Source organism: Apis cerana, linkage group LG3, assembly GCF_029169275.1.
Source record: "Apis cerana isolate GH-2021 linkage group LG3, AcerK_1.0, whole genome shotgun sequence".
Classification (NCBI taxonomy): domain Eukaryota; kingdom Metazoa; phylum Arthropoda; class Insecta; order Hymenoptera; family Apidae; genus Apis; species Apis cerana.
The window spans coordinates 8,812,393-9,965,825 of record NC_083854.1 but is presented as its reverse complement, the minus strand read 5'-3'; the positions used below and the strand labels follow the sequence as shown (position 1 = coordinate 9,965,825).

The 1,153,433-nt window shown below is 37.7% G+C and overlaps 30 protein-coding genes, 7 long non-coding RNA genes, 2 other non-coding genes and 1 pseudogene across 118 annotated transcripts in view; 14 read left to right on the top strand and 26 right to left on the bottom strand.

Annotated features, from left to right (window-relative positions):
* Window positions 1–9,380, top strand: part of LOC107998202 (amphoterin-induced protein 2) — a 36,770-nt gene extending 27,390 nt beyond the window's left edge. For all 3 annotated transcript variants that reach the window (XM_017057354.3, XM_028666839.2, XM_028666840.2), the window contains one exon: window positions 891–9,380. In XM_017057354.3, the coding sequence (XP_016912843.1) occupies window positions 923–2,800 (1,878 nt within the window). In that variant the 5' untranslated portion in view covers window positions 891–922 and the 3' untranslated portion in view covers window positions 2,801–9,380. The remainder of the gene's footprint in view (window positions 1–890) is intronic.
* Window positions 9,381–10,785: 1,405 nt separating this feature from the next.
* On the bottom strand, window positions 10,786–13,197 carry LOC107998073 (CD2 antigen cytoplasmic tail-binding protein 2 homolog). The gene is made up of 6 exons (XM_017057091.3): window positions 12,697–13,197; window positions 12,471–12,634; window positions 11,974–12,157; window positions 11,728–11,909; window positions 11,515–11,623; window positions 10,786–11,388 (listed from the first exon to the last, which is right to left on the bottom strand). Exons 1-6 carry the CDS (start codon window positions 12,833–12,835, stop codon window positions 11,156–11,158), a joined length of 1,011 nt encoding a protein of 336 aa, XP_016912580.1. The 5' UTR covers window positions 12,836–13,197; the 3' UTR covers window positions 10,786–11,155.
* An 885-nt stretch (window positions 13,198–14,082) lies between these two features.
* On the top strand, window positions 14,083–16,715 carry LOC107998236 (protein lap1). 7 transcript variants are annotated; one of them, XM_017057417.3, is made up of 8 exons: window positions 14,093–14,344; window positions 14,454–14,574; window positions 14,905–15,383; window positions 15,462–15,648; window positions 15,752–15,910; window positions 16,005–16,190; window positions 16,270–16,515; window positions 16,570–16,715. In XM_017057417.3, exons 3-8 carry the CDS (start codon window positions 15,014–15,016, stop codon window positions 16,634–16,636), a joined length of 1,215 nt encoding a protein of 404 aa, XP_016912906.1. In that variant the 5' UTR covers window positions 14,093–14,344; window positions 14,454–14,574; window positions 14,905–15,013; the 3' UTR covers window positions 16,637–16,715. The 7 variants fall into 7 exon arrangements, with proteins under 7 accessions (XP_061928769.1, XP_061928770.1, XP_061928771.1 ...); XM_028666881.2 differs by having other exon boundaries at window positions 14,902–15,383; XM_017057419.3 differs by having other exon boundaries at window positions 14,879–15,383.
* A 169-nt stretch (window positions 16,716–16,884) lies between these two features.
* On the bottom strand, window positions 16,885–18,689 carry LOC107998238 (uncharacterized). Its single transcript, XM_017057420.3, has 4 exons — window positions 18,275–18,689; window positions 17,790–18,104; window positions 17,493–17,717; window positions 16,885–17,407 (listed from the first exon to the last, which is right to left on the bottom strand). Exons 1-4 carry the CDS (start codon window positions 18,461–18,463, stop codon window positions 16,958–16,960), a joined length of 1,179 nt encoding a protein of 392 aa, XP_016912909.1. The 5' UTR covers window positions 18,464–18,689; the 3' UTR covers window positions 16,885–16,957.
* Window positions 18,690–18,809: 120 nt separating this feature from the next.
* Window positions 18,810–21,706, bottom strand: LOC107998065 (mpv17-like protein). The gene is made up of 4 exons (XM_028666908.2): window positions 20,612–21,706; window positions 19,762–20,033; window positions 19,557–19,688; window positions 18,810–19,470 (listed from the first exon to the last, which is right to left on the bottom strand). The coding sequence occupies exons 2-4, from the start codon at window positions 20,017–20,019 to the stop codon at window positions 19,219–19,221; spliced, it is 642 nt and encodes a 213-aa protein (XP_028522709.1). The 5' UTR covers window positions 20,020–20,033; window positions 20,612–21,706; the 3' UTR covers window positions 18,810–19,218.
* Window positions 21,090–23,915, bottom strand: LOC107998086 (transcription factor E2F4-like). Its single transcript, XM_017057107.3, has 7 exons — window positions 23,722–23,915; window positions 23,297–23,406; window positions 22,898–23,183; window positions 22,579–22,799; window positions 22,224–22,333; window positions 22,094–22,141; window positions 21,090–22,013 (listed from the first exon to the last, which is right to left on the bottom strand). Exons 1-7 carry the CDS (start codon window positions 23,827–23,829, stop codon window positions 21,904–21,906), a joined length of 993 nt encoding a protein of 330 aa, XP_016912596.2. The 5' UTR covers window positions 23,830–23,915; the 3' UTR covers window positions 21,090–21,903.
* A 153-nt stretch (window positions 23,916–24,068) lies between these two features.
* LOC107998232 (transcription initiation factor TFIID subunit 2) lies at window positions 24,069–30,038 on the bottom strand. The gene is made up of 19 exons (XM_017057409.3): window positions 29,856–30,038; window positions 29,472–29,526; window positions 29,236–29,399; window positions 28,909–29,125; window positions 28,596–28,834; window positions 28,294–28,515; window positions 27,999–28,212; window positions 27,661–27,912; window positions 27,378–27,586; window positions 26,979–27,218; window positions 26,597–26,846; window positions 26,380–26,520; window positions 26,098–26,288; window positions 25,819–26,030; window positions 25,515–25,734; window positions 25,294–25,444; window positions 25,037–25,192; window positions 24,736–24,906; window positions 24,069–24,662 (listed from the first exon to the last, which is right to left on the bottom strand). The coding sequence occupies exons 1-19, from the start codon at window positions 29,897–29,899 to the stop codon at window positions 24,411–24,413; spliced, it is 3,600 nt and encodes a 1,199-aa protein (XP_016912898.2). The 5' UTR covers window positions 29,900–30,038; the 3' UTR covers window positions 24,069–24,410.
* Window positions 30,039–30,081: 43 nt separating this feature from the next.
* On the top strand, window positions 30,082–31,552 carry LOC107998231 (uncharacterized). Its single transcript, XM_017057408.3, has 3 exons — window positions 30,082–30,562; window positions 30,796–30,951; window positions 31,034–31,552. Exons 1-3 carry the CDS (start codon window positions 30,537–30,539, stop codon window positions 31,431–31,433), a joined length of 582 nt encoding a protein of 193 aa, XP_016912897.1. The 5' UTR covers window positions 30,082–30,536; the 3' UTR covers window positions 31,434–31,552.
* Window positions 31,553–32,074: 522 nt separating this feature from the next.
* Window positions 32,075–34,411, bottom strand: LOC107998090 (neuferricin). The gene is made up of 5 exons (XM_062072784.1): window positions 33,652–34,411; window positions 33,113–33,484; window positions 32,889–33,029; window positions 32,635–32,821; window positions 32,075–32,577 (listed from the first exon to the last, which is right to left on the bottom strand). The coding sequence occupies exons 2-5, from the start codon at window positions 33,426–33,428 to the stop codon at window positions 32,391–32,393; spliced, it is 831 nt and encodes a 276-aa protein (XP_061928768.1). The 5' UTR covers window positions 33,429–33,484; window positions 33,652–34,411; the 3' UTR covers window positions 32,075–32,390.
* A 169-nt stretch (window positions 34,412–34,580) lies between these two features.
* On the top strand, window positions 34,581–38,770 carry LOC107998221 (gametogenetin-binding protein 2-like). The gene is made up of 11 exons (XM_017057388.3): window positions 34,581–34,722; window positions 35,360–35,550; window positions 35,624–35,767; window positions 35,842–36,054; window positions 36,115–36,318; window positions 36,485–36,653; window positions 36,729–36,893; window positions 36,969–37,058; window positions 37,131–37,394; window positions 37,475–37,873; window positions 37,933–38,770. The coding sequence occupies exons 1-11, from the start codon at window positions 34,633–34,635 to the stop codon at window positions 38,107–38,109; spliced, it is 2,106 nt and encodes a 701-aa protein (XP_016912877.1). The 5' UTR covers window positions 34,581–34,632; the 3' UTR covers window positions 38,110–38,770.
* Window positions 38,771–38,774: 4 nt separating this feature from the next.
* Window positions 38,775–40,824, bottom strand: LOC107998222 (3-oxoacyl-[acyl-carrier-protein] synthase, mitochondrial). The gene is made up of 3 exons (XM_017057390.3): window positions 40,384–40,824; window positions 39,927–40,307; window positions 38,775–39,848 (listed from the first exon to the last, which is right to left on the bottom strand). Exons 1-3 carry the CDS (start codon window positions 40,580–40,582, stop codon window positions 39,106–39,108), a joined length of 1,323 nt encoding a protein of 440 aa, XP_016912879.1. The 5' UTR covers window positions 40,583–40,824; the 3' UTR covers window positions 38,775–39,105.
* A 663-nt stretch (window positions 40,825–41,487) lies between these two features.
* On the top strand, window positions 41,488–165,769 carry LOC107998182 (telomerase-binding protein EST1A). Of its 2 annotated transcripts, none has more exons than XM_028666931.2 (27): window positions 41,488–41,613; window positions 42,609–43,038; window positions 43,121–43,412; window positions 43,491–43,766; window positions 43,855–44,102; window positions 44,223–44,414; window positions 44,489–44,621; window positions 44,698–44,870; window positions 44,968–45,189; window positions 45,269–45,595; window positions 45,679–45,855; window positions 45,968–46,492; window positions 46,582–46,660; window positions 46,783–46,893; window positions 47,660–47,884; window positions 48,057–48,118; window positions 66,264–66,409; window positions 120,642–120,823; window positions 122,733–122,806; window positions 127,200–127,312; window positions 134,139–134,242; window positions 134,673–134,846; window positions 135,747–135,950; window positions 153,999–154,161; window positions 155,929–156,149; window positions 156,571–156,655; window positions 157,112–165,769. In XM_028666931.2, exons 1-27 carry the CDS (start codon window positions 41,565–41,567, stop codon window positions 157,246–157,248), a joined length of 5,124 nt encoding a protein of 1,707 aa, XP_028522732.1. In that variant the 5' UTR covers window positions 41,488–41,564; the 3' UTR covers window positions 157,249–165,769. The 2 variants fall into 2 exon arrangements, with proteins under 2 accessions (XP_028522732.1, XP_061928767.1); XM_062072783.1 differs by lacking the exon at window positions 41,488–41,613 and adding an exon at window positions 41,673–41,818.
* LOC133665814 (uncharacterized) lies at window positions 136,747–142,795 on the bottom strand. 3 transcript variants are annotated; one of them, XR_009829186.1, is made up of 2 exons: window positions 141,922–142,795; window positions 136,747–141,367 (listed from the first exon to the last, which is right to left on the bottom strand). It is a non-coding gene; the product is annotated as an uncharacterized LOC133665814 (long non-coding RNA). The 3 variants fall into 3 exon arrangements; XR_009829188.1 differs by having other exon boundaries at window positions 136,747–139,483; XR_009829187.1 differs by having other exon boundaries at window positions 136,747–137,027.
* Window positions 165,770–270,307: 104,538 nt separating the features above from the next.
* On the bottom strand, window positions 270,308–274,063 carry LOC107998076 (uncharacterized). The gene is made up of 3 exons (XR_001766114.3): window positions 273,664–274,063; window positions 271,903–272,358; window positions 270,308–271,546 (listed from the first exon to the last, which is right to left on the bottom strand). It is a non-coding gene; the product is annotated as an uncharacterized LOC107998076 (long non-coding RNA).
* Window positions 274,064–274,122: 59 nt separating this feature from the next.
* LOC107998154 (titin-like) lies at window positions 274,123–374,137 on the top strand. Of its 3 annotated transcripts, XM_062072781.1 has the most exons (11): window positions 274,123–274,387; window positions 274,448–274,615; window positions 276,292–276,411; window positions 298,643–298,864; window positions 308,487–309,323; window positions 348,684–348,790; window positions 359,154–359,201; window positions 359,583–360,056; window positions 360,175–360,459; window positions 360,546–369,744; window positions 369,834–374,137. In XM_062072781.1, exons 6-11 carry the CDS (start codon window positions 348,706–348,708, stop codon window positions 369,934–369,936), a joined length of 10,194 nt encoding a protein of 3,397 aa, XP_061928765.1. In that variant the 5' UTR covers window positions 274,123–274,387; window positions 274,448–274,615; window positions 276,292–276,411; window positions 298,643–298,864; window positions 308,487–309,323; window positions 348,684–348,705; the 3' UTR covers window positions 369,937–374,137. The 3 variants fall into 3 exon arrangements, with proteins under 3 accessions (XP_061928765.1, XP_061928766.1, XP_061928764.1); XM_062072782.1 differs by lacking the exons at window positions 274,123–274,387; window positions 274,448–274,615; window positions 276,292–276,411; window positions 298,643–298,864; window positions 308,487–309,323 and adding an exon at window positions 322,690–323,288 and having other exon boundaries at window positions 360,549–369,744; XM_062072780.1 differs by lacking the exons at window positions 274,123–274,387; window positions 274,448–274,615; window positions 276,292–276,411; window positions 298,643–298,864; window positions 308,487–309,323 and adding an exon at window positions 322,691–323,288.
* LOC114577589 (uncharacterized) lies at window positions 274,908–286,762 on the bottom strand (annotated as a pseudogene).
* A 1,409-nt stretch (window positions 374,138–375,546) lies between the features above and the next one.
* LOC107998239 (venom carboxylesterase-6) lies at window positions 375,547–379,060 on the bottom strand. 3 transcript variants are annotated; one of them, XM_017057421.3, is made up of 10 exons: window positions 378,946–379,060; window positions 378,018–378,234; window positions 377,723–377,939; window positions 377,337–377,634; window positions 377,073–377,270; window positions 376,825–377,003; window positions 376,593–376,758; window positions 376,174–376,512; window positions 375,963–376,086; window positions 375,547–375,882 (listed from the first exon to the last, which is right to left on the bottom strand). In XM_017057421.3, exons 3-10 carry the CDS (start codon window positions 377,918–377,920, stop codon window positions 375,714–375,716), a joined length of 1,671 nt encoding a protein of 556 aa, XP_016912910.2. In that variant the 5' UTR covers window positions 377,921–377,939; window positions 378,018–378,234; window positions 378,946–379,060; the 3' UTR covers window positions 375,547–375,713. The 3 variants fall into 3 exon arrangements, 2 of the variants coding, with proteins under 2 accessions (XP_016912910.2, XP_061928738.1); XM_062072754.1 differs by lacking the exon at window positions 378,946–379,060 and having other exon boundaries at window positions 378,018–378,465; XR_003697778.2 differs by lacking the exon at window positions 378,946–379,060 and having other exon boundaries at window positions 375,742–375,882; window positions 375,963–376,090; window positions 378,018–378,468.
* Window positions 379,061–379,512: 452 nt separating this feature from the next.
* LOC107998064 (uncharacterized protein PF3D7_1120600) lies at window positions 379,513–390,986 on the top strand. 6 transcript variants are annotated; one of them, XM_062072705.1, is made up of 8 exons: window positions 379,523–379,904; window positions 380,091–380,189; window positions 384,317–384,415; window positions 384,777–384,959; window positions 385,030–387,262; window positions 387,377–389,254; window positions 389,335–389,643; window positions 389,723–390,986. In XM_062072705.1, the coding sequence occupies exons 1-8, from the start codon at window positions 379,818–379,820 to the stop codon at window positions 389,935–389,937; spliced, it is 5,103 nt and encodes a 1,700-aa protein (XP_061928689.1). In that variant the 5' UTR covers window positions 379,523–379,817; the 3' UTR covers window positions 389,938–390,986. The 6 variants fall into 6 exon arrangements, with proteins under 6 accessions (XP_061928687.1, XP_061928689.1, XP_061928688.1 ...); XM_062072704.1 differs by having other exon boundaries at window positions 385,030–387,738; window positions 387,847–389,254; XM_062072703.1 differs by having other exon boundaries at window positions 379,513–379,904; window positions 385,030–389,254.
* LOC107994233 (carboxylic ester hydrolase) lies at window positions 380,363–383,096 on the bottom strand. The gene is made up of 8 exons (XM_017051024.3): window positions 382,663–383,096; window positions 382,204–382,498; window positions 381,925–382,122; window positions 381,629–381,807; window positions 381,373–381,550; window positions 380,963–381,298; window positions 380,757–380,883; window positions 380,363–380,661 (listed from the first exon to the last, which is right to left on the bottom strand). The coding sequence occupies exons 1-8, from the start codon at window positions 382,849–382,851 to the stop codon at window positions 380,463–380,465; spliced, it is 1,701 nt and encodes a 566-aa protein (XP_016906513.1). The 5' UTR covers window positions 382,852–383,096; the 3' UTR covers window positions 380,363–380,462.
* LOC107998255 (nuclear protein 1) lies at window positions 390,361–391,791 on the bottom strand. Its single transcript, XM_017057450.2, has 2 exons — window positions 391,478–391,791; window positions 390,361–390,986 (listed from the first exon to the last, which is right to left on the bottom strand). The coding sequence occupies exon 1, from the start codon at window positions 391,688–391,690 to the stop codon at window positions 391,481–391,483; it is 210 nt and encodes a 69-aa protein (XP_016912939.1). The 5' UTR covers window positions 391,691–391,791; the 3' UTR covers window positions 390,361–390,986; window positions 391,478–391,480.
* A 643-nt stretch (window positions 391,792–392,434) lies between these two features.
* Window positions 392,435–394,897, top strand: LOC107998091 (uncharacterized). The gene is made up of 2 exons (XR_001766120.3): window positions 392,435–392,770; window positions 393,116–394,897. It is a non-coding gene; the product is annotated as an uncharacterized LOC107998091 (long non-coding RNA).
* Window positions 394,898–395,123: 226 nt separating this feature from the next.
* On the bottom strand, window positions 395,124–395,923 carry LOC133665765 (glutathione hydrolase light chain 1-like). Its single transcript, XM_062072173.1, has 3 exons — window positions 395,775–395,923; window positions 395,407–395,647; window positions 395,124–395,141 (listed from the first exon to the last, which is right to left on the bottom strand). Exons 1-3 carry the CDS (start codon window positions 395,921–395,923, stop codon window positions 395,124–395,126), a joined length of 408 nt encoding a protein of 135 aa, XP_061928157.1.
* Window positions 395,924–395,998: 75 nt separating this feature from the next.
* On the bottom strand, window positions 395,999–400,325 carry LOC107998234 (scoloptoxin SSD14). Of its 2 annotated transcripts, XM_017057412.2 has the most exons (9): window positions 400,060–400,325; window positions 399,466–399,603; window positions 398,357–398,619; window positions 397,964–398,163; window positions 397,344–397,562; window positions 397,049–397,272; window positions 396,775–396,967; window positions 396,501–396,701; window positions 395,999–396,422 (listed from the first exon to the last, which is right to left on the bottom strand). In XM_017057412.2, the coding sequence occupies exons 3-9, from the start codon at window positions 398,384–398,386 to the stop codon at window positions 396,074–396,076; spliced, it is 1,416 nt and encodes a 471-aa protein (XP_016912901.2). In that variant the 5' UTR covers window positions 398,387–398,619; window positions 399,466–399,603; window positions 400,060–400,325; the 3' UTR covers window positions 395,999–396,073. The 2 variants fall into 2 exon arrangements, with proteins under 2 accessions (XP_016912901.2, XP_061928742.1); XM_062072758.1 differs by lacking the exon at window positions 395,999–396,422 and having other exon boundaries at window positions 396,637–396,967.
* A 687-nt stretch (window positions 400,326–401,012) lies between these two features.
* On the bottom strand, window positions 401,013–469,699 carry LOC107998253 (galanin receptor type 3-like). Of its 4 annotated transcripts, XM_062072751.1 has the most exons (11): window positions 469,521–469,699; window positions 469,371–469,437; window positions 412,186–412,427; window positions 409,541–409,737; window positions 407,036–407,173; window positions 406,168–406,474; window positions 405,200–405,448; window positions 404,855–405,086; window positions 404,545–404,778; window positions 404,104–404,384; window positions 401,013–403,232 (listed from the first exon to the last, which is right to left on the bottom strand). In XM_062072751.1, the coding sequence occupies exons 3-11, from the start codon at window positions 412,285–412,287 to the stop codon at window positions 402,945–402,947; spliced, it is 2,028 nt and encodes a 675-aa protein (XP_061928735.1). In that variant the 5' UTR covers window positions 412,288–412,427; window positions 469,371–469,437; window positions 469,521–469,699; the 3' UTR covers window positions 401,013–402,944. The 4 variants fall into 4 exon arrangements, with proteins under 4 accessions (XP_061928735.1, XP_061928737.1, XP_016912935.2 ...); XM_062072753.1 differs by lacking the exon at window positions 469,521–469,699 and having other exon boundaries at window positions 404,100–404,384; window positions 469,371–469,435; XM_017057446.3 differs by lacking the exons at window positions 469,371–469,437; window positions 469,521–469,699 and adding an exon at window positions 454,093–454,938.
* Window positions 455,188–460,816, bottom strand: LOC107998079 (SREBP regulating gene protein). 3 transcript variants are annotated; one of them, XM_017057101.3, is made up of 5 exons: window positions 460,643–460,816; window positions 460,197–460,401; window positions 459,833–460,075; window positions 459,537–459,752; window positions 455,188–459,458 (listed from the first exon to the last, which is right to left on the bottom strand). In XM_017057101.3, exons 2-5 carry the CDS (start codon window positions 460,302–460,304, stop codon window positions 459,042–459,044), a joined length of 984 nt encoding a protein of 327 aa, XP_016912590.1. In that variant the 5' UTR covers window positions 460,305–460,401; window positions 460,643–460,816; the 3' UTR covers window positions 455,188–459,041. The 3 variants fall into 3 exon arrangements, with proteins under 3 accessions (XP_016912590.1, XP_028522705.1, XP_061928759.1); XM_028666904.2 differs by lacking the exon at window positions 460,643–460,816 and having other exon boundaries at window positions 459,833–460,099; window positions 460,197–460,337; XM_062072775.1 differs by lacking the exon at window positions 460,643–460,816 and having other exon boundaries at window positions 459,833–460,094; window positions 460,197–460,331.
* Window positions 468,698–477,086, top strand: LOC107998257 (protein PF3D7_1417600-like). The gene is made up of 4 exons (XM_028666857.2): window positions 468,698–469,212; window positions 469,696–469,830; window positions 470,111–470,229; window positions 471,717–477,086. The coding sequence occupies exons 1-4, from the start codon at window positions 469,105–469,107 to the stop codon at window positions 476,941–476,943; spliced, it is 5,589 nt and encodes a 1,862-aa protein (XP_028522658.2). The 5' UTR covers window positions 468,698–469,104; the 3' UTR covers window positions 476,944–477,086.
* Window positions 477,087–477,259: 173 nt separating this feature from the next.
* On the bottom strand, window positions 477,260–478,605 carry LOC107998085 (cytochrome c oxidase subunit 6A1, mitochondrial). The gene is made up of 3 exons (XM_017057106.3): window positions 477,944–478,605; window positions 477,512–477,663; window positions 477,260–477,416 (listed from the first exon to the last, which is right to left on the bottom strand). The coding sequence occupies exons 1-3, from the start codon at window positions 478,044–478,046 to the stop codon at window positions 477,327–477,329; spliced, it is 345 nt and encodes a 114-aa protein (XP_016912595.1). The 5' UTR covers window positions 478,047–478,605; the 3' UTR covers window positions 477,260–477,326.
* A 97-nt stretch (window positions 478,606–478,702) lies between these two features.
* Window positions 478,703–545,825, top strand: LOC107998117 (serine/threonine-protein kinase S6KL). Of its 5 annotated transcripts, none has more exons than XM_062072771.1 (10): window positions 478,703–479,100; window positions 479,603–479,664; window positions 479,839–479,933; window positions 479,999–480,266; window positions 480,341–480,425; window positions 480,565–480,672; window positions 480,750–480,908; window positions 481,013–481,101; window positions 544,677–544,904; window positions 545,137–545,825. In XM_062072771.1, exons 2-10 carry the CDS (start codon window positions 479,608–479,610, stop codon window positions 545,254–545,256), a joined length of 1,209 nt encoding a protein of 402 aa, XP_061928755.1. In that variant the 5' UTR covers window positions 478,703–479,100; window positions 479,603–479,607; the 3' UTR covers window positions 545,257–545,825. The 5 variants fall into 5 exon arrangements, with proteins under 5 accessions (XP_061928755.1, XP_061928758.1, XP_061928756.1 ...); XM_062072774.1 differs by having other exon boundaries at window positions 478,985–479,100; window positions 479,844–479,933; XM_062072772.1 differs by lacking the exon at window positions 478,703–479,100 and adding an exon at window positions 479,312–479,415.
* Trnaw-cca (transfer RNA tryptophan (anticodon CCA)) lies at window positions 481,390–481,461 on the top strand. Its single transcript has one exon. It is a non-coding gene; the product is annotated as a tRNA-Trp (tRNA).
* On the bottom strand, window positions 481,991–482,064 carry Trnan-guu (transfer RNA asparagine (anticodon GUU)). The gene has a single exon. It is a non-coding gene; the product is annotated as a tRNA-Asn (tRNA).
* On the bottom strand, window positions 483,613–492,047 carry LOC107998116 (cilia- and flagella-associated protein 251). Its single transcript, XM_062072757.1, has 3 exons — window positions 490,604–492,047; window positions 485,578–486,182; window positions 483,613–485,483 (listed from the first exon to the last, which is right to left on the bottom strand). The coding sequence occupies exons 2-3, from the start codon at window positions 486,172–486,174 to the stop codon at window positions 484,626–484,628; spliced, it is 1,455 nt and encodes a 484-aa protein (XP_061928741.1). The 5' UTR covers window positions 486,175–486,182; window positions 490,604–492,047; the 3' UTR covers window positions 483,613–484,625.
* Window positions 514,552–518,216, bottom strand: LOC133665808 (uncharacterized). The gene is made up of 2 exons (XR_009829180.1): window positions 514,976–518,216; window positions 514,552–514,899 (listed from the first exon to the last, which is right to left on the bottom strand). It is a non-coding gene; the product is annotated as an uncharacterized LOC133665808 (long non-coding RNA).
* LOC133665813 (uncharacterized) lies at window positions 522,441–523,568 on the bottom strand. The gene is made up of 2 exons (XR_009829185.1): window positions 522,854–523,568; window positions 522,441–522,682 (listed from the first exon to the last, which is right to left on the bottom strand). It is a non-coding gene; the product is annotated as an uncharacterized LOC133665813 (long non-coding RNA).
* A 118-nt stretch (window positions 545,826–545,943) lies between the features above and the next one.
* Window positions 545,944–860,537, bottom strand: LOC107998112 (phosphatase and actin regulator 4). 36 transcript variants are annotated; one of them, XM_062072724.1, is made up of 17 exons: window positions 808,776–813,145; window positions 806,983–807,982; window positions 742,516–742,680; window positions 742,268–742,366; window positions 739,905–740,255; window positions 609,849–610,202; window positions 606,423–606,884; window positions 572,388–572,588; window positions 564,704–564,937; window positions 564,110–564,359; window positions 562,707–562,739; window positions 560,134–560,279; window positions 556,413–556,569; window positions 554,223–554,278; window positions 553,931–554,034; window positions 553,653–553,825; window positions 545,944–553,329 (listed from the first exon to the last, which is right to left on the bottom strand). In XM_062072724.1, exons 2-17 carry the CDS (start codon window positions 807,290–807,292, stop codon window positions 553,314–553,316), a joined length of 3,111 nt encoding a protein of 1,036 aa, XP_061928708.1. In that variant the 5' UTR covers window positions 807,293–807,982; window positions 808,776–813,145; the 3' UTR covers window positions 545,944–553,313. The 36 variants fall into 36 exon arrangements, with proteins under 36 accessions (XP_061928708.1, XP_061928709.1, XP_061928703.1 ...); XM_062072725.1 differs by lacking the exons at window positions 806,983–807,982; window positions 808,776–813,145 and adding exons at window positions 856,756–856,836; window positions 860,292–860,536 and having other exon boundaries at window positions 545,944–553,825; XM_062072719.1 differs by having other exon boundaries at window positions 545,944–553,825.
* On the bottom strand, window positions 573,088–594,033 carry LOC133665809 (uncharacterized). Its single transcript, XR_009829181.1, has 2 exons — window positions 575,556–594,033; window positions 573,088–575,485 (listed from the first exon to the last, which is right to left on the bottom strand). It is a non-coding gene; the product is annotated as an uncharacterized LOC133665809 (long non-coding RNA).
* LOC133665812 (uncharacterized) lies at window positions 611,711–614,806 on the top strand. Its single transcript, XR_009829184.1, has 2 exons — window positions 611,711–612,328; window positions 613,024–614,806. It is a non-coding gene; the product is annotated as an uncharacterized LOC133665812 (long non-coding RNA).
* On the top strand, window positions 818,811–837,716 carry LOC107998115 (uncharacterized). Of its 3 annotated transcripts, XM_062072777.1 has the most exons (4): window positions 818,811–818,919; window positions 835,198–835,410; window positions 835,618–835,765; window positions 836,018–836,780. In XM_062072777.1, the coding sequence occupies exons 2-4, from the start codon at window positions 835,218–835,220 to the stop codon at window positions 836,034–836,036; spliced, it is 360 nt and encodes a 119-aa protein (XP_061928761.1). In that variant the 5' UTR covers window positions 818,811–818,919; window positions 835,198–835,217; the 3' UTR covers window positions 836,037–836,780. The 3 variants fall into 3 exon arrangements, with proteins under 3 accessions (XP_061928761.1, XP_016912653.1, XP_061928760.1); XM_017057164.3 differs by lacking the exon at window positions 818,811–818,919 and having other exon boundaries at window positions 834,921–835,410; XM_062072776.1 differs by lacking the exons at window positions 818,811–818,919; window positions 836,018–836,780 and adding an exon at window positions 836,806–837,716 and having other exon boundaries at window positions 835,249–835,410.
* Window positions 857,673–859,244, bottom strand: LOC107998114 (F-box only protein 7-like). Of its 2 annotated transcripts, XM_017057162.3 has the most exons (4): window positions 859,119–859,244; window positions 858,612–858,949; window positions 858,250–858,525; window positions 857,673–858,178 (listed from the first exon to the last, which is right to left on the bottom strand). In XM_017057162.3, exons 2-4 carry the CDS (start codon window positions 858,791–858,793, stop codon window positions 857,815–857,817), a joined length of 822 nt encoding a protein of 273 aa, XP_016912651.2. In that variant the 5' UTR covers window positions 858,794–858,949; window positions 859,119–859,244; the 3' UTR covers window positions 857,673–857,814. The 2 variants fall into 2 exon arrangements, with proteins under 2 accessions (XP_016912651.2, XP_016912652.1); XM_017057163.3 differs by lacking the exon at window positions 859,119–859,244 and having other exon boundaries at window positions 858,250–858,551; window positions 858,612–858,746.
* A 247-nt stretch (window positions 860,538–860,784) lies between the features above and the next one.
* LOC107998100 (uncharacterized) lies at window positions 860,785–1,094,332 on the bottom strand. 11 transcript variants are annotated; one of them, XM_062072716.1, is made up of 28 exons: window positions 1,091,329–1,094,332; window positions 1,055,707–1,055,788; window positions 1,006,773–1,007,083; window positions 874,561–874,634; window positions 874,327–874,478; window positions 874,172–874,248; window positions 873,368–873,589; window positions 872,710–872,911; window positions 871,917–872,327; window positions 871,190–871,394; window positions 870,916–871,101; window positions 870,468–870,622; window positions 870,073–870,174; window positions 869,855–869,972; window positions 867,578–867,710; window positions 866,747–866,978; window positions 866,423–866,632; window positions 866,229–866,340; window positions 865,974–866,139; window positions 865,722–865,888; window positions 864,258–864,362; window positions 863,946–864,182; window positions 863,470–863,721; window positions 863,056–863,399; window positions 862,623–862,885; window positions 862,146–862,332; window positions 861,357–861,895; window positions 860,785–861,100 (listed from the first exon to the last, which is right to left on the bottom strand). In XM_062072716.1, exons 7-28 carry the CDS (start codon window positions 873,441–873,443, stop codon window positions 860,922–860,924), a joined length of 4,581 nt encoding a protein of 1,526 aa, XP_061928700.1. In that variant the 5' UTR covers window positions 873,444–873,589; window positions 874,172–874,248; window positions 874,327–874,478; window positions 874,561–874,634; window positions 1,006,773–1,007,083; window positions 1,055,707–1,055,788; window positions 1,091,329–1,094,332; the 3' UTR covers window positions 860,785–860,921. The 11 variants fall into 11 exon arrangements, with proteins under 11 accessions (XP_061928700.1, XP_061928694.1, XP_061928695.1 ...); XM_062072710.1 differs by lacking the exon at window positions 1,006,773–1,007,083 and having other exon boundaries at window positions 873,368–873,423; window positions 873,519–873,589; window positions 874,336–874,478; XM_062072711.1 differs by lacking the exons at window positions 1,006,773–1,007,083; window positions 1,091,329–1,094,332 and adding an exon at window positions 1,055,908–1,062,221 and having other exon boundaries at window positions 873,368–873,423; window positions 873,519–873,589; window positions 874,336–874,478.
* Window positions 1,044,914–1,150,483, top strand: LOC107998101 (protein Tob1). Of its 2 annotated transcripts, none has more exons than XM_062072755.1 (5): window positions 1,044,914–1,045,637; window positions 1,054,262–1,054,441; window positions 1,067,593–1,067,648; window positions 1,134,020–1,134,961; window positions 1,135,816–1,150,483. In XM_062072755.1, the coding sequence occupies exons 2-5, from the start codon at window positions 1,054,436–1,054,438 to the stop codon at window positions 1,136,447–1,136,449; spliced, it is 1,638 nt and encodes a 545-aa protein (XP_061928739.1). In that variant the 5' UTR covers window positions 1,044,914–1,045,637; window positions 1,054,262–1,054,435; the 3' UTR covers window positions 1,136,450–1,150,483. The 2 variants fall into 2 exon arrangements, with proteins under 2 accessions (XP_061928739.1, XP_061928740.1); XM_062072756.1 differs by lacking the exon at window positions 1,054,262–1,054,441 and adding an exon at window positions 1,098,694–1,098,858 and having other exon boundaries at window positions 1,044,921–1,045,637.
* Window positions 1,150,484–1,153,433: the final 2,950 nt, after the last annotated feature.

Sequence of the window (1,153,433 nt, the reverse complement as noted above, 5' to 3'; positions counted from 1 at the left end):
GCTGCAAATGACCAAGCATGTATTTTAACAAATCTTAGATATTCTTTCAACGTATCCAGCTGTTGCTACAATTTCCATTGGAAATCTTCTTTAATTCGTTGCACTTGAATCTCTCCTTCTTGTTAATTAAATCTGCTGTGTGTATATAACTTGGCGGTTAAAAATAGACCAGCTATTAAAAGCCTAATGGATCGTTCGCTGCAAAATAGTTGAACCAAAAAATTCAATTGTTTTTCTATAAATATCTGTCTCGCTCCTCCACGATCGTCGTCGATCACCGTTCGTTTATTTATCTTTCTCTTGAAGAAAAAAAAAAAAAAAGAAAAAAGATTTTCACATTACACCGAATTTTATTTCATCTCGTTAATTAGTCGAAAATATAGCCTCGCTCTTAGCGAGACTACTTAGGGAAATTACGTGGAAATTATTGAATGGGAAAGTCTAACGAGTCGGGCTGCTTCCCCGGAAAGCCCTGAAAGAAAAATAATGACTCGTTTCGAATTTACGATGTCTACCGTGATTACAAGTTCAGCCGAGTCTCCGCGCTTCGCCAGAGGACAATGGCAGCCTGGGCAAACACTCGTTTCAATTACATACAAACATGTTAGGGCTTGATTGAGCCCAGAGATATTCCACTGGGCGAACTTTTTTCCACTCCTCCCCCTCCTCCTTTCCTTTTATTTAGCGTTGCCAGGACCGTGCACCGGCGGCAACTTAATCATCAATTTAAATGAACTTGGCGAACTCGCTGTTACCCGATCCAATTTCACCAATAATGTAAAAAATGAGGCGCTAGGTCGAAAGTAATAAAAGTTGAGGAAGAAGAAGGAGAAAAAAAATCGTTCGATTCGTATTTGTATTAAACGTCCCGTTTTGATATCCCGTTGCAGGGCAGTTCCAGCGAAGGAGGAGTTCATATGGAATGGCATCGCGTGGACCCTCGGCGACGACGACGGTGGCAATCGCGATAGCGATGGCCGTGGCGATGTCGGTGATGAGTCAGGCGAGCGGCCTTTGCCCGACTCAGTGCCGCTGCGACGACGAGAGCTTGCGCGCCTCCTGCGCTTACGCTGGCCTCGAGGTCGTCCCGATCCAATTGAACCCGGAGATCACTCACTTGGATCTGTCCAACAATCGCGTGGCCAATATCCACCTGTCGTTCAGCTTCTACGGCAACCTGGAGGCCCTCGATCTGACGTCGAACGCGATCCACACACTGGGCTCGGACAATTTCGTCTTCCAAAAGAATTTGGCCACGTTGAACGTGAGCGGGAACGCGATAAGAAACTTGACCAAGAACTCGTTGCAGGGGTTGGCCTCGTTGAGGGAGTTGAACCTTGCGGGCAACAATATATCGGACATGGACGAGCAAGCGTTTAAAACGACGAGCGAGTTGGAGACGTTGAATCTTAGCGACAACTCGATCACCAGTTTGCCCGAGGGGTTGTTGAAGAATCTGCACAAAATCCGCGCCCTGATCCTCAAGGGCAACTCGCTGCTCGAGATCCCCACCGAAAATTTGGCCCTCGCCCCAAGCCTGGAGAACGTGGATCTGTCCGACAATCTGATCCAGGAGCTGGACAGGGACTCGCTGCCCTCGTTGCCCTCCTTAGTTTCCCTGGACCTGGCGAACAACGTTATCAGGAACATCGGTGACGACGCGTTCGACCGGCTGCCGGACCTCCTTCGCCTGGATCTGTCCGGGAACAATCTCACGTCCGTGCCCACGCCAGCTCTTGCCAGGCTCAACGTCCTGTCCAACCTGATCCTGAGTCGCAACCCGTTGGCAATGTTGGACGCAGCCGGCTTTCGCAATCTCTACGAGTTGAGGAGCCTCGAGTTGAATGATTGCACCATCATTAGCGTGCACGCGCGCGCTTTCGCCGACAACGTGAACCTGGAACGGATCTCGTTGGACGGTAACCGGGGTCTGAAGGAGTTGCCCGCGAGGGTGTTGTACAGCGCGAGATACCTGAAATGGGTCTCGCTCCGCCGTTGCAGCCTCTCCACCTTACAGCCGACCCAATTCCCCGTCGACGGCCTCTCCTCCCTCCGCGTGGGCGGCAACCCCCTCGTCTGCAATTGCTCCGTGCACTGGCTGTGGAACGTGATCAGGGCTGAGGAGCGGCGCAACGAGTCCAGGCTCGAGCTCGACACCCACGACATAATCTGCACGGACGAGGAGTTCGCCGGCAAAGCCCTGGTCGCCCTGCCCGAGGCTTCGCTCAGGTGCCGGCTCAGCCCCCTCTATCTCTCCCTTTCGGCGGCCGGCTGCCTGGCCGCGACGGCGACCATCCTCGCGCTCATAGCTCACCTCACGCGCTCCAAGAGGAAGAAGAGGCTGGCGTACGCGGCCCCCAACCGCCCGGAATTCCTCGTCTACGTGGGGAGGAGCAACGACGAGCTGGACAAGAGCGCGGAATCGTACAGCAGACGGTTGCTGGCGCGGGGGAACGAGGACGGCAGCAGCCCGTACGACAGCCCTGGGGGGCGGAAGGTCGGGGCCCAGGACGCGAACGTGTACGAGACGCCTAGATACGCGAGGCCGAGTCGTCGAGACAAGTCGAGCGAGACGTTTACGAGACCAGGGCAGACGGAGGAGGGTGTGTACGCCGTTGCCGACGTGACCGATCTCCACGGCGACGAGCCAGTGGAGGAAGTGCTGTCCCTGTACCGGATGCAGAACGTCCCTCCGACCCCACCGACCTCCAACCTCCATCGAAACCTCGACTATGCTTACGACTACGATTACGATTACGAGCCGCCAGTTCCGCACAAACCTCACGTGGTGTTCGTTTGAGGGAAACGACGATCGAAGCTCGCTGGAGACGTCTCTCCCTACGTAACGAGAGACTTGGCTTCGTTCGAGGGGATACACTTTGCCTCCCTCGCTGGATTCGGAAGATTCAGATAGGGAATGGATTGACCTGTGTCTGACTGCGTTGTCTGGCGAGGTACGAGAGAGCGGAGAGGAGATTTATTCTAACCGATTGACTTGATTCTTAACTCTATCTCTCTCTCTCTGTCATTTCGTTGGTCGCGGACGAGTAAAGTCGGTTCAAATTATTCGACAATGCGTATTGTAATCGTAGCGGGTAGGAGGAGGCACTCGTGGCCCGCTGTGAGGGTAAAGGGTGGGGGGAGAGGGGAACAAATGGTGGACTGGAACTCGTGGTGGACGAGGTTCAAAACGAAATGTCTTCCGAGAGATAGTCGCGCCGCCGGTGAACAGAACAGAATGCATTTTCGCTGGGGGAACGCAATCTGACTCGGAATGTAAATTGTACGGCGCATAAACGTGGCCACCGTTGTATTACACGGGGGAGGGGGAGTGGAATGGTGGAAGGGCTACGGGGAACGTATTTATTTTCACGGATTGCGTCGGATTCCGTTGGTTCAGTGCAAATGCTGGGCGCCGTGTTCCGAGGCGGGCGTTCATTTCGCATTTAAACGTAGTGACAAATCAAATCAAAGCAGCGTCTCGTTAGTCCGTTTAAACCCTCCTAGGCTAGCGTCCCAAGATTACTCTTCCCACTACTCCACTCTCGCTGTCCGACCCTTTCTTTGTTTCACCTCCCTCTTTCACTCTCCCCGTTTATTCTTTGCTTTGATATAAACAACCGGTTACGTCTCTTTTCGTCCGACGTAAATTTTCCATGAGATAAAATACTTTTCCATTTATTTTGCCTTTCTTCGCGTATATACCTCTTTCTTTCTAATTCTTTGCATCGTGGAAGAAACCGATCGCGTTCTTACGTATCGTCATTTCTTCTCGTCGAAGTCGTCAATCCGTAACCGGTTGAAAAATATTTAATTATATCGCCCGTCTATTTTCGTTCGCGTTTCTCTTCACGCGCGCACGCACGCACACACACACACGACTCATATTCGAACGTTTTAGGCCGATTTTAGGCCGAGATTTTCGCGAAACGGTCGGCTACCTCAAGCACAAGGATTTACATAAGCGAGAAACGAGACTGGAAAATAAAGGTGGCGCGGTATCGTCAAATCCGCGCCCCCATTGTCCTTCTGTCTGTGTTTCTTTACTTTTCTCTCTCTCTTTCTCTGTCTTTATACCTTTATATAAACCGTACACACACTTACATATATATATATATATACATACATACGTACACACATAAATATATATATATATACATGCGCGCGCGAGTAAAAGCGCATAAGTATAAAAATACACACCACCGAAGGGAGCAAAAGACACAAAGTTTAGAATTCGTAAAAAAAAAGTGGACGGTTCCTTTTTCTTTTCCTGCTTAAGCCCGCTGAAGTCGAGTGAAGAGAACCGTTTTCAGAAGGAGATAAAGAGAAGGGAAAAAAGGAAGAGGAGGAGAAGAAGAAGAAGAAGAAGAAGAAGAAGAAGAAGATTGTAAATTGAAGCAATAATAGACGCGACCTTTACCGTTAGGAAACACATTACGAACACACACACACACACACCGAGGTATATTTAGAGACGAGATTTCACGTTTATACGAACTTAAGCGTATTATACATATATACATATATATATATATACATAAATAATATATATATTTATTTATTAATTTATGATGTTAAGTTTGGAAAGATGTTACGTTTTGAATACGAGATAAAAAGAGAAAAGAAAAAAAGAAAAATATACCTGATGCATCAGCAAGAACGTGCGTACGTATCCATTACGAAGCATCATGGAGGAAAGGGATGGATCGGACTCTCGAGTTCTCGAGTATCGATGTTCGCGCTTTCGATCATAAGTAACTGGGCATTTTGTACGTATAATTTTTCAGAAGATCAAGTATTAAGAAATTATTCTCTTCTTAACGAGTCAAAACACGCGGAAGGCCATTCTTCACTCACGAGATACGTGAAATAATTTATTTATCAATCATAATCGTGTCCAGCGATTTATGAACGAACTATGTGCTCCGGCACGACGAGTTCTCGAGAAAAATTGTCACCGATCATCTCGCGAAACGATCGCGCGAACTCGATGGGCTTCTATAGTCCCACATCCATAACACGGCCATGCGCGTTTTGTGCCGTCGTGGTGCCGCGTCCTCGAAACGCAACGCGTCTACAAATTTAATGGAATATCGAATTCCGACTGATTAAAGCCTCCCGACGCGATGCCTCCTCGAGAGGAAGTTCGCCAAGTTAAATATTCAATTCGCCACGGTAAACCTTCCCCTCGAATTCTCGCTCGCTCGAAAAATCTGGGAATCGATGTAGGATTTCGGGAATAGTAATTCCAATCGAGGCAATAATAGCCTCTGATTCGTGAAACGGGGTCAAGTTATTATTCCTTAAAAAATATTAGATCTGATTGGAGGGGGGGGGATAGGGGAGAGTGGCCAGAACAATCTTTCCACCCAATCTTCGAACCATCTTTTGAAAATTAGCTTGAATTATTAAGTCAAGGAAGACGAGGTTAAATTGGATCGATTGTTATCTGTATTTAATTATCGGATCGTTACGGATGAAATGATCGAAATATTAAGAGAATAGAACAAGAGTTTCGATTATTTTGAGAGTATTATTGTTCGAATAATAATTTTAATAAGAATGATGCGTTTTTCACGGAATTTTGCATATTAATGCAGAATAACGTTTCAAATATTCCTCGAAAAAAACTGATTTCAAGTTTTCGACAAGTAGTATAAATGATTTTTTATCAGACCGGTGTAGGACGCATCGATCGGCGAGTTAAATTCTCGGGCGATATAACTTCCACATAAAATAAACTCGCATAAAACTTGAAAATCCCCTAACACACAAGTTCCACCGCACTACGAAACGAAATTCAAAAGCAAGAGAGCTGCCAACGGTAAATAATAACCGTATTCCATTGAAGTTTCGCTCAAAGCTTTAGCTTTATACAGGGTGCACCAGGTTTTTCCCTGCAAAATGATGCCAGCATATTCCATGTGTAAAAACAAGAAGAAATATCGTATAAACATGGACTCATGAATGTTTTATTAAAAAGTTGTAAGAAATGGATCATTTCCGTAAAAAAATTTTTATTTCATTATGCAAGAATAAACAACTATTTAGAGATTGATTGATTAATCGATATTTTCTATCATTTTCCACAAATGTTTACCATCTTTTTTTCGAAATAAAAAAGCGAGAGTTGAAAAAGCGCTGAACTTCTTTTTCATAACAATTTTGATAATAGAAACGAAAAAGTTTTACAAAAATATTTAATAAATCCTGATTTATCTGATTACCAAAAAGAAGTTTGACAAATTATAAAAAGATTTATAATTTATAATTTAGAAGCAATATTATTAATTAGTGAATTATCGTGCAAATTGCACTTTAACGCAATTTTACAACAAAAAAAAAACTTGATACACCCTGCATACCATTTGCCCAACAATTCCAAGGATGTACAAATGGGCGAAACGCGATCCGGAAAAGGTTCAAATAGAATTTACGCCTGGGGCTAGCTCGTGGCGGTCGAATTTGAACAACTCCCTTGATACCAGCCCGCTTAATTTACGCCAGGCAATCAAATCGTCCCGATAGCCGGCAGCCAACACAAAGGATCGAAACGGCCCGAGAACAACTCGATGAAATATTCGTGCCACCTGTAAGAACGCGCGTTCCCAAAGCGATGAAATCGGCGAGAGCACGATCGATGCCCCATCTCGTGTACTTTTTCGACACTTTTCGGTGATCGGCCGGCGGACAACTGTGAAAAATTAATTTTCCCCCAAGCAACCGATCCCTGACCAGTGAACCGAGGGTAAAAACATTCACCTTCGAACCATGATACGGCCCCAGTGACCTAGAAACCCCGAATCTCTCGTTCAACTTTCGTCCGACCGTCCATCACTGGGAACTTTCCAAGTTTCGATAGGGAAGTTGGCGATCCAACGGTTGTCACGGTCAAACCGGAAACTTATTTGCAACGATAGGATCCTTCTCGCAGAGATTTGATTACGAGACGATTTTTCAATTTCCATTTCATTTTTCACGCTCGTGGAACGGGGAACTGGGAAGTTTTATAATCTGAACGAGGAGATTATACATGTTTGATAATATTCCAAAGTTTTGACGTGTACGAGAGAATAAAAAGTGCTTGAGGTTAAGTTGGAAAATTCGAATTGAAGAGCGGATTGGTCGGATCAAACTTTTGCATACGATTTTTACGGAGAGTTGTTGGGCAGTTGTCGTTTATCAAATATCTGACAATCTCGATACGAATAGAATTCCCAACTGTTGTTAATAGTTTCAAAACCAATTTGAAAAACCGTGTGACACGTAGCTTTTATCGTTAGCCCCATTTAGCCATCCTGCAACGCCCTCCAGATTAATTCGATTCGAATCGAGCGAGCGTTCGAGGACAGGAGGGAACCAAAATAAGGAAAACGAGTTCGAGAATCCAACAGAAGGGAAGTTTCGAGCGAAGGAAATCTAGATTAAAGAGCAATTAGGAGAAAAGGAAAAAAAAACTCCGAACGAAAAGAAAGGGAAATCAAAAATAAAAAGAACGAATGAAAGAAAAACCGAGCCACTGGACCATCTTCTGACAGGCCAAAATATTAGAGTTGGAAGCGTTTTCATTGGACCCACTTTCCCGCTCGATTAGCCAAGATTCCACGGTGGCACTTCGCCCGACTCGTTAGTCATGGTAGTTAGTCATGCTACATGGATCTCATTCCAAGGAACGAAGAAGAAGAAAGATGAAAAAGAGGGGGAGACTGCTCGAGCAGCCGTACAGTCGATGGATAGAAATGAAAATGGTTTCCCTCTGTTCCCATTTCCTTCTACGTTCCTGTCAGTATCCCTTTTTATCTTTTTTTTTTTTCCTATATTTTTCCCTTTTTTATCCTTTCCGGTTTCATGTCACAGGGATTTCGATGCGTTCGAGGCGCGCTCCATCAGCGGCTATTTTTGTATGTACATATAGACACAAAAGCTGCGCAACGTCGAATGCACATCACCGTTCCTCAGGCGCATAAACGTCCGTCTTCAGTGTTGATTGTTTTTTGCTGTTTATATTATTCCCAATTTCTCTTCATCTTTTTACACTTTGTCTGTCTGTCTGTCTGTCTGTCTGTCTGTCTGTCTGTCTGTCTGTCTGTCTGTCTGTCTGTCTGTCTGTCTGTCTGTCTGTCTGTCTGTCTGTCTGTCTGTTTGTCTGTCTATCTATGGTAATATCTCCGCCGGTTTCATAACAACGATGCGAGAAAATACATTTATTAAACGATTTCGTGATCCTTTCGAAAGCAGTGAAAAAAGCTGCTTCGAATGCTCGATGAGACAGCGTATCGCGATGAAAATGAAGATGATGATGATGATGAGCGTCGTCGCTGCTTGATAACTCGAGTATTAGTCTCGTTCGTTCAAGCCTTCGTCGATATTAATGCGGCTAATGAACGATTAACTCGACAGAGAACGGGATTTCTTGCTATGTTTGGGAAAAATTTCTTGAATATACTAAAAAATTTATTATAATTAAATTTATTATATTTGTTATTCATTTAATTTAAATTTTGATAAAATTTATCAAATTTTGCTTTTTTTAAAGAAAAATTTTTAAAAATTATTATCTTTGAAAAATTAATAATATAAATATTGGAAATCATATTTTTAAAAAATTAAAATTAGATTTGATCTAAAAAAATATATAAAATTTTGCATGAAATCTTTCTTATAATATATTATAAGAATTTCTTATAAAAAAAAGGAATATGCGAATTACAATATCATATTTACTTAAATTTCCATTTAATTTACAGAAAATAAGTATAAATTTGAAATAAGTGTATCATAATCTGCTACCAATTTATGAAGCATGAAATACCTAGTGAAACAAAACAAATTAATACTGATTTATATACTAATATACTAATCCTCGGATAATAACATGAAAGTATTTTATCGTGATTACAATAATATTTATTTATACAATCATGATAATCTTACAGTATTCAAGCAATTTCTTCTCAAACATCAGGATATTTGTCAATCCATTTGCAAACTCATGTATCTGACGTTTAATGGAGCTGTAATAACTTATAGAATAATTAAGGTTAGAATTAAGACAATATTAAAAAAAAAAATTTTTTATTGAGCGTATAATAGAGAAACGATATTGTTCGTACAATTCGTTACATATTGTTTGCGTATTTTGCGTGCGTTTATGAAACCGGCTTACGAATGCATCCACTGTTTGTGCCATTCTTAACCTTTTCTTCATCTTTCGTCTGCTCTGTTGTATCCCAATAGTTTATATCCTGATAGAAAAAGAACTGCGAAAATCAAAAAGAAATCCAATGTAACTTGTTTTATTGTAAATCTATCCCGCTTGTATCTACATATGTGAATTTTTCCTGTAAATATTAGTATAATAGTTTCGTGTATTCATAATTATTCTGTATATACAGTTCATTTTTTTTTTCTTGCTTTGGTTATTTTTTCCTATTTTTTTATTTTAATTTTCATCTATTTTTTCTTTTTATCAATTATAGAGATTAAAATTGAAAAAATCGCAAATTTTTGTATTTTGCAGATTTTATGAAAATTTTTATGAAAAAAAAATTTTTTCATAAAATTACCGAGTATAGAATTGGCTATTTCTGTGAAAATGTTGCAATGAATTATTAAGACAGATCTGAATTTAATGATGTTTTTTTAAAACTTTTTTCTCCTCTTAGATTGAATGTGTATAGCAAAAAATGGTAAATCAAATATAATGAACAAACGTGATTTTTTGCAATGTTTAATATCTATAACATTAAAGTATGTCATCGCATATATACATATATTAATATTTTTTACAAGCGATGTACGTAGGATTTTTTCAATTCTGAACTAATGACCATAAAGAAGTTTGGTCAATTTTTTTTATAAAGCTAATATAGACGAATCCTCGTTTTGAGTATTGTTTCATATTTCTTCGAAATTTATATCAAATTTCGTGGAAGAACTTCAAATATACTTATCCAATTATATATATATAATTATATAATTATATAAATATATATATATATATATATATAAATTAAAAAATGTATACATACTACTACTATTATAGTAGTACTATATAGTATACATACTACTACTATTATAGTAGTACGTATATACATGCATACTCACGGGTAAATATGTATGTACGATTTACTTACATACACGGAATATTTTAAGTAATCATATAGAAATTTCATACATTGCTAATAAAAATGTTTAAGATATCTAATAAAGTTATATTGTATATTCAGTAACACGTGTACTATTTATGCTGATATGTAGATGCCTGTTAAGTCCTTTTTATGTTACTCTATTTCTTATTATATTTATGTGCATAGAATATTATATAAACTATCAAATTCCGTGTTTTATGTATTCAAATATCTTTATATTTTTTTCTTGTAATTAAACAAATATTTGCTTATTTTGATTTGGTGTTAAATAAAAAGTAAGGAAAAAAAGCATTTTTCAAACTTTATTTTCTTGAAGATTTAAATATTTAAACGCCATTGAATTGCATTCTATTAAATTGAATCTATTAATCATATAATTTTTACGGTATAAATATTTACTATAAAATCTTTTAAAAAAATATAACATATTATGTAGATTATGAATTTTTATTCTCTTATTGGATATAATGTACATAAAGTTCCTAAAGTGTAAATTTTTGTCGATTTAAGAATACGAGAGAAAGAATATATTTAATAAGATTAGTTCGCAAATATTTAAAATAAAAATATTTAATATAAAATATTTAATAAAAATCTTTAAATTTTAGAATAAAACAACAAATACATGAAAAAATAAATTTTTTAATTAATTTTATTTGTACGTTATGTATCAAGAATGAACAATAGTTATTTATTATACATTTTAGTTACACAGAACGAGTTATTAATCAATATTATTACTGATAATACTCTTTTTTTAAATATAGACAAAGACAATTTTTAGCTTTGATATATTTATTATATTTGTAGTTTTAAAATGCCAGAGTATGTGTGTATTGAAGTTGTAACAATACTGTACATATTGACACATAATTAGTCTATATTTTGTTATATTAAACATTTTTTTTTAATTGCATTGAAATTAAAGCACTAGTTTGATAATTCATCATCAAAAAATTGCAATTAATGGATTTCTTATAAAATGGCTATATCAAAATAAAACATCACAGATAAAGTTCAAAATCCACTCTTGCAGCATTATAAAACTGATTATTTTGACCTCTTCTTCGTACCCAAGCCCCGCTTTTGAAATAACCTTCTTTTGCCCATGCATGCATTTGTTCACTTGTATGTGGACCATGAATTTCTGCATTTTCATCTTGTGACCATTTTAATTCCCACATTATTTCTTCTTCTTTATGTTCATTTTCAGAATTATCAATTTCATTAACATTACCTAAAAATAAAATAAATATAATATATATATATATATTATAAATTTAACAAGATATATATTATATATATATATATAAGCAATAATTTAATTTACAATATAATATAGTATAGCAAAAAATATAATTACCTTCATTTCCATCCAATTTTGCTTTTTCTTTTACATCAAAATCATCAGCATACATATCTAATTCTGCTTCTTGTTTAGAAGGATGAGCATGTTTTTCTCCTATCTCAACCTATAAAAATTACAACAATAAATATATTAAAAATTTATTATTTCAATTATTATTTTTTTCGTTTTTTATTATTTTTTATTATTTATTATTCATAAAGCAAATACCTTCTTTTTAATATGTTCATAACTTTCTTGATATATATCCATATTTCCAGTACGAGTTAACAGTTCATTTGCTAATTCTGTTAATTTTGTTATACTAATAGAATTTTGATCATCTTCAATTGATTTCTTTTCCTGTTTTCTTTTCCATCTTTCTGCAGTAGTTAATTTCTTTTTTCCTTTCCCTATAAATATATTAATGAAAAATATATTCTTTCACATAAAATTGAATTAACTGAAAATAATTACCAAGCCTGCATAAAGCCTTAGAAACAGTTTCTCCAGGTTGTAAGTATTCCAATATTTGTTTATAAATCTGAGTTGGATTGAACATAATATCTGGAGCTTCATCCTCACTATCGCTATCTGCCAGTCCATGAGTTTTACCGCTTTCACTTTTCTTCTTTACACTTGCTGTAGAACTCGGTTTGATCTATCAAGATTATGCCTTAGTAATGTTTTGCATCACTGAGTAAACAAGGCAGGTTTACAGATAATTCTATTTGTCTGCTGTATGAAAACATATTCTGATATTTCAATATGCAAAAGTCCAAAAGCAAAGAAAAATTATAAATATTAAAGCAAAATTACATTTAAAATTATTTTAAATACATAAAATTATTTTAAATTATAGGACATCAGAGATTAATTATTAATAAATTCATATTATAATTAAATAAAAATTAATTTTAGTTATATTTCAATTTATTAAGATTAAAATTATTTAATTAATAGATATTACAAACCTGCATCCAATCAATGTTGTCTAACCAATTATCTCTAATTTCTTTTTCTTTATTCCAAAGATAATGACCCTGTTTATCAAAATGTCCTTCTTCTAATTCTTCTTTCATATTGAATGCTGTAAATCCTATATTTGTTTCTGAAGCACTTGGTCCATCTTCAGCACCTAATAATTAAATAAAATAGATTTAATATCACATTGAGTAGTTTTTTTATATTTTTACATACCTTCAATTTCATCGTCACTCATTATATTATAATTATCTTCGTTAGCATCATCATCTTCTTCATCTGAATCTAATGAGTTTTTTACTGGTGATTTACCAATATTATTGTCTTCTAATTCATCAAATTTACGTTTATACATTGTTATATTTAAGAAATAACCAATTAATGATAAAAGTTATCCGTTTATTTTAAGTTATTGTAATAATTTATTATTAACTCTTTTTTTATATTCTCATACGATCAGTAAAATTTCTTTAATGTTATTTTATTTCTTCTTATTTATTTTTTAACTATTATTATATTGTGCTTTTAGATTATTTATAATAAACAAATTTTTAGAAAAACATATTTTAAATAATAAAATTATTTATAAAACTTTCACGTATGTTTAAATTAGGTTAGATTTCGAATAGAGAAAACTGCTATCACAAAGCGTCGCCTAGTTGAACTAAACAGAATTAAAATGTGTATGGATATATGTAATTTGAATATATTATGTTTCTTGTGTAATAGAATTCATATATTTTTTTTTATTAATTCAATTAAATTAATTTCATAAAAAAAATGCAATGTATCATTAAAAATAAATATAAATTAAAAACTATTTCTAATAGAATATTAAAAAAATTTAAATATGTATTCAATAATAATAAATAAATATATAAATGTAAAATAATTTATATTTCAGAAAATAAAAATTTTAATGTATTATGTTTTAATTGAATCATTTATTTAGAAAATTAAAATTATAATCACAAATTAAATATAGAGTATCACAAATAGAATACATTTCGTATTTTGTAGTTATATATATAGATAAGGAGTATAGATAAGAAGACTAGTAATCTAAAAAAAAACAGATAAATTAAAAATTATAAAATCAGTGTCATCTCTAAAATGCTATAAAAACGAATATAAATAAAGAGAGCAAATAATAGGAAAAGGATAAAAAAATGATAAGAATTGATTGGTAGTACCATCTTTTGAATTAAAAATATTTTTCCGAAAGGATAAGATAAATTAGTAATTAAGAATCAGCGTCATCTCTTGAATATTTTTAGAAAAAATGTCTTTAGTATTCAAAAAAATGGCATTAATCGTTAATTTTTACCAGTTTTATCAATGTTTTTAAAAAAATTTATGACATTAAGAAAATGGCACTGATTTTTAGTTTATACTTCATTTTATTCTCTATTTTTAAAAAGACTTAATTTAAAAAATGTTAATTCTTATTCTATATTTAAAGAATTTATCTTTTTCGTATTATTTTTTTCGTATTATTTTTTATTATTTCGTATTTTTTTTCATATTATTTATTTCCATAGATTATATTAGTTTCATTTAAACATTCTGAAGATGGCTCTGATTCACACTTTCTTTTTACCCTATTCCTGTTCTTTTTTATTTATTTTTCTTGTCTATACTTTTCTTATCTATACTTAATGCAAAATTTATGTACTGAATTCCGGTATCTAATTAAGTTGTTTTCTTTACCTAAACTGTCGAAAAATTTTAATATCTTGATTTAATTTAACAATCTTGATTACAGTGTATATAGTACATATATACTTATTTGCTTACTTAGATATATTAATTGGTAGCAAATAGTGTTCAGCATATATTGATTATTATGAAGTGCAAGTTATTGGTAAGATTTATAAATAAATGTAATATTTTTTTATACGCGAAATAGCTATAAAAATGTTTTGCATTTATTCGTCTTGATCATATGATTAGAAATATTTATAAAATTTTAGGCGATTAATAAATTTTTATTAATGATATATATTATATAAAATAATTAAGTAAAATGTGTAATAAAAATATGTATTATTATGTACTTAATGTCTATTTTCTTTCACCATTATTAAGAAAACAGTAAGTACAAACTTTTAATATAAACTAAATTAAACTCTTTGTTTTTATCAATATATTCATTAATGATTATTATTGATATTAATATTAACATATATTAATAAATGAGAAATTGTTATATTTTAAAATTTATTTAAAAAATCAAATCTAATATTTATCTCAAAATGTTTATAATTTAAATTTTCCAAAAAAAGAGATTTATGTTCATTTTTATATCTATTTATAAAAATTTATGTGATGTAATTATGTGCAATTATAAATTTGAAATAGTTATGAAATACAATAAAATAATATTGCTATATAATAGGTTATTAATATAAATCTTCCAAGCAGGCCAAAGTTATTTTGGGTATACATTGAAGGTTGGCTGCCAACCTCAGATATTCAGATCTACTTCTTCAATTTAATATATAAAAACGATTTTAATTAAATTTATTTAAAAATGGACTCGGATTCTACAGAAATGGTGAAAGAAATCAAAGACAAGGTAATATTACATTGGAATTGTCGAGGTCTTGTGGAATTTCCTGAAGCGATAAGAATCTATGGAAGCCACATTCAAGAAATATATTTAAAATGGAATAAAATTACTACTTTACCTTCATGGATTATAGAACTTTTTAATGTTACTAATTTGTATGTTTATGGAAATCTGATAAAGGAAGTACCTCCAGAGCTTTGTCAAATGAATCAATTAACAGTTCTTGATTTAAGTGCTAATAAATTAGAGCAAATATCCCCTTATATAGGAAATTTAATAAGTTTAAAATCTTTATTATTAAATGAAAATTTTATAGATAAATTACCAAATGGTAAGTTTTTAAAGAAAAATAAAAAAAGTTTCAAAAGTTTATATAATTTCATAATTTACTTTTACATAATTTTTATAGAAATGAATCAAATGCATAACTTAGAAATTTTATCTATTTCTGGAAATAAATTTGTTGCACTACCAGAATGGATTGGTTCTTTACCTAAATTAAAAGAATTAAATGCAGATAATAATTGTCTTAAAGAACTTCCAAATAGATTAACTTTATCTCCACAGCTGTCAATTATTTCTGTATGTTCTAACAGGTTGTTATATAAATAATCATTATATTTATTTAAATTAATTTATTATTAGATTTTTGTTAACATTTTAAATGCTTTCATTTTATGCAGAATGATTTTTATATAGGCTAAGATATTTACCATTAAATGGATTTGTATCTTCTCCTTGCATTAAATTTGATGCAAATATATATTTAAATTATTTGTCTTATCCACTTCTTTATCAATTAACATCTCAAATTCAATATTCATTTATTGAAGATCAAAGAAATATTTTGGCTTATGGGTATGTACATACATATTTTATAGTGTATGATATATATAATTTAAAACAAATTTTTTTATTGCCATTGAATTTATATATATATGCATAATCACAGATGCTTTGCAACATGTTATGAAAATACTACATTACATACAAATATTAAATTAAAAATAAAAATAAATGAAAAGGATACTGACTTTATAATAGAATTACCACGTCAACTTTTAAAAGTTCATAATATATTTGAAAATACAGTTATTTCTTTATGGGAATTATCTTTAAGAAAAGTTTATACCGAAAGGTATTTACTTACTTTTTTAGGATTCATATTATTTCTAATATTATAAATATATATTATCTGATATTGAATTTTATTTAAGGTATAAACATACACTTAATATTTCTGTATCACCTATAAGCATAAATGTTCAATATGAACCAATTCAAATAAAAAGTTGTCAAAAATTTGATTTTAATGTTTCATGTAACTTATTAATGAATGGTCCAGTAAGTATTTGTGTAAATTTTCAATGTCAACAACCAATTTTTACAGAAGCTTGGATTATTATTGGTATGAATTATTATGGAGAAGCTATAACAACAGTTGCATTATGTTGCTGTAAAAGGTAAGATAAATACTACATATAGATCTATGTATAATATCAGACTTAATTTTTCAGATGTGCAGCTGAATTCTCAAAATGTTCTAATATGACAATTAAACATACTTGGTATTGTATAAATTAATAAATTATTTAGAAAATAATTCTGTAAATATATTACATTAAAAAAATAAGAATTTAATGTTTTCAAATCAGACTAAAAATCTTTGTATCATTTACAATATTTCTGAGTAATATTTAATATGTATAAGTTTTAAATCATTTACATATTATTTTATCTTACATTGGCTGGTATTTTAAATTTTTATCACAATATTCATATCACGATGCTATCTTTAAAATGATACGTCTCTCTTTGTAATTAATTTTAAATTTTTTTACATGTTAAGTAAATTTATTCTTTTTGTAAAAAATTTTAACAATTATTTTTTATATAATTCTAAATTTAAGTTATAAGAAAATCTAAAGCTCTATCGCGATCAATATTACATTTTAAAAGTGCAACGGATGCCTTTTCTTCTGGAAACCCTAAATCTCTTAAAATACATAAATTTTCATAATACACTTTGGCTTTCTCTTGATTATATTCTGTAAGGGCAAGAGCTTTCTCAGCATCTTCTCCAGAAATTCCCATTTCTTCTAAAGCTTGAACAGCTAATAAGTATTCTACAATTTTTTTATTATCTTGACCACCTAAATCGCGTATAGCACGAGCAGCTCTCGATAAAGGAAATCCCATATCGTTCAAATGCCGAGCCAATTTTTTATCTTCCTCTGTCAAATCTAATAATAGATTCATAAGAGCAACTTGATTTGTTACCATTACTTTTTCTTGCTTTAATGTATCATGACTACTAGTGTCAGGATTTTCTAAATTTGGCCAAGGCTTCCAATCCTAATATAGAAATAATTAATAAATAATTTAAAACTTAAAATCATATATTTATTAATATATCATTTGCATAAAAAAATATTATTACTTCCATATGAGGTCTTTTTAAATCTCTTTGAAGTTCTTGTACAATTGCAGATACACTACGATGCTTCATATTTTCTTGTTCATTAATTTCATCTTGATCAGTTATTTCATTCTTGACATCATTTTTTTCTTGTATGTGAGACTTTGATTCATTATTAATTGTTAAATCATTTAACAAATTTTCTAATTTTGCTGATGGCATCCATTGAGATGTAGGTTGTAATACCTAAATTATAAAAATATTATAATATTAAATCTATTATTATTGCTTAGTTATGATATAAGATATTTTATTAACCTGAGCAAGTTCTTCCATTTCATTAATTGTTTTTAATTCCAAATTATCAAATGGACTGCTTGTATCATTATCAAAATCAGCAAAATCAAGACCATTTACTTTTATATGATCTTGAAGATCATTTGCAGGTGGAGATAAAGGCTGTGGAGTAAGAATTGTTGTTTCAGGCACAGGTGCATTTATAGGCTTTGTAATATCAGGCAAAGGAGGTGGTGGTGGAGGTGAAAATTCATTTTTTTGTTTCTTTCTTTTCTCATCTAATCGTGCATGCCGTGCTTTGCTATTTGCTTGTCTAACATTACGCCATTCTGTCATCTATAAATCAAATTATAGTTAATTTATTTTAATGATTATGGAAGATTATATTTGAATTAAATATATTCTAATGTTTTTTTATGTTAAGATGAATTAATTTACATGCATTATAAAATATAATTTATTTTTAATTTAATTTATATCTCTTACAAATTAAAATATTACACAACCTTTTCAAGTACTGATTTTTCCAAATTGAAGTCATAACTTAATTTCGATATGTCTGGTAACTTATTATTATATGCAGCTGGTAAACATATTTTTCTTGGAGGTTTATAGGCTTCTGCAATTTTAACATGAACTCCATCCATATATGATGCAATTAAATCACATTGTGCTGATACCGAAGAACGAGCCATATTTCAATATTTATTATTTAAAAAAATAATAAATTATCAAAATATATTTCAAGTCACTATGAATTAAACTTGTATCATAACCTCATGTCATTGTATTTCGTTTATATTTATATAATATAACTATTTCTCATGATTAATACTGTATACTTTCAAAATATATATAGAAAATGACATATTTTTTATTATCAATAACTATTAAGTATATTGCTTTGTATTTGACAGCTTTTGATGATTTAAACTTCTAACCTTTAAAGTAGCCATATTGAATTTTCTAAATAAATATAATCGATTGAAAAAAGAATCGATAATATAAGAAAATTTAATTTTCCAAAAATAAAGTACATAATTTTAAAATTAAAGTAAAATCTTTATTTTAATGAAATAATGATTATTTAAAAATTATTATTTATTTTTATTTATTAATAACAAATATTTATTAATAACATCACAATAAATATCATTTGTTAAATTTAACAATAAAATCAATTCTTATATACTTTCTTAATTTTGAACTGTTATAAATTTTTAATTTTATTTATTACAATATAAATGTATAATCTACAACTATATATATCATATAGATTTTTTAATTTATTTTATACTGTAGATGAACAAAAAAATAAATGATCTTATTATTCAGTATAATTTTTTATACTTATATATATATATATATATATATATACATATTTATATAAAATATATATATATATATATGTAAATTGATTAATTGAGCTAAATAATTTTCCTACATATTTTTATCTTATAATAGATACTCTTTTATTTTTGTCTTCTACTTGATTAGTAGATTGAATTTTAATGTGACCTTTGTGTTTGAAATTATTGTCATCTTTTATATCATTTTGACTTGTTTTTGCATTTAATGCTTTCATATATGCAAGAAAAGATGTCCAAATTAAACTACAACAACTTACATAAACTACACGATTATGTTCTGGGATAAAAAAAAAGTTGACTGTTTGTAAAATAGGCCATACACAAACACCAATCTGAAAAATAATAATTATTTGTAATTTTTTTATTATTTATAATGATTACATATTTTATATTAATGATATTAATCATAAATACTTACTTTATAAGTAGGCCAAAATTTATGTTTAACTTCTTCAATGCATTCAGTTATTGGTTTCATTTCAAGTAAGTTTATACCAAAAAAGAAGCAGCACATTGCAGTTGGTGTATATGTCACTTGTTCTACTAAAGCCTATAAAATAAATATAATTAACCATTAATATTATGATCGGCATATAGTAATTATTTAGTTAATTTTAATATACTTTGGTAATTGCAGACTTCAGATCTGATTTTGGCCAAAAGTATGAAGAGCACCTTAACCAACAATATAGTGTTGGAGCTACAAAAAACCCACCATATAAACTAAATCTTAAGGCTTGTAAATAATTTAATTCATCATATCCTGCTAGTTTTTGTTGTATTAAACTTCCTGTCGGCCATATAACAGTATAAGAAGCCATTCCTCTTACAATTGGATACTTTTGCGATACTTCGCGAACTTTTATAAAAATAATACGCATTTTCACAACGGTCACTGAAATATAAACAATTTTAATTATTAATAAACATTATTATTAAACAAATTTAATTATAAACATATATTATAAAATCGAAACGATAATGGGTAAATTAAATGAAACTTTAAACCTGAATAATTAAATAAAAAATTAAAACTACTATTATTTAGAATGTATTTGTGTTAGCATATATACTACATCATTATGCAATTTATGTTCATATTAGTTTGTTCCGAAGAATTTTATAAATTTCATGTTTTCTTTGTCACGGCACGTGACAAATCAATTCATAATGAATGATGCTACGCGCCAAACAAAAGAGTGCGTATAATCAATGTTTCAGAAATAGAGAAGTTGTTTTTTCTATATATATAAATTTAAAAAAATATAGTAAAAATAATTGTCAATTAAACTGTCATCAACAATTATATTATTTAATTTATTTTAAATATATTAATAAATTATCAAAAATAATATCATTGAAATTTAGAATATAATAATAGTTTTAAAATATATATATATATATATATATATATATATATGTATATATATATACACAAATTATTTTTTTATTTATTTTTCTCATGAATCGTACCTTTCTTTGATAAGATGTCAAAAAGTTGATAATATTACCGCGGTTTATTTGAATGTGACGCGAGGAAACTCGCTGTACCGCGAATTTATGAAAAACAACAGTTCTGTAAGATTGACACATCTGGAAATGATTCACTACTACGGAAACATGCACATACTGGCAATCGTTGAGACCAAACTTATATTTGTCACGCGCAAAAGTACTAACGATGACGAAACTGGTCGATCCATTCTTATCTGTCCTTGGTAATTTCGTATCTTTCTAGTTCACTTTTCCGATACTTTGATATATCATGTAAATGATTACGCATTATCTTATGAATAAATGTCATCGGTAATCAATGTGTAATCGAAGTGTAATCAATGTAATCAAAATTGTTGACCTCAATAGAATTAAAATGAAAAGTGAATATCAAGAATAATTTATAATTATTTTTAATTTAAAAAGGGATGTGAAAAAATTAGAAATAAAACATTGGTAAATTAAATTTTCTATAATTATATGGGACATATATAATAACATTTAAACATGACTTTATTATAAAGTAAATTATAGATTTTCTCTTGGTCTTTTTAGTTGTACCTTCTTTTCATTTAAATTTATTTTGCTTAAATAATTATAATATTCACAAACTTAATTAGTGTCATTGAATGCAGTAACAAACATGAAATAACATGAAAAGAGCATTATAAAAAGAGTACAAATATATGTACTCATTTACAATAAATCTTATAAAAGATTTTTTAAAAAATCAAATTTACATAATTATATATAATATACATTTTATATTGTCTCAAATAATTTTTATCTAAACAAATATGTAAAAAAGATTACGCATTTTAATAAAACATATACAAAGATTATAAAAACAATGTTAATTTGAATCTAACATATTATTGATAAAATATTTACTTCTTTAATAGATTTTTTTTTTCATATGCAATCACTATAAATAAAAACACAATTCGTGAGCATATAAAGATAAAGTTTGTAAATAAATTTAGAAATCATATTGAAATTATATAGAATTTGTCAAAATGTTATCATTTAATTAAATAAAAATCCAACAAAAGTGATTGTTATAAACATTTTTTTCTATAATTTGTTTTCTTTTTTTTATTTTCTACTAATAAAAAAATACTGCATATATTCAATGATCATTATCCATATCCATTCTTTAAAATTATATACATACAACAGCCTTCAGAAATTGTCAACAAATTTTTTTGCAATTTTGCACATTATTGGCACAGTGTGAACCATCCAATCATTTAAACTATATAACTTGTTACTCATTTTGCTGTAATATCAAATAAGTCACAAATTCCTTCATTTTCACTAAGATTAAAGTGATAATCCTTCTCACTAGGTGGAGGACTTAATCTTACTAATGGTCCATAAACTGAAAGTGAAATTTATGAAATTGTATGAATACTTATTATTATTTATTCATTTTAATATTATCATTAACTTTTTACTTACTGTCAGAATAAATTTGATCAAATAATTCTAAATCTTTTTGAGCAATATCTGAAATCATAATATTTAATTCAATAAAATATTCTCCATTATATTTATCTTATGATAGATATATTTATCTTATGATATTTACCTGATGTACTAACATCTCGTAGTACTATTTTTGCCTCTATCAATTCTGCATCATCTTCTTCATCCTCATCAGATATAACAGGATCAGGTTTACTGATTCCTTTTGGAGGCCTAAAAATGAATGAACTTTGTACTTAAATTGTAATTATTAATTAATTTATTTTGATAAACAGTATACATAACAGATATATATCATAAATGTAAGATCTACACCAAAAGAATAGATTTTTGCTTGGTATCTATTCACCCCAATGAAGATCATTTTAGTTTATGCTCTTTGCAAGTCAAAAATATTGTTTTACTATTTTTGATGCGAATAGAGCAAACTTTTTTTATAAATGTAAATTTATTTTTACCTTCCAACTCTTCTTTTTGGTTTAACATTAGCTTCTTCCTTTTTTTCTTCTTCTTCTTTTCCTCTTTTTGTACCTTTCATTTCTTCTTGTAATCTCATTTCTAATATTTTACTATCATATGTTTTAGCTAATTCTGGTTGAATCATATATACCTTAATTTCTCCTGAAGTACTTTTTAGGAACATTTCATAATTTATTTCTTTATCATCTTCTTCAGATGTCTAATATACAATAAAATTTATATAAAATTATATAAAATTTATTTATTTTACATTATTTAATAAAATTATTCAAATATAAATTTCTTTGAGATCAATACCTGTGTTGTTATATATTTGTTATATGTTGGCACACTTAATTCTGTATCAGGAGGAGCTTGAATTCCTAACACAAAATCATCTGTAAAATTTTCTTTAACATCTTCATAAGTAATATATGCATGTTTTCTATTAATCAAATCATTTTCTATATTTTTTATACTTTGTTGAATCCATTGAGTATGTTTATCTAATAATTGTTCATGATCTTCTAATTTCCTTATTTCATCTTTTAAGTCAGTTAATTTTTCACCAACTTCTTGAGTGTTACAACCTGGACCTGCTCCTCTGATGATATATTTAAAAAATTACATGAAACATATAAAAGTAAGCTTATGAGATATTAGGAATTTTAAAATATATAAAATATTTTATAAATAATAAACACAATATAAACATACTTCCATTGAATACTGTTTTTACTTTTCTTTTCAATGAGTCCAATACCTTCAAGTACGTTAGTAATATCATAAATTCGTCTTTTTTGTCGAACTTCTAAAATATCAGCCGCCTACAACATTATAAATTTATTATTATATGTTATCAAATATAATCGTCTTATAGATTCTATTTTTTAGGTTATGTAGGATAGCACGTTGAGATATAAAAATTTATAAAGTATAGATTATATAATGTTAAATAAAAATAATTTACAATGAAGAAGTAATCTTTATTAAAAAAATATTGTAAAAGAATTTGAAATATTGATTTTACTGATTACTTATTTTAAAATTCCCGCAAGCTAGAAATGGCGTGTACGCCCGCGACAACTTAACCTAGCAAGTAGGTTAAGTTTTTATACACGAATTCTTATGAAAATACTTACTACTTTTAAATCAAGAACGCCGTCTTTTGCTTTCTGTAATAAAGTGACAAAACGAGTCGTTAAAAGACCAAGAGACTTTTCAAATCTACTTTGTTGATTATCTGCCATTCTCGAGGTCGTTGTCAAAATTTTCAAAACTCACTATTCCCTTCGAAATTGCCGCAACACCACAGACGCCATCCTAGTATGGCGCAAGAAGTATTTAAATATGAGCGCGTCTCTAGTGTCGATATAATATTAAAAAATATTATTTCATTTAAATAATTTTATCATACTAAAATATTATTATTATCAAATTGTATTTTTATTTAAACTATTCTTTAATTTTAAATGAAATAAAATAACAATTTTTATTTAAATATATTTTTTATTACATTTATAAATTCATTTAAATCATTTTTTATTTTAATGTCTACATATAATAACCAATTTAATATTATTCTTTAATATAAAAAAAAAAGATTGTTAAATCATTCATAGTAAATACAATATGTAAGAAAAAAAGTTTTATCTTAAATATTTTATTTAACAAAATAAATGAAAATATTTTTTGTATAATATATTTATAAATGTATTTACAATTTCTGATGATTAATCTTAATGATTGATGATGTAATGTATCTTAAATTATATAAAAATTATATTATAAATAATGCTAGTTTTGAAAACTGATGATGAAATGATTTATATTATGGAAAAATAAATTCGTTAGTAACAGTTGTTGCATCTGGACTAAGACTGGAACTTGCTGAGCTTAAAGTTTCTTCTTTGATTTTTAAATTTGAAGAATCTTTAGTTTTATCTTTTTCTTTATCTTTCTCCTTCTCTTTAACTTTTTCTTTGTCTTTCTCCTTTTTCTCTTTATCTTTACCATGTTTATGGTCATGTTTATGTTTATGTTTATGCTTATGTTTCTTTTTATCTTTTTTCTTTTTCTTATTCTACAAAATAAATTATATAAATAAATGTAAATATATATGTGATATATATATATTTATATTTATAATAATTTACCTTATTAACAGAATCACTTTTTTGTTTATGTTCTTCTTCTTTTTTGAACATTCCTGGTTCAAAACCTACTGGTCCTGGCGTTCCCATAATACCCGGTAATGATGCAGAATTATCACTATAATATTCTGATTTGACTTTTCCATCACTGTTTACAGAAGGAGTTCGATCATCCTTTTCAACAAATATAATTATAATTTTAAAATTGTAAAATAGCATTAAATTTTATATATTTTTTAATTTTATTTTTTTCTAAAATTTTTATCTATATTTCTAATATTTTTATATTTTTATATTATATTACCAGTTTTTGACGCTTCATTTCTGGAGTATAATCTACTGAATTGGAAGGGCCTGGAATATCTGTATTTGGAGAAAGTTTTTTTTTACCTACTCCACTTGAATTTTCAGTTTCCATTACTGATGATTCATGTTTTATATGCGATATGTTTGGTTTAATCTAAAATCAGAAAAATTAAAATTAAATAAATAAAATAATAAAATAATTTATATTATAATTGTATAAAGTTAAATATAAAGTTTTAGATATATATAATTTACATCTTGTTCTGGACTTGAAGGTCCTTTTCTTGGTTTAGTAATAGCAGCAAGTTCAGGAATAGGAAGACAAAATGGTCGTTTTGATCCATACAAAGTATAATATAAATCAACTAAGTCACATCGAATTTTAGGATCATGAGAGAGCATACCACTGTAAAAGTTTATACTAAGTTTATATTATAAAGAAAATTAAAATAAATAACAATTCAAATTGAACATACTTAATTAAATTCCATATACGATCGACCAATTCAGGACGATCTAAACGATGCTTATGTGCTCTTTCAAATGGTGGATTTTCAACCATAAGCCTAACTAATCTATGTCGTACTCCAGGATGAGGATCCATTTCTATCATATCTAATAAAAATTCTAAATCTTCCCATTTGCCATCTACTCTAGTAAAATCAACTAATGCTTCTAAAGCTGCAATTCTAACATCTATACCAATAATTATAAGAATATATAAATATTTGTTTGTATTATAATTGTATAAATATTTTAAATATAAAACATTTTATTTACCGATAAATTGTCCATATGCAGCATATGCTCTGAAAAGATGAGGATTGCTAGGAAGATGGCCAAACTTTTGTAAAATACGTATAACTTTAAGACAAGAAACACTGACTGTGTATTTATAACATGGTAATAATTTTTCCAAATTTAAATTTCGTGTAACTTCCTCTAATATAGCTCTAGTATCAACTGATAAAGATTCGGCAGTAATAGCTGTTCTAAAGAAAAATATTAATATATAATCATAAAATTATAATTGATTTTTTATTTCAATATTCATTATACCCTTGTTGCACACTAATTACAGGTGTAACAGTAGCCCCAAGAGCCTCAATTAGTGCAGCTCTATAATAATTATCTGAATATCTGTTTTTACTATTATCATTATATTTAAATAAATCCATTAAAAAAGCTAAAACTTCTGGTGGACATATACCATGAGCATTACGTAAACCAGCCATTGCTACTGGTATAGTCTAAAATCATAAAAAGAAATGTATAAAAATATATAATATAATATGTTAATATATATATTAATAATTAATTTGTATTGAAAAAATATTAAACTTTTTGTAAAAAATAATGTTGAAAATTTGTAAAATTATTTTGTTTAATTATTCGTCTACACGAAGCCGATCCAAATAATTTTCGAAATATAGCTAACATTGCTGGTGGGCCTGCCCATGTTGCAACCATTGCATTAGCTACCTACATAATTATTATTGATATAAATAAATATATATAAATTAATAGTTTTAAAATATTAAAAATGTATATATATAACCTTTGTTAAACAATGTGCAGCTCGTAATCTAACTTTATAATAACAATGTTCATTTTCTATAGTATCAGTTAATGCCAATCGTGTAGCAGGTGTTGCGTGATTCTGTAAAGCTTCAATAGCTTCTAATTGTGCTGTAACATCTCTTTCATGTCTTAATTGATATTGCCATTGATAATCAGGTTGTTCAACTTGAACAGCACGCAAAAGTGTCATTTCAGGATCTAATCTTATCCATAATACAGGAGAATCACTATAAAAAAAGTATATAATTTATTATTTTTCATACAATTATATATCTTTTCAATTTAAAACAATTTAAAAAATAAAAAATAGTTTATTTTTAAACATAGAAATTACAATTTCACATTAAAATAGTACCTACTCCATAGCAGAAAGATCCATATCTACTTCTTCTCCTGTACACAGTGGAATTTTTTTCTTTTTATTTCTACGACTTTTACTGTGACATGTTATATCTGCTTTCGCCACAGTACCTTCAATTTGTAAAGTATGTTTAAAAGTACCATCTAATTCTTGAATATTAACTAAAAGTGGACCGACATATTTTCTAATTCCTCTTTGATTTGTAGTTTCTTGTCGAATTTCTAATTCTACAGTATTTCTGTGTAATATGATTTAAATTAATAAAGAATTAATTTAATTTAAATTAATTTTCAATTATAATTTAAAATATTATATTATTAAATATTATTTAAAACATTATAAATTTAAAATAAATTTAAAACGTGTTTATTAAAAATTTTCTAATTTGTATAAATACCTTTTTCTATTAAATATAAAACTTAAACTAAATTTTGCATGTCCACCTGTTCTAACCCACTGGTCTATAAAAACAGCCATATCTTTACCAGTTACAGTAAAAATTGCTTTTGTAAATACATTGGTACTAATTAACATATGAGACCAAAGTCCTGAATCAATTTTTTGTTGTGCAGCATTGGCAGCAAGAGATAATTGTTTGTTAAAAACCTGAAAAATAATAAAATAAATTTTAATTTATTTAAAATAAAGATAAAGATAACATAATATTTGTGGAAATATACTTGTAAAAGTAATTCTTGCCCAATTCGATGTTCTAACATTCTAATAACTAAATGTGCTTTTTTACGAAGCACTTCAATATACTTTGGAGACATTGTATGTAAATTTCTTATTGGAAAATAAAATCCAGGATCTGGAGCTCTAGGTGTAGGTGCTGGTGTATTCGCTGCAATTGGTAAAGGAGCTGGTGGTTGAGAAGGATCTAATATTATACCTCCAAATTGTTCTTCATATTTTACAACTTCTTGCAATTCCTAGAATTATTGTTAACAATAAATTTTTATTAAAACTGTATCTGTAACTACATTTAATATATATCAATAAGAAGAATTTTATGTACCGATTGTATCCATTCTCTATATTCATTATTTCCAAAACATTTTTTTGCATATAAACCAGTAAGGTATGTTGAAATACCTTTAGGTAACCATGTGTCAGACCAATTTTGCATGGATATAAAACAACCAAAAAATTGTTCTGCAACAGCTTGTGCCATAGCTTTTTTTGTAATATAGACTTGATCAATAATTGCAGTTGAATGTAACAAATTTGTACTATAAATAAATGAATAAATATTAAATTTATAATATCATTGTATTTGTTTTTTGTTAAAATTATTTAATAAAATTTCTTACTTTAAAATACTCATAGTAGCATAAGCATTTATATCTTCATCTAATTCATCTACAAAAACTTGTTTATAACAAGAATAAGGATATCTATTTGACAATGTTTCTTCATAAAATTCAAATGCTTCATGCATATATTTTGCAGAAACTTTTAAAGATGGTAGTAATTGTGGCAAACAAAAATGTGTCACTTCATGCATATATGGATCAACAAATATTTCAAATGGTCTAAAAAAAAGTAATAATATTAATATATTTATATAAACATAAAATTCTATTTTTTTTAAAATAAAATTCAAATAACTTACCCAACTGCAAGTGCAATATTTGGTGCACATGCTGGTGTATTAAGAACATAATGAAAAGTTTTTCTACGCATATCTGGAGTATATACAACTTCTACAAGATCACCACAAGATACAGCAGTCATAGAATCATCTACAGTAAATTCTAATTTCCAAGTACAAGGTTCTGCGAAACTATCAACACATGGAAACCATAATCTTGAAGAATTCTCATAACTATATGTATACATATGAGCACCTCTCTATAAAAAAATATTTAATTGCAAATTTAATTGACATAAAAATAATTTTTTATATTATTATAAATTTACAACACCTCTGCTAATGTTCCTTCACAATTTGGTACAACAAAATGGACTCCACCTTGAGGTTGTTCTAAAGAGAATTCAATGCTAATTCTTAAACTTCTACCTTCAGCAACTAAATGTGCAGCATCTGGGGGAATTTGTACAACTAATTCTCCTGCATTATTATCGGGATCAACCCTTTGTGCAGCAGCTAAATGCATATTTGAAAAAAATTCTAATGATCGTCTGAAAAAAATGTTATATAAATAAACAATACTGTTTTAGTTAAATATTTATTATATTTATATAATTGAACTTATATAAATTGAACTTATATTGATTTACATAATACTTACTGTTTGCCATCTCCTTGGCAAATATCTAAAAATGGATCAAAATATTGAAATGGTGCTTCATAAGTATCATTTAAACACACTCTATAAATTCTACATTGTTTTGCATTTAATTTCACAAGTCTTAATGTATCTTTAAGTGGAACAATTGTTAATTCTACAAATCCCTGCACATAAAAAATATATTTTATAAAATAAAAATTAGTAATTTTTCAAAAATTAGAAATTATTTTACTTACAATAATACTCTTTCTTTGGAAACTTATACCTGTGAGACTCAATATTTGATGAGCCGTATGATAAAAAGAAATATTAAATAATAATTAATAAAATTAATGAACAAGATAAAAAATTAAATAAATTTTTTATTATTATAAAGAAATTACAACTTAATATCATAAAATTGTAAAAATTGCAGCTACAGAGTTTTATAAACATAACCTTAATATCATAGTATAAAAGTTAAATAATACGTTAATAAATTTCTTCGGATATATTTTATAATAAATTATTGAAATAAATTAAATAGAAAAAGTATAAAATTACGTGAAACTTTGTTTATTAAAATCTTAAATATATTTGATAAATTTTGTTTACATTATAAAAATCTAAAAGATACTTATAATTTATATGGTCGACTATTATCGGCCGTTTTTTCTTTCTTCATGTTTTCATTTATATATTTCCACTATTTTATTTAACAATATATATTTATTTATATATTTTATCAAATTTAATTTTATACGTAAATATTTTTGACATTTTAATGCCTTTAGACCACTATTTTCATGTATATAGTATAGAAATGCGTATAGAAACAAAATGGTTAATTTTTCTATCTAGTTATTGGTTGGTAACAATTATAAGTTTAAGTTAAGAGAGCGCTGTTGTTCTTGGAGCTAAAGTTTGGTAAAATAAGATTATTGTAGTGAAAACTGTTATATTAACCAATGATTGTAAAGTATTAAAAATTTGTGGCTTGTAATTGTTTTTATCGAAAAGTTGTTATTTTTAATTTTTCTTCTGTCATAATAAATAACTATATATGATGCATAAATTCCGTTACAATTTATAGTATTAATTTTAAATTTTGGAAACAGCGTGAATGTTTCGTCTTCATTTAGATCTTAACAACTTTATTAAAGTCATCAAATATTAAAGATTTAGAGCATATATGGATATGCTAAATATGTTATACTTTTAAAAATTTTTTACCTAATGATCTCAATTAATTATCAATTATGATTATAAGTAATTAATATCATTAAGTAATTCATAAATATATATGTATTTAAATTTTACAAATGGACAAAACACAATCTGCAACAATGTAAGTTTTTCGAATTAATAATTATTTCTAGAGATATTATTTTTATAAAAATATATTATATATATTAAAATAACTTATACGTAAAATATTTGTTTATTTTCTTAACTTTCAATAATTTAATATTTTATGAACATATATTTTAGTATTAGTTACTTGTTAATGATATAAATTTTTTTTATAAAAATAATATAAGATATTTTATTAAAAAATTAAATTACTATCATATTTTACAGAATAGAAACACATGATACAATCGATACTAATCTACCTGCAGTAATGGCAGGCTTAGAGATGCTCACAGTAACTACAAATTTACCATCTTCAGAGAACAAAAGGATATGCAAAAAAAGAATACTTAAAGATGAATCTAATGAGATTCTTAATAGAAGGTATAAAATATTTATAATATTACGTAATCTTTTTTCATAACTAAATCTTAATTTTATTAAATAATTTATATATACATATTAGATGCAGTTTAAGACCAAGAAAAAGAACATATACAGAAGTGGAAGATAATAATACAAAAAATAAAGTACAAACAGAAGAAATTGATTGTAAAGAATATTATTTAAACAAAAATTTGAAAAGAAAGTTAAATAATTTGGAAACAATTTATGAAGAAAAAGATGGTACAAATGAATGTATTACATATATGAGTGTGAAGAGATATAAACGAATGATACAATTTCAAGAAAAACCTACTGATCAGAAATTGAAAAAGAGAAGAGCAAAAATTAAAAGAGTATTTGGATCAAAAATTAATTTTAAACGAAAATGTGCTTCAATGCAGATGTTGCTTGATAAATTGAGTGGTATTATAGGAGAATCACCTACAAAAATTGATAATGACCAAAGTGAGAAAGTGTAAAAATACTAAAATGTATTATAAATTTTTTATAATTAAAATAGAATATTGTGTTAAAAGAAATTATCTTTCTTTCTTAATGTAAATTTATGATTTATTAATAAAAATATTTTTTAAATTTTTATGTTTATATAATTATTAGAAAATAATTAGAAAATAATACAAAAAAGAAATACTTAATAAGTAATAACAATTTATAAATTGAAATAATGAAATAATGAATAATGAAAGAACTTAAAGAAAACAAAAAATATATTTTATATTCAATGAATTAATATAAACTTATACTTTTATGATAAAATAAAAACAACCAAATGACATTTATAAAAAAAACATATATACTAGAATAACTATACTAAAATAATTAAAACATTTTATTTGGATCAATATACATGATGAATTAATATTAATTTTGAAAATTTTTTATATTATAATAAATTTATACTTTTTTATTATATACATATTTAATTATAACTATTAATTTACTCATAACAATTTTATATATTATAAAATGTTATTTTTTTTATCATTTATCAATATAAAATATTAGTTAAAAATAGAATAAATCTAGATAATATAAAATTTTATAAATTTCTGAATCGTATATAATAAAAAAGACTGAAGATATAAAAAAAATAATATTATTTATTTAAAACAAATGTTTATTTAAAATTATATATATTTTAAAAAATAAATGCAATAATTATATTTTTCCTATAAATATAAATATTTATACATATATATTTGCTATATTTTATATTATAAATTATTTACAATATATTTCAGTATTATATAAAAATATATAAAAATTATTACTTACAATTACTTATAATTTTATTTAGAAAGAATAGAAAAAACAATAAAATTAAATAAATATTTACAGAATTAAGAAAATAGAATTATAAAAGTATAAATATTAAAATTATGTTGTCATTAATTATGATATGCTTTTGTTTTTTATTAGTTTTTTGTTTTCACAGCACATTTTATTGAAGATTTTGGACATTGAGGATATTCTTTAAGCATACCCTTGAATTCTTTATATTCTTTGCTATCAAGTTTTACACAAGCACATCTATATTCTTTAGAATTTGGAGATTCAAATAGCATTCTTGGAACACCAATCCAATTTCTTTCTATTCCGCCACTAAAAAAAAATCAATTTTAATTAATAATATTTTTTATATATTTTTATTATATTTACCTTTTTTTAGTACACCATACAACTGTTCCAGAATCTGGTTTCCATTCTATATTACATGGAGGAAACATTTGTTTTTTATGTACTTCTTCAAATTGCTTCTCTTTTGCCTCTATTAATATTTTTTGCACATTATAAAATTCTTTAGTTGGGGAACCATCTTCATTATAATATTTACCATTTAATTTTCCTATAAAAAAAGAAGTTTTTTAATTTTACTCTTTAATTTGCTACAGATATTTAATTTATTTAAATACCCTTATAAATATAATTTTTATTATAAAATTGAACCCAATCATTTAATGCTTTGACTTGCTGAATAGATAACGAAGAAATATCATCTATTAAGTTATTATCATTAAATTCTCCAGTAATAAATGCTAAAGATGCATCACGTCCTAAATATATAAATAATATATGTAATAATAGATATACATATTTATAAATATAATGATAAATACAGTTTCAATATAGATTATACCAGTAAATGCATGATATGTTGCACCAGGACCATAATGTTTTGCACCTTTTGTGACATCAAAAACATGACCTAATATAGAAATATATAAACCATCTTCCAGATTTGTATATTTCTTAAGTTCACTTGATGTAAATACTTTTTGATTTATATCTAAATTTGGTTTTATATTTAATTTTCTATCAAGATTAGAATAAATAGTTTTAGTAATATTTAACCATTTATTTATAAAATTAAATGTAATATCATTCAAATAATCATTTGAATATAATAAAATAGATACAAATAATGGCAATAACCAAATATATTTAGAAAACATAATTTTAAATAAATTTTTAATAACCTAATTTTCTTGAAAAATAGATGTTATTTATGCTGTAAATAAAAAAATATAATAATGAAAAATGAGAAATGCAAAAATTAATATAAATATTATTTTATACAATAGATATAATGCAATTGAAGTGATCAAGTCATCATAAGAACTTAAAAAGTTTTAATGATTGTATTATTGTATAAATAATTATTATATTTACTCATACCTTTTTATTCTTATGAAGAAAAGATGAATTATTATATATAATATATACAAAAAAATTGAAAAATTTTTTTCACTTTATGATTTAATAATAGTAGAGATAATTTGATAGATTATATTGATAAATTATAACTAATGCATTATCATAATTATCTTTTAATATTAAAAAATTCAATATTTTATAGAAATAGAATTTTATGAAAATATGTACATATATATATTTAAACATTTATATACTTGTTGATTGTATCTTAAATGATTTTTTATATAATAGATATAAAAAAAAATTCACTTTAAAATATTATTTAATTAAAATATTGCTTGTTATATTGAAAATTTTTTTTAATGTTAAATATGAAATATGTATTTACATTAAATCAAAAAAATATTAAAGAAAAAATCATAAAGAATTATATAAATATATTAAAGTAAAAATTATATTTATTGTTTACTCAATATCATTGAAAACTAAAAAAATAAATTCTATTCTAGAATATATTTATACATATATATATATATATATATATATATATAGGTAAAGGAGTTCTACTTTACAGAAAAAAATTATTATAGAAAAAAATATAATTTAATGAAAAATTACATTAATGAATATATTTATAATTTAGAAATAATGTTATGATAAATGTTTATGATTTAAAAAATCATATATACTAAAAAAAAAAAATTGATTATTTAAAAGTAATAATGGAAAGTATTTTTGAGTAACCAATATACATGATCACTACTATACGATTTCTTTAAAATAAGGATAAGATGACGCGTAAAGAAGGAAGCGGGACAATGCACGCCGAGCGGAAGTGAGAAACCACTCGTTGCAAATGGCAGACGTATAATATTCTCTACTTATTTTTCTGATATAATTGCAACAGTGAATTATAATTATTTGTGCCCGTGTATTGTAATATCTTTTGAAATTGAATATTGTTGCATACATAATTCTTATTAATAGTAGAATTCAATAGCGATGGCGAAACTAGTGGACGTTTGGCGGGATGATTACCCGGTCGATATGACGCGAAGACAAATGCCATTGATAGTCGATGAAAATCTTACGGTGAGTAATTTTTTTTTGTCATTTTTCTTAGAGCACAGTTTTTAATTATTAAAAGCTAAAAACTTAAAAAGACTTACGTAATAATTTTCCATGATATTTCTGACTTAACCTAACAACATGACAATGAATGCATGCTTATACCATAACTAATTAGGAGTATCATGGTATCTATATTTTACTTACTAGTTGCTGATTATTGACATTGTATGAATTCAAAATTTTCGATCTTCAATTGCATATATGTGATTATCATAATTTTAAAATCACTTGTTTTCTTTTTGAAAAAAAGAATGTCAAAGTTTGTTAAAGTTGATTTGTTTTTTTTTGCACTTTAATTAAATAAACAAATGATATAAGAATTTGAATGATAAAAAAGATATATGTATTTTTATTTTACAAGAAAGTATAAAATAAGTATGCAATTTTACTAAAATATGTTACATATATCTTTTAATAATATATATTTAATTTATTCAATAATTTCATATATATATATATATTATATGGAATATATTATAAATTATATATTTGAGTTATTACAAGTATTTTCTTAATATTAAAAAAATAATAAACATAAATTTAATTAATGAATTTAATTTAATTAATAAAATATAATGTAGTCTTTACTTTCATGTAGATGATTATGGACATAAATGGTTTAGGAGCAATCTGTGATAGTCCATTAGTTTGTGGTAAAGAACTTGATGAATTTACCAGAAAATTTAATATGCTTACAAAAGAAGAAATAAAAGCTTCATTTGAAGTAACATGCAAGGATATGCTTGCAATTTTAGGTCAAGCTGTACCTTGTGTTGGTTGCAGAAGAAGGTATAATAATATATAAATAAATATATTCATATAATATTATAATCTTATATTAATTGGTTTTTTATATATTTAGTGTTGAAAGATTATTTTATGCTCTTATGAAATCAGGACACCCAGCATTAGATCCATTGGTGATTACACCTGAAGGTTTATTATCAATAAAGGATGATGTTTTGGAATCACCACAATTGCTTTGTACAATGTTGCAAGGACATAGGTAATAAAATATGCATGAATATATATTTTTTTTCTATATATTTTTAATATTTTTTATATTTATTATATGCACAGTGCTAGATTAAATAGTTTAGTTGAAGGCCAACCCAGAAATAAAAAATCAAGAAGATGTGTACTACATTCATTAGAAATTCAACGTATGAGACCTCCTCCAAGTGCATGGAAAGAAGTATGGGACTGTATGGATCATTCATGTCGTTTGGAACTTGCTTTGATAGAAAGTAATACCCTTGAGGCTACTTTGGATACATATTTACGTAAACATCGGTAGGTTCATAAATTTTTATGATTTTTTATAAAAATCTTGTATTATATCTACTATTACAGATTTTGTGGTGAATGTCGTACAAAGGTATTGCTAGCATTTTCTTTATTAACAACAGAGCCTGAACCAGAAAAAGAAAAAGGTTATGTTGCTTCTTTATATGCTGGAATCAGACGTTGTATACGTGATAGACATGTACATATACCTACAAATCCACTTTATATGGGTAATCTTATTGGCCGTACACAACCAGAACTTATGGGAAGGTATATAATTATAATATTATTATAAAATGGAAATTATTATAGAAATATAATTATATTTTTATCTTAATAAAATAATTTTATTTTAATAAAATTTAATTTTTTTATTTTTTCAATAAAATATAAATTATTTTTTCAATAAAATAAAAATATAATTTTTAAATTATAGAGAACGACATGCGAAAACATTGGAAATTGCTCAAGAAGAAGTACTTACATGTTTAGGAATGTGTGTTGCTGAACGTTTACATAGAGTTCATAGACGATTAAGAGAAGAGGAAACTGTATGCAAAGTGTTAGCTGCTGTTGCAGTAGATGCATTATCTAGAAATTTTCAAGTATATTATTTATTTTGATAATAACTATATTAATAGAATTCTTTATAAATTATTTGATTACTTGATTTTTTACAGATGGCTGTAGAAGTTAAACAAGGTATTTCTCAATTAGAACTTCTTTATGAAGAATTAACAAGAGAAGAGATAGCAAAACAACAAAGACGAGAAAAGTTACGTTTGAAACGTAAAAAGAAGAAAGAACGACGATATGAGACAGAAGAAAAAGAAAATACATGTGATGTATGTTATTATTTGAAAATTAAAATTTTCAAAATTTATATATTTAATATTCTTATATAAGTTAATTATTATTAGTGTTCGAGCAAAAAGCAAAATGGTAATAGTGATACATCTTGTGTTTGTGCGGATTCGAAACCGACAACACAAAATATAGATCAACATAAGGTAATACTATATTTCATTATATGTGTGTATATATATATATATAAATTATACAATTAATTATGTTTTTTTTAGTTACAAGTATTAGATCCAAAAAATAAGGGACCACCTACATGTAAATGTCCGGATTGTGTAAAAAAATCAAAATCTAGTATATCACGATCACAGAGTCAAACACAATTAGCATTCCCAAAAAAATCATCGAGCGTGCAAAAAACTACAATTAAAAAGAGTTCTTCTGAATCAAAGACCAAAATTTCTACAAATCAAATTAAAAAAAGTACACCTGTTAAGAATCTTTCTGAAGAAGAATTATTTGATGCATGTGAATCGTGTAAGGTAATAATTTAATGTGTCAATACATGCTCTACATAATTTTTAACGTACGTTATAAGATTTAACTATCATTCAATGTATAGTGTGATCTTTCGGAAAAAATTGAAAATGACCATTGGCATAATTTAGAAGACTGTAAACATCCAATGACTAAAGAAATAGTAGATGCTTGGATTGGAAAGCCAAGCAAGAGATGCAATATGTGGATAGAAATGAAAAAACGTTTTGAATTATCAATCTCAGAAAGAAAAAGTCGTTCTTCAAGCGAGCAATCATCACAAGATTGCGGTTATTCATCGGAACATAATATTAGTAGCTCTTCTCTTCCTAGTACTCCAGAAGGATCTGAAGTAGCTTGTAGTGATGGATGTTGTAATCATGAGAGAGATATACGGCCATCTGATAAACTTGTTCATTCCAGTTCTAGTATCTCATTGTTAAAAGAAAGAGGTGGAGGTTTAACACTTACCCAAATGTTAGAGGTAAAGTCATAATTCATTATTTAATATAATTACATTTAATAATTTAATTTTATTTTTAGGATTCTTATTTATCTGGTGATGAAGAAAAAGAAAGTTATATTCCAGCTGAGGAAGTATTGGAATTTAAATCTCGAATGTGCCAAGTTCTTGAAAAACGACAAGAATTACGTCAAACATTGAGAAAACGTTTTGCTATTTTATGCAGTCATCATAAACCCTTTACCATTCCTAATTAAGAATTCCTAATAGATATGGTTACTTAATAGGATACAATCTTTCTTTTTTACATTGATTTACTGCCAGTAGAGAAACAGGAGTGCAATAGATGTATTTCGGATAACTATTATCATTGGATGTCAATCTTCCTCAGAATAAAATATCGTTGGAGATGTACTACATCATAAGAACATCATATGGTATGGTTTATCTGTAAGCAAAGAATTACATCTAATAAATTAGAGGTATCAAGAAACAATTATGCCTTGAATTTTGTTGTTTCTTATGCAGTTGAATTTATAAAAATAAAAGACATTTGTAGATGAAAATATAATTGTAAATGAACGAAATCAGAATTTATAGTCAAGTATTAATTCTGAAAACTGGATTTAAGAAAAAGTAAGTTATTAAATTAATGCACAAATATGGTCAGTGATCAGAATTAAATGAGACTGATTTCCATGTGTTTATATAATTAAATAATAATTTTTGGAAGCATGTATTGATCGTAAAAAAATTACGATCATCTGCACGTAGCAAATAATTATTGTATAAATTACTATATACCTCTAAGAGGATTTTATTTTTTTGAAAGCAGAGATTTAGATTTGTTTTTCTGCAAAATGAATGTAAATGTTGTAATAATGATATGAGCGGAAAATATTAAAAATTAATACAAAATATATATTGTATTCCATTATGTACTATATTATTTCAAGTTACAGCTTTTTTGTACAATAATATTATATAAAAGATTTTGCTTTTTTTTTTACACGATATATTACACGAAAAAATTTACATAAAAGTATTAAAAATATTTGAACTATTATATTTAAGCTTTATATGAAAATCATTTAATAGAAGCACTGGCACTTTGTTATAAAAGAGTAAAATTATGCATATATATTTTCTTTAGATATTATATATATATATTGATTAATGTATATAAGGAATGACTAGTTTGGATTATATTGTATACTATTATGCTTCTTTTCAAACTAGTTCTAGTAATTGATTTATTCATTATATTGGGCAAAGCATAAGCATGCATTTGTTCCTCCAAAGCCAAAAGCATTTTTTAAAGCTACACGTCTAGAAACTGTATTCCAATTTTTCTTTACATTAGCAGCAAAACTTAAATTTGTTTTTATATCTAATTTATGTAAATTTAATGTTGGAGGAATGATACCCTCTTTTATTGCTAAAATAGTAAAAACAGCTTCTAAGTTTCCTGCTGCTCCTAACAAATGACCATGAGCACCTTTTGTACTAGAAACTGTTATATTTTTACTATGGTGACCCATAAATGATTCTATAGCTTTTAATTCAATGCTATCACCCAAGGGAGTTGAAGTTGCATGTGCATTAATAAAAGTAATGTCTACGGTTTTTATGCCAGCATCTTTTATTGCTCTATCCATAGCTAATATAGCACCAGTGCCATCTTCACTAGGTGCAGTTAAATGTGCTGCATCACCAGATAAACCATATCCTAATACTTCTGCATAAATATTAGCTTTTCTTTCAAGTGCATGATTTAATTCTTCTAATACTAATATAGCAGCACCTTCTCCCATAACAAATCCATCTCTATCTTTATCAAATGGTCGTGATGCTTCATATGGAAAATCATTTTTATTAGTACTTAATGCACGAAGTCTACAAAATGCAGCTATAGCAAGAGGACTAATACATGCTTCTGCTCCACCACATATCATTACACTAGTTTCTCCACCACGAATAAAACGAAATGCATCACCTGTAAATTAAATATATTATATTTTAATCATAATAAATATATAAACAATTTTTTCAAATTTGTTAAAAATTATAATACCAATTGCATGTGCTCCAGTTGCACATGCTGTTGAAACAGAATGATTTGGACCACGAAAACCATATTTAATACTAATTTGTCCTGCAGCCATATTTGGTAATATTCTTGGTACAAAATAAGGACTAACTTTGTTATATCCTTTTTTTAAAGCTTCATATGTTGCACATACATCAATTAAATCTATCATTCCAATTCCTACTGCTACTCCTGTATCTCTTTTATCAGTTTCATCTTTTGGTTTCCAGTTTGCATTATTTAATGCTTCTTCAGTAGCTATTAAAGCATAGGCAGTAGCAGGGCACATTGTACGTAACTCACTTTTTGTAAAATATGAATCAATGTTTAATTCATTAGGATTATTTCCTTTGGGTATTAATGCACCTAGAATTATTAATTATTAATTATACATAATAAAATCATTAATTTATTTAAAAAGTCAGATTTATAAAATTCTTACCGACTTTGCAAGGTAATTTATCATACTCTGGATTAATCAGCTTAGTGATACCTGATTTGGAAGTAATGAGAGCTTGCCAAGCATTCTGTGTACCAATTCCAAGAGGAGATACTACTCCTAATCCAGTAACTACAACTCGCCGTTTGCATCTTGCAGCGGTTGTTAATGTACGATTAATAATAACAAATGAGATAAACATTTGACCGGTAACAAATATTTTAAAATATATTAAGGTTATATCTTATTATATCATCACTTTTTCTATGAAAAAAACTCAATAGATATATATTAAGTTTTATATAAATATCTTTTTACTTTCATTTTAAAAATAATATTTGAAAAAAAATACAAATATACAATTTTCTTTTAAAAATATGCAATAGAAACATTATTATATTGAAATATAGATTAGTTACTAAAACTTAAATAGTATGGCGCTAAGATCCATAGTCCCTAGTAGTATTTATTTAATTGTAACTTCGTAAAATAATTAGTTTTGTACATATTTTATACAAAATGTACAGTTAATTTTTTATAAAGATAAAACAAGTCATTTTATATGTATAATATTGAAATGAATATATATATATATATATATATAAATATATATATACATACATATTATATATATAATATGTATATATATATATATATTATATACGTATATATGTATATTTATATTTTAAGGATATCATTAAGATATACTTTTTCTTTTTAATAATTATTGGAAACGATATTATTCGAATATCATCGAATATTGATCAATGTCTTAATTTATATTTAATTTTTATATTTTTATAAATATTAAATGTTATAAAAAATATTTTATTTTATTATACTCAATTTTTAGAAGTTTTTTTTATATTAATCGACTAATCAAATTTTTTATAAAAGTTGTTTTAACATATAGTACGTATTATAATATTGAATTTTGTAACTGGAATTATATATAATTTAGTAATGTATTTGTTTAATATTTTTAACATAACTAATAATAAAATATTTAAATAGATGAGTTTTAATGATTTATTTTCAAGTAATATAAAAAAAATAATTTTGAAATATTTTTTATTATTTAATAAAATTAATTAACTAGTACTTGTTGTATCAACTGAATATATAATTAAAAATAAATTTAAATTTTCTGATTTAAAAAAGTTTGGATATGATTGTACTTCAATATGGCGAACCGCGACAAAGGACGCAGAAAGTGGGGAGGATTTTTACAAGGTACCCTGAAAAAATTATATCACTGAATAATATAAGTATCTTAATTTGCAATCTCATGATTATATTTTATGTGTACGTAGTTAATAAACACGTATGCCCCTTTCAATTTTGTTGGGTGCATTTACAGAGTTAACCTCACCAAACAAGCTAACCTAAAAATACAGCGGGAATTATTATGCTGTGATATGTTGTGAAATTTACCAGAGTAAGAAGTAAATTTAGCATACACTATAATTTCTGTTAGATTTTTCTAGAAATTATAAATTTATTTCAAATAATTAAAAATTATATAATTTTTATTTCTAATTTTCATAGATTGATAGTAACTGTAGTTACTGTCAAGAGTGTCAACAATCACTATTAAGTTATTATACTTAATATAGTGTTGTATTTAATTAATAATAATACTTAATTACTCTATACAAAGAAATGTTATATTATTTAATATATCAAATATTGACTATATAAAGAGAGTCTATTAAAAATATAAATGTTGTAACTAATATAACTAATTTTTGATGAATTTTATAATAAAAATTAATTTTTGACTCATGTCATAAACACATTTAATTTATTTATTATATAAAATAAAACTTAATAACAAAAGAATGTATTTATTTATTTATTTTGTATTTATTTCTTAATTGATTTGTGATGTAAATTATTTATCTTTTTTCTTAAAGTTTATTATAGATAATAATTATAAAATTTAACAGTTTTATTATACTAAAAATTTTCTAAAAAATTTTTTTTATTTTAAACAATGATATTATCATAATAATAATATATTAATAAGTACTTATCAGTTTATAATACAGTTTTAGAATTTATAACATGTTTTAAATTAAATTAAATAAAATTTTTATGTAAGTAAATATAATATATTTTATTTATTATAGTAAATATAAAATTGTATTTTTTAATGAATTTATAATATAAATTGTATCATTATTCATAATGAATAAATTTAAAAATTAGAAATTTTATACTTTCAGATAATTCAAAATTAGAAAAGGACAGATCAATGGGAATGAGAGGTGGAGGAAATAGAGCATCTCAAGCTTTATATAGGCCAGGAAGTGGACCTCTTCGAAAATCGGGCAGATCTACAGACGATTTAGATAATGAAAATATCTCACAAGAAAAACCTAAATCAAGCTCCGTCCAACATCGCTTAAAACAATCACAACTCAATAGATCTAATCAATCTCAAAATAGTCCCCCATCATCTCAAGTTGAAAATGTAACAGAAAAATTGAATGATTTAAATATTAACTACAGAAGCATTACAAATATAGAACAAGCACAAAGTTCTTCTCAAAATAATCCTGGAGATTCAAGAAGAAAAATTAAAAAACCAGAACAACAATTATATGTACCAAAAAAAGTAAAAGAAGCATTGGCTGAACAGGATGTAACAAATAGGTGAATTCTATAAAAAAATATTTTTGTTTTGTTATTAATGAAGAATTACAGATTGAATAAAAATATTATTCACATCTCTTAGATCTCCCAATCAAGGAGGTTGGGAACGGGATCAAGAGAGAGAACACAGTGAAGATCGTGATTCTCATTCCAATCGTAGTCATAAAAGCGATAATCAACGTAATCGGTCGAGTGGTCATACTAGAAGAGATAGTGAAAGTGGAACTAAAAACCGAGATGAACATGGTAAAAGATATTCGGGTAATCGTAGAAATCGTCATGGTAATGAAAATGAAGAGCGTTGGCGATCTGATTCTCCTTTATCTAGTAGAGGTTATGGAAATAGAAAAGATAATTCTCGTGAAGTTAGACAGGTTTGAAATGATATATTAATATTTTTTATTATATAAATAATTTTTAATGTGATTAATTTCTAATATTTATTTATTTAGGGCTCAGAACCTCTTTTTGTAACAACGAATCATTTAAATGATTTTAATCGCACTAGAGATACACGTAGTGTAGAGCCTGCTGGACATGCAGAAAAATTTCAAGGCAAACCACCATCAGGCAAATGGGGTAGTGCAAAAGATAGTTTGCCAAAAAATATAAAAATAGAACATTTACCACCCAGATTACAGAAAAAATATCTTTTGGATAATGGTTTACCTTTACCACCAAGTTCATCACCTTCAGACGATTCATGGAGTATTAATGTCTCATTTCAGGTAAAATTGATATTATTTTAAAAAATGTTTGTCCATCTCTCAAATAAAATTTTTTTATATCTTAAAAGTATTAATTATATTTTTAAAGGCATCATCAAACTATAATTTCCCACCTGCAATACAACATTCTCAAACAATGCAAAATTTACCTCCATCTGGTCCATTACCTCCACAATCTAATTGGTCTAATACAGCACCATCGCGAACTAGAGGTAGAGGTAGACTTAGACCAGAAGATTTAGAAAGTTCAACAAACATTTTTAGGTGTGTTACACCTGATCAGTATTCAGCTCCAAGTTCCAGATCTCATACACCAAGTCAAGAATATATGCAAAGGTATGTATATAAATATATATTATATTTTATTAAATTTTTAATATTTAATTTATCATTATATATATATGATACTAATTTAATAATTAATTTATTAAAATTTATTAAATTTTATTAAAATAGATCTTATGATCGTCGTGGCAGTAATAGTACTATGTACACTAGTATGGAAAGTTTAAGTCGTGTAGACAGTTCAGTGCTGCCATCATCAGCATCGCCAGTTATCTCAGTGTCAAATGTGAATAAACGTCAAACATCACCCGAAAATCATCGTCGGGGAATATCTCCATCTGCAACTTTACATCGTACTCAAACGTAATGATTTGTTTAAAATAATTATTTGATATTTAAAATATATTTTAATCATTTATTTTCGTTTTTTTTTTAAGGCAACGAGTAAATAATACATCTGACCGTAATGTAATACAAGAAAAGAAAAACGATCAACAAAATTCAAGTATCAGTTCATTAAAAAATGAAATTGTTAATATTACATCAAATATATCGGCTGAACATCCATTCGTAAGCGTTTTATTTAAATGCATTTATTATTTATGTTTAAATATATTATATATTTAAGCATATTTGTAATATATAGGATTGGAGCGAAGAAGTAGAATTAAGTGAAAAACTAGAAGCTGAGCGTGCAAGTCGTAGTTCATCTGTATTGAGTTTACGTGAAAATGTTAATATATCAGGAAATGAAACAACAAGTAATCATAGTCGACGTAAAAAAAAAAAGCGTGAAAAGAAACATGCAGATCGTGGGAGGTAAGAAAATTTCATCAAAATTTATATTTTTTCTCTCCATAAGAATTACATCTATAATAAATTTATTTATTTATTTATTTTTTTTATATTTTTTAAGAAGTAACAGCAGAGATAAAACTCGTGTTAATAGTCGTGATCGACAAAACAATCAACAAAATAGAGAAAATGATAACTATAATAATAATCAAAAGAATAGTAGCAGTAGTAGAAGATACGATCATAGAAGACATCGCAATATTATACAGCGTAGCCGAGAATCTAGTAAAGATAGAAATTATCGTGGTGGTAATCGAAACTTTGATGACCTTCATAGACATAGGTATAAATGAATTTAAAATGCTTATATTAATATTATCTTAAACTTTAAACTTATTATTTTATTAATATATAATTTTCAGATTATCTGATCGATATTTAGATGAAAATTGGAGAACAGGTAGAAAAATGTCAATTTGTGACTCTGACGATGGACGACAAACACCTAATATTTCTTCTCATTCTATCTCGTTGTCAAATACATTATCCACACACCAAACTTCACCTAGTGGATATACCAGTTCTCAACCACCAGGTGTTTTAGTGTTACCCGATACTAGCCAATCTCCGCCTAGTCACCCAGTTTCGAGGCAACAAGGAACACAACAGCAAAGAACGTTGTTTGATCCCAACAATCCTAATAAACCTATTGTTATTACTTCACCCAGTAGTAGAGCAGTAGTACAAAGGTATAAATATATTAAAAAATATTTATTTTTTTTATAATATTTGAATTGAACAAAATTAATTGATCTGTTTGCTTTAATTTTAGAGAAACTGAAACAATATCTCAAGGTTCGACTATACCAGTGTTTCAATCCCATGGAGGTATTACTTCTACTCATCATAGTTTTCAGGGAGCACATTTAGATGGTGTACCACCACCATATATGACAAATGACCAATTTGGAAATATAAGACCTTCGTGGTATGATCCTTATTCTGATAGGTATGTGAATATTTTATAAATTATATAAAAATAATAATAATAAAATAAATATAATGAAAATAAGAATAAAAATAATTATATTAATAATAATTTGTAATTCTTCATTCAACAGTTTTCGATTAGCCAAAAACCCTTATTTACTCTTGGATATAGAACGTGCTGATTTAGAATTGCAATGGATATTAAGTTCCGGTGGTTTTACATCAAATTGGGAGAGGGTTTTATATATAAGACACTTTCTACAAGAAAGTTTAAAAACTTTGCTCGAGACTGATATTAAATTTTGCCAAGCTGAGAATGTTGAACAACATTTTTGGAAAATACTTTTTTATAATATGATTGAAATGCTACGAAAAGGCATGCCTAAGGAAAGTTCTGAAGGGCGAGAACATTATAAAAAAATTATGTTACAAATTATTGACGATGGTACTGTATATTTAGAGAGTTTATTGACTGTCCTTGAAACCAAATATGAATTTAAATTGGATACATTTCTTGCATCGTCAACTTTGCCTAAGGGCCTTGGGATCTTAGGTTTAGCCTTAGTAAGTGCGCAAAAAATATATCTATTTTTGGGTGACTTGGCGCGATATAGAGAACAAGCAAATGAAACAAATAATTATGGAAAATCTAGACAGTAAGTGCAAATAAATGTACTGTTAATAGTATTACATTTTGTAAAAATAGCATGTTTTTTTCCAAAGTTTCTCTCTACTTTTTTTTTAGATGGTATTTAAAAGCACAACAACTTAATCCAAAGAATGGAAGGCCTTACAATCAGCTTGCATTGTTAGCACATTACGCTGTATGTATTTTTATATTACAAACGAATAAATAAGAAAATATATATGTATATATATATATATATTTTTTTTTCTTTTTTTTTTTTTTTTTTTTTTTTGATTTTAATTATACTTTAAATTTTAGAGACGGAAATTAGATGCGGTATATTATTATATGCGATCCCTTATGGCATCTAATCCTTTCCATTCTGCGCGAGAGAGTTTAATAGCACTTTTTGATGAAAATAGAAAAAAGGTAGGATAAATGTTCAAATATCTTACTTATATGTTTGTATTAATACTAACGTTAATAATATTTTGATTTTGTTTTGCTGCCAGTATCTACATTATGTAAGTAAATTTCGATACTTGGTGTGATATCTCTAAGTACCGGTTATTATCTTAATTAAAGCTTGAAGTAGTTCTCTTTATCTTCGAGCAATCTAATATAATTTTTGTTTTACGTGCATTGATATAATATACTTTTGTTTTACGTGCATTTTCTTTATGCATCATATGCCTTCTCGCACGCTTTCAATTATTAATAATTCAATGTATAGAAGTCAGTATTTCTCGCACAATTATAATTAAAAGCAAATCATTCTATGCTTATAAATAAAACAGATAGCGTAATTAGTAATTTGAAGTGGTAGTGTTTATGAATAATAGAAATATATATAGTTTGAATATTATTCGATCCATTGCATTTGGCTAAATTATTTTCTATAAATCAACGCACCATTTCTATTAGTTATTAGCACTGTTTCGCATAATGATACTAGCATGTATATTTTTTAAATAGTTGTAGTAAAAGAAAGGTACAAACATTCAATGGATCCCATTATGCTTTATTTGTATGATGCTTGTATCTTTCATTAGTATTTGAGAGAATTTAGATATAATAGGATATAAATACTTGATGGGATTCCCGAGTATACAATGAACTCTCATTTACGCTATGCACTATGCTGTTCTTAATTATATAACTACATTTAGAATTGAATTTTAACGTATTTTAACAGTATGAATCAACGGAACGGAAAAGGAAAGAGGAGAGAGAATGGAAAGAACGAGCCAGAATGAAAGAGAAAGAAGGAGCGAATAATATTGGTGGAGGATTAAGGAGAGAAATTTGGGTTCATCCTGGTGGAAGACGAGTTCGTCGTACAACTACTGCAGCCACTGCCAATGAAGCGAGATTATCTCATAGTGATTTAGAAGAATTGGCACAATTAAGCAGTGTCGAGGTAAAAGAATAAACATAATTATTTTTCTTTCTTATTTCTATTTTCTATTGTTGTTTAATTAGATAAAGAACAAAATTATAGTTGGAATATTATATTTCTAAATATATTTTTTCCCAATAATTATTTATATTCTCATTATTTTAATATAAATTGTGGATTTTGTTTGTCTCAGGTGAATAAACGATTTGTCACATCTTATCTTCACGTTCATGGGAAACTGATCAACAAGATAGGGTGAGTGATTTTATTATTCATAATTAAAAATAAAACCAATTTGAGAATAATTAGAAAAATTAAATATTAAAATAAACATATATGATTCTTTTTGATAAAATATTCACGTATCGGATAATTATATTTCTCGCGATAAATTTTTGAATAAAAGAACATTTATTTCTATAAGGTAAATATGTTTAAAACAGAAAATAGAAATTATTACATTTTCGTCAAATGTTCAAACGTATAACTGACAAGCTAATAATAAACTCTAAGAAACTACTAAGAAACGACATGTAACTTGTCGTTCACAGTTTTTACCGAACAACGTTTCTGCATACTTCAGCTTAGTAACTGTTATGTTTTCCTGTATAAATACTCGCTCGAGAATTAACCGTGGACTTTCTGTGTTTATTCAGCATGTTTCTGCGAAATGTTAGCTTTTTAACCGCGTTGTTTTCCGTATTATTGAATCTCTCAAAAGTGAGAATCTTCGAATTACATTAGAATTTATTTTATTTTACTTTGTTTTTTCTTTTCTTTTCGATTTTTCCCCCCATTATTTTCGTTTCACCAAATTTTCCGAATTTTACGCGTTCGAACTCGTTCAAGGAAACGTATGTACATTATCATATGTTCTCGTTAGGCGATATTACCTCTCGTACCGCCGTTTGTTATGTGAGCAAAGTTTTAATGGCTCCCAGAAGAGCTATAACGGGGAATTTCTGCCTCAAAGGGTTCGACTGTGTATAACTTTGGTCACCATATAGGCGGTCTCGGCCCGTATTATTAATTACACCGTAGAGGTTTCGATGCTGTCGATGGATTGCTATTAATTTAGGAAAGTTATGAATTACGCCCCGCATATTACACTCATAATAATTTATTTATGAATTGTTAATTAATAGATTTACCGATATTTGAAGTAACGTTCCATTTCTTCAGGAAAATTAAATTCTTTTTTATTTTTTTTCCAAAATACAAACCATAGAAAATTTAATTTAAAGATAAGAAAATCGAATGTACCGGAATTAAAAAAAAAAGAAATTGTCAATATATCTTTTTAACAGTTCCCTGATAAAATTATTTAATTAGATGATCCCTCTAATCGTCTAACGGTTTATTTAACAACATTAACAGACATATTTGATCGTCTTCTCTTTATTCATTTAGGGATTTCCATCGTTTTCCCTTTATCTTGATAGTCGTAAAGGATGAGAAGAGAAGAAGCATTCTGAATGCTTAAATTAACATTAACTATTACGTAGCTACGTATAAAACCGTGGAGGAAGAAAAATAGGCTGTTTTACGGTGGTTAAGGTTAAATGAACACCGTATGAAGTCGTGTTCTGAATTCATGGAATCGGATATTAGACGGTAGTTCCATCGGTATGTGTAACTGTCGGTCTGCAAGCATCGAAAACTGATAATGGTACGTCTTAAGGTGCGTGTTAGCGGTCAAACGTATGAGAAATTTCTCATAACGTATATAACGTGGTGAACGTGTTTTTAAAACGAGATATAAAACGGATGGAAATAAAACGCGAAAAAAGTTGTTTCATTAAAATAGGCGGTCGAGATGTTGTTCGGAGTAAAATCGGCCTCAAATAACAAGGTGTTAAAAGGTGTAGTTACAAAGTTGCAGACTTGTACGTATCGCAAAAAGAAACGACGCAAGAAATTGCCAACATTTTCCCTTTAATTACATCAGACTTGCTTGGATTTAATAGGGTATCGTCAATCTTCAACGTAACTTTTACTTTTTAGTCCTTCCTTCTCCGCACTTTGTACAGTCGAGTCGTACAAATCGTATATACACGTATTCTTCATTAAATAATAGTAATTTCCATTTCTATCTAGATTGTTGAAAATTTCGAAGTTACGATTTAAAATTTAGATAATGTAGAGAATAAAAATTCGATAATCTTCCTTCGATTCTCTCATTAATCGAAAATTTCGTAATTATGATTTAAAATTTAGATGGCATAGAAAAATCTGGTTCGATAGTCAAGTTCTTCCTTCGATTCTTTCATTAATCGAAAATTTCGTAGTTATAATTTAAAATTTAGATAATGTAGAGAATAAAAATTCGATAATCTTCCTTCGATTCTCTCATTAATCAAAAATTTCGTAGTTGCGATTTAAAATTTAGATGGCATAGAAAATAAAAATCTGGTTCGATAGTCAAGTTCTTCCTTCGATTCTTTCATTAATCAAAAATTTCGTAGTTATAATTTAAAATTTAGATAATATAAAAAATAAAAATTCGATAATCAAGTTCTTCCTTCGATTCTCTCATTAATCAAAAATTTCGTAGTTGCGATTTAAAATTTAGATGGCATAGAAAATAAAAATCTGGTTCGATAGTCAAGTTCTTCCTTCGACTCTCTCATTAATCAAAAATTTCGAAGTTATGATTTAAAATTTAGATAATGTAGAAAATAAAAATTCGATAATCAAGTTCTTTCGATTCTCTCATTAATCGAAAATTTCGTAATTATGATTTAAAATTTAGATGGCATAGAAAAATCTGGTTCGATAGTCAAGTTCTTCCTTCGATTCTTTCATTAATCGAAAATTTCGTAGTTATAATTTAAAATTTAGATAATATAGAAAATAAAAATTCGATAATCAAGTTCTTTCGATTCTCTCATTAATCGAAAATTTCGTAATTACGATTTAAAATTTAGATGGCATAGAAAATAAAAATCTGGTTCGATAACCGAGTTCTTGCTCGTCTCGAGCGTTCCTTCGATTCCCGCATTAATTATTTACGTGCTCGCAATTCGAAGTACCGGTTCTTCGATCGAAAAAAAGAAAAAAAGAAAAAGAAAACCCCTTCTCAAAACCCTTCTCACCCTGCTCTCTGTCCGTTTACGTTTCCGTTCCGCGAGCGTCCACCGTAGAAAGATCGATCTCGCCTGTGCAGGTAGGCCGGCGTTCAGATCACCGATCTCCTCGCGCTCCATTGTGAGGAGCGTGGACAATGGTCGTCGACTAGTTTCGCGGCGAGTGGAGGATCGACAGCTCGGCGAGATTACGACAGAGATCCGTAATTTTGGAACTCTGCGGTTTGCTGGCGTGTTCGCGTCACGAGTTCGCGTTGGTCCGAGGCGAAGATGAAAAGAGACAGGGTGGGTCGGTGTGGGTCGGTCGGTCGGTGGCCAAGTTGATGGTGCGGTTGACTGGGCTGTTCGAGTGGCCGACATTTGCATCTCGTAAAACTTGGCGGAGGGTATCGTTTGACGACTCGTGCAACCGATGGTCGAGCCCTTTTGCTTCGCTTTTCCTTTTCGGGATGTTGCTCGTAGATTACGCTCGAGGGATGCCGGGCGATCGATCTTGCGTGTGTTTTACGACGAGGATATTGGCCTCTCGGGTGTTCGGCTCGTTCTAAGTTTTTCGCTCGTTGCTTTGCGAATCCGTGCTCTGGTCGAATCTCTCCTAGTTTTACGAGAGAAGGGATCATCGCAGTTTGTCGTAGTTTGACGAGATTTGAATTCGAATTTTCGAGGGAAAAGGTTTCGTTTCGACATTCGAAATGAAGTTTCTTTTTTTTCTTCTCGCCGGTTCGGTCACCGTTAGAAAGGAGAGAGAGAGAGAGAGAGAAAAGAACAGGATCGATAAATTTCATCGTGTAATCGAGACCCGAAGCCTGATACCAGCTTATTAAATGTAATATTCGAAGCTATCGCGGTTTCTCGCAACGTGATATTACGAGTATAAGAGCGTCGTTGGGTGTAATAAAGAACGAGTAATCTGGAAATATAGGCCTATTTCCACCGGTATCTGAATAGCTAGATCCCTTTCATGGAAACGTTACTATAGGAAAGTTTTGATGTACTTGGCATTTTTTTCCACGAAATTTCCAAAAATATCATTGAAAATATGATGAACGGGCAAAATTCTCGTACAGTTCCCACAACGTTTCCCCGTTCCCACGAAAAACGATACTCTTCTCATATTGTAGCGCAAATTCATAGGTAGTCAGGAGGCGCTTGCTACGATTAGCGATCCCATAATCGTAACGAAACGTATCCTTCTCTCTTTCTCTCTCTCTCTGCATCGAACGCCGAGTGGTGCCGAGTCTCGTTCCTCTTCGAGCTCCGCGGCCGGGATCCCTGGAACCCTGTCGAGCCAGCTCATCGTGTGGCTCGTGTGCGGTGGCCACGTATACTGGCACGTAACTTCGTGTTTTCTTACACGGCGGTAAAAATGTTAATTGACAATTGCGTGGCGCCACTGGCCCCTCCTCTCCTCCAAAGGCTGTTGCACCTCTCGTGCCATCCTCCACCACCCCGTTCCACACACGCACACACGCATACCTGTGCCGTGCACCTGTGTGTATATCCGGTGTTTCGTGGCGACCTTGCGGATACCTTGCCGGCCGGTTTAATTGTAGCGACGCAGGACGCCACGTCAGCCACGTCATACGTGATAGTCGTGAAATCGGTGTCGATACTAACCGGAGGATCCGCGTGCCGCGATTTATGTCGTGACGGGGGAAAAAAGGGAAATAAAAAAGAGAGAAAGAAAAAGGAAAAAGAAAAAAAGACGTTCCCTCGTAGTAGTCCGTTCGATTTATCGGTGGCGGTCGGTTTCTTCGGGGAATTCATCGACGATCCCTATCCTTTTTTTGCTCACGCTCGACACGCGTACGCTCCAACCTTTCTGGAAAATCGTACGCTTCTTCAGCCGGCCTCCAAGTCGATCGGGTATTTCCTCGGTTTTCGATCGTCATTTTTATCGCGATGGATGCGTTCTTCGAAAGGTGATGCATCGGGAATTCGTTGCACAGAATCGTCTTTTTTTAATCGTGTTGATGAATTTTTATCAAATCTTCCTGGAAAACCGTACGATTCTTAGTCGTCGAAATCGATCTAGGGATATTCCCTGGGTTTTTGATTATTATTTTTATCACGATAGATGCGTTCGATCTTCTTCGAAAGGTGATGCATCAGGAATTCGTTGCACAGAATTGTCTTTTTTAATTGTGTTAATTTTTATTAAATCTTAATAAATTTTTATTAAATCTTCCTGGAAAACCGTACGATTCTTAGTCATCCAAATCGATCTAGGGATATTCCCTGGGTTTTTGATCATTATTTTTATCACGATAGATGCGTTCGATCTTCTTCGAAAGGTGATGCATCAGGAATTCGTTGCACAGAATTGTCTTTTTTTAATTGTGTTAATAATAAATTTTTATTAAATCTTCCTGGAAAACCGTACGATTCTTAGTCATCCAAATCGATCTAGGGATATTCCCTGGGTTTTTGATTATTATTTTTATCACGATAGATGCGTTCGATCTTCTTCGAAAGGTGATGCATCAGGAATTCGTTGCAGAATTGTCTTTTTTTAATTGTGTTAATTTTTATTAAATCTTAATAAATTTTTATTAAATCTTCCTGGAAAACCGTACGATTCTTAGTCATCCAAATCGATCTAGGGATATTCCCTGGGTTTTTGATCATTATTTTTATCACGATAGATGCGTTCGATCTTCTTCGAAAGGTGATGCATCAGGAATTCGTTGCACAGAATTGTCTTTTTTTAATTGTGTTAATAATAAATTTTTATTAAATCTTCCTGGAAAACCGTACGATTCTTAGTCATCCAAATCGATCTAGGGATATTATTAGGGATATTCCCTGGGTTTTTGATCATTATTTTTATCACGATAGATGCGTTCGATCTTCTTCGAAAGGTGATGCATCAGGAATTCGTTCTTTTCTAACATATTTATGGATATTAAAAAATTTTTACTTTCTCTCAAAATCATACGCTTCTATCCTCCAAATTAGCGTCGATCTACAGTTACTCCATCACTTTTATAGACGCGTTGGATGCATTTTTCGAAAGAATGAACGCGTCAGGAATACGTAAATCCATCCTTCCTTTTTCAACTTTTTTCTCCGCCCAAATACAAATTCCAAAAAGATACCCGTTTTCCCCGTAAACATAATCCCCCCAATCCGCAAATTTTCAACTCGACCTCGATTCCTCCCCCCTCCGTGCATGTAATTGATCAGGAAGCGACGTAGGTGAAGAGATATATCGACGGGGCGGGGTTGAGACGACGACAATTGACCACTCGTCGTGGAATATACTTACGATCTATAATTGGAATTGTGCTAGGGGAACCGGTGCTATTGCTGCTAGAGGTGGTTGTTATCGAAGGGGGGAGGATACGTGCGCGGCATGGTTATCCTCTCTCTTCGAAGGGAGAAGGGAGGCGAGAAGAAGTTTTTCTTTTAAAGATGCGTTGCCGGATGGGCGATGGTTCGTAATGGATTTGGCTCGTTACAGGCCCACCGCATCGTTCTCCAAGCGTTTCACCTGCGGGTTGCGTGCCCCTCGACCGACGGGACTCCCTTGCAACGCGCGCGCCCCTTTCTCCAACTGTCCCCCCCTCGCAGCGAAGGAGGAAGAGGGACGAAGGTACGCGTCATAATCTCGCGGCCCGCATTTATCAAGAGCCGCGATGCGTCTCTATCTATCCGCGTTAGGTGCGTTGAACTTTTGCCTCTCCTCCAACTTAGCTTTGCCAACAGCTAAATTGTGGAAATTAAAGGAGTTCGTACGGTGGAAAGGAGTTTTTTCTTTCGAGAGTAAGCGTGGTCACGGTTGGAAGAAAACTCGTGTATAGATAGGTATACATCGAGATCAGTGATTTAGTAGGTAGGAAAATTTAATTAGTTACGAATAAAGTTATCTGGATAATTTATCGTTGAAAATATAAATTGAAAATAATCCGGATCGAGATTATTATGAAAATGGATGAAAATAGTTGCATCGAATCGCTGTTATTTTGACGAGTAAAACGCTCGAAGCGACGAATTTGACCAACTTACTCTTTCAACTCTGGATCGAGATATGAGATAATTGTCTTGGAGTTTATCGAAACGGTAGTACCTCCCTTATATCCCATTTCGAGGATCGTAATTCCTTCCGATAATACATTACAGCTCTCGTTCCACGCTCTTGTAACTGGTCGAATCGATCGGAACGAAAATCCTCGTTAGTCGTACTCGCATAATAAGGACGCGATAATTAAACCTATAAATTGGGTATCTCGAAGGAGGAGCAGGGTGGATCGCCATTTCATAACACTTGTAAAGCAAGGAGCGGAGGCAGTAGCCTCTTTCGTTCCACGGTTCGAGTGCAGCTGCGTGGAAGAAGAGAGACGGACGGAGCCTGTTGGGGCGAGGAGGAGGAGGAGGAGAAACGTCACTGTATACGGATACGTGTAAAGTTGAGTAGTAGCGGTGTAGGATACAGGCAGGCCCCTTGGCCAACACACGCGCGGATCCCCGTGGATGGTCGTTTACCCGCGGCCCTCGAGTGACGACCCCGCCCGCTTCAAGGACACCCCTGAACACCGCAGCCTCGGACCAGAACCCGACCATCTTCAGCGACGCGAGCGAGCGCGTATGCATCGCGCCATGACTATCTGGATTCCTGGTTGCATCCGTCGATAGGATACCCTTTACGCTTCGCTGATAAACTTGTGACGAATCTCTCCGCCTCTTGTGAGATCCCGTTTCTTCGCGGCTTTTCGAAAGAATTGGAAACGGACGAGACGAGGATGGATGCTAGCCATTTTTCCTTTTTCTTCTTTTTTTTCTTTTCTTTTCTGATTTCTCGAATTCGTGGAGCTGTTGTTTGGGGGCTATATGAGTGGTTTCGATCGATTGGAAAGATGGCCAGGGATAATAGATTTAGTTTCTCTCCGATTTTTCCGAGGACGGTGAAATGGAAGTTAGAGAAATAGGCGAACTCTGTTTTATTATAGAGCGTTATATGAATGATTTATTGTGATATAAATTTACTTTTTTTGAATTTGAACACGCAAAAGTTTCGAAAACTGTTTCAAGCGTTCACGGGTTAAGCCGCGTATAATTTATTATTCAACCGAATTCGCCGCACAGGCGAATAATTCTGATAAATTTCCAAATCTTGATCCGTCTCTCGAGGATTAACGCGGCAAATAAAAATTTCTTTCAACGCTGGCGACTTCTTATTCAAAACGCCGAGATCTCTTAACACAATCCCGACGGCGGAACGTTTCTTTCACGGGATGCGCATTTTGATACGTCATCCCTCGTTCTTTTGGCTCCTCGACTCCGTAATGGATGCTGATTCCCCCTTGGAGACGAATATTTCTCACGTTTTAATCGAAAAATTCTCTCTCTTCTTCCTTCAGAAATCTTCTTAACGCGATTCCCCCATTTGCTATTTTTGGCCCTCGTCAACGATATCTCGCGCTATCCTCTTATGGATCCTCCCTTTCACGTCTCCTCTTATCATCCTTGCGCTGCAAATTTAACTCTCTTGTCGTCCAATGCTCCACGTCATCGAGGATCACGCAGGATTCGCGATTTATTTCATTGCGCGTAATCACAGCGACGGGGAAAATTTAAGTGATCCAAGTAAAAATTACCTCGATAATTTGTCGTTCGAAGCGTAATAATAATTGCAAATAATCGATCGAAATTATGTACGATCTTTAAAATATATTTTTTAATGTCAGTTATACCAATTTATCTTAATAACGGCCACTGAAATAAACGAATATAATATATTAAAGGTTAAAAGAAAGTATTATTTATCTTCTCTGGTACTAAAAATTCTTCGAAACTACTTCCTCTTCTCGAAAGGTCTTCGGGTGCAATTGTTACGACGCTTCCATAAAAATCTATAATCGTAATCACACGTTACAAATATATATATATATATATCGGTGTTGAAATGTAATTGTTACGATACTTTAATAGAATACGGTAAAAGGTCTGGGCGCGGTCCATATCGCGGCTAAATACCTTCCTTTACGATCATTCCTGTATCATTTCCACCCATTATTACATCTGTTCCCTGTCGAGAAAGGTGTCTTTGAACGTTTGACCCCCCTCTCCCACTTTATCACTCTCTTTCTCGACGCACAACCTGGTCGATACGGCGGCGGTGGTGGTGGTGGTGGGTAATGCCCGCTCTTAACTCTGATTTATGGCGGTCAATAAAGAGATCATCCATAATACGAAGCGAGCCGCTTATTAAGCCTCGGTTGCCGATGTGTTTACGAACTTTGTTTCCTCGCTTCTATCCTTTCCACCCATCCTTTCCTCCCCGTGGCTCAGCTCTCCCGCACGATTCCTCTTTTTCCTTTACCGGGCGAGTATCGGTTTTCTGGCGCACGCATGCCGCGGAATCGATTCACAGTCGTTGATTAGGGTAACGATTCCCTCTCTGTCAGAACAACACCTTTGCGGTGCATCCGTTTTAACCCCATAATCTCGATTCCTAAGCTGAAATTGCACGGTCACGGACCGTGCCTCCTCCTCGTTGCGTGCCAACGATTGTAGAAACGATCACGATGCCCGAGCGTGGATCGTTTTTCAACCTCCACGCTTCTCTTTTTCTCCTTATACCATCGCATCGAATTGATATTCCACTTTTACGTACCGTTGAAAATTCACTCGCTCCTTGGAAAAATTTCCATTTCGAAATTTATTCAAGTTAAATTGTCCGACGAAAGATCAAACTAAGAAACTTTCAGATGTAGATTTCTACGTTTTTTCCTTGGAATTTTTGATAAAAGGTAGTCAGGAAATATTATCGTTCGTCCAGAATGAATTAATATCAAATTTCTGTGTATCTTTCAAATGTATTTTACAAAATCAAGTTGGCCAGCCTCTCGTCTTATCGCAAACGTTATTATCGTTCCAGAATGAATTAATATCAAATTTCTGTATATCTTTCAGATGTATTTTACAAAATTAAGCCAAGTTGGCCAGCCTCTCGTCTTAATAACATCGCAAACTTCGAAACTACTTCCTCACGCGGGCTCAAACTCTCCGAGTATTTGATATTACGATACTTTCATAAAATTCGTACTGGATTCGATAAAATTAATAAAATAAATTTGATTTTATTTATATTCTATTTATATTCTTGGAGTGTTTATCGTTACGATACTTTCACAAAATTCGATAAAATTAATAAAATAGATTCCATTTTGACCGCTGAAGTGAACGTGTCCATATATCACGTAGGTTAAAATAAAAGGGAGAAATTAAAATAATATTCCGTTTATATCGTGTTTGATTGACTTTCACAAAATCCCTTGTAGATTCTAGTATAGCATATTTATAAATAATAATTAATCAAACGAATAAAATAGATCTGATCCTATTTTCAGTTGGAAGATGAAGCGAAGTCAAACTTCATATCGCTTCTGTATAATGAAGTTCGATCGAATTGAAACGCATCTCCCGAGTTTGCCCTTAAGGCGCAACTGCTCGCACGATGTATCAATCATATAAGAAGCATCGATATCGATGCCACGGGCGATGGTAATGAGGGTTTAAACTTGACACCTTATTACAGACCGCCTCGATCTTCTCGTGTTCGTGAAATTGATTTAATGCGTGTCGTTCAATACACGCTTCCCATTATTTCGATCGCCTCGAATTCTTAACGATAATCGAACGACCATTTCTTCCCAGCGTACTTTTTAAACGCGCTTTTTTTTTTCCTTTTCGATAATTTTAATTGTTTAAATTTGAATTATTCGAACAGAAATATCGAAATATCGGATTGTTGTGGTATTTTAAAGACGTCGGTGAGGATGCTCGTTTTTTAAAATTTTAATCGAATAGAGTATCGAAATGTCGGATAATGAATCGTGGAAAAAAAATACAAAGTATAAAGTCTGGAGCATCGTCAATCAATCGATATCTATATAGTTATAGCAAGGTGTTAATTAAGATTCTGAAAAGATATCGAGCTAGATTCGACGATCGATCGAGGCGGCGATAACGTTGATAACGTTGGTCCATTTAGATCTCGAGATAACCGAGATAATATCGGCAGTCGATTAATCTTGGGCCCATAATCATCGCCTCGCCCATCCCACCGCCATTTATAAGGCCTCGATTCTAGAATTGGAGAAAGTGGAGTAGATAATTTGTTTGCCTTCCACGGTGATTGCCTCCTTCTCCGATTACGAGCCAGATTACGCTCTTTCTTTCTTCCTTTCTTCCAAGGAACGAGTTATCATTCAAACTGAAGATTTCTGGTCGTTTAAACGATAATTGCTTCGAGGGCTTCGAGAAATGGGGGTATATGTCGCATACTCAATGTTAAATGATTCTCAAATTTTTGATTTTATATTTCGTATTTTTTTATAATCTCGTTATATAAATTTTATTGGCTTTGATATAACATACTCGTAATCGTGGGATCGATATTTCACGGGTTTCAATTTAAAAGGAAACAAAAGTGATTAGTTAACTAGATTATTCGCAAATGCGAGGTTATTTGACCGTCACCCAAGCTTCCTAATGGACAAGTTAAATTTATAATCGAGAGGATAGATGGCACCACTTCTGCTCATTAATCCGCCACTAATTCGCACGCTTTGGTAAAATTCTGATCAAGCCTATATATATATTTTACTCTTCGCCTGGATATTCGACGAAACAATTAAAATAAACGAGGATACAATCGTTGATCAATGTTGATCCGGATTCATCTTCTCGAGAAACGGGTGGATTTGTGAATTGACGCAAGATGGAAAGTTCGTTACACGGTGTATATGGCGTATTGTGAGATCTGAGACGTGCGAGGCCGTGGCTCGGTAGCGTTGGCATCCTGACCTCAGCCTCTTACTTACACAACGACCTTACGTGGCGAGGTGATTTCCTGATGTACGCCTTCCTGTGTGACGTTACCGGTTACTTATTGAGAGAACTGGGCAATCGCGACGGGGATCGACGATTTATGGCATTCTTCGGCCGGGAATAAATTTCGAGGGAAACGCAACCGCGTTGCTGTGACACGCGCGACGATAACCTCGACCCTTAGAAAACTATTTTAAGATGTTTCTTTATTTCGTCGAACGATCAATCGAGATAATATTCTTGTATCGATGAATGGTCTCTGGTGAAAGGAGATGAAAGGTTAAGATCATTTTTGCGGAAAATGTATTTTGTTTTTTTTTTTTTTAAAGTATTTTAGGATTTTTCTTGTATTAATCTTAAATATTAATTTAAGGTATTCGTGTAATGGAGGGTGTCTCGATAGAGCGAAGGATTTTTCTGGATTTTCTTTCTAGATTTGACGGTTTAAAAAATATTCTTGCGTTAATGGGTAAATATCTCGATAGTGGAGTGAGGTATATTTGAAGAATCTTCGAAAACATATTTAATATTTCTTATTTATTTCGTGATTGATGACAGTTTTGTTGAAATTACTCGAAAAATTGTGTTAATATAAATCCTCTTCTCTCGATGATAAATTAACAATTTCTCCTTCTTTTATTTTGTTGAATATGGGCGTCTATATGCTGAAATTGCTTGGTTAATATCTCAGGATATTTGTGAACGAAGGATATATAAAGGATACATATATATATATATATCTCGTGTCATAAGTCTCAATCAAGTCACTATACAACCGTCCATCATTCCGCAAACTTAACCCTCGAGCCCTATTTCCCACGGATAACTTCAAGAAAGAAGATGTGGGACAGAAGCTTCGAGCACTGTCCTAAATCCGAGGAAACGAAGAGAAAGGAAGAAAGAGAGATGGATATTCCACGGGAACACACGATCAGCGATCAGGTTTAAGAAAAATCGCAATCCCCCCGTGTTCGATAATCCGTTAGCGTGATTATCCTATGATCAAAAGCACCGAAGTAAATCCGATATACACTATCGCTCAAAACTATCTGGTAACTCGAGTTGTTTGCAATAATCTTTGCAATAATATCGAAAAAATATCCCATAAAATTACCTCATATCGATTACTGCAATTTTAAATATTTTCCAAACAGACCTGGAATATTACGTTTCTTAAAAATCCCTAGACACTCCACTTGGGGACGATCCAGTGATCCCTAGAAACTTCTAAACAAGTTAATAAAACGAAATTGTAATATTTGTGCGTATCTTCACCTTCATCGCCGAATTACAATTCCCTAAAAAAAAGTAAGAAGAAAAAGGATCCATTTTTGCCGCCGATAAGTCGAATAAAATATCCGGATACGAGAGGAGCAGCGATGAGGAATAGAAAAAGAGCGAGAAGAAAGAAGGAGGAAGAGGGAAGACGGTGGAAACTTAATGCTCGTGGTACCGGTGCGCGCGGCCACGCCGTCGTGGAATGGTTATGGAGCCCGGCCCACGCAATCCGTGGGTCATGGACCATGATCTATGAAACACGCCGGGATGCCCCGTTATGCGCTAAAGTGCAAACTTGTTAGTCATAGAGTTGGTGTCGATGGGACATCGGGTCCCTCTCTTCTTCTCAGCTGCCCTCTCGATGCATCGACGCAACGAGTCCGTGCTCGAGGGAACACTTGTCCGAGGTGTGTACGCTCTCCTCTCCCTCTCTTCTCCTCCTCCTCACCTCGTCGCCCTTTCTCGTCGCGTGGTCTGTACCGTATACACCGCGATTCTTCTCTGCACCACGACACAGAAACCGCATCTCCGTGACACGGCGACCGTGGGTCGTGGGGATGCCGTTATGCCCTAAAGTGCCGTTCTCCCCCTCCCTCTCCTCTTTCCATCGGGCTTTCCTCCTCGTTTCAAATCCCCACGGTGAGGATCCGTCCGATTCTCGGCTCGAGTCGTTGGATTCTTAAACGCAGGCTTTCGGTGATTCTCGATCCGGTGAATTTCGACGTGGAAAGTTCATTCTATGTATGGCAATTTGCGTCTCCGGAGGAAGCTCCCAGAGTTCCATCTACACTTTTGCAACAGTTAAGAGAAACGTAAACGGTCTCTTTCGGAAACGTATATGTAAATTCGAATGCATACACGGAAGGAGTTTATCGCGTAACAACTCGAGCATACCTCTGTTCCCGTCTCGAGGCGTGCGCAATGGTGAATCTCGGGGATTCACGGCCGTGAGAGCGACACGTTTCCCCGTGGTGAGAATGGGCCGATGTTTTCGAAGGAGGTTGTTCGCGGTTCTCCTTCACCTCGAACGAACGCTTTCATCCACGGAATATCCCTTGCGCGACTTGTGCTAATTAATGCCTCTGTCGAAAAATGTGCTGCAAAGCTATTCGCGCGATCGTTTCGTTTACAATCTTGCGGAGGAATTCTCCGTCGTAAAATTCGAAATTGTCTTCCCGCTCGCCAGTTAACACTCGTCGAAGTTAAATAAATATAGAGACTCTGTTTTCTCTCTTCTCTCCTTCCTCTCCTATCCAAACCTCGATCCATTGTTCCTTATTTCTCATAATAACCTGATCGAATGAAAGCGATAGTCAATGGTTAATGAAACAGGTCGGAATCAGGATCGATCCGGAACAAATCGGTGGATTATAGATCGGATTAAAATATATCTACGACATCGATAGTCTCGATAAATTAATTTGCAACACCATTATCTCAACCACCGTCGTCAAAGTTCCAAAGTTCTTTGTATACACACACACGTACCTCGAATGGAGAGTGGATTCCTCTGGCACAGATTGCCAGAGATGATCGGTCGAGACAGGTGCGAGCCAAGGAAGGAATAATAAAGCTTAGCTAATGAACAGCCACCGTTGCGAACCGTGAAGAATACCCGTCCGGTGTTAATAATTACAGCGTGTTTATGGTGGTAACACGTGCGCGTTCAGGAGAGGAGACGTCTGCCACGACGTTTGCGTGCCACAAGCCTCCGCCCAGCCTGCCACCACGCGCAACATTATGTACCCCCGTGTAATTACAAAGCGTACCATGTGCACGGGTGCGTGCCCGCTTCCCTGTATCCTACCGCGGGGTTTAGTTGAAAATCGAGCCGGCGATTACCGTGCAGAACGATCGAAGTTAACGAGCGGGGACGGCAGGCGGTATCGTTCCGCGGATAACTTCAAGTGAGAACTGTTTGGAAAAAAGGGGAGGGAGAGGGGAGGGAGATTCTCTCCTCGAGAGAGATTTAAGATTTTTTAGGAATTTTTTATTTTCCTCGGTCTTGGCGAATGTAATTTTGGGTCGTTCTTTTTTTAGAAAATTTTTAGTCTACGGGACGAAGTTAATGGGATAATTTTGAAACGAGTTTTCTCAGGGGAATTTTTCGGATGTTTTTTTCAATATTCGAAATTGTTTCGATGATGTAAATTAAGTTGGTTGTTAAGTTTTGGTAAATTTTCTCGGATTATCAGTCTGGAAAATTTGCAGGAAATAAGGAAAGGACGTTCGAGTATAAAATTATTGCTTGTACAATCTTCTTAACCGTGTATTGGATCTGTTAAGTGGATAGAGATGGAAATAATTCAGATAGAATTCGAGTTCTTCTGCCTCGTTGAGTTGTTGATAGAGATTCTTGATAAAAAAAAAGTAACCAATTTCTTTCTGGGTTTTTGATCGAATTATTATAATTACGTATTAAATTTCTAGACTATTGAAATTTCCCCTAATAAAAATTATTTCTCTTCTCTTTTCGAAATAATTATTCACTTATACCGTTCAGATACAATTTTAAAATGTACTAGTTAGTGACAAATCTAGTTACTTACACCGCATCGATTTCACCAAGGTTTCCTCTATATAAAAAGAAGGGCCACGAATTCTCTCTAGCTCGCCACGTGAGATCTCAGCGTTTATGGGATGGTTCTCGAAGTGATCTCGATTCTAGTGAAATTTTTAATGAATCGATCAATTGGAAAAACTTGAACGATTTGAGAATTTGAAACATTTTCATATAGCGGGATACAAAATTTTCGTAATTAATTTTAAAAATAAATCATTAAAGATTCCACGATTTAAATTTTTTCAGTAATCACATTATTTCTGTCCAATTCTGGAGATCCTTACGGAATTAATCGCTCGAGAAAGTCAGTCATCACTATCACTATTTCGCCAACAATCGTCGGCACTTTGAACTAAAATTTTTAAGGTCTTCAAAACGATATCTTGAATCAAGGTGTACTTTGTACATATAAGATGTTACATCAGGATTCCTCTCGTGTATAACCTTTCTTAAAGCTTTCTTATCTCACAGTTGCACATCCCCCGTCGATGTTCCATCTGTTGATCGGTCTGTGAACATCTTTCCAATACATTATGGAAGATTTGTCGTTCCAGTAATTAGCCATAACTCGTCGACTACCATTTTCCTCCACCGATAAATTCCTCTTCTCTTCAACCCTCCCTCCTTAATGAAGTGGAATCGATTTTAATTAGAGTAACCGATTGTTTATTCCGCGATAAGTTCGCGTGAAACGTTGCGTTTCAATTAATCGATTTCTCGAAAAATTTATTTCGTAACTATTCCTTGGTCGTTCCTATTATTTTTATCCTAATTATTTTTTTTTTTCTTTACGAATTTTAAGGGCGGATGGAGAGGATCTGATCGAGCGATTTGATTAATTTGTGGGGTGAGATGTATTTGAGAGTTAATAAAATAATAGTGAAAGTTTGGAATCCTAAAATAGAATTTTAATTGTAATAATTACGTTCAAAGTTGTTATAAATATAGAAATATGATAGATATAGTATAAGTTTTGCGATATTTTTCAAAATTTATTTCTTTGATACGATGGATAAAGTGTATATTTTATTTAAAGAAATTATTATTATCGCGTTTTAATACCCAAGTTTAAGTTTAAGTTTATTATATATATATATATATACGAATTGGGAAAAATTTATTGTTATTTCATGCATTTAGATATAATATAGATCATCTGTGTTTTAAAATTTATCGAAACAGTTTCTGATTTTATCTTTCATATAGTGGATATATTTATGGATTCCACAACGAATTTCAATTAGTATTTCGCGATATAGTTTGTCTATAATTCATCTCAAATCATATATATATATCTTTATAATATTTTTCTTAAATTTTCACGAGCATAATTTATTATCGAGTTGGCAATTTGAGGGTTAAGAAATTGCATAATGCATCCATGCTAGAACCTTTATAGATATAAAATAAAATTAATGTACAGCCGAGATATCCCATAATTTTCCACACTAATTTGATTCCATTTATCTACCTTAATCGCTTAATAATCTCGGCAAATGGGATTAAGATAATGAATGACGGTAGACAAGGTGTTTTAACTGCATTTACAGTGGTAAATAAGAAAGAGATATCCTGAATTACCTTGTTATTTTGATTATCAGTTTCAGTTTTGAGAAACTGTAGATACAGATTAGTTATCTATAAGTTGACGTACGAGATGAAAAGAGGGTTAATTAAATACATGAAGATTTGATTTAACGATATTTCATTTGTATCGATTTTTAGGATAGAAATAATTTGTATGATATTTCTGTGAATAATAAAACGACCATAAGAACGTGTAATTTTCGATCATTAAAAATTGCAAGCATTCGAATTGCAAATTAAGCCAATTAACAAATATCTATAATATATATCATTTTAATACGTTACTTTTCAATCACCTAAAATTATTAATAATTATTGATAATTATTTCTCGAATCTTTCATTAAATGTGAACAACGATTCGACATAAAATCGCAAGATATTTTACAAATTTTATTATCGTTATTATTTTTTGAAAGATATATATATATAGACGAAGGAAACCGGAAATATTAAGGTTGACAGCCCCCTATTGTTTTAAAGTTCGGTGTGGTGGGTCGACGTCCTTATCCAGACCGTGGTGCCTGAAATATGCACGATCTTGCCAGATGACTGATACGTGACACAGCTGCCTTTTCATTTATTCATCCACTCTTCCTATCGCGGATTTTACGTCGGCCACGACGATTCACTTCGCGATGCAATTTTAGAGATAGAGCCGTCCGTTTAATTACCCATCGCACTCCATTTTGTCGTGAAGGAGGCATTTGTCGCGAAGGACAAATTTCTCGGTATTTAATCTCCAACATTTAATCCTGGCTCGTGCTCGATAGCAACTACTTTCGAAACTTCGTTCACCAAATTAATCGTAATTAATTATCGTCTAAATATAATACCAACGTTCAAAATAGTTTTTATCGTAAAATATTATTCCATATTTTTTTTAAAAAATTACGACGATAAATTTTGTAATGTACATATTTCTGCTTTTCAATCCAATGTTTAAAAAAAAAAAGAAGCAATCTTACGAAAGAAACAAATTAAAATTGGCGCAACATCGATCGTAATTTATTTAATCTAATCAAACTTTCTTCTTTTTTTTCTCTGTCACAGAATGGAGACGTTCCAAGAAGCCGGTGTTCAGATGTTGAAAGAGTTCAGGGCGCTTCTTCAACACTCGCCACTGCCTCTACCCGGTACACGACTTCTTCAGTTGCTGGCTTTGAACATGTTCGCCATCGAGTCGACCCAGCTGAAAGGTGAGTCGTCGATATTTCTCTTTTTCCTCCCCCTCTCTTGTTCCTCCTCCCGTTCACTTGATCATCCCCCTTTCTCTCGTCGATTTTCCGTCACCAAGCGCGCGACGACGAGTATTTTCTTCTTTTCCCGGCGAAACGTCGAGAATGGAGATGGAGAGTTTTGAAATTCGCGGCTATTATCGAGGAATTATTCATGCAGGGGGAAGGTTACAGGTGTGAATTATGTGTTATGTTGCGGATGGAATCGATACGTTTGCCGATTCGCGATTTGAATTTAGATGGATTTTCGCGCGCCGAAGTGCGTGAAGTTTCGCGTGTGTATAGTTGAGAGTTGAAGGAGATGTCGAGGAATCTTCAATTTTTTTTCGCTTTATTTCCAGAATTCGTTTTGTTCTTTATTTGTAATGTAACCTTTGATCTTTTTGTTGAAGATCAGTCTGTCGTGCCTTCAGCTTTCAGCAAGCTGAATTTTTCAGTTACATATCCTTTCGATATCCTCGAATTTTGTACGATTGGGATATTGATCTTTCGACGCGTGAGAAAATAACCTAGGTTTTATGATTTTCGAATTAGATATAGGAAATCAATCTATCCTTATTTTAAACGAAAGATCAAAAGCAGTGGAGGATAATTGATTTGAATTGAATCAAAATAACGATAGTCCTCTATTTTGTATAAATAATTCCAGTCTATCGAGTTGAATTATCTTATTTTCAGGAAATTGAATTTTACGTACTTTCGAATCTTACACGATTGGGATATTGATCTTTTGATAAAATAATGTTCCACGATTCGAATCAGATATACGAGAAAATCAATTTATCCCTTATTTTAAAGATCAAAAGTAGAGGATAATTAATCCATCTTCAAAAGTCTCCCGTAAAAATTTCATTTCTAATCGATATAAAAGTTATCTTATCGTCGCTTGAATTCCACGAAAGCTTTAATTTCTAAAAAAATCCATTTCTAAAAAAGGAAGGAAAAAACGTCGATGATACGGTCGCGTGTTTGATCGATAAAAGGGGATGGAGAGAGAGAGAGGGCAGAGAAGAAAGTTGTTACGACAACGTTGTAACAGGCACTTTAGATCGAATCTCTTTCACGGCCACGGCCGTTCTCTCGTTGTTTAATGTTGGCTTTATTGTTTCACGTCGTTCTGTCGCCGCTTGGCGGAAAGGCGAACAGCCGCGATAAATCAGAATAACGACTACGCCTTCTGCCAAAACCCATTCGAATTCAATCCTCTCGCTATCGCGGCGCGGGGATCTCTTCGTTTTCAGAGAGGCGCAACCGATACAAATTGCTCTTCGCCTACATCTCTTATCGAATTGTGTGATATGAGGTGGTATACCAGATTTTTACGTCAAATGATCGGTTTTCAAAAAATTCGATTCAAAATTCTTCCCTTATTGTCACTGCCATTGTGGTGACGATAATTGCGTACAATTGATTTTCCATTCTTTATCTTTCGATTTTGAAAAATTTGATTCAAAATTGGTGTTATGATATATAATTCGTGTACTATTAATTTTCCAATTTTTATTTTTTTATTTCCGTTACGTTTTTCGGCGAGAAACATATATATTATTTATCCAAGAGTGTTAGATTCTTTGAGAATGACTTGTTTACGGTTGATAGTAATCTCTTTAATTTTATACAAAGTTGACAAATCAAATAAGTAATTATTCGAGCAATTTGTAATCCGAGAAGAATTGAAGAAGGAAGGAAAAAAAAAATAAATAAAAAGATTCTTCAAGTATATGATTGACTTCTGAACTCTCGATATGAAGTCTTGGTATGTTTAGTGTTAATAAAAGAACAGTTAAAGCAATAATCATGATTGTGTACTTTGTTAAATTTAGTTACAGAATTAATTTACGAGAATAAATATCCAGTAAAACATTGAAAATTGATTTCACCCTTGAAATTTTTCGCTCGTAATAACTTCTTTGAGTTTCTTCCTCGAATTTAATCCCCGCAGTTTCGATACTTTTTTTCTTCTTTTTAAATCAATTGCCAAGTTTGCCAAAGGGACAGGTAATAATAATCACAATCGTTGCATAATTGACGTGCAACACATAGCACGAAGAAAATTCCATTCAGCCCGCTCGGCCAAAGGCGTGTATCCTCTTATCCTTGGCTGCTATTACGCTTTATCTCGAATATTATTTACGACCAAGGGGCTCTCGAGTATCCAATCACTTAGAAATTCGGAGGAGTGTCGTGGGCGGTGAAAGGAAGGAGCTGCTATTTCTTTCGGATTTATTTATACTCGTCCGAAATGCGGCGTGCGTAAATTTCTATGGCAACGCAGCGTGGTTTACGACTCAATACCTAGAAGAAATCTCTCGACGACGTAAAATCGAAGGCGGGATGATCACGTTTCCGCCATTTTCTTTTTATTTCTACGCGCCATCCACTCCTTGGATTACTACCCGTCTCCTCCTCTTCCCGGATTACATTTTTTTTTTCCTCACCTTGGAAATAAACGATCCAACTTTAATGAAATTTGTTCCTCCTCGAATCTCCCTGAAGGAATTATTTTGAATCCGAATCGAATCGGATCTAGTTAACGAAATCGTTCACGATGGAATTTCATAATATTTCCGTCACATTATTTTTAAACGATATCGTATTCTAAATTCATTCATAAAAATCCCTCATTTCTCCACGAAGAAAAGAAAAATTGTTAATCGAAACAGATAGAGACAATTAATTAAAGGTTTCATCCGTCCGTTCTTAATATTTTTTTCAAACGTAACGAACGTTTCCTGTAATTTCCGCTAGATTTTCGCGCGTTTTATCGTCCAATGTCCCCCTCGGTCATCCCCGAGGGGACGTGATTCAACGACGAGCGCAAAACCGAGCGGGGCATTCCAGGTTTTTGCGTGGCGCGCGCAGGTGCTAGCCCCATATAATTATCGCCAATTCCTACAACAGAGCGAAACCAAGGACTCTCGCTCATCAGCGGCCCCTCCTCGCTCTCGCCGCTCCATTTTCGCACAGATGTAAAATCATGCGCCGATCTTTCGCACCTGCGCACCTCTCTTCTTCCCCTCCCTCTTTCTCTCAATTGGTCGTTTAACGCTTTTCACTCGAGACGTTCCTTCTCTCTTTCGTTAAAATTGAACCTCTCGTCGAGCCATCGTTCCGCTTTCTTTCTCCCTCGCTTTTTCTTCCCCTTCCTCGCGCGGGAATCGTTTATGTATTCGTGATTTTGGTGAATTTAGTTTGTGCTCGGTTGAATGGTAAGAAAGAAAGTTGTGAGAGTTTGATTAGTCGAGTGGAGTGTAGATTTCTTTCTTTCTTTTTTTTTTAAGGTTTCTTTTTCAAGGTTTCAAAATTGCATTCAGGGTTGTAATATTTTTTTAAATAATTGTTTGAGAACTGTCGTTATTTTTATCTTTGAGGATTGCGATTTTTTAAAGAGATTAATCACGTTTCGTATCGTTATGATTATATAAATATTAAATTTAATTAAATGCGGAAATGAAATTGCGAAGTTTGAAAATCGAGATTTAGGTTTTTCTTTTTTTTCTGTTAAGATTTTCTGTTAAGATTCAGGTTGCAATTCTTTTTTTTAAAGTTTTTGAACATAGTTGTTTGAGAACTATTGTTATTTTTATTTTTGAGGACAGCAGGATTGCCATTTTTATTTAAATTAATTATATTTTGTTATGATATATTTAAATATATTTGCATGAAGTTTGAAAATGATACGTGTGAATCGAGATTTGCGTAGGTTTTCCTCTTTTTTCCATTAAGATTTCTGGGTTTCAGAATTGCAATCTTTTTTTTAAAGCTTTTGAACATGGTTGTTTGAGACAACTATCGTTATTTTTGATCTTCGAAAACAATAGGATCTGGATTAATTATATTTTCTATTAATATGATTATTCGAATGCAAATAATCTAGGTACGAGAGTCATAAGTAGAATTATGAAGTTTGAATAATACAAGCGAATCAAGATTTTTTCTTCTAAAGTTTTTGAACATCGGATAGATTTTTTGAGAATTTTCTTTCGAGAATTCTGAGAATTGGGATAATTTTTCAAGAACTAGGAGGATTCTGGAAATTGTGATATCATAGTTGTTTGAAAATCGTTAATTTCTCAACAGCGTTGAGAATTGGAATTTTTGAACAGCCACTATCCGATATTAATTGTATTGATTATTTAAATGATGTAGGAAACGGGGATCGAGTATACATTATAAAACGTGGCATTCGAATAAAAGTGAATAACCTCATCCTTGACGGTGATGGCCAATCGGTCTGCCAGTAATTGAAATCGTAAACACCGTTAGTAATGGACCATCGGTCTCGTGTCGACACCGTCTGCGGTCGGATGTCGCGGACCGTCCTGGCTTCATCATCCTTAAACCGCCATGACACATCCCTGCGGTTTGCTCTATCGATTTTCAGCCGTGCCATCTTCTCGACAACAGAGCTGTGCCACGTTGTTGCTAATACCTCTCTCCCCCTCCCCACCGCCAATTATCCGCTCCCCACACGATTTTACGTTTCCTCTTACATTCTGTATAACGATAACGTTACCCCAATTCCGAACACAAATTTCTCAACAACAATTCGATCCCTTCGAATCCGTCCCAAACTGCTACAATTTTTTCTTTTAAAAAACAGATATCCTATTTACTTATTAAGAGCGATTCTACGCTCACGAAGAAGTTTCATCGAGTTCAGAATCCTCTTAGAAGAGAAATTCTTCGTCTTCTTATCACTTTCGAGCTCTAATTCTAACTATTGTGTATCCCACATTGTCGAAATTACTCTCCCTCTCCCCTCTCCGCGAAGTGAAACGAAGTCACTTCCCAGATGTGCAAAGGGATGATTCGAAAAGAGGGGAAAAAAGCGGATCGAATCGAGGCATCCTTCGTCCTCGGTGATTCGAATTTTTCGCCGAGTTTTTTTTTAACTCGCCGCGAATTTTTCTTCCCTCTCTCCCTCCGTAAAAACGCGAGACACCCGTTTTCTCGAGTGGAAGAACTTCTCGAAGAAGTCGAGTCATCCTCGAGACATCCATCAGATCCACTTTGTCGAGCGGTTGGAGAAAGCGGATCCAACAAGGCCTAAGATATTGCACGCGGGGATAGATAATCCACGTCTTCCCCGGCTGCTTCACCGATCGAGAGATTCCTCCGCGAGGGAAAGGGGTAAACGACCTTCCGCCAATGCGTGCCTTCGAATCCGCACCACCTCGGTTGTCGTCGAGATCCGATGAACGAAGGATGGATTCTCCTCGATTTCGAATCCCTCCATTGGGAGAAATTTAATAAAGTTTAACAGTTTAAGAATAAAGTCATCTTAAAACGATCTATTCCTCGAAATATCGTAATGAAAATCGGTCGAGATTATGTAAAAGGATCGATTATATAATAGGTGTAAATGTTATTTGAGTCATTTTAGTCAGTTTTAATTACTCAAGGTAATTCTGTTCGAAATTTTTAACTTTTTAATAATAATATATCGACGTATATTTGAAGGGGGTGGAGTAAATTTAGAGATTGGGTATGTAGAAATTTCTTTGCATTTGGATGTCGATAGTGCACATGTCTTAACACTCGATACTTTTATATTAATTTTTATATATCGATTACATTTTAAATACGTCGTAGCTCTTGTTTAAGAATTTATTAATCTCTCGTTTCAATCGATCGTTGTCGAGATTATAAACTTTTGAAAATAATTAAGTTTCCATGCCGTTTCACCCGTTTAAATAATCAAATAAGGATCGATCTTCGAAAGGTATAATGATAATCTCGTTTCTTAAATATCTCGAAGCGAAAACGAAACAGATATTCTCCATTTCCTGAAACGATATCCTCTTAAATTGGTTTCGCGCGAAGAAACGAGTGGTCGGATGCAAATTGGCGCGCAATTCGAAATGGAAAGGAAGGGTGTAAAAGTTACGTAATACGTTGTACCAGTTTTATTCGTATAAACGTCACGTCGTCCCATTCGTGTCCTTATTTTTCACGCTCGCCTCCAGCGAATCCAGTTTTCCCTCGTAAACAGAGTATCGCCACCAAGATATCTATTATCCAAATGTTTTTAATAAACACGGCAAATGTTGTTGATAAAAACTTTAATAGATAAAAATTTATTCGATTAGATGTTATGGGTGAACAATCGAATCGTATATCGAGGTTTTCTCGTTCATTTATGCGATTAGAATTGATTTTGCCGAAAATATCTAAATATATTTTTTAGTTAATCGGAAAGCAAAGAATTCGAAACGGATTATTCAGATCTTACGAATAATCGAATCGAATGAATATCGAGATTTTGTATTGATTCTATAGAACGATTAAATTTAAATTACATATATTTTTTAATTAATTGTAAGGCAAAGAATTCGAAATGGGTAATGATTTATATGTTGATTAAATCACGAGGAAAGAGTATCACATTGGGCTGGATCATTCCCGTGCAAGTAGCCTCTTTGTACCAGCCTCATCCGTTCGTTTTCATCTTTCCTCTCCCATCGGTAATCGGATCCGCAAAGAAGTTAACAAAAGAATTTTAAAAAGATGCCAACCCGGATACCAAAAATAATAAACGAGCGAGTGAAATTCGATCGGGATCGAACGAAGCCTTCTCGTTCGTGAAAAAATTTTAAAATTCATTCAAAAGAGAAATACATTACCTAGATATCGATTCCTCAATTCGCAAAGAAATCTGTCGAGCCGCGATTATTTGAAGTATGATCCAAAACAGATATATTAAAACAAAAGAATCAAAGAAGATTGGTCGAAAAAAAGAGAAGCTTACGTACTTACGCCTAACTGTACTGGATATCATACGAGTATTATTTGCGATAATACGATAGACATTGGCCGGCTAATTCCCTCGTCATTTTGTACGTAATTCCCTTACTCCCCCCTTCCCCTTGTTATCTCCATTATAACGTTGTACGCACGCATCTCTTTCTCTTTCGTAAAGAAACTACGTAACAGCTTCCTACGACGTAACTTTATTCTCGTGTATCAAAGAGAATCGAAGGTGTATATATATATATCTTGTTCACCAGATAGAGGTAAGATGAGATGATGATAAGAGATGGAGAGGAGGGGTACGAATTCAGTTATTCAATTATTGTTTCGAGATATAGTTGGTGGATGGACGAGAGTTGGAGAGGATATTCCAGAAGACGGAAGTTGGAGGATTGTTTTAAGGGGGGTAATCGAGAGAAACGATCGGGTTTGATCGCAACCTATTCTCGAGGTTGGAATTCTCTTTTCCTCGGGAGAATTGTGAGAGCAAATTTCACTTTTCTTAGGCAAAGTTTATATAATTCTCGAAGGATTATCGTATCACTATTTTCTCTCCTCGTCTTCGATTCATCGACTGTTAAACGAAACTATTTCTACGATATTCCTATAAATGAAAATTTTATATATTTTTCTCACAAAGTAATCCTGTATGAAAGAAACGAAAACTTTATCGAACGAAAAATTTTCGAAGTTGGAATTCTCTTTTCTTTAGGAGAAGATAAGGGATTGTAAAGCAAATTTCACTTTTCATCTATTTTCTCGTCTTCGATTCCTCGACTGTTAAACGAAACTATTTTTACGATATTCATATAAATGATCGACTTTTGTATATTTTTCTCACAAAGTAATCCTGTATGAAAGAAACGAAAACTTTATCGAACGAGAAATCATCTCGAAGTTGGAATTTTCATTTCTTTAGGAGAACGAAGATAAGGGATTGTAAAAGAAATTCACTTTTCATAGTCTTCGATTCCTCGACTGTTAAACGAAACTATTTTTACGATATTCATATAAATGATCGACTTTTGTATATTTTTCTCACAAAGTAATCCTGTATGAAAGAAACGAAAACTTCTTTATCGAACGAGAAATCATCTCGAAGTTGGAATTTTCATTTCTTTAGGAGAACGAAGATAAGGGATTGCAAAGCAAATTTCACTTTTCATCTATTTTCTTCGATTCATCGACTGTTAAACGAAACTATTTCTACGATATTCCTATAAATATTTCCTTTTTATATATTTTTCTCACAAAGTAATGCTGCATAAAAGAAACGAAAACTTTTGTTCTTGATCGACGAGCGAAAAATCGAGACAGCCGTTACGAGAAAGAAGGAAGGAGCGTGGATAAGCGCGAAACGCGACCACCTCGTGACTTAAACCCCCGGTTGAAATTCGCAAATTGCTCGGCTCGAATCACTTACTCGCTTACTCGGTGCATATTAAGCGGCGACGATGGACCCGTTGCCGGGAAGCGGAGCAAAATGGTGGACGCGGCGCAACCGCGGGGCACGTAACGAACAATCATACCAACGTCCAGGCTAATGTACCTAATGTCTATAATCTCGGATCATCTGCATTCAACCGCGATGTATTACCACTTTTCCACGTACCGGGTGGAGAACCCGATCCTCCTCTTTTCTTTTCCTTTTTCTTTTCTCGTTTTTTCTTTTTCAAACGCATTTCGTCCGCCGTACAGGGAAACAGCGTGATTGAACAGCGAAATTCGAGGGAAGCAGTTTTCGTTTTTTCGATGATTAGACAGTTTATTTTTTGAAATTTGGCGAGTTTATAGAGTAATTTTTTTTCGAATTTCGCTCGCGAATGAAGAGGATGAGATCACGATGGTATAGGATTCCCTTGGCTTTTTCGATTCCTCGATTGTTGGTTAATCGATTTTGCGAAATTAGGAAAGTTTAACCGATAATGCAAACTTTTGTCGATTGTTCCGATATTTTCTTTTTTTTCATAACATTTTTTTTCTCTAACTAGATTCACTTTTCGAAGGGAACAGAAGCTGCGTTACAATTATGAAATATTATAAAATATGTAAGAAAAACGGATCGTTTTCTATCGATTCTTTTCTTCGTACGACGTAAACAATTGTTAGGTCGTTTTTGGAAGAAGAACAATATATTTTCGAAACTATAATCTTCGTTCGATCGAGATGCATTGGCTTTAATGATCCTTTCCCAAAAAGGAGATTTCAACCAACACGTTCCATTTTTATAAAACTTCATGGTTTTAACGAGAAGAAATTCTTCGAATTCTTCTGCGATTACAGCTTCTTCAGCGTCGAATATTTTATTTTGTTGAAAAAACAACCTTAAATGGAGAAACGAGTGACAATCGATTTGGTGAAATATCTGGAGGATTTCGTATTTCGATTCAAGTAATTTTTGCAGTCGAGCGTTGTCGAACAGAAGAATAGGTCTAAGTCTAATGCGAGTTGTTTTTCAATCAATTTTTTGGTATCTCCTCGTTTCAGAAAAGAACAATCAATTATTCTTTTTACAAATTATCATAAATTTTTTCGGCTTTCGCAAGTTTTAATTCTATTCAAAAATGGACTTGTACCGTTTTGAGCTTTCGATCCTCTGTCAGTTGGCGTGTTACCCACTTTTCCAATGTTTTCAGTTTAACCAAATTGCGCCCAAATGTCTGAAAATCCGATTGGAGATATGTTTAACTTGCTTCTATTTCGACTTTCAATTTATCTTTCGATCTGTCTTAGGACTCATTTTCTAGATTCTCATTTCCTGAATTTTTGAAAATAGAATCTTCTACCTAAAGCTAACTCGTACATCGAATAATATTCTATGATAAATTCGTTCGCTTTTCAAGAAAAAGTAAAAACAGTTAAACTAATACTAAAAAAGAATTTATTGCACGCAGGAGAGCGATCAAAAATATAGCAAAATATAGATTAAATAGAGTTACGATAGTGATTTATTTTAAAATTGGCAAACTCGTGGTGTTCATCTCGTTTCCAAGTGATACAAGTTTAAATTTGAACGATTCTTCCATCGCAAACGTTCCTATTTGCAATTTCTTGGAAATTTGAACGAGTGGCATAGGTGAAATGAACGTTTCCAACTCGATACTTAGGATCTTTGAAAAGAATGAGAAGAGTCTGGGGAATGAAAGACGGTATTTCCGCGGTTAACCGCAAGTATCATTGTTATTAAATTGCCTCATTGTTTTTTTCGTTCACAGTTGCTCCCGTTTTTACCAGACCACATACTTCGCTCGAGGATTCGCTTCGAAAATACGGGACATCCTCCTTCTCGGTGGTTCCGTTGATTAAGTCGTTCGGATCTGGGTGAAGTTTTAGGGTTTCCCGTTCGAGAAATGCTCGATAAATCGATAAAAAAGAGTATTGACGACGATGGTCTGTTCGAGGTTGGAACACGATCGATTTCTCGATGGACGTTGCCCGGTTTAAGGAGAAGATTTAGGAAAGGGCAGCGCGTTGCTTTCGAATTTCATTCACGTGTGCCGTTTCTTCCAAAATACATTCTCTGAAACACACTTTGTATGCCACGCGAAAACCGTAACGCGTTTTAAAAAACGATCGAAGTCACTCGTACTCGAACCCTCTCCAAATTTATTTCCGAATTCGCCCGTCTCCCGAAAAATACCCTCGAGAGAATATCTCTGAAAGAATTTTAGCCTTAAACGTATTCGCGATGGTGGCCGTATCTCGAATTTCGCGGCCATTTTAACGACGTTAAAGTCTCTTACTCAAATTTATTCTCTCGAAAAAGATCGTGGCCCGCTACCAATCGCAATGTTACGGTCTTTTTATTCATCCTCTCTCTCTTCGTTTCTCCTATTTCGAATTTCGCTCTCATCTTAACGATATTATTGAACTCTGAAAAATAAAATATCTCTCCTCCAAGAATCCTCGAGAATTAATTCTAAAAATTATATTCGCAAATCGATTGCTGTCGAGAATTTTACAATTTTAAAAGTTATTCCCTAACAAAGCGGAAAAATATAAAAATATCCCCCTCCAAAAACGACACTCGAGAATTAATTCTAAAAATTATATTCGCAAATCGATTGCTGTCGAGAATTTTACAATTTTAAAAGTTATTAAACTCTGAAAAATATGAAAAATATTCCTCCTCCAAGAATCCTCGAGAATTAATTCTAAAAATAATTTGCAATTGTTCTCGATTCTCGAGAATTTTCCAACTTTAGCGATTATATTTTGAACTTCGCGGTCACTTTATTATTGAATTCTGAAACATAGAGAAAAATATCCCCTCTCCAAAAACGATACTCGAGAATTAATTCTAAAAAGTATATTTGTAAATCGATTGCTGTCGATTCTCGAGAATTTTACAATTTTAAAAGTTATTAAACTCTGAAAAATATGAAAAATATTCCTCCTCCAAGATGCTCGAGAATTAATTGTAAAAATTATATTCGATTGCTGTCGATTCTCGAGAATTTTAAAAGTTATTCCCTTTCGAAGCGGTCATCTTAACGATATTATTAAACTCTGAAAAATATAAAAAATATCCTTCCTTCAGGAACGATGCTCGAGAATTAATTCTAAAAATTATATTCGATTCTCGAGAATTTTCCAACTTCAGCGAAGCGATTATATTTCGAACGTCGCGGAAACATAGAAAAAAATATCCCCTCTCCAAGAACGATACTCGAGAATCAATTCTAAAAATTATATTCTCAGATGGATCGCTCTCGAGAACTTTACAATTTTAAAAGTTATTCCCTAACGAATCATATTTTGAACTTGGCGTAACATCCGAGGGAAAATTGCGCGACTTTTGGTCGATAAAAATTTCACGAAAAAAGAAAGAGAAAAAAAAGGCGTATGCGTCTCACGCTCGCTGTGATCCAAAGTTATAATACCGATCGGTGGGGGGGGTCGCGCGGGAATCGGTTCCGAGAAACTCGGTGCGCGGATGCCTCCTCGTTGGCATAAATTATCGAAAAGTACACCCCTCGAAAATCCCAGTGTTGGCGCACGAAGCGTACTCCATTCGAAATTGCCTCTCTAAAACACGAGAATTATTGCCCCACGGTGTGCTGGCATCTCCCTCTCCTCCGCTCGGGTTTCGGCTTTTTGGGCTTTCTTCGTTCGCGCGTGCTTCGTCCCTCTCCCACACGCGCCTCGCTTTGTGAGAAATGTCCCGCCCCGTCGTAATTTCATCTCACGACACGCTGAACAAACGAAAAGGGAAAGAAAGGAGGAAGAAGGAGGCTTTCTCGTTCGAGAAAGCGTATACGGTTTGCTCGACGGGAAGACGAGAAGAACGGGATGGTTGTAAAAGTGGTTGGCCACGCTGGAGGTGTAACCGCTGCTGAGCTGGACGACAGAGAGGAGAAAATTACGACGAAGCGTGTTTACTTTTGGTATACTGCGAATATTGGGGGAGGATTGTAAATCTGGAATTAGAGGAAATTAAGAGATTTAAAATCCTGTGATATACCTTTGGAAATTTAAAGAATAATTAAATATACTTTTGATCTTTTGAATAACTCCAAGTGTTCGAGAAATATGAGATAAATTTTTGAAAAGAAAAGTAATTGATTAGAGTTAGAGACGATGAATATTATTTTTATTTGTACTTCTCTCGCGTTTCAAAGACGTACAAAACTCGTCATTCAGGGCTTGTCCACCGTTGACTCGAGTGCATTTTCCAGTTTCTCTCTTCTCTCTCTCCGTCCGTACGCTGTCCATCTATAAACGCGTGACCCGTTCGCATGATTGCGGTACAGTGACCTTTGAACTTTGCATCCGCCCAGACGCGGCTACATCCGAATATTATCGCGTCATTAGGACGGATGCGAATCCTGGTGGATCACCGCAGATTAAATTAATCCAGTCTGCCTCTCTGGACCGGTAGCCATTACTTTGAACGTGATGCTCGTGTTCGATCAACCTATGCTGCCACCTCCATTATTAACATCTTTTCGCTAATTTGGAATTCGTTATTAACGAGATTAAATTACGTACGAATCATCTATTTTGCCGAATAAAAATTTAATCGATTCTTCTAATTATCCATTTGTTCGACAAAGAAACAGATTCGAATCGATTGTAATGACGAGAGATTGTAAAAGGAATTTTAATACACGAAACGAGACAAAAATATTCGCGCGTATCTCTTATAATGCAAATCTGACTTCTTCGATATTTTATTGAAATACAATCTCAACCGATATCTATTAATCGTCAACAAGAAGAATGGATGAAATCGACGAAAGAAAAAAAAAAGAAACAATTCGTATATTTGTACAGATTCAGAATAACTCGATCTTCTATTCTCGGTTTTGTGGGGAAAAAGTGTGATGGAGAAAGAAGGAGCGGGCCACGAATCGAATGCTGGCACGTAACATCGAGAGGGAATTTCGCAGGAGACGAGTAAGCATCACGCTTGGGCGCGGGTCATTAACACCTCGGTCAGGGCTTTAAACGAATCTGATTGGAGGGTCGCGCGCTCGTAAAAACCAGGACAACGGTGTTTCGAACGGCGGAAGAAGAATAGACTTCCTCGAGAGATCGGATAAAAGCTTGGGGAATTGCAGACGAAATTACGTAAGGGAGAGCGAGAAGCAGCGAGATAGAAATATAGAATTTGGCGGAGATTCTACACCCTCCAATTTCATTACCATTTGATTCGAGAGGAAGATTTCGATGCAGCAATCGTCGGGCGGTGCTCACTTTCATCGTTCTAATCGTCAATCGTTTCCTTTGCAGGATTTTCTTTTTTAATAGTGCTTTCGCTTTATTTTCGACACCGAAAAAGGGGAACGCTTTGATTACGTTGATTTTTACACGATATGAAAAAATGCGGTTCTTTCAAAAAATCAATTCTTTCATCTTCGTCGAGTGCGATAGAATTTCATGAAAATTGACAGCCAATATTTCTCATGAAGAACGAAAAGGATTTTTGCGTAAAATTAATTTAAACTTTATCGACTTTCTTAACATCAAGAACTTTACCTTTATTTAAAAAAAGAGAAACACTGATTATATTGATTTTTACACGATATGAAAAAACGCGATTAATCCAATTCTTTCTAATATGCACGGTCATTGCATCGTCGAATGCAATAGAATTTCGTGAAAATTAGCAGCCAAGAAAAACGAGAAGAATTTTTCCTATTCTAGACGAAGCTTTCTTTCAAACGCATTTCTCAAGATTCGAAAAAGTAAAAAGTGAAAAGATCGAGGAAAAAATCCGATCGTGATCTTCCGCGGGATTTTTTGCCAAGAAGAATCGAAGAAGACTACGTGAACCTTGACAAGGCAGCTTCCAACTTCAGTTTCTTTGAGCGTGGAATTCTTTCCACATCGTGGATCGATGCCAGAATCTCTTCGCGTCTCGAAGGATACTCGAGAAGAGAAGATTCTGGGGCCTAGTAATTTTTTCCTTTTTTCTTTGCGATTCCGTTTCCCGCGAATAATTCGCGGTTATGAAGGGACAATTAGAAAAGTGTTTAATAGCCGGCCTGTCGAAAGGATAGAAAGAAACACGAAGATTTCTTAGATTTCTCGTACGCGAAAATATTCGCATTTCTAATTTACGAGGCAGGAGAGGTAGGATGGTTGTTAAATTAATCGTACTATCATTTTCAGCCTAATCGTTCAATTATTTTTACCTCGTATCCTGGAAGTTTCGTAATCTTGTTTCGTTATGCTACCTGTTGAATGTTTTTTGCTCTTTTCCGTTATTTTGTTTGCTACTTCGTTAGTCGTTCTCTCGTATATAGGTATATGATGAACAGCTTCCTGTTTGCGTAGATGAATATGGCGTCTTTCACTTCTGGTATTTTATATATATATATGTATAGCATTTGAACGTAGATGATTTGTGTTAGAATTTAATTAATATCGCGATATTAAATTTTTTTTTTGATAATACAAGGTGAAGAATTATTCGAAGTGAGATCGTATATTTGATTTGAACCGTTTGAAGAAAATAATAAAGGAAAGAAGAAAGTTTAAAAGTATGTATATTCTATGATAAAGGAGTCGAATATGTATCTATTTTAATTTGTAAATTTTCAATCAAGTGAAAAAAATTTGTAGCCACCATTCAAATCTCTCATCCAAAATCATCTAAACATCCATCCAGAAATTCTTTCTTATCTCCATTCAAATCTCTCATCCAAAATCATCTAAACATCAACAATCTCTCATTTAGAATTCTAAATATCAGTTTTTCAATTATTCAGAAATCCTTCCATATCTCCATCCAAATCTCTCATTTAAAATTCTAAACATCCATCTAGAAATTCTTTCTTATCTCCATCCAAATCTCTCATCCAAAATCATCTAAACATCAACAATATCTCATTTAGAATTCAAGTATCACTTTTTTAACTATCCAAAAAAATTCTTCAAATCCTTCCATATCTCCATTCAAATGTCTCATCTAGAATTCTAAACATCCATCCAGAAATTCTTTCTCATCTCCATCCAAATCTCTCATCCAAAATCATTCGTCCAGAAATCCCTCCGTATCCAAATCTCTGATCTAGAATTCTGAACATCAATTTTCCAAATCATCCATCTTCCTCAGATCAATCATCAATTCCTCAGATCTCTGCATATCCCCACTCAAATATATCCCATTCACCCACGATTCTAAACACCGATTTTTCATTTCATTTACCTCGAAATCTCTCGAATTCCTCCATATCTCCCTCCAAATCTCTCACAATTAACAGTAAACAGTACTTTTTCAACGATCCTCGATGTTCGACCGGGCCACGATCGTAGGAGGCCAAAAGCATAGGCTGCCGGATCGCATAATCGTTGCGGTGTACGCGGCGCCGTGCCTAATGTACCGACATTCGTCATTTTCCCACCTGGCGGCCCTTTTCCCACAAATGGGGCCCTCGCTCGCCCCTCCCCCACCCGCACACACTTCGCATCGAGAGGACACGCGCGTCCCCTCTCTCTCTCTCTCTCTCTCTCTCTCCCCCGTGTTCTCGTAGCTGCGTGTCGCAGGAGATAGATGAGGGACTTTATCTCAGCCGCGGAACCAGTTACCACGGCTTGACGAGCCGTGTGTTTCGCGTAATGCCTCGCGATCTTATCGTCCTATTAATAATAAACCGCGAACGATGCTACACGTCGCGCCCTCGCGACGCATGGAAATGGCTCCCAACGGGCGCCCTTCCTTCTTCCCAACAGCAATGCGCCTAAAAGTATGCCTTGGACAGATGTCCTTTTATCTCCGTGTGCTCCTCTCTTCTTCTTTTTGCATCCTTTTTTCGGTGAGGTTGATTTATCGCACGATTCGATGTTGCTTTTCGAAATCCGTCTCGATTTCTCTTCGGAGAGAGAATTTTTTTCGAGCGAGCTGGTGATGGGTAATTGTGGGTAATAATATGGATTTTATGGGATTAAAGAATCGCGAGATTGTATTGTAATTCATGAAACAAAATGTAAAATTCATAGTTACTTGAAATACGCAGGGAAGAGTCATGTTGGAAATTTCTTCGCAATCATGATAAATAAAAATTGTATTAAAGAATTCGAGTATCATTCACTGTAACGCTGAAATTCTTTTCGAATGAATTCGCGCAACGTGTCAACCGCGCCATTTTTACGCGAATCTCAAGAAGATCGATTTGCATTCGCATTAGCATTCGACGAGGAGGTTGCGTGAAAATTGGACCACATTGAATAACGCTCGAACGAACCGTGACCGATTCGCTAGCGTAAATCAAACTTAATTAAGCAAAACTCGGCGAGCTGCTCCCTCCACAACCTTTGACAATACGCCACGAATATAATTTTTTCTTTTTCTAAATAGAATCTTCCCGTGAACTCGAGATCCCCTTGTCCACAATTTTATCCTCGAAATGTAATTTTCTGCGACTCAACAAACAGGAAAATTTAGCTCTCGCGAAGAGTGAGAACTCGAAATAATTTCTTAAATTCGTAAAAACAAGATCTTGAAACTTGTCGAAAATGATTTTCATGTAAAAAGTCGGACAATTGTCCGGAAAAGATTCACTCACAGTTTTTACATCTCTGGTAAACGTTCTGAACGATTTCCGCGGTGCGGTTCGACTTTTTCCCCAGATTTGATCGCGAATTAACGCATGCCTTCGTGAACGATGATCGCCTGACTCGAGCCGTTGCCCCAGCTCGAGAATGATACGTAGAGTCGAAAAATTGGGTAAAAGATGCCATTCACGGTTATTCAAATTACGTATCCTGGATCATATTTCTCAAGATGTCCAGTTTTTCCTCGTCGATGAATTCTTTACGAGAATCGCATATTAATTTTTATTATAAGAATCGAGATTACAATGATTCTATGAAAATTCTCCCAAAAAAATCTTCTTCCTCTTCGATATCATCATCGTGAATGAATTAATTACACAGAATGATTTTTACGTATCTTATCGAGATTACAACAAAGATTCTATGAAAATTTTCCCCAAAAATTTCTTCTTCACCGTGAACTCAATTACGCAGAACTTAATTTTCAGATCGAAGAGAATCGCATATTAATTTTTACTATAACAATCGAGATTACAACAATGATTCTACGAAAATTCTCCCAAATCCTACCCTCTTCGATATGATCACCATTTGGAAATCCGTACAGAGGAATATAACGCGTTCGTCATCGATAAATCTCTCATACTCCCTCGTACCGCCCTCCTCTCTCGCGATTATTTGCTCGTCGGAAATACGGCCGAGAGTCAATAATCTCGATGCAGCTCGCCTCTTCGAATTATTCTTCAAACACGCGAGGGGATTCCCCTGCGGCGGCGGTGGTTGTGCCCTCCGCGCGCAATACGACGGAGTGGCCAATATTTGCAGCCCCGAAACTTTGCCCGCTCGATCGTTCGTGTTCCAGCCTCCGCTCGAACGAGCGTAACGAGGAGGAGCTTTTTTCTTCGTCCGTGAAACAATTAAATCTCGACCGACTCCTCTTCCTCCCCCTCCCCCCTCCTCCTTTCGATCCTCCAACTTTTCACCACGGCTCGAATAACAACGTGTAATTGTCGGTCGTTTCTGATCTGTCGGTTGCGGGAGATGCTTCTCCTGTGCAGGGAGGGAGAGAGAAAAAAATTGACGAGGGTAGAATTAGAGGGGAGGAGGAGAAGCAAGAGCGGTATCGGTTGCCGATCGTGTAACGACTTGCGCCGAAGAAGTACACGTTAAATGCATATTGGGTTCCCAGTTGGATCGTTTCGTCTTTCCACGGTTTTTGATTTTGCTCTTGTTGCTGAGCATGCGAGAAGCTGCGAGATTCTCGCGATGCATTTATCTCGAACTGGTGTTGGCGCTATTGTAATTAGATCGATTGCGGGTTTTTATGATTTTCCTGCAAATTTTGCGAAGAGATGCGAAATATATATAATGCGAAAGGATATAAAATATTCGATCGTATCAGTGATGGGGAAAATTTGAGTAATTAGAATGGCGAGTTAGAATGTATTTATTTGCACATCGAAGCGGTATTGTAATTAGACCGTGCATTTTTATTTTAAAAATACAATAATGCAAAGGGATATAAAATATTCAATGCAACGGTATCTCCATAGTAATAAAGTTACTTCCATAAGTTGCTTCGATAATTTATCGTTCAAAACGATAATAATAATTGCAAATAATATTGTAACTTTATTTTTAATTACTTTTTCAACTTCGTTTAGATGAAAGTAACTAGAGTTTCTATTTTTTTCTTACTCCAATTTATCATTAATGTTGACGATTATCTGTTGACAATATGGTATTTCATCTTTACACGTATTATAAAATATATCGTTAAAAGCGAGTCGAAACATCTTAAGTAAACTTATTACAATATAATATTATTATATACATAAGAAAATTCTGTTTGTCAATCACAACTTTTCGACTCACTTCTCAGGAAAAAGAGAGATTAAAAAAAAAAAACAAAAGAAAATCCCGAACTCGATTCGTTAAAGCAACGCAAAGACCAATTACTCCCATTTTTCCACAATTTCGATGCTTCTCGATCGATGGACGAGCATCGACAAGCATCCTCCCCGAGCGGAGTCATTAAATGATAAACGCGTGGGCACCCGCTGCGCCTCTGGGCTTCGAAACGAGATCCAGGGAGGAGATCGATGATCGATGCGCATCACCGCCACCATCGTGCAAAAGTCGATACCAGGCCACTGGGATTCTTTCTTTCCCTTCTCACGTGCAAACCGTTCTCAGTCCACGTTGTAACCACTGATGTAACGTTACTCACGTACCGCCTATCTGTCTTTCTCTCTCTTTAAGCATACGTGAGCGAGGAGTCAATAGTGGCCAATCGACGATTCGATCTCTTCGCATCCGCGTCAGCGATACTAAATAGGATATTTGCCCGGTATTTTCCTATTCCCCTATCCCTCGTCTTAGAATCGAAGCGAGATCTTTCCTATCTTGTACACCTCGCGCGAATTAATAATCCGATCCCCTAGAATTTAAAAATAATTTCGTTCGAAAGAAAAAAGGAGAGGAAAATTCACCAGGATCGAGTAGAATTTAACCAAATCTTTTTAATTGGAAATGTTTTCGTGAATCATAGATTTAATATTATATAAAAGTTGTTTCACGAGTGATTTTTTCAACGAGAAAGAGAGAGAGAGGGAGCAGCACCTCACCAGTCGGAATAATTATTGATGCGCATCACTGCTGCTGTGCTGCGAAATCAGAAGTCAACAGCAGGGATCCCCTCCCCTCTTTTCCTTTCTCACGTCCAAACTATCTTCTTCTCTTCTAACGTTGCTCACGTACCACCCGTCCCTCTCCTCCCCCTCTCTCTTTCTCTCTCCGCCTTAGGTATACGTGAGGGAAGGGGTTAATAGTCGGGGGAATCGATGATTCGATCTCGTATCCGCGCCAGTGCTACTAAATAGTCGGGGAATAATTATCCGCCGCCGTTCCCTTTCGTGGTAAGTTTAAATTAAACCACCGGCCTCATACCACCGGTGCTAATTTAACGTTGTCACACGAATGAAGGCTTATACGCAAGTATCGCGCGCGTCTTCCGGGCTTACGAACGCCACGAGAAAGAGAGAGAGAGAGAGAGGACCATTAGCGCATATAAATTGATTCCACGCTCTATGATCCCTCGTGGACGTGCTTCCTCCTTTGCACCCTGATCATTGCCCGCTTATCGCGGCTATTAATTATTCGATGGGACCGCCCCGTTGACCCCCTTCCTGTCGCACGTGTTTCCTTTTTTTTTCTTTTTTCTCTCACGTAGTGCTGTTGTTGTCGAAACTTTTGGTAAATAGTTTTCTCTCGGACGAAGATTAGGTTGCTCGAAGGCGGCAGAGTTGACGACATGATTCTTTCTATGATATAAGGGAAATGTAATGGGTTAAAGAATAGGTAAATTGATTTCCTTTTTTGTTTTGGTTGAGTATGAGAGGAACAGAATTGTGAGAATAAGTTGATGACACGATTCCTTTGATATAGGGGGAATATAATAGAAAAACAGTTCGAAAATGATGGATATTGATTTTTTTTTGATAAGTATAAGAGAAACAAAATTGTGAGAATTGTTGAAATATGGATAGATTACTCGAAAACGAGTTGACACGATTCCCTCGATATAAGGGAAATGTAATAGGTTAAAGAATAGGTAAATTGATTTCCTTTTTTTTTGTTTTGGTTGAGTATGAGAGAAAGAAAATTATGAAAATTCTTCGAGAATAGATAGGATTAGGTTGGTAATAGGGTTCTCAGTGTTGGATATTGATCTTTTCTTTTTTTCTTATAAATATGAGACAAATAAAAATCGCGACAATTCTTGAAGTATATATAGAAAATGCGTAATTTTTATTTGTAACGAACACGAGTAATAATTTTGTAAAAAAAAAAAAGAAAAAAGATGTACAATAGAAGCAGCGTTAGAAATGTTACTTTAGATTGTCCCTTGTTAGAAGCCTTTCGCACAATTCGCACGTACTACTAAACTACGTGAAATAAGCTCGACGAGTCCTCGCCTCAGCGACGAAATCCCAGCTCGACGTTGCAAATTGACTCACCCCGCTCGACAAATTGCTCGCATTCTGTTCGCGTCACCTTGCCTATACGTGCCTATACCTCACCCTTGCTCTCTCTCTCTCTACGCGTTTCTCCCTCCAACATCGTCCCAAGAACCTTCAGCCAGAAGAAGCCTCCTCCTTCTTCTCCTCCTCCTCCTTCTCACGACACGTTCCACCACGCTTGATACACGCTTGTTCGGTGGAAAAGGGCGAGAGCCTCGTACTGGGGGAGAGAGGTGTGCGTGAAACGTTTACGAATTCCCTCGCGTGCAATAAGGGATGCGCAGCAGGGATTCCAGAGGTTGTGGATTAATATGACGATAAAGCGAGAGGAGAGGCAGGTAGAAATTGCGTGTTACGGGTAATTGGCAATTTTTGTAACGATGATCCGATGGTTATGTAGCACGAGGAGGAGGAAGAGGAGGAGGAGGAGGATGTGGTTCGGTTCCAAAAAGGAATCATTTATCTTGAAAAGTTGCGAGAGTTGGAGATTACTTTCTTAAATGAAGATCGAAATTAACTTGCGGTCACGTTAATGGCGGGTATAAATAGGGTTGGTGGAACATAGTTGAAAGCGGGGGACGAGTTAAGTAGAATGTGCGCGCAGATTGCGCGTATTAATATTTCGACCATTAATGCAACCATGTTTATTTTGAAACATGTTTTAAATTTATTATACCTGATTATTATTACGCGCGAAAGAATATTTTTATCAAAATGTTAAATCCCTCCCCGGAGCTAATTTCAAAATTATTCTAAATCTATTATTATTCAAATGATTGGAAGCAAATATTATATCTTTGCGCGAATAGTATTCAGAATTTTAGAGAGCAATCTTTTTTAATTACCAGTCTATAATTTACCAGTAGTTAATGTCATTCGTTAATTTCCATCTCAATACAATACTAATTTTACAAAAATCTCATAATCCTAAAAAAAAGAAAAAATTGGCCGATCTTTGAAACAATTTTCCAAACAATTGCCCATCTCCGAAAGAATTAGTATTCACATATATTGGCGCAAGAATTTATTCCGCGAATAAAAAACTCGGTCGGTAAATAATCGGCGCGAACGAATGGAACAGTCCGTTTCTATCCGGCCATCTAAGGCAGCCGTCTAGGGATTTTTCAGCACGGTAGTCGATTTATGTACGGCTGTTGGTACTCGCGTAATCGTCGTGCAATTGGCGTACCACGAATAGGACACGGCGGCGCACATCGCGATGTGCAGCAAGAGCTTAATGCACCGATATAAATGCGCGTCCGGTATCTGCTTCTCAGCTCCCCTCCCTCTCCCTCTCTTTTTGTTTCTCTCTCACTCCCTCCTCTCCATTCGCGAGGCATCGCGTAATTTAGCGTTCCTGCTCGTCGCCGTCGATATCTCCGGTCCCAGGAAACCGCGGACCCTAATGAACGGCTTTTGCTCCATTTCCGGTTAAGGCGCTCGCCTCGGTGTCCGGGGAAAAAATGGCCGCGCTAGGGGGCTGACATCTCGCGGATCCCGGAGAAAATAAATCGAGGACTGGATTTTCCTCCCGCCTGCGAAACGGATAATTTTGCCGCTGAAAATTTGTTTTCTTACGTTTTTTTTTGTTCTGGATTGGGGGAGGAAGGAGTTTGTATCGAGGTTGAGTTTAATTGTTGGGAGAGGAGGAAATTTGGGAATCAACTTGAGGTAATCTTTTTGTGAATATAATTTACGCGGGCGCGTTAATAGATGGGATAGGTTAGAATATCGATCGTTAGGAGATTAAATATAAAAGTTTTGTGCAATAAAGGAAGAATATTTAGCGGAGTTAATTTAAATCGCCTATGACTCTTAGTATCGAATTCGAAGGTATTTCGTTGATCGAATCCATAATTGTATATACGAATTTACTAATTACCATTCCAATTTACATCGTGTCGTTCATTTACGTTAATCGCTGTTATATCATTTTAATGAATATTTCCAGTAGAATAATTGCACTTATATCACGAAACTTCACAAGTTAACGTTAATCTTCCTCTTAAACGATAACCGTCCATCGCATCCTCCTCATTCAAATCAAGTTAATATCAAGTTAATACCAACCTTCCCGTAACATACTATCAAACAGACGTCCAAGCGGCTTCAACCCGCCCCTGACACATTACTTTCACTCCAACATTCCCGCCATCTTCGTTTGCATACGCCATGCAATAAACCATCGGACGTTAATCCACAAGATGCTAATCCCGCATTACCACGATCAATCCGATCAAGCTTGATAGTGGGACGACGCGGGATAGTGGCAAGAATCGTGATCGATTAAACGCGGCAAAAACGCGTTATATATAACGTGTTACGAATGTTATTACCCGTACGTACCATCGTGATGTAATGCATCGAACGACCGATTAATAGTCGTAATTAATAGTCGAAAAAACGTGGGAAACGTTGTTCTCGTTCGAAAAATAATATCCTTTCTTTCTTTTCTTTTTTTTTCTTCTATCTCGTGTTTCTCTTTTGCGAATCCTTTAATCCATTTAAAGATCGGGTTGAGAACCATCAGGTTTAAACGCGATAAGTAATTTTGAGAAATCGGTACGCGCAGCATATAATTACACGTATATTACGCGCGTTGAAAAGTATTCAAACACTTGCGAAATGTAATATAATTATTTAAACGTCTAATATCGCTGGTAAAATTAATCTTTATTACTTTTTCAAGGGTTATGTCATCGGTTTTATGTTCGAATTTACTTATTTCAGAATTACTTATTTAAATTACCCATTAGATATTTACTTATACCGTAATTAAATACGTTTCTTTTTTCATCGGGTTCGCTATAATTAGACATTTATTGCTTCCTAAAAACTGTATAATATTTTTCCGATCAATGGTAATTCCTTTCCCCCTCCCCTAAATATTCTCACAAAAGCCTCTCTCCCACAACGATACCTCACGCGTTTCCATTTATAATGAAAACGATGATCCGTTTAACGATTGGAAAGGAGAAAAGTGACAATTATTCTCTACAAAATTACGTTTTCGATAAAAGACTACTTTCGACACGCATATACTTCAAACTGCTCAACTAATACACTGCTCCAAATACATTAAAAATTTCTTTCGAAACATTTAAAAAGGAAAAAAAAAAAAAAAAAAGACAACCCACTTAACACGCGTACTTCAACTCGAAAATACTCGGAATTCAGATAATTCATAAAGCGGCTTCTTTTTCACCTTTACCTTCCCCCCTCCCCTCCACCATCGCTCGTTCTTCTCTTCTCTTCTCTTCTCTTCTCTTCTCGGAGCCACCGTCAATTACGCCGAGGCGAAATTAAATCCGAAGGGAAACAGGCATCCCCCCTGGCCTCGACCGATTCGGAATGAAAGTTCCGCTCGCGACGGGAAGCGTGTTAAAGAGGGGAGGGGTCGCGAAGGTCATTCCGTATCAGAATGTGCACAAAATTGTTGCACTTTCAGTTCACCCACCGTTCAATCTGCGCGTCGTGCATATTACAAGCCCGCGCCGATCGACCCCCGCGCCCACTCCCCGGAACCGTGACCGGTCGCGGCATTAAAATAATTTAATTTAATACCCGGCAATTCCGCTTATTACCATTGCAACATCAATTTTAATAATAGCCCTCTCCCCGAGATTCTATATCCCGACTTCACCCCCCTCGACTTCATCTTCTCCTCTTCTTCCTCCTTTCCGACTTCCTTCCACGAGTGTTTGCAGAGTGTTGTACAGTTCGGTTCAAAAGTGGCTTTTTTTCTTCTTTTCTTTTTTTGGTAAAGATGGAAAGTTTCTTTTTATCCAAAAAGCGAACTTTTGAAATAAACTGTGCAATTATTGTATAACTATTGTGTGTAGCAATTGTATGGAAAGATGGAAGAGAGAAGGGAAGAAGGTTGTAGTTTTTGAACTAAACTGTGACTTACAATACTATTGGAGGAAAAGAAGAGGAGAAAGATTCGAAAGAAAGAAGGGAAAGAAAGTTGTACAGTATTAAAAGTATTTTTTTTCTTTTTTCTTTGTATAAAGAAGTATTCGTGGTAATCGCAAAGTTTTGATTCATTTTCGTCCATGTTTCTCTTCCTTTCTTTCTCTTGCATTTCTACGATAATTGTAGATTGTTAAATAAAAGTTTCGAGACATTTTTCGATGAAATAGTATCAAAATTTATCATAAAGTTTTGATAAGTTAATCTTCCTATTCGAAGGAGACTTGAAGATTTCTTTCGATAAACAAGTATTCAAAATAGTGTGAAATATTCGTGGAATATGAAAAGTTTTATCGTCTTATGGTTTGGAGGATATTTTTTGTAATCGAAATTTTTATATAATCACGTACAGGATTTATTTGAAAATAAATCGATCGAGGAAAGATAAATGCATATTATTGTGTGCACGTGTTAAAAGGAGAGGGAAGAGTTCATTGCTCTCGAAAGAAGTAATATAATATTTATGAACCTGTAAATTATCATTTAACGTGGTTATTACGCACCATCTACGTAAATCATCTATATTGTTCCTGAAAATTATTTCTCCTATATTTTTTTCTCTCGCCATTGTATGCATGTATTATAAACTTCAAAACAATTTATTTCCATTTTCATTCCTCTTTAATATTCAACATTCTTTCTTACGAAAAAAATTCCACGCCATCCAGGTATATAAATTTCTATTAAAAATTTCAATTAAAAAAAGAAAAAATCTAACTTTATTAATCTTCCTCGAAGAGAAAATTATTTTCGTCATTTGTACAAAATTAAGTGAAAAAAAATTCCACTTAAATTACAATTTGACACATATAACCTTTTACACTATGAAAAAAATTTATTCTCACTTTGCAGTTATAAAATAACTCGAATACCAACTTCAATTTCCAATATTCCAATGCATGTTAACAATTTACGATAATATTTAGCAACTTTTCCTCGCCGAACAAATAAAAAAAAAAATAAACTTTCGTAGCCAACTTCGGAGCGGTTCGATATATCGTTTTCCCCTGTGTTGTTTACCATGTTATTCAATATACCTCCACCGTGGAACTCGTATAATAACTCACCTCCCTTTCGCATCCCTTTCCCTCGATCATCCAAAGTAACGAGGAGAGAGGGAAATCAATCGTGGATTCCTTATTCCGCGAAATATCGCTCCCCCATTTTTCCAGCTTCCATTTTATTCAAACTCTCGTATTTGCCGTCTCGTTATTATCTCGATACTCGGTCGCGAGCGTGTAACCCTTTACGCGGCAACGAGGGATTGAAGGGGGTGAAGAAGGAGAAAAGGAGAAAAGGGGTTCGCTCTCTCTCCAATTCCTCGCTGCCTCGGACAATCTAAGGACCAACCACGTATGCCACGCGTAGTAATTACTTCTAATTAGTAACGTATACAACGATTTAACAAGACGCTGGTACACGCTTGTACCGGCTTGTAACGCGCGATAACCGCGCTTCTATCCCTCCCCCCTCAGGCTAGATAACAGTTTTTTAATTGCCGCGGCATAATTAGCGGCCTGTGCGTAACCCTTGATCGTTCGTTAGTGGTCTTCCTTCGTGGAGAGAAATGTAATAGCAGGAGGGTTCCTTTCTTTCTCCCTCTTCTTCGTGCGTGGAATCGTATTTCTCTCTCTCTCTTTTCCCCAATATTTTATACTTTCGTTGTTCGTTCGATTTTTATTCCTGCTATTATATTTCATGTTCCGGTATTTTTTAATACGAAGTAATAATATCAGAGAGTGTAGAGAAAATAGTGGCGGATGCAAAGTGACTGGTTCGACAAAAAGATTCGTACTCTGATTTTTATTCCTGCCTATTATGTTTCATCTTCCAGTTTATCTCTTCAGTGTAAAGGCAAAAGTCTGTAATACCAAAGGCTGTGCGAAAGACAATGGCGGATGAAAAAGGAAAATGATTGGTTCGACGAAAAGATTTTTCCCCCAATATTTTACAGTTTTGCTCGATTTTTATTCCCGCTATTATATTTCATCTTCCGATATTTCTTTAGTACGAAGGCAAAGTCGAAATACCAGAGAGATGGTACAAAAGACAATGGAGGATGAAAAACGATTGGTTGGATAAAAAAATTTCTACTCTGACTTTTCGCTCCATTTTTATTCCCGCTATTATATTTCACCTTCCAATATATTTTTTAACAAAAACAAAAATCGTAATACCAAAAATTGTGTACAATGGCGGGCGAAAATGACCGATTCGACAAAAAATTTTGTACTTTTCGCTCCATTTTTATTCCCGCTATTATGTTTCACCTTCCAATATATTTTTTAACAAAAACAAAAATCGTAATACCAAAAATCGTGTACAATGGCGGGCGAAAATGACCGATTCGACAAAAAGTTTTGCACTTTTCGCTCCATTTTTATTCCCGCTTATTATATTTCACCTTCCAATATATTTTTTGAAGGCGAAGCAAAAGTCGTAATATGAAAGGCTGGGAGAAAAGACAGGCGAACGAAAAAGCGCGATATCGAAACAAAAAGGTGGAGGAGCGAAGGGAAAATGACTGGTTGAGCAAAACGAGGCAGTCGTATCCACACGTATCCGTCCGTCCGTCCGTCCGTCCGTCCGTCCGTCCGTTTCTCGGCTCCTCCTCTGTCAGCTGGAAAATATTTGCACCGGCTGTTCGCACTTTGTTGCGGGCGAAACGAAATCGCCCTTGAATCCCTGTCTCTGTTCACAGCCGACCTCCACCGACGGCCACCGCCCTCTGTTTGTCCGCGAGGCGCGAATTACGACTCCCCTCTGTCAATATGTCAGCACGGATATTTGGTCGCGCGGCGAGGCGGCCCGCTACTTTTATCGAAGCCGTCGCGCAAACTCTTATTTGCCCACTCCTCCTCGCCACGCGGACCTTTACGTCTCGCGCTTCGCCTCGCGTTTCCACACGCTTCGTCGATCCAAGCGCGATCCTCTCTCGCCCAACAGGGATTCGCTTTTCCTTCCAACCGATGCCTTCTTTCTTTCCTTTTTCTTTCCACGCCCGAATCTTCCGACCGAAAGAACTTTCTCTTTTTTTCGATTTTTCCAATTTTTCATTCTCCAGATTGCAAATAAGTTTTTCTCTTTCTCTTTTCTTTTCAAATTCAAGATTTTATTAGGTAAATCAGTCGAGAAGATATCTCGATTGTGCTTTTCATCCCGATCTTTCTGCCGATTCTTCTTCTCGCGTCCGAGTCGGATTTTTGGATTACTCTAATCGAATTGAACGATCGTCTTCTTGGAATTAAAATTTCCGAATTTAAGTCTTTGGACTTATATTTTTGGGGAAGGTATAGCGTTCTCTTCAACAGCTTCGAGAGCCAATTTTTCAAGCGAAAAGTAAGCGAAGTTGTGATCGTAGAAGAAGAAAAGAATTTATTTTCATACCTAATTGTTTCAATATATAATCATTTGGAATTTGAAGGGATAATAGTTTCTTTCTAACGAACTTCCATAAAAAATTGATGTTCAAAAATTAACTTGAAACGATTTCACGCGCGAATTATCCTTCGTCTCTCGGATGCAAAGTCGAATTAAAATTATTCCTTATAAAAGACTTAGCAAACCGAACTTTGTGGCCGTTTTACATCTCGTTTTAATGTTTTTTCCATCGACGACTCGAGGAATTGAAAAGCAATAATAGAAAAAGAGAGAAAGAAAAAAAGTCCGTTCAAAATTATTCGAGTTGGAAGAGTAAATAATAATTAATCGACTTAATATAATTTACACGATAAATAATTACGATGTAAAAAAGCAATAAATAAATGCACAAGAAATCCATAACAATACTTAAGAATATAAATGTTAAAAAGTGCGTATATGATATACTTTTTTCTTCAGAGCGTTCAAAAACTGCGCGCGCCGAAGTATTGCCGTACGCAACGCGTTAATAACAGAACTGTTTTGATTCGTTTCCGTTCGAAATTTACACACGCGTAAAGGTTACGCCGGCGACGGCGCACGATAATAAACAAATATTCGGTCGGATCGAACTCAAAACTCGGTTAACCGTGGATCGAGGAGGACGCTTCTCTCTCGGCTCCCGATATTTATTGCGTTCGGCGTGGTGGACGTGTACCGAGAGCGACGATACGATTATTTATCGCTGCGCACTCGCGTTAAAAGCGATCGGCGATCTTTCGGTTATTTATCGCGTCATTACCGTGTCGGCTTCTCCCTTTCCACCGTCGGGCTACATCTTCGTTCCAACCATTTCCGAATATATATATATATATATACACGGAACGATCGACAAATCATCGAACGAGCCAGGCTTCATTAACGCACGATCTTTCTATCCCCGAAATCGATCGTGAAATTTTGGACGGAAGAATCGATAAAATTAATGGTAATAGATGGTAATGGATTGCGTGCAGATATACGTAAGATGGATTCGTATCGTAAGAAATGGTATCGCTCGGGAATTTTTCTCGCAATTTTAATCGCATAAAAGTTGAATTGAGTAAAAATTTCGAATAATATTTATTCGTGGTTATTATAGTCGATTCGCTTTTTATATATAATTTCGTTTTCACGGTTACAATTATTCCCGATTATAAATTATCGAAGTAAGTTTATTCGTAAGTTAATAAAAATGCGCGATCATACGAATGTTCGTATCGCGTTTTTTAAAAATATTTCTTCTAAATTAATAAATAAACGAATCGATTCTTGTAAAAATTTCTATCACTAAAAACTCGAATTATTATACGCATCTACTACACAAATATCGATAAAAACGATTATTATATTATGATCGATTCGTTTTTTATATATAATTTCGTTTTCACGGTTACAATTATTCCCGATTATAAATTATCGAAGTAAGTTTATTCATAACTTAATAAAAATGCGCGATCATACGAATGTTCGTATCGCGTTTTTTAAAAATGTCTCTTCTAAATTATAAATTAATAAATAAACGAATCGATAAACGAATAAATAATAATCGTTTTTATCGATATTTGTGTAGTAGATATGTATAATAATTCGAGTTTTTAGTAATAGAAATTTTTACAAGAATCGATTCGTTTATTTATTAATTTATAATTTAGAAGAGATATTTCTTGTAAAAATTACTAAAAACTCGCGTTATTATACGCATCTACTACACAAATATCGATAAAAACGATTATTATATTATGATCGATTCGTTTTTTATATATAATTTCGTTTTCACGGTTACAATTATTCCCGATTATTGTTACCGTGCGATAAATTATCGAAGTGAATTTATAACGTAACTTAATAAAAATGCGCGATCATACGAATGTTCGCGTTTTTAAAAATATTTCTTCTAAATTATAAATTAATAAATAAACGAATCGATTCTTGTAAAAATTTCTATCACTAAAAACTCGAATTATTATACGCATCTACTACACAAATATCGATAAAAACGATTATTATATTATCGGTCGATTCGCTTTTTATATATAATTTCGTTTTCACGGTTACAATTATTCTCGATTATTGTTACCGTGCGATAAATTATCGAAGTGAATTTATAACGTAACTTAATAAAAATGCGCGATCATACGAATGTTCGCGTTTTTAAAAATGTTTCTTCTAAATTATAAATTAATAAATAAACGAATCGATTCTTGTAAAAATTTCTATCACTAAAAACTCGAATTATTATACGCATCTACTACACAAATATCGATAAAAACGATTATTATATTATGATCGATTCGTTTTTTATATATAATTTCGTTTTCACGGTTACAATTATTCCCGATTATTGTTACCGTGCGATAAATTATCGAAGTGAATTTATAACGTAAGTTAATAAAAATGCGCGATCATACGAATGTTCGTATCGCGTTTTTTAAAAATATTTCTTCTAAATTATAAATTAATAAATAAACGAATCGATTCTTGTAAAAATTTCTATCACTAAAAACTCGAATTATTATACGCATCTACTACACAAATATCGATAAAAACGATTATTATATTATGATCGATTCGTTTTTTATATATAATTTCGTTTTCACGGTTACAATTATTCCCGATTATTGTTACCGTGCGATAAATTATCGAAGTAAGTTTATTCATAACTTAATAAAAATGCGCGATCATACGAATGTTCGTATCGCGTTTTTTAAAAATGTCTCTTCTAAATTATAAATTAATAAATAAACGAATCGATAAACGAATAAATAATAATCGTTTTTATCGATATTTGTGTAGTAGATATGTATAATAATTCGAGTTTTTAGTAATAGAAATTTTTACAAGAATCGATTCGTTTATTTATTAATTTATAATTTAGAAGAGATATTTCTTGTAAAAATTACTAAAAACTCGCGTTATTATACGCATCTACTACACAAATATCGATAAAAACGATATTTCCATTCGAGATCGTATAATAAATTCGTTATTAATAATATTTATTTCTCGAGTTGTCGAAAGAAAATGGCGGGAAAGAGCGATCGCATCGCATTCTCCACGCGCGCTTTTCATCCCTCGAAAGAAAAATGGAAACGGCCGCCGCGTTTATCGTCTTACGTGGATCGATTTTCGATCGACAGACCCCCCTCCTCCTCGCCCCCACCTCCCCCGCTCCCGCGACGCGAGATAAACTGTTCTCGCGCGCGAGATCGCGACGGCGTCATGAATTATTCCAACTGGAGCCGGCCAACTCTCAGGGACGATCTCGTTGCCTCGCAATGGAAGAGGAGGGGAGGGGTAAAAGAGGCCGACGCGTAGACAAAAGAAGGAAGAAGGAGTGGAAGATAGTGATCCACGGAAGATATCGATTGTGTCCCCCTCTTCCTCCCCTCCCGCGTTTCCCGGATAACTTGCTAATCGTCTTGCTTATCCAAGAGCAAGAAATCTCCAGTTTCGACGCGTCCAACTTATTTTAGACGCATCCGAGATGCGTTTAGATTGGATAATTTTTCTTTTCTTTTTACCTTTCGAATTCAATCCTCGCGAATCGTCGTCGTCGAGGCTCGTTCTTTCAGGGAAAAAATTTATATTTCGCGTGGAAAACAAACGCGAGAAAGAAATATCGAAAGTTGAGAAATGTGTAATCGAGTTCCGTTTCTGTCCATAAAAATTTTACCTCGAACAGTCTAATAGGATAAGATAAGAATGGCAAAATATCGCGCATCAGTTATACAATGTAATTAAGAACGAGCAATGTTGAGAGCCGCGTTAAAAGACTCGTCTCTCGAATGAAACGAAATTGAAAAAATTTTTAAAATTCGTTAGAAAAAGAACTCGTCGAGGAAATTTATATAATTCGTAAGATCCGTTAAATATTAAGCAGAGCATAATACGAAAACAGGATCGAGGTTGCTCGAAGGAGAAAATCGTAGAAGGAATGGGGCGCAAGACGGTCCGTATCGAGAGATCACAGCCGTGTTACGGATCCTTGGATAGGCTGTCGTTCGTTCCGCGATTGTAACAGGGGCGTTATGTACGGGAACTTATGGATGGGCGCGGTTGCCACGGCGGGCAGGGGAGAGGGCGGTTGGTCGTCGCCGCGGATGACGGTGGCGGGGAGGTGGCTGGTCCAAGGTGGAAGGGAAGAAAAAGAATCTCTCCCTAGGGCGGTCGTCCTTGCCCTCTCTGGTCGGCCCACGTCAAGGCCACCTCGCTCCAGGCGCATTGCACCCGTTTCCCCACCTCCCGCGTTCGTTGGCCCTTTGGTCCCTCCCTTCTCGAACGCTCGCATCGAGCCACCCCCTTCTTCGTCCACTCTCCTCCACTTTTTCTCGCCTTCCCCCTTTCGCTCTGTTTTCATTTTCCTCGCCTTTCTTCTTTGATTTCGTCGCCGAATTCGTCGATTTCTCGAGTTTCTCGATCGAATCGATCGCAGGAGAATTCGGAGAAACTTTACTTAACTTTCCCCCCCTTCGAATGCTATTTCGATTTTGCGTTTAGGTTTCCTTCGTTTCTCCTTGTTGATCTCGATCGTGTCTCTTAACTTTTTACCTAGGTTCTTTCTCGATCTCGATCCAAGGAGAATTGGCGCAGGTTGCGAATTTTATTTAACTTTTTCTCTCCTCCTCTTTCTTCTTTCGAATCTATTTTCATTTTCATTTTCTTCGTTTTTCCCCTCTCGATCCCGATCGAATCGATCGCGGGAGAATCAGAAACTTTACTTAACTTTTTCTCCACCTTTTTCCCCCTTCGAATCTATTTTCATTTTCATTTTTTCCTCGATTTTTTCTCGATCGAATCGATCGCAAGAAAATTCGTGCGATCTAACAAACCGTCTTGTCTTAACTTCTCAATTTATTTTTTCGAACCTATTTTGATTTTTACATTTGGGGATCGAATCGATTCTATCGGATAAATGTTCTCACTTTTTCGATAGCGAGCAACAAATTTTTTTCACATTTTTCTATAAATTTTATATACGAAATTCAATGTAACTCGATTTCCAAAGTATTCTATATAATAAATATAATAAATATTTAAGTTTCCCCTTAAAAAAAAAAAAATATCCTAATCTAATATTCTAAAAATTAATCGATTGTCCGGCGACTGGATTGTTTATCCTATCTCATCTCTCCACTCTTATTACACGCAAGACTGCTCTCCTCTCTTCTCTATACTCCACTCTTGGACGTGTTTCTTCTTTTTCGAAACATTTCCCCCTTCCCTCTCCCATCCCTCCGCCCCTCCCTCGCTATAAATATCCGACGAGGTGTTATTTTTAACTCGGTATCGCGCGACACGCAACACCACGGTTGAAGAAGAAGAAGAAGAAGAAGGAGAAGGAGAGGGAGGAGAAGGAGAAGGAGGAGAAGGGAGGTGGAGGAGAGAAGGAGGTCGAAGGGTTCTCGATACGATGAGGATCGACGAAAACGGGTTCCACCGGATACCAAGCCGTCTTCAGACGACCGCGCGAATCCAATTCGCGCGACAGTAATGTAACGAGATTCACCGCGTTCTCTTCTTTTTATGTGGGATTCGTCTGGTTGGAAGGACGTCTCATTATCTTTCGAAAGAAAAAAGAAGAAAAATGGCGAAGAAAAAAAGGAGGAAATTAAAAACGTCAAACGAAAAGAGCATTTCAGACGATCATTCATATCGCGTCAGTGTATTTATTAGCATTTCCTGTGCACCTGAAATCGGTCTAAACATCTTCTTTTAATCCGACACTCTCTTTTACAAGAGTGATGATCAACCGTGATATTTAATAACAAGCTAGTAGAATTAATCGACAGAGAAAGGTATAATGTTAATAACAGTGGTACGAATGCATCATTGAGTCATCCTTCGTTTCAAAAGATCGAGTTTTTTACGATTTTAAAGCTCGATTATCTGAAGTATCACGAATTATACGAGATTGCACGTGTAACGATGAAAGTTAATCGTGAAATTTAATAACAAAGGTAGAAGAATTTTAGGATCGATAGAAAAAAAATAATATGGAAAGTCGAAAAAAATTGCGTGGATTGAGTCGATTCACAGTGGTACGAATCCATCATTGAGTCATCCTTTTCAAAAGAATCAAGTTTTCCACGATTTTACATCTTAAATTTTCAAATATTATAAATCACAATTACACAGGATTGATACGTGTAACGATGAACTGTTTAAAATTTAAACAACAAAGGTAGAATTATTGATGGAAAGAGTGGATAACACTGGAAAGTCGAAAAAATCCCATCCAAACCGTTTCATCATAGTGACGAGATGAAGAAAAGAGATCAAGTTTTCCACTCGTTTTAAATCTCGAATTTTCAATTACCCGAAATAAAACGAATCACGAGATCGGTATTCCATCCTAGCTCGTTATCCAAAAGCGATTCCACTTCCCAGTCCGATCCGTTCCCTTCTTCGGCTCGCGCCCCTTCTCTCTCCCTTTTTTATTTTTTCCCTCCTCCTTCTTCTCTTCCTCTCCCTTCCTCCTTCCTTCCTCCAGTGTTCTCTGGAGCATGACTCCGGGCGTTGATTAGACCCCACCTCTCCTCCTCTTCTCCTCCACTCTATTCCCCCTAGTCTCTCCCCTTCTCCTCTTTTTTTTTCATCCTAGCTCGGTGACCTTGCGAAGGTCGGGTGAACGAACAGTATTACACGAGGGAAAGGGAGGAGAGGGAGGCACAGGAGATTCTCCGGTCATCCTCTTCTTCTGGACGCAACTTGGCGTCCACCTGATCGCGGGGGAACGTATGTTTCTTTATGCGTCACGGCGTAATAATAATAGCCAAATGCGTGGTTATTATTGGGGGAGAGGAGGGCTATCGTTATTTGTGAAAGCTTTTAACTGTTGCGCGGATCATTTCGAAATTATTTCCACACCGAATCTTTTGAGTTACGAATATTTTATCAATTATTAACGCATCATCGTGATTCTCGAAGTATTCTGTTCGGTGATTCAGAATTGCTTGCATTTGTCTCGACTGATCTCTGGCAATTCGTATCGGAGCATAAAAAATATCGATTCGTGATTATTTTTAGAAATATTTCAATCGCACATATAATTAATTAATTTGTTCAATTCTGATTTCAATTTTCGCTGCTGAGGAAACAAGTATTAGGATATAATCACCTAAGAGCCGAAATATTTTCCAAGTTATTAATTATTTTGATTGTTTAATCTGGATTATATTATCTTAGCTACTAGCTACAGTATAAAATTACACTTACAAAATCGTAATGCAATCGTTTCCTCCCCACGTTGACCAACCATACCCCCGTATTCTTTCCACCAGTGAACACTTAATAATATCGATTAACATTTATAGATTCATTGCTCTTCATCCCCTCTTACTAACCTTCGCAACCCTCCTGTCTTATTAACAGATTCGAAATCCTTCTTTTTCGCCTCGATTGCCCCTTCGAACGAAGCCACCTTGTTTACCATCTCCCTTCCCCGATCAAAGATCCCCTTCGCGCTCGCTAAACGACTCATTAGTGTTCCGAAAATGCGGAACAGCCGTTATTAGAGGAAATATCGCGCGAATAGGGATGCTGGAGGGAGACGACGGGGGTAAGTGATTGGTTTCGACGCGTTTAGGAAGCGAATAAAACGTGGGATCATGGATCAACGCGACGAGAGATTTTTCTTGACGATAAAAGTCTCTCCTTTTTTTTTCGACGAACTCGGTTGATACTGGACTCATTGAGTGCATTTCGATAATTTTATGCAATTCTTGCGACCCTCGGATTTGTAATCGAGGAGCGATAATTTTAGTTAATCCTTTCTAATTTGCGTGGCCTATGGGAGGGGGAGGGAGAGGCGGAACGTATCGGGGTGAACGAAGAACGTTGAAAGAAGGAATAGGCGTAATTGCTAAAAATTATTGGCCGTAAGAATTTATAGGGGGAATGGGAATATATTTTATGCGAGAAAAAATAATGGGACATGGAAAAATGATCGAGGCAGTTGCGAAAAATTATCGGTTGTGCAATAATAAACCTCGCGTCGGGAAATTTGAAAAATGTTAACGGCAGGTACAAAAGTAGAGAAGGACCCCGAGGCGATTTATTATGAAGAAATTATTAGCCGTTTAATAAATTGGAAATACGTGTGTGGAACGTATACATATACTCGCCTCGTTGTGCCGTCACACCTGCTCCTTCCTTTCAACATTCAAGAAATATTAATTCCAAATTCTCTTCCATTATAAATAAATATGTTAGGTCAACACAGTAATGACTACCATTACCATTGTACTGTATTTTCTATTATTATCTCTCCATTCGCAATTTCCGCGGAGAAAAATATTGGACAACCTGTTCGGTGACATTGATTATAGTCGGTCAACCATCTCGCGGAATTGAACGGCAATGTTATTAAACGGTCTTCGTCGTAAATCACGCGTGTCGTTGGATAATTACGCATCTGCCCTCTTAACACTGGGATAAAATCGGCGATTTTCATCGCGAGAAAAACTCCTTTCGTCGCCGTGTGCCAGCTTGTGCGTGCGAATTTTCCGCGAGATTGTCCCCGCCTCGTTTGCCTTTCATCCTTGAAGCTGGATCTCCAGGTTTCCGGATCCAGAATCATAAATCACGCGTTTTACGACGCGTGTAACGTTTCATAATGCGTTGCCGGTATTTGTGATACGTGATCGTCGTAGAATTTTTCTCGACAATATTGCGGGAATCCTCGGTGAATAGCAGTCGATCTTGTCGTCGAGCAGAGGTCTCTACTTTACTTTATTCCGATGTAACGCCGCGAATGTATTGAAATTTTTTGGAAAATAGGACAGCTATCGAGAAGTCTGATTTTAATTTTAATGTGTAACCACGAGCGTGTCGATACCTTTCATCGTCGTTTCAATCTTTTATTTGATTGGATTTGGTATTGCTTATCCATGGTTAATAGTCTAGTATATACAAATATATTATATATACTATATAATGAATTTGGAATAATGAATTGAATACTATATTACTTATTCATCGTTGACGATCTAATATATTGTTAGTTGATAATATAGTATATATAGTGGATTTGATAAATATAGTATATAATATATAATATATATATATAGTATATATAGTATAATGGATTTGGTATTGCTTATCCATGGTTAATAATATATTATAGTATATTATAGTATATATAATACACTTATATACCTTAAAATATTTCCAATTTGACGCGATCGTAAATTTCCGCGGAGCTTTCGCGCTTTCCCCGATTTAAAAACATTATTCCTTTTTAAAAGTTTCGATTAATCCGAACTTGGCCGCTTTCAAATATTTCCATATGCATCGGGCTTTCATCGAACGAGTTCCACGCGAAAACGAATGGCGGACGGTAATTGACATGCAAAATATGAACAGGGAAAAAGAGAGACGGGGAGAGAGAGAGAGAGTTGATACCAGGTTTCATTTACCATGGCGAATTAACTCCACGCCAATTTAACCGCCGTTTAATCCATTAAATTGCGGCCGCACACGTTATTGCGTTTCGATCGAGTACACGTTTGTGCATGATCGTTGGAGAAATGAAATGGGCATTAATCGTACACCGATCATCGATAAAACACGACCAATGTTCCACCTGTCGTATTTCCGTCCACTGTCAATCTTCTCCTCTCCATCTGTTTGGCTCAAATGCAGCAAATCGCGTCGAAGAACACATTCGTCTCTCCTTTAAGATGGTTAATCGAATTAAAATTCTTTCCTGGAACAATTATCGGTTTGACAACGAAGTGGATCGACAGGATGTAGAAGAGAAACCCTTCGGATTGAACGGAGATTAGACTATCCTTGCGTACAGGAATTATGTATATTTCCAATCAGAACTTTATTCGTTTGATACAGAATACGCGGAACACGCGTTTCGAGGGAAGGATAGATAACGCATAATAGTGGGAAGATTGGATTTCTCATGGCGATTTTTATAATTGCTCGATATTATTTCAAGCGAGAAGAACCGAGTTATGCTTTATTCATTCGTAATGAAATTACGGGATAATTGGGATTAATTAGAGGATCCACCGATTGAAATCATCTTAATTAAGGAGCAAGGGGTACGAGATGTTTAAGAAAAACATTGTCTCGTTAATTATATACTTTTATTCGGAATTAAATGCCTCTTCTCATATATCTCCACGCTTTTCTCATCGTTATATTCCAATTTTATCTTCCCGATCCACTTTATACATCATAATTAATAAAAAAGGAACCAAATTTTTAATGCCAAAATATTTAAACATGATATTCTCGAACATCATTAAAATTATTCGCCTCGCACGTTGCGATACGAGATACAACATGAAATATTATATATATATATTCTTTCACCGAGTTGAGAAACACTGCGGCACTTCCCCTTCTCAATCGCCTTCCCAACCCTGTATCTTCTTTCAACCACAATCTTTTTAAACGCGCCATCAGACGGCCATTATAACCGCTATTCGAAACCCCATCGATCCTAGGATTCTAGGATTTCTAGGAATCGAAAATCGGAATAAACCGGTATACGTTGAATGGCAATGAACCTCGTCCTTTGTAACGAAACGTCACATATATTCGCGTCGAAACGAGCCAGCGAACGGTCGAGGTGGATGGATGGAAAGAAAGAGAGAGAGAGAGATAGAGATAGAGAGTAAAAGAGAGAAACAAAAAAAAGAATATTAAGAGAAATGGTCATCATCGATGAGGAGGGAAGAACGGAAGTCTGGCCGTGACGGGTAATATCTACTTTCGTCCCGTTTCACCTCTTCTCTCGCTTTTCATTTCGTGGCGAAGGATGGACGGACCGCGCCATCCCAGAGATAAGTCGTAATTCATCCGACTGGAAAAAAAGGAAAAGAAAAAATAATCATCGTAAGACGTAGAACTCAAAACGTAAATCCACCTCCCCTCTGCTCTCTTCAGCTGGACTCAACGCGTAGGGAGTCCCTCGTCCAATGGGATTAAACGATTCTGGCTTCGTTTCGTTCACTTTTATCGCGGTAAATCTGGGCGAACGTCTCAATAACGACCTGTCTGATCGTTGCTCCCCGAGGAATTTTTGTTATTCCTTCGCCCCCTCAATACGCGGAGACTCGAGAGTGGTTTATCGGGAAAATTATCGGAGGAATTCGATCTTAAAAATTTGCCACGTTCGTTCTCTGTTTGTTTCGTTGGAAATTCGGAACGCGGAAGCAATTTTAATTTGGCGAGGATGGGGCAAGGATAGAGTCACGGTTGGCCGTGAGAGGGAAACGGTCGCGAACCACGAACAGCTGGCTGAAGACACAAAGGAATTCGACGAACGTCGCGGCCGAGTAATAAGCTCGTTCTTAAGGGCCGCGCGCCAACAATAATCGGTGGCGGTGAATGGATGGAGCTATTAAGTTTATCTATCCGCGACGAGACGTTTTGCCCGGGTGGTCGATTACTTACGCACACGCGCTCTGTAAAACGCTCTCCCTCCCATTGCACGCGACCATGTTGTTTCGAAAATACTATTGTTTCCTCCAATTATTATTATTGTTATTGTATCGAGCAATTTTTATGTTTTTATCGTTATAGAATTTAAACTTCACTTCATAATTGGTATCTATTTTTCTTCGATACTTCGAACTCTGTTTTGTGAACAGACACGTATAATCAAGTTCATATTCATTCAGCTAAACCCGTACATTTTTATTTTTATTATTTATTACAAATTTTTTTTCCCGTTATTATTATTATTATTATTATTATTATATCAAGTAATTTAATGTTGTTTTGTAAACAGATACGCGCAATCACGTATAATCAAATTCATTTATTGTTTTCACTGCCCAGTCAACGTTTATATTTTTATCTATTTATTACCTACGAAATTATTTATTTATTACACAATTTTTTTTCCCGTTATTATTATTATTACATCAAGCAGTTTTTATTGTTACAAAATTTAAAGTTCACTGAAATTTTATTTGTAATTTTATTATTCAATGTTGCTAGCAATACCACTGCTTCATAATTGGTATCTATTTTTCTTCGATACCTCGAATTCTGTTTTGTGAACAGATACGTATAATCAAGTTCATATTCATTCAGCTAAACCCGTACATTTTTATTTATTTTATTTATTTTCACTGCCCGGTAGACATTTATATTTTTATCTATTTATTACCTACGAAATTATCTATTATTTTTACTATTTTATTATTATTACATCAAGCAGTTTTTATTGTTACAAAATTTAAAGTTCACTGAAATTTTATTTGTAATTTTATTATTCAATGTTGCTAGCAATACCACTGTTTCATAATTGGTATTTATTTTTCTTCGATATCTCGAATTCTGTTTTGTGAACAGACACGTATAATCAAGTTCATATTCATTCGGCTAAACCCGTACATTTTTATTTATTGTTTTCACTGGCCGGTCGACGTTTACATTTTTATCTATTTATTAGCTACGAACGAAGAAAACGCGGTGGAGATGGATCGCGCGACTCGTGGGAATTCGATTACGTTCGAAAGGATGTAATGGGACGAAATAACGCGGAGGACTCCCACGAAGGGACGAGAAAAAGGGCGAGACGCCCCTCTTCCACTCTCTCTCTCCCACCCCCTCTCACACCAGTCCTCCTCCTTTTTTTTACCCGCAATGCGGCTCTCCGCCGAGACATTCCACCCCGTCCTGGAATTTTCTGCACGAGCGAGGACCGTGATGACTGACTCTACGTGACCGGGGTGGGGAGGGAGAAGTATCTCGCGGAACACGATCCGTGATTCGTTCGATCGTTGCACGAGGAGCGAGGATAAATCGAATATATATATATATATATATACGTGGAAGAAGGATGTATGTATGTGAAAGGAGGAGGACGAGGCGACATTGTTGACGAGAGAGATGATCGTCGACCGCATCTACGCCGCCGTTGGATCGCGATAACCGCGATAGGGCAAGACATTGTTTCAATTGTTGGACTTTTTCCTTTCCTCTTTTTGCGGGTCGACCGCATCGCGACGCGCTCGTCGGTATTTCGTTTTTCCGGATCCCTTTGCTTCACGACGTTTCGTTTCGTTCCGTTCCGATTGATATTGTTTTCGCGCGTGACATCGCCACCAACCGTTTCTTCCCTCGGCCAAAGAGAGAAGAAACGTTTGTTCCTCGACTCGACGAAGAGGAACGTCTTTCCCAGTTTTCGAATATCCATCTCCTTTTTCCAACGCGATGATATCTGGATCCAGGATTTCGATCGAACTTTCGAAGAATGAACATCTGATTGCGTTGCGTGTGTTAAGTTTGAAATTTTTAAAGGAATAGTATTCCGATATTATTCAAAGTGTCCTTTTCAATTAACTTAATGGATGAATGTACACAGGGATATTTTTAAATCGGACGATAGAAAGATGACTCTCGTCAGATATCATTTAACGCGTTGTAATCTCGATCAGCCGAGATTTGACCGTAATCCGTAAAGACAAAACGGCTTATTTCTATCTTACGATTTGCTCCAATTACCTTATCTATATTAACAGCGTTGGCAAGATGGCTCCTCGTTAGGATTAATGAAACTTGTATCCAGAATTTTGCACAACTCGACGGAAAATCAACGCGATACATCAATGTCAGATGGAAATTACAATTAATCTTTTTCATTAAAACGCACGTCCCGATTCCACTCTTCCTTTCCTTCCTTCCTTTTTCCCCCATCGTCGTTCCATTCACCCTATAATCGAATTACGAGATGTGTTATTAGCATATCGGTGTAATATATCGTAGTTGATCGTCGGCCGAATTTTTTAAAACCTTCAGACGACATCATTGTCAGGATCACCATACCTCATCCCCGTTGTAAAATGTAAGTTTATTCCCTAATAAGAATCAATTCGCATATGAATAACGCGCTCTCGTCAACCGGAGATCCAACTAGAAATCTAGATCCAACACAAATGGGGGTCTAAGAATTCAACACTTGATTCTATCGAAAGATAAGCTCGTGCAAAGTACAGCCGAATCTCTCTACGACGCACAAAGGGAGGAGAAACACGAAAAGATCGAATCGAATGAACGATCTCGGGTTCCGAATCGCGCTGGCCAAGGGCAACGGGATGGAGTGGAGGCTTGCATGAATATGCATGAGTCGGTTCATAACATTACCCCGCCATACGTCAATGGCGGAGAGAAAGAGAGAGAGAGACCGCCAATTTATCCACTTCTCCCTTTCTCGCCTCTCTCTCAACCTGACGAGCCTGCGTTTACATTTATTTACATAAGCGTTCATTTAAGCCACGTGGATGCATCTTGGACCCGGCATCCCTCACTTTCGAATATATATTTTATTTTTTTTTATCATCCTCGAAAAAGAAAATCCTCGATCGTTCTTTGATCGCCCTGTGTGGATCCCATAAGACTTGCGATCGTTGCTTTTGTTTATTCACGAAGGATTACAGATTTGGAGGGAGGATGATTTGGAATTGGTTTAATACATTATTATTCCGGTTATTGTTATTACGAGAATTGGATTCGAACCATATTTATTTACGATGATCGATTTTTGTTTAGAATATCGCTTCCTAAGTTCATTATAATCTTATTGGAATAATACAGTGTCGAATAGCTAGATTTTCTTATCTCAAATTGGATGACTGCATCTTCGGGGTTAGTTCGAGTTTGAGTTCGTGGAAATAATAGGAATATTATTTTCAAAGTTTTTGAGTTTCGTAAGGATAGAACGTGATAATGATTCGAGCGAAGATGAGTTTGATTTTTTATTATTGAAAATGACGAAATTAAAATTCCGTTCGTAAAGAAATTGAGGGAATTATTCAAGAAATATATAAAATTCAATGAATTCTCTTTTTTTATACGTGAAGATACACAAAATATTAAAATATAAAAGTTTAAAAAAATACATGTTAATTTGTTAGCCATAAGAGTTCAAAAGACGTCAATTATTCCTGTCACAAATTATTTCGAATAATCCAATCTTTTTAAAAAATTTCGAGAACAAATTCTCTACGTGATACATTTGTGACTCGAAACTCGGAAACGAACCGTTGTCAACAAGAAAGAATTCTCAACAACAGTGATGTTTCGCGTGGATTCTCGTGATGATTATTCGTTTCATCCACGCCGCCTCTGGAACAGAGCACGCGTGAATATCGCGCGCCGAATCAAACGTCAGGGAATATCATGGCTACATAATGGATGGAATAATGAATCGGAGGAGGAGTGGAACTCCTGGCTGCACAAACATATTTATGCGAGTTGAAAGCGGTACGAAATTACAATGGGATATAACGAAATTCCTCGGGGAAGGAAAAATCGAAACGGTGAAAACGCGTGGCCAAGTGGGCAGGCTAGAATTTATCTTGGAAAAAGCAAACACAGCTTCCAGTGGAATATACTATTCATGCCCAGACACCCGTCACCACTTCTCGATCCTCTCTCCTTTGTCCGTCCTCCGTAATGCAAACGGAGCATCGGCCATCCGTCGGCCATCGAGGCGCGTGGTCCCCCCTCGCGAGGTATTCTCCAAATACCCATAGGCATTCCAAAGATGCAAGGCATCTCGAATAACTAAGTTTCCATCCCGATCCTCGCTTCCTTTATTCGCCCGGAATTCTGCTTTTATCTTCCGAGAAAGCGATCACGGAGCGGCGGAGGAGGGGGAGGATCGGAGGAGCGAAAGATATTCGAGTGGATTTTACGGCCGCTTCGGGGCAAAGGCGATATTTCACGCCTCTGAAACGCGGAAACTCCGGTAAAGGGAATCATCCACGGACGGGAGCATCCCTCGAGGGGCGAGAGATTAGTATCGGTCCAAGGTTTTGAGCTCTGAAATTCGTTTTCTGCCCGAGTGTTGTACGATCAATTTTGTACGAGCTAAAGCGAGAAACTGTCGAAATTGTAAAATTAATCTGAAAAGATATTAAAAAATTTTTGAAATTCTTTTTCTAGCCGAGTTTTTGATAAATTTTAAACAAGCGAGAAATTGTCGAAATTGTAAAATTAAGGCAATCTGAAAAGACATTAGAAAATTTCGTTGAAATTCTTAGATCAATTTTGTACGAGCTAAAGCGAGAAACTGTCGAAATTGTGAAATTAACGCGATGTGAAAAGATATTAGAAAATTTCGTTGAAATTCTTAGATCAATTTTGTACGAGCTAAAGCGAGAAACTGTCGAAATTGTGAAATTAACGCGATGTGAAAAGATATTAGAAAATTTCGTTGAAATTCTTAGATCAATTTTGTACGAGCTAAAGCGAGAAACTGTCGAAATTGTAAAATTAATCTGAAAAGATATTAAAAAATTTTTGAAATTCTTTTTAGCCGAATATTTAATAAATTTTGAACAAGCAAGAAATTGTGAAATTAACGCGATCTGAAAAGATATTAGAAAATTTCGTTGAAATTCTTTTCTGGCCGAGTTTTCGATAGACTTGGAACAAGCAAGAAATTGTCGAAATTGTGAAATTGTGAAAAAGGCGATTTGAAAAGACATTAGAAAATTTCGTTGAAATTCTTTTTCTGGCTGAGTATTCGATCGATTTTGCATGAGCAAGAAACTGTCGAAATTGTGAAATTAAGGCAATCTGAAAATTTCGTTGAAATTCGTTTTCTGATCGAGTATTCGATCGATTTTGCATGAGCAAGAAACTGTGGAAAATTTCTTTATTCGACCGAATTTTCTTCGATCTTGTGTATCGCAACGCTTGATGACGATCCATCGAGAATAACAATCTCGTTATTTTCTTTTTAATCGCATTGTTCCTCTTCTAACGAACGATCTGCGTAGAAATGTCAAACCTTCTCTTTCCTTATCCGTAAGACACGCGTCTGCGTGAAAGATTCCGAGTCAACAGCCTACGAATCAAACCCTATTTTGTTACCGGCAGGGAATAACTCGATTTCCCTCGTGTTTTTATCTCAATTTCCACGCGCCGCGACGAAAGAGGGAGAAAGAGAGAAAAGGAAAAAAGAAACCACGAAAGAGCGAAGAAGAACTCCGTCGAAGGTGCAGAAGCAGTCGAGGAGGAATCCCATTAAAAACGCATCGCCACTTTCAACTAGGTTTTGCTTCGTTGTCTTTAATTTTGTTTTTGGAGAAAAATGTCTCCCAACGCGAAAGAGAATCGAGCAGTTTGAAATAATCGAAATTTCGAATTGGCGATCGATAATTTCGACGAAGATAAATCTCGTCAAATTTCGAGAAAACGTTTAAAGACGCGAGAAAGAGGGACGAGTTTAGTTTGTCCGTCGTCGGAAGCGCGCCGAGGCGAGTCGACGGGCCGACTTGTTGTTTAGTTCCACGTAATATTCACGGTCATTACTACGTATCGAAGTATCATTTCCAGCCGTATGATTATAGGAAGCTCGAGCCTTCCTGCCTCCGCGCCGTATTAAAAGAGGAAAATTACGAGAGAGAGAGAGAGAGAGAGAGATGGGGCCGAGGAAAAGGGATGACACGGTGATGGTCGGGAAGCGGAGGATGAGCTCGCGTGGTTTGATGCCGTTGCAAAATCGTTTCCTTTTCCCTCCTCCCTCTCTTTTTTTTACTCTCCCTTTCCCCCCTCCCCATCTGACGTTAAACGCGCCTCGGGTGTATAATTAAAGTCAAAATAAGATTGTTGGCCGAGACGAGAGCATCCTGATTTTTCTCCCTCCCGTGTGATAGATGTTTCTTCCGTAATACGCGCGACTCCCATGTTAATTTCTTGTCTGATAAACTGTAAAACTTTTTCGACTGTATCTTCCCGAAAAACAAAACCAGAAGAAAATAGAAACAAAATAGAAGGAAGACCTTTCTGGAAGAAATAATGTCCTCGATTCGTTTCATCCGTACTTCAATATCCAACAAACTCCCTCTTCGTCTAATCTTATCTTCTTTTTTTGCTCTATCTAACGAAATAAAAGTATAGTGTTCTCGAGAAGAAGAAAAAGAAGAAGCGTCCTTGACCGGCTAATTTATTTCGTCCGTATCGTCATCGATAAATTCGATAAAAAGGAAAGGAAAGGAAAGAAAACCTAAACAGATCCAGCTCCGCGATTCCTCCTCAACCTAGGAAGATCATCAACGTAAACAAGATTTCAAGGAACTCGTTAGAGAGAAGAGAGCGGCCACGTACGCGGCTCGGTTACCCGGCGACCTTAGATCCACGTAAATTACGTATCCGCGACACGAAGATAGTCCCGGCCAGGTTATCCCGCGTCACGAGGGATAAAAAACCTGGCCTCGTACAAAGATGACGCGGAGGATATGATAAGATGTGGCTTCTTCAACCGCCTCCCTTTCTCTCCCCCTCCCCATTTTTCTCCCTGCCCCTCTTCTAATCCCAACCGATCTTTCGAGGCTCGTGGACAGGACGGAATCATGTCAGCGACCTCGCAAGGCCTCCCCAAGGTCGTACGTTGAGCTCTCTCGATGCCTGCCAGTGGGAGCTATTCAACTACCACTATCGCAGCTACCACAGTTCGCGCCATCGCTATCCTCGCTCTGCCACTCCGATCTGCCGACTTCGTGACTAATTTGCAGACGAATAAATCCCCCTCCCCTACTCTCTTATCCTCCCTTCTTCCTTTCCTCTTCTTCGCCACTGTTCTTGTTCCTGCATCTTCCTTCTCTTCTTCTTCTTGTTCTTCTTCTTCTTGTTCTTCTTCTTCTTCTTGTTCTTGCGAAGTTGTGCACGAACAGGGTAGATGTACGCCGTTGATCGAAAGTTAGGGATGTTAGTTCGGTTTAAACAGCAGATTATAGCGGTATGATAACGTCGCTTGTTTCTCCCGTGTTTACCTTGATAAAGGTTTATTATGTTGCTTCGATCTTAGATACCATCAATGCTACATTGTGCGAGAAATATATCGGGATGCAGCGAGAGCTTGGAACGGATATATTTAATTCGATTTCAAGTTTGTTGTTAATTTTTAGATCGAATTGATTGAGATTAAGATTAAGAAAGGGCCGTTTAAAATCGAAACGGACAACTTTCCAGATTCTATATTTCTCTTCCCGGATCGAGATCGGGAAGCGGGGAGGGAACGAGTTTCCAAGAAAAATCTGTGTAAACTCGTTGAAAGATCGTTAAAATTATACGTAAGTACTTACGTGTGTCGATAAATTGCTTATACTGGAAAAAAAAAAAAAAAGAAAAGAAAAAGAAAAAGAAGAAACGCTATCGAAATAGCATAAAGAACCGACATCTTTACCGATCGGTCACGAACGCTCAGTCACGTGACCCGATCTCGCACGACTGTTCACGAACCGTTGGACAGCGGTTTCGTTCGATTAGCGGTAGCGTCGAGGACACGTAACTTCTCGTGTGTCCCCGAGGGTTATCGACACACGTTCCCAATCGTTTCTCGCGGAATTTATCAGTGCTCCTGAGCCTGGTCGCTGCCGGCGCTGTGGATATCGTAATCGGATATCCAGCTAGTTGGCTGGCGCCATTTTATTAAATCGTCCGCGCGCCATTCCCCGGCCAAACCAGTTTACGATAACTTAACTCGCGTACACGGCGGGCACAACGACCGCCTCTCTCGCCTCTTCCTCGTCCGTCTCTCTCACTCCGCGTTTCCCTCTTTCTTCCTTCCTTTCTTTCTATCTATCTTCTTTCCATCTATCTATCTATCTATCTATCAGAGGGGACTACGTTCGAGTAGTCGCCGCTATCCACTGGGGTGAAGAAAGGGGGGAAAAAAGCGAAAAAAGAAAAGATTACGCCAAGGACGCTTCGCGTTGTACGCATCGCGGAGCCTTATGGTACGTTCACACGGGGCGTCTCGAAACATCTCGAGGCGAGGTGACTTGGCGCCAGGCGCCTACGGCCGACGACCAGCTTCTTTGCGTGCCACCATAGCTCCTCCTGTTTCATCCTCCGATTGATGCCCTCTCGTTACGTCGCTCGCCAGCTCAGGCAGACGGTGAAATCATCAATTTTCATAAATCAGGGGAAGTTGATTCGTTCATCGTTTTTGGTGGTTTGGTTCTTTTTCCTTGGATATACTCTATTGAAATTAGTTTTTCGTTGCTAATGCTAATTTTCTCTTAAAATTTGTCCCTACCTCGGAATCCTCCCTTGGAAACAATCACGAGTTATTGCCAAGAGGGATAAGCGCGCGAGATTTATGCGCATCACGTGTCACGTATAAAATTCACCGACGTCCAATTATTCTCAGCATCGAGATGGACGCGTATCCATCTCGAGAGGATCGTAGACGATCGCATGAGTGAAATCGCGTCGTTCCTTCTCGACGTTCCGCTCGATCAATCCGCGCTCGCAACATTGTACATCTTCTGTCACGGTTCCAAGATGGACACGATAAATATCCACCGCAGTGATTCCGTACTCCCATTCTCCCCTCCTTTTATTCCCATTCTCCTCGATGATCGATATTTCCTGGAATATATCGCGACGAAAAAATATACGAGTAAAAAAAAATACGATCACGCGATCGCCGTGCACCCCGCAACAGGAAGGCAAAATATCTTTCTCGAAACCACAAATCCAATCGAGCTCGGAGCGAGATTTGCAAATTTTTAAATTTACGCTTCAACAGATCTTGTATAAAACTTATTTCCAAATTTTCTATCAAAATCGTCATTTTCCATTTTCTGCCGTTTTGGGCCGCAATTTACATTCAATCGCGTTTCGTTGGGATCGTAGAGTGGTCCTTTCTTTTTAATAATTATCATTATCTCTCTCTCTCTCTCTCTCTGTTGCATTCGAGGGACGAGCGTTAAATCATAAATCCAGCAAACTAGCTGGTCCGCGAATGTAAAGCCCTGTTCACACCTATGTGTAACACAGGGCATACGATGAATCTCGTCACGGCCTTCGTCGGATTTTCACGCACGAACGACCCTTACCGATCGCTGTCACGGCTCTGTCCCTCCGCTCTCTTATGTCCTCGAATCAACAGGCATGATTTATTCGATGAATCCCTCTCGTTCTCGTTCTCGTTGTCAGAGTGTAAGAGCGGTGTTAACCTTGTGTGATTTTATTAGCTGTGGATCTTGTTCTTTTTTTTTTCTTTTTTTTTTCTTTTTTGAAAGAGATTAGCTTCGATAAAATTGCGGGGTAGTAGACGATTAATTTTATATTTTTCCAGAAGAATGATTGTTTTAATTTTTTTCAATTTTTCGATATCCTTGTGTGCCTTGTTTCGTAAAAAGATGCTTTGTTAATTAGATAAGGGATTTCTAGAATGTTGCAGTGATCCTAAGCTCATAAATGTTATGTGAATATATTTTTGTGTGAAATTTTTTTATAAATTTTTTTAATAATTTTTTTATGATTGTTACGAAGGATTAATGAATATATTTTATATAAAAAGAAAAGTCTATTGATAGAGAACGTATATTTTATTATGATAAAATTACTTTGTGATAAATCGCTTTGTCGTAACAAAGAGATATATATATATATATATATATACAATACGATAAAGTTTGTATACAATACCAAAGGCGAAATTATATTCTGTGACACGGTATTATTCGCCAATTTGTTTATAAACTCGATATTAATCCTATCGTTCTATTCTTAACTCGATGAATAACACTCAGTCTTGCGAGATACCTCGTGCGTGCTGGTTCTCGCGAAATAACTTGTCTATTTTGTGATATAATATCGCATAAATGATATTATAACGAAATATCTTTTCTTCGGTGTTGTAATAAACGATATTGTATCGTTCGTGGCATTGCATAACGATATTGTGTCGCGGAATATTTCGTTCATTGTGTAAATAATATTGTGTCGCGGAATATCTCGTTTGTGGCGTTGTACAAAGAATATTGTGACGCGAAACATTTCATCCGCAGCATTGCACAAAGGATATTGTTTCGCGAAATGTCTCATTTGTGGCATAACGATATTATGTCGCGGAATATCTCGTCTGTGGCGTTGTACAAAGGATATTGTGTCGCGAAATATCTCATCTGTGCACGGACGATATTATATCGTAGATTATTTCATCCATTGGCGTTGCACGAACAATATTATAACACGAAATATCTCATTTGTGGCATAACGATATTATGTCGAATATTTCGACATTGCGTTGCATAAAAAATATTGTATCTCAAAATATTTTGTCTGTGGCGTTGCACAAAGGATATTGTTTCACGAAATATCTCATTTGTGGCATAACGATATTATGTCCAATATTTTATCCATTGCGTTGCATATATCGAATATTTCATCCATCGCGTTGCATAAAAAATATTGTATCTCAAAATATTTTGTCTGTGGCGTGTACAAACGATATTGCATCGTGAAATATTTCGTCCATTGCATTGCATAAAGAATATCGTATCTCAAAATATTTCGTTGTACAAAGGATATTGTGTCGTGAAATATTTCGTCCATTGCATTGCATAAAGAATATTGTATCTCATTTGTGGCATAACGATATTATGTCGAATATTTCGTCCATTGTGTTGCATAAAGAATATTGTTTCGCGAAATATCTCATTTGTGGTTTTGCACGAATGATATGTCGAATATTTCATCCATTGCGTTGCATAAAAAATATTGTATCTCAAAATATTTTGTCTGTGGAGTGTATAAAGGATATTGCGTCGTGAAATATTTCGTCCATTGCATTGCATAAAGAATATTGTATCTCGAAATATTTCGTTGTATATTGTGTCGTGAAATATTTCGTCCATTGCATTGCATAAAAAATATTGTATCTCAAAATATATCGTCTGTGGCGTTGCACAAAGGATATTGTGTCGCGAAATATCTCATTTGTGGCATAATGATATTATGTCCAATATTTTATCCATTGCGTTGCATATATCGAATATTTCATCCATCGCGTTGCATAAAAAATATTGTATCTCAAAATATTTTGTCCGTGGCGTGTACAAACGATATTGCATCGTGAAATATTTCGTCCATTGCATTGCATAAAGAATATTGTATCTCGAAATATTTCGTTGTATAAAGGATATTGTGTCGTGAAATATTTCGTCCATTGCATTGCATAAAGAATATTGTATCTCATTTGTGGCATAACGATATTATGTCGAATATTTCGTCCATTGTGTTGCATAAAGAATATTGTTTCGCGAAATATCTCATTTGTGGTTTTGCACGAATGATATGTCGAATATTTCATCCATTGCGTTGCATAAAAAATATTGTATCTCAAAATATTTTGTCTGTGGAGTATACAAAGGATATTGCGTCGTGAAATATTTCGTCCATTGCATTGCATAAAGAATATTGTATCTCGAAATATTTCGTTGTACAAAGGATATTATGTCGTGAAATATTCGTCCATTGCATTGCATAAAGAATATTATATCTCAAAATATATCGTCTGTGGCGTTGCACAAAGGATATTGTGTCGCGAAATATCTCATTTGTGGCATAATGATATTATGTCCAATATTTTATCCATTGCGTTGCATATATCGAATATTTCATCCATCGCGTTGCATAAAAAATATTGTATCTCAAAATATTTTGTCCGTGGCGTGTACAAACGATATTGTGTCGTGAAATATTTCGTCCATTGCATTGCATAAAGAATATTGTATCTCAAAATATTTCGTTGTACAAAGGATATTGTGTCGTGAAATATTTCGTCCATTGCATTGCATAAAGAATATTATATCTCAAAATATATCGTCTGTGGCGTTGCACAAACGATATTGTGTCGCGAAATATCTCATTCGTGGCTTTGCACAAATGATATGTCGAATATTTCGTCCATCGCGTTGCATAAATAATATAAATAATATTATATCTCAAAATATTTCGGATATTGTTTCGCGAAAAATCTCATTTGTGGCATTGCACGAATGACATTATGTCGAATATTTCGCGTTCCATAAAGAATAACTCGTCTGTGAAACAAGCGACATTGTGGCATTGCGCAAAGAATACTGCATCACGAATAATTTCGTCCATCTCATCTCATGAACATACACATCGTTTCACGGAGTATCTCGAGTTGACAAACAATCCTTCCAATCCCATCCACCGAAGGTCCAATCTTGCGCGTTCTCCGATACGTTCTCCATCTTCCATCTGTCAATTTGACAACGGAGAAGCGGCGACGGCCGAGAAATTAAACGTCTCGCGAAAATTCATTATTGGCAGGACGACGACGGGGGCAAAATACGGCGAATCAAGCCTTCGCCGCCGCCGCCTGAATCGATGCTAATGGAATTATCCCCGCAGCTGCTGGGCTAACTCGATTCACCTCTCCCCCTCCTCCTTTTCCATTTTCACGCGGTAATCGCGTTAATATCGGGCCCCGGAGACAGAAAGGCTGACCTCGCCTCGACTTCGTTACACGGTGTTCCACGCTCCGCTTTCTCGCGTTCGTTACGAAGGAAAAAGGAGGGGGACACCCTTTTCGAGCCTCGTTGCCCTCTTGTTCCAAGCATCAATCGAATTAGCCGGCGGACCTCTGCAAACTGTTGCGACTTCCGCCACTGATACTCGCCGAGTTTTCCAGTTTTCCATTCGGGAATGGAAGGATCCCGGGGATAATGAAAGCTCTGTCTCGCGACTTAATTGCGTTGTTGTTGATCCTCGTCTCTACTCGACGAATCTCCTGATTTTTTCCCCTCAGGGATTAAGTTTCGGCAAGAGAGGTAAGGGAAAGAGGGGAGGAAATTTGGCACAATCTCTCTGGTTTTATAATCGGAAGATATATTTTCCTCGTTTCGACAGATTTTTAATTTCCAAGAAAATTGCCGATTTATTTACTTAGCTTGAGTTTGTTTCACAGTTCGCGAAATTTGTATTCATTTTACGAGCATCAAAATATCAGAAGGCAGGGATGAATCTAAAATTATGCTATTATCCTTAACACGTTCACTGCCGCGTGTTTCCAACGAAATCTTCTTCAGACCACGCTGTACTCTGCCCCCATATTTTAGTCGCTGGTGGTATAATAAGCAAGAATAATCACCCTCATTATTTGTTTCCATCATTGTTACATTCCTCTACACGAACTGTTCAAATCTTTGCCGAATAGTTACATATAACTTCTGTTAAAGTTTCTACCCTAACTCGTTCCAATGTCGAAAAGAAAAATGGAAGAGTTATTCTCTTAGTGAGTCGTATATAGCAGACAACAAATTTTTCTTCAAAGTATCCCGATCTCAGCTTTCTATGTATATAATGCTTCAAAATTTTATATTCTAAATAATATTTTTAATAAAACCATTCTTGTATTACTTTTACATTTCGGTGGGATATGTCTTTCCAAATATGCGAATATCTTTCGCAAGTACTTTTGCCGTTTTCACCCGAATGTATGAGTATTAACTCGGTTAATTCGTAATTAAATTGCGAGGCGATTAATCGTACGAACCGACGTCACCCGATAACGACGATAAATCGCCGACTGTTATCTCCTCGAGTGACAAGTGTGTACACAACAGGGGCAACAGGTACCGCGTTGTTGCGTGTCGAGAAAGGGGTGCAAAAGAAGGAAAAAAGGTTGTGGTGCAGAGAGGAATTGGAGGCAAGACGAAATATAACGAAACGTAATTCTCGCTAATGATCGTATTGGCAATTAGTAAAAGGCCTTTCTATAAATCTTCCTCACCGAGTAATTACCTTTTCCACTCCCAACCCCCAATACGCGTGGAACAAGAAGAGGAGGAGGAAGACCACACGCGGTCGGGGGACGCGGTTAAAACGCTAATTATTATCCTCGTACGCGATAAATTAAACTGCCAGACGCCATAGGAGGAATACGTTTGTACGGCGGATTCCCATTTACAAGAGGAGGGACGCGCACTCACCCTTCCCCTCTGCATTCCCCTCGGCCAATTCGATTTTCAATTCGATGCTTATTCCTTCCTTCCCCCCTTTTCGTTCTTTCTTCCTATCGTTCCAACGAACGATATATTTTAGATGATTTTCGTAATCCTCGTTTTCACCCATTTCATAGGATGGAATAAAAATAGAGATACATTTTCTAGGGGGATTTTTCCTATTATAAATATTGGTTCGAATTGCTGGTCCAATTATTCCCATTCAAGCCAATAACCTTTGGAAAAGGTGCTCGTGTCGCTAACGGTCCTATCCTTTACGTTTGCTTGTTTCAGATTCCCAAATGGAGCAAGGGTACCGGTCCGAGGTCCAAGAAAGGGCACTGGTCGTATCCTTACAGATGTTCAATCTGATTTTAGAACGTGGCGTGTCCTTGCTCAAGTCTCAGTTGGACAGCGGCGAGGAGCCGAGGATGGTTGTTAGCGAGGACATGCAAGTCCTTTTACCAGCTATCAAGGTATTTCCGTTATCTCTGGCATATCTAATGGCCGCCCCTATCAAGATCTCTTTTTCCAAGAAACTTTCACCGTGCGCCGGGTAAAACCACGCGTCATTCTAATTGCGCGCAGATTTTAATCTCTTGGGCTCGGATGATTTAGAAAGAGAGGGAAGAAGGAGGAATGGAGAAGGAGGGGTATTGTGATTTTATGAAAGTTTATGAAAGTTTAATGCCTATTTGCCTCGACCAGTGTAAATGTAGCCCGTAATTTATGACCACGCGTTATTCTCCGTCGAGAAAAATCGTCGTGAATCAGATTCTAAAAATAATATTGCTTAATTTAATTTTCAATCGCCACGAAATTAACCCTTTGCGCTCGATTCGATTGTCACTTTATAATCTCACAAAGTGTATTTGAGTTTCGCTAAGCATGGAATGCGGTAATGAAATTAGTTGGAGCGAAGATGAGTTTGGTTTTATTAAATAACGAAATTATTCTATTCGTTAAGGAAAATAGGTGAAAGTAGATGAAAATAGAGGCGTAGTATAAGAAGAATATAGAACGAATGAAAAATAAGAATAATAGACGGTGAATGCGAGACAAATTTTCTTTCTTCGCTAAAGATATATAAAATATTAGAATATAAAAATTTTATACGTCAATTCGCGTGTGAAATCATTCTAAATTAGCTAAAAATTTCACCGAATGAGTGCAAAGGGTTAAAAAGTTTTCATCGTTCTTTAACATTTTGCATAAAGATTGATTAAAAATTTCACCAGGCTACGAATTACATAGCAACAAGCAAATATATATATATATATGCACACTATGCACCGTATAAATCATCGTCTGAACACCATCCATCATAACTCATTACAACTTTTTAATCGACACGCTCGAGACTCGACAGAACACGATCCTCGGAGCTTCCGTCGAGCGTGTGCACGAATTTTTCGATGAATCGTGGTACCTCGATCGGATCGTAGCTCTCGACCGTCGTCGACGCTCTTGTCATCCCCGTAATCCGTACCTCGAATGGAACGGAGTCGCGCCTTGAAGCAGCCGAGAATTTATGAAGGCGGTTGGTTGGTTCGCACCCACGCGAGTACCGCCGGTGGCCGTTGTCAAGCTCGGGACCCATGCTTGGTTCGTGTCTCGACTTATTATGCAACCCGGCGTTCGCGATTAATGCACCTATCGCACGTAAACCGTGCACGCACGCTCCATCGATAAAGGTCAGCCCGTGCGACAACCCATTCGAACCATCGGTGACCACCGCTTTCTTCCTGGTTCTTCCTGAGAGCTGGTGCAACCTTCAAGGATGCGTACGTCGACTCTCGCATCTCCGTGCCGAGTGTACAGGCTGTTTTGAGATAGGTTTGGAAATTATTGGAATTATTCTTTTCGTTTTTGACGTCGCGTGGGTGGGATCGATAATGAACGAAGGGTAATTTTAAAGAAGCGGTTTTAAGAAAGAAAGGATGATGAAAGAAAATAAAAAATATCTATTGTTGTGGATGTGTTGGTTTGATCGTTCGATACTTTTTGATTTGAAAAGTATTATTAGCTTGGAGGAATTTCGAAGAGGAGAAATTAATTAAGAAAAGTGTTTTATGTTTTCTATGGTGATTTAATTGTGACGGGCGATAAATAAATATTCATCGTATAATCGTATAATTGAGAACGAATCCTCTCCTTCGGAAGAATTCTGATTGCTATCGTAACACGGGAGTAATGACAACGATTCCGCTCTTGTCTCGCGTAGAGACCATTAATATTACCGATAAAGTGGACGCAAAGTACACGACTGTTGGCGTACGATTCACTTTCTAAAGGATGGATAAGGTTAAATAGACATTCTATAAATAGAAACAGTTTCTCATATTTATGTAGGTATGTAGCTAATGTTGAATTATTTTATTCTAGATCTGGTGCGATTGGATGCTCTGTCATAGTACCGTCTGGAATCCGCCACCATCTTGCACGGACTACAGAGTCGGGTAAGTCGTCTAATAAATTTTATATTTTTTGTTAGTATTTTTTTCTTTTTTTTGCCTAAATATATGTATATTAACATTGCTTGTCCATTTTCTCGATAATGTTTGGGTCGAACAAAATTCTTTCTTGTATAAAAGAGAAAAATTGGAATTGTATCTATTTGAGGTTATGATCGATGCTTATGTATTTAAATTTAATATTTTCTTCAAATTTAAACGAATCATCTCTGGGAAACTACAACTTCGAAAATTTACGAAAAGTATGCGTAATATCAGAAATTCTCCCATCGTTTTACCCAGTTTTTGTCGTTTAACCGAAATATTCTGGTTATCAAGGATGCTACCATTAAATATCAGTGAGGAAAATAAATTTTCCTAAACGCGGTTGGATGTATTAGGATCAGCTGGTTGCAGAAAGCGTATGGGTATATATGTTTCAAACTTGGTGATTCTGCGGTTTTGTGGTTAGTGCGAATCTTTTCTTTTCGAGAGAGAGAAAGAGAAAGAGAAAAAGAGGGTCCAGTCGGTAAGCGAGCGATGCATACGCTCGCCAGCAGATTACGCCACGGCCACAAATTATTCATTGCTGGTAATAGGTATCCTTTATTTATTCATCATTTTTAAACGCTTCTCATTTCCAATTGATTTTGAAATAATTTGAAAAAAGAAGATATTAAAATAAGTGAAGATGAAATCTATCGAATTTGGTAATGTATTTTAAATATCAATTAATAACTCTAAATATTACAATTTTCAATACTCTAGATATTATTATAATTTATAAATAAGAAATATATGACATTTTATTGAATATTTTGCAAAATTTCTTGTATAAATGAAATCTAGTGATTCCAATAACACATTGATTTTCGATTTTTCGAATCGAACAAATCTTCTCAAATTAAGCGAATAATATAATCTAACCTAACCTAACTTTATTATACAATCATAATCGGACGCCATCTAATTCGAAGAATATCCATTCCTGTATCGATTTATATGTACATTGCTTTTGTCAAATCGATTTATCTTTGAAGCAGTGGTGTCGGTTATAAGGAAGAATAGAAAGACGGAGAAATTATTCGTGGCTGTAGCGGGCGCGACTATTAATCTATGTTGACACCTCAGGTGTTTTGAATTATGACTGTTGTGTTGGACGATTAATTTTCTTCATGGTGCATCAATTTCCCGGAGTAAGGGATGCTAGAGACATCACACGCGACGATCAACATCTTCGTGGCATGTGCTCGTGATTTATCGCGATGCGACAGCACGGGAAATTTCGCTGAAAACCGCTTAATTGTTCGAACGAACTTATCATCGCGGGCCCTTGTCTTCTGGAATGCTCGATCTTCCGCGTACGACGGTGGTTGGGCGTAATTAATGATGATTCTGTCTCCGAAAATGTCAACTGCAACAAAGGAGAATTACATTTCGAAATTTTTGTTGCGGATGCAACGAAACGTTGAACGTTATCCTCTCAACAATATTTCTCCAAAATTCCAAAATTTTGAAATTTCAAACTTCCAAATTGAAAATTTCAAGATTCCAAATGTTTAAAATTTTTCATCCGTAATGAAGAAATATTCAAATTCATCGATTCTCATAAGTAAAATTCGACTTATACTCGACTGGATAACATCCATCGAGCTCTCTTCGCTGGGCGAACCTGTTCTACACTCGAAACACTGTTGCGTGGGAGCGACTCATCGATATAAAACCACGCCACCCACCGATGGTAATGCAAAACACGATTCGAGGAAAGGGCGATCAACGTGTAATTATCTTCTTACGTTTCTTTCTTATCCGATGATTGACAAAAGAGTCGTGAAATCGCTAACGAGAATCGATTCTCGTCGTTCAAGCGATCACGACGATTGAAAACGAAGAAACGAGAATGATGCACGTGATTCGTTTCGATATTGTTACGTAGTAGTAGTTGGATACATATTTCGTGATTTCAATTTTTTAACGAATTTGAAGTTTAGAGAATACTAATTTTTTTCAAAAATGACAATTTATTAAACGTACTTCTTTTCTTCGCCGCTAGATGTCTCATCAATTCTTACTTTCTCGCTTTCGTTTTGATCCTTGTACACATATATAATTTTTGAAATCGTTTGTATCTTTCTATGTCAGAAAAATTCTAAACAAAATTTCGATGCAACGATATTTTAACCCGTGAACGGGAAACGTTAGTTTCAAGATTAAAAAAGTCTTATTTATTTCACTGTTCGATCTTTATCCAAGTCAAAATTTATCCACGTTCTGATTAATCACGTTTACAGCTCGGTCGCGGGATAAGATAAGAAAAAGTTAAAAGAGGGTCTTTCAACGGTGCGCGGAACGACGTCTTTTCGTGGATGATTCGAGCGCGATCGGAGACAAGGGTTTTTATTCAGGATCGAGTTGGGGAACGTATCGGGGGAATGTATCGATCCTCAGGATCTTTCTAACGAGACGAGAGAGAGAAAGAGAGAGAAAGAGAGGTGGTCGAAAAGAGAGAAAACAGTCGTGGTTGGCCGACTGATGCGATCTATCGTCCATTAAACGAGTTTCAAGGCCCCTTTGGTCCCGTAACTGCGCGAACGCTCGCGATCCAAGCCTCTTTGCGCAACCAGCCAACCATACTTAAATCAACCACTCTATGCTATAGTCGAGGATAAGTTAATTATTGTTGCTCGTTAGCGATTTAACAATTATGCGAGCGAAGCGTTTCCTTGGCAAGGACGCTTCTCTCGATCCTTTTCTTCTCTCGTTGAATACCGTGGATTCGTTATTCTATATTTATAGAACATGGATCGTAATTAATCTACTTGATCCTGGAGTATCGTCTCTTGCCGCTCTTTTTTCCCATTCCCCCCTTCTTCTTCCTGTTTTTCTTCTTTCTCACCTTTCCCCTCCCCTTTTTTCTTTCTTCCTCTTTTCACCTCCATTCACCACAAGGAGGAGGATAGAGCAACTTTGATCTTCCCACAGCGCGTGCCTGAGACCGTGTAATTGCGAGATCAATCACTGTCACCCCCTTTTTTCTCTCTCTCTTTCTCTCTCTGTCCCACGTTCACTCTATTCCCTTCTTTGGAACGAGAACACTCCATCCTCGCTCTATCGGCGTCTGTCGTGGCAGATGGTCCAGTTCGAAACTCCAATTGTCCGCGGATTTTTCCGTTTCCGATGGATGGACATCGAGCCGTTTGGAAAGAAACGCCGAGGAAAGGATTAATTAACGCTCATCTTCGTGCCCGCAATAATAAAAAATTTTCTCTCATCAGTTGGCGCGAACAACGCCCTTCAACGTTTTATTCAACGTTCCATTCGCAACATCCGTCCAAGTGCCGCCACCTATCCGGATGACCACTCGTTACTCCCCTCCCGATACTACTTCATCCATACTCATCCTCCGGCGAACCTCCATTCACCCGTCCAGCAACATCTTTCGTAATTCACGGGCATTTTTCACGAGGAAGGGCCGCGTTAATTTTCAATAAAGCCTCCGCAGAAGCGGTCGATAATAATTTAACGATAAAGAGGTTGGTCGATTGGTGGACGCACGAATGGAAACGTGTACGCAACGAGCGGGGAGAGCGCAATTAACGAATGACCTTTCATGACGGCAATCGATTAATCCCAACTCGACTCGTGCGCGTTTCTTTTTCCATCCGCTTCTCCTCCTCCTTCACCTCCTTCTTCTTCTTGTTCTGCTTCTTCCTTCTCATCCTCCTCCTCCTCCTCCTCTTCTGCCGGTTTCTTTATCGCCGCCTCCGGGTCTCGAGCACGATAGCATCGAATGATCGATAGCTTGGAAAATGATCCCCCGCGCGGTGCCATTCATCGCGGTGGAAATAATTAAACGGACGACTTTGGATTTACAGTAACACGGAAGTGGGTTCCCCCGATGGTTACGCGCTCGCCAGGCCGATACCTCGTATATTTAACCGATGTCGCCCGACGATACCCGACGTCTTCGATCAAAGCGAGAAACCCGTGAAACCCTGATCTCGCTATTAATTTTGGAGGACAAGGGATCAGAATCCCTTGTTTCATCTCCCCGCTTTTGGAATCGATACGTTCCCCGAGGCGAGGAATTTTTGGGCCGTCGAGCGATCAATCGAACTCTTGAAATTCCGAAAGAGAAGATTTTGGCAAATGAGGAAAATGCGCACGGTTGGAAATTCGGTAGAGCGCTTTGTTGCACGCGCGCTCGTAATTCGTAGTTGCGACAGGTCACTGAATCACCTTTGAGGGGATATTTATCGCGAGATGAAAGTACCATCCTTCCGGTTTCTGGTTACGCGATTTCAACTGATATATCTGGCCAGTATCCGACTCTGGTGGGAATTTGACCCGTTTCTTATTTACGTTGAACGAAAAACACACGGTGTTGGTGTTGTTGCAGCCCACCCGGGGACGCGTGGAGCAGGCTGGCCACGATGGTGAACTTGCTGGAAAAATTGAATTACTCCAGAATGATCCTTATCCAGGCCAAGGACGCGGAGGGTCGAGAAGACGGTGAGTGAATTCATAAAATTATATCCCCGAGGGATCCCATAAAATTTCGTTTTTCATTCGTTTTATGTATCCATGCTTGTATAATTTCTTTTCTTTTTAGAAATTTCTCTTCGCACGCGTGCGTGCGTAATTTTAGATTGATCTTTATGAATTTTTATAGAATATATATATATATATATATATAAACTAAGAATTAATGGACGATAAATTTCATTAAGTTAATAGATTTATAAATACTAAAAAAAAATCTATATTTTTGCGAAATTGAATATAACTATCCTGGCTTCCATCTCTCTGCTTAATTAAATATCTACTAACTCGTTCTATAATTATAAAGCTACCCGTATGACACATCTTCTGTAAAATAATTACATTCCTGTATTATCCATTTTCGATCGTGTTTCCCATTTCATAGTGTAATCTTATTCCCTTCCCAACCTACCACGCTCCGGCTAATCGCTATTAAATCAAACTAATGACCCGGTTAAAAACTAAATTGCCTTTAATTATTTCGAGCTCCCCGAGCTTATTTCTTGAACCCCGGAATAAGTCTTCCATACATCGTGCTATCACAATAATCGATCGATCAAGTTTCATTAAAGAGAGATTATCTTTAAATAAATTATCTTCTTGTATTTCTCGCTTGAACGCATCCCCCCACTCGTCTCCCACCGCACACTCGTTTCTCGACCGAATCGAAACGAAATCAAGACGTATCTCTCGATGTACCCTCAAACATATTCGCTCGAAATCTCGCCGCTTGCACGCCCAATTCCGCGCGTACAATAATTGCCCTCCTCATTTCAAAATTCCACCGGATTTTAATGGAACTCTACTTACCCTTCCGCGGCCTTTCCTACCGTAACCACGTAATGATACACCCAAGCATTACAAATGCGGGCACGAGGAACTCGAGTATATAACCGTATTATAATTGGCACGGCTAATGGCCGTTGGAATGCAATCAGAGATTCAGAGAGTGTATACTCGAGTTCTTTTTTCTTTTTTTTTTTATAAGCTGGATACATTTCGAATGTCGCGGCAATGATTCGCCGGCTAATAGTATCGCGCTGATGAAGGGAGGAGGATGCAACCCGCTTCTTCTTCTTCTTCTTTGCGAAATTAATATTCCACGGATGGATTTCCGCGGCCACGAGTAACAATAGTAATCTCGCAACGCTGATAAGAGGTTGCGTGGCGCAAAACTTTTCATTCGTTTTGAACGTGACTCGTGTGATTTAGGGAGGATTAAGGGAGAAGGGTTGCTTTTTACTTCTTTAATTTTTTCTTCTTCCTTTTTTTTTTTTTTGAAGGGAAGAAGCGAGGCGAGGAACGTCGAAGATTAATGCGTGCAGTTTCGTTTTGAGCGCTCCTCTTTCTTTTCCTTTCTTATCATTCTTTTTTTTGAGTACCAATTTTTTCGCGCCATCAATCTTGGCTGGCGTGTCATCCCTCGTTGAATCAATTTTTGTAATTGTAAAACGTGCAGGAGGTGTGTATGATTGATAATTTCTTCGCGTTAGGAGAATATTATTTCTAAAATATAAATTTTACCACGTTCTCGATCGAATTACATTCTTACCAATTTTCTCTTCCAATGATTCCAATACTCCAACTCCCCTCCAAACGTTATCCACGTTTATTCTGACGTTTCGTCATCACGCGTCCCGTAATTCCGCGAGCGTACAAGGCCCCCGCGACGATCCCTCGCGATAAACCGAGTCTGCTGTGGACCACTCGTTTTAAATCGAAAAACCTAAGTTCCTCGAACGGTGAAGCCTCTGGCCGTGTGTTGACCCGCGGATAGCCGCCGGTTACGTAACGGTGAATCCGTTCGATGTGACCACTGCAGAGTGCCATATACACTCAAACTCTCTCCCTACCGGGCCGATTACAAGTTGCCAGCCAATGCGATTGGTGTTCGACCGTTTGTTCCGTACGGCCACGCCGTATCCCTCTCTTCCTCCGATCTTTCTAGTTTTTCTTTTATTTTTTTATTTTCGTCGAGATTGCGCTTGGAAAAAGTGACGATCCACGCGTGGTATTTTTTCCTACCAAATTTAAGTGGAAAATTGGTCATTTTCTTCCCACGATTAATGATGTTTAATGTGTATTTACATGTTCCTGAAAATTGTCGAAGCAACAGGGGAATCTTTATTTATTTTTATTTTTCTTCTTTCGATATTTTATCTGTTCGAAAATTTTCTCAATCGAATATATATCTACGTTTGAAGGAATACGGGTAATATTAAATTGTAAATAGTATTATTTATTTGCACGAGACTTGTAAGAGGCTGCATCGAAAGTAATCGAAGCCTTAATTAACATTATAACCGGCGATGAACACTCGTCGAAATAATACAATAAACGAAAAGGGGTTAGCACGTATATTTATATATCTACGCGTGGATTGTGTCACGAGTAAATGAAACGTGATTGTCGACGCGTTGATTACGTGCATATGATTTATGAATACTCGGTAATACTTTTTGAAATGAAGCTAGACGATAGGATCGTCCTCGTATCTCTTTCTCTCTCTTTGAGGAGAATTTTGGGTTAATCGATTCCCCGGCTTAAATTCCATCTTTGGTTTTTCTTTTCAGATTAGGTCAGGTTGCGAAGATTGATGAAGCGTAATAAAAAGGAGGGGGGTGTAAAACGAATTTTGGAAGTAAATGGAAAAGGAAAAGGAAAAAAAAAACCAACGGTGATTAACGGCGATTCCATTAACCTTTCGCGATGTTTCATTTGTCTTTCGTTTATCGCAAATGCAAAGTTATGCAAAGAATCCATCGAGAAGAGAGGAGAAGGATTGCTCAACTTTAGCGAGTCGCTCAATCGCATAATCTCGAACTTGTCTTCTTTCCTCTTCTTTGATTGCAGTTTCGTCGTGATGAAGATGATTGTTTTCGCGTAGAATCCGAGTATCCCAGATCCCATAGAATTGGGTTTATTCTAACGGGTCCGGACGGGTGGGAAAGAGCGTTCCAGTTTCGAGCCGCGTCCTTGGTCGTGTTATACTTAACTTTTGAGATAGGTTTACACGCGTAGTTACAAGTGCATAATTCATAGATCGTATTGTAGGTATCGACGATTCAGGATTCCGTTGTTAATTCATTAAATCGGATCGGATTATTCTGTCGTTTGAAGTTAAGGGCTGCTAAAAAAAAAAAAGGAAAAAACAATGTTTACGTGGTTTGAATAGAATTATAATAGAACGTTTGATCGAATTTCTAATCAGTTACCATTTTATTAATACCAAACAACCAAAGTTTCCTTCTTTCTCTTCATCTTTGGTCTTCTGGTAATAAGATTCTAAAGGAACTTGGAAAATGAACAAATAAAATCAATTGGTCGAGTCAAAGGATACTCAGATATATGTTAAATAACTAAAATCGCACTTATACATTTCCCAACTGATCACACTCTCGAGAACAATCCGTGTATACACGCACACGTGGACACGAGCAGGAAAACGACAAATCCATTCTTGCCTGTTCGTGAAAAGGGAACAAAACCGAATCCCCAGGGGGAAAAATCACGGAACATCGAAAGGCTAAGCAGCAGGAACGTCCGGTTCTGCTGGATCGTGAGCACGCGAGAACGCAGAGAGGCGGCGATACGATTCGAAAAAGGAACTGAGACAGTAACGGTACATCCAGTAACGTGTGCCGTAATGCCAATTTGTTGCCACGGACGGTTCTTGCGTTTCCCTTCCTCTCTTCCTCCTCCGTTTCTCCTCCATTCTCCTCCCATTCTCTCGATTTACCCGCGCGCGCGTTACACCCGAGGCACAATGGATAAATTGGACAAAAGGTACGAGGAGAGAGAAGAGGAGAAGGAGGAGGAGGAGAGAGAGAGGAGGATGGCGACTGCGTATGGGGTGGGCGCGTTGCGAACAACGTGGCCAACAGACCTGAGAAAGAATGTTATTGTGAGGATCGTCCAAGATGTTTCTCTCTCTTTCTCTTCCACTTCTCTTCTTTTTTCACCCTGTTCCGCGACTTCTTTTTTTTCCACGACTCTCTTTTTTATCTTCCTTCCCCGCTTTTATATTCTCGTGTCGGACGATCCTCGAATCCGCTCCGAGAAATGCGATAAACACGAAGAAGATAAGAACGAATTATCATCAATTCTTCACGGTTCCACGGTTAAATATATCTTTGTGTAATCATATATGGAATCACGTTTGCGAATTCGGCATAAGATTTTATCTTAAATACAAATCCATCCATTTACTTGGTATTTAATTTTTTCAAATTCAAATTCCAACGATATCCTTTTCAAACGTCAATTTCGTTCATTCGAGTCGTATCGAATTGAGAGGAGGGGAGAGAGAAAAAAGGGTTTTAAATTTGTCGTGGTTAAATTCTCACAGTTATGCGCGACACCCTGTATACGTTCGGTTCGTTAGCACCGAGGAGTGATACGGGTTTCGCGTGATCGCGAGTGCCACGACATCTATTCGGAATTCGCATTAACAAGGCGAGCACGCTCTCTATTTCGCGTGCGCGATTAGGTTTCTATATTTCCTTGCGCACACCATCCCGCGTGTACGAGGCACACCGTGGCTTTAATCTATTCTCGCGCGAGAGATCCTCCTCCGGATGATCGATTGCGAATGCCGCCACGCTGATCCCTCCTAACTCGATCCTCCTCACGTTCCGCGCGAGTTCCCCGGCCACACTGACCATGAACTTCGTGTAATATTCGCGATAAACGCGGCCCGACCGTGTAAAGCGATTCAAACCGGCGCTCGGGCGAATATTAATGGCGGCGATCGAAGCCGGGGCCAAGTTCCATTCGAAATTGTTACCGTTTACGGTGTCGAACGGGTCAATATACGGATATCTGATGACGGAAGCGAATTGAATCAGATTTTGGGCAATGTTGTAATGGTTTTCGGGGATATTGGGATATACGAGGGGATTTGTGTATCGAAACGGATAATGAAATTGTTAGGGAGCGAGGTTTCGGATTACGAGAACGCTGGGAAAATTGGAATTTCGTCCAAGTTGAATTTAAGGGAGTTAGGGGTTCGCCCTTGTTACGAAAATATTTTGATTAGGTATTTCATGAGCATCTAAATAGAGATTTATCGTACGTATATCGATGTGGAAAGAAACGTTTGAAAATTTGCGAGACACCCTGTATACGAGCACAGGGGTTGCCTGTCCTACACTCGAGCCTCGTCGATTCTTTTTAACCGTGTTATGTACAAGGACTATCATAATTTCTGTGGCATGCCACGCAACGAAAAAGCTATACCTTCAAACTAACCATCTTGTTCCTACATACACAACCGATTACATGTACCCGTGTTCCGGACAATCCCGAGGCACGTTCTTCTCCCGTCGTTAAATCGTTCCATTATCGGCGATCAATGACGCGAGGTATGCGCGCTACAATGTAACCTGGAAGAAGCGCATCGATCTGTACGCGAGACCGTGTCATCCGACAGGTTGAATATTCTTAAGACCCGTTCGTCCGAGGAGCAACCGTAAACGCCCCGCCACTCCCCGGTACTTGTTGCTCAATGTTTATCGACGATGCACCCGCTCGATATTTGCATGATGACAGCCTGCCGTTCGTCATTATCTGTCTCTTCGATCCAGCGGGATAATTTTCGGAAACCGTGCGTTGGGATATAACTGCGCGTGCAACTATTTATTTCGATATTTATTTCGATATTTATATAGTGAGTTTTCGTGCAACGGTGCGTGCGCAGGTTATTTTAGTGGTGGGGTTACGTATGTAATCGTGATGCTCATAGATGGGGTACGCGTAGCGTTCTAACTGTATCGAGTTTTCTATTTTCGAGTTTTACGTTTTCGAAGCGAAATATTTTTGATCGGAAATGGAAGGAATGTGACCATCGTGCGTTGCTTGTGCGTGATTTTTTTTTAATCGTACGTAAAACGGCGATTATTGAACATCGCAGAAGGATTAATGCGAAATATACGTGTTATTTGTGATGTCTCGAAGAGATTGAAGATAAGGATGAATTTTGTGAGATAGGAAAAGTAAGAAAGGTTTTATATTTATCGTAAATTAATTTTATTTATCGTTGTGCTTGTCGATGTAAATTTCGATTTTTTTTCAAACAATGTATGTTTAAAATCTTAACCTCTTCAATTAAGTACATGTATACACGATTTTAAGAGTACTTCAACATTTATTCCATGAATGTTTTTGATTTTATTTATTATAATGATTTATTATAATGAATTATTTGTCGTAATGATTCTAAATTCGTCTGTTTAATATTCGGTATAGATTATCTAATGTCTTAAAAAAATTGAATGTAACATCTGTATGGAATATTTAAGGTTAGGTATGCATATATTTGATATATGTATAAGAGTTGAATTCAATATCACAATTCACTGGACATCCAATAATGCTCGTTTTATAAAATAAAATTTCGAAAACGTATTTGTAAAGTAAAAATAATCTATAAATAGATTTTATAAAATAGCAGAAGTATTAAGAAATAACACATAAATGATGTTATTTGAAATTCTTTCAAGATCAGAACAAATAGTCAACGTCTTTTCATGTATTTCATTTTCTTAGAAGTCATTCTCTTCTTATTTTAAAAGTGAATATCTAATTAAGATACCATTCACGTTTTAATATACGTTGTGAAAAACGGTATCTCTAGCGGCGAACATATGCTTATGCATAATTTTGTAATTTTAAGTTTCTGCAATAGGATAGATTGAATTATTCTTAATACAGGAAATTCATTTACAAGATTTTATTTTTAGCTACCGTCGATTGCAAATTTACAATTTTTATCTAAAAGTTCAATTATTTGTTTTAGAACTTGAATTGGTAAAACTGCCGGAAGATATGACTTTGGCAGGATTCACTCCGTTGATGTCAAATCCTCAAGATCCTTGTTATGCCGAGAAGAACGAAGATATGGTAAATATACCGTTATATATATATATATATAAATATTAAAAAAAGACGAGATTCTTTTTTCGTTTAATTTTTCTTAGAATAAAAAATTTAGAATAGCTCGATACGAGATGAGTAAAGATTAGATTATCTTCAATCGTTTTAGTGATTTTATTTAAAAAATCAGAAAAATATATTATTTATCAATTCATTGTTCTGTTCACTTGGAACAAAGTGAAGTTTTACCAGACAACAAAGTTAGTAGAGTAAATCTAGAAATTCGCTTCAAACTGTATCTGTACTGTATCCAAGAAACGCGTATCGCCTCCGAAAACTTATTTATCGCAAACTTTGAACAAAGCTCATTCGCCTCGTGATTGAAATTTCAAAACAGACTCGCGTTCTGCATTCTCTACTCCATCCCAGCTAAGCTCTGGCTCATGTCGTATTCCAGGAAGTCGCTCAAGTGTGTCTCAGGATAAACAAGATTCTGTTCTTCGGCCAAGTGTTCCTGTGCGGCCTCGAGACACCGGTATTGAAGTTGCAAAAGAGCGAAACTGGCGTAAGCGAGTACGTTTCTGTGGTAGAGGCTTCGAGCACAAGTACGCCGAGTTCACCACCGGAACAGGTAAATAACTCTTTCGTGAAGTATAAATTAATAAATGTCATTGTAAATTATAAAATTATAAGCCTAGACAATTGATATAATTGAGTATATGATCTTAAAAAGTAAAAATATATCCATTAGCGTAGAAATATGGCAGAGATTAAGAATTTTTTTTATTATATTTATAAAAATATTCAACTCTCTACACGCGTTAAATTATTTCGTTTCTTGAAACGTGTAATTTAACACAAGTATTTTCCATTTTCTCATTAAATAAAACGAGTTAACTTTTTTTTTTTGTTAGGAACTCTTGCTCATCGTCGCTCGTCATTGGGCGAATAAAAAATTTTGTTTAAGAACGATCCTTGGCAACGATCCTTATTCCCCCCTTTGTGAATTATTCATTGGTTCATTCGCGTTTGCATTTGGGGGCAGATGGAATTTTGATGGAAGGGGATTAACGTGTCGTTTAGGGAAATTGAAAGGAGGGGGTGAAAGTTGAAGCAAAGGGAGTGGTTGTTTGGCAATATCGTTATAGTAGATTTTCAGAAAATTGACTCTTGTTATCGATTGCCGATATCGATTATGGATGAATACCTTTTAAAAATACCTTTTAAAAAGAATACTTTATTTCATTTATCATTTTTCATCGTTAGAAATACAAAATTCGCGTTCATGATACAAAATGTATACATTGATAAACATGAATTTAATCTCTGTCATCTTTAATGAGATAATTCAATAAAAAAAAAAAGGCACTCTCAAAAATACAATTGCACGAAAAGTCAATGGCAATAAAAATGAAGGGAGAATTGGTTGGAAAAAGTAATATCCAGAGGAAAATTAGTTCCAGCTCCCCTCTTTTTTTCCATACTCATTCCTCGGTAATGAATTCAAAGAGAATTCTTGATTCGTTTTCAGAGCGACTCCGAGCTTCTGGTAGAAAGTTACAGCGAGGGTGAGGACGAGCCTGTATCCACCATGAGGAGATTACCCTTGTGCACAGACGTACCTGACGATAGCACCGCCCCCGTGGCTGCGGTCGAGATAAGGTCGCTGATCGAGAGAAAAGAGGAACTTGAGAGGCGGCAACGGAAACAGGATCGTCACAGGCAGCGAGTCCAGGTGAGTAACTAATCAACCAAAATGTTTAATAACCAAAACGTCGATTCCTTTTTGGTCAAAGTTCGATGTTGAAGGCAGAATTTGTTTAAGAATACAAGAATATAAGTTCTTTCTGTTCTCTCGAATTTCCTCGGCCGCAAAAATTTACAACAACCAACCGACCAAACAGAACGGACGCTTCGAAATGCACGCCATCCAGTTGGTTGGATGCTTCCAAAAATAGAGACGTCGGCGAAGATATCGCGAGGTTCGATGATTTCACGCTCGAGATATCAACTCTGCCGGTCGTTTCCCGTATCTTCATCGCCAGGGTTCGCGAAGGTAGCCGACAAAGTGGCCAGGGGAACACGTACCGTGTCCCTAAGTCGAACTAAATCAAGAGATTACCGGGACAAGTCGGTTGCGTACCGTTTCCCCGCTCGTTTCTTTCGTTCGTTCCCTCGTTTCTTTTCTGCTTCGTACGCCCTTCTCTTTTATTCTTTCGCCTCTTTTTTTCTTCTTCTTCTTCTTCTTCTTTTTCTTCTGTTGGAGATCGCAGCACGCAAACCCGCCGTTTTTATTTACGGCATCGATGCTCCTCCTTTTTGCATATTTATTATCGACCCCCTCCCTGGCCGAGGCTGGATTTCGCGTGTATTATGTGGGCCTCTGAACCGCCATCTTGGTTCTTGGATAGGGAATACTTTTTAACGTATCCACGATCCACATTTTTGGAAAAATTTTAAACAGGAAATTATGGGATTAGTAATAAAAAAAAAGGGAGGGGAAATCAGATAAAAATAAACACGATTGAAAATTAATTTTAAATTTCTTAGTTTTTTAAAATTTAATGTAGTATGATACACGAGTTGATCTTATCTGTTCAATGAGTATCCTGTATCTCGAATAATGCGTATACTTAATATACCTTTCCATTTGTTTCGCGATTCGTGCGAAAATTTAACACGATGAATAATTAATTAGTAGATACATGTCGGATTGTTTGTAGAACTTTTGCTGATTATTTCCTGTTCCTGTTAAAACTTATCCTTGTTTGTTCCGTTTGAAAGATATCGATCTTCGTCTAATTAAATATCGCTAGAAAAAACAAATATTTTTCATGTAAAAAAAAAAGAATCTATTCAACACACATTCTTATAAATTTTCATTGGAAAGATTTTACACTCTTCTTCGTAAGAGCAAAGTCCAATCACATCGCGCCAATAACACGTTACGACACCCCTCCCCCTTTAAAGCTCGCATTAAATTTATTTACGGCCTTGTGATCCGAACCCAAAGCTCCAAATTGCAGCGAAAAAAAGAAATATCATTTAATACGCATCCGTCTTCCATCCAACGGAGGCTCGTCGTAATTATCCGCGCTGCTTCCACCGTAATATCCTTCCCCCTCCTCTCGAGAACAGCCCTTCAACCTTAATATACGTCCCCCTCCCCCCTCGTTCCGTCTGTTCTCTGTACACACGCTTTTAATTCTTCGCACCGCATCAAAGTTCCCTTTCCATTTTCGAGCCGAACGTACGACGAATCCATTCTCGAAGAACGCGTATGCATGTATACATATACATATATATATTCATCGAAATTGGTTTTGCCGTCGTCATTATCTCGATCCGAAACTCTTCTCGGGTATTTTTCGCGCAACAACCGAGGCGAAATAAATTTCTCCGATATCTCGCCGAATATTTTCCCCTTCCTAACCGAGGAAAAAGAGGGACGTGTTATCGTGGCACGGTTTCGAAGAATACCGGGATGTAAAGTTAGCCGAGACGTGAATACGATAAAGGAAAAGGTGGCAACCGCGGCGGCGAAATAAAGAAAGGGACAGAACCGTTTTGATATCCGAATGCGTGGATGCACGGTATCGGTAGTTCGATTGGATTCTTCTTGGCCCGTTGTTGTATCGCTGTTCGTTCCTCTTTTCTGGAAACGTTGTGCGCAAGTACGAACGTGTATACCTTTTTCGAACTCTTCTTTTTTTTTTTTTAAGGAGGATTCCTCGACAAGTGGATGATAATTTTATATCGTGACAATTCGGAATATCGGTTGGGGATTTTTTATCCAGGAGAAAATAATTCGATTAAGAATCTTAGGATTTTTGGATAATTGATATATCGTTCGGTGATATAAGTTGGAATTCTGAGTGAATTGAAGGTGAGAATACATAGGAATTTATTAAGATGAAGAAAAATTTGAGAGCAAGGGTCTTAAGAGAATTTTTTTATTACGTAAAGAGAGACTCTAGTAATTCTTTTCCAAAGTCTCACGCCTAACGTTCCTCTAAAATATAGTTTCTTTTGAGAAGACCCAGATCCTTAGTAAACGTCAATCAAACGGGCTTTGAATAGGCCATGGGAATCCTCGTGGCTCGACTCCGTGTCCCATTATACCAAAAATACCTCGGACACGTGGCTTAGACATTCCACGCTCTTCAAATACGATGATTTCCGTAACACATATCGATGTTATTCGCCTGCACGATGCCACAAATTTGTATAAACTTTGTTCGTATGTCATATTATATATATATGTGTGCGTTGCAATAATTTTTCGCGAGTAAACTTCACCAGTAGGCATTTGTTTCATTTGCATACCCGCACATAATTGGAACGCCTTTTTAATCGAGCCTTTCGGTCTTTTATTCGTGCCACGATAACTGTTGACTCGTCGAATTCTCAGGGAATAATCACGTGGTGGGAACGAAAAGCGTATCTTTTTTAAACGCTCTGTACATTCGCGTTCTTGTAAAACGCGCGTATAATGCCGAAGTCGCGTGCGCCAATTATCTCGTAACGAAAGCAACAACCTGTTCACCTGTGTATAAATATATATATCGTACAATTTCTTCGTAAAGTGGAACCTGTTCCACCTGTGCCCAATTATGTCATTCCTCAACGGGGATGCTCTAAATTCGTGACGTGGCGAATAAAAACACGGTGAATTTAATTAGCCTTTAAATATTCGCCGGTGCTTGTTTGCATTCGCAAAGAGAGATTAAATTTCGGGTTTTCTAACTGTTCCTCCGTTCCTCGAGATCGAAGTTTTTAGCCTTTCTATTTTTTTCTTTTTTTGCAACAGGAATAATTTAATAATAGGAATAATTCGAAACGAAAAATATATCTCTGGGAGAGGAAATGACTTCGCGGAAATTGATCAAAATTCTCGATGGTGCACCACGGTGATTTAAAAATTTTGTTTTTTCCCCCCCTCAAACAACAAGATTGAAAAATACAACAAAATACCTCTTGCTGCGCCATCCTTCAAAATTCCGGTACACGAATGCCGAGACACGTTGCAATTACCTTCCAGGAACGTGAAAATAACCAGCGAAAGCAAAGCGGTTGGTTGGCCCGTCCGAAATTAATCCGCTGAACCTGTTCCGCCATTAATGACCGATCGCCTCGGCACATCAGTATGGAAGAGGAGAAGTTTGCTCTAAATCTTCGTCTTCTGATAAATTGCACTTGTTACTCTTGCTTCTCTCTCTCTTTCTCCCCCTCCCTCCCCCGTTAAATTCGCCACGATATAAATCTTGGCTGGAATATAATAAAAAAGGCGTGTCTTCTTGGTCGATCGAGTCGAAATTTCATACCAAGAACCGAGAAACCTGCTGGCAAATAATGTTCCGTTTAATTCGCTTTTAATTCGTAACCCGAGCTGGCCGTAACGGTTCCACGGTCGCGCGAGTTACGCGCGAGGCGGCACACCATTCCGCTCGCGGATTTAAGGAAACGGGAACATTAGTTATTCGTTGCAAGACAGCCTAAGTTAATTCTTTTTCTTTTTTTTATTGTACAGTTATAACGCGTTTTGTTTTCGCCGGAGAGGAACTGGAAGAAACTGGATGATTTATCGATCATGAGAAGAAAGTGGAGGAAAAGGATCATGGGAAGGAATTTGAGAAAGGAATGTAGAAGTATAATTTCTTTTTCTCTCTCTCTCGAGGCAAAGTAACAGTTAACAGAATTTTATTATATTTGGTTTCTCTCTGGAATTTAATCTAGGAATAGCAGCGTTCTGTTGCAATTTTTGTTCGCAATCATCTTCTGTTCCTTTCGTTCGATTTCAAAATTGGCAAAATTTTGCAAAGCTCGCTACCAATCATCTCTGGTACACAAAGCACAATTAACCCAACGAAGAAACATCCTAATTACTCCATTACGTGGCGCGTAATCTCATCAATCCTCGGACACGTCCCCCCGCTGCAAAACCGGTGACTTGCAACGCCGCTACCCCTCTCGCCGATTTCGTTTCGAAATAAATGGCCCTTTCGTTAACGGTACCACAGGTAATTAGAGGCGCCCATCGAGTTTCCTCACGAAACGCAACTTCTCCTCAGATATTCCCGGAATAGTCGAAGGTCCTCCCGACAGACAGACCTCCCGGCTACGTTTTTAGATCGTCGATCCAGGGTTCATCGACCAAGCATGGCGCTTTTGGGGGAAAGGAAAAAAAAAAACAAAAAGAAATGGAAACGAGGAACCGTTCGTGATCGACATTAGTGGATATATCTTAGGGGATTCTCCTTTTTTCGAATTCCTGTATTAATTTCTTTCTTCTGATCTTAGCTGGTAGAAAGACCTCAACGGGATTTTTATCGTTCCTCTAAATCCTTGCCTGCTCATTTCTGATGTCAACAAGTTTCGTATAAACAATCGTAAGGGGAGGGAAGATATGAAAGTGGTCCCTTTTCTTTGCACGGAAACGGCTCGATTCGTTTTGCGTCTTGGTGCTAACTTATTTCACGTAAGCAAGGCCTCGAGACCTTGCGAAGGAACGGGCTTGAGAAGAATTCGCTTGGTCACCTTAGCCTCCTAGCTAATTAGGAATAATTGATAGAATAAAGAGTGTCGCTCGGCCTGGCCACGATCATCTGCTTGCCTATCGATTAGACCCGCTTATGGAATTTCTTCTGGGTAGGCTATATTTATATCGTCCGTGCTGTATGTGACGTTCAATTTCAGGTTATTTGCGAGAATGAAGAAATTTAATTTTTTATCAACAAATATCTTGCTTGTCCTTCGATTCGTCAGGAATGAACGGAAGCGAGTGATGACATTATGAGTACCAAGTTTCTATGTTTTTAGACATGATCAGGTAACATTGCCAAGTTGTAAATTATTGTGAAAAGGATTTGTTTTTAGATAGGCGTGGATTTGTTAAAGGATACGTTCTAAATTCACGAATAAAGATCGGGCAATTTTCGGGAAATAATGGAGGAGGCCGGTTTTAATTAACGCCTCTCGCTCCCCGCATGTTTAATTAAATACAATGTCTTGAGTTAATTTACAGCTCCGTCCGTTCAAGTCTTCTTTTAAAGGGAGAAAGGATCCGCGTTGTTTTATGTAAATAGATCTCTCCCCCGGTTGTTTCGCGAGGCGGAGAATTTATCTCTTTCGCGAATATACTACGAACTCGACCTACGAATAATAAGATTTCTTCAAGTTTTAATGAAAATTCGAAGTGGAAAAATTAACGACTTTTTTTTAGAATTTTACAATTTAAGATTACAATTTTTTTTTTTTTTTTTTTTTTAGGTGAAACAGGTTTGAAAGTTTAGAAGAAAGAAATTCAAAATTCAGAGATACAATTTTGTCGGTTTCGCTATTATAAAAAGATCGTGAAATTTTGATCGATTTTTTGTTCCATTTGAAACAAGAGACGAAACCCAAAAACTTTCGCGATTAACATTTATAACGCTCGAACAAATTTCTTGTTAAAGGCCAACGTACGAAGGCCACGAAGTCGTGGGGATCCTCGAGTCCTCCTGTTTCGTGTCAACAGTTACTGTACCGTGTTATTAAAGGGTAAAAAGACGCAGGACAATTACTTCTTGCTATCGTGGCTGCGTTCACTTTCGATGAGGGGGGGAAAAAAAAAAGAAGGAGGGAAAAAGGTAGATGGAACGCGAGGGCAACGAAGGGAGGATAAAAGCGAAGAGAAGCGAAACAGCTAATTACTCTAAACTAATTACCTTTTGTTAGTACCGGTCTGCATCGATCGAGCATCTCACGAACCTTGAACGACAACATCGGCCACAATCGTTCGATTCTTTGTCTTTATTCCTCTGTATGTGTGCGATAAACGATCAAGTCGACTCGGAATCGTTATTTTATTCCTCTTTTTTTTTAGCAATTACTTCGATGAGACTTTTAAGGGATGGTCATGACGAGAAGAGACGATGAAAAAGTGTTTTGATTCGTTCGATTCACAAAGTAGTTTCACTTCGATTTGATCCTCTGTAAATGGATTGTTTCCTTGAATCTATATTTGAGTTCCAATTATTATGGACATTTAATCTAAAACTATCAAATCAATTCCAATCTTAAAACTTCAGCTCGTTCAATGTCCATGTCTAACCTATAAAAATTTCCTTCTTCTGTTAGAAATGAAAAAGAATTTTCCACACATTTCTTTTTGTTCAGTATACAAATTTCGTCGTCAATCATTCTGTATAATCATCTTCGACTTCGTTTTCGTTCCATTTTTATTTCACAATCATGTTTTTCTTACAATACTAAATTCGCAACACCTAGAAAATCTTCCAACTAACCTAACAATTTTCTCTTTCTTTCTCTCTCTCCCTCTCTCTTTCTCCAATTCTCAGACTTACTCGCCGACTCCCACGCTTACTTCGCTCCCCAAGATCCGCTCTAACCGATCGAAAAATGAGAACCCAATCCACGTCCACGGAACACACCACAGAACGAATCGTCGATCGTGATTCGATCGTGGATCGAGGTGGTTGTCACGCGCGACAATTACGCCGCCGCCGCCGCCGCCGTCGCCACCTTTAGGCTCGCAGGTGGTGCCATCTCGGCCACAGCTGCGCGTTCCTCGTTTATTAAGCGCGGATCACCGGTAGCCAATCGGCTGTCCGCGCTTAAGTCGCGATACACAACCGGCGACGATGGATAATTTATCGCGCGTTCGGTGTTTCCGCGCGATCGTTTAGGCAGGACCAGGCTGAATATAAATGGCGGCTCGCGGCCGATTCCCATGCAGAGTGCATGCTCGCTCTGTGCAACAACCCCGGTGCACGGCTCCTCGCCGCATAAATGAGATCGTTAATAAACGATACGGTTTATTGTGATTTACAAGCTTCGCTGTGCCTGCACGAGCGCCTGCTCGAAGGGGCAGGTTGCGGGCCGAGAGACAGCCCGTTTTTCAAAGCGGTCGGAAGTATAGGTTAGGTTTGCTCGTTGAGGTGAATTTTTACTTTCTTCTTTTCTTTTCTTTTATTTTTCACGGTGTAATTTTACTTTGCTTTGTCGGATGTTGGATCGTTAATATTTGAATAGTTTCTTGAAATTTTGAGCGATGTGTGTGCAATATAAAGATTCCAATCTAAAGCGTTAAGATTAATGGTCGATGCCTCTTGATATATTATAAATGTGAGCATTCGTAGAGATCCTGTAGGTAACGACGATTAAGGGGGAAATCCAGCGATACAAATTATGAAAAAAGAATCAGAATTTATCCCAATGAGCTAACAATTTACGACTGGAAGAGTTAAATATATAATTCGAGCTTTGATTTATAAAAATAATGGATAGGAATAAATAAAAACTCGGATAACAAATATGAAGAACAATTTTACATATATATAAAGATGAAATATTAGAGTTATGAATCGAGATTAAAGATTAATCATTCAAAATAATCTTGCAGAAATCCATATTTAAATGGAATAATTATAAATACAAATATATGCATTTAGAATTGACATAAGGCCATAATAATCCTCACTATTATCATTCTCCTTTCATGAGGGGTTTGCCCATGGGGGTTGACAATACGTGTAAAAGGGAGTTTGCAAAGGGATTTGACCTCGAATAGGGGATCATAAGTCGGAGATATTGGAACTGTACGAATTTCGCGCGATAGTTGGCCAGATGACGAGGGGGGCTGTATAATAATGAGAGGTTCTGCGGTTCCTTGGGGACTTTGCAGTTACATTGTGTTTAATAAATCTTGACTATGTTTGTGGTTCCATTCGTAGAATATTTCACAAATGAAAATATGGAGCGAGATATATATAATCTGCGACTGAAACTGAGATTATTTATTTACATTATTACATTATAAAATCTTTTTCACCAACATTCTCCCAATTTACTGAAATTGTAAACTTTTTTATTTTAGATTTTTCATTCTATCATCTAAATGTTCTAAATTCGTTTTATTCGTTACACTTCTCATCCGAAAAAACTTGCTTCGAAATCAGAAAAATACTAAACCATATTTGTTACTTAATCGCGGGTTAAAAAGTCCTCGAATGCCGGACTTAATTATCTATCTACCTTGTACCTTGCGATTTCACCTCAAACTGCATCGAGCATTAAGATGCAAACTAGCTCGCGACACGATTGCCCAGCAATCTCAGACCTTCCTTCTTTGAACTTCATTAAGTGAGTTAATTCCAGTTTGGAACGATATTCTCGAATAACGTTTTAATGAACTTTTCTATGCTAATGAAAATGTTATCTATCACGCGGTGCGAGCTCGAGCGCTCGTTTCGATAAGAAGCGCGACACCCGCTATCCCCGTAAGAGAACAACAAGTCGAGGAAGCGCACGGTGGCACGATTATCTCGCTACCGGTTGCTCGTTGTGCGCATCGATAAAATTAGCTCGTGCAACCGTGTCGAAGACAACGGGTAGCGACAGAGCGGCGTTATCGGCCAATTGCATTAGCATGAGAACATCTGCGACGATTAGTCCAAGTTGCAATAATTGATAACGTATTTGTACGAGTCACAACTTTTTTTTTTTTTATTTTATTTTGTGCGATCATTTGGATGCTATTAATTGGATGATAATCCTAACGTCAATATCAAAGTAATTTTGTTGTGGAAGAATAATATTTTTCGTTTGACTCTTCGATTTTTTATAAATTTTTCCAAGCAGTTTTTTCTTCTTCGCTTTCATTTCAGCTATTCGAAAAATATATTGAAACAGTTACTATAATATCCTTTCAGATTAAAAGAGATATAGCTATACTTTTAACGTGGAAATATCTAATAAAAAAAACGTTTACTCTTCTCCTTGACAAAGGGCAACATAAAACACCACTAAAACCGCACACAGATTTTCCATTTCCCCGAAAAAGGTTCCCCTCCCAATCTTTCCAATACTCGAGAACACTCGTCAAAAATGTTTTCCGCTGGTCTCGTTCACAAAAGAGTTTTACCACTCTTTCTCGAACACCTCCATCCATTATCGCGCTCCGTCGAATCCTTTAAAAAGAAAAACACGAATCCACAATCCTTCCAAATTAATTCCATCCAGGTATATACCACCCATACATGCCATTCTATGCGTGTCATTTTTATTCAAAAAGAATATTCGATAATCCCCCTTTTTAGATACGTATTCTATATTACACAAGTGAAATCCACAAAGCTCTTTAAAGAAAAAAATAATTAGATATTCCGTCACCATCACTTTCCAACGATGGTTGGGAAGTTGACAAGCTTAAAAAAAAAAACCATTCTATCCACTTTTTCGCAACATGGAAACCCATAATCCCCTTAAAAAAAAAAAAAAAAAAGTTAGAGATTTGATATTCCACGCGCGTTATTCTATCCATTTTGCAACGACGATGAAGTCCACAAGTCCCCTTAAAAAAAGAGAAAAGGGAAAAATTACACGAGCGATCCACCATGAAATCGCCGACCTCTCCCTCGATTCGCTCGTTCACCCTCGACTCGGTCGCCACCCTCGCGCGAAACACGAGGAAAAGCAAGGTTGAACAGAGGCAGCCGGTGATATTCAAACATTTATAGTCGAAATATTACTGGCGGGGGAGGGGGGATCCCGTTGGGAGGTGATCCCGGCGCGGTGCTCCACACACCCTCGCTGTCATCTGCGCCGGCGAGATAACGTTTCCGCCCGTGTCAACCCCCTTCGACTCGGCTAAGGGTAAGAGCAGAAGGACATTGTGCTCCCGTTGTACCCCAGTGAATGTTGGCACGGCTAATGGCACCGCACAACCCCCGTAGAATCTTTAATTTCCACGACGTTAAGAGACACTCGTTCTCCCCGGGGCCTCGTACGCCTTGATACGCGCGCGTCCCCTCTTCCTCCCCCTCCGCAAGTGTAATCTGGCCAAGCGGTTGATTCACAGGGTTAGAAACGAACCGCGTGTTTCCTTTTTCTTGTTTTCTATCTAACTTTGTTCTTGTTGGACGAGTTGAATTGGTTCGGACGTGCTCCTCTTTTTTTCGTGCTTTTCGAAGATGAGGAACGGGGGTGGGTGAGTTTGATTAGTTGGGGGACGACGGATCGATGTTGGTTTTTTTTTTTTTTTTTTCTTTTATTTTTGGATACGTCATTTACATCTTCTCTGCGAATGGATTGAATTTGAATGGAGTCGAGTTTTAAATATTCGGTAGGTTGAAGGTTGAAAATAAAATTTAATTAAGATGGAGCGAATAGCGAATAATATTATATTATTATATATATTTAGAGTAATAGATGAACGGGTGGTAAAATTTAATTTAGGAAGCTGAAATTTGTATTTGGGATTGAAATAATTTTAATCTTTTATTTGCGAGTAATTTTTTATTTGAAGAAATTCGATTCGATTCAAAAATTTAATTCGTGAAATTTTTATCGAACGTAAAATATATAAAAGTTTCTGGGAAATATTTTATCGATATTATTCGCGCAAACGAATATAGAGCGATTCGTTAAAAAAAAAAAATGGATGAAAAATTACATGCTGCAGTGAAAATTTTTTTTTATATAAAAAAAGGAAAATATCGAACTTAACGATGTCATTCAGTTCTCCATTAGCGTTAAATTTTAATTCTCATCTCCACTTAAACCGCTCTCGACGGATACTTCCGTTAACGATCATAAAATTTCTCTCGAACGAGATTCCCATCAGATTTTCTCTCTCCTTCTCCCTCTCTCGATGCAAAGAAATCATTCTCCTTCTCTCACCCTTGGAATCCTTGGTGGAAGAGTTGGCGGCTGCCACTGACGCGTTCGACCTCGGTTCTCTTTCTTCTTACCAAAATTTTTCCTCGACTCTTGAAGCACCCTTCACAACTCTCGCCATCTGTGACTGGCCTGTGTACATAGATGACGATTTACTTCTTCCCCGAGCGTCGAGGAGCGTGATTTTTTCCTTCCCCAATTCGGCAAAACCTCCTTGGGTCAATATTCCTCTATCTCGGGGGATGGACGCGTCGCCATCTTGCATCTGACTACTCGTCTTCCTCTCCTTTGCGGATCCCTTCGAGAATTGTCGAACGCTTTTCTCCTCGATTCGAACACGTGGATTAAAAACACGCAAAATTCTGACAAATTATCGATGATAATACACAGCGGAGGAAAATGAATCTACTAAGATAGACAGCCAGATGATACTTCGCCTTTTTAACTTACGAGAGGGAAAGTCGAATAGAAAATAACTTTCGCGAATTTTTCCTAAACTCCGAAGAATCTATATAAACAGATATTCATCCAGAAGTTAACCACGAGGGGATATCTCGTTCCCAAAAATTAACAATATTGGGACGAAATATATATATATATAAATATAAAATCAATATCAAGCACGAAATTGAATTACCTCCCATTCCATACTCCGCCACCAAAAATAATCCTCTCGAACGATCCCCGGATGACGCTGGACGCGAAAATTCACGATTTTGCGGGGAGAATCCATCCCACTCGTCGACACCTGGCGAACATTCCGTCCGCGGCGAGAAGAGGGATATATACGCGAAAGGGATCGTACCGCGCCGTTTCTATTAGTTCAGTCATCGACAGTGCAAACACTCCTTTGTGGTGCGCGTAGTACGTTGTTCGAGTCGGGATGCACTTGAGACTGCGGATGCTTCCCGCCTCGTGCGCGCGCGATTTCGCGAGGGGAGGAACAGGAGGAGGATAGAGTCGGCTGCGACGACGAGAGGAGGGAAATTGCGAGAGAGAGAGAGAGAGAGTGTGGTACGGCTCGTGACAATGTCAATGTTTGCGTCGTTGCACCGAAGCACTCTCAGAGAACGGACGGAGACTGAGTGTCTTCAGGTTGTACAGGAAGAATGGATTCGTGTCGAGGGTACGTAGAACTAGTCGCTCTTTGCGGGGACTACCTCAATGAACCTCCATTAATTTCCAAGCTTTCCCCGTCGCTCTCCGTCTTCTCTCTTTCCTCTCTTTAAGCCCCCTCCCTCTTTGCTCCCTTCTTTCCGCCGCGGAAGCGTCAACTCCTCCCTCTCTCTGCTCGCTGGGACGATCGATCGATCTATCTATCTATCTATCCAATGGATAGATGCGATTCGTTTCTTCTTCCTTTCGAAACAGGCGTTGAATAATAATTTGTTTCGATTTCAACTTAAAGAAAAGGAATTTTCACATGGAATCGTCACTTACTATGAAGTAGGTCCTTCTCATCTGTAAAGAATTGGAGGAAATAAAGAAGGTGATAGGGGAATTAATAAATTCCATTGTTTGTGAGAGAGGAAAAGAAACATTTCAGCGCATAAATTAAGGGTACACGACTCGAGCTTTTTCCGGTTGATTCCACCTTGACACGGCGAGATACTTGTTCGACCGTCAGGTATTTGTCGTCCAGAGCCGATCTTCGCGTGGGCGTATATGCTTTATAACCGAGAAGCGAAGAGACGATCGAATCGACGATGCCTTTCGAAATTTGATTTGCATCCGGTCCCGAATCGTTCAACTCGAACAGTTGCGCGTTTATGAGTGCGAGTATCCTTGATATTTATTACACTCTACACGCCAATTCCGAGTGGAAATGGCAGTAAAGTCGATTCGAATTTGCTAGGGATGTTTTTCTTTTTGCTTTTGCATTTAATAAATTTCATCTTTGTTCCGTGGGATTCTTTTTTTTTTTTGGAAAAGTGATTTAGAATATATATAAATTAATTATAATTAATTAATTGTGGATAAAAAAAGGAATTTCATTTATTTTTAGATAATGAATTCTACATATTTTTCGACACTTCTCGAACATCTTTATTGGATTCATTGTTGATTCCACGAATATATCAACATATGTATGTAATTATTCGAAAGGATTAATCCTTTGCGCTCGATTTATGCTATTAATAAATTGTAAACTTATTTAAAATGGAGATAAGATGTCCAGATTCGACGATCGTGGCAAAGTTTCGTAAAGTTTCCCTAAAAGAAATAGATTTCGAAAATGAATTAGCTGAAGCGAAGATGAATTTGATATCGAACTGTCGAGATTGATTGTAATTAATTATTGATAGAGAAAATTAGAACGAGGGAAAATTCAGAATGAACTTAGAAAAACTCGCAAAGGAATTAATAAAGAAAGGAAAGAAAGGTAAAACGTAGATTAATCAGCTTGCATTTCGCCCCACGATCGCATCATCAGCTCCTCTCGGTTTCCGCTTCCCCATCGAATCCAATCATCTTTTATTTACACTCTTTTTCGAGATCGCACAAACGTATCCGGTCTACGAGAGGTCGAGATAAGAGGGAAGCAGATCTTACTACGCGAGGCGAATTCCACGATAATGAAACGGATGATCCGAGGCGCTAATCCAAGCTTTAGATTATTTATGCCGCTTCGTAACGAATCGTGGAGTTACTTATTACTCGTTCGACGAAATTGGATTACGTATAACGATAAGAAAGTCGAAGAGTCTCCGTTGGATCGACGATTTATTTCCGAATTGACGATTATTTGATATCGTTTCCCCACAAATTTTCGGAGTACAGTAGCGAGTTTACATTTGAAAATGAAAAACTTTGCTTGAAAATAAAGCTTCGCTCAAAAGATGGATCTTCAGAATTTGTAAATCGATCGAGGATGACTTCCATTTAAATATTTACTTACTTTGCCTGATCCCTCGATGCATCTCGATCCTTCGATTTGATACATTCTACGTAATTTCGACGTGAAACTTTTCACTTTTTACCTTTTCGATTCGAATAAACAGGGCCGATCCCGGCCCGATTACAAACGATCTTTCCTCCATTCCATAGACGAGTTAAGCCGACTTCCGGTCGGCGATTTATCATCACGAGACAGCTGGATAGTCGCGACTCCGCGAGTCGATATGTTCGATAATCGCGGCACGCCGTTTTATTTATTCAAGGTCCGACCGGAAATCCCTCGAGATCCGCGCTTTGACCCACTTACACATTATGCGAAGAATGATATCTATTGATGAGGAGGGCATTAAACGTAATCGAAGGAAGAGATATGATGGATAAATTATAGAATATCAAAATTGCTCGTCTTATTTGTAAATTATGCGCCTGACATATTTTTTTTTTCTTGTGAGAATGATAAAGGAGAGTTCCTTTCTCTCTATTCTCCTATTTATTTCAACACTCTCGCTCTCGACGAACTTAAAAGACGGCGATTTGTAAAATGTCTACTCGGTTTGATCTTGCGAGACAATCGACGAGACGATTAATTATCCGTGTATCGTTACGCCGGTTCTTGAAAAACGAAAATCGATTAAGTAAATTTTCAATTATTGCGATGTCCTTTATCGTTGAGCGAGGCGGGTGTCGCTGCTGTGCCGGAATGCGATACCGTTAATTGATTCTCATCCCGTGGCAGTTGAATGAAATTTCTTGCGGGCGCGGGAATACGCCATGGACGCGTTCCCATCGCGCTTATGCTAATTCGTGGCGGGCAGGTGTCGTGTGTGCAATTGGTGAAAAAGAAAGAAAGAAAGAAAGAAAGAAAGAAAAAAGAGAGAAGGAGCAACGTTATCGGGATTGCGTAACCGGCAATTTCAAGAATCCGAAGGAAGCGAATAAATTTCTATACGTGGTCTTTGATTTCCTGAGTTATTTGTACTTTTTTGTAGAAAATTTTATAATCCTTCTCTATAATTTTTCTTAACGATTTTCAATTAATTAAATTGCAATCTCTCGTGTTTGCAATTTAGATTAAACTTTGGACTTTTTGGAGATTTCACTTACAGATGAATAAGGATATATAAGATAAGTAATAAGATAAAATTTTACTGAGAAAAATTCTTAAAATTCTTAAAATTGAGGATGCAGGAGGTTAACACATTGCGCACTGCACTCTGCTCGCTCAACGTGCTTCCACACTTATACATATTTATTACGTAGGCTTTTTTTACATTTTAACTATATATTTATCATGTAAATAAAATTAAATCGATTAATTATTATTTACTTTACATCTTTTTATCGGGAACTTCTTCCTTTTCCTATTATTGCTTCGAGCGTTTCTAATTCTTCCACTCGTCGATCGAGTCGAAAAAAACATTAAAACGAGATATCTCGTACGCAATGATAGATCGTTCAAAAAACGATCGCTCAATTCGTAATTTTCATTCGAATTTACTTCGAGTAATCCGATTTTTAACTCCTCGAGTCGTCGATCGAGTCGAAGAAAAATTAAAACGACATATCTCGTAATACAAATTCCGTAAGCAACGCGTCAATAGCGTTAAAAAAACGATCGCTCAATCCTCAAATTTACTTCGAGTAATGCGATTTTTAACTCCTCGAGTCGTCGATCGAGTCGAAGAAAAATTAAAACGACATATCTCGTAACACAAATTCCGTAAGCAACGCGTCAATAGCGTTAAAAAAACGATCGCTCAATCCGTAATCTTCAAATTTACTTCGAATATTTTTTAAAACGACATGTCTCGTAACAATTCAGTTTCCTATATAACGAGATATCCATATGCAACGCGTCAATAACGTTCGAAAAAACGATCGCTCGATTCGTAATCTTCGGATTTACTTTATCGATCCCACTTACGGCCCACCGCGTCTAACCGACACGAACTCGCCCAACTTCTCGGAACGCCTCTTACACAGGTTGTCCGCTAGAATTCGCGCGATCGGCCGGCCAGTTGTCTGGTGTTCCACGCGATTCTCTCTCTCTCTTTCTCTCTCTCTCTGGCTTTAGCTCTCTTTCTCTCGAGCCGTGAACCTGTCCTTAACGTGACGCGAGTAGGTTTCCGCGTCAGCATGGAACATTTACAATGTGGCTAGGAGGCACGCTTAATATGCGTGGGCGGCGGAGCCGCGGTGCGTGATTCAAGGCGGGTTCTCACGCGCCACTCGTGCTCGAGGGAGGGAGAGGGGGCGCGGGGCCGGGCGGAACGAAGGAAAAGTGACGAAGACGACGGAGGCGACAGAACGGTACGCGGCCGATCGTTTAGGAATTCGCGAATAACTCTAAACGGGGGTAAAACGCGGCTGTGTCGATTCGCGTAGCTTTGTATACGCAGGTATTTGCCGCGTGCTTTCACGAACGCGGGACGGGGAGAATACGGTTAATTTTTAGAACGAGAGAGACGAGGGTTTGGATGAATTTCTTTTTCGAATGAATCTTTCTCGAAAAGTATTAATTTAATTTAAAATCACGCGATGTTAAGTAATAGTGTGCTGATTTATTTTTCGATTAAAAAAATATAGTAGGAGAGAATTATTCGCTATAACGCGACTACTTTTTTTTCATAGCACGATATTTCGTATTACAGACAAGTTCTCGTATATGGATTTTCGTAATTCGTATTAATATTTTTATTTTGATTATTTTAAAAATAAAATTATATAAGTTTCGGTATAAAAAAGGTTATTTGCATTATTTGTTGAAATCATTCTTTTTTTTTTACAAAATCGATCGATTCGTTTGATTTTGTATTACTTCGCTATTGTATCATTGTGTCATACAATTACGAAACGAAAGAGTAACCCTCTTATGTTTCGATGAGGCATTCAGTTCCGCGCCTAATTATCATGTATTGCGTGTACCCGTTGCGGGCCCGAGGAAAGCCAACATTCCGGAATTCACTGCCGTTCGAAATACCTACGAATCCGTAATATCACCGTCGCGAGACGATTTTCAACGATGTTCGTTCATTATGCATCGTCATGCAGACGCCATTCCTCGCTGCGGTGAATAATTTCGATTTTTACGATCTACAAAACGATGGATTAACAATTCGTAGGAATTTACTAAATTTAAAATGTGAAACTGTTAAAATGGAGTATCCTATGGTCAACCTTAGAATCGTTAATTTATTTTCAATATTCGTCCCGTGTTTCCTACAGTTTGTAAACGATCATAGAGGAGATAAATTATTCCTATAAGGAATTGAATATATCTGATATATCTTTCGCGTCAAAAGATGTACCTCAATTCGGATGATTATACGTTTGATGTTTCAGTGAAACGTATAATTTTCATTCCGTATTCCGTGTATTTTAGCAAACAATTCAACTCAATAATTAAACGTAGTTGAATTCTTTTTTCATTTGATTCTGTCTCGATTAATCAAAAAAAAGAAAAAAAAATAAAAATGGCAAACGTAACACGAGGATTGTGCAGATTATTCGAGCAATTATTATCGAGATATGCGAATATATAAAGTGAATCAATAATTTACGAAGACTAAGTTTCGAATTTGTGATAGATAATAATTATATTTGAATTAGTTTCAACTATTAATCGATTGATTAATTTCCCTCTTGCTCTGCCTTTCTGTTTTCTCATTCTTAATATTGGATGTATGATCGATCGTTGAACGTTACTTTGTGAAATAAAAAAATTTCAACATAGATGAAAAAAAAGAAACATATTTAAAACGTTGTGTGTTTTATGAAGATCTATCGGGGCAAACAATGTATTTATTATCGAGTATCGATCATCGTCCTACAAAGTAAAAGCAACATTAAAGAGCTCATTACGTTTATAATCTTCGCTGTAACAATGGTTACTTGGCATTGGCTTATGCCGCCAACTCGACATTGTTTCCGTGCACAATGCATATGTGAGATTCAATTGGATGACAATACGTTCCAGGTCTGCGTCCTTCTCGATCTTTGAACAAATGGGATCAATCGGTAAAAAAGAGAGCCTCGTAAGAACGAAAGGAACAAGAAATGAAGAAGAGATAAGAAATAATCGAATTTCAACTTTTTTTTTTATTTCTTCTTCAACGAATTATGAGCGTTTTCAAGTGAATTTTAAATTAAGATAAATATAATGTAACAGAGTACAAAAGATTTATTACGATATTTGTATATGTTTCAGCAAATATTACAAAAGTCTTCAGTATCAGTGGAGATCGAAGTGAGACCTAGACAATTGGTGCCGGATACTAATTGCTTTATCGACTACTTACCACAATTGCAAAATATCACGAAGGCGGTTTCCGGTGCACAGCCAATTTACACGCTCATGGTACCACTTGTAGGTAAGTAAATTTACAATTTTTCGATATAAAAATATCGTATTTTTGACGCGTTATTAACATATTTATTCGGACATCAATAGAAAGATTTATCAATCGTAACTCGTCGTAAAACTCAAAGTATATTGTTAAAAAAAATTTCAAAATATTCAAAACTAATTAAGTCTCGAAAATCGTTTGCTTATTTCCTTTTTTGTTTGTTCCTAAATCTTTTATTCGGATGTTAACTACAATTTATTTTCGATCACTGGTTTATCGTAAAGAATAGGAATAGAATAAGAATAGAACAAAGAAAAATGTAAATATGAGAACGTGAAGGATGAAAGGAAAGCATTCTGGATAATTTATTTATGCAAATCTGTTGCTATGAATACGAAGACACGATTATTTTTTAAAAGATTGATAAATAAACAAATTTTTTTTCTCGTAAATTTTGCTTTTTAAAATGATTAATTTTAATATTAATGGTAATATTTCGTAAAGAGTTACGATGAGAAAAATCTTAAAAAATTCTTTTTCTGCCATGATTTTTTAAAATATATTGTCTATATTTTATACACATATTGCAATGTAAATGAAAATAAATGAAAACGAATATCGAACGATAAAGAATCTGCAAGCAATGTGATCTTTTTTTCTCTTCAACTCTCGACTCAATTTAAAATACAAATTGGAAGAATCGAGTAAATCTTGGCGAAATCTACCCTTATGTTTAGGCAAGAGGGTGAGCCAATGCATACCAAATATCGCTGAATCTCCAACTTGAAAGTGTTTCGAATGGGTGGCGGCGTTGCGTTTGCTATTGGAGACGTTTTTCTTTATCGTCCTCGATTCGATTATCGGATTTCGAGAAGTTTGGTTCGAGTCAACAGAGATAGGGGTTGTTGTGCAAGCAATGGTTCGAGAAAAACATGTCTACTCCGTCTACCGTGGATTCTTTGGCGGTCGAATGTCATCGGTTACAATTTATTAGAGCTACTACTAGAGGAAGGGTGCTTTTCCCCTTCGCGTTTCTTTTCGAAATAGTTGAAGGCCAACTTCTATTTTTCCCCGTTTCGACAGCGAGATTAATTTATTTGTGCTTTTCTTGGATCGTCCGATAAGTTGGAATTTTTTTTTCTTCTTTTGACTTTAATCTTCTTTTTTATTTGCAGCTCAAATAATTGTAAATGTGGAATGTTTTCACGAGGGAAGTTAAAGTTGTCAGAAAAATGTTTCGATAAAAATTATTTGGTTCAAAGCGGAGCGTTTATGTCGTGTAAATTATATTTTTATAGGTCTAATTATATTTCTTTTTTTTTTTTCATTTTTGCGATCTTTCGTACAACGGGGTAAAAATATATTTGGTCGTAAATTGAACGTGATAACAGAGAAAAGAAGTGTCTCGTGTTCATTATATATAAAATAAGTAGAAATTGTTTTATTTAGAATAGGATGGACAGAGAAATGCGTGGAATTCTGCCACGTATTTTCGTCGACAGTCCAATTACAACATGTCAGAGACACTCGAAAATTATTTCTATATTTCCAGCGCTGCGAAACTGCATTCTGAATATTATCAAACGTCGACCGATGTCGCGACATTATAAAATTATGTTTTTTCAAATTGGAGAAGCGGAAGAGAAAAAACGAACGTGCAAAATTTAATAATTTCTCTGGTTAAAATGAATATTTCTTTCTTTGAAACGTAATTATTAATCAAATTGTTTTCAATTATAATATATTTCGTCCTTGTTTATACTTAATCGAACGTACGTATTTTTGTTTCAGTTCTGAACGAGCTCGAGGGCCTAGCAAGGGGTGCAGACGCCAGAGATTGTCCTCCAGCTTCGAGGGCAACTTTGGATCCAGAACATGTGGCAAGAGTGGCTGAGAGCGCGAAAGCGGCTTTGGCATTTGCAAGAAGCAGAAATCCAGCGATTCGATGTTTAACCACGAGAGGGACTGTCCTTACGTCCAGTACATTCACGGTAGAAGAGGATGTTGATAAGGTAAGTGAATTTTTTCACGATGGATTGGACGCGAGGGCCTTGATTTTCTTCCAATCCTTCGATATCTTTTAAAAAAATAATCAATACCATACGAAAAAAGAAAAAGAAGAAATTATAATTAAAAATATTATCCAAAAATTGAAAATTCTCTCGAAGAAAAGGAGAGAAAACATTAAGACATACTTTGACTACCTATGAAAATATTTCACAATATATTTGTCGCATTTACATTGTTTTAACTTAACTCAATTTTCCTAAAATAAGACGCAACAACAATCTTATGCAAATTCTGCAAGTTTATCAAGGCCCATCCAAGAACGTAAGATGGCACAGAGGCGCCGCCAATTGAAATTCCCGCGATGGTTGGTCGCGTGTCATTTCATGAAAATAATAAACAGAAACATCTGTAATTCTGTCGCAGGACGGGCTGACAAGAAACGATGACAGAATACTTGCTACGTGCTTGAGCCTCTGCAAGGCGGGTAACAAAGATCAAGCGAATGCAGGTACGTACGACGCGCCATCGTGCATATTCCTCTTGGAAGGTATCCTGAACACGTTTCAACCGTTTTCCGACGCTTTGATCGTGATTAATATCCGCCTCTGACCGATCTGACCGGGGATTTAACCGTTATCCTCGTCGACACACTCCTTACTTTTTCCTCGTCCTCGTCCAACCGAAATTATTTATCGATTACTAATTATTCGATTAATCCGCGAGAGCAATTTCGATTTCGTTAATTGAATCATATTCGCATATCGAATATATCGCACACGTATCATGCTTTATTCCCAATTTTCCATCTTATTATACGCGTTTCATACGTACTTGACAAATAATCGTCTTTAAAATACCAATACGAGTAAAACATGCTCGAACAAAAGAGAAAGAGATTCTTCTCCCGATCAATCGATGTCCCCGGAGAATTAATAAAACGATCGACGAATTTTTCTTCGAACAGAAGAGGGTCAGCCACGACGACTGAGAAGGGAGGTCGTCCTGCTAACGGAGGACAGGAACCTGAGGGTGAAGGCTCTTGCCAGGGATGTTCCTGTGAGAGAGGTACCCGATTTCATGCAATGGGCCGGCCTCGGCTGAGACACTTTTCCGACCAAACACACCCGCTAACGAAAAATCTCCCGTTACCATCCCCGCCGAGTAAAAACTTGACCAGCAGCCAGCAGCAGCAGCAGCAGCAACAGCAGCAGCAGCAGCAGTAGCAGCAGCAAGATAAAAAGGAAAGGAAAGAAAGCGTGGAGGAAAAAGCAGGAAAGGGAAATGAAAAAAAACGGAAGAAGGAAAGAGGATATATATCTCTCGCCATCGTGCTCCCCATCCCCGACCCCGAAAAATCATGGCCGATCACCCGTCAATTTGCGCGCGACGACGGATCTATTTGTTTCTACACGTAAGTTCGTCCTGATTGTCGAGGTGTAATCCCCCACCCCCTCCCCCTCCCCGTGCCTGTTCATCAGCTGATGATGCGTTCTCTTGTTGACGAGACGAAGGAATTTTTTTTTTTTCTTTTTTTCTCTAAACAGAGAGGTATCGGGTGAACGTGAAAATAATTTTCCACGGCGATCGACGTATTAGGGATATTATTGGTATTTCGAATAGAAAGCGATCCGAGTCGTTCAATAAAAAAAAATTATATGGGTGTTAAACGAGGTAGCTCGTTTTTAGTAGGAGGAGACATTGAGAAGGATGAGTGTGAGAGAGAGAGAGAGAGAGAGAGAAAGAGACGAGCAAATCTAGCGTGATCACAAACTTTATCACCTTGGAAATTTTCTTTCTAATATGTAATACTTTTCTTATTATTTTGTCTATTTTTTTTTTTCCCCTCCCCTTCATTATCTATTATCGCTTCTCATCCTATTTATGTTTGTGATTTTTCTCGCTCTATATTATTTTCTTTTTTTCTTGTTCTTCTTCTTTTCTTTTCTTTTTTTTTTCTTTTTCTTTTTCTTTTTTTTTTCTGTGGTTAATTAATAAAAGAATCGGATAGAATTATCGAAGGGAATATTTCTTACGTGTGATCAACGTAATTCGATTGCGAATTAAATTTCTTTGACCGAATAGAGAGAAAACGAACGGGTGTCGAAAGTAACCGCGAGAGAATGCTAATTAGCTGAATCATATCGGAGCAAGATAATTTAAGAGTGAGAGAAGGAGAGAGCGAGAGAATATAATGGTGATTCTCGGATATATAAGAGAAAGCGAGAAAATCGATAGGAGAGAAGATTATCGGTATTTTTACACACGAGAATATTTTTTTGGTTGACTTTTATCGATGATGACCGCCCCGCGGCCGGCTTCATTTTTCTGTGTACCTTCCTTTTATCATGTTTGTAACGATCTATACGATCTATATAAAATACATAATATATGTATATATTTATATATACATATGTTATATATTTGTAAGCACTTTTGAATATTGTATACGCCGTATGCGGTCGTTGGAGGATGCGTTCGGAATCCGCGTACATCCACGTGTGTGTCGCTTGTGTCTCCTTTTCCTCTCTTTTCCTTTTCTTCTCTCTCTCTCTCTCTCTCTCTTCCCCTCCTCTCTCTCTCTCTCTCTCTCTTTCTGGTTTTGCAATTATTTTTTTCTCTTTCTTCTCTTTCCAGATTTTCGTTTTCACTTCCCTTTTCCCGACCTCCGTCTATTTCTTTCCTTTCATCTTTTATTTTCCTTTTTCCCCCCTTCCTTTTCTTTTCTTTCCGTTGCACACGTAACAAAAGTTACCCTCGCACGCGGTGTGTTCCTAATTTTTCTTTTTCCTTTTTTTTCCTCTCTCTCTTTTTTTTTTTTTTAGAAGTAATTTTCGCTATTTGTAACGTATTTTTTTGTCATTTCTATTTTTTTCTCCTTTTTTTTTTTTTAACGATTCGATGATTTTTTTATTCTTTCGATGTCTTTATTTTTACTCGCTCTTAGGCTTCGTTTTGTTCTTTTTTTTTTTTTTATAGAGATCTCGTTGCGTCTTGTGGATTATCGCAGAGAACGATTTTCGAGAGATGATTCGAATTTTAAATTTAAAAGGGTGAAAAGCGTTCGAAATTCGCAGATTCTTTCTTTAGATTAAAGCGGGTATGTTCGATTAGAAAGGTGTATTATGGATTTTTGGTGGTGATCGTTTATAGATATTGCATTACAACTCAAGTTGTAAAAAAAAGAAAAAAAAAAAAAAAAAAAAAAAACAAGAAGAAAAAAAGAAGAAAAATAAAATAAAATTTTATAGAACTTCTTTCGATTTCCATGGCGAAATAAAAGGACCAAACTAAGTATACAATACTTAAATGCAATACTTAAAACTAATTTTCAATTTTCAATTTTAAAAATCCCTTGTTTTCCCTCCCAAATTTCAAAAGTCGTACTTTCAGAAGTCGTTAAAAACTGATAGATTTTAATCCCCATCATAAAAATCCGCATACACCTAAAAAAAAAAAAAAAAAAAAAAAAAAGAAGAAAAGAAAAAAAAAAGAAAAAAAAAACAAAGAAGAAAAAATGAAAAGATATTGTACACGGCCATAGTCCACAGGACTTTACGAGAAGGATTTTAATTTCTTTTTATATAATAATTTTCGCGCCCGGTGTTGGCGCAACGAAAATACGAAAAATATTTTTACAGCAGAAAAATGACGGCTGTTTTAAACCGGATACGGATCAAGGGGATACGATCCCATTTGCATTTCCTACTAACGCGAACTTTTTTTTTTTTTCAAAGCCCACGCCGTCCCGAATCCTCGTCGTTTTCCAGCGACTGCGCGCGTGCCACTGTCGAGAGCGTGTCGCGAGTATCGCGTGAATTTTTTAATCGAGACACATACACACACATATAAAGAAACACACACTTGCACCCGTCGAAAATGGCAGAGACGCGAAATTAGAACGAAACGCCTGTTCATTTCACTCGTAACTGCCTCTCAATGTACAACGGTTCCTTTCGTTTGGCGGACACGACGCCATTTTGTCGAGCAATCCGTGCGCCATTTCGCGTGCCAACGCGGCCAGTTTGAAATTCCGTCGATGAGAACGATGAATTTGTGAATTAAATTTAAATTTCCTTCGTTTAGATTAAATAGTATATCGTTTCCCTTTGTGCTTGTAATATTTCGTTGGTTAAGTAGTAGACATTTTGTTAGATCGAAGATATTATATACGGGAAATATTAATTCGATTAACCTTTCACTGGTGGTTTGAAGGATGATCGTGGGTATTCAACGTCCAATTTTTCATCCGAACATTTATTTGTACATACCGAACATTAATTGTGCAGGAACAAATTTTTGTGACTGCATCATTTACGAGAACTGTTACGAGAACCGAATCATTTTTTATTTTAGAAATGTTCAATTTTTAAGGGTTTATTGAAAATCCTGATATTTCAAACTATTAAATAATATAATAAACAAAATAATATAATAATAATAATAATGATAATAATTATAATTATAATTATAATAATAATTATAATAATAATAATAATAGACTTTTCTATTTCGAAATATTCCATTAGCGATTTGTCACCAGTTGAAGGTTAATTTAGTTAGGTTATGTTCTTTGTTGGACCATAAATATTAGATATTGTTTTTCATTGCAATGATAATATTTTGTCAGTTAAATGATTGATCACGCAATTTTATAGAGAAATTTACAATTTATCTTATTATTAAATTTACAATTAATCTTACAATTTTGATAATAGGTATAGGAATACTTAGAATCGCATATCGAACAAAAAAAAAATGGTACAATATATAGTGGAAAGAAAATTATCGTTATTTTATCAATGAAGTAAATGTCATTTAATGAATCAATTTTATACAATATTTTATTAATCATTATATTAAACAAATAATATTATTCATGAATGAAAAATCATTTTATTATTGAAGTTGGCACCATCCACACAAAAATGGCGTCGTTTCATCATCATAGATGAAGATCACGTGCACGTATATACAAGTGAAACGCTTAATAAATTTAAATCTCACCAAATGAAATATCGTAATTGTTAAAACACGAAATAATCGTTCACGGGGCGAGATATCTCACAGTATTCACAGATTATTATCGGAGAATAAAAAAATATAGAGATTTTCAAATGTTAGATTTGCTCGATATTTCATAAGGCAATTTTCTCTGTTCTTTCGCCACCCTCTGTGACACCCCCTACCCAACTTTACACGATTTTTACGATCTTCGAACGATTAAAATTAATCTTAGACACTCTTTAATCGAATCAAATAAACATAATTGTTAAACTATCGATCCATTATATTAATAACGTACGATCCTCTTTGAACTTTACATGTATATACGTATATATTATAAGAAAAGAGAAAGGAAATAATGAACATAAGTGAAACGGTTAAAATCATATCGCGTTGCAGAGGGTAGTCGGTAAATCGTGCATCAGGATAACAAATTAAAGGATAACGAATTAATATCGATATTCGTCAGTTGTGCAAGATATCAAATTGTTATTGTACGTCGTAAACGATCAAAAAATGATGAAGGAACGTATTCGATCGTTTCGTTGCATCGTGATAATCATCGTACCAGACCTAATTATCGATGGAAGGAAGAAATATTTGTACGTGTACGTGAACGATGGAGAAAGGACGAAGAGAGTTATGCGGAAGAAAATATTAGAAGAGAATTGCGCTTTTTATTGTTGTCTGCGAACTTTTGTCCCACAGATTTTCAATTGTACAAACAATAAAATATTATCAAAGAGATCTATTATCAAGAATCGTAAGCAATAAATATAGATACATAGAAATAATCAAATAATAAATTGGATAATTGATTCGTATCATACGCGTGTTCAAATTGAAGAAAAGGGGGGAGAAAAAATTGGGGAAGAGTCGCTCAGAACTTCGAATCTTCAAATCTTTTTTTTTTTTTTTGCGATTTGAAACTCTCGAAAAATTCAGATAAAGGATAAATATCCTTATTTAATTAATAATGATTCGATAAAATTTTTTCATCCGAAATATTTACCCTTATTTGTAATATAATTATGTAATTTGAGAATCAAAGAATTTTAATTCTTGACAAAATAGATTCTTCTTAGAAAGATAGAAAGAGAGAAGAGAGAGGGAGAGAGAAAGATAGAAAGAAATAAACGTCTCGATAGTTTTAACGTTTCCAGAGTTTCGAGACTTCGCAAATATTATTAGGATTCGAAGTTAAAAACAGAGTCTCTTCGACTGATCTTTAAAAAAAAAAAAAAAAACGATATCTTGTGTTCAATTTGATATCATTATCGCGAACATTCCGAATTTGGCGACGATCGCCGACTGATTGATTTGAAGATTGATTTTGGAGATATCGTTTCTAAGATTTCGATGATCGCACGCGACGTGACGGATCCGTGGATCGCGAAATTATCGTTTAACTTTGTTCCGGTTTGTTAAATAAGCGAGGCGGCCGACTCGCTCGTTGATTTTTATTTGCCGTGATCGTGGCGAGAGCGTTCTCGCCGAGTTTTAAACCTCTACCCATTTCGAATATCTTCGTCGAACCTTCAATCGATCATTGTTGCGTGGTCAGACATTTTTTCTTTTTTTTTTTTTTCTTAATTGATATCGTACGTGGATATTTATGCGATTTGTAATAGGGTGTAATAGGATAATTTTTTTTCATTCGTCGAAAGAGTTTTTTGATCTTAAAGTTGATCAAAAATAGGTAAATTATTAGGATTCTTTTTTTTTTTTTTTTAATCTATGTTTTAGGATTAAGAAGAAGTAAAATGTGGTTGAAACGAAGGATTGAAACGTTGTTGAGAAAGCTGATTTTTTTTTTATTTCTTTTTATTTTATTTTATTTTTTTTTTGTTTTTATTAAAAACTTTTATTCCTTGACATTTTTACGAATTTTTCTTTTTTCTTCTTAGAATCAAGCAATTTAATTTATGAATCGGAGCGAATGATTTTTCATTTCATTCAGACGTTTCACACTTCGTCTCGATAGTATACTTTATATAAGTCGTCTATATTTTAATAGATTTAGAAATATGATGCCGAGGATCATTTTATAATATATCTACGATTACAAAAATTAAAATTTAGTTAAAATTTACATTATATAACAATTATAAGAATTATATATCTGAATTTTACATTTAATGATTACTTATAATAACAGTAAGTAAGAAAAGTTCCAACATTAATTACTTACAATAAAAAAAAAATAAGTAAATAATAAAAGTTACCACATTTTTACTTATTTTTAGATACTTTAAGATCTGTGTATCTCCTTAGAGAACGGAGAGATGGAAAATTTAAAAAAAAAGAGAGAGAGAAAGAGAGACAGAAAGAATGAAAAGTTGAATAAATAAGGGACCGAGATAGACGAGAAACGCGACGTGTCCTATTTTTCGACAAAAACTCTAGTTACTTAACGATCTATAGCGATTAATTATGCGAGAAGAGTGAGAGGGAACGAGTGAAAGAGAAAGCGATCGAGAGACACGACATGGGGGGAGAACAAAAGCGTATGTAATTAAATTAAAACTCCTCTTGATCGTGCCTTTTCGATTGTTTCTTATTTTTCTTCTTCTTCTTCTTCTTTTTATTCTTTTCTTTTCTTAAATTAGTCTTACATTAGTCATTGCTATTAATGTTAAACACTTTTCCTCTTTTTATCATGTAGAACGTATGTATTAAACGATAGGAAAGATAATCATAATTCCACTATTATCCAATCTGTTTCACGACGAAATTCACGACGAGAATCAATTTTGATATTTCATCGTTCACGATATAAGATATAATACATTGAGATATATATATATGTTTCACAAGAGAACTACGTTAAATTATTTTCTCGTAGGAAATTAGCAATAGTTAGAATTTTTGACATTTTAATCTTCGTATACACGTCTCTTTGTACACATATTCCATTGAAATTGATTTCTTCCTGTGAGCAAAGATTCTTTTTTCTTGAAATTCGTAGTTTTATTTTTCTTTTTTTTTTTTTTCTTTTTTTTAAATTACTTTTATGCGTCGTTACTTAGAAGAAAGAAAATTTCGGATTTATCCTTTTACGAGATGGTATATTCCTTTAAAGAAGAAAATGAAACTAAGTAATAGGGATGTAATAGAAAAGAATAATAAATGAAATGTTGAATGTTTTATAATTTTAAAATATCCAGAACAATACGTTCAAACATTATATTTACTGTGCAACAAATTGATATTAAAAAATATTATAAATTTACAGCAATGTAGCATCTTTGATTTACAACGAGCGAGTTAACTAATTGATACTTGTTGAAGCTCGTATATCGCATAAATTGGGGAGAAAGAATAAATAAATGAATAAATCGTTGCAATTTTTTTTAATAAATGTCGAAGAACGCAGTATATCGATCCTCCGCAATATAACGTAAGTTCCTTTGTTTCTGCGAAATGTGCTGACGCCAAGCTCAAGCTAGCTGCGAAAACGTCTTTCAAAACGTCTATTTTTCTACTATGTCTCTTCTGCAATTAAAAATCAGCAAAGTCGCCTCATGGCGATTAATTTCGTATTTTTAATCCTCGAAAGGTGTGATTAGATTATAAACGGTGATGACAGTTTCGAGTTAATTTATTTAATTCTAGAGTATTTTATTTTACTTCGTATTTTATACGATATTTTACACGAGAAAGTCTATATAATTATAAATGTAAGATAAAAAAAATTAATATAAAAAAAATAACATATGGTTATGAAAATATAAAGATATATAAGATACACTAAAAAAAAAATCTATGCTGTACAGATCTAGGGAATTAAATAACCTAACTTCTGTCATGATCGTTATACTTCATGATGATTATACTATATATACTAATTGAGGATTAATTACGAACGTTTCTCGGATAACATTTGCAAAAACTCATCTCTATTTTATCCAAATTTACATTCCATTCCACCGCGTCAGGCTTTTTCGTGCGAATGAAATTTTGATATCAATCTACGTGGAGGATCGAGATATTCTGTTTTCGTTCTATTCGATAAATTGACCGTACAAATTTGAGAAAAAGAGATGGAATAAGAATTAACAGTTTGAAATAATAACGTCGATGAATGTTACCGAACGTAAAATTGGTCGACATGATTTAGGCCGCCATTTTATATATATTTTCCGGAAGCGGAAAATCTCGCCTGCTTCCGGGATCGATTTATACTGTAATTGTACCTATGTGTACGAAGCTATACGTAATATAAAATATGAACACGCGACGCGCAGAAGAAACACACACTGTCACACCGATTTTAATTTTTAAGATTAATGCAATATCGATTATATACGTATAATAATTAGTATGTAAAAGAACGATGTGAAATGGTTATATTAAGATTTAGCAAGAATTTTTCCTTTTTTTAGTATTTTTTTTCTTTCTTTTCTCCATTTCGAAACGAGATGTGACAACGTTATCGATATGCCGATAGTGATGATGAGAATGATGATAATAATGATGATGGTGATCACTATGACGATGCAGCGGTAGAATTTTTAGGCTAATCATTTATTACACTTATGAAAAATGTCACTACTATAGTGTTACCACTTTGATTATTCAATAAAACGCGACGTTGACGGAATCGCTGTTGAACTCACGTGGTGTATTATTCATTACCTTTTTTCACTTTCTTTTTGTATTCAACAATACATTTTACTAATATATATTGTCAAGTAGAAAATTTCATTATCATTTCAGAATAAAAATAAAATTCTAATTTAATTATACTATTCCCATCTCTACACTTCAATATTCTTCAAATCTTTACAAATTATCATTTCAATTATTTTATTCTTTTTTATAACATTTAAATAATAACGCTTCAAATATTTTACTTTAAACACATTCACAGTCAATAAATATCGAAATCATTTTTTCTTTCTCACATAACCTCTTACGTACTTAGCCACAACAGGCAAAGTCTTCGTTGTAATTTTCGAGATATCCGGTATCCGTACAGATACTCGAAGAATCTCCTGCCAAGAACTATCGCTTCCGAGTAATTGCTCGATCTCTTCCCAGCTCGATTCAACCCCGGTGACCCCGCATCGGGATCGCTTGCTCGCGTGCTCTTTACCCAGTTCGCGATATTTAGGTCCATAAAGCACGCGAAGTCGAGCATCGAGAGCCGGTCGAACACGCTCGACCTCGTAACACGGGTTTGCGACGAAACACGGTGGAGGCGCCGTTGCGGCAGTGTCGAGAAGCTCAGCTATGCGCGTGCACGGTCAGCTCGTGCCATTTATTCTTGGTAACATCGTGACACGAGGTGTCGATGGCGTTTTCCACGTTGTAAAACCGTTACCGCGTCTATATATTTCGACAGGTTATTGATTATTCGTGGAACGACAAATTGCGGGGATTCTTGTTGACGGTGGTGTTTTTTTTTTTAGATTAGGGCGGGGAAAGTAGAAACTGTCAAGGGGTCGGATTAATTTAGTAATGTTAAAATAGGTTAGGTTGAAATGGTGGGTGAAAGTGTTTGATAATGTTTCAAATTGTTTCAAATAAGGCTTTGATATGAGGTTGGATATCGGGGTTAATTATATTTAGCAATAATAATATAGTTGGTCAATAAATATTTTCAGTATCGGGGTTAAGTATCGGAGTTGAACGAAACGAGGTAGATTGTTTGTTAGGACGTAATATGTAATATTGTTAAAACAAGGGTAGATTGGATACGAGTGGAGAAAATTGATTTGATAAGCTGGCTGTTGATGGGTTGCGTAACGGTATGTCGATACATCTGAGGGGAATAGCTTTCCTTAGCCGGAAGAAAAAGTGTTCATGAAGTTTTTAGTAGCCTGGAACGCAGTTACTTCGTCGCATTATGGGATAACTGTTTATCTAATTACTGATATTGTAACCTGGTCGATATACATATATATCAACATAAAATTTAGAATAATATAAGGATATAATTTTATGGAGAAGATTGTACAATATAATTTCTCAGAACGACGTGGATAAAGGATGTATAATTTTTTCTCGTGATATGGTATGCCAATCGTTCAATATGATAAATATCCATTCGACTTAACTGTTAATATTATTTTATAGTAAATATATATATGTTATCACTTTACATACGTTGTACTCTATCACTTTATATCAAGTTGTAACTTTAAGATTTGTTTTTTCTTTAAGAAAATATAATCTTGAAATACGTTATTACACATTTTGTATTTTCTATTTTATTACTAGACATATACGTGTTTATATATAAGAGATATTTCGATTGCCTCCATTTAGTTTCAAACTGTCTAATTATTGATTGTGGTTAAGACACGTGTGACCTACATTGATTTAACATCTATAACGGATCTTTTACTTTTCTCAGACTAACGTAATTACGGTTTCATAGTTAGCTTAATTGTCGTTATATTTAAACCACTATCATAGATCAGTTATATTTTTCGCATCAAATCTATTCTCCTGATACCAAAACTGTCAACACGCAACAATGAGGAGCGGTCGTCAACCGTTGTTGGAAAGAATAATCACCGTCTCTGTCTGGCGGGGACTGGCGTTCAGGGGAGCTGGAAACTCGGTTCAACGTCGGACAGTAGATTTCCGGTCGAGTTTAGCAAGCGGAGGGAACGGCAGCAGCAGTTCTCTGCCGAGCGAGAGTCCGCCAAGCTGGTTATTTTTAACCAGCCAACCTTGAACTTGCTGCCGCTCTGCTGCTCCTGCTGCTGCTGCTGTGATCCGATCACCAATAAAGGGACTTATCTAATTCTGAGAAAGGCGATCGGCTCTCTCGGCTAAAGGTAAGTACCCACGCTGTATTCCCAGCAGCCAGAGCCGTGGATGTACGTTATAGTACATCCTGGCCTCGGTACCAAGGCTCGGGGACACGCTCGAAAGGGACCTCTTAACATTCGCCGGTGTATGTCCCACGACGTAGGTTGTCTTTGGCGTAAGGTTATGTTTAAAGATGTGTGTCCTCGCCAGTGAACAATCGAACCAGGGATGCTTGGAGGAGGAGATTTGATAGGAAGTGTGAATTTTTGGATTTTCCACGATTTTTTTTTTTTTAATATTCCTTCAAATTTGATTAGTTATTAGCTACATGATGACGAGATTTGGTAATAAAGGTTGAATTGGAAATCGAAGAGAGGTAAAGTATTTTAGAAGTTGGAAAAAAATGTGAAGGTAGAAGAATTGGACGTTGAAAATTTGGAAATTAAAGATATATGTTTTCGATATATGTTTTCGTACATTTAATTATTATCGATGTTCATGTGACTTTGTTAAAAAATATATTAAAAAATATATAATTGTATTTTAAAAAAACAATATTGATTTTTATAGATTTTTAATGCAGTTATCTACGAAATATTCCAAATAAAAAAATATGATATCAGAATTAAAAAATTAAAAAAAAAATTGAATAACATTCAATATTGCAAAAAGATGGTAAATCTTGGTAAGTATAGAATTAAGAAAAAAGTATACAAAACAAAATAACAATTACAATAAGTACATATACAGGTAAGTAATAGTAAGTATTATACAAGTAAGTATATAAAATTTCATAAAAATTATTACTTCTAGAAATTTTAACAAAATTTTTCTTGTTCGAAAATTTGACTTCATATTAAGAGAACATAAGTTAATAAGAGGTCGATCGAAGAATTTTTCCAAAAATTTTAGGGGTTCCTGGAAATGACATCAAATTCCAAGAATTTTCGAAATTCTTGAATGGAAGAAACTTTTGTCCATTTTTTCGATTTTGTATCAGGAGAATATAATTCAAAAAGAGGTGGCACGCGAATTTGTTTTCAAGAATTGGGTGGCAAACATTTTTGTCTCAATATTTAACAATATATATCAGGAGAATATAACCGTTGAAGAGGTGCTACATAAAATTTTTCTGAAATTTGGCTTGCTTTTCTATATTTTTACTTACCTTTTATACTTACCTACGTATACTTACCTCTTCGCCAAATTGTTTCAGGAACCAATAATTTTTTCACCATTTTACTTATATCTAATTATATAATTTAAATCCATTTACTTACCACTTCTTCAAACACCACTTCTGTATTTTCAACTGGAACCAAAAGAGGATAAACAAGTGAATAAGTAAAACTTTGAATTTAAATACAACTGTCCACTCAGATACACTTAAATACCTCTTCTTTCTTCAGCTTCTTTCGCGCTGTTCCATTCCGAATCGATGCGATCGAATCACACGTGACACGTGAACGTTGTCTACATAGCCACTCGAGAAAAATGCAGCGGACGTCTGGATCTATCCCGTCCCAGTCTTACCAGGATCCCCCGTAATAGTAAAAGTGTCACGTGCGTTCCCAACTACCATTACGGTACGTGTAACACTTCCCAATCGCGTTCAAAAGTTGGACCTAATAAAACTTGGAAACGAGCACGAAAGCCGTGAACGCGACGACAATCGGGGCGCGCGATAGATGGAGGAATCGCGCCATTTTTTCACGAAGATGGGACGATTTTCCCCGGCCGAAAGGCGACGAAGGCACAGATCTCGACGGGAAGGCCGGTTATCGGTCCACGTAGCTGCACGTGTCCCGTGCACGTCGTTTCTCACGGAGGGATCGCAATAAAAGTTGGTGTCGCGACTCCAACACGCGCGTAAACACACGCTCATGCCCGCGCACGCTCAAGCTCACGTCAGCAACGGCATGTCTCCGTCCATCCTCTTCCCTTCCCCTTCCCTCCTCTCTGGGTGGATGCTCGTGATAACTCGAGCGAGAGTTATGCGGTAGCCACCGCGAGATAACATAAACTCGCGCGTTATCTGATCAGACAATGCATCCGGTGTGATTTGTGGACTCACGAATGGGGTGACCTGCATACCGAGATACAGGGCCTCGGCTGGGTCTTGGCCACGTGGAAACGGATCGAGGAACGCTTCGTTTCGATCGCCGAGTTTTACTCCAACGTTTTCGAGAGGTTTCACGAGGGTGGGTAAAAAGAGAAGACGGTGGGCGCGGGTCGAAGGAGCGGAGAGCTCGGAGGAGAAGAGGAGAATCTCTCCGATTGGTTACTTCCGGTTACAAGCAGCCGCGATACCATCGTATCGGTTGGAAAGTTTGCGCGTGTAGGAGTAAGAAAAAATATTATTCGAAGCTGGATCCAAGCAAAGGAGTGGACTCTACGCCCACGCGTTCGAGGCGGGCGCTCTCTCGCGTATTCCCCCTCCTCGTATTACTTGCCGCATGAATAAGAATGTGGATATTGAACGATGATCCCTAGAACATATTCCCCGTTTCAAATGCAATCACGTTTCGAGCAATTCTTTCTTTTCCATTTTCTCCACCGCTCGGACGAAATTCTCGGACGACGTGGAAAACGATCAAACGATTAGAAACAGGAGGAAGGTTCTTTGTGCGAACGCAGGGTGGAGGAGGGAGGCGATTTTAATTGCGGGCCAGGAAACCGGCCTAGGACTCGTGCGTGTCAAGATCTGGCGCGCAACCGGTGGTGGTGTCTGTTCCTGGTGCTCGAAAACTGGCCGGGCAGCCTAGAAAGAGATTTTTAGATTCACGGGAGGACGCAGGAGGATCCTTTATATGCCGGCGCGCGCCGACCGTTCTCTTTATGCCCCTGTCGGACAAGTGCAGGCCTCTCTCTCGCGATTACACGTGCCCCTATAAACGCGACGATGCACGAACAACCGTTCCTCAACTGCCAGAACATCGTAAATAATAATTTTCGCGCGCCAATTCTCTCCCGCGTTTTCGAAAAATTCGGGGAGGAGGAACATGTTGGAACGTTTGCTATTTACGCGTTGAAATTGATTCATATTGAAATCGGGGAGAAAAGGAATACGATTTATTTGGATCGTTTATATTTGGATGATTTAAGTTAATATGATTTAATTATCTCTAATGCTACTAACGTTCAATGGATTTTATTCCTAATTTTCGACCGTTCATTTAAACGCTCGGGTAGAATAATTGGCGATATCTTGGCGATGACGTAGGCGTTAATTAATTATTACGCGAAATCTGTTTACAGTCACGTCCTTCGCCTTTTTTTTTCTTCCACTCGCGATTCACCCTTCTCGCCTCTTCGAAAAGGAAAAGGGATTATTCCACGGGAGGCGAAGGAGTTCTTTCGCACGATTATTTCGTTGAACCGGCGTCGAGCGAAGAATTACGACAAGTTCAAGATCACGGGGTCGTTGCACGTGCTCAAGAGAGAGGAGGTGTAGTAGTGGTTTATCGCGGAGTCAGCTGGCCACGAGCCAGATGCGAGCCAGCAGCTCGAGCCGGACGACTTTCGTGCCTTGCGGGTGGCCTCCCTAAAGGTAATTGTGTTCCTTTCTTTGGAGAGTCGGGGAGATTTCGAGGGAAGGCTGGTTGGGAGGGTGGATTTTTGTTGTTGGAGGTTTCTTTTCTTTTTTTTTTTCCTTTTTCCTTTTTTTCGCTCGACGCGGATGAAAGATGTGAGGGAATATATATCACGAGGGTGAAGTTGGCAAGTTTGTTCGATGCATTTGTAAAGTTTGTGCATTTCTTTATGGAGTTTGACGCGAGAATTTTATTTTTATTCGATAAGATATTGTGAAAGTATGTACAAAATTTGTTGGCAGATTCTGTCATAAAAGATGAAAGTGATCGTAATTAGAGTTTAAAATCTTATGTTACGTTATTATTACAAGAAAATTGGTCGAAAAATAAAATATCTAAAAATTTTTTAATCAAAATTTTCAAAAGTACAAATTTTTATATTTATTTTGAAATAATTATAAGAAATAAAGATTGTAAAAGTATAGTAGCAAAATTTATTACAAAATATTCCTTCAAAACAATATATGTTTCGATATTTGAATTTTGAATACTATTATTTATTCAAATATATTCGATTAAGTAAATGAATAGCCAAAATATTCATGAAAATACAATTCAAAAGATCGTAATATTAATAATAGCATTTCGAAATTAATAATATTTCGTTTTGTTAATATTCGAATAACTAGATGGATATTAAAAAATCACCAAATAATTCGCGTACCGTAATCCATCCTAAATTCGATATTTCGAAATAATATCTCACTCCCTTGATCCTTCGAATGGATCACCAAACGAAAAAAAATCGTCAAAATACCTTATTCGTGACAACGCAATTCGTCATAAACATTTAATTCCCTTAATACCTACATCAATGACCAAATGGATTGTGACAAAATCGCCAAAATACTCCTCTCGTGACAACGCAATTCGAAATTCGCCATAATCCATCCTAAATTCGATATTTCGAAATCGAAATAATATCTCATTCCTTTCCAATCAATAACCAAAAAAAAAAAAAATCGCCAAAATACCGTAGTTGTAGCAATTTATAAACATTTCATTCCCTTAATACCTACATCAATGATCAAATGAATTATGAAAAAATCGCCAAAATACTCCACTCGTGACAACGAAATATTCCTCATAAACATTTAATTCTCTTAATACCTTATCTTATAGAGATCAATGATCAAATGGATGGCAAAAAGAAAAATCGCTTTGCTCGCGAAGGACGCGGTTGGAAATTCGCGTACGCGTCCCTTGGAAATGAGACGCGCGTCTCCCTCGAGTCCCACGCGTTCCGTTTCCGAAGTGTTGCGTAAGAGTCGGGGGACTCTTGGATCTGTTGGCGACGACGCACGCCGATTCCCGGACGAGGCTCCCCCAACCCTCCCCGGTCACTCGGATGCGTTTTCTGTATTCGTCGGAGGCGCTCCGGCCTCGTCTGGGTTACGAAATGCACGAGACGTGGCGGGCGAATGCGGTAATCGCATTCCCCTCGTCGATTCGTGCTGAAAGCTCACCTCTTTCACGGAACAGGCCAGCTCCCCATGAGATGAGAGGGATCGATCGAAATCTTGCACAAATTTCCTCCTTCTTTTCCTTTCCTTGTCTTTTTATTCTCGATAAATATATAATAACGGAGCTTAATAAGCGGTGGCGTGGTAATAGCAGTTGCTAGGCGGAAGAAGAAACTTATCGCGCATAAGAATTTCGTTTCAATCGTCGTATAAGGATTTTCAGGACCGCCCTTTGCGAATAGCGTTAGATTTTTATTACTGGTAATAAAAGGAAGGAAAAAAGAAGTCTAGGCAAGTTTAAAAATCTTAAAAAAGGCAGAGGGAACGAACGTCCTCGTAGAGAGTGGTGTTCCCGTCCCGTCAAACGGGAGAGTTGCAAATTCTGGACTATTCTCGGGGAGAAGGAAACGGATGATGTATTCAAACTTGTCACGGAACAGATGACTGATGCTAAATTGTAAATTTTAATTGCATTCCTGGACGAAGAAAAAAAAAAAAATTATTCACGCCGCAGTTGCGCGTATCCATTATTGCGCGAAAAAATATTGGCCGGGAAACATTGTCGACTCACAGGAATCATTACGCACAGTCGGTTTTTCCCTTCGTGAGCGCCAACGTGAGGCAACGCGCTTCAGACGTGGAAGTTAACTAGCAGTGCAGCGAGCAGAGATCAAACCGAGACCACACAGTCGCGGTCATAACTCAGACCTATTATATTTCGCAGTTCATACCTATCCCTTCTTTTTTTTTTTTCTCCCTTCCCACTCCTTCCCCCACCCGCTGTTTTATTCCCTCTTTCCATTCTCCTCATTCGCATTCCCGAAACCCTCCACGGTTGTTTTCCATACATCTACCACTTTTACTCGCTCGTTATTTTCCTCCACGAGATCAACTTTGTAAATATTATCGTATCGCCGGATTTTTCCCTCCCGATAGCCGATGTAATAGATTAAAAAAAAAAAAAAAATACGCGAAACACGATACGATATTCGTGATGACTCTACGCTCGACTTCGTGTTGGATATTGGAGGAGGGGGGATGACGAAAGTTTCGATCGGTTTATATCGGAATCGAGGGGGATCTGATATCGTCGTGGAATATTTTCGCGATAGAAAAGTTTCGGATTTTTAGATAATACGATTATTCCGTTGGATGTATGGAGTTTTTTGGTAATAATCGTTTTATCGAATCTATATCTGTAGAAAATTGTTAGAGTTCGTTGTCCAATGAATTTAACAAAACGTGTTAACGTAATTTTTTCATTTTCGAAGATATAATGATATAAAAAAAGAACGATGGAATTTAATCGAGTATTTTATTGGAAAAAATATCACTTTCTCGATTCGATAATCAAATTACGGAAGATCGAATTTCAGAAAATTATTCCAATTTTCCTTTTGTGGAATTTAACGTTAAAATTAATTAGAAATGAATTTATTATTAAAATGGAAATTTTAAATTAAATTAAAGATGACTAATATGGTAATAGAATAAATAGAAAATCATTTAATTGATATTATTTGTGGAATAAAATTTATTAGAAGTAATTTAATTGTTTTAACTATAATTGATTTTCAGACATGTAATAAATTTAAAAAAAAATAACTTGATAAAATTAATTTTACTACGACAAACTAACTAAGTTATTTATTTATCTTATTTTGTCAATTCGACTTAAAAAATAATCAAAAAACAAATTTCTGAACATTGGTCCCAAAAAATTCCAGATCGTTTTCTGATTTATCAGACTTGTATTATTACATTAATCTTAATTCCCTAAACGAGGAATTGTTCAAGAATGAATTTACATAAGTTGATGCAATAATTAGACGCAAAGGAATTTTTATAGGAATAATAATAATCATTAAAAGTGTCGCATTATTCGCCATTATCCTCCATTCTCGATTCTTTTTCGTGAAAATATCATTAAATTATCCATAACCGAGGATCGATCGTATCGATGGTACTTCCATTTCCGGAATATATTAAACGATATCGAACTCGGGGCATCGACTCGCGCTTAATTCCGCGTGTATTCATGGAATGGCGTAATGGCGGACATATCCGGAGAAAATAGGAGACAGGAGAAGGATAGAATCGGCGACCTCGTCGTTTTAAAGAGGATACTCGTCCACGATTCTTATCTATGTAGGAAGTCATCCACAACAGCGTCCTTTTTGCCCGTGTGCCCGCGTAAAGGAGAGAGATCCAATCTCGCCGCGTGCGTTAGGTAATACAGGACGACGACCAGGCTTAAATGCACAATTGTCGTGCCGTCGACTCGTTCGCGAATGTGTGTGCTTTACCTAAGTCTCGAGCGACGGAAGCTGGCTTAGGGATCGTCAACGGGAAACTGGCCTTCCGCTTGGGATGCGTTCCACGCATGCGTGTGCGCACGTTCCTCGCTTCCTTCTAACGCGTTTCAATTATCCATTCGTGTTTCTTTCTTGGTTAGGTTATGTCCGAGCCCACTTGAGATTCGAACGTGTATCGATCGTCGATAAGGTCGTGTTTCTCCTACGTAAGAAATATTTTTCATCGACTTTGATTCCGAAGATATCTCTCAAATGTCTTTGTATTATTTTTCATTTCGATTGGATGTACGTTTCAAACGATAGATAAAAGTGTATCTAGAGCCACTTGTATATAGACTTTTGATGGAAAAATCGTCAGTAAAAAAGGAGCCACGTTCTTCGAAAATTTCGAACAATCGTGAATCGATACTAAACTAATAAATTAATCGTTTAATCGACTTCTCAATCCCGAGAAACGAAGAATATAATATATTCTTATATAATGTAATTTAAAATTGGAAAAAACATTTTTACCTGTACTTCTAACTTCTCCTTTCACACGAGTCTCCTTTCAAACGGTCCTCAATTTTAATTCGCACGATCAAAAAATCTGAGAAATTCCCCTCGATATAGATTCGAGGCCGCTTTTAACAAAGTTCCGGTTGGCTCGCTCGCACACGACCGGAAGACCGACGTCTGCTGGCTGACGTTTGTTGGCTAGATCCCTTTGCTCGGCGCGGCACGATGGACAGCGAGGGACCAAGAAGTTATCGGCGGAGGGGAAGGGGGAAAGGAAGGAAAAGAAGAGAAAAAGAAAAGGGAAAAAGGAAAAAGGAAAGGAGGAGGAAGAAAATAAAAAAAGGCGCGCGCCGCGGCACATTGTTCATTCAGGAGGCGAGCGCCGCGGCCATAAGTCATAGATTAGATTCAGATCGCTTTGAGCCATTGTATGCGTATCGTCTTTGGAGACAATGCCCCAGTGAATCAAGCCTACGATCGCCTTCGAGGGGCTCTTGGGGAATCCCTGCAGCGGTCGCCTGCAGTGGCCGGCCGTGGCCGGCCCCCGGGTTCACAAGTAATTGTCCGGGAGGAGAGGGCCGAAAGCTTTTCAGAAGAGAAGAAGAAATTCCATCATCCTCTCTATCTCGAGAGAGAGAGACGTGGCAAAACTCGATTCTATTAATCTCTCGCCCTCCTCGCGAATATAGCAACGATGAAGCGAGGGTGGATTTTTTCTTTTTTCCTTCTTTTTCTTTCGTTCTTTTTCACGGTGGCGTGGATGGGAAGAGTGGTGAATAAAGATGCGAGGGGAGATGAGAAAGTGGGGAAGGACGCCGAGAAAGACGAGAAAGAATCGAAGATGGCGATGAAAGTAAAGATGTAAAGGGGAATGGAAAGTAAGATGCGAGGAGAGTAAGAGATAAGTGTAGAACGATAGAAATAAAGTTGTGGTATAAAATAAAAAGAAGGTAAAGATGTGCGATTTCTAATTATCTGTCAGTATTGATGATTGTTGATTCGTTTATATTAAGACTCGATAAGTTTGATCGTGATGAATGATTCGTTTAATAGATAGAAAGATTGATTGCCTGTGGAATTAAATTTTAAATTATGATCGAATGTTAGGAATTACATTGATGTTGCTCAGAGATGATTTGGTTTGACACCTTAATTCAATAAGGGAGATGTTTGGAAAGATTATTTAATTCGAGATAAGATTCCAGTAAAATTATGACAAGGAAATGTAATCGAAATTAAATCGGTTGAAATACAGTTTGATCGAAAATTACGTCATATAAAAATACAAAGTTACGGTAAAACGACGTAATACCGTGTTTCGAATTCGTGTATTTTTTTCTTCTTTTATTTTAAGAATTTACATCGCCTCGAGGTGCGCGTAATTTCTTTTCCAAACATTTGCATTTCTGTGAACAGCATAAAAACGTACTTTCGATTCTTCGTCAAAAGATTTATCGTATCACTGTACGTGATACAAATATTTTTTCCCTTTGGTTAAAAAAAAAGCGACGATTCTACCTTTGAGAAACAACAATGCAACTTTCTCGAGTGTAATTCGACAAAGAAAGTTCCGCTGAAACGTCACAAAAGAAACGTTTCTTCTTCTTCTTTTTTACATCTTTTTCAACGCGATGATGTTAAATTCGATTTGATCCCATCGAAACATCGTCCCGAAAAACTTTAAAAAGATGAATTTTACACGATTACTTTTAAAGAAATATTATAAAAAAAAGAAAGAAAAGAAACAATATTTTTTTCTAAAATATAAATTTATCTAATAATCTATACACATAAATAAAACTTTAAAATTCTTCATCGATTACGATACGTACGAGCATAGTCTAAATTATTTCAAAAAAATTTTAAAAAGAATTTATTTTTCGCTCGAAGAAGAAAGTAAATATATACCAGCAACGATTAAACTCGACTATAATATAACCAATTTCTAACGAAATTAAGAAGGAATAATCGAATCCAGTCGAAAAACGGACATTGACGGTATCCATCGGAATGCGGTAATTTAGAGAACGCGTGTCACGTTTACTTAATAATTGATTCGAAGATATCGTAGATCATAGCTTGTTTTAAATCCATGAACGCGTTTCAACGCTTTTCTAGGAACGTGACGCGCGTCTGACCGGAACGGAAGTGAAGAATCTGCGCTCCCTTTGGCGTCTGATGAGGAAGGATGACCATGCGCGACGAGCGGATGCGGAATTTTCGAGGACCGGTTGCGCCAATTTGCGCGTCACTGCATATGGATAATAAACGACGATTAAAAAAAAGACAGAGAAGAAAGGTGTTATAACTTTTTCCCCTCGCTACGAAAGTAATGCAAATACGAGGAATAATAAATCGTATTTAGATATTCACCAAGAGACAAAATAAAGAGGAGTAAAAATCATCCGAAGATATTTATTTTTTCAAACCTCTTCGAAGTAAACCGCCTCCAATATATATTTCCCTTGTATTTTTCTTAGTCACCTAAAAAAAAAAAAAAAAAGAGAGAAAAGAAAAAAGAAAGAGATAGGGGGAAAAAAATATACAATTCCATCAACGGTGCATAGCACCAGCGACACCGTAACGTTCTTCTTGGTCACCGACAGACCGACAGAGAGAAGGGATAAAAAGAAAAGGAAAGAAAAGAAAAGAAAAGAAAAGAAAAAGTACACGAGGAGAAACAATTCAAGCAGGTGCTCGCGATTCCCATGGCCCTGGCAGACGATTACGACCGATTACCGCCTACACGTAGAGGAACGACGGCCGCGTTCGACGATCGATCACGTAAGCGGCGGGCTCGCGTCCCGCATACCAACCGCCATTATTTATTTATATTGACCAGCTGGCCAATTCGTTCACACGTGATGGAATTGCTCGCGCGACCGTATACGCCTCGCCGTCGACCGTGGCCATCCCATGCCGGCTCTAACCTCGGGCCCTTGTCGCCACGGATAGAGGTGTCTCCCGTGTACCCGTGCCTCGTACTATTTAACGCCGCCCGTCCATTCAACTAGCCGCCGCTCTATGTACAGAGAGACGGATGCAGCTACTTTACATCCATCGAAACGCGCGCCGCGAATGGATTCCGGTGTACGAGCCTATGTGTAGTACATCACTTAGCGGCCGCATTACGGACAGAGGCCGCGCTTAATGGCTGTGTTGCCGTCCACGCGACAGCGATAGGGACGGTGTGTGTTCATTTTGGCTTGTCGCCGCTTGTCTCTCGGATAGTCGAAATGGTGACATCCACTGCGTTCGAGATATATATATATATATATATACTATATATGTATGTGTGTATATATGGTAGTTGATTGTGGGGAGATAATTGGATTGTTTATTTAGTGAGTGCTTTTCTCGGATCGTTGATGGTTTTTAGGTTAGGTTAGTCGTCTATTTTATTTCCATTTTGGTGCGCCGTGTTTGTTTGAATTATACGTGGGAATTGAATTGGATAATTGGAACGTTTATTCGGTGAGAATGGATGGTTATTAATTTATATTTAAATTTGGTTACTTTTATTGTCGATTTTGATCCACTTTGGTACGTTATTATCGTGATATCAGGTTTGAGAATATCCAGAGGCCAAACTGGTTTTCTTTATTCCAATAAACCAAGTCCGCTTCGATTACTATTATATTAATCGAAGTACTGCTATTTGACGCTTCAATTTTCATATTCAACACTTTCTTGTACGCCACTCGACCGTATCCAAAGAAAGACACCGCGATCTACAATAATGCAAAATGGAGTGGTTTAACTCAATTTACCGAATTATCCCTAAGAACACCTTTTCCAAGGATGCACGTGTAAATCGATCGACACATGTAACGAGCGTTTCAACGGGCAATATGAGCATAAATGGCGTCTCGAATCGACCTAATCGGCCAAACGCTTGGATTTATGCATCCGACAAAGGACGAGTGTCGATGGATTTTCGCCGGATTAAAAGCGATTCGAGGTCGTGATAAAAGCTTTCTTCGGAATTATAATCGAGTTTTTTCATCGTGCCGATCTATTTTTCTCTATTTTTCGCGTTCAACGAGTACTTCTCCTTGTCGAGATTAATTCATCGGGAAAATTCATTGTCTATAATGCGATAACGAATTCACAAACAAAGTTAATAAGATTCGATTTCACTTCGGAGAAATGTTTCGAACGAATGTTGTTTCAAATTACTTGAATTCGAGTAATTAATCTGGACGAGATTTTAATCGGGATCATCGATAAGTTGAACGTCGACTGATATATTGTGATTCCATAGCGAATTTATGCCCTTGAAACCGTATAGCTTCGCGTGGCCAATGGAAAGATCTTAAAACGGACGAGTTCTTCCGTCGAAAAATCCAGGATCATATGTTCCCATGGATTTTTAAGATTTGTCGGTGAAATTGGAGGCGCGATGAAAGTACGAAAAGTAGATTGGATTTAACTCGAATATTGATGAAGATCTCTTAAGGATTTAATACAATTATTTGAATTGGGTGATGGAATGTAATTTTTATCGAAATATCCACGAAATTCTATCTATCTAGGAAATTTTAAGAAATTGGAAAATTGTGATACGTAAAATTTTAATAGAGAAGTTTGCCATCTTATACGGAACGAATGTGAAATATCTCGATAGAGAAATGGGAGAGAATAATTTCGTTACTTCATGGAACTTCGACTGGAATATTTTTATTCAAAGAACGTAGTGAACTATACTTACAATGAATACGAAATTTTTCATTCAACATAATCTGGTGGAGATTATCAGACACTTCACGAAGTACCTCAGCTGAATAAAATTTACCAAGACGGGTAACCAACCTATCCTAAAAACGAGCTGATTAAAATATATATATATCCGTGCGAATTGTTGCTTGGTTTAATTCGATCGATTCGTTTTAAAAATATAATTTAACCATCTCGACGCTTCCTAATATTACGAATTTAGCATTTAAATTTATAAAATCAATCCTCCTAATCCCATTATCGTATAATTCCATTTGTCGTAACGAGATTTTTGTCAGTACTCGAATTGCATCAATTCAATTATTATTAAAAAAAAAATGAACTAATGGAATAAGTCACAAAATGATTAAATTATTTCTTTTATTAATGGCAATTCTATTCTTGTTGAAGGTATCTTTAGTACGTTTAATTTGAGAGAAAATATCGAAATTGGAATAAAATACGGATTCGTTGATAAATTTTACATTGCGAAATATAAAAGATTGATGATTTACCCATAAGATTCTTTTAGAGTTCAATAAAATATTCAATATATTCTGGAAATTGATTTACTGGACGCTTCTTCTGGAACCGGTTTAGAGTAGCTATTAACGTCGAGTCTGACCTAATTGAAATCTGCCAAGGTATAAATTTTATTCCTACGTACAATAATTGTACAAATAACTCAATTATAACCGAGAATTTTTTTTTTTATCATTATTGATATGGTACTTGAATTTGAAGAGGCATCCTAAAAAGGAGGAAATATCTTTTTTGGAGAGGAGAGGATATCTTTTTTTTTAACCTCCGAAAATATCCGTTCTAAAGATCGAACGATAACTTGAAATATTTAAGAATCTTTCAAAATGCTTTTATACTAAAATAGAAATACGCTAAGAGTATTTCCATGCTGCCGTCATTCCCATCGATCAATAAAATCTGTAAATGAATAATCCCTCTCTTTCTCTCTGAAAGAAACCACATTTAAAATTTTAATCCTTGTTTATCTTGATTCCTCCATTTACGCAAAATTATTTTACAATCAAGATATCTCAAAATACTTGCTTCACGATAATTCAAATTTGTCTGAAGCTCGAAAACGAGTTTAACAATTTGCAAGATATTTCCTCCCCCTTTTCTCCTTTTTCGATTTCTATCCACTGCAAGATATTCTCGTTATCGTTCGATCAAAGAAAAGGGACGAATTTTAATGGAAAGAGTGCGTGGGGCCATTATTGATATAACGGCCACGTAGATGGCCACGGGATTTACAGTTTCAGTCGATCGGTCAGAACCGATCGGGGAAGCACATTTTCCCTTATTCCCATGCACTCAGAGCTCGGCTGGTATCCTTGGACAATGGTACGCGACGGGCAGCACGGAAATTTGTCGCGTTCCTTCCCCTCTCCGCGCCTCCCTTCACCGTTCGTTCGTCTTCTCGCACGCTCACCAAGTTTGCGGCGTGGCGCCAATAAAATCGAGAGAACGCACGAGCGTCGTTCTCACGAGGCGTGCGTGCGTGCGTGCGTGCCTCGAGTAAGCGTGCGTGAGCGTGTCTCGTGAGCTCCTCTCGTGGGTGGATGGGGATTGAGACGTATAGGTAGCGATGGTAGCTCGATTCCAAGTTTTCGAACAAGTATTCGAGGAACGAATCATCGTTTTCTTCCGATAATCTTCCGAGAAATAGATAACTATGTTTCGTTTGATTGGAGGCAAGGTTTCGAGACAATTGTCAATGATTTAAGAGTCGTTTTATGCAATATTAACGAGAGCTCTGTATAATATTTATGATATTCAATTATATATAATTGTACACGTCGGATTTGGAGACGTAAGTAAAATTTTCGAGATATGAGACGTATTGGAAGCGTATTGAGGCTGTTGCTAGTCGCGGGGCAGTCACGCGTAAAACCATGGACCTACGGGGTTCGCATGTCAATGCGCAAGGAACCTGCACTCGTTTAGATCGGTCGATTATGCCGATTCCGTAGACGTCTTCCGTGCAAAGTTTACGCAAATGGAATTAGGAAGAGAGAAATGTGACGGAGGAAATTTTCTGCAACGAATTAAAAGTGCTATATTTAACGTAATTTAAGCAACAGCGATATTTTTCGTGTATTTCATTTATATACGTAAGCGGCAAATTGTCTCAAATTTTTAACGAAACGAAACATCTCTTAACCCTCTCCTCGTCTTCTATCTCTCTCATATATCTTTCTGATTTGCATATTTTGTCATTGTCGTTTCGAGGCACAATAACAATGATAAACAATATATTTCCACGAGTGGAAGCGGTAAAGTATGTTAATCCTACGAGATCTTATAACCTACGAGTACTTTATTCTTGGATACAGTTACTTTATTCAAGCTGGAGATGCACAGTAGCCACTCTTTGATTTTCTGAAGAGGAAGAAGAGTTCCTTCCTTTTCGCTGACCATGAAGTCCATAAATATAAGACCTCGTTACCGTCATAATTCTTGAAACAATTACTATTCCCCGTGCGTACACGGCCTACAATATGTCATTTCTCCTCGAAGAAGAAGATCGAAAATTTTACAACCGTAAAATTATAATCCTGCAATACGATTCCTGTAATATCCTTTCATTACGTATACATTTCATCCTTATATTACGTATCGTCCTCTAACGTATCCACTGTTCGAACGGCAACTGTTCGAGAAACGAGCAAGGATCGAACTTCGCGTTCCTCGCGCAAACAGCAACATTTTATATCCGACCTTCTTCACCGTAACCCCGAATCCTTTTCATCGTGCTCTCCTCGAAGAAGAACAGAAATTCCAATTTACAACGATTGCGAAGTCACGACGAAGCCGTGTTGCTGAGCCTCGGCGTTTCTTTATCTTTCATTGGTATTCAATGAAGTACGTCGCACGCACGGAGGAAGTGGGTCTTCGACAGCCATTTTTCCCCTTGCAACCTTTCTTCTTTCTCTTCTCCGTTTTTTCCTTTTCCTCTTTTTTCACTCATCCTTCTCTCTCCTCGATATATCGTTCGCATCTCTCTTCCGTTCAACACGTTTAACGACACCGTTAACCGATGCCTCTCTCGTGTTTGAAAAGGGGAATTCCTAAGAAACTGCATCGTAACGTGATCAAGTTCGTTCGATTCGAACGCCGATGGAAAACGTCCTCTCGTGGTGGACGAGAGTGGACCACCTACGGACCACCTCCTCCTATTAATGTTAATAGATGTTTCGTCGTCGGCCGTGCAAAACTCGCCGGTGTAACGGTAACCAAGTGTGCCGCTGTGTGAGAGAATGGCGGCCTTGTCGAGATGGCCCGGAAGATGTTGCCTCGTGAACAGAAACTGCATGCTCAAGGATACTTATGACTATGTTCCCGTGTGGACGAATCCTCGGTGCACAGCCGGCCGATATTTTCTAGGGTACGTGTTACACGGGAGCGACGTGTTCTTCGAACGAACGAGGACGATCTTGGCGAGATAATCGAGAACGGGACGAATGAAATTGTTGGAGATTGGAAATTTTACAGATATATACGCGCGCTGATATTCTATTAAGTAAGAATCAGCATTTGGAATTGACAGATTGATCGGAATATTTGATATATTTGATAATTTTTCCCCAATATTCTGCTATAGATTTATAAAAATCGATCTATATAAAAATATTTCAATATAATCGTAGGAAAGGACGTTACTTAAAGTCGTATAAATACACGGATGGAATGGAGAGGTAAGGCAAAAAAAAAAAAAAAAGACTCATTCATCAATCGCGTTCAATAGTTCTTCAAACCTAGACCGACCGAAACCCGAGAATACAAACGTCCTCATTCGCGCATCGCTATGCCATTCATTCCGCGTATTACCCTTAAATATTCAATTCACATCTCTAAATCCATCTACTCGAATCAAATTTACCAATTAACTCCCTATTCCGTACGTATCTTCCAACGTATATCTGCCGCGCAGTCAGTTTCTCACGCAACTCAGTCGGACTGAAGCGGACTGTGCAAGCTTGCTTGCTTAAATAAAACGACGCTTAACAATTCTAAAATTGTACAACTATTTTTACGATTTTTCTTTATTCTTCCCTGATAACTTTCAATCATTTACCCGTTCTTGAATCCTTCATAGAAAAATATATCGGATCCTCCTTTCAATATCTGTCACATTACACCTCCAACGTAACCATTTCGTGCCATATCGATCCTCTTCCAGAGCCAAGAAGAAGAGACAATAATCTCATCTCCGTTGATCTCTTCCCATCGCTTCCCCCAATATCGTTGAACCGCTGTTAACGCGATAAAGATAAACCCACAGCCGGTTATCCGGTTAAGGGTGACATTCCCTATTTCCTCCGCCGATAATATCCTCGAAGGATGACGAATCACTGTGGGGCTGCGTTAAGATTCAATTCGACGGATCCGAAGCTGTATCGCAAAAGCCAAACCTCCCCGAAATGGATATTCATTTCGCCCTGTTGGCGGGATTCTTCGCGCCGTATCGATTCGAGGAGGGTCGGGAAACGCCTTGTCCTGGAAGGGAAATCTCTCTTTCCTTCTTTAGTTAAGAAAATCTCCTTTCCTCGCGTCTTGGGGGTTGCTTCTCGTTGGGGATATCGCGTAGGCACGATTTAACGGCGCGTAAACAGCCTGGTTACGCGGAGCAAACAGTTGTCAGATTTGTCTGTGAGAGGGATCGAGTTTGTTTCGCGACTGTTTTGGCTCGATTCTGAGATTTCGCGATGGTGGATAATTTATTTCGATTCTTATGTAGGATAATAAAATTCTTGTTCGAAAAAATCTTCGCGTGCAATGGAATATTTATGATTATCCGTTTTCTATATTTTTGAAGAAAATACTTGGATAAAAATTCAAAAGTCATTATTATTTTGATAAAAATAACTTTTTCCAATAACAGATAATGAATCGCACCTTATTATCTTCTTTTGAACGATTGAACTGGATAGTTATTATTATTACTTCATATTATTGCTTCGAACAGCGTATCATACCTCTCACATCCTCTCAAACCCATTAATTCGCTCGGTTGAAGTCATTTCTCAACCCTCTCGTTCCATCCACCACCAAGAGAAAGAAAGAGAGAGAGAGAGAGATCATCGACAACACTCAGTTCGACGCCCCCAAAGAAAATCCACCACATTAAACATCCAGTTTAACGATTGGAGGACGATCGGATGCGTCCGATCGTGCAACCGGGTTCCGTCAATCATGCAAATGAGGCTCTCGCCGCGAAGACGGAGAGGAACAAGAGGGAAAAAAGCTTTAACAAGCTGATCTCTCTCTCTCTCTTTCTCTCTCCAGTCTGGAAAACCTCTGACCGCGGCTTCCCATGTACCACATAAGATAATGACGTATGATTCGTGGCATCGTAAACCAATAACCGTGGCTAGGTATCTCGCCTGGTGCACCTTGTTGCACCCAGGGTTCAGGCCACGAAACCTCTCCTTCGATTCTACGTGCCACGAGGAGGAGGTGTTCCTCGCTCGATTCCTCCTTTCCAATCTTTTCCTTTTTTCCCCCTCTCTCTCTCTCTCTCTCTGGAAGAAGAAGAAAAGAGAAGAGTTTTTTCCTCTCTTCCTCCAAGAAAAGAAGGATTTTCCCTCTTTCTCTCTTTCTGTGCACAGAAGAAAAGAGGAGAGAGAGACGCAGGATGGAAGGAACTGGATAGTGGACACTGCGAGAGAGAGAGAGAGGGGGAAAAAATCAATGGGAATAACGGTGACACGCATGGGTCAGTGCGTTTGTAACCTTTTGCCTGTTCGTTGGTCGGACGAGGATTGGCGCGAGAGAGAGAAAGGATAGAGAGAGGATAGAGTCGAAACGGTAAACGCCACGGACAGAGTAGGATGTTTCCCTTGACGTAATTCCATTCGACATTCTCGCGCGGTGATACCAAGCACCTTCTGTATAAAGGGTCAAAGACCTGCCGAGCAAATGGGAAAAATCCGGCTGTCGGGCTATTTTCGTGCCATTATTCGATTAATTACCGCCGTTGGTTAAAGGCGAGTTGAACATACGAGCTCGCGTTCGACATCTCTGTTGCCGAGGAAATCGAGATATGGAGAAAGCGGGAGAGAAAGAGAGAGAGAGAAAGTTATTTTTTTCCTTTTTGAACAAGAAAGACGGTAGAAAACTTTCTTGGATAGATCGACAACAGTCAGTTTCCTTAAAAAGATAAAGAGTTCGTTGGTTTTGAACATTACTTTGAAGATGAAATTTTTAAAGGATCTATCAAAGAAAGAATTAGTAATTAAGTATTTCTTTTTCCTAATGTCCATCTTGCAAATAATATAATTTTACTTTGCGTTATCGAGATTTCGTTTCACTTCACTTCACGTCAGTTTAATAATTAACGGTACAACTTCGCGTCGTTTAAATTTCCAATCGAATCGCGAGAAACTCGTTAGATTGATTTCTCGATTGAAAATACGACGTAAAAAATTCAAGGAAAATTCAAGAAATAATGGAAAGGGCATATGCTCGAGGTTAAGCTTGGAATTCTTCGAACCTACGACATTGGATAATTTGCCCGCAGAACGTTCGATCTTCCCCATAAGTGACAAGATCGCGAACACCGCACGAAACAGCGGAGAAAATCGAGGGATCGTGACCAAACTTCGATAATTCGACAATGAATTTTTCGACTCGTATCCGACACGATCTCACTCGATCTCGGATTCCCGTTCATTCTCATCGATCCTTTTTTTCATTAAGTATGTGCCAACGTTCGATTCGTTATGCGATCGAAAGGGATACAGGAGGGAGGGAGAGACGCAGAGAGAGGGAGGGAGGAAGAGAGAGAGAGAGAGAGAGGTTAGGTGACACGAATGTTTCGTGGGACATCGGTTCGACACGGTGTTCACCTCGTTTCGCGAATTCGCTCGCCGATCACGATCGACGACACGTCTCCGTCGAATTATCGAAATACCTCGCGCGGATCCCGCTCGGAATATTAATCCGCGTTATCGTCCGCCAGTCGTCAATCCCGCTATTTCTGGCCACTCCGTGAAATTTGAATGTTTCTAACCAAAAAAAGTGACCGTGCAACCAACGACGTGCCGGGATTATCCAACAAGGGATGAAAGCAGGAAGAGATCGGAGGAACAGAAATAAAACGCGAGTTGGACTCGGGCCAACGCCTGGCGCTTCTAGCGCCGAGCATCTTCCTTCTTTTCTTTCTTTCTCTCCTCATCGATTTCTCGTAAACAACTTCCAGAAGGAAAACAGAAAATCCACTCTTACCTTCGAGTAACCACGAATAATAACGTGCACATAATTTAAAAATTTAAAGAAGGCGTCACGATTGATCGATCAAAAAATTTTGTCAATTTCTCGTTACAAGTATTTCGTAAAAGAGAAAAGGGGAAAAAAGAAATAGATCGACAGAAGATTCTCTTCTTCCCGCGAATCCGCCCGGATCGAACCCCAATTATTTAGCAACCCTCCTCCTTCATCCGCATAAATACACACTTCCATACGTCTTCGTTACGTTAAAGGCGAAGCGAAAGGCGCGAGGATGAATAATCTCGATCCGAGCTAGGCTCGACGAGTCGGTCGGTTCTCTCGCACGCGGGGGGCACGCGACGAAATAATCCTCGCGAAGGAGCGCGGCTTGATTGCGCTTCTTGTATCCCCCTCCCCCCTCTCCCTTCCTCCGAGGTTCGGGATCGACGACAAAGTAACGAAACCCAGGGGGGAGAAAAAAAAGAAAAAGGAGGGAAAAGGAAAAAATAGAAAGGGAGAGGCGGTTCATTTTTCACGCCACGATCCAATTTAACACGGGGGGAGGGAGGAAGGGGTGGAAGAAGACCGGTCGAAGAGGTCTTCTCGGTGGAGGATGCAACCACGGACGATGCTCGAACCCCCCATTATTACCCGTCCAATCCTGCTGGATGCTCCAAGGTGCATCGATTATTCGGTGAATCGAGGAGGAGGGATCCTCCTCTCTTCTCTCGTCTCTCCCTCTTCTCGTTTCCTCTCCTTTTATTTTTCCTTCCTCCCTCTCTCCCCCTCTTTTTTTTGCATCCGGTCACATCGGACCTTCTCTCTCTCCAAGATGGCTCTCGCTATGTCGAGCGAGCGCAATTGCGGCCATACATCAGCCTCGCGCGATATTCGCCATTATAATGGAGGGGTGAGCCGAGTCGGCCGCTTTTTCACGTTCTTATTGTTCCTTCCCTCCCTCTTCCTCTTTCCCGAAGGTGGAGCAAACCCGAGTTCCCTTTCGGTGCCACTCACGGCGAGCCTTCCATCTTCTCGTTAAAGGGACGTTTTTTATTGTCGAAGAAGGAACGTTTTTTAATTGCGGGAACGATTGAAGAAAGCGAAGAGCGACGGCTCGGCACGATTTTTTTCGGGAAGTTGGAGTTGCAGGAAATTTCGAGATCGTTGAAATCGGTTCGAAGGATATCAGAAATTGAGTTGAAGATGTTCGGTTTAATTCATAATTTCGTTTCGTGGGTGGAAAATGTGATCTGAGAGTAGAGAGAGAAAGAGGGAGAGAGAGTTCTAAGGAGATCTTTGTCGTGTATATTTTTGATTGAAATATTTTTGAAGGAAAGGAATGGGGATTTCTAACGCGAGAAAAAGCTTGGCGAGAAAATGACCAAGCAGCTGTCATGCACGCATCTTTTAACACCGACGCGAGGAATTTCCTTTCTTTCTTTTCTCCTTTTCCTTTTTCCCTTCGCGAAGAATCCGGCATCAGGAGTGCGGACTCGAACCTGGGTTTGAAATATTCGAAAAATCTCAAGGATTCAGGGGAGATCTCGTTTCCTAGACGCGATGACAACAACGCCCGGCGTGAAATTCAATGAAGCTGGCTCTGGCTGGTTGCTCGAGGGTGCTTAAGTTACTCTCGCGAAAGGAATGCGTGTTTCGTTAATGCGAAAGCAAACGAGAAGGGTCGGTGTGCATCGCGTGCCGCGTTACACGCTTACAAGCAACTCCGTCTCTTCCCCTTCCCTGCCGATCTATCCGATTTTTCCGATAATTCCATTCAAAAAAAAAATCTCGATCTTAAATACCTTTGGACTTTAAGCTTTTACTCCAACTCGATTCGGTTTACTAAATAAAGTGATTAAATTATTCAAAACTTGTTCATTGACTGAATTGTTTTCAATTTTATCATTAAAGTGTCACAGAGAAAGATGATTTAATGAAAGAAGAATTGATGGATTAATCAAGAAGAACAACTCACAAAACAATCAAAGACAGCATATACGTTCTATAGAAACAAATCCCAATATTATAAAATATTCGCCATATTTTTCCATTTCTCCATTCCGAAAGATCCAGAAACTGCGGAACAGTTACGGAGACTTCGATGCACGCATGGAGAAGGACGCATGGCGCATGGTCGTCCTCGTTTCTGTAATACAATAATAAAATAGTAACGTTTCGATGTACCCGTTACGCGAACGCCGTGTGGATGGAATAAATTTTCAAGGTCGTCGAAAGGATAACGGATGTGGGTGAAAATAAAGCGCCCCGTTATGCAAACGAGATGCGACCGTCTAGGAAGCGAGTTACGAAATAAATTGCAAATGATCCGGAAGGAATATTGCGAAGATATATATAAGAGAGGGAGAAGGGGTTGTTCCCTTGAATTGGAAAATTAAGCGAAATCTTCTTATTTAATTAATCCATTGTTAAAAGAATTTCTTTTTTTACGTTTTGAACGTTTCTTAAAAGATGTTTGTTTGTATTTATTTCAGATAACTGGAAATGGAATTAGATTCCGATCATTAAGAGATAGATGGGAAAAGTGATATATCTGAAGATCTTAATCAACATTACTTTATATAATACGATCTATTTATCGATATGTCCACGGGAATTAATCGTTGATATTAATCTTAAAAAGCCGTCTCTTTATTTCTCCTTTCCATAAACCTAAACTCAGTATCACTTTTTTTTAAATGTTTCTAACCGAATCGTTTCTATTTATTTCAGATAAATCGGAGTGGAATTGAATTCCGATCATTAAAAGATAATTGGAAAAGGTATAATTTAAAGATCTCGATATAAGATCTCTCACTGTCTGAAAGTTAAATAAAATACACATCTTAATGCAAACTAATCAGTGATAATAAATCTTAAAAGAGTCAACTCTTCATTTCTTCTTTCCATAAATCTATTTACCACTCATTATTATTATTTACCTAACCATACATATATATATATATATATATAGATAAAAAAAAAATTTTCTAAAAGTCATAGTTAATCACCTGTCTCTTTTGTTTACCTGAAAGGTAATTAACGTATATATTAATAATTCATGGATCGATGGAAAGGAAGGAGAAAGAAGTGATTGGCGTCGGTAAATAAAAAGAGAGAAAAAGGAAAGAGAGAAAGGGGGAAGAAGAGGGGACCTCCTCGATCGAGGCGGCAAAGTCTCTACGTAAGTGTTGGACAACGATTATGCGTTTCAAGGCCGCCGTGTTGTATAACAACGCGCGTTTCACCTTAGTCGATCGCGATATCGACCTCGCTTGGAATGCCGCATAGTTACGATTCAACTAAAATGGAAAATTCGGTCTATCTCTGGTATTTATTTATTTATTTATTTTTTTAGTAAATAAGATAAGAAGATTCGAGTATAATTAATAATTATATTTACGATTCGAATAAAAATTGATAATTAACGAGACAATTTGCAAAAGGAAAAAATGTCGTTTTATTGGTTTATAATTCTTCTTCTTTCTTTTTCTCTTTTTTCCCCGTATATATGTATACGATTATCGACGAACGCGTAACGATCGAAGATCGAAGAAGCAAACTTTTCACCTCTTTCGATGAATATTTATGCCCGTTCGAGGAAACACGATGGAACATGGATCTTTTTTCAAAATTATATACGGATTATATTTTCGGTTTCAATTTATATGCACGATTGGAAGGAAGGTGCGCCGTCCAGGGAAGATGAGTTAAAGGGCAATAAAACGATAAATATTCATGGAACACGGGTTGATTTATCCGATAAATAAGGCTACCTGAACGCTTCCATAAAACTTCGGTATAAACAGTTTAATGGCAATAATAACACTATAACCGTGTAACACAACCAGACGAAACACGGGGGAGAAAAAATGACGAGGAAAGAAAACTATAATGCTACTTGCAGCTACTTTGCCGTAATGATATAAGGAAAGAAGAGGAGGAAGAAAAGAAAAGAAAAGAATATCAGAGATTACTTCTGTTCTGCCGTTACTGTAAAATGTAATATAATTTATTCCTTCTTTTTTTTCTTCTTTTCGATAACTGTCTTTCAGCAGAACCTATCGACTATTCGCCAGACTCTTACCACTTAATACCACCGATTCCTCACCGCTATATTTATAAGCGTCAAGCGAGATTCGAGACGCTTTTATGAAAAAAAAAAAAAAACGCGATCTAATAGACGATCCGTGGCATTACGTGGTCGAAAATTTCGAGGGCATCCTCGTTCGTCGTGGTTCTGATCGGGCGAAATCATCGACCTCGAAACAGATTAACCATAATTGGGCGAAAGAGTTTCACGTCCAAGGATCGACGACCCCTATACGCGAGCCTCCATTATAAGTTCGATTTTATACACTCGTACAATGGACGCAAAAAATATTTGTATACCGTTATTATATTGTAGCGTTTATCGCTAATTAATTAGGTCTATTCGTGTTATATAAGATATCGCTTTTTTTCGCGCGATCGTGAACGAGGAAATTTAATAATACCGTAAGAAATTATCGTAGGTTTCTTTCTTTTCTTTTCTTTTCCTTTTTTTTTTTTTCGAGACAAGGCGAACGATGAAAAGGATATTAAATTACGCGTGTTTGAATGTTTATAACAGCGAGTTTTTGTAAAAAAAAAAAAAATGACAATTCAGAAATTAATTTTACAATTACAAGGGAACAAGATTTGTAATTATATATATATATATTTGAAAAAAATAAATAATTACTTTACTAAAAAGTAACAAATAATGGTTAATAGGTTAATAACCCCGTTCAATCTGATCGCTTTTATTCTCTCATCTTTGCCCTTCTCTCATCTCAGCCATATTTTGATCGCCTCTGGTCAATCTGATTCCATTCCTTCGATCGAATTGTGCCATCCACGTCCAACGAGAGCTCGATTAACGTCAATCAAAGAAACGAAGGAGAGAAATTCGAGAACGATTGACGCATGCGTTGTTTTATGGAAATCGTAAGAGTAGATCGATTATACATCGATTTGCTTTATTTACCTTATTTTCATCGAGTGTAATACGGATCGACACTTTGTCGTGATGTAATAATAATCTCGAGAGATAAGGTTGTTAGAGATCGTCCATTAAAGCTTCATTCTTTGATGTTCTTTAAACCATTCATTCATATCCTACGTTTGATAAGATATTTTATCTTTTATTGCAGATTTCATTGTTGAAAATGACTCGAAGAACATGTCACGTTTTAAATTTAAATAAAAGATTTTTCCAAACGTCCATCTTTATTAGCTATTGAAAACCGAGTAAAACCAGACTCAACTCTCATTTACCTACCTTTAATTATTGAATCAACGAAACATACGCGTGATATTTTCACGGAAACGAGGAAAGAATGCCAAACACGATTGAGATTCGTAACTTTCGAGTCGTTCACCTTTTGTATTTAAATTTTAACGCGCGTGTGTGTTTATATTCGTATATTTCACAAGAGAAAAACGGTGCTCGACTTCGAAACAAGGTTCCAACGATCTTTGTTTTCGCCTTGTTTCTCGCCTTCGCTCTAACCTCTCTAACGGAATTCGAACGCGCATCGTTAACCACGAACAGGATGTTTGACCTATCGTAACATTTCCAAATCTTGTCCCGCCGCTAATAGGATATATGTTAATTAACCTTGGTTCACACAGCTGCTTTGCTTCCTTTTTCAATTTTCAATCGGCGGTTTAATTAATTCCGGTCGTATTATCGGAGTTGCAGGCGTAATTGGCGTTATTCAACGTTACGAGGAAGCAATTGCATGAAATTCAGCGAGTTCATTGTTTCTGGGTCAAACTTCTTTTTTTATTCGGCTACTGAAGCAACGAAAATTTAATAGTCGAGGTTACGAGTCTAAATTGCTTCGATAATTTATCCTTCGTATATAATATAATAATAATAATAATTGCAAAATAATTATAATAGCTACGAACGTTATTCGAAATTTTTAACTAGCTACCTTCTCAACTTTTTCTATAATTGTCCCACTCCTAGAGGAGTAGTAGAAGCACGCAAGGGAGTCGATAAAAAAAAAAGGAAAAGAAATAATCGATAGAAAAAATAAAATAAACCGGGATGAAGCTTCCAACTCGGCTTGGAAACCACTTCCGACGTAATTGTTTCGAATAAAAAATCCCTTCGAAAAGTACAAACCACATCCCTTCGAACACATGTCCCCTTTTCAAAGACCTAATACTGCCAACACGCGATTCTGTTCGAACGAAATGGAAAAAAGAAAGAAACGAGAAGAGAAAGAGAGAAAAAAACACAAAAGGATCACGAAGAAGAAACGAGCGAACATCTCGAATAAGCGCAAGGTAACGACGAGGGCGACTCGAAATTCAGAAGGAATGATAACATGTACCCGAAATGTACGCGCCACCGTGCACGAAAGTGGTTAATGACTATCGTTAAGTATCGTATAATGATCTCTGGCGTCCCGCTGGGGCCCCAGAGTAAATAGTTGTTCAACCAGGGCAAAGGGACGAGGGAGGGAGGGGGTTGAAGAGCACCACGATAATCACGAGAGCAGATCCCCACCAGAAATTTATTCGAGACAATATTTTAACAACGACCGTCGCAAATTATACAAATTGGATCCTCGCCTAAATAATGTATTTCGATCGTTTCGACCCTTTACTTACTTACTTGCTTGCTTACTCACTTTCTGGTTGCCTTATCGTGACGCATTGGGAGGGGAGGGAGGGGTTGGAAGGAGCGGGATGGGATACGAAATCATTGCGTTATTCGAGGGAACAGAATGAGAAATCGGCGCGTTAAATCTTGGACAAATAGCTCGTTTAAAACTCGGGAATTCCCCGAGCGCCATCTACGTACTCTCGTTTCATTAATGGCGCACAGGTTAAATTTAAACCGAGGCGCCTTCTTCCCTTATTATTATTATTATTATTATTATTCCTTCGTTTTTTTTCTTATCGTGCGAGATCGATCGAAGATTTTCCGCAAATTTGTGCACGATTATTGTTGGGTAATTTTACAGAGGTTGGGATTATATGTGGAATATCTAGGTTTACGATCGAGCGTGGAGGAATAACTGGGGGAGGGGAAAATATGGCGAAGATTCGTACAGGTTAGAACAACAGGAGATGGATCGAGATATTGGTAACGTGAACGAAAGATTGAAAGATATGAAAGGCAAGTTGTAACCAGGTAGACGCGTTACTCTAAGTAATGAATCACGAGTAATAATAATTAATAATTCATTTGATCAATGGATGCCCCCATTACTTGATTGATTGATTGAACCAACAACGTAATAACAACATTTATACGCGGTAATTTGTAATCTCTGATTGCACGATGATAATGATGAAATATTAATCTTCATTTCTCAGTTATTCCGTACCGTATTATCACTTCGAGATACATCCTTATATTCGAAAATATATCAACAGGAAATTACCAAAAATTCGTTCGATCGTTCTTCATCCTGATTCCCCTAGCAATTTTCTCTTCGAATAAAAAATTCACGCATCAAAGATGTAGGAAGCACGATTCTCGACGGGCTATAAATGACGAAGTATAATCGAGGAACCACATAAGTAAATAACGCGAAAGCGTTTACTTTCGCGATCGTGAAAGAGGATCGCAGGCGAGGGCTCGAACCGAAAGTTCGAAACGTTTGTCCGACGAAACGGGCTCCTCGTTAATAGATTTCGCTAACGGCAGGGCCATTAAACGATAATGGGCGGGGGAAATCCTGCTGGGAAGGAATAATATCCCCGGGTCCCCGTCGTTGACCCTTGGAACAAAAGAGGAGAGGGTGGTCCACCGGTTGGGGGTGCAGAAATTCGGGACGAAAAATTGGACACCGACTCGTTTCAACTCGTCGCCAACCAAATTTATCCATGTTCCATTCGAAGAGAATAGACTTCCTCTCCCTCTACTTCCTCGTAAATCATTCCGTACTCTTCCTCTTTATTACTTGTCCCTGTTATTAAAAAGTTTTCTCCACGATAAACAGTTCAAATCCGAAATAAAAACCTCGAGCAATATTTTGTAGATAAACCCTCACAATTTTGGAAAAAGGGAATAACGAGGCTTCCTGAGAGATGGATATGGTGTATTCATTTCGTATCAGAGAAAAGAAAGAAACTTATGGGACAACCCAATATTTATAAATCCTTTGATTTCGTCAAGTTAAATTTTCCATCCGTATTCCATGTATTCCGAATAATAATTTGAAAAGTCCCGAACTTTTTTATTTAACGAATACGAATAAGGATCTTTTATAAATTTTTTAGAAAAAGGAAGAAGAAGAGGAAGAAAAATAAGCATAACGATTCACATTCACAAAAAATTACCCCGTACTTTCGCTAATAATAAACCCGAACACTCTCTACAATTACCCCTTGCTTCTCGATCGCGACTTCGATACATCATCTTTCCACCGAAAATCCTCGATCGAAAAACCCTGTTAAAACCCTCCCTTTCTCTCTCTCTCTCTCTCGCCATAAATTCCGCGACGTATTACTTCATGCACGATCTCCCGTCGAATTTCTCGATGATCCCGCACAAGGAAGGAACGGGTGGGTTCCTTCCCTGTGCAGGCATGGCCTGTATCGAGAAAGAGCGATCTGCCGACTCGTTTCGTTCAATTCGCCCCCCTCCCCCTCGATGCGATCCTGAAGGAGGGGGAAGGGTCGCCTAAACGCGCAGGGCCCTTCGAAAGGTTCGATAACCCAAGATTTGGCGCGAGGGAATTACCGAAATTGCGCCTCGACCCCTCGTGTACTTGACCCCACCCAGCGCGGCCCACCTCGCGGGGTGAACTACCTTTGGGAAAGGAACAAGTTGCACGATTTTTGCCCGACCCACCGTGGGATACCTCCTGTAAGCTGGTATTACACGGAGGGAGGGATAAAAGGAAATTCGAGCGTTGCAGAGACTAATTTCTCTTCCCGCGCTTTCTTTTGAGAAAATTTTTCTTGAGATCGTCGCGAGTTTTTGAATTTGGAGGAGGTTTTTGGAGGAAGGGGATGGAAGAGGATTCGAGATTTTTGTAAACTTAAAATAAAGGAGGGAAGAGTTTTCAAAAATATCTGCAATTGGCAATAACAACGTTGGTGGCAAACATTATTTATTAATCTTCAAATATTTTCCTCTTTAATTTCGTTACGTACGTACGCATGAGAAGCGTGGAACGATAGTTTGAGGTTATGCAAGCCATGGATACGATTAATTCGTCTTCCTCCAATTCCTTTTTCCACCCGGATAATTATAATCCCCGCCATATATTTGAGAGGGTCTAGGGAGGCGCTGCAATCGCATAAATCAATCGGACTTTTACACAACGTTTTGCAAAGGATCGTGTAAAGTTTCGACCGACTCGGGATCGGCGTGAAATCCATTGTCTTATCGTGTCTCGAATTCTGTCGCTCCCCGAGTTCCTTCGAGTTCAATGATCCTCTGTAACGTTCAGAATCCTCTGGTTAGGGATAATTACATGCATCTATCGTTCGCGTTTTATCGACGGTGGAACGAATCGTCTAACGGGTTAGGGTCATTGTGTCGAATATTTCTAACAGCCTCCCATGGGGCCTGTTTATTCTACGCGTTTCCGTGATTCTTTACACGCTTCGGGAAATCGTAAATTATTGTGCGAATGTATTTCTTCAAATTCCTTTTGAACACGGCCTGTGAAATTTTTCGTTTCGCCGTCGAGCGGAATGAAAATCACCGTGTTAAAATGCAACGCGTCCCACTGTTCATTGTAATTTAGATCCTTTGATAGGAAATCTAGCGTTCGTTGTATAAATATTTATTAGAAATATTTTTGCCGATGTCGTTCGATCTTCTTTTTCTTCTTCTTTCTTTCTTTCTTTCTTTCTTTCTTTCTTTCTTTCTTTCTTTTTTCGTAAAATATTTGATAGTATTCGTCATAAATAAAAAGATATCCTTTTTCTCTCTTTTCTCTTCTCCCTTCCCCCCTTATAACCAATTATTTCACGTTCCATTTCTCTACGAATATAGATAGAATATAGCGAATTTAAAAGAAGTACCGTAATACGCGTAAACAAGTAAAAATATTACAGGAAACAGAAGAATATTGTATGAAAGGACGGAGTTATTCGCATAATCTTTGAATCTGATGCGTGATTCCGCCAGAAGAAGAAAAAAATGCAAATGTCCGTGGGATCGAAATACGCGTCATCTTCTGGTGCCAGTCGAAACACGTCTTCCGGAACATGTATGTACCGTTAAATCGTTAATTAAGCCTCCCAATTAAAACAAATTTATATAAGATGCCTGTAGAGAATAAACCGAGAGAAAAAGCAATGATTAAAATGTCATCCGCCTGGAAAAAAAATTTTTCAAAAATTTCAATTATATTTGCATCCAAGCTGAATAAATTTAGAGAAAGTAATTTATTCTACTGCTCGTTCGAATCATTTTCGCGCAAAATTCATTTCCAAAGAAAATCAAACCGAAACGAACAGGATCGACGAATGATCTCGAGGATCTTTTAATCCTGCTACGATATCTTCGATGACTAAATATAAATGCAAATGAGATGGAGAGATGGATCTGTTGCAAGGATCGAGTTTTGATGACGACGGTGACGATATTCGAGGATGACAACGGCGCAAGTAGCCGTTCGCCGTTTGGGGACTCCAGACCGTTTGAATATTCCACCCATTTGAATAATCAATAATATCGCGAACGTTGCGCGCGCGCGCAAATGTAGCCGCTGGACCGGTGGACAGATTAATCTAAATGTAAATGCCTGTAATGGCCGGCATAAAATATAAAATTATGGTCCTGCCTCTGATTCCACCTCTTTCCAGGAAGAAAAATCCAGAGCGTTTCTTAACAGAAGCATGTTCCTTCCTCAATCCGTGCACATGAACTTTGAATTCTTGTGATATCCGAGCACGTGCTCGAAATTGGATCACGTCATCGCACGAACACTCCTCTCTCCACATTGTACGCATTGCGAAACTACGATGTTGGCGATATTAAGGAGAAATGAAACCTTTGGCTTGATATCTTTTGAAATAATCGATTAAGCTTATTGTTTATATTTATTTATATTTTATATCTCGCGTATATTAATTCGCGACGTTTGAACGTTACATATATATATATATATATATTGAGAAATTGGAAAATTATTGGAAAAACTTGGTTGGTGAACAAAGTTAAAATTCCAAGAATAGGAGTTAGAGTTTTACATCGGCGTACCAATCTTTTTAGTCTCGCGAAAATGAAGGGAGACGACTAGGAATCGACGTGGAAATTCAAGGAATAACCGAAACACTATGTGCTTCCTTTTTAGGAAACCGTTCCATCAACCAACGCTCTCAATTCGCAAAATTTTACACGATCCTCTATCGTATCGTATCGTATCGAGATCGAAGCGTTGATTGAATAATTTTCGATTTGACCAATTCACTCGCGGTCAATTCCGACTGAATTTAAAAAGACCAATTCTATCTTTATATCGAAGAGATTAAAAGAAAAGCATATACGTTTGTCCGCGCAGAGAAAAGAATCGAATATCTACACGCATTCATCAGAGGAATTGAGAAAAATAAAGAAGAGGAGAAATTGATAAAAATAAGAAAGAGGAGGAATTGATGAAAATAAGGACGAGATGGAATTGATAGAAATAAAGAGAAGAAGGAATTGATAAATTTACGGATGAAGAGGAATAGAAAGATGAAGACAAATATGAGGATGAAAAACGAGGGTAAGAATGATGAGGAAAATGAGAAGAAAATATTAATAAGAGAAAAGAAAGGCAATTGATAAAATAAGCGAAGAGAAGGAATTGATAAAAATAAGGAGAAGGAACACGATTCGTAGTTCTAATGAGAAAAGTAAGTGGTAAGTTGCGTATATATACATATACTATTTGTACCAGAGAGGGGAGGGGAGAGGAAGGAAATGGGAGGAAGGAAGGAAAAGGGAGGAAGGGAGGAAAAGGGAGGAAGGGAGAGAAAGGGAGGAAGGGAGGAAAAGGGAGGAAGGGAGAGAAAGGGAGGAAAGAAGAAAACAGGAAGGGAAAGAGAAAGAGGAGGAAGAGTGAGAGAAAGAGAGAGAAACGGAGAGAAAGAGGAGGAAGAGTGAGAGGGAGAGGGAGAGAGAGAGAGAGAAAGAGAGGAGAGAGGGAGAGAGAGAGAGAGAGAGAGAGAGAGAGAGAGAGTGAGAGGGAGAGGGAGAGAGAGAGAGAGAAAGAGAGGAGAGAGAAAGAAAGAGAGAAAGGGAGAGAGAGAGAAAGAGAAGAAGGGAAAGAGGAGGAAGAGAGAGAGGGAGAGAGAGAAAGGGAGGAAGGGAGAAAGGAGGAGAGAGAAAGAGAGAGAGGGAGAAAGAGAGAGAAAGGGAGTGAGATAGAGGGGGGAAGAAAGAGAGGGAGTGGGAGAGTGGAGGAAGGGAGAGAGAAAGAAAGAGAAAGGGAAAGCGAGAGAGGGAGGAAGAGAGAGAAAGGGAGAAAGAGAGAGAAAGGGAGGAAAGGAGAGAGGAGGAGAGAGAAAAAGAGAGGAAGAAAGAGAGAGAAAGAGAGAGAGAAAGAGAGAGAAAGGGAAAGCGAGAGAGGGAGGAAGAGAGAGAAAGGGAGAAAGAGAGAGAAAGGGAGGAAAGGAGAGAGGAGGAGAGAGAAAAAGAGAGGAAGAAAGAGAGAGAAAGAGAGTGAGATAGAGGGGGGAAGAAAGAGAGGGAGTGGGAGAGTGGAGGAAGGGAGAGAGAAAGAGAGAGAAAGGGAAAGCGAGAGAGGGAGGAAGAGAGAAAGAGAGAGAGAAAGGGAGAGAAAGAGAGAGAGAGAGTGATAAAGGGAGGAAGGGAGAGAGGAGGAAAGGAGAGAAAGACAGAGAGAGGGGGGGCGAAACAGAGAGAGGGTGGAAGGGAGAGACAGACTGGGAGAGAGGAAGAGGAGAGAGAATGAGAGAGAGAAAGGGAAAGAGATAGAGAGGGGGGAAGAGTGAGAGAGAGAGGAAAGAGAGGAAGAAAGAGAGAGGGAGAGAGAGAGAGAAAGGGAGGGAGAGAGAGAGAGAGAAAGGGAACAAGGTAGAGAGGAGGAAGGAAGAGAGAGAGGAGAGAGGAAGAGGAGAGAGAAAAAGAGAGAAAAAGGGAGAGAGGAAGAAGAGAAAGAGAAAGGAAGGAAGAAAGGCGAAAGGGAGAGAGAAAGAGAGAGAGGAAGAGGAGAGAGAAAAAGAGAGAAAAAGGGAGAGAGGAAGAAGAGAAAGAGAAAGGAAGGAAGAAAGGGAGGTAGGGAGAGAGAAAGAGAGAGAGAAAGGAGGAAGGGAGAGAGGAAGAGAGAGAGAAAGAGGAGAGAGAAAAAGAGAGAAAAAGGGAGAGAGGAAGAAGAGAAAGAGAAAGGAAGGAAGAAAGGCGAAAGGGAGAGAGGAAGAGGAGAGAGAAAGAGAGAGATAGGGAGAGAGAGAGAGAAAGGGAGAGAGGGAGAGAGGGAGAGAGTGAGGGAGAGAACAAAAGAGAGAAAGGGAGGAAAAGAGAGAGGAGGAGAGAGAAAGAGAGAGAGAAAGAGAGAGAGAGGGACACGGAGGAAGGGAGGGAGGAAGAGGAGAGAGAAAGAGAGAGAGAAAGGGAGAGAAAGAGAGAGGAGGAAAAGAGAAAGGGAGAGAAAGAGAGAGAGAGAGTGATAAAGGGAGTGATAAATGGAGGAGGAAAAGAGAGAAAGACAGAGAGGGGGAGAAAAGAAATAGAAAGGGAGGGAGAGAGAAAGAAACAGAGAGAGAGGGAGAAAGAGAGAGAGAGGAGGAAGGGAGAGGGAGAGAAAGGGAGGTAGGGAGAGAGAAAGAGAGAGAGAAAGGAGGAAGAGAGAGAGGAAGAGAAAGAGAAAGAGAGAAAAAGCGAGAAAAAGGGAGAGAGGAAGAGAAAGAGAAACGGAGGAAGAGAGAGAGGAAATGGAGAGAGAAAGGGAGAGATAAAGGGGGAGAGACAGAGGGAGAGAGAGAGAGAGTGAAAGGAAGAGATAGAGGGAGAGAGAGAGAGAGAGAGAGAGAGAGGGAGAGAGAGAGAGAGAGAGAGGGAGAGAGAGAGAGAGAGAGAGAGAGAGAGAGAGAGAGAGAGAGAGAGAGAGAGAGAGAGAGAGAGAGAGAGAGAGAGAGAGAGAGAGAGAGAGAGAGAGAGAGAGAGAGAGAGAGAGAGAGAGAGAGAGAGAGAGAGAGAGAGAGAGAGAGAGAGAGAGAGAGAGAGAGAGAGAGAGAGAGGGAGAGAGAGAGAGAGTGAAAGGAAGAGATAGAGGGAGAGAGAGAGAGAGAGAGAGGAGAATTTTTCGTGAGATATGGAAAATAAATTGGTGAATGGACGAGTAGTTAATCATATAATTGTACATCGATACAAGCAGTTCTTTTTTGCTTTTTAAGCAAAAGAAATCAATTTAATTTTATTTAAAAAAAAAGGAAAAAAATGAAAGTTGTGTCGGATAATAGGAAGACGCAAAAGTACGAAAGTGAAAATATATTGCTATCGGATTAATGATGAATAATGGCGAAATTGTAATGGTATTAGCATAAATTGGTAAAAATAAGGAGGAGGAGGAATTGATAAAAATAAGGAGGAGGAGGAATTGATAAAAATAAGGAGGAGGAGGAATTGATAAAAATAAGGAGGAGGAGGAATTGATAAAAATAAGGAGGAGGAGGAATTGATAAAAATAAGGAAGAGGAGGAATTGATAAAAATAAGGAGGAGGAGGAATTGATAAAAATAAGGAGGAGGAGGAATTGATAAAAATAAGGAAGAGGAGGAATTGATAAAAATAAGGAGGAGGAGGAATTGATAAAAATAAGGAGGAGGAGGAATTGATAAAAATAAGGAGGAGGAGGAATTGATAAAAATAAGGAGGAGGAGGAATTGATAAAAATAAGGAGGAGGAGGAATTGATAAAAATAAGGAGGAGGAGGAATTGATAAAAATAAGGAGGAGGAGGAATTGATAAAAATAAGGAGGAGGAGGAATTGATAAAAATAAGGAGGAGGAGGAATTGATAAAAATAAGGAGGAGGAGGAATTAATAAAAATAAGGAAATGTTGGAATTAATAAATATATTAATGTTTTACTTCGGCGCATCAATCTTTTTAGTCTCATGGAAACGAGAAAGTGAGGCGAAGAGAAATCGGCGTGGAAATTCAAGGAACAGCTGCGCGAAACGATATGCGCCTCTTTTTCAGGAAACCGTTCCATTAATCAACGTTCGCACCCCGCGTCAAAATTTTTCACGATCTTCTATCGTATCGTATCGAGGTCGAAGCGTTGGATAATTTTCGTTTTGGCCAATTCACTCGTGGTTCATTCGGTAAATTCAAAAAGACCGGTTTTATCTTTATGTCGATTTCTCGAAAAGATTAACGGAGAAGCGTATGCGTTTATCCGCGCAGAAAAAAGAATCAAATATCTATGCGCATTCATCAGAGGAATTGATAAAAATAAGGAGGAGGAGGAATTAATAAAAATAAAGTGGAAGTGTAATTGATAAAATGAAGAAAGAGAAAAATAAGAAATGATAAAAATGAGGAAGAGGAGGAATTGATAAATTTGGGGGAGAGGAGAAATTGATAAAAATAAGGAAATGGTGGAATTGATAAATTTGGGAAAGAGGAGGAATTGATAAAAATAAGGAAGAGGAGGAATTGATATATAAAATGGAGATATATAAAATATTTCGAGGCGTCCAATTGTTTCTAAGGAGATGGTAAATCGTCAGGGTCAAGTTATGTTCGCGAATATCTTTGGAATATAAAAAGAATGGAACGGATTATTCGTGGCGTGGAATACGGAAATTCGTCTCTTACTAGTCTGGGTAATTCTGAAAATAAAACGGGAAGCTTAAAATAGAAATTGAAGATTTTAGAGAGTGGTCCGAGCAATAACGCACGTTACACGTAGACGCGTGTAAAAATGTATTCTTTCGGTCGAGAAATTTTGATAAAGGATGACGAATAGCGAATGAAATTATCGAAATTTTTAATTCGAACATTCTAAATTGAAAACGATTTTTAAAAAAGAATAATTTTTGAAAATAATCGTCGAAAGATAAAATATATTTTCCACCATTCGAATAATATCGAATTAACATGTAATCTATTACGTATAACCGTGAAAAAAATTTTGCAATGATTCTTTTATTGCTAATTATCGTTCAAAGTGACCGTTATTACATTGTAAATTCTCAATGTTACGTTGAATATTCTTTCAAGTAGAAGATCTGCATTGTAGATCTGTAGTTAAAGATTCTCGATTCCCGATGTAAAATGTTCAAAATGGACGAGGGAACGAAGAAGAAACAATTGCAATTATATATCGAGAAGATACGAAACAACGATAAAGTGCGCGAAGTGGTAACAATTCATCGTTCGACGGTTGTAATGATTCTTAATTAGAACTTTAATTTTCCGTGTCGATTAACTGTCAGCCGGATGAAGAAGAAACAATTTGATTTCGACGATGAATTACGAGGAAAATGATCATCGAGTGTGTAATTTCGATTTCGTCGAATCCGATTTAACTGTGCAATTAATTTATTTTGCAATTTATCATTGCGAGTGTATCTTTTGATTTCGAGTAAATGATAATAGCTTCTGGAATATGTTGAAATTTCAAAAGATTTTTTACGAGATTAAAAAAAATGAAAATTAATAAAATTAAGGAGTGATGTTTTCTTTCTTTTTTTTTTTTAAATTAATTAAGAAAATTATACGAGAATTATAATGAAACTTATAAGAAATGTCATTTGTTAGGAAGATTGATGAACGCGTTTTACAATTTAAAAAATTTTTTAATACACGATAAACGAGTAAATGTATATCCTAATTTTTATAATATCAGCAATTCACGATTATTATATACGAGCGAATATATATGAATATCCGCGAATACGAATACAATTATATTATTTATTCGAAATTCATCTTTCCTCAACTTTATTACAGTTCATTGTTTTATTTCACAGTGTAATAAAAACAGAGGCCAGCATGTACGATCTTTTTTTTTTCTCGCTTCCTTTGCGTCGAAGAAAAAAAAAGAGAGAGAGAGAGAGAGAGAGAAAGAAATCATCAATCTTCCTAAGATGACCTTCCTACGCGAAGCTTAATTAAGAAAGAAACGTGCAAGTGTCGTTTCGCGTAAATTTAACGCTTTCTTAAAAAATCTGGAATCTACTCAATTTTTATCTTATCGCGCGTGTTATTCCCTTATTCGAGCACAGTTTTAATTACCACAAACAAACCCGACAACGTTCAAATCCGAATCATCCTCTTCGTCATCGTCGTTCCCCCCCTTTATTAGCTCGATCAAAAAATTAATCAAGATCGATATCTCTCTGCCGTTTGTCCGCCCCGAGACGATATCACCGCCGATTTGCAAAACAACCGAATCGGAATCACTGGTCGGTTTTAAACCAGCTGAATCATCCAACTCTCGATCGATTAATCGAAACACACCCATCTCTTGCCCACGAATTCTCGTGCACATTCGAAAATAAAAATTTCTACGCCGTGAAAAAAAAAAGGCACTTAGTAGGAAATAAGCGGGGAAATAAGAAGAGAGGAACGACGTTGTTACGTAAAACGGAGGGATCGGGCGGGGAAAAACGTTGGTCGGATCCGATGATCGAGTACCGATAAGCGTAAGATTGTGCGCACTTGCGCGACGATGATAGGACGAGGAACATAAATAATCGGGTATAAATCATGGCCTCCCTTTCCATTCTTCCGACCCCGCGGGCCTGCCTCGACTCCTCTTCTTTCGCATAATTTAATGCCGTGAGTAACTTAATGAGATGGGTGATTTTTTTGAACTTGGAATTTTCAACTCCGAATATTCGAAAAATGTTTTCGAGATTCTTCCGGTTTAATCTCGATTGTTGAAACATTTCTGCCTCCTTCCATCCTTTGAGTCGATCGAAGAAATAATTCGAATATCAATTTTTAATTCGAGATTGGGGAAAATTGATCAATTAGAATTTTGAATAAAGTTGTTTTAATTGATTTAAACTGTAAGTTAATGAGATAGGTGATTTTTGGAACTTTCAACTTCCTTTGAATCGAAGAAATAATTGGAAAATTAATTTCTTAATTAGAGATTGGAAAAAATTGATGAATTAGAATTGTTTCGAATAAAGTTTTGTTTTGATTAATTTTAGCTTGGTCAACGAATTCGATCAAGGTTAAAATTTTTGCCCATCTCTGTGTTTATTGTGTTATTCGTTTATTGAACAATTCTATATCATTAATATCAAATATTTAAGTAAGACTCGTCCAACAACTTTCACTCGAATAGCAAATATTACATCACAAATATCCGATAAATATTTGCATAAAACATTTACACGATTATACATCAATGTTTTCCCAATGTCTTCAATCAACATTCAAATTTATTATTTATTTCAATTTCAATCCCCCAGCAAAATTAGCACTTTGCAATTCTCGAATTATACGAGTAATCAGTTAACAGGTTTATTAGATATTAGATGGAAATTACGCGTTTCTTTTTTTTCTTCTTTTTTCTTCGACTCGAAACTCGCCGGCATCGATCAATCAACCCTTCGCTGTAAGAAGGACGACGTCAGAAATCGCGGACAATCGTCGAACAACGAGTAATGAATGACAACACGAAACCCGTGTAGACGATTTACGAGCTCGTTTAAAAGCCATCGCCGCTTAAAAAAAAATCTCCTTTTCTATCGCGAAACGAGGAATCGTAATTCAATATTTGAATTGCAATTAAAACCGATGACTTGGACCGTCGTTTCATCCTTCGATCGACACCTCCTCCTCCTCCTCCTCCTCTTCCCTTCCCTCGAACGAATAAAGCACGTTTCCTCCCTTCGTTTTCGATGGATCGTTCGTGCGGATTTTAAGCCTCTTAGTTCGGAATTTACTTTCTTGAAATAGAAAAATTAATCAAGATGTATTAAATATTTCGTACCGGTCGAATACATTTTCATTATCTATTTTCAAGTATTCGTACATTCCTGAAGATTTTTCATCAAGAAGGTTACAAATGTTCGAAATTAAAAGCGAAATACGCGCCTTCGATTCTCGATTCACCCGATAAAACGATCTCTCGTGAAATGGAGCGAAAAGGTCCCGCGAGCGACAAACAAAATTTTCGAGCACGCCCTTCTCTCGTGACGGAACTTCGATTCTCCCTCTTTGATCGCGGGCCGCGTAATAACGCGCCAGAGAGAGAGAGAAAGAGAAAGAGAGAGGGAGCGACGCGTTCATTAAGCGGCGTTCGAAAGCGAACGATGTTTGCCGAAAGCGGGCCGAATTTACACGAGAGTCGATGCTCTTACGCGATGCGTGACGAAGGCCGCGATTGGCCCTTCTATTTGAATTTCAAATACTTCTCTATCCAATTCTAGCTGAAAGGAAAACACTCGAATGGTTTGAAGGAGTTTTCGAGGAAATTTCGAGTTGGTTACTTTTCCTCGAGGATGCAATTTTTTTCTCTTCCCCCCCTTTTTCCTTTTTTGCAAATATTGGACGAACCTTGTTTGCAAATTTTTGGATCGTACTTGAATTTCTTTTTCTATTGCTGCGCGAATGAATGAATAATGTATTAACGTGTAATCGGTAAATATTGGATTTTTTTTTTTTAATGTTTGTACAAAATTCGTAATTGCAACTTGAAATAAAAATTACGAGAATTTTCTTAGAGAAATACACAAAAAAAAAAAAAAATCCAAGGATAATTTCTCAACGTAATTAACGCGCTATTAAAATGGAGGGAACGTTTCTAAATGGTGTGCATTAAATTAAAAGACACGATCGTCAAAACGAAATAAATTTTTAGTTGCATTCTCCATAATCTTTAACACCTGGCACGTTCGATTACCATCAACGCGAAGGCTCGTTCAGGCGATTTTCGATAATCCAGCTACCATCCCACCGCCCCCTGAGGCGGTCAAAAGGAAGAGAATTCAAGAGGGAAATTACGAAGGAGCCTCAGGTGTCTCCGCGATTTCTATATATAGAGATTACGATGCGAGATTATCGGACAGATACACGTGCACGATAAATCGATGCTCACCGCGATTCGCCATTACGGAACAGTATAGAATGATTCAGGCAGATTTTAAATTGCCGATAATTAAATATCGATAAACACACGAATAATACATAATGACAGATGCGTAAATGTAAAATGTCCCAAATAATTAAACTTGAATATTAAATATTATATGCACAAAATGTTAAAAAATTCCATTCCGTCCAATGATACCATGAATATATTAATAAAACCCTCGAAATTGACACTCGCGAATTAAAATACCTGTACAATTTCTAAAAAAAAAATTACCTCTCGATATATCGCCTATACATAACTGAACACAAGGTTCCCATCGATCCACGCAAAAATGTATACCGCAGGAACAGAAGAAGAAGAAGAAGAAAAAAAAAGAAACGTCCAGTCTATTAATAAATCCACGGGTTGAAATAACATTTCAAGCTAATCAAGCCAGATCCCAAACGGGTTGAATAAGAAGATATTCCGTGGCGGAATTCCATTTAACGAGGTATCTAAGGCTAAATTGCAAACGCGCGAAAGCCACGAGAGGCTCGGACATAACCTCCAATTAGAATTTCGTCGCGACACGCGTTCACGAGGCGAGGTTGGAGTATGTTCACTGTATGCGCGCACGCAACTCGATGCATATATTCATGCGGTTGCCGAGGCTGGACCCGAGGAGGATTCCTGAGGATGATCTAAGTGCCTGAGATTAATTATTTCGTCGCGTCTAATTAATGTCCGCCGCCGAGGAACGTAATTGCCGCGAGCCGCGCGAGCAAACTCCTCTCGCTCGCCCCGATCGGATCTCGATCGATTATCGAGCCGTGGAAACTCGAGGTGGATTAAAATCTCACCTGTCGAGCTGGACAGAGCGAATCTGGCAGACGCGACGATAGGCGAATGGACAGATAGATAAATATCGCTCGGTAAAAAAAGGAAAAACAATTATAATTAAATTAAATTGCGATATAATCGATCCTCGACAAGTGGCCAGGATGTGTGTTCTAATCTGTAAGATTGTAAATCGAAGAATTAAATATTAGGAGAGTGTGATTGTTTAATTTCATTCAATTTTCTAATTTTTGCATTATAGCAGCGGTATCCGTTTCCGGGAGATCAAGATATATAATAAAGATGAGTTTTTCTTACTTTAATTTTATTTTTACCGTATCTTCATAATGATATCAAAATATTATTTTAAAAAATTACCAGAAATTTCGTAACACCGCTTCAAAATTTAAAATTCTTTCTGCAAGTAAATAAACTGCAGAATTATAATTAAATTCAAGATTATCCTTCGTTCATCTTTCCCCTTTTTTAAAATAAAATCCTTATCCCAAAAACTCATTTTCTTTCTAACCTAAAACCCTCCATTAAACATTTCCCAATGTCCAATTTTATCCTTTTGCCGTTTTATTTACCTTCCTTTAACTATTTCTAATTAAAAAAAAAATTGCTATTGCCTTATCTACACCTTATCTCTATCCTCCCTCCTCCTCCTTCCAACCTAACCTAACCTAAATCAAGAAAGAAGAGGCGCCGTTAAATTTCCCGAAAAACCTCTGAGACACTGTCTTTACCAGACCGTGGCCGGGCCGAATGTTTTCCCCGACAAAACTCGAGGAAATGCGCCCCGTGTCGGCAATTAACCCAAGGGGAGGGAGAGGGTTTAATGCTCCGCGGCGCACGAAGGAAGTTGGTTCGATAACGAACTCACGGCCGTCAGAGGCGGCGCGCGAAATTGAGTTCCGTTGCCCCTGATATTCCTGTAAATGGAAATTGGTACAAGGCGGCAGGGTCGGTAATGATCGTCACGGATGCACCAGAACCGATCGATCCTCGCAGCTGCGCTACGAAACCTCGCCGACGAGCGCAATTAATCGAGCAATCGAGCAATTCACTGAAATCAATCTATCGAGATCCCCTTCGCGAACGGCTGCCCGATAAAGATTTATTTATTTGCGAGAGGATCTTCTCTCCGTTCGTTTCGGAAACGAGGGTATTCGGGTTCGTTCATTTTGAAATTACTGTGTTTGTTGCAGTTTCGAATATTTGTAGCAGACGTACGTAGTTTGTACGTACTTGCAAATATTTGTTGTACATAAAAATTATTGTTGGTTTCGATAATACAACTTTTGCTCGAACTGATTTTTGCATCGATAAAAAAGATAATGATCGAAAGTATAGAATTTATAAGGTTTGGTTCGTGCGCAAGATCGATAGTGACTGGGAAACTAAGCAGACACGAAACATTAGACGTTCCTCTTGGGCGCAAATGAATGGAATGAAACACATAAATCGTCGTGTGTTTATTACTTAAGGATTGTTTATTACTCGAGCAAATTAGAATTCTGTTAACGCAGAGATATAATATAGTTAAATCGTAAGTCACGTTCATTCGACGGACGTTCTTCGATATACCTTCGAAACGAATAACATAAATCCAATCCTGCAAATTATCCCTTCGATAATACGTTATATGTGTCATCTTACACGTTCAGAGGAAACCGATTCTATCAATGAGAACGAGAATATATTACCCTCGTATCATCGAGACGATATTAATTAACTCACTTGTGAAAAAGTTCTATTCAACCGAGTTGAATAAAAATTTCCACAATCCCAACGGATCTACTCTACTCTTCTCGATCGAACAAGCGGTCGAAATCGGCAATTATCATCCGTTTATAAATTTAAACGCACGCGTTCAAAAAAAAAAAAAAAAGAAAATCCTCTCCAGTTAATCCCCGACGATTAAACATAATCGTTCTTGCATAAAAGCACGATAAACATCTCGACGTTTCGAAAACAAAACCGATAAAAAAGACGAGCTAAACATTGTGCTGCTTAAACACGGCACAATACCGCGTAACAGCGAGCTGTCGAGCGAAAAAAGTACATTCGTATTGGTATCGAGCAGGTGTCGTTGAAAGGACAACACAATGTAACGGAGGAGGAGGAGGAGGAGGAGGAGGAAGAGGAGGAGGAACGTTATAAAGGAACGATTCCCTGTCGATCGAGTTCGTTGTTCTTTTTTCCAGTACCGTTTTAATTGAACCGATCCCGATCGGAAGCACGTTGATTGAACGTGTCAAACTGAGACAAGGCTCGCGTCCTGTTGCTTGTCGCAAGAAGATCGAATCGAGATTGTGATCGATGGAACATCCTTGTTTCATATTAAAATCTCTCGTTTCGTTCTTTTCTCTCTCTCTCTCTCTCTCTCTCTCCGCCCGATACATTTTAACAGACGTTTCCTACGTTTGCTATTTTATTTTATTCGTATTGAGTATAGTGTATAACAATTGTAATTGTAATTGTTTCGTGACAATAATTAAAAAGGGATTCGATTTATTTTTATTCCGGTTATTGAAATATCCGATGGAATCTTTGTATATTCGTTGTTCCAAGGAAAATGGACGAATATAGAATCAAATTTTTTTTAGGCTCGAAGAAATAAAATTTTATTGAACACGATGACGGAGAAAGTTTTCCAATACTTTTTAACGTTTCCTATTTTATTTCGGCGTGTCGAGATCCGCGCAGCAATTGTTTTGTAATGATAATTAAAAAGGGATTAAATATATCTTTATTCTGGTTATTGAAATATCCGAGGGAATCTATATATATTCGTTTCCAAAGAAAATGGACGAATATAGAATCAACTTTTTTAGGCTCGAAGAAATAAAATTTTATTGAACAGCCGTGATGGCAAAAATTGTTTTTTCTTCTCTTTTTTTAATACTTTTACATCTCGTGATTTATTTCCTTTTTAATTTAATAATATTGGATATACCGATTCCTCATCGTTCTCTTGTATCACTCGATTATGCTAATGTATCCAACCATAATCTCGTAATACGGAGAGTAATAAATGTTTTCTCATTTCCTTCGTTTAACATATTCCCGCTTTACCGGTTAATTATCCTCCTCGTTTCACATTCCCACATTGCTCCACGGTTTATTATCCCACACAGTGTATTATACTTACTTCCTTAATAAATCAACCCTTGATACTCGTACAACGATTTTATATCATAGATTAGTACGCGTCAGTTAACAAGTGAAAAATTCTCTTAAACGATACTTTTATCGAATATTTATATCTATTGGTACAATAATTTTTTAATTGGACTTCCCTCATCCTGATCGCCATCCATTAACATTTATTAATTTGTCCGCGATTATCCTCTGCTTACTTTATGGATCGACGATCGGGAATATCGTATCTCAATTTTAAAAATTTCAATTCACCATCCAACGTCTACTATCGATGCGATTAATCGTTTCCTTTTACCGAACTGAAAATTACCAATTCTCCGAATTCGAATATTTTGAAAATCTCAATCTCACAGCTAACGCAACGTCCATCTTTTATCAAATTGAATCAGGAAAATTCTTCGAATTCGGGTCAAGCGAAGAATATCGAACGATGGTGAAAAAGTTACACGTTCGATTACGCTTGGATCCTTCTTTATCGTAAATTTATCTCCACCTGTTTATCGTCCTCTTACCAGGAATTATCGCGATCGTATCTTCGATTACGGCGAATCGTTGGTCGGCGAACAACTTCACCAACGACCGGACACCAACAACGCAGGATCCAGTATCGCGACTTCTTTCCGCGGCAACGAAACAGGGCGATCGTTAAAGGCCTTTCATCTGTCGCCACTGTGTACATGACGAGCGATGGAAAAGGCAATTTCTTCGATACGTGGAACGAAGTTCATTAAGTATCGTGAAGAAACGGGCGAACTTCGCCTGGTTGTATTGCGGAAGCGGCGTGTAAATGCGTGTAAAAAAAGTCTCTGGTAAACACCACGGTTTACACCACGGTTTCTTCTTCCTCGCTTCCTCGATCTCGCGTCGAGATCCCGTCCCACCTTCGAAGGAGAGGGGAGGGAGAAAAAAGTTGGCGTTGAACCGATCGATTTAGATAACCTCCTCCTCGATTCCGCGATTTTCCCTCTTCCTTCCTTCCTTCCGAGAAATTTTGATCAAGAGTTTGCGTTTTCTTCGACGGGTCGAAGAGGGATCGTGATGTAAATCGTGATATCGAAGATGAAAGTTTGAAACGAGAGACAACGAAAAAACGAGGTGATAAAATGAAATTATTCACAGTAGAATAATTATTTAACCAGTGTTTTGCATGTATCCTCTTTTCTCCCGTATTCTGTTCGTATTTACATTTAAATTTGTTTCTGGGAACATTTTTTTCTTCGTTTGAAATTTAAAAAAAAAAAGAATTGTCCATCCACGTTAACTAGCGTTAATTTACATTTCATATTTATACGTGCGTCGTTCAGAAGGAATGCAATATTGTATTTATAAAATATTTCGCTTAATTTTCCTTTTTTTTTTTTTTTACCTCTGTGACACCGTTCGAGATTTATTTATCCCCCTTGTTTTCGTTACAACCTCGCCTCGATAATTAACTTTCGCCGAGTTTCATTAACTTCGTTTGGGTTAACGCCATTGGAGAATTGATGCTCGTGACCCGTGGTGAGAATTAACAAGCTCATCGAGGTCGCGCGGAAATTGTCACGGAAACTCGAATCTGAAACGAATCCACCGTGCGAATGTTAATTACACCGGCGCATAGTAAACAAGTGGATAAAACGAAACTTTTGATCTCCAATTTACGTTTCGCGGCTACGTGCACCAAATGCGAGATAGCTTTTTTATATAATAATAACGCGAGAAAATTCAAGATACACGCGTTTCGCGTTACGCCAAGTGGTGATTGTGTTGCACGCTCGCTTAATTATGAAATAAACAAGTACGCGAGTGTATTATATTTCTTTGTAATTATTTAACAAAGCCATTTCGTGTTTGCCCATTTATTCTCTCTTTGGACACGCGCGTATCTCAAAAAATTTGATTTGTCTTAATTTAACAGGTAATAAACGTGATATCGTGTATTCGTTTATATTTACGATATCTGTTTTTCCTGCGAACGAAAATTCCATCCAAGAATTCAAAGGATTGATATACAACGATATTTACGATATTATTTTGCAACGATATAAATCTCTATCTCTATTACTTCCAAAAAATTTCGACCTCTAATCCAATACAAGAATTTCTCAAAAAAAAAAAAAGAAAAAAAGAAAAACTCTATAACTATCATTTCCAAAATAATTTTTCTCGAAACAAAACTTCTAAAAAGAATCTAAAAAAGTTCTAATCCAATATTTACAACAAAAATTTCTTAAAACGGAAAATCTATATTTGTTATTTCCAAAATAAAAATTCGATCATAATCGAAAGATTAATTCGAGAATCGAAGAAAGGTTTAAAGAATCGCAAATTCTCTCCAATCCAATCATTCGAATCACCACCCGATTCCCACACGATGTCATTCATTCACAACATTCCCACACACGGGGGGTACAGAAAAATCGCAACAACTCCGTCCATTCACTCGTCCAACAATAGTTCACCAGCTGAATGCCAAATCGTTGAAACGAGTTCCACAAGATCGTGACCGAAACCATCGCCAGATTCGATATCAATAGGCGCACACGGCCGCGTAACCCGTGCAACGACATCCCATTTTCTCCATCGAGTTCACGTTTCGCGTCTCAGGCTACGGGGGTCGCATCGATCGATGATTAATCGACCGTGGTTCGTGTCCCGTGTTTCCCTTTTTCCAACCACAGAGGAACAAGGAGGGGAGGAGAGGGGAGAGGGAAGATGGAGATGGAAATAGAGATAGAGAGAGAGAGAGAGACAGAGAGAGAACGATGACAAATCGCGCGACGCGTTCCGCAAGACGATACCCTCGTGGCTCGCGACTCTGCCCACGCTGTGGAACAATAACCTGTCGCCGATCATCGGTACCCGATCGATAACTCATCGTTGGACACTCGATTTAACTCGACCTCCCGCCTCTCTCGTGGCCAACCAACGATCGATCCTTCCTCTTTACGTTCGCCGAGCGTGCACGTCGAGATTTCTTTCCGATCTTTATCGGGCCACGGATCGCCACGTTTCTACACGGTATACGGGACAGGGACCGGGGATTGGATTAAGCCGCGTTTGCATTGCGAAACTTTTGCGTATTAAACTTAAATTGAAGGAGATCGATGCGAGTATCACAGGCTGTTGCGTGAAATGGAATGGTTATTAGTTTTATAGAATTGTTCGAAAGTAAGTGTGTACTTACTTGAAGTTTGTTCGGAAAGTAATTTCGTTTTCTGCCACGAGCGTCGCTAGTTGTACGTTTATCCAGCCAACTTCATTCTAAACCGTGTTGTTATTATTATATTTTGGGAGTTGACGTTTCGTGGTTTATTTATAAAAAAAATTCGTTCGATTGTGTGCCGTTTTGTGTTTCTCATGCGCAAGATCAAAAGCATTTTCGTATATTTTACTTGTTTATTATCGAAAAGATAAGAATGTTGTTCAGGCAAGAAAAAAATTACGCCAAGTCTATGGAGAAGAAGGTTAACTTCGACGTTAAAGATGCGCCACGTTTTGGAAAACCAATTAAAGTTGATGAAGATAGAATAAAGACACCGAGCTAATCGATGAATAATAACTCGAGAAATTGCTACGAGAATGAATTTATCGAATTCGACTGTTCATGATCACGTGAAACGACTCGTTTCATTTTCATGAAAAAGAAACGAAATTACTTTTCAAACAATCCAATAGAATAAATGAATACAACAAATTGTGCATTTGATATGAAATTCGAGAGGAATTACAAAATTATAATGGATAAATATAATTATAAAAAAATGAATGTATTGTATTATTGTAACCTAAGCAACTTAAATCGATTCTGTTATCGTTCTACCAATTTCTACTAATTTCGGTCAATGTAAACGCGGCTTTAAAATAGCATCAGCCAACAGACGGAACATAACCTTTTAATGTGAGTCAAACCCCGCAATGACAATTTTTTCTTTTAAACAAAAAATGACAAAAATCAATCTCTCAAACCAACCCTTTACAAAATCGAAAGTCCATCATTACTTCATTTACCTCTTAATTTAATTCCCTTTTTCTCTCTTTCTCTATTATTATCGAATCCACTTCTAGTTATTCGAACGAGTGAATACGTCGCCTTACCTTTCGCGTGCGCAAAAAAAAAAAAAAAGAAAAAAGAAAAGAAAACCGCGACCCCCTTATTGTATCCATCGATCCATGAAACAAGCGTGAACGAACTACGGAGCGAGGTGGAAAAAGGCGAATTTAGCAAGGAAGAGAGAGGAAAAAGAAGGGTGAAATCTAACTCGAGAGCCGTGAGCTGATTAATCACTGAAGGGGTTAATAAAGAGCTGGGGGCTAACGGCATCGTAAGCGAACGTTTAATTAGTCTTCTTAGCGCCGCTGCCTAATCAGCGTTGTGCGCTGCACGTTTCGCGGCTGTTCGCGCGAAAAACTCGTTAATTATGCCTGGCTAACTGTTCCTTTGACAGCTCGTTAACCCTTGTTTACCGAACGCGACCGAAACCTTGAGGCGTTTATATTGTAAAAAAAAAAAAAGGGAATTTTTCTCTTGGGAGGGAAAAATCGGCGGAAATTAGCATTGGCTGGTCGTGATAAAACAGCGCGAATAATTGCCCATTTATACGACGATTTATTAGAGGATATATATATATATATATATATGAGGGGAAGTAAAAGTGTAGATTATGTCTTCAAATTAGCTGCCGTCTACGATTAATGGTCTGTTTCGAATGAAAATTGTCGATTGAAATTTTATTCGGAATTTTAAGTTATTAGAAGTTTGAGGTCGAGGGCAAGGATGTTTATAGGTAAATTAATCGAGTGATTAATCGAAGGAAATTGAATTCGTATTCTATTTCGAGGATTGTTAATAAGAAGTAACACGTATATCACGAGAAATTGGGCACAGAAACAAAACGTTAAAAACGTTTAAAGAGAAAGAAAAAGATTCGTGTTCATGGCGAAAGAAAATTTTAACCGTAACAATGTTACGATATTCATTTTACCTTTCATGATCGAATCTGATCGCGAAGAAGCTTGAGAGGAATTATCGATCGAAAAATCAGGGGGAGGAAATCTCGTTTTCCTGAACGTAAGCGTAAATAGAATTACGCTTGACGATAATCGATAATTCTTGGTGGAAGCTGCCCCCAATGAGGACGTTTACTCTGGCAGAGAGGCAATAACGGAACGTGGTGTACTATGTGTCCCCTGTGTAGACGCTACACGTGTTGGTTTAATGCCTCTGTACCGTAATTAAAGATCGCCTATCGATATTACCCTGGCCCCGATATTTTTCAACCATTTATCCTAACGTTTCACATCTCGTCTGAGAAGTAAAAGGGGTAAAATTGATGAAGTACGAGAGGGATAACTGAATTATCTAATCTTTCTCCCTTTTTCTTTCTTTTCCCTAATAATCCCTCTCGATATCAGCAAACTATACTGCGCATACAATACGAACAATGGAGCCACGAAATTGAAAAAATTAGAAATAGAAGAAGTGGAAATTTTTTACAGAACTTTTCAGAGAGGAATTTCTAAAAACGAAGTTGAATGAATGTCAACATCGAGAGAAGGAAGACGGGTGATCGAACCTTCTCGCCGATCGATCGAGCATTTAAAGCTTGCGCGATCGTAAAGATTATTCGAAATTCCCACATCTTTCGTAGACAACTTCCGACACGTAGCCAGCGTTATCAAGATCCAAGATGATATCGATACCGTAAGCCAAGAAAGGAGCCATACGTCTTGGTGCGCCAGTTGAGAAAAAGAAAAAAAAATTCTACTTGCTAAAAACCATGCTTTCCTGATCAAACACCTGAAATCCGTAAAAGAAAGAACCTAACGAATTCCTGACTGGTTTGCTCATACATCGATCGGCTAATACTACAATTAAGGATATTAGAAGAGACGTTGACCAATCGATGCGTCGATAGAATTAACAATTAAACAAGATTAATTTTAAATTCTAAAAAATTTCAATTCTTCCGATTCTGTCGAAGACTATCGAGATTCAAATTTAAATTTTAGCTTTTGACAAAATGATATGGAAAAAGAGAACGAGATTCATTTTTTTGGACAAATTTTTGGAAAATTTCACGATCTCAGTTCCAAATAATTTCGATCCGTATCATATTCCGCTTCTTAATTATAATATCGATCCCTCCTCCTTTTTCAACGAGACGCCAGTTGCATTAGACATTTTTCATCGGTTGAGTCATATTTACTTAGCATAGAAATTAACGCATTATATAAATGGGTGAACATAATCGATGATATGACGAGCAAGAAAGAAGAGGATGGAAACGTTGTTACGTGGCGCGGGAAGAGAAAGAAAGAAGAACTTACTTATTTACCGGATAATCTTGTTGCGAAAGACAAACGTTTTTAACGCGACAAGAATGAAGCTGTCAACGAGGCTTGTCAAACAAACATCCTCGCAAATAGTAACCACGAGTGGCCGTGGATAGGCATGCCTGATTTACGTCCTTGTTTTCAGTTGTTTTAAGAATATGGTTTCGAGCAAGTGTACGGAGAGTGTTTCGTGCAAGTATCTAAATCAAGACGTAACGTTAAAATGGTAAAACATGGATAAAAATTTTATTATCCATTTTATTACACATTCTTTTTTTTTTTTAACAAACGTATCCTTTTCTTCTTTTTTTCTTTTATATCCTTGTAATATAATTTAACGTAAGATCTTATCGAAGATTGAGCTCAAATGTTAAAAACGATGATGTGCAAATTTTTTAAAAATCCTTTCTCTCTCGAGAGATATTAAAGAACATTATATAGTCATTTTTCGAACAGAGTCGTATAATTTTCTATCTTTTTGAAAAGATAAAAAGGATTACGAAACAAAATATCTTGTTACCTTTTATCAAAAAATAAAAAACTTCCAAATGAATTACCATTTTAAGAGCAATCGTATAATTTCTCTTTCTCTCTCTTTCTCTCTCTCTCTCTCTCTCTACGAAGAATCAAGAAAGGTGCAATATAACTTACTGAAACCGCGAACAATTTAATTTACACAGGTTTCAAAGTAGCGAGGACGGAAATTATTAATGTCAGAGGTCAGGAAACAAGATGATCTAAACAACGCTCGATTATTACAATCAGAGAGGATTCTCATCTTTCTATTTTCTACAAGGACGTAGACTCGTCTTGCGATCCATTACCATTACAGAACAACTTCTTCTTCGAGATCTCGAAAGGACAAAGGCAATGGGAAAAACATTCGTTTTTTTTTTCCCCTCTTCATCTCTTCGAAGAAGATTTGACAATTACTTCTTTTTCTTTTTGCACGTTCATTTTTTTTTCCCCCCTCCTCAATGTAACGATTCGTTTAATAATGGAATATGGTGTAATAATTTATAATTCTCGCAAATTATTATTTTACATTATTCCTTGTGAATGTTTCTCTTAATTTTATTACTATGAATATTACCGCGAGTATTGACACTGGTAACACCATCGTTTCCATTATCATGCCACCGTCATAGCCACTTCAATTACTGTTATTAATATTACTGTCATCAACCCAATCCCAATGTACAACATCAGGAGAGGGGGGGCTTCTACCTCATCCTTTATTATTTTTCTTTCTTCCCATTATCACCGTCCTTGCCAACCGTCTTGCTATCATTACGATTTTCATTAAGCCTACCGCTATAATTCCTCCTATTGCTTTGATCGTCGTTAGCGTTAATCTCTATCATTGCTAATATTATTAACATTTCTTCTCATCCTCTCACGGTGATTGCAATCTGTTTATTATTATAATGCTTGTAATAACATTTAAGATAATTGATAGAAAAAAAAAAATGTGTAAATCTTCTTACCTGAAAGAAGAAATCTCAACAATTTTCACTAACTTCGAACACTTCTGACATTTAATCTCTAACTTCGTTACGTTTGATCATCGACTTAATAAGAAAACTAGTTGAAAATTTATCGTCGAATAAATTTTCTTTTCTCAGTCTAATCCTTAACTTTAATTTAAATAAAGAAATCCCAATTCCAAAACAAGCGTCCAATATATATTCATAAGGAACTTAATCGAGCTTGTCCTGATCAAATTTTTCTAAATCTGGTCTTAAAATTTTTGAATCAAATTTCTAATTCGAAATCATTCAAGAATCGTAAGTAATCGGCAATAAGCTTCGTTTCGGTCGAATTTTTCCTCGCGACCTTGAAATCCAAGATTCAACCACCGCGTTTCACATGGTCGGGGACGAAACGTGGACGAAACGCGGATCGATAGATCGTTAGACGTTGGCCAGGCACGAGGACGAGCAGACACCTCAAGGCTTCGTTATTCCACGATGATTATCATCCTCGCAGATGACGTCACTTTCGCCGGCCTCGTCGGCCATTCCGACGTCTCGTAATACCGATTTCAATAAAATGCCACGACGTTTTATCGTTTACCACCACGTTGGAGGAGATCCGCGTTTCCAAACACGATGCCCACCGTGGCGAAATGGTAGAAATTTGGTAAAAATTTCCCTCCGCGGTATTTTAATAGCGTCTCACGATTGTAAAATATCAATATTTTGTTTTCTGCTTGTTAATCGTCTTTTCTTTAATAGTCGCCTCGCGCGAATTCCTCAAAAAGGGAAAAGAGAAAATTGTAATTTTATTTCTACTTGACGGGTAGAGCCTGATTCGTGTTCTTCAATATCTTGTATTTGTAATTTATTTTTGAGCGACAAGAAAAGCAAGATTAATTTATTCGATTAAATTCCATTTAATCCATCCATCGTACAAAGCGAATAAATTAGGCTGAGAAACTTGGATTCGAACCAAAGAGAAATCTCCAATCGAGAAGTGGTACGAAACGATTAATCGGATCGTGACAAGGCAGTGACCGATCCTTGTACAATTTGTAAAAATCGCCCCATCGATAAAACATAGGCAACGCTGTCAACCGATCTCGGCCGTGATTTAACGATTCCAAAAATGTAGAGAACAATAAAGAATCGAGAAGGTGGCGATAATTAAGATATATCGACTAGCCCCGGATCCAGTCCTTCGGCGCACGATAATTTCTCGATCGATCAACTTATATAGGAATCTCAATGATCTCTCCTTGGGAAAGATCCGAGATCCAGAATCGGTGGAAATCGAACAGGCGAGACCCAATTAAGCCGTCTCTCCAAATAAGATGAAAACTAAATGGAGACATCAGCGGATGAAATTCAATTGAGAGCACAGCTGCGCGTCTCGATTGGATCGCGAACAATTCGATCTCTCCTCCTTTCCGGAATCGCCGGCAATATTTCGCCTTTTCGAGGCGACAGCTCGTTACAGCCGTTACGATCGACGCGGGGCCGGTTGATTAACGAGCGCATGTGCCAGCGATTCGCTGGCGATTCGTCATTGAATTTAATGAAACGAAACGTTTCGGATCGACGTTTGCATTCCCCGCTGCTGCATCACAGCGTGTCCCTCTCCTCCTCCTCCTCCTCCTCCTCTTGAATTTCGATCATCCTCGTTTCGAAGATCGTTTCGAAGAAAGCCTTTCCTCTCGAAAGGAGAAACGGCTTCGTCAAAAATTCATCGATTACGATGTTTTGCCCGACGCGAAATAAAGTCGATGGCCCTTCATCGTGTTATATCCTTGAATATTCTCCTTCTTTCTCTCTCATTTTATCGACCACTTTTCTTCCCTTCTCTTCGTTCCTTTCCTCCCCGAGTAACCGTAATCAGAAATAAAGGTCCGCATCCTCTATCCCAATTCCTCCCCTGCGACGGAGGCGCCATCGATATCCCGCGTCGGGCATAAATCCTGCAACCCGTATCCCTTTAAAAACCAGCGGAGTCCAGCGGACAAAGAGTACACCGTGTCGGTGCATTCCGCGCGCGCGCGCGAGGAAAAGAAAATTCTTATCAGATCGCATTCAACGTCTCCGATGACAAACGTCTCCGCCAAGGCGAGAGAAAGGGAAACAGGGAGAGAGAGAGAGAGAGAGGGAGAGCGGACTATCAACGGGAAAGACGTTCCTCCTGTTGCGACGAGGAGCAGTTTCCTCGGCAAGAGGACGAGCCTCCTTTTCCAGGCCGCTTCATCCTTGCAAGGACGTTCCCTCTCCTGGCTCTCGGCCGTAATTGCCGCCGTTTAATAGCGCATAATCGTTACTAATCGAGCGCGAGCGCGAACGCGGCATCCGCCGCTTTATTATTACGACGGCCAGGTAAGGACGAGGCCCACAGTGTCCCATTTGTTACGGGCTGATTGTGGGCCGAGGGCCTGGCCGCATACCAGAGAGGATGCGTTCCTCCCTCCGTTTCTCGCGACCCCCTTCTTCTTCTTCTTCTTCTTCTTGTTTCAGCTGGAAGAGAAGAGGCCAAGGGTTCGCAAAAATCTATATCAATTAATTTTCTCGCGGCACGGGGCGTGACTCTGTTGTTCGTGACTCGTTACGAGCCAAGGACCCGGCCTTCGAGAGATATCGTCTCGTAAGGATTCTGCCGCCTTAATTCTCGCCGCCCATCCCGTTCGGTTGGACACCATAGCGATGGAAACCTTTTCTATCTTTGTGCTTTGTCTTTGCGCTTATTTCTTTTACGCGCCTGTTTCCTGGGGAGAAAGAAGGGGAAGAAGATGTTTAAGAGAGAGAAAGAGAGAGAGAGTAGTCTTTCAGGGACGTTCTTTTTCTTCTTCTCTTTCTTCTGGCTTTCTATAAGACGATGGTGCTGAGACTGACGCGCCCATCACTCGATAACATGTCTCTTTACCGCGCAATGTACAGAGATACAACGAGTGAATCCTTGAGAGCTGCATCGAATTGGAATATAGAAGAGACTTAATTCTTTCCAAGTTTCCAAATATCCAAATCGAAGTTGCATCCTCGAAAAATGGAACCTTCGAAATTCTACTTCTTTCTATGATACTAAGACTGTCTTTCTCAATGGGGTATCTTTTTACCGCGCAGTGTACAGAGATACAACGAGTGAATTCTTGAGAGTTGCATCGAATTGGAATATAGAAGAGACTTAATCCTTTCCAAGTTTCCAAATATCCAAATCGAAGGAACCATTGTTCGAAATTCTTCTTCTTTTTCTTTTATGTTTCTTTCTATGATACTAAGATTGTCTTTCTCGATAGGGTGTCTTTTTACCGCGCAATGTACAGAGATACGAAATGGTCCTTGAAAGTTGCATCGATTTGGAACATGTAAGAGACTTAATTCTTTCCAAGTTTCCAAATATCCAAATCGAAGTCACATCCTCGAAAAATGGAACCTTCGAAATTCTACTTCTTTCTATGATACTAAGACTGTCTTTCTCTGGTATCTTTTTACCGCGCAATGTACAGAGATACAACGAGAGGATTGCACTGACTCGGAACAGGCAAGAGACTTAATTCTTTCCAAATATCCAACGAACACGAGGAACCAACAAATTCGGACAAATTGGGCGAGCAAACCCCCCGAGCGACCACGAACAAACAGGTTACCTTTTATAAAAATAAGAAACGTGTCGCGAATTCTCACGTTGCGTCCGGTGTCCGTGTATCTGGCTACCCGTGGGTCGTGGTGCACTCGTGCACGAGCAGCGGATCGAGCGAAAGGCAGGATTTTTCACTCGGCTGGACCAGGCCACGGTGGTTCGTGGTAACGGAAGGCGGGCCCCTACCGCCTCGCGGTGACGACTCAATCGCGCGCGGCTCCCAGCCAGCGAAGAAGATGATGAAGGCCCCCGATAAAATTCATGAGCCGGCGCGCGGCCCAGCCGTGGCAGGCCTAGCGCACGCGAGCGATTAGCATAAAGGTGTCTCATTAGCAGCGGCACTCGCCGAAATGTCAATGCCTAGGGCCCGCCACGTCCACCCGGAACCGTGTGTCCACGTAGCCCGACCTTCCAAAGGGCCCCTTCGTGGCCGTTCCAGCAATCGACCGGGACCATCGCCCCCCCCTTCCGCGCTTCCGACATTCGTGCTTCTGCATTCACGAGGAAACCGACTTTGCGCCGACCATTACCTTCCTCTATCGCTTTTGTGTCTCGCACGAGACCAGAGGATTGCAATTGATGGCAGGATATTCGAGATTCGAATACGGCTTCATCGTTTTATCGGCTGCAATTTTATATGGAGATTGATGGACAGTTGGATTATATTGCTCCGGTTTGTTAGCGAGAGAATAAAGAATTTTGAAATTTCGAGAGAGGATTTGGTAGTAGTATTATGAAACGGGTAGAAATATTTAAGATTTAGAGAAAGTGTCCGATGGAAATTAATTGCTCAATTATAAACGGAGAGCGATCGGTGAGATACGTTTTTACTCCGTTTCAACATCTTTTAACCTGTGTGATATTATTTTTGTATAGAAAGATACTTAAAAAAATTGTGACTTTTGTTTCATCTTGTGATATCATTGCTGCATACAGAAGAAGACCCTCGATATTTAAACAATTCTGCCACTTGAAAAGCTCAGCTGACAAAAGCTCCGACTGGAATAAACCGTTTCCTTGTGCCGGAATAGCTCTCTCTCTCTTCGGCGGCGCATGCATGCACACGATCCTTCACGGCTACGTTCGAGGGTGAAAAAGTCAGGCGAGTACCGTAACAATGAGTCGTCATGGGAAAAGGTGGCCTTAAGACGGCGTCGAATGGACACTAATCGCGAATATACCCCGGCGGCGTAATCTTGATGAGCTTGTTGTTTGATTCATCGCCACGTTGCTCGCCTCGCCGCCCGATCGAACAACGCTTTGTCCCCTCCGTTCCACTTAATTTTACATAATTCGTAATCTGAGTTGCCGCGGCTATTTCAGCGAACGGAAGTCGCAGGAAGTTGGACGATGCACGCCTTTTACTCGTTTAATCGTCAAGCTGATGATTCTCAATTTTTGGAAACTCGTTTCGTATGTTATAAATACGACAAAAAAGAATATATGATGATTCGAGTGAAAATAAGCTTCCAATATGAATTGAAAAAATTTCTTAAAATCAATGGATGCACCATATCTATAGCGAAATAATTTATCCAAATCGGACCTCTTCTGAAATCCAATATCCCAACAACGACGAAGTGAAATGAGCTACGTGCGCAGGATTCACTGAGCACCGTGATGCGTCGAAATTATACAGGATTTAACCCTTTGATCGGTGTCTCGTTCAATTTTCCATCGGAAGGACGACGAGATGGTCGCCAGAAGCCAAGGCCCCGTCTTTTTATCGCGACACCCGCATATCCGGTGGCGGCCGTTCCTTCGTTTCGCCCGGCTAATCCCTTTTCTCCGACGATTCTATCAACGAGATTTCGCGGCGGGTGCCTCGAACCGACCATCACGGCGCCAGATTTCCGATAATTTAACGATACTTTTCTTACTACGCGGCTACGCGACCATCCGAAGAAAATAGAAGAAGATTTAAAGAAATAAGAAGGAAGAAATAAGTGTATTTTTTTAGTATGAAAGTTCGGAGTGTAATACATGTGATAGGAAATTTGAGGAATTCGAACATTGGATCGTGCTTGTTTGCGTTCAATTTTCTTCGACTGAGAATATTTAAAAAAAGAAAAAAATTGCGCGGACGGAAACTCGCATATTTCAATACAGACTAATAAAATATGCGAGTATCATGAGAGTATATATATATATGAAATCCGAGGTTGAAGATGAGATTATGATTATTTTAGAATTTTTATAATTTTAATTTTCGATCGAGGGATGATTTCGAAGGAAATGCAACCGCTGTGAAAAATAAAAATGTGAGAAAAGAGATGTTATCTGAAAGGAAGCGAGGAAGAAAGCGTAAAAGGAGAGGTTCCACTCCACGTGATTAAATTTTTCAGTGGCGAAAATCCAGTACGGAATTGGCACAGATGGAGGAATCGTAAAATCAACCGGATCGAGAATCCGATTAATCGCCGATTACACGCGGATGTAAAAATAGTAGAATCAATCGACTCGATTCGATGGGGGGAAACGATATTCACTATGGATTTCGCGTGTTTAGGATGACGCAACAACAATAACAGCCGTGAATATTTCTTCGATTACGCGCCGTCCCGTCCGCGGCTTCGACCTTAACCCTTTCTTCAAACGAGGGAATAAATCGTGGTCACGGATGCGTTTATAGCGATGACACGCTACACCGCTCACGATAAAAAGTATATATACGAATTTATTTTGTCTAGATTATCGACTTGGAAACCCATCGATCACGATTGTGATCGATTGCCGAGGAAATTGCCAGCTTGACTCATTCACCAGGATGATTGTTATTCAGAGGCGATGATGATATTACGCGATACGTATGTGTACAAATACCTTTTTGTGTACATCGTAGATACACGTAAATACAAAATTCTTTTTTTTCCCTCTTCAACTTGTCCCGTTGGCGATCCATTCGTGCGTCATACATCGCGTAAAGTAGACAGATTTCTTCTACGTATATTTCAAAGATGGAAGAAAAAAAAGAGAATTTGTTTGATTGTCGATGTTACGAAAAGAATAAGGTAGAAAACATTGCCACCATCGTTGAAAGATTAATTTTCAAAATTTCTTGGAAGCCTGATGGAACGAAGGAAGATTCAACGGTAGATAAAGATCGTTTATTAAGGATTTTTTTAAATCCTTACGTATGTTCGTGTTTCGTGCGAGCGAGAGAAGAGAAGGAAGGATCGCGTGCAGAGGATCCAACGCGCTTGGAGGTCCTGTCCAAGCATCACTTTGATCAACATCGATTTGTCACCATGCCTCTTTGTCTCTCTTTCTCTTCCTCTCTTTCTCTCGTTTAAGTATTCGTCCTTCGATTCAACCGCGATTCGCCAGGAAACGTTTATTATTAACGAAACGTAGAGATTTCTCGATTTCGATTCATTTTTGATTTTTCGATACTTGAAGATGGTTGGAAAAATGTTGCGAAGTTGATGACATTTCGATGTAACAAGTTTTCATTTCGCAATTTAAATTGGCAACCAATGGAAATTTTCATCCTTTCACAATTCTTCGATTACGATCGTAAGTGAGAAGACGAATTTATAAACTCGGATTTATCTTTGATGATTCTCGAAGGCGTAAAACAATTTAAACTTTTGTCTAATAAGATAATTCCGTCGATAATCCTCAGGAAAGTGGAACACTGGATACGTCCTCCTCGGGGAATCAAGTGCATTCGCTTCGACGTTTAAACTTGTTCTCCTCGAAAGTTAAACGTGTACTCGCGTGCTCATCCTGAGCACGATCCACGGAGGCAAACAATGTTATAACATGGAGTGAATAGGACACGATTTTATAAAATTACTCCACGTACACGCGACGAGTAGGGGAACGTGCATTGAAAACGTGTGCAGTGCAACCACGGACGGGTTTATTATTTTTCAAAATAACGAGAAATTTGAATTTAATCGGTTATTATTATTAATTAAATTCGATGCAACGATTTACATCTTTCTTTTTCTTCTTTGGAAAATCGACTCGAGCCATTCGTAATCGTGTTCAGGATCAGGTTTCCAATATATCATTTCTTGAGAATATCTTCCATAAAATTGCGTATCGAACGTGAACGTGAACGAAAGTTCAAAAGTTGTCAGTTTCTCTTTTTATTTTTTCTTTTTATCTAACGAAAAGTAACCACTATATTGCTGCCTTCCGCTCCTTCCTTTCGCTTAAAGCTATTACGTGATATTCATGCATGATACTTCGTAGCGTGGACGGGGTATAAATCGCGGAAAAACTTCAGTTAGGCAAAATGTAACTTTCAGGAAAGCAGATAGAAAAAAAGAAAAAGAAAATTTTCACTCACAGAAGAGGGTTCGACCATGTTCCCTCATCTCTGACTTTATTTCCATATTGCATTCGTTTCTATCTCCTTGTATCTTATATCTAATCACAGGATCTCAAAGTATAAAAATTTGCATAATAACAAACTTGGAAAATCCAAGTATGTCATTCGATGAAGAATGGCGCGCAATTGCAAAGTCAAGGAGGATTGATTATAAAAAAAAAAATTCTTCGGAAAACTTGGACAATTTTTCCCAAAAATTCTCCAAGATCCGTTTAAAACGCCTACTACTTTCAAACTTCGACATCGAGGGTACAATTTTCCAAAAATTCACAGAATTCAGAATTTTCCAAACGTAACGTGACGTTTCAAAAGATACGAAAAGATATTATCGAATTAAGCGATATCGAAGTTGAGCAAGGATTAAAATGTAATATGAGTGGAAGATCGAATAGGATGAAGCTCGAAGAAAAGGATCGCTCTGCAGATGCCGATACAGTTTTCCCTTCCTCGAATTCTTCGCCCAGTTTTCGTTTACGCAACCGTGAATGTTGCTACATAAGATGTTTTAGGAAAGAATGGCGAAGAAGATAACGGACAGATCGAGAACGGAATGTGGAGAGAAGCGGTAGAGCAAGAATTTTTCTAGAATACGAGAAAAAGTCTATCCAAGTTTAATTTTATAATCCAAGAAGCTAAAAAGCACAATTGAAGAAATTCGAACTTAAATGAAAGAAAAATAAAAAGAAAAACATTAAATGTGAATAAAAGTTTGCTGGAAGAAAGAGAGGCCACCGAAAAGCATACACCTGTCTTTAATTCCAAGCAAAAGAATCATTGGAATTGAAGAAGAGGAAGAAAAGATAAACTTCAATTCCCATAACCTTAAACGTCAATCAAAAATATCGTTCAACCAGCCACGAATTAGCATACCGACCGACATTCTCAATGTTTCTCTCCCTCCCACTATAAATATTCGAATACACCTTTTGCTCGAGAGGTGTCAGGGTCACGCGTGTTCCCAGAGCTATGAGGCGGATGGCACCAATAATGGACGAACAGAGGCGAACCAGCGAGCAAACGTTTCGAAAACGATCGAAGAAACATACGCCAGTTCCATTCATAGAAACATCTTTTAGATTTAAACCTTTCCTAATCCCCCAATAATGCTTCTTCCTCCTACTCTCATTTGCTTTTCCCGCGACAATCGAGTACAATCACTTTTGAAATGATCTTTCTAAAAATTACAGTAATCCTTGAGTGTCGATTTTACTTCATATATATATATATACATAAACCACGTTTTCACAAACGATACGTTCCGCCAATTTTCCCTTCCCCTGCAATTTTCAATAAAGCGAATCGTGAGCGGCGCGAAAGAAGAGGAGGAGAAGGAAGATCGGAAAAGATGAGGAGGAGAGAATCGGGCAAGGGACAAGTGGCTGACGACTTTATTTTTAGTCGCGCTGTCACGATTATTCCCTCCGCTGCAAAAAGCCGGCGCGATTATTGTCGAAACGTTATTGCCAGCGATTATCCTTCGGGATAAAGGTGACAAGTTGCTTTCAACCGCGATATCGCCGAGGCAATTTTCTTTGATCGCATCAAGGATGCTTTAATGCGCCTCCGATAAACGGCCATTGGAATTAAATTTGTTCCTCCCTTTCTTTTCTTTTTTAAATATCGAAGAAATAGGTTTAATCCACGGTGAAGGGATTGGATTCGATAAATAATTTGCACGATTGCGGGAAACGATCTTGTTATTATTCGACGAAAACACGGTCGAATTTGGAAATTTAGAAAGGAGAAGGCGAATTGGAGAGGAAAGAGAGAGAAAGAAAGCTCATCCTGTTCATCTCTGACAAACCCTCTCTTCATTCCTCCGTCTCTCAGCTGACGCTTCCAGAAATATTTGCTGGCAATTACTCCCGGTGTGTTTAAGGGGCAGTCGAGGAAAGAGGAGCAAGAAGAGGAGCGAGGAATCCGCGTGCATAACGTCGACAAGATTTATTGTCACGCGACCAGATTACGAGATTCCGGTCCACGGAATACATCGAATGCACCGTTAACTCGAAAAAAACTCTCATGACAATTTTTCACCTTCTTCCGTGTTATGCACTCGTATTGTATTTCCAACTCGATCGAATCGCGAATTCCCATTTTCGTCGCGTCCTTCTCTTCGACGTTTTTTTTTTACACTTTATTTTTCCTGTTTACGCTCCAATACGATTCTTCCATCAGTTGAAACGTAATTTGGCGAGCAGAAGTCATTTATCTATTTTTCGTTCGAAATAGAGTGAATATCAAATCGGATCGAAGCATTGAAAGCAGTTGGATGATAGCAAAATTAAATTGAATCTTTTTATAAATTATATATATATAAAGAAAAAAATAGAATAAAATTCTGCAAACAAAAAACTATTTCTTAACGAGAGAATCTGAGAGGAGAAAATTTTTAATCCAACGGTTTTAATTAAATAACGGTTAATTCGCGATTTCAACGAGTACAATCGCCGCGCGGGGTTTCACCTTTCGCCTTCGTGCGATGGCGTCTGAATTCTACCCAACGATCCTCAGATTCCTTGCTAATTGTACCCTCGAACCGGAATGCTTATTGTTCGATGGAAAAAAAAAAAAAGAAAAAAGGAACGTACGTTTGGACGGTAGCTCTTCTCGGTTTCATTATTTCTCTTTCACTATCGCGCATACGTCGCATACCGAACCGATAACCACGTGGACTACAATTTCCTGCGAATTTTTACGGAATAGTTGCACGGGGTGAGATGAAAAGAGTGGATAATTTTAGTTGCTCAGATATTACTTCATACTCTATGAAATAAATTTATCCATTTTTGTATCAAGCGATGAAACGAAGGAATAACTTTTCAAAAATACTTTTTATATATATCATTTTACAAATTTAAATTTTCTAAAAGATGGATTGTTGTAATTCGTAAAAGAAGAAGGGAATCGTGTTTCGGGATTAATTTACAACGATTTGCAACAATAAACCCTTCCGTTATCTCAAACACCAAGAATAATGGATTTCTTCCCGACCCTCCCATTATATTCTCGTATATATCAATTCCCTCCAACGATTAAATCAACGTTTCCAAAAAAATTCCAAGAAAGAAAAAGTATCCAGAAAGGAAAGAAACTGATCCAGCGATAATTTAAATCGAAAACGGAATCCTCCAGCGAAAAGCATCCACCATCCTCCCCTCCTCTCCCCACAGAAATACCACAAATTCCCCAACCAGCCCAAAAGATCGCCAGCTACCGACCCATTACACTCTCCACCATTTCCTCGCGTTCCATCAGTCTTCTTCGTGCAATCATCCCATCCGAACGACTCAATGCATCTCCAACGGTTCGAACAACCTTCAAAACAACCCGATTCCTATCCTCTCCTTCCCATAAGAATTTAAATTACTTCGGCTAACCCGCGTAAAACTCTCCATCCGCAGCCTCACCCTCTCCGCGATCCACTTGCACGGACCGCTTGGAACCGCGGTGCTCGTCGCGCGGAATGTGACGGGGGCGCTCGCGCGCTTCCGGGAAGCTGGCCCGTGGCTCGGGCACAGGCTCGATAAATAAAGCCACGGCTCGCCATTCGGGGCCTGGCTCCCGTTATCTCTTATCGTCCGCCACGGCCACCCCCTACTTCGTGCCTCTGCGCCAAGAAAGATCTAGCCGTAAAGATAACGGATCCTCCCTCTTTCTCTCCTCCTCGTAGCGGTGGTGCTCCAACGATCACCGGTCATTGGAAACGTTATCCGTCGTATATTCGTATATTGGGATATATACACGCTGGCTCCACCTGAAAATGTCCAGCTTCGTGAAATGTCATCGCCGCGACGACCTCGATCGATTCCTCCAAGGATTTCAGTCGCGGTTGGGAACGCGTCTTTGTAACGAGAGTATCGGCTCGAGAGTGCAGATAACATCTTGTGAGAACTCGTGAAATTTCGGCCGTGTTTGTGGCGGAGAAGAATGTTTGAAAGAGAATGTAATCGAATTTGGATGCGAGGTGTAAATTTGAGAAAGATTGATGTGCGGTTGAAATTTGGATTGAAAGAAGAAAATTTTTAAAAGGATATAATTTAAATTCGGAATAACGATATTTTTGGAATTTGGATTATATATGTGGAATAATAAAATATTTGGAAAAATCTAATTGGAATATGGATATTTTTGGAATTTGGAGGTGAATTTGGAAGACTGATATGTGATTTTTCATCGAAATTTGGATTGAAAGAAGAAAATTTTTAAAAGGATATAATTTAAATTCGGAATAACGATATTTTTGGAATTTGCAGATGTGAATTTGGGAAGATTGATGTGTGATGAGTGATTTTTCATCGAAATTTGGATTAAAAGAAGAAAATTTTCAAAAGGATATAATTTAAATTCGGAACAACGATATTTTTGGAATTTGGAGGTGTGAATTTAAGAAGATTGATACATGACGAGTGATTTTTCATTGAAATTTGGAACAATGATATTTTTGGAATTTGGATTATACATGTAGAATAAAAGAATATTTGGAAAAAATCTAATTTAAAATTAGAAATATATGGATATTTTCGGGATTTTATTATTTTACGAATTTTACACTATTGCTTTTACGAATAGAAAAATCGAGACGAATCTGTAGATAATTTAGTACAAGGCTAATAATCTAGCTTAATATACGTCTCATCAATCTTAAAAAAAAAAAAGAAAAGAAAGAAGGAAAGAAAAAGAAAAAAGAAGAAAGAATTCCGCCAGGCTAAATAACTTATTTCCTCGAGCTTCGGTAATTTCTTTGTGTACCACATTTCCGTCGTATCGCGCCTCTATCGCCGCTACTTCCGTCACGGTAATGACCTCCAAATTACACGCGTATGCTCGCAACAATTTCGTGCGAACCAACGCAAGAAAATCTAATGTTACATTTTTCTCTAATCTTCAACCATGCTCCACTCGTGAAATTGACAAATGACGGTTGTAAAAAGAAGAGATAATTATAGCGCTACTTTACGACGGATTCGGTATCCCTTTTGTGATGTTGCGCTTTTCAGAATCGCAAAATAAAAAAAAAGTTATTTCCCGTCTTTGAATTTCGTAAGTGAAAATATATTTAAGTTAATGACGCGTATTAACCATTTCTCGGGTTAATTGCAAACGCGTTGTAAATTACATCACGGACGTGGGATAATTATTAAAACGAGATAAATATCATTTATAGATTTAACATTAATACAACAAGTGATACATTGATTGAACATCGAGTCTAACGATCGATGATTAAACACTGTTCACACGCGAAATCCCGCGTATGAATTCAACTAATTACGATCTTGATATTTTGTTATTGATACGCGCCAATAAATATTTCATTTGAGAAGATTGCCAACAAAGTTGAAGCTAACTAACGGTTCGTTAGCCAACGTGTAATAATAACCAGGTATCGATGCATGGAAAGCAATCAATATTATGAATCAGCATCTCTCAAAGTCGATGATCACTTATGCATCTTTACCTGTATGCAAACTGTTTAATATTCCTCTATTGAATACTTTCTTATATGAAAGATTATCTTTTATCCGGTGAAATATAGAAAAAAAAAAAGGAGAAAGAGAAAAAAGAGAAATTTTCTGCGTTATTTATGCAATGACAAACGCTCACAGCTAAAATTTAATAACAGGGAACAACTCATGAATAATCCGATCGATAAAGTAATCATCACTCGTCGAATAAAAGTCCCCCATCCTTTTTATTAAATCCTGTCCAAGAAATTCTACGATCCTTCATTCCCCCTCCTTCCTTCTATCTCGAGAAATAGAATTCGTTCTCTCGTGCCTGCACATCGCGTCCTTGGATTGCTTCTACGAGCTCTGGCGAGACGTGATCGAAAACGGTCGCATTTGTCAGGATAACGGATCCGTGGACGGGCACCCATTTGGAATATTAGATGGAGGAAGAAAGAATCAGAAGTTGGCAGCCGAAGTAGTTCAATCTGGTAGAAAACTCGTTTCTATTCGAATGCCGTCTATTCTAGAAATTTCTGGTTCCATCTCGCACACCTCCCGCCCCCCAATATTAAATTACTCGAAATAATTTAAAGAAACTCTTCAACACGTTTCGAGAAGAATATCGATTCGTAAAAAAAAAAAAGAGAATAAACATTTCGCGTTATTTCATTTCCAGAAAGAAAGAAAATAATTCGCTAAATTATTATATAACTCGGTACGCCACTTTTCGAGTAGCGGCGGCAAGTGGAATAATCAGAGATCACGTCTCGTGCGCCATTGCCTCCACTCCCTCGGCCACTTCCCCTACAATCTATGAATCGATCGCGAGGAAATGAAAGGTTGAAAGGCAGGATTCGATCCCCGGTATGATGGTGTGGCGTGAGAACAGCCGGGGGGGAGGGGCACCAAGGATGGATCGTTGATTGGATCGGTGGGACGATTCTTCTTCTAAACTCCCTTAAATCGGGTCAACGGCGTTCGCACGAGCGGCCGTTCGCTGATTCGCGATTCACTGACCTACGCCGATTTACGGGAGTCGGCCGGCTAACGATCCGGCTGACCTTTGATAATCGCGCCTCCCGACTCTCGGCCGTCCCCTTTCAGGGTGAAAAGTCAAGTTCCCTCGTAACCGTGGACGGAACACTCGGCACCGTTATACCAATAGACGACAATGAGTCATTATCGCGGTGAAATCTCCATTATATTCGCGCGCCGCCCCAACATCTGCGAGGTTGCGCATCTCCTTTCCTCCCGCTCGAATTTTTCTAATTGTCCGTGGGTGGTGAACGCTTCGCATACGGGAAGTACGAGTGCCGAGCCGAGCGAGAATGAATTCTTTTGTTTTCTTTGTCGCAAGTTGAACCAATAGCGGGTAAATAAATAAATGTTGGAAAGAGAGTTTGCGATCGAAAGGCATCGTACAATAGCAAGAATTATTTTTTCACCGTTCTTTCGCAAGTAGCGCGATACGAATCGATAGTGGATAAGTAAATAAAAAAGTAAAAAAATGAATTCAAATTTCTTTTTCCCCTTTATTCGAGCAGTTTGATCGGATGGAACGATGTATTATTCGTCCCTCGAATCGTTTTTATACAAATCGCGACCTGCTATCGTATAAATATCGATCCTCCTTTGTTTGCCGAATATCGAATAAAAAGTTCTTCAAAAAGCGTGAGAAAGAACGCGACTAGCATTGTTCTCCGAAAAAGAATAACACGTTGGAATTGTATCTTCTACTTCTAACTTTTAAAAATGAAATTTCCCCAAATTCATCTCTCCCTCCTTTAAAAAATGTAAAAAAAATCGCGATTAATCCACTGTTATTCCTCGATCGCGAAAACCGTTGCAAACCTCACCGTAACCAACCATAATAACAACGTCTCCAACGTTGTACTCAACGGGCGATCGATAGAACAGCCGCGCATCCATCGAGGACAAACAAAACGCGTCATTCCAAGGAGATCCGTGGGGGAAGAGGAGGTCGTAAAACGGTCGGTTTCTCGCGACAACGAGATCCTTGAGACCTCTCCCCTCCACTCTTGCGCCGAAAACCGCTCGCTTCCCGATCTTCTCTCTCTCTCTCTCTCTCTCTGCCCGCGAGATCGGATGTTATCGAAGAAGATCGATCGCGCGGCGTGCGTGCGCAACACACGCGTCCGGCAAACTGCTCTTTACGACCTGACAAGAAGACGACCTCCTCGCCTCGCCTCGCCTCGCCACGCCTCATCCCAATCATCCGGTAATTACGATCGCCGATCGTCCGGAACCAATTACCTCGGCGATTTTTGCGTCGAAGAGGTCGGAGGATAGGCTTGCTGCTGCGTGTCACGTTGCTAAGATTGCGCGTATACGTTTTCCAGATTCGCCTTTCGGCCTCATAGAGATATGAGAGATATATTAGTCAGTTTTGTATTTTTGTATATATATATATATATATGTATGTGTTATACGGATCAAAAGGGAAAAGGATGGATGAAGAATGATATGGAATTAGATGTCTCTTTTAATGAAGTAAGAAGAACTTGATTATTATTAATTAAGAATTTACTCGATTTCTCTACAGGATATATAAATCGAGTTGAAACTTCTATTATGTCTTGATAATAATGCAATGATGAAATAAAAAATTGGCTAAAGTCCAATGGGTTAACGGAAATTAAAATTAAATTAAAAGTAGAAGGGAAAAAATTCTTAAAATTCTTAAAAAGTCAAATGTTGAGCAGTTATTGGTTGTACGACTCTTTGATGAACGATGGTGAAATAAAATCGAGGATGTTAGATTTTTTTGAGAATGAGTGGAACTGAAAAAGTGGACGAATATTTATTTTTCAGAATCGTCTCGATTCGATTTCGTCGTTTATCTCAACATTGTTCGATTCCTGGAAGGATTACGAATATAGACGCGGAGAGAATTATTTTCTCATGGTTTTTTTTATGACGGTCAGTCAGCCGGCGACGTTTAAAAGAAATGCCAAGGGCGAACGGACCATGGCCCATATATTTTGTAAATATTTCGAAACTTTCTTGGATGATGTATTCGTTTCTTTGTTTGAAACTTCGCGATTTGTATCTTCGCGCGTCTATCAAGGATTATTTCGCGAACGAAAGTGAGATAGATTTGGAATGGTCGATGATAAAGAAGATCGGCGAGTAACATGCTAAAAAGAATTGAGAAATTATACTCGGAAATCACTCGCGTCGCTTTCGATATTAAGCAAACGTCGAACGAAAGCAATTAACGTGAACAAAAGTTAAACATTACATTAGAGCAGCAATTATAACGAACGCAAACTTGGATATATTTGCCAAATTATACAGAAATCTGAATTCCTGGCCATACAGATATTCCCTAAATCTAAATATACGCTTATGCAAAACTAAATATTCGGGAGTTAGACCAAATATTAAAATTCCATTATATTAAAACTTATCCAAAAATTGTCCTCTCGTTTAATATTTGAAAAAATTTCTCACGTTTTAAATTCAATTTATTTAAAAATATCTACCAAACCAACTACCAAATTGCCAAACAAAAATTAACGGAATATTTGTCTACTTTCAAGTAAACACAAGGTAAGTACAAGGTAAAAATTAAAAGAAAAAAAAAGTCGTGTGATGTAGATTTCACTGAAAAATATGAAAAAATAAAATCGGCGTTTTTTCCCCAAACATTACGATACACGTATTCCAATTTAATAATCTAATTGCACACGCTCCCCCACGCCCCAACACGAAGGATTCCACGATAGCCGCCACCGGTAAAAACTAAAACTATTAAAACATTCAATTAACTTTCGCAATCACGAACCATTATGCATATCCAGTTTCCAACATCCATCACGGTTCTTATAAACCAGTGGTCACGATACACGATACATGCACGCAGCGTACGTACATCGGGGCTCCGTTCAATTTCGCGCCATTGATGAGCCCCCCGGTTGATGAGCTTTTATTGATGAGTTATACGCCTACCCTCCCTTTGCAAAAAACCGTGGAATAAAAAAAGAAAAGGAAAAAGGAAGAAGAAGAAGAAAAAAAAAAAAACGTCGGTATTTTTCATACGATCGTGCACCTCTTTCATCGCACCTGCCCTGCCCCCCTCCCCCTCGTTCGTACGCGCGCCATTATTCTCGCCGATTTCACGCGGACCCAAGGTGCCCCCACGGTTCATCGACGGTGAAACACACCGTAGACATCGGCGAGACTGTGCTCGCTATTAATCCGGAATACAGGCAAAAACCAGGCCTATACGGAGGACCGTCCACATCGATGGAATTGTCCGCGACGATGGAAGAAAATGGAAAAAGAAGATTCGTCTCGCGCGTCAATCGACGTTTCTTTCTTTTCTCTCTCTTTTTTTTTTTTTTTTTGCAAAGGCGACACGCGATTCTTTGTCGCGATTCATTCTCCACAGATAGATCGAGGAACTTTGAGAAATGGGAATTCTGCTGGACGTAGAATGTAATGGAAATAACGCGTTCCTCTTTTTTTATTTTTTAGCTTCGAAGTGGAAAATTTGCGATTCGATGGGGTATTGGGGAATGATCGCACAGTAGCATTGAATCGGATTACAATTTTTCTGAGAGAAATTGGAGATTGGAAATGAAAAATTTCTGGTTTCGAGATTTTTATCTCTTTCCTTTGTTTTTTGGAAAGGAAAGATGATGAAAAATTTATTTATTTTTCGTCGATCCAGAGTGCGTTATTGTAATAAGATTTTGCGGCAATTCGTCACGAATTCCATTGAAACGAGATTAAAGAGTTGGACGCAAGATATATTTTTATCTCGGATGCGAGATATTTCGTGGAATTTCGAATTGAGAATATTATTCGCCTCAACGTTCAACTCCCCCTTTCCGTTTTTGATTTATTTTTTTCCGAAGGTTGTCTACCGGCAAGGACTAAAACACAAGGGACTCGTTAAAGAATCTTCATTCTCGCCACGATGGTTCGGAGCGAGAACAGGTAGAAACGGTGGTTTACGACCGGTCCAGATGAGTAAACCTATGATCGGTCAAAAATAACAGGCACCTCTCCAAATTGCTTAATTCCGCGACCAAGATTGCATGGAAATTGCACGGATCTTCTTATCTTTCGTATTTTAAAACTTTCTAATCTCTGCGATATAAGAATCGCGCGAGATAAATACCGATTTTATCAAATACCGCAACGAGAGTTCAAAAAAATTTATTATCGAACAAAGATCCAATTCGAGAAAAGTCTCTTCGATAGAATAATTCGATGAAACACGCGCGAATACAAACGCGCATTTTTATCCTAATCTAAAAAAAAAAAAAAAAAGATCGAACGAACCTCTCTCTTTCCATTCCCTTCCTAATCGCTATGAAAACACTCGGTTAACATTTCTTAACACACTCGATTTCCTGGATCCATAGGAGGAAACAAGGCAGGAAGAGGCATCGCGTATCAGGTATTATACACCGGTTCACAAGGAGCGTGCTGTCTTTCCTCTCGATGTGTACAAAGAGCAAACAGAAGAGAACCGGGGCCCGTGGTACACACGCCGGATTCCCAAACGTGATGATGAAACAGGCAGGAAGGACATTGACATCGCGCGCCGGATGACTCGTTTCCAACTTCGCCCGCCTCGCCTTCGAAACGTCGAAAATCCGATCTCTCGATCGAACGGACGAAAACTCGAGAGAGAGAACGAGGGAAAGATCGGGCGGAAGACGAAGCAGGATCGAGGGAACCGGAAATTGTGCAGCTCAATTATCGGCGTACCACGGAGTTGCACGGTTAATCAAGGTTTGTTGTTACGCTGTCGTAAATTTGGCGGAAGGTGGAGAGAGAGAAGGGAAGGGGGGAGAGAAACGACGCTGGTTAATCCTGCGGGAACATTTTGTTCGATTGGAAAATTGAACGTGGTTCCAGGTGCGCTATATTTCGTCGTCCTATTGCATCTAACGGATTATTAATCTTACGATTTATCCTTTTCAATTCGACGTCTCTCTCTCTCTTTTCTTTTCTTTTTTTTTCCAAACTGATAATCGTCGTGACGTACCGCTTTCTCGAGATGTCTCGGGATGAAATAATAAAAAAAAATGTGCTTACATCATCGCGTTAAGATCGTATATGCCTCGAAGTTGAATGCCGAGATTCGACTTTAGATAAACGCCCTATACATTGTCCCAGTTAGAAAATCTTAATTGGATCTCATTGCCTCTACAACATTTCATCGAGTCGTCGTGTTACTTGTAATTCCCAGACGATGTCTAAATCTTCGAGAGACAGTTGAACAAGTCGTCAGAGCTACAACGCGATAAGAATACCGATCCCTCGATTTTTTTTCTTTTTCCTACCGACAACTGACCTGATCGCCGTCTCGATTTCCCAAAAGTGAAATAATTTCGAAACTATTTTTTTTAATCCGCCTCGCAAAGATCCTCGCACGGGGAAAGGCTATTCCATTCGCCACGGTGAATTATCGATCAAATAGTCCTTCCATTTCAGAAACGTGGGCTCGTGCGATGGGCCCCTCTCCCCTCGGCCCGTTTGCTCCCCATTGTATCGAGAGGCGCATATCGCGATACCGGTTATCATTCATCGGTGGCTAACAGTACCCCGGGGACTGTTGCCGGGATAGGGAGTGCCTGTGCCCAGGCCGCGCTTATATACCTGCCTCCTCCTTTCCCGATTCTATCGCTCCGCCACACTGACTCGGTACCTGCTGATATTTTACTGTCACAACCGATGCTTCCGAACCCGTTGTCCCGGGATCAGATTGCCTACCGACACCGGCTACCGAGAATTACGAACGACGCAAGGACCCCTCTTCGCCGTGCACGCGGTTCTTTTTCTGGCCCAGTTCCGCCCCGGTGACCACCTTTGTCGCTTCTCGGCTCATTGGGTTATTGGACGACGAGAGGACATTGTTGTGTACGGCCAGGTCGTCGAGTGTGTATGATTATTTCGCTATGACGGTGTACATAGCGGATGGTGTAGCGAGAGGGATTAAGTGGAACGGGTTGTATAACGTTCGCTTTGGATTATCTGTTGTATTTTTCCGTCCAATTAGATGTCGAACGATCAAAAGTTGCAAAGTAATAATTCGTTGTTCGGGTTTGGAACGTCTCGGGAGATCGATAATGATTTCGATGACTGGGACGAGAAGGATGATGAGGAAGTTCGTGTACAGGCCGCGCATAATTACGAGATCACGTTCCTCACGAAAAGACGTCGTTGTGTTCGTCGGAGTCTGTTAATGTTACATAAGGGCTCTCAGGTTCATTGTCACATTCTCTGTGAGAATTCTCCTTTGTTTACTCCTCTCGAGCCTCTGGAGTGTGTTTCTGAAACGTCGACGCACTTATCACCGATCTTCTACAACGTTTCCACCTTGTACGTCTCTCTAACGAACCGAATTACGACGCTCCTCCTGATGAGCGTCATTTTCTGTTCTTACGAAAACGGTACCTCGAGTCAACGTGTTGCAATTAGAACGATCCTCTAACGATCGAAACGCGAAGATTACTTTGTTCGTTGGATCGCTCGTATGATTCATTGTCTATTTCAAATTGTTGTGTGGGATATAGCATTATTAGCAGAAGAGAAAGAGATACGCGAATAAAGCGTTAATTTGAGCGAATGTCGAAGAAACGAGAAATATTATACGTGTAAAGTTTCGTGGAAATTATTTGTAACGATCTGAGTAATATACATTAATGAGAATGATATTTAGTAAGGATCCTTAGTAATGATAATAAATTTCATTTATTAAAATTTTGAGAAAAGAAAAAAAAAATCATAATTTTATCGTTAACTTATCAATTAATTTAATTAATCTATTGTTCTTAATTTTTCTTCCGAAAATTTTCAATTTTATCTTCCTTTATAATTAAAAAAAAAATTAATAAATCACTACTCTCTTCTAAATAGCCTACCATGTAATTGTAATATATAATTTGCTTCATCCTGTAATAATTAATTAAATATTAATTAATTCAAAGTATTTCTACTTCCTCGACCACCTCGGAATTCACTTATTCTCACGGTCATCGCGTCCTCGCGAAAAATTTCAAGGTTCGAGGTCGAGATTAGTATGAAGGTCAAGCGCATCTCGAGCGCTGCTCCTAATGTTGAAGTGTTTTAGAAATGCGCGTAACGACCTAGATTTGATCTAACGGAGCGGCCAACATGTCCCTCTTTTGCTCTTTCCCTCTCTCTTTCGTTATTCTCCCCACTCACTCCTTCTCTTTCCCTCTTTTTCTTTGTCAAACTCGACCAGCTCGTAATATCTAACGGGCCCAATGTATAGATCGTACATACCAACGGGATTATAATTTTGTGCACCTCTATCTTTTAATCTGGATATAAGTTTTCAAACTTCATCCATCAACAGAATGAACTAAACATACTGCAAATTCTAAAGGAAATAGTTGCATGTTGTAAACTCATGTTGATGATAATTAGATACTGGATTGAACTATTAGTATTTGATGAATTGTTACATGTGTTTTTGCTCCAAGCATGTAACAGATGTTTCAATAAGTGGCAATAGCTTGGAAACTGTTTGAGATATTTATATGGAATAGAACATGGTTTCAGAGGTGATATGATTTTTTACTTTTTGCTGTAATACATAACGTGAATATATAGTGTAATCTATAATTGAAAGTAAAATTAATATTCTAGAAATATTTTTGCAATTTAAATGTATAAAGCTTTAATTATTCAAGGTATTTTTTTATTATTCAAAAACTGGGAAATATTCTAATAAAAATATTAATACATTATTCATAGGATGCATATTCTAGAATATTAATATTATTTATAGCCTATTATATTTAGATATATATTTAGAAAAATATTTTTTATTGAGAAATTTTAAATTTAAAATAATATTTATTAATTATTCAATTTTACAAAATATTTTAACGCCATATTAATTAATATTAGTAACGAAAAAAATAATTAACTATTTGTATTTCAGTTGCAATGCATCATTCAATTAACAAAAATATAATTCCGAAAAATGAACAACTGCAATACTTTCTCTCTGATACCTTCCATGCAATTTTCAAACATGCAAAATTTAACGATCGAACGAGTTCAAATTGCTCTTTTTAATCTATCTACAGATATACTATCCAATACATACTGAAAAAAAACATACTGGAAAAATCGTGAAACGAGATTTTATTTTTAGATTTGAAACGTGAAATATTTATATTGAATCATTAAATAATTATTGGATATAAGCGATAAATACTTTTTTCTCGAATTTAAAACAAGATGTACCAATAAACTATCTTGCTAAGAAGGAATTCTTCTCTAAATGTATCTTTTATCTAAAGGATTTCCTTAATTATCTAGAACCAGAACGATGTAATTAGAAATAAACGTTAAGAAATGATATTTTACTGTACGTATGAAACGACCAAAAGCGTTTTCTCGATGCTATATTTTCTAATATTAATAATTTTAGATTTTAATAACAAATTTCTGATTCTCAACTTAGATTGAAATATTTTTCATTATAGAATTGTGTAATTATTTGCACAGAAACAATAAAAAATTAAGATTTGATTTCGATATGCATCTAATATTTAATCTACGCATATATATTATAACCTAATTATTCACAATTTAATAAATTCTCAAACTTCCGCGAAGAAGATGAAAGATTTTCTCGATATTAACTTCAAAATATATATATATGTGTGTATTAATAAATCAATGATCGAAACATATATTGTTCGGATGAAATTCTCTTTGTAAAAAATGATACAAGAAAATACGTACGACAAATTATAAATCATAAATAAAAGTTGCAATTAGTTGAATTGCATCGATTCATTTATCAAAACGGAATAATTTTATCTTATCTCTAATAAATCAATAATCATATTACGTAAATAAACTTACTTAATAAAATAATTCATCCACTCCAATCGTGTCCATATTCTCGAATCAAACAGTATCCAAAAAGTTCCATTCATCCATTTCTGCATACACGAACATTCATCACAAATCCAAACGATATAATTTAACAGTTATCAGCACAGCAGGTGAACAAATGAAAACATTAACACCAATTAACACACGACTTTGTTGCGATATTCGCATGCTCGGACGCCATTACACATTCGATAAGACGGCGTTTCATCGTCTCCCCATAACCTTCTATTGCGATTAACCGTGATTTCGCCAAATTAATTACCGACTGCCTACCTTATTGATTTTTCGAATCGCGGATAATTCATCGTCCCTCGGCTCGGCTGCGATTAATCTTGCACAGCTAATTCATTCCGCTATTCACGAACACATTAATCTTTCACACGTTACGTTCGGCGGCAATTTCACGACGAAGAAAGCAAGCTGACAGGCGTCTGCGCAGGAGAATCAGTTCGCCACAGTGCGCAATGCGAAACGCGCAAAATCGCGAGCCATGTATAATTAATGGCGGAAATTTGAATCGTCGGTTTCGCTTAAATTATCGCAAGAAAATGATTACTTTTTTAAGAAGATATTCAAAGTTAGAATTAATGATTTATATTAGCTTACATTTACGTTTACAACGCCTTAAATCTACCGGTAATTAACATCTAACGAAACAATTACGAGATACCGTATCCAGTGGAGAATTTATGGTGTCGTGGCAAGTTTAACAAGACCTCGAAATGAATTGCAACGCGGTCACTGCTCAAAAACCGAAAGAGACCCGGTTTTTGCGACCGGCACAACCGCACGATTTAATACCGCGAATCTGCGATACGGATTTAGCCGGCACCGTGGTATATTTAGCATGGGAAAGATGTTATCGAGACTGGTTAAACCGGCGTCCGATGTAATGATTATGCGCCGTCGTTGCCGGAAAAATTCGATTCGGACGCCTCATAAACCGGCTTCGATAAGTCCGTGAACGAGCCGTTTTAACGGAGATACGAAAGATCGTCCTGCGTTAAATCGATATTCGTGGGATTCCGCGGAAGATTTCTCTCTTTCTCTTCCATTCTTTTCTATATAGCAGTATTATAACCATTCCGTGGTCGATTAATACTAATCTATCTTGCTTTTATATACGTTTGAATGGAGAGTATATTTGAATACGAGCATAACGAGCGTTTCTGTAATAATATTTTTATAAAGATAAATATAAATTTTACGAAAGAATAATATTCATTCAAGCGTTTTCTAAAGTATTTAAGGAAAATGAACTATAAAATCTACATGTAAAATCTATAAATCTATCTATCTATCATAAATACATTTGAAAGTATAAATTTTTATGGTACGAAAATATAAATTTATTTATGCCTATAAGTTAATTAAAGTGTGAAATTAACTTATTTAAAATCGTTATAATAACTATATTTTCATTTATTCAAAACCACGATATATCGATACGATAAAATTGCATTTTAATAATCTAAATCTATGCAAACAGCCCCATAATTATCTCGAATTATACGAGTTCACCTTCGATAGAGCTTGTTTGGTACGAGCAATACATACTAGGAAATATGTTCAATAATCATTTCTTCGTGATAACGCAATCCACGATCTTTCTCCGACCGATAAAGTGCATCCTGATGATTCCTGTTTCTCACGTTTCCACTTAAGGACCCCGTCGAGACTCGAACAAGTATCGTACACGGATGTCGTACGTTTCCACGCGCTTGCTCGCTTGCTTGCTTGCGATCAAATGCAACCTATAAAACTCATCGAAGTTCCCGTTTAGGGGAGAAATAAAAATAATAATCAAATACAAATATGACAAAAGTGAAAAGCGAAAATTACTTTATAACGGGAAAGGAAGGGACAGATAAAACGTATTATTTAATTCTCAGCTCAATAAATTAACTCCAATTAAAGTTGTTTGCTAAATAATGATTGGGACGTTGATTGGTTAAGATGATTAAAATTATCATTATCCAATCGTATCTGTGAAACCGTTGTATCTCATTTGTCAGGCAGGAGACCTATCAAACAAAAAGAAGGTTTTTACGATATTAGGGTAGGTTAGTCGATAGAGGCAGTGACAAATCGAGAATGCAAGAATGCAAACACGGGTAAGGAATGCAAGGATCGATTAATCAATCCCTTTTTTCATCCTAATCTAAACCCGATAATAAAGTAAATTAACCGTGATTTCGAGTCATCAGCGTCCTCATCAATTACTTCTGTTAAAATTTTCCCCAGGTACGGAACGAACCTGACAACAGACGAAAGGCATCAGAAACTGTATTGTATGGACAGTTCCGCAACAAGATCACGAAGAAAAAAAACATATAGCCATAAACTTTGAACACACACAGCGATAATAATAATAAGAATAACTTTCTCTCTTTCTGCCACGAGTTCCTTCGTCAAACTCCTCGTCAATCGATCTTCATTGAAAGCCTCGAGGGACGAGAAGGTGCAAAAGATTTTACCCTCCCCTTTTCTCCTATCCATTCTCCTTCCTTCTTTTTTTCTCCCATCGACCTTGCTCATTCGTCACGAAGCGAGGCGCTAACCAGAGCCCGCTGAGGTGAACACAGCGTTACAGGATCTCACTGTCACGTGACGTGGCTAACGTGGCAGATTAACGATTACACAATTACCCGAGGCTAATTGATTTTAATTTCAATCTCGCCTCGTCGTTGCTCGCCGATCGTCCCTTCGGGGTCGATCCTTCCTCCACGTTTCCTCCAACCTCTCTCCCTCAACCTTAGACCTTCCCTCTCATCTCTTTGTCTTTCATCCTTCGTCCTACCTACTTCCCCTCTTCTTTCTCCCTCCCCCTTTCTTTTTCTTCTTCTTTATTCCATGACTCTCTTTATTTTTCGATTTTCATGCACGCACGCTCGCTTCTATCTCCGGGTCCGCGGTATCCTGGAAAGGTGACTGGAAAATCGTCTCATTAAAGCGCGTTTAATTCGTTGTTGGTGGTCAGAAGGAGAGGAGAGGAGAGGAAAAGGAGAGGGGAGGGAGGCGCTAAATTGCGGCGGCGTGACGAGCAGAGAGCAGGCCAGCCAACGCAGCCCCGGCGTTATTTCTGACAATGATAATTGCACTCGTTACGTTCCTCGTGCCGTGGAACATCAATTTACCGGATAATCGGGCAGACACCAACGACCGGACATCGCCTCCCCTCCCTTCCGCCAAGGGGGAAGGTTCTCGCCTATCCACGAGAATCTCTCCCCCTTCCTCGCGAAACGGAGGAAACCTTTCCGATATTAAGCGTCGAATATTAAGCGCCCTGTCGGCGAGATTAATTTCTCGGTTGATCGAGGAAACGCTTTCGCGGTTTCGAGGACGAAGAAGGAATTCCCTTCTCCTTCGAGGTTGATAGGAGATACTTTGGGAGAAACTTAGAAACTTTCAATCTGTAACGTTCTCGTGTTTTATAACATCTATTCGTGTCGTGAATTATACGCGAATATATATAGCGTTTCGTAAGGATATCGCAGTACGGATTGAACTGGGAAATTGAACTCTGCTCGAATGGAAGAGAAGCGATCGATAGAGCTTTTTCTGCCAGCCAATATATCTCGTCTATCGAAATTCCTCGACGCAATTGTAAACCGAATCGTGGCTTCCGCTATTCCCTTCCCTCCCTTCCCTTTTTTCCCTTTTATCGACCGTTCTTTCTTATATCCGTGAATCGAATTCGGTTCCATCCCGAATTTATCGAGAGAAACAATACTGTTACATCCGTTTCAAAATTCAAAATAGACTCTCTCGTGGGTCTTTTAATAGAACCAATCGTCAATATCCAATTTTAACTTCCTTCCAATTTTTCGCTTATGCTCGAGCACAATCTCATCACGACCACAACCACAATCACTCCCTATTTCTAACCTCAAATTTTTCCTCCTTCTCCCCGTAACGATCTCCGACTTTTTATTTTATTTACTTATTTATCTATTTTCAATCGATTCCGCGCATCTAATTCCATCTGCGAAATCCCTCTAAGACAAGTGATCCGGTCCGGTAGCTGATTACCCTTTGCGAACCGTAACACGCACGTCGTGCGCAGGTAGAGATTCCACCGTGTTAGAACTCGTTCTCCTCACGGGGGGAAGGAGGGAGGAGGGGAGGATCGAAGAGCGAAAAGGGGGAAAGGCGAGGGGAGGTTAGGCTCGAAGAGGAAGAGCGAGAGGAAGCCGCAAAGAAGAAAAGGCCGAGGCGGTCATGGTCCGATAAGCGGGAATCCACGCACGCAGAGGACACTTTGCGCTTGGCAATTTGGGCTAAATATAGCTTGGCCAGCTTCTAAAATTATTACGTTATCCTAGTTATCCTGCCGTCCCCTTGCGGTTTTCGTTATAATAAGAGAGAAAGGTTTCGAAGGGTGGATAAGGAGGGACGAGACTATTTTGCTCGCAAGCGAGCAGGGGGTTTGAACTTTAGGTGCGCGTTGCAACGATAAATATTGTAGATACGGGGCTGGGTCGAATATAATAGTTTTGGATTATTTTGAATATCGAAGAAGGGAGGAATTGATTTTGAGAATCGGTTCCCTTTTCTTCGCTACGAGTTGCTGCTTTTCGGGAATTCCAAAGTGGATTATCTGTTCGCTCGAATGCGTTATTTATAATTTACGGATCCTCCCGAAGAGATTAATAACGTGATAACGAAGTGGTTATTAAGTTCCACGTTTTACAAGTGTAATGCTAAGAGAAGCGTTTAATGATACTAAATTGCTAACTATGTTGCGTGTAATGTCTATTATTATGGTAGAGATATTGTGTTGGAAAAAAAAAAGAAGAAAGAAAAAAAGAAAGAAGAGAGCAAGATTGTAGCATGTAGGTAATCATTAATTACCGAATGTGAATTTAAAATGAATACATTATATTTTGCGAGAAATTATTAACAAACTGAATAATTTCTCTGGTGAGAACACGTAAAGAGCGCATAAAATTGTAATGACGCAAGGATATTTTTCTAGGGAAAATATATTAATTATACACGACAACTGTTTTTCTTTTCCTTTTCTTATCCTATACAACGTTAATTAGTTAAAATAAATATATTTCGTATAGGTCTAAGTTTTTTATATGGTATGAAAAAAATCTCTCTCTTCCAAGAAACTATTTTTTTTATCCAACTTCGAATTCCCAGGCTTCGAGATCGTTACCTGGAAATCGAAGGGTATCACGGCTATTTAATTTATCGATAATGGGGCTAGATCGTCGGAACCTACTTTAATTGGCTTTTGAAATTGCTGTACGCTTTGTTTTTCTATCAGGAAGCCAGGTATCCAGGTATTTTTAACGTATTACTAGACGCAAGAAATTACGCGTTACTTGACACGGTTTCTGTTCGAATCCCATTTTCTTGTTTAAATCTTAGGTTGTTTATCGCTTCGTAAAGTGAAACTAGAATTAATTTTCGAGTTCATCGAATCTTCGGTATTATTACCCTAAAATTATATCGTTGTAATTATTACAAATTAAAATTGAATAAATTATTTAGAATATATTTAACTTCTATCTAAACATACAATCCTTTTAAAGATCGAATTTTGTAAACGATATATAAAAGAATTTAATGAATACAAATAAATAATTTTCTCCTAAAAAGAATTTCCCGATATAATCTCCTGATCTGCAATTACACAACTATCACGAAGGAATAAAGAAGCTATAATATAAATTCGCTTCAAAGAAAAGCAATTTAATACACGTATACATACATATAGAGCGTGCATGTAATATCAAACAAATACAAACGGAAAAAAAACAGTGGAAAAGAAAGTTATTACAAAAATTGTCCAATTACACTGCAATTTTCTCCAAAAGAAATATTTCGACTTAATCTTCCACCATCGACCACGTTATCATAATTCACAAATTCGATTCAAAGAAAAGCAAAACTTAACACGTATCCCATGAAAAACTTTTCTCCAAAGGAAACTTAATCTTCTACCTTTAACTACATTATCACAATTCACAAATTCAATTCAAAGAAAAACAACTTGATTCTTTCTACCACCAATTCTTGCATTTTATATACATAATACCAAATGAAGATACAAAAAAAAAATTATCACAAAAGTCATTCAATTACACTACAATTTTATCCAAGGGGAAAGCTAATCTTCTTCCTTCAACTACGTTATCACAATTCACAAATTTGATTTAAAAAAAGCAATTTAATACTTTCTTGTACGCACAATACGTACAATACCAAACGAATACAAAAAGAAAAATTTTGCCAAAAAAAATCACAAAAGTAATTCAATTACACTACGATTTTTTCCAAGGGGAAAGCTAATCTTCTTCCTCCAACTACATTATCACAATTCACAAATTTGATTCAAAAAAAGCAACTTAATATTTTCTACCAATTACATTATCACAAATTCGATTCAAAGAAAAGCAAGTTAATACCTTCTACGCACAATACGTACAATACCAAACGAATACAAAAAGAAAAATTTTGCCAAAAAGTTATTCAATTACACTGCAATTTTGTCCAAAGGGAAAGCTAATCTTGTTCCTCCAACTACATTATCACAATTCATGAATCCGATTGGAAGGGAAGCAACTTAACACGTATCCCGCTTCCTAACCGAGTCCCACGATCGAGTAGCAGCCACTTAAACGGCAGCATCGTTCCCTGTCATCCTCGATGCTTTCGCGGATGCAAATGGCGCCACTCTACCGGTACCCTAATTAACATACGGTAGTCGTTCCGTAAGATGCACAATGTGCACAGATATATGCACCCGACAACGTTATCGGCCTTATAACGGTACGAAATAAACAAATTTCCACGCGGTGGCAGCGCTCCTTTAATTATGATACCGCCGTTGGCCGCGTGTTTCGCGCCGCGTTTCTCCCTCCCCCCCTCTTTCTCCTGATAACGAAACCAGGGAACAGCCATTTATCACCGATCGCACAGCGATCGGTAAATCACTCTATCCCCTCCTCCTGCTTCCCTCGCGATTTTCTTTCTCTCGAGACACCGACTCGGCGAGGAGGATCGAACGACAATTACTTATTCGAAAGCGTCAACCACCGGATAATTGATCGCCGTCTCCCTCCGAGACGATCGACACGTTCTCTTCTCTTCCTCTCTCTCGCTCTTTCAAAGATTCTTCACCTAATTGCACCTTGCAATAATTATCCGCGTGGCCATCGCCGTTGGATCACGAGAGGGTTAAGTCATCGGGGAGGATGAGTCGCGAGAGGATCCGAGAGGGAGATTACGTGGTGGAAAGGAGACGATAAAACTGTGCGAGAGGTGGATTATGGGACGGCCGTTCAAGGTTTCCACGGAGAGGGAATTCGGGGATGTTTGCTCGTGGATGGCTACGATAGGGTGGAACGCTGTTGGAAGTGGAAAGATAGAATCGTGGGAGGGGTGAATTGTGTTTTTCTCTTGGATAAATGGAATCGTTCAAGTCGAGGCGAATTTGTTTGTTCTGTCTGGAATTTTCTTGGAAATGGAATAAGTTATGCTTCTCTTTGGGAAAGTATATTTGGAATTGTATAACTCGAACGAAGATGTTACGTGGAATGTTAAAGTACAAAAATCATGGGAATTACTTTGAATTACTTGTTTTTGGAAAAATGGAATTTTGGGGGAGAGGAGATAGACTTTGAATATTTAATAAGCGTGGATGCAGAAATTTCTAAGAGAATGTACAATTTTGATCACAGTCCCGTAACGAATTGCAATAATGGAAGATAATGTTACGAAGGAGATAAAGGATATGATTCTATTATAATTTATTATCCGCTTATGAACGTGATATTTACCATCATAATTGATATATTAAAAATAAATAAATAAATAAACGTTTAGTCGTTTAATTTAATGGAGAGTCTTACGATTTCCTTTTTACTAGGGAAAAATGTACACCTCTTTCTCTGGTAATACGATATTTTGATATAATATTTTATTAATATTTTATATTAAAGTAAATTTTGCAGTATTATGGAAAATTAGAAAATTGAATTGTAATAGAATAATATGTTATTAGAATAATTTATCCGCTTTATGAAACCTGATAAATTTATTAAAGATGTGTAAAGATCTGTAACTGGAAAAGACGGTTGGAACCTTTCCCATTTTGTTATAAAATATGCATAATACACATTGCCGGATATAATTTTATTTTATAGAGGTATAATGATACAAAACGAACATTCACGAAGATTATTTAGCATTATTAACGACATTAATTTGCTCACACGTCTTGGAGAAGCACACACAGTATTACTTAAGAAGTGCTTTCAATCTCGTCCCCCTCCCCTCCCCTCCCCGCCAAGACCATTAATCCTGCTATCTCTTTTATTATTAATTATATCTACCACGTCTCTCGGCCGTGTAATATACCATCAACGGATAAAAATTCCATTATTCGAAAAGAACAAAGAATCGACTATAAAAAAAATACGTACATAAAGTGCACGCAGTTCACTTATCGTCACGATTATCCGTCAATGATCCTTTATCGAACCCTATCTGAAATAAATCAATCCAAATCTTATATATTGCCGCAATAATTAAATTTCAAAGATTAGAATTCCACAGTTCAAAAAAAAAAAAAAAATAATAAATCGAGACCTGATTCGAAAATGATCGAAAATAATAAAGCGATTTTTTATCCTTCTGATAAAAATGTAACGAGGTGAAAACAGGGGGCGACACTTTGGAATGGAAACGAGGTTCCGCAGATACGAATCGCCGAGTATCACGGCGTATTGCATTATATATATACCATTAATCATGTTGCTAATACGCCCGGTGGAACGTAGAATACCCGATGAAACGCGTCGAAACGACGTCTCACCCTTTCCTAGTCCTCGTTTACCTTTTTTTCGTGGCGCCGGGCTGCCGATGTTCTCTCGGCCCAGACGAAAGAGAACTCCAGGAGACATAATCGCGACGAAACGAGCAAATGCCATTGGGGAGAGTGGAAACGAAATTGAAGGGGGCTTTCCTCCATTTAATGGCAGAAATTGCGTTGAATTTTTTTCCCTCGTTGCTGGCACTGTTTGCTCCATCGTTTGTTCCAACCCTCGATTCTCGAAATTTCCGCTTTATTGAGATATATTGTATACACCGTCCCCTTAATTTTACTCTTTTCCCCGGAATTGAACAAAGAACCTCTTTGATTCTTGCCTACTCGAATATTTTTCGCCGAATGTTCGCCATTGGAAAAGTGAGTACCAATTTCCAGATGGAAATTTCTTTTCACCTGGAATGTACGTGATATAACGTAAGATCTAAAGAAGCGTCTAGAAGTTACGTAGGATTTTTATATATAGACGCGCGAGGTTTCAAATTATTCATTTTCCTTTCGCAACGTTTTGAGGTTAGTTTGCATTTTACCTCGTGGATTTCGAGGAATAGGGTGATATTTTTTAACGCTTCGCCGAGGAGGGCAACAATACGAGGATGAATAATGAATAAGACGAGAAAATAACTGTCGTGGAAGAGTTATCGACCGGACATTTAATGAGTCATAACTAATAACAGGCTAATCATACGATAGATATGATAAATCTTGAGAATCATCCACGTATCCGAAGAAAAATTAATTACGCGCTTCTTGCAAGTTTTTTAACAAATATAATTGCAATCAATCATCGATACAAAATTTCCAACGTTCGAAAATTTCCTCCTGAAATAGAGAACGCGTTAACCTTTCTTTAAATCGGCTCTCATCGGTTCGATAAGAGTTGCCTGCTTCGCGAAGATATTTCTTTTCTCTTTTCCGTAATGTTTACACAACTTCGTCTGGCACGAAAAATTGGAAGGAGCTGACGGGTATTTAGCCGGTATTCCTGATGAGCCACGGTGATTATTTATAACCGTTGCGTAGTCCCCTCGAATCTAGCTAATAAAAGTCGGATGAAACGCGTTATTAACGCGTATCGACGTTGCGTTGTCGCTTAAATGGTGACTCACTTGTATACAAGCGAGATTCCGGATCCGGTTCGTTCTTTTCGAGATAATTAATTCGAGATCCCGATGCTCGATTAGGTTTCCGTTACCTAGGAAAATTTACTTTGCCGCTAAATGGGACAGCTGAGAAAACGATAATCTCGCATGAAATATTTTCTCTATAAATACACACGTTTTCCCTTCGCGAAGCTTGAACTTTATGACATTTTGACATTGTGCTCGAGTAGTGCAGGGAATCGTGTATTTCGCGGCGAAGGTGTCGAACTAACTTTTAAAATTATTGAGATTAAATTGAAAGAAAGTAGGGCGATTTTTAAAAATTTCTAACGAAATCGAAGGATCGAGGATGAAGAATTTTGATCGAAATATCGCGAGAGAGCAGCGAAATGTTACAAGGTTTTTCGTGGAAGAAATTAAGTTTGTTGAAACAACCGCATTATTCTTGGGAACGCCATCAAACATCCAGGAAACCGGGCAAACCGTCTTTTCAGCCGCGGTTTGTTTAAACGAGACTTAACGCAAGAAGGTAATCTCGCGCTCTCTAAGAATCGGCGAGCGTACAAAATTGATAATGATATAATTATCCTGGTAGTTTAAACGAAATTAGATATAAAAAGCTCGGTAAGTTTTAAGTTTGAATCTGGTTCGCGAGCTGAGATTAATATTTTCCTACGTAATACGTCGGGAATGTAAAATAATATTACGCTCCAACTACGTTCGTTCTACGTGTCATGGTGAGTAATTAAGTCCCTTTTCACGTGGCAGAGACGATTTGTTTCGTAATGTGACGTTCGATGTGCACACTTCCTCCGTTCTTTTTTCACCTGACAAACTTGCCATCGATGATATAATTTGGCGATATAAATTGGATTACGTGCGAAATATATAATCTAAATTAAGAAAAATAAATTCTAGGAAATTTTTTTAAATTTCTTAAATACATCCATATTCCATTTTACGGATATTTAACTTAACCTACGTTTCTAATTTTAGAATTTGCCCCCATTTTGTAATAACAAGATTCTAAACTTGAGATACGGATCGATGATATTCAAAATAATGAAATTTCAATCGGATTCAAAAATTGTTCACGCAGAGATGAATTAAATTTGTACGATTGTTAAATTTTTCTAATCTAAAACGCGATGCTTTCGAGTGATAAAACAGACGATACTTTGAAATTAAAAAAAAAAATAAATCTGAAGAAAAGCATCTTAGAGATTGATACTATTCACAGAAAAGAACGTTGTCAGAGACGAGACGAATTTGAATGAATCCTCGGAATATCGAGTACACGTTGCTCGGAATAGTATTAAGTCATCTAGTAATCTGACATTTCTCGCGCAATACGGTTGAAAGATGTAAAATTTCACGGCGTTCTCATTTCAATCGGGTAAATGAAACGATTCGCGGATTCATAATTTTCTTCGCCAGTTATAAATTATATCGAAACTATTCGCGTCTAGCCACCCCAGGTACCAATCCCATTATTAGAGCGAGTAATCTAGTAAATAATCATCATTATCGCCGACATGCACACACGTACACGCCATGCCGTATATCCATTGAACTCGCCGAGAATTACCTCGTCAAATCGCTTATTACTCTTGTAAATCGGCGTATCATCGCATCGATTTAGCGATCTTGCTCAAACGATAAACAAATTTTCTACCACTGAAAGAATAAGAAACAAATTTCGAAAGATACCTTTCAACGACTTAACCTCGATTAATTATTCCATCCATCGATAATATATCATATTTCTGAGATAAAGTTTAAAAAAAAGTCCAAAATTTAAAAAGTATACGAGAGAGGTCACACAACATTTTCTCAAGTATCTAAAAATTTAGAAGATAGACAGAGTTGAAAAAAAAAGAAATTGGAAGAATGGTCGATCGAGAAGATTCGAAACTTTACAAAATGTTGAAGAAAAAAAGAAGAAAAGAGAATTCATGTCGGATGATAAATCTATAAAGCTCGTCGACGAACACGAAACTATCCGATTGTTGCGTGGAATAAACGGTCGGCCGTGTAGAGCATCCCGTGAGAGTGTCGAGGACTGGGTCAATTCGTGTCGCGGTAACAAAGTAACCCGAATGACCAGGGACGTATAGACTCGTTAACCCCTATATTCCACGAACAGGAATGACGGCCGCAACGATCGACACTAATCATTCGAACGACGACGATCGAACGGTGATCGTGGGCTAATGACTGGATTCATCATCGAGAAGATGGACGCCTGGGAAGCGACCTGTCCGCGATAGACACGGTCAAAAGGTGTCCAGAGGAGGAAATTACCGGCCGAGAATGCTAATATTTCTCTCTCTCTCTGTTAAAACACTTTGATCGTCCCAACGAGGAAAACGAAAGAAAGAAAAAAGAAGAAGAAGAAGAAGAAAAAATCGAATCGCCAGGCTAATTATTACTTCTTTGCATCTCGGCTTTGCTTTCTCGGTTAACGGTCACCGGTTATCGCGAGTGGAAGTAATTTATGAAATTATCTTCTTTCTTGGACGACGATAGAGACCGTTTTATTATGGGAATTCGCCTTTTACGGGCGATTCCCGTACGCGAGAATATTTCGACGATCGAGCGGAAATGGAAGGAACGGCGACGGCGACGATTGGTTGAACTCGGGGCAACGAGTCCGCCTAATCAGGAAAGTTGAATTAGTATTTACGGATCGTAGTTGCTTTGCACCGCGAGTTTTAATAAGTCGGAAACGTGAGTTTTCGGCGGAATGGAGAGGTTAAAATTGTTGTTCGATCGGTATTTTACGAGGCAGCAATTCATCTTCTACGATTTTGCATTTAATCGCTAGGCAGAAACGAATAAACGACGGGAATAAATTTAAGATTAAATTTGCGAACAACTAGGGGGAATCGTTTCTATTCCCCGGCCAAGATTTATTAAATTTGCAGCCTCTTCACGGTGCTATGATGTTGATTTACGATATAGTTAGATAATATCTAGTAGCAATAAAAGTGGTTAAGAATAATGCGTAATAGCAGTGATTACACGTCAAGTGGTGGACAATCGTAAATCAGTGGTGCTCGGGCCACAGTTCAATTAACCATTATTCGCTCGCAACGCGCATATATAGTCGTACGCACAAGCTATCGCGATATAGAGATAATAAACGAGCGATGCGCTAATTCCTCGTGATTAATATTATTAATGAGAACCAAAAAAAAAAAGAAGAAAAAAAAAAGAAGACGAAACATAACAATATAACAATTCCAAAGGGGAAAAAGTAACGAATCGAATTATCTTTCTGCTCCACTCGTTTCCACGACCCCTCCTATAATAACCAGCTTCCCATCCGCGACGACGTTCGATTTGCACAGTCGACAAGAGATATCCTTTTTCTTTTTAGCTGACGAGACTTGAGATGACGTATATCCCCGCGACGAACGTTCCGTTGGTTTCCAAACGAACGAGACTGTTGGAACCCTTGCTCGATATTTCCGTCGCGTGTGTATATACGCGCATAAGAAAAAGAAAAGAAAAGAAAAAAAAGGGGAAAAGGGAAACGTGCGTGCGTGAAACGGACGCTGCGCTCGATTATCATTCGCGGTACGATGCAGAAAATCGGTGGTAGGCAGAAAGTAGGCGCCTCCTCCTGATTCCTGGCCGTCGGCCAGGGGAGCATCGCGATCCCACACTCCGGACTTCCAGGAGTCGAGACCCTGGATGGAAAAGAAAGAAAGAAGGAGAAGAAAAAAAGAGAAAAAAGGAACGGTGTTACTCTGTTACTCTCTCGGTATCGATCTCTCGAAACCGTATGTACCGTAAAGAAATGTCTGCTGGGCGTGTTTAGAGTGGACGGTGAGCTGATAAATAAGATAGTCACGTCGTGAAAAGTATGCGAAACCCCATTCGACGGGACGATACGCGTCGCCTCGAGTTATCGATGTATTTGATTACGGCATCATCACTTTTTACTTTGGTTCGATGATTCGTGCGGTGCGAGTGAATGTGAAAACACGTTTCTTCTTCTTCTTCTTCTTCTTCTATCTTTTCTTTCAAGACACGATCCTCGCTATTTTGTATACAATCGTACCATGTGTTGAAAAGAGTATACTTTTGGAGCAATGAGATCAATTTATTTCGTAAAAAATTATTTACGATATAACGAACGGAAGAATCAGTAGAGCGATATTTATCCATGCACGAATTTGATCTATTTTTATTCTAGAAGTTACGCTTATATCGCTTGCGTTGATACGGAAAACAAAAAAATATCAAATAGCTTGTTCGAATTACGAAGTGATCGAAGCTTGGATATCCTCCTATCAATTTTTACCCGAGATTTGAACTTTAGGAATTTAACAATACACCGTAATCGGAATAAACTTACCTCGATCGAGAATAGGAAAATATCCGAGAGTAAAATATCGTTAAGAATCGATCAAACTCGACTCCCTCTCCAAATCTCACGAGCAACGCCAATCAATGCAACACGCGGATCCTGTTATAAATCACAGAGAGGAGAGGGGGGGGGAGGCCCTCTCGCTGATTTTTCCACCGCTAATGAAAATCGCGTGATCCTGGCATTCCACTCGTTCCACATACTCAAAGCGACGCGTGATGAAGCGGCCGAACCAAAGAGAACCTCTCTCTCTCCGTCTGATGATCGCGAGGATTTTTCCCCGGGGCGAAAAGGCGCGCTGGCTCGAAAGGAAAATATGCGAGGTCCCAGATTCGCGCGGTGGCGCGAACGATAACGGGACGCGTATTTAAGCCTCCATTGAGAGGACGGTTTGAACGGAACAAGCGTCAACTCTCCGCCGTTCCTATATAACCATTAGATTCTATTAGATTTACCGAATCCTTCCTGGAATTCGCGTACACACCGCGTGCACCTTCGACTTTTCCACGGTAATTAGAGAGAACTCTCTCTCCCTCTCTCTCGTCCCTCTCGCCTCCCGTCCATGTGGTGGATGTTAACGGCTCGTTTCGAGTTTATACGCTTGGGATAAATCGCGAGGAGGACAACCGAGCCATTATTTGGCGGAGAAATTGACGACTTTGATGCCGACGCGATGCCCCCGAGGTCACCCGCGATAAATTGTAACGCGGCGAGGCTTCCGGTGGGTCGCGACCGTCTCTTCCCCCTCTCGTTTCTCTCCTTTCTTCCCTCTTGACTTCGTTTCATCCCAAGTTTCGTTCCTCACGCGCGGCTCCCTCGGCTTTCCAGCCAAAGGAAACCGACTTTTCGATCAAGTTGCACAAAATTCTCCCTTCCGTGTATTTAATTTACAACAATTAAGAGGAGGAGTTTCTCCATTCCTGGCGAATCTGGGATCGTTCGATCGAACGAAGCGATAAACTCCCCCCGCCATTCGTTACAACCCCCAACCCGAACGATGTATCCTCTCCTCTCGGGACGGGACAGAGACACTTTTACCACGGAAGGGGAGGAAGGGGAGGGATCGGTAACGGGACGCTTGTCCGCCTATCGAATCGATAGGAACGGCGATTCGAAGGCAGAAGAGACAAAAACGGATACGATCTCGGTACGATTCTGCAGAGAGAAAGGGAGGGAGAGAGAGAGAGGCTACAGAGGACTCGAAGCTATAACCATTAGCTTCCATTAAATTCCGCCGATCCCCCTCGGTACACAAGCAGGCTACCGTGGTAGTTAGGAAGGTATATGCCGGCATTCCTCGTCGAACATCGGCGTACATCGAGACGCCGCTCGATCCGTCTTCCCCGTGTCCTTTTGCGATCTCCTCTTGCGCCGACGGATTTATGGAATCGAGCGTGAACGCCCCCTCCTCCTCGATCCACGTACAGAGATCGGCTCGGGGATCGGTTGATAACACCGAAAGAGGGGTCCCCTTGCTCGATTGATACGGGAATTACGAGCGCTCGTTTGCTCACGATCCCTTGATTTATCCCGGGGACGTGCGTACGCGACGAGTCGTGCCCCCTCCTTCCTTCGTGGGATGATGGCCATTGTCTCGATACGAGAAGTCCGTTCTTTCTTTTTTAAATTTTTTAAATTTTAAATAAGGCATTTCTTCGTACGTATGTGTATGCGTAGTTTGAGTCAGGTTCAGAAAGGTAAATAATAATTTGGGGATAATCAATGTAATTTTGATTACATAAGAATATAGGTTTCTAGGTTAACCATTCTATTGGACGAATTTTTGTGACGGGTTGAAAATAGCATTCCTTTTTTTAAAACATTTACGGATTTCTCTTACAAAAATTAACTTTGCATCGTAGAAACTACTCTTTTTCCTCTCAATCTCCATTTCAAGCTTATTAAGCTTCTACGAGAGATTCCTTTTTAAGTTTTAAACGAGGGATTTCTTTGACGTATACATAGTTTGTTCATAATCGTATGATTTCGATCTTTATTTCTTAACCTGAAAATTAATCAGACCTCTTCCATTTTTATTTCACGAAAATTAACTTTACATCGTAGAAACTAAGTTAAGTTAAGCTACTCTTTTCCCTCTCAATCTCCATTTCGAGCTTATTAAGCTTCTACGAGAGATTCCTTTTTAAAGGTAAGTTTTAAACGAGGGATTTCTTTGACGTAGACATAGTTGGTTCATAATCGTATGATTTTAATTATAAAAATTGGTTTCTAGGTTAAGTTTCGATCTTTATTTCTCAACTTGAAAATTAATCAAACCTCTTCCATTTTTATTTCACGAAAATTAACTTTACATCGTAGAAACTAAGTTAAGTTAAGCCACTCTTTTTCCCCTTTGAACGCTCAATCTCCATTTTACCTTATCAAGCCTCCACGTTGTAGACTTCCCTCCTTCTACTCCCCAATTTTACCCAGAAAAAAAATCACTTCGTAAAAAGCTCGCTTAGCAGCTCCTTAGAATCGGCCGCATTTTTTAAAGTTGCTTCGAGTCCCGTTGTTTCCATATCTCCACCATTTGCCCCGATCGAGATCGGGATGCGAGGAAGAGAAGCGGAGGGCGCCGACGCGTGTACGATCAGGGCGTGTTCGTCCATCCTCCCCGCTTGGGAACAGTACGTGGCTTGTCGCTTCTATTTTACTCGGCTGGGACCCACCCGATTCCTCGCATAACTGCCTCAACTGTTGCGTGTTGCCGCCCACGCGAAACCAGTTCCCACTTCCTGATCGAGATTGCCGCTACGCTCGTCGCGTGCGGGCCAACGCAAAAAGGGAAAATCCGCGGCTGGGTAATTTGTACCCCAGGCCCCGCGTTACTTACGAACGCGTCCCCGCATAATGAAACTCGTCCAACACCGTATCAATTATCGAATTACAAGGTGTGGGCGCCCCCTCGATCACGGAAATCCACCTTCATTTGCAATTGATAGCAAAGCTCCAACGTTTCTCCAAAGTAACCCGTCCTCGCCTCGACCGCGCCAATTCCTCTCCATCGATCACACGGAGGAGAGAATTAAGAGGATTCTTTGTGAAAATTTCTTTTTTTTTATTTTTTAATCAGAGTTCGGTTTCCTTAATTGATAGGAAAGAGTGTTTATTTATATAAGCGATGGAAAGTTTGAATGGCACGCTTCGAACCAGTGTGATAAAAATAATAATTGGAAATAATAACTGGTTAAAAGTTTCGAATAGAGTTACTTTAAGCGATTTAAGTTATTAAAATGTTTGAATAACGCTTATTCGTAGCTATTATAATTTTCGTATAACCTCGATTATTACGTTTATTTTCGTTGTCGAAGTGATGGAATTAACTTTGTTCGGCTGATTAAATTTTACCATGGGAAGTCAAGTAATTCAGAAACTCGGATATCCTTCGAATTCGAATATTCTTCGTCAAACATTTTAAGTCATATTCGTTGGTTGCACGCGGTATCCGCGTAAAGATCTCTAACTGGAAGCAGCGACGGGCATCTGCCGATAACAACGAATAACTGACCGGCAATTTTTCGTAACGACAATTAAGCATCGACGTTAACGTCTAATCGGACGCGACATTCGAACGATCGCGATGATTAATACGCAAGCAAGGAGCGTCTTCATCCCGATTCCCGACGATTTTTTCCAATCGGTGCAACTTGATCGTGACACTCGTGATTATCGTTGGACGGGCATTATCTGAAAAGGGAATCTCTGAAGGACCGTTATCGAGCAACGTGTTTTCAATAACCGAGTCGGGTTGTCATTAAACTTTGAAATCCTGTTCCTCCTCTCGCGAGCCTTTTGCTTTTTAACCTCCCACGGGAACTTGGTCGTAGGAGTTCCTTTTCAACCTGTGTGAAAAGGAACATGGCCGATGATCGTTTGTCTTCCTTTCTTTCCGCTCCCAAAGTCGCTCTCGCCTCGCTGCTCTCCACGTCCACTCGAGCTCGTGAAATTATGCTAATGTAATTAGAATGGTGGAACCTTAGAAGAGGAACCTTAGATAGTTATCGAGTGATTTTCAGTCGGTTGTTTGCCGTAACGGTTGTGCGTCGTAAATCAACGTCTTCTCCCGCCACTTTGGATGATTTTTCACTCGTACTTTATGCCGCTGATTAATAGCGCGTTTTATTGTAAAATCGGATTTGTCAATTATACTACTGTTTCTCGCCGATTCAATGCCGAGCAACGGAACAAAAATTTCTAATGCCTGTTCTCTCGCGTCAGGAATATTCCACATGGGACCTCGATCCTTCCTCTTCGTTTCCTTTGCCAAATCCACCTTCTCCACCGTCCCTCCCTTCGCAATGCCAACATGTGCGTTCCCGACTCCGTTATATAGCCCTTCTTCTCGCGGCGAGAGGAAAGTTCAAAAGCGTATTCCGCAGGAAACGCGACAACCTTGGCCAACTAATACATATGGCTCATGGTTTAGACTTGGTCGGTGTAAAAAAAAAAAAATTTAACGAGCTCGTAAAATCGGTAGACACAAGCCAAAAAGTCTTTCGTCTGTATCGCGTCGTCCCAGACGCGAAATCCAGACGGCTTCCGGAACGCTTCGAATTCTATAAGTTGGATTAAAAAAAGAAAGAGAGAGAGAGAATGAAGAAAAAGAAAAATAAAATATATATATATACTTATCTCGATTTTTGCCTACCGTTATTTCATATTCCAAATACATACATGTCCCATTACACATATTTACAAATTTCTCGGTAAATATCGTAAATATATATCCAATATTTGTCAAGGTAAGCGCAATAAATATCCAGAGATCGTAAAACTCGTCGTTAACGAGGCAATCCACATTCTCGAAATCCTCGACAAATGTTCAACCGGAAATACGAGTATAGGCCGTGCGTGGTGGCGCGGGCAAAGTTCTGGGTATCACGAGGTCCGCGTCGTTTCTCGAAACGACGAAGCGGGAAACGCAAGTGTCGTCCAAACGACGAAATGTGTCGTCCCCGTGCTATGTGTTCCAACTTGCTGTGTAAATTTTGACGAGCGATGGGCAGAGGGGGGGAGAGAGAAAAGGGAAACGTGACTTGGTGTAGGGTTTCGCGTCCAATGGCCGCACGAATCGTCGTCGCGACAGATACCTGGTTAACACGGGGGGGGCGCGTGTAATTGGGCGGGATGGAACGATACAGTTCGATAGCGGGGGAGGGATCAGCATCTCGAGAATGCATGGTGTAAAGTGGCCTTCGACGCGTTACGCTATCCTCCCTCGCCTTCGGGATTTGCGAGATTTTAGACGACACGCGTTTGCGAATATCGTTCAACCGTAACGATCCGTGTGTTTACGATTACATTTCTTAAATTTTATTTATTCCGCTCTTACGGAGCGAAAATTAAAATTATTTTAATAATCTATCTATTTGAAAATGTGATGATAATCGCGAATAATCGCAAACGATTTTAATAAGTAACTTTATTCGAGATTTTTAATTAATTACTCTTTCGAATTCTGGTATTTAATTTACTTTCTCAACTTAATCCCTCCACGTTTATCGACCATCCATTCACCCTGCAAGAGATCCTCATTTCACGCGAGAAATGCACTTTTTCGTTCCCCAAATTTATCCTCTCCCCCACATTTACCAACATCCAAACAACGGAAAAAGAAGACTAATTACCAATCGAATCCATTTACCCCATCTCTCATTCCATGCACGATCCCGTCCTCAACTTCCTCGACTTCATCCTCCCACATTCGACCCAACGATCCAAGAAAAAAGAGAAAAAAGGAAGAAAGAAGCTAATTACGTACCTTCAAACCCTCACACGCACCCAAAATCCCCGTTCATCCTACTTCTCATTCCATTCTCGGACCCGCGCACCATATCGTCCCATCACCACCGCCGCCGTTTCAACCACCGTCGAAACTCCTCCGCGGACGAGGAGATCACGGCCGTCCTTTTTCTCCCCCCGAAATATCAGGGGCACCGCCCGTTTGAATTCAACCGGTTCAGCCCGCGTAAAAAGAAATTGGCCGCGGCGCCGCCCGTTTCGCGGACGAGAAGCGAGTCGTTTCCATGCGGGAAGAGGGTACGCGGTGGCCAGTTGGGCCGCGCGCCGCATCTTGATGCGTTGCCCGTGCTGTACCCGGTACACCTAAACCGCCTCTCTCTCTTTTTGGATGCACGCGCCGACGGCATCGATATTTCAGTCGAAAAAAGAGACGGAGGGAGGGGTAAAGAGAGTAAAGACGGGCCGTGGCACCGGCTCAGGCCGCGCACGAACCACGTAGAATGGGCCGTTGGCTAAAATATAAATATAATTGAACGACGTCGTTTAGCACGAGTTGTCTCGTGAATCAGCGAGATTGCTACGCGGCCTGTAACCGAATACGTACGAGATGCGTAACTGGAGGGAAGGAGAGAGAGAGAGAGAGAAAGAGAGAGAGTATTTAATGCACATGGACGTGGTACGGTTTCGGGCTAACGCGAAATCCAAGTGGGGGATTTCTTTGGAAGTTCGTTGGATCGAAACTTTATGGTTTATGATTCTTTCTAATCCTCCATTTGGAAGTTGATCCTCCTTTGTATTAAGATACGAGTTGAATCTTTTTTGTTCAATTTTTATTTAAGTTTTCTTCTTTGAGTGTTACATATATCGAGTAGAATCTTTCCTCTTATGAATCTTATAAACATTTTTTGGAATGTGGTAGGATTTCTTCTCTCGTAAACAAATAAAATTTTGAGAGGATACATTACGGAAGAAGATTGCGCAAGCCACTACTTATCACATTTCAAAGTTGACGAAAAGTTTCGTATTTGCGCAACAAATTCACGAAATTCTTCGAAACGAAAGAGCGTTTCAAAATAAATATCTATAGAAAGAATCGATTCTGTATTTTTTGATTTTTACTTCATCCCTTTCCACTAGAATCATGCCTCCCGCGATCAAATACAATTTCGAGAACACGGAGAATCGAAATTATAATCGCACATTTATCGCGATTATTCCAAACTTGACGAGAGATCGTATTTATTATAACAAATTCTTCGAAAGAATGTTCCAAAACAAGTATCCGCAGAAAGAATCGATTCCACATTTTCCAATTTTTACTTCATTCCTTCCATTAAAATCTTTCGCGATTAAATAAAATTTCGAGAAGCACGAAGAATCGGAATTATAATCGCACATTTATCGCGATTATTCCAAAGTTGACGAGAGATCGTATTTATTTGCGTAACAAATTCTTCGAAAGAATGTTCCAAAACAAGTATCCGCAGAAAGAATCGATTCCACATTTTCCAATTTTTACTTCGTTCCTTCAACTTGCATTAAAATCGATCAAATAAAATTTCGAGAAGCACGGAGAATCGGAATTACATCCTCGATTGATCCAAGTTATCGCACTCGAAAATTCGACGAACGATATTCAACGAAAAACTAACACGAGCGGGAAGCAAGAGAGTGGCTGGCATATGGATCAGTCGGGCAAACCCCGACTCTGGCCCGTAAAACGTTAATCAGTGTCGGGTTACACGGCTTTGACGGATTGGCGAAGGTTCGTAAACTTTCTTTTCCGCCGCGACACGTGAAGTCAAGGTCTGGCGAGAGAGACTTCACCTTCGAGTTGAAACCACCCACGAACGGGGATCCCCCTTCTGTTTACTCTTCGAGATTCGAATCAAGGATGGTGGAAACGCGGTAAAGCGCGATCCTCAATTTTTTCTCTTTTTCCCTTTCTCCCTTACACGCCGTCTCTCGATGCTTATTTTTAACCGCCAACCTTTCCAAACAGATTTCCCCGTAAACTCGGGAAAATGAGACCCCCTCCTCCTCCTCCTCCTCTCGGAATGGAACACGATATTTGTTGGTCTTCTGCGATGGCGTGCTGTTTAATCAAGGATAGTCAGTTTGCCCGGTGTATGAAAATTAAAGGAAGCCGCGCGGAAAAAGTGGAGGAAATTCGAGATTGGTATTTATTTAGCTTGCGGGAGTTTCGTTCGTTGTGTTTGAAACGATATCTCCTCTTTCATAATAAATGAATTGTTTGTACGAGTTTATATATATATACGTGTTTTTTCTTTTTACGAATATAATTATAGTTGGAGGAGAACAGAAGCTTATCAAAACGAATATTTTTTGAAGAAAATATGTAATTTCTATTTAATTTCCTTCGAAGCAAGGGAAGTCGAATAAATGGATTTTGCGATCATTTACACTAGTTTATATATATATATTTTTTTACGAATATAATTATAATTATAAGAGAAGCTAATTAAAAGCAATGTTTTTCGATCTAATAGCATAATCAATCGCAATAGATGCATCGATATTTTATTGAAGAAAAAATCTAATTTCTATTTAATTTCCTTCGAAGCAAGGGAAGTCGAATAAATGGATTTTGCGATCATTTACACTAGTTTATATATATATTTTTTTACGAATATAATTATAATTATAATAGAAGAATATAATTAAGATGTTTTTCGATCTAATAGCAATAGATACATGGACATTTTATTGAAGAGAATACTTGTTTAATTCCCTTCGAAGGAAATCGAATAAATAAATCTTCTTCGTGGATTATCACAAAAAGAAGGAAAGAGGTAGACACGCAAAAAGATCGTAAAATAAACGTGTCCGGTTCACGCGCGGATGATTAACACGTAAGCGAAGAAAATCAAGTTCAGAAAAGAACGGAACTGTGTGATTAATTTGACCCGAGAGATTGCACTTGCCGATTTTTCCATTTTCGATACTTGCTTGTCGAACCGTAATTCAAAAAGGAGAAACACCTCTCTATACCAGAACTATAACCGTCAAAAAGTAGCACGTAAATCTCCTCCTAGGTGTTCGATAATTTCCTTGATTTCGTTCTCTCGCATCCAAGTTATACCGCTCTTTGAACCGCGCGTTTAATCCCTAGTCTCCACGGTCGGAGAGCTACGGTAAGAAACATCAAAAACCCGTTTCACTCTTGTACTATATGACAAGTATAGCGCGTTGATCTCGACTTATTACGTATCTCTCTTTCGGTTGTAGCAAACTTCCCTTCGTTGCTTTTACACGCGATGTCTGATCAAAATTTATGCGCCAAGAATTTACGTGGTTAAAGAAAATCGTGGGAAACAATTTATTTTCGTAGATTTTTCCCCGAATTTCCAAACTCGCAACCATTCATGATATTCTATTCAATTTTCATTCTTTTTCTTTTTAATAAGACAACGCTAATTTGCGGGGATCCTTCAAATTTGTAATTCACGATAAATAATAGACAGAGTATCTGATAAAAATGTGGAAATATCTGTTAACCGAATATGTTTCCCAGTGAGACAAGTACAAACGATTTGTTACAAAGAATATAATCCCGATGTAAAATTAAATATTTATTTCGGAAAAGAGGGGGAGACGTATTCCTCCATTCCACCATTTAATCCACCAACATTTCATTTCCCTTCGATCCTCGAAAAAGAAGGGACAGCGCGTGGTAAACGGCGAATAGTACAACTCGATTATCGCATAACGTGGCTGCAGCAACCACGTACACTTGCGCACCAGCCTTGTTGACCGAGCGCATATCCAACGGACGAAAAGGGTTAATAAATAAAAGGCAGGAGAGGACGTCCGCGTCTCCATAATTCATACAGGCCGGTAATAAACCACGTGGAGTGGAGGTTTGGACGAGAAATATTTCAATTACGATTATGATTAACTTATTTCGCGCGACAATCCGCTCGAAATGGCGGACAAGGATGCGGCGTGCAACCAAGCACGTAAATCAGGCGCGAGACATCGATTCCTCGGAGCTAACGGTTCGTTTCCACGGGGACAATCGCGATCCGATCCGAAACACGGGAATCGTGGCGGTGACGTCACGGTTGCTCGTGATTCGATCATGCCTCATTTCCAAGAAATTCGTCTTTCGAGAATTTCTGATTTTTGGAAACCGTGTTTTCTCCTATCCTATTGAATCTTATCTTCACGTTCTTTGAAATTTGGACGAAGAATAACGGGGAATCTTTGTAGCGAATCGATGATTTAGAATTTGTTAGAGGAAATGATAATGATTTTTGAAAGTTATATCTTTTCCATCTTAAATCTATTTTTCTAGAATTTATTGGAAGAAATAACGATACGAGTTCCCGAAAACAGTGAATAGAAGATTTGGAATTTGTTGGATTTTTGAATCGAGGGAAAAGAGTAATTTCTGTGGTGAATCGATGATTTATTTTTCAAAGAATTCTAATAAATAAAAATAGAAAGAAAGATAACTTTAAATCAGATCTGAACGATAGCCTTATCTTCGCCTTTTCTGAAACTTGTACGAAGAATAACGGTGAATCTTTGTAACGAATCGAGCGTTGGAAAAAGGAATAGTGATGATATTTTCATCTTGAGATTAACGATTATTGGAAATCTATTCTCCTTTTTGGAATTTGCTTTTGAGAAGAAGAGCAAAAGTAAGTTTTCGAAGGAAATTCATAGCGAGAATAGCGCGCATAGTAAGGAGAGAAGATGGAAAACAGGGGGACAATTATTGCGACCTAATTGGCCTCTGTCTTATCGTTAAGAGTACGTTAACCGAGACGTTAAAAGAATCGGAAATATCCACGCGAAGAATTCTAAACTCACTCGAACGACGTTGCGCCACGAAAGGCCGAGAAAGAGCACACGATACCTCGAGCGGGACAACCATTAGGGTAATCAGCATTCTTCTTGCTCGGACAAGGTGGTTGACCCTTTTTCCCTACCCTTCTCCAGTCCTCCTCCAGAGTTCAACGTTGCGGCCACGCACTTGGTCCTTTCGATTTCTTCCCTGCTCGCCTACGCCTGGAAAAAGGAACGTGGACGTTCCGTGTCAGGCCAGAAACCACCTAGGGATCGGTCGATCGGTTTCCAAGGGTCGACGACATCTCCTAGAGAGAGATCGTAGAGGAAATTCCTGGAAATCCGGTCGGAAAGCGTATTGATACAACGGCTTCTATTTTGGGACCAGGTGTAAATCGGTGGGAAACTAATCGATTCGATGGACGCATCTCTCGTATCAGGCCATTTTCGAGGAATCCGTTGGATTCAGGATATCGAAAACACCCTCGAGAGAAAAATATTTCTTTCCTATATCTTGGAAATGTTTTCGTGACGCATTATTTTTCCTTCTCCTACGAAACATTGAAAAAAAAAAATCGTTTGCACAACGCGATTGTTTCACAGAATGTCTCGCGCGAATCGATACGATTTCAAATTACTTCTAATTCATTCCTTTTAAAACGACTAACTACACTCGACTAACTGTACTTTCACCTTCCTCTCTTTCCTCGCCAAGGCTGAACAACGTTGCATTACCACCGCGCTCAATCCCATCAGAGCCAGATATACGACTAGATTATAGCGATTTGTTCATGAACGTAACAGTAAATTAAGAAAATAACCGTCGACAAATTGCGTCGATTAATTTCACACCAATTTTTCTATAACCAATTCGCCGACATCTTCCTCTCGTTAAATCAACACTCCACCACGCCACCTAGGCCGGATCGAGAATTATAGGCGCACTCTGTTATCGCATCGCCCCAGGCTGCCAACATAACGATATTCGCCCTTGTCCATGCGTTTTCATTTTCACCGAAAGGAAACACGCGTACCGCCGCGGGTACTTTTCATTCCGATTGTAATTGATGGACCACGGAAAGGGGAGGGGAGAGGGGACGCGTACGTCGAAGGTGAACGAACTTTATCGCGGAAAAAGCCGTGGTTGATACGTTAACGAACTAATATTTGACTTGGGATCGCGTCTGCTAGTTTTTAGGATCCTATCCGGCCGGCCGGTGTTTGTAAAAGTTCGAGGCGTTAACTTTTTCATGGGTGAAAAAGATAAAACGAGAGCCGGGATATGTATATACCGATCGTTATTTCTTTTTTTAGGATCATCCATTAAACACCGTCCCTCCTAGACTTCCAACTAATTAAAACAATCTTCCAAGATCGCGATTTTTATCCTTGCTCGAAACGATCTTCCTCTTAATTTTCCACTCAAGTTTCTCGAGTTAAGACTCTAATCGACACATCGAGTATCGTAATCATCGTGTAACTTTCAATATCGCTCGAAGAATTTTCGTTCTAAAGAGATTTTAAAAATGGGGGCAATATTATTGCGTAACAATTACGTATTTTCCAATCGTAAACTCTGTTTTTCGTTTCGAATGAAAAGATCAAGTTTCCTCGACTGATTTTAAACGAGAAATATTTGTCATCTTAATCGGCGAATTGTCAGACAACTCTCGTTTCTTCTTATCTTATCTCCGAGTTTCAACATTGCAACTTCCCCGACATTGTAGATAGAGAACGTCAGATGAATAGATTTCGCGTGGTGGATGGCATTAATCTTGGCCGCTGCAACTGGTACTGGTGTACTATCAGCGTGTAGCAAAATGTAAGAGATCTCACATAACCTCGAATAACAGAAAGCTGTTGGATACGATTCGATTACGATTCTTTCCACGGCGATTAAAATATTCTCAAATTTGTGGAATCTGTTTTTAGATTCCGAAAAAATTCTATTTTTGAAATCCATTTGTATCAAAAGTTCGAAGAATAATAAGTAGATTCGTCGAAGAGAAATTTCTCTGTAATGGAATCGATCAAACTTATTATTTTTAGATATAACCAAATTGATCGATTAATTCTTCCACGGCAGTTGTACTAATAACTCGTTCAAAATTCATAAGCGATTTCGTTTTCTTTTACTATTAACGATCTTAAAAACACGGCATCGTTATCACTGTGGTAATTTGACGAGAAATCAAGTTTGAAACTCTCCAAGAGATGAGGAAGCGGCTGATCGAAGTTTCGACAAGGTACATAAACCTTAGATCGAATTTCTCGACCTGCTGTTTCAACATCCTCTTTTCGCACTTCGTTACTATATTTTCGCCAGACGGTCGATGGCCGAGAGTTTAAAGACGGCACGTGAGGACGTTGCTTTCTGCTTCGAACCAAATGGACGAGTAAAACTCGATTTCGCAATACATATAGATGGAAAGAGAAAGAGCGAATATTCGCAGTGTTAATGGTTAAAGGCTGTCGGCCACTTAACCCTTTCGTTATGGTACTCTCGGGACTGAAAGTGTTTTTGGTATTCGAGGAGGAAGTTTAGAATATTTACATCGCAGATATTTTGTATAATTAACGTTGTAATTGGATTGGGATTAAAAATTAGAATTGTACAAATAATTAGATATGTATAATTCTGTACATGTAAAAATAAATTATTATGCATATATATAAATTTCTTTTTTTTTTTTTCAACAATCAATAGTCCAAAGCCAATCTGTTTATTCCAATGTTAATTATTTTATAATTCGTGCGTTAAAATAAAAATTATTTTATGGAAAATATTTGCACGTTTTTTAGCAAATGGTTAGTCGATGTTTAACGAGGTATACATGCAGCTATACATATGTATGTATGTACATACGCGTCCAGTGGCAAAAAGGTTAATAGCATATGAACGACGTCAGACCAACATCGACGTATTCATATTATTACATGTAGTTTAAATATAAATGCGTGTCCACTTATCGATGACAGCACAGCATCAACATTCCTCTGCATGCCTCGACAGCGGCGAGATTGTCGGCGTGAATGTTTTGCCGATCAGCCGACGATCATGCGTCGTTTCTGCGCCGCGTATACGGTGGCAATGAGATGGTTATTCACTGATAATCTATTGCCACTATTCTTTTCTTTTGCGATTGATAACGAAATATCGACACCGCACAACTTTTAATCGTCGTCTTTTATTTATTATTATTTTCTCCTTTCTTTCTGTTTTTTTTCTTTCTCGATATATACAACTTATTCCTTCTCATAATTTTTAAGTCCTTTCCTTCTCCTTTCGTTATTTTTAAATAATCGATGATAATCGATATCGCTACAAAATCGATACATAAATGTTGTCGATACGAGACCACGTTCAAGATGACAACCTTTGAATTATGCCTCGAAATGAGGATAATCCAACGTTGGTGTTAACACGATTTTTCCTCTTCGAATCACGGATTTCGCGAAAGAGAAAGAAAAGAAAAAACCTTGTCGAGAGAATATACCGAGCTCGAGGTTTCCCAAGGATGTATTTATTAGACCCAGTAAGGTATCGATTATGCCAATAAACGACCGCCTTCCTGTAACTCAATCACAGACTAATCGATCCCTTGCTTCCTCCAACGTTCTCCGCTTCGTTTTTTCCCAATTACGCTTGATCGATGATGGTCGAAGAGATTTCAATGGAATTCTCCGCTGTTTCACAGATTTAGAAAATAAGGATTAGCCGGCTTCCATTGATTTAGATCACTGTACATTTCCTTCCGCGCAATAAATGTTCCTTCTCGAATCTTCTTTAACAATCAAGTTCTGAAACATTTAAGAATTTGTTCACGGATGTTGATAAAAATCGAAAGATATTTAAAAAAAAAAGATATCTTGATTTTGACGAATCAATCATGTGCAAGCAAAATGATGTTGATCATATTACAATTAATCACAATCTTCCAAGCCTTATTTCGGGGAAATAATTCTTTTTATTACGTGTCCCTCATTTTGAGGATTATTAATCGATTTAAAATGAGCGTTGTGCAATTATGTAATTGCACAAACAAAAAATGCAAACGATTCATTCGCCATAATTCATGCTTTATATTATGCACAATAATAGAAAAATGAATTCATCGCACTATTAAAGTAATGGAAAATCAAAAGACAATTATTACCAATATTTCTTCAGTTTATTATGTCCATGATGACAAAGATGCAAATTTAAACAAATTAGCATCTAAGCTCGACCGATCATCCAATGATAATAAAAAATCTTAAACATGCTGGTAAGAGGCGTATGAAGGCCTCTAACTCGTGTTGTTGTTGTTGTTATTGTTGTTGTCGCAAGTGAAACATAGCCCATGAATTACGTCAGCTATAATAAACGATGGTAGTAATCGTTCGAAGTAATTCACCGATTTACGTCCACAATTTTGAACTTCAATTCACATATTTCTTTTGCCTATGTTTTATTGATTTTTGATTCCATTTAATTACTTTAACGACGTTTGGGAAAAAGTATTAAATTGATTAGTGAAGGAATGTTTCATCGATGATGTATAAATTAACATTTCCGAGGAATCGTTGTTGAAATGCTTTTAAAGAGGATATTCTTTGTGAAACATGGAAATCTAGAACACAAATAAGATTAATTCTTGATTCGTTTGATTTTCTTTTTTTTTCGAAAAGAAGTTTTTGGAATTATGATGTTATGCAATTTTTGGTATAAAAATTTTGGATTTCTGTTTTAATTCAGAAATTTAGGTAAATTGAAATTTTATGAAAGTTCAAGTATATATTTTGAAATTCTTTAAACAATATTTGCAGATTCTGAGAAAGATTTTGAGAACTCAGATATCCGGTATTTTAGAATTTTTATAGGAATTTAGATAATTTGAAATTCTATTTTCTGATGGAATACTATAATTATTCGTATAAAAATGTATATAATAATCGTTAAAAGTTAAAATATGTATTTCAATTATAATGTATTAGAAAACGAGGAATATTTTAATTCTTTAACAATCACTTCTATCATTCGCACAAATCTCTGTTGTTAATCTCTTCCTCTGATCTATTAGAAAGAGATTTACAAATTCACACGTTATCGCGAGGACGTGCTTGAACTGCAATCAATTCATTAGGAACTATCAGGCAACCATCTCATTAACTCTTTTCAATTCTCTGCTGGATCCTCTCCAATGTTTCAATTTCTATCAGAGCAACCCCAACTCGTTAAGCATTCTAAGGAACTCGTACTTTGCATACATAATCCAAGGATCTTTATTATCAAATCCATTATCTAGTTTCGAGTCGTTCCTCATTCAAGAATTACATTGATCGTTAAGCTTCCTCGTTTTTTTAACGTTCATAATGTTCCTCAAAATATTGCATGAAAAGAACAAATAAAAATAGATTAAATCTAAGGTTATAATTAAACTTTTATTTAATTGCAAGAAGAAGGAAGCCATTTAATTTTTTCGAGAAAGTAAAGACACTTTAGAATCCTGTTAGAATTCTAATACTTTGAAATTCTATGATGATTTGGACTACTATAAGAATTCAGATATTTTAGAATTTTGTGATACTCGGCAGTTTGAAATTCTATGACATTATCTGAATGACGTAATACTATGGAATTTTGTACAAATTGTACAGATATTTTAGGTTAGGTAGAAACTCGGACTTTGAATTCGATGACAATTCAGATACAATTCACTTAAATTATCATAAAAATTTAAATACTTGTACGATAATTCAGATTTTTTGGAATTTTATACAAATTTTACTATTGAAATTGTCAGATACTTTGAATTTTATGGCAATTGAATTTTGTAATTCTTTTAACTCTAGTATTCTATCATTTTATGAAAATTCAGGTATAGAAATTCCATAGTCTACGAAAAGAAAAAAAATCCACAAAATCAACGACCAACCAAATATCATCGACGAAGACAAATCTTCTTTCTCCATTCCATCGCTCCATCACAACCGGAAATATGAATTGCCGGAATTGATCCGTTATTCCTTAATCTCGAATACTGCTTGAAACCCAAGACTGGTCACGGATTCTTCCTCTCTTTCCACATATTCTTCAGAGCTCATTATCCGCTTCGATAATACTACGCCGCTTCCCCACAAGCCATCCTTTACACACGGATTCTAAAATCCTCCAGCTAATACCTCTGATTATCAAAGGTCCCTAGAGAGATTCTTGTTCCACCGCACAACCGTACACGCCAATTAGCGGAGAGCAGGCGTCCAATCGGCGCGCGTCGATCCGCTCGAAGAGGTCAGCACCGTCGCGGCGAAGCCAACGTCGTCTAGGATCATCCTCCGTAACCAACGACGTCCTTGCCCGAGGCTATTAGAGTATTTATAGACGATGATACCCTAGACTGTTTCCATCTCGGTCGTCGTGCTGATCGGCGTCGTCATCGACGCCGCGTACGAGCCTCGCCGCTTCTCTCGAGAGGACGTGCGCGCTCGTACGTTCCACCTGCGTCGTCCTAGCAAGCGTGAATCATCGCGAGGCACGTCGTTCTTTGCGAGATACGTGCGTCGTGGACGCGTCACGCGACACCTTCTTTTTCTCTTCGATCTTCCTCGTCCTAAGATATTCGTCGTTTCATTCACACGTTGCTGTAGATCGTGAGAGAGGTATAACGATAGTTATAAATTATTGTAATGTATCGTAAATGTAAATTTTTGGTGTTGCAGGTGTGGTAGACGGTTGGAAAATTTGTGGATTCTTTGTTGATTTTAGGTTAGTAAAAATGAGTTCATTCGTCGATGGATTTTGATTTTGATACGTATCGAAATCGTTGACAGATTGGATAAGATTAAATTAATAACAAAATAGATGAAGATGAAGTATATGATACAAAGGTAATTATTGTGATATATTGTAAATTTTTAATGTCGAAAGTAGTTGAAAAAAAATTTTTACTTTTTCTGTTCGATTGTTATTATTAGGGTAAAAATGAATTCATTTGTTTATAGATCATAGTTTCTGATTAGATCATAGTTTAGATTAATATCAGAATATACGTAAGTGATTAAATAATGAAAATAATTGTGTTTAAGAATGTTGAGAGTTCTGATATGAATGCGGATGCATAGAACATTTTTTATTGGCCAATTATAGATATATAATTCGAGATTGGTCTAACAAGGAAAATTACGTATATATTTCTAATTTATTATTACTTAAGAAATGTATAATGTCACGAATGTACAGAATTCTTGCAATCTTTTCTACTCTGATGGAATTTCGACTTTGACATTTCTTATGAAATTTTTTTAAATAAAATTATTAATTTGATCTTGATTGTCACATACGATAGTTTTTAGTCGTGTGAATTGTGCAAGAAATAATCGATCCATATATATCTTCATCATCCGGATAAAACAAACGCTTTAAATTAAAATACAAACGTGTATAGTATACAATGGTATCCGTTGCATCGTTTGTCGGTGTTTCAGTAATTATTTGCAATCGATGATATCACTGTTCAAATATTAGGATATTTTTGGTCGAACTGAGAATATATCTCTGAGAAAGGTTCGCCCGGTTCAACCCATGGAAATTCTTACGGGCTGAACAACACAGGAAAAGGTTCTTATTTGATTTTTTGTTCAACTGCATGCGCGACCAATCCGTTTCAGCTATGTTCATTTGTGTCGATCTTTAGTATTCCAACTATTCCCAAATCCAAAATTCCTTTATCAGTTTCAACATTTAATTTCAACAACTATTTTCAAATCAAGAAGGCTTCCAGAAATCATACTTTAATGGTATATCACGTTATTTTAAATGCAAACAATTCTAATTTGCATACAATTCCATTCTATTCCAGTTCCCAAACATCGCAAAAACTTGTAACAATTTCCTTACGATCTTTACTTAAATCATTCGCGTCACACGTTCGCTTTCGCCAATGGCATCGACCTAACCTCTAATTCAATTTTGATTAATCCAATTCGGATCGCGTAATCGCAATAGATAACTCGATGAAACGAATCAAGTCAGATGTATTCCCGCGCGAAGACACGTCGTTCATCGAAAACGATGGTTTTTCACGCGCCGATGAACCGATCGATCTCTCATTCTCTATTATTAGTACGCTTGTTTCACTCGCGTAGAAAACATCCTGGTAGATGTGAGTGGCGGGCCTTGACATTGCTACGTGTCAGACAATGTCCTCGCCTGTCTTTTCCCTCGACCTGCCCGCCCAAGAGGAAATAAAGCGAGCGAGACGACATCCGGTCTCGCCGCGCTTCTGTGTCGTTCAACTTGTCGTTATCTCGCAAGAAAGCGACCGGCCATCGTGTGTACTCGTCGACTCTTCTGTGACTAATTGGCGACTGTTGTCCTCTGAATGAAGGAAAAACTGGAGGTTTTCGAAATTCTATTGTTTACAGGTTATCGATGATGTAACAAACGTAAAGATATCATTGGACGGGATTTAAAATTACGCACGTAATTTTAGCAAAGGAACGAAAAGCGCTTTTCGTAGCGGTAATTTTACAACGTAAAATAAAAATCGAAAATTTGCTTGCAGGCTTGGTCGTGCTCCAAACTTAAACGCGTCTGATGATCCGAAGGCGCAGGGACGATGTTGAAACCTGATCGGCGAGTCGAAAGATCCGCGTCACAGGACCAATTACGTCACCCCGTACAGGTACAGCATTTTAATAAACGCCTGGAATTACCAAGATCAAGCCGCCCCATAAATTTCCTCGAAACTCCGATCCCTTATCCTCCACGATCCTCTGCTAATTGCAGTGAACCGCTCGGGCTACCTGTCCCTGTCCCGAGAAACACGAAGAGAAGGAGAGCGCGACGTTTCGTGCAACAACAAGCGGCGAGGATGAGGACGAGGGTGCGTTGACGTCATTTGCGGCAATTCGTGTTCTTCGAAAACGGAAATATTGAGTGACATCACCAACCGGTCGAGCCAACTTGAACTCGAGTTCCGTCGAGATTCGTCGACGATGTCGTGGCCTGTCCGGCTCTCTCGATTGCGATCTCACCTCCGTTCCTTCTCTTCTCGTCCTCTTCTCGGTCGCAGAACCGCTTCGCGTTCTTCCTCTTCCTTCGAGGATACGTAGAGCATCGTAGCCGCGGGCTGGATGACTAAACAACGAGAAGGATCCTCTTCTCGGGCGACGGTCCAGGGTCGATGAAAAAGCTCGCGTATCTCGATGCCGTCCACGACGATCCAAGTTTCGTTGATCGAATGGGGAATTGGTCGGGGATACGTGGAAGAAAATCGACAGAAGACTCGAATCCCTCGTAAATTTTTTCTCACGATCGAAAGTTCAAAAGAGGAGACAAGGAAACAAAGGATTTCTTTTTCTTAATTTGGAATCCGAGAAAGGGAATTATTGAAATTATAGGATTCGTTTGGCAAGATGGCTGACACATTCGCGCTATCAGGGAAATGATCGTGAGACTCGGTTCACCCATTACGCGCACAACACCGTGGAGCGCAACAAAGGCTACAAAGATGCATCTGCGATTCCAGGAATAATGAAGGCTCTCCGCGAATAATTAAACATCGCATAAAGACCTAAATACCAGTACGTATTCATCGAGCGTCCAATAAATCCTTGCTAAAATATCGACGACAATTTCACACCTCACTCAGCTTCTAATCAATTCGAGAGATTCCAACGCTTCGACAAACTTCTTCTTAACCGTGTGTAAACTGTTAGTAATAGGTTGTCGCGCGTTTCTTTCACACCCTCGGGCTGTAATTCCTCGGGCAACATTCATTCCACGAGGCGAACAACCACACGCGCGCATCGCCTGTTGCGAATCGATTGAAATTACACCCTTCAGCCGTTTCTTTTCGCGATTTTCGCGCAACGCGAATACCGAGGTAACCAGTAGTTTCAATTAATGGAGAGTTAATGGAGAGTCGGTTCAAGGAAAAACGGTGTCGTTTTCTACGTTTTACCTTACACCTATCTTGAGACTCAATCGCGGAACGTCGTGATTTAATTTTATCACGGTGTTTGTTGACGCGTTCCTGGAACGGTTGTAAAAATTACTGAATGGCGGCGTACGGTGAATACTTATAATACCACGGTCGAAGGTTGTCGCTTGTACAGTCAGGCACGAAGTATGGCTTATCACATGGAACATTCTCTGTTATGAATATCTACAATTTGACGTTTAGTTGTGACATTTATTATGTTTGTGTACACGTTGAAATTTATATTTATACCCGCCTTCGCCTTCCGTTCCGCGGGAATTTTCAAGATTTCTTTCTCGCCTCACTTTTATCCATACACTTCCACTCCCTTTTAATATAAACGGATCGTATAAATATTTTCCTTCGAACCGAAACAATCGCTCGTCACACACGCAATGTACTTACGGATATTCCAAATTCGAAATCCTTCGAAAATTCTTCTCTCCTATCCTACACTTTCCTGTGTCGCGAACGAAACGATCGAGAGCAAAATCCTGCTGCGAGAATTCGCCGTCCACTAGCGGAACAGTTCCCTACATCGTTACCCCACGCGTAATTCAATAAAGAAGTTCTTTCCCTCGGGCTGATAAGTCGTCGGATTTCATCCACAGGGACTCGCAAATCCTCTCCTTTCTCCTCCTCCTCCTCCTCGGTCAAAGCTTTCCTTCATCTCCACCGTTGATCCCTTCCCTACTCTCCTCTTTTCGTGGATCGTGTTCACTCCACATTTATCTTTCCCCTCTCTCTTTTTTTCTCTCCCCTCCCCTCCCTCTCCTCGCTCTCGCCCTCCCTGCATATTGATGAGAAATTTTAACCGGCGTGCGCGTGAGATTCCGGAGATGAAAGGCGCTGTAAAAAATGCAATAAACTGTAAGCTAATTTCCAGGATCAAAGGGGCCCCGAGGAGGAGGAGGAGGAGGAGAAGGAGGAGGAAGAGGAGGGGGAGGAGGACCCCCCTCGCCGTTCCAGCATTTCTTTTTTTCGCTGAATTCGTACGAAACGCGGCCACGTCGCCTCTCTCTCTGTAAGTGCTGTAAAAACTGCCTCCTCCGCGCTGCTCGCTTCTCTCTTTAGACCGTCCATTTTCTCGGCCTTCTTCAAATCCCCGCTTTCATCTTGAAACGATGTCGCGTTTATCCGCAGCGACAAAACGCTTTTGAAGCGGCGAAAGCTCCGAGCTTGCTCGTTAACCCCTTGAAAAGGGGCGAGTTTGGACTCCGCGTAAAAGGGTCCCGTTCCGTTTGTTCTTTTGGCTTATTAGTTTCAATGGAACTGGAATTTCTTTGCCCCTTTCTTCTCTCGTTTCGAGGATCTTCGAGGAACGATGTGAAATAATTTAGACTTTACCATTCTTTTCCTTCTCGAATTTGCTCGAAATTTGCTCGAAAATATTTGTTCTATTCTTCCTCCATTATTTTTTATAATATATATATATATATACGAATGGCGGGTCGAAACGTTGCTCTATTAAATAAGGCGGGCATAAATTAAACGGAGGATCGGGGCGATGAATGTTGGCGCGCAAAAACTGATTTTCGGGGGTAAGAAGTTCGCAGCGGGGGAGATCTTGAACAAACATGGCATTAGGATGCCGTGATATGCGCCATTAACAAACACATGGTCCTAATTGCAGTTCTACGATCCAAATTCAACTTCTCTAGAATCTTCGACCGACATATGTGCCCTTTCTGGAAATTTCTCCACAGTGATCCACTGTTCCGCCATTTCTATGGAATCGAAACCAACTTCTCTCCGTGCTCTTTGCAATAAAAGTGAAATCTTCTGATCCATTTCTAATCTAAAAATTTAGCTTCTCCGTTGAAAAGAATCGATCAACGCGTCTTCATATTTCACGAATCTCGAAACATTTATCTTTCCTCTCTATAATTCTCGAGAAATTACAGAAAGAAAAATAATCACTTCTGGAAAGAATGAAAAGATTGATACTTCGTTCGATCAGCCCCAATTCTAAACAATTCTAAACAATAAATCTCTCTCAAATTCAAACTTCACTTCCATTTATTTTTTAAAAATTTACCTTCTCCGTTGAAAAAGAATCAACGTGTCTTCATAATTCACGAGCTTCGAAACGTTTAACCCCTTCCTCTTTATCGTTCTCGAGAAATTACAGAAAGAAAAATAATCACTTCTGGAAAGAATGAAAAGATTGATACTTCGTTCGATCAGTCCCAATTCTAAACAATTCTAAACAATAAAAAATCTCTTTCAAATTCACTTCCATTTATTCACTTGTCTTCATAATTCACGAGCCTCGAAACATTTAACCCCTTCCACTTTATCGTTCTCGAGAAATTACAGGAAGAAAAATAATTACTCCTAGAATGGAAAAATTGATACCCAATCAAGTTAAGCAAATTTCGGCTCTGCACCCTATCCCACCCTAGTCCCAATTCCAAACAATTATCCCAAATCCACCCTGCACCGAGTCTTTCACGATACCGCAGGAACGCATCAAGATAGGCTTCGAGAGGGAGAGAGAGAATTATTTCCATTCCCATCACGTGTCACCAGCAACCCCCCCACTTGTCCCACTCAATCACAGTCCCCCATCGAGTTGCCACCGCCACGATGGATACTTTCTTCCTCCACGGGAATCAATTAACCGGGCCGGCGATGAAATTTCCACGATAATGATAACAATTTCGCCTGGCCCTCGTTCGACCTGTTATCGAGGACGAGGAAGAAGAATCGGATTATACTCTCCGTAACGAGATTAATCCCCGTGCTGGGCGCAAGGGCGGGGTAAAAGTATCTCTGGCCGCTCTCCACACCGAAGGCGGAGGAAAAGGAGGGAGAAAGAGAGAAAGGGGGGAAGAGGAAATTTGTTATCGTATGCTTCGTGGATAAATTAATTCGATTAGAAAGGACGAGGGTGGAAAGTGGAGGAAAGTTTCGGTGGAAAGCAGCGAATGGATGATTCCGTGGAAATTCGATAATTAGAGGGATACGGATCCGGGGCTTCTGGCTACGATCGAAATTTGAAAATTGATATAATCAGGGGAGGGGAGAGGAAGTTGAAGCGATCATAATTGATTTTAATTAATGGATACGATAGTGGAATCGTGCGGGGTTAGGTTGGTTGGGTGGCAAAGGAAAATCGGTGTAAATTCGAGATAATTGAGTTGATTCGAAGAAGAGGGGGGGGGGGAAATACTCTCGTTCGATCTCTTCCGCGATGTAATTATACAAGACGCGTAATTTTTAACGTAATTTTATTACGTTATCTTTTTTTTTTTGACGATTAAATTATCTCAAATTGTTAAATCAAAGTATCGAATCGGGGCCCGTTTCGAGAGACAATAATCCTGATATTTTATCCTTTACGTTTAAATACGTAAGATATCCTTGGAACTTGGAGCCATAGGAATTCTTATGGCAATATAAAACAGATATTCCGGTTGAAGATCGGAGAAGGGAGGGAGGGGGGAAAAATAATAACGGTGAAACTCGATTTTACGCGAATTATCTTATCTTCCAGTTTTACGAGACTGTATCGCCTTGTGCGTTCCGCGAAGGGTTTCTCCGCATCTCTTTCGAACGTGGCCGTATAAAACCTCGATGCCCTCGTAATTAGGAATTTATTCCAAATAACCGGCGTGCTTTGATAAGGAAACCCGATAACTCTTCAACGGCCACGCCTGCTCGCGACCTTGCCGAAGGATCTCGTTCGTACGCGCTTCGAGAAAGGGATTCGCGATAACCCGTTAAATCTGAAATTCGTTAATAAGAATATTTTATCGTTGTAATCGGAAATCACCGTTTCGTTAAATCTCGTCCTCTCGCGAATCGATTCATCTTTTTCGTCTAAAAAAAAAAAAAAAAATTCGGATTCACGGAGCATGGAACGTTATTAAAAAAAGGAGAAAAAAACGTAAGATCGAGTAATACTTCATTTTGAAAGTTCGTATCTTCTAATCCAACGTGTCTCGAACTTCCACTAAACTGTCCACGGAATTTACTGCAACGAGCGCTTACAAAGATAACAGGTTTCCTACTGTAAGATCGTTGGACGGTATTTTTTTCTATTTTTTGTCTTTTTGTTCTTTTTCCCCACTCTTCTCCTCCACTCGCAATTCCTATATTATATCGGATAAAATCGATTTCAATAAACTTTTCCTTTAACGCCTTTAGCATATGGCTAGAAATGTCTTCACTAAACCATTTGTCCCAATCGTAACAAATAACCGAGTAACAGGTTTTCAACTGGCAAGGCTGCCTCGATGTTTTCCTGTTCCCCTCTTTTTCCTTTCATCGTGTAAAATTGGCTCTTTGTAGAAAACTCGATGCACGACGACGCATCGACATATGGCAACGACATAATAACGATCTTCCCTGTCGCGCGTGCAATATCGCGCGATTTATCCGTCCATCGACCCTAAAAAAAATAAATTCCACATTTTCTCGATTTTTTTTTCTTCCATTCGTTCGATCGAAGGAAAAGAAGGATAGCGGTATCGATCACGAGGGCAAGCAGAGCCATCCCTAACAACTTCCCATCAGAAACCGACCGCAATCCCTTTACACACCCCATTTTCGCAAGTTTCCTCAACCTCGCCCAATCTTTCAAAACCTCGTCGAATCGACCCTCGTCGGTCCCTCGACTCGAAACCAAACCAACTTCGACCCCTTCTCGTGCCAGAACAGGAGAAATCTCCCGCGTATCAACATTATTTACCCCGAGAATCCAACCTAACCCAATCGATCGAAGACCAAAAAATCGATCGTTACATCTTCTAAGAATCGAAGAGGCTTACCTCAAAAAGTCCCTCTCTATCCAACTTTCATCACTCACTCTCCACTATCGGCCAACTCGAACTAACCCGCTACAATTTCCAATGCCCTGCTCGATACATCCTCGATTTTACGTTTACCAATAACATGCGGCAGCCACCCGCATGCACACATAGAGAGAGAGAGAGAGAGAGAGGCGAGTTTCCACGGCTCGATAACCCCGGCCACACCCACGCGTGAAGCAGCGGCGAACAATTATCGTCCCCCCTCGGGTTGGCTGACCTTGACCGTGAGAGCGGCGCGTTCGAGGAGAGCGTGAGCCGTAACCGGAAGTACGGGTGACACGGTGCACTGGAATGGAGGCGGCCGGTCATGTGGGCCGACAGCCTAGGCAAGCTCGATCGGGTCGGCAATCTCGCGTGGAATCTGGCGAACGGTCCGTTTCGAAAACGATGTACCAGTTAGATAGGGGGCCACCGGTCTGTAGCGGTTTCTTTTTTTCAATAAGAGGAAGGAGCGTCGGCAGGGAGGGTAAGCGCGGCAAAGCGCGTGCCACGAGCGGTCGGCTCACCAGTCACTGGATGCGCAGGGCAGGGGGCGGATTGCCTCCCCCTCTCCCTCGAGGCACATATCGTCTGGTTTCATTGTTTCGAGCTGGCTCGTGCATCGCGCGACTCGCTAGAAGAAGTGGGTAAATGGATCTGGATCATTGGAGCGAGACACGAGGCGTCCTAGATGCGGAGGGTTGGGGATGGGGAGGGAAACGTCGTCACGTCCGCGGACGCAGGATGTTTTATGGATTTAATTTGTCGCGCGCGTTGCCGAGGAGAGATCGGTTCGATCCTCTTATTTTCTTTTATTGGTTGGTCTTTCTTTTTTTACGGAGCCTCGATGTGGGATCGCGAGGAACAGGAAACGGCGCGCAGGTTCGAGATTGGATGATCGATGATGGTTTTCGGCGGATATACGGGTATTTTGTTCCCCGGCGCGAGAGAATTCTTTCTCCAGCTCGAGAAGAGCAAACACGAAATACTTGGCTGCCCTTCGCTACGAGCTTTCTTAAATTTACGATTCGCGAATGAATCGGCTGGTAACGAGCAAAGATTGCGGCTATCGTCGCGCTAAATAAATTGGTCGAAAAAGGAGGAAAAACAAAGGAGAAGAAGAAGGAGCGGCAAGATCGATAACCGTTTCGGCAAATTTCTCGATCGTAAAACAAGGTTGTTGGCGTTTTAACGGCGGGATCGAGGGGTTAGATTTACATGTGGTTCGATGGAAGAACCGTTGGCTCGCGGAAGGCGCGAAGGAAAAGATTCGATTTGACGCGGCGTCAGCTGACAGCGTATTCTTACGCTCGCGCGGAACACTGCAATTTTCTCGCCAACGTTTATTTAATATGCCCCATGAACGTCTATTGAATAGGCAGACGGTTGTTGCGCTTTTAAAAGGTGGACTCCGCCGTTTAATTGACGCAAATCATTGGAATCAACCGGGATAAAGCGCGATCCATTATTTTCCCCCCCTCCCTCGAGGAGTTTCGATCGTGCACGGACGACTGATCGTGTGTATCGGACGCGTCGATCGATAATGACGCATAATTAATGTAGTCGAGGCGAGTGGAAATTAAGAGAGTGATTGTCAACGAGGAGAGAGAGAGGACGCGCGTTTCTTTCTCTTTCTCGTTTTCTTTTCTTTTCTTTTTTTCTCTTCTTTCTTTCTTTCTTCTTCTTCTTCTTCTTCTTCTTCGTCCCCTTCTTCTTTTTTCACGATCGCCACGGAACGTGTTATTAGAAGTAGTTATTGATAAACGTACGATAATTGCACGCTTGTGTTCGCGCCACGATGACGATGAAACTCTCTCAACGATGAAAATCCTTATGGTCTTTAAACATTTTTGCGCCGTTTCCACGTCTGAGCTTTAAAGAATTTTTTCAGGAAGTTGGTACGTGATGTTGGCGATATCGAGTTACGAACGGATGTGTAAAGAGAAATAAACAGCGAGAAACTTTTCCATTGTCGAGAACAATGAATAATGTGTACTTAAATATATATAGTATTATAAGCGTTCAGTAGGTAACATCATACCTACATCGATGGTTAAATAATACAATCCAATCGTTTTCTGCTCTCCGAACGAAAGTCAATTTTCCTCTCGAACCATGCAAAATCTGAAATCGCGGTGAGCGGGCGAATAAACAACGATTTCGCTCGAGAATTTTCACTCGAGAAACTTCTCCAACCTCTCTTAACATTTGTTCCTCCAACAAATCCAAACGTAACGCGAGATCCCTCCCCCAATCTCTTCCTCTCCGTCCAATTCGCCAATAAATACTCGACCATAAAATTGATGATCGTCGCTCTTGGCAAACGTTGTCCCCGATTCGCAAGGATCGACCATCTTCGTTCGTATCTCCTCCTTCGATCCAATTGCACGTACACTCGTATATTAAATCGATCCACGCTCTTCTGGGCGAACTATCGTCACGTGACGAGGGCGATGCGCTTTTCCCATCGGCGATGTTATCTGCACGCCTGAGTCCGTGAACCAAGACAAAGAGACCTGATTAATCCTCGGCTTGACCCACGTGGCGACCGGATACGGCGTAACCGGGATGCAGGATAACGGTTTCCACCGATCCACGCCACGAGAGGAGAGAGAGAAGCCGTGGCGGACACCGGACGCGCCGCGCGATCTTTCGATATTCCGTCTCGTTCGAAATTTCCTCATCTCCGGCCGAGGAGAAATCGAAAAGGCGTTATCGCCAATAACCTTTTGGATCATTGGCCAATTCCTGTAGAGTTTAGACGGTTCAGATAAACGATTCAACTTTTCTTGCACCGAAGCGCCAAGATTATCGCTTAGAAATTTCTCTCAGACTCCTATCGAGCATTTGTGGGATTCCCAGGAGCTAATAATTTTCATATATATTCCAGGAAAACGAACGAACAAATAAACAAAGTATCGTTGCAAATTGCAAACGTTTGGTGCGCGATGAAGAGAAAACGAAAGATCGGCGTTTAAATCGGTATATCTCTAAAAGCGTCGAAGATAGGATCGGAAATGGAGGCAGGAAACATTCCATTCCGAGTTTTCGTTTGGTCGTCACTCGGCGGAGTTTGCTGCGGAGAGGAAGAGAGCGCGATCCGAGTGCCCCCCTCCCTTTTATCGGTGCACGAGAACATGGAGAGTTAGCTGGCCGCGCGAGGAAAGCACGTCTCGAGTCATTGGTATTCCACGAGCACCTCTCTGAGTAGCTCTGATTCTAGACGTAATTCACGGAATCCTCGTTTCGGACAGACCAGGAATCCCTATATTCCGGCACGCGGGACGCATACCCGATCAGCCTCTCCTCGACCGTGTCGACGAAAATTTCGTGGAACGTGCGCCCGAATTTTCCGAAACCCGCCCCTTTCGATCCACTCGGTCCACTCCGCCGCACGAAAGGGAAATTTATCGTTCCACGTGCCTTTCACCTATCCATACACCCCTCGCACAAGTATGCGCCTCGTGGAAATCTTCCGCTTTTCTTCCAGAGAATGGAAAAGAAAGAAGAAAAGGGGATAACTCGTAGAAATAAATTCGAATCGTTCTCACGCGCTATTTAACTGGAACGACTATTGATGAAGTTGGAATGATAGAAATTTGGCTTGAATTTAACTTATTCCCGAATAACCAGCGTAATATTGCCGATACAGCGTATCCTGTTTTCGTACGAATGAAGCGTTTCTGTGTGTTCGACTGGGCGCGAAACTCGACACTACTCGGATTCCGTGCAAGTGGTTCGAAAAAGAGGAGGGGGGGAAGGCGGTTGACAGAATATTGGAAAAGAATCCTTCCGAGGAGCGACGGAAACGTTTCCCATGGACGAAGCAACGAAGGCACGATCTCGCCCCGCTTAATTAAGATTCAGAGAATGAACAGTTTCTCGATCAGTAGCCACCGCATAAATTTAATTACGATAAGGCGGCGGTGCACACGATGTTTATCTGGCTAAATAAATCCCCGTTAACTGGATTTATTAATCGGACACGCACATGCTACGCCGCGACCCGTTACCCGTTCCTCGTTTTGCGTTGTTGCGCGCCGTTTCAGAGGCGAGCGGCCGCCGCAAAATACCCGCGAATAATTGTCGTTTTTGTCAATATTTATGTTTCCTATTGCGCGACATTAAAATAATTGCCGGGCTCATTATAGGCAATCGTGGTTTCCACGGTGAAGTCACGGAACGGCGATAACCCGGCGACCAACGACGATCTTCGTTCCCGCGATTTCAACGATCCTCGAAAACTGTTTTTATCGCTGCTTTCTTTCAGGATTTTGCCATCGAACTTTTTACCCGAGTCACGGAGGTAAAGTGCGCAGAGTCGAATTAAACGAGGAGGGATACCTTTATACCGTGATTGGATCGAATCGCAGAGGGAAGATAAATTTAACGTTTTCATATTTCTAAATTCTTCTTGAAGATTCGAGCTCCCGCGCGTATCGATCCCTCCCCGTAACCAAAGCCAAAAACTCGATATTTCCAGCTCGAGGCGCAACAACATACACGTAACACGGTAGGAAGGGGAGAAAAAGAAGCGTAGGTCTGCACAGGTGGAAGCCTCAAAAACCGCAGGTGCGACCAGAAATTCCAACGTAACAACTCGTCATCCATCTCCAACTCGCTCCACTCTTCTCCTTTCGTAATCCAGCGACGATCGACGTTTCCCTTCTTCGATATCCCCTAACTCCCCGTGTCGCACCCCTATCGAGCGATACAATCCATCCTCGTAGGATGGAAACATTGGAGGCATTGTTCGGACGGTCCACTCGTGCGGAGACCCTATCAAAACGCGCGATTGTCCGCGGCAAATCGAGCCAATCTTCCAGGAACATCTTCCTCGAACGGACTCTTCTCGAGATCCATCTCGGCGCTGAGAAACGGCTCGAAACTTTTTCGTTTCAACGGGAAGGGGGCAGAGCATCCTCCTCCTCCTCCTCCTCCTCGCGCCCAGTGTCCTTCCAGAGGAGGAAGGAAAGACGTACGAGGCGCTGGCGATCCTGTCTAATTGTCCAAAGGGTTCGTCGCGCGACAGATGCCACGAACAGAGGCGCCTGGGAAGAGAAGAGGCGGATGGACGGGAGCGGGCACACGCGGATGGACGCGAGAGGCCACGGGCAAAAGGAACTTGGATATTTATAGTGCCGTGGGCCGGGGAGATCCGCAAAAACTGGCGGCGATTCGCAGTGCTGAAATAACAGGTTAGCTCGAGCCGGTCGACGGCGACGAGGACGAGGACGAGGGACGAGGGGTGGGGACGGGAGCAGGGGGAGTGGAAGATGGGGCAGTGGAGAACGAGAGAGGAGCCGAAGAAAGAGGCTGGCTCGGGGAAGAAGGGTGGGGAAGATGAAGAGCGTTGGAAGAGAAAGGCGAGGAATGTGGAAGACGATGCGGGGAAAGATGAAGAAGACCACGTAGAGGACCGTGGAGGACGAGGACGAGGATGAAGGAGAAGAGGAGGAACGGCAGAGGATAGGAGGAAGATGAGGAAAAGGGTGGAAGACGAGGAGAGGGGGAGTGGTTCGGCTTGTAGAGGCACCGGGTTTCTATTTATACCGCGTCACCGCGGATCAAAGATCCTAAGAGTACGTGTAGGGCCCCCGTCAAGAAGCTTCTTCTTCTTCTGATGATGATGATGATGATGATGATGATGATGGTGGTGGTGGTGATGGCGATGGTGGTGGTGGTGGTTCTCCTTCGTGTTGCTTTTTGACCGATTGTTGAAGTTGGATACTCGACGTTGTCCTCTTGGAAGTTGTTAAACGAGGGATTTCGGCAACCACATTCTTTATATTTGCAGGAAATATATTTTTGTTGACAAGTCACGCCTCGCTCGAAACGCGATACGATTTCGAATCTCTTAAGAATGGGAAAACTTTAATTTCGATCTTTAAAATTCTCCCGTTCGTTGCCGAGTTGCACAGTCATTCTTCGTAACAAGATACCATTTCTCGTATCTCTCTCCCATATATATAATATATATATATATATCCAACCACCCAATTTCGAATCTCTTCATCCTCCCTCCTCGCGAACTTTTCCCCCTCGTGAAAAGGGGAAGAAGAGACGAACGAACTGTATCGTTCCATCACGATCCATCCACGTCTCGGAACGGGCGTCTCAATCCGCGGAGGAGGGCCGATGCCCCGTTTCATCAAAAACTGCAGGGCAATAAGTCGAAAATCGCGGCAGCTGCGGCGGATTCTCCTCCCCTCCCTCTGTTTCCTCTCCTCCGCCCCATTCGTCTTTCGCTCACGGCCGAGGAACGGAACGGTCGCCTCTCGGTCGGTGCTCATTGTGTGCAAATAACGACAAACCACTTGTTTCTTTGGATCGTGCCGCGGAGCGCAGGTTCGATCGTGCCTCCTCTCGTTAACAGTTCCTTCCGATTTCGTGCTTCTATTATTAAGGATCGGGGGGGAGCGCGTCGGATCGCCCCCCGTTCGATTATTCCACTTGTTCCCTTCGATTTATTGCCGGACAGCCGCGCGTCTGCCCCCTTCGATTTGTCTTTCGCGCGGCGAACCCCTTCCCCCGATCCGTCGCGGAAGATAATGATGACGTTATTGGATCCGGCGAGATTCGAATTCGTTGATGATTCTTTCTTCGAGAGGAGATACGGTGGATTGTAAATTCATGATCGATCGTGCTCTTTCACCTGTAAATAAATAAATAATGGCGTTAATTGAACGATACAATTAGGTGTCTTTTTCTCGTAGTCAAGGTTTCTCACGATAACGTGGAGATTCGAAGATGACGATCCTTTGGAGGAGATTTTTGGTAGATATTCTAAATTCTTATCTGTGATATTTCTAAGTAGATATTTCTCACGATGATTTGATAGCTTTTTTAGAGAAGAAATGTCTTGGATGTTGTTTAAATTCTGATGGATGATTTTTTACAAGATGTGGAGATGGTATGAGTCGTACAATTAGCTATTTTTCATATCTCTTCGATAGTGTAAAAATTTGAAAATAACGATGTTGTAAATTTTATAATAACGTAGAGACTGGAAAATGGATGATAGCTGATTAGAATAAACGTTGTAGATTCGAGGATCGATTCGATCCACCTTTCCAATTCACAAACACACAAAAAAAAAAAAGAAACAAATAACAATAACGGTGATTAATACGGGGGGGAAAAAAGAGGAGAATTGTAAGAAGAGAAAGGAAAACAAATTTCCCAGCAGCCAGATGATTGGCGCTGGGAGTGGAAGGAGAATAAACGCGCGACGTGGTCGTGAAGCGTGCTCGTAAGTATGTACGTACGTGGCAGAAAATCACGAAGAACCGTGGAAACCTTCCTGGTGATTACAGTTAGCCCATTGTTAGCACCGTGGGCTACGTGTTAACACTTGGCGAATGGCGCGCACTCGTTAACTGACCCCTCGCTCTCTGCCAATGTCACGTTCACGCGATTAGAAAACGCTAATAATTAGCCGAGCGGAAGTGTCGTCGCGACATACGCGCGAATTCGGTCTATTACTCCTCCACTCTGACAAGTTCGCCCTATTTTCTTCCCACGATTATCTTCCCTTCGCACCTAAAAATTTCCGATCTAATGTCGAAACAAAATCAATTAATTCCACGCTTCTATTTCTAAGAATACGAGGAATATTCGAAATATTCGCGGCAAAGATGTACTTCTTAATAAAAAAATATATCCCAGGATGTATTTGTTATCCTATCTGAAAGAAACAATTCTGGACATCGATCCTTCTTGCAACGATAAAATAATGATTCTTAAAGAAAAAAGAAATACTCGTTTCACTGTTTTTAATCCTCGATGAAAAGATGAAACTTCCAGAGAATATCGAGAAATTTCCAGAGTACATCCATCTATAATTGGATAAAAACGCAAGATCATGTTTCGTGGAAAAATTCATCTCGTAAAGGATAAAAAATATTGTTCGAAATAGGCTTGGTCGTGCGTGAAAGACACGCGTGTAAATTCGAAATCTGTGGATTTCCGGGTAGATCGGATTTAGATCCGTAGCGAGGGGCAGGGATCGGGTAGACGGAAATTCCATCTCGAAGCGAGTCCATCGTTCCTATGGAACGTCGCACGGTGCGGGGACAGTGTCGTTGGAAGCTTGTTAACGAGCCTGACTTTTGACACATAATACACCGCGAGTATTACTATACCAATTTGTCGTAATTCGAAATTTATTGGTCAACCATCGTAAATCCTTTAATTACTTTATCCCAAAGAAAATATCTTGTGTTAGATCGAAATAACGTTTCACCGTTCGTACCGTTTCATATTATACGATCCTCGCACGTCTGGAAATTACTCTGACGCCGTATACCACACCGATTCATATTTATTCCGTCCGATTCCCGTTAATTTATTCCCGATCCGTATGCAAGCTACGCCTTTTGCCTTCCGCGATTTTCCTCGCCGAGCCTCGCGAGAAAGGTTAATTTCCCCGGGAACATTCGTATTTTTCTCGCATCGAATATGTGAAAGTGCTCCAACCCGAGTTTCCGTAACCGTTAATCCGATTCTAAATCGAACCTAGCCGATTGATTTATCCCTTTATCTTACCTCGATAATTGACACCATTGGATTCGTAGATATCTTTTGATAAAAAAAAGAATTGACTGCTCGTTGGAGATCGAGCAAGGAAATTACGGGGGGGAAAAATGAACGAAAGAAACGCGTAGACATTACACTCTCGTACTCAACATATCAACCCTAACCCCGAGGTCATTCAATTATTCGATTCCTTTCTTAACCAAGCGCGTAATATCCACTCTCCTCCCCTCCTCCTCTTCCTTAGAAACTAAGGACGCGAATCAAGTGGAAAAAAGCGGAGAAGACGACGCGTGCTCTTCTACTCGCGCGCGTCCTCTTCCAGTTTACACCTGTTTCCTCGGTTTTTCACGGTATCGATCACCAGGCCGATTAATCGTTGGAAAGGGAACGGGCGCAAGAAGGCAACGTGGATCCGTACGTGCTCGACGTGCTCTAGGGCCGTTAATGTTCCCAGGAGGATCTATTGTCGGTAAAAGACGGCACGACCGGAATGTCATTATGTCCGTTTTGAAATTATTATCCTTAACGGATGAGCCGAGCCGGGGAACGGTTAAAAAATGGGCGAAACCACGCTCACGCGTTTCCCATATTAATCGACGCTTCACGTGTACGCGCGCCTTTTATCTTTTTTTCCTTTCTCTCTCGTCTCTCGAGAAAGACCGTTATCTATCGATCGATAAAATTATCATCTAATAAATAATCCGAATGTTATAGAATTTAAAGTTCACTTTTATTTGTCGTAACCACTGCTCCATAGTTGCTATTCGTTTTTCTTCGATTCGTTCAGCTAAACCCGTACATTTTTATTTATTGTTCTCACTGCCTGCTGAATGATCCAAGTTCTAACAAAAATTCAATTTGTTAGTTAAGCTCTTCGTGATATTACTTTCCTCTTCTTCTTCTTCGTGCTGATAAAAATGTAATTTCAAGTCTCCAACGAGGATAATTATTACAAATCGGATATTCTCTTGTTCCAACAACTCGCGAACGCCATCTGCAACCGGAGAGGGAGGAAGCACGTGACACGCGTAATCGGTGTTTCGCATCGATACACCGGAAATGGCTTCCATACGCGAAATATATCCCGCTCATAATGTTGTCCAACGACTCGTAAAGATGATCGAGGTGGCCACCGGTTCGCCCGTTGAAAAAATTTCGCGAAATACGTCGCGTCTCCCGACTGTGTGGAAACATTAACATTCGCGCGTTTTTGCGCCCGCGTTTAACGGTCGCCATTCACGCGGCGATAAATCTCGTTGGAATTCATTATAACCGCCGGACGATAAAATTCGATTCTGAACAAACGATCTCTCTCTCTCTTGCCGTTCCTGGAGCAGAACGTCGATTTTTTCAAGAATTGAGAAGGATCGACGCTCGTTAGTTGGCTCGTTGATTCGTTTCTCTTTGGAGGATGACGTAGAGAAAAGTCGGATCGACTAGGAACGAAACGATTTTCCTCAAAGTCTCGAGAGATAAATCGAAAGTTTGGAGAATTTTCAACAGGTCGTTTCGATCGGCGCGATGTAATCAATTGGTTTTGGAATTGGATTGTTCAATCGAGCAGGGATTCGAGTCGGCGTTAAAAGGATTCTTCATTTTTCTATGCTCTACTCGTTATCGGAGTCTTTGCTCTAAAAGTTCTTCCATTAGACTTACTTCGATAAGAAACTGTTTTTGTGCCCTGCGATTATCTTTCGAACGATGGATCGAACCTTTTGAGGCAGTGTAATTTTATATGGATAGACTGTGAAAAATATATTTCGCGGATTAAAGTAACGAACTTAATAAACGATAATTTTAATTCCAGTATCCGGTCGGGTAATAAATTCGTGGAAAAATATAAACTAGAATTTATCGTTAATGGAACATTTAGAAGGAACAAGATAAAAAGGAATATCGTGGAATACCTTTCGAAACATTATTATTCCATTATTTCGGGATAATTTATTTGAAGAAGATCGATAATTTTAACCTAAATTATATTATTATATGAAACAAATTACAACCCGATGATGCGATACGTAATTTTTATCCCTAAATTAACTTCGAAAACGTGGAAATAAAAATAAATTTATGCTAATTTTCTCGGAAAGATTGTGTTTATTCTGCTTAAAATATATATAAAACCTCCGATTATTTCCGAGGAAATTGTTCTTTAATCGTCCAAGGAAAGGTTTAAATGGCAGTTAAATCTGAAACTTGATTCTCGCAAGTCATGCCTCCGTCCCAGCTCCATCCTCCACCAAGATCGAAGTATGCACACTTGCAAGGCCGAGTGTAATAGGTTTCCTGGATTAGCGGACTGGTTTTTCCTTAATTAGAATCTGTCGTTATGATCCCGCGCATACGCATGATGATCATTCAAGGGAACAAGTTCTATCTTCGCGAGGAGTGCGTCAAAAACAAGTTCAAGAATCAACGAAATTAGCATTAGCCGACTATTTATACCTCGATGTACGATCTCTAAACTCTGCACGCATCGTAATAAACGGTGCCACCGATAATCCCCGAGATTGTCAACACATGGGTCCGAGCACGATCGAAATAAAACTCGAGACGTCATCCCCTGATGGATAGACTCGCTATTCGTAAAAGTTCCAGGGCAACGAAACCCCTCCTCTCACCGTGCCGTCACCAAAGCCGTCTGAACGCATAGTCCGATCCAGGGGAAGAGAAAGGAAGGGGGAGAAGAACGGCCTAGGGCCTCGAAACCGTATCCGGGCATTTGGATAGCGACCACCTTCGATTCACTTGCACGGTCGAGTCCGTTGACCGAAACGGCGCGTATGCAAAGCGTAGAAAGAATTACCGTGGCGGATACGGTAGGTGGACCGTGCCAGTAGTGGGCCCTGTGGGAACACACGAGAGACCAGGAACAAACTGCGATTTTATTATAATCGCGCCAGACCTGTCCTTACGTCCTTTCCTTTTTCTTCCTGCTCGGGCAACCGCCGCCGGGGTCCTTGCCTGCTTAATGGCGACCCATCGCCGGTGCCGCCCTCCAACGCGTCGCGCATCCGCGATGTCGTTACGTTATCGGAAACCACGAAAAGAAACCTCGGCGTGTGTCGTTGTGTTCCGTGCAGGGTCCAAGTAATAGTCGCCGAGGAGGTGTTGCCTATTTTCGAGTAAATGAGACGACGATCAACTCGTTAACCTATATTTTGCATATTTTTACGTTCTTCTCTTTTATCCTCTTAATAATAACAAGTTCTTGTTTCGACTGTTTTTCGAACCAATTTAGGATATTATTAGGATATTATTACGAGTTTGAACCAGAGTGTAGCATATTATATTAGGTTAGCTTTCGAAGGAGATATTCTATCGATATAAGAGAGTTTGGTGATTTCAAAAATTCGGGTGTGGAAATGAGAATCTTGAAAATGGATACTAAAATAGATCGAAATCCACATTGAACAGAGATAAATTGAAAGCCAAAGTGGAAGCAGAGTTAGAGTAGTATCTCGAAGATTTTCAGATATTTGAGCGCAATTTGGGTAAAGTCAACCGACAGAGGATCGAGACGATACGAGATTCATTTTTGAATAGAATTATAACCTGTGATGAGATATCGAAAATCGAATAAACGAATGTCGAAACCATCGTTCACGGCCGAAAAAAGTTATGGTGGTTTGTAAAAATAATTATTGATTAAATATGGATCTATTCTTCTGCTCGATCATCGTCGATTCACCAGATATTTTACCAAATCGATTGTCATTGCTTCGCCATTTGTTTTTTTAACAAAATAAAATATTCGACTCTCGAGAAGATGTAATCGCAGCATTCGAAGAATTTCTTCCCGCTAAAACAATAAAGTTTTATAAAGATAAAGCATATCGGTTGTAATCTCGATCGAAAGAAAGAAGATTATAGTTTCAAAAACGATCTAATAATAATAGTAAACCATGGTACGAAGAAAAAGATCGATGGAAAACGTTCCGTCTTCTTATGTATTGTTGTCGCTCCGGTAAATGAATCCAGTTACACGAATACATTCCCATATATGAAGCACGAGAAGAATATCGATAGCAGTCTACTTTATTATTAAACTTTCGCAATTGCAAGCAGCAAAATCTTACGACAGTCATCGATTAATTTACCGAGCAATCGGAAGAGAGCCAAGGATCCCACGGCATTGGGGTCACGGTGTCGTTCTCGAGCGATGGATCGTCGAAAAAAAGAGAAGACACTCGATAAACTCGCTTTCGTCGTTACTTTTGCCATCTTACTTCCACGCTCGATCTACCTCCCTATTTTATATTTTTCGCGAAACTCGAGTCGAACGAGAAAAACGTTTCATTGAAATATCGAAACGGCCGCGTAGTCACGATCCAATAAACCGTAAAACTGGTTTCCCCTATTCAAATTCCCCTCCTCCGCTCGTTCTCCCGTGATTTTTCCTATCCTTCCACGATCCTCCTCCCCCCCACGATCACTGAATCGTTTCAATGAATCAACCGAATATATATATATATATATATATATATATCGGATTTACGTGGGTGATTCAACCGGTACGATCGGGCCTTTTTGCTCGAGGTACGTTCCACGAAGAAGAAGATGCGGGAAGATGCGGTGCCCCTTTCGGAACGTGCGCCCGTGTTTTCCCCCGACGTGACTAATTTCGTCGCGGACGAGCGCGTGTTTCTCGATTCTTTATTGCGTAGAGAGAGGGGGGGGGGGGGGCAGGGTGTAATCGTTATTAATGTTCTGCGGTCAAGTATTCTTGCGGTGTAAGATCCCGTGTCGGGATCGTCTCCGAAACGGTGTTGTACGGGGAATTATGGTTCGGGTTAGAAGATGGTGGAAGCGGAGAGATAAGAGGGAGGGAGAGAAAGGGAGCGGTTTGGAGGAACGAAGCGCTTCGACGAAGTCGCGGCGGAAGGAAGTCGGATTAGATTCGTTCGAGGAACGGGCCGAATTAATTAGGCCGTTCGAGGGAAAAGTTTATCGAAAAGAATTTCGTGGAACAGGATGGAACGGTGTTTCGATATTTCAAGCGAAAGGAATTTAATCTCGTTCGAATTTTTGTCGCGTTTTGCGTGGAAACGGTTTCGAGATCGCTGATTCGAAGATCCGTCGAACGAGAATTGTTGTCGACTCGTGGAAGAAATTATGACGGAGCATCGTTAATCGCGAAACTATTTACCCTTCCGAATTTTTCATTTGTTATTTATTCCGTGACGCGCGTAACGTTCCCGTGTCATTTATCCAGCAGCTGCTTGTCCGCAAACGAACGGCACCAGAAGCGGCAAAAACGGAATTGGGGAAAGAGAGTCCCCTCGAGCGTGACGATCGGACGATCCGCGTTTCGTATTCGGCCTTCGCTAGGACGTCGAGAGATCGATCGATTTACGGAGCGCAACGCTTTGATCAAACTCCATTTTTTCTTCTTCTTCTTCTTCTGTCGTCCAACGTAAAAGAATCTATCGTAATCGAGAGATGGATTCGATCGTGGGTCGGTTAATTTCATTTCGGCGAACGTGATCGAAATTTCTTTCTGTCTCGTGGCAAGCTATGTTCATCTACGAGATATTGGGAAGAGTCGAGAAGATGCGAAAGGAGTTTGACGATTTTCGGCCATCGAAAAGAGAAATACCGAAGAGAAGAGAAGAAAAGAAAAAGTTTACTGCCGTTACCAATTATCATTGATTCTCCATGGAAATAAATCACCTCAACAACGTTATCGTTCCATCTCTCACCCGAGACCGTCGTTATTATCGTCCACTCATTTCGCGACGACACCTTGGCCAGTTTGTGCGGGACGAAATCGGCCATTTCGTGAATACCGGTATTCGATGTTCGCTGTATTCTGGCTCCCTCCGTGCGGAATCATAACGGTGTTTCTTAAACAGAAAGAGAGGGGTAGGGAGGGAAAAAGGGGGGGAAAAAGCGAGGTGACCGAAGGGGAGGAGAAAAAGCGAAGCGTCGCTCATTATCTGGAACGCTCGTGCTTCCACAAAAACGTAGGATCAAATTGCCTCACGTAGACGCATGGTGCCCGGGACCAGTTGAGTGTCTTCGGTTTTTTGCCGTCCCCTAGCGGTATGGAATGTTTCGATACGATGTAAGCCTTCGGCCGACTTCGAAGACGATTCCGATGGAAACCGGAGAATCAGATCGGCCCCTCCCCTCTCCTCCTTTGTCCTCCTCGGACGAAACTCGCATTATTTCCAACATTTTGACTCCCCTCCCACATATTTTTTTCGTCTTCTCTACTGGATTCGTCTCGAATTATTCGAAACTTTGGAATTTTTGATCTTTGTGGATATTTTTTAATCTTTGCGTCGTATCCTCGATTAAACGACGAAGTCGAGTAAACATTCTTTTTACAAAGATTCGGAGTGTCACGTTATCGGAATAAGGAGAGGCGTTGCACGACAACCCGTCACCGCAACCCGGAAAATCGATATTAGACGATAATGTAATAAAGAAAAAGGAAGGGAAAAAAATATCCAATAACCCAGGAGCTAGTAAAAAAGGAGTCTATCGTTCACCCATGAAGAATCCGCCGTCGCCGCGGCAACGTCTCCCCGGCGTATATCAAACAACCGTACTAAAAGCCACATTTTCCCAACTTCGAAACTTCATCGAGGATAAACCCTGCCAGACAAATTGCCCCATCCAAACTTTCCCCGCATTTTCAAATACAGCGCCGCCAAACTTATATAACTTATATAATAATCCCCACAATCGATACGCTCGCCTCTCGATTAAATAATTCCCGATACCGTAATTTCGAGAAGATAACAAAGAGGAGAGAGAAAAAAAAGGATCACGAAAATAGCCGTTCAACGATCCCATTTCCATTCCCTACTCGAAACCACGATCATCGCGACCTTCTTTATTCGCGCCGCGGCTCGAGATGGCGCCATCCCGTCCGTTGTCGGGTTCGGGAAAAATCAGGCGGCCCGTTTGAATTCCTTGGCCGATTCCCTGGTAGTTCGTTATCGGAGTTGGTGGATCGAACGAGATCCCGCCACCGGGAGGAGGAGGAGAAAGGGGGATATAGCGGGCAGAGACGGCGGGTTGGAAATGGCCGCGAAGAAGAGAGGGAAGGGCGGCTGGCGCCACGGAGGCACAGGATCGGCCGAGCGTAACGGAAATATGCGAGACACATCGCGCTCGCCAACGGTGCGTCTAATCCGATCGAGATTGCCGTGCGTTCCGCCGATTCGTGGCCCACCGTTTCCGCGATAAGGGCAAATCCCTCGGTGCATTTACGAGGGATCACGAAATTCGAAGAAATTTTTCGAAATTGAATCCGATTCTGATCGGCCACCCGTAATCTCTTGTTCTCGAAAGACGAGTATAAAAAGTCATTGACAAGTCGTTCGTGAATTTCTAACACGAAGCAATTACTCGATTTTAAAGAAAGAGGAAACTTTTCGATGATTTATAACGATTTGAATTGAAATTTAAACGCTTCTCAATAAATTTGAAATGTGACAGTTCTCTGCTTACGTACGCCTATTTTCTTCAATTATTTATAAACGTAGAAAATTTAACGCATAATTGGAATAACTCGAGCGACGAGTGATTTACGCTAGATTACCTCCAATCTTAATAAGAACGCATTATTGATTTGTGAACAGGTTCTCAGATCCTCGTCTCAAAGAAACCATCATTCTTGGTTGATTACGGCCGAAAGATATTCTCCCAATGGACGACGCCGGTTGCCAAAACGATGTCAGAGTCGAACTGGTGTGCACGGCGATGTGATGTGAGAATCGCAGTTTGGAATTCCACGTAGAAGAAGAAGAAGAAGATCTTAAAGGATCGAGGAGAGAGCTGGATCGCTTGGCAATTTTTCTTTGGTGCGTGCCAAGTGTCGCTAAGGTAGCGACGCGGTTGTATTTTTTAAACAAAATGTCCGCCGTGCGTTGCGTGGCGCGAAAGATAAAAATAGGATGGTGGGATCTTTATATCTGCTGGCACGGTTCCGCGAGCACGTCGATCAATCGTGGTCTGGATGATCGTTGATCGCGACGCTTTCTGGCAATGGCGACTACCACTACTCCCTCTCTTTCTCTCTCTCTTCCACGTCCACGCTCTTCGACGCTTTATCGTGACTGTAATGATTATTCGCCTTTTCGCGGATAAACTCTCGCTTCTCGCAAGAGTAAGTTTCCAGGATTTTTAGAAAACGTTGGAAAATGTTGGATGCAAATTTTTGAAGAGACGCAAAGACGAAATAAATAACTGTCGGAGATTCTTCGAATTAGAAAGAAAGGTATTCGATTTGTTTCGAATCGTTATCCAATTAACTCGTTCTGTGGAAAAATCCGTCGGGGGGAAAAAAAATATTCCCCTCGAACCTGTGACATATTTTCATTGGCACGAGCCCCGACAAACATTCCCAAAGGCAAACAAAAATTATTGAAACAAACATTCCCAATATTTCCAACATATTCCTAAAAAAAAAAAAAAAAAGGGAAATATCAAATAAATTTCCTCTCTCGAAAATAAATAAAAAAAAAAAATCCGCGATTGTCGTCGCGCTGGACGGCAATACAAACTCTCCAAAAATCCGTCACAGAAATTCGAAAACGAAATCGATGACGGCCGGCCATAAATAAATTTCCCGTGTGCGCGCGAATGATTTGCAATTGGGACAAAATATGCACTTCGATAAACTCGTATTAAACCACCTCTCGATTCCGCAAACGGAAGATATTCCTCTCACGGCCACCGAATTCGATTATCGTTCGATTCGCACACGCGCTCCTTCGCCTTAAAATCCAGACGAATGTTGTTTATGCGACGTGGCTGGCCCAACAGGGGTGGAGAATTTCGATGGTTGGCCGAGAGAGAGAGAGAGAAAGAGAGAGAGCACGGATCCCCTCGTAAAATCAATACTCGCACACACCTCACCCTCGTTGTCATAGGTCCAGACTAGGATTATCGTTTATTTCGGTATTTAACGTTGCCCCGGCAAAATAACCGACCCTCCACCCTTTTGTATCCGGGATTAAACGGGACCCGAACATTTATTAGGCGGCAAATTAACGTTCGTTAAATGTTTTCGAGATTCCGCTTAATTCCATGGAGAACGCGCCAACGTTAATTTTATTTTATTCCAATTTTTTTTTTGATTTTAATCGCGTTAAACGATTTTCTTTGAAATCTTTGAACCTTTCGCTCGAAAGCTTCGTTTCGACGATGTCGACTCTGATCCGCGCGTACTTTATATTCGCGGCACTGAAAATTTGAATTATTGAATTTTTTTTCCCCGATGATATTAAATATCACTGTGTTATCACGTATGAAATATTTCCTTTTGCGTTCCAATTGATTATAATACGATTAATTAACCTTTCCAACGACGCTGTTTAATTTTTAAATTAAAATTATTCTAAATTAAAAAAAACAGAAAAGAGATTAAAAGGATTCTCGATAATAGAAACAAAAGACGGAAAGTATGGACAAATATTTCGTTTTACTTGATGCTTTTATATCTTATAACACCTGAAGAGATACCTCTCTTTTGTAAATGTTGGAAAGAGATCGATCGAGGCCAACAATTCGATATTCCACTCTCGCTCCTCGATGATCGTAAAACGATACAAGCCTCCAGACTCCTCAAACTTATTCCAACCTTCTCTGCCCAACCTTCATCTCTAATTTTCAATCCAATCTTAACCGTATATCCAAACTATGCCCAAGAAGCTCAACCATTCGACAACAGCCCCCGAAATTTCTCCCCGAAAACGTAAATCGACGCGTGGTTGCAGCAACCTCGCTTTAGGCTTTCTTCTCCTTTAATTCCTCCTCGAGAGAGCTCCCTCGAGCGAGTAAAGGAATCCACAAGCGTGCGACGCGAGTTTAATTACGCCATCTTCACCATCCGTGGTGATTCGCCATATTTTCACGGGTTGGCGAGTTTCACCAACCGTGTTCTCAATCCGCGTGGCGTGGAAAAGACGATCGACGAAGGAGCTTCCCTCGAACGTGGAATTCATTCTGCTTGAAATCAGAGGGTGCGAATGAATATTCCTCGAGGAGCGAGTAATTATCATTGCCGCGTTATCGCATATCTACGAACGAACAGTCGCACGATGAATAATAATAATCCGCGGCTGTTGCCACCTCGATTGCCGCCATTTCGTTTCTGTTGAAAATTGGACGGCGCACAGAAAAACTCCCTCTTCGAGTTTCCCCTAAAAATGAATTGAATTTGATTACATATTATACGATATTTTTTTAATCGTTAATAATAAAATTATTACTTTCAATTTCGCTATTTTTTAAATCTCATTAATTATTAGTAATTTTAAGTAAATATTAGATATTTCATTTTGATATTTTTTTTCATCTTATATTCGAGAAAGGCTTGAAGAATATAACGTGAACTTCACAAGATGGTGGTTTTTAAGAGGATCCGTGAATTTTTCCGGACTTATCTAAAAATATCAGCGACGTGGAGCGATAAAATATTTTCCTCGGATTCATCTTCGGTTTTACCCGCTTCTTTATTTTGCGGAAAACGAGGCATATAAAACTGTTTATGCGCAATCAAGGAGGCAGGGATACTGCCTCCTTATCGCCGGCTGGTGCAACAAGGTAAATCAATAAGAACATCGAGTGGGCAAGACAAATTGATAATGAACAAGTTTAGGCTCTCAGCTCGACAAGCTGACGATACGTGCGTGATAAAGATGGGATAGGACGAGATACGTTAGGGAAAGTATAGGGACGAATGCTATACGATCTCGCTTGCGACCGTTCGGATTAGATGGACCTCGTAACTTGCCATCGGATGATAGACTTCGACGCGGTTCACGGTATATGAACTGGCTCAACATGGAACAGCCGTTAGTCCGCTTGCTTAAAACGATTACAAAGGAATTGGATTACAACGATTGTTTAGAAGATATATATATTTTGAGAGAAAGTGTAAGAGGAACCGATCGCTGCTTTGGGATAAACAAAAAGAAATAAAGACGATTGTGAGTGAAAAGGATATTAGGTTGGGAAGAAAGTTCTTACGATTTTTGTTATTTTGATTTTAAATGCTTATTCTCGATTAAGTTGGTGTTAAATTACATTGACTTTTCAAATTAGTTTTTCTGATCTCTTAGATGTTGAAAAGTGATATCAACTTTTAGAACCATTAACTTACTGCCACAATGAAAAATTTCGAAGGCTCGAAGACGAAATGCTTCGAATCCCAGAGAGATGTTGAAACGACATTCAACGAGTTTGTCTCCAGAATTTTATTCGTGATAAAAGTGTTTCGCGAAAGTGTATTGATTGCAATGATCTTTATTTTGATTAATAAAGTTTTGTTCAAGATATGTGAATTCGATAGTTAAAAACTTTCTTTCCAATCTAATATAATCGATCGTTAAACATATCATTACCCATACGATGATTTCGTGTGGATCGTTAACAGTTTGTCGAGAGAATTAATACAGGCGATATAATTATATTCTTAACTTGTTGTTCCAGGATAAATTGAATCTTGTAAATAAAAACTTCAGAGCGATAAAGAATATTTTTCCTCGCTGTTGGAGAGATATGAAGATGTTGTGCTAATATGCATAACTAGTAAGTAATGATAATCCAAGATGTAAATCTTGCTCAAACATTGCATGGAGAACCGCGAGACAAGATCTACTAATTACCATTAACAGATTCGATGTACAAAGAAAACGTAAAACGTTTTAAGTAAACTGTTAACTCGAGTAAAGAGACTGCTACATTAGTAAATTAAATTTCTCCATTATCCAGTATTAAATTCATTATTAAAAATTCATATTATTAAAACAGAAAAATATCATTAAAAATATATATATATGCATTAGAAAATAAGTAGAGAAACGGAGAATATTTTGATGAAAAAAATGTCTACTTAATAATTTATAAGAGGAGAGCATTGAATTACACAGAAATAATCAGTTTGATGAACGCATAATTTTCTTCACGCATTGCAATCGCACCGGGTGTGATTGTATACAACCGTGGACGGTAACAAACGGCAGGATTAATTAGAACTGGGATTAAAGTTTAAGCCGTAACCTTATAGAGGGGCACGAAGAAGTGTAATCTCTGTCTTCGGTTTATTCATTAGCATGGCAACCGGTCGCCCTCGATAGCGGCTAAATTAACGTAATCGCAACAATAACACGGCTGTTAAGTCTCCTCTTACCTCGTTACGGATGGTTATAACCACGCCTCGTAAGAAATACGTACAACTGCGAGCTTACCACGCTTCGTAGATTCGTGGTAACAAAGTGTAACGATCGAATCGTCGTCGTCGTCGTCGTCGAGGTTTTCGTTCGACGTGAAAAACACCCGTTTTCGCGAATATTTTTCTCTCACGAATATAAATCAACACCATGCGGAGATCCTTCCTCTGCATACGATTATTATACTCCTTCGTATCTACTTTGCATATCTATATCGAACAGATTAATCTTTCTCTCGAGGGAAAAATGGAACCAGAAGAACGGGGGGAGCAAAGTTTTTCTTCCCGTTTCTTTTTTCTTTTTTTTTTTTTGTTTGTAGAAAATCGTTCAACTGGTTATAAATGGAAATGGCGTAATAAAATATACGAGTGAAGATGATAATTTGAAATATTTAATAGTGTCGATGGAAAAATAGTATAATTCTCAATACTCGAAATGGAAATGTAACATTGTTCCCCTTCATTTGATACGACATATATATATATAAATTATCTTACACTCTATAAAATGAAGATTTTAAAAACGATGATCAAAGATCGTCTCTCGTTTTAAAAATTATTTCCCGTATTAGAAATTTTGTTTCATTTTTCCCATCCTCTTCTTTCCTCATTCCTTAATAATTACCTTACACTCTATAAAATAAAAATGTCGATTTTAAAAACGATGATCATCAAAAGTCGATGTCATCAACGTCTCGAATCAAATACTCTTAACTTCCCGTATTAAAAATTTTGTTTCATTTATCCCCTCTCCTTCCTTCATTCGATAAATTACACTCTATAAAATAAAGACACGTGTGTCGATTTAAAAAAAAAAAAAAGAAACGATATTCAAAGGTCGATATCGATATCGATATCGTCTGGAATATCTGCAATCGTTTATCCGTGAATCGATAGCACTATAAGGAGGGGCCGTTATCAAATCCGAGCAGTGGCTCGGAAAATAGCAGATCGCGAAAATACGATCCTCGGGGGTAACGTACACTCGTCCTCCTCCTCGTTCTTACCTTGGAGCGAGGCCGTGCCTCCAAGGATGGCGAGAAACCGTTCCTCGTGAACTTCTTGAAACGAACGAGCCGTGTGATTGGATTGATAATCTATGGGGGACCCCATGGGGCATCAAATATAATGGCTTAATTCGTGTAACGGACGCAAGAAGCGATGATCCGGCGGTACCGGTATCGAAGCCCACCGCATAACAAAACCGCAATGATGTCTTGCCGAAACGATACCGTTACGTTTTCTTAAACAATTGACCAGGTTTTTGTCCCATGTCTCGGAGAAAAATATCGGACGATCGGGCGAGACGACACGCCTCTGCCTCTTTTTTTAATTCATCCGCCCGAGGATTAAGAAATAAAGGAATTCATCGTTCTTCCATGTATCGATTTTGCGACTCGAGGATTGAATTAAATCAAGGCGATGACTATCGATCGATCGATATTATATTATTTCTTTTAGGGAACGTAGACATAGACAGCTCGTAAAATGTGTTTGCCTTTAAATTCTTCAACTTCTAGGAGGGATTTTTTTTTTTTTTAGAAACAGAGATAGAGATAGAAGAAGTCGAGATCGACTCCAAACACGGGAGGATGAAACGACGTGCCATTGAGAGCTAGTATGTATTTTTTTCTTCTTCTTCCTCTTCTTCTAAACGTTCTTTTTCCCGGTACACGATAGATAATCATTAACAGGAGGCACGGGCTCGTGGTTCACGGAACGGCGCAAAAATAATCGTTTGGCTTCTTCTAATCCTCGCCTGTAAACGTGCCGTCATTTGAATAATATACACGTAACCATTTACACGATCGTTCCCTATCCCCCCCTCCTGCTGAAATTCTATCCCGCGTCGCACTCTTCCACGCGTTTAAACTTCATTTCCTTCGATCGAACGAGTCGATGATTCATTTTTCTTCCTCAACGACTCCTCTTTTCTCCTTTTCGAACAACCGAAAAGACTTAAGAAACATCGATCAAACCATTTAATCTCAAACGAAGGAAATTTTTTGTTGTCATTTTTATCAATTTTATCGATTCGAAGAGAAATCTCTTCGAAGACAAAACGACACGCTCAGGCCGTTCTCCTCGACCTTCCGCCACTTCATCTCTCTCTCTCTCTACGAGAATCTTTCGAGAAGATTCGTATCTCCGCGATCCTTTCTCAAACGTAACCGCAGACGTTCATAAATACGTGGCTGGAAGCGTGCGCATCGAGATTCGCGGTTGCGCAAGATTCGCAGCGCCACCGTCCGACGCACGCACGCGAATCGGTGGAGCCGATGGAAAGATGGATGCGCGGCGAACGAATCGGTCAAAGGAGCGTGTTTCCAGGATGATTTGGCGCGCCTCGAGCGGAAAAACTGTTGGCAATTTCGCTCGAAGGGGAGAGGGGAATCGTGTTCAATCGTAATCACGTTTTACATCGCGATTCTTCCTTCGGGGTCCCTGAACTCCTTTCCGGGCCGATCGATACGAGGCGAGGAAAATCGGCGGAGGGGATTTCTCATTCGTCCGGGGATCCCCTTTGGCGGGGAGCGACGATTCGAACCGCGATCGAATCCACGGGTCTCACGATTCGCGGGAATGCGAATATATTCCTTCCGTTTTCCTTCGCTTTTTCATTCTCGCTTCGAATCCTCTTTGTGTTTGCTCGCTTCGCAAAAGGAGTTGTCGAATTGAGCCTTTTTCAAAATTTCTTCGCGATTTATTCTTCCTTCGTTTCGTTTTCTATTTTCAAGTTGTGGCGAAAATTTATCTTTGAACGTTTGTGAAAGAGGTTTGTTCGTCAAGGAATGGCATATTTCGCGATCTCCTTCTAATGGCCACGCGTGATTCCAGGATGATTGCATATATAAATCGTGCGTAAATTTTCATCCTCGATCGTTTGGATTGGAGGATGTTTCTTGTCTTTGTTTCTTCGAATTTTGCTCGTCGACGATTAAATTAATAATTAAAATTTAAATTTGGAATCGTTAAAATTGCGAGACTGGAGAGAACGGATAGGAAACGATCATTCTTGCGAAATTACAGTTGACATAAATGCTGTCATAATTTGAAATGCTGTCAAAAATTTGAAAATTCAATCTAACGATAACACGATCTCGAGCTTGACCTTGAAATGATTTCGATTTTTTCTTTCCAAATCTCATCCTAATCTCAATTTCTTTCAAATATTTTTAAAGTTAATTAACAATCGTAGCTCTCTCGTGATCGTCAAACGTCGCGAGATAATACAACTCCGAGGCCACGCGAAGGACGAAAGAAAGATCCTTGAATACGATCGAACGAAACGAAAAATGTCGAAAAAAAAAAAATAATAAAAACTCTGCAAAGAGAAAGTTCGAAAAGGAGTACAAGTACGAATAAATTTCAGAAGACGAGGCTCAGCCATCATACGACTGATGATAATCGCTCAATTACCGCGTTAAGTATTCTGTCCGATGATATAATCGATTGTGAAAATCCCAACAATACGTGGAACAATGAATAAAGTTGTTCATAACCAGCGATACACAGGCATTCGATTATCCGCGTATAAAACAGTAATCTAATCTGAATTTAAAATAAGCCTACGCCACAACGCGCAATTTGAAAAGAATAATTATCTTCACATTCGGATAACCATCTAAACGCACAACCTGTAATATCACAATAATTTCACGCGCCACAAATTTTTTTTTATTAAATGTATATATCCTTCAATGCCTATAAAATAAACGTAATTAATTAATCGAGGATTCGATGAGAAATCTATTATTTTTCTCAATTTTCGACAGGTTGAATATACAATCTATGATATAACAATAATTTTACGCGTCACAAATTTTTTTTATTAAATGTATATATCCTTCAATGCCTATAAAATAAACGTAATTAATTAATCGAGGATATTCTACAAGAAATCACCCATCATTTTTCTCAACTTTCGACAGGTTGAATTACAACCTATAATATAATTTTACGTGTCACAATTTTTTTTATTAAATATATATATATTATGTATATTTATTTATATATCGTTCAAGGAACTATTTCAACAACGACTAGGACGGGTACGAGAGATAAACTATGAGATAATTAACTAATCAAGGATATTCGATGAGAAATCGTGCACCTATAATTTTTCTCGGCTTTCGACAGGTTAACAGTCCGTGATTATTAGAGGAAACAGGACAATAGGGGGAGCCAATTAGACGAAATTATACCAATTTCGAGGAATAATAGGCGAAGATTAGTTGGTCGCTTCGAGGAACGGAACAATGAACGCCACTGTGAGCCGCGATAAAACGCGGCTTACACACTCGCCTTCTTGTATTCGCCGTTTTCGATCGTGAGCGGTTAAGGATGCGCGCGGTTGATGGTGGCCGACCGCGAAAATGAATACGCGGTATTTAATCTTCTTTTCGCCGGGGGCTTGTAAACAAGAAAAAGCGGTGAAAGACGCGAGTTTGCTTCGCGCGCATCTCAAACATTAACTGTTTGAACAACAGTCGGCGGTTGGTGTGAAAAGTGGCTGTAAACGCGATCGGCCAACACGTTTTTACACTTTGAGAATTTCGCTTTTTTCCCCCACCCCCTTCCTTCTTTCCTTCCTTCTCCTTTTCTCCATTTCGTTGCGTCAAATTTTCTTCATCGATCGATCAAAAATATTCCTCTTTTCTTTCGATCGTCGTATTAATCGTCAATCGTTAATCGGGATTATTTTTTCGTTTGCGCGACTTTATCCGAGCTACAACCCATTTATATGTAAATCGTTTCGAATTAAATTGGCCGAGTTGAAAATAGTAAAAGGACTCAACAGTGTAATCGATGCATTTTCAATCTTCCTCTTGTAAAACAAACGCACGATCCGAAATAGTAGATAAGTGGGGCCCGGTTTCCTCGCTCGAGAATCCGATTCACCCAGCCGTGTATAATAACGCTGAATTATGTTGTTCGGTATAATTGTCAGAGGCGAAACCCGGCGGTTTAACGGTCATTAACCTTGCAAATTGCATTTGTCGTCGACTCGCAATTTGCACCTGTAAATACCTAAGGGATATTCCGCTCCCGTGCCTCGACCTTATCGTTCCCGATCAAATTGCTCCAGCCAATTTCCTATGATAAATCTCGCGCTATCGATAACTATCGGCCGTCGTATCCTGATGTAATCTCTCGCGAGATTAATTGGAAATTTGTTCGAATTATTTCCTGGGAGAGGAGAGGAAAAGTGACGAAGGAGAAGAATCTTTTTCTGTTTCTTATTTCAGATTAGCCTTATCCGGATGGGTGCAGCTCTTTCGACGATCTCGGAGGAAGATTTTGCGAAAAACAACGCTCTTGCGAAATTTTCTTTTCACGTATCTCCGTATGAGCCAGTGAACTCCAAATCAATCGATGGACGAGCCGCACCAGTTTCTTTGAACGATATGAGGAAAAAGAAGAAAGATAAAAAAATGAATTAAGAGATAATACAGCCAAATTGCTGAAATAGATCTCGAAATATATATATATATTCCGTTTGAACACATCCAGGACTCGGTAGACTCGGTTGTGAAATCCATCAACCCGTAATTACGAGGTCGTGAGATGTTGAACTTCATGAAGTCGAGAGTCGTGGGACCAGTAAAACACCCCACAGGCATGAGATTTCGAGATATGTATATCATTTTGAGGATGCCAGGTGTACCAGGCCACCAATGGGGGGACCCGGTGGGAGAATCACGGAACCATAAGAGAAGTCATGAGGCACAATTTCACATGGATCCGTGTCCATTTCCTATCTTCAACGATATAACCATCGTGGATCAGCTTCTGGAGTGTGCGAATCGCGTCGAAAAGACGATTGCTGCGGAATCCGAGGAATTTTCATTGATGACGTCTCGAGGGAAGGGGTTGTTAAATAAACCTCGCGGAAGGAGTGGTAGAACGGATCCTAAAGAAACGAGGTTTCCCTTCCATCTCGTTTCTCTCATTTCGCAGTAAGAGCTTGCACTCTAACGAGATCCTACGAAGGGATCCCTTCTCCTATTTTTGAGGTGAATAGCTGCGACGACCCTGACCAGAGCTTCTCGAGGATGGCGATGGATCGGCTACTGCTTTCGAACGTAAGTGTGGAATATTTCATTGAGAAGTAGAAAGTAGTTTAGAAATTTTTAGAATTTCTTTTTCGTATAAATTTTCTTGGAAAAGTGGAATATTTTTTTAAAAGGGGAGAAATGTATTTACGTGAATTTTATCGCTCATTTAACAGCTTTCGATAGACGGTTTACGCGCGCTCGCGCTTTCCCATCAACGAAAGTACACGCGTGCGCGTGTATTACGCGCATCCATAAAGTTTTAAAGAGTTAATTTCCTATACACGATCCTATTTAAGCACACTTAATCCATTTACTTTCAATCTCGCTGACAATCTTCCTCGATACCACATCATACCAATTACCATGAAGATTCACGATCGATACCGAACCGCGAGACCCATTGTCTCTGCGCCGCATCATGACAAACGGGATCAGGCGTTAAATTCTCATCACCGCTCGTTTCGCTTGATTTATTTTATGACCCGGCGAAATTTCCGTGATCGAACAACTCGAGTAAAAAGAAGAAAGAACCAGAGGGGGAGAGGAGGCGCTATTCATAAAGATTGAACGGTATACCCTCGCGTATTATCAATGCGCGATATCGGGCACGATAATGCTTGTATCAATAAAATTTAACCATTATTAATAGTTTAAATTTTCTAACTTTTTTACTTTTTAACTTTCTTGGTTACTTTTATTTTTATTAGAGACGTTAGAGATAAAGGATATTTATTGAAAGTGAGATGTGGAACTTTGGATAATCTCGCATTTTGTATAATTGAATAATTTATTTATCGTTCTAATTCGTTCGTTCTTTGATAAAAAGAAAAAATTGTGTCCGTATTGAAAGCAGAGGAATCTATCGTCTCGTTGGAAACGTCGCACGAATCCTCTCGACAATGAATGAAACTGTTTCGGTGATACAGTTTCGAGCAACGGCATTTCACGAGCATCTATTCGCTTTTTTGCCGAGATTCCCTTTTTTTTATTATTTTTTTACTGCTCTGCTCCACTTGCGCTCACCGATATTAAACGGATAATTACAGGGTACGCTTTTTTACGAGAACCGCCTCCAACGTTACTTTACACCTTCGCGTTTTTGTCGGTTGGACACCGAAACCTTTCCGAATAACTGCTTACTGCCGATCCTTTCTTTCATTTGTCTGATTCTTTTTCTTTTTTTATCACAGACGCTCTGCAAACTTCGTTGTTCTACCTTCGATGAGATTGAGATCTTGCATCCAACAAACGATACGATTATCAATCGTTCAATTTAACATTTAAGCGATGAATTATTAAACTGTGAACGTACAGAAAACTCTTCGAGTGAAAAAAAAAAAAGAAAAGATATAGAAACCGATCCCAATTTATCATATCATGTTTTCTATCTCATTCTCTACGAGGTGAGTAAAATATCGGCAGAAATGTTTCTTCCTTCTCTCTCTATGTACATACAGTCAAGTCGAGAAGTAGAATATCTTTGAAACGATAAAAAAACGTGACCCTCCCTCATTGTCAGCGAGGTATCGCTTCGAATATAATACGGGCGACTACATAAATAACGCGGAAACTACCTACCTATCTAGCTAAACGCGTTTAAAATTCTCGTATCGTCAAGCAGTTTCGCGGAGAAATATATAATACCATGCCTTGTGAAATATGGGTGGACAGATATTAAGGAACATCCCTCCCTCCCACCGAGCGCACAATGCACTCGTACCGTGAACAGGGGTGAGCGAAAGGAGGGGGACATTCAAATCGAGCGTCCCCAAAAGAAACTCCTTCCCTCCCTCCTTCCTTAATTCAATGCCTATCGATAACAGATAGGTACATATTCCACCCTTTCTTCCGTTAACCACTTAAAAGGAGAAGGTTGGTAAGAGAGAAGAAGAAAAAATTGAACAAAAAAGCGGTCAAAATACGGTAAAATTTTAATTAAATCGTTGGATCATGAAGAGAGAGAAAGAGAGAGAGAAGGGGTGGGTCAGAGATCTTGGCGGAAAGGCCTCCACTCGAAACACGTCACTCGCACACAGAGATTGCGGGAAATCTCTGAGCCTTTTACCTTCGCAATGTCTCGGTGGTGGTGATTGTTGAACGAGACGGGTTCGAGAGGAAGGGAGGAGGTTCCCTCGTCACGGTCGACATGCACAAAGGCTTAAACGGTAACAGAGCGGAAACGCGTCGAAATCAAACGGCAAGCTGGTGTGGGAGGAAGTGGAGGAAAGGAGGGGTGGCGCGAGAGAGCAATTGGAAAAACGAGAGAGGCGCACGTTTGGCCACCGGACGCCTTCTCGAGGATCCACTTCGCGTCAAAGGGTCCGCTTTCCTTCCATCCTCTCTCTGCCCATATATTCGGTGATCAACCTTCGCCCCCCTGCTCCTCTGTAAACAGAATCACCCTCCCTGAAAGACGAATCAATTTCGTCGACGGTGGAACACCGGCAGAAAGAAAATGCAAGGGGATTGTGCGCGAATCGAACTTGAACTCGCTCGAAACGCGCGTGGAACAGGGTGAGTATGGATCCTCGAGGGTGAATAACGCCCCGTTTGTGCGTTTCAGACATGTGGGTCGATGGGTAATGTCGATGGTTAAAGTAATTAGTCAAATTGTCCTTCTTGGAGGGGGATGTTCGCGCTTTAAGAGACGTTTACGAGCCTTACGTATTTATAATTAGGTGAGATTCGTAACTTTAAATGTAACAACGATATAACATTTCACGTTCGTTTGCTGTTAAAAAATATATTTGAAGAAATAAAAATTAATCGATGTCGAAGAATTCCGCCCTTGGCCCATCTTCGGTTTTAAATTTTTGATAAAATTTCAATTCGAATAACTGGCTACGTAATAGGTTGAGAATGCGTCAGATTTTAGAGGAATTTAGACGCTTTGAGAAGTGTTACAAACCTCGTATTTATAATTAGAAAAGAGTAGTTTTAAATTCATTGCCCTTAAGTATCTTCATTTTTAAACTTTCGATGAAATTTCGATACGATTCTACGTTCGAGTGGCTGGTCATATGCGATCGGTTAGGAATGCGTCGAATTTCAGGGGACCTCGTATTAATTGCAGGCTGTACTCGTTAATTCCATCGATCGAAATGGATTAATTCCGTCCGTCTGCCCTTGCAACGATGCGTATTCTCCAAACGGGATGAAAGCGTTTCGCGTTCCGGGTGAAACCTCGGATCGCGATCGTTCGATTCCCGTGATTTATGCGGTTTCCAGCGCGGAATCGAGGGATTTGCATATGTTTGGAGAAACAAATTTTTTTTTTTTTTATAGATGGAGATATATTCAAGCTTGATTGCCATACATATGCAACTCGATTGGGAGTAATCGATGCGAAAAGTTAGTTTCGAAAGGGACTAGTGGGATACACGGAGAAAGTTTTATTATATCGTTCTTATACACGTCACTGCTCTAATTCTCCACGTGTATTTCATATTTTTCATCCTACGACGAGAAGCGAGAATACTTTGGCCGAGATCGTTCGGAGGAAAAAAAAAAAAACAGAAAGAAGAAAAGAAACTTTTTTCCACCAGTTTACTTTTCAACGTTCTTACCATATTCCAGTCTCTCGTAAATAACGAGGAGGAGGAACGAGGATCTGGCTATCCCGAATGGAGAACGTTTGAAATTAGGTGTATTTATCCGGGTCTGGAGCTTAGACGCTCGACCGAGTGTAACCATTTCATTTCGACGTTTACGAGGGAATCACCCGGGGGACCCCCGCCAATTTGCCCGCCATTTTACAATCTTGCCCATAATAAAGGAGAAACCTCTCTATGGGAAATCGACGAGAGAGCGACGATGCTCTCGCGTCGGCCACCGGCTGATTTATCGTCCCACCACCGAGTTTGTTTCGCCTTGCTCGCCTCGCTTCGTCCCCCTTCCGTTATCGATTCGGATTTGTCGGTGGAGAAGGATGATACGCGCGAATGCAGGATCCGGAGGAACGAATACGCGGACAGTATCGGAGGTTAAACGAGGCAGCGAAAGCTAATTCCATCGACGAAGCACGCGCGAAGCGGGGAGAAAAGTAAAATGTTAATCCCTGGGAGACGCGGATGATTTATCTCGAACGTTCGGATAATTCGAGGAAGGCTTTAATGGACGTACGTAATAATCTCTGTTCAAGACTTCTCGTTCGAAAATCGGCGAGATTTTTCTTTCGAATTCTTTTCATTTTCATAATGTGTTCGTAAATTTGTCTCTCGATTTTTTCCTTTCGAGTTTGAAGAGGAATTTGAAGAGGAATCGATGCGCTTTTACGAGGATATTTTTCGAAATTCTGTTACTTTTTGTAAAAGCGAATAGTATAATTTGATAGTGAATTATATTTATATTATATTTATGAATTTATTGAATTATAGTCGAATGAATTGAGATTAATTATTATTATTTTAACTTTATGAATTAGGATTATTATTTAGTATTTTATACGATAGTTTTTTCTTTGTTATATATTATTTATTACATTCATTGAATTGAATCTAGATTAATATTTTTATACAAATTTAATAAATTTAGAATTCCTTTTTATTATACATATTTCATGGTTGATTATTAAAGCACCTTATGGTTCACTAATTTCATCATCTATTGTATTAAAACAACGAGATTGTGGAATATTACGATTAATAATGATTTCGCTGTTACAATTTATGTCCGCCATCGAAACGATCGGAACGAAAAAAAAGAGAGAACGAAAATGAAACAAGAGACCACCTATATACATATACACGTTACCCTTATTATCAGAATCTCGTGATTCACAAACGATTCATCGATCACTGCCAACGTATCGACCGTCTCCTCGAACACGTTCCCACATCCCCACGGCCCCGAAGGCCTCGTGTCATCCCCCCTCCCCTCCCCGACCTCGCGAAATGAATACACCGTCCTGACGTCATCTTATCCCGGCCGCACATGTCCCGCACAACGCACCACCCCCGCTTCTCTGGGGGCTTCTGCGGTCCTTTGTGATCCCGGTCCCGTTCGCAGATTAATCGGGATCAACGAGCCGATGAGACAGCTGCCGAGGCCAAATAGGATCGAACGTCGCGGTGAATCTCGGAACCCGGTGGCGCACGTGGCCAACCGATCCTCGATCGAGCACACATTTTCCTGCCAAACACATTTTTGCCTTGGAATCCTCGTTGACGGCGCAGATGTTCGAAACGAGATTTTCGGGGGCTTTTCTCCAGTGGTCTAATAATCGTGTGGAAGAGGGAATAATGGATTTTCTTTTTTTCTTTCTCCTCTTCGTTTGAATATCTATGCTATGGATCGCGGTTTCTATGAGTGGAAATAAGAAAGAAGTGAACGAAGAATCCGTTTTAGAAAAGTTGTATGGTAAAAATACGAAACGTAGCGTTCAAACTAGTAGAAGGAATTGGAGGAGTGATAAATTCAATAAGGCTAGTAAGATTCGTGGGACGACAATTTGGGAATGGAAAGGTAAAATTTATAATTTATAATACAACATTCTTTTCTTATTTTTTACTCGGAACGAATGGTGCAATGTGATCGTTCGATCATGTGTAGGACATCTTGTACAATTACAATTCAGATTCGATGACGCGACGCTCGTTTCGTATCTGTCTTGTAATTTTTTCCAAGATTTTGATGTTGGAAATTTCGTTGGAAATTGCTTGCTCGGATATGGAGTCAAATTTTGAAATATGCGATACATCGATCGAAAAACCTATCCAGTTCTTGCTACAAATTCCAATTTTGCGGTAAATATGCGAAAATATGAAAATTGAACTCGGTTTCTTAACCCAAGTTAACGATCTATCGTGTCCCTCGAATTGACCAACGAGTTATATCGGGGCCGAATATTTCCCGTTAAATTTTTAGACCAGAGGGAATAGACGTGCAGTTATTTTCCGACGGATCGTAAATTATCGAAAAATCTGGTAGTTTTATTGTGAAAGCTCCCGCTCTCCCTTCCTCCCTTTCGTTCGTTCCGTCCCTCGCACATGACACACGAGCCACCCCTTAAATCGACGGCTCGGCTTGAGATTAAAGTCGTTTTTCATTTCGAGGGTGTTGTTTTGGCTGGTGACACTTCAAAAATGAGGGATGTCATCGAGGGGTGGATAGGTAGGTAGGTAGGCACGCCAGGGGTTGGAAAAAGAAAAATTCGAACGATTTTCCAATTAGCGGTGATAATTATAGAATTGTGCGCGGTTAATTACCATAAATCGTTCCCGGAAATCGTCGAAAAGGGGTTCGTTTCTTTCAGTTACAGCTAATCTCTGCAAACGTGGAAAGTGCTTTCGACTCGTCTTGTGGATTTTTCTTGTAACCAGCTATCTCCATTTCCCCTTTTCGTTATTATATTCGTCGAGAAAAATACCGCTGCTTCGTCGTAGAACAACCAATTGGATATTCGTTCTCTTTTTTTCAAACGATTTTTTTAAATCGTAAGTGTAAGCTCTTCATCGAGAACATTATTTTTCCACGAAAAATCATTTCGTCCACCGAAACCCAGATTCGCGTACGAAAATATCTGATAAATATTACGCGGATCGTTCGTTCATTTCTCTTCTCGCGGACGAAATTTCGCAACCCGTTCGAAAAACCTATTCGAACCCTTAATTTTCCACGCGAAATCCACGATTTCCTAGGTAATTTCCATTAATCTCGACCAAATCTCGATTCTATCCACGGAAACGAAGATTCACGGTACCACCGATGCATAAATTTCCACCGTATATCCGATTTAAAAAATTTCACAGGATCCCTGGAGAAAGAAAGGGCAAAAAGATTCCCCTCCCCTGTAAATCCCCGCGAAAATCCAACGCGAGTTGATTAATATACCGATTTTATGGAGTTACATTTCCTAAATGGAATATATTTGGAAAGGAGAGGAAGGAGTGTGTGTTAAGAGCGTCCCGCACAAAGAGAGGGGAGGGAGCTCCGGATGCTTGGGCTTTAAAAGCATCATCGTCCCATACTCTCGGGCCAGCCCTAGCAACGCTATTGATTTCCTTCGTCCCCCTTGCGAGAACTATCTCGCAGAATTTACCCTCTTTCGTGGAAAACCGTCCTGAAAGTCCATGAAACTCCGTCATGTCAGGGGACAAGACATTCGCCGCCACCCCTCGAACTGGAGAAAACTGGAGAGAGAGAGAGAGGTTAAGGGGAGGAGGACAGGGGAACGAGAGAAGGGGGAGAAGAGAAAAATAAACGTGGAAGGGGGGAAAAGGCGCGTGCGTTCGTTTCGAGGGAATGGAATTAAGAATCACTTAGGATTTACCCTGGCAAACTGTGGCTGCTGCAACCGCTCTTTGTCCTCTTCCTCTCGTTTTTTAATTTTAAGAATCGCGCGCGATTCACGAAAGATGACTCGCGGAGAGAACGAAATGCTTGAAAATGCGAACTCTGGAAAATTGGTAGCCGGCGTTATTACGTTTTTTAACGTGATGGCGCCAAGGATTTCTGAACCGAGGTTTGCATTTGTCATTCGAGGATTTTTCCTGAAAATTCAGTGTTTTCCAGGAAGGGAAGAAGAATATTTCTTTCCGATCTTCCGGTTGAACGGAATAAAATTTGATGCCAATTCAGCAATTGTGAGACCCACTAATCTGGAACGATTATAAGATGACGCATGATGATAATTATATTTGTTGGGACTTATTCGATTTTATCGAGGAAAATCGATCGTTTAGATGGAAAGTTTCGTTTTATTTCCTTATATCCAGAAGGAAAAGATTGTACAGCTTGTTCAAACGAAATAGTGGGAGGAAGAAAAGAGACTAATTTTTTATCCTTGAAAATTGCAAAATCTAAGAAACAGTATAAATAAAACGGATTTTTATACGTATTTCGTTCTTCCTTTATTTATTTAAACTGTTTCTAAATTAAAAACAAATATAAATTGCAAGAAAAATTTGAGAGCTATAATATAATAAACAGCAGTGAAGGAACTGCTTCTTTCGAATTAAATTTCGAGCAAAACGGTTAAAATAAAAAAATAATTGGGTATCGCGATACACGAAACAACGTTGGAATTATAAGACGATCGGAAGATACTGGGAACGTTGTGTTTATCGGGAATTAATTCCCTTTGTCCGGGAAGTGGCAGGAACCAGGGCCTGTATTCCAATTGTATCTCGCCGGCACTGTTAAGTGCAAGGCAAACTAAACACGTTGTAGTTCGCACTCGAATGGCCGCAAATGGATACACGTGGCACGATTAACGAACACTTACCCAATCTCTCGACGCGGTGAATCGCGGTTTCCTCCTCGCGATAGAACGCCTCACAATGAGTTATCTACCACGTATTAGGTAGACCCTCATGGGCATTACAAGCCGAAGTAACATCCGACAATCAGGGCTATTGGTAATTCTCTCCTCTTCTGCCTCCCCTTCTCCCCCTCCTCTCCCTGTCTAAACCGCAAACTCGTATCGGGATAAAAACAGAAGAAGGAATCATTGGATGAGTAACGTTATTTTCCAATTCCAATGATTCTACGAAGAATTAATCGTAGGATTAAACTTTTTCTCGCTTTTCCCTCCTTCTCCTTCTTCTTTTTCCTTTCTTCCATGTATTTAGTCACAGTTCCTTAGTGATAGAGGTGGAATACAGTTAAGTCGGTTTATTATTAGATCGCGACGATGAAGTTAATTGGCTCCAAGGCAGGCAAGTGAGAAAGTTCTCAGAGTTTAGCGGAGTTATTGATTTAATCAGCACGAGAGATTGGGGAACGGGTAGAGGTCTCGTTCGAGAATTTGTTCTTTCCTAAATTATTTCTCCTCCAGTTTGCAGTTGACCGCCGCGATAATTTTCACGATTTTCACCGGTCGACGAGTTTCGTTCGCAGGCCACAACCTTGGCCGATCCGTGATAAAATCGATTCGGGCTGCTCTACAGGGCGTTCCAAAGGAGAGCGGTATCGGTTGGGCGCGATAGTGTTTCCTCGGCTCGGTTGCCTCGGATCGATATTTCATCGAATAACGGTGAACGATGTTTCGTCACGATGGAATGCAGTTGGAAACGTCGCAAGGCCGGTCGTCAGCGTCTCGGTGAAAAGTGGCGAGCGCACGCCGCCACTTGCACTTGCGCTCGTTTCGCGTTACGTCGTGTTAATGCGCCACCCACGCGTCTCGTCGTTGCAACCGTGGCCACCGCCGCTTCCGCCTCTGCGATAAAAAAAGAAAAAAGAACTCGAGATGACGAGGTTGGTGAGCGTTGGATGGGACGATTCCGTATCGGATGAAAATTGCGATCGAAAATTATCATGCGTGTTAAAGTAAAGGAGAAACGAATTTTGGAAAGAAATATCTGCGAGCTTTTTTCTATTCGTTATTTTGATAACGACTTTGTGGAACGGAATACCGTGTTATTTCGTGGATAAAAATAATTGGCGATATTAAATTTCGAAGAATCGTTCGACCCCGAAAGATTTATGCGAAAACACAATAAATTTATTTTACTGCGAAAAATATCCTTCCACTACATTGTAATTTTTTTATATTCTCATTAAGTAATAACGCGTAATGGATGGAAATTTCACTATTAATTTTAACGAGCAATCGTAAAAAGGAAAGGCGATAAATTGTATTACCGTGAAAAATATCTGCTTGCATCCACGATGCGAACTTCCTCGATGCTTGCCAGACCGTTCGCTTAAAATGATAATAATACGCCGATAAAAAGATGCCCGATAAAAATTCCAAAAATACCAACCCCGAGCGTACGATAAGATTTATATTGAGGTAAATACGGTAATAAATAACCACCATCCTCAAAAATATCGTCCTACATCTTTCGACTTGGACTTTGAGCCTCGATTAAAAACAACAACAGAATGCGCCGCGTTATGAAGACGCGTTTAAAAACGTTATTACTTCCTACGAGAGATTACGAAGGGAGGGCGGGAGAGCCCGTAGGTCTCTTCCTTTCCACAATATCATTCGACAAAACAATAGAGAACAATGGAACATTCCATTCCAGACTTTACACGCCGAACCGTGTAATCAGATGAAGCACCGTACCGCAATAACTGCACGTTGACTCGTACAGCCGGCTGATAGTAAAAAAGGAAAAAAAGCCCACGAATTAAAGCCTCGAGCTTCCTCCCGACCCACGTATCGCTCGGTGGCGATGCGCCGCCAAAAGAAAAATGGGAAGAAAGAGGAGGAAATCTCTCCCACTTTGGCCGAGCCAAAGATCCGATATCGAGCGTTTCCTTCTCTTTCGAGAATCCGAATCTTGGGAGGAGGAAGAGGAGTCGAAAATCGTGCAGAAAAGCGATCGATCGTGAAGCTGGCGCAAGGCTGGGGTCATCGAAGGTTCGGCCTTGACCTTATGGAAGAGTCACGTAACGACAGGCCGGCCGTCCTCGCAGAGGAGGAAGGAAGCGGCGGCGGCGACGACGACGACGACCTCGCCGAGGCAGACACCGAGGGGAGAAAGTGTAACCGATCCCAAGAGCTCGAAATCGAAAGTAATTTCCTCCATCTCCTCGCTCTTTCTCTCCTTTCTCCGCTTCCACGACCCGATCATTCTTTCTCCCAGACCGTAGGATTCAGGTCAAGTTCAACGGCTGCCTGTCCTCCACTTTCTCCACACCGTTTTCCACGTAATCGGTCCGCCACCTCTCGCAATTTCCTCGCCGAATGGAGTAAAATTCTTTATATCCTTTTTTTTCCTCTTCTAATTCATTTCTTACCCTTCCATTCCGTTCCTACGTTCTTCGTAATACACAGTTTGAATCTATTCGTATATAATCCCATAAAAGTCTCCCACAATTGAAAAGAAACACGAAAATCGAACATAAATCTCCACCGCCGATTCTTATCGCATCCGTCTATCATTTCTACCACTATCCGTTCCATCTAACCCGACCAACACCGTCTAATCGCGTTTATTACGTCAGTGTCAATGGCACCGGGGAGATCGGCGGAAGCGCGACGAAGTGCGGAGGCGCAACGAGTGTAAGAGGTAAAGAGTTGGTGTCCCCGGTTCGCTGAACCGAATTCCCCTCCCCCGACGACGACGACGACGACGAGGACGACGGAGAAGAAGAAGGAACGCGAAGAGCAAGGTGAACACAACTGGAAACCTCGTGTCTCGGGTGTCCCCCGTCGTGCTCCAACGAGGGGACCCAACGACTGCTTTACGGCGGCTTCTATGTACCCGGCTGGGATGAACTTCCTCGAGCCGTGTCGGGGGACACGCACGCACACCCCGGGGTACATGCCACTTTGGGACGTGACGTCCCCCGTGGAATCGAGAAGGCGCGACTCGAAGGTGTCGAGTGGCTCGAAAACTGATTCATCGATTCTTTTTTTCTCGCCTGAACGAAACCTTGCTTCCAATAAGTTGGAGATATCGTGGAAAAATTCGAACGAAACGTGTGGAAATTAATCGCGTTTGATATTGTTAATAATATTTCGTATGTAAAATCTCTTGTGTAAATGAAGGAGAGAGAAGGGAATGTAAAAGAGGAGGAGATAAAATTGGAGAGTTGGTGGGGAAAAGTAGCGAAATCTTGCGTGGAAGGTTAGACGAATTCGAATAGGAAGCTGACCTTCGCATTCTCTCCGTCTCTGTCTCTCGTCGAGGTTTTCCCAGAAGAATAGTTTTACAGAAGAGAGTTTCGATTCATCTCGCGAAGCCACACGCGTTGTCCTCACGATAGTGAGTCAGCGGGTTGTGGATCCAACGGCATTGACCAGTTCCCTCGGACAAATATTATCTTGAAACGAATTGCCGGATGGACCTTAACATAATTTCAACGTATCGTATCCATTCGTTTCGAATACGAGAGAATCGTGTGTGAATCATATGGCGATATACCAATTATTCGAATATTTAAGTTTATTTATATATATATCACTCGATTCTTGTAATGTTTGTTTCTTGTCTGTTTCTTTTCCGGTCATGAACCTCGATCATACTTGGATTTGAATGTATGTTCCAGATGTTTATATCAAAATTGTTGATTATATATATATTTAGATTTTATAATTCGAAATAATTTGATCGATCGTTGAATTTGAGTTTGATCCACGATATACGATACCGATAGAAAGAAATTAAAGATTGACAAATTATTTGGAAATTTATGGATAACGAGGTTAGGACAGAAAAAAAAAAATAATTACTTTCTCTCCCAAGTTCGAAACACTTACAAGCAAAGTTAATCAGCGTAACGTTCACTAACGATCACTAACTACTCTAAATCAAACCACTTACGTTGCTTCGCTCTCGACTACGTTGTTCAAAGAATTGTCTACGAAAAAACGTTTACTTCTCCTTTGAAAAATAAAAAGAAAAAAAATCGTGAGAAAAATATATAGAGAAGCGTGCCTGATATATTTCGCAACGTTGAACGATTCAACGAGCGTACGAGGTGAAAATGATGAAACGAAGAAAAGGACGAGCCCCAAGCGACGAGCGGATGCGCTCGCAACGACGTGCGGAGCGCGAATGCGCGACGGGAGCCGCGCGCCGTGTCTCCTGCGCCTCTGCGCATCGCGGTTCGCGCACCGCACTTGTACGCTCTACGTACTCTCTTCCTCGTCCTCTTCCTCGGCGGCGCGACACCGAACCCTCGAGGACTCGCGCGACCGACACGATCTAAACCAACCAGAGATCCATCGCGTGCCTCGAATACGCGAATTCTATCCGACAACCTTTCCTAACGAATACGATAAAAAAAAAAGAAAGAAACAAAGAAAGAAAAAAGCATCACCGATGGCGACCTCGAATCCCCATCTCCATCTCCACGAAAAAAAAAAAAAAAGAAAAAGAAACCGAAACGAAACGAATCGAAGCCGCCTAAAAGACGATTCGAAGGAATCGGATAAAAGGGAAAAACGGAGAAAGAAAAGAGAGAGAGAGAGAGAAAGAAATCGCGAAAAATGCGAGCAAACGCGACGAACGAACGAACGAACGAACGAACGAGCAACAGCAGCAGCAGCAGCAGCTCGGTGATTGACCATTGCCAACCAATTGGAAGGAAAGACGAAGAATCGAGAGAGAGAGAGAGAGAGAGATAATAAGGAATAAAGGGATAGAGGCGAGTGCCGAAAGAAGAAGACGAACGAGATGAGAGAAACGAAAGCAGAAGGGCGCGCGGGGAGGGGAGGGGAGGGGGAGGGACGACGAGGCGAGGAGGAAGAGAGAGAGAGAGAGAGAGATGTATCCACGGGCGGAGGGGGGAAGAAAAAGGAGAGAGACGGGGAAGCAAGGGACACAGAGAGAGGAAGAGAGGATGGTCCGGTGTAGCCGGCGGGCACACATCGGCTCCTCTCCCTCGCCAATCGGCGCGCGCGGCGTGGGGCGAGTTTGAGGTAGGGGGCCGCACGACGCACAGCGGTGGTGGCGGTGGCGTGCTGCGGCGGTGGCGGCGGCGGTGGCGGCGGCGCGGCTGCCAAGGTATTTAAGGTACCGTGAACCGGCGGCGCACGAGTAGTTCACTTCTGTTCGGTGCGGTGTCGCGGTGATTTTTGAAGGGGACAGAGGAGAAAGAAAAGGGATAGAGAGGAAAATATCACACACACGCGCGCAGAGAGAGAGAGAGAGAGAGGGACCCAGACTGGGGAAAAAAACAGGGACGAGAAAAGAAAAGAGAGATCGCGCTCTCGGGTACTCGCGACTACGCTCGATCGTGCGAGGGTGCGAGAGAGCGGCGAGGAAAAAGTAGAAATTTTTCTCGGTGTGCACTCCTCGTAGACGACTCGCTCGAGAGGGGAAGGCGAGGAAAAGGAGAGAAAGAAAGAAAGAAAGAGAGAAAAATCGTTTCGCGAACGAACGGGACGATCCGCGCGTACGTATTTTCGAAACAAGTGACCGAAGGTTCATCGATAAAGAACAGTTCCACCCGGGGAGAAGAGACCACGTTCTTCGTATACCGCGACATCGTTTCGACGAATTTATCGATATCGGATCGAGCCGGCCATCCGGAAGAACACGTCGCCGGACAGGATCGTCGGGGTCGTCTGTCGTTGACGACCGTCCTGGATAGGTAAGTCTCATCTCAAAAAAAAAAAAGAAAAAAAAAGAAAGAAACAGTGTGGATCATTTTTATTAGTGTGCGATGGAGAAAAGGGTGGAAATTATAATCGCATTTATAGTGTCGAGTACGTACGTTTCAGCGCGTATCGTTTCGTATGTAACGACTCTGTACCTCGATCTGGTGTTACCATAAGTGATCAAGATCAGTGATTCTGTTGCACTGTGTGCTCTCACTCGCGGACCACGCATCGTTCTCCTGCTCCACTTCGTCGTCTTCGTCTTCGTCGTGGATTTTAATAGAAAAAGAAAAAAAGAAAAAAAGAAAAAGAAACAAACGAAAGAAAGAAAGAAAGAAAGAGAGATGTGACAAAGAGAATAATAATAATAACAATAACGATAAATGTGTGCCTCGCGAGAGGGATACGTTGATCTGAAAGTGTGCTCTGACAAGGGAATTACGTATATATGGTTGTTACGTGCAAGGGATAAGAGGTCTTGGAAGAGTAAGCGCAATCGTTCGTTGTCGTCGAGCGATAATTCGAACGATCGCTATACGTGCGAAGTGATCCGCTTAGCTTTCAAACGCGATCGTGAGTCGTGAGAAGGGATCGATAAATCCGCGCCGGGTGTAAAATCGCTTCGTAACGGCTCGACGCCCGATCGAAATACACCTGTTACGTACACCTACGCGTTCCAACTCGCGGCAACTTTGCGAACGAGAAATTGCTCGATACGTAGAAATAATTCATCTCGTAGACGAGAGGAAAAAAGGAAAGAAAGGAAAAGAAATTTTCCAGAAAGGAATTTTCGGTAACGGGAATGGAAATTTTTCGCCACGGGGGATCGTTAAAGGAGATTTTCCGGTGTGGGTGAGCGGCTCGCGGTCGGAGGCTGGACCGGTTCGAACGGAGTCAAAGAGGGCCCGGGCCTAAATAATTCAACGCGGCGGTACAATAGGTATGCGTGGCGACCTGCAGCCGTGAAGGCTAGCCGTACGTGCACGAACACCTCGTACAATTAAGAAACCGTGTCTGAATACCGAGGCAAACACGGCCGATAGGTGAATACCAAGCGAATCTCGACGCAACTCGTAACGCATCGGTCGGAATCGGAATCTGAGAATCGGTGTACGAACGATGCTCCTTCCGTAGCGAGAATGAAACGAATATTTCGAGGATTCCTTCCCCAAGTTCGCGGACTACAGGCATACCGATCGAATCTCGACCGACGAGCCCGCAGCGGTTCGTGAAATCGATCGAAACCGCTATCGAGACGTCCGTGGTTCGAAGAGATATATTTCAAAGATTGGCGAAGATTCGGGTTTGCAAAGTATTCGGTATAGGGTATAGATTCGGGTATCCGAAATGGGAGATCCGATCGTTCCTTCGGTCCCCCTAACAAAAGGGGGAGAGGGAGGGGGAACAGAGTCGAAACGGTATCGATTTTCCCGGAGGCAGGTCCGCACGGGAATATAAAAGTAGGGTCCGCAAAGGTGGAACGCGAACCTGGTATAATGAGTCAGAAGAAATTCCAGGGATCGGTATATAATGGATCGCGGCGAAGGGCCGGGAGACGAAAAATGTAAACTAGAGGAATCTAGTTGGAGGCGCACGATCCTTCTTCGTATCCCGTCGGCCGACGTTCGTGTTCCCCTTCGTTGAATCGAGTTTTCAATACCGAGGACGATGACGACGTTAGACGAAGGAGCAAGAGTCGGGCTGATGCATCGTGTCGTTATAGAAAAAGAATCGTATGAACGTGGAGCAAAATATAATAAAGTTTCGATTTAATGATAATTCCTTAATTTCTTAACGTTGCGTTTCTAACGATGATGCGATGAACGTAACGTAGCGCGTGATATTTCGGGTGAAATCGATCGATGGTAATAACTACTCGTCTTTCGACAGATCCGAGTGGAGTGTTAAATAGTTAAATTCGTCTCGAAGTTTATTATCGTGAATCGGGTCGAAAATTGGACGAGGTTTGCGGCGAAATGTTGGTCGATACGGGGGATTTCTGAGAATGGTCGTGGATCGAGTCGGTCGGGAAGTATTCGTACAGGGGGAGAACGAGATTCGCTCCCTCTTGCGGGGAATAAAGAGAAGGCGAATTTGTCACGGTCGAGGTACGTTGAAGAAGTTACGATTGCATTATGAACCGTGATCAGGAGTGTAGGCGAGCGTGCGCTCGTTTCTCGATCCGTTGGCATACCGTGAATCACCTTTTGCCAGGAAACGCGGGCTTTCTAATCAACGATTTAACTTTGCTTCTCCGTAATAACGACGACCAATTAATTACGCGACCGCGCTCTTTATCCGCTAATTATCGCGTGGAAACGAGTGGTTTTATACCGTGCTACGAATTTTCATGAGCCTGCCTAGGCTCTTTCCAGGGTTCGATAACCGATCGTACTTGACCGCGTACGATGTATATACATTTCTCTTACACCAGCTTTTGATTCAACTTTTCATTTTTTCCAAATTTATATATATATATATAATCTTTTTTAATTTTTACATCGATGCAAATATATTATAGGATTTCGTTCGGGTTCTAAAGCTTCGACCCGAATCGAGAATCGAACAGCACCATCGACATACGACAATTCGTGACGATTATTAAACCTGCCAAATTGCGCAAGATTGTCGCATTGCGTTAATATTCTGCATTGGACGTTAATTCCATTATTGGATACGTCGCGCATTGAAAAATTCCTTCCCGCATTCCTCTTTCGCTTGGCAAATATCGTTCCAAAAAAGAAAAAATCCCAACGAGTCTAATCGACGATCGAAAAGTCGCAAACGTACGCCTCGCTCGTAATCGCATCCGTGCCCTCGTACCTTCGCTCGCGTTTCATACCTGTTCCAATCGATCGAAAGGCTAAATATTACTTGTTCGAGGTGGCTAAGAGTTGAAACCTGCGAGGGGCCTCGATTGCGATCAATGCGTGCAATTTGCATTCGCATTTTCCTCGCTTTCGTATCCGTCTTACAATGCCTCTGATTACTCGGACTCTTTGCGCACCGCCTCCACCGACTAATTGCTAATTACTAAACGTTAATTACCGAGACCATCCTCCGCTCTCTGGTCTGCGGTCTTGCACCGTGGCAACAGACAGGCCGGGTTCACCTGCCTTGTTAAACGCATCGACGAAAATGAAACAGAGTAATGAAGTGTGTGTAAGAAGCTATCCGAGGCACGCGATCCGCGAGCAATAACCGTGGAGAATCGATCCGAATAGAGAGAGAGAGAGAGAGAGAGAGAAAGAGAGTTTAATTGCGATCGATCGCGGAAGAAGACCAGAAGAAGAGAAAGATTGTTTTTTTTTTTTTTACGTAAGCCGATTTCGTATACCTTCGTAACAATACTTGCATATCGTGAGACGAATTAAATAACGATCGAAAAGGGGGGACGGAGGAGGTACGAAATAAGCAAGAAGGGGCGTAAGGGAGGATGGAACGGTTCTCTGATTCTCGTGGAGAGAGGTGGAGAGAAGAGGTAACCGTGGCAGGTTTTGAGTTAGGTGTGCCACGAATTAATTATCGACGATAATAGCCGGCTGGGCTATAGTTGGCTCTCGGTTTTTCTTTTCTTCGCGTCTGCTTCACGTCCCCCTTTCGCAGAGAGGTGAACGTTACTTTTTGCTTCGAGCTCCAGACGCGCTCAGCTTTCTTTCGTTTGCCCGTTAGTGCCGTTCAGCTTTTCAAACCGTATACTACGGCGAACGATGTCGCACAACTTCTTGGCACGACACCGGCCACTTTTACACGCTTCGCCATTTCAAGCCTGCCTGTTGTTGTGTCGCTGTTGAATAATTAACCGCTGATTCCCGAACAAACGATGCATGTACGAGTCGGATGATTAGCATTAAGGGGAGGGGGAGGGAGAGAGAGAGAGAATCCGGCGAATTTTGCCCGATCGATCGAAAAAAATACCGTGTATTGCCGAGGTGAAAGTATACGAGAGGCATCTCCAAGAATCTTCGTAAGAAGTCTTCCGTTATTGTGCATGCGCCATTATTATTTCGACCGCCCTCTCTTCCGTTCGAATCACGTAGCCACCGAGCCCACGCGAAACGGTAAAAAACCGAGAGATGCGGATCGTGTCGCGCCACGAATTCGGGTCGTGCGCGACTGGAGCGCCACGGTTTCGTCTGGAAAAGAAAAAAAAAGAAAAAACAATCTAACCTCTTCGACAGACCGCCTTTCGACTCTTGGAATGTTTCGTTCCTCGAAACATGGCGGTCGTCTCTTTTACGAGACGTAGCGAAATTTAATTATCGAATTTTTTATGCACTAAGGGAATGTCGTCCCGATGTCCAGAGAGATATCCGAATCTCATACGTGATGAGAATTTTGAGAATATCGAATTTTTTAGAGAAAAAAAAAAAGAAAAAAGATTCGACGATTTTTGATTCATAATTCATCAGAAGATTTTTATTTATCATCGATTCTCCGTTTGAGATTAGATCTCGATTAAATTCTCGTTCGAAGAGAGTGAAATGAAAAGTGAATTCGAAAACGATCGGTGTTACTTTTGGTTGGATCATAGCCGCGTTTAACGAACGGTGGTCGTCGGGTTATATCTTTCGAACGCCAAACTATTTAGAAGCGATCGAGCATTAAAAGAGGCAGCGCTTCCTATCGGCTAGCTGGGTATATAGCGTTTCAAAAAAAGAACAGCACCTGGACGGCTGGTCGGCCACTGGCCCCTACCTGGCCACTATTGAAAAAGGGCTATTAAAAATATCGAGCACGAAGACTCGACCTATCGGCCCGTGAAATCCTGTATTCAACGTGTGCTAAGGCGGTGTTCAAAAGCGGCGATCAATTATTCATTCTCCCTAAACGCACGACGAAACGTACGAAAAATTTAAGCGATGCCATTGGAATTCCCCCAAACTCCCGCCAATTTTTCAAATGCCTATATATTTTGTACGTTAAATTTAGAATTTTTACATTTTTTATATTTCCTTTCGAAACGATTCTTCTTCTTCTTCTTTTTTTTTTCTTCGCAACCAAAGTTACCAGAGAAATATCGATAATTCGTTAACATCGTCGAATATTTTATTTGAAAAAAAAAAAGAAGGAAGGAAAAAAATTACTTCACGTATCGAGCACGAACCTCTCGTAAATTTTTCAAATTTTATTCCCCGCAAAGAGTTCGATACTTCGACTTCCTGATATTTCTTTCAAAGAAAATCCATACAATTCACAGTTAAATCTCTTTGCCTCTCGACGAATATTCCAGCTACATTACCACCGAGTAAAAAGAATACTTACACCGAAGTTAAGTCAGTCTATACCCCTTCGATTATTCCGAGAGCTCAAACCCGGGAACGCTATAAGGTAAACGACTTCGAATCGTAAAACAGAGGAACAATGGAGGTTCAGAAAGTTCTTTCAAACGAGGAATCGACACCGATCACGTTCGAATTCTATTCGCACGGGGCTTGCGGTACCGACAATGCGACCACCTCGTATTCAAGGCACGCGTGCCTCGTACACCAAGTGCTAATTCAACGTCACGCCTTGTTCCCCGTAGCCGAATCTTTCAAAGAGACCACGGTAACGATGTACACGCTCCTTCCACGGCACACCGTTTCCTCCTACGATTATCGCGGAATTTGGATACGCTCGGGTTCGCGCGCGTGAATAAGAATGAAGGCTGGGGAAGAGGTGAAACGGGGAGGGATCAGAAATTCGCGGGGACAATTCTTCGGGCCAATGACTCGGGCAGAAGGGTGCATCGAAGGTTCAACGATTTTCATTTTCGCGATTTCACGTACGATGGTTAACCGGCCGTCACTCCATCCGGCGAAAAAACGAAAGGAGTCCCGTGCTGGGTATCGACTTTCCGTCACAATCCTGGATTTTGCTCGCGTCGTGTTCCGGAAGGGAGGAGAAGAATCTTCTTTAGCAGCGGTGGAAACGAATTTTCCATCGTTGGGAGGAACGAACAAAGAAATTCAATTACAGAATCGTCCGTTTCGCCGGCGTTTCTGTCGAACAGTTTGCGTTTGAACGTTATCGTATCGTGTATGTATATATATATGGAAAATTAAGCGACACGAACTATCAATCGGTATAAATACCTCGATGGGTGGGTGATTTTCTTCGATACTCTTCGAATTTAGAATTTCTTTCTTCTTCGAACACGCGTTCTCTCAACTTCGAAGAGGTTAAGCACGTTACTAAGTACTCGTTACTCTCTTCGCCGTCAGATGGCCTCATTTGCAAAGTACAGGTTAAGTTCGAGGAGAGGGAGATGACGTACGGGAGGGACGAAATGGTTGAAATCCAGTGGATATTTCGAATTAACATCGGCGTTTACGGCGAGACCGGCGACACGCGACCGTCGTGCTGGAATTCACGCGGCACGGTTTCACGGTCGTTCGTGGATCCGCGGTCTGAACGGGTTTCGAACGGTTTCTGTCTGGCCGATTCAAATACCACGAATGGGCTTACCTTGTGATATTCGTATTCCTTACGTGGCCATGCCCGTGCCTCGATGTCGAATGCGGTTTATGAGCTCTGCCCGGTAACCGGTCGTGTACTCGATAAAAATCGGCTACTCTACCTCGACGAGATCCGAGAGAATTTCAATGCGCGCACGAATCGGCTCCGAGGGAACGAGCTTTGGACTCGTCGCACGTATTGCACGAACGGTTTTTAGAACGTTAATCGACCGACGCCGGACTCGATTTCGTTCGAGTTCCACACAGCCCTGTTTGTCCGATATTTTCGATGCCTTTGATAAAATCATCGACGAAACCGTCGTTGTAAAAATTGCTCCTTCTTTTTCTCTCTATTTATTTTCAATATTCTCTCAATAGTCTTTTAATCTGATAAACGTAATGTTTTTAATAGTTAATTTTTTTTTCAATCTTGCGTAACGTGAGATTTTTTCTTTTTCCAAAGTTATGTTTCAAAAGTCGCGTTACCACGATCTTGACATTGAGGCCGAGTGACGTAAAAATCGACGAGAATGAACTTATCATGTTTCTTTCATGCACGGTCTTCATTTATGTAAATTGCCCACTTAAATCGTGCAGAAAACGTGCTTTCTTTCCTTTCGAAGTTCAACGAACACCAAAGAGCCAATAAACCCAAATTTACATAACTTGGAAAAAAATAAATCGCTTCCTTGGAAAAAAAAAATACACGGCCGAGTCTCGAAAGAATTTATGCAAAAATAACGTCTCGGGTATAATAATAATTCGCGAAATATCCGAAATCCTTTAGAAAATTTCGTAACGCACGGGTTACGTCACCTCGAACACGTAACCTCGAAAACCGATTACCGATTCGATCGCCATTGCTTTTTCGTTGAAGAAGAAAAAAAAAAAAACAAAAAAGTTGCATCGACCATTCTTTCCGGTTTGTTTCTTCTCTGAATCATTCCACACCGATTCGTTCCTCTCGAAAACGCCTCGACGAGAAACAAAAGAAGAAGAAAAAAAAAAGAGAAACACCAAGTTTCGTGATTCGTAATTCATTCGTATGCACGAAAGGGACGATTCTCTGACTTAACGTCACCTCGATGCGAATCAGACCTGAGTCAATGGAGTTTCCACGGTAAATTCGGTGGAGCGACAGGTGGCCTAGAAAAGAGGAGCCTTCGGAGCCCTTTAGTCCCGGGACAAACGAAAATAAAGGTGTCGAGATACATAGAATCCAGTTCGTGGTGGTTTAGTGAACCTGCACTATTGCCCCAGTTCCTCGAACAATGTAGGCATACCTGTATCGCGCACGTATCGCGTTGGAATTGTCAGTGACAACCGGTCGGTGACCTATCCTCGTCTCTCTTTTCTATTCCCATCTCTTTCTTTCGTCTCCTCGACCCGTAATATATTCTTTCTCCTCGCCACCGACTATCGTTCTCCACTGTACTCGACTATACCTATAAGAAGGCGAGGCACGGCCATGCACGGGGACGCACCGCGCCATTTTATTCACGAAAATAATCCGGTAACAGGTGTAACGGCCTCTGTGAATCCATTCTCATATCTCGTTCACGAGATCACAGGTGTTCTCGATTCGATGAGAGTGAAAATGATTTTCCACTTTTTCGTCTCCGCTTATCTCATAAATGTCACTCGGACGAGTCTTATCCGATCCGACACGTGTAATTGCCCCCTCCCCCCTGTGTTTAGGCACTCTCTCAGGCACGAAACGATCCGCGCTTGTCGCGCAACTCGTTACACCGGGATTAAGCTGTAACTGCGTTATTGCCGTTCTAGTTTAACATCGGATTAACTTGTCGTAAAATGGTAAACTGTCCATTTACCGCGTTCGTCGTCGTTTCACTGCGATCCGATACAATTAAATAAATACGATAAATTTCAATCCATTCCCTCTTCTTTCTTTCTAAATAATTAGAACAAATAGCTGATACTGAGTTGATAATTAATTGATCAAGCAGATAAATAACCTCTTCGTTTTAATATTCAAATTAATTCTCAATTGAAGATCAAAAAAATCGTTACTTCTGACTTCTTACTTCCAGCCAAGATTCTTTCGACTAATTTTTTCTCGATTATAGATTTATTCTAAAAATCTATAAACGAGATTCTGGAAACACGACCATGACCAAATCGGCCAGAGGTAACCGGCGATCCTATATAGCTTGCGTAGCCTGTGTGACAAAAGCGAGGACAGAAAAGGCTTTAAGAATCGGCTCCCTCTATCTGTATACGCGCGATTCAATTGCAGCGAATCTTCCATATTCGGTTTATCGAGCGGGGCCTGCTATAGGCTTATTTATTGCTGTTAGGAGGAATGAAAGAGAGCCCGGGCAACTCTCTGGAAGTAGCGCGGTGTTCCAGGGAACAGGGAGTACCGTAAGAGTGGCGGGGATTAAGTACAATAGCGCGTAACATTATACAGCGAATGAAGGGAGCAGCACGCGTGCGACGAGATCAAATCGACGAGAAATCCCTCCCTCCCTTCCTCCTTCCGTACACCATCGCTCGTTTCCACGATCGAAATTTTGTCCTCTTGGAAATCGAGATCGTCATCGCGGTCTTGGGTTTTTTTATTATTCGTCATCGACGAATGGAAAGCCATTGAACGAGGAATGAATCGAGGTATTCGAGGAAGTAGAAGAAAAAAGTAATTTGATTAATACGATGAGAGATAACGAATCGGATGATAACGATTAAGATGGTAGCAATATTTAGTAAGTGTAGCGTTAGAATTTAGTGTGGTTTAGGAGGAAACCGGTTTGACGGTGTGATATGAATTTAGAAGAAGAAAGGAAGAAAGAAAAGGAATGGAAGGAAATAGAGGGAAAGAAGAGAGAAAGAGAGAGAGAAGGAAGACGTGTAATTTAACTTGGGTGGTAGCCTTCTCGTTCTTCTCGTAACCCGAGATCGAGGAATCATCTCGTGCGGATGAAGAAAGAAAAGAAAGAAAGAAAGAAAGAAAGAAAAAGGCGCTCTCAAACTCGAACTCTTCGATTACAGAATTATAGTTAATTCGAGGCTGGAGAAAGATCGATGGGAGCAGAGAGAAACTTCGATTTAAGATTAAGGATGGACGGAGAGAGGAGAGGGCCTTTTCGTGATACGATATCGCGTGGAATCGGCGGAACTTTACCGTTGACGAGACGCACGCGAGTCGGCCGAGTTTTAATCGGGTGGTTGAGAAAAAGAGGGAGGGAGGGAGGAGCGAAGCGAAGGAAAAAGGAAAAGATATGAAAAGGCAAGCGGAGGCAGATATAAGCGCGATCCCGGGCGAGAACTAATCTCTAATGGTAATCGGCCCTCGGTAACGGTAAATTTTCTAACCGGTGCTCAGTTTCTGCTTTAACGCCATTAACCGATCTCGTAGAACCGATCCAAGAGACTGATCTCGAAGGGGCCTTAAGTGACTTTTCTCGAGCACAATCGGCCGTATTTCGATAACGTTCACTTCCTCCTCCCGATCGCTAACCGTAAGCTTTATCGTTTAGAGCCGGAATGAAATTGAAACGATCGAATCGAGCTAATTTGTTCGGCTGGAGTCGTATAGTTCGTCACGGAGCTATTTATTTAACTCGTTACGAGTAATTGGGTTGATTTCTTGGTTCAAACAAAAGTGTATATTCTTCCCTCTTTTTTTTCGTTCGTTTGCTTCCTGTCAATTCCTCGTTGTTATTTTCAATGATTCATTCCTCCACGAGAGGAGGAGAAAATGGAGCGGAATTGTGACACATAGGAAATCCCCGTGATACACAACGATTGCGTTCTTCGTTCGTATTCTACCCATTACTTCCTATCATTGTTGCCAGAATTTTCGCACGATTATCCGCGCAAGAGAAACGAGAAAAACTCGCTGGCAATGGGCTAATTGCAATATTGCGTAAGGTAATCGGTACACGGTTGCCCGATCACGTTCCATTTTCTATGAATCGAATATAAACCGTCTCTTTCGAACGAAAATATCGTCCTGAGATATTCGAGGTATCACGAAATATTCAAATCAAACTCGTACGATCGAACAATCGAAAATGGATCGACGATCGACTCGTCCGTTGGTTCCACGCCCTAAAAGAGAAAGCAGTTTTTTTTCTGGCAGCCGTCAAAATCTTTCGCAAACGATTCCATTTGCAATCGACGCTTGTGTATGTCCCCGCGTGTCGCCACCACTTTCACCGTATTCGCTTCTCGAATATGGACCGACCCACGTGTCTCGTTCCACGAAATATCGTCGAAACGAAGCGACGAAGCAGCGAGAGAAAGCACTCTCCAACTACGATCAACTACTAGATGAAGCCACATCTTCGATCCTCATCGATCCCACTATGGGGGAAATCGATTTCTGCCCACCGTACGAGTTTATTATTAGTCGTACGCGACCTTGGCTCGAGGCGGAGGAGGACCTCCCCCAGATCGCCATCGTCGTCACGTACTCGATCCACGATTCTACGAAAGTGTCGCCCCGACGCTGCTCGTGCACGACTCTTTTGCCCGCTCGCGCGGCGATAATGCATCCAGGCACCGGGGTCCGGATCATTCGTCTTCGACCTTCGCGGTGATGATCTCGGGTGTACCAGTTTCATCTTCTTCGTCCCTCCCTTCTTTTTCTCCCCTCCTTCTCGCCCGTTTCGTCTCGAGGGGGAGAAGAAACTGTCGCTTAACGAGCGCGACCGAGGTACGATCGTTAATCGTCCGGCATTCGCGTATATCGCGAAAGCGATGGAGGCCGTGAAGAATGAAACCTCCGCCCCGGTTACCATCCCGCTATCTCGACCAATCATCGGCGTGACGGCGATTAATAACCCCTCTCGTTCCTCGACAACCCTTATCGCTCCCGCGAATAATCCACCTTCCACGTTTTCGGACGTACAGAGGAATACATAGAGCGTATCCTTGAAATAGGGGCAGAGCGAGTAGGAGAATCGAATCTGACGTCGGTGAAGATTCTTTTTCCCTTTTAAATCGAGGATCGGGTGTAGCCTTTTTCTCGAGTATCTGGCTGGCTTGATCGAACGTCGGAATCGACGAAAGAGGGGACCGATATTAAACCACGCCGGTTTCAATGGAACATCGAAATGAAACTTTTCGTCCTTTTCATCCTGCTCGATTGGGGGAGGTCGAGTCGATAAGGATTCGTTCATTCGGGGGGAGGGGCAAGGAAGGGCGAGACGAGAGGAAGCCATAGAATTAGAAATAATTTTCCCATCGATACGATCCGATACGATATCTCGGCAGAGGGGGAGGATATCTCGGAGGATGTTATTATTATTATTATCGTTATTATCGTTATTATTACGGAGTGGTTCGATCATTAAGGGTATCTCGAATCGGAGAGCGGTCGGCCACGTAAAACTTAATTAACCATCTGCCGCGTCGGTTGCTGCAGCCTTGAAGCAACCCTCTCTCGACGGAAGATGGAAGCGAGATTTATATCATCGATCACCGGGTTCGGGTCGTCGAAACGAGCCGCGACCCGCGTTCGTTTCGTGGGTGTCCTCCACGGTGTCCGATTATCATCGTTCCAAGGCGGACGACAGTCGGACAGGTTTCGGTCTGTCGTCGCGTGAACCTGTCCCCGATCAAGGTGGGCTTCGATGAAGGAGGGGGAGACACGATTCAAGGAAGATCCTATCTGGATCCTCTTACACGGGGTAAGACACAACAACCACGCCATCGAGCGTTGGGTGGCTTTGTTGTCGGGTCGTGGTCCGCAAGCTCGTATCCGGTTCACCCGTCGCCGACGTTATTTCGCCTTGCCCTGCCTCGAGAAGTCGATCTTCGCAGGTCAGCCACACCGTTCGTCTGCGCCGCCTCGAGAGAGAGAAGGAGGGGGAGAATAAGCTTTATGCATGTGTGACGTTCGGTGTGGCTAGGTTCGTAAAAAAGGGCGAGTGGTGGGGACGCGAGGGTGGCCCTGCACCTGGGCCACGGGGACACCGCAGAGCTGTGTGCCCCCGCTGTGTGGCTCGTGCACGAGCCGACTATGCTTCTCCCTTTACAGTCCACCAACACCTCCGGTTGCTTCGCGCGAATACACCGACGGGCATTATTCCGATCGTGCGCGCTCTATCTCCTCCGACTCTCTCCCCTTATTCCCCTCGCAACAACCACGCCGTTCAACACACACGCACGCACACACCCCTCTGCCCCCCATGCAACGAATTCCTTTCTCGAAAAAGACTTCGTCCCAATTTCACTGTCCAATATCCAAACCCGTCCGTGGTTCAAAATTCCATGTAATATGATCGTTACGCCCTTTGCTCTTCTTTCTTTTTTCCGTGGAAGGGAGCCTCTGTTTCATTCGGCCGCGGCCATAAAAAATATTTATACATCTTATGAAACTACAAGTAGGAATATCCGTCGTGCCAGCCGGATGCACGAATATTGATCATCACAACCGCTCCGCCGGATTCTATTTATAGAGGGCCACTGGAACAAGGCCGGTTCCCGTTCCAGTAGGCCGGTTCCAGCTCGGCCGTGCAGACGGAGCGTGCGTAGCTCCGTCGCTCGGATCTCTTCTCGTTTTCTTTTCGCGCCGTTGACAAGATTGGCGGGGCGGCGAGTCGTTCGTTACAGAGGTGAGGTTGAAAATTATTCCAGCGCGTATATACATATATATATATATACGCCGGATGCGCGTATATTAATCACACGGGCCGGCCCCGTCGTGCCTTTCAACGAGGGGAGAGCGTTCAACACCTGGACCACGGGCGGAGGACAATGGCGAGAGAGAGCGCGGTTCTGGCTCGTGCTCGAGCCGGCGCTCTCTTCTTCTTCCTTCCCCTTTGTGCCGAGCCGACCGGTACCCACGCACCCACCTAAAACGCGTTTATCGCGTTGGTTAAACTTCATTTTCCGACCCCATCCCCTTCGTATGTGTGCGCGCAAGTCGTTTCTTCTTCTTCTTCTTCTTCTTCTTCTCCCTGTCCCGCTTGAATTTCTCTTCTGTTTCGCGGAATCTATTTGCCAAGCATTTATAACGGGGAGGGGGGATTGGTTACAATAGGCGGTCGATTCGACGCGAATCCTTGTAAGGATTCCGAGGCGAATGCCGTAATGATCGTTCGCTCGACATGCGAAATGCCGCCGTGTTCGAACGGTTGGAATAGAGAGATCGATTCGCCGCGCCTTCGATCCCGAACTTACGCGTTAAGTGGCGAAAAAGGAGCGGAAGGAGGAAGAAGGTGGTGGCGAAACTCGACCGGTCACGTTCGATTCCGCGAAATCTCGCGCACGTTCGTCGTAGGCCGGGAGCCGCGCCAACTCGCGGTGGATCACCGGTTCCTTGTACCGGTTTCCTAGTCGGGATGTCGCGTCGCCGATCTGAAAAGCTGGTACGAGAGGGGGCCCATCGGTGAGGGATCGTCGGCCAGGCTCTCTCTCTTGCTCCCTCTTCCTCTCTCGACGACACAGGTGCAGCCAGGGAGGAGGATCGCCGTCTTTCTTTCGCTGCTCCTTTCCTTGCCCCCGCCACCCCAGTCATTAAGGTTCCTTCACCCCGACCTTATGGGGAATCACGAGGAGACGGAGGTGATGGATCAACTTCCCCGTCATTTCCTGATTCGTTCCTCTGTACAGTCCATACCGATACTCATTTCACGGATCGTATTGCCTTGGAACACGGTAACGTCGGTGACGACGTCGGTAACCATCGCGTTGATAGGGATGCTATTGGATATTTACGATCGTTGCAGCGAAATTCTATTTATTCAAATCTGTCGGGGGGGATCCGTACGACTCGGGATTCCGTTAACTTTCTTCGTTAACTATGATTTTACGCTAATTAAAATTTAATTTCAATATCGGATAGTGGAAAATTGAGAATGTAAGGTGAAAAACAAAGGGACGTCGGAATAGCTTTCGCCAAGAATGCTTCCATATGTTTTGCATATAAATATTTCGCATACTTTCCCAATAATTCGAAAACATTAGGAGAAACGTTATTACTCCGCGTACAACGTAGAGAATCGGCGTTCGCAACGAGCTTGTGTGCACAGTTGGACAAACGAAGCACGGGGGAGGGGGGCGAATTCCACCTAGAGACAATCTCAATATTAGCTCGCCCGTTAATCCAGATCGGGTCGAAGCGAACGATCGCGGCAGAAGCAGACTCGGCGAAGTCGTTCCCACGCCGAAGACGGACGGTCGAGACGCAGCGTGCGGGATGTCTTGTTTACCCTCAACATTGTCTCGCTAAGTGGGACGGGCGCCTTGAACTTGAAGGTTGAACCGCGGCAGCGAGTTCGAGGCTCGGCGACGAAACGCGCCCAAAGCAAACTCCGCCGTACATTTCAGGCTTTCCACGTAAACGCAGGGCAAACATGGCGGGGCGATGGATCGACACGGAGGCTTTCCCGACGCGCAAACACTCGCCCGAGTTCCAGTCAACCTCCTCCCCCCTCGATACACCTCCATTATCGTTCTAATTATTCCCTGTTTGGATACGCGATGCCTCGATGTACGCGGGCCTCTCGTCTCTAATTAGAGAGCCACGACCAGCGAATCGAGGGGGAAACTTTGAAACAGTATCGAGGGGCAGGATTCGATGCAAACGTCAGTCCTCTGTAATCTCGGAAAAAAGACGCGAGGATCTCTCCTCGTCCGAGAGGAATATTGCTCGGGGAGGATTGTCCTTCGATCTTTCCACGTTGTTCGAAAAGGAAAAGACAGAAGAAGGAAAACGTTTTACGTTATAGGAGTCTCTAATTAATTTCGAACGTTGCGAAGGAACGAATTTTTCCGCGCTGCTGAGGCAGATATTCTCAATTATTCCCGCCTCGGCATTCGTGAAACGCGTCGAGAGACCCTCCACGCTCCTTTCGTTGCCTACCCAGCGCGAGGAACGACCAATCGACGTTCCAGAATCTCTCTCTCTCTCTCTCTATACTTATCCTGAGAACTCGAGGCTCGTCATCCTCTTCGCGAGCCTCCAACGTAAATCTTGGTGAAGAAAGAAAAAGAGAGAAGGAGAGAGAGAGAGAGAGATACGAATCGCAACGAATCTAAGAGCCGAGAAGATACGGAGAAACGATCCTCGCTCGCTCGCCGAGTTTGCTTTGGAACGAAGTAGCATGTCACGGGGAAAGATTGCTTCTGATCGTTACCTCGGCTATGCTCGCACGCTCGTCCCATTAAAGCCCGTTTTCATACCGTGGAGAAAGAAATATCGTTCCGCTTTGCTAGCCCCTCGATCGAATAAGAAAAGTCGAATCGATCGAAGCGTGCGCGAGGTGTCAACGAGACTCCCTTCAGTTTTTCGCTCGGCTCTTCCGTGTATATTAAATCATCACTCGCGTCCACCTATTCGTTCTTTCGATTATTCCCTTCCAACCGATCGTATCGTTTCCTATATCCGATATCACGTGATCGTAGGATCGATGGCACGTGGACGAGAGCAGAATTAATCCTCGCGATACCATTTCTTTATCGAGCGTAAGAAAGGTCGACGCGATTGAGAAAAGCAGCTGTCGGAATGGGATTCCAGCATCGCTATTCATCCGCCGTTTCTCTTCTCAAAGCGTATGGATCGGCATCTTAAGGGACGAGAAACGCGGATACCGCTAGTTTGCATAATAATTAATCACCGGCGCTGTTCGTAACGGACAATTTCCGGCGCTCCCTCGATTCTAACCTGTTAATAATGGCGGCGAGAAACAGGAGATAACGGGAGAAGAACGCGTTCCTCTCGTGGATTCCGACGAGATGTCTGTTATTCGGCTCGTCGATCGATCGAATAGCAGGGGGCTATTCGAGAAACTTTCGAGCCCTAAAAGAATCCTTAACCACGAGACTCATTGGGAGAAGGAGGGAGGGGGGGATAATGACATCGAGAGGAGAAACGAGAGATTCGATCCCCTGCGATTCCTTGGAGAACTCCTTTTTCACGCTCACGTTTTTCACGCAGACTGCGAGATAAGCGTCGAACAACGACCTCCCTTTTTTCTCTCCCCCTCGTGGAACGTTAGGGGGTGAAAAGAAACTTATCACGGTGAAAAATTGGCAACCGCGGTTCCAGGTAAAAACTGGTATGCTCCGGGATAGGGGCATCATTATTATACCCTCCCACGAGAGCCGTCGTCGCGTCTGTCGATCGATTTCCTCGAAATCCAGCCGGATCCATTATAGGGGGGCTCTTTGGAGGGGGACAGGGCACAAAACCGCGTGGCGGCAAAAAATTTTAATCGAGAGCCACGTGGTTCGGACGAGCCGATTCGCGAGCCGATCCCTTAAATCACGTCCCTTTCCAGGTACCTATCGATTCATTAGCCGTTCTGGGGACCATTATCGGCGAAACACGTCCTGAATTATGCGCAACAGATCGAGGAGGATCCGTCCTCGTTAAGTAGGTAGGGCGAGTAGGTAATCGATGACCTTTAATGGGCCGAAGATTACAGCGTTGGTCGCGTTTTAATTACCGCGCCCCGTTATTATCGAAACCCCCTTCGACTCCAAGTTTCGTCTCCAAGTAAAGAGGGAGAAAAATTTCGATCGGTTCTGCTTTTCGAGAATCGGATGCAGCGGGGAAGAAGAGAGAGAGTCCTTATTGTTGCAAAAGTGGCAAGGAGAGAGAGACGTGGAGGCTGGCGGAACCTGTTTTTCAACGGGCGCCCCTCTCCCTCAACTTTGTGGCAAAATTAATTTTACAATTACCAAGGAGCGCGAGGAGCGTTGGATCGCGGTCATCCGGGAAACGGCTCGAGGGGGGAAGGATGAAATTACAGGGAGAGGCGCGATCGCCTCTCGGCTTTAAGAATCGTCTGAAATTACGACAGGACGTTGCGCGAATAAAGCGGAGCGCATCGCGGATGCGTGCCGCGAGAAATCGCGAGGATCGTCCCCTCTCTCCTCCCCTTTGGAGAGAAGGGGATAGACACCACGGTGGCGAAGCAACAGCAACAACAACAACAACAACAAGAACGCGGGGAAGGGAAGCCTGCCACTTACGGATTATCCGTGAAGAAGTCGTTCCATTGCATGGCGGCGTTGGTATATACACGAGACGCGTTCGTGTTTACACGACTTGGCCACTTCTCGCGGCGGAAACTCGGCGGAGTTTGCCCCGGACGGATCGCCTGGGGAGGATGGAGAGAGGCATCTCGCATGGGAACGTGAAAGAGGACGGTGGAAAAAAGGCTCTCGTCAAACAAAGAAGGGGTCCCTCCTTCTCGCTTTTATCGCGGCTTCTAAATTCCCTCTTTCCTCCCGCCCCTCGTGCCACCGACTGACGATGCTGGTGGTGGAAGAAGGAAAGGTGTTTGGAATTTTGATGGTAGATAGGTATGTACGAGGTAGAAGGATGGAACGAATAAGAGGGAAGTCGGAGGTGGATTGATATTTATGTCTATCTTTCTTATCGTGCATTATCGTGGATAATCGCGGAGATAAGATAATCCCGCGTTGATGACGCGTAACGCGTAACGCAAAGTAGAGAGGCGAAACGCTCTTATGCAACTCTGAATAAATTTACTTTCGACGCGAAACTTCGAACAACTTCTTTTCTCTTTTCTTCTAATTTTCGAGGTATTAAAATTCTTCGTGCTTTTTCCACCACCCTCACGTACACCATCGTATACATACATATATATATATATATACCGACTGACAAAGAAGTGGAAGAGCTTGTCGAACGCGAGGATGGGGTGGGCGACGACAAACGCGACGAAGAAGAGGAAGCTGACTCAAAAGAGGCCTCGTCGATAACGAGGCAAAAAAGACCCGAGGCGAAAAAAAAGCAACGAACGCCTCGTTCGAGGTGTTAACGGATTGTACAAACGCCGCGGTGGTAAAAAGAAAAAGAAAAAAAAGAGAGGGGAAAAAAAAAAAGAAAAAACAGGAAGCCTTTGCCGAAAGAGCGAGGAAACGGAGAGGGGGGGGCGGAGTGGAGAGTGAAATTAGATAAGGAGCGACTTCCGCTGTAAAGAAGAGGAAAAGAAAAGGGAGGGAAGAAGAAGTGAAAAGAAACGGGCTGCGAACGGAAAGAGAAAATAACACACGAACGAATATCGCGGTAGACGCGTGGTGGTAAACGGAAATTGTTTCACTTCGTCCCGAGTGAATTTTACCACGGTGCGCTGGAACGCGGGGAGGAAGGCGGGGAGGAGGAAAGGACGACAGGCGTGGAGGATGGGATTCCTACCTTTTATTACCTTTTTCCAGACGCGTAAAGACAGATGTAGCGAGGAGTCAGGATGCGAGGAATGCGAGTAACTTACGGCCAACTTGTATACGCGTATATAATAATATCAACTTAATTGTACGCTCGCCCAACGATAAAACTTTCCGCTCCTCGCGGTGTTGCGTCGTCTTGCCGCTTTATTTTCTCTTTTCCCTCCCCCTACCGGAGCGACGTCCCCGCATGAATATTCAATCGAATCGGGGAGAAGTGGAAATCGTAACTCATTTCGATCTCCTTCGAACAGAGATATCTCTCTTCGTCCCTCGTTTCTTCCCCACGATGGAACGTCGTGGAACGCGAGGGAGCGTGCAAGGGTTGAAAAGATTCATATTCGAGACCAGAGGTTTTCTTCAAAATCGTTTCGTCGATTTCTATTCGTTGTTCTCGAAACAGAGAGACCCATTAGGTTGAAATTCCTCGCCAATTTCTCCATAATCTTCGACCCCCTCTACGTATTCATCCCTCCTTCCGATACGATACGAGCGAGCATATAAACCGAAACAATTTCCCTTTCGTTTAACGAAAATGAACGCGGGATCTCCTGCCTCTCCTCCCATAACGCGCACCCATTTTAGCACGAGGCAAACGCATACGCGCCGGCAAATTGCTGAAATTTAATAATCACAGTGATGAATGTACCGAGTGCCGTGGTTTAAATAATAACAGTAAGATTACGGTAACGAAGAGGAGCGCAGGGCTGGCATGCATCTCCTCGCCTTCGAGAGACGTTGCCTTCTCCGTGACGGCGAGGGATCGGCGAGAGATTGGGAAGAGGGGAAAAAGGAGAGATAGAGAGAGAGAGAGATGGATGGCTGCGGGCCCCGATCCGATCTTTCGACGAGATATTATAATACCAGGGGAATCGCCGGCATCTCGCGGTAATACTCGTTATTACGTGCTGCTGAGCGATCCAACGATCGATCGACACGGAGGGGACGTTTCAATCGCGACGCGGCGCACAGGGATGGGCAAGATAAATGGAGGGGGATCGTCCGATCTCCTCTCCCCTCGGCAGATTTCTCTCTACGACGCCCTTCAAACGTTTCGCGTCCTCCTCGAAAAACCGAATGATTACTCGAGATTTAGATCGAGCATATATTTTCATCAGTCCTTAATTTCGTTTAAGTTCCACCGATTGCACGAAAAATAATCGAATAATCTTTTCCTACGTGAGATGCATCCTACGTGAAGTTGCACAGGACAACGAGAGAAACGCGGAAGAGAGACTTAGGAAAAGGATGAAAAAATTCCCGAGAAGATGTCGATAGTAAATTTCTGGCCGAATGTGGAGGGGAGATAGGCGAGGGAAGAAAGTCGAAGGGACAGGGAAGGGAGGGAGAGAAAAAAGAGAGAGGAAAAAGATGGGAGGAAGAAGCAGAACCGGTCGATCGGGCGACGATGGGGCGAATTCCTAAGAATCAGCGAGTGAGACGCGAACGAGCCAAATATGGGCGAGGCGAGGGTAGCTCGCAGGAACGAACGCGCGCCGTTCGTATTCAGGAGTGCATCCTCGACCCCGCGTAATTCTAGCTCAGGTAGATCTATAAATAGAGAGGAGAGGGGCCGTGTACATGACGCCACGACCTGTTGCTCGAGCACCCTCGAGTAATCGAACCCCTCGAGAGAGGCCTCGCCTCGCGTTCCATCCTTCTCCGAAAGCTTCGAACCAGAGTCAGCCTCCCAACGAATACCCGATAGATCCTTAACCAAAATTCTTGAATCGAATCGACGAATCAGAAGGATAAATTAATCGCCATTGGGTTACGGAAAATCGAATTCTCCTTCTTCTTCTTCTATCCATCCGTCGTTTGCGTTAAACAGAGAGGGTACTTCGAGATCGAGTCAGCCCGTCAACCTGTCGAGAGGCTTTATAGGGATCAGTCTGCCACCGTTCGATACCAGGCATGCGGAAACCTGATCGAGAATTTTCGAGGAAACAGTTGTTCTCCTCTTATAATTAATAACGACGAACGGGGAAGGCGTTTTGGCGTCTGGACGCTGCTAATGATCCATGCGGTGTACCTGGCGCAATTTGCATACCGTCATTTGCAAGGTTGGGTCGGGTTGGAGCGTCCCACCTTCGCGCGGTGATCCCTGATCTTTGAACCCGTTTGCGCCCATAAACCGAAACGTGCAGATCACGACGCAGCCACTTTTGCATTCGGTCTCCAGCCTCTCTCTCTCTTTCTCTCTCTCTGTTTCTCTCTCGGCCACCGTCTCGACCAAGGATTCTTGTATCAGATACCGCGGCAAGTCTCGTTCCTTGCTTCTCTCTTTAGGCCGGAGTCCGGTATCCGGTGGTAAAATTACTTTTTATTGGGGGAGAAGAAGGGGTGGAGGGGAGAGGAGCGTATAGCGGTTTTCTTTTTAATCTTCGTCCGAGATGCACGAACGACGCATCTGAAAAATGAGATATTTTCGTTCGAGATAACTCGTTATTCCGTTTTTCCTTCTCTTCTTTTTCGCTCCTCTTCACACGTCGTCGAAAATATTATAAACGCGATACACAAAGTTATCGAGTTTGTCGTATTTTTAGACGCAATCACCATTTATCAAAAGGAATAATAATAAGTCGGGAACGAGGTTCGATTAATGGGCGAAGCGAACAGGTTCCCAAGGACACGTTGTATCCTTAAGCAGGACATCCAGTTAACCGTCGGGTCAGGATTCGAGATAACCGAGCGAGCAAGCCTGTCAATTATCGAGCATTCGGTCGTCGAAACCTCCTTGTCGTCCCTCCAAGATGAAGGATCAGCCTGCCTTTTAGGAGAGGCGGACAGGCCCGTTAGTCATTGCTCGATCGGCACGATGCTCATTCAGGGTATTACCATGTCGGAAGTGAGAGAGAGAGAGCCTCTCGTCGTGTCATCGCGCCGTGTCACCATTCGTTCGACCACCACTTTTCTATGAAATACCACCGTTATTCGCGTGGTTGGCCTATTCTCAGCATCGGCCGCCGATCGATAAATTTCCACCGTACGCGAAGAAAAAGGAAAAGAGGAATTTCCCTTCTCGCGAACTTCCTCCTTTCGAATCCATTGGAAATGTTCCAATTAGTAGGCACGAAACGTTTTATCGCTCGTTCAAGAACTGAGCTTTTCGATGCCCCCTGCATAAAACACGCAACGAAATTAGCCTTGGCTCTGGGTCGAAATTTCAAGTTTCCCTCTTCTCCCGTTCATTATTGTTTGGATTCGAAAAATTTGGCGGAACAAAGATAACCGATAATATCTTATAAATATCGTAGGCAGAATTGGATGTTGTTGATAAAAGGTGGAGCATTTTGGTAGATTCTAGATGCGCGACAGACACAGCGACGGAGCGAAGAGCGCATGATCTCGATCTCACGGCCCGTAACGTCGGGAATCGTGCACCAGGGCCAGCCTTTAGCTAATCACGGTACACGGTCGAGTACGAACGGCTAACCGGGACACGGGTATCGCGGTGGAAACTTCGCCCACGGTTGTTCGGTTGGCCGGAGGGGATACGAAGGAACAGTCTGTTCCCAGGTGAAGGTAATCATATTCCGCGTTCCACGGTAATGGTGAACGAACACAGCCTCCGGCCGCTAACGGAACCTCTGGCACCAGCCACCCCATTTCGCTGTGGCGGGCCTGTGGGTGCATCTACCTGCACCTTGTACTCAGCCCGAACTTCTCTCGCCGACGCAATTATCGCGCCAACAGCTGTTATCCCATGAATCGAGGAGAGAGAGATTCAGAGAGATCGTTATCGGCCTCTTGTTTCCAACTGCGGTTTCCAACTGTTTCTCCCTCTCCCGATCCTCTAATAAATTTCCTCGGTTAGCTTCTTTATCCACGCTGAGCTTCATCTTCATCTTTAGTAGAGAGGTTTTTCGAGATTCTTTTTTTTCCCTTTTTTTAAGAGTCGAAATTAGATTTGCATGCGATTGAATAATTGAATATCCCTTGGGGAGAGAATAAACGTTAAAAAGCATTGGTTGCAACATGGAGGTTCGGTCACGACTCCGACTTTTGAATCTTAATAAAAGGTAGTTGCAACATCACTTTTTTAAAAAACGCATCAAATTTTTGCCATCAAGTTGGTACGAGTAAAATAGATGCCGCATCACCTCGATTAAAACTTGTCGATTCAAGAAATAATCTATATTTCAAAAATTGTCAAAGTTTAGTTCCTTTTCCTATCGAATTCAATCATTTCAATCGTCCAACCAACGATCCAAAAGAATCCTTTACCTTCCCCATCTCGAACTTAACTCGTCGACTCTATTCACTTTACTCCTGTTCGACGAACAACAAGTTGGAAGATTAGCAACGATCCACGCGAATCTGCTTACTTTTCCCATCGGCGGCCATCACTTTCTCGCCCATCAAACGTCGTTATTATTAGCAGGCGCTCGTATCCGTATCGGTATTCGTGAAATCGTGAACGCTTTCGGTTGCGGCACGGCCGTATCGAGAGCGCAAGTGAAATTAGTCGCGGTTCGACGAGTGGCAGCCACCATAAACCGGGTCCTGGAAAGTAAATCGCGACGAATCAGGTTGAATCGACGACGCGCGGAAATCTGCGAAAGGGAAACGGGACGCGGAAGAAGAAAAAGAAAAGAAAGGAAAAGAAGAGAAGGAAGCCGCGTCGTTGACGGATCACGCCCGGCTCTTATCTTGCCGTGGAACGTGTGGCTCGCTCGCATTTTCATTCACCGCGTGTCACCGCGCGTGGGCGTGCCGTTTCTAGCCTGTCATCGTAACGGCGTTGGCGACGTCTGTGTCAACGGATGGAACACGGTCTTTGGGAGCACATAATCGTTCCCGGCTAATAGGACGCGATAATAGGACAATGGCTACGTTGAATTTGGGGAAGGGAAGGGAACTAGGCGGCCTTATTAATTACGAAATTTCGATAGGACGTGACTCGTCGCGGCTATCGTCAAAGGATCCCTGTTCCGCGGCTGGGACAGCCGATATTAATGAAAATATTTGTATGGTATCGTTGCTCTCGCTCCGTCGTTTCAATGGAAGAATTTAATGAAGGGATCTGTATGGCCGTGGAAACGCCTCCATTCTGGAATCGTGGAATATCGACACGTTTCGTTTACTTGTATTCTATTATTGTAAGTCGAAAGTCGTGGATCATCCGGCGGATGAAGGAAACGTCGTTGACTTTTTTCGTGAATGGGGCGAGATTCCGTCGAGAATGCCGATGAATTATTCTCGAGACCGGGGGAGGAGGATTGTTAATCAAACTTTTCGATTCCGATTCCTTACACTTCGTTACTTCTAAACATCCTCTCTCGTTTTCAATCGGCTTCCTGGATAGCATGGCGGAGATGAAAATCGTAGCGTTTCTCAGCGTGGTATAAGCGGAATAAGCCGAGTCTCCAGTCTATTCGCCGTCGAATTCTCGGCCGGCAAGGGATCGAGGCGGTGGTCGATGCATACCCCATTCACCGAATTCCTCGGTTCAATGGGCCGTATCCTGAATACGCAATGACACGCTGCTTTTAGGCACGGCGTGGAAGAAGAACCGGGATTTTCGCTCTGCTCGAGCGATCCCTCGCCGCTATTCGATTGCATAGGCGGGAGGAAAAGGGAAAGGGGGAGATAAATAAAAGAGGAGGAAACGGTGGAAGAAATCCATCCATCCATCCATCCATCCATCCGAGGATCGCCAGGATTCATTACGATAGTTCCAAGATGTAATTTACAGCGTCGTTAACGAGCAGGCGCGAGCTTAGGTGTCACGAGTCGCGCGTTCCATCCTTCGCCTTTTCTCTCTCTCTCTCTGTTCCCGCGTTCGATCAACAATGAAATGCCACAGCGAAGGGGAAGTACGGAGAACGACGAGAAAAGATGAAGTCGACGGGTAAAAGAGAAACTACCCACGCTCTTTTATCTCGGTGGCCCTTTGTATTAAGCCGCTGTCGCAACTGGTATGCGCCGGCTTCACCAAAGTCCACTCTTCTCTTCCTGTCGATTCTTCTTTTTCTAACCTCCCCTCTCCCCTTTCCCATCTTTTTCACCCTCCGAATCCTGCGAACAATTCCTAACACGCGTAATTCCTTCTCCTCACGACTCCTTATCATACATATGTATATATATATATACATATATTCCTCGACTTCCATGGAACATACGTTTAATCATTTCCGAATTGAAATTCACCGATAACCGGATAATTCGTGAGATAAATAAAACCTCGAACTTGCGTCCAAATAATATAAAATAACTTCAAATCAAGACTGAATGAATGACTTTCCGTCATCCTTGAACCCGCCCTTGAATTTCGAACGCACGAATCGAATTCCTGCACGTTCCTCATCGCGAACAGACAGCCGGAAATCACGCGAATCCGGACACGCATTCCCACGCGCCCACGGCTCGTAAATTCACTCGCGCACCCACCCCCTCTAAGAAGGCCGCCTGTTACGTGTCTCACACGCGTGCTGCGACGAGCACAACGCCGTGTCGTCCGATTTTCACGTCCCCTCGCCTAAATACCCGCCCCTCATCTGCATACCGCGCCTCGCGAGAACGCATCGGCGGTCAAAGTGCGAAGGTATGCGATATTGGCTCGTCTCCAGCCACGTCTTCCAGCCGTCAGTGTCAGCGGGGTGACAGTTACGCTAGAATGCCACGTGACGGGATAAATACCGGGGATTAACACGGGAGGATGGGCACGAATGGGTTATTATTGGACGAGTATCGACGGGGGGGCTCCCTTCGTGGAGAAAAGGAAGGAAAAATTCGATTTTCGGGGCACCAGTTAAACGATTCTTTTTTTGATTTCAGGAAACGGAAGAAGAGTGCCGACATGTCGGCCTTGAACGCCGGGCCCTGTCGACCCGGGATTATACTCTGTCTGGCGGCCGTTCTACTGGCATCGCAGTCCGATTCTGGTAAGTTTTTCCAGCGAATCCGTTAACAAAGCTACCACGTCCACAAAAGGTACCAGTTCGTTCCACCTAGAATTTTATCCTCGTCCTCGCGTCGTCGCCTCTCCGCGCACATACACATGCTCGACGTGTCGAAACGTAACTCATTTGACGGCGTACAAGTGTACGTGAGACGGCATGAAAAGGAAGTCCCGACGAGGAAGAACGACGCTGCCTCCTTTCTCTTTTCTCTCTCTCTCTCTCTCTCTCCTTTCTCAAAAATCCTCATCCTTCGCGTGTTCGCTTCGAAAAAGAAGGAATGATGGATATAAATTGCTCGCGAGAGAGGTCATTTTTTTAAGATTAAATGTTTGCGTTAAAAATCTCGTGCGATAAATATATATATATATACACATAATATATGCATACGCGATTTATAAATAGCGTATCGACACCTTCGTTCTATTACCACGTATTTGATACGTGATACGTATGTTGATAAGTGGGATGGTATTAGAACGAAGGGATCGATGATAATAACAGCGATTTAAAGGCAATGAAATATCGATCGATCCGTACTTATTTACGGGGTGCATAATCGAAAAATAAAAATTATAGAAAAGAAAAGGAAGGAATAGCACAGCATCTTCGAAAAGAACGAAGAAGAGAAAGTTCTTCTTCGATGGAAGAATAGGAGGCTCGACGAATTAAAAAAAAAAATTGAACGAATCGAGACTTCCCACGATTGAACCTGGCACACGTATTTATATACACACACACGAGGAGAAGATAGAATTAATTCCTGGCCGATGATCTGGCCCCATCGAATCCCTCCTTAATCTTCTTCTTTTTCTTTTTTTTCGAAACGTCTGCCGTGACTAAACCCGGCCAACGGGCAACGTCTGAATGGCCAACCGAGCCAGGACGTCGAACCTATCCCCGTCCTTCCCTCGCGTTCCCTCGCCGAGGAATAATCTTACCTCATAATGCTCACCTCTGGCATCGAGCAGACGTCGAGAGGTGGCCAAGGTGCTTTCCCATGGACCTATGGACGCGCGCACACCATATTCGTTCCTCGATCCAGGATCGTCTTCTCCACCGTCGCTCTCCCTCTTTCTCTGTCTGTCTCTGTCCGAGGTATCGCATAAGTCTCTTCCGTTTACGTCGAGCCGGTTTCGCGTTACGTACAGCACACGAGACCTATTCCCGTGCACGGTCGCTGGACGATCGATGGAACGTGGTCGACCGACAGATCCGATCGGGGACCGATTAGTCATCTCCGCTCCCCCGTGGCCACGTAGCCGTTGGAAATCGCGTTCGAAAACACCTGGGGAGAGACCACTTTCACCTGCAACAGGGTTGCGTCACGCAACCAACTGCGAGGTCAAGTTCTTCGTGGGAGATCGATCGAGGGGGAGGTCGGTGGCTCTCGTTTTAAATCATCGATGGTTTCGGGTGATATAATGTAATCTTCGTTCAGCTTGGCTTGCAGGAGGAGGGTGGAGGAGTACGGGAAGGGAACTATTGGAGGGGAAGTTTGACGATTAATAAAACTGAGTTGAGCTTAACGTTCAGCTTCACGTTCCTTTTCCACGTCTCGGTTGAACGGGCTCGGATTAATAGATGCAATTTATTTCTCTTCATCGTCTCCCCGCGGTTGGTCGCAGTTGGAAATAAAGGCGAAAGCGCGCTTCGCTTAAACCGCCGCCTCTAAGAATACGAATTCTTATTCCCTCGCTTCTCCCTTCTTTAACACACGACGACGATTTTAGTTCCGCAACTCAACCCTGACGAAAACCATCGAAACGAGAAATTAACATTTCCCGAGAATTTGTTTCTCTTCTCTTCAATATACACCCATATCGAATTCGCTTAATTCGAAAGTTACATTACCTTTTCGTTTATTCATTTCGCTCTCCTTATTTTTAATTAATTTTAACTATCCTCGAATTACCATGTGCGACTCGAATCTATCTATCGATTTTGCAGTTTGAGAAGGAAATTTTTAAATTAAAAAATATATATATATATCGATTAAACACTAAATACGACATTATCGAATCGAAAAAATTAAATCTCGCTCTACGTGAAGATTCCCATTGCGATTCATCAAACGCGATCTGTTCTCGAGAAGAAAGAAAGAAAGAAAGAAAGAAAATCGGCTTCCTGGATCTCAGTCATCCCTCCCGGTTCATGATCCATCAACGCCAGAGAGGGCAGAAATCGATCCTGTTTCCCGACGCGACCGACGCTCTCGGCCAACCATCGGGAATCATTCTCGGAACAGCGTGTTACCTCGAACGAAGCGACGTGCAAAAACGTTCGCATCGTCAATGAGAACTCATTAGAGATGCAACGTTTTTGCCTTCCCCCTCCGCCTTCTCCTCCACCCCGCCGACAATTGGCTGGTTCGACGAACACCAGGTGTGGACAAATGGTCATGAAAGAACGATCGAGAATTCCGCGCGAGGTACGCGCGCCTCTTCCTTTTCCTCCTCCTTTTTTCAAGACTGGATCACTGGGTGATCCTGTCCCTCGCGCGCGCGCCTATCCTTCACGTTTTTCCCCCCTCCCTTCCTTCGAAAGAAGGAAGGGAGAAGGCAGCCTTCCCCATCGAGCCGCGTGCTTTTCTTCTCGATATTTCTCTTTCTCTTCCACTCCTCGTGGAGAACGTCACCGTTGCGGGAGAAAAAAGGAGAGGAAAAGGAAAAAAGGAAAGAAAGTTGCTCCCCAATTTCGTTAACTCTTTTGGACAAGTTTCGCCTCGAACCGTTTCTTGTCCGATTCGACGACAACTGTAATTTCGGTAGGAATTATCCTCGAGAGGAAACGATCTTTGGTCGAAATCAAGGATCGGAGAGATCGTTTTTCCTTCCTCTGTGGAGAGAGAAGAAAAAGAATCGTTCCAATTTCGTCATCGATCGAGCGAGGGACGACGTCATGATCGACGACTCGTCGAATCGAGGAAGCTCGAGGAAGAGAGAGAGGAAAAAGTGGAGAGAAAAGCGATATCCGCGATGTCGTAACCCGGAGAACGAGATTTCGAAACGGTCGTGGAAACGATTTAAGGAGGAGGAGGAGGAGGAGGAGGAGAAAAATGCGTGTCGAGTCGGTACACAGCTGCACGGATAGCGGTTCCCGTACTTGGCTGCATCCACGTGATGCTGTGAATTCTGGTCAAACCTGTAGAGGCCTCGAAGAGACGGGTCCACGGATGTCACTGACCGCGTACCTCACCGTTGCCCACTTACGGTCCATATCGTCGCACCTGACCCTCCATCCGTTCCATATTTATGCCTCGATGCCGGCCAAAGTGTCGTTATCTTCGAGTATCGCTCGACGACGCTTGCTCGGATCCTCTCCCATCTCGGAGAGGAGAGAATGCCCAGCAACGCTTCCTCGATGGAAAAAGAAAAAAAAAAGAAATATCATCGAAATAAATAATTTGATTCATTCTCGTCTCGTTTCTTCGACCGTTTCTTCGTTAGATCGTGGAGCAGCTGTGGATAATATGATAATAAGTTGGATCTTTTTTCGAAGAGAGGAAGGAAGTGTAAATTTGAAGAACGAGTTTGAAAGATGGATTAACTGTTGAAAAATGCGTAATACTGCAAGGTAAATATATTAAAAATAATTTTTAATCGCGTCGCATAGTTAATCGCGTAAATAAGATTTTTCTTCGACATTTTATTATCGAGTTCATGTGTACTCGACATCAATATGCTTGCGCAAACATCCCATAGCAATAACTCGCCTGTTAACGATAACAAAATCGATTTTATAATCTCACATCACGGATCCTGCTCACGGATATCTTTAATTAAAACCCGAGTAATTTCAATGCTAGCGCCCTTCGCGGCGTACATTTGCCAAGTAAATAACGCGTCGCTATCAAACACGCTCGAGCAAACATATTCAGTTTATTTGCCTTTCGAAGGGTCTCGCCACCTGTTTGACCACGCTCCCCACTCCTTGTTATCGCGGCAATTAATTGCCTCGTGGATCTTTCTTCCATTTCGAATCCTCTGAAACTGTCGCGTTATTCGTTCCTCGCCTTGGAGAAAAACTTCCAACCACGCTGAAGAAAAATATGATAAATAACGCGATCATAACTTTGCCTCCTATCCCTTTAAATGAAAATCTTTCTTCTTTTTCTTTTCCTTTTTTCCTCTCTCCCTCGTCGAAATGAAAATTTCATCGATTATTCAACGAGTCAATCTTTTCTCCACGCGGTACAGGTTGCCAAGTTCGTTCGAGATGAAGGCGAATTCGGACGCGTCGCTTAAAATTCGGGACGCGTAAAGGAGCGGCAAAGTAAACGTAGCGGTGAACCGTCATTTAACGAAAGTACACGCACGTGCAACGCTCTCGTACAAACATCTCCGCATAATTAGCCGGTTTCCCTGACGCCTTGTTTTTCTTGATGGCACCACCAGAAAGGGGGTGCTTACGCAACGCCTTTCGTCGAAGATTCGTCGTTGGCCCTCCCCCTCCTCCCTCCATCCAGAGAGCGAGGAAAACGCATCGATTAAACGGTTTCGATTTGCATATTTTCAATTCCTGTTTTCCTTGCCGCGATACACAGCTTGTAACAACATTGCTCGACGATTTTCTGCATCACACCTGCCTTCTGTATCAGCGTCAACGATCCGTTTATCTTTCTCTACTTTCTTATTTGCGAACCTCGCCTCCTTATCTCCGTCTCCGTTTACGATCATCGTCACGGGCGAGAAAACACATTTGAAGACGGAAATAGCTTCTAAATCGGGGAACAAGAACGAACGACTGGAAGAACGACTCCTTTTTAACGAGGGAACGATTCGTTCGAAAAGCTCTGAAACCTTTGTTCTCCCTTTATCCCTTCTCGGGATAACTCATTCTCCTTTTAACGGATAGTTTTAGCGGAAGCGACGAGGTCGGCCACAATGCAAGGATATAACATAAGGAATGTGTGGATGATCAAACGTTGGACGACTCTGAAATTGGAGGTTCCTCTTTCCTGGAAAAAATTTTGAGGCGAAATCTTCAATACTCGTTAATGAAAGTCGAACGAGAAATTCTTCCTCGTTTTTTTTGTATATATCTTCTTTGGAAAAATTCTATATATATTATTATTACCTCTTGATGAGATAAAACTATCGTCACGTTAAATCTCGTTTTTGAAACGAAACAATCCGTGAACGATTTTCTCAACTACTAAAAAAATTAAAACGCAAAGAAAATGCATCGCGCTGACAAATCAGTTTGCCACCGTTTTTACCGTAATCCTCTTCCACTTGAAAGAACTCAACCGCGCCATCTATCGTGGCGGAAGTCGCAAGAAGCCGCGCGAGCGCCAGCCACCTGTTTCCACCTGTTTCGATACGCACGCTTTTTTTTATCGAGATCTCGGGATATTGCGTAAGCGGCCAATAAACCCGATCGAAAACACGAGATAGAATTTATAATTGTCCTCGAAAACGCGCAGCATCGAGTTCGAGGGAAGCGGCGATCGAGATATTACGGCAGAAACCGGTCGGTCAACTTCTCTCCGCCACCGATACCGACACGACATTGACACTGAAACGTCACGGGACGCGCCATAATCGTGCAACGATACTTTCCAAACTCATTAGGAGGGCTTTTAATCCCCCTCGGGGAGACGTCACCATTTGCCATACTCGCGTTTACGTTGACAACGCGCTGGCCATGTTGCGTAAACATCCGAACAGGTTGATCGGGTTAATCCTCTCGCGAGAGTCGTAAATTATCTCATCCCGTGCTCGTTCACCCGTGGCTGCTTCGCCTCCTTTTCTTCCCCGCGATCTTTCCATGGATAATATCTTTTAATTGCCGATATATTGAAGTTCCACGCAGATCTTTGGATCCTTTAATGATTCTACTCGAGGCTGGTTTCAAGACAGAGAGGAGATATTAAAAGTAACCGATTTTAAAAAAAAACCGCTATTTCACTCCTTTTCGATGAACTCCTTCCACAGATCCTTTCGAAGGTTTCCTGTTGGGAAAGGGAAGGATTCCTCGGACGGTGGTTGCGGTGTAGTCTAACCGCGACCTTGGAAGACACATAGTGTAGAATTTGGTGCACGCGATTCGAGGCGAGGAGCGGAAAGCCAGGTGCTCGTCGGAGCGTGTGCGGTTGATGGTAATGAACTTTCGCGGAGGCAAGGCCGCCTGGATGATTTCATAACGCGCGCGCAATCCTCTCGGCTCGGCTGGTTAACCGTCCATTCTTCTCTCTCTCTCTCTCTCTCTGTTTCTCCTCGGAGAGTCAATCGTTCGTTCCCTTTCTCGGTTCGACACCGCAACCGAGTGTTCGCGGTTCGGCCGAACGAGAGGGAAAGAGAATCGTCGGGTTAATAAAAAGCTCGATTGAAAGAGCTCGAGGAGAGAAGATCGACTTACATAATGGCTGCGCGTCTCCACCTGCGTGTGGCGGAGATGAATAAGAGGATCGACCTCGATTATCATTCTCTTCGTACGTATGAATTTTTCTTTCCTTTTCTTTTTTCTCGACACTCGAGGCGAGATCGCGGTTATTGTTGCGCGAGATAAGCAACAATAACCGAACGGCAAAGGCCGATCGTTTGTCCTTGGCTAATTACGACCCGATGGAATTCCGTGGTGGAAGAAAGCTTAACCCTTGGGATGTCCCATGTCGAGCATTTTGCAAGCAGCTTCTAAATACATATTATAATTTAAAACGTTATTTTTCTTTCTTTCAAATAAAATTTTGTATTACTTTACGCGATATTTTATTGAGACACTCTTTTCAGAACCCTTTTTATAAGTGAATTGAGGAGTTGTTGCTAGGTAAAAAGAGAAAAAATTAAAGAGTGCAATGTTCGATTATTTCTTCCTCGATCGTTAATTTAGGAAATCGTTTCGAAATTTTAAACAAATCGTTGGAATAACGAATACGATAAATCCCGTTACTTTCTCTCGAATCCACTTAATTCCGTCTCCGTTCGATGAAAAACACAGGGGACAGAGAACCAGTCCAACTCTTTGATCTTCCAACTACACGAAAATTGTGTTCGGGAAGAAGAAACCGGTACTCTCCTGTCGAGTCTCGCCAAACGAACAAATCATTTATCGCTAGGAGGCAAAAAAAAATTTCCTTCCTCTCGCACCTGTTGTTCCTTCGATCTCATCATCGAGTCATGGTGTGGAGACGATGTAACGGGTTCCCTGGCAAAACGTCGGAGAAGGGACCAAGATGTTCTTGCGAATCAAGATAAGAAAAAAACCAAGTTGCCGTGAATTTCCTTGTTTACCGGTTCCCGGTGAATAAATACTTTAACGTTCCCCTTACCAGAGGCCTAACAAATCCTGTTTATTTTTCATATCCGATCTCTCTCTATCCTCTAATTATAATTTTATAACCGAGATTTTTACAATTTTTTTTTTATCAAGATTTATAAGGAGAATTTGTCGATTTATTTATTCGTATTAATTCTCAAAATATATTTAGAGGCGATACTCGAGCAATATTCATTCGTGTTTTTAAAATTTCTGGATTTCTCGTATAATACTTCGATCTCTTTTTGTTTTAATCGAACAATTTTAAGATATGGCTATCGAAAACATTCGTTCTGGAATCGATATTAATTCAATTTGGTATTTTTATAATTTCTATCAAGAATCACGTCTAGAATTACGTTCCTTGATATTGACTTTTTCATTATTGGGAATTTTAAAATCGAATCTCGATGCTCGAAACTTGCTACGTTCGTTCAACGATCGCTTCAGAATTTCAATAATCCTTAAATTTCTCGTAATACTCCACTTATTCGCACCTTAGTCAAACAATTTCAAAATTTCATCAACGCTTAAATTTCTTACGACGTCGATTTCTCCGCATCGTTGCTGAAAATCGAAGCCACTCTCAATCTTCGAAAGACTTATTCACTGATGAAAACAAATCTCGTGGAAGGAACTGATTGGTTAATTTTAAAGGAAACGGCTATTTTCTATATTTAAATTATAATTTATAACTTTTACTCAAATATTTAAAATAATAATTGTAAACAACGAATAATTAATGCTAAGCGTATTATCTTTCAGTTTCGAAAATCCTTCCTGGATATTACCCTAACGAATATTCGCAAGTGAAATTAATTATTCCGAATATCCAAGTTACATCTGTTCAACGAATCAAAGCCAAGAAGCGAAGACAGATCCTGTCCCCTCGTTCCCATCGGCACGAGCATCCAGCACTTTTTTGAATTCGCGTCGAAAGAAGATAAAGAGGAAATGAAAAAAAATAAGACGCGCAGAAGATCGTAATCAGGCGCGAGAACGGCGACACCTCGGACGAAGCCCGCTTCGCGATAATTCAACGGCCGGGCCCGGCTCGCGCGAGACGATTCTCGTGTGCGTGTGTGTGCGTGTGCGCGTAACACGTGGTACGTGGGCCCCCCCGGTGTAACGTGGAGGCACGCGGCTGGGGACCCGGCTCGTGGGACTCGCGACAGAGACACGGACGGCCCTTCCATTCACGGACCCCGGCGCGCTTCCCAGTACAATTCAATTCGTTGGAAACGGACGGCTGGTGCACGCCCCGCACAGTCGCGGAATGCATGATTCTCGAATATGCGTTGCCTCGGCCGGCGAGCGAGGCACGTACCGTGGAAACGCGAATCCTCTCCTCTCGAGAACACCTTGCGGAAACGCACGCGCCGCGCATTTCAACCTCGCGCCTTCGGGTCGCGGGCGGACTTCCGATCGAGCAACCGACCACTCAACTGTTCCCAGCCGTGTGCCAGCTGGAGGATCGGCATGCCTTCTTCTCGACAGTTATCTCCTCGGAACTTGGATAATTTTTGTGCAGGGGAGGGGAAATGCTCGTTGGGGGGTTTGTTAATTTTTCTTTCGAGAGAAAGATGGATAATGCAATGATATCGAAGAATTTTTCGTGGAAATATTTATCATCGGTTAATTGAGAACAAAGGTAGGTTAGAGGAATTTAATTTCAATCTTGATTCCAATCCAATTTGATCTATCCGAAGAGCGTTAGGTTTTTACTTTCGACTCGAAAAGTTTGAGCAATGATCGGATCCCGTTCGAGCGGGTCGTGATATTTTCGAAACGTGGCCATTAAAATTTATCAGGAGGGGAGGGACGGTCGATTTAAAACGAAGGAGATCGTCATACGAGCTATAAAAAAACGTTGGCGAACAATCTTCAGCGCCATGTAATAAATCTGCCAACCTGGCTACGTTCAATGAAGGGATTATACTGGACATTCGAATCCTTCGCCTCGCGATGCACGTATACCGCGTACAAGGGACGTTTCGCGCATTACAAAGAGTTCCTGGACGGTTTTCAAAGAAAAAAAAAAGAAAGAAAGAAAGAAAAGAAAAGAAAAAGGAAGGAAAAAGTAGAGGCAGTGAGTCTTTTCGAAAAGAGGACGACGCCGTCATTTACGAATTCGTACGCTATCCACATTTCGCTTACTCGAGACTTATCATCTTATTATTATTACATGATATCCAATGATTCGATTTATCAATAGCATCCACACTTCTTTCTCGACGAGGAATTCTCTTTCAAAAAAAAGAAAAAAAGAAAAGAAAAAACCTTTATCCACTTGAAATTCGCAATAAACTGAAAGTCTAGAAAAGAGAGAACGCGAAGCTTATTGTCCGAGTGGGGAAGAATGGCGGAGGGTGTCGTTTCACGAACAATCGAACTCTCGAGTCTCCCCCCTTCCTCCCTCCTCCCTCCCCCTCGATTCCGCGACACTTCAATTCCGAAGAAATTGCGAAAACGCCCCGCAAGAACGAGAGAAGAAACGAGGAACAGAAAAAAAAAAAAAAAACGAGGAACGAGAGGTCGGGGTTATTCGTGCACGTGCGTTTCTTTTCTTCTAACCGTCGACGTTGAAAATTAGAGGGATAAAGATAAAGCGAGGCGAAAGACGGAACAAGAGAGAGAGAGAGAGAAGAGAAACAAGGGAGAAGAAAGAAAGAAAAGAAAGAGAAAAAAAGAATTCCACGTGCACTCGGCATACAATTCGTTCGACTGGGGCGAGGGTGTTAACGAGAATTCGCCCACGTACGCTCGCGCCATATGACGCTTTGACTCACTCCGTTGTTAAGCCGTGTTCACCCTCCGGACAAACGCATCCCGCCGGTAATTACTATGATAAACTGCGCCCAGAGACACGGCTCGTCTCCCCTCCCCCTCGCTGAATTTCATGGGAAACTACGAGTTTCCTAAGATTATTATTTACAGATTTCAATTCTGGAATTTTCTACGTCGAACTCGTTTATTGAATCTTCCTTTCTTCCCATCCTCTCTCTCTCTATCATCCCAATTTTTAATTTTATCGATCGGTGAACGGTAGGTTTGATAAAAATTTACCTTCTTTCTCTTTCTGTCGCAGCACCCGTTTACGACCAGGATACCACACAAGTAGCGGAATACGATGGAGGTACGTACGACTTGGCGAGTTTCATTACTTCTAATCAACGTACGCGCACGCCACCGACGTGATGTTAATTGTATCGCATTCGAACAGGCGACACGTGCCGTTTTAACGATTCTTACACGGTGCCGCTTTCAATCGATCCTTTCGATGAATATTAAGAACCGCGCTTCGACCTTCCGTGTCACATATTCCCAGACGCTCTTTGAAACACCGTGCGTACGCATATACATATATATGTATATATCCTCTCCACTCGATCTTCCGTTCCGTCGGTAATTTCAAAGATCGAGAAAGATCTAATTCGAATTCTCACCGCGAAAAACTCGGCGCTGAGGAAAGGGAATTGAGTCGTAGCTGATGGAAAATTTTGAACGAAATTCACAGCCACTGCCGGATGCTACTACAACTACCAGCATTACAAGGAGGGGGATAGAATCATCACGAACGAGCCGTGTTTAAACTGCACGTGCCACAATCGAATGCTGATGTGCTACCTCAGGGTTTGCCCGTTCACGAAGGCGATCGGCCAGGATTGCACGGTTGAGAAACGGCCGGATCAATGCTGCCCCGTCATCACCTGTCCAGAGGTGCCGGTACAGTTGTTGACCTCCACCACTAGCGCGCCATCCACTTCCGGCTCCACGGCGGTCGGATTCCACGACAATTACGGGTGCAACGTGGACGACCGGTTCTACGCGGACGGTGCCCAATTGCCCATCGATCCTCAGAATCCTTGCGAGCTCTGCTACTGCATCAGGAACAGGACAACCTGCGTCATGCAGGAGTGTACTTTGCGCGTGGCCGGGTGCAGGCCGGTCTATCAACCCGGAGTGTGCTGTCCTGTCAAATACAATTGCGGTGAGTCGAAGAGGAAAGAAGTAACAGAGAGAAAGATTTTATTGGCTTTGCTTTCAAATTTTCCCGATTGACTTTTATATTTTAATACTAATAATAATAATTAATTTCTCGAATTCAGAATACGACGAGGAACAAGCGACGACGGTTGAACCAACGCCCGGCCTCATCATGACCACAACCATGGCCCCCGGGGCGACCACGTCTCAATGCTACCACGAGGGAAAGGTTTACGAGGGCGGTGATTTGATATACTCGACCCAGCCTTGCCAGCACTGCTATTGTTTCCACGGTGACATCGCGTGCGCTGTCCAGGATTGCGGAACACCGATGAAGACTCACGGAAAGAACTGCACGGCCCTGCCACCGCCCGAAGGGGAGTGTTGCCCGACCACGTACGAGTGCGGTAAGAGACGCGTGTCCTTTTATCGATCCGATCCCGAGAGACTAGCTTCATAGCATGTACATAAACTTTCGTTCTTTGTCGCATAGAAGATGACGGAGAGGTGGTAACGTTACCGAGAGGCGAGGAGCGATACTCCACGACCGAGGCACACGTTCAGGAGACAACTGTTGCGGCAACGGAAGCAACTGAGAAGCAACTCGAAACGACGGAGGAGTCGTTCCCCGGCTCCGACAACGTAATTCCTCAAGACCACGAGGCCGCGAGCACCGGGCTACCCGTCGAGGGCGCGTCGTCCACGGAGGAGCCGAAGAAGGAAGAGGCGTCGACTCGAAAAGAAATCACTGAGGAATACGCGACCGAAGGTACGGTGGCACCCGAGTTGACAGCACCTCCAAAAGAGCCGGGGGCAACGGAAGAGATGGTATTAGAGGGGAAGGACAAGGAACTGGCTACTACACCCGCAGAAGAAACTACTCGAGAAGTGAAAGAAGGGGAAGAGCAACAGGTGGTTACGGAGCAAGCGATAGTACCGGAAGAAACGCAGACCGTAGGAGGAGAAGTGGAGAAGGGAGAACAGCCTGAATTACCACCAAGCGGTGAGAAGGAGGAAGAAGCGAAACCAACGGAGGAAGAAAGCGTTTCTGACAAGGGAGAGGAGAAGGAAGAGCCAAACGTCACCTCCGAGTCCTCTGTGGCCGAGGAGGAGCAGCCGGCTGAAAAGTCCACGCGGTTACCTGAACTTCCAAGCGAGGAGAAGGAAACATCCTCGGTCCCTGAAGCGACAACGGAGAAGGGTTTGAGCGAAGAACAAGTGACGGAGGCAGTGAAGGAAACGGAAGGGCCTGTGATCGCATCCGAACAGGAACAAAAAGGCACAACGGTGGCGCCTAGCGAAGAGAAAGGTGCAGAGGAGGCGGCCACGCCTGAAACAGAAGTGGTCACTGAAAAATCTGTCCCGGAAGTTCCAAGTACCGAACAAGTTCCTGTGCAAGAAGAAGAAGAGAAGAAAGAGGAAGAGAAGCCAATGCTGGAAGTCAGCACGGAGCAGCAGCCTACAGAGACGAGTGTTGTTCCAACGGAACGTGGCGTAGAACAAGAAGCGACCACGGAAGCTGCAGCAGAAACGGAGCAGCCAATGGTACACGAACATAAGACAGTTGGCGTGGCTCCTAAGAAGGAAGACGCGATTCCTCCCGAAATTCCTCCGGAACCCATTTCTCCAGAGGTCACTGAGAAACCGTCTACGAGTGAAAAGGCTGAAGAGGAAGAGGAGGAAACACCGGTGATCCCTGAACAGGGTCCGACAGGAATTTCGATCACGGAACGTATACCTGAAAGCAAAGCAGAGGACAAGGAAGCAGTGACCGAAATGCAGGTTACCGAGGGCTACGTTGACATGAAGCCACCAGAATTTCACGTACCGAGCAACCTCGTGACCGAGGTTCCTCTGGCCAAGGAACCTTCGTCCACGTATTTACCGGCAGAGCACGAAACGTCCGCTCCTAAGCAAGAGCAAACCGTACCTATCGAACAAGAAGGAACCACGATGAGGGCACAATTGCCGGAAGAAGGATCTACGACGGAGCCGCAACAAAAGGCGAATGAAGAAGAAGTTTCCCCGGTTACCGAAAGTGATCATATTATAGAAGAAGAGAAAGAAGCGACGGAAGCAGCTTCTAAAGGCACCGAACAACCCGGGCCGAGTGTCGAGGTATCGACAACGCAACAACCTTCACAGGAACAGGAGACTCAACAGACGGAACAACCTGGCTTACAGGAGGAACAGAGCACGGAAACCTCGTCTTCCGAGGTTTCGCCCACGAAGGAAACTTCCAAGGAAGAACTGCCGACGAAAGGATTGACTATCGAGGAATCCGAAGAAGTAACTTCATCCGAGGAAGTTAACGATTCCAGTGAGGAAGTTACTAAAGAGAAACCGATTGAGATGGAGAAAGAACACGAGGAACATCCGTCAGAGACGCCAACTCAGCCTCCTGTATCCGAGGAACATCCGACGGAACAACCAGCAGTCGAAGAGGAGACAGTTGGAACTGAGAAAGTGAGTACAGAAAGTGCCCCGATAGCTCCTTCGACAGAAGCTCCAAGCGGAGAAGAACGATCCACGGAAGTGGTCCCAGAAGAGAAAGTTATTACCGAACAAGAAGAGCGAGTCACTGTTGCACCAGAAGAAGGTGTGCCAAGCGAGAAGCCTGAAGTCGGTTCGGAAGCTGCCGAAGAACAGGTGACTGAGAAACCAGTTGCTGGCAAAGAGGAAACTGCCGAAGAACAGGTGACTGAGAAACCAGTTGTTGGCAAAGAGGAACCTGCCGAAGAACAGGTGACTGAGAAACCAGTTGCTGGCAAAGAGGAAGCTGCAGTTACGGCTAAACCAACAGAAGGTGAAGAGATGAACACAGTACCCGTAGTTAGCGAAGAAGGTGAACCAAGCGAGAAACCTCTCGAAGAAGTTCCGAAAGAAGCTACACCTTCGGAAACGGAAAGCACGTCAGCAACTCAGGAGGCTGAAGAAGCAACGGAAGGAAGCTTGACGATCGAAGTTCATCCAACAGTGGCGTCCATGGAAAGAAAGACAGAAACGCCAGAATCTTCGGAACAGCCTGTTGTTGTCGAACAAACCGAAGCGCCTATAACCAAAGAAACGACTGAACAGGTAGAAGAAGAACGGAAGACGGAGGAGCCTACGAAGGAAGAAGAAGAACAAACCGAAGGACCTGCAGCTGCGTCTCCATCGACGGAAGAGACGATGACAGAAGCAGGATTAGAGAAAGAAGGAACTCAAGCTCCTGTTGAGGAGCATACTAAATCTCCTATTAGCGAGCGTAAAGAGGATGAAGAAAGCGTGAAAGGTGCTGAAGAGCCATCTGAGAAGGAAGAAGGCGTTCAGAAGCCACCTCTTGAAGAAGAGAAGACAACTGAAAAGCCTGCAGGGGAGGAAGAAATGACTGCAGTGCCAGAGGAAACTGAAGTAACTGGAAAGCCTATCGAAGAAGAGAAATTACCCGAGGAGCAACCTAATGAAGAGCAGCGACCTAGTGAAGAACCAACGAAGGAGGAAGAACAGAAGTCTGTTGAGGGAAAACTGACTGAAGAACCAGTAGAAAGTGAAAAAGCAACCGAAAAACCATCTATTGAAAAGGAGAAACACGCGGAAGAAGAAAAACCGACTGAAAATCCGATCGAAGAAGGAAAAACGACAGAAGAGAAGCCAATTGAACCTGTGGAAGAAGAAAAGGTGAGTGAAAAACCTATTGTTGAAGAAGAAGAAAAACCAATAGAAGAGGAGAAAGGAACAGAAAGTCCCATAGAAGAAGAAAAACATGTCGAGGAGGAAGGAAAATTGGGAGAGGAAGAGAAGCCGACTCAAGAACCTGTTGAAGAAGAAGAAAAACCTATTGAGGAAGAAAAATCGACAGAAAAATCTGTTGAGGAAGAAAAACCAACCGAAAAATCTGTCGAAGGAGAACAACCTACAGAAGAACAGAAACCAACTGAAGAGCCTATAGGAGAAGAACAACCTATAGTTGAAGAGCAAAAACCAATTGAAGTATCGACTGAATTGTCTGCTGAAGAACAAAAATCAACGGAAAGTCCTATTGAAGAGGAAAAATCAACGGCGCCTGCGGAAAAAGAAGAATCTAGCGAAGAAGAAAAATCTACTACTAAAGCGCCTGTGCAAGAAGAATCGAGTGAACAGCCCAAAAAAGAAGAAGAAGAAGTGCAACAAAGTGAAGGGCCTGTCGAAAAACCTGCTGAAGAAGTAAAGCCAACTGAACAGCCAATAGAAGAGGAAGAACAAGGGCCAACTGAAAAGATTGCCGAAGAAGAGAAACCATCTGTCGAACCTGTTGAACAGGAAAAGACAACTGTGGAACCTGTTGCGGAAGAAAAACCAAGCGAAGTCGCACCTTCTCAAGAGACTGTACCAATTGAAATTTCAACGGAAGGTCCTATGATAGAAGAGAAACCCTCTGAAAGTGCTGAACCAATATCTACCGAAATTCCTATTGTAGAAGAAACTGTTAGCCCATCTGCTCCTAAAGAGATAACTGAAGTATCGACAGAGCTTCCAAAAGAGATTCCAGAGAGTTCTACGATCGCTTCGAAAGAAGAAGCTTTGCCCACGGAAGAAACACAAACAGAAATTGCTGGTATACCGCAGGAAAAATTAACGGAAACTCCCATCGATCATGGTGAACTTTCTACAGAACCTACTAAACAAATTCCAGAACAGCCCACCGAAGAAGGAAGCACTCAACAACCAGAATCACCGATTGAAGCGACAACAGCGGTTGTTCCAAGCGAAGAAGCAATCAAAGAAGAAGGCAAAATATCCGCCGAAGAAGGTATCATGACTGAAGTATCACCGACCGAATCTGCATCACCTTCCGAGGAAACCAGTCCAGCGGAAGAAGAACAAAAAGTATCTGTTCCTGAACAAGTTCAAACCGAAGCTCCATCGAAAGAAGAGGGAACAACTCAAGTTTCTCGAGAAACCGAGGCTCCAATGTTGGAAGAAAAGATTATAGAAGAAGAAGCAACATCTGCGCCTAAGGAAGGAGAAATTCCAGAAACTACCCCGTACACGGAAACATCGTCAAAAGTCGAGACTGAAGGAGTCGAACAATCCACGTTGGCTGCAGGAATACCCGAAGAAGAGGTATCCACGCAGCCTCCTTATCATATACCACCAACAATTCCAGGAGAGGGCAATTGTCTCGTCGAAGGTCAATCTTACAGCAATAACTCTGCGATTCCTCCATCGAATCCTTGTCAACTCAGTTGCCGTTGCGTCAGTAGTATTATTCAGTGCGATCTGGTTCAATGTCCACCGCCTCCGAGCCATTTGTCGAATTGTATGCCGCTTCACATCGGTAAAGATTCTTGCTGCCCGATGTACGCTTGCGACTCAACGCCAACCGCTGGCTTGGAGTCCGATAATCACATGATCGAGCATGAAACGCCTAAATACGAAGAGGAGGAGAAACAGAAGACCGTACCACCTCTAGAGACGGAACTTCCTAAGGAAGGAACAACGGAGGGTGTCGAAGTGAAAGAGCATTCGACCACCGTAGCGCCAAAAATAATACCCAACGTGGAAACAGGCGAACAGACGACTACTGCGCCTGGTTTGACAGAAGAAGCGCAAACGACATCGAAATCTGTCGAACCTGACCACACGCAAGCGACCACTATCGTGGAAGGTGCCAAAGAGGCCGAAGAGCATACTCTCAGCCCAGTAATGCCTCCGGTGCAGGTAGAGTCTTCTAGTCAAATACCTTTGGAAGAAACTTTGAAAGAGACTTCATCGGAAATACCGAGCAGTTCGGTAAGCGAACAGGAAGAGCAAGCAACAGAAGTGCCATCCCCTGAACAGCCAATCGAGAAACATGTTCCCGAAGAGCAACAACCCTCGAGTCCAGCAGGCGAGGAACAAACAACGCAACCGATTCAAGAAGAAAAAGAAACTTCCGTTGGAATTGAAAAGGAAATTCCTACCACGGTGAAACCAACAGGTGAACAACTACCGGAAGAAGAAGAAAAATCTGCAGAGGGTGAAGAACAGGCGACCGTCTCTCCCGCGATCTCGCAAGAAGATACGAGCCAAAAGTCCGAAATTCCAAGTTCTACACTCGTACCAGAAGGCCAGCCACAGGAAAGTGCCGAAACTCAGAGACCGTTGGAAGAAGGAACAACTTTGAGCGCGGAATCGGTAACGCAACCCGAAGAAGAAAGAAAACCTGAACAACCTGAACAGCCTACTGCAAAGGATGAATCGCAGACTGTCCAACCCAGTGAATCAGAAAAATCATCTTCAACCGTGGAACCATCTATTCCAGAGCAAGAAGTTACTCCTGTGGAACAGGAAACCGTTAAACCTATCGAAAGTGAAACACCTGGAACGACAAAAGTGGAAATCTCTACAGAAATTCCAGCGTCAGAGGAAATAACTGAATCTGGCGTGACTAAGGAAGGACCAAGTAAAACTGAAGCACCTCAGGAGAAAGAAGAAGTCACGACACCAAGCGAGGCAGAAGAAACTCCAAAGAAACCAGAGATTCCTCCAACGGAGGAACAGGCTGTATCCGTTGGAACTGAACAACCTTTAATACCTACTACTTTAGCAGGCGAACAAACCAAAGAAGCAACTGCACCTGAAGGCACGCTCAAGGTGACTACGGAAGCAGTGACTGCAGAGGAGCAGCATACGGAGATACCTGAACAGCAAACGGAGGAACAAGTGGCAAGTTCGACCGAATCTGCCGAGGTGAGCACCGAGAAAGAACCATCGATATCTACCGAAACGAAGGAAACGACTGAAGAACAGGGTGTCACTGAAAAGCAGCAACCAACCGTCGTCGAAAGCAAGCCCGAAGAGGAAGCTTTACCTTCGTCCGAACCAACTCCATCAGCAGAGGAACAAACTCCCGCTCCGCTTGGCGAAGAGGAAGCTACACCTTCCTCCGTTTCTAAGGAAGCGATTACGGAAGCTACGCATGAAGCCACCACGGTGAGAACTGCCCCTGTGGAAGTGACTTTGCCTCAAGAACAAACGGAACAGCCTGGTGCTGCTATCGAGAAAGAAACGGTGGCACCTGTTACCGAAGAAACAGTTACGGAGAGAGTTAAGGAAGAAACCGTTGAATCAGAGGAACACGTAACGACCGAAAAAGCAGTTTCTGTCGAAAGCGAAGAAACGCCTGAAACTACAGCACCGGTTGAAATTGCGGGACAGGTGACGGAGAAGGAGGAACAAGCGACAGAATCTGCGGTGCCAGCGGAGAAGGAAGCAACAATCGCTCCTGAACAGACACAGAAACCCGAGGAAGGAACTCAGAAATCGGTTGTGGAAGGTGAGGGAGTTACAGCTAAGATCGAAGAGCAATCTAGCGAGACATCTTCTCCGATGGATTATACCCCAAGCCCAATTTCGCCAGAAAAGTCGGAAGAGAAGGAAGAGAAGAAACCTGAAATAATAACGGAAGGAATACCGGAAGAGAAAGCGACAACTGTGCCAAGTGAAGTAACTCTGCCTCAAGAGGAACAACAAACTTCCGTGACTGAAAGGAAACCGGAAGAGGGTATTCCAGAAGTGACTGAAGCACCATCGATGGAAGAAGCGACAGGAGGACCGATGGAAGAAGAAAAGGGACAGGGTGAAGAACAAACGACTCCAGCAGCGGAGATAGAAAAAGCGACTGTTTCCAAGACACCCCTCGAAGCTGGTCCAACCGAAGTGCCAGAGAAGATAGTTCCCGAAGAAGTACCGTCCGAGACACCGGAACAAACACTTTCCACCGAACAACCTGTGCAATTTACGGAAGCTCCTGAGAAGATAGCGCCTTCCACGGAAGCTCCAGAACAAGAACTTCCTTCCGAGGCTTCATCAGAGAAAACTGCAACACCAGAGGTGCCGGTACATTCGACCGAACTACCTGAAAAAGCAATTCCTGCCGAAGAAGTTTCTGAGAAAGAAGTTCCAATCGAAGCGCAAGAAGAAATAATTACTACCGAAACATCGGAGAAGGAAGTTCCTAGTGAAGTATCGACAAAAACTCAACCTACTGAAGCGGCAGGAGATCAAGTCACAGAAATGCCGGAGCAAATTATTCCAGAAGAAGAAAAACCTAGCGAGGAGAAAATTGTTCCTGAGGAAGAGAAGCCAGTTGTGACGACAGAAAAGGTTCTTCACGAGGAAGAAGAGAAGCCTGTCGAAGTGACGGAAAAAATTATTCCCGAAGAAGAAAAACCAGTTCAAACAACGGAAAAGATTGTTCCTGAGGAGGAAAAGCCTGCTGAAGTGACCGAGAAGCTTGTTCCCGAAGAGGAAAAGCCAGCCGAGACGACGGAAAAGGAGCTTCCTCCTGAAGAAGAAAAGCTTGCGGAAACAACGGAAAAGATTCTTTCAGAAGAAGAAAAACCTGTCGAAGTGACGGAAGAACAAAAACCAGCAGTCGAAGAGGAACAACAAACAGTTAGGCCTGAAGAAGAAAAAGAAGAAGAAGAAATTTCTCAAACTACGGAAGATCTTTCTCTCAAGGAACAATTACCCGAACAAGCCGCGACCGAAGCTCCTCAAGAAGCGACCAAGCTTCCAACCAGTGAGGAAGAAGAGTTGCGACCCACTACAGCAGCGGTTGAAGTTGAAACAACGTCTCATCAAGAAGAACAACCGAATCCGATAACCGAATCGACGGAAACTACAATCGCGTCCGAGGTGCACGAAGATACGACTAAGGAAGCGGAACCTTCGGAGGAGGCACAACTTGGCGTAACGAAAGCGCAACCTCCCATGCCAGAAGCTCAACCTTCCATCGAACCTGCAATCGAAACTTCTACGGAACATGAAGAGGAGGTGGCACAACCAGAGACTGAAAAGGCTCCCGAAGAACATCCCGCGGTGCAAGTAACTTCTACGGAACAGCCTCAAGAAAAGAGTACCGTGGAACCAACAACGATTCCGGAAGAGCCCAAAGAGGAAGAAGCTTCCCCAAAACCTGAAGAAGATCAACAATCGACCGAGGCATCCGTCGAAGAGCCCACGACGAAGGCTCATCCGCTTCCAACAGAGCCATCTCTCGCCGAATCGAGCGAAGAGGAGCAGGAGGGAGAAGTAGAAGAACCTGGATTGCCAGAAACTGCCGGCTCGACGACCGAGAAAGAAGAATCGGCCGAAGGCTTGGATCATCACCTTCCATCGATGAACCAAACGTTCGAAACTACTGAACGACCTGTCCAACCCCCTCTTCATCAGCCAACGAGTACATTAGCCCCTCAAATACCCGAGTATTCCGATCAGGTATCCGGAGAGGAGAATCCGCACTTCCCAACGCATGGTGGAAGTTATCTATCGAATGAAGATTACGACGAAGATGACCAGGCGATTTACGGACCAGGAACTTGCCGATACGGCGGCAAAGTCTACGTCTCGGCTCAACAGATACCAAGGGACGATCCTTGCGACTTCTGCTTCTGCTTCAGAAGCGACATCATCTGTCTGCAACAGAGCTGCCCACCACCGATCCCAGGTTGCCACGAGGAACCGATCAGCGGTTTCTGCTGTCCGAGATACGAGTGCCCGGTGTCGATGGCCACGTCGCTCAACATCACTACGACAACGACCACGACCACGACCACGTTACCGCCTCATTTCCATGCCCATGCATACAAAGGAGCAGCGAAACGAAGCGGATGTCAGATTCGCGGCCAAGCGTATCGCGTTGGAGAAGTCATTAGGTCCGCATCCGGACCTTGCCTTCAGTGCACGTAAGTTACTTAAATCGTTTCTTTTTCTTCCTTTAAAGTTTTCCTAATTTTCTCGCGTCACTTACCGTTTGAATAATTTGAAATTTCAGTTGCGGTGGTGACGGGAACATGAAATGTGATCCACGAGTGTGCAGCCCGGAACCGATGTTGAGGCAAATGATAGCCGCAGCCACGGCGAGAAGGAGGAGATGAGCCGTCCAACGAGATCCCGGGGATCCTTTGGACGAACATACAAGGGAAAAAGGAAGTTTAGAGAGCTGGATCAGTGTTGTATAAAAGTGAATTAAAAATATTCTAAACTATCTAAATATCGCGGGAACACAAACTGTAATGTGCTTCTGCGATCACGAACTGAGTGGCCAAAACCGTAAACGTTTATATTATAATATAATATTATGTTATATAAAGAAGAAAAAAAGAGAGGGGGAGAATGAGAATAGGAATAGAGAACGAGAGAGAGAGAGAAAGAGAGAGAGAGATGAGTACGTGTAACGGAAGGACTAAGAAAAAAAAAAAAGAAAAGAAAAGAAACGAAGAATTTAACTCTGCGTAAAACAAGATTCGTTTTTTTTTTTTGGTGCCAAACGTAAAACAGAAATAAATCGGTGGAACGAGAAGGGATATAATGGAAAAAGAAAAAAATATTTCGTTATATAGTTCCACGTTTCACGCCATTAATTTTTCTTTTTTTTTTTTTTTTTCATCAATAAAAAAAGTAACGATTATGGAAGAAAAGAAGCGATAAAGAAAAAAGATAATTTTGCTGAACGTACGAGACTTATGACTGTGCCTTCGTCAGTGCCGATAACAGCGGCACTAATCTTTCGTTCCGTGACAGTCAAGCTGGCGTTAAATTTAGCCGCGATCATCGTCGTTGAAGCTTGGAAAAAAAAAATGGGAATATCGTCATTTAGGAATTAACGTGGTGATGGGAAACAAACGTATAAAAGAGCGTTCTGATCGAGCGCGACCAAAAAAATATATAAATAAAAAAAAATGCGAAGAAAATAATAGGAATCTGTGTTATCGACAAACGATCACGGAACGGTTTCTCTTTTACAGTGGACATTGTAACAGCAATCGGTCATGATCGTGCGAGGGATACGACCAGAAAGATCTTTTTCAACGAGTTGGGCGAAGCTCGGTCGTACTGGTCTCCCATGTACGATCAATAATTGTGCGTGAGAATTATTAATTAAGAGAAGAGAATGGTCACGTATATTATGTAATAATATATTGCTCTTGTAATACCACTGTAAAAAAACTTGAACAACGATGATCGATGGCGATCTTGCCCTACGATCGCGATAGATCTTGATCGTTACACGGCTGACACGCGTCGTGCGCTTACAATCAGTCCACATTTACTCGCGTCTGCTGACGTTCCACGCGTGCTGGGATACGATCAGAAAGGTTATAATATACGACAATGTCGCAGATCCATGACGAATTTTTCAATTATCGTTCTTCCAAACTATTTTTTCTGAACGCACAACATTCCTCTTCTTTGGAGGAATTTTTATAATATATATATATATATATCCTTAGTCTTCCTTACATATCGCTTGTTCGTTGCAACGAACCGCTGAACTTAACTCGATAAAATCGTTTGTACTTTATACCATACGAATCGAAATACGAACGAGCGATACGAAAATCCTTCCCCCGTAGCGTGCAATAAAAAGACGATCGTATTCGAGCACGCGCGTTTGCATGTGTGCGTGCGCGTGTGTGCATGGTACATTTATACGTTTAAAGAATAAAAAGAAAAAAATAGGAAAAAAAAAAGGAAAAAAAGAAGCAAGAAAGACAAGAAAGACGAAAGGTACGCGTATCTCAAAGCTCAAACAGCGGCTCGCGCGGAGGACCGATCGCGAATTTGCTTCTCCGGCGAGCTGGCGTCATTATACATATATATATAAATATATATATATAAATATAAATATATACATTTATACGATTCTTTATACACACTGTACCCCCCTTTAAAAATAACAAACACTTAACGATGTTCTATACGTTTGTACGAAAGTATATGATATTAATTATGCCTCTAAAACGATATACATTTGTTCTTCTTCGTTCTCTAGTCTCAAAGTGTCGCGGGATCAATGTGTCGAGTTCTCCTCCCGCGATTATTCCGTGTAAACAAGTCAATTAGAGTTTGATTTACCTTTTTAATAAAATAATAAGCCATACATACTCACGTGCGTGAAGAAGAGAAACACAGAGTAACAAAAGAAGAGGAAGTGTTGATCCGTATGTGTATAGGGAGCCGAATGTGTAAACACATAGTGACAAACACGCTTTGAGACTTCGGAACTTAGGGGCTGTTTTTAGATGTAATAGAACGAACGCTGAATAATAACATTCTCTTTGTAATTTAATAAGCCAACGATATCAGACCGATAGAGAGTCTAAAGTCGTTTTTTCTCTGTGTCTTCCTTGAAAGAATTCTCACTGTCCCCGAGCGAAACTTTCCCGTCGATTTTTTTCTTGTGCACGCGCTCGTTCGTTCGCTCTTAGCTCGTAAACACGCGGACGAACCCGCGTCGCGTGACGATTCTCGTCGGGGGAAAAAACGGAATTAGAATAATGCTGCAATGTTTAGTGCTTCCAATGGCAACTCGATCGTGATACAAGTGGCCATATCGATACTGTCATTGTCTCCAAGATTTATCATATACATACGTAACAACGCTACACGTCCGATAAATAAAGTTTAAATATACATGGAATTTACACGAGTCGATTTTTTAAAGGAAACTCCGCAATTTGATTAAAGATTTATATGAAATGTGAAAAGCAACGCGTTTCATTTTTTGACTCTAAAATTAGCATTCCAAGTTGCATTTATATTGCAAAATAAGGGATAGAAAATAAAATTTGAGCGATAAATTGGAACGATATATATATATATATATATAACACTGGAACGACCAAACTCTAACGTGTACATAAATATACATAATTATAATTAAAGTGATATGATGAAAATAAAATAACTAGATAATCGTGTTTAGATAAGATCGATAAGAGTCAAAATTCGTTTTGTCAAATACACTTATATATTTGTAATAAATGTACTTTAAAGAGTTTGCCATTTTAACGAAATTGGTAGTTCTAGTGTTACATCTGTTACATCTTGAATTTTACTATCTAAGAGAAAAAAATTTTGGAAAAAGTATAAAAACCCAGACCAGCCACTGTTTGTACATTTCACACGGTCGGGTAGCCACTCCACGTTTTTCACTCGAAAAACGCAAATTTTCAAAAACGCGTCTATTCAAAAAGAATATTTTTCATTTTTTTTTTTTTCGAAGCGTATCGAAAAATTCACTCGACAACTGAAACGAAAATAACTTTTTCGGCGATTTGAAACTCCTTTTCCAATTTGCAAATCTTACGAACAAAAGATCGAAGATAGAATCACTGGCAAAACGGTTTTAATACATTAATTTGCGACAAGAGCCAATATCGTGATTCAGTACTTACGCGCAATCGAATCGGCTCATTCCAAGCTAACGATTCTAGTAATTAGTCGAGCCTAGTATTTATCTTTGATAATTTACACATTATACACTCATAGCGATATCGTACCGAAAGTAAATGAAAAAAAAAAATCCGAATATCGTGAGGTTACGATATAATAACGTTTAATATTGATATACATGTATAACTCTTACCGTAAGATATATTAATTATTATGGTAAAACACATAGGATGCATGTAATTAATTAACAATAGCGTGCTCGCCATTGGTGAAAAATCTTTCCCGTCGTGTCAACCGAACAATGATCAATCGACGGACGTGTTCTTTACCAACGAGAACGAGTTTACGCGAACTTTATATATATATATATATATATAAATATATATATAAATATAAGAAAAAAAATACATGATATTTATACACAGAATGACCAATTTTTATCTGGTGCCAATACGTCTTCTACGTCTCAGACTACGTTCTTCGATAAAAGAAAAGAATTTTCGTACGGAAGCCTGAGCGTAAATTAAAATTGATCATGCTGTGAATAGCGAGGCGAATAACTACGCACAGTACGCGAATATACTCACTATGCTCGTGATGGATTTATTTTATCCGTTTCTTTTTCTATTTTCATTTGTTTGTTTTTCCTTTTTCTTCCTATCTTCTTCTTTCTTCATACTTTGTATTCGATTACAGTGACAACAGAATGACAATTATCACAACCCTTATTCAAAGCATAATCCGTTATCGGTTGCCGCGTATAATAATATGTGATACATAAAGAAACGAGTGAGCCGAGGATACCTCGGTGGTCCCGACTGTATGGAAGTAGGATAGTTTTGACAGTACGTGCTAGTATAAAGTGTCCTTTTATATGAATAAATGATTTTGTATGTCAAACTTCTTGATCTACTGTGATTCTCACTTCCTTCCTTTAGAAGGGTATCTTGAATCTTTGCAGTTGCAATATTTTATGAAAAATCATTATCGGAATCATTAACGGAGGCACGTTTGAGAAATAAATTATTATCTGCAAAATTTATAAATTTTATTTAAATAAATTTTTGAATTAAATTAAACGCAACTAGAAAAACATTTTGAGATTGCAGTTATTGTTATTGTTAATCTAAAAGAGAATCTGAAAAAATGTTTTAAATTAAAGATAATTAAAAAATAATTGAATGAAATGTTTATTTAATGTGATTATATAAAAATTCACGTTTAATGCAAATAGACTCGATAATTTATAACTTAGAAAGTAATCAAATTAATTCATTTACTTCCCCCTTAACATATCTTATTTTCATAAAAATTTATCAAGTTTCAGAAATTACTTGAAAAATGCTATTACATTCCATATATCTTATGACATAATGGCGCATGATTCTCTTTCCGTTTTTAACTTGAAAAATCATATATTAAATACAATAAAATGCATAAAACTTTTCTCTATAGCGGATAATTCATTTTTGTTTGTTCATTTTTTCATAAATTACAGGCGCTGAAAATTCATATTGCTACTTGAATACAATTCAATAATAATTATTTAAGAAAGAGATTTTATTTTCCTTACACAATTGATTGATTTATTTCAAATCTAAATTTAAGAAGGAAATGCTTTCTTAAAACTTCGTATATTCTATCGTGTTGAGAAATTTTATAATATCCATACATTTTGCCAAAAGATATCTTGATTCTAGATTCGTTCTGATAGAATTTATAAGATCTAATGAAAATAGAATAATCGATATTTTTACCTCGCTTATTTTATTACGCTTGTTCAATCAATGATTTGCTTTTTATGAGCTTCCTATATGATTTCTAATAAGCATCATATGAATACTATATATCAATTATTAAATAAACTGTTAAATAAAATGTTAGTAATTAAATAACGTGTTTAAATTGTGGTAATTAAATTAAAAAATATGTAATATTATATTATTTAATTATTATATGATCTGGAAAGTAATCATAGAAAAAAATTTTGAATTATATAATACATAAATGTATAATTGCATAAGTATAATTGCAGTAGATAGTAAGATAATATTACTTTAATATCTGCTAGTTTTAAAAGAGTATTAACTTTTCTGTTATATGTATTATTTTCCCATAAAATATATAATAATTTTTTAACGATAAAAAATAAAGATTTGAAAAACTAATCGTTTATTAATCGTTTTTTAATTTTCATTCAGTTATAAAATAAAATATTAAAATTTGAAAAACTTTTTTTATTTTAATTCGTAACGTAATTCCAATAAAAGCAGTCTAAAAAATGACATAATTGCATTAGAAAAAAAAAATTTTTTTAAATTAATTTAAATTTAAATTTATTTTACCAATTTTTATAAAACCTGTAAAAATACAATTATGAATTGTATATAGCGAATAATCTAAGCTTTAAATTAATTTATCTCTCTTATAATTTAGCTTATTTTCGTTAAAAGGTTCAAATTAATTTATCTCTCTTCTAATTTAGCTTATTTTCGTTAAAAGGAATTGTTTTCCAGAAGTTTTTATTAGCAAAATTATTATTAACTTCCATTTTTATGTTTGTAGAATTAACTATATGCAGATAACGAAAATCAGGATCATTAGGATTTAATGATGGCCATGTAGCTTCGTCTATATGTGGAATACTGAAATGTTTAAAAATTTATAACTTATAAAATGTTTAAAAAAAAACAAAAAATAATAATATTTGAAAAATCTTATTCACCCCTGTATAGCAAATGATGTATAAAAATTGATCAATAACTGTTGCATAGTCAAATCCTGTAGTTTTGTTACGTTTGAAATAATTGAATTAAGCGTAAGAAATATGTCATCGCCATGGCTTACTCCTAACTTAGTATAATTCATTAAATTTATTAAATTTCTTTTTTCTTTTTTTATTATAATAAAATATTCTTTGTTATAAAAAATATTACCGTAATCTGTAGTTGAACCTCCGCTCAAAATTTCACTAACGCTACGTTCAGCTCTGTAACTATAATAATATATCCATACTGGACTCTTGTTAATTCTTGCTTGTAACCTAACAGCTTTCTCGAAATCGATGTTGAACAATCGATCACTCATCATTTGTATTATTGATCCCACTTTGTCATAATTAATCGGACCTGATCCCAGATAATAATTTTTAATTTTTTCTGCCACTTGTTTATGCTGATCTAGTAGAATAGTATTATTAAAATCGAGCAAATATGGTGCAATATCGTTCCAATGATCGTTCAAATGCCGTAACAGTTTAGCATTGCCAATAAATTCTATTAAAATAAAATTTTTATTTTACAAGTGAATTAAAATAAAATTTTATCAATGTTCTTACTTCATATAATCGTATAACCTGCAGCAGTGAATAATCCTTCTTTGCTAACTACGCCAGAGATCCAAGGAACATCATAAACTTGGCCATTATTGATAATATTAATTGGAGAATTAGAAATAAAGGGATTGGATCCATATGATTCAACAACAGGTCCGAAAGGGGTGAAAGGATTATACAACCAAAACTAAGATGAAGATTTGATTACATATATATAAGATAAAAACAAATTAAATAAGAAAGAATAATTCACCATGAAATCGCCAACAGCTTGTGCTATAATTCGTGCAGGCCGAGTTTGAAGACAATCGATCATTTTTTTCGTATCATCTGTCCGACATTTCATAAGAGCACCCAATTTTTTAGCTTTTTCAGGAGCATGTTCTGTCTGTGCCCAAGGACAGAATGCTACACCACTTATCGATATTCCTCCTATATAAAATATAAAATTACAAAATCTTGATAGACTAAATATTAATAAGAAAAAAAATAAACGCTTGCTTTTGAAAAGACCGGCACTCATAGGTGATAAATAGTGATAATGAACACTAGCGCCACCCGCACTCATTCCAAAAATTGTTATTTTATTTGGATCACCACCAAAACTTTTAATATTGTTAAACACCCAACGTAAAGCCATACTTTGATCTTTCAATCCCATATTTCCAGGTACTATAGTGTCTCCGGTACTAAGGAAGCCTTAAATAAATATTTTTATATACTTTTTTACAAATTGTTTTAATCTTTCTTAGCTATCATTCTTACCAAATGGTCCTAAACGATAATTAATTGCAACGAACACAATATCACGATCCATTAAAAATGTTTCGTTTGCTTCGTTTCCACTGGCAAACTGGAAGGCGCCTCCATGAATCCAAAACATCACCGGTAACAATGGTTTTCTAATATTTCTAACTGGTACGTAAATATTTATATACAAACAATCTTCGGAACCTTTTACTTTATTTCCATGTGCCATAAAAGTCATAAGATATTGCGTACAAACGGAACTTTTCTTCGTGGCTGATAGATCTTTCGACCATTTTTTTATTGGTCGAGGTGGCTAAAATTTTATATTATATTATTATCATTTTGTAATACACAATTCCATTTTGAAGTGATTTATTCTTCAATAATGTCATTTAACATACTTGGAATCTAAATTTACCAACTGGAGATTGCGCATAAGGAATACCTTCATAAGCTTCGTATAATCTATTATGTCGAGATTTCTTATAATAACCACGAATGTTTCCCGTAAATGTGCTCACTTTGGGAACTTGCTCTTGCCACGAAAACTTGACGAATCCCAAAAATAGCAGAATGAACGATAGTTTCAACATGTACATTTTAAGACTGTATATGTATCTATTCGGTAGCCAAGTTTTTATAAACAAGATTTCCAATAAGTTGTATATAAATAGTTTTATTAAGTTAATATCATACCTTTAGTTTAGGTGATAAAAACGAAGTCGTAAAAAATTTATCGATATATCGATTACCACTACGATTGTATTACTATTAACTGTCACTAATTGATCATCAAAATTAAAATGGTAGTCACGCATTGTCTATTACAATACCGTCAATTGTCACGTTGCCATGTATTGTATTTTAATATTGCAATACATGCTATTGTATTAAATTAATGACTAATTAATTTCTAAAAAAAATTAGATATATAAAAATGCTATTAATTTTAATAATAAATATAAAATTATTATGAATTAATTAAAATAAGTTCTTTTCTTTAGTTAAAAAAAATCTTTAATAGAACTGGAATTAATTATATGATGCAGAACGATGTAGAAATAAATTTAAAGAATAATTAAAGATTCAAGAATAATCAGAATAGCAAACAATCTATAAAAGAATATATTATTCTGATATTTATTTATAAAAGTAATATTTGTATTTTTGAATTATAAGCTATTCTACGTTGTTTAAAAGATAACCTTGAAAGTTAGTACTAATCGTAAAAAGTAAAAAAATTAGTATAGTTATATGTTATTGCAATATGAATACAAAATTTCAACATGGTATATTAAATGCCCATAAATTTTACTTTTAAACATAGTTATCAATTTATCTCTCACGACAAACAATGCTATGATATAAAATATATACTAAAATATTAAATATATTAAAATTTTAGAAGTATCACGAATGTTTATAACTTTATCAAATAAAATTTTGTTAATCATAATAAATTCATAAATTCGTCTTAAAAAATATATCTATATTTCAATAACTTATCTAATTAAATAAAAATATAATTAATTAATTCGTATAATTATTTGTTCTATAATTAATAATTATATCACTTGTTATATATATATATAATTAATAATTGTATTATTCGTAATATACGTACTTATAAAATGTGTAATATTTTATTCGGAAGTATTTAAATTCATGAATGTGATAATTTTTATATGAGTAATGTCATCCGTTATTATAAACGGATAAATGTTGTTATATCACTGTCTTATCTACAAACGGTAAGCTGAATGCTTTTTGGCGTGAATAATTGATTTATTTTTCAAATATAATTAAATTTTATAATTATAAAAATATATATATTATATATTTATTATTAATTTATTTATATTAATTTATTAATATATATATTATAAAAAAATAAAATAGAGTTCTAAAATACATATATTTTATTCATGAATTCAGAAATCCGAATGTATGAAAATAATTTTAACTTAATTACTAAATATAGTAAATTTTTAAATTAATTGAATTATTCTAATATTATATTATAAAATAATTATAAAATAATTTTTAAAAAATCTTCAACTTATATTACTATCTTATAGCAAATATTCAAATATTCTATAATAAAATTATTAGAAGGAAACATAAAAATTATTTTTTAATATTTTCAGCTACATATATCGTATAGGGAATTTATTTTTTTTATATTAACCTTACATGAATTCAGTGGCGGGAATAGTCATTATAGTGATGGTGTATGACGTTTTATATTATTATTATTTGATTAATAATTGTTTGATTAATATCTTCATAAAAACTATGTAAACTGAGTAAATTTTTGTCCGTTTCATTAGTGTGTACTAATGTTCTTATTTGATAAAATATTTGTTCGATACTAGTTATTAGTAAATCTATTAAGTTATTACGCATTAAATGAGGTTATCTTATATTTTCTTTATCTTAAAAAAGCAATTATATGTAATATAAAAATAAATGTTGTTCAGATAAATAGTTTCTATAATGGATATTATAGCAACACAAGTTTATGAAAATTGTGATGCTGTGTCATCACAAATTTCTCATTCTACACAAGATAATAAAATACAGGTAAAAATAAGTTCGATAATCTTGATATTTTCTTTTTGTATTTTTTGTATTTATATATTTATTCTCTATATTTAATTTTTTTTTATCATTCTTTTTTATTTATTCTAACTTATATTTTATATTTTATATTTATATTTTGTAAATTTAAAATAAAATTTAGCAATATTTTTATATGAAATATTTTAGATTGGAGAACTAATTGTTGGTACTGAAATATATCCAATTAAAAAAGGAATTAATCAAATTGGCAGACATCCAGATTGCAATATTATATTTAATAATCCAGTAAGTACTTAAATTTTTTTATTTTTTATTAGTTAATATATAAGTAAAATAAGCATAAATTTAAATTAAATAATGTAATTATTCATACTTATAACACTTTATTATATAAAATTGCTAAAAACATGAAATGTAAAACATAGATTAATAATTATAAAAATCTTATAAAATCTATATTTTCATAAAAAATGTGTAATTTTACATTTATTGAAATTTGAAATATATAATTTTTCAATTATATTATTACAAAATTTATATGAAATATTTTAATATAATTTATAATTCTTCTTTTAATGTGTCAGATATAGTATGTAATTTGTTTTCATTAAAGTTAATAGAATTCCAAAAATCTTTGTGACCAAAATTTGTGCTGCTATCCATTTGAATCTTTCCTGGTCCAGCAATGTGTAAATAATGAAATGATTTTTCATTTGGATTTAATCTTGGCCATTGAACACTATTAACATTTGGCACTCTAAAATAATTTAAAAACAAATATGTAATATAAATTCTATTTCTATTTTAGTATAATTTCTATTTTAATATATATCAATTAAAATATCTATTTACCCATTAGTTGCAAATGATACCCAAAAATCAATCAAAATTTTTTGCATTTTAATATCATTTGTTGTGGTTGTAGAATCGAGATAAGGAGTATCTACAACCAAATATGCATCATCTGCATGACTAACACCTGTATAAAACATTTAATAAGATAAAATTATCATTTTTTTCTTATATTAAAAGTGAAGTTTTGAATTTGAATTTTATACCATAATTATTAGTAGTTCCACTCATAGCTTCACTAATACTGTGTGCACCTCTATAAGTATAATAATAATACCAGACAGGTTGTCGATTAACTTTAGCTTGCATTCTAGCTGCTTTTTGACTGTCAACAATAAAGAATCGATCACTGGCTACATCAATTAAATGTTTTACAGTTGTTTTATCAATTTTATTTGATTCAAAATAATAGTTCCTAATGAGTCTAGCAACTTCAACATGTTTCTCTTTGGGAAGGGTATAATTGTAATCAAGAAAATAAGGGACGAGAAGATCCCAATTTTCATCCAATAATTTCAAAGCTTCTGGTTTAACAATAAATTCTGTAAAATTTATGATTTTAAATCACAATTCAAAATCATACAAATATTTTTCGATCATTTCGTCCATTTCTTACCAGCGACTGGATATAATCCTTCTTCACTGGTAACTCCTGTAACCCATGGAACATCTTGAACATCACCGCTACTTATAATTTCAATAGGAGTACGATCGATAAATGGAAGTGAATTCGATTCATTATTAATTTTCTCCGGAACGGGTCCGAATGGTGTGAATGGATTATAATAGAATCGCTATAATTAGATTATTATTTTTGAATTAAAAATTATATTAATATGATACAGCAAAATATAATAAGAAAAGAAAGATACCATAAAATTAGCGAGAGTTTCAACTAAAGCTCGAGCTGGACGGTACCTGAGACAACGTATCATTTCTTTGATATTACGTGTAGGACAACCCATAAGAGCTCCCACTTGTTTGGCTTTCTCCAAAGAATTTTCTGTTTGAGTCCAACAATTCAAAGCTGTACCACTGATCGAAATACCACCTGTATTATGTAAAATTTAAAAAAAAATAAGAAAATAAATAGACAAAAGTACACTGCAACATTAAATCAATCATTAAATCAGAATATTTTTAAAAAGAGATAATATTTTACAAGTACCTTGGAAAAGACCGGCGCTCATAGGTGATAAATAATGATAATGAACGCTAGCAGCACCGGCACTTAAACCTACTAAAGTTATCCTCTTTGGATTACCACCGAACCATTCAATATTTTCTGAAACCCATCGTAACGCCATATTTTGATCCTTCAATCCCATATTACCGGGAACTACTTCATCTTCTGTACTGAGAAAACCTTAAACAATATTATCTATTATGACTTTTTTTACAATTATCTATGATTATTATACAAAATAACAAAATTATTCCTAAATACCTAATATTCCTAAACGATAATTAAATGTAACAAATATAACATCGCTATCCATGAGATATTTGGCACCCATTGTTATTCCGCTACCAAATTGAAAAGCACCACCATGAATCCAAAAAATTACTGGCAATTGAGAAGGTGTTCTATCTGCCGGCACGTAAATATTCAAATACAGACAATCTTCAGCACCTTCAATTTTATCATGTGGATTTGAAGACAATTGGCTATACTGTAGACAAGGAGAGCCGAATTTTGTTGCGGAAAGCTCACCCATCCATGCTGGAATTTTTTGAGGAACCTAAAAAAAATTAATAAATATTTTCATTATCATTAAGTTCAACAAAGAAATTTGAAATATTGTTATGTATTATAAACACTTATATGATAGTTTATGCTTAAAGATTCATAATATTAAATAATTTTTCCAATTTCAAAAATAAAATGTAATCAAACACTTTTTACCCTGAATCGAAATTTCCCAATTGGAGGCAACGCATAAGGAATTCCTTCGTAAGCTTCATATTGTCTTCCATTTTCAGATATCTTATAATATCCCTTAATTGCACCTAAAGGAGTTTTTACTCTGGGTACATCTTCCAAAGTCCAACCAAGAGTCGCAAGGGAAGAAAGAAATAGGAATAGTAGCTTCATCGTCTTTAATGGAATAACACTGTCTCGACTATTCTCGTCTTATTTATTGCTTATCTTTTCAACGTCACTTGTGAAAAGATAAACGCGCACACAAATATTCTGATGTTTTTATATATAATTCAATTATTTTCTTTGATTTGAATTTTTTAATAAATTAAAAAAAACAATTAAAAATTATAAATACATATTTTATATATATATGTGCAAAAAAATTATATAAATAATCTACTGAAGAATTGAAGATAAAGAATCATAAGATGATTATAACGTAGTATATGTGGATATGTGGATATTGTTATAGTTGTTTGCTTTTATTAGCCAACATGATAATATAAAATGATAGCATTTAAATAAAAAAAGAAAAAAAAAGTTTGAATTACTTTAATCATTTTAATGCTATGCCATTGAACGCGAGATCATCCGAGTATAATTAAATAAATTATTATTAATTAACTTCGATATTTAAAATAATAATACTGATAAAATCAGTAATCATAGCAATCAGAATAATTACTGAATGATTCATTTGAATTCAATAATTGATGTTTTTTGTTAGTTTTCAATCATTATTTCTAAACTATTAATAGTTTTTCTCGAATAATATTATTTTAAATGTTATTTTAATAATTATTTTAAATAGTTTAGATATTTTTAAAAATTGATGAAATTAATTCATGATATATTATGTAATAATGTATAAAATATATAATTAAAAATTTTATTTGAACAAAATTATATATAAAAATATGTGCTTATACTATTTTTATCATTATAAGATTAATTATTTTAAATATTTTTAAATATTTTATTAATTTTTAAATAAAAATTATCTATTCTATTATATATTTTAAAAAAATATGATTTAATCATATTTTTACTGATAAAATAGTTTTTGCATAAATTATCTATAAAGTATACATTAAGATAAAATTTTTAAGTAACAGTGATAAAAATTAGAAAAAAATATTTGCTGCTATATTTGTATTGATAATATTTAAAAAAAAAATTATAATCATATATTTTATTTTATTTTTTCTATATTATATCTATATTTATTCTATATATATATATATAATGAGATAAATTATTAATAAGCTTCTTTCGAAAAAAAAATTCTATTTTATATTATTTTATATTATGCTATTCTAAACTTTAGTAAATAGAAAATTATGTACATATAATTATGTACAAAATTATGTACAAAATATTACATGTTAAACTAAAGGTGATTATTCTAATCATAGTCATAATTAAAATAATGAAATAAAAATAGAATGGATAATTTATTTCATATTTAAATTAAATTTTAATTATACGTAATAAATAAAAATATTGAAGTCACAAAAATGAAAAATTAGAAAAAATATATCAGTTATGAAAATTAAATTTTATATAAAATGTTTGGTTATATTATTATGTAACTCTAATCATAAAAGTATAATAAATGGATTGATTTAATTTACAGACGGTATCTAAAAGACATGCAGAGATCGAAGCTAATAATCATGAAACAGCCGTATGGATTTGTGATCTGAATTCTTCAAACAAAACAAAATTGAACAACGTAATGTAAATTTTATCTGTATATTTTTATAAATTTTATATGTAATGTTAATTATTTATCAAATTTAATTGATTTCTATGCAATAGAAATTTTTAATAGAAATTTTATAATTTCAATTTAATAATTTATTTCGTAATCATTCTTAATTTTTTTTATTAATATATAAAGATTTATAAATTGATAAAATTAATAAACATTTATAATATAAGAAGTAATAATTTTTTAAATTATTTAATAATTGATTACTATCATTTCACAGCACTGTATAGTGTCATGAAATAACTTGAATTTTAAAACTTTAGAAATAATTAAGCAGATAAAATTTTTTAATGATTTAGTATATTTTTTTATCTCTCTCTAGTCAATTCTAAGGCCAAATCGATTCTATGAACTTAAAAATGGAAACGTATTGGAGTTTGGCATGGTGCGAGCAGTATTTAAATTCTATCATTCAATGGATGAATCTTTAATTCCAGAAACTCCAGCATTATCTCGTCAAAAGTTACAAAAATTAATCATTCCAGGAACACCTGATTCGTCATTGGTAATTATTATTTGCTTAATTACGATACATTTGTATGTATTGTATTATATAAATATATAATTTTATATAGAACAATTCGTCCACGTTGGGAGAAAATATTTCTATGATTTCTGCCATTCAAACGAACGAGAAAGAAACCATATTTCGATGTCCGAATCCGATATCTACAAGGACTTCGACTAGCAGCACTCGGAAAAATGATCTTCAAAATTCTTCTGTTAATAATTTGGACAATTCCCAAAATTCTGATGCAGAAAAGAAAGGAAATGTAGGTGTATCAAGAATTAATATTTATGATATGGAAACACAAAAATCATTCGAGTCTCTTAATGGAACAAATATTGATGTTCACGACATTGTAACTCAAAAAATTTGCTTGAATAATAAAGAAATCTTTTCAAAATCTTTAAACGGGCAAAAAGTTAATATGCATGATATAGAAACGCAAAATGAAATAAATGCGCAAGAAAATGTTATTGATATTCATGATGTAGAAACGCAACACGATATAGATATTCATGATATGAAAACACCAAAAAAAATTCATGTTAAATCTCATAATGATAAAACACAAGATAATGAAAAACTTGAAACAAAAATTGAAGAAAATGGAAATTTAATTATGAAAAAAGAAAATAATATTATAATACAAAAAGATGAAGCTATTGCAAGTACATCATATTTTAATGATAATAAATGTGAAAATAAAATTGAATATAGACGAAGTATTAAAAAACATTTGCAGAAGAATTCGCAAAAATGTTTACAGTCATCAATTGCAACAACTTTTGAAAATGAAGTTTCGGAACTTGACACAAGTCGAAATTTACTTGGTTCACAATGTTTATTAGAAGATTTAATTGACGATGATGACAACGATGACTTACTTGATGAATCAAAATCAAGATCATCAACTCCTTCAAAAACTTCGTGCGTAAACGATGACGAAGATGTAAATAATAAAAGTACCGACAGTGAAAACATATTTGAAGCAGCAACACAGATCAATCAAACTGATAAAGATACAAATCATCGCATTAATTACTCGTTTAAAGCTTCTTTAATGGACCCTAATGATTCCGATGAGACTGACAATGAATGTGTATTTCAAAGATATTCTTTTGAAGAAAATAAAAAGAATGAAAAATCTTCAATAATTCGAGTATCTGAGAGTGACGATTCATTTACCGATGAAGAAGGTCGTTTTATAGAAATGGCTGCAATAGAAAAACGAGCTGCTTCCAATTCATTTGAAAAGCAAAATAAAAATAAAGAAATTAGAAATGATTCAAGCAAAGATTCTGAAGATCTATTTAACATGCTTACTCAGCCAATAAATAAAAAAAATAAAAATCTATTACCCAAATGTGATGAAAAAACACAGACTACTGTAGATGAAGTAGAAATAGATTTTGATACTCCAACGCAAGTAATTGATAAGAAAAATAATTCAGAAATAAATAAAGATATTGAAATAAAAGAAAAGATTAAAAATACAGAAGTAGAACAAGTTGATGATTTTACACCAACTCAAGTTCTTTCAACACTTAAATCTTCTTCTAAAGAAATGAATTCTCTTGCCTCAATAAAAAATAAAATAATTCCCGATGATGAAAATATTACTGAAATGGAAGATAATACACCTACTCAAATAATTAACATTATAGAAAAAACTTCAAATATAGATAATAATAAATATTCTAATTCTTTGAATTCTGTAAGATTAAATACTATAGAAGAATTTAGTATTGAAAACATTGATTATGAAACGGCTGCTACTCAGCCAATCAATGATACAGAAATGCAAAAATCTGTATTAGTTATTAATAAGAGTAAAAATATATTGAATTTATCTGAGAAATCAAATAATATAAATTTAGATGATACTATAGAAAGAAATTTAAATGCAATGTTTGAAGATGTGAATGAAGGGCATAATGAAGAACAGCAGCAAATATCAACTCAGCTTCTTAAAAATATGTTAGAAACTTCGCACTGCGAAAATAAATCACCTATCAATAATCTTAATATAAATGATAATTCAATTGATTGCAACATTGAGAAATCTATAAAAAATAGTAAAACAATAGATCCAAGTTCGAATTTAGAATCAAATAAAAAATTGCTTAAATCTAATTTAAAAAATATTGATAACATTCCTGAAGATTTATCGATGCCAAGATCATCTCCAAAAAAAAATCATGAAGAATCTAAAATAGTTAACACAATACAAGAAATACAAGAAGAAAATAAAAAAAAAGAATGTATATTTAAAGAAAATAAAGCAGATTCAGAAAATATAGGTAATCAAGTTTTGAATATATCAATTGATAGTAATCAACTTCAACAAACTTCTAAAGTATTAGAAAATAATGATGATGATATATTAGCTGGTTTACCTGAAGTTAAAATTGCAGGTACATATCCAACAAGTCCAACTTCGTCAACGTCATCTGAATATAGAATAAATATTAATCATAATCGAACGAAGCAAATATCTATAAAAATTGCGCCTAAAAAAAGAAGATCTTCACGAAAAACGTTTAATCACAAAAATATGCAAAACACAGAACTTGATCATACTATTAATAAGTCAAATTCTACAACTATTTTGAAAAATTTTTCAAATTCGTTTTCAAGCAACTTCAATGATGATAGAGTATCAGTAGAAGAAACCAATAAAAAAAAGAAAAATAAAAAAACAAAAGAATCAATAGAAAAGACAAATCCAGAAAATTTATATAAACCCAGAAAAGAAAGCAATACTTCATCAAAATCGGTAGCCTTTATCAATTCACAAGAAAAAGCAAGAGAAAGTCCTTTTATTTCCAATAGAAGGACTCGTAATTCGAGCAAAGAGAATATTGATCATTTATCTATTTTTCAGGTGGAAAAAGAAGCACTAGTTAAGAAAGTAGCTGATGAATCTGCAGAGAAAAATCTTCCAAATACATGTGTTAAAAAAAGATCGCTTAATATGACGGATACGATTGAAATTAACAATTCCAAAGAGCATAAGAATAATATTAAAGAAAATGAGTTTATTAACACTAGAAGTAGAAAAATAAATAAGGTAACTAGGAGAAGACAATCTGCAAATACTCCTGATATTAGCTCTTTGAAAAACTCGTCAATCGCATGCAATAGAAAATTATCTGATGAAGATATAAGTTTAGATAAACAGCCAATAATAAAAATCGAAAAACTGTCTGTTTATACTCCAACAGAATCGATATCAAGTACTCCAACAAGAGAAGTAATTGATAATAAACGTAAAAATAAAAAAAGTAATCAACATACAAATATTATAGATGATCAAGTTGTTTCTATAGAAAACGAGAAAACTAGTCAAAATACAAAAACACAAAAAATTAAATTTCAAATAGACGAAATTAGTTCTCAAATAGGAGAGGAATCTCAAGAAATAGAAATGATCATGAACAATGCCCTTAAAGAACAAAGTACAGAAACAAAAAAAGACGTAGACAACAATGCAACAAATATCAAAACTAGAAACAATAAAAAACATAAAAATATTCATATAAATGCTGATAACACGGAAAGTAGTAGTACATCATCTATTATATATGAATCTGATAATGCAAATTTTGAAATTCCCACTTCAAAAATTAAACATATGAAGATGTCGAAAAATAGATCAAATATAACTAATATATTAAAAAATGAATCCGTTAAAGAAATGAAAAGAAAGAACAAACAGTCCACTAAATCAACTCGAGTTCGTCGACAATCAATTATAGATTCCTCTACAGATGAAAATAAAAAAATTATTAATAAAAGTATAGAAATAAAAAGAAATAGTAAACAATCTATTAAATTAATCCAAACTCATCAACAACCAATCGTAGATTCTTCTACAGATGAAAATACAAAAATTGTCAACGAACATATAGAAACGAAAAAAAAAAATAAAAAACCCACTAGATCAACTCGAACTCATGAACAATTAATTATGGATTCTTCTATGGAAACTAATCAAACCATGTTAATTAGCAATACAGATAAAATAAATAATTTAAGAAATAAACGACAAAGACAAACAACAGAAAAGATCGAAAGCAATAAGAAGAAAAAAATGGATTTCATAGAAGAGACAAATTCAGAAACAAATTCCAGCATTGAAGTCACTAATTCATCACTAATTTCTACACCCAATAGAACACGTAGAAGTATGAATTCTTCATTTGCAACATCATCACCATTTAAAATAAAACATAAAGTTTTATTTACGGGTATTTCAAGTAATGATTATAGTAAAATATTAACAAAATTGGGTATGTATTAAATTTTAAATCGCGAAGAAATGTAATGAGAAATAATTGTATTATATAATTAATTAATTTTTTTTTTACAGGCGCATCTCAAGTTGAAGATCCAACAAAATGTACTGTATTGGTTACAGACAAAATACGAAGAACTGTTAAATTTTTATGTGCTTTAGCTCTATCTATACCAATTGTTTCAACTAATTGGTTGCATGATAGTGAAAAAATTGGCCATTTTGAAGAATTAGAAAATTACATATTGGAAGATCCTGAAGCTGAAGCTAAATTTCATTTTAAATTAAAGAAAAGCTTAGAAAAAGCGAAAAAATATAAGCTTTTAGAAGGATATACACTTATTTTAACTCCTAATATAGCTCCACCACCTCCAGAATTAAAAAGTATGTTATAGAAATAATAAAATTATTTCAATCATGTAGAAAAAGAAAATATACATTAAAAAAAACATATTTGTTATAGGTATAATTATTTCATGTGGTGGCAAAGCTTTACTTCGACCACCATCATCTTGGCCTGAAAAAGGAATGATTATTTCTAATAAAGAAGATTTAACAAATGCGAAAAAATTTCTTGCAAAAGCACCTAAAAATATTACCATTCAATCAACAGAATTTATATTAACTGGTATTTTAAGACAAGAATTGGAATTTAATGAATTTAGATTATATAATTAATTTTTCAAATTTTTTTGATATGGTAAAAATGTGCAAATTACTTTTATATATATATATTTTTTAAATATTTTCAAATGAATACATATAAAATCAGAAGTACATTTTGGTTAATTGATATAATGTGTCTTAATTTTGCAATATAAAAATATCATGTATATATAAATATATATATGTATATCTTTTAAAGATGCTTTATAAATGTACATAAAATTTTGAATAGATTGAATTAAATCTCTGTATAAATAGAATTTTTATATTTTAAAATATAATTTATATTTTTAATATAATATAAGCAATATTCAATTTTAATATATAAAACAAATTTTTTAATTTATATAGAGTCTGACATATTTGTAATGGGTTTGTTATATTCTATATTAATATTTAATATGGAAATGGATTTAAATTAATTATTTAGACACATTCTTTAATTATAAATTTTATTGTTCAAAATTATACAGTCATTTTTATTTAATATTTTTATTTTTTACTAAACTTAAAGTTGATTTTTTAAAGTAACAAAAATTTTTCATAACATGAAAAAGAAATGCATTTTCCTTAATATTCACATCAAATAAAATATTTTCACACTGTATATATTCCTGGTTTTTAAATTGAGCAATTCAGTTCCAATATCAACTAAATAAAACATTTATAACCACTTAAATGCATAAAATTTAGAAAATTTATATACTGTATATAAATTTAATACAGATATATCTGTATACTAATGTGTGATGAAAGCTCCAGATTCAAGCAATTCTGGATTAAAAGTAATCTAATTAGGAAATAGTTATATATACTTTAAACTCACAATATATAACATGAGTAATAGTAATAATTGTAAGATAATATACTAAATACTAATTATCTTATCCTAGGTAAAAATTTATGTTTAGTAACTAAATGCATTACTAGATAGAAGAATAAAAGAAATGAAAAAATTGTTATCATATTCAAAAATGTTCAAGAAATTTTAATCAATTGGAATTGACAAATACTTTTTTCAAAAACAGCAACTTCAGGGTAGGATAGTAACCTCTGAGTTCCTAGAACAAATAATAAATCATTAAAAATATTATAAATTAATAAAAAATTATTTTAATAAATTATTCTTAAATAAATATTATTTTTCAAGAATTTATATTAATATATAATATTATATTAAACATTCCTATATATTTTTTTATATATCATTTTACAAAACTAAAATTTTCAAGAAATGAGTCACCTTTAAAATATTGCGCAGTAGATAAAAAAAAGAAATAAAAAAATTTTAACAAGTCATTATATTAATAAGCGTTTTTAATAATACCGAATCGAAAATATAATTAATTTCAATTTATTTATTTTTAATTGTATCAAGAAATATGGTAATTATGCTTCTACGATTTAAAATTACTTGTGAAAGAAAAACAGGAATGTAAACACATACAAAGTCGGCCAAGGTTTCAAACTTTCCGGTTGCATTCAAATCAATAACGTAACAAGCAATATGTATCGTTAACAATTACGTCGCAATTAAAAAATTATTACTTACTGCTTATGCTTTAGTTTTTCCAACATTCCGCTTATTATGTTCAGAATTCATCAATTTAGTAAGGATCTTTCTAGAATGGCCGCACGGATCAAAATGATTCGTATGTGTAAGAGCTTCGCGTTTGCTTCGTTGTTTTCCACTATGACCGGTAAAGATATGCTTGTCGTAATCGTAATTGAAGTGCTCGTATTCGTCAACGTAATAGTCAGACATAGCTCTTGTTTTCTGAAAAAGTATTCAAAAAAATAATATTGTAGAATGCAAACGAAAAATCTCTCCTTATCACACGTTTACTTCAAACTATTTAGACACCGTTGATTGCAACTGTTATATAGGCTACCAAAGAAGTTCTACGCAAGCGCAATATCCAGTAGTGGCTCTAGTATTTTAAATACCTGATATAAAAATTGTTTTAGCAAATTAAATCTCTCTTTTCATTTATTTTTTATTTTAATTCAATTTTTCATTAAATTTTTCTAAAGTAAAAAAATAAATTTTAATTTTTCTAATATATTAAAATTTAATAAATGAAAGATCACATATCAAAAAACTAAAATTTAAAATTTCTAAAAAAAATTAATATTCTTGTTTGTATTGATTGCAAATATTAACATTTATCATTAAAATATAGTTTATTTTATAAATTACGTATATTTAATACTTTTTATATTTTTAAATAATTTAAATATGAATAATCTTATATGTTAAAATGTAACAATCTATGAGCAAAAATAATTGGTTAAGCTCATATAATTATTTACTAGAAACTTATGTACAAATTTAAAATAATTTTTGTAATTTCATGATATATAGACAGCCCTGGTAATATATCTTTCTTCTGTTTTAAAGTATTATAAATATTGATTCAAGTTTTCATATATTTGAAATTAGATGCAACTTTGTGGAAAATGTATGCCTATATAGTTCTAGATTTTTATATTGAATTTCTGTTATATGATATAATCTATGTTTGGCAACAAACAATACATTGATCCATTGCGCACGCGCAATCAGCGTCTTGTTACAATGACTTCTAGAAATATCCCTACTACTAAGTAAAATGTCGACGTATATTTTGCACTTATCATGTTCACTGACATATCTTAAAAGATATAGAAAGAATACAAAAATATTCACTTGGGACATGATAAAGCAATTGGTATCAAATATATTTTTTATTCTATATGTTATAGAAGAATGATGTAAGTTAAAAAATATAATCTATAGTGATGAAATTTCAGATTGATTGAATTCTTTTATCTTGAAATCGATTATAATATTATTTGAATCCAAGTAAGTTATCGAAAAATCTGTCTTTATTATTAAATGTTAATTAAATCTATATGTATGAAAAAATATAAATTATTTATATAAATATATACATTCATATTTATGTCTTTATGCAATGTTAGATTATGCATAATATCTATGTTTACATTGTAATTGTAATAAAATGCAGATTTTTTTTATCTTATTTATTATAATTTATAGATTTATTTTTAATTTCAATTTATTTATAATTTATTAAATATAATATAATATATGAGAAATATTTTGAAAAAAATGAGAAAAGAATTTTAAAATTTAATAAATTTTAAAATCGATAATGGTTTTTACATTTTTTTTTTCTTATTGAAGGTTATTATGATAACGAATTGTGATTAATATGTTATTGGCAGAAATATTGTGTTTTTCAAGATTATTTATAAAATATTGTTCAAATTTGTAATAATAGAAATTACAATTTGTTTAATAAATTTGACATATATGATTATATTTATACTATCCATACATAAAAATTTGTACGCAATATGTCAAATGAAAAGTCAGTCGAAACTACTATCGACTTCGTAAAATTACAATCGATTGAAAGGATATCGCATACATATAAAATTTCGTTAATCAAGTTGATCAATAGCACACAAATAGAAATATTGACAAAAATAAATATATATCAACAATGAAGCTGCAAGGGTGTTCTTAATACGATATATTTTAATTAATATTATCTTCAATATATCGTGATATTTACTTTTATATATAGAGTTGAGATATTTGATTTTTTAATTACATTTTTAGAAACTGTTAAGTAAAAAAATGAAAATTACTTTCTTTAAATTTCTTTATAATATAATATAATAATTTTTTATAATATAATGGAATATCAAATATTTCAAATGGAATTAAAAAATATTATTACAACTCATTTTTTGAGTTGATAATATTTTTAATTACAATTCGTTTTTTCAAATTCCTTTTTCAAAAGGAGATATCTAAATGACAATTAATAATTTATAATAATTTATATCCATAATACATAATTCATATAATGCATTAATATATATTTAATCAATATAATATACATTAATATATATTTTGCAATTTGAAAAATTAGAAATTAGAATTAGAAAATGTAAGTATATAATAATTTATAATTTTTTCAAAAATATTTATAAGAGATATTTTGATAATTTATTGAATTATAAATATAACCAATATATTAGTATATATATTTTATGTAAAGTAGTATTTTATAAGAAATTCTTTTTTTTGTATTTAAATAAATATATAGGGTATATTTATTGATCGAAATCTCGAATATGTATGTACATTAAATTCATATTCCTTGAATAACTTAGATAACTATATAATAACTATATAAATCTAAGATATATAAAGAAAATATTAAAATAACTTTCATTATTAGGTTATATTTTAGGTTATATTTCATTATTCAAAAAACAATTTTTATTTTAAATTAGTTCATAAGTAATATTCTAAATTGGTTATATAATATTTTTAACTTTTTTTATAAATACTAATACATCATCCTTTTAATGAATCTTGTAAAAAAATATGAGATTCATTGTTATGTAGTTTAGTTGTTACTTAATAGCGGAAACTTTACATATGAATTTCCGCACGGATCGATAATGATAGATAGAATCTTCAGTTGAGTAAAATTTATTAGAACTTATATTGCAGTTATTCACTCAATTAAGAATAATTATATTGCAATTATAAAGATATAACAGAATATTTTCACCAATAATTATATAAAAATTTTCTAAAAATTATATAGAAATTAACGATTTTCACTAACTAAAATTTAAGACAAAAAAATCAGATATAAAAAAGTAATATATGTAAAAATTTTATTGAAGAATTTTAATTTCGCATAAATCAACATAGAATAAATATCACAATATATTTTATCATGGAAAATTTCTGTTTAAAAGAAGTTTTATAACTTTATATGTATAACGTTATATAACTTTAAGATCAAATGTTGAAGAGTTTAATATTGAGTTTAATAACTCGAACAACATTTATGATCAACACTTGTTAGCAATTTATATATTGGAAGATAGCGTTTGTATTTCACTCATTATTTATTTTAATAAAGTTTAATCAAGTCCATATACGTCTCCTCCTTTTCGATAGTCCGCATTCGCATATACTGTATTGTTTTCGGTAAAAATGACACAAGCCACACTGCCACGAACTCTGTAACGAGAAGTTACGTGTCCGAATTTTTGCAAACTATCAATTACTGGCTTTGGTACGCCGTATTCGTAATTCATCTCAGGTGGGAATAATTGATGATGTATTCTAGGAGCGTCTACAGCTTCCTTCACCGTTTGATTCATCCATATGATCTTAGCTATTATCTATAAATAATTCATTTTAAAAAATATATTTGAATTAAAATTATTTTATTAGGATTAAATATTTAAAATATCATATATGAAACATTAAAATTAAAAAGACGAAAAAAATATCGCAAAATGATAAATAAAGCGATTTGAATTCAAATAAAATAAAATGAAATAATTTCTTTTCATATTTTAATTATGTTATTAATCATCGAATGATATTTATGAAATATACAAAATAATAATAATAATAATCAATTGATAAATGCTGACCTGAGAAACTGTTGTAGTAATTTTAGTACCACCAGAAGCACCGATGACCATTCTTACATCGTCATTTGAGTCGACAAGGATTGAAGGTACCATAGAAGACAATGGTCTTTTCCCCGGAGCGATATAATTATTGGGACTGGGTGGAATTCCAAAGTAACTAATTGTTGACGGTATACCAAAATCGTTCATTGCATTATTTAATAATATTCCGGTGTTTTCGCTGACTACTCCGCTTCCGAAACTAATAAAAACATAATTTTTTTAATTTAACATTGTTCATTTAATTTATTGTGATACTAATTCTAATTAAAATTAATTAAGAGAAAATTTTATATAAAAATTTCATAATGTTTGCAAAGTAAACATACTAGAAATTAATAGTACTAGTAGCTGATACTGCATCTCCATTTGGAGCTAATACCGAAACATGGGCAGTCCCATGATCTTTTGCATTGCTTATCGTATGTGCTCCATAATGCGCCGAATCATTCCAAGTTCTATAATCATCTATCATCATTTGTGTCTTTTTCGCATGAATCTTTGATGTTAAGTTCTTTGTTAGCTTAAATAAAATGATATTGAAAATGATATATATTAATAATATTAAAAATTTAATTTTATATTAAATTTTCATATAATAGTATTTCTTTTCAAAAATTTTAGAATATCAATATACACATTTTTTATTTCTAAATTTGTGATATATATAATAAGCTCCGAAATAATAGAGAATATATTTGTTTATTAAATTGTAGTGTTTACTAACTTCTTTCATATCGACGAATTCTTTATCGCCCATATCATTTCTTAACGCGTAAGCGAATTTAAACGTTTCTATCATTCGATGATATGTAAGAGTAGTTCGATTAAAATCAGCTATACTATCACGTGTAAAATTAAACCTGTCGAGGATATTTAAAATATAAGTGAGAATAGCTCCACTCGCAGGCAATCCGACTGTGAATAATTTCATTCCATTAGTGAGATTCGATACAAGAGGTTCATCCCATGTTACTCTAGAAATAATTTCAATGATTAAAAAATTTTTTACAAATTATAATTCATTATTGATAAATAATTTATAGTTTAATTACCTATAATTATTTAAATCTTTCATTGTTATAATGCTTCCTTTATCTTGTAAATCTTGCACCAAAAATTTACCCAATGTTCCATTATAAAATTCTGAAATCCCTTTCTTTGCAATTATCTGCAAAGTTTTGCAAAGTATTTTTGGTTTAATAATTGTTCCCGGTAAATAAAAATCATTCGTTTGTGGATCTACAAATAATTCTCTGAAATGAAAAAAAGCATGTAACTTTTATTGATTTTATAGGTAATCAATTATGAAAATCACACGACGTTTACTTTAGAACACGATCTTTATAAATATTTTTTGCGTTATATTTGAATCCGTCATGTTGAATTTTTGTTAAATTATATCCTTTTTCGCATATCTCGATCGAAGGACTGAATAAATCAGCCCATGGTAATTTACCGAAACGTTTATGAGCCTCCCAATATCCTGCCAATTCCCCAGGAACAGCAATAGCCAATGGACCTAATATATCAATATAAAATTTTTTATTTTATTCATTAAGAAAAAAAAAAGAAAGAAGAAAATAAGAAAAAATAAATTTACCAAACATCGATGCTTCCTGTGGTTTACCATTATACATTGTAGCATTTGCAGCTAATGGAGCACGATCTCTTGCAGTTAACGTATAGGCACGCTTAGAAGCTTTATCGTAAATTGTCATGAAAAATCCACCTCCAATGCCCATACTTTGCATATTTACAAGACCATTGCAAATCATTGCCGAAATAGTAGCATCCACTGCTGATCCATTTTTTAAAAGAATCATTCTGTGAGAAAAAATTTATTAATAATTCAATTGTATATATAATTTAATCTAATATAACATAATTTTACATACTTGCCCACAAGTGCACATGGTGCACCATCTGCACAAACAGCACCATGTTTAAACGTTTTTAATTTACTCCATGAAGGGGGTAATGGTAGTTCCGGATCGGGTATTTCTGGAATTTTTACATCTCTGGCACCATAAATAGTGCAGATTGCTATTATTGCAAGAATCAACGTGGTTAATATTATTCCTGCTATTACAATATTTCTTGTAGTAATGTAGGATCTGAAAATGGGAAAGAAAAGAAATAAAAAAAAATAAATTATCTTTGAAACTTTTAATTAAGTGTTAAATCAATCTATAAAAAAATAATGATAAAATAAAATTGCAAAATATTTTTTTATTTTTTATTTCAGTTGCCAATAGTAGAGCATATTATAGAACATAAAATTTTGTTTGAAAAAACTTAAGAATAAATAAAGATCAATATGAAATCAAATTCATTGCAAAGTTTATATGCAATTGTCGATAAAGGTAATATTTTATCCTAATCTGGAATTTTATACAGAGTATGTATAATAAATTTATATATATTAATTTAGAAGATCAAAATTGTGCGTAGAAGTAAATATTTTATAAAATATTTTATAAATTCGCGCGCGATGACTTGCGCAAAACGAACTCACTTGTCAATTCGCAGCCTCGCAAAGAATCCTCTTGCTTTGCTACGATGAGGTGAGTACGAGCGCAATAGCCGAGTTGTTCCGATGTCATCCGAATCGAAGAAATTTTGTTTATCATTACTATAGTACTGACGATGTTCGTCAGTACTAGCATACGCGGAACTGGTGCTGGATGAGGGTGAGGAAGTCATATTTTTTCTCTGCTACAAAGAGCAATGATAAAATGTAATGTTAGCGATTTTTTTTATCGACCAACATCGACGATAACTGTTACCAAAACGTCAAACGAACAATTATCGCCATCTTTGAACGATTCAATTAAACATATCGTAATGTAACCACAATCACACTCGTATAGATAAGGTTTCTTTTGTTGGCGCATTATTTAACACTTACTGTTAGAGACAAACGATTTTTGATCACCATTCACATTCACTTTTCTCACACCGACCTCTTTTTCGTTTTATCGAGGACTCTTGATCCATATCGTTCATGTTATCAGAGAAATTTGTTCGTCGAAATTCATACGAAAGATTAACCGCATCGTCCGAAGATGAACAGCACCAGCTGACCGGAGAAAATCAATCTGAGTTTGCGCATTTCTCGCCACTAGTGCAGAATTGTTTCCTGAGTTAACGTCACGTGCACATGTATCATTCCTAATTTGAAAAATTTAACAAGTAAAACAAATAACTGTTGCAATTTTTACATAATTTTATATAACTTTTTTTTACATAATTGTTGCAACGATTATTTTTTATTTTTCTATAAATCTTTTATTAAATCTTTTTTCGATACAATACAAATAGATAATATTTCGAGAAAAAAAATTAAATAATTTAAATAAAATGAAATATAACTATTTATAGAGAAAATCATATATCATTTTGTATTTATATACATTATAAAATTTTTTAACTAAATGAAAAACAAAGTTATATTATTAAACTAAATATTACAAAACTAAATATACAAAATTTAAAAGAAAAATTCTTCAAGATCTGATTAATTGATTATTGTAAAATACATATAAAACATATGTTTACATTATAAAAAATATAACGCTTATTAAACATACAATTTTATATTCGTTCGTTATATTATAAAATTTTTATGTTGCTTTACGATATGATTTTATTGTTTGAAAAACGATAAAAAGTTTATTTAACCTATTTTATAGCGGTAATCAATATTGGATTTGTTATATCTTATTTATCTTTTCTATATAATTTACAATTTTTATTCAATTTTTTTTATATAATAGAAAAATTAATTTTATTATAAAAGAGAAAGATTAAAAAGATTAAAAAGAAAAATTCGTGTAAAACAATGCTTAAATAAATATTTTTTAAAAAATAAAATCTAGATCGCATATACATATATATAAACTGGGATCAGGAATTAGCATGCAATTGCGATAATATATAATTATTGTAAGAATACTATCACTTTATACCAAACAAAATTTTGTGTTACAATATTTTATATTATTTATTTATGATTACCTTAATATTTTTCGAGTATTCCGCATATCCTGCAAGCTGTTTCTCCTCGGCATTTTCTCTACAAATTCGATACTTTCGGAAGCGCTACGTTGCTCAATCGTCATCTGATATAATTCATTTGGTCACTTCGTGGAAAGGCTGAAAATTTAAATTTAAACAACAATAAACAACAAGTGAGATCGTGCATGAGCTTGAACCACGTGTTGTCAAGCGAAGTGACGGGTTTTCATATTTATGAGGAAGATAATCGGTTACATAAAGATTGTTCGACACGTATTTGCAACCAACACGTAAAGCATCGTAATAACGCGAAAATTGTTTCGCTACGATTGCGTGATCCTAAATACGGATCAATTAGCGATTGAAGCCTATAGCTACGTATAGCTTTTCAAAGCAAGATTTCCATGCCGGTTACAAGCGATCACGAGCTCAATCAAATCTTTAACACGGATATTCCCCCGTTCTTCCCCCGTTATCCCAATCATTAAACTTAATAACAACAACAATCCTCGTTCATCCCAATTCTAATCGTTACTCAAGAGAAAAGAATCACCTTTCAAGAAAGAGTTATCGCGAATATTTCATTATTAATACCTTTCTTCGGAGCGCACTCTTCTCTTCACCAAGATATTGATCGAACGATCATCATCCCACGATCACTTGTCGAGTGAATCGCGCGAAATTAATCGACGATCGAACGATTTCACGAATCAATTCTCGAATGAATTTGAATGAAACGAATCAACGATCGAGCGAAACAAACGTTTCGTCACACGAAAACATCGAACGCGTGTCGCTTCGCAGCAATGTTTCATCGAGCTGTGCCCCGGCCGGATCGTCGGTCGACTGCCGATTTAACTCGCGGCGAAAACGTTTCGAAACGTGTTTGCGGGATACGCCCAAGACAGAGAAGGGATTGTTATTTTTTGCTTGCGCGCAGACCAATTTAATTCCCCTTATTTCCAGATGATAATTTTATAGCGTCTGGTGGTAGGTAGCAGTGTGTCTGCCATTGAAAATTTTTTCTTTATTTCTACGGATAAATTAATTTCGGTAATTTAACTCTTCTTGTTCCATCGAAATGATCCTGCGACGAATCTTCGCTTAAATCTGTTACAAGTCCCTCGACTCGAGTTCCAACACAATGTCCAATAATGATTGAGAAAATGTCGGGTTTAATAATCGAGTACCTTATTAAATGACGAACTTTAATATCCTGTACAATGCACCGTTGTTACGTGAGCACTTGCTAATAACATTAGTATATCGATTTTTTTCTTTTCCTTAACAAGCACTTAAAAGTAAAATAAAAAAAGAAGACAGATGGAATATAAAATATAAGGATGAAAAGGAGAATAATTGTTATCGATGATAATTTCCTGATAATAAAAAAACGATCATTTTCATTTAATATATTATACCTTGTATATTTTTTTATTTATTTTAAATAATTATTGCGTATCTTAGAATTTATTTATCATCGATTTTCAATGGGAAAAAATGCTACGAATTATCTAAAGAAGAATCAATAAGATCCAGGGATGGTATTTTTTTTTTCTTCAGAATATTTTTCCATTTTATTTGCACTAACGACGTACACTCAAACATCATTTAGATCGCGATATTTTAATACCATTAACATTAATTTCAACACGCGGTACCTGACAAAAATTTTTCTCGCCGGAATGATGAAATACATTTGTGAACAAGAAATTCGACGAACGGCGATATCGCCTCGTTATTTTCTAATTGACGAATCCAAAAGCAAGTAAACACATACTCTGGCTTATTACGCAAACTTGCAACATGACAGTGCATCAAAATTTTCGCAGAATCGATCTCACTCTTTGTAACATCGTAATATATTTCTTTCCGAGAATAATAGGGAAATATCTTGTATCTCAATAGGAAACATCATAAAAAAAGGAATGTCGATTCTGAAAGAAATTTCACGGATATGTTACAAATTAATCGTTTAAATCGAACAACATTTCATTATTTTTTCTCTCTCTCTAAAATTTTGTTCTCGTGTACAACACTCGCCTACTCCTTAAAAAACAATAAATAATTTTCTTCTCCAGTTTCAACGATTCTTAAAAATAAGAACATTTTGAACTTGATTTACGTTCACGCATTCGCGCACGCACATACACACATACACACACGCATACACACGCACATAAGCGCGCGCATATATACATACGTTAAATTCGTCCATCGTCTACAAAATTCGAAACATCAATTCCAATAACCACCAACATTAATATCATTTAACTCTTTAGGTGATTGTTTGCTACACCTAATTGCAAATAAATCCACCGTGTCGGTGCAAACACAGTGGTTGGCCATTGATTGTACAAATTTGCTAGGTAAAAAGTGTTCGTCTCGCCACTCTTTGATAACGTGTATCTCTTCTTCTCGTGTATAGTATATCATCGCGTAGCTTATCGTTCGCTATCAATAGACTCGCATCAACGACCGCCCACATTAACTGATCTACGCATCAATGATTAAATTTTTTCGATGAGTCCCTCTCTTCCCAACTTCCTCATTCCCATGTACAGTTCCAATCCAATGCAAATTTTTCTCGTTCCTCGTTCCCTCGTAACCATCCTCAGGGATGATTCTTCTAAAGTTTTCCAAAAATTACCTAATATTTTACTCTCTAAATATTTTTTTCTATTAACCACTTTCACTTCTCTTGAAATAAAGAGAAAAAAGGAAAGAAAGAAAATTATATCGTAAAAAAATGATATCGAAATATTACCCATTTTACCCATATTAAACTGCGAAATGAACGTCAATTTCACACGCTTATTTATTTATTCGATCAAATTATGCGCTGTAAACGGTAAATTAATTTTCCTCAATATTTAATATTTGCTCTGTCAAATTTCTGTCTTTTACCAAACCCACTAATTAGGAACATCATCAAATTCGATGAGAGAAATTATTGGCCATCATCTCTTAACATTAACACGATGGCAATACTCCTTTAAATCTCCGTAACTTTTATATATATATATATATATTATATATAGCCAACTTTCTTCTCTTTCCATAAAAGGGATCGAATTTTTCATTTGAGATTTATGTGCGGTGTTATTAAATCGGTTTTTCTTGCGATTACCGTAAGAAGACCGCGAATTTTCTCTCGTTAACGTTGCTCTTTCGTTGGAAGTATAAAAATATAATTTCAGGATATGTCGATACATTGCGGCTGAATATCGAGCATACAGAAACAACTTCTTCTCCATAATTATTATGGAACCATTGTTCACGGGCCAATCTCAAAATCGGTATTGAATCCTTAAAAGAATAACAGAATCCTTTCGATCCAAACTTGGAAGATCACCAAGCGGTCTCGAAAGGATTTCGAACACGTTGAGAAATCGGTATATCGGATACGATATACAAATTATGCGGGAGGAGGAAAAAAAAAATGATAATAAATTAGAAACGACAAGTTCGATGGAAACTTAAGATGATGAGGTGAGAAGGGGCCTTCTTTGAGCGGTCTCCTTGCAATCCTGAGGAACGTCCGGTTTTCGAATCGTTTTCGATTTCCTCCTTGCAAATTGGTTGCACTTTTCTGCCTCTGTTTCCTCCTCGATCGTCTCGAAATTATCCTCTTCCATGCTCTTGTCCGCCATTTCCTTCGACTCGATCTCGTCGACACTGCTCCAACTGTTGTCGCTTTCGCTATGCTCCCTCTCTTTCTTCCCGTTCATCTTTTCCTTCTCTTTCTCCCGACAGCCTCCGTTTTCCTGCGCATATCATTCGTTACGGTGAACATTAAGCAATAAGCGGTTAATTTTGTAGAAACTAACGCGTGTGAAATTTCAGTATCGTTATCGAGGAGGAAAATTACATCAATGATTGCATTACTTTACATTTACGTGACGTATACGTGGATAATTGTGAAATGTTTACTTTACGTGTGAGTAATTTGAAAAAGAAGTTTAGTTATTAAAATAAATAATAAAAATGTTCGATTGATGTAAATTAAAAAAGAAAGAAGAAAAAGAAAGAAAGACTATACTCGATGAAAATGTACAGTATTTTATTTGTGTCAAAATTTTATTTGCATATTAAAATGTGACGAAACAATTTGATGATGAACGAATTGGAAATTATTTAAAATCTTGGCTTGTTTAAAATTTTACGAATATACTTAAAGTAAAAATTATTTTTCAAAATAATGTTCGCAAAACAAATTTCATCTCGATCTATCTGCTTGTTAGGATTAAATTGTAAGAAGATTCTGCTTACTTCATCAATTACTCAACGTTTCTTTTATGTCATCTTTTAAAAGTAATCAAGACTTATATAAGCAATATTAAAAATCATAAACAAAATCAAGGAAAAAAAAAAATATGAACAAAAGCAAAACTTTACCATGATACGATAATTTGTTGAATAAAATAACCGGAATAATTATACATATAAATTATAACCAGAAAGATTCTTTCCATCTCGTTCTCTTTTTATAATGGAAAACATATTCCGTTTTTAATTCATCGAAAAACCGTGCATAGAATTTTTAATATCGAGAATCGCCCGATACACGTGCAATACATTTCGACAAAAAGATGCTTGTATCCGGTTGTGCGTCCTTCGACTCGCATACTTACTTACCACGGTGGTCAATTTGCTGGGCATCGTCGTGGTGGTTGTGGTGGCCGTCGTGTCCGTGGTATCGCTGCTCTCACTGTTATTGCTGGGTCTGGCGCCAACAAGAAGGGCCCCCTCCTCTAAATTTTTTCCACGAACGAGTCTTCTCGATGCAGACCACATGTCCGATGAACTCTTAGCATTGGCCTTGGCGAGTTTCTGCGCGACTCCAGTCGTCCATACACTGGCCTCGCTGCTGCCCGTGCTGCTGTCGCTTCCGGTACTGCAATGCCGCCATCTTCGTTCTGATGATCGGCACACATAAGCGAAACGTGAATCGTCTCTTTCGCGCAATAATGAAAAATCGTCTTTTTTTTTTCTCAACATCGAAAATATAATATAACGATTACGTATCGTCGAGCGTTCTGTCGGAAAAAAGAAATTTAGAAAAATATAAATACACACTATCACAGGGAAGAGCATTGACCAGAAAAGGTTTCCTCAGCATTGGACTTCCACCATCTTGGCTATCCTCGCTGCACGCTCTCGTTATAAGTATTCTAGGGCTTCTCCTCGGTGTCTCGTTCATCGCTATAGAGCAACCAGCGCCCACATCCGCGCCAATGAAGTCGCTTCTGTAATGTGGGCCCATCAGGCTCGCCGCACTAGCGCTGGACCTCACTAATTTACTGCTTTCACCTGTGTCACGGTAAATTGTAGCCGTTTATTATCACGTGATCAGGAAGAACAGGTCAAGCTCAGTATCGGTAATAACCTGATTCGGAAGTTGGGACTCGAAGCGTATTACACGAAGCGGCGGGTTGCAATCTGGTTCGATGAAAGCCGAGATTATTGCTGTCGAAGCTGTTTCCCGTTCTGCAGGATCCCAGCGCGAGCAGCGCCTCGCTGAGCCTCCGCTGCAACGGCGGGAAAGGGAAGAAAGAGCCGGTTCCGCTTCCGGACGGTCTCCTCGATCCTGCCGCGCTCGGTGTTCGCGCTTGGATCTCCTAAATTAGAAGCGTTTTGTGATCGTGTTTCGAATATTATAAAAAAGAAGAAGAAAAACATAGGAAATGATGAACAAAACGCTCTTGGATGGAAAATTCAAGTTCTCGATTACTTGTTGCAGCTCCGATTTGGTCGCCTTCTTCCGCCAATAATTCTGCACCGATCGTCTAAGGGTCTGCGATTTTAATCCGTAGAGGAGACCGTTGATGGGCGGAGAGCAGGCGAGCAGGAGGGAAGCCAACGAAGCGAGTTTCGTATGATTGTAGAGATACTGCCGATTGCCAACGTCGCAAACTTCCCAAAGAATCAGTCCGCAATAGGGGAAATAAAGCAAGTAAAGAGAGCCAACTAGTTGCATCACCTAGAAATTCAATGGTAGCCTCGATATACGCTACGTGGGATAATTTTAATCACAATTCAATTGCGCGTCGAGGGCGTAACGAGCGGGGAGGGTATTGACAAATAAAGGAAAGGACTCATTAGATAGAATTATATTATTAATCCGCTATAATTAATTAATCGATCGTCAAAGAGTGCATATTGCACGATAAGATTAATGCGCCGTTTTATGATGTTTGTCGTTCGAATTGGCAAATTGAAAATAATGCGGTAATGTCGATATTTGTCAAAAGTAAAATAATCATTTTCGAATAATCGAATTCAACGGTGTCGATGCACATTTGTATCTTTCTCGAAAAAAGCTTACGCAATATATTCGAAAGAGATATAAAATACATCCTGTTCTCTTTTTACGTAAATATTTAATACCATTTATACCGTATTCGTCCGTTCATATTAAACGTACGCAAAATTTGTCGGACGTTTATCGAACATTTCACGTCGCACGGATATAATTATTTCTTACGAACGATTCTAGAAACGATTCTAAAAATCTAATAACAATAACGAAATCAATTTAAAAATCGACTTTTCGAAATTGCCATCATCTTGCGCCTCGTCCGTGCCATTTCCATATCCGGAAATTGCCCGTCCGGATAACTGCGTCCCGTCGATGTCACGCGATACGAAAATTATGCAGTGCAAACGAAAATTAGCGAGAAGATGTGGTTATGTACAAACCGTTTTGGCTGCGCTGTGAAATCGGGGCGGGCTGACGACCGAAGGTGCCGTGACAGTGGGTACGAAAAACGGGTTCCGTTGATGGGTGATGGTCGCCTGCGCGCTCAACGTCACTTCGTAAATCGCGCTGGCGATCCGGTGCCTGTGGTAACGGGCGATCCCGAGCACGCGCAAATTGCACACGGTTACGAGGACCGCGGGCAGAGCCAGGCCCAGGATCGCGTAAACGGCACCGTAGAGAGCGGCAGCCAAGCCCCACGAATCGTTGCCGAAGTCCGGCGCGCAGCAACCGAGGCCCGGGCTGTATCTGTGGCAACGATCATTCAGGGCTCATGAAGGATTTCGTTCGTTCTCGGTTTGCCTCGATTTCTCGCCTTGTCTCGATTCTCTTCGGGACAGTGGAGAGACGTGCGAAGATTGGAGATCTTGAAGGGTTTAGGATATAGGGGATATAGGGAAGATGAGAGATCAATGCATGAATTTCGCATTTGAAATTCCATGCATTTCGAATTTGTATTCCGTGTTTTTTTTTTTTTTTCTCTTCCTTCCGAGAAATCGTTGCATGAACGGAGTCTTCGACGGTTTTAAAAGTAAAGAATCTAATTAATCCCAGCCTTGACACGCTAACAAGCGCGAGTAAGCGGGGATGAAATATTGCTTTCGATGAAGAAATCGAAACCCGGGTTTGTCTGGGTTGCGGCGAACATTCATCACGCAACGAGCGATTCTTTCGAAAAAAACCTGTCTTCGTTCTTGACAAAATCTATCTTATCCTTATCCATAAGAATGGGAAAAGAAATAGGAAAAGACGGGTGAAAAGGCTCGAAGAAACGAAATGTATAATTTGTTTTACGAGTGGTGGACGAACCTGTAAGGTGGTACCAGGCCCCAGAAGGGCAGCACGCACAAGAGTAATGCCCCTGTCCAAGATGCAGCTAGGCCAACTGCAACGCGTCGTGGTGATACCAATGCGGCGTAATGCAGGGGTGCCGCGATCGCGTAATATCTGTGCAAAAGATAAGTCATTAAGCTTGATTCATATCGTTCTCTAAGATGCAATACGATAACCAAATAATGAAGATATTTTTATAATTTATGCATCTCCTAACAATTTAGTTAGTGATCAGTTAGAACAATTTGTCATTCGTATTGATATATCGTAACAGAGCGATCGAAATTTTTGTACATAGCGTTGATTCAGTAGCTGAGTTGTGCCCTAGGATATCGGATCGATATTTCATTTATTTATTCCTAAATATATGCACATTTTTACGATATTTATAAAAAAAAAACACTGTCGCTCTTTGATTGAACAGAAGTGAATCCGTTTGTGGCGAATTTTTTTTCCCAAGGAAAGAAAATTCCTCGACGATCGTTCGAAATCGAATCGAATCTTCTCACAGCATATCGTGTCACGGCTTGTGACATCGAATACTTTTAAATGGTTGTTCCGGAATTACCGGAATGCACGAGTGAATAACGAAAAAGTAGGTGGCAAATAGGATGGAAGAGAAGAGGTCACGACACTGTCGAAAAGGAATGCGATTCGGTTTAAATTGGCGTGGGCCGTGAATAAAATATCGAGCATGTTCGATCGGCTTGAAATCGGGCACCCACGATATTTCCAAGTGATGAAGGAACTACGTGTCATATTATATTTTTATCTGCGCAACTCCCTTCGGCTCCTGTTTCTCTTTACTTCTTCACGAGCGTGATAAATATTTGTTAAAGGAACGTGACTTTATATTGTATGGAAATGAACCTTGTTATAACTTCCATATGATTTATTTTACATGTACTTTTTCTTTTTAATTTTGTATATTTCACGCAAAGTCCTATGTGAATCAAAAAGGATTAAAAAAAAAAAATTAAAAGTCATTTTAAGGTCAAAGTCGATTGAAAGTCAAAGTAGTTACTTGAAAATTAAAATGGAGGATCGATATCGATTAAAGATCGCATAAAAGGATAAATAAATTTTGGTATATACTGATAATAATTAAGAAACAATTCACGATTTTAAAACGTGTATAACATAAAGAATTAAAAATCAGAATTATCCTATTAATACAGAGTAATAATGTATTTCAATGTTTGTATTTTAAGAGTTTTCTAATTTACATAAATTTAAATACGGGTTCATGGGTTACGTTGATATATTCGCGTATATATTTTAATTCATGTACATTTTATCATTATCTAATTTTGCGGGATAAAAATATATTCCTGTAAATTAATAGATAACAAATTTTTCTTAATAAAATTTAATCAGTTACAATCTTCAACAATTTTTTCATACAAATATTTCAATAGCGAATATGCATATGCTTTACACCCGAGGCATATCTGTTGTATGCGAAATAGTCATGCATTAAAGATGAATTAAATTATTACATGAATTAAATTACAAATAGGATAACAAATCTAACAGCAATATCTATTTTATACGTATATTCATACCAATATTCCGAAGTAATTTAAAAGATACAACTGTTCAAAGAAGACGATCAATCTTTTCTCTCGACTTAAGAAAGAGTATGTCTCTTAAAAACAAATAAAATAAGAAACCATTCATTAAAAAAAAAAAATAAAATTGAATTGATTGGCAAATACGTAAAACTTATCTTATTACTTTCAACTTTATCCCTCCGTTCGATCCATTTCACAAATGCTTGCCGAATAACGTCATCCCTCGCGTCATAGAAATTTTTATTATTAACAAATGTGCTGACGAGAAGACGCCAAAATGGCGCGATAAAACAGGCCCTCCTACCGTTGTTCATTATCGATAAACGGCGCATAGTCGAGAGAGATCGCGCCGTTTACACGTTTTCTAGGGGTGCAATTTGAAGGAGTATTGGCCCTTCTCTTCCTCTGGGATCGTAGATATGAGAAGCACGGGATGGTATGTCGAAAGGTTTCTGATTGAATCGAAGATCTGGTGTCGGTTGACGGGCAAAGAGATATCGGGGTTGAATGGTGGAAACCCATCTATTGACATCTTAGGTTGAAAAGCTTGCCAGCTTTGTACCGCGTAAGAATAGTCGGACGCCACCGAATCGAACTCAATTTTTCTACCTTGTATTATGAGGGACAAAAGACTTTCTATCTCCCACATATCTCCATCGTTCTATAACCCAAAAATGGCGCAGACAGTTTTTAGATACGCTATCTAGATGAATCGATGAACGATTGTTCTTGCATTTGATTGCCGAAATTGTTCAATGTTTTCCTAAAAAAATATTATCTTTATCCGACAAATTAAAGATTGAGACATTCGCTTCATCGAATTATTATTTTTATCTCTTAATTCTATTTCCTTTTTTTTCTTCATTTAAAAATAACTTTGGAAATTTAATAATTTATAAACGCTCACCTGTCGCAATTCAATCCAGTCACAGTCCAGAGGGCGACCGGATGTAAGAGAGCCAAAAGGAAACCGTGTAGGACGCACCAGGTGCCGGCGATTGGCCAGGAACCAGTGGTAAAGATCAGTAATATGAGGCACACAGCCGCCTCCACCGCGCCCAAGTGTATCAACAACAAAGTATTGGCGGTTTGTTGCTGCTGCGTCTGCGGACATCGGTCGCGATACACGAGGTTAACTCGTTAAATAAACTTTTCTTGGAACGATCAAAACTTCCCCTACACCGTGCAATCTTAATTTCCAGCTGGGATCTTGTAATTTAAACTTTCTTCGCTTGGCGCGTGATCTCTCTCTCTCTTTCTCTCTCTTTCTCTCTGTTTTTCTATCTGTCTCTTTCTCTTTCTCTTTCCTTCGTCGACTTTTCTACATTGTGGGGAGAAATAACTATGGCGGATTAAAAGATGAATTTAAACATCATTGTTCTTATTCCAGCGTTTGCGTAAATAATGGTATTTAAATTGATTTGTTGAATAGAAAATTTTTACTCTCCTTATTCCGAATAGAATTCGTGGAAATCGAATAAATTTTTACACGAGGATTTGCAAATATTATTTTTAATTCTTGTTTATTTTATTTTTATTGTTAGATGGAAAGTATTTTACAGAAGAAGGTAGGGAAGATAAAGTGTGGAAGTACACAGTGAAATCTTAAAAAAATATGGAGTATAAAGGAAAACCATATAAGATATAAAAATATGAAATGGAAGAAAGGATTTTATGAAATATCGCGAGATCCAACAAGCCTCCATATATAAAACAAAGTGAAGTAATAACATCAAGAAATCAAGAGGGCGCCGTTTTCAAAGAGCAGGCTTTTCTCGATCGAAAGTTCGAATCCCTCGAGGATTCCTCACTTTTCCTCGACTTCTACATATAAAATATAGAAATGCAAGGAATCCAATTTAACGTTTATCATAATTTCATCGACGAACGATTTTTATCGAGACCAATTGTTACATAGTTGTACAAACAAAGATGCATACGTACAGCATAAATTAAGAATAAAAAAAGAAAAAAGAGAAAGAAAGAAAGAAACGATTCCAAACTTTTGCTCGATAATTGTACTGTTCAACTGCAGTTTTATTTGCCGTATTCGAAAAGTATTCACGCGAAACAACTCGAGTAAATCCTCGAGTCTCGAAGAGCGAAGAAAAAGAACGCATTTCGCGCGACCTAGTTCACCGACTGTCATTCAACGTAGTCCGGCCTTCGATATTACATCGAAAAGCATGCGATCTCTTCCAACCTCGTGCGGGTCAACCTCTGTGTTGTTCAAACTGCCATGGTCAGTCAGCGGCACCCACTAAAATGGATCGCGTAAAAGCATAAGGCTATTTTCAGGCTGCGGCCATTTTCCTTCCGCGGGGAAGGTTTCATTTCTTCGCCGAGAAATGTGTCATGCTTGCGAAAGGAGTGGCCCTCTCTTTTTCCATCCAAAGAAAGCCGTTTTAAAAGACGGGATTAGACGCACGAGCGGAAAAATCTTGCGAATCAGTTCCTTCGAAAGGAATCTTAACCCTCTCGTATTCTGGAATGGCATGAAAGGGATTCTACTAAAAAAAAAAAAAAAAAACCCTCAAAGGATTTTGTAACGGGATGGAATTAGATATCCTTGTTTCTTTGTGCGTGAAGAATTTAAAGCTACGATCCACTTTTATTGAATAACATTGGAATTTCACGTTATTGCGTAATTTTTCAATTCAACTCGTTGTGAAAATTTCTTTTTTCTAAATTTTTTTAAGGCTACAAGAAATATTAATTATTAATAGGATCTCGAAGAAATAATTTTTTTATTTCTTATTCTTGAATATTTTTAAATGTTTTCTAATTTTCAACTCGATTTTTTTTTTTATTTTTGATTAAAATAATTGCGAGGAATCTATAATATCTAATTGGATCGAGATACATTGAAAAGTAAATAGTGAAAGTAAATAGTAATATCACGATCAACATACTCAATCAATACTATAATTCTTTCGATTCATTAAGGAATTGGATTTTTCTAATTCTAAAATATAAATTCATTGATATCAAAGCGTGGAGCGTCTAATAATTTCTCGATTTATCGTACAGCATTTCATACGCTATCAAACTTCATTGTGTGCCCTTTGTCTCCGATAACACGGCCATAAACGAAGACCGATAGCCTATTGAATAATTCCCTGAGTGTCGGTGATCTATTGTCTATTGCAAACAGCCACCCTCTTTTCCCCCAAGAATTTAAATATTATTTAAAAACCTGTAAATAATTTAAATTTCTCAAATTTCTATATCTCTTTACGGAAAAATAAACGAAAAACGTAGAATATGATTCTTTTAAAATCAAAGTTTTAAAAAAAAGAAAAAAGGGAGAACACTTTTTACCACTATGTAATGATAGAGTAAAACAAAAATCCGTATGCATTGAAATTGAAAGAAATCGAAATGAAATGAAGAATCATCGAGTGACAACACGATTATAGAACTTTTATTATTTATTATCGTCGCACAAAGAAATAATACGAATTACCAAAAATTACTTTCATATTCTCGCATTACTTCCAATACATATACAGATCGATAAATTGTATTTATCAGTGGCATTTTTTTATTCACCTGTTTACCCAGCCCGAGAACCACGAGGAGTACGTAACCGTTTAGGAAAAGACCCAGAGCAGAAACGAGGACGAGAGGCACGCCAAAGGCCCAAGGGACCATTCCTCTTGGATCCCGCGTGATTCGATCCTCTTCGAAGATGATTGCCCCCGGTGGATGGAATTCGACCGTCGTTGCTCAAGTGTCGTACCTTTGATTCGCCGCGATACACGGTATCGTGATGGGGGGTGCATCTGAAACATCTGACACCACGCTCATTGTATCGATCGAATTAAGTCACGTTAATGTATTAATTAATTAATTATTTTCTGTGTATATCCCGATTTCACATATGAATTATAATAATTCGGTTAACGGTTGATTTAATATAATATAATCGATATAATATCGAATTGGTGCGAAAACTTTGGAACGATTTTTACGCATTGGTTTCGAACTCTAGGCGAATAGGGAAAGGATGAGTTTTTTTTTTTATCAGGAATTTTATCTTATTATTTCGAATCTCGAATTTTTTTTTATATATTTCTTCTATTTCTTTATATATAATGTAGTATATTGATTGTTTCCAATTAATGTTGTGTGACGTTCGTAGATTTTCATATCACTTTGATCGCATTGAAACGACACCGTTAAGAAATCCAGCAGGAATTATTCCGGGCAGCGTAATAACACGTAATTTTGGCGGCGAAACACAAAATGGGATTGGACGGGATATTAGAGAACGACGTGTGCGAATGACTATCGAGTTTTTGGGCTAATTTGAACGTTAATTATTCGACGACCGATTCGATGCCGGAATTATGCGATTGCGCTTCTCTCCTACTCTTCTTCGAGGATACAGGATCCATCCATCGATTCTGAATTGTCGATCAATTGGTGTTTTCGTTCGGATCGAATGATTCTTCTATATCGTGAGCGAAAAATGTCATCTTGTTGTTCGAGATATGAGTTCGAAACTAGGAAAATTTTACATATTTATATTACGTTTTCTCAAACTTTAAACAAAATTAAAAAAGAAAAAATAAGGAAGATTCGTAGTTTGAAAGATCTTCGAGAAGATTCGTAAAAGTTATTCATTGGAATTTTGTTAATATGCAAATAAAAGTTTACGAAGAGAGTGTTAGAAGAATGGATTCTACAAATATTACACCACGATTCGTGGTATCGATTCATGAACGAGGTATCGGTTTGGTCAAGGCCGTTAAGGACACGAAAGGTCATCAAGGCGAAATTCTCGATTCGCCTCCAAATATGTCAATTAACGATGCCAGTTACGGAGGGGATATATTGAATAATACATTAGTTGTTGCAGAAACGAATATAGTAACGATCTGTCTCCAATTTAACTTGGAATATTGCATTTTAATCCGATTCGTTACGAATAGAAGGAGGGAGAATATAAAACATTCTCTATCTAATATCAACCATGCGACCATTTATGGTACCTTTTGATAGACGAATCAGTGTCGATACAAAATGAAACGAGAGAGAGGAACGGGATTGATCTTTCTTGATTTCGAATTTAATTTCGAATGGAAGAAATTGCTCGCTTCGGTTCGACGATCGAGTTGTTTAAAAATACAATCTGACGCGCAACGCGTTCAGTTAGTCATTCAATTCAAATTAAAAATTTCGTATTCGCTCGAGTTCAAAAAGTTCAAGAAAATGGAATTAAATTTATAAATTCAAAAATGGGGATTTAAATTTAAAAGAACTTTTTTTTTTCTTTTTATAAATATTATAATATATTCGACAATTTAAATCCATGTTCAAGAGTTCAGAGCAGTTAAATTTACTCGCACCAATTCAAATTCGCGCACGCTTTATTTTCAAATCGTATATATATATATATATATAGAAATTGACTCGACGTTTGTTTAACATGTCGAGTTGAAGCGCTTCGAGTTAAATGGAAATGAAGGGGATTAGGAATGGAGCCTCTAATAATGCTTTGTCAAAGTCTGAACTAACAAGTTTTAAGACTGTCGCATCAGGAACGAGGTCCTTGCGAGTAACATGGCGCAAACACGGCTGATCCGTGGTATGATAAGTGCCGCTAGTGAAAATTACAAGTGACGGCTCAAGGTGATGCGTATGCTGATTAATCCGCTAATGCCTTTTCAGGGAGCAACGCGTTATATATAATATAAGACACGTTCATTATAAATTCTATTAATGAAAATCATTATTACATCCTCGTTCGTTATTGCATTATCATATTCAAAGAATGAGATTCGCAAGATTCGAAAATTTGCGAATAATTTTACACGAATACAATGTATATGAGGTATAATTTTTCTCACTTTCATATAAATCAAGTATTCGTTCAAAATATCGATTTTCACGAAAAATTCAACTTTCGAATAATTTTTATCTGTTTTTAGAATCGTTGGCCAAAAGTTATGACGCTTCTTTCTTCTAGTAGGAAGAAGAACGAGGAGATTTCGTCGGATACGTATATTTCCCTTCCCATGAATATTGTTTTCCGGATCACGAGCAGCCAGTCGACAGCATAATTTGGTTATGCTTCCATTCAGCCAGTTCCATTATCGACCATTAGCCGGTTTCAACCTTTATATCGAGACAACTCTCGCGGTGCTGTCTACTTCAATCGTTCAATTCCATCGATATATACAGATTTAATATATTACTCAGGTGCATAGGTATTTAGATATTAATGTATGGGATGTTCAATCGTTCTTGCGATCCTTTGTTATCATCCTTTGAAAGTTTCTTAATTAATATGAAAAAGTGACCGAAGCAGATAAGAATTAATTTAAAAAAAAAGTCATCAATCTTTCTCGTTTTAAACCTCGTTTTTCCTCTTTCAGACTCCTTAATAAAAGAAGAGATTACATATCTGGTGTCGAGTAGGTGTTAAATATGATGAGGAAAAATGTTTCACAACGGCATAAGTTTTCATTCACTTTGACTCCACACAGGAACCATCATCGCATTTCTTCTTCCGAGAAGATTTTAAAACTTTCGCTGAATTAACTTTTCAGATTCTTCTCCCTTTTTTTTTTTTTTAATAATTTTTCTCGATTTTTCTAATAATATTCATACAGAAAAAGAAGGAAATGACGATTAAAACGATCGAGCTTTAAGTACAAGGAAAGAAAAGAAGGAAAGTATTTGAATATTTTATGAAAATTCAATGTAGATACGATCAAGTTTTTATGCCCTCGTCTCGCATATTTTAATAATTAATCGATTATCACATTTCACCTCGTACCGCACATCATCTCCCCCTTTTTCCCCCCAAGATTCTTCTCGATCATTCCCTTAAATTAAAGATATTCGCACACACAGAGAATATGGGTCACTTCTTAAGTATACAATTATGGATTTGAACAGAGTCAATTTATCATAGGTTAAGAAAAATATGAGGGACAAGTAGGAAAATAAATTCGATTTTCCCATTAACGGAATCATTTCTTTTTTTTTTTTCATTCGTCTCTGATAATTAATCGAAACGTTTGTTCGCGCCGATAATACGAGTTAAGAGTGTATGAATCGAGAGCGTGGACGTGTGGAACGAAGATAAACGGAACTTTAAACGGCGGATTTACAGGGAAATCTGCGAAAAGGCGTCAAGTCACGCGATATTAATCGCCTTCCGTTTTCGCATTCAGTATTTCCCTGGCAAAGTAGCTTTTGCTCGTGGCGAATTGAAAAATCGAGATTTCCATGCGAAAGGTGGGAAAAGAGCGTGAAACGAATGAAAAGGATCTTCTCGTCTCGTTTTTTCGATACGCGCCTAATCCCTAATTTCTCTTTCAGAAAATAACGAAATGATTCTCTTTTTTTATTTTTTTATCTCGCTTCCTTAATGTCTCTGTCTTTTCTTTCCTCCTCAAGAAAAATAAAATTAAAGGTTTTCAAGATTTATGTATATTTTTGGCGACTTTCGAATTAAGAGAAATACTTTTTGGTTAAATTAACTCGTTTCAATGGGATGAAATAACGAGACATGAGTCACGAAATTACGCGGGATGCGTTCAGATTTTCTTGATCGAGGTGAATGGAGGAGGAACGTGATTTTCATAAAATTGATCGTATTAGTGGGGTGTATACCGTTCGAACATGAATCACGGTCCATTGAATGCTCATTAATGTTTCTCGCATAATGATAAATAATTATTTGGCGATGCGAATCTATTCTTCCTTAATTTTAATGTTCTTAAAAATAAGAACAAAGGAATCATTACTTTTAAAAAGAGCCTTCTAAGAGTCTTTCTTGCTTCTTTACGAAAATTGTTCATAAGTAATTTATCAATAGGCAGAAGAATCGTATAAGAATTTCTACGCGACTTATGGAAAATAATATAAAAAAAAGAAATTCAAATCTTCATTAAAGTTCAACAGATGGATATTGCTTAATTTGTAAAATAAAATATATAAATATATAAATCTGTGGAAATCTTTTGAAACACTCTTCTCATCTTCAATAATATCATGATATTATTTCAAGATTCAAAGTAATATAAATATATAATTAACGTAATATTTTGCATATAATGGCATGTACATTCTTAATTATATATCCCCAAGGTATTTAATCCCTTCCAATTTGCAAAGACAATTTCGAACGAAAAGAAGGAAGAAACGGAATAACTGATCGTAGAAAGTTTTCTCATTTAATGCTTCTTCTTATCGTGCGAAAAGCATCGAGCATAAAGGAACGAAAGCGAAGGTTCATCGCATGATAATGTTTTCATATCAAAGGGTATACCATTGCGAAATTCCTTTTCGTCGAATCACGTTCCGGAGTTTCATTTGTTTGCTCTGGAACGCAACGACGAAATATTGGTCACGTAGGGAAAGTTTAGAAATGAATGGTGGCCCGAACAGGTCAAAACGTGGGCTGCAGATTTTTGCAGGATTTTGCTAAATGCTTTTTTACTTCCTTTTTTTTACCAGATGGCTCACAGACGTGCAAACAATCGATTGTATTACGTAGCCCACGTTAAATAAAACAGGGACAAGAAACGAAAGGAGAAACGAAATTGATTTTTATCCATTTGATTCACGAACCAAAGGATTTTGAAATGAATAAATTGGTTTATATTTTTTTTTTCTTTCGAATAGAACGAAAAGATGAAAAAAAAATTTACAAATAATTCAAAACGATGCCTAAAATTAAAATAAAATTACTGTTTTAACGAGTTGTAGAATCGTCTTGTTTAACATATCGTTTGAAATATTACGTTTCTTATACTTTTCTTGCGAATATCAATTTGCCAAAGGGAACGTTATATCGCGAAATGCACGATGACTACGAAAATTGCAATATCGTGGGTGAATAGGATATTAAAACGATATACTAATCCATATAACTGGTTCATATATTAGCGAGAAAAAACAAAGTGTAATGGGTGGAGATTAACGATAGATGAGAATACAACAATTCCCGTATCGCCGACATTCAATATCGCGATACAGCACCATTTTATTTCATACTTTTGTTATCAAGCTTTGAACGAGTCGAAAAAAAAAATTTGCATTGAAAATTTTTTATTTCATCGGCAAATGAAATCTCGTACGCGAAATAAACGCGAGTAATAAATGTTCAAACGTGCTACCGCGTTTTATTATATAATCGAAAGAAGGAACGAGATCGATTTAAAAAACACGGGGATGGGGAGGGAAATTGAAAATATTTTGACAAAAAAAGAAAAAACTTCTCTTTGAAATTTACTCGATTCGATTTTTATCAGAATCAAGCAAATATTCGCCCAAAGGGAGAGCGAGAATTCCCTATCGATCTTCGACGTTCCTTCGCCTTCGATCGCCACCCTTTCACCTCGTTGTGCAAAATGTTCCGCGCAACAAGTACTCTAAACGATAAACGACACTCGAAGTTTTTTTTTTTTTTTTTCGTATTAGAATGCAACGATAATTCACAACAAAAATGGAAATTTCAATGAAGAAGATATTCTTTCCGATGGATCTCACAAAATGGAAACAAAAATTTTTATTTTATAATTACTCGTTATTTTATAAAACTCGCTTATTTATGCTTCGATAAATTTAAAAATTTTTTTGAGAATATATATATACATAATAATCTAAAAATTATTCTCATTATCACAAGTTACAACGAAAATGAAGATTCGATTGAAACGTCGGAAAATCGAGTTATCAATCACGTTTCCATTTTATTAGCTAAAAAGCTCTTATGAGAGAAGAAACGTGAAACGTCAGAATGCATCATGAGTTTATTTCACGTTTGCCTCTTAAAATTCCTAAACGGAGATCGATCGAACGAACGGAAGCTATCGAAATAAACTGTTTCCGCTCGTTTCGAAATTTTTCCTTCCTCACGATCGACGTCCGATCTCAAAATATCAACGATTGATTATTACATTAACGAGTGAAGAGTTCGTTAAAAACGTGGCCCATCCAAGATCTCGACGAAGAAACTTTCGACTTCGCCGATTATATTCGGTTCATCGTGAAACTGCTCGTGAGAATTCTCTTCGATCAAAGTAGTTTAGTCGAATAGGAAGAGGAAGAAAGACGGCTGTGCGAAAGACGAGCGATGGAGGGACGATTTAGAAGAGGGCTGTTGCCTAACCACTTTCATCCTTTATGTCTGCGGACTGACTGGTCCTTGAATGAATAGTCATTCGAGTCGAGTGCTTCTGCTCGAGATTGAGGGTGTCGAGCAGCGTGTGTATATAGCGGATGGCGTATATAGCGGGTTACGGGATGTTTTATTGATCTGCGTTTGTGAATGAGGGTGGGTGGGAAACAATGGGTGGGGGTTTCAATAGATGAGGATGAATAACACCCGAGGAAGCGCGGCGACGTAAACTGTAAGCATTGCAGTTACCTTTCAATGCAGAATTTATTACCATCTCTCCTACGTCGAATAATTGAGCTTCTTGCTTAATGATATTGGCTGGATGGAGAATTTTTTTAAGATAAATTACACGTTTTTAATCGCGAGTTATGCTATTTCCAAGTTTCAATTTAAACCCCCCTTGAAATTGCACGAAGTAAAAGCATCCTGTTAATAATATATGTATTATTGGCCTCGCGAGGGATCGTTTTCCAATTCAATTTAACTCCGGAAGAGCTCCTTCCTATATTTCTACAAATTTACCCGAAGAAGCGAAATAACGTGGAAAGAAGGGGGGAGGGATTTATCGACCGATTGAACGGGCGAAGAAAACGGATGATGTGAGATTGTCGGTCAATATTTATTTTAGGATAGATTAGATTGTAAATATTTAGTTTCAAGGAATTAGAAGTGTGAAGAATATTTGACGAGTATATGCTCGAGAATATTTTATAAAAATAACCACGTTGAGAGGAATAAAGAAACAGAGTCGAGGGAATTAAATATCTCATAGATATAGATCTAAGATACATTGAATGTTCCTTTAAGTCGAATTCGAATAATTTTTTTTTACAAATTTAAGATTATACACTTCTAAACTCAATCGTGTATCGAAATTGGACGTCTCTTTTTTAATCCAACTCGACGCAGAACTCGCGAAAAAGAATTTAACACGATTAGCAAACAGAAAGTCGTTTATCTTACTTCTGTTTACCTTGTTCCCTTTCGTTAAATCTATATTTGTCGCTCCTATCCGAAAACGACAGCGAGTGATTAATCGTGATCGAAGAACGAACACATCGAACGAGGGTGGAAAAGGGGGAGGGAAAGAAAGAAAGAGAAAAAAGGAGAAGGGAAGACAGGAGAGCCTCGCGTGTATGAACGATTGGAATTCTTGTACGCGAAGTTGGCGAGGTAAAAGAGGAGGAAGAAAAAGGAGAACAAAAAGAACAAAAGAAAAAAAGATGGAAATAAACGGTCTCGACCCCCTGCCCCCCTCCCAACCGAGGGGAGTCGAGAGCAGTTTTTATCGACGACGGTGCTCGCGTGATCGTGACGAAGGGGTGGGTGAGTTGGCGCGAGGAATCCCGGTTAACGCAAAGAAAACGGACGAGTCCAGGGAGAGACTCGGACAATTTGCATCGATCCGCGTGGAACGAAACGCGTCACCGGTGAAATTAATACGAAATTCCTAAATGCGTCGCTCGTGACCCAGAAAATCGGTATCGGGGACGTGGCTCACACGCAATTTGACCATGAATTCCTAACGAGATTGTTTCCATTAATAGACGCGCGTTAATAAGAACGTGAAAACGTAATTTTAACAGGAGGGACGATCTTTTTTGGATTTATTGATTATCTTTCTTTTATAAGATCTTTATAGGATCTATATATGATCTTGCGAAAAGGAAAGGAATATACAACACTCGTGACGAATCCTTCGAACTTGATCGTCTTCCTTCCGACTCGATAATCATAGAAATCGTACGAACGTGAAAAACAAGTCAAAATCCCGGATCTCTCTATGAAACTTCAAAATGCGCATCCCTTGAAATCCTTCATTGTGCAATTCCATTCCGTGAAATTCGTAAAAATACACGACGAGGGAATAGTATATCGATTCCGACTATACATATATATATACATTCGTCGCCAGATACTTCCTCTTGAAAAGATCGTGGAGAAAGTTAGATCGGAAAAAAGCGTGGAAAGATCAAATCGAAGGAAGGAAAAAAGAAAAACGCTTTCACCGAGGTGGAAAATCTCTTCTCTACTTGTACCGTTATTAACCCTCGAACCGATGCTCTCCGTTCAAAAGGCGAAAATAGGTCGGGGGAATACCGAAAGGATGGGATCGTCGGTGTTTCCGTGACGGAAGCGAAATTCGAGGGACGGCGTTTCATCGTGCGTCTATTAACGAATTTCCTGTGGTCCATCGGCCAAAAATGGCCCCCTGATAGCGATTGGAACGATGGACAAAGTTGTTTTGATCGTAGATGGGACGCGGTTAATGAACGAAGCGGTTGTTTGATCTTTGGAGGGGGAGGAAAGGGAAAAGAAGAAAAAAAATCTTCGATCGAAGTGGATCAAATTTGGGGTGGAAAAAGCTTGGGTTCTAACTCGATGCATCGTTGTTGCGGGGATTGGTGATGGGGGAAACTCGATTAATAATGAAGTTCGAAGTTACAGGACGTCGTTAACGTTGAATTAGGGGCGTGGAGAGCTTTGAGTTGTCGGAAGCTAGTAATGCAATAATTGCAGTTGTGGAAGTTTCAGATCGGTGCATTTAACTACCTTAACCCTTGCCAATGTCGGCAAGTTTTAGCACAAATTATTTTATTCGGCTCAAAATTGACCTGATATTATATTTTTCGGGTATTTTCTCTCTCTCTCTCTCTCTTCTCGATTCATTCATTCATTCTTCAACGAGATAAATATCATATATAACTGGAAAATCATAAGTGGATAATGATAGGATTACAAAAGAGGGATAAAAATCCGGTATATTTCTAAGTGTTTCACGCACGCCTCTCTAATTCTCAGATTAATGGTTTTAAAAAATCCCACATTGCGACTACACACGCGTGGCCGTGCATTTTAATATTCGCGCGACGATCCTCCGATTTCATCCCGCCAGGCGTAATTGGCTGGGAAAATTCAATCCATTAACGCCTCGCCGCCGAAAAAAAGTGGCGAGCACGAAAACGAAAAAAAAAAAAAAGAAAAAAAATTGATTGAAGCGGCGAAAAGAGTGGTGGAATCGCTTTGGAGGAAACGAGCATCCTCCCTTAAGTAACCATTTTAAAGTAGCCTGAGTCGTTTCGCGACCACGTGAAATGGTCTCTCTGGTCGAAATTTCATCGCGTTAAAACGGTCACGTTGCGTCAACACCAGTTGAAGTATTACCATTTCCAAGTGGCGCCGAGTTTGGAACCCTTGGATAACTGAACCGTGGGTTGAGTAATCGCTTTTGAATTACGGTGTACGGTGAATGGAAAATAGAAAAGTTTGGTCGTAACCCTCTTAGGAGGGGCACGTGCAACGTTTGCAAGGGTAAACCGTTCCTTTTAGTGAAAAAACCCGATGGACTCGCTTTTGTCTCGCTTTGGCTAGATACCCCGCCGCGAAACGACCAACGTTTGCCACGTGTTCCATGTGGATGTCGCTCGATGAGAATACACCCTTGTGAAAAGTTGTAAAAGATCCCACTGTCGACGATGCCAATCTTTTGTAAGTCAATGAATGCAGCTCTCGATGTGCAATCTGTTTTCTTTCTTTCTTCTTTTTTTCTTTTTACTTTTTAACGGGTGAGTGTTCGTTGAAATTTGTTGGAATGGTTCAAAAGAGAATAGTTCGAGAAGAAAGACTTTCTTTTTTAACGGAGAAATATCGTTGTCTGAATATATTAATCTTATGCGTTATTTATTATTTTTTTTTTTCATTCATATTATTTTCCTCAAATTTTATCGAGATAGTTTAGAGTGTAAAGGTTTTGAGAATTAAATTTATAACGTTATTGGATCAAGTGGAAGTTTATAATTACGTATTATAAAATGGTATATGATTCTTGATTAAAGCAATCTCGTAAAAGTCACTAAATTCTTTTTAAATATTTTATGAACTTTTGATGTCAATGTGTAAACATAAACAGATTACATCTTACTTAAGGGATTCAGTGGATACGAGCAGAAACTCTATTATGCTCGAAGTGCACTGCCTCTCAAAAGCCTGACATCATCTAACCCCTAATGCTGTACATTTTTCACTCACTTTTGACAACGGAGAAAAGACGAAAATATTTGCCCGCAGTGTAGCACATTTATACACATTTTACCCCTTCGCTATTATTCAAAATATATATTTATTCATGTTTTTTTTTTGAAATTCAAATTAATACACGTATTATTAATTGAAAAAATGTTATTCCAACGGGCTTGGTCGATTGAATCCCTTATCAAAGAAATATCAAAGTTTTTACATTTTATGTCACGAAAGAGTAACTAGGTTGAGATCGATTCATTGACGTGCATACGTAATCGAATCGAATTTTGTAGCCCGCTCTTTTCTTTTACTTTTAAATAATAATACTTTTCAATTTATTTAATATATCGCTAAAAATAATTTTAATTCCATTTCTCTCTCTTTCTCTCTGATTCCATCAAATATCTTTTCAAGCGTTTAAAATATTGATTTTAAATATTTATGTTCAAACGTGGACAAAACGAACAGAACTTTTTACAATACGCCCATAATACGTTAAACGGTGACCAGTTTGTTTTATTGAATTTATTTTATATTTATCTCGCTTGCAAATATATTGTAAAAAAATTTGAGGAAACCTTACGACGCCATATATTTTACTATTTTCATAGTCGATAAAATACATATGGTGGTGTATACGATGTCGTAAAATAATCGAAGCACGCAGTGCGCGAAAGGAGATAAAACGAATCAAGAGAAGGAAGAATAATGAGTTTCTTTTTTTTCAACTGATCCTGTCCAATAATCGAAATAACGATATTAATTTTTTATACCATTTGAGCAGGTGCCAAGGGAAACTCGTGTTGAAATCACTTTCATTGATTGTATCTACCTGTTTTACATTCTATTTCAAACAAAAGAGGATAGAATGAGTAATAATCTGAGTAATAAGCATTATTACCAGATCTGATGGAATATCTGATTTTAACAGTGGAGGTGTTATTGATATATTAATTTGATATTTTCAAATTTATAAATTGAATATTTTATCGCATGAATTATTTTTCCATAACAATTCGAGTGTACGATAGTATAATAAAATCCGTATCAATTTCGTAAAGATCGGTTATTATACTATCGGTACGATAGTATAATAAAATCCGTATCAATTCGTAAAGAGAATATTCTTGTTCTACTTTTATCAGTATTTTTACGTGCCATCTTTCGTTTCCTTGCTTGAATCGTTACTGGCATCCAGTCGTAAAATCTCGTTGAATATTCAAACGGAATAGAGTAGAAAACTACGTTGTTCCATTACTTGTAGATAAATATTCACTCATAGATATTTGTGAGAAAGAGAAAAATCGAACAGGATTTTCGACACACGTATTCATCGCGTGTTAATTTTCAATACGATATTTCGATAGAAGAATTTCGTTTTCGAGTGTTAATAATAATTTTTGTCTCGTCTTTATTCTTAAATTTTTTCGTTGATTACGAAGAATAATTTGTTTATTACAGATCTTACAAAAATAAATAAAAGATTCGATGGAAAAAACAGGAAAGATAAGTATAAAACAGGAAAAAGAAAAAAACGTAATAAAAATATATTTCGTTAATTAATTAAAAAAATATTCTCTTGCCTGCTAAATAATACGATATGCGTAACAATGAGGTAACGAGACAAATTTTAAACAAACTATCGCTAATGACGAACCTTATCAATAACAGTCCTTGTGAAAAACCGACGCTTTTTATCTTCGCACGTATTCCTGCTTCATATCTCAACGAATTTGTTGCAACCCAATTTTTCCTTCTCTTTTTTTCTTTTTTCTTTTTTTTTTTTTTTTTTTTTTTTGTAAACGTTACAATAGCTCGCAACGATAAAAACGAAACGTTTGAACCACAAAGAAGAACCGAGAAATTGGAAAACAACTTCGATAAATCCGACGTGCAAGTTTTATTCATTTTTTTCCCCTCGATATTTCGGTATATCGAAATATTTTTCCCTCTAACTTTTCATTCTTGAATGAAATGGTCGAACTTTACAAATTTTAAAGTAAAAAACGAAAAAAAAAAAAGAAAAAAAAAATTTTCATTCGATTGATATTTCAGTAAGAAAATATACAAAATTGACGACCTTGAACGAAAGAGTCGAAGGTCACCCCATACTATTTGGCGGATAAATTAAAAAAAATTATCATCTCGCGTGCCTTCCTCTTTTTACGGCTTTTTTTATTTTATAACGTTCTATTCACGGGCTCGTTCTATGCGCAATTACTCACGAATACTTTTTCAAGAAAAACATCATCCCTTTATTAATTGCTGCCACGACGTTGCAGCCATTATTTATTGGTTATAAACGCAAAAGATTCCATTTCCAGGAAGGCAAGGAAATATTTATAGTGTAAGATTCTATTCCCACTTACTTTTAAGAAAAAGTAACGATTACGATTGTTAAATGAATTTAAAAAGAGAATTAATTACATATAAGAAGGGAAGGAGTTTTATTATTAGTCGATTTATTTTTTTATTGGATCGAACATCGGCGAAGGAATATTTAAGCAGAAATATCAAAACGCATCCGACCTGGTAACCTTTCAGTTGATTCCGTGACGCTGCTTCTTTGGTAACAAATGACCGAAAGTTATCGAATCAGAAAGGGAAATTACTATGCAATAGAAAATCCCTCTTATCCATGCGGACGTCGTTACACCATCTTTTCGAGGGATGTGAAGTGAACAATTCAAGAATCAATTTTTCATTCTAGACGTTTACATCTTATTTATTTCGGTATATAATAATAAATTGTGTTACGTGGATATATTTATTTATTATTCGCACGAGTTTTAGAATTTTTACCACTATTCATTTTGAAATTTTCATTATTATTATTCGTTTATTATGTTATTATCTTCTTTCTCAATTTTATATATTTTTAACTTATTAAAATATGAAATATAAGTAACGTTTCATTTATTATTAATATTTCATATCAATTACACTGATGATATTAATCGTTTATTTAAAAATCTGTTGTTTATATTGTCATATTAATTAAGTTACTGATTCGTTGTTTATTATTTCTGTTATTAATTAATACGAAACGTATCGAATATGCTTTACAATTCGTTTCAATTATTTTTTTCTTTATTTTTATAATATTATTATTTATAGGATAAAAATATTTTATTACTTTCACAAGGATCATTCAAGAATCGCGTTATGAAAATATTAATTATTGCGTTCAAAATATTTCTCCCGTGTTGAAAAAAAAAGGAAAAAAAGAAATGAATTAAATTTTATTTATTTTTTATAAACTGGATCGTTGTATAGAAATTGTTCTATGATAAAAATTATTATATATAAATTTCATTTCTGTTTTGCAAATTAACTCCTTTTAGAGGAATTGAAAATAAAATAATTTTTACGAAATTAAATTCGAAAGGGTGCGGTGAAAGAATGTTTAAATTTTTTAATTACAAAGTATTTTAAGTGGATGCGCAATATTTCCCTATTAAAATAACTTTCATCGTTTTTCATCGTTCGTCATGAAATCACGAATAAAAACTTGTTTCGGTGAGTGAAATTAACTTTCTCTCGACGTATGTATCGTTAAACAAATATCCACAGTTCCCGATATCTATATAAAATGTTTGTATCAATATCAACGTAGAATATATTTTTTTTTCTTTAAATTAAGATTCTAATATCATCATCATCATGATTAAAATTAACCACGCAAATACAAGTTTATATCTTTTTTATTTCATACATTTTCTTTTTTTATTTCATTAATCTTTTTCCTTTAAATTGAAATTTCAATATTATTGAAAGCAGATAGATAAAAGAAACAAAATTTTTTCAATTTTCATAACGAATCAATTCTTTTTTCTATTCTAGATGAAAATTCCAAAATCATCGTTGAAAAAAAGATAGACAAATAAAAGGAATAAATAAAAATTCTTTTTATTTCCATGGTAGTAATAATTCATTTTTTTTTTTTTTTGTAAATTTCAATTTATTGGTAAACTTCCACCAAAATAAAGACATTCTCAATCCTATTGTGCTCTTTTATTGCTAGCTTATCAAATGTCCATGTAACGTTTTCATTTTTCACCCTTCCCTCATCGAGGATAAAAAATTATTCTCCGACCGTTTTGTTAATTTTAAACGGATTATTTCTAATCTTTAATCTCTTTAATATTATTTTACCATTGAATATTCATTGAATATTTCCTTTTCATTGAAAAAATAATAATAATAATAATAATATCTTTTCAATTCACTCAGGAATTTAAAAATATTTAAAGAAATTATTTTTATAAAAAGTGAAAAGAAATTTTCTTTTTTCTTTTTTTTAATTAATAGATAATGAAGAATTCAAAAATTATGTCAGGGTCCAAGATGGAGAAGTATTGGCAACAAACGTAAAACAATAATCGCGATGCAGTGCGTCACAGAGAACGCAACCGGATCCAATGCAGTCGCATGCCAATTGAATTTCGAAACTCGACACGGTGCACGAGGTTGGAAAGGATTGATCGATACCCCCGATTTAATGGAATTACGGATAAAAACGACGGTTTAATCGCTGATGTTTCGAGGGTAGGAAGTAACCACGAGATTAAAAAACACGCTGAAGAAAATGTTAACTAACTCTTTTTATCAACACCAACATTAACTTCTATTATCACTTTTATTATTTTTTTTCTTTTAATCTTTCTAAAAATTCTTTCTAAGATTTCTAAAAATTTTGAAAAAAATTACTTATTGGAATATTTGCTTCATAATCGAATATATTTTTAAAATAATTATTAGAAATTATTAGAATGAGGAACGAGATTAATAATCCGAAGATTATTTTTCAATTAAAAATTATTATTTAATTTCGAAACGATAAATTAAAACTTTTGTATAGTATATAAACATCTTTATTGTTCGATTATTCTGTTCTTGGCAAATAAATTTTTTTGGTGTGTTTCTGATCAGATCGTTATTGGTCTTTATCTATTTTCTATTTTTTTTTTCGTTTTATCGCCATGCCTCATTCACTCTCTTCGTTTCACCCCTGATCGATTCACGGGGATTTTATTTCAGGCCAGGTGAATCGATTCATGACTTTTCTTGTCGTCCGTTTTAACGTCTCCGCTTTCTATAAAAGGTAGCAAATCGAAAGGAAAGAAAAAAAGAAAAAAAAAAGAAAAAAAGGCGTATAATCCGCGAATAAATATCCCGTCAAAACTTCCTCCAAGATGTATCGAAATGACGGACAAACTTGTGAATCGAAGAAAAAACTGTGAAACATCGATAAATCAAAATTGAAGAATGTATTCGTATCTGTAAGAAAATAATATCTCTTCGAAATTGACGTATTTATTCAACATGAATGGTTAAAAAAAAAAATAAAATAAAATAAAATTGTTAAAAGATTTGTGATAAAGAAAAAAAATGAAAACAGACAAGATCGGAAGATCTTTAAAACCATGGTGTTTCATTTGAATGAAACGAAAACTGAGAATTAATGAATTTACTCGATACGAGTGGAATTCTAATTTCAAGATCGTTAAGTATCTCTCTTCTTAACAAAAGAAGAGAGCTGAAAAGCTGTTCATAATCTTGCTTGAATTTTATTGCCGATGAAGCAGATAAAACTATTATCTTATAATCGCGAAAGAAGCTTTCAGAAATTTTAGAACTGGTCGTTCGAGCTCGTACCGAAATTCTGAATCGCTGCGGGCAAGGATCAGCTATAGCTGTCGTTTATTCATCATGCGACGAACTTTCTCGAGTTTTGAACGAAGAAAGAGAAAATTCTGAAATTTGTTAAGAAAAAAAAAAAAAGAAAAGATTATTCCAGTTATTTTCATTACTAAAGCAATTCTAATCTTTCGATCAATTCTTCATCCATTGACTATTCACGACGATGTTTTATTATTGCTTTTATTCTTTCCTCTTTTTCCACTTCATTTCTTGTTACGATTCTCTAAAGAGATTTTCTTTAAAGCGACGAAACGTGACGAAACGAGGAAGAAGTTTTTGAAATTAATCTGCGCTGTCTCCCGAGATGAATTAGAGAGAAAGATCGATCAATCTTATGTTTCGATACGTATACCATCACGCAGACTATCACGCATTGCACGCCAGCTACAAGTAAGTACATCGTTAATAAGTTTTAATTAATGTCATTTCTCAACTAGATGTATGCTAGTCAGAATGCTTAATTATAAAATGTCCTCTGATCTTTGCTTGTGCACTCGATTAAATAAATGAACGGTTAGGGAAAAGCCTGATTGATAGTTGGCCCACGAAGAATCGCAAAGAATTATTCAACAGTTTCGATATATCATCGAATCATGTTGCAAAGTATAAAATTTGTGACATATTTAAATCGTTAGATACTCTTGAACGAAAAAAATGGAAAGAGATGTTTTGATCTTTCGTTCGAATGAGTGTAATATTATATAAAATTATCGATCACGACACAAAACTTGAAAACTATACTTAGTTCGTAGCGTATACATACAGAGGGCAACATAAACGCAAAAATTCGATGACAGAGATCTAAAGACTCCTAAATGGCAGAGTTTCTTTCCCATTACTCGTCCCAAAAGCCGGAATAAATTAATTTTCGATAATAGAAATCTAGGGATCCCCAGACGTCTAAGAACTCTTATCCATTACCAGGGAATTAATAGCAGAGTTCAGAAATTGACATAAATAATTTTCGATAATAAAACTTTCTATATATACATAAATTTTCTATAATAGAAATTAATTTCAGCGACGAACGTAATACATTGCACTTCTCTTAATTAGAATATTCAAAAATTTATTGAACATTGGATCAAATTCACAGAGGATGAATTGTATAAATAATTGGTGCGTATTTTTCTTTCGGTTTTAAACTTCTTATCATAATATACAAAAGATTATTGAAAATTACTATTGCGGATTAATAATTTTCGATAAGAACTTTGTCTAACTTGGAAACATTTATTAGAAGAAATGAGTTTAGCCATTAAAGCATTTTGAAAGTCTGTATCTGCGAGGTCCTCCCTAGAGGAATGAAACTTTAATCAAAGAGTTAACCATCAACTAACTTTTCTAAATTCCGAAATTTTTCTCTGTATTTTTCTCAGCTTGATGAGCGAGACGAAAAAAATAAATAAAGGTATAATTAATCGAAAAAAATATTAATTTAAAAAATGTCTAAATATCGAATCGATATTTGAATTAGAGCGAATACGTAAAATGAATACGTTCGAAGAAAACTGTTCGAGTTACTTCGAGCTACGTTGCAGCTCGTCAAAACAAACAGGGATGAAACTCTTTTTGAAAGTCATCTCTTAGCAAGAGGTTGGTTTCTCGAGAAAGTATCCGGTTACTGTTCAATTAAATTCTACACCATTGCCATTGTCGACGTTGTTACGAAATAGATTGAAGAGGATTTTTGTCACCAACGTGAAAGCTTAGCTTAATTATCGGCATACTAGCAACTTTTAATTGGTTAATAATTTCATTTCACCGTATACAAACAAGATATAATGCAAGATTTAATTCGTAATACTAGATAGAAAGAGTAATAGGTGATAAAATTTCCATAGAACAGAATCCATAGAGGGATTTTCATTCATTATCATACAAGTTACGTAATTCGTGCCCTTGAAGTATCTCAGTTTCACTGGATGGAAGGAAGTCGACCTTCAAAAATTCATTTAGCGGAGAAAAATAATATCTTCAAAATTTATCGAGCGAACAAAGAACAAGGACACCAAGCAAAATTCTGATTTGCATCTTCCAAAGAACGGACATGTCAAATTGCCGTTTCAAGATTATGGATTCCTAGAGTTTTCCAACCATATCGAAAAACATTTGGAAAATACGTACATACGTATAATTTTCTCTTTTCGATTTTCGAAAAAAATATCAGGCAAGTGATACGAATAAAATCTAAAATAAAATCGCAGAAAACAATTTTCCAGGACGGAAAAATATTTTATAAATCTTTCTCCTTTGATCGAAATCAAACTAAATTAATAATAAATAATCTATTGAAAAAATTGAAATGCTTATTGAAATGACTAATAACGAATCCATTACACGACCATCAGATCAAGAGAGTTTCGTGCCCTCCGTTTTGAGATGATCATCACAGCGCAAAAGGAAAATATAACGAATATAACATATCCAATAATTTTTCACATGGCATAAAGATAATCGAGGATAATCGAACGTGACACGAAAGAATCGAGAAAATGGAACGGCGAGGATACGATACATGTGCGTACTTTCGAGATGTACACACATATGGAGAGAGAAAGAGGGAAAGGAAAATCGATCTGTCTTTATGCTTTCTCCAAGTTATCTAATGATGCTCGATACGTCGTCGCTAACGAGCAATAACAAGCATTCGAAGGGCCGAAGGAATAAAAAGAGTAATATAACGGTACATATATGATTGGAATAATGGGAAATAAAAATCTTGGTGGATCTCTCTTATGGATAATAGCAATAATTTTTGCATTTAACCCTTTCGAAGTCTTGACATGTACTATATTATTATTATTATTATACCTTTTCTTTTTTTACCGTATTTTTATTTCAATTTCTTGATAATTATATGTACAAACGAAAATGTGTACGATACGACGAAGCTTTTCCTTTTTCGATAAAGTACAGTGTTTCTGAATATTGCTGAATATTGCTGCAATGAAAGATTTGAAAGATTTATATCAAGTGATACAACGTTTCTCGTTATAAAGAATTAAAATTATGAAACAAAGAAGGTAATACGTTGAAATTAATCAATTATTTAATAAATTTAATAAATTAATACAATGATTATAGGAGAGAATTTTAACCTCGCAAGAAAGGTTAAGATCCAGAGATAAATAGAGTGGAAAAATTTCGAAGGGAAGGAAAACGTGCCAAGTGGAACATAAGTAAAAATGATTTTGACATTTAGTTAGACAATTATAGCGAGGATTCGAGATTCTCGATTCCCCGAGGCTACTTCCCCGACTGCAAATCACGCCACAAATAACCCACTTTTACGATCACACCATATGCTTCGATTTGTCCCATTTGTCTCCACCATTCCCTCGTAAATTTACTCTTTTATCTCTTATCGTTAAAGTTAATATTTAATTTACTCGAAATATTGAGATAATCCTGGAAAATAAACTTCGCAAGACCTGCTGGAATCTTGGAGAGAGAATTTTTATTCAAATTTTCGAAAAAAAAAAAACATCTATGGTATGTAATCTCAAGCAAATTTAAATTTTATACAAAACTTCCCTCGAATCGACAACAATTTTCAATTATCAATAACGATAATTTCTAAACAAGATCTACGCCAAAAGAGGATGTATACTCTATTTTAAGAATTCCCTATTTCAGAATAAAATCACGAAACGTTTCGCAGTTTACTTTTTGCGCTCTCTGCGAAATCAATTGAAACGAAAACGTTCTCTTTTTCTCTCCACGAGTAAAATTGAGAAAACTGAAGGCGGAGAAAGCTGGAAGGTCGCGATTTGTTTCGAGAAATTTCGTTTATGATAACTCGTTACGCGCCATTTCTCGGCGAGGCAACCCCATCGAGCAAAATCGAGCGGAACGGCGATGTCCACCGTAAAAATTCTCAATAAGGTATACGTGGGCACGTGTCTAACCGAACTGTTTTTCGTCCCATTAAAAGCGAAGACATAACCACGCGGGAAACGTGACGGCAACGATTTAATTTAACTTTTACGACTAGTTTCTAGAATCTTTCTTCCCCTTGTTTTTCGAGGCTGTGGTGATAATTTTAAAAAAAGAGCGCGTGGTCCACAATTGGCTCGAAGGTATCGAAAGAGGAGGAATCGTACACATTCTCATCTTCGATTTTCCAACGTCCATCAACGATCGAATATCGAGTGAAAATTGCAAGACCGGCTCCATTATGAGACGCTTAGTCGGCCTCGTAGGAAAATGTAGGTGTCTTTAATAAATAGCAGGTGTCTTTAATAACGAAGAAGCTAGGTGAAGCGTGTACAAGACGTGTTAATATTAATGACAGTCTGGGTAAAATCGATTGGTTATTTAAGATCGCTTTTAGATCGTGTCGTGAATTTAATGCGAATCTATATTTAATTTAATTAACGATTATGGATATCGGGATTCGATAATATATAAATACACATGTTACGAATTACCTTCTTCATTTGATAATTCTCTTTATCTTAAACACTTTCTAAAACACGGAATGATAAAAATTACACTGTAACTCCCTTTAAAAGTATATTTTGAACGCTCAACTTTGGAACAATTTTCAAGGGATAATTATAATACGATAATAAGGGAGCTGGTTCCATTTGTACAATGTCGAATGAAATTGAATACGCGTCGAGAATTGAACCGATACGTGCACACCACCCATTAAAGACAAGCGCGAAAGCAATTTGCGAACGATTAGGAGATCGCAGATCGCCTAAAATCATCCGAGTTGTTCGACCGTTAACGCGAACACGTTCTCTTCGAAATTGCGAAATAGTTGTACGAAATACATCGCCAAACATACCACGAAATTCTCCGTGGATCTTGCACGATCGAAACTCGATCGATGCACCTTTCAAACTTACCCTGGATGACAAAATATCGGAACGGTTCCGACGAGCGGAAGGAGCGATCAATCGCTTCGTTCTTTGGCCACCAGACTTTCGATTCCCCTTCCCCCAGTGAAAAACAAACTTTCCTCCTTCGAAAAATTCGAAAGTTCTTCGATATCTTCTCCCCTTGCCACTCGCACTAATGCCTTAGTCAGTTAGAGTTCACGAGGGATGAAGATTTTTAGCAATTGTCCCGATTCTGTCTACGCCATGTCCGTTTCGACAATTGAAATAGCTCGATAAAATATTAGGATAATTTTCCCATTATTCCTCCTTCGCTTTTTTCTGTCATTCTAGGAAAATCCTTCGTTTCGTTTTATTATCCTCCTCATTATTATTATTATTATATTTCCTCCATAACAACGGAATAATAATAACGGACTTATAAGAAACAGAGATAAATTCGACATGAAATTCGTAGCAAACATCCTCCTCCCCCAAAGGAGGTAAGAACGTTCAGACTATCCTCGTCGAAATAAATTTCTCTCTCTCTCTCTCTTTGAAAATTGCTCTGAAATTTCGTAATCGTAACAACAGGAGAGGAGTCGATCAAATGCTTTCTTCTCGCCTTCTTAGACGATAAATTATTCTTCTGAAAATTTTCCACGCGCCGATGTACGGCGATAAAGCGACGTATAAAGCGACGCGTAGTTGAAAGGGCGTACCGCGAAATGAAAAGGATGTCGACACGGTGGCGAGAAAAAAATGGGCTCAAGGTTAAAGCTGTTCGACCGTGCGACGACGGTTGTTACGAGGCTTTGCGCCAACCCCTTGTGTATCGATCGCGGTGTGCCGATCGACATGCGATAGCGGAGGAAAATCGAACTGTGAGGTCCTGTCACTGTGTGCGAAAGTAACCTCAACTCTCCACGACAAATCACGATTGCATCCCTTCCCTTGTCCTTGTTGTACATTCCTCCCCCTATCGTATCTTCCAACCCCCTCTTTCGCAACCCCTTTTCCTCCTTTCCATTATCGGGACGAACCAGGTTTCGGTCGATCGTGATATGACCGATCCGCCATTCCTCCCAGGAAACATCCCAACACGCGACGTAAGCGATTTTCCTTCCCGCCCTCCCCCCTTAAATTCGTGTATACACGCGCACGGAGGAGCTCGAGTCGATCCTTTGATCGTGGTTTTGACCGTGGAAGAGCAGGAGATTTTGAATAAGAGGATTCTCGAGGCAGGATGTCTTGGAACATAAGCGAGGTCGCGAGGAGAATTTCAACGTATCTGTTGGAAAGATTGCTCCAAAGAATATCAGGTTCGATTCTTTATTCGAGTCGATGAGTTCTTTTTTTAAGAATTGGAGGATGGAACAGTTTGATGCTTGTCGCTAAGGGGGAATTTTTGATGGGGTTAGGTGCAATTTAGGAAGTATTAAAGATGCACGTGGTGTTATTTTATTTTATTGTATTTTTGAAAATGAAATTATATATTGGTTCGAGTTATTTTGAATCTGTCCTATTTTTTAATTTTTTCTTTTTTAGTTTTATTATTTCTTTTTTTTGAAATATAATTTATTTAATAATGGAAATATTGAAGTTAATGTTGAATCAAAATATTGAAAATTAAATTATTAAAGATATTGTATAATTTTCACAATTCGTTTTGAAAACGCGTTGAATTAATTAATATAAAAATGTTACGGAAAGGTTATGTTATTAATATCTTATATCCTTATTATATATTTACATATTTTTATCAACCAGAATTATTCCAAATTTAACATCATTTAATTTTTAAAAATCTCAATACAATCATATAAAAATTAATTAACATATATCCATAAAAAATAAGGTCTACCACTTTAACTTTTGAATACCTTAAATATACCAAAAAAAGACCTTCCTCTGATATCATAAATCAATACGTCCAAAAAAATAACTCACTTTACACCTGCTCAAAAAATCTCAATAAGAATTCCCTCTGGGAAATGAATCAATAGATTCGCAAAATAAACATAAACTCAATCGTTTCAACTTTTTATTATATAATATATAATATATCCGTCCATATAAGCATACTTATTTACCGTGAAAAAGAAAAAAGAAATTTAGAACCCGTGTCGACACAACCCCCCTGATCTTCAATAACGACCGAATTCCCTTCCTCGTGTCCTTCGTAAAATTTGTCGCCTCGGTCGCCCTTTACCTGGTCGGTAAACGGTGTTGGACAACTGACGATCAACACGTGTCTCCCCAAACCGAGTTGCAAATTAACCTTAGACGATGTAATATCAGAGGGGCCTTGGCTAAATAGGATCCTCGAGGTGATCCTCTTAAGCGATCTACCACCCATCTACCACGTGTCGCACGTTTCCCGTTAGGGTTGCGGGGAGCCATTTTCGCGGAGTTGTTACCCGAACGATGTTGACTTGGAAAAGGGGATTTAATGGATTTTAATAATGCACGGCATGTCTGGGAATGGGGGGAATGAAGTTATGGATTTAAAACGGTGGGCGGTCGAAGGATGTTTCGTTATGTAAGGAAAAATAAAATTTGCTTAGTGCGTAGCGTGGTTTATGGTTAGTGGAGTAATAAGGGTTATATTCTGTACTTTTTCTTTTTATCTTCAATAGGATTTTTTTTTTTATGTATCGATATTAATCTCGTTATTCCGTGGGAAAAATTATAAATAGTTAAGTAATTTTATTTTCTTACTTGTTTTTTTTTTTTTGTTTATAAAATATGATTCAAGCTAATTTTAAAAAAAATGTTTTAGGGTACTTCTTTATAAGTACATGAATAAAAGACAAGGCAAGTTTTATTGTGACTATAAAGAAAATATTTTATTACGCTATTTTATTATATGTATATAGCAGGATATACGAATCAGGATGTACAAATAAAAAAACTGTTTGAAATTCTTGTTGAGATTTAAAAACGGAGAAATATGGGGTTTTATGAAAATTTTAAAGTTTTTATAGCAATATAAATATATAAAAAAAATAGGAATAATTTAAAGAAAAACGGTGTTCACAAATATCAATTTGTTTGGGAATTGCAGGTAAATATAATAAAATTTCGACAAAATGGAGTGAAAGATTAGGTAAACAAACCTAATATAAATCCACTAGATCAATGGAATTTAATTACTTTATACGTGTATCGCTGCGTGTATCTGTTATACAATCTCGTAATTAATTACTACAGAGACCAGAAATATCGATCATAAATCGTGAGATGGTGGTAATTCATGCAGGTAATAATATACAGCTCGTAATTTCTAAAATTATTAGAGTCGCGTGACTCTACCGTCAGAAATATTTCCATGTTATTAAACAGAATTAAATAGAAATTTCCACAATTTTTTTAATACATTGAAGGAAGCACCATAAATTACACATATTTTTACAATTTCATTTTATTTTAAACTAATTTATATTTTTATATTTTCTCATTCAACGGGAAATCTAAAATTCGCGAGTATGACGCGAAATAAGAACGAAATAAAATTCACTTTCAAATTGCAAGAAAGACGACACCACGGCACAGTCACGTACAATTTCCTTGCTAAAAGACTGTCCAAATTAAAAGCTCTAAAATCCACTTTTCGCGCTCGCATCCGCGAGAGGTTAAAGCTTCATTCGCGACACGGAGAGAAAGAGAGAGGAATATAACCATTAAAACGTTAATTGGTCCTGGTTCCTCCCTTCCCTCCTCCTTCCTTCTCCCTTTCTTGACCTTAAAAACACTCTATAGTAGTAGAGTGAAATTAAGATCAAGTATAACCCTGTTGCATATCCGGATTCTCTGTTCGAAGAAGAGAAAAGAAAAGAAAAAAAAGAGAGAGAGGAATAAAAAGAAAAAAAAACGAATTCGAAGCCAAGTCGAGATAGGACGAAATTATATTTCGAGGAGGGAGGATGAAATGTAATTCCTGAAATAGGATGAGCAACCGAGGGAGGGAGGGGTGGTGTAACGATTTTCGATATTTCACGGCGATTAAGTGACTCGTAATCGGACGTGGCCCCGTGTAACTTATTACTTTGCCTCGTAGAGATTGTCGCTGAGAGAGCTGTGAGAAACGAAAATGCGACCAACATAGCCAGCAATGCGAACACCGACAACGAGGAAACGAACGATAACGAAGCAAACAATGATTTGGGGAATAGAAACTCCGAAGGTAAAATTCGATATACACACACGTATGGAATTTTTTTAGAGATTGTAATGTGGATCGTAAAAATTGACAAATTGACGGCTCACGAATCCAATTTTCTTGGTATTGAATTCGCGCAGTCAACTTCATTCCTATATTTTATATACTATTGAAATTTTGTAATTTTTTTTTTCTGAATATTACTAAAGTACTATATTTACGACAGTATTGCTTTATTCGATTGAGCGTTGATGGTAGAGGAATGAACTGTCAATGAACGAGATAGTAACTTAAAAGATTTTTGATATTTGGGAATAGTTGGTAGTCGTAATAAAATATTTGTGTACACTGAGATATTTTATTAAAATTGTTTTATTAAAACGTGAGTTTTTAAAAACATGTTTCCATGCATGTAAAAAAATGTCGACAAGGAATGTACATTTTGTGTCAATAAAATTCATTTCCCCTTTTTTGATAGTCACTTGTTGCATTTCCATCGATGAAAAATTGGTCGCGCGAAAATTTTTCCAAACATGGACAAAAATTAATATGAACGTTAAAATTTTAAATACTAAAATTAATATTATGAATATTTCATTCCATATTTATTTTCAAACGCGAAATTTTTATAAATCTATATAACTTTCTCTCGTTGTAAAAAGAAAATGAAACAAATCTTCAAAAATTCTAAACACGAAAGCGCGTCTTATTGTCTCTGCAGTTTCTTGCTAACGAATCGTATTTTCGAGAAGGAAGAAACAGGAAGAACTTTTTGTTTTTCCACGCCATCGATTTTTAACGCGCAAAAAAACTAGGAAAGACAGATTAATAAAATTATCGTAATAACCTAATAACCTAATAACGTTGCAGAAGGAGAGACGAGGGAAAACGTGGGGAGAAAAGAAAATGAGCGAAAAAAAGAAGAGAAGAACGGACATAGTAGCAGAATAACGATAACTGAGAATGAACAAAATGTCACAATTAACCCGCCTCCAATCTCAGGTTGTTGCTATTCCGTCTAACTAATCCAGATCGAATTATTTAACGCGAGATATTTCGTGATAGGTTTATGCAGGTTGTAATTTAAGGTGGCTTATGTAAAGTTTTATCATTGAAGCGAAAGAAAAAGACGACAAAGAGGACAAAGATGACAAAGTACTGAATACGGAAAAAAAGACGGTGGAAGTGGAAATTGAAAAAAAGAAGAAAAAAAAATTGACGTTCACTAACTCGGTGATTTTAAACGATTCGGAAGAAAGGAAAAAAATTCACAGTAACGAAGAAAATTTTATTTTAGAGAAAATAGGAAAGATGAGTTGCGCGAAACTATCGAAAAAAAGTAATTTAAAGCTATTTCATCGTAGGCAACGATGTCGAGGATGGAAGAAAGGATGAAGAAGAACAGCCTTCCAATGAAAATAACGAGCGAAAATTGTCGCTGAAACAATTTATTTATACGTTCTGCGTACATTTCGTCGCATACGGAGCTTGTATCTTGATTGTGGTCGCAACAGTAGTATTTGGGTATTTTCTACACAAGCGTTGAACAGCAACAATAATAATCGTATAAGTAAAATGATGTTTTCGTAATCATCGAAGAGGTTTACAATACGTTAATTTAATACTCATTTTTTAAGATGTTTCCTTACTTACTTTGTTATAATAATTAACTTATATTTCATGTACATATAAAAATGTCTGTTAGAGATATAAAAATATTAAACTTTAAGATAAATTAAATATATTTGGCTTCCTTATGTTAAGAATAAGATCAGAAAGACAACTTGGCTCATTGCCAAAAGAAACTTAGGATAAAATTTCAAGATAAATTGTTTCGAAACTATTAAAGATAAACTTTACGATCACATCCAGCTAGAAAAAAATAATGGAATCGTTTGAAACAATGATCGATAATTATCATCGAATCGCGAAGAATCGAACATGGCCGTCGCAGTAAATTATGCGCAAAGCATGCGTCTGGTCGCATTTCATGAACGTTCTCGTTCATACATTTGGTTGATCCGCGGTCTTTAAACGATCGTAAGCACAGGCCAGATAGCTGCGATCGATTCGAATACCGAATTGAAACTGGACAACGACTTGACGTATCGATTCCAACGCGTGTCCCAGTTCCGTCGAACCTGGCCTGTTCTGATAAGGATACCAAGGGTTTGCCAACTCCTTGCATTCTATAACGATTTAAGCTAATGCAGACAAACGATGCAACGTCATTATTATTTGGTATCAATGATCATGTTCGACTCGGCAAGTGCATGAAAACAATAAGAACTTAGATCGAGGTTATGTTATGGTTACCTATCGAAGATGATCCTGCGATCTACATTGAAACTATACGAACATTTTGTGTATTCGATTCACATTGTTGAAGTAATTTAAATCAGTACCATACATTTTAATTATATGAGATATATAATTGTGTTTCATTAATCGATCATTTAAAAATTATATCTGACGAGTTAAAAAAATGTATATCTGAGATAAATACCTAATAAAGGGATTTAAAAACGACTAAATATATTATTGATTAAATGTATTTCGAGTATTTTGGGATAACGATGGTTAGTCAGCAAAAGATTGCTATATATGGAGAGATATATATTGAAGAGGGCGTAGCAATTTCTCGCGTGGTTAGGTTATATAAAAATTGACGATTGGGATACTGTGTCGTGCCGCGACACGCACGTCTCGGCAATACGTTGAATTTGTGTATATAGATATTAAATATACGATAATAGCAATTTGATTCGCGATTGTTATAAATCTGGCCGTGAACGTTATTTCGTCGCTACGTGTGCTGCTATTCCCTGTTTCGTAATGCTGCGTCCATATTAATCAGAACAATTTGCGATCTGTTTGCGGACAATTTGCAAGCTGGTCACACATCGGATAAAAACAACGTTTCAAGCAGATTGGAGTTTATGAATTTTTCACGAATAATTTACTATAAATTTGTTCGCTTGCCAAGAAAATGTTAAGGCCAATTTACACTGAACTATTTGATATTCGTTCACTCCAGAAAATTCCAAGTATAAACATTCGTTTACTTCTCGGATTTGGGTCAATTTTAAGAAGATATTCAATTCCCAACTATTCATTGAATTATTAAATTCATTTAACTCCATACTTGAATATATGGGCTTGAATATTTTTATTTGGGCAAATAACTTGCGAAAAGTTAATAATAAAAATAATGAAAAAACGAATACAAATGATGTGGCACGAAATAATTCAGACACGAATGAATTGGTCACGATTATAATCATGATTTGAGATTTTATTTCCAAAAATTTCCATAACAATGCTAAGGTTTTTGTCTATCTTAAAGCCAAAAAAAAAAATTATTTTTGTTGATTTTTAACAAAGTATCTTAAAAATATTGAAAATGAGAACGAATAATATTCAAATAATTCAAATGAAAAAGCGTAAACGCGACATAAGACAGCGTAAACACGCGAGAAAAAATTGTTGGTTTGCACCTGTTTTTTATCGTCCGTAGATTCGGATGGAATCAATGCACCTGGCCAAAGCGATCGAATGGATCGACTCCTTGTGGATTCTTCAACGCGACCTTGGCACGATTGCTGCGGTCTACGTGGCGGCGTATTCCTCTTCGATTCGCAACTATGTTATTGGCAAGTGAAACTTTGTTTCGTAGTTGAATGGGAAATTTTCGTTTTATCGTGGTTCGCTCAAAATATTTATAAGATAAAACGATGAATCGTGAAAGTTTAATTTTAAGTTTAATTTCACGATAAAAAGGAATTATTGGTAAATTTTGCAAAATAATTTGAAACGAGTAATTCTTATATTTGAATGATTTGGAAATATAGAAGAATCGATGTTGATCGGTGATTTCTTATTTTTCAATTTTGTATTGGAACGTTTTATGAGAGAATAGTTTAATTTTTCTGTTTTTTTCTTTTTTTTTTTATTTGAATGGTTTAAAATTATTTGTTGAAAAACTTTTTGAGTATCGCAATAAAATTTTGCGTAATTGAAGTTAGCAGTGAAATTAAATTCTACTACGAATTTAATTCATGTTTGTAACACAAGTTGAGTTCCAATGTCGTGTATCAAAAGATTAAACGTTGCAGTTATTCTTGTATATAATTGTTATATTTAAAAAAAAATACAATTTTAAATGATGCAAGGATGACAACATCTAATTATCTCTAAAAAAAATTTTAATTACTCGACAATTAAAATTAATTTAGTAGCAATTTCGTAAAACAACTCTTATTAAATAAAATTTATTATTCATGCTGCAACATATCCACTTCCAAATGAATTTTGTAAACTCCCCAAAAAAAATATAAAAAATTCAAAAAGAGTCCAAGAGTTACACCCCCAGTTCAAAAGAATATATTCTATTTTTAATGAAACTTCAATGTTTCAATTGTTAAGAAAATTAATCTTATCAATTTACCACGCCATAAAATTTTATTAGCAATTTCTTAGAAACATAATTGAAGAAAAAAATCACTTTTGACAAGAGTGACTTGCACATCTGATTGATATGAATAGTTTCTTTTTAATTAACGACATTCGTGAAAGAGTTTGAGCTTAATGAATGGTAATTACAAGGCGGTCTGGCATCTAAAGACCATTCATACGTTACACAGACTTTTAATGAAGTTGACTGCAGTGCTTACGAAACATCTGAACATTTTTTTAAAAGAACGTGATTTATGTTCAAAAACGTTCGATAATTTTAAGAAAATTAAATAATAATCTAACATGTATCATTTAAACACAATTGAAATTGAAAAATTAAATTTTCTCGTGTTGAAAGTTCTTTTTTATCTTTTCTTTGAGCATTTCCTTTTTTCTTTTAACTCCATAGAATTTCATAAAAGCAATCACTCGAATAAACTCCAATAAACGAAAGAATTACCGCTAAATTACTTTCTTAAATTTTATTAAATGTTCGCGCTTTTTAATAAAGCAACCGCGAATACATTTTTATTCGCGCACTAAATTCAGTGGAACGAAATAAACAAGCCGCGACACGCGGGAAACGCAACGCAATAATTTTCCAAGTAAGCTTCTGAATATTATAACCTAATTTTTCAAGATGTGATCAAATGTAATAAAAAAAAAAGTTTATAATTTAGAAGTTCATTCACAATTACTTAAACAGTATTGGAATTATCTCGTACGTAGCATCTCACCAAATAAATATTTATCGTGACACACATTATAACAAGATAACAAGAACATTTGTTTTATTCCCATTGTTCTACCGAGACAAGTCACATGTAGATAGCATCATTTCTCTTCTAATCTATTACTATTGTTTCCCGTTTCTTGTTACCAATATAATTATTTTTATATAACTTTTCAAATATATAATCTTCTTCAAATTTAATCAACATTGTATCCTAATATTTTTAAATTAATCAAATTAACATTGCAGGGAAAAATTATTGGAAAATATTGTGATAGATTTTTAAACTTTCAGAAAGGATTAAGAATGTTAAAACAGAGAGAAACATCTTGGGAAAAATATTTTAGGAATCGTAAGCACAAAAATAATTGATTAATTGAATAAACGAGATAAATATATCGATTCGATATTTAAGAAAACAGAAAATAAAAACATACTTAAATTTTAATATAACATTCAATGAAAACCTCTAATATTTTCTTCGCACCAAATAAAACGATATTTCTTCCTATTTATCTCTTACAACAACTCTCTCGAAAACTTTTGATCAAAACTGTATCGAGTTGGATGAGATAAAGCAAAAGAAAAAAAAAAAAAGAGAGAAAGAAAGAAAATAAAAGAATTATTTATTGCATTACAAAGCATCGTATCGTAAACAATGATCGTTAACAACGAGCATCGATATTTTCTTTGGAAACATGCGATTCGTCTGATGGTCATAAATCTTGAACGACTCGATCGAGCCGTTAAAGTGGAGGGAAAACCGGATGTCGGAGAGATCGACGGTGGATCGGTTCTAAATATTTGTCGAAGCGAGCTTTTGCATTAGCCTGCTCCCGTACACAAAGTACACAAAGCAACTTGGTCATTAGAAGGAGGACCTTGTTTTGCGTATTACGAACCTTTCAGAGGAGGCAACCTTGACACGTTTCTCCGCACTTCTGATACTTTAATTGTGTGTTTTGCGCGCACGTAAGTTGCACAAGGCGGTGGGTTTTCGTTACGAAAGCTCGAAATTTAATGGCATGCGAGAAGAACAAATGAGTGGTTGAGAAGTTGGCAAAACAAACGGTATCGAGATGCTTTCTCGTGGAAATTGTCTTCGATCTTTACATATGATGTCTAATTCATATAATAGGACTATGATCGAAGACGAATGTAAATGTGTTTCTGGAATTATCATCAGCTTTGCGAATTAATTAAGTATAATTAAAAAGAAATAGAAAAAAATTCGTCTATTGAAAGAATTTTGTATTCGTTATATTTTTGCAACATCTTTAAATTTGTTTATTATTCGTTGTAAAACGGAAATATTATTATTTTGAGATTGTTAAAGATCCTATTGTCAACACTTTAATTGTTCCCAGCAAGAATAATCATATTTGTAGAAATGGAAATCGTGATTTTAATATTAAATTAAATTTATATTACCAACCGTTAAAATGTAAATTATTAACCGTCTGCCCTTAAAACTCAGAGATATCATTTGCTTCAGTTTCGCAAGCTCCGCCATTGTGCTAGGACTCGTTAAAATGTCACAGCTTTACACCTGGAATATTTCTGCCTTGTGAGGTCAGCTGGACATATGAAACGATGATTCAAGCTCAAAGAACTACTTCTTCGGGATAAAAAAAAAATTACACTTAGTCTGATACGACGAAAGAAAGGAACGGTTATGTGCGTGCCATAATATCACTTTATGTCAATGTCTAGCGCATTTCTCGTAGAAAAAGTAACGGATAATAATTTTTCTCCGACTTCTAAAAAAATGAAAAAAATATGGAAGAAGATTGAAGAAGAAACGACTCTGTATTTTAAAACGCTTCTTGCCTTTTCTCGATAATTTACTATCTTCCAACAAAAGTATACAAGTAAACACATTTATCCGAGTATTCGTGTCTCGCCAACGATCTCACCAACTCTTTTCACCAACCTTGAAAGAATTTCACTGGCCACGTAAACTGGCCGAACCCGTGAATATTTTCCAAACAAGTTTCTCGTAAGATTCTCGTTGTAAATTGGTCAGTGTCACGGACCCAGACGAATATCAAGAAAGAGAACTTGAAAAATGCCAGGTATTCTGTTTATGAGTTGTAGATAAATCTCGTAGACATTACCTACGTTCCCGTTTATATTTGTGCAGAAATTGAAAAATTGAAGGAATGTTTTAAAGAAAATTTACCAGATAAAAATTATTTGATAATTTTTCTAACAAATTTTTAGAAAATTATAAAAATCTCCAGCAATCTATTGCATCTCTTAATTCTTAAATTAATTCCTAAATTATTAATGTTCGATTGTTAATATTTGAAGAAATTTTGAACGATTAATTCACACGAATAAAATTCTAAGAATTAGCAAAATTCTATCGTCCAATAATCTCTCATATAATCCACCATGACTATTAAATTTTACACTCGAAGATATCCTAATACTCATGAACGAGGGTGATTCACCTTTACCCGAAGGGAAAATTGAAGTCACGATCTCTTACAAATTTCTCGACATCTAGACGAGGAACAATTCTTAACTCTCGTTTCATTCTTGTGATAAATCGATGGAAATAAAGAGGGAAAGGAGAATTTTGATTTATGGTTTCATCGCGGTTAAGCGATGGCAGCTGCAAATGTGTTGCTCAATGGTAAAGATGATCAAGAATCGTATTGATTTATTACGAGGGGGTTGATTGATATTTGACCGAGATGTTGATAAACCATCAGCGTGATTTGGTAAACTGTGGTAAACTGCACGAAGCTGTTCATACAAGATGTATATGCTCTAATATAATATGTGTGCATAAATCTTCATTTATTTAAAAATAAATTAAATAAACATAAAATACGAACGACACAAATATTTTAAAATCATATCGTATTTAATATATAAAAAATCCTTTTACCGTGTTGAATGTGAAATCTACGAGTATAAAAAATATTTCAATTTTATTAAACGTTTAGAAATATTAAATAATAATAATAATAATACACGTATAAAATTCAAAGAGAAAATAATCAAAAAAGTTACAGATAAATTGAAAAAGAAAAAAAAGGACAGCACAAACGAAGGATGAAAAACTAGTCAAAGGATTACGATTACAATTACAAGCCAAAGAGTAAGCACAATTAAAATTTCATAAAAGAAGCAAGCATTCGCATTTAAAATTTTTTGCACACAGAAACCGCGCGTAATATCAAGCAAAACGTCGCAATTAAAAATTTCACCAATAAAAACACGCAACATCGAGGATAACCGCGAATATAATCCAATTCGAAAAGAGTCACAGATATTAACAGATATTAACCGTCCAAAACTTTCGAAATTTTCCATAATCCGTAACAAAAATTAAGTTTCAAACTTAATATTATCGAATAATTATCTTCTTCACGATTTCAACGATTCCTCAAATCACCGATAAAAAAAAAGCGCGAATAAAATAAAATAAAACCGAACGTCGCGAAACTTGAGTTCCTCGAAACTCAAAGAAGAACCCGCGAACGATCGATTGAGAGAACAAATCGACCCATGGACGCCATTCATCGCGAATCCTCGAATCGGAGGGGATCGTTCACCGACCTCCACACGTTCCAGAGCAGACAGGAAGCGCGTAGACCGAGATCAGGGAAGGGAACGAAGGGAAATTTTTCCAGCCGGTTGCTGGCGCGACTGCCGGTCTCGGCAAACGTCGTCCCTTATCGGGGATAAGGTGCCCGAGTGTCTGGCCAAGTAGTTTGCTCTGTATTCGAGCCAACTCTCGGTTGACAGAGTAAGAGGAGCGGTACGGATGCGGGGAAAAAGAGGGAGAGAGAATATCCCTTCCACTTAGTCCACCCATCCCAACCGCGCTTTCTTCCACGAGCAAGAGTTTCTTACGCTTCGCGGATACACGCATCGTCGTCGTTGTGGCTCGTTTACGAGCTCTTCGCCTCACCCTCGAAAGGGTGAGAGGCTAGACAAGGGGTAAACAAGCTGGTGTAGCCGGTTTGTTAGCCTGTTCGGTGGACGAGCGAAGGCATCCGGGGTTTAAGGCTCGTTTCAACGCGACGGGGACCACTTCCTCGTGCCGCCCTCCCTTTGAGGGGTGACCTCGGTGAAGGGGCAGGGGAGAGGAGTTGGCTCCTTAAATCGGGGGATTGTTGCGAGGCTGCGCCACGTGAATATAATTGACCTTTAAAATGTTTGCGGTTGAAAGATTGGATAAGAGGATGGAAATGTAGCGAGGATGGGGGATTCTACGGGGTGTTTCGTATAGAAGGAAGATATCTCTTTGGAAATATCTGAGAGGATTTCTGCGCTTTCTCTCGTTGTGCATTGCAAAATTAATAATATCCGTTGAAGGTAATTTATAGCAATTATATTACATCTTTGTTACAAAGGATAATCGATTTAAGCAAGAAGAATTTATCTTGAGAAAAAGAGTTATGAGATAACGGTACGTCGGTTACTTTTGTTTTTTAAGTACGATATCCAAAACAATATGTATGTATACATAATTTATGTTTTGGAGTGAATTTTTTCTTTATCTTTTTTATACAATACAGTTTTATTAGAATTATTGAAAAGTTATTTTATCGTGAATAAATTTTTATCAGATTTAATGATATAGATATATTGAAATTTAAATCTCTGATTTGAAGATGATATGAAAAATAATTTAAGAAGAGAAATTATTATTGTTTGTATGTAATCATTTCATTGTATAAATCTTAAGATCATTTTGAATAAAAGGAATTATATACACGCAAATGACAAAAGACAATTTAATTGAGATTGTTATCGTGTCTCGTGAAGTATAAAATGAAAATCAGATTATTCTATTATTCGACTATTCCATTAACGAAAATGTCAACTGGCAAATAAGTAATTCATCGTCTCGTTCATGAAAGATGATTTCGTCCTCGAGATTTCGTTTCCACAAATTTAATAAGTAAAGTAATATTGAAAAAATTCTTTATTTCCTTTCATCGATAAATATTTTTACAGAAATATTTATAAAAATATAGTTTTTTTTATCAAAAATTTCAAAAATATTCGTTCCCCAACACTGAATTTCCACAAAAACTTTTTGCTCCGTTCATGAATTTACTCTATCTATCCAAACTATTCTTTCAAAAATTTACGACCGTTTCCGCCATTCGATATTCATCTTTCAGACAACAGAGCAATGTAGAGCGTATCGTATCTGGTATATCGCAATATCGAATAATTTTAACGCTGCAAAGCGGAAAAATACGATAATTCACCGTCGATTCACTCTGTAATATTCACATTCACATTTTTTTTTTCTACCTTTCCTTTCTCCTCCCTTTTTATATTGTTTCCTCCCAATCACACTTTCCTCGTGAAATTTATTTCTCGAAGAGCAAACGAATCGAAACAAATTTTCGATTTTCATTGAAGATACGCTCGTCACAAGCGCGAACTTGTATGCCGGGAGCTGATATTAGTAATACAAACAGGAAGCACTATGTTCTCTACTCCCTTTTCTTCTCTTCTTTATTCTCTTGTATCTTTTTTGTTCGTTATCAACGACGATGCCGTGAATAAATTGAACACAGTGTTTTGACTCGAATCATTTTGACGAAAGTTTTGAAATTTATCCCTTCGTGGTTATGCATCGAATAATTTTGAATTTTTCGTCAAATCGAGTTGAATAGAATATTTGTAAGATTGGTTTATAAATTATCGATTTATTATTACTTTGAAATAGAAAGATAAAAAAAAGTATCGATAAAAGTTTATTTCGGGAGATATTTAAGTTTGTTTAATTTTTAAGCCGCATTAATTAATTATTTTCAATCCAATCGTTACAAAATTCGTTAACTTTGAGAATAATCTTTTTTCCCCATTTTTTATAGTAAAGTTTTCTTTAAAGCTAAAAGTCTTTTCGTTTGTTGAAACGGGAATAAGATTGAGAGGTAAAAATTTAAAGATATTAGCCACGGTAGATTTACTTGATTTTTCTAAAGATGTAAGATCTTAACTGGATTAGATTTATTCTATTTAAAAATTTAATTTAAATATTTTCGACTCGTGTATTTACAAATATCATTACGAATTTATATTTCTTCCATGTTAATAAATATTTTTATTACAACAAGAAACTTCATGAGATAAATTCTAAAAGAATGGATCAAGCGTTTGAAAATATTTCAAATTTAAGAAATTTTTTAAATTTTTGAATAAGCGATATTTTCTAGAATACATAATAATCATAACCACTTAAATTAATCTGAATATAATTAATTTATTTTAATTTTATGTTTCAAAAAAAAAATTTAACATTGATTTTTTTCTTTCTATCCACACTATATCGTTCGAACACACGCTTTTCTTTTCAGAATTTATTACAAAATTAAAGCCTAGATGCTATATAAAAGTTTAATTATTTTTCGAGTTCAATATACTCATTATTGAGTTCCATTATTTTGGCACCATCTCGATTGAAAAGTTAGAAAAGAACAATTTGTCTCGAAAGAATCGTGACTTAGAAAAAAAAAACAGCAAGAAAAATAAGAAAAATAACGGACATTTTTTAATAACATCCAAATTATTGTGTACAATAACCTTTTCTTTAAACTAATCCATCCTAATCTATAATACATATAAGACATTTAAACGACATATTTCTCCACGCCATTTTGACAACCGTTGCACATCCATCACGACCTTTCCCCCTCATTCCAGAACCAACCAAGATTAAAACGATTAAATTTCCAATTTTCCATTCTCGCTCAAACTTTGTATACAATATATACATATTCCAAATCCTCGAATCTCAGCTAAAATAAAAATTGAAATTCTTTTTTTTTCTTTCGAAACGCCTTGTACTAAAAATAACCAAGGCAAAAACAGCGGTGATAGTAAGACGTTACATTCACCTACAAGGATAACAAGATCTCGTATATGTCACGACATGGATAAATTCACAATACTCAATAAACTGAACCTGCTAGAGGCGTTCAGCCTCTTATATACGTATATATATATATATATATATCTTTGTAAACGAACTCAAGCACATTCCTAGGATTTTCCTTCCTCTATTCCGCTTCATCTTCTTCTTTTTCTTTTTTTTTTACCTCTTCTTCTCCTCTGGCGAACACGTACTCCGATCATTTAGCGGCGGGACACCGTGTATCTCTCGGGGATACGTGACGGCGAATACCGTAAGGTCGGTGTAAAAAAAGAATCGCACGCGTCAAGTGAAGTCGTAGGCGAGACACGAAAGTGAAACAAACACACGTGGGGGGATTAGTAGTTAGATAGTTATGCAAGATCTCCGTTGGAGAGACGTTTATTTCACGTATAATTCACGATGGCCCAATAAGAGTTAGTCGGATATACGCTATTGTTTGAAAACCGTGGCAGGGATAAAAAGAAAATATTTCGAGTATTTTTTACTCTTCTTTCGCTTTTTGGGATGAGGAAACGAAGATGGCGATATTCTTGAACTTTTACTCACGCATGGTGGTTTGACAAGTTTGGAATTATGAGAATAAGAAGAATACTTTTCAATGATATTTTCACGCATTTCTATAATAAAAATTAACGTTTTGGATAAGTTTGGAATTACTTGGAGTGAGAGGGGAAAAATGAACAAATTTTGTATATTCTATAGCTGATACGTTGATGTGAAATTTACCAATGTCCCAAGATTTCAATCGAATCGATAACTTGAAGATCTCATGCTTGTCCTTGTAAATAGGAAAATGGTACAAATGCAATTTTCGAAATATAAGATAAGTAGAGAAAACAATATATAAGATTCGTTCGTGATCCAACGTTCCTTTTATTGCAATCTTGAACTTGTAGCCTTATAACATCGAACCACTCTCAGAATGATAACTTCATATATCGATGATAATTTTATTGTATTAAATTATTTATTGTATTAATTATAGCTTTTGGAAATAGTATATGGAATTTTCATATTTGTTACTTCATAATCGATCAAAGAAGTAGTTAATTAATACATAGTTAAAATTGCAACTACTTTTAATCTACTAGTTTCGCAAAATATCATCGTGTAAAGAGAACAAGAGGTAATAAAAACTGTTTATTGATCGTTGGATATTTAATATTAATGCATTGTCCGTCTATCGATTGTTTTGTATCTTTTATCTCTACACCCACAATGAAATTTTTTAATTCCTTTTATTAAATTGTTCTATTCCAATCTTCATCTTTTTTTAAAAAAAAAAGAAGTTTGACGTAAAATAATTATCAATCCGACAAATATCGCGAGACATTTTACATTTTTGTAATCCAATCCTATCTAATCATTTAAAATTTCTAAGTAATAATTTTAAGATAATTTCCATTCTCCCATGAAACAGCAAATAAAAATATTCATATCGACAACAATTACTAGTTTGCTAAAAATTTTCCAACGATCAAATTTAAAATTTTCAATAATCGAATTTTAATTACCAACTCCATCAAGCTACGTAAAATTACCATTCCCTCCTCGACTATAACGCGCGCCAAAAACCTGAAAAAGCAAGCTGAAAGCAACATTCAGCGCCACCACATAATTCCTCAACCCCTTATAATTACACATTCCTCGGCAACTTCTCTTCGTTCGTTCGTTTTCAAACTTTCTTCAAAACTGTTAATTCCCCTCCCTCCCTCCTCGAACAGGGAACACGCTGCTCGTCCTCCGCCAAGATGAGAGGGAATCTGCATTTCTAATCCGTCCGTAGAGAAGATGAATAGCCGGAGGGATCCATCGAGGACATCCACCGAGGAATTGAAATGTAAAACAGACGATTCGTGGCTTTTTGCTATTTAGGTGCGCTTTGGAGCGCTCCTCTTCGATTCCTATCACGCTCGTGATATGTTGGAAGCGAGAAATAAAGGGAGAGGGAGGGAAAAAGAGAGGCAAATGAAAAAGGAGGAGGAAACAAGGAGGGGAGAAGGAAGGAAAGAAGGCGAAGCGTCTTTACATCGAGGCTTGCGTTCGCGAAAGGTTGTAGACCTTGCTTGTGTGTATTATTAACGCGGTGCACATCGATTTTGTCTGCCTGCCTCCGTAAACTCATTTCCATCGCCGCGGAAACTGCTCTTCGAAACGAATCGATCGACACGACCACGGCGATTTTCTCGACACCTCCGCCGAAGGGAGGAGAAACCTCCCTTGGTTAATCGACCAACACCGAGAGAACGATTCTCCGGAGCGGCAATTGTTTAAAATCGAACGCTTGCCACATCGAGGCAACGAGATAGACGCGTTTATTTCTCTCCACGATCGCTTAAGCGCGCTTTTCTGCAGGATCAGCATCGTTGCTTCGACGATGAGAGAAAATGCGTTGAAGTGCTATTGACGGGGGAGAGGGAAGCGGAGGAGCGCGGATGAGCGAATAAATAAGAAGATGGAAGACTTTTGGTGGATGATCGAGAAATTTGATTTCTTCTTTCTTTTTCATGTAATGTGAAAATTTATATTTTAAATTTAATATTTTCGTATTTTCGTCGTGACTCGTTTTTTTTTTTTTTTTGCTTATTTTTCGAGAGAATTTGAGAGAATTCTATTGTGAGATTGCAAATAAAAAGAGCAATGATGATTCTACTATGATGTTATTATTGGTTAGGAATATATATTTAGGGATTAGAAGTTTTTAAGAAATTTACGAATTATTACATGTTAAATCGCTATTATTTCGAATCGATTTCACAACGGTGTCTATAGCCACTTGCTGAGTAACAGGGAAAACGGGAATACCACGGTGTTATTTTTAAGCCGTGATAAATTGTAAACATTGTTACTTTCACGTAGAATGTAGATAAAATGATACATTTGTCAATATGTTTTCATTGGAGAAAAATGAAAAATTATATTAAGTATCGTTGCTAAAATTTCCAACGATTGCAGAGATAATATCGTAATTTCTGGAGAATAGAGCGATGATTTTGGTTTAAAGATATATTTATTATAACAGATTCGTCAATTCTATCTTCTTTTAATCTTCATTTTTGCCTGAAATTGATTGACGATGCTCGACTCTCGAATGTAAAAGATTAATAGAAGTGTATCCACTTAACGACAACAGCACGACATTTCTCTATTCTGTTTGGACATCAGCCCAAATGTGTTTTGTCGATCACAGATCATTTTGTATAGAAGCAACGAATGCTTTTTTTCATTTTATTTTATTATATATGTGTAATTTTGTTTATTATTGATGCTTGTTGTTATAATATTATTCGTAAATACACTATTTTTCGTACGATGACTCTTTAATCGTTTATTACACACGAGAAAACGTTTGATAAATAAGAGACTAGAAGAAAACATAATGTATACTATAAAAATATAAAAGATGAGAAAATTAGAAAGAACACAGGATGAAATTATTTATTTGTTTTTCCTGCCTTCGAATCCTTTGAAACTTGTCACTATTGCAAAATTATATAAATTGTAATAAGAGAAAAATTGTGGAGTAAAAAATTGCAAAAGCATTATAAAGATTAATTCAAACGTGAATCGCCAAATAACCATCAAAGTTGATCATTCTTGAAAAGAATAATTGTTATCGATGATATTAAATATTTTTATAAGGAAGATAATTTCCAATTTTTAAAAATCCTTACATCGAACGTATCTATCCGTTCATTAAAAGAAATCACCATATAGAATGACATAACTTTAAAATTTTATGTAAAGAAAGGAATATACAAAAGAGAAAAAGAATCATATTTTGCAAAAAAAAAAAATAGCCATATATTTTTCCAAATATATAATATTTTTTAATATACAAAATATATAACAGAAATATTAGAGAATGAAAGAAGAACGGGCGAGAAATTCACGAGAATCGTCACACTGCGCACAGAATCAACATCATATTTCTATTGTCACGGTCGAAATTCGCGCCGATTTATTTCGTATCGTGTCCGAAAATAAAAAAGGAGGAGGTTGAGGACGGTGAGATTGAACCGAGAACTGAATCATTTGCCGGGAGAAAGAGAACTAGTTCAAAAATTCGTCGGATATATCTAAGAACCGTTTTGCTCTCCATCAAAGATTCTTTCAACGTTTATACTCGAAATCCTCTCGAGAATAGAGAAATCTATGAAGATCTGTCTTCTGGAACAAAGCTCGCGTAACCGGACAGAAAGCCTTTTTGACAAATCGTTTAACCTACGTACGTGAAAGAAATGTTTCAACTTGTTAAACGTTGATCGTAACAATTTTCATATACAAAATTCTTTTAAATAAATTGATTTTTAGACCCGAAAGAATTGAAATTAAACCGACTAATTAAAATTCGTTGTCTTTATTACAATAAATAATTCTAAATTTTGAAATTTAGATACATTGAATATATCCCTCCCCCTTTCAAAAGAAAAAAGATTCTACCCGTTCGTCCAAAGATATTCGAAAACGAAAAAGAAAAAAGAAAAATTTTAAACTCACCCAAGGATGGTCCCATAGCGACGCAGCTCCAAGTCCGAAGGATCACCAACCGATCAAACCACCGATCTTCCTCGCCCTGAATTTTCTTCACTTCTCCCCAAACATTCTCGTGCACCAAAAAAAAAAAAAAAAGAAAAAAAAGTAGCGTTCCTTTTCTTCCACGCACGTTCACGAGCCGCAGCGCGACGAATTCATCCGCGGAAGTGGACGATCGCGACGGAAGTTGGAAACGGCGCGATCGTTGAACAAAATTGCTGCCGTTTCCCGGTACCCAGCCGTGTTCTGGTTCCCGTTCTGGCGCGGAAACCTGAACGTCGTTGCGATCGACTCCTCCGCCGCACGAGCCGAGCGGATTCTCGAAATCGCGCGCGCGAGAACGAGCGACGACGAGCGAGGGTCGTCGCCGTTTGGCCGGGAACAGGCGGCCACCCCGCCGTATATCTTCCCTTTGATGCCACGTGCTGGATTCAACGGGCGAAACACGGGCGGGGAGGAGGGGGCAGGGGCGAGAGAAGCACGTCGGCGCGAGGCGTCGCGACGCCTACACCGACGCGCGCAGCGTGTAAACGTTCGAGCGTGAAGGATGAAGCCGAGGGAAGATTTTATACCTCCTCGATCCGCGATATCGAGGATCGAGGATTGATTTTTTCGAGACGAGGAATGTAAATGTTTTTCTGTTGGGGATATTGTTATTTTTTGGAAGGATATTCGGTGGATATTTGGGGATATGTGTTATTGCTCTTTTTCTTTTCTTATTTCCTGTGATATTTATATGATGAGATGGAAATAATTGAAAATTGCAGTTTTGGGAAATTCATTCATTGATGATGAAAGAGACATGATCAATGTTTATTTTTTTAATGCGGAAGAGCATCAGGTGTTTTTCTATGAAACAATTTTCCATTGAGTAATTATATAATTATATTCGACGAGTTTCGTTAGTTTGGTTTAGTGTATGGTTTAATTATGAATGTGGATATCTGATTTACAAAATAAAGTAACGACGTGAATATTTAATGGCAGGATGATTTCGTCAATGAAACGGAAAAATAGTATCTTCGAGATTTTGTTAAATTCTACTATTGTAAAGAAACATTTTCCAGTATAAAATTATCATTTTTATTATAATATTGATATAAAAATAAAAATTAAAAATTTATAATAATAATGATGCAATGAGTTATTCGAAGAAATCTTCATCTGTAACGAATCGTATATAGTATATTATTCCTTGATTCGAATTCTAGACTCGCTGAAAATTTATCAAATAATTTTTTTTGCCATTTTGCCATTCACTTCGATAAAAAGCCATTCTTTGTATTATGCATATAGACATGTGTAAAAATAATGTTTCTTCAATGAACTTTGCGATAAACCCTATCGCATTTATCTGTAAACGCAAGTTGATTATTCTATTCAACGTATGAAATATATTAATGATATTACTTTTATATATGTATATTGATAATAAAATATTGTAATTTAATATATTTTAAATAGCAAAAACATATGTACAGAATTGTAGTTATGTCGCGTAATTGAAATCTAAATGAAATCGTTCCAATAAAATTTATGTTTATATAACTTTCAATGAAATTTATCGCTCGTGCCAAAATATATAAATTAACAAATTTCATATCTATGCTATGCATTATTCATTCTAGATTTCCACTTCAAATTTATATACAAAAATTGTAAAGTTTAAAGATCGGTATTTTTTTAAAAAAAATTCAAAAACCAGTAAAATGATGACTTAAACCACCCCTAATTTCACGCATACTGCATCATTTTATATTTTCGACACTTTATCCCGCGGTTTTTTTATTGTTAACAAATTTTTTTAGATCCGACAAAAAATTTAAAATTTCTCCGTCTGTTAAAATCCAGACATTATCAAGAAATGAAACATCTTCCGGAAGCACTCTTTGCATACTTCAAGAAAAATATACATTTAAGCTTCTAAATTGAAATTTAAATTTCTAGATCAAACAAAAAGAATTTATCTCTTTTGGAAAGAGGGAAATAATTTATCTTTTATCTCGTTTCGAAAACTCCGTTCGGTTCGTTCGACAAATTGAATTCCGACTTGGAAGGCGGATGGTTAGGAGCGTAACAGGGCCGATTGATTCGAACAATAGTTTGGCGGCACAATAGGCCGATCCAGCCATCGCAGCATGGAAGTTTAAAATGCTTTGACTCCATTAAAGTGTAACTCGATCGCGGCGTAAACTTTGTCCGTCTACCATTAACTAATTGTTTTCGCAACGTTATGGTTTCCAAGCCGGGGGGAAAGTTATAGAAATGAACCTGGGTCGTGCATCAAATATCCGAGCAATTCGATTTTCTCGCTTCTTCGAATTCCCTCGTCCTTGTCCCCTGCCAACGACGAATTGCAAGAAAGAACTAGGAGGGGAGGATCAGCATTTCTAATGCGGACCACCCGTCGACGGTACAATTTGAAATTTACGATTTCAGAATGGAGAACGAACTACCAACCACTTCCTGCACTTTCTTTTTTTCGGAAAATTCATTAAGCGTTTTTGACAAAGACGAAGAGATTAAAATCGCAATAGAGAGAGAGAAAAAAAAATTGAAAAATGTTAAGATATTGTTAAAAGTGTTGACTGATTATTTTTTGTTTACTTTAGTTAACTAATTTACTTTAAATGTCGGATGAGTTAAGTATATTTAAAAAGATAAAAAAGCATAAAAAGCAATATGTATGTAAATGATGATTATCGTTACAATGCTTGTGCTTATATGTGTATTAGGGCGTTTACCGATCTATTTATTGATCATTAGAACGCACTCCCTTTACTATTCATGTTCGTTTTATTTCAGAAATATTCTTTTAATTATTTTTATTCGAATAGATTTAATATTGAAAATATTTCTATTGCAAAAAGTTATTATTTTGAATGTTGCAACAATAATTATTATTGCTTTTTAAGATGCTAAAAAAAATTTAAAAACACTTTTTATACGTTTTATATATTGTCTGTTAAAAAAATTTATATCGAATTCGTTAGTATTTTAAAATATATCTAATAAAAATCTAAAGACATTGATTCTCTGAAAGATATAAATTTCGTATTCATTACATTATACACTAATAAGACACGCCGATAAATATTGAAAAATATAACTCTTCGAAAAATGTTTAAAAAAGAAAAACTTAGAAAACTCGTGTTGACACTATTATAAATCGATTGAGGATAAATAAAAAATTCACTAATATCTTTCTTTCTCGATACCGCAGGCCGTATTAAAAACGAGAAAATGACAGTTTTAACGGAAACCCAATATTCTTGTCAGCTGTTTTAACTACGCAGATCCTTTTACCGTTTCCATTTATATTTTACTGAAAGAAAAGATCGTTTCGTGGATAATTAATTTTGAAAGAGATCGATTTTGGATATTCGTAGAATCACTGTTAAATAACGGTGAACGAGAAATAAAAAAGGAAATTGTTCATGATCTAACGAAAAAATTGCAGCTTGATATAGATATCGCGAAAAAATAATGCTACACCGTAAATTAACGTGTTCAATATGTTGAAAGTGTTATTGAAATCTTGTTTTCCTAAATATTATATTTCTAAATATCAATTTTTCGATATTGCTTTAAAATAAAAATTCTATAAAAAAAAATGTTACGTTTCAAAAAAAAATAATAACAAACTGACGTTAAATCAGCGATCGTTTTAAAAGAAAAATGATGCTTAATGTTCTCTCGTTTGGTACAAAGAGAAATGCTCGATAAGTACTATCAAAAGTATAATGGATAAAATTCAACATAAAAAAAATCGATAAAATAAAGTGAATTTATAAGACGCGAAAGAAATATCGATAAGTTTCTTATCGTATAAACAATCACGTACAAACAATTATGGAAATAAAAATGAAATTTCAAACATATAGCAACGTGACTAATACATGTTTAAAAATTTCGAAGAATATCGATGTATACTATAGAAATTCCGATATCATCTACAATCAATGTATGCATACAAACGTTGCATATCATTCGTTTAATAATTCAATGATAGCGCAAGCTTGGAATTTAATAATCATATTATCGTGCAGTTGAAAATAAATCATTGTGTTCGATCAATAAGCATTTCATTATTAATTATTGTGTATGTATTATTAATTTTATGTAAATTTTATGTATGTGTTATTAATTTTAAGCAGGAACAGACATTTGTCGTTTTTAGATATGGATCTAATTTTTCATAAATAATTATTCAACGATATCATGGTAAACGAAGCTCCAACGTATAATTATGATGTGCAAAATAATGAATGGAAAATTGGCCAACAAATTGCTGAATAATTATGATGAATTTTTCGATTAATATCGAGTATGAGAACATATCACACAAATCTTGATCAAGTTAAATTGTGCACAAAATATTGGTTGCAAAATCTTTTGACGATTTGGTATTTCCAAGTAACATCGATTTGCCTTCTGACTTTATCGAATACGTAATCTCTAGATTTTAAATCGTTTACAAAATCACGACTCTTTTTCAAGATCAAAATCAAATTCTTTGAATAAACTCTATCATAATATTTTATTAAGAATTCGATCCTACTTTTTTATTTTTAATTTCATTTAATTTTTTCTAAAATTTATCAAATTTTGCAACTATCTTGAAATTTAAACAGATAAGAGATATTTTTCCATTTTTCTTTTTTTTTTTTTCAATTATAAAGATTTCTTACTATTTGAAAAATTGCAAATTTCATCAATTGAAAAATAAAAAAAATCCAATCATTGTTTTAAATTGAAAATGATTATAAACCAGCTGAAAATAAAAAGACTTAAAATCGAACCGTAATTAAAATTGCCTTTGGCATTAATTATTAAAATGTTATAGATCATTTTATACGCGAATTTCGATCGTTTTTATAAAAAATATTTGTATAGTAAATTTATTTTGTATTTCAAGGTGGTCGTACGTGAGAATAATAATCAAATAACATTGGAGTATGATAGTTGCATGATAGTAAAAGTGAATTATTTTTTGCGTGTATAAGTAGGCAGAAGGGAGAGAAGAGGGTAAGTAATGGCATAACAGAAAAAGATGCAACGACAACAGAGTTGTCGTCATTATTATTATATGAATAAACATCACGACGATGTCTTTGATGTTGTGGTTGAAATGTGTAACAATGCTTCGAATGTGGGTCCTTATAGGTGTTCTCGTGGCGGACGCTCGCACTGGAAGTACGACATGCAGCCAAACAAACTTGAAAGCGATCTAAATTACGAAGACGCTTTTTCACCACATCTTGGTCTCTGTGAGATTTATGATTGTCTCTAAGTAAACCTAACAGTACATCCTTTCTTCCCTTTATTTGCTGTTAATAATAAGTTTTCATTAATATTTTTATTACATGATTTAAAAAGAAAGAAAATAAAAAAAAACGAAAAACCACCTTGCCAGGATGTAGGCAGCAGGAAACACAATATTCATAAATAGCACAGCATCCTTGAGCGTTACATGTTTTACAACTATACCTCTCTCTCCTAGGTATAGTTGATGTATCCCCATTTTTTATAGGATCCTTTTGTTCCATACTACAACAGCCATTTGGCAAAATTTCTTGTCTAGAGCATACAATACCACGCTCATCTACTATTAGAACTTTACCCTATTAGAATAACAAAAAGTTGATAAAATCATTTTCATTCAATTTAATATCTCTTTCCATCATCTTAGAATTTGATATACCTGAATAGAATTACGACAAGGACGAACAATATCAGTATCATTTAAATTTGACATTGCTTCTATGTTTAATGCATTCTCATTTGCTCCTTGATCAACAATTGCCATCTGCCACAGTGGTGGTTTACCAGATGCTCTTAATTGTTCCGATATTGTATCATCATCAGAGATCAAGTCATCATTATTGTCATTAATTATCATAGAATCCATATCATCAAGATCATTATCCAAAGCTAATGTCTTTCTCTAAGGATCAGATAATATTCTGTTCTAAATTTCAAATTAAAATTCACGTGTTTGATCATGCAAACTTTCCTTTATTTATATGTAATATATAATTTTTTCAACATTATTTTTATTTATTTACCTCATTACGAAAGAGTGAAAAGGCGCAATAAGTAAGTGACAAAGCAAAGATGAGTCCAAGTACAAGACGCCGTCTAATGATTCTGAATAGACTGCCACAACTCGGCATTCTTCTCACTTTTTGCAATTTATCCTTATGTTTTCATTCGACATTAAATTTCCAGTTTCTTATTCCAGTTCATGATCGCAACAGTTCATGAACGCGACTGAGAGCACAAAATTATTTTGTTAAACTATTTATTTTTTTAAAAATTCTACAGATGATTAAAAGTACATTTAATAGTTGCACGGAGAATATTAAATTTTAATATAAATTAAAATTTATTTTCAGTAAAATTTATATATGAAAAACATGAAAAAGAAAAAGAATAAAAGATATATATAGAGAGAGAGAGGTTATGTTGTTTTTCTTACAATCACATTGAAAACATTTTTTGAAGCGCTTACCAATCTTCGAGCGCGAATAGTTTAATTGTTATGACATGAATTCCTTATCGGTCAATTATATAATCAACAAGACAGACCGATATTTCGTTATAAAATTTATCAGATTTTTCTCACCGAATTTACAAGCAATGCTACAAGTGCATTGGCCTGTTCAATATGGTTGAACAGTAATAAAGTTTATCACATATCACATTAGATGTCACTACTTATTAAATTAACAATTTAATATCGACGTATATTTTATAGTTAATAAATATTTAAAAAAAAACTATTTTATTAATAAATAAATATTACAAAAAATATTTATATATCTATAAAAATCTACATATTTGTCTATCTATATAAAAATATTTCATAATTTTTTATTATATAATAGATAGTATAAAAATATAATGTATGTGTATAATATACATACAGTTACAATAAATAAAAAAAATCACATAAATGAAGTAATATTTAAAAAGAAAAATATTAATTTGATTTAATTTTAAGATTTTTCTTTTTTTTTGAGATTAATTTTATGAAAAGAATATTGTCACGATAAAAAAATAACTCATAATAAAATTTATTAAATGGTTTCAACAATATAATTAGTACAATTTGAAAAATAGACTTATAAAAAAATAGCTTAAGCATAATAGATTCTAAAAAATTCAGATTTTTATATGTATAAGGATAATTTTTGGATATAAGGATTTGTTAATCCTTAGAATTTATAAGAACAGATTTATAATAAAAGTGTTCCTTCCATAAAACTTTTCATAATTATTTTCAATATAAATTAATAAACATTCCTTATACATGAACCAATGACCAACGATTTCTTATTTAAGGATGGCATCATTCAATCAACGAAAAAAAAGCAATATTATTCCGTTGCAGCAAAATCAGGCAGGCTGGTTAACATATAATCCTTAAAACAATTGAAATTAGTTATTTTATATAATAAATGTTTTCATATATAAAATATGTAATAACAAAAATAATATACATATCGCAAATGAAAATTATATATAATGAATTTTAGTGTGTTACAGTGGGTAATATCATTAACAATTTTATGCATAGTTTTTGGTGTTACTATTTTTTCTGTTATTCAAATTGGCAAGCGAGATTACGAATTAATAAGAACTACTACTACTACTACTACTACTACTACTACTACTACTACGACAACGACTACAACACGTAGACCGCGACCAACTACTACACGTAGACCACGTAGAACTAATTGTGTTAATTGTGTTAAATAATTTTTATTTCATATTTAAATATAATTAATGATATTAAAAATTGATCAAAATGAATAATATAATAATAATGTGTTAAGTAATTCTTATTCTACAGTGCTACAATATTATATTTGAAATTTAAATATATACAAGTTAATATTTATAAAAGTAATCAAATTTCAGAAATATTTCATTTTTTGTCAGTTTAATAACAATATTTAATAATATTATTTATTTTTCAGATTATTTATTTATCAATGAGGATATATTGACTAACAATAAGTTTATTTACGAAATTAAATTATAAAAATATTTCATCCCTACTAATATTATGTTTGAACAAATACTTACATTATTTATTGTAATGCTAGTAGTATATCATCTTATAAGGATGCAAATTAATCAAGTAAATAATGATGATTAATTTAATGTGATATAAATAATAAAAATGTTTTAATTATATGATTTTTAATTTTTCTTTTTTTAGTGACTTTTACACCTTTTAAATTAAAAATTTTAAATTAATTATTTCAAATATTATTATTTTATAATAATTATATATATTATCGATTAAAAACATGCGACAAATTTAATTGGAAAAAAAATAACTTGTTAAAATTATTATAACAAGTTAAAAATAACTTATAAAAATTTATATAAATATTGAATTTTCAAATTTTACAAAACTTTTTAGCATGTAATGTTTCCAGATACGAGTGAATTCTTTTACGTATAATTCATTTTAGATATAAGTAGAATTATTATTTTTCATTTTCTAACGATCATTTTTAAATATAAAGTTTAAATATAAACAAAAATATAAAAATATACAAAAATGTTATAAAATATTTAAAAAAATTTCAGTTTTAATAATTTAATTATTTATTTCCAAAATTTATATTTACTAATATTACACAATGCAAAATAACTTCAATTCTTATTTCTCTAATTAAAATCACTAAAAAAAAATTTAATATATTTATATATTTATATATTTAAATTAATAATTTAAATATTAAAAAATAATTTTTAACGCAATAATATTTTGACACAATGTCATATATAATCTTTCATATTTTTTAATTTTCAATTTTTAAAAAGAAAATTTCTTTTAATTTTTAAAGGAAAAAATCTTAGATTGATATGAAACAAATAAATAAAATTTTCAAAACTTACTTTTTTTACAATTTTCCAAGAGAGTTGTTAAAGGTTAGATATCCATTTTTCCAGACAGTGTGAGAAATATTTCAAAAGATTTTAATTTAATTATTTATTCCAATATATAACGTATTAAATTTATAATATTTTGAAGAATTCATATAAACGAACATATAATAAGCATAATTAAATATTATTATTAAACGGAAATGCGAGATCTATCTAGTAAGCAGTTTTAGATAAACTGTAGAGTATGTGTAAAAAATGCATAGATATTTATTTCTTTATGTTTCAGTTGGGATTTCAGTGACTAACGTGACCAATTAGAAGTTAGAATTCAAGTAATACCTACATCCCCACCAAATATAAGGGCTTCAAAACTTAACAAACTAGTCAGTATACAACAAGACTCGAAGAGTAGTATGTTAGGTACTTTTTGTAACACATCTGAGAATATAGTTCATCGTGATAAAATATATCATAACGCAGACAGGATAAGAAAAGCATGTTTCAATTGCAAGTTCAGTAATTCAAAAAAAGCATGCTTTGGTTATAATTTAATAATAATCCGAATAAAAGGATCGTAGTGTGGTTGAAATACTTTATCATGGATTCAAAGAAAAGTTCCATTGCAAATATTATATTGTAGAAGATACAGATATGTGTCATGCAAGGTATTCTTTTTAATTAAGAAACTATCAAAATAGATTTGAAAATCTGAGTTTTTTAAGTGCATTAGATGTATTTTTGTGTACTGTATATACAGTGAAATATATTTGACAAAATAATGTGAATAATTTGTGCCGATAAAAAATTCGAAATAATTTTCAGAAGATTTATTAAAGAAAAATTATTTTATTTTTGTAATATATAATAATTTTATAATAATAGTAAAATTAATAGATATTTTTTAGATTAAATATGTGATTAGTGATCATTTGTAATTATTTTTTGTATTTATTTTTTCTATGAATCCATTATAATCATTCGTGACTGATCGTTAAATTTTTTAAATTAATTACGTGAATTACAGTTGATTTATTTAAGAAAATAGAATAGAAATTGAACTTGTAACCGTGTTTAATCGTACATTTGTTATTTTTTTTGTTTTGTGTAATGCAGTTTATTTATTTATATTAGATATGAATGGTAATATCTAATATAAACTTACAACAACAATTCGACATCTTTAAAAACATGAATCTGTCATCACAATAGGATCGTAACGACAAAAAACGCTTGTCTGCATTTGAGTAACGTATTTGATTAAAAAAGTTGATATTTCAATCAAACATTTTCATTTTTAAAATAAAAAATTTCAATATTATAATTACTAATATATTAAAAATTATAAATAGTAATGTGATAATTATAAATTATTTATTGCAAAAAAGCAAAAGAAAAAATTGAAAAATATATGTACGAATTTTTATTGTTTTTTTATTTAGTAAATTTTTATATATAAATTTATATATAAAATTCTTATACAATTTACATAACAAACATTTTGTTTGTTTTATTTTTGTTTTATTTTAATATCATTATTTAAGAAAAGACATAAATTGAGAAATAAAAGCAAGTAAATAGTGCTACAAATGTCGAACAAATATTTACATACTGAAATGATATTATTTGGTTTACTAGTATAAATATTATGATTTTACTTTAAACATGATTATATAAAAAATTTTTGTTCTTCAGGATATAATTCTCTTCAGCAAATAATGATTATATCTTAACAATTGATATTTTTTATATAGATTTTTTCTTACTCAATTATTCTATTATTACAATCTATTATTTTAAATATTTCATATTTCAAAATTAGATTAATATGATTTTTTAGTTATATATTATAAATTAAAAATAAATAAAAATGTTTATTTAATTACTTTATTTCAAATATATTAATTTATCTTTTATTGCTGAGGAAATATTTATATTTTTTATTATAAACTAAACAAAAATTATTTAAATTCCTTAATTTATTTAATTAATTATTTATAATGAAAAGTATAATAATTTATATATTTTTAATTTAAACTTGAAAAAATTCATTTTCTTTTTGCAAAGGAATCATTTTAACTTGTTTAATGTTATAGAAACTATTATATAAGTTGTTACATAAATGGTATTGCTTATAATAGTATTTTAATCTAATTTCATGTACTTATTTTAAACTTTAATTACATTTTTGCTAATTATTTATTAGAAAATACTTCATTAATTTTAATGACCTTGAAATACGTTTATTTAGTCAAGATTATCATTCTATACAATTTTTTTTATACATGTAATTGCTTCTCAACTTCAATTTTTGAGATACAAAAATTTTTAAATATTATTAAATTATATATTATTAAATTCTATCTATACATGCGCGAATGAGAAAATATATTAGTATGCGATAATCTTTTATCATACTCTATATGCATTCTTTTATGTTATTTATATTAAAAATGAAATTATCTTCGTCTTAAATCATTTCTTAATAAATTAATGTTAGATAAAAATGCAATTATGATAAGATTTATTTATGTTAGCCAGAATCGAATAAAAAATTTGATAATTTGATAATTTATTGTATATACATTTATTCTATATTCTTAATATTAATATAATTTCTATGACATATAAAAATGATCGTATATTTATGCATTGTTACCAAATGCATAGACAAAATTTAATAGCATAGAACTAAAAGTTTTTTTTGTAAAAATATCAGAAATTAAAATTAATTACATATAGTATAATAAATAATTATTCATAATATTAACCATGACAATCTTTGAATTTCATCAAAATTAGTGATATATTACTTAGTTTAGATAATTATCCATTTTTTTTCGTTATTTAACAATTTTAATTGTAAAATTTTCTTCGATATTTTAAAATGCAATTAATTTTATATCTCAATAAATCTTTTGAATCTTTAAATGTTATCTCATAGTTTTAGACATTTATGTTTATACTTAAAAATATGGCATGTTATACTTATTCTAATGAATTATGGCATGAAATTTAAATGTTTGCGATGTTTTCATTGAAAATAATCGTAATTGAGAATTTTATAATAAAAAATTATATATATTTTTTTTATTAAAGAAATTGTAAATTTTCCAAATTAAACATTTAACATCAAAAATATTTTTCACAAATAAAATATTTTAATAATATATTGTAAACTATTATTTATACTGAGAATTAAACTTAAAGATAATGATTATTAACATAATTACGATGATGATGTGATTATTACAATTACTTTTATTACATTTTATATGTCAATGTTTTCAATAAAAAGATATATTTTTAATTTACTTCTATGAATTATGTCAAACTTCGAAATCATCTATCTTCAAGTGTAATGTGATACTCATGATGATAGATTATTCTTTCAAAACAAACATTATATTTTGTCATTATTACTTTTTTAAGTTGATTTTCTAAAAAATATGAACTATAAATTATCTTAAAAATTTTTACATAACTATCTATAGTGAATTTATTTCTTTTTGATAAGAATTTGTGAAGAAATATTTTTTTGCATATTTTGCTGATTTTATTACAAACAATTATAATTCATAACAAAACTTTATTTTAAATAATTTAAAAATGATGCACAATATAAACAAAGCTATTGATTGGATTAAAATTTGAATTTGAAAATTTGAAACAGTAATTTAGATAATTGTAAAGAAATATCAAGATTTAAGATTTAAAGATTAGAAAAATAGGAGAGATAAATAAAATCAAATTTTTAGTATTATGTTATTGTTAATATGATGTTAAATAGTTAAATAATTGAAACGCATGTATTAAAATTATAATATTTATTACATATTGTTTTATCTAAAAGAAAGCAAAAATAATTTGTATCATAAAATTTAATAATAATATAAGTTACTTTTAAGCAATAATTTAAACTGAATTTCGTAATTTAAAATAAGCAAGTAGACATAAGAAAATGAACGCATTTCTTTTATCTTGCTATTTTGCCTATATATGAATAAATATATATTTTTTCATTTTTAATGATATATAATTTATTCAAATTATTGTTATGAAATATTGAATATAAAATCAATTAAACATCAAGATCTATAATATATTTATATATTTAAATAAAAGATAAAAGATGAACTTAAAATTTCAGTTTGTATTTTGTCTAATATTTATTTGCATATTCCTCGTTATCGAAGTTCTTTAAATTAAATATTATTAATTTAATTTCATTAATTAATTCTTTAAGTTATTTTATATGATTTTTTTTTTATTTCATTTTTACAAATTTCTAATACATGTTCTAATACATGATATATTAAAAGATAACTAATTATATTAGACTAATTCATATCTTTTTTAACAGTTATGTTTATATTGGAAAATATGGATGAGATATGTATCCTGGGTCCTGAAATTGGAAGAAAGAAAAAACGATTGATAAGGAAACTTCGATAAGAATTTCAGAAAAGTTTTCGGTAAGCATTTAGAAAGAAAAATTTGATTAAATTTTGAAATTTGATTTTGGAAATGATTTTTTAGCGAGTAATCTTTCATAACCTGCAATTTTAATAAAAAATAAATTAAAAAAAAAGATTCTAAAGATCATGAGACCAAAACATTTTAAATGAGATCAATTCCTATTAAAAAATACAATTCTAATGGAATTAGAAGTTTAATTTAATGAAAAGTATATAATATTATAATATATTATTATTTAATGAATGAAGCAATATTACTCTTTTCTTATAAAGATTAAAAATAAGAAATTAATTGACAATTAAGTTGATAATTATGATATTAAAAATAATATTAATTATAATATTAATTAAAATAATTAATATTGTAATTAATCACTTGCTTGTTAAAAAGTCACTCAATGATCACGTATCTATATATCAAATCTTCATAAGAAACAAAATCAAACTATACATTCTGCTATATCAATTGTTTTTCTTAGATTACCGAATCAGTTTCATATTATGCATGATAAACAGTTGGCATTAATTTTAAGTACTCTATTATATTAATTACATTGTTCGCTTAATTAAGTTATTCGATAATTAAAAACAACTTGACTAAATAATTTAAAATTGTTTTTTTTTATTTTGCTCTATTATTTTCTCTTACAATAATAACTATTATTCTTCGCAATATTATTTCTATAATTTATAGATTTGTATTTTTATTTTCTGAAGATATGCAATATCTCAAAGTAGAATTTGTTCTCAAAATTATTATTACTTTTCTTAATTTTTATATTTTATAAACTTTTCTTTTAATTCCTATTATTCCTGTAATTCCTATTATTTTCGAAGATTTTTATCAAAAGATTAATTTCCAAAAATTTTATTTGCTTTTTACTTTTAAAAATTATTACGTATCTACTATATGCAACTATACGTATACGTTTCCATTGTTTGCGTATATGATGCATATAGAATGACTACATATTTTGTAGATTTAATTATAATGTTTATTAACTTCATATTTCGATACAATATCACTCTTTGACATAGAATTGTGCATTACCTTATATATTATCCCATTTATTACCAATCATCAAGTACAGTCAATGATTTATGTTGTGATATTAACGTTATCTTCTGTAAATGACCAAAGTTCGAGAAGTACTTGAACAGAGAAGCACGAAAGAAATCTATTGGTGTAAAGTAGATAAAATTTCTGTTCGATTAAGTCATAATGATTATGCAATGTCTTCGTATAAATAGAAGAGAGAACTCGTAGGATTCAGTATATTTATTTTGGATTTCTGGATAAATGTGATGAATTCAGAACAAAAGTGTAAAATATTATCGAGAAGTTTCTTATTAATTATTTATAATTATTAATTGTTATTAATTGATATCTTTTTGTTAAATAAAAGTCGCCATTTTGACGATATAAAGAAATATTTTTGTGAAATATTCTTAACAAAAATGTCATGCAGTGCAATCTTTATGAGAATTGAAATATAAATACTTAAAAAAATGCTATTGTACATTTAAAAAGAAAAAAAAAAATACAAAAGAAATAAATTTACAATTTTATATATAATATATATACAGAATGTATGAAGATAAAGAAATAAATTATATATCTACAGTGCAAAATGAAAAATTAGAAAAGTTTATCGATTGCACAATGAACATTATCTTTAAAACTGCCTTGATTGAAGTAATTCCTTATCATAATATTATTTATCAAACCTCATTTTCTTATAGAACAAATATGTATATATACATATATGATTAAAATAAATATTTTTATGATTATATATGTTTCAAAATTTTAAAAAATATATTTAGCAATTGTTTAAAAAATAATTTGCCTACCTTATAAATAAAATATTCCGTCCAAATAAAATCTTTCTTTATCTCATTAAATATTTTCTCTTCTCAACTGTAAATTTCAAACAAAAGACGATTAGTGAAGAGGGGGTTGGTGAGTTTACATCAAAACCAATCATTTTCGCGGTAACGTACAGATAGGCATGGTGATCGTGAAACAAACTTGATATTTTCTTTAGCCGATTGAATTAGTCAGATCGTGTTGAATTTTTAACCAAGCCATAATAAGCACAATATATTACATATGTATTAAACAATATTCTCGTTTAAACTGATCAGTCAAGACATAGCTGATACGTTTAATGCACAGGAGAACAACAAAGACGTGTCTGCTGCGGCGATGCCGCAAACGGAATCCGTTGTACCAATGATGTTCGACAACTTCGTGTTGAAACGGTGGCTTCGTTCCATCGGACCAGTTCGTCGTTTTGAAGTGCTAAAAAAGGTGCGATTCATTTTCATGATCGAGCTTTCTGGCAAACTAGAAATGGATTTTTGCGTTGTTTAATAAAAGCCATTGTCTTGTATTACCATAGTGTCGTATTATGCCTAGGGGTATGGCGTCGTCCAAATGAAACAAATAAACGCGATGTAAACATCAATACGAGACGTTTGTCTTCTTTTTTTTATATCCTTCAAATTTTTTTTCTACACGTTTTCAAAATAGAATTCCGTTGACGATGTTACGAGAATCTAACCATAAAAATCGGTGGCGATTGTTTCAGCTGAAAACAGATTTGGAAAATCTAGGCTTATCACGTAAACAGGTACACCGGGGGTTGATGCAATTAGCGACGAAACCACATGTGGTCCTTACACGCCAACCACTCTACAGGAAATGTGGGTAAGTTTGCAACTATTGACTAATCGGTAATAAGAATATTACTCTTTGTTGATTTTTGCTCAAGAATCGAAATATATTTTTCATAAATTTTCTTGTAATTTTAAATGATTATTCTAAATGATTATTACGAATTTAATTATTCTTATATTGATATGATACTAGATTTTTGTCAAAAGACTAATTAATTATCTAAAATCTCATTTATTCACCTTGTTTGTATTGATAAAAAACGTACGAATCATACATTTATTATTTAACTAATTATTGAGAAATCTACAAGTAATTTATAAAACGGAAATAAAATTATAACGTAGTTAATTCTTAACATTAAGCAAATTCTATTACACATTTTTTTTTACTTACAGTAACATTTTCGTTTTTTATTAATTATTTATATGTGTTGTGTATTTCGTAAAGAATGAAATTGTATTTTCTTATCTTATATTATATTTTATATTTTATTGAAATATATGAACCATATTCATCAAACGAAAAATAAAAATATATTAAAATTTTTTATGGAATATAACATAAAATATAATGAAAATTAAATGTATGTATGCGTAAATTTCTAAATTATATTTATATTTTATAAATTATATATACGTATATTTTATAATTATAATTTATAAATAATATTTATTAAGATTATAAAGATCTTTTTTTAGTCTATTTATAAAATCACAAATCAAAATGCAGTTTTTCTAACTAGTCTTTATTTTTTTGTATATATTCCTATATTTGTTTATATATGTATGAATATAAAAGAAATATAATGAATTGTAAAATGAATAGTTATATAACATGCGTGATAAAGTTAGCTATTATATGCGATAAATAATATATTTAACTTATTAAATCTCTTAGAATATTGAAGGCGTATAAAAATCGTGCTTTATTATTCTTTTAATAACTAACAAATAACATTATTAGTTAGGAAAAACACGATTGAATGAAATGAAAAATATTCAAAACGAAATGTTATCAAATTTATATAGAATTTATATGGAAATAATATTATTTCATATAAAAATGCAATATTTTATTAAACTTTATATTTATAATTACTCTATTATAATTATAAACATTTAATGTACAAAATTGATATCGTAGAAATATAAAACGAATTTTAATTAAGAAATAAAATTTTATAAAATGAGACAAATTGATTCATTTTTTTGCTATATAGATTGAATATTTTTATTATGTACGAATTCTGAATATTTACGAATATTCTTGATCTTGCAATTACAAAATTTAAAAAAAAAAATATAAATAATTAACAATTTAAATGTAAAATATGTACGTAACAATAAATTATTGAAAAGAATTATTTTCAGAATTCGAAAATAATATCGATCGTTATATATAATTTTTTAAGTTCAAATCAATTTTATAATAAATTTTTATTTTGACATAATAATATAAAATATTATAAAATATGTTGATTTAATTCTAAATCAATACTTTCATTATTTATGTTTCAGATTAAAAAATTTAGAAAATGAGAAAGAAAATAAAATTGTTGACAATTATAGAATGATCGATGTACAAAAATTAAACAATATTGAATGGATTGTTGAACAAGGGGATAAACATATCAAAAAAACGAATAGCGTAAAAGCATATGAAGATTCATTAATAAAAAATAATCGAGAATTATTCATAGAAGGTTGTAAGGTAGAAATTCCTCTAACATTCCATTCCTTTGATAAGGCTTTAGAACAATTTGACAAGCTTGTATCTTCAAAAATGAACATGCACGAAAAGTTGTCTAATAGACGAGCTTCCGTTATTGTATCGACGGATTCTGTAATTAAGTCACAAAAAAACACATTTTCGAGTAAAAAATCTAATAAAAATGAAAATCATCTTACATATATTGAAGATAAAAATTCTCGAATACAAAAAATTTCTAATTTAATATCTGATAAAATAGATAGAATACCTGCTACTAAAAAAATTGATATAAAATTAAACTTAAAACCTTCTTCTGATAAAAAAGAAAATAATTGTATAAAATCAGAGTCTTATAAAGTATTAAACACTTATTATATAAAATCGCATATTAATAAAAAATTATGTAATGAAAAGAAGAATATGGATGTTAAAGTAAATAATACATCAAGCAAAAATAAATATTCAAAAAAAGAAACGATAGATTATAAGATCGAAGAAAATGTAAAAAAAAGAACGGTTTATGAACCGGTAACTTCAGATTCTACACAACGAAAAAAGATTCGTACATCAATTGATGAACATAAAGAAATCAATAGAAAAAAAAGAAAAAAATTAAAAAATAAGTTTCGAGCATATTTCGGAGAATGTATAACTATTAGTGAAGATGAACAGGAACAAACTATTTTACAAAACAGATTTAAAAGAAGAAGAAAAAAAGATTCTGTTGATTCTAGTGATTCTGGTGTGTATATTGCTGATAAAAGTACGCCTCTACAAATTATAAAAGATATTCAGAAAACTATATCTAATTCACTAATTTCTAAAAAATTTAACGAAAATTTATCTGAAGAAATTATTATAAATGCCAATATAGATTATGAATCAAAAGTCATTGACAATGAAAATACGAAAACTATTGATTTAATTGAAAATAAAAAAGTATCAAAAATCAAACAGGATATATATGGAAAAATCATTGCAAAGGCTAATAATGAATCAAAAGAAATTATTGACAAAGAAAATACTAATTCAATCGAAAATAGAAAAATATTAAAGCTCAAACAAGATATATCTGGAAAAATCATTGCAAATGTCAATATAGATGATGAATTAAAAAAAGTTATTAATAATGAAAGTATTAAAATTATTGATTCAATTGAAGATAAAAAAGAATTGAAAATCAGGCAAATCATATCTGCAGAAACTACTGCAAATGTCAATACAGATAATGAATCAAAAGAAATTATTGATAATGAAAGTATCAAAACTATTGATTTAGTTGAAAGTAAAAAAGGATTGAAATCTGGACAAGATGTATTTGAAGAAACTATTAGAAATGTCAATAGAAATAACAAATCAAAAGAAATTATTGATAATAAAATTGAAAATAAAAGTACTAAAACTATTGATTCAGTATTGAAAATCAAGCAAGATTTATCTGAATCAATACATCTTGCCATTGCAAATGTCAATATAAATAATGAATTAAAAGAAGTTTCTGGCAATGAAACTATTGATTCAATTGAAAGTCTAATAAATATGGAAATTGAAAACAATGAATTACAAATTATTCAAACAAAGAAAAACAATATATCTCAAGAAAAATTAATTAATATTGATAGGGACAATATTATAACAAATAAACATAGACTAAGTGTTATACAAAGCAAAGATACTTCAAACATAGATATACCTCAAATAACTAAAGAAATAGAAGATAGTACTTCTTTAAAAAAAGTAGAAATAAAAACTAGTAATACAACATTATCTTCTGATATTTTTTGTTCCACAAATGATACAATAAATATAACTGAAGATTTTTCAGAACTTCAAAATTGTAATTTAGATATAAAAGATTTTAATGATCTTCTTTATATGGATATTACTGAAACTTGTCAAATCACATCAAATGGAAATGTTCTTAGCATTCAAGAAACCATTGAAGAAGTTATGAATAAAAATATTGATGAAAATTCAAATTTAAATAATTTATCCAAAACACAAATAGATTATAATCAAGATGTTAAAAAAACAATATCAAATTGTACTGAAGGAAATAACAATAAAGATTTAAATAAAATGCAATCTTCTAATACAAATGATAAAATTATTTCTATAAATAATATATGTAATGTACCAAAAAAGGAAAATGAATTACCAGTAGCAGAATTCAAATTAAATATTTTAGAAAAAAAAAACATTCAATCCAATAATCTATCTCAGGGTAGATTAAGAGTTTTATCAAGTGCAGAATTAGGTTCTAGATGGTGTCCTACACCTATAAACACTGTTATGTCTACTGTTTCTCAATTTTCACATTCTACTCCTCATTTCACAAATGCAACAACTTATGATAAAGTTAATTTGGATAATACTATTGTTGTTTCAACATCAATGGCTCAAATAGTACCTACAACAATATCTTTAATTACTACATTTGCACCTACAGCAATTAATGAAACAACAATTTCTGAAAATATGAGAAAAAATAATATAGATCACAAATTTTCAAAATCTGTTTACTTTATTTTCGTGAACATACGTGATTTAATTCAAAAAAGACGAATGTGTTTAAATACTAATTTGAATATTAATTATGATAAGTTATTATTTATAGAATTTGAAAAGCTAAGAAAAATATTGAATATAGAAGATTATATCGATTTAATTGATGGAGTTCTAATTATACTTAACAAAGAAATGTTAGTAATGCCATTATTGTCTTTAGGAGAATTGTTTCATTATACACCACTAATTGAATCTCTTTATATTCGTTCATCAAATAAACGTAAAACTGTAGTAAATAATTCTAGTGAATGTCAAATTATAACACCTATAATTGTTTCAAATCAAATAACATCAAATCAAAATAGATATTCTAATTCACAAGTATCACAGAATGTATGTGTTACATCTATGCATTCTACATTACAACATGTACTTCCTGTTAATCAAAATCAAACATCTACAAATGTTACTTTAAAACAATCTTATCAGAATTCTCAAGGAAAAATCACTTTGCAATCACAAAACAATTCATTTCAAAATAATATGCCAATAAATTCTACTGCTATTAATAATCATAATATACATCAACATAATTATAACATGCAAATGCACAAAATTGTTAGTCAACAAAAAGTTCCAAATTCTTATTTTGTTCAACAGAAACCAACTACAAATATATATACCATGCAAAATCTTCCTGTACAACATTCCTCATTTCCTTCTAATATTAATCAACTGGGAGACCGACAAATTTCTCTATCCAATTCACAATTCATAAATCATAAACCATATGTTCCACAAAATGTTTTTACATCACAAAAAAATACATTTTATAATGTAAATGTACCAAATTATCCTATACAACAAAATATAAATTCAACACATGTACAAAATATAGTTATGTCCCCTGTAACTCAATATCAAAATCCAACACATCAACAAAATGTTTATAATATATCACAAGATATTCAGCTACAAACTATTCCACGACATATATCATCAAATTATAATATACGACAATCTGTACAGCCTATATTTGCAATGAACGTATCATATAATGAACTTAAACACCGAAAAATACCACAGAAAATATCAATGGAAACTTTACAAAATCATATATCTGAACAAGTATCATCATCTCAGAAACAGCACAAGAAAACGAAATCTATTTCAAAGAAGAAAGATCTGCAAATTTCATTAGAATCAACAATAAAATTATTCAATGTATTAAAATATATTTCTGATATTCAAAAAATTATATTATTAAAACAAATAGATTTTTACTTTAGTTGTACTACATGGTTACAACAACAATTTACATCAGGACAATGGCAAAAAATTAATTCACAAAGATCTTTATTACTTAATTTTCAAACACTTTTAAAACATCTGATAGAAAAAACTGTAAAAGATTTTCTACCAGATAAATCTCAAGGAAATATGTTTGAAACAAATATACTCAAAAATATTAAAATTGATGTTCCAAAAATGGTACAAATTGTAGTAAACGAAAATGAAGGAATGTATTGTCAGGTTGAAGTATCTAAAGCTTATCAAGAACAAAATAAAATAATGAATATTAAACAAAATTGTGTAACACATCAAGAAAATTTAACACAAAACCAATATGAAAAAGAACATGAAGCAACTAACAATATTTCACAAAGTAAGGAAGTTTCAAATGAAAAACAAAAATTGGAAATATCACATAAAGAAGTACAAAACAAAACATTTGGAAATAGAATTCTGATACAGAAAGACAATTCTCCAATTAAGTCAAGTTTACAAATATGTGAAACATCAGAAATTATTATTCATCAGGAGAATAAAATCGAAGAAGAACCAAATAATTCCAAAGATACATATAATTTAAATATTAAGGAACAAAATTTAGGAGTACCAGCAAAAATAATCGAAAATATTTCTCAAATAATTGAAGAAAAAACATCAGTATTATCAAATATGAAACTACCTAACAATGATATTCTGCAATTAAATCAACATTTAGTTACTGTTGAAATATCTTCTAATAATGATCAAGTAACTGTTATTGATACTAATGCTACTAATGAAACTAAATCAAAGAATGAAGAATCTACAGAATATGAAGAACTTCAAAAAAAACTTCAAAAAGAACTTCATATTTCATCATCATCTTTAGAAAATACAAGTTACAATATATTAGCAATATCTTCACCAAAAATTGCAAATAATGTGAAAGATTTTGATAATGAAGATTTGGATAATTCTTCATTGGAAGAAACTATTACATCTCACATTGAAGACATTAGAAGTATTTCATTAGAAACATTTGAAAAGATGGAAGAAACTAATAATATTATAACTACAATAGATGGAAATATTGAAGAGGAAGAAATTAAAATATGTTTATTTTGTGGAAAACCTAGTACTGTAGCATGTTCCATTTGTTTAGAAGCTAAGTATTGTTCTAAAGAATGTTTCGAACGACATTGGGAAGATCATTATAAAGACTGTACACCTGTAAAAAAAAGAGTATATAATTGAAATTTAGAATAATTATTCTTTTTTGTTATTTTATTCATCTTTTATAATAAAAAGTATTCAAACTATAACAATAACTTTGTTATATTAAACAAAATATATTGTTAATGTTTTATATTAGACAATAAATATATTAATATACTTCATTTTTTATTAATCAATGTGATAAATTGTTATTGAGAAAAAAAATAACTAATTTTGTATTTAAATACAAAATATAAAATAAATTTGTATTTCAAATGATATGTGAATCATTTTTAATATGTAATTATATATGACTATAATGTATGATCTTTTGATGTAAATAAAAAAAAATCTATTTATTTATTTATTTTATTGCCAAGCATTACAAGTTAAATACATATAGATACTAAATATAAATTCTTCTAATGTTGTTCTTCATAACCAATTCCAGGTATGTAATTTATTCTAGGATTATGAAAGAGTGAATGTTTACCATCTCCCCATGGAAAAGGCTATACAAAATATTAAATTACAATTAAATTGATTTTTATAAGAATTTCATTTTAATTTTAGTTAAAATTTATTTATTTTATTTTATTTATTTTACCTTATTCATGATTTTTAAATAAGGATAATGAACAAATTCTGGGGGCGGTTTTGAATGTTCTTCTTGATGTTTCAAATAACAATTAGCCATTGCAAGTCCAATTATAGGAAAAGCGACAAAAAGAGTGATAGATCTCCATAATTTTATAGTACCTAAAATTATGTGGGACGATAAGTTTTGCTTACATAACATATATTTCTATCTTTTATTAATATTATAAATGTTTGTATTTATATTAATAAATATACGATTGAAAAATATTTTTTTATCAATTATATAGTTATAATGATATATGATTTAGAAATGACAAAATAAAGTAATAGATAAAAATTGTAGTAAGTATATATATAGTATCCTCGATTTCATATTAGACGATTTTCTGTATATTAAGATTCATTGTGAATATTATGAATAAAATTTTTTATAATTTACCTTCTGAAACATGATGAGTACGTTGTTCTACTGTCTTTACATATTCTTCCATACCTCGCGTGAAAGTATGGCCAAATTGGCCTACCTTTAATATCCTCGCCATTTTATGAGTATAGCAGTTTCTCCACTACTGACTTTTGTTCATTCGATATTCGTATTACTTTGTACGATTATATAATCACAATTGTCAGATGTAATTTATGTTTCTAAAGATAGATGTCGTTCAATGTTACTGTGTGAATAAAATTAATTTTATTTATAATTGATAAGTCAATATTGTTATGTATAGAATAGATTAAATTTTAAAGTATAAAAGTATAAATAAAAAAAATACAAGAAATTTTGATTACAGAATATTTTATAGAATTCATAATATGAATTATGCATTTTATAGAAAAATCATAAATTCAAAAATTAAATATTTATATTTTTTTATATTAAAGATTTATATATATATAAGAAGAATAAAAATATAAAATAAATAGAGATAAAATAAGAATTGACATTCAGTGTCATCTCTTGAATAAATTTAAATTTTCAAAGTAGAATAGAATAAGAATTAAGAATTAGTATCATCTTTTGAGTATCTTTAAAAAAACAATTCTTTAAAAAAAGATGTTTTTGAAATTTAAAAGATGGCATTGAAGATCAATTCTTAACCTATGTTCATTTTTCTTCTATTATTTATTGTTTTTTCTATATGTGTTTCATTTTGGCATTTTGAAGATGGCGCTGATTTTTATATTTTTACTTTATCTTTTTTCTATTATTTACTTTTTTTGCTTTCCTGTTTTGCGCTCAAGAAATGACACCGATATCTTATTAACTTTATTGTCTTCTTTGCTTAATCTATTGATTAAAAATCTTAAATAATAAAATAGAATCGGACTCAATTTTTTTATATTGTATGATTTATAACTTAACATATTATTAAAATAGTTTTCATAAATATAGATTGTTTACATTATATGCTAGTTATATGCAAAAGATATATAATATATATAATATAGATATTGTGTGTCATCCATTAGTCACGTGATATCTTATTCGTTATTTTAATTTCTAATAATTTAAACCACATATTAGTACTGAATAGAATAATATTTCTTTTATCTTTTTCTTTCTTATGTAAATAAAAAAATTAATTTATTATTACGGTATGTTTTTATTAGTAATATAAATACTATTACGTAAAATTATGATAAAATAAATTAAATTATTTATAACTAAATTCTTTTAATATTTTTTCTGTTCTAATGAAATTTATAATTTAAAAATAATTAATATATAGTTTAATAATTTAATATGGATAATAACAATTAGTAAATAATGCATTAATATATAATATTATTTCATTAAAATATTGTTAAAACATTGTTTATTTTTGGATTAAATTATTAATCTTTTATATACCGAGTATATGTATTACATATATACATATATATAATAATTTATTTTAATTATTTTCTGAAGTAAATATATAATTCTAAATTATATTAATATAATTAAATATCAAACTTATTTTACACGCTAAATGAGATATGATGCGTTTTATAACGCATTTTATTGTAAATAAATGAACGTGGAAGAAATGATTATTTATTATATACTCATTTAATTAATTGTACAAAATATTAAATATAATTTAATATCTTTCAGTTCGAATGGGTAATTCTACCTCAAAAAATAATTATCACAATAATCAGAAGTATACTAGTCAGGTATATATCATTTAAAATTATTATAACCTATGTAATTTAAATAATGTATTTAATAAGATAAATTATTATTAATATGTCATTATATTTTAATTGATAAAAATTAATAAATATTATTATAATATATATGTATATATATATATATATATATATACATACATATATGTTATTATGCAGTACAGTCTTAGTGATATAATTGGTGGAAGTTGTATTGGATCAACACAGTCTTCACAGAAAGAAATTAAATCATGGTCTCGTGCTTCTTGCAGAAGGTAATTTTATTGTTTTATAATATATATAGGTTTAATAATTTATATACATTTTTTTAATTTTGTAGCTGGAGCGAAGGCACATTAAATGACCCATTAGGTACTTCAAAGACATCATGGCCTGTATCGCGTACTCAGGCTATGTTTCTTCCAGAATTTCAAATAAAACAAATACCTTTACAACATGCTTATACGTTTATAAGCGTAATAGCCAAAGGAGCTTATGGAAAAGTATATAAAATTCAAAAACAAGATACTGGACAATTTTTTGCTTTAAAAATAATCAATAAAGCAAAAGTTGTTGCTGAAAATGGTATAATGCAAGCTAAACAAGAAGTATGTATATTTTAATTGAAGAAATATTGACTTATTATAAGTAATGATTAAATTTAAATTTATATTTAATATAGGTGTCTATACAGAGATTAGTTGGTCACCATCCATTTATATTAGATTGTTCTCATAGATGGCAAGGAAGAAAAACATTGTATATATGTAAGTCTATTGTATATATATAAGTTATATATATTATTAAATATATATTAATATTATAAAAATATAATTATAAAATATATATATTATAAAATATAATTATTATTAAATTTTTTTAATGTTTAATGTTCATTTATTTCAGTAACTAATTTTATTGGGGGAGGAGAATTATTTTCATTAGTCGAACAATGTGGTTCTTTGCCAGAAAATATAGTTAGAATATATATAGCAGAAATTGCTTTAGCAATTGGTAAATAAATATTGTTTTTAATGATAATTGAATCTAGAATAAAATGTGTAATTTTCTTTTTTATTATTTTGTTAAAGATTTTTTGCACAATGCTGGTGTAGTACATAGAGACATAAAAGCTACAAATGTTTTATTAGATGAAGAAGGTCATGCTGTAATTATTGACTTTGGTCTTGCAAAATGGTTAAATCACACAGAAAGAACACATACACTTTGTGGAACTCCAGAATACATGGGTAAGTGTTAAAATATTATATATAGTATTATATTGTAAATATTATTGTAATATTATAAATATTAAATCATCAATATTTTTTCATTTTATGTATTTTTATTATAGCACCAGAAATATTCAATAGACAATATTATGGTCAAGAAGTTGATTGGTGGTCATTGGGAGTATTGGCTTGTTTTATGTTTACATATCAGGTATGAATAACATATATATATATATATATATATATTTTTAAATTAAAATTATTTTTATATTATATTAGAATTAATGTGAACACAATATAAATAATAGAAATAATAGAAAAAATTACATAATAATATATATTACATTGCGAATATAAGTTTGTTTTAATCTTTTTTTTTTTTTTTTTGTATTGTTTTTCCATCTTTCAAAGCAATAGTTTTTAGTATAACATATACATTATATTTGAAAGTATTAGTATTTGCTATTTATAACTATTTGAAAGAAAGAGCCAATCAGTGGACTCCGTGGCGCAACGGTAGCGCGTCTGACTCCAGATCAGAAGGTTGCGTGTTCAAATCACGTCGGGGTCAAAAGAATTTTCTTTAATTTTTTTTTTCAATGTTTAACAAATAAAATAGAAAAAATAAATTTTGTAGATATATTAATCTAATAAATATTATACGATTTTTTTTTACTTTTTTATATATTTTATTTTTAATTTTTCAATATATTACAAAGAAACAATTATTAATATAATAATAATAATAATAATAATTTTTACGTAATTTAAAAAAAAGTTTTAATAATGAATATTTTCAAATAGAAATTAAATAAATTTCTTATTTGAGAGACATATTTAAAAAATTTGAACAAAGTTAATTTTTTTTAAATTTTTAATAACAATTTTTCTTATTTAAAATAAATCTTTAAGTTATTTAAAGATATTAAAATATATTAATATATATCAATTTTTGTTTTTAATTATATTTTTAAAAAAAATTACAATATAAATAATATTTTAACAATTATCTTTATGTATATAATAATAATAAATATTTAATTATACTAATAATAATATGAATAAAAATTTAATTTTTATTTAAAAATGAAAAAATAATTCGCCCCCGGGTGGGCTCGAACCACCAACCTTTCGGTTAACAGCCGAACGCGCTAGCCGATTGCGCCACGGAGGCATTCGTTGGTGGATTTCTTTTCGATTCCTTTTTAGTCATTTTGCATTTTTTATATGTGATTTTATTATATGATTTTGTTTTGTAATTTTTATTATTTTTGATATTTTTGTTTTATTATTAACACATTTTGCAAGAAAATTTATTTTTCATTTTTTTCATATTTTTTTTATATTTCATTTTTCATAGCGAATATGTATTTATAAAATTATTTTTTCTTATTTTTTTTTTAAATTAAAAACTGTTTTATGCATTCAGAATTATTATTTTCTTACAAATATTTGAAAGATAATGAAAATTTATTATTCGTACATTATAAAATATATTATTTAATAGATTTTTTTTTTCATTCTTTATTTCTTAATTTTTTTATATTAATATCAATTATTAAAAACAATATATATACTCGATACACACGAGATATTTCAAATATATTTATACTTCGTATAATTTCATCGAATTAAATATTATTTGCAACATCGTCGTATAATAATTCCATATGGAAACTATTTAAATATGATAATAATTGTTATTATATGTATATCTATAATTTTTATGTTGCATATTTTAAATATATCATCTTTATCTACAATAGATTTCAAGAAAATGAACGACTTAAAATAATAGGGATACAATTATTTTCCCATGAATCGTGTCCTGCACGCTTTTCATCGATGCTTCTTGCGTAAAAGTATGCAACTGGGACTCGGAAAGAAGAAAGCAAACGAGCGTGTCTTTCGTTGCAAAATCCTTCGTGCCTTGACATTTTCATCGGGTCCACTCACCTCGCGTATCCTCACTGTTTACAAAGCTTATTCTCGGACAAGATAACTTTTCATACGGCCTTTTGATGAATCGACATCCACTGCGTCACAGAGAAATGTCGATGTGTTCGGCGCGGTCATAAGATCATTCGTTAGCCATGACACGGTCAATCACGTGAATGGCTGGTTTTTGTGCAAGTGCATTCATATTCTTAAAGATTTTTTTTTTAGAATCAACAATAACATTATCCTTTAACGAAGATCGTTTAATGAAGATTTTATTATCAGAAAATGATTTATTTTCACCAAATAATTTGATTCGAGATTTTTATTTGACTCGAACGATAAGATTCTTATTCTATTGGGTTTTAACTAGTATGTGTAAGTGGTAGTAGTATGAGTGGAATGTGGAAGTTTATGTTTCAGAGTAGTCGGTTTCAATAGGCGTCTTAATATGTGTGTTATTACTTGATTAATATATAACACGTTTTAAAAATGGTGGACAATACCTTGAAGCAAAGTCGACGCGATAATTTACTTTGAAATAGTTACAAAAGATTTAAAAAAAACGTGATCGTGATAATTATAACTTCTAAACGCATTTGTAATAAAATATTCGAGAGAAAAGTTTGATATTTCGAATGATGGAATCGGAAGTATATTTCTCCTGCAAATACAAAAAAAAAAGTTTTCTTCATTTTCTAGATTTTTCATTTTTCTAACAAAGGAGGTAAAAGATAATTTATCGATCAGATGCATGCAAGGATCAATCATTGTCAAAAACTCATTGTCCACAGTAATAATAATAATTATTATTATAACGATGATAGTAATAATACAAATAATAATATTAATAATAATAGCGGTACTGGTACTAAATCGTAATAATAATAATAATATTAATAATAATAATGACACGTATCTCTAAAAAAAAAAAAGAAGACAGAGTCGAGCTACACACTAGTTTTATTGGGATGAGGTTGTAGTTGTGGTTCGTGTGTCGTTTTTTTGAGGGGGGAGGGGGGGGGGGGGAAAAAAATAAAGAAAAAGAGATTCTGGTGAGGAAGGGGGGATTTGGGATAAGGATACTAAAATATTAGGGGGCCGATTTCGTCCCCGCGGACAGATCGCGGTGTCCGCCGGGACGAAGGAGAGGATGATCCCTGGCGTGCACCAAGTCAGATCCCAAAGGGTGACCACGTGTTCCTGAGATGTAGATGTTTTCGTTTTTCGTCCCGCATTCGATCCAAGTTTCCATCTTCATCGTGATCATCATCGTCATCGTCGTCCTCATCGTTGTTTTCAGAATCTTGTTCCGACGTGTGCTTTTCTAAGTTTCATCCCTCACAGCCAGGTGGCCACGTGGTCATCCTGCCCCGAGTCGATGTGAATCTTCTCTCGGAATCGTAGCGCGCCGGGGGAAGTTTTGGACCCTGCCACAGAATTTGATCGCGCAATCTCTCTCTCCCATTCACACCGATATACACTCTCACTCCGTCTCGTTCTCTCTCTCTCTCTCCCGCTCGCTGCTTTTCTCTACCCGGGGCCGAACAATTCGCGCATTCTTGTTCATCTTTTTTTTTTTTACGTTTATTAATTTTTTTTTTTATCTTTTTAAATGTTTTCCCATTTTTGTCTGGTCGATGGTGATTCTGAACGCAGTGGTCTGGACGAGTGGCGAGTCAGTGTCCGCTCCGTTCGAGATGTTCGTTCGCTTGAGAATTTTTCAATCGAGGTTATCGTTCTCTCTTCTCCTTCCCGCCTCTCGCTGCGACCGTTACCCTCGCTCCTATCTTTCACTTACACTTTCAGTTCTTGAGGTTTGGGCAGAAGTTCGGGCTTGGACTCGTCGCCAGCCTTGGAGGATTCCTGCTTGGATTCCTCGGAGGATTTCTCCTCCTCGCTGCCCTTGCTCTCCTTCTTCTCGCCTGATTTCTCCTCGGAGGAATCGTCCGAGCGCTCCTTCGCTTCCTTCGCGCCGGCTTCCTGCTGTTTCTGCCCTTCCTCCTTCTTTTCCTCGGCTGGCTCGGATTTTGCTTCGGGCTGAGCCTCCGCGGTCTCGCGTTTAGCTTGGCTGGCTTCGGCGGGTTTGGCCGCCGATTGTTCGGAGGATTCTTGAGCGTTGCCGGCGGAGGAACCTACCTCGGCGCTCTTCGCTTCCTTCTCCGGCTGAGGAGCAGCTGCAGCGGCGGCAGCGGCGGCGGCAGCAGCAGCCTCGGTCTTCTCCTCGCTCTTCGAGGATGATTCCTCGGAACTGAGGGCGGGTTGCTCGACGGCGGCGGGTTGCTGAGCCTTCTCGCCCTCGGTGGCCGGCTTGTTCTCCTCCGCTGCCTTGGCCTGATCCTGTTGGACGGCTGGCTGTTCAGGTTTCTTCTCCTCGGGGGCAGCTTCCTCGGCGTCGCGGGTCACACGGTCGGGTTTCTCCTCGGCCTTCTTCTCCTGTTGCTCCTCCTGCGGCTTCTCGGCCTTCTTCTCCTCGGCGGCCGGCTGAGCCTTCTCCTCCGACTCGGAGCCCGACGAGTTAGCTTCATCCTCCTTTCTCACGCTTGGCTTCGCTTCCTCCTTGCTCTCCTCCTTCGCCTCCTCTTTCCCAGCCTCCGCGCTCTTCTCAACAGAGTCTACCTGCTCGGAACTCTTTCCCTCCGCCACAGCTGCTTTCTGTAACACGAACACGAAGCTTTGCCGTCACGAGAAATCATTACGAGCAATAAGTTCGAGTTCAAGAAAATGTTTACAAAGGGTGTGAACGTACAGCAACGGGTTGTTCCGCCGGGACCTCGGCAACGGGTGCCTCCTGAGGAACGGCTTGCACCACGGTCTCGTGAGACTCGGAGGCGGCCTGCTTCAAGCTCTCCTCTTCCTTCTTTTCTTCTTGACCCTGCTGCTCCTGTGCCTTCTGCTCTTGCGCGGCCTGCTGCTGTTCACCCTCTTGCTGAGCTTGCTGTTGCTGCGATTGCTGCTCCTGCTGCGGCTGTTGCTCGGCCAACTTCTCCTGCCCGCCTTCCTCCTTCTTCTCCTCGGGTTTCGCTTCTTGCTGACCCTCTTCCTTCTTCTCCTCCAGAGCCTTCTCGCCCTGTTGAGGGTTCTCGGCCGAGGACTCGCTCCTCACGCTCGGTTTCTCGGCCTCGGCGGCCGATTTCGCCTCGGCTGGCGCCGGCTCCGCCGCCGCCACCTCCTGGCTCGCAGGTGCCGCGGCCTCGGCGTTCATCGGGGCATCGGGCTTGCTCGCACTCGCCGATTTCTCGAGCGGCACGACTTGGAGGGGCTCCTGGTTCTCGGCCACCGGCATCGAGAGCACCGCCTTCTGGCTCAACAGGCACACCATCGCTAATACGAGTAGCTTCGTCATCTTGATATCTGCAAGAGAGAGCAAGCGGGATCGTTTAGATTTAACTGGAGCAAATTGCTACGTTGGGACAAATCTTATCGCGTTGTCTCTCGTCAAACTCGATCTCGCGAGACAGGGTAAAGAAGAAGTAACGCCCGACACGATAAGAGCGTTCTAGCCGAGTAGTGTAGTGGAGAGGAAACGAGGCACGTTTCTCGTAATCTTCCAGTTAGAGGAGCGGACGTGAGTAAGTAGAGACGAGCTTCTCTTTCGCATGAATGGAGAACGTGAATGGGCCACCGATGGACGAAAAGCAGAGCGTAAAACGGCTTTTAAAATGGAAGCAGAGAGAGAGAGAGAGACGAGTGGAATGGGAATTGGAGGATGGGCAAGGGGCTGGCGGAGGAACCGGCAGGAAGGAGAGGGACGGAGGTGACATTGAACCGAATGCATTGAACAAGGCGAGCGTTATGGAACTAATGACAGGATGCGTGCCCCTCGTTACGCGTACTCGCGCCACTTCTCCAACCACGGACGCGCGTCTCGTTCTTCGTTCCCCGTCACGTTTTCCTCGCGAATCCGTGACGACAATCGGTGGACGCGTGTCGCGTTCGCGCCTTACCCACCGGATGCTGACAATACCCGAGAGAGATTTAATCGTGGTTTCTCCATCACCAGCTTCGTCGTTGCGTTTTTTCCCCGTTTCGCCTAGAGATCGCGCGATGCATTCATTATTAATCCGTTCCTTTAATGTTAATTAATTTCGAAACAAAAGTGAAATTAGGTCGGGCGTTAATTAAACGAACGCAACGTGGACGTTGCGCGCGCAACCGAAAGCGAAACATGGGTGGAACTTCCGCAATAGGCGGAAACGGATGACAAGAGAAGACATTGTTCGGAAATTGGGTGGAAATCGGACTCGTTGTGACGATCAAGATATTATTCCTCGAAAAAAAAAGAGAAAAATACCCGGCTAACAATATTCTCGAGAACGATAACGAGAATGAAAGATTATCCAGGACGATGAAAATTTCTTGATTTTTGGCTCGAGCTCTTGCAGCCAAAATTCCACCGTTGCTACTATTTTTCTGTCTTTGTTTTATCCCTGAAAACAAGTGAACAGGAGGGCACGAATAACGGAACCGATTCTATTCTAATTATAAATTGTCGCGTCCACTATTACGAGGCTCGTCGTCGTCGCGTAAATCGATTCCGCTGCGCACATCGGTATCGTATGCGCGTTATACGTTCCCTATTGCCAGGCATCGAGGTAATACACGTGAGAGCGGGCGAAGTCTTGAAACCGGAGACAATCGTCGTGGTGTCGCGTGGACGCGACGATTTTCTTTGCAACAGACTTGCTTTGATCCACGCATTTAAGCCAATGCAAAATATTCAACGACGACGAATATATCCATCCACGATATGCAACGATCCGATTTTCGTTCGTATGGATCGATAATACACAGTTTGCGACGTTTCTCTTTCTCGCCCAAGTTTCAACTGTCGTTTCAACCGTATTTTCTCTCTCTCTCTCTTGCCTCGCTCGAGCGAAACGAGCTGACGAAATTGACACGCGTGCGTACCAGTCTGAAACTGGTTCGTGATATGAAGAAAAAAAGAAAAAAAAAGAAAAGAAAAGAGAAAAATATCACTATACCGGCATTCTTTCGATTTCACGCGGCACCGTCGTACGACCTTCCGTTCGGAGCTTGCGGCCAATCAAGCGGGTAATTTATACATAGAGGAAGCTGTTCCCGTTGCGCGTACGTCGAAGAGAGAGACGAGGTGGTTCGCGAACGTTCCATCCATAAAAATCGAGACTGGTCGAAAGAATGGGCTGGGAGGAAGAAGGGATCGAAGAAGCGAAGGGAAGAGGAGGAGTGATTTTGACGAAGAGGAAAGAGCGGAATTGGAATCCGCGAAACGGATATCTGGGAACGAAACGACACGCCTTCTGGAGGAGAGCGTGGAATGCGCATCGAGAAGGTGAACGGTTCGGAGAGGGAAAATAGCGAGGGATAAAGAGGGAAAAACTGGGCGACAGCCTGGTGGTGATCGGGCGAGGAAAGAGGAAAGAGGTTGAAACGGTCCAGTTTTTACGATGGAATGGGCTCGCGTTCGCCAATTGGAGAACCGTTGCACGTTACGCTCGTGTTTTGTCCGCTGACTTTGTGTACACGAGAGATTGACGCGAACAGAAATTTCCTATGTATAGATAACTCTGACGCGCTACATTCGTACAGGAAATGTGTAACAAATAAAATCTATCTTGAACTATCTTTAAAAAGAACACTTTTGGAACTCGTAAATAAAGGTAAATTTTTATTCGAGAAAGATGTAAAATCAAGCTGAAGCGGAAAACGTGCGAAACGAGACGAGGTGAACGTTCGAGGGGACCCGTTGAAGACGAGAAACGAAATTAAGGGACAAGTATACATTAGCGAGTCGTATAATCGACATTAATAACAATCGTCCAGGCCTGATCGTGTTGCAAGCGGACGTAATGGGCCGCAATAAAGTTAATTGCAAATTACTTTGCGAGTCACGAGCGTGTAGGTAACCGTCCCCGTGTATACACGCGTGCGTATACGTAAGTGCACGCGTATACCTCTCGAGTCGTGTTGTTGCGCGTTTTGGTTAATTGCAACGTTGGTCAACCTCGAAACGAGTACGGGAAGATGTAATACGAGGAAGATGATTGTGGAGGGGGCAGAGGCAGGGAAGAGAGGATTCCCCGCGGAAGGGCCTCCCGTAAGAAAATTAAAATGACGATATCTCTTTGCGAGGGATAGGAACGACACCGGAGAGGAAATGCCTGTGAAAGATGATGGACACCCATTACCTTATCAAGATCATCAGAGATGTAATAATGGTACACCACCGCTTACAAAAGAAGACGCTGCCACCGTCCATTGAAGTGGTTCACCGCTTCAATGCTTTCTGCTCCCTTCTCTCTTTCTCTCGCTCTCTCTCTCTCTCTCGTTCTTTCTCTCTTTCTTTCTCCCCCTCCCTCCTCCAAAGTGTCCACTATGCGCAACGCGGCATTTATTATTATCGGCTCTATCCTTTTCGCGATTGTCGATCTAATCTGCGCGCATTGAATCTCAACTGGGCTCGAGGAATATATAGAATGCGTCGCAGTTAACGCGATCGACCAGGAATGCCGATTGTTGCCGCTAATCGGCTTTGAAAAGAGGGGTCCCGCTGCCATTTCTCGTCTGTCGTCCCAATTATCATTTTATCTTATCGTTCTAATCTCGTTAACTCTCCCAACTCCCTGTACGATCCCTGGCTCGTTGTTATGAAAACAAGTTCGTATCAACGGGAAAATGTTTCGGAGGGGTCAATTGACGGATAATCCCGCGGCTCTTTCAATATACTCGTAAAGAAGGAAAATTTGAATTTCCTGAAAGTGGGTGGAGAAAAATTACAACTTTTTTTTTCCCGAAAGATCAACACTTTTCCCAAGTGATTCTAAAAGAAAAAAAAAAAAAAGAACAACAAACTCGAAAAATTAAATTGTATAAACGTTGACTCGTTACTGGAAACCTCGTTCCTTTCTATGTACTTTCGACATATGCGGCACGAAAAAATCTATATACATATATGTATGTATGAGGCTGTAAAAAAATTTTCACGCGTTTGAATCGATTAGAGACCGGAGCGAAAGAGGAGGAGAGGAGACGGGGACGATGCTCGATCGAAAAAGAAAGAAGATCCCTATGAAAACGGAGGATCCTCGGTTGGCTTGCGTGTATCGCAGTGTCTCTCCGCTCAGATTAAATCGGATTAGCGATGAGTTAATTAACGGCGAGGGAATATTGGCGGGCGTTAAGGAAAAAAAGAAAAAGAAGGATACGCGATTGCGAGAGGAGGAGAAGAAATTACGCAAACCCGCGGTCGTTGCGAAATATACGCAAATTGTACGTTCCGACGATTATTCCATTTAACATTTTCCTCGGTTTTAATCACCGACGCGGGTTCGAAGACAGCCATTTCGCGATTCCACGTAATCGAGCTCCGGGCTACCTGTGCGTGCACCACGATCGTTGACATTCCCAATCTCTCCAACGTCTCTCTCTAAATATCATCACCCGATAAAGAAAAGAAAAGATAGGGAGAAAAAAAAGAAGAAGAAAATTTCCCTTCCAATTCTCTCAGTTTCGATTTCTTTCGAGGCTTCGAAGGATATTTGTTTGCTTGGAAAGAAAGGAACAAGAAAAGAAAAGAAAAGAAAAGGAGAAGAAGATAAAAGAACACACGCGCGACGACGTTTACGACTTATTTACGACTGTTTCGAGAAAAATTTCGAGAAAAAGGATCGCGAAAATCGAGTAAGGGGAGGAGAGGGGGGAGGGAGAAGGGGGGAGGGAAGAGAAAAATTGTACGCCGGACGACGGAGAGACGAGTTACAACTACGGATATTGCGTATTACGATTCTACTCACGTCTTTTTCTCTCCTCCGTGGAACTGGTCGGAACGGCTTCCGTCTCTTGGTCGTCGACTTGGTTCGTCCGGCTTTAGACTCTTCCTGGATGCTTCTTCTCCGTGGAGGCCGCTCGGGCAGGCAGGAATTTACTCTCTCACCGATCAAACTGTTCGTTCGGAAATTAAAAAAAAAAAAAGGAGACCGGTATTCAGATAACTCTTGATCGCACCGTGTAGCTTCGCGGAGTCGAAATGATTGAATTTGAGCTCCGCTCTGAACAGGGCAGATTAAAAAATAGGATGCTCGTGTGTATCGAGACAAACGAGAGATGCAGCGAGAAGTAAGTTGCCCTCCTCTCTCTTTCTCTCTCTTTCTCTCTCTCCCTCTCTCTCTTCCTCTTTCTCTCTCTCCCTCTTTCTCTTTCTCTTCTTTTTCGCGCGCGTGCGATTACGCTCGTTCGCTCGAGAGGAAACCGTTCGGTGATATCGGGATGAAGGTTGGGTCGTGTGTCGAGATGGAATCGTCGGGGCCCCGCTTATATACCCATTTACCCACCAGCGGCACCACGGCCAGGATCGTATAAGGGGGCCCCCGACCCTCTTCACCCGCCCCCCTACCACGGGCCCCTCTTTTACTCTTCTCTTCTCTTCCCTCTTCCGTCGTTTCTTCTTTCCTCCACACCTCGTGCTACACCTCCCCCGACCTGCCCTCCCTTCCACCTTCCTCTCCCTTCCCCTCGCCTCTTCTCCGTCCTTACCCACCTTACCCTCTCTCTCTCTCTCTCTCTCTCTCTCTCTCTCTCTCTCTCTCTCTCTGCACTCCATCGGACGTGATTCGAGACGCGTGCTCTCGATCCTTGTCCCTCGACCTGGGCCACGATCAACCGGGACGCTGCGCGCCGATATATTCCTCTCTGCACAACCCGCGAGCCCAACTGCCGTCCTCCACGAGCAAAACGAACCGGAGAGAGGGGGGGAGGAGGGGGAGGGAGAGGAGGGGGGTAGCGATTCTCGCCGACAGATTTTCAAGTATCGAATCGGATAGGTGGCTCGCGGTGGCTCTCTCGAGACCCGCGGCTGACACGCTCTATTCGCCACGAGAGAATCCGCGCACTCGAGAGGATCCTCGATTCCTCGATCCTCGATCATTGCCTTCGGGACCATCTTTTTCGAGAACGTTCTGTCTTTTCCTCTTTTTTCTTTCTTTTTTTCCTTTTCCTTTTTTTTCGTGACGTTTTCCCGTCGAGGCGTATCGTCATCTCGATATATTTGCGAGTTTTTCGACGTATATTCCGCGTTCCTCTCCGCGCGAGGAATTTTGTGATAGGGAGAAGGGGAGTGGATAAAATGATTATTCGAGGGAGGAGGTGTATGTTTGATTTTAGGGGATGGATAGAGAGATGGACGGTGAAAAAGAAGGAGAAGAAGAGGAAGAAGAAGAAGAACAAAAAGAAAAGAAAAAGAAAAGGTTTCGAGGAAAAAACGTCGAGCCGAGATTGTATTATAACGTGTGCATGTTGGAACTCTGGCGAGTGGGCGAAACGTGTTAACTCGTCTTTTGTGAGATACGTTCGCGGAGTGAACGTTCGTTCGTTCGTTCGTTCGTTCGTTCGTTCTTTCGTATGTACCTTTGTCGGGCCACGACACGTTTTCGTTTCGCGAGGCCGTTCGTGTTTCTCGCTCGAGTATATTGGTGGTATATATTGCTCCTCGTTTCGAGTTTCGTTTCTTTCAACGGGCTCTTCAATTGGTTAGTTCGGGGAAAAAGGAGAGAGAGAGAAAGAGAGGAAAGGGGATTCTTTAAAAAAAAAGAAGTAATAATTTGTCATTTAAGAATCATTTCAACCGAAGAAAATAATTGTCATCTTCTTCTTCTTTATACGATATATTGGTTAAAAGAGAAGAAGAAACGTTTACGACACGCTTACTACGTACGAGAATTTACGAGAATTTCATTATAAATGATAATTCGAAAAATGATAGCAATTTTGATTCGCTCACACGTTTCATTAGAATCTAATTAAATTCCACACAGTGATTTATCTTTTCCATGCATCTTTTTCCCCATTCGATCGAAAAATATGCGCTCTAATTTCGCATTTAACATCGGACATGGGCTGAGGAAAGGAAGGAAGAGTTTATATCTTTTATAATCTAATCTCGAAAATTATAATCATATCGCGTTTAATTCTCGTTCGATTATCCACGAATCTTCTCCTGCGATAATTGATCTCCCTTCCCTTCCTCTTTCATCGCGCGCGCAAATCAATCTCTGTCCAATCGTTCATGCGGACGTCGAATCTCGAGCGATTTGAATTTCGTTTCTCTCGTTGACATTCGACGCAGTGTTCCGTGACGCACCTGAACGTTTCGTCGCGGCTCATTTTTCCTTTGTCGCGACAGGACAGGACGATGTTTTAAAAGCAATTCGTTCGGCGTGATTCAGTATCGGGCGGAAGTGCAGCGGTGGAACGGTGGCTGCCTCTTGATAACGTGAAAAGGACCTTGATGTTTGACCGCGATAGAAATATTAGGACGCGTTGATTATCTCGTAGAACGATCTTTTTCGCTTCCTCTTTCGTCGCCATTGTGTTTCATATATATGATTTTTTTTTTTAATAATTAGTCGTTAATTTATTGGCACTTATAATTTGTATTTTCAAAAATTTTTTCTGTATAGGGAATATTTTCTTTTCGATTTATTAATCGTTTGTGTCGAGTTTGTTATATATTGTTTATAGAATAATAATTGTGAACGACGAAATTTGAATTGTGATTAATTGGTTAACTTGATAATAATGGAATAATCGTTTCCTTAATCGCGCCAACGATCTCTCTTTCTCTCTTTCTCTTTTTTTTTACGCAATTAATCGATAAATATAATTTATCTCGCGGATGCTTCTTTCGAAATAAAATTCGAAAGTCGATTTAAATTTCGTATATATAATATATCCTCTAAAATGTCGCAAATTTCTTAATCCTTCGTTTAAGTTTGATCAATTATTATTTCTCGATCGAGAAAACGTGTGAGATCGTCACGAGAGTGAAGAAAAGAAGAAAAAAAAATAAAAAGAAAGATATAAAATAGATTACGCGCAGAAACGTCCGGTGTCAAAATGAATAATGCTTCGCTTGTTGGGGATTGGGCAGAAACAAGATCTTTTGTAGTTCTCTCGACTCTTTCTTCGATCAGCCTTTACGTTCGTTACGTAAAATCCTTTTATCGTATTATCTCTGAAGGAAGAATTATCGTTGACTCGACACCTAAGAGCGCGCCCATTCAATCCACCGAAATTTCGGAGGGAAACGAGTTTCGTGTGTTTTTTTCATTCGCACACCTCAGAATTCTCTCATCTCTCAATGAGCGCAAACGAATCGTCTCGCACGTGTTCGACATGTTCAAGTGGGCGAAAAGCACAACTTTCTTGGAGCTTGTTTGCGAACGACGGAAGTACGTGTGGAATTTGTAACAGACCTTAACTAGTTCTAATTTGTCGTTGTTGGCGTCAGGTTATGAGCTTGACGCAAAAAGTGTTAAAAAATGGTTTTTACGATCTTTGTACAGCTGATTCATCTTTGTGTCGATTACGAGGAAAAAAGGTCTGTAAATATATATATATATATATATGTGTATATAAAACGTAACATTGAAAATATTGAAATTTCTCGTTATACGAAGAAAAATTCTGGAAAAGGATTAATCTTTTGCGAAGAATCGAATCTGTTTTTAATTTTGATACAAAGGATAAATTCTAAGAGGTATATTATGTGTGTACAGGTATTTACAAAGCCTCGAATAGAAGTGGTATTCAGTTTCGTAATTTTTAATTTGCTTTGCGATTAATTTTATTCGATGAAAAGTGTCGTTGCATTTCTGAACATTCTCGAATCATTCTATAACTCCTGAAAACTTAAAAATCCAATATCCCCTATAATAATTCTTAAAACGTACTTTCTAATCCGACTTAAAATATGAAGATAGCATAGAATTTAGAAAAATAAAAAAATCTTCTTTCAATTCTTCCAACGGTAACCAACATCTTATCCATCAAATATTCGTCTCGATCGTTTTAACAAGTTCTAAAAACCATAAATTACACCAATTTGAAACGAACATCTTATCCAAATTTTATATATATATATTTTTTTCGTCTCCAATCATTATCTCAATCATCTTCGAATTAACATCGATTTTAAATCTATTTAAATCTCGATCCGATCCTCACATCTCATCCATCAAATATTCGTCTCGATCGTTTTAACAAATCACAAATCCTCTTTTATCACTAATTCGAAACGAATATCTCATCCAAATTTTATTCATTTCTAATCGTTATCTCAATCACGAAATAAATAATCGATCTCAAATCTAAATCGTTCTGGATCCTCACATCTCGTCCATCAAATATTCGTCCTAACAAATCACAAATCTTCTTTTATCACCAATTTGAAACGAATATCTTATCCAAATTTTATTCGTTTCCAATCGTTATCTCAATCACGAATTAAATAATCGATGTTAAATCTATTTAAATTATTCTCAATTCAATTTTCACATCTCATCCATCAAATATCGTCCTAACAAATCCTAGAAATCACAAATCTTGTTTTACCACCAATTCAAAACGAATATCTCATCTAAATTTTATTCATTTCCAATCGTTATCTCAATCACGAATTAAATAATCGATCTTAAATCTATTTAAATCATTCTCAATTCAATTTTCATATCTCATCCATCAAATATCGTCTTAATAAATTCTAGAAATCACAAATCCTCTTTTGTCACCAATCTAAATCGTTCTCGATCCGATCCTTACATCTCGTCCATCAAATTATAAAATTATAAAATATAAAATATAAAATATAAAATATAAAATATAAAATTATAAATATTCGTCTCGATCTTCCTAACAAATCCTAGAAATCACAAATCCTGTTTTACCACCAATTCGAAACGAATATCTCATCCAAATTTTATTCGTTTCCAATCGTTATCTGAATCACGAATTAAATAATCGATGTTAAATCTACCTAAATCGTTCTCGATCGGATTCTCGCCTTTCTCTCCGTGTCCACGAAGAATTGGAGGTCGCGTGGCCATCCCCATTACGCAAACGACGGGCGCGAAAGACGGGAAAAGTCGGCCGCGGCGCTGCGACCAATCAATCGCGATTTTCCATCGCGAATCGGATTCGATGCGCGCGGGCCTCATCTCGGACATTGTATCCTTTGCGGAGGCCAAAGCGACGCATCCCGACGCGGTTTCAGACCGGTTCTGTTCAGGGCGAAGGTCGCCGGCTGATGTGAGGTCGTCGATACCGAACGCCTCGAGATTTTTGCTTTTGCCGACGCCTTTGCGCGTGCCACGTCTGATCGATGATGACACCACGCGCGAGATTTCGGTGGGGATCGATCGATCCAGATTTCTCCTTTTTCAACCGATTAATCGTGCTCTTGGTATTTTTGTTAGTTTTAGTGTTGTTATTAGTTTTAGTTATTAGGAGAGGTTAAATTATTTTTTTTTCTTTTTGTTAATTATCACTGTTTGGTAGGTAATTGGTTTGGTAGGAATTAGAATTTAGGTGAAGTGGATGGATAGATAAGAGCGATAATTATTTAGAATTTTTATTTGTTTCAGTTGGTTCGAAGAGGTTATAGGTTATATTTTATTATCGGTATAATATATTGTTGCTCAAAGTCAAGATCGAAGTTAATAAATAGATTGAATCGATCGTGGAGAATGGATTAACAGATTTGCCCGCGGCGAGGCAATGATTGAGATCTTGTGCCATTGCGAATTGCCATAAATATCCGTTCATCACAACAAATTTATTCCTTAGAAGTTGTTGTTCGATGATAAAGGAAAAATGCAGGAATGAACTTGTTATTAGCAATATTTATTCGCAACAGGAGCCAGAAACTCGATTATTCATCTGGCGCCTCCAACCAATGGCGTCATCGTAGTTGTTTTCTTGCAAAAAAAAGAAAAAAACTGTCAAGAGATGTTCTCAACTTGTTCTCCGATAAGAGAGTCGACACGTTCTTACTTTTTCTTTTAATTTTTCAAAATTAAAAAATACAAAATTATAACGCATTCAGGAATCAATCGAGTGTAAAACATAATCTAATTTATATTGGTCAGAAAATTCGTGCAGTTTTGTTAACGATTGACGATTATATTTCTTTTCGATCTCATCAATTTACAATTAATAACTTTGGAAGACGGATAATCCCAAAATATATTATACACTCACAGTTCCAAATTCCACAGATCTGAATTAAAAAAAGTAAGAAAGACGAAAGTATCGTACATATAGATAAGAATTTAAGTACGTACTTCCACAACAGAAATAGATTTTAATGAATACAAATTTTGCATATATAAAACACAGATAAAATATATATTGTCAACTATAAAAGTTATATACGATCGTTGAACGCGGGCAATAAAAACGACGTAAATAAAAGAACTCGACGCGAGACGTGTGTCGCGCGTGTTATTTATTTCTCGAAAAGAAAAGGGGGAAAAAAAAAATCATTTTTCCTACATTTCTTCCTCGACCTTCATAAATATCCACCTGGCAGAGGTGGATGCACCCGCGATTATCCGGCGGCGAGGGTGAAAAATCGCAGCGGGTTCAGAAACCGTATCGGGAATAAAAGCTCTCGAAGCAAGGAATAAAAGGCGTAGCATAATGACGTTTCAACGTTATAAACGCGGCCGTTCTCGCTTGTATCGCGGAGCATCCACGCTCTTCCTGGATCCTCGTGCTAGTTGCCGAGGAAACGAGCACCTTACAACCGGCGATTCCCAACCGTTACGTACCGTTAGGAGCGATCGTCTATGTCGCCGCTCGTGAAAAATACTCTTTTTTTTGCCGAGCCGCCTGAAACGGTCCGATAATTTTACTTATTCGCGCTCTTAAAATAGACGCGCAATTCCTATGCGCTGCTCGAAACGCCGCCACAAGAGAGTCCATCATTTTCCTGTCAAAAGAGACGGATATACTTCAGGTATGCGTGCTTTCCTCGCAGCTTTATTCAAGTTCGATCGGTGGTCCATCATTTTCTTGTCGAATTGCACTTAAACGCTTTCGGTTTTTTTTATTTAAACTCGGATGGATATTTTTTTCGATGCGTCGATCCTCGAAATGTGGTTTTTTTCGTTTTCAGATTCGCACGATCGTTCGTTTGAGGTTATATAAGTGAAGTTTGGGTTTATCCGCATTTAATCGTAATTAATTATTTTCGAATCGTCGAATAAAATATTCGAAATATCGAATCGATTTATTTTTCATCCGTATTCGAATTGAATATCATTATTGGTTAATTGCTATCGGATATAATGGATCAAAAAGTAAGATATTGCTTGGCTGAGCAAGGATTAATTATAGTTTCGATTATGCTATATAGAATTTATTACACAAGTGAAATAATAATCGATTTTTAATAATGGAGTGGAATACGAGTAATTTCGTTTCTAATGATGTTCCGCGATCCTTATAAAGGTCGTTGCTCTATTATTAGGAAACGTTAAGATAATTTATTATAATTTAAGAGTCAGATTCTTGTGTATCTTATGTATAGATAAAAAGTATTGAATCGCATGAGATTAACATAGGAATATAAAAATTTGTGAGAAAAGAGATTTTAAATCAATTTAAATCTCTTCGAATTACGAATTTATCGAGATCAGAGAAGATTTATTATCTTTTTTATTTATTTGAAGAAATAAACAAGTTATTTTTTTTATTATCGCACGTTAAATATTCACGATATGATTTCACATATTTATTTGTACGGTTTGGAATTAAATTAAAACTGGTAAGGAAAAATTAATAAAGGTTTCACGATAATTTGATCGATATTGTAATAAGATTACGTGATGATGTGATGAAACGAATATGAATATTCGAACAGTCTTCGGTGTTCAGAATGCTTAATGGATCGTTTCGTATTGAGAATTTTTTTTTTTTTTTTTCAATGCGTGAAAATAAACGAGAATTCCTCGGGCGATTCATCGATAACAATGGGATATTATTTGATATGCAGGATAAGATCTGTAGAAATGTTCAATTTTATTACGATTCCAAGTGATATTTCTCTTTCGTGGGAATATCCTTCGTTTCAGAGGTAACGAAGGACGGATTGCTTAGTTTCTTCACGAGGTTACCGAGCATTTCGTTTTTTCAGAGAACATGGAAGGACGATTATTATTATTATTCGTCACGAAACATATACGATCAAAAACTTTAACAAGAATTGCAATTGTACTCGGTTCGATTCAACTCGAAGCAAAAAATTTCCTAACGATCTCTTAACAACAGTGACGCGAGATTCTCAAATTGAAAGGCAAAAATTGGAATTCGTAATTAATGATCTCGAAGCTTTGAAAATTCTCTCGTCCGTGTAACATAAGTTCGCAACACGTCCTTCCAACTCTTCGTAATATGCGTACTCTTCTCAAATCCCGTATTTCACGCTCTGCACTTCACATTCCGGCGAGTTTTTGCGCACGAGAAATAACGTTCGATGTTTCCTCGAGGAATTCAAATCGCGTCCGAAATTCCAGATTCGACGCTCGTACGCCGAAATTATAAATTATCGCATTTGGAGGAACAACGGCGCAACCTTTTGCTCGGCCATTTCGAAGCCCTGGTGGCTTCCTGGTGATAATACTGAACGTGAATCACTGATTTGACGCCACTCGAAAATAATTCGTTTTCATCTAACGTTGCGCAACGTTAGCCTAACGTCGTCGAGATTTTATTTTGTAACGGGTTTTAGAATCGCCGATTTCCGAATTTTTTTTTTACGCTTTGTACTGTTGCGTTTCGCAGGTTGGAATATCTTTTCGTGGTTTTTTATTTTTTTCCTTTTTTTTTCTCTTTTGCTCGATCGTTAATCGAATTTGGAGAAGAAATCGCAGTTGCGAAATCGGTGGCGGGATCTAAAAGAAATCTAGAGAAGATGATTCATCTTACTCGTTCGGGGAGACAGAGAGTAATGTATTTCCGGTTTTTCATATTTTTTGCCACGATGATTAGTTGGCACTTTTTTGTCTTTGGTCGTTAAGTCGTGGTATTTTATTATTTTATTTTATTATTATTTTTTTTTTGAAACGTTATAAAATTCCTCGCACTTTTATCGTTTTACAAATTTACAAATATCCTCTTCTTCGCTTGTAAACTTTTAAACGTAAAAAAGGAAAAACGTTCGAGTTGGAACAGAAATGTTGTGCATCTCGATTACGATGCTATCACAATGGGGATTTTTCACAGGCGAGTACACGTACCAAGGACACGTCGCGGAGACATCATTAGGAAGAATGGAAAAAAAAGTAGAAGTGGAAGGAGTTATTCGCAGTTGTTCGCAAATTCTTAGGAAATTGTTGCCTCGCGGAGAGCGATTGTATAAAACTTTTTTTTTGTCGGGACACTAATAAACAAATCACTGATCCGTGACACGCAAAGATTTTACTCGCAAAATTTTTACGTTAATTAATTATCATCTACACAATTCGATCGAATGCGTTACTTTTCATTTCCACATTAAAACAACTCTTATTTCACAAATTCTTCTGTAAATATTTTATTTACACGTGAAAATAACATTTGGAAAAAATCTCTCGAGCGAGGAAGATCCACATAAGAAGAATTATTACGAAAAATGACGTATCACTCGTGCAACCGTATAATCGTTGGAACCGGCCACCCAAAATCAATCATCGGCCGATCGTAAATCACTGGAAACAAGCCTATCAAAACGCCTCCCGCGTCTATTTTCGCAATACGAGGTATAAACGTTGCGGTGCGTACCCTTTGGCGAACGGTTAAACGGCGCTGGGGACAACGAAAAGTCGTCGTGCGAGTTGCGAGAGAACGGCGATTCCGCAACGAAAAAATTAGCGTGGCATTCGAAATGAGATATCGTGGAACTGCTTCGCTACTACGATCCATCGTGGAATCATCGAAGGATGAATAAACGTGATACATCCTATTTTTCCTTATGGAAAAAAGGAAAGAAAAAAGAAAGAAGAAAAAAACGATACTTTATATAGCGCATAGTCTGATTGTGCGACGTCGAGTGGGTCATTACGTTCCATTGCGATTTGGATGACGAGGGGGATTATTCAAATAGAAGGACGAATCGTTTCACCATTGTGCCTCGCCAATGTAACGATATCGAATAGCGTGGCCATTAAATTGTCGCGTGCCTTCGGATTGCCGGTGAATCGAGATATTTTTTGGAGATATTTTGCTTTCTCAATCGCGCCTTCTTAACGAATTTATCGAGGTGAGATAATTGTCTCTTATTTTCTTCTTTTCTATGTGCGATTATTGTTAATTTTTCGTGAAAGGATTTCGTGTCGAGAATTTATTCGTGTCGATAAGTTTGATTCGCTTGTTTCTCCTCTCTTTCTCTCTCTGTTTCTCTCTCTTCATTTGAAGAAAATTTAATTCTCGAGAATAATGCATATCGATTCCTCTTCGTTCGATCTTCCAACGTAATTCGTTGTAACAGTATAATATAATCAACTGCGTGGTTATTACCGCTCATTAACACCAGTATCATTGATCTCGAACGACCTTCGCGCACGCAACAACGTAATCTTGGTTGATTAATGCGTGATTTACACTCATCCCATGAGAAATGCCTGCCTCCTTTCTTTCACATATGCAAGAAAGCTGTTACCCTTGCTCCTCTCGCAAGAATTGCATCGAACAAAGATGTAATTAACTCTAGAAGAAAAAAGAAAAAAAAAAAGAAGAAGAAAAAGGACTCGATAATATTAAACCGCGATTATCTCGATATTGCTTTATAATAAATTGATTTTTAAATAGGATTATAAACAAGGTACAAATTTACGATATTATCTTTCCTCTGATCGATCAAGATGAGAATAATTCATTTCAGAAGAGAAAATTTATTCGATCTCGAAAATTTATCGAATTTATATATATATATATATTTTTGATCGATTCACAGATATAATCGATTGATCTTGTCAAGAAAATATCGAGTATTAAATTTGAAAAAATACGATTAAAATTCGAAGTGATGATTGACATTATGAACATTTTTACAGACATCTGTGTAACACAGAGATGATAATAACGTGTGTAATATAATAATAGTGATGAAAAATTCGCTTCACCGCGAAGTGCACACTTTCAGTGACGAGCCATAAGCGTTTAAGGGGTTAACCAGCCATCCTCGACCTTGACTCTGCTTGACTTCTAATTTTATCCCAAACTCGAGCCGGTTTCGGTACCGGTCGTGGACGTTTCTCGTATCTTACAATAGGGTTGCGATCGAATAATCAAGCGATTATTAATTGGACCATTAAAAATCTCATTTTATTTTAAAACTAGTTTGCGACGGGAATATTACTGTGATATTATACTCTACTCCTTTTTTTTTCTTCAGTAATAAACGCTTACATAAAATTTTTCGAACGATTTGCAATCTTTTCTTTTTCTTTTTTTTTCGAAAATATTATTTATTTCTCAAGGGATACTTATTCATGAATAAAGATTTTTCCTTCAACGGGAGGGAGTTAAAGATGAGAATAATTTTACGATAAATTGTCTTTAGATAGATTAACGTATGGAAATTTATGTTCGATTGGTTAACCATTAATGTAAACGATAGTGAACGTTCGATATTCATGAAATGAATATTTTATCGCGATTATCGAGCCATTAACTCATTAAATATTTCATGTTGTATTACAGTCTTCGCATGATGTAAAATAAGAATCAGTTGATTTCACCTCGTTTTGTTGCACACTGATTTCCACTTCCTTGCGCTTACCTACTTATTGCAAAATTTCATACTCCTCTTGATTGAAACCAAGTTATTTATACACGAACAAAACGACGATTAAACGGAAAGGGGATTCAATTAAGCGAGATCGTATTTTTCCGCTTCGTTTTATTTCCCTCACCGAAATAGAATAGCGGGAAACCTGTTATGAAATCGTGGCTAACGTGTCCACGGCAACTCTGGCATTATCAAGGTTAGATTACTATACAAAAAAAAAAAAAAAGAAGAAGAAGAAGAAGAAGAAAAAAACAGAATATTTTAAGAAGAACCTGTATTAGCTCGTTGACTTCGATTTCAAGAAGCCAAACAACATAGTATCGTGTTGCGGAAGTATTAATATTCCCGGTCGACGATAATAATTACATATTCGAATATATTAATTGTTTATTAAATTAAAAAGGATAAATAAATAAATTAAAAAAAATTGGAAATAACTTTAAATAATAAATTGTAATAAATTTGATTTTGCCGCCTTTTTAAACCGCACAATATATAATTTATAAGACGCCACGATGGAAATATTTCGCGTCGCAATATCGTTCGTGTCTCACAACACGAATGATATCTCGCGAGTTTGTTTATTAAACGTAGAGTCGAGGTTTACTGTTGGCCCGATAATCGACATTCAGTTTCGCAAGATATCTCGTTCGTATCGTATCTCTTTCGATTAATCAATCCTCTTTTAAATATAAATTGACACACAAATTTTAATACTACGCTCAATATTCTTGTATTTTATATATATATATATATATATATATTATTATATATATTCGAAACGTTCGTAGTAAATACGAAAAAAAAAAAAAAAGGAAAAAAAGGAAATAATTCTCGCCTTCTTTCCCTTTTCATCACCGATCCCTTTCCCACCAACCATCCAAACCCGTGGGCGCGAATATAATTACGAAATGACGAGTCCGCGGTGCAAATGACAGGTCTCTGGTCACATCCTGACGTCGAGGTGGCTCCTTTTTCTTTCGTTTCCTCTCGAAGATGGCCCCCTTTTCGTATCCACGTCAAAGCATCCTTTTCCGCGACAGGCAATTACGCTTTTGCACGGAGGTGTCGCTCTAATTTCGTATCGGTCGGCCATGATGGAAAAGAAATGAGAGAGACAGAGGGAGAGAAAGAGAAAGAGTGGGAGAAGGGAATAAAAATAAAAAAAATTGGAGAGAGAAAAAATGGAAGAAAAAGTGGAGCGGAGAGAGGTGGGGTTCTCGTGAACGTCTGGGGTCCTAGTTTTAGACGAAACCGCGTAAATGGTTTGTCGAGCTCGTGCAATGCGCGTCGTGTGGTAGACATTATACGATATTATGGCGCGGATCGTGTAACGTTATGATTATCTCGCAAGGAGCCCAAGGTCTGTCCTCTTCTTGTCCTCTCCCGCCGATGTAATTGTTCTTTCGTTTAACACTCGTGCATCTTCGTTCTTGTTTTTCTTTTTTTCCTCTCTTCTCTTTTCGTTCTCTTTATTTTTGCCAGATTTCATTAACACGGTTAAAGGATTTCTCGCGTTATTCGGAGGAATACAAGGAAAATATCGCGAAGGGGAATACGATAAGATCTATGTACGATTTACTTGGATTCTTGTACGAGGGGAACGAATTCAAAAGTGATATCTTTTATTTATTTATTTATTTTTTTTAGAATTCTCCATTTAATCGAGAATGATGTAAATTTAAAATAACGTAGGCGTGTAAAAGAATCTCTTATGACGTTTCAAAGGTACGTAAGGGGAAAATGAATTTGACGGCTGGTTGATATCTCTCTTTTTATTTTTATTTATTTATTTATTTATTTGAATTCTCAATAAATAATCGAGAGATTCGAAGAGGAGAGAAGTGGTACAAGTCAAAAATAAGATAAACACAGGAAGATCCTTATTTACTCGAGGAGGATTTTTTTCTTACGAATATCAAAGTTCCTTTGTATGAAATACCACGAAGATTATTGAAATAATTAATCAAGATTGCAGTAAGAATGAAGGAGCACGCGAAGAGAAGTTTCACGAGAGGATGTGATTAATTTAAGAGTAGTTTGTAAATTTGCAATTCTTATTCGCCGTACGGGGATTTTTCATTTTTTTCGAATATCTCGAATAACTTGAATATACATTAAGAATTTTCCTTATCCGAGAGAAGAAAAAAAAAGAGAGAGAGAAAGAGAGAGAGAGAGAAATAAAGATACATGAATGAGTATCCTCCTCAAATACAGTGTTGCCACTGTTGTGAATTCCTTCTCTCATTTTCTACGGTACAAATCAGAAAAGGCAACACGAGACATAAATTACCATATTCTCGTATCACTATCGTTTACTTGCTTTTATGCTTATCTCGCCATTTAAATCACATTTCTTCACATTTTGTTATTTCAATTTACAACTTCGATAATACCACAATACCATAAACGCAACTTACTTTATCAATACGAAACGTTTATCCCCCAAAAAGAAAATATATACGCGTCGCAATAAAAATAAATAATAAATTCCAGATTTCGATTTAATGATTTTATGAATCGATCAAAATCGAGCCGACCAAGGATAATGTAATAACAACGCCCATCGAATCCTCAACTCGATCGCATTCCCCTCTTCCCCTCTTCAATTAGCATTCGAAATCCCTCTTGCATCCACGATATACCGTATAACGTTCTCTCGTGGATGCAAGGGGGAGGAAAGGGAGGAAGAGGAGGAGGAGGAGGAGAAAAGACGTTAAAGACGAGGTGGAAGGAGAGGAAGCGAGGGTGGGCAGCAGGGGTGGAAGGGAGGAGGATTGGAAGCGGAGGGGTTGGAGCGGAGCGGAGTCGAAGATACATCGGCTAAGGCTAAGTTAGGATGAGGATAGCGGCGATTATCTTAACGATCCCTTGCAGCAAAACCTGAACGGCAACTCCTCTTCGTCCCTCTCAACTCCTCGTGGAGATGCACCGCGTGCACCGGTCCCACCACCGATCGGTCCGCCTTCCCTGTTGCACTTGGTCGCGTTGCTGCGGCCGTTCCTGCCTTCCATCCATGCGCGCCCCCTCGTTGCTGCTCGTCGCTCCTCGGCTACCAAAGAAATACCCCGCCGCCGAGGTTAAAAAAGAAAGAAACCGTCGTTGGACGTCAGCTGAAAATAGCACGGCGTTGTTGCCTTCGGCGAAAGAAGCGGTGCCTCGACAGCCGCAAGAATCCGCGGTCACCATTTTCTTCCCTTCCTTCCTATTTTCTTTATCCTTCTTTTTTTTCTCTCCTCCCCCCCTTCCTCCATCATCGTAGATAGGACTGGTTTTAAGGATAAGCGCGGGTCGCAACAGTTGCCGTAACAACGATGCTATAACATCGTTGCAACACAATAAAAGGGGGCCGCGATTCGTGACGCGAGGGAACGAGGGTACGACGATCTTGATCTTCCCTCGATTCTTTTCCTTGATCTACGCGAGAAGGGAGAACTTGTTGGATCGAGCGAGGAAAATTTAGAAGAGGGGAGAGGGATATCGCTCGCTATTGATAATGCGGCGATAATATTTAGAAAAATTGGCGAAAGCATCCTTTGATTAAATTGGAGGGAACGCGGCACACGCGTTGAACGCCTCGCGCTTGAACGATAATTCGACAACTCGGAAGCCAAGGCGAGGCTGGCCAGCTGGCGTGTTGCGGCAGGAGTAGCCTTCGATTCGTTCAGTGACTCCGAATCTCCACCGAGCTCGAGATACATCCACGAATACGAGGCACACACAAGCGTTGTATCAGCTCGGCCTTTCTGTTCTTTCAAACAGGAGATCGCGAGATAGAACGTGTTCTCAACGTAGCACATATACCGTTGTAACTCGCCGATTCTAAAATCCTGACCTCCTCGAAACCTATCCAAGCGGTACACCAGCACCACCAGTGTCTCTAAAATATTCATGGTCGATCTTGAATATCGTCATTGGCACACTTAGTCCGAGCTTCTGGGACACGAAGGATCTCTCTTTCTCTCTCCTGAATTCTGCATAGAAGCTACACGCGTGTCACACAGCGAGGACATCGTACAGTTGGCCAGGAATCCAGGAGGAGGGTATAAATGAGCCCGCGCATCGGCGTAGAACTCGAGGAAAGGAACTTCGCGTTCGAGTATACTCGAGTTGGTCTAATCGATTAATGGACTCGAGCATCGTTGCTCTTCAGATTCAAAGAGGAGTAGCAAAACGACCAAGACGGGAAAGACCCTGTTCCCTTTCTTTCTCTCTCTCTCCTTTCCTCTCCTCTCCTCTTCCTCTCTCTCTTCCATGAACCCACAACAGAAGCCGCACGCGTGTCACGCAACAAGGACATCGCGCATACAGTTGGCCAGGGACCCATTAATCCCGAGGAGGGCATAAATCAGCCCATGCATCGGCGTAGAACACGAGGGAAGAATCTTGGAATGGCATCGGCCTAATCGGCGCGAAGCTGGCACACGTTGTCGTGGCTGTCGTGTTCGTAAGAAAGTCGCGGAACGGCAAGGACGAGGAGGTGGCGACCGGTTGACGGCTGTTGGAAGCCGGTCTACGCTGGTGTGTAATGCGTTACACAGGTATTACAGGTATTATCCGTATTACACGTATTACGAGTATTATACGGACGTACGTGCGACCTCGAGAGAGCAGAGGCCCGATGAAGAACGACTTCTTCTTCTTCTTCTTCTTCTGCTTCTTCTTCTGCTTCTTCTTCTACTTCTTCTTTCTCCCTCTCTTTCGTCTTTGACTTCTCCGTTGCTACGCTGTCCTCTGCGTTCTCTGCATCCCTCCTTTTTCTCTCTATCTTCTTTTTTTCTTCTCTCCACGATACGCCAGAGCTCCTCTACACCGTCGTCGCTGTCATCGTCGTCATCGTCATCGTCGTCCTCGTTTCTCGTATTCTATCCTCCTCCCTGCATCTGCCTCTCCTCCCTTTACCTATTCTCTCCTTCTTCTCGTCGTTTTACCCTGCGGTCCCACGAGCGGGCGGTTTAACGTCCGCGACTTTTTCTTCCCCCTCACCACACCACGTCCCCCTGTTCTCCTCTTCTCTGGCTCGCCTCCACCCCCTCTCTCGACTTCTGCTGCGTGTCCTCTGCACGCTCGTCCGGCTTCGGCCTCCTCTTCGACGCTCGCTCTAGGCGTCCTCTCTCTTTCTCTCGCATATCCATCTTGCCGGCTACTCCACTTGCTTTATTTCGTTTCTTTTTTTTCTTTCTTGGTTTCGAAGCAGAAGAAGAGCCTCGAGGGATTACCCCTCCATCTCGAACTTGCTACTACCCCCTTCTGAATCACGCGCGTGATTCGGCTCCTCTTGTTTTGCCTCTTTGGAATTTTTGGGGGTCAACGTCGTTGTACAGCGGGGATGTTGATTGCTGGATCGATTATCCTTTATTTCGGGAGTGTCGATGCTTTCTTTTTTGGCGAATTATTTTCTTGTCGAGCCGTGTGGTTGCGTTTGACAAGTTGATTGCCCCTCCTCTGTAAAATGACGTTAGATTCGATGATTACGTATTCCGTGCATATAATTTTTTTGCGGAATAAATTTGTTAGAATATTGATTAACTGTAAATAATGCACCTGTATATATTTTTATGATGGAATAATCGTTAAATACGGAAAGTCACGCAAAGCGTACAAAATTCATGCGGAAGTGAATGTGTTAATGTATACGAACAATACGAGGTAGAATATTCCCACGTGTATTTTCGTCGATATGCAAATTATCCTCTCGAAAATGATTGCGGAGCGTTGTATACGCGTAAATACGAGTGCTAATGGTTTCTCATGGAGATGAGAAAGGGAGGGGGGGAGGAGAGGAAAAAAATATTAAGTTATTTCTTATTTACCATGAATTCTCCTCCATCCAATATCTCGCGGATATTAAAGTTTCATTACGTCTATCGTAATATTGATCTTAATTGGATGGAAAGTAATTAATCTCTTATAGAGATTATAGATGTTTATTATATTCCGGTTACTTTCTCAATCTCAATACGGCATTTTAAACGACTTATACGAAATCCTAATATTCTATTACTCATTATCCTTTTTTCAAAGAAAGAATATTATTTCGTTTGTTTTACGATATTTATATATTTTCTTTTTCAGAATTTTAAATATGAACGCCATTATAAATCTGGTATAATCTTTCCTTCTCCCATGAACGAACAATTTTCAAATATTGCGCACGTCATTCGAAACTCATCAATGATTCAACGTACCGACTAATCCCAACCAATCTCCTTGAAAACCTTCGCCTGCAAAGTCCTAAGAAACTTCTCTTCCTCTTCAATCATTCGACCGGTAAGTCTCGCGAAATTACCAATCTCAAACTTCTAGCATACGTAATGATACCTTTCAACGCGCTCCTAATCGCGACTAAACGTTGAAACTGAGAGATCCGCGAAACTTTCTTGCCCTCTGGCCTCCTCCTTGTATTCCTCTCGGTCGTCGGAGAACACGAGTCGTGAAGTTAAGAGTGTAGAGAAAATTATTGAAAATTAAATCGCGGCTGACTTGTTCAATTTTTTTTTAATAATCAATTTGAGCCAGTAGAATACGAACTCGTTGATTTCTGTAATATTTATATTGATTTTGATCATTAAAATCATTATTTTATTGAGCTCAATTATTATGTTAATTAAGCTAAAGTTCACGTTGATCGAATATCGGTAGAAATTTCGTTCCAATAAGTGGATTTCACGCATGCAGCTTTTATTCCTTCAGCGTAAATGCGTTACATCAGTTCATTTATTTAACACGTACATACATACCGTCATCCATTAGTGTCATCAAATCTCGGAGATGCGATGCAACAATACTCAATCATCTTCATATAATGAGAGTCTATCCATCCATTATCCTCATTATTTTTACTCACTCCTCATTCGGATAAGTGAATTTAATACATACGTATTTATACATTAATATATATTCTACATTATTTTATCCAAAATTCACCTTTACAAATTAATGCAATAATATCCAATAAAATCCTATAATATTCATTACACTCTTCAACCTATCCATCTTGTTATATCAATCTGTCTAAAATTTATTCGATCGACAATCATCCACTTCCAACCTCCAAACCTCTTTCACAGAAAGTACAACGATACTTATCATTCCTTGCAATTATACCCTGCATTGGATGTAATGTTTCTACAAATTTACAGAGATACAATAAAATTATATAAGAGTCCATTACACTCTTCAACTTGCTATATCTATCTAAAATTTATTCAATCGACAATCGACTACTTCCAACCTCCAAACCTCTTTTACAGAAAGTACAACGATACTTATCATTCCTTGCAATTATACCCTGCATTGGATGTAATGTTTCTACAAATTTACAGAGATGCAATAAAATTATATAAGAGTCCATTACACTCTTCAACTTGCTATATCTATCTAAAATTTATTCAATCGACAATCGACTACTTCCAACCTCCAAACCTCTTTTACACAAAGTACAACGATACTTATCATTCCTACAATTATACCCTGCATTGGATGTAATGTTTCTACAAATTTACAGAGATGTAATAAAATTATATAAGAGTGCATTACAATCTTCAACTTGCTATATCTATCTAAAATTTATTCAATCGACAATCGACTACTTCCAACCTCCAAACCTCTTTTACAGAAAGTACAACGATACTTATCATTCCTTGCAATTATACCCTGCATTGGATGTAATGTTTCTACAAATTTACAGAGATGCAATAAAATTATATAAGAGTCCATTACACTCTTCAACTTGCTATATCTATCTAAAATTTATTCGATCGACAATCGACTATTTCCAACCTCCAAACCTCTTACTTTTCAAAGAATCACAACAATTACTTTACACGTCTATGTACTGGATGTAATGTTTCTCCAAATTTACAGAGATGCAATAAGAGTCTACGTTTCAACTTGCTATACCGATCCATCTGAAATTTATCGACTAGTTCAATCTCCAAACCTCTCACTTGTTCAACAAACGAATTCCCATTATTGCGTTATCGAATCTAAGAGAGCCGCGGTGCAACGATACTCATCATTCCAACAATTGTACGTTTCGTGTCTATGCACCGGATAGTCGAGAGAGGCGAGCCTCGATCGCGGAGAAGAAAACGACCTCGGTGTAATGTTCGACCTTTCCGAACCGGTCCCTCACCACGAATGCATTTGCACGCGGGCACAGGTGCATCGCGCCTCCGTTTGTTCACTCCGCGATTCCGCGATGCGCATCCATGCCAGCTGACTGGCCTCGCAGAAGGGATTTCACGGGGGGAGGGGGCTCCTGCGTTGCAGGATGATTCTTCACGAAGACACGTCTGCGTGAATTGTGTCCGATCAGGTTCATTGAGTGCGGAGCATAACGGAGGAGGAGGGCGTTTGAGACGGCAAAGGGAAGCCGTCTATTATGCGTACGTATTAAATGCAAAGTCCAGTGGTACCAGGGTACACGGAGCGGTCTCGTTACATAGTGCACGACCTTAGAGAACCGGTCGTGGAGAATCGATTTGCATGGCCGACTCGTTGCGATCAATTACGTAGCGCTCGCTTCTAAACCTTCTTAGAATCGTGGAAACGTATCGTGTCCTATAGGTATCTTAGAAATGTAATATTTAATTTTGGGAACATGGATTTTTAATAGATCCTCTGAATGATTTCATTTTGGAATGGAAAGATTTAGAATTCTTATTTTGAATAATTGAGTAGAATCGTGAAAACGTATGATATTCTATAGGCTGTCTCAGAAACGTAATGTTTAATTTTGGGAACATGGATTTTTAATAGATCCTCTGAATGATTTCGTTTTGGAATAGAAAGATTTAGAATTTTTATTTTGAATAATTGAGTGGAATCGTGGAAACGTATCGTGTCCTATAGGTATCTTAGAAATGTAATATTTAATTTTGGGAACATGGATTTTTAATAGATCCTCTGAATGATTTCATTTTGGAATGGAAAGATTTAGAATTCTTATTTTGAATAATTGAGTAGAATCATGGAAACGCCGTATCGTGTCTTATAGGTATCTTAGAAATGTAATATTTAATTTTGGGAACATGGATTTTTAATAGATCCTCTGAATGATTTCATTTTGGAATGGAAAGATTTAGAATTCTTATTTTGAATAATTGAGTAGAATCGTGAAAACGTATGATATTCTATAGGCTGTCTCAGAAACGTAATGTTTAATTTTGGGAACATGGAATAGTGGATTTTTAATAGAGAAAGTAGATTCTCTGGATTTAGAATTCTTATTTTGAATAATTGAGTTTTGATAAAAGAGGATGTATGGTAAAATCGTGGAAACGTATGATATTCTATAGGCTGTCTAAGAAACGTAATATTTAATTTTAGGAACATGAAATAGTGGATTTTTAATAGAAAAAGTAGATCTTCTGAATGATTTCATTTTAGGAATAAAAAGATTTAGAATTTTTATTTTGAATAATTGAGTGGAATCGTGGAAACGTCGTATGGTATTCTATAAGCTGTCTCAGAAACGTAATATTTAATTTTGGGAATATAGAATAGTGGATTTTTAATAGAGAAAGTCTCTAATAGAGATCCTCTGGATGATTTCATTTTTCGTTAAAATGGAGAAAAATATTTTGGAATAGAAAGATTTAGAGTTTTGGTAAGAGAGGATGTATGATGGAATCGTCGTATGGTATTCCATAGGCTGTCTCAGAAATTTAATGTTTAATTTTGGGAATGTAGAACGGTAGATCCTTTGGGTGATTTCATTTTCGGTTGAAATCGAGGAAAAATTTTGGAATAGAAAAATGGAGGAAAGATTTGGAATTATTTTGAATAACGTTGAGTTTTGGTAAGGGAGGGTGTAGATCCTTCGAATCATTTCATTTTTCCTTATACCGTGAATGAATCTTGTTTAAAATCTTTGAGATTTGGAATATTGAAAAAAGATTGAAATTGACAATCGTGCATAACAATTATTCTTCTTAATTTCACGATGATCGTAATTTGTTGTTCATTCGAGTGGTTGAAAATGGAGTTAGTACGTGGCGTTTGTTTTGCAAACTTGTTTTCCTTCGTCCACGAGGTATTGCCTTATCGAATCGTTAGTCACGCGAATAATTACAAAATAATCCGCAATAAGCATAATTTATTTTGCTAAGAAGCATCATAGATGCGTCGTTAATACATGGATATTAGGCATGGGATAGATAAAGACTCGGTTAAATGGAAAATAAAGAGAAGTGCGATCCGCACACACGGATGAAATTTGAATCTGACATTAGACGAGTGAATCGGTGAATGAAAGGAACAATATGCTGTACGTTAGCTTCTTAGAATTCCTACTCCTTTCACTCATTCTTAACACAATATTGCCCTTTCCTCGCAACAGCTACTTTCCCATTCTCTCCTTTATCGCATCTCTTCTCGTTGTATTCGTGTTTCGCTCGTTGAAATTTCCGAAACGTGTCTAAAAGCCATTCGCGGAGCATCGTTTCGATGTCTATTATCGCTTCCACATTGTACGAGTCTTCTGACCACGTAAATTGTTCCTCTGCTCGACGATGCATCCTTGATTTCTCAATTGACAGATTAGAATCTTGGATTCGAAATTGTTCAAGGAACAATTGTTCGAGAACGATGTCTTATAAATAATATATAAACAAATTTTAGAATAATTATCGTGAACGGGATAATTTTTAAAATTATACTCGAGATGTGAAAGATCGTTCTACGAATAACAAGTTGATAAAATAAAAAATAATTCGTGTACACAGCCAATATATATATCGTGAATTAAATTATTGTTGCATTAGCTTATATAAGAAACATATCTAAGTAAATGTGTATGTTGTTAAACGCAGTAATAATACTTAACTTTCTCGTACATAGAACAACAATAATTTTCGATTAAAATCTATAATTACATACAGTTAACTAAAACAAATTAACTTTCCTCTTAGATTTCTTCAAAATTATAAATCGTGCAAGCATTCCATTGCACAATTGATCAATTACCTTTTACCTGGAGTGAAGAAAACAGGGTTAATTTTATTTAAATTAATAATAGAAAAATTGCCTAATAAAGCAAAATCTCCCCAATCTCAAACGGGCTCAAACGCGTTCAAACGCGTCATCTTCTCCGAGATCACGTGCGGACGAGAAAAACCGATCGAGCGGTTCGAAAGAGAAAGAAGAAGGAGAGAGAGGGAGAGAAAGGAAAACTCGAGGGAAAAGATGGAAAAAAAACGGCGATGCTCGTCACGCGCTCGACGAGGTACACGCGGCCGTGGCGAGGATGGAGCCTCGATATACTCATTCATACTTCGCCCGTCAGCTGACGTCCACCGATCGCCGATGAATTACAATGCGTGAGTTGGCATGTACGTATGCGCCCCCAATCTCTCTCTCTCTCTCTCTCTCTCTCGTTTCTTTCGTCTCTCTCTCCTCTCTCGCGTTTCCACGCGCCCCTTACGCGATCCTTCCTCTTTCCTTCTCCCTTCGACTCTCTTCCATTCCGTGTTTCGCCAGGAGAAGGAAAGCCCGCGACTCTCGGCTCTCTCGGATCGATTCACGTTTGACGAGAGAGGCGCTGCCTCTCGTCGTAATCGGCGTCGTTCTGTTGCGCGATCACGAAATCCGAGCCGACTGCGAACTTGCCTTCCTCGTTTGCATTCAGGGTCATCGCGGATTCAATGACGTAGCTTAATACGCGATCGTTGCCACGGTTGCATTTTGATTTTTTCCCGCGGCGTGGGATGCGTTTCTTTCGGGGGAGGGGAGGGAAGGGGTTTGGCAGGCTTTTCGTTGCCGGCTGGAGTGGAATTTCGGAATTTGGTTTGAGAACGTTTCGAAAGGTTGTTCGAAAAAATGTGGTTTTCTTTTTTTTCTTTTTTCTTTTTTTTTTTTTTGCGGAGTCGTTCGATTTGGTTGGAAGTTGGAAATTGATGGTGACTCGAGGGGATTTGGAGGGGAGATGGGTTTTTTTGTAGATTGTCGAGACGATCGTTGAGGCTTGTCGTTGAGTTCGACGTGGTTGATGATGGTTTGGAAAGGTTTGAAGAGGGGAGAAAGTGATTTTTCTTTTTCTAGATTATTGTGGATTTCGTTTGATAGTGGTTTGAAAAAGTTTAGAGAGGAAAAGAGTTAGTCTTTCTTTTTGTAGATTGAATGAAGATAGAAATATATAATGCGAATTTTGACGTATTTAATATTATGAATGAGTTCAATTTCAAGTAGAATTATTAATATTTAAAGATGAGGATATATTATTGATCGACGTCACGTCACAACAATTTGTTCGTTGATTGAGAACGCAAATATGGTCGTTTTTTCGAGCTGTCTGAATTCGATGTGAGACAATCGGCTGGATCAATTGGCTATTTCGTCTAAATAGAACGATTTACGATTTCCTTATTCTTCATCGTATTTTACGTTTCCTGTACCACTTTCGATTTCATTAAGGGAATGGCCATCTTGTTTTACACGTGATGAATCGTTGCAAAATATTTACACGATTATTTACACGATATCCTTGAAATTAATTAAAATTATCTATAAAAAATTTTTAATCAGTCGCTTTCAATTTTAATACAAATTCATTTTTTACCTGTTCCTTCTTTCTTTTTCCATCGTCTAGAATTATCAACACGTATCACATTTCTCTTCGTCCCTTTCATCGTTACTTGATCTTCCACATGAAAACAAATATCATTATCGTCAAAAGAAAATCTCCAATTACTACGAGCTAACAGGTATTGATAGATGAAATATTTTAACAAAGATCGTCGGTCAATGATCTTGTATCTTGGTATTCTTCCATCCTCCATGTCGGTTTAGCTCATTCTTTCGCCAGTTCTCCTCTGCTTTTCTGACAGGCCTTGATATCCGGCCGATATTATTCCATTGACGGTTATGGAACCTTACCAACGAAGTTAAGACCTCGACGATAATCTTGCTGCGTTCATAATCAGCCGTGACACTCTCGAGAGGCTGTCGAGGCTGGTGACGGCAAAAGGGTCCCTTATCTTTCGAAGGACGGAGTCGATTAGGGTCATATTAAACGGCAGGCGTTCAATTCGTGTTCAATTCACAATTGCGATGAAAGCTGCCTGGGCTGATTGCTGCTCAAGTACTTATTATTGCCGGTGAAACCGATACAGCGAAGTTGTAACGTCGCTCATCAACTGGACCTCCAACACTTTCAAGATGGATAAGAGATTCTGAGAAAAATCATTCTGAGAAATTTTGAACAAACTGTTGAAAACATCTTGCTCGTGGTCTTTGCAATATCGATTAGAAGATTCGTTTCTTAAAATTATAGAGTAAATGTTTTGCATGGAGTAAAAGTGTTGGAACAGAACATCGACCAGTGTAAAAATTTTTCTTTAAGAAACTATCCGTTTCATACGCGATGAATACGTATGTATAACCGATGAGATCCATTGGAAAACAGTGTCTCTTGACGAAAAGACGATCATCACCTGTACACACACACACACACACACACATACACATTGCTCGGATGTTTAATTCATACGCGTTTCTCGAAAATACCGGGAAGCGTGATTCATGCGATGGCCCAAGGACCCTGATATTTCTCATAAATACCCAGGTCGCGATATTTATATTTCCTCTGGTTTATTCCTTCCTCCGGTTCCTCTGCAGACATCAATCAAAGATGTTATTCCCGTCGTGAAAATCATAAAATCAGAGGAAAAGAATTCCTGCAATTATTTTTCCTTCCCCCAATAGTTCATTTCTTCCTCGCTATTCTTCTCTCCGTTAATTCCTCCTTTCTTTTCTTTATTTCGAAGCAAGACTTCGGGTGAACTCGATAATATCGAGTGAAAAAATTGTTGGCAGTTTCGAGTTTCAATTCATTCTCTCCATCTTGGAGTTCAGGTCGATGGTGTGCAAAGACCCGGCCCTTCCCAGAACCAAATCATTTTCGCGATACTTATCGTTCTAAACGACATTCAGGGCGCGATTTCACGTCGCGACACTGCCAACAGAATCCAGGGAATTCTAATCGTGGATGAAATCCGTCACGTTGCCGCTTCTCAAATTTTTCCGCTGCACTCGATTAACAACACCGCCTTGGAACTGTCCAAGCTATTTATTACGAGCTGATCGTATTCGATTCTTTTTTTTTCTTTTTCTTTTTATCACATTGCTGTTTATTTTATACTTCTGCACAATCGTTTCGAGCGTAGCAACTTGGCAAATTACGAAACCTTTCGATGATCGCGTGTTACGGGCAATCGGAAAAGCGAAATGCAAAGAAGATGGAAAAACAAAATGTCAAACCGAGTCGCATCGTCCACGTAACCGGTGACTTCAGCCGGTGAGTTTAATATTTGCAAAATAAACAACGCAGGAAAATGAATCACAAGGCCGGTGCTGGACAGCGGTTCTCATCCGATTTGTATCCTAAATTTTCCCATCCTTTATTTTTTCTGAAATTCGACAATTTGAAATTTTTATTTTATTTTTGATCCTTCGCGGACGAGCTTTCTCTCGAATATTTCTAGCTTGATAGATCGAGGATATTTCTCCAACACGAAACTAGATTATTAAAATAATATTTATTCATGGCTATTACAATTTCTTCGTTTATCTTCGTTTGGCGCCATCTGCAATCGAATGATAACGTATCGTTTTATATTTCAAATTTTACAACGTCTTCCTTTCTATTTCTGTGATTCATCATTGATTCGTTACTTTTAAGAAAATGTACAATATTCCTCAATAAACTTATCGCGAATTTTCTAATAACAACTTGCAACGTTTTTTAGTTCAACGAATTTAAAAAAAAATTCTTATTCAACGATTTACAAACGTTTTCGTTTCCATTCCCGTGACTCGTCACTTGATTCGTCATTTCTAAAAAAAAAAAAAAAAATAATAAAACGTCTACTTCCGATCTTCACCTTAAAACGCCCAACTTTCTTGGAACTCTTAAGCGCCGAGACGATACGTGATCCGCGTGAGAATAAATACTAAAACGGTATCCGATTTTTCGCATTAAAAAACGGTATACCCCGTTCCCTTTACCGCGTGTGGATCATCCGAGTAACGAGGAAGGATCGACGGTTTACGAATCGAATACGAAACGAATACGAGACCTGGCCGATCCTCGAACGAAATTCGCGAAATTCGTCGTACGATGAAATTCGCCTCGATGATCGAAGACTCGAGTGTTCCCTATAATATCTCTTCTTTTGTTCAACCTTGGGCGATGTCAATTAGGAGATGCACACTAATTGCATAACGTGCGCTCTTCGCAACGTCGAAGAAGAAGCTCGAAAGATGAAAGATTGAAAATAGCCAGGCGTTAATTTCGCTCCAAGGAAAGGGCAAAGACGCTGAACACTTGCCTTTCCACGATATCTAAGATAATATTGATCTTTTTGCAACGTTGGAGAACTCGGTTGGGCAACCGTTTGTTTAGAGAATAATGTTGGCTAACAACGATCGTCTAATATTTACCGTGCCTTTGCTAGCCAGTCGGATACTTACTAGTTGCTAAATGTTTATTGTGCAAATTGATTTGTTGGAAAATATTGAGACAGACACCTTTTGTCTATTGAAATTGCCACCATCTGACTGATTCAGATTAATCATTATAAAACAATTATTATTTTAACGAGCAATCGATTCTGTCTATAGACATAAAATAGAGGATCTCCTTGGTACTAATACAAGTATTGTTACACTTTAATTCACACTTCATCTACACTCGTGTAGATGTAAATAAACGTGTAAGTAAATGAGAGAAACTCTTTACACGTGATTCATATACTATGTTGTTAAGATGATTTTGTGAGTAAGTAAAAAAAAATGAGTAAGTAAAAGTCAATAATTTTTGAAATATGTTTCTGAAAGTGCAATTAATATTACATCGAATTCGGAAAATTAATTATTGAAAGAAATAATCAATTTCGATTGTACACTTGATCTCTCGCATTATTAATCGATTCATTGAATAACGAATCGAACGGTATATCTATTTTTTCCCTTCAAATCACACTTATCCCGTGTTATCTTCTCCCGTTATCCCCTCGCGATAACTGTAAATCCGATCTCTTGTCCCGTCCATCATTTCGGTTTTGCACGTCCTTTTCTCCATTTCTACTCAATCGACTCCCTCTGTCCGTCAACTCTCTTCCCAACTCTCTTCTTTTTAACTCGATTCGAAGTCGTTCGCCGATCCATCATTCCGGTGCAGCAGGATGTTAACCATCACGATCTTGCCTCCTTCCTTCTCCCTCCCCTCTCCCTCTCCTCCCTTTCTCTCTCTCTTCCCACTTCGAGACATCTTTCACCTTTTGATAGAGTCGATTTTTCTCAAGCGATTTTCGAGGCTGGGCGGAACGATGTATCGTTTTTAGAGGGAAGCGATGATCGATGGGAAATTAATCGATGGAAACATGCTTTTATTCAGCGCTTCACATTTCGTGGAAATATAAATTGGATAAAGCGTCGATCGGAATTTCTTCGACGGGATTAATAATGATGCAGTTGAACTTTTATATTCATTTTTAAGAGAATGGACAGAGTAACAGAATCAATTGGCTCGATGAGAAAAGAGGTTCTCGAAGCTTCGAAATTGAGATAAATTGGAAAACGATTAGATCTTTTTTAAATTCATATTTTTGTAAATACAATCACAGGAGTGGAACTTTTATAGAAATTTCTTATCAAACGTTGTTGTAATGTAATTTTCCACGAAATATCACGAATATATATAGATACAGATAAATAAAAAGTGTTCTTCTCTTTTCCTTCTTCTTGTCCTTTCATCTATCGACTAAAATACTTCTCGACCCGCTGTTAATTCCATTAAGGCCACGGCAATAACGAACGTTTACCATCGCATCGGTGTTAAAATAACGCGTGATTAAAAAGATGGTTTCGTTTACAAAGGATTCGACGCTACTCCGATTATTATTATTATTATTCAAAGAACGTCTTCTTCTCGTGAATGGTTCTCGAAAGCGGAGATAATGAACGATTAGCTGGAATTTAAGGGAGTTAATGTATTATGATTTATCCGTGTGTGATGTAACGTGTTTTCAATTTTTCACGTGTTATTAAAAAAACATATATTCTGATGCAATCCCAGATGCAACGCGGCGCCTCTTTTCCCCTCTCGATTCGACATTGAGTCCGAATATCTTAAGCGTCAAGACTCGGCGGCAAGTCGCCATTGTAAATGAGATTGATCGAATAATGAGTTTACGCGGTTGAGGAAACGAGAATATCGATGCCCCGACCGATGATTAATTTGAAACGTGATCGAGCGGAAAAATTGTGGATTTTGCATAATTTTTACAAATTTACAATTCCTCGCACACGATTCCGTCGATGATTTAATTTATCGTCGTACGTCGTACGTAGAAAAATTGGAAATTTTTTCGTGGAAATCTTTCAAAAAAATTTCGTAAGAGGGGATTTTTCGAAGCGCGCAAAAGTTCGTAAATTTCTGAGAAATATTCGTTACAGAATTCGTTCGTTCAAGCCAAAGAAATATTAACGTTTAAAAAAAAAATTTCACGATTTTCGTTTTCCAAAAAAAAAAAAAAAAAAAAATAAAAAGTGAATAAAATTTTCGCACTATTTGTAAGGGGGCTAAAGGTTCGCGGTGTCAATGATCTCCGGGTTATCGCCAGTTTCCAAGATCGATGTTGGCCGTCATAGAAGTCGAATGACGTTAATCAGAAGAGGATCGTTTCGAAAATGTTTCACGTAAAGCGGCTCGATTCGAACGCATTGACTCACGGCGCAGTTACGAGTGATGCAAGTTGAAAGACCATTTGCTCGTTCGAATAACATTGTCGGAAGAGAACGAAGAAACTTGCAAAAAAAGAAAGAAAAAAAGAAAAGAAAAGAAAGAAAAGAAAAAACTGCAATAATTGGTTAATTATCACAAATATTTATTGCTTAGTATTACCAAGAAGAATTCGTTTTATTTCCTAATGTAATTAGGTTTCGCATCATTTAACTCTTAACTGGAAAAATATTTTCTTCGAAAATAATTGATATCGATAAGATTGAATGGAAATTAAAAATTTTTTAATTGCTTTTTTTAATTCCAAATTCTACGAATTTTTATACGTATACTTTTTTCCCTTGCATATTTTCTAGACGTTTGCAACGATCGTCTCTTTTTTTTACGTTTTTTAATCGGCGAGAAGATTATACGACGATTGAAAGTCAAATTAGCATTTTATTAGATTCGTATTCTTATTCGAAATCTTAGCAACCTGCTCATATAATTGCACATATAATAACCTTTCATTCAAATCAGATTTATGAATGAATGGGTGAATCGACAATGAGGATGATAATTGGCAATCAATCGCGTTATATCTTTCCAAGAAATCAATTTTTCTCGAAGTAAACATAATTGCTCGGATATCGTTTGTCATTTTTCTTAAGTCAATCGATATCGGCATTAATTTCATTTAAAAATATTCAACCGTTCGATGAAATCGTCAAAGTCTTATTATCATTAATTAAAAAAAACGACAAGACGGAAGAAATTAAGTTTCAGGAGAGAATTTCATTCACTCGACATAAAATTCCTTTCCAATTCGTTTGAAATTTAAAATGATAAATGCCTACTCGATTGTCCTCTCAACTCCACTTTCATAATTTTATCTATTTACACAATATAATAAACCTCGCAGTAAAGTGAAACTTTAAAAAAAAATTTTATATCTTATTAATCATTCGGACTATCGCAACTACTTTTATTTATATTTCCCACGTTTCGCGTTATTTACATAAATTCCTAAATAACGTAATACGTATATAATCTTACGAATTACGATTCTCATATCCATTCCTATCCATCCATTTATCCAAACAAAATACATCGAATTCCTCGAATCTCGAAACAAAAAATTTCATCCTTGAAAATTCGATCCACCTTTCCTATCACGTTTCTATCGATTCCTTAAAACGCGCTTAAAAAGATGAGAGGACGCGAGGAGGGGGTAAAAATTATTACAATATCAAAATACAAGAACCTATGTTACCAAGGGATCGACCGACTCGACCGCCCTCACATCCTCCCCTCGCGCAGGAATATCACCCCCCACTGAAGTTGTTCAAAAATTCACACGGTCTCCTCCGAATATAGGCTCCCGCAGGGATAGGGCGAAGCGTATATTTCGTTGCCGCGTATTTAGCAGTCCGGGTGCGAAGCGCGAGGCACAATGGACGTTTCTTGACGATCTCAATGTCAGTAGTCAGCGCGAGCTGACGCACACACGCGCGTGCACGCATACGTACACCACACGTAAACACCGGCCGGAAAAGGGAAAAAAAAGGAGAAGAATCGACGGAGGTACACGCCTCTCCTCCCTCCTTGTACCGATGTTGCTACGTGACGGGACTACGCCGCTTGGAATTAACGACGATTCCTCCTCCTTTGTCGCGGCGCGGGAGCGTGAATTCAACGAAATTAACGCGGCGGAGCCCGGTGTTTGCGACGAGCCGACGCACCGGACGCGATCCGCGAATCGCCACGCGATGTATACGGCTATTGGGTCGCGATTCGGATCGCGGCGGCCTCCTCCTCCTCCTCCTCGCGCGGAATATTTTCGTTTCCGCTTCTGGGAATTGGATGACGATGATGATGTGTCGGGCGTTCGTGGCGTCGATCGTATCGATCGGCGAATATCGAAAGGAGGATGATCGTGACATGGATTGTGGGATCGAGGAGGAGAATGATTCGGGGACTTATGTGGATTATTTATACGGAAGGATGACGAAGGAGCGGTTGGACTGGATGTGAGATATCGGATGAGAAATTAGTTGGAGAATCGAGTAGTAGTTGTCGATAATTATGGGATTTGTGTAGGACAGAAGTTAAGTAGTTGAGGATGTAAAGTTTCTTCGTAAAGTCTCCTTCTGGTTTGATTTATTTCCCATTTAAAATTGCAAGTGTCTATCACTCACGAATCCATTTAGAAATCCATTTAGAAATATTGAGTGTTGCCGGTAAATATGATAAATGTTCCTCGGGCACAAAAGCGATTGAATATAAAAAAAATCAAGGAAACGCATATCGCATATACTTTGAATAATTTATTGCCGCTTTTTTCATTTCTCTTATTCCACCCATCGAAAACTTTTCGACGTGTTGGTCCACAAATAACCTTGATTTATTTTACGCACGACACCTTAATGGCTGGTTGGTGAATACAGAAGTTTCTTGCCCGCAGATAGTTACAACGGGGAAGAGTTTTATTTATGAGTTTCAAAAGGGATATATAATCTTCGGCCGCAAGCCCTAACCTGCAAACTGAAATTTGATTACTCCATTTGTTTGCAACCCGAACGTTTAAGGGCGTGTATAATTTTAAAATATTAAACTTGGATGAATAATTTAATCTTAAAGAAAGGAAGAGAATGGAATATTTTGTGAAGAAAAGATATCTCAAAATGAATTTTCGAATCTAATTCCTAAACTTACACGGATCGATCAATCAAGATTTATCCGTTGTGCAAATATCTTTATCATTTGTTTATTAATTGCGATACACATTTGTCGTCACTGAAGTGTGCGTCATTGAAACAATAGATCCAATCTTTCCTGCAATTTAAAAAAAAATGATTCATCGTTATAATTTGTGCTCTCTGATTCATACGACCGTCAGAGTCTCGTCGGTTGTTTTTTTCGGTAAGTTTGTTTTACCTAGTTCTCGTGGATCAATTAATTTTTTTATTGTTCTTCGTTTCTTATTCGAATACATTCCAATAATTGCCGCGTTTCCTTGAGAATCAGAATTACCGTTGCGAATATCTGTATATTAATTCATTAATCATAAATTCATTTTTGGAAGGAACGGAAAAGAAAGAATATTCGTACGAATCTTTGATCAATCAATTGTTCTCGATATTCGAATTAAGAAAGAATTAATCATGGGAATAATTCTTAAACGGTATTACAATTTGTTTTGAAATGTATTACTGTATCTCGAAGCATTAACTCAATGCAATAATTAATCATTTTTGCATTTAAGAGTAATTTATAATCCTTCTTATCTAAATCTCAACCTTAATCTCGATCCCCGTTGAATTAATCAAAGGCGTTTTCGTTCACTAACATTCAAATATTAACGTTATTCCATTATTGTCAAATATCAGAAAAATTGAATTCTTCCTAAAAAGATGCTTTTAAAATAATAGCTTCTAATAATTTCTGAACATTTTCCATTTCAATAAACAAAAAAAAAAAGATGCAAGATATGGAAGATCGAAGAAGGATCTTGCAAATTACTCGAACCAACCAAAGATATTTTACAAAGATACTTTTCAGATTCCTTGAATTCCTCCATCGTCAAACAACATCATTAAATTCCTCCTGAAAATTACCTCCACCTTCCTCATTTAATCCGATTCAATCGCTCCGCAACGAATGGAATTTAGATATTTTGACAAATCTCGTACAGACACGGATACGAGGAAATATTTAACGTAGAAGGCACACGAGGAGGGTGAGGATAGGCGTAGAAGGAAGAAGAATCACGTACGTATCGAGCGGAAATAATGGGATCGGAGGAGGTGGAGGTTGATCGTCTCGAAACTTCTTTCACGCTCGTATCACTCTCTCGACACTCCGGAGCGACGCGTTGAATAACGGCGATAAAGGCGAATGCCGCGGGAATATCACGATAATCGCTCGAATGATGGATAATGATCGGGGCGGCTGCCTTTCGCGCCCCTTCCCTTCACCGTACCAACGACCATTATTCAATTGAATTCAATGCTACGCCGACCATTACGGAATTGACTTCGAGAACTTTCTTTCGGGCATCCGTCTCGTCGGACAGACGCTACTTCCGCCGAGAGGCCTTACGAGAAACGGCCTGTAGCGATTTCCAATTCGATTCCAATTTCTCCCTCTCTTCTTCCCCTTCTTCTTTCCCCCCTTTTTCTCTCTCCTCGGAAATTGGATTCACGCGTGGCTTTTCACGGAAAGATCGTTTTCGTTCGAGTATCGACGAGAGTTCTATATTAAATATTCCGCTCGAGTATTATCCCTGTGCTCGTCCCTTGGTTTGCAATTCGATCGGGAGGTTCGGTCGAGGAATCGTGGTATTCGATTTCGTTTTATCGAAAGGGATGAAAATATTCATAGAGGATAAGATTTATGCATTAGACATATCTCTTTCCAACAGGGATCTTCCTGATCCACGAAGAAAGAACTCGATCCGCTCCCTCGATCGAAGCAATGGAATCGGCGAACGAGAGGATCTATTCAATTTTGCTTGGATCCGAAAACAATCGTCGAAACTCGAGACGAAAAGGCCGCTGGCGCGGCGAGATCCCTTTCTCCCGATTCCGCGACTCGAAATCTACCGTTAAAGATCGCCACGCTCCATTAAATCCTTCCCCCGGCTAATTACCGATTCCTCGGCGGCCGTTCCTCGGTATGGGCTGCGCGTTTGCGCTCGATCGCGACGCATATGGTATCGGGGGCTCCGCCCGTGTCCGATTCCACGGCCATTCTTCGCCTTCGCCTCTTCTCGTGTGCGTATCCAATCGCCCGTTCCAATCGATCCCCCGCCAATCTAAATATAAACGGTGCGACATCAGTGGCCTGAATCCGATCGAAAGCAAACACGGAAGATTCAGCCGCGAGTTCCACGGGGGCCCCTTCGGGGTAATTGCACGGTTCCGTGCGTTGACTCGAGTCAACCTGCTCGAGGCTGGCCGTACACGTACACCACTTATTTCACCTCTCCTGTTCTGCGTTTCCAATCTTTCGCCTCCTTTTTCTTTTCTTCCTTTCTTTCTTTCAGCGAGATTTACTTATTTCGATGAAGTAAATTTCATCGCCGAAGATTTCGAAAGATTTTCGAAAGAAAGGAAATTTTTATATGTTTTTCGTATTTGATAAATTTCTTGGAATACGAGTAAAGATTTGATCGGGTTTTAGTTGTTCGTTTCGAAGAATATCGTGAACGAAGAATGCGTGAGGTTCAAATTAATTTAGAGAATCGTCCTTTCCGCTCTTCTTTACAGGATAATTCCTTATTTTTCCTTCATCCTTGGAAAAAAAAATATTATTCCGGATTATTGGATAATTATCATTTACGTCATCGCGTCGTTCATCATCGCATTTACTCGGAATCGATCGATCTCCGAGCGAATAACTATTATCTTTGTTCAAAGCGCATTATTCACGATTATTAAATTGTTCCTCGACGTTTTATCGCCAAGATTAAACGAATAACATTTTACAAGATCTCGTAAAAAATTACTCGTAATTATTTTAAACACGTTTCAAGATCCACATCTCTCGAACCACCTCACTTCTAATATTAACCGCTTCTTCCAGAAATCGACGACGTGATAACAAAATAAAAAAAAAAAAAAAAGAAGAAGAAAATAAAAATATACAAATAAAACGCAACAGAAACATGGACGAACGTGATTCCAAAATCGTGTACACGGGGGTTAAATCTACGAACGAAGACAGCGATTCGAGAGACGAAGAAAACTCGTCACCTGAGAAGTCTGTCGTAGAAATTGCGAGCAATACGAGGTGGGAACTGGGTGTGCCGGCGCGTAGCTCGATCGAAAGAGACACGGGAATAAAAATAAGCGGCCGTAGGATTAACGGGTGTTCTCTCGGACGAGGAACCTGGCGCCAGCCACTAAATTAGCTACTTGGTCGACGTGCCGGGACGACTCGCCGTGATATCCCATTCCCGCCTCGTTGTTCGTCACTCCTCCTTTTCCTTCTTCCACGTCTCCTGCTTTCCGCCTGCCGATTCTAAACCTGCGATTTCGATCGATCTGAAGGTTCAGCTTCTCTCTAGAAACGTACAAACTCGCGATCGAAAGATTTTTTTTTAAATGTGCGACGAGAATTTTGAGATACTTTAATTTTTTCCAATTTCTTTCTTCGCGAGAATTTTTCCTTTTCCCTTGAGATTTGGATATGGTTAGATATCGTTTAGAGATAATTGAGTTTGATGGATTGATGTATAATTTCCTCATTCTAGATATCGTAAAACGGAAAGGAAAATTTTGAATCGCATTTCGAATGGATATTACACACCTTACATTGATCACACCTTTTCTGCATTCTCCTAAATCAAATTCTCCATTAGATTTAAAAAAAACCTCTTCCAAATAAGCATCTATAATCTACACAAGAATCTACACAAAGAAAAAGCTTAAAATGGTCGAAGAGGAGGAATCTATATCCATAAACCGCAAAGGAAGAAAAAAAACCTCTTCCAAATGACCATCTATAATCTACGCGTACACAAAGAATCTACACAAGAAAGAGCTTAAAATCCTCGAGGAGGAGGAATCTGTCCGCAAAGGAAGAAAAAGAAAGATCGAAAAAGAAATCTATCTAAGCCAAAAATTACGATCTACGAAAAAAAAAAAGGAAGAAATAACAGAGGAAACTGTAACCGAGAGTGTAAAATCGTCATCACGAAAGATCACGATTCAAATAAAAAACCAATTGTTCACGATCGGAAAGAAAAAAGAGAGAATCGCAAAAGCGAAATCGGCACGCTCGAGGAGAATCGGTTTAGAGAATCGCATCGAGAGCATCGTCTGAAATAATCGTCCGTTCGGTCCCTGTCCCAACCAAGGAGGAGGAGAAGAAGAAGGGCGTCGATCGTCGACGGGTCTTTGGTAGGAGGGTTGCAAGGGAGGAGGAGGAGGAGGAGGGGGAGGGACAGGATGGAAAAAAGAGGAGGAGGATGCAGCACGCACACACGGTGGGGGAGCAGGTTTAGCTTTTTGCCGCGGCGGTTTCAGCGAGCGGATCCCCGTATACGGGTACGATGGACGGTGGACGAGTAAAAGGGGGAATCGGTGGAAGGTGGGCGAAGGGCACACAGGGATACACCGACAGGAATAAAAAGAGACGGAGACCTGAGAAGGGAGAGGAAGAAAAAGAGTCACCCTCCGTGGCGCCTGAAGGCGATGGAGCAACCAACGACCGGTCGCTAAGGGACGCTCAACGTTGGATCACCGGCTTCGACGAGACTTCGGCCTTCGAGGTTTTGCCGCGTTCACCATAGGTTCACCAACCTTTTCACGGATCATTCTGTTCATTATTGAATAACGCCGCGCCTCTTATTGCCGCGCGGGATCGAACGATTTCGATTCCTCCGCAGCCAAGTCCACGCGGATCTTATCCGGATCGTTCCGAGAGGGAAGTGGTTGGATCGTTGCACGCGGCCTTTTTCGAACGATTCTTTTTCTTTTTTTATTTCTTTCTCGTCCGTGTGACTATTTCGTTTCGCCACTAGGTGCGACGATGTGCAGCTCGAATTCTCGAGGGAAGTTGATCCTTTCCTCTTTCTTCTCAAGTTGTTGTGGAGTAGATTGATTATTTCGTTTGGTGTGTTGTTGGGTTCTCAAGGGTAGTAGTGGTTATGGGATTTTCGAAAGAAACTTTTCTTTTTTCGAGTCGTGACTGTATTTCGTTTGCGATTTGGCACGACAGCGTAATCGGTATAATTTAGAAATGTTTTTTCGAGGAATCGAGTTTGTCACATGGGATGGATATTTTCCAATTTTCCTGACGTACTAATTCTCGTGAAATTTAACAAAAATACAAAGAACGATCGGTTACGTTTTCGCTTTATTCATCGTTTTTCAATTCTAAATTCAAAAATCGTGATTCTAAAGTCTTCTTTTTACCTCTGTTCTTTCGCTCCACGATTTTTAACGCTTTAATCGTTTAGAATCTACCCTTTCTTCCCTCCTCGCCTCTGACGAGCTCTCACCTCCGACGCTAAAAAACATTTTTCGTCTCCCCATCCCCATCCCCATCTCCTTTGCCTTCACCGCTCCTTTTTATTTTTATCTCTCACCTCTATATAAAAGTCGGTCTGCGAGCTTAACGAGTTTTTCGGGCCCCGCACACCCATGCCCTGCAACATTCATCCGCGCAGGACGAATTCTTAAAGCAGCAATAATTTCTAGCTGTCCGATGGGTCATGATATACAACTGGCCAAGGGTATACCGCGTTATTGTCGGGCCCACGAAAAATACGACGTTGCATCCCGCGAGATTCTCTATGCAGATTAACCGTCCACCTCGAGGCCCGGCCACCTCTGCATCTTAGATCTCGATCTTCGATGCTTTCAATCGAGAGATAAATTCGAGAAGTTCGAGGGTGCTAATAATCGTGAATCGAAGATGGTCTTTGGCCTTCCATTTAACTTTGTGTTTCTTTCGTTTTTTTTTTTTCGTATATCATCATTTTCGAGGTGGATTCAATTATAATTTCGATGGAGAGATCATCACTTGTACAAATAATTTTTTAGTAGATTTAAGGATAATCAGGATGTGATTTAAAAAGAAAATTTTGAATTTTTGAAATACTTTTCTTGCAAAGATATTGTATTTACGATAGTAATTGTTTTTCTATTCGATTTGGAAAAAATAACAGTGAAATATTTAAGGAAAATAAAATATTTTTCTTTTAAATTATGTATCTGTTCTTATATTTGAAAAAATTATTATTTTAATTGGTATTTTGATACTTTTAAATTTATCTCGTCATTACTTCACTTTTTCTCGGATATTTTAATATGCCGAATAAAATTAAGGTTTAATTTAAACGTGAAACGATTCTCTCACTCGGTGGTCTCGAAAATCGACGATAAAATTCCAAGGCACGTGAATCGTTTCGATCGCTCCAACTTCTAATTATCTCGTCCGTTAATCCACAAAGTACTCGTTTAGACACTTTGAACAAGGCATGGAACAAGTTAACCAGCAACGATGGCCGGGATTCAATTGACGCCAATCCAACCACCAATCCCCTCCGTATCTGTTCATCTCCGTTTCCACGAATTGTTGATGACTTCGATGATGCTCCATCGAAGACAACCGACTGTTCGTCGCAAGGTTCTTCTTCTTTTTTCTTTTTTACAATTTTTTCACAGCGTATTTTTACGCTCCATGCGTGTCTTTCATGGTAATACGGTAGCGAGAAGGACACGGGGGGGAAATAAAATGAGTATGATCATATATGATCAGCGCAAAAGTATAACTTCAAGGTGTGTAGCTTTAAGAAATAACAGTATCATTTTTTTTCATTCTTGATCAAGTTAACACGATCGAAATGAAAAGGAAAAGAACGTTTCATCGAGAATCTTTTCTCTCGTAGATATATTGCATTGTAAAATTTCTACTCGAGAATTTGAACTCTAATTTTTCGGATTATTGGCAAATGAGGAATAAAAGATCGATGGTTCGATTTCAAATTGCGAATCCTTGTAGTTGATTCGAGGATTAAATTTATCCTGAACTCTGAATAAGGCAAGATTTTTGAAACGAGTTCTTTTTCCAAGTCCATCGCATTCTTTATTTCTTTATATTATATTATATGCACTCCAAAGGGACCATTGGAGTACCATATTCTTGTCCATACCATACATTAAACTTGGCGTGGATTGTATTTGCAGAGTATAAGACGGTCCTTTTATTGCCACTCTATGCCTTCTTTACGATCCTGTCGGCAATCTTATTCTCGTTTTGATCACGCTCTCCCTTTCTTATTTTATCATCCAACAAAGAAATCGCCCGTCTCTCTAAATATTACGAAACGAGGAAAATGATAAAATTCTCCACCCTCTTCTTCTCCAGTAAAGATCAACCGTAATAATCGATTCTTGTCAAAACCGTGACAATTTTCAATTTTTTTCAATCCAATCATGTAAAATACCCCTCCACCAGGAATTATTTCCAATTCTATCGATTCTTCAAAATCCCCTTCTCGTGCACCGATTTGGAAATCAGGTTCCATGGAAGTCGAGCAAGCTTCTTGCCATCTCTAAATCGTTTCTCTCATCCTGTAACCCAAGAATCTCGCGTTTGTCGCTATGTTTAGCTCGTTGGATCCGGGCAAAAAGCTGTCACGAATGGCAGCTTCTGCGCGATCGCTCGACAGGGCGACCGTCGAGGACCAGCCTTCTAACGTAGTCTCGAGGACCGTAAGAAAACCTTCGCAAGGTAAACCGGCTTCCAGGTTCCCTTATTCTCTGCCTTTCGTTCGCTCCGCGGGAGGCAAAAGTGTTGGGCGGGAAAAAAATATGGTCAAAGATCGGTGGCGCCCGAGGAACTTGCATCGAAAACAATGTGTTCGATGCGCTTTGCTCCTTTTCTGCGACCGACTACCGCGTCGGAATGCAAACACTTTTACAGACACGATTTACGACTTGGAAGGGAAATAATCTTTCGGAATAATTTCGTGCGCATGGAAATTAGCCTTGGCGAGGTTAATTATATATATTTAGCGACGATATTGGTCACTGGACGGCGATATCAGCCAATTTGTTGAGAAAAATTTATTTAAAGGAATCTTTAATAGATTTTCTTCTGCGATTTTGATGAAATGATCCAACGAAATTATTTTTTCATGAATTATATGGATATTTTCTACTTTTTGCATATTATATATATATATTTCTTCTTCAAATGTATAAACATCATCAATTTATTAACCAAATATCAATCTTTCTATCGTACAGAAATATATAGAATCATCAATATACGATATATCGTTGAGTAATCTTGACAAAATTTACCTCGCATTCAATCATCCACCATTCTTCACAAATCCTATCCAATTCATTCGAATTTACATTTTCAATCTTTGCCCAATTGACTCCGTGAAAAAGATCCAAGCAATCTTGCCAACCATCGATATTCGCAAATGAAAATCGACACGTGATCGTCGCGCAACTCGTCGAGGTTATCTTTCATAACGCGATCCAATATCGAGCACAGAGGCCGCTAGGCGTAAATCAGCCTTAACGTTCCTCCACCACACTGCCATCGTAAACTATATTCTCCATCTCTCGTTTCGAGCGGTACACAGGCTTTGAAACAAGCTCGTAACAAGCTTCGCTGCCCGTGTAAACACAGTCGTAGCACGATCGTCGATGGGACCATCATTCGCCCTTGAATCGATCGCCCACCTTTCATAGAAACTGTGACGGAATAGAAGATAGAAGTACGATAATTTGGATATCAAAATTTTCGATGGAAACGTTGTTTAAGAATTGGATTCTTAGATTGGCTGCATTTTTCGAACAATTTTTTTTTGTATTTTACAGGAATTCGAAGCTTTAATTTTTCTTTTCAACAAGGAATAAGAGGATAATTCTTTAATAAGAGAATATTTGCTAGAGGTAAAGATTTATTAGATCTCCATAGATTGATCCATTGTAAAATACGTACACATTGAACTATTATCTCTTACTTCAAGGCTAAATACATTAGCAGAAGACTGGCCACCGTTCAGACTTTAACAATCTAACAATCTTCGCTCTTATTAACTTTTAGTAATGGTGTACAGCTTCTCAAGTCATCAAATGATCACTTGCTAAAACTTTTTTACTATCATTTATGTACAATGCATTACAATTAATCAATTATTTGTACTATAATCGAAAATTCTCGATAGAACCAACGAAGATTTGGACTTCAGCTAGATTAGATTAACTTTTTCTAATTTTTTGATACGTATAATAACGCTTTTCCAAGTAATAATTTCCCATCATCGATGAAATTATTCGAATACAGGGAATTGCAATCGAAAATTTGTTGACAAAAGGAAATTTGGATTTTGGTCGAGTTCGGATTAACTCGAATAGGTGGCGTTCGACGTTACGATTTGATCCAAGTCTTGCAACTTTTGCAACACGCGAAAACGCCTAGAATCGCGAATGGGCGAGTCGTAGGACGCAAGAAAACCTTCGCAAGGCAAACCAGATTTGTCCCGCTCTGTCCTCTTCGCCCTCGTTCCCCCTTTCGCGGATAAAAATCTGCCTGCGGTTTCCAGTGCTGCGATACCGGACTGCATCAAAGATGCACCGCGCAAAAGTGCATCTTTGCGAGATCGTCGGGGACGCCATCTCGTTACGCTACTTCTTTTCTCGAGATGAACAGAAGCTAGCCTACCTGTATCCAACGCAGAGACCTTTTGATACAGTAGCGTAGAATAAACCTCTCTCAGCTGAAGATTTCTCAGCCTGTTAAATAATTATTTTGGATTCTCTCGTACGATCGAATTCGTTGAATGGCCAGTCAATGATCAGATACTATGTCAATCATCGAATTAAAATTAATTTTTCATTGTTGTTTTTTTTTATTCCGTATTTTCTTAAAGTAAAATGCTGTCGAAACAGGGACAAAACGAAGTTTTAGATATCACTTGGTACGCAAGAGGTTTGTTGGATTGTTATATAAAATCGATACAAGTAGACTATTGCCGTTACATAATGTATTACTGTTGCAAGTAATGCAATCAAACATAAAACAGCGAATCGTTTATATTTTATCTCGACATACTTTTTGTTCGCGCGATGCGAAGAAAAACTGAGCGACTGTGTTAAAATTACAACATATAACACGTAAATATGTCTTTTTCTTAGAATATAATAATCTTAACATCATATATTCTCTGCGCGTAAATAAAAATTAAGATTAAATTTCAAAATTATATTAATTCATTCTCAAACATCTGCTCCCAAGCAAATCCTTTCGATCGAGGACCGAGTTTCGTAAACTCTGCTCCAACTCAATTTCCATAAATCCCAGCCAATTCCAATAATATCATTTCGCTTCCAACCGATTTCCCTCGTTACACCAACGTTCTCCACTCCGCAGATTCCTCGAAATAAATGTGCCTTCATGCTCATTCCCAATAATTACGTGGAATTAAGTTGTTCAAGTTGTTAAAAACCCTTGGCGGGTATCGAGTAGTCGTTGGTCCCGCGAAAAAAGCATCCTCCTGGTTTACGATGCTCTGGCGCCTATGCCGAAGAAGGCATCCGAGCTGAACCAGTCGATCCTTCCTTTCTTCTTCTTCTCCTCCTTATTTTTTTTCTTTTTTTTCTCTCCCTCCCTCTTTATTTTTTTCTATCCACAGGAGGAAAAGACAGCTTGCGTGCAGCGCGTGCACCTCCCCTTTCGAGATGCCTACTGCACCCTCGACGACGCTATTTATAGATCTTGGGCATTAGCTGGGCCCGTGTGCGTTGTGCTCGCGTGCGTGCCTCTACCAACGAATGCGACGCACGTCTCACTTCACCTGGAACGCGATCGGATCCAATGTTACGGATTTTCGAAAACGGTGGTCTCGTTTTCATCGTAATCTCTCGCCTGGATCAAGGCTGATGGGATGCTCGATCGTTCAACTTTCGGGACGTGACATTCTCTTTTGCACTCTTTTGAATATTTTTTACTTAGGCCTGAGGAGGTATTTTTGTCTTTTGCGTTTGAATATAAATTTTATAAGAATATTTTATCGGCTATTGTTTCGAATTGAATTCAGAGAATTCACGGTTGAATAAGAAGGAAGGATTACGTTTCGGTCGATCGAACTCCAAGTTTTTTATTTCTAAAATGGACGGCCAAAATCTAGCCACGAACTTTCGTTTCTGCCAACGTTTCTCTCTCCCCAGTGCTCATTTTCCCTCGATAACATCACGTAGAGGGAAGATCGATTGAAATAATTGCATAATTCATCCTCGAGGAGGCAAACAGAACCTGCTACAGTACACCCCTTCCAGTAGAATACCAGTCGAGCAAGGACGGGTCGTGCGTATCTCTTCTCTTCTTCATCTTCAGATCGCTATTTATAGATCCTAAATATCAGCTAGAATCAAGGTTGCGTCGAACTGGTTACTCGTTACGTTTCTTACATACACGTTTGGAACGCGAATACGCCTCTATCATTCAGCTTCTTCCCTCGATAATTATCAGGTCCGGTTGGCAATTCCCTCGTCATCTCTTCTTTCCCTCTTCTCCTTCCTCCTCCCCCTCCCCCTCCTCCTCTGCCCACGAAATCCCTCGATCGCGCCTCGTCCACGGCTATTTATAAATCCTAGATCGGTTGGATCGGCGCGCGCGATCGTACGTGAGGAAATGTTGGCCACCGACCAGTCCGAGCAGCAGGAATATTACGGTTCTCTTCTTTCCCTCTTCACCTCTCTATCCATATCTTCATCCACCTTGTCGACTAATCGATTTTCAACGAAAATTATCTATTACTCAAGGAAGGCATCTGCACTCGTGCTTCCCCTCCTCTTCTTCCCTTTGTAAGGGAATGAATCGCGATTAGGCGACTCGAGGTGTCACGCAACGTGGCTCGATTCAAGCCTTCCGGCGGCACTTTGTCAGAACGCCCCTGTGCTGGAGTTGCCTCGAACGTAATGAATTCGATCCTGTCCTTTTTGCCGCAACTTTTTTCTTCTTCTTTGCGTCTTCAATCATTCCTCCTTTTTTGCGGCGCGCGAGTTACGGTCGGATGGCGGTGGTCTCTTCCAGTCCCCGTCGTTTTGTTAAATAACTTAACCGGGGTTAAGTTACATTATATTTCTTTTTCTAGAATATCGTTGGATTTGCTTTTGTTATTTTGTTCCGCTCTTTTTCTTTTTCTTTTTATACAATGTTATTCAATCTTCCGTAGACCACTTGAAATCTCCCTTTATTATCATTCACACGTTTCCTCTTTAAACTACATACAAATAAAATTAAATTATTGAATAAATCCGATCGCACGATTATACCTGTTCCCACGACTCGTTCAAGTTTATCATCATTTTCATCGGTTTAAAAATAGACACCATCTTTCCAATGAAGCGTACATCGCGATCGTCGGGCGCAGATCGGAGGTGGGATGGATGGAAAAATTATTTCAATTTTTACTTCCTCCACTTAAAAATAGAATTCCCGTCTCATCGCTTCTAAGCGATACGCGCGATGCGTGCAAGGACGAGCGTGGAATCGTGGAAATCGGGGAACGCGCAATCCTATCTCGAATAGCCGCCGAAAGGGGATTTTATCGCGGGTTTATTCACGAGGAGTCCGGCTGCGGTACCGGGGCAGGTTTATAAATAGCCTTGAAGAGTCGTATGCGGATTGCACGGGGCGCCTAGTGCCTGATGCCGATTACTCCTGGCGCCAGTGGTGCGTCCTGCCTCCTCCTTGCTCCTTTAATGGCCGACAGTTAATGGCAAGTTAATGTCCGACGCCGTGTTAAGTACGCGACCGGTCCTTCTTCCCCTTTCCACGCTTTCCTCCTTTCTTTTCCTCTATCTCTCCCCTCTCTCCACGCCGTTTCTCCACGCTTTTTCGCGCGCGCGTACCCCCTACGCTCCCCTCCCTCCTCTCCGACAAAACCTCGAGAAATGAAATCCTCCTTTGTCCTTTGTTTCCACCCTCCGCCCATTTAGCGGTCTCGATTTTATGTAGCGGTGCTATTTTAAGTCACCGCGAGGATGTTTCCCCAAGGAATGGGGAATGAAGCTGTGGTCGTTAGAGCGGCCTGGTATTTGGCGTATAATGTATACTGTTGGCCGGTTTAAGAGGTAGCTGGTTATATTAAGTATTTCGTATATATTTTACGACTCTGCTTGCCGTTTCATTTTCTTTAGAGGAGAAAGATCGAGTCGATGCTCGTTTCTGATTATACGTATATATCTGATGCTAATAACGCTAAAAAAGCACAAGTTAAACACGTTGAACACTCGGGAAAGCGAACATTTTTTTCGAGACTTTAGATTGGATCGATCCGATGTAGAATCGTTTTAAAATTTGATTTAGTTCGATAATAATAATCGCAAAAAATTGTGCGAAAAGCGGAGCATTTTGATAAGTAATCATTTCAAAGTAACTTTATTCGCAATTTTTTAATTACTTACTACATTCAAAGAAGAATTCACTTGCACAAAAAAATATTTATTTCAACAATTATCTTACTCTAGAAATTTCACTTTGTACAGATATAATAAATATGTAAATCGAAATAGACGAATAATTCTCAGGATATTTCTATTTAATAAAGACTCGTTAAAGTTTCTTATTATTTTCCCCGGTGCAATAACCTCGAACGTCTCTCCCTTAACTATTCCCTGAAATCTCGGTGTCCTCCCCTCCCTCTCCCCCTCCCTCTCCGTATCGTGAAAGGATTTCTATTTTCTCTATTATCCTTTGACCGACAAGAAATCCCGCGGCACAGGAATTCCTGACAAGGACTCCACCTCAGGCGGCCGACGCCGATGATGGATTCGTAATCACCAGTTTCTATTTGCAGTTTCTGTCGTGAGAACACCGTCATCGTGCCTGGAATAGAACCGGCCTCGTGGTCGATGCACCTTCGCGGGAAACGAGCTCGTTGCACCTCGTAATATCGATCGAATCCTCTCTATCTGGATCTCTCTCTTTTCCCCTCTCCTTCTCTCTCTCTCTCTCTCACTCTGTCTCTCCACCGCCCGAACCATGGTCGATGGTTCTCTCGTTTCGTTCGAAGGTGGAAAATCGGCGATTTCACGATCGGCTCGATCATCGATAAAAGCCCGACGATGTGAATTCTCGATGAGCGCATCGGGTTTCTCGCGTTGCTTATTTTTATTCTCTTCCCCTCTCCTTTTTTCTCGGATCTTCTCGTAGTTGATGTTTCATTATCGATCGTGGAGAATAATCGTACGTGTTCTTGACATCGTTCTTGACCAACCGGTTGTTGATATTCATTTGCGAAGAAGTTTTCGTTCGCGCGGTGGAATAATCTTGGTGGTAATTGTTTCTACGAAATCGATACTTCTATGAGTTTTCTTCTGTGAGTTTCTGCTGATTTTTTTTTTTTTAGAGAGAAATAACATTTGCTCGGTTCTTCCTTCTTCAAAAGTCTCGGAGAAGGATCGATAGGAGATCTGACGGATTATTCCGAATTTCTGACAAGTTGTCAAGTTTCACTTTTGATCCATATTTGTCTGTGATATTTGATATCCACGACGATATACGGGGGTGGAAAAAGTGAGAAATCGATTTGGCCACTTTTCCACAGGAGTGGAAGAAATAAGGATAGAAATTTTTCGATCGTTGTTCCGTATTATTGATTAATTAATGCGTAACAATAATTGGATAATCAGCTTCGATGAATTAAAAGGATCTTCAATTTCAGAGTTGATCTCGTACACACGATCGACTCTCGTTCGTATAGCAGAGGTATATTCGCAGATAGCTAAGGACAATGTGGAAGAAAGCATACGGGCGCGAAAATACGGGAACATTGCGATTGCAGACATAAGACACGTGCTCAGAGTCTATCCTCGGGTTTCCTCTTCGTTTCGTGACATCCGCTCGTCGCATATTCGATGCATCGTTTCGCATCCCGCCGATGCGTGTGCAGCTTCGAGACAAATGTCTGCTGTTAATCGAGACTTAATGATCAGATTCTTAAATCCAATCTTCGTTCTCGAGCGTCATAGGATGGAGGGAGAAATCATTTTTTACATATGGATGTGTACGAAGCGCTCTCCTACTTTTTCAATTTGTCACCTTTTGTCTGTCACGAATTCGTCTGTATTTTCGTTTCTTCCTTTCAATTTTTTAAGCTTACTTAACTTTAAACAATCTTAAAGATGCGTGCCTAGTGATAACTCGTAAAAATAAGTTGTGCCATTTTTATAGCGAGGGTGTCTTTCTATTTTTTACCGTCTTTTCCTTTCGAGTTATTTCAGAAATGTGACCAAAAATATCAACATTTCCTTTTTTTTTATAATTTCTTTCGACAAAAGATAAAATACCATCGCCATCAAAATTTAAGATCGTTTTCAAAGAATCAAAAAAAAAAGAAAAGCAATATCAGCGAAAGAAAATAATTTCTTTCTGGATATTCCGAATTTTATCAATCGCGATTACTTTCAATCACGAGATCATATGTTTGTGAAAAATTTTTTAAATGTCTTGTAACGAGACCAAAAGTAAACAATTTTCCTCCGAATATTCTAAATTCCTTTATATATCCTCGACGATCGTTCTTATTCTTAATTATCTAACGAATATTCTTCGGATAAAATAATTTTCCTCTGAGATGGTAAAATTTGAAAAACGTTTTTTTAAGTGTCTTCTAACGAAATAATTCCAAATATTCCAAATTCTAACACAATTGACAATTCTCACGGGGGATCGCATCAGTGAAAATGACCGTTCCTTCGATCGATTTAAAAAAAACTGGTCGAGTGGAAAAGCTTGAGAGGGTTCCATTAAGGACTAACCATCCCTTTCCCGCGATCCTACACGCGTGCTTGCACCAAGTTAATCATAAAACATGTGATCCCACAGGAAACGCTGTCCCTTCAAACGTTGCGATTATGGCAAACGTTAACGAACTGAACGTCAACTCGCGTGCCGCAGGAAATGGCGTATTAGTTTTGTATGTGCAGTCCAGAAATCACGCGTTTCCTCTTTCCGCGCGAAAATCTTCCCACGATTGTTCGCTAATAGTTACCGCGTATATATTCTCCAGGGATCTTCTCGTTCCTCCACTTCTTTTCGTTATGGTGTTCCATTGTTTGCGTAAGAATTCCTTTTTTTCCCTTTTCTTTTCTTTTCTTTCTTTGCGATTTAATTATCGTGATGAGCGATGGCGATTGGGATTGTAATTGGGAATGATAAATTGTTAGAAGTTATTGTTGTTCTTTCTTGCTCTGTTTCATCGACTATTTCATATGGTTTAATTGGTATCTATTATCTTCTTAATTGGATTATATTTTTTAATTATAATTGTATACTTTATTAATTTTCTTTACATTTGAAAAGATATTACATGTACATATGTATTTTGTGTTTTATTGGATAGGTTATGTAACGTACTTTATCCTGAATATTTTGATTACTTTGATTGAATTAGATTATATTAGAAAATTAAGTTTATAAATAATACACTCTGATATTATTAATTCTTTTCATAAATGGACAAAGGACAAACATAAAAATCAATTTTCTTTCTTAAATAGAATCATCTAACTTAATCTAATTCGATCCAATTGTTCACTATTTCTGTAACGATCTCTACAATGAAGAGTATATTAAATTATCATAATTAAACAAAATGCAGTGAAATATCTCGTAATATTTTCTCTTCTATAAAACGATTCGCTATTTTTCGCAGAGAACAACAAGAATCTCAAACATAACCTAACTCGATCTAATTTGTCCATCATCATAAATTAAACGAAGACAATGAGATATACCTCGTAATATTTCCACTTCTATATCTCTAAAACGATTCACTTACTTTTCACCATCATAATAGATTACAGAACGACTAAAATGTATACCCGTTAAAAAGTAAAAGAATCGAAGAGGAAAAGGGGAGAGGTTTCATTTACCACGCACCTGAGAAGCACTGCCCTCTACCTACTCGCAACTTCAACTCTGTGCAAACAAACTTCCTTCTCAATGAACAACGTTTCCTGCAATCCCGATGAATCCTTCGCACAGACGAAGACTAGTAACTTGAACACGGGCCCCGAGGAGTGCTAACGAACGTATCCACGTCGGCGAATCCCAGCCGAGGTTTGCTCAGCAATTAGCTAAGCCTCTATCCGGTTGGAATTCAAACGGTGAAACGTATGGCGTAGCTCGCGTATATAGTTGCACGGGCTGGCAACTTTGCTCTTTTTTGCGGCGGGGAAAGAAATAGGAAAAAAGAAAAGGGGGAAAAAAGAGTTGAAAGTCGTTTCGAGTGAGAAGCGCCGCCAGGTTCAACGTCCCCGGATTTTTCGATGTCTCGAGATGACTTCTCCTCGAAGACGAAGAGAGAGAGAGAGAGAGAGATGGTGGCTCCCGACACCACGGAGGTGGTCGCGAACACGCGGAAGTCGAGAACAGATTCTGTTTGTTGACACTGCGTTCGGACGCCGAGAAGATTGAGCCCTGCCCCGGTGTGTATTCAATTGGTGAAGGCGATTTAGCAAGTTTCGCGTTACGGCGGATGGAGCAAGATTTGATAATGGTGGATCGGTATTTTAAATGCCTTCGAGGATGATCCGTGAATGAACGTTGCTTGATGGTGTTTGGGATCAAAGCTTGGGGACTTGGAGAGACTCGATGTGTTTTAGCTCTTCCTTTCCTGTGTAAACGTATATATAAAATTGTTAGCCCATTGTTTGAGATTTACTTTTCGAGATTTGAGAGTAAAAAGTTAGGGAAGCATCGGAATCCTTATCCGTTTTCCAAATTTTCTCTTACCTTGTAAGTTTGAATAGAAAGTAGATTTTCTTCTTATTCGATTTTTCTTCGATTTAAAAATAAAAATTTCGGAGCCTTCACCATTGTTTTCCAAATCTTTTCTCATGATATAAGTTTGAACTTATATTTTATTTTTATTTATTTCTCGCCCTTTTCTATCACATATTCGTTCAATTCGTTCTTACGTCAAAAGAAGAAGAAGAAGAAGAAAAAAAAGAAAACTCCATTTCGCAATTTCCTTTTTACCTTTTACTACCTCCTCTGTTATCGATCCTTCGATATCTGGATATAAAGCTAATCGATGATCAATAATCGCCTTTCATCGCGTGTTTACCGACGTACTGTTACGCATCAAGAGCCGAAGATCGCGATACTCGTGCTTGTTATATCCGTCCGGATCAAACGGAGCGGAACCGTTGGATCGTTTCGCCGATCTATGCATAACCGAGCGGGAACGTTTAAAAGCGCCTCATCTATCTACGATCTCAGTAATGATCGTTACTGTACCGTTACTCTCGGTCAAGGTTCCTGTCGAGATCGAATTGGAATATCACGTCCGCTCACGGTCACCGATCTTCCGCGTCTTTCCACCACCCCTCTCTTTCTCTCTTCCTTTCCCGTCCATGCTTGTAAACAACAATTTGGAAACATCAATTATTGAACTGACTCGATGATTTATTTCACGAATAAGTAATTAATAAATTTTAATAAATTTGCCTTGGTAAATTTTTTATTTGGATTTGGACTTGGAGGATATATTACAGGATAATGGGTTTTGTTTTTTGGGGAACGTTTGTTGAGACTGATTCGAGAAGTTAGAAGTGGCAATGCCATTCTCGTTTATGCAGAAATGAATATATTGAATTTGTAAAAAAATTATATTTTAATTGTAATTTTATATATATATAAAAAAAACGATAATTCCAAATTCTATTTGGAAATGGAAATGGAGTGCATTGAAACTTTTGGAAATTATTTGAATTTTTTAATATATCTTTAAGCGTTAATATCTCGACTTTTTAAATATTTATATATTGATATTGATATTTCTCGCGCAAAGCCACAGAGATATAATGTTGTACGATTATTTGGATAAGGGGATTATATTATGTACATGAATTTATGTAACGATTGGGTAACATAAATGTAACAACTTTTTAATTACTTTTTAATTACTTATTACATCTTTATTTTTCTGTTAAATTACATGAATTCTATTGTACTACTTGAAATGGTAAATTAATTATGGATGAATATAGTTATTGAACGATGTAATGATATATTATTAAATTAAAATAGATGGTTATTGATCGTTTTATACGAAGGATTTCATGTTGAAAAGTAGATTTGTGGGATGAATTATTTTTCGTGTCACAGTTTATTGGTTTTATTCGATCGGAATTATGTGCGAGAACCTCGGCACTTGAAGAGGTTCTCGTGTAGCCACGGTGTGTAAAATAGTATAATAAGACCGATTCCTGTTCTGTCTGACGCAATATCTTGATAAATTGCAGCGCAAGGAGTCGATTAAGATCTTGTCGATAATAAAGTGCCGCGTTTAAATATATAATTAACAAACAAACTCGTTCTTTTAACTTTGGATCTCTCCTTTTTCATCTCTCGTGTGAAAGTACCGTTCACCAACTTCACATTGTACCACTTTGGAGTATACCAAAATATCAATGTTTTATGCAATAGTCTGTTAAAAAAAATATTTGCATAATCGCGATAATTTTAATTATAATATAATTAATTATAATATATGATAAATATATCTAAATCTAAAATTTTCACATTCGAAACTTCGAATCTTGATCATCAACATCCTCTCCAGCAATATCGTATTTTATGTTATCTCAAATCTTCAATAAAATCACCTATCAAATTAATACCTCTTCTCTCATGCATTTCATTATCTTGAAATCCTCTAAAAAGAACCACTATTGATTCATCCCATTGATCCATCGATTCACGTTCCTCTATTCTATATCGGGTGTCTTAACTTTATCACCAAGAAAATCTCGTTTGTTTTTGGAAATATTAAAAAATTTTTCAGATAAAAATTGTATGATTTCGAGCGAGGGCATAGGATGACTTATCCGAAACATTTTTTAATATTATTAAAAACAAACGATGTTGCAAGTAATAAAATTATATAAGATATACCCTATGTCCTTTAGAATCAAGAAAAATGTTTAAAAATGACAAAAAAATACTTTGGCAAGAGTATATTGGCAGGTATATAAGAATAAGTATATAAGAGGTATATAAAAGGTAAGTAAAAAAAAAGAGATAAGTATATTAAATTTCAAAAAAATTCCACGTGCCACCTCTGCTTAAATTATATTCTCCTGATACAAAGTCGAAAAATTTGCCAACAAAATTTTGTTAAAAATTTTGACTTTGTATTAGGAGAATATAATTCGACAGAAGGTGGCACGTGAAATTTCGACTTTATATTAGGAGAATATAATTGAACAGGAGGTGGCACGTGAAATTTTTCTAATATTAAAAAAGAATTTTTATGAAATTTTATATACTTTTGAAATACTTATCTGGATACTTACCTGTATACTGTTACAGCTGCTATTTTTTTTTATTTTTTAAATAGTTTACTTAATTCTAAAGATTCTTATCTTTTGCGATAAAAATTCAATTTTATATCTGGAATATTTCGTTTATTTTTTATAATATTAAAAAATATTTTAGATAAAAGTTGTATGGTTTCAAACTATATTTTGATAGTAATATAAGTTTTTCATAGATATTCGTATAAAGAATTCGTATGAAGATTAACTTTATTTTTTTTATATAGAATTATATTTTTTAATTCATGAGATAAATTTTGACATTTTTTATAAAAAAATACTAGCCATGTTAAGAAATAGTTTACAAAATATTTAATAATAATTATCTATGAATTACTCTTTGTTATAAATGATTAAATATTTTTTTATAAAAAATAATGTACTGCATCTGCTCTTACATTAAAAAACACTTCTATTTAAAGAACAAAATTAATCTTCATACGATCTTTATATATCCACCTATGAAATTAATCTTATTAGTATAGTGCTTCAAACCATCCAATTTTTATCTGAAAATTTTTTTACCATTTCCAAAAATAAACGGAACATTCGAGATGATAAAGTTACATGGAACACCCAGTATATAATACAGTTTAATATTTCCAATCCAAAAGTCAAACCTAACCCAAACCGAAACCCAATTTCGCGAGCGTCAATCAAACTTCGATACTTATGCAACACAAAATGGAGAACAATCAATCTAACTCGATTCATAACGAAAAAGAAGAAAAAAAAAAAGGAAAAAAAAGGAAAAAGGAAGAAAAAAGGAAAGATTGCGAGCAAAAGATGGCGAATAAAAGACAAAGAAATCCGCGTGGAGAGACGATCGTGGCGCGAGGTCGTGGCACACGCTCGAGGGATATGAACGAGCGAATAGGTTGAGGGTCGTGAGTGGCCGTTGACCCTGCGTGTGTACCTGCGCGAAGCGGAGTGGCGAGTGTTCGTACCGACCACCTAGACAGGCTAGAGTCCACATTGGTAATAGCTTCTCTAGACTACCGACCTTCCACTCGTAAAAACAAATATTTATGGACACCGCACTGGCCGGTGAAGAACGTCGCCCGAGCCCTTGAGCGCTCGAACGTTTCATGCGGTCGGGACAGGTGTGGATTGTTAATTGGTCGCTGAACCAAAGTTTATTTTGGGACATTGCCAAACTGTGGTTAGTGGAGAAAAATAATATTTAAGAAGAAACACAGTGGATTGGAGAAGCTAATTGGAGATTAGTACTTCTAAAAGATTTGACGTTTGAAGTTTAGGTTATGTCTTGGAATATCTTTTATTTCTAATATTATTCTTCGATATTTCGACGTAAGAGGTTATATCATAAATTATAATTTCGATAAAGAGATTGGATATCGTAAATCAAAATGTACGTCAAATTGATGATCAATCACAAATTTCCTAGAACGTGTAATTTAATCAAACGATCGGTGTTTAATCATAATGAAATCTGTATGTACCGATCAAGACGAACTTAATCGCATGTTTGTCATCTCGATAAAGCTACCTCGATTTTTGAAGCCTTGAATCAATCCTTGATGTTATTATCTAGGATTGTTTCTTTCTGATCGATCATCGACACGCTTCCACACGGATCTCTAGCGTCTACGATCTATCGTTGCATCTCGAAGAATCTTTAATTATATCACTTGTCCGCACTTTTGTTGCAGTACCCGGCCAACGCGTCCAGTGAACTTTTGCCAGAGAACAGAACTAATACTAGTTCCGCACCACCTGGTACTCTACCATCGAACGCGGAAAATATTTCACCAGCTGCGAAGGATCTGTTGAAACGACTACTACAACCGGATCCTTGCTTGAGGTTGAGGTCTCTGTTAAGTCTACAGAGGATTGCTTTCTACATGGGTTACGATTTGCACAGTTATATGCAAAAGAAGGTATGAAAATTGGATTTTATTGAATCTTGTGTAATTTAATGAATTTTTTGAGTCCATGTTTTCTTAGTTCTCAAAAGCTTTTCAAATTTTTGATTACGTTAACGTTACGTATTGTAATGAAAAATAATGATTTTATTTTACGTTTTAAGAAATTAATTTGTATAATTTTTGATGCAAAATGAAAGAGATTAAAGAATTTTTCGAATAATTTATTTTTCATATTTTTATACAGGAATCTCCGTTCCGTCTGCTAGGACGAAAAGTCGAAATTGAACAGGAGAGAAGGATCAAAGAATTCTCCACGTTCAATTCCTCTTTGGCAGACAGTATATCTCGCGGCGAAGATCGATGATCTGATCAATGTGATTGTTATTAGCAACATTGTCTTTAGTCACTTCAGCTAATGCCATTTATTTTGGCCAAAAAAATGTTCCCTAGTTACTTTTTTATTTTATTTTATTTTATCTTTTTTAATGTACGTTAGCTTGTTGCTCGTCGTAGATTTATATCGAGCAACGTCGTCGATGCCATCCATTACTTTTTAAGCGAATCAATATGGATTTTTAAACTCTTTATAGATTACTTTATAATTCGAAGATCGATATATTTTTTTAACTATATAACTCGTTGTAAAATACGAATCTCTTTATCCTCTGGTGCTATTTTTTGAAGAAAATTGTTGCGAAGAATTCAGAGGTTTTTTTATCGTATATTTTTAAGAATAAATTGCGAAGCTTTTGTACCGTGAAAGAAAAATGTTTAATGCGTCAATGTGCGGTTGTAGCTTCTGTGTGCAGTGTTGTACTGCTTTATACCACCTCATCGTTGTGATAATGCATCGTGTGAAAATAAAAATAAAACACATGAAAGTAAAATGTATCCAATTATAATATAAAAATAAAATATCTTTATGAATGTGCAGAGTTTCTCGAGTTTTTATCTTTTATCCCTACCTTTTACACCAGAAAGCTGCTCGACAACTTAATGAATACTATTGGAATTATGTTTCAGGAGTATGTCGTGAGAAATTCGCGGTTGGTCTCAGTTTACAAAAGTTTTAATTTTTTTAAGAATAGTTAACAGTATTTTTGTTACAGTATTTCATCGATAATACAATAAATTGCGATAAATCGTAGTGCGTACAAACTAACAACAAAAAACAAAACGAATCTGGATCGAAAAACGCAGCGTCTTTTTTTTTCCTCATCTTCTTCATCTTATTCGTTTCTTCATTTTGAAATCAATCGTGAGAACAGTTTCTTTTTCTTTTTTTTTTATCGTTATTATCGTTTCATTTTTCTTCCCCATTGTATCCATGAATGTACGTTTTATCTTTTTTTTTTTTTAAAATCTTTCTTTTTGAAGATTTGAAGATTGCTTCGTCTTCGTTCATTTTCGTGCGTTTCAATTTTTCAATTTTTTCGCTTTTTGTTCCTTCTTCATAGACGTTGGGAGCGGGAGACAGTTCCTTTTCCCCGGAGTGCAATCAATCGAAGTTTTTATGGTATAATAATAATTATATATACATTATTATTCTTACACTTAGAGGGTTTCTCGATATATAATACAACGCATTCCTTCATATTACGTCCCGAATGACGCGTCCGCAAGCGATCACTGGTCGAATGTTTCTTTCTTTCTTCTAAAATACAAATATATATGTATAAAAAAAAAAAAAAAAGAGAAAAAAGGTATAATATTATTAAAAAAAAAAAAGACAAATCTTCGACAAAAACATCCCTCAAAAATAATACAATTCATTGTAATTTGAAGGATCGTAACAAATCTCTGTTCAAATAACATTTTTAAAAGAAACAATTTTAAAAAAAAATAAGACTGGTCTCTTAAAATATAAAATTTAAAGAAAATCACGTTTTATCATTCATTCGATTCACGCGACAAATTTGTTTTAAACAATAATAATAAATATAGGTATACGATAATTTTATCAAGAGTCAATACGCGTATATAAATATGTAGATAAGTCGATTAAAAAAATTCAATATTCGATTAAAAGGGAATTCGATTAAAATATATAATTAAAATGTTTCATGCTTAAAATCAATGAGATCGTACAATTTTCGACGTGCCAGAGATCGTTCGCGGGACGCGTCCGCGTTTTACAAAATTCGCCATCCGCGAAAAGCCGGCGAAAACACACGTTGTCGCCATTTTATTTATTTTTCTCGACATAAAACCGAGCCCTTCGAGGAGGCACGGTTAATCGCCGGCTGGACTTCGCGCACTCGACTTCGTTTACAAAATCGAAACGAAATTCAATAATTACGTCTATTTTTTTTCTTTTTTTTTTATATAACTGCTTCCACTCCGCGAATCGCGGAGTCGTTTTGGTAAAAATCCTTTGGGCTAGCCGCAGACACTGGTCTCGCGCCATTTTGTTCTCTTTTGTTTCGTCTCTATATTTCTTCTTCTCTAACTCTATTTTCCACCACAGAAGAGGGAGGAGACCATTTCGGGTTCTCCTCGTTTTTTGCTACTTTTTTTTTTTTTTAAATTGTTCGAAAATCCGTCCGGTGAATAAATTGTTTCGTTGGAGAGATCAAGGTTGAGCAGAAGTAAGGAAAATCGCGAGACCAGCGACTGAAAGCCGTGAAAAGCCCGTTCGTAGCTACGAGGGTGCTTCTCTTAGCGATCACGATCGATCGCTAAATCGGTTTGCTCGTCGCACGTGATTAATCGGCATACATACGTTCTTCCGCATTCTCTCGCTCTTTCATTCCTCTTCACGCTCCCTTAAATTACGAGTTATCTTATTGTTGTTACTGTTTTCTTCGTTATTGTTTAATTATAGCGCACTATCGTAAGAGATTATGATACAAGTAGAATCGGCCATGTTTGCCACGGCCACCGCGACAATTTTTTTTTACAGCCTCACTTCATTTCCCCCTCTTTTAATTCCACCTTCTCGCTGTGTAGATGGCGCCCTCGAGTTAACACGCTCCGCGCAAATTCTCTCAGGTTTGGATTCATTTGGTAAACGATGCTTTTGGATTTAAATTGTCGATTTAATTAATATTTAACTTGGATACTTTCTTTTTTTTTATTCCTTTTTAATCAAGATATGCTTGTCAGACGAGAAATTTAAAGCGACACGGTTAAGGATTTTATCTTTAGAATTCTTTGAAAAAATTGACGAATAATTTATAAATTTATAAATTTTAAAATAGAAACCAATATCCCTTATATTTCTATCCCTTTATAATTCTTTTCCAAATATATTTTATCGTACGTTTAAAAATGAAGAGATAGAATCCTCAAATATCTTTTCATATTTTCAACAAACAAATCGATGTTTACACGTTGTACTATTATTAGAATAGATTATAACAAATATCCGCGGAGCGTGAAGAAATCGAGGATACCTGTAGAAGAGCAAATCGAAATTGCACAAATGGCAAAGATGGCGGAGAGCAAAAAAGTCAATGGCGAATTTCGATGGATTCGATCGATCGATCGATCGATCGATCGTGGCAGAGACATTCGTTAATATGAGAGGATAATCTTCGTTGCGAGAGGGGAATAATCTGCATTTTCGGTTTGCTCTGGGAAAACGTGGGAACGTCTTCGTTCGATCATCGCGAACGATCGACACGAAAAGTGACGCTTGTCAGCGCTGTGACAAATTATCTTTTCATCGCGCCTCTTCTACGCAAATCATGCTAGATAATAATAATAATAATATTAATAATAATAGAATAATAATTAGAGAATCATAATAATTCGAATATAATAATAATATAATAATAAAAATAATAATAATCACGCAGACTGGACAGGGCGCGGCGAAAATATCCAACAATTGTTCATCCGGTTTTGCTTTTACGCAAAAAATTTTTTTTCCCTTCCTCTTTTTTCTTCTTCTTTTTCTTCTTCTTCTTCTTCTTGTTTCTTTCTTATTTTTTCTTTTTTTTTTGTACACAAAATACCAACTATCTGTGCTGGAAAACGCACATACTGCTTGTACGCCTCGATATAATAATATATATATATATATCTATGTATATATGTATAATATTTATATATGTATATAGTGTGTATCGCTCGCGTTTAGGGCGTCATTTTTCTTCATCATCTTTTTTTTTTATCCTCGTTTATCTAATATCAAATATTTATAAGTATATTCACTCGTTCTGCCATGCGTAATATCGTTTAGCGTGTAGCGTGGTTCACTACTGCGATGTGTTTTACAATGCGCTCTCTTTTTTATCTTTGAATCTTTTTTTCCTTTTTTTTTTTTTTATTTTTTTAAATCATTCGTCACGCCTAAAAAATCGCCTCGTCTCCTCTCTCGGTTTAATTATTTACAATCGTTTATACTTATTTAAATCGTTATATGTTTCGCTTTTCGTGTTTTGTACACGTCGCTCCTAAATCATCCGTCCTCGAGAGTGGCTCCTCTACGACGAAAATGGTGGAAAAATTATTCGGGGAAAGAAAGAAAAATATATATAAACAAAAAACAAAAAAAAAAAAAAAAGAAAAAACAGAGGAAAAAAGTAAAGAAAGGAAAATGAGAAAACGTCGTCGAGTAGAATTTCACATTTGTTCCATGCTCTCTCCTCGACTTTTTTCCCCATTTTCATTCTCGTCCTCATCCTCCTCCTCCTCCTCCTCAAAAAAAAAAAAAAATACTATCGACCTTCAACGTTGCTCTCTCGCTCGTTCTTCACTCTCGTGCATTTTCTCAACTATTCTCGAATATATAATTAAAACACTCTCACGCATACGGTGCACACATACAACACGCATCAGGCAATCCGGAAATTAATGGATATATTTGTTCGACTACACGGTAGCCACAGCGCTCGACCAATGGAACGAGAGAGACGCTTCATCTCCCTATTTTACATTGTTCCTTTAATCACCTGCGTCTCCGTGGTTCTAGCTTAGAGAAGGTCTTCGTATTTCACTCTTATTTCCCCCCTTTCTCAATCGTCCTCTCCTTTCTGCCTGACACCTTCTCGATCGCGAAGTTGAAAAATTCTTTTTTATTTCTTTTTTTTACTTCTTTTTTCTTTTTTTTTGTTTGTTTGTTTGTTTTTTTTTTTTAATTTTCTTTGCTTCTTTGCTTTGCTTATAGTATCGAACAACTGAGTTCACCTACGGGTTTACGAGAGAGATCGATCATCCGATCCTCTCACCCCATTGGACGATCGTTAAAACTAAGTTACTATTTTAGAAGGATAGAATCGACACGCTGTAACGACTTACGTCCGCAGCGGGAAACTCGAGTTAAATTTTCCGATATCGATGGAGATTCGTTCGAGGATCGAGTTCCAAATATTTGGAAAATTTTTGAAAATTTTCTTGACGAAAAAGATTGGATACTACTTTAGTGCTTATACTCTTTTATTAATTTTTCACAAAATTTAATATCTATAAATTAATTTAAAAGAAAAATGCATAAAATAGAAATGGTATGGTACGAGTTTCACTGTTTTAAATAAATTCGATAAATTACAATTAAAAAAATCGTTTTTTATTATTCCTCGATCACGACGAAGTTCATCGAAACAGAAGATATCGACGAGTTTCCCATTTTCGATTTGGTTTCGACGCGAGCTTTATGACGATCACATGCTGCAGAGACAGGAAGCTTCGAGGGGAGGGGCATTTAAGCGTGCAAGACATCGAAACACGTTTCGATTTTCCCATTTTTTTTTTTTTCTCCTCTTTCGTAAGAAAACGCTTTCTTTTGATCTAATCCAATTAATTACAATGTCTACGTGTTTACTAAATCACCGATTTTCTCTCTCTACTCTACTCGATCAATTTTTAGAAGAACTATCGATGGGTATATCCGATATTCGTAGACAAATATTTATATATATATATATATTTTTATATATATATTTTTTTTCTTTTTGTTTCAAGATCGATGCTTCCACGATCGAAACGCGTGATCGAAAATCAACGAGGATCGCAGTGATGATAATAACAATAATAATAACCACTAAAATACGCGCTATGTATATTATTTCTGTACAAAGTACGTGTACGTGTATGTGTAAAATTGCACAATGCATTTTTCTTCCTTTCTCCAATATTTTTTCTTTTTCTCTCTCTATCTCTCATCGTGTTGTTCGCCGAGAACAGAAAGAGAGAGAGAGAGAGAGGGAGAAAGAGAAAAAATGAGGTTTTACATTTATATTTTATTATTTCTCCACTTACTTTCACACGTTACTTCTTTTTTTCTTTCTTTTTCATTCTTTTTCTTTCTTCACTGTTTCTATCTCTGTGTGTCTGTGTGTATGTGTGTGAGTGTGTGTATTATAGTATATGTCAATAAGCGTTTGCTCCTCAAGGCAGCTCCGCAAATAGAAATAGTGATACCTGGCAGTAAAAAGGAAAAATAGTTTGTCTTGTCAATTCGAACAAGATTGTCATAGATATTATTCGCACACTGTTTCGACTTGATATTAACACGCCTCTGTCCGCGCATAAAAATGGAACAATGCTTAATTATAATTAAACTACGTAACGGGTTAGCGATTTAAAAAGTTGATTAAAATCACGGTCCGTGGAATTATATCGATAAATCACATAATAGCCGCCATTATACCGCACAAGCTTCCGTTATATTCTCTAATGTCGTATTATTTTTCTCTTAAATATTTTTCCTTAATTTTTGTTCGTAATATATTTCGTCGATAAAAAAAGAAGACAACGAAGTGTTCGCTTATTATTTCGTTGAAAAAATTCTTTCTCTTCCTTTCATAATAATAATTCTCTATTTTTTTTTCCCCCCTCTTTCTTTCTTTCTTTCTTTTTTTTTTCATTTTTTTTTTACTTTAAACGTCAACATATAAAAATATCTCAAACACTAACGCATTATTTTTTAAACAACTAAATCGAAAGCTAAATCAATTTTCCTTATCGACGTTCTTCTTCGTTTTTCTTTTTTTTTCTTTTTCTTCTTTTTCTTTAACTATTTATCGTGATGCACACATATCTCGTTTCTCACGTCGAATTTGAGTATTTTGCAAACTATCCGCAAGATATTATCACACACGAGCGCTAAAGGGTGACTAAAACATTTCTCCTTAGGAATCGTTTTTTTTTTTTCACGTATACGCGTTTCATGCCAGGTGACACTGACGAGCTAGCTTGATGGCAAAAAGAGAATTTTTTTTTTATGGTGTTTTACAATCTATGGAAAGATTCGTTCACACGCGAGCTCACGCCATATGTTATTTATTCCTGTTTTTCTTTTTTCTTTTTTTTTTTTTTCGCCAAAGAAATTTTCTCGACGAAGAAGAATCATTTAAAAGAATTCTCTTCATAGATCATCGCTACCTTTCTATCGTTTGTCATCGATCTAGCTACATCCAATGTATACATGTGTTTAATTCGCATATTATCTTAAAATTTATCCGAAAGTTTTATCTCAAACATACTTCTCTCTCTCTCTCTTTCTCTTCCTCTTTCTTCTCTAAATAGATGTCGATAAAAGTGTAATTAACGATAAATTGTTGAGAGAGTTAGCTTCAGCAAAGTTTCGCTGACGAGGAGGAGCGTCAACGTCGAGAGCGATCAATCCCTCTCCCTCCCACCCTTTCGTTCTTGAACGAAACGAACTTCGCTCGTACAAAATACGTGCCTTATTTATTATACAAGTAGAACAACGCTTCTTTTTGATTCTCTAAATTGGGATTATCTAACCTTCTATATTCTCCAAATATTATTATTCCACTCCTTTCTCCTTTTTATCCTTACTTTTTATTTTTATTTTTATTTTTGGCATCGAAAGAATGCAAAATTGCTCAAAAAGATATTCATCATGCTGGACAATACGGTTCTCCAATACGATAAGGACGAACTTTATTTATGGAATAAGCTCAGGTGTGAACGAGCCTTTTCTTCCTCTTTTTTTTAAAGAAATCAGCGAGTGACCCGACGCGACTTCCCTCGCTCGTTCATTTATTTTTCTTTTTTTCCTTCCTTCCCTTTCCCCCTTTTCGTTTAATTTACTCGACTGGGACGGGCCACCCTATCACAAATCTTCGTCGACGTCGTGGAGACGTTCGTCGTCAGCGCGGATGGCGGATGACCCGGTGATGGTGGAGGATGAAGATCAGAAGACGCGATGCACGATGGGCACGATGACGACGAGAGGAGGACGACGACGAATGACAACACGACGCAGCAACGTCATAAAAAGAAACCACCGTCGCCCGATTTACCCGTTAAAACGGGTGTATAGTATTAACCAACCCCCTCCCTTTCCCCCCTCCCACGTGAAACTACCCCTCGGTAGCCACGATCAACCGAGGGGGCGGTCCTTTTTTTTTTAAATTTTCTTTTTTATCCAGCCTCGACGCGAGGCCACCACACTGCACCTTCACCTATACCCGCACCACACTGTAGCACCTCAACACATTGCAATTGTCATGGCCTATGGAACCTGCAACCGAGGAGAATACAAATATTCTCAGGGGTCTCGTTGGAGTTGGAGCTGTTGGAATTTTGGTTGGCGTGGTTGATCGTGATTGAACAAAAGAGATTCGTGAAATAAATTTCTAACCTCTATGGAACGAAAAATGTCTTTTTCGTTTATTTCATTTACAAAGTTGGCCAATTCTTATCTAGCGGTTCGGGAGTTATTTTATTTTAAAGTTTTCGATAATCAAAGTTTCATTCCAAAAGGTAAATAAATTTATTTCGAAAGGAAAGAAAAACGTAGAACGCGAGAAAAATAGAAATCGAATCACGATCCCGCCAGCATACCTGGTGAGGTGTCGGCTGTCCTCATGAACGGCCATCTCCGAACTCTTAAACTCGTTCAACTCCTTCCTAATGGCTGCCTTGTCCTTAGGAGTTAACCGCGTCCAAGGCTTGTCGGCCCTTCTGTCGTAGTCGTGAGCCTGCGTGACTTCGATGTAGTCGTTGAACCTGATAATCTGATTCGAAGAAAGAGAAATCCAAGTTTTCGTTCCGTTCCCTCAAATACTTTTATTTTTACAAATAGATAAAAAAAAAAAAAAAGAAAGAAACGAGAGATATACCTTCTTCTCCTTGAGCTCTTCAACCGTCGGTCGAAAGCTGAGCTTTCGAAGCAGATACCGCTTCTTCTCTTCTTTTTGCTTCTTCTCCTCCGCAGGACTTTGCTCTGCAAATAGATTTATACCTTATATCGTATTTTATCCCCAGGTTTTATCGCGCGCTCGAGAAAATTGAAAATTTCCAAAAACATCGGGCCCGGGAAATCTTACGTGTACGCGAAAAATGTGCACATATTCAATTTCGATCGAGGGGAGAAAAGATCATTTTTCGAAGAATAAATATCGGAGAGCTTACTTTTCAAAATGTTTCGTTCCTCCAGTTCCTCCTGGGTCGGTCGCATGCTCAGCCGCCTGAAACAAGAACGCCACGCGAAATCAGTTCAACTCTATAATACGCTCGTAAACCGATTTTCTATCGGTTCAAAGGGGGAGGGGGATCGGTCGGGGAGAGTGTAAAATCCACTTGCGAATGATTCACAAATATGCGAATGGTCAACCGTCTGCCCGTGATCCGATGTAATCTCCTCCTGGTGACAGCTGTCTCTCCACGGATTGTACAAGTATTACTTGCGTTCAAACGTCAACATAATATTAAATAGATGTTTTGTCAGGGAAGGAATTTAAGAGGAAGCCGGCTTAGAGAAGCTAGAGAAGGCTTAAGGAAATTGTTTCGTATTAAAAGAAAATAATACTTTTTTCAAGAGCATTAAAAATTTACTCAACGATAGGAAAGAAATTTATTTTTCAAATAGATTGTCTTTTTTTAGATTGTTTCTTTCCCTTGATGTTGTTGAAAATGATCGTTCTAGAATATAAATTCTTCGATCTATCTATAAGAAACGAGATTTCTTAAATAGAAATCGTGAAAGATTCAACGCGATCAACTATCCAAAAACACAACAAACACATCTACGCCAAAAAAATTCGCCAATCTCCCAAACAATTCTCCAGACAAAATATATAACAAGCGATCTAAATTTATCTCGAGTTCCAATAACACAGACGGAAGGCCTCGATAACAACTATTGCGTCAAGCACGGACTGCTATGCTACACGCCACTTCCTCGCGCCTAATAAGTAAAAACGAATAATTGCAGTTTCGACCGTTTTACATCTCTCTCTCGATAGGTTCAACAAACAAATCCAACGCGTTACGTGTTCCATCAACATCGGCCCACCAATGTAGAACCCATTTTAATCCGTATGAATGATTAAACCCCCCCCCCCTTTTCGAAGGAAAATCAATAGGATGGACGTGTGTGCGTCCAAGGACGTTGGAAATTACGCGCACACGCGTGCAATATCCTCCATTCAGAGAAGACTCGTGAATCACGATCGGTGGAATTCAGCTGCCCCCGACTGTCACACACGCACAAGGAAACAAATCCTCGCGCGTTCCTGATTAATTCCTAAATTTAGGATTCCACAGACAGATTCAAGGGGACGTAACTAGTCGGTCAGACAGATATCGATGACAATTCGGGCTTTGGCTTTTCTATACCATGGATGAAACGTCGATTATTCCGTGGACGAGGCGAGATCTGGAGTGGACGATCGATGGATCCATCCGTGTTCCGCATCATCTTTTTATTTATTTTAAGCGACCAAACGATTCGATTTAACGATGATATTTAATTAACCAACGGTTATCTTTCGAAATTTAAAAAAAAAAAAATAATAATCTTGAAATAATGCGGATGATCGTCCCCTGCTCTTCGTTATCTTTCAATTATCTTTTTTTTATTTACCTAGACGAAGCGAAGAGATAGGGTTTATCGAAGGTTTTAACGATCTTCGATGGAAGATTTCTTGATTCATTTCAACGCGTGATTTTTAATAATCGGAGAAGGCTTTTCTTCTTTTGAAATTTCCAAGAAAATAAAATCTCAAATAATCACCCTCTGTGCTTTTTCTTCGTTATCTTTTAATCATCCTTTTTTTATACGTTTTAAACGAAGCAAAAACAACGTACGATTTAACGAGATATATTCACTTTTAAGATATATCGTAATACGTGATATCTAATTTTTTTTTAATAATTTACAAAGTTCAAGTTAATTTAATTTATTTCTAAAAAAATAATTCCCTTGTCAAAAACAATTTATTTAACTCGCAAACTCGCTCTTTTATTTAACGAAACTTTAAATAGATTTTACAGAGTTTCCTTCCTTTCTTACAGCGAGTGACAACTCAACACAAACTTTCGAATATCCTTTAATTTTTTAACGAAACCTTTTACCTCACCTATATCTATTCCTATTTAACGAACAACTTGCTTACGTCCTATTAAGATCTTTAAATTTCAGATAAAGAACAAAGCGACAGCACGATTTTTACTCTCTTTCCATTTTTCCATTATCATCGATGCCACTTTCAGATATGATTTCGATCGAAATGAATATTTTTAACGATCCATATATATATATATATATCATGGATAGCATTCAAATAAAAAGAAAAGAAAAAAGAAAGAATATTTTTTCACCTGATGAGCTTGGCACCAATTGCCTCCTTCGTTTCCTGCCTCTCATTGTCCGTCTGCAGCTGAAGGATGTTCCTGTTGATGAGCTCCTGCCTGTCCGGCCTCAGGGCGAGTTTCAGGGACAGCGACTCCTTGCGCGCAATCTTTGCTGCCAACCGGCCTGCAATTAAACAAACGATCAGCCTTTTAATTCAAACATTATATATATACATGCACGATATTCTCGTGGCGTTATCTACGTTATAATCATATTAGAACAATCATCGTAAAAATTAACGTGGATATTCTCAACCACCGTCAAATGACTCCTAACAACACTTCTAACACTTCTTTCTTTCTAATTAACCAACCGAATGGATTATTGATATTTTCGTAGCATATAATACAATAGCATATAATACAATTCTGGTAAAATAAATAATCGTTAAAAATAATAGGAAGTAAAGATATTTCAATCATTTTCGTGGCAATGACGTTTCAATTTTTTTCTTTTCTTTTACAGATTAGATTAAGAATCGGATGTTCCCTAAAATCGTTTCGACACGGATTGAAAGATTGTTGGGAAAGTTGTTCCGTGTAATCCAAATTCGATTTACACCACAATTTACCGTCGACGAGGGAAGAACAGCTAAGACAGCGTCGCATGGAAGGCTTGAACTTGAAGGGTTCGCCGCAGGCGATCGACAGTGTCGACGCGGTCCAGATCGACAGCATGGTGTCATCGCTCCGCTCGCTTCTTGATCCACTTCCTAATTCCTTCCTCCCCCGACCCTCCTCCCGACAACTACAATTCTCCTCCAAGTTGATCTCCCTCGTGCCAATCTTCCACTCGATCCGACAACCCTCGTACAAATCAATCGGGACAACTCGATCCCTTCAACTGCTGCCCCGACTTTTATTCAATTTAGAGATCTCTAATCGTGGCGAATCAGTCGAGGCGCAACGAATTTCCTCCTCTTCAGAAATTTCTCCAGAAATCGAAGATCTTCGATAGAGATCTTCTTCAAAATTTTTGACAGAAATTTTTCTTCTTTCGCGGATTCGACCTCGTTTCGAAAGACCGGCCGATTGAGAAAATTCCTCGAGAACGTTTTCAGCGGGAGGATCGTGATTCGAATTCTCACCAGAGATCAAGATGGTGGCGGCACAAACTTAAGACAAAACAACGGCCAGAAACACACTGAACCGCTTGCCAGCGATGTTCGGGGATTAATATAACCCTCGAGGCGTTTGCGTGATCACGCGTTCGCCTATGTGAATAAACGTATCGCGCCGGGGGTATAATTAGTACGGACCACGAATGCTGATTTCGTGTGTTTGGCAATCGAGCTATCTTGTCTTTTTACAGCCCTTTCGCTGCCTCGTATTTTTCATCGTCGAAAAATCGAAAAAAAAAAATCGTCTTTGTCATTCCATTAATTCTCCATTTTTCAATTATCAAGGGAGAGAATTATTTTTTTAAGTTTTAATGGATCGTTGTTACAAAATTTATATATATATATAGGATAGATAAGGTAGATAAGGTGATTTTGCAATGATGGAAGTGACTGGAGCAAATTAACTTAACGAACTCGATCTTGCGAGCGCTTAGCGCTTGAGAAGTGCGACTGGTTTCGTTGTTGAACCAAGCACCGGTGTCTAATTGGATACACGAAGTGGAATTAGTCCAAGATCGGAAGCGATGTTTGTTACGCGATGCTTTCGTAGAAAATATTTTCTTCTATATTTTCTGTGCAATTCTCGTTCTGTTCTTTCCGAAACAACGTTGTGAATATTTATCTTTTGATTTTATTTTAGACTGGGCAGCAAGTGACGTGACAAATCAAATTCGTTACTCGATCAATTTGGATGTTCATTCATCTTACAATAATAATAGTAACATAAATTATGTAATGACGATAGCTTGAAATTTTTAGAAAAAGTATAAGAAAAAAAGAAAGAAGAAAAAAGTTTTATTGTCTCGCTAAAAAATGCATTGAAAGTTCCAACAAGCTCGGTAGAATGGGTAACAGGAAGGGGTGGAAAAGTGGAAAGATCGTTAACGAGTCGTTTAATTGTCTTGGATTAATTGCCAAACGAATCCACGTTCTGGCGAGGGTAGAAATGGAAGAAATTTCAATTAGGAACGATGACCGTTGCAGCTGTATCGTTTATGTAATTGGTATAAGAATAAGAAAAAGAAAAGAAAAAAAAGGGGAAAAAGAAAAAAAGGGAACCAGAAGCAAAAAGAATTATATTGCGTTTCTCTTGTTAAAACGGATCATTGATTTCTTCTTTTGAGGAAACAAATTTTCGTCCTTTTCTCATCTTTTCATCCTGAGAAATTATTAAAAAATAGTATACGCTTAAAAGAAATTTGTATTGGAAGTCTCGTTAAATGCCAAGATAAATCGTTGTCGTTTCAGATCTTGTTGAACGATTTATTACGTGTAAGCCATTGGCTACACACGTAATTCGGTATTTTTAATGTTTAATAACGTCGAGGGAAGGGGAAAAAAATAGGAAGAGAAGTTGTTAATGAAAGGTAACGGGAGCCTCGAGGATATTAAAAATTTACGATGAAACTTTTTTGCGTGGAGGATAATGAAATTTAGCCCTAGTTCGATAATCCATTAATTAATTTCCAATTGGAAAATCGATGGTTCCGTGTGCTTGTTTAATAATAAAAAAAAAGACGAGGATTAATTTTTATTAAATTCGCGCCCCCTTTTGGCGCGTTCGAACTTCTGCTTCTGATATTTTGTATTTAATGGGGATAATTTGGTTTTCGAGATTTTTTTATCAATTATATTATCCAACTTTCTGCGCGGTTAATGTTGAATGAATTTTAGATATAGGATAGTTAATTTTAATAATCGATTAGTCAATTATATAAAGTTCTCTATATTTTTGTCATTAAAAGTAATATATTATTAATAGTACGCTAAATATAGAATGAAATTTTACTATAGAAATTTCACAATTTCAATATCAGATATGATTATGTATTTATTTAATCATTGATCGATTCTTCTTTCTCCTCTTATATAACAGTTTTATTTAATTTAAATGTCTCTTCAAATCATGCTAAAAATATTTCTTCAGCTCTTTAAACTTAACTCTGAACCTCCGCATCTTATCCTCTCTAAACTTTTCACTATTCCCATTTTTAAACGTTTCCTCTAATTTCTTTTCAACTCTTTCGTACCACCACCAACTTTCAAACTTTCGTTCAACTTTCTCCACCACTCGCCAATTTTTTCTTTAGATTTATTCATAAAGTTTCGTTTAACCTCCTGAACTTTATCCCTTCTCCTTTGTAATCTCCTTTCACTGTTTAGTCTGACATTCAGTTTATTACGCTTTACGTTTAACTTAGCTCAACTTACTTATTAATTTATCACTTATCTATAAATTTATGAAAAATAATAAATCCACGTATTATACGACTTTTTCCTCTCGAAATTAATTTAATAAAATCAATTTTCCAACTTAACTTTAAATCACCTGAGAAACTCGATTGTCCTTCGATCGCGCAATTCTTTTTTTAACAATCATCAAACAATAAAGAACACGATCAAGGAGAGAACACGACCACGAATATTATATAATTGAATCGTTAACAAATATCTTTTTAAATTTCCCGCGTGAATTTCAATACAACCACCATCACAAAAATCGAAGTCGTACAATTTTAAGTTCTCTTAAAATTCCAAAAAAAAAAAAAAAAATTTCGTTTACTCACTTTTCTCATCGTCGTACTCGTCCCTGTAGAGCACCTGTCCGTCCCCTGAATCGCCATCCGCATCCTCCCTTATCACGTACGGCCTCGCGTTCTCCTTGTTCTCGAGGGTGCATGGAAGAGCAAGGCCGAATCTAACCGGTCGACTGCTGGAAGAATCGGTAAGAAAGACACGATCAACCGGTTATTATCATCGTCGTTACACTTCGTGTAAAAGTAACGCTGGTTGACGCTACTCGAACCAATGTTCTACTCTACCACGCTTCCAAATTTACGAATATATGCGGAATATATGGGATGAAAACAACGATATACGGGTTGGAGGGCAGTGTATATATGCACAGTATATATATATACATACACACATACACACATATGTGTATATATATATATGTGACACGTCGATGAAGATAACAGAAGCAAGTTGCGGATTTTTACGTGACTCGATTCTTGTCCGTCAAAAAATAGGTTATCAACGACGTCGACGCAGATAACGCCGTTTCCTTCTCGACACAATATTTTTATTTTTTTTTCTCTCTTTTTTTTTTAATCTTCAGGAATGTTTGAAATAGTCGCGCACGATACGTTGGAGAGGAAACATAGTAAGATAGTTGTTTCCTTCTTTCTTTCTTTTCTTTTCTTCATTATTATTTTTAATTGGAAGAGAATTCGATTCGATTTGTTTCTGTTACCATTTTTGGTTTAGGGGGAGAAGGGGATTTGGGAGGTTAATTTTTTTTTTTGCTACAAAAATACAATAGGGTGCTGTTGTATTAGAGAAGTTATCAGAGCAGGTAGATATACAGATACGAAATTGGACTTTGTACATTTGGAGAAATTTTGGGGTGGAAATTTAAGAAGCAGAGATATAATTTAAAATTTCTTCTCAAAATGCATCTTAATCCTTCGCACTCGATCGAGCTTTTTTTTGAAAAAAGTGTCGTTGAACGTTTCGAAAATGTTCAAGATGTTGGTCAAGGTGTTACGTTTCTTAATTAAAAAATTGCGCGAGGGATTAAGACGAGGAAAGTCAGTAACAAAATATAGTAACAGAAACGAACATTTAAAAATGAATTTGGATCAGATACAAACTTCAATTGTTTAAACAGCTGTCGAGAGAGAGAGAGAGAGAGAGAGGAGCTTGATAACCTCGAGGTTATTAACCTTCAGCTGTGCAAACATTGAAACGTCAAATGATCCAATTAACCCTTCCGTGATTACACTTTCATTGTACAACGAAGAATCAAATATTCCAAAGTGTTACGTTATTTCTTGCTAATATTACATAAACATGCCAGATTTTCTAAGATGTTTCATAAGATCAAGACAATCTCACAGAAGGATTAAAGCTCTTTCGAACGAAACGAATTCGTGCACGAGTCTCGAGAAAAGCAAATCCATCCGACTCATCATCCCCGTGATTGAAAAAAGCGCAAGAGGGTCGAGACAAACGCGATCCATCTTCCCAGAAGATTCGATAACCTCGGTGAAAGCGAACGAGCGTAAAAAGCGTCGAAGCCGTTCGGCAATGGGAGCGCAAGAGGACAAGAAACACGCGCGAAGCGAAGAAACGTCACCAGAAACGCCGGTGACGTTTCTTAATCCATTATCAGCCGACAGACGAATCGAACGCTCTTTAAAAAAAAAAAAAATAAAGAAAGGAAAAAGAAAGAGGAAGAAAAGAAAAAAAGAAAAGCCCGATTCGTCCTGGACGCAACGCAATAAAATATATCTCGAGATCCTCGTTCTCGTCGATCGATGGTTTCGAGGTTCTCTTCGAGCCGCATGAGACGCAAAGATAATGGAACGTGTGAAGCGTGGGCGACAGTTTTCATGGGTTTTCCCTAGGGTTTTCTCATGCTTAAGGTCGTACGTTTACCATGCTCACGGCGCTCCTGATGCTGACACAGAGAGAAAGATGAAAGAAAAATAGAGAAGAAGATAAATAGAGGGGGAAAGAGAAAGAGAAAAATAAAGAGCGAGTCTGGTGACTGGATATAGTTATATCTTATAGTTATATCTGTCCGAGAAAATATACAGTTAAAAAGAAGTTGTGGAAAAAAATTTTTCATTGTATGGCTCTAGTGGTAGTATGATTGAATTTATTTATTTCGTTGGGAAATCTCATTGACTTTTGTCCGAACAAATTTACTAAAATCAAGAGATAGAGTTTAAAAGAATAAGATGCAACATTTATGGAAAAAATGTAACAGTACAATAGAGGCTATTACTCAGGAAAATTTTTCTCTACAATTTGCATCTACCTGGAAAGAAAGCTATACTCTAACGCAGTTATCATACTCGCTCTTGTTCAAAGAAGAGAATAAAAATTAGAAGAGAAACGAAGGAATAATAGGAAAAATTTAAATACAAAAGGAATGAAAGACGATAAAAATAGAAAAATAGGAAATAGAGAGAAAGAAAGAAAGAGAGAAAGAGAGACTAGAACATTATTTGGTTCTCTGCGATCAACCGCCGTGGATAATATAATATACAAATATTTATATACATATATATTTAGTTATATATATACCATATCGGTTCGCGCATGCTTAGTTAGACCAATGCCCAATTACCATATTCTCATCCTAGGCCTCAACGGTGGCCTTCTGGTTAAGCATAAGAAAAATACCACACTTTTAACTAGTGACTGACATATAATGTTGAGATTTTTGTTTTTGTTGTTGTTGTTGTTTTTTTTTTAAATGGACGAATGAGCGAAGCTACCCCCTTCGTGGGATTCGCCTCACACAGGAGCATCGTTCTCGATCCAATTTTCGATTCAACTTTCGAATCGAACGATTTACTTTACGGAATAATCGAAAGGGAACACTCTTCACTTATTTATGAATTTAGTTGCTTCGAATCGAGAGACACGTTGCTTCGTAAAGGGATTTGTATTCGGTAACGTTTACGTGACTGAATGAATTTACAATGTTCTTTTATTGATACGCTATAGAGAATATAAGTTGGAGATTTTTAAAGATCAAATGTTTGAGATAATAAATTATTTTGATTATCTTAATTTGGAAATAATATAGGAAATATAATTTTGCTTCACGTCACGATTGAAATGATTGCTTTCGAATTTAGTTCTTTTTTTTTCTGGTTTAAATAATATGCAGTATGTATTTGAACAAATTCATCGAGATAAGTTTCCTATTACGTCTTACTTTCAAAACAATACAATGTATTGAATTTATTCATAATTTGAAAAAAAGCTATAAACAATTTAAGAAAGTATCTGTTCCTTTTAAATAATTTTATAGAATAGCATTCTCTTTAATAAAGATTTGAATTTTTCAAAAAAGGAACGAACGAAAGAGAAACGAAAGATCGTATAGGAAACGCCAAAAATCGAATCGAAATTACGAGAAACGTGATAATTCGATAAATTAAAAGGAGAACGTGGAATTCGTGCGTCCATCTTGATCGTCGGACGACGAATGAAAAAGGACCGGGGTGAGAGAAAGAGGGAGAAGAATATGCGGGGAAGAACACGTGCGCGTGAGAAAGAGAGAGATGACAAGGTGAAGAACGATGTTCCAAGACGAGCTTTCTCCATCGGTCTCAAGGCGCTTTTTCATTAGAATCCACCTCGTACTAATTAACAATCCTCGAGCAATCCTCCAATTCCAGTCGAACCTTTCATCCCCTCGAAGAGAAGTCTTGAATACCACTTCGAGGTATCACAATTGAAAGGAAGACATTTTATTATCGACGCCTTGCAACCTTTATGAAGAAGACTCGTCCTCTCGCGACGAATTTCGTCGCTTGAACGAGAGAAAGACTCGTGGACGTCGGATCGTTTCAACAATCCTTTTTCTCTTACAGCCTTTCCATGATTGAAATTAAGATTTCTTTTTTCTTCCCCCACCCCCCCTCTCCATCGAGTCTTTCGAAGAAGAAAAGATGCGATGTATGAAAGAAAGTTGGTCGTTGCTCGTCGAAGAAATCGGTTGTTTGATCGCGAACTAACTTGAAGGAGGCGTGCAGCTCCTGACGAAGGGTCAACGGCCTGTTCTCCTGCGTGGGCGTGTTCTGGGGCGTGCCAGGCCCACTTCCGGAACCCCTCTTCTTCAGAACGCTCTTTAAAGGGACCGCGTGAAACTTAGGCTCCTTCGCGGGGATCTCCTCCACTCTGGACGTATCGATGGTTGGATCAGGCTGCGACATCCTCGGCACGTACATGTTGTCCTCCTCCTCCACGTCGAAGTCCTCTTCGTCTTCTGTGGCCAGAGAAGAATAAAATATGAGAAAGAATAAAATATAATTTTACCAATAATAATTCGCAAAAAAGAAGAAATTTTCAATCGATCAAAACTTCAAGTCCTCTTAGTCTACGGAGGGCAGAGAAGAAATACTCTCGAAACTACAGATAGATCTCGACACATTGATCGATTTTACGATCTCCAAGTATTTTACACGGTATGTACATATATTGTTAGGTCTGATTCGATTTCAGAATTATTGCAAAAAGCAAGCAAGCAAGGTTTAATTCAATTCAAAGAAATTTCTCTCATATTCGAGCGTTGCCAGAGAAGATCGAAAAGTTTTCGACTGATTCACGCACCTTCGTCCTCGTAGTCCGACGACAAAGGGTTTCTTATTTGCCGTTGCTTGGCCAACAAGAGGGTTGGACTCGAGGAGCTGAACATCGGAGGGGGTGGGATCGGCCCGATTTCGCTGAGCGGAATCGGCGGTTCCGGAAGTTCCGACAGCATCAACGTGTTCTGGGGCGGAAGAGGGTAACACCTCTCGATCACCTGCTGGTTCTCGCTGCTTTGGTCTAGGACCCCCTTCTCCACTGGAAAAAGAAAAAAAAGAAAATGTATTTGTCAGTTCTCTCTCATCAGTCGCAATTACAAAATCGATGAATATCCGCTTACTGCGAAATAATTATTTTAAACTGGATATTAATAAGAGAGTATAGAACGTAATCACTCTCTCGCGTATTCTATACGACTGAATTTCAATGCTTCTGATTGAATTCGTATATAGAACGCCCTACTTCTCAAAGATGGATCGAGGGGGGAACATTCTGTTATATCAGAATCATTCGGATCGTTCCATTTTTCTTTACGGTTCTTTATAGGAGAAATACACGTGTAAAATTATTTATATTTAAATTCGAAATATTTAAAATGATCGCTTAATTAATAAAGATCTATATCTATGGTGTATTTAAAAAAGTAAAATTTCAAAGAAATGCAATCAAAAAAACGAGTTCGATTTTTTTATTCCAACACTCTCTTTTTTGAAATTATTTAACAATTTCGAAAAGAAAAACGAGAAAAAAATTGTCAGTGGACGACCTAATAATCCAGTTTCCGACAAAACATCCCTGTGAACAAGTTATCCAGTGACAGGAGCAAATGGAAATCGATTATATCGTAGGAGCGTGGTTCACGGTCATTTGAACATTGATAAAAGAAAATTGAAATTATATCATCGATTCAAAATAATTTAAAATCCGAGGATAGTTGATTTATCCGAGTATTTGGAGGATCGTCATAAATTAAAGTCACATAAATCACATCAAAGATCGTTATATTCGGTTTAATAGATCTTCGGTGTAAATCTGAGATTTACAGTGGCCATACGTAATCATATTACGTATCATTCGAGATATATTATTACGAATTTCAAGATTAATTATCAAAATAGAGAAGCATAATCAAAGGTCGTTATTGAAGTTGTACATCGTTATTAGAAAATCATGTCAACATTCATAATTTGATCCACATAATAGAATATATATCAAATTTACATTAGCCAGAGAATAATTATCATTTAGGATTACTCAAAGAATCATGAAATGGAAATCATTGAAAGATCAAAAATTCTAATCGAACTTGTATCAATAAAATGTCATGTCAACGTTCATGATTTGATCCACAAAGACGACGTGTCTTAAAATAATTTTCAAATTTACAGTAACCACAGAATGATTACCATTCAAGATTATTCAAAGACAAAGAATCATCCAATAAAATCATGTCAGATTCATGATTTGATTCCTGAAAGACACATCATAGAATAATTTTCAAATTTACATTAGCCACAGAATAATTATCATTCAGGATTACTCAAAAAATCATCCTCGAAATTTTTATCAATAAAACACTCATGATTTGATTCACAAAGACAACATATATCATAGAAATTAAATTTTTAAATTTACTACTAACCAGATTATAATTATTATTTAAGATCAAAGATCAAAGATTTTAATCGAACTTGTATAATCAGTGAAACTATATCAAATATTAGTAACTCGATCCTTACAAACACGCATAGCCATAATGCCGTCAAAGATACATCATTACTCACCAAATTTACTCGCCAAACTTGCAATCCCACGTAACAGCCCTTTCAATAATTCCTCAACGATCCATCCACCAATCTATCTATACATCAATCGACCTAATCAATCCCGACAATCTGCTCCCGATCAATCAGTACGACAATTTTACCTCCCTCTCCCTCCATTATACGGTCGCGCAACGCTCGCAATCGAAATGGGAAATAGGTTGGAAACGAGAATGTGTGTGTGTGTGTGTCACAATCGCGTGGACCAACGATTATTCACAGCTCCACTTTCCTCCACGACGAAGGGGAAAAGGGCAGAACACGTGGCAATCCTTTCGGGACCGTACGATTCATCCGGGAGTATAGATACGGCGGAAAGGTTGGCAAGTATGCATTGCTCGTTTCTTTCGAATGACAAATGGCGAAATTCCGCCCTCCAGAGTTCTTCTTTTCGCCAATTCCCTCGCGACATTGCATATTTTTCCCTTCTTTATTTCCCTCGCCTCTTCCCTCCTTCTTTTCCTTCCTCGCGCTCGTTTCTTTTTCTTTTTCTTTTCCTTCTTTTTTAATAACATTCCACGTGTATCGTTGGCGGAATCACGATTCATTTGTCACGCGAAATTCTTGCGTAAACCGTGATGAATGAACGGAACGAAAAATCTCTCGCCGAGATTGAAATTCTTCTCTTCTTATCGCCGTATTTGGAATTTTTAATTCTTCCTCTTTGCAAGGGGGGTTCGTTTTTGTGTTAATCGAAATGGATTATTATCTTTTATGATATATCGGATTAAAAGTTACATCATACACCGTGTTTCTTCCTACTAATTTTGAATTATCCGTGTTAATTATTTTCTTTTTCGAAAAAAAGTTTTTTTTTTGCAACTCGTCGGACGAACTAAATTCCAACGTCGCTGGTTGCAGGGATATTTTATAAAAGAAACTCGGGTAACATTCATTAAGACTTTATTAAAAAAAACTTTTCTTTGACCCGTTAGACATGTCTCGTTAGACTCGTTAAAAAGGAAAATTTACGTTTCAGAAGAAGAAGAAGAAAAAAAGAAAATATTCAAAACATAAAATATAGCCGAAACTCCGATCAAATTTATTTCGAACAGAATTTGTGAGAGACGTGAAGCGTATGACAAATACAATTTTTTTTTTTAAAAATTGTGAAAGCGTAAGAAGACAGTGATAAAATTTCGAATCGCTAGAATTTTAGAAAGACACTTTTCGCTTAAAGCAAAGTAAAATAATTCAATCTTTTCAAACATACACACACACACAAATATATATATATATATACACATAATCTCTTAAAAATTCTCTGAAAATTTGAAAGATACGAGAAGAATAAAAGTTAATAAAAATTCCAGTCACGCAGAATTGCCTAAAAAACACTCTCCTCTCCATCGATCGCGCCAGAGATAAAACAATTCCAAAAAAAAAATTCAATTCTCTCACTCTCTCCGTCAACATCGAACAAATATGAACACGTAAATAACTTTCTTGACCCGTGCACTCGATGTAAATTTCCAAGTTTACAACTTGTTTCTGAAAGAAAATATCGGGCGACGGTAGGGCGGGGAGCCCATAAATTTCCCATGTTCGTAAGCAAAAATATTAAATAACTTTGCAGTCATCCAGCCGCAAGCCAGCGAGCGAAATTTCGGCGGGAGCCACTTCGGCCCATAGTTTCGCAGGATCGCTCGAATTCCTCGGATACCCCATCCGGAAGTCGATGGACGAGCAATGGCGAGCTCACTAACTCCTTCGATTCGTTATATATAAAAAAAAAATGATGTTTAATCTTGCTCCCCGATCGTTCGGTTTTAACGTCTATAAATAACAGTTTATGTTTCGCGGAGAATTTAGAGATACTTGGGCTGAATTTATTAGGTAATAATAATGGCGGGGTGTGGAATTTTAATACCAGAAGTTTTGGAAGAAATCGCGTGCCGTGGATTTAACTCGACTTTGATGGAGAGAGAGGAGAGAGAGAAAAAGAGAGAGAAAGTGGAAAGGTTAATACTGTTCCCTCTTCTTTTTTTTCATGTTTAGATTCGTAAATAATCGTGTCGTTCTTTTGAGTCGTAAATTTGAGTGTAAAGCATCAAGCAAGCTCTTTATTATAGATCAATAAATTCTATTACTTTTATGAATATAGATGATTTCAGATTTATACATGGTGGATACGTTCCTATTTTTCTTTCATTATTTTTTTATCACACAACGAAAATATGATTGTTCCAGAAATAAAGTAGTTGGTTGAAACTTCGTTGAACAAAGTTTCTTATAATACGAACGAAAATTTCCCTTAAAGACCTACCCTTCTTTGATTTTTATCACATAAGCTAAAAGCTTAAATTTTCTAAAAATATCCCAAGAATTAAATTTTTCCCGAGACACTGAGACGAGGAAATTTCCCCTTAGACGAGATAAAAAAAAAAAAAAAAAAGAAAGAATTGAAACGCACGGCTTCCTTTTAAAATTTGCGGAGGAACGGTTTCCGAGATCGCATTTCTCGATAGCTGTGTACCAATAGAAGATTTCGTCGTAAAGTGAATTCGACAAGTGAACGGGGATAAAAGTGGTGGGGACGAGTCGGAGATAAAAGCGAACTTTGAAGTTTCGAAGGTAAACGAGAGTTTTAAAGACGATTTGCGGAGCAGAAGCCGATGGCACACGAAAGTTTATCGTTTCGCCTGCAGCTTGACAGGGAAAATTCGAACCGGCGAAAACTTCCGTATCCGTTCAAAAATCTAGATTTCCGTCTTTTTATTATTTCTTTTTTTTGATTTTTATTTTAACAAAAAGTCCAAAACTCGATCTCGTCGCAGATTTCTTTGCTTTGTTTCGTCATAAAAAAAAAATACAGGGCTGATATTTAGTAATGTGGATCATTAGAGACGAAATTTTTATCGCAAAAAGATTCAAACATTTGATTTAAATCATGTTAAATATGAAAATATATTTTTATAAGAATTAAATTAAAAAAAATTGCTGTTTAAGAGTATATTAATGGCAAATATTTAATTACATTTGTCTTATTTGAGTATAGAAAAATCTTTTGTAAGAGAGAAGTTTTTAAAATATCTTTCCTTTTACGTACTTAGAAAAAATAATATTATTATAAGATTATCCCATAAGTAATATGGTTTCCTCGAGAGTAGCGTTTAAATCAATGAACTTTTCCATACTAGTAGGTAAATTTTATAAAAGGAAAGCAAAGAACTTGATAAAAATAACCAAAAAAAATGAAGTTCAAAAAATAGTGCAATAAATTTTAAGAAATAATCTTTTGATTATTATTTATTAAAAAAAAAACAAAGTATTATTTATGACACGATCTGTGATGAAACTTACGGATTCATGTACTCATTTCCCATAATCTTGGAAGTCAGGTCCGATCATAAACATATTACTTCCACTTGCACCCTGTTTCCCTCGTTTCAATGTTTTACTACTTGTTCCTGGCTCATATAAATTCGCATACGCGTGCTATCTCGGATTTTGGATTTATCCAATTGTTCCAATATTATCTCACTTATTTATTCCTATTTATTATTCCTATTTTATTATATCTGCTCAAATCAGCAAAATAGATCCTTAAAAAAAAAAGAACATAATAAATAAGTAAATTCTTATTGAAAATATTAAATCACGATCGATAATATTCATTTCGCATTATCTTTCTACAAAAATTAATCTCGGAAAAAAATAGGAAAAATATAAAAAAAAAGCGACAGAGGATTAAACCGGAAAAAATTCTATTTTTCTTCACTTTTATCGCGACATACGATCCACTGGCGACAGTGTTTAATATTCAACGAGTGTAGTCGAAATTAAATATCACGACGAAGAAATATTTTGAGAATAAATTGTACGGGTCCTCCTCCATCCGAAGTTATAAATAGTTAGAAACTGTGATTATAAATATTTGAAATAATAGTTAGCTTTAGAGACTCTATAAATATTTCGGAAAAAGAATTTTTTCCCCGAAAATTCATTATTATCTACGATGACATATGGACGATGACGAAAGTTATAAGCATGCAACGATTTTGGATCGTATATTATTACTGAAATTTAAATATTAATAGTTCATCGTAGAAAAAAAAAAAGAAAAAAAAAGAGCATCGAGATATTAAATTGACCGGAAGTTTGCTGATAATACTAAAAAATTTTCATCCCTCTATCATTCAACTTTTCTCTTCATTCCTTTTTAATCGTGGGATGATTAAAAACTGGGTGTGATCATAGTAGTTATGGAAGTTGATTATACTTTTTATTGTATTTTCCATATTTATTTTAGAGAGATTATAGATTAATCGTGCATGAATAAATAAAAATCCGTGATGAATTTTTTATTGAGAAAATTATAATATATTTTTGTTTCACGAGAAAACCTTTCTCTTAAAATGCTTTGACATAAATTTGAATTTTTATTTCAAATTCTACATTTACTAAACATTTTCGAAATTGAAAAAAAAATTGAAAAAATATTTCAATTTGCTTCATATCGAAAACAAACAAAATTACATCGATTCGCCTATTAATTATTTCTTTTAAGGAGTTGCATTTAAATCAACTTTTTCAACACGTATTGTGGCGCGACACACCACTTCCTGTTAACGTGTCATCACTCGCCACTATTATTAAAATTATCTTGTTTTATGTTTCGCAAGGCACGCGTGATTACGTACTCGATTTTCTGAAGTTTTCCATTTTATCGTCGGCCGATTACGTAATGGAAAAAGTTTCTTCTCGGCCATTTCACGAGTGGAATTAATGAAAAATGCACGGTCCAAGTAGAAATGCGCGCTCAAGTGTTTGCACGATGGTAGGACGAACGTTCTCGAAACGCGTATAAAGCACGTTGGGAATAATTAACGAATGTAACACAATTTGACGTAGGCGTGCAATCAAGCGATGAACAGAGAATAATTAATAACACTGTTAGAAATTCAGGGATCAGGAGTTTCTAGAATTTTTCTTTTTTTAAATGAAAATTAAAAACTTTTTAATTATAGTAAAATGAATATTAATACGAAACTAAATTAATCCTCGCTGTTTACATTTTGTTCCTCTTGAAACTTTGAAATTATCATACTTGTTATAAATTTTAGGATTAAAATTATGTATTCCATGAAAAAGGATTCTTCTACAGTAGAATCGCAAAATTTCTATCAAAATATATTTCTAAATCCATCCGTACGAAGTGTGGAAAGTCAAGGCGATGCAATTTTTGTATCCAAGATGTAACGTAAAATTTCTCACCCTCAAGACTAATGTAATAACTGTACTATTTGCATTTCCATTCCGTCGATAACTAATAATCGTCTCAAAGTATCCCTACTCCAGTCTATTCATGAATATTCGCTCTGAGAAGGTGATGGAAACTTCCCTCACTTGACTTGTGACTATTAGTATAACTTCTTGGTTCCTTGTTAATGCCATTACACTAAATATTGCGAGAGCAACATAGCTCGTAGCTATAGCAATGTTAATATAAATTACCTTATCACAGACGATGTTCATCAATCCCTGTTAATAATTTTTAAATAAATTTAAATAAAAAATTAATCCTTTATCCTGGAGACGATTCGGTGAATCTCTTACAAGCAACTTAAAACTAATTTCCCAACACACAAATATAACACTTTTATATTTTAATATTTTACGTATCGCATCGATTTTAACGCATTAAAGATACGTATTCCATAAGAAAAATTCTTTTGGTATAATTTCAAGATATTTTTAACTATTCATCCAACAAACTGCAAGAACTCTCGAGCTACTAAACATCAAAAAGTTCTCCTCTTCTTAAAAATATTTTCTACAAAATTCTAACGAATTGTTCAAAGAGCTTTATAACTATCCAAGGATTACAATTGAACAAAAGAATCAGAATTGTGGTCACAGACACAGATATCTGATGTACTCACTGTCGAACAAGATCAGTCTCCTGGCCACCACCCTGGCTTCCAGGGTGTTCGGCCTGCTCGGCTTTTGCTGGTCCCCTGAATTCGGGGGCGCGGCCGAGATCGGCAAGCTACCGGTCGTAGCCGTGCCCTGATTCGGTTGCGGCTCACCGCTCGGCGATACCGCGCCATTTGCACTCTGTTCAGTCTTTTCCTTCTTCGGCTCTGCAACAGAAAAAAAAAATTCCAGACCGATCAGAGCGGGACAGAGACAATAGACGGGGATCGCGCGAGCGGTTGCCCTTTTTTTTTCATATATTCTTTCGTGCGTCTTCGCACCCTCTCCTCCGATCTTCACAGCCAAAGAATTCGCATTCCATGCTTTCGGTCTTACTCCTTTTTATTTTTATTTTCGTACAATTTTTTTTTCTTTGAGTCATTTCTTTTTTATCTCTTTTTTTAATGAGAGAGAAATCTAAGAGGGCTGATCGCCCTTCGTTCCTTCATATCTTCGCACTTCGATCTTCACTCAGAGAATTCATATTATCTTTCTCTCTTTCTCTTTTTTATTTTATTTCAAGGTTCTATATACTCCGAGGATTATAGCAGGACTTTCGTATTTTTTGAAAGCCAACGGTAAAACGCTGAAAATGTTGTAGAATTATGAGAAGAAGAAGAATAATTCGTATTTTTTATGAATCGAGAAAAGAAAGTGATCCAAACATTACACAAGAGGATTGCACAAATATATTTATTTCTAGTTCGATTTTACTCAAAAATACACCTCTACGGAATGCTTTAATTATTCGAATTACAAAAATAAAAAGCGCACTTTGTCATCGTTGAATCTATCATCGAGGACTGCGTTGGGGAATGGAATCAAGATTAAATTAAAAATCGCAGCGTGCCGTTCTCTCCATATTTCTGACCATGGAAACGAGTCCTTTTTTTTTATCGAACGAAAGAAGAAGGTGGTGGAGACAGGTCGGTATTAAATCGTGGAAACTCGGTGGGCGATCTCACTTCCTGGCGCCGTTTCTCTTCATTATTTCGTTCGTTGCTCCGTTTCACCTCCGTCCCCCACGGGTCACGTTCGGCCAACTCGGGAAATATTGCCGCGAGCTTGCGCCACGAAATTGCGAAATCCTCCTCCACCCTTGCCCTCTCCCCTTCCCCTCTGTATACATCCGTGATAATAAGCTCGCGCGTTTAGGATCCGCGCTTAAACCACGATTTTACCTCGTGATGGATCGTAACGAGCATTTATGGATGGCGAGAGAAGCGTTGGGGAGGAGACGTTTATGCGAATTGGACCTCTTATCTCCAAAAATGCGTCCATTTCTCTTTCTTTCTTGTTCGTTTTCGTTTATAAAAATCAAGTTTAAAAAATCAACGAGAGAAAATTTTTACGTTAATTTATAATTTTTGTTAGGAGATTATTAGCTGGTACTGGAAATAATATAATGAAAAATATATATATAATAGTTTAATAGTTTTAAATTTAATTAACGTAGGGTAAATGTTTAGAGAAACGTTCTAATCAATTTACTTAATCACCTTAACTCGAATCCGGGATGAACGAAATTTCATCGTCAATGAAATCGATCTCCAATTTCGTTCGCTTCAAATTTATTTGAAATCGTAGGTAACGAATAATGAATAAACGTTTGACGATTATTTCTCGCAAAGAGATTAATTAACCAGCAGCCTGTTTTCTAATGAATTAATCCTTCCGTGTAATTATTATTATCTAATTGATACACCGCAGCATGATGCATCAATATTTATTAATTTACCACGTCAATATTGTATTAAGTATAATCCAGTGCATCGGTATTCGCACTGAAGATAAACAAAACGGCAAGGCGAAATTAATGACGAATAATTTCGAAAATAGTATTTTAAAAAAACAGGTGAAGGAATTTTTTTCGGATCAGATGCAAAGTGAAATGCAGATCGCGAGTAAAATTAATATTATCGATCGAAAGCAATTTCCTTCTTTATTATTCCAACACTTTTATACTCGAAATTAATGCGATAAATGGATTGTCTAAATTATCGACTAAATCATCCCTAATCTCCCTTCATTTTCTCCTTTTATAAGCTCGATATATCGAGAAATAAAACAATCTTCTCGAATAAATCGTACTTTTAAATTAATTAAATAATAATTAATCCACGATGCCTAATTTTCCTGACCAATGTTCCCCGTTAAAATCACAAATTCATTGTTCTCCGAAACTACTCATCCTTTCTTAATAAATCTGATTAAAAAAAAAACGTCGATAAAACACGATTCTCGTCAACTCTCTACGCCATCTCTCGAACTTCCACAAAAATCCGCAAAATAGAATCTCCTTTTAAAAATTTCCAATTTTTTAGCATAAATTCCACGCCTAAAGCTTCTAAAGAAATATGAGAGAGAGAGAGAGAAGAGAACAGCGATTATCGCGCAATATCGTACGTCATCAATATCGGCGATTATTCGCCCCGGAAATCGCGTGCATCTGGCGGAAACAGCGTGGGCGGGTCGAACTCGATGGGCTGCGTAATTAAAGGCTGCGAGCGAAAGCTACGCGCGCGTGAATCGTAGAGGATGAAATCATCCGAAACATTGACGGATCACCGCGTGGAAACCAGATTTTCATCGACCCCCTCCAATCCCTCTTCCATCCCTCTTCGGGATTTTTCTCGCGAAGTTTCCTTTTGGCGCCAGGCCAGTGGAACTTCGAAAGGGAAGATCTTGCTCGACTGACGTCGCTAATAACGTCAACACCGACGTGTTGTAACGAATCAGCGTGGGACGAAGGTCGGCGGATGTGACGAGGAGGAGGCAGAGGGGCGTTGTTGATGCTATGCGGAAGAATATTTGGATTTTCTGGTTTTAGAGGATTATCTTGCTTTTCGATTTCTTGGAAAGAGAAATGTTTTGGATTTTTTCTTTTCTTTTCTTCTTTCTAAGCAAGCTGTGGCGTCGAACAGAACGTGTGTGGCGATCGAAGAATATTCCTTGTAGGATTTTCGTTTTTTCTTTCTTTCTTTTTTTTCGAAGAAATTTCTGACAGTTGATTTAATTAGAGTATGGAGGATAGAAGATGACTTAAACAGCGGTTTGATACCTCCTGCAGCAACAACCACTACTTTCAGCAAATAGAAATTGGATCGTATTGTCGATACAAATTTAAAACTCACCCCTTTAGAAGATCTACTTCCAACTTTAAACTATATTCAGTCTCGCGCAAATTTGAGATTCTATTATCTTTCGCTTTTAGCACGTGATAAAATGTATGCTGAAAGCCCGGAGGGATTTTAATCCGTAATCACGGATTACAATTATTGCCGTTCGAAACTCGAATCCGATAAGGATGAAGATAAAATTTGCAAACGATCACGAACCAAACGATTTTTTCGCACGTGATCGAGCGTCGTTCCGCATAGTCTGCACGCCCGAGAGAGACTGTTAGTAACTAGAAACCTACCTACGGCTCGAAATAGATCAGAAACGTCGAGCGGATTGCGCGACGAAACGCGCGCGACCTTCTTGACGAGCGTGCCTCGTTACCCCAGATTCCTCACTGTTGTGAGAGACAATCGAGAAATTTTCTCACAGCGAAACGCACCTTCGATGTCTGTTAATTTTTGGAACAAATTCGAAGTGAAAGTTGGAAGAAAGAAAAAAATTTTCCTCCCCATATATCGAATTACATCTTTCGATAGTAATTTTGATGTAATCGTTTAAACGACGGAATATATAAATGTTGACGTTGTTTATTAAATTTTATTTATTCGTAAAGGATTTTTGTTTAGATAAAAGCGGAGTTTGTGAGTAGTCGAAGAGTAAGAGAGTATATATTTAATTTTATTTTTATGCATAGGTCCATGTACGATGTTGCGTCACTTAGACTTACGTAAGTAATCGTAGTTGAAATATATAAAATAAATAAACAAGCGATGATAAATAACAAATATTATAATAGTAACGTTTATAACGGGTTCGATATTTTCTTTATACTTATCATATTCAAGTTTCGTAACATCTTCCCAACATTGAGTCGTATTTGACATCATCATCGTTCAAAATAAAATCTTCGTGTTGTTTGACAATGCGATAGAACAATTTTCAAGGAAGCATTCTTAGAAGTTAAAACATTTCGAAGCTTTATTCCTCCAAGTTTTATCGCTGTTAATTTGTTTCCTCTTAAATTTAAATATTCCACTCAAATTATTATTCGTTGTTTAATTACTTTATATTTTCAATCAAAATAAATATTTTTCTTTTACGTTGAAAATTTTTTATTACTTCGTATAACTTTTAATTAAAACAAATTTCTTTTTTTATTCATTTGAACAATTCTATTAATCTCGAATATTTTCGATTCCCTTCTTTTATAACATTTTTCTTTTTTTTTTAATATCTCTCGATAATTTTACCCGAATTTTACTGCTTGTTATGTAAACAGTTGCCTCGAAAACAGGGAAAGATTTATCGATTCGAGTTCAATGTCTCGAAGAAACGAGATTGGAATCAGAACGACACGAGCGATTTACCCACTGCCAATTACATGTAAATCTGTCCTGCACTGAGGAGAGCCACGACCAAAATAATTCACGAACCGTGGCAAAACGGGCGCGACAACTTTCTTGCTCGACTTTAAATCGAGCCAACTTTGACTCATGCAGTTGTCGCTCGAAATTCCATCTGCGTTTTCTATGCCAAGTGCAGGAATCCGTGCGAATCATCGATAAGTCATCGAGCAGGCATCCTCTTCGCTCTACGAAAATTACGCGAATACGGTTGAGATAATTGCAAATTTTATTATTAACGAACAATTTTGCGATCGATTTACACTTATTTTATATATTTTTTAATATACCAAAGCGATCGTTTCGTTGACAAAGATAGAGAATTGATAGCAAATGCCAGATTAAAGACTTACCTCTAATCGCTGATTTATTTCTCAATTCAATTTACTTTATACAATAAATTTATCGACAATCTTGTCAGAGATAAAACATCAGTTTAGCATGAAATGTGCGATTCATTATTGGAGCGAAAGCGGGACGGTAGAGAGCACAGATCATCCATCGTAATTTATTTCTCAATATATGATTTTTATTTTATTTAATTAGTCTTTATTACGAATAAAATTGAAAATGTTATCAAATGATAAAGTGGAAATGATAAAGTTGATTGGGGGAGATAAATAATCGATACGAGGCAGTCCATTTTATACTTCATTAAAGATGCAAATGAAAAAAATTAACAATATAAATCGGACAATCTCCATAAAATACATCCACTTTTCCATAATTTATTTCATTCTCAATTCACTGCTTATCCAATAACTTTATCTGTATAACAAAATTAAGAGCATCGTGTATACGATTACAATATTAAATTCTATTCAGTCAAGCGTGAAAACGAAATAAACCAGTCCACTTTCGACGATTTATTCATTCCATCGTCCCAATCAAGAATACCATTTCACCAAATTACTCTACTTCCGCTCGTCTAAATGGTGAATCCGTAACATAAGTGGGAAAAATTTTCGAACCATCTTCAACCTGCAACGAGGGAGAGAAAGAGAAAGAAACACTGCTACACAAATCACAAAAGAGCACTCGTTTCACAAAGTAACGTTTTAAAAACTCCTTGGTAGAAGAGGCACGTAACGTATCGTACACGACGTTCGTTCGTTTCCTCTCCGTCCACGTAGAGTCGTCGAATCGATATGAACGAACATGTTTACCGCGACTCTATCCCTCTTCTCCTCTGCGAGGGAAACCGTGTCTGTCGCGGCGGATTACACGACGGGTACAATAGGCGGAAGGAAACGGCGTAATAATAAGCGAGGTCGTTTAACACTGTTTACAACGCACAAATACACACCGACTCCTGTCCCGTGAATTATTCCTAGCGACGACAGAGGAGAGGAAAAACACGGGGAGTAAAACCGGGCGTGGAAATTATGGATACGACGCGGAAACTCTCGCGGCCGCGAATTTCTATAAATAATTTCGCACGCGTCTTCGCAACGCGAAAATTCCCCTTAATATTTCATCGTCCCCGGCGTGGACCGTGTTCCTCGAAACGTGCAACGTATTAAGCGTCCTGTTTTCAAAAAAAAAAAAAAAAAGAAAAAAGAGGGGGAGAGTTTGAAATTCGTTCGTGGCACGGATCTGGAGAGGATCTGCGGTGGATGGAAAAATGATATTTTAAGGATCGTGGAATATGAATTTGTAGCGTTTGGAAACGGTTGGTATTTTTCTGCTAGAATTTTGATATAATATGTAAGTGAAAATTGATCTATTCGGTGTACACGTCAGACACTCTATAAAGATTTTAATTTGGAGAAAGTTATTGAGAGTTTTCGGTGAATTGGAAATTTTATGGATGGAATACGAATTTAGATATTTCTCTGGTCGAATTTTGAAAATTGATCGATCATGTGTCAGATATTCTGTAAAGATTTTAATTTGGAGAAAGTTAGTGAGAGTTTCGGTCAATTGGAAATTTTAATAATGATGTATTATTTTGTTTTATACAGGTTCTGTATTATGGTGTATCTCGCAAACTGTTTTTTGATCTCGTCGAAGTTTAAAAAAGTTTCGAGGATTTCGAGGAGGTTAAATATGCGAGAAATTGATATATCTACTTAGTTCTACTCCATCACTTTTAATATTTACTCCACTTGTTCTTAAGAACGGATTTTAAAACGAAGCAAGTAAAGTTGAAACGAGTTAAAAAGAACGTGTATGATAATTAATAAGAAGGAATTAATACTTTATCCTAAAGATTATGCTTGAACATATTTTTATTCTATTTTTACCCAATTCCACTTATTTGATTAATCTTGTAATTTTTTAATATATGAAATATCTTTTATATTCTGATAATTAAAAAATTATCGAATATTTAAATATTGCGAATATTGCGAAAAATGTGTATTATTTCATTGTTGGTAATTAAAAATTTTTAATTTTCTCGAGAAAACGAGAGATTTTTCGTTGCATTTTTTTGAGAATTTTCATTTAATTTTTCTAGAACAGAATGACACGACCTAGCAGATCACGTCAGCTTTGTCTCCTTTTCTTGGATAAAGTTAAAATGATGGCGCAACACAGCTGACGTAATTGAAGAAAAGTGATGCGTAAAGATGTGTTTCAGTACATCAAGAAAGATTGTATTATCGGTGAACTGGAAGAATGTGAGACAGGAAATTACTTTTATATAAAAGTAGAACAAGCTATCTTTAAGCGTAAAATATTTTACTTCTTCGAGTTTTCTTTTATACTTCGCCTTTAAAGCATCTAGATAAAATTCTCATTCGTTTCATTCCTTTTTTTTTTTAAAATTTCACATTTGAAATAAAATCACCCCATAAACCAAAATTCCCATTTCTACAAAATTTACATCCATTCTTTTCTCATTGAATCCTAACTTCACAAAATTTTCACACTTATCTTATTCATTTCTATCATTCTATTCTTCTCAAAGTTGGAAAATTAATTTAATCTAATCGCCAAATTAACAAAATCTTCAGAAAATCTTGTTCCATAACTCGTCAAAATTAATTCCAAATCGTTAACAAAACCACCCCCCTCTCTCTCATATAGATCACTGCATTCCACAAAATTCCAATTTCCACGAAGAAAATCACATCCGTCTCGCCGTTTCAAAGGAAGAGAATCACGAAAAACGTGTTCTCCGCACGAAAACACGGCGACGGTTCGAGCGCGTGTTTATCGATCGTCGACGAGGAAGAAGAGAGAAGGAGAAAGCGAAAGAGAGAAAGAGAGAGAGAGAGAGAGAGTTTCATCAGGAACGATAATGCTAAACTGCAGGTTCACGTCGTTGGACCGCGTGCAATAAAGGGAAACGTTATCTGAGAGTAGCATTGTTTACGGTTCGCTCGAGTTTCGAGGGTGCTTCCACCATCTCGCCCCTTTCTCTTCCCCCTCCACCCTCCAATGATGGCTCCAACGTTGCAACTTGCAACTTCGGGGGCCGTTTATCGGGCGGTCCACTCGAAAAAAAAAAAAACTCTCGACAACTCGACGGGATAATTGCGTTCAGGGAACCGAAACGGGGACCTCTATTCAGGATCTCTTCCGCCCGATCTTATCTGTCCGTGATGACATTCCACCTTTTGTTATAAACAAGGTATATATACTTGTGCTTGAGCGAAATTGCTGGACGAAATTCAATTCTTTAGGCGAAGGGGTAGATTGGAAATCGAGCCTTGTTATTTCATTAAGTCCTCCTGGGATTAAATGGCGTATTAAACGTGAGAGAAATTGAGAAGAAATGTTTGACAATAGTAGTGGTAGAGATGTATTCTTCTCTGTCTCTTTCTTGCGCGTGTGTATGTGCGTGTGTCTTTTTTAACTTATAAAACGTAGAATTCATAACGTATAAAATTAACACGTCGCCCGTGTCCTTTTCAGCAATCATGAATTTATTATAAAGCGTTCAAATTATAACGTTTTAATATAACGAATAATATTATTGTTGATCGGCCAATAATTATTTCATCGAAACAATTAAGGGATATTTAATTCATATTGAAACGTATCGATCGCGATATTAATTCATTAATTTCCGAACGATTCCAACCTCGATTTTTTTCTCCTCCAAAATATAACGAATAAAAAAAAAAAGAATCAAGCAATAACCTCATCATTCATCGCTCGATCTCCAGCTGATGAAATTTATATTTCACGACCGATTTTTCTACGATTGTTTCTGCCAAATTTGTTTCTGCCATAATTAAACAATAACTAAAAGTTGTTGGAGGAAACGAAATCTCTCTCTTTCTCTGTCTCTGGAAACTCATCCATGATCCATTTTCTCGCGATCCACTAGCATGATTCTAAACATTCTTCTTTCGAGAACGAACCAGGAAACAATGGAATCGGTTAATAGCGGTTTCCGGGGTCGAGAGAAAATATAATATCGTGTATTTTTTTACCGTAGCGAAGGAAGAAGAAGGCGCCCTCGAGATTCATTACGGATCCATTTACGAAAGCGAAATAACATCACGAGATGTGCGCCAGCTCGGCCGGATGGATGGAGAAACGTGTTTTTCGTTCGATTCCCGCCGATTTATGAGGACGGTGCTCGCCCGTTCTCCGATACATCTTTCATTGTACGCGCGCGACGTTGTCGTGCATCATCGAAAATCGATGGACCATTTGCAGATTTCTTGTGTGTGGCGGGAGGGGGAGAGGAGAATGATAAACATGGATGGAAAGGGATTTTTGTAAGACTTTTTCACGAAGAAAATTTTCAAGCGAGGAAGAACGATGGAATTTTATCGTAATCCAGAGACGATTAACAGTTGAAGTGAGAAGGGGGTGAGAAATTTATGAAAATTTTTGAAGGAAAAAGAAAACGAAAGTGGGAGCAGTAGATTTCTCGCATAGTGGAGGAAAAGAGTGGAGATGGAAAGAAATTTTGCAACGTTATTTTCTTCGAAGAAAACTTTCAAATTTTCAAGGTTAATGTTTTTAGAGATTGAAGAATAATAATATTCCATTTTAGAAAGTAATCGATATTCTACTTTTTAAGTAAGTTAAAATGATTCTAAAAAAAATTCATAAAAATTTTCGGAAGAAAAAAGAAGAATAAAAGTATAACGCTTTTATCTTAAAATTTCACATAAATACACTTTCAAAAAAACGTTCAGTACGATGAATTTTTTAAAATCGAATATCGATTCGTTGTTCCAAATGCATAGAAACATTTTGCAACAAGAGTTATTCGTGAAAAATTGATTATAACTTAATGCCTCGAAAATTACACGAATCGATGCAATAAAATGCAAATGTAACGAGGGAAGTACAATGGTCCGAATTGATAAATACATTGAATTGAAAGTTCGATGGAACTTTCGTTAGAATTTCTCACTCGATTAACTCGCACAATAATCCAAACATAAAACACGAATGACAGCTTACTCGGAAGAACTCAACGTCGTAATGAATTCAGCAGTTTAAAGTTCAGAGTAAATTTCTAGATCAAACTTGAAGATAAATATCTCTTCACTATATACATTTTCTTTCTGCGAATTTAGTATAATATTATAATTCAATTATGAAATTTAAACAACAATGTAACGAAGCAAACTGATTTTAACTTATCGTTTTGACCGATTTTTTATCAACGTGGAAAACTTGAATAATATTTTCATTCATCACATATCAAAAGTGATTTTCTTCGTAATGAAAAATGATATATTATTATCTCACAATTTCATTTAATTCTAAAAATATCGCACTTTTAAAATTAAAATTCATTAGATATTTCTCTATACCTTTTTACCGATGAAATGATAAAAAACGCTATATGGAGAGTCAATTAGCAATAATTGACATCACACACATTCTTTAAAAACGACTTGCACAGTTTAAAAATCTCTTTAAATTTCCAATTGACTCGATATCAAATCATTGAAACAGTTACTTATTACTAACAGTTAAAATTTGAAGAATAAAGAATAACGTTTGAATCATTTTCAAAAAATATATACCTTATATACCTCTCCCCTATAATTTATATATCTTGTTATATATATATTCAAAAAAATTAATTCGATCTATCATTACCTCAACATCTTTTCACTATATCGTCACTTCGAGACGCAATAAAACGTAGAAAATCGTACGCGAAAGCATAATCAATCAAGCGGATCGGGGAGAGGAAAATCCTCCAAGCACGGATCATTTGCCTGGAATCGCATCAGGGTTGATCGCTTGGAGCAGAAAGTTGAAGTAGAAAAGGGAGGATAAGGAGTGGGAAAGGGCGGGAAACATCGGTGGAGAAGAGCATCGAAGAATAATCAAGGATGGCGAGATAACCTCGCGGGATGATTCCAAGCTTTCATCTTGGTTCCGCTGATACGACGCGCTCGAGGAAGCCGTAAGTGGCGAGTAATCTTCGAGGCGCAAGAGGAGACACAGAGAGAGAGGTGTAACGTGCCGTTAAACACCCGGGAATAAGAATGGATCGATAAAAATTTGTGACCCTTTTCTTTTTCTTTCTTTCTTCTTTTTTTCTCGAAACGTTTCTTTTAGTTTTAGAGGAGATAAGGGAAGGGATTCTCGTTTCGAACTTTGAAATTACCGAGGACCGATCGAATTAATGAGGATCTTTATCGGAATCGAAGTTGTATGCGAGAAGATTTTGAAAATTTATGGACGAGGTAATTTTTTGAAGCATGGAAGCAGAGTAGTGATAAAAATTTGATTTGGAAGAGATAGTTGAACGTGTCTGACCACGATTCATTTTTATTTAAAGGAATGTCTGATGTCTAAGATTAGACAACTCACTTTTTTATTTAAAGGAATATGTCTGACCCAGTGATGGGGAAAATTTATTACAGTCGAAGTTACGAATATAGTTATTTCCATAAGTTACTTTAATAATTTATAAACCGTAATAATAATTGCAAATAACGCTAAAGGTTATATGAAAAGCGGATCGGTTGTAACAATTACGAACAAATTATTATTTAAACATTTTAATATAAGTAATTGCTTAAGCTAACTTTATTCGAAATTACTTTAATTTTAGTTACTCTTTCGAGTAACGAGTTAATGCCTAAGATCTGGTCTGACCACAGACGAGCCATTTCTACTTAAAGTTTGTTCCATGTTTATTAACCTATTAACGCTCGAAGCCATTTTTTCGCTCGGTTGAACCGACAAACTCGAGACGATTTTTTCCTATGCTCGGTAAATTTCTTACAGCCAACTCGAAATGATTTCACGCACAAATTAACGCAAGTATGAAACCTTTTATATTTTAATTTTTTCACGTATCTTTACGTATATAAAGAAAGAAAATATAATTGTTGAATATTGAACTCTATATTGTTGTTTTGATATTTTATAAAAGCAACTTCGATTCGTCAGGGTAAGTATCAGAATGAAATATCTTCCTGTTAACATAACTTTTTCACATTCACTGTCTATTGTTCCTATTTTTCATCTCTGTCTTCTTCACTTGCTTTCCTTCTCTCTCAATTTCTTTATAAATAAAAGTTCGTTTTCAATAACGAAAAATCTCAAACTCATCTTCGTTCGAGCTTATCAAATTCTATCCCTTGAAAATAATATTCCTACTGCCAATAATCACGATAAGATGCAGCGATCCGATCACGATTTAATTTTAAGTAAGAAAACCCAGCTATTCGTAAGATTGTACGTAATACGAGCTTAGGAATCTATTCACGAATTCTAAAAAAAAATCAATCATAAATAAATATTGTCTCCGTTCCAAGCTTGGAGAGCTCACCATTCGATACTCTTTCTAATTCTTCGGTTATCACGTAACAATCATGGAAAATCAAAATTCATTTCACGCGCGAAGAAAGAAGCCAAAAAAGAAAAAATAAGCTTTTCTTTTACAAATGAAATAGAAGCATAATCAGATGATTCTTTCAGATTCGTCTTAATCCGTTTGTTTCAGCAAAGAGTGACGCACAACATCGATTCGACGAATCATTTAGATCGAACGAAACCTCGCAAAAATGTGGTATCAGCATGATCGATGGAGCACGAATGGAATTATCGCGTGACGCGTTTAATGCAATTGCAACGTTAACATTTCGATATCGTTCCAACGGGTTCACGTTATAGGTTTGCACGCAGTGGGCCGCATCTTGTTTGCACTTTGATCGGTTTTACGTAATAAGGACTCGTTACACGTTCCGAGATATCGATGAGCAAGTCGAACACGCAGGGACGTGGCTTGAATTACTCGCCAATACCGTGGAAAGAGGCGATAACCACGTTGTAATTTGGAAATGGCAAAATTGACTTCGGCACGATACGTGAATTACAATTTGGCTACTGACGAATCTTCTGCCTGATGATTTTTCATCTTTTTAAAATTAAGGAAGGAACCAATAAATCGATATTTTGAAATCATTAAATTTCTTCAATTTTCAAAATTTTCAAGTTACGTAAAAAACGGAAGAAATTTAAGTTATCGAAAAGTAGTTCGATATGAAATAGAAATGGGAAAGAAACGGTTTCCGACGTGTAATTACAAACATCTTTTCTTGGCTGCAAGTTTCATGACGGCACAGCCATCACCCAGCTTCTTATACGCTTCTCGTTATCGATTATCGATTCAATTACGGTTATATCTCGCGGTTGAATTGCATCCAACGTTACTCACAACTATAATCCTTGCTACGAAAAATATCTTACATGAAAATATTACGAATAAAACGAGATAAATAATCCAAGGTGCTTTCAAAAAATCTACGATTTATTTTTTTTTTAATTTTGATCTCTCTTCAAGCGGAAAATCTTATATTCCGAAATATTATATTCCATTCTCCTCGATTTCCAGACGAAGAAAAGCAAGCGATAACAAAAACCAGCCCACCTTAATTAGCGCGCTAATTGCCGGTTTAAATATTAGCATTTTTCCAGCCAACATCTGGCGCGAATTCCCCACCAATTAACGCTCGAAACGAAAACACGGAACTGCCCTCGGCTAATCGTCCGCAATTTCTATCGGTTTTCGAATCTTCGCGAATGTATATACATATATACATATATCGCCGTTTGACTCGACAGTGGTGCATGTCGGTCTGAGGTCAGACGTGTCGCGATGCGGCTTCCACCGAGCCGTGATTAAATCAGACACCTCCATTTCTCCTCCCATCTCCAGACGAGGCGAAACATTCCCAACGATTCACCTCGAAATTCTGATCCACCGTTTCAGCAATTAACGAAATTGCGCTTGTTCCGCGACGTTGCTTCATTATCTCGTTCCAACGACTTTGGAATTTTGAAGAATCGTTAATTAAGAATTAGTAAGAATTTCTTTTTTTGAACGACGAATCCAACAAACGAGAGATAAAAATTTTGATTGTAATTTTGATATAATTTTAATTTTAATTGAGTATTGAATAAATTGTAAATTATACTTTTGTTTTGTGAATTAGATATAGTTATTTGATATATTTGGACGAAAGATTGTATAATATAAATTGAATTTAATGAGTATGGAAATGTGTGTCAAAGTTAATCTTAGTAAAGTAAAATTCTTGCTGTTCTCGATGCTGCATCGAAAAAATCTCAACGATAATAAACGTGAGTCGAATTGCAACAACGAACGGAAGATTATAAGTTGAAAATGAAAATAAAAAAAAAATTTGCATTCGGGATAAATCTTTTTCCACCGACGTGAAGAGGAAAACAGAAAATCCGCAGTTCACCCTTGGAAACTATATGGTTCGCGAGCCAATAAATCGAACCACCGACTCGAATCTTTTAATAGCTGTGCAAGCTACCCGCCTACGAGATCTATTTTATCACTCGTCAACGAAACAAAGGGTTCGAGTTAAACTGTAAGCCTTTCCATTTTACCACCGGCTTTTATTGATATAAATAGTTAACCCTATTCCAGCGTCACCAGCGTTCCACTGAAATCTCTTTCACATTGTCATAAAACCGATACTACCGATGAAAATTTTAACTTAAACGTCCACAGTTCTTCTCGAATTAATCATTCCTTCACTCTGCTAAATTTTATTACTTCCAGATTCGTAATCTTTTAAATATATTTTAAAATTTTATAATCTTCTTTGAATTTGAAATCTTCTGCATTTCTGCCATCTTCAAATTTTTATATCATCAGAATCTATTTCAACCCTTTTTCGAAAGGCGAGCGATTTATTAAGGCCAGATTTCGTTATCTCCAATTAATAAAATATTTCAATGAATTTATTTCTTTATTCTCAAATACTCTCAAACAACAAAACTTCTTTCGAATCCCCAAATTTAATAATAATTCTTTCAATTACCTCGATCGATCTTCAAGATCACGACAATCCATCGCAAGATTAAATTCGTTCACCTCGTTGCTCCTCGTCACGAATAAACGAATCGAACGCATCTCCTCGATTCCAAATCCCCCCTGGATCAACTCGACAAATCCGAATCCAGCCGAAATTACTCTCTGCTGCGAGAAGAAGCTCGCGTGTCCCACACACACACACACGCTGAAACCGACAAAACAACCCCGGGTCCAATTACCGGCCAGGCTGCTGCAAAACCCTTCCTCCCTTTCCTCGTCGAACTCCCCGGCTCAAAGGAAGAAAAACTCGGCTTTGTCGGAGGGCCGACGAACCCTTCAGGGGCGAATCTCGACAAAAACCACGACGACGGCAAAACAACGACGTTGCGAACGACACGGTTACGATTCACCGGGATCGGTGTACACCACCCACCCTCCTCAGCGCGATTTCTACGTGCTATTTCCACGAGGGGTTGTGTGTGCGTGAGAGAGGGGGCGGAGAGAGAGGTCGTCGACACCGGCGCGTTTCCCTCCTCCTGGCATCGATCCGCGCGCTTCCTTTTCCGCGGAAGGGGGTGAGAAAGCGGCGAGTAACCCGGCCAGCCAGGGAGCGTAACGTGGCCTGCACCCCCGCCACCTAATCTTTCAGAGGCGAATTTTACTCCCCCCTGCCGTCGTTCGTTCTAATTAATTATCCTACCTCGTTTCGAGCGTCTCGACGGTTCGATATCAGTGACGAGCAAGAGGGATGAGCGTACACTGGGCGTGCCATATTGTCAAATCAGGTATTTTGATTTGGATTTCTTGGATTTCTTGGAGGGGAAAGGGATGGAACATGAGATATTTATGAGGGAGTTGTTTATTTCTTTATCAGGAAATGTATGAATTTTATGTTACTTGTAAGACACTCGTAGCGTGTTGTGCGGCGTTAAAGATTGAAAAGTGATAGAAAATTATTATAAGAGTACAAGCATTGATGCATCGATAAAAGAATTCTGAAATATTGAGAAATTTACATTTTGATTTCTTGGCTTTCTTGGAGGGGAGGAAAGAGATGGAACATGAGATATTTATTTGGGAGTTGTTTATTTCTTTATCAGGAAATGTATGAATTTTATGTTACTTGTAAGACACTCGTCGCGTGTTGTGCGGCGTTAAAGATTGAAAAGTGATAGAAAATTATTATAAAAGTATAAAAGAATTGATGCATCGATAAAAGAATTCTGAAATATCGAAAAATTTACATTTTGATTTTCTTGGCTTTTTTGAAGGAGAGAGGGAAGGAAATGGAACATGAGATATTTATCATTTTATGTTACTTGTAACACACTCGGCGTTAAAGATTGAAAAGTGATAGAAAATTATTATAAAAGTACAAGCATTGCATCGATAAAACAATTCTGAAATATTAAGAAATTTACAAGATAATAGTTACGTATATAAAAATGTAACGTAATCGTTGCATCGTGCGTGCAATCGGATGAATATCGAGAAATTGAGTTTGGTTCACGTGCATAAATCGATCAGACTAATGAGGATTAACAATGAGGTTTAACAACGATGTCGAATCAACGAATAGATGAATATCATTGCACGGATGCACTTCATAAATTGGTATCTTTAACCGCGAAACGTTCGTTAAAAGGTATAATGTTTCTTAATCCGGAGTCTAACGCGATAAAGCGAAATTGACGAGAAAAAAAAAGTTGTCAGAGAGAAATCGCGCATTCGAAATTAGAGGGTTGGCTACCGTTCGTTAAATCAGAGAAACAGAAACGGTGCATTTAACTTTGTTTAAATCCCGTGATGCTGTTTCCTTGAAATCCGACGTTAAATTAAATAGAATTTATCTTTGTCCACGGAGCTTGACGTGCACTTTACGTGTTAATTATGCGTGGAATCCTTATGTTTTGAACGATGCAAGAGACCAACTCGAGTTCGAATCGAATAATTACACGAACGTGTTACATCTCGTACGTCTAATTAATCTTAATAATTAATATCTCCGAAAAATAATTTTAAAAATCTCAAATAAAATACCATACTCCGAATCAATATTTTTCAAAGATATAATCGTAATGAAAATTCTGTTTCTCAAAGAATTTAAATGATAAAAACAACAACAATATTCTTCGAAAAAACAAAAATTCTCAAAATCTTTTTAAAACGATAATCTTCATAATTCGATCTATATTATCGAGCAAAAATTACTTTTTTAGCGAGCGCAAACTTCAGCGCGATTAAACGCGAGACGAGAGAAATCATTCATCGACGATTCTCGATGAAGGAGTGGAGGGACGAGGTGGTAAAATGCAATTTGTTCGCAACCTTGCGTTAGCCAGCATTACCACGATCAAGCCACGGGTATGATTTCTGTCCCGTTCGAAAATCGGGACACCGTGAAATTACGCGGCAGGATATCCATTGTTTGCGGATAGATGGCCACCAGGAAGAAGAAATAGATTTCTAGATAGATTATTTCTATCCGGTAAACAATTGGATTGGTCGCTTGTTGGTAGTCGCGACTGCATTGCGCATTTTCCTTCGATTGGTCTTTAAATCGCCCTCGATTCGAGAGGCATCGATGAAAAATTGCAACGCGTGACAAGAGTTGGTTCGACGTTAATTCGAGTGTTAATTTCTTTTGAGTTTTTAAATTTCTTTTAACTTTAATTTAATCGGTAATACTCGAGATATAACGATTGGATCATTGTTTGAGAGAGATGCGAGAAACGTTTAATTTGGATGGCTGTATTTCTCGTCGTTGCGAGTTTGGGAGAGAAAGTGACGTTTCGGTTAGATTGTTACAGGGGATGAGAAATGGATCGTGTTAGGGGATGTTAGTGTGTCGTCGAGTCCTCGACAGTAATAAAATTCCCTTCAGCGGTAGAGCGAGTTGGGTAAGCTCATAAATCAGCTTCCAAATTGTCAAGTCTTGCCATCCATAAGGTATCCATTTATAGTTCATCTTTGGATGTATCTTCAGAACCAATCGCGATATTACGTTCTCACAAATTCTAACAAATAACGAAACTTTTATAATGATAAATGAAGGAGATATGTAATAATAAATCAAAGAATATAAAGAGAGCAGTCATAATAAGAGTAGACAGAATCTTGTTCAGAGATCAATAGATTAAGATAATCTTGATCGATCGAATTAAATTATATCTTCGTACTTTCATAAGTAGACGTTATAACGTTTTCACGAAAATTTCATTTCATCTTTTTTCTTCTTCTTCTTCTCCTCCTCCCCTTTCATCATTCTTTCTGTTTCTATTTCTTTCTTTTCGTTTAAATTTTAAGCATTGTATCGGCTCGTTGAACAATAACGATGGATAACGTTGGATAACGTTCCACTTTCACGAGGGAACGACACTGCATTTATGAATTTCATAAGGAGAACCTATTACGAAACGTCCATCGAATGGCATACTTCGCGGTTCAATTAAGATCGCTGAACGCTGTTCTTTTGTTGGCAGCTTGTTCACCTCAAAAAGCTCGGCTGGGAAACGAGCTGAATGGCATTTTCCTAGGTCGAGAAGGTTCGTTGATAAGTCGCGAAGAAACGAGACTACGTAAATCGACTGATGTGAACGTCGATACTGCCAATATTACACGGAGAGAACCTGTTTCGATACTTTGGACAGAATTTCAAATTTTATTTTCGCCTATGTCACAACTTTAATCTCACCGGTATTGGAAATATAATTTAAAACGAATTTTATCAAGATTGCGAACGTAACGCGGCTAGAAATACAAGCCTTGGCAAAAAATCTTCGATCCTTTGAAATAGAATAACTTTCTCGAAATTGGAAACCATCTTGATTTTTTTTTGGAAAAAGTCAGAAAGACTTACTTTACAGAATTTCGATCAATGGAAATGTTAAATAACATGTCTAAAAACCTAAAAACAGATTTTAAACAACGAAGAATACTCTCCTTTCACTCAAGGATTGTAACCCGTGTAATCCGACGAATAGGATCAAACCGAAAATACGTACTTCGATTTACGGCAGAGAGCAGAAGGAAGGGAAGAAAGAAAGAAAGGAGAGGGAACGAAATCGCATAACGGATACATCATCCACGTTCCTGTTTTCTTTATTCCAAGGAAAACCCGATCGGCACGGAAAAAGTGGATAAAACTAAAAGAGAGAGTGTGGCACGATCAGCAACGGACTCGCAACACGGGGGGAATTGGGTCAATACCGGGAGAGCTCTCGCAAAATCTGCAGCACGGTTAGGATCGTAAAAAGAAAAACATCCGCCCAGGCCGATCAAATCGAGACTTCTCGCCTCCTCCTTGTCTTTACTCGGAGCTTAATGGCTCTGATTAATGGCCGCTGGGCTTTTTCCCTTCCTCTCGGTGATCGCCTCCCACGGGACGCACGGATTACGAGCAACGTGTGAAAGGACACGTTTATATCGCGTTTTACGAGCAGATCGTGCGATTTTGGAGACGTTCTCTCTTTCTTTTTCTCTTTTTCTGGAAAAAGGATGTGGTCACACACGGTTCGAGCTGTCACGGAACGGATGGCTGACTTAGGTTTATCCTTTGACTTAATCGATTTCGAAGCTGAGGTGGATAAAGGTTTTTCCCACAAGTTTGTGGATTGGTGTTTTTTTTCATTGTAATTCGGGGCGTTAAACGCTTTGGAAGAGGCGTTAATTTGGAAGGCAATTGAGAATGCGATTAAAGTTAATTAAAGTTCCTTCTTCTGGTATCTTGGTAAGTTTGAACGAGAACAGTGAAAGCGGAACTAATTTTCTTTCCCTTATTAAGAGATATAAATTGGATTTGATTTTAGTTGTTTGTTAGTATATAATTTTCTAAAGACGAGATAGAGCTTCAGATATTTCGATTTATCTTGGAAAAAAGGGGAGAATATTTATTTGTTTTTTTTTTTTTTAGGATTTGGTTAATCGTTGAAACTAAAAATCTTTTGAAATTTGATACAAAATTTATTAAACGATTCAATTAAATGTTGGAATATTACGTAGGCGCGTTGATATTCCGTCAAAAAGGAACGTTTTTCTTTTCGATGAAGTCTACTACCCAGCATTGAAAATTATAATTAGTTTCAAATTGTAACTAAAATACGCGGGTGCACAGCTGCCAAAATTGCAAAATATATCGTCCCCCGATAATCGCTTTTACCGCTCGCATTAGTCCCAAATGGATTCAACACAGTTGAAAATTCATAGTTTATGGTCGACTATTTATTATGTTAATAGTTAGATTTCCCTTAAGTTATCGTTGTATAATATATTCCTTGGAAAAAGGGACTCGATGACATTAACCGCTGTACACACCACGTTATTTATCGTTACAACGTCCCGGTTTATTTGCGAATAATTCGTTGCAAAGTAACAAAGTAACTGAAACTTTCAACCCGGTCTAAACTTTCCCCATAATGATATAATACTTGGCGATATTCACCCCGATCGATCCGCCCCCTCCCGTGCCTTATCATCGAACGAACTTGGCAATCTTTTGAAAAACCCAAACTCAAATTTAATATCGAATCGAAATTTAATTAACTTCTTGTTGAATATCGCGATAACGAAAACACCGAGTATAATTTATTCCATAATTTCTTGAATCAACCCCTGTTTTCTTTCCACACACTTCTCGATCAGATGGCTCAATTATTAGTTGCTCGATTTTCTCGAACGAAAGAAAGTACAGAGAGGATAACGAACTTTCATCCCTTGTCCGAGTTCATAATTTTATCGTATAATTATTATTGTTTTAAAATATTAAAAATATTCATTTTTTGACTGAAATTTTTACTCCATTATTTTTTAAAAAATTGCGTTTCGATAGAAATATTTTTTACACGATGTACAATTTTTATGAAGAAACACTGATTTCAGAGAACCGTCAAATCAATGGTTTCTCTCCAGTCAATAATCGAGATAATGGTCCGTTCTCGAGCCGCAGATGGTCAGTTCCGTCGTGCAATAGTTTCACAATTAATAATTAATAATTACCTCGTATTTTCGGTGTTATCGTGCACCGTGTTTAATTATCCATTAATCCGACGGCCATTTTACTCCAGGTAACTGCAATCGAGATATCACGTTCGACGTATTGCGGTCTTTTATGATCGAAAATGTCGTCGCAGTGTAACACGCCAGTACTCGATCGTTCTCTACTATTTGAAGAACGAATTCTCCACGCGTGGGCTTTAAAAATTATTTTCCAACCTACGTGTCCTTGTATATCGAATTCAATTCGCCAGTTTAATTAATTTGTTACCTGCGCGTTCGATTAATTGCAATGGAAATATTTTTGTACGAGTAATCGTAGCACGAATTAATCTGCGAGGAGAATGGAGGAAAACATTTTTGAGAAATAATTTTAAGAGACGTTTGCTGCGAGTTTTGTATTGGGATATTTGTATTTTTCTTCTAATTTCAGCTTAATTTTTTCCTTTGTATCGTGATTTATTTTTAATAGGAAGAAACTAGATATTTTTGAAATCAATAAAATCGTAAAGATATAATCACGTGGAATATTTAATATCTGACGAAATTTTCTTGAATCGAGATCACGAACGAATTGAATGATTGGCCCGCAATTCCGAAGGGTACCTTGTTAATGCGGCAAAGGACGATTCTTTTTATCAGTTCGATGGAAACAGCTGGCAGTCACAGGTGCAGCTGCGATCGGCAAAACATTTAATACGATTTGTGACCGCGAGATTTCGGGGGAAAAAGACCAAATGAACGGTATATAACCGTTTCATCATCGATTTTCCCGGCGAAATTATGTCCCTTTTGACTTTTATCTGTTTCATATTTGCTTTTTCTTTTTTTTTTTTTAATTTTTTCTCAGATAGTATCAGATAGTATCAAATAATATTATGCACGATTAATACGACAATTTGAATTAAATTATTTAATATTTAGAATATACGTTAGGTGTAAAAGATGTATGACGAAAAAATTTTCTTTTTCTAAACATACTAAATTCTAGCGTATACAAGCAGATACAAAGTTGAAAATTTTTCGTAGACGATTCAAAGTTAATTGCTTTCGATCGCGATCGCGATTAAATTTTAAAATTTACCGCGTGATTATAAGGCGCGAATTTTAAACGAGTTATTTCCATTCGACCTAGTATTCCGCGTTTTATCATGGAAGTTAGCATCAAACGCGACAGTAATTAGCTGTCAATAGGAATGATCCCGGTTGGCTGTCGTTAACTGACTGATAATTGACCACAATTTCAATTTCGTGAAATGATTCCGTGCTGGGAAATATCGATGCTTGCATCATTGATAACATCGGATAATGATTTGGAAACTTGATAATTTTAATATTGATGGATACGATGATATTAATATTTCAATCGTATCATTTAAGAAGATATTATTATTTATATTATTATATGATAATGATAATTTAATATTAAAGGTAATTGATATACATTTATTTTATTAACTGATGTATTATTTATACATAGACGCGTATAAATAATTATTTGTTTTATTGTTGGTATTAATGTTTATAATATTCGAATATTTTATTATTAAAGTGTTTGATATACGAATTAATATTTCCATTTCACTAAAATATATATCAAATGCCACAACTATCCAATAGTTCAAATACCTTAAGAGATAGTCCGTTCAAAGTGCTTTAATAATTAGATACCGTGAAATCCTAATATTTTGGTATTCCAAACTTCCAATACCGAATTTCTTAGAACCCTTAGAATCTTAGACTTTAGAAACTCTAAAATATCAATACCTTCAATATCATCCAAATAATTCAAATATCCACAATTTTAATACCTTCAATGCATCACAACACCTTTTAACTTCCTATTATTCAAATATCCCACTGCACTGCAACACTTGCGAATCCAAACAATAATGAAAGAAAAAAAGAGAAATATTACATTCATCCACCGATAATCGAAACGTCACGAGGAAGAATAATAGCCCAGAATACATATCTTCGCCTAGAAATTCTCCATTCTGTTCATTACACCCGGAAGACACGGAACAGCGACGACACCAACACTCGACGATACCCTCCCTTCTCTTCCTCCCTCCCTTCGTCTCGTTTCGTTTTCACATACGTTGTTTTGCATAATGCATATCGGTGCAACGAGACGTCGCTGCACCACTATTTCCGACTGAAAAGCATCCCTTTCCTCTCCTTTCGGTGGAGGGGTCGGTCGGTCGGTCGGTCGCGCCTCGACCGAATCTTTTACGCTTGCAACCACCATTTCGTCCCCGCCAAACTCGCTTTGCGGTAGACAAGCGCGTAAATATAACGCGCGACAGACGAAATCTCGAGCTTTCCGCTTGACAGACAATTTTCCTTCCGCTGATGCGCCGAGAGAGCACCGACCACTTGTGTAATTATAGTAAATGGAGGGAAAGAATGTGAAGGAGGGGAGAGAAACGATTTGGCGGATGGAAAGACGTTGGATATAGATGTGAAAACGATGGAGAAAGATTCGGGATATTGGGATATTTGTTAGGTGTAAATATAGAGTAGAGAAGGATCGTGGTATTGGAATGCTTAATAAGAGTGAGAAAGTCAAGTGTGGAGGTGTAGAAAAGGGAGAGAAAAGTAGTGGGAGATTTTTGTTTTCTTTTTAATAATAAAATTTGCAAATTTGATTCTAATTGCTAAGATAAATATCAAATAAGAAAGGATTATCGTTGATTTAAATTTACATTTGGTTGAAGCGAAGGGATGAGATGTGTTCGAAACGTTTTAACAAAAATTTTCCAATAATTCCTTTTCAATATCGATTAAGCAGTCATTATTTTCTAACAATAAGAAAATTACAGCAGTGTTCTTTCAGTTTTGGTGGGTTTTGCATCTCATCGACAATGTATACGTTGAATTGTTTCTGCAACGTCGATTAGCAATGTGATCGATAGGGCACATAAAGGGAGCGAGATCACCTATACAACAAGCCACGATTGGCCTCGTGCAAAACCGAGTTGAATCCACGAATGATGTATCGAACCAATATTTTTTCACCAGTGTTTATTGTTTTACCAGCTGATTAACAAGAACAGATTTTACGATTAGATAATTTTTATCAACGAGTTCCTCATTTTATCAAATGTTATAAATTTTGTTAATTTTTGATTCTTATTAAAATACTTCTTATATGCTTATATATTTATTTATTTTTTTTTTTTTAGACAAATGTGATATTTGTGATTTTAATATCGTTTTTGTTTTTGTTTTTAATTTCTATCGTTTACGATAGTTCTTTTTTTTTTTTATCCACGAATATCTTACATTTGTATCATAATCACATTGATATAAGGTAACACACGAGCCACCCGTTTTCTAGAACCAAGCTCATATTTTCCTTTATCGTTGCTCATTTAACTTCTCGCAATGCTATATTTTGCAGAAATGGCATTATATTTCTTCGTTCATTTTCATTCAGGCCATTTCCCTGGCCATGACGTAGAAAAATCTTGAAAAATTTAATGAAAATCTTCCACGACGATTCGCAGCAGATTCATCGAGTTAAATATAAAAAGATTCGAAGAACATTTCCTCCGAGTGATTCCAGTCTTAAGGAGCTAACTCTCTCATTTTTATAGTTACAGCATCAAGATTTTCTCTTGAAAATCTTCTCTAAGCCTGTAATTTATAAAAATTTTACATATTCACGGGAAAATATTTATAATATTTTGTATATTTATATTTGTACATAAATAATATCAAATTGAAACTTATTATTAAATTGCCGTATTAAATAATCAGATAATTTTGTTTCATTCTCCCACGTATCCCGAAATATTTTATCAACAATACGCTGATGCTACGCAAATAATTCGCAACTGCGAAACAAATCAACAAATGATTTTCGGTGCAAAATTATGTATCAAATTTATAACATGTACAAAATATCGCGGATTTTTATCATTTTTAATTATAATCATAAAAAGGAATTTTGCAAATTTCCAGTAAATAAAATGAATAATCATCGCATCTAAAAATTATCCTTCCAAATCTTTAAAATTGAAATCTTCTCGTCATAAAATCATGGAAGCGTGCAACATCGATCGATCTTACGTTGAATCATTCGCAAACGTTGTTTCGCGACGCGAGATGAGGTTAGTCGAATATTTTTCTGCTCGATGGATAGCCGTACACGGTTAAAGACGGCGTGAAAGAACGTAATAAAATGGCAAATGGCCACGACGGCGAAGATTATTATAAAACGGCGAGAACGGAAAAGAAAGGACGCCTACGCGATTTTGCGATCCACGTCACACCATCGTGTCGAGTGCTTTTGCACGCTCCCTTGGGTTTCATTAACGTGCGTCATAACTGCGATATATATATATATATATATATTTTTTTTTTCTCTTCATGTGCTATAAATCGCCATGGAAGAATATTTTTGCATCTCCTCTTCTTGCATTCCAGAGAATTGTTATCGTTAATCGGTTGATCGTTGCCCTCATAAGGGTGAACACGTGTGTACATACACGAGACTCTTTATCATTTTTTTTTTTATATTGTTATTTATTTATTTTCTTTTTCTTTCTTTCTTCTTCTTTTTTTTTTTTTTTAATAGAAGTTACTTTTAAATTAAAAGAACATTTGGGTTACGTTTATTGCGTAAAATATTCTGCAAGTTTTTCGACAATTTTTCGTGAGAGGTTTTTTCCAAGAGAAACATCTGCTCAATAGCAATGTGAAAACGTTGGGAAACTAAATTGAGAAATTATTAATCTCCTCTCTCGTTAAGGGAAGCAAAAAGCATACAAAATTCAAGAGATACGTGTAAAACTCTTATCGATCAACTTACGAACAGCATCTTCAACAAAAAAAAAAAAGATCCTAAACTCTAAATTACAAAAGTAATCTGTTCCCTTCCTTCAAGAAAAATACAAAATAAAGAAAATTCGAAACGAACAAAATTCTCTCGAAATTTCTCGAAAAACACAAATTGTATCTCGACCAGGCCGAAGAAACCGGATTCCACCTCTCCTTGCCTCGACATCGCGATCCAATTCCACCCGATCGCATCCCAATTACCGGAAATCCAGCGTATAAGCGTTCTCGAATACCACGTAACACGTGTTCCGGAAACGACGATCGCGAGGAAGGGTGAGGGGGGTAAGAGAATCTTTGGAGTCAGGAATTAATAATAAGATAACGCCCTGTTATTCGTAATTATGGTCCCGCGATCGATACCATCCGTATCCGGCCCCGTATGCCTCGGTTAATTGGAGCTTTAATTACGGGGGAGAGGAGAGAAGGGGAGGGGAAGGGAAAGGGAAAGGGAAGGTAACACTTCCAACCTCGGCCTCTAACGTTTCAGACGCGATTAAAACAGAGACGTGAAATTCACCCACGCGCGAAACCGTCCAATGCAACAATGTATATTTTCCACCAGGCATCCCACCCTTGCGCTCTTGGATATCGAGCAATTATCTCCAACGCGCTACTCAGACAGACTCTTTAATTATCGCGTCGAGACGAGACGCGTTTTCGTTAATTTTCACGTTTTGGATGAGAAGGGGATGGAGAGGAGGAGAAAATTCCCCCTTCGTTCCTCTCGTTCTCGTCTAATTGTGTTAGATCGAGGATTAATGGCTCGTCTATCCATTCAGTTTATTCCTCTCAGAGTGAATAAAATATTTATGGAGGAAAGTTATAGAGTGAGAAATTAGGGGTGACAATTTAGGGGTGTTTCGTTCTCTCTTTTCTCTCCTCTTTCTGAGAGTTATTTTTTTTTTTTGGAGATATTTTTAATCTTGTTGCAGGGTGAGATAGATAATGAGGTAAAAAACTGAGCTCTTGGTGGTTAATTTAATTCTATTAATCGTAGAGTAATTTTTACGATTTTTTCTCTTATTTAAAAGTAAAAGACCTTTTCTTTTTATAAAGTATTTCAAAGGAGAATCTTTGATTCCCTAACATCACAATATAAAATTCTCATATACGGTGGAAGCAGCTTGTCGAGTCCCAAATGGTTCAAGAAAACTGTTTCAATTCGTAATGCTACGAGAGAGGATGTCACAGTGGCATTACATTTATCATATTTATTTTAACTTGGAAGAAGAGTTGTTTCTTTCCATTCTTTTTTTTTTTTACAGTATATTCCACTTCGTAAATTGTGAATGAGAGAACAAGAAAAGAGTATGTACATTCGAATATTGTACACTTGAAAAAAGAATTTTTTTTTATCTTTAACGTTTGGAAATATCCACTATTCAATTTATAAAATATCTTTTAAATAATCGATTTAAATAATAATTGGAATTATTTTCCTACAATTCAATTAAAACATTGTACACAATAAAAGGGTACATAGATTGTCACCGAAAACTAAAAGGACAAAGTTCGCGTAAAATTGTTTAATTAAAATGCCGTACAGGATGGAAAAATATTTTCCAAAATAACAAAATCGAGCCAAATTTTGAATTTCACATTTGAGTTGATAATCGATCACAGAATAAATGCGAACAAGTCATTTGTTTAAAAATAACATTCGGTCACAAAGATTGTTCGTAAAATAATGACTAGAACAGTGATTAAAAAAAAAAAAAAGAAAAAAGAAAAAAAACCAAAAAGTCATCGTTCCATTCATCGATTCATCGATTCATCCATTTTTCGAATGCTATACACTCCTCGTTTGGCTAATTCGATTTTTCGTGCAACTCAATAATTGCACTTTACAAGCATTGTTTCATCCCCATGTACACGGATGAGGGATGAAATAAATAATAAAATTCGAAATATCATTTTCAATCTGAAAATTTTTGAATCGATATAAATTTTCCGCGAATATTTATCTATTCGTTATTTTCCATAGCAGCGAGAAAACTTCTCTTTTTTCACAGAGTACGTGATACGAATATATGAAGACGTAAAGAATACGATGAATTTTAACATGAATATGATGTAAAAAGAAAAAGTACATATGTATTTTATTTTATTTTACTTTTAACGAAAGCTTTTTAATAATATAATAATTTTAATATTTAAAATTATTTTACAAACGAAACGAATATTGTTTGAAATTTTTTTGGTTTTCGATACATACGTATTTCGGCCGATTTAGCGCAAACAAAGTCATTCCTTTTTCGCGTGAATTTTATTTTTAGCGATTCTTTCGGCACGCGCTTCGTGGTTGGTAGAAATCGTGAAAATTTCTTCTCTCGAAAACGTGAATCTACGCGTCGCGGATCGCTTACACAGTCGTAGCTTTTAAACGAGAAATATATACTGCAGACAGTGGCGGTTGAAATACGTGTTAACAAGGTGAATTATTGTAGAATGAAACCTAGAGCGTAATAATATCAGAGATTCGGATAATAAAATTTTCGATTTGAGAACAAAATAATAATTGTAATTACTTATTTCTCAATTCTATCATTCAATATATAACAATGATGTTCAATTAATCGTTGAATATACATCCAGAATGATTACTTCACGAACGATAAAAGCTAATAAATGTAACGAGCGTATATTCTCTCAATTCTATCACTCAATCTCTGAAATATTTCACAAAGAATGGAACACGCGTCCATCGTGATTAACAAAATTTCATGCAATGAAATGCAAAACGTTCCAAATTTCATCTTAATTATAATAAATAATATAATACTACCAATTACTACCAATTACTGTTCCAATATATTTAGCAACCATCTAAAATACATTTTGCTCGTCTTACTTATAACAGCTCAACCGTTTTTCATCAAAAAAGCAAACAATTGCTTAAAAATATTTCATAATCTAAAAATACCCGAACAAAGGCCAGAGCGAAAATCAAGAAACACAATGCAAAAAAAAAAGAAAGAAAAAAAAAATCAAGAAATGGAGCACTCTCGAATCGTTTTCTCGAAAAAAGCTTCATGAATGGAATGACGCATCGACTCGAACTCCGAAGCTAGCAGCACGTATCTTGTGGATAATATTAATACACTGCGAAAAGTTTAAATTCGTTTGAGAATCGAGGTTCACGGGTCTGGAACGTTGCCAGTCACGATGCCTTCTAACGATTTTTCCACGGCCTTCGTAATTGCCTCAGGAACGCGCGGGGGTGGTACCTTTCGCATCCGGAACACGGAAGTTTAAATATCATTTAACGTAAACTCGATGGCGCGAAAATAGATGTACATATAGAGAGTTATCGATCAAATGAATTCGGCGGATAGAAAGTCTTGTAATGGTCGGAATGGGGAACGGATTGATACGAAAGCGTGATGATATAGCGATGCAAAATGATTGAATCGTATAAGGTGTTAATATATACATGGAAGAAGGTTTGAAGAATCGATTCTAAAGGTTAAAATAAATGGAAAAGTTGGTATAAAATTGATATAAAATCGATTGAAGTTTGGAGAATGATGAAGATAGAGTTATCTTTAATAAACTTTAATTGTTTCTAATTTAATAATTAAATAAAATTCAAGCGACAATTTTTGTGATGTTATTTTAGCCTTCGGATTTTTTAAAAGCGTTTAGTATATTAGTGGCCTGGCGCGGTGATAAAAATTTTATCTAATAATAAATTGAAAGAATATAATCTGATATTCGATATCTACGTGAATCGAGGTAAAAATGAAAATTAGAAATGACAAAATTTATAATGTAATAAATGCCTCGATATTGCCCCGAATTTTATGTTTCTCTTTTATCTCGCTGATTTTTATCTCAAATCGATTAGAGAGATTTTTACTCGTTTTCCTCTCACCGATAGAAAATTCTATTTTCACGAAATAAGTAAATTCGAGACCAATATTATATATAATACATATATAAAAAGCCATTTCTGTTGCGTATATTTAAACAACATTCGATACAACAAATTTAAAAATTTCATTTATATATTATGAAAAATTATAAAAAAAATATATCGAATAAAAATAGAGAGAGCGAAAGAGGGGGAGGGGATTCTTTCGCGGGAAGAAGACGCACAACAGATAGCGGACTTATCATCAGCAATGCAGATGTTGTATCTCCGTAGAAAATATCAGGCGAAGAAGAGAACTGGGACGAGCGGGTCTCGAAAATTCGTGGACGGCGCCCCGTGATTCATCAATGAAAAATTCGACCCAGTTGTCACAGAGCGGCCGGCATTAATAAGCTCCGAAAATCCGGCGAGGAACTCGAAGAACTCGAACTCGACCTCGACCCGATCGCCCAGTCGCGAAAACTGCCAAACAGCCATTCTCGTCACCCACCGCCTCGTTTTCGCGCCCATTCCGTCCTCCCCCTCCTCCCCCTTCCATCATTCCACATTATTCCAAAAAGAAGAGTCCCTCCTTTGTTTTCTACGACACTTCTTCGAAAGGAAAGCGACGAAAAATTTTATTAAAATCCTGACAAATTTCGAAGAATTTCGCTCCAAGCGCTACCATCGATCTTCGGCATCACGTGCCAATATTACGAAACTTTTCAACGCGGTGCGAAATTTTCTTAGAATCGTAAATTTATTACCGAATTATAATTAGTAATCGCTGTAGTGGCTTTAATGTTTTGAAAATTTATCAGAATTTTGGCAGAAATGTCTCGACTGATTAATTTTACTGCTGCATCTTTGAAGCAAGAGAGAGAAAAAGGAATTATTATTCCACGAAATATGTATCGTACGGAAATGTAAACGCAATGATACAATATTCGTCTGAAAAATCGATTCTTCAACTCTGGGCGATAATTTTTCTTTCGATTCACAACGATCAAGGGATTTTTATTCAGTTCAATTATCTTCATCATCCACGAATGGAAATCAATTTTCATCCGCTCGAAATCGAAAAGAAATAATTTTTTAGAGACAGTAGAGACTTAGTTACCATCATCACGAGTTTAATAATCGGCAATTTATACGAAACTTTCAAATCATTGACGGAAATTTTACAGATCTTCCCTCTAGTTTCGAGGAGGAACTTTTTGCCCATTACTCGAGATTCGCGCGATATTTCGAAAGAGAGAGAGACGTTGAATTAATTCAACCCCCCTGACAAAAAGACGGAGTCCGCGCCCTTCGAACTTTCTTCGAACACCTTTTTCTTTCCTCTGGGAACACCACCGCGCAAGGATGAATTGTCGTTTCTTAAATCGATGCCCGATAAATTAAAGCCAACCAACGATCAGAATCCCCTCCCAGAGGATTCCTCTGGTTAAATGTTCCGAGCGATTTCTCCCCCGAATAACGGGCAGAAATTCACTTCCCTTCTATTTTTATTTGAAATTTTATTTGATCTATTACGAAGAAGATAAAGTTGGAGAATAGAAATTCGTTGAATCAAATTATTCTACATTTAACTTCCTTCCTATCGCGAATTAAAATATTCTTGAGAAAATGTTTTTTCTCTTCCGATATTGAAATTATCAGCTACTTTAGATTCTTTGTACTCATTGAAAATATTAAGGCAAAATTATTAATAATTCGCTTTGAAATAAATTTCACATTACACAGAATAATTATCTGATAATCAAAACTTTTATCAAGCTTTCGTTTCAAGATTTAAAAATTCTTCTGGAAGAAAGCGAATAAGAAATGTAGAACATTCGAAAAGAAGAAAATGCAATCGGTATGAAACATAATAAATTAATCGTGGCGAGAAGATACGTCCTGAAAAGAAAGAAGAAAGGAAACAAAAATTTGTCAACATCTCTTTAATTAAAAAAAAATTCACACCGCAGAAAGTTACTCGAATAAACAAATGGTATCGAGTTGAACAAAACATAAGCCATAAAAAAACAACATCACTTTTTTTTTTTAAATAGCAATCGCACGGTCCACGGGTCAAAAGGTGAACAACGATTCATCCCCCAACATTTGAGCGGGGAAGAATCGAGAGAGGTGTGGGAAGTGTTCCAGATTCGATTTTCAATTGCATTCCTCAATTTCGCGATGAAATTCGATTGGAAATTTTACGGACGGACGACTCGTTCGTCGAAGGGGAGGGAGAGAAACACGAGTTTGACGTGACAACAAGCTGTTCGTTCCCTTTAATGAAGCTTGATGGAAGGTTCAAGTTCACGAGGCCACGAATTTTCCGTGCTAGCATTTCGATCATCCTTGTTTGATCGATAATGAAACTGCTCGTATCCTTTGCAACGAGAGAAATTTCAGATGGGATGAATCGAATCCGGATCTCTCTGTTTCGTATGTAACGAGAGAAAGCGAAACTGGATTTGAATTCGAAGCGAATCGTTCGGGATTTACAATGTTTGCTTTTTGATTAACGCGAATGGAAATGGAGCAGTAAGGAGAATAATTTGGGACGTTAACCTAATACGAAATATTTGATGGAAAATAATCATTTAAACAGAAAAGAATTTTTTCCTCTTTGAATTTAAAGTTGAAAGATTATTCGAAAATTATAGAATTCAAAATTTTGAAAAATTGTGTTTCCAGATTTTTTGATTATTTTTATTTTTCATAAAAATAATTATATATATATATATTAAAATTGTAAATTAAAAATGACGAACATAAAATAAATCTATCAAATTCTGAATAAATTCATGTGTTCTTATCAGGTTTTTTTTTATTTTAAATTTTCCATTATTAATTCGTCTACATTGATAATTCAACATTGTCATTTAAAACGAAAAAAAAACTGATTAATTTTCAATTTCGCATCCGTAACGATTTGCTCGTGAATCCATTCAATTCCGAGGATAATTGAACGGCAATTATCAAATGGTTTTCGAAAAACGAGAAAATCCATTTAAAAGAACGGGATATTTAAATCCAATGCCGATCACGTTTCTTCACTTAATTCATATTCCATAAGGATCAAATCCGTCTCTGATTCTTTTTCTTTGGAAAAGAAATCCATAGGATAATTTTCTTGAGAAAAACAGAAGGAAATTGGCATGTCGATTACAAGGAAAGAAAAGTTGTGATCAACTGCATAAATAAATTTATTTTCTGATGGAAATAACGAAAAACATCAATTTTTGAGAAGATACCAATATTTGTTTCCCGATTTCAAAACGATTTTATTCTCTTTCGTCGATCATGATCTCGTTATAAATATATTATATCTCGATAGAGCAAATTCTTTTTTTTTTTTTTTGGAAGCTTTTCTTTCCCTCTTTCATCGCACGAATTTTATTTTATTTTTTCTTTTGAAAAAAAGGAAAGGAGAAATAAAGAAGCGAGAATAGAGAATAAGTAATGAACTAAAGAGTTGTATACGGGAACGAAAATGCAGTTGGCGCACGCAAAAGCGCAGTCGTTGTTTTAATGGAGATAAACGATCAGGGTCAGTGATATTGTTCAAGGAAATTGAAAGACGCCGCGCGAACACGAGAGTTATTCAAACAAGAAGGGAAAAACAGGAGCAAAATGTATGATTAACCGTTTGTCGAGTGTTACCTGGGGGATCGTTAAATTTGCTCGCAATAACGTTAGTTTGTTTAACATTTTCTGAAAAGTTGGAAGGCATAAATTAAACGGAAGTTGACTGCTCGAGTAAGTATTCCACTCGAACATGGAATTATCTTAATGAAATTATAGTTTTCATAGTTTTGAAATTTCTTTATTTATTTCCACATTTTTTTAAAGATTTCGAATTGAAAGACATCGAACGAAAATTGTAGATAATTAAATTTTATATAACATCCGTCAACAAAATTCAAATCTTCTATCTTAATCGCTTATTACTGAAATTCTAGAAAATGAGTTCAAACTATGACAATCTAATCTTCCATGATATCTTAATTTCCAACATCTTATATCTTCAACTCAGAAACTGAGAAACTTAATTCTCATGGAATTCTCTTTTCTATTTCTTTTCAAGAGGATAATTTGTAACTTTCAATTCTATAATGAAAATTTAAACCAAGACATCTAAATCTTCTCGTAACATTATTAACTAAATGTAAAAAATGAGATATTGTTATCTCGTTGTAAATTCTATCATGGAAACTTAGACGTATTATTTAAACTTTTTGTTAAATATCTACAATTCTTAATTTCTATCAAGATCTCGTCTCAAATCATTCTCCACAACACCAAATTCAAAAATCAGTTCACCTTTTTCTTTCTACCTATAACAATATCTAGAATACATTTGTAACTTTTAATTCCATTATGGAAGCCTCGACCAAAGCATCCAAATCATCTCATAATATATATCAATCTAAAGTTCAGCTGGAAATCCTTTCTATGCATCTCTCTCATAATTCCATTATGGAAACCTAGAGCGAAATCTTTCTCCACAACGTAGCATTTCTCATGAAGCAAAGGACAAAGATCAGCTCACCTGGAAACCCTTTCTTGTATCCAGGTGGAAGGAAGGCGGCCGGTGGCGTAATAGGCGGCGCCGCGTCCCAGCAAGGCACCACATCCGGTTGCATCGCGTATCCTGGCGGAAGTTCCAGCACCTTCTGCTGCTTCTCGCATCGTCTACGTCGGCGGCCACCCGGCGTGAACGTTTTCACGGCCGCCAGGAAACCGACTCCGCTCATCTCCTCCTTTTGGGATTTCGTGTTTGCACGCTCCACTCGTCGCTCCGATATTATATGTATTCGCTCGATTACCACCTCGTCGATTCGTTTCAGGATCGATCGTGGAGTCAACGTAGAGAGAAGATTTTGGACAGGGAAGAACGAGTCCTCGTCTCGAAAACGTTGGATTTCCACGATCCTCCCTCCTCCCGTTGATCCACGAGACGGATGGATCCAGAGATCGGCCGATGCGCGACGAGAAGATTCTGAAACTTGGGCTGTGATGGCTTGTGTTCACGATTCACTGCCGGATTTGATGATTTCGATGATGTCTGTGCGGTTCATGGCGGATGATTCAGCGTGCCGACTGTTGACAACGATCACGAAAGTCGTGTTACGAAGAACCACCACTCTGCTCCTTTGCTCTCGATTTTTTAGCTCTTTCGAGTTAACAATAATCGTAGATTTGTAGATTTCTAGAATTTTTTCTGGATTAATTCTAAGCCACTTGGTCTGTCTTTAGACTTTTTTTTCTTCTTGCTGGGTCGAGTGCAAAGGATTTCGTAGAAAGTAGGTGTGAAGAAGAGAAGAGACACTGCGATGAGATGATTTTGAAGGCATGCGTATAGAAATATTCGATTATTGATCGATTTTTGAACGTTCAATGTTGGACTTTTGATAATTCGTAGTATACATTACGAATAAAATTAGAATTACATATATGTATCTTTTTTCATTCACCTATAATTTTGACAAATTTCCAACATTAAATCCGTGTTTAACCCATTCGCAAGAAGCAGCATTGAATTTGTGGATACGGATGAATTACATCGTATATCTGACTAGTAAAAGTAAAAGTGAACTTTAATACGAATTTTTCTTTTTGTGAAAAGCGATTTTTTTGAAAAATTTTTAAAAATTGAAAGTAACACGGAGGAATATTTATTAAAGTTTGGAAATAAAAAGTATTGCAAAGAGATCAAAAATAAAAAGTATTCTTTTTAAATCAATATTTTACAACTTTATCGCTTCGTAAACAAACCACAATTCATTTTTATCTCTTTTAAATATCGCGATAAAAGAGTTCTTCAATCCCAATAATTTAAAAAAACTCACTCAAACTATACTTTCTGTATATTTACTTTTCATCAAGAGATCAGACTTTTATTATACGCAAATTAATACCTCGTTTAAACAACTAAAGCCAGTATCGTAAAATATAAAGTACATTAAAAAGACACGAAGAAGAAAAAGAAGAAGAAGAAGAAAAACTCTTCAAAATAAAAAAGGAAAAATAAAAGAGAATTCCTTTACCCCATTTCGGCCAACAAAGTTACAAAAAAGGTTCACTTTTACCTCTCTCTTTCTCTTTCTTTCTCTCTCAAGCTTTCCGGATCAAAGCGACGCCGATGCGAACAGGTTGACAAGCCATCGTTTCGATCAAACAAGAATCATGAAAAATCGAAAAGCACGAGAAACATTTTTCGACAATAACGTTTTCGTCGTACAACGACTGGGTGTCCCTCGTGTGACACTTCGAATCGACGGCATCCACCGCGTTCAATTCATTCGAGAATATCTCTCGACCATCGAAATTTCACGATTTCGACACCAGTTGCGCCTGTATCGACGAGAAATCTTTTTAATTTTTTTTTTTTTTTGTTATCGATAAACCGCTCCTTCCGCGGGATAAGCTTGATAAAAGATTTCATTTCACGATAAACGAAACGACGCACGTGGATCGATTGAAAACGAGACTGAAAATAAAGAATTTCCTCGAGGGAACGATATTTTGTTTGAATCGTTGATTCTTTTTTTTTCCTTTTTTTTTTTTTTTAGATATTATTTGTGAAAATAATGAAATAGCTTCTTTCGAAAATATAATCGGATTACGCATTTCTTTTTATTCATTTTCATCTTGAATTTTGACTCGAAGATTTGATATTTGCAAGTTGAAGGTTAAAGGTTGAATCGTTAAAGATTAACGAGATCGTTTGTTACATTCTGAATAATATTGTTATTCTAAATAATTACGATTTCTCTAATTCTGTAATGATTTGGAAGAGAATTCTCTTGGGGAAATATTCATGAAGAACTGAAAATTTTATTTAGCATTATAATTTAATGTATACAAAGTAATTAATTCATTCGGTAAAGAAACAAAGAATGAAAAAGGAAGGAAAACTATTATTAATCGTGACTTAAGACACTTTCGTTTGGTATGTCTAGTGACGTTGAAGTTAAATCCGTTGGTCGAATATTATGAAAGTTTGGGTAATGCCTCGAAAGACTCTGACGTTTCACTTTCGGTTTCATTGTTGTCGATTAACAAAAGTTAGAAAATCTAGTATTTCTAAAATTTTTAAACGACGAGAATAAAAATATTTATTCATATTTAATTCTCCTGTTTTTACAAATAATTCAATATTTTTCTCCAAATATTCAATGTTCGTTTATAAATTTGACGTTTCAATATACAGTAAATATTTTCTATTTAGGATTTTTTGATTTTTCCTATAACTTGTAAATAGTTACCGATACAAACAGAAATATTAGTAGAGTCGATTTCTCATGTACATCAATGTACTACATTCATCGATGATAAAAAAAAAAGTGGAATATTACTGATAAAGCTCGACAAAGGATGTCAATATTTTCGTGTTCGATAAATAAGTTTCGATGTAAAATGTTTATACCACAAAGATGTTCAAAAAAAAAAAAGTGATACGCGTATAACGAGAAACACTGTATACCAACTTTTCAAACATGGAAAATAAACTACAGCTACATGAATTAAATAAATGTGAAACTCGCGATTTCGGTGTATACACTTCCTTGTGCATTGTAAATTGAAATTAAATTAACAATACGCCAAAATTCATACAACTGTTACATCGATTTTTTTTAAAAAACCTAACAACGATTTAATCTCGAAATTCAATTAAAAAATCTTTATCTCGATGAAAAATTCTCTCCAAAAACGAAATAATAAAAAAAATTCTTTCCAATTCAAAACAAAAATCATAAATCTACGAAACTATTCATTCTTCCTTCGAACAACGCACGGACTATCTACGACAAATCCACCTCCTACGACCGACCATTAAACCTCTTTAAATTCCCTTAAATTGCGCGAAAATTCATAAAGGATAAAAATAAAGAGTACGGTGAAAGAAAAAAATCTCTTTTACCGCCGAAACGAACACGCGGACACCCAATCGCCGTAGGCAACATGCACCTACACGATATTTTCGCTATCACCGTATGACCTTGACAGATCTCGCAGAGTTCGGAGGAGGCCGACCGGTGGCGGAAGTGCGAATCGATCACCAGTTGCGCGCGTGCACGACGGAAGCGAGTACAATCCACACTCCACTCAAGGTGCGCTCCGCGTAAGAGCGTCCACCGTACTGAGCGATCTGCCGCTCTTCGTCTTTCTTTGTCGCGGGCCGGCCGAACGCGGCCGAAGATCGCCGAACGCGCGGCCGAGGGGTGGCGGGCCGATCGCCGCGAAGGCTGCGCACGCAGCCCGAGGGAGATCACAACGGCCACGATCGTGCCTCGAAGACGCGTGGGCGTCCGGCTGCTTGTGGAAGCTGCAAAGAGGATGCGGGGGCTTTATCGAGGGTTGAATTGCAGGGGCGGATATCTCGATGGACGATTAAGGGCACTTGTAAAAGTAGTGGGATTGAAGTTTTTTTTTTTTTTTTTAATCAGACTCGTGATTTCCATATCGCAAATTTTTTGTTTTAGAAAGTTTCGCGAGGAAAAAGGCGATTAACTTCAATTTTGTAGTGGATGATGTGTAAGATTGATGTGAAATTGTCGAAAATGAAATGTAAAGGTTCGTATTTTTTTTTAAATAATTAATTAGTTTGACATTTAGAGATGGTTGAATAAAAATATAATTCGGAAGATTATTTTGTATTCTATATTAGGAATGATTTGGATATTGAAATATACAAGCATGATAAAATTTAAAATAATTTTTTACTTTGCTATATTTTAAAAAAAGATTCCTCGTTAAAATTTTGTCATTTTTGAATATATGTACATATTATATTTTCGTAATATGATGCGTGAAAACATTTTTTATTATCTTTATCGTTATATTGAGTACTACGAGATATACTAGATATTTTTCCAAAGGATGACGAGGTATTGGTGAAGACGTCAGAATTGAATTTATAATACAGAAATTCTTAGGAAAATGATTTATTTTCGAAAGCCATGTAAAAGCATGTAATTTAAATTAGAAAACTACCTCATTATTTAGTTTCAAATTTAACTTTTATTGAATTTAATTGAAAAATAAATAATATATATATATTTATAAAAATATTCACTTAATATTTATACAATATTTATATTCCAAGTACTTTTTCATTTCCATCATGAACATCTATACCATAAATACATATTTCTATCGACAACAAAAAATTAATTTCATCAAATCTTTTCGATTTACTCCAGAAAAAATACCAGTATCTCTTCTGATTAAATCCAACAAAGCCAACATATCGAACCAGAACTCCTCACCTCATATAAAAAGTTAAACTAACAAAAGCTATCCTTGAAACCATCCCTCGATAATTCCCTCATAAAACATTCCAGAATAAAAGAAGAGAAAGAAGAGAGAGAGAGAAAAAAAAAAAACCAAAACCAATTCTCGAATGCTTTTCCACCGTTGAAAAAGCAACATCTCAAATTTCCATTCAGATCTCTTCAATAAAGTAAAAACCAAAAAAAAAAAAAAAATAAATAAATAAATAAAAATAAAAAAATTCCCCTTTCATTCTCCATCTTCCATCGAATTTCCATTGAATCATCGTTAATCCACTCGAAACTCCAAATCCCAAACTCCAAAAATCGAAAGAAGAAGAAGAAGAAGAAAAAAAAGAAATAGATCAAATCCTCCTCTCCGATCCTACCATCCTCCCCGAATTTCCAAAAATTCCGCGCGATTACTTTCACCGCGACCGCAACCGCGAAAAATCAGCCCCACCACGCCACCCGTCCACCCACCTACCCCCTCGACCAACTTTCTCTCCTCGCGAAACCACGAGCGGTCTCCTCTTGGACGCAGTCGAGGTTGAATCGAGCGCGCGTTTTCGCGGGGGCGCCGCGCCACGCCGTTCCGAGCCTGAGGAACGAAAAGGTAGGGTTGGGCAGGGAGGAGGGCCAGGGAGAGGAGCGACGAGGGCAGAGGGGCGACGCGTTATCCGCTATTCGTACCCCGGGCAAGGGAACCGATCGTTACTGGAAAACTCGGCGCGGCGGTGGAGGGGCCTTTTCATTTTCCAAAGGGGGCGCGCACAGTTTTGCTGCCTCTCTCTCTCTCGCCAACGCGTACGTGGGAGAGAGGCTGGTGGCGGCAGCAGCTGGCGATGGAAGGAGAGAGCGGAAGACACGAAATTCGCCCTTCTACGGGGCGACGAGACACGCGCGACGTTAACACGACCCGGCTACGGAGGAGGGGGAGGAGGAAGAGGAGAGACGAGAGAAGAGGAGAGACGAGACGAGACGAGAGCGCAGCCGTCTCCGATCGGGAGAGATCCGTTGTATCAGCAGTATCGATCATTACTACTGGACTATCTTTCCGGTCTGAACGGTTTAAGCCGCGTATGAAGTTACGGATACGATTGTACCCGACTGCCGGATGACTTTCCTTGCGTCTCGAATAATAATAGGACGTCCGCACCTCTCTGCTTCTCTATATAAAGTATTTATAGAAACTATTTATAGAAAAGTTTCTTTTTGTTTCATTATTATTTAATGGAGATTTAAAGAGAAGAATTTTATGGGTGATTTTGTTTTTTTTTAATCAATGATTTCAGTGAAATATTTAATTTTATATTTTATATATATATATATATTTTTTTTTAGTTTGATGAATACTTTATGAATTGCATTGGTGTCGTCTTTAAAATTGAAGTTGCAACATGTTTTGTAAGCCAACTCATTTTTCTGAAAATATAGAAACTGACGATTGTCATCGAGACACGATGACTTCTTCTGCACCCGACAGTACAATTATAGTCTATTGTTTTTTGTTAATTTCAATTTACTCATTTACGTGTGAAAGAAAGTAATTTTAGCTTTCATTTTACTCATTAGTTCGATTGTCACCTAAGGTGATAATAAGGTGATAATTCCGTTATTCGAATTCATCGTTTTTTAATAAAATACCGTAATCACACCAGACAAAATATTTTTTACTCGAGTTATTTAACTACAAATATTTAAGCAATTTAAGTAATTTCATGTTATGCAAAATATACTCTATTCGAGAAGCGAGAAGTACAGTTGAAAAAATTCTCGACCGCAAAGAATTAATACAAAAGCACATTGAAATATATATCGTATATTTCAAATATATATTATATATGTTAACCAACACAAACCGACTTTTACAAGTTTCAGAATTACGCCTCCAAAGTGATATTTGCAACGGTCCTCTACGCCTCAGAGTCGGTGCACTCTCTCTGGCTATATCGGGGTGTTTGGCTGTGGAATCGAGGCCTGTCGACCTTGGGATCCGTCGCGGAAAAGGAAGGCGAGACGCTGACGAGACGAGTTGCGAGAGAGGGAGGGTCGACACGTTGTAGAGGGGGTGTAGAGTGCGGGGTGGCTAATGGATATTGTTTGAAACGGTGGAGGATGGACCATGGTTGCGTTGGTTTTTCGGGAAAAATGGATCCTTTTTTCTTCTCCGCCCCCCTTCTCTTTTCTCAACTTCTTGCGGCGAAATCAAGGGGATGAGATGGATGGTTTCTGGAGCGTACTTGTTCGGGATAAGTTGGTGGAAATTTTTCCTTTCACACGTATTCGATATCTATTTGGATTGTTATTTATCATCTGAATATTGGACAAAGAAGGTGAACGAAATTTTTGAATTTCTCTTTGATTTTATATTGCATTTAGACTGCATATTGTAATTTATTATATATGTTTTTTTTCAATTAAATTTGGCCGGTGAAATTTTAATTGTCATATCTTGATTAGAATAGAAAGAACGAAGAGGATTATATCTTTTGTTAATTAATCTTCACGTTTAAAAAAGAGGATTTTTCTCTTCTTTTCTTTTCTTTCGTTTTATTATATAATTATTTATTAAAATAATTGATGGATAAAGATGACAGGAAACGTGATGGAGATTGCAGTCGATAACTGTCAATATTTTTTGGAACGCTCATTCTTGGAACGAGAATGATTTTACATATTTTGTTGACTGTTCGTCGTTTTACAGAATGTTTTTGCGGGTGAGTACGAATTTTTCCAGACAACATCTGTCGATCGCAGAGAACTGCGAGCGTTTGACGCAACAAAGAACGATACGTTTGCAACGAAAAAAATTTTGACACGGAAAAGATCCGACATTGCTCTTTTTCCATAGAGAAGGATCCAATTCTCTATCGACGAAATTTTAAAAATATTTATATCGAGCTTCGTTTGTATTTTGAAAACACGCGTGATTCGCTCATCAAAAAATTTTGAACGGAAATACCTTTCTTGAAAATATACACGTTTTAAATGTATCTCTGGTGTCGAAAGTAAAGAAGAAAAAGATCAGGATAAAATTGGGAAATTTCGTTTATAGAATTCCACTTTTACTTTATTTAATTTACATATTTGTAAGATACGTTTAGATTTATGTTTATCCAATTCTCCCTTAAAATACGTTGTCAATAAATCACATATATTAATATCACAAATCACAGAGGGTATATAACAGAGATGACATTTTCACTTCATGGTTCAGTTCGCGTTTCGTTCGTGCAACATCCCATGAGTTTCATTGCTTCTCTCCGAGTTTATAAGGTATTTCCATGCAAACGAATCACTTAAGTGTATTCCAACATCCGAGAATTCGCTACGCGAGCAGTCGATTTTTCGATATTCCCTGACGACATCGATGAAATGCAAATTCTCGACAATATCGTCCCACTATAGGACATCCTCCATTCTTTGTATCTTTCCATCTAACTTCTCAATCGTTACAGAAGGAATGCAATATTTCTGTATCGTAGAACGAAAAATTGCAGATACTTTCTCTTTGGATAAAAAAAAAAAAAAAAGATCAGTGCAAAGAGTCATTTCTCAGAATGAAAAGAGGAATCATTCGATTGTAATAAATTGTAATCAAAGTTAGTGAAAAAGAGATGTTTGTAATAGAAGAATTAAATATATATTTTTAAAATTATTTAATACGAATATTATCGATAATTTTATTAATAATTAATCAAAAAGAAACTCTCTTCGTTGAAAAATTTCCATGTTTCGCAATATCGCAATATTTTGCAACGAGAAGAGATATCTATCCGTGGTGACACGATACACATAATCATCCTGTACGATCACGTATACACGAAAAATAAACGACGCGTATACGTGTGTACAAACATGATATATCCACAGAATGCTATGTTTTCACGAAACAGACCGAATAAAGGATAATAGGTGACGCGTTGTACTTCAATCTCGGGGAAACATTTCAGCCTTACTAGAAAGATAAAACTCACCATTCCCTCAAACGTTTGGGGTTCAGAGTTCGAGCGTTTTGTGGCCCCGCCAGTTTCATTTCCCATTTTACGACCAAGATAAACCTGATTTTTTTACGCCTACTTTCACGAGCAACTTTTCCTCTCCATCCCCTATTTTTTGGGAAGAGAAAACTGAGCACGTGTACCGTCACATGACTATCGTTAGCCAATGCTAAAGACCGTTCGTTTATTAATCAATTCTATAGAAATTGAAATTGTTCTCTCGTTTACATCTCTTTTTCATTTTTTTCTTCTTTCTTTTTTTTTTATTTTAATTCTTTGCGCGATGCATATACCGAAAAGCAAATAAAATGCATGTTAAAGAACGTTTTATTTTTTCGGATATATTGTGTTTCGACGATTATACATGAATATTAAAGTAATTGCGAAAGTCGATTATTAATAATAATATTTCCAGTGAAAATTAAACGCTAAAAATACAATGGAAATTCCTTCTTACTCTACATTAAAAATAGAAGATTATATTTGCTGCAACTAATATTATCTTTTACACGTGTATAATTTAACTATTAAATATTCTTGGTGAAATTTAATAGTAAAACCAGTAGAAATGCACCAGATATGACAATTCTCGACGGTGGATAGTAATTGAACGAGTCGACGAGGATCAAAAGGGAAGAAAAAAGGAAATGAGATGAGAAAAAGGGAGGAGAGGAAACGAAAATTCGCTCGTACGGAGAAATTCGAGCCGCGTCGCGTAAGCTTTTCGTGAATGGGTCATTCAGAGAGCCACCCCCGTCTGGGGCCAGGCATTCTAATTGAAGGGTGCTTCCGTGGAAGCCTACTTGGCCTCGCTTTTTCGTCGATCCATCCTCTTCCTAGCGCTTTCTTTTCTCTCTCTCTCTATACTCTCCCTATTTTCATTATAGAGAGAGAGAGAAAGAGAGAGTTTCGTCGAGATAACTTGTCGATGAAAATTCGTTCGACGAAAGATCCGTTAGTCCACGAGAGAAGAATTCGTTGTCCGATTACGAGATCCTTTGAGTTGTTCGAGAAAGATAGTTGGAAGGGGATGACACGAACGATTATCTTTTATCGTGTGAAATAAAATTTTACTAGATTGTTTAAATAATTGATTTTAATACGAATATTGGATTCATAAAATTGTACATATTTTAAATTATTTATCGAGTAAAATTTCCATCGTTTGTTGTCATTTTAAAGTCATCGTTTTATTCCTTGTACAAAAATTTGAATCGAAAAAATCTGACCACCTCGTAGATACGCTCGTTCGACGAAACACGATTCCGAAACAGCTCGTTCGAGCTCGAACTCGATATCATCCTCCCAGAGAATCGATTCTTCGATCCTCGACAAGCAATAAAGACGAGGAGGTCGAGTTTGTTACAAATCGTAATACGTTCCCAGACATGGCTCGATCAATCAACAGTGCTGTATCAAGCTTGGTTCAAATATCGTGAAGAAGAAAAAGAAGAAGTCGGTTCTTAAGGGTGAAACGAGGATGAAAAGTGATCACGGCAGGCAAGTATTTTTGATAGAAACGATGCTGATATATTTCGAATAACGAATAAACGATTGCTTAGTGGAGAAACAATGGTGAAAGTTATTTCACTTCCCCACGATATCGTTCGTGGAGAAACGACGATGGAAGTACTTAATTTCGACTTTAAAAATAAATGGAATAGAAATATAATAGTTTGATATTTTTCAATTTAAATTTTTGCAAGATTTGTATTTTTTTCTTGTTAACTTTACAAAAAACACGATACAACGCGATAGTTATTAATGAGATTTTTCGTGTAAAATTTGTGTAGAGCGATGAAAATGTGATAAAAGAAAAAAAAGAAAATGTACAAAAAAGGGGAAACGTAAGCATTTTATATGAATATACGTGAGAATTAAATTTTTCTGTATTATTTGGCGATAAAAACATCTCGTCTCATGTAACATTATTTTTATGCCCGGATTTAAATTAATCAAATTTCTTTTTTTCCTTTTTTTTTCGAAAACAAAAACTCGTTACACATAAAAGATTATTAAAACAGAGTTCCTTTTAAAACAAACTAATCGACAACTTTTTGCAGCTCGAGGTTTTCCTTGATTTTGAAACACCAGGGATTGAAATTCCGAATGTCAAAATAGGATTTCGGCCGTTCGTTAACGACGTTCCTGATATTTTCCAGGCTTTTAGCGTCGGAAACGCGGCCAACCCCTCGAATCGACCGCACCCTCTAGGCGGGCCGTAATTTTTCAATCATGTAAATTAACACACCGTCGACGTGGATTCGCGTGTCACACGGAACCACGACGGCTCGTCGTCGGCTCGTCGTGACTTCGTTCATGAATGTCACTCACGTCAGACAATAAACCGCGCGCCCGGTTACCGGTTTTAAAATGAATTTTGTGCAGGACAGTTGACGAACGTCGCATAAGTGCAACGAACCGATGATAGCCGGGAGAATTGAATATTATTTGTGATATGTAGATATGACGATGACTCGTAGAAACGAAAAATTTCGGATGAATTTTTAATGAGAATTAAATAATATTGGTAATTGGTAAATTTTTTACGCGTTAAAATTACAAAATGTTTATATTTGACGTTTTATACGTTTATATTTGATTTTTTTTTGTTATGTGTATTGTATGGTTTCTTTTTTAAATTAATTTTGTACGAGTTTGATACAAGTACGAGTCAGTTAATTGCAAGTTAAAAGTTAAATGAAATAGCTGTTCGATTTTTTGAAAGAAAGAAAGTATCGTAAGATTGTACTTCAGTCGAGAGAGATTCTTAATACTATGAGCAAAGAGGATTACCAAAGGAGACATTATCCTTTTTATGATCTTTCGAAGAGAATAATATTTATTTTTCGATGGCTTAATTTTTAATCTTCTATCTAGTTTAATAAATATCTCAATAAAGAATTTTATTTATAAAAATCGAGAATTTATTATTAATCAAAAACTCAAAAAACCATTTATCGGTAAAGTTATCGGTAAATTAGATAAAATTAATTAATTAATTAAATAAAAAATTAAAATAATAGATTTTTTAATAACTAATCTATTGATTTAATTCAATTCAATTTAGATAATAAAAAAAAAAAATAAAAATTTTTGAATCGCGTATTATCAAGAAAATAAGTGTGAATTTCCAAAATATGAAAGAGAAAATCGTGAAAAATTAAGATTTCTCAACCGCAACTCGCACAAAAATTCACAAAACACGAGCACAAAAGACTTTTCCATTTTCCATTTAAAAGGAGCTAAAGGAGCCCTCGACGACAGCGTTCAGAGAATTTTGATTCTCTGGATGAAGAGAATCAAAGAATTTCACGCTTCTCGAACCACTCGTCGCGCTTTCTCGTGACAATGAGACAAAGGTAGAGGATAAAAGACAAAGAAAAATAATCGAGTCAGGTGGAAAAATGGTGGAACGCGCGAGAAAATTGCTCGCTTGTTTACGATATTTTATATTATGATATTCACGAGCCCACGTTTTCGTCGAATGTCTCGCTTAAGAATGAATGAAATGGTGAGGATCGAATAGGCATGATCCAATCCAATATCGTTTTCCACGCTCTCTTTGATACCAATCTGACCTTTTAGATTGATCTGGAGAACCGTCAGCCGAATTTTCTTCGTTTAAGCAATATCAAGATCGATGCGACTACTTTTACTTAACAGTATGGCGTTTACTGTCAAATTTATATACAACGGAAAGAAAAAGGAAAAAAGAAATCAAAAAAAGAGAGAATAATCTTTAACGTTACAAAATTTAAAAAATAGAATGGAACAACACGATACATTTTACACCGTAATCCTATTGTATATTCCATTTCGCATGCTCAAAAATTCTTCTTGGTAACACCTTCGTCTTCAACCCTTCATGCATATCTCACGAAGAAAAATTATCTTTTAAATTTTTCCACCCACAATGAGAAAGATTCACGAAAATCCTCATTTTCCACGACACTTTCATCCCACGAATCAAGAATCTTCGAATTTTTCCCAGTATAATTTTAAAATTTTACCATCCTTGCTTCCCCCCTTTATTCCTTCCTTCCTTCCTTCCATCCACCACCGAAACCCTAAATTTTTCGCGTCTCATTCCACACACCGATCACGTAAATCCCCATTCCCAATCCCGTTTCAACAATTGACTACTCCACGCCGCTTTATTACAACGAGTTCCTCTTTCTCGTTCCAAAGATTGCCGCTACTAAGGCGTTTGTAGCTTAGAAAAAAAAAAAAAAAAAAGAAAGAAAGAAAAAAGAAAAAGCATCATAACGTCACCCCACCCGTACCAAGGGTGAATTCTGGTCAGGGTCAATCGCTTCGCATCGCCATATTTATAAGCTTTGATGCCCGGCCACGTTGTGCTCGTTCGTTCGCTTCACTAACTGTCTTTTAACACCTCCCCCTCTCCTCTTCCCTTCTCTCTCGAGTTGAAACTCGGTCAGGGTTGTTTCCTGGTTTCGTCGTTTTTCCAAAGTGTCTATCGGCTTCCACGAGATTTAACGAAATTTTATCCATCACTTTTCACTCTCTTTCACTCTTCCCCTTCGAGTTTTCGAGTTCGTTGGACGTTTGTCGGTATACTACTATCTTTGGATACAGTTTCTCAGTGAGAGATCAAACGATCGAGTTTGATTTTTCGGCGATTTTTTTTTTTTTTTGCGATTCGTTTCGTAGCTTTAACAAATTTAAAACAATTTTTTTTGAAGTTTCAATTAGAATTAATTAGAATTTGTATATCGATCATTGTAACTCTTAATTTATTTATTTTTTTTAAACGAACAACGATTTATGCAGATTCGTTTCGACAAACAAAGATCGATTTAAAAATTTAAAAAAAAAGGGAGGGACAGCTTCGAAGTAAATCTTCCATTAATCAAGATAAAAATCTATCGAGCGACCTTACTATCGTTACTTTTACCACTTTCTCGCTCTTCATCCAAGAAACCCACATCATTATGGCGATATCTCGATCCTTTTCAAGACCTTGACCGAGTCTCGAACATCCATCGAACGTCGGTGCGAAATCCGTCGAGATTCGCGCAGTTCTCGACGAGAACATTTTTATCTGTCCATTCGTTCCGTTTCACCGCGCAATATTTCCAAATCTTTTCTTTTCGCGTGTTGGATGCTGGACAAACCTAAGTTATCGCGGTTGAAAGGAATCCAATCCCATCCAATTGTGCGAATACTTCTTTGCGAAATTCTATAGGATGGGAAACGTTTAAGAAAGAGAGAAAGAAAAAAAGAAAGAAAGAGAGAAAAAAAGAGTACACGCGAACTTTAGCAAGAAAATTTGTTCTTTCTTCGACTCGACTCGCTTGTCCTTGACACGTTGCATTGTGAATCGCGCGGAAAGGGGATCAAAGGAGAAATTTATAAAAATGGACGAAGAAACACTCTTGCGAGGAGAGCAGCAGAGAGAAAGAAGAAGAAGAAGAAGAAGAAAGAAGGAATTCAAAGAATTCCAAAGGAAGAAATTTCGTGAATTGTTTATAAATTTCGCGTAGTTGAAAAATTTGTACCAAAGATTTTCTAACGATTTACGTCAATATTCTATAATTTTTCTAATTGAGTGAATAGATTAATTTATAGTTGTAACGTGTCAATTTATGGATGAAAGTAATGTTGTTAATTCATTTGCGATTGTTAATCCGAAACCAGAAATTAATTTTTATTATACAGAGACCATTTTATTGAAAATGAATAACGCTTCTTTTCTACATGGAATGGCCTCAAATTTATTCCAATGAGATAACGAAAACCAAATAATGTGAAATATGTGACTCTAGGATCTCGTAATTCGATTAATTTAATTTCATAGCGCGTATCGATGATAGAAAAATTGAAATAGTAATTAGTGCGCCATTTTACGCACAGAAGTGTTATCGATGGGACAGAAAACATTTTATCTATAAAATTTTATCTGGAATAAGCAGATCCTAGACATTGAACAAAAGAATCAGTTCAATATCTAACACGCAGAAACCAAATTTGATCGGTATATTACGTTCGAGCAGTTAGAAATACCATTTATAGTATTCGTTTGAAATTACGAATACAAATTGATTGCTTTTCGTCCCATATCGATACAATATTGCGACATTTGATTTGTTTTTCCCGAGTACACATAAACTATTAGCAAACTGAGCGATCACTCGACGATTGACATTTGTTTATCGTGATTTCCACGTCCACTATATTTTTCGGTGTAATGGCTTCCCGATATAAATAACCGTTTCGATCAGTCTGTTTACGCGTGGCAATCTCTGATCGAAATCTCCACCAATCTTCTATTTTCATTCCTTCCTCATCTTCATCGCATCTTGTTTCCCAACCGATCTCGAAAGAAATATTAATAAAAATGACGACGAAGGGCAAACTTATCATGTAAAGAGAACGCATTTCGCATAATATTTCCTTCTCCTCCTTTGATAAAACACGATGAAAGAATTCCTTTCACGATTCGTATTAAATTCTACTAAATTAACGCGATTAAAATTCTTCCTGTGCCGCGTACAAATGCGTAATAGAATCACTTTGTAGGATAATATATATGCAAAAGTGAGAAAGTACCACCACCGTTGAGACGATAAGGAAGAAAAGCTTTTGAAAAAAAAAAAAAATTCTTTTGCCAGCTTTTAATTCTAAATTAAACGGAACGATTTAAACAATAATAAAATCGCGATACATCCCTTCATAAAACGTATGTATAAATCCGCGTGGGCTGTTAACACCCGGTGATTCCTTACACGGTCGAATTAAAAACCACCTACACGCTCCGCGATTAAATTAACAGGCAGACAAACGTAATTTACACGATGCGGAACTTGGTACTAAAACTTGCATACTGGAAACTGGAACGTCAATAGACTCCCACTCAGGGTAAACCGAATAAAGTTTGGTAAACTCGTCAAATGACGTTTTCGTTTCGTTTCCTAGGCCAGCGTCAATAATTTTTATCAATGCTAAATTTCATTTTTTCATTCTCCTTCTAATTCACGGGATGAAGATAGATAAATAATCGTATTTAAATGGAATAGGGAAGAGAAAGAGAGGAAAGGAAAAATCATAAATATTTAGTAAACTTGTCAATTTTATTTCGTGAAAATTTTCTTTGACTTCCTATTAACTTTGTAGTAAAAAATAAATCGTGTTTATAAAGCGAGAAATAAATAGATTGCGGATGTTATATATTTAGAAAAAATTTGTAAAAAATGTATATAAATATGATATGCAAAAAAGCAAAAAATATTCGTACCACATTGTGTGTATTTGAAAAATAAGACGTATCTTTATTTAAGCTCCATTCTCTTCTTTGGTCGTAAAAATTCATAAAAATTTTATTTTATTCTATTTACATTCGCAGTTTAATAATAAATAATTGACAGTATTACATGTCATTTCATTTATTATTATTAAGTTTCTATCGATATCGAATTCGTTTTTATTCTTTGTTTCACGTTTTCATAAAAATAAGTTGTATCGAGAATAATGAAGACAAGAGAAAAAAAGAAGAGAGAAATAATAAACGAGCAACAAGAGAGTACGTATATGAAAAGAGAGAGAGAGAGAGAGAGAGAGAGGAAAAAAGAGAAAAAGAAAAAAATATGAAAGGAACGTTATCGGGCTCGAAATTCTACCGATATAAAATAGGCTAAGGCGGATGCAAACATTCCTCGAGGGAGGATCGTGGGTCCTGAAGGTTCCCATCAAGCCTTGACCCCGTTTTTGGACTCGACACGTTGCTTTTGGGGCGTTCTCGCGGATGGCCCCTGCATCGATCTTTGTAGATGGAACCGCACCCTTATTCGTGTCTGTCGGAGACTAAATGACGAAAGGATCTCTCTTGCCAGCCAACCGTTTCGTAAATATATCGAATGTTCGTTAATTATCCATTGTATCTATTGTAATCTGTTGTAATCTATTGTTATTTCGCGAATAGTTATTGTTCAATGTTATTTCTATTACAATGAGATAATTATTCGTGGAATTATTGCAAGATTTCATAATTTAAAATATAGTTTAAAAATATTGAAGATGAATATATCTTACGAATAAATGATATTTTGATTTTATGCGAATTTAAGAATTATATAGGAAGATAGGACAGCATGCCAATTATCGATGTATCGACATCAGGTTGGACTATTCAGGATTCATGCCCCAATTCACGCTCTCTATATCCTTGTTTCAAGACACAGAACCTAATAGAGAATTCTTCTCAACGAGATACTCGTGCGACATGATGCACGATCAATCGAAAGTGAAATTTATCTCGTCTATCTCGTTCGTAAGAAAAATTTGTCAAACCGAATCTTCATCTCTTTGACATTGGAATAATATCGATATTCCATTCTCTTTTAGAAATGCAAGATATTTTTACTATTCGAAAATTTAGAATTTCTTTACTAAAAATTCTTTTATATTTGCAACGATCATAAATACAAATATCGTTATATATCGGTTTTTTTATTTATAGGCAAAATTTATAAAATGATTCATAAATGCAAATTTTCCAAATTTATAGACGGTACGCTTTTAGCGATGTCTCTGTAGCGAAACAGTTTATCGTAAAATCGTCTGATAGCCTTTATACCCCTCGAATCATGTAAAGTTTTCCATAGTCTTTTCTCACGTAGAATAATTTTGAAGTAATGGAAAGAAGAATACGAGTCATTAAAAATCTTTGCAACGGGAAAAATGAGTAGGATTTAATACAACAACGAACACAGTAATAAAATTTACAAGATTTGTTGGAATATCAGTATCAGAGTTCAGTGGGATGGTCAAGAAACATGATATCTTTTTAAGAGAGTGGTTAGTTTTCAGAATTTTTAAAGTATATATATATATAAAATGCAAATTTAATAATATAACGAACAATCAACAACCAAAATATATTTATATAAATTATATGTATTATTACATAAGTGATTAAAATGATTTTAATTAATTAAAATTTAATAATAGTTAAAATTAATTTTTTAAATTTTAAAAATATCTGTTGCATATTTTTAACAATTATTATTTTATAATTGTAATGTTATGTAATTATTATGTAAGAAATTTGAAATTTTCTCAAAGAAACAAGTTTTATCCTTGATTTTTCTTTCTATGGTATCTCTTTCGAAGTATGAGCAGTTACACAGAAGAAAAAGAAGTTATATATCATATTTTATATCTTCAAGATTTTTTCAGTATCGAATATTAATTGAAGTCTTCAATGATCTATAATTGAAGATTTCTGTTCGAAAATCGTTAATAGAAATTATTTATTGGAAAACGTAGCCTCTTTGGGAATTATATTTCTGATATTTGCAACGATCCACCATCTATCATCAGAGAAAAATCGATTTCGTTGAAAACTTTTTTTGTTAAAATATTAATTTCTTCTTTGAATTTTTTTTACCTTTGAATATTATCTAATCGAATATTAAAATTAAAAATGGCTCTGTAAATTTTTAATAAATTTCGAATCAATCGTGATTAAAAAATATCTAAAGATATTATTTAATATTCATTAAATATGAATGTTACGTAATGAACAAAAATAAAAAAAATTGCGTGGTTCTTTTTCTCGTGAAGAAAATTATTCTTTTCTCTTTCTTCTCTTTCTTGAAGAAAACTCTTCGACTGGCACATTTTTCAACGAATCTTTGTGTTGAATACAGAGACTGCAAAGTGTAACTACGGCATTCTACGAAAAGAAAAAATTCATCTAAGGCACAAGTGGTTGCGTGGGCAGTACGTTCAGCTTATTAAAGTTGAGAAACCGTATTACCTCACGAGCTGGGGGATGTTTATTCTGCGGCCGGTTGACCCGCAAAATTCTTCAGATATGATTAATTCAAGCTGCCTTTTCGAGTTTTAACGTTGTCGAAAATGTTTTAAACGGATTAGGCGGATTAAATTAATCACAACGATGGATATCTTGATTCTTCACAGCATTATAAACTACTTTTCAGAGAATTGAAAATTCCTCTTCGAAGATTTTAATATATTAAACAAAAGAAGATTTTCCATTTAATTGAAAATTTAAAAATTCAAATCGACACGCTAATACGAAAATCCACGTTAAAATTAATTTCAATTGGGTGAGAGGAAATAAATCTTGGAAAAATTTAATGAAATGAAAATTCAAATATACGAAAAAATCTAATTTCGATCGAGTGAGGAGCAATCTTGGAAAAATTTAATGAAATCAAAACTCAGATCGAAAAATCGTACAAATTATGAAAATCCATTTAATCCAAAATTACAATTAATATCGATTAACAGGCAAGGAACGATTTTCGAAAATATAGCATTAGGAACGAGGATGACATCCACAATTTTTATTCCGAATCACTTCGTTCCACCGGTTGTTCGCGAAAATTATTCATATTTATAGCCAGAATATCCATGAAAAGCTGCGCTATGAAAATGGTTCGCGTTCTTTTAGCATACGCGAGAAGCTTTCGCCGATGTTCGCGGGCAATTTGCATACGACCATCGATTTATTCCTCTTCATCTGGCCGAATCTTGGCCAAATCTTCTCGAGATTTGAATCTCGGAAGGGAAGTAAGTAATGAAGTTGCGTCGTTGAAGTTGAAGAAACGTGGAACGAAGAGATACCAGAAATTTTAAATTGTTCCAACGAATTTCTATTTCATATCGAACATGATCGCCGAACGTGATTGGAGTATATAATCACACTTTTACTCGTGATCGATAAATCTTCTACGATCAAACCATTAATTTATTAATCGACTCGTTCAGAATTTTTTCGTTATCTTTCTACGAAATTAATTAATTAAGGTGAAAAAGAATTTTTAAACTATTATTCAAATTAATCTCACAAAAAAATCCTCGTCCATCCGAACCCTGTTGACCCTCAGCCAGACGTCTGAACCAGCTTATAAATAGCAACCAGCCTCAATTGATTCGAGACGAGCTCGCGCGTGTTTTCCATTCACCGGAATTTTTCAAGCCGGAGAAACAAATCGTGGATCGACGAGATCCGGAACTAGCCGAAGTTTCCGGAGCGGGGAACGATTTTGGAGGGCAGAAATTGGGGATACAAGGGTAAAAGACACGAGAGTGGGGTTGCAAGATTCGTAGGAGGGTTCAAGGCACTCGTAAAACTCGGTTGGGTAGCCATAGCAACCTGTTTTACGGTTGAAACCACCGACTTCTCCCGAGGGCGCATCCACGAATCAAGAAATAAATTTCAGACGTGTACGCGGATACACGCGTACAGTTCATGGACCAACGTTTACGATCACCCAGACGAATATTTTTCCACGCGCCGACTGATTCACGGGACATCTTTGGAACGCGATAAACGGTATCGATTCGAACAAGGGGAAAGGTGGAGGACCGTTGGAAACACTTTTTCGCGATACGATGGACGTCGAAGGACGTCAGAGTTGAAAGTAAACCCTGATGTTTGCCTTTTTCTACTTTCTTTTTTTTTTGTTTCTCTTTTCATTGCATTTTGAGAAGATTTTGAAGTTTGTAGAAGTTTTAACTCGGATCGATTCTTATACGATTAATACGTTCTTTGTTTAATTTTTAACATCTTGTGTGGTTATTGTATAATTTCTATGATTACACGAATAAATATAGTTTCTCCCTATAAATTTTTCTAGAAAGTCACGTTACAATTACACGTATATTAACTTACACAATTTCGAGTCTCTAAACTTGTATCCTTTACCCAATCACGTCGAATATTCTTAAAAAGCTTGACTCTTACCTGAAACAAAAAAAAATAGAATATATTAGAAAAAAATTGTAGTTTTTTTAAAAACTTATATAAATTGAAGATTCCATAATAATTTCTAATTTATTTGAAACAGATAAAATAAAAGTTCAAATACCAGAGATAAAATCATAACAACATAACTCTTCCATTTATTTCCCTACATTCGTCATTGTCCAATTCGTTACAGAGCCATCGATCAATACGATATTTCCATTTCTCGCTCTCGTATCGTCCCTGTTCCAAAGGCAGCAAAAAGGACAAGTGGACCTCTACATATCGAATTAACCCTTGGGCAGGTGAGCGAAAGAACAAAGGCATCCGACTTTCGAAACGTGTCGAACGCGTCGCGCACTAACTCGATCGTCGAGAGGAAAAACGCGTCCACTCCATCGTCCTCGAAGGAACAGCGGTCTCGACATTCACGATCGAACGCTTTCAGAAGGCTGCACGTGACGTCGAGGGAACGACTTTTCCTTCTCGATAAGTGAAGAAAGATTGTCCGAGATAACGATCGTGCATGGAAAAATGTTTGGTTTTATATATCAGATTTCCAATGTGAAATTTATCGTGGACTTTCCAGTGTATTTTAAAAAAAATTTATTTTACTTTTTATAGTACACGCTATCTGTCTTTTGAAACACGATTTTTCTATGTTGTTTCTTCTGTTCAATGTAACGATATTTTGCTTCAAATTCTTCTGTTACATTTAAAAATGTATTTAAAAATTCAATTTGCAGAAAATGTTTCATATTATATAAGACGTATGCAAATTACGTATTTTTTAATTTTTTGGACACAATAGACCATTGCGTCAAAATTTCAAGCTTGAAACTTTGATTTTTCGTATAAAAACTACAAACGGAGAAACTGAAAATTTTATCGTCAAAACCCATTCAATAATAGAGGAAGTCATGCTATTTAAATCACTTTTTGTTTTATCTCAATATCTCAATTCGTTGGCGAGATATAAATAGTTAAAGTTTCCGTGGTACTTAAGACGGTGCAAAAATTATGAATGGGCCGCGACCCACTGACCCACATATTTTTCCTGGAAATGCGTACTATATTTTTCCAGGAATCGCGTCTGTCGCTTGTCTGAAGTTTGGCATAGGTTAGTGAGACGAGGTGCGAGCGAGAGATCCGAGTAAGTAACAAGGACGAAGATAATAAACGATTAAAAATTACCTTTTGCTTTACACGACGATATCTCGGCAACCGGAAGTCGTATCGGGATGAACGAAAAAGCGTTTTAAAGAGCAAGGTTCCGCGCTTCTAACGATCTTTTATTCATTGATTGAAAATCATTATCTTCGGAGTTATAGCGGTTCAAAGTTTTCCTAATTTTAATAGAATTAAGGTAAATGATTAAAAATTACGTTTTCTTTATACAATGATATTTTGGGAACCAGAAGTCGTATCGAGATAAATGAAAAAGCGTTTTAAAGAGCAAGATTCAGCGCTTCTAACGATCCGATTATTAGTTAACCGGAAGTCAATATCTTCGGAGTTATAGCGGTTCAAAGTTTTTCCGATTTTAATAGGGTTAAATGATTAAAAATTATGTTTTCTTTATACAATGATATTTTGGAAACCGGAAATCGTATTTAGATAAATGAAAAAGCATTTGAAAGAGCAAAATTCCGCGTTTTTATTAATATTTCAATCATTGACCGAAAATTATCTTCGGATTTATAAAAGTTCAAAGTTTTCCTAATTTTAAAATAGTTTAATCGAATTTTAGAATAAATTACGTGATAAATATATTTATTTTCTGGAAGAACAATTCTTGTAATTCTTATTAATAATATACTGTATATATTGTTTTTACATTGATTTAAAAAATCCTCTGGACAAAATATCCTCAGATCTTTATTCAATCGATCGATTTGGATTTAATTACATTGATTAATCGAACGAATTTAATGAAATATTCTGTAATTTTTTATAAATATCTATAGTCATATAGAACATATCTTCTATTTACGTTTTTTTTACCGAAATTATCGAATTACACCATTTTATATCGAGATCCAATGAATACTTTATAAAATTTAACGAACGAAGATAATTATGAAATATTAAAATTTAATCAGTGTAAAAAACAAAAACGAAAAAAAGGATCGTAATATTATAAAATTCGGATTTACGCGCGTGAAATCGAACGAATCGGACAAAACACTTATTTTTTAATACACGATGGAATCGTTTGCCGAGTACGATGATCGGACATGCGGGCATGTTTCGATTTACTAATCGTTTCGAAAGCAAACAGACCGATAAATGCGACGTATATGCGGGCGATGGTTAGCGGGGACACCGATTTTCCACCGTTTTTCCAAAGATAACTTTCAACACGAATCGGCGAACCTTTTTTTTTTACGCGATTCCTTGATTTATGACTTCGAATGCGTGAAAATGGGGGTGTGTATTGTGAAACGTTGTATTCCTTGACAATCGAGAGCAAAGAAAATCATTTATCCTTTTTTTTTTTTTTTTTATTTTAAACGCCTTCCGATTTACAGAATAAATATATTGAAATGTACATCTCTGCGAAATCTCTACTCTAAATTATCTACATCTCACCAAATTCTAAAATTTAATAGAAGATTACAAATCATTGAAACTCAAAGATTCCAATTTATAATTTCGAAACGTAAAGAGAAAAAAAGGGGAGAAGGAAAGGGAGGAAGAAAAGGGAAGAACGTCTCTCGAAGAAAATTTTTCCAAATGAAATTAATCACTAGCTGTAACGGTGTCCTCTCCCCTGTAATCGAATGAATACCGACCTATATTATTGAAACTATGTTACTTCGCGATGAGGGACCAAATTAAACGCCATCCAGCCGCGGGATAGCCGCAATTTCGTTCAAATTTAAGGGGGACGAATGTAAATGTTTCGCGCGAGGAATCAACCGAGCACAAGCTGGGCAGTTACGTAAATCACTGTACCCCGACCGCAGCATCTCCCCCCCTTCGTGCAATTAATTGGCACCGATCCACTTGCTCGAGTTTGCGCCCAGATGCGTGCCGACCATGGACAATCTCCGTTTCCATCTGATGAATGCGAGGAATGATTGATTTCTGTTATCTCCCCTCCTCTATCGAATCATCTTTCGTTCAACACGGAACGAGCAGAATTTAGTAACAATTTTATAAAGATTCCGGTGGGCGGTTTCAATCGATTTACCACCTCTTCGCTCTTCCATCATGAATTATTTTCACTTTTCTTTCTTTCCCTTCGTTTCTGGAGGATTGAGCTGGAGGTTGTTGAATATTTTTTCTTGGAGAGTGCGTTGAATTCGTCAAGATTTTTTATATATTATGTATATGAATAGTAAAAAGAAATTTTAGAAATTTCTACAAAGGTAAAAGATTCAGTAATTTTTCCACAAAGAAAAGAATTTTTATTTGTTAAATATAATCGTTTCGTCATTTGTAACTGAATTAAAATGATAAAAAGTGGGAAAGAAGATTGTGGAACAGTATTAACGTTTATAATATTCGAAATACGCGATAGATGTCAACGATTAAACACGAGAATAGCGGAAATGAAGAATTTTTAAAGGTCGAATAACGGTGCAACCATCCAAATAACGCAATTTCAACGTCGAAATAATTGCATACAATAAATCAAAGCTAACTCAGTCACGCGATAAAATTCTCAAAAGTGTGCTCGGTTTCCTGACGAATTTTCCTGTTACTGTTTGCGCGATCGGTAAACTCGATCAGTTTGCAAGAAAATTGAAAGTTTGTTCAGTTGAAACTGTTATACAGTCGAAAAATTGATTTCTTTTAAACTTAGCCGAAAGAAAAAAAATTTAACGAAAAGAGAAATAAAAATATCGAAACAATTTTTTTATTTTTCTACGTAAAAATAATATTTAAAGAAATTTTTAGAGATTGAAAATATTCTGAAAAACTATCGAAAATTTACACAATATATCAATCAATCATTCATCTTTCACATATTTTCGATCCAAGATTCCACGAAATCTATCCTTCAATCGAAAGAAGAGATCAAGAATGAAACAAGTGTTCTCTATTCCGTCTAGAGTCTCATTTAACTTCGACCAAGTTATAATAGAGCTAAGTAGGTTTAGTCCCGCCATCTAACTCTCTAGTTAACTCCGTTAATCATGGCGTCGCCACCGCTTGGAAAACTTTTCTCCAAATATTGCATCTTCTTCGCGTCAAATTAATTCGAATGATCTAATACGTAGTTTCAGCGAGTGGCAAGATTAAAATGCTTAACCGACTAATTCGATTAATTTAAAATGGATTTGGTCTGTAAGATAGTTTGGTGTGAACTTTGAGGTTAGATCTTGGCTCGGTGGAGATATAGTTGAGATTTAGATCGAGTTGGTGATAGGTTGGCGTTTAATTTGATAATTTAACCGAGGGTTATGCTAATTGCTCCACCAGGACTTGAATTGTAAATATAGCAAGATCTGAATTTAGAATATAGAGGGATAAAAAAATTTAAATATAAACGTATAGAATATATATTGCAATATTTGGTTTTCGAAATTTCTATATATGATACTAAATGAAGCAGTGTCTCTTCAACATTAAAGTATTTATATAAATATTCACGAACTCATCCAAATTCCATTCATAATTAATTATAAATGCGTTATTGTCGTAACATATCAGTTGAAAAACTCAATTTGATGGTTTATTCATACACATCGTATATAGTATAAATCATCATCAAAACGATAATACATGGAATTTATGAATGGAAAAAATTTATATTGATTTAGTCCAAACTTCAAACTTCAAATTTCAAGTATCTTTCACCAATATAATTCACTTTTTTCTCCTACAAAGATATCTTACTCGATCAATCATCGAAAATTCTTCAAAAAATATTTTCTGAAAAGAATTTTTTTTTTATGGAAAATTCAATAAATATCCCGACAAGAGGGATTATCCGATCAAGGGCACAATCGAGCGTATCTTTCATTCTCGATCAGAGGACTCCCTCAAAAGCATCGCGAAAAAAGTTGTCCCAACCCTCGTTCCTCTTGGACCGATATTATTCCGTGGAATTCGAGAACGTTACAGAAGGATTAAAAAAAAAAAAAAAACAAAAACAAAAATAAAAAAAAAACAAAGCATCTTTGGAATGGAAATCTCTGGTATGCATCGAGAAAACTGATGCTGACATCGGCAGCAACGACGCAGAAAAGCTTCGTTGCAACCCCTTTGCGATCGTTCCTCTCTCGCTCTTTTCAACCACCCTTTCCAGTCATGGCGCGTGTTTCGTGAAATCATCCCTACTTTCAGAGATAAAATAATTCTTTCGAAGGAAGGAAAAGATTCGAAACATTCCTTCGACTCTACTCTCCTCTTTCTTCTTTTAATGGATACCCGTTTGACCTTTCGAGCGATGCCATAGCTTTCTTGTTAGTCGAATCTTTGGTAAGTAGATTTAAGAAAAAAAAAAGTGCTTTAAAAGAACCGTAGAAACAGGGCTCGTCGAGTGTACTTTCTACTAAGATACTCTACGAAGAGACTTTTGTTTTCGATTTCTGCGCTTTTTTTTTGCTTCGGTAAATGGAATGGATTAAAGTGAATGCGTTTGAGATACGTTTCAGGGATAAATGTGAAAAGGATGGCAAGGGAAATTTTCGAGAGTGTTTTAAACAAACATTAATAACGAAGTACCCGTATTCTCTATCGCAAATATATTTTTAGTTTTTACTAAGATCGGTTTTGTGGGATTAACATTAAATAATATTTTATAAAAATAAATATAATTTAGGGGCAATTGTAGGAGCAATGCGCTCGAAACAAGAAATTACATCTGGCTCATTAAAAATTAAACGAGTCCTCTGAGAGAAGTACGGATTAGCGCTTCGAAAATAAATTGCATTTTTCCCCCTCTCTATACATAATTTTCCTTGAAAAATTTCATTCGTAATCTTTTCTGCAACTTAAACTTGGCCAAAAAAACGAGACACGAGTTATTGATCTCATTATTGAAATAAAGGAATACAAAATAAAATCGAAAGAGCTCGCACTGGTTAACGAGCGTAGAATTAAAACCCTTGCTTATTCATTAAAATTTTCCACGACTCTCTTCCGCACATCGAACATTCGCAATCACATTGGACAAGTTTCAAATTAAAAACCCGTCATTGTCCATACCATCCATTCTAGGCGCGAAGATAACACTCGTCGCACTTGATTAATAATCGTGGAAAATGTCGAGCCACCCCTAACCTTCCTCCCTCCCCCAATGTTTTTAAATATTCATCGATGGAATATGAAATCCGAAGGAGCCCTTCGCCGCGGTTCGTCGAAAATGGGTTATGCGACGGCCCAGACCTTGACCTTGCCCCCCATCGGCAGCTAAATTTATATCGCGTCTAAAATTATCGACGCGAAGCTATCGATACGTATCCTCCCCCATCTCCCCCAGGTACGTCGTCATCAGTTTCGCCTTCAATGAAAAATGTTCAATGCTCGCGTACGAAGGGCGTGACGCAACAACCACGTTTCCCCAATCGTGATTCCAATCGAAACGAGTAACTTACACTCGCAAATAAAAAAAAATCTGTAATAATCGACGAAAAAGAAACCGGCGATCCAGGAAGAGGAATTAAAAAGCAGGGATTTTCCAACGTTTCTGGACACAGCCTGAAAAATAACAGTAGCATAACTGTTCCAAGTGCTCGACGTCCACGATAAACGCAGCGACGATTCCTTTCCAGATTATTATTTAACCGTGGCGGCGGGGGATGGCGTTAACGAGCCTCGCGAGAATGCGCGAACATCATTTATTATGAGAGTGACAGATGAGGCGCGAATCTCTTCGATCCGACAATTATGGCGATTTCTGGCGTTCGTCGAACATCCGTTCGATCGCGTGCGCAGGGCTCACGTGTACGCAGAATTACGTGTGCGCTACCGTTTTATAGGGCGACAGAGGGGTTGTGAATCTCTTTAATTCGGAGTAATGGGGGTCACGTTCGTTAAATATCCATTTGGTCGGCCTCGATCGCATGCGGCCAGACAGCTACGTGGGGGAGGAGAGAGGCCGTGGCACGTGCTGTCGCGTGCACGCGCCTCGAAAAAGGACGCGGAAGCTGCGTCCTTGGACCCGGCTCGGCCCTGACACTCCTGGGTTCCAGCGATTCCATCGAAAAAGGGGCAGAATGAGAAGGAGTTATAATGCAAACGGTTCGCGAGAAAGAGGAGGAATTAACTTTCTTTGACGAGAGAGAGATTGCGTTGGGGGAAATTGCGTTGCGAGGGTGAAGGAGACGGGTTCGTATTGACTCGTCAGACAATTTTTCTCTTTTTTTTGTTTTTTGGTTTTTCTTTTCTTCCGGTCTTGGAATGGAAGAAATATGAGAAAGGGTTGATATTATTTGGAGAGAGATATTGGAATTTGTGATGAGAAAGGAGAGCAATTAAGAATTGATATTATTGTTCCATTTGCCCGAATTTTGAAAATGAAACATACAATTTGATCTGAGCAATATCGATTTTATGAGAGAAGTTAGAATTTAATCGTGCATTTAAAACTTTATAATATACACTTTTTTGGCGTAGCAATTAACCAAGTTGTGCAACTGAAAAGTTTTATTATTAATCACTTTTTCGAAGAGTAATTAAGCCTGAAACTTTATGAATTTTAGATTAAGTATAATAAAAGTAGTTTTCTAATAACGAGCTTAATTTACAATTAAATTAATTTTAAGAAGATATCGTGAGATCATCATCATGATCATCATTCCTCCCGATCAAATGTCTTCCAATAAAATATTCGAATATTTCAATCTAAATTTTATTCGGACATTTTTCAATTTGTAAACTTCGAATTCTTTTTAACTTGTGTTATGTTTTCCTTTTTTTTTTCGAAAAAAAAAACGAGGCAAGAGAAAGGTTCGAAATTTCGTTTTCATTTCCAGACGATCGAAATTAATTCTATCGATCAATTACGGATGTCGAGCAGTACTTCGGAAAAAATTCAATTTTCATCTAGTTTTTTTCTTCCTCGCGCCAGATTTCAAGACATTCTTGATTTCGTTCCTCGTTCACGTTCAATCATTTCGAGCAGTCAGTTCTCACTTGTAGAGATTTTTATTCGGCCAGGAAATTAAAGATCCGGCTTCCCACTTTCTTCGACGATCTCTTTGCGTGAAAGAGCGTTATTGTAAAACTTGCGCCTCTCATCCCCTTATTTGCTTTCATCCCCTGCTTAGCAAACCCTTACTCACTGATTCTTCGACATTCGTTCTTTCATCGATGTTTCGTTTAAAATTTTATTCTTTCTTCCTTTACTTTATTTGTCGATGTAATTTTATAAATATTTTCGTTAATTTATTACTGGAAACGAGTTATTGGTTCTTCTAATAATATAATGAGGAGATATACGCAAATGATAAAAGCAAAGGGTCTGAAAATACGAAAGATGATCGTAACGTTGGAAATAAAAGGGTTTAGCAACTAAGAGAAAGGTAAAAATGGAGGACAAAAATTTGCTTGAAAAAATTTGGTATGCGAAAAATTCCACCAGCGTCCAGGCGGAATATTCCAAGGGAAATTTCCCTCTCTCGCATATTTCTCCGTTCCACGTCATGAAAATATAACAAGAAAAGTAACTTCCATCATCAGTCGACCTTTCATCCAGGACGAGCAACGACACCGCCCTACCTAGCTTCCGCTCGAAACTCCAAAATTCTAACTTATCCCGCGGAAAGTCAATTTTCTCTTCTCGATGGCAGGAAAAAACTCTCTCTTTCTCTCTTTCCCCCGCTCGTGAAATGAGAAATTCCCGAGTGTCGGCCCGCAACTTTCGAAAAAAAAAACCCTTGTTCAACTTCCCTCCTCAACCTTCACCCCTTTTTTCAACGAAGCCGAAGAACGGTTTAAAATTAAAAGCGAGCCCAACGGCGCTATTACGGAACTTCATGGAAACTAAAAGCGAAACGATTTTAGTTCCGTAGATAGTAAGAAGTTTTTTGGGGGGAGAGTGATTTTTTTCCCCCTTCTTTTTCTTTTCTTTTTCTTTTTTTTTTTTTTTCTCGATGTACAGTGGCACAATAGATTGTTATGCAAGGTGAATTCGAGCGTGGGCTTGGCTCGGCTCGGAGATTTCTATTAATCGAATCGAACAGCGGGATGTTTATTCGTGCTTCGCCTGATAAATTCGCGCCATCGAGCTCAATTTCGTTATCTACTTGGCTCCAAGTGAAAATATAAGGTTCGTTTCTCCCGAGGGATTTAACGTCGTCGACTGTTACACCGTTATCTGTGCTGAGAGACGTGCATCTGGCCACTGGAGAGATCTCTGCATACAGGGTGATTTGCATAACTTCGTTCGACTTGGAATAAGATTGTTATTATTTACGGCGTGTTTATGAAAATTATAAAATATACGAAATCGAAGAATCATGTATTGTACGAATGTGGAGATATCACGAAATTTACGATAAGTCAAATTTTAACCGAGGAGTAAAAAAGAAGTAGGTATTTAAATAATACTTATCAGTTGTTAAATCGTTAAATCGTTTTCGAACAACAGAGGATAAAGATTGATCGAATTTTAGTGGAGCACCCTCGCAAATACAACTCACAAATACTCTCCCCAATGGCAGAGTTACTTCGATTAACGCGCCTCTGCAGAGCTGGGGATGCAATATCTCCGATACCACAATGAAATCTCGTCGCCTAGATGTATTTCATTTACGATATTTATTCGCTGAAGACACGTGCAACAACGAAATTAGTTCTTCGATCTGGAAAAAAATCTAAAAAGTTTACCAACAAATCTTTCCAATTCGTCAATTTTAATTAGAAATAATCGCAAGTCGAAATCTCAACCGAAAATTCTAATAATAATAAAAAAAATCGCTTCCCGCGAAATGAAACATCGAATTCAAAATGCGTGATAGCGCATATTTCCCACAAAATCGAAATCTTTATCGATTCCAAAAAAAAAAAAAAAAAAATAGATTCTTATGAAACGAAAAGAAAAAAAGAAAGCAAAGAACTCGAAGTAAAATTGTTCGAGTCGAGTACAAGTTTCGAGCGCAGAGTGTCAAAGAGAAAGTTCGGGGTGCAGGAGTCGCGATAATCGAAAGTGTTGAAACGCTTTCGAGAAACTCTCCGCTCCCCGGTCGCGGAAAGTCAGACGAAAGTCGTATATTAAGCGGGCTCTATAGAGATAATTCTGGAATTCACATATTCCTGCCGGCCGTGCCGTATCCTTTGCCCTGGTGAACTCGACTTTTGGAAGCGAGGATATAATGAAAGGCACGCCGAAAGCGTTTCGAATTCGGGCCAACGATTTCTTTCTTAGCGGCTGTTAATAGACGCTCGCCGGAAACAAACGCGAGACAAAGCTAGACTTTTTTTTCCTTCTGGAAACGCGTTTAAATCGATCACAAGAGAAGATCCAACTTTCTTTTCTTCATATTTTTAAATACAGGTGGATGACTATGGGGAGTATCGATAGGTGATTTTCGAATATAGACAGATAGCTTTGGATTGGAAAATTTTGATCGAAATGAAACGATAGATTTCGAATCAGATAATGGTTATTAAAATTACGATAAAAGATAGGATTACGTATTTAAATATTCATACGTTCTAAATATGTAATGAAATCAATAACGAATGCACGAAGAGATTGGATACTTAAAAGTGTTTAATTTTTGAAAAATAGTTATAATAATGACGTGTTATAATTATTTCTATTTGTTATTATCCTTATGTTAATGTTAGACATGTAAACATTTAAACATTCCAAATACGTAATGTAGGAATTTCATATCAATAACTACCAGATTTCGATGTCACGCAATTATCCACGTCCCTCTATTAGCATTGGATATCTAAACACCGTCGTGTTTCAAATTTGTAATACACAAATTTCGCGAAATTAACGATCATTATTGCTATCTACGATTAATTCTCTTTGCACTTATACAAACAACGATAATAATTTTTAATTTTAATCGAAGAACAAAATTTCAAACATTTTTTTTTTCCTTTTCTACCTCTGTTTTTTTTTGAATCAATTCTTGTTACATCAAAATCAAATACTTAAAGAATCGACTTCTCAAAATATTAACGAGAATAATTAACTTCATTCGAATTCAACAAAAGTGAATAATAATTTAATAAAAAAGAATTTTCAAAATTCCTCCAATTTTCTTCATATTTTCAAGTTTTTATCGTGAAAATTCATCCATCTTCCTGCTGCATCCTCATGCGCGTCATCGAGTACTAAGTTAAACACGGTTATATTATCCATGCTCTGCAACGTCGTAATTCAGTCAAGTCTAACGATATCCTCCTTGTCTCGGTTTTCATTGGACCAAATAACGCTTGGACAATGTGCTTTCACGTTAATTTGAGAGCCGATCGGTCCATCATGTCGTGAATTGTCGACACTGGCGTCTCAACGAGTTATTTAACCTTTTCTACCCTTTCCAACCAATTTATGCATAAATTTCTTCTTCTATGAATTTTTAACTTTCCTTCGTTTCTTTTCGTTCTTTGTAATTTATGTGGAATCGATTAATTTAAAAATTAATTTATTACAAATTAATTAATCACGATATTATTAATATTAATTTCCTTGCAGGATTCTAAGGTTAAAAAAAAAGGAAAATTAACTACGATATAATATAGAATTGAGACAAAAGTCAATTTCCAACGATTCTTTCTCCCTCGAAACGATTCATCCCTCTTTAATCAACGGGTCCGCCCAGGCTAAGTTACAATCTTCACGATGAAATTTCCACCACGCTCGCGCTCTTTGTGTCGCTACAGCTACAACTTGGAAAGCTTGAGCTTGTAATCAGATTTTTTAAGACGAGAATTAACCGGTTCCACCGTGGCCTGCTTCACAGGGCGCGTGCACATGTTGCACAGGGTTGCGAGAACCGGATTAAGCGCGAATTTCCATCGCATTAAAATTCGCCAAGTGGGTTAATAATCGCCCTTCGCTTCGTAAATCGAACCGGGTTGCACCGGGTGGAACTTGGCCGAATTCTCAACAGCGTGTATCGCGACAGGAAATTGCTACCACGGCTCCTAAACACTCTGACTTAACGGGATTCGTGTCGATTAACAATTAACCTTGGCACAAATCCTTTCCACGATGGGCGGTACACGTCCATTGATACTATTGCTGTGCCTCACGTTGATAGGATGTAGGATAGGACACAGAAAATAGATAATAATTTTAATTCTAATTGAGGAATTCTTTTAGATTTTGGAAGAGGGAGGAGAAGTTTGATTATTTTTACTTTTTTTATGTTTAAATATTTGTTTCGTGATTTGATTTTTGAAAGAAGAGAAGGTTCGAGCACTATTCGAGGACGAATGAAGAAATACAATTTAACTTTTTAGCCAAGATTTGAATACCTTGAATCGAAAAATGAAACGAAGAACCTTAAAATCTGAATTTAGCTTATTGCTATATATTCTTACGTATTTTCTATCTTTCAAGAAATATATCCATTATGTAATGTAAAAGAATATAATTTTTTTTCATGGTCGGATAAAAGAAGAGGAAATATAAAAAAATAATGATAATATTTTGAATTAAAAGAAATAAAATTATACAGTACAAGGATATAATGAAAATAAATATCTCTCGTTGCGGAAGATTAAGAGAAATTCAAGATACGAACGAAATAATAATAATATTGGAAATTGAAGGGAATGAAACTCTGGTCCATAAAGGGTTACAGAAGGTGAAAGGGCGAGCATAGATCAAACAGTGGTATAATATTGAAGATTGGAGAAGAGCATGAGCATAATAAAAACTTTAATCGAAACTTCACAAAGAGAAAATTAAATTGGCAGCTGGGTATTGAAAAACGATATGAAAGAGAATATAGAATCAACGGACAACTTCTACAAATATTTTAAAACAAGAAATAAAAAAAAATTAATAATTTAACGAGAAATAAAGAATTCGAAAAACTTGACATGATAATTAAAAAAGAAAAAAAAAGAAAGAAACGAACGTAATATTCTATGCAAAAAAATATCAATCAATAAAAGACATTTAAACTTTAAATAACATTAGAATAGACAATAAAATAACAGTAGAAGTTCGTTTATTTTATCTGGAAACAATTTAGTTCTTATAACCAAATCGTTCCTATAATAAAAATCCATTTTCTATTCATCATCAATGATCGATACAAACAAAGCCAATAAGTTACATTCTCTGAAAATAACTTATATAATATACAAATTTTCTTTATTGTTTTAATATTCGATTGATCGATCAATCAACTACTTTCGTAATTAATATTTCACCAGTTTGTCGAGTGATTTTCTATTGATTAAAAACGTTTAAACGTTAAACATATTTTTGAACTATACCTAAATTGTTCTCAGAAATGTGTCCTATACATATGCGTTTACATCAAATCTGATGTAAATCTTATAAATGGAGCAACAACAAAAATTTCCTACTTCGTAAAATCTCGTTTCAAGTACGACTACGAAAATTTTCAATGATACAAATGAACTTTTACCAGTATTTCTTATAATACACACGCAAAAACGAGCATTAAGACGCTCGAAAGAAATGATGAAGGCGCGAATAAAAGCTGACGACGACAAGCAACAAAAGGAAGAGTTTCAAGCCACGAGTAAAAAACAAATCGAAACGAAAAATGGAAAGCAAGAATCTCTACTTACTCTTTCTTCGCGAGAGAGAAAGAGAGAACAAAGCAACAAAAAGGAGGACATCCGATTTTCCAGGATCACGAGTCGCGGTTACAAGGACACTCCTGAGCTACGGTTAGATTACAATTTTCGTTGATTGCGCGGATCCTGAGGGATTGTTAAAGTTCTCGAGACAAAGGGAAGAAAACGACGTGGACTCGCAAGGACAACGTGGAAGGAGAGAAAGACGAAATTTCGGAGACATTTCGCGAGAGGAAAAATGATGAGGAAGAAGGATCGTTTTCTCTCTCTCTCTCTTTTTCTTCTTGGAGGCTTTAAAGGCACCAGAAAAGCGTTGAAAAGAGACGAGCGGTGTCTTTGTGCATGGAGAAGGTGACAATGGAGGAAGGGAGGAATCTCTGAGCGATTACGCGATTCATGGCCGCGAGAGAATCGAATTAACGAGAAATTAATAAATCTGTCTCAAGGCCGATCTGTCTAACCTGTTCGTTCTAACCGAAATCCGTCGATTAAATCGAAGGATTTCCACTAGAAACTTGGTGTCCATCCGTGGATTCGATTATCGATGCCGACGTTGGGTGTGATTCGATTTTGAACAGTTCATTTTGAAAGTTTGAATCGATCTATTATCGTTCATTTTGTTGCCGCGCTACTACGATTAGAATTAATTTACATTGGGAATATATTTCTATGCAAATTTGATTTCTTGCTGCTCGAGTCGAGAGAGATTTCTTTCGTGTGGATTTTGCGTGTTGATATATCGGATAATTATTGTGAGAAAATGAATGAAAGGAATTTTTAAGTTTAGAATTTTAATTGGAATTTTAATCGAGGAATTTATCAGATTATTCTTATCTTAAATTTAAGATCTGTTCATTCTATTTTGAAGCAGAATCTTGAGAATGAATATTAAACGTGCGAGTGAAAGATAAGCTTCGAGTATAGTTCCATATAGGTTTGTACGAATGGATTGTATTTCAAATAGATAATGGACGAAAGATTTTGATTAGAAGACTTCGATTTATTATACGCTCTTATAGATTCGTGTAACTATTCTATTAAGGTGAATAGCGAGATGGGATATGTCTTGACAAAGGGTTTAATTCTGACTTCATTCTGATTCGATAGTGATCGACAGAGCTTTGGAAGTAAGTGACGATCAAGATGACGAAAGTATTGATTAAAAGTATAGGTTAGGATAAAATTTTTATTTATTTTGGTTAAATATAATTTTATATTTCATAATTAAACTTCTGTGAAATTTTTTTCGAGAAAAAAAAGATACTTTGGCCAATTTTTCACAAAAACAGTATCAAAGAAACCTTCAAGTTTCCATATTGAAAAAATATTGTTCATCAAGATTGAATATTCATCTTTCTTCTACTTATATAATAAAATATAATAGCAACATTGCTGCAAACTTGCCTGCTCAATGTAAATGGAAAGTTTCCAAGAGAAAGATCACTTTAAATTTTTTCCAAATATAAAGTGTTTGCACAATGTGCCTTGCGTAAAAACGCTATAAATTACATTCAATGAATGTATTTGCTTGTTTATATTTGCAAATTATTTGAATTACTTTTTGTCAAACCGAAATTCTATCGCACAATAATAGACTTCTTCTTCCCAGACTCGAGCAACTTTGGTATTATGTAAATATCGAGAGAGCAAGTACTTTGTGCAAATATTTCCTCTTATCTATATTATACTATAAAAATAAAGGGTAAACAAAACAAATATCCTCTGGTTGGCAAGTAACTTTCGTCCTCAAATCAAGACCTAATTTTCTAACCTAAATTTTTATTCATCATTATCAAACACTTTCTTATCATTGTATCTTTCATTCCATCACAAATCCATAAAAACAATTTCAATTTCTTTACATAAAAATTTCATAGACAATGAATTATTAAACTTAATTCATAAGCCTGATTCCATTGCAATTTTCTTATTTCTCTATCTCACATCGATAAACACTATCTTTCATTCTTCGATAAACAGAGAGATACTTTTTATAATTAAACTGTATCACAATTTTATATCTTATCATCTTATCATCATTATCAACAAAATATTCGACAAGTTATTAAATCACAGTTTCAACAAGTTTAAAAAAAAACACTTTATAATTAAGTACCATCACAATTTTCTTATATCTAATAATGGTAATTGCAATTACAGACATGTCTCTCATCACATTTCCATTAACAACGACAAAATTAATATTGACAATATGAAAAATAAAAAAGAAAGAGGGAGAGAGAGAGAGGTCCAATTATAAATTGAAATAAAGTTTAATCGAAATGAGCAAAGAGGAAATGACCCCCATTTAAGAGTCCAATTAATTAGTCGTACCATTTAGTCCGAATCGAAGAAGGCCTTTTAGCAGAGGTACGGCTCGTTAAACTCGTCTACGTGCAATGAACGGATTCTTGCACCAACACTTTCCACGGTATTCAACAATCAATGCTATCGTCATCGAATCGAAAAACGATTAAAAGTTAATACTTTTTATTTTAGCGTTTGAGCGCGAACAAAAATTGAAAGAGATTTATTTCTTTTTTATTTCCTTGAAATTGAGTAGCATAGTTTGACTATGGTCTTGGGATAGTTAAAGATGCAACTACTGAAAATTTTACGTGCCGGAACACGTAAAATTTGTGGGATCTTTGGAGATGCATAACTCGAGAACGAGTTTCCATTTTACCATGAATTTCTTGCGAGTTAATACCTCGCAATGCAATAAACTAGGATGATATAGTTGTAGTTTTATTGTGAAGGAAACTTGGTACTTTGTAGAGATGTACTAGATTTTATTGCGCGATGCAGAGCAGTGCACCCTTCTGACAAGTTTCGCAGCATTTTTAAACGAGTCTGTACAATCTCTGGTTCCGTTTAAAATTTTAAACAATCGATAGAGAAAAAATTGATCAAATACTTAAATAAAACACGCAATATTTTAATTTACATAAGAATTAAAGCAAAATGATCGAAAGATATGACCGATTTAATTAAATATTTGAAATGATAATAAATTAATTTCTATAAAGAAAAAAAGAACAAATTTTTCAAACATTTGAGAATAAATATTCATTGTAAATTTCCTCGAAATTCCAGCAAAGTTCGCTTTTCAATTTGAAATAAAATCCTCGCGCATTCTTCGATTCGAAGATCGAGTCGAGTTCAGTTCACAGGAAGAGGCAAACTATTTCACTTTCCTCGTTATTTAACAAGATCGTTCGGTTTTCTGGGGTGAAACTAGATGCTCGATTTAAACAAGAGGTAGCAGGGATTCCATCGATATCTTTCCGCTGCGAGGTGCAAGGAACGTGCAGTTGTACAATATCTCGCCCTGGAATTTTCACCAACTGAACTCCGTGACCTCGATACTCCATTTTCCCGCGGAAATTGCGAAAAAAGCGGAGAACGCTCTCCCCCACTTGTAACCAGGAAATATTACGTTGGATTGAACGTGGCGAGGGTTCGACATTTGAAAAATTCTTGATGGCGAAACGAAGCCTGAGAAAATAGTTTGATCTTGCGGCTCTGAATTTCAATAAAGATTGAAGTAGAGAGAGAGAGAGGGGGGAGGAGAAAGATTTTAATATAATTAAATTTTTTAATATAACGCGTGATAATTATATTGTATTACTTCTTAGAAATTTCTCTTTCGTTTTTTACCGATATTGACAAAATTATGTTCGAAGAAAATTGAAATTATTCATTTCTTTATGTTATTTTTCTTACGATAATTTCTCTCGATATCTATTTCGCATTTATATTCGATCGAATGAAGAGGAGGGCTGTCTACGAGAATCCAGCAAATTATCTTCGACGAGCAAGGTCGGAGGTACAATTTTTCTCCGCGCGTAAAACAGCGTTGCACGTGTATTTCCTTTTGTTTCTTTCCTTTCTCTTCCCCCTTTGAAACCAACCCTCCCTGAAGGAGAGAACCGAACGGAGAACCACCAGTGCAACGAAGCGAAATCTTTTGAGGGGGTGAAATAACGAAGGAAGCTTCTCCATCGACGGATGCATTTCTGAAAAAACGCCGTTCTTTCTTTCTTTCTTTCTTTCGTGGTGAGAAATAATTTCATGAAATCGTGCAGGAAGTTTGGATTACAGATGGAAGTTCGAGATGTTTTTTTCTTCTTTCTTTGCTTATCGAACCGAGAATATGGATGCATATATAGTGATAAAAAAAGGAGGGAAAAATATATGATTACTTATACGATCCGCAATTTCATTACGCCATTGATCGATGAATTGGCTGGAGCGCAAGGATAAAGTTCTGTTCTCTCGGATTCTCGTGTCTGCCAATTTTTCATCTCCAAATTTTTATGCTTCAAAGCATCGAACGACTCTCTTCCCTCTAATTAACTGGATTTTGTAGCGTTCTCGAAGGTACGATATTTTTAACGGTCGGATTGGCACATCGAATGGGATGAAGATTATGAAAAGAAATCGAAATGGAAATAATTTGTGATCAAAACAAGAAACGTTAGTTAAACGTTATTAGAAGGGGAATTAGGTAATTTATCCGCGTGCATCGAGCGAAATTATTATTATTATTATTATTCATCCCTCGTATCACCATCAGTTCCCCTCATACGTTATGGTAATTCGAACTATTTTCGATTGAATTCATTAGCGAAGCCGTGTCAGATCGTTCGAAACATAGCCAGCTTTAATGACGATGAATTATTCCTAGCCACGCAAAATCTCGTTCGAAATTACATTTCCGATAATTATAAAAATTAACAGGCTCGTAACTCAGAGAATAAATCCAAGTTGACGAAATTACGTTGGAAAAATTATCGCTTACCGTATACAACGTTGATATAAAATACCAACTCGTAAATTTTAATAAAATTTAGAGAAAAAATAGAATAACACTTTTCAACATTTTCGAAGAGCGAAAGCTCTTAAACTCCCCTTATCGCGATTTCGCAATGAAATACCGTGGAATACCCTGTATCATTTATTATGCATCCATAACAAGTACCGGTTACCTCATCAGCTGCTGAGGTAATTCTATTGCATCCTCTGTATGCACAACATAATGGCCGCCCGTGCACAGCGATAGCCGTTCAACGGCCGCCATAATGGGCATCGGTACTCGAAGATAAGGCCGCCATTATGGTTCCAGCACGGTGGAAACCAACGTTTCCACTCATTTTTCCTTTAAACGAATAATATTTTATTCCACCTGCGATCATCGAAATCTGCGAGGGGATTTTTTTTCAATTTTTACGATCGGTAAAAATTTCTGCTTCGATGGAGAGTGAAAAAAAAAAGGGTCAAGGACAAGGGTCGATGAAAAAGGAGAAGAAGGAGGAAGAAAAAAAAGAAGGAATGGGATGGAGAAAAAAGGGACGTCCGCTCTTTTTCTTTTTTTCCCTTTTTCGTTTCCTTTTTTCCCTTCTTCCTGTTTCGACGCCATTCCTTCGCTTTCCCCCTTTGTCCGCTTTATTCCGTTCGAGAAATATCCCGTTCGAGCGCCTCGTCCCACAGTGTATTCTTCGAACACACGTTTCTCTTATGGGCGAAATTCAATTTGCCTTTTTCCATCCCCGGGAAATGGAGAACCGTTGTTCGAAACACGTTGCGGGTCCAAGGAACAATGCAAAGACCGAAGATATTATTCGTTATCTGCTTTATTTTGTACCGATCTTCGTTCAAATTTTGATTTCTCTCATCATTTAGAATTCGTTAACTTAGAATTCATAGAATCTAAGGATTTAATAAGAAGAAAATTCGTTCAAATAAATACAAACATGTCATTGATATTCGTTTAATCAGGAAAGCGACGGCAAATCTTCGTCTGATGTTCTCTGGATTTTCTTTGAGAACAGCGATTTCTTCGGTTTTAACGCGGTTATTGTTAATATTTCAAAGAACAATTTGTTAGGAAAGCTATGGCAAATTTTCGTTTGATGTTCTTCGAATTTCCTTTGAAAATACCGATTTCTTCGTTTTAACGCGGTTATTATTAATATTTAAAGAAGAACAATTTGTTAGGAAAGCAGAAGATGGCGAATCTTCGTTTGATGTTCTTTGAAAATAGCGATTTCCTCGGTTTATAACGCGGATTATTGTTAATATTTATCTAAGAAGAACAATTCGTTTGAATAACTAAACGTATCGTAGACATTTATAGCACATATTCTTTGGATTTTACTTGATTTCTTCACATTGTTTTTAACACGATTCATGCCCACTCTTTGTGCGCAGTTTCGACGTATAGTGTACAATAGTGTATATTTCTCTCTGTTCTCTTTAACGGGAATTTTGATTTGGCATTCTTTGTTCCACGAATATTATTTATTGCCACGATATTTCATCGCGTTTCTATATTCCGGGTTTCGTTGAACGGGCCGATTTCTCAAAATTATTTATCATTGAAACGGTTGATATTTTATTCACATCGTTCGTGCGGTTGCTCCTCGTGCAATTTGAATGAAGTCAACGTTACTTAATCAGCTAAATGTTTCCAAATGACCCGGCCAACAACGAGTGAATGCAAGTCCATTTAAATTATTCCCAGGCTTTAAGCAACGCGTGAAAGCAATGCTTCTGGCGAATGAAATCGTCTGATTATTTCATGAGTTTTCGAGTTTTCGATTATATCGCGCTCGCGGAGGCTCGATCAACGATCCGCGGTTTTATCATCGGGAAACGATGCGAAAACTTTCTGTTTAATTTACGTCCCAATTTCGTTTCGAAATCGAACCTTTAATTTCATTGCCGATCGTCACGCCACCAACCACGCTTCTTTTTCCATTCACGCCCCAATTTCCGCGAGCGGAAAAATTTAATAAACATACAAAATACTTCGCCCGTGTCGAGAGATAATTAAAAGGATAACGTTTACAATGTAACGAATAAAGGGATGAAAATAAATAAAATGAGGCGAGATGTTTTTCGAATTTACATTTGGCCGATTAAACATTTCTCAAATGTTTAAATTATCCATTTCCAATCGATTTCAAATCTTTTATCGATGCCAATTAAAACGGTTAACGATAAAAAATATTTCTCAATTGTCAACCAGAGAAATTTTTCGTCATACGCGAATATCTTTGAAGACAATTTTCCAGATATTTAAACTGGATGAAAGAGAAAGTTCTGAATGATACATAATATAATTCACGAATTAAAAAACGAAACTTCGTCTTTCGAAATCTTTTGAATATTTTCCAAAGAGAATTTCCAAATATTTAAATTATTCCGATTTCCAACAATCGAGAATTTAATAATGTACTATAAAAGAGAAAATTTTGAATAATACACTATGAAAATCGCAAAAATATTTAATCCACTAACCAATTTCCAAAGATTCTAAAAATCTTTCATCGATATTCAACCATCGAATCAATTACTACTAAAAATTTCGAGTGATACGAACTATAAAAAGAAAAAGAGAAGAAGAAAAAATTACAAACAAATTACTCGATTATTTAAAATTTCCTTTTTCCACAGAATCGAATCTCGATTTTTTTTTTCCATAGTCGCGATAATTAAAAAATGTGTTATGGGCGATGCTCGTTAAGGGTAGTTCTCGCATCTGTCCAACTAGAAGAAAATAATTAAACGATACGTATCAAAAGCCGCTGGAAACGAGCCTGAATTGTTCGACGAAAACCACTCCACGATAAACATTTTACTCCCGACGGAGTACAATGACGGAGCGATACGTACGTCCGAGCGTTACGACAAGTTTAACGAGAGAGATAAAAATACACGAATGTACAGCACTGATTGATGCAACGTTTCTTCCTTTCGTTTTTTTTTTTTTTTTCCTTTTCTTTTCTTTTCTTCTTTTCGTTTCGTATCGATTCAGCAATTTACAAAAAACTCGATTCGGCAAGCTTGGAAGGAAAATGGAAGAAATTCTTTGACACAAAAAGTGGAATGGTTTCGTCTCGATTTGGAATTTGGTTGAAGTGACGATTGAACGATGAATTTCGTATCGTGTAATCGAGACATTTATTTCGAATTTTTGATCACATTGTGGAGAATGGAAAGTCGTTTGATGCATAAAGTTGTGGAATTAGGATTGAACGTTTATCGAGTTTTTATTTTTGTTCGTGGAAGTAAATGGAAGATTCTTTGATATACAAGGTTGTAGATTGAGAGAACTTTTAATTATTAACGATAAAATGTCTTGTAGTTCAAGTACAATGTTACGCAATATTGGATATAAATAAATATCCAATAAGAATGATAATAAATTTGTATTATTAAACGTAACACGGCAATGAAATATTAATTAGCAATTACGGGGAACAATAACGATAATTTCGCCAACTTTTCATTTTATTATTTTATCCGGACGTTAAAATTATACATGCAGCTGGAAATTGTGCTTACATTTGCTATTAAATCCATAATATTTTAATTATAAATATTATCGAAAATATTGGATATCTGACTCATATAACGGAATATTTTCAGAAACAGAATGAAAATTTGAAATTTTAATCAAGAAAATCTTAAAAAAAAAAAATCTCCATTAAAAAATTAATAAAATTCAATCGAATATTCTCATAAAAATTCTTCGTTCTCCTTCTTCATCATTTCGAAGAATTTAATTTTAAAACTCGAGCCTTCTCAAATTCATATACAAAAATCCATAAAAATTCTTATTCCCGAATCATCGTTGATGAATCACTGTTAAACACAGTTTCCATTATTCAAATTTTTGTCGAAAATCGACGAGGAGAGAAAAATTAAATAAAAAAAAAAAAAAAGGAAAAAGAAGAAAAATCACGTATCCGTTCCAGTAGCAAGCTTGATCACATCGGGTTTCATACAAAGTCGTGTACGAGCATCCAGACGTGCTGCGGCGGATTTAATAATGAGCACAAAGGCTGCGGTCGGTTGCAGCAGCATCGCCATATTGATTTCGCGCGGGATACCAGTTTGGATTTTAAGCAGAAACGCACGAACGACTCCGCCTCCGCGTCATCCACTCGGACGTTGAATATTAATGTTTGAAATCGTGCAGGAAATTATGTTACCACGGACCTACCCCTCACCGATTTCAATCTAGTGACCATTCTCACTCAATTTCTAATTGTTCACCGGAACTATGGATCGATCGAAGGTATGATCTTCAATGATCGAGGATGATAGTATAAAATGTACGATGGATAAACGAAGATGTGGAAAACACGAAGAGAATTTAGTGACGACTCTCACTCGATTTTTAATTCATCAGAACGATGGATCGATCGAAGGTATGATCTTCAATGATCGAGGATGACGACAGTATAAAATGTACAACGGATAAACGAAGACGTGGAAAACACGAAGAGAATCTAATGACGACTCTCACTCGATTTTTAATTCATCAGAACGATGGATCGAAGGTATGATCTTCAATGATCGAGGATGACAGTATAAAATGTACGACGGATAAACGAAGATGTGGAAAATACGCTCCATGTGATAAAGACGATAAGAGAATGCGTGCTTATATAAGGGAAAAATAGTCTACGTTTTGTGTGATGAGGACGATGAAGAGAATGCATTGTGGATAAATGAATAAATGAAAAGCGTGAAGCGTATATGATGAAGAGAAATGTATAAGTAAAGAGGTATTATAATTTAAGGTAATTTTTTTGTATACAAATTTTAGGACTTTCGAGTAGGACATTAATAATGCCCAGTTTTTCAGAGAAATAGGAAGATCTTTTTTGTGGTAACATTTATATTTCCATACGATGTTTGGTATGGAATGGATGGTATAATTAAGTAGGATAATTAGGAAGGTAAATCCGTATGCATTCGATTCTTAAAGTGATTAATAGTTGGATATCAATTTGATAAAAGTTTAGTAAATTAATCTGAGATCAACATTTTCAATAAATTTCTCTCTTCGTAAAATATATTTTCGTGTCTATTATTTTTTTCGAAGCGAATTGCCATTCGAATGCTTCCATTCTTTTTAAAAATATGTTTCAATTTGAATTTACAAAAAAAAAAAAAAAAACGAATTTTAAATATAGGTAAATATTTTTACATTTTGACTATCTACAATGTATTTGCAAAAAGCCTACAAACAATTTTATAATTTTAAAATCTAATGGAATTGTCCAATCGATAAAAAGAGAGCAATAAATATTCAAAAATTAATAGAAACGATCCTCTGTATTAAATCCGTCATAAATCAGAAATAAAATTTTGCACGGAATCGAGTGGTTCCTATTTTCCACAATTTCCAGTAATTTTCAAAACGTTTCAGCCGAATTATCTTTCGTTGTCAAACGTTCCGCCATTCTCAAAGAATGGAAACCAATAAAACACCAAATCTCGAACTATAGGCAACGGCATCGCAAAAACACAATTGCGTATACGAGCACCAAGAGCGACCAAAGTTTTAATCCCAATCTGCATGCTTCTCTCTCGATTCTCTTTTTTCACTCGTGAAATTATTTAATGATTCAACTGCGTTACATAGAGTCCATTTCTCTCTCTGGAACATGATTTCTCTTTTTTCCCCCTATTTTTTTTCTTCTTTATTTTTTTCCATTTCATGGCATGTGATTCGTTTCGAGAATTCAGAGGAAGAGAAAGGGAGAGAGAGAGAAAGAGAGATTTAAATCGAAATTCGTGACGACAGATGCGAAGAAAATTTTGAATTGTTAACGAATAATTGGGCGAAAGTTTTTCCTCAGTTTTTGATTTTCGTGGGATTTTTAATAATCGAATAAATTTCTATATTATTTTGCGCAAATGTGTGACGCGAATAAATTAATGAGATTGATTCGTCGTTGGTCCTCTGCTTTTAATCTTTTCTGGGCTGGCCGAGGAAATACGTCACGAGGAAAGGCCTTGGAAGGATCCGCCCTTGGAAACCACTGGATAGACGGTAACGAAGCGTTGCTTTTGGGTTTTTGGTCACGGTCTTTTGGACCACGATCCTTTAAATTTCGTGCCGACTTTGTTAAATAGCGGCGTGAAGTTAAATATGTGTGTTGGACTGTGTGCGCTTCGTCTAATATTTCACCGGGTCCGAGCAAGTTAAACAGAATGCTGAGCAAGAGTGACAAATTTTGTGTAATAATTTGCCTTTAGAATATTTCATCTTTGTAATTGTCATTTTAACGTGATTAAATTTTAATGGAATTTAATTACGATTATTTAAATAAATTTTCTCCCGTAATTTAACCTCTTTATTTAAAAAGTAAAAGTACAATAATGATTTTTAATTTTTTTGATTTTTACGTTCTTCAGAATTTCCTTCTTTTGAATTCTTTCTAAGATAAAATTCTAATTTCAAAACGATAAAAGAAAAATACCGAGTAAGATTAAAATTAGATCGATATCTCGTAAAAGGGAATTCGAGTAGAAATATCTGTTATTCTTTCCTTCTTTTTAATTAGCATCATAAAAATAAAACGAAGAAAATAAGAAATGCGAGTATTCGAATCACGATCGATTAAGAAACTTTGAAATGGAACCGAGCAAAGTTTCGAAGACACGGATAGTCTTGTCATGTATTTCAAGAATAAAAAAAAAAAAAAAAATTGTAGAATCAATAAGAACACAAAATTTCGTATATAAAAGAGGCTTGAAATCTTTATGAATAAAGTATGAATTCTCGATTTCATTCGAACAAACGCTACAGAGATAAGGAACAGAATCGTGTCATTCTACATTTTACATTTCAATTTGAAAAAAAGAAAAATCGATCGAAATTGAAATAAATTTCAAAAAACTTCCAAACACCTAGTTACATTCCTTTGAATTTAAAATATTCCAAGTAGTCGAAACATTTTCACGACGAAAAATCTATTTTTCATCGACGGAATAAAGGAGAAATTCCAGAAGTATTTTGTACAAGTAGTATAAGTGCAACTTTCATCGGACCTGTACAACAGTTTGGAAACATCGAGCCTTTCCAACTGTTTTACATTAAAAAAAATCGTTTCAAACTTTACACGGAGGAATGTTGTTGAATTATCAAACTTCACACTTACTATCGTTACCAACGAGATATTACTTTGAAAAAAACAAATCTGGATTCGATGTTTATAAAAGCGTAAATTTTTTCCCTTTTTTCTTTCTCCTCCTCCCCGTCGAACCTCGAATTACACCGATAACGCAATGAATGGTAAAAAACAAGTTTCTAATCGATCATAACGATACTATTCCTTTAACGAAACTTTCCTGACCCTCGAATCAACAAAACTCGAAACACTGGAGAAAGCTTACGAGCTTAATACTTCTTCGTGACTTTATGAAAGTAAAAAAAAAAAAAAAAAAAAATGTTCAATTATTAATACGATATTTTCACAAAGATATTTTCTATATAAAATGGATATTTGACCGATTTTGATTGACAAAACACAGTTTCTATGGTATATATTAACGATTCTTTTTTTATTGAAAATTATTTCTGTTTGGAGGCAGTTAAGAATAGTTTTTGGATTATTTTAAAAATCACTTGGGATTTTTATATGTATTTGTACATTAATATGGGAGGAAATTTGCGTTAATTTTTTTTTTAAAGAAATAATTTATAAATTTCAATTTTTTTAAAATGGCGATAAAATAGTAAAGAGAATTTTGAATTTAGATCGTATGTTATAGATTAATTTCTCGAAATTTTAGATATTAATCCTTCTCGTGAATCCTATTTATGACGTTTGATAAACTCTGAAAAGAATGATACTTGAGCTTAATCAGGTTAAAGAAGGAACACATCGTTCCTCTTATATTTATCTTACCTCTTATCCTCATTTGCATAATATTAATACTCCAACAGTCTACCAAACGTAGATCATACGGAAATCCCCTCAATTTATTCTACAAATTATCCATCATCCATATCCTCTCTACAGGAATAATTTATCTCTAAGATCACCATTTATCCAACTCGAATATTCATTTTATTTAACAAGAATTATATATAAATTATAGCGATTATTCGAGCTTAAAGTATCGAAAAAAAACATTTCATCTTATCGAAGATTTTCAAAATTATTCATCATCCATAAGAATAATTCGCTCGAATTTATTCAACGAGAAATCTCAAGTTTCCATCCCCTCCTAACAAATATCCCCTAATTTATTCTATAAATTTATTAAATTCATATCCATTCGTACTGTCTATATAAATAATTCAATTTAAGCAAAGTTATCCCTTTAATCCAAATTAAATATTCATTTTATTTAACAATTATTCCATCTCAAAGTGATTGAAGATAATCCAATGAAAAAGAAATTCTCATAATTTCATCCCCGTAACTAAACCGTAACACAAAGACCTTTATAATCATTCCATGAATTATCTGCCACTCATACCTTCCACGAAAAATAATACACTCTTCGCAAAATCCAGCTTAAATATTCACTCTATTTAACAATTATCCCATTTCACAGAAATGTTGAAGAAAACCCATCGAAAAAGTAATTCTTACAATCCCAAATCCTTTTCATTCCCTTTTCTACGAATCATCTACCCAGAAATAAAAATCCACCAAATTATACCCATTATTAACCAAAACTCGATTATTCACTTTATTTTAACAATTATTATTGCGTCTAAAAAAATATTCAAATTCCCACTGAAAAAAAAAAAAGGTAATTCTCGCATAATCTCAAGCGTTTCGCCCCTTCCCCGCTCCCTCCCATCGTTACGTGAAGAAAAATCACGTAACAGATCCAGCTACCATAATCACCCACCTAAAATTCCACCTCGTAACCGTGGATTAATTAAAGAACAAGCACAAGTGTCACCGTGGCCGGGATTACCCCCGTTTAATATTCAAACGATTCACCCGTATTCTCCCTTGGACCTTACAAGAACCGGCTCTAACCTAATTCCACGCCGAGATCCACCGATCCGCGAGGGAGGAGAATTCCAGGGAAAAGGGAGTCAACGCTCCGTGTGTGCGATCCTCGAATCAAACTTCTCCTTCCACCCCCTTGATCCAGATAAAAAAAAGTGTATTCTTCTTTTTCTGCTTTGATGACTGCCAAGGTGGCGCCATCGAACGGAATTGAATTCTCGATTTAAAAGAAAAAAGAAGGGAGGAACTTAAAAGAGATCTTGGGTGTAGATCGGTGGAGGGGAAGAATCGAGGAGTGGTGAACCGGAAATTGGCGGTCAGCCGGAACGACGGTTTCCAGGAAGCGTAGGGAGCTGTCAATACGGAATTGTTCTTCAATCACGATTATGCATGGCTTGTTTCAAAGGGACGATCGGATTCTTCGACGTTTTGGGAGACCGATGAAAGATTTCGAACGAAAATAAAGGTATCAATGGTATCATGTTTTTGGGTTTTGGATGTGTTTCAAGGAAGGAAAATTTGGGTTTTCGTGTTTCTTTCTTTATATTGATCAAAAAAAGGATGTATTATCGTAGTTTTATTGAACCAACTGAGTTTTGGATACGTTTCAGGAGGACGATTGCATTCTTTCATGCGTTTTTGAAGATTAAAGAATTTCGTTGGATATCGAATAGAAAATATCGTTTTTTTGGTTTTGGATCCGTTTCAATTGACTTCTTTGATGTGTTTTTGGAAATTTTGAAATGTTTGGTTCGAAGATATTTTATTCGTCATTAGATTGTGATTTATTTTAATATATTTTTGTAGTTTAATCTTTTATTGCATTATTAAATGTTATATTTATGAATTTCGTTTCAATCGGAATAAATATTTGTTTTCATAACGTAGTTTTCTTTATTTAAGAACGATAAATCCTGGGTTATGGAAATAACTTCTCGTTATTCCGTTCACCTAGAGGTGAATAAGATAATACGATAATTGTATTGAACTTAACAAAGGATTGTTATTGAACATAACAGAATCTTTGATAATACGGCAAATACATCAATTATAATCATCGTCGAATTTACTGTTAAAATTAACCTACTGATAAACGAATGGTGATTAAATCACAGGATTGAATTCGATTTGCGAATATATACGAACAGTTTTAACTGCAAAATGCATTCAAAACTCGAGTAAAACGAAGAATATGAATTTATGAATATCTATTAACAAGAACTATAATTAATACATTGGTTAATGTTACAGAATACAAAAAAATTTGCAAAGCTCTAAAAGCTCTTTTCTATTAACAAAAAGCCTATAGCCATCGTTGAAATTAATCGACGTTACGGAATAGAAAATTTGAATACAAAGTCGTGATTTCTAATACACCGAGGTTAATTTGTATGCAGAGTATCCACGATATCTTTACTGGTCCAGCATTTTCAAGAATTCACTTAACATGCCTGAGTTAGCCTCCAGAATAAAAGGATCGATGAATGTTTGCGCGCCTCAAAGGATCAAACAGCTGTGCCTTAAGCGACTCGGCTTCACGTATTAGATTTGCAGGGTCAGGTAGAAGGTGAATAGTAGAGGGATTCTACTGTACAGCACGTTGTATTAGCTGGGCATTATTACCGTACATTCGAAACGGATTATCCACCGAGACGAGATCGATAACTCAAGATGGATCTGATTTTTTTTTTGTAATATCATCATCGTTGCATAATGATACGTAATATTTACAACAAATCCATGGAGATAATATATATTTTCTCTTCGTTGAATGTAATTGAAGTATTTGAGATACTACATATTGTAATATTAGTGTTAAGACATGGTGAACGTAGGATGATGTTGTCGTTTTTAAGAGAATTTAATTTCGAAGACTCTTCGCATTGTATATTTGTTAAAAACGATTTGACGTAGCTGAAATATCAACGTGATCTTGGAACTTGAGATGATATTTTCCAGCCATGCCAATTTCAACGACAATCAACATCATCCTACTTGAGAAGAATTATTGTAAAATATTTTTTAGTTTCTTAGCAACATTCTGTAGATGGCGTAGCTCCTCAGTCTTATTCTAAGAATTTTCTTTAGATCTTGAGGATGTTGCTCAATCAGAGGATTGGTCGCTCAATCAGCAGGCTTTAGAGGGTATAAGTGAGAGAACTTTTTGAATTTCAAAACTCTTTGAATCTTAGAATTCTTTCAAAATCAGAACTTTAGAACTGTTTGAACCTTGGAACTCTTTCAACTTTAGAACTGTTTGAACTTTGGAACTCTTTCAAAATCAGAATTTTAGAACCTTGTAAATTTAGTAAATCTTCATTAGCATACTTTTTTAAAATGGAACTTGTTATCAGCCAACATTGTAATAAAAGATAGTTATCTGTATGAAATAAACAATGATTTTTAATATAGAAAGATTCTATAAATATGAAAAAACTGAAACAAAATAGAAATCTTCACTCTTCTAGAAATAAATGGTATTATTTATTTAAATTTATTCCTTCTATTATTATAATCATAACAACTATTGTCGATCCTTCCTTACTCCACTTACTTATTACAAGGACATTTAAAAATTCTATCGAACCATCTCTCCTTTCTTCAAATCTCATAAAAATTCATCACCATAAATTTTCCAATACCGAACCTCCGATTCTTATTATTCAGTATCCAACCAACATAAATATTCCACCTTTCTTCTTCAAACTCCACTTTCCCAATCATTTATTCATTCCTTCGAACCACCTTCTTATACGCTAGATCTTCGAATCAAACGTTCGAATTCGATTAAGTTCTCTTCTTCCTATAAATGATAATCTTTCAAGACTGAAAGATTGCGACGATACTCGAAGAAACGGCGACGCGTTTACGAACGAATCAATAGAATCTCGTGACGACGAGCGAGGTGTGATAAACACGTTTGTATCAACCAGAGAGCCACGAGTTATTTGTTCATCCAATGCTAATCTGCCGGCACTTTCGACATTATGAATTTTATGACAGAACACTGTTACAGTCTTTTGAATTCGATTTACCTCCTTCTCCTTTTCGACGATTCTTTGTAGCTTCATTTCAAGAAACGAGATGATAAAGAGTTTTGATTTTTGATTCGAATTTATTCTGACTCGAGTGAAAAATTATTCGAATGTAAATCGTTTAATTTTATCACGTTAAATAAAATTATCTCTCTGTAATCGAAAAATTTTTTAAAATCACTGTTTTTACAGTATTTTAATTAAAATTATATGTGTGTATATATATACATGTATACACGTTTTTACTAATATTTTATAAATGCCGTGAAACGATGAAAATCAAGGAAAATTGTAACTTGTAAAAATAAATTATTTAACAAACAAATTCATACGCGCAATTTATTTTCGCGTTTCCAACAATAAATGCAACATATTGCGATTCCAATAAACTAGCCTCCTCCGCATATACTTTCTCTTCCATTAATTCAAACTTGTTCGGTTCAACTTACAAAATGGGTTGCTAGATTAAACTTCCTTAAAACTTTGATAATCAATCTTATCCTATCCCATGCACACACTGTACTCCCATTCTAAAATATTCTAAATGTCATAATACATAATAAGCATACGTATACTAACAATACCACCATACTCGAATAAAAACTATTATTTCCAACTACTCTAGGCTAAAATATTTTACACGTACATAAAATAATAATAATAAAAAAAATACACTTCCAATCTTCTTAAATGCTCTCTTCTCAAAAGAAAGTCTATTAAAAATCGTTGATAGACCCAAAAATATTTATGCAAACAATATAAAAAGAAAAACTGTATCAAAACTCGTCCGAATTTGCATACGAACCAATCCTCGTCGCGCAATGCATCTCATTCCATCAGGGCTCGTTAGAAGCGAGGAAATCCACTGTTTGAAAGCTCACTGTTCGTTTCACGTGCGTTCCCGAGATATCGTCGTTTAAACCGGATCGTAATTTTTAATGCTCCCTCCTATCTCTGTCTCGCTTCCGCGCTCGCATCTCTCGCTCTCACTCATCGTCACTGACCCATCTCAAATATGCGTCGCGTGCGCTGACACTCGTCGTTCTTTTTTCATTATTACTACGCGCCACGTATCCATTTCAAGAAAAAGGAAATAGGCCACGTCGTTTAGCGTGGAACATGCTCATTTTATGCGAAGTTTCAAGTTTTGTAAATATTGTAAATTGGAAAGTAATCGAGATGAAACAAAGTAATTTTATAATGTATGTATATTTCTGTGTTATTTGATATTTCAGAGATTGAATTATTTTGGTAAATGATGATTAAAATTAAATTTAAAATTTGAGAATTTATCATTGATGGGTTTTAATATGAAATTTGAAGTTTTGTAAATTGGGAATTGCGATATTGAAATAATATAAAGTGGACATAATTTCTGATGTCTTTTGAGACTTAATTGTTTTTTATTGGAGAACTTATTGTTTTTAAAGTGAAGTTTTAGAATGATTTTGAATGATTGAAGGGTATTACTGGAATTTGTGTGTATAATAAATTGTAATTCGATGGAAAATATTTTGGCTGTGCTCGTGAAAGGTGTCCGAGGAATTAGGTTATTTCGTGTGGAATTCTGAATCAAGTAGCTTCGTAAAAAAAGCAAATTAGATTCTTGTCAAATTATTTTTCAAAATAAGATTTCAAACGTAATGCCATAAATTTTTCTTTGCTTATTTTTCAACACTTAAGACAAGAAATTAACCAAGACCTCCAAGACATAACAGCAACTTTTTATCCCATTCCAACATTTCCTTAAGCTAAACCGTTGCACAATCCCATGTGTTCCAAAAGAAACTTCATAAATCGCGGACGATTTCTCTCGACTCTCTGACATTCGAATTTCATCGAGCCGATAAAAAACGAGGGAAACAAACGCACGGAGGATACGAAGGAACGAGATAATGCTTTTGGTTGAAAAAGAAATGGTGAACGAAATCCATAATGGTTAATAATTTCCAACCATCAACCTTTCATCTACGATTCGAGCTAAAAGAAACGTTCAGAATAATATAACTACGAATAGAGTTGCTACGAAAATAAGAGATAACAAACGAGAGAAAAAGTGAATAGACATGCAATAAAAATGGGCAAGGAGAAAAAGAAAATAATCACGATGTCTCTATTCAACATGTATACGTATGTATACATCCTCAACTTTTATGATCGTTTTCATTCTTCTTCGCATTGTCTGAAAATAAAGTTCACGAACGCGTGGCAACGTTTGCACAAGATGCAAAAATTGAAGGAACGTTTGGAAAAAAATAGAAAATATCTTTTCGAAACGAAATTACAATGATCCACGTTTTAAATGGTTGTTACTTAATGTTATTATTCTTTTATTCTCCTCGAATGGAGAAAAGGGAAAATTCAAAAATTGAAAAATGCTTTTGATTAAGCATGGATAACTTGTGCAACATGGTTATTTTACGTAAAGGAAAATAGAATTACGTCGAACAATATTTCCAAGTCGTAATGGCAATGAAATTCAATTTCGTTTGGGAATGGTGAAGTAACTTTTGTCTAAGGTATCCCTTCCTTTCACGATTTAAAGAATTTTGAAATTGTTGTCGCAAGAGGAGGAAACTTTTTAAGTTAATTTCCCCGTCTGTGTATAGGAGTACGCTCGTTCAGCGTTCAATATGAACCAACTTAGTTCATTTAATAAATTCAAATTTCAAAGCCCTTGAAAAAGATGAAAGTTTAACTAACGAAGAAAGAATTTTTTCTTATGATATTATAAAAAGAAATGATTATCAATTAATTATTAACGATGAAATTATATTAAAATCAGTCTAATAATTCTCAGGTTCATAAAAAGTGTTTACATGAAGGATCACAAATCATGGAAATTATTTTGAGAAATTAATTTGAGATATAACTTATACTAAATAACTAATTTAAAATAACATGAAATTATACGATAATTCCATTTTCTATCGATTAGACGTCATTATGATTGCATTTCAAGCATTTGTGTAAAAACAATGAGAAATAGACTTTGAATTTCGATCGAAAATAAGAATTTCCATAAAAGACAAGAAAGAAAAAAATAGAAACCAAAAACTTTACATCAAAAACATTATTCAAACAACTTATGTTAACGAAGGAGCATAATAAAGATTTTTTCAAAATTCAACGATTACAATTTGCGAAACCGAATTTCGCAATATTTCGTAAGCCAATCTCCCTCGAACAAACATCGATGGTCAACAGACGGCGAAACGAGTTTCTCAAATATCCCCAGAGGGATGTCCCCTGCCATCGTCCTTCTTTCTTCTCGTTTCGAAATGATTCCAGCCATGATCTTTCTTTCGGCACGTAGCATTGAATCGAGAGAAGGTTCAGAGGTAACTCGTCGACCTTGAAATCTAAGGACCAGAATAGCGCGGATCTAATCCCAGGAACGAGCGAATATAAGGATATTTTAATTTCGAAACGACTTGCCACTTGCCACTTCTTTCTTCGTTCGAAGAAAGAAGAGGGCGATAATCTCGACGTGAAAACTCGAAAAGTCTTTTTCGGCTTATCACGAGCCCCTGTCCGATCGAGTGTTCTGTATTCGAGGGACGTTTTTTCGATAGGATTGAAGCAGATCGGTCGTGAAATCACGTTTGAGTTATGATATATCGAAGAGGCAAAGACCAAATTTCCTCTGCTCGTGGCTCGTGGCAGGCTCGGCGGGCTGACAAATGATAATGTGGCTTGTCGACTCACTCTTGCCGGCCAATAGTCGGGCAAATTGTCCGGGTGAATTTGACGTTCGATTAAATTTTGTTCGATCTTTTTTTTTTTATAAATAAGAAATTTATTTTAAATGATGATTTTTATTCTCTGCTACTTATTTATTATATATGCAATTATTGAACATTATTCACACGGAATGCGTTTCTTAGAATTCGTATCGAGTTTTGGGTCGAGCATGAAAAATCCTACAGAATTACAGATTTTGATCATTCTTTAAATTGTAAATAATAAAATACAGGATCAGATCGAAATTACATCGTAACTTTTAAATCTTATCCTCCAATACTCTACGATAATTATTCAAAACACTCTCTCTCTCATCATTCCAAAGAATAATCTCTCAAATGCTTCTACCAAACCCGTATCATCCACTTAATTTCCTCGCATTATTCACCATTAAACCAGTAAACCCTCCCTCAACCACGATTATCCGCGTAAAACCAAAAATTCTAGGGCTAAATTTGAATAACTTCCTAAATTTGAATAAACAGAATTACTTTAATCCTCCGTGACCCCTGCCTTCGAGCAGAGTGTGATTATCAACCCGGTTTCCCTGTTCCGGCGCGAGAGACCCTCGTTTCCTAGCGCGAATCAACCATTCTTTCTCCCCCGTATCATAATCCCTCTATTATTTGCCTCTCGTGTGAAAACGTGGCTCTCGAACACGGCCTTGCCCTGATAAAATTACACGGAAAGAGAGAGAGAAAAATATATAGAAGCGATAGAACTAACCAACTGTTTCGAGATGTGTGAGAGTAAAGGTCGAACGAAATCGATTTCAATTTTGTGCCACGGTCCATCTCCTCCCCCTTCCTTCGATCTCGCAATTATGAGAAAATCGACAATTTCGCTTTCAATTCTCTCGTGTTGTATGGTGTACATTGATCGGGGAGTAGATCGATGGATATCGATTTGGCGAAAAGGAATGACACGGGGATTGTTCGATGGAGGATAGACTGGTTTGTTATCGTTATTGTTATATATGGTTCGTAAACGCGTTATTGTTTCGCGAGGAGATGAATTTAGTTGTGATTTGAGGTAACGGGCGGTAACAGGATTTGTAACAGGGAATTGGGGATTTTGAGAGTAATCGTGGATGAAGTATTTATAAGAGAATTTATAGGAAATTAATATAACGATTGAAAATTTGAAAAAATGAATGGTATAATTTTCTTTCGTTATCTGGAATGGTGTTAAAAATGAAAGATTTATTTCTTAAGTGGAACGCATATTTCTTATCAAAAAATCTAGCACTCGAAACGAGCAAGGAAACGAGGAGGATTAAGCTGTGCAGAGAATTTTTTTTACGACACACACACAGAACTAGCTGGTGAAAGTTTTCCATGGGCGAAGTTGGGGCCTGGCGAGATAGCCGAGTCAATTGCATGCAAGCCACTTGGTGAAATAGTGAGTTCGAGTGAGTCATAGAAAAAGTTCATCGTTCAACGTCAACGGGATATAGTCGAGCTGCCAGTGTCACCCTTTACTGCGCGCCAGAGATCTCGATGAGGCGAGACAAAAGTTCCAATAGAAATTCGTAATCCACTCTCGTTTCATCGATTGATAAGTCGTGCTATCGTGTTACACGTATGAGGAACAGAGATGCTGACACGAGATTAAATGCGTTGATGTAAATGTGACATTTTGGAATATATTTGTTTGTTGTTGGATATTTGTTAACGAAACATTTATATACAGTTTAATTAACTAAAAGTATTTTAATAAATTTAAAGAAGAACGGAAACGAAATTCGGAAAATAAAAATAATCCGTGGTATTTTAAATAATAAAATTGGTTTCCCCGAACCAATGAAAGAAATAGACGAATCGAAACGAAAGTACATCGTGATCTTAATCCATATATAATGAAATTAAAATATATCTGTGCAACGTGTGCACTTTTATACGAAACACGGTTAGATTCGTTCGTTCGTGCTTCAATTTTTTAAAAAACGGCCAAGCATTTCCTCTTTTTTACATTGCAAATTTTTACATATCTGATTTAGTTGAACAAAACAACGGAGCCGTTTTCCATATAGATTAAAGAATATATTCAAACTACAGAAAAATATATATATTTTTTTAACGTCACAGAATTCTTTACCTCCCTTCCCTTGAAAATAATTTGAAACAAAAAATTACATCAAGAAAAATTGCAATTAAATCAATTAAAACAATTGATCGAAGAGATATTTAATAATTCTTTGATCTTAATCTTTTTTCGTTCTCTGTTCGTCCAATCATCTCAAACAAACCTATGTATATATATATAGAAAGTTGCGCCAAGCGTGTAATATTTTCTCCGATTTATATCAAGTTTAGATACAACGAAGAAGAAGCAATCCGACCCAAAAGAATATTCCCATTCCCCGCAACCTTTCATGCCATCTTATATTCCTTGGCTGGCCAAAGTCGTTTTCATTTTAAAATTTTCAATCAGCTGTAAACAAGTCGAGAGAAGAAGTACATTAATACCGCTTCGATTTCCGTCTGAATTAGCTGTAATAGAAACACGTGATACGAAGAAACCGAAAGAGAACATCGATATCGGAAAAATGGCGACCATACGTGCGTCTCGGAATACAATAATCGTTTGGTGGAAGAAATAAGGACACGGAGACGCCACCAACGACGTGTTATTAAATTGGAAAACAATTAAACGGCTGATGTAAAACGATACCCAACACCGGAAACCAGCCACTGGTAATAAACGCTTCCGCCGAGGTCAATAAATTCACTTGTAACGAACAGTTTCTATTTCTCTCCCTCTTTTTTTTTGTGTACGTGCGTGCGTTTAACTGCAAGAGTCTTTTATCTTAGTCTTATCCTCGAACTTGTTCATTCATTTCAGTTTCTTTCGTGATAAATAATTTTTTGCTTCAAGGTTCTTCTAAATTAGAAAATTAGTAAATTTCTTTCGGTTTTGCAAGGAAATACGTATGAATATTTTTACGTGTCAATTAAGTAAATAGATTCTTGATGCAAGGTTTTAAAGCGTTTATTGATATTTTGTGTGAATATTTTTTTATATATATGGACCCTCGATCGAGAGTTTTATCATATTTTGTGAAAAATTGGGTGATAATTTTATTAAAAATTTAGAAACACGATAAAAATTTATATTGAAAATACAGAACGTGTTCCTATATTTTTGAACGAATAACAAAGAGACACTAGGGGGAAAAAAACGAGTGCTCTTCGTCACTTTTCGATGGTCATTCAAAGTAAGAATTAAAACAGTAATGGAAGTAATGGGTAAACTTGTTAACGAGAATTTCTATTAATTGTTTAATTGAAAGATAACTCGATGATCACGAAAGATGTTTTTAAATGGACAAGTTCATTTGTTATTATTCGTGTTTAACCAAGTGATGGAATTCACAACGTGAAAGTCCCATTTTTCCGGGATTTAAAAATGGTAACAAGTAGTTAATTTTCGACTTTTCTCGTGCTTGACGTTTAATTTTAGAGGTACGGATGAAATACAGATGTTTTATAAAGGTATAACAGAACGACCTAATTAGAATAAAAACCTGGTTATACGAAGCAGATATTCCCTAATAAAAACTTCTCGTGCCATTTAAACCCTCTAGTATCTTTTATCAGGAAATTATATAAATTATTATTACGTTCAACAGATTCTGTTTCATTTGAAAGAATTAATTAACATTTTACAGAAGTTAATCATTAATGAGATACATTATACTATTATTAATTTCAAATGTTAACGCGATTTCATGCAACTTTTCAGAAATTATAAATTTACTTTATCGAGTTGATAAAAAGAAATTTTTTTTTACCAATCTTCCTTACCAATTTAATCATCACTTGAAATTATTCAAATATATATATATATAATACATTTCTCTCTTACATTCATCCAATATTATACTTAAAGATACATTAAACGAAAACTTCTTACCCCAAAAATTTTGCAATCAATTCACGCCTCGATTCCCTTTAAATCTTTAAAACTGTCCTTTCTCCGAACAAAAAAAGAAAAAGCATCTCTTTCCGCCCAAAACAAGATACGCAATCTCATCGATCATTATCCCGTCCTTAGCCATTATCTCTCCAGTTATCTTCCTCTTTCCACCCACCCTTCCAACTGTACCCTCGCCGTGAAGCGATCCCGGTTGATGGCGAAAACGGTAAAACCCTCGAAAAATCCGGAATCGCATACAGGGCGAATGGCAAGGGGCCAGGGTCGCGTTGGAACGTGGCAACGATACGGCCAACTATCGCGTTTCTTGCCTCTCGCCACGTGCCAATCCGACATCGAGCTATCGATCCGCCGACGCGGCACCTTCGCTCCACTTTCGGAAGTCTGCGTGTTTCGCGCTTTTCCACTTCGCTCGCCATGAATCGAGTCAGCCATTAAAAAATTACATCGAGTAATAATTTTATTCGAAACGCTCGAGCAACAATTTATTGTCGAGCCGTTACAGTTTATCGCTCTTTCTATAATCCTCGTTTGGCGATGAATTCGTATAATAAATTATCGAAATAACATTTTCAATTTTGTCCATCTTTCGATCGAACGATTATATAGCAGTGACTTTAACAATGCGTTGTGAATATTAGAAGCAGGATGGATTGATTACGAAAAGGAATCTAGTTTTTGTAGGAGTGTGTAATGATATAGGATTTTTATTCTTGTTATTAATAAATCGATTAAAATTTTGAATGTTATCTTCAATGTAGTAAAAGAAAAGTTATAATTGTTTGAAGAAGTTGAAGATGAGTTTGGGAAAGAATTCTCTTGATCAACCAATAACTTAATGTTAAGATATTGACTTTTGATTTCTTTTTTTTAAATGTTTTTTTCTTTATTTTAATACAGAAAAAGTTGAAAGTAATTTTAACGAGTTTTTTCTGGAAATTTTCAAAGAATATTTTCTTCCCTTTGAAAAATATAAGATATCTTGACCAACAGTGTACACCAATGATCTACGTAACGTGTTAACAAGATGAAGCCTTTGAAATTGTAAATGAACGTTGGCGCTTTTAATTTATGGCTTAAGTTCTGCTGATTAAATGAACGTTCTTCAGAGTTGGATATTAGAAGAGTATACTTCGTGTTTTCCGTGTTGGGCAGAGTTCAAGGTCAAAGGTAAATAAAATTCTCGGTTTTGTGAATTTTGTGAACGACGTTAATTCAACGGTTTAATAAATGCATGTTCCCAGGACGAACATCGGTAAAATGATATCCCGTTCGTAAATCGCGCGTGTCACTTTCCAAAAAGTTCAAGGATGAAAGAGCGAGATAAAATTTTATTTCGTATCTGTTTACAAAAAACAACAAAATATCAAGTGTAAAATTTAATAACAAATATAAGCGAAATTAACACGAGTAGAAAAAATTTAAATACGCGTTTTAAAGAGGCAAAAGAAAATATTACTAAATTTTTCCCCCCCATGTTTTCTTACAAAATTTTTAACTCATAGTTACACGTATTATGAAAATATCTCGTCATCAAATATAAAAAATAATACAGAATAATCGCAAAGTTTGAGACACATTTTATACAAATAAATAACTTTCTGAAAATATCAAGTCAAGTGAAGAGATACCTCTCTTCGAAATCTAGCAAGGAAGCAATTTATCTTGGCTCGATCAAACCGAATCCTTAAACAAAGGATACCATAAATTAGAAATGGCGTACAGCCACGAAATTCCGCCGTTTGATCGAGATATTCACCGCGGGATCTCGCCACGTGCCCGGTTCAGATTAAGCCCCGCAAAATTCACCGCACGCATGGTTATTAACAAGGTTTCCAGAACCGAAATTTATATACACCTCGATAAATTTGTACACCTTGCAATGATATCAATTTAATTTATTGATTCGAGCACAAGGAAGATCGTTATTGAGAACGAACAAAAGATGACGTTTAAAACTTGAAGATCGCTCTTATCCCCTCCCCGATTGGGAGGAGTGGGATCTGCGAACGAAGGTCCATTTCGTTCGCAAATACGAACCGACAAAAGGTGGAAATTCGTAATAAACTGCAAATATTTAGAAACAGCCTTGGGCGTGAACAGCGACGGCACTCTCTTCGTTTTCTTTCTTTCTTTCTCTCTTTCTCTCTTTCTTTTTTTAAGTACCATTTCCTCGCGAACGTTGTATCCGGAAATTGTATCCGTGGATGGACAGGAAAATGGATGGAAGAAGAGAAACGTTGGGGCGCGAGAAACTTTTTCAGTTTTATTGAGAAATGAGCAAGATTGTTGAGGGGGATGAGGAACGAGGAGAAGAACGACGAGATGAACATTATAAGTAGGATAGCATTTTAGAATGTTGAAAGTTCGAAGTTTCACTGAGAATATCATCTTGTTGGATGAAACAAAAATCTCCAAAGGGGTGATATCTATCTTGGAGATTTTTAGATAGAAACGAAAGGTTAAAAATGAACGTTTGAGTTCGAAGCGTTCAATATAATTTTCCCAAGCGAAATGAAAATTAAAAAGCAATTCGAATAGTACAATTTTCTCCAGAATATTCTTATTATTTTCTTGGAATTTTAATTACAACTTGAGTGAAATTGTAGATTTTTCAACGAGTTCCAAACTCAAACGTGAATCCTCGATATAATTCGTGCAGCAATGAAATTATCTATTTATAGAAAAAAAAAGAGAGAGAAAGAGAGAGAAAATTTTCATCAAGTCCGGCAGAACTAATTCTTTTCCAGCAACAAACGAATGGGAAGAGCACGTTATTGCCAGAAACTATTTGTAACGGTGAACGGGCCTTTTGTTCCTCGTTCGATGGCGCAAAATGAATACGAAATAAGGGGCTCGTCTCTGTTCTCAGGAACAGTACGTGGATCTAAATTAAATTTCGCCCGTCCACAAAGCCTTCCCCACCGGAAAAACATTCGTTTGCCCGAGATCCGGGGGATCCGGAAGTGCTGGACGACCTTGACATTTTGCGCGCAATGGTTCCTCGAGAGAAGCGCGCGCATCCATTCCACCCTAAGCATCCCTTTTCCTTTGGTATTTATCTTTTCGTCACGTGTCCCAACTTTTCTCGACTTTTTCTTTTCTTTTTTCTTTCTTCCTTTCTTCTTGTTGTTCTTCCTTTTTTTTTTTTGGTAAGAATAAAGTAAGATGGATAGAGGGATTCGATGATCTAACCTTTGAATCCTCTGAAAGCTGAATTTATGAATACAGGTAGGTTTTTGTGAATTTTGTACACGAATGTTATCGTGAGCTTAGAAAGGTATTTTTGAAAATTTGGATATAGAAGTTTTACATAGAATATGAATTTTTTTTATTCTCTCAGGTGGGTGTACTTTTCAGGGGATATTTTTAAAAATTTAGATGACTATAAATCAGGACTTTCGTATCGTGGGCGTTCTTTCAGAGTATATTTTTGATTTGAATACAGATATACAGGTGTACTATATTTGCATTTGTTAATCACGGTTTTTATAAATTTTTAAAATTTGTAGAAATAAAATAACACGGAGAGAAATAAAATACAAGTGCGCCCATCAAAAGCAATCTAAACAACTTTTCGAAAAAAGCGATTATATTATCGAATGTTTAAACAATATCCCTTCACATTTCATTCGATGCGTCGCAATAATATCCATCTGCTATTCTCTCGACACGAAAATCAACATTTAAAAATAAAATTAAAAACCCGTCGTTAAAATGAATTATAAAAGCGATTCTCTCAGGAAAACGAGCGATCACTTTTCCCCCCAACAGTTACACGCGCCTATTGAACTATTGAATCCAGAAACGATATTAATATTTCATAATTCGTCATAATATTTAAAATTAAAAAAAGAGAAAGAAAAAATAATGCAAAAAAATCAATAAAAGACACGCATCACACATATCATACACGAAAGAGGATCACAAAGAAAGATTTTGACAGAATAAAAAACTTTCTTTTTTAACATGATAATACCATAGTAGAATTTTCATCGTCGACAGACGCAAGCTCTTTCCACGATATCGATGATGACAGAAGGGTGGCACGCGAGCTGCGCGAGGATTGCATTCTAGCTGCATCCCTTGCAATTGGTTCCCGAGGATGCAGCGGGCTGCGCGACTTCGTTGTAGCAGGATAAATTGCATCGTCGTTACCTAACAACCCCTTTTCTACCCCTCCCATTTTTTCCACCGAATCTTCGTCGCAGATCGATCTCGGTGATTGAAGAGAGCTGGACGAAGATGCGGGAGAAAGGAAAGGGAAAAATTGTACTAATTAACGAGAGAAGATAACCTTCTTTTTGCGTTTTATCGCTGTTAATAGGGATGCTGGATGCTCGATAAATCGGATTTTTTTTTTAATTCGAGAAGGGAATTCCGATGAATATCTTATTGCGTGTATTTTTATGATTAACTCCAAGTTAACTTAATCTTGAAATTTTCTTACGATAAGTTAGAAAATTGAAGAAATATCGATTGATCATCCTTGTAAGGAATTTAATTTATAGAGTAAAATGGATCATCGATGAAGCTTTCCTCTCTTTGATCCTCGGCCAGTAATTTTCGAAAATAGCTCGATAAACGTTCCTTCTTTAACGTGAAAGCAAGAGGTGGAATACCACTTCTAACCTATCGGTAAAATTGCACGATCAGAATTTGAATTCTGGGTCCTTCGTTCACCATCCTCGAATCTCCATCCCATCCAATCGAGCCAATTCAACCCATTGACAAATTCTCCTCTCTTCTAATCTTCGGAAATGGCCGCTGCTTATTCTCTATCCGGCAAAATCGAGATTCCGCGTGATACACGTGCAACTACTACCAGCTCAATGATTCAAAAGCGATTCCACTTGAAGAGAATTTAACCGATTCCATCTGAATCGATTTCCTAAATGAATATAACATTTTATCCAGGAACGTTAATCTGTGCAAATCTTCATTCCATTTCTTTTACGTATAAATATTCTTTCATTTGTTAAAAAAATATTACAGGCTTGCAAGAATAATATATACTTTTCTCTCCTCGTTTGTTATTAATACTTTTATGCTAAAAAATAAAGCGACTCTTGCAGTCAAGTTTTCCATTTAACAATGATATCATCGAATCTTGAAAAGAAATATAAATCAATAATCCTTACAAATTTTTTCTCAAAGCTTTACGAGATACAAGAATCGCACAAGAATCAATTCTCTCGGAGAATTGGTCGAAATCATTCGAGTGTCGTAGCAAACATCGAAGAGATTTATCAAAGATCGTTGTTTTTTTTTTCGATAGTCGGGTTTTCTATCGATATCCAACTCGCGGTTTCATGAAGGCCGATTTATCCCCGTTACGATCTTAATTGAATCTTTTCGAAAGCATCCCTCTCGCGTGAATTTTCACCCCTTCGCGGGATTATCGCGATATTGATTGGCTCTTCTCGTGAAACTCTGTCCCTCGCACGCGTCTACAGTCGTGCAGAAAAATCGACACCTTCCGGATAAATCGGGAAGATTATAGAGTTGGTTCATTGGAAATCGAAGAAAAGAAATTGCAGATTATCAATTTTCAATTTGTATCGGGATATTTTCTCGATTGAAATACGATCGAGATAAAAATCTCTCGGTTAAAAGTAAATATTCGAAAGTGTCTCGGGTTTTCAGCCAACCAAATTTTATGGAAATATTAATACGCGTAGTTGGGAACTCGATTTGGGAAGTGGAATATTCGAGGTGATGTTAATTGAAGAATTATTACGAATAAATTTAATATTGATAATGTAAACGCGCAACGAGGGAGAAACGTTTTTATCACTCGTATCTGAGCAGCCTGAATATTTTTACGATAAATTAAAATATAGAATTTAATCAAATGAAAAATAATTGTACGGTAGAAATCGAATGATCGAATAATCAAATAAATTCGTTTCATTAATGGACATTTATCTCTTGAAATTAATTTCACGTGGAAAAATTTTAAATTTTCAGATGAAATTTTTATTCCTTTCGGGATATAATGTTTGTAACGTATTGTAATTTTTCAATGAATCGTTGCTCTCTCGAAAATTAACCGGTGTTAGATGAATAAGGTGTAATAAAATTTTTAAAATGTCAGGAAATATGAGGAATTACTTTTTAAATATTTATATTAACACGGAGGCTCGCAAGTTGTTCCTTCTTTTCGAACATTGCAACCAATGAAACCGATAATTCTGATTTAGCTTAAGAACGGATATCCGAGATTATCGAAGAGACTTCACTGCATCGAAAATTAAAGATTCGTAACTCGAATGTAGATATTATAGTAATAAAATTATTAAGGGCCATCGATAGAAAAATATACAAAGTTAATCGAATCTTTCTTCTCGTTTAATTAATGAAAAAAAAGGATAAGATTTGTATAATTAATTGTTCATTAGATTTACGGATAGATTTATCGGATATAAAATTATAAAAAAATGAAAGGAAGAAGAGAGGAACGAAGGAAGGATAAGAATATAAAAGTTCATTGGAGGATTGTTAAATTGTTGAAATTGTGATATTTTTATTAGCACGTTGATTGAAATATTTTCACAGTATCCAAATATTCTATTATAGAAATAAAATTATTACATCGTTGGAAAATTATTATTGTTTATAAAGTAATAATTTCAATTTGGACAAATCAAATACATAGAATTTTTTGGACTGCTCGAATCGAAAAATCCATCGAACCGATCATAAATTACTCAACCAAACGGATACTTCGTACATCGAAGCAAGATCATATATCAAATGATGACAAAACTATTTTACCCATCCTCGAGTGCTAAAAAAATCTATTCATCCACTGGATAACCATTTCATAATTTCAAAAAATGAAAAAGAAAAGAAATTTCCAAAATATAATTAACAATTACAATATAAATAAAACTAAATTATAAACATATTTAAAACCAATTAAAATAATATATCCATCCAGAATTTCAAACAAAAAATTAAAAAATAGAAAAATACAATCATCCGAGAAAATCAATTATTCAAAATCCAATCATTTAATAATTTTAAGTTTAAAAAAAAATGGAAGAGAACAAAATTTTCTAATATATAATTTACACTAATTCAAGTTAAGTATAATTATAAATTTCGTGTACTAAAAACATGTCGAGATTCGAATTAGAATCGAATTCCAAAAGAAAGGAATTAAAAAACAAGGAAAATACGAGCGATCCGAGAAAATCAGATTTGATTTACGGTAAATTCGCGCGATTTCAATTGGCAGTGAAACGTTCGCCTGTTAATAAGCTTGCCGTGATGAGAAGCTAATTATTTTCTATCCTTGCATGCTAATTTTCAATCGGCGTCGACACGCTTGGAATATATATATATATATCGATGGAATCGCGCGACACAACTAATCCTACGCTCACCTTTATATCCCATAGGATATCGAGCAAATCGATATAACGCGCTTTATCGATTATCGCGATAGTTATCTCGAGAACAGAGCGCGAAGAGATCGATGCAAATTGGAAGATTATGGGATTATTGATAAGATGCGACGGGATTGCGTTGAAGAAATTTTTGTTTACGCGAATCGGTGTTTAATCTTTCGAATTGAACTTGTGATTAAGTTATTCGGATGCATAAGCGTATTTTATACGAGATTGAAGATAGGAATTTAATTTTTTGACGTGGATGTGCATTAAGTTGTGTGATTCGTATTTTCATAATAACATATAATGGAACATGAATGGAAAGTAGTGTAAGAATATTTACTCAGACGTAGTATCAGGGAATACTGATTGTAATAAGTAGTGTACGTTCGTTGTAGTCGGACAAAAAAAGTGAGGAATATTTTACTCTTCGTAACGCAGAATTATTCATCCTTTTACGTGAAAAACTAAATACACCGTGACTACTGTACGCGACACGAATTTCTATTCTACATGTTTTATAGCTGTTTTTATGCTTATTCGAGATACACAAATCTTTACCATCTCTCTACGCGATGTAAAAAAAAAATATATTAAATTTTAGAAGATATCAAGAATTTATACACGGCCAGCTATCATAAGTTATCATCAAGAAAAAAAATAAATTACGCTTGAACGAACGATATACGGCTTGCTTAAGATATTAAAGCGTATAAAGAAGAATAACGGGATGAATGTATATCGATAAATCATCAATCTAATTTTTTTTTTTTTTTGGTGTATAAATTCAGGAAAAAGCCGTCTGCTTTTTAACGAAATTACAAAAATTTCGACGCGTGTAATTCGAATCGAAATCGAAACTTTATGAATCCAGGCATATCGTTGAAACTTAAATGCTTATTCTCGTCATAAAATTTGATAGAAAGATCTTTGGCAGGCTCTGTTAAATATCCTCGAATCTGATCCTTTCGTTCTTGCAAGATATGTTATCGGAACCTATCGTTCAAGGTCTCATCGATCGTTCGTCAATCGACAACTTCGCTATTGATTTCACACTCGGAGACAAGAAGAATTTTGCTTGCATCGCGGCGACCCGGTTGCTTTATACAAAGAAAAATGGCTCGAAAGCCGTTGCAAAGAGAAATCGAATCATCCTGTATCATTTAACCTTATACGAGACTTGAAAGTTATATGTATTCTCGAAATTCTATTTTATTTCTCTCTTGTTGTAAAATATACGTTTCTTTCTTTTATTATCATTAATACTGTCAAATAGAAAAAGAAAAAAAAAATAAATTTGATCGAACAAAATCTTTTTTAATTGATAAACGTCAATCGTGTGAATACACGTCTCTTTGATGGATAAAGCAATAATCCATAATGCTTTGCGTTTCTCCAAACATTAAACACACATTTTACAAACAATTACAAAAATAACAAGAACAATAACACAATTTTAACAGCCCCGAAAATAATTCAAAACTGTTTCCTCGAATTCATTAAAATTCACATAACTCCCACATCCTCCTTATAAAAATATATACTCCGAATAGAATTATTATTAAACAGCCTCCTCGAAATGATATCCAACAATTCTGCTTTCCAGGACAAAAAACAAAAGAACAAAAAAAGAAAAAGAATTATTCGAACGTTCATCCCAGACGAAACGAGCAAAGACCTCGCGAAAGGATCAATAATACCGGCCCTCTTCTTTCCATCCATTACTACATATACGTATATATGCTCCAAGGATTAAATCGTATCCATTACGAGCGATTTTTTAGCTTAACAATATCACCGGTGGCCAGGCAAATAGAGAGAAAGAGGGCGGACGAATTCATAGGGTTCAGAGATTCGGTTCAGAGGCGGAAACAAAGAGTGACGGGGGTTGAAATGCGCGCAGCAGGGATCCCCGGGATCCCTGCGTGAGATCCGTGGCGATGAATGGATCGGGGTCACGAATACACGGACCCTGTCCAGCGCAGATGTCGTGCCGCTGAATCGTATTCGGGCCGAGAACTCGCCCGCGGCGAGAAGCAAGCAAAAGCAGTCACGCTGCTGCTTTTTACGCTTTGCCACTTTTCTCTTCCCCCCTTTCTCCTATCTTTTATTCCTTTCTTTTCATCTTTCGCTTCCTTTCACCATCATCCTCTCCAGCGAGGTGGTGAATTTTGATTCGATCTTGAGATTGATTCGTGGTTCGCCATCTTTATGGCGCGTGGAAGGTGTGCGGGGTGAAGTGGAACCGTTTGGAACGGGATTGAATTAATTTTTTATACACATATCGTATTTGTTGATTAGGATATATCGAACGTGCGTGAATATATAAGAATTAATTTTCTGAGTGTACACAAGGAATTTCCTTGGCCCAGCTTTGAAGTTTTGAACATATCGTGATTGTGAATTGAATTAATTTAGGGATAGTGTATTTGTGTACACGAAGAATGATCTTGATCGTGTTTATATTTAGATATACGAATAATGATTGAATTATAAAAATGTATTTAACTCAACTTATTAAAGTGCGATGTATTTAGACTTCTTTAAGAATGTAATAAAAGATGCTAGCGTGTCAGGGATAGAAAGCAAGTTACTTTTTATACAATTTTTAGCGTTTCGATTAATTAATTACTGTTACACCGAATCACTCGATGATATATATATATATATATTTATAATAATCTTATCTTTTCTTTCTTATCGCCCGATGAATAAATGGACAACCCGAACCCACACAACACCCGATACTCGGCCTGTCATCGTGAAAAATCGCCTCAACGTATCCCCTAAAGTTCCATATCACATCTTTTCACGTCACGTTGTGTTAGAAGGTAACCAAGATAAATCGGTCTTGCGTATAAATAAATAATATATATAAAGTCGGGCAGTGGCCCCTTCTAATTTTTCTTATCCCTGGAAATCGTTGAGACGTTGCCTCGCGCTCTCATTCCACCCTCCGTTGAACCCACAATTCGATAATTATCGCGAGCAACGATGCGGCAATTTTTCAACTAGGAGGAACTGCCTCCTCCTTTCGACACGAGTGCAATGAAAAATTCACGTTAATAGCCCGTTTTTTGATTTACTTCGGGACAAGTGATCACGAGATGGACGAGTTCCTTGAGATTTGTGACGGGATATTTGTTGCTCGTGATCTGCGTGAATTTTTATTATTATTTACGCGTGTTTGGGATTAATAATTTAAATAAGAAATTTATTACGGAATATCAGAGAGAATATAAGAAAAATTAAAATTGCGATATAGAAAAAATTAAGTTTTAACGAATTAATTAAGGATTATCGTGGACTTTGATCTCGCGAGAAATAAATTTTATTGTATTTACTATAAACCATCTGTCGGATTTTTATTCAAATTTTTATGAACATGATTAACGAAGATTTACTTTATTCCTCACAAATATCCTATCCATGCGTATTTTTGCATGTCATGTAATACAGTTTGTAGATTTTTGCACATTCCAATCTTGCATAAATGCATAAATATTCGCAGTTTAGTAAATAATATATATATATAAACAAAAGAGAATTCTACAAATAAAAACCTCAAATAAAAATTAAAATCGCAACGCAAAAGTTAATCTTTTCAACATAATTCTCGTCCATCGATATTTTTCACGAACCAAAATTTACAAACACGGAAAAGCAGAAGGAGGAATTTTTTAAAATTTCTATTATGAAGAAGGGGAATAAAATTCTCGATTTATCCTGCCCTGCCGTGTCGTTACTCGTTGCTCGGAAGATTTGTTTTGTCATTTCATTCGGGTCGATACGACTGTCTGAGCGAAAACGAATTATTTCATCTTTTCCTCTTTGCGAGTATCCCACGAAAAAGAAAGAAAGAAAGAAAGAAAGAAAGAAGACTGAGATGGATATATAGACGAATTCGATTAAAGTAGAAAAATTATCCATCGTAACGAGTGATGATACTGTCATTTGTAAAAGGTCTGGTAAATTTAGTTGGGCGACTAACGAGATAGAAGAGTTTCGTGGGAGATATCGTGGATACTCGTTAAAGAGAATTTATTATGAGCGTGGTCTCGTTCTATTAGCGGGGACGACGCGGGAATGAAATTAGAAACGTGTTGAAAAGGCTGTTTCTGCGTGTAGGATCCAGTAATATTAGAAAAGAGCGATTATCTGACAAATGGAACGTTTATTTGTGGGCGTGGAAATTTAATGAATGGTGTTTTTAATCTAAATTTTACAATCTTGTTATTTTTCACGAATATGTGAATGATAATAAACGAGTCGTGTAAAGAAAACGCGTAAAACGAAGAATTGTCGAAGAAGAATTGAAAAGATTATTTTAAGTTAAATCTTGTAATTATTACGTCTTGTTAATTACGTGTGTATGCGTATGTGCGTATGTATATATGTGCAAAGAAGAGTAGAAACATTGAAAAGAAATTCTGCAATCGTTAGTCACAAATTGTGTATGGACGATAAAAAAAAAGTGTAACATTGGAAAGAATCGTCGAAGGTTTGAAGCTATATTCTTGAGTCGAACAATTAAAGAAGAGGAAAAATTATTCGAGAAACGCATAATTACGAAGGAACAAAGACGAGGCAACTATATTCTTTCCACCTTGAACAATTCTCGTCACGGGGGCAGAGAGAGAGAGATTCTCGTTTCGAACACAATAGCCTAAGCGTTTCCAATCGCTTCCAGCTAAAATACAAAGCAGTGGTAACCATCAACACCCACGTTTCTATCTTGAAACCTTGAAAAATCTGAATCAAAGCCACGGGGAGGAGATACGAGTTAAAAAGTTATACGAAAAGAATTATCTGAACAATTTCCATCAACTTAAAATTCGAAGCGCAAGAATTTGATCGTAAAAAAATAAATAAATAAATAAATAAAGTGGAGCATCGAACTGGCGATTGATTCAGCGCCTCTTTGCTCTTTGAATCGGATTAAAAAAGAAAAATGGAAAGTGGCCGATGGTTAAAATAACGCGAAGCGATTGACAGGGGCGAGTATCTTGCGCGTACTTCCGCCAGCCAGGGACACAAAGCAACGCGGAGGCCTATTATTGCGGCCACAATTCAGAGGTTAGACATGCTTGATTCATGCGTCATCCGTCGATGTGGGTTAAGGACAAATCCCGGCAGGATATCTCGGTGACCGCGAGGCATTTCAGAAAATTACGATATAACGGAGTGCGGAAGCCTGCTTTTGACGCGAGCCGTCTGCAGCCGCGTGGATTGAAGAGATGCAAGAGAGTTTGTAAAGCGGGCCCTGATCGCCTCGTAATCGGAACCAGGTTGAGGAATCCTTGCAAAACTTCGAATCGTTCCATCCGAGAGAAAATCCGGACGAAAGGGTGAAGATTAGCTTCAGATTTATAATTGAAACTGTCACCATAATTATTTTATTCATTGAAATTCTATGAAAATTAATCCATTCATAACGGAACATTATTATATTATTTATTTCGACAGAAAATTTTTGTTGCTACTGTTAAAATCCATCTAAATATAAATTATTTTTCACGTTATCGTCCTTTTTATTTCTATATATCGCCCTTAAAATCGTTATTGAAAGTCAGTGGCAAACCCAAGAAAGGATTATTCCAAGCCGCAATGGACACATTACCAAACCAATATCGATTCTGGGATAAAAATTCCCGAATCGAAGCTATTTTTGATTCGATTCATGGAAAGAGAGGAGGACCGTGGCCACGTTCAGTCAGAGGGAAACGAGCCGAGGGAGGATCGAGTTCTCGAGAGGGAGAGTATCAGACCGGCATAGTTAAACCGATTGTACCGGATGCGCTGATAAATAATTCGAAACCGAAGGAAGCGATGGGTGAATCTGCAGGGAATTAGGTCATCGGTTTCGCTTCTGGGAAGTCAATACAGTCAATATAAAGAGAGAACGAGAGAGAGAGAGCGGAATCGTCTGCAGAATCCGTGCAGACGGTTCAAGAAGAGGCGAAACTGGATTCCCTCTTACGTTATCGCGTTCGAAATTGCTGAAGGGGTGGATCGTGATAGCGAAAGAGAGATCGTACAAGGGCGGAAACGTGTGCATTTTCAACGAATTCGCGCGCGCTTTCCCCGGAAGTGAATCCATGGGAAACACGATTTCCGTGTCGGATTTATGGATTTTTTTTTCTTGCTCTCCTTTTCCGGTTTCCCGAAAAGAAGGAAAGCGAGAACGTGTCGAAGGAATCTTCCAATTGGTGCTTCAATTGTTAGTATCTTGGAGTGTTCTTGCTTCTCTCTCTTCGTTATTCGAAATGTTCTTTTTTATTTCTTCTTTTATTGTATTATTAAAAAGCGAAATGTATAAGTAATTTTTTTAAAGCTGGAAAATGATGATTACATTGGACACGTCGCTTTTAATATTTTGAGAGAGATAAGAGGACGCGTTGAATGAAAGAGCACGAAAAATTATATGAATCCTGGATTTTTTATTATGAAATTTTTTAATTCGAAATTTTACACGTGATTTTAAACAAGATAGAAGATTAGTTTCATTTATCAAATAAAAATCTAATTTAACTATAATTCGTTATATATAAATTCGTTCTTTCAACTATACGATAATAAAATTACAAGCTTGAAATCCTTTCATTAAACGAACTACATTTGACACGTTTGATTCTTTAATCAAAATATATTTCATGTTTTAAATAAGTCGTTATATCAAGCTAGTAATTTACGTGGAAAAAGCAGTTTCAACGCTATAATAACAACAAAAGAAGAATAATGATTCTACGTTACAAACTAAGAATGACATTCACGTAGAAAAATGATAGATTAATAAACTATCAGGTAATCTAATATCATTGAAAGTTTAAGATTATTACATTTGAACGTAGAAAAAAATAATTTGAAAAAATTCTTATAATTTTTTAAAGAATTTTAATAATAATTAAAAAAATTTCTATTTTTTTTTTTTGCTGATTAATTTGATCTTCGTTTGAAACTCGATGAACATTGATCATATATTTTAAATTTTACGAAAAAAAGTTTAAGTTGATATAATTCGTCGAAAAATATTATTAGTATCATGATACTAACTTTTTCACAAACCATATGTACACGATAACTCTTTCTACCCTTTTCTAGGAATATTTTCTACTTGACAAAATCTATTTTATCGCAATATGGTAACAGAGTTTTCCCTAAATTTCTGTAGAACCATCCAAGAGACTTCAACTAAATCGATTTCTCGACACAATGCATTTACACTGAATCATTTATACTGACTTACAACAATAGTACGAGCATATTTGCCATCATGAGATGGCGTTACTTTCCAACTACGAAAATCACCAACATCACTAGTTAGGGGAAAATGCTTTACCGACCATCGGTAAGGATTTATCAACTGTTTTACTTTTCGGCGGAAAATTCAAAATATGTTTTATAACATATTTTTTCATTCGGTATACACGATTCAAATGAAAAATAAAAATTGTAAAATGATCTTAAATAAAAACACCTACTCCATTGAAATAATATAACATCATCGGATAAAACTTCATCGATCGTGTGACCGTGGAGTATACGATAAACTTTCCACTAGATGGCAACGAGCTACAATGTGCAACGGTCAAGAGAGAAAAAAAGAAAACAGACCGGATCGATATCATCGAGATCTTGCTCCGTAAGTTTTATGATTGCTCGCGTAAGTGGCTGTGTGATTTTTATGCCTGTCATAAAACTGTATTCAACGTCTACTTATATCATATTCGCGTGTTGTTGGAAAACTTATAAAATAAAAACAATTTAAATCAATTGTAAAATGCAAGAAGGCGGGATCTATTCTGAAAAATTGTCTGATGAAATAACATCTAATAAAAATATGGATCTAATCTTTTCAATTATTTTTTATCTTGATTCCTTTGTTTATTTTTTATTATAAAAGAGATCAAATAAATTTTGCACGAGTTCCAGTAGAAGAAGGAAAACGAAACGAGATAGCAATTAGCAAAGGTTAAACGAGCAATTAAGAATTGTTAAGACGACGAAGATAATCGTCCATGTTTAGGACGATCTCGCGTCTCGCGAAAAATGGCGAATCACGAACAGTTTTACTTTTGTGAAGAACGCATAGGAATCTTATCTCTCATAGCGATAATAAATTGCATCATTATCACTGTCATTGATACTGATAACAGTCATAACATAGATCACAGTTTAACATAGTTAAATTGGCGAATAAAAACACGATGAATCTAATCTAATATAAAAGTTAAATATATTAATAATCATTGATGTACGAGTATCGCTCTGATAATATTTTAATTATCAAGTTAAAAATTAACTTGATAATTGATAGTTAAATATTAATTAATTAATTCTTATGACATTCGTATTAAAAGATAATACTTCTGATGTTAAGAAAAAGAGAAAATTCAGACTTACGTGAAAATCAACGATTTCGTTTTATTAATTCATATTGCCAACACCAATTAACTTGATTCATGCGTTGATACATACCTGAAACAAAAAAAAATTACGTAAACGTTAGAAATCAATATTATTAAAAAGTACGCAATAAATCATTATTAATCGACCTTTTAAAAATTCTTTAATATCTATAAACCAAACATATAAAAATCCGATTAATAGACAATAACAGAGTTAAAGCATGTAACTTTCATACATTAAAGAATGGAATATTTACGTCACGGACGTGCTATCTTTAGAAAGTATTGAACAACAATTTCTTGTAGGTATATCCATCGTTGTGGAAAACAACACGGAGGAAAGTCGATAAAAAAGAGAGAGAGAGAGAAAAGTGGAGAACGAAAGGGAGAATCACACGAACACATTCGTTCGATTAAGATGTAGGGCGTTGATTAGTCGTTTCCACGAAAGCCTACGCGTTACCGGGTTAATGAAGAAGAGAAAGAAAGGGGAAAAGTTCAAAGTGAGAATTGCGCTTAAACGATATATATATATACATAATATAAATGTATTTATCTTTAAAATAGAAAATGATTTTCGATGAATTTATTTTGAATAAAATATAAAATTTCATGTAAGATGTTGTAATTAAAATTATATAAAATGAATTAAATGCGACATGTGAAATATGTTATCGTGATACGTGTGAAATGAAATACATATAATTTAATAAATTGAAAAACGTTTGAATATAAAATATATTATAAATATATTAACGAGATATATTTTATTATATTTATTTCAATTATATTATTAATTTTTACTCGATCAAAAAAAGAAAGAAAGAAATTAACGACAGAGAATATATATTTTATAACTCGATAATTTCTCCACTATTTACAATCCAAATATATTTATCAAAACCAAATATATTTACCATATTTAAACTTTTAATCTCCAGATTGAAACTTCTTTTTTTCGAAATTAAAAAATCCTTCTTTCATTCTCAGTTTTATATATATATATACAAATAAACACAAGTTCAAGAAATCCAATTCTACGAACTTTAAATTAATTCCGCTACATCTCTTAGTTCATTTTCAACCAATCCCATCCTCCGTCGAGGAATTAACTTTTTACAATCTTCGTTTCAATCATCACAAATTTTTTTTTATCCTTCGAAATATGAATTAAAATAAATATCACACATTAAAAAAAAACAATTATCTAAAACAATTAAGAATCCAATAAAATCTTCATCATTAAAAGATGATCATTAAACAGAAACCTAGAAAATCATTACACATTTTCACGCCACCGCAACGTGCTCAATAATTCATTCTCTCCTGCTATTCGTGACGCGAGCAATTTTTTCTCTCGAACACCTTCATCTCGATTCGATTTTCTCGCGGTATTTTTCGCGGCGTGTGCGTGGCGCATCAAAACACCGCCAGCGCCACCTTTCATCCCCCTCTCCCCATCCTCCCCAGCGAAGAAGGGGTTGCGAGTCGATGTCCTCTTTAAAATTTCAATTAACGAGCGGACTTTATCCGAGCGGCCATTGTTATCGACGATCCGCCAGCGGAATTAATTACCACCGTCGAATATTCCATTAATGAGCGGCGAGGCGGGGTACGATGCGAAGCAGAAGACCAAGTCTTTCGCGCGGCTTTCGAACGAGTAACGAGGTGGTGCCGATTTCTGTTTCGAGGAAAAGAATAAACGTGGAATTATATATATCGTTGTACCAGCGTCACGATTGTTCCCAGCATTCTGACTTTTCTTTTTTCGTTCCATGCGGGTTACGTTTGTTGCGGAACGATTGAATTGCGGGCGAGTTTTGGGGATAGGGGTTGCTACGTCCTTGCTTGTTTCGTGGTGTTAATTAGTGGCGAACGAAACAAAGATTCTTTTCTCTCTCTCTCTTTTTTTTTTCGTTGAAAGATATATTGAAATGTATTCTTTTTTTCTTGAAGGCGATTTTAAAATATTTTAATATTTGAATATTGTTGAAAGAAAATTTGGCGAAGGATTATTATTATTTTATCGATAAACGATCATTGTTTGAATGTTTTGAAGATTCATATTTTTTAATTGTGATTATATAATATGGTATGGGATATTTATATTATTGAGAATAAATACAGAAGCTGATGTAATTATTTTTAGAACGTATTCCAATCGAGAAGCATTTATTGAAACGCTATTGTATCCGCATTTAAGACAATTTCGATGCGTACAAATAGATACTGTTTATATTAGGAAGCATGGAATTTACGAATTTATCGTGAAATGTATAAAAATAACAATATTATTCTTCTTCATTTATTTGTTCATTGTCGATAATAATATCTCCATAATATCATCAATCTCATTCAAATCGTCACATTCCAAATTTATTTCCATCAAGTTCAAAAACAAAATCCTCAATTTTTCGTATCGACACGCGAACCTTTATTTCCATCCATTCCGTGCGAATAAAATCCATTGGTCATGCTGTCGTCGCACGACTGAATGCGCCACAAGCGCATACACGAAAACCTAGAACAGGTTCAACATACAATGTGAAAGCACCTTTCGTGTCGTATTGTTTACGGCCATTATTCGTTCAGAAATATTCGATCAATCGTTTTTTCCCTCTTTCTTCTTTATTTTTTTCGTCGATTTCCTCGGAAATAGTGGGGAACTCGGGGGGAAAAATTCACCTTTGGCCAAATTTTTCGTTCGAAGAATATATCTTGATATACGTTTGGAAAATAAAAATATCGCGTTGTATTATTCGTCCTAGGATGAAAAGGGGAGAAATGCTCTTTTTAGTACCGGTAATATTTCCAAATGGAACTTTTTTCGTGGTTCAACATCCTACAACAGATTGTGTATTTCTCTTTATGCCCGTTTTTTTTTCTCCCCAGACGAGAGGATCGATGCAAAAATAAATAAATATCACATTGAAGAATTTTTCCTTCCTGATTTTAAATTGCATTTGGATCATGGAAATGGATACGAGATGAATTTAATATCGGAAATACGTTTGAAAAGAACGTATTATTGAATTTTGCAATGATTCTAATCTAGTCAAAATTTTATTCTACATATCTTGTGTAAAGATATATATATATATATTTTCAATCTAATAGTAATTCCAAGTTTTACAATATAAATTCGACAAAAAAAGATTGTAATCTTTTTGAGATTGTCTATCTCTTGAATTGATTTCATCCCCAATTTCAAGATTGAATTAAATTTTTATTTCAAAATAAGAGAAGAAAGTCCCGAAATAAAAAAGAAATGAAATCTTTACGCGACAAATCCTTCAAGATATAAAATAAAAGAGTCGTCAACAAGAAACTTGATTTTCGTTCACGAAAGAAGAAATTTCGTTTAAGAAAATTGATGAACATTTCATCGTTCTATCGTGCGAAAAAACACTTTTTCACGTGGGCCAAGCAGCCACTTCCAGGCGTTATTGTGCGTGCGTTGGAGCGCGGTTATCGTGGCGTGCATAGTAAGTAGCCACGGATTAGTTTAGCCTATGGTTTTCTTTGTAAGCAAATTAGGCGTAACCGCGTCGTCTGAATAATGATCTCCGTGAGCTATGCGTGAATACACCCGTGAAACGACCGTAGAGGAAGTTAAATATTAAGACAAGTAGCCGAGACAAACGCACCGTGTCCCTTCTTTGATAGGGGAAGAAAAAAAAAAGACTAAAGGGCTTTGGAAAAATGATTTTCTTCTAAGAGTAAACGAGTTTCGAATAAATAAATTGAATTCTGACCAAGCAAAATGAATACAACTTTGATCATTTCATATTACTAATTATTTATCTGAACACAACAATTCGAGGGACAAAAATCGAAAGAGGTAAATTTTCGATAAGTAGAAAAATAAATAAGTACAATGATGCAACGAAATGCAAAATGGTTGTGCATACGATAATATTTATATTGAACGTGGTTGCAAATTAAAAGCTAGATACATATTGGAAAACTTTTTTTCTAAATTTCATATTTTATTGAACAAGTGACACAGAATACGAAATGACGCATATCGTTGCTGATCTAGAACGTATTAATAAACTTCTAATGAGTGACAATACAACAACTACTACGACTATAAATAAATCGTCGATAATAAAATAAAATTCTTTACACGCTTCCCTATAATTAGAATTACAATTGAAAAATTTGAAAACGCACTTTGATTATCCAATAATTTCTTAATTTCAAAACCCTGTGTAAAATACCGCAAAGAATAATGCTATACAATTATTCTACGTTTCTTAAAACTCGGAGTCGCAATATTTCTCAAAGTTTTCATTCGATCGAAAAAAAAACGCAACTACATCAAACTACTATATATATATAATATCCATCCGATTAGGTCGTCTGAATAAGTAACCAACTACTTATTTCGAGCAGAGATAAAAGTTTCCCGAGGGAGATTCCATCGAGCAGTTTCGTCCAACAAAGGGAAACGAAGGTAGAAACGATACCTCGGGACCTTGCCAACCTTGCCGATTATTCGCCTCCTCCTCGTCGTGCTCCACTCGGCTTTGCATAAATTAACGCGCAACTCTAATTACCTACTCCCGTGACCGGCTACGTGAAGTACAAAGTCGTGTAAAGATGTTGTTTTTCCAAGCGTGGGTTGCGCGTTTCCAGCGCGAAACGGCACGCAACATCGTCTTTCCAAACCCGACGAGGATACTTCACCATGAAACTCGGCGGGAGGGAGGGAGGGAAGAATGAATTGTTGAAAGAGGAGTCACGCGAGTCGCATGGGACGATTGTGTTAAGCGGAGTGAAATATGTGTCGGTCGGTTGGAAGTGGATGGTGCTGGTCGTGCTGTGGTCGAATCGAAATTTCTACGCTATAAATTTTGGGGAAGTGATTTGGTAGGCGAGGAAATGTTGTAAGAGGGAAGAATAAGGAGGAGGGAAATGTGAAGATGTTGCGAAGAAGGGATGATGATTTGAAATTTGTATGGCAATTTTAATTCTTTGGTTTTGGATGGAAACTTTGATTCACTAAATCCTCCATTATTCGTTATGATAAATTAATTTTGATGAATGAATAAAATATAATTGAATGCATATAGGAATGATAAGAGTAGCAAGGAGATGAAACTATTTAGGAAAAATCCAAGTGTATTATCTACATTGAAAGATTAATGTTTAACACTATTTGTATTGATATCTTATCAATATCTTATTCAAGATCATAACATCTTTAATCGAATCTTAAATATTCAATAAATGACTTAATTAAATTAAATTAATCAAAAGAATTGAGCAAAGGAGAAGATTAACAGAAAAAAGTTTAAAAAATTATATAAAATTTCCAAATATGAGAAAAAGAAGAGAAGGAAATTCGAATATATTTAAAAAAATTAATCAATAAAAAAAATTTCAAAAGGAAGAAAATTTCAGCTTTCAGAAATAAGAATTCCCTTGAACGTTTGTATCTTACCAAAGAACGTTCGAGAGTACTCATCAAATTGATATGTTTCGATATCGATCCACCCGCTCGCGAGGAAACAAACTTGCAGTTTCGAGAAGGAGAATAAATGAGAAGAAAGACGGAGTATACACGAGAAAGTTTCACGAGGGTTGCAGTTTTACCCTGGATGGTTACTTTAAAATTTAGATCACTGGTAAAATAATGCGCCTCCAACTTTTCAAATAAGCCGAAGAAATTAATTTCCACCCTGTCGTTATTTATTATTTCTATTATACGATCGCGGTACAATAAGTGATATGATAAATGTTATCGAGGAGCTTGAGAAATTAAACCTTTTCAATTAAAGAGAGTAGATATTTCTTCTTTCAATTTTGTGCGTGTCGTTCTTTCCAGATTATGGAGAAAACTCATGCACGAAGAAATATGGAAATAAGAAGTCGTGCGTATCAAAGAAAAAAGCTGCTCGATTTATTTTAGATATTTATAGAGGCACAATTTGCGAGTACTACTTTTTATCGAAATTTTTATTCAACGATTAGATTCTATTCTCGACGTCTAGAAAATAGTTTCTTTTTTTTTTCGGAATTTAATAATTAAAATTTTCCGTTTAATCTATTTTATGATTTAGGGGATACGATTATGATCATGTAATTCGAAATGAAAGAATATCACGCGAAATTCTAATCGGAAAACACGATATTGTAGCTTACAAGTGTAGAAGATTAATACAGGATACGTATAGATTCTAATATTAAGTTCGAAATTTGAAAAAAATCTAAATGGAAATATTTTTTAAACATATAATTTTAATTAAATTCCGTTAATTTTGAATTTGTCAAGAATTTGTCAATAGTGAAAATAAGAAAATTACAGAAAAATGAATATACCGAAGTTCTCCAAAAATTTCGAAATTTTCAACGAAAAGTTTTTGAATGGAACGAAATGACAGACTTTCTGCCAGTGACGGCGCTTCAAAATATGGCATTATTTCGAATTAATTTGCATACAACTTCGATTAACTTCGATTAATATATCTATAAATCGATACTCTTGGTATCAATAGTACGAAATCAAAATTAATCTTAATTCGAGCAATGATAAATCTTGGAACAATGATAAATACTGGAACAATCAAATTCATCAAATTATATTGTATTTTATTAAGATAATGATATAATTATGTTATAATATATTAAGTTTTTTCCATGATATCAGTTTAATTACGATCACTTGTATATAAAATAGGTACTTAAGTAAGTGTTATATGTTGATAATTCTAGCGTTTAAAAAATTGTATTTCTACGTGTATTTTTCCTCTTGCAGTATTATTACTCGATAAACTCGTGTGATACGATATAAAGGGAAGTACAAATGTTTCGCAGAACTACTCGTTATATTTACACGTAGATATGAAGATATAAAAAAGACATAAATGTTAACTTGTCAACTTTTTAAAATTCTAATTTTTCTTGTTAATAACTTGTAATATTATTTTTCTTCTTCTTCTTTTAACTCTCACTAAACTAAAGTTTTTTCAAAATTGAGATACATTTATCTATAATTTTTGTATATCGATCGAAGAATTGATATCTGCGTATGTTTCTATTCGCTTTTTTTATTTTTTACGATCTCAAAGATAAAAATTGAAACATAAGTTTTCTTTATCTCTCAAACTGAGTTTATCGATTTTTTATAAAAAATGCAAAATAATTTATAGTTTATTTAATCACTTAGGAAGTGAATGCGATTCATAAACATATAATTTTTTTTTCAAAATAAATATTTAAATAGTAAAAAATTAGCAAGGTAAAATTCAGAATAATTTACCTTATAATAACCGATTTAATCATTGCAATAAACTTTAATTTTTTTAACTGAAAATATTAAAAATATATTTCTTTAATTTTAGTTTGGTAAGATATTATATTTAGAATTTATAAAAAAACATGAATTTTATTTCAAAACAAATATCGTGGAAAATTTATGGAGATCAAATTTCTTATATAAACAGAATTGTAATAGAATATAAATTAGCCAGATATAGATTATCCAAATATGTATTCATTATCATGAATATCGATAATATGAAAATTGATTCTCTGATTATTGACGATGCTATTATGAAAATTAATGGAAAAGATGATGAATTGTTTTATTAATCGTATTAAAAAATTTATAAGTATGTTATAAAAATTTTAGTTACTTACTTTTTTAATCGAGGAATTCATTACAGTTGAAAGCTTACTTATAGAAGTATGTAGGTATACTTTCAACTAGCATTTGAATTCCAAAACGTTTCCGGTTCTACTACTTACTTATATGATTATCATATTAATTTTATCCGTTATTATAAAGTTATATAGTATCATGATATAACTAATCAACGATTGATAAATTATATTACTCTTAATAATTATCTTAATAATAATATAACAATCAAATAATAATACATTTTGATAAATATGAATATTTTATATTTAAAAAATAAATTTCAAAATTTGAAACTTTAAAAAATTGTATTTTATATTTAATTTAGAATATGATGTATAAGATTTTTCTATATTCTGAAATTATCAATTCTTTATTAGCGATATTATTGTAATTCAAGAAATTTTAATTCGAATCTCGATTTAAACAATTTTTCTCGATATACATTTCGAATTGCGCATAAACTTGTTTCGACCTGTCAATAAAAAAATTTCTTGGAAAATCACTATCGACCGTGTAATGTTTCCAAATCAACAGGTTCCAAGAATGAGTCAGACGCTTCGTCACAACAAACCACTTACTTATTCGTATAAACAAAACATACGAAACGGTTCGATGATCGTTTAAAATTATATTACGCACTTTATAATAACTCACAATTTACTTTATAAAGAATTGTTGCAATGTTTTTCAATTATCGCTAAATGCTCGGCATTATATTTTTATATCTGCAATATTATACGCTTTCTAAGTCCGTACTTTTATCAAATAAGTGTGTTGTAAATTTTCAACGATATCTTAAATTTGTAAATTATTACCCGATGCAAAATAAATAACCGAGCGTTAATAATATTGAAAAGTATTAAAAAATTTACCTTTAAGAAAAAAAACTTATAACCGAAACAAAGTAATATTAATATTTCATTACAAATCAACAGTACAGATCTCAAACGTACGAACATTATTCTAAATTTTTTACAGATCGCTGCTATCGAAACACTCCATCGAAAATTCTTCCCCCAAAAAAAATCTACCAAAAAGAAAATATATCTCGTATATCAATCTCAATCATTCGATCAAAAAAAGTAAAAAACCTGTGCGCCGAAAGCTCACGAATCGAACCTAACCTAACTTAACGTAACCCACGCCATTGAAAATTTCTCCACAAAACGATATACGCGTTTAATAATCATTCAATCACCAACCTTGAAACAGATGCGACAGGATGGCAGCTTTGAAGCACGCGCAGCCCATAATAAATCCCATCATCGGCCGTACGGTGGACAATCACGGAGAGAGCACAAGAGGCACACACGTAGAGGCGTCACGACGATTTCCGCGACGCGGCCGTGCAGGTTGGACGGGAACGGAAGTAGCGTAGCTGCATCGCGCGACAACCGCGACACCATACGTCGACACCGGTGCGTGTCACGCGCGAAACTGGCCGCCTATTTGGCGAACGGTGGTCCTAATGGGGGGAAAGGGGGGAAGATCCGCGGCGATCGGCAACGTTCGTCGGAACTCGTCACCGATCGAGCCGACACGATGAATCGGACGACTCGTTTCCGTGCCTCGTGCTCGCTCGTAATATTTCGGCCGAGGAGAGGGGGCAAGCGTTTATCGCGGCGTGTCAAGGTTCCCCGCGGCGAGAATATGCCCTGTGTGTCGTCGTACGGTGAACGTTAACTGGCTCGGTGTTGAAAGCACCTGGATAGAGATTTTTTTTTTCAATTGTTTAGAGAATAGGCGAATGATAAATGGTTGATCAGTGAAAGGAATAAGGATGGTTGATACTTGAACGTATTTATTTTTTTTTTTCGATGATTTTTGTGGACTCGTTGGATAATTTATTATATGTAGTTGAATTGTTAAATATGTATAGGGAATAGAGTAGGAGTTTTTAATGGTAAAAAGATGTTTTGAACGTGCATTTTTATTTTTTGGAAATTCGTTTAGATATTTTGATTGAATTTTTTTTTATCATTTAGATGGAATAAAAATTTGGTGATTTATACGATGGAAATATACGAATAATTTTTGATGAATTTGATTCGTGGAATAATGATTAAGAAGTTGGAATTTTTTAAAAATAGATAGATTTAAAAATAAATTTGGGAAGATATTCAATGATTGGAAATATTGATATTAAAAAGAATATGGGAAATAGAATTGAAATATGTTTGTTAAATAATTGCTTTTAGAAAAAAAGGAACAAAGGAAGTAAAAAGAAGAAGAATAAGAAGAATTGTATTCATTCGACTTTTCCATGGGGAAAATATTTTCACTATACTTTCAAGAAAAAACAATTTCCTTGTAACTCAAGATAATAGAAGAAATATTTCACGTGTAAAATTAATGAATGTCCTTTGAAAAATCTCACATATATAAAAACTAAAAACTAAGAGATTTCAAAGAAGTTTTAACTAAATTCTAACAAAGAGTAAGAATAGCAAAAAGATCTGCAATTCCAACACGTGACATTCAAATTTATCGTAACGTAAATTAAATATAAAAATAGACTTTTATACGAAACGTTCCTTTAAAGTTTCGTAAACTCCGACTAAATGTTAACAAATTGAAACATAAGTTGGATTAAATGGCTCGTTAATGGTGATTCCGAACCATAAAAACTTCTCGAAAGATTGATTTAATACGTTTAGCATAATGATGCATAAAATAAAAATCGAGTAGAGAATTTCTCATGCTATTATATTATATTATTCATAAAAATAAGCTTTAATAAGCGCTGTTATATATCGTAATGAATCCACCCTTATTTTCGCTCTGCATTTAATTCGTGCAATCTTTGTTTCATATTTTCTTTTCACCAGAAATTTCGAATTAAACTAATTAATACTTAATACAAATACTTCAGATAATATAATAATAATAAAAAGAAAAAATATTAATGTAAAGATCTTATTTCTCTTAATCTCAAAATTTACATAAATAAATCGACACAGTTTAATTAAATTTCGTTCGAGACGAATCGAGATGAATCGTGAAAAATTGATTTATGCTAAAATTTCAATTCAATTGGAAGTTGAGAAGGAAAAGATTTTCCTTTGGAACATGACAGAATTCGAATATATTTCCTCATTATCAATTCGAGATCTTAGTGTTCTTATTTAAAGTCCTCGAAATTTCTTTAAAATATCGACATATTGTATACGAAACGAAAATTTGAAAAATTTTCGAAACTTTCAAAGTATCGAGATATTTAAGTTTACGAAACCTCCTTTCTAAAACGAAAGAAATTAGAGAATTTTCATTCGCATCAAAAATTCCAACGATTCCGAATTTCAAATTCCAAATTGAATTTTATTTCCAATCTGAGCAAATTAAAGCGAGCGAATCACAGCGCATGTTGAAAGCATTACGAGTCCAATCCAATTAAAGAGAAGGAGGTCGAAAAATGCAGGCAGATATTTATCATCGGTAAACAGAACAGGAAGCAATCAGAAGGAATTTGACGTGATGCAAGCAGGTCGTGGACGTGTTATTGGATTAGCACGTGAAAGTGCAACACACACGATCAATTATTTCGCAGGCGTGGATCGATCGCGATGAAACTGTTACAATATTTAATAGTCGGCTCGCGTTCACCAGAGAACGATCCACAGTTGCACCGTTACGTTCGTATGGAAATCAAGTTGCAAAATAGTAAATGAACCTGTCGAATCAGAATGGACTGACACGTTGATTCCATTCCATTCATTCTCGTATATTTATATAGGTCTTTAACGCTTGAAATCATGATGCTTTTTGACGTAATGAGATTAATCGTTAATTCATAACGCGAAAAGTGCGATTGAAATACGATGTATGTGAAGTACGTGCAAGCACGTAATACGAGATATCAATTCTATAAATTTTATATAAGTTTTATATAAAGTTTGATTTTATAAGGTAAGTAAATACTGCTTCTAATAATTAATATAATAATTATATGTGCTATAATTTCATTATTTTAAACCAACCAAAATGAGAACATAAAAAAATATGATGAATTATGATGAAATTTATTTATCAACACAAGTTCATCGAGATAAAATTGTTCTAAATTTACAAAGATCTATCAATTTAGATGATAATGTCATATAAAATGATCCATGGAATGCATTTACTATTATTATCAATAACATTAATTACGATATATTAATTACGATATCAAATTAATCACGAATAATAAAAACGAATTTTCAAACGAAACGAATATAAATTTTAATATTATGCGGTTAATATTTTATATTATTGTTTTATAAATAATATAATATCACTAGAATATTGTCGATAAGACAAGATTAAAGTAGAAAAAAAAAGGAAAAAGTTTGGACTTTTGTTCGACAGATTTGATTAATCGCGAAACAGTGAAACGACGTAATCAATATTCGAGCCGTGTCGATAACGAGCATGAACCAATCACGCGATAGAAAAATTTCATTATGAAAGATTACAAGTGGAAGTCGATGGATATTTTTCGCGTTTAACGCTCTAATTAACTTCACCGTCTCGTAAATATCGACTATATTTTAACTCAAATCGACCGCAACGCTCGAAGAGTATGGAAAAGCCTCGTGAATTTTCGTTTCGACGAGTTTCGCATGCTCGATATTTTCGCAAGAAGCGCGATTCGCCAATGCGGAAAATTTCCCCCTGGTATTTTATCGAAACGTAATTGAAAAGCGTACCGCTTAATTAATCAGTTAATTAATCTTTTTTGGCGGGAGGCGAACAAATGTAAAACTCGAAATTTAATTAAAAACCATTGAATCGGATCGAGGTCGTATGGTATTGTAGATTTTGTTCGTGCGACACGATACGGAATCATCGATTGTAAACACGTACACGATGAATACGTATTTACAATCGCAAGAGAAATATATTTCTACTTGTTTTCACTTGTTTTTCGAGTCTTTGAACACTCGCGGTAAACGAAACCAAAAATTGCAATTTCAATAAAATTTAATATTGACACGATGCAGCATAAGTTTAACATTTATATCAATACCAAACTAAGTGCCGTTTCACTTCGCATGCAATTTCCATTCTCATCTCTCACGAAATATCTTCAAATCCTATCATTTCTACACGCTATATCGCGCTACACCGATTACGCAATCAATTTTATTATCGATCCAAAACTGCTTACAAAAAGCTTAACATCGAAGCTTGGCAAAATCGAGACCATAAATTATCAACTGTAGAACGCGAAACACGAACGACACGAACAACAACAACAACAACAACAATATAACGTAATAACCGTTTAATCCAGAACGAGAAGGAGAATAAACAGGAGAAAACGAAACATCGAATCGTAAAACAAGGAGTGTGTGTGTACGTGGCAATTCTCTCGGCAAGCCGTGTATGGAAAAGCAAGGAGCAAATATATATATTCGACCGATTACGCGTGTCACGATCGAGCAAGATATTCGAGCGGGCGAACACGAACAGAGGATTAAGCGAGCTCTTTCCCACGATCCATGCAACGATCGAACAACGCTAATTATCTCGATTACGGCCAACCGTTTCCGCCTTGGATTATTAGTCCTGGTGTATTAATGACGTGGATGGATCAATGGAGAATAACGCGATGGCCAGGATTCAATGCGGGTTCTATATAAATACGTGACGGAACTCGAGCTCGCGTTTCGCGTTCTCTTAATTAATTGATAATAAACGATTTGTATCTACCTATTTTTACTAGAATTTTGCGTTTGTTATGAATTTATGGAAAATCGAGAAGTTTTAAATCATGGCTTGGTGGATCTCGAATGATTTGTATTTTATATATTTCACGAGTTTTGTTTAGATCATGCTTTACATATAGTGTTTGGAAAAAAAAGGGATGAATCGTGATATCGGAGAGGATTAAAAAGTTTGGCAAAACTTCGTCTAGTTTGATCCTGGCATTAATCTTGATATAAATAAAATATTATTCCAAAGTCAGTTATATATTATTTTTAAAGGGAACATCACGATTAATCTGGTAACGGAACTTTATTAATCACACACGAATTAAAGCCGACGAAACGATAGCAAAACACGGTGGAACGAAACACGATAAAGGCAATACCTCGAAATTTCCGCATATCGTATCAATTCAATGGATCTGTTCAATCAACGGATCGGAAGGATCCACTTTGTTTTATAGAGTTCAAAAAAACTCGTACCTGCGCTCGACAATCAATTCGAATGCGATTAAAATGTGGAATAAAAAATAGAAAGAAAGAAGGGAAATAAACAATAGAAGAATCTAATTGACCGAATTTTTATATCAACACCGTGCAATGATACAACGGAATTCTCTTTGCTCTTCTTCAACAACAATTTAATTATGCAGCCCAAAAAGTAAATATGTATGAATGAATTTTCTCGAATCGATTTTTTTTTGTGTATAAAATATATTACTTCAACATTATTATTAAGAAAAAATATATCGTTCCAATTGCGCATAATTCCACTCTCGCCTCCTATTTTATAATGCGAATCGAAGTCATCGTAATTTATGTCAAAATCACACGCAACGACAAACTACGCCCCATCGTTCAATAGCCGAAAAAACACTTCCAAAGCGTGTCCCATTGTACGACAGACATGTCAGAAATCGAGTGTCATTAAACTGTCCACGGTGTTTTCGTCGAAAATGCATTGAAAACGCGTTCGAATCGTCTCTGTCCGATATAACGGTGACTCGTTCCACTGATTCTGGCAGCCCTGAGTTACGCCTCTACTACTGGGACTCCCTCGTGCCTGCAGAATTATTGCTACGCCTAAAGTTTCCAGCTATGAATCCTGTTCCTAAGACCAACCGCGGAAAGATATACGGAAGGTCGGATGGAAAATTATTTTCATTTCCAGGTTGGTAAGAAAGTATCGTCGTTGTTGCACGGGGAGTCTTAAAAATTGAACGACTCTGGAAAATTTCGCGAGAATCGATAATAAATGTATCAGTTTTCTTTTTTTTTTTTAGTTTCTTGAAGAATTTTTGGTATAATGTCGGTATTTATTTTATAATTTTGTAAGTGGATGGAATTTTATTGCACTTGTTGGAATATATTTTGGATATTTTGGATTTGGATTTATATAAATATTAATATAAATATATATATTTATTATAAATATGATAGAATATATAAGATATTATTAAAGGATACGAGAAATTTTTATTTTTCGATAATATTTGTATAAAGTCAATTTTATCAATTTATTTAATTTAATGAGGCGAAAATTCGATTGAAATAACAATATTTTTAAATATAAATTTAATAACTGGTCTTGCATCTCGAGGATAAAAAATTTTCCATTTAAAAGAAATAATCTATTAAAAGAAATAAAAGTAATATAAAGTCGATTCGTCGACAATAAGGGAAGAACTCGTTTAGCCTGATGATATATCTCATAACACGTTATTGCTTTGATCCAATTAAGAATTATTGGATTCCAACACAGGTATAGAAAAATGCGGCTCGGGAATGGCGGATATTCCGTATTTTTGCCCCGGTGACCCGATTCTCACAAGTGTTAATCAACATCGTAAAACGCTTTTTCGTTTGAGAAAGTTAATAGAGTTATTTTCGCGTCGCTAGAGTGAAATTCATTTACCACGTGCATTTGCGAAGCTTGCAGCTTCTGTCGATGGTATCGTGTTGTAACGAAAATGAATAGGAGCTTCTCGAAAAGAGGGATGCAAAATTGAAGAATAAAATTTTCATTAATCGTACGAAATTTTTACAAAAGCTTTATAATGGTAAAAAAAAAAGGAGAGAGAAAAGGATAGATAATATATTTTTCAAATTTATTTCTACTTTTCGATCCCTGTTTAAAACGAATTTAAAATTTCATTAAAATGCAAAATTGGAATGGAAGGAAACTTAAAGAATGCATATGATACTTAAAAAAAACACACACACAAAATTATATCCAAAATATAGCATATATCGTGATATTTGAAGAATAAATCTCGAATTTCTATCTAAACTTTATTTCTTTTTATATAAAAATTTACAATCTAATAATCATAATAAATTAAGAAATTATTTCTATGTGAAAGGACTACTAAATCACAAATTACAGAAGTAAATCTGTAATCACAATTGAGATTACAAATACTAAATAAAAAAAAAAATATATCCAACCTCTTTTCAACAAAAGAGATTTCAAGCTGAACATTTCTCCGTATCAATCTTGTCCACGCGTCGATCGTGCGATCAACGAACGAACGAAGAAAGGAAGAAAAAAACGAGTTCGTACGAATTTCACAGTCGATTTCCAACAACGATTCCATTATCTACTGCGAGAAAAAATAGATTTCATTGCGCGTGCCATTACGCTCGTTGCAAATTACTTCGACGAGGATGAAATCGGTGGATGTTTATCCCGGAAACACGCACGAAATTTAAGTGATGGAGGAATTTCTCTCTCTCCGAGGTAAGTTTCGTCGATTTATCCCCCGGAACACGTAGTCATTCATCACTTCCGCGCTTCGCCGTTCTCTCACCACCATCGAGAAACGTTCCCCGTTCGGTCATTGATTATCGATTATCGGTTAAATTACTTTTATCGCTATGGCCGATTGTTATACCCCGTGCAAATTCATCAGAAGATCGTTCTCCTCCGAATCGATGACTGGTAATGAGTCCTCCTCATAATTCGAATGGAATTTCCACGAAATAAATTTCTCCCTTTGAATCGTGATTTATGAACGCGTTCAATGCGATCTTTTTTCACAAATTAAAAATTTTGTGCGTGGATTTATTTTTAATAAATGGATGATTATTATCATTCTTTGCCACTCTGATGGGACGATTCGTTCGATTTGATCGACGTTCGTATCATATTTTGCAGAATGACAGGTGGCAAAAAAAGAAATGTCACGGGATATTTTAAAAGTGTAAAGTTTGATGATTAAATAAGTTGTGCGATTAATCAAATTTATAAATTAGCCATCGCGAATAAAAATTACAAAAATTTAATAATACACAACTTTCTACCTGTCAATTTATCGATGTTAACAATTGATGAATAACTTCGTTTCAAATTTATCAAAACAAAATTCGATCAACAAAATCGTAACTTTAAAAAAAAAGGAAAGGATAGAGAATACAGGAATAAATCATTCTTTCCCAAACAAATTCATCAATTTAATTCTCGAAGGAATCCAACGTCGAGCAAAATTCCTCGAATTAATCACTTCAGATTTTCTTTTATCGAAAGAAAACACGAAAAAAAAACTTCCTAATCTGTATCTTCGAATAACGAGAAGGTAATTAATCAATGAAACTCTTTCTCACGCAATGTCTCTTCCTTTTTTCTCCCTTCCTCTTCGTCGAGTCGAAATTTCGCGATGAAACATTCCATGCGAATAAATCGTCTCGACGAGCAAATAAACAAATCGCGTTCCATGCGTTTTTCTCATTCTTATTCTTCGTTCCCTTCGCATCCCTTTACCTTCCACGTTTCTCTTTTCTTCCTTTTATCGATAAAGGCGACAGCGTGGAATTAATTTTCAGGAAATTATCGAGTTCACTCGCGACGCGAAAGACACGAATGCAAAATTTGCCTGCATCGAGAGAAGAATTATCGCATTGTTTTCGAATTTATTCGTTTAAGCAGAAGTTAATTGTTAACTGCATCCTTTTGGCTCCTTCGTTAGACGTAATTGGCAATTAATTTGCAATGGTTGATTTGAGATGATTAAAATGATTTATAGCGGAGCTTGTACACTCTTGTTTAAAAGTTTAAAATCGTACAGTCGGTCACGAAAATTTCCAGGAAAATTTATTTTAGAAAAATGAAATATTTTAAGAATTGGTTCTTCTATTATGCTTTATACACTCATGATTCATACAAATTATAATTATTCTTGATAACACGATTTATCAATTGTACCTTCACAAGATGCACTTTATTTTATTCATTGATCTCAAATGAGATAGAAAATTATCTTGACCATTGTCTCTTCTAAATGAAAAATTTATTTGCATTTATTTATATAATAAATTTACCAATCAAACTATCCCTATCCCATCTAAAAATAAAATTCCGTCGCAATAAAACCAAAAAGAAAGGGAAATACTCGACCCTGGCGTGCCATAAAAATTTCATACCCTGGAAAAAATCGATTCGACAGAACTTGGCAAACTCTCTTTCCCCCAAAGAAACGAACTTCGAGGATCGTTTAACACTCCTGTCAAATTTCCACCGAACTATCCTGCAACTTTTCCCTTCTTTGAATTAACATTTCTCTCTCTCTCTCCCTCTCTCTCTATGTGCGCGTGAACAAGAGATTGATACATTCTCTTCCCGATTCTTGAACGATCCCCACATTCCCCACGTTCCGAATCCGACCGCGAGCGAACGAAACGGATGGAAATCGATCGTGGAGCGCAATTTACGCGGATAGCGGTGCGCGCACGATCCGTGATCACGCAATTTCGTTTCGAAGGGCCTTAGCGAGGTTCGACCTGAAACGTAATATCGAAGCTCGGCCCTCGATGCGTTTTATCAACTCGAGATACGAGAGACTCGATCCGCACGGTTACGTAAGCCGCGTGTTATAGTTGCAGGGCCGTGGAACGGCTAGACAGTCTCTCTGCGATATCCGATGCAATCGAGACGGGATATTGGATGGTATAATCGTAGAGATGCGATTCAGGGTGGTTTAATTGCTTACGTATTTTTTTGTATTCTTTTACTCGTGTTCTTGATGATTCCGCGTAACTTTTATTCGGTTATTTTTGATTTTATCGATGTCGCGGATTGATTAATTTTCTGTGGTGATAATAATCGGAGAAGTGGAGGAGCATAAATTTGGGATACGTTCAATTCGTTATTTATCGTTTGATTTAATTTTGTCGAAACGGAACGAAACTTTGTCACGAGATCGCCTATATTCTTCATTAAATATTTCTAATCTATCTTCTGGAGAGTGATATTCTAGAAATAAGAAATTTCAATCGGGAGAAATCTGTAGGAAATTCCCGTCTCTATTTCCAAGATAAAATTATACTATAAAAATCAATAATGCAGTGAAGAGGCAGTGCAACCTATAAAAAAAATAATTCCTATACATTTTCCGTCTATTTCCAGAATAAAGAGTTCCTTTCATCGGCTTTATCTGCCCCGCTATGCTTTCCGAGAATAGCATTTCGGGTTAATTAAGTATCCGTAAGAGGAAATGTACATCGATAAAAATCGAAGAAAAAAGAAAGAAAGAAAGAGAAAAAAGGAAAGAATCGAAAAGAGAGAAGAAATAACGAAGGAGAACGCTACACTTTTACTTTTATCGCGACTGCAGCGCGAGAGATCTTCCACCTCCCCTTTTTTTGACAGATAAAAGACAAAGAAGCTGAAAGAGCACAGCCCCTGTGCCAACGTGGCACAGAGAGACTATTCCGGCTAATGCATAAACGAGATTAAAACCGCATCGAGATTGCATCTTGACGGGGAGGCGCGGTAGTTGGCTCAAAAGGGTTGAAATTTTGACTCCGTTAATGGATAGTCCAAGGAAATTGCATTATCAACTAAAGCTGAAAACCCTTATAAACTGCAGTCGAATGAAATAGAAGTCCCTTTGCTAGAGGGAAACCCGTGATAAAAATTACAAAGGATCAGAAGAATTGTTTTCGTTCCTTCGTTCGAGTTTGAAGAAGAAAGGATTTGAATACCGACGAGGTAATTAACGATACTGCTTTCTCTGTAAATTTAGATAACGCGGTAAGATAAGAATACATTTTTTATCAAAGGTGGCTAGACGAGATTCGATTTGAATACTTTGCAAAGAAAGTTGAAGAGAGAATTTAGTTATTATTTGTATTATTGAATAAATTGTGGATGGTACGTGATATGGAATATGTAATTGTACAATAGATGAAATGATAAATTTTTAAGAAGGAAATTGCGTGAAATTGATTTTTTCCTTTGAAAAGGAGAAGAGAAGTCACTAATGTTTAACAGTACTTAATTTTAAATCGTCGAACAGATTTTGAACTGAATATCTGAATTGTAGATATTAAATAAATCATTGTCAAAAATATATCTCAGAAGTGATCCGGTTTGGGGGATGATTTTTTGTGCTATTTATTTTCATAAACGAGGAAAAGAAAATTATATCTTGAATAAAAATCTTATATATCAGTTTACGTTTTGATTGCACAAACTTCACAACAACTTTGTACAATATAAACAAAACAAAGTGAAATAAAATAAAAGTACGCCAGTAAAAAAAAATAATGTCATTCATCACTTTACAAGCATTCTCGTTGAATATAAATGACTTACAAACGTGACTACAGTGTGTACAAGCTCAATCAAAAAGTTTCAAATATATTATTATTTATGAAACTGTGTATCGTAAAATTTACGTAACAAAATGCAAAAAGAATAACAACGATTAAATGTAATTCATCATCCTTTACCAAAATCCTCGTCGAATATAAATGACTTACAAACACGATCGCATCCCTTATATACGTCTTTTAACATAATCTCGAAATTTCAAATCGATATTGATGGAAAATTATCATTCAAAATTCTCCATTGCAAAACAGTATCCAGAGATCTGATTAAAATTTGTTCCAAGTGAATAAAACAATTTTCTTCGCGAACCGAAGGGGTAACTTCGTTTAAGGGACGGCGCCAGTGGTACGAGTCAACGATTTCAGAATTCAGATTCCATTCATTACGAGGAGAGATGCGGAATTCTCATAAAAATCGAATCGAGACTTCTTCTTCCCGATTCTATTCAGTATGCAACGCGAAGGCGTCTGGTTTATTCTTGGGTGAAGGACTACTCGAGAGAGAAAGAAGGAAAGGAGGGTCGAGGGTTGATTTACATGGTGAGAGAACGCGGCTCCTGTCCGACCTTTACGATTCTCCCTGATTTATTCGATCTTGGGTTCGAAGTTTTTTTCCTCCATCGATTCACCAATTTAAAAAGAGCGAACCGATCAATCGTCATTGACGGATCGATGTTTTGAATAGCCAAAACGATCAGATATCGTTTGTGGATGTTTCTCCAAGTATTCGTGCTCGTAACGTGATTTTTCTCGAAGATTTCGAGGATGGAAAAAGTTAAAATTTTATGAATTATGAATATTTATTTATTTATTTGATATAATCGAGCGTAATTATGATGTCTTCAATTTCTTTTCCAGGTTTACTTCCATTCAAAATAGTATTCCAATTTAATTATCCAAATTAAAGACACGAGAGAATGTTTAAACGTATTTTCCACGATGCTCTTTTCTATATTTATGCCAAAGTTTAACTCCACCAAAAAAAAAAAACAAAAAATAAATAAATAAATATAAAATTTTCAGGATCCCTGTACAAATTTTGCAAGCACTTAAGAAAGCTTTCGCGAAATACTTTTAGAATCGGGAAATATAAGAAACGCAAATATTAGCACTGGGGATCTCGGCTAAAAGTATACCAAAATATCGGCATTTCTCTCAAAGAGAAGAATCCGATACTACTTCGAAAGAGGAAGGACCAAAGAAAATTCGAAAACCAGAAATTTTTCACTTATACACACGAGATCGAGATCAGCAATTCACACCATTTGCTACCCTCTTTAACCTGCATCTTCCTCGCATTTTCAATTCGTTCAAACATTATTATTATTTTTTTTTAATTCGTCGAATACCCCTCCACGTTCTATCAAGAGATTTTTAACAATCGTTTTATAGTGATAGGTGAAATCACTAAATATCAAGGGCAGTTGCTCGCTTCTTATCTTGTTTCACGATTAAAACGCCATTGCTGGATTAAACGGAGGCACATAACTCATCAACGCGAATCAGATTAAACTGCAATGATTCGAACGGCCACTTTGCATCAAAAAGACTCTGGAACCAAGATTTATGGGATGCATCATTATCGACTGTTAGGCATCTTGCCAAACTAATAAATACGAATATGACGTAATATTAAGAGAGAGAACGAAGAGAGAATTTTTAGAATATTATTATTTTTGCTGGAGATCTTAGAGAAAGAAATTACGGAATTGGGATAAGAATTTTTTTTGATTACTTCATTTGAATTTTATAAAAGAAATATGACTTATCGTATTGTTTATCGTTGAAAAAAATTAATTAATCTGATTTTCTGAATAAACTTGTGCAGAGAGGACGTTCGGCAAAGTTTTGAAGCTTCACAATTCAAGTACAGTGCATTTAATTCCACTTAAGCTTCTCTAAGGTAAATACAGTTGAACAGCTACTACAACAAACAATTCAATTTTGAGACAGTTTCTAAGACTGTTGCGTGCTTGTTTCTACGAGGAAATGCAATTTTGATAATAACATTACTTCTTAACGGTTCACCGTGAATATTTATCTATTAATAGGATTTAAATTGACGTCATTTTCCTCGAAAATAAACGAAAATATTATATCCTCTCCTTTTTTTTTTTACTGTAGAATATGCGTATTTGAAATTTCACAAAATTTTGCAAGAGTAACAAAAGAAAGATCGAATATTACCCGAAATCAATCTCAAGATTCGAAACTAACTGTCAGAAACGAAGCACTATTCAAATATTTCTCCTCTCGACTCTCAATAATATCTCAAGAATCTCTTTCACCGGAATTTGCAGGGATTTTACAAGGAAACGAACAATTATTCGAATCTTTCTCTCCTCTCGACGATATTCCAGAAATTTCTCAAATCTCTTTTCACCTCGATCCATTATAGAAATTATAGAAAAATTAACCTCGCTAATTTTCCCACTAAAAATCTCTCTCAAAATCTTATTTCATCTCACCGTACACCAAAATTATAAAAAAAAAATCCATCTATTTTCCGCTAAATATTCGAATAATTAAAACTCTCCAATCTTATTTCTCGTCTCATCATCAACCAAAATTATCAAGAAATCTTTGTTTTATTCCCCTTTCTTCGCATAGATTAAATAAAATTCGAACTCTTGAGAAAAAAACCGATCAAGCAATCTGCGAGATATCTGAATTAAATCAGGATTGAATCGATACGACGCGTAACCATTCAATCATCGTTCACGAGTCGCTGCTTTCTATTCGTCCACGGTTTCCGGAAGATGAGGTTTCTTCCTCATCGGATCGCATTGAGAATCGGCAAAAACCGGCTGCGAGAAACACGGCGAAACGAAGGAAAAATGGGCTTTTCTGCTCGACCGTTTCAAAGGACGATCGAGTAAAAGAGAAGAAAAACGAGTTAAAGAGGTTGCAGATTCCGGATCGTGATGGATAAAAGTGAAAACTTTCGTTGAATTTTACCGGTTTTTCACGGTGGTTGTGGGTCCTTTGATAATGTCGCTCTGATAACGAGATTACTCTCGAAAGAGTATTCTAAAGTTTGATCGATGGTATAAGGGATCGAGAATTGAGAATATTTGGAGGTAAATGCTCTAAGATCTTGAATGAAACGCAAGTGCTTGGTATGTACCCTTTGAAATTTTCCTTCTCGCTAGATTTTCCGATGGAAAAATGTTGAAATTTAAATGATTATTATTGAAAAAAAAAAGAATGAAAAATTGGAACGATACGCTCGACAGAATCCTTTTCTTTTTCTTTTGCGTAAATTTTTCGTGGAAGAAATTAAAAATTTTATCAACAAAGATATGAAAAAAGAAATGGATGTATCTTTCGTAAGTTTCATACGTATAAGATACAAGATATAAATAAATTTTCATAAACAAGGAAACAGAGAGAAACAATATTTCGCAAAATATCATAGATGTCATGGTTATTATGAAATTGTCGAGTTGATATAACACGATTCTACGTCAATTTCTTTGTTGAGTCTCTTGAATTAATATTACAAAGAAGCTAAGTGAATCGAAACTTCTTCCACTTCCTGTCCGTGCTTCCGTGTTATTACATTTTTAAATACTTTGAGGTAAATGAAGCGGGAAAACTTTGATGAAAAGTTGCGAATAAAATCGAACTTTTTCAACGAATTATTTAATCGGAGAATGATGATATCTTTTCTTGCAAACTTCGTTTATTAATTATTCGAAAGAGACCTGTTATATATATAATAATAGTAATCAAAAGATCGATTCTACTCGGATCGATCGATATTGAATTACTTTTTGATCGTCAAATTTCGAATTCGTCGATAATTAGATTTTTCCTTCATCGTGGAAAATATACCATTATTTGTGGAACAATCAAGTCATTTGGATATTCTACGGTTCGATTCTGATTCTAGAAGAATGGTAAGCCTTTAAATTTTTTACAAAAAATTGAATCAATGAGAAGAAAAGAAGAGAAAGGAAAGAGTAGCCTTATTTGCACAGGATCGGAGGAAATAAACGATGTTCTCGATTTCCAAATTTCGATTTACGGATGAAAATAGCCCGCGATCGTGAAATAATCGTGTGTGATTTTCGCTTTGAACGTCGTTCAAACGTCTTCTTCGTTTTTGATAAGGTTGAAAGAAAGAAGGGAAGAGAAAATGTATTCGGGAGCACAAAAGGATACTAAAGGCATTGATGAAATATGCAAGATGGACTACTAACTATTACCTCTGAAACGCTACACCGTCCGTCTGAATGGAGGCTCAAAGATTCGGAGACAAAGAATACAATGGAATTTTATTCGAGGGAAGGCGAATATGACTTTCATATAATCAAAAGTTTTACATTTGCAAGGAAAAGTCATTTTCACTGCAGTATGATGTCCTTTGGGACAAATTCTTTAATGAAGCGGAAAGAGAAAAGATACTAGAAGCATTATAAAAACAACTGTATCTACTAAAAAACTTTATTTATATTAAGAGAAAATTAATAATAACTTAGCCTACGAAAGAGACAGAATTTTAATTAGAAATAACTCGGATATTATATAACTTTTGATCGAGAAGAAATTAATAAAAATATTTAATTTCATTCCTTCCAACATTTCAATCCAATACCATAAGGAATATATTCCGATTTTCTAATTGTAATACTCGACGGGAATCGGATGAAAAGTAAGAATCGAGAAACTTTTAAATGAAACGAAATTACTTCCACCATATTGAAATTTAAAATTCCTCCCGGAGATACGCTACATTGCATCCCTCTCCCCAGTTCAAGCCCCCCGCACGATTCAAAACTTTCCAACCGAATACAACCAATAGACACGCGCGATATCTCGACAACCCTCTCCTCCCTCTCCAATAAAAAAACGCAAAAAACACCAGCACCAAGAACGCGGCACACTGACAAATGGCATTGCCAACATCTCTTCCCGGAATCCCCGTTGGACAAAGCTTCCCTCGAGGCTCGAGCGTGGTCCATTTTCAGGCGAGTTCAGCCGCAGAAATCGCGACACGCAAAACACCCAACGACACGAAAAAAAAGACGAAAGGAAAAGAAAAAATAGAGAGAGAGAGAGAGGGAGAAATAAAACAAAGCGAAAAAAAGGAAAAAGAGAAAAGGGTTGGAGAGAAGAGAAGATTCCATTATTCCGGCACGATACCGCGTCGAAACGCGCGAGTGCTCGCGCGATATTCTTTGATCAGTCCTCTGACGAACGTGCGACGAGCTCCCTTCAATGTGCGCGTGTGTATAACTCTCCTCCCCTCCCTTAACGTATTACGTACGTTGAACTCTGACCCGGAAACGCGGCGGGGGTGGCTTTGTGCTTGGCCTTCGACAACAGGTCCGCACGCCGGCTACGCTATCGAGCCGAAGAATGGAAGGACGCGCGTTTCTGGAACGATGGAGACCGCGAGTAAATGCGCAAATGTTAATGACTCCTTCGCTTTCTCTCGAAACGCGGTGTTTCGGCCTCGATGGAGACGGTGAAACGGCTGTGCACAGTTGAAAGTCGAGGATTCCTCTTTTCCAGAATTTGTGTATGGGAGTTTTTCCTTTTTCTCTTTTCCTTCCCATCCCCCTTTCTTCTTTACGTCGAGGCGGTGGAAGAACATTTTAATCAAATGAAAAACGAGATTGAATCATATCGAATCGTTCCTGGAAATAGAAATTTTTATATTCAAATATCGAATGATCGTTGCGATTTATCAAATTAATCCGATTAAAATGTATCATATTCTACCCAAGTTCGTCTAACTCACTTTCCATTTACCTCTTCCATTTACCTCGGCACAATTCGAGACAAATTTCTACAGTGACGGTGCATCTGTCTCTATACGATAATTCTCCTCTTTCTATATAAACGTTCTCTGCTCCTCTAGAGATCCTAGAGGAGAAAGGGTGAATATCAGGGATTGCTTACGTCTCGAACTTCTCCGCTCCGAGAATCTCGACTCTCGGATCCGTGTTCCAGGAGGGGTGCAAGGAGCAAGGGTTGAAAAGGCAAGGGAACAACGTTGGCTCGCTCGTCGCCAGAGATGGATTGGTCGACGGGAACAGGAAACAAAGGCTCGTCGACGAGGCACGAGGAAATGGAAAAATTATGAGGCGGCCCTGATGAACGCGCGATTCGAGAAATGCTCTCGAGGAACAGCGCGCAACGTGTTAATATAATTAATTTCTTAGAAGAATGGTAGAGTTCCAGTATGGAGGTTTTAAAGTTTAGTTTTGTTAAAATAGTTTGCTTTCAGAGGGAATTATTAACGAAACTGGATGTGATTTCGTTTTTAAATTTAAATCGAACGTGTATTAAATAAGATGTAAATAAATTTATTTATTATTATTTAATTTATCGATTAAACTCTATTAAAATTGGGAACACTTTGAACCACTATAGCTTCGAAGATAATGATTTTCGTGAAACAAGTGACTGATCATTAGAAGCGAGGAACTTTGCCCTTTAAAACAATTTTTCATTTATCTCAATGCGATTTCTGGTTGCCGAGATATCGCCGTGTAAAGAAAATGATAATTTTTTATTATTCGCTATCTCGCTCGCACCACGTCTCACCGATCAATCTGAAATTTCAGATTGGAAAATTTCTGGAAAACATTTCCAAAAAAAATATGTTCAGCACGAATAAATTCCAAAACGAGATAAACGATAAATTCTCCTTGTATCGCAAGAAATTGGTGCAAAATTCAAGATGGAAAATACGTAGTTAATGCAACAATCGTTGCAAAAGGAGAGGTTGGAAACAGTATGATTGATTAATGGTAGATTGACAATCGATCTTGATGAATAGAAGGCACACCTGTGACACGATGTACGCATCTGTATAATGAGCCATCATAGCGAAATACCATTTCGATTCGATCGACGAACGATATTAAAAAATTACATTGTAAATATCGCATTAAACACATAATAAATTCAGTAGAAAAGTAAAAAATATTAAAAAATATTATAAAAATATTATAAAAATAAAAAAAATATTATATTATAAAAATAAAAAAAATATTATAAAAATAAAAAAAATATTATAAAAATATTATAAAAATAAAAAAAATATTATAAAAATTCAGTAAAAAATATGAATAATAATTTCTTCGATGACAAAATTTCCAATCAATTATTTCTCGTCTCGCACGTGTGTCGCTATAAATTACATTTGTCCTAAATACCGATGTATATAAATATACAGTATTTATACAAACGTATACGACAAGAGGACACGTCTTAATAACAATCTTTCGTTCTCCGTTAAATGTTTCCAAACATTAGTAAATCCAATTTCGTATAGAAACGCGCATACGAAAACACGGACTCGTCATTTGAATTTTGATCGTCGTCGCCGAACGTTCGTTCCGAACTGGGTGATTCGAATATTAAATAGGCCGGTAATACGCGATGCAAAGAACAATATCCAACAAACAGAACGCGATACGAACGTGGACGAATTTAATCGTCGCTCGGGGAGAACAGGCGTGCGAGAATCAACGAAATCAAAGTGTTGGATAGAGAATCAGGCCGAGATTTAACCCGGGTTTGTTAACTGGTAAATTGAATTTCTCGTTCAACAATCTCGATGGAAGGGCGAACTTTGCCGCCCAGCCAAATTCGTTTACTCGGATGCGGTCGCGGAATAATTTACGTAGAATTTCGTAGATTCGTGGGCGCAATGATCCGCGATAATTGAAAATATATAATTGTAACGAGAGCGCAATTCGAATTTAACAGGAATTTAAGGCGACGAGGATTTAATTATCCTTCATTTGTGGATTTTTTTACGTTCGAAGATGAGACATTGGAATTAATAAATATTGGAGGAAGCGTAGGGAAATGAAAATAAGTGAGAAAAGGAAGATGGAAAAACTGGAAAGAGGAAAAATAAAATATGAATCTCGAGAATTTTCCTCCGAGGCACGGGTCGACGACAAATATTTTTATCGTCATTGTATCTCGCCGCGACTCGTTCTTGCGTGTGCCACCCCTCGCGTGCTACTCAAGGGTAATGCGTAGCTTTCGAGAGTGAAGTCTGGAAGCCATGAAAGGACCACCCTATCATCTCAGACCGTCTCGAAAGTCTTCTCTGAAGGATCTCGAAGAGCTGTTTTAGGGAAACACGAGTTTCGCTCGTTCCTTTATCCTCTGTTTCGCGATCGCGAGAATCGTGAGACACTTTGGATGAACAGTACAAGAATTATCTCTATCCAACATTGTATCGATCTTCGAAAGAAAAATAGTTTTAACTAAATTTAGCAAATGGAAGAAGAAATGGAGGGAATATAAAGAGATCTTGCGACGTAAATTCGAATTAAAATTGCTAGATGGGGAGAATTTCAGTGATAATCGGTGAATTTCTATATTTTCAGACGGAATAAAAACTCAACGTTGATCAATCATATCTTTTAAAGATACAACAATGAGGAATTTTATTGTGAAAAAGAGGCTGAGCGTCTCGAGACCTTTCTTGCACATCCAACAATTATTATTCGTTTATTGAAAAAATATTTCGAGTGTTAAAGCAGAGGGTGATAGAAAACAGGTGTTTCGCGAAAGCGTCAACGACCGAGCGACAGCACAAAACAGAAATCAATTAAACCGCGAGGACGGCTCTTCCAAAATGGCGCGCGGTTCGTGGATTATTCTCAGCCTGGTATATTTCCGTTCGACGCATTTCACGGCCGTTCACGGCTAATTCCGTCTCTGCTGGTTTATGGAACAGGCCAGACCCGGCGCGCACGCTACCTCCGTGTCACGAAAACCGTGTTCAAGTCGAGGAAACGATAACCAGAGAGTCTCGTGACTTTCCATTCCAAACCTGCTATCCCGCAAAATTCGTAACTGATCGATAGAAACGAGCACGAGGTAAATCTGTCGGCCGAATATGTTGCCAGAAATAATTGGCCAGGTTAGAGAAATTTCTTTTTATATATTTAATATTCGTCTTGCGCGAAAACCTTTGGCTTTATTTTGAATTTTTTTATTATTGATACGCTTTCTTTCCAACCGTCGTCCTTGTTTTTCTAGAATATTTTGATTTAAAGTTCACAAGAGTTTGCAAGAAGAAATGAAGGATAAACTTATTTTCTATCAAATAATAAAAATTATTCGAATAAAATTAAAAACTATTCGTATTAAAATCCGCTCCACTCTTCTCTTGCGTTCGCGAGACAGTTGGTTAATTTGTACCATTAGAAATGAGGAAGTATAAGAGAATTGAACGAGGAAGGAATATGAAATATATATATGTAATATAATATAACGATAAGGAAAGAAACAGGAAGGAAAATCAGTGACCACGAAATTAGGTCGAATGAAGCTGCGGCGTAAAAGTTGTCGACGACTCTTCTAATTAGTGGAAATTAAGTTAACGAGAAAAGGATGTCGTGGAGGAGGACGTGGAGAGGGACGTCCTCCGCGGGATATCTTTCTCGATCACTACGATTTCTTTCCTTCATTTTTTATTCGTTTCGTATGCACATCAAAAAGGAACAAGGTCAAGGAACAATCCTCTGACATTTGCGAATCGAATATTACTTTTTGATCTTGATGAGATTACCATTTGTCCTTGTGTGTTCCGAGACATTTCATGGAAATGTATAAATTGAATGTAAATAAGGGAGAAAAATCGTCAAATTTAATATTTAAATTGAAGAATCGAAGAACTAAAATAAATGTCAAAATAGTATTGTGAACGTCAAACACAAGTTTGAGATAACGAACAAAGAGGATATATTTGTTCTTCACTTATAAACTATCTTATAATTAAATATATAAATTAATAAAAATTGCTAGTACGGTACAACTGCTTTCATCCAAAGAAAAAACATCCAATACACACTGCGATCCTTCCACCTAACAAAATACACATTTTCTTAAGATTTAAATCAATCGAATAAAAATCTTCACAAGATAACCAATATTACCAATCAACCTCGTCAAAAGATTTAATCAGTCGATATCGATGTCGAAAAGATTCGAAACATTGCTAATACAATATCATCAATTTATACGACTCCCTTCTAACCCTCAAATCCAATAATCATCTCATCTTGAAACATCTCGACTAACTCCTCCAATCGAATCTCAATTCTAATTAATTTCGCCGTTCATTCTATAATATCCAACTCAGCCGATCGTTCGTCTCGTTGGGGTTAATACCAATCGTTTGAATCGACGAGTATCGAGGATGGTCTCGCCATTCTAGAGGATGACCCATTCGAAACTGAGAGGTCTCGTTCAGGACCATTGGTTGCATCGGTTCCTCGACACCCTACGACACTCGTGTCGACACTCGAGAGGAGATGAAGCATCCCGTTTCCCCCTTCCAACCTAACCACCACTCGAGATGGAAAATCGATCGCAACTTTCCTATTCTCGAATCGACCCTACGTCGATTAAACTCTACTGTCGACTTATGGGACGAGGGCAATTAAGGACGTAAGAACAATGAGCATCGTTAGATTAATAACAACGTGTTCGTTTTACATTTTATTAACCGAATTCGTTAAAAGGTACGTATTGAATACGATGAATATGATGAATTCAATTTTTCGATCGAATTGATAATACGGATATTTTTAGCAAATTTAAATTAATTGAGTTCAAGTAACCGTTAATATTGGTATTATATAATTATTATTTAAAAATCATTTATCTAAATGATTTTTGAAAAATAATTTTTCCAGAGTTATCAAATCGTTCGTTATTATTCGTCGAATATATAACCATATTTTAATTTCAATATGAAACGAAATAAAAGGAAAAATCAGATCCTTATTCCTTCAAATTAAATTGATCGAAAAAGGTACTAACTGCTTGCCAATTTAGAATTTTAAATATGCAGATGTTGCTCTGATACGCGACACGTGCAACGTCGTTTAATTCAACGTGTTCTCAACGGGAAATCAGCGCCATGTACCGTCTCGATCGCTTTTCTGGGAATTTGTTTTAATTGGACCTCCCGAGTTGGGGAGGATTATCGATCGCGAGCTAGTGCCTCGCTGATTTTCGCGGCGAAAAACAGGATGGGGATGGGGTTGAAAGAGGGAAGCAGGTGTTCTTTGGACGATGAAAGCTGCGCCTCGAACGGGGGGGTATTAGTCGGAATGAATGAACCTTTTTTCTCTTTTCTTCTTTTTTTCTTCTTTCTTTTTTTTTTCTAGGGATCGATTCACCCTCTAGGTCTGGAAAACGTGATTTAGACGAGGAGAAAAAGATTGGACGGGAGCCGACGATGAATCGTTTTATGATTGAATTGAATTCGAGCGTGTTAAGTTTATGGGGCGAGTTAAGTATAATTTGATAATGCGATATGGCAAGAAATGGTATTATTGCCGTTGCTTCATTTCCACATGGAAGTAATTAAATTCTTATTACGGCGAAATTATACTTGCGAGTCGTCGAGAAGCGTAATAAGCCTGGCTACAAATTAATGAACGCATCTTGTGCGCGATGAGAGTGAGGCGAGATTGCTTCAAACGAGAAATGCTTCTAATTACGACGTTATTTAACCCCTTGCCTTGTAATAGACGCGAGCTCGTGATACGGTTTCCGGATCAAAGGTGGAAGTCGAGCACGGGAATCACACTTGATTGTATTATTTAGGTCTTATGGTGCTTTATAATTATGCTAAAAGACTATATGATTTCTCGAGCGACTGCATCGTCAACCCTTAAAATAAACCTGGTGTAACGTAATTTGGGTCAAGAAATGACGTTCGTCGTAGAAAGAAATTATTTAGAAATCTGGCAAAGGGAACGAATTTGACTGAATAGATCCACGGCATGCTCAGAGTGCAATGGAATGGAAGTCAAAGAGGAATGGATGGTGTCCAATGTGAAATATATGAAAAAGAGATTCTTTGTGATATTTTCATATTATTTTTAAATATGGTATCAAACGTGTTCTTTAAATATAAATTCTAGATCAAAAGCCATAAAGGATAAAAAAAAATTATTCCTATATTAAATTCATGGAGAAAAAAAATAATAAAAAAAAAATGTGAAGATAAAAAGCAATCTTTTTGATCTTTTCATAACTGTAAAAAAACCTTATTAAAAACTACATCGTAAAATTTTTATATTAAATTCACTAAAAAAAGATTATAATCCTTTATAATCCTTCAAAAAAGCAAGTTTCAAAAATCTACAATACCCTCAAGAACAAAGAAAATCATTTGCAATCCAAAATAAAGTAAAATAAAATAAAAGTACATCATAATAAAACTGCAAAACACTAAGGAGACGAGGCGATATTCATAGATCAATTCCTTTCAAAAATCTCTCAATAATCAGACAACAAGTGCCTCTTGTCTCGTGGCCAAAACAAATTCAAGAGACACAACACCATCATCAACCCCTTTCTCCATCCAACTGTTACATTTCTTATCGCTCGAAAAAAACTATCAAATTACAAAAAAAAAAAAAAAATCACGTAGAGCATCCTCTAACTCTGAACGAAGCTGCAAAACACGAAGGAGACGAGGCGGGTTGATGGACCGGGGGGTGGTTACAGCAGGCTGCGACTGCGACTGCAGTCGGCGATGGAGGAACTGGGTCAGTGGAGCGGATGGAGGCGCGTGGGCCGCGGGATGCACACACACCTTTTCGACGTCGCCGCATAAAACACCACTGCAGCATCAAACATCACACTCTGGACGGTGATTGGGGGTGAGAGGTCAGTGACTCCGGCCGCTGCTTTCTCGCCCCGGATGCGTCGCTGCTCCAGGCCGCATTCGTCGTACCCGCATGCGGCCACCCTTTCTCTCTCAACCGATTGTCTCTTGATTCCAGACGTTCGAGGGGATTGAATTCGATTCGATTCGATTCTACGGTTCGATTCGTGAAACTGATCGGAAGATGATTGTTCCAAGATCGAGGATGCGTGACCGATCGATGATTGGGGATGACACCTAGTATCGTGCAGGGATGTATTTTTTTTTTTAAATTGAAGGAAGAATGATGAAGGAAGATGGATGATGAGATGGTCTTATTGCTCCTTTCACGTAACGTTGAAAATTGCACAAGTTTTTAGTACACTGTGTTATATCTTGTTTTTCTTTCTTTCTTTTTTTCTGTTCTTCTTAGCTTGTTGGAAGGTTTGGACGATATTGCTTTCCTCTGTTGCGAGATTGTTCTGTGAGAGACTGTAGTGTTATCGAAGATTGATGGAACGAACTGTGTTTTCTCTTTTTCTTTCTCTCTATCTCTCTTCTTTTTAGGGTGAAATATTAGATATCGACGTAATGCGATTAGGCCACAGAAGAAGTTCGCTCGAAATCTAATTTTTTTGGAATTCGATTGGATAGGGGTGTCGCTTTCTTTCGTTTAAAGATCGGTGGATGGATGTTGTTTCTTTTGTATACGATATGGCTTTGGACGATGAGCTTTTCGCCTCGAGTCGAATCGTAACTTTTTCGATTCGTTTCTTTTTATCTGATAGTAAAAAAATTGCTTTTATGTAAATGTTAACGAGTATTTAAATTTTTTACGCCTCCTTTTCTTCTTATTTCGCAATTAAATTGCTAGACACGACACGTTTCTCCTACAGTAACTGCAAACGTTAATCGTTTCTTAATCTTTAACGTTATGGATTTTGGTCTTTTTTCCTCTTCTTTCGAGAATATTAGATTATATCTCCGCTTTTCTCCACAAATTTCACGACACAATGCATTTTCATCAAGGGACAATCTCCCGGGATCTCAGTCTTCTCAATTTTTACTATTTTCAAGGTATCTCTCTATTTTTCAAAAATATCGAATTTTAAGAATTCCAGGACGATAATTCTTACTCAGATTATTAATCCCTTTTCTACGTTTATTTGTTTTCGAAACATCAAAATTCTATCTCCTTTGCATAAACAGAATTTTGCACCAGTGTCCAGTTCACCAATAATCGGTGAAACTTTTATTTTTTGCACGAATATTTTCACATACGCACATATACACAAACACGTACACCACAGTTTTTCACTTTTCACGTTTTTCTCGAGAAAAAGAAAGAAAAATTATCTCATCATCCACGAGTAAAAATCTTTTTCGCACCATCCGTTCTCCGTCAAAGTTCAATCACTCGTCCCTCTACCTGGGAAAGCCCGCACGATCGAAGCGACCACGTTTCCCCTTCGTCGCGCGCGGAAAATCGAGTTGCCCCTTCGTCGAGCGCTGCTCCGCTCTGAAAGATCGATCCGTGACTTTCGATCAAAGGCCGCGTCACGTGTTCCCGTTACATGGCCTCGTTATAATCGACTACATGTGCGGCGAGGTAAACAATGTTGCTTATCGACGAGTCGCAGCGAGCCGCTCGATAAGGTTGTCGAATCTATATCGAAACACAGCCTGACCCTGCGAATCTCCGATAACCCATTATTGTCGGGGACGTTTAATTGCCGGATTAAACGGCGCCAATTAGCCGGATTTGGCCCAGCCTGCACGATTTATCGCTCTGGCGAAATATGAAACGTGTCTTCGAGGAAAGCTATAGATCACACCTGTGAGACCCTTCCTCTGGTTTCAGTTTTGAATTCGTCGAATGATCGATGTCGAGAGTTTTAAGGGTGAATGATACGTGGTTATTGATACGAGGTATATATCGTTAAAATTTGAAGATAAATTTGGATTTCGATTGGAGAAGTATTTTTGTGTGTCTTTCTCTTGATGTCTTTCTCTTTTCTTTGGGAATTATTTGGGAGAGTTTGGGATTCTTGAGAATCGATGTAATTTTGTGAATGTAATTTTGGATTATTTATTTTTTCTTTTATGATATGAATCAAAAAAGTGTCATATCGAAAAATTAAATTAGGAAAATTGTTCTTTATATCTTTATTTATAATCAAAAAGAGTTTAATCGTAATTCTTCTCGAAATGATTAGATTGATAAAATCTTATGAAAGTATTTGTTCAGTAGTTGAATTGAATATAAATAATTTTATTCAAATTTATTCATCGTTTTTATCAAACTATACAAATAGCCTTTGGCAATATTAGTTTTCGTATGAAATAACTATCTAATCAATACATAGAATATCTTTATGCAGAGAAGAAAATACGACGTCAAGTGGAATTCAAGTCGAAACGAACGGAATATTAATCCCTCGACTCATAATCAATTTTAATTACAATTTCAGATGTGCGGTTGGCTCTTTATCGTTTGGATATCGTGAAACGAATCCACTGAGGAAATTCCAATAAACTTACATGAAATTTTATCATTTAATTTTACCGAGTATATTTGCATATTCAAACAATTAAATCTTCACTTTCAGAAAAACTTAAAATTTGATAAATTTTAAAATTATAAAGGTTTGTATAGAATAATTTTAATAAAAGTCACATTATATGTAAAATGTATCTCTATTCCTAGCACCATCTTAGTAAAAAATAAAAAAGATTCTCGTCGAACATCGAAAGAATTATTCTTCGAACTTGGAAAGATAAACATTTCCAAATTATAAAAGTAAATAGTGAGTTTTTGATGGCGTTGAAAGTGTACCCTGTCGCATGAGACGCGTTCATTCAGCGTGCAAACGTTAAAAAATGCAGAGAGGTGCGAAACCGTGGAAGGTGGGGCGATATTCAAAGCAATGCCGTCGCAATTTTCTCTGAAACGCCGTTAGAACGTTCGTCGCCTCGTTGGAAACGATAATTTGGCGCGGGGGGATAACGATTTATACGGTTTTCCTCGGTGGACCTGGCTCGATTAAAGCGAGTTGAAAATTCGCGAGAGAACTCCCCTCCCCAAAAAAAGAAAGAAAAAAAAGAAAAAAAGAAAAAATAATTTCACCTGGAATTATCTGTGAAATGCGACGACAGACGAAATATTTTATGGAAATGTAGGAAACAATGGATGATAAATAAAAGAGAATTAAGAGCGTCAAAGGTCTGACGTTGATGAATATTAAAAATGCAAATAATAAATGGTGAATAAAGCGAAATTAAGCGACACGTTTTTGAAAATCGTGATCAATAGAAAATGGGATAAAATGATGGATTAATTAAGGATTCCAAAATTAAATTTGAATAAAATTTCCAATCTTTTTTAATTAATTTGTAGTTTAAAAATTATGTTCTATTTGTTATTATTTGTTTATTGTATCCATCTAGATTCTACAGATTATACGGTAATGTCTACAAAAATGTATTATTATACGCTGCTCGATCCTTAAAATACAAAAAAAAAAAGATGCAGAAAACTTTTTAAAATTATTAAGCAAATAACAAACTTTAAAAGCCATTTATATTTCATAGTTTGTTATGAGAATAAATTACAAGTTCTCAATTACAGCAGAATACATGCTACATTTTTGCCATAAAAATTTACATAAAAAAATACTGATTTTTTAAAATAAAGATAACTGTAATATTCCATGGCATTAACCGATCTTCCTACTAATTGTAAGCTCTCGTTAAATATGCATAACGTTTCTTAAGTGGAATAATTAGTCGATGAAACAGGATGTAAGGCGGGAACTTGTGATTAACCCTCAGGTAAGATTTCACGATTACGTCTTATTACAAAAACACGATAATCTCTCGTTCGAAAGCGAGTAAAGAAATGTTCGAAATGTTCATTATCAAAGAATGAAATTAAATAGAGAGAGGAAGCTATCAATAACGAGTCTCTAATTATCTCCAAGGCAAAAAATTATCAAACAAGAAATTCCAAAATAAATAACAAAATTGCAATTCTTTGTGGATTCGAATAAACGTTCATTTTTCTAGAATTTTTTTAAGAATAAGTATTGACTATTAAGTTGAAAATCAACTAAAAGAAAAAATATGAAAGGAATAAATAGAATAAACGATGACAGAATAGTAGAATCGTAGGATTGATTCGATATGGAGATGTAAAGGACTTAAAAAGAGAGGGAAAAAAAAATATAAGGAGAAAGAGACGAAAGAGTGTATGAAAATAAGAAAATCGATAGTGTCAAAATAGAAAAATCCGATTATGCGATATCGCGTTTGGAAGAACGAACAAACGACCTATTAAAGACGTGCTATGAAACGAATACATCGAATTTCGTTGAACGTCGATACATGCGACTTATCGTTTTTTTATCGTGATGAAAAAGGGAATTATAGATAATAATATTATTTCTTAGCCTCTTATGTCGGTTTAAATTATATTGGATCGTTGCATAATAAATATTTTTTGTTTCGAGATAAATGAAATATCAACAAGTATAACTTGTTTTCTACTAATCTTAATTCTTTCTGTAATTACGTCGCATTGAGATAAACGGTAAGTCGAGAAGCGTATAATTTATTTTCCGTCGTTTGAAACTTTTTTTTTTAATTATGCGTAATTATAATTTTAAATTATACGAGGCGGATAAATATTTGTAATATTTCAACAAGAAAATTTTTAATAAAATTCAAATTCAATCTGAATTGTCGATTTCAATTTCTTGTATAAAAAAAATATCGACGTTCTTATCATTTTGAAATTACATTCTCGAAAGTTAGAGTCATTTAAAGTTACGAATTTTTCTAAGAAAATGGGGGATCGATTAATTCAAGCTCTCTTGCAGCAACTCATTTATTACACGCGCAAATCTCGGTGAGTCATAAGGCGAATCATACACCTGGCACAAAAGTATGATAAAAATTATCAGGAATTATACGTAATAAATAAACATTATGCAACAATATAATAAACTACAAAATACTTCTATAAAAAAAAATAAATAAAATCACCACAGATTAAAATGAAAAAAAACTTATTTTTACGGCTCGTGATTCGCCGTGCAAACAAATAATCAAATTTAAATTCGTTAAAATTTCAATTTCTCGTTAACGGTCTTTCCTTCCGCGATAAAACTGGAATATCGCTGAAGCAGCGCCGATACTTCATGCTTCATTACCAGGAAGTCTGTATCGTTCGAGGTTATACAGTCTCCCCGGGCCGATTCGACACGTTTAAATGTCGATAAATTGCGGTCAGGCCGTAAAACGCGTCGTAAACCGAATAGATACCCTTGTATCTGCCTAAGTAACCCGTACGAGCCATTCCAAAGGCGGAGATATTTTCGAGTTTCATCGAGGCGTTCGGTGTCGTGTATACCAGAGGTTTGAATTATACTTATAAAGGAGGGACAAATGTTTCGCTTGTAAACTGGCACGAGCGCGACAAAGACACCGGCGGCCATTCAGAAATAACGTTCTACGGATCGATGCGGATTCACTGGTCGTGTACGATATTCAATCGTGGCATAAGTATATCGCGCATGCCAGGGCTAATTCTGTTCGACGACAGACGAGAGAAATTGTCCACGGATAACGAGTTATTCCGTGGCGATACTGTCCCGAACCGGTGTACGATATTTCATGAAATTGGATCGGAGAGGATCGAAATCGTGGAGAAAGATCTATTCGATTAACGAGTAGGTATAGCATTTTTTAAAAGGTATTGTAACGTGTGATTTCTTTTTTAGGGAGGATACATTTTATTTTGTTAGAAGAGTAGGGAAAATTCCTAGCCGGGACATCCGCGGTGTATATATTGTTCCACTGAAATTGGATCAGAGAGGGCCGAAACTATCGAAGAGAAAAATCTATTTCGAAGCAAATATAAAATTCTTGAGAAGATATTAGATTTCGGGGAAAAGAAGAACGTATTTCGCTTTGATATAAATTTGATGTTTAAGTAAGTTATGCACAAGCAACGAGCGTAATATACACGCTAAAAGCGATCAAAGAGCCAATGTTAAATTGCCAAACCCTTCGTCAATTTCGAAATTCCTCCGACTGCGTCCAACTCTCCCGCGCGACTCTCGCCACCAATAATCTAAATCCAAACAAACGTCACTCGAAGAGCAAACCTCGATCCTCCGATACATTCGCAACTATCCTTGTGACCTATTCATCCGTTGCAACGTAATCCAAAAGCGAGAGCCCCCTTCGAAACTGTAGCGCGTTCCCACGCATCTTCGAACAATACCAAAAACAAGAGCAAATCCTCGCGTTTTCGTTGGGCAGAGGGAGAGTAATGGGACGCGCATTGCAAAGACGGCGAGAGGCAAGGTGAGGTAAGGAAAAGGGGGCCGCGAGGAGGAAAAGGACGACTCGCGGAGGAAAGCATCCGGGCGGGGTACCCAGTGACCCCAGCTACACCGTTAACGCGGGTCGCCGGGTCACGCGAATACCCGGGTCGACGCATGCCGATCGGTCAAGGGACTTTGCTCTCGAAAACATTGGCGAGAAAATGGTATTATCGAGCGGCGGCCGAAATATTCGCGATTGGATCACACACGCGGCAGCAGGGAAACCGGATGACCCAATTTCAATGCCTGCAGAAACGACGAGCGTGCACCGGACGCTCCTCATCACGCGAATCATCCTCGCACGAGTCGAGCCGCATAGCTTGAAAATTTCGAATAGAACAGTTTCGAGTGAAGTTTTCAGATATTCCAACGAATCGTTCTCCTCTGTTCCAGAGAGAATTCTTTCGAACGCTCTGCTGGACTGATCACTGAAAGAAGAAGAAACGCGGCAAGGACGAATTAGAAGGATGAACGAAGGTTTATTATTAATTCGATCTCAATTCGATTCGAGCGCCAAATCTTTTGCAAAAAACACATCTCTCTGTTTCAGAATTCGTCACCGAGGGACGAAACAAACAAACGGAGGCAGACTAAGATTACAGAAACATGACACAGGGAGGGTTGGATTCACTCGATTCGCACCTTTATTCTTCGATTCGTGGAAAAAACTACGAAAAGAAACGATCCTTCTCCCTCCCTCTCTCTCTCTCTCCCCCCTGTTTTTCCGCGCACGACACGCGAGGGAAACGGCGGGAGGATTTATTCGATCCGCGGATTCTTCCCGTGCACGACACCTCACGGTGGCAATTCTTCCCGCAGAAGAAGCCCCCAGTTTCCGGTTCCCAGTGAGAAGAAGCAGCGCGAGGTTTCTGGGTCGACGAGCGAGGTTACGCGGCGCGTTGAGGTCGGCTGGTGACTGACTCTCTCTCTCCGGGCGTCGCGACGCCGACGCCACCTTTGCGCCACCCTTCCGCCTCCCTCTCCCCCTTTTCGACCGAGCGCGACCCCCTCGACACACCGACCCCTGCGAGGATGCCCCTTCTCTCGTGCTCGGCGGGCATCGCATGTGCTTTGTACCCGCGCCTACCGACAAACTCTCTCTCCCTCCCCCCCTCTCTGTGTACTTCTCCCTCTCCTTGTCTCTCTCTGGCAACGGACGTGCACCTGAGCGGAGTCGAACACAAGGTTGCTGACCGGCTGTCACCCACCCTTCCGCCGGATGCCATTCGATATATTCCTTGGAGGATCGTGCGCGAGGGTGGAGGATGATGGAATAGTGGCTGGATGGGAGCTTTGGGAAAGATGAGAACTGGAGATATCTAGTTTGCTAGACTTTGATGTCGATGTCGGGTTTTCAGAGAGTTGGGGGCGCGTGGAGAGTTTGGAACGCGTGTCCTTTTCCTTGGACGCGTAATTTTTGAGGCTAGAGTGGATAGGAGTTGATTTTGGATTTCTTTTTTCTTCTTTATCGTTGTGGAGGAAGATGGAGGGGAGAGGGATTTAATTGAATTTGTCTGTCGAGATGTTGGTCGTTTCGAGAAAGATTTGTAAAATTTGGCGCGTTACGTAAAAATAAGAAGAAGGGAAAAGAAGAAGGATTATATTTATAAAATTGTGTCACTATTAGATTAATGTGATCAGCGCTAAAAATTTGTACACAATTTAATCTAGATAAACGAGTTAAATAGCGATCCAGTAATACGTTATACTGCTTGTGACGCAAAGAGTTAATGTCGTGTAATAGGGAAATGGATGACACTCGATTACCGTGAATAAGGGATTAATCTAAACTGCATTTAAATTAATGGAAATTTTGTAATTACACGCAAGCTTGCTCAAATAATTTCCTAAATGCATCGGATGTATCATGCAAAATTTTATGCAACGTGAATTATGAATTTGACGAGTTTTAGATTCGTGAAAATAAATCGAAGATGAGTTCAAACAAATTCTCGATCGAAAGATTTGCATCAGATTTATTCTACGGATCGATCCATTTTTCCATTTTTCGTAATTCTCTCTCTCTCGTTATTCGCGAATAAAATCCGAAAATTTTTAAACCCGGATTCGAAAGACACAGAAATGTCCTGTTCCTCCATGTTGATGAGATATCGTACGATTTAGGATAGAAAGGTCAGAGGTTTCTGTCTTAAATTAAAAAACACGTGCCGGTACTCGCTGTTTTATAGCGACACGTATACACGGATAATCCTATCCGAGATATAAACACGAGGTAAAAACATAAAAGATGAAAAATTTCGTTCCTCCGAATTTCATCAACTCTTCAATCGACCCAACTTCGATTCGAACTCGAACGAGATAAAATTCCTTTTCGAAACTTCTTCAAACTTTCTCTGGTTTTATGCAACCGATATTCTCCACTTTAACCAAAAGTTCCCTCGCAATTTCGTTATTTAATGATATAAAGATTACGCGATATTTAAAAAAAAATCTCGAAATCTTCAATTCTCTTCTTTTTCTTGGATTCAATCTCTTAAATCCAATTTATTTTTATTGCTCTATTTCTTCCACACAATAAATTTCTATCTAAAGCATCATTACACCCAATCATCATCGAAAGCCACGCATCTTCCATTCGCGCAACGATCTCAACTACAATTTACTTGCAATTTACTTTTAACGCAACTGCAGACATCCCGCAAACAACATCGTGTTCCAAACTGCTCTTCATCCTTTCGATAAAAATTTTCACGGCCCACAACACGAAAAGAGGAGAAATTCAATTTTTATCTATCTGGTATCCGAAACGCTTCCATCCGAAGTTACGATTCCAAACTCGATTCAAACTCAGCGAGGATCGATACGACACACGTGCACTCGCTCGCGAGAACGCCGCTTCTTTCATTGGAAACGGCTCGTAAAACCGGGAGACGTCTCGCTCGCTCGAAAATAAAAAATAAGAAAAAGAAAGGGACGGGTTATCAATGGCGGAGAGCTTTGCCGTGGAACACTTTCGTCGTAGCTGAGGACCGTTGTGCGTGATCACCAAGACAGAAGGCTGCGCCTACGGCGAGGGTTGGAGCGGGGTAGAAAGACAGGCGAGATCAAAGAATTCAGGAGGGGCGACCTCGCGCTCTCGCGTCGCCATTAAACTCTCAATTAGGAAAGGTGCAATTAACGGCGTGACAAAGAACACGGAGGAGGGGAAGGGGTGGTGGAAATCTTGGCGGAGACGTCAAACGTGTCAGAGAGATTAATTTTTGGGGAAAGAGGGGGGTGAGATCGTCGAGATGATCGAGGGAAAAGTTTCATTCGTAAGATGTACGATTTTTCTACGTTGCGTGTGTGCGTGTTTTACGAAATATTTTATAAATATTATTTGATCAGTCTATTTTCACAATTAGATATTTTTTTCATCGGTTCTCTCGGTGCATTTAAGACAGGAGAAAGTGATTGAAATAATTTTCAGATTTTTCTTTATAATGGAAATAATAAATTTTCCGGGGTAAATGTACACGAATCCTGTTTGTAATATTTTTACCATGCATCGATGCGTGATACTTTATTATACTGTAACGAACCTTCGCTGCACTGCGTGACGAAATGCAAAATAAAATTTACGATATCCCGATATGGAATATATTAAAGATTTACGACACGGTACGATGGAATAATAGTTTTAATCACTACTATTGGTAAATGTTTTCCGATCCATCCACGTGGAAAATTTTATTTTTATTTTCTCTCGCATCGCGGATACGAGTACAATGGAATAAATAGAATGAAAAAAACGTGAAACGATTTTTGAACAAATATACTTAAAATATCCGATAGTTGAAACAAAATATTTTATTATATTTAGACAATTTTGATCAAATTCGATTAATAACAATTTTATCGAACCATTTAACCACTTTATAACCCCTACTTTATTTAATTAAAAATTATCAGAAACTCTTACTCTCAATTCTCTCTGACCTCTGAACTCTCACCGAACTCTCTCTCTCTCTCCCTTTCTCCTTCCTTGCTCTCTGATGTCATTGTCAACTAACTCCTACGCGTTTCCCACATTCACTTATCCTTGCACAAACGCATTCTCTCCACCACAATCTTTCCATATCGATATTTAAATAAAAGAGACCACCTTTTTTTGCACCCTTCGTTCAAATAATTACCTCGCATCCATTTATCTAATTTCCTAATCCATTGCCATCTAATTTCCTAATCGTTTCCACAAAAAAACATCCTATCGTGCAATTAAAACTTCACGATAAAAGCATCAATAGTGATGAACAAACAACAACTCTTGGGAACGTTCTTTCCTCCTCTCCCCCCCTCAAACGAAAACGACTCGAAATGAACGAAGGAAAAAAGATCCGATCACGTGATTACAAAAGCACAACGAGTTAATGGCTTTGCTCCGTTTGACAGGAAGAGGAACCGATCTGCCCGCTTCAAAACAATTTCATGAAAAAAGAAAAACAAAAAAAAAAAAAAAATTCGAACGGCCGTTTCAATTGTCGCGAGTTATACACCTCGTGGCTTTTTTAACAATCAACCCTCCCCCTGGGGCCAGGAAAAAACTCTCGGACGGACAGCAATTAAAATTCGTTCCGGTATTTACCGGCGAAACAATTAACGAGCGCCATTGTTCCCGTCTGTTCTTCGCCACGTGTGTTGTTAGAGGATGATGGTTTTGCAAGTGGCGAGATTGGGCTCGTCTCGTAATTTGGATAACTTTGGATCCATTCCTTTTTTCCCCGAGCTTTTGCTCCCTGTAATTATTCCGAGCACGCGATGACGATTTAACGTCGTTTTTCTTTCCGATTTTAATAGGAAAAACTTTGATTTTGAGCGTACACCGATTGCTAGTTGATATAACGAGACGGTGATTCGACTTTAGGTACTTTGCAATAATAATATGTTTCAATGTTGTGTTATATATATATTAAAATAAAGGTTTATGTTTTCCTTTTCTTTTTCAGGTTCGACTACAAATATCCCTCTTTACATTGCTTCATGTACACCGGAACAGAAGGAACAACCGATGATTTTGATCTTAATAATTTTCTATTGTATCGAACAAGTTTAAAATTGTGTTAAAATACGTATCATTGTTGCTTCGAATCTCATGTAAAAACTATACATTTCTGCAGGTTTCTCGGCGCAAACAGCAACAATGCGCACGCAATCAACACGCGGATTAATTCCACGCAGTTATTTCCTACTTTAATCGAAGCCAGAGATCCTCCACGTGCGCTGAAATTCTAGTACTACATCCCTCTAGTACAACAATATCTCTGAAAGAACACTTCGTGAAATCATGCATGGCTCGTGACGTGCATCGCCCGAGGCCACGAGTATTGCACCTCGTGCGAAAACCGCCCTCAGGCTCGCCACGTTGAAAAATAATGCCACGGGACGCGTGGTAAAATTTTTTACACGCCACGTCGACAGAATTTATGGTAAATGGTGAAGATTTAAATCGCCCGTGTTCCAATATTCCATGGAATTAAAAAAAAGAAGAGGAAGAAAAAAAAGAAAGGTAAGATTTTTCATACAGAGAAAATTGCGAATGTTTAGATTACGTTCGTGGTTTCCGATATTCCATAGAATTTTATTTTATTTTTTAAAAAGAGAACAGAGAGATGATGTTATATTAATATATTGATATAGTAAGATATTTATACGACAATATACGTGGAGGGATATGGTAATAATTCAAATCGTACGCGATCGTATTTTCAATACTTCTACTGGAATTTTATTTTATTTATTTATAAGAGAGAATTCGTTTGGGAAAAATTTCAATTTGACAAATCTATGGAATTCGAGGTAAACATTTTCTCAAAATGGGATGGAGTTCAAATGTGAGAGAAAATGATTGGTTACGTGCAATGAACCGAATTCCAACATTTGCCACCCTTACATCGAAACTCCATAAGGCGGCGAGGAACTACTTCCGGTGGAAAATCACTTTGGCAACACACGTTTGCGGTTTTTCCAGGTTGTAGAGGCGCGGATATCGATTTCCAATTTGTCGGCGAACGAGAGAATTATCGTCCATGTCGATGTAGACACGATTAAAAAGGGGGGAAGAAGAAACGTCGGAAGTTCGTTTGGATTTGGCTCGAAATTCGAGCGTGAAATCGTTTAAGAATTAAGAATCGATCTTATTCGAACTCGGGGGAATTGAACATCCGTCTGGTCTGCAATTACATGCTGGGGAAAAAAATCTAGGGGAATTTTTGTTGGAAGGTCAAAGTTGCAAGCGAAATTGCGAGAGAAGAAAATAATCGAGGAAGAGACGTTCGTTTGTTAAAGTTTTTCGATTATAAAGTAGTTCACTTTCAGAGATAAAAATAGATTTGCCATTCTCAATTAAATTTTTATTTGTTTGATAAACGTTTTACAGAATGTTCTTTGCGAGAGAATAATTTTGATGATAAAAAGGAAGAAGGAATTTTTGAGAGAGCAATATCTGATTTCTGTAAATAGAAAGATACAGCTTTATTTTAAGGACTAGAATTAATAATGACACTCTATGAATATCTTGCGTTGCCACCAGTATTTGACACGTTAAATTATTTATTAAAATTCACCGCTGGAACACGAGCCCTATTTCTTTTCGCGGTAAAAATAAATTCTATTATCGCGATTAAAACTGTCTATCTAATGACACATATTTCTCTCCCGAATAATCTGAAGCAATCGTTAATTTCTCATTCAATTACAGAAACTTCGTATAAAAACGAACTTACAGAGAACAAAATAAAACTCTATTTTCAATCGTAAATTATAAAAATTATATCATTATAACATCTTATATCTTTCAAAATCTGACAATCTCGATAAAATTTGAAAATTCTCCGATCTTTCCAAATCATCAACGCATCTCTAACTTTTATCTACCGTTTCAAAATTATAATTAAGACAAATAAAAGATCCAAATGTACCATCATCCTGTACACATTTAAAATTTTCGCCTCATTAGACCACGGTTAATTCCAGAATATTCGTGAAAATATCCCCATTTACCGCGATAGCGCCGCTCGTTCTCCAGGATGGGAACCTGGGCCGTGAATCCCACGGATATTTGTCGCAGTGTCGCAGAGCAACAGAGTGCGGCGGAGCGGGTCGTCTTTAAATTAGACGCAAATATTCCAGCGATAACCTACGTAAATGGTCGGAACGATGCAACTTTTGTGACGATAAATACGCGGACACGAGTGGATAACGCTGTTTCAGAAAGTGGAAATTTCCTTTTTTATACCGACGTTATGGTAGCTCGAGGATCTCTTGTTTCTCCTGGCTGAATTTTATTTTTAGCGAATTCTTTCAGATTTCTATGAGTTTTAAATTTATAAGACAGAAAAAAAAATGAAATTTTTAAAATTTTTCTTCGATAGAAATGGAAATAAGAACAAGGACGATTTTTTAATTCGGTTTCAACTAAGTTTATTCCAATTTTATTCGAGTTATGTTCGTTACGATAGTATTTATAATTTTCCAAAATTAAATTAAATAAAATTTTCAAAGAATCTGCAATCAGCGTCGCAAGCACATCTCAGAAAAAGTGCAACGTAATCGGTAATCTCAGGAAAATCGATCCCTCATTCAATTTTCTCGTTCCACCTCCACAAACGGGAAAAACGGAAAGCAAGCATCGAATTAACCAACTACTATTCCGATCAGACGGAAACGATCGAAAACAAGAAAAAAGAGAGCATCCTATCCGTCTGAATTCCTCTTTTCATCCATCTTCAACTCCTCTTTTAAACACGATGCATCGCGCGCCTTCCCTCTTTAAAAAACCGTCCAACTTCGAAACTCGCGTCCCGATATTCCTTTCCCGGAAGCGAAGAAACGCGAAGAGGGGAGAAAAAGAAAATAAGCATTCAAGGGAAACTTTCATTGGAAGAACTTTCCAAATAACTTTGTCGAAAGCTTAAATAGACACGCAATTTTCTTCTCCTTTGCATCCAGTTTTTGATTCCGGATAATCAGGAAACACGTGTTGCGATTCATAGCCTCGTCGTTCTTGGTTTAAAATTTTTTATCCAGAATTTTCTTATCTTCATCACAGTTCTCGATTTAAAATTTTCTGTCTGAGGTTTTGAAAAATATCGAAAATTGAAATTCTTGTCGTTTCTTTTGCAATTAAAAATAAATTAAATACCCCTCTTGAAATACTCTTCTCGAGTTAATTTTTCCTAAGAAGTGTGTCTAGAATTCGATTCGAGAAGTCGAGACAAGGATCTTGAAATTTCATCAACCATCCTCGTGGTCACGAACTGTGGTCTCTGGGGTCGTCATTCGCGTCTCGGTGCTGAACCTTTGTGGTTGTGCTTTGCTGAACTTGGGTTTCTTAGATGAAATTTTTCTTGAAATTCATTGAACCTATCTAAGTGTCGAGATGTATCTACAACTTATTCCAATTGTTTTTCTTTTTTGTGTTAATTAATATTAAAGATTATGGTTGTAATATGATTTCGAACGAAGAGGATATTCTATAGGATTCAATTATCCATCTATTATTAAAAACTACGTGTACTCTACTTTGTACTTTGTACTTTGGCATTTTATAATTCTATTTTCAAACATTTACGATCGATTTCTTTTTTGTCTTTCATATAACGTAATAAATCAATATAAATTTTTAATTTTAACATCTTGTATGTGAAAATACATACTTGTATTTTTGAGCTTGGATAAATAAAGATTCGAATTACGAGGAAGGGAAAATTTGTAATCATATTTAGTGCTCGCTAGTGACAGGTTTGTGACATTAATGGAGGGAGTAACGAGGAACTCTCGGGATTTAAGACGTGGTTTTGGAGCTTCTTTTGCATGATGGATGAACGTCCAAACCGCAAGAGTAGCAGGTTTTAGGAGAGATTAAGAGAGAAAATGATACGTGCATGAAATTTTAGCAGTTGGGGCGGTTGTCGAGCTTCCTTTTCGTCTTGGACAGGCTCAAACATTATTTATATGTCGATAACAAGTATCGACGAGCTGATTGTAAATATACGTAATATCCTTCTTATCTGATTACATTGGAACATCTCTAATTGAATTTTCTGTTTGTTAATTCAATAAAACGGAACAAGATAAAAAGAAGAAAATAGTCCTCCAACAAAGAGAAGGAAAAAGAAATAATATTTTTACATCTTATTGAGAAATCGGTGCCACTTCACTTCGTGAAAATTTTACAGTAATTGAACATTTTCCCGGATTATTCCGAGATTTCTTTTTCACCGAGTTGTCGAGAGGCTCGTGAAAACCGTTATTCCAACGTTACCAATTAAAAATTAGATATTGGAGAGGGCAGCTGCACCGTTTTCTCAAAACAAAATACAAATAAAAATTCATTGAATCGTACACTCACTTCCTTATATCATCACATTTCCAATTTTCAAACTTCGAAAAAACTTTTACTCATAAAACTTTCTCCGTTAAATAAATTCAGATTTTGATCCGAGAAAGAGTTCCAGGAGAAATTTAAGAAAGTAAAAACCTTTATTATTAATAATTTATAAATAAATTCAGATTTTTATTGTGAGAAACAATTCGAAGAGGAATTTCAACAAATTTTATTCGAGGGATAAACAAATAAATCGAAGAACGAGATGTCTGGAGACACTCCATTATATATATATATTTAATCAAGAAACCTCGAAAGGGGTCGCGTGTTTAGAAGAGAAAGATCTAAGTTTGCGATGTGAATGGCGCGATCCCCTCATCTTTCATTCAGAGTCCCTAGTCTGACGAGCACTTTCCCCGGCTGTCGATGGAAGAATATTTACGGTTCTACGATGCTGGAGAACCATAAACCAGAGATTTTTAATTCATTCGTCGAATACTCGCTGGCTCGCACGAATGAGAAGCCTACAGGGGTAGGCTTTGCTTGCACGTTAATTCCATTTGGAACGTGATACGCGATACGAAGCGGTGAGACGTTGCCGCAATTGCGATAATGAGATTGAATTACGAGTGTGTTACGATTGGCATTGGAATTTTCAAAGAATATTGCTTCCAACAGATGATTTTTATTCTATTTTTATTCTGTAATATTTTAATTTCTGTCACGAGCTCGATGAAAAGGATTTATCGAGACAGTTAGAATAATATTGAAATTAGTAATTTGATAATTTGTTTATTTTCCTCGTTGAAGAATTTCTCGAGAGAAATCGATTTTTTTTAAAAAGGATACTTTGTTTCGAAAGTGTCTTAGAAGCTTGGGGAAATATTTGTGGAAAAAGTTCGTTGTAAATTATATAGTATCGAGTTTTATTTGTCTTTTACAATTTTTTGAGATTATAATTCTCGAAGATAAAAGGAATTGAAAAAATTTTATTAGATTCTTGGAAGTAGCAAACAGAAGTTGTAAGGTTCAAGAGTTTGTTCAAGGATTTGTCAAAAGTCAGTTTGTAAAGAGCAAGTTATGATATAAAAGACAAGAGTACAGCATTAAGAAGATTGATTTATGTGCTTGCAACGTAATACGTTTTCTGTCTGATGAATTTGCAAATTTCGTGTTTCAATCGCATCATTGATCAAAATGGAAAAGCAAATTCGAAGAGATTCTAATTTTCAAAATTATAATAGCTAAGATATTTTGAAATGGAATTAAAATAAAAAAAAGGAGAATAAGTTTATCTATGATCAGACGTATTCCAATACCAATCTCTCTCTAAACATCAAAAAAAACTCCTTTTTCTTGTTATTAATTCAACTCGTCATTATCGTTATCATTAACAAATCACTTGACTTTACGAACCAAAATTTTCTTTCGCGTTAATTCGATTTCGAGAGAACGAGCATCTTATAGGATATTTCCTGAGACATATCGCATATGCAATCGAGACGAGGATCTGGTGGAGATCCAAGGGGATCTCGTCATGTTGCCACGGGGTGGCAAAGTTTCACTTCCTTCGGGCGAACAACCGTTGGAACTTGGAATCGATTCCGCTTTGGTCATCTAGAAATGCACTTGAGCCACGATCCGAAGCGAGACGAATCTCGAGATCGTGGCGGTTTCGTCGAGTAATGGCGGTCGACTTTCGTCGGGGAAAATGGCGAGAATGCGATTAAGTGGCATGAGACTGAGGAGGATCGAGAAAGGGATGATGAAATATAATAGAATATGGACTATGAATTTTAGAAGTTCTCGAAAGGATTATCACAAATGGGTTAATAAAAATGGATTGAAATACGCGCAAGTATAAATCTTTTTTTGCGACGTAAAACTCTTTCTCCCAACAATGCCTCGGAAATGCATAAGTTTAAAGATTATTACAGACAGTTAATAAAAATGTTGAAGTATAATAAATGTGAAATTACTTCTTGTGGTATAAAACTCCTCCTGGTAATAATCTAAAAATAGCTCGAATAAGTTCAAGGTTAAACGAATATGAATATAGTTGATAAAAATTATAATAAATAATAATGCGAGTTTTCTTTTTTTTTTTTTTTTTGAAAAAGCGACGGAACAACAAAATGCTTGAATGAGATTAATTCTTGTAAACACTCCTAGTAAACACTGAATGTAGATTTTGCGGAGTAAGATAATTGTATTTATAATGAAACGAAGTTCTACAAGGAAAATATATTTCCGCGAAAATGGAGTTCATTTGACGTTTGCTCAACACTTAACGTGCCGGTCACGAGTTTTCCCCCTGTTTAATAATCCAAAGGACGAGTTACAACTATTCTTTTGCGTAGTAGTTCCCTCTAACAGATATAGAGTATACTGTACAAGTATCGCTGTGAATAATTCATAAACATGTAGAAATGTTTAAAAGTATCTTAAATATAGAAAAAAAAAAAAAAAAGAAAAAACATTTCAACTCAGAATCTCTCTTATCCTTCTTTATAGAAGAGAAATGCTAATAACAGGGTAAAGAACAAACATTTTTATTAAATATTAATAAATCAAAGTTAACAAAAATTGGAGCACGATATATTTAACGTAAAAATCGATATTGAAACACGATATAAAAATATGCACGAGTGGTTAAAATATTCCAATTTTCAATTCCGCGAATCGGTTCGTGAAAATAAATAAAATACCTCTTCTATATTTTCTGCATACCTAAAATTTTCAAAAAATTGTCGATTATCACACGCGTGTTTCTATCTATTAATTCAACGTGATTATAAAAATTCAAAATTTCAATACAATTTCATTTAAAAAAAAAAAAATGTTCTTTTGTATACGCACAAAGAGAGTGATTAAATTCTCAATTTTAGATCGAGAAAATTTTTTTATTTTTTTCCTTCTTGAAACAAATACAAGACGACAAAGAGCTGTACTGTTTCGATCGCAGTTACATTCGTTTATTTTCTGTGGCGTTAATTTAGCGAAGTAACGGTATTGTAACGGCAGACTGATAACCTGGATTCTGTTCTGAACGCACTGACAATTTTATCTTTTTATTCTCTTTTTCTCTTTTATATATGTATATATATATATATATTCTCCTTTTTTTTTTGCTCGTTCCAATTCGAAGATAAAGATCGAACGAACCGCGAACGATGGTGCTTGTCGATCTCCGCAGCCATATTCACAGATATCCACTCTGGAATGAAGTGGTTCTGTAAATCGAGAGACAACGGGATCGATGTTGTACTACTTGTGGTTCGGAGTTCGATTTCGTTGTTTTAAAAGAATCGTTAGTCAATACTTTCGAGAGGAAAAAAAGAAATTAGAAATTTTTTTTTAGAATTCTAAATTTTAGGAATTTTTCACAATTTAATATTATAACATATTGAAACTATTGATTATTTAAATAGAGGTAATTCACAATTATTCGTAGATTTTTATATCCATGTCTTTCAGAAATTCAAACTTTCTTCAATTTTCAACCAGGGATTATTATTAAATAATCGATAAAATTTATTATTAGAATTTTTAACGAGCATTAAAGAAATTCCCCAATTTTCAATGAGGATCTTTTACAGTTCAATTGTAGTAAAATGATCGATCGAGGAGTAACACAACCGAATATCAAACGAGGTTCAATAACGATGAAATAACAATCAAAGCAGAGGCAAAGATAAATCAAATCTAGAAATTTAATCTGAATCCAGCAATTCTAATGGAATTGCTCGATCGTATTCTAACCCCTGAAATTCAACACTTTCGTGTCCGATGCACCCCTGACGAGATGCACGTGCGGTCGATCGTAGAGGGACAATGGGGGAACGTGGCATCAGAAACGACAATTCAGTGTGGCGACACTGACCACGTCTCATCCCACGGAATTACTCCATTAAAATGAATGCGTCGCGACACCACGGGGAACTGGAATTCAACGAGGAAGCAAGGAAAATCTGCTGAAATTTACCGTAGGTCATGGCCGTAAGGAGAGATCGCTGAGTCAACTTAATCCGTCCAAACTTCGCTGAATTGCGTTCATTATCAACGAGACGGATTTTAGAGACGAATGTACGTGTTATCTTATAAAAACGTAGAATGTAACGCTTTAAAGAAAAAAAAGTAGCTGAGTTTAATTTTCAGAATGAAATAAATTGTTTCATTTTTCATAAAAATTTAGATAATTAGATATTTTGTTAGACTTTGAAAATTGAAAAAATTCTTCTTTCAACTCGCACCAAACTTGAGAATTATTTTAAACAAGTATCGATAACTTAAGAAACTTTGAAAAATTATCAACTGTATATAAATTTTCCAATATTTATCAATTTATAAAAATGATAACACGAAGAGGATAAAATCAAAATTTACTACATTTCCCATCCCGTAAAATAAAATATTAATTTATCGTGTTGTATTTTCATCCCTTTGGATTCTATCAAGGAAAGATACGAAATGTCTGGCATACGATATATATATTTTTATCGACGAGTGTTGGAATATCGACCCCATTCCAACGAGTCGTTCCACACGTTGAAAATTGAAGTGAAAAATATTTTAGGCCACGGTTTTACGTGGTTGGCAGGATAATTGATATCGCGTCTGGTAACAGGGGAACAGGTAACTCGTAGGAGGATCGAGGCAACTTGGGCGTTTTTTTTTCAACTGGATTCGCGGACTTAATATCAAAAGTGGATATTCAACTTTTCTTCGAACGTGAACTGAGAATTTTCGACTGCCTCTGCTCGTTAAAATTTCTACCTTTATTACATGGTATTAAATATTATTATACCACGGGAAGAAATATTAATTCAAAAAGCATTGAACGAAACTTTTAACTCTCGCGACTGTATTCGTATCTCGTAATTGGAATACGAATTTTTATGTGAAATTAAATTTGCGTGAACGTGATTAAGGGAATGGATTAATTAAACAGAGATTACACTTTCAATATTTTGTATCTCTTGGCATAAATATCCGAGCGAGTTGTTCATAATTTATTATTTCTCCACTTTAATTAACAATTTTTTTTACTACACAATTCGTACAATTCATCACTCCTTATATCGCAATACTTTGCCAAAAATCTTTAATCATCTCCTACAAAAGGTGAACGAGCTTTTACAAATATTAATTCAAATTCAACAACTTTCAGATACACGTCCTCTCCAACGATCCAATTTTCCAAAAATCCTGGCCACTATTCAAAACAACACCAGCATCCATCCGAGCCAAGGATGGAAACACGCGAGCAGCGCGAAATTGCACTACTCGTTAATCACCCGTTCCTTTCGAGACAGCTGCGAGCGGTTGAGAGAGGGTTGAACAGCCCCTCGTTCGAGCGAGCAGCCGAAAGAAAGCGAAAGAAAAGACGGGTATCGATAAACGCTTGGTACAGGCGCACCCATAACGCTATTTTGTGTATTTCAGGTTCAGTTACCCCCAAGGATGAATGGGTGGGGGTTAGCGGCAACGAAAGGTAACCTCTCTGGGCTAATTATTTTAATTATTCACGTGTCGCGGGATAGGGTCGACGCGCCACCGATCAAACGAATTTCTCGAATCCGGTCGACGATCCGACATCGAGCACGGCGATGCTAAGGTTTTAGAGGGGGTGCCGGCGTCGATATCGACCGACCGCCTCTTCCACGGTGCACCCCTTCGTCCACCTCCACCACTCTTGGGACGAGCGTACGTACGCGCCGAGAGGAAACAACGAGCGTTGAAATATGCAAGCCGAGGCGACGAGCTCGACCTTTCGATCGCGTTGAATTTCACGGATCTTGGGAGGAAGGGTGGAAAATGTTACGCTCCGGCGTGTTGATAAAATTCGCCTCGGAGATCTGTGAAGAAGTTTTAAAGAAGATCGAGAGATGAAAAAGGATAAGTTTTTTGCTCGATTCGAATAGGATTTTCGAGTGGAAATTGTTGCGAATGTGGATCAGAGACGATGAACTTTTTTGATTCATTAAATAGGTTGAGCAACTTCGAGAATGTACAAGTGATATATCTTAGGTTATATTACGTGTGATGAAATTAAAAGATCGTAGATTCTTTTTAGATAGATCTCGGATTGAAGAACGGAAGATAATTGAATGCAAGATTGATATTAATAATAACTCGGAGCATTAGGAATTTTCGTAATCGTTCGGCCGAGTTTCAATGAAAATTACGTCAACAAAAGTTTCCTCCATATTTGTCTTTCAATTCCACGCTCTAATAATACGTTCACCATCCATCGTCGGGAACGTTAATTAAAAAGAAAACGCAAACAAAAGGGGATAATCCTTCGAAAAAACATTACTTGCTTTCCTTTACTAATTTCGATAAATAAACTTCAATAAGCTTAAGCAAATCTTTTATTAAATTTATAAATAATAATAATATAATCTTACAAAGATAAAAAAATTCGGAATTGGAATAAAACGAAAACAAACGGACAAATTAATTAAGGTACTGTGGTTTCCCCATTTCGAAATAATTCATCTTCGATCCTCCCCGAGATTTGCCGTCCTCGAATCCCTTTATCCAGGAAAACAAACGCTCAATTGCACGGAACAACAAAACATCTTCTTCAAACAACCACCCCTAAACGACGCGATAAACGTTCCAGTGCCTGGAACGGTAAGCGGAATGTCACCCCCACTCTCATCACGAACCCCCTTCGAACCCATCTCTTTAACCCAAAGACCCATCGAGTGCACAATGCCTGCACGCGGAGTCTCGTTAACTGTGACCCTGATACTTTCCAAAATCTCCCTTGTACCAAGCCCGATTCATCGAGGAAAAGGAGGGGTAGATAGGAAGGAAGATTCTTTCGACTTTAAGAGAATCCTTTGTGAACGACTTTGTGTCACGTTTCGCTCGATTCTTTCCATTTGTCAGTAAGATTTTCTTACTTAAATCGAGAGGATCTTGGGAGATTGAGTTGGATCCATGGTTGGATGGATTTTACACAACCGTCTTGATTTTTGACCAACAAGTAACAAGTTCAAGAGATTAAAACAATTGGCTATTTTGAAATTTACTCTGGCGCATCGATTCAAACGTAATGAATGCTATAAAGAAATGCGGGCATATTTCTATAAATAAATAGCTATTTTAAAAAAGAATTAAGACCACCTCCAATCCATTCATTTCTCTAAAAATTCTGCAAACAAAAAAAAAATAAATTTCAAACAAACGATATAAGATAAAAAAAATTCTGCAGATTCCTCCTCGCTGAGAACTCCTCGTCTCAGCTCAAGATTCGCTCGGAGATTCTCCAAGCGGATTCGCACGGTTCTAAAAATCTCATCTTACAGAGCGAGAGAGCCGTATCTATCTATCTAACGAGGTCGCGTTTCAGTTGCATTTTTTCGATTCTCTCTGAATGTACGTTTCCCTAGCGAACGCACGAGGAAAAGGAGGAAGCAGAGGGAGGAAAGAGAGAGAGAGAGAGATATAGAAAAAAAGAAAAACAGGGAGAGAAGATAAAAATAAACAGAGAGGAGGGTAGGCTGTTCAGCTCGCGATGTACGCAGAGAAGCGTATCGATCGTCGTTGCCTTCCATGGTTCTCTTCCGCCACGAGACAGACGAGGAGCATACGGTAACCCAGCCTCCCCTCCCCCCTCTGGCAGTCTGTACCACGTTTTATCCTCTGTTTGCACCCTTTTCCGCCCCACACCCTCCATCACGACCGCTTAATTCATCCCCCTCTTCTTCCTTTCTTCTTCTTCTTCTTCTTCTTCCCTCTCATCCTTCTTACTCCTCCATCCCTCGGGCGGTTGCTTCTTCGTCTTTTCCGTGTTTAGGAAGCGGATACGAAAAAGAGCCTGAGACAGGGACGTCTCCTCGAAGCGGTGGATCGATGCCGCAGATTTTTGTCAAATTTCAGAGGGGAGTATTTTAATGAGGGTTTGCCGGGGAAATTTTTTTACTCGAGGAGGAATATCTTTTACTCTTTACGCTTCACTTTAGTTTTTTCCTATACTCTTTTCGATGGAAGGAATGGATCGTCGAAAGATATTTATCTTTGTACTTTCTACTTTGGAACGATATAATTTATAATCCATCCGTTCAATGATGGATTTTATTAAATTCGCGTGTACGACGTTACGAAATGAAGATTCGATCGAATGGAAATTTTCGAACGATGAGAGAAATCTGACAATCTACGAAGATTAATACCAGATGTGCGTTAAGTATTCCGTGAAAGAAAAACCTGGACAAAGGACAAAGGTAAAATGGACAAACTCGAAAGAGAGCAAAAAGAAGAAAAAAGCAGAGAATCTCCAACTTTTGAAGATTTAGTGTACGCAACCGCAAAGTTCGTCAAACGAAGTAACCGCAAAGAATAAAAGAAAAAAAACTCCGGGAGAAAAAAGATTCGGGAAGCCAGAGGCGCGCGGATTCTCAAAGAGAAAATCCGAGCTTTTCCGCGACATTAAAGAATATCATTGTGAATATCGTTTCACCCGGAACACGAGAATAACACGCAGCAAGCTAACTAACCAAATTGTCGCGTCGCGTCGATCCGTATGCAAATTGGCCCACTCCTGATCCGTCGTCCTCGGGAACGATTTTCTCGGGAACGAGCGTGGAGAGATGAAAGGACTTCGAGGCGCGGTGAACCGCGTCGAATAAATTCACGAATCGCAACAGGTTGCGCGTCGACAAAAGAGAAACGCGGAGAAATTTTGGAAAGAAGGGGAGGGGGAGAAATGGAGGGAAGTGGAAAATTGGGAGGAATCGTACGAGATCGTATTACTTCGTACGATAAACGAGGTTTTACGAGGTTTCTCTTTAGACCACAAAGGAAACAGGATAGGATTGTTTGGACGATGATCAGATATGGGGCACGAGAAAGGGGTGGAAGATCGGGGATCGTTCCTTGAGCCGGCGGATTTGCGAACTCGATACGAGGGATGTCGAAGATCGAGTGTCGTTCGTGGAAACCGTTTCGATTCTTGTTGGAATGAAATTTAGAATTTCGTGTATCCTTTTTGGAAAGATTTTTAACTCGATACGGGTTAAATATTCTTTCTTCTTTTTCCGAATAAATATAATAAACGTGTTGAAAAAGAAAATTAAATTCTGAAGGTTGATCATAGAAGTGGATTCTTTCAAATGAACGATATATATATATATAAAACGCAATATATATAATTTGTGTAAACGTATTTTAAAAAAAAATTGTCGAAGAGGCAAAGTTAAGTTTCTGAAAGTGGAATTGGATTTTAAATCTGGAGAATGAGTCTATGTTAAGTTGAAATAACGAGCGCTGTGAAAATCCAGCTTAGTAAGATTACTCGGAAATATGAACTCGGCCTTTTCGAGCAAAATCTTGTAGGAACGTTCGATACGTTTCTCTTTCCACTTAGAAATTTTAAATCGCGGAATATATGCATTCCCTTTGCAGAAACTCGTAAGACGTTCGTCATTGATTAAACGAGAATCATTTAACCGTAGGCAATTATCGCATGATTCGGATATACGAGACGAAGATACCATTAGATATTTAAGTGGTCGTCATGCAGCGGGACATACCATCGTACTTGGTATGTCCATTAATGTAGCCTCTAGCACGCGATTCTCTCGGTAATTAGGTCAACGCTTGCGCTCGATCCATTGTGCGTGTTATATACTATGGGGACGAGACTATAATTTTCCCTCGTCTCTTTTGCAATCACCCTTGTTGCGTCCCCTCGTTAAGAAAATTTTAATTTCGACGTGAAATCGCTCAAGGGAGAATATTTTTCGTAATATTCGCAAATTATATATTTTGTCGTATAATGAAAATATGTATATATATATTCACTTATTCCTTATTCGTCACTTGTTGAATTAAACATATTCGAACTACGCCTAAATTAAACACATCTCTTTAACAACCTGTCCGTCCAATTCTCAAGCGAATTCTCCTCCTAAACAACCCCTTCTAACTCCCTCCTCCCTCACACACCACGCCCGAACATCATCAACTGCAACTCAGCTCATAAAACCATCACGAACCTGCTACAGCCAATCAAACCTCTCGTCAAACCAAACATCAAACACGGGTATCGATCATCGGGTGGTAAAGCTTGGTATTCATCAAACGTTTGCCAATGTCCGCCGACTAATGCGCGAATATTTGTTGGTGAAACGCGTGTGCCGAGTATCTATGGAAAATAAACGTTTGTGGAATACAATTGTGAGAATTTACATCATCGATTCGAAAAGCGATGCTAGGCGAAATTGGAAAATAGAATTTTGATTGGCGAAAATTACGTATTCATTTTTATATTATTAAATATTTATTAATTTTTCTTTCTTTTTAGTATCCGCTTCAATTTCTTTAATACTCTTATTGAATTAACATAAAATTGACGTTCAAACGCATCATTATCAATGATTGTTCAGAGGATCCTAAGATTCGCGAATATATTTTACGACTTAGGCAAGTTTTTGAGGAATTCAAACCTAATCTAACTCCACATCCCTATCCCTAAATCGAACCCTTCTCCTCGCATCTCCTCTCCCGCGCGTCTTAATTTTAAACGTCTTAAGTCAACTAAAAAAAAAAAAAGAAAAAGAAAAAGAAAAAAGAAGAAAAATCCAACGTCATCTTCCTTATCCTTATCCTCAAATCGAACCGTCCCTTTCCCGATACTCGAAGTACCTACTCCACCCCATCCGATGATATCGAAATTAGCATCTTACCTTGCGTGTTGCCGTTGGGCTGGCCAGGCTGCGGTATCCCCGGATAAAGGGGCGAGGGATGAGGCGAGGGTTGATTGCTGGGCGGTCCTGTAGAATGCGGATTGGCAGTCGTGGGGGTCGGCGTGGCCGATGCTACTTGCTGGGATTGTTGGGATTGCTGCACAGTGCCCACGGCCGATGTGGGTGTTGCTGCAGGGGTGCCGCCACCCCCGCCACCGCCGATCCCCCCAATGTTCGCTTGTTGCTGCTGCTGCTGCTGCTGGTGCTGGTGCTGTTGCTGCTGCTGCTGCTGCTGGGGCGTTTGTTGCGGCGTCGGCGGCTTCTGGCTGTCCGGCGAGTCGCCACCCGTCTCTGGAAACGAGCAACGAACAGTTGAACAGTTAGGTGGAATATTAATGAACACGGGCTTGGGTGTCTGGAACAGTTCTACGGATGCGTCTGCTAGTCCACGCGGATGGATTTCGGAGGGTGGTCGGGGTTAGAGTGAGTGTAGACGGTTATATCCGATTTGGAGAGGAAGGAGGAGGGGGAAGAAGGATGGGGAGAGAAAGAGAGAGAGAGAGAGAGTTCAATTATTTGGGTTGTGTCGCTTTTGGGGGAGATGGGGCCGCTTTGCTGTTTGCTTTTGGACGAGGATAGTGGTGAAGGATTGATGGAGCGAGAGTGATACAACGGTTGTACGTAGAGGGATGATCGATGGGAGGAATTTTAGGTGGAATGTTCATTAGGTGGGTGTGGAATTCTTTCGAGTTTTTTTTATTTTTATCGTTGAAATTTTGATAGTCGATCATATTTGAAAATTATTACACGATCTTGAAATTTGGTCAATAAGTATTCCGAAAAAAAAAGAGTCATTTTTCGCATCCCCGATCACGGGATATATGTGTAAACAGGATGATCGATATGGATAATCGATAATTCATTAACGTATCTAGTCTAAGTTAGCGACGTTTAGTCGTATAAAAGCTTCTGGTCCTGACATGCTAATTTTATCGCGAACAATTCCTATTCGGGGATGGTAATTAATTAGAGATTTCGGTCTATTCAATTCGCGCACAGTGTTTCGAATTCAGAATGCTTTCCAAAGAGGAGGAAATATGAATAATGTTGAAAGCTGTTGAAGAAAATCAATATCTGTTTCAACTTATCCGACAGAAAACACGTTCGACGAGCATTGCAACGACGGGTGGCGAGGATCTATTAATCAATTGAACGAGAGACACGCTTTTAACGACTTGTATCGTTATTTATGAAACAATTGACTAATTGTACTTCCATTTTACACCCTATTATTAACGAAGCTTTAATTCTATTATATACTGAACAAATAAATAAATACGATAAACATAGAACGAGGAAATTTTGAAACGTTAAATTTCACATGAATCGATACGTGAAATATATTGGATCGATTCGCGTAATTTAATTTGCAAGTTAAATTCTACGCGATCGCAATGGAACCATCTTTACATATTAATGGAAGCATATATCATCTTCCCAAAAATTATATATCTTTTTTCTGTTCAACACTTTAATCCTGATTATTTATCTTATCACTCCTGTCGGTAAGAACGACCGTACCATTATCATCTCACGGTAAGATCGAATTTTAAAATCGATTAAAAAATTTCGAAACCACCACAATTGACGATTCTTCAAAAACAAAAGACATTTGTATCGTGTAATAATGTAAACAACAGCAAATGCAGAACGACGACAGCATTTTTATCACGCAAAATTAGATTTAAATCTTCCAGGATTGATCTGATTAAAAATAATTCCTACGGATCTATAGCATGTTTTTTTTTTTCGAAACATAACACATAAGCCGTATGTCCAACGATTCCGGAAATTAAGCCCACGTCTGTGCGCGATAACGAGGCGCGAAATCTAATTACGTCCTTCGTCTTGCCATTCGCGTCTCGTTTCCACCCGCAGACTATGGTCCCTTATTTCCTGATCAGTCGGAGGCTGGACAATTTCCATTGGACCAGACACGATCCCATCGCGGAAATTCGCGAATTCGTCGGATAAAACTCCATTCGATCTGACGACCTTCAATTCCCCCGAAATTGGAAACTTTCGCGATATCCCGACGGTTATTTCGAGTTCGTGCGTGTAGATACACACGTACACTGGTTACACGATTTTATGGAAATCGATTTATGCTGGTTGGTAATGGCCAAAGTTGACGAGAGTAGATAAGGGAAACGTAGAAAGGAGGAGTTGAAGAGAAATTTAAGATAACCTGGATGCGAGGGAAAGTTGAGTTTTAGGTCTTAAGAAATAATCTTACTTGCAGATATTGCAGAGAGGTTTCTATAAAGAGTGTTACACGTATGGTAAATGAGGGGAAAACTTACCATTTTCGGGAAACGACGTGGACCTTATGACAGGCAACAGGATTCCTTTCTGTACCAGCTCGTCTCTGCTTGCTCGTACAGAGATTTTCCTCTCGAGCGCTGCAATCGGGAAAAACAACCCCTGGTTAACAATCTGGTTTACCGATGAAGCTCGATTCATTTACTTGATCATCACGAACATTTTCTCAGCTTCTTATTTTTTTAAATCTATTGAAGGATCGATGGAAGAAAAAGGTAAGATTACTCACACAATGAGGCAGCCTCGAATTTATCCGATTTCTTTTTCCGTTTCCACTTCCAGGGTTTGAAGAGTCTACCGAGGGCTGAAAATTTGCTTTTCCTCTCGAGGGGTGGTGTCCGCGCCCCAGAGCCCAAACTGTTCGTTCGCAATGCCGCCCCATTTTGTTTTTTCGCTGCAACAAGGGAAATAGAGCAACGATTAAATTAATTAATTATTTTCTCGATATAAAAGAACGATTGTTGGTAAAAGAAAACAAAAGAAAAAAGGGATGCAACTTCATCAACCGTTGCACTCCACCTTGTTATCGACTTGGGATACGATTCTATTCCGTTTCCAAGATTTTCCAGAAAAACCAGGAATTTCTACTTTACCGACGAGGGATGAAACATCCCCTAGAAAATACGTTACCACGTTCGTACCGGCGAGTCAACGAAACAACTGCTGAAGGGAAACTTTATTACCATTGGTCGAAATAAATTTGTTGAAAACAAATTTATTACTTGATAATCAGATATCGAATTATAAATAAAAAAATTAATATTTAAATATGATTAATTCATTCGCACGTTATATACATAAATGAAATTGTTCACGGAACGAAGAGGAAATGTTTTAAAGATAGAACGAATATAATGAATATAATATTATCTAGTAAAAGAAGAAATTGAAACAAACATAGCTCTGTTTTCACGAGATTAAAAAATTCATTTCGAAAAAAGGGGAGAAAAAAAAAATGAAGAAAAAAGAATCGATCCATTCTCTTATTAAAATCTCATGAAAAATTGTTTCATCAAAGTTCTATTAACCTTTCTTCTTTTCTTATTACTTTCAAGAAGAAGAAAGGATTCTATTTCTGATACACGCAATACAAGAAGCGTAAGCCACGTAACGCGCAACAATAATGCAACGAAGGACGACTTCCTGCGGAAGTGAAACTTACTTTCCGGGGTTATTGTACCTCTTTCGAGATAGAATACGCTGTTCTGGAATGGATATTGGCGGAGAATTGTATTGAACGTGGCCACATCTCTCTCTCTCTCTCTCTCTCTCCTTTTACTTCTACTCCTCTTAACTCATTGTTAGACGGCCATGTCGATGTCACCATAAAATCAATATCCGACACTGTGGCCCCATAGATATTTAATGGCTGTCGCGTCTCGATGAAAAAAAGGAGAAAAAAAAAAAAAAAAAAGAAAGAAAAAATAAAATTTCACTTGGAAATTGGAGATACGTTTTGATAAATTTTTCTAATTGTGTAGACGAGAAGAGACGAACGATTGAAAGAATTGCATATATAATCATTGATTTATACGCGTTTTGATTGAGGAGACACTTTGAATGGATAATATTTGGAATTAACTTGGGATATATATAACCGCGCGGTTAATAAGCTTTATATACGATATATCGGATTGAGAATTGTTAACCGCGCGCTATTATTAGAATACCAAAATTTTAGACGCATTCCGCTCTAGTAACCGCTAATTAGTACGCGTAATAACACCCCTTGTTAATTAATTTACGTGGCAATCAATATGTCAAAATTGATGTGATTATCAAAGGAATTCTTAGCTAAAAAAATCTTTGACCGTAGACAGAAATTACTTGTGAATTATTCGTTTTCATCGATCATGCGTCGTTGATCATGAACGAATCTGAATTTCATGAACAATTATCGTAGAAGTAGGCTTTAGAGGAAAAGAAGCAAAAAAAGCAATTTTCGTGAAATATTTTTTGACAAAATCCCAAATTTGAAAATATCAAATTAAAATATTATTGGATGCTTCCATAAATGTTAAGATAAAAATTGAGTAATAATTTTCTTAACCAGGATAGAATCTTACCCTCTCAAAGAAAATTTCTCTCCAATATCCTATCCGTCTCAAAGTGAATCTTCAAACCGAACATCAAACACACGTATTTGTCACAAACATCTCTCAGAAGAAGAACAGAAACTGAAACTTTTCGATTCAAAGACGCGACGATAGAAAAGTCGCAAAAATAGGGGTGAAGAAGAACGTCGAAAGTAAATTTCTGGGAATCTCCAGGGGAAGGAATAATGGATGATAACGTGTGGTAGGGCAGTTTCGTCGAGGACAACGATTGCCAACCTTGAACGTCCCCCTCGGGGACACTTGTGAACGATCTTCCATCCAGAATTCTTGCCACAAGAGGGTGAATCTAGCCTACCTACCGTATCGTCCGGCACTATTCACCCCCTAAACGTCTAATTTGGGGCTAATTAAACAGAGTGACGAAGGTCGATCGGTTTTCGTGTTTGGCGATACCAGTTTGGGATAGATTTAAGTGCGGTTGGTGTTCCAAGAGGATCATCATTTCAACCATTTTCCCCCTCGTAACATCGAGTTTCTGGTAAATGAATCGCAAATTTGAGAGTTGAAATTAATCGAGAACTATTGTAAGACGATGATTGATACGATGTTAATGATAAAGCAATTTTTTATACCGCCATGAATATCTTTTCAAGTGATAAAAAGACTTCGAGATCGTGCAAGAGGATATTAATAAAAGTGGAACGAAGTTAAATTTATCGTCTCTCGAACGATCGATATTAATTTTTTGTTTTATATGAATAATGCATATATAGACGTTTATACATGTATTTTTAAGCGAGACTACTTATATATGTATAAATGAATGAAAATTGCATTTTCTTGACGTCAGAGCCGCACGAGCATAACGAACATCATAGATTAAAATATATATATATACATATCATAATCATTATTATTCATATTTCTTAAAATAACAAATATACACAATATTACTTTTCTCAAACCTGAAAACCGATTCTAAATTCTCGTTATTTACATCGAATTATACGTAAGAATGAATTTTATTCCACGAACAAAAAGAGAAATCTCGTTTCACCTCTTCTTCCTTTCTTTCAGAAGGGGCGGAAACTCGAGGCGGAAGTGAAAAGAGGAATTTTAAAGAGGAAAATGTTTCGATAGATTCCGACCGTTCGAAAAATAATCGAGAGAGTTTTTCCTGTTGGAGAGCGGAACTCAATGCCATCAGAGATGGCTTAGCGACAATTGGCACGAGAGGGAAGGAATTCCTTGGCAAGCGTCGTCTACGTATCCCGGTTGAAAATTGTTCAAATGTTCGATCGATCGGGTATGCGATATTCGATCGCGTTGGTCGAATCTCAGCCTCGAGAAAGAACTCGATCGGTTCTTTCTCGAATAGAATAAGAGTTGGAAGATTAAGAGTAATTGATATTAAGACGAGAATCGAGAAAGATATTGATCGTTTTTTAGCTGACAGCGATGGGGAAAATTTAAATTAAAAGTTATCGAATATAAAGTTACTTCTATACTATATAATAATAATAATCGTGAATAATTATAATGGGAAACAACCGAGGTTATATGAAAACTGGATCAACTAATAGCTACGAATAAATGTTATTTAAGCATTTTAATAACTAATTACTTAAAGTAACTTTATTCGACATTTTCAATTAGTTACTCTTTCAACGGATTAATGCTCAACTTTAATAGCTAAATGCATGATTAATGTGTAGCTTGTTTTTGGTTGCTTTCGTTAAGAAATTTGAATTAAGAAAAATTTGTGTACATAAAAGCTGTTTATATTATATTTGTACATAACAAAAATTGTTTGAACAAAATTAGAGAAGTGATTCTTCAAAATATATTAATATTTTATAAAGTCAATCAATCAATAATATCGAATCAACGTGTTCAAGTTCAAACTTTACTCTGGATATTTTACGTCTCTTTACATACATCACGCAAAATACGAAATTTTCAAAAAATATCATGGTACATCATTCACCGATCTTTATCTACGCATCCATAATTCCTAGACACGCATGGAACACGATTCATCGCGTCGATGAATCAATCTTGATCGCCGATTTCGATTAAATCGTGAACGAGATCTACGCGAATGTCCGCGAATATCGTTCTCGAACTCCGGCGGAATATATCAGCGTCTCGGTGCGGAATAATTGAGACGACAAAGCGGTTCCTGTACCTGGGAGGCCTATTCACGCGCGTCAAAGACCGTCGAGGACCGATGTGCATCGTCTACCATTCGCGGACAATGGCAATATTAACGCGGGATGGAGTGCAATTCCCCATTGTTCCAGAATCGCGATGCATCTTAAAGCTCCATTATCGCGCGCAACGCGCTTAAAAAAAGGAGAGGAAGACGAATCGACGCCGTGTCGTTCTCGTGCTGCACGTTGTAAAAATGAATTCGCACAAGTATGTATCCTTCTTTTTTCTTTTTTTTTTTGCGTTATCTCGAACAGTTTTATTCGTTCGAGCGTGATACGATTTCGAAGATAAGAGGATGATTCGATGGATGGTTTTTTTCTCTTTTGATTAAAAATTTAATTTGTTTGCGCGGCATTTGCATAACAAGTGTCGAGTGATGGAATATTATTCGGGAATTGTATCGCCATTTCGAAAATACTGATTAAATTATTATGTTTTGAAAATATAAATAAACAATTGTAATGGATGAAAAATATTTACATATCGAATTGTTCGAGAGAACCAAATCTACGCTGATTAAGCAACTCAATAAAATTAATCGAGTCGTAATTTATCCTCGAAGTTTAACCCATCCTTTTCAAAAAATCCTTTTATAGAATTCTTTACATCATTAACTCGTGAATATCCACCATTCCAAGATTCACAATGGCAAGAAACATTTTCCAAATCTTTCCAATTCTCATCATCGACAAGCGAGTCTGCTTCGGCCCATTTATTCGCAAATCCGCGCCACGTGGCGGAATCGCACCATCACCACTTACATTATTCAGTGCCGAAACACCATAATCATAACCCACGTTCGTTAAAACTTGGCTACTCTCGAACGATCCATTGTCCAAGCAGTTCTAAAAAGGAGATTTTCGAGCGCGTTATCGAATCACACGGCAAATTTAATCCACGGCGTCCGCGTGCATCTCGCAGTCATTGCGGCCGGTCATCGATCGATAACGAACTTTGTCCACTCGACACATGGGTAAGCTCCACGATGAAAACCGCAGAGGTCCACGTAATTCGCGACTAGAAGCGGTTAATATGCAAATGAACGCGTGGACCGATGTGGATACCTTGCGGTCGTTTAATCCACGATGAAATCCACTTTCATAAACGCATTCCCTGAACCTGAATTCCGATTCAACATGTGTAAACAAGCCGAATCCTTACTCCGGTACACAGATAGAGGGTGGCTCTGGATGAATAATATTCTATTTTGGATTTGATCGAGCGAGAGACGAGAGAGCGAAATACGTGGTGGAATAATTTTGAGCGAGGTTGAAGCGAAGATTGCAAAGATTTGAGATATTACTTATGAGAGGAATCGAATTGTTGGTGATAATTATGGGAGAATTTAGGATTTTGCTTGTATTATTGAGCGACTCGCATCGTTAATCCGCAGATTAAGATGAGATTAAATAAAAGAAAAAGAATTGAATTGCATGTGCTAATTGCTGTGTGAGAATTATAAATATCCGTTTACACAATCCTCTCATTCTGTGTGTTACAATACAGCAATAGGTTAAACAAGTAAGTTTGAGAATTTGATGAAAATTTAGATATAAGTCAAGATACATTAAATTTCAAATTTATCCATTAACATCTTCCTCTTTATTAATCTCTCGAATTACAAATATTGGAATTTATTGCGTGAAAACGTCATTTAACTCGCGAAAAATACATAATAAATATCCAAAAATCATCGAAAAATCGTTCCTTTAAACAGGTAACACAAAACTTGAAAACAGAACGAAGATATCGTACTTTTAACTTCCCCTCCAATTATATAAAATCTCACCCATTCAAATTTCCAAAATGGAGCGTCGAGAAGAGAGAGAGAGAGAGAGAGAGCACTTCACAGGAGCTCTCCGCCCTTTTGGCAGGAAATTAATTACGCGGGGAGGGTGGAGATGAAGACGAGTCCACAGGGGTGGCGAATTCGATATTGGACAAATGGAGCCGAACCGACAACATTGTCGTAAGGGCCTTTGACGCAACAGGCATAGGTCGATGCAACAATGGACAAGCTTTATTGTTCAAGGGATCTTGAACCCCCTCTAATCGGTCGACAACCTGGCTAAATGGATGTGTACACGCAACGGGACACGGCGATGGCCATTGATGCGCGAAGGAAAGATTGACGGGGATGGTTTGGAGACATTGCGTCGGGAAATGTTGTGTATTTTGAAAATTGTGCCAAGTACATTTAATTGAAAGTTGTTCTTCCTAAGGGATAAGAAGTTGGATAATTATTTATACTAATGAAAAATAAGGGTGAAAAATTTGTCGAAGCAATGTGTACCAACGAAAGATTCCGATTTTATATTTCTTTGAATTTTCTTCGATTAGAAATGATTATTAATTTAAAAGAAAATAGAAAAAATAGATGATTAGAAATTTCGAATTTCCAAAAGGAAAAATTAGCTTTCGAATTCCTTTTGAATTTTTAAAATGCTTTTGATACGTTTATGGAAGAATTTGGATTCTTTTCCGCTTCGAATTACCTTCGATCTTCCCGAGTTAATAATCCGTCGACAACTTAATGCCACTCTTTATTCGATCCGCTAAACGGATGTAGGAATCAGTGGAACATGGTGAAGATTATGGGTACACAAAGGGTGAATTTGAAGGGAGATTCGAGGGGATCCATTCGAGGGAAAAGTGATGGGAGATAACATCGTTACGAGGACAGGACAGTGGAAGCCGGTTATTACGACGGATATATCTCAACCCCTTGACATTGCAATTAGCTTCATCACCAATTAAATAATCCACATATTAATATTTAAAGCAAACCAATATTAATTACCGTATATATACACTATTAGAGATAACACAAATGTTGTTACAAAATATTTAATAGGTAAACACAAGCAAAAACGTGTAATCTCCCAACATCTCACATTACCTAATATTTAACGCGAATCAATATTTAATTCGTGTATATAATTCTCCAAATAAACAACTCGAAATCACACCAAACGTCTTTCACGATCACAAATTAAATTATAATTCTCCAAACAACTACAATCCATTCCAAACATCTTGCAACTCGCGCATCTTATCGATGCTTTCCCGAGCAAGAATTTCGTCCCTTTCGACCCAGCCAAAACAAACGAATCCCCAATTTCATTCGAAGATACAATCCGCAAAAAAATCTAATCCACGATCCAACACAAATTCATCACGAAACAAACTACGATCCCGTCCAACACGATCCATTTATATATCCTTTTCTTGCCTTTCACCACCTTCCATCTTCATCAATCTCCATCCTCCTTCCATCCTCCGTCTTGTAACCCTACCAACCCTCTCTTCCAAGTCGAAATCCAAATCGAGTCTAATCGATAGAATCTTCCTTCCGCGTCCACGCTCTCTCTGATCCCCCAAAACGACTTTGCCTCCGCGATTAAACAATCGCCTCGAGGAGGACGTTTCTAATGAAATAACGAGCTCCAGACAGTTTTCGACACCATGCGAGGAGATTCGAGAAAGAGATATAAAAAGGAGGAAAGAAAGGAAGGAAGGAAGGAAGAGAGAGAGAGAGAAAAGGCGAGGGTGCAGCGGCGGTTAGGGCACGTTGCCCTGGGCACGGCTCTCCTACGGGCTCGCCGGCTAAGGGATGGCGGGGTGTTGCCATGGAGACGCTATACTGTTTTCCGTTCCCCAATTACATGGCCGCTGGTTGTCAACTTGAGTCCCTAAAACGCATTCCTGCGGTGGATGGAAAGGTGAGGCGGCGGGCGCACAGGTGTGCGCCGCCTTCTTTCCTCGAGGCCTTCGCGTCTCGAGTGGCGAGACGTGGCGTTCCGTAGACAAAGGAGGGATCGTCAAACGAATACGATCGTTTACATTGTGGCAGGGGGCATCTCTTCGTTGTGTGCGCGCGTGTCTGTTCGTTTCGGTTTTCCAGCGAGTGCCGTTTCTCGCGAGATCTCAGACGGGATCTTCTGATCGATCTGGGTTTGGGGTTATTTCGAGTTGGAATATTTGTGGAGAATTTAAATCTACGGAATGGTGTATTAAAAAAAGATATGTAAAATATATATTGTAATAATTTATAGATTAATCGGATCTTTGTTTCGGCTTCATTCGTGTTTGTAGAAATTTTAACTTGTACTAAATATTCGGAGTCTATTAAGGGAGAAACGTTTGAGGGTAGTCGAAATTGCGAGTTTGTCGAATCGTTTGTGGAACATATGAGTTGTTAGAGTTGTTTAGAATTTGATTTAAATGATTAAATTGTTTTGCTCAATTGAATTGCGAGGATGAATATCGATCGGAATCTCAAAGTAAACCTTTCTCCTAAGAAATATCAATGTAGCGTATATTAATCTTTTCTTTAATTTAATTCCAAATAATCCAGTCGTCGTTCTCATTATTCATTTCCTACAATTTTACTTTTAGAGCAAGACAGTAAATCAGAAATGTTGCAAAGAAGATATATAATCGATCATAATCGAACACCTTGAACTCCACGCGCGGTTGTAAGGCGCCAGGGGTTGGCATCGATCTATCTCCTCTGTATAATTTCCTACGGACGGGTGGAAACAAACAGGCGGATGGTAAACAGAAGTGACAGACAGGGTGGAGAGGGTGGAGAGGCGCAACTGGAACGCGCCCAGCAGCAGACAGTATTTCGCGGGCACAAAGCACGAGGAACCATAAAGCCACCCCTTGGTTTGCCGTCCGGCGCACCTTTTGCTCCTCCTCTCCCTCTGTGCAGGGGATCGAATCTCCATTACTCGCGTATCTCGGCCGGGCTAAATGCTCGTTAATCCCTAATTGCATCCCGTGCACACAAGGATGTCCACGTGGGTTACCCTCTTCCCTCTACGTGCCCTTCTTTCCTCTTTTCGCGCGACCCTTCCGCGCGATTTTTACGACCCGCCACCGCCTTTTACGCCGGCGTCACGGCTTTGTCGAAATAGCGGTAATAATTCATGGAACACCTGCTTACTTTCACAATTTTATTCGTATAATGATACAAATTTTTTTCTTTTTTTTTCTCGCTTTTGCTACGGGATGCTCGATATTTTTTTAATTAAAACAACTTTTGTACTTTTTGCGGAAAGTCTCTTTGTGGAAAGAGGTAATTCTAAAGAGGGGGGTGGAAGAGGAACGTTTGTTTGTTTTCAGTATTTTATTCGTATGATAATAATTTGAGGGTTGTTTGATACTTTTTTTTTCTCTTTGGCATTTTTTAATCATTAGAGATGTTCTTCGTGGAAAATAATATAACGATATTCGTGGAAGGTAGAAATATCGCATAATAATAATAATTTGAAGACTTTTTTTTAGAAGGGTAATAATTTATGTGTGGATGTACTCTTTGATGATAATAATCTAGAATTTTAATAATTTTTCGAATGCACATCGGATGATCTTTCTTTGATTCTTCGAGAAAAAGAAAAGAACAAAAAATTAGAAGAGTTCTTTTTAAGAGCCGTTTTAAAATGTTGAATAATTCACAAAGAGAAATTTTTCTGGAAGAAAAACAATTGTGATCGTTAAAAGATTATTTAGAGAATGGATCGTTCTTTCAACGCTGAGCTGCATTCATTGAGACAATATTCATTGTACGCATTACGTACGATTAAACAGAAGAAGAAATATCCAATTATATGCAATTAGAGTGCAATTACAAGCCGCAACTAAATATAATAAATGTCTTCACGAGTCGAGGAGGCTTTACGTACCACTTGAACAAACATCTACAACATCCACGAAAGTATATAATCCGCGCGATAAATTCAAGGATTAAAAAGTCGCTACATTCGTGTGAAAGGCTAGATCAACTTTAAAACTCAAAAAGAGTTTGTAACAAACTTTATTATTACTTTCAATACCATACCCCGCAAAGTACTTCTCTACTAAAAAGCAAAACTTGTTCTAAAACTAAATATAAACTTTCTATTTTATACCCAAAGTTACCAAAGTTGCGTGGAAAAAAAGAAATTTATTAATCGTCAATAAATATCTGCACTATTTTAAAAATTTTCTAAAAAAGGAAAAAGGAATATTAAAAAAAAAATATCGATATAACGACGAACGCAAGAAAAATCTACGATGCCACAATTTTATTATTAAATTTAAATTCTGTGTGCACCATTTTTAAATTCTTCTCTTCAAAAAAAAAAAAAAAACAGAATATCAAAAAGGAAACGCGACAGGATCTATTCATGTCACAACTTCAACGCAATACATAACGTCCAACGTGAGTCAAATATGATCGCAAGGATCATAAGTCGCACGATGATCGTGTTCGAGGTCGATTAGAACGAGACAAAGCGAGCGACTCCGCGAGTCCTTGAGAACTCGACGACTTTCTCGGCGGGCAAAAAACGCACGGTATAATCGCGATTCCTCGAGGATCGCGATTGCCATCATCGTCTCGGTATATCGTCGTGGCTCGTCTCGATGAAACGCGAGTCGACAGTGGTGGAACTTAATGAAACGCCACGCTCGAGTGGCCGTCAAAAAGAGCGAAAAAGTCGAGACCGCGTTTTCATTCGCGCGGCTACCGTCGAGAAACGAGAGAATGACTCACAGTGTCGCTCAACTCGGTCAACTTTTACTCGCTGTGACGGAGAGGAAAGGAAACGATTTCGGCTGAAATGGTTTCGAGATGGATCCAAAAGTTGAAGCGAGAAGAAGAAGTTTTTTTCATTGAGTGAGAAATATTGGGGAATAAAGATTTTACAATGCGTGTGTATGTATGCGTCATTTTTGAAATATTATTCGTTTGATAATACAATACAAATACAAATTTTATGCATTGATGCACAGTGGTGTGAATGGAATAAATATAGTTGCGATAAGTGAAATAAAAATTTGATGTGTAAAAATAAAAGGTATTGAACTTTGTAGGAAAAGGTTAATTCAAAGATTCATTTGGTTGGAAAATATTAATTGTAAAATAACAATTGAAAGATATTTTAAAGTTCAGATAAAAAGGGATAAAAAAATTAAAATGCCTCGAGATTTTATTTTTCGATAGGAATAACTGTGGATGAAATATCCTCCATACATCTCCATTGAGAGAGACGATTTTTTAATTTCATATTAACATTCTACGAAACAACAAATACACGAAATATGATCAAATATCAAGATTTCGTTAAAAAAATTTATCGAATTAAATTCTCACAATAGGAAACGAAGTATGAAAGAAAAAGTACAACTCGAGCTCAAAATTATTTCCTTTCGCAACTCTTCATCTCTTAAAAAAAAAAAAAAAAAAAAGGAAATAAATTTCTTTCACAACAATACCAAACATTGTTCATACTCGATATACTAACTCAATAGAGGTTGAAAAAAAAAAGAGTTTCAAACAAAAATCAATCGAGGCAAAAAACTGGAAACGCCGATAAAATTCGGAACAAACGAGCGCCACGGCCCATCTCTCGCGAGAAAATCTCTCGCGCCAGTATATACCCTGGAATCGATCGAAACTTTTTCTCTGTGGATTTTCGCGACGAGGGCGAAACGCTCTTCAATATCGCCGGTTTCATCGTTGCCGCGTGCCGTCCGCGAATAAATATGCAAATAATTGCGTTCAACCGAAACTCCGCACTTGCTTTCCAAGTCATCGATCGTGCCACGCTTCTCACTTTTGACCGACCGATTCGGGGAGGGCGAGGAGGAGAGGGTTCTCGTGTGTCGAAAGCATAAACGAGCATTATGTGAGAGAGAGAGAGAGAGAGAAAGAGAGACGAGGCAAAGACGGTTATTAAACCGGTGGATGTTGACACTACACAGCGATAGAAGCTTGGTCTGCTTTCTTTCCACGCTTCTTCTCGATCTGCTTCGACCGGTTTTTGCTTGGAGATCGACCGATCTTCTGGATTTGTGTGAAGGGGTGAGCAGTATTTTAGGATTGAGCGGCTGGTAACGCGGCAATGGGATCTTTTGCGAGACTGATGTTTGTTAATGATTATTTTAATTATTTAATCAGGCTCGTCTGAAATCTTGGAGAAAATAATGGTTCACTTCATCTTGTTAAAGTTAAACTTAAAGTTACTTTGGAAGTGAGTTGAAATTATTAGTTATTTTAAATGTTCTATATTAAAATTGCGTAAGAATAATAAGAGGGAAGAAAATGAAAAATTTCTTAATTAGTCAGGGAGAATTTAATTAAAATTTTAATAATACGTCGAGTTTTTTATATTCTTTATATATATATTTTTTAATATTTCCATTGGAAATATTAATTTGATCGCTGGGGATAATAAGGAAATTGTATACGTACGTCATGGTGTAAAATGTTTTACATACATATATACGTACGACGTTAATAATCAGCATAGATGTGTCATCAGAAGAAACCCTCATTTCATCTCCCAAAACAACCAGTCAAATATTCTACTATTTGTATGGTTTTCACGTGATATCATTTTGCATTGTCACCCAAATAAAATGGGAACATTCTACGTGAAATGTCCAATGTAGAATACGTAAATGCAATAAGCGTATACAGATATATGATTTAATAATATAATTAATTTATACATAAAATTATATTATTGGTAAAACAATAAATGTAGACATTTATACGTGTTATATTCATTCGAAATTATGATATTTATATGTTATCTGTTAAATTCATTCATAAAAATACAAAGAATAGTGTATAAAAAGTTAAGTAAAATGTAATAATTTTCGATACTTGTTTTAAATTTCCATTTTCAGAAAAATAATAATATAAAATATTCTTAAACGATAAAAAGAAGTCATCTTCAAAATTTTTTTAAAATCCCCTCATCGTTTCAGGCGAAGCTATTATCATATCATTCCCAATTTCAAAATTCAAATCAAAATTTTATACAAAAATTCCAATACAATACCAACTCCAATATCAAAATTACTCCAAATCAATCCTCCTAATCTAAAAATTTTCAAAAAAAAAATATAACATCAACTATGACGATACTACATCAACATCAAAATTTTATACAAAAAATTGTAATTTCAAATACATCGTTCCCTAAAAAATTACTGATACTGTTTTCAATAGCAAAATTTAAACCAATTCAATCCAAATTTATATATATATACATATAAAAATCAAGCACAAAATATCAATCGAATCGAGATGACGTTTAAACGCACGTTGTGAACGCAGCCATACAACGAGCACCGTTATTCCCCTGGTTGTGGTGTAAACGTACTGGAACGCGCGCGTACTACGCTAAGCGTGTTACGCAGCGAGCAATGCGTTTACCTCGCGCAAAGGGGGATATACCTGCGCGCCCTACCAGTCACGCAACCATCGAGAACACGTGACCGGATTCGATGCAATAGTTTGACGGCCATTCTCGTCCGGATCACCGCTCTCGCTCGAGTCTTCGACCGAATCTATCTTTCCAGTGGGCTATCCGTTCATCGACTGTGTCCCAATAAAAATATCATCCCTCGATGGGACGATGTTGTAAAGTTTTATCGCGAAAATTACTTCGCTTCGTTGGCCAAGAGAAAATTTCTCAAGCGACGAGCTATTGTGTTGCGTGGCTTTTATTTGTCGTTCTTTATGACTTTCGTCGCGGTTTTATCGCACCCCTCGAGACCTCATCCCAGGCTGCTATTCATTATTGGAGGAAATAACGTTTAGTAACATTTCGGTATCGCGAATTCTTCCTTTCTTCTTTTTCGTTCTATCCTGAATTTATTCGACTCGATATTATTATTATTGGAAGGTGTAAAATTTGTAAAATGTCGAATTTCAACTCTTCGAATCGAAAGTTGTTGGACAGATTTGTTCGACTGGCCTAAGGAAACCTATGACCATCGAGGGTAAACGAAATAGGTCTATAGCCAGGAGATCCTGAAATTCTATATTCTTTTATATATTTTTCGCCTTTTATATGGCCCAATCCCTCTTTTATTGCGCTGTTTCGTACGAAACTTCAACACCCGTTTGTTCACAATCGCGAGCAATTGGATCGCGGAATAAAAATGGAAAATCCGATCGACGTCCCCGAAATCCCTCCTTTTCTTCCCCGTTACACACTGCTCTACGCACGTTGAGACGAACAAACCAGTAATTGTACAATTCGAAAAAAAGAAGCAGACCCAAAATCTTAAGAATCACTCTTAACGTATAATTTTTGTAACGTATAATTCTATCATCAAACCATTTACGTTTTCCTTTTCACAAATAAATTCAAAAATATACTCGAGAGCTCGAGAAAATGGTATGAAATAATTTCTAATAAATATTTATCGTAACGTTTTCTGACAAGTATATCTTCCATCTGACAAATATTATTATAATACTTCTTCCAATAAAAAATTAATAAAAAAGTAACGATAATCGGTTAACGAAAAAAATCCAATTTTTCTACAAAACGAAAACGCTTTTCAATCGAACGGCCACATTATCTGCGTCGATTGACGAATCGATCAGAGTCTCTCGTGGACGAAATGTTGGGAACAAATTAAAAACGGGGCGTTTCGTATTTGCAAGTGTAATTCGAATGGTGGGTAACGATGGCAATTTTGCAATACACGTTGCAACGCGTTAAGCTCGCTACTTACTGGCGCATTAAAAGATCGAGGCGGTAAACTACCGGCTGTTTCCTGTTTCAACGTGGATACGCAACAGTGAAACGAACTCTTTTTCCGTCCCTTCCGTCTAATTTATACGTACAAAAATAGAAAAAGCTGAAACTTATCTCGTATGCGCGTTGGGAAGAAGGATCGCGTATTCACGGTTTAATTTCGTACGATTGTAATTCATCTGTCGTTTTAAAATATCTTTGAAAAATAAGGGAGTAAAACTCTTCATCAATTACATATCGTGTAAATTTTCTTTTTTTGTTATTAAATAAGATACGTAGAAATTGATAGATTCGTAAAAGAATATAATTATCGTCAATTTTTGATCGTGTAACTTGGAAGTTATTAAATAAATAAAATTAAAATTATCATAAATTAACGTTTAAAATATATTCATAATTATAATATACAACAACAAAGATTAATTCAAGAAATGAATTTCATGAAATTCCAATATCGAAGTTTTCTATTAAAAGAAATAATTTCTTGTGAAATTTATTTTTGAAAAATCGATCGAAGTCGAATTATTGAGTTCCAGCCGTTTTTCGAGTTGTTCATTCATCTCAACGATTTACGAAACCAAAATCTACTTTATTAATATTATTTTATATCATTTTAGAATCCAGATGCGAACGAAAGCTCTCAGTCCGTACTTTTATCCATTCCAAGTCGTTATTAAACTTATTATCGATGGAGAAAACGAAGAAGAACGACACCAAATCACGACTGATTTAAATCCAAGCGGCGTGAGATCGAAATCCAGGCTCGAAAGAGGCGCGCACGTGCGAGATGTTTGTCGATTTCACGGTGAAACCGAGCAAATAAAGATTAATTTCCAATGTTGACGGAAGACGTGACCCGTAATCTTTGAGATAAAACGTTGCAACGCGTGCCATATATTGATCCAGTCGAAGGTGAAACGTATGAAGCGTTTACCTGTCCCCGTTTATCCATACGATAAAACGCGTCCTGATTTTTCTTCTTCCTGCGTTGCGTAACGCACAGTTAAACGCGCCGGACACGCGACTTCGAAATAGAAATTATCGAGCGTTTCGCCATTCCAAAATCGAGTTATTTACGGGAGAGAAGATTTTTCAATCGGGATGAACGATGGCTCTATCGCTTCATCAAAGTTTACGGTACGAAAATTAATCGTTGTGTCGATAAAAATGAAATTTTCTTCTTTAAATTTTTTGATATCCATATTTTTCTAACAAACGTGAACGAATAGAGAATGTAATTAGGCAATTTGTTTTCGATCAATATTTAGACGAGAATAAGGGTACGGATAAAAGGTTGAGCAAATATTTTTAATACAATGGAAAATACAATTTCTAATTTATATTATTTACCATATAGATTTTATGGATACGCTTTATCGGATGAGGCAAGTTTGAGAGATTTGATATTTACGACACAATAGGAAATTCGAGAAGAAGAACGAGGAAAGAACGGAAAGGCTCTGATCAGAGAAGAGACAGGGGAAGGGGTTGGCCGTGATAGTTAGAGTGGCTGTTCAATGGCGCACGAACAATTTTTCACTCTTCTACAATGGGCACAATCAATAGAATCGATATAGGGAGCTCGTAAATTAAAACATTAACTCTCGACACCGATTGATGCTGCTATAGATCCAGGCCCATAGATTATCACACAGATATCTTACAGGAGCATCTTACACCATTCTTCTCGAAATTGAACTATTTCGTCGGAATTAATTAATTTTATTAATCTTCTTCCTTCCTCGCAACAACGATTTCGAGATATCGATATCGTAATTCAGATTTCATACTTTAAAAATTATCGCGAATTTCATCGTATTTTGAAAACGCTTGACAATTTCCATCCCTTTATAATTTCGATGAAAATTCATTTCAAAAATAAATAAAGTTATTTATATAAGTTGTTGAAATAATTTATCGTTCGGAATATAATAATAAATTGCAAATAAATAACGAGGTTACATGAGAAGAGGATCGACCATAATAAACTACGAATAATATTTAAAATTAACATTACATAACATTTTAATAATTAATTACTCAAAGAGTGATTTCATTCGAAATTTTTAACTTGGTTACTTTTTTCAATTGCCCGACTATGAAAAAAATATCAAAGAGGAGAAGGAAATTCCGGACAAGTATAAATCTCTCTGTCTCTCTACCTGACTACAAAAGGATAGTTTCGAAAAACAAAGAGGGTTGTCCGCTTTTCGTGGAAAACGAAGTTTTTTAATCGAATGGAATTTCTGGTTGCAAGGATGAAGGAAGAAGAGAGGAACGCGGGGAAAATGAATTATGCTGATCAAAGCAACCTAACTTGCCGCTTAAAGTCGCCATCATCCTGCGTGGAGACCGCGTCTCTCTTTCGAACTGAATTAATCATTCTACGAGATGAGAGCAAGTTTTCTTCCGGGACTTTGCTTCCGTTCGATGCTTCTTCAAGAAACCTACCTTCCCTCGGGAAATTTCGTCTTTTGAACCTTCGAGATGGATGAGAAAGTAGCGAAGTTTCTTTCCAGCTTGGACAATGATTTGTTATAATCTTGGAGGAATCTTGAACGGGAACGGAGACAAATGGAATTAAGTTTTAAATTATAGAACAGTATATCGTTTGATCGATTCCAAAATTTTGAAGATTCGAAGATTGAAAAATTTTAAACTTAGGAAAAGTTTCGTTCGAAGATTTCAAACCCAGTTGAAATTTTGAAAAAAGATTTTGAAGATTTTATAAATTCAATTACATCTCGATATAAATATGATTTTCGAAGGAGACACTCTTAAAATTTGGGGATTAGAAAGAAAGATTCCAAAATTCAAATACGACAATCTAAAATTTCAATTTCCAACGAGGTAAATATAAAAAATAGTTAAAAATATATTAAGACACCCAAAATTGAAAGGACAATTAAAATCTACTAGCTCGCGAGAAAGATCACTAGCTACACAAGAAGAAGCAAGAAATTATCCCAAATTTTGAAGGAGCATCCTCAAATAATTGGCGCACACGAAACTTTCCACAAACGAGACAAGAATATTAATCACTGGAGAAAGGAAGCATCCTGTGCGGAATCACGAGCGTCCCTCCGCGAATACTGGCGAGTTAATTCGTCTTGCCATCTTAAGAGATTAATTGGCGACAGGTTGTTTCGCGTAACGGTCGAATAAATCAACAGAGATGCTCGATCGAGTCGTGGAATCCTGTTTTCCACGGGAATTACGAACTTATAACGACGAGTCGCGCCCGCCATATCGAATTTGTACACCGGTTTATTTCAACCTTCTCGGAATCTTTGTTTCTTTTTTCTTTTTTCTTCGTTCTCGTTAAATTTATTCTCTCGTGCGTCTCTTCGATAATCCTCACCAACGCTCCTCTGTCGCTTCTGTCGTTTGTCAACGTTTGCGAGACAAAGGAATGTTGAAAGAGACGGAGATGTAGATAGGTCGAAGGAAATAAACAAATATTTTCGAGATGAGAAACGAAGATCCCTCCTCCTCCTCCTCTTCTTCTTCTTCTAGTAAGAATATTTATTATCGAAGAATTAGAGAAAGGTGTATTTTTGGTCTGGTTAAAAATAAGAATTGAAAAATGTTGTGTATTTTCGATATCGTCGAAGGAAGATAATTCGACAATATTCCGACAATCATTCTAATATATCAAATTACATGAAATAATACAATATTATGTAAAATATCCGAGGAAGAAATAATTCCACGGGACGATAAGATAAATTATTCAGAATTGTTTCGATGTTATTATCGTGATCCAGAAATTTTATTCGAAATGTGTATATATTATTAATATATCTTCGCATAAAAATCCACGATTCACTTCAAAAACATTTAAGAGAAGATTCGAACTTGGAATCGAAGAGAATAATTTTCATTCATTAGCAAATCCATTACACGGTTTACACAGTATTATTATTTCTACTGGTACTATTTCAGTACCATTTAAAACAATAAGAAACAATAGCTATCTACCGCTCAGCAAGGTAGCGTGAATTGCTACTTTCGTCGTGTCTCGACCGTTATCGAATCTATCCGTAAACGGTATATATCTCGACTTTCCACGGCCTGTTTCTAAACGGCACGGTAGCAAGTTTGTTTCGAACGGGCATCGCGCGTAAAATACGCCTCGGTCGACAGTTGCACGTCCCTCGAGCGGAATACCAGTGGTTAGTGGTTACACTACGGCGTTTAAAGCACGGTCCACATGAGAAAGATTGCTCGTAGACCGCAAAAAAAAAAAAAAATTCCACGTCACGGAGGGAAACTTTCTTGTTCCCTCAACGAGCTCAGCGCCGTTTAATGTTCCCTCGAGTTTATATAAATCGAATGTAAATGGGGAGTGCAGTTAGCTGTGATTACGATGTGAATATATGAATTTCGTATTGAATATATTTCGATTTTGTAATGCAGAAGAAATTGTAATATGACTGGAAATTAATTGGGGATCGATTTGTTGATGTTTTTATATGTAAAGAGATTGTAAATTGATGATATGACATGATTGGTTATTTTTTAACGTGAAAGAATAAGTCGAATGCGTGGAACGAAATTTCTACGTTTGAGGCTACGTTTTTTTGAGTAGAATAAATGTGGAAAATGTTCAAATAAGCAAGAAACGTAGAATAAAAAATTTTATTGCTTTCATGCTTTTTTGGAAAATTAAGAAGAGTATTCGATGAATTTCCAAATTTTCTTTTAAATTATTTTTTAAACGAATAATCACATATACGTGTGATTCGTCATTTATCTATTTTTATTATTATGTAAAATAATCATTCGTATCTAATCCAGATATAGGTTAATTTTAATTGTATTTGAAAATATTTTGAAATTGTTTCAAGTCGAAAACAAGATCTCAAATGGAAAAATTTTATTCTATATATTTCGATTTATTTTTTCACTCGAAATACTCGTAAGAAAAATTAAATCAAACGCAAGACCCTTTACCTCACCAATGATTCGAGTCATATTTCCTAAAATGACGAATGCCTCGAACACGATGCCGAATTTCATTCCGAAACCGCGGTTGGAATAACGAATGCCAGGCATAAAACTAAGAGAAGACCCTAAAATCCCGTCAAATATCCTTTTCAAGCGTTCTGAATTTCAACGAGGCAAACGTCCAGAAGATTCGAATTCCAATTTCGAAGCTGGAAATTTCGTGAGCCGTTTTCTCGGTGTATAAATAATAAAAAAAAAAAAAAAAAATTCTGCATAAAATACAATTATATTTCGTTCGATCGACAGAGTCTCGTTGCCATTGTCCCAGTTACCTCGGAACGATGATTACGTAAAAAGTGACGATAAACGTATCGGGCATTCGTTGATCTGGCGATTTGCCATTTGCCATCGACGTTTCTGCCCGACGCGTATTTACCGATGCGCCATGTCCAACAATTACCGCGAACCGGTTTAATCGGCCAACACAAAAGAAGAATCGCGAAGGGGGGAGAGGAGGGCGAGGCAAAAAGAGAGAAAAAGGGAGAGAAGACTTTATGATCGGAGGCACGAGCAACGAGTTTAATCGAATCATTTTAACGTTCCAGTGTTTTATATATCGAAAGAAAAAATTTCTTTCCCCAAATAATGTAACGTTTAATTATTTGTCATTTGAAAAATCTCTCCAATTAAATCTCCCGCAAACAAATTCGTATCTTTGCATTCCAGAAAGAAAAGAAAAGAAACTATAAGCATATTCTTCGTGTTCAAATTGGGCAAATAGTGAATCGCAAGCAATGTGTATCGAGCTTAAGCTATCCCTCGCATAGCCTCACGATCCACGCCTCCGCGCATAGAGGCGCGTGTATACGTGGAACACGCAGAGATAGGAAAGCGTGCCCTTACGTGCACGGTGTCGCAAACTTCAATTGTGAATCGGCGTGGACATCTAGACGTATAATCAGCAAGGGATTAACCATAGTCGAGTATGGTTTATGCTGTACGCGTACATTCGCATCGAAGTCGAACGTCGAATGTTAAGTTAAGTTTATTTTCGAACGAAACGAGAGAAAATTATGAGTACATTGATACGTGTGATAATTGTAATTAAGCGTAACTATAAAGAAAATTGGAAAAATTGCGAGTATATCGACGTGAATCGACGAGAAATAGCGAAATGAAAGTTTGAAAATTTAAAATGTGGATATTGGAAAAATTATTTAATTTAATTATTTAAGTTATACTTGATTCCAGATTTAATTTCCACTCTCTAAGATTTATCCTTCAATTTCAGCATTTAATGAGACCCTTGCGATTTAATAATGCACACGCGTGTTCAGACATGAACGTTTCCCGAAGACGAAGTCAATCAAATTACCCGATGCATTTCCCTTAATGTCTTAATCGTTCGAGCGACAGATCGATAGCTCGCAGACATTCATCGAACGGAGAGAAAGAGAAGGGTTCCAGAGAGGAGGAAAATGTAGAATGCATTCAACTGAATGAGATCTGTAAACACTTGGAAAAATCTTTCGATAGAACGATTCGAATCGGAATTGGGAAGGAATCGAAAGAGATTTTCCTCTTGAAACAAATTTTACAAGTTGATTATAAATTTTCTATGTTAATTTTTTAGCATTTTTAGGAAATGATTCAATTCGATGATATATTGAACATATATCGAGAAAAAAGAACTTATCAATAACGGTACACACAGAGAGGTTTGCGATTATATACTTCAAGTTCCAGTTTCATAGAGAAGTATTTTTTCTCGTTACATCCCAGTTTCTTTTTTTAGCAAGACTAATTAGAGCAGTCATCAAGCTATTTCCTCTCTCGAAAGAGCAGTAAAACTTTAACTACTTCATGCATCAGTACACAACGCGATACTAAACATTTTGCGATCCAACGATCGTCTACTGATCAACCGTTTACGTATAAATATTCTTAACAGAACAAAAAAAAAAATTAAATCTTCTTCAGATACATGTATACTTTTTGTTCCAGTCATGGAAAATAAATCCACGAAATAAAACCAGATACCAGAGATACCAGAACACGATGATACATCAACGGATCACTAAAAACTTGCAAAACACCTTTCGAATTGTCAATTATCGACAATTACAATCACATGTACAAAAACACACGTTAGAAGTATGCTATTAGAATTTGTGAAACCATTCCATTTTAATATATCTTAGAAATAATAAAAATTTCTGAAAAATCTCACGAATGTCAGCAGCGAAGTCCACTCTACGTCTATTAAACGTCTTAAAGAGTAAAAATTTCACGATCGAATTCCAAAAAAGAATTCTAAAATTTTCAAAACATCATATATTTGATCGAAATAGTATATCTGTATACTGGTTTCTCGCCAACGCGATTAATCGAGGAAAAAAGAAAAAAAAAAAAAGAGTGTGAGTTCCGACTTCCGGTGAAGCTTCTTTCTCGAAGCTTCTGTCATTTCTTCGTCTCGCTTCCTCCCCTCTCGAGGAGCGATGCTTTTTCTTTTTTAACCCTGAAAACGTGCCAAGACGAGGGAAAGAGTGAAGTGGCGGTCGGGGGAGGAGAGGGAGAAAACATTAGTGGGAAAAAGAGGAGAAACGAAGAGACCTTGGCACTGGTCTGGCGGAGGACGAATGACGAACAGTGGGATCGTTAAAGCGAATTTTTGGGCCAGTGTTTCTCCCAATTGTCGAGGATAAAAAAATATATATATATAAAAAATATGTGCGAAAGAGGAAAGGGAAATTCTATATTTCGATCACATATTTTTTCTTCCTTTTATCAATTACGGCGCGGAAATGTGATGGAAAAGATATTTGGATATTTACTTCGGCCCGTTGTTTGATTTTTAATTTGTAAAAAATTCTTACGGTAGAAAATTTCAATTTTCTTATTTTCTTTTAAAATGCAAAAATAAAATCTTGAGAATTTTTTCCATAACGTATTAGAAACGTCAGATCCTAGAATTTAGAAGTGTAGTTGAAATAGATATATTCTTGATATTCGTATCCGCGGGATTAGACGGCAAAGCGAGTTTAAATTTCAAATTCGAGATGCAAGGATGCCTTTCGTCTTAAATTTTGAGAACGCGCGAAAGGGAGACGAGCTCACATCCCAGAGATCTGGTCTTAGATTTCGAGCCGAGTTATCAGAATGGGATATCAAAGAATTTTTGACTCAGCTGTTCCATTCCCATACACCGAGTTACAAGGAAGTTACTTACCGGCAGTTCCGAGTTGCCACTCAGAAATGCTTAACGTCACTGCCTCCAGAACCGAATGCAACTCGAATAATGGAGAGACGCAAGCTCGAAGAGATCAGCAGCATGGAAGATTGGATTGGATTTTGGATAAAAATAATGTTTTGATATTTTTTCTATAAATTTTCTATTTTTAATTTTATCATCTCCCGAAATTCTTCATATTAAAATGAACAAATTATTAATTGGATAAGATTTTTTGTCATCTTTTTATTCGTAATTTAAATTTGTACGAAGAAAAGAATTTCAACCCCTTTTAAACTATCACTTCAAAACCTTCCTAATTTTTTACCTAATTTTTAAACTTCCTCTGAACACCCTTTCTCTCTTTCACAATTTTCGACAGATCATATTAAAAAATTCTTCTTTCATATTTATTCAAAAATAAAATTCCATTTCCATTTCTTAAATCCTTCTTCCCACAAGAATCTTTTGAACCAAATTCTCTCTACTCTCCCTTCGCAATTTTACTGAAAAATAAAAAATCCCACTGCCAAGAAGGGAACTTTCTTAAACTATCATTTCACAATAGATGCTTAACCATAACTTTCGCCCTAATTCCTAAATCCTTCTCCCCACAATTATCCCTTAAACCAAATTCCCCCTTCTCTCATTTCTCAATTTAGCCAAACGTTTGCTGAAAAATAAAAAAGAATCGCAGTGCCAGAAGAAGAAAAGTTTCGGCCATCTGAAATATTTGAAAAAAAAAATATTAAGCGCTCGAGGCGACACTGGAGCGATATCGATTCCGACTCGCATGCGCGTGTTGCGTAACACGCAATCGGGACAATGCAGACCGAGTTGCATGAACCGGTGTGCACGGGGAATTTCGCGGAAGCACGACTGACACGGTCGCGTTGAATAACGAGGTCCGCCAGTTCTCGTTGTAAATGCTTCATTGTCTAAATGGAACGGCGCAATACACCGTTTCCCATCTGAGCTGAGAAGGGAAGAAACCTCTCGCCTCGCCTCGCCTCGCCTTGATTCGCTTCACCGGGGACGACGATGGGAATGGATATCGCGCGCCCTTATCGAATTCGTTTCATCGAGCTACGTTAAAGGGTAAGGTTGGATAAGACCAGGCTAAGCGGCAACCATCTTTCGCTGTGCAATTTTCTACGGGTGATTATTTACGGGTGGGTGGCATCGAGTTTTCGTGATTTGAATACGCTCGGCAAGGGTTGGAGGGTGCAGGAATGGGGAGAAAAAAAAGTTGGACAGTGGAAAGTATCGTTGTGGAGTTTTAGCAAAATCTTTTTCAAAATAAAAAACGTAAGAGAAGAAAATTGGAATTAGAATTGGAAGGGGCGTCGAATTTTCGTGTAGTGAATATATTCGGAGGGGTTCGAGTCAGAGATTGCAAATATTTTTCAATGGAAAACGAAAATCAATTGGAATCGATTGGAAATTATCATCGTTGATTTATCACAAAAAAAAATATGGTAAGAAAATCAATTGGAATTATTTAATAATTTGAATATTCAGAAGATAAAGTTTTGGAGTGCTTGAGTTAGAGACTGGAAAAAACAAATTCTTAATTCTTAATCTTCGTTCGATTGGAAATAAATAAAAAAAAAATTGATTGAAATTAATAGGTACGTCGAGATTTTCTTGTCGTGATTTAAATATACTCTGAAACTATCACTTTTTAGCATAAATTGTTATTTATTTAGAAAAGTCAATTGGAATTAAAATTGATAGATACATCGTTAGTTTTTACGTTACAATTTAAATATTTTCTTCGTCAATTTTCATCTTCTTGAAAAAAAATATAGCACTGAAAATTATTCGATAAAAAATAAAAAGAAAACCAACCGATATTAATGGAATTAGAAGAAACAAGAAACTGTTGTTTCCAGAAATTTCACTCAATTCAAAATTAATACGCTTCCGTTTCAGAATATTTTCTATTTCGTTTGAAACACTTTTCTAATTATCGAACAAGCGCTCCGTTGTACAAGAACTACGTGTATAATTGGGCTGAAAGGAAATTGCTGTTTACGCTTTAACAGGCGGAGTTTAGTAAATTTGCACTTAAGGAAGCTCTTAGGAGAAAAACCGAATTGCCATATCGAATTAAAATATGGAGACAAAGGAACAAAGCGCGTCTCGTGATGAGGGAAGGGCAGATGAGTCCTGGGAAGATCAATAGAACATTCTACTGCTAAAAAGAAATTCTTACTTGAGCGTCAACTTGGGCCAAGAATAGAAAATAAATTTAGAAGAATTGGAGGAATCCTGCGCCATTTAAAGAACGTTCACTCCCTTCTATAAGTAACGGCTGCTAATTTTAAAAATAAAGTTTATTAACCCCCTTGGTCCAATAACGTTGTTCGAGTCACGCTCGAGATACGGATCAGAATTTCTCTTCAACAAAGTCAAACTTTACTCGTCATTAAAAAACATTCGCATTTGCCAATTTAACAGAATAAAATTTATTATCGTCCATTCATTTTCCGTGATATTACTAATTTTTCCCAGGGATCACAATTTCACATATTCGACAAAGCCAAATTGTTCGAAAAAAATTTCTTTTCGTTCACTGATTTTAAAAGATAAATCTCCTCGTCCCCCCGTTTCCATATTTTTCACCGAAAATATCACTGGAAAAATTCCCAAAAACATTACCAATTATCGATAGAATAGGAAGACAATAAGAAATAAGAATCACCACCGCGAATCGAGATCGATAACGGTGGAAGAAAGGAGACAAAGGGAAGGAGCGGAGGAAAAAAATAATTGCAGGGACAAGGAAGGTTGGTAATAATGGAGGAAAAGTCACGTCGCCGGGCCTTCTCGGGAATATGGAGCAGAAACGGTTCGTTTCGAGTGCGGTTGCATTCAGAGGCGATGCGAACGCAAACACAAAGGGTCTGTTGCGCCGCGGGAAGAACGAAAAAAACGCTTCTCGGTTTCGCGCTTGTTCAACGACGCCTCTCCAGAGTATTTTGCGCGAAAGTAGGCGCGAAAAGATGGCTTGTGACACCGAGTCGATTCTCCCCGTTTTCGATTTTTACCTCCACACTTTCACCCTTCGTCTTTTGTAAACCGATTAGTTAAATTTCCCGCGTTATCGAAGAAAGTTTCTCGTACTCGTAAAAATATTAGGGAAAGATCAAGTATTGAGAGAAAAATTTATCTCTACTTTCAAGTAAGTTCACGTTCCACAATGTTTCCAGAATGTTTGTGTTTAATAATGTTCTCGTTTAACGTTACAGATTTCTCCCAGAGATGTACCATCTGTTTCTTTATACGAGAGAAAGTTACAACGTTCAGTTTAGAATGGAAAAAAAAAAATTTTTAATCTCTTTATGATCGAGAAATATTTCATACGTACAATGTGTAATCGATGATACAGCGCGCTTACTAATCTTTGTAATGATTGTATACAAAATGATAAAATTAAACGAAATAATATTTTGCATATTTGTAGAGAGGAAGCATAGCTAGATTTTAATAACACAAAGTATTGTTTGGATTTTAGCGCGCGAGTCCATATTGCTTTTCAACGAGGCGATCCTCATCGATAACATTTGCAAATGATTCTCTGCTAACGAGAACGAATAAGAAAGAAGGCAAATAGCGATATTTCGTCGACACTCAGATCTGGACAACGATTTGGCTCATTGTCTGCCATTCAAACTGGATCGATCAAGGGTAGATAATGTTCTCCTTCTTTTCCCCCTCGTTCTCGCTATTATTTCATTCTCTACGTCACGCGTGTGTCGTACGAGGTATTATCTTCCGACGAGATGGAATTTAGAAAAAGAAAGAAGAGAAGGTCGCAAAAAAACTCGAGCACGTGGAAAAGCGTGGAATTTCTGCGAAGGCCGCGTTGAGATACGCTTTCTTGAATCAACAACGTAATTCAGTGGATAAGACGGTAATGTTGAAGGTGCGGCGACTGTTCAAAGCACAAAGCAAGGGTTCTCTCGCTGTGAGTTGTTTACCAATTACTTTCACCTAAAAGAGTTGCAATTATTTCGCGGTATTTTTTCTATAATTTTATAATTTTGCCCCTGGAATATATACATTTTTGTAAAGCTACAATTTTTAAGATATTTGACAAATTTTCATTACTTTTTCTTTTTATAGAATATGAAATTTGGATTGGAAAAAAAAAATTCACGATAAATTTTCTTATGGAAAAATTAAAATTATCGCTACTATCGTTCAGAAAAACCAATCTTCTTGATTTAAAAAAAAAAAAAAGAAACATTTTTTTCATTCTCGTAACAATATTCTTCCTTCCTTCGGTTCCTTCAATTTCCTTTTTCTCATTAGCACGATAAATTCAGGATTTTTATAAACGAAAAATACGAAATTGCAACTCGTTTGAAAAAAGAAAAACTCATCTCTCAATGAGACACGGTTCGAGAAAAAGAAGAAAGACAACCTTACGAACTTATCTCTACCTTTATAATTCCCTTCACAAATCCGATTCTCGCGGAAATGGAAATATTGCGAGCGCGAGAGCCGGCTACAAACATGCAGGCGAAAATGTGTGTCGTCAAAAATTTATACAACGGAAGACCACTTGACTTTGGAGCGGTCCCGTTGACCTTCTTACCGTTTCGAGCTTGCAAGCTGCTATACTGGGCTGTGATTTCCGTCAAATTGCCCGAGACAACGACGTGATCATCGTTTAAGATGATCGAGCCGCTGTTCAAAAATTTACCAAAGATTTTCGAAGGTTCTTCGGTTCTTAAATGGGACGATCGTTGAAAATGTGCGCGACGAAAGGAATCCGAAAGGGGGAAATCTGTGTAACGACGCAACGATTCAACGGAAGATGAAGTTTTCGATAGAGTCAGGTTCATTGTAATCTGGAAAATTTGAAAAAAAAAAAAGAAGAAGAAGAAAAGAAATAAATTAGAAGAAGTGGAATTAAGATGAACAGTTTAAAGTTTAAAGAGTTATAATTGTTATTAGAAACTTTCGATTTTCATTAGAATTTTGGTTAATATGTATCCTATAATCATATCGAGGAAGAGATTTAACGAGGAGGATGAAATTTTCAATGAAGAAGAAATTTTCGGAATTGATATCATAAAAAAATTCAAAGGCTCGATAATTTCTCTCGTCACATTCGAGAACGTAAAGGTAAAATGCTTTAATTAATCGTAATTGGAGAAACAAACAAACTTTTCATTGAACTTTCACCAACATACCGACATAGTTTTCTACATTTATTGCAAGAATCATCGAGGCACGACTCTCCAAACCGATACCAATTTCCCTCCATTTCGTTTCATTTTTATTTTTATTTCGAGGAGAGATTTAAGATGAAAGAAATTGTCAAGTTGATAATGATCAAAATCGATCCAATCAATTTTGTTACACATTCGAGAATAAGACAAACTTCGAACTCGAGCGTCGACTCCCTAAAAATTTCCTAATTGATCATAATTAATCAGGATAGCAACTTCTCCACTTTTCATCAACAATGCAAATACATCCCCTCCTCCCCTCCATCAACGAATGATCGAATCCCAATCCCTCGATACCGACTTTCCTCCTCGATTTTCCCTCAATTTTGATCGAGAAGAGTCCTCGATAGTAGCGGATAGTAACTAATTACCGATCCGCTGACCTGATTTCCGTGGCCTTCGTTACGTGACGAGTCTGATAAAACCTTCCTCCCCCTCTTCCTCCTCCTCCCCCTCCTCCTCCTCCTCGAGGAACCGCTTCTTCGTCGATGATGCATCCGGTGGCCTCGATCGCCACCGGAAATCAAGAGGGAAGAGAAAGAGAACTGGTCTGGTATCCGCGAGAATGAATAACCGTTGTCAGCTGTTTACACCGTACACTCGAGGAGGAGAAAAACAATGTGGAACGATCTCGAGCCGGTGTTCCCGATAATCCGCGACCGGATAATCGAACCGGCGGAGACCGGTTTCGAGGAGGACTGACCTAGTGTCCCACCGTTTCCTTCAACGGATGGAATTTGATCGATGATTGGAATTGATTGCCGCGTTGTCCAAGACTTTTTTTTCCTTCTTCTCTTCTCTTCTTTTCTTTTCTACACGCTGCGGAGGATCGTCGATTGGACGGGTTATCGCGTGTTCTTTTGAACGAGTGGTTCGCGTTACGTGTTTCAAATAGTTGAAATAACTCGGCAATTTTTCTTGGAATTATATGGTTATTCGTTCGAACTCGAAGAACCGTTGCCTTCCTCGAGAGCAAAAAAGAAACTCTTACTCGTTCATCTTGCTTGTAAAGTTACGTTTGTTGCGAGACTGGACGACGTAATTCGTCAAAAATTGCGCTTTTGAAGCTAATTATATTTATATATATCTCTCTCCATACGAAGAAGAAAAATTTAAACTATTGAAATTCATATTAACGTCTGTTAATTCAATTGTGTAAATTTTTCTCACTTATAATATGCATCTTTTCTTATACTTTTTTATTTATTCATTCATCACGAAAAATACAATTGTCTCGTGAAAAAAAGAGACAAAATATGTATAAAAGAATTATTATTATTTAATCGAATTGTAATACAAAAATTGGAGAAGATGTCTTGCTTAGTCGGACAAGTGAGCACAAGCAGACGACGAGATATGCAAATAACCTGATAATGCGACTACTGTTTTATCCCCGATCGTGTAGACGTTGCCTGATCCAAAGAGACAGAAATACCTGTTCTAATCTTGTTCTTCCATGATCTATTTATTCCAGGAAGAATTGATTTTTGTTCGCTGGGTGCAATCATTCCGTCATAAATCATTACAAAAGAAAACGAGTGCAATCTATCTGCGCGGGGATACCGCTATTCACTTTGCCAGGCACGAACCACTTTACCTATCGTCTAATCGAATCTTCCTTTGACCCAAAATCAGCTCCTAATTCAAACCGAAACCGCTTACCGCGAAACTGGCCGAGCAGTCCAATTCGGGCTACTACTTGCTGATCGTGCTCAAAGTTATCAAACACCGTTCCACAATTAAATTCCAATAAACAGGAATTATTGATCCAATTGTATCCTGGAATTCGCAGAGAAAGAAAGATTTATTTGGAGATTCTGGAAACGTGGATGGAAACGAGATGTTACGTTTCTTTTCCACTCTCTCTCTCTCTTTCTCTTTCCTTGCATGCGCACGTAACCATCCTGGAACGATTCGCGTGGTTACTCGAAACGAGAACTGGCTTCGAGACGCCGTATACGATGAGAGCAACTGTTAGCTATCCATCATCAAACCGAGGGCTTCCATTCGAGGCGAAAAGATACGAGAAAGGGGAACGATTTATCAAGTTATCAACTCGTCACGACTTCGACGTCCAGTAGGAAGAAGGCGAATGAAAGGGAGAACGAAGAAGATGGTGGTTTTTACAGTTCGGAGAGAAATTGTCGAGGATACGAAGGGAGCTGTGCTCGAAAAGAAAATTATTACAAATGATTTTGTGCTCGAGTCTGTTAACGATAACTGGATATTTAAGATTTCTTTGAATATATATTCACAAAAATCTGAAATCTCGATCAATTTGGCAAATATTATTTCGTTAATCATTTCGTAATAATCTTACATTCCTTGTTACGAAATACACGGTTTGTTCAATTACTTCGTCCCTTTTATATAATTCCTTTTCTATGATTACGAGATAAAATTCGAATAGATCCGCAATCTTATCAAATCCGACGAAATTTTCCATTACTTTTATTACCAAAGAGATAGATACGATAAACTTCTGGCACCTTGGTCGAGGTCGCTTAACCGGAGGAAAAAGAAAAAAAAAGTCGAACGACATCCGACCAAATAGATACTTTTCGAATCCTCCGAGGGACTTGTTTAATATCAGTTGGAGAAGTTCGTCCACTTGGACGGGGGCCCAGCTACCTCGTTTCCCTAATTCGCCGACAATTCACCGGCCTTTCGAACGGAAACGAAGGATCTTTTTCACGAGGCGAAACAGCCGAGGCTTCGAATGGTAATTTAACTGCCATGGAACGATATAAGCCGCTGGCAAATGATTTTTTGGGGGCGCCCCGTGCTTATTTTCCCTGTGGAAGAACGCCAAAAGAGTAACCCGACACAATTCGTCGGCCATTCGTTTGCACGTTGGAATTCGTGCAATGAAGAACGTTTGGATCCGAGAAGGTGGAGAATATAATGACGTCATCGTTGATGATTCTTATCTCACTGTTTATATTCAACAATGAGATATTTCGAATTACATATGTGCCTCACAATTTATTTTCTATCTATAGTATTTGTTGTTTCTTATTACATCGAGCTATGAATCATGTTTTAATATGAAAGGAGTAAGTCGTTAATTTTCTCGGGGGAAGAAAATATAAGTAGAAACCGGTGTAAAAATTGAAACTCGATATGAGAAGATTAATTGCTAAAATGGAATCGAGGAGAACTTGTTCGAACAAAGAACTAGAACCAATCATTAATTATAAATCTGAAATCAATCACGAGATTTCATCGAGATACATTTAGACAACGGATTCAAAGCCAATAATAAAAAACCAAAAATAGAATCGTTTCTTCGTTCCAACCTAATATACATAGCCATCAAAAGATCTTTCGGTATTTTTCCTAATAAAAACATCGATTAACAACTATATAACCAAGAAATAGAATTCGAAGGAAAAAAATTTATCGTAATCAAATGTACACAATCGTTAAAAAATAGAATTTAAAGAAGAAATTCAACCATTGGAAATACAATTAGATATCGAGAACCTCTGTTCAAATTCAAAAAAAAAATTAAAAATGTGCTATCTCTTTCTCAATATCGATTAACAATTATACAACCAAGAAATAGAATTCGAAGGAAAAAAATTTATCGTAATCAAATGTACACAATCGTTAAAAAATAGAATTTAAAGAAGAAATTCAATCATTGCAAATACAATTAGATATCGAGAACCTCTGTTCAAATTCAAAAAAAAAATTAAAAATGTGCTATCTCTTTCCCAATATCGATTAACAATTATACAACCAAGAAATAAAATTCGAAGGAAAAATTTATCGTAATCAAATGTACACAATCGTTAAAAAATAGAATTTAAAGAAGAAATTCAATCATTGGAAAGACAATTATACATCGACAAGCTCTGTCCAAAGTCAAAAAAATTAAAAAAGCAAAAATGTATCGAACTACGTGCTATCTCCTTCCCAACATCGGCGACATCGGGCAAAATTTGACACGAATTCTAAGAATCGATTGATCGAGGAAGCGGCGGAGAGAGCTGTCAGGAACTGTTCACACCAGATTCGCATTCGCAGAATTCGGTTCCATTGAAAGGGCTGTTGCCAAAATTCCTCATCTATTTGCAGCGATTGCATTCCATCGATGTGTTTTGCCCGTTGTATCGAGCCGATAATCGCGTTTCTAAAATTATTTCAGCTTGTTCGTTTCGTTCGCGACTCACCGATCTTGTGCGAATGGAAAAATTTTCTGGGTTAAGAGATTACGGAGAAAGCTCGATTACGGTGGAAGAATTGACCGATTCGTGATTTCGAATCGAGAATTATACACGTGCTTTTTATCGTTGAATTTTCTGAATTATTTTCGAGATGAATAAAATTTTTGAACAGTGGACGATGAAATGAAGTGTAGACAAATGTTTTTGGAGATTATTAGCGAGGGAAAAAAGACGATTCTTATCTTTATTCGAAAGATAAAGCTTTTTGAAAATAATTGGGAGCGGAAGCGTTCCATTCGTACACACGAAAAAACCATTCACCAAGAGTATCGTATTACGTGTATTTTGACAGTTATGTACAAGACGGTACCACTGTCCAAACGAATGAAAGAGATATAACAATTATTAATGTGCGATAGTTCAATATTAGAAACGCGATGTGTAATCCGATATGTGTATAAAAGACGGTGTTACTGCAAACAAATAGAAAGAATAAACATGGTCGCGTGGATGATCGAATATGTATCTCAATGTTTAACGTTTAGAGAATATGACACTGTTTATGTCAGCTAATTGCTCCGTCTATAAGTCTACAAATATACTTCTTAGAGTACACTATGTACTCTAGCTTGCTCAGCTTGCAAATACAAACGTGATTGGAAAAAAAAAAGTAGCACGATTAACAAGTTGTACCTCTATTTAACTAACATGATTTTTGAAGAATTTGTAAAAAAGGACCGAATCTTTCTTCCTTTTTTTTTTAAATTGTCCATCGAAACGACGCTTTACAACTCATCTCCAAGCGGGTACACGTACAACGAGAGGAATTATCCTTTGAGAAATTTACGAATTTAAAGAATCGCGATACATTCCCCCCTCCCAATTGTTCGAAATAAAAAGAAAAACTCCAAAATCGATCGAATCCCTCTACAAATCGTTGGAAGGAATGACACTTTCACTTCGGGAAATTGAAAAGAAAATTCGAGGAATCTGTTTCCAACAATGCTCATTCAATCGAACGATGGGAACAATAGAAGCTTGAAAACTCGGTTCGATGCAAATCTACCGCGAAACGTTAGTTGATACTCGGTGCAATAATTATTCGACGTTCACTTAGCCCAACACTGTGCACAACATTTTCGATCGATTCGAAAGCGGTTGTAATCCTCGGATCTCCATTGATCGGTCGTATCAACAGATACTGTTTAACCGAGCGACAATGGGCAAACAACAGCAGCGACGACGTTGCGAGAACGATGCGCCTCTGATGTAGTAACGCTGTCTTTGGCAACGATAAATATCTTCGCGTGTATTGGAACGAGGGCCTGAGGCAAACTAAATTTCCCGAAATTGGGTCGGATACGCGTATTGGCTACGATGTACGAGGAACTAATCTCTGATTAAAGAAGAGAGTCCTCCTTTTCAGAGACTTTAACATTTTGGATCTTCGTGAAATTTGGATGAAAGATCTTTAGCGTAACGTAGAGATTCATCGTGGAAAATTTTCATGGAGAATATTTTTGGATAAAGTCGAATTAAATAATTTTCTGTAAATAGTACACTGTGAAATTATAGCGAATATTGCGAAAAATATTGGAATTTTTAAATAACAAAGAATTGAATAACTATCGTGGAAAATTTTCATGGTGGAGAATATCTTGGGTAGGATTTTTGGATAATCGAAAGTTGAATTAAATAATTTTCTGTAAATAGTACACTGGTAAAAATATTGTGAAAAATATTGGAATTTTTAAATAACAAAAAATTGAATAACTATCGTGGAAAATTTTCATGGTGGAGAATATCTTGGGTAGGATTTTTGGATAATCGAAAGTTGAATTAAAATTTTCTGTAAATAGCATACTGATAAAAATATTGTGATGAAAATAATTTAAATAATATTCGAACATATTTCTATTCTGTATAATTTTTGTGAATGAAATTTTGTTTTCCTGAAAAGTATTGAATATTTATATTTCATCGAGTATTTTGTAACGAATTTTATATTGCTTTGAAAATATCCCTAAAAATCGGGTAACAAAATTTTAATCATGGATTGCACGTGATTGTTGCTGTTTACTTTGTAATTAATGGAATTCAATCGAACGTTGGAAATATTTCATACGAAAGATTTAAAAACGCAATTTCGGTCGGTTATCGACGTATAAATTTTAAATGTAAGAGTAATAAATCTTGAAATCAGATTATGTTATTTATATCTTAACATTCGTTTACTGTTCACACGTTTCTATTAGACACATTTCTAACTTTCACTTGATTAACCAGCAATTAGACTTACACTCGAGTAAGAATAATTCCAGGAAAACGTGAAACGTGTCTGATAAAAATCTTCCAATTAAGTTTACTAGACTAATTTTTCGAAGAACCTTACGTCGCGCAGAATAATAATGAAATAAACTTTCGACGATAATATATTCTAAAATAACGTAACATTTTTGTAAATACGCGAAATTCACGTAATAAAATTGAAAAAATTATATAATATATTATGCGATAATTAACGACAGAAAATGTAGACAATATAATATTCGAGGATTTCAATATTTTGTTTCAAATTTTCCATGCTGAAAAAACGAAACTTTTACAATTCTATTCATTCTTTTAACGCAATATATTTCATAAAAATTCGATTTAATCCAGGAACTGAATCGCAAAATAAATTGAAATTAAAACGAAAGTATTAAAAATGTAATAAAATTGTAATGAAATAAATTAAAATCAATATATATTTGATATCCGTGTAAAAAAGTCGTAATATCGTTCATTAACCCTCAAAGAGATACTTCGTTAGAATTGAAAATGCTCCAAAAATATAATTATCTTTCAAAATACTTTCACACAAATGGAGTCAAACTTAATCCCAATTAATAAAAATTTCTCCAAATTCCATCACAAAATCTTCCAAAAAAAAAAAAAGACCACATTTCTCTCCAACGTTATAAAATTCTTCTATCCTAAACCTACCAACTTTTTTATATTATCCACTTCTATAAAATGAAATTCGACCAAAGAATCACTCAAACAGATTCAAACCTAACCCAACTCCAACGATTAATCTAAAACTTCAAAATTCTATTGCAATTCTTTTTTTTTACTCACGAATCTAATCCCACCCAACAAAGATAATTAAATCGATCCTAATCCCTGGGAATAAAAAAGAAAAAATAAGAAAAAACGAGAAACAAAAACATTCGTTTCCTCTCAACTGTATCCAACGTTATAAAATTCTCGTTAGACCAACTTTTCCTATTATCCGCATTTCACGTAAAATGAAAATTAAAACCCGATCAAAGGGGACAATCGCGAAATGCATCGCGTAAAAAATGAAAGCGGGGGAGGGGAGGGGAATGACAGTTGGACGAGGTTTTCCGCTCCCCGCGGGAGTAATAAATATATAAAAGGCGTTAAACACCGGAATCGAAAGGTTCCTCGACCGCGAGATTGCATCCAGTTCGCTGACCCTTTACAACCGGCGTATCGATCACTCTCCGGGGGCCACTCCTTGCGCGTGTTTATCTGCCCAACCAATGCCGCGCCAACGACACTTCGATTGTATCCCTGCGACGATATCGACACCGAGGGTTGTTGATGAAACAATCCATCTCGCCACGAATTGTTCGATTCCAACTGGACGGCGGAGATTGTGGATTCTTGGGTGTCGAGAAGATGCGACGAGCGGAGCGGAGAGGAAATGAATTTGAATAGGCACGAAGTTGTGTTGCGATTTGGACTGTTACGAGGGTTGAGAATGTAAGAGATAGATGGAATGGAATGTCTGAATATTATGATTTGAAATTTTTCTTGTGAATTAAGGGATTCTTGGATGTTGACAGGAATGGAAAATGGTATAATTTGGAAAGAGTCGTGTGAAGAATAGATGCAAATGAATTTGAATAGACAGGAAATAGTATTGTAATTTGAAGGTTTTACAAAGGTTGAGAATTCTTGAACGAGTGAAAAATATAATTTGGGAAGAATTGTGTGAAGAATTCTGATGTAATGGATTGAGGAATTAATGACTTGAACTGAAGAATTCTTGGATGTTGACAGGATACGATGAGTGAAGTGGAGCAGAAAATGGTATAATTTGAAAAGAATCGTGTAAAGAGTAAATTTTGATGAATAGAGTAATGAATTTGAATAGACATAAAATTGTACCGCTATTTGTTGTAAGAATTGAATTGAGAATTCTTGAATGAGTGAATATGATGAATGAAAAATAGTATAATTTGGAAAAAATTGTGTAAAGATTGAGAATTATTGAACGAGTGAAAAATATAATTTGGAAGCAATTGTGAAATAAAATAATGAAGTATAAGCGTGAAGCTATATTGACTTCGAATTTTTCTTCTAATTTGATCTTGTCATGGAGATTAAGAATTTCTCGAGTAAAAAATAGTAAAATTGTTTGAATGAATATAAAGAGAGCTCAAAACTTGTTAAAACTGGATCGTTGAATGCAATTAATTTCTAATTGATTTCAGAAGTATGGAACTGCGCTCCAATAAATGACAAAAGTGATTTCGAATGCGCTGTTTCAATGAAGGGTAAACAAGAAAAAATGCCTCGTAAAATTGGGAATGAATGCAACGAATGTCTAATTTACTGTAGAAGCGTGGTAGACAAATTCAATTCTGTACCAAATACAAAGAAATTTATAACGATATATATATATATATACTTCATTACTCTTTGTTAACTACATTTTCGAGCGTCGAACGAATCTACACACGAGCTTGTAAAATACACGATAATTGTTCTCTCTATAATGGCCAACAGTGAGATAATTATCTTTCGTATTATGAAAATCGATGAGCCAAATAAATGAACGAATTTTCCCACTTACTTATATACACTTCAATTTACAATCAACCTAACAATAACTTATTAATTTAAAGAAAAAAAAAAAATATATATATATATCCACAACAACAAAACCACCTTGCCGCCTTATTCCGAATTTAGAATCGCAAGGGTCTGGTAGTCGCCACTCAGAAAGAAACACGTTTCATCGTCCGCGATATAATTAACTCTTCCACGCCTCAACCTCAATTCCATCAAGTGACACGATATATTTCCATTCTTTCTCCAAACTTCCCAACCGGGCACACTCCACATTCTGTCTATCTGTACAAAAAAAAAGTATTATCCACGGAGGGGTGGAAAAAAGAAGGAGAAGGGGAGGAGAGGGAGAGAGGAAAAAAGGGAAATTATCATCAACGAGAGTGGCACCTATCCTCCTCCTCTTCGTTAACAAAGAGCCAAGGCGTGGCCTTGGAACGGATAGATAAGGGGTTGATTCGCGCCTCGACACCTGAAAACAGGCCACTTGGCCTGGCCTCTGAATAGAGGAAGACCTCGTCGAGGACCGGGCTACGTTGGCTCGGATGCATCCCACGCGTGATTTATCGTTGGGCCGTGCTCACGATCACCGATACACAAGCTCGATTCAATGGAGGATCTTTTGTTAATATGTCGTACAACGAACGAGTCACGAAAGCTTGGAATGCGCGGAATCGACCTTCCACGGACACGCGACAAAGTCGTGACACGGCGGAGTATCGGTGTGTGGGCGTGCAACAACGATTACGTTGCTCTCTCTTCTGTGAAATAACGATCACTCGATGGATTCGAACGTGGGGACGAAGCTGGATTCGAGTATTTTTGGAAATGTATCGGGGCGAAGTCTCGTGACTGGATTTCGGTTTGGAGATTGGTTCGGGGATTGCAAGGATTTTTAGTAGAGTTTGAGAAATTTAGACAAGTTTTCCTTTAAAGAACAATTACGGATTTAATTATTTGAATTACTTTTCCAGTCTGGTTTAAATTTTAAATCGAATCAACACTTATTTACATACCGCTTAAATATTTGAATATCGAAAAGTTAATCGATTGTTAAATTATTCGAGGACTAAAATTAACATTTAAAAATCGACCTTTAAATTGCTAATTAAAATTGAATAAATTACGGATGCTTCGAGTTTATATATGGAAATCGAATCTACTAGTAAGGCCAACTTAGTTTAATATCATCATCTCTATGCGCCAATCGAGATAAATAATAATAAGCGTAAGGAACAGCTGAATTCCTTCGACACGTATAGGCGAGTATGTGCACACACGAGACGCGTGTGCTTACGCATTGTGTTGGTGGCTCCTCGGCAACAAGACCTCTCTCAGTAATCGAGACTGGCCTGCTTCTATTCTGGTGCCGGCTGACAGGGTAAACACTCGCGGTACCAACGACCCTGTCGCAACATGGCGCGGTCAAGGTTTGCCCAGACCTTCCCAAGGCTCCTTCGTTTCGAGCGTGTACGTGTCCGACCACCATCATCCGATGATGAAACCAAAATTGTCAAATTTATCGAACCGATAACATGATCAAACGAACGTTTGATTTTTTTAACTACCTGATGAAACAATTGTGTAATAAGTCAAATTTTATCCTTTTGCAGAAGATAATTGAAAGAAACGTTTCGAGAATTTTTATAACTATTTTTAGACTGTGGCACAAAATTTCGTATGGTGAACTTTTTTTAAATTTTCGCGGGGCAAAATATCGTTACGAGAATCGACTGTCACGTTCACAATTATTAAGATTTGTCATCTATATGAGTTGGATATGTATGAATAAATAAATATATTAAACTCGTGAGACATACGCTCATGAAACGCAACTTTCTACCAGTTGGCCTGTTGAGATTCTTGAAAGAAAATTGCACAGCTGCTTCGAGCAAGTGATTCATACCGGTGTGTGGAGAAAGGCCCGATACCAAAACGAGACGGTAAAATAGAATTTTAAAAATAGAATTTTATCTGAATGATTCGGCAGAATGAAATCAGATAATTCGCGACAAGCGAGATCGATGCAACTTGTCGATCAAATTGAAAAGAAATCGAATCATTTTTCGTGTCTCTGTTTAAAAATAAACCTCTCTTTCCAATAATATCGGATCAAAAAGTAAAGGAAAGATTATTCATCATTCTCATCATCATTTTTCGAAAACTTTATAAATATAATCAACCATATCGATTATCCAACGAAAAAAAAAGTAATAATATTTCTCTTTCAGAAGACAAAGAGCAAGGGATATTATATAATACCACTATTCAAAAACAAGAAAGAAAAATTCCATAAATCTCGATGCAACTCTTTTCACCGACGCTTTTCACTGCACAAAAAGAAAAAAAGAAAAAAATTCATTTCCCATACAAACAAAAGAACAGAAAAGATTTACTGTAAATTTTTTACAGAAGATCCTCGAAAGAAAAAAAATCTCAGGTCTCTCGACGACAATTCCAAAACGAAAAAATCCTTCGTTTCCATACACACACACTGGAAAGAAAAAGAAGAAACAAATAATCGCCATCCATCATCCGATATTTAAAGAAACGATCGATCGAAATCCTATTGGATATATCCAATATCCAATCTCCACGCAGAGATTCCACGGAGATCGTTCGCTTCGTCGCCTTGGAATATAATGCAGAATCGCGAGGCGTGCAGTTGATGGAATGCGGAATACACATTCCTCGTTGTTGTTATGTAATCGTGGACAGGTAGAAGAGGCCCGGGTCGGTACCGGCCGCTCATCGATCTTCCTTTCGGTGTTCTTTTCTTCACGCCGTGATCACGACCCCCGTGTGTCCCTGAACACGATCTCGTGTCCTCGGTAAATTAGTTTAGGTAGCCTTTAACTGGAAACGCAAAGCTTCCATATATGAAACCGAGACGCGTCATCTCTCCACGATCGAATTTCCGCCCCTCGTGCATCAAGAGAGAGCCTTGTCGTCGCTCTTTTCGCGAAGTGGAATTCTGGATAATTGTAAAAAACATGAATATTTTTCGGAGAATAAAAATTGAACGGTTTCAAATCGGTTCGTTAGCGTGAAAACGCGAGAATTTACTCGAGAAGCGTCATCTGGAATTGGAATTGTTAAGCTGCATGTTCAGTGGATCCAGAGTGTCGGTTAAATGTACTTTGAAAGTGGGGAATTTTATTTTTATACGATCGTGTATAAATATTTTTCTTTTTCGAAGAGGGAATTTGGAGAATTTTAGAGAAAGTATGTAATTTTCAGATATTTCTATTTGTATGCTGAAATTAAATCAAAGAGAGAATTCTGGATAATTTTGAAATATTTACGTGTGGATTGAAGGAAACTGAAAGAATCTTGTAATAAGAGAAATAAGATACAAGATATCGCTGAGTACATAATTTCTCGGATAGAATTTTAAATAAATCTGATTTTTATACATGACTCATTTTACAGATTCTAATTACCGTCCAGTTATTCCCACTTACGTAAAAACCAGGATCATGCAACTCTCACGAGACTATTTGCATAAATCTCTGAGTCACTTCGAATCACAATATGCGGATAAAACACAAATACCGATTAAGGCATCCGTGTATAACGAAACTAATGATATATTATACACGTACTTACGAAACTGTCCATCCTATATAATTTCCATCAAAACCTTCCTACACACCACCCTCGATCCTCGCCAATTCGTTTCTCAACTCCGCTAACCCACTTTTCAACAATTTCTCTACAACAATCACAAACTTTCCAACTTTTCAAAAACTTCTTCATCGACGAAAAATAACAGAGAGAGAGAGAGAGAATAATCATGAAAATTCCAAAACGCTCAAAAAAGTCACAAGAAATCTAAAAAAAATAATAATAATCAGAGAGAATTCCACGAAATTCCAAAAATTGCAAAAAAAAAGCAAAATGATCGCGAATCCAATGCACAAATCCAATCGTAGAAAAATCTCGAAAACTGATCTCAAAGAATTAGAAGAGAATTCCAAAAGAAGATCTGTCGAGGAATCCGAAGAATGATCGCAGAGGGATCCGGAAAACCGTAAAAAAAAAAAATCACAAAAAATCCTAGAAAGATCCTGGACGTAGAAAGAATCGTTTTAGGACGTGAGTCCTAAAGGTGGCAGAAGAAGCTAACGGATAAATTGACCGTTATTAAAGCCGTGGTACAATGGATCTGAAAAGGGTGGAACGTCTATTACCGAGAAGAAGGAAGAAGAAGAAGAAGAAGAAGAAGGAACCGTGGTGGTGAACAGGAAGAGGAACAGCGGCGGCAACGCCGACGACCGTTCTAAATTACCCCGTGACTCGTTCGAGAAACAATGCTGTGGAATGCAGCGTGGTACTTGTCTTCCGGCTACGAGAGAAACGATCCAAGGGGCCCGAATCGCGTGTATACGGGGTCGTATGAGAAATTGCAACGGTGCAACAATGCCTGTTCCACGGGATCGACGCGTAAACACCGAGGGAAAGGTTGCCGTAATCTTTTCTTCAAAGAGTTGGGCACTGATTCTTTTCGCGTGCACTGAGTCATACCTATTGTACGCACAGTCCATTGTACTTTCTCTCTCTCTCTCTCTATCTGTCTTTCTCTAATTTATCGAAATTATCGAATACGAAAGGCAGATTTGGTCGAAATTTGATTTTTTTCTTTAAGTATGTGATATATATTTTAAATTGAGAATAAGAACACGGTTTGTTTTTCTTTCGAAGAAATCGAAGATTTCGTGAGTAATATTTTCCTTTTAAAAATGTTCTTTTTTTTTAGTGCAACGGGAAAAAATCACGTTTCGAGACTACACGAATAATCTTTTCCTTCTTGGGCTTCTTTCGCATAGATCTTCCTTTGAGAACAGTTATCGCGATCCAAATATGAATTCTCGCAGCGTACGAGGGAAAACTGAGTTGTCGAGAGTTAACGGAAGTCGGAGTCGTGTTGAGGAGCGAGTTTAGTTGGACTATATAGAAAAAGAAATATCGTAGGAGTTTTCAGAGACTCGCTAAAATATATAAATTCTTTGGAACAATATTTCCAAGGATATAATGAATGAACGAGGATCCATAACTCTCAGTGTGAATCAAGCTTCAAATATCGAGTTTCTAAGATGATTTTTCTCGGAATGGTAGAAAGTTCGTAACGTTCTTATCACAAACAACGTAAAAGTGAAACGATCCTTTAACGGCTCTAAGAGTCTTGTCGTTTCAATTAGTTTGTCGAAACTTTCACGATAATAAAATCACGAATATATTTAAAACGAAAAAAAAAAAAAACCTTTAAAACTTTGAAGAACGCAAGTAATCTTCCACTCGTTAAATCGCATTACAGACAAAACAGTCTCTAACCAGCTGATCGATTCAATTCGAATCGAAAAAGAAACGTGGACAAGTGAATCGATAGCAAGAAACAAATTCTGCCTTGCGTCGACCGGACGAAGAAAAAGAACGAAAGTACGTACGGATGGATACGACTTATCAGGGCTGGGCATCGTTTCAGTTAATCTTTTTATTGCGATTTTTCCCTCGGACGAGAAGAAAAATGGCAAAAAATGCGAACAGTTACGCGGACGAAGCGAGATAACGGCGTCACGGCCGACCGAATAACATCGTGGATCCGTTATTTTTTGCAACGAGCGGCAAGGAACAACAGTAAAATGGCTACGATTTCGAAAGTTCGTGGAAACTGGAGGCCACGCGAGTAACGTGGGCGATGACATTGGCGCGACATCGATGACACCGACTCTAAGAATGCTTATCTCCATTATTCTGTGGAGAGTAACCGTCATTACGCGATACAGAATGGAGATTAACGATTCCATAGATCATTTTCAAATTAGTCGGTATTATAATATTTTGCGAAAGTGATTTGAAATTCCATGAATTCGATTCAACTCGAGTCGTAAATAAAATTATTGCCAGTTAAGGATATTGAATGGCAATTGAATGCTTTGGATGACAATAAAGCGGCTTTATTGTACCAATCTCTTTATGATTTGAATCAGAAACGAAGTCGTAAGGAATTTTATCGAATTGCAAATATCGATTATCATCCAGCGAGCAAAATTAACGCAACGACGATTTGTAGAATGGAATAGCAGAAACTTGGCCGATCGAAACGATTCGCCATTGTGTCTCGAAACTTCGCGTATGACCGCACACAACAATTTCGATCGGAATTAAAATTTCAGAATGGGGGATGAAACCGATTGGAATATTGAGATAAAATCAATACAAACGGTTCCAAGTGTAATGGTAGATTATTCGCTTTGACGGAATATCTAAATATTTGTGCATTCGGATAATGACGGATCGATAAATTTGTCTGGGAGAATATTATGCATGAAACGGAAGCCATCGAGATTAATTTATGCATTTTTATCTCCGATTCCTTGAAATTTGAAAAGATTGCAGAATTTTCAGGAAAAATAACTAAAAAATTGAAAAAAGTATTAATTATTTAATCTATATATTCTTCTTCGAAGCAATTTGTCGCAAAATCAGACCAAATCGGATACCGAAAACTGCATTTTTCTATTGCGCTGCAAAAGCCTAGCACGTACGTATCGAAAGAAGAAAAGTATATCGATAGAATTTTCTATGGGAATCGAGAGAGGGAATGTCTCACCCAAATGCTGCAGTTGACGAGAAAAATCTCACGATCGATCCATTGGAAGGTCTAAGACCTTTATGTTGGAAACTCGTACGAAAGATATTCTAATAATAATGCAACTTTAATTCTTTATCGAAGTATTATGAAAATTTATGATAAATTTCTAACGAATGATCTTCTACTTTCCGATATCAATTCTACTTTAATGCAGATAAATTGGGAATGAAACAGCACTCGATTCTACTTTTAAATCTGTCATACATCTCGCGTTAAAAGCTTTGATTCTACGCTCGAAACCTATTCAAGCGTAGATCTCACTCGTTCTCATTCGAAAGGCTACTCGATATTTTTCCCTCGTACAATCCTAAACGCCCATTATTCGTGTCCGTGGGGTGTAGAGGTTCGTTCGTAGGTATTTGAAAAGTTCATTCATATCTGATATTCAAGTTTATTCAACCGCGCAATGCGTCGCTTTATATTTAACATCTTTTCTATCGGCGCACAGAAAACATTGCTTTTAAGATTAAAATATAAATTACAAATCTTAGATATATTGACTCATCGAATTTAATTTAGAATTTATTAAGTAGATTAAAAGACGTAGACTAAAAGAAAATTGAAAGTGATATAACAGATTCCAAATATATAACTCAATCCTAATTCATCGCAACTTTTGTATTCTATTTCTATCACAAGATAGACTTCTATCACGAGAAAAACTTCGTAAAGCTTGTCCATCACTGTAGTAACTTTACTATAAGAGTTTAAAATAACAAAAAAAAAAGAAGAATACTAAAAGAGAATTAACTGACAAAAATCAACAACGCCCTCTAGGACGCCTGGCGTCGAGCAACCCGCCAAGCACACTCCTATTTCACAGCCACTCGCCCGTACACAACGAGTAATCAGCTAAGACGTTATTCACAGAGCGTGCCTTAACGACGAATTAGCGAACGATGCAGTCCAGCGGACCGTCACCAGCCATTCCTTTCCAAATTACGAAGAAGAGAGAAGTCTCTTCTTCGAGGAGGGCTGTTGAGCAAATATTTATGCGGCCCGTTCGCACTTTCTCGCACTGTGCTTCTGCTCCGTGATTCTTCGCGTTATTTATGACTCGGCTTGAAATTCCGGAAGAGGAAGCGGACAGGAATCCCCGGCGGGGTGGGCTACTAATCTTTGAGGAGCGAGCCGACTCGCGGATCGCATGCAAATAGTTTTCCTCTCCGGAGAAAATTCGCGACACGCTCGAACTCGTATTTCCGCGATATGAAGATTTCTCCGGCTTGTTCTCGACGGGTCGAGGATCGGCGTCGAAGATGGCTCGTTTCTTTTTTAATTAATGGAATGTTTCGATGAGAAAAAGGGAAGTCGAAGGGAAAAGTTGACCGATGAGCGAGACTGCTAGAAATAAAATTTCTACGAGTACGATTAGAAAAATGGATTTAAATTATTCTTCAAATATTTTGAACATTATGTATCATTTTTATACGGATTTGTATATTTAAATTTTTCAGTAAATTGGATAAACAAGTCTACTTGATGATGAGTTAAGGATCGAAGATGAGACACGTTTCATCAATGGAAAATTTTCTGGGAATATTTTCACGATCATCGACGTGTTAAAATTAGTTTAATCGTTTGAAATTAATTAATCGTTCGAGGCGAACGATACGATAACAGATCGAGCGTAAAGCGATGAAATGATTTACAATTCTATCTATAATGATTCTAGAACGAATTGATATTATTAAAAAAAAAAACACGAAAGCAAATTACAAACTTTGATCAACAGAATAATATTTCAGTTATTCGACCAAACGATTACAAATATCATAATAGAAAACATCTGTACTTTTATTAAAACAAACATTCTAGAGATTCCAAAACAAATACGAATTAACGACCAGCGTATATTCGATGATTATTCGCAGATTAGATATCAGCATTATCAGTTCTACAAATCTTCCTCGATAACGACGCGTAAATCTCTTTGCAAAAGAGTTTATAAAATTCCATTGGTCGAAACGGAAGAAAAGAATCTTGCGATTATAAAGATTACATAGTGCGTACGAAGAAGAGGGAAGAAAGGTGAAGAGAGAATAAAAAGAAAAATGAATGAAAAGAGAGAAATTTCAGCGCGTTGAACTCTCGAAAAATATGTTAACCGGTAATTAGAGAAGCTTTATTAGCGTTAATAGCTGCGTGGGCGGACCTTGCGTTCCTCGGCATGGTGTAACACTTCAACCAGTGTCTTCCTTTCCAAACCATTCGTTCTTATTCAATCATCGAGCTGGCTATTCATTACACTGCTCTTTATTCAATCTTTATTCCGTTTTGTTTGACTTTCGTTCAAGGAATAATTCGAAAGAATAAAATTTTTAAAAGTTAGTATATGGAAGAATGTATAAGTAAATTCGTTCGTTATAGTTTTCTTCTGAAATTTAAAAGAAAAAAAATTTGACACTACGATTTTACAAGTCCATTCTTTTGCTCGTTATAAAAATATTTTCCCTCCAAAGTTGACTCAATGTTATTGACAATGTTAATCTAATCTACATTTCACATAACAGAGATTTCGTTTATCTGTTTCCGATGTTCGCGAGTTCTTTTTTCATTGCTGCCTGAATCGAGCTGTGTCTCGACTCTGCAGCTCGTGTAAAAATAATAACGATATTCGAAATGTTATATTTGAATTGAAATTAAATCAGATTTCTTTTCTTTTCTTTTCTCTCTTTCCTCGACATCGAAGGAATAAAATTATCCTAATGCCGTTTTACTCTTTACTTTGAATTTTCTTTCCAGCCGTCATTCTATTTATCAAGATTGGCCGAGCTGTAGGCGACAGCTATTTCAGATATTAAGCTCGGGGCAGAAAGAATTCATGGCCGTCTTGGATAACTTAACTACTTAAGGCGGTTGGCCAACGATCTAGCTGACCGCATGCAACCTCAATTTATTTCGCAAACACAAGGAACAAAATAAAAATATATAATTGGAACGAATTAAGAAATACAAAAATTTCAATCAACAAGATTAATTTCAACGTCAGATGAGTATTTATATATATACATATATATATATATATATAGTCAACATAAAATTCTGATTAATAAACAAATATCCCGATCGTTAATAATAAAAATGAATATATTTTAAGTTCGTTTCAATTTATATCCTTGATTAAATAGATTCAAAGTTTTTATATGAACACTTTAATTGAATGTTTGTAAAATTTTTACTTCGATTCATCCCGAACTTGATCCACGAAACAAGAAACAAACGAGAAAAAAAAAAAAGCAGAACCAATAAATTAAATTAAGAAAAACCTTCCTCGTAAAAAACCAATCTTATCGAAACAAATTAAAGGGAGAACTTTAACGACCTACCTAAAACATCCCATTCCGTTCGCTGTATAATCGAGGATACGCTTTTGCTTTTATACTTTCGCAAAATTCTTACCCCTTTCAAAGGGTACCATCCCCTCCTTAACATCCGAAATAAGTTCCCTACGAGACATTGGTATCCTATTTACGATATCGAAGGAATTCTAAACTTCATTTCGCAAGTACGATAGGAATCCCGTGACGCTCGACCGGATCGAGAGATATCGAATGGCGGAATATTGAATTTCCGGGGGAAGGGAGAGAGAGAGAGACAATCCGAGGCGGTTGATTTGCTGCCTCACCCCTCGGTGAGTATCGTTCCTCGTTGCTCCTCCGCTCGAACGTTTCCCGCGCAAATTTTCTGGAATTTTATCGAATGTCGTCCCATTTTTCTTTTTTTTTTTTTGAAAATTAAATCGAATCGAACTTTCGTTTCTAAGAAAGATTCTCATTGTTGAAAATATTGACAGTTATAGTTCGAGGAAGTTTGTACACGCGTTTTTTAAGGAAAGTAACAACGATACTGGATTTTTTTTTTTTTTTTCTTTAAGTAATAACGAGGATTGGCTGAAAATCGTATCATTATTTTTCAACGTTTTTTTCAAAGATAGGATAATTTCTTGCAACGAGTTATCGGAATGATCTCACAATCGGCCATTCAAAATTTCATTATCCTTTTTCACTTTATCGGCCATAATAAAATCATCTCACCTTTCCTGAACTGTGAAAGAAACTGGAAATTACGCGGCATTGAATTAGACGAATACAAAACTGGTTGCAATTTAACGATACACCACGCTCTCTACGTTCTTTCATTTCATATGCAAATGCGCGTTACTTTTCACCACCGATCCTCGTACTTCGTAAAAATAAAATAAAAGTAAGAAAAAAACGGACGAATATTAAAAAAATTTTCTAATACCTTCTCTTCTCTTAGAATGTTTCAGAACAGACAGAGTCGAGACAAATCCGGAAGGGGGTAAAAGACGTTTCGAAAATTAACGTTTAATAAAAATGATGAAAAAAAAAAAGAAGAAAATCCTTTTTCCAACGATACGTAATAGATTCGATAATGAAGAACTGGAGCTCGAGAATCTTGTTTCGCCGCAAATTATCCAAAGGTGGAAGATATTCCATTTCGTAACCGGTCTCGCAGGGAGGCGAGTAAGAAGTGTATCTGTATGTTAATTAAGCGAGCCTCGTTGCGTCTCGACTTTCTCGATATGCGTTACGTGGTTGAGTAACATAATCACATAATTGTCGCGTTGTACGGCGACCGTGTCCGCCAAGTAGAACGACCGGCGAAAGTCGAGCACCGAGAGAAAATTCTGTGGAATCTCGTCGTGGAAACAATGCGAGATATCAACATAAAAGCAATACATTACCGAATGGAACTGCGAGGAACCGAGAAATTTCTGTTTTTCTTTCTACTTTTTGTTTTTTCCTGGAAATCTCAATTTTTCGTGTCTTCAACGAGAGAGAAAGGAGAGAGAGAGAGAGAGAAAAAGAGATGTAAATTAAAATGTTGCAATTTCTCTTTCATTTATCTTTCATTAGTAGGTTTTGTAATCGCCTTCGCGTGAATAAATGATGGAGATTAAAAGAGAGATCCTTAGTTGATTGATTTGATTTCGAATGAGATCTGGATATGAATTCTAAGTGGGAGATGAATAAATTATTATAGAATTTAGTGGAAACGCTTCCTTCTATTTTTAGAGTTTATCGTTCTCTTTTTAATTTGCATCGAGTTTAAAAATATGAGATGTCGTCGGAATCAATTGTTTTAAGTGGTACAGTGTTGACTTACTTACGAGGAATTTATTACACTACGAGAGAAAAATGAATCAAAAAGATGATTAGTCGAACCACTTTCCAAGAGACCGGAGTTTAATTTTCCAGAAAATTTTCTCATCTGCGCTCCATCATCGAAAAAAAGAGCAGATTAAAATTAAAACGAGTGTTCATTGTATATAAATAATTTTATCTTCAATGTTCGAATTCGTAAGATTGTTGTTGTAAATAAAAAACCGTATTCATAAAACACGATTTGTAATTTTTTAGAACGTTGATAAGACCTGGTTTTCAACACTGATAAAAATCAACAAGTTTCAAGAAAGATTATTAAAAAATTATCTCATCATATCTACTTATATAAATATCTTTACAACTTAAAAAAAAAAATAAAATAAAATAAAATAAAATTGGCGAAATCAGAAATGTTTATACAAAAATTTCATTCGAGTAAGACTTACTGCTTATCAACCAGTTTTTATAAAAAAACGAAGATAGCCTAATCCTGCAATTAGAGGCAACCTCGAGGAATAAAGACGATAAATGGACGAGGTCGGATAGGTAAAGCCGACGGAAGACTTGGCAGTCGGCAAGAAACGAGGAGAAAAGCTGTGGAAGAGGGTGGAAAAGAAACTCGGCACAATTAGGACGCTCCTATCCGCCATCTCTCGAGGGAGGATCCTCGCCACGAACGATCACACGGAAGAATTCACGCCGATTCCCTTGTAATTGCCGACAGAATAACTTAGCCAGATTCTGGACCAACTTTTCTTCGAATAATTACGTGAAAATTCGACTTTCGAAATTCGTTGCGTTTATTTAAAAAGCGTTTGTTGAAAAATTTATAGGATACCTTCAGAAAAATTTAATAAATATCGTGTTTGTGTCGATTTCTGATTTTAATAGTTTTTTGGCAATAAAATTCTGGGAGGAAATGATTAATTTTTAATTTTATGCCAAGTTAAAAAATACATCGAAGAATAATTCCACAGAATGGATGACTACGGTTTTATTTTTAGTACAAGGAAAGACAAAAGATTTCGTGACGTGATAATTTATTCCAATTACTTTATCTGTTTTTTTCCCCCTAGTGAGAAGCATTATAAGTATTTGGAGGATAAAACGAACACGTTTTAAATTACGAAAGAAACTCTCTTCCACTTTAAATCATGAAACTTCCCTTCATAATAATAATTCTTTCTTTATTAAGCACGATCGAGTTATAACTTTCCAACGATTCAAACCGCAATTTCTAATATTCTCACGGGGATTTGGAAAAATTACTATCTTAAATTTTCGACGAGAAAAAGATAAGAAAAAATAAATAAATAAATAAAAGTGCATTCTTGCTCCGAAAGTTGGAAAAAAAGCGTTCGTTCCGAACGAAGGAACTTATCAATGTATATTTAACGAGTCTCTGCTAAAGTCTCTATCTTTACATTAAAAAATTTAAGAATTAAGAAAAAAAAGAACATGTACAATATTTTATTTCGATAATATCGAGTACATATATCGCAAAAGATTAAAAAAGATAATTTGGAGGGAAGACGTACAATTTCTGCAATAAGATACTTCGATAAAAAAATAAATCAATTACAAATTCACTCAACATTGAAAATTACAAGATACGAGAATGTTATTCCCTTATCTTCAGGATGAGAAAAATAAATAATCGATTTATACGACAAAAGAGATCCTCCGTGGACTGAGGGACGATCGTAGTCAAACTTGAGGATTGTTAGTCGACCGGAGCAAGCGGAACGAGCGGAACCTGTTTTTAGAAATTTATTTGCTTGGAAACGTGGTCGAGACACCTTGCACGTAATCGTGATACGTTCCCCGATTGTCGAGACGGATGACGCAAACGATGACTGACTCCTCTTCGAGCGTGAAAAAGCTTGAACGCGCCGTCGTCAAAGGATGACTAACATCATCAACGAGGCATTAATAGACAGAGTTAGTCGAGATAGCCTTTTCTCCGGGGAATTATTGTGCACGAGCGTGCACGCCGATACCGAGAACCCTTCTATGTTCCATCCATCGAACAACGAAACGAAAATCGAATGCTAAATTGAATAATGGAAGCTTAGGATCGTTCTTCGTGGATGGATCAAACCTTGGATCTTTACTTACCGCGTAATAATTTCAGTTTGATCTTTGCTCGCCGTCCAAGATTTTTCAAGATAATTATTGATAATTTGCAAGAATTTGCGGTTTCGAATTTTGATCATTCTTCCACGTTCGTCTCAATTCATTAATTAAGCAATAAAGTATCGAATACACCGATAATCGAACAAAATAAATTAAATCGTCCGACATAACTTCATCCAAATGTAATGCATGCACAGTTCATGAATTATTTAAATGCATTCCTAGAGAATCGTTCAACAGTACATCCGCGGTTTGTTAATTTCGCGATTATTCCAATGCGAAAATTCCTAACAAATTTTCAAAAATCCAAATCTCTCGGAATTTCGTTTCAAATTTCTGTTTCAATAATAATTCTACCCAAAGTTACGAAATTAACAATTTCCTATTCAAAACCAGAACGTCCAACCCTTCGACTCGATTGAACTTTTTCAACGATAAGAAAGTTACCATTGCTCTCAATCCTCTTGAACTAAGTCAATATTTTCGAGAAAAGAAGCCAGCATCGCTTTATCAAAACAAATTTTCAAAAATCCAAATCCATTATCTCTCGGAAATTGAATCTCTCGTTTCAATAATAATTCTACACCAAAAAAAATTACGAAATTAACAATTTCCTATTCGAAACAAGAACGTCCAACCCTTCGACTCGATTGAACTTTTTCAACGATAAGAAAGTTACCATTGCTCTCAACCCTCTTGAACTAAGTCCTACTTTCGAGAAAAGAAGCCAGCATCGTTTCTCCTTTCCCAAAATCCTCCGATGCCAGTGACTACTAGTAACAAATTAACAACCCCCATCTCCACTTCGATCGAAATCACGCAAAAACCTTGGTTACGATCGAGCGACCCTTTGTCCATCCGCCAACCCTCTTCGCCCATCTATACTACCATGGCACAGCGAAGAGAAACGGACGAGTGATCCAGGTTTCGCCAGATCGTCATAAACGTCCCCTCGCTGCGGAGGGGCGCAGAGCCGCCGCTGCTCTATTCAATAGCATCGATCAGAATTACGCGCTCGCGCCCGACTCACCCCTTTTCCCGGCCCCGGTTCAATAACCGGCGAGTATCACAACTAAAATTAACTCTCCCCTCGCTGGTGGACGTGCTGCCTGCCCTGGGATGCGGCAACCGTTCACCTGGCCCGTCCGCCCCGGAAACTCTCGCCCGCTCGAACGTGGATCCGTGAAAGAGGATGGGAAGGAAGGAGCCGCGCGTTGGTGGTGGCCGACATGCTCGTGCCACCGTGTTAACAAATGTCGGCGGAGGAAAGGAGCCGTCCCCCCCAACTTTCCTCTCCCGATCACTTTGATCGTTCGCTCGTGGATGCTCGATTAAATTCACTGTGGCGGAATTTTCGCTTGTGATAATTTGATGGAGAGGAGGGGGAGGGTGGATGTAAGGAGAGGAGGAGGAGTTTTGGAGAGGTGAGTAAGGGATAAGGGATTGGTTGTTTGAACGTTGTGGAAAGAAAAAAAAAGTAAACTTGGAAATTTTTCAGAGAAGTTTTAATTTCAATTAACTCTTCTGTCGGGTTAACTGATTGAATGATTCCATTCCTGAATTATTTGACGATATAGAATAATTCCTAGATGAATCCTCCCAATGAAATTTTCCATGAAATAATTTCGAAGTAACTCGGAGAAGATTGAGAGAAACTGACTAAGATATTGATTTAAATTTTGAAGAATCCAAAATTATCGAAAAAATGAAATTTTATGATAAATTTCCTGAGACACTAATTTCAATACATGATATCATGAACGTGGTGCTTTTAATTATCTCCAATTCACGATTAATAACACCACATCTGCAGAGAAGGGAGAAATTACTCGCAAATGTTTCCTGCTCCTCTCCATTAGAACATATTTTATTTCGAAAGTGTTCGAGAAAACAGTTTTCCTCGAAATAATAAAACCAGACACACTATTCTCCCGATACCAAGACACACAAAAACGACAAAGAGGACTCGATCCGTGAAATTATTCCTTTCATTGGAGTCTTCTTGTCCCCCCTTGGAAACAGAAAAGTCGGTTACACGGAGTCACCTGCCGGAGACAGGTTGCCACCGTGTGACACCCCGTGTCTTTGTCGTCGCATGACGAAGAGGGTGCATGGAAAATTACGGCCGATATCGAACACCGTTCGAAATAGAACCAGAAAGATTACTCCACCCTCGCCAAACGCCTCCGCAAATATCTTCGCGTTGCCATCACCTTACTTCTAAATACGATCCTAAATAAATTTCTACGCCCGCGACCATTGTTGAAACGTTTTGAAAATCTCCTCGTTGACGATCGATTGTTCCGTGGAAATGGAGAATTATCGCGAGGAGAGGAAGAAATAGAGTGGTTCAAACATTTAAAAGATAAGTAAAATATTCATTTATACTCGCGATTATTTTTGAATGGGAGTTAATTTCGCTTCGTGGTTAAATTATTATTTAACCGCTCGGGTAAATTAATTATTCTTAATCTCAGCGGAAAACTGAGAACAAACATCGACACCTACATCCTGATCAATATCGCGCATAGAGCTAATATTCTAAATATTCATTAGATAGGATCTCGAACGCTATATTCACGCCGTAAGAAAAAAAAAGGAAGTCTCTAAGCGTAGAATCTCGGAATACGAGATTGGTAAAAAATCGAACGATAACAATGAGTCGATCATAGTGATAACGTGAATCAGCCACGACAATTGACCAAACGGAAAGATGAGGCGAAAAAGAAAAAAAAAAAGATTGACAAACATATACACGCCACAATAGCGTTCGCGTTTCAAATACGATCTGAAAATTGATGATCTCATCCGGCCGTGAACGTGTCTCCATTGATGCCGCATGATAGCAACCGCGTGTGTTTATCGTTTCACATCGTATACGAATTTATGCTCGCCTCTAGAGGAAGGCAGGACCTTGACATTCCTCCAGCGAGACGTGGCCGGCCGATCTGTTCAAGCCGCGAAGATTAATCGATCCCTGGCGACGGTGTGTGCAAACTTTCGAGAAGCGTTCGAGGAGACGCCCTAGCGCGAGTTGCGGGCTTAACCGCCACCCCCTCGAACCGTATGAATGAAATTATTAGCCCTCGAGAGATCGCTCCGCTTTTTTGCCCCTTTGGGAACGGTGAATCAGAGAAGCGAACGCCTGTGAAAAATTCTAATATTAAACCGGGCGAAACTGGTTCTACGTCCGCTTCTCGCCGAATTCTTGCCTCGTCGAGTCGACGATTCTTGGAAAAAATTTCGAGATATCGAGTGTGACACCGGCTTCTCAATGAAATATTGGGATTGGAAGCAGCCGAGTTGCGAACGATGAATGAAGAGTGAGTATGGTGTCGAGTGGATGGAAACTGTGTTTCTACGTTTCTACATAGTTTTTGCTCGCTTTTAGAGGGAATTTGTAACATCCGAGAAACAAGAAGAATTCTGCGTATTGTTTTATTCGATAGAGATTGGCGTGGTGTAATAATTTTGTCTCGTCCGATATTTATTCGGTGAATAATGCAGATTCTCTTAGGAATTTTCTCGGGCGCGTTCTGTAAATATTCAAATTCGATTTTCCTCGGAAGAAAGGGAGAAACGAGCGGTGACGGTGGAAAAGCATGGTGAAAATACATTGGCACGTAACAGAAATTTCGTTCGCGGGGAAAGAAAGGAAGTAGTGTTACGTGGTAAATAGAATTTCACTGCTAGGCGAAAATGCAATAATGCTTCGAAAATAGAGCATCGCTAAAATACGAATACGATCAATGACCGACTTACAACTCTCCTCAACGCGTCTCAAAGTGCTGAATGAACTTTCTCCTTCGAGAGACGCGCAAATACACAAGTTGAATCGTTCCACGGAAGCTTCGAGAGCCAGACTCGATCCACTGAAAGATTCACGAGACTCGTCTACGTCGAACGAGGCAACAAATCCTCTAATAAGGCCCGCACACCCAAATAAATATTCAACGAGGCAGAGGAATCGTCGAAACCAATTCCCTGCGGCCCATCTCCATCGATCCGACGAGTTCGTAAAAATCGCATTTCTTAAATAGACCCAAACTAAAAATCCTCCAGTTTTCTCACTCGTTTATTTCTCTCGATTCTTCCCAAAATCTTTCGCAAACGAATTCTCGAACCGAGCCGACAGAAAAATCATCGAGATCGCGCAACACCAATAAGATCGTGTCGACAACCTTTCAACGAAGCGAAGAATCGAGAAATTCTTCTTTTCGACGAGAAAAAAAAACCCCCCGAAAGAAAGTTACATCGCATGATTGTGAGGCCCGAGGCCTTCTTTCGTTCGTTGAACGTGGCCAGACTAAACGAAGCCCTCGGCTAGGTGGGCGAAAAGCGACCCACGATCGCGGATCTCGAATAGGGAGAGAAGGGGAGCGGAGGCGACGACGCTTTTCCACGGGGAAGCCGTCTTTTCCGGGGACACAAGCACGCGAAATTAGACGATGAATCTTCTATGAGCCGGTTCTCGCGCCTTTCCATCCTCTGCTTACCTTTCACCCACGAATGCGGAGAAAAGAAATAGGCGGTGGAAGAGGAGAAAGTGGAAGAAGGGTGGACGATTACGATGCGACGAGGGGGGAGTTGGTTGTGTGATGCTGGGTGAGTTGGTTGGGCAAAGGGATAGTGTATTTCCACGTGAACGGGGAATTATGAACGGTGACCTTTAAATGTTGCAGTTATTAATACGAGGTTGTTAATGATTATTGGCAACTTGGTGGAAAGCGTTAGGAAAAAAGGCAATCGAGAAAAGTACCAAGATCCTCTCGTGTGATAATTTATTAATAATATTTATTAATAATCTTTAAATCGATTAATTAGAGCTATTTATCATATTCTCCACCAAGATTGGCCAAAATCGACGGGCATTGCGCCAGATTTTTTTCGTCTTTCGAGAAGCTTAAGAAGATCGAGAGAATTAATGTTTAAACACGCACGAATTCTATATGATGAAAAAGACTGCTGGTCCAACCCGATTATTTAAGCATTATTTCACGCATTAGTATTACGCGAGCGGTTTAATTAGTCTCCAATAACAGGCACGAACCAATGACGAAGCGTTTTCCCAGACAAAAGTGTTACGAAGACCTCGAGAACAATGCACCCTCCTCGGTTGTTACGGTACAGAGTGTCAGGAAGTGGCACGAAACGAAAGTGAATACTTCCCGTGAAATTCCTTGTGTTCGCGCACCGAGTGTAAAAAATTCATATTTTTAAATTCTTCCATTTTTTTTTCGATCGATACAGAGTCGGTATAATTTTCAAATTTTAGATGGCAATTGCGGACGAGAAAGAAAGAAGAAAAAAAATTAGTCCTAGAATTAGAATTGGAGAATAGATTGGTAGATCACGGTAAATAATGGCGAGCATTTTTCTCGATCCCGATCGTGAGGCGAGTAATTACACGTTCCCATTACGCATTCATACACGGCTCGGCCGGAAAATTAAGTTTCTCCCGGTTTTGCCCGCTCTTATCTTTCCTCCGGGGAAATTATACACGAGAGTTCGAGAAAGAAAGTTTCTTGCTCTTTTCATTTCGATGCAAGCACCTCTTAACGTTGCGTTTAAATACTTATACCCGTGGAATCTTTGAATACTACTTGTACAACTCGTTTTCGATCATCATTGTTGTTGTATCGTGTCCATAAAGGAAACGTGTCAACGAATAAATTTTTAATATTATCATTTCACGAGGAGAAAGTTGATAAGAATTATGCGATAAGCATTATTCTTTGGGATTGGAAACTCTGACTGATTATCAACCATTCTTTCACGAATATTTCCAATTCATTTAAATCTTCCGATGAATCACTTGATCGATGTTTAAATCGTTTCACCCTTCCACCACGTCGAGTGCCACGATTACTACGATTTCTTAGAAACGGATAATTGCACGAAGCGCCATCCAAATATTCTAATTCGCATCAACCGCATCTCGGTGTAAACATAAATTTGAGAAATTGCAGGTGCAATTAAACTGCACAATCAATTTCTATACACGAGTCAATTGTAAATTGAACAATTTAACAATCGTACAAACAAAACGTACAATATGTACCTTTGACATTAAGGTATAAAGTCGTAACGATGATAAACGCGCAATAATCTATTCGTATGTATATACATATATATACATATATGGTGGTATTAAATTGTTCGCACCAGGTATGACCTCGCCAATGGTTGACGTCAGAAAGCGGTTGCGAAGCGTGACGTTTCCTTCTACCGCCTCGGCCGAGGACAATAAAATCCAGGTAGGTATAGGTATCAAGTTCAAGATCGTGCGGCGAAAGATAGAAAGGGGGGCTTTACGATCAATTCGTAAGATTTACGAGGCTGGTAATGGGCTAAACAACCCCTTACTTACATCAGTCCCTTAGCAATATCTTGGCGAAATAGGAAGGAATACGTTCTGCCATAATTTCGATGACCCACTTTCTGCACTGTTTACTCCAGAATAAACTAGCTAAGAATGCATAATATGCAGTTATGCTTCTTGTGTATCGAATCGTTGGAATCCTGTACGTTGTATTAATGTAAAATAGGGCATTTACATCTTTCGATTTCTTATCGAGAATTCAATTCTCGTTCGTGGAAAAGAATTTGATTAATATCTTTCTATGGAAAAAAAAAGATTCTAATTTTTCCTTTCGGAGAATAGATTTGTCCATCTGACGTAAAACAGAATTCTCGGGAAAAAAATTCTCTTCCAAATGAAAATTTTTTTCTAGTTGTCATTTCTTGTAATTTTTTTTTTTTTTTTTTAGGAGATTTCCATAAGAAATCCAGGAGATTAAGTGCGAGTAACTTTTATCGATTTTTATCGATTCGACCGATAAAACGAGACCGATCGAGACGGTTAATCCCGAGATTTATTTATTCTCGCTGACGTTTCTCTCGTACCTCAACACACAATGAAATATCTTGAAGCTTACCAAGCCGAGAGAAATATACATCACGATATACTGCGCTCTAGCTCGCGAATACCACATATCACGGTTAACGCACGAATCTCGGGAACACGATTGTGTGTATCATTTAACGTATTCTGTTCTGAGATATATCCACACGTACGAAGCTTAAAGTGATTAATGCACACTGTTAAACTACCGAACTCCGTGCACTTATCTCGAATATTCGTCAATCAAAGTTTCAACAATAATTACACTTCTCCGACACGGAGAATCCATCTTGCGACTCGAAAAAGTGTGTAGAGGTGGTGATATCGCGAAAACGGAATTATCCCTCCGTGAAATTTCAATGTTTCGAAGCAACGGATTATTATTCGGAATTATTTTTCGCCTCGAAAATCGATGCTAAGGAAGTTTCGAGCCAGTGAGTCGAATACGAATTATTAAATTTCGTAAACGAAGTGAAATTCCGCGAGATCTCGCCGTGCCTCGTATACTTTTCAGAATTCGGAATAGATATTCTTACGAATTAAATATTTAATGGAACGTATAGATTGGTATATCATTTTTATAAATTTCCCGGATGATGTTCAGTGATATTCTACTTTCCCTTTCAAATACAAATCTCCCGATACTCCACTTTCTACCTTTCCGAATCTGCTTCATCCTAAAAGACCTTTCAACAAAAAAAAGTTCAATCGTGTCTCCGATACAGAAATTTTCCTGGAGAGAGAAGAGTGGAAAATACAAGATCCCTTCTCGACGTTAATCTCAAATTCGTTACGTCCGATCGCATGGGAAGAACACGATCGGTTCGTCCACGAAACGGCGGACGGATCTCGTTAAAGTGTGGGACTGGAGATCGCGGCTCGAGGACCCGAAGAAGCATCGCAGACGTCGAATTACACCGTCCTCTCCCTCCCACCGGCCCCTCGAGCCAAAGACTGTACACGGTGTGTTATCGAGAGCAGCCCAAGCGGACCGGGAGCATCCAACGACGAGTTGCGCGCCGGCTCTCCGGCTCAATGAATGATTTCCGCGCGGCGTTGCCACGTTACGTCTGCATTCTGCACCCATTACTCCTACTGGCGTCGCGCGTTTTATCGTTTCCTGCAGTTTACTATTAAACATTGCGCAATTATGCCTCCAACGCTGACCTAACTGCCCGGACCCCGCCTGCGTCATCGTTTCAAGCCCGGAGGAATGTTGGAACGCCGTTGGAACAGCGCGAGGGAGAAGCAGAGGGACGTCGAGGCGTCGATGTGTCGTTTGGGATTGGGAAAATTGCTGGGGAGGGGGAAAAATCTGAGAGAGGAAGAGTGTAATAGTTGTAGGTGTTCGAAAATGTTTTAGAATTCTGTCGTGTCATTTTGAATAAATGATCTATTGATATATATATATGACGACATGCCGATGGGTAGGATGGAAAATTAGTAGGAAGATACTCGGAGATAAGAAGAAGGACCGTAAAAATTGTAGATAATCGAAAATTTTGAGACGAGAATACGTTAAAAATTACAGACATTGGAAAATATCAAGTTTGATGTGAAATAGGATTCTGATGATTTTAGTATATGACGTAGAATTTTAAATGCATAAATTTGCTTTTTCAATTTTAGAGTAGTGGAATGAAATTCTGATGATTTTCACACTAGGAACATGTAATATCTATTTAACAATCAAAATGGTTTTGTTAAAACGATCATATTGTAACGATATCATATTGTAAATTACAGAAATGAATTTGATAAAAATATAATGGGAAAATAAAAATTTCATCAATAATCTGTCAGTATAATTGAATCATATAAGTTCAAACAATTTTGCAAACACGAATCAATCATCGGTGTCTAAATAGAATTATCAATTGGTTGAAATTACACCGTGCCACCAGAATGATTCACGATTCTAGCAATAACAAATTAGCACACAATTATTTCTCAATTTCGAGTTTTTAGCAACTTTTATAGATTTTCTAACAAGTTGCAAAAACAAATAAGAATAATTCTAGGAAATAATTCTAGGAATTTTATCTTGCTACAACCAAAGATTTAAACAACTCACTTAACACACATCCTCGAAGAATCATTACCTTTGTATTATTCCATTCTCTTATATACATCTCTTGGTACAACTAATCGTAATCTGGAAATTATTATTCTATTCCAGAAATTTAAACTTTCGAATCTAAATTCATCGTGCAACTCGAAGTCACGTCTCATAGAATTTCCTTAATTTAAATTCCTTGAATCTATTTCGTATCTAATTCTTAAATATTACGTTCTAAAATTCGACTTTAAAACTTTGCAAAATTTTCATGATAAAAGAGCAACTATTTTCTTACATTACGTTACATTGTTCTTCGTTTCGAATTCTTTGGAGTTTTTTCACTGTGACAAGGTGAAGAAAGATCGAAGAAAGGGAGAACTTGGCTCGTAATATAAGACACGCCTTCGCAGCGTTGCCGTTTAATCATTCCCTCTCCCTTAGGCCGACGATCAATCATCCACGGGTACCTAATATGCGATTCGTCATTAGCACTTAACCGTAGTTAAGCCGTTCCGGGAATTGTGCAACAGATGTGCGAGAAAACTACCGATTATCTGCGAAATGAATTCGAAAATTTAAATTTTCCATAAGAAAAAAACCTCGATTCTGGATCGTCTAAATAACAACGAACGATGAAATGATATTCCCAATGTTCACAGACCGAGAGAATGATGCGTATCTGGCACTTAAAGACACGTTAACCTTCGTATCTCTCATATAAAAAAATAGAAGATCGAAAAGAGATGATTGTCCCCCATAGAAAGACACTCGGACGAAATTGATCGGCCACGACGGAAGAGCAATTCCCAGAGAGGAAATAACCACGACACGCTGCGAATAGATAGCCCGAAATATCGATGATGAAGTCGATATCGTGCGAGTCGATCGCGGACCATCGATTATCCGCGCTAATGAATGCGCAAACACGGATGTACGAAAGGTTAACGTTTCCTGTTCAGCGGTGGAAGTCGAGAGTGGCTGTTGTTGCGGCTATCGATCATCCACACACCTTCGTCGATCCAAGTATTATCGGCATGATGTTTGCGGTTTTGATATATTGTACGGGCCGATTTTTGATTAACTTTAGTCAGTTCTAGAAATTCAATATGCCCGTACCTTTAATCAAATATAACTCTTTTTATTTTCATCCTCTTAGAAAAAAGATTCCATCCTTTCGAGAATTAAAGGAATTGGAAAAAGGTAGACAGAAGGAGATTAAACACGAACACGATAAACTTTGCGCGAGAAAAATAGAACAGAGATCTCCGCGAGTGCATCGAAGCATCTCATCGGAACGACATATCGAAGAAACCCATTGTCTCGCCTAATGAAAGTTTTACATCTGTCTACTGCTACCCTATTGTAAACTATCAATAATAGAAACGTGAGAATCGATAAATCGTTTAGATATATACATATATAATATACCGCTATTCGAAAAATACACAGCATTTGGAAATTGATTCAAACGATTCCCAATTTCACACGAGCGGGTGCAATTACACGCGCGTTAAGACCTTCTCAATAATATGGCAATATCCTGATCCATATCCAACGCATATTCACTTCGAGGAATTCGATATCCCTTGAAGAATTAACGATTCCCCTTTCGTTCGAAATTCAAACAAAGCCGCGTTAAACGACATTTTCGATGTTTGGAAACACGCGGATCGCGGACACGAGTCACGGACGGGTATAAAGGCGGTTCAGTCGCGAGGAAGACACCGAGCAGGAACGTATTAAAATCCGTGGCCGTTCCGCATGCAAATTGCTCTGTGCGCGCGATGCGTCCACGATGCACGTGCAAGTAAACCGCTTAGATTTACGCGTATTCCTGCAACAACGCACCGCCGGTACACGTATAATATACGTGCCTCGAACACGATCCACAGGCGCACCGGGGCTGGTTACTTTCCAAGTAACACGTGTTGCATGATCAAATAGTAACATGAAAAGTGGTCACACGTAGCGGAAGGCGGATAACAAGATTCCTGATCAATATTCCCCGGCCGAGAAAATTCGAGGGCGGGGGTCGAACAGGGGATCCACTTGTTCGAAATTACCGATGCTCCTCCACACGAGGACGTTAATTTCCACGTTCCTGGAAATTACGTTTCTCGGCAGAAGCTTCTAATACTTCCCTACACATTTTTCAAGCAAATAAAATCCGAATCGTGTATCTGTATCGGGTTACGAAAGATGTTTGGCGAGAAAAGTAATTGACTTTGACGATTATCGCCCGTTTTTTAGAAATATCCTTGGACATGTTCAATCTGAGCAACGTAAAAATGTCGCCAAGAGTTTATCTTTAAATTAGCGTACCGATCCTAACAGAGAGTTATTATATTAAGTAACGAGATCTCTCTCTCGCTAATATTCTCCCTCGTTATCTCTCTCGCCGTATCTTTATTTTCCAGCCGCGTATCTATACGTATCTTAATCCGGATCCTTTCGAAGTGCATAAGAAGCGCAGTGAGAAGCGAATAATCAACTCCAAACGAGTACTGATAAAAAAAAAAAATAAATAAATACACAATCTACCAATCGATATCAAAAAAAGAAAGAAAAAAGCAAGCGATAATTCGTTCGTCGAGAATAAAAATAAAAATAATTTTTCCTCCGTAAAAACCCAGCCAAAAAAAGAAACATAAAACCAACACATTCTTCCGTTCTACTCTATCGTAATCTAAATCTCGATCGAAAAAGAGAAAGAGAGAAAGAAGAAGCGAGTAAATCTAAAACAATTCAATAAACCGGTGACATTCTGCACGCATCCAGAAGAATACTAATTCTCCAGGCCAGCGGAGACAAAGGCTTAACCAACCACGAGCGATCAGAAGACAACGAAGAGAGGGCTAACGATCTATCAGGGCCGCGGGCGCTGAAACAAAAAGGCGGCCACGACAATGGAGAAGGCTTTTCGTGGGAGCGCGATAACAAAGCTCCCTTCGCGCGAGCGTTCCCGTTAAAAAAGGAAAGAGAGGAAGAACGTGAGGCCCAGCCACCAACCCTACGTGTACTCGCTCTCCTCTCTTTCTCTCTGCTCGCTCGCGACTCCCTGTCCCCGCCTACCTTTGTCCCTTCCTCGAGCAACGACCGCCGATCCAACGAGATAGCTGTGGAAGCTATCCCGGAAGAGGACACGAAAAAAAGAGAGAGAGAGAGAGAGAAAAGAAGAAGAAAAGGGGAGAAAAGCACGTGTAGGTAGTCGGAGGGTTTGTTTACAGGCCGTGGAACTCGGGTCTGTCTCTCTTCCACTCTTCGGCTTGGATAATATAGGCGGCGAGATATGATGAGGTTGTAAAATTAATAGGCAGAGTCGAAGTAATCATGTTTTAAGGATTGAAAGAGTTGAGTGAAGAGGAATGAGTAAAAGTGAAAGTAAGAAAATTCGTTATTGAAGAATTTTGAATATAAAAATAGTTCGATCGAGACGATGTTTAAAAAAGAAAATTATCATTTATACGCGAATAATAGAAAAAGTTGTGTATGAATAATTGCTTACACACCGTCAAGCATTTTCTGTATCTTGTTCGTAGATTTAATAATTTTAAATTTGAAATAGCAAAGAACAATAACGTATCTTCTCGGTATAATAAAATTAAGCTTGGATAGAGAAAAGATCCTCGATCTGGCTACGAATGATTAATTTATAATCCCTCTACATCGTAGTAAATAATCGATTCACGCTCGTTTCCTTTCCTCAACGTCTTCGACCCTTTTTCCTCGCCATTCTTCTTTCTTCCTACTTTTTCCCCCTCTGTAATTCTACTACTACGAGAGGCATGCTCGTTCGCGTGGAGTTCCACGATTCACGTGGAGAACGGTAATCGCGTGCAGCTGCGCTGGCTTCCCGATAAAAAGGCTCGTTCACGAGGGCCACGATGCGCGACGACAATGGAGGACGATCGTCGCCGCGGTGTAATCGAAAGTACGAGGCATGGAATCGTGGCGATCGAGTCACCTGATCGCGATCGAGAGATACTCGAGAATGGCTGGGCAGGTAGAAGGCTAGGCAGAACTTAGGAGCACCCTGGGTGCCGGCTATTGTTCCTTTGTTGAGGAGTTGGGGGGTCTTGAAAAGTGGGTATCCGGGTAATGACCGATTGAACGGCTAATGGAACCAATAGATAGAACAATGTGGCTTTGAGAAATTCTGAGAACACGCCAATTGCCCTACCAATTTCCCTGTTTCCAAGAAAAATTTGGAATTTCGAGCAAATTGAATTTCGAAATATCGATTTTCTGACATTTTACTAGCTAAGGTAATAGATAATGATATTTACGTAATTTCGGGAGAATAGGTAATATCTACTTTGTGATTCTAAATATGGCAACGGAAGGATTAAGTCTAATCAAAGTGTTTATAATTCGTGGAAATTACCGCTTCTACTAAATTTCTAAACCCTTCGTCTATCTTATTTAGCCTTGGATCATCGGACATAGAGTGGAAAAGGTAGCCGAAAACTTATTTCTCTAATTTAAATTATTCCCGCCATTTTGACTAGCAAAATTACTGCAAAACTCACCAATGACGGTGTTGGCAGCGACCTCTTTCGCAGCGGCGGCAGCAGCTGCCGGTCCATGAGCCAAAAAATCGCTCAACGATAACGACGACGCGATGATCTGCCTTTTTTCCTCGAAATTTAAATAATCCAGGCTGTTGCTCCTCTGTGGTCCGGCGACGATCGTCACGGTCTTCGCCGCGTGATGATGATGATGATGATGCTGTTGGTGAAGATTGTTCTCCACCGACAGGTTACTCGGTTTTTCATTGGCCGGCTCGTTGTTGGCCGCCGGGCTTGGCACCAAATAGACGCCGCTCACGCGTATGGACATCGTCGACGGCCGATCCTTGAAACGGCCCCGCTTTTTCCGCCTCCAAGGACTGAGGATCGCAACCAGGCCCGGCAACGAAGCTACCGGCTGCTGGCCAGCTGAAACATCCTGACGACTGCCCGGTCGAGAGGTCGGCTCGCGTCGCTTGTTACTTCGAGGCAGCTCCACGGCTCGGCGTTTAGTGCGTTCACGATCGCCGAGGAAAATTTATGGGATCCACTATGCGCTTCTGGCAGCGGCTACCGAGCTCGCTGCACCCGATTATCCGTTGATTTTACGCGATTTCGATAGATTTCGATAGATAGATAACGATAGAAATTATTCGAGCTTGATTGTCACTTGCACTTTTTCTAAAAATTTCCTTCTTTCCCCTTTATCCTTAATTATTGCTAGATAAAAAAAGGTATAACAGATATTCAAGATGGCAGGATTTCCGTATCACTTGATCGTTTGAAAATTTCAATGGTGTCGATGATTTGGCAAAAATTTCTCTTATTAAATCGTTTTGGACGATTATGGCACTCTATGTATGAAAAATGGCCGGCACGAAGAGGATGACTCTTGAAAGTCGGTTCCAAGTTGGTCTTTATTTATAACGGAAGGAAGAAAACGCGAGACTTCCGCGCTTTTTTTTCTCTCGCGATGGCCACGAGACACTCCGTGGCTCGGTCGACGCTCCACGAAATCGTCCTGCGCAATAGGAACGGGGTAAAACGTTAACTCTCTAGCTAATGGCACTGGCTGTCATGAATGGCGTGCATTGTATCGTTCGGGTGAGGCCACACGAACGATTGTTGTGTGCTATCGTCCAACGAAATGTCTCATCGCGGTCCACCGATTTCTCTCTGTCGATTTCGATTATCGATTATTCGGTAATCGATACGATATTTCGATCGTGACGTTTAAGATCGATTGCGATGACTGTTAATAAATTGACGATCAATTGACATGTCAATTTGCATGCACATAAACGCACGATATATGGATGAATATATTCCACGTAAAAAAATATTTTAGTCGCGAAGGAACGAGATTATCTTACGCGTTGAAGTAACGTTTCTCAGAACGGAGCGACCTAACCTAACTTCCCATCCCATTTAAAAACGCGGCGAGACGCCGAAGGTCGAGATACGATAGTATTGGCGCGGAAGAAAAATATCTTACGATTATGGTGCAAACAAAACGACATTCGTGGTTACGTAAAATACAATAAACGAGGCTAGTATATATACGTTGTACACGAAGCTCGAGGCACGAAGCCGGCTTACACGAGTAACCTCAAACATCCGGCACGTATACCGACTGCCAAACGTAATCATACATACGGAACGGGTTACAGCGCACGCAGAAAGCATTCGGTTTTATCGGTGAAACGGAGTATAATGTCAGCGCGCAGCATGGTGGTCAAAAGTGGAGCCGGTAGAGACGTATTTCGTGGACGGACAGAGCACACATATTTCGACGTGGCGTAGGACACACGTACTTGACAATTCCAGGGCAGTGTGGATGGCTGTTTTCGGATGGCAGGATTCGATGGAGGAGTCACGAGAGCTCCTCTCGACGTAATATCACAGTGGTGACGATTCACGGCAGGCGTCGCCACTCCTTCACGGGACACCTGTGTGCCTTCTAGCTGCAGGTGAGAGGAGAGCGAGACGGAGAGAAAGGACGCAACTATTATAAACACAGAAGCACATACTACGCGCGTACGCACAGAGGCACGTAGAAGAGAGACAGAGCTATGCAGGCACAATTGTGGAGAGGCACGATGCCACGAACTGCGAACGACTTAGCACGAGAGAAGACGACGACGACGACGAGCACGATCGCGACTACGACGACGAAGAATACAACGGCGACACGACGTCGACGGAGAAGTACGCACACGAAAGTTGACACACACGCTCTCTCGCTGTCGCGCACAAGAGAGAGAGACACAAACGCGAGAAACGTCTCGCGTTGAGATGTTCGTGAAAAACAGACGAATTCGCGAGGACGCGGTATACACGGCAGATTGGTTGATTCGCGTGGGGACGGATTCGCGACGGAATTAATTACCACTGCACCGATGTAACATGTAAAAACAAGCGGAGACCAGATGAACGGGCAACAACGACGACGACAACCGCGCCACGAAACACACACCGAGCGAGGCTCGCGAACACTGAGGGCGGCCATGCGATCATGGCGCCGCCACACGACGCCGATAGGTATCACCGACCACGAGACAACGCTGCGCCAGTCGAGAATGGGGGAAAGTGAAGCTACTATACCGCCTTCGTCGTAATTTTTCATTAATGAATTTACGAAGGGCCTCGAACCGGCTGTTGCAACAGGATGGTCCATGGTTGCACAACTAAAGGGTGGAATAAATTGTTCCTGTGCTGCAGGAATATTCGATTTAATTTATTTTATCAACTTCCTGGTTGCAAACTATTAAGCGTGAAATAAAATGGGCAAAATAAAATAATTACAGGTATTTAATTAATGCCTTCTAGGTTTAGTAATAAGTAGTATAATAGTATAGGAAGGCGAAATAACTTGAATCGTTTTATGAAATGATTTAGAAAATTTATTATCGGAAATAAAAGTCAGTTGAAAACTTTATTAAACAAGTTGCATTTAAATTACAGTTCTTTATTTACAAACTTTTCTTTACAAACTTCCGGCGAAATCAAATTCATTTTCACGCAATCTTAAAAGCTGGAGATTTATTTAGACGCATCCAGTTATTCCAGTTGTTAATGGAATTTCGATGCAAGGATTAATTAAGAGTCCCGGCAAATAATTAGAGAAACAGCGACGGTTCCGGTTCCCAGTTTTAATCCAATGTAGGATAAACTGATTGCAAAAAGTTTCCGCTACCCCCAACCTTCTTTTGACTAAACTTTGGAGAATATTAAAATTCCCAATATTCTTTCGCAAATAGATAAGGAAAACAAAACGAACACGGGCTAAAAATTTAAACGTTGTACAGGAAAATTTTTACACCAGTTAGATCCCCCAACACAGATACAATCGACGGAAGCACGGAGGCGCGAACGTTCGAATTGGAAGTCGGTGGATGTAGCATGACGCGGTCCACGTGGTATTTCCGAGGCGTCTAGACTCCCTAATTTAAACCGACTCGCGAATCTACCATCGTTTCGGCCCCGTCTAGCCGCTGTCACAACGGAAGACTGAAATATGAGAAACGCACAACCCTCTCCCCGGTATATGGTTAAGCGAATTTCTTTTCTCTGCTCGCATGCAAATCGTCTCTCGGGGAAACAAAAGGAGAGGGGGAGGGGGCAGCTGTTGGCACGTTTCGAGAGAAATCTCCGCCCTCCGTGCGACGGAACGGCTGCCATGGTGAAATTCGAATTTAATTCGGAAAATAGAACGGTGTTTGCTAACACCACCGCTCATCTTTTGCGCTCGATCGCGGCGTTTAATCAACGTCTCAAAACTGCTAGGATGATTCAGAAAGAATTATGGACTCAAAAAGAATTATCGCGGCAAATTTAATATACAATTATCTCTATCGATGCGAAAAGGTATACATTGCTTGCTTCGTCATCCATTGAATCATGATAACAAATCACCGCGGATGATTGTATTTGTGTTGATGTTGTACAAACCGTAACGCGAAGCAATCGCCGAGGTATTCGAGCGGCGACGTTGCTTTCAAGTGGACGGGGCAAGAGAATCACCCTGTATAGTCGAAACTGCGGCCAAGAGATGCGATTATTGGCACTCGCCCAGTGTCCGTCGTCTGTTCTCCAGCCGTTCCTCTCGCGTCTACCGCCAAATGTGGCCTCGGCACGGGTCCGTGGCAACGCGTAATTGTGTCCGTACGGACAACGTAGGGACAACTGTTTTAAATACTCTTCACTCGATATATTCACGTGTGCCGTAATCTCGAGTAAGTCACGGAAAGGCTGCGTTACGACTCAGTTCAATGGTCAAAGTAACCACTTCCGTTGATCGGTCAGTCGGTAATATTAAAGTCAGGTATAGAGCCGATCCATCCGATCGATGCGAATTAAGGTCAATCCGTTGAGAAGAAGCAGGAGGCTGAGTTTCTATTTAGATATTATATATGTATATAATTTCACCAACGTGCAAGATCAGTCAGAGTTTAATGATATAATTAGATATAAATTAAATTAAAACGTTCGTTACTTGCATCAAACTTGAAGGTTAAGGTTGTGATCTATCTTCTATTGCAAAATGACGATCAATGAATTGACGTCAATCATCGATATCGTTATTTGGATTATTCCTCTTATCGGAGAATTATCAAAGCAAACACGAGTCGTAATTACGAAAACGAACTTAACTCGTTTATTTTTACAAAATAAGAAAAGATAAAGATTTAGATATATTAGATCGGATACATTTGATTAAAAATCAAATTACAAACTTACAGACTTTCGCGATGTTGTGTGGATGAACGATATACTTTCGCTATATGTTCTCGAATTGGTACGAAGTCTGTTCTCACTGGCGGATCTATAATTATTCAGTATGTTACGAACGATTCCAGGAACAGTTCTCGGCCGTTTGGTCGAATGCCGCCCACTTAACAGTATTATTAATTGCAATAAGGAACGAGCATCCTCGCCGAGCCGAATTACCAGACAATTCACAATTAAGAGGCGGAGACGTATAATTAAGGCAAAGTGACGGCACATCTACGATAAACCGCAAGCGGCCAGCGGCTAGCTAGCGTTGGACTTGCGTTTCCTCGTGCTTCCATCGTAGTTTCCTAAATGCAACGAGCAGCAACCGAAAGCAGGCGGCCAAGCGAGACGCGAATAAATTTTCCACAAATGGCAGGGGCCGAGAGAAAAATCGTTTTCCGTGAATCGCATTCGCGAAACAACACGACCAGCTCCCCGTGGCTCGTGTGCGAACACCTTCCACGCGTTGTTGTGCACCGGCCAGAATGACACATTGGAATTTGTTCGACGTGCGCGCCAGAGACGTAACTCTGACCGACTCTGCATTCCCATTCCGCTACGTTTCGATGCGACGCGTCGTGTGCATCACGCGTAACGCGTATCCAGTGACACGCGAACTCCGACGCTCTCCATCATCGGTTATTTATAGCGAGCTGTTAATCGTAAGTGGAATATGTGACGATCGGACGTTCTATACATCGAATGTGACGATAATTATGGGAAAAAATTGGACTAAAAATTTAACGAAAATGATTTGGTGGGTTGCGATTCAAATGAAAATTTTACAAATTCCATTGAACGTGAATATTTTTGAATATTTTTTTGAAAGCAATTGATTTTTGCAATGAAAACAAAATGTATGGCACTCTTAGATTGGTAAATTCTAGAGAGATCGAATACCAAGTGGATGGTGCCATTGGGGTTTGATATCCCTTTGCGTTGAACCACTTATTTCTTGGAATGTAGAAAAAGCGGTGTGTGTATAAACAAAGGGTATGATAAACAAATTAAAAGAGTTTGAAATAGAATTATAATTTTACTACGTAGAATTTATACAAGAGAAGTGAGAAGAGGATTAAAGAAAAACATAAAAACAGAGAGGAAATTTGTTTTATAAACGATAAGGTAGTGATGGTCACCCATCCTTCTCGGTGTACGCCGCAATAGGCACTGCACCTAAGAAAGCGAAGAGTAAGAACTTAGCGCCACAACCAAGCAGTGCTAATACATAAACGATGTTATATTTCTTATATATATATATATATATATTTTTTACAAAATATACTTTAAGAATAATTTATTATTTCACAAGAATTGTAAAGTTATCAGATTTCACTTTTTCATCCTGCAAATTTCTTTCTCCATTCATATTCAAGATTCTATAATTAAATCATTGCTAATGTGAGAAAAAAATTATGTTCAATTCGTATTCCTTATTTTGATTTGAAAATTTAATAATCGTTATGTAGTTTAATGTCAGTGCACAACAACTTTTAAATTACACAATTTTAACTTTAATGCCTTGTAAAAGATTGATATCTACGGAATTTCAGGAAATTATGTTTATCAGCTATTAAAAAAGGTATTTCGTTTCAATGATTTCACTCATTAAATCTGATTTACGGTTTCTATTCAAACAAGTTAAAATTATCTACATTATTTTTCCCCCCTCCGATAAATATCTGATAATATCGGTTACAAAATTCGTACCCCATAATTTACCATCGATTCCAAAAATGTATAACAATAACCTTTGAACAAATTGCTCGAAAGTTGAAGGTGCATTGAAACGTAACTGTTCACCGTGAAACTACAAAGGCTGTGTAACGGGCCGATATAATTGATCTAGACGCATTATAACATGAGCACGGTATCGACGTAAGGATCTGCGATCAAGGTGAACTGAAACACGGTTATCGCGAGATCGAACGATAACAAAAGGCTGCGTGACTGTGTCCGCCGGATCGTTGGCCAACCGACTGGATAAGACGTTGTTCGACGAGATAATGGCAGGAAATTAATGGCAGCTAAAGGGGATGGGAACAACGGACGGTGTAATGAAGAGATTGCTTTCCTTATTACCGTGTAAATTCATCCTACTTTGCCGCTTTAACGGGGACGCGAGAAGAAGAAAAGGAAAGTGAAGCTTCGCGTGAAATTTTATATCAATTAAAATTAATCTCTTCCTTTCGAGAAAATATCTATAATATTCCTAAATATTTCTCATTCGTCTCATTCGTGTCCAATGCAAAAATTGCTATTTTAAAACGTAATACCAAAATTATTGAGAATAATATTCAATGTGGAGTTCATCTTACGTTTTTTTATTCGCATTGCAAATGTTTTATTTGATATAATACTTTATTAATAACACTTTAATAATAAATCGAATAAATTCTCTCTATTCCCAAATATCGTTCCTGAATTGGTAATTTTTGAAAATTTCTGCTTTAAAATCGAACTAGATAATTATTGAGAACAATTTTTAGTGCGAGGTGTCTAATCTTTACGTTCTTATTCCCATTACAAACGTTTTATTTATTATAATATTTTATTAATATTTCATAGATATAGGAAGTAAACACCTTGCTCGGATAAATTCCCTCTATAAAAGTATCGCATAAAATTATTTCAACAATTAAAAACGGAACGACCATGTAGCCACGACAAATATCAGCATTTAAAACGCATACGGAAAATGGTTTAGGGGTTCACGCATTTAATCGCGTATTTAATAAGCTCGTGTCTGAAAATTAAATTTCCTCCTTTTTCGCTCGTTACCGCCGTTTGGTCGACAATGGGGGTGGGAAAAATTTAATCCCTTTATCGTGCTGATATAATAGCGAGCCGGTAATCTCGATACAATACCCCGCGCAATTGTATAATCTCGAGGAGAGAAAGACGGTGGAACATTAACAAGGAATAAAAGTATTCGAAATGTACCGTCTGATAACCGCAGACGATAACTTCATAATCGAAAATGGCGATCTCCCTTTGGATTAACCTAATGGAATAAATTACTCCAAGTACAAGAAACGCGCCTCTTTCCCTTCTTTCGTCTCGAGAAACCCTCGAATCTCATTACCCTCTGCTTTCTCGCAACTTCGTTAACGAACAACTCGTTGAACTTGAATTCTTTCTTTTCTTTCTTGCGTATTTTCTTTTTTTTCTCTCTTTTTTGTCTCTCTCTCTCTCTCTCAAAACTTCATTTCGCCAACGAATCGTTGATTCGAAGGATCAAAGAGAATTTTAAATTTCGTCCCCGAGATCGGCAATCGTCTGAAGCTGTTTTTCCGCGGATAACGCACGATCGTGCCCTTGATAGCTCTTTAAAGCATATTTCAGATAGATTACCGAGTAAAAAGCTCGTCCTGCAAAAAGCGTAAAGGCGGATCAGGATTTACGAGAGAGGTGTGTCCTCGAGAAACAAAGCCACTCTTTCTTTCTTTCTCTTTCACTCTTTCTCTTGATAGACCCTCGACAGATTATTACGAGGGACAATGTTAATGTCACAAAGACTTCAGGTTTCTCACGTACAATGTAAACCCACGTTCCTTTTGACGACACGAACACTTTTGTGATCCATCATATTGAGGTGCTATTTTAGAGAGAGAGAGAGAGACGTGTTAGGATTTTTTTTTTTTTTTTGATTTATGAAACATCGATACCTACGAGAGAAAATATATCATTGCTTTGATAATGTTTGATTTTGTTGTGTGCGAAAGATTGCACGGAAATTAAAATATAAAGATATATAGAGATTGACGTAGAAGGAATTTTGAGTTCGATATTTTAAAATAGTTATAAATCTTGAGATTATTCCACGAGATGTTATTAACAATTGGAACAATTTAATGGTGGCGTTTGTATTTAAACGCTTGAAGGTGCCAAGAAGCGTTCACCGATCTCTCTTGGCAATAAATCAATGTCATAAATTTCTACAATAGATGTCACCCCTAAGTTCTTCTTTCTCAATAACGCGGAGAAGTTGTGACATATTCCAAAGATCATAATGTCCTATTTAGACGGATGTCAAAACGTGACTAAAAGCGCCATTCCATTGTCTTATAGATGGAGGATTTATGAGGGAACTAATCTGATTTACAGTGGCTTTATTAGCCACGATCATAAAATTTACTTTATATACACGCGATTGGCGGAAAAAAATTCGAGGCGATGAAATAAAAATCCATCTCACGAATCCGTCTTATCAATACCAACTTTCCAACAATTCAAATTTCAACTTTGCGATCCATTGCAACCATTTGTACTTTTCGATCTCCTTGAAATCTTTATGATTCCATTATAAGATTCTTCAAACGATATCACGGCATATCTCACATTTATCCTCCCCTTCGAAATTCCATAAAAATTTCCATAATTGTCCCCGTTACTCGAGACACTGAAAACAGAAATGTTCAAATCGCACAATATGATGAAATATTTCTCTCCAAGAAACCGTTACACAACGATATCCCCCAAATAATTACTCGTCATTGCAGCCTCTCCAAATTATACCATCGAAACGATCGCGCTTCGAAAACAGCGAATCTTCCTAAGCAATTTCATCTCGCGAGCCTTCGCAATTAGAAAGCGAAGAGAGGTGGCCGTTTCGTTGACACGGCTTATGTCTCGATCGATCATGTACCGTTCCCTTTCGCGAGAAAGGAATCGAGGAATGGATCCTCGTCGAATTGCATCGCTTCGAAATGCTCCGGTTTTCTATCGCGCCCGATGGACCTCGCCGCAAGGACGACCGCAAGGAAATTCCTCGAATGACAGTCCTGCCACCCTCGGAATTCCACGATTCCTTCTCGTTCCTCCGCCAAGAGTAATATAACGGGTAGGGCGAAATCGGGACACTGGGTCTCGAGGTGACTTCGATTCGTTGCGCGTCTCGACGAAGAGATCGAAATTGGGCTGTCTTGCAGTTTCATTCGGCGAATCGCGGCCAAGGTCGTTCGTGATCGGTATTTCTACTACGATTTTTCGAGCAATGGAGCGAACTCGACTCGATATTCTTCTGAAATATCGTTTGTCGAAGTTTATTAATAAGCTCTCTATTAGATAGAGAGCCGTGTGTTCTTCGTCTGTTTCATGTAATTGTCAAGTTTTGTTGTATCGTGTTCGAAGATGATTATATATATATGTATTAAAAAAAGTGACTGACAAATTAAAGAAATATTCTATTCTACGATTTAATTCTTACATTCTTCGATAAACGTCCAAACAATTATCGAATCCTCATCGAAGTTAATTCAATCTTATCGGTTAGATAAATTACTCGAGTGAATTTTGTCGAGAAATATCAACAAATCCAAGAGATTGCACGCACACCAATCATAGTACACGAACGAGAAACCTAAAAGAAACGAGACTCGAGATTTCCTTTTACCAATTTTCCTAACAGCGAAGAGAGATAGAGAGATATAGAGATAGAAAGAGAGAGGATCTTATTTCCCTCGAAACACCGAAATATTCCCGCAATCCCAGCGAAACACAACACGAATGCAAAGCGTTTCCCGATGGAACGTCTTCCCGCGGATATCTGGAACTTTCCAAGGGGGCAAGCGGCCGTCTGTCGAGTAAATTGCGTGAAAGGATTAGTTTGCTAACCGCCACCGAGCATCGAGATAGTTTCGAGAGGAGGCGCTGCGGCGGAGAAGCCGTCGCGAGAATTTCTCCTCCGTTTCCCTTCGATAATCGCGCGATTAAACGCGAAATATCATCTTCCTTTTCCTTCTTTTCCCCAACAAAACCATGAAGCTGACCCGAATCAGCGAATATCTCCATTTCCCCTCGGGAAAAGTGAGAGAAGAACGTGTCCCGGGAAATGGCATCGCCATTTCTCGTCTCCGTTTCGTGAAATCGATAGTTGTATCCTCGATAAGAGGCTACTGTAAAGTAGCTTTAAAAAAAAAAAAAAAGAATGTAAAAGTTTCTTTCCCTCGATAAAAATTTCTCCTCGAATCTGCTTTTCACCGATTTTCGTATCGACCTTAGGGACGAGAGATCGATGCAAATAAAGGGAATTTCATCGATGTTCTATTACAGGACGGAGCGTAGATCGATTGCTAACAATGTACATTTCGTTGGTCGAAAAATAAAATCAAGAGAACGCAATGATTTCTTCTCTCGATTCAAAATTTGCATAATCGTCAAAGTGATCTTGCGCGCGAACGAATTAAACGAATTGTAAGATCGTGGTCGTTGAAATTATAAGCGGACACAGGGTTTCGCAATGATTCGCAATATCAGGCAGGAAACGTGCACTCGAATGTTTTTACCAGGCATCACTCGACCGTAGGGGCAACGAACGCCGAGTAGTTTCTATTAGAACGTATATACACCTTCTCCCGATCCCGAGATACCCGTTTCGCGAGGTCGTGCCTGAATAATTAAAGAATGAAATGTGAACCTGCTCGCACCCTCCTCCTTTTCTTCTTCTTCTTCTTCTTCTTCTTCTCCTCCTCTCGTAACGGTTAAGAAGACGTAGCTTATATCATCGTTCGATATAATTGATCCTCACTTCGAAGATCAAAGCGATTTGCGATACGGCCGATCAGGGTATTGAAAAAATTCTAATTATAATATACCCCTTGTCCGTTCGATTAAGTAAACTCGGCGCGCTTTGTTCGCTAGATTTTTGGGGAATCTACGATAGACAGAGGCGTCACAAGAATCGATTTGGATGAAATTTTATGGAGAGGTATCGAGAAAGGTATTTCATTGTTTCGAAATTGCGATTGGAAGATAAAAGAGATCGAGGAAGAAAAAAAAAAGGAGAATGATCATCGAAAATGAGGGCGAACCGCAAGAGAGGAAGAGAGATGGAGGAAAGAGCGAATCACAACAGAGCGTAACGACGTAATTTGCGTATAACAGTAATCGCGAAATTTCTCTGGCTGGTGCAACTCGATTGCGACAGAGTGACCATAGAGAAGGTTACGAGTGCATAACGATCGAGTGGAATGCGACACAAGAAGCGCGCGCGGCACCGCGCGTTATGTGGCAACCGGTTTGAAATAACTCGCGCAACTCTAGGTCGGTCTAAAATAAAGAAAGCACGAGGTTTCGCTTTGCATGTCAATGAAACGGCGCGGTTGTTCCCGCGGAACGGCAACGAGATAAATTACATCGTTGCAAGAGAACATCAAACGTGATGCAGAGGGTGGACAGGGGGTGAGTTGATAATAAAAGAAAAACCGGGGTATTAAGCGTCCCGTAATCATTCCGTTTCTATCACTTATTACGTGCACCGCCTATTCATCAACTATTCATAATCATGAAACCATGGATTAATTAACAACGTATCGATTATCAAGGAAAATTTTTCGCCATTCTTCGATGGAATTTGGAAACTAAAACTTTGACGAGCACTATACATTTTTACATATCTGGACGAATAATTTTTCTTGCACGCGTAATTTCAATTCCGTACGTTTAAATTTTAAATAAACGTCACCTCGATCGATATCGAACCTCTGCACACGCTTCAAATTGCCCTCGTATCGAATTGTACGTATCAAACTACGCCAATTTCTTTCGTGCGCGATAAAAGTATTCAATTAAAATAAAAACTGGAGAGGAGGAGAAGGTCCAATTATCCTTCTACCACGAATCGATCAAAGTTTTTGCTCGCGGGAGGGAGGGAGGGAAACGGCGTGCAGCCGTCCTGCGAGCAATTTTCAAACACTTTCCAAACGCCGCCTCGAACGCACCACCCTCCTATCGTACAATCGTTACGATAAATGCTCCGTAATTAATAGTTTCGCTTGAAGCGGAGTTGAAAGGAGGAGACCGAAGAGAAGTAAAACGCGATTTCGAGGGTGAATGTAAGTGCGTAAGTAAGAAAGGAGGTATACGATCGATATTCATATCGCTGCAATCTCGTGGATAATTAATAGTCGCGTCAATGTAACTTCGACGTTGCTTAAGTGATGGATGCACGCACTGTTCGTACCGAAAACAACGATTTTCTTGCTCGCAAAAGGATTTTATTTAAACATGTCCAGGGAATACATTTAATGGTATTTTTCGATGATGAATTTTGCACTAGAGGGAAAGTATCAGAATTGAAAATTATCGCAAGAGTTTGATCGAGAAAATATACTACTAATATACCATCTTTCGTTTATTTTTCATTTTACACGGGAAAGATATTTACAATAGTGATATAAACTTGAAACTTTTACGGAAGATGGAGAATTTCAATACTCGAATTTAAATTTCTGATAATTCCCCACTGAACGATCGGGAAAATCGATCACAAGTTGTCGAAGGTGCGCTATGAATCGATTCCAACTCGCCGATAGGCTATTTACGGCAGAGAGATGGATTTTTCTTTTTTTAAATTGCTCGTCGCTCGCTCTTATTTTAGCGCGAAAGAGGAGAGGGAAGAGAAGAAAAGAAAAAAACAAAGTTTCTCGAAAGGAGAGCGAAATACCGCACGCATTATCCGGTAATCGGTGGATGGAAAGCGAGGATCGTTTACGCGCGATTTCACGGTAATGGCCGCGTTCGATGAGCGATAACATTGGATGAATCTGAGAGGATGGCGCTAGCTTTAAGTCATCGGCATCAATAATCGGTTGAACGAGGAGGCCGATAATAAATTTCATGGTTCTTAGAGACGGCGGGGGACGGACGACACGCTCGTGGTTACACGCTCTGTTTTTCATCACGGTGAAACCGGTCGCGGTTTTTCGAGCCGAGAAACGTGGAAACATTCGACGAGCAAATTCTAGAATTATACGTTGCATAAAATATTATATGGAATGATATTGTTCGCGGAGAAGAAGAATCGAATTAATAAAAATCTCTCGCGGAGAGCTGGAATATTTTTCGTCAAAAGGGAGCAACCCCTTTTCTTCCCCTCTTTCTTCCAGCAGAGAAAGAGGTATCCACAGCGTTTCGCAATACAAAGGGCGCAAGGAAACAAAAATGATAGAAAATAAGGAGAAACGAAGGCTAGGGCAATCCTGCCATTTCCGGCAGGGAGCGAGAGCCGAACTGTTATTGAAATAGTTTCGTCGACGGTATTACCCCCGGTATTTCGTGCCGAAACCTGTTTTCCTTCTCTCGTAAAATAAATATTGGCGAATCGGGATCCGTTCTTCTCGCTCCCCGCGAAACTTTTTCAAAAATCGTTCAACATTCGACGCTATCTTCCACTATTCGTCATTCTTTTAATTGTTATTTGGCCGATTTTCCAACTTTTCCCATTTCGTTGAAAAATTGGATTACGGTGACGAGCCTCCTCGGCGGAGATTCGAATCCTCGCGGTACACGCGATATACCGTCTGGAACGGCGGGCAAATTTAAATTTCAAAACAGGGAGGAGGGAGGGGAGGAGATTTTAAAATGGAGATCGAACGTTAATACATAGAAGGTAGGATACGAGCCGATGATTTTCTTTCGATACGAAGATCGATGCAATATCGTAATTACCCGTGGCACGGCATATAGGGATATTCGATTATGCGCGTATATAAACCCCGTGGCTGACAGCTAATGTCAATGATAAACGATTCCGCCCTTGGCCGCCGATATCGACATCGGCTAAAAATATATTTAGAGACGGTGAGGATCGATCTCGCGCGTTTATCGGGCGGGGAGGAGGGGGGAAGGGAGAGAAAAGTATGATGATCCGTTGAAACTTGGTAAAAATAAAGATGCTTCGAGATTGAAAATAAAGGCACGAGGGTGCCTTCTATATTACTTTTAAAAGCGTGGACGGTATAAATAGTTGCGATAGACTTCTCTTCCACTTTCGTACGAACGAAATGTGTAACGGCACGAGGATTATTTTGCCTCGTCGAAAAGCGTATTATTCAAAATACATTTCGTTCAACAGTTGCACAGAAAAAAAAAATTTAGGTGTTATCGTTTGTATTTCCCCGCGTCCATAAAAAGAATAACTTTGCACGCGTGAAAAACGTAATTTACATGGAATGGAATAAGAAAAGAAATAATAGAAGGGGATCGTAGAGGGAAATGGGAGGAAAAAAAAAAAATCCATCCACGCGTCTTCCTTTCCTTCGACTTTCAACTTTTCCATCGGCGATACTTGTACTCCCGTATAACCCACATCTTGGCAAACACTTTGCACGTATTTTTCACGACCCCTTTTCCCCTCTCTACTTCTCCCCCCCGTTCAATATGCGAGCGACACAAGCGCGTAACGCGATCAAACTTTCACGATCGCGCGAGAGAATGGCGTGAATACCGGAGAAGCGAAGGTGAATCCATCCGGCGGGATGAAAGAGCGGAAGTTGTTCCATGCGAAATTCGCCACGCGACCGGAAACAGGCAGCGAGAGCCTTTATAATGGAGCACAATAGAGAAAAAAAATGGAATTCGTCTCAAACTTGTTTAATTGCAAATTAAATTCTCGAGTTACGAAACAGGATTTAGATTAAATAATTGATCAAACAAAGAATAATTAATCTTGTCAAAATTATTTCATAATCGTATAATTCTGCGGATAGAAAAATTCGAGGATAATAATAATAACAACGACAACAAATATTAATTCGAAAATCCTGGCTCGCCTAAGAAAGGAAAAAATCGATTCGTTTCTGTCATGGAAATTCGTAAAAAAGAAAAAAATTAAAAGCGATAAATTCTGAGAATAAGTCTCAATTGTTCGAGTAAATGGAGACGAGAATACAGAATCGGGAAAGATGCGATGACAAAAGATAGAGAATTTTTCTCTTCGATAAATGTGCTACTTTACCACGAACTCAATCTCCGTCGAATAACAAAACAGTTTCTTTGCACAACACTCTAACCCACTTTAACCTACTTCCATGCCCGAAATATCCATCCCGAGATCCTTGCTTCCAGACGCTTCCTTTAAAATTCACCCTCGTGTAACCAACATTACGAGCAAGCATCCAAGCGTGCACCCATCCGGCGGAAGGGGGAAAGAAAATCTTCCGGTCCGGTAGACGATATATACATCGAGACATTTGCTGCTCTTATGCAAGACGTTTGAATCGAATCATCGAAGAAAGAAACTTGTACTAATTTTCTCGGATTCGTCCAATAACGCAATTCCTCAAATCTTCGTTAAGATAATTTGAAAAATATTCTAAATCCAAAGAAAATTTACCCAATATTTGTTCCCTAACTCTTTGATTGCTTAATATAAATAAATACATAAACACATAAATTTTCTACTAACTTTTTCCTACAATTTTTGATTATTCACTTAACGTAAATAAATATACATGTAAATATAAAATAATCCGCGATAAAATCGGGCGGAGAATAAAATCAACACACTTTCGATTCTTTTCTAATCTAATAATAATTAATATAATATATAATAATAATTTCAAGAAGAAAATTGTATGTGCTTATTTTTCACAACGGTTCGTCGGAAGAGAAGGAGGGTAAATTAAAAAGAAAAAAGAAGGAAGAATGAGAAACGTGTCTGGAATGGCGGCGCCGCGACGACTCGTTGTTACGTAACGATTGTCACCCTCCACACGAGGAAGAAAATCATTCCACCCTCGTGTCCGAGTTCGGTCCGCGCGTGTTCGCCACGGAATACGCTATTCGCTCTCGAACGAAGGGTGAAAAACGAAAGGGGGCGAAGAAGAAATCGGGCGGAAGCGTGAGAATGTTTGTCCTTTAAAGGATGCCATGCCGGAAGTTAGCATTTGCGCGACGTGTACACGGATAGTGGAAAATTGGGCCCGCCTCGGACGTAACAGGGATTCCTGTGTAATCCTTTAAAATGTTTTGGGATCGGACCAAGCTTGGACACCAGTCCATTCCGCGATCTTCGGTGGATGGATGATCGTCGGAGAAGAGTTCTGATCGTCGATGCGTTTATTTCGGAATTTTTTTAATTAAAAGCGATACGAATCTTGAATTTTAGATAAGAGAAATGTATCTGGAGATTTTCAAAAACTAGTTGCCGAGTCGTTACGTGTTTAGAAATCGTATTTAGAAGTATGTTGAAATTTAAAAGTCAAATTAATTTTAATGTCGAATTGTAAAACTATATCTGTTAAATAATAAAAAAATAGCAAAGTTTTGGACGAAAGATATTTTAAAAATTATTCGTTTATTAAATATTCGTTCTTAATTTGAATCTTCGTTTCCAGAAATAAGATACGAAGAAGATTCGAGAAAGGGGAAAAGAGTCGAGCAAGATGTATAAGTGGAAAGTTTCGAGAGGGAGGAGTGGGGCATATTGAAAAGTTTTATGATCTATTAAAAGTTTTTCGCGAGTGATAATTACGCGGCATTGATTCAAGCCGATTCGTCTTCCTCGAATTTTTGAAGGTTACACGAAGCCTCCTCTATCTGTTCAATCGATGACCCAAATGCTTTGCGTGTGGGTCGCCGCCAACTCGATGCACAAAAGAATGCTCCTCGTCGACTCTCTTCCCTTATCTGTCTTACACGCCTCTTAATTCGTGGATCTTATTTGTATCAACAATATCATTTGAATTTTATCATCTCGATATCTCGAATCGATACGAGCGTGGAATACGGGAGTGGAAAAACTTTTTCGAGAGGAGATCGACGAATCGAACTCAAGTTCAAGTCAAAGTTGAATTTTCTAAAGATTTTAATCAAAAAAAAAAGACCAATATATTCAAATATATTTTCGATAACATCGGTTTATAACGTCAAAATTAAATATTTTCGGATGCACAGATAACTGACAATGCACGCAAGCATCGTTCGCACATGATCAGTAAGCAAAGATTGAATCGTTTCATTTTTCCAGCGTAATCGCGATTCTCGAGATAACAGTGTAATGGATATTTACATCAGCAATTTCGCAAATGCGATACTTTGTGTAGTATTGTATACATTTCGCGATAACTAGCTTCCCCGTTTTTATTTGATCCTTTATGCGCGTCACGTATTTTTGCATTGGCAAGCTCGATTAACGAGGAGGTTCCGTTTTATGGTTTCTCGATTATCCGACCTTCTATTTATTCCACGTATTAAGAATTTGTATATATATATATACGTACGATGATGATGAAACAATCGTTACGATCGAAACGACAATACTCGGTCGTTTTATATCCATTACTGTATTTGTAAGAGGCTGTAATAAGCATCGAGAGCGATATTCAACGCCGTGAATGTCTGTACGTGCTTGAAGAGGAAGCTGCACGTAATAGTAATTTCATGAATAAATATTATTTTTATGCAATTTTTCCTTTGTGCAAACAATGCACGTTGATCGAATTTTATTTATTTTTTCCGTCACGACGCGACTAATAAACTATCGTTTGAATTTCTAATACATAAATAAATAATAATATAAATTTAATTTTAAACGAATATAGTAATATATAGTTATGTGTAATTAATATAAGATAAATTTAAAGTTAAAGTCTAATTTTTAAAAAGTTTCAAAAAATCAACGAATCGAAATTATCGATGTTTTTATTTATCCTATTTGTTTAATCAATTTCTTTTTTTTTTCTTTCGTTTTATTCGAAAATACACACGATAATAAACTATCGTTTGAATTTCTGATAAATAAATAAATAATAATTTGATTCTAAAGGAATATAGTTACGTATAATCTGATTTGTCTAATTTCTAAAGAAATTATTACATTAAACGATTCGTTCGGTTAAACCAAATATTCGAAACATTGCTCGATGGAGAAGAATTGAAGGAAAAATTTCCAGAAAAGTTCATTATCGACGAAACGAAATAACCGACATTCTCACACGCGAAATATCGCTTTTAATCTCGTCACATTCCAACATGACGCGCAAACGTACACAACCGATTCCAGGTAGCCAAGGCATCGATAAATCGCGCGTGTCTACTTCAACGATTCGTTCGCCCGACGAATTAATTCGCGACACGCGTATCTCTCTCCGCGGCACGTGGTCGCGATCCATGCAATCGGACTAATGGATTTCCATGATCCAAATAGTCATTTGAATGATTTTCGTTAATGGGATCGGCAGAAAATAGGATTCACTCAGCAAAAGGATACTTTTTAAGAGATGTCACGAATTTGTCGTTTGAATTAAAAAAAAGAAGAAGAAAAAGACGAAGAAGAAGAAGAGAAGAGCGAAAAAGAGATATCTTCGACAGATCGGCATTTCTGACAAACGCAACGCGAGATAATCGAGTTGTTTGTTACTTTTGCTTTTCCATCGATGGCGCCGTGTAAAAAAAAAATCCTTTGTATTCATTCTGTTGCGCGATGGACAATCGTTTATCGATAAATCGGGACGAGGTGAGCTCGTGTTATCGCGAAGAAAGGAGACAGAACTTTTTTTCTTTTAAATAAAAATGGTTTAAACTCAATAAATTCGTCCTCGTGATCCATAACTATTTTATCTAATAACAAGACATATTTTCTAAAAACATGCTCATTGAATATTTAACCAATTATTGTCTTGCCTAATAACGCAATATTTTATCGATTAAAATATAAATCTATCTCGAGAGAAAAAGAAGAAGAAGAATTTGAAATAGAAAAGAAGGATCGATCTGTGACGTGTGTGAAGAAAGTAAAGAAGCAAATCAAAATGGACACATACCATCCTTGAAAGGGCCGAATCGCAACAAGCTCATCTCACCAAGCACCGTGGCACGATATCAACGGTATCATCGGCCGTTATCTCGACACCGTTCACCGATATTCACTCGGGCAGGGAAACAGTAGGGTCCACCGATGTCCGGAACGAAGCGTGTCTGTCCACGAACGGTGTCACGCGAAATAGCAAGGCCGACCCTGAACGTCGTCCGGTGAACCGTTCCTCATCGTACGCGATACCGTTCCTCGCCTCGCAACAAGGAAGCACCAGTCTCCTCGATCGATTCACCGTGCGCCCCGTTGAATATTCACGAAACGATCTCGGGAACAATCGAGCCGGATTTGCATCGAGCACCGATTTTATTGCGTATCTCGAGAGGAACGAGGATCTCGTCGTAAACAAGAAATTTTTTTTCTCTCTCAACTTCCTCTTATCCTCGTATTCCAAGCATTCGAGACGAGTATTCTGCTTCAGATCGGAGCAAATTGACCTCGTCGGAGAGAAACTCTTTTCACGATCGTGTAACGATCGTGTCCGCCCTTTGTCTTCTCTCGATCGTCCGCCGATCGTCCACGTGGCCTCTCTCGCGAAATGGAGCGGAACGAAAGTTTCGATCAATCTCTCTAGCGATCAATGTCTCTTGAGAAACTTCACGGAACAGTAGTTAATGATCAACTGAAAGACGTACGGCGTTTAAGAATAATCTAAAGTTTACGATTAATCAACCGATCATCACCCGTGACAACGTTATGCAATCGTCGGATCGACAGTTGTTTTCATCCTCGATGTCGGAGGAAAGTATCGTTTGTTTGTTTGCACTTGCTCGACGATGCACTTGAACCGTGTCGCGTGACAGTGCATAGGCCTCGTTGCGAGGCTTCCATCGATCCACCCAACTAATCCGATGTTATATTCCACTAACGCGAGTTTATGTCGCAAACTGTCCGTAATCACACCTTCGAAACTGCATTTAATACGACTACTCGATCCACGTTCTCCGTTTAATCGCTCCACCATTCGACTTCACCGAATTCCCCTTATTTCGTCAATCTTTCGTGTTCTTCACCAACTCTCTCTCGGTTACACCTCGAGTAAAAACAATCCAAACTGATAGGATAAAAAGGGGAGTAGTGGATGATCCATGGATCGAGCGGCTTCCCTTTAACCCGTGGAAAAATCGTGGAGAAACCGCGCACGGCCCGTCTTCGTCAACGGTATCCGATATACTGGAGAGCTGTTTACATCGTTGAAGAACGTGGCCACCGCACCTTGCCGGCTTCCGTCACCTCAATTATACCGACACCACGCCGATCCACCCGTGAACTATCCCCTACGCGGGAAGGAAAGGTAGGCAGAGGAGAAGCTTTGTGACCAACCGAGCGGCGGTTGATTGGCAGCGAGCGAGCCGGCCATGGTGTGTCGTGGTAGTACGTGGCCGAGAATAGACTGGTGGAATCGATGGCACAAGCTATAGGGATCGAACCGACGCAAATAGGCCGTGGGACCCCAGACGGAGCCGCGGGGAGGAAGAAGGTCATGGGATCTCGATCGTGGCGATCGATCCGATCGCCAGACATCCGTCGCGTGTCCGTCCAATTTTATTTCGAGGATTGACGAGTTGATTTCTGGAGTCGAAGCCGAGGATATCTCGAGTTCCTTTTCATTAATTGTATATTTTGCGCTTGATGATTTTTCAGATGGAATTTTTATTTTCAGGGACAATTGGAATGTTATTTTTGCAATGTTATTATGGAGTTGTCACAAGATCGATACATAGAGGACAGATGAAGGAATTTTTCAAATAATTAATCCCTTTGACGAAATTTTTGGAGTTCCTTTTGATTAATTATATTTTTGATTAATATATTTTGCGCTTGATGATTTTTCAGATGGAATTTTTGTTTTCAGGGACGATTGGAACATTTCGTAAAATGGGAGAATTTTTCTTTGAGTTTGGAATTGTTATGGAGTTGTCACAAGATCGATATATAGAGGACAGATGAAGGAATTTTTCAAATAATTAATCCCTTTGACGAAATTTTTGGAGTTCCTTTTGATTAATTATATATTTCGCGCTTGATGATTTTTCAGATGGAATTTTTGTTTTCAGGGACGATTGGAACATTTCGTAAAATGGGAGAATTTTTCTTTGGAATTGTTATGGAGTTGCCACAAGATCGATATATAGAAGACAGATGAAGGAATTTTTCAAATAATTAATCCCTTTGACGAAATTTTTGGAGTTCCTTTTGATTAATTATATATTTCGCGCTTGATGATTTTTCAGATGGAATTTTTGTTTTCAGGGACGATTGCAACGTTATTTTTGGAATTGTTATGGAGTTGTCACAAGATCGATACATGGAGGACAGACGAAGGAATTTTTCAAATAATTAATCCCTTTGACGAAATTTTTGGAATTTTCATTCGGAGAATTTTTTTATGTTTGGAATTGTTATGGAACTGTAATAAGATCGACGTATAGAGGACGAAGATACGCTTTCCGAGCGAATTTTTCAAGTAATCAATCCCTTTGACGAAATTTTTGAAATTCTCGTCAATCCGTGGCACGCACAACTGGAACGAACGGTTGCACGTCAGTTTTTATGATAATTACTTATCACCGATACAGGCTACCTTGAGACTAACAATCCTTTCACCGAGATTATGCATTTGCCTACGCTACGAAATCGCCTTATTCATCGATATTCTTCTCGTCGATGTCCAAGTCAGTCGACGTCACGTGACCCGGCTCCGCGTGGACCGATATCGAATCAAGTTCGATGCATACCACGGCGCAAAGAATTGCACGCCGTGCTCGGCATATCGAATCGATGGAACGTGTTTAATAATAACTCTGGCTGCGATAAGGTGGAAAAAAGAAAATAGCAGCCTGTTGCGAGAACTTTTTTTTTTTTTTTTTTTTTAAATGAATCACTCATCGATCGACAACGAGGAACGAAATTACAACGGTGAAGGTCGAAATTATCCAGGGTTTAAACTAATTCACCGTAAAATTATTCGATTGTTTGCTTCCAGCAACGCGATTACCGTGTACGCGCGTCGATGACATAAATTTCACCGTCATGCGACAGACGTGATTCCTCCGTAATTGTCATTCCGTGTCACAAAAACCGGTTTCGTGGGTTCGAATACGGCTTTTTTTTTTTTTTTCCTTTTCGAAATTCAAATTCAAAATGTATATGGAAATTCCACGCGTGTTCATAGTTACTTTACTCTATTTTACTTTACTTTACTTTCATGGAAACGGAATACGATAATAATTGCACATCTCGGCGGTTATTAATTGCTTAACAGCAAGCGGGCAGCAAGTACGCAGCACTTTCGAAATTAATTCATAATTCTGATCGCGTCGAGCTTTTCCTTTCATACCAATCGTGTCGCATAGCTGAACACGTTTGTAATTCATAATTGCTAATATATTCTAACGAGTTCGCCCATTCATAATTCTACCGATATTAGAAAGGAATCTACGCTTGAATAAGTGACTCGAACACTGCGAACGATATTTCTTAATAATAATCACAGATGATTTCGAATTTATTTACATTATCGAAAAGTATATAAAGTTAAAATCGAGTTTAAGATTTAGGAGAATCAAGAATAAGGGAAAATATTTACGAAAATGTTAAAAATAGAACGTCCTTAGAAACTGTCCTTAGAAATAAGCTGTGAATAGGAGAAGGAGCGTTTTCAATTAGAGCATCGTGATCTGTTTTGCACTCGCTCACAAAGTCCAAATACACCGGCATTGCCTTCCAATAACCTCATTTTACCAAGTTCGATATATCTCGTCCTTGGAAACGACAACGAGAGAACGGTAAATAGAATTCTCTTTGAAAGTTCGGAATGTTCTTAAATAATAATTTAAACAAGGAAGTTAAATAAAAATTAAACGGAGAAATAATACGATTATTCTTATTGATTGATAAATTTCATTTATCGTTAGTCGATGAAATGGAAAAGATATTGCGTACAACGGAAGAAGAGAAAAGTGAGGAACAAGATACACTTAGATACGCGTCACCTTGAAGGTAACAACGTTTCAACTATTTCCTTGTTTCCATATTTGCATTCGGCTTCCAAAGGTATGCAAAATCGAGGGAAACAACCAGAAAATTTACTTGGCAAATATCTCGTAATAGATTAAAATATTTCGTCCAACTTCTAACCTTAGACCTTCTAAGATCGCTATGTTAATCTACGACAAATTCGAATTTACATGTACTATACTTCACTCGAATTCATTAAACACAACAGAAATTAAAAACTCATCATACTCATTAAATAAAAGTTCTACTTTGAATCTTATAATATAGAATCTTCTACGATCTACAAACAGTTGCAATTACAGATAACGATTCTCCTATATTTGTACTTCGTATAATTCCTTCACTGGATTCGCAATTCGCATTCTATTAAACCGGTGAAGAAGTTAAAGAGACCGGTGAACCGTCAAACGATGTTTGAAAGTGTATACACACACATACACAGCAACAACTTCCGCGCCACTCCTAAATCAATTGACTGCATCGAAGAATACATCTTTCGAATAACTTCCTTCAACTCGAATCATCCTTCAAGACACCGCAACTCTCAACGATTCATTTCTTTATTATTATATACGCCAAAGCGGGGCAATCGCGGTCCAAATCCCAAGCGATTCCAAAGGGATCTCGATCAATAAAAATCCGCGACATCGAAAGAGTATTGGCCGGGCAAAGCATTCGGGGACTCGTTCGAATCCCAAAAGTGGCCGTGAAAGTCGAAAAGCAGCCCGTTGAGCGAAACGTGATCGGACTGTACACGTACGAGGCGAGGAAAGAGGATCCTTTTTCGTTGCAGGTAAAAGAAAAGGGAAATTGTTGTACGAGGAATTACCTGGCACGAGACGACAATGGGCCAGTGGCTAAGGGATCGATGGCTGGCCGACACGCGACTAGATTTATCATGGGACGCAACCCCTTTCGTATCTTTTTTTTTTCCTTCTCCTGGTAGCAGAGGAGAGCTCGAGAGCTAAGTATGGATGCTCTAAGAATACGTAGACCTTTGTGCAAATACGCGTAAGTGTATCGATCTCTTCGAGAGATTCACGTGTTGCAGTTGTTGGTGTTAATTTTCAGATTGGAGAAATAACGCAATCTTTTTTTTTAGAAATTAAATAAATACTTAGAGAAAATTTAGATAATTCCTAATCTCGTTTAATAATTCTTAAATTTCCTTCGAGATCATGGTCGATTATTCTTCCGTTCGCGATTAACGAACAGGAAACGGATAAAACGAATCTTGTAGAGCAAAATTTTTAACAAAAACTCGAAGGGCATCGTCGCACGCGCCATTTCCCTCACATTTCTCGTCTACAGTTGGAAGACGATCGTCGAACAGGGGCGAGGTTAAACACGAGGGAGGCGATCTGGTTGAATTTGCGTTGAGCGAGGCACGAATGTGTGCCAAGGGCAATAATCTTTGCAACGTATCGGCCAACTATCCTGGACAATGGCCGCTCTCACGACGATTACGGTGGCCAAGCTTACGAGCCATCATTGGATCAAATAACAAGCGTGTTCAGCACGACAGCAACCGGGCCCATCGCGCAATTTCTGATGGCGACGTGGATCAACTGAAACTAAACAGGCTACGTAATTCGGGATAATTACTGCATATAACACCGGGGCGATGTTATATCCGCGGATGGCCAATGGATTTTGTTGTTTCCGCGCCACGATTATTACGGCAATTCGGTTAATTGGATCGTCGCCCGCTTCCGCCGCTTTTTCAGGGATTGAATGGAACGGGCGAGTTATATCCTTCTTTTGCGGCAAATTACAGCGTCGCGTTGCAATGTGATAAAATATTTTGAAGATTTTTATCGTATCAATGGGATTTTTACAACTTTGTTGTTTGCTTTTCCCCGTAGGTGAAAAGTTTTGTTTTGAAGCATAAAATTTTTTCCACGTTTCTATTTTTTCCCCCTGCTTTCGCTTTTTATTTCTTTTCTTTTTCAATTCTTTTTTTCTTTCTTTCTTTCTTTCTATATCGCGCTTTTTTAACTTCGGAGTGGCTTCCTGCAATCGTATTTTTCATAACTCTTTACAATTAGAGTTGGTAAAAAGTTGTTCTTTTATTTATTTCTTTTTTCCTCTCTTCCTCTTTCTCTCTTTTGATACTTGTTTTTCATCGTAGAATCTTCCAATGTCGTTACGACATAAGTACGACTTGTCACACATTTTGAAAAATGGATTTGCATGTATGAAGATGATTAGATAAGAACATTTTAATTAAGATAAGTGTGTTTTAATTAAATTCCATCAACGTTATCTTCTACGAATCTAAATACTTGTTGACAATTTTATAAAATATTCCACATAATATTCCATCAAATTATTCACATAATTACTTTTAATTGCGCGTTAACTCAACATCTTTTCAAAAAAAAAGAAAAGTCCATTTATTCCATTTAAAAAATAAAAAAAAGAAAGAAAGAAGAAAAAAGTTTAAAAAAAATGCCCAAACGTTTCAAAATACGAAATCCAATTTTTCGTCAACAGAGGAAAATCATTTAAAAAAAATGCCATCACTTTGAAGTTCGTACTTTCAATTTTTAAAATTTTTCTCCAACCTTTGAAAAAAAAAAAGTTAAAAGTCCAGCTTTCTATAATACATCAGATAAAACGTGAAGTCAATTTTTCCGAAGAGATATCAACTTTGAGGTTTGTAAAATACCTCGACTTCGATTTTTCCACGTAGGGAAAAACGAGAGAGCCTACCTCGACGAAGGAACAAAGCCCGCGTAGTCGTCGTCGCCAGCGGAAGCGCGCCACCACCAGATCTTAACTATTCAATGAACGTTCGTGTCCATTCACTATGCCGCACGTGACACCGTGTGTTTTCCGTTTCTGTGTACGAAGAGACAATACAGAAGCGCGAAAAAGCACGGAGAAACCAGTCAGGTGGACAGGTTTTCCAAGCGAGAACAAAGACTTAAAGGTTGGTCGTCGACCATTCCTTCGGTTCCTCGTAGGCGTTGCCAACCTAAATAACGATAATCGATTAGAGAATCATCTCCTCGCCTCGCCTTCTGATTAGAACGCTTGTTTGGACGCTATTTCTGTTTTTTTTAATGGAATTATACGACGAATAAGATATTCGTTTAACGGATGATAAGATACTGATTCCTCCACAGACAAATTTTATCGCTGTTTTGGAGATTCTGACAATTTTTGGTGAAAAAAGTCACAGAAATTAGATTAGATTAAATTCTTCGTTTTCGAAATTCTTATCAATAAATTTTGACGGATACCAACGCACTCGTATGCCGAGAATATATATATATAAATAAACTAAATCCGATGAAAGCGTTGCAAAGTTAGAAAACGGCGAAAGCAAGAAATCCGCTGTCGCACTCTCTATGCGACTACGCGATACATCATCGATGATGCTAACTCTCCAATTAGCTCGAGTTCAATCGGATAGTCCGAACTTTCCCACTGATCCTATTGTTCGTTGTACCGCGAAATTGCATTAGTAGTTTAAAGTAGCGGCGGTATCATAAAGCCATAAGACCTTGGCAACAATCGTAATCGGATAGGGGGGTTCTTAACAACCAACCATGGCGATAGCCTTTATGAAACAAGTATCTCGCAAGTTTCCACTGAGGGAGAAGGGTTATTGGTAGCAAAGGCGTTGCCGCGACACCGTTTAACGGACGAAGTTTCCTTCACCGGACGATATTATTTGCCAGAAATCGATATCGTTCGAATCGAAAGATATTCGCGCGATATTCAATAAATTATGATTCGAAATTATGTATCGAGATGATGATGTTACAAGGAAGAAGATATTTATGCGAATATAAAGGAATAATTGTTCGGTTTTTTATTGCTATTAATTGCAATTCTCTTCCTAACGTTTTCCACAGTTTAGATCCCATTCTCGGATACGTGTATTTTTCTTCTTATCTCGGGAGTTTGGATCTGCAAATACAAGCGTTACTCCATAAATATGCCATAATGTGGATTCGTTAATTCCGTATACGAGGCCGCTACAACTGGTAGATAATTACCGAAACTAATTACGCATTCCCGTTATCGTGCAGCCACATCGAAAAGGAGGGGGAGGAGTTTAGTTATCGGTAGGACGAGCGTAGACGATAATAGAGTGCGTGCGCCTAAGTAGGAAATTACATTAATTCGGTAAGGATAATGATAATGAAAGTGGCATTAAACGATGGTAAACAGCTAGCCATGCCGAGATAAGGCATTTAACGTCGACTAATTTAAGCCAAGATACGATGATACCTCGGATGATTATGCTAACTCGCGAATAATTTATAATCGTCAGAATTGACAACGATGATCGGGACGATAATGTGTGTAATAAACACGCCGATTCACGTGTGTCAACTTATAGATTCTTCGTAATTTCTGTATTTTCTGTTTCTCGCGAAAATTATAGAACGGGGATTTCCATGTATTCCTTCGGGGCGATGCGTTCAGAACCGTATTTCTTCCTTCTTGGAAATAATAAGATACGATAATAAGGTAATATTTCAACGCGACGATACTCTCTCAAAGATTAAAGAAATATATGATGAATCGAAAGAGCGATGGGAGTCGAGTATCGAAGGAACGATTTTTGTTTTTTAAAGATCGAATTTTCAAAGTTGATAATTTTGAACAAAGAAATTTTTCCCGGGGATACGATGTTCCGTTTCAACAATATCCCGTAAAAAGAATAAACATACGAGATATTGTTTAACGTATTAACGGACTAAAACTAAATTGTTTTCATGCGAAACGAACGATTTACACGCGACCTATCCAAGATTGCGGTTCTCATTAGCAAGATTCATCCTCGATGCGTTTTGCGAACGCGATTAACAGGTTATTTGTTGCAGCACAAACAGATCAGTGTGTCATGGTGCGTACCGCTTTTGTATATAAGAGAGGATCAAGGTATCAGGGATCAGCAGACAAAAACTGGACTTCGGTTACGTCCGAGCTCCCCCATTCGTTCGAAAGCGAAAACATGGCGAGAATTGTGTCCGTCCTTTGCATCGTCTGCTTAGTTTTGACTATCGTCCTAGCGAAACCGGTTCCTCAGCAAAACAGTAAGTTTTTAACCGATCGATAAAAACTTTAAAATCCTTTGGACATTGAAATATATCGTTGAAGGATATATTTGAAAATGAACCTAAGAGACGCGATGATATGAATAAATATGCAATAAATATTAATTTCTAAAAGTCTTTGTGAAGAATTAAACTGACTCGTGGAAATAAAGAATAAAGGATTAATAATTCGGATTCGATGTGCAGATAATGGCGAAGTGCTTGCACCAAAAAATACTCTGTACTATCCATACGCGTTTTGGTTCGTCAGACCATACTACGACCAAGATGATATCGACGTTGGTAGTTTCCAGTTAGAACGAAGGCCATCTACCATATCGTACGCCAACGTTGGGTAAGGAAATTTATCGTCGATTAATAATTATGTTGAGCGTTTAGATTAAAACACGAAAAGTGCACGAAATTAAATTTTACAAGGTTAATTGACTAACCGGTTAATTATAATTAATAATAATCTATTAATAATCGAGTTTCTTCGGCCAAAGTGCACGATATATTAGGCACGAAAATAAAATTATACGCGTATATTTAATTCTCGGAATTGTATATATATAATAATTTTCAATTAAAATTTTCCTTGTTATAGGGCCGGTTGGGGTCGTTAAATTCGACGCTTCTTCGATTTATAACCACCGGTTTCGATGACACATAAATCAGCATCATAAATTTATATTTAATAGCGTTAAGTTAATTAGTTATAATTGATAACTTATCAGATTGTCGACGAGAACGATGGAACTGACACCGTAAATTAATAATTAAGTTAGTAAACAGGTACAAAATAGTTTTATATATATTTTCATATTGTTACAGTCGATAGATTTAATCAACGTCAATTAAACAATTAAACAAACGAACTTCAGTCGAAGAACCGTCGTAAATCACGCATGTTAAAAGAAAAACTTACAAGACAATTAAAAAGTTAATGTATCAACAAATTATTATTGAACATTTAAACAGATCTCGATCCCTTCGATACAAAGCTTGTCAATTTGATGAATCGATCGAAGAAATTAACGTAAGAATTTATATCTATAGCAATTGAAGATGAAAATATCCATAGATTTATTCGATGACAAAGAGAAAATCCAATTTTAATCCTACCGATGTTAATTGTCATCGATTCTACGCGTAAATTTTATTTTAGAAACATATTATTCGTTTCGCATTGACGAACAATGATGTTAAACTGAAACAATTATTGTATTTGTAATTTATCAAAGCGATTTGACAACTTTAATTTATTATTAAACAAATTATTATATATATATATTTAAGAACCATGTGTATATTATTTTGTAAGCTTATATATTTTTGTATAAATAAATTAACCACGGTGTAATAAGTAAGTTGTCTAAATATTCGAATTTCCAGGATCAACCAAATTCCAATTAAAAAAATCCTTATACGAAATCACGACACGAGCCACGGAAGACTGTAAACCACAGAACGCAAAAAAAAAAAAGAAAAGTAGCTTTAGAGGTGTACTTTAGAGTGTTGAGCATCCTTAAAATTCATCTCGAGCAGGAGAGACGATAAAAAGGTTAAGGCCCATCATCGCAGAGTTTACAAGTCGGACTCGAGGGTAGTGGTTGAAATTTAAACTGAATAATTTAAGAATCACTTTGAATCTCGGTACATTGATCTAATGCATAGTTTCAACGAATCGTATATAAAGGAAATGGCGATTAGGTGGATTATGGGAAAATTACTCGGGATTCTTTGGCCAATTCATTGAATCTTTCGTGATTACGAGATCTTTTTCAAGCTCCAAGGGAATCTGAATCGAGGTGGTTCCAAGTATATTGCGACAGGTTTCCGCTGGATCTAAAATCGGAATAGAAAGCCTCTGGGAATTTGTAGAGAAGCTCGATGATTCTGAATGGAAACGATCGCGAAGTGATACTCGATAAGAAGAATTGAAATCTTTTGAATTCGAATGAGAGATAATAACTGTTCGAACGGTAGATTTTTTATTAGTGTGAAAAAAAGAAAATCTTGCTTCGCATTATATTTTTAAATTGCAATATTTGTGAACGAAAGTGAAGTTTAAGAATTTAAAAACGATTCGGACTTGATGATTGTTTTTGATTTATTGGAACATGATATTTGTAAGTTAAACGTATATAATATAATATACGTTCGGATAAACGGATTATAAACTCCATTTAGCGAACAATTCCTATCATTATCGACGATTCTCCAGCAATATTCGCGGATTTGCCCCGAGTAACTTAATTAGTGATCAACGTCGTTTGAGAGAGTGGAATATTGAATTTGTCTTATCACGACGCACGTTCCATTATATCTCCGCAATTTTAATTGGGGAATCATTCTCTCTGTAAGCTTTTGCAAGTTTGTTTTATAATTACAAGCATAATATTATTATATTCACAATTTTCGAGAAATATAATTCTTATAAACTCATATAACAATATTTTCGCGTAGGCATGCAAAAATTTAACGATACCAAGATCAAAAACTCTCCGAAATCGCAATAAATTTCCATATTGCATTCCATTGCAACATCCAACATCTATCGTTCCACTCGATATCAATAACGCCACTTAAATCCATCAAAAAAATTATTCGCCAACTTTCCTCGACACAATATCGATTCATCGCCTAGAATCACACGAATCTCACACCATTCGATCATTCGTCAAAGTGTATATATCAAAGAAAACGTTTCTTCGCTTATTCGCCTCCCTAAAATCATTTTCCTGAATTTCTCTCACAATATCGAATATCCAATTACCCGTTACTCCTCGTTCAGGCAACGATCTCAACAATCCTCTCCCCCTCGAACAAAATCCATCCGAGAAAGCGAGAATATCTCGGGCGACAGTTGCGCGAAACGCTTGTTCGCGGCACAAGAACGGGGGAGACGCATAAACAAGCGGAGAACGGTTGAAGGTTTAATAATGAAACCGAGCACCCCTTTTAATCGGGCGCGCAGTAATTTTCAAGGTGGAAATCTTAACGAGGCTTTTGTCTCGTGTAGGCAGCCAAGATGGGTTAGAAGAAAGGAAGGAAGGAAGGAAGGAAGGAAGGAAGGAGCAGGAAAAGCATGCCGGTTCTCGAGAGCCTCGTAGCTCGACGCCAGGTGAACCATCCCCCTCCCTGCCTTCCCTTGGATCTGTCGAGGTCCCGCAACTCGTCGACTCAACGTAACGCACGCTCAAACGGCCGCTTCTCGTGAATATTTAACAGATTGCTAAGAGGATGAGCTTTCTTCAAGGGGCTCGTCCACGAACGTGGAAACGGGACATCGCGGAAACGAACGCAGTTCTTTTACCTCCTCCTCCTCCTCCTCCTCCTCTCCCCTTCTTTTTTCTTCCAATCCCCCTCTCACGCTGCGAAATTATAACTCTCCACCTTTGCACGAGCTTGCTTTCCTTCTCTCTTTCTCTCTTTCTCGCTCTCTGTCTTTAAAGAGTGTCACACTTTTCACCATGGCGCATTCTCGTTCTCGTTTCGAACAACGCGCGCCATTCGGAAATGCTTGCGTAAATTCTTTCATTTGTGTCGGTTTTTTAGTTTGATAGATGGAAAGTTACACTTTTGCACTTTTATTTAGAAATGTTGATGCGCTTTAAATGGCTTTTTTTTCTAAATAATCTTTCCTCGGAACGAATTGTTTTCTATATAAATTTTTGATAAGAAAGGGGATGATGGAAGTTAAGAATCATCTTTGGGAGGAATTTTTTAATATTCATCTCGATAAATTGTTTGATTATTTTTAGACAGAGAATTGTATATATGGAAAAAATGATACGTCGGGGAAGAAAGAAATTTTAAGCGATAAAATGTTTGATTCGAAAGCTGTTAAAACTGTTCTCCATGAATTATTATTTTATTCGATATTTTATAATTAGATTGCATCCGTGCTTCGTTTCATAACATCGTCGTTTTTCCGATAAATCGGTCAATTAAATATGTACATCGAATCTGTTCGCATCTGTTTATAGCTATAGAAGCAAACGAACTGCCGTTTTCGCGAAAGGAATCGCACCTCCTCGCGTTTCTCGCTTCCAACGATTTTACTGGAACCGTAATTCGCGCGGCAAAGAGAAAAACGGAATGAAAATTAATAATAAAAGACCCGGTTGCGGTAAAGCCATTCTCGCGTCGTTTTAATGGAACCTCATGTTTTATAATGCTTCCACGGTTAACATGGACAATTTCTCAAATTTGCATCTCGAGGATGCATGCTTTTCGCCCCGGTTCCCGCTTCAACCATCACGAAATTCTATATCTTCGTAACTTCGAGTGAAAATCCTTCTTTCACAGAGATTCTCTATTTTCCATTTTCCAAGTGGCTTCATTAAACAATTAAAAATATATATATATATATTACGCTTGGAAGAATGAAGATTCGATTCAATTTTCACTCAGAAATTCCAATTTTTAATTTAGATCCCATTTTTCAATTTTTCAATTCTAATTTTTTTAATTTTTTTCAGAGAAAATCGGATGATTATCTTCGATAATTTTCACATATTTAAATCGTGTATTACCGTAGAATTATATTTATAAAGTTTATTTCACAAGAAAAATAAAACTACGAATCAATAAAAAAATAATCGTGTACATACTTTGACACATCAAAGAAAGGGCTTTAATTTGAATATCGAGAAGCTCTTAACCATTGTTAAATATCATCAACGCGGGTTGATCAAGCAAGGCAAATTTGCTTAAAAATTGAGTTGTTGCTCGATAATAATGAATATTCATCGGCGATAAAGCATATAGATAACTCGTGATCCATTTATGCAAACAATAACGAGCGGAACACGGGATATCTTGTGACTCGAGTGTGACGTGTTAACCAAGAAACGAAGAATTCATTTGTTTTCACATTGTTCTTTCACCACTTTCGAGTATTCATTATTTGCATTTCGATACTTTCCACCTACATAATTTATTTCCATCGTTACGATTCAAGAAGGAGCAAGATTCAAACTTTTTCGATAATTGATCTATGATTTACTTTACAATTAAACCTCAAAAAGAAGGAAGATTTAGATCTGGAGAGTCGTTCAATTATTGATCAGATACAATTTATTTCTATTATTACATTATCATTATCTTCAACTTCATTGTGAGAAGAAAGAAGATTTGAATAATTAGAATAATGGTTCGATAATTGTTATTGATATGGATGATTATAATTTGTCTCTCGTTCAAACGCAAGTTGAAACAAATTGCTTTTAACAAAGAGACAAAAAGTTGACGATAGATGAATAATGATAGTAATGGAGAAGAAAGATAAGCGCGCAACGATGAGGTGGCTGATGCAACACCTCGACGAGAAAGCAAAACGCTTGGATGTGTGTTTTGAATATTCATCGCACGTTTCGTGAACTGATTAAATGCAAATCGGATTAACCTTCCCCCCTCTCGGTTAGCCTGCCGCTCTAGCTTCGAACCTGCTAATTTGAGACCTGCAATCCCATATTGAGGAATCTTTAGATCGAGGAGACTTGAGATTCGTTTCCTTCATTATGATAATTTCGTTTTTTTTGTCATGAATGATAAAAAAATCTATGAACATTATCATTTAACATCAATTGATAATTTTGATTATTTTTTGTAAATTGTTTTAAAAAAAAAGATAATTTGATTTTATTTTAATATTAAAGGAATATAGAATAAAGTAATGTTTTATATATTATAAATAAAATATTTCGAATGGAATTTACTTTAAAATTATTACTGCATGCAAAGAATTCTAAGTGATTTTTTTTTTAAGTGGTACGAGAAAATTAATTTTTCTTTTTGAATTATTTAAATCATTTAAGAATTCTCTTTTTTCAGTGTACTTACTGCTGAGAGAAATTACAACCAACGAGGAATTTTAAACATAGAACATAAATGCATAATATAAAGCTTGAAATATTTATTAAATATGTTAAAAACAGGCTATCTTAATCCATCTTTCTCGAAAGAAATATCACATCCACAATCTTTCAATTTCAATTTTTCCTCCTCATTAATTTACATTCGAGTAAATCGACTTTCGAGTGTCAATCGAGTGTAACACAATCCATCTACGAAACCAACGAACCAACAAACACGAATCATCCCACGATTGCTATACACTTGATAGACTTCGTTTAACAAATCAACTCCTGTCAAAAGGTTAACAGGAATATAAAATTAAAATAAAATCGATTCCTAGACAGGTTTAATAAATTTCTAAAAACACAAGAAATCTGTAAAATCTCCTAACTACTCCAAAAATAAATAAATAAATAAATAACAATTTCCTTTGTCAAAATAAACACAACTGTTTGAAAAACTTTCACCATATATTTGGCAGCAGAAACAAAAGGCAAAAGTCAAAAGGAAAAAAATCGAAATAATTTTCACAAAAGAAATTCCAACCATTTTCGAAAACTCGTTTCATACTCGACATTTATAACGATAATAACAGTAATCGAGGGAAACACCTCTTCTCCTCCACCAGCGGTAACGAACGGCGAAGAAAAAAATGGCGGTCGTTTTGCGGGGGAGCAATTGGTATCGCGGCTAGAAACGTCAAAACCTGTAAATCAACCCGTTTCACGGTCTCCGATCCCGCCTCTAATGAAATTCCCCGGAGGACACGTTTTCCCATAATGTTGAACGCGTGTCACGTGCCGAGGATGCGAGCTAAATTCCTGGTCCGCAACGGAAGGAAAACGAATCCCCTCGCGAAATAACGCGGGTGCCCGTCATGAAAATTAAGTCGTCGACCGATGAGAGTGTTCGCTGTTTCTCTCTTTCTCTTTCTCTCGTTGAGACGAGGACGAACGAGGGTTCAATTGAACGACTTCTGGATACATTGAAAAATCGAGGATCGATCGAATTGGATCCAATTGGCCTTTCGATCAGAACTGGAGATAACCGGTCTGGCATTAATTATTTAATCGGATAATTGGAAAAGGTGATTTCGAAACGATTTCATCATCGTCGGTGTATCAAAGATTCGTACGAGATGTGATTTTTGGGATTTTCGAAAATTGTGATAGGATGGATATAACGAAGTATTCCTTACGTGTTTGGGCTTGATCGGGTGTGATTATTTTTGTGAATTGTGACATTGATTCTGCGTTTGGAATTTTCTGGATCATTTTTTATTTATTCGTATTTTTCTAAGTAATTTTCTATCGAAGTTTTTCAAGTTTGATGAAATTGTGAAAGAAAAAGTGACTTTTAAAATTTTAGATTAATCTTAGAGAAACCAGAGAGGAAAAATTCCTCGAGCTTAGGAAATTTGAACAGAAATGTTATTTTTCTAAAATTTCCAAAAAATTATGTATTTATGTCGAAAAAATCGGCAATTAGATATATTTCTTTTTTCCGCTTGCACACGAATCCTACTGCAACGACTTGGATCTTGATTTTTTTCAGAATTAAATTTTAATACCTTCGAGATAATTTAATTTAATAATACACTACAAAGAATTCAACTTCGTTCCATTATCCATTTTACATTCACAATTTCCAAAACCAATCCTTTTCGAGCTTTCCCTCGACAATCCACTTTCTCCAACACTCTTTTTTTAGAAACCGTTTGATCAGTTTCCCCAGCCAAATGAATGTAACAGAGGAACATAATGAACTCGAGCTTCCATTATCAAAGAAAGAACCAAATCTTCCCCCTTTTCACGCTTCTTTCTTATTCTCCGTCGAAATCGAAGTGGTAAAATAAGAGCAAAAAGAAAATTAGTCACGGAATCGATAAGGGTGGACGGAAGGGAGGGCACGCGAAGATACGACGTACGTGAAAACGCGTGACGAGGCGCGCACAATTAAACTTGGAATCCCGTTTACAGCGCGTTTAACCAGTCAACTCCGAAATTACAACGGGGAATCGGGTGGATTCGCCGCGATGTACATCGGCAATGGAATACCAATACGAATGACGGGCCGTGCCCCATCGTAATTTCTAACCTTGCTTCCTCGCTTTGACAATTTGTCGACCTCTGGACGCCGTTTCACGAAATAGTCAAATTGTCAGTTGAAATGCTTTATTTGGATATATATTGGATTTTAACGAGTTTGAATATCGAATGAATTCATAGATGAATTATGTTTTATCGCTTCGTTACGTCGTATTCAAGGCACACAGTTGATACACTCGTAATGGCCGTTATTTACTGTTAGTATTCGTGAAATTCTTCGAAGAAATATGCAAATTATTTAAGTGCAAATTACTCGAGATATAAATTGAATAAAAATAGGATTGTTCCAATCGTTAAAACATCTTCTGAAATGATTAACGATGATTATTAATTAACAAGCCGTTCTAAACGCATTACGGGTAATTATTCCGTCAACGGAAGCCCAGTAATCGCGTGAAAACGATGATCGACGCGTGTTGGATAAACCGGCAGTGTTCCCGATCGATTTGCCGGGAAGGGAAGGAAATTCGTCTCGCTGGCTGCCAACAACGAAACGACGCGGAAAACAAAATGTAAATTGCTTTCCTTTTCGACCTGGCCGCGTTCGACGCGCGATTTATCGGCCGGATACGCGGAACATCGGTGGATCTGCAACTTTTCTCCATACTATCCACGCGTCTATCCCATTCACGATAAATCAACCTTCTTCCACGGGGCTACACCGCGTCATTCAATGTCGACGAGCAATAAGTAACGTCATACAGGAAGGTTGCCACGCTTCGATAAGGGCTCGCCTGAGAAAGGCAAAGGCGATCTTGATGTATCGTCGTGTGTCGAATATTTTTCACGCGGTGTTGGAAACTCTCTCGAGGCCTGTATTGTATTTCCTCCCTTTCTTTTTCATTTTTTCCTTTAACTTGAATTTTTAAACGGAGTTAATAGAATGTTATTTCAAATTGATATTGTAAATCTAATTGATTGCAAATACACGTTTTGCGACGTAAGTTTAAGGAAAGAATTTTTTATTGATAAAATATTCAATTCTTTTTTTTAGATGGATAGCCTCTGGATTTCTGGATTGTTGTGTCTTCAAAAAGTTTGCAAATCGATATTGGTCGATGAAATAACGTATTTTTGTAAAGATGTATAAAAATCAAGGATTGCCACTACGAGGATCAACGATATAATTTCGTTTAAGTGTTTCCAGGAGAGAAAATATTTTTCGCAGCAAATGACCATCTCTATCGATAAAAATCTAATATTTCCTGATTAATTGAACCCTCGTTAATTAGCAAATTTATCACGCCGTTTAGTGTACATTAAATTTAATTGATCTATTTTCGATATATATTTCATAGCTTGATAGTGCATACGTCATTCGATCTTGTGACTCATTTATCATCGATATTCAGGTCACTAGGAAGGACCAATTAAAAGTACTTATACGTTGCAACGTGAGTGAACAGTAAAAATAGGATCGTTACGCTCGACGGGCATCGACGAGAATAAATTGAATGAAACAGGGAGGGGGAGGAAACTTAACTTTTTTATCTCATCGACTTTCTCCATCTGTCGACCGAATTTTCACATCAAATATTCAAATTTACCAGAAGGGAAATTGAATTTCAAACGGGGGCGCTTCTTCCTCGTTATTTTTAAAATCTTTGCGCCATTTTTCCACGTTTAGTGGTCTGCCTTCTGTACGGAATCCCGAAATTTTAATTAAAAAGCCGAAACGCGGTTCGAGTGTCTTTTCGAATCTGGATAAAAAGTGACGCGTCACGTGGGAACGCCAGATTTCAAAAGAGCGAAATCCTGTGTTCCCCTTCGTCTAGATTTTCCAAACTTGACTGTCGGTTGTGGACAAAGTAGTGAAGCGAAGTAAAAATTTCATTCAAGGATAGCGGCATATTTTTAATTGCGAAAATACAAAAGTATCGAAAAAAAACTTTCGATTATTCTGTTAAACGTCGAACAAATTCTTGATAAATAAGAAAATTTTTGTTGAGTTTGCAAAGTTCGGTAATAATATTATAGCTTTCCGCGACAACAACTATCTCAGTTATCGCAGATCAAACACATATTCTCGCAGACAGAGATTACTCGACGTTTTACACACGTAGCGAAACTTCCATAAACCAATGAAACACGTGTCTCGTGAAACTCCAACAACCGAACACCCTTTCAACTTTTCTAAACATCCCATCCATCCATTCTCACCTAACTCCTCAAAAATTCATTTGCACTGAATCTCGCGAAAAAAAAGTTTGCTGATTAGCCATGAGAAAAACATTGAATATTTCTTTTTCTTTATTTATTTACAACTTCTATGTACACAAATAACGCATTGCACCGAATTTCTTCTATTAAAAATACCAATATATATATATATAACGTTCAAAATTTATTCGATGCATAAACTTATTTTTTATTTGAAAAAATAAAAATTTTGATTCTCGAAACGAAATCACAACACTTTCGAAGAAGAAAAATCAATCAATACCGTTTCTATAACCATCGTCTCGTGTCTCGATCTCTCTGATAAATCGCGTCAGAAGCGAGTTCACTCACGATTACTCGCCTCGTAACTCGATTGCGGGGCGAGTGGAAGGGTGGTGACCAGTCGACGATGAATTTTCATTGCGCAAAACCCGGTGCAATTAAAAGTCCGCGCAAAAATTGATTACGCAGCCACATCCTCTCCCAGCGGGACGTAAGACGAGAGGCAGAGGTTGGAGGAAACAGTGTTGCGGCAACAGCAACGTTCGCCTCTCGCCAGTGACGTAAATTTTTGTTGCGGCGGAAACCTCGATTTTTCCCGGAACCGCGAGACTCGCACGCATCTAGAGCGGAGAGAGTTTTGGCACCGGTTCACTCCCTTGGCGCAACGAAACTCTATATACGACGTTGGAGAACAACCCTCTGCACCACGTGTAGAGTCGTTGGCGATGATCAGTGAAGATGATTACTCGAAAGATATATGTTTTCTTAATTTGGGCACGCTGGGTTATTATATTTGGATTTTCTGTCGAGTACAGTTAATAATGTTAACTATATACGATGTTGGAGAACAACCCTCTGCACCACGTATAGAGATCATTGAAAATTACTCGAAAGCCATGTTTTCTTAATTTGGGCACGCTGGGTTTGGATTTTCTGTCGAGTGCGTTAATATTGTCGATAATGTTAATTATATATACGATGTTGGAGAATAACTTTCTGCACCATGTACAGAGTCGTTGATGATGATTATTGAAGATGATTACTCGAAAGATATATGTTTTCTTAATTTGGGCACGCTGGGTTTGGATTTTCTGTCGAGTGCGTTAATATTGTCGATAATGTTAATTATATATACGATGTTGGAGAATAACTTTCTGCACCATGTACAGAGTCGTTGGCGATCATTGAAGATGATTACTCGAAAGATATATGTTTTCTTAATTTGGGCACGCTAGGTTATTATATTTGGATTTTCTGTCGAGTGTGTTAATGTTAACGTTGGAGAGATGAACGAAATTTTGGTAATTTTTATGTAGAATTTTTATGTATTTTATGTAGATTTTGGATCTTTTATAGTGTCTTATGCATGCCGAACGAAATTCGAGTTTCAATAATTTCTGAAAGATATGTATTTTTTAACTGGAGCAGCGTGGATTGTTAATTGTAGATTTTTGATGTCGAGATTTTTATTCTTTTTGATGATATCAAAGATTTCTTCGAATTCGTAATAAAATTTAAAAATAATAATTTGTATATAATAATAACGTATATAATATAATGCGACGAAATTTAGAAATAATAGAATACGAATATTAATGCGTAATATATTTCACATTATCTGCAATCTATTTGGAAATTTATTTGTATAAACATGTTTCAGTTTCCTGTATTACAACACACTCTACAAACTTTCTCTACAAGCGTGCGAGTAAAAAATGATGAATTTAAAATTACACTTTTATTCCAACTTGCAACGTTCCTCGTATTACGTAAACAGAAAATTTGCGATTCTTTCTAAAATATAAATCGATCGGGTATTCGTTTCGTTGAATGATTCGAGGAATCGGTTGTTTCGATCGGGATTAGAATTAGGCCAGTCGATGACCCATAAACACGAGCGGCATTAATACCGATAAACTCATTAGGATCGGTGTGACTGGATGTCCGGTTCGACTAATGATGGAGATTCAAGGCATGCTTCACGGTTGCGGTTGCACACTTCGGATATCGAGTCGAATCAGCGTGAAGAGCGAGGCACGGATATTAATTGAAACCAGAGGGAAAAAAGCCAAGGATAAGATAAACCAATCTTTAAAAGGAAAGTTCTATAGGGAAAGTTGAATAGTTGCAGAGTTATCGATAAGATTGAATTGTCGTTGGAAGTCGATAACGAAGGCTGAAGAAATATTTAAATAATTTTCTTTTCCTCGAAAAAGAAAGAACGTCTAACTTTTACTTGATACGATCTAATAAATTACAATAAGCTTTCCTTCCTTCTTACGTGTAACGCCCTGGACACTTTCACTTCCTAAGTTATGATATTACGTGCAACGAAGTGTGAGAAATTATAAGTATATATAAAAAATTATAAGTAAATTATAAATACGAAAATGAAATATTTTTTTGACACATTTAAAGAGATTTAGAAGAAAATTTACAACATCGAGATGTATTAAAATATTCATAAGGGATGCTTCGGATGTATCACTTTGGATATTTTTCTGTTTTAAATTAAATTCAACTCTCATTGTGTGATCAAAATCAGAGAAAACGATCCAAAGCATTCCGATGAAATATAGATTTTCGAAACGTTTAAAGGGATTTACAACATCGAGATATATTAAAATATTCATAAGGGATGCTTCAGATATATCAGACTCTGGATATTCTTCTCTTTGTGCTTAAAATTAAATTCAACCTGTACAATCGAAATCAGAGAAAACGATCCAAAGCACTCCGATGAAATATAAATTTCCGAAACGTTTAAAGAAAACACTCACAGAGAGAAAAGATACTTCAGATTCTACTCTCCTCGTTCCAGATTAAAACCCTTACTGTGCACCTCCCTAAACGAAAATCAGAGAAAAACCAGGCAACGATCCAAAGCACCCCGACGAAACAACATCCACGTGCTTCTCGATTGAAACTCACCCTGGGAATAAATCGGGAACTCGCCGTCGCTGTGGCTGTGGGTGAGCATCCCCGTGGAGTAGAACTGCCACAGGGCCCTCCTCCGGCTCTCCTCGGACGTGCCAGCGAGGACCTCGTCGTCGTCGGCGTGGTCCAGGAGGCTCAACACCTCGGACAGCGACAGGTTGACGTTTATTTCGTCAGCACGGCGTGCGGCACGACGAGGGAAACCGTATCGTTCGTAGGCGCGGCACCCGATCTCGTCCCCGGCCTCCACTTTTCCCGCGATCACGCTCGCCTCACCGATGCTACCCCGGCATCGCGTGAAACTCGCGTGTCCACCGAGCACTGGTATCCGATTCACCTCGAACGAATGCCGAACGCACCACCGGATACAACTTTCGCCGAGCCGATCATCCACTTTCCCTCTCCGCACACCGCCGATCTCTTCTCTTCCTCCCTTCTTTCCTTTCCACCTTTCTATCCTCGTCAACTGGAGAGAGTGGAAGAGAAGATCGATCAAGGAACGTGGGAGGAGGGGATTCTCTCCACTTCCTCAGGTTGGGAACAGGGGTCGAGACATCGATTTTTCCACGATCTCACGTCGATGGTGCTGAGTTGATTCTTTTTTTTTGCTTTTTCCAGGAAAAAGGCACGCTCGCGTACGCTATATATTCTGGTTGGTGAAAGAGTTTGGCGATTCTTAGGTAATTAATTTCGAGTGTTTAATTATCTAAGTAATAATTAAATAAATAAAAAATGGGGGAAGTAAAATTTTAGTGATAATTAAATAATCGGGAGAAACGAGATCTGACCCGAAATACGGGAAAATGTTTCGCAAAGGGAAACGGATCTCGATATCGTTTCCAGTTCGTTTGGTGAACGCGAGAGCGTAGATGAAACATTAATAAAACGTTTATACGTGGAATGCCGGTATCTGCAATCTCTGTAATTCGATAAGCAGTTACTTTATGTAAGCCGTTTTAATCGGTCGTGAAACAAGGTATACGCGTATACGCGATTCCACCGTTAAAAAATTGCCAGGGAAGCAATTTCGTGTACACACGGACGAATTTTGTTGGCACGAGCACGAGCAAAGTTTCCGCCGAAAAGTTTGCCAATGCTCGGACAATCCGTAACCTCCTAGGTTATAGTTTCTCTCCATTACGTTCCAAGATTGAAATTAATCTCGCGAAAACGAATTAATCTTTTTGCAGGTTATTGAAATTATCATTTTTATTCATCTCGTTACGAGAGATATCTTTCGATAAAATTATTACATTTGACGCAACTGTAACTGTTTTTCACGTATCGTGGTCTAAAAAGAAGCAAGGAGTAATTATCTCCCTAATTATCTTCCTTGCTTGTTGGGAAGAAAAAAACGGGAGAAATGTCGGGCGTAGAAAAATTGAAGCGTCAAAATTTGCTTAACCTCGATACATTGTTGAAAATACAGGAAAAGTTTTGTAATTGAATAATCGGGAACACGCGAGAAACTAAATATAATATCGGTACTTTTGCGATATCGTTTCATTCGAATTATCCGAGGTATGATAATTATGTTTCGGATCGTAACTGATTATCCCCGTTAGAAGACGTTGGAAAATAAATTAGATATTAATCTTCGGTATTAACCTCGTCTTTTTGAATTTACTTGAAGCGAATTCACTTTATGAAATTGAAATAATATTACCGAAGAATATTTTTATCGAGACCTCGTTAAAAACCACCTCGTTAATAATTTAATCAATTTTCTATTATAATGCGCTGTAACCTGGTTTATGTATATATATATATATACTTTATTACTATTTTATTCTATTATATTAGAATAAATCTCGATCTTTCCCCGTCGATCTAACACAAAAACAAAAAGGTCACAGTTTGAATTCAACCGATCTACTCCAATCCATTTTTATCAAACCAAATAACACTATATCCTTCCCTCTCTCCACGGCTTAAAATATTTTATTAAAATTCACGAAACCCCGCCGTTCTCGCTTCGAACCCCAATTCCCGACAAAGAGAACAAGATCCCCTAAAAATAAAGTGAAAACTGGCGAGCAGTTTCGGCTGATCGTCGCAAACAATCGCGGCTCGGCCATATGAAAAACACAAAGGGGAGAGGTGGGCGTGGAACGAAAGAGGGTGGCTGGATATTTCCCCCGTCGTGTGCAACCATAGCGAAACCATCAAACATCCTCATCATCGAAACGTTGGAAACGACGTGTCTGTCGGAAAGGCGGAACGAAAGGCGAGAATAGAACGAAACGACAACGAGAAGGGAGAGGAGAGGGGGAAAAAAAGAGAGGAAACGAAAAGAGACCAAGCGTCTCGATGCGTCGCGACGCTTGGTTCCGCGCACGTAAATTTATACCACGGCTATTAATACGTCGGACCTCGCGGGTTGATCGATCGCTCGAGGGAAAAAAAAGACTGGAGCGGAGATTGAAGAGAACTGCGACTTTAAACGGTCAGGAGCATCCCCTTCGGATCAGCGGTCTTCTTAACATTAGCGGACTGTGAAATTACGTTTTTCTTTTTTATATATATATATCTTTATGAAAAATTTATTTATTTCCGAGGAAAAGATTGAAAAAATAGATCGTGTCCACTTATTAATCGATTTTGTGCAATGTCGATATTGTAATATCTTTTATTACCAAGAGATTGTATCTTTGTCTTGTTAATTCTTTAAAATTATATCTATAATGAGACGAAATAAATATCAAGTTATTTAAAAATAATTCAAATTCGATGGATCCCATTATCCATTCTTTATTCTCAATATTTATCGATCAAAATAATTACAGACGTATACGATCAGCTCACTATTCTGTATAAAATATAATTTATTTTTTTCTTTGTAAAGACAATCTTCTTTAAAATCCAAGTGCACGATTAATTCTTTTACATTACTTTTATGTAACCAATTTTTACTTCTTTTGCAGTAATTTAAAATTTGTTCCCGTAATAAAAAAATAAAAGTACTATTCGGAAAAAGAACCATTGGTCTAGATGAATCGAAAATACGATCCGCTAATAACAAAGCTATCGAGCCACCCTTATCCACGATCCCGCGATCTGCCGCCCCCTCGTTCGTTGCCGAGATTTATTTTCCGATTGGAATCTAGCCGCGCTATCGTTGCGTGTCCACGAGAAATTGAAATTGACACGAGCACGTTCGCCACGGGCAATAAATCGATATTACTATTTCTCCTTCCATCTAATGAAAAACAGGCGAGAGACGGCCGTGTTTTCTTTCTGTTCCATACGCGAAACGGTTGCAAACGTGGTCGTCGCCCATATAAACGCGTACAATGCATGCACGTTGGTGGACGGAGGTTGATTTATTATCACGTTGCCCAAAGAAATTCGAAAAAATTGCGCATAAAGTTGAATTTCGGGGCAGGAATATGTTTAATCGGTATCCTCTTCCACGCTCTGATTTATAATACAGCAAAAATTTCGAGAGCGTACACTGATTTTTGAGAATAAATGAATAGTAGGATAGTAATAACACTGGCGAAAAATAATTTTATTTTTTAAATTTACCTATACTCGTATCCTTAGCGAGGTGGCAACTTATAAATTGTAAATTATTATTTTTTTTTTTTTTTAGCAAAGAAATAACATTAACGAACTGTAAGAAATAAGTATAATCGAATTTCGTATCATTTGTTTCATTCAAACTGCGTCGATATAATTTTTCCTGAATAGTTGCAAATTTATTTCAATATTGTCAACGATGCAAAGAACGCGACGATACGCCACGAGTTGCGATACGTGTATGCGCTCGTTTGTATATATAAACGTGCCGAATGATATAGAGAATATGGATATTCTCGCCAAGAGACACATTTAAATATTTGCCGGGTAAAAAGCACGTGATTTAATAGATTCTGCAACGTTGTAAATCGTGAAAGGAAAAAGCGAAATAATGCCCCTTCAGAGACATTATATTAACTGTACGAGTATGCTCGGGATAAAGATTGATTCGTAGTTGGAGAGTGGTTGGATTTATATGAAAGCAGGGAATCGTCGTCGATGTGATTCTTTTATTGGCTCTCGTCCTCCCTTTGTGTTCTTTTCGAATAGAAGATAATACCTATTTTTAATTAATACCGAATCTCTCATCGTTTATTAATCTTTTAAAATATCAAAACTATTGGAAATATTCTAAACAACCTTTTTATTCGATTAAATCAAACCAAATCCGTAGAATATTTTCCAACGAACATTTTCTCATTATCAAAAATCAGCAAAAATAAAAAAGAATCGCCTGCTTCGTCCATTCAACCAAAACACTACAGCTTTAATCAAAATCGAATCTAAAAATCAAGATCGAAAGGCCACGTGAAAGCACCGCGCACAACGTGCTCGATCGTAACAACTCGATCGTAAGATCTCGAAAAATTCCAAGAGAACGAAAGCTTGGCAAAAAAAAAAAATCCTCCATCCCGAAGGATCCACCATCGTCGTATCTCGATGCCTCGACTCATCGCTTCCCTCGTCCTCCCTTCCTTATTTAAACACGCGAGCCGCAACACTTTCGACGAAATATTTACCACGCACTACTCTCTTCCACTTTCGATCTCTTCACTCTTCGATATCGCACCACACTCGATCCACGCGCATTTTCGAGAGAGAGGGGGACGATCGAAGGGATCTATGCGTGATCCGTAAGGATCCGTAGGGCATCCGTATACATGCATACGTCGTGCGTGGACGACGAGGAGTGCACGCGTGGTCGCGATGCCGATCACCGGTGAATCCGAGGAAGGGTCGATCGCGATGCGAAAACGTGCGTGGTACGCGCGACACGGAGCGGGAAGGACTTTCGTCCAGGACGGGTTCGATGCGCGCACTGGGGATGAGAGAGAGCCAGGGAGCAACCCGGAGAACAGAGAGCGCGGACACGGACGCGCTCGTCGGACGGAGAGGGTGGACGAGGGTCGGGGAGCGAGCGAGAGGGCAAGGGGGCGGCGCGAACGGGAGAAAGAGAGGAAGAGGAAGGCGAAACGGCGCAAGCTTAAGCCCGCTACCGGGCTACGAAATACGCATACGACATAGTGGCGCACACCAGCTAACCGTGAACGAGATTCCCGATTCCGGAATACGAATGGCCCATAGTCGCGTCGTTGTCCCGTTTCTGGTGTTATACCTGTGCCTGTATACAGGGTGGTCCACTTTCATCCGCGGCGGAAGAGTGAAAATGAAGAAGGAATTCGATGAGAAGTTTGAACTTTAGAAAATGAGACACGCTTGGATTTTGCGATAATTGTGATTTTGTATAATTTTTCTTATTTTCTTTTTACAGATTATGCGTTACTCTTACAAGTTGGCCCTAGATATATCTATATATAGAGAGGTGTATTTCCTGAAAATTTATTCGAGGATCAATTTGTTATTTAAAATTACGATCTTTACGATTAATTGATTTGATAAACTCGTTTAACTCATTTCCAGGGAATCTGGTTCACACTTGGTTTCTGAACCCTCTTGTGCTCTATTTCAAAATTAATGTTTCCCTTAAATTTATTCAAATATCGAGTTGCGCGTTAATACAGTGTGTAAAAGATGAGAACGACGTGACCAGGAAGATGAAAGAGAGAGAGGGGGGGAAAAAAGGAAGCAGAAAACAGGGAGGATGGAGGATAAATGGGCGAAACGAGGCGACGACGTAAGGGAAGAACGTAAGCTGCAGGCTGTAAGAGGGTGCATCTTCCGCGAGCGCATGGAACGTTTAGCGGTCGATTTTGAAAAGTGCACTCTTCCACCAGACCCCATTTCTCTCTCTCTCTCTCTCTCTCTTTATTCCGCGAGTCGCCACCTGCTGTGACCCAGTTCCCCTAGGCGACCTTAGAGCGATGATTCCTGTCCTAAATTCCTGCGTTAACAGCCCCTTCTCGCCGTTATTAATTATTATCGCGCTCGCAGCTGAATCTCTAATTGAAGAAAAATAGTGGAGTGCATGGCAAACGTTTCAATCGTGCGGCGACCGTTTTAGGAAACGGCGATAATTGAAGCTCGCACGCGAAACCAACCCGGCTTAATTGCCGGGTAATTATTCGAAAACGTTCGGATCGTGAACGTGATGGATCGTGAACGTACGATCGTAATGCTTCAACAGAGATTTTTTTTCCTTTCTTTCTTTTTCATTAATTGCCCGAGGAGAGAGAATTCTGGGATCGGAAGTGTCACGAAATTGGGGACACGGTGGTGAATGTCGTTGCTCATCACGCTCGGTAGGGTTTATCCCAAAGGTTTCGTGCCAAAACTTCGTTGTTCGTTAAGCTGGGCCGAGGCAGGGAAGAGTATTATAGAAGTCACAAAGAAGTCGTGAAAAGAAGGGATAAGTAGTTATTCGTACGTCACGGTGCGATTGAATCATGTGAATATTGAAATACGTATAGTTTGTATTTTTTATCTTTCCCTCTTTTTTTTTTTTTGCTTTTTATTTTGTTATCGGATAGAATATTTTTAATTAAAAAGGGAAGAAGAGGAAAATCATTATTGGCGGACTATCTTCAATCTGAAAATATGCAGAGTTTCTTCTATTGCGTTAATTCTCAACTGTTTATGAAATGAGAAAAAAATTAATAATTATCCGAAGAAGAGACTATAATATTTATGTGAAAATAAATATTTTTATTGTGGAAATTTAAATATATGAAAATTTATATGTATATATAATTTGTATAATTTTATGGATGTTAAATTCTGTGTCTAAACGATGTATTGCTCATTCTATACGAATAATTTTTTATTCGCAATAATTTTTAATTACGATCTGAAAAATCGTATAACTCGTTGGAATGAAGATTTTGTATTATAGATCTATTTTTGTCTGCCTCTACAACTGACAATAGAATAATTATTGCTGACATGTTATATGTGTAAACATTTCATATTACTAACTCAATTAGTAATGCAATATATTGTTTTATTATATTACTAATAAATATACCGAAAATTATTCCGAACACAAAACATTCTGTATAGAATTACTACGATAAATACGGATGTTTGAAATTTCATTGTCATCATTTCATTCAAAGTATATTATTTTATCAAGTATAGTAGTATTCAATTCTACGTATTTTAAATATTTATCAGAAAATTTATGATAAACCATAGAATTTTAATTCTCTTGGAATAAAATTTTGACGGTTCCAATAGAATTTATCGTTCGAAAAATATCTTCTGGCACGAATCCCTTGTAAATTATGATTTTTGAATGTTTTAAAAAAAATGTGTATTATTAAGACTCTAAAATGAAATTGATTAGAATAAGAAAAATTATTTGAATATAATAAAAATTTTCTGTCTGATGGAATAAAGGAACTTTTAAAAAGATACACGAATTTGTTACTAGATCGAATTAATGAAGATTATCGAAAGAAGAGATATTCAGATCGAAGTTAAAGCCAAATAAATCAAATCAATAAAGGTACATTATATATTCATACCAATTATCCGCTTTCTCGATTTTTCAAAATGGATGGATATAAATCAAGCGAAACGTCGATATATCGAGATACACTCGTTACAGCTGATAAATCAGAAAATACAAAAATATTTTTCTATTGTATCAAAGGCATAATAACGATTATCAACAGATTTGCAGAAACGCGTAAAACATAAAAATTCAATACATTTCGCGTATGTACATGTAATATATCATTAAGATCAAAACGTTTTCTTTTTCGATAATTCTCTTAATTCTATCTAAATAATTCCATCTAATATAATTCGAACCAAATATATTTTATATTTAAATAACAATCCTAACAATTGATAAATATTCTCATCCTCTTCGACGTTTGCCTGAAAAATGTTACGGGGAAAAAATGGCGCGTATTAAAACAGGAAGAAGGGAAGAGAGGTAATCAATGTTTCATGCATCGAAGTACCAATCTACCCAACTTTGTAACTATGAAGTACGGAACAGTCTGGTTTTCGACAACAGACGATTGAACGACGCAATGAAACTTTGATACGCATGGCAATTTATTTATTCCTGTCGCGTATTGAGAAATCGATTGGCGTATCGAGGATTGTGTTAACAAATGCTCACGATCATGTCGTGTAATTAAATTGATCGCGAACGCGATAATATTTCGGAACACGAGTCGAGGCGATCGTTTTCACCCGAGGTAAGCTACGGTGGATTTTCGTTTCTGATACGAAAAACGAGATCGATAAAAGCAACCAAGTGTGCTTCCATCTAACGTATCCACGAGAAGTGAAACGCAGCAGAGCGAGAAGCAAAGTTGTTGCCTTGGTTATCACTTACCGGTATCGCCATTGCTCTGAGTCGTGGTTTCCTCTTGTTGAGGGCTCTCGTCGCTCGCCTGTGACTTCGTCGCCTCTTCTCCTGAAAAATTTGCAACCATTATGAATTTTGATAGATCAATCAACAATGACAGAAAAGAGTCCAGAAAAGAGAAAAGTAAAAGAGATACAGATAATTTGACGAGACGATTAAAGACTATTAAGACGATTACATTTTAACGTGAAAAGTATTTTATAGACACTGTAAACGTCATCTCGAACAAATTAATTCCATTTTGATTGATCGATATGAAATTATTTAATGGGAAATTCAAATAGAGTTTGTCGAGTGTAATTACACCGTACGGAATAGCTTTACAAATGTTCCGGAAATTAGTTCGTTGCAATAATAGTTTAATGACAGTCCATAAATTCCACTTATTAAAATCATATCTGTGCAACGATGCATTCACAGACAATCGAGGCGTGAAGTTAGAAGTATAAATACTATACATAATCGAAGATTTGATTTTTAATTATTATATTAAAATACATTAAATATTAATTTTGTATCAATCTTACAAAATACAATAATCAAAAGACAACGAATTAATAAAAAATAAATAAAAAAAATATTATATGTATTGAAATTCGTAGATAAAGTTTCGATACAAATTTTTGACGAAATTGTGGCAATATTCATACTATAATATCATTCGATTATATTCATTTCAATTATTGCGTTTTCATTCTGTGCTTCTATGTGTATTTTGTCAATCAAAATTATAAAATTAAAATATGCATAATTGAAAATTGAATTGAAAAAATATTATTAAATGATAATTTTAGATGACTTATTTGTCAGTTAGTATAAGATGAGAGTGTGAGGATTGAATGAATATGCTCAACAAGCAAAAAACAAAAAGAATAAAAAAAAAATATATAAAAACAGTTGTACAAACAACTGTTTAGTTTATTTTATATCAAAATTGAAGACATTACAATTTTAATCAATTATTGTTAATTTTTTTATATCATTATAAGCTGTAAAATACATTAAAAAGCAACACATTTGTATATTTTAAAAAAATATATCTTCTAAATCTGTATTTTCGAAACTTTTGCATTTCGACGCAAAAGAAGAATATCGACGTACTGCCATATAATCCTGATAATAATAATCTCTATCTTTTGTCATTTTTTTGTGATTTGTTCTTATGAAATTTGGAAAATCTCTTTGTATCAAAGATTTCCACAATTGTGGGTCTGAACAGAGTTCACAAAATTGTTTACAACACTGTGCCATTTTTGTCAAAGTACGGGCATCTAACATCTTTAAAATTCTATACTTTAATTCAATTGGAATAGCTTGAAGACTAGGACCCATCACTCCAGCTTTGATTAATATATCTGAACGTGCTGGTGTAGATATTGTATTTTTAAAACTATCAAACAGTATCATAAAAATAAACATAATAGCTTTTAGATTAGTAACATCACTGTAAATTTATTATACCTGTGAGATAATACTTTGAGATTAAAATATCGTCCAGAAAGATCAGTTGAATAAGGATTAACGTGTCTTAAAGTTTGTACCATCATACTATAACCTTTTCTCGCAACTCCTTCTTCCAATAGAGGATAAAAACTTACAATTAATTCATCTCCTAAAGGTAATACAAATAATTTGCATTTTATATGTGGTACAGCTTGTAGTTGAAAATACATGTTATACATTCCTGTGCTTTCTATTTTCCAATTTTTTGGTATATAGAGAGACTTCAAGTTTGAACTATGAAAAATATATTTTAAAAAATACTAAAATACAATTAATCATTAGAAAAATATACACGTTATCGAGTACACGATAATGCCTACCATTGCGAACGATCACTATCTCTCAATAGCGGATAAAAACCAGCTTCTGCTAATAAAACAATTATCAAAGCAACAATATAATCATGATGAATAGAGCTTTTATTTAAATCTTTTAATATTCTTTCTAACGATGGCACTAGTTTTGTGAAAGTCATATCTTCAACTAAAATTGGTTCTAACATTTTTATTATTTTTGAATAATCTTAACCTCCAAAAAGAATGAAAGACATATCAAAACTCATTCTAAGTAAATATTTCGTTTAGGTTAGTATGGTATAGGTTAATTTACGATTGCGCCATCTTCATCATCATTTTATAAGATTCTACTATCCTGCCATCTGTTTCAATTTGAAGAAATAAGCTTTTATAACAGACAAAAATCAAATGAATAAAGAAATATCACACGGCCTTAATTAACAAAACTAATAATATAAACTAAAATTAACATTATGTTTTAATAAAACTTTTATTTCTATATTATTTCTATAAAAATTCACATAAACATACTTGCCCAAAATTTTATTTTTAAAGATGTCAGAATATACCGATTCATGGTAAAAGAAATAACAAATGTTTAACACTGTGATACACAAATGAAATTTATTCGAGTAATGAAAACAGGTAATATAAGAGAAATCTCGCATATCTAAAGTAATTTAAAGCTTATCGCGGATAAGTTATCATGGTATCATTTTTTGTCGATAAGGGAGTTTACGTAAAATTTTCTCGATAATTAATATACTCTATACTTATAAACACATTTCTAAAGATTTTTAAACATTTAAAATCAAATGAGGAAAAAAACGAGAAATATGAAAGTTGACATAAAAAACAATGTTTTCGGTAAATTGGACTTTAGTAATTTTCTTATTTAATAGCGCCACCATGAAAATTAAAAATTCGAAGTCAGTTAAACGAAGATGAAATAAATAAAATAAAACCGGTATAGAAACTTGTTGTATTTTTTCGTAAGTATGTTCCTATGAACTGTCGCTAACGGTGAATAAAATCAATTATAATTGTCATTAATTTTATATAGTTTTATATAGATTAAATTTAAAAATAGGAAAAAATTTAAGAAAATACACTCATATATTTATGATCAAGTTTCAATATCCGTATAATTATTCTGATACAGAAAATTGTTTCACAATCTCTTATCTATCTCAATCTATCTCTTGTCTGACTAGAAATAATCTTTCCATTAGTAATATTTAATTCGTAATTGTAACGAGTTTCAATAAAATACATATACATAAAACGATATTAAAATCTAATCCGAATAATTCGAAATGGAATTTCAGAAATAAAATATTAAAGTTACACAAATTCGTCATCATGATGAGAAAAAAAAATGATTTCCAAATGTTTGAAATATTTTTTATGGATTCTGACATTTATGAAAAATGTCATCAACGATTTGCCGACATTTTTGACACTTCATACGCGCGAAAATTAAGTTGCATAGATCAACGATGAGTCACGTGATCGACGGCGACATGTTAGCTACAAAATACCGGGATACTGAACAGGTCTAAACGGGCCCATAAATATCCCCATACGCTCCTGTTAGGCATGCGAGAGCGCTCCGTGCCACTTGTTGCATGGTCGCGCTCGACAGTCGCGTTTGAATAAACTGCTTTCAAATTATCATGGGATATTCTAGTAGAGCTTACATACCGGGGGAACCGGATGTCTTCGCGTCCTCCTGGCATGGTGTTTCAGGCACTTTTACTTGTCCATGGGACACAACACTAGTCACTATACTTGACACCACTGACTCACACGATTCGGCCATTTTCAGGTTAACTCGCGTTTATCCGCACGGCGGCTAGTTACCTCGCCGCATTCGAATCCGAATCCTTTTTCGAAACTTCCACACACGCTTTGCGGTTCATAACACGCGACTCCCTTGACAGATGGCGGCTCCCGAATGGGGAGAAGGCTACTGCCATCTGGTGATCAGTCTAGAAAGTAAAAGAGTTGTTTGGAAGAAGTATAAATTTTTAACCTTTATTAAATAATGTTTCAATATTTACGAGTGTTTAGTGATTCAAGAATTTTATGTTATTATTTACTTTAGATGAAATTTTTATACATCTAAATTAATAGGAAAATATTGTTTAATTTGCAATATTATATTGCACGGTTAAAAGGCTCATAAAAAAATGTGTAAATCGTAAAAGTGATATGATATATAATTAGAAATAATGAAATACAAATGGTAATGATATAATAAATACTCAAATACATTGATTATCAAACGCAACAAACATATAAAGAAACATGTCAATTTTTATTTCACAGCTATCAGCGATTTATTAAAAGATTTGCCGGTGGTAAAGACACGGTTCCATGACCGGAAACCGGATGCGGCAGCGCGGATACACCTTTCATCCATTTCCCCATATCGCAACAATAACATTCAACGCTATTCAAAGTTTTCATAAACACCGTGGTTACTCCGCCAATTATCAACAATTGATCACCTAAATAAGAAACATTCCAATTAAGCAATCTTCGGTGAGTGCATTAAAATTATGAATTATATAAACTTTACTTTGATCATTTAGTTGTTAAATTTTATATAATATACGTGTAATTCTCAATTTAAATTTAAAAAGTTTTACCATTTGATATTATTACTGTATAAATGTATATTTTTATCTTATATCGCTATATATACATAAAACCGTTAGAAGAAAAATTGCTCAGGATATATCACGTCTGTAATGTAAAACTGACCTATAGAACCAGTGGAATGTCCGTGTCTCGCGATCGACATATTCGTGTGTTCTCTCCAAACGTAATCGTTTCCATCCCACACATCGATGCTGTCGATACTCTGAGTGGCGTTTTCCGTGGTCGATGCTCCGCCGATCACGTAAAGACAGTCGGATATCACGTAGAAGGAGGCAAAGCACCTCGGTGACCTCAAAGGTATCGCTTTCAGCCATCTGAAAAGAGCGCATCGATAACAGCTTTTACCGACGGCATTTACCGTTGTATACTCGATATATCGAGCGTTTAATCCAGGTAATGGGAAATAGAGAACGCATGAAGGGAACTTTAAACGATGGAATCGAGCTAACAAATTTTTGATCGGATCATAGCACTCCACTTCTTTTGAGAATAGCTCCTTCTTCGATTTTGTCATTCCGCCAGCGACCCAGATAAGATCTCGATATTTCACAGTGGCAGGTCCCACCCTGGCGATCTGCATCGATTGCACTTCTCTCCACGTGGAGTCCGATGGATCGAAAACCTCTACTGTTTTCAAAGCTCTGCAATAGAGAGTTTGATTTTTTTCTTTTTTTTTTCTTTTTTATTTATCGTTGAATATTATAAAATAGGATGTGAAACGACTTTCTTATGTAAAATAAAAATCGAATCGTACGGTTTAAACCGAGATACCGGTGACAATTATGAAGGCTTAGATTAGTCGTTAATTATCGTCACGTAGCATAGAAATAAGCAGTAAGGAAAACGTGAAAGGAGCAACGTAATTATGCTCTCCCCGTCTGTGTAACTCACATCCCGTTCCTTCCTTGCCCTCCTATCGCGTACATTTTCCCGTGGCTGACCACCAATCCGAAGTCTTTCCTAGCTGACAGCATGCCAGGTTCATTGAACCAAGTCCTGGTAGTTGGATCGTAACTCCAAACGCTTCCAACCGCGAAGCTTTTCCTATGAAGTTTGTCTTCTAAAGGATCGGCTCCACCTGGTGAAAAATGTTTCTCTCTTCTTTTTTTTATCCTTTCTCTTTTTTTTTTTTACTTTTTCAACATCTTTAAATCTTTCTTGACAAAAAATATTGCACAATATGATAAACGTCAAATCTCTTTTCGAAAACAAAGCCGTAAAGAAGATTATATACGGTAGGAGTCTTTTTTTTTTTAGCTTAAATACTACGTAAATGGAATGAGAATCCTTGTTGTTTTCCTTTTTCTTCTGTTCTTTTTTTTTGTACAACGTTACAAACTCCGCTGTTTCGTCACCCATTCGACTCACCTACTATATAAATGCGACCTCTTAAGTAAGCGACCGAATGATGATGCCTCGCTCGTGGAATTTCCCCCACGAATTCCCAAATGTTCTGGTCAGGTTTAAACCTGTATATGTCCTTGCCGGTATTCCCGGGTCGGCCATATTCCTCGTGGGGATCGACGCCACCGAACACGAGGACCGATTCTCTGTCAGGAAAGAACAAAGAATTGTCGAAGAAGTAACCGGCATCGTTGGTGGCTATCATGCTGTCGCTGATTTTTTGTGGGCTGCAATTAATTAATAAATGTTCTTTATTTTTAAAAAGAGTAATTTAAAATTGTACAATACACGTTAGAAATGTTATTAAAGGAAATAATTATTATATTTTGGAAATTAAGTGTTTAAAAATTTTATTAACTAGATTATAATATTTGCGAAAAATTTATGTAATATTTACAGGGGTCGTTTATAGCTCGTCGTAGCTCGAATCTGAACATTTCTGATGGTGGGTTTGAGCCGTTGAATATTATCACCATCGGGATAATTCATTTCGTTGTTTTTCTCGCCGGACACATTCTCATGGATATTCGTTGCCGTCGATTTTATTTCGATTCGCGGGGAGGAGAGATCGTCGGTATCCGTGTTCGACAAGGAACTGGTTCTTTCGTCGAATTTCGAGAAAAACATAGGCGATTTTATCATCTTGATAGACTTCAACGTTTCTCGTTGAGCCGTTAAATTTTGAGGAATTTGTTGTTTTCGTTGTTCCTCGATCGTGTAACCAGAACCACGCATTTCGTACTACAATTTGAGATTTCCAATAAACCAAGATTCTTCCCTATCTCAAAGAAAAATTTCCATGCTCTCTCACTTGATTCATTTGATCCTCGACGCAACGTTTACTTTGATTTTGAAGGATCGACTGTCCTCTATTTTTATTTCTTGGGCTCAACGAGTGCAGTTTGGCTATCTCGTCCTTCTCGTTTCTCATTTGATTTACCGGACTGCTTGAAATTCTGATCGGCTCCATCGAGGAATTGCGTAAAGTTTCGTCCATTGGAATAGACAAAAGTTCTGCTACCTTCTTCACATTCCGCTTCTCCTCTGACGTTGATTTTCTTATCTGCCATTTAAAGAAACGAAACGAATCGAATACTTTGCAGAAAAAATATTTTAATTATTATAAAAATTCCTGCGATCAACATTTCAAGTTTCAACGTAACTTTTCATTTTACAATTTTATACCAAAAGTTTTCGTTTGAAGAATTAAAAAAAAAAAAGAAAGATGGACAATAATAAATCATTCAAGTAAAAAGAGAAAAATTTTATATATATATATCCACCAACTTCATCGATCTTCCTCCGAGTCTTGTAACCTCTATAAACTGCCTGTATCGTGGTTGCGGCCTCCACCTCGGATTTGCCGGAGTCTGTACGCTCTTCCAGTTCCATCGGGAACTTACGTCTCGTCGAGTGCTGCTTCTTCACGGAAAATATGAAATTCGACTCGCGCTGCTGCTGGCACCGGCAAACATCCGCCGTGTTCTTCTCGCGCCTGTTCTCGTAATCCAATTTATCGACGTTCTGGAGAAAAAAGAGAGGATGTCTCGAGAAAGTTTCTCTCCCCTACGAGGGAGATCTCTCGGCCGACGGTGTTACCGGTGAATTCACGCCGCGCTGGCACTGTTCCCTATACAGCTTCTGAGAGAGTGATTCTCCTCCACCGGTGAATCTGGCGTCGAAGGCGATGCTCCTCTCCTCGTTCTGAAATTCGATATTTGATTAATTTGGAAAATTGATTCGCGAAAGAAATATTTTGGGTGAGAGAATTTCGAATAGTAAAATTACAGTAAAAATATACATTTTTACGATAACGAGGACAAGAGTTTAAAAAACTTTTGCCCGTTCATTCGTCGATACGAGCGCGCAGTTTTTGGGGTTTCCGTGCGATTTATTCGTTGAGACAAGAGACGATAAAAATGAATAATATCACGTCGAAAATTTACAAGATTTATCGGTGCATGTTGGTTACGCGGTGAATTAATAGGTAGAAGATCGTGCTAATTTTTCATTGTTACGAATTCAACTGAGTTCGCTGAGTGAGATGTAGGTCAGGGATGTTTTAACTAGACTAGTACACGACTCATGTATAATTTATAGATGATTCGATTAACCGCTTCGATATAATCGAATAAACACGTAACTTTTAATTAAACAAGGAGAATCAAAAGAAATAGAAATTGTTCGAAGATATAACGGGAGCAAGATCGACGCTCGAACTTTAACCGCGATAAATTAATGGAAATGGGATCGTTTTGACGGGTAATTAACGGACGCTAAATTGTTACGGGGTCTGTGTAATCTCAAGGTAAGAGCTTATACGCTGTAAGTGCTGTTTCCACGAGCATCGCGGTGCATAATGGGTCCCCAGAAAGGGTTTCAGAATTAAAGCACGGATTTTCGAGCAACATAAACTCTGACCTTTGACTACAGCTCCGTGACTTTCACACTACGCTTCACTCTGGTGAAATTTATCATTTACCACTTACAAGCACGTAAGCTTACCTCGAGATTTCTTTGACGATAACCGCGTAACAATCCCTGAAAAACAAGCAGAGGTTTTGAAACGAGGCAAATCTGATCTCTCCTCATCGATTCGATTGCAAAACGACTCACCGGGTTTCAACGGGTTTTCCATGGGTTATATTTCCCATCCAAGTGCACGTTACAGTGCTTTTCCTCGATCATTTCGCCTCAAAATCGCGGCAGCACGTAATAAATATATCGTACACACGTTCTTATCAGATCTCACGCATGCACGTATATTTTCTTATAGAAATCGAATAAATGATAAATAAATATACGATACACGATAAATATATATATATATATATAAACTAAATATTTGACAATACACACACAATATCTAGATGATACGGTTTTGTTACGCAAGATCACGATACGAAGAATCATTGATATTCGATTGAAATAAAAAGAAAAAGGTAATATTAAAATTATATAAAAAGACTCGTGTATCGACGAGTTTTGCAAGTTCATCGTTCAATGAATCGGTCCATCTTGAGGTTGCTGCGTCGATCTTCGATTCGCCCCAGGGTTACTCACCCCTTTGCTTTTCTCTACGTTGTTTATATATTCGTTCATGAATTTCGGTGGTATCATCATGCCCTCTGGCATCTCCATTTGTAAATAATTCGATGGTATTTGTTTCGAATGTCTAGAGTGCATCGTTGTCCCGTGAATAACACCAGTATCGCCTAGACAATTTTTCCCTTCGATTTACAACGATTTATATTACAACACTTTTTCTATCCTTCGTATCCTTCGATTCCTCGATTCGGTAAATTATAAATATACCTGAACTCTGGACAAAGTTGTTCGGTCCTTTGGACATCGTAAATGTGTAATCGTTGCGAGGGGAATTGATAGATTTCTGATAATTTCTTCGCTTCTTCAACTCGGTAAGTTTCGTTTTTTGATACTCCTCGAGATAAAGTAAAAATTCTCGATACGTCACATAATTCTTAAAAAAAAAAAAAAGAACGACAAGTTTCATTCAAAAGTTTCGTGTTGCAATACGAAACGAACGTTTTAAAAATTCATTTTCGATACCTTGTCCTCTCCAGCCCAGTTTCGATTGGTCGGTTCCGTGAGCCCCAACAAGTCGATCCAGTGATAGTAATCCTCCGTTTGATTGCCGTACCAATATTTTATAATGACAAAACTGGAAGAATTTTGCAGATATGAAACGCGTAAGAATGTTTCATCGTTTGGAAAAAATGTGTGAAAAATAACACGATCCCTACGCTAGCCCGTCGTCGACCATTTTTTGAACATCGGGCGAAGACATGAGTTCCATAAATTCAGGATTCTCGGGATTTCTCTTCACATCGACCAGCTGCCACGGCGCGATCAATCCGAAACGAACGCATTTCAGAACCTCCAACATGTTCTCTTTCCTGTTCGCCCAGTCGTGCATCAGCCATCGTACGGCGGACATGAGAACCTCCATCTCGCTGATCACCGTGGAATTCACAAATTCAAACAAAGCAAAAAAAAAGAAAAAAAAAGAAAAAAAAAACATTTTGATCGATTCGATACTACTCGTCATCGTTTACTTCATCGAATACCTATTGACCGAAATGTAGTTGGACTTCAACAAAAGGCAAAGTTCGTCCACGGCCAAGTCGAGGAAGTCTTTGGTACTGACCAACATCAAGAAGAATTTCATAATTCTCGGCACCATCAACTCCATAACAGCTGTGTTACGAACTTTCTTCGCCTCCAAGTACAATAAAAACGCGGTGTCCTCGCTGAACAATTCGTCGTTGTCGATGAAAGCCCAGCATTGTTCTTCCAATTCTATCGAATATTAAAACTGTATAATATACGCTCGAAATCTTGAGATCTCTACTTCTCGTTTACGCAACGCGAAAAATATGAAATGTCTCGGCAACCGCGAGTTTCGAGAGAGGGGAAGGCTCGAGAATTTCGCTCCAAGACACGGTTGCAACATCGTTTCATCCCGGATCTCATACGGTTTATTGAAGTTTCGAGTTGGACAGTGACGTATTCAACGAAACTCGAGGCCGCCACCATCGAGACTTTCCCGAGTGTCTATCGCGACTCGAAACTTTTCATTCTTCCTTCGGTGCTTCGGAAGAAGATCGAAGTTTTAAAGCGCGATGGAAAGCATCGACTATATACATATATTACACTCGCGTTTTAGAGGATTGATGGGGGATGGTGGATAGCGAACAGGATGTAAATAGGATCATTGTTCGTAGAACGCGCGAGAAAAAAATGTATACCGATATAAAATCTGTCTTATCTTCTTGTTCTTACTTGACAGAGATTGGTATTCCTTTTTTTAGATATATCGATCGACGATATTGTCGATTAAAAATTGCGTTTCGATCTTTCGTTCCAAATTTTTAAACGTGTTCTCGAGAAATGTTTACCTTTAATTCCGAGGTATTGAGAGGCGGTGAACATTTCCAGAATATTGTCCCTTTGCAGAAGGCGGTAACTTTCCATCTGTGGACTGATCATCCAATCGTAGATGAGCGAGAACGCTCTCGAAGACACGTCGCTCTAATTAATACATGAAAATTTAAATTATCATTTATATATATTTCGAGAGATTATCTCGACTTTAATTTCAAAAGATATTAACGTGAATAAATATTCCTGTAAAAAATTTCCAATACATACACATTGTTCGACATTATTCTCCTCGCGATTCTTTCTCAAAAAAGAAGACTATCAAGGAATTATTAAGAAAAAATATACCAATCTCAAAGGAATTGACTCGTGCAAATCGTTAAAATGTAATTCTACGTTCGAATTCTAATCAAATTCCATCGTTCCGTGCCTATATCGTTCTTCCTGTCCAAGTAAAAAAACGGACTCGAGAGCAATTAACGCAAGTGCAAGAAGTATAAAAGGAATCGCGCACGAAAATTATTTATTTTGTCGCGAGGAAGGCGTCATTCCATTTTTAATTACGTGTCTCCTTGACACGTGGCGCGAGGAAGAAAGAAAACACGTTGGTAGAATAAGAATAACTGGTAGAAACTGGCTCCTCGCAGCAATCATTAAAGGTTGGTTGTTCAAGAGTCGCTATTCACCTTTAAAGTAAAAAAAAAAAAAAAAAGAAAAGAAAAGAAAAAAAAGGTAGTCAAATACAGCGAGGGAAGAGGAAAAAGGAGTTCAAGGTCGCTTGGCTTCGAGCCCACCGAGTCACACCGGTGAGTAAAGAAGTGGCCAGGATGCTGACACAAGAGATTGGGGTCGCGAGCAACCCCTTGTGCCTCTGGTTGGCCGATTTCGAAAATTCCACGCTGGAAGATTTATCGAATCTACTTCGATCAGAGAGAAAGAGAGTCTCGACTCCTACGATCGTATATTTATTCGAAGGTTGTCATTATCGTGAACGAAAATAATTTATGGATGACCAGAGGTGGATATCGAATACGCGAAAATTGCTTAAATCTTGATGATTTATGAGGTTCATTCTTTTCGAACGTGGACATATAAATTATGCGATCCAACATATACGAAAAGATAATCGAGGATTTAAAACAAATCGAACGGTTAACTTTACGATAACAAAAGAATAAGAATATAGAAATATTGAATAGAATTTTAAATTTTTCTGGAAAGCTTCTCTGCTCAGGAAAGATTATATAAAAAAATCGTAAAAAATCGTCCTCAACTCGACAATTCACCGACCTCGACCGTCTAGCCTAATCGCGATCTAAGAATTTTTCGTCAAAGGGAGTATGTAATTCCATTCCGTCTGTAAAGTTTTATGGAATCGGTCAGTTTATCGAAAAAATCGTTCGAGAAGAAAAAGAGGAAGGAGAAGAACGAGAGAGGAGAAAAGGTCCGCGAAGATGAACGTTCCATTCGATCGAACCGACAGATACATCGCATCCAAGAGAGGAAGAGAGTGGAAAATCGGATCGCGCGAACAAAGGGACTTTATTTCAGTTCAGACACACGGTATTCCACGTATCGACGAATCCGTGATATATCTTTTCAAGAAGCGTTGGTGTAACGTTGCATCTCGTATTTCTTTCTCTCACTCTCTCTCTCTCTTTCTCTCTCCCAGGCAAACTGTCGCGTCGTAATAAATAAAGGATATCCCGATGGGGGACATCCTTAACGCGCTATCGTATCGCGCGTGGGACGCGATACGACGAGCGTCGAAGGTAACACCGATACGAGGAAACGGTCGCCAGTGGTCCAGTGGTTACGATTCGTTTAACGAGCAGCGTTAAACGATGAGGATCGATGACGGCTGGCTTCAAGAAATTTCGTTCGCGTGCCTCTCGAATAAATGGCGCAAAGAAGAATGGAAAAATCGCGTCTGATCGTTCTGTCGCTCGCAGGATGGCTTCAACGAAATAGAAAGGAATGGAAGCAATGGATTGGACTTCGTTTGGAGAAATTAGAAGGGATAAAAGTTGAATTGAGCGATTAATCGATCGAACGACAAACGTCTCTTTCGAAGAAATTCAAAGATGTACATTTTACACGCGTGATACCTCGATATCTTCTATCCTTAGACGTAATAATCGAACCTTTCGAACGAGAAGACACCGGTGCTGGCTCTTTGTTCCCTCGACACGGTTAATACACGGTTATTCGCGATTCCCAGCGGAGGGAGGAGAAAGAACGAGGGAGAGCGCTCCTCCCCCCCGGGGGATGAAAGAAAAATTCCGATAACTTACCCCGGTGAGATCGATCTCCTTGCAATTCCTCTCGTCGAAAAAGGTGCTGTAGCTCTGAAGCACGAGCAAGTGGCAATGGAACTCGTCCTGATCGATTCGCACGATACAGTCGGCGTTCCTCGAAAGATCGATCGAGTGAAATTTAAGCCCGTAATCCCCGCCTCGACTCGATGCATCGACTTCGTTACATCGATCGGGCAATACAACTATAAGCTTACTTGTAATTTGTGATACGCCTTGCCAACTCCTGATACAGGTCAGTCTTCTCCGGGAGAATTATGTTATTCCAATCGATTGGTTGCTCGCCCGTAAATCCGAGTCTGTTCGAAATTACACCCGTACGATCAACCGTTTATCGAGAAACATCGACCTTGCGACGATTGTCGGGAAATCGACGGTTCTCCCCTTAAGGTCGAAACGAAAGAAATATATATATATATATACGACGACAGGTGGACGTAATTTTATATATAAAGTCTCTGCTTAGAGCGAGACGGGAATAAATCGTTTCTCTTTCCCTCTTTTTCGCCTGAAAATTACGTCGACCTTTTCGAAACGGTTCGAGGAGGAGGAGGATCGATTCTCGGATTCGACTCTACTAATAAAAACTCACGCGGAGAGCGGCACTTCCTGCAACAGCGATGCCTCACGGGACGACGACGACGTGGACTGCTTCTGCTCCGCGGTTTCCATTTGGCCGATCTTCGCTTTGAACGGATGCATGGTGGATTTATACTCGTCCTCGAGAGCTGGCAACCTTTTGTGAGTCTGTTTCGAAAATATATAACATAAACGATAAATTCAACTAAGCGATCCAGACTCGAGTCAGTCTGGTTCAGACATTTTCTCTTTTTAACGCCGAGCTATTGTCGTCCCAAATTAAACTCGTATTATCTAGCTCACAGTGCTTCAATCTCTGTTACGAGAATTGCTCTCGCTTCGCAAGTGCTTCGTAGAGAGAGATCGAAACTATCCACGCACAGTTTCGATACACTTTTAATAAAGAGCGATGGATAAACCGACGCCGATACACTCGAAACGGGCCGTGACGTGAAATTTACTTGCAACTGATTGATCATCGACGACGATACACCTATCGGAAGATCGATCGGTTTCGGATGCGTCGAACAATCGGACGCGCATCCACCAAGCTCGTTCCCCGATTTACTTAGCTCGGCCTTCACGTTGATCTTCGTGTGCTTCGGATCGGCGACCAGCACGCTCACCTTCTTCGATTCGAACACCACCTAAAACGACTATGCGTCTGCCTTGAGGCCAACATTCCTAAGGGTTAGACGGATACATCCCGACCCGACGATCGATCGGGACATTTACCTGATTCGGGAGGATCTTCAGGTTACCGCTCGGAGTCGATTGAAACGGGAAAACTCGCTTCGAATTCTCGCCGTCGTTTATACTGATGAATGCGCGATCGTCACCCCGTTCCCTCGGTCGTGACTGTATCTGCTGCATTAGATAGGCCAAGTTCGGACACACCGCTTCTCTCTTGCACTGGCTGCAATCACCGTCTCGTCCTGGACTGTATTTTTCATAACCGTTCTCCGTTATTTCTCGAGTTTGATACGAGTTTTAATACGTTTTACTTTTTTTTTTCTCTCTATCTTCGATGAATATTCGACACGGTTCGATTATATATCGTTACATTATAGGTCGAATATAATTTCTAGCGTGATCTATAAAAGGTAATAGTAGCCAAGGCAGTAAATGCTACAATTACGGATCGTATATACGTGTGTTGGACACTCGCGGTTGGATAATAATAACTGGCCGAGGCTAATGGAAAGGGCTATCAAATATTACGTCTGATGATTATAAACGCAGCAATTTACGGACATTTGGCATTATTATCGAGGATTATCGCGGTGTAAATTCGATACGTTCGTTCGATAAATTATATTCCATACATCACAAATTTCGAACGTGTATCGTTTCGCTTTATCGAGCTCGTTGTCCCGTTTAACAACCGATTCGTTCGATTCGTTGGGAAGCGTAAACCGTTCTTTATAGAAACGCGTGAAACGTAAAATGGTAATCTGGTTACCTGGAATGAGCCATTAGTTTCGAAGCGGGATTATCAGAGGGACGACATCGTTCCCCGAAGAAGCCTCTATCGCGTTTCCACTGTTCTCCCGTTCTTATATCTCGTTCGGGATCATCCGAATCGTCGTCCTGTCGAGTGGATGTGTCGTCCTCCGATCTGATCAAATTTTTCGCAGTGTTGATCGTGTATCTAGCCAAATCGGATCTCTGATCTTGGAGGTGCACCCCCTTCGACGCGAAACGATGATTCTCCGACAAAGAGCCGACCTGCACCACGCGGCTGTCCTGATAAATGTGCACGTTCACCGGTCTTTGCCGCTTCGATAAACGTCGACGTCGTCTCAAAGTAGCTCTTCTCCGCTCCGCTGGATATATAGGAGATCGATCCTCCGATGTTTCGTCCTGATTCAATCTGTCCATAGGAAAGAGAGAGAGAGGGGGGGAGTAACTTTCGTCCAGATCGATATGCGTATCTTGCTACGTAATTTAATCGCCTCCAAGGTGCGTAAATTATTGAGAAAATTTCGTGAATACAGTTCTGGACTTTTCCTAATTATCTTTAATTCTACCATCCCTTCGAATCGACGATATTTCCCTCCAAAAATTCTATTACCGCGCTTCTATTATGTCGAGCAGAACGGCTTCGATCGTTGGAATGTGTATAAAAATGGATTAAACTTTGGACTCGTTTCCAAAGTTTATTCCACGACGATGATACGACGGGTAGGAATTCCCGTAATAACTCGTTATTACTCGGAATGGAGGGAAGCAGGATCATCGGGCGTGATAATTACCTTTCCTGGCGCGGGGATCGCGCAGTGTGGATCACCGATGGACTCGGCTCGCGCGGAACCGCCACTTCCGAGTGGGTGACTCTGAGGGGTGGCTCGGGGGATGTTGCGGCCGGAACCACCGATCTCTCGTGGTAGAGAACGACAACGCTGCTCTTGCTGTTTCCGGGCCGCGGCGATTCCGATCGATCCTCGTCCGCCACGGCTGTGAACCGGCCCCCCGAAGGGAGGATTAAAAGCTCGATCTCGACGTCGACGGTAACTGCGTGGCGGACGCAGTTACTCGAGCCGCCGCCTCCTTTCTGTTCGCCCGCCCTGTGTTATTGCGCTCCTTGCCGAGGAACACGCAGGCAAAGAGGAATACAGCGAAGAGGAACAAGTACATGGAACCGGGGAGGGGTTGGGAGGCAGAGCGGATCGAGCCACGCGAACGAGTTTCAAGGCTTCCGGCCTGAGGAGGTGACCAGAATCATGGGGCCGCTATAAACAACGAGAAGAAAAGTGGTTTGAAAAATTTGTGTACGTGAATCGGACTTGATCTTCATTTTCTTGTTTGTTTATCGGAATTTTCGATTATTAATTATCCATAAGATGGATAAAACCGGCCCCAAAACTCGAACGCGCGAAAATTGAAAATTGAAATTTTCATCGGGCAACTTACATTTTTTGCTGCGTTGGCGGATCGCTCGTATTATTCGCGGCGTGCTTCTTTCCCTCCTGTTGTTAAGGGTGTACATTAGGTGTCGATTATACCGATTCGCATTAGGCGTGATTTAAAAGCATGCACGCCCAACTTTTACTCCGATAATTACCCAAGTTTCGTCGAAGATTTCCCGCTAAGATCCTCGCACCCGCTTGAAGACCTCTCCGTGGCAAAAGTTACCTAGGGGTATACAGCGAGAATAATAACAAGGAGAGAAATAAACGACGACGATTATTCCATCGATTATTTTTCAAAAGTGAAAAGGGAGAGGCCCTTCATTCGGATCGTTCGTGGAAAAGAAATTCTTTTTTTTCTTTAATCGAAACAAGTGGAAAATATATATCCTTTATGCGAGTTCGAAATCGACTTTTGTATTTCTATTAATTCGTTTCCTTCCGTCCAAATTATCCGTGTTGCTCGTTCCTCGTTTCGGTCCGTGACAAAAATCCTTTTGAAAAAAACTGCTATACGATCATCGACACGATAAAAGGAAAAAAAAGAAAAAAAATGGTTTAAAGTTCAAAGCCCGAAATGTACCTCGAAGCATTTTTCGATTCTAGATATTTTTACCCCGGAAAAACTCGATACGTACGTGACGCGGAGTGACGTAAATGGACGCTTGTAAACACGGTTACGATTCTGTCACGGTGACAGTTATTTCTAACTGTGAATCCGAGTTTTCGACAAAGGGCCGTTCGATATTTTATTATTATTATTATTATTTTTTTTTTTTTATTTTAGAAAACAGGCATCGCCCATTACCTCATGCTTCTTTCGATTGTAATCTGGAAAATATTGAAGACTCGACGCACGATATTTTCCACCTACTTTCTTGGTTACTGAAACATATTTGGAATAGACTAACGTTTAAGTTAACGTCTGAGGGAATTACATACCTGGATTCCAGTTACACTTACATCACTTACGTAATTTTGTCTCGACGTGATCGCTGCGAGTGAAACAACAACAGTAATCGGAATCCCTCGAGGATGTTTTCAGAAGATTCGGTGAATTACCCTTCGTCCCTTTGATATCACGACGCTGGTGCAGCGATTTTTGGGAATAATATCTGAAAAATATCTCTCGTGCGTCCCTCTCTCTCTCTTACGTGTACGTATGTTCCTTAAATTTCTCGAAAATCTGAACAATACCTTGGATTTAAGAGATCGAGTTCCGAGTAGAGGCAAGAATCGTCTTCACTGGATATAGGAGTTCTAGATTCCTCCTGGAAATATCACCCGTGATCTTTAATAAATTCTTACGAATTACCAATAAAAATAATGATCATCGATCATGGATCAATGTTTCGCGGAAATCTTTCGAAGAAGATCGATCGATTATCCCTCAACGAAAGTTAAAAAAAAAAACCAACATCATATCACAGAGTAACAACAAATCCCACGATAAAATCGGAATAATTTAACCAAAAAGAATTTAACCAAAGACGAGACTCTCTCTTTTCTCGATCTACGTAGCCCTGGCCCACCCTCAAAAAGGTTAAAAAAGGACTCGAAAGGACACGACGCGTCTCTCTCGTTCGCGAAATAATCGGAGGAATGATCGATCGTCTCGACGATATCCAAGAGCGTGGTACTCACGTCATAACGCGTTAAACCTGTTCGCATGGTACGAGTCGCATGATACGGTCACGCAGAAAGCACTCGGAGAGCGGCCGACATCGCAGAACGTTAGGTCTCTGGTGGGGTTAAGATCGTTGAAAGTGTTCGGCGGACAAACGATCGGTTCGATGCTCAAAACGACCGGGACATTTAACGAAGAGAACAAAGAACGGAAGGAAAGGGGGATCGTCGCGAGTGTTGGGAGAGAAGAGACCCTTGGAAACCAAACAACGCGCGACAGCCGAGCGAGCGAGCGCGGAGCGTGGCGGCTGTGTCTGCCCGCGACCCTCGTCTGTCCTTCCCTCCCCGGATGAAAATTATTCTCGCCCAAGAATTGGAATGGAGACGCGGCTTTAGGATCGGTAATCGGCCGTGACGGATCCATTTCCACGGTTGGGGACGAGGGGACATTATCGGAGAGCCGAGAGAAGCGAGCACTTCTCTATCCCTCGTGAATTCAGAGTTTACGAGCTCGTTGAAATTACGAGCGCCGGTGAGTGGCTTTCTTCTTCCCGCTGATTTTATGTTATTTATCCGCTCTCTCTCTCTCTCTCTCGTTCTTACGAATATACTCTTACGGGATATGCTGGATCGACGCTTTCGGATAAATAATCTTTTTTCTTTTAAGAGGGTTCTCTTCTTATTTGCTTCTTATTTTGCCGATCTATAAAAAAGGGATGCGAGAATTTTATTTAATTTCTCTCCTTCTATTTCCACGTTCTCGTGTAATTAATTTCGATTTACAGATTCGAAAAGTATTCGATCGTTCGACAGATCAGAAAAACATCTGTACACAGCTTCGAAACTTCTCGAAATATTCCTACCTCTTAAGGAATCAAGAGCGATTCGTCGACTACTTGCGCGTTTTTTTTTAAAAAGAAAAAAAGAAGGAACTTTTGCTCGATTCAAAATCCATCCCTCGTGAATACCCTCTCTCGATACCGACTTTTCCCTCCCTCCCCCGATCTTAATCACTCTCCCACGTACCGGCCCATATGTCAAAGCTCGTATTCATCTCGACCGTGGAAGCGTAACGTAATATCCAGAAGCCCCGGGGAAAACAGCTGATCCCGAGCCTCGAATGTGGAGCATCCACGTGTTGAACAAGTTTGCGAGTTTTTCCACGCCGTCTTTGCTTCAAATGCATCCAGACGTAAATAGAGACATAATGAGCAGGCTTGGAGGGAGGAGAGGATCGGAGATAACGGTCTCGAGAGGAGATGGAGAGAGATAGAGAGAGAGAGAGATCTGGACGGAGGGAGAAAGCGGAGAAGGTTGGAGAGCGTGGGTGGTGGTGCCTGGCGGGCTGCATCGATCGCTTCGGCGTCCTGGTGACCTCGACCTAATGCCACCCTCTTCTGCTCTTGAGCACAACCCTCCTCCACGCCGCCTCCACGGGGTCAGTTAACACCCCCGTCAAAACACACAAAGCCCCGGGAATCGTGAAGAGGGGGAGGAGTAGTAAGAGGGAATATCACGACCCGTTCCACTCGGAAGTGTCCACTTCCCCTGCTTTCGATACATCGAACGGGAACCGGTCCCAGCTGGCCATCGATGATGGATCCTTTACGCCGATTGGTCCAACGATTTTCACGATCGATTCACGAGAGGAGAACTTGTATCGGTTGTTCGATTTTAGAGACAGTTTTTCTCTCTCTCTTTCTCTCGAGTTCGAGTCCGTAGTTCAGATAGAAGTACGTATACGTGAGTTCGATGAAGTGGAATGGAAATTCGTAGGGGAGGGTTATTGAAGTAGCTGCCGTTTTTGATCGTGGATTTTGGATTGGATTTAGGTTAACCCGTTTACGAGAACGTCGTACATTATCTTGTCGTATATATACAGCTTCGATATTAATTACAACGATGACGTAGATCTCTCGCCTAGATCCCTTCCCCAATGATCAAAACTCAAAATTCTCGCCCCACTATCGCACCGCTTCGCGCCAACGTTCAATCCCCGTTTCCATTCTGCCCGATTAATGCTACAACTACGATCTAAAAAAAAAAAAATTGTCAAGATCCATCCGATGTTCAATTCCTCCTCCCCGCGCCGCACACCGAAACCCAACCGCACACCGAATCATAGACCCGAAAACGGGCAAAAATAGTCTCTCCATCAACTCGAAAACGAAACCCGTACCGCGCACTCGACAGCTTCCAATTTCACCGCGCGTTTCGTTTTAACAAGGATGTGTGACGGCCCCTCGCATCGATCGATCGTCACGAATTCGTGGCGTGCGAGGAGGGGAGGGGAGGAGGGGCAAATATCTCGCGGCGTGCACGCGATTCCCGCCGATGTCAGCGCGGATTGCCGCCGCGGGAGCGAAACAACGAAGGCGAGGACGAGATATTGCGGGCCCTGCATTACAACGGACGATATTAAGTCTCCTCTCCCTCCTGGCCAACTCTCTACGGCCGCCCTGCACCACGGCGCAATAAACCCTCGCGAAACCTACGACATTATTGCGCACAGCCACATACGCACACGCTCTCGACCGGCCCCTCGTCATCTCTGCCCCCCCCTCTTTATGCAGATCCGGGGCGCCGGATGTTTTCGTCGACGTCGTTAGGCAATCAGTAGTGTTGTTCCGCCGTTGTACATCTGCCCGGGGATAAATGTGTGTTTAGGGTAATTAGGATTCGTTCGATCCCGTTTGCAGGTTGTTGCATATGAAACAGTTGATTTAAACAACTTGCAAAATATAAAAGTGGAAATGGTTAAATTTGTTCCAAATTTGACTATTTGGACTTTTCTTTTTATTTCACGATTGTGTATCTATTGGATTCAGAATAATGCATTTTGTTGAGGTAGAAACGTAATTGCTTATCAATCACGATCATATTTGTGTATAATGTAATTCTGTTGAAATTATACGAATTATACTTTGTTGTTAAATTTCGATTTGTGTTATTTTTCAATGAAATTGCAATTGTAAATGTAAGTCACGTATATCTCATATTAAGAATTCGATCGTTTCGATAATAATTCATTATCAAATTGATTCTAACTCGTCGTATTCATAATAATCTGTATCTCGCTTTATTTCGGAAGGAGAATATTCGAGGAATTCGGGGGCAGGTGATCGAGATTTTGGAACGCGTGCGAATAATCGGGAGTGAAGAATGACGGAGGATGGAAATTTTTGGATGGCTTAAATTCGTCGCGTGTTTGAACTGTCGGAAATGTTGGAGTTTAGGTTACGTACTGCGTACGAATTGTTGAAATTTTGTTTCATCATCTTCCCGAAAATTCCCGAATTCGAAAACATTTTTCACTTCCAATATTATTCGTAATTATCCACGACGATGATTCCAATCTTGTCAAAATCACTACAATTACAATCTCTACGGATCGAATTCGATTTCTTCGGATGAAATCGTTCGAAATCGTGATCCAGTTTTTCATTCTTTCACGAATTCTCCCCTTCCCCTCCCAGAGTAAACACGCATCCCCTAATCAACCGGTAGGGACGCGATTGACGCGGATCGGTAAAACGAACGATTTTCGTTGCGGACCGCGATGACCGCCCACCCCTCTTTCGCTCTTTAGATCTAGATCGGCCGCCATGAATATGAATGCCGATCAGTCTGTCGATAATGATACCTTGTAATGGTAATAATGGTGTCTATGAACAATAGGACGTCGTAATTTCGCGCGCGTTATCACGACGCCGTTCGAATATGGAAAGTGGTCGGTCTCTCTATTGCAATAATAATCGTTCGCGATCGATAGGACGCTCTCTCTGTCTCTCTCTCTTTCCCTTTCTTCCGTTTCTTTCATCTTTTTTTTTCTTTCTCTTTTCCTTTCCTTTACACGCGCGATGCGAGCATAGCGGTAAACGCGGTGTGGACGAAGTTGAGTGGAAACTCACGATCCCTGGCTGTCGGGGATGTGCGTATCACGATGATGGCTTTGATGCCGGTAATGAGCGACAACTAGTTCCACCAGCGAGCGGAATTAGTGGCCGTGTAACTGTTGACTCCCGATGAAAGGTAATCATGGCTGGTGAGCAGAATGCAGTGGCAGGCGACCGTTAGTTTGAACTATAGGCGGGATTAAAGTTGCGTTAGGGCGAGGGGAGAGGATGGTTAACGATTGAACAGGATACGATTTATGAAAGAGATGTAAGTAAGGAATATAACGTGGTTCAAGTGTTGTTGAAAGGATCGTATTTTCTCTCTCTCTCTCTCTCTCTTTTTTTATTTAGAAGAGATAGGATTAATTCAAGAAGGGGGAATTGTTGAAGAGTTGTTTGGACAGAGAGGGATATTTTGTGTCACTTTTTGTCGCTATTATATCATGTAGTTAATCGTAGAAATTATTAGTGAATTGTATGGAAATAGATTCACATTGCACGTAAACATCTGTCCACATTAATCCGAAATTGCAAATCGAGAATATCGACTCGATTGGTTTGACATTTTGTAGGCAAAATCTATTCTCCATTGTTTTTCACATGCACAGAGTAAATCGAATCGTGTAACTTAATATTATATAAACGTTATTGATTTAAAGGAATTTGATTTTGTATATAAATAAAAGATCGATCGGTTATACGATTCCAGGCAGGTACAATCCTGCCAATAATAAATAATAAATTTTATCATCGGGGACAGCCACTTACCATAGAAAAAAAATAAAATAAATAACGAGAGAATCGTTGAAAATCCTACAACCTTCGATAAAAACAGCCCCAAACGGGCTCTAATCCCGTATAGTTATCCCCTCAAAACATGAACGGCAATGGGAAAAGGTTTTTCCACCACTCGACTCGCAATAAACATTGAAGGAACATCGGAGTAACGATAACATACGGCAGATCGCGATATCCGGCGGAAACAAAGTTCTTTCTCCGCCCGATCGGGGAGGGAGCTGGCGGCTGATAGGCGGCCATGGTGAAAAGTTGACGTCGCTTAAGGGCGATTTACATTTCTACGAGATTAAGAGCGCAGCCGTGTTTCTCGGCGAATGGTGGATTCCTCCCCCTTTCTCGTTCCCTTCCTCTCGCTCCCCCTCCAAACAGGTGCTGGAAATTCATTTTGACAATTCGATACGCCACGATTGCTCGAGGCGACGAGTTAAAAAAGAAAGAAGAAACGAGGAGGAGGAGGAGGAGAAGGAGAGAGTGATGAAAAAGGACGAACGACAGGAGGTAGATAGGGTTATCTACGAATAACCAGAGAGATGAATCGTCGTAGAGGATGGAGAGAGTTACTAGCTACGTGGAAGGGGTGCAAGAGGGGGTAGTGGCACGAAACGAGCATGCATTCGAACAAGAACACGCTCCACTTTTGCCCCATTTACGTACGTGAGTGGGAGGAAAGCGCATAAATGTGCCTGTCCTTTGTCGATGTGTCCGTGTTGGACATGAGGGAGGGATAGTTGAAATTTCTACCGAAGATGAGATAGAGAAGCTGGAATAGAGCTGAAGGGGAAGCGAGAAAAAAGCCGAGGAATCTACGAAGAAGGAAGATGAGAGGGGAGGGAAGAAGGAAACGGAAGGGAGGGAAGGAAAAATAGGGGAGTCGTGGATGGAAGAAAAAAAGAAAAGAAAAGAAAAGAACAGACGAGGGCGAAAGGAGGGAGGGAAGGACAGGAGAAGGGTGAAAAAGAGAGGGAAAGGGCGTCGAGAGGATGATGTCGGCTACGAGAAAGGGGAATGCAGAGTTGCCAAGGTTACACCCGCGTTATAACCACCCTACGACCGCTCCAGTAACCAACCTCCCCTCCTGGACCATTTTCCATCTCTCTCTCTCTCTCTCTCTCTCTCTCTCTCTCTCTCTCTCTCTCTCTCTCTCTCGAACATGATCCCCACTGACGTACCCTCGATACTCATCAACCTATCGTTGGATCGTTCTTGTTATCCACGTGCGTCTACTAAGCTTTCTTTCAAAGTTTCACGATAAATCCACCCTCTCTCCCTCCCCTCCACTTCATTAACCGCCATTCCGATTTATGGCGAATCGGCCTCGTTAAAAAGAGCGCTCTCTATTTTCGCGTTGTCGAAAAGAAGCATCGTTTCGTCTATTTCGCTCTGGCTTTTTTTACGGGTCAGAAATTGCAAGCGCAGTTTCTCATAAACGTTGCGAAGATTAATTATTGCTGCACTGGGTCGAAGTTTTTTAGGCGTCCGTGCCTAATTTTTTTCGAAATGTAATTTCCAATTTTCTTGGTTTCTTCCTTATGAAAAGCTACGATACGAAAGCGATATGAAAATTGAAATCACGAAATAAATTTTTAATATATATACATATATATATCTGTCTCATGAAAATATTTTTTTTTTCGATCGTTGTTTCCTTCTTTTTTAGTTTTGTTTCTTTTTTAACGCGATAATTTACGCTCTTGTATGAATTTATAAGATTTTTTTATAAATTATATCTAAGAGAATACACAGTGATATGAATATAATGGGGAAATTAAATCAGTAAACACTCGTAAATGGCGATTTAATCCATAAGGCTTTCGAATATCGATGACAGTCTTAAAAATAATTAATCTTATCTCGAGGGAGAGCCTATTGTTTCCCAAAGAAATCCCTTTGTAATTAAAAGTATTCGTCTTCCTTTCCCAAGAAAGTCCTTTAACTCCCTTAACGTCAAAGCGTTATCTGTGATAAGTCTGCGATTAATTAAGCAGGAGACACCGTAAAATTATAAACGTTTCGTATAAACAGTGTCCACACGGTGGAGAGGAAAGTAAAGATCAAACATCACTCGATTTCTGAAACCTTCCGTTCTTAATTTTCGAAAGGGACGCCTCTTTTTATGTTTTTCGAATATTTTTATTTTCACATCTTTAACGATCAAAAAAGCTACTTTGTCCATAAAGATTTAAAGAAAGGTTTCGTGAGAGAGAGAGAGAGAGAGAGAGAGAGAGAGAGAGAGAGAGAGAAAGAGAAAGAGAAATTTTGCTTAATATTTATAACTTAGTAGAGATATGTCGCGTCTCGAGCAACACCATTTTTGTACGTGATCCATAGGTGGAATTTTCTTTCCCATTTACGTGTGACTGGTTTACGAACCGCACGGCTGCACGAGATATAAGTCAAGCAAGACGTTTGATCTAGCTTGCAGCTGTCGAGAGAGTCTCTTAAAGGAATATTCAAGACTCAATTCCCGACAGCTGTGGAGCAATTTTTAGGGAAACTTATTCCGCATATCAATAGCTTGCAAAATCCATAATTCTCGAGATAACCAGTTTGTAAAGCATAATTTTGTGAGCTGTCAATGATGCTGAGAGATGGCGATCAATGTCATCTGTAAATTTTTCACTACGTGGAGTCGTAATCAGTTCGTATCAGATTCGACTGGAGTCTCTTAATTTTTAACTTTAAGACGATTTCGCCTAACTTTTATTAACTTTTATTAACTTTCCGATATCAAAATTTCAAATTTGTCAACCCAACTTGATTCGAAGAAAAAGAAGAAGAAGAATTATCCCTCTATATTCATTGAGGAACGAATTTAATTTAAAAACTAGATTAGATTTGAATTGGATTACTCTAACTTATTTGTACTGATCTTCCTAATTTTCAAACGGCAAAATTTCAAATTCGTCGATCCAATTTGATTCAAAACCGCGGAATCTTCCATGATATTCCATTGAAGAACGAAATTCGTCAGGAACCACCCCTTCTCTTACCAACGTTCTCAATTTTAATCAAATCAATTTATACCGGATTTGGCTCGGATCATCTAATTCCAACTTAAATTAAATCTTTTAGCGTTCTTCAAATGTTTAAAATTCAAATTCAAATTCGTCGATAATGTTGGACGAATGTCGTCGAAGAACGAAGATAGTCGCGCGAGCCATCCTTCTTCCTCTCCCCTCCGCGCCGAGTTTAATTGCGGACGCCACAAGGCTGAATCGGCAATTAATTAAGCGGCTGTTCGACAGACAGAAGGGAAAGGGCGGTTTAATTAATTGATAATCGGAAGAGATCGGTCTACTCGGAGATAGGATAATCCTGGATTAGCCGCTCGCCGTGTCTCAATGAAGGATCCTGGTCGAGGATGCTGTACTCCTTGCAAGACTCGATCCGCAAATATTTGCTTTAATTGGCAGGATTGCGACGAGTGGATCGCGTTAAAACGTAGAAAATTAAAGGACGGGCACTCCCCCCTCACATTCTCGTTGGCGGGAAATTTGCATGAGCTTCGCTCGCTCTTTTTAACTGTTGCACACAGAGAGAGAGGAAGGGAGTTGAAACTACAACTCCCCAGCTGGAAAAATTTTAACTTTTAGCCGGGAGTTCGCGGCTAAAATTTAAATTATGCACCCTTCGCGCTTGTCAAGCTTCAAAAGGAAGATTGGGGGGAGGGAATGTGCACTTCGAGCGACGCGTCGCGCGCGAATGACACTCGTACTTCCGGAGGGGGATAAAAGCGGCGATGATTTTTTTGGGAATTATCGCCGACACGGCCGCCGATTTGCGAAAAAAAGAAAAAAGGAAAAAAAAAGAGAAAAGAGAGAAATAATTTCGAAAATTGTGGGGACGACGATTGTGCCGAGGAGTGGAATTTTTTCCACGTTTTTATCGTACCGTTCGAATTTCGAAAATGGAGACGACGAGACAGAGGAGAAATGACGGCCTGGAGGATGAGAATTTTGTACATCGGTTTTTTTTTTCGCAAATCGGTGGCCGTGTCGGTGATAATTTCAAAAAAAATCATCGCCGCTTTTTCTAATTTCGAAATTCAATATGCGAGGAGAATAGGGAAGGAAAATTGGGGATCGAATTATCGGGGAATTTTTGGATGCTTCTGTCGTTTCATAAAATTTTAAACGGAAAGACGAGAAAAGGGGGAAAAAAAAAGACATTGATGGAAAATTGGAGATCCGATGATGATGGAAGGTAACGGAGGATGGTAATTTCGGTACGTTTTTATTACTTTTATATAGGAATTTTGAAATTTAAGACGACACGGTTGAGAAAGAAAATTTTATGGTGATTAAAGGCATGATGATTTGCAACGAAAGCCGTATACGGTTTAAAAATATACAGGTACATGAAGAGTCTCGAGCCCCGCTGCAAATTAACTTCTTTACGACCTCTGTTGAAAGAAGCGTTTCGTAAGCAGCTTAAAGAGACAGCTTTGAGAGTTTCTCAAAAAAAAAATCTAGTCCCCCCCCCCCCATTTTCTTTTTTAATCTTTCAGAGCGTTAACGCGATATCCTCTCAAGAAATTAATATACCAAATACGAAATTTTCTTCGTGTCCATCTATGTCCATCGATCCCAATCCAATAAAACTGTACTCATCGTACAGCACGATTCTCAATTTTCCATCGATCCCATTCGTCGTCGATCGACGCGCAAAGAGAAGCAATCGCTCCCACGTCCAACAATAAATAAGATCCCCCCTTTCGAATCGGGTAAGAGATATCCGCAGAATGTATCTATTAACTCGAATTTCACGGTGGATGAAAGTTTCGAGGCGCGTAACATAGGATTCGCGCTCTCAAGCGAAACAGGTTGTTTTTCATCGAGGCTGAGGGACGAGCGGTGGAATGCGATGCATTTATCATGGCGGCGCTGCTTCCCGGAAACTTGAGGCAAACATTTATCGTGCCCAACTCCGACAGGTCGCGCTCGCTCGCTCGCTCGCTTGCTAAAGCTGGAAAAGAGGCGAGACAGGGAGGGAAAGGGCAAGTGAACCGAAAAGGTTCGCGAGGGAGGAGGGTGAGGGTTCGAACGAAAGGATGGTATTCATATTTTCCCTCCGACAAAGCGAACAACCGCTTTCTGGGAATCCTTCGGCGTTGCCGCATTGTTCATCATTGTGGGCCGCCACAAAAGGAGGGAATGCGGGAAGAGGAGGAAAACGAGAGTGAGTCGAACAGACGAATTTCCTCGGTTCCTCGCCGCTTTTCGTGCCGCTCTCCCCTTCGTTCCGCGTTGAGGAAGGTCTTGGCCTAGTTTCTGTTTGCCCAACCTACGAGAGCGCTCGATCCTCGAAGGGCGAACTTCTGTTTCGCATGAAAGAAAAAAAGAAAAAAAAGAGGAGAATCTTTTCGAGTCATCATCGTTTACGATTTTGTTTTCATCGCGATGTGTTTTGAAACCGTAAAGAAAAAAGGAAGGGGAGAAAAATACATTTCGTCGAAAATTAAAACTTAGATGGCAATCGGCGATACAAGAGAATCTTTTTCCTTTCCAATCCAAGACTACTCCTATTTTTTTCTTTTTCTTCTCCCCAGACTTTTGTATCGTATTACACCGGTGAAAGAGAGCGAAGCGATACGAAAGGGTAGGAAAAAGCAGTAGCAGTCGCGCGGTCGAGTTTTGTAAGGGAGGAACGGATCATTGAAGGGTAGAGAAAAAAGATCCACTTTGGTAAATGGGAGAAAAATATCGCCCTCGTCGAGCTAAATCGTCCTTTCTATCCGTATGGAGAATTTTGCCTCTGATGGGGCGGGAGGGGACAGAGCGGTGACGAATTACGCACGAGTGCGGGGAAAGAGAGCAATATCTCCTAAAGTGGTCTAAGAATGTCGCTTAAATGACGTGTCCCGTGTCTCCACTTCGTATATATAGATTCCACGACCGATGTTTCTTTCTGGACCCTCCTTCTGGAAACGTAATATCCCTCGATGCGGTGGACGATGGACTTATTGCATTTCTGCCGATGGAATCGTTCGGTCGTGTTCTTTCCATCTATCTGAAAAACTCTCTGAAATTTGTCTGAGAAATAAAAAGGAAATTGCTCGGTAATGAAATAATTGGAATAAAAGAAAAAAAGAATCGCGCAAAATTGCCTTCACTCTTCACGCTTAATCGAAGTTACGAGAATAACGCAATTTTTCTAATCGACCCGAACAAAGTGGCTTAAGAACTGCATTTGTTATCAAACTTTCAAGTTTCTCACGTAATTCCGATACAACTTTCCTAAAACCTCCATTCTTCATCGAACTTCTCCTCGCATCCGTTAAAGGAAAAAAAGAAAACGGCGTATAAATTAAGTTGGCCAATTTCCATCGATAACATCCGAGTTATCTCGCTCGGATAAAGGGGCAAGAGCCGATCACGCGACAAAATCCGTATAAATTATCCTGTAGAGGGATTCTCGTATTTATATAAATAAAACGTCGCCTCTGTTTACCAAAATTTCCCGATAAATCAGAAAACTTCTCTTCTCCCCTCCTTTGCTCGATATCGTTCAACTTTAGAGAACAACTTTTTGAACAACTCGATATCGACGGATATAAGCGAATTTCCAATGGGAAAGGGAAGGAAAGGGATAAGGTGAAAAAGAAGAGCGCGTAAGAGGGAAATTTTCAGGATGGACGAGGGAGGGCGACCCACTTTTTCTCGAGCCCCGGAAACCTAGCCGGGGTTTCAGGTTAAATCGCGTTTCTTCGTGATCCTGGCCGGTACACGAGCACCGCGGGACGACTTATGAAGATGGATCGCTCGCAGAGATAACGCGTTATGAGATAACATTGGAGAGAGAGAGAGAATAAAAAAAGGACGTCGCCCTGTTACACCCTGTAATCCCGCCTACTCGAAATTGAATAAAAACACCGAGGCGAGAGTTTCGAAGCGCGCGATCCCTCGTTCCCGTGCAAATTTTCCTCGAAACTGTTACGCGAAATCGAGTTTGGTCGAGGAGAATTTTAAGGGAGGAAAATTTATTGATTGGCGTTTCAAGGAACGGTGCATGTATTTGTTAATTTAGGAATAGATGTAGCTTGTATAATTTTAAGAAGAAATGCGTGTAGAGAGTTGTTCAGAGAATTTTTCGTACATTTCGCAAAAAAAAGAACGTTTCTTTTTTGAATGACATATAAACGGGAAAAATCTTCATAATATTTTAACACGGAAACACGCTCTAATTTCGCGGTGAAATTTTCTAAATAATTTTATCCTACGTTTGTTTCTTCAATATAATAATGTAATAATTTATCTTCTTCAAATTTTCGTTTCGTAAACGCGATGATCAAGTTAAAAACACGCGTCTTAATCTCTCCACCTAACCAGATATATATATATATATAAAACAGTATTTCTCGCGGATGGAGGGAAAACTGGAATAAATTTCGTAACGCGAATTCCCTCTTTTCAACCATCGCGACATAATTCCAGCGAAACATTTGCCAAGAGAAATATACGGTTGCGTGTAATACCCGCTGCTCGCTCCAAGACGATCCCCGAACGCAATCACAATCCTTGAATGTGGAAAAAGAGAAAAGCGAGAGAAAGGGGAGAAAAATTAACGAGCATCGGTAACGAGGATTGGTCGGCGAAATTCGAGAACTTATTTCTCTTTCGGTTATTTTCATTTTCAGAGGGCGCCCTCGTGCGTTTACGAGCACGAGTAATGAAGGCCTCGAGTTTCACAGCGAATTTCGTTGATGCGCACGACGAAACGTCGAATAACGATGAAATTTGTGGGCGGGCAGACGAAAGGACAGGAAAGAGGAGCGGGACGACTCCTGAACACGTGCAATCTCGATATGAGGAGGGGGGCCGTAAAACGAGATGATAAGAAGACCCAGCGGGGTTGCTGGTCTCGGACTCGTCGCAATATTCGAAGAACGTCGGCATCAAAAGAGGCCAGCTATAGAAATATACACGAGAACAGAAGGTTGGCAGAGGAAATTGCATATTCCGTCTGATGCAATGTATAACGCCTCCGTTTTGTCGTTGCTTCCCAAAGGATTTCATCGGCCTCCTTTGGGGACCTTTCGTCACCCCGACCCATGATGGTCGCCGACCAGGTATCGTCTTTCCGGAAATTGTACCGGGATTACGAATCCTGTGGATCGTGGCTGAGAGAATTATCGTCAAATTGTTGTGTTAAAGATTTTATGTAATATATTCAAGTGAACTCTCGTCGAATTTTGGATTTTGAATTTAATTGGGAATTATTGTTTGCGAAATTTCCATCGAATTTTTCTTCTTTTTTCTTTTTCTTTTTAATTTTGGATACACAGATTTTGAAAGATAGAATTTTTCTTTTAAATTATTTCTTTTAAATGCAATCCTGCGTCGAAGAATGCCAATATGTATTTTCTTCTCGCTGTGCGGCGATCAAGTCTCTCGACAGTGTACATAGTTGCACGGCAAACACGGTGCAACCGTGTCGAGAATTTGCGTAGCACGCGAAACAAGGCCGATCGAATATGGAAAATACAAGTGACGGGAAATCAAACTGATTTCGCATGCGTGAAAATGTTTGTCACCGTTCTCGGTCGACCAGCGTTTAGCTAACGGCGAACAATATTTGCAAGTACAACAAGAACGAGGCCGGTGTTATTAGTCAAACAGCGTGCATAGTTGGAAGATCGTCGTCGGAAAGTGTCGTCGGGGTTGAGTATAATGAAAAATGTGGCGAGCGTAGTCATCCTCCGACCTCCAGACTAAATATTTAACGCTGTCGACGCGTTATTTCTTTGATCTCGGAAGAAATTTTCTTCTTTTTTTTTTTTCAGGAAAAAATACAGGAGAAAGAATATCGTCGAAACGTTTTCTCCATGTGTATTTTGAGAAAGAGAAAATTATTTGAATATATACTCGAATAAAATTGCCTTCTTCTTCTTCTTCTTTTTCTTTAAAACAAATAAACTTTTGCCTTTGAAACTTTGGTAATTTTTATTTTTAGAATCGGAACAGAGTTCTCTCTCTCTCTTTATGCGTGTATTTTTAACAAAAATTGAGAACATTCGTAATTATAATTAGATACATCTTTTTATTAAAATACGATTACGATTCGAAATTTCCAAGTAATGTGACAAAATTGAAAATTTGTCGTATCAATTTATTTTCGTACATCAATTAATTTCCTCAATTTTTCGCGTTTCAAATGTATAATATAGAATCATCGTCTGCGGGAGGAATTAATAATTTCACGGGATTCGCTAATTATCCCCGGAATAATAATTATACCCGGTGTTTCCCTAATCATCGAACATCTCATCAGCGAAAACCGGTGGCGCGTTAATTAATACATTGGCGCGGCCGTCTCTCGAATTTTCTTTTTTTCTTCTTTCTTTCTTCACCCCACGCGCAACAACAACGCGTGGAAAAACTATTTTCGGGTGGAAAAATCGCGTAACGTAGAGAAGATGCTTTTAAATGGAATGAAATCCGCGAGGGGGCGGAGGGGTGCGGAGGTGTGGTCCGAGACAAAGGAACCGTGTGCCATGGAGGGTAACGTTCTCTACGCCGCGTAATAAATTAAAAAGAATGTAAAACAGACCCAAGAGGATTATTATTCCTCCCCGTGGGCCAAGATTTATACGATATTCCCTTTTTCATTTCCACTTTCTTGCCGCGGGCCCGTAATTGCTGCCGCGAATAATTTTTATCTCCCGTCCCATGATCGCGAAAATCATTAAATAAAAACCGATTCGTGTTCTCCAGGCAAAATATTCCCGCGTATCATCCGATGAAATTTTGAGATCCCGACGCGTGTCGAAGCCTCTTTGAAAAAAAGAAAAAATTCAATCCGAGTTATCGCAACGGAGAAGTATACAGTGAAAAGTTGTGATTTTCCAAGCTAGCTTTTTAATTCTCTCCCTTTCCACAACGTATCTGAACCGTGAGATCGGGGAAAGTTTAATTTAAAATTGAATTTTCATCTTGTTACACATATCCCTCGTATAACCCTACAACATCGTCCCCCTGAGCTGTAAAAATCTGAAGAAAGATCCCCTCTCGAAGATCGCTTCCCGTCATTCTTCTTGAATACATCATTCGGAAAAAAAAGTCTTCCCCTCTCTTCTAAACGAACGAAAAAAATTCAAGAAAACAAGATAAGAAAAAAAGACAGTCACTCGAGGTAAGACTTAAAGTCTCCTCGTTCACCTTCGTCCACGGTGGAAGAAACTTCCCTGGCAAGAAACTTTCGTCGTTGTTCCATCACGAAGGATCTGCCGCGAAGAGACTCGGCCTTCCAACATTCTTCGAACGGTGAACGAGAGCTCTCTTAACTTCCGAGACACGTATTCCACGCCCTCCCCGCGCTTCGCAACTCGTCGCTCGTTCGCGAGCGAGCAATCCTCCCCCTGAATTATTAATTCCAGGACAGACGCCACGAGTCGAGCGGATCGCCTCGATTTTCCAATGACCTTCCCAGATTTTCCGCGAAATTGTTGCAAATTTTCACCCTCCCTCCCTCCTCCTCGCGCCCACACATCTCCCCTCCCCCAAGATTTGACCTTTTCGCTTTTGACATCGTCCAAGAAGGGGAGGAGGAGGAGCAGGAGGGGCAAGAGATGGAACCGGCGACCTTTTTACCGATGTAAATTAACGTAACGCGGAAGAATTTCATATTCGAGCGACCGTTTCCCGGGGATTTCAGTAGCCGACCTACTTCCGCAGGTATTCTCGAATGGATGTCAAGAGGATCGATCAACGGCCACCGCGGCCATATGTTTTTCCATCCCCCTGCGAATGCGTCCAGGGAGAGAACAGGGGTGTTTGTACCCGGTTACCGCCCTCCTTCGAATCATTTTTTAAATTTTTTCGAAAGAAGAGTGGTTTTTGAATGGTTTTGAAATTTAATCGAAACATTCGAAAATAGAAGAAGTTTATAGCTATTGTTTATAGATTGTTAGATTTGTGGAAAATTCGAGAAGATTCTTGGCTTCTGTCCGATCTTCCCTTGGAATCGTTTTTGAAATTTTTTCAAAAGAAGGGTTGTCTTTGTTGAAATTCAATCGTTCGAAACATTTGAAAGTAGAAGTTTATAAGTTCTTGTTCATAGGTTATTAGATTCCTTGAAAATTCGAGAAGATTCTAGTCTTCTATCTTCCATGAAATTTAAAAATACAAGAAATACCATAGGAATATACACGGAGAAAGATTCAAAATATAACGCATTACAATTTTTAGGAAGAAACGTAGGACAATTTTAATTCTCTCTCGTAAAGGAATTTGATCCAATTTGAACGAAGTGAAAAAAAATAAGGCGAGCAGGTAGGAGCGGTAATCGGGCACAAATATCCCCATCGACGGGGCGAGAGTCGAACGGCAATTCTGCTCGATATTGCGAGCGGTGAATTTTCCTAGATTTATCGGGTCGAGTTAAACTAGTAATAGGGCGGTGTCGTGAGCCTTTATGGAAATTCGTTACATCGATTACGGGGAGAGGGTTGGAGCGCTTAAGCCCCTGTCGCGACCCTCCCCTCCCCTCCATCCCGCGGATCAAACTGTGTCCCTCCCCCTGGTATTTGCAGAGCGGAAAGTCAACGCGGAGGCACGCGAGCGGATATATATAGTCGCGTACAGGACGCGCGCGCACGTGCGTGTGCGTGTGTGTCGCAACTGCGTGTATACAGGGTGTGTACGGAGCCTGGGTGTAGTTGCGCTCTAGTTTGGCAATTTGTTCGGTATTAAATTCGAGGTGTACCGAAGTTTGGGATTCTTTGCGCCCCGGAATGCGATTGTAAAAGTTTCAAGAGCGTGATCATCGAATTCGGATGGTAATAAAATAGGGGAGGGAGGGGAGGAGGGCGCGCGCATAAAGTTTGGCGTAATTGTTCGGGGAGTTGTTGGATTTAAGATCGGAGAGGGGAAGGGGAGGAAGAATCGGATAATGGCGATCGGCTCGAGGAATTTTCTCCGCTCGATCGATAAACCGAACTTGTTGTTGAGAGGACTCGTTCTCGAAAATATTTATATCCATTTTCAACAAAACAAGCAAGACGATAATATTAAAATATTCTACCCACATTTCGTTTAACATATCGACGATGTATTTATACGTTCTACATTCGATCTCTTCTTTTCCCACGTAATAAATATTCTCGTCTTCTCTATCTATGTAATTCCATCGGAAAGTAAGGATCAATAAAGGAAAAAGAAAAAGAAAGGAGGGGAAAAAAAATTTCAATTCGAAAGGGAACGAGATCGAAATGGTAGAATAACAATCGCGAAGGAGGAGGGGAAGGGGTACGTTTAATTCCGCAGTCAGTTTGCAAACTTGACGAACAGGTTTAAAGGGGGCGGAGTAGAGGCACGCAACCTAGCTCCCCTGCATCCCATTTATCGGCCTGGAATAGAAGTAGAGAGCGACGGGTTCCGTAACTGGATCAACGTGTAGTGGAGGCGGGTCGGGGCCCTAACCGCGGCTTAACCCGATTTATGCTTCGCAGCTTCCGCGTTCGCGCGCTATTAGCATACAGTTACTAGCGGGAATACGTAAAGTCCCCGCTACACACAAGTCGATGAATTTAGGTATGAAATTGCGTTTTAAACCGGACCGACACGGCCGTTTCCCGATTCGATTATCATTGATTCCCTCGAGCGTGAGCCCTGGCCACCGGAAACCGACCGGTACCGTGCCGCTATATCATTTTCCGTTTCGCGTGCGACAAATTGCAACAACTGGCCCGGCTCCTGCTCCCATTTTTCTCCTCCTCATCTTTCCTTTTACCTCGCCTGCTCTTCTCTCTTTTCACTTCTCCTTCTTCTTTTATTATTTCATTAACTCTGTTCGTTATTCAAGATTCGTTCTCTCCATTTATCCTTTTTTTCTTTGTCTCCTTTTTTTCTATTTATTCCTTTTTTCTTCAGCGTATTTATCCTTCTTGTTTTTATTGCTCAGATCGCGATTCGAATTCATTTCATAATCTCGATTCGACTCGGTTTAAATTTGCTTGTTTTCGACTCGATCCTGCGTTTATTTCATCCTATCCTTCGTTTCGAACGCGATGAGATTGTAGGCACCTGTAGATTCTTTATCTAAAATGCATTAGGTGGCGGTCACGGGTTGTATTAAGGTTTCAAGTGGAGATAATTTACCGGTAGAAGAAGCGATCGCGGTCTGCAAAGTAATTTTCCGATATGAATCTTTCCTCCTTGTTTTATTCTTTATTTATTTCCTTGCGTTATATCCTTTCTACGTTTGACCGACTCGTCGCAATTTTTCTCAATTTTTGATTTTTTTTTTAAATTACCGTAAAAAAAGAAGAAAGAAAATGGGCGAAACGAAAAAGCAAAAATAATACGCGAGAAAATACTTTTCGGTGAATTATCGGGGTGAAAAACAAGGAAATAACAACCGATGCTCGATACTAGTTAGCGGGATCGTTTCAAACTGTTATCTCGAGGCTGCGGAGAAATTTCTCATTAAAAGTTTGCCCAAGAGTTAAGTCGACACCCATTGTCACTTATCGCTTTTCCCCAGTTTTCCTTTTTTCTTTCTCGAAAAAAAAGGACGGAAAAAGAAAAATAAAAAGGAAAATAATAATAATAGCCGGCGATACTTTGGCGGAAACGAGGAGTTCTAACGAGTTCTTAATTTTAGATTTCTTTTACGCCCCTGGTCAGAGGGACCGGCGGACACAATGAGTCGCTTCAATTATCGCAATTAAAATATTCATTACGTCCTTCCTCATTACAGATTTCCTCCTGGAGTAGCAGTATGAAAACCCTTTAGCTTCTTAACCGTGGCGAAATGAATTTAAAAAATTACCGCACGCCAATGAGTTTGGAAGGGACTGCAAGCCTTCTTTCGTTTCTTCTGTTTCTTTTTTCTTTTTTCTTCCGTCTGGAGAATCGCGAAGCTACTCGAATTGGAATAATTTCGCAAAACATTGCATTTTACGATTTGCGAATAACGTTGAAATTATTTTTACTTTCTGAATAATCGATTTTTCAAGTACAGTGCACGATGTTGAACGACAAACGTATTATCTATTTGGATTTTCTTTGTTTTCTCCATAGTTTTTGCTCGATATTTCGAGTAATTATTTCTTTTTTTCAACCGTAGATCACTTTTGAAAGGAAAGATATTTGTATGATGGAGAATATAGAAAACGAATGACAACGAACTATTGTATCAAAACGAATGTTATTTCGATGAATAATTTGTGACGTATTCGGGAACGAGCATTATATTCCTTGGGATTGATTCGGTAAACTGTGTAATAATTGGATGCGAAATGCATTCAGTTATTCTGAGTTACATACGTACGTACATGTATTCAAAATGCACGTGTAAGCGCTAACTTTGTAACCGGCGAACAGTTCCAGCAGGGACATAGAATGCAAGAAATGTATGCTCAAATATGATTTAAACGTTTAAATCCGTGAATCCGTGGCTTTAACTTTGTTCGAAACAACTTGTAAATATCGAATTCGTAAAAGATGCGCTTAAAAGTTTGTATGGAGAAGAACAACGAGAAAATAAAGTATTTTATAGGGAAGAACAGAAGAAGAAAGTTCTTTGAAAACTAAAAAATAAGATTTTGCGAGAAAAAGAATTTCTTAAATATATATATATAGACCGAACTAAATCTTCACTAGATACAGAAGCTTTTCACAACACTTTTCCATATTTTAAAACTTTACAAAATTCAAAATTCCAACATTTACAGTAAAAGCATCGATTTGAAAAATACGATGGCAACGACGATCAACAAGTAACATTTGTCAAAAATATGATCTGTTCGCGTTTTTTTCAACACACTAATGACATCACATTCTTTACTTCTTTATCTTATTTTAATTGTTAAAAAGATACTTATAAATCAACACTCTTTTGCAAATCGTCAAAGAATCGTCTTCACGAATCGTTTTAACGATGCCATAAAATCGAAGAATGCAACAGACGAATTATTTTTCATAAAATAATTATAAAACAAAGACAAAAATTCAACAAAATTTAAAATTGTGCTTGCAAAAAAAAAAAAAAATAAAGGATCCTCAATTCAATTTTCATCATTTATTACACCTTTTGAAAAAAAAAAAAGATATTCACGTCGTCATCCATCGTCACAGAATAGAAAACCCGCGTGACATTCACGTCGTTTCCCCTCCCCTGCTCTCCTATTACCATTTTCAAATTAGCGGCTTATTTGCCAGTTTTTAAATTTATATTCCAAAATCCTTCCCCCTCCACGGCCGATGTCGCGATGATCCAATATACAACGGGAAGATCAAAAGGGCGTTGAAAGAGGGAGAGGGCGCGCGTTCCACCCCGGAGATCGGTATCGCGAGGTCGATCCATGGCAACGACATACCCGTCGACTGATTGAGGTTTTGCGCCGGTTAATTAACGGCTCGCTAATGAAGATAATTACCATTAGCATAGCTAACCGGGTAGATCGACCTCGAGGGGGAGGAGGGGGCGAGAAACGTGGGGGGCCGTGGACAAATCAGCCTTGATCCGGTGGAGGTTGGGCAGACTGGAGGGACGAGCGGACGAACGAATCGGTCCAGAAGCGAAACGCGTCCTCGTCCAATCCAATTTGCGCGCGGCTGGGCTGGGCATGGCGGTGCGCGGCAAGGAGCACCCCCCGACAACACGGAAAATCGAGGATCGAGGGGGGTGGTTACGGCCGATGAAACGAAGGGAGGCGAGCAGAACGGCGAGACAGCGCTGGATAGAGAATTATTGCAGCCACGGATTGCACGCGAATTGGATAATTAAATTTTCAGCCTCCGTCGTTTCGGCCTCTGCTCCTCCCCGCCCTTTGTCACCCTACTTTGCCTACGTTTCAAGGGATCTTTCCACAGCGTGCGCCCGGCCTCTCGATGATTTCGCCTCTCGATGTCGTATCCCCGGTTCAGGTTTTAATTTGACGAGGATGCCTTCTCTGCGCTTAAAATATTGCTCTAACTTTTTTTTTTAATCGTTAATTTCGACAATTTATGTTTCGTTATGATTCGATGTAATTATAATGCGATGATGAGGGGAAATCGTTTCTTAAAGCGGGGCACGCGTCGTCGGAAAAGTGAAACTCGTGATAAAAGGAACAGTCATCACGATACGTTTTCATCGACAGAGTATTCGTTTTATTAGCGACTCAGAGGAGGTTGTATAGGAACGCAGCGTTAATGACTTGGCACGAACGTTTTAAGATCAAGAGTAAGATAATAGTCAAGAATATTATTATCTATAAAGAAGAGGAATTTTAAAGAATTAATTTTTTCGGAAAATTTTATTTATTTTTCTTTTACCTTATTGAATCATATGTATATAGATTTTGTTGTTTCGATTTGTTTTTCAATTACAAAAACTTTGCTTTTGAAATTATAGGAAATAAGCAATGCGTTTCACAAATATTGAATAGAGGATTTCGCAGGATTGATCTGGTAAATGGAAATAACAAAGAAAGCTCTTGTAAAATGTGTTTTTTCTGTCGTAATCCGCGTGTGGCCATATGGAGCACGAAGCTTTTACAAATATTGCATTCTTTCAATATTAATTTCACACGTAGCAAAACATGAAAAACCGTACCGTTTTAAAATATTTGTGCTCATATTCTCCTGATTCACAGAAAAATTCACAGAATTCCAAATTTCCATCTTTCTTATCATTCTGACTTTCAACATTACTATAAAATCCGCAAACTATCTTCCTTTCTACCTATTCTCTCTCTCTTTATCTCTCTCTCTCTATTTCTCTCTATCTAAAAATTCGAAAAATTTATACAACATATCGTAAACTGCTTCTTTCTACACCCACATTAACCACTTGCGAGAATCACGCTTGACGTGTCCCTCTAGCGGCGAGAACAAGAAACATTCCCTTAACTTTCAGATACATATGCCACCTATAATCTCAATTTTCATCGCACGTCATTAAATATCCTTGATATCTTCGTATCAAATTTTCGCTCCACATCAAGATACAAGAATCAATGCGTCATAAATACTCATCTTGAACACTTATCTCCATCATTTTCCAAATAAATTCACTCGTTTTCACACACGAAACACAGTCTCGACTCCCGCGATCCGCGAGCGTGGCGTTCCACGTGGCTTGGCCGATCGTTAATCCGCCTACGAGGGCTAATTAGTCGCCGCGGCGGCGTGACAACGGGCGAGCGGAGCCGATCCGTCGCGAGCGTGCACGCGCGCCGATTAATTTAGTGGCGGCCATTATCGCAGTTGCACATTCGCCGGCGTTGCAACACCGCTAGTCAACAAGCAAGATGAACGATGCAACTAGGACCGTTATTGCGCCACATCCATCCACCTCGTATTTCCGCCTCTACCGGAGCTCGCGATTCCCCTCACCCTAACTTGGAACTTGGAACTCACCCCTTTCGATGATGATTCTTACGATGAACGTAATTGAATTAATGTAAGGACTGGTTTCGAAGATTGGGTTGATTTGCAGTGGACTTTCTTCTCGTGTTTTTTGACTGTGAGTGGATAATTCAATTGGATTTGGTTGCTCGTTGTCCATAGGTTTATTTTTATTTTGAAAGTTTGAAGCTTTGGTTGGATTGTAGATATAATAGAGAGACGTTTTATCGGTGGATAATAATAATGGTAATAATTGCCAGTTTCTTAAATCTTTATTTTGATTGTTGATTTTGGTTAGAAAGTCTATTTGATAAGGAAATTATGAGATTGTGAAAAAAAATAAAATGAGTAACGTGGATGGCTAACACTTGGTACATTTTTATTTAATATGAAGATTCTTTAATTAGATTTCTCGATTCCTATTCCTATTATAATTTACACGTAATTGAATTGCTTATGATTCTGTATGACATCTTATGAGTGGATAATAATATGTAATGAGTCTATTGGATAATGAAGTGGAGATTATGACAAAAAGAAGACCAAGTAATGCGAATACTCGGTACATTTTATCTAATTTGAAGGCTTTTATGAAAAATTGTAATTGCAATTACTTTTCTCGGCGATTCCTACTATAATGTACACGTAACTGAATTACATGTAATTATTAAAAGCTTGAGAGTTGTCCACGAAATGAGACAAACGAGGATCGTGCGATAAAATATTTTCATCGTTTCGCGTGGGTACAGGGAATTACAATTTTAAATTTCAATTACTAGAATCCGATTTGCTTGACGATTTTCATTTGTCAACCGACCGTTCATTATAGAATTTCGATAACTCGTCACGAAAAAAATTTCGTATTTTCGTACCTGACGATCTAGCTCTTGTATCGAGCTGCACATATTTAAATCTTCGTTGAAACACGTTTTAATTTTACGTCGTTAAAAAGCACTATGTCGATTCGATATCAAACAAAAATCGTCGTTTCTAAAAATGAATCCGGAAAACGAAAAATTAAATCTTTTCAAAGGCTTTTTGTGCTTCCTCTGATTTTTAGATATCGGAATCATTATTTCGATACCATGTTACGAATTGAATTACATAAAAATTCTATTTTCCACGAATTTGCGTTATATAATTACGACGACTACCGATATTAATTCCATCGAAAATATTTCACAAGTATAAACTTGGCACCGAAGATTTATTCATATATGTTAAACAACAACGACAACTCAAAATCATTAAAAAAAAAAATTATCATCGCGATACGTCTCTCGTTCAACGGAATCGAACGCAAAACTCGTGTTAATCGATCGTAAAGTGTGCTCTGCGACCGATGCTCTGCAAAAAAAAAAAAAAAAGAAAAAAGAAAAAAGAGAAACAACTCGCTAAACTGCACACAAAAGATACACACAATCCCCGATCGATAAAAACCGGTTTCGCAGAAAAATTAACCCGGTGAGAGAGAGCAAACGGTTAACAAAGAAATTAATGCTCGTATCCCGTTCCAATTTCAGCCGAAAGAAGGCAGAGGGGGGACGAAACGGTGGCCAGCCAGGGTTGGTACGGTGTAACCCAATTAACCCCGGGCTAATTTGCCCTACGTGTTCTAGACGATGCTCTTTCGTACACAGGCGCAGGGTCATCTTGATTATCCCGGAGCGCCTTTTTTCCTCCCCCTTTCCCCATCCTCCCCCGTCAAGCTTGCGGGAAAACACTGGAAACAGGAACTAAAAGAGAGCCAGATCCAGGCTACGGCAATTTGCGCGGGCTTATCTCGTAGGAGCAGGAATGGCGAGTGTCCAACGATTCGGGTTATCGGCTAGTATCGTTCGCGCCACGGATTTATTCCTCGTTCGCATCGCTTGCGCTTGTTCAACCATTGGGGCGCGGTTAACGGGGTGTTTTTCTTTGATGAAGCAATTTGTGAATCGTTGTAGAAACGATGACGATTACAGTTAGATTTTTTTTGGGAATTGAAGAGGAATTCTTTTCTTTTTCTTTTTGGAATGTTTGTGGTAAGGGAGGATGGATAATATAGTTAAAATGTTGAAGAATATTGGTATTAGACTTTTAAATTTTTAATATGACGTTTTAATATAAGAATATCGCGTCTTATTAAAAAGTGTTGTTCAGGTTGTGCAATGGACACAGTTTTTGAGAGGAAGACGATAAATATTTACTTGTTTCTGTTGTTTGTTACTTTTTTATCGCCAAATCGGATCCAAAAATCGTACGTTTCCACGATCGGATTGGATCTCGTCCAGCTGGCAATCCAATATTCGCTTAGAACATTGTTTTCCCCTAAAGTTCCAGAAGCATTACCAACCACTTCGATTTTCTTATCGAGGACGATTAGATTGAAAGCGATCAACAAGGGAGGCAATCTTCTCGGCCAATAACAAATACATTAATTTCTATTAATTTCCAATCGATTCTCGAACAATCTTCCCAATCTTCGAGCGAAAATTAAAATTCCATCAGAGCTTCCTCTTTAATTATCACCCCCATTTGCAATTCATCTCCTCCTCCCCTTATCGCTTCCAATATTCGTCCTGTGCACAATCGACGAACCACATCTTCCGATCGAAAAAACATTCAGGTCGGTCATAAATTTCGAAACTAAAACCAGCTCTCTCGAAACAGCGACGAGGATCTTTCTTCTGTTCCATTTCCCATTCACGCGATTCGCATGCAAAGACGTCGGTTGGCGATAACAAGGGAACAGCCCAGGGTTGCCTCGATATCGTTCGACGACGGTGTCACTTAACAGGAGCCGAGAGCAAGGAATACGAGACGGGAATAATTTTCTGAGAACCGTTCTCCTCCGATCGAGGATCGTTTGCGGATCCAACGAAATTGTTAACTAAATAAAAATTATTCGCTCAATCGTTTAATTAGAATTTTGTGAAAACGAATCGGAAACGAATTTACGTTACGTCAATATTTTATACGTCATAAGTAGAATCATAAAAGATTCATCATCGGATACGTTTTTGTACAATGTATTTCCAAGAAATTAAAATTTCTCCAAATTTGACAGGGGAAATGAAACGAGCAAGTTTTTCTCAGTCGAAAAGGGCAATAAATTAAAAAATTTATCGTTAACTTCATCCACCACTCTTCGATTAATTGATAATTTCAACGATTTCTTTTTCATTTGATCCCTGGTTTCCACGGGGGCGGATATCGTCGCTGGATCTCGACCGCTTTCATATGCAAATTCGAGTGATCAACGTACCGACTGGCCGGGACAATTGAACGGGCCAAATTTACTGGCGTTTACCGTAATTTACTTTCAGCCGGGCCGACGACGCGATTTAAACGTTCCAGCTGGCCCACGGTCGCATTAAATCGCATAAAATTGTCGTCCTCGTTCTTCGTTCCTCCGCGATTCTATCGCGTTTGCATCGCGTGATACGTGGTAACTGTTTTTCAGGAAAATTTACTAGCCTACTACTCGCGTCATTCATGCTCAAGGATTCGAGACACACCGCGAATTTGTTGAATAGACGATGATTCGAGGGAGAATTAAATCTTGATTTCTCTTCTTATTATTCTACGGATGTTCGCCATGTTGGCGTTCCTTACCGAAGGCATATATACCGAATCTCGTATCGTATTTCGCGTTGTTTGCAATATTCAAAACATACAAATCTTGGAATAATTTTATTTCAAACTGGAGGATGTTGTTTCGAACATTGATAACATTGGCGCTCGTTTTGGGTGTATTTTAACGCGATAATTTCATGAAATTTTCTCAATTATACAAACCGGTAAATTAAAATATTGATAAGTTGCGCTTATACGATTTTCTGTATTAAATAAATCAATGTATCGAGGTCAGTTTAATTTTAATTCCACGAAATCAATTTTCATAATTATCCCCGCGTGCAAAATTTAAAATCGATTCGAGAAAAAAAAAACCACGGATACGTATGAAATTAGTTGAGCGCGCATTGACGCCATGTTTCTTTTTTTTTTACATAATTTTATTTAGTTTGTGGAACGAACGAAATAACGAGAACGGTTGCAATTTCGTCCCAATTCCGAGAAATAAATTTTCATAATTATTCTCACTTTATTATCCTTCATTTTATGTATATATACATGTGTTTTATCGTGGAAAAATTTAAAGAAGACGTTTAATCAACGAGAGATAAACGAGAGATAAAAAAAAGCGCGCACGATGACGAAGACATAACCGTCTTGATTCCCGAGAATGACCTAGATTCGGGCGAAAAGAGCGAAAAGACACCTGTGCAAAGGTGTCCCTTTAATTCACACGTTCGTAAAAGTTCAACGTCACTTCGAGATTATAGGAGGGCCACGTTAATTGAAATTCACTGTTTGACAACGACTTAGAAGCCGGTTGATAATGAAACGCTTCCTCCTCCCACCCGTGAATATCGCCGGTTCGAGACTTTGCACAAGAGATTTAACATTTTCTTTCACCGTTTTGTAAATTCCCCAAAACGAGGGTATCAACGTGCCGCGGATTTCCAGAGATAGCTTTTCTACTCGAAAATTCCGCCTTGGAATATGGAACGCAGTTTTCGGAATTAAGCTTAATTTAACATTTTAATTTCAAGAATTCGTTGGAAAGTGTCACTTCTTTTGCTAAGATAGCGCTTTAAATCTCTCAAAAATGAAAATTCTCCCGTAGAAACGTAGTTGGAATATAGTTTAATTTAAAAATTTAATCTAATTCAATCTTTAATAATCAATCCAATTTTTTCCTACGTTTCTTACTTTTTCTCCAACGAAAATATTTTACAAATTTCTCGTTATACCCTGTGTCTGCGCAATATTTCTACGTGTATGGTACTTTTAACGGGGGAGGAAAAAACAAAAAAAGACAAGAGAGATCGTTTTATTAAATTTAAATATTCCCGTGATTTTTTGTTTTCTTTTTTTTTTTTTTTTTCCCCTCTTCGAAGCGGCGAGAAGGGGATTACGCCGAGCCGGTTCTCGGAAATGCAATTTTCTTGACGGGGACAAAGGGCGCGCGGTGCGACGACTTGTTACTTCAAAATTGCTGCCACTTCATCGTGACGCGAGCAAAAGTCATCCCAGGCCGCGGGAAACTCGAGAAAATAAAATGGCGCCGGGATCCCGTGCAAATTGTTATTTGAAAAGTGTACCGGCTTCTCGAGCGATGATTACCAGCTTGCCGCGCTTCTCTCCGATGTCTGCTCCAACGATGGCCCGGGATATTTACAGTGCATTCGTGTAATTGCACAAGAAAGATCCTCTTCTCCTTCCCGCACCCCTCAAGATATTTCGTTACAAACTCTTCTGTGTAAATGCAAATTTATACGACCAAGTGAAATATTTAACGGGATATTTAATTCTGAACTCTCTCCTATTCCCCTTCTTGTCTTTTGTAAGAATTAAGAGTTGAGTTTATACATTTTTTCTCCTCTCCAAATTCTTTCAATATTTGAATATTTTCAGATCCGTCCAATTTTTTTTTCCACGTGTTCAATAGTCAGTAACGTAGATTTCTCATCCTTCATTTTAGAGCACTTTTTTCCCCTATTATTTAAATAAACAAGTACGAAACATTTATCATTCTTTTCATATTCTATTAATATCTATAATAATAAAAAGTTATTAATCTCGAAAGAAGAGTAATTATGTAATAAGTAATAAATACATAATCCCACTGACCTAATTCCATCCAGTGTAAAATTAACATCTATTAAAAATTATACGTAGGAAACTTATTCGTTTGACGAACAATCGTATATTGGATTAAAGAGAAAAATAATTAAGGAAAAAAGAGAGAGAGAGAATCATTCAATTTTCCCATCCCTTCGTCTCTATCTGGCGCAAAAGCTCGGCCAAACTTGAATCGTTCCCGTTCATCACGTCTCGCCACGATCGTTAAAATCGATCAACGATTTCACCCCTGGATAAATTAATCTTCCAGGGAACGCTCGATTATCAAAGGATTCCTTCGAATACGCGCACGCACGACGGGGAAGATATATAAATCCCTTTTGGAATCTTTCGATTGATTCCATTTCCTGTCCCGACTTTGATTAATTAAACGGCGCGCGACGGACAGTGCGCGAAACATCGCTGACCGACAAGTCCACAAGCAGCAAGTTAATCTCGATGTCTACCTCGTACAGACTTTTCACCCTCCGTGGCGCACAATAGACCGAGGCCCTCCTCTCTTTTCCTCCCCATTTCTTATTCTTCCACGGTTGATTAACGAGCGGATACGCGTGGCAGAGGACGGATGATCGATGGATGATCGATGGCGATTTTAATAATCACCATCGATTAGTTCGAAGCGGCGGTGCTCTTCGGATATCGGACCTGCTATTTGGGGGAATGAATGATGGCCGGCCAAAATTACGGCTCGTCCGATATTTTTCGTTCTCGCTTTTTCAACGAATAAGAATCGTTAATGGTGCCCTTAAATCCAGTCCACTCCACGAAGAGGCTTGTTCGTTCTAAACTAATTTCGAACGAGACCGTCACACCTCGAATCGCCGATCCGAAGGTTTCACCGACTTTCCATCCATTCATCCATCGCGAAGGATGTGTAGGAAGGAAAGGGAAGGAAGGGGCGCACGCGAGAGTGAAACGAAGTGGCGAGCGAAACAGCGTGAAGAGAGAAGGGAGAGACAAAGAGAGGGAGAACCCGGCAGCTCTATCGACCGACTTCTCTCATCCAGCGTCCCAGCTACGGAGCCAGTAGGTAGTAGTTGCAGCTGAAATCTCCTACTCCTCCCTTTCTCCTATGTTCCTCTTCCTCTCTCTCCTCTCCCTGTCCCTCTTGGTCGCTGTACGTCGTTCCCTGCTCGTTACGCGTCTCTTCTCTCGCTCTCTGCCTGGCCATGGTGAACTCTTGACATTTCGCTGTGGTGCTGCGCCAGTTCCAGCGAAAAGCCCAGATGTCCTTCGATGCTTGTTAATGCCTGCCTGATTGCCAACGATGTTTGATCCCATCCCCAAACAGGAGGGGATGGGATGTCGAAAAAGAAACGGGGATGGAAAAAAAGAGAGGATAGAACGGCTAAAGGGGATAAAGGAGAAAGTGCAGCAATCGATGGAGAGGTAAAGGGTAAAACAGGGTGTAAACAAATCGAAACTGGACGAGTTGGAGGAGAAAGTTGAAGGAATATTATATTATTGGCGATGTAGAGGAACGAAGTGTAGAGGATTGTTTTTTCTTTTATCGTCATTGCATTATTTATCCGTTTCTTTTATCCCATCCGTGTAATTCTTACAGTTCGTGTTGCAATCGCTACGCCAGCAATTGGAAAAACGAACGCCAATTCGAGAACATTGTACATTAGGGTATTGTAGATGAGGGTAGTTTGAAAAAAAAAGGAAAGAAAAAAGGAAACAAAATTGCCAGCGGATGAGAGAGAGGATGGGAGCAGGTGGAGGAAGAAGGATAGGCATAGGATGGGTCACCTTGCTCGGCCTTGATGAGATTCTATACGGCGTTGATTGCTTCTCTCCTCTCGAATCATCGCGGCGTCCCCGTGATTGGCGGTGGTGACGTTTTGTCGGCGGAGCGCAGGTATGAAACGACGAAGGGAGAGGGAGAGAGAAAGAGAGAAAAAAAGAAAAATCTGGAACCAGGACGAATATTCGAACGCGTACACGCGCGGTTTTCGACCTTCGGAAATGAAAGGCTGCCGGACGAATCGGGCACGGAGAGGGGGAGGACGGAAGCTGGATTGAAATATGCCGGGGGTTGCGAAGGGGAGTAAAAAAAAAGGGAAAAAAAGCGAAATTGCTCGCTCGTCGATGGGACTTAACGGCTTAATCTTCTTACGCTCGTTTAATTCTGATTATACGTTGTCGGAGGTCGTGATTGATCGCGTTTTAAAAGCTGCGAGCTTGCGTTGCAAAAAATGTCCCCAGGGTGAGAGAGAGAGAAAAAGAGGGGGAAAGAGAGAGAAGATAGGGGAGAAGGACGACGAGGCTCGTTGTAAATGTTTGGAGAGAGATGCTCCTTGACCATTTCCACTTGGGATTTCACGGTATCGTTTCGAAATCGCTCCCATATTCCCATCTTTACTTTTATCTCAGATTCCGAACGAATACTTGGCAAATGAATTTTTGAGGTAGAGATTGTCGAATTGCGAATTTTTATTAAATTTGTTTAACGAAAATTCAATTACACGTCATAATATCGCGCAAAGTCGGGTAAATGAAACCTCGATCTTTCGTTTAAAAATTTACTCAGCAAATAGAGAAAGTCCCTTTTTATTTATTTCGTCCGGACTTAAGATTGCGAATGAATCGGTAATCTAGTGACCTATTTTTCTTCTTTTCCTTTTTTAGAAATGTGTACTTCCGGAAATTGCGTTATTTTTCTGGAATTTGGAATGGATCAATGACAAGAGTTTTTGCGCATCGACGATTCTAAAAATGATTCTCTGTCATTTGTAATCTTTATTTAACTGGATTAAAGGAAAAAGTAGTTTCCACGCTCCATTCCTAATCTCTTCGACCGCAATTTATTTCATTTGTAATAAACAATCGCGCAATATTCCTCTCCCCGCAATTTCGTCGATATCGATAACATTTGGAGGGTGTAATATTTAATGACATAATCGTGGAGCGATGATAAAGGTTCAAAGGATTTCAGACACCATTTGGAATATCATAAAGAGGACGAATGTTAAAAAGGTTCAATGCCGCGTTCCATGAATAGGAGACACTATTCGTCGAGCGAATACGAAGGGTTTCGCGAGACGAGCCACGGGCAAATATAATAAATAAAAGAATCTGTGAAGCAATTTTGAATATTTTATACCGTACAATGCCTCGCGCCCTGCCCGAGTATTATTCAACCACACCTGGCCGTGTTTTAAAACGCTCCTCGAATTTCTTCCATTCTCCCTGATGCTTTGTACGTTGCGCGTATTTTATCTCTTTAATTGTCCGGCTCTGGCGGAGAAGCGAAGAATGAAAATCCTTGGCGGACTCGCACCACTATATATTCCCTTGAAATAATAAGAGCAACGATAATGCGTGCACGAACGAAACTGGTTAAAAAGCTGCCAAGAGTATTCTTTTGAATTGAAAAAAATTTTACATCTTCCCGTATTTCGTGAATAAATTACACTTTTTTCGGTATCGATATTATTTTCTTCTAATAACTCAAAATATAAAAAAATATGCACAGCACTCGAGAAAGATCATCGGCGGCCGCGTTTTACGGCAATTTTTTCTTTCTTAATGATTTTCACTATCGAAGAATCTCGTGAGAAACAAAAACTCAACGCAAACTCAACTTACATCCCTCAAAAGAGAGAAACATCCTCTCGAGAATCGTATAGAGCAAAAGTTGAGAGGCCTTCAATCTCTCTCCCTCTCCCTCCCTCCTTTGGGATCGAGTGGGATGAAAGCGAGACGCGGATACTTCTAAACGTCCGCTCGAAAGTTAACTTTTTCACGCGGCCGATCGGTGTTGAACGTCCCCATGGAACCACGATGGATGGCGGTCCCGCGGATGGAAGTTGCGCGCCACCGGCCGCGGATGTTTTCACGCCGGAAGTTACATTATTTTATTCATGCCTGGCCGCGGTGGGAGAGCGGGTGAGATCAATTTCCATATGCAAAACGGACGTCGAGCCGCGGTTTCCGGCGGGATGGCCGCGCGTCGATACCATCCGACCGTGGACAGGAGAGTTGGGGAAGCTTGGAAATTCTTGGCGGTTGGCAAGTTTGGGCGGCAAGAGCTGCTTGCTTGCAATTATCATTTAAATTGCGGTATGGACTCGGTATGCGGTCTGTGGGCTAAATTCGAGACGAGTTTCTCAGGTGTCTGTTAGGGGGCGCAATTAGGCGAGAGAATCGTGTGTTTAAATTATTGTTGCGGTGCGGCCGTTTCCTCCCGAGACGATGGCGGAGTGACACGGAGTGTGTGCCCGTTTAACCGTGGATTTTAATAACGAGCCGGAGCTTTGAATTTGCCACGGATGCAAGGCGATTCTTCTTCTCGAGGCAACGATTTTCTTTTCTTCTCGCGAAGCTATGTACGTATACGTTGGATTATTTGCTCGAGGTCGAATGGAAAAATTGGTGATAAGATGAGCCGAGGGGGATAATTAATTCCGTGCTATTTGAAAATCACTGAAATGGGAGGTTTACAAGTGAAAGATCATAATTAATTCTTCTGTTACTTGAAAAATGGAATAGGGGAGTATGAAATTTAGAAGCGAAAGATAGATTGCATATAGAGTCAAAAAATTGAAAATGAGAGACACTAAAGGGAATGATTAATTTTGTGTTATTTGAGAAATGGAATAGAAGAATATGAAGAGTTTAGAAGCGAAAGATGAACAACGCGAAACAAACGCGACTGAAACAATTTTTTTCTATGCAATTTCTCGTAATTTTCATATTGCATATTCAACGGCCTAAATGTTCTGTCGTTGCCAGCAGTCGCAAAGTGATTATAGCGACATTTTGCCGAGGAACGGAGACGGCAACGAGGATGGAGTAAGAGAGGAAAAAAAGAAGGAAGGGGGAGAGCAAAGGAAGACTGGCCCGAAGGATTAATTTTCTCTCACTTTTCCACTGGAGATTTTACGGAACTGGATCAATTATTCCTAGTAATATAACGCGAAATTGTATTCTGGAGTAAGAGCCAGTTAAGTGGTATAATTGCGTTTCGAATTGCAATCAACGCGGGACGGTTGATTTAACTCGAAGCGAAATTTTTATTCTCGTCGCGCTGCTGCGTTGCGAATGAAATGTTCATTTTTTTTTTTTTATAAAATACAGAAATTTTATCAATATTTTACCATCATTTTTATTATACGAATGTATATATATATATATTTTTTTTGTAAAAAAAACTTAACGTTGCAAGTGAATTAGAAAGATACGGAATACGGAGTTGAAACTAGTTATTTTGCCTCTAGCAATAGTAATTCTGCCTCTAACAATGCAGTTCGTTCGAAATTCCCCGTCGCATGGGGATAAAAGCATAATTCCAATTACATCGTAGGGATTCTTGTTTCGCTGTCGGACAGGCGTCAGCAACACCTGGCCGGGTGTGTAAGCGTGGCGCGCGGCGCGTAAATTCCTCTCTCAGGGAAGAGTGGAAATTGAACGAAACGCGATGACAGAATAGAAATATTCCACCGATTTCGTAATTTCCCATTCACCGACGTGCTCGAATTAATAACGACGCCGACGCGCAATTGAAATCTCATATATTTTGCGTAACCTCGTTTTTCAAAATTCTCTAAATTCGAGAATAGCAACGAAATATATATACATGAAGAGAAAAATATAAAAACACTTTCCTTCGAACAATCTTTGATGTTTCTACCCCATATCTTCATTTTCAAATATCGAAGAAAACCCATTCGTTTTTCGTGCACGAAGTATTTTGGCTACGTGATCATCGTCGAACCTCGATTCCCGATTTATTTCAAAAGATGCGTGGAAACGTCTTTCGAGCACCAAAGTTCTAGTTCTGACCAAGACAAAAAAGATAGAATCGAACCAGCTGAGCTGAGTGAATTTATTCCAATTCCGCTCTGGTTAAGCGTCGTTGGGAATGCTAACGAGTTGTCGCCGCTTCGCTGGATTCGCCCGGAAAACTAATGCGGCTACGTTTTTACAAGTCGCAAACCCAAACGTTTCTCCGCGTTTCCAAATCTTTCTCTCAAAGAAAAGTTGCGAAAATTACTAAAACGATCCCTTAAAAATTCGTTCAAACGCTATCACTTACGAGCCGATCGTCAAATCATTCCTTCGACGACAAATTTCCTTTTTCCTCTCTTCTTTCTGACGCGATTTAATTTGAGCGCGATGGAATATGTGTGCCAACGATAATTGAAAACAGTTTCTGCGGAAGTTCTGCGTTCGAACAAAGTGGCGGCCCTCGACAAAGGATCCCCTGATGAGGGCGCGGGTGCACGAGTTTCGCGCTCTTCAAAGTTCCTCCTGTTCCGCGGCAAACTATAATTGTCGTGTCTCCACGATTTCACGCTGCCGAACAATGGAATATTTTCATCCACCGGCTCGACACGACTTTCCTATTATCAAAATGGCCGCTAATTCCATCCGTTTTACTTCCTCTTTTTTTATTTCCTCTCTCTTAAACGAAACGTTGTCCGTTTCGTAACGAGCAATCGTACAGCAAACATATATATATATATATATTCATTATTCCATCGAAACGGTAAATCCTCTTAAATCGTCGCAGCAAATTAGATCGAATTTTTTCCTCGTCTCACTTATCGAAAACAATGGTGGCCGCCATCGATCGATGTTATTACGTAACGAGGCGAGGCGACGTTTCGGATTTCGCGATCGGTTGCACCGCTCCTGAAACGAGCCCTCGCATTTTTCAATTCGAGCAAATTAAATTCCTTTGTCCGGTGTCGCGAGCGCCGGCCTTGATCGATCCGAGCCTCGCTTATTATCGCGAGGTGAAACGCCGCGCTTCGATCCATCCGCTCCACCCTCTCCTCGCACCAACTCGATTCGAATTGCAGATCCTGTTAAATCCCGCGACTAAGGGACGGCGAACCACGGGAGAAACCTTGGGTATCGCGCTTTTGTCCCACGGCTCGAAGCTTCTCGATTATTAAAGTGCGCTCCTTCCCACGTTTTCGAGTGCATGATCCGAGGCGAGGAATTTTATTTCGGTTTATGGATCGAGAAACGCTCGTCGAACGACGATCCAGTATCGGTTGATTTTTAATATATTATATGAAAAAGCGTGTTTATATATATTTTCTTTATACATTCATTTATACATTCGTAATAAAAGATGGGAATATCAATAATCGGTATGTAATATTTTTGAATTTAATTAATTCGGTGCTGTACGAATTTGTGTAGAATGGAATTAATATTATAATGAAATGTGAGTTCCTGGAATTCACAGCTGGTCGATTCGGGAAGAAGGAAGTGGACAACGCGAGGTCAGTGGCGTTTTCACGAGCGGGTTGAAAAATCCCCGCCATTATAAATTTGCGAGGGCGGGTCGAGGGTTACGTTAGGAACCCTCCGCTCGAAAATTCGAGCTGGCCGGTCTCAAAAGCCATCCTCTCCCTCCCCCCATCCGCCCAGTGAAATCACGAGAGCGGAACCCGCCGCCTCGATTACCCTTAACATTGCAGAGAACGAATCTCCTCTTCCCTGGAAAGAACGATGGCCACATAGTGAAAAGCTTTTACGTCGTAAATTTTACAAGACACAGACACACTTATATTATACTCGCCTCGCGGTCAGAAACTATATTTCAATTTTATCGAATGATCGATACCTCCGATCCTCGAACTCTAGATTATTCGAGCAATCTTTTTCCAATTTGTCGTGCTATTTTTGAAAATATTTCTATATAAGCTTCGAAACTTCCTCGTCCCTTCGTTTCGTCGTAACACTTTTTATCTTTTCTTCCATCCCAACCCTCCTTCACTCCGTTGCTTTAACGTCCCTTTAATATCCTTCAAAATCCTTCGTTCCTCGATCCCACGCACTCGATTAACCGTAGTCGTTCATCGCCCATTTATCAATCCTCGCAATTACCCCTTAACCAGGTCGCAACCGGGTTGCCGCAAGGAGGCTGCGTGCGCTCCTTGGAAGCGCAGACAGCTAGTCGGCTGGCAGCGCGAGATAGGGTCGACAAGAAGCAGCCAGCCCACCGAGCCGACGCTTCGGGGTTGGAGAAAGGGGTTGGAGGACGGCGCGAGTACTACGCGGAGTACCCATCCCCCTCGGTGGGGATGAAAGCCAGTCGAGCTGTTACCTTCCGGTTCGGAATGGGGACCGAAGAGAGCTAGGTCAGGGCAAAACAACGTTAAATCCGCGCTACCAACCCCCGGGCGCAATTTCCGCTCGCCGCTCCTCTCTCCTTCCCCGTCTCGCCCTTATCCCTTCTCCCCCTCCTCCGCTTCCTCCTCCTGTGCCCGACAACACCGTTATCCGACGGCTTCTTTGAAGTATCTGTCTTCGCCCGGCGGACTAACGCTAGTTAAATGATATCGAGATACGTGGATCGTGGAATTATTGATTTTCCGATCGAAACCGCTCGAGAATTCGCCCTCGTCGCGATTAAAATACCGGTCCAAGTAGAATCCTCCAGGTATTGGTTTTTCTTTTTTTTTCTTTTTTTTTGGAAAGAAGGAATACCTCGGATTTCAGAGAGCTACTTTTAGAGAATAATGATTCGAAGAGCGATGGTTTTTTTGCTGTATTGTTTTTTTTTTATGGTGTTTTGTAATTTCGTTAATTATGGAAATTCATCTAAGATTCCGATTTAATTCTAATTGAAATTGCAACGATGCTTTTTCGAATTTGTTTTTGTCTGTTGGAAAAAGAAAATTGTTGAAGAAAATGTAGAATAGTTGCGGAGAATATTTTTAACGGTGTGTACGAGAGAGGAAAGAACGCAGCAGAAATTTAAGAAAGAGAGTATGATAACGTAGAGTGTTGTAATGAGTGTATCAAAGGGTAAGCCTCTCGTGTAACATTAAGAGCATCCTTGTTTTAATTACAGTAACGTCCAAGCACCGCTATCAAGGCTTAGAAGTTAGCAGAGATTGAAAAACTAAAGCGCAGCAGCCAGCTTAGAGGGTTTGTGTACCGTAACAAGAGGTTGTTTTTTCCTAAATGGTTGTCGTTAACTATTAACTTTGTCAAAAAGATGTACAGGTAGCCGTGTTCAAAAAACATCTTTTATTCGAAATAATTATGAAATTGTACAAATTATAATTATTATTATTATTATTATTGTAATACATAGAAATTTTTGGAAGGGATATCTCGATAAAAATTCAACAAATTTTCTTACCTTCGCTCTTTCACTTGCATCCAACTCTATTCAATCGACGCGTTATTTTCATAATATGAATGGATTCAAATAAGAACTTTCACGGTACGTGGTTAATACCGACGGCTTCCATTGTCAGCCGACTATGAAAATTTTATTCGTGGAGGAAGCGAGCAACCCAGTTTTACCCTTATGAATGTAATTCAGACATCCGCGAACAACTCTATTCCTTTATCTCCACTGTTTCATCGATTGTTATATATCGTCCTTTTGAAAATTCTAATATCATTTATATCCTCTATATTTTTCAATTACTTACGCTGTATTTAACCTCGAATACAGTTTTACAGTTAAACGAAAACGGTAATCAAGGATGCATTCGAGCCATTAAGCAATCAACAGAGGATAAAAGATCAACGAGCACGCGTGCATTCCTCTGAAAAAAAAAAATTTAATCCCAAAACTTGCCATCGATTGTACAACCGAGTTTCCGGTCGACGAGTCAAAAAGCTTGTTCCAACTCCTTTCCAAAGGTAACGATGAAAAAACGACTCGAAAATCCCTCTGCAAAAATCAGCAAACGAATTAGAAAAAAGAAAAAAAGAATAAAGAAGACGAAACCCCTCCGAACATTTAAATTCTACGTATTTCCTTTCAAAGTTCGAAACTCGTTCGTGGAAAGTAATATTCTCACCCTTTTTCCGCGCAACTTGACACTCGGAATCGAAGAGTTTCTGGGCCAAAAGAATACAATGCGCGAAACTTCTCGCTTATCGAGCCCACGGCTCGTTTCAGTTCTCACCGCCTTTCCTTCGCTTCCTCCCCTCCCCTCCAGACCTTCAATCTTCCAATCCTCCTGTCGAATCCATTTTCTTCCTTTCCTCCTCCTCCTCCTTCTCTTCGGCTCCTCTCCTCCTTTTTTTGCCCCAGCCAACGCGATATCGATCTGTCGGTGATATTCGGTCGCCGCGTCGTGATTTCATGGAAATCTCCGAACGAACGAAGCCGATGGCTGAGCAAACGCGTTGTCAATTACGCGCACGCGAGAGAGTTTACCGGGGGTCAACGTGCACACGCTGCTATTTCCTATTGAATGTCTCTAATGAGAGGCGTGGGATACGTTAAATAAGACAGGGAGGAGGAAGGGGTGGGATGAATTTGAAAAACGAAGAGACGAGTCGATAATTTTGAGTATGGAATGTAATCCAAGTTTTTATCAATTTTGAGAAACAGTAATATAAGAAAATATTTATGAAAAACAATCAATTGTTCCTTTTGTATCCATACTTTCTTCTTCTTTCCAAACTCGAAGAATAAACTATTCCCAAACAGTCAGAAAAAAGAAAACCATGAACCAAAACTGTTATTCTTTTCTCCCCTCAACAAAGTAATCACCCTCCGTGAAAAAAATTAAAAAAAAAACTCTCTAAATATTTCCAAAAACGTGAAAAAAAAGAAAACAAACACATCGAACTCCTCCTACCTTTTTTTTCCAGCGTCGAGTTTCCATTATCGCGCGAACGTTTACCCCGGGTACAGGGGTGAATTCGATCAGACGCGAGGCGGAAAAACAGCGTGGCGATCGCGCCGTCACCTGGCCGGGTTCCCTCCGCAACAATTGCTGACGCGGATAGGTAATTGAGAGCATCGGCATAATTGCATTTACCGGGCGACCCGCGGTGTCGGGCACGTAGCAACTGTTCCGCGTCCGTGGAATACCAACGAACGTGTCCTCGTTATCGCGGCGAATGTACGGGTGTGGGAGGGTGAGGGGGAGTTGAGGGCTAAGGTAAGTAAAGGGCGGAAGAAGGGAGAGAGGGAAGGGAAGGAGAAGAAGGAGAGGAAGGAGAAGGGAAGTGGGTGAACGTATTACGCGACGCAGCACTTTTATCCTTCCGTAAATGGCATTACGGAAATCTTCTCTCTCCCTTGGCCGGGAAGGGAATAAAATTCTAGCGGTTCGCGGCACCGGAAACCGGTGAATTTCATTTTGAACCGGTATGAATATCTAACTGGCTCGTCGCAGAGGAATATTAGACCTTGTGCAACCTTTGTTCCTCTCTTGCACTACTCGATCGTTCAAATTTGTTTTTCTCTTCTTCTTCTTCTTCTTCTTCTTCTCGTTTCTTTCCGTGGATTCGATTTAATTCGTGGAAAGAGTGGGAGTTTCACAAGGATGGGTTGATCTCTCGTTAATCGGTGGTCGATTGGGATACCGAGGTGAGATATTTTGCATGAATTTGCAAAAGTAATGAGAGAAATAAGGAAATTTTTTTGCGAGGAGTAAGGAGTTTGATGGAAATTTAATTATACAGGGAAATTAATGGTCACTGAATGGATAACTCGGTTTTTACTAATTCAAATTTCCATCGTGATTTTTTTTCTTACAGTTGAGAACAATTCGAGATACGATGTATTGTATTATCCCAAAAATTTCTTTACAAGAATTCTATCCGAAAATCCAAATCACTCCGTTTAAACATGCGCATTTTGAAAACTTTGAAACAATTCGTGAAAAAAATATAACTACTTCAATTCGATTTACCCTGATACGTCATCAGATTTGAATTCTGAGCGATCTACATTCCATCCTTTGAAACATTCCCCAGCGTTGAATATCGCCATCCATCGAAAAAGAAATCTCTCCGAAAAAAAGAAACGGAATTATCGCATTAAAAAACGCTTTTCCAAAAAAAAAAAAAAAAGAAAAAAGAAAAGGTCTCATCAAGTTGCGGAATCAAAATGGTAAACTCGTCGATTGCGCGAAAATAATATTCCAGGGCGACACCCTTCCCTCGCACACGCTTGTTTGAACACTCGTATGCAACCGAATCGACATTTTTCCCCATGGAAACTCAGCGAAATATTTTTAAATGAAACACCATGTGCACCCGGCCATAGAAATGCCGAACACGTGCGTTCAAAGGGTTGGAAAGGGGGAGATCGATCCGCGTAACCCGCCTCGGAGATCAATTAAAATTCCTCTCGACCCTTTCCTCGTCAACCGATTTTATCCCCCCTTTTTCTCGTTGGTAAACTTCGCTAATTATTTGCGACAACGAAGATCCGCGCGTTTAATCGTCCTTCGTTTGCTCGGATCATTCTTACTGAATGTGACGATGCATTCGATTTGCAAGGATATTATTTTTACCTTCCTGATAAAGGTTTTGTGGTTATATAAAAAAATATAGCGTCAAATATTCTTTGATATTAATTTCAATTTGTTAAATAGTGTGGAATTTTGGACGATTTCGGGTGAGGATAATTTCAGAGTCGAACGATTTTTGAATCGATAATACATTTTCAACTTTGAAACAATCTTTGTATCTTGTATCCGCCAACCAAAACTGTTGCTGCCCAAGGCGAATGGTTATCCTAATTACTATATTTTCTTGCCGAAGAGAAGGTTTCAAGCGAATCAACCTGACGCGTGACGGGACTGGCAAAAAGTCCTGGAATACGGTACGCCGATAATTATATTTTCCGCTCGGAACAACTCCACCCTGTCCAGCCAGATTTATTGCCTTCTATTTCTCATAATCACCCTTACGTCGTTACGTCCCACCTTGTTGCGGCTGTTTCACCTGTTTCGCCAAGTTTCCCAAACTTTCCACCGCCCTTTGTGCTCCCTTCAGCGGCCGAAGGGAACAAAAGAGGGGCGGAATCGCGGCGAGGCCTCCTCTCTTCGAGGCCATTGGCCGAAAGTTCGTGGCTCAAGCTCAGGTGTTGGTTGGTTAATAAGATTCGCGAGAAGTTCGGTCAAGAAGAATCGATGCAACGAACTCAGTTTCCCAACCGAGGGGTTGGGATTAAGAGCGTTGGAAAAGGCGAAGTGGAAGGGCCCGCCACTCGTTACCTTAGAGTTATCCCTAACACTTCTGAATTAAGTTACGTTGGTAATGTACCGTAATTGTATCTGCACCATGGGGAGGAAAAAGAAAAATAAATAAATAAATACGACGATGTCGAGTAAGTTTTGCTCCGTGGATGATCCAAGGAGTGGAGCGAATTTCCTTCTAATTTGAATTGTAAAATATCGGTAGGGGTGTATTCGTGGTTAATGACAAGTAAGTAAGAACGTTGCGTTCGTCTGTTTATTCGCGACGCACAAACGATAAATTTTCATCCTCGATAAATTGTGAAAAGAGATAATAAACTTTCCATCGAATACAAACACACTATCCATATTTACCCAAATTTTCCAAATCCAATTACAATTACAACGGAATTATTATCAACGATTATTCGCGGTATAAAATCTCGTCATTCAGGCGATCAATTTATTATCCGGAATTCCATTATCTATTACCATCAGCAGTATTCCTAAATCCTCCTGAAACGATCATCCACACCCACATCATCGAACCCGTTTCCTCATCTCCTGCGATATTACTTTCTCTCGTATCCAGGCTAATCGATCCTTCTCCTCTCCCCACCGACCAGTCAATCTTCTTTTTCTCCTCCTCCTCCTCCTCCTCCCTCCTTCTCTCCCTCTCTCTCTCTTCGAAGAAGGAACATCCTCGAGATACGTCGAGATCGATCCTCTTCCAGAAGTTTAATCGAGTAGCCGAGACGCGACTGCTCGAAACTCGGTCCCCCAGCCATTTCTTGTATTTGTCAAATAACTCTGGATCCCCCAGATCAAACACGCGGTGCCTCGGCTCGAGGCGGTTGTTATTCCATCGGTGACAAGCCACTTCATCTCGAGCGGGGATCGAGCATCGTCTGGGACGCGCGATTAATGGAGAATGGAAATTCAGCCGCGTTGTAATTCCAGGACGGAGTCATCGTCGTTGGGGGGGATATTTATCGGATGCAAATCAGCCGGGAGGAGCGCGAGGAGACACGGCCGATACGCCTCCCGGGGACATGCCTGTTAACACGGATCTCGCTGTTGCTCGGCGCGACTGTTCCTCGAGGTTAACATATGGACCACCTTCAACGAGACTTTGATGAGTTTCGAAAATCCGGAGGAGGATCGATCGGCGAGACGATCTTCTTACTTCGGACTGCGGATCGGGTCGGATTGGAAGGTTCGAGAGGGAAGGAGTTCGTGAATTTTATCGGCGTTTCTTTCGATTTAAAATTGCGTGGAACGTTCGATAATATAGAGTTTGGGGACAGTCTTTTCTAGCTATTTCTATTATTTTAAAACGAGAGGAGGAGGTTCAAAATTTGATTACATAGGCGACGAGGAACTTGTTTAATAAAGTTTAACGAGAGGCAAGTGTGAAATTGTTAGATCTTCTGAATATGCGCCGAGTTTTTCTTCAACCTATGAATCGTAGAGAGTAATACGATACGAAGAAAAATGTTTCGCGTAACTCGATGAAACTTTAACGAGTAATCACGTGATAAAAATATTAATTGCCATTACAAGACGCGACGTTAGAAATAAAGAAGTGATTCCTATCGAGCCCAGAGATCTGCAAACTCACTTCGCGTCATATTCGAGATGTGAGAAAGTGACAAGGAGAGTGGAAAGTGGAGAACGATGGATTGCTACCGACTCGAATTCGTCCAACGGCTTACAGTTGGCCAATAATAAATAAACGTCGCCATAAACGCGAAGGTAATTGGATTTTCACCCAGAGGCGAGCATTCCGTTTCGCAACGATTATTACGATGACCCTTGGGGTTCGCGCGAAAGGCGAAAACCACTCGTTTTTTCGACAAAACTCTTATCCTTTACGCTTTTCAGGATAATCGCAGTTTCGTACGATAAATTCAATTTCGACGACCGCAGAAGGAAGAATTAATTTATGGTCGATTCGTGGCAAAATAACGAAATAGCGAACGTCGAGGAAGAATAATTTACAATCGAGATTTGAAAAATTCTGTTTTAGTGTCGTTAAAAGCGCTTCGTTAAAAATATGTAATTTGTTCTTTTTTTTTTTTAGAAAACGAATCTTTCCATTTCCTTCGGTTTTATTTTGCTTCCGATCAATTGTGAAATTTATATATTGTAAGAGAGATATAAAAATGTATCTAAAATAAGATCTTTTTTTGTAAAAAGAATTCCTATTGCACGATTATATTCCTTTTTCGTAAATCGACTGTAAAGTTTAAGTTATTAATGAAGTTCTCGTTATTACTGTTTGTAAAGTTTTTATTATCTCATTATTACTACTATAAAAGTCGTAAAAGTCGTACAATGTAATAAAACGGAATTAATTTCTCAGGGAGAGACCTGTCACAAGTATTATAATATATTACAATATAAGTTCGTACAAAAATTATATTGTTATTTATATCTAAGTTGAATATTTCTACATTTTTTTACAAACTTCACAAAAGAAATATCAACATCAAAGAGAACATCCAATATTTTACCAAGCTTTTCATTAAAAAATTTCCAACCATGGAAAGCGAAAAAATTACGCAAGCATCTCTTGTTAATTTTTTTCTTTTTTTTTTAAATTTTTCCAATCGATCGAAATTTTTAATCTCCGTCGCAGCCCACACACGTCACGCAATCTTATATCTTGCGTAACGTTCTCATCCATCTTAATTGCAACTGACGCCGTTCTAGGAGCTTTCACCCGAAGTATCGGGACGAAAGATCTTACCGTGCCATCGATTGTTATCGAATCGTTAAGAGTCGCATAAAATTCTTCGATCGAGGACGCGTGCACACGGCAAATTGCACGATTACCGTTCCGTCGCGTGTACATTTTGTACACCTCTTTTCAAAGTCGTTTAGAAGATACGTATCTATGCGTGTTTGGATTTTCGAGATGCCAGTGATGAATACGCTGTGCAAACGCTGAGGGTTGGTTGTTATGGAACTCGGCAAATAATTGTTTTGCGCGGAGATTTGTGAGATCATCGCTCGACGATAGACGGGGGAATTTTTTAATCGTCTATTTTATTAAGATTGAGCAACAAGAAGAGGGTGAGCAGACGAATCGAGGTGTAGAAAAGTAATAAATAAGGATCAACGAGATAAGAAAGGAACGTTTCCGTTCTAACGATATAAATTATTAAAATTATTAAAATTGTCAGGCTGTTGTAGTTGCAGCTTAAAAATTATTTGAGACAAATTATATAACGCGTTTCGACGATTATTAAGAATCTTCAATCTTTCTCGGACAAAAGTTCCGGTAAAAAAGTTGGAGTAGAAGCAAACAGGCGAACAAAAGGAGACGAAGGGAGCGAAGAGTTGAAGCGAGAAGTTCGTCGTGGCTTTCTTCTTGGATTCAATTTATTTGTTTACTCCGACGTCTCGTTAGCGGCCATCCAGATCCAACTGCATCTCGCTACCGTGCCTCTTTCGTCCGTAAACATTGTTATTTTCCGACGAAACGCGATTATTATGAACGCACCTCTTCGATAAATGGTCTCCCCCTTCCCCCGTGTAACACAAGCGGAAATAATTATTTTGAGCAACGATCTTCGGCCTCTCTGCCTCTCTCCGTCCGCCATCAACTTCGATAATAACGAAATTCGAATCGAATAGAAGCAACTTTTATTTTTTTACAAAAATCCTCGACTCTAATTTCTAACTGTATAACACCAATTAACTTAAAACAAACTTAAATCGATAAAATCCTGTAGTTTCGATAGAACACTTACGATATCTCCCTCCAAAGCTCCTCCAAAAATAATAAATTAATTTCGCCCAAAATAAGTGGCGCTCACCTGCCTCGAATCGTTGCAAACTTGTCCCCCAAGACGTCGAACGCTCCACAAAGACAGAGCGCTCTCGCCGACACCCTCGAAACGCGACAAACCCTTCTCTACAAATCCTGATCCGATCCGATCTTTCCCGCGCGAAACGGTTTCTTCTTCGCCCCACAGAACTCGATCCTCCCTCCAACTCCTCCCCCTGACGACTTCCTTGCCCAGCCCAACTCCAGCAGTAAGGAACGAGGGGTGTAAATTCGGTTAGCGGGCGTCTAGAGACACGAACCGGTAGAACGGTTGGAAAGTCTTGTGCAGAGGTGTACGTGAGCCGCATTGCGACAATTCGACACGCTCGATAAACAATCGTCTGCGGCCGCTTAAACGCCCGTTTCATTCCGTCCCTCTTCCGCCCGCTTTAATTGGCCGCTCGTAATTACCGGCGAAGAGGGGGAGGGTGAAGGAGGAAGCCTCTTGCTGCTTGTCTCGCGGCCATGCTTCCCTCAGGCGTCTCGTTAGCGCACATCGGTAAACGGTGTCGTCTCTCGCGACGATTAACGAGACAATGCGGCCCCTCGAGGCGCGTCTTGATCCGCGCGTCTTCCCTTTGCTTGTGCACGTCCATCCACCACGCCGCCGATTGTCCAATTCCGCCTCGAGATAACCTCGCTCGATGCCTCCCCCTATGTTCCCATCGATCTTCCTCCTGTCGATTCACGTTCGACCGAGTTGGCGAGAAATTAGCGACGGAATAATCGCGGAAAGGTATTTCGAAAGAAAGGTTTGTTCGTTTGAGGACATTGGGGGGGTTTGTCGAGTGGAAGATGATCGGGATCCCCTCGTTCGAGCAAGGAATTAAGAGGAATCGATACGTTTCGTGATGTAGAGCGCGCGGAAATTTGAAATTGAACGTACGAGTGGATATGAAAATATGATGTATACGATGTTTCTTTTCTAATGAATATATTGATCGTTCAACGATGCGTGTAGAAAGAATAAAAATTTATTTTGAGAAAAATATTACAAATTCGCAAAAATTTGGGATATCTGTGTATCTAGAAAACTATTAGAAAACGATTCATTATTCAACTTTGATAATTCTGTCCAAAGAAAATTCTTCGTTTTACCCCTTGTATTTGCCGTATTATTAACGACGACGCTATAATTTGACGCGTTAAACCTTCCACTCCACCGACGAATAATCAGACCAGTGCACCGATACAAGCACAATAATGATGTAACGACGCGGCAAGTGGCCGAGTAGCCCAATAATTTGCCGTTCTCAGCCACTCGGAATTGTGCCGTCGACACTTGGCCCCATTGCGAAAGCTGACGACGATCGATCGCATTCTCCTTGGATCACGAGCTTCTCTCATCAACCGTCTCTTTCGTATGCTGAATTTTCAACGAATATCTTTTAAAGATATTTCAATCATTTCCTGGTGAATTGTGAAGCTTGGAATGTAAATCGCAAATGTGTCGAATAATGATGATTCGAAGATTGATTTGAAAAATGAAAAGAAATCCAAAATGTGACGTTTAATTTCTAAAATATTCTAAATGGATGAGAAATATTTCAAATTCTATCTCGGATTTAAAAATCTTTTAAAGAAAACGCGACAAATTATATTAAAAAATTAATTACTCGTTGATATTTTCATTACAGAGATTTTCAGCCACCGAATTGATGAGAAACCAATTAAATCTTCTCATGAACACGGTTCCGGATATCTGAACGAGAAAATGGAAGAGGAAAACAAGAAGTAGAAAGTTGTGGCCTGTTCTATTAACCAGCCGAGTCCATCGGCCGGATTGCTTATGGATCGACGTGCACTTAAATTTCAAACGACTGCAATCGGCAGCTCGAAGACGCTAACTTTCTTCGCGAAGTAGACGAAACGCAGTTAACTCGGGAAACGCAAGCACCAAGCTAACTGAATTAAGCTCACTCTCATCCACCCTTCGACCCTGCGCCACCCTTCATCCGTAGTATACGTCTTTCTTTCTCGTTGGAAGCGGACCGTGATGTCGCCGTGGAAAATAAAAGTAAGATCACTCGGTCGAATCATCGGCCAGAAACTTTATTTCCATCCTCTCCCTCGTAAATCAATTTTAGCGGAAAGTTCATCCGCCTCCCTTCTTCTCCGTTGTTTGATTCACGGAAACTGGTATATAACCGTGGCGTGTCGTTCGTCAATTTTCTGGACTGGAATGAAAATACTTTTTCAAGCGATATTAACGATTATATATTGATACAGAATTTAGAAACATTTTCTTAATTTTTATAAATCTAAATTTTAGCAAATCTCATCTGAAATTTATTATTGTGTCCATATATTCGTGCTTCAAATATATTTTAAATGTTCCTCTCCTCCGAATTATATGAAATATTCCTTACGGACTTGAATTTGGATTTCGTAGAGACGAAATTAGTTTGTTAATAAAACTTTTGGCGAACTTTTAAACGAATTACTTAATTCCATCCGATAATTTAGCGATAAGAGCAAATACGAATTATCTCAATACAAACTTTCACGATTCGCTCTTACAAACGCAACCCACAATTTTCAATTAGATAAACGACTATCTATTTCCACAAACTAGTAATCCCTTCCATTAATAACCTTTCGATAACAACGTTTCTTCAACTTCTTATTCCGCCCTACTCCCGCCAATTTTAACATTCGAAACGCACGTGAAATTATTTTACACGCGACTTCAAGATGGTCGTTTCGTTGGAGGTTAATTAAGAAAGCCTCTCGCCCGTTTTTCCCTTTTTCCTTTTTCTTTTCCTTGTTCGACGAGAAGAGTTCCTCCTCGAAAGACGGAGTTTCGTGGCTTTTCCGGCCGCGGAAAGCCGGTCGTAATGAGGGACACGAAGTCGCCGCCTAACGTCCCCTGCTAATTACGGATTCGCGATGCGCCGCCAACTTCGAGATCTTCATTAAGGGGGAGCTCACGCGAGCTGTTCAAGCCCCCGTGAAAACGTAGCTCGACTCGAAGCAACGAGGATATTTCTCCTCCCTTCTGTTTTGTATTTTCCAGTTCCTCGAAAACGACGCATCGTTTCGCGTTGTTTCCGCCACTCGAGCGTTTTTCGAACGAATCGTACGGAACAATGGGTGACTGGTACACTGGATATTGCTTGCGTGATATTGATTTTGCTCGAGGAAGATGCGGATGCGAACGGTAAGAAGAAATGGCGAAAGCGAGACGTGACGTCAGATCGATTCGAAATGGAAAAGTGGAGGGGGGAGAGGAATGATAAATTTGTCGGGATTCGGTGGATCTTGATTGATAAGATTGAAAAGAAATATAAATGACGAATTGGTGAGAGCGTATGTTTTAGCGTGTATGTTTAGTAATTTTTGTTCAACTCATTGCATTTAATAGTCGTGTTTTTCTAAATTTTTCCAGAGAAAAATGGAATAGTCGTGTTAATAGGGGAATTTTACTGGTTTATTTTAAGGTAAAAATTTCAAAGTTTCAAAGTTTTATAAATTTTCAGATTTCGATGGAAGATAGGATTCATTCAGAAATGTTTAACGTATTCAGGCGATAAATCAGGCAATAGAATTTCTGCTCTATCTTCATCATCCCTAAAAGCATTCCAACGCTTACGTATATCCAGCAATATCTCTTACATTCATGAGACGTTGCCACTAACTAAATTACCTCTTGCTTCGAGCCCGGGATGCAAACGGAACATCTATTTCTAATACCGTCTAAACCACAGGTACCTTGCGCTTCTGGTTTACAACCGAATAGTCAACAGATACAAATCGATCGAATTTATTTTCGCTCACGGATTGAAATATGAGAGTGAGAATGTTTTTGAAATAAATTACGCAATAAGGCAAATGTGAATTCACAAATAACAAAGAAAATTTTAAAATATTGTCGGACAGTTTTGAATTTCGTGGTTATCGTTGTTACGGAGGTTGAACAATTCTTAATTTTGTCGAGAGGAATTGACCTGAATCGAGTGGATGCATGTAACGTTTGACCGTATAAATCCAGCGTATCATTTCGATTTGGAATTTAGAGCGTACGATATACTGGTTATTGCATCGATGCTTCATCCGAAAACTTCTCAAGAAATTTACAAGATGATTCGAGCGACCTAGAAAATATCTTGCAACGAAATCTGGATTCATATACCGTGAATAACATTTTTGAACTCGATCCAATCTCTGATCACTTTCGACATCTCGCTTCGCATATTTCGTGTTACTTTTAATTATTGAATTTAATTTTTTTTTTAATTAATTTAGAAAATTTCCACTTAGAAAAATCATTTCAAAGTAAACGAAAAAATAAACTTGAATTTAATATAAAAGAAAAAAATTAAATGTACAAAAAAAATATTCTATATTGAATTCTTTTGTCAATAAAAAATGGACAATAAAATTATTTATCCAATCGAATTTTAACGTGATTTTAGGACATCTCGTCAAGGACGAGGTTTCGTGATTTCGGCATCGAGCATTGGGGCACAAAGGCGTGGCAAACATTCGTGTTGACAAGCCTCATGAATTAGGCCTACAATTACACCTGTAATTCCTCTTTGGTGGTTGCGCCATGTGACTCCTCTTCAGAGATTCCGTCTAACGGTATTCCTATTACAAACTATCCTGATATTCGAATTAGAGAACTAGAGAAAGAATTTTAAACTTGAAGATTGTAAGAAAAATAGATAAAATATAACAAGATAGATATCGCAATAAAAGATACAAAGAACTTTTATAATTAGAGAAAATACTGGTTGGTATACTCGTGAGCGAAAACAATCGCGAACTCGTTGCAATTGCAACGAAACACGCAAACAATCGTTCAGAGATCTCCATTGTTCCAACGTCATCGTTTCCACTTACAACGACAAGAAACGCTCCCAGCACCTTCCAGGAAAAGTGTCGATCGAACAACCTACGCGTGATGAAAACAGAAACTGCGAGAAATCTACGAGAAACTATATGCGAAGCCATAATGGGGGTGGATTGTTCGAAGGAAAGTTCTTTATTCCATAACATTTCTTTCAATTTGCCGTTGCACGATTTTATTCTCTTCCGAGAATTCTATTCCGTTTTATCCCGTTCCGTTCTCTCCTTCAAATATAATTACACATATAGAAAAAAAAAAAGAAAAAAAATATTAAACTTCAAAAATTCTATCTAATTCTTCGTAATTATCGTCCAGATACGCAGACAAATTCATTTGTCTCGAAGAAAGAAAAGAATCTTTAAATCCATTCGAATCGAACACTTCCCTTAATCCTAAAATTATCTTCAATCATCCAATATCCTGTAAAACATCAAAGCGGTTCGTTCTAGAGTCGAACGTTCTCGAAACAGGACCATGACCATCTCTCTTTCCTGGTCCGTGACGTCACAACTGCGATCCCGGGAGTTTCCTCTCACAGCGAGGCGAAAGAGCGAATCGGAGAGCAAGCAAAGGATTAGGGGGACAGAGATGGGACTCTTGCAAACTGGGCCGCGGTTGGAGCGACGAGGAGACGAGTACGAGAACGGGGTCGAGAGGGAGGAAGAGAGAGTCAATCTGCGCGCGCGAGTTAGGGAAAGTAGGGGTAGTTTAGCTGGAACGGCCCGGGCGTGCATCTCTTCGCGCCCCGTCACCCCGTTATACGGCACACGCACAGAGCCAGTGGCTTTTCATCGGTGTTCGTGCTGGGATTTGCACCGCCGTTGCCAGGCGACCGCGCAATGACGTCACCGACGACGTCATCGCTGTGCCCCACCACCAAGCGCGGCCAACCGTCTGCCGCACGGTGGAGGGGATGGTATATAAAGAGCAGACGCTCCTCTCGCGCTCGCAGTCCGCGTTTCGACGCGATTGGGTTGTTCTGGATTGGGAGGGGGATTATTGGAGGGAATTGTTCACGAATAATAGGATTATGATCGTTATGATGAGGGTTGGTTATCGTAGAGATTGGATAATATGGGTCATTCGAAATGGATTAATGATAACGGTGATCGATGAAAATGATCGATGGTGTAAGGAATTTTTACACGTAGGGAAAAATATTTATAATTATTTTCTTCGTTTCAATGATATTTTATTAAGCTTAAAAATGGAGTATCCCAGATTGCAAATATTATCCTATTTATATTTAATATCATTTTATAAATATATACGCAACAATTTCATATATTTTGAAAAGGAAAAAATCACTTCGTGACGAGGTTATCGTTGATCACAGTTTCGAGATAAAAGATCAATAAACAAGGGCCATAAATAAAACGGTCATCTCATCAATTTATCGATCCTCCCTCAAGCCCCTCCATCATCGTCCTTCGTTCGGTATCGCTATTTTTATTCGAAAATTGCCGCCGTTAGCACTCGTAAAGCGTGCGAGAGGCACGATACTTTTAATAGAAAAATGGAGCATCCCTTTCAGCTTCTTACCTGTTCCTCTTCCCCCCGAGGAAATTGCATTAAAATTTATACAGACTTCGCGCGAAACGCGCGATATCAGCGTTATCGGATTACCGAGCCGATGTAAACAACGAATAAGCACTCTTGTATTTTTAAACGTTCGCTAGAGAGGCAACGCCAAAGTAACTTCGCGACCCCTGACCTTTGTGCAAAAGGAGATGGCCCACCTCCTCCAAGCAACGTTAAACCAGACATCGATCATTAATTCTTACTCGATTCCTTTTATGTTGTCGCACGACTGAAACAATGCCCGTATTCGAGCTCGATTCAATAATGGAACGCTTAAATTCATCCATTCCGTTTATCGAAAGGGACCAAGGTTGAACCTTTTGTCGTCCTTTGTCGTGGGAAGAATGGATCCCTTCTTTTTGAGGGTTGTTTGATCGGCGATTGTAATAATTGAGGGGAAAATTGAAGAAGCGGTACATTGCTTTCGTAACATTTAATTGATTCGAGGTTGAAAGGGAAAGTGTGTGTTATTAACTGATTGGGGTGATTAAATATAGCCCCTCGTTTTGGGATCTTGATGAAGTAATTGTTTGAACTTGTTGAAATTTGTACTTTGTGGGTAAAATAGAAAATACCATCGAACAGCATCCAAATTCACATCCACTTTTCCAAACGCGTACATTCAAAATTCTACGAAATCGATTGTATGGTATCTACTCCACTTTTGCCGAATACCCATAAAGATTCTTGGCAACCGATATCAGAAGTTAAACACCTTTATCCGCGCCTGGTTTCATCGATAGTGTCAAAACATTATACGATGCGGTGCGCCGTTTGGCTGGAGAATTTCGTGCAAATACCACGAGTCCATTCTCCGGGATAAATCCGAAACCAACCCTCTTAATCGACAGATCAAGTCATTCAAAAGATCGACTCGACGCTTTGGGGGAGGCGAAAACGTTTACGAGGCATTCCGTTGAATGATTATCGCGGTTAATTCCTCTTTGTGGCGTTGCCCACCCGGATTCTCCGACCCTCTTCCCAAGTATTCCAACCCCTTCGAGTCGAGTCTTTTCACGACCGCATCCCGGAAGCCGTATACAGGCTGTGTATTCTATTCTATTCAAAAGGATGATTTGATTCGAGCAGCGAAGCTTCGAAGACAGATTGCTAGATAATCGTTTTAAATAGGGATAGAGCGAATGTTTGATTTTGCAAGAATGTTTTGCGAATATTCGCTTTGAAACATGATTCCTGGCTAATTAGCGAATAGATTGTGATTAAAACAAAGAATATATATCAATAAGAAAGAATATATTTAGTAAAGGAAATAGGACAATGATTCAAAAAAGGAAACAGACAAAACAGAATCGAAGCAGCGATCGTGTCCAGTGATACATAAATATCCTTAAGAAATTGTATTTAACATACTACTATCATACATTTTCTTTTCATTAAATCAATAACACATTCCAGGATCAAACGTTCTTTGAATTATGCCTCACTCGAAGATTGAATCTTGAGAAAATACAACTTGCCTTAAACATATTCAAATTGCCTCACATCGAAAAACATATACTCCAATATATTCATACTTATTAAAAGATCTTCGTACAATGCAGCACAGAAGATCCTATCTTCCTCGAGCCAAAGTACAGAATATCAATTTTTATGAATCTTTCATTCGCTGAATCTCTTTATCGACACCAGGAGACCGCATCGCCGACCGAAAATCGAGTTGCGCTCCTAAATCAGAGCCGATGCATGTGGGTTAACTCGTCACAACGATTCCCAATCTAGGTTATTGCCGTTGCAATCGGCGCGACTATTGCGGCTCACCAATTATCGGCTCTCTACATTTCGCGTCTCTGTCCCGGCGTGTAACCGGCTGCGAATTTTCTCGTCGCTGGCCCCGCTTTGAAAGCGAGCCGCGAAGTTGGCCTGGCAGGGCTTCTATTTTCCCTGCACGCGGCCATCGGCCATCGCCCGTCCAGAAACGAAACCGCGAGCCAAGCCGCATCCGCTCGCAATTACGATTCCTCTCGTTGTGTTTTAGTTAATGCCCATCCCCTTTTCGCTCTCGGGAAAACGGAGACCGTCGCTCCATTCTCGTTTCTTCTTTTCCATTTCGAATTGTTTAAAGACTTTGTCAAAAATTTGTAAATCTTTAGAATAGAATTTTAGTTAAATTAACGAAGATTCGTCTATTCTATCGATTGCTTCAAGTATTATAAATTTTCGGAATGTAGAATTGAATCAGTGAAGCTTTGTCAGTATTTTATCAATTATTTGACTTTGATCGAAAATTTGAGATACAGATAGAATTTTATAATAAAATTATCGAAACTTTAATATCCTAAATTTGTGCTATAATATCCTATTCGAAGAGTTGGATCGGTGAAGTCATAAATCTTTAGAATATAAGAATTTTAATTGAATTAACGAAGATTTATGCATTCTATCGATTGCTTCAACTATTCTAAATTTTTGGAATAGAATTTCAGTTGAATCGGTGAAGTTTTATTTATTTTATCAATTATTTGAAAAATTTGTATATCTTTGAAATATGGATAGAATTTCAATAAAATTATTGAAACTTTAATATTCCATTTACTCTGTCAATCGATTAAAAATTTTAATAAAAAAGTTGGTACAAGTTTCTGGAGGAGAATGGGAATAATTTCAGTTAAATTATTCCGAGTTTCATTCTATCTATTTTATCGATTGTTTGAAGATTTTGATCGAAAATTTGCGTATCTTTGGAATATAGATAGAATTTCAATGGAATTATTGGAGCTTCGTTGTTCCATTTATTCAACTGTCGATTGTTCGAAACCATTGATCGAAAATTTATGTATTAATTACATATAGACATATGTATATTATAGATAAATGGAAAATGGGAATAATTTCAATCATTTCAAACTTTGTTTCATCTACTCCGTGGATTATTTAAAAATATTTGAAAATATCCAATAAAATTTTACGTTTTGCCAAAAGCGAAGGATTTGAAAAGAAAAAAAAAGAATTGAACGAAGGATTGCTTTACTTATTAGGGAATATAAATATATAAAATGATCAAGAATGATCTTTTGTATCGATCGATACTTCTTGAATCGTTTTAAGATTCTTTTTTTAAGTATAAAAAACTGAGAGAAATTATCCCGACTCGTAACATTAAAAATTGAGAGGAAAAATGGTGTGTAAAACTGCTTTATAACTCCGTCCACCTTTTCTACCCAAGTACTCCAGCGATAAAATTTCAACAATAAAATTCATTCTTACCATTGCGCAGTTATATTCCATAATTACTCGCAGCAAAGTGCAAGAATGATTAAACACACTTGTATATACGCAATTCAATGCGAGTGCATTGCAACATAAGCGCCTACCACGCTATATAATTGACCGCCTCGCGAAAACTTGCCTCGAGGGCGGCATCGTTTAGGTTTGCCAAGCGCACTCGGCGATATTTTAACTTAAATCCAGTTTCCACGGGAGCGTGGAGTGAAAAGGAGGATGAGAGCCGTGGATACACCCCATCCTCTCCCTTCCCCCCTCCCGTTGTTTAAGTTACACAGTGCTTCCCGTAGGTTCGTGTAATTGGATCCTGGAGCACCTTACCTGGTGAGACACCTGCCGGCATTAATCTCTGAGACCCTTACTCTCGGCAAGACTCGCGCTAAACTGGTGGGAAAATAATCACCTTAAGAGCTTATAAAGTATTTCGACTTAATTACACGTATTTTTCAACGAATCCTGCGCCAAGTTACGACCGAAATTGACTAATTTAGGACGTACAAAAATTCGTCCGAACTTATATGCCCCTGCATTATTCCACGATCATAATTTTTTATTTTTGTTTAATAAAATTCTCGTTTCGCAAAATATTTGCACACAATTTTATTATTAAGTTTTTGCATCGAAACTGTAAAAGAAGAAAATAGTTTCGATGAAAAGTGATTAATTTAGAACGTATAAAAATTCGTGCGTTCGAACCTGTGCCCCTGCATTATTCACAATCTTTTATTTTCGCTTGATAAAATTCTGAGTTTACAAAATATTTGCACACAATTTTTTCTCCTTTATAATTTCAAATTTCGTTTATCATCGAGTTTTTTATATAGTTTGCGTGAAAAAATGTAAAAAAATAATACGAGATACAATACAGTTGTCGATTAATATTTTAAATGCTATAAAAAAATACAACGATGTATCTTCTCGTTGAACAATATCCCAGCCACTTGATTGATTTGACACTTTATACTTGGATAAAAAAAATTAATTTTACGCCTAAAGAAAGATAGGCGCAATTAAAACGCATGATTCATAGGAGATAACGAAAAAGATATATTGTAATAAATAAACTTTTAAAACGTGTATAAAATGTCAAATACATCTATAAAATATTAATTATCCATCAAACGCAGGCGACTTCATTATCAATTAATAATCCGCGGAGGCATAAATCGTTTGAAAGCACGGAGGATCGATCGAGGAGGAAGTTGGCCGAGCTAATCGATGGGAAACGGGAATCATAAATTCATCAGCCACGTGTCGCGATAAATAAGGCTGTTGTGTGTACGCGAAATAAATCATTTCCTCCGTGGCATTCGTCGGACGGATGCGTCCGATGCAGACGCGGCTGCGACTGAACCCGCGCCTCCCGAGTTTTCGATCTAATTTGCATGTTCCAGACGTTGGATCGTTCTGGAAACGGTCCATTTTCCGCGACATTGAAGAAACATTGAATAGCCTGATTCGCGTTTTGATTGACGTTTTTTTAATTTTCTCTGAAAAATTTATTTATTGTCGGTTTAAGAATTAAATGGCCTTTAATCTTCCAACCTCGAAGACTGGGAGCCGATTTATGACAGAAAATGTCATAAAATTATGAATAAAGTACAAATAAATGTTTAGTAATTACTTATAACCTGTCAAACCGTAATTATTGAGTCGTACTACTGAAAATGTTTAACGATACTTTTTATGTCTTTAAAGATCGTGGCCTATTTAAGAATACATAAAGTATGATCAGCATCGACATATTATTATACGTATAATATATATTGTTACACGTTTTTGAATAAAATATACACATCTTTTACGATTGTATTTTATGCTTTCACTTTTATGCTTCTACATTAACAAATAGACGTTTCTTTGCTGATACAGTGTTGCTTAACAATATGGACCACTTTAATAGAAAATTTAATAGAATTAGTTCATCGTATGGATTCTTACGTGTTGTATGGACAATTTCGTGCTGTTGAATGGACTGTTGAATTGAAATGAATTTTCTTTTACAAAACATTCTGTCACTCGAAATATCCTAAAAAAAAAAAATACGCAGTTCGCACGATTTACGAAAAAGTAAAAGCCCAAAAAATCCCAAGTCGAAATGGTTGACTTATACTACTGAAAATCAATCGTGCCGCTACACCGCTCGAAAATAAAATTCTTTTAATAAAAATGTATCGTATCAGTTCTCGTGAAAGTTCAGAGCTTAGAGAAGTATCCTTATCGGTGTTAATGCATTCAACAGAAGTGAATGGAGCTTGAAGAGCTTCAGAGTTCACTGTGGTTTGCAAAACGGTGTTTCGAGTGTTTCGCGCGGCGCACTTATGTAAACATGAAGAAATCGTTTCTTCCATCTAACAAACGTCCATTTGCATTGACGGTGGAGCCAACGGTGGCTGAGTGCATCGCGCGGCAAGGCTTGGATTTCATTTGCATATCCTCCGTGGGAAGACGTGGCTCGAGTCACTTCTGGTTGCGCGAGCTCTGGAAACGCGGCTGCGGATGTTTATTATGTTAAACACCCTCATCGCGCCTCGAACCGTGAAACAATGTTCTCTGCTCACCCCTTTTATTCTCAAAGTAATAATTTTGATATATAGCAATTGAGAAAAATATGACGATGATGTTGTACGATAAACGACACTTACTTAAAGTATCATTTATAATTAAAAGTATAATATGAGTTGCATAACTTTTTTCGAAGCAGTTATGATATATATAAATAATGTGTTACACGTATATCTCGACATAGCAATCGAGAGAAATATGGCGATACGATATTGTACGATGAACGACACTTACGTTAAATAATCATTTATCAAGTATGATGAAAAGTATAATTTGAGTTGCGAAATTTTTTCGAAGCAGTAACAATTGTAATATATAAATAATGTGATTATAAATAAAGATAAAAATCATTAGAGATTATATATTTCTGCACTGGTTGATACTTTCACAGGGAGTGCACAGGGAATGGATCCGCGAGTGTTGTAATCATCGTGCACCATTGTCAAGATATGCATCCTAATCCGTAGTTAGAAATGCATTCGAAATCAAATCTTTAGCGCATTTCCATTCGCGGCATAAATGCAACCTGCTCGGTCTGGGCGCGTTTAATCTAATTTGCATGTTTTAGATGTCGTGCAGAATGGAAATTGCAACCGACGACGTGTACACGCGGTTGTAGGAATAGACGCGTGCTCGAATTATTAATTAAAGTTGAACCAAATGCGTGCCGCTTTAAAATATACGCGCGTAAACAGCCGAGATATTCGATGTTCCTGGGCGAATAAGGAACAGCGAGGGGTCGAGATAAACTTTCGACTCTCGCAAACTTTCGTCCAAGTCGAACAACTAAAACATTCGACTTTTAATAAATATTAACTCGATGGCTAAATATATGTATATTTGCGGAGAACAATCTAGGAATAAAATTAGAATTTTTTAATTTTAAATGATCGTTATCATCAAGATTGAATTAGATAATACTTGGGCTATTTTATTTTGTTTTATGATAGTGTAACATTTTCCATGCTATACATCCACCGTACAGGATAGATTCAAACAAATCAATTCCGCAGTTTGACTTTCTTCGTTCGTTGAATAAATCTTGAACAAAATTCAATCTAACTGAAATTTGTTCGTTTAAAATAATATAGTAATACAGAATTTATTTAACGAACGAGTGGACGATTTTTGTGATATTTTTACTCGCTGTAAAAATAATAAACGTGTGTTTTAATCGTGAAGTTTTCAGGGACTGAAACGGGATAACGTTTCAGCCGAAACAAGATTATCAAGCAAAATGCAGCCACGTGCAATCCCTTGGCAACGGTGGTGGTTTATCGATGCCAGGACTTCTTCGTTCGCCACTTTTCTGCACTTTAACCTTTTAACCGGTCGCCTCGTACTGTCTATTTTTGCTCGTTATATTTAGGCGGCCGGCAAAGTGGATGATAATATCGTTTGGTGCACGAGCAACGTGCATACGCGCCATCTATCTTGATGTGTTAAAACGTTGGCGTTTCTTGTGAAATAAAAGAGAGTGAATTAAATAGCGGTGAATTCTATTCAGGGGTCGATGGATATTTCCATTCATTCGATTATTATTCCTTTTATCGTTAATGAGATTAAACGAGATTTCAAGTTCAGATTTGAATTGTCTGCTTCTTGATATTATAATTTATTGTCTCTTTGATTCAAAGGCCAAGGACGAAATGACTGTTGGTTTCGGAGCACGTGGCCGAACTTTTTCAGTTCATTATTTGCATTCGCAGGATCGATTCGATCCGGTATACCACTGTTGTAACTGACATATTTCACGAGCATCACGAAACGAGGGTTGACGGTTTTGCAATAACGCTTCGAAGGCTGCGAAGAAAAGGATGATTTCCATGGCTATCAGGAGATAGAGGTGTTCCTCCCCTATTCTGAGACTGTCACTCGCAGATGGAATTGCTTCATATTAATATACCATGAGGCCTACGAATGATCGATGAGGACAAGTATGGAACCATTTCTTCCTTCGAAAGTTCACTCGAAACTTCATTTCCTCCAGTTTTTCCCCCTCGTGGTATCGCGAAAAAATTGCACGTGAATAAAGTTGCTTGACTCGGTCAGAGAGAAACGTAAGTTTGTTTGATAAATTATCGTGGAATTTAATAATTGAGCGAGAAATAAGAAAGAATCGGAATAAATTTAAAAAGTTTCCTTTTATATTTTATATATAAGAATTTCGTTCCATAATGCATCGTATAATATCTGTTTTATCAAAGAATGGAAAAATCGAGGAGGAAAGTTTTCTCGAAAGATTCGTACGGTTGAGTAAAGTTTCAAGAATATCTTGCTATGCTCCAGTGTCTTTGCAAAGGATATCCTGCCTCCGTGCAAACTTTTACCTGTATCATATAATAACGCGATATTTCCCAAATTTTATTCCTCCAAGGGAGGGTAGACAAATTCTGAGACGCGTTTCGAGCCTTTCTCATCTTCCATAACATTCATGAACACAATGATTTTCTGACTCGGGCGAATGATATTTGAATATCATTCGAATTGTAAAGCGGGTCGATTCCTTTTCCCCTTTATGGCCGATGCAAACCACTGTGTTTAGCAAGTATTATCGAACGTGTAACCAAATTCCTGATACTTTCTAATATTCTTCAAATATTCTTTCCTATATATTTTTAGCAATTTCAATTGACACATTATACAAATTTTATGATACGAAATAAATTCTTGTCACTTTTTGGAAAATACAAGAATTAATATAAGAAGTCAGTATAGCAAATTTATAATGGGAGATTTCAGAAATTCATATTCTCTGAAAAATGACTTAAATGTTCAAAAATCTCTTTATTGTTTAAACTTTCAATTAAATACTAAATTGTTAAATTATAGAAATACTTATTTATTCGATCAGTTTAATTATTAGATAATATGAGTTATATTATTTTTGGCTTTTGAATCCTTCAAATGTACATAAAATTACAGTATAACCAAATTCTTTTCCTTTCTTATTATAATACAAAATATTACAAAGACTATCTCTGGAAACGGCAATTTAATGATACAATTCGATAAAAAAAATCGACAACTTTCCCTCTCGACTAACATTTCCATTTCTTATCCTCGAAGATTTCAAAATTCTCCCCCCACGAGTTAACTTCAATCTTGATAAAAAGAAATCGACGACCTCCCTAATTCACATTCCACCGACCCTTGCTCCTCCACGAGGATTTCAAAATTTCCCCTAGAAATTAGCTCGAAAGAAGCAGACAACGTCCACCACCTCCAAATCGTCCCATCCCACTCCACTTTTCCCAACACAATTTCCAATATTTTCACACCGACGAATTCTTCCAAGATCCAACCGCCACCATTCCACACATTTCCACCCCTCCACTCCATCGACCTAGCTCGTCCCACCCTCTCACCCCCATTTTCCACGCGCTTCCGCAAAAATTCGAGACCGACCGATTCGAGGGTTGACTTATCGGTGGATGGATCGCGAGGGGGATCAGCATTTTTTTTTCTTCTTTTCCATTTCTCCCGATGGAAACGGCCCAATCCACGCGTTTATCGCGAGCTCGTGCACCGCACACGTTTTTTTATTCGCGTGATGATGACTTCGCGGCTTCGCGTATCTAAGGGTGCCTATTCGACGGGGTGCCGTGGGTCTGTGGCCATCGTATAAATCCGGGCCAGGTCTCGAATGATCGGTCGTAAATGTGTCAGTGGGCAGGGCACATTTGGGTGCACCGTAACTATTTATCGCGGGTGCTGGGGCGCGAATGTTTCCTCGACGTTGGAAGATCGCTTCGTGGGGGTGTACGAGGGCTTTTAGCGTCGGTTCAGTCGTCGTTCCGGGAGGTAAATGATCGGTATCTCGATCGGTCGGCACTGGGTGACACTGTGTGTGACGAGATTGGCGAGGCGACGATCGAGAGAAAGATAATTTTGGGGAGGTTTTGTATAGGAGAACTTTTTTTTTATTATTAGTGGGTTTCGTTTGGCATGGATTCTCAAGTCTAATTCCTATTTTAGTTTATTGATTGATTCAATCCTTAGGATTGTGTATAAAATATTTACAAATTATAAGATCATATAAGAACAATTTAAATAGTTTTTAATATAAAATTTCGTGAAAATATTTAATCTATTGGAAGATCCAATTTATTCTACTTAATCTTAAGAATTAAATAATAGGAAAAAAGAATTAAAAGAAAGTAATTTTTTATCATAAGTACTTTTTGGTCCTTATCAAATTTCAATCGAATGTTACTCATACAAAAATTCCATCCTTTAAAAAAGATCAACTCCCGAGAAAAAAATTCTACATTGCAAATACGTTCTGAAACATTAACAAAGACGTGGTAGACGAAAATTAAGCTGTTCGAAGAGAGGTAAGGATATTCTTATTCTCGAATCTTGTTCGAACATCCCGGAGCGCAATCGCGGAGCGAGATCTCCCGCACAATCGAACACAGGGGTGGAAAAACGGCGATGGGAGAGGCGCATAAAAGCGTGAACGTCGTCGTATCGTTGTAACGTCGCTTCGTCTTTTTGTTAATTCGTAGCAAGCCAGGGAGCAAGCGACTCGTCTCATTATCGTGGACGGTTTCGCGTTAAGTGGGGAAAAAAAGTTGGACACGCGCGATGAGATTTGATCGATGAACACTCCGCGTTACGTTCCATTATCGCGATGCAGAAAAGGGGGACAAACTCTCGCAAGAAGAGCGTGATTTGCTTCGCGATATTACCGCTGTTTTCTGCTTTTTCTTTTTTGACTCTTGTTTTTTCTTTCTCTATTCTTCAATAATCGTGATTATTACTGTTTATTATTCGTGAGATAATATACGACTTCAGAGGGCAAGGATAACAGACCGATGCTTCGATTGAAAAAATCTTAACAAGCCTCTTTGATTCCTCGTGTGGATAGAACTTTTTTCTGGCAATAAAGTTTTTTTAGAAGGACGTACGTGTTTTTGCGGAGAAAAAAAGTTTCGATATACTTTTTAGAATTTTACGTATATTTTGATTAAAAAATATCAGAAATTTATTAAATATTTGCGAACAATATTTGGAATAAGTTCGCGATGTTGAAATTAAAATTTAAATACGAGCTTTAAAATTCGTTTTAAAATTGTCTTGATTGTAGAATATCGACATTATGAAAATTAAACTGATTAAACTCAACATTAAAATTAATTTAGAAGATTATTTGTAACGTGTAATAATAATTAATAAGAAAGAGCAGAGGGGATGAAAGCAGCAATAGTTTTGGAAAATAGGGGCGGTTGATATTCGATATACTCGATTTAAGCAGCAACAGCTGAACCTGATTTCCGGCTGCAACATCGCCGGTAATTTTCGAGAGGATCGATTAATTGACGGCGTATTAATGAATTTCGATTATCGATAGTCGCAAATATGGAACGTCGAGGAGGGGTTTAGTTCAATGAAGGTGATTTGTTTCATATATGATCGAAACGAGGCAATCATTTTCCATGCGTCGATGAAAATTGTTCGAGGCTTCCGATATTATTTATCGTTCGAAATTTATTTTTTATTTCGTTTCAATTCGCAGCGTAATTTGCATAATTGTCTAATAGAGATATCAGTAGATTCGAAATATTTTTCATTTCGAATTTTCAAACAGTAATATTATCGACAAATCATTACACTGTTCCGCTGTTTATAATTGCCCGCAATTAAAGAAAGAAATTTACATCTTTTCTTCCAGTAAGAAAGCTATTAGAAGTCGTATAACGAAATTCATCGTGGCAATGATATTTCATTCAACCTTTGCGTGTCAGAAGTCAAACGTTATCGTGATCCAAGCTCGCAGCGACCTTCGTTCGCCTTTTCCATCATGTTGTACGAAAATAAAATATTAGAACGCGTGACGAGGAAACTAGATCGCATCGGATAATTGTAGCAAAGTATCAGATGTTACGATTGCCTTTCAACCTTTGTACCTTTTACTACTCGTTCCGTCCGTTCGTAATTGCATAATTTACAAACTTTATTCCTAAAAATTTCCCTTTTGCGTTTGCCAATTTCAAAATTCAAACTTTAGATGAATCTTCGCATTGAATTATCATTCCTTCCTCGTTAAATTTCGTTTCTTGGCATCATATTATTCCATTTACTCGTTCCACAAAAGTGGAAACATAATCGAACAAAATTTTCTGTCGTCCTCGATAAATCGCCTCGACTGATCCTCGAAGCAAAATCCTCGAATCACTTTCATCATTTCTTAAAATCCATCACTGCACTCATAATAAATCACAGTTTCGAACAACAATTCTTGGAAAACTTTTTCTCGTAATTGTCTCGTAAAAATCAATCGTACCAGAAATCTCATTTCGCCAGCTCGAAGAATCCTTCGATAAAATTAACGATTTAACAAGCGCAAAAATAAATAAATCCTAATTCTCAAAGGATCCCCGTCGTTCATCCCCGTCTGGCACGTTTCCTATTTCATTTTCGAAACGCATGCACCTTCTATATTAAAACTTCAATTTCCATTCAACTCGAGCACACCAAGAGATCCAGCATCCGCGTTATGAATCCTGCCTGGGGGCAACTTCTAACAAGATCCAACCCCATCTTCCGATTCCTCCGCCGCTCGTATCGAGCTCGGCCTTGTATCGAGGCAAGAAACTTCCCCGGCCTTCTTCGGAGGCTTTCGCACTTTCCGGAAGAAACAGGCCGAGACAGATGGCCGAGGCGTGCCGTCTGCCAGGACATGCCTGCCAATATCCAACTCTCCAGGGCCGTACATCGCGCCCCAATCCTCGATTCCATGTATTTATCATTTCTCCACGGATATTGTACTTGGGTTTCCTTGCGATGATCTCGTCGCTGGTGAAAGTTTAATTTATTAATGTCATTAACGTGACACAGTTCTCGAAAATCGCACTTTCGTTTCCCATTTTCTAATCTAATAAAATTTTCTTTTAAAATTTTTATGTCATTCGCATCGATCCAACGATTTTCTTGAAAATTGTACTTAATTTTTCATTAAATTTTCTTTCGACGATCTAATCTTAAAATTAACGAACAGAAAGTTGAAAATTTCTTTGTGTGCGATGATGTTGTGCTAGTCATTCAATTTTTCAAATTTGTATTTCAAGGAATTAATTTCACCGCTGTTGAATTTCGAAAGAACGTTTAAGAGATTTTCATTATATATGATGATTAAGTCAAAGTTCGTCGATGAAAGAAGAAAGGAAGAAGAAGAAGAAGAATGAGAATATTCTCTCAGAATAGATAGACCGAAGTCAATAATCGATTAAAATATCGTTGAGCAATATTTTATTTTTTCATAAATAATATATTTCACGATATATGAAAAAATTGCTTTCCTTTCTTGATTCATCCTTCCCCTCTCTCTCTCTCTCTCTCTCCAGTTGCTCTTTAACGCGTTTAACGAAACGAGTTAACGAATGCACGAACATCGAAAATTGAACGAACGAGGAATTTCACAATTGAACCGCGGCTATTTTGTTGGAAATCGAGCTGCGAGAAAAGTTTCGAGTACTCGTAAAAGTTTGCGGATTTTTTACTTTTTTTTTTTTTCCGAAGAGGCTTTGCGTTCCTTTTTCTTTTTTTCGTGTGCCTCTGTTTTATTATACGGGATCAGTTGCACGGATATCAATTGCCGGTTAACTAAATCGCGAGAAATTGGAGATTGTGAAAATTCAATTTTCTGACACAGATTTTTCGACAAGTGAACTGAACGTGAACGATAGGATGGAAACGAAATTTCGTTTAAATTGTTATTTTTCGTACGTATTTCCAATAATTCGAAGTTTCGAGTGTTTAATATGCGTGTAATTCGAAAACAATCGATTTATTAATGCCCAAAAGAATTCAACAATTAATAATTAAATATTAAAAATGAAAAAATGAAACGCAACTAAAACAATCATCGTATCGAAATATGCAATACACCCTTGCAAAAATAATTTAACAATTGCAAAATATCCTTTCGTTTATCAGAAATATCCAAAAAAAGCAATAACTACAGACTGCAAAAATTAAATCAATCAAACGAACGAATTAACGAAAAAAAAAAAGAAAAAAAAAGAAAAAAATCCAATCACGTTATATAAATCTACAAATAAGAGAGATCGAGTTTAAATCCAATTAAAATTCTCGATATGAGTGAGTTAAAAATCATTTCGAAACGATGTCGAAAACGAAAATAAAGAAGAAAGAGAATAAAGGAAAGAAAGTAACAGATCGAAGAAGAAGTGGGAATCCGCTCGAATCGATACTCGAATCTTCGGACGATCCGTAAACGGAACAAAAGAGAGTTGGCGCATCGGTGTTACGTCTCGTTCTGGTTATGCAATGGCGGCTCTGAATCGAGGCCCATCTTGTTACCTATGTATGCGGAGCTTGTGCTCGGCACAACGTGAATATTTACATTGCTAATTCCGACCCTACGCCGCGGTGATTCGCGGTCGTTGACATCCTCAAAAATCGACTAACTCGAACCGTGTCCCCCCTTCGCTCCTCCTCGGTTTCCAAGCGAAACGCGTCTCAACACCCGCCCTATTTTTCTTCGATACGCACGTTCGAATCCCCGTATTTTGTTCGGGCTTCGTTAAGGAATATAATTACGAATATTAACGAGGTGGAAAATCCGTTGCCCGTTGCAATTTAATACGAGCTCGGTGGAGGATTTTTTCCATAGGTCGAATTAACGAGTTGTAACGAGTGTTGATATTTGCGAGACGCGTGGTAAAAGGTGTTACAGATTTCGTTCGATATTCGATATTCGATTATTCGATTTTAATTTTTAATGATTAAGGGTTGAATTATCGACGACGCGATTATACTTGCTTTTGGAAACTTAGAAATGTGGAATGTTTATTTTTATTTGTAATTTTCCCTTTCTAAATATATGGAATACAGACTGAAGAATGTCGAATCAATTTATCAAAAAGTAATTGGATAAGAATCTTGATATTTATTTTAAATACGAAATCACATCACTGTGATATTCTATGTGTAATTTATTGTAGGGAAAATGTTTTCAAAAATATGAAGTTTCGAAAGTTTTGGGTGAACAATGACCGAAACACGCGTCTCTAATGGCGGAACAAGTCAAGACCCAGATTCGCGAAATTAAACGTCAAAGGGTGAAAGGGGAAAGGGTGATGGAAAAGAGCGTAACAAGGAGACTAACACAGCTGAATCGAATCGAAATCTCGTTTCCCTCCATTGTCGAGGTGAACGTTCGCCGGGAAATTCTGCAGCCAGCTTCTGCAAAGTGCGAACCAGGAAAAGTCCATTGAAGTTTTAAAACGATTGCGCCTGGCGCGAAGTTGCAGCGAAACAGCTCTTGTTATTTCATCGATAACTCGTGGTTGTGCTTCACTTTGTCTGCTTACTTTCGAGTTGCTATTCTTCTTCTTTCCCCTCCTCCTCTCCTTTCTTCTTTTTTCCTGCAAAATATCGCGTATCCGTGCCCGCGTTTGTTAAACAAATCCGCGCGCGTCTCGCTCGCATTTTTGTTGAAAAATGGGCTTCGACAAAATGGTAATAAAATGATGTATTTTAAAATTTCCGAAGAAAAGATGTCAAAATGGTCGAAGATAAACATGACCTAATACGTTGTGAAATAATTCAGTGATTTGAAGAGGCGAAAAATTCAACACTGAATATCGATCTCTTCCCGTTCCACGATTATCCGCCAAATGTCCGCGCCAAAAGGCTGCTGCTCATTGCTGAAACAACACATTTTCATGTATGTGGCCGTCGTTTCGTGGAAAGATTGGTCTGGCTTATGTGCTCTTTCGGGGAAGTCGGTTCGCCGGGTCGAAAATTGAGAAATCCTCGAGATACGGTTCTGGAACTAGCGAGGTCAAGGTTGTATTCGAGAAATTGCGTTTAACATTGACTTTGATATTTTTGAGAGAACGTGTAAAGCTATAAAAATGTAAATTTTTATTCGGAAATATTCGAAATCGCACCACTAGCCTTTCATAAATTTTAACTTAAATTCCGCTCCAAATTTAATTTTTTCTTTTCTTTCAAAATGCGTTCCTCGTTACATTATTTTCAACAAAATTTGACTCATCGTCTATTTGTTTTTCGTTAAAAATAATCCATCTACAATTTGCTTTAATTAATAATAAACGATCAACTTAAATAAACGAAGGATAAAATAAAATAAAATAAAATAAAAGGATAAATTAAACTCGGTTCAATTTATTTTTCTCAAAACGAATGTTCTCCATTACGTTAGTTTAATTAAACTCAATTTACAATCTACAATTTATCTTCGTCAAAAATAATCTATCCACAATTTACTCCAATTAAAAAAAAATAAAGGCTCGACTCGATTCAGTTTTCTTAAAATATCTTCTCCGTTATATTAATTCTCTCATAATCTACAACTTCGATCTACAATTTAACCATCTTCATTAAAAATAATCCTTCGTCTACGATTTAATTTAATTCCCCATAACTTTGAAAAAAAATTCAATCCATCCTCCTTGATTAAAAAATTAATCGATCCACAATTTAACCCACACGCTATTTAAACTTCTTTTATACATTGCTTTCGGCAAACGGCGAAATTATCCAAATATCAAGACCGACACACCTCTTCCAGCCCCAATTTATCTCCTCTTATTTCACCTAACCTACATTCTTATACCTTCCTCCTCCCATTACAATGTATCAAAGTGAATTACTTTTATCCAGCGATCGTAAGAACGGGAAACGATACAAGTGGCGGGTAATAGGCAGTAACAGCGCGGGAGAGGGAAGTTTGGAAAGAAGCGGGATCGGCGGTGGGCATTGTATCATTTTTACGTCGGAAAGTTGGAAAAAGTCGCGAGTTCCGAGGCCGTTTTCGAGCGGCGCCATCCGCCCAGCCTCCCAACAACTTTAATTTCCATGCGAGATTCGCGGGATGTGGCCCAATCGTCGCGTTTCCGCCGCGTATCGAACGCTGCTTCCGCGTGAAAAAGTGGCCGAGGATTTCGCGGAGGAAAGGTAAATGGCGAGAAAAAGGTAAACTTTTCAGGTATTCTTTCTTTTTATTCGTGTTCGTGCTATATTCTTATTTTTATTCAAATTTTCAGTGCGATTTTATCCCTTCCATTAATTTCGTAAGATTTTTAATGTCTTTTTTTAAATATTTCAAAGAGCGACCGAGGATTTTGTGAGAGGATTCTTGAGAAATAATGGTTTTTGAAATGATCAAATGATGTTAGTTTTAACTGTTTTTTTTTTATCATAGAAATCTACACGCGAAGATTTTCAGGAAAGGGATTTTGATCGAACGAAAGAACGAGCGAATAAACGAGCTTATTAATAAAGTTAAGCTTCGTTGACGATTAATCATGATTTATCTAAGGAAAAAAGAAATTTACGAGGGAAGGAGCGCCATTATTCATCAGTTGACCGCGATTAAACGATTGTCGCGCGAGCGAAACCATTCTATATAGCAACTCAAGATCCGCACAATTGAAACTAAATACATAAATCTTTCTCAACATTTCACTCGCGCGAAACTAATAAAGAAACCACACGTGCCGTAAACAATATATGAAAATTCAAAAGGGAGACCGGGCTTCATCAAAACTTGGCCAATTACTTTATTTGGACAAAAATATCGGGTAAAATATTCATATTCATAGCCGAAGGATCACCAACGAGGGCAGCATTCGCGCCAGTTTCTCTTCTCCTCCCCCCCTCTCGTCCAAAAGTATGATATACGAGGAAAGTTGGGCAAACTGGAGAGAATTACAACCCCCGTTCCGCGTATTATGCAAATCGCGCTATAAGGCGTTATCGTCGTGGACAAAAGTCGCTCGAGGCTCGAATTCTGGCGTAAATCGGAACCGCAAAGAAAACGGAAACACAGTGGGCTGAAGGATGGAGGGGAGAGGGTAAGTTGGAAATAAAAAGAGAGAGGGAGAAAGAAAAGAAGGGGGAAGAAAAAATAATAATGGCCCTCGAACAAACGGGAAACCGCGAAAACGTCGTGCAACTCGTCGAAACTCAAGAGCCCATTGTTCTTCTCAACCGGCGTTTTGCCTTCTTCGTGGGGTAGAAAGCGGAGCAGAGTGGAGGAGCGCGCGTTTCTTTCATGGAACGACCTTGCTCGAAGGCGACGACGATCGAGCAATTCCTATTTTAGGCAGAGTAGAATCTTCTTCTTCTGAGAACTCGTCAATTTTCAACCTGATGGATGGATAATTTAACGAAGAAGAATATTTATTAGTGGATATCGATTTATTGTCGGAGCCAGCGTTCTCAAAAGGGTCATATCAGATATTGACTCAATTTTCGTTGTAAAAATTGAAACCAATTCGATTGGTCGAAGTGAGTCGAGTAAGAAAATTTCTGCGATTGATAAAATTGAATTACGAACTATGTCGCTGTGATCACATCGTTATTTAATTAATATTCGTACACAGGTGACGACGATGCGAGGTAATTTATTACCATAAATTTACAAAGCAAAAAAAAAAAAGAAAAAAAAAAAGAAAGAAGCAAGAGAAGACGAGAAGTTGTTAGTGTTGACGTTTGGCCACGTGCGCGCCGCTGATAACGCTTGATCTCGAGCGGCCTGTTCCGGTTCCAGTCGGTTTCCTAAATCCGCTTAGGAGGTAGGGTTCAGCCATCGCGACGCTAATACGTCAATTACCGGGAAGCCCATTTCGAATTTACTCGCTAATGTCGACCGATAACAGCGCTAACGATCGGTGCGTCTAACAGATCGTTGCTATTTGAACGTACTCGTTAACGAGGGCGTTTATTTTTAAAGATCTTCAGACGTAATTAGTCTAATGTTATTTTTCTTTTCTTCCTTCGTAGCATTTTCAGTAATAAATAACATACTCCATATCATTAATATAATTAAAATCCAAAATGACGAATTTAAATTCGATAAACTCGTTAAATATTACCGAGTTAATTATTATCTCGACCCTTGATTCTCTGAGCGAATTTCAGCTCGACTCGAATACGCAACGCGCTCATCGACACGGCGTAAAATTACCACACGATTCACACGATGGCACATCTCTCCAAGGAGGGCAAAGGCAAACCGAAGCTCGAGTTTGCCTCGAAAATTTCATTTTCAAATTTGCAACCGCGTCTCATCATCTCTCCGCCATCCATCCTATCTTCTTCAATTTCACTCAACGGTCTTAAAACCAACGACGAAACGGTATAAGAAACTACAAGTGGAATCTCGTCAAAATTCTCGGCGACCCAAAATTCTCCCTTCCAAGATTTCTCTTCTCCAAGATACATATATATATATATACATACGTACACCCCTGTTGGCGCGAATCGGTGCCCCGAGACTCGTACAGCACCGCTCGATTTCCTCTCTCGGATGGTGGAGAGACGTCACCCCATGATGGGTGCAAGAAGAAAACGGTGCGTGCCCTGATATCGTTGCTCGTATCTTATCGCGAGGGAGGGGTGCGATTCTTCTTGAAATTGCTCCTCCTCGAAACGAAACAACGTCACGGGGATATAAAAGCCCCTCGGTAAGTGGCCGTCTTATCGGCCGCGCTAACCCGCCCGAGATCGTAGACGAGAGGAAGAATAATTCCGCGTCGATAAGATTTGCGGGAGGATCGCGAAGGATCTGGAACCTTCGCTTCCTTGGATATAATGAATATTCAGCGAGCGGGACTCGCGTCGAGTCGTATTGAATTCTGATTGCGAAACATCATCGTCGTAATTCGTACCAACACTGGAAGATTAAAATTTATAGAATTTTTCTAAAATATGTGATACTTTTGGTGATGTATTCTAGACTTCGGGAGAAGATAAGATTAATATCCACGATCCGAAACAGGGATCCCACAAATTAAAGGACCAAGCGGCGCGATAATTCAAATCCGAACTTGTCGCCGCTGAACGTCAACTTCTTGCAAAGTGCAAGCATAATCTGATACTGAATCGGCTGGAATCGGTTGATCCTTCGTGAAACTGTTACCTCGAAGCCCACGTGGATAAATTCGCATCCGTGGCCGGATAACAATCGATCCGCCGCCAATTTTCTCCCCGATCGATCCCATCCCGCGTCTTCCTGCGGGACGTCTTAAGGGGATTCCCCCGGTAGATCCATTAACCATTAGGCGTGTCACGAGAGAGAGAGACGGAGAGAGGAGGAAGCGATTCGTGGCCACCGATGAACAAGCCCTCCGGAGGACACGTACGAAAATCGTAGATCCGGATATGTGTGTGACGGATCATCGCCTGTGGCGCGATCATCCCCCTTTCCTCTCGAACTTTCCACTCGAAGGAACGACCATCCCTCCCCAAAACCGCTCTCCTAACTTTCTCTCTATTCCATAAAGAGAGAGAGAAGAGGGTGGATTCAATTCGACTCGATCGTTTGCATCAGAGCCATGGATGTTCCTCGATTCCCGAAGCTACTCGAGGGAATGGAAGTATGGGACACACATGACAGATCCGTCAAGCGATCCGTCCCCTTCCCCGGGGACGTGTTCGTGAAAATAAAGAGGAGGAAACTGGTGTTTTCCGCTGGTAACGGTGCACCGGTTCCCTCGAGACAGAAGGAACGCCGCCGTGATCCATTCGCGGAAAACGATTTCTCGTGGAACTCGTTCTCTCTTTCTCTCTCTCTTTGAACTCAATAGGGAGTTTCTCGTTCATGACCGGTCCTCGGTAATGAACTGTTAACCCTTCGTGAAATGGGATTCCATGGGATTTTCAAAGAGAGAGAGTCAGGTGGATCGGATCGTTTCAGATTTTGCGGAGAATTGTTTCGTCGTCTGCGGCTGGGCTTCGATCGATGCAGTGCGTTTTCTTTTTTTTTTTGAATGGATAAATGAGAAATTAAAACGAGATTTTCTTCTTATTTTTTTCTTGCAAATTATGCAACGATAAGATTAACTTGTTTCCGATTCCCTGTGAACGAAATGTCTGACGAAACTTTCGAAACCCGCTCCACTTCGCTTGCCTCCAAACCGATTCAAGAATTTCAAATCAAAGATCAAATCAAAGAACGGAGAGAAACAGCTCGATAAACTGCCAACACAATCGTTCGACAATCTGCACGGACGACGAGTCACGAATTCCATTCGCGGTGGTACAATTTAATTATAATTGCGGAAGTTGGCGAGTCCGACAGGGTTGGTTGGGGGCATTCATCAACCCCCTTTTATCTTCCACCCGCGGAACTCGTGCCAGCCTGTTAGGAAACGAAAGAAGAATATTCGAACTTTCCAATCCCTTCCAACTAACCAAACTTCCGCCCCACCTTCTTTCCCTCCAACTCCATGGCGCTCCTCATTGAAATCGACAAAAGGATCCCTCCCCCCCTGCTCTGCGCGGTGATGCGAGAAGTGACGGAGGAATCTTAAAGGTCGCGAGGTGACTTCGAAAGTGGGTAATAAAAGTTGCAGAGGAGAAGAGGTCTGCAAGTGGAAGCGGGAAGGGGCGATAAATCATACATGACGCGCAACCTTGTTTTTTCCACGGCTGGGAGGGGAAATTTTTCTTCGAGAATCCTCTTCCTCCTCCCCTTCGTATTGACGGCCGGATATCGAGGGAAGTTAGGGTCGCGAACACGTATGTGCCGCGGAGCGGAATATTTTATGGAGGCGCGTGACGGTGTTAAAAGATCGGCGCGACGATTTTCGAGAGGGTGAGATCGGCGATAAATCTTCGGGCCCGCGCGCCCGGTTATTGACTATAAAATTGGCGGTAACGAGAAGAGATTTGAAGTTGGTTTTCGAAGAACTTGCAAACTTGTTTAACGTGTTCCATTGTAATCAAAAGAAGATAGTCTTTTTTCCTTTTTTGTATGAGAGATTTGACGATTAATAGTAGATTGGAGATGCTCAGTAGAATCAAAACGGAGAGAATGCATGGTATTTAAATAGAAAGAATAATATATGCATAATAATACTCTGTATACGAAATTTTGTAAAAATAATTTTATAAAAGCTATATATATATATACTTGTCCAGCATTTCACCGTGAAATCTATACGACGCGACGCTCGAACAGCCTCCCCGACTTGGAGAAATTGGCTGTTTCGAAGTTGAGCGGAACCGTGGCTCCGTGATTGCATCGAAATTCCGGTGGAACGCGTCGCGATTATCGTTCAATATCGCAATCGCATCGACGTGGATGGTACACCGATACGAATTTCCAGTTGCTCGGCCATTTCGATTTCCCCGTAAGATTATCGCCACTCCAGCTGCACGAAAATACTGGATGGTGATCGCGGAACAGCCAAGATTCCTAGCTGTCGTAAGCTGTTGCGCTTCTATTGCAGGATCCGTGAAAATCGATGGATACGAGCTGTTCTATCCAGGCTTAAAATTTCTCTTCGCCACACTGTAACTGCGTTAATATCACGATGGAAATTCCAAATTATATTTTATGAATTTTACCGAGTGTTAAAATTAAGATGAGTGTATCGAGGTCGAGGAATCGAAGTTAATATTTTAGAAAATAATACGTGGAATAAAAATTTTTACCTATGGATATTTATAATTGTGATTAGACGATATATGCATTCTTGAATTCTTTAAATGCATATAATAAAAAGCATATAAATATTCAGAGTAAATATTTGATATTTAAAAGAATAAAGTAAATTTTTATTTAAGCTTCATTTAACCACGTTCCTTAAAATTTGTATAATCTGTAAGGTTTTTAAAACGAAGTAAAGTAGTTTATAGTTTGATCGAGAATTATTAAAGTTTCGTTCTATGAATTCGATACATTTTATGACAATTGCAAAATATTTAATCGATATTTACGTTCGTATTATCGATTTACATTTTGTTTAACGTAATCTTTTCGAAAATAACTTTTAAATTGACGCACGATAATACTCAATTTTTATTGTTCTGAATTTATACAGTTATTGAGATTGTATCATATGCAACAAACTTGCATTAATAAATATCTATCTAAAATTCTTATATATTTTACTATCCTTAAAATGTAAAACGTATATTTTTTCAAATTAATAATCGTAATTCGCAAATTACGTCATACATCAACCTATATGCACACACGGATAATTTACATAATCTCGTTTCTTTTCTTTCCAAAATTGCTCGAATGTTTCCGTATATACTCCAAGGGGTGGCCGCGTTTTCGAAAATCCAAACCCGAATAACAACAATACGTGGGAGGAACGTGGAGCATTCGTTTACGGTATTTTTCCCCGGGGTTGGGTATGCAAAGCACCCTTTGTCCCCCGTGGCGTTCTTGTGACGAAAACCAACTTGTAATCGCGATGCTTCGCGCGACGTAAACGAACCGCGATAAAAATGAATATCGCCACCCCCATTGAATGCAAATCTATCCTTGATTCGAGTCCGCGCGAGCATCCCCCTCCTCCTCCTCTCCCTCTGGATTTTTGCGCGATGCGCAGTGGATCCAATTAAAAGTTTAATAACAGGGGCGATGGTTTCCTCGAATCGTTTGACGGCCTAATTACCGTGATCGACGTTCCAGGGAAATAATGTTGTTCGACAAAAAGTCGAAGCGACGCGAACGGAAAAGGTTGGAAATTGCGAATTTTCCAATTTTTCGTATTTTTGATTTGTCTTGTTAAAAGAAAGAAAGAAAGAAAGAAAAAAAGGAGAGATGAAAGGTTGGGTGATATTTCTTTTTTTTAATTCTCTTTTCACAAATCGAAGTATCTTTGAATCGCAACGCGTTAAATGACTACGTTCAAGATAGAAAGGATTAAAATTGAAGAGATATTGGAAATGATTTTTTGAACAGAGTTTGCGAAAATTCTATCTCCAGGTTGCGAATTGTTAATAGGGCGGGTTTAATTACGCGAGAATCAGTGGTAAACTGTGCGTCGTACACTTAGTAAACTATTACGAACTACTGTAAATTTAGTTAATTACAATGGTGGACACGTGAAATGCAGTTTAACCGGCGCGCCTCGACCTACAATGCTGACTGAAAATTAACCTTCATAAACTACTGCATAAATTAAAATATAATTCCTAGTTCCCGGCGGGGTGGGGCGGGACGGAACAATTAATCCTCGCTCATCCTGTATTTTTCCTTTAACGAGCAAACTTTCCCATATTTTAATCTAAACTTTCGATACTCTATCCCCCTCCCGATCAATCCTACGTTATACCACGTTATATACCTTTAATTTTAACATAAATTTATTCGGATCAAATTCGTTAACTCGTAAATCGATCCATCCCCCTTCCATTCTCGACGACAAAATATTTTTGTTTCCAGTTTCATTTTCAACCAGATTACTTTTCTCCCCCAATTTTTCTCGCCACCTCTCTATAAGATCCTCCACCTCCTCCTTCTAACTTTCTTCTAGTTTTTCTAAAAATCTAATTCTAGCTTTCTTTTCGGTTTCGGTTTCTCGCAGCTTTTCTCATCACTATCGTTACAAACTACTTACATTAATCGATTTGTCGCGAATAAATTTTTATTCTTCCTTTTACACAAACGCTCTAATTCTTTTGCTAACTTTCTTCGCAATCTTATATACGTCATTGAACAATATTGAATTCGGTAATTCTTTCCTTCTCCTTCCTTCTGTTTTCCTCCCTATTTCAACATTCGCATCGATTCAGCATCGATTCAGCATTCGCCACCTTTCTTCGTGTTTGTTCCTCTCGTAATCTGGGGCGAAAGCGAGCGCAGATTTTCATAAGGAATCGTAAAGACGGGGGAGATAAATTGGCGCGGCTCGCCCCGGGCTCTTCTGGGAGCCCGAGCCTGTCTTCCTTCATGCGTCATGGCAAATCGAGCGAGCCTCTCAAAGGAGGTTTACGAGTCTCTGGTGAAAAATCTCTGGGAAAGCCGGGGGAAAGCGGCGTGAAGGGATCGGTTTTTCCAAGTCGCGCGCATCGATTCCCCGGAAGCGAAGAACCTATTAAAATATTGCGCGTCGGGGAGAAGCGAGAGATATTGGAAAAATATGTATTTTCCAGAGAGGTGGATGCACAAACGCTTCGAGGATAAGTGTAAACGTGGATGTTGCGAATTTAAATGGTTTCGGGGATGAGTAGTTGGTGGATGAGGGTGGAGAGGATGGTGGATGCAGGTGTGTACTTGACAGGTAAGTGTTAAAACGTTGGTATTGAGAATTTAATGGTTTTCTTCCTTTCTTTCTTTCTTTTTTTTATTGTTTTCAGGTAAGAAGAATTCCCCGTTGATTCTTGAAAAGATGCGCGAAGAGAAAGAGAGAGATTTATAATTTTATTTTATTTATTTATTTTTTTTTTTTTTCGTTTCGAGTAATTAACCGCGAATAGTTTTGAATTCTATTGACAATTCTTTATTTAAAGCTGTTTATTTATTACATTGTTTCCTTTAACCGATACTTTAAACGATTCTTATACTCTCAAATTACTTTTAGTTTTACAATTTTAAAATCTTGTTTATGAATAAAATTAATTCGCAATTCCCTAAAATTTCCATGCGATAATCCTTCGAACGAATAAAATCTCACAATCTCAGATCCACGGGTCCAAATCCCGTATTCCCGTGATCCCAAACGCTCGAATCCCGGATATTCGTCGAAACATCTCGTTTATCCTAGAATCTGATCGAATCAATATATTCTTCTCGAAGAGACCGAAACGGAGGAAGAGGGCACTTCCGGTGTTCTCGAGGACGTTTCGAGGGCCAGGAAGCCGCGTGCAGGGAACAGGGCGGAGTCCCGGTCGATATGAACACGGCCTCTGGCCCGTTTACTCCTGTGGGAACGGACAAAATTATATCGCCGTCTGCCGCTTATGAAAAGAGACCCGTAAAGCACCGCCATAACCGCCGTGTTACCGTGTCGCTTGTTTCGTAAGTCACGATACCGTGCCTGTTTTACCCCCTGACCAAGTAATTATCCTGCTATAGCTGCTGTTTCATGGTCTAATTAGGAATAGTGCAAGCAAGGATTTTGTGGATTCGAGTGAAAATTGAATCTCGGGAAGATTCAAGTCGAATCGAGTTTAATTTTAATTTTATCTCTTTCCTCTGAAGCCAAAGATGCATTTTTAAAAGGATGTAAGGTTGTTAAAATTGTTTATTCCTCATCAAGTAATTATCTTGCGATTCTATAATATATATTTTGTAGATTTGAGTAAAAATCGATAGAATCTCGGGAAGATTCAAGTCGAATCGAGTTTAATTTTAATTTAAACTCTTTCCTCTGAAGCCAAAGATGCATTTTTAAAACGATGTAAGGTTGTTAAAATTGTTTATTCTTCATCAAGTAATTATCTTGCGATTCTATAATTGGCGTTTCATAATCTAGTTAGGAATAGTGCAAACAAGGATTTTGTGGATTTGAGTGAAAATTCGAATTGTTTTCTCTTGAAGTCTCATTTCACAAAATAATATAAAGAAAGAGGAATTTTCCAATTTGGAATTTGGAATTTTTTACCCTATTATAATTCTCTGTAATAATTCTAATAGGCAACGATAATACATTTATAGGAAGTACTTTTACTTTGAAAATTTCAAACAAATTAAATAGAAAGAACGATCGAAATTATTTCTTTTGAAATTTTCAGGCAAAGGTGAAAAAGGATTTGTTGACGAGGGGACGACAATTCTGATAGAAAGAAAAAAAAAAAAAATATCAAGGAATATTCTCGTTTTCTGAAAGAGAGAAGGAGAGGAAGGGTATACGTTGAAACTCGATCTTCGGCGTCAAAGCGGAATACGGCGACAGCGGGAAAGCGTATTTTTAAGTTTCTCGCAGGAATGTAATTATCAGACACAGCTGTTTGTTTTTTGCCGTGACGTCTGGACTAACGATAGGAATAACTTTGACGTGTGGTCACTAGTCAACGGCTTAACGACACTTACATACCGCAGACGTTTAATTTATTCTTAATTAATGTCACGATCAAAAAAATCTTTGAAGAGTAGTCAAGAATATTAATTTCTATACTTTATTAAATGCTATAATAATAAAAAAAAGAATAATAGAAAAAAATACAAGAAAAATATCTATAATAGCCATTTTAAATAATTTACAACGCAAAAATATTGAATATTTGACTCGAGGTGACACGAAAATGTAAATTCAATAATAATAAATCCTTCCTTACGAATGATTCGTAATTCGCTTTAATTTATTAAAAAAAATACATATTTATTCATATTTATTCCCATCGAAAAATCATCCAAAGTTGTATTCATTCGAGGAGAGGCGCGTCCCGCAGAAAGATATTTTCAATCTCGGATCGCTCGCTCTCTCGAACGGGACAAGAGACACGATATAATAATAAAACTTAAAACACGTATCCTGCTCCGCTCTCCAGAGTATTTCTGGCGTGTAACCCTTGACTCGTGAGCGACGTCGTGCCTCGCACTTGTTTACGCAATTTCGAGGATTTTCTCGCGAAAATCATGTCATCGCCGTGTTGAACTCTGGGAGCCACTGGGGAAATCGCGACTCCGGTGGAACAAATTGAAAGGCACGGCTCGCGTTTTCCTACTATAAAATGGCCTTAGATTGAATCGAGAAATGGGAAGTTGGCGAAAAAACCGGAAGTGTTATCGTTGAAAGAAGCCGATATATTGATTGGCCGGAGGAGAGTTCTTGATAAAATTACTGTGATTTCAAATTTATTAAAAAAAAAAAAAAAAAAAAAGAAAATAAGAAAGAAAGAAAATCGTACAATACTCTCGAACTTAATCCTTTTACGGACAAGTGTTCCTTAATAAACTCTGATTCTCGATGGATGGAAGATATTTTTTTACAAGAAATAAGATTAAAGAGATTAAAGATATAAGTATTAGGAAGAAAATACATATTGTTATTTTGTGATGATTGTGTTTCGTTGTTGATGAGATTGTATTAAAATTGAACTTAATCCAATTTTGTTTAATTAACTTCGATGTCATCGTGATATTGCATTCGTTCGTAAAGGATTAAAGGGATGAAGAATAATCAGCTACGAGAAAGCAAGGTTTTTTAATTATGAATCTCAAACAGACGAGAAAAAATTGACTTCCATTTATCACCATCTGATGTTTTCCACCCTAGAAAATTTCCGATTTATTATTCTCCCATAAACGAATTCGAATTCCCGAAGAAATATCTTTGTTGAAAACTTTCATATTTTCACTTTGATTCCAGAAAATTCCCATCAGTCCTCTCCATTCTTTCGTCGAACGTTGTTCTCGGACGAGGGTAAGCAACGATATAAATAACATTGATATTTCTCGCAAACTCGATTTAACTCGAGTCAGTCAACGGAAGGTGGATGGGCGATCCATCATCGAGGAAGGATGCAGCCAAAGTGGCGTGAGAAATGCAATTCCGCGACGTAAAGGAAGGATCAACAGGCTTCGACGCGAATCATCCCTTAAATGACGCCACCCTCGAACAATTCGCGATAAAAAATTCAATCGGCCAAATTATCTCGGCTCGATTCCCTCGAATAATTCAAAGAAGGATCGAATCGTTGAATAATTTTAGCTTCGGTAGCTCTTCTTTCGATCCAGAGAGAAGCTCTTTAAAATGGAAACCAAGTCGATCGATTTCTAAGGATAAGTTTTATTCGAATCGGTTTTATTTCATCTCGCCTCGTCTCTCTTCCTAAATCTTTCAATCGTCCCCTTTTTTCCTTTTTTTTAGAAATAATTTTTTGATTCCGTCTCGTTTGATGAAGTAAATAGCTCGAAACGTATATAATCATTTGTAATGATAAATATTTGGTAAGTATTTAACATGTTTTTGTTACGATACGCAATTTAATCGGGAAATTATGAACGAAGAAATCGTCGAGAAGATGTTTGCAAAAAATGTTGTGATGCTTGATTTATCACGCAGTAATTTATCACGAGTTTTAAGTTAAGTAAGTTTTAAGTTAAATATAAATAAACCAATATTAAACGGATGATGAATATTGAATCGTGATCTCCATAATTCTCGAGATGAATAATTATTACGTACAACATATCCCTCCGAGGGATACATAATATCTCTTTATGTGATATAATTTTGGCTGTTTAACTATTTATTAATAAATTATTTCACGGTTGACGAGGATCCCTAAGACACGAGGAAATTCTTATTAAACATTTAACGCGAATGATAAAAAGTTGATAGTATATATTCTTATTCGAGCAATGTATATTCACATTTATAAGATAATTTTGTTCCTTTGGATATTAAAAAAAATTCCATTTAAAAAATGCAAATAACAGTTACGTTAGCATCGAACAATCCCTTGCTCCACTTTCTTTATTCCTCTCCGAGAGGAATAAATTACTCCGCGGTGTTATTCTAATATCGCGTTTCCCCTCTTTTAAAAATACGATCATTTTTTAGCGGTACAAATAACGTCCTAGAATTTCTTTCCCCATCGTGGTCGAAGAAAGAATTGCAAATTCAAATTGTCGACAGTGAGAAAACAGACCGATTTGATATATTATGTCAAATATATATCAAATGAATGTTGTATAAAATACGAAATAGACGTAAATCCATCCGATTAATTAATATCCCGAACTAACTTACCCTCGATCAACAATATCCACTTACCACCACCACCATTGAAACCTCCCTTCCTTATAAATATCCAAACAAAGGGTGCATAGAGAACACGAGGATGATATAAAATTCACCACACCACTCAATTCCCTAATGTCATATCCTAATTTCCCTCCACCCCGAATTACGTCCAAATATTCCTACGTAACATAAATATTCGAGCGAAGGGTGCATAGGGAACGATCGAAGGAGAAGGGAAAAACACTCGCCCCCGCGAAAGGGAAAGGAGGAACCGCGTAGAATAATGGGTCACAGGGATGATTAAAGAAAGAGGATCGTTGTAAACTGGAGCGACGCAATTCATCAATTCGTCAACATCTAGCTTCCCTTTAACGATACATTTTCATCGATACATCCCTTTATGTATATTATATACCTTCGTCCAGATAACTTTTATCATAAATATTCGAACAAAAGGAAAAGGTGCACAGAGAATGGAGAAAACGATCGAACGAAAACGATTGCCTCCGCTTGCTGTTCCACGGAAAGGAGAAAATTGCGTGGAAAGAGAAAGAGGAGAGGATTGCATGGGATTCTGGATCAAAGTAACGATCATCTCGCGTTAATAAATTATAAATTCAGAACGATCGAGCGATCCAAAAGCATCCAGCCTGATTCCATTTCCGAATCTCACGCGTACTACGTCAGAAACGGGAAGAGAAAATGCAGAAATTCGTGAAATTTGTATCGATACATCCCCTTATTAAATTTCCCATCCGAAATACAAGATCGGAAGCAACATAAATATTGGAACAAAGGGTGAACAGAGGATCGAAGGAGGCATAGAAGGGAATACTGGATGTCGGTGGTTGGAGGGGAAAGGGGAGAGGAGATACAACACTACTCGCCCTTCCATGGTCGGGCAAAGGGAAAGGTGGAGCTGCGTAGGGACGCTGGGTCAAAGGGGCGGTCGGAGGAAGGGGTCAGGTTGGTGGGCCAGTCGGTGTGGGTCGGCATCGAATCGAGAGGGGGTCTGTGTGTTGTCGGTTGTCTGGCTGATCGATAACCTAACCTATTAACCCAGTGGGGCGGCGCGCGTGCGCCGCCGCCTCGTAGGCGTCACGGCTACTCCCGTGACGTCACGGGACTCGTCGCAATATCGATTGAAAAATCCGGGAAATGTCCCAGGACGGCGGGACGCGTTGTGTTCTGGGATTCTGGGCCGGGCCAGCGGGGGATTTAGCCCGAGCCACGGCCTCGATACGCCTTTTTTCGCGCCTCTCCCCTCCCCTCCACCCCTTTTCCGTCTCGACCGATCCTTCCAGATTAAAGCGGATGTCGCGCGGGAGAAAGTGAAGCCGGGCGAAGGTTCGGCACCGAGAAACGGGTTAAACGTGGAAAGTTTAATCCGAATGGTCGATTGGACGGTTTGCTTTCTTCAAAATCGGGTTCGAGGAGTGGGATGGAAAGAAATAGGCGATTCGTCGTAGGAAGGAGTTTGTTCTCAAGATTTTTTGTTCGAAAATTGCGATTGATTCTTATTGTTAATTTTATCGATTGAACCTTCTTTTTCAGAATATGGAGTTTCCGTTCCTTCGATCTTTAATCGCGTTTCTTATTTTTCTTCGAGTATCGAAGAGTTTGCGAATCTCCGCGTAAAATGATCGGTGCATAAAATAGCCGTATCTGTATGATCCCTCGTTAAAAATGGGACGGAGGGAGGAAAGTAAATTAGCCGAATAATTCCACCGATAAATCTTTGCATCTGACGCGCAAAATTAACCCCGATTGCCTTTTTCATTTCGATCTTATCTCGATTCTTGACCGAGCTCGCGACTTCTTCCGGATTCTCGCCAATTTCCTGCGAATTCCGTCACGAGATCCTCGATACAGTGTTGTTTATCCCTGTTCGGAGAGACGCGTGTTGGTGCACGAGCCACCACGATCGTAATTCACGTAACCGGGATGCACGCGCATCCTTTTCACGTGGTTTTATGCATCGCGTGACCCCGCCCGGCTCGCCTGATTATTCGCCGCACAATCGTACCATGAATTATGGATCGATGCTCTCCCCTCCCCATCCCTTATTCGCATTTCCACGAGTCTCGAACGTTCAGAATCCTCCGGAGCTCGCTCGTTTCATCCGCCATTCTCACCATTCCTCCTCCTCCTCCTCCTCCTCACCGTAACCCATTTTTCGCCCGCTCTTTGATTTCCACCGTCTCTAATAGATTCTTCCTTCTTTACTTTATCGTCTGTGAATACTGTCTACACGGTATGTTTTTGTTTTTGTTCAGCCCCTTCTTTTTGTCGTTTCTTTTGGATGGATTCTTTTTACTTTTCTTACTTAATTTTATTATTTTTTTTTTGTATCGTTGTTATATTCTTTTCCTTTCTCTTTTTATATTTGTTCAACTTTATATTTTTCTCGAGTTTTTTCTTAATTTTCATTTCCTTTTTACTTTTCTTCCCATATTTTTCCCAATTCTATCTATATATTCCAAGTTTTCTTTCTTACTTGCTTTCCTTTTTATATATTTCTTCTCGTCTAATTCTCCTCTATTTCTCCTCTTTTAATTTTCTCCCTCGTGTACTTTTCCCGCAAAATTTCATCTTATTCCGTCTTCTCTATCAGTTTCTCATCCGCTATTTTTCCCATTCTCCCGTTTTCAATCACTTTACTCTCACTCTCGCTCTATTTTCTCTCGGACGATCCTCGCCGCCAGGACACGCGTCCCGTAATTCGATCAATCCACATCCGTAGACGTCGAAAGCCGAGTATCCACGGGTTGATTTTATTAGCAGCGAGTGCGTGCTTCGCCATAACTCGAACGCGGCGGATCGATTTTCATACTCCATTAAGTAATTGCATCGTTGGACGAGCAGTGATCGCGGCGAGGATCGCTTTCTGAACGCGCCCTCCACGCCGATTTCCGCTCCACGATGACACTCGTCCCTCTAATTAATCGTAAACCTGGATTAATCGATGCCAGAACGAATTATAACCGTGATTGAACGGCGACGTCCAAAATGTATCGACTTGGACCAGAGTTAGTAACACGAATGTGTTTGCCAATGCTTGCAGCCACAAACGTGCAATGAAATCTCATACTTTGACAGAATTGGCCTTATTATTAGATTCGTCTCTCTTTTATTCCGCTAAGTTTCCGTGGTGAAAAAAAAAAAGGAAATTTTTTCCATCGTGCAAGAAAATTAGATTAATTTAGATCGTTTAAGTTTACTAGTTTGCATAATTTTTCTCGTTGATGACGGGGAAAAATCTTTCCACCCACGAGAAATCCAAATCGCTCTATTTCCCCCTCCAATTCTAACAATAGCCGCGAACAAGAGCGTCTGATTATAATCTTTCATCAAGTCCCCGATTTCCACGTAAACAAAATCAAGTCCTCGTACGATGTTTAATACGACGTAATCGTTGGAGCGATCGCCGTAATGAAAGTTCTTTCTTTCGTTATATGGAAGCCTTCCATCCATCGTATCAGGGATGAAGCGGAGGCCATCGAATCAAATTGCATTATCGATCGTTAAGGAACCGGAATCGGTCACTTTTATCGGAGGAGGTAGCAAAGCTCCGCGAGATATCCGTGAAACCGTGCCAGCCCAACGAGGACCAAGTTAATCGCCCAATCATTACAGCTTGACACGCGAATAAGCATTTGCCAACGATATTAATGAACACGCTTCGTTCTGTTCTCCCTCGATCCGATCGTTCATCTTCTCGTTGCGTAGTTGTTAATTAAAAAGAACTCCCCACGGTTTCGATATTTCTTCTACCGAATATAATTAATAAACGGTCCATACTGAAATTGTAACGAATTAAATAAATCGAGAATAATTATTCTTCGGATATAAGATACGTAGTCCACTTGATGCAAATTGAAATTAAATGAGATATAATAAAAAAAAATTAATAATTCGAAAATTTTTAACCTCTTTTCTTTGTCGAAATTTTGTTAAAATTTTTACATTTTTTTTTCTTTTTTTACGTCGTATCGAATAAATTTCTCGAATAATTTCAACTTATTTATCTGTCGCAATTCGAAAAGGAGTAAGTCCAATTAAAGGTCGTGAAAAAGGAAAGCTATAGTTGATCGATTATCTTGGAACAGGTTGTATCGGTGTAATTCTCAGACGGTGTTTATTCTGAACTTAAAGCGCGATTTACAGTTTCGAGTTCCTGTCTCGGGGGCGAATCGATACAGCGACTTCGATAATTGTGCCGATCGATTTCTCACCGTTATCCCGCATGCCTCACCTAAGGAGCTTAGCCGGCGTAATATTATCAAATTAATCCTTTCGGTAAGCAAGCGGCATACCAGTCGCCACGCAACTTCCGCTTCCGCTCGAGCCGCCGAGTTGAACACAAACGTACGGAGGCCAACAATTCTGGCCCCCGGCCAGTCGTGCATTGCCAAGGACTGCATTTTGTGTGCTGGCTTTAAACATTTCTCGATAGTACGGAGACGGAAATCGGTACACGACGCATTCGAAAGTTTTGTTTGTTCGAACGTTGAATTTCGGTGGCAGTTATAGCGTAGAGAGAGATTGGACATCTTTTGTTTAAGTTAAATGAAATGATTGCGGAAATTCACCTAAATATATTTGTCGCGTAGTTTGAAGATCGGTTAAACTGTATTAAAATTAATAAAAATTTAAATCGCTATAACTTCGAAGGTAATGCTTCTCTGCGAATGGATGAAACACCGTTAGAAACACGGAAGCTTGTTCTTTAAAAGGCTTTTCGGTTTATCTCGATACGATTTTCGGTTCCTGAAATATTGTCGTGTAAAGAAAAGATAATTTTTAATCGTTTACCTTAAACGAGCCGATTAAGCCCGATTAAAATTAAGAAAACTTCGAACCCCTGCAACTCCGAAAATTATCACTTCCGGTTAACGAATGAACGGTCATTGGAAGCGGAAAATCTTGCTCTTTAAAACGCTCTTTCGTTTATCTCGATACGACTTCCGGTTGCCGAGATATCGTAGCGTAAAGAAAAGAATAATTTTTAATTATTCTCCGTCCCTGTTCCTTACTCGGAATTCTCGCTCGCACCTCGACTCACTGATCTATCCCAAACTCCAGCCAAGCGATAGACGCGATTCCTAGAAAAACGTATTACTCGTTTCTTGAAAGAACGTGGTACGCATTTCCAGGAAAAAATGTAGGTCAGCGAGTCGCGGTTCCATTCATAACATTCGCACTGCGTTACGTAATACGCAGTGAGACTTTGAATCCTTATATCTCCCCAACCAATCGAGATATCGATATGGAACAAAAAGGGATTTCGATGGCACGGTTCTCTCCATTTCTCGAGCAAGTTTCGACGACAAAATTTTTACTCTTTTCTCACATTTTTTTCTTCACGCGAAAGATCTTCGTCTTATATGCGTTATAAAGTGTATACGAATAATTAAACACCGTTTCATCCGTACGAAAAAAATTCCACGATCTCAAAAATTTCTCCGACATTACCGAAACCTACGCCGGTGTTCTCGCGTGGCATTATCGTTTTTCACTATCGAGGGCAAGCAAGCAGACCCCAAACGATAAGATAACGAGCTCGTTCGAAGACAATGACGACGTTACGTTGACTGACTGTGCCCTCGCCCCGTCTCCAAGAAACTCGTCTGTCTCCGTTATACCGGTCCAGATAAAGACCAACAACAGTCTGAACAATGAGCGTTGTTTCCGGTCGAAAGTCGGAGGAGGGGTCACTCGTCGTCCAAGTGGCTTCAACGTTATCGACGATCCTCGTGTCCCCCCTCTCTCCCTCGTTTACTTATGAATCTCCTCCTCGAGTGTGACCCGAAGAATGGAACGAGAGGGGAAGAAAGCAGCTTCAGGAAAAAAAATACCTTCGAACGATGGAAAATTGAAGGTGATTCTCGTCTTGTCGTGGAATTGCAATGCCAAATCTTTTGATCGTTGGAAGATTCGTCTCTTGTCAATGAGCGTCATGTATCGTTTCTCAATGACTCATTGTTGAAACTCGACGGGGAAACGCGAGGGAGGAAAGTCGTCTTTAAATGTTAATGATAATCTCGTATCAATAAGAGCGAGGATTGTTGGTGAGTTGTCTCGTGCGTTGTATTTAGAAATTAGTTTATCGAAAGATTAACAGTTAAAAGGAGGTTTCGCTATTAATAGCTAATTTTAATAGCAGAGAACAAGGTGGAAAAATAAGATATCGATTCGTTAAGGAAGGATTCGTTGAGAGGTGGTGTTGTTGCGTTCGAGATAACTAACCTTGGGGGAAGAGGAGGCACGGCGAGCGGTTCCACATATTTCGCTCTCGGAGGATTAATTCAATTAAACTGTAACGTAGATGCATGCAACACGGAGGGGAAGGGGTGACCACAGTGCGGCCGTGGAACGGCGATTTTGCACGCTCGAACGTGGCCACGAGAATGCACGCGTTCGCTAATAATTACTGTAACGACCAGAGATTCGACGATTGTGCCCGCTTAATGGCGTCTGGACGGTTCTTGTTGCCGTCTCCCCGTGTTTTATCGCGGGCACCAGTCGGATTGGTATCGCCACGCCTCTGCTACGAGAATCGGGCAGGGGAGGAATTATTTCTTGCGCGTGGACGAGAATAGTCGCGCAAATAGTCTCTGCACAGAGATATAATAACGGGGATGAAGATCTTTTTATTATTTTTAGGGAGGTTTGAAGAATTTTTCGCTGGTAAACGAATGTACGAAGAAGTTGGAGGAAAACGTCTTTTCGCAAGGCGATGTATAAGATTCAATAAGATGAATCGTACAAGACAAAATCGTGTAAATTCTTCAATTTGACGCGAGGCGAGAAAGATAAAGGTGAAACGGGAACGATTTATCATGCTGGTGTACACAACGTGTACGATCTTTATTAAATAAATCGCGTTCATTTCAAATAAATTTCTCTTTCGTGCCGTTTGATAAACGCGCCGTTTTCATGCATCAACCGTGACAACTTGGCAGACGTTCTAAATGTTTATCGATCACCTTCGCCGTTCCATTATCGAGAATCGTTTATTCGTTCGGTTGACCGCCTCTTTACATACTTCAAATTATCGCCCGCGTTAATCGCCAATCAATATTTTAGCGATATAACGATCTACCTTCTGTTCCACAAATTTTCGAGAAATGTTGGAAAACGTTCAATCGTTTAATCGTTCGAGGGACGAACCTCGTTGCACGGTTTCACCCGCGTGGCGTGAAATAAAAGTGTTCGTTCCGACGATCGAATGCTGTAATTCGGGCAAAAAGTTACACGAGTGATACTTAGCTCGAAACAGTGGGAATGGATCCCGGTTGGTGCGGTTTGCTTTGAACGAGGCGGTACGCGAGCGAAAATTGTTTCCAAAAGGTTCATTAATTCTCAACGCGTCCATTAACCGGGCAATTAATCATTTCGAATCCCATCAACATCCCACCCGTCAGGTTAAAACACGTTCGACGTCACATTCCATCGAGGCGATCCTTTCGCTTGTCTTCGAGTTAAATGGAAGATGTCTTCTTTCCTCTTCGCGTTTCAACACGTTCAAGCGTAGTCGTCAATCAAACGGCAATATATAAATATTTTCTTAAACAAGCCATCCAATGTCTTTAAACCGACACAAAGATTTTCTTTCGAAGATAAATCATTTAGAATATCATTGATTTCCTCGAGAACATTTTTGCAAAATAATATATTATTATTATTTTTCGTTCTCGCTAAATAACGTTATATAAATCCTTATTATTCTATAATCTTATCAAACTCTGCATTTCGAGATACCTAAAATATTCACAACAAGTCGATCTCTTAAAAAAAAAAAGAGAAAAATCGTCGAATCTAAAAATACTTGAAGAGGAAAAAAAAGAAAAAATCGTTTTAAAAGCGAGCGTACGTATAAGCAATGAGGCAATATCGTGGCTCGATGCCCTAACGAGCCTAACGGCATGTGTCGAGGAGGGCCCAGCCGGTTCCAAATTTACACGCCGGTGACAAATGGCGGGATCGCTCTCCGCCGCATCTCCGCCTCTATTTTTGGCGGCGAAAAAGGCAAGGGCGCGTCGTCGAACGTCCTTGCCAAAAACTCTGCTACGATCGACTTAAGAGGAATTGTCGCCGCGTGGCTGGCGAACGTCCACTATTAGAAGCCCCCGATATTCCGGAACGAGGCCTCGTCGATCGGCCCGCCACTTGGCAGATGATCGTAGAGCCGTGACCGACTCGCCTTCGTCGAATTTGCTTGGTCGGATTGGAGGGCGCGATTCGCCTGCTTTCCCCTCGGCCGGTGCCAAATGGGCCAACGTGTCGAGGAGAAAACATGCAAATTTTCATCCTTTTCTGTTATCCCTCGATTACAGGGCGTGGCCGAGAGAATCGAATTTCATAAACCCTTTTCAGGTCGAAGCAATAGTTACGATTTTCAATCACGAAGATTGGTTTTGGAAACGATTAATCCCTCGAATAGTCACTTGTTCCAAATGAAAATGTTTCAGGCAAAGGAGGAAACGTCTTAAGAGGCATCCCTTTTCGTGGAAAATATACGATTTCTTGCAACTCTGGAGAACGAAACGAGTTATCGCGATCAGGCAACTGAACACGCTACCACTCAGCGGCCCTTTGATCTTTGCTCCGATTTCCTCGAACGCGATAACTCTTCCTAAACTTAACCCATATCATAGCTCGCAAATTGCGTTTCAATTCAAATCGCGCGGAAATTCGTTATTGTTTTGCCTATCCGTCGTGGATAATTCGTAGGAATATCGATCGTATCGAATCTTAAATCGTGGCCACGTAAAAGGTGGAACGAAACGCGATGGCAATAACGCGCAGTGTAATTGGCGCGAAGCGCATCTGGTGTCGCGAATACGTGTGTATGCTCGTGGCGCGGAATATTAATGAGCGGGGATGGACGGGCGCGGATCCATCGGCCGTTCGTGCGCGAATTATAATGCGACCGATGCGGGCCCGGTGTTTGCGCGTGCATTTCACCGGGTGAATAGCAAGCAGCCACCGGATTGCGAAAAGTTGAAGCGACGTTTCGGCCTCGCCAAACGATTTTGACCGGCTTGCGCAACCCCGTCCGCGAAAAACTCATCGGCCAAACTCTCGGTTGAGTAACTCGAGCCTCGATCCTTCGTCGAATTTCTTCTCGTTACGTTCGCCCATTTCTCGATTTCCAATTTAATTTCGCCTTTTAATTTTCCTCGATCCCTTGATAATCGGTTCGCAATTCTCGCAGCAAAAATTCTCGAATAGCGATTCTTTCTTCCGTTGTTCTTGTTCCACCATTCTTGGGGATCAATTTTCAATCGATCGATGTCGGTTTGTTTTTCCGAGCAAAATAGGGAATCGGGATTCTACGATGAACGAATACTCAAGAAATATTAACGAACTGATGCTCTGTAGGGCTAATAAGAGAGCGCGTAACGAGTTTAACGTATTTACAGCAACAACGATGATAGCCGCGCATATCCGCGTATTTGTAGACTTAGCACGATATTATTGATAGCGACCAATGTTCGCAAACAATGCTGGTATTAACATGCAGCCGGGTGAAACGTTATTAATACCCAATCGAGTTTGCGAATAATATCCAATCCACCTCGATTTACTCTCAACTGCAAAATTGACTCTCTCTTTTTTTTTTTAATCGCACAGTTTTAATTTCAGGACGAATATAATATAACGGAATCACGGTTAACGCGTATCTGAATCACCTTTACAATTTTTTCAATCGTTTCCTTCGTCACGTATTTCCACGTTAAGTACATAGCGATAGCTCGATAATCGAGAGTCAGAATGGAGAGACACGTTAATAATCGAATAATAATTCGAATTAAAAATCGAAATATTTGATGCAAATTCGAGTCGATAAAGTGTAAATAATATCCGCAAAAATTGTAATTCGGTGGACGAAAGGGACGCCGTTTCCATTCGAAGAGAAAAATTGCGAAAATTGACAAATTAACGAGCGTGTAAGTCGCCGGAGAATTAAGTTAAATTATCCATTAATGAAGATGTCGACACCGCATTCCGATGCTGATGGCACCGAGAACTTTGCTTTCGTTTGACACGATTCGAGGCGAGCCTCGGGAAAAGGTCAAATTATTTTACGATTTGTCGCTGTATAGTGCTCGACCGACGATTATGCAAACCGCGTCACATCCATGCACCGTGCGCCGAAAAACACGAAATCGCAAATTTCGCGTGGCCACGTTGTAATAACTTTATCGCGTTGCGCCAGAGAATCGTTATCCAGTTGACGAAATTCCTCGGCCAATGGAACGGGGTGGTGGTTTGCGATCAGACGCCTCGTCGCTTAATCGCTTTACGCCCGCTTCGATTTTGTTTTGTGTGGAAACAAATATCAGTCAAATTGTCGGTACGATTCTTAATATTGATACTTTTTTGTACGAATGCACAATGAGATTTTACCACTGTTTAATAGTGATCCTTGGATAAATTTGATCCATGTCTGTTAATTTCGTCGATAATATATTGATTAATACGCAGAAATGTATATAGATTTAGTGAAAAAGATGATACGAACCACAGCTTCATCCAATAGTAATTTTTTATAAATGGAAACATTCTATATCTCGCGAATATCGAAAACTGCTTCGTCGCATTCTCAAATTGTCTTCTGGCGCGAGTTCAATCAATTCGAGAGGAACTTTCTGCAATATCAATTTTAAGACTATCGGCTTAATCGCGATCATTTATTTTGACCGCAAAATCTATTATCGTTCGAAGGAGAAACTACGATTTTCTTTTAATTTATTCCATCGTTATTACGAATTACAATGATCTATTCATCGACCGAGCAGAGATTTCTTCGATCGACGAACGTGGTGGAAAAAAAAAAAAAGGAAAGAGTTGAAACGCGAGTCAAATCGAATGGCTCGATCATCGAGATGTCAGCCGACAGACTCTAACTGTAATTCTTCGCGAGTCACGATCGGTCAGAAGCGTTCCGGAAGAAAGCTGTCGGCCATTCTTGATCCCACCGCTGCCTTTCTTTCTTCGCTCTTTCTTCGTGGCGAATTATCAATGTCACGTAGTGCTTCCCCGACAAAATCCATTTACCACGCATCGTTCGTTACACGACGCTCTTATGCACGCCACCCCTCACCCTCCTGAGAAGAATCTATAAAATAAATGCTTCCGGGTTGGGAACCACCATACACGTGAAAACTGATTTTTACCCGGAAGATTTGGATGATCTATGATGTTCGAACTGCTGCTCTATTTGAACAAATAATGATTTAAATCGTATAGGGAGGTGAAATAATGCAAATAATAAGAGAAGAATGATTTGAATATTATTAAGGAAATATTATAAAGGAGATATCAAATTTTGTTATATTCGTATATATCTCTTTATTGCAATTCTTTCCAATGGATAGAAAATAGAAAGACCGACTTTCCTTTTTTTACGTACTTATTTCTTTATGCTTCTTGTTACGCGACACAACATTTCCATCGAACAAGGATGAACGCGCAAAAGAAGCACGATCGAGGAACGAGATGCGAAAGATGGATGAGATTTGACGAGAAGCATTGCGGAAGCAAGCAAGTCGGCTCAATTGTTCACACAGAGCTATTTTTCGCGAAATCAACGTTACCACATCGCCGGCCCATTATCGCCGCCATTGCGAGCGACGATCATTGTTGTCAGTGCACCTCGTTGGCTTCTCTCTCCGCCGACGATGACAACACCTAGCCGACCGCCGACTTTTATCCATTCCGCCATGTTACAAAACTGCGTTCGAAGAAACCGCCTGTAATCGCGGCGAAAGTCGCCTCTGTGAATTTCCTCCACGACAGATGCGACAGACTCTCGATCGTCGAGCGACACCGATGTTAACCATTTTTGGATGGGACGAGAGAGATGTTCCTCTCTTCTTTTTCTTTTTTCCTTCTTTTTCACCATGATTTTATCGACGCATCGTGGAAAGTGAGCCGTCCACGCTCTTAATTGGGCAGGAATCGCAGTGCCCTTTTGCGTATATGGCAAGTGGAAAGTAATTCGTATTTCGTTGATACATCTTGCGAAAGGTATTCCGTTTATCTTCTCCTTCATCGTAGAATACATATATATTGCTGTGATTGAAATTTGTCGATTACGATTTGTAATTCATTCTACGCTTTTTCCCCAGATATGTTTCCATTTTCCATCCCCGTTGAAATTATGTAGTAACATTCCCAATTGGGCAAGAATCTTTTATACGTATATGGAAATAATTTAAAATTAAATTATAGTTTTGTGGAAAGTTCTGTTTATTCATCTTCTCTTGGTTTGAGAAGAAAATTGATTAATGGTCGAAATTTACGTTTAAGTTTTGTGTATATAATTAATCAATGTTTTGAGGAAAAGAGATAAAGAAAGAAAGAATGAAAGAAAGAGAACTTTTTTTAAGGGTTTAATAATCTTTTATTCTTCCTTCAAGAATATCTTCTGGATCCAAAAAGAAGAAAAGAATAAATAAATTTTTAATTCTATTCTCCGTGTGCATAGTGTGCAAAAGTTTTAATTAAAACAAAAATATAGTCGAGCGAAAAGGGCGGCCATCGAGTCAATCTATGAAAAAAGAACAAATAAAAAAAGTTGTAACTGGGACGGTGGATTCAATCAGCCATTTTTTTTTTCGTGCAACGAAAACGAGCTTCGTTTAATCTGGATGGACCGGTTCCCTACAGAGACAATTAACGTAACCTCGCAGCCGGAAATTGGAAGCAAAAAATTGAATTCTCAAGATCTGTTGTAAGGTTTGAAGCGATACCGCTCGTTGCGAACATCGATAATTCTCTCGGTTTTCCTTCTTTTCCCTTTTTCTTTTTCTCTTCATCCTCCGAGCAAAAATGCAAAATGTCGCTGTAATTATACGAAGAGCCACGAAGATGGCAGCGAATCGTGAAAGTTTTTGCTGATGCGGGCGAGAATATAAAAACAGAAAAATTGCGAAAGAATATTAAGAAAGAATATTGGTAAAAATCTGCTCCCGCGAAAAATTAGATGATACATGATACATTTTACATTTATCTTACATAACGGATTCATTTAAATATCGCCAATTGGAAATTTGAGTAACAGTTGATTATGAAATTTTAATTCGAAGTTTTATCAATAGTTAAATATGAAAGTCACACAAAGCGTAGAGAAGTGGAACGAGAAATTCTGTTTGTTGTTTTGTATTTATTATTGGTATGTTGTCATGGGTTGAAATGAGTTCTGTCAACGCGGTGTCAAGGTTTCGCGTTCCGTTTTAAAGACAGGAACGCAAGAAAGGGGAACGTGACGTTCCGATCAATTTGCATGACTTCTCATCGTACGTGATTCACCCGTTATCGATTGCCTACGATCCTCTTTCTCGATCGATAATTCACACATACACTGTTTCAACAAACACGATTCCTGCAAAAGTATTTTCCAGAGAATTTATATTTTCCCTTCTTAACAATAATCCATTTAATTCCTTTCGATTGATCGACACAATTTTTCCACGATCTCTCTTTCTCTCTTTCTTTCTTATTCAAAATAGCACGTATCGAAGCGTATACATGTAAGAATATAAGAGAAGAAATAACTTTAAATAAATTTCTCGCACTTCGTTAAACCTCCTTTTAAAAATATTACAAATATTACGATATTATAATAAATTCTCAATCTAAAGAAGTAATTATTATCGAGCGACGACACATTGATACCGCGTGTTTAATCGAAATAAACAAGGATTCGAGCCTGTTTCGCAATTTTATGGGGCGTGGAATCATTCGTTTCCCGGCTCCCTATTCTACTCGAAATTTATTCCCTAATTTGTATTGTCGAGTATATGCATCGGCTAATGTATTTGCCAGGGTATCTGCGCCTAAGCAATTATTCAACGTGGAACAACGTAGCAATCGTTTATGCGGATTCCTTTTCATCCGCGATACAGTGCACTTTGCGTGCCGGTGATTCCTTGCATTCTGCAGAACGGATCGATCGACACGAATGCACGTAGAGGACAGGTTGCGTTGTTCGCGATTTCCTTCCTACGCGAACGAATTGCCGCGGCAGGAATTGTAAAGGTGATGGAGAAATAAAATATAAAAAAAAAAAAAAAATAAAATAAAAAGAAAAAAAAGGTTTAATGGAAAAGAAAGTTGCGCTCGAAAAGAAAATTAATTTCTCTCCATTGAAATTATACTCACCATAGAACCTAGTTATTTTTATTTTTTTTTTTTTTCGATTATTAATGAAACATTTTTTTTATGATTAGGAAAATATTTTATAAAGTATTTTATTCTATTGTTGAAATTTCAGGATTTATATATTGTTAATTAATTGTACGTTGTTAATGAAAAATTTATCCATAAGGAAGACGATTAATATATCGTCAGAAGGGGAATCTCTGTTCTAATTCAAAATTCTTGTCGATATTTTCTACTATTTATATTGCGAAATGATAATTATATTAATCGGCAAGTCAAAATTGTGTTTTTTACGAGTTCAAATTTTTCGCTGAATATAAATTTTACTATCTAATATTTCATCGAATTAGAAAATGTATAAAAACGCAAGGAGATAGAATCTGTCGAAGAGAGAAATATTGTAGAACGGTTGCATAATATCCAGTCAGGGCCGAGTGATTTATTTATGCTCAACACGAACGTAATATCAGAGAGAAAACTCGTCAAATTCAATTATTCCGCGATATTCCTTCGACGCAAACGTCTCATCCATTTCTCGCTCTCTTTCCTCTTTTTCTCTCATTTCATAACGAGCCACGAGGAGAAGAGACTTGAAGAATCGTCTCGACGCTCGAGCTCGATAGGGGGGATTTCGATTAATTAATTAATTTCTCTACTAACTCCGCAACGCAATAGTTGCGCAATTTTAACATCTTATCTTCGATTATTCCGCTTTCCCCGCGATATCTACGATTTGCATCTACGATTCGTCTTCGACTAAAAAAAATCAATCGTCAAAAGATTCGATAATTTTTCAATTTTTCAAAATCTACATTTTATCCCCTCTACCAAACTTCATTTCAATCCCACAGTGAAAGTTCCATCAATTCCTTTTTGTATTCAGAATTGCGTACGCCATCCACGAATTTATGGCTCATAAACATGTACCTAAGAAACGTAGAAAGCGCTTAATTTTAAGAATGTTGAAAAAAATCGCATTCGCATCACCGATCTTTATTATGCTTCCTACTCCTCTCATAAAGATTATATCGGAATTTCGTCAGCGATAGAAAGTTCGCTCGGTAACAAGGGTTGTCGAGCGATAAATAACAAGATCCACGGGATCCTCGAGGATCATTATCGCGTATTCCCGCCGCTGTGTATCGAGCAGCAACCTAATGAGATGGCGAAGACGATACCGCAATCCATTATATCGTTCGCATTCAAACTCTGGATACATAATGTATAATAAACATTACGAAACGTTCCACTTCTTATTATATATTCACCGGATCCCTTTGCCTCGGCCGCCATTTGGAAAATAAGTCGCTTCCTACGGCGAAACCGAGAAACCTTAAGGGACCACCAAGATTTTCCTTTTATTCGCTCCAAGTATCACTTATTCTGGGAAGAGAAGAGGCTGAAAATAAGAACGTTTCCTCTTTCGTGACGCGGATTTCATTGGTTTGTGTTCTTCTGTAACGAACCCCGCCTCCCATAACGTTTTGAAAATAATTTTTACACTCTTCGAGTCGAAAGTTCGATAATTAACTTACTCTTAATGTACCAATCTCTGTGATATACGAATTATTCTCCCTCTTAATTAAAACTTTTGAAAAATGGATTCGCCAAGAATAAGTAAAAAGTTTGTTTTTCTTTTGTAAATTCATTCAGCTTTATATTTTCAATCGTAAATAAAATCGAAAAAAAATATCAATATATCCCGTGGCGTAATAAGAAAAATTTTATTGAGAAGCCATTGAGGTTCGAGCAACGTCCTCGAGGCGGTATTTCGCATAATGATTTCGCAATTTCAGTATCTTTCAGTGCGCGTAACGCGAGTGCCGTAATTAGACCAGCTAGCCTCAATTTTTATTATCAGGCAGGTTGTTGTCTGGAGTCTGGGACGTGCATGACTATGCTACAAATCGGGCCGCCAGTGTGTCAAGGTGAGCATACAGGTTCTGCCATCGGATACACACAGAGCCATCGACAATTGTACATAATATTTACGCGATCGATAAAATCCATCGATCAATGAACCAATGGTGAACAATGGAAATAGCGCACAATACACTCGAGGAATGTTCTTCGATTTATTTCTGCGCGAGATGGAATCGAGGTAGAATTATCCGTTGAAATATTTACAATTTCTTTTCCTCCTTTTTTTCCCCTTTTTTTTCTGCAAATTTTCCTCTCCACTCCTCTCCTCTCACGACAATTGAAGTAAGAAATATTGAAACGATCACGATTTAATTGACGATTGAGATGAATTTATATTTCAACGACAATTATAAATTTCGATGAAAAAATAAATCGAATTATGATAAAAGGATTGTTAAACTATCGGAAGATATACGACACGTCGTTGTAAACAATATCGAAACTAGCCAATTAACCCCGAGTTAAAAATTTGAATTCCGATTTTATAAATTTCAACAATATTACAAATTAACAAAAAGTTCTTCTCGGTTCCTATAAAAAAAAGCCTAAAAAAAATTAATATTCTCCAAAAATAAAAGTAACGAGGAAAAGGAATTTCCAAACTTGAAACTTGCACAAACATCGAATAAGGCCATCAGCGCTTTTCCTGCACCCCGCGAAAGGTTAACAGAAGTCGGGCCACGTGCAAGGAGGAGCCAATAAATCTTGGCACGAGAGAACGAGAGGACCGGTTCGCAAAACACAGGGCGAAATTAACCCGCGATTTCCCGCTACGTAAATCAAAGCGGCTACAAGGCTGGCGCGGCCCCGAAGGCGCTGTAAAACCTTTGGGGTAGTTTTCCCGGAACAAGTTGGGAGGGAGGGGGAGGAGGCTCGTCCGCAGGTGCAATCGCAATTAACCAAAGACGTCTGGAAATTGAATTCGCGCGAAAGGTAAAGAAACAAACGTATCCCACAACCCCGCAATCCACCCCCTTTGCTATTTATCCTTTCCCTCCTTCGACCTCTCCTTCAACCTTCTTTCACCCCGCTCAACAAGGCGCAACGTCGTCCAAGGAACCAATCTTGCGAGTGTAATGGAAAACCCGCGCGAAAGAAAGGGGTTAGAGAGGGAAATACAGCGAAAGAGAGAGAGAGAGAGTGGAAGAGAGAAGGGGCTTTCAGCTCGGGTCGGAAATGCGATATCAAACGGATGGAAAATGGCTGAGGGGTGTTTGAAACGCGTAGGGTAGGGGACAAAATACAGGAGAGCTACGCGGTTACCACCGCCACCCCTTCTTCGTGAACCGGAAGGCCACACCAGCTTGAGATTTCAATTCAATTTTCTGTGGTCGGGCTACGTAAACGAGGTGGATTGCGGCGTGCAATCGGTGGAAAGATTCTTTCATTTTTCTGAAATTTTTATGAAATAACGATGGCCTTAGTCGCGCAAGTTAAGGACGCGAAAAGTTAAGGGGTCCACGGAGTTTGTGCAATCTCGAGAGTCTCGTTCAAATTTGTCTAGGATTGTTCTTGGAAAATTGGGTTTTTTCTATCCCGAATTCGACTCGGGAAAGTGTTGCTTCGCTTTCTGGATGCCTTTTGGAAATTTTTAAAACGGGCATTCGTATCTGATCGGATTTTTCAATCGTTGGATTTTTATTAAAAATGATTTATATTATACGGTGGATTGTTGTATTTAATTTCAAAGAATTATTTATGTGTCTTAATTTCGGTTTATAAATCTAATATTGTCTTATATATTTCGCCACAAATCATGGTTTCGTAGACACGTCAAATTTTATGAGATTTGAGGGGTTCCACGAGTAATATCCCTTTTTTTGAACACACTATCTTTAAACGATATTTATTGCCATACTTTTTGATCCAAATCTCATTGTGCAATAGAAAAAAGAGGGGAGAAAAATAACAAATCCTCCTTTATAACCGAACTGATAAAAATAAAATTTTGAAAATCGTAAGTGCAAAATTAATCAATCGATCTTTAAAATCGAAATAACTCCAGCACGCGAAAATTATTCAAATTGAAACAATATTTCATACCCTTTGATGATCGATTCTACGCTTCTTCCGTTCTAAATGGCGCATCTTCGCACAATCGTCGCGAACAAACGACACCTCGACAATCTTTTTTCAGAGAAAGTAAAGAAAATTAAACGTGTCACATCAACATCATAAATCCAGTCGTACAAATAAACGAGGCGATGAGCAAGATCATCGTTGTGTCACGCGCGTGGACCCCGTTTTTCTCCCCTCCCCTTTTTATCGTGAAAGCGCGAATTAACGCGTGAAGTCTCGGCTTAATTCTTCCACCGGGAGGCGTTGCCTAAGTGTAAATATTTGCTGTATAGCGGCACAACTGCCACCCTCCTCCGTTCTTTCCCCTTTATTTCTTTTTTTTCTTTCTCCTCCCTATTTTTCTTCCCTCCCCACTTTTTCCCCTCCTTTTCGAAGCTCACCACAATTCAAGCTTCTCTCGTTCTCGATTCTCTTTTGGGGTTGCCGCTTTGACTTTCACCCCTCGTGGCTTTCCACCCTTCCTCGACGCGGTTTCCTCCCGTCAAACCTGAGACCTTGACGCGTTCACAGGATCTTGCTACGAGTGGTTTATTAATTAGTAATCACGAATGATATTGTTTTTTTCTTTGAATTCGCGAAACTCGATGAAACGAGTTTAATTTTCAAGATAACTTTTCCTCTGTTAATTTTCATTAAATTGTGTAATGGATTTAATCTTTCGTGTTTTTTATTTCGTATTTTGAATATTAATTAGCAGATTGAATAAATGATTGAAGAAAATTGAAACCTGAACGAATAATTTGTTTCGTTCTAGATATTTTCTTGCATATTATTTTGATACGTTTAAATTCATAAATACATACGAGTATATACATCATAACATAATGTAATAAATTCGTAACGAATACGATCCTATTTCTTTACTACGAAATTTCCAAATGGAAAGTTCGATCGCGAGCTGTGGAAACGAGTTCTTCTTCCCCGCGACGAGGGGAATTTGTTATCGCGGCAAACGTGTCTCTGCTTCCGCGAAAACATAACGGCCGGGCTCAAAGCCACTAACAAGTTTGCACCCGATGCGATAATTGCCTTGTTATTTCCTCTATTGTTGCACACGTTTGTACAAGTTTAAAAAGCGACCAGTCACGGATCTAACGAAAGATGCCTGCTTTCGACAATCGCTCCACAGTGTTCGAATCGTTACATTTTCCTTTCTTTGAAAGAAATTATCACTTTTTAAAAGAATTCCTTAAATAAATAAAAATCATATATATATATATGTACATTTCTGAAATCGTTAACAAAATTTACATTCAAAATCTTGGTAAACTAAATCCTCGTCGAACCACGATCAAATCAAAATCGTAATTCTAAATTCCTCCATAAAGCTTATACGTAACTTTATCTCAAACACGAGTCTCGACCAACATCCAACATACAACGCACGCAAATCGTCCAAACAAATCGATGTTCTTCTTAACGAGCATCCATCTCTTTGACGTCTCCCAGTTTCTAGACAAGACGAGCTCGAAAACACGGAGCATCATAATCAAAGCAGAGTCGAAAAGGGGAGACGGATATCCAACATATTTATTTACAACCGGTGGGCGTATTTATGCGTGTATTTACGATTCTCGACTCGTTTACACGGGTAATTATGTTTGGCTCGAATTAATACGCCATCTTTCGTTCGACCCCCTTCCCTCCTCTTGCGAAAGAAGGTATCGAGCGCATGCAAACTGGTTCTTAACCGAGCTCACCACGCGGAAGGCCACGGTTCGTTAATCTGCGTACACACCGAGTTTCTCTTCTCTTCTCTTCTCTGTTCCATTCAGTAATCGAGAACGAACACGCTCCGAAGGAACGAACCACCTGGGGCCACATGGCTTCCTTCAAGAAACCGTGCTCCACGATGAAAAGAATCATGATGATGATGATGATGATGATGATGATTATGATACCGATCCTGCGAAACGGTGGTTGGCTACGGTTTTACGATTTTTACTTTGAGAATTGTAGCTGATTCATTGGATCTGAGAGTTCAATTTCTTATTAAACGAATCAATCGTCAAACATTTGAGAAAAATTAAAAGTCAGCCTTTAGATTTCTATCGCGTTTGAAATCGTTCAAAATCTATTTGATTAAGAAGTATGTTTTCCTTTTGTCCATGGAATAAAAGGAAGGAAACGGTGGCAAAATTATCTGCCATGGAACCCGTGCTTCTTTCCTCGATCAAACATCCCTGAGAGAGCTTCGATTAATTCTCGATTGTCCACGAGGCGGACTAATCGCGGAGGGTAATTAGAGGCGCCTCTCGGTCGATCGTGCTCGGGACAGAGGCGAAGGAAGATAATTGAAAGAGAAGCGCGCGCGGAGCTTATTAACGGTCGCGATTAGCGCGTGGATCCGAATTGAAACGGTCGTCGCGAAAATTCCGTGGCTCGTTAACGCTCGTTATCGGCGTGCAATTACCCGTGACGCGTGAGATTTACGTAAGGGTGTGTGGAGGGCCGTTTATGTATACCCCGTGACGCGAATATATTGGAAAAAGATCTTGGAGAGAAGATCGAATTTTGTGTACGCCGATTTTCAAATCGTGACAATTCCGAAAGAATTTGCAATTTGCGAGGAGGAGGATATTTGAAGAAGGTGTGAATTTTTCCTATTGATATAAAGAATATACAGAGAATAAATAGTTTCTGCTTTTCGATTGTTGTTTTTCTGTTTTGAAATAATTAGACTAGGAGAAACAATTATCTGACAATTAGACGCAAAATATTTCTAAGGAAACGTTTACATCAATCGAAAGAGATCGAGTTGCAATTTGATTTCTCAGCTCGAGTTTCGACGATAATTCCTCCCATAGGAATAATTACAAAGCAACAAAATGGACGAATAAATACCAAAAGGATGGAGGCGGTGGATTGTATGAAACGTAATTGCGGGGAGAATTCATGAAGATTGCGATGATTGTTATGCAACGTGGCAAGTAATAATAATAATTTGGGAAGCTGTTCCTGGCACGTATTCGTGCATATTTCAGGAACGCGTAAATTTATATTTGCGCCACGCAAACGCCTCGATAAAATACTAAATATTTTCAACCGGCGATCGATACGGCATTATTCGTTGTAATAAACATTCCTTCGAGATGCGGCCGATTAAACGTTCCGTTATTGAAACTGATAAATTAAGCCATTGAATCGAGAGAATGAAAAAAAGAGGGGGAAAAAGTGTCTTCTTCTCTTCGGACAAATATCGTTCCGAATGAAAATAAAGAATTTCGAAATAAAACACGTTTTAAATAAAATACGTAGTTCGATATTAACCATTTTATAAATATCCTATTTATCAGAATCCTTTCATTCTACTTATATAAATATGCAACACTTGAAATTTCACCCATCATTTTATACTTGCAAGTTTATACAAATGATCTAGAGATCCAGAGACTGATTCATTTGTCCTAGAATAGAACGCCACAAAGGAAATGATAAAACTTGAGATTCTTAGATAGAATATTTTAAATAAGGAAGTTTAACTTTTCCAAAAAAAAGGAAGAAAGAAAGAAAATCGAAAAGGGGATAAATTAAAACGAAAAGTCGATCGATTTCCTCTTCTCTGGACATTAAAAATACAGAAGCAAGGATAGACAATACAGAAGGGGCCCACGTAAGCGAAAAACAGAACATCATCCGCGTTCTAATGAGGGTCGGGTCTAGAGTGGCAGGGGGTTGCATTTGTTACTTTTATCGTCGGCCTTTCCGACACGAGCCCGAAATAATTAGCATTTTAATGTATGTATCTGCTTATCTAGCCCAGTTGCTCGCTTCGTAGTTTTGCATGTTAATCTCTATGGGAAATTACATGCACCATTGCACCATCCGTTGACAACACCCGAAAACAACTTCGACGACGTTTTATTTTCTTCCTATGTATTTTAAACAAGGAGTTCCTCGAACGAGAAACGCTTCTTTTTTACGAGACATACATAAATCGATCAAGAAAACGATTCTGAATGTATCTGCGTTTTCCTTGTGAAAAATACGTTTTAACATTGAAAAAGAGAGATGAGGAATATGAAATATGAAGTGGAAAAAAAATTACAACGAAAAAAGTTTCGAGAGGTGCCTTTTGCGATTTGAACATTTCTTTTAGAAATATTTACATCGATGATTGAGTGTTAATTTTGGATTATTATATGGACAGATTTAAAAGAAATTACGTTTCGACATTTTATAGTCGATACTTTTGACGAATCTTGTAGAGAGCTTCTCGTGCTAATAGTATCCTCTCTATTGCGCAAATAAACTCGCGTATAAACGATAATCGACGCGCAGTGTCAACCGTTATAAAGTGGAATTCTTGGACGAGCGTACGTCGCATTTGTCTAAAGTCAAGACTCGTGAACTTTCGCGATTTTTTTAAGAACTTAAAATTCTCTTCTTTAAAGAAAAAAAAAAAAAAGAAAAGAAAAAAAGAATATTGAAAATCCACGCGCACAATATCCATCCCATAACTTTCGACGCTTTCGTCACGACACAAATTCTTTGCGTGAACTTTTAAATTAATTCAATTGACGCGAAATAATTAATTAACAATTCATTTCGTATTTTAATTTTTACATTCGGAGTCACGTTATTATTCATTTATTTTGTTTTAAACGCGTTGGATGAAAATTCCTCGTTCGAGGATCGGAAGATCTCGAATAGAAAATGGGAAAGAAATCGTTATCGATCCGTTGCCGCGATAACTTGGGACTGGCTTTCGAGGAATTCTGCAATTAATAGTTTTGGACTCGTGCTCTCGCCTAATGATAGCCACGGATGGTGACGTTGATTACAGGGTTCGACGAAGTAACTAACTTGCTGTGGGGTTGATTAGAGAGGCACGTTGGCAGGCGATAATATAACGTGACTACTAATGACGATCGATCCTTGTCTTGGGCCAGTCGTCGCGATTCCTGACTCGTTGCAAACGCACAATCGATGAAAATCGATCGTGAGGGTTATTAATCACTCTTTCCTACGTCATTTTTTATTTGATAAAGTTTGCTGTTTGTTCAATTCGCGAATTAAATTTTCACGAGATTAAATATCGAGATATCTTGAAACTACTATTGAATATAATTATTAACTGGTTTAACTAGAAGTGACTGTTACCAACCTTACTTCGAATTTCCGTGCCAAGAATTTTTGGGAAAAAAATGTTATTATTGAAATTCTTTTTTTGATTCATCCCGGTTATCGAGATATAAAGATTCAAATTTCATAGAGATTAACATAATACGGAGATTATGGATGAACGATTCAGTGACCTACTTTTTTTTCTGAAAATACCATATTTCTAAGAACTATATTTCTGAAATTTGGGATAAATCAATGAGATAAGATGCGAGAGAGAAAAAGACGAAGATAATAAATGATTTAAAATTAATCTTTCCTTTAGATATCTCTGGAACCGGAACTCGTATCGATACAAATCAAAACCTGTTTCAAAGAGTATAAAGTTTCATGCTGCTTCTAATGAACTTCATTGATCAAAAATCAATATATACGAAGTTATATTCGTTTAAAATTTTCCTAATCTCAATAAGATTCAATCAGATTTACGATAAACGATTAGTCTTTAGTTTGCACAATCTTTGAAACCGGAAGCATCGCATCGAAACACATCAAAAAGTGCTTCAAAGGGCAAAGTTCCATATTTCTAACTCTCTCACATTCACGGATAATCGTGGTGTCGTTTCAGAATTACAGCGATTCGAAATTTGTCTAATTTCATCGAGTTTTAAAGTGAATTAAATACGGTAATATTGTCGAAAAAGTATTAAAAGAAACGTATCCACGAATCAAAATACACCGCATAAACAAATAACAGCGGTACTATTATCGGATCAACGATCCGTCCCAGTATCGCGGTTAATCAGGTTCTCCCATCATTGCGCTGTAAATCAACAAAGGAGCATCGACAAGTTCACCGCTCGGGGATAAATCATCCTAACGAAACGGGGTTACGTAAATGTTATCGCGTTCATCCGCTGAAACATTCCTCGCTGTGTTTATCTAAGTTTATTGCACGCGATCCGGCTAATCGAGACGAAAGACCGGATCATCGAGTTTCAAAGATCTCGTCGAGGAAAAAAGAAAGGAAGAAAAAGAGAGAGAGAGAGAGAGAGATTCCGTCGAATGATGGCGAAAGAAATACAGTGGGTATAAATGTATATAGATCGGTAACCGGGCGATAAATCAACGTCGAAGGGGCCATAGATCGTTTCTGTCCCCGCGATTATTGGCCAAAGTATATCGGCGATATTTCATTGCCTCTCGACAACCACTTACCACCCCCGTTGATTTCTTTCCCGTTTTCTTTTGTGGAAGGATCGTGGACCGACCTTCCATGCTCGAAAGAAGAGACATTCTCTCATTTTGGCGAGCGAAAGGTAATTATTTCGAATTTCGAAAAGAGGGGGGAATAATTTCGACTTTGCGTTTAAAAATGGGGAGAACGAAAATTGCGCGACTCGAATTAACGAAATGTATTTCGTCCCTCCCTTTTATTGTTTGTTCGGCGCCAATTTAACATTTCCTCCTCGAACCCCCGTCGTTCCACCGTCGTTTAAAAATATATCGGGTACAATTGCAGGGGGAAAAAAAACACGTAGCCCAGTTTCGTCCAATTAAGTCACGCGAAATTCGGGAAAATTCACGGTGCCCAACTAATTTTACGCGACAATTGTCCCGACACGCGTTTCATTCCGGCCCGAATGTTTTCGAGCGGCGTTCGCGTCACAGCCTCGAATATGGCATTCGGGCTAGGATTAATGACGAACCGTTGCTAATTACCGCCGAAACGATGCCCGGCTAACGGTACACGCGTTGACTTTCGCCACTGTGTAACCATGCGCATTCGAGACACCCGTTATAAACAACCGGTTAAACGGCTATCGGCGAATGGGACGCGCCGTAATTCTTCTCCCGTGAACGTGTAGTATTAAACGCGCATTTGCGTTCTCACGTGGTTTCGCGCGCTCGACGTATATATAAAAGGGTTCGTTTATTAATCATCCTTGCTCGACGTTGATTCGATCGTTTTTTGGATTTTTACGTAGATTGGGCAAAAAATTCTGATAAATTGTACAATTCTTTGAGCTGAGAATAAAATATTCTATTCGGTAATTTTATCCTCGAGAGTGGAAACATTATTAAATATTATTTAAATAAATGAAACCGTTTAAACTCTTTGGATAAAATGAAACGTGTTTGGGGTGCAACGGCTTCCATCCTTTCGAGCGTTAATCGGCGTTCAGACCAATCGGATCACGCTCCCTCGACCTGATCTACTTAACGGACAATCGGGAGCCTCGAAACTGGGTTATGGCGGTGCAATCCTCGCGGCGGACACTCATTATCCTCGGCGAGCGGGCTTGTCGTCGGCCGCGTGCACATCCACGCGTGCAGCTCGACCGGAGTGGAAATGCTCTGCGTCTGACACAATGACAGATTATGCAGCCGACTGTCTCTCCCACGAACGTCACGATTCTGTAATTTGTTTAATCGTGCCATCTTGCTGACCGTATCCGAATTTCGAACCATCGAAACACTTTATCCTTTTCACTCGAACGGGAAAAACAAATTTTGAAAAATTGTTTCTTAATTTTATCGAGATTTCCAAGATGATTAATTATGTAATAATAGGAGAAAATATTCGTTCGATACGTTTCGATCAATTTTTCCCTTATTTAATTTCCGTTTAATTTCTAGATCTGAAAAAAACCGAATCTTCTACAAGAACGATCGTTGTACAAAGAAACAATTCATTTATACATTTCTAAAGTATATTTCAGTACGAATTAATTACAAGGAACGAATCGATTGGCAAATCGAGCTTCCATCTTTAACGTCATCTCGAAACAAAATGTAAAGCCGAGCAAAATCGTAGCAGGAAGCTCGATTCCGCGCAAAAAGAGAAAGTGGAGTGATCCAAGGTGAAAACAAGGAGGCGTCAAACAAGGGACGGCACGATGGACGGCACAACTGCGACGTGCGCGTTCACTTTCTCGATTCTCGACTTTGATGGGACGACAAAACTCGGCGTTTCCGGGTGGACGTGGTGGTAGGCAGAGTACGGAATACTACACGGGCTAGGCCAACGTTTGTTTGATAACTTTATGACGCATGGATCCCTCCCGTTGTCTGTTGGGCTGGCAAATGACCACAATGGAGTTGCCGGGACATCAAACGCGGTACCATCCAATTTGCCGGCCGAATCGTGAATGACTCGTCTCGTTAACCCAGTTACACGTGGTGACTACGGTGAGGGATCAAAGGAAGGGTTGTTAAACATTCTATTGCATTTCTCGTTCCTCGCTCCTCGCTCCTCCCTTGGATTTTCTTTGTTCCCTCGGGGAGGGGCTAGGGGACGATTCTTTTTTCAGAAGGTTTTTCGAGAAAGGCGTGGAATAATAATTGTATCTGGGTAGAATATTCTCTTTCGATTTTTATCTGAAAATATGCGTGTATACCTTTCTGTAACGCGATTGAAATTGGAGTTCGAGTTTGGAAAAATAAGATTAACAATTTATTGTTGGGAATGATAATCGAAAGAGGAATGATCGTTTATTTTTCATATAAAAATCGGTAAAGTTGAACTTCGGTGGATGGGATTGATTAAAACGTGAAACGTGAAAAGCAGCATTATATTCTTAATTTCTTTGCACACGTATTATACGATTACTCTCGAATCACGTATACAGTTAATCGTATGATTGATCGTGAACGCAAATATGATATCCAAATAATAGTGGTACAAACGTGGCGTTTGCCAATATCGTTAATAATCTCCTAAATCTCTCGTCTCACCTACAGGAAGGAATAAACCAGATATAATCTCTCAAATATAATATATTTTCCCTAATTAATATTCCTTTATCCAAGCGTAAAATAATCAGAACAACGATCCAACGATTCTCTACTTTAGGTATTCGATCTCCATGATCCGAATAATTAAAAATTAACTTAAAAAAAAAAATTCCCGTATGGAACCGCGAAACCTAGAGAATTTCAATTCGTAAAATTGCTCCGGAAGAGGAATTTCTTGTGGAAACGTTCAAGAAGCATCGACCGAATTTCAAGTCGGGACAACGAGCATCATAACGTTCAGAATCACCTTGGAGAACGATGCGTTTTCACGGTTCGTTAATTCGAGCCCTTTTAACGGGAATAAAATTTGCGGAGCGGAGGTAATCGGGGAGAAAAGGTTGAACGCCATTTGATACCATGTTGCGCTCCCTCTTTGCCCGGTACACGAGAATTAGAACTCTCGACGTTAATGCGGCTCTCCTCCGCGATTCTTTCCTCTCCTCCTCCCCTCCCTCAACTTGGTAAATAACTACGATTCCATGCACGGCTCGCAACCACGCTTTTCCGTCGTTGGCCCGTTTCCAACTTCCGGGTCAGCAACTTCGGCATCTGGGATATCCGCCATCTGCCGTCCCGATACTTTTAACCCTCTTCCCGCCTCTCGTGAACTCTCCCCTTCGCCGAAACCAGATATCATCCTGCTCCTTCTCGAAAGGATGTTTATAGGATATTTTTGGTTTCACGTGTTTCGAAGGAAGTAAGATTTTTTCTCTTTTCTTCGTGAAAATATCAAACGGAGGATTGACGAAGGATTAAATTCCAAATTATCCCAATAATTCGAAGTCGAGCGAATTTTGAAAATATCTGTACAAGGAGGAGTATCGACTTATACTTCGAACTTATAACGACTTAAACTTATATATCGCGAGAAACATCGAGAAATGGGAAATGGGATCATCCGATCCCTTTCTTGGAAACTCAAGAAGCTGCCAACTCTCTCGATTCGTATCCGGATAAGCGTCTCGCAACGATGAAAGACGGAAAATTCCAATTGTCACGAGATCCTTCCCGGTCCCGCGACTAACTGACTCCCTAGAACTCGTCGCGGAATCGAGATCCACGGCCGGTGAGATCGCATATCGGCTCTGGATGCCTTTTTTTTTTTTTCAAAATTCGTTCCCGAGCGAGCCTCGACAAGCAAAGCGTACACACCGAGGCACGTGCACACGTACGAAGAGGTATAACGCGATATGGAACGATATCACGGCGAAACGATGCCGCTATTTCTGGAATTATGGTAATCAGAGGAACGGTGGCTTATCGCCGACTGATACGCTCGGTTGCAATTCGAGCGTTCCGCGAGGGAGATGATCCAGTTTGATAGGATTTCGAGATTTCGAATACGTCCCGCGGAAAAATTCCCTCGATATTGCGCGGGATTTCTCGAATTTCCCGCGCGCCATCCCACTTTTTCCCCCATTTTTTCCCCCTTCTTTTTTCAATTCTCTCTCTCTTTCTCGTTCGAAATCAACCGACGAACCACCCTTCGGTAAATTACCTTCGAGCCACGATGCTCGAAATCGTTGTGGGCTTGATGTGTGCGTGCGTGCGACCATTCATCCGTTTCATTCGCACTCGCTCGACCCGGGGTATCTCTCTCTCTTTCGTTTCAATGACGTTTTATAGGGAAATATTGTTGGAAAGTTTCGAGAGTGAATTCCGTATTAATCTTTTTTGAAAATTGTGCCACGCGCATGCAGTCGGTTTTTAGGTCCGTTTTATAGCGGAGAAGTGGCTTGCCTGTGTTAAAAAGTGGTGGAAAAAAAAAAAAGAATTGTTTTCAGAGATTCTTGCCGATATTCAGAACCGGGGTGAAAAATAGACACATTCTCATAAATTTAGGAAATAATATATATATTCTTTTTATTTATTATTTTTACTATTTATTTTTAACAATTATGCAAGCAAATTGAATAAAATTTGAATACAGATCTCGTGAATTCAATATTTCGCAATTAATAATCGACGAGGTTGAAGCGAACTCGGCCGTTTCCTCTATTCTCGTTTCCAAATGTTACCACAACCGTTACCTCATTGCCATTTCGTAATTTGTTTCTTAACTGCGAGCTAAAGTACAGCTAAATTCGATCTTGCTCCTCCAGGAAACCTAATCTAAGAAAGAATGGCGTGGGAAATCGAAGATTCTAAGACGATTTCTTGCCCAACGAAACGTTCAAACTTTCGTCAAACTCTCTCTGTTCCCCGCCGGTGTAATTAATCCGAGTGACACCGACTTTTCGATCCTCTCCAGAAAAGATACGCGTGTAGTATAATAATAGCATTCTGCCAGCGTTCAATTTCCTCCTTCGCGATAATAGCGAACCGCGCAATTGTCGATTTCTGGAAAGAGGCATCAACCCGAAACGCCCTCCCTCCCATAAATAACAGAAATTACACGAGGCAATTAACATCGCCGCTGTTCATTCGGTCGACGTGTAATCCTCTTAATCGAGAGCTTAGAGAGCGAATAGCTCCGCCATAGTTTCGCGGCTGTCGTCGTCGTAGCCGAGCGATTAAGCTGCGGATAAGCGAATCTTGTCCCCCTTGTTGTTAATTCTACCCTGCAACGATACGTACGAGGATGCACGGCAAAAAGTATTCGCGTGTACTTATCGCGACGTTTAAATTAATTAGAAGGAATATTATTGCAAGACACGTGGTGATCGATGCGCACGACGATGGTATTTTAAGTTTTTCCAAAAACCAATGCAAGATGAAGAAAATTTTCTTCTCCTAAATATAAGAGAAATATTTTTCGCCGTTATTAAAGATGCATCCATCGAGGATCTCTTTCGATTTTTCACGTCGCGTCGAAACCGTGTTTTCCTGCGGTTGGAAAAATGTTCGATTCGACCGAGCTTAAACGGGAAATCGTTAATCTGTAAAGCAAGAGTAATTCATTTGAGGGGTATTTCCAAACATTGAATCAAAATTTTCTTCGATTCGAGATCAAAGATCGGAGCAAACTCGGTAACGTTAATTCGATAAAGGGGAGAGATTCATTTTCGCGGAAATTTCCTCGCGATTTCAGTCAGGAAAATCGTCGTCCTGTTACGCGCGACCTGTTTCGCTTATGGACAACGGGGAGCCAGTGGAACGTGAACAACGGAGGGTGGAGAGTTCGTTCGAATTTTTTTTTTCGCGACGACAAACGAGGAACGAATCGTTCCATCAATTGGACGGACGCCGCGGAATGCAATTGTCGTCCCTTTCGTTTCGAAACGTGCGGATTGCCGCACGAAGGAGAGCCATCGTTTTTAACAATTACAGATCATTGAAACGTGGATTTCAAAGGATCTGCGTTACGATCGTAGCCGAATAATCGTTTACTCGTGCCACGTTTTTGCGGTTTCCGTCTCTATCTCGATTAAATTTTTATTTCAAAAATCCGTGAATAATATTTACGGTAAATTTCCTCTCCCCGATGAATAATTCGATAAATAATAACTTACGGACTCCCCTGTAACGCAGTTTAATGTGCCAATTTTTCTTACAATTCTCACAACGCGAATAACATAAAGTATGCGACGCATGTTTATGAATGATTGCGTCGTCACGTATTTTTAATCTTTGTGTTTCATCGAATACGATAAAAAAAAAAAAAAGAAAGGAAGATAGTAGTATCGATTTTGAAGAAATGTAAGTTATTGTATACGAAAATAATAGTCGCGACTCAGATCTTATATTCTACTGTATTTACATGTATCGCGCGATAGCATCGTTCGTACGTTTATAAAAATAATGATTTTCATCGTTGACAATGACAAAATATAGACTCGACTTCAACTTTCAAACCTTAGTTCCCTTCCTCGAGACTTTTATGAAAAAACATTTCACAATGCTGAAAAGAGCCGATCCAAGGATCCCACTCGTAATAATAAATAACGACGATTGTTTTAAATAACAATCTAACGGCGATCGTTTCTCATGGACAGGACAGGAACGAGCACCTTTCACCCGTCGGTCAACCAACTGTCGGCCATGGCGTCGGGTTGCGTCACTCGACACCAACGTCCACCGCCGCATCGGTCCCCCTCATTTGCATTTCCTCTCGTTACTCCGCCGACGTTCTCTCGATCTCCCCCCCTCTCCCCCCTCCCCTCCTTTTTCCTTGATAAATCGATGACGCTATTCCCATCGAGGGGAAGGGAGAAGGATCTATCTATTGTAAAATTTATTTAACGAGTCGAAGAAAGATGTTGGGTATTTATGCGTTGACCGCTTCTTGCGACCGCTCTTTCCACTTGTAATATTTCCTGCCTCGTTTTTACACGCCATTATGCGCTTAATTTATCGTGAAATTCAGATAATGCATCGGAAGAATATCATCACTTTTTCTTTCTTTCTTTCTTTTTTTTTAATCTTTTTGAACGGAAAAAGATGCGCGCAGATTCGTTTCACCAGCGTATATTCTCCATATGCGATTTCACGATTGTTCCATTTTAATTTAATTTCTCTAATTGCGATAAAACGTCCAAAGTTCCAAATATTCATTTCAACAACCGACGATATCATAACACTCCGCGCAAATTGTTTCGCCGTTAGTTCGAAATTATTTATCATCACGATAGAATACTTAAAGTTTTTTAAATATATATTTTATATATTTCGACGATTCTACCGTGCGCAACGCGTTATTGTTTTACTCCGATATTCGAGATTTATTTATTTATAAAAATCGATCTATCCATCGTTTCGCTATATTCCACTCTACTTTAACCTTTTACGCGATAAAAGATGGGAGGGGAGGGGGGAAAAATGCCATCAGAACAGATTGCCGTAATTAATTTTAATTTTTCCTCGCGAGCAAAGGAAAAATCGAGTCGTAAAGGGTTAAAAGTGACACGAGCGTTTTGTCTAGATAGCCGGTTGCACGTTCGCCATGGCTAACGATGTACGCGATGAACACTCGTCAGGAAAATACGAACGATCGCGTGATCCCGTCGCGTTTGCATTAATGATGCGAACGATACGGTCGAAAGAGATACGGGCGCGCGGTTTCCTTGTAAATTCGCCTCGCAGCTTCTGCCATGGCAAATTGAACGGAAATCTCGCCATCTTTCCTTTCCAATACTTTTCAAAATTTTTTTTTCTAAATATCCTCGATAATTATCCACGCGCCATTCTTCGCTTTAATTTTACGCGATTTTTAAACGACGCTCGACTCGAAGTAAAAAAAAAAAAAAAAGAAAAGGAAAAAAATTGACGGTGATTAAGACGGAGAATTATTTATGTAATAAAATTGTCTATTTATAAAATCCAGATATTTATTTCATTCGCGCGACCAGACTAGCGGATGTTTATGCATTTATGGAAAATTTAAATGAACAAAAATGTGTATAGAATAACGTATGATATCGCGAAAAATATTCAAACTATAGCACAGCATTGTTTGAAGGGTAATGCAAATTTCTATTCAAACGTCATTTTTGGTTTTTTTTTAATCGTGTCCGTAAAAAATTTTACTTCGCGTCAGACATCCCGCCGTCCATCCATGACTGGACTGTGTACGAGCAAAATTACGTTATTGAAAACGATTTTTAATTTCTCCATCGAAATTTGAAAATCTGATTGTAAAACAAACAAAATTTCCATCGATTAAATAATAATCGTAATAAATCAACATTCAACCTTTCATCAACCGACGAACTGATACACCACGAAACGCGAATCCGCACCTTCGAGACGCTCGTCTACGCTAAAGTTACGCGCACACCTAAATTCGATCCTGGAAAATGTTTGGAAAACATCGTCGCTTCCGAGCCGCGACTCGAATCCGAATCCCTTTAATCAACGGCGCGCGACACAAAGAAACGATCCCCAACGTTGGCAAGGACGGGGGATCAAAATTGCCGGCCGATTAATTACGTTTTCGACGCATTGTTCCTTTCGCAGAGGCGGAATTGATCGTGTCCGCACGCAGTCGCACGCGAGCGCGCTCTTTGTGAATCGCGTTAACGATTCCCGCCAGCATGGAACATTAATTGTTCCCGGAAGCACAATGGAAGCGACTGACCGGCGGTGCACGCCGAAAAATTGAAAGAATCGAGCCGGAAGGGGATTGAAAGGAAGAAAGAGGAAAAAAGGAAAAAAGAAACCGATCGCACGCCTAATTGAGTCCGCGGATGTAACGCGATGATATTTTCCATCTTCGATTCGTCAGAGATCTCGCCGAAAAACGTTGAAACGATTTCGTTTTCGTGGTTCTTTCTCTTTTTTTAATATATTTGTACGTAATATTTTTCGATATATTTATCGAATGGTAACGCGTGAAAAATATATTTTGCACGGATGGAAAATGTTTTCCCAATTTTATCGAGATGATGAGCGAGTGAAATGGTTACGTCGACGAGATCGATAAATATTTTCGTTTTGGATTTTTCTTCCTTTTTTAATCTAGGCTAAAAAAAGATTCGAGGAAATAGGCGTTAGAATTTCAGCACGAGGGAAGGTTGGAAACAATTAACGACACCGTGAAATATATTTCTTTGTCGAACCATTCCATTACAGAGAAAATCACGGTATATTTAAGAGGCGCCGGAATGCAATTATTTGTCTACGGAAGTCAGTGAGTGGATTTTAATCATAACCTGTAACACGGAGCCCTGTGATTACGCTATAATAAATCTTGGAACAGTTTCAAATTTGTCTTTTCCCTTCCTTTATTTTTTACAAGCTTTAAACAAACAAACATCGATGCAAAATGTTCGACAAGGAGAAAAAAGAAAAGAAAAAGTATCATACTTTTCAAATCGAAAGGCTTTATTATGCAAATTGGGAATCGTGTTTGCTATAAACACGATTCCCAATGAAAAGTTTTCAACGTCGAGGAGGTAGACCGGTAGAGCGGTGTTCTCCGCTCGAGAAGAAAATATTTTCCGCGGTATTTGAGCTCGATGTTTGCCCGACGAGCGAAACTTTTCGTTGCCCCCCCTCCCCGTAAACATCGGTATTGTATACACGGTATTATATATCACCGAGTGTTATTTGCCGAAATTTACTTCGGCGTTGAGATATTAAAAATTACGAGGAGGGGGGGAAGCACATTTAAAGGAAGAAAAAAAAGTTTTACACGGAAGCGAAAACTTTTGGCGATTTTGTATATATATATTGTGTCGCCAACGTTTAAATTGGAAAAGAAAAAGAAAAAAAGAAAGAAAAGAAAAATTATTCTCACCGCTGTTTAAACAACGAAACGTAATATCTTACAGCTGGTGATATTGTATGAGATTTATACAGGTGTACGCAGTTTAAAACAGTCGTCGCTCGTTAATGTCGATCAACTTTTATCTTTCGCACGGGGATTTCGCGTCGTAGGAGTGAAACGACAGGGGACGTTTTTACTTAGGAGATTTACGCGTAACCGGGCTTAATGCCACTTAAAGCTCATCCAGAGGAGGCTACTTAAGATGCAATTTTAATGCTATTTAATAGAAGTTTTTATTTTCGATGTTTATCTCCCGAGAGGAGGAGATGCTTAATTTCGCGAGGAATCTTGCTCGTTACAATGAGTTACAAGCCCTTTCCTTCTTCGCCCCCTTAGCGGGGACGGAAATTAGAAACGAAAACGAATGAGAAGAGGTGAATTATATAAATCGTCCACTTGTTTTAATGTAGTGGAAAGAAGATGATCTTTAATTACAATAACAGTAACAATTTTGAAATTCTACGTGTATATCATATGAAAGTCCTTGCTATATAAAAATTTTAATTATCAAATTGTGTCCAGTTTTAATTGTGATTTTATCGAGTACTTGTTTAAATTTATATTTTAACTTCTTTGAGTGTGAACCTTCTGTGATTTGTCAAACATTAAGATTTTCTATGACACGTATCTATGACGTGTCTGGCACGCGTTGATGAGCAAAATATGAAAATTTCTTGATTATTCTTTCGCGAAATTGTTCGCATTCCATCGAGAATTTGAATTAGCAATGCTCGAAACGAGTGGCGCGAATATCGAGTAAGAGAGAGAATGAAAGGCGGCCGACGAGAGGAGGTTCTCAGGCGGGCGAGCCGCGTGAAAAGGATCGATTCTTTCGAGCAAATAAATCCTCGTCGAGGATGAAAGCGCGTTAGAAGTGGGCAGGCGCGCTCCTGAGAGGAGAAATGGCGGAGACAAAGGGTAGCCTCCGGAAACGGAAGTGGTGAAACGCCAGATTATGGATTCTTGCGGTTCAAGTTTCTCTTTGCGGTTCGAGCATTCATTAAGGATGATTTATGTCTGTCTCGTATTTTCTTCACTTCTTTAAGATCTTTTTAATTCACAAATATAAAAAAATGATAGTAATTTAAAATAAATTTTGAATACTTGTTTCGATTCTTTGTATTTATACCGTTCCTTTCAGAAGCACAATTACTTTTTCTTAATTTAATCTTCGAATTAAGATTAAAACGAATCTTAACTTCATATTTATTCGCGTTATTCTCCGAGATCGATATCAATGTTATTGATATAGATTTATTTATCATTCTCTCGTTTAATGACCACAATCTCTCGACCGCAAAGTGTTAAGAAAAAATTGTCTCCACTGCAAAAACAAATAGACTGATTTAAATCCTAAATTCGCTGTTTTCTTTACAATTAAAAATACAATCTTACTAGCCATCTTAAAATCTGTCAACGAAACAGCTATTTGAACAAACTTAACCGCGCAACAAACGGAAACTACGTCTCGTGACGTAGCTCGTTTCTCCCCTCGCGATGAATCCACGCAAATCGCGAGATATCCCGGAGGCATCTTCGTGTCCCGAGCTCGTTAAACCGTCACGAAAGGAAGCTAAGCAAGAGGAACAGGCGTAAAGATGAAGTCTCTTCGCTACAATGGATGAAAAATCGCTGCTCCTTTGTCGGAGCACGCCTCCTTCCGCGATTGGTCGCTCGTGAACGAGGGGAAAAATTTGTCGATGGTTGGATAACCATCCTCTGGAGTAAGTCCGCTTCCGGTATCCATTATCCGTGCAAAAAATACTCAAGGAATTTATATCACTGCCAGTGGGCGCGTGGACAATTATGCAGTTTGAAAGAAATTTCACGGTGTCGAGATTTAACAAAGAGATGAATTATGCATTAAATGATGATGATAGTGCTATTTGTTTCGTTGGCTAATTACTTTTATCTGATTTCTTTTGTTTTAAAAGAAAATGAGTAATGTTAAATAAATCGTCAGATATATTTCTTTAATTAATTAGTTGTATTCGAACAAATTTTTTTTCGATATAATGTATCCAGTATGTATCTGTAATGATAAGAAATCATCGAATTAATAAGAGAGTAGTAAGGAAACGTATTATTGAAACGCGAATCGTTTTCTATTTTTTTTTTCCTTTCTTCTTTCTTCGTGTTATGATTAGTTCCATTTTAGGAATATAATAATTTCGTTCGAGGAATCTTCGCTGAAAGAAAAAAAAAAAAAAAAGAAAAAGGAAAAACGAAATCGATCTTAGAGGCAAACTGCCGCGCAGATTAGAATTACGTCTCCTCTGCGGCTGAATTTCCACAGTCTGTGGTTGCCTCTTCCACATCTGTTACCCGCTCGAATTACCTGACTTCAAGTAGAATTACGTCATCTCCTTCTAAACGAGCCATAGTAGAAAGGTCATGGCTAATTTCTAATTCCCTTTGCCTTCTAATTCGCCAACTGCAAATTTCACGAGTCTTGATGAACCTTCGAGAAAAGGAAGAAAGAAAGAAAGAAAGAAAGAAAAAAGTAATTTTTCAGCTCGAGTAAAAAGAATAGTACATCTTTTTGTCGATTTGTATCGATAAAAGGAAGGAAAATTCTATTTTACCGAAGATAAATATTATGAAAAATAAAACCCATTCCAACTAATCTCATATTCCATCGCAACCATAAATCGCACTAACCAACTTTGAAATTAACACGCGTCAATTAAATCACCATAAGAAATACACGACTTCCTCTCTCTAATTTGCCACGTGGCGGTTGCGCTCGCAAGAGCATGGTGAATTTGCTGTACGGGAAATTACTGTACTTTAATTCTTACACTTTAACCCAAAAAAAAAAACACGAAGAAAATCATTCCATACTTGTTATACTTGTCAATTGGCCATTTATTCTTCATTTATAACTTCTTGAATACGAAGTTATCTCGAAACAGATGCAAGTAAGATTTTTTCATAACGCGTGTTACAATTCAATTTTTGATGAAATGTGATTAATTCGAGTAGAATATATTAATGAAATGGGATTGAATTCGATACTTATCATCGCATCGAGTAAAATTCTCATATTTTTCACAAGACGAGAGAACTCGTTACGCGAAAATAAATCAAAATACGACGAAAGTCGCGACTCTGAAGTAGTGTATCGAATGCTCTCGAGCCGATGTGCTATCGATCCGACATACGACATCGTCCAGACTAATTAAAGTCACGGGTGGCAAATTCACGGTTCGAGACTCGATCAAGAAGGGGATGAAAAAATAAATAAATAAATAAAAATCTTCTCGTTTCTGATCTTTGATAGATCCTTTCGACTCGACGAAAAGAGCCAGAGCGCCCGAATAATTCGACTGGTCACAGCAAACATCGAATCTGCATCAAGAGTCTCTCTCCTCTTCGAGATCATCGAGGATTGAGTGTATCTTCGTTGCAATCTCGATTCTAACTCTCCTAAGTCGTGGATCTTGCAGGCTTACCCGTTCCTTGGGTCAATCTTGAAGGGAAGCCGTGGAAAAACGTACGTTCCCTCGACAGTCAATTTGATCGTCTCGCGATTCAGAGTTTTCGTGATCCCTCACTTCTTTGTGTCGTCGCCGTTGCGAGATACGGTCGATTTAGGGGAGACGATCCTCGTGGTTTTCTTTTTCTTTTTTTTGGAAGAACGTTATTCCAGGATTTATCCGACAGGGCATCTCTAATTAGATCGGATCGTTTGATTATAGAGAAGATAATTGAAGTGTTCGCAGATGGGTTGCTCGGACATGGCTTGTTTTCGGAACTGGTTAAGCGAAAGTAATTGCTTTCGAGTTTTATGAACGATGTTTGTGGAAAAGTTTGAATAGTATCCGGATATTGATCTTTGTGTGAACGGAGATAATAATTGTAAAATATTTTCATATAAAACTTTTGGATGAGATATCTGCGAGCGATTGAACGAGAAACGAATGGAATCATATGAAATATAATTTTTGCTCGTTCGAATGATCGAACGAGTATTCAATCGATGGCAATATTAGAGCAACAGACGAAAAATTATTAAGGATCACATCTTATGGAAGATTGAATCGATCGATCATGCGTTATCGTCGTACACCCACGTCCATCTCTCCATGGTGGTTCGTTAAAATGGAGTCGCTCCTTTCTTCGGTTTATCTTCGTGAACATCAGCTGCCCTTCAAACCACTACTTCCTACTATCAGATTACCATTGGATCTCTGCAAATTGGATCTTCACCGTTACCAATTCCCTCTCATCTTCCAAAATTATTCGCAGCAACGAGACCAATAAAAAATTTTCCAACCGATTAATTCGTATTATTATACCATAATTCAAAACAAACATTAAAATTCTACTTTTATATACCGAACAAGAATGAGAATCGAAATTCATTTCTGAAGATCATTTAACGATAAGCTTGACATTTATCCACCGATCCATTTCTTCCATTCAAGTCTTTCTTTATATTTATCGATCCTTTACCGATCCGCTCCACTCTACACCCCATCAAATTTATCATTTTTTCGAGAGAGAAATCTAATCGACGGCATTAACGGCCGCCGTTAGAGAAGGCGTTCGACAAATGGGGAGGAGCGAGAATCGCGACAGTCGATGCGTTAACAGGGACCGGTCGAAATCTCGGCGATCGATATCCCCGAGGATCCTCCAGCGGATCTGCAGCGCGCGGAGGTCATCGATCCACCGTCACGGTTGCAGCTGGAGCGGCGCTGCTTCGCAATTGCCAGTCCCAGCCGAAGATGCGCCGCCGCGTTTCCGCCGTGATCCGATTAGGATTTATTATTCGAGCGAGCGCGTGCACACCTGCGCCTTTCCACCGATTGGCCGGCCCAGATAAAACGAAACGAATCCCACGTCTCTCGATCCTCCTCCTACAGGATCCTCTTCCTTGCCTCCTCGCAATAATCCTTTTCTGCGAAATTACTTACTTTCCCCGTTTGAAAGGAAAGAGACACGACTCCTTGTCGTCGTCCACTCGGGAAAGGATATTTTTCACGAACGTGAAAGAGGTTTCGAGCGATCGAGATTTCGAGAGAAGTGAGTTTCCTCGTCATCGAGATTGTATATATACTGCTTTCAGGAGTTGTCCAAGTTTCGAAACGGACTGTGTTCTTTTCTTCTTGTAATCAATTAGACACAAACAATTCCTCGAACGAGATCTCTTGAGATAAGATAAACCGATTCCACTCTTCCTCGCCAATGGAATCTAATCTCGAAATCTAGGAGGGGAAATCGAGTCACCCAAAAAGTGAGCCCCTCCCCAAAAAATCCTTCCCATCGACTCGAATCTCCCTCTCGAGATACACCACGATCCTACGATCGAGATTGCCGAAAACGAAATCCACGTTGATCCAAAAATCATCCTGCCCGCTCGAGATCCCCGCCACCACCTCGAACGGATGGCGTATAAGGTATATATCTGGAAGGAGGAAGGAAGGAACGTATTCGAAGTTTACGAAGCGGGCACGATTCTCGCGCTTGGTAAGGAAACGTGTCGCCGCGTGACACGTAAGAAATTCTCTCTACTCTTCCGCGTAGGTTTCGCAATCCGCGACGTGTAATGCGAATCAAACTCGCCTTTGTTCGCCGCGGGGAAGCGTTTTCCCTTCGTCACGTTCCTCGTATAAATTCGAGGAGGTTACAACGGGCATAAAAGACAACGGAATAAAAGAGGAGGAAGATGGCGATGAGGCAGGCGATGAAGCGGATGAAAAATCGGATGGAGAGACGGACGGAGAGGATTGGTCACGTTGGAGCACAGCTGGCCACAGCTGCGGCCTCTTGTCCCGTGTGCTAAAAGGGGATTCTAAGCGGGGGGAGGGGAGAAGAGGAGGTGGGCGAAGGGGTGACGAACGATGTTATCGAGGCTGAGGGGGAGACCTCTCTTCCTCTCTCCTTCTCGACGCGGTTCCAGGATAATTGAAAGTTATGATTGCGGTCGAGAGTCGAGAGATCCTGTTGGACGCTTCGTGCGGCCATATTTTCGCCTCGGCTGCCGCTCCTCGAAAACTGGTGAAAGGAAAAGTTTGCGGTTGATCCGATCCGTTCGGTCGCCTCTATTCTTCTGGATTTAATTCCTGGTAAATGCGTCCGAGGGGGAACGGTGAAATTGCTATTTTGAACTTTGGACGCGTTCTTGTTCGTGTTCTTAGGGTTGTCCGAAGAAGAAAGACGAAAGCGATGATTCGATGAGTTGTGGGTATATTTTTAACTTGTTTATGTATAATGTTTGTATATAAAAATATTCCTGTATCGCGAAATATTTCAGGGGAATGAAGTGAGCGAAGAACACGCGAGATCGGATACGTTACTACGTTTTACAATCTCGAATCTCTTCGGTCTTTTCAATGTCGACGAACCCATAATTTCCCTCCAACTTGGACGACAATAAGCCGTCGCAACGACAAAGGGAATCGCGTGTTTTGCGAACGATGCGTTGGAAACACCCACGCGTGTACGTATATTCACGGCTGGTTTATACGTTTCGTTCTTCTGTTGGGACGAATGGCAGCGCAGCTGGTACGAGTAACTTCCGATTGGCGAGTGAAATCTACACTCCAAGCAGTGGAGAAGAATTAAATTAATCTATTCTTCTCTGGATGGGATGCCTCGCGGGCAATGCTCCCTTCTTAGTCACGAGCCTCTTAGTCACGATTATCGTCGTAAGAAGATCGGCGGATCTTTTGTTTCGGGATGTGAATTTTCGTTTCTGGTACGTAACCGTGGCCAGATTTTCCGACGATTTTACTCGTTTTTTCGCGATCGATTCGATCAGATCTACTCTTACCCTTCTGGTATTCTTTCGAATCGAATGTTTCGATCCTCCATCGAAACGAGCAATGTGAAATCTCTTTTGAATCGCGATTCGATCCCTGATCAACGAAACTGTCGCTCACGGAAACCTCGGACGGAAAGTAAAATCGCAGAAGGAGAATCAACAAACAAACCTCAAACAACACGGACGGACAACAACAAACAAGTCTGACGTATAATAAAAGGAACGATGAGGAAGAGAGATTTCTAAAACGAAAGGCAATAATAATAATAATTGCCTTTCGTTTTAGAAATCTCGAATAACGAAACGAATTTGCTCAACGACAAACAGGCAATATTACTTCTTTTCTCCTGCCGATTGTCAAACTAATCACGGCGAAACGTTATTAACTTGGCACGCGTCAAAATCGTAGGAACGACAGGTCGACGCCCGATTCGATTATTTATCGTGGCGATCCTGTAGCAATTTATCGGCGTCGTCCGACAGAATCCAAGCTGAACGAGGTCAGGGAACGTCGATGTCAATTTCCTCGGGTGTTCCCACCGCATATTCGATCGCCGATTTGCCACCCGTGTCACGTGATAGAGGGCCGCTGATAAAAGCCGCGCCAATGAAACTCACGGGGATATCGTTTTATACGATTCCCCGACCCGGCCAGAGAACAGTTCGCTGCCTACGATTCTACCATAGTTTTTATTCCATCCGTGCCATTATTCTTCTATTTCCATTTTACGGGATATTAATAACCTGGTCAATTTTATGATTTCCGGATCAATTCGTTTCGATCGATACAAATTTTTACAAATCAGTTTGTTTGAAAAAAATTTCCCAACTTCTTTTACTATTACACTCGGGTATTAATTTTTCCCCTATGTTTTGCAATTGATTCGTAATTCGTTCTGTTTTAATAATTTCTCGTCTTCGAAACGCGGCTCGATTTAAGGAAATTTTGAATTCTTTTCTAGTTTTAATTCCTCCCTAAGCTAAAATTACATCGCGTACGAGTCGATATTTTTAAAATATATTTTCCTTAAAAAAATATTTATAATTCCGTTGAAAAATTTTTCACGATGATTCGTAGGAAATTCTTCTTGCGCCATTAAAACTCTTGCGGATTCCTTCCTCGCCGCAATTTTACGATTTTTGTTTACGACACGCGTTAAATTCTACCGACACATCATAAAAATTAGTATCTGCCCCGTCCGTGGTTTATGCGCCATACGATACGGGAATGCAAATGCGTTTACGCGCACAATGGATTTATGCATGGAGATAGAAGCGGATTTCGGTTCAAGGAAGGCTTTGCCTTCGGATAACTTGTCGCTTCTCTCACAGATTTTTATGGCCGCGTATCGATATTTACCTCGAAAATATATAACGCTTTAGCGAGACAATTTCCCCTTTACGGCTTGGTAAATATTATACCGCGCCATAAAATCGAAATCTCGCTTCAAATTGAAATTTCACTTTACAGAGTCGCGTTAATTCTTTAATTCGTACGCGATCAAGCGAAGACTCGCATATTTCAAATATATATATCGCGCCATAATTACTTAAAAATTCTACATCCCCTCACGAAACGTGTGCAATAAGTAAATGGTCAACAGTATCGATGATCAAAGAATAAATACTATTAATGAAACGCCAATTAAACAGATGGCACACGGTAATGCTGCGAGGATAATTCCGTTTTTGAGAGAAAAATTTGGACGATCTCTCGCTTTATTTAGTATATTTAGAAATATTTCAATATTGCTCAAGTGTCAATGAGGTCCTGGTTTGAGACAACATTTTCCAATCATTTTTCAATCTCAACAACCGTTATCTTATTTGAGAAAAATTATTGTAAACTCGTGGAATCAAGGAATTTTCCTTGGATTGGGATCTCTCAATCAGGAGTCCACGGTATTATTAGTATTATTATGTACTCCATTGAAGACCCACGATCTTGCGAGATGAACATGGAGGGTGTTTTTTGAACAGTCAGAATTTTAGAGATAGAGAATAATCTTCAAGAACTTTTTGAACTTAGAATTTTTTCCAAACATCGAACCTTCGCATATCGACTTTGCTTTTGATCATTAATCGAACTTGTTAATTTTGTAATAATTATTTTTACCGGTGTATACTATAAAATCGCAAAAAAAAAAAAATCGAGGAAACTCTTATTCCACCCCATACATTCCTCGAGCGGGCTTCCAAACAACTCCTTCAGGGCGTTTAATTTACTCATTTGAAGCTAAATAATATAAACCCCCGTGGCCGTTGCTCGGCCGGCGAAAAGCTGATTACCCTTCGCGATAATCCGTGAGAGAGGGCTCCGTTGCCACCTGCAACTCGTCCGCCTTCGTCATTTCCGACGAGACACCCTTCTATAGCTGGTTAACGAGGTCGGCCGCGAAACAACCCAGTCACCCTCTCTCTCGCCTTGTTCGTCGATCTCGTTTCCTCTCTCTCTTCTTTTTTTTTTTTTTTTCCTCCCCCGTCACCGTGTATCCCTCATGCATATTTAAATTGACCGACCCGTGGAAATTTGTAGCCGGCTCGTCTCGTTACGACACCGACTCCTCCCCTCCCCCTCTATCGCGTCCTCGATTCGACAGTTCGGTTGGATCTCGAGTGGAACGATCCGATGATCATTCGATTGATTTCGACGTTGCCGGAAAGAAATTCGAAGGATTTAAAACCGAGTATTGGAGTTTTTATGGATTTTGCATTTTAGGATTTTGCGATTTTATGCGTGGATATAGAAGGTTTGGGTTTATTATGAGTAGGTTAGGAGATAATATTGGGGTAATTTAATTTGATCTATTTCAAAGCGTTTAGACACTATTGACTCGTAAAATAGTCGTGTTCACGGTTTTTTTGCAAAGAAAAGGGGGAAAGAAGTATCTCGTATTCTATCATATTAAAAATAACCTGGTCGACGAGTATTTTATACGAAACGAATATTATAAATTAAATATTTTAATATTAGAGATAAAATTTTATTATTAACTGAATATTATATAGTATATTAGAATTGTAATATAATTTTATTTAATCGTAACTTCGATGCCGCCGTAGAATTTGTTGAAATATTAATTAAAAAGTGGTATTGTTCGATAAATTAAATTAAAAGAAAAGTAAACTTTTATCTGGAATTTAAACAAATTTAAATATCCCTGGCTCGAGGAAAAAGAAAAAGGAAACGAAAAGCTAAATTTCTCTCACCCTCATAGAAGAAAGGAATTGAAAACTAAATCGCGTTCAAAGTTCTCGAAACTCTTTTAATTTTTGTTCCAAGTTCCTATTTTCCTCGATACAAGCGAAAAAGTATCGTCGATACGAATGGGGGTGAATGAACCGTTGCTCGCGAGCGGAGAACGTTCCTTCCACGCGAGGCTTCGAACTCCCGTTGATCCGGATGGAATTTCATTTTCCACGGATTTGGCTGGCCCTTGCCGACTGTTAATTCGGAATTCAATTCCTCGAATTACGCTTCCGGCTGCACTTTTACGCCTGGGAATCGCGTCAGCGACAAATCTCGTTACCCCGGGACGCGATGCCCTTGTCCTGCTTTCCCGATCGAATTATCCGCTCGTTCGACGAGTTTTTATTCCATCAGCCCACCTTTCCTTAGGGTCGGTTGATCACGGTGTGAATGGTGGAAACCTGGAAATTTTCTTCTTCTATTTTGCGATTTTTTTTTTTATATCATTATTCTTGGAAATTCTTGGAAAGAAAATTTTTTTCCAAGACGTGGAATTTAAAATTTCGAACGTGTTTGTAATTAAAATTACAAAATTTTGTCGTTGAAATTTGTTTCGCGTAAAATTATGAATATGAGCATATATTTGAAATTACAATTTTAAAATTTCGCATAGGGGGAATATTTCGTATCGAATTGGTGGAATTTATTTTAACTAGGAAAAAATGAATGTTTTATTAATCCAAAAGTATCAGCCAGACGGTGTGTGTAATTTTGTCGTCGATAGAAAGGATCGAGTTCGGTTAAAACGGATATTTGCTTAATTATTTCCGTTCCATGTTTTCTCCTTTCTCGGGAAGAGAGGATTCGTCTGGCAACTTCCGGTCAACAAAATGAAGGATTCCGTTTGTAAGCCTCGCGTTTTCTCAACTCCCAAATCCTTACGACGTTCATTTACGATTCGTTATATTTGCTCATTTACCAACGAATAATTTATCTTCTTTAAACAAAATCAGGAAACGCACGATTTCAAAATTTCAATTTTAATTTTTTTTTTTTTTTTTAGATTGAAACTTTCGTGCTTTTTTTCTAAAAAAAATGAATTAATACTTTCGATTAAAATTTGTTTCTTCAACTTCATAAACATTACGTCGAGGACTAAAATATTCCATTGTTGTTGCGCTATATTATATTACACTTTATCTTAATATTATTTTGCATTATATTACTACATGCTTCTCGAATATCACGTAAAAATTTCAAGAATTTCAAAATTTCAGAAATTCGGGTATTAATTTAAGATATCGAAATCTTTTTCAAAATTTTCAAGACTTTTTCAAGATTTTTTCGAGTCTTCTCGAGTCTTCTCCGCAAAAGGAAAGAAGGATTCGTTGATGAAAAACAAAACTCGCATTTCTCACCCCTGAACTTCATCAATCTTCGAGAAATACGAAGAAAAACACATGGAAACGCTTCAATATATAAGATCTCTCAATAAAGGGATCCCGAATCGTGCGGGTCGTCTGTTTTTTTTTTTCTCTCTCGTTTCGGTAAACTAAGGGTGGGGGGAGAGGCGAAACGAGAGGAGTCGAAGAAAACATTTCAACTCGGATTACCAGCTCGGGCTATTCCTATCCCATTCTCCTTCTTCCTCCCCCTTTTTCTCTCGCCGAGCGATGGATTTGGCAGGGACACCCCTTCAGGATTACGCGAGCGAGCTGATCGTTGATTAAAACCTCGAAAGAAGTAGAATTAAAGCTTTTCCTCGCGGGATGCCGTTTAATCTCCCCCCTCGTGGCATCGTTTTTTCTTTTCTTTTCCTTTTTTTTCTTTTTCGTCGCTCGATTTCCACTCGAGCGCCACTTTGCACCAGTTGATCTCGTTTCCGTTTCCGTTTCGTCGTCTTGTCTCCAATAGCTCCAATAGCTTTGTCTCTTATAAATTTCGAAGGAATTTTTTTTTGCTAATTTTGTGCTCAGGATTTCGAACGATTGGAGTGGAAGAATTTTTTCTTTTTTTTTAGTAAAATTTTCTTGTTCATTCGTAGAAGATTGAATTCAGTTTGAAATTCTCAGTAATGTCGTAGATGATATTGGGATTTAAAGTTTTAAGTAAACCGGAGATTTAACAGTTAAGGTAAGTACCTTTATTGGAGCAAAGGCATGTTGCAAAGGTGAGACGCGGCAAATGTGGAGGAAAAAGAAATATTGCGAGAATTCCGTTTAAAATATTAATTAATTTCGATACTTTCGAAAGAATGGTAAAAACTACCAGAGATCAAATTAATTTCTGTCGGAACGAAGAACGGAAGAGGAAAGTTATAGGATTTTTTAAGAAATATGCCTGGAACTTGCCTAATAAAACTTTAGGATCCCTAAGATTTTTTATCTACGGTTCGCGAGGTGCATCTCGAACACAATTATTCGCGAGCTTCAGCCTGCTGCCTCTTATCCTGATGTATGCTTCCTACGTTAAACTTTTATGAAACGAAGGAGTAAAATGCGAGTACTTTCCTTATTTTTTTCTTTTTTTTTCTTTTTTTTACAACTTTTTACTTACTCCTCCGTTAATTTCTGATCTTATAATTCATGCTCATAATAAATATGAGCCATACTCGAGAGAGAGAGAATGAGATAGGAGAGATAAAAATAAGATAAAGTAAGAGATAAGATGAGAGAGATAAAGCTTAATTATAATTTCATGTTTAAATTTGTATTTTCATACTTCACCGTAATATTTGTCTCATTATTGAAAAATCTCGTTAAACGGAAAACGAGTAACTACCAATCTAATAATAAAAGAATAATCTTGTTTACACAAAATTTGTTCGTTAATACAAACAAAAAATTCCATCGATCGAACAATACGAGCGCTTCAAAGCTTTTCGTGTTCTTCGAGAAAAAAAAGCACGATCTCCTTTTCCTCCTTGTCGCACGGACGGATATAATTATTATTCGACGAATTCGACGTGTAACGCGACACGAGGCTAGATTTTTCGATGGAAATCGGGTTACGTCAATCAAAAGATGGGGAAGACAGATAATTAACGAACACGGCTTCGAACACGCAAAAATGCAACATCGAATTTGTTTAAATAACCGATTTTTTTTTAACACTCCCTCTTGTGTACACTCGTTAATATCACGACGCGAGGTGACGCGAGCCATTTCGCAGAATGACAGTTGGAATTATTCTCTCGCGATAAATTACCCCATTCGTATCAAAGATATCAAAGATATTTCTATTATCAAAGACTTAAGATTAAACGTGTATATAATTAATTCGCCTCTCCGTTCATTTCCAACTCTCTATCCAAAGGTCGTTCCTGATTAAGAAACGACCCAGTTATGAGGTTAATAATATTCAAGAGATTCCACCCTCATTAAAATGCATTTCGCTCGTGCTGAGATCTGTCTTTCATTTCGGAAACCATTTACGATTGTTCTTCTCGTTCCCTTCTCTTTACATCTACAATCTTCAAGAAGTTATTAAAATGTTTGAAACGGTTAAATACAACGAAGTACGATATCATTATCATTCGTGGTTCCAAAATACCGATCATGGCCGAGGACATAAAATTTGCGAAACGAGAGAAAGGGGGACAGAAATACCGCGTTTTCGCGGGTTTCCCGCAAAATTTCCTCGTCGCCGGTCGTCGACCCGTTCGGGAAGCGTGGTTTCCTCAAGTTCGAGCGTGCAAAATCGCGGCAGTTAAACCAAAAAGTTTACGCGCGAAGGCTGTCGCGCCGGGGATCGTACACTCGTCGAGTTAGCGGCGACGCGAAACGGAAATGAGAAAATTCCTTTCTTCGTCGCGCGTGTCACTATCCTCTCTTCTTTCCCGAAATTAAGCATCGTTGACCTTCGCACCGGGGAAACGCTTTTGCAAAAATACGTGCGAAAAAATGAACATTGAAGTAGAATTGAGTCATCTCGTGACAATTGATAAAGAACATAAAGAGATTACGAAGTAAAGATCCATTTTTTAATGCTCGATCGAAAAGTAGCCAACTGAATACGAAATTAAAATCAAATGTGATCCAGCTTAGTTGAATACCTTTTTAATATTATTCGTGGATAATTTTATGTTTCCTTGAATAACGAGATCGATTAATTTTACGAATTTGCATTTAAATTTTTGCACGAATTAAGCTCGTAACAGGGATAAGTAGGATTTCTAAGAAACGATCGGCGACGAATCAGCAAAATTTGCGAGGACAGAGGCACCGCGATTGATCGTTGATTCGTTAAACCAATAAGATAGAACGACAGAAGGGGAGAGATCTGAATGGGATTGGCAACGGGAAGAGGGTTCGGAGGGGGATCGGTGTAATCATCGTGACGTGGATGAATTTAAAATGGATCTCTTCATATTAGGGCACACCCCTGTATATGATGATCGCTCCATTTCTTCGACAACAGACCCCTGTCGCGTCGATTTTATTTACTCGTGTTATTGTTGCTGGTTTGGAGGGTGAGCCTTCACCCTTCCAATTCTCAAGATGGATATACCGTGAAATCTTCTCGGTGTCGAGTGTCGATAAATCGTGGAAATTTTTATGGAAGGAATTTAATAAGAAAATCTACTGTTTTGATCAAATTTAATTAATTATGATTGTGATCCTAATAAAATATTTATGATCACATTTTATACGGTTTGGAAATTAAAGATTAACAAATTAGATGATGGAAATATGTGGTTCGAAAGAAATTGATAGAATATCGATTCGAAATCTCGATAATTATATTGGATGCCTTCGAGGAAATTTAGAGAAGCAACTATTAAAATTTAATATCAGAAATCAATACTTCCAGTTTGTCTCTCGTTCTCGAATCTCGCGTCTCGACTTTTTACAAGAACAAGCGATCCGATTCGCGGATACACTGATCATCGTGTCTATTTTTAAAGGTATAATCGTGTTATCATGATTTTAGTATCAATTGCGCGAGCTATTCCATAAACGAATTTTCATCTTCTGTATCGTTCGCTTCGTAAATTTATGTATATTCTACTTAGCTTTTCATTATCTCGCACGTTCTAAATGCTTCTAAATATATTTTGTTATTTGTATAATATTATTCGAGTGTTAATGATGCATAAGAAAAACCACAGAAGAAACAGGATACGAAGACGCAATATCCATTCTCGGATAAATTTACAGATGGTTTTCATCTAAAGTTCATGAACAAGGCTGATCGGAATTCGCGTGGGTTTATCCTGTTCTGGCCAAAAATACCAAACGATGATCCAACATAAATATATATATGTATATATATATATATATATATACGTTACGATAATCGTAACTGAAAGTTAATGTCCGCAAGCGAATGGACGTGAAAATATAATATAAACTAGCCAAGTGTGCGTTTATGCGAAGCAGTACGTTTTCATAACTCCATCACCATCTTTAAAATTAGTTACAGCTAAAGAAATAGAACTTGCATATATAATAAAGATTATACAGATATATTATTCACGCACAATTTGGCAAGGAACGAGCATTAGACGGATGTACTTGAACTTTACGTTTCACAATTCTAATACGCCTATATAGCTTTCAGAAGATGCTTTTGCTCTAAAATTAATTCTTGAAAAGTGATTTACCGTAAGGCATTTGGGGACATCGAATATTTCGAATTTAAAAATTCTTTCAGTTAAATTTAATTATTGTAAACGGTTAATTTAAAACTTTCTTCCAATCTTCTTCGAAACTTCTCAATTAAAGTATATATCGAATGTTTTTGAAATCAAGTCGAATGTTCTTTATATCTTCGTAGTAAAAAAATTTTCCACTATTTGTAATTATACTGAACTTAAAAAATTGGAAAAAAATTCCAATTTTCCGAATTAAATATCATAAAAAGATATCAAAAAATTCTTGCACAATCTTCGAAAAAAAAAATCGCGATCGATATATTTTGTTAATTTTTTTTCCATAAAAAATTTACCACGAAATTTACAATTCGCAATTTTCTTCGATCGAGTCGTCGAATTATATTGTTATCGTTTCTCGACGAAGAAAGGTGAGCGCGTATTTACGCGCGGCGTCCCGACGAATTTGTTTTCGTTCGAAACGTTCGACCGAAACGCCTCATTCTCGTTTCTCCTTCCGTGCGACGCGCACGCAACTGTCGTCGATACGAGAGACGCTCGATCGAGCCGCGACATGATTGACGATAATTGCACGGTATTCACGGTGAAGGCGATGCGTCCAGTTCGATATTACGTTTCGATCTTCCCTCCCGATGAATGTGCGCGCGGGATACGTGTCGCGAATCCGTCACACGCATCACGTCTCCGTTATTCGACAATTTGGTGAAGCGGAGGCCGCGAGATATCGACGTCTTCCGGCCTTGTTAATCGCCAATGCGCCTCTCGTGCACCTCTAATGAATTCATTATGGAATAATTATTGCGGCGATCGAGGATATTTTTCGTAATTATAATTAATGAGGTGTTTCGAACGAAATTCTACCCTTTTTGTGAAAGAAAGTGTGATTTGAAATTAAAAAGAAGAAAAATGGTTGTTTCGAGAATACGAGATTGTTGGAAAAATTGTTAAATTTGATTATTATTCCAAAAATAATTTTTAACTCGTATGGATATATATATGGATATAAAGGAATTGTAAATATGTATGAAAATGAAAAGAATCTACACATCGTAAGCGTCCATTTACGATAAATAAATTCCATCTCCTTTCGTCATCTTCTGTATTCATAAATAATAATAATTCGAAGAAAAGATGAAATACAGGAATCGTATACCATACATTTCCATAATTCACCAAACAATGTGTCACGAATATTATAAATCATACCGTAACAGTGGCGGATAACGGGACGATCCTCGACAATGGAATAACAGATTTCAGAAAGACGTTCACGTTGAAGAAATTGGAATTCTCTCTCTCTCTCTCTGCTTCTGATTCTCTCGAGCATCTCGTCGTGCCCCCTTAATGGAAAAACACGCGTGTATCCTCGTGCGAAATCGCGACGAGGGAGCATTGGGAACCGGTCGGCCATGATCGAATGGACGATGCGTAATTGAACTATGCTCCACGGTTGATCGAGGCGAAAACGACCGTGTCCGCTTAAAATTCATAACCCGATCCTGCCATTTCACGCTACGATCTTCTTTTCAAAATATTGAATTTCACGCGCAATCTCCCCCTGTATGTTCCCCTCCACTACTTTAACTTTTTCACGTTTGCGTTAGAAGTGGAAAGTCAACGTGCGAAATGTCGTTCGTATTTGGAATATTAATTCCAATAATATCTTGCTCCTTAAGAGGAATGACGATGGACGTTTAATTGTCACGGTTTTTCCATTTTCAATTACAATTACAATTACGCCAGGAAGCGAGAGGAAGGAAATAAAATTCGACGAAGGAATTTGGAACGAATAAGGTCGTCCTCGAAGATGTGGAAATAACTTACGTGGGTCGTTGTGATTCATTGTTCTCGCGAGATGCGCACCTGAAACGGGCTCGAAGATAATTGGCCGCGTGTCTATTTCAGTCAGCCCCGATCCATCTTCTTTACGAGGCCGTTCGTCACTGGTCATTCATTGGAGTTGCTCCGTTTCCCTACGAGGCCATCTCACGAAACGTGAATCCCTGTTTCACGATGAATAAACATCAAAGGGGAACGTTTCGCGCCATTAATTCGTTTGCATATTCGCTCGCGCGTCTTTCAGACGCGTTTTGATCTCGCCACGGAAACTAGCTCGAGTTCTTTCCATTCTTCTTCTGAAACGAGACAAAAACTCGTTACGAATTTTTTCTAACTTGATTTTAATAATATGTTGTAGTTGTTATTATTTCGATAATGATTAATTTCGATTAAATTGATTTAGCGATATTACACGGGAATTATATATATATAAATTTTATTCCATTCTAAATTAAAAGTTTTTTTACTTTGGATCGAAGTTTTTCATCGATACGAGAAAGATTGATTCCGATGGGATTAAAATCGAGCAGATTTTATATAAATAGATTTCTATTATTGTTTGCTACGTCGAGCGTATTTGATGTCGCGGGATTGTAAATTCTCGATAAATGATCGAAGAAACTTGGAACTGGCGAGTTTCAAAGTTAAATTGAAGTTCGATGTATGAGGTTGGAATCTATTGGACGGCATTGTTTGGAGAAAGTTCGATTTGCCGGATTCGATATCGTTCCACAGGAGATATCGTACCCATCGATGTTTATGATAATGAAAACAAAATGCATCGTCACATTTTTTTAAGAATAACCTGAAACAACGAATACCGCGTTTCCTCTAATTCCTCCCCACACAAAACTATTCCATCAACCGTTGCAAGAAAATTCCCATTTCAACTCCCTTCCCTCTTCTTCTTCAACCGCACATAAACGGGCAGGTGGAACGAGAAGAAAATTCGACTGGAAAAATCGAAGGAAACCACGAAGCTACACCGAAGGGGTGGGTGGATAGGCGGTTAATGGACCAGCCTTTGGTGGTGAAGAGCTGGCTCCAATCAAACGGCCGTGAAAAGGGTGGAGGCGAGGACGGCCGAGTGGGCGCAGGGCGAAAGTTAATCGTCCGCGAGGTGACATTTGAAGAGAGGAAGCGAAGGGAAATAAACGAGGGGTGGAGGTGGTGAATCGCGTAAAATGGAAGTGCGAGGTCCACGAGAGATGGAAGATGCTTCTGCTCTCTTTTGTACGAGAGAGAGAGAGAGAGAGGGAGGGAGGGAGGGAAAGGGAGAGGGAGAGAGATGGGAAGCGGAAAAGAGGGAGAGAAAGGGTGGTGTGGGTGTCGCGAAGGGTGACGAGAGAGAGAGAAGAGGGTGACCGTGCGAGAGAAAGAGAAGGAAAGAGGGGGTGAAAGCTGCATTGCAGTACCCGAGCCTGGCTAACAGAAGCGCCATCCATTGGTTCGTCCGTGTGATTCTGGGATCGTTCGCCAAGTAATTGGCCCTCTTTGAGCGTGAAAGAAACGCCAAGGCTGTCGGTTCACGCTCCATCACACCCCTGCTTTCCGGCTCGTCACTGGCAACCACTGGTAGTTTGGCTGATCACGGTATCCTGCATATAGTGACGCGTTACATATAATCAAACCTTAAAAGATATATATATGCTAGATCTATTGGATCGAGAAGAAATAGCTAGAATTTTTGTCATCGTAACAACGGGATTAAGAATAAAGTAATTTGTGTTTGGTATTTGATATTCTCTCCATCGATTGTTTTGCAATTCATCGAGAAATGAAAATTGACTTACAATTGATTCTGAACTATCAAATGTCTCGATCAATCGGATTGTGTTGAAATTTCTGATATATCCGACAAAGGAAAACGTATGAAACGCGCGCGGTATCGTTAAATCTATCACAAAGTGAAAGGACAAAATCCTGTAACCCCTCGAATCCCTGAGCAATTGCACAGCACCTACATCCCTTATTCGACTACCGATTCGAAGTCGAACCTGCTCCAATATCCACCGCCTCGAGAGAAGATTCCATCAGCGGACGCGCATCACCACAATTGCCCCCTGCAATTTCCAGCGTCGACTCTCGAGGAGGAGAGGAGATTTCTCGTTCGATGAAAAGGGGAGGATGCATCGGCGGGGTGTTCACCTCGCGCCACTCGTTACTTTTTCAGGCAAATTTATTCATTGAGGAGAGACGCGGAGGAGGACAACCTTCCTCCCCGCCCAACCCTCGGATGAGAGCGATTCTAATTTTCTGAAAGACGCGACAAGTTTCCCCCTCCCGAGTATTTCGCCGAGATAGCGAGCGGATTCGACGCGAGCCTATAAAATATCGTCTCGCGAAACTCGAACGCGCCACGACTCCACGAATAATTTGTATTCCCCCACCGTTCTTTTCTTCGTCGAATTAGCTCGAACCTTCCCTTCCCCGCTCCTCTCTCTTGCCCTCAACATGAAATATTAAATTCTCTCTTCAAGTAGGATCTCACTTCAGCCACCGTTGATACCACCGAATCGTGGAAGCGTAAAGTTGCGGACCAGTTTCGAGCCAATTCGTGGAATTTTGATCCCGAATGCTAGAATTTTTGTCGAATCAATTAATAATCAAACTGTTGTGGTTCAATTCCTCGTAATATTAATTATATTATAGCGATATTCTCGTAAAATAATTTTTGATAATCGAAAGAAACTGTTAGCTTTGACTTTGGATTTTCGTGAAGTAATTAATAATAGGAGAAAGATTTATCGCGTTAACGCGTATCGTTCATCTCCGTGAAAATTATGAATCCGTTTGAAATCTATTCAACGCCGGCAGGAATTCTGGAGGAACGAAGGAAACGAGGTTTCTCTCCGCGAGATAATCCCTCGATCCATTTTCTTCCATTTTCTCCCCGCAATCGTTGTATAGTTAACGTAACGATTACGAAATAGGTAAAACGCTTCTTTCCGCGGATTCTAGAGTCTATTATTAAATTTGTCCAATGAGTTTTTCCGTGACTATTAAGTGGCAAGCGGTCCTTTTGAACGCGTGAGATCTCCGCGGAAAATCGAGGGAAACGATCCCTCCTCCGTTAATCAGAAAAAAGAACTCGCCGTTCCGTAAAATTACTTCCACGGAAAATTTCATTTATACGTTGTTATAACGTATAACAATTCGCTACGTTTTTATTTCCAACTCGATCTCGTCCTTGGTGGCCAATTAATTCGAAGGAAAGATATTATATCTCCAAAGATTTGGAACTCTTAGAATTAGAACTCTAATTTCGACGGTTCATTGGCAAAAAGTGAATGTGATTGAAATTTCAATAGTGAATATTAATTTCGAATTAATAATAATCGTATTATTGAATGCGAGAAAAGTTTGAGGATCTTTTTTTAATAAAATATCTAATTAGATTTCTCATAGATGCTCTATAAATTCAATATTATATATTTTAAAAATTGAAAGTCGGAATATGCTCTGGGAAATCGACGAAGAATTTTCTATCCTTCTCGCATTCAGTAATATAATAATAGAAGACTATAATCTGAAAACAAATTATAAATAATTATTTCTACTTATAATAATTTTCAAATGGATGAAGTCCTGAATCGGATCTCGTTGAACTGTGTAAGAAAGAGAGATAGAGAGTCAAGTTGAAGTCAAACAAGACCCAACAACAACACACGAAGCCTAGAAAATACAATTATTCGAAGAAGCTTCCATCGTTCGATATCGCAATAAAATTTTCTTTCCATCCTCTTTCCCTCGCTTCCAATTCAAGGAGGATAAATTCAATTCTCGCCCAAGACACGAAATTTCTTCGAGCGAGGACGTGCTGTTCGAATTACGTGCACGGTTTTATATTCAAATTTTCGCGGACAAAGGGCTTGCTCCACGATACACACACACACACACACTCACACACATATATCCAGAGACGTAAATTTAATTTGGCTGCGCGAGAACTGCGAGGCAGCGGAAACGTAGCCTCGAATTCGAGTGGTCCGCAGCTTCCGCTTAATCGGCAGAACCTCTGGAACGACATCATCCCTGTAGACCACCATCGGTGGAAATACACCGATGAATGGGGCTCGCAATTTAATCGAACCGAGCCGAGTTTAAATCCCTCGTAGTATCTGACCCATCCTTCGGTTATCGCCTTTTCCACCTTCTGCCTTTTGTACTTTTTTTTTTTTGGTAATGTAACGTAGAGAAACATCTCTTTTTATTTTATTTTCCGTGCTGTTTGTTTCAATAAAACATGTGGTGTTTCGCAAGCGTGCGAGGATTGATTGGAGAAGTGTTATTTTTGGATTCTCCAAAGAGTTCTCTTATTGGAAATATAAATTGTATTACTTGTGATACTTTTAAAAAGTTAATGGAATCGTGTATTTTTGTTTTAAAAGTTGCGAAAGAACGAAAAGAAAGGGAAGAAATTGAAGTAAATGAATGTCGATTAATGATCGTAAGGGTCTTGGTCAATTTTTTAAATTTCAGAATCTATTGTATTAATTACTCCTTCTGATCTTTTATCTTCTAATTACCAAACGAAATTAAATTCGATTTAATTTCACAATTCCGCCACGTATCATATCCATCTTATTTCCTTTTTCAAAATTTCCAATTCGAAAGATCGATACTTTTATATTTTTTCCTTCGAAATGGCTCTCTTTTCGTCTCTTCTCTCGCACCCAGAAATGGCTGCTCGTTACAGATTCATCCGAAAGTGCCTTTCTCCTCCTTTAACCAGGGATGAGACCGAGATTCAATTTATTATTCGCGAGTATCATCCCTCGCGAATAAGGTCGAGGAGAGCGAAAGTGGAGGCGAGACACGGTGTTTGTGCGCTGCTACGTTGGAAAAAGCTGTTGGCAGATGGAATTTAGGGAATCGTAGACAATAATTAACTCTCTTCCATTTCGTTCTTGGTCACGCGAAAAAATTTTTCCAACTTGAAAATTCAAAGAATCCCACGATTTTAAACACTATTCTGTACACATAAACAGACGTACAACGTGCGATTCAATTTTCTCTGAAACTGTTCTATTCAATAAAAATACAAATTCAAAGAATCAAGAATTTTCAACTCGCCATTCATTTTCTACCGCGCTCGATCGAAATCAAATTTCGTCGCCACTTTGCTTAGAATTCTTCCGTTCACCTCGAGGAAGAAACGGGCAAGAAAGAAACGAAAGAAGAATGCCGACAAACCCGTGAAAAGGGCGCGATAACATCGGGCGGATGAGAGAAGGAAGCGGTTCGGTCCTTCGATCCGACCCTCTCCCCTCCGATTTCTGGCAGCACGATCGCTTCGCAAGCTATTCGAGGCGATGCTTTCGGCGTGTAGCCGGCATGGCGACCACGTTGCAGGCATTACTTTCGTCCGCTCGACCCTATTCTCGAATCGGGGCGAGCGTGCTCGCCCCGCATTGCTCGCGACTTTCTCGCCGGTCCGCTCGCGCTTTCCGAGTTCTTGCCGCGACGGACAGAAATTACGTCCAGGGATTACGTCCCTCTTGCTTCCGTTCGCGCGGGAAAACATTTTTTTTTTTTGGAACGATGATCGAAAACGCGTGGAATCATCGATGAAAATTTGTTGGAAGATCACAATGATCGGCCAATTAAGGGAATCTCTTCTCTGAGAGGTTAAAAAGTAGCATCGAAGAATTATAGTTATAGGCGAAATATATGCAAAATTTCTGGATGCTCGTCCGCTATAAAAATTTTCGAAGGCGAAGGACAAAAATAGAAAGGGATCAAGGTTCAAAGATGACGAACCAAAGCTGGCATACCACAAGAAACATACTTGGAATATATTTAGTTAGTATCAATTCTTTACACGTTATCTCACAACAGTCAGCAACAAAATCAAAAAATCTAGAGCAAAAAGAAACATAAACACGAAACTTTATGGGCCAAAGGTATATATAATCGAAGAGAACATTAGAAACGGAGAAACATTTTTAACGAAAATAAATTTCCGATTTTTATTATTTTTATTATTCACAATGAGACAGAAAAATCGGCGCCTAAACGACAGACACTAGATAGTAAAACTTTACAGCATTCACCGATTCACTTGACCAATCCCAGCCCGAATCCTTGAGTTCGCGAGCCACGAATCTTGTTGCGGACTGAACCGGATCCGAAACTTGGTTCATCGACAATCTCTAATCCCTGTTCCCGGTTTTTCCACGCCCAATCCACGCCCAATCGTAATTCCGATCGAGAACACCTCGAGGGCGGTGGAGGAATTGCGTCGGCAGTTGGAGGATAGTTAGGTCAGGCGCGACGAAGAACGAGGCCGAGATGGAGGTAGGGAAAACCCCTTTGAGAGCAACTCGATTCGAAGTAATTTAGCGGCCTGGTCCTAACTTGGAGGAGGAGGGTGTGCAAGTTTCCACCATTGACGAGGATGAAAGCCGCCACCTCTTCGCCTCCCCCACCCCTCGAGAGGCGACATTAATCTATTCCGCATTGGCGATGATGAATTTCTCGGAGAGAAACCCCCCACCCGCCATGAAGGGCTGTTTCGCGGCAGCTTTCGAATTACCTTTGGACCTGGGTTAAAAATTAATTACACCTCGGTTGGTGAACGAGTCTTTTCAGAAGCTGGCACGCTTCACCGGATTGTTTCAGCGTTGCCTAAGTTTTGGTTATTTAGGTGTTTGGTCGAGAGCTGTGCAGAAAGTTGCGCGTGTTCGTTTTCCCTTCCTAAAGGAGAGATAAATGGAAAGTTGTGCGAGCAACGTTCCTGTTTATGTTTGGAGGATTTGGTATTAGAATTTTTTTTTTTGGTTTATGTGAGTTATGAAAATAATACGAATATTAATGGATTCTTTAAAGATATTAACATTAATGGGTATAAAATAAAATAAGTCGACTGCGGATATTTATGCATTTATGCAAAAACTTGAGAAATAACATGACAAACGGAAAAAAAAATATGGAAGACATCCAAAGCGTTATGATACGGCAAATCTCTGGTTAAGCTGCTGTCTCTTTCATAAAAATTCGATTTTCCATAAGAATCTGTTAATCCAAAGATAAGATATTGAGGAATTACCTGTTCATGAAAATTTAATGAAATTTAATGAAAAGAGAAAAAAAATAAAAGATTCGTAATTAAAAAAACAAATTAGACAACAAAAGCATAAAATTAAGTAAAAACATAAGAATATAAGAATCTTCATTAAAAATTAACACCAACAAAATTAACCTCTTCAAGGATACTGATACGTTTAGTTTTATAGAAGGCATAAAAAATTCGAGGCACCGGTAACATTTCCTTGACAATCATTACTTCCAAAGTATCGTAATCTTATATCTTTGTAAATCTCTCTAAAAATCTCGCTAAATTTTTCCCGCCGAACAAGAAACAAATTTAATAACCACCGAATTCAACCTTCTTCCTTCCTTCCTTCCTTCCTTCCTTCCTTCCTTCCTTGCTTCCTTCCTCGCACAAAATCAGACAAGATAAATCTCTTTGCCCCCCTCTCCGCGCAATCAAATCGTATTTCCTCTTTCCGGGACGTCGTTTCACGTGACTTTGATTTTAATTAAACTCCTCCCCGGAAACCCGTCGAAGACTCGGACCGGACGTGATCAGGTAGGAATACTTTGGCGGCAGCCGCGACACTATAACAAATACCGTTCACGTGGCTGTGAAAGAGAGAGAGAGAGAGAGAGAGAGGAGAGAGAAGGGAAGAGGAAGAAATTGCAGGTGCGGCGGGTGACAAGTTCCCTCGCAATAAGGCCGCCTCTGCAAAAGAGAATAAAGTTTCGACGCGAGCGAGAATTCTAGTACGCTCCGTTTCGTTCGGCGTGTTGCGTGCCCGACAGGTCTTCGATCTTCCACCCGTGGAAATTCGCCCAACGAATCGTATCCACGTCGAGGCAATTCCAGCTTTTTCTTTCGTCGATTCGTCGTCTATCTATCTCTTGTAAAGATCGAAAAAAATTGGATTGTGGAATTTCTCGAAAGGGGAGTTTTGTTGAGATTGAATTGGGCGGAATTTCGATTGTGGAAATATCGGTGATTGGGAAGTTTTTTTCGTGATGAACGATTAAAAACTTGGAACGTAAATTGTGTATAAACGATGAGGATTCGAAACGACGAGATAATGAAGAATGGTTTTTAATCTTTTGTCCTTTTCGTCGGATAATCACCCAGTGACCCAGTGATTCCAACGATTCGGAATTTTTCTGGTCGGAGCTGTTGCCCACTTTCATTTACCTTGGATAAACGAGACTGCGGTACAGAGATGGTTTCTACGGACGAGTTTTTGGGAACTTTCCTTCTTCGGGCTGAAAACTCGGCGGGATTTAATTAGAGCGAACCGCGATGGACGTGCACGCCTCGTAGGATTTTATTTCGCCCCGGATTTCAGGGGCGACGAGTATCGTTTAAACTTGAATTTGTTGGATTGTTAAAATTAAAATTCATCGTTCGTCCACCGAGTATGATACCTTTCTCAATCCCAAAATTTATCACGTTTATATTATTTAAGTCATAACGTATGATATTAATAAGAATATCGTTACAAGAAAATTGTACGACAAAGTTTTAAACGCGCGAAATTCAAAATTCGATAGAAAGAAATTCCAAAATTCCCGAACGATTGAAAAGAAAATATCCCAAGTCGATCTAATCTTACCCCTAATCTAAATTTCAAGTTGATAAAACAAAGCGGCGTCGAGAACTTTCGTCGTACCGCCGAGTTTACTAACCCAATAAAGAGAGGAGGGACGCGCATTCGCGATTATTTAAGGGCTGTTTTAATTACAAGCAGACAACTGAAGCGAGAGAGGGGCGAGAAGAGGGCACACCGGTATCTGGATGGCGTTAATCCGCGCGGGAGTCGTTTGCAAGGCGTGCCTCGAGCGAAACCTCGAGGCGAACTTGCCGATATCCAGTGGCAAGGATCGGCTAAGAACTTAAGCCAACTTCCATTTAAGCGGCGAGTTCCACTCGTCGCCTGGCCAGATACCGGATCCGCTTTGGTGGCACGTTGTTGCGCCACCACCGTCGCGATTACCGTAATAAACGATCGTGTAAACTGCTCGATTATAAAAGATGTTCGATCGTTCGAATATTACGTTCGTATCGCGACGAATTTAGAAATTTAACGTTATAACTTTTGTTGCAAATATTAGGTGTGCAAATAACTTTCTCCCTCTCTTTTTTAACGTAATTTCTGACCGAATTCGAATTACTTCTCGTTCGTGGTGCCATCTGAAATCCACCATCGCGATTATCGTAATAAACGATGGTGTAAATTATAAAAGATGTTCGATCGTAGAATAATAAATTTGAATTATTTTCTGTTCGCGATGCCATTCGAAAGAACGTTGTTTCGTTTTTAAGAAGAATCATGATGAACATTCTGTGGCTTCTGCGAGAAGCATCGTTTGCGTCACCGCTTACTTTTTGCATTCCAAGTTAGGAGATCAGCTGTCGAAGCTACTTAAATTATTTGTGCGCGGCATTGGGAGAGAACGCTGAGTCTTATGGAACGTGTAAAAAGTCGAAGATTTAAATTTTAATTTGTGAAACGATGATCGTTCAGGTGTATCGATTTATGTGATAAAATCTTGAATTTTGAAGAAAAAAGGAGGGGAAGAACTAATTTACATACCTAATAGGACGATGGATTATTACGTGGAAGCTCGAGATTAAAATGGAAACTTAATTCGAAAGAAGCTCGAAATTAGATTTGGAAACTTAATCTTTTGCTGCGATTAAGGACTGGAATTGAACGTTGAAAATTGAATTTTTGCTTGAGATCGGAAATGATGGATGATCGGTGAAAGGTTAAAATTGAATCCAGAAATTTAATTTTCAAATCCCGACAGGATGACCAGACATAGATCCTGGAATAGATTCTATATATTCCTAAGTCCTAGATATTGGACGATGGAATTGAATGTTCTACTCTGCCTAATCCAATCCACTTGTCGGCGACCCTAGAGAGACATTTGAATACTCAGTATCTTGGGAATCTTGATGAGGTCTTGAATCCGAAATCACGGCTTCTCTTGATCTTGGAACGAGCCGGCAATTGGAATTTCGTGGCGAACCATCTATTTCTCAGTTTTTCTAATGTAACGAATAATAAAACGGTGTGTACGAAGCTGTATACCGAGCTCCTCGATTCCGAATTATATCGGATCCCGAGATAGTCCATAACCTGATTCCTACAACTTCAGAAGTTCGATATTGCTCAACACCGAGCCTTATCCAAGATACGTGCTCCGCCTCGGGATAAAGCTTGATATATCCTTGCTCTTCAACTTGCTCTTCCTCGAGATCCACGATCTTGATATTCTCCCAGTCGCTGAAAAATCAAAGTATTCCACCAGTCGTGACTTTACCAGTCGGTGACGTAATAGAAATTTTATCCAACCATCCAATATTTCCCGTCAACGCGAAATTTCACCTTACATTTCCACGTTACAAATAAATTCTCTCGCGATATATTCTATGGAATCCTACTCCCCCTCCCTCCTTTTTATTATCATCCATTTTCTAATAATTTACGTTAACTTGCAGAAAAAATCCACCAACTTCTCGTAATACGAGATACACGATGGACGGCCGTTTAATGCCCCTTTTCACCGATCTTTCGAGCTGACTTTGCTCAGCTCAGCAACGCCAGTCACGTACGATTATCGCAAGCGGATCGGTTACATCGCCGCTCCGCTCGATGCCCCGTCGCCGATCCCTGTTTTAAATATATATATATATATATATATATATATATATATATATATATATATGGAGCGTAATGTGCCGATTAATTCAACAGAGGGGTAAATATAGCCGGCAAAAAGGGGCGTGCGGGGAGAGAAAACGGCGTGACTTCGGATTTAAATAACGAGCGAGATCGCCGATCTCTTCTCGTCGCTTCTCCTTTCTTCGTTTGATCGATGGAACCGTGAATAATTTGTGAGAGAGTGGTGAAGGTTACTGCTGTTTTATTCGCTCGGATTTTTTTTTAATCTTATCAGGAGAATCTAGCTCTGATAAAAAGAGAAATTTTATTAGTTTCGTCTAATCGCGGTTCGAATCGTTATTATAGAAATAATTAAAGCGTATCGAGAGAGAGAGAGGAAAGATTTTCGAACAAAATAAATCACAATTTCCTTCGAAAATAATTTTACTCGACGTTATTTACACTTAGAAGGAAGGATAACCTCTACGGAACGACGGAATCGAAAGTATAAACATGGAAGCGCAAATATTTGCCATAACAGAAACATCAGGTTTCTTCGATCGATTGGATCTCTACTACTCTCTTGCCGTGGGAGAAATTTCAAATAAGGAAACATTTCGAAATTTGTTACAGAAATACGCCATCCCATCCAACTCTGGAACACGATATCGATGTTTCACCCCTCCCCGCATCGCCATCCTTTCCTGATAACTTTGGAAACACCATCAACTCGTTCCACGATGCTTCCAAAAGTTGGAACAGCCCTTTCGACGGATGTGGGTTAAACACTCAAGTTTAGACTCGCGTTAGTTATACCTTAAATTTCCAATTTGCGCTGAATCCAACGTTTGATCCAGATTAAGATAATTTTCTGGATTTAATGCAAATCCTTTTTTTTTTCTTTCTTTTTTTTTTTTGCAAGGAAAGATTCCAAATTATAGCAATATCCTCAAAGTTCAGAATCAAGTTTTTAATAATTTTAATTCGACTGAAAATAATTCTTCTTTACATTCTTTTTTCCCTGTTAAATTATCCAATATTTCTTACGAAAATTCTTTTCTAAGACGTATCCCCTTTTTCCAGCACGGGATTCGAGAAAATCGTTGAGAAATCGATGAGGGGCGATCAAAAAAATCAAAGAGAGAAAAATAAAAAAAAGTTGCGACTTTCAAGCTTTCTTCCCTCCATTCTCCGCTCTTAAAGAACGCGACCGCCTTTTAACGGAACGACCAACCAACCCAACTCCTCTATTTTTCCATTTGCATAGCTTAAGCGATTTGCCCCGCCATTTTTCCATTTACATAGCTTAAACGGCCTCTGCCTTCTCGCTCGCGAAACTTTCTTTCCAAATTCGATTCCCTCCCCTTCCTTCTTTCCTTCCTCTCCTTATTTTCCTTTTTCTTTTTCTTCCTTTCGAGGCGACCATCCATCGGAGGGGAAGAAGAAGAAGAAGAAGAAAAAAGAAGAAAGAAAGAAATGGGAGGAAACGCGACGCGACCGCGAAGAATGCGAAGCGCGGTGAGATCGGTGGCGAGGAAAAAAGGTGCGGGAAACGCGAAAATCAATACGTCTGAGCCGCTCGTGGAAACTATTTCCGCGAGCATTCGTGCCTCGACAAATAATTCCGCTTTCCAGGAGACCGGCATTGTGACCGGGATATATCGCAACTCGGTTTACAACTGGGACAGTTCCCCCGCCCCAGCCGCGTCGTCGTCGTAGGGGAATTCGCCCTCTAACGCCCGGCTGACAACCCGTTCCGCCCCGTGGTACACGTTTTATTAACGTGGGGTAAGTGAACCTTATGTTACGAGGTGTCTGGAAGAATTTGAAGACGGTTTGCCGCGTAAGAGTAATCCTCTTAAAGAAAGGGGGAGGGTTGAAGAGTCAGGGTTTGCCTACATTGAAATTTTTCGTTATTTCTGTTTTAAATGAAATGAAAAGAAGATTTTATCGTCGTAATTTAGAGACAATCATGTACTAGGAAATTGAATTTATTTCTATAATTTTTTTACCGATGAGAGAAGACGGAAAATGCTTATCGTTTTCATAATTTTCTTTTTTAAAAAGGGATAGTCTCATCGATGAGGGAAAAACGATCTCCTCGTCATTTCCGTCGAAAGAAGAAATTTTCACGAAATTTAAAAGTAAAAGACGCGAAAGACACGGAATATCTAAACTGAAGGAGAGATCAATTTTTTATCGTCCTGATAATCTTCAGCAAAAAAAAAATCTTACGAAATTTACGACGCGAAATATCTAAGCTGAAAAGATCGATTCTCTTCCTGATCCTCGTAATCTTTGCCAGAAAGAATTCCTATCGACGGGAAAAAGATCGATTCTTCTCATCATCCTCGTAATCTTCGTAAAAAAAGAAGAAGAAAAAAAAGAATATTCTTATGAAATTTACAGTGAAAATTTAAACATAGATCGATTCTTCTTCATAATCTTTCCTCATAATCTTTACTAAAAAGAAATATTCTTACAGAAAATTTACAGAAAGAAAGACGCAAAATATCTACATTAAAACACAAATCGATTCTTCTCCTCATAATCAAAAGAGGGATATTCTTACCGATGAGAAAAAGATCGATTCTTCTTTCATTTCTATAATCTTCGTCGAAAAAGAAATTTACAGTGAAATACAGAAAGTCGTAAATCGAAACACATCGATTCTTCTCATCATCGTCCTCGCAATAATTGATCGAAAAAAGGGAGAAATCTCTTCTTACCGACGAGAGAATGAAAAATCGATCCTTCTGTTCTTCCTCGTAATCTTCGAGAGAAGGAAAACAAAACAAAAAAAAACAGAAATTCTCGCGAAATTCGGGTAAATATTCCGAGGATAAAGAGAAAAGGGTTGGTCGCGTGAGCGTGGCGAGCGGAACCGTGTCAGTGGTTCCATTGTCGCGACGTGGCGCTATCTCCGTTTTGCCGGCTGGTTCTTAGGGCTTTTCTCGGCTGTTGTCGCCGTTCACGATGCCGCGTCGACGTAGCAGCGCCGTTATTGACGAGGCGCTGTGACCTCTATTCGGTAACTGCGCGTCCCGACGCTCTTCGTGCCGGGCCTCGTCCCACCCCGTCGTCCATCCGACAAAGACGGCCAGCTGCGACCGGTTACGAGCACGTCGGAATTATCACGGGCGATTCGATCGAGCGGCCTTGAACGGACCGACACATCGGCCAACCGATGCATACCTCCTCCGAGATCTCGCTCCACTCACGCCTTCGCGTAATTATAGTTGCGAATGTATACATGTATATATATATATATTCGCTATGAGTTGACGACCAAGCTTCTTGAAATATTGGCGAATGTCTTCCGTTGTGACACAGAAATTGTACGTTTGTCGAATAATATTGAATCCTTGAATTACGCTATGTTACGTGAAACATAATGACGGACAGTTGTCGAGTCGATGCCAAACATTTTTTGCGAGGTATTATATTGCGCCTTTTCTCGCAAGATATAGTTGATGACAAAAAATTTGAAAATTGTTCTTGTAAGTTGGAAGAAATTGATAGAAATTGTAGAAATTTCAATCGAGTGCGACTTCAAGTCTTTTTGTTCGAAGTGAAAAATAAATGAATAAAAATTGCAAATCGCGAAATCTGTCGTTTTGTGTTAATTACGAATGTTTTTGCGAAGAAAGTTGGTAAAGAGCCGGTTAAAAATCGCGGGCAAACAACCCCTTGGTTCAAGGGATCGTACTTCCAACCACTCGACGTGTATCTCGAGTCCTCGGTCAACTCTTGCAAACGTTGTTCAACCTCCTTCCAAATCTTCCGTTAAAGAAAAGACAAACACCTCTCAGCTGGAAAATACAAACTTTCGTCCCTTCAAAATTATTCCTCGCGGAACGGACATATTTCTTATTAGTTCAATTTCTTCCAACGAAAGAAATCGAAATTTTTTTTCGATCGAATATCAATTTCACCCTCCCTCGATTCGACGATTCCCTTCGAAAGGGTGAACGATCACAGCCAGGTTGAAACAATTAAAATCGGCGCTCGTCCACTCTTTTCCAACCCCTAATTCCATTCGAATGCCAGTCACTGCCTCCCCTTCCCTCTCCCCTCCTCTCTGGCCGTGACAGTGGCATCGTAGATTTATTTACGGATCGTTAACGTTTTGGTCGACCTCTTAATGCCTCGTTAACGTTTTACCACCGGTATTATTGATTCGCGACGATCTTACCCGACTTTCGCCTACTCTCGTTTCAGCTCTTTGTGGCCGCGAATGTGATTCCCTTGCCGAAGAGGGGGTTGTTTCGGAACGATTTCATTGTCCGCGGAAATAGGTCGCTTCACGACTCGATGATTTTCAACCGAGGAGGGGAGAGGGGACGAATTGAATCGCGGAAGATGAATTTAAACAAATCGCAGGATGCTGTTCGTTGTTGGGATTTTTCGTTAAATAGGATATTTTTTTCCCACAACAATTTTTAAACTGCTTTTTTTTTATTCCAGCTACTTCCGTCGCCAGTTCGGATCACTTTATTGGCGTGTACATAAAAAATTCGAAGCAGATTTCACGATTTTTCTAAACTTTAGTGAGATATATATTGTTATCGTATATTCGACACACGCCTCCCTTCGAAAGAAATCGAAGCGAACGAAGCGGGCAAGAAAGTCATTAAAACGGAGCAATGCATCAATGCCATCGACACAAGCCTGCCACATCTCCGCCAACAACAAAACACCCCCTCGCTGACCCACCTCGTCCCAGCTCGCCTCAGAATTCGGCAAATGAACCTCATCGCCGAAACTCAACCGCCATTCAATCGAGCAATACTCCGACCAAAAATCGCCGAACCCAACCTGCCTCGAGCCCGGCTACATCGTTCTCCCATTAAACGAAGTCGCAAGGAGCCGCATCGAGGACAAGAAGGGGAGGGGGGAGAGAGAGGCGAGAAAGTGGCGCCAGTGTTTTCCCTCTTATGCAAAGCTGGCCACTTCTTGCCTCTCCGTTGTCGATCCGTGGAACCAGGAGGCTGACGCAGCCAGGGGTAAGGGGGTGAAAAAGCGGTAGTGGTGGTCGCAGGATCGCGTGGGCGTGCACTCACCTACACTACGTATCGTCGGCCATCTTGCCAGGTTTTTAAAGGCCTTCTCTGGTCGGTTAAGGATAACCGGAACTGGCCTGCAGGTTAAGGAGAAGGGAGTAAAAAGGGCAAGGGGATGCGAGTGAAAAGGGATAGGGTTAAATTTCTCGATTCTATTCTTCGCAGCGGAATTTTCGTTTAGGAGATTCGAAAGTTTTTGAAACGGGACGCTGAATGTTATCGAAAAATCGAAGAATGTTTGGTGTCGTTTGATGGTGTCTTGTTGTTAAAGGAAAGTATTGGAGCTATGGTAGAACTTTTGTTTGAAATTTAACAATTTTTACATGGGATGGGAAGGTAAGAATGTTTGATATTGTTATACATTTGAAGGGAAGTTCGTATTCGAAAGGTGTGAATAATGAATTGAATTGGGAGTTTAGAGATAATGGGATCGGAGAAGTGCATGGGCACTTTTTGGGTTGGTGTCGATGAGTTGTGGATTTTGATTGATGCGGTTTCGCGAAGTGGTCTATGGTGAAAGGGGTGGGTAGTTGTAAACCTATCGTTGTCCCTGGATTTAATGGGGACGTTTAATTAAGTGGTAAATAGTTGTGTGCGGTAATTGGAAATTTGATTGAAGTTTTGGCTCCTTGTTATGGGTCGCGTTGAACTTCTCTGCCACTCTCGAATTAATTGATAGAGAAAATTATATTGTTATTAACCGTAATATTTACTTCATTTCCAATTTGATCGAAAGTAAGCATTTTCTCGATAGAGGGAAAATTATCCGTTAATTATTATATAAGAAAATATACGAGGTTTAAAACAGAGATAGATCGAAATATTTCATTGAATTTTAACGGAATATCATTTGGAAGATAAGTAAAATTAGAGGAAATTTGATAAAATTATAAAAAGGAAGAAATTTCAAAATGCAATATCGCATAAATGAAACTGATTTCAACTTTCCCGGAACTTCATTCCCCAATCATCGTAAATGAATCTCAAATAAAAAGGCTGGTATCACGAAATACCGGGATATTGCGCAGCTCCTTCCTTTCGTTAAGTAAACGTCTCGCAAGGATCGCGTCTTGGATCGTTGAATTATGAATGAGGATAAATTGAACGAATCTTGCCGTGCTTTCCGCCACGAAAGAAAGCGGGGTTGGTTGTCTGCTTTAGAAAAACAACGTCTTTCCAACGAGGAAACCACCGGTCACGTAATAAAACGCCATTTCGTGTGCATATCATATTCATTATTCTCGAGCCACTTTCGAAATTTACTATATCCTCGTGCAACATATATATAAAAAGTAACAGAAAGAGAAGAAAAAAAAGTTGAAGAAGTGGCTGCAATATCATTTATTCAAAACCAGATATTTCATTATCACTCTTACCCTTTAACACAGTTTCAGGATTAATTGATTTTAAAAATAACCCTTTGAGCATGCGAACAAGAAGAAAATATCTAGTGAAGAAGGAAAAAGCTTAATAGACCTGCGATATTGTTTTCTAATATTATCATTATCGATTCGACGGTAACGGTAAGCTTCCTACCATTCATACCATTCATTCAATTTTAATGAACAATATCATTCATTTAAACTTTATTATACCTAATTCTACGAAACGATAGGAAAAAGGTGTTGTTATCTTAATCTCAAAACGGAAACAATTAGGAAGCAAAAAGGCAAAAAAAGGAATAATCCAATCTCAATAACAAAGTATACCTCTTCAACGAGGTACAATCGTAAAAGGAGAACTCGAAGTACCAAACTCGAATTAAAAACGTAACACTCATCGTTCAAAAGAACTAATTTTGGACTCGATCCATCGCAAAATTCATCCTCCACGTTTCGTCCTCGAGCGAATTTGCTCGCGACTTTTTGCGTCGGAGAAAGCCCACAAGATGCTCGACGGTCACAATATTTTCTTCCCCCCTGTGTCTTCCACTTCTTTTCTCGCCGCAGAAACGCCCTCTTCGGAGTTGGAACAAGGGAGGGAGGGGAGACACACAAGGGGAACCGGTGCACTGGCGACGCTCGTCGCAGTCTCATATTTTACGACTGTTTAAAGTGTTCTGCAAGCCATAACTTTGCATTTGCCGACTCTAACTCACGCTGTGTCCTCTCCTGACGTCTGCGAACTTCCAGAGCCTCTCTCGCTTCCGCCTCGTGATTTCTTCCGCGATTCTTTGAACTCGCAAGGGGCGAGGCGGATCTCGAAATCCACAGATTCGATTGTTTGTTCCCTCCATCCCATTGATCCCGTTATTTTTTTTTTTTTCTTTATTTTGTGTTGTCTTTGCTGTGTGCATATTTTTGAAATAATCTTGCAATAATAATAATAATAATAAATTCATTAAAATAGTGGAAAATATCAATTTTATATCGTTGATAATTCTATGTAATTCTAATTTATTCTGTGTTCACTTGTTGGCTTAAACTATCATTTCTTTTTTTTTAATACATATATAAATTTTTTTAGTATTAATTTTCATTAATTTCACGATTAACAGTGGGCGATTATCAATCGTGGTCGAAATGAATATTTATAGTTGGTATTCCTTCGTTATTTACATTTGAAATTAACAAGTATTAGACGCAAAATTAATAAAATAATTCGTCTCGGACTATGCAAATATCCGTAGAATAAATGTGACAATTCTTCGATATTATCCACTTTCTGCCAACACCTTCCATTTAATTTTATGTCACACATTTCATTTCACAATTCATTCTTATCGTCATCATTATTATTATTATTATTTCAAATCCACTCAAATCCACTCAAATCCACTTATCTTCTCGAAAATCGAAAATCATATTCGATCCGCCATCGTATATCCTTCTCTCTCACACGCAAAACCTCTCTCCCACGGCAAAAGATTCGTACGTATCTTCCTTTCATTTCCCTGTATCGAAAAAGAACGAAATATCCAAATAGATCTCCGCAAACGATCACGAGAAATATCACGAAAAAAACATGCTCGACGAACGACGTTGATTCGTCACGATGCTCCCCCAGTCCTTCCTCTTGCCCACGCAGTATCATCCCCCATTTTCTCGTTGGACCTTCGCAGATTCGAGGCTCGGTCGTGCAGGAAATAGCTTGGCCTTGACCTTTAACCGCCATCTCACGTTCTCTCTCTTAAGGGTGTCCGGAGATGGCGGAAACGATGAAGAGAGAGAGAGAGAGAGATAGACAGACAGACAGACAGAGAAAAAAAGAGAGAGAGAAAGACGAAAAAGAAAGAGAGAGAGAGAAAGAGAGAGAGAGAGGCAAAGGCAGAGTGTGCAACCCCCGTTTATCGATTCGAGCAGAGCGCGAAGCTGGCCTTTCTCTTCTGGAACTGTCGAGCAGCCGATTTTTAAACGTATTTCGGTGGGGGTGGGCAAGGTCGAGAAAAGGACAGACGGGCTTTAACCCCTCGAGTCGAATGTAATCCAACGTGACGTGAAATATTCATCCCCCGTTGATACGGTAATTTTCATCCCTTTTAGAATTTTAACTTTTTAACCGAGCCACCGCGGAAGAAGGTGAATTGAAACGGACAACCCACTCTCCTTGACCGCGGTTTTGGACACTTTCACTTGATCACGTGAGAAGACGAGAATTTCCCGGATTTATTTTTGGACGGGATTTTTGCTCGAGTAAAGAGGAAATGAAATGGATTTATATTTGGATCGGGATGATTAAGGAACGTGATGAGAATTTTTAAATTTTATATCAATATTAATACAATGAAACCACGTCGAATCCAATATTCGTTGTCGAAAACTTTCCACGTCGCGACTTTTCAATAAAAATTAAATTCTCGTTCGAAATTTTATTTAAGATTCGAATCGATTATTAAATCGTTAATTCTTATCGAAAAAACTTGATTTTACATTCTCCAATTCTCTAACGATAAAATTCTATTCGAACTACAAATCGATGACGAATTTCATATTTCACTTTATCCCAAGTGAAGAGAATATCAACGTAAAGTTGAACAAATTTTCCTACACCGAAGAAAGAGGAATCGACAATCGTAAAAATCTTCCACCCTCGAATCCCCTCCCTGCGGATCTAACAAGAAACAAACCAAAGAATCATCGATCCGAGTCGAAGAAAAATCGGTGGATAGAAAGATAGGAAGAAGGAGAAGAAGACAATCTCTTCTGGACGACAACGAAGGTGGAATTTTCCATATTTTCCATATTTTATTTGGGAGCGAGCGCGGTCGCCGCTCAATTTGCACGTAGAGACCGGTCCCTGTGTCCATCCGTTATGCGCATAACTAAACTCCGGGCGCGGGGGGTTGGAGAAGCGCTATACCGGAAGTTTGCCAATTAATCTACACCGGACTCGTTCAAACGCGGACCGCTGCACGATCACCGATAACATTATTCGGCTGCGATACACGCGCTCGTTTTGTCGCGCGTTTATTTACTTTCGAGCAGCGAAACGATCGGGCTCGATTGTTGAATCGAATCGACGGACGGTTTGGGAGGGGATGCCGGTATCGTTCCAACACCATTCGTTCGATCTCTCTTGTGAAAAATTGTACGAATTTCCTTTTTTCACTCTCTCTCTCTCTCCCTCTCCCTGTATTTTGGTTTGTTGGCATTTCTTTTATTTGCTTTCGTTTCTATTTTATCGCGACGCGATACGGGCACAAGAGGGTGGCGTTTTGTTCGAAATTCGGTAGCACGGCGTGGAAACGTAATTCTGACGTATTGTTGTAATTTTGTCCCAGTTTGGAGGAGGGGTGGAAAAAAGTACGAAAGTACGAGAGCGAGAAGTAGTGGAAGGTTAATTTAAAAAAATTTCATTTCTTCTTCTTTTTTTTCTTACGTTTAAATTTTCTTGTTCGTTCGTTTCTTTCGATACGATTGCGCTATTTTGTCGGGGTAATATTCGGTGTGGATGGATAATCTAATGGTAACTGTAATTATTCAAAATTTGATTAAATATGGAAAGAATGTTAATTGGACGAATAGTGTAATACAATTGTTACGATATTATTCACAATTGTTATTGATGAGATATTAAAATATTATTCGAAATGGTGTGATTAAGCGGACGATATTATAATATATCGTTTAATTATTCTATAAATTTGATATTATCGTTGACGTTATTATTCCGCGTCTAACGTCGTTACAATCGTCACACGCTACACCAATAAGCGAAATATTAAATAATAATTAGGTAAAATATTTCATCTCGTTACGAGGCGCAATATTAGAAAATTTAATGCGTCTATACGTTCTACGATTTATTGCAACTGGCAATAACATTTAATAACGATTTCGTATGCATAGTGTAATTGAAACTTAATATCTGCAATAATCTCCATACACAGCGCGAATCGATAAATTCTATAGGAAAATAAGTAGCAACGATATTACACTTTAAAGACCTCCTAATATCCTATAAAAATAATTCCAAGATTAAATAAAAATCTTCATAGAAATACAATTTAAATTACGAAATCGATTGCTATATTGCTCTCTACAAAAAAAAAGGAACAAAAATCTTCAAATCTGATAGTGTAAAATTTAAAAATTATTATAAATATTTTTTACAAAGTTATCTATAGTCGATTAATCGCATCCAATCGAACAACAATTGCCTTCAATTCCACACTCCAATCCACACCCTCTCCCAAAGATCTCGTTCGTAATAAAACCTCAATCAACTTCCATCCCTGGAAAATCAAAACCAGAAAGAGAGAGAAAGAAAGAGAGAGAAAGACTTAAGTACCATCCACGAGGAACAAATCCGGATCATTGTCTCTGACGAAAGAGAGAACGTCTTGGGATCGAAGGCGGAATCCAGGAGGAACGATTATCCAGAGGATGAAAAGGGGAAGCCAGAGCCATGAATGCTAAAGGCACGTTATTAATGCCATCTGGCAAAGTCACCGCGATATTAGGAAGGCTGCTTATAGCTGCGTTTTAGCGCGGTTTATTACAGCGATTGTGAAAGAAAGAAGCGGAAGATACGGAAGGGTGAGAAGAGGAAGAAGAAGAAGAAGAAGAGGAGGAGGAGGAGGAAAAGAAAAAGAAGAAGAAAAAAAAATGGCCTAATGGAAAGCAGGAACGCGACGGCCATCCCATAATGGAGCTCACCGGCCGCCATTATAATAATCGTAAATGCGAAACTACGCCACCGTGTCGCTCCTCCTCTCGAAGAAGGGGCTGCGAGTTTCTTTATGATAATAAAAAGGGCGGTATTGGCCTTTTGCCCGATTATTCTTTTGTCTCGCTTCGTTGTCTCACGAGTTAGAATAAGTTTGGATTTAAATTTCCAATCGAGAGTTGTGATGTAGATTAAAAAATTTAGAGGACGGGATGGAAAGGGATGGACGGATTTTGAACTGGAACAGGATTATAGAAATTATGAGAGATATCCGTGAAATTCGAGCTCCTAACAAATTTGTTTGGATTGTTTTAAAATCTTTTGTGCGATTATTTCGCTTCGTTGACGAGTTACGCAAGTTTGGATTTAAATTTCTACCGAGTTGTGATGTAGATTAGAAAATTGAGAATAATTTTGAAGGGATAAAAAGCGTGGTCGAATTATGAAAATGATAATTTACACGAAGCCCGAATTGCCAAAGTAACAGGATTCTAGAAATTGCGAGAGATATTCGTGAAATTCGAATTCCTATCAAATTTCTTTGAGCTGTTTTGAAATTAAAATCCGAATGATTTCGTACGATTATTATATATTATTTTTACCAATAAATTTATATCATAATTCGTTGTTCAAGGATTGAATTTCGCGTTTCCCCTATTGGAACAATCGATCCACGTCAGCCTCAGAGATCTTGGCCAATATCGAAAGAAATCGCGCGACAATCACAATCGTGGGAGAGAAAAATGCGGCCAGCATTCGAATAGGAAGTTAACCGTGAACCAAGATTCGCGAGATGCATGCGCAACGAAACGTAAGTAGACTACAATAAATCGGTAGATTGGAAATATGGCCGTGAGCGCGCATGAAAGGACGAGGACGTGAAAGGGTGGCTGAAAGGCGAATGAAAAGCGTAAAATGCGACAAAGGGGCCGATGTGAGAGCGGCTGGCTCATCAGTGTTTACCCGAAGAACGAAATTTCTTCTCTTTGTCGTGACACTGCTTATTTGAACTCGGCCTTCCTTTTCAACTCGGAGTGTAGAGGAAGAAAAAAAGAAAAAAATAATGATAATAACTGAAATCAGCGCTCGCTATTGAACTTGTGTTTTTTGTTTCCACGAATATCAATCCTGCGATATTTTTCGCTTCTCTCTCCGCGCCGGTTCACTGATTTCGGTGGCCTTGAAACAAATAGCAAGAAACCGTATCATTCCTTGTAACTATAATAAAAGTAACATTTGAAAGTCGTAAAAATCAACGAATCACGTAGCAAGGAAGAAAGAATACACTGGCAAAAATGAATACTCGCAAGAAATGTTCGAGTTTTTGGAAACAACAATGGGTCAGATCACGACCAATTTTGGCCCGGGACCAAATATCACTGGCGCACACCCAGCCATCCCTTCTCCCTCTCCCCTCGAAACAAATAAATTATCAAACTTCCTGCATCCAGTGATCATTTACAACGGTTATCGCCGTTCCACACCACGAAAAGTAATTACTAGACTCCTATGCCCTATACTCGAGAATAACGCCAACCGCTCCACTTCGCCCCCTCCCTCCCTCCCCTCCTCTTCCGCGCACTAATCTACGAGAATAAAAAAGAAAAAAAGGTAAAAAAAAAAAAGAAATTCCCTCGGCACACCGAGTTATCCACCACAGGCAGAGATAAATGAAAACGTTTAACATAACGTTTCCATTCCAGGTGAAATTCCACCCCTCCCCTATTTCTCCCCGAGCTTTTATTAGCTCGGTCGAGCCATACGCCTGTGCAAACACTATCGCGACGATTCTCTTCCGTCATCCCCTAAACTGAGTGATACGCAGCCATAAAGCCTCCAGGGTTTGAAACGCGCGGAATAAACGCTCCCTCCACGTCTCCCGAACGCAAATTGCACTCTGGATCCTCCGGAGAGAGAGAGAGAAACGATCCATTCGATATGGGGAATCGATATCTCCACGACCCGTGGAACGTGACTCGTCCCCATCGCCGATATTACGAGAGCGAAAGACGAGGATTCGAGTTCCGGGGGATGGATTTTCGGATCCTTTACGAGCGAAATATCGTGGGTGAAAGTGTGCGTTGTGGCGGAGGCGCGTCATGCGTGAGGCGCGGAGGTGGCGCGATCTCGCGGAAGTTTTGGTTGGATTCTTCCCTCAACGTGGGGGAGGAACGAAACGATGGGACGAAGAGATTTGGGAACGTTCGATTTATCTCTTGACCTGAATTTCGTTCGCCTGTGATCGATTCGGGGATCGATTCGAGGATTTCGCCTGTGGCACTGTCTCGATTTGAATATCTCTCGTGTCGAAGATGGAAATTGAAGATGAAGATGTATTAAATTGCGAAATCGATATAGGATAAGTATTAACGGTTTTCAAATTGTACGTGTTCAATGCGGCGCTCTTCGATTGATTCATCTCTAGCTGCATCTAGCGTTATGAATTCGACGTTCGAAAGAGGGATACGTCGAAACGCGAGGAGAACAAACGGTCTTAAAAAATCGGGGGAATAAAAGAAGGTATGAATGTCATTCCTGATTGCTCGTGCACGCGTTTACGGTCCATTTTCGCGTTGGTTGGCGAATTGCCACTTTTATCGGGATATGTATAAAAAAGGTCTGAAAGCGGGATGGATAAATTAAAAAAAAAAATGCGGGACAAAGGGAAGAATAAAAAGAGACTGTATCTATTTTTTATTAATGTGTGTTTACGGGATAAGAACATAATGAAAAATAAATAGCTATAATAGGTTTCATCAATATGCTCGTTGTTTCGTTCTGAAAACATCGCGCCACGATTAAAAAATAGTAAAACGAAGCGAAATAACGCGTGAGTTATTCCACACTTTTATATTTATCACCTCGCAACGGACTCCATTAAAAAACGATAAAAGCGAGGAAATGGCGCTCCACTGTCACGATTTCGAACGGGGAAAAAAAATCTAATAACTTTGTAACGAAACGAAACGATCCAACGTATAGAGAATATACTTTGGGTGAAAATATGAGAATGAAAACATCGATACAAAGAAATGCAACTCCCTTTTATAAATCATATCCACCCACGGATATTGGCATTGGAGAAATTTTCGTAATAATATTTTCAAAATCGAGGGATGATCGATGGCGAAAAAATTGAGAATAAACGAATGATTTCAAATTAATCGTAAGAAAAATACAATTTCCTTCGTTGCGTAAAATAATAACAACGTCGATACAAACGGAAAAAGAAAAAAAAACGGATCCCGCACCGAACAATACAGAACAGAACGAAACAAAGCGACCAGTCAGTCCATAAACCATCTCCCACCCTCGCAATCCTCTCCCGCAGCAATAGCCTTTTTTCCAACCCCTCTGAAAAAAAAAAGGTGCACATATTAAAGAGCGACAACAACTCTAACGAATCAAACCGCGATAATAAACCGCGAAAAGAACATAGGAAAAAAGGGGAATAAAACAAGAAAGAGGGGGAGAGAGAAAGAGAGGTCGAAAAGAAACGAGTCCTTCTCTTTAACAAAGCCTCCTCGTCTCCACGCTTGTTTACTACCACCCTCGTCGGCGACCTGGCAAAAGTCGAGCTCACAATCGCGATCGATGTACGCTCACCCCTCTCATTCTCGTAGCCGTTCGCTATTTTTCTCCCCAACCCCTCGGCCACCCCTCAGCTGGCTCGTGACCCAATTCGCGTATAGTAGGCGAGCGTGCTTTCTACGTATCGCGCGGACGCCCTCTCCACCCTCCTGCGCCCCCTCGTGCCCGCTGAACGGGGCGTTTTCCGCATCCCTCCGTAGCGATCCAGGAACGAGATCGGGCGAGGAAGAGGAAGAGAAGAGGAGGAGAGAGATTGGGGGAGGGAGGAACGACGGATCTACGAAAGGAGCCGCATTACGGGGATAATCCTTGCTGCGAAAGGGTTGAATCGGGCCCTGGCGTGGATTAATAACGTCCAGGTTGGGATGGGGATCGCCGATTCACGTCGACGTGTTCTTTTCACGATGACGTTGGACGCGCCGGCCTTTTGGCGCACCGGCCCTCCCTTTCCTTTTCATCAACGAACGAAGGTCTTAGGTTAGGGATACCAAGGGATGAGAGAGGGGAAGATACGAGTGATTTTCTGGACTTTGGAGCATTCGGCGCTCGTAACTTTGTTGGAAATAAGAGTTTTCTTCTCTCTTTTTCTAATGGATAATTGTAACGTAATATCGATATAATTCGAAGAAAAAGAATTTTCTACTCGTTATTCCCATTAAATATCGCGCTTAAATAATAACGTAACAAACGTAACAAAAGCACGATCGAGCAGAAACATCCCTCCAAAAAGAAAAGGGTACCCTTTCATCGCGAGTTCGTCGCGAAAAAGATCCGAAGAGCGCGGGAAATCAAAGAAAAATAGAAGTGGCGCGAAGCGAAGTTAAACTTCGCTAAAACCATTCGGCCTCTGTTCCCGTTTTCCACCTCCACCCCCTCCCCCCGAATCTTCGACTGGAAAAGGGGCATAATCCCTGCCGGTTGCGTGAATCGTTCGCCGCTGTATGCGCGCACTCCTCTCCTCTCCCCTCCTCTCCTTTTCTCTCCTCGTAGCACTCGAAAAGGGAAAAAAGCTGCAGAGATTAAGCTCTTGTTGCCGTCGACCGTGTGGAGGAGAGACCGTGAGAGGAGGAGGAGGTGGAGAAAGAGGAGGACAGGGGGTGGCAATTCTTTTTCATACTCACGAATCTGCCGTGTTCCGCCGGGCGGAAAGAGTATCGTTTGTTCACGAAACGCTAGGTTGAGGGTGCGGGGGAGGGGAGAGGGGAGGAGGTGGATAAGCTGAAATGGTCTGGTGCGTCGTCTCTTGCGATAAACAAAGGGGCCTGTCGCGTGGACCGGGTTTACGCTTGTTTCAACTGGATAAGGAGGAGCGGTGTGATTTTCATTGAAAATTAATTGTTGCCTCTTTTCCTTTTTCTTCTTTGTCCTTTGTCGTTTTATCGGTGGTTTGGGTTTAGGTTTTCTTCTTTTCAGATCTTCTTTTGAGGCCAACGATCGGGACGAGGTGCGAATTGTGAGACGTTTGATACGCGGCAGAGGGATACGTATGGATATTTCTTTGATTCTTTATTTTATTCATTCATTTTATTATTTTTTTTTTTTTCGTTTGTTCGTTCGACAAAAATTTGTATCGCGTTTCAGTTTCAATTTTGACGGTGTTTCGGATGGTCTTTTTCCTTCTAAAATTTGTATCTTTTTGTAGCAGAGAGTTCTAGCGAGAAGTAAATTATTCGAGGAATATGAGAAATTTAGCAGAGACGCGGAATTCTTCTTCTTCCTTTTTACGGAATTTTAAATTTTGTTTTACGTATCCTTTTGCACGCGTGTTCATTTCATTAGGATAATGAAAATAGATCGTCCCTCGTTTCTTCCGTCCCGCCTCACCATGTTTTAGGCGTTCGGATTTCCTGTCGGAATTTTGGTTGAAATTCTTTACAAGGGAGCAAATGTATTACAGTAGAAATTGTTCGTAACATGTGAAACATATCTCAAAAATATTCACATATCTCTTCAAATATGTTAAACGTATGAGTAAGACAGTTGAACATTAACCTAATCTAATCGTGCGCAGTATCTTCCGAACGTATGGAAAATAAAGAGAAGATGAATCACACATAGATGTTCCTAAAAGAAAAAAAAACGATATTTTCAAATGTTACAATATTACGCTATAAATTTGTCTCGATTAATCTTCCGAAGTATCGATCGATCAAGTTCTTTTTATATTCTTCTTAGACCCAAGAAGATAATTTCGAACTGTCTCTTCTCGTCGACCGATATCTAATGTATCCGACATTGATCCACGAATGCTAATTTTATTAGAATTAATTACGGCAAACGTGTCTTCGAATAATCGATTAGGATATCTTCGTATTTAGGATCCACCAGATCGATTGGTTTCCTTTTACATTCGACACGAGAACAATTTTGAATCACGGTCTTATTGATCCATTGCTTTGTAAATGCAACACCGATTCTCTGCGATGAAAATGCAGCAAACATGTCGCGAATAACACAGTCGAATGTGTATCATAAATATCGTGACACGATCTATTTGGATATCACATTTGGGACGATTGAAAATTTGATCTTGAAAAGTCTGATATCTCAGAAAATAAAAATACGATAAGTGACGTTATTAATTTATGGAAATTTTTATTCGATAAGAAATGGAGAAAGAGAAGTTCTCGATGTTAAAAATCGGAACAATTACTATATTTTTTTTAAGATTTTTAAAAATTTCTTAAACTTTTCCTGAAATCTTTGCGTAGATTTATTTAAACACCTGCGTACTCGATAAATTGCAAAAGATAAGATACCTTTCTCTACAAATGAAAATTTAATCTCAAAATTTTAAAATCGCTGATAATAAATGTCTAATAAAAATAAAAATCCAACGGTGGAAACTTGATAATTATTTTTATCAAAAAATAAATAAAAAAAAATAAATAAAATTTACCGTAATTTAAAAATCGCATATTCTAGAAACACACGTCTACATCTTCTATTTATAACATTCCAAAAATATTTATTTCTAAAATTTTCGCTAAAAATTTTCTCAAATTCTAAAGATATTTCTCATTCGTAACAAGTTTCCAAAAATGATTTTTCGAAAAAAAATTTTTAAAATCTCGCGCAAAATTTTCATTTTCCCCATTTTCCTCCTTTATTCAGGAGCGTGCATAGACCGATTGCATAGAGCAGGATCCCTTTATCCGACGATTTAATAGCGGAAAAGGTGGACTGTGGAATTATTCGGGCCGAAAGAAGCTCCACGCTTCGCCGCCGTTTAAACCTTTCAGCACATTAAACTCTACTTTACTTAACTATCTCACGGTTCGCCGATTCATCCTAATATAATAAAGTCCAGGATCGACTTTAAGCGATGCATCGCCCATTCGCCGTCTAACGATTTCCAAGTAATTAGCATCCGGGAACTTTCGTTTTATTACTTTCCGATCGCACGGCTCATCGGCCGTGTGCAAGAAAATTATTTATTTCCGAGGGTTGGATAGAGGAACGTTGAACCAGGGAGAATCAGGGTGAATCTTGCGAATGAAATTTTCCGAGTCGGTTTCAATTTCGAAGCGTTACGTGCGAAGATAGGAGGGAAGCGATTAAAGTAGAAAAAAAGAAGCCATTGAGAGAAATAATTCCCAGTATTTTACGATGAAGGAATTACATTGCTACGATTTTTTTTTTTTAATTTTTTGTTCACCAACGTGTAATCTAAAATATAAAGATTAACGTAGGAGGATAATTTTAGTAATAGAGTATAGTGATAGAAATAGAAACCACTTTGTACACTTGTTCTTTAAATATAACCGAAAGATGGGTGTAATTCGTATATGAAAAGTTGAATTCAATATTGGTAATGATTAAGAGTTCGAAATAAATGGAATTTGCAGAAATATCGGGGTAAACGGAAATTAAATTTCACGTGAAATAATTATTTTCATCTTAGGGAGATTGCGTCAACGGGGTTGAACTTTATATTGTAAACTGTGCGTGCGTGTACATTTTGCGAAAACGAAATGTTGTTAAACGTGTTTTCGACAGTCGTCTTGACAATCGTAGCACGAAATTGACGTAAATAATCGAGACGCTTTGAGCCACGGACTAATGATCGTTATTACACCGGTACGCGATAATTAATTCATTAATTAAATGGATTTTGCTACGTGGGAACGAGTACGTTTGATGTGGTTACGGAAACGGCAATTTCTGGATTAAATCTGGCCCGAAGAAAGCTCAACGAATTTCGGTTTCGTGGCTGGCAATTACAGCTTGTTTGGAATATAGGGTAATCTGTCCCCTGCTTAAAATGTAAATTCGCATAACCTGCATATCACGAATATAAATGAAATTTCGAGATATTAATTGGTAACAACAAATATATATATATCAATATTCTATTTATCGATCAAAAATTCTATTTCATTGATAAGAATAATCAATAAGAATAAAATTTTTACATTTTTCTTTTTTAGATATCATTAGATAAATTTGTATCAATTTATTTTTAAAGGCTCGAGAAATTATTTTATAAATTAGTTAGAATAAGAAATATTGACTGCAAAAAAGAAAACACCAGGAAAGATAACAAAGCGTTTCACATTTTGGGAGCGATCTTCGTAAAGGATTTATGGTACACGGTGAAAAAACTTGAGGATTGGTGGAACGTTGTGTCCCGAATTTCAGCGATGCTCGAGAAACCGCAAGATTGAACAACGCGCTCGTAGCAAAATCTCGAATCTCCGTAGATCCATGGAACACGACGCTCCACTTTCCCCGAACAAAGCTTCAAAGAGCGTTCCGTATGAAACAACCCCTGATGCACTGGGAAGAACAGAAGCCATCCTGATCAGTATACCGAGCAAAGAATTCTATCGTCAGATGCGTATACGTTTTGAAAAGAGACAATGTAAATTGAGATTGACGATCACTGATTTCCCGTTTCTCTGTAAAATGTAAATCCTAGCAAAAGTACATTATCCTTTCTGTTTTTTAAATAATCTAAAAAAAAAACATGCTGGCACTGTTTTGAAAATAATAAGAATATTAGAAAAATACTAATATCAATGATATTGTAAGAATAGAAATATAATATATAAAGGATGTGTATTAATATTGAAGAATACAAATATTAATTATAAATTAAATAGAAATATTAGAAGAATATTGATACCAATTTCAAAAATAATAGAAATATTAAATATTATTATCGATATAAAAATAATAAAAATACAGAATATTAATAATAATAAAAGAACGGAATATTAACGGAGCAACATCAACGTTGAGATAATAAAAAGATATTTTTTCTTACATTACTACACTGATTCTTCGTAATTCGTCACGAGATCCAAGAACGTTCTAACCACTGCAGAAGACGAACACGGATCATGTTTCCCTGTTCACCGACTCGATTTCTCTTCGTTCTTTTTAATCGGTTGATTTATTCAGAATTGTGAAGGGGCAATTAAGCATTGCTGTATGCGTGATTTAACAGGTGGCCCCGCAATAATTTAGTCGGGAATTGGGTTACGTAAATGAGCGGGATAATTAAATGTGAAGAGTGGAGGGAGGAGGAAAGGGTTGAAGTCGAAGGGGGCACATGGCGACGTTTTATGATTCGATGTGTGTGTGTCATGTTTCCACGAGGACGATTTGCGCCAATTTGAATAAAATTGGCGTCCATTTCGTACCGAGTATCGAACAATGGCTGACGCTTCTGACGTCATCCCCGGATTAAAATAATGAGTCGATTCCAGATGGGACGATGGAACGTTCGCACCGTGGAATTCGTGGAAAAGGCTAAGTGTTCTTACGGATTAATTAATCGTGCTACTAGATTAATTCGAAATTGGACGAGGAAAGATCGGCGAAGACGAAAACAATATTTCAAATGAAATTGCACGGATAATAAGGATCGAGTAATCGAAAGGAAAGCTTTTAACCTTCACTTTTTAATATCTTGTATTTTACATCCATCGCATTTTCTCAAATTCTCTCTTGCAAAATAATTTTCTTTCACTCTCAGAAATAAATGAACTGCACCCAGTTTCCAAATTCGCGCGACAATTAAATACAAATCTATCAACTGTGGAATATCAAAAAGAAAAATGAAAATTCGCTAATAAAAATCGAAATTTAATTTAAAGAATCATTCGAGTGTATTGAAATCAATTGTAACTAAAATATCAAACGAACGAATATCGGATTCGTACGATTCCTAAAGAAAAAAAAAAACGTGTCATTGATGTACATGCATAGGGGAGCAGGAGGAACGTGTGTTCGATTTGATAGATAAAAAAAAAAAGTTGGTTTTCAATCTCGAATTTTGGGGAAGGAAAAAGAAAGGCCACGAATTTCTACGATGCGTCGATGTCGAACGAGTAAAATTAATTTCGAGGTAAATTGTTCGTGCTCGCGGACCCAACCCCCCAATCCCCCCGGGATTAATTGTCGCCACGAGGACTATAGAGCCCCTCCCGTTGTGAAATATCTCGTTAGCGTGTACAACCCTCGTGTCATCGTATACCCTTTTTCTTCACTCGATGACGCTTCTTCCTTGCTCGAATTTTATTCTAATTTAACGATACACGCCAACACGAATTTCCTAGTTGCGTAGTTATTTACATTACGGAATCTCCCGTTCATCCAACATCCAGCAAAAGGATAGCCGCGAGAGAAAACACAAAATTTTTCAAATATTCACGGACAAAAGAGTCACGCTTATCCCCACATCTCCGTACCTCGGGAAAATTGTATTTATATCTACTTCAGAATCGAAAAAATGGAGAAAGGCGATCGAGGAGAGACGAGTTCGCGCAGAGTCGAAACTTGGTTGGTCCAAGTACGTTGATTTTCCATCTGGTGACCGGTCCCGCATAATCTCGAATGAATTTTATCGATTCGAGGGGTTGAGGGAGGAGGAGGAGGAGTTGCATCGAGGAACTCCAATACGATTGCACTCGAATGTGCACTCGTCGCCATGACGAGAGCACGAGTTTCGAAACTCTCTCTCTTTCTCTCTCGATGCTTATCGTGACCCCGTAAAGGAGTGGCCCCCGTTAGGATTCTCTCCTAACTTGGGAGAGGACCTAGAGGGGGAGGGAGGAGGTCAGGAAATCGAGCACCCTGATATGAGATGCCGGCTCCGGAAGCATCCTCTGCTCGAGACCAGCTTATATCTTCCTGTTGGGATCGTGTGCCAGGATGCTCTCGACCGGCGGCCACATTGCACACGCCAATCTCACGTGATCGCGAAATATCGTTTGAACGAGATAAGAAGCTTTCGATTACTCGATCCCGCCGATCGGGTAGCTCTAGTTTTCGCGCGATTGTGAACGCAACTACGCGTAATTTTCGTGAAAGAAAGAATCGAAAGAACGATTCCATTCGATTCGAGAGGATATTTAGATCTTTGTCGTTAACAACGAATCCACGTCTACCCATTTCGTGTACATGCTCGAAAGTTTTCGAAGGGGAATGATCGAATCGGCGGCTATTAACAGGAATTTCCGAGAAATTATTCTAACGAGGCATCCATCTTCCTCACAACTTTACGATATTTTTCGATGTTTCAAATCATATAGATTCGCAAAATTTCTAAATATATATCGACGAACGAAATTCCTCCTTCGAGTTATTAAAATTCGATATTCTCTATTAATGTTTCAGATTATCGATAAGGTATCGTTATTACGCTGAAAATACCAACGTTTCTCGCGAGAGAAGGAAATTTCCTCTTCTTCCCCTCGCCATTCCCGGAGCGTAATAATTCAGCGTAACGGAAATTCCCGTTTTGGGGAGGGAAGCGAAATGGGTCAACGCGAAGGCGGCCATGCATTATCGCAAGGTCGCGCTTTTCCCGCGAATAATTGCGCCACGGAATCCACGCGTTCCAGCTCCCCTTCCCTCGATTGATCGATCGAGTCCCGAGGAAATTTCGGGAGCACGAATCAAGTTGGAAGTCTGGCCGAGTGTTTTACGGGCGGAGGATTAAATACACGGCAATCAGTGGTAAGCAGTTTATTCGCCGATGATTAATATTCGACAGACGTCCGAGCAATTTGCGATTCATCGTTTTATTATCCATCTTACGCGGCAGTTTTCTCGTTTGAAGAAATTTTCAAGGGAATTTTCGAAGACTCGTGTTAATCAGGAGTTGATGAATATGTATATACATGTGTTACATATTTCATGCTAATGTATTCTCATTTTGGTATTCTAGAAGCTTCAAGAGATCCAAAAGGAAATGAATATTGAAGTAATAATTATACACATAGATCGTGCTGTTTTAAATTAATCGAGTGTAAACGAGGAAAGATCATCCCCAATATTGAAAATTCATGATTTTTCGAACTGATAATAATTGTGTTTCGCATCGCGTGAAAAGAAACGAGAGGGGAAATTGTTTCAGAAATTATTAATTGAAATATCTAATCCCGTCTCTCCTCTCAAAGACATATAACTCTCATTATCATTTTTCCAAAACTTTTTTACAAACCTTTATTAATGCTTAAAGGAGATTAAAACCCTTGAAAGCTTAAAGTAAAAACTACCTAAACGAGTTCACGGCGAAAAGGGGAAAAGTCGTCGAGTCGAAAGGTGAAAAGTATTATAAAATTACCCGCCAGGAGTCAAAAGGTCAGCGAAACAAAAGATGCATATATTATTCTAAAAAAAAGAAAAAAAAAATTTCAAACGCATTGCATATAACTTCAAAAGTCAAAGATCATCTTAGAAAAAAAGAAAAACTCAACTGTGTATATAACTTGAAGCAACGTTGAGTAAAATTTAATAATTGAAGTCGCTTCGATAATTCGTTGTTCAAATGTCAACTGTAACTAAACAGTAGCCAAATTTATATCAACTATATAATAATTATCGTTCGACTTCGAAGTGACAATTCTGCTCGAGTTCCATCTTCCTCGATTCACGAGGAAATAACGCGTACATTTTTTAACTGACAATTCTTTTCTTCTAGTAATAATGTACACAAACAGTCTGTCAAATCACGAGGCTGTTTAGCATACAATCAACAATCAACAATGTACAGGTAACAAGGTGAATTTTCACGCGCGTTAACCGCACCATTCCGGGTCGTTCCGTTACTCACGCGAACAACTCGCGAGCGGCACGCACGTCGACCAACGTTGATCGTATGCACATGAACCGAGCGTGTTTCAATTAAATTGCACGTTTCATTGGCGACGCTCTCTCTTTCTCTTGCGAACGACGTGTAACGCAAATGTCGTACGCAGCTGCGACACGCGCTGGTTATAACTAACGTTACACGAGGTACCGTAAGATCTTTCCACGAGCTTGACGATCTCGAGACGCGTGGAAAATTGGATTGGCGAGAAAATCTTGTCGATTCGTTTTAAAATCTAATTTATACCGAGAAAGATAGATTTAAGGTTCAAGATCGAAAGTGATCCCTAAGATAAGTAACTTTTTCTTTTTTTCGTTTCGAAGAACGACAACGATTCGGTCCAATTTGACGAGATTGAACGAGAAAATTCAGTTTAAAGATCTAATTTGTCTTGATTATAGGATAAATTAGGGTAAATTTTTTTGAAGATGCAGCGAGAAAGATTAATGAGGATAAATAAATCGAAAGAAAAATCTAATTCGTTCTAATTCATCGTTTCATGATCGATAGAAACGAAAGAATGGTTTAAAACCTAGTGATTTTCTGGGACAACTTTCTTCCAAAAACCTATGATATTTATAATGTAATAAATAAATTGAAGAGCGAAATAGCGAAAAGACAAGAAATTGGGAAAAAAACTTTCAGAAAAATGATAATCCCACGATTTTTATCGGAAAACTGGAATACTTCAAATGTCAAATAGTCTATTCTGTAATTGGACAAAGTATCGGCACTCTCGATTTTCATCTTGGTCCACCGACGAAACCGCTAAATCAGAGGCCGAATCCACTCGATGTCGGTCGATCGATCAAACGGAGCAGAGAAGCGTGGTTGAGCAACGAAACTTCACTCATCAACAGAGGGGAGGCAAACTTGGAGCCAAAGCACGACAAGTAAACGGCCCACTTTCGCCACGATGGGGCCGCTCTCTGTTCCCTAATTAACAAGCGAGCCTAATTATAGAATTACAGACATTCGATGTCGGTTGCCAATAGGCGGAAATTGGGAATCAACCAGATTCATCGAACACCGAGAATCACCTTGAGAAGCGTGGACAAAGGTGTTGGAGGGTGACGGTGTAACAGCCTTGACCCAAAACGACCCTGACGTTTCTCCCTCCTAGCCGGCTTAATGGTTATTTCGTTCGGGAACTTTGTCGCCGAAAACAGGCAGAATCCCTTGTCTTCGATCAAACGAGATCCCGGTAAATTGTTACCGCTTCCGTCTCTGTTATACAATTTCCTTTCACGACTATGGAACTTGGTCGCCTTTCGAATCTTGATGCCCGACAAAATGTACCGTTTATTATACCGAAACAGATTCTATATTATTGACCGAGCGTGAAACACGTAATTTCAGATTTTTATCGCGAAAGAAAATACCAAAAATATCTACTATTCGATGATGATATAATAATAATTGTCATTCGTTTGCAATAATTATCTTACTTACTTAATTTTACGAATCCTCGTCCTCGAATAAAAATTGCAAAATTTATTATTGTTCTCTTCGTGAAACGAGCAAACATCACGAAAATAGAAAAAAGAAAAACTCCATCCTCGACTTCGAATCCCCAAAGATCGTAGTCACGAGGTTCTATGTCCCTTCAAGAATCACCCCTTCCCTCCCTTTCCCCCGTTCTCCATTTTTAAGATTTAAATCTTCGTGCAAAGCGAAACGTTGTGTACAGGATGTGCAACGTTTTCGCCGGGCTGGGGTAAATGTCAAAGTTCAGTATACACACACACACACGCACATACGTGTTCTCCGCTGATCAATATTGCTGGATGTGTTGGTGTTCGGGTGGCAGTGGCGCGCTTTGAGACGCAATTGTCCTCCACACTGTGCCGACAAGCGGAATGGACGTCGTTTGACCTTCGACGAGATATCTTCCGCGGGATTTTCTCAGCCGCAACGATTCCCCGCCACGCCCAGCCACGCGTAGGCTGGAACCCGGCCGTCGAAAGGGTAAAGGGCGCAGTGCACCCTGGAATCCCACCAGGAAATCAATTACCAGGCTTTAAATCCCACGGAAGGCGACCGGCTTTCTATCGATCCTCGCCTCCCACGGAAATATCCGCCACCGTTTTGCATCTGTTTATGAAAATCTCGTTACGGTTCCATTATCGAGTATCGAGCTAGCGGCTTTTCCATCACGCTTCACGGTGAAACGGGGTTTAAACGTGACTCGCGAAACGCGGTGGATTTCAATAACGGGGGCTGGTTGTTGCCGAAGAGAAAATTTAGCGATTGTTTCGATAGTTTGGTCGTGGAATGAACATTAAGCGGTTTTTAAAGAGAGATTATAAAGTTCTTTTGAGAGGATTTTAACGTATGATATACGATTCAAGTTATTGAATTCGATTAATTGAATATGCGGACGTACAAAGTCGTAAAACGTTATATAGATTTTCAAACTGCCTCTCTTCGTCATTAAAATTTCCATGAAATTGCCTTGCGTAATGATTCTTCCATAAAAAAATATTACCATTGTTCATCGTCACGACATCGTGCACACCATCGACGCACGACCAAGTCGCCGTTTCCGCGAAGCGGATCCACGTCTGATACACGTGACCCGTTCGTGAATCGTTATCCAACCCATCCAGTTATCCGCAAAGCCTGTAGACCGCGAAAGGGTCAACGCATTCCGATCCCGCGGAAACGTTTGTATCGTTGCAAAGAAACCGCGCGCGCGAGCCAGCGAACGAACGAACGAACGAGCGGGCGGGCGAGCGAGCGAGCGAGCGGCCCCGATCTTGGCCGCCCGACAAGGACGAGGTCGCGAGCGCGGCCTAATCGTCGATGTTACTCTCCGTACTCTCTCCGCGTTCCGGAGCTCCGGAGCAAAAGGGGTTTGTGTGTGCAGCTGCAGAGTGCAGGCGCACCCCCGGGCCACGCGTTATATAGATAATACACGGACGCGCGAGGCGTCGCACGGCTGGCGAGGAGGAAGAAGACGAGAGGAGACGGACACGAAGAGAGGAAGAGAGAGAAAGAGGGGGACGAGCGTGGAAAATGCATACACGCGGAGAGGGCGGATAGAGGGACCGAGAGAGGAAAATGGAAAAGAGTGGGTGGTTACCGGTGGCGGGTCGCGAAACGGGCCACGCGGAGGGGCGAGGAGGGTGGCGAGGATTCGCTTCCGTGTCCTAGTAGCACTAATGACCGCCATCCTCCCCTCCTTCCGTTCACCGTCCTCCCCACCAGCGCGCCCTTGCACTCGCTCCCCACCACCGGGCCGCTCGCCCCCACTCCCGCCGCCGTTCTCTCCCCTCCGTCTCCCCACCACCCGCGGCACGCAGGTTCGCGATGACTCGGGTTACGTCATAGCGCCTAGAGCGTGCCACTTCTCCCCACCCCTCGCCCCCCGCCTCCCACCACGCGCGCCGCTCTAGTAGCAGCTCCCCCCGATCGTGCTGATCCCCTTCCCACCACCCTGCCCCACGTATACTCCCCGATCGCCACGATTCTCCGCGACACCCCTCCATCCCGAATCCTTGTTGAGTATCCAGCAGCGCGGAGCGTATACACACGCTACGTGAGTGAGCTATATATCTTTTCCACTATAGCGGCCACCACTCGGCGAGATCGTGGGGGACCCGGCAGTCTCCGCTGGTACACCGAGCTGTGTGTTACCGTTCCTCGCTTGTTGTATCACGTTCTCCGCCGTAATCACCGTCGACGCGCGTCCCATCTGACAGACCTGTAGTCGCGGCACCACGTCGTCGTTCCACACACACATACACACACACATATACACATACGCGCGGGTAACCTTATATATATAAATATATATATATATATACATGTAAACTCATATATATGTATATATACTGTACGTAGAAGCAAAGAGAGAGAGAGAGAGAGAGAGAGAAAGAGGGGGAGAGATATACACACTGGTGACCCAGCAGCGTACACGCCATCCCCTGTAATACGCACATCGTAACGTGTACGAGGTCCGTGCACACACCATCCGCCGGCACACGCGTCCTCTCGCGCACACGGACCATCGGTGAACAGAGGATCCTTCTCCGATATATCGAAAGGAGGAGATAGAAGGGAAGGAAGTAGCGACGCGGGTGTTCCAACCAGTGCTACGACGGAGACGCGAAGAAGGAATTAACTCCCGTTAATCTGGCACGCGCGATCAACGTTTCCAAATAAGTGAAAATATCATCACGGGGAAGATAGACTTTTGGTGCGAAGCAGGTGCGAACGGTCCTCGTCTGTTTCGTCTCTTCTTCGTTCATCGGCTTCTGACATCGAGGAATAGCACGTGCAGGTGTGTATCCGAATGCGGGCACGTGTACGGTGCACGCTCGTCACGCTACGTGTATATGCATACGTATTTCTATGCGTGTATGTGTGAATGTGTGTGGGTATGTATATATATATATTTAGCGTGTGTGTTGCGTGTGTGTTGCGCGTTTGGCTTGATTTAGGTGAGATCGAACGAGATAAAATTTTAATAAGACGATAGGTAGGCATAGGCGAGTTCCTGTCGATCGCGAGTGTTACTGTTGTTGTTGTTATTATGACTCAGTGGCATGAGTCTCATCGTTTTTAATCGATGGTAAACACTGAACCGTGAGTGTTTCTCTTTAAAGACGCGAGTTACGAGTCGAAAGGTCGCGTAAACCATTGGGGACGAACTAACAGTGAAACCGGAAACGGGCATCGGAGACCGCCGCGGTATTGTTCGAAGAAAACACAGTGAAACGGTAATTAGAGTGGATAAACGTGGAATATTTCGAGGAAATTCCTTCCGATTATGCGTGGCACACTTGGTAATCCTCTTGGCCTCTCTTTTTATCTTGGATGTATCTTCATGCAGATCGAAGATCTGTCGTTTCTTCGTATCTCGATTTTATTTATTATTCGAATATTGCAGTGGTTTCGCGAAATTTCATCCCAAGTGTTCAGAAAACACGTTTCTTCCCGGAATACAACATACAGATCACCGATATCTCGCGATATTTTGCAAAATTCCGCAATTTGCATAAAATAATTCTTCGAATTTAAAAACTCGTTTGATAGGCATTGCGAATCGAAGTATCCACACGTGTGTTGCAGAAAAATAAGCGTATTTTTTTTATTTTCAATTCGAATCTCTCTTGTTAAACGACATACTTCTCGATCTTATTTGAAAAATTCTTCTTGCACGATCCGCATGCACTCGTCACGAAAATCTTGTACAAGAGTCTTAATGGTCTGTCGAAAAGGATTATTTACCGACGAATCAACTTTCAAGGTGAGCAAAAGGCGAGGGAAACTTTCCAACCCACGTCTCACCCTTTCGCATTAAGCAGCTCGTAAATATTGACTTACGGTCGAGTAGGCGTAAAGATCGGTTCGTCATTTGTGCTCCACGAGTGGCTCCGTTGACAGCTATAATTTGTATCGTGCGCAGTTTACATTGTTCGCGACCAAACCCGCTCCTCGCTGCCTGCATAACAGCGCGGCTTTAAATCAATGTACCACCGCGTTATTGATAAAAGGGGTACGTACATATGCATCACGTTGCACGACAGTTGCGTGTCCATACACGGATGCACGCGCTCTGTACTTTTCCTCTTTTTCTTTTCCTTTTTTTTTTCTTTCGCATTCACTTCGTACACCTCGATTTTCCAACCGTGAAACATGAAACGAGCCGAATTTCCTCTGTTTTTCGGAGGCTACATCCAAAAGTTCGAATTTATTTCGTTCGTCGAAAGAACCAAAGGATAGGAATATTTTTTTTTTTAAATCGCACGCGTTTCTGCGTCGCACAAGATCTTTTTAACAAGAGTGATGCAAGAGTCGCATATATATTATACGTCTTCCAAGATTTCGAATCTATTTCGTTCGTCGAAAGAAATAAAAACGATAAGGAGACGAATATTTTTAAATCACAACGCGAGGAATATATTATTCGATTAAGGACAAAATTTTTTTCTCAATATATATTTCAAAGAGTGGACAGAATTCTATCTTGATATTTTTTTAATTACACTCGTAAAGCCTACGACGAATTATCCCAATCGTTCGACGATATAGTTCACTATCTCGAATACCATTCATTACTCGACATGTTTCTCAAAATCGTAGAATTTGGCATGACGATTCGCTTACGACAGGTGTTGTAACTGGCCCAGATTCCGGATTCTATTTACCAATAAAACCTCTTAAATATATCGGTTATTGCGCAAGAAAAGGGAATCCTTGCGGATTTCTCTCTGCGATCGGCAGGATCGATAGACGGGAAGCCGAGAAGGAAAATCGATCTTCGTTTTCTATTTATCTTTCGATAGAATCCAATCTGCCATCGTGGATCTGAAAGGATGAGCGGCCAATTAAGTCCGCAAAATGTCTCGCGCGCATTTCGATTCATCATCCATGGGCCAATTTCTATACGCTCGAATCAGAGTCGATTCGTGTCCTCGATGCTTCTGCCCGTGTCTATTATTCATTTGACGAGATTTATGGGTGAATCGGTTTCGCCAAGCCTGCATTTCGCGTGTGGTATTCGCGGTTGCTTTTTTCTTTTTTTCTTTTTTTTTTTTTGGAATTACAAACCTTTTAACGCGAAGCGTGTAAATCAAATGGACGCGTGAAAGTTGATGAGTTTCGAAGTGAATTGGATATATAGGGTTGTTTTAAATGTACATTGAGATTCAAGTCTCCAGGTGTTAAACGCGTCTTTTGAAATATTTTATGATTAATATTAATGATTGCGTGAATGCTAGATTGTCTTAGAGATAGAGTTTTTTTTCTTTTTAATTTTTATTGTGAAATGGACGCGATAAAAATTGATAATGATAGTTTTTGGATATAAGATTATCGATAAATATTAAATATTTGTAATTGTGTTTTAAATTTTTGATAGAGTGTTTTTTTAATTTCAGTGTTAAGTAGGTTGGATAAGATAAAAAAAGATTTTATTACGATATTAGCAATCGAGAGTTCTTGATCTTTCTGAAAAATGAATATCTAATTATTAATGTCTTTTTGATTTTCTTGTATTTCTTCACTAAAGAATAGTAAATATTTTTTTTTTCTTTCTTTTTTTGTTCTTTTCCATCGATGTGTAACTTATAGAGTCGAATAAATGGCGTATGAATATTCCGTGAAAATGCAGAATTCTTTTTAGTAAGCATTAGTAACCATAGCAACCATTCAACTTTCATAATTTTCTGTTTATTACTCGTTGAGTTATTACGTTATCATGGCAAGGGTACGGTACGTTATTTAACACATCCACGTGCAGCATTTAAATAGAGAATTTAAATGCTTGCCTCGTTTTCGGAGCTCGGCCATTTCAAGAAGTCTGATCACGATGCGAGTTGCAAAGGATAATTTGAAATGTGATTAAATTTAAGCGAAAATACATGCTTGTTTTTAATGCATTTTACATAATATATATATACGCATGTGTGTGTAATGATTAGGATGATAATGATGATCGTAATTCTAGTAACAACTTAATTAAGAATTAAATTGTATATTATAGATTTTACGATGTTGTTAAATTCGTGTTGCAGAACCTGTTTAAACATCAATTTTACATTCATTCAATGTAAATGATAATTAAAAAAAAGAAAAAAGGAGAAGAAGAAAAAAATTTACTATCAACGAAAATGAATATATTATAATAAAAAATCACTTACATACGCGTTAAAACTGATAGATAGTTGATACTTGACGCGTTGAAATAATTAAGTAAAAGCATAAACTTGATAAAAAAAAAATATCACGTTCTTAATATTCGAAATTCGCTATCGCGTTTCCACGATAATAAATTAAAACGAGATTAAGAAATACGAATTCCTTATCTTCTAATTAAACGCTACGTGACTAATATATAGCATTATTCTCGTTGTACCTAAAAATACATTAAAAAAGAAAAAATACCGAAATCAAAATATCTATCACGATTCAAACTCAATTCGCACTCTCGATCGTTTCTCAATTTTTATTCCATCCGCGTAACATTTTTTTTTACCTACAAAAATACACGAATCCTCCATCCGAAAATCGGGGAGGAAAGATCGAAAAAAAAAAGAAAAGGAAAAGAAACTCTCGAATCATCCAATCCAACACAATGCCGCGAAATTAATTATACAACCACTCGCGATTAATAACAGAAGAAGCGAATAATAAAACGGAAGAAAGTTGGGTTGGATAGCGGACAAAAGGCAGGCGTCGCGACGTCGTCGTTAATCGTCTTCGGGATTTAATTACGCGATTCAACCATTGGATTTTTGCGCGGAAACGCGCGCTGCCCGAAAGCTCGTTGTCGGTCGCGCGCGATTTCAATTCGTGCTTCTTTCCGTATTTCTTTTTTTTCTTTTCCATTTCCTTTCTCCTCCCCCTCCCTCCCTCTCTCTCTCTTTTTTTCACTCTCGAGCTCACGGCTCGAGCTTTTGTGCATTCGCTGCTGCCGGATTTTTGCATACCAAAGCCCACGGAATGTCGGCGCGCGGCTCGAACGCTTGAACCCGCCTCGACCAATTACGTCCCCTGAATTACATACATCGCGACGCATCCCGTTTACAGAAATCCCGTTTTTTTGATCTCGGCAAAGGTGTCTCGTGATTTTGAACCCGAAGTATACGTAAGCGTGTAGGTTCAGCGTTTTAGGCGGTTTAGAAAAGCTTTGGATCTGTTTATCGCGACACTAGACGAACTGAACTGGAGAAGAAGCGATTTTTTTGGAGCAAAAACGTTGGAAAATTTAAACGAAAGCAAAAGTTTCTTTTTTTTTCTTTTTTGAAGAGGTTTTATTTTTGGGAATTTTTAGGAAGCGCATCTTTCGTTTTGTTTTCCAATTTGTTTGAAAAATTTGTTTCTTTACTCGTACGATTGGAAAATTGTATAAGGATATAAATCCTATCATTCGGATGAAAACGTTTTTTCCTTTTGTGAATGGTGAAAGTTTTTTTCATCGAATTAATTCATCTGTGAATTTTTTTAAATCATTATGAGAAGAATTAATATGGAATAATTTCTTTGAATAGAAAATTGATTTAGATAGATGTGAGAATTTTTTCCATTGTTCGGAACGAAAGTATTTTAATCAAGGTTCTTTTATCGAATTGTTTTTATTTTATTTTTATTTTATTTTATTTTATTTTTTTCATCGTTTGAAAAATTGCATGGATTTGTTCTCTTTTTCTTTCTTCGTAGATCTTCTATCTCACTCGGTGAATTTGAGCAGTTGAACAAAATGGAAATATGTGTACACGTCTGAACATATGAATATTGTCTTTGGATAATTAAAGACCAAAGACTAAGAAATTGACGACAATGTGACGTTCAAGCTTAGCAAGGCCAAACCTATTTAAACTTGAAACGCAATTGCGTAGATAGGTGACAAATGGTATCAAAATGGTTCTAAAAAAAGTTCTTTCCATTATCAGTATAATTATCAACAGCCATCGCTCCATATTTCTTTTGTTTTCCTTAACGCTATAATCCACATACGATATATTATTATTTCCAAATATTAAATTTTCCCACTGACATTATAATTAAACCATTTAAAATATTATTTTTTTTTTTTTTACATTTTCGTTTTCTCGCGCAGACTCGTTGTATCGAAGTAAATATCAATCCATATAAATTATACACGAAAGACAAGTTTAGAAAAATTTGATCTAGCTTCAACTAAATTTTTTCGCGAACACAAAATTATAATTATCGTATTATTGTCAATTATTTTTTTTGCCGTCAAGCAAGAATGACGTGTTAAAAAGTATAATAATATATACTTTAACGTTAATTGCAATATCGACCAGTCATTATATTAATATCAATCATAATTGACACATTTTTATCGTCATTATTGCGTTATTCGTAATCCTGATAAATCGAATATCATCTAAAAACGTGTGTGTAATTATAGAAATTTTCGAAAATTTTCATTCCTTGCGAATCGTTGAGCGAATTTTCATTTAATTACTTTTTTTTAAAAATATCTTTGTGCATGAAATATTTGAGTTATAATGATGAAAATGTTTATTATTTTGAATGGAATTGATAATCATCGATGAAATTTGAAATTCAGATAAACGAAGATTTTTCATATTTCCATTAATCGTTAGTAGGGTGTAACGGTATTGTGTTTTTTACAGCGTTGTTTACAAAACACGATAATATCTGAATGTAAAGATAGAAGAAATTAATCAATGTTTTTTTCATATCTGTTATCGAAAGGTGTAACGGAAGAAGTTATCAGATACAAATGAAACGTGAAGAGTTATGTGATGAAATGTAATCATAATTGTCATTGATGGAAAAAAATAGGTAGAATAAGATAATAGAAAATTGTGCAACTTTTTCTTTTCTTCTTCTTTTTTTTTTTGTAATCGTATCAATATCATAAGTGAATATAATAAAAAATCAAAAAAATCATTAATATCAAATTATTATAATCAATATCAAGTTAGAAAATCATTGTTTTCTTAATGATTTATTCTATCGTCATAAATCTAATCTATTTTTCAAAATTTAAGATTAACATTGATCATCTTTGAATCAAACGTCTTTTTCTTCTTCTTCCATATAAGAAATTCAATATTTCTTCTTAGCAACTTTGCTCGACACTCTCTCTCGCTCTTTTTGTTTTTCTCTCTTTTTTTTTTGCCATTTTTCAAAATTCCAATTCGATTCAATTAAGATTCTGGATACTCTCTGGTCAAGCAAGTTGCTAAATTACGCACACACGCCTCTTTTATCCATCCGCAAGTGGATCCAATTACGCTTTATTGTGGGGCCTGTTATTGTATCGTCCGTGTAAAAGCAACAAAAGTCGCGTAACCGGTCGCGTTTCTGGGACGTTTTTCCCTCATAACCGTGATAATAACGGCCATTAGCGCCGTTAATTATCAACCTTATCGCGAAATTTATCTCTTCAAGGTTGGCCACACTGGTGTGCATTACCAGGATTGACCTGCATTACCCTTGGTCGAGCTCGGTTATGGATCGGAGGGGAAGGGGGGTTGAAGCGAACTCCCGATGGTTAAACCGATTTACGCCCGATTTATTTCAAAAACCGTTTCTTCGCCATGCGAATCGAGAGTGCGAAGTTAATCTCGGCATAGGAACGAAGTTAAAACTTTCTTTTTCTTGACTCTGATACAGAAAGGATTATCAAGAAATTAGATTTTGTTCTTCTGTAACTTTTGATTATGATATGAGAGGATATTCAATTGATGCGTAGTTGGAATCGTGGAATTTCATTGGGTGATGAAAAAAATAGGATTTTGCGCGAATTAACGACCCCTTTCAATCCGAATTATTTACTCAGGATTAATATTTCGAGTAGAAGAGGTGTAATACATGTAATAATGTAATTGGCGGTGAAAGCTTGTTTGGATATTGGTTAAAGGTTTTTATTTATTTTGATCGTAACACGTATCTATTCCTTTTTTTTTTTATTATCGTTAAATAAGCAATCAAGTTACAAATCGCTTTAATTTGTAGAAAAATATATAGTTATTTTCCATTATAATAAAAAACCCGGAGAAATTCGAAATATAATTTATTATTTACACGGAGGTCTAGACAGGAAATTTTAAAGCGTTGAAAGTGTTGAATAATTAGCGTGCTTTATAAATCTCGATATACCACACACGTATAATGTTTTTTTTCTCTTATCGACTGTTAATTGATTTTTAACCAATTGCTTAGAATTATCTTTCAGAAAATTATTCTTTCGCAGCGTTTGAACAACTCATTAACGCGTGCTCGGTCAATTTAGAGAATTATATACGTTTTAATATAATGTGACTAAATGATTCAATGTTGCACGAAGAAGTAAAAATAATTGATGAAAATTGCAAGTATTATAGACAAACGTTATATTGTATTAATTATAACGAATTTAACACTTGTATAATAATCATTCGATTTAATGAAATCTAAAATTAAATTTAAATTATAATATTTAATACTTCAAAAGTATAATCAACGTCTAGCTTTTTCATTGCGAAAAAATAAGAAAGAATAAATTAAAATTTACTCATTTTGATTTCGTAAGATAGAAAAAAATTCTCTAATCTTCATCGATCGAAATTAATTATTAACATTAGATTCGATCGGATTAATAATCCTATCGATAGTTCCTTTATCTTTTATAAATAAAACATAACTCTATAATTGAAAAATTAAACACGAATTGAATTGAACGTGGCACAGATTCATAATGACTCGATCGATTCCACGATTACGATAATTGTCGATAATCCCTACAGATTTTCAACAACAAATTTAATCCGCAATATTTACACGAGTCGACACGTCAAAAATTATCGCCGCTTAAAAGCCTGGATAATCGTTTCAATATTCCGACGAATCAAAAAACGAGAGAGGATTTAAACTCGAAGATTCGCATTCTAATTTCCTCGATGAATATATATACATATATATACATCTTGTTTACCCGCTCCCTCGTGTTCCAGTTCTTTTACAGAAAATATGAGATTCGAGCCGAGGATGATCGAACGAGTAATAGCATCGAAACTCGGTTCTCGTTTCCATTATGTAACCATGTTTTAAAAGCCAGTCGAGGAGGTAATTAACCAGTGTTTGCCGTGCAATTATACGAAACGAGGTGTTTTCGATCCATTAGCGCGTACTTGAACAAGCGGAGAGCTATCGTTGTCGGCCGAATAGGGAAGCATTGCGAATTCATGATGAAAAATACCGTTATCGAGTCCTGGCATTTGCGGGCAAAATTTTACAACGGGAATAATTATTAACGTCGCCCTTACGAGTCGAAATCGATCATTTAAATCGTCGTGGAAATATATCGGATAGAATTTTTTCCTCTTCGAAGGGATCGATGAGGGAATCGTTCGAATCTATTGACTCGATCACCGAAAATGATAATAAATTATACTTATACTTTCTTTTTTTTCCCCTAAGATGGAAATGGACGATCAACAAGAAAAAAAGCAAGATAATTAATAACCTTTCAAGAAGGACGGACGTCTACGAATTTACCCAAAAAATGAATCTGGATATAGACACGATAAAGATGACATCTAAAAACAAAAGATTCCGAAAATACACGCGATATGCGGAATATCCGCTCGGCTGATGGAGGTAGATGAGAGATAAAGCATGAAATAACGATTAACATGTGTGATCGAGAGGGGGGAAATGGCGCGAGGAAGTGGAGAGAAGAGGAAACGAGTCGAAGGAATCGCGGGCGGCGTGGAAAGTGGAGCAATAGCGGAGAGTTTCCGGGACGAGCGCGACAATCGATCCCCGGGTCTAATCGATTCGATACTCCCACGCCCGTTCCAATCACTGGCCGCACCGACTTTACACAAGAACGCCGCGGATTGGTCGGTTGCAACCCGGTTGCGCTTCGTTTTCGTTTCGGCATCATCCATCGCGTTTTCCGGCAACCCATAATTTTCGTCCACGATATTCCGCGCCAATTTATGGCCTATAGACCTGTCGGTCGCGTGCACCTCTCAAACATCCCTTCCATCCCATTTTTTCGAAAATCATTGCTCTATGTCCTTCTTGTGTGATGTGAATTTTTCCTCGATTTTAAAAAATAGTTTATCAGCTACTGAGGACTATTAAACGTTTGCCCCATGGAAAGAAGATTTTGGAAATAAATATTTTACAAGTGGATAATATTTCAAATCTCGTACGAGACTTTATAATTTTTTGAACGTAATCAAAAATTAAATTTATTATTTTTCCCAACTCTGACATTACGTTGAAAGAATAATTGTGTCGCTTTAGTTATTATTTAAAAAAATATGGATTCAACCGTTACGTGAAATTTCAGATCGAACAACTACTTCGATTGAGATAGCTTAGAAGACGAATCGAATGGAAATCGGAATTCGAATCGAGAAGTCGAGCAAAGTAAGAATTCGTGTTCGGATGAGTAACGGAACGAGGTGTTCGCGATAATAGGCCGTGGTAATAGCAGGGACGTTATTAATGAGCGATAACAGGTAAAAGGTAACGGTTCCCGTAACACGATGACAGATGCAGCTGGCTATAATTCGAGGCTGCAATGACGCGCGATTATTAATTGCACAGCGTGGCGCGGGATCGCGAATTTTCAATGTTGGTCCGCTCGATACTTTAACGGGACATTGTTGAACGCGATGGATGGAATTGGAAATACCGCAAGCAAACCGGATAGGGCACGTGCTCGAGCAACGTGCAACGAGCAACGTTCTCGAAACGAGTGATGTAACGATAGAAAAGATGCTATCATATATATATACGTACGTATTTTTATTTATTTTTATATCGTACGTTTGATAAATATTTCTAGAAAAGTATGGATTAATTGTACAAAAAAATTATCTCCTTGATTAATTAAAAGATCAAATTACCTTAGACATAGCAGGATCTTCCTACAGATTGCCAGATTGTTGAAGATACGCTCGATAACCTTGATGTTATTTAATTTGAAATCTGAAATGCAAATAGAAATAAATCAATTAGAACTAGGAGCTGTAATTTAAATAAAATTCATAAATAAAAGATTCATTAGTCGGTATAAGTAACATTCTCTGAAAATGACTTCTCTTTACTTTTAAATTAAATTAAATCCGAGTAGTGGTGCTCGAACGAACTCATCGACCAAAAGTTTAAAAAGACTCCTAAATCGATTCGAATCGATCGATCGAATTTTACTTAATTTCCCGTTAATCCCAAAAATGAATGTGCATATATATCGAAATCTCGATCGAACAAATTATTCGATAAACGGGGAACGAAAATCGTTCTCAACCTCTCAACAAACCGCGCTCGTTATTGAAGCCATACTTCTTGGCTGTGCCTCATGCTAATGAGGTTAGTATATCATAACGTCTAGAGAACGAGTGTGCAGGTCGGAGATAAGTCCTTTATTTATACAAGGAATTAGTATGGCCTCGGTGCGCGCGAACGCGCCACCGCATCGCGCTCTGTTGGCCGCGCTATTATTCAATGGAGGCGCGCGTGTACACGGCCGCGATAAATTACGCCACGTATACTTTGCCGTCGGAAGTAAATCTTCCGAGGGGTTACGCCCCCTTTTCAGGAGACTGTTTTCTCGAAACAGCGACCGGTTCCGCCGAGAAATCGAGAGTCGCCCTCCCTGCATTTCGTCCTGTTTTATGGCTGTACGCGCGTCTCTAATGGCTGCGACTGCCAACCTGGTGGTCCGTGTCTCGTTTTAAACACGGTTCCGATATCCTTGAATCTCGTCGAGGTTTCGTGCGCTTGATTCGTCGAAACGAAAAGAGTACTCGAGACTGTATATATATACATATATGTATATAGGAAACCTTGAATTTTGATTCGTGGAATTAATTTTTCTTTTTTTTTTTTCTAGTGGTTTTTTCTTGAATAGATAAGATCCGTATTTTCCATTTCGGAAATATTTCGTTGGGAGAATTTAATCTGTGTCGAATTTTGGATTTGAATTTTTCCGATTCAATTGCTCTTTATGAAGTTGATTTTATCTCTTATCATTTATTATGAGATTTTTTGTTCCATTAGAGGAATTATACTTAAACAATCTCGATTATTATCGCAGTTTGAAGCCACTATCGTATATTTCGTCGAACGCACGATGTATTCATATGGATATTTCCTCATAATTACGTGTCGACAGTCTGGAAACGGTGTGAAATACGACGATAGTGCAACGTTCATTAGAGATACAATAATAATCGATAATGGAACCTTGACCGAGCCGTAGTCGGTGACGATGTTCCAATAGTATAAATTGAATCTGGAAGACGTCGAAAATTTCAGTAGTTTCTCCCCAATAAGAAAATTAAACAGGACTTGACGATGCTTGATCGGTGTTTCACAGGTTGTTTCATGGCGATAGAAAACGTCCTTTTTCGAGTGAAAGTCGGTCAAGGGATCGTGCGTAAAAATTGGAACGAGTCGTTTATTGCTTAAAAAAGACAAAAGGAGGAACGAGAGAGAGGATAAGTTGGATTTATTTCTTTTTACAACCTAAATTTTTTTTCCTTCTTCGTATTTTTCTCTTTCTTCTTCTGAGCGTCTTTTTTTTTTACTCGTGAAAAATGCGACTCTTGAAGAGCAGTTTTTTTTTGTGAGTGTGCATCTATTATTTATTCGTTGGGTGTGTCCAATGAAAGTATGTCGATGCGAGTTTCATTTCAAACAGATGAACTTGATACGCGTTGTCTGACCGCGAATGGCATAATCTACTTTGACCGTATTTTCTTTGTTGTGAAAGCTTCTTATTGCATAAACCATTGAATTTTTCTTTCTAGTGGAAATTAAACATTCTGTTACTATAATCTTCTAAAATTTACTATTTCTTAATTTTCATCTATTCCGTAATTGGACCGGTTAAACTTTTAATCGGCCATGTTTGAAATTTCGCGAAGAAAATAGAATCGAGATTAGCTGATATAAATGTTTTACGTTATGAATATTTAATTAGAATATGATATATCGTTTTTAATCGAGACAGTCATGCATCATTAATGCTCTAATGAAAATACAATTGATATTCCCATCTGTCGCGTTCTGTACGTTAATGAGTTTACACGATGTTCTCGTATTTCGTTTTATTTAACTTATACTTTGTGTCTATTTTTTTCCATTTTAAAACTTTCAAAAGAATTAATTTAATGGACTTTGAAAAACGTATATATTACTGCCGTTACGTAAAGTTATCGATTGTTTCGTTTAAAAAAAAAAAGAAAAGAAAAAAAGAAAAACTCGACGCTCAAATATTTTTCTATTCAAATTAAAAATCCACGTAACAAATTATTCTTCGAATAATCAACTCAAATAAAATTAATTCAAATTCCTCTCCGTCTTCATCGTTTAGAAACTAGAACTTATGCAACGAAATACTTCTCAAAAATTAATCAAAATACTACTTCAACTTGTTCAAGAAGTTAATCTAAATAATAATATGATAAACGATAAATAAATATTATCATCGCTTCGAATTTTTCATTTTTATTATTGAAAGATTCCCAATACTAAAAACCTCTTCGACGCATTTTAATTTTCTCTTTAATCATTGCAATTTTAATTTAAGAAAAAAGAAAACAGTGTTCCCGATTTTACGATCACCTCCGTCACCGTCCTTAAAAATCGGTCGAAAAACAAAGAGAAAGAAAAGACGAAGAAAATTCTTCCACGTCTGATCTAAGTACGTGGACCATTTATTTACCCAAAAGATAAAATAATCCACGTGTTTACCGCAGGAACCGAGGGAAAATATACGGCGGAAGGGGGAAGGTAGCGAGCGAGTTCTAATCTACCACGCGCGGAATTAATGTTAGGTCTCCACTCTAATACCAATCCTCTGTGGCTTCTCCCTCATCGCGTATGTCGCACTGACGCGCACACGTGGAACTTTCCTCGTGCGCGAGGTAAGCAGCCGGGACGTAAGTTGCAACCCATTACACAATATGGCGCATGCGAATCCATCGTTACGACTTGCTCGTTTTGGAAAGGAAGGAGGTCAATATTTGGGGCGGTGGCACGAGGATAAAATTGATCGTGACATGGAAGAGATATATGTCCACGGTTGTATCCTTCCTCTTAGTCCCTTTGCCGCCGATGCTGCCTCGAAAGAAGAAGTAGCTTATACGTTTCCCTCTTCTTTCTTTTATTACCTCCTTGCTCTTCCCCAGGATGGATAGTCGGATTCTTTCGTTCGATTGTTTCCAATATTACGTAGAGTTGTTTGGACGGAATACGGTATCGTAAAATTTGTATCGCGAGTTACATATTGGAAAGCGTAAGGCACGAATTTTATGCCACGTTGATATTAGTTTTTATGAATATTTTACGATAATAATAACGGTACGATATATTATATATTATATTACGGGGAAACAATAATTAGTTAGTTGTTTGTTATGGTATAGTACCAATAAGGAGAACTGGAAAAAGAATTGGAAAAACAATGAAGTTATTTATTATAACGACGTAACGATCTTCGATGATAAGAGAACAAAGGCTATCTCGTTTACGTCCCATATAGGCGGAACATCTTCCATATATCTTTATATTGTCTCCAATAAAGCTTACAACCTCTTCATTCCAACCCCTTACATCCCACGAGTTTACACGAATAAAACGCCCACCCATCAATCGTCCCCGCATCCTCTCGTTCCTCCCTGTCTGACCAGAGACTTACCAATTCCACTAGTAGAACTCTCTCCGCGTCTGTTCCCCTAATTTCAACCTCCGACTTATAGCCTCTTAATTTATCCACCTGTTATACCATCTATACGTTATACGAAATTGTGGAAAACAGAAATTTTAATTTATTCGAAATTACTTTCGAGGAAACTCGTTAACTTGTAATGATTAAAAAAAAAAAGAAAAAGATGCATATATATTTTCAAACTTCCTTCTGAAAATTGTCTTCTCACCGAATTTTCCAACGTTCGAATTAAATTAATAGATTAAAATTACTGAAACTTCATTATGCAGCTACATCGTAACGTAAGATGATAATTTAAAAAAAAAGAAATCTTGATGTTGATTAAATCATTAGATTAGATAACCCGTTTGTCTATCGAACGTCGGCAAATATTCCACGCGTCACGCGCGCGTACACACGTTTTGTGTATCGGGTTTTATGCACAGCTAAGTTTGTGGCGAGAGACGGTGTTTCGGATGGCGCCACTTGCCGCGCGCTAGGTACGGGCGGGTCCACACTAGGTCACGGGTCGATTTTCACCACGTAACGTTCCAATTCGCGCTTGATATTGATCTCAGCTTTTCCGCCCACGTTACAAACCGCCTTCCGGGGCTGGCGTGGCTCCGCGTGGCCGCGCGAGAGGGTTGAAAGCGTTCTCGCCGTCCCCAAAGGCTTGCGGGGAATTCGAGGGCGGTCAGAAATCAGGATCCGCAGGCTTTTAGGGGCGGCGCGGACCGCTTTGATGCATTCTTAGCCGCGTGTAATGGGCCGGATCCCGGACGCGAGACAAATTCCGAGTATCTTCTTCAGCTTTTCTTAATATTATTATTTCTCTGTTCTCTCTTTTTTCTTTTTTCTCTCTTTTTTATTTATTTATTTTTTTTTTGTTCAATCGTTGAGGGAAAACGTTGAAGAAAGAGGATCTTTATGATAATTCGTATTTTTCTTCGTATTCTTCTTCTTCTGCTTCTGCTATTTTATTAGGTGTTTTCAATTATCGAGAAAAGAAATGTGCGACGTTGGTGTTTCGATTTATAATTTATTTTTAAATTACTAATAGTATATTTTTTCCTCAAAGAGTGAAATTTGATATGGAAATGGACACACTGGTGCAACACTTTACTGGAATAAAATAAAATCGTTAGTATCTTTTTCATCTTTTTTTTACTACTATTTTTCTGTTTTCTTTTTTTTCTTTGTTCAATCACTGAGGAAAAACGTTACCAAAAAAATAAAAAAAAGAGGATCTTTTTATGGAATAATATAATTCCTATGATTCTTTTTTTTCTTCTTCTTCTGCTTCTTATTTTATTACGTATTTTTAATTATCGAGAAAAGAAATGTTGATGTTTCAATTTATAGTTTATTGTTAAGTTAACAATAATATATTTTTTTTTCGAAAACTGAAATTTAATGGAAATGATGTTGATGCAACATTCTTGCGAATAGAACATGGCATTACAAAGTTGTGAAGTCGTTCCCCAGTGACACTGATTTCAGGAAAAGGACTTCGTGCAGTCCTATTTTTAAAACACTCGTAACCTTACCCTTTCAGAGGATTTGCTTGCTCTTATTCGTGCGTTTGCATGGACGTGTTATATTTGCGCGGAATCAGGGAATTTCGAATTTTCCTTTCCTCCTCATATTCCCTATATTTTTTTTTTACTTTGCTCGTTACATCCAGTTTTTACACTTAGTGAATAAGTTGAGAAGTGAAGAATTTTTGATTTATAATTCGAAAAAAAAAAGAAATTTAATCCTCGTCAGAAATTCATAAAAATATTGAAAAATGAGATGGAAAAAGATTTAATCACCTCGTTGAAAAAAGAAAGGGACGAGACGATGATTAATCCAAGTCCAAGTATTAATATTAACAATGACTCGGAGGATTCCACGAATAATATCAAGATGTTGCGCAAAAATCGTCTAGGGAAATGAAAAAGAGAAATTAATTCGGATTAAAAGAACATTTCGCTCGCTCCCGCCCTTTTTCAAATTAATTAAAAACAAAAATTCGCAAAATAAAATCTATCCCCTTTCCTCGATACAATCCAAAAAATCGAGGTTAATCGTTCCTCTTTCCCAAAACAAATTCTTTTTCTCTTCGCCTAATTCTCTCTCTCTCTCTCTCAAAAAAACTCATTTTCAAGCACGATTCCAAGAAACGAAACACTGGGTTTATCGCGCGCGGTCCGCCACGAATTTCAAACGCGAAGTGGAAGTCCGGGTGGAACAAAGGGCCGGTGGTAGATAAATCCGCGAGATAGGAGGCCCACAACCCCATAGGAAACGGTCGATCAATCGTGGCGCGCGAAGTGGAGGTTCGGCCACGGCGAAGTTACCCCGAGTTTGCCGCGAGTCAGTCACGCCCAGGGTTCGACGACCTCGCGTGGCCGAGCGATTCGAAATCGTGCGGATGCGGAGCGGCACGGAATACTTCTCCGCCACGTCAACGCCGTTTAATTCGTGGCCGATCGATCGTCCAGGGTCGCCGGTTAAAATAGCGCGCCACCCCTCCGCCCTCGTCGTAGTTTTCGACGTCACCGCCGCCGTGTCCTTGAGAGAATTCAACCCCCTCCTCTCCCATCCGTGGAGGGCTCAGGCTAAACACGACCGTCCTTTGTATTAGCTCGCATCAAAAAAAAAAAAAGGAAAAAAAGGAGAAGAACGTTGAAGCGGAGGAGAGTATTTCGAGGTATGCGAGGGTTGATCGAGAATGGATGGAAAGTGATGAGTGCTTTCAGGAAAGTGAAGATTTGGATTTGGAATTTAGGAGAACGTATCGTGTGAGAATCGTTTCGTGTTTTGAGTAGAATAGTTTGGTAGACGGTGGAATTTTTGAGGAATATTAAACGCAACGATAATTTTGAAAATTGAAAATATCAAAGTTGAGAAGACGAACAGATTCCGCTTGAATGGAATGTTCGATTTCCTATTCTTTCCTATCCTCGAAATCTTGTTTCCTAGATTTTGTTTGTTTGCGACGCAAATAGGTCTGGCGCGATACACAAACACGGTTTCGCTCCCATTGTCGGGATTAAAGACTTTCATACCCTGGCAGCTTGATACAATTATTCATGGAAAGGGAAACTCTTCCCTGTTTGCGCACGCCTTTTAATAGAGATTGACGTATCGTAAATCCACGGCAACCCCGAGCTTTTAAACGGATTCCAACGGAGTTAGGGGGGGCCATTTAATCGAGTCAAGGGCGCGTGCACCGTCCCTTCGTTACACGTCTGCGAGTTTGCGCGCATTCCTACGTAAAATTCAATTATATATCACCGTGATGAAAATGTCTAGATCGAGAGCGCGTCGAAACGATGGTATTAAAATTCATCGAAACAGGAGGAAGAACAATTTTGTCCTTGAATTTGCGACTCTCTCCCTCGAAAAATCCTTGAAAGAGATCGCTACTGAGAAGAAACTGTCATTCCGTTCCAGCGAACGAAAGCCAAAGCAAAAGAAAATCCTGGCAATAAAAACGAAACGATAGCCGAAAAAACAACGCGTGTGTACAACCGTTGACTCGTTACCTCCGCCAGTATCTCTCCGGTATCGCAAAAGCAGCATCCCTTGACGGGCTAACAACCCCGAGTGCCCTCTTTTTCCACCCTCGATTCTCCACGATCGCCACGGATGCAAAAATCGAGCCGAGTTTACCCGCCTCCCCCGCGTCGCGTCTCGTGGAAAAAAGTCGGTCGTCGAGAGGGAATGTTTTCGGCGAGCGGATCAATACCACTTCCTCCCTCCTCTGCTTCCTCTCTCCCTTTCCACCCTCCTCGTTTCGCACCCGTTTTCGAAGATTCATTTCGAGGAAATCTCCTCGAACCGGATTCCTCAAACTTCTCTCTCGCTGCACATTCGAAATAAATTAAGCGTGCTCGATCAGGCGATCGTTCTTGAAGAAGTTTCTTCTTGAGGATCGATAGCGAGGATCCATTCCAGGGATTCGCCATGAAAATTGCTGCAACCGATCCTTTTTTTTCGGCCGAGGATTTTCCTTTTCCTCGAAGGGTACTCGATGGAGGAGGAGGAACGAAGTTGGAGGAGTCGTAAAGGAGAGAGGATGAAAAAAGCGTTACGGGCGATTTCGGTCAATTTCGAGTAAACAATTTTATTCTGGAAGAGTGACGCATAAGAGGACGCGCGAGATGGGTATATGTAATTCTTCTGGGAAACGCTCGCTTCGTGACCCGTATTTTTGTCACTGTTATAAATATTCTTTTTTACACGTGATGCGAAAGATTCGTTCGGTTTATTTTTCTTATTTGAATGGCTTTATAAATTAAGAATCGGATTTATATCAGGTATTTAAATCGAGTTAAAATACAAACGGCTGACGCATAAGTACGATTGCTCGATTAAAAAATGAAAAGGAAAAAGAGATATCCGTGAATAGAAATAGAATTTCTCGCGACGGAAAAAGAGGAATACGTTTATCGAAACGGAAATATCTATGCACGAGTCGAAAATAAGAATTCGGAGCAGATAAAAACTTGCTCGGCCAACAAAAGAGCAGAAAGTGACTTTCAACCTAAAGAGGATTAGCATATCAAAGAACTCGAAGTGAAATCGTAGAAATGATGGATTCATCGACGCGCAGCTTCAATTGCGAAACGAGGGATTGTCGAGCGGGTTCGATGATGCGAAGGAAGAAGTCGCGGTTTCTTCGCGAGGAGAAACCCTCGTTATTTCGATCGATATTTTTCGCGTACACTTGGCGGTGAAATTGGTTGGGAAGTGACGATTGGACGTCCAACTTGGAATCCATTGTTCGATCGTTTCGTTGTCGTCCAACTACGATTGTGTCGAGTCACAGTGACAATGGAAACAATGGTGAACGGTTGGCGTCATCGTGCCGCGAGCGCCGACTTTCCCCGTCTTTTCGTATTCAAATTCCGGCTTCTAGAGCATCATCGTGCGTCGAATGATTTCGTCGATCAGTTACGAGCATTCATTATGTAAAGCGTTCACGCTAGACGACTTTTCGTTTCCCAACTACGAGCCTCGATCTTAAAATCTTTTTCCGCCGATAATAAAACTTCAACCACCATTCATCCGTGTTTATATCTTGCGACAACTTTGACGACTAAGTCGATCGATCTCGAATGCTTCGGAATAATTGTCGTCACAATTGTATTGCGAATTGAATGAAATTTTAATTTGTGCACGAGACAACGTTTCGAAGATAAATTTGGCTCGACTTGAATTGGAATTAGAAGTGGAAGGGAGAATGTAAACGCGATCATTTCGAAGATCTAGCAGCGATTTTCCAATAAAGCGCGCGCGATTCGAAATTGCGTCGCGACCAACGTTTGATAAACGCTTCGTTTTAATGGTGCGCGCTGCGGAAAATGAGATTCTCGATACAAGCGGATATTTATTAAACGTAAAATTCATAAACTGTTTGCTATGTTTTTCGACAGAGGACGAGAGACGTAGGCTAAAAAAGGAAAGGGCTAGAAATGGATTAATGCGGGGGTTTTGGAAAAATTTCAGATTTCGAGATATTTATGCTCGTTTTAAGGAAGTTTCGCAAAATTTAAATATTCTTGCTTTTGTGCGTTTATTCAACGAGTTTCTCTTTGGCTTGAATTGGCGGCAAAAAATTTCTCCTTTCTTGAAAGCGATTCATCGTGTTTTTCTTCTCTTTGAAGCAACTTTGCGCCGAACACAACTTTCCATTCCCGCTTGCGCTCAACTTTGCGAGATTTCCCTCTTCAGAAAATTCTTTAAACTTCTTTACGTTTCGGATCAACCTTTTTTTTTTTTTGCAACAGTCAACTTTTCCTCCCCGCCCCCAAATCTCGTTACAAAAATCACTTCAACGATCTTCTCGCTCGTGTTTCCAAAAATTTCACCTCCGCAATTTAAAAATACTCCAAACGAAAACTCGAATATAATAAACTACCCAACACTTTACGTATCCCTGGAAAGAAAATATTTCTGGCCAAATTTTCTTCTATCCAAGGGATCGAAATCAATCCCAATCGCAATTTACGAAATCGACGCCATTTCGATAGAATTTCTCTTGATCGGCGCAACGGATCCAATTACCATCCCCCTCCGTTTTTTCTTCAAACCGGTTCCAATCAAGTTCAAACCAGTACCCTTAATCCCATTCAAGAGGAATCCTCGAGGAACAGGATCCCCCCGTTGCACGCCGATTCCGCGTGTAACACGATCCCCTCCCCTCCCCCCAATTACTCGCAATATTTCGGCGCGCGATACAACACTCCATAATTGGTGACAGCGAACGAGTTCGCACGTCTTCCGAGAACTTTTATTACCGCGCCTGCTATTTCTGATGCTCGGCCGCGCGCGATCGCAGCCGACGTCGAATTGCACGCGCCGAATTGCACTCCAACCTTTTTCCTTCTTCTTATTTTCGCGCCACCCACCCCTCCCTTCCCTCCTTCTTTCCTTCGTCCAACAAGCTGCCGTTGGCCACGGTTTAAAAATTGAACCGGATCGCGTTCACTCGCACTCGCAACCGAGAACTCGACTCGAACTGGAACTCGAATTGGCCGTGAATTTCGTTAATAATAATAATAATAGTAATAATAGTAATTTCCTGATGAATGTCGACGGTAGCATTATAGGCTGCTTGGTGGTATTATAGGCGGATCGTGGAGGAGGCGTCCACGTGTATTTTTCAAACGAGTTAATGGATCGCCCCGCGGGCAAATGGATTGCGTTCGAGGAAGAGGTAATGGAGTCTTGGGGTTTAAAGCTTGGTTTTTACGACTGAGGGAGGGGGCCAGGTTTTTTTTTAATTTGTTGGATAGGAGCGAGCGCGTAAATCAAACGAGGACCTCGTTCGAAAGCGATTTTTCCCCCTCTTTCTTTCTTTTTTTTAAAGTAGCTCGGATGGTTGGTTTTAATCGCTCGTTCGCGGTTTATTAGGATCCCCTTGCCAATTATCTGAGTGGCTGTTTTGAATTCTTTACTTTTTTTTTTTTTTACGAAAATTGTCGAAACTTTGAATACAACGGATATATCGACAGAAGAATAAATAGCTTTTGAAATATTTTGATAATATACATATAGGAAATAAAGAGGAAAATACACGAGACGATGTTGGAAAACCGAGCTTTTTACATCGCGGTCAATCGTTCCACGACGTGATATAAACATTCGTGACCGACATACTGCGAAACTCACGCACAGTCGTTCGAACTTTGACCCGTGAACTTCGTTAATAACGCAGCACTCGAGTCCGGTTCACGGTCAACATTACCGCGTGCACTTCCGTTAATTTTCCTTCGGTTAATTTGACGAGATAATAAACAACGACGGACGAATCTTTAATGTCTGTTTATTTTGATATTTAATATTCCTTATTCGTTGATCAATGATCGTAGAAATAAAATTTTGCTTTCCACGCATAATTTAATTAACCATTGTTGAAACTCGAATAAAAATAAAATTAGATATTCAAGCTTGGAATTACGTCCGAAACGTCTTTCTTTGCCAACTTAATCCAATTTCTACTTTCTAAATAGATATTCTTACCGAATTCCATTGGCCGATTGTCTACAGGCTCGTCTACGAGTCGTGAAAGTGAAGCAGTTATCGTAAAAAAAGGAAAAGAAGACCCGTTTTACGCGAGAGAGTACGCTAATTAGTATTTTGCCGATCCATCGATTCTCGATTTCCTCGATGCGAAACGAGAGTCGAGACACCTACAACCGTGTCGAATCGATTTCGCGCTTCTACGATCGCCATTCTCACTTGTCAACCCATTGCGTTTAGTGAAAGTATATCGGTGATATTGGATCGAATCGTTTCGTCTGATCGATTCTAATCCATATCCTCGATCGTAATATCGTTATTTGTTCCAACTTTTTTTATAGAAAAATTTCATTCCATCCCGATCCTTTCGAGAGAAACGTAGCGATATCTATTAAATATTTCCCCCTTCTCCCCCTAAAATGTATTTGAAATGAATTTCAAATAGTTTTCGTCAAAAATTTTCACGAAAGTCTTGTAAAATCTTCTCGATAAATTCCTCTTAAATATCATTCTCTCACCGGCTAATCCAACCGATCTAACGATGTCTCTTTCTTTTCATTTCCAGATCGGGGAACGAGGCGCGATTCGAGGCAGCGACCGATCACGACAAAACCGCGCAAGGTAACGCAGCTTTCACTTTATTCGTCTCGCCTTTTGGCCGATCTCAAATCCTCTGAAACTTATTTCAAAAATAAGAGATCTAATCAACGCGTCAAAGTATCGGAGAAAATAATAAACACAAAATTTCACGCGAAACAAGCAATTTTGATCTTCACAAAAAAAAAAACGCAAAAAATTTCGATTCACAACGAGGAAGAAGAGAAAGGAAAATTGATCTCGAGAAAAAAGGAACAATAACACTTTTTGGCTGCCGTTACATCATAATCGCCAGCGTAATATCATTGACTCATTTCCGGCCGATTTACGTTTAATATTCCGAGTGTGACGCACGCCTTTCGCCTCCACGTCCCGTGGTTAAATGCGTTCGATAAATATTCGAAGGCCGAGAAAGTTAATTCGTCAAACTTAACAGACGGCCGCCCATAAATATCGCGTGGACGAAACGAATTCGATCGAATTTGATCGACGAAACCACCCCGATGGATCCAAGGTATTCGTCCATCTTTTCATCCACGCGTGGAACCTGGGATTTCAAAGGAGAGCGGTGGGGGGAAAAACAGAGTAGATAGCGGTGATGACGAATTATCGGCCAATGGAAATTGATAAAACGCGAGAAAATATCGCGATATGACACCTGACCCCGCGCCGTTTTTTTCCAACCGCCTTTTGATCGATCGTCGATAAATTATTTTCGACGCTTTGTACGCGCTTACCTTGGATCAAAGTGATAAATTAATCCCGTCGATTCGTGGATATTATTATTAACGCAACGATGACTACGTTAAATGTCCGTAGTTGGATTTTTCGTTGAATGGAAATCGGTCGATCGATCGTAAGAGAAAAAAAGAAAGTTTCGCGAAGTTTCCAAGTGATCGAATCGCGTTTTAGTTAGGATATTTCTGGACCACTGTTATGCTAATTGCGCGGTTTTTGAAATTTGACTGGCCGCCAGATATAATACCGCTCGCTATTATATCGTTTAATCGCGATGTTTACGCGAAATTGCGCTTTCTAGATGCCGATATTTTCGTGCGTGTTAGCCGTTGCGTTAAACAAACAGTAATGCAATAAAAGTTTCGCCGCTTCGGTTGAATGGACGCCAAATCGGTTTGTCATCACTTCCCTGAATTGTTGTCGATGTGTACGAGAGAATTCTCATCGCTTCCCAATTTTTCCCAATCGAGCCACACGAAATTGCAATAATATTCGTCAAATCGATCCTCGAAGATTCAAACTTTTTTCAAAATCGAGCTAAAAATTGCTAAAAAATTCGAATATTATTCGAATTACTCGTGAGAGCAAGCAATCGAAAATATCGAAAAAGAAAGCTCGAACGAAAGCGCGTTCCCAGAAAATTTTCCAATTTTCCACTCGCAATAAAGGATAAACGCGTGCCAGCTGATTTCGAGGGGGGCTGGAGAAACACGCGCCTCTTTGATTTATCCGTCGTTGCTCGAAACTCGAGGGCGTACGTGTGTCGTAACGAGAGGGGCATTCACGGTACATCGGGAAGAACGACCTTGCTACATTATTAGACACCGCAGCGCGGCATTAGTTAGAACAAAAGCGGTGCTCGCATACCTCCTTCCCCGTCCTTAGAATACGCTCGTTCGAAGGTTCAAAAGTTTCAAAAAAGAGGAAGAAGAAATTGTTCTCGACGATATTTTCTTCAGAAATATCGAAATAGCGCAACAACGATTGTCGAGACTTGCACTCTTCCCACTCGAGTTCTATTCTATACGATTTTAGAGTGGTTCCTTTTTTTTTTTTTTTGCGATTTAAGTTAGTTTTGGTACTACTACGTTTTTAATATTGCGAACAACTGCGATCCAAATCCACAAATCCGCTGTACAGTAATACGTACAATATATTTTAGATCGTGATCTGTGCAATCTGTTGAAATTCTATTTGAAATGACTGTCGCATCGTGATATACGTCTGACTGACACGAATAACTAACTTTCTGAATTTCTATATATATCGAAACGTCATTTTTTAGCTTTAGGGAAACGGAGAGAAGACAAGAAACGGCAGGGAGGCAATTTTTTTAAGGAAATGGCGTAGCTTAATCGCCACGGTCAAATGAATTTATAAGCAAGAATTCGTAAGAGGTAATTAGCAATTTCAAACATTACGACGAAGGATAATAACGTAATAATAATAAAATGTCACCGCCCATTACGAAATGAAACTCGAAGCGAATGAAAAAGTGGCACATGTACGCGTTTATATTTATAACGGGATAAAAAAATGAAACTTTCTAAACACACTGTATATATCGAAAATTGAATTTCAATCCCGACGACGATAATAACCTAATATCGATCGATACACAGTGGTTCGAATGATCGGGCCGAACTTATTTTTTCCCCGATTTTCAGCTTACTATTAGAATTTATTATTTCGTTAAAAATGTATATAATATAACTTGAAATGAATATATAACATTAAAAATACATAATTAAAAATATACTACACGAGGATGGGATGAATGGATTGGACAATTTATATTAGAAATGGGCAAAAGAGTCTATTCTATCGAAAAGAAAATAAAAGAAATACGTAAACAAGCATAAAAATAAAGTAATTGGCGAGGACAACGCAATAATCGCAGCAACGATCAAACGCGTCATCGGTTCGCAAGAAAGCAAGAAATCGAGGAAAAAATACACTCGAATACACGGTTGCGGCACACACAGATTCATCCGGCGCAATGCGGTAACCCGAGTCGAAAGTTTGCTATTTTTTTCCCCTCTTCATTCGTACGCGGCCAACCACAATATTAGCAGCCGCGTTTGACTCATCGCGGCGATTTCCTGCGAGCCACGTTGCTGCACATTTTCGCGTCGCGTTCCCCCCGCGAATTTTTCCCTGCCTTAACCAGCCTCTCGACAAGCGAAATTGGTTAAAGCGAAAAATACTGGATCTGGAGCCGAGCCAATCGTACTATTCGCAGAGCGAGTGGCATAAAATAGCTTTGTTGTCCGTTGAACGGTGTCTTCTCCCGAGACACTGTTTCCCGCGCGAGGAGATGATACGTGATCCAAACGTGGAATCGTGACGTTGGAATCTTCCTGGAAACGCGATAAATCGAATGGTCGATGGACGATCGGTTCGGATATAATGGATATGTTCGATATAGTTAGTTTGTGCGACTCATCCCGTCTCTTTCAAATTTGTGGAAGGTATCGTTGTTCCACGAAGAAGAAATTTGGTGGGTTTCAATTTTGAGACAGGCAAAGAGTTGATAAAATTCTATAATTAGTATTTTTGATCGTGACATCTGGAATTAATATCGCAATAACGAACGACAATTTGTAAGATGAAAGTATTAAATTTTTATTGTTTGATAATGGATAGAAGAAATGGGTTTCGATTTTGTAAAAAGTATAAAATTGTATAAATTGGCGAGATTTGGAATTAATAATAAGTAATAATTTGTAAGAAAAAAATGATAACGATGCATTGTCCGTGATAGTTGGATTGACAATTTTGCCCCCCTAATTAAAAATCCATCGATAAAGATCTATATAGGTAGAACCACGCCCTAAAAACGGCGTTTCAACGAAACTCCCTCAGTTTCCGCGGCAACTAATCAAGCTTCATCATCGATCACAGGCCAATCATCTCCAATCCCTCGCGAAGAAAGTTCGAAAGAGTCCAAGTTCGACAAAAGAACCTGTATATATACAGAACTCGTTTCCAAGTAATACTAGGACCATCCATTCGAATCTTGTATCACTTGGATCTATATCATCTTTTCTATTCACGATCATAAATAAGGTCGAGGAGGAAAGAGACTGTAAGTAGACTGTTCGTCGAATGATCGATTATTAATCACCATGTTATCCACGTAAAATTTCTTCTTCTTCAAGTCTCATCAATGGCGATACCATTGATAAAGAAAGAAAGAAAAGAAAAGAAAAGATTCTCTAGCAATCTCGTTCTTAATTCGATATCAAACGTATGGCGTAAAATTTCTTGGAAGTTTACTCGGGCCACCATCGATAAAATATAAGGAGGGAAAAGGATACGCGATACCCTATTCTTTATTCTTCATTCTTTAGCGAACAATCGACTTTATCCACGTTATACAATCCCCAATGGTGCACCACCAATATGAAAACAAGATCCAAAAGAAAAAAAGATTCGTGATATCTGTATTTCTCTATTCGACATTGAATGACGTCGTGAAATTTTTTCACCGGCTCTCTAGCGCCCCACTGATAAACAAGATTCAAAGGAAAAAGAGATTCACGATATTCTATTTTCTACTTTCCAATTATTATCCACGTGAAATTCCCTTATTGGAAATAGTTCGCCAAATGGTGCCAATCATCGACATGAAAAACGAGATCGAAAAAAATTCATGGTATCCTGTTCTCTATTCATCATCGAATGACGTAAAAGTTTTTAATTGGCTTTCCATCAATAGTATCGATAAACAAAATCCGAAGGAGAAAGGAATTCGCGATATCCCTATTCTCTACTTTCCAATTATTATCCACGTGAAATTCCCTTATTGGAAATAGTTCACCAATGGCGCATCATTGATACGATATAAGAATTTTTCACTTTCTCTACCAATAGCATTGATAAGCAAAATCCAAAGGAAAAAGGGATTCACTCTATTCTATACTTTCCAATTATTATCCACGTGAAATAGTTCACCAATGATGCATCGTTGATACGAAAGACGAAAGAAGAAAAGACTCGTGATATCCTATTCGACGTAGTAAAATCTCTTCACTGGCTTTCCATTCCGATAATCTATACCAATAAACAAAATCGAAAGGAGAAAAGGGATTCAGCCTATCCTCTATTTTCCATTCGTTACAATCGACGTTTTATAAAATTCCATATCGCCACTGATCCAAGAAAAAGATCCAAGTTCCAAAACAGGAAAGATTCCTTGGAAGTATCCCTTATTCCTCAATTCGAATGGATCAACGTCGTAAAATTCCACCAATGCGGTGCACCGCCGAGATCTTCGAAAGAAAAAGAAAGAAGAAAAAAGAGAGAGAGAAAAAAAGAGACAAAGATTTCGCGCTACCTTATTCCTTCTCCTCTCCGTGTTATCAAGCGACCAACGCGGTTGATCGCGGGCATTAACCGTTATCCACGTCGTAAAATTGATCATAAAATCGGGCAATGGTGCGCCATCGATACGATACGAAAGTGGATACGTGGTTTACGAGACGAGGAACCGGTCGTTCTTCCTCGGCCCATTCACAGCGACGCGGTCGGTCACTCGGTCGAGAGTGGTATTCCTGGGGTGACACACACCGCGCCGTCACCCCGACGGGAAGACGAGGCCTCCTCTATTTATAAATGTGGGTCGACGTGGCTGCGCGGCCGGCTCGTTTCGTCATTATTACGAGTCCGCGCGGAAACCGTTGTGAATCCTCCTCCTCCTCCTTTTTCCGCCCCGTCGGACGCGAGGGAGAGTGACAGATTAATCGAGATCTCTCGGTGGATCGGTAATTGGACCGATGCTTGAAATAGGCCGATCGAATAATCCGTTTCTTGGGGATCGGTTTTAGAGAGGGGATCATTATTATCGTGGATACTTTTTCCCAACTTTCGAGGAGGGGGAGGAAGGAAGGAAAAGGAAGGTTGGAATCGAATCGTGGATGACACGGGGAAGATAATAGAAATGAAAATGAATGGAGTGATTCCTTTTTACGCAGATATATTAAATATCATTAACGAATATTTTCCACTGCGAAACTGTATTTTTTTTTTCTTTTTTTTTTTACGTAGTTTCAAAAACGTTTTCCATAAATGCATAAACATTAAGTATTGTAACGCAAATGGAAATTCCGGTGAATAATACGATTTTGAAATGGAGAATGGGAATGACGATAACGAAAGATAAAATTTAATATTCTTTTAATTAGTAGTGTTGTATATCTCGTATATATCTTTATTAAATATTACACCCGATTATCTTTTCCTCGACACGTTGTATTTATATCGATATATTTTAATTACAAATTGTTATTTTGGCCTCGAGTTTTTGTTAAATTCAACACCTCGAAATTCAACGCTCGACGGTGCTAAGGAAACTCGAGAAAGGAAATAAAATAAAATCGAGCGACGAAGAAAACTCCCTTTTCGATCGCGCGAGGATAAAAGAAAAGAAGAAAAATCGAACTCGAATATTCGCCAACTGAAGAATGGCGAAGAAAGATGCAGGAACTCTATTTCGAAGCACAGATACTTCTTGCATCAGCGAGCTCCGATCGATCGGCACTTTTTTTTCTCCTGGCATACGTGCCGGGATCGTACTCCTCGTACGACGTCGAGAAATATCACTTCATTCGTGCGCCATGCGCCGCTATAAAGCATGTTTACGAAGCATATAGGAATTTTATGAAATCCGGCATCGAATCTGTCTGGGCGCATAACGACGAGAATAATAAAGACGCGGTTTCGCGAAATCTCTCGATCGGTATTCTTTGAACGTATATTTCGTGCATCGAAATACGTATATCGATAACAATCTTTCACGATACTTTTCTAACCCTGAACAAAAATTCATTCCTGAATTTTTGAGAAATTCTTCCTGAAGAAACTTTCGATCGAGCCAGCGAAACGAAGGTTAAAAATAATATATACGAATAATAATAAGTTGAAGTAAAGGGGTTAAAGAAGATGATCCGCAAGATGTACAATATATACATGAACTTTCACAAGAAATGGTCAGTAAATACCGATTGAAGTAGACAAGGTCGATTTCTTGAATGGCGGTGTGAAGGGAGGGGCAAACTCAAGCTCGTAGAATTTTGTTTAGACCTTCGAGAAACGTATATCAATCGGGCCGCGTAGCCTTGCTCGTGGAGAGCGGTCTCTTATTTTTAGAAAATTATTGGTCCGCCTTGTAAACAAGAAACTGATACTCTGTTTATCCCCACGGTGAGGATAGATGAGGATTCTCGGCGATCCGTACAATTTTCGTATCGAACTTTGATCTCTTTAATTTGGAATTAGAATTACCGTATTAAACGTTGTTAGAGGAAATTTTTTGATCGAACGAAAATGTGGAAAGTTGTCTCAATCGTGGTTCTTCGAGGTCTTTAGAATAATCACCATTCGTTGAATCCGCAATGTCTTTACCATTGCGTACTCTTTATTTTTAAGTATTCGAGGAAGCTATCCAAGGAATGAAGAAACAGGAGGAAGAGGACGAGGTTGGCAAGGAATAAAAAAGTAGAGGGCAGAGATAAACTCTGCAGCTTTTGTCTTTACGATTACGAGCACTTCTTTGTCCGGATGGAGAGGAGCTCGTCGATCCTCCTCGCTACATTGTATAGAACTTATTTTTGGAGGCACGCTCGCGTGCATACGACATCGAAAGAGAATAACAAAGCAGTAAAAAACATCGAGATCGTTCTTGAACCAGTCAACGGTCCAATCAGCTCGCGGTCACGCCACGTATGAGAAAAAAAATCATTAAATTTATTATTCCATCGCAATCAATAACAACGAATGACAACGAATAATTCCAACGAAATTCGATATTCCGCCGAATAATAATCGGGCCATCCTCGATTGTTATCCATCCATCCATCGTTCCTCTTTAATAACGCGTTTAACACCGCGTTTTCCTTTTTTTTTCACCTTACCAAAATATATTTCGTTTATATTCTTTTGCCCGGAGGAGGAGCGAGGAGGCTTGCATAATATTCGTTTCTAAAAGTTTCGAAAAGTGACTCACCGGCCGAGTTTCATCCACGGATACGTGGAAAACGCGTGGTGTTTTCGGTTGGACGCCGAGACGGCACGGAGCGGAATGTGTATTCGTGACATTTGAAGGGGTGTCTTAAATTAAAACGATGGCAGAGCGGTCCGAGCTGGCAGCGGGAACGAAAGAACGCGGCGATTGCCACATCGACTTTTTGGCAGTCGAATGTATAACTCGCTCGCCTCCTTTTTCTTTCTTTTCTTCCCTCCTTCTTTCCACTCTTCATCCACGACCACCACGTTCCACCAATTCGTCCATCCAACGAATTTTTCTTCTCTTTCCAAAAGGTAGGTATTTGTATTTTTAAATGGAACCTACCTACCTAGTTTTCTCTGTGTTTCTTTTTCTCTTTCTTTTTCTCTTTTGGTTAGATTTTTCCCGGGGCGAGCAGCAATATTCCGTATTCCGTGCCTCGAGCGAGAGAGTAGCGCGGATTTACTCGAAACGGCCCAAGGACTTCGGTACGGAGAAGGCGTAAGAATTTCGTCTGAATTTCGAGAGAGGAATGCGAGCGCTGTTGCGAATTGGTTTTCGCGGATCGAGAACGAAATATGTAAACTTGGGTTACCCTCGGTGTTAATTTGTATTCGTTTGCCCGATCTCAAGAAGAAACTTACGATTCACTTAAGATTTGCAGATTTTCAAGATTCCAATTTTTAAACCGTCAAACTTTTTCCATCCTCCTCTCCGTATTTTCGTTTACGTTTGAGCGAACAACTTGGTCGAAGAGGGAAAAAAGATTGGCCGAACTCGTTCGTTTCTCAACAATGGACGATTATTTCGAAATTGGAGAGAGAAAAGAAAATTTCAAGTAAAGAAGAATCGTCAAAGCGTCGGGGAAATGGAATTTATTGGACGGGCGGAAACAGAAATTCAAGGTGACGCGGATGGGAAGGGAGCACACAGTAACGTAACGTGATAAATTATGGCGTGGTTACGTCGTCGCCGATGATTGTGCCATTGCGTTAAATAATCGTCTTTGCTCCAAGGTTGCTTGAAACACGGGTCTCTGGACCCTTTCATAATCGAGAATTGGAATAATTCGGGCTAATTACATCGTTATGGGTCAGAGCACTTTGCTCTCGAACGCAAATCTCGACACGATACTTTTTAGCCGTGGCTAAAAAGTTGGACACGAGAGTCGTCGAGCACTCGATTCTGTAACAAGTGTCCATTCTTGCGTTATTTATCGCAGGAAAACCGCAAGAAGATTTTTCAATAATCTTCCGCGAACGTTCTTCGAAATTTATTTTTTTAATTTATCGCTCGTTTTTTACGTTCCACTATTATCTGATAGAATTGCATAACTTTACGTAACCTCTCTGTCCTGCGAACATACATCGAAAGAAGAAATATTTAAATATTTTCTTAGAAACCGATTATTGTTCTTTGAATCGAGCATTGTTCCTTATTTACTCCTTTCACTTCGGATCTTTTTATCTTTCTGCGAAGAAAAATAAAAAAAATTTCTATTCACAGATCATTGAAAAAAAAGGATGGACGCATCATCATTAATTAAGTTCCGCCCGATATTTTTCGAGCAACGATTCGAATCACGCGATGAATTTCGATGAGGAAATTTCCCGAATCCGAGAGCGAGGAAGGATCGTTGGAGGCCGTGACAATGACAGGTGGTGCGAGAAGTCACGGAAGTTTAATCTAGCCGGCGAGCGAGATAAATCGTTTTATCTGCGCGATAACCGGGATTTCTGCCTCTCAATAAGAATTCGCTAATCAATTCCGTGTGCTCGTTCAGCGCGAAAAATCATATCCAGTTAATTTTCGCCATCGAAAACCCCCTCATATTTTTCTTTTATCCTTCATCGACTGCGGAATTGACCGGGGGAATATATCTCGATATTCTCGTTTATTTTCGACACGCAAACGAATTTCCACCGAGAGTATTAATTGAATCGTTCTTTTTCGATTCCACTGCCGCATCCGATGGACGAAGGAAAATTTAAAACTTCTCTAAATTTCAATTTTTTATTTTCTAAACTGCCTTTCAATCATTGTTTTTTTTTTTTTTTTTAATTCTCGATGTTGCGAAAAATTATCAAATTATTAATCGAAACATTGAAAAATCAAGAATCCGAAATTTCTTTACGTTTTTAATTTGTTAATCTTTAGTCTATTAATAAGTCTATTAAATGATCATAAATCTTAATCATCTATCCAAAGTAGAGATAAAAAAGAAAGGAAAGAATATATATTAAACGTTTCACGTTTTTCACATCGAGATATCATTGATCAAGCATCTTGTGGAACGAACGACAGAGACCCATCGAACGAGGAAACCAGATTCTGCAGAAAAATCGAAGCTTACGAGATTATCCGTGGTTGGCCAACCGAAACGGTTTCACGGGTGTCGAATGACCCACTAATAACAAGACCTTGGTGCGGGCGTACGTCGAAGGCCGATCAATCGTCGATCGATTATTGCCAGGTTTAGGCCGACAATCGGCGTCCGTCGAAGGGGAAAACAAGGTACAGGGGATCGATTGAACGGCCGAGGAATCAGATGAACGTTTCCAATAGAATTCGCCTCACGAATTTTACAGTTTCCCTTCGTTAAACAAAGAACAGCCTCCGCTGTTTCTTAGATTCGTTGAAGAATAAGATAATCGCGATTGAACGTTTTTCACGATCGTCAATCAATCTTCTTCTGGAATGGAGATAAAAATCTATTTTCACTCGAGTCGAATTAAATTCGAAGAAAAAGTGTTAAGTTTAATTGAACGATCGTTAATCGAAATATTTGAGTATCTCAACTATTTTATTTTTCTTTTCTCTCTTTATCAATGAATATAATAGAGGGGATCATCTTTTTGTAAAATCATACATAATTTTATCTTCGACGTTACGTTCGATATTGCTAACTTAACGTTTCATTAATTATTATTCAATTAAATTTTCAATAAACGATCCCGTCTTCTTTTTTTCGATAATCTATAATCAAATTTCATTTTCATTCGGCTATATAATGAAATTTTCGCGTTGAAAAATTGTTGAATCCAGAAAGATGTTGAATCAACTTTTGAATATTTTCGAGATTATTCGTAACATTGATCGATTTCTTTGAATATTTATTTCGACTGCAACGGCGAATTTATTTGAAGAATCAGAGAGAGAATATATTACACAACGTAACATCGACGTATCCACTATTTATTACGACTAGTTGGCGGGATGAATTATGGAAGCTATGGCTAGATTCAAAAAACGAAGGTGGAACGAGTGCAACGGGTGAATTATTCAAAATCACGACCGATACTTACGCAAGAATCGTTGTAATAGATTTCGCAGCGATCGTGGATGGAGCGTGGATTGCTTTCTGATAAGTACGCGAATCGATAGAATTCCTGTAGCATCGTCACACGATCGGGCGTGTAATCGTTATACTTCGATCCAAACACTTTTAACAAACCTTTTGTGAAACAAAATGTTTGAAGAGAAATTTAATTTTTACGTTTATTTTTAGTTAAAAGAAAGATTTTAGAAATATCGAGAGCGGAATAATTGATCGACATAACGGTTATCTGCGGATCTAAATGATGTGACAGAAAAAAAAAAGCATTGCATCTAATTTATCTCTCCCGAGTAATCGCGAATCTTGTTACTTGAAATTATTGATTAATTTTTAAGACCTTATTGGAAAGACCTTAAGGATGATAAACTTCTTAAATGTTTCGATGGAGCCTCCGTTGATACGAACCAATTAAGAAGAGGTTAGCGATTTTATTTAACGAGGAAACAAAACGAGACGAGACGTATTCGAGAGGCGAATAATATTTAAGTTCAAGTTCAAGAAACGCAGGTATCTTAAAATTTGTTTGTATATACACAAAGTATTTTTCTAATGAAAATAATTAACAAACAGCAGTTTCATCGAGGAGAGAAAATAATATTTCATTTTCCGGCCGAAAACAACAGAAGTTAATTTGCGACACATTAACGGGCATTGCGACTACGACGGAGATCACGTGTGAACAGGTGATCGAAGGAATCATGTGAAAACAGTCGACAAACGCGGCATTCCACGGTCACGTCAACGGAACTGACGCAAATCGTCCGTGGCGATTACGAATTCAATTAGAATCCTCGTCTTTTTCTCTCTCTTTCTTCCTCTCTTTCCTTTTCTCGTCAACCGACGGAAATTTTTCATCGCACGACGCGCTCGCGTGTCCCATTCGCTCGCGGACTTTACTGTTTGGCCCATGATCGGTCGAGCAATCTCGTCGACCGGCCGTGATTAACCAAATCTTTTGCAATTTATGGCCCTCGTCCCGTTGCTGGAGATCGACCCAACGTCGTTTAATTTATTCGTATCGCGAGAGGAGGCGTTAAGTGAAAGTTATCTCTTATTTGAAAAAAAAAAAAAAGAAAAGAATTCACTGGAAAACTAAATTTGCGGAATTTTTTTACTGAAATTTTTTTCACAGTTTGCTAATTTCCCTCTTACGAGGAAATTCTGAATTTTCGTATTGTCGTCGATATTTATGAAATAAGTACATACGTGGAAAAAAAAATAAATTTACAGCGCTATGGCGTGATGGCAGAAAATTATTTTTTTTCAATTTTGTTGCCAGATGAGAATTGTCTCGAGGATGATTAATCTTATATTTAAGTCCCGATACGATTCAGCCTAATTTTAAAATATTGTAAAATCTTATAAGTTTCTGATAACGAAATGAAGTTCACTCATTCGTTGAGGTTTATTTTAAGATTCTTCGTTGGAGATAATTTGAAGAAATATAATTGTTTAACGTGATTTTGACAATTTTTCTTTATCTTCCGTGTTGCGTAAATAAAATAAAATTCGTTTCGAAATTTTAACTGTTTGTAAATAAATCGAACGTTTCACTGTTACAATTTTGCGTAACGATATTCTTGTTACGAGACAAATGAAAAATGTTCCTTAGAAATAAGGAGCGATTTATTTGCCGAATTAATGAGAATTCGACTTTGTATTTTTCGTTTAAAAATCAACAAGACAAAAAATTACGTCCATGTCTAATTAATTTTTTAGATAAAATAGATAAAAACAGAATTAGAGGATTAATACTAGTGAAAAAGAATTATAAAAGGAATACATTTTTACAAAATCCACGATTTCTTTCAAGAACGTTTCTTATTAAATCAATTCTTTTATTGTCTATTATCGTCACTTGAACTCTAAAATCTCTGCAAAATTTTCAAAATTTTTCAAAATTTCGAAAACTTCTCTTGCGAATATTAAATCAATATTATTCGACTATCGTGATTCAATATTTTCGTGATATCGATAATACCATAATTCGAACGAGATAAAATAAGATACGCTCGAAATATTCCTATCTCCATTTTTCAATACAATTGTATTATTCCGTTACGTGTGGATAACATAAGTTTGCCAGGATTTAACGAGCGGATTCGAAGCGAACGTTGCAATTTACGTATGACACGAAGAAGAAGACGCAATTAATTATCGTATTCGAACCTCTGTCGAACGTTGTTCGCATCGTTTTCGAATTATTATTCGTTTTGTTGTGCAACTGTCACGCAACCGGAAAACGAAGAATAAAATTATGTAAGGTAATTAAAGAAAGGGAAGCGGAATCGTGACTTAACGTATAAACATCCGCTCGTGTGTATTGCTTTATAAACAATTGCAAAACGCGTTGCTCCAAGTGGTTGGATAACGCGTTGAGAAAAAAATGTCAGTTTCGTATCAGCAAAAATGTTAATCGAAGTAATGTAAATGAAGAGGAATAACATTTTCTTCGATTTCGTACACGAAAAATTCGAGCGAAACTTAATCCTTTCTTTCTTTCTTTCTTTCTTTCCTCATATTTGTTCTTGCAAATTTTCAATTTCTGATTTCTATTTCGTTATTATTATATATATTGATAATTTTATGCTAATAATTTTCATATCCTAGCAACAATGTTTGCCACACTGTTTTTAAATCGATGATTATCATTTACAACAGCTCAACATCGACGTTATACTTGTTGTTTTCCTCAGTTTCACTTATGGTAATTATTAAGAAATTGCGTCAGAAATGCAGGATCAGCCGATTGGGACGAGCAAATTATGCAATTATATAAAGTAAACGACACTTAAGATATACTCGAAAAATTGTCATAATTCTCCAAGTCTCACAATCTGTCTCTGTCTTTTCAGATATAGAAACAAAAAAAAACTGCAAAAAAAAAAGAGAGAAATCGAAAATCATAAATCATAAATCTATTTTTAATTTCGAATTTCTATTCCTACAAAATAAAAGACGATTCCGCGAAGACCAAATAATTTAATCGCTCGATTCAATAACAAAATGAGATCACAGAAAAAAGAAAAAAGAAAGAAAGAAAAGAAAAAGAGATCAGAGAGCTCATAAATGGAAGCTCGTAAATAGAAAATATATTCAACACAAGCAAATTTCCATCGCTGACTAATCGCGATAAGAGCAGCTTTCTTTCAATTTATCGGCCTTCCCTCGTCCAACCGATAGTAATAGGTCACGATCTTTCCACGACAAATTGGCAAGGCTTATCGAGTTCGAAATACCGTTCGACGTAACAAGAAAAAGAGAAAGAAATTGAAAACATTTTGATACGGAAGACGGCCCCATGAGACGGTTGAATGAATGGCAAGGCTGAATCTCGCTCGAGGCACACGAACCAGTGCCAGTGCGTACGCACGTGCGTGGTCGTGGTTGTGTACACGCCGAAGTGGCGCGCGGCATTGCATTTAACGTGGTGGCATTGCGCTGTACTTGGCCTGGCCACGCAATCGCGCTGTTACGTAATTGGCAGGGATGGAGTCAACAATATCGCGGCTCGTGCGATCGATACGAATGAATTTTCCACGAGGATCCACATGCGTGTTTCCACGTGCAAGTGACGATTAGAGGAGGGTAAATAGGTAGAGAGAATTTTGCCAAAATTATGGGTTTTCTAAACAGATTTTTAAAGATTTTTTTTTAGTGTTTAAGAAGCGTTTTTTTTTGGTTAATCTTTTAAAATGCGACGACTTGTGTGAATTTAAAAATTTAATCACATAATTTAATTAATTCGGATTATGTAAAAGGTACAATGAATTTTTACCGATGTAAATCTTTAACAATGAAAGATATTCGTTGGAAATATTTTACTTCAATGTGATTAGAAACGTAAATGAAAATTAATTTACGATCGCATTAACGCAGAGTGACTTTAGATTCTTAGCAGTGCAGTTGTACTTCCACGAGAGATGAGTCTGGTGACCGAGAACTGGTGGAACTTGGCTCGTGCAAAGTCGAGGTTGTCTCGAAATGTGACAGACAGGAATTAACCGAAACAATCTGATTCTTTCTTGTTTACTCGTACAAATGCACACGTTACAATTGCTAGATCTTGGATTTGATTTATTATACGAAAAGCCGCGTTGCATTCTAGATATGTTCAACTTTGCTTTCACGTTTGTACTTCGCTGTACTACCGGTAGAGTTAAAGGTTATAACGTTATATCACATATAATCTCGTTTGCATTATTATTTTTATACAACTCGAATGATTATGTGTATATATATATAATTGTTTGGAAAATATTGGAATAATGGAAAAAAAAACTTTATCATAATTTTGTTAAAAAGTGATGCATACACGAACACTTGGAAATATTTATATTACATATCTATTTTCACACTACGATCTCAAATATTCTGTTCAAAATATTTTTCTTTTCTTCGTTCGAAGATTCATTGTCATCAATTATAATCGATTACACAAAAAATTAGTCTCTTCTTCTTCTTCTTCTTCTTCTTTTTAATTTAATTTAATTGTTATTCAATTGCGTTCCAAAAATAACGAATCAATATCTATTCTATCGCGTGCAAATTTCCTTCCATACCGATCCCAAACGATATTTTTTAATATTTTCCAAAGCGACACGGATTAATAATAGTACCTATTAGGTAATTATCATCGATCAATGGTGATATACGTACACACGGCCGTGAAAATAGTCGAGAAGCTATAAACGATATGCGCATTTTCCGCGATAATTGCGAGCAAGCTGGTTACGAAAGCCTTCGGTATCGAGCGCGTTTCGTGCGCACGTCGGTGACATTTCGAGAAGTTCAAGACCGCGAGACGAAAAAATAATTCTCTAACCTAGATGGTGCTACGAGTAAAGGTATCAAATGCCGTCCGATATGTTTCTGTTATGCTAATCGAGATCCTCTGGCGGAGGACGATGGAAGAATTCAGATTTTGCAACGAGACTTTGCCGTGTAGAAAGAAATATCCGTTTGTCCGTCGCCAAGTCTCGTAGTTTAATAAAATTCCAAATTAATGCATAAAATTTGACGTGAAATTATACTTCTCAAGATCGATAAGAAACTCGATAAGAAAGTAAATTTCATTCCAATTTTGATTCACGTTTCATCTTCCTATCTCTTTGCTTTGACCGAACTGGAGCTGCACTGCATTCGTCACAACACACCGAAAAAGAATTCGCAAAGAATAATCGATACGAAATAAAACTTCTCTCGACACAATCGAAATCGAAGCTTAGAAAAACGCTACACCAAATAATCTCTCCAGGTTTAATATAAAAAGAAAAATTGAAAGTTTATTATCTTAATTAAAACACTCGAACGGTCCGCAGATCGAAAAGACGATCGAACAACACGAAACGAACGATGAACACGGAAAGAAGGTTCTATTAGAAAAACAGCTTGACATCGACCTTTCTCCATAGATAGTCAATTAGAAGAAGAGGACATTTCACGTGGGATGAATCGAGCGTCGAACACGAGGCGAACACGGAAATGAAGCGAGAAGGGGTGGAGGAATAGGGACGTTCGATCGTTTGCGCTCGTTGAAAAGCCGGAGGAAGCCGGAAGAAATATTAATGAGAAAGAAATAGCGTGGCGTAATTAGCAATATAAAAGCGATAGAAGGAGAAAAAATGGAAGGAGAGAAGAGAAAGAAATAGAGGCGGCCGACTTCCATTTCCATTCGATCGCCGATAAACTTATCGGCGACACGTTCTAGAAAAGTCGCCATTTGCAATTTAAACCGGGGTACCCCCCCGGTCGATCGCTTCGTTCCCGAGTTTCGAGGAGATTAATAATATCGTTCCAATGTTTCCTTTAAACCGTTTCGACGTCACGTGAACATCGTTACGTAAAAATTTCCATCGGGGCAACGGACAAAGATATTCTTTTTCCTTTTCTTTTTTCTTTTTCTTTTCCTTTCTTTCCGTCTTTTTCTTGCGCGGTACACGACAGCATGGCGGAATTCGAATACGTAGAGGTCAAAGCGGTTGGTCATAATTATGTCGTTCGGGAGGATTTCGTCAGCCTCGTCGTTATCTACGAAAGCCTCTTCGTTTCACAGAATTTATATTTCAATTCATATAAGCGAATTTGTCGCGCGTAATTTAATTACCGACGATTGGTAAACGGACAATTTAGATAAGATCCTGTTGAGAATTAATTAATTGCGAATTCTGTTTAATATTTCCTACAAATATTCCAACTCTTCGCGAAAATCTCTACAATATAATCTGCGTAAAAACGAAAGATATATTCCAATTCCGGAAAGCATGGCTATGTGCACGAATATTCCACCTTTCGAAACTGTTCTAAAATTAAACAAAAACTGAATGTACGCTCGAAGAGGTTAAATATTTTATCGTTGGTTTAGCTCGTGGGTTTAAAGTCCTGGCAAGAGAAATAGGTTTTTCAGAAAACGGGCGATCAGTTGGCGAGGAACAATGAACGTCCCGCGATGAAGGTCTCGCGATGACCGTGGCCAAGCCAACAAGCCGCTCACGCGTGTACGCACTCGATTCGCTTGGAAATTTTATGATCGGCCGACTTGCGTCACAATAGCGAGCGATACGCGTTACAGGAACCGGGTAAATCGAAAAACCTTCGTCGTTCGAAACGCGGACAATCCGCGTGGAAGGCGGATTTTTTATTCGAATTTGGGACCGATTATTCGTCGATTATTCGTGATCGAGCAGCTCATCCATGGCTGCTTCTTCTCCGCGAGATTTTCTTTGCCGATATATTTGGTTTTATTTTTTCTCACGAGGAGAAAAAAATGGATCAAAGGTCAACTTTGATCTATTTCTACTCGTAATATCGTACTTCCTTTAATGCCTTCCATTTTCCTTCTTATCTTCTCGTTTTTCTTAATGATAAGTAAGTATTATCATCTTTTTTTATAAAATACGAGCAAAGAGTTTCTCTCGGAGACACAGATTTTCTTTAAACATCTGGCAAAGTTTAAGAATTAAATATTGGTCTTTGTGCAATATTTATCCAAATAGAAATTATTTATCCAAGTAGAATATTCGTGAATTTTCTTTCTTGAACGATTCTAGTTACTTTCCGAGACATTTAAGAGCAATTCAAATTTCTTGTCGAGGAAATCACTTCTATACCGATGTTGCATACATATATATATATATATATACATTTCTTGACTGTGACGAAGCAAAATAGAGGAAATCTAAATTACAGATTTTTTTTCGAATAACTTTCAACGCGTTTACGTAACGTGATTTTAGTTGCATCGATTGAAATCGAAGGAGATTTATCGATTCGATTGAAAATGAAGGGGAAGGCCCGAAGCGTGAGAAAACGTTTCAAGCGACAACAATGTGTTTCCCCGTGGCAAATAACAATCATTTCTCCGACGTGCGTCATATTTACAATTCGAAATTTACCATTTCACGCTTGCGCGGCTGGTTATGAAACGTACTCACCGAGGAAAAAAGAATATCACCGAGAAGGCACGTTGCCGTGACTTTTCGACGACGCTCGATTATGCATAAATTTTCCATCGCGTTGGAACAATTTACCTAACGCCTTTACGTAACAGGTCGAGAAAAATGTAGTCCAAGAATTTTTTCCCCAATTTTTATAGTACGCAAGAGTCGTCAATTTGTCGAGTTCTTAGGAGAAGAGAAAGCAAAGTGTGTTTTGCGGAGGGTGTCGCGATCAAATGCGAAAAAATAATGTAAATAGCGTTAATGACAGATTTAAACGTTGAATATAAAAAGAAATTTAATCGAGCAGACGCGGGAATTCTTTCTAAGTGCCTAATTTCCAAGTAACGTTGATGATTGGATTAAATAACGGGTTTTCAACAATTTTCCTATTACGACCGATCAATTTTCATGAATCAAGAAATTTGTCACGGCTCGGTTTAAATTTCATTCCATATGCATGTATTCCTCTTTTATTCCATCTTTCTTCCCAGAACCCATTTCCTGCCTTCATGTTTTTTTGCAACGCGCTTTCCTCTTTTTTTTTATCCCGCGATTCGTTAGAAAACGCGAAAGAAATAGGAAGTCGTATTATTTTTCCGTAGATTTATGCAAGAGGCGAAGAGAACAGCGAAGAGAACAGCCTCTATTCTACCCATTTTATGTAAGATTTTATGTAAAATCGTCGATTATTCACGCAACGATGAATTTGCCGAATGGAATCACAATTTTAGCTTTGAAAAGAATTATTGTCGATTTATTGTTTCAATATATCTTATCGATCACTCTATGAAAGCGATACTCTTGAATCAAAGCACACGAGCAGAGGCCAGATGTTGATAATAGGATCGGATTGATGCAAGTTTCGTCATATAAGGAGTATACGTGTTTTACCACTATGAATGTTTATACCACTATAAAATCAAATTTTTCTTTTTTTTTTTACGAATTTAGTCGAACAAATGGACGTTTAAATGGACGTTTATTTCCATCTTCAAATATCATAAAGCTGTACTATAGTTTGTATCACGTCCTGTGTTTTATATATTCGAATTTTAATTCGCGAATATTTATTTACAGTATATATATATAAGGAGGAAAGATTCGAAACAATTGGAAATGATCTCTCGATTACTATTATTTAACCACGCGTAACACGCGATGTTGCGACACGTGTTCAATGACGTTTCATTATCGTCACGTAATACGATCGTTGGTTACCACAAGCAAGTTGGTGACCCGGAAACGAAGATCAAAATTCGCTTCTCGTGTAATGTAAAATGGATTTTTGTAGTTGCCAGCTCGTCTATCATCCACTGACTGATTAATTTGCAAACAAGTAGATATTTCAACAACTCAGGGATATTTTAATGAAACGTTCTCGAAATATTGTACGAGTGTGGAGGGCAGGTGTGGTGATCGCGTCATTCATCTAGGGAGCAGGAAGAGGAAAAATGATGTATAGCTTTAATGGCAAAAACGAGTTCTAGAGGGGACCTATTTCTAGAAAATAGGTCGAAAATTGGCACGAAGGAAGTTGGAAAGATTCGGTTGAGTCAGGAAAATAGTTTCTATGACGAATGGCAACAGTTGAATTAGTTTCTTTGTCTAAATATACTTGTTTTTGCAAATGTTATATCAGATACTTTTAGAATTTAAAATCGAAAAATTTTCACGCTCGATTTATCCGATAACGTAAATAACTTTTTCAGGAATTCACGTGAATCGCGATAGATTATTCAACTGTCGAGAAAGTATTAAAAATATGTGCAAGCGGTTCGAACGCAGAAATGACCTTCCAAGTTACATAAATTTAACTTGACCAACTTAACCTTAATCGTGTCTCGGTAATATGCAACAATTATCATTAATTAATAGAAGAGTTAATGCGAAATTAAAATATAAATTAATAGTGCGTATATATTTTACTGTAGCATAGAATTTGCTGGATTAATTTTTTACCCTAAGTATATTAAATTATCCTCGATCTTATAATCGATCTTCTATATAAAAACTCGTAAAATTAACTTCGCAACAAACGATTCATCTAAATACACGAATAAGAAAAAAGAAAAAAAGTCCGTGTGATCGACGATTTATCTACAAAAAATTGCATTAAAAAATTTACTTCGCAAGAAACCGAAGAATTTATCTTGAGAAAAAAATAATAATAACAATAATAACAAGAAAGAAGAAAGATAAGAAAATTTCTCGACCCGAATATGATCAAATAGAATCCGAGAAAAGAAACTTTCCAACTTTCGATGCACAACGAAACACATAAAACCCGAGAAAAAGAATCTTCCTTTCCGCTCGATACTTTTCTCTCGTTTCAATAAATTTTTTTCTCCTGTTCGAGGGGAAAAAAGAAAGATAAGCGGATCTCTCTCCTCTTTACGTTCCAAAGGAAGAATCTCTCGGCGCAGATCTCGCGATGACTGTGGCGCAGCTCACGCTTTCGACGAAGGGAACTAGAAGAGAAAGGACGAGCAAAGACGAGCATCGAGGCGCGGTGACGGGTAGGTAGGATCACAGAGGCTGCACAGCCTCTGTGGAGTGCGGAACTCGAGACCTTGGGTTCGTGCACTCGCGCGTTGGCACGTCCCTGAGCCGCAAACAGGAACACGGCGATTATCCGGCAAATGAATGAAATCGAGTGAACCCGTTCACTCGCGTACGCGTACGCCCCGGTTCGCTGCGGATCCGCCTTAAACCAGAACCACTTCTCCGTGAATGGCGGTGCACGGCTCGTGCTCCGCACCGAATTACGCGGCGGAGTTAAACGGCTGTCGTACGATCATTAATCTATCTGGTCACGTGGCGTCGTCCGAGTCTTATTAGTTTCGATGCCGACGCGTGGCGTACAGCGTACGGAATGAGAAGTTGGTCGCACGAAAGTGTAAACGCCGCGAGAAAAATTATTATCGATCCGCTCTCCGTTCGAAAATTGATTTTTCTTAACTTTGGATTTCGTTTCAAATTCGATTCCGCGCTGCTTGAAGTTACAAGTCGAATTTTCGAATTCGATTTTCTTGATTTTCGATTATCGGCATTGATTTTTCACTCGCTCGTTATTCGGGACAATTGGTTCTGAATTTCTCTCGTTGCTATATTATAGATATGGGAAGATTTTTTTTTTTTTTTTACGAGCTTGAACTTTGATTTCTCCTTTTCTTTAACACTTGGAACGAACATTGAAAGTTAATTGCAACTATGATTTATATACTATATACATGGAAAATATCGATAATTTATATTATTGTTATTTCTCTCTCTCCGTCTCAACGCTATTTACATCGAAACGAAGAATAATCTTTTATCGAGTGAGAGTCGACGAGATCTCACACACGATAGCGTCGACGATTCAATCTGCGAGACGGCTTCGATATTAAGCGATACTTGGTACGATTCCACGTTCGAACGATTGCCTTAATTATTAACTCTGCCGAGGATTACGCGTAAACATTTCGATTAACCCAAATTTGAATTAACCCTAACGAATTGAATAACGGAGTGCGGAATAATTACTTTGTCTCGTGGTGAAGGATGAGGTCACGATTTGGATTCGTTCTCATGGAATCGCATCGGACGAAGAGTTTCGATCGAGTGAATTTCCTCGGTGAAGCAAATTTTTATTTATCCCTGATAAATATACCGGGAATAAAATTAATCGTAATGAAACCACCGTCGTGCTATAATAAATATGTGAAATCGATTGCGTAAATAGCAAGAAAGATCGTAAACTTTTTTACGGTTATATCTACACTTAATCCATAAACATTAAAGTTTCAACTGTGATTTGCAATAAGTACCAATTGCATACTGCATAGTTAAAGGAATGATTATTTTTCACGACTGATTACATTACAAATAATAGCCGTTTGAAATAAACGATAATAGGAATGTATTCTGCGATATCGCGGTGTACAACGCGAATATAACGAAAATTCGCATCGATCCGGTGAGAGCGAACGGGCAAAACTTGGTGTCGAACGGTGTACAGATACAGATCGAAGTAAAGCGATATTAGAGAGCCGCGACCACACTCGTAATTGTCAACCAACGTTCGATCTAATACCTAATGCCCCGTGCCACGGCCAATTCATACGTTTGTTACGCCGCGTTTAACTCGTAATTAATTACACAGCGATTCGATAAATAAGCAGCGCGCAAGCGTTCATCACCGCTCGCTCGTTGAATTCGTAATCAGTCGTTATTACTGCACGCCATACACAAGCGCGCGCACACACTCGCGCCCGACCACTCGTCCCTCCTCCGAATCGAGAACCGAGCGGAAAGGTAGGAAAAGTCGAAAATTGTTTTCCACGGGGAATCGGCCGGCTCGAGTTTCGACAACGAGTCACGTGTATACTCGCTTTATTCCACGACGTGCAATTTCACGGTCGTGACCGGTGTGCGGGTCGCTGATAAAAGCTTAACTGGCTATCGTTCTCGTATCTCGCTTGACGAAATAGTCTGAAAGGCTGACGAATGACTCTGTTCTGCATTTTTCTTTCTTTCTTTCTTTCTTTTCCTTCCTTCCTTCCTTTTTTTCTTTTTTCGTTTGCACTCGCTAGAGCGTCTATTTCGCCTACCGTCGACTCGAGTTTCGATAAATCCTCGTTTTGGTGAAATGGAAACGCGCCACGTATATTCGGCCTGTTCGACGAGCCGGAATGGGGATTCCAGATGACGGAAATAGTAGTTTGATGAATAATTAATTTAGAAAGGATTTAAAATCGGTACATTCGTATGGTAATCTGAGCAAGCATCTTCGTGATTTCTTATTTTTCGATCGATGAATTTCTTCGGAAACGAGGGAACGTTAAAAACGTTTCTTCGATCGAATACCTTTCGAGACGAAACGAAACGAAACGGAACAATTTCATAAGAACGGAAATAAACAGTTATCCGAGAGCGAAACGTAATTATCCAATGTCCGGTGAAAGAAAATCCCGCAACCTATCCCCCATCCACGCGGAAGTATTGGAAATAAAGTGTTCGATTACAGTTTTGTTCGACTAGAATCTATAGACAATTCCATGGAAGAGGCACCGATCGAATTAGATCGTTCAAACCGATATACAATGAAACGAGTTCCCCGGATAAGATACGCCTATCGATCAACGACGTTGGATACGTCCCTTCCATATATATATATACATTATATATACTATATATACTTACCCATAAACTCCATGTGGAAATATTTCGTTGTGCGTGTGTGTTTACTTTTATAACAGCTATCGATTTTATCACTAACTAACAATATCGAGGCTCGTACGCGTACGATGGTTAAAAATGAAAGAGACAGAGGCGTTGTGGATATTATTCCAGGGAGACTTTAGCGACCGCGCCAGATGTAATTTCATCTCCAGAAGAAGAAGGAAGTGCAGAGCGGCTGGAAAAACTCGAAATCGAAAAAAATTCGATCGATCGATCGATCGGTCGGTCGGTCGGTCGATCGGTCGGTCACGAGAGACACGCACTCTGCCGATCGTCGTTTCCTTCGTGGCCACGAATATGCCACGAAGAATATGCATACACGCGGAAATACGAGGTTTGAGCGCGCGATCGCGCAAATATTTGACTTCGATCGAAGCCACCGTCTGAAATTCCTCCTGCTTTGGATTTTCGCAAATATATTTTTATCGAGCGAGCCGGGAGGACACGTACGTTTCCACGAATCTGTTCGAAAGGAACGGAGAAGGAACGGGAAGAGGCGGAGAATATTTCCCCGACTCGCGGTTACCAACGAGTCGCGCGATATTGAGAAATTGTTTGTTCCTAGGGAGAAAACAATCTCGATATCTCGGTTGTTATAACATCGATTTGCTCGCGCGACGAACGCCAACTTAAGGGAAAACGAGTTGTGCCTCGAAATTGTTCGCGACGAATAGAAATTTTCTCCATTCTCGTTTCGATCGTACTGGAAAAACGCGTGATACTGAAACGATCGAAATTCCGAAATTGTTACTGCGAGTTATATTTTCCAAAGTGGATGGGTAAACGAGCGATCATTTTCATCCGGAATCAATGAAGCCCGAATTTATTCAACCAAGAACGATAGAGATAGAACAGAATCGAAGCAGTTCGACACAAAGTTCAAATCACGATATACCACGGTTGACATTTCGCAATCGAGAACGAAATTAAAACTAGATTCAAAGCCAATCTTGACTATTAGCACGCTAACTCGATCTCCCGTTAACTGTCCCCATTTCGTTTTTAAATTAATCGTGAAAAAGTATGTTGGAATCAACATGGTCGATAATAAATTATCAAATTATTTTATGTAAATTGCTACGAAGATACACGTACGTATATTCGCGTCCATTCCATTAAAAAATGAAAAAATAAAAGTGGATAAACAAAGCTGGACCCATGGCAAAAAATACGGAAATTGGGATGGAAAATGCAATTTGGTTCGCGCAGTAGGAGGTTTTTACTGGCTGATCGCAATATCTCGATGTAGTTGAATTCCGCTCGTTCACGTGCCACGAGGTCAGTCGTAAAACGGTGCTGGAAGAACGTTAGCTTGTTACGCAAAATAACGACGGACGAGCGAGCGAGCGAATACTAATACAAGTGTTTTCAGCCTGTTGGCCGTGACCACGAAGAGAGGTGGAACTGTGCAAAATAGAAACTTGGTTGAGCGGCGCCTTCGGTAAAGGACAAACACGATTATCGGCCTGGTTATCGGTGGCAATTAATCAAGCCACGATTTATCGGCGAGCACGGGGTTGCATAAATTTTCGCATCGTACCGATTACGTACACGACTACGATCGATTAACTTCCTAGTACACGTAATCGTAACTACGCAGAAACGTAGTTTTTCTCCGATATATATATATGTGTGTGTGTGTGTGTGTGTGTGTATTTATATTATAATTATATTTTCCCCCAACTTTTTCACTTCTTTCCATTTCCTTTTCTAGAGTTTTCCAATCTTATCCTTGCATAGATACGACTCGAGTTGCTATGAGTTTTCGTAATTAGTAAAACGTGCACGATATTTTATTTTGTTTTGAAAATAGAAGTGAGATATTATTAATTATGAATTATGTGCATACATGATATTTCCTTGAATTTGGAATTAGAATGGATAAAAGGTGGAAACGTTAAAAATGTTAAAAAATATGTGGCAAATATCGTCGTAAACGTTACATTTTATTTCGTGCATCAAGGGATGAAAAAATATGAAATTCGTGTAATATTTTGTATTACAGAGGTGAATTAAAATGAATGCGAATATTAAAAATTTGTGATAACGAATATAAAATATTTACGAGCAATTGATGATGAATCTTGGTTATTTTTTTTTTTTTTCAATATCGATAAACTAAAAATCTTGTGGATTAATTGGTAGATACGTTCAAGGTGAAATTAATCGTGGCAACCGAAGAACGAATTGTTTCCGTTTCTTTCACGAGCCACGTTGTTGCATCAAGGAAACGAACTTTTCCGTTGCTCGTCGCGCAACCGGCTAATGTTTGCTCAGATCGTATCGCGAGGCTATATATTACTCAAACCGGTGGCCCTCGGTTACATGTGGAGGAAATATTAATTTGTCTACAAATCGCGATCACGTGCGGTTACCTGAATTACTCCTTAAATTAACCTATTCTAAGTTTCATTTCGAATAAAATTTGATCCGTTAAAAATATTCCATTTACTTCATTTCAGTTAATGCATATAAATTTAACTTCGCGAATAATTTAATCTTCCATAAGTGAAAAAAAGAAAAAAATTCCAAGATTTTCCAAAAAACCTTCCATGATTGCAATATTATACACTTTATGATAAATTTACTTATCGGTTGCCTTGTTATTGATATAAATAATTTCTGGAATTCTTTTATTTGAAAAAAAAAAACTTAACAACTTTCGTACCTTTCCGTCTCGGAAGATCTCCAAAAGTCGAATCATCGTTACTTGGCATATTTACTATCAATTCACACTTCGGCTTTTTAAAATTGTACTATCTTAAAATTACAGAAACTAAACGATTTCAAAAATTTACATTTACTTTAAATATAATTAATACAAATCAGCCTGATACTTCACAAACCAACAGTCGAAAAATTCTATAAATCATCTTCAATCCGTTAGAATAACTAGACGAATATACGAATAAAGAGGCCAGTAATCCATACAACCTCTTAATCTGTATTTAAATAAATAAACCTCGAATAAATCGACAACGTTGTACGTCAACCTTTAAAATTTTTAAATCCCACCTACACGATATATAAACGTGTATCTAGATAATATGCAAAGAAACGACTCTATACATGATATTCTATCGACTCTAGCCAAAAAAAATAAAATAAAACAAATCACGATCGCTCAGAATTTTGAATGAAATCTCCTGCATTCCTCCAAAAGAAATTACCTCATCTTCATTGCCCGTCGTCTCGTCGAGGGACTAAAAAATCAGGATTCTGATTAATCGTTGGCACAGGAAACCGAAGTGGCCCGATACCAACGGTTTCCGAACCGTTCCCCTCGTTAATCTGTCGCCGGTAGTATCACTGTAACACGGCCCCCGGTTTCCTGCTCGGATATTATCGGATTATTGCGTTCGCGGCCTGTAAAAGTTCATACCGGTAATCCTTGGCATACTTAGACCGGACAAAGTCGCGAGCTACGTGCTCGCTCTTAATCTCGGTCGAAAAACCTGCCTCGAACAATATGCGCGACACGTGATGCGCGTGTGCGTGTTACGTACGTGTAGTCCGAGAGCACGGTTTTACACGGTGTTTTGCGCGCTTTAAACGCACGTCTCGCCTTCATCCCTCCCTCTCCTCCCTTCCTTCGAGCGGAGAGACATTCTTATTCCAGCGCTTCTCTCACGTTCCTGCTTCCTGCGCCAGAAAAATTGGCTAACCTGTTTACTGATGCAACAAAGGAAAGGAAGGGAAAGGAAAGGAGAGAGAAAGAAAAAGAGAAGCGAGCGCGTCTCGAAACCGGAAGGTTTCGAGGAGGAGAAAGATTAAAAATACCGAAGCCGTGAAAGACACGGTGTCCGGTCCGCGAAAAAGATCAAGGATCGGATTAAAATTCTCTGAAAAAGTTAAAATGGGAGAGGAGGAGGATATATTTTTGCCTTTTTTAATTGGATGATCAATTCTCCGGAACAAACTGGATCCTCGCGGGAGAAAGAGATAGACGAGGAAGAGATTCGGATTTCGATTCCGAAACCGCGTACCAAGACGGGCTAATGCAAACAGGAGGGAGAGTGATTGCAAATAAAATTATATCGAGCGGCGGGAGGAACAAATAAGAGATGGGATCCGTAAATACGGTTAAAAGGAAAGTCAACAGGGGTGGTTGGACCAAGCGTTACGGACGTGCGAACGAGGGCGCAACGGGATCGCGGGGAGGGGAGCGGAAGGAGCAGCGAACAGGTTGGGAAGGGGTATCGGGAGAAAAAAATTGATAAGAGGGACAAAACGATGAGAACGAGCGCGACGGTATCGATCGATGGAAGGCGAGAAGAAACTAAACCGAATTCAATGGGTAGTGAGGAGGGGGAAAGAGGAGGAAAGGGTTTCTGAGGTAAGGGTAAGGTGGTCGGAGCGATAAGGTGGTGGAAGCCGCGGATAACGCCACAGATAGCCGGGTCGAGTCGTTAAACATTGGACGGAAACGAGTCGAGGAACGGTGCAATGCGCCTGGCCCTTTATTTACCGAGCGCGTGCTGCTTTCCATGGGACCTTTAAAAGGCACACGCATGAAAGGAAGAGTGAGGCGAGGAGATGAAGAATGTGTATGTGAGTGTGTATCTGTGTGTTGTGCGTATATATACGCTCATGACGTTTCCTTCCTGTTGAACTTTTCACGTGCCCGAGCCCTGCACCCCCTGAACTGTGCGCTCGTGCGTGCTTTTTCTATCGTTCCCCCATCTCTGTAAGCGTGACACATTTTACATCCACGCCACGGCCGGAGGCAAATACGGTCGGAGGGGATGTTAAAAAGACACACATCAGGGCTTTTGATATAAATACGCGCCGCTTGGAAAACATCCACTCGTTGATCGAATGTTTTACAGTGAAATGGAGGCAGTTGGATCGTCGCCGATTACTTTCTCCCTTTTTATGGATATCGTTCGTCGATAAAAGAAAATTGTAATTTCGAGCGTGGACAAAAATATGTTTAAGCGTGGATACGGTATATTGTGAAGATTCTGAAAAAATTCGAAGAACGAGCCGAGTGGAAGTTTGCAGCGAATTTGCAATTTTTCTGACTCACTTTTGATTCGTTTTGTTGCAGTTAGGTAACCGGCAATTGCAATAACGTGTCTCGTTTCGGAAGGAAATAGAGTATTTTCACCACTCCTAATAACCAAATGCTAGCGCCGTTTCTGAAAACTGACTCACAAATCCGCTTTCCTTTCTCTCTTCCTTCACAAGCACGCAATCTTTGATATTTTTGTTGCAAGTTTATGTAACCAATTCTAACCGATGCGTTATTTCATTTATGCATTATGTAACATGTTGTTTTGATCTTGAACAACGTTCCCTGGCCGAATATATCGTAAAAACGTCTCGAAGTCTCCGAGATAGATCTTATAAAGTGTATTATAAATCGATACTTTAAATTCCACGTGTCTCAAACCTATTTGAAATTTCGATCGATTGTACACGTGTATCCGTGCACAAAAGATGCGCTTAATCATAAACGAATATCGATTCGAAATGATTGATCGACAAGAAACAAAAGATACCGAACAAGACAATTCCGTATTAAATAATTGTAATAAAATATAAAAAAAGAAACGAAAATTCGATCGGGTAGCTGACCATGCAAAGGAGCGTGTCGGATCGAAAAACGATTCTCTAATTTTCGCGAACGAATTTAGCTGAGATATCGCAATCATCCGGCGAAACCTTTCGTTCGTGTATTACGAGAAGGAGAAAAATGGATTCCGCCCCGAGCCACGGCCGACACGAGTTTATAATCACGATTACGTCTCGTCGGTCTTACCTCATCGCGGAAGTCGCGATACGAATCTACCTTACGATTTGTCGCGATTGTCTTCAGATAGGGGGCTTCCTGCACGTTCTGTTGTCGTTTCGTGCTTATGCGTAAGTGAATCAAGGTCATCCGATCTTGACGCGATTTAAACGACAGCCCGAAAGATCGAGGCGTTACGATTATCGTTCTCCTGGTCGAGCTATATATTTAACCATCGATATTATTATGTTAAAGGGATCTTGGAAATCATCGAGTTTTCCATCTTAGAAATTTATGTGAAATACATTGGTTAATAATTATTAATCTTACTAATCTATCCTGTGCATCGTTAACGATAGAATAAGTAAACCAGATCCGAGATACGATTTCGCGCGTGATATTACCGCGTTTGCATCGTGCAATAAGTTCCATAAATAACGAGATTACGAAAAGCCTAAGTGCAGAAGGCTGAATCACTAATTAAAATTGCTGGTAATATTTTCTTGGGTAATTTGTATTTACGAGTGGATATTAAAAAAATTCAACGAGTTAACTCGATTTATAACAGACATCGTTTATACTAGGTACTCTTGGTGTTCTATTTCCCTCAACAACGGGTGGAAACTAGGCTCTAAATATAGTTAACCAGCTCCAAAAGGAACAAGCTCTCACCCTATCTTTAACATTAGTGGTAGTTTTCCTAAATGTAGTTTCCTATAAAATAGAGGTTCTTTTTTTTCCTCCCTGAAATCATTCTATTTCAGATCTCAAAAAAACTGGGATTCTTCGATAACTTTCCTTATCAATGTGCCCGCAAGAAAGCAAGAACAAGTGCTAGGAAAAAAGTAGTACGTCAAGCGACCGCGACACGTCGAAGTCTCGCGTCCTTGCCAATTATACCCCCTCTCGTGGCCCGCGGAGTGGGATCTTCCCCCACCGACGCCTCAGTGGCTCCCCCTACTCCTCTCCCCGACTCCCCCTTCGCCCAAAGCGATATGTAAGAGGCCGCACATGTTTCCCCGCGTTCCAGTCTCGCAACGGCACTCGCGAGTGACTGTTCGTGTAAGTTTACGAAGCGATAACTGTTCTGACCAAAAAAAGAAAAACGTTCGCTCACGGAACGAAGGACATTACAGGGGCACTCGTGTTGTACATAATATCTATACTTGTCTATATATGTACATAGATATACGCGTGTGCAGTAACGCGCGCGCGCAAAGGACGAGTTCTTTCCTCAGTGCTTCATTCGAGAACTGACACGACACACCGCGAACGCCGTTGCAGCGAGCAACACGACCGAATATCGATAGAAGAAAAAACATAGCGAAGAAAGGAGGAGCAATATCGCGATCGTGATTGCTCCGATCGTTTTCCTTTCTTTCGAATCTCCGCGTCTTTCTTTTTTTACTTTTATACGTAACGTTTTACGCGTCAACGATACGAGACATAACCTTATTCCACCGGATGTAATACCGGATCGCAGTGAGAATTGATATTACGCGAGTGACAGCTTGTTCCCGTTTTTTGGGGGAGCTACAATCTCTATAAGAAAAGTGTAATAGAAGAAAATATTTCGTGGTCGTACCTTGTAGGAAAACGGAGCACGGTGAGAAAGCAGAAGTGTGGATATTCCGCATTCCGGACAAGGATATTCCGAGGGTGTTGCCGAACTTAGTGATCTTCCACTGACGTCATTTCGTGCTTTCGTACTTTGATTCGAGGGACGAGAATAGTGTTCGCTGATTCGACAAAGACATGTGAGTATCGAACTTTTCTTCTCTGATTCGAGAACACTCTTTGACTTTTTTGATCGCGTTCATTCCACAGAACAGTAACTCGCGTGATCTCAGGCCTGTTTTTTTTCCACAACTCTTGTGTACACACGCGTCACACGGTTAAGTAATTTATGCACGAAACCCGTCGCGATGCGAATTCTGTAACGTGTCACGCGATCGAAGCACGTTCGACATCATAACGGTTCAACAGCGTCTTTGCCGCGTTTTGTGGCGCAGTAGTCGCGCCAAATTCTACGATTCTGCGATTATCGCAATTCATTCGATATATCGAATCGATTGCTTTGACATAACTTCACTTACGTCGTAATTTCAAATATCGTGTCGCGTCGAGTCAAATATTTTATTTCGAATCGCCGATGTGTCTTTATTGTTTGAATTGATAAAAAAAAAATTGTCACAATAACGTATATAAAATTGAACAATCGAGAATCGTTTCGAAAGTACGAAACACATATGTTGGTGATATTTTAGTAATACATATAGCATAGTGATACATATATATAAGTGATGATTTCGTAACAGTCACCGCGATTCATCTTTGGTAATCACGAAGTGATGTTATATAAAAATATTAATCTCAAAAAAATTAGAATATTCAATATTATGTCGTAAAAAAAATTCTGCGATATAAAATAGTTATCTCTAATAATTTATTTTGAAGAATGATTATTAAATATGATAAAATTCTTTAGCAATGCGCAGTGAATCAATAACCTCATAGAAACATTCAATGGCACGTTTTAACAAAACAAAAATAATGGACAGATTTGTGTGTCATAGATTCTTGTTTATATCATAAAGATATGTGATCATGTTATTATGAATTGCGCAAAATTTCGCGAGACAAAATTCTACTATCTTTTATTCGTTAAATCGTTCCTATAAATAAAAATTTAATGGAAACAAACTTAAAGAAAATAAGCAATATTATCAATATCCTTGAATTTTTTTCACGATGTTACTTACAATTCAAATGGATAGAAAAGATTGTGTGATGTCATTTAAAAAATTAAAAGCGTCCTTGACTTCTTTATTAAAGAAAAAGCGTTTCAGCAATGTTTGATCCTAGAGTATGCATTCTCCACTCTTTTTTTTTCTTTTTTTTTTTCTTGCATATTTTTTACAAATGCAAATCGATACACGATGCATTTTATTGATACTTTGCAATAAAAATATTATATTAGGATTCTTTATGAACATATTTACTATTCCAGCATTTATATTGCTTTTCGTTATCGATAGAATGCTGTTTAATATCTGTTCTTACTTTCTATTACATTGTTGACAATATTCGAAAAACCATACTAACATTTACGATGAATATCCTACGCTTATAAGTGATTACCGATCGAGTGTGTTAAGTTTTCACGCTGAAGAAAGGTGTAACAGTGTTAGAATATCGATTCATCGAGACGATTCATCCGTTGGAATGCAGCCTCGTTTAAAAGGTAAATGAAATACCATCGGTTCGACGGATCGATCTGAAAATCGCAACTCGTTACCAGTCGATCCGAGGCGTTTCGCTTTTCTTCAAGGTTGGATCTGGAACGATCGCCGTGACTCAGTCTCCTGGTATTACATCAAACAAACATGCCTATTATGACAAATTACGTTAAAGTCGTAACGCCGTCTGGAAGTCTTGCTTTTACTACGGAAATGGCGATTTCCATTCGCGATTTAGGCTTTGTCGTGTGACGCATCGCGTTGAAAGAATTAACTAATTAGGCGCGTGTAATAAATTAATGGGTCAAAACGCAATGTAGGTATTTACGCATTTATTTACGTCAGATTGCTCGGGTTGCTTACGAAAATAGCGCGACAATAATAGCAAGGTCGCACTCGCTATTCGAGATGGCGTCGACGATTCGCATTTGATGAATTAATTGATCAAGATGGTTTAATAAATTATAATGAAATCATGATGTAGATTTTGATTTTATTTATCATGCAAATTTTTATCGACTTATCTTATCCGTTGCAGTAATTAATTATGTAATAATTTATATATTATTTATAATCGGAGAAGATTTTTGCGTCGTAATAAAATAATTCGTAGAGCGAATATTAAAATACATCTATTTACAGAAAGCGACAGCGTCGCACGAATATACGATCTTTCTCTTACTTTTCTCGCAGTATAACCAGATTGCAAAATAGTTTCTAATTCTTTAATCATTCGCTTAATTAAAACATCGTTAATTTAAATATCTTTATTCCCTCGTAAAATATTCACGCGTAAAACATTGTACAAATACGAATATTCAATATATGAAAATTATTTAATATAAGTATTTACTATTTTGCATTCCAATATCTTTCCAGTATAACACGATTTGGCAACGATTCTTCGTTTACGTGTTTCTTCCGATGTGGTATTTTTATTCGATTAAAAAAAAAAATAGAATGGGATTTCTGATTATAAATGCAGAATCGCCGATCAATTAATTCAGATCACAGCTAATTACAGCAACGACGCGGATAATCGAAAGAATTTTATCGGCAAGAATTTCCTATATTTCACGGGACGTAGCGTCATTTCGAAGCGCTTTTCCTCTACGCAGTTCGAATTTTTTCGCGATTCGAGTCACGCGAGTCGAGGAAAACGGAATTCAATAGTTCCATTCGACGACAGAGAGAGGGAATAGAGAGGAGGACAGAACCAGATCGTCCTTCTTCTTCCTCTCTCTCTCTCTCTCTCTCTCGTTCGTCCTCTCTCTTCCTCCCCCTTTGGAATGGCACGAGGCAAACGAATTATCCAACTCGTGCCGTCCATCGAAATCGGATTATCGTCAATTCCTCTGCACTCAACCCCGCCCATCCAACACCCACACAGTGTGTATCGATTTTCGTCGCTCTGTATACAAGCAACTTATTTCATCCCCGCGTCGTAAACATTTCGGCCCTAAGCATTCGTCGCGCGGATTAATCACGGTTTAATTGGAAAATCTCGCTCGGCAAATAAAGCTTTTGAGGCCCGTGCAAACATGTCAGCCCAGGAGCTGGTCAACGAAACCCTCGTTTGCGTCAGCGTGGGTGGAGGCTGTTTGAATATTTCCGCTACCTTTTCAAAGAAAATGTCCCGGTTAAAGGTTAAGAGTCAGATTTAATTACGGAACGATGTATAAACGAATCTTGATATTTCGATTCCTGATATTTTTACATTTTTCGCTGTAATTTTCGATATTTTCGTATCTATTTCTATTTTTTACTTCTTTTTATTTATTTAACTTTTTCTTTCAATCTTTGAGAATTAAGAGTTTATCGGATCCTATTTGCTTCTTTTTTATTCGTGCTTATTTTAGATAAAAATTTAATTTTATTATTTTGTTCATGTAATACGTCTAAATTATGTTATAAATTGTCTGTAAAAGTATTCGCAATTAATCAAAATAATAATAATAATAATAACAATAATCTAATGAGAACTTTGCACGAATCGTTACACATGAATAAAAGAATCTTCGTAATTCTTATAATATATATCGCATCGATGTATCGACACGAGTTCCAGAGCAGAATCGGGACGATGAAAAATCGATTGGTAATTAAAGAGTGCGGTCGAAAGTTTCTCGGCTCGTGTACTCGGCCGAAAATTAATATGCCGATATTGAAGGCAAAGTATTCGTGCGGGCGATAAATTCCAGCCACCACGTTTCTCCGTGATCGCGAGGAAGACGAGATTAATCGTAGTCGCTATGAAAGAAGAAAAAAAAAAGAAGAAGAAAAAAAAGAATCGGGAGTTTTGGTCAGGGATGCGCGTGAAACGTGGACGATGGATAGGTTTAATTCGATGTAAAATCAATCGTGTTCTTCGTCTCCTCGTAATTAGTATTCTCTTTTAATTATCACGCGATTCATGCGTCTTATGGATCCTTTGCATTATCATCGTGATTGAATCGAAAGTGGGGATAATATGCATGTCGTTTCATATCGTGATTAGTCGTGACGATTAATGTGTAACTTTGGAAATTTTTTTTAAATTATTGACCGAATTAGAAACGATAGATTTTAAATATGAGAGTGCAAAATTTGGGATTATGATTAAAGGGATTAAATTTTGATTCTTACTGAATTCTGATTGACTTCTTAAACTTTATTCAACAGGTAAATAAATTATCGAAGAAATTTACCGATTTACATTTTTGTTACGAAATCACATTCCAACGAGCGATCTCAACGACGTAATGTAAATTCAATTTTTTTCTTTCTCGTGTAAGAAGAGCGTATAAAAAAATTGTGCTTCGAGAGGGAGGGAAACGAAAAGGGGGACGAGCTCTCGCTGATGTTACAATTCATCCAACCCCGTGATCAAAATAAATTTTCCTGCCACATTCGGCCTTTACTGGGCCATCGAGCAACACGCGTAGGCACGTTTTACGAGGACGAAAGTCGAATTTTCATCGCCTCTCTCGCGTAACGTTTATCCCTTTTCGACGAAACAGGGTTTGGAAACAGGCTGTTAATCCTCTCTCTCTCTCTCTCTCTCTCTCTCTATCGTAAAAGGATCTCGAACCTTCGCTTCGTTTTACAGAGTTTGCGATAAATACTATTGGCCTTGTAAATCAGCGTCCGCTTTTACACGAGCCGGGGAATCGAGCTTCTATTTCCACGGTCCAATGCAATTTCTCACGTTTTTTATACGATCGCAAAAAGCATCTGAATCTTTGTAAGGAGGAAGCTGATTCTCCATGCAGCCCGCATTAATTATTCTGTACGTATTTCAATGCTTCGAGAAAACGTGAAACAAAATATTTCGAAGGGGGAATAATATGGATCGTTACAAAGTTTTTTTTTTCAAGTGGAAATAGTTCGGATTTGTAGAAAGATTGAAGAAGAAGAATTATTTTTGTTCTTTTTTTATAGTACATTCCTAAATAGAAATTAGAAAAAAAAACGATTATCTCGATTATTTCTCGATCTTCAGAAAGAAAAAAAATTAATCAGAAACGATTATAAAATAATACGTTTGCACATTTTACTTTTTGATAATGTGCTCTGATAATATACATCGAGCGTATCACCTTATCGAACGAGCCCTGTTAGCTTACATCTCTCGTCTTCGTGCGATAAAAACCTATGTCGAAGAAAATTTGTGTCGAGATAAATTATTCTCGCCAAATTATCACGCGTAATTGAAATTGTACGAGGCAACTTTCCATCTGCAACGGTTAAACAACGGTTAAACACAATGGCGAAAGTTATTTCGAAATGTCTCGAATTAATTCGACTTCTAATCTCTTCTAAGTTTGTTAATTCACAAAACGTTTCGTTCAATTCTACGATACACCTCGCTTTGAGACAAGTTCACGGAAGTACGATCGCTTTTCACGCGTCACCAACCGATCCATCACGGAATTCGAGGATCGTCCCCCTCTCCCCGGAGGGAGCTCAAGAATAACGCTGAAAACCGTGTTCATTGTGCGCCTCGTTGTTCCATTCTGGACGCGTAGCGATGTTCTGCTCCGTGAATCGTTGGTATTTTTTTCGGTCGGCCCGCGAAACGAAGTCTCTTCGGTTCCCCTTTTTTCGCGGAAAAAAAATTGAAACGTGAATGGACTGAGAACCGAGGGGAATTTGATGTAGGTAAATGTCCACCTGTGGACGTGTTTCGCGTTTCCTCGAGCAATCTTGCGATCCTTGAATTTCGAGATATTAAGAAAAAATTATTCCACGAGTGGAATATGAAATTATTGCTTGGCGATCGTTTAAATTTGTAGAAAACTTATTCAACGAAATTCGAGATGAATAAATTCTTGGGGAGACTCGGCGTGTAAAACCTTGCGATCGTCGTTTGTATTTTCATTCGAGAGATATAATTGATGAAAGGAAGGAAGGATCGCGAATGGGAAATTCGAGTAGAGGCATCCACGAGAGGATTACAAATGAGAAATTTGAAGCGAGTAAATATCTCTATCGTATTCGAGTTTTCGACGTTCTAGGATTTTCGAACTCGGGAAGATAACGGATGGGAAGTTTGAAGTAGGGTAAATATCTTTTGGATACGTTTCAAAGATCTTATATTGATTATTGATAAGTGTTGAATAGTCATAATTTTAGTGTTCACGAGAAAATTCCCTGCGTGTGAAAAGATTACAAATGGGAATCGTAAGTTCGAGCAAATATCTTTCGTGTATATTTTTCCGAATTCCTCCGATTGTTGGATAAAATCCGAATGGGATATATTTTGGAATAGGTAAATATCGTTTTTCGATGTATTTCCAAGATCCTGCGACTATTAATAGTTTCAGAAACAAAATTAGAAACTTAATGAAAGAGGAAAGGGCAACGTTTATCTTGAGAAGATTGATTTTTTAATTGCTATAAAGTTATATAATGGGCGTAAAATTTGATTAATGGCTAATTTAGATAAAATAGCAAGAGGGAAAGTCATCGGATCGTCAAAGATCGTTGTGAAATTAACGGTGAAAGCAGTGACATTTAACAAAGATGTTGTTCTCTTTTTAGTAATCGTCATCCGTGAACTCCGTTTGACATATCGTTTTTCTTCGGTTTTGCTTCCCCGGTGAGCAAAGGTTGCAATTCTTAAATATTGCCCGTGGCTCGACGTGAACTTTGCTCTTCGCACTTGGTATTTCCTCGTGTTATATAGATGTAAAGTTTAGATACACCAATTCCATTTTCCAATCCGCCGTTTAATTTTTCTCTCTTCCAACTCTCTTATTGAACCAACTTCTTCCGTGGAAACTCGAACGTTCCCGAAATAATCGAAAAAATATTATTCCTACGACGGGAATGTCTGAACAAATTTAACCAAAAGTCTGAAATAACAATTGGCTCGAAAACAGGAGGTCGCGTTATTGCTATCTCGCCTCTAATACCAACCACGAATCTCTCTCGTTTCGCTATCGAGTCGAGTCAAAAATTAAACAAATTCAAATTGACCATCAATGATCAAAACTTTTCCCGCGATATATTTATCTTATTTTTACATAAAAGGAAAAAAAAGAAATTACAATTCGAAGAGTTTCCATCGATTCGCACGTGTCTGTTTGTTGCAGACATTCTTTCGAAAAAACATTGGAACATCTGAAACGAAACGAAAAAACTTTAGTGTCGATACATTTTTAGTATCCTTCGATAAAACGGTCGAACGAGTCGAGGATGTTCTCTGTTTTGTGTTGAAACACCGCGTTGCAATCTCGTTGCATTAGGATCAGCATGCTCGTGACGTAAGCGAGGTTTATTGATTCGCAGAATCCAATATAACGAAGGCAAGCGCGGGAGGGGTATATTCCACCTCGTTTTATAGGCCGTATTTCTCGTATTGTTGGCAAAAATCTGAACTCGCTTTCGACTTTTTTTTTCTTTTTTTCTCGAGTGTTCTTGAGATTCGATTGCACAGCCCCCGCGATTTTCGCCGACCCATTTCCCACGTGAAATAGTCCCTCGCGAAAATGGAACGGGGAGATTCGCGAACGAAGAAACGCCACTTCCTCGATTTATTACGAATCGTAGTAAATGAAAAGTTACAGAAAAGGTATCGGTAAGGTGCTCGGTCTGATCAGTGACAGCAGTCTCCACTTGAAAGTTGGTGAAGTTGATCGCCAGTGGAAAACTCGAGTTATAGGTGAACGAAAAGTTGAGGTTATCGTTGAAAATATCGCGTTGGACTCTGTTATGCGTGGAATTTGTTCGAGTATAACCTTTAATCAAGCGAAAAGAATAGAATTTTAACGGAACGAATATCGATCCGAAATCTTGAGCGCCTTTTAAATTAAATTAAATTACCATTGTTACATCCTCTTTAAAAATTTTAACTTAATCCCTCCATTAGAATCTTTAACTCACCTATCGTCTACTAAAAAAAAAAGAATAGAATTCTAATTCTTCCACAATTACATCTCTTTTTAAAATTTTAACCAACGTTCATTAGATCGAGCTCGCCTATTGCAAATTAAATTAGCACCAACGGAAAATAGAATTCCAATCACAACTTCTTTCGTCGACTCCACGTTTCAAGAAGATATGATTGATTCCACATTTCGAGTTCTACTTCCGATGGGAACGAAAACTTTCCAAATAAATTTTTCCTCTTCAACCTTTCCATTCCCCTTTTTCAAATCTCAAAGGAAGAGGAGGAGCAAACGAGCAATCGCTGGAAAACCGTTGTTTTACAACGATCGTAACCAGGGATGCGCCCGTGTTTACCGTAATAAATTTCCACGCGACGTTATTGCTTGTCCCAAGCTCGTTACCGAGTGTAACAGCTTTTATTTCACCTTGACTCCACCCCCTACCTCTCGGTTTAGAGAGGGGTTGCATTTTTCGAGGGTGGCGGCACGATGGGGAAAGGGGACGTGCTCTCGTTAAGGGCTCTCGAGGAAAATGACAGGGTTGCCAAACGAATCTCCAAACGTGGCTGCAAGTCGGGGCATAATTTTAACCCTAGGTAGTACTAGGTTGTACTCGAGCCCTCGTGTGTCGAGCCCTGTCCTCTGTTTGCTCTCGCAATTTCGCCTTGTTTTATCGCTCGCGCGATCAAAATTACGAGACTTGGGCGACCACGTTTCGTGCGGTCCTTCCTTCCTTCGATCCTCGCCTGTGTGCCAACGTTATGTATTTATATATATATTATATGCTTGTATATGCACACACACATATATAGGCGCAATGTGGAAGATTTTCGGTTACGTGACAAGCGTCTTTATTCTCGTGCGACACGGAACACGGTCTCGATATATTGGTAAACACGCAGTCTGATTAAGTTTATGGCCGGCTATTTGGGAAACCGGTCGCGTTTCGAATGGGAACGTTTATGGAGATTGATCGGTGGACGAAGCTTTCAAGTTTGTGGGTCAGTTAAAGGGTGAACGAGGTGCGCCGGAAGAAAATGTTGTTTGAACGTTGGAGGGATGGATCGTAGTGGAAGGGTTTAAGATGGCGGTGACTAACGAAGCGGTGGAATTTTAAAATTAATCTCGAAGGGAGGATGGCGCGGTCGGCTCGATAATTTAATTTCAAAGTGTACAACCTTGTGGACTAGATTTATCGTAGATAGAAACTAAAATACGAAGTAAATAAATATTCAGTCATTATCTATGTACTTAGTTATAGACTCGATGTGATAATTTCAAAGTATACACACTTGTCGTAGAAACTCAAACACACAGCGGGTAAAAATAAGAAAAAAAATCTTGTTATCTGTTTGAATCGCGTTTCTTCGAGTCATCGCTTCGCCACAAAAAAAAGAAAAAGAAAAGAAAAGAAAAAGTAACGCGTTCTCTCTTGCGTCAAAATTTTAATTCTCTGAAACGTAGTAATGATAAGATACTTCGGAATAGATCTCCTCTCGCGCATATGAGATCGCGTTTTCATTATATTTTTACAAAATTTCATTCGTAAAACCTTGAATCATCGAACGTCGTCAAAGGCAACGACAGATATCGGGTGTAAACGAGGTGGGGCGCCATCGAACCGCGGCTTATTCGGTGTCACGTAAAAGTAAAAGTGGATGAACGGAGGAAAAATTCTCTCCTCCTCGCGCACCTTTATACACACCGTCCATGGTATGGAACGTGTGTAGCCGGACGAGGAGCCGCTCGAGATGACCTAGTAGCCCGTTTTCCGTGCGATTTACACGACCCTCCAAGTTCAAAGTGGCCGAGCCAAGTCGTGCATAAGCATTATCGGCTGTAACCGTTTAAAACGAAGCCTTTCGCTGCCCCGACAGAGCCTCCGTCGCAGCAATGATTTATATTTGTACCCGGTGCAAAGGAGGATCGTCGAAAAACTTTGGATAATTAAGGATTTAGTAGGTGCGAGCAAGTGATGTTTTCTTTCAAGTCGAATTTTAAATGCTTTCACGATAGCTCGAGAAATAATATTTCTTTTTTTTTTAAATAATCCAAAATGGAGAGAATTCCAATTTCACGACGAATTTCATAACGAATCACGAAATTTCATCACTCTCGAGTACCAAAAAATTCATTCTTATCGCGTTCGTATCTCTTTAATCACTATGCACACGTCACAATCGTAGCTCGATGGTCGATTCCTCGAACAGAAACGGGTTACGGTTGGATATTATGGCGAAGAGCATTATCGCAGACCGTCATTGATATATTTATCGATAGAATTTTGTAGATTCGTTCGCGTTATCGTTACATGTGACTCCCTCGTGGATAATAATAGGAATTGTAGGAAGAGAATATTAAAATATTAACGGATCGATCTGGCCCGTTTTTTCTTTTTTTTCGCTAGGTTTGCTTTACATGATACCACGTGATCGAAAGAAAGGAGCTTCGTAAGAAGGAAACCGTAATGAAACGCGAACAATGTGCAGAGATTACGCTTAGGATAAGTGATATGCGAGGTATGCACTTTGAGACACTCGCTCTCTTTGATATACCGAGCGATGTCTCAGTGTCTTTGATGTGTCGTTGCTATGCTAGATATTTTGCAGTTTTATGAACTTGATACGTATCTTACTTAAGTCTTCGAGAGTCGTTGAGCTGTTTCGATGTTCAGAAAAATTGGTATTCGTTTCGAGGGGAGATTTCAAGTGGGCGTAGAACTTTCGATTCTTTCGATTTTCTACTCTTCGCGTATGGTGGAGTTTTCTTGGATTTTAATCGTTCTTTTTTTTAAGATTTTTGCTCGAGTCGAAGAGATTTCAGAGCATCGTTGTTGACGCTATCCAATCGAATTTCTCTTGATCGAAAAATTATAACGAATTGCCAATTTTAGAATTCGAAGAATGATTTTCTGAACAATAAAATTTCTATTTCGAATGGGGATAAATTTACGATCGTGAGCAACTTTTTATATCTAAGACAAAAATTCTTATTTTGATAGAAAAGAATCGTTATCGCGTATGTGAGAGCTTAAATCGAATTAATCGTACAAAATTATCGAAGATTACGTCTTAGAGATAATTAACTGGCTGATAACTTCATCTTATCGAGAGCGATCAAAAAATTGTATGATTTTACGGAAAAGTAACATATTATGTATTTCTTTGAATATATTAATTTCTCCTTTTTTTCTCTCTCTCTCTCTAATATTTTTCAATCGTGCAGATTTCCGTTTCTGCCACTTATGCCGCTTATTCATATCGTACGATAAAATTTCGCCGATACAATTTCGTTACAATGAATCACGTTAATCCTTGGAAACGACAACCGATTATCAGAGCACTCGTTCTGTCTTTTGTTTTTTTCCAAATGCGATTTTATTCCGTCTGGCTTTGTGTTTACAGATAAACGAGAACGCGATACAATTAGCCGATTTATTAATGTTGATAACATACCCAATATTTCTCTCTTTTCCTTTTTTGTACGTGCTTGTAACGGACGTATATCGATTCTCTCGTTATCTTTATTTAAATCAACTCGACGTTTATTACATAATTGACGTTTTTGTTCTACGATCATCCTTAATGGAATTATGATCTAGTCCGAGAAATTGTATCGCGTCTCTGAAATTTCGATTCGTTGTACGCAACACGAACAAAAATATTACGATTCTTCGAAATTAAAACGAATCGCACCAAAGCTACACCAAAAAGAAAAAAAACTAATTAACTATTTCCCAATATTTCCATGTTTCATAAAACCGAGATGCGGGATCAAAAAATAATTCCATAACTCGCGAAGATAAAAAAAAAAGGAAAAACGCGTTTCATGATGACCCACTAATAATCGTATTAATACGATCTTTCCAAACGAAAAAAAAAAGAAAAAAAACGTGCAATTACCAAAAATATGAGCCTCGCCGTTTCCACGATCCGGGGCTGGAATCGAGGCGAGCTTATCGGAAGCACTTTGCGCGCGTGCACGCATCGCTCCGCCCGGCGTGTTTATCGCGATGTAACGGCTCCATCGCGATGAACGCGGTCGTGCGATATTACGTAGAGCCGCCATCCGCGGAGAAGGACAACCTGATACCGATATCACGGCGTGGAGGGAGGGGAGGGGGAGAGGGAGAGGGGCGAAACGCTATCAGGTTGGTATCGCGCATCCACGATCCCAATTTCGCGATACCATCGATCGTGAACCGCAACCCTTAACCCGTGGGGGTTATCTCCGCTCGGCAGAGCGGTTCGTGTTCCTTCTCGAACCCGTGATTTCGAAATTCACGTGCCCACGATTTTTGTCGTACGATGAGCACGTGATTTTTCGTCTCTTTTATTCCTTTCTCTTTTTCCTTCTTTTCTTTTCGAGGATACAGAAATATCGGTATCATCGATGTAGCGTTCGTCGATTCTAATAATCTTAATAATTGGGAGGAATCTTTTCCATTCCGTGAATGAGATCATCGATATCGTCTGTAAGCGGGAAGATAATAGAGAGTTGGGGAACGTATTGTCGAAAGTATTAGGGATTGATCGTATAGGGAATCTTTTTTCGTCTCGCGAAAGGAATTATCAATGGTACTGTACATACGTGGCGCGTCTGTTCCACAAGTCTGTCCGGACAATAGGGGGTTAGAAGATATTTCTCTCTTTTTTTCCCCCCCTTTGTCGTTGAAGGGAGAATATAACTCATTTGCGAGTGAAATTTTTTTCAGCGTGCGCACGATCCAACTAAGAGATAATTAATTTTTCTCGCGGTCGGCTATTTTTCGACCATTTTGTACCACTATTCTTTTCTTGTACAACGTTCGTGTCTCGCCGTAGATTAAAATTTTAAAAAACGATCGCTTCGAAAAATAGTTTGTAGCGGTGTTACGAACACTTATGAACCGCGTCGTAAAATTCTTTGTTTTGACGTAGGAAATTAATCTTGCTCAAAGATCTTGCTAATACGAAGATCACACAATCCGTTTTCGAATATAAACGGCAAATTGATTAATGTATTTTATTTACAAAACAGGTATATACGTGTGTTAAAATTATACGAGGATATCTAATAATTAATTAATTCTAATTGTTGTATATATGTATCTATATATATATTTTTCTATCAAAAACAGGCGTGTTCGTATTTCATTAGCGGGAATTAAGTTTGCCAGATGCTGTGTTTAATTGATACACGTCTACGAATTAATTGAAACAAGGGGGAGGGAGGAAAGTGGAACGAGGGAACGGAATAATTGTTGTTCCTGTTAGCATCGTTATCGACAAAACTCGCGCCATCGTTGAAATTGACATCTGTCGCAACTTGTCTCCTCTCTGTTCCGCCGCGCTGTTATCACACGGGCCGACTGTAATATTTAAAATTGCGCGATCTCTGTCGGGTTTCATAAAATTTCCCGGATTAACTTCGAACCCCGTTCATCGATCCCCTTGAATTTTTTATTTATCACGAGTATTCGAATATCGAATACTTTCCACTGAAAATTTTGAGGGTAAATCTTTTTTTGCAATTTTGATTGGTTTTTCTCTCAATTTTTCTCTTTTTTTCTCGAACTTCTTTTTCTTTTCATCCTGTTGAATTTTATTCATTGATCCGATCGATTTTCCTTCCGATTCCTTTGATATTTAATTTCTCTCAAGTTGAAATTCCAATTTTCGTTCCCGGAATTTTATTCTCGCACTCTTATAAATTTTCCTTGAACGCTCGATAAATATTTTCCTTAAAAAGTGCAAATCTTCCCGTAATCATTTTTGGCTTGCAATTTTTTTCGCTCCAATCACTATCCCGTGCCATGTATCGTAGATTTCAATTCCATATCTTTTTCTTTCCGAAAAATAGGCGCGCAAATACACGCGCATTTCTCGCCTATCAATCTTGCGCAAAATCTGGTCCGCCTAATTCGCCGATGGTCGATTAGTTCGAAGGAAATGTAGTTCTGAAACAATTGCATCGATTTCGTAAACGTTTTAGTCAGAATCACGAGGGAGGGAGCGAGTCTGCGTCTCAGGAGTACAATGTGTTTTTCCCCAGACGCCTAAAGTACAGACACACGTGCCAAATTGTTTTCCGCAAGCTGTGCGTTGCGCAATTGATAATTTATTGCGAATAATTGTGCGCGGAGGCCGTAGGTATTGCGTCAGTGTGCATTTGCATACGAAAAGGCGTTGATTGTCTGTGAAACATCACCCCGTCGTACGACGAAATAACGAATATTAACCCTTTGAACTCGCGTTCGCACATCATACTGAAGAATTTGAAACTCATATCGTCGCACTGGTATGTTTCTTTTTCTCTAAAATCTTGTGTGACGTATTCGAGATCTCACTCGACAATAATAATTTATATAAATAATGAGTAATCACGCGAATGCCATGACCGTTGCAAATCTTTTCCTCTTCGAAGAATTCGATATCGGACGTTTCGTTTCCGAGTATTATTTTCCGAACGATTTATGATGATATGCAAGATAAGGAATTTGAATCTATTAACACGATGACGCGTGAAAATGACAAGTTACAGCTGTTCGAGGTGATGAAATTTTCTTCAAGTGATTTATTATCGATTATTAAAAAAAAAAAGGAAAAAGAGTTTATAAGCTTTACGATATTCGTGTGATAATGAAACTGATACCAGTTATCAGAATCAGATAATGGCAATATTAGAATCAAATTAGATTGGTGCGAATGAAGAGGATGAATTAACGGGATTTGTTAATTAAATTTAACTCGGTAGGGTTAAGAATGTCTTAGATTCAATTTCAAGATAATGAAGAAAAGGGAATGACGTTTTATCTCTTATATTGTAAAAAAATAAACTATATACGATGATAGGAAAAAATAAATAAAAATTGCACAATTTGTCATTATATATTAATTTATCTAAAAATAAGTACAAACGCGCATGAAAAGAAATCGAGTTCAAACGGTTGATTCATCTTATAAATACCTTTTCTTTTTTTTTACTCATTGCAAGCCATATTTCGGAAAATTTTCAATGTGCAGAGAAATAATTAATTAACAGTCGCATCACATCGAACAATCGGAGAGATTACAGATAGAAAAACAAAAAAATCTCTAAAAGAATCTTTGATCTAGAAAAAGTGACCTCCAAAAATCGACATTTGTCGATTCCCAAAAGATTTTGAAACTTCAAAAAGAAAAAAGGTCTCCACTCCTTTCACCCTCTCGCCAATTCCATCGACCCATTGACCCAAATCAGGGGACACCGATCAAGTGTCAGACGCACGCACGTAAACGTCTCGACTCTCCTTCCACGTCGAACTCTTGAAACGCCTGTCTCTGATGGGCGAACGCGACCACCGACCTCTCGAAGAAATTCTGCAAACAAAGCAGCGGAAAGGATTTCCCTATCGATAAACGATCGTTGAACCATCGAAGTGTTATCGCCCTATTCCTCCACCACTCCTCCACCAATCGAAGATCGGCCGAAGAAGAATCGGTGGCGAGCCGCCGCGCGGAAACGACTATTCTCTCTTCCTCCTCGTCCAAGAGCCCCTCCCACGTGTGTTGAGTCGCGATAACCGATCGTATCGATCGTTCAACGTCGAACGTGCGACCCTTGAACGCAACGCGGATCTCGACGCTCGCAATTATTTTCGTTGGACACGGTGATGCATGGAGTGCGAGCGTAATTTCCGCCGCGATTTTTTCCCCTATAACTCGCTGCTCCCCTTGGACTACTAGGGAACGAACGACTGACTGAAATGTAAATGGAATTTTTTCTTGAGATCCTCTCGAACGGGAAGAAAGAAAAAGTTATTGTTATTTATTCGAATTTGGAATTTTTCCCATCGGAAGAGGAGAGAATCTTCCGTTTCGTAAGTTTGAAATATTGATAGAAGCAATTATCTATCGTAAATGAACTACGATGGGTTGATGGCAAAATAATAAAGATAGCGATACGATAAACAGATATAAAAGGAGGAATTATTAAGAACGTAGATGCGTAAGTATGCGACTTACGGGTCACGTGGCGTGGAGGATTAATTGAACCATGATTTTTGAGTTTTTATATACACGTACGAGCGAGCTTCTTCAAGTAGAACGTTACTCGCGTTATCACTTGATGGAAGATAAAAATTCGTCGCTCGCTGATAAGACGTGAAAAGACATTTTCCAATCTGAGACTATTCCGTGTTACTCGAAGCCATTGCCCAACGTCGATAACTTATTTTTTTCTCTCTTTCTTTTTTTTTCTTTCTTTTTTCCTTAGAACGAGTTAGGATCGTTATCTCAACTCTTTCTTCTCTCTCTCTTTGCTACTGTCTCGCGTATCGTTCATTGGGAAAGTTTCGTAAAATTTTCCCCCACAATGGACGATCAAATAATTTTATTTAAGATCCGAGATTCGCGTTTTCACGGTGCGTGAAATTCTTATCAAATCAAAATTCGATCTCTGGAGAAGGTATCGATTTATTTATCGTTGGAATGTTCCTCTTAAGAGGAGCCCCTTAAGAGCTGAACACCGGCCAAACGGTGAGACGGTTGCCAAGTGAATCGCGATTACGAACGAGTAAAGAATCCTAGCTTAGACGGAAAGTTCAGCCAAAATTTCGTGAAAATCGATAACGCGTATGTAAAATAATGCTCGATACTTCGGTATACGTTAGGAATAACGGTTTCTTGAAACGTTCTTTGAACATAGTCAACCTTGACAAACCTCTAATACATTTTAATACATAATAAACGCGTGTCCCTTAATTATAATAAATTCTCTCCCCGAAACGAACTCGTGTTCTCGAATACTTTCGAGGCTTACTTTCCATTCAAACGTGTATATTCCAAGCATCGACAAATCTGATAACGATACTCGAGCGTGAATCAAGCCTCTTAATGATTTGAATTCCGAGAAATAAAGTATACATGATGATTCTCGTTTCGTTAAAATGATTTTCCAATTTCCAATTGGCCGGATTCGGAATGTAGGTCGATCGTGTTGCCTCGAGTATCTTTTACCGTTTGAGATTCGAGGAACGGAACGGAGAAGCGAAAAAAGCGATTTACTATCACGGTTAATTGGCGTGCTAACGAAGCTCTGTCGCGATTAAGATCCCCAATGATAAATTTTACAGCGTGTCGCGTCGTGAAAATGCTTTATTGCACCGACTAATCGGCGAGAAGCGTGCGATGTTGCTCGGCTCGGCTCGAACGAGTATTCGCCGTATTTTATGGCATGTAATACGTCTCTCTCTCTCTCTCTCTCTCGTTCTCTATAGCGCGTACCACTCTTTCTCTGTTTGCATATTCGAGGGCTCGGTTCACTTCCGTGTTGACACGAGGTTGCAGCGTGCATGGAACGAGCTTAAACTTCTACGCTGTTGTACAACTCAGCGTACGCTTTGATACGTTTCTTATTAAACGGGTTGCGCCTCTTCGAATAAGAAAAATTATACACACGGAACGGAATTCTTGCGTGTTGCTTTTGAAACATTAAATATTTTTCTTAAATTTTACGATCGAATTGGATCGTTAATAATTTCGAGAATATAAAATTAATCGTTGATTCTTATAGCGAAGCAATTACATTTGTTTTTTCTTAATTTGGGAAGCGAAGAGCTGCCGAAATACAGAGTTAATCGTTAAATCAAATTTGATTTCGTTAATAGAGAGGGGGGTTAATTACCACGTCATGAATGATCGATGTGTATCGCGATATTTGACTCGTTAATGGTGTTAATTATTGACAATTCTACTACATTAGCCTGCTCGACCTACGCTGTTATTAGTCGAGTCGATGACTAAGAGGAGACAACACGGCAATTCGTCATTATTAATTGCTACATCGAATTCGTGTTTCTGGCTCGGATTTGTCGGTCTGCGTGCTTTATATATAGAAACGAATCGCGACCATTCTATTTTCACAGACCGATAAATAATTGCATTCAGATGCGTAACATAACCGCTGTGTCTTGCCAAGTATCGTTCGCGGTAGCTGTCGATGACATTACGGATGAATGCTGACAAATCGTGCCGATAATTTTTCGTTTCGCTTCACAATTCGAAGAGAGAAAGAACATAGACGGAAATTTAGAGAAAGATGCGTTGAGAAAGAAATTGGAGAGAAATTATTATTATTATTATTATTTCACCAATAATAAGATAAGAAAAAAGGATTGAATCGATCGAAGAGAGAGAGAGAATAGACATTGAGCGAAGAGAATTTTATTTTTAAGAAATTCGTGACACGGATAAATTGAGGTATAATGGAATGGCGATATAAATAGACAGAATTCCACCTATTTATACGTATATTCTCCACGATAAATTGAGATAAATAGTTCCAGCCAGCCAATATCTCTTAAACTTAACGTTTATGTGTCACTATTTTTTATAATATCCTCCTCTCTTCTTGTATAAATATCATCAAAATTAACTGGGTGGAAGGACAACAACACCCATTTTATAAAGTTAGCTGGAAAGTTTCACTCGATTGGCATTTATCGTGAAACAATACAATATCGAATCTTATCGTAATTTTATAAAGTTTCGTTCCTTCTCGTTCTTCAATCGTTCGAAATAATTACTTAATATGGAAGATATCTGTGGATATCTATTCCACATTTCGACACGAGATTGGTAATTGTATCCGCCAGATGGCTCGTCGTACCCCCGATTTCCCTTCACGAAATCCAAATCCCCCTCTTCCGGAAGTTCGCCGTGGCTTTCGAAAGCTTCCCTCGCGGCGAGCATTAATCCCGCCAAACTTTAGCCTCGTTCTTTTGTTTCGTCAATCCTGTTACAAAGAGAGGCGAGGCTTAAAGCGAGGAAGCGCGATCAGAAGCCGTAGAAAACCGGCGACCCTGTTATTTCCCCGGTTTCCGCGATTTTCGCCACCAAAGTTGTCCCGCTTTGAACCTCGGCCGATTTAAAATTGCACCCTCGGATTTTCCACGTGAAAAGTTCCGCTCGAAAAATGACAAAATCCCTTGAATTTTGAACTTTAGAGCTTGAAGGATGTTTCGATGGAATTTTGAAAAAGTTACTAAAAAAAAAAGAAACTATATATATTTCTTTCTTCTCATAAATTTATGCAAAAATGGACATTGACATATTCGATGTGACGAGATACGACGCATTCTTCGAAAAAATGTGACGGATAAAAAAGATAGAGGTTAAAATACGTACAAAAATTCAAGAAATTTCACTTTTCAACTGTTTATCGCGTGACCCAGTAGCGGGATTAATCGTTATCCGGGTTAGAAGTTGCGGCGAATCGTTAGCGTTCGGGCGAATCGGTGGTGGCGATTGTCAGAGCTCCACTTGGCAATGGTGCCGGAGTTTTTGCTCCGAATATAAAATTAGGTCTGTTCCTCGCCGCGGCCGCTCGGATCTCGAAGAGCACACAGCGCTACGTAAATAGATCACCGTTAGAATGCGCCCAAGCCTTATTCACACTTACGTAAACAGGTCTCGAGATCGCGTCGCGCCCTGGGTGAGCCTTCTCCTCTTTTCGCGCGCGGAAAAAGGGAAAGGTTGCGTTCGATTCCTCGTAGAATTTCCGCTCGATCCCGTTTCGAAACGAGAAAATTCGTGAGGAGGGGAGAGAATGGAACGCGCGTACAGATCCGAAGATGTTTATTAATAAGCGCCGGTTAAGCTCTTTATTAATAGAAAAAGGTGGAATCGTTGATGAAACGGAGGGTTCGAATGTTAATGGATGCAAGTCGTGCTCTTTAAAAATAACTTACGTAATTCGAGAATCAGTTGGCGTATCGATTAAGCATTAGGTTAGTTAGAGTTTAAAGGGCAAAGGGATTATTGAATCGCGTAAGCCAGTTTTTAAGAAGATTGGTTTTGTCATCGATCGTTGGAATATCATTGGTTTGATGTCATTTGTGGTATGATTGGTTCGTTCAATGGAAATGAAGAGAGAAGAGGATTACATTGGCAATTTACGTAGTAAAGTAGAATTATTGGTCGGGTTGGTATTTGAAGAAAATAGAAAAGAGATATTTCCTGTGTAACATTGAAAAGGTTTATTAATAGTGGAATCATTAGCTGCTATTAATAGCAGCGCGGTACTGTTCGATGACAGCATGCGCTAGAATCTAGGTGACCGGATCTGTTTTATTATTATTATAAATCCTCTATTTTAAGTCCTTGCCTTTCGTTTCAAAAATTCCTTTATTTACATATCCCACTTATTAAATAAACAATTACGATTACAAATTTTTACGGATATAACTCGGTTATTTAAAATAGAAAAAGTAAATAAATTCATTTGATTAAAACGTAATTGATAAAAACTGTTGAGCCAAGGTATATATCAGAACCGAAAAATCGAAACAGGAAATAGTGTCAACGCACCCAGAAAAATTCGACGAGCGATCAGCCGGTTTTTACGACAGGAAGCCGCCGCTGGCATCCGCCGTCTGCGGAAGAAGGATAGGAGGCGGATGGCGGAAGCTTTTAAGGAACGAGGCGGTCGTCGATAGGAAATTTTAATACGTTGTATGCATCGCCAAGGAACAGGTCGAAAGCTGGTGTATTCGTGAGTATGGCTCGTCGATGCCATGGGGGAAGAAAGTATCGATCGTCTCGTGTCTTGAAAACGTTTTATTTTTCGCTTTCCTCTCGTGTGCGCCATTCCACCCGAGAGAGTCCAGATTAATTTCTCGATTGTTATTTGCTTTTCCCTCTTTTTTTTTATCTCGAATCGAAATCTCATAGTTCGTTTCTCTGGGGTACGATTTTTCTCACGATTCTACGTTTCGTAATATTGCTGGCGAGAAAGAAATTTTTGAGAAGAAAATCTTTGGAGCGCGAATTTGTTTCAGAATTTGCGAAGAATTGTTTCTTGAACGAGAGTTCGTTTTTATTCGTTGTTCGAGAATGATTGTCGGGCAATAACTTTCGTTCGACGCGGTATCGATTGGCAAAAACTAGACGGATAATTCTCTCTTTCTTTTTCTCTGTCCAAGATTTTGCTCGTTTATATTTATCAAAAATTACGGAAAGGAAAGAAAAAAAGAGAATGGTTAGGAATTGAGAGATCGGAGATAAGAAAGTTGTTATTGTTAGAGACACAATAGGGATGAAGAAATCACGGTGCGGGTTCAAATAATTTTTCTCGGCCCGGTTTCGTTTGCAGGTTAGGGGCCTCGTTATTTCTTCGATTCGAACGGTTTTTTTGGATAGACTTCCGGCTGAAATATTTCTACTGAAAAGTAATCGGGGTTAGTGCGGCCTGGTGTCGGAGTTATTGCGTCCCGCTGGCCACAAATCTCGATTTACGGGGCCTGTGGATCTAGATATCGGTGAGATATCGATGGATCTTTCTCCATTTCCCCTCGTTTCTCTCGGTTTCTCTTTAGCAAGATAATCTATACTTTTTCGATAATTCGTTGCTTCCATTCCCCGGAGGGAGCAAGAAGAAGAAACGGTACAAAAGAGACTCGTACAACCTCGGTATTATTGCATCCGGAAGAATTTTCAAGAGAGATTCACCGTTTTCCATTCGTTTCGGTTACATAGGTAAACTCTCTTGCTGAGAGGCTAAAGCCGAAGAGAAAGAGAGATTTAAATATCTGCAAATTTCTCTCCAAATTTTATTCCCGGAGATTTGAAAAGGAAAAAAAAAAGTTTGTCAAATTCATTCCTTTCTTTCCTTTTCCTATCCCTCTCAAAATTCATCGCCCTTTTTTCAAATTTCTCTTCGAAATCGCTCTCTCGAATACAAGCTCACTCACGTTCCCTCCTCCCTCTCCTCAAAAAAAAAAAAAAAGAAAAAAGTTGGCCGATTCGAAGGCATCCATTGGCCACGCAGCGCGTCAGTTATCGATTTCCGAAGCGTAATAAAGCCGTTTCGAGAGGATTCCAAGTGGCACTGCGCAAAGAATTCACCTTCTGGAAGACGTTCTACAACTCTCCCTCCTTCCTCCCACCAGCATCGCCTTTCCCTTTCCGCAAATTACTTCTCGCCTCTGTCCAAAAACTTTATCCCAACTTTGTTTCTCCCTCCTCCTTGCTCCTTTTCCGAATACCATCGAGAGAAAATTCGTCTCTCCCTCTCTCCATCATGGTCGTTGGACCGCCACGGGCGCGGTTACCGATCGATCATCCGCCCATTCGTCCTCTTCATTCCGCTTCCCGCGATAGAAATCGCGGCCAGCCCGAAAGGAGCTCTCCTCTCTCCTCCCCTTCCTCTTTTCCATCGGGTACACCTCTCAAAGGAGTTGGTTTTCGTGGAAAACCCGTGGAAAACTGTCGGCCCCAGCCCGCAACCCTTTGACCGCCTTTCATCGGCCTCGTTAGAGGCGGGCTTTCTTTTATGCAGTCCGTGTCAGCTACTTGAGAGGAACTCTGCGGTATCCCTTTAACGTGGTAATTGAAATTAAACCGGTTTTTTTCGTTCCTTTTTGCTTTTCTTATTTTTCTTGGATTTTTTGTCTTTTCTTTTTTCTTTTTTTTTTTTTTGGTTTCGTGGACCGGTTTGTTTTTGGTCGATGTCCGTTGATACTGTAAAGAGAGTTTCGAAAGTTGCCTCGAAAGAGAATTTCGGTGGATTGTGGTTTGTTGAAGAGGTAGCTTGGAGAGGATTTTTTTTCGGCTCTTTTTGTGATTGATAAGTGTGAAGAAGGGAACGGAGTGGAAGCTTGTAGAGATTTCATTGATCCTCTATAAACATCTCTATATTTTTATAAATACTTTTTCCTTTATTTTTCCGCTAAAATTTAGATCCGTTTGGGACGAATCTATTCACTTTGTAAATCATTTAGCAAAATTTCTCTCTGATTCGCGACTCGATTCGAACGAATTCGAGTGTCTTACGTCCCGGTTTCCTGAAATTGTCGAAAGCGTTTGAAAAAGGCGCGGCTGTTCTTTATCTGGAGAGACGATATTTTTCGAAACGCGCGGCGCGTATTATCCGAAATCGCGATACGGAAGAGCAAACACCGATAGGATTTCCGCGAACGCGCGCAGTTTCCGCACGGATGAACGAAGAATTTCTGTGCCGAGGCGAGATGCCTTTCGTTTCGCGCCAACCGCCTCGAGAATCCTGCGAAAACGCAACGTTCCGCTAAGAGGACGCGGTTCGACGCTTTCCTCGATCGATTTGAAACGATCCAAGATCGACCGTGGAAAATTACCACGGGCAATTTCGTCGAGCCTCTGCTCGTTACGCCATTTCTTTCGGAATTTGGGGGATTGATTGGAATTTTGCGAGACAGATTCGCCTGGGAAAATATTTCGTTTTAGTTTTATCAGTTTTATTTCCTGCTTTTCCTTTCAGGAAAGTATAAATAGTTTAATAATTTGAATAATCCGAAACGTCGAACACGGATATTTGTTACTTGTTCTTGGTGCGTAATGTAAGCTGGTCGTTAATCATTTTCCTATATGATTTCGCGACAAAAATATTCCATGCCTATGATAATCGCATATAATGAATATTCATCCTCAAAGAATTCGAGTTCCTGGTATTATATTCTTTTCTCGCGAGGAAAATCTACCTTTTCTTCTTCTTCTTCTTCTTCTTGCTTCTTTTTATCGATACTTTACGTCTATAGAGAATATTTTTCGTCTAATAATGGACGAGCGTTTTTGTGTCAGACACGTCTGACGGTAATTAAACGTCTAAGTATATCTCGGAAGAATTTGAAAAATGCAAATAAAAACTATTTGTTCAAATAATTTCTATGCTGTTTTTCCTGCTGTTCCCACACGGAACAAAGAGAGAGAGAGGTACAGTCAATTTAACAAATATCCCGATAAATCCTCTTCTCGAATATGAAACAAAAAAAGGAAACACTCGAACAGAATTCCTTTTCTCCAACGATTTCCTTGAACGATTCCAGAAAAAGGAATCTCGTTCGTGATGCGATCGCGAAGTGATGTGAACCAACCTTTGGCGAATGTTTCTACCAGACCGGTTGATGAGTAATTACGAATTAATAAAGATGAAACGTTCTCGTCTCATTCTCGATCAATAATGGTAATAATATTCATTGACGCAAAATACATCCGCGTATATGCCGCTCACCGTGTCTCAATCTATCCATCCATCGACTGTCGTCAAGCTGTATCTCGGCACAATGACAACGATGCCAAACGATAGTACGAGTATATTAATTAATTTCAATTACGATTTACTAATTCGATCGATCCATCGTGTTCTCGATGCTTCGTCTCAGTGATATCGAATGATAGTATTGATTAATTTCAATTATCGAATAAAGTGTCTTCAACTTGCTCGAGCCTCGCGTCTTGCTTTTCTAAATTCAAATAAAAATACTATCCAATCATCGTTGCGCTCGAATGATCGAGGTTAACAATATCAACCGATATTTTAATTACCGATCGATCCACTGCGATCTTCCAATCGTTTTCACCAATCTTCAAAATTGACAAAACGTTTGAAATGACGAGTATTGAACTGAAGTCTGTTAAAAAAAGAATCTGATTGCTCGAACAATCGCAGTCTCACAATCTCGAGATACTTGTAACCGTTAGTGTATCGCCTTTAGAAAGTCTGAACAACGCTCTTTTCGATTCTTCTCGAATGCAAAACTGCAAGATCCACGGTTCCAAACGGATTCTTCCCCGGTTCTCTCCTTTCCCCGGTTTCACGAAAATCAATTGTTTCGCCTCGGCGTTATCCTTGCAATTATCGAGGCGAACGGCGCCGTTTCTCAACTACTTCCTGCAATAACTAGGAACGATAAGGTGAGGCAATTCTCCCCGGGATTTCCCAAGTGTCCTGTCCCCGCCTCTGTTCTCCCGATTGCGGCCGCTCTGCCCCTCGTTTCGCGGGGGGAGGGAGAGGGGCAAGTTTCAAACGGCCATAACGCTGCTCCCCTTAATTGATAATATTTTTTTATCGCGGGGGATAAGACGGTTTCTTCCGGTTACGTGGACTCGGGTGAATCAAGCGCAGGTATTAAAAATCGTTTGGATCAGAAATTGCGAAGAGATCTCATTAATTTTTCTCAAAGTATATCGTATATTGGAATTTTTCTTCCTAAGATGAACCGTATTTTAATCCTTTATTTCAACAATGTTTTTTCGGATTTAATTTTGACATGGTACGATGGTGAAAAAGAATATTATTTCTTAGTCGAGAAGATCTAAATATTTCCTTCCATTTTAACGGTTATAGATCGTGGCTTTCATCTTGATCAATCTTCGATATAAAATATCTTGTGCAACGAATACACTCTTTAACTCATTCGTCGATTACTAAATCAAATCCAATGGAAGTTTCATTTTCTAAACTCGAGGGAACTTTATATAAATAACTCGTTCACCTCGTCCAAAGATCGCCACAATATTTACCCACGTCGAGGGAGAACGTTTTCATTGCCCTCGATTCGTCGTTACGTGCCGAGGAATTCGTATAAACTCGTTGACTCCTTCGATCTCATCATAAACCAATCGTATCGAAAATATCGAATCGCGAAAAGCTTAATGCGTCACGCGTCGAAAGATCAATACCAAAAAAAGAAGAAGAAAAAGGACGAGCTATTCCTTCATCGGCGATGAACGTCGTTCCCTCCTCGATCGATTCGAAAAAATAAAATGGATCGTTATTAAACCGTCGTTCTTTCTTCCCTTTTTTGGATCGTTTGCGAAATGACAGATCGATCGTTTCCTCTTCCATCGTTCGCAAAACGATGGTGGATCTTCGATTAGATCGGATCGCGAGACAGTCACGAATACCGTGAAATAACAAGGCGAATCTTGGATCGTCTACTGCCGGATCCTGAAGATGACAACTACCCTGTATTTTCCCGGATAATGGTCCTGCCTTTTCTTCTTCGTCTTCCATCTTTTATTCCTATTGCCTCGCCAGGGCCGATACTCTCTTTTTAGCTATTAACTTCGCGGTCGTCGATTCAAACGCTCGCCCCAGACGACGAAATTATCGAGCGAGCTGCGCTCTCGCTTCCGTCGTCTTCGAACTTTTCTCTCCCTTCTCTTTCTTCTTCTTTTTCTCCCTTTTTTTCTCCAATGACGATCATCTCGTCGATCTCGAAGCGCAGTTACTTACATCGAATTTATCAGCTAATTTCTGGAATCGATTTCTTCTCTGGAAAATTAATCATCAAAATTTCTTGACGTAAAATCGAAACGTGGGATCGTAAAAATTCACGAAAGAAAAGAAAAAAACCTTTTCCATTCCCGACAAACAATCTGTCATCAAAGAGAGGACTCACCCTCGCTCCACCAAAAGCAAAAAAGAAGAGGAAAAGAAAGAATGGTTCGATATTCAATCGGACGAACGGAAATCCCCATCGGTGGGACGGTAATTTCCGGAAGAGGGAGCGAATTCGAAGGGATTGACCCAGGTCGGGTCCTTTCCTCGTCGTGTTCCCCACCCTCTCCATATCTCGCGTCCTCCCTGTCGGATTTAGGGCGCTATTTAAATAGAGGCTTATAGGGCAGTTTTCCCTCTTCCTCCTTCTCTCCCTCTCCCTTTCTTTCTCTCTCTTCCTCCCGCTCCGTTGTTATCTGGAGCAGCAACGGTCCAACGGTATCTGCGGAGGCTGTGTCGTATTGATCTGTCGCTCGGTCGGTCGGTCTCGGGTGCAGGAGAGGAAAGAGAGAGAAAGAGGGAGGGAGGAGGGAGGGGGGGAAAAGAGGAGGGAGGGAGCAGCCCCTCTCAGTAATTTATCGCGAGGCGGCGAGATGATTCGACGCCTCGGAGAAGGAGAGAAGACGGATCCGATCGAAGACCGCGACGCCTCTCTTCTCTCCCTTTCGGTAATTCGGTCACGCGCGGATCGATCCGGGGCTGAGAACCATCGCAACGACTCCGACGATTAATTGGAGCCGCGAGATGAAACGTCGCGGAATCGAAAACGCCGCTACCTTTCCCACGCCGCTCCTTCCCCCTTCCCCGTCCGTTCATCTCTTCTCACCTCCGACCCCTCCGACCATGGGTTTACGAGGCCAGCATCTTTATCGCTATTGTTCCAATTCTGATTAAAATCGATCGAACGTGTTAAATTTAATAACGGAACGAGTAAGATTGGGAAGAGCGTTTCGTAGTATTTACTTGGTTAATGATATAACGGAGAAATTGTTTATTTATTCCATTGGAATTAAATTTAAAAAGTGTGCACGTTTCTTTTCTTGCAAATTGTGCTCGATCAAATCGTATTTCTTTCGCGTGTTTCAGATATGAATTGTTTGAGATCGAACCGGTGCTCGAAATATTTAAAATTCCTGGAATACAGCCGGCTCCTCGATCGAACGAAACCGTGACCGAATCACTCGACGCCGATTTCGTGGCCGATCGAAATTCAAGGGCGACGAGAGGCGATCGTTACGATCGTAGGCAGTCGACGAATTCGTAAAAAGGCGCTCGTGCATTGGCCCCGGACGAAAATTCGACCATTTATATTCCCGCTGGTGGTCCCGCTAGCTAGTTACGAAAAGTGGACGGGATCGAATCGAGTGTGGTATTTGAATGGAGTGTCGAATGGAGGAGCGAAAAACCGCGACGTCGGCGACGTTTCTCGGTCACGTGCAAAGGTTATTAATTACACGGGATATTTAACCCCCAACGACCGGCTCGCTTCTCGAATGTTGACGTCGCGACATCACGCGACTTGTTACGCACGTGTTCCTCCGGCTGATGCGTTGAACGCCAGAAATGCTGATTTTTCATTACGGATAAATTAGAGGAATCGAAGAATATTTAAGCGTCTCTGCTTTTTTTTTTTTTTGAGTCTACAAGATTATCTTTATATTTTTAACGTTTCCCTTGAGCATTATATTTTGGAAGAATTATTTTGATTTTTATTGTTCGTGTATATACGGAATTGATAGTGAGGAATATAGGCGTATTTACGACGAATGAGGTAACATGCATAAGATAAAGAAAAAGACGTTTTGCATTGAAAATGAGGGAAAAGGAAAAGAAAAAGAAAAATAAAAAGATGAAGAAACGATTCGTTTTGCATATTTTATAATATCCCATTCGTCGTAAAGCTACTTCGTACGATTCTTTTAACGGCATAAAATCATAGTGCAAACCGCGTTATTATCCTTTCCTATTATTGTTTCCCGAGAAATGTGTACTTACCTTTATTAAAAGGAATAATTAACAGAGTTAACGTTCGTGTCTTCGTTCCACGTAGGAGTGTGACCAAGGATTTCAATGGAATCACGCTTACGTAGCAGAAATAAATTTCCTAGGCCGAAGAGAAGCTGGAACGCCGGCAAGCTAAATGAAAAATGCTCGATGCGCTTTCGACCGGCTCTTTTCAAACGTGCTTTCGAAAAAGATCCTATCGAATGGACGTCAAAGTTTCGTAATTGAGCAAAGCTCCGGTTGAAAGGTTTCAATTCCTTCGGTAAACCCTCGTAACACAATCGACAATCTTCTTTACTTGAGGCGAAACAAGAAAATTAGAAACGTATTACGTATTGTCGACATGGTATCGAATTACTTTTCCTATTCTTTCCAATATTATACTTTTTCAACGATGATATCTTCAATAATTAAATAAAATAGAATCTTCCCTAATTTTTATTTACTTCGAGAAACATAGATTTCATTGATTTTCAATGCTGCGTCGTATCGTGCTTCCAACATCCATCACTCTACAATACGCGAGGTTCCTTCGATACGAAATATTTTTCCAATAAATATCCACTTCTCTTTTATCCTTAGAAATCGCTCCAAACCTACTCTTCCCCACCTCTTTCCGCTTTCTATCGATTAATTTACAAAATCTTCTCCAAAACCTTTAACTCTCTCTTTCTCTCGAACAGTCTCCTCGAAAATTGGGAAACGTTTGGACTGGCAGAAAGAAAAAAATCAGGGTTCTCGCGCGACACGATCGATGGTGGAAAATCGGGTGTCGCAGACTCGATGCGGCAAAATGGAGGCGTAAGCCGGGTTTGCCCGCGAATCGATACCACCCTGACGCGTTCGCCGATTTGTTTATGCGACTCTGACTGCAACCACGACCTTTAAAACCACGTCGCCATCACGGCCTGCTCGCGCACGTGTCCGATCCGTTGTATAACCGGTCGTTACGTAACCTCGATTCCGCACCGTTTCCTCCCCTCCCTCCGTCGCCCGTCTATTCATTGTCAGAATAGAGTAATCGGAGTGTTGCCAGTGGCAGCCGCATCGTAGCCGATTCGTTGTAGCAACGTTGCCATCGAGTTTGCAACGACGAGCAGGCAGGGAGGGGGAGGAACAACATTGCACGTCGGGTATCGGGTTGATGGCAGCCTTGAATTTTCGCGAATCGAAGAGGACGACAGGTTCGAGGGGGGAAACTTGGAAACTTTGGTGGACCAAGTTGGGAGAGGATCCTCCCTTCACAACCTAATTCTAACTTGTTGTGTCACGTTGTTTTGGCTTCTGCTACGTTCAGGAAGGAGGGAGGGATTAGTTAGTGTATCGGTTGTCGTTGGGATTCGAAGTGAATATGGCATGGAGACGAGGAGGGATTCGGAAAGGTGATTTTTGATGATTTTCTCGGGAAGATTTCAAGGAGTTATTCGAGATGCTCGTACGTAATCGTGTGTTTCGCTTATTCTCGTCTCTCCTCGCCCCGTGTTTGAATACGTGTAGTATTTTTCAGTGGAACAGAAGTTAGTTTCGACGAGGGAGCAATTTAAACATCTTTCCACGTCGGGCGATAGAAAGCAGGGGCGGCTAGGTCGGGTCGAGCACCCGTGTCTTCACCCTATCTAGGTCGAGCCGTAATTAAATGGAGGCACTTCCCACTGCCTCCACTGTCTTCTTCATTCGACGAATACTTTTCCTCCACGGAATCTTCGAGCTTCCAGTATGCGCGAAAGAATTGTGATCTCGTTAAAACTTGGCGATAATTAATAAAAAATTCGTCAAATTTCTCTCTTTCTCTCTTTATTCTGTGTGTATAATACGTATAATAATTTGCAGCGTTTTTCAATTTCACGATAAAAACATCTTCGAAATCTATCGATTACTTTAATGACACCCTCTCTATTCTCTCGTTCCGAGATATCGTGGCAAAATATTCGTTCTCGTCGACGACCGAGTAACACAAAAGAAGAAAAAGGAGAAAAAAAAGAATCGGAAAATCGCCAAGTCTCGTCGCATTTCGCTATATTACAGTTTCAAAGTGGAACGATATAATCCCCCCGCGAGAAACATTTAACGGAAATCTGCTCGTGCATGCATCCACGAGAAAGAGAGAGAGAGAGAGAGAGGGAGAGAAGTCGGAGAGAATTCTGGGGGAAAAACAGTGGCTCGCCTTCCTAAAATCGATTCCATCGCGGTCGAGCACCACGTGGAGCGCTCGGCACAGTTCCCCCTGATGCACGGATGCGCAATTACGCGTCGTTCATCGAGACGACGCCGTCAGCCTCTCTCGATAGGAGAAGGGAGAGAGCCACTTGATACGATTGTCGGACGTTTCTTCTTCTTCTTCGATTCCCCTCGCCACGAATAAAATAAAGAGGAAGAAAAGAAAATGAGAAAATAAGGAAAATCGAGAGGATAAGACGTAACGAATAAATAACGAAGAGAGGGAAAAGGATAGATGGAGAAGAAGATGGAAAAGAGAGAGAGAGAGAGAGATGGAATCGGATGGATTCGTGCTCCATTGACTTGGTTCTTGGTGAAGAACACTTCTCTGGCCCATATTCGGTGCCCCTTGAGTGCCACGTGGCCTCCATTCAGCAGCCGCGTGGAAAGGGCGTACTCGTGGGTCTTTACGCACACCTGCAACCAACCTCTCACCCTCAAGGTTTCACGGGGGCAAAAAGGCTGTCCTTTGAATCCGCGTCACCCTTCGCCAAAGCTTCCGCCGTCTGTGCTCGACAGCTTTATGACGTGTGTTCGTAAGGTTAATAATCAACATCCCTTTCGTCGTACAATTGTTTCGAGTCGAGCGTCAAGGGCTTTCGAAATTCTGGAGAAATTCTGTGTTTTAAACATGGATTTCGTCGATTTTGAATTACATTTTTCTATCGAATCGTCCGTTGCGATAATAAATTCAGGTAAATATTGAAATTATAGAAATTGAATCGATTAAAACTCAATACTCTTCATCTTTTCCATAAAATCCAAATTATCCATCTAATTAAAATTATCCACTCGCTGTTTCGTGAAGCGTCCGATGAAAAAATGCAGTTAAAATTCTCGCCCCAAATTCTCAGACGACTGTCATTAACGCCAGCCCTACTTCGGGTCTACTTTTGCCCCACTTCGCTCTCGCATCGACACGACCCACTTCGAGTCCCTGTTTGGGCCTTCCACTCCCACCCAATTTCAAGCCCACCCTTCCATCTTATTTCCAACTCGCGTCGCGTCTCAATCCTTGTTCCGCTTCCATCCTTCTAGCTTCCTTCCTTCGTTCGACTCGGCATCGACTCTTCTCGGAATATCCACGCTTTACACCGCCCCGTTTATAGCAGAGGCTATCAACCCCTTCCAACTTTATAATAAACATCATAACCCTCTTTTCTATTCTGAAAAAAAAGAAAAAAAAAGAAAAAGAGAAAGAAAGAAAAGAGACGCTTCTAGAAATTCACATCTGTCCCTAAAATTCTCCACATTTCACACGTTCACCCTGGGCTCGTCCTCGCGATTCGTTTTTTTAATTGCCGCCACGGGCATGGAACGAGTGTCTTCTCTCTTAATTAGTAAGGGGTTGTTTAATAAGTTGTTGAGACCGCGTCGTAAAACGCTCGAGGTCGCGAGAAACTTGGACAACAACGCTCGCTTCGGCGATAATTATCAGTCACCTTTAATCGTCCCTCGACTCCTCCTCTCTCTTTCTCTCTTCCTTTATTGGAGGAGCTCTCCGTAAGGGAAAATATCCAGTACGCGAAAGGAGAGGGCACGAAAACGGTTGGCAAAGCCGCGCGACTCCGTAAGGCCGTGTATTTTTAACTTGAGAACCTTCCGGCAACCCTGGTCGTGGGATCAATACCACCGGCAACCCCGGTGTCGTCGTGTAGTACTACACTGGAGAGGCGGAAAGGGTGCAGCGGGGTTAACCTACATATCCAGCAACGACTGCCCGAGGAGAGGAGAGGAGTTGGCTGGAACGAAAACATTTTCCTTTTGGATGGTGACGAGAGTGGCGGTGGTTTCAGCTTCCGTCTCTTGCCAAGTATCGACGGCTCTTGAGGAATGAACTTTTGCTGCGTTTCGAACGAGATATGGTTTCGAGATGGTAGGAGAAAAGGAAAATAAGGCCACTACGTGCTCGGATGGTTTTGGTAATTTTCGAGTGGATCGATCCAAATAAACGATTATGCGTGTAAAAACGTTTGGAGTGGAATTTTAATTTTTTGGGGCGAATGTTTAGGGAAAAAATTGATGTAGCTTTTTTTTTTGAAGCGTTATTACGTTGCTTGTGTAATGAAATTATCGCGTTGTACAATGTTATTTCAATACCCTGTGTGTTTCAATTTCGAAGTGGAAATTGGTTCGCGATGGAATTATCGTTGGTGAAAAGATTGATAAAACGGTTTTAATATATTTGTTGACTTGTTCAGAGATTTGTGTACGCGTATCTCTAAAACAAAAATGAGTTTTTCTTTCAAAACGATACATATATACGTTTGAATATCGAGTTGTAAACAATTTGAAATGAAATTTTCGATCGAATTGTAAAGACGGGAAAAATATTTTACCTTTTTGATCTACGAAAGAATAGATAAAATTGGACTCCGTTCGAGTGGAGGGGAGGAGGAAAGAAAAAGATCGATGAGAATTAAAAAGAAACGAGTATGAGAACGGAAACAAAAAATGGCTCGACGCATTGTAAACGAGTTATATAAATCAAGTCGGCTAATTTGTACAAGTAGCGATGTGTAAAGGTTGCACAAACCCTAAATTGTAACGTCAATGCCAACCGAGAATGAAGTGTATGTGTTCAATTCATTCACTTCCTATTCAACTTTGATTCATCCGCATACTGATCCACGCACTATTAATCCTCTATAGAGCAGAGCATACGCTTTAAAACTATAATACACGCATGCCCTTTGTTCTTTTTCTAAACAAAACAAATAAATTCAACTTATAGTATTCCCCCTATTCAAATTTCTTCCAACGAATTACAAGATTATTATTAAAAAATTAGATAAATATGTAGATCTAATAGATACATTGCTTGAAAGATGATGTAACGATTGAAAAAAAAAACTGGATGGATGAAAAATTCAAGCGTCGTGTATGTAAATTAAATAGTTTATCTTCCCTGGAACGTTTCGATTCCACTTTACGCGGCACGACTTCCGGCAGAAAATTCAAACATCGCCGGTTATTTATTCACCGTTAAAGCGACCATGGTGGTGGCGTTTTTTTCACGTTTTTAGACCGCAGCCAGGGAGTGCGAACGAGCCGCACAGAAACCGCAAAAGACGGCGTGTAGTCGCGTAATTGAAAAATACCACGCGTTGTCTACCGCTCTATGTTTCGACTGGGAAGGGGTGGAACTCGTCCCTATATACGTTGCCGAGGACGAGACCGGAAAGAGAGCCGAGAAACGAGTTAACCGTTTCCATTCAAATATTATTTAACCTACAATTTTTTTTCCTCCTCCATTCCTTTTTAACGCTCGATTCGTTTTTATCTGGCTATTGACGATACATGCTTCGTAATTCTAATTACGTATAATTTTTAACAACATCTTTGAATGATTGATTCCTGAGAGACGAATAAGAAAGTTGGCAAAAAAAAAAAATCGTTTCGATCGCTAGAATTTAAAGATCCACGAATAAATATCAACACTCTTTACAATTTACAAAGCTTTAAAAAAAGACTCAGAACAGAAGGAAAAGAGGAACGGTGCATACCGACGTTCTCTCACGTTTACTTAAAATGGCTGCCAGTTCACTGAACTCTTCACAACTCTCTCCTTCTTTTTCGCTGTTTCTCGGAGAAAAGGAGAAAGAGACCATCGCCGTGAAATCATCAAGTTCTCGAAGGACACGAGCCTGATATTAACCAATTTACCAATCCTCGAAGAACGACAAGAAGAATGATAGGATCGTGTGTTTGGGACAAAAGACACATGGATGAAGATAGGACGAACAGAGTTGAGGAGAAAGAAAAAGAAAGCGAGGAAAAGAAAGGGCACAAGGTTAAAGGAAAGCTCTCTTTTCTCCTCTCGATTTCGTTCGAAGAGGGCTACTTCCGCAATTGCGCCGAGACCCCGGTTGCAGAAGATGGCCACTCGGCCCAAGGCAGTGACTGCGATCCCTTTTATTGGCATTTGTCTCACCGATAATCGCGCGACCAGCTGAATATTCTTCTTGACACGCGCTCGACCGTTTCCAGAGTGGACGAACACTCGAATTTAACCGAAGAGGGGAGAGAGAGAAGCGACAGTTCGGGTGCACTTCCCTCTCGTCTTTGCGAGTTTCTCGAGCTTTCTTTTTAGCCGACTGCTCGGCCGGAAATGAGGATCTTGAGGAACGGTTACGCCGTCTGAGTGCTTCTCCACCCATTAAGCATTTTTGCCCGAAGTGGACACGCGAATGGACGAAACTTTGAAAGATAATCGTGAACGTTTCGGATAGATCGCAGAACCAAAAATTTTGAATAGTTGTTCTCGGGGAACGAGATTGAAGTCCATTCGTAAATTCGTGCCATTGTATCCTTCTAGACTGTATTCAATATAATTTTCATAGCCAGGTTCAAAAAAATGTTTTCCATCTTATCCGTAGCAATCGTTAAAATTCTCACGCTGCCGTTCGAGTTCCAAATTATCTCGGGCAGATAAAGCGAGAAAGGGAGGGGAGGGAGGATTGAGGTAAGAGGGCTTTGTCAGGGAAAGGGTGGGAGGGAGAGGGTATTATGCGAATACGTGGCGGGAAACGATTGGCTCTCGTTCGACTCTGTTCAGAGGGCGAGAAGGAGTGGGTCGAGTAACCGGAAGCGGTGTTCCGTATCAATGCGCGATCGTGAAAAGGAGCCGATAACGCGGGGCCCAGCCGGGGTGAAAGCCTTTCGAAGATACTCCACTCTTTTAATGTGATTTCGCCACTCGTTGAAAAACCACTCGACACAGCCGATGGAAGAGGGCCGTGCTTCTTTCTTTGTGCGTCGCTCGCAAATTTTTATACCAACCTTTTTCCCCCTCGATGGAGACTCGTTAAAGGCTGTCCCTTTTCAATTCTTTGGAACGCAGCCGAATATAACGTTTAACGTAATAATATTACCCACTTTACGTATACCGACTATAAAGTCTCTCCTCTCTCCCTTTCTCTCTCTCTCTCTCTCTCGTTCTTCCAAAATTCTTTCGAAATAATTTTAGAGAAGATTAGCAAGAGCGTGGACGAGCCGTCTAACGAAAAATTTCCCGTTTCACGTTACAGTCAGAGGGATCTAGCTGTCGACCGAGACGAGGCAACACCCGAATCTCAAACACTCGAACGCCACAGTGGACGGCCGTGTCGTCTAGTGGCGCGTCGTCGAGGGGTCGCGAGGCGTTGGCGGCAAGACGGCCGATCGTGCGAGGGTGCTGAGTACTATTCCGCGGCTGCGAGGACAAGCAACAGCCCGAAGATTCTCTCAGCAAAGGGCAAGATGCACATCGAGGTGCAGGTGGCGCTCAACTTCGTGATATCGTACCTCTACAACAAACTGCCGCGAAGGCGGGTGAACATCTTCGGCGAGGAGCTCGAGAAGGCGCTCAAGGACAAGTTCAAGGGGCACTGGTACCCGGAGAAACCTTTCAAGGGATCGGCGTTCAGATGCTTGAAGACGGGCGACCCGGTCGACCCGGTGTTAGAAAAGGCGGCGAAGGAGAGCGGCGTGCCGATCCAGGACATCCTGGAGAACCTTCCAGCGGAGTTGGCCGTGTGGGTCGACCCCGGTGAGGTGAGCTACCGCATCGGCGAGATGAACGCCGTCAAGATCCTCTACTCGGAGACGGGGGACCCGCACGACGAGAGCTCGGCCGACCGAGAGGTGACCAAGACGTTCAACCCCGAGGCCCAGTGCTTCAGGCCCATCGAGGCCGTGGGCACGTCGCTGGGCGGGCTCAGCCTTAGCCCCAAGTCCACGTCCCCGTTCCCGAGCTCGTTGGGCAGCAACGCGAGCAACGGGTCGTCGAACAACCAGCAGAGCGGCCACGGATCCGGTTCCTCGTCGGCGCCCTCGCCGACACCCATCACCAGCTCGTTCAAGGGCTCGCCCAGCCCCGTCCCGGCGTTCATCCCGCGCACCACGGCGCCGCTCACCTTCACCACGGCCACCTTCGCGCAGACCAAGTTCGGAAGCACCAAGTTGAAGACGAGCAGCAAACGGGCGAACAGGTTGGTGGACAGTCTGGTTCATGTTTTTCTACAGATGTTTCTCTAAAGAGAGCGAAGGTAACGTAACGAAGGTGCGATGCGAAGGAGAATGGATGAATTTTATCGTACATAACGCGTTAGGTATTCGCGGTATTAATCCATTAAGGACCAATGTGCAATTTATTTTCAGCCAGATTAAATTATTGAACTCTGCTTTTTAACATTGCGAGTATGAAAGGGGGATTCGCACGGGATTCGCTTGTAATATTTTTTTCGTCCACTATTCTTCCACTCCGCTGAATTAAGGTATTTATAGCACGATGGTGAACGTTCTTTTCTTTCTTTCTTTCTTCCTTTCTTTCTTTCTTTCTTCTTTTCTATCTTTCTTTCTTGTGTCTTTGATTTTGTGCAGTGGGCTTTTGCATCGTACGTCGTATTACCGCTTCGGTCCTTAATGAGTTAAAATCGTGAAAATTTCGAAAAGACGGAAGTTTGGTTACAACCACCGTTCGAAACCGAGCCAAGTCAAACTTGTCGAACTTTATAACACGGAATGGTCTCCGAGATACGCACGAGTTACCCTTTCACCCTCCTCCAGATACCACGTACTACGATTTCCATCTGTCGATGAACTTGCCAAGCCCAGCCTCACCACCACGCCACGTAGTGATCACAGCTAGGATAGTTAACCGCCCGCATACTCGAGCGCAATCTTAACACCGAAAGGGTTGAGACCCGGAGACCGACCGTACAAACCCCCCTTTCCACCGTGTGCGTGTGTCTATGTACGACAATCTCCCAAACGCTTCTCTCCCCCTCCCGACCGCAATAGCAATGGCAGACAGATGAACCGCACGTAACCGTGTTGCTTTCAGAATGTCCCCGACCGAGTTCTCGAACTACATCAAGCAGCGGGCGATGCAGCAACAGATCCACCACCACCACCACCACCAGCACCAGCAGCAGCAGCAGCAACAACAACAGCAGCAACAGCAGCAGCAGCAGCAAGCGGCAGCGGCGGGCGGCCTGCCCGTTTCGCAAACCTCTCCCCGAAGCCGCAGCCTGTCGCCCGGAAGCATAGTGGCGGGTGGCGGCCAACAGCACACAGACCCAAGCGCGTACTTCTTCCAGCACGGGCCGGCCGCTTATCATCCCCAATTCCCCCATCGCAACATCTTCGACTCGTCAAGCCACGGCGGCTACCTATCCGCCGACCTCTACACAGGCGTCAACTTCCCATCGTCCTACCTCGACCCGACCACGATCGCCGGCCACCAGTTCTACGGTGGCAGCGTGAACGGAACGAGCAACGCGGCGGGAAGCAACGGGAATACGCAGAGCGCAGGGAATCTGGGCCCGGTCGGGTCCGCGGCGACGAACAGCAACGTGAACGGGTCCGGCCAGCAGCAGGACAAGACGGCGCTCGTCGAGGGGTTGAACAACTTCGGCCTTGGCTCCGTGGCGCCGTATCCGGCCAGCCAGTACCAGCACCTCCTCGTAGCCAACTAATACCCCGCGCGAGTGGAGACCGAGCGGCTGGCGCGGCTCGAGTCGCGTCTGATCCTCTGCTGCTTCACAGGACAGGAAGGGGAGTCGGGGAGGATAGTATGAGAGGCCGGGCCGTGCGAACGTGAGCGAACGGGCCACGTTCCAGCCTCTATCTCGTGCGTCGAGACGTCTTCGTCGTCCAGAGTCTAGGTTCCGTACCCTGACACATGTAATACACACGTAATACACACACACACACACACACACAATACACGCATACACGTATATACACACACACACGTACAACCAGATTTCGCTTGCACCATCCGATCGGAGCTCACCTTCCTGCTCACCCCCACGCTACATACATATAGAGTTCCCCACTCTGTCTCTCTCCTGGCGAAACGAGCGTCCAATCCAAAACAACAAGCGGCAAGGTCGGTAGCTCTGCATTGCTAGTGCAACGATACCCCCTCCCCCTCCCCCTTCGAAGATCATCGGATCATCGCGACGACACTTGAAGCTCATCGACTCCTGTCTTCTCGTTCGATCTTCTCCGATCTTTCGGGAGGAAGAGAGAAAGAGAGAAAGAGAGAGAGAGAAAGAGAGGATCGGCGAGAGAGCGTGCACTGCTACTGCTGTGCGGTGCTCTCTTTGTTTGCTGTCTCTCTCTCTCTCTTTCTTTCTTTCTCTCTCTCTTTCTCTCGAATATGGCGATCCGCTCGATCTTACGTGTGTGAACAATATACGTGCGCGAAATAGAGAGACAGGGAGAGAGGAAGAAGACGGACGCGATGAAAACACCGTGGAAGAGACAGCACCGAGGTCGACGCGCACGCGAGCATCAAGACGACGTGACGTGGAGAAAGTGAGAGAGAGAGAGAGAGAGAGCGAGAGGGAGAACGAAAGAGAACGAAAGAGGAAGAGAACGAGAGTTAGAGCGAGAATGAGATTATACAGAGCGTGTACAGAGGGATTCGTGAGCGTGTGTGCTGAAGCGTTCGGGAGGAGAGAAGAGGCGGAGGAACGAAAGAAGAGGAGGTGGGATTGTTCGATGCGACGGTACTCGCGAACGCGAACTTTGCGACCGACTAACATATATATATATATATATAAAAGCCGCGTGTATCTTGAACATTCTGAAAAACCGAAAAACAACAACAACACGGACACCATGGACCCGATTGCGCGATGGCGCTTGTCGTTCGACGAATGGCTACCACTTGTGTTTCGGACTAATTTGGTCGGCAGCCATCTTGGGGCGAATAAATCTTGAGATACCATACGGACGCGTAAAAATGGAATTGCGTGTATGCGTACTCTATATAGAGACCACGGAGAGACCGATTCGTGATATGCTTGAAGAAGGATGGAAGAAGAGAATGAGAGAGAGAGAGAAAGAGATGAAAAAGTCGAACGATGCGCCATGCGCCCACACCTGGGACAGCGAAAGAGCCAAGAGACACACATACAAATTCGTACGCGATGCGTATAAAATTCCACACGGGCCAGATTCATAACGGACACACTTACTCCCAACCATTTACCTGGCGACCTATATACATATACATATGCATATATATATGTATATATAGATATATATATATATACACATTTGCCATGTGAACACACGGAAATGCCCCGCCTGGTGGTGGCGTGGTGACACGATCACGATATATACAGACACGGAAGATATACATACATACATATATATATACATATATACATATATACACAACACATACACACGGAGGCATCACGCGTCCGTGGTAAAGACACATTGAGGGCGGGGTGTGCGGACACTTAATATCGCGCACGACTTCACCAACACATACACACAGATATTACCAACGTGTAATAATTTATTTTTTCACTGGTATAGTCGGAGAATTGATATTGAATATATCTGTAGAGCCTATGTATTATATTCAAAATATGCACTCACTTCGCGGGTTGTCGCGAAACGGTGTAGGGACTACCAGTATCCGGTCTGTCGAAACGTCGACGAACGAACACCCGGGAAGGCTGTTAGTCGTAGCACATCTTCTGCTAGATTATTCCTCTTACGCACATTTGTTCGATTCGGGAAAAACCGACGACCGAATCGAAGAGGAAGAAGGAGGACGATCATTGAAGAAGAGAACGTGGCGGTATTGGAAAAGCGAAGAGGACGATGATATATATTATATATGTAACACGGCTGCCGGTGGGATTCTTTCTCGATCGAGTCGCAGATGGTGCTCGCGGTTCCATACCGTTCGGAAAACTCGTCCTCGGTACGATTTTACATTTTATTTTTATAATAAATGCAGTAGAGCGTAGGAGAGAAAAAAAAAATTGAAAAAAGCGAAGAAGCAAAGAGGAGAGAAAGAGGAAGAGAGAGAGAAAGAGAGAATGGAAAAAAGGAAGAAAAGTAGTGGTGGCGTGTTCGCGCGAACGGGAATATGGCCGTGTTGCGTCGCTGCCCCGCCAAGGGAATCAGAGTTTCTCTTTACGGCCGTGGCGTTAGTGGCGTCTAGAGTCGACCGTTGTATCGAAAAAAAAAAATAACTTTGAAAAGAACGGTCGACTGCGGTCGTTATACGGGCTTAAAAAAAAATACTTGAGCTTAAGAAGAACTTGTCGACCATGGTTGACGCTTTCGATTATTGTAGTCCCTTCGTTTCCCTCGTAAGATTTTCTTTCGACGCGACCTAACCTATTCTATCGTGTGGGATCAATCGGATGACGCTAGATTCGTCCATAAGGGGACAACATTCTCAAAATTGTGATCGAACAATGTTCGACGCGCGAACTTTCCTAATTCCCGTTTAATCATCTCTTTAAATTCCTGTTTCTAATCTATTCGATCCCATTGACAGGCGTCGATTCTAGGCTGTCCGAACTAGCGTGGTTGACGTCCTGGTCTGAGGATGTTCGAAAATCATGGACAAAGGGCGCGTCGAAAGGGAAACAAAGCCGGTGAAAGGGGTTTGGAGCAGCGAGCAACCAGCCGGTTCGCGTTCGCGAGATTAATTAGATGATTACGTTGTTAAAGGCCGCTGTTACTGTCCTCGACGGCCGGAGATGCGACCGTGCTCGTGACCTCGAACACGCCTCCGGGCGTCGATCCGTTTAAGGAAACTTTAGCGTGGAGCTATGCATCGGAATTCAATTTTGCCAAATATTTTTCCAACGCTATAGTTTCGGGGCTTAGCGTTAGTTCGTTGTCATTCTATGATTCTATGAATATTTATCGATCGGCGGGGAAAGTTGGGCAGAATTAAAATTATCTTAGCTCTCTATAAAAACATTTGAGTTTAAAATTATAAAAATTATTAGCTTCTCTTATAAGTAAAAAAAAAAAATTCCATCAAATTCATTCACCACTTTTAAACTCGAACTTACTCGAAACGTATGAATAAATTATATATAAAGTCGGTTTAAGAAAAATCGGATCGAAAATCGCTCTCTTACGTGCTCGCTCCACGCTCGACCTCGGGCTTCAAATCCAAGATCCAGTCTCCGAACATAGCACGGATGAATCATAACTTCTCCTTATTTGATCATCAGCTTGTCAGATCGGGTCACGGTCGGCCTCGTCCGTCGAGCAATCGCGAGAAGCCGCGACAGCAACAATGGCGGAGGTGCCGCGAGCCGCGGGCCGGGCACTAGGTGCTAAAAGTATTAAAAAAAAAGTGTTTAATCTTGTCGTCGTGGGACAAACGTACGGAATAAACGCGGCCATGGACTGTCGAATTGCTCGCGCGAAAAGTAAGAAGAAAAAGAAGAAGATCGCGTTTCGCGTCGGTCGATCCGCTCGATCCTCTCTTAGACTAGTTTTGAAAAAAAAGAAAAAAAAAAACTTTAGCGTGAAACTTTGTATCGTGTAAGTGTAATAAGTAGTATAATTTTTAGGCGTGAACTTTCGTCGTTCTTTCGTACGGATTTTTATATAGCAAGTTTTGTATGATCGACGCCGAGCAACCAGCTTCCTGCGGTCGTTCCGTCGTTCCTGCGGTGGATCCGAGAGCGTATCGATCGACCGATCCTCGACGTCTTTGCTCGCTTTTTTGTCGAGTAGAACGAAATTTTTCCTAATTTCGATAACGGATTTCTTCGATGCGGATGGTAAATTTTGTCGAGGGATAAGAAAAATCTCGTTCCATTTCGTGTTCTCGAAAATTCTCAGAAACTTGGACGGAAAATTCCTTGAAAGAAGAGTTCCTTCGATATAATATTAATAGACTCTTCGCGAGAAGAATAAAGAGAAAGAGAGAGAGAAGCCATATCGAGGCTTCTTCCTATTAGAAAATCGAGGAATTTTGAAAATTGTCGAGCGATTCGGCAGTTGTGTGGCCGCGCGAGGGGGTGCTAAAAACAAATGTTTTTTAACCGCGGAACTAATAAGGGTAGGAAGAAGTGGGTAGAAGAGGAAAAATCGCGGGGAACAGAGGCGAGAGGGGACAAGGTGGGAGAACAGTACCCTTTATAGTAATATCTAAACTTAATTGTAACTATTAACGATACGTACGACTGTGGTAGCTATGCTAGTACCTGCTATTGTTAAAGAGAGAGAGGGGGAGAGATTGGAGAGAGAGAAGAGAGAAAGGTAGAGCGAAAGAAATCGATTGGATTGAGTGATGAGTCGAGGGAAAGAAGGGAGGAGTAAAGACTTTCGAGGGTTGGTACGTGGCGGAAGACGTCCATCGGTGTAAGGTGACCCAGTTCTCGGATCACTTTCTCGATATATTCGGATCGTTAGTCCTCGCTAAATAGAAAAAAAGAAAAAAAAAAGAAAAGGAACAATTTTCGATCGAACCTCGAGAAAAAGAGAGAGAGAGGGAGAGAAAGAGAGAGAGAAAGAGCTCTTCTCGCGCCTGGATTATTTTTCTAATCTAATCTAATCTTTATAATCATCGAACGAATTGGGTATCCGCGACGAAATCAGCGAATCGAGATCCTCGATTCGTCCTCGAACAAGATCCTCGTCGCGCTTTGGCGACGTTCATTGTAAATGTCTCGAGGCTTTTCTTTTTTTTTTTTTTCTTCTTCAACGATCCGATCAGGAATGGGATAGGAGAATGGCGAGAGAAGGATTAAGAAGGAAAGTTGGAGCAAGCGTTGCAATGAGTTGCGAATCAAATATGGATCTCGGCTTGAGACGAGAGGCTCAGTTCAGCGAAGAATCAAACACACGTACACGATGTATACTCTTCTAGCAAAACCAAAAAAAATAAATAAATAAAAAAGGGGAAAAAAAAGAACGAACGAAGAGAGAAAGAGAGGAAGAGAAAGAGAAGGATACTGAATCGGATTGAAATCGGTGGATGGCATGGAGACGCGAGATGGATGAGTTGAGGTGAGTGAAGGAGAGAGAGAGAAAGAGGAAGGAAGGAGGAGGAGGAGAGAGAGAAAGGAACGAGATATAGAGCATACATTGAGATACATACAAAAAGATAAACATATAGTATTATACGATTACAATACGATTGTAATGAAACACTTTGTAAGCAAGGAAACAAAAAAAGAAAAAAAAAATTAAGCATAGTTTTCCATAATCTGTAATGGATGTATTCGTTAACGAATAAAAAAAAAATGACGACGAGTGGTTAAGGATAATACACACACGAACACACACACACATACACACACTGACACGCATATACTGTACACGAACACACAGTTGAATAACCGTTCGAAGTAACTCGGGTACACGACACACAAGAAGTAATATGAAAAAAAGAATAAAAAAAGTAACTAATAATTAATAAACACGTGAGTAACGTGACGACGTAAACAAACGGTAAATCTGTCTCTTTAAAGTATCATGTGTCTATAAACTATAGCGATCGATATTGTCTTTTTAACCGTAAATGGAGAAACAAGTAATCGTGGTAACGTAACTAATGTCATAGCGATAACCGAACACTGCAATATTAGATATAATATATATTCATACATTTATAGAGAGAAAAGTGAGGGAAAGGGAATGAGGAAGAAAAAGAGGATGAAGAAATTGTGCGAGGCTCTGACGCGCGTGATTAGAAAAGAAAGGAAAAAGAAAAAAAAAAGAATAGAGAAAAATTCGAAATAACTCGAGACGATATATCATCGATTCCTTCTCGAAAGCTTTTTTTTTTGGAAGATTGGATGAAAAAAAAGAAAAAAGGGAAAAAAAGGAAATAGAAATAAGAATACACGCATGTAAAGAGAGAGAACGATCCGAACAACAAAATGATGCGAGACTCGCGTGTCAGAGCGGAAGTGAGCAAACGTGATACGATCTCCAGGCACAGTTGAAAAGAGAAAGCCGTTTCATGTTGAAAAATGAAAAAAGAAAAAAAAAAGAAAAAAAAGAAAAGCAGCAAGAGTAAAGCAAAATGAAAACTGAATGGAAGCGAACAATATTAAATATGCGTTTTGTGTATCGGACACACTCGAAGCTACACACTCACGCGCACACACAGACAGCAGAGACACTATTACTACTACACATACACACACACGCACACGACACACGAAGAAACACAAAGAAAGACCCAAAAAAAAAAACCTATCGATTATTCTACCAAATAATGAATTAACAAGAGGATGATCATTAGATTTGTAATTAATTACATATATATTTTTCAATACTTTAACTACTTGCTGAATGTAAACTATATACATATATAATTATATATTATATATATTATATATATATTATATATACACACACATACCGCGTAGGGCTGTATCTCGATTACAGCGTGGCGTAGAAGGCCGGCCCGCCGACTTCCGGTTCTCAGCAAGATCGCAGCGACGAACACCGCCAAAAACGATGCGAACAGAATCGTAACACGACGAATTGGCAACAGACACGCGTAAGTGTAAGAAAATGTCGTTTCGACGTTGTCGAAGATCGGAAGTGGCGGGATAAGCCTTCGACTGCGGGACCGGAGGGCGCGCCATGTTGACTCGAAGGTTGCGTTCTCCGGGCAGGGACGGAGAGATCTGCGAAAGAGAAGGAGAGAAAGAAAGAAAAACCTTTTTGTACCCCACCCAAGTCACACTCTCGGTGTCGAAACGGTAAAGAAAAACCAAAAAAACAAGCAACTATGTTACTCGTGTAAGTGCATCCTAAATGTAACTGTTACGAAATGCCCCTTCTCCGAAGCCCCACCCCAGGCCCCAGTCTTCATCGTTTCGTACGTAGCAAGAGAGAGGGATGAAACAAGCGGCGGAGAAAACGAGGAAAAGAAACAATAGTGCGAAAGGAAGGGAGAGAAAGAGAGAGAGAGCTTGAAATTTTGAGCGAAAGATATAAAACGCGCGTGTGTGGCGAGTGAAAAGATACGAATGAATTTTCCGATCGAAATATAATCACATATATCTGAAAACAGTGCTTCGACTATGATTCGAGAGACTGTTGAAAACCAGTGTGCGTGGAGAAACGAAAATTTCCAGAGGCTGAGCAGTTGTTTCTCGGTTCTCGATGCATACGTGGATGTCTCTTGTTTCTTGACCCCTTCCGTGACGCGACGTTTTCCTTTTCGTTCTGTTCGCTGAACACGGTTTGTTTACACGCGTGCGCGCCCACGTCCTTTTTTTCCGCGTTTATCGTCGTTTTAACACTTTTTCATCGTGATCCGTGTACACTCGGAATCGAATGTGAGAACGAGAGACGATGCGACGAGTGATACGTGTGTACGTGCGAATGATGAAACGTGTGTGTCTATGCATGTATGGGGGAGAGAGAGAAAGAACGAACAAAGTGGGTGAGCAAGTGTTGAGGATGTGTGCAAGCGAGACAAACAGCGAGACACTGTGCGCCTATATATGTATATCTGTATATAGGTACCATTTTCAACCGCTACCGTTGTTTCTTTCATACTATTTCTTCTCCTTTTTTTTATTACTATTACGATTTTATTATTATTATTATTATTATTATTATTATTATTATTATTATTATTATTATTATTATTGATTATATTATTATTGTAATCGAGATGTATTTTCTGTTGGCTTTAGATTTTGTTCCTTTATTTTTGTACGAGAACCGTTTTACCTTTACTAAGTGTGCGTTAAGTAAGCTATATAAGAACATTTTTTTCTTACCGTCAATTTTGACGATCCATTCAGATGGATCTATTGCGCGAACGACGCCGATCGTTAACGAAGATCGTCAACAAAAAAAAGGAGATCCCTTATCACACAACGTGGTGTTAATTTTCCGAGAAACGATAAAATGTGAAAACGATCAGCGATGTTCGCCATTTTTTTTTTAGATATTAAGATGACTCTTTTCATAAATCAATTATACGTATATATATATATATATATATATATATATATATATATACGTAATATATATATATTTTTTTCTCTTTTTGTTCTTTTACCTTTTATTTTAATTCTTTTATTCTTTTTTTTTTCTTTTTGATAGTTTGTTATTGTTGTTTTTGTCCTTTCTTTTTGTATGACATATTTGATTATATCAGCGTGCTTCGCTCCTCTAGATAATATATACCATTATATATATATATATATATATTTTTGTTAATAATATAAGTGGTTTGACATAATTACAGTTACAGTGATTATCCTGTTGTAATGGATTTGTTTTCTATATCTCTTGCGATCCACGAATGAGTTATTAATATATATATAAAAGATATGTGCATATATATAAAAATATAAATATATATGTATAGAGCATTATACATACTTATATGAGAAAATTATACATATATATACATATATATATATATATTATATACATACACTGCTATTATATTTTGTTTAACGAGGAGACAAACCAAAAGAGCAAAAAAAAAAGTGAAAAATATCTAAGAAAAAAACAATGGGTGAGGTGAAAAGTCAGAGTTTTTCGGCGTGTTGCTTGTTCTGAATTAAACATCAGAGTGAAGAGGGTTAAAGCAGAGAGGAGAATGAGTGTACGAGTGAGGAAGAGAGATTTGAAAGAAGCGTTTCTTGAAATTTTTCAAATATCCGGGTCATCCTCTCGACCCAAAAAAGAGAGAAGAAGAAGAAGAAGAAAAAGGAAATTAGCGAATTATGAAACGAGAGAGGGCGAAATGAGAAAAATGGAACGAAACGTATATATATATATACACACACACACACATAGACAGGCATGTACACATATTACACACGCGCTAACACACACGAACAATCCGACAAGTAACACACCGGCTGAAACGAGGGAGAGTGGACGAAAGGGATAAAGAGAAAAACCAAAAAACAGTCAAGTGTGAGACAAAAATGAAACTCGCGTGTAAAATATACTTATAATATCATTTTGTAAATTATTTTTTGTATTTTTATATATATATATACATATATATAAATATCAAAGCATACGAGACAAAAAGCGGAACAGTGTTTGTGCGTACGAAAAAAAGGGAGATACGGAGAGAAAGGACGAGTGAGAGAAAGAACGTTGGAGAGAGAAAAAGAAGAAGAAAGGATAGAAATTTTGGGGAATGGAAGGATGCCGTGAATAAGAGTGAAAGAGCGAGAAAGAGTGCGTTAAGGGAAAGTGTAAGAAAGAGGGAAAAACGGAGATGAAAATCTCGTGATACGCATTGATAACACTGACGATACTTAAATCGATCGTTGATCAAAAAAAAAAAAAATCGTCCTTTCGTTGATCGAGAGCGGCGCCAGAAAAGATGCTGTTCGTTTAATGGATAAAAGGAAAAAAAAAATAGAAAAAAAAAAGATAAAAAAAAGAAACAAAGAAAAAAGCGTAAAAGACGCGTGCGTAAAAAGAAAAAAAATATATACAATGCGCCTGTATGCAGCCTGTTCGTGAAGGAACAAACGTGTACACAAACACACATACAGAGACATACACAATCTCACAATACATATTATGTTAATTCGTGACACATAACAGAATCCTGAGATGATAATGATGATTTTTTTGTTCCCTATTATTTGTACCTTTGTATTGTATTTCTGCAGCTTGTCAAATGCTTTGTTTATTACTACTATTACTACTGTAATATTATCGTTATTCTTATTACTCTTATAAAAATGATTATTCTTATTAATATTATTATTATTATTATTATTATTATTATTATTACTATTATTATTATTATTATTATTATTATCGCTATGAATTTGAGATATATTGTACCGCATATATTGTCGACCTTGTTTCCGTGTACCACTCGTTTGTCGCGCGCGTCCATAGAAACGCAGGCGTGTGCAGCCAAGTGTTTCTTTTCTTCTTCGAAGGGAAATAGAGGGAGAAAAAAGAGAATGAGAGAGAGAAGAGAAAAGGAGGAAAGGCGTAGCACGATCGCCTCGAAAGAGAACGGACTATGCGACAACAGTGGAAACCTCGCAACAACCAGTTTAGTCGTATTTAGTAAAGCCGAGAGAAGCAGCGGCGTGTTGTTAGGTTTATTAATTAAGAGCACCGTGCGCTCGGCTGGCGAACGGAAGCGAAACGCGCTTCCGGCCGAGAGACGCGTTCACGAACTCACGCGATCACTACGATCACTGGTCGAGGAGGGATGAACAATTCAGGGGATCGAGAAGAGAGGAGGATACGGGTCGAGAGATACGGTGGATTTTTTATAATTTTATAGAAAAATACAGAGGATACACCGTTGATTCCGAACGAGTGTCTCGGTGTCGACGGAATCGATAGAAAAAAAAAATTAAGAGACAATTAGGTCGCAGATTTTTTTACGAAAGCTTCGATCGAGAGCTCTTCGCGCGTGTTCTAGAGGTCTCTCTGTGTTGCAAATGGAGACCTCTCGCGTAAAGCTGCGTTCTCATTGAAGTTACGATCTGTGCGATCTTTCGTTATTCTAGAAATATATTTAAATAAATTGTTGTAATATTTTGTCCATATTGAAAGGCGTAATTAGAGTTAATATATATTTGAAGTTTACTTTCGTCATCAGTCGTGAGAATGTCATTGTTACTTTTTTTACTCGGCGAACGGGGAAAAGAAATGTGGAAAATTATTTTTTAAGAAATATAGCTTCACTGAGGATGCAGCTTGAAATGATTCGCGGTGGAACGATCATCCTTCTCGACACTGTCGATCGACCGATTTCGAACTGGATTATTCGAATTAGCGCTGCTGTTGTTCGTGGTGTTGTCTCCATCGTTCAGTGGCTTCTTCTGCGGAGATCCGTCGAGAAAAGTTTCAAGAAAATTTCGTTTCACGCGTACAAGTTAAGAGCGAATGGGTATAATAAAGACGAGGGCGAGGAGAAAATGAGAGAACGTTTTCCCGATTGTTTGCCTGTTTCGTGCGTGCGTTGAGTGCATGCGGTTACGGAGGGAACTTTTCGTTTCTCGAGGGTGTGTTCTTTCTTATACAATATTGTTTCTCGTGCAAGTACGGTGGACGAGGGTGGTGCCGATCAAACTCGCTTCCTGGATCGAATCCCCGCTTGGACCTCGATCGATTCACCTCGCGTCGCCACCTCTCGCGACAATTTTGGGCAGAGTCCGGTTCCTCTGGTGATATTCTGGCTCGAGAAAGGGGTGAAATGTCTCTCGAGCCACGCATTTCGAATCGCTGAGTATCGCAAGTTTCGGGATCAAATCCATCCGCGATTTGAGGCGCGATATTATTTTTCGGTTTACGATGAATAGCTTAAAAAAAGAAACCATTTACTGCTGTATCATTTTTAAGAGGCGTGAGAGAATATTTTAATCGTTGATCGAAATTTTAATATCGTAAACTTAGTAGGAGGATTTATTTCTATAATCTCCATTCTATAAAATTGGATAGAGGGAAATTTTTACTCGGATATATTTTCATTATAATCGTTCGAATAGGATATTAGAAAAGAAAATATATATCTGTTGAATTATTAGGATTATAAATTAACGAAAGATCTAAGTAAATATAAAATATTTCTATATAAAAAATGGAGAACGTAAGTCATAAGAATTGGACGTATAAATAATGAAGGAGCGCACGTTGAGGACTCTGCCCTCGGAAATCAAATAGATAATTAACAGGTTGGGTAGGATGGACGAGTGATCTGTTCATCGCGAAACGATGATCGAGAGGATCGAAGAGAGGATCCGTGATCCAGGATGGCGTCGGTGAGGTCAAGGGGAGGGCGCCTGGTATTAGTACACATTAGTTTCTTCGATAGGAGGCGCCATTAGTTGTTGGAATTTTGTAGTCTAGGCGATAATTCTCGATATAGTTCAATGTTGTCGAGTTTTTATTAGTTGAAGAGAGCGGACGCGCGCGGTCGCGTGGATGGAAACCGGAAAACGTGCCAAACCAACTTACAAACCACGGAGGGAGATTCCGGGGCCGAAAAATCGGGACGATTCGCATCGTGCGATGCTTCGAGTCGATGTGCGTTTCTTCTGGCAAATATATCTGTTCCTAGATCTGTTGTCTTTGATGAATTAACAATGGGACAAGAAGACGCGTTTATGTATATCGCTTCAAGATCGATCTTTAGCGAAATAAATAAAGATATTACGTTTCCTCCCTCGAAGATCGGTTTTGTTCTGTTCTTGAGAAACGGTGATGAAGAAATGAAAAATTTTAGTAGTAGTAATAGTAAGAATAGCGTAGAAGACACTGGAATGAAGTTGAAGCATAAGGAACGTACGTGAGGCAACGAAGCCGTTTGTTGGTAGCCTTTGATCGATTTTTTTTCTTTTCTTTTTTTCCAAGAAAACGATGCGTTCGTTGGATTCGCGAGGACGCAGCCTCGACGCAGTAACTGTCCCGAAGGAATCGAGGGCGCGTGTCTCGCAATTCCTTCGGAGCGCGTCGATCTCTTTGAAACGTTTGAAAATCACGAGACTCGATTTTACTTGAAAAAACGTATCGTAAAGTATTTTCGTCTCGCCTTCCCATCGAAATTGGTGAGGAGCTCGTCGGAGGGATCCAAAGTCCGATTAATCGCGATCGATTTCGACGAGAGGATCGCGAAAAAACGTGGGAGAGGGCTTCGAACGAATTACCAGTTGGAACGACCTTCTTTATTCGTTTTGATACAACAACGCAGAACAGAATCTACCTATTATTAGACTAGTTTCAGAACTTTTTTATAGAAATTTTATACAGTATACTCGGGACGCAGCATGTCCTCCGACTACTCTTCGCGATCCTCCATTTTGCTTGGAAGAAAACCTGTTGCGATCGATGTTTGACGAGAGCTCGCCGATGGACGCGAACGAAATGAAGATTCTTCGACCAAAGAAAGAAATCGAGTCTCGAAAGTGGAATGACCAAGCCTAATGCGTTCTCTCCGAGAGGGCCGAATTCCGGTTTCCTTCCTTCGAGACCCGGCGACTCGTCTCCGCGAATCGATGTGCGGTTAGTCGCGACGTTATCGAGTCATTAGGGGGAGCGGCTCGAAGTGTCGTTTCGAAGATCGACACTTTCGTGCAAGCGGCTCGTTTCGACACGCGACCACCGATCGCATCCCCGCGAGTCTTCGATCGACTTCCGCTTCCCGCCTCCCCACTCTCTGCTCTCTCCACGACGCTCGTCTCGGTCTTTCAGTTTTATTCGTTCTTGGTCGGAGAAAGAGAAAAAAGAGAAGAAGAAGAAGAAGAAGAAGAAGAAACGATCGAAAAGAAGGAGAAGAGGCGAAGGGAGGCAATGCTCGTTCGACGATCCATTTATCGCGGATGATAAATCGATCGAAGAACGGTGAAAAATTGGCGATGGAAGTCTGTAGGGTCGCGGGTGTGACGATCGAGAAATGGAAGAGAGGAGGGAGAGACGCGTCTCCGTTGCACGGTCGCTAATTCCACGACGTGTGAACGTTAGATGAAACCTTTATCTATATATTTGCCACGATATTCAATACGTGAATGAGTATATCTATTAAATAATATTGATATAAATACATAGAGAACAGAGAGAGAGAGAGAGCGTGGAAGAATGAAAGGGAGAGAGCGAGAGAATTGCTCGTATAGAGAGAGAGAAAGCGTGTTAGGGAGAGTGTGCGAGAGCGAACGACGAAGAGAGAGAAAGTATGGTAATATCATGAAATTATTATTCTTTGTTACTTCTTTATAATTAAAACAATAAAAAAAGCTGCTGAATAAAAATTATGCCTGAACATTCTTTTCATTTCTAGTTTTAGGGGGTGGATGATATGATACGATCCAGCTCTAACGTGCACATAAAACGGTAAGGAGATTCCTTCAACTTGCTGGAAACATGGTTGTCTTTAAGTATCAATATCGTTTAAAGATGGATTTTCAAAAATTTATAAATTTATTTTGATTAAACTAGCCTTTTCTTTCAATATCTGTATAAAATTCATTTTTCAACACCGACGTTTTAAAATCGATTCATTCTTTCTTCTTTCTCTTTTTTTTTTTTCAAAATCGTTCGATTCAATTCCATCGTCGATCTCTCCACCCATTATCATCCCCCTCGAAACGTTCTCACGGGGGGAGGAAAAAAATGTCGCGAGCGCGATGGTTATCCGTGGAACGAACGCGCGACCATTTCGATCAGAGCAGAGCGGAAAACGTAAAAATTTATTCGCGCTGGAAACTTTCTCGCGACGATATCACGGATATCAACGGTGTGCCGCATTAATTCAGCGCAGATCTGCGAGCGATACGTCTGCGAAATGATATTTTGCACGAATCGTTCGCCCGTGATATATATTCGTCGAAATATTTTCGTGTCCGCTGTTTATTCGATGCTCCGTTCTCCCGTGAAAGGCGGAATTTTAAAAACTCCGGACGCGTGCAAACGGCCGCGGAAAAATATTTATTTTCATTGCGTATCGCGATGAAACGTGCCCGATTTTCTCGTCGCTCCATCGCTTTTTTTTTATTCTATTTTTATTTTTGTCATCATCTCCGTAGTTTATTAATACGAATGATTCAATTTTTCTTTCCTTTTATTTATTTATTTATTTTTTTTTTTTTTTTTGGTACTTTGTATTGTTGTTGAATTATTTATTAAAAGGATAACGATGCTGGAATAATTGGAGCTCTGTGATGTTCCATGAAAGTGGAGGTCTCGTTTATTTGTTGATTCAGTGACGATGTCGCGTTTATCCAGGCGTATTTAATGTTTCAACATCAGGCAGGGTGTATATTCGAATGAGAGCAAAAAATAAATAAAAAGTCACTGATTTTAATTGAAAAATCTCACTTTTCCTTTTAAATATTCGACAAAAATCACAATGTCGACTGACTTTTCTTTTTTTGCCAAATTTCAATTCTAATTTATAATTCTAATCAACAAATCACGGTTCACCATATTCCTTTATCCAGTTATCCAGATAAATATAATTTTCTCTCATTTTAAAAATATAATTAAATAAAAATTTTGTATATATAAATTCTGAAATAAATTCTACTTTTAAATCCATTTTTATAAAAACATTCTTTCATTATTCTATCTTATTACAACAATTCACCTTCAATTACTATCAATAGACTCGACGATATTATTTTATTTATTCTAAAACGATCGTATTGCAATACCAAAAATTTTTAAAACTACGGAACAAATTATCTTCTCGTCAATAAAATAAAAAAATATTTCTGTCCGAGTGGATAACGTAAATGCATCCGTCCAATAAAAATACAAATACGTTCGCGCGTTTAAAAATCCAAAAAATTTTCGGATCGTCCTTGTTTCCGCGGTTGATCGAACAACTCGCCTTGTAGGATCAATTGTCACGGAATCCTCGAACGGTTCGCGTTCTCCGGGATTCCGCGGCCTCCGCGTCGCGTAAACTCTTTTACGTAACTCTGGCCTTGAAATTGGAGAACCGGCCAGATGCGAACGCAGCTAGTCGTCGATGGTCGTCTCTATGGTTTCGCGCGTTCACCGCGTTACGTAAATCCGATTCCGTCGCAATTGGATTCCTGCGACCGGTTTGCGGACGCCCTCGAAACTTTGGCGCGCCGATAATTACGCCTCGAGTTTCCTTTTCCCCACTTTCCACCACTTCGCTCAAATTTTCGTATTTTCAGGATTTCAGAGATCACGATTCTGATATATCGGGAAATATTGGATCAAAAAAAAAAAAAAAAAGAAAGAAAAATGTTTTCTTCCCCTCTGTGAATTTTAATAGAGAATTGCGCTCTGAATAATGAATGGCTTGAACGAAAATTGCTTTGAACAAGAGCACGAGATATTAAATGGAGGGGAAAAAAAATCTGAATTCGATTGAGAAATTTGTTGGAGAAATTAAATTTTTTTTTCTTTTGTATTTATTTATCGCGTTGAAACAACGAGTACGTTGCTTCTTCCAAATCGTTTCCATGTAATTCCATGGATTATATGGAAATCTCGAGGAAAGTGAGATTAAGTAAGATTGCCATTCTGGCTGCGTATCTATTATTTACCATTTACAAATTTAGTAGTTTCTGTTTCATAAACACAGTATTGCGAAACGCGTTAGGAATCATGCAGTGTACAGAGATGTTGTAAAATGATATTAGGTGCAGCGTCTCGCATTACCAGTACGCCTTCGATCATTTTCGACCGGTGGATTAACGATTTCGAAAAGTGAACACGAGCCGTGCAACGTGCGCCCGATATTTTCACCAAATGTATTGATTTACGTTCACTTGCGTCACGAATTCACGTCACGCGCAATTTCAAACGATTTCGAGCAATTTCGTTTCTCGAAAAATATTTTGAAAAAAAAAAAAAGAAGGAAAAAAACAAAAACTAAATTTCCAACGCTGAACGAGAAAAATATGGAAATGTTCAACGAGAAAAATTGTTATTTTTTAATCGAATGTCGTAATCACTCGATAAACTTAATTTCGTTTTCAAAGAATTTCGAAGAAAAGAATAAAAAGAGATCGATTCGAAATTCGAGTTTTCGTTTATCTTTATATCATTCTCGATGCTGTTATTCGTGCCAGGATAAATGTAGGAGAGGAGCGACGTAGCAGAAAGCTGAAAATAAAAATAAAAGGAGAAATCAACGGTGGAAACGATCAACAGGAATAATAGTTCACCATAAATCGAGCGCGCCGCGCCGACCAATGGGAAATGATCATGCAATTGCTGGAG

What these genes read in the sequence shown, in the direction of transcription:
- LOC107998232 (XM_017057409.3), bottom strand. Translation starts at nt 29,899, where the DNA reads ATGAAGAAAGAAAAAACGGCCGATAATAGTCGACCATATAAATT. An exon ending in GCTACTATGAGTATTTTAAA is followed by an intron (nt 28,213 to 28,293) that starts GTAAGAAATTTT and finishes ATTTATTTATAG; the next exon opens with TACAAATTTGTTACATTCAA. An exon ending in ATGGATCTTTCTGCTATGGA is followed by an intron (nt 26,847 to 26,978) that starts GTAGGTACTATT and finishes CTTTTTTTATAG; the next exon opens with TGATTCTCCTGTATTATGGA.
- LOC107998154 (XM_062072781.1), top strand. Translation starts at nt 348,706, where the DNA reads ATGTCGGCCTTGAACGCCGGGCCCTGTCGACCCGGGATTATACTCTGT. An exon ending in GGCATCGCAGTCCGATTCTG is followed by an intron (nt 348,791 to 359,153) that starts GTAAGTTTTTCC and finishes TTTCTGTCGCAG; the next exon opens with CACCCGTTTACGACCAGGAT. An exon ending in GGACCTTGCCTTCAGTGCAC is followed by an intron (nt 369,745 to 369,833) that starts GTAAGTTACTTA and finishes TTGAAATTTCAG; the next exon opens with TTGCGGTGGTGACGGGAACA.
- LOC107998222 (XM_017057390.3), bottom strand. Translation starts at nt 40,582, where the DNA reads ATGTTTATCTCATTTGTTATTATTAATCGTACATTAACAACCGCTGCA. An exon ending in TAAATTACCTTGCAAAGTCG is followed by an intron (nt 40,308 to 40,383) that starts GTAAGAATTTTA and finishes TAATAATTCTAG; the next exon opens with GTGCATTAATACCCAAAGGA. An exon ending in AACTGGAGCACATGCAATTG is followed by an intron (nt 39,849 to 39,926) that starts GTATTATAATTT and finishes TTTAATTTACAG; the next exon opens with GTGATGCATTTCGTTTTATT.
- LOC107998238 (XM_017057420.3), bottom strand. Translation starts at nt 18,463, where the DNA reads ATGGCTCGTTCTTCGGTATCAGCACAATGTGATTTAATTGCATCATAT. An exon ending in AAATGGAAGAACTTGCTCAG is followed by an intron (nt 17,718 to 17,789) that starts GTTAATAAAATA and finishes TTTATAATTTAG; the next exon opens with GTATTACAACCTACATCTCA. An exon ending in TAAAAAGACCTCATATGGAA is followed by an intron (nt 17,408 to 17,492) that starts GTAATAATATTT and finishes TTTCTATATTAG; the next exon opens with GATTGGAAGCCTTGGCCAAA.
- LOC107998065 (XM_028666908.2), bottom strand. Translation starts at nt 20,019, where the DNA reads ATGCGTATTATTTTTATAAAAGTTCGCGAAGTATCGCAAAAGTATCCA. An exon ending in TGAAGTCTGCAATTACCAAA is followed by an intron (nt 19,689 to 19,761) that starts GTATATTAAAAT and finishes TTTATTTTATAG; the next exon opens with GCTTTAGTAGAACAAGTGAC. An exon ending in AATTTTGGCCTACTTATAAA is followed by an intron (nt 19,471 to 19,556) that starts GTAAGTATTTAT and finishes ATTATTTTTCAG; the next exon opens with ATTGGTGTTTGTGTATGGCC.
- LOC107998236 (XM_062072785.1), top strand. Translation starts at nt 15,014, where the DNA reads ATGGACTCGGATTCTACAGAAATGGTGAAAGAAATCAAAGACAAGGTA. An exon ending in AGAAATATTTTGGCTTATGG is followed by an intron (nt 15,911 to 16,004) that starts GTATGTACATAC and finishes GCATAATCACAG; the next exon opens with ATGCTTTGCAACATGTTATG. An exon ending in GCATTATGTTGCTGTAAAAG is followed by an intron (nt 16,516 to 16,569) that starts GTAAGATAAATA and finishes TTAATTTTTCAG; the next exon opens with ATGTGCAGCTGAATTCTCAA.
- LOC107998116 (XM_062072757.1), bottom strand. Translation starts at nt 486,174, where the DNA reads ATGACGAAGCTACTCGTATTAGCGATGGTGTGCCTGTTGAGCCAGAAG. An exon ending in CGGCGGAACAACCCGTTGCT is followed by an intron (nt 485,484 to 485,577) that starts GTACGTTCACAC and finishes TTCGTGTTACAG; the next exon opens with AAAGCAGCTGTGGCGGAGGG.
- LOC107998255 (XM_017057450.2), bottom strand. Translation starts at nt 391,690, where the DNA reads ATGTCTGACTATTACGTTGACGAATACGAGCACTTCAATTACGATTAC.
- LOC107998079 (XM_017057101.3), bottom strand. Translation starts at nt 460,304, where the DNA reads ATGCCGAGTTGTGGCAGTCTATTCAGAATCATTAGACGGCGTCTTGTA. An exon ending in TTTCACTCTTTCGTAATGAG is followed by an intron (nt 460,076 to 460,196) that starts GTAAATAAATAA and finishes TCTGATCCTTAG; the next exon opens with AGAAAGACATTAGCTTTGGA. An exon ending in CTTGTCGTAATTCTATTCAG is followed by an intron (nt 459,753 to 459,832) that starts GTATATCAAATT and finishes TTATTCTAATAG; the next exon opens with GGTAAAGTTCTAATAGTAGA.
- LOC107998239 (XM_017057421.3), bottom strand. Translation starts at nt 377,920, where the DNA reads ATGTACATGTTGAAACTATCGTTCATTCTGCTATTTTTGGGATTCGTC. An exon ending in AAGCTGTTGGCGATTTCATG is followed by an intron (nt 376,759 to 376,824) that starts GTGAATTATTCT and finishes TCTTCATCTTAG; the next exon opens with TTTTGGTTGTATAATCCTTT. An exon ending in ACATCATTTGCTATACAGGG is followed by an intron (nt 375,883 to 375,962) that starts GTGAATAAGATT and finishes TAAACATTTCAG; the next exon opens with TATTCCACATATAGACGAAG.
- LOC107998073 (XM_017057091.3), bottom strand. Translation starts at nt 12,835, where the DNA reads ATGTATAAACGTAAATTTGATGAATTAGAAGACAATAATATTGGTAAA. An exon ending in ACAACATTGATTGGATGCAG is followed by an intron (nt 12,158 to 12,470) that starts GTTTGTAATATC and finishes TAATCTTGATAG; the next exon opens with ATCAAACCGAGTTCTACAGC. An exon ending in TAAGGCTTTATGCAGGCTTG is followed by an intron (nt 11,910 to 11,973) that starts GTAATTATTTTC and finishes ATATATTTATAG; the next exon opens with GGAAAGGAAAAAAGAAATTA.
- LOC107998231 (XM_017057408.3), top strand. Translation starts at nt 30,537, where the DNA reads ATGGACAAAACACAATCTGCAACAAT. An exon ending in AAAACACAATCTGCAACAAT is followed by an intron (nt 30,563 to 30,795) that starts GTAAGTTTTTCG and finishes CATATTTTACAG; the next exon opens with AATAGAAACACATGATACAA. An exon ending in AATGAGATTCTTAATAGAAG is followed by an intron (nt 30,952 to 31,033) that starts GTATAAAATATT and finishes TATACATATTAG; the next exon opens with ATGCAGTTTAAGACCAAGAA.
- LOC107998221 (XM_017057388.3), top strand. Translation starts at nt 34,633, where the DNA reads ATGGCGAAACTAGTGGACGTTTGGCGGGATGATTACCCGGTCGATATG. An exon ending in ACAATGTTGCAAGGACATAG is followed by an intron (nt 35,768 to 35,841) that starts GTAATAAAATAT and finishes TTATATGCACAG; the next exon opens with TGCTAGATTAAATAGTTTAG. An exon ending in AAAATATAGATCAACATAAG is followed by an intron (nt 37,059 to 37,130) that starts GTAATACTATAT and finishes TGTTTTTTTTAG; the next exon opens with TTACAAGTATTAGATCCAAA.
- LOC107998253 (XM_062072751.1), bottom strand. Translation starts at nt 412,287, where the DNA reads ATGGTCCCTTGGGCCTTTGGCGTGCCTCTCGTCCTCGTTTCTGCTCTG. An exon ending in TTCTCGGGCTGGGTAAACAG is followed by an intron (nt 409,738 to 412,185) that starts GTGAATAAAAAA and finishes CGATGTCCGCAG; the next exon opens with ACGCAGCAGCAACAAACCGC. An exon ending in TTCACAGCGCAGCCAAAACG is followed by an intron (nt 405,449 to 406,167) that starts GTTTGTACATAA and finishes TTGAATTTCTAG; the next exon opens with GTGATGCAACTAGTTGGCTC.
- LOC107998257 (XM_028666857.2), top strand. Translation starts at nt 469,105, where the DNA reads ATGTATGAAGATAAAGAAATAAATTATATATCTACAGTGCAAAATGAA. An exon ending in GTTTTGAAGTGCTAAAAAAG is followed by an intron (nt 469,831 to 470,110) that starts GTGCGATTCATT and finishes CGATTGTTTCAG; the next exon opens with CTGAAAACAGATTTGGAAAA. An exon ending in CCACTCTACAGGAAATGTGG is followed by an intron (nt 470,230 to 471,716) that starts GTAAGTTTGCAA and finishes TTTATGTTTCAG; the next exon opens with ATTAAAAAATTTAGAAAATG.
- LOC107998085 (XM_017057106.3), bottom strand. Translation starts at nt 478,046, where the DNA reads ATGGCGAGGATATTAAAGGTAGGCCAATTTGGCCATACTTTCACGCGA. An exon ending in TACTCATCATGTTTCAGAAG is followed by an intron (nt 477,664 to 477,943) that starts GTAAATTATAAA and finishes ACATAATTTTAG; the next exon opens with GTACTATAAAATTATGGAGA. An exon ending in ATTTAAAAATCATGAATAAG is followed by an intron (nt 477,417 to 477,511) that starts GTAAAATAAATA and finishes TATTTTGTATAG; the next exon opens with CCTTTTCCATGGGGAGATGG.
- LOC107994233 (XM_017051024.3), bottom strand. Translation starts at nt 382,851, where the DNA reads ATGAAGCTACTATTCCTATTTCTTTCTTCCCTTGCGACTCTTGGTTGG. An exon ending in TTATCGTTTAGGAATATTAG is followed by an intron (nt 382,123 to 382,203) that starts GTATTTAGGAAT and finishes ATATTGTTTAAG; the next exon opens with GTTTTCTCAGTACAGAAGAT. An exon ending in AGGATTATATCCAGTCGCTG is followed by an intron (nt 381,299 to 381,372) that starts GTAAGAAATGGA and finishes TAAATTTTACAG; the next exon opens with AATTTATTGTTAAACCAGAA.
- LOC107998182 (XM_028666931.2), top strand. Translation starts at nt 41,565, where the DNA reads ATGGCGAACCGCGACAAAGGACGCAGAAAGTGGGGAGGATTTTTACAA. An exon ending in AATTATGGAAAATCTAGACA is followed by an intron (nt 46,493 to 46,581) that starts GTAAGTGCAAAT and finishes CTTTTTTTTTAG; the next exon opens with ATGGTATTTAAAAGCACAAC. An exon ending in CGCGGAGGGTCGAGAAGACG is followed by an intron (nt 127,313 to 134,138) that starts GTGAGTGAATTC and finishes TATTTGTTTTAG; the next exon opens with AACTTGAATTGGTAAAACTG.
- LOC107998115 (XM_017057164.3), top strand. Translation starts at nt 835,158, where the DNA reads ATGCGTTTTGCGAACGCGATTAACAGGTTATTTGTTGCAGCACAAACA. An exon ending in ACCGGTTCCTCAGCAAAACA is followed by an intron (nt 835,411 to 835,617) that starts GTAAGTTTTTAA and finishes TTCGATGTGCAG; the next exon opens with ATAATGGCGAAGTGCTTGCA.
- LOC107998090 (XM_062072784.1), bottom strand. Translation starts at nt 33,428, where the DNA reads ATGTTTTCTAAATATATTTGGTTATTGCCATTATTTGTATCTATTTTA. An exon ending in AACATATCATGCATTTACTG is followed by an intron (nt 33,030 to 33,112) that starts GTATAATCTATA and finishes TTATATATTTAG; the next exon opens with GACGTGATGCATCTTTAGCA. An exon ending in GTATGGTGTACTAAAAAAAG is followed by an intron (nt 32,578 to 32,634) that starts GTAAATATAATA and finishes ATTTTTTTTTAG; the next exon opens with TGGCGGAATAGAAAGAAATT.
- LOC133665765 (XM_062072173.1), bottom strand. Translation starts at nt 395,923, where the DNA reads ATGATGATAGATGATTATAGAACTTGGAATGATTCGGCGCATTATGGA. An exon ending in ACTAGTACTATTAATTTCTA is followed by an intron (nt 395,648 to 395,774) that starts GTATGTTTACTT and finishes TGTTTTTATTAG; the next exon opens with TTTCGGAAGCGGAGTAGTCA.
- LOC107998086 (XM_017057107.3), bottom strand. Translation starts at nt 23,829, where the DNA reads ATGGCAGATAATCAACAAAGTAGATTTGAAAAGTCTCTTGGTCTTTTA. An exon ending in CCAAAAAGAAGAGTTGGAAG is followed by an intron (nt 22,334 to 22,578) that starts GTAAAAATAAAT and finishes ATTCATTTTTAG; the next exon opens with GCCTCCAAAAGGAATCAGTA. An exon ending in TGATCAAATTTATTCTGACA is followed by an intron (nt 22,014 to 22,093) that starts GTAAGTAAAAAG and finishes TTTCACTTTCAG; the next exon opens with TTTATGGACCATTAGTAAGA.
- LOC107998064 (XM_062072703.1), top strand. Translation starts at nt 379,818, where the DNA reads ATGGATATTATAGCAACACAAGTTTATGAAAATTGTGATGCTGTGTCA. An exon ending in CACAAGATAATAAAATACAG is followed by an intron (nt 379,905 to 380,090) that starts GTAAAAATAAGT and finishes GAAATATTTTAG; the next exon opens with ATTGGAGAACTAATTGTTGG. An exon ending in ACCACCTCCAGAATTAAAAA is followed by an intron (nt 389,644 to 389,722) that starts GTATGTTATAGA and finishes TATTTGTTATAG; the next exon opens with GTATAATTATTTCATGTGGT.
- LOC107998100 (XM_062072707.1), bottom strand. Translation starts at nt 875,034, where the DNA reads ATGCGAACAGGTTTAACGCGTTATGAC. An exon ending in TCACGTCGAGACAAAATTAC is followed by an intron (nt 874,249 to 874,335) that starts GTAAGTGATGTA and finishes AATATGTTTCAG; the next exon opens with TAACCAAGAAAGTAGGTGGA. An exon ending in AGGAGATCGATCTCACCGGG is followed by an intron (nt 867,711 to 869,854) that starts GTAAGTTATCGG and finishes TGTATTAATTAG; the next exon opens with AGCGACGTGTCTTCGAGAGC.
- LOC107998114 (XM_017057162.3), bottom strand. Translation starts at nt 858,793, where the DNA reads ATGTTAGAACCAATTTTAGTTGAAGATATGACTTTCACAAAACTAGTG. An exon ending in GATAGTGATCGTTCGCAATG is followed by an intron (nt 858,526 to 858,611) that starts GTAGGCATTATC and finishes TATTTTTCATAG; the next exon opens with TTCAAACTTGAAGTCTCTCT. An exon ending in CTCAAAGTATTATCTCACAG is followed by an intron (nt 858,179 to 858,249) that starts GTATAATAAATT and finishes ACTGTTTGATAG; the next exon opens with TTTTAAAAATACAATATCTA.
- LOC107998234 (XM_017057412.2), bottom strand. Translation starts at nt 398,386, where the DNA reads ATGGTGATCAAAAATCGTTTGTCTCTAACA. An exon ending in ACAGGAAGCATCGATGTTTG is followed by an intron (nt 396,968 to 397,048) that starts GTAAATTTATTT and finishes TTGATATATTAG; the next exon opens with GTCCATTGGCTATTGCTGTT. An exon ending in AAAGATTTAAATAATTATAG is followed by an intron (nt 396,423 to 396,500) that starts GTAATTAAACTA and finishes AATTATTTCTAG; the next exon opens with AGTAACATGGGATGAACCTC.
- LOC107998112 (XM_062072719.1), bottom strand. Translation starts at nt 807,292, where the DNA reads ATGTCCATACGCGTGAGCGGCGTCTATTTGGTGCCAAGCCCGGCGGCC. An exon ending in GAGCTGCACGCCTCCTTCAA is followed by an intron (nt 562,740 to 564,109) that starts GTTAGTTCGCGA and finishes ATGCTTAACCAG; the next exon opens with AAGGCCACCGTTGAGGCCTA. An exon ending in AGGCCTAGGATGAGAATATG is followed by an intron (nt 560,280 to 562,706) that starts GTAATTGGGCAT and finishes CGATTCTTCCAG; the next exon opens with CAGTCGACCGGTTAGATTCG.
- LOC107998117 (XM_062072771.1), top strand. Translation starts at nt 479,608, where the DNA reads ATGGGTAATTCTACCTCAAAAAATAATTATCACAATAATCAGAAGTAT. An exon ending in AGAAATTGCTTTAGCAATTG is followed by an intron (nt 480,673 to 480,749) that starts GTAAATAAATAT and finishes ATTTTGTTAAAG; the next exon opens with ATTTTTTGCACAATGCTGGT. An exon ending in ACAGTTATATGCAAAAGAAG is followed by an intron (nt 544,905 to 545,136) that starts GTATGAAAATTG and finishes ATTTTTATACAG; the next exon opens with GAATCTCCGTTCCGTCTGCT.
- LOC107998101 (XM_062072755.1), top strand. An exon ending in TCACGACAAAACCGCGCAAG is followed by an intron (nt 1,067,649 to 1,134,019) that starts GTAACGCAGCTT and finishes TTCACGTTACAG; the next exon opens with TCAGAGGGATCTAGCTGTCG. An exon ending in AGCAGCAAACGGGCGAACAG is followed by an intron (nt 1,134,962 to 1,135,815) that starts GTTGGTGGACAG and finishes TGTTGCTTTCAG; the next exon opens with AATGTCCCCGACCGAGTTCT.